Source organism: Macaca nemestrina, chromosome 6, assembly GCF_043159975.1.
Source record: "Macaca nemestrina isolate mMacNem1 chromosome 6, mMacNem.hap1, whole genome shotgun sequence".
Taxonomy (NCBI): Eukaryota; Metazoa; Chordata; class Mammalia; order Primates; family Cercopithecidae; genus Macaca; species Macaca nemestrina.
In genome coordinates, this window is record NC_092130.1 from 163,577,649 (window position 1) to 164,731,081 (window position 1,153,433).

The 1,153,433-nt window shown below is 42.8% G+C and overlaps 4 protein-coding genes, 5 long non-coding RNA genes and 2 other non-coding genes across 19 annotated transcripts; 4 read left to right on the forward strand and 7 right to left on the reverse strand.

Moving 5' to 3' along the window:
* Positions 1–62,917: 62,917 nt before the first annotated feature.
* LOC105492302 (brain abundant membrane attached signal protein 1) lies at positions 62,918–123,010 on the reverse strand. The gene is made up of 2 exons (XM_011759327.3): positions 122,818–123,010; positions 62,918–64,551 (listed from the first exon to the last, which is right to left on the reverse strand). Exon 2 carries the CDS (start codon positions 64,540–64,542, stop codon positions 63,859–63,861), a length of 684 nt encoding a protein of 227 aa, XP_011757629.1. The 5' UTR covers positions 64,543–64,551; positions 122,818–123,010; the 3' UTR covers positions 62,918–63,858.
* LOC112428563 (U6 spliceosomal RNA) lies at positions 98,931–99,035 on the reverse strand. Its single transcript, XR_003020569.2, has one exon. It is a non-coding gene; the product is annotated as a U6 spliceosomal RNA (small nuclear RNA).
* Positions 123,011–159,681: 36,671 nt separating the features above from the next.
* LOC105492306 (uncharacterized) lies at positions 159,682–191,693 on the reverse strand. The gene is made up of 5 exons (XR_011625121.1): positions 191,561–191,693; positions 179,273–179,422; positions 173,395–173,453; positions 160,195–160,289; positions 159,682–159,815 (listed from the first exon to the last, which is right to left on the reverse strand). It is a non-coding gene; the product is annotated as an uncharacterized lncRNA (long non-coding RNA).
* A 153,126-nt stretch (positions 191,694–344,819) lies between these two features.
* LOC139363643 (uncharacterized) lies at positions 344,820–351,757 on the reverse strand. The gene is made up of 3 exons (XR_011624350.1): positions 351,685–351,757; positions 347,085–347,181; positions 344,820–345,008 (listed from the first exon to the last, which is right to left on the reverse strand). It is a non-coding gene; the product is annotated as an uncharacterized lncRNA (long non-coding RNA).
* A 46,963-nt stretch (positions 351,758–398,720) lies between these two features.
* On the forward strand, positions 398,721–398,827 carry LOC112428562 (U6 spliceosomal RNA). The gene has a single exon (XR_003020568.2). It is a non-coding gene; the product is annotated as a U6 spliceosomal RNA (small nuclear RNA).
* Positions 398,828–402,610: 3,783 nt separating this feature from the next.
* On the reverse strand, positions 402,611–404,960 carry LOC139363917 (uncharacterized). Of its 2 annotated transcripts, none has more exons than XR_011625129.1 (3): positions 404,835–404,960; positions 403,958–404,296; positions 402,611–403,096 (listed from the first exon to the last, which is right to left on the reverse strand). It is a non-coding gene; the product is annotated as an uncharacterized lncRNA (long non-coding RNA). The 2 variants fall into 2 exon arrangements; XR_011625130.1 differs by having other exon boundaries at positions 403,958–404,299.
* On the forward strand, positions 404,787–681,605 carry LOC105492331 (myosin X). Of its 2 annotated transcripts, none has more exons than XM_071099081.1 (41): positions 404,787–405,289; positions 464,577–464,675; positions 524,166–524,324; positions 548,175–548,362; positions 560,458–560,592; positions 562,108–562,232; positions 563,518–563,531; positions 563,651–563,735; positions 564,630–564,733; positions 575,996–576,125; positions 578,822–578,940; positions 580,670–580,816; positions 581,304–581,404; positions 581,517–581,583; positions 582,452–582,544; positions 582,974–583,042; positions 583,538–583,620; positions 587,074–587,182; positions 590,587–590,667; positions 635,699–635,823; positions 635,922–636,036; positions 642,254–642,360; positions 643,797–644,030; positions 644,369–644,414; positions 645,421–646,296; positions 648,565–648,688; positions 653,223–653,466; positions 657,634–657,729; positions 662,058–662,151; positions 663,936–663,991; positions 666,138–666,280; positions 666,640–666,834; positions 668,024–668,181; positions 671,095–671,218; positions 672,099–672,396; positions 673,348–673,555; positions 674,410–674,546; positions 675,701–675,821; positions 676,265–676,717; positions 678,448–678,639; positions 680,129–681,605. In XM_071099081.1, exons 1-41 carry the CDS (start codon positions 405,269–405,271, stop codon positions 680,228–680,230), a joined length of 6,177 nt encoding a protein of 2,058 aa, XP_070955182.1. In that variant the 5' UTR covers positions 404,787–405,268; the 3' UTR covers positions 680,231–681,605. The 2 variants fall into 2 exon arrangements, with proteins under 2 accessions (XP_070955182.1, XP_070955183.1); XM_071099082.1 differs by having other exon boundaries at positions 404,837–405,105.
* Positions 648,684–724,420, reverse strand: LOC105492307 (uncharacterized). 5 transcript variants are annotated; one of them, XR_011625125.1, is made up of 10 exons: positions 723,409–724,420; positions 721,011–721,060; positions 676,215–678,886; positions 675,908–675,989; positions 666,126–667,874; positions 665,189–665,314; positions 664,117–664,225; positions 662,455–662,627; positions 662,010–662,186; positions 648,684–650,731 (listed from the first exon to the last, which is right to left on the reverse strand). It is a non-coding gene; the product is annotated as an uncharacterized lncRNA (long non-coding RNA). The 5 variants fall into 5 exon arrangements; XR_011625124.1 differs by lacking the exons at positions 662,455–662,627; positions 664,117–664,225; positions 721,011–721,060; XR_011625123.1 differs by lacking the exons at positions 662,455–662,627; positions 664,117–664,225; positions 675,908–675,989; positions 676,215–678,886.
* Positions 724,421–724,535: 115 nt separating this feature from the next.
* RETREG1 (reticulophagy regulator 1) lies at positions 724,536–874,104 on the forward strand. 2 transcript variants are annotated; one of them, XM_011759330.3, is made up of 9 exons: positions 724,536–724,932; positions 768,670–768,776; positions 774,931–774,961; positions 864,153–864,279; positions 866,865–866,949; positions 868,888–869,025; positions 869,811–869,875; positions 870,118–870,244; positions 872,680–874,104. In XM_011759330.3, the coding sequence occupies exons 1-9, from the start codon at positions 724,613–724,615 to the stop codon at positions 873,171–873,173; spliced, it is 1,494 nt and encodes a 497-aa protein (XP_011757632.1). In that variant the 5' UTR covers positions 724,536–724,612; the 3' UTR covers positions 873,174–874,104. The 2 variants fall into 2 exon arrangements, with proteins under 2 accessions (XP_011757632.1, XP_011757633.1); XM_011759331.3 differs by lacking the exons at positions 724,536–724,932; positions 768,670–768,776; positions 774,931–774,961 and adding an exon at positions 836,617–837,041.
* On the reverse strand, positions 847,844–881,886 carry LOC139363916 (uncharacterized). 2 transcript variants are annotated; one of them, XR_011625128.1, is made up of 3 exons: positions 881,495–881,886; positions 879,717–879,889; positions 847,844–848,123 (listed from the first exon to the last, which is right to left on the reverse strand). It is a non-coding gene; the product is annotated as an uncharacterized lncRNA (long non-coding RNA). The 2 variants fall into 2 exon arrangements; XR_011625127.1 differs by having other exon boundaries at positions 881,499–881,801.
* Positions 881,887–882,084: 198 nt separating this feature from the next.
* Positions 882,085–896,554, forward strand: LOC105492310 (zinc finger protein 622). The gene is made up of 6 exons (XM_011759329.3): positions 882,085–882,845; positions 884,756–885,016; positions 885,224–885,386; positions 889,812–889,924; positions 894,915–895,058; positions 896,289–896,554. The coding sequence occupies exons 1-6, from the start codon at positions 882,221–882,223 to the stop codon at positions 896,414–896,416; spliced, it is 1,434 nt and encodes a 477-aa protein (XP_011757631.2). The 5' UTR covers positions 882,085–882,220; the 3' UTR covers positions 896,417–896,554.
* Positions 896,555–1,153,433: the final 256,879 nt, after the last annotated feature.

The following is a 1,153,433-nucleotide window of genomic DNA, read 5'->3' on the forward strand; positions in this document are numbered from 1 at the left end:
CTCCTCTATCAGGGATGGTCATCCTCTTCGACTGAGCGCACAGCTTCGGAAGAGATGCACGTGGAGCGGTGACAGAGGAAGGGGACGCCTGCCTAGCCAGCCCAATCAGCAGACTCAACTCTAGCGATCAATGGGGTGACAGATGTCACAGCCAGATCACCCTCACATCCAGGTTTTGTTTCTTAGAAAGATTAGAGTAGACAATTTTAATAGATAGAAGACGGTCGCTAACATAAATACAGATCATATTCCAAAAGTGCACTTGTTGGTCAGTCATATGGAACTCAGAAATCTTTGTCATCATGGTAGTGTTCTGATTGTTCACACTTGGTGGTCACTGTCATTGCACTGTGACAACACAGAGGAAGTGTTGTCTTTGTAGAAGTTGGTGCATGAATTCCATCTCAGTGAGGGATCAGGTTTGTCTAGAAGGTAACTTCCAGAGCACGTAGCAGGGTGTCCCCCAAAGGAGGCAGCAATTTCCAATGAAAAAGAAAGCTGAGAGAAGTGAAGCTGGTTTCAGGGCTGGGTGAGGAAAAGAGCATCTGGATGGCCAGTGAGAGTGAACTCAGGGAAAACAGACACCTTCTGAGGTCAACATTTTCAATAAGTTTAATAGTGCTCACTAATGCCTTTGGTGTGAGTGGGTTTTTTTTTTGTAGTGTATCAGGAGAATAAGAACAAAGGGGGTAGGCATAAAGCCTGGCAAAGACAAAAACAGATCATATGTAGAAATCGCCACATGTATTAGTTTATTCTCACATCACCACATGTATTAGTTTATTCTCACATTGCTATGAAGAAACACCTGAGACTAGGTGATTTATAAAGAAAAGAGGTTTTGCCAAACATGGTGGCTCATGCCTGTAATCCCAGCACTTTGGGAGGCCAAGGCAGGTAGATCACAAGGTCAGGAGTTTGAGACCAGCCTGGTCAACATGGTGAAACCCCATCTCCACTAAAAATACAAAAAATTAGCTGGGCCTGGTGGTGCGCTCCTGTAATCCCAGCTACTTGGAAGGCTGAGGCAGGAGAATCGCTTGAACCCAGGTGGCAGAGGTTATAGTGAGCCAAGGTTGTGCCACTGCACTCCAGCCGGGGCGACAGAGCAAGACTATGTCTCAAAAATAAAATAAAAGAAAAGAAACGAAGAAAAGAGGTTTAATTGGCTCATGGCTCTGCAGGCTGTACAAGAAGCACGATGCATCTGCTTAGCTTCTGAGGAGGCCTCAGGAAACTTACAATCACAGCGGAAGGGGAAGGGAGAGCCAGCACTTCACATGGCCAGAGCAGGAGGAAGAGATAGAGGGGGGAGGTACCACACACTTACAAACAGCCAGATCACGCAAGAAGTCACTTACTATTGCAAGGACAGCACCAAGGTTGATGCTAAACCATTGATGAGAAACCACTCCCTTAATTCAATCATCTCCCAACAGGCCCCACGTCCAATATTGAGGATTACACTTCAACGTGAGATGTGTAACACACATCCAAACTATATCACCATAGTTGGGTTACATTCTATTATAATCATATTTAGTAAAAACAAATGAGAGCTTCCGTATGTGGCCCCAAGCACCAGGAGAAACCTGCTCCTTGTCCTTGAGACCCGAGCTGTTAGTCATGCAATGAGATGGTTTATCTCCAATTATTCCTTTGTTTCTGCAGTTTCAAATAAAGACCCCCGCCTCCAGAAAACAAAGAAAAAAAATACAACCCTAAGGCAGAGTCACTTTACTGGAAAAGACTCTTGAAGACAGACATAGATGCATGCACACACAGTCACACACATAGCACCTTTTCAGGATATCACTCTGAACTGTTTGTCTGGACAATTCCAGACAATGTAAGGCAAAATGGTGGCCCCTAGAAGTGTGCAAAGAGGTAGCTATGAAGTGCAGAAAAAGTTATTTTCCTTGGGGAAACTGTGAGTCATCATGAATGTGAAAGTAAACAAAACTTGAGAACTGCTACGTCCTGGGTCTTCAGTCAAGAAAATACCACAGGGCTGCAAGGCTTTCTGAGGGCTGGGCCACATCTAAGCCATACGTGTGCTCATGGCTCCCACACTGTGTATGGCACATCCCATCAACAAATCTTGTGAATTTTACCTTCAAACCTTATCCCCAATGCATCTGCTTCTCTCCTTTTCTAATACTACCAACACATCCAAATCACCATCATCTTATACCTAGACCATGACTTCTGAAACCATTTCATCACACATACATCAATAAAACAGATATATAAACGTGTGTGTGTGTGTAAATTTATATACATATTTATTTTTGAGAGAGAGTGAGAGAGAGGACCTCACTCTGTCACCCAGACTATAGTGGTACAGTCCCTGCAGCCCCAACCCCCTAGGTTCAAGCAATCCTCCCACTTCAGCCTCCAGAGTAGCTGAGACCACAGGCATGTGCCACCACACCCTCCTAATTATTATTATTATTATTATTTTATACTAATGAGGTCTCATTGTGTTGCCAAGGCTGATCTCGAACTCCTGGGCTCAAGTTATCCTCCCACCTTGGCCTCCCAAAGCACTGGGATTACAGGTGTGAGCTGCTGCCCCACCAATAAATTATTTTTGAGCACATACAATTCTCTATTAGATATACGGATTTATTTATGAATAATATATATATTATAGTTTCCATAGATTACGTATGTTGTAAAATGTAAATAGAATGTTTTAAAGAAAAGGTTTGAATATATACCACTACGGTCTGAAAGTTTGTGTCCCCACAACAATTAAAATTTCTGTTGAAGCCCAACCCCCAATGTAATGATACTTCTTAGGAGGCGGGACTTTGGGGAGCTGATTAGGTCATGAGGGTGCAGCGGTCATGAATGCGATTAGTGCCTTGATACAAGAAACCCCAGGGAGCTGCCCCACCTCTTCCATCGGGTGAGGACACAGCAAGGAGACCCATCTAGAAATCAGGAAACAAGTCCTCAGCAGACACACAGCCTGCCAGCACCTTGATCTTGGACTCCAGCCTCCAGAACTGTGGGAAATAAATGTCTGATGCTTACAAGCTACCCAGTTGATGGCATTTGGTTATCGCAGCCCAAATAGACTAAGCCGTGTCTGTGTGTGTCTTTGTGTGTCTGTGTATAAATGTATATACACACACAGGTGTGCATTTTCTTCCTCCAGACTGTGAGATTTTTCCACAAACTCCCTATACTATGTATATCCTGGCCCTAGCCTACTATTTAATATAATTTCCTCTTAATTGATCTCCCTATCTCCACTCTTATTTCCTTTTTTTTTTTTTTTTTTTTCGGAGACAGAGTCTTGCTCTGTTGCCCAACCTGGAGTGCAGTGACACAATCTCAGCTCACTGCAACCTCTGCCTCCCGGGCTCAAACAATTCTCCGGCCTCAGCCTTCCAAGCAGGAGGATTATGGGTGCGCCCCGCCACACCCAGCTAATTTTTGTATTTTAGTAGAGATGGAGTTTCACCATGTTGGCCATTGTGGTCTCAAACTCCTGACCTCAGGTGACCCGCCTGCCTTGGCCTCCCAAAGTGGTGGGATTATAGGCGTGAGCAACCATGCCCAGCACACTCTTATTTCCTATAATCAATTTTCCACAAAGAAAGTTTAAATTAGACCCTGCAATTTCTCTGCTTAAAACTCTCCAGTGGTTTTTCATCGCACTCAAATCTAAACTCCTTCCCCCAACCTACAACCTCATCCATGGTCTAGGCCCTGCCCACTTTTCTGAGCCACACTGTCTGAGCCCCCCCCTCCAAGCTCTGTCACACAGAACCTTCTTTGTATTCTTCCAACATACTGAGTTTATTCCCACCTTGGGGCCTTTGGACCAAGTCTTCTCTCTGCTCTGAATGCTCTACCCTGGGTCTTCACAAGTCTAATTCCTTCTGGCCATGAAGACCTCATATCAATGGCTTCCCCTAAAAGAGAGTATCTCCAGCCCTCTCAATTCAGGCACTAACCCAGCCACGCTCTTACCTGTATCTGCTGTTCATTTGTGTATTCATGTTCATATGTGTTTTTATATTTGGATGTCGCCATAAAAGAAGAGACAAAATCAACTGCATTAACTGTGATACTTAGCTCACAGTCGGCCCTCAATAAATATTTGCCAAATAAATGAATTAATAAAGTAATTCATTAATAGAAATTTGATAAACTATTGATTTGAAGTCAGTTGAATTAAGCATGGAACAGTTTTATTAAGCCTATTTTTACTTAATTCCCTCTCCCAGGCAGTCTCTGGGGAAAAAAAAAAAAATAATAGGTGACTTTATAGAAATAGCCTGGCAAGGGCTCAGATTTCTTTGAAACACCTACAAGCAAGGGAGTTTGAGGCTAACAAGAGGATCACAGCTTTCCAAAAATAAATGTCCTTTTTAAAACAGGCAACCTGCCATGCTTTGTAACAGGGCTTCAAAACCCCATGGCCAAGCCCTTTCTAGGAAACCTCAGTGATGTGCATCTCATTCGATAGGCTCTAATTGGCTGTGTTCTTAAAGGGACTTAAAATAAATAACATGCCTTATCTGATTTGAATTATAGCCAAACCTTGTCATTTGAACGCGATAAGGCTCTAGTGAAAGACATCACATTGGGAAAGGAATGTTGAACTTTTCTCTATTCCTGAACTAAATACTTGAGAGGGAAAAAAGTTAACTTCTATGTTCCTTAATTCTATTAAGAATTAAGCTTTGAGAGAACTAACCTTATAGAATGCAAATATCCAGACACATTATTAAAATAAATAGTCAAAGGAATAAATATTCTACAGGAGTCCAATGGCTGGCTCTCTATTGTTATTTTGCAGACAGAATTCCCATTCAAACATATTAATTATATGTAGTATGAAGCAGAATTTAATATTAGAATCAGCTCTAGCTAAAATTGGGTATTAGGAATTTGATGTCCATGTCCCTAATCTTATTCACACGCACACACACGCAAACACACACACACACACAGACACACACACACACACGACCATGCACATGACTCATCCAATTAAAAAAAAATCCCAGAAAGCATTTGATGTGATTTATTAACATTTTAATATAAATGTACATCAGCATCTTAAATCTTTCAGAAATATTTTTGTCTCTTTTCAACCTTAAAATAAAATATTTTGTCTCGGACCGAGGCATTTTGATACTGAGCATGGAGCTGAGAGCATTATTTTTTGGCGGGGGTCAGCTGGGCAGGGTCTCATTCTGTTGCCCAGGCTGTAGTGCAGTGGCACGAACATGACTCTCTACCGAAGGGCATTATTTTAGAGTTAGAAACCTATCTCTTTCCTAAAATTACACCATTTGACGAGCTAGATACACACTTACTCTCATGTGTCACTTTGGAAAACAGGAATTCTGCCCTCATCATCCAGTTGGATGGAACCATTAACAGACACATGGACTCGAAGACTTGAGAACTTCCACCTGCCTTCTGGAAGCACCAACACACCCACACCCTCATCTACCTTGTTTTGACTAACAGCTCAGGTAATGCAGCTGAGTTCAGTATCAATTTCCTAATTATTCATCCTGACTACTTCAGTGAAAACAAAGACATTTCTACCTCACTTGCTTTCTCACATTTTCCTCTGAAAGAAAGCTCTTGTCAGAAACTATTATGACTTGTTAGAAATCCTGTGCATTTCAGCAAGCTCCATGCTACTCAGAACACAGCCTAGGAAGGGTTTCTTATGCAAAGAACTGGCATCCTAATGAAGCAGCATAGAGAGAGCCAGTAGATCCAACTAAATCAAGACAAGTGGAAAAGAACTGAAGTTCGAAATGGGAATGGAGGCCGGGCGCGGTGGCTCACGTCTGTAATCCCAGCACTTTGGGAGGCCAAGGTAGGCAGATTACTTACTCTAATGTGTCACTTTGGAAAACAGGACTTTTTTCTGACAGCAGCCAATGAGGAACTGGGGCCTGCTGACAAACACAGGAGTGACCTTGGATGTGAATCCTTCAGCCCCAGTCAAGTCTTGAGACAGCTGCAGCCCCAGCCGACATCTCAAGTGCAACCTCGGGAGACACAGTGAGCCAGAACCACCCAGCCAAGCCACACTCAGATTCCCGACCCTTGGAAACTGTGAGATCAGAACAGTAATTAATAACTAATAAAGTTCCTATGGTCCTACAAATAAGGCAAGGGTATATAGGGGTCCAAGATGGCAGTGCAGCATCTAGGTATTTCATGGTCTCAGTAGTCAGGCTTAATACTGGGGGCCAGAAAGTGAAAAACAAAATAACAACAAATGAATATGAGTTTGATGGGAGCCGGAGATCTTGGAGATGAATGCAGATGGAAAGAAATCTAAATGTCATTTTTTCCATGAGCTAAGCAAGGTTTTTGGCACGAGGAACTCAATCCCGAAGTGAGAAGAAGCCCTCTGTGATCTCACTAGTTAAAACTGCAAGTACCTAATACACAAAAGGGAGTGAGCGACTGGAGTCTTAGGAGAATGCCTCTTCCTGGGATGAAAATGACTTGCCCTGGACTCCACTGACCTTCCTATTGAGTACGTGTAACTCTGTGTCTACCAGAAACCACAGGAGAGAGTTACAAAATATAATCAGTGTGTCATTCACTGCTGTGGCAGGGGCTGGAGACTTGAGGCTATTCTTTAAAATTTGTTCAGAAATTTACATTTGCTACTGTCTAGCATTGTATACCCTCCAAAGCCTACAACCCCCCATGTCCTGAGCATAGACATTTTCCCACCATTAGTTCATCGACACTCTCCTTTTTGTGTTTTCCAGACTTGGATTGTCCATTATTTCTTTCATGACCTCTTCGAGTACTACTGATTCTCTCTGACTCAGTTTACCCAACTTGCTATCCATGAAATTTTGACCAGCTTTTTAGCCTACATTAGACATTCTATCCACTGGAAATTTCAAGTACTGATATGGTTTGGCTGTGTCCCCACCCAAATCTCATCTTGAACTGTGACTCCCACAATTCCCACATGTCATGGAAGGAACCTGTTGGGAGGTGATTGAATTATGGAGGCAGGTCTCTCTTGTGCTGTTCTCATGATAGTGAATGAGTCTCATGAGATCTGATGGTTTTACATACAGGAGTCTCCCTGCACAAGCTCTCTTTCCCTGCTGCCATCCATGTAAGAAGTGACTTGCTACTTTGCCTTCTGCCATGATCATGAGGCTTCCCCAGCCACGTGGAACTGTAAGTCCATTAAACCTCTTTCTTTTGTAAATTGCCCAATCTCAGGTAAGTCTTTATCAGCAGCGTGAAAACAGACTAATACAAGCACTTACTGTGTAAACCACAGAATTGGGTACTTGGTTAGACACTGGATTATTGACTTTTCCTCCAAAATGTCTTGCCTTCTCTCAAGACTGTAGGGATGCAGTGGCTTATGCCTGTAATCCCAACACTTTTGGAGGCTGAAGCAGGCAGATCACTGGAGCCCAGGAGTTTGAGACCAACCTGGGAAACATAGCAAGACCCTGTCTCTACTAAAAATAAATAAAAATTGCAGGTGTAGTCCTACACCTGTAGTCTTAGCTACTCAGGAGGCTGAAGCAAGAGGATCACTTGACCCCAGGAGTTTTTGGCTACAGTGAGCAGAGATCATGCCATTGCATTCCAGCCTAGACAACAGAGAGCAATACCTTGTCCTCTCCCACCAAAAAGAAAAAGAAAAAAAGAAAAAAAAAGGGACTGTAACATGCAGTTCTTTGACAGTGTCAAGGTCAATGGTTTTCAAATCCAACCACCTGTTAAATCCTATTGTTAACTTGCAAGGCAAGTTTTATCTATTTCTGTATCTCTAGCTCCCAGAAGTGGGCCTGGCTGAGAGGAAAGCTTTCTAAGCACACCACTTGACAACCACGGATTTGCTTGCTGTCATTAGAGATTAGTTTTCAAGTTCTGCAGCTGCCCTGTCTTAGGGTAGTCACTAGTATCACCAAAGATCCTGCCATTATCCTTTCACACAGTTGTTCTTATCAGTTTTTTGTTTTTTTTTTTTTTGCCTCAAAATCATGTTTGATGTCTTTTTAAAATATCCTTTAAAAAATACAAATTTCAAGTCCCCATGTCAGACTTATTGACTCAGAATTTGGGGGAGTAGATCCCATGAGAATGTCAAGTTAGGAAGCTCCCCAGATGATTGCTAAGCCTCTAAGCCTGCCCAGCTCCACAGAAGCATGTTGGGCATGTCATTAAATGCTCAAGAAGCACTTTTTGATAAACTAAATTGATTCTTCTAATCTGTCTCGCTTGTCTCGCTTGGAAGTGATGGTAGATACTACAGAAACAGGAAAACAGACAGCATAGACCTAACCAACTGGAACTCTGATTGTATGAAATTGATTCAGTCTTTCATCACATAGTCAGAATTAAAACATTTACACATCCAAGGTAGAGAAATTAATAGATATGTGATAAAACAAGACAGTAAAACTTAGTGGCACAATCTAGGTGGTATATGGGTATTGACTCAAAATTCTTTCAAATTCATAATATGTTTTACATTTTTTATAACATAATGTTGAAATAAAATGAAAACAAAACCCATATGCATCCAGAACATTCAACCCACCTAAATTTGTTCTCCCTGGATTATTCTCTTCCTTCCTTTCCTTCTTCTTTCCTTTTTCATTATCACTCTGGATTGTGGTCATTAAAAAATAATCTTAAAAGAAGAAGCACTTGTCATCAAAAACATGTTTCTTGAACCTGAGCTTAGCTGGGTATTTTACAAGTAAAATATTTTAATCTTGCAAAACATCAACTCTGACACTTGGGCTACAAATGCTGCTTTAGATGCTTTTATTAAAACAGTCAATCTACATAAGATAATTTTATACTAAAAGGTAAAAATTATTTTTAAGTATTTTGATGGCTTCAATGAAAAAAGTGACCAAAGTAAAGAATATGTAAATTACTCTAGTTGTTCCATAATATTTCAGCATCGTCACCCCCCAAAAAATGTGACAATAGTAGATATGATTTAATAGATAATTACATTTAATATAAGACAAGTACTTATATATCAGTCCAAGCCTGAATATTTTCTTCTGTCAGTTCAATGAGTATGTCTCATGAGCTTAAAATGGACAGTGCAAAGAATGAGCAATCTATAAAAGCAGGTTTTATACTGCATGATAGCAGGTAAATGCCACATGATAGCTGTTTGGCTTGAAATGCTGTTTAAAAAGCTGGGAGAGAAGGTATAAAGGGGTTCCCTGTGAAGACTTTGGCATATGCCCATGGCCTTCTGCTATTTTGATTATATTCATGTTTGATATGGTTTGGCTGTGTCCCCACCCAAATCTCATATTGAATTGTAGCTCCCATAATTCCCACACATTGTGGGAGGGACCTGGTAGGAGACAACTGAATCATGGGTGCTGTTTCCCCCATACTGTTCTTGTGATAGTGAATAAGTCTCACGATATCAGATGGTTTTATAAGGGGTTTCCCCTTTCACTTGTCTCTCAGTCTCTCTTGCCTGCCACCATGTAAAATGTGCCTTTCACCTACCATCATGAGTGTGAGGTCTCCCCAGCTACATTGAACTGTGAGTCCATTAAACCTCTTTTCCTTTATAAATTACCCAGTTTCAGGTATGTCTTTATCAGCACCATGGAAATGGACTAATACAATGCTAAAGAACATATTATGACTATATCAGGCAGAGTTCTTCAGAGAAACAGAGTTAATAGGGTATGTATAGATACATAGAAAGAGGTTGAGCATAAGGGATTGGCTCACATGATTATGGAGGCTGAGAAGGCCTATGATCTGCCCTCTGCAAGCAGGAGGCCCAGGAAAACTGGAAGTGTCATTCCAGGCTAACTCAAAGGCCTGAGAACCAGAGATGCCAACGGTTTAAATCCCAGTCAAAGTCTGAAGACCTGAGAATGGAGGGGGTGGGCCAATGGTGGAAATCCTGGTCCAAGTCTGAAAGTGCAGGAATCAAGAGCACTAATGTCCAAGGGCAGGAGAAGATGGATGTCCCAGCTCAAGAAGAGTGAATTCACCCTGCTAAAATATTCTTAACAGGGAGGTGTTTAGACTGGGGCAGTTCTAGTGTCTACCTAAGCCCAATATAAACAGTAAAATGAAAATAGAGACTTTACCAATCGAAACTGCAGCTGCCCTCTAACTAAGGTCTTTCCATTCTAACCAATCAAATATATTTTCTTTGTCTTACTCCTGAGTCCACCTATAAAAGCTGTCTGTCCACCCCGCTGTAACAGAGCATTCTGTACTTCTTCTGGTTTTAAATGATGTCTGATTCACGAATTGTCCTTTTCTCAAACTCTGTTAAATTAATATTGTCTAAAGTTTGGGTTTCCTTTTTTTCAAACAACCTTTTCTCCACCTTTGTGTTTCTATCTGGGCCCTCATGGGATCAGACCATACCCACCCACACTGGTAAACACAGTCTTCCTTACTCAGTCAACCAACTCAAAGGCTAATCTCTTCCAAAAACACCCTCACAGACATACCCAGAAATAATATTTTAGCAGCTACTTGGGCATCCTTTAACCTAGTCGAGTTGACACATAAAATGAACAATTACAATGGCCATGTAATGCATAGAGAAGAATCAAATGCGTACCCCTGTCAACCTAAGGGAAGAAGCTGGGGCACAAAATATGATTTTAAGGAGTTTGCTCAGCCAGGTGGAATGGCTCATGCCTGTAATCCCAACATTCTGGGAGGCTGAGGCGGGTGGATCACTTGAGGCCGGGAGTTCGAGACCAGCCTGGCCAACATAGTGAAATCCTATCTCTACTAAAAATGCAAAAGTTAGCTGGGCTGGCAGTTCACACCTATAATCCTAGCTACTCCAGAGGCTGAGGCAGGAGAATCACTTGAGCCTAGGAAGCAGAGGCTGCAGTGAGCCGAGATGATGCCATTGCACTCCAGCCTGAGCCACAGAGCGAGACTCCATCTCAAAAAAAAAAAAAAAAAAAAAAAGTTTATTTGAGCCAAGATGAGAACAGCTGCCTGGAATACTCAGACCCAAGTAACCTTAAATATGAGCCTTTGTTACAAGCAGGATTTTAAAGGCAAAAAAGGGGACAGGAAGTGGCTGTTACAAACTTGCTTGACAGGGATTCTCATTGCTTTACAAAAATAACATTGATTAGTGATTGCCTGTACATTTTTCTTTGTATCACAAATTCCAGAAACATGAAGACAGTAGTGACAGTCACATGGTGCAACTTTCAGTGGCATGTTAGGTAATTTATCAGCTAGTTTGGAAACTACCAGGAGGAAAGAAAGAACAAAGTGCCTTTAAACAATTGCCCGCAGTGGGTGCAGGGATGGGGAGCAAATGATTAAAGTCTCATGCTCCCATCTCTCTCAGCCTGAAAAATTTTGCATATCTCACATTACTCAGAATGCTCTAAGCTATTTTTCTTTCTCACCCACAACTAAAATGTTAGCAGTCATGTTTTTTCAACTTCACTTGTAAGATAGCTCTAACAAAAATGTCCACATGCCAACAAGTTTCCCCCTAAAATAACTCTCACCACCCCTTTTCCTCACTAAACACTCGCCAGTGAAGTACTTTCCCACCAACAGTGATTTCCTGTTCCTCAAACACACCCTGCACTTCCTTGCCTCCACGCTTTCAGTCTCATCACATTCCCTGCCTGACATTCTAATCCTTGTTCTCCCTCCCCCACCGTTTTTACCTCCACCTCCACTTTTTTTTTTTTTTTTTTTTTGGAGACGGAGCTTCACTCTTGTTGCCCAGGCTGGAGTACAGTGGTGCAATCTCAGCTCACCACAATCTCTGCGTCCTGAGTTCAAGTGACTCTCCTGCTTCAGCCTCCCGAGTAGCTGGGATTACAGGCATGGCTAATTTTGTATTTTTAGTAGAGAAAAATACACGCCTGGCTAATGTTGTATTTTTAGTAGAGACAGTATTTCATAATGTAAGTCAGGCTGGTCTCGAACTCCCAACTTCAGGTGTTCCACCCGCCCCAGGCTCACACAGTGCTGGGATTACAGGCATGAGCCACTGTGCCTGGCACACTTTTTGTGCTTATCCAAATTGCTCCTCCTCTGTAAAGACTTCCAGACCACATCATTCCAGAGTCACTTCTCCCTCTTCTGAATTTCTTTGAAGTACACGCTCTGCAATATTTGGAAACTGATAATTTATTTTATGATTGATCTTACCAATTGTTTTGAACGTTTCTATAATAGAAAGACTTTATCCTATATTTATTTGTGAGCCCAGCAATGTCTTATAATTGGGAGGAGGACAACGTACACTTGTTGCTTATTATTAATTTATGAAAGAAGTGATGGGAAAAAAAAGGAATAACAATAATAGTTAACATTTACTGAGTGTGTTAGTCTGTTTTCACGCTGCTGATAGAGAAATACCGAGACTGGGAAGAAAAAGAGGTTTAATTGGACTCAGAGTTCCACATGACTGGGGAAGCCTCAGAATCATGGCGGGAGGTAAAAGGTACTTCTTACATAGTGGTGGCAAGAGAAAATGAGAAAGATGCAAAAGCGGAAACCCCAGATAAAATCATCAGATCTCGTAAAACTTATTCACTACCACGAGAACAGTATGATGGAACCGCCCACATAATTCAAATTCTCTCTCACTACCTCCCTCCGACAACACGTGGGAATTATGAGAGTATAATTCAAGATGAGATTTGGGTGGGGACACAGAGTCAAGCCATATCACTATGTGTTTACCTATCTGTCAGATACTTACTGTTCAAGCTACTATTTGCATAGTATTAGTTTTGTTTTGTTTTGTTTTTTTAAGATGGAGTCTTCCTCTGTAGCCCAGGCTGGAGTGCAGTGGCTAGATCTCGGCTTACCGCAACCTCCTAGGTCCCGGTTCAAGCAATTATCCTGCCTCAGCCTCTCAAGTAGCTGGGATTACAGGCACATTTTTAGTAGAGATGGGGTTTCACCATGTTTGCCAGGCTGGTCTTGAACTCCTGACCTCGTGATCTGCCCGCCTCAGCCTCCCAAAGTGCTGGGATTACATATATTGTACCACTCAATCTCCATATTCTATGAGAGCAGATATTCTTACTATCTTTATCTTGCAAATGAAGGATATAAGGCACTGAGGGGTGGAACATGCCCACCGTGGTCTGGTCCTGCAGCTAGTCAGTAGGGGAGCATTTGAACTCAGCCAAACAATTGACCCTAGCACCATATGCCTAACAGCTACAGGTTGGTACAGATAATTGTTTTGATGAGTTTTCAACCCCCACACAACAAATATCTCAGGCATGCTGTGGTTTGAGAAACCTACCAGTGTTCAAAAGGAAGCATGTTCTCCAAGAAAAATTTTCTTCTCTACCCCACTGATTCCTCCCCATTACCCCACCCACCCCCAGGGTTGAGTTCAGGCTTCTGATGAATCCTGGCAGTTCTGCCCTACCTGAAAATCTGGTTTAACTGATTTGAACCACCTCAACCACTGTCTTATCAGTCTTGTTTCTAAACCTTGGGGCAAATGCAAATAGCTGAGTCCTGCCTGTTCCCATTTAAGTTTGTGGTAAAGAACACAAAAATATCAATATTAACAAAAGGTAGGTAGAAAACCTCAACGTTTAAGATAATAAAACACTAAAATATACAAAACATTTTGCATAAGGCAAACTATTTTGATTCAATAAAACCAACTGCCAGGATAACCTCAACTTAAAAAAAAAGCAAACATTTATTTGGTTGAAAAATACCTGTCTATTTCCTGCAATACCAGATTATATCAGGAACTCCAAAGCCATCATTTTTGCTCATCTCACTTTGACCTATTCCCTAAAATGCACATAAGGAACTTAGAATATTCCAAAAAGCATAGTAGTAATCATTAACCATTTCCATCTTAAAGATGGAACTATTTTAGGCTCCAGAAAAAACACACAGAGAAAGTGAAGCAAAATGGTAGCCATAATATACGGTTGCCAGAAAAGCCTCTAAAAAATTAGCTGCATTAAATGAACTGATCTCTCTAATCCTTCTTGAGGGGATGTCTAGGACATTCATAACTTATAAGATAATTAATTATGAAATAATCCATCTAGGAGTTCCTCTATATTCACATAAAAAATTAACATTAATAGTGATAGTGTTCCCTCCCACAGCACCTGCCCCTGACTGTCTTAGTTAATTAAAGCTTACACAGTGGCGTTAGCCTTGGGCAATCCTTTGAATCGTACACTGTGCCATCATCCTCTGCACTCGGAGATGTTGTGCTGACAGTTTTATTTCCCTGATGAACTGAAGTGACTGAACCAAAGAATGCAAAACAAGCAGACTTCATTGACCCTGATGTTTCCCCTCGCAGTCCGTCCTTGGGTGAAGATATAACTATTCTCTCTGCCCGGCTTGAAAGTAAGAACCTGTAATAGGACTGTCTAACAGGAATACTGGTTGAAGTGATGACTCAGGGAGAGGTCTTGAGATACAATTTTAGAGCAAATATTTAAGTTTATGGTTAAATTGTACATTATGTTGTCAATTTTCTGGATGGTTAAACTGATGGCAAAGTTGCATTGGGAAAGAAGAGAAAAGGGAGGGAGGAGGGAGTAGAGAGGGAGGGAAGGACGGAGGAAGGGCCTCACAAAATGAGGGTTGCTGATGACCAGAATTTCAGACTTTATTCCCATCATGGTTATAATCAGCACATTGAGGCAGTGAGCCTCCAAAGCCAAGTCTATCTCCAGAATTTAACAAGAAAGTCAGGAAAGGTCACATCTGCAACAAAATCTAAAAATCAAAAAAGGTGGTAGTGAAGGTGATATGGGTGGAAGGAGAGAAAGATTAACCATTTATCTAAGAGGAACCAAGTTAGAAATGTTTTGTAAGTATGGGACCAATGAGGTTAGTATAGTTTCTGACTCTGCTTGGGAAGACCAAACAATAAACATGATTGAGCCACAGTAATATCCACTGTATCATACCCAAGTATTGTGAGCTTTCTCAAATCAATTTGGCTGCTAAGCTGTTATCAGGTTCTTTTGGTTAAAGTTGGGTGATACCTGTGATAATCATTAGTGCTGTTTACAAATATTCAGATTATCATCCTCTGAGACACATGTTCACACTGTACATCCTGGCACTCACTTGCTGGGTTGAGTTATGTGGCCAGCTCACGTTGAGTTGTGAGGAATCTTTTTACATGACCGAGGCCATACCTGCCAGCACTCTTCCACATGTGCACTGCAAATAGTAATGCTCCAGACTGTGGTTGTTCCATCGGCCTGGGTCACAAAGCAAGATCAGCCATGATACAGAGCAGAGCCTCCAGCCAACCCATGGTGGACATGTGCGAGCCAAAAAATAACACTTTGTTGCTTTAACCCACAGCAAAACCTACCTCAGCAATTCTCAAAGAGTGGTCCTCAACCAGCAGCAGCAGCATCACCTGGGCCTGAACAATGCAAAGTCTCAACCTCTCACCCAAGACAGATTGACTCAGAAACTCGGGGGTTGGGGCTGAGCCACCTGTGTGCTAACCAGCAACCCCAGGTGATACTGATGCTGGTGGCTAAAGCTGGAGAGCCAAGGACCTAGTCATTCATCCTTCTGGAGCTACATGTTCCTGCTGCCAATACCGGGTGGTAGATTACAAAGAAAGTGGCTTCACCATTTTACATCCCATCAACAATGTGTGAGGGTTCCAGTTTCTCCCCATCATGCTCATCAACATTTATCCCTGTGTTTTTTTTATTGTAGCCATTCTGGTGGGTGTGGAGTCGTATTTCATTGTTGTTTTTATTTGCTTTTCTCTGACGACACATGTTATTGAACCTCTTTTCAATGTATACCTTAAATAGTGAAATGTTCATTCAGATCTTTTGCTAATTATCTTTTTTATACCCTTTCCAAAAACAAAAATGTGAACCCTCCATGAGGAAAGGAATGATGTTTTTATACTTCTTTGAACTCCGTGTGGCTTCCTGGTAGGTGATAGGGTTGTTCCTGTAATAGTGGTCCACATGCCTAAAAGGATGATGATGATTTAATAGATTAAATGTAAAAAAAGAATTTAATATCTTATCTCATAGGCTCACACACTCAAATGCCCACAGAGGCCATGCTGGTAAGATAAATATGCAACTTGGCTCAACTTTAAAAAAATAGAGAGTGGTGGAGAGTGCATGCCCTACTTTAAAAAGGCATCTAAGTTATTTTAAAAATCATCACTGTGCAGGCCAAGAAAATGCATTTGCCATTGGATTTGACCTGTAGAGATGTCAGATTGATATCCCTTGGTTAGATGTCGCCAGACCCATCCCTTGAACCTAATTCAGGAGAAGTCAAGACACTAGCAAGGGTGTGTTTCTTTCTCACTCTGGTGCCATGAGGATCTTCTAGGAGAGATTCTTCAGTCTTCTTATAGGTCTTCTCTTCTCAAGCTTTCATAGTTCCAAAGCCAGGGACATCTTTCTGAGTGCAACCCTCTTGATATCTGCTACACTTAAAACCCTTCAAAGACTCCTATTGCTCTTTGGATCAACTCTGAATGCTCTAACATGGCCTCTAAGGGGAATTGACCTGAGCCTTTTTGGGTTGTGTTAATGCCCAGCTCACATTGTCAACACTAGCTCTTCGCTCCTGCAGTTTCAGCTTCTGTAAGATTCCTCACCCCCTCGCTGACACCTTCAGTTGGTAACTCCCACTTAGCCTTCTGTGCTCTCATATGATGCAACCTCCTAAAAACCCCCATACGATCTCATATTACTCTTGCCAGAGTATATTTCACATTTGATTGTAATTTCATCTTTTCTCGTTGTTTCTCTGCTATTTGAGCATGAGGACTACGGGGATATTATCTATTGGTATATTCTGGTATACCAATATATATTGGTATATTCTCAGTGAACAGAGCCTCTGACCACGGAGAGAAAGATCTATAAGGGACTCTATAGTATCATCTTGAGGAATGGCATTATGGTGAAGAGCCACTAAGCCTGACAAGCAAGGATGTAATAAAATCCCCATCTACTGGCCCACCGGGTTGATATATGATTTTCACTCATATTCTCCTCTGAGTTTGAAGCTTGGGAAAAGTTTAACATTTTTTCTGGAATTAGGGTTACTAGAGTAGCTCGGTGAGATATTATCTGGAATCTGGAGATAAAGCTCCAAGCTGTGGAGCCATCCAGCACGTTGTCTGACAGGTCTTTTCGCTCTGTTTTATGGCTGTGCCTGGTTATCCATTTACTTCCTCCAACAGAGTCCCCAGGGAGTATTAAATACTTACCTGACATACTACTTTTTATGATATGCAAAGTGACGATTACCAAATCAGTTTATGGAACTTAATCCTTGCCTAAGGAAACTCAGGGCTAGTAGTGGTGAAGATCCGTATATGCCAAAAATTTGACTTCATCTTCTTGTTTTAAAGGGCTTAGGGTCATCTGTAAACTGGTAGGGTCATATAAATTCACCTTACTTTTATTTGGAAAAAAAGTCTATGCTTAGGGCTAAAGTTTTTAATATATTTTTTGTTTGTTTGTTTGTTTCTGAGATTGAGTCTCACTATGTTGCCCAGGCTGGAGTACAGTGGCTCAATCTTGGCTCACTGCAACCTCTGCCTCCTGGGTTCAAATGATTCTCTCCTGCCTCAACCTCCCGAGCAGCTGGGAATACAGGTATGTACCACCACACCTCGCTAATTTTTCTATTTTTGTAGAGATGGAGTTTCACCATGTTGGCCAGGCTGGTCTCAAACTCCTGACCTCAAGTAATCTGCCTGCTTCGGCCTCCCAAAGTGGTGGGATTACAGGCGTGAGCCATCATGCCTGGCCTTTAATAATATTTTATTGCTTTATTTGGCATAGTTAAGGAGTGAGAGGCTTCTCATTTTGTAAATCATTAGGTCATCTTGTGCCAATAAGCAATAAAATACATATTTATCTTTACTTCTCTGCCTTATTAGGATTTTTGTAAAAACCACAATCTAATGCTATATTGATGACAGATTTATCATGAAGAACCCCAAATTTTGCATTGTTATTAAACACATTGATGTGCCCAGGGCCTCCTACTGAGGTGGGTAGGGCTAGTTGGTCCTTCACTAAATGGCTGCACCAGACTGCTGCCTTATTTATTTTTCTTTCTAAATTCTGAGGTCTATATTTTAAGGATTCTTCTCCCTCATTCCTGCTGTCAGGTTTGGATCTCTCTCTTCTTTTTGCTGAAATGAGACCTCTTTTAGTAATTCACTCCCCATCCCCACTTTCTGATCTGTGGCTTCAGATCTGGAAGCCCATCTTACAATAGGCTGGACAAATAGATCACCAAGCTTGTTAGAACTTAGTGAGTAGGCACAGAGGTACTCTCCTGGGGTCAAGTAGAAGCAGTTCAGTGAATGGAACATGTTATATCTAATTTGGCCAGTTGTTACAATTCTGGACTTTTTGTTTTCTGTTACAGGCAATTGAAAATATTACGTAAACTCTACTGAAGTAATGTGTTCTTTTGTCATCTCTGAATGCTCAAGGAATACAATTCTAGAATGAATCCCTACTTTCTACTTTTTCAGGCTGTGAGGATGATCATGATGAGAGAGAGAGAGAGAGTAAATGCCATAGGGCTTCATCATAATCCCAGGGCTCAGTTTCATCTTTCAGAAATTTAATCTTTTAGTTTATCCAAAGGTTATTAAATTTTGGAAAATTAAATCACACTAACTGTATTAGTTTCCCACTGCTGCTGTGACAAATTATCACAAACATAATGACTTTAAAAAAATACCCACACATTTATTGTCTTACAGTTCTAGAGGTTAAAAGTCCAAAATCGGACTCACTGGGCTAAAATGAAGGTATCTGCAGGGCTGGCTCCTTCTGGAGGCTCAGGACCCCTTCCTCCATCTTCAAAGCCAGCATTGCAGCATCTTCAGATCCTCTCCAACTATCTGACCCCTGCTTCCATCATCACGTCTTCTTCCCTGACTTTGAGACTCCTGGCTCCCTCTTGTAAAGGCGGCAGTAATTACTTTGGGCCCAAGCCAATAATCCAGGATAATCCACCCATCTCAAGATCCTTAATTTAATCGCACCTGAAAAATCCCTTTTGCCCTATAAGGTAACATACTCACAGATTCTAGGAGTAGGATATGGGCCTCTTTGTCAAGGGGTCAGGGGAGAGGGGCATTATTCAGCCTCTCACACTAACAATGTGCTGATTTAAAAACCAGAATGGCAATTTTTAAGTAATAATTTCAAGATATCTAGTAGAATAACTGGAACTGCCTTTTTTCCTTAGGACACTCTCCTGCTGCGGAAAGTGAGGATACCGAATAAGAACTTGCTTGGTGAGCACAGAATTATACCAATAGATACGGACAAGAAACTGTACTATTATAGCTTGGCAAATTATCTTTTGTACTCTACAAATATTTCTACGCAGGTAGGCAGTAGTGGCTATTAGAACTGTTTTTCTGAGTAGTTCTTGAGTTCTTTTATCAATGATACAATGTATTGATGATTTGTTATAGCAACTGATACATTGACACTGATACATGGACTCTTACTCTTCGGTTTTCCTCTCACTATATCCCATGGAAACTATGGTCGGCTATTATGATAATGTTTCCTTGTGTACACATAATGTAATACGTCTGGTTAAAATTAACTGTACACCTTAAAGGCAGTTGAAGCACCATGGTCAGAATGGATATTCTAGGGTGAATAGTTAGCCTTTAAAGTATCACAGTAAGGAACCAACTCTTCATTTACTTATTACTTCACGTCTCTTGCAATTAAGAGATGTATTAAGTAGCAATTGGGATGTAGGGAATACTTTTTCAGTGGTGAAATGAGTGTTTTTCAAAGTCAGTGACGGGTTAGAAACATTGGACGGGACCCAGTGTCTTAAGTATAGGACCCAGGAAGCCCAGGAGGCTGACACAGTCAGTGTAGCGTTTAAAGTCTAGAGTCATATTAGTCCCGCCTTGCTCTGTTTCATGGAGGATGCTGACAACTCACCAGGACCAGGTCCTGTCTGCAAAATATCCTTTAATCTGCCTAAGAGTGTAACTTTTAGGCATGGCGCCGGTCAGAATGCCAGAGAGGAGACTTTTCTGAGCTATGAGAATAGGTCTCATGACTGTTCAGTGCCTGCTTGGTAGTAAATATTTCTACCCTTATCAGCAATTGAAAGAAAACAGCTTTGCCACTTCTTAAAAGTAAAAGCCAGGCATGGTGGCTCATGCCTGTAATCCCAGCACTTTGGGAGGCCTCGGCGAGTGGATCACCTGAGGTCAGGAGTTCAAGACGAGTTTGGCCAACATGGTGAAAACCTGTCTCTACTAAAAATACAAAAAATCAGCTAGACATGGTCGTAGGCGCCTGTAATACCAGATACTCAGGAGGTTGAGGCAGGAGAATCACTTGAACCCAGGAGGAGGTTGCAGTGAGTCGAAATCATGCCACTGCACTCCAGCCCGGGTACAAGAGGAAGGCTCCATCTCAAAAAAAAAAAAGTTAAAGATGAAGTTACCATAACACCCACCTATTCTACTCATAGGAATTTATCCAAGAGAAATAAAAACGTATGTCCACATGAACATGCATAGCAACGTTATTCATAATTCGTAATAGCCATTTGGAAATAATTCAAAGGCCAGCAACTGGTGAACAGATGAACAGAATGTGGTATATCCATACAATGGAACACTGTTCAGAAGCATACACAAATGAACTATTTAGACACATTACAACATGGAGGAACCTCAAAAACACATACCAAGTGAAAGAAGGCAGTCACAAAACCACATATTGTATAATTCCATTTCTATGCAAAGTTCAGAAGAGGCAAATCAATCTATAGAGACAGAAAGTAGACCATCAGTTGCCTGAGGCTGGGCATGGGAACAGAGAGTGACTGCAGATGGACACAGAGGATGTTTGGGAGATAATAACAATGTTTTCAAATTCGATTGTGCTGAAGGCTGCATAACTCTGCATATTGACTAAAAATAATTTAATTGTACACATAAAGTAAAAGAATTTTATGAAATACAAATTATATCTCAATAAAGCTGTTTTCTTTAAAAAAGATAATTACATACTGTGAAACATGATAAATGTCAAACCAATGGTAAAAAATTATACAATGGTTGGGCACAGTGGTTCATGCCTGTAATCCCAGCACTTTGGGAGGCTGAGATGGGTGGATTGCTTGAACCCAGGAGTTCAAGACCAGCCTAAGCAACATGGCGAAACCTTATCTCTATAAAAGAATACAAAAAAGTTTAACTGGGTGTGGTGGCATATGCTTGTAGTCTCAGCGACTTGGGAGGCTGAGGTAGGAGGATCACCTGAGCCCAGGAAGTCGAGACTGCAGTGAGCCATGATCATGCCACTGCACTCCAGCCTGGGCAACAGGAGTGACATGCTGTCTCAAAAAAATCAATCAATAAATAAATTAAATGGTATCCAAGTTTTTAATATCATATTATGTACCCCTCATTAAAAATGTGAGGGTTGGCCAAGCGCAGTGGCTAACACCTATAATCTCAGCACTTTGGGAGTCCAAGGAGGGTGGATCACTTAAGATCAGGAGTTTAAGACCAGTCTGGCCAACACGGTGAAATTCCATCTCTTCTAAAAATACAAAAGTTAACCAGGTGTGGGAGTGCATGCCTATAATCCCAGCTACTCGGGAGGCTGAGGCAGGAGAATCACTTGAACCCAGGAGGCAGAGGTTGCAGTGAGCTGAGACTGCACACCACTGCACTCCAGCCTGGGCAACAGACTAAATTAGACTGCCAAAAAAAAAGATAAGAGTTCATCTTTAATATATGTGTGCATTTATTTCTTCACAAATAATAACATGAACTAATGTATTAGTACCTCATATACAGCTAAAGTAGACTCCAAAAGTAAAAATTTTTTTTTTTTTTTTTTTGAGACAGAGTCTCACTCTGTCACCCAGGCTGGAGTGCAGTGGTGCAATCTCAGCTCAGTGCAAGCTCCGCCTCCCAGATTCACGCCATTCTCCTGCCTCAGCCTCCCGAGTAGCTGGGACTACAGGCGCCCGCCACCACGCCCGGCTAATTTTTTGTATTTTTAGTAGAGACGGGGTTTCACCGTGTTAGCCAGGATGGTCTCGATCTCCTGACCTCGTGATCCGCCCGCCTCGGCCTGGGATTACAGGCATGAGCCACCATGCCCAGCCAGTAAAATTAATTTCAAACATATAAATAGATAATATTTGAATTCAAAAGTATTGATTTGATCACAAGGATTTTAAGAATAAAAGAATGTAGGGATTAGAATTAGTGAGCAAAGTGAACTCCAGAGTAATAAGCATGTGAATGTGCGAAGCCACCAGAAACGATACGGACAAGACCACCCATGCATAATCAACCCTCAGAATATTCATCAAATTGAAAATCATGTTCAAAGAGATGCTGTGTTTGCATGATGAGCAATGGACATCAATTGAAATAAACCCAGCTGTTCTGAGGACGGCAAATATTCAGGAACATGGGACTGCAGACCCTCTTAAAAATACATGTCAACAAGGAGAGTTCAAAAGAAGAAGACAGAGACAGAAAAATTGAAGGAAGGCATCATATGAAGATGAAGCTTCCTATATAATATGATCTGCTTCCAGGTGAGAGGGATTTAGTCACATACTCTGTCTTACCACCTATTGTGGTAACAAAAAGTTCATTATAATAAGGACTGTGCCAGGTTCATCTGGAGTTATAACAGCTATTAAAACTTTAAGTAAGTTTGCTACATCCAGTGGTGTTTGTCTTTAACCCTTTCCCTGAGATTTCATTACAAAAATGATTTCTGTTGGCTTTGATGTTTACAATGTGATACATGCAGCAAGTTACAAACAATAAATGAATATAACTAAGGCAGAGGGGTTATTATTAGTGAGTTATAAGAGACAGATAAAGTTGGATGGGGAATTGAAGGCCATAGATTAAAAAATAGAGAGTTAGGACTTTTTCTCTGTACCCACCATAGAGGCCATTCTATGCTTTTGAGTACAAGGCCATCTGAGCTATGTGGTTTTCAGGGGGATTGATGGAGTGCCACACACAGCATAGACAAGTGTAGGGAGAGCTGAGAGGCAGTATTCTAACTTGTTGGAATTTTAACAGAATACTAAACCAGAGCAGGCTGAAATTGAGGGCCCTGACCAAGATGGCAGCAGGGAGAATAGAAGCAAGAGCACAGTCGAAAGCAAAGAATTTACAGATGGTCGATGGGGATGGAGGAGTCTGTAAATTCTGGTGCCAAAGACTCTCCAACACCAGGCCAGACACAGGGCATATTCCACTGAAGTGCACAAAGATAAGCTAATGCTCCACTGGACTGAGCTAAGCTAGATGTGTGGTGGAGGGCTTCAGAGCAGCCCAAGGCTAGGAGCTGCTCCATCCTCTTTCTTTATTTACTTATTTATTTATTTATTTGGGGGACAGGGTCTCACTTTGTCTCCCAGGCTGGAGTACAGTGGCACAATCAGGGCTCACTACAGCCTCAACCTCCTGGGCTCAGGTGATCCTCTCACCTCAGCTTCCTGAGAAGCTAGGATGACAGGCACCTGCCGCCACGCCCGGCTAAAATTTTTTTTTTTTTTTTTTTTTTAATAGAGACGGAGTTTTGCCATGTTGCTCAGGTTGGTCTCGAATTCCTGGGCTCAAGCGATCTGCCCACCTCGGCCTCCCAAAGTACTAGGATTACAGCCATGAGCCACCGTGCCTGGCCATCCTCCATCCTCTTTAACTGTGCATGCTTGCCTGTCCTGTCCTGCTTCCTTGCTTCTCAACAGCACTTTTAAAGAGGCAGAGGAAAGAATCGAAGGACATGTCTCTAATTGTTTTTAAGTGGTAAACAAAATCACATTCGTTTGAAACAGGGACTTTCTCTCCATTCATATTTAAGAAATTTTGTAAGGAAGATTCAAGTAAGAATTAAAAGATCCATATAATCCCGTGATTTGAACTTGAGAGTGTTGTGGCTTACAATTGTCTTCAGCCACTCGGGAAGAATCAGGGCCATGTTCTTTCCAGGATCCTGAGACCTGCGTTTTCAGCATGCACATGGAAGTGATATATAAGAGATTGAAATAAACGCGATAATTCCAACATCTTCTTTTTTAAGCAAATTTTCCATTCATGTATTCCTGTTGTCACTATGGAATCACTCTGGGGGAAGTGTACTTGGAAATCTGTCTTAATATTCCATTTTCTTACTTGAATACATAAAAACCCTGAGGTTTGGATTGTACTAGTAAACCAAACTGAGGAAACAAACATAAAAAAGAAAGATATTATTTTCTGGCTGGGCGCAGTGACTCACGCCTATAATCCCAGCACTTTGGGAGGCCAAGGTAGGCAGATTACTTGAGGTCAGGAGTTCAAGACCAGCCTGGCCAACATGGTGAAACCCGGTCTCTACTAAATTAGCCCGACGTGGTGGTGCATACCTGTGATCCCAGCGACTCTGGAGGATAAGGCATAATTGCTTGAACCCAGGAGGCAGAGGCTGCAGGGAGCTGAGATCACTGCACTATATTCCAGCCTGGACAACAGAGCGAGACCTTGTCCACATCCCCCCCACCAAAAAAAAAAAAAAAAAAAAAGAAGATGGCTAATATTTTCTATATTACCTGGTAATAAAATTCAACAATTTAAGATAAAATTATCTACCTGCTTTCTAACACAAACGAATTTTCAGGTTGGTTCATGGTAATGGTCATTCAGTCAAATGAAAGCCCTTGCCTTCCTTCATCTCAGTAATCATCACTGCCAGACATGTAGCTTCCCATTGAATCTATTACAAAGATCACAACACAAAAGTAACCTTCATCTTTCACTTCCTTTATGGAACCCCCTTTTAGTGGGTCTAAAAAAAAAATCCTTCTGCTCTGAAGATCAAGAGCAGAAGCCATTCTTCTGGTTCTCAATCAGGGCACTATTCAGTCTCCCTAATTTGGATGGATGGAATGGGATGGATGAAGAGATAGAGAGACATACCAGATGGACAAGGGATGGATGGACAGATGGATACGGTGATGGGCAGATAAAGCAAAAGTAAGAAAATGTTAAGAATTTGTTAAATCCAGTTGGGTGCATATACAGGTATTCATTGGACTATTCTTTCAATTCTGTGTATCTTTAAAATTTTCGTTAAAAAGTTGCAAGAAAAAAAGGTCATTAGTATAAACATAACAAAGACCTTTTTCACAGTATTGTTGTCTTTTCTCCTTCCACACTACTCACACCTTCCCGCCGTCTCTTCACCTGATACTACTTCTTCTTCTCTGCCCAGGCAACAAGGCAACAAGGAAGTAAAACAGTTTCCTGCCTCTCACTGTGCACATTCAGAAAGTTGTTCTCTGTAGAGAGAACTGGGTTGTCTACAACAAAATTTTTAATAATAATCAACCGTGATTTTTGTTGAAATGTAGACCTCCGCTTGTATTTGTTGCCATTTGAAATTTCCATAGTGCTGTTTCTTCTACACCCTTTATTGCTGAATCCAGAACTCAAGCCAGTCCTTCCCTCCTTATAAGACACACGTTCGTGCACACACAGAAACACACACACTCAGTTCCCCCTCCTCCACCCCCACTCGGCTACACGGAGTCAAAGCCCAGCTGGCCCTATTAGAACGGAACAGAAAAGCAATGCAACAGACCACACAAATATTCTAAGACTGGCTCCTTGGAAGGAAATTGAGAATTCATTGACATCTCTCCAGGGAAAAATAAGTGAAATTGTGTCATTCTCAGACACTCACATAATTAAATTAATGTGAAATGAAAATCAAAATGAAATATTCCTCTTCATGTTAGAAGTAGTTCACTTAAGTAGTCCATGTACAATTGGCTGCTCCTGCAGCTCATTATTAAGTGATTTAAAAGATTAATTTTAACACAGATCACAGTTTCCGTGGTTATTATGCTAGCATTAAGCAAATAAGCATCCTGTCCCGGAAAGAAGCTGATGGTTGCAGGGCAGAAGCATCTTGTCTTGCCACAGGCAGTACAATTGCATTCATACTTCTTGCTTCAGTTTGCAGTGTGCCTATGAGCCTTTAATTCATGAAACATTAGGAGAGGATCTTTTTCAGGAAGTGAGAACCCGAAGTTGACAGACACATAACCTCATCTAGAATGACAACTAACGAGTTCCTAAACCACAAATATTCATTTCAACAATTTGCAACAATCTACCGTGTGCATGCCAAAGCATTCTAGACAGAACAAACAGTAGCAGGCCGGTCTTTGCCCCACAGCACGTTCCTCTAAAAACAGATCCATAATCAAATGCTAAGAAAATATATGTCCTAAACCCTGAAACAAAAAAATGTGAATGCAAACTACACGGGGTAATGTTCCCTCTGGACAGACACCAGTAAATCCAGTTTGCATATGAAAATCGAGGCTGCTTTGCTTCCCTGCACAAGATGCTAAAGTGAAGGTCAACAATCTCTTTGACCCTGAGTTCCAAGAAGATAGGAGACTATCAGTGACAATGAATGATACAGACTGAGTCCTGGCCTCAGATGGGACTGGGTGTGGGGAGTGATGGGCGTGGAGATAGAGGAGGAGGACGAAGGTACAAAGGATTTTGAGCTGGGTCAGCAAACTCTTTCTGTAAAGGGGCAGATAATAAGCATTTTAGGCCTTTGGGCCATATGGTGTCTGTTGCAACAACCCTATTTTGCTGTTGTAGTGCAAAGCTATAAGAGAATGGGTGTAATCATGTTCCAACGAAACGGTATTGATGGACAAACACTAAAACATAAATTTTATATAATTTTCATACGTCATGAAATACTATTCTCCTTTTTCTTTTTTTTTTTTTTTTTTGAGACGGAGTCTCACGCTGTTGCCCAGGCTGGAGTGCAGTGGCGCGATCTCGGCTCACTGCAAGCTCCGCCTCCCGGGTTCCCGCCATTCTCCTGCCTCAGCCTCCTGAGTAGCTGGGACTACAGGCGCCCGCCACCGCCCCCGGCTAATTTTTTTTTTGTATTTTTAGTAGAGACGGGGTTTCACTGTGGTCTCGATCTCCTGACCTTGTGATCCGCCCGCCTCGGCCTCCCAAAGTGCTGGGATTACAGGCTTGAGCCACCGCGCCCGGCCGCTATTCCCCTTTTTCTAACGTTTAAAAATATAAAAATAATTTCTTGCTCACCAACTGTACCATATCAGTCAAGAAGCTGACTTGGCCCATAGCCACAGTTTGCAGACCCCTGATTTAGAGCATCGATTCTCAGACTTGAGCATGCATCCGTCATGGACAGGATGAGAGCAAACACAAATCCTTGGGCCCCACCCCAGAGTTCCTGATCCCACAGGTCTCGGATGAGCCTATCCATATGCATTTCTTACAAGTTCCCAGGTGATACTCATGCTACAAAGAACACAAATGGAGAACTATGGTTTAGAGACAAAGCAACAAGATGGAGAAGGGAGGAAAGAAGTGCTCACGGCCGGGTGTGATGACTCATGCCTGTAATTTCAGCACTTTGGGAGGCCGAGGTGGGCGGATCGCTTGAGGCCAGGAGTTCGAGACAAGCCTGGCCAACACGGTGAAATGCCGGCTCTACTGAAAATACAAAAATTAGTCGGGTATGGTGGTGCATGCCTGTAGTCCAGCTACTCGGAAGGCTGAGGCAGGAGAATCACTTAAACTCAGGAGATGGAGGTTGCAGGGAGCCAAGATTGTGCCATTGCACTCCAACCTGGATGACAGAGAAAAAAAAAAAAAAAAAGAAGGGCCCACACTGGCCAGGATAAGTCAGCAATAATCATTTGTTTGGGCCACGTACAGCTGTTTCATGACCCCCAAGAGAGATTTCATTAAAAACAGCTTGCCTTGTATAAACATAAATAAATAGCTCTTCCTTCATAGTTGATTCTCGTTGGCATAGAAATATGAAAAACCCTATTTATAGTGCCTTTTGCACAGACACACATGAGCATTTAGCCAAATGCATCTTCAGATGGGGCACCCATCATCAATGTCAGAGTAGTAAAAATCTAAGTGAAGTAAATTAATTTTTCCTCCATCTGGGTAAGACTTCTTTAGGTAAATAATGAGTAAAACTTTTAGTCAAAGACACTTCATCTACTAGAAAAGCTGGTGCTGGTAGGTATAGACTACTTAAGTCACCAGGTTTTCCACATAAACAGATTTAAAGTTCTCCTGGGAATTGGTTTTACTCAGAGGTAATCTGACACCCTTCCTAAGGAAACACCCTAATTCCGGCTGTTTTACCCCTATCTGTGTATTGCTCTCATGGCAATTGAGTGTTGCTTGTCACCACTTAGCTCCTCAATTCAACCACAACAGCTGTTTAGTAGGAAGTCTCTTGTCTTTTCATTTACAAGCTTCTCAAGTGAGCATGATTAGAACAAACATGACCTCAATGAAGGATGTTATGTGCGGGGGTTTTTGTTTCGGGTTTTTTTTTTCTTCCAGTTTCTTATATTCTAAGTGGTCTTGATTTGTGTTTGGTGTCATCCAGGTGACACTCTCTACTATTCTAGGATCTTTCAATGTGTTTGCGACAGTTCCATTTCAGAAGTCACATCAATGATAAAATACAGAATACTAATCCTGTCCTTACAAGTGTAATCTGATCTCCAATTCAATCGCTAGTAGCAGGCATCCTCTCTGACAGTCTCCCAATAGACGTGCCGGAGTCTTCTGGATTAATGCAAATCATCAGTTGATTTTTAGGGACTATCCAGGCTAGCAGGCAGGCATCCTTAATGCCTTATTACTTGATAAGATATAAAAATACTTCCCAGTTAAATATTTTATCTTAAGCTATCTCAGACTTATTATTAATTCAAGATCCCTTTTACAATTTAGCAGTTATATCTCTTTTTTTTTTTTTTTTTTTTTTTTGGAGGCAGGATATCTGTATTAGTCCCTTTTCACCATGCTGATAAAGACATACCTGAGAGTCAAGCATGGTGGCGGCTCACGCCTGTAATCCCAACACTTTGGGAGGCCAAGGCAGGCAGGTCACAAGGTCAAGAGATCGAGACCATCCTGGCCAACGTGATGAAACCCCCTTTCTACTAAAAATACAAAAATTAGCTGGGTGTGGTGGGCACCTGTAGTCTCAGCTACTTGGGAGGCTGAGGCAGGAGAATCGCTTGAACCCAGGAGGTGGAGGTTGCAGTGAGCCAAGATCACACCACTGCACTCCAGCCTGGCAACAGACTCTGTCTCAAAAAAAACAAAAACAAAAACAAACAAACAAAAAAAAGACATCCCCAAGACTGGGCAATTTACAAAAGAAGGAGGTCTGTTGTTTTGTTTTCTTTGTTTTTCAGACAAAGTTTTGCTCTTTTTGCCCAAGTTGGAGTGCAATGGCGTGATCTCGGCTCACTGAAACCACCTCCCAGGTTCAAGCAATTCTCCTGTCTCAGCCTCCCAAGTAACTGGGATTACAGGTGTGTGCCACCACGCCCGGCTACTTTTTTGTATTTTTAGTAGAAACAGGGATTCACCATGTTAGAGGCTGGTCTCAAACTTCTGACCTCAGGTAATCCACCTGCCTCGGACTCCCAAAGTGCTGGGATTACAGGCATGAGCCACCGCGACCGGCTGAAACTCTGATTTTTAAAACTATCAGATCTCGTGAGACCCATTGACTATCACAAGAACAGCATGGGAAAGACCGGCCCCCATGATTCAATCGTCTCCCACTGGGTGCCTCCCATAACACAGGGGAGCTACAAAATGAGATTTGGGTGGGGACACAGAGCCAAACCCTATCAGTCTCTGTTGCTCTGTTGCCCAGGCGATCTCAGCTCACTGCAACCTCCCCCTCCAGGGTTCAAGTGATTCTCATGCCTCAGCCTCCCAAGTAGCGGGAATATAGGCACATGCCACCACTCTCGGCTAATTTTTGTATTTTTAGTAGAGACCAGGTTTTGCCATGTTGACCAGGCTTGTCAAATTCCTGACCTCAGGTGATCTGCCCACCTCGGCCTTCCAGAGTGCTGGGATTACAGGCGCAAACCCAGCCTCAGCAGCTATATCTTGCATGCCCACCCAGCAACTGAATAAACATTCCATATATGCTAATATAGGGCCCGCTTAATAGACTACCACCACTCGGCCATCTGTGTCATATGCCATCATTCTTCCTGACATCTCTGAATTACAAACTCAACTAACGATTCCAGTAATGAATCTAGAAGGTTCCCTTTTCACATTTTACTCCCTGTATATTCTATAGAAAAAAAAAAAAATGAGGCCTAGAGAATTTAATTTGCACAACAGAATAATAGTTGCAAAGATTATAATCCAGTTCTCACTCTCATTCTGCTTATTTGATCCAGGCGAAGAACACTTATCCAATATTCACCCACAGTTCCTCTAGGTTGGGGTGGGAGGAAGTAGGAAGTAAATATTAGTACCAAGGAGAGAGGGAAAAGAATAATACAGATATATATATAATTGTAAATCGTATTTTTATATATAAAGAATATACATAATTTTAAATATTATGGAACACAAGAAAAAGTAAGTATGGAGAAAAATAATCATGCACATTTCAAAAGAATACAGGAAGTGGAGAGAAAATTACATTCTCTATGAGAATAAAGCAGAAATATTCCCCAAAAGGAGAAAAAACTAAGAGGGAGAAATTACTCATATATTGGTCACATTTATACAGTAACTTTTACACTTTTTTAAAAAGCCAACCCCATTTTTGTTTTCACTGAAAAATAGTATGTGTCCTGCAGTATACACTCAATAAATGTTTGTTGAATTGAATTTAAATTATTTTACTTTGGCAAGGTTATTTCTTTTTCATAGTGCTCAGAGGGAAAATCATTAAATAGATTTTTATTCTGCCTTTCATAAGTGTCTTCATAGTGCTGCCCCAGTTGATTTTTTTCTTTGCAAGATTATTATGTTTTGCTTTTCTCTATTATAGCTCCCTTTTCGGCTCCTATACTAACACTGCAAACAAACAGACCTGCTAAATCCTACCATCACATTCCAAAGACTACAGCAAACATGTCAAGTGTCTTGAATTCCACTAGCTTCTTTAAGAAGCCAGCTGAACCTTGATCTTTGTTAGTATGATGTTGCTGTTGTTTCATTTCAAACACCCCAGGCAAAGAGGAGCAGAGTTCTTGCTTAGACTTCAATTCTGTGTTTGTGTTTATGTGGAGTTTGCAAATGCCTTACTCACCTTTAGAAACAAATCATTCTTTAGAACTCCAGTTGGAGAAATCATTGCAATTAGATCTTTCACTGATGTGTAGGCTTAACGATGCACTTACGATCTTATTCGCCTTTAGAATTTTTTTTAAATACAGTATTAAGTTTCCTCAAAAGTTTACAGCAGGCTGGGCGCAGTGGCTCATGCCTATAATCCTAGAACTTTGGAAGACCGAGATGCGGGGATAATTTGAGGTCAGGAGTTCGAGACCAGCCTGGCCAACATGGTGAAACCTTGTCTCTATTAAAAACACAAAACTTAGCTGGGTGTGGTAGCATATGCCTATAATCCCAACTATTTGGGAGGCTAAGGCAGGAGAGTCACTTGAACCCAGGAGACGGAGGTTGCAGTGAGCCGAGATCACGCCACTGCACTCCAACCTGGGTGACAGAGTGAGACTCTGTCTCAAAAAAAAAAAAAAAAAAAAGTTTACAACAATAAGTCAAATTTCACGTACTCACCACTTTCCTAAATAAGAATTGTTTTCTCAAAAAGCTTGGGATATATCTTAGGACTCACTCTCGTCCACATTTCACAAAATTATACTAAGCAACAGAATTTCACGCTTAGAAGAGATTTTCTCAGCTTTCTTCTTCTTTTGACCTGTCACATGATCAGGGTGGAGGAAGAGTTAACTAACCCGACCTAGGAGGATTTTCTATTTATTTAAATGCATAGAGTTCTTGCCCTTTGCCAAACAAATGTACATAATAAGTAAAGTTTAGAATGGGTCAGAGAAACCATCTGGTCTCACCTTCTAAATTTACCAATGAGAAAATTGAGGCCCACAGAGATGGAAATCCTCTCCTGAGTAAAACAGTCAGAATCAGAAAGGAAATCTAATGATTCTCAGATGGTTTTTTTCTTGCCCTATAACATCATATTATTCTCCTGCACTCTCATCTTTTTGTTTACCTGTCTCATCTTGCCAACCAGATTGTCTTTAGTTTCCTTCCAAAACTATCTAAACGGCATCATCCATTTCCAGTTGGCAGTAGAAGATTAAAAAGTACCTCCTGGCTGGGCACAGTGGCTCACACCTGTAATCCCAACACTTTGGGAGGCTGAGGTGGGTGGATCACCTGAGGTCAGGAATTCGAGACCAGGCTGGCCAACCTGGTGAAACCCCATTTCTACTAAAAATACAAAAATTAGCTGGGAGTGGTGGCAGGTGCCTGTAATCCCAGCTACTCGGGAAGCTTAGGCCGGGGAATCACTTGAACCCAGGAGGTGGAGGGGTGCAGTGTGCCGAGATCATGCCATTGCACTCCAGCTTGGGCAACAAAGCGAGACTCCATTGGAAAAAAAAAAAAAAAACTCCTTTTCTTTAGAAAATTCTATGCCTTTATGGTATCTCTGATGGTTAATTTTATGAGTCAATTTGATTTGGCCATGGGATGCCCAGATAGCTGACTGAATATTATTTCTGGCACATCTGTGAGGATGTTTCCTGAAGAGATTACCATTTAAATTGGTCGGCTGAGTAAAGCAGATAATCCTCCCCAATGTGGTGGGCCTCATCCAGTCCACTAATGACCTGAACAGAATCAAAGGGTGGAGGAAGATTGGACTCCCTCTCTTCCTTCCTGATTGAGCTGGGACACTGATCTGCTTGCAGTGCTTCTGGTCGGGCCTTTGAACTACACCTCTGGCTTTCCTCGGCCTCCGGCTTGCAGACAGCAGATCTTGGTCTTCTCGGCCCGCATAGTCACATGAGCCAATACCTTATAACAAATCTCTTTATATTTATATGTTCTGTTTCCCTGGAGAACCCTGGCTAATATAGTACCCATGATGCCTGATGTTGAAAAAAAACTAAGACTCAATACTGATGTTCATCCATACATTGATTCACCAAATATGCACCGCACCCTCGCCCTGTGTAGGGCATTGTTTAAGGCACAGCAGCGAATAAAAATAATAAAATTTCTGGGTTAGGTGCAGTGGCTCATGTCTGTAATCCCAGCAGTTTTGGAAGCCAAAGTGGGAGGATCACTTGAGCCCAGGAGTTTCAGACCAGCCTAGGCAACATAGCAAAACCCTGTCTCTACAAAACAACCAACCAAAAATTAGCCTGTAGTGCCAGCTACTAGAGAGGCTGTTGTGGGAGGATCACTTGCGCCCAGAAGGCTGAGACTACAGTGAGGCCAGATTGCACCACTACACTCTAGCCTGGAGGACAGAGTGAGACCCTGTCAAGAAAAGAAAGAAAGAGAGAAAGAGAGACAGAGACAGAAAGAGAGAGAGAGAGAGACTTTTATTCTAGGTTTGTTCTTTCTTTTTGTTTTGTTTTTTGTTTGTTTGTTTGTTTGAGATGGAGTCTCACTCTGTCATCCGGGCTGGAGTGCAGTGGCACGATCTCAGCTCACTGCAACCTCCACCTCCTGGGTTCAAGCGATTCTCCTGCCTCAGCCTTTCGAGTAGCTGGGATTACAGGTGCTGACCACTACGCCCAGCTAATTTTTTGTATTTTTAGTAGAGACTAAAAGTTTCACCATGTTGGCCAGGCTGGTCTCTAACTCCTGACCTCATGACTCACCTGCCTAGGCCTCCTAAAGTGCTGGAATTACAGGCATAAGCCACCACACCCGGCCTGTTACTATTATTTAGGTAAAATTCATATAACATACAATTAGTTTTAAAGTGTGCAATTCAGTGGCATTTGGTAAATTCACAATGTCATTCAACTACCCCCCTCTCTAGTTCTAAAATATTTTCATTGCCCCAAAAGAAAACCAAGTACCCACTGGCAATAAAGAAAAGCATGCAATATGAGACCTTTTGTGTTGCATTTTTTTCACTCAGAATGATGTTTTCCAAGTTCACCCATGTTGTAGCATGTATCAGTACTTCTTTTATTTACTACTAAATAATATTCAGTTGCACAGATATACCAAAGTTTGCTTATCAATTCATCCATTGATGAACATTAGACTGTTTTCACGTTTTGGCTATTGTGAATAATGCTCCTGTGAAAAGTCATGTACAGGTATTTATCTGGGTACCTGTTTTCAATGCTCCTATGAAAAGTCATGTACAGCTATTTATCTGAGTACCTGTTTTCAAGTTTATTCTTTTTGCTCCCCCTCCTTAATCCATTTCTGGATCTGTTTATAAGTCATCTTTGAAATTTTAAAAGATGTTTTAGATGAGCCCGCAGTGGTGAAGAATCAAATATATTCAAGCCCCTAAATGAGTGCCTGGTACATAAGCAGTATGGCGATTCCTCAAAGAGCCAAAAGCAGAACTGTCATTCGACCCAGGAATCCCATTACTGGGTACATACCCAGAGGAATACAAATCACTCTACTATAAAGACACATGCATGCGAATGTTCATTGCAGGACTATTCACAATAGCAAAGACATGGAATCAACCTAAATGCCCATCAATGATAGACTGGATAAAGAAAATGTGGTACATGTACACCGTGGAATACTATGCAGCCATTAAAAAAAATGAGATCATGTCTTTTGTGGAAACATGGATGGAGCTGGAGGCCATTATCCTTAGCAAACTAATGCAGCAACAGAAAACCAAATACCGCATGTTCTCACTTATAAGTGGGAGCTAAATGATAAGAACTTACGAACACAAAGAAGGAAACAACAGACCCTGGGGTCTACTTGAGTGTGAAGGGTGGGAGGAGCGAGAGCAGCAGAAAAGATAACTACTGGGTACTGGGCTTAATACCTGGGTGATGAAATAATCTGTACAACAAACCCTGTGACACCTGTTTACCTATGGAATATCACTTGTACCCCCAAACCTAAAATAAAAGTTAAAAAAAAGAGCCCCTCAATAGACGATAGTTGTTATTACCAACAATAACAGTTAACACAGCGCTAAATAGCATACATGTGAATGCACACTTCATAGAGAATTGTTGCAATCTGGAGGCAGGTGTCAGTGGGGACTGGTCCCTTGAATGAAGATTCGTACAGCCTTCGCCCTACAACCAACTGTTCACCTCACACACTTCCTGGTGGTTGACGAAATAGGCTGGAAGTTTTTCTCAGCGTTTGTCTCTCTTTTTTTTTTTTTTTTCTTTTTTTAACAGCTGAGTCCTCTGAGCACTTATTACCATGGATCACCAGCAGCAACGGGGCAGGAAGGGAGGCACCAGACTCACCTGCCCCTCAGGTAGATCTTGGGGTCTGCCAGCCTCCAGGAGTTTCCTTCAGACCCTCCTTCTCCCAGATGCGCCTCGGGTCTCTCTTGAGCTTGATCGGCTTCCGTTTCAGGGGTCCTGCCCGGACCTTCTGCCGCAGGAACAGCGGCCTCCCCGCTTCCGGTGCGTGTGGTGGTTCATCTTCCGCTGACGGGTTTTCAACACGTTTTTGTACTGCATCTGAGGTGTATCCCAGGCCTTCTCATCCTCCTGCCTGACCCTTTCCCCCATCTGGCTAGGGAGACACTCATAGAATTGGGCTGGAGCTGCAGTCCCTGGGGTCTGGACATCCAGTCTGGGCAGGAGGCAGCGGGCTGTGAGCCAGCTCTCCCGGAGACTGATGGACATCTTCCTGGGGACCAGCATCTCCTCGAGCTCCAGCTGGGTTCCCTTGCCAGGGAGTGAGGCAGCCCTACCTAAGCCAGTTGGCTGTGTGCTTTCATGGGGCCTGCAGGCGAGGCCGCCCGGCACTCCAGAGACAGGCCAGGGCCAACTGCAGCCTGCCCAGGAAACAGCCCTGAACAGCTGGGAAGTCAGGCGCACCAGGAGTGTGGTCTGTGGGTGGCGGCCCTGGTCTCAGGGGAGCATTCCACTGCCAGGCTCAGGGACTTACGGTAGGTGGTAGGTCGGAGCATTTGTCTCATTTATCTGCCATGTTAGAAAATAATCACTAGTCCCCGCTCCCCAGGTTTGCCAGTGGACTTGCTCTGGGTTTTGCCCTGAAATTACACAAACGTTGTAAAAAGCAAATGGAAGGAGATTGTTGTCTTTCTGATTGCATAACTTGGCATTAAAGGAATCTCTAATTTATTTGTTTAACACGCAACTGCTGACATCATTGCCTGAAGCACTATCAAGCTGGTCTGATCCCAGCTTGTTCGCCACCCAAAGTCAACACCATTTAAATGAATTGTGACAATAAAAATTCCATTTCTATCTAGAGCCAAATAGCTGCTCAAATCATACGAAGTATGTGGATGTGGGGGATGCACTGAGATGGAGTTTAGGAGATCTTGAGATATTCCTAATCTTGCTGTGACTTCTTTTGTGACTTCCAAGAGCACAAACCCCAGGCTTCATTCTACTTCCTCATTACATGGAGGTTATTTTTCCTGATACTGTGTACCTCAACAAAGGTTGCAAAATGTAGCCTGTATTTATTTATGTTATTACTGTCAATTGAGTCAAAATGGTTATGAGTCACTACTTAGTCACAACTAAGGTTGATGTTGATGTTAGGTTTCTACCGTTAACCATACCTTTTTAAAAAATTCTACGAAGGGGTCTTTCATTTATTACAATATTAATTATGTTGGTGAGAGAGAATTGTGACAACTGAATTAACTCTGCTACTTCTTGTTCCTACCAAATGCCAATCTAATACTCTCGCTGAAGTGGCAGTTTTAAGAAAGACATGTTGTCTTCCTTAAACAAACAAAACATTCCTCTTTATAATAAACAAGATCCTTATTCATGTATGTATAATTAGGGCTCCTCCACTTGTCAAAAACTAATTCAAACTCTGTTTTTACTCACTGTATAGCTCTACCTTCTCAATGTATCATTTTCCAGACAGATGAAACCTTTTAGAAAATTTTCCTGAATGGTAAAAGATAAACACGGCAACAAGAGATCTTCGTTATCTCAAAGCTGAGTGACCCAACTGAGTTATCGTCACAGCTTAGGTCAAACTTTAAACAAAACAAATACCATTATAAGCAACATTTCTTTACAAGAAAATATTTCCTAACCTTGTAGCCTTGTTGAACTTGACACAGGACACTGTATCATACAGACAAGCATGCAGTCTTTCACAGGAGTCTGTGATGCTACAATTTCCAGCTTGCCATTAGAAGGTGTTTAAGGGCAAGGATTTGTATCTCTGGTGCCTAGTAATTCATAGTCTGATGCTGAATGAATATGGAAATGATCAGTTGCACGATTCATGTTAGCTGCTAAGTAACGAGGTTTGATATATTCCCCTTTCTGGAACTTGAAAACTCTAGGAACAAGTAGTTACCAGTATTGCCCAGACTACCAGGAGTATTTTAATGTATTGTGAGTATTGAGTGGATTTGTTCTGGGAAAAAAAACAAGTCTGTCTTTCTTCTCCACTGAACAACAAGTTGTTTCCAGGAAGAAACTACGGAAGTACCCCCTTATCCATATTTTTACTTTCTGCTACTTGTTACTCACAGTCAACAACAATCCAAAAATATTACATGGAAAATTCCAGACATAAATAATAATTCCACTGAGAATGGTGTGTGTGAAACAAACTTCCACGCAGTGGAACAAAATTACACTCAGAATGGTATGCGTGAAAATTCCAGTTATGTTTCTATCTTTATGCTGGAATTTTCACACACACCGTTCTGAGTAATGTAAAATCTCACGCCATTCCACTCTGTCCCAACAGGGACGTGACTCATCCCTTTGTCCTATGTTTTCAAGCTGTCTATGCTACCCACTGGTTTCTCACTTAGCCAGCTCAGTTATCAGATTGAAAAAACATAGTATACATAGGGTTTGGTACTATCCATGGTTTCAGGCACCCACTGGGGTCTTGGAATATATCCCCTGTTGATTAAGGGGAACTATTGTACATCTTATCCATTTATATAACTGTACTGGCTAGTAAAGTACCTAGTTCCATAATAATTTATAAAACTGTTTTGTCATTGTTAAGTCAAATCTTTAAGGAGTTAATCATGAAATAAATGAAGTGGGATGAGGGCTCTACTATGAAAGGTAATTACCAGGCAGGATGTGGTGGCTCACGCCTGTAATCCCAGCACTTTGGGAGGCCGACAGAGGCAGATCACTTGAGGTCAGGAATTTGAAACCAGCCTGGCCAACATGGTAAAACCCCGTCTCTACTAAAAATATAAAAATTAGCCAGGTGTGGTGGTGCACACATGTAGTCCCAGCTACTCTGGAGGCTGAGGCAGGAAAATTGCTTGAACCTGGGAGGCGAAGGTTGCAGTGAGCCAAGATTGCACCACCACTCCAGCCTGGATGACCGAGCAAGATTCCGTCTCAAAAAAAGAAAAAAGACACGTAATGACCTCCCGACGGACAGTTTTGCACGAAGGAGGCTTCATTCCTTTCAAATCCTTAATTGAAGTCACTCTTTCCCACCCAGTGTAAGTGAAATGGAGAGGACCAGGGAGATTTGGGCCACCCCAATTTAGAAATAGTGAAAGTCTTTCCCGAGTCCTGTCCCCATGACATGAAAACTCAGAGTCATTATGTCCTATATTAGTTTTTCAATGGTATGAAAGTTCCTCATTGGAATTCCAACAATTGCCTTTGAAATAATCACATTTCTTTCAAGTGCGAGAGGATCTGCTAGAATTTCTGGAGCAAAGAATGCTGCCTGCTGAAATGTTTTCAGACACCAACTCACCCCTTCAGCCATTCTCAGGTGAGCATATTAGACCCGTCTCAAGGTAGTCTAGTCCCTCTGGGCCTACTGAAAATGGATAAGAGCTACAGAGAGAGCACATGGGCCCATCCCACACCGGAGACCCCAGAAAGGGAGGAGAGCTCCTTTGGGGTATGCTACTGAGTAGTTTCTGGAAGATAAAAAATTAAATTTTCCTAAAGTTGTGGAATAGTAGAAAGAACACTGGGTGAGAAAGAAAGGAGGGAGGAAGGAAGCGAAAGAGGAGAGGAGGGAGCGAGGGAGGGGTGTTTGGAGATCTAACAGTGATAAAACCCTCATAAGTAAAGCAAAGCAAGAGATTTGATTTCCATTTTACTTATGAGGAAATTGAGCTGCAGACAAGTTGTTTTGTCCAAATCTCACAAATTAGTAGAGCTGAGACTTGAACCCAGGTCTTCTGATTCCTGGTCCCGCGGCCTTTCTGCTACGAATACTACAGCATCTTTCTTTCTTCGTTTTACTTAATTGTGTCAGTTGAAAGTTTCTGAAAAAGATTTATTAGCACACGGGTGAAATAGCCTGTGTGCAGGGACATTTGATGTAGCAGTGTCTGTGATCAAAAGTTTGAACATTTCTCAATAAGGAAATGGCTAAATAAATTATAATACGTAGTCTCTAAAAATATGAGACAGTTTGACGTGCCCTCATATGGCACGATCTCCAAGATACACTGTTAAGTGTAAAATAAGCATGATGCATAACAGCCTGCACAGTATTCACCCAAAGTTCCCAGGGGAGAACAGGAGGCTTGCCTCCTGTAAGCTGAACTAGAATCCGCAGTAGCTCCTCTGCTCCACCCTCCCACCCAGCCAAGCTACAAGGCTGTGAAAATCACTCAGTATTGCTTTTGGAGCAGCTCTCTGCAAGTCTGGACTCTGTCTCCTGAATGAGAGGCCTTCCACATAGAACTTCTACGTGGAGTAATTTACTCCAGGTAGGTGCCATAGGATAATGATAAGAGGACTTCTCAGCCCCACTACAGACAAACAATTCAGGGTTTTGAAATGCAGCAGAGAAGAAGAGCAAGTGTACACAAGTCTACGCAGAAACCGTGGGGCCAGAGCAGAAGTGTGGATCTCAGTTTTTAAGTGGCAGTACCAATGGCGACCTCAAGCCTGTGGCTCAAGCTGACAACTGGCTGCTCCGCTAAGAGCATGGCAAATTTGCCTCAGGCCTATGGTGAATCATTTGAAATACCCAGAGTTGCAAGGCTGGTGAAGAAGTGATGACCCAAAGCTGAGAGGGATCCAAGGACAAATCAAGAGAGTGTGACAGCAGTGAGCAAGGGCCTCCTGGGATGGCACACCCAGATGCCATGCAGTGACTCAAGGTGGGGACAGTCATCAGGGTAGCCTGGGGTTGACATCTAGGAATAAGGTATTTTGAGTTCCTCCACCCTCCCCCAGTCTGTACAGTTAGACTAGATTGGCATAAAGCTCATGCCACAATGCCCACTCAAAGCTGTTAAAGGATCCCAAAACAATCTCAACCTAAGAATTTGAGGCTACCCAAGGGTAAATTTGGGGTTCTTGAGGTATACATCAAAGGGGATAAAAGGAAGTTATTAGTAGCCAGGATGACTATGGGACTCTTCCAGGGTTTTTTGGAGCCAGGAACTTCACAAAGGACTTCCTATGAGACTGATACATTCATTTTTACCAATAGAAACTGTTGATGTATTAAATCATGTTGTACATCATAAATATATACAATTTTTAAAAATAAATAAATAACTCTTTGAAAAAGAAACTTGATAGACCAAACAAAATTGCCTATAAAATTCTCGTGATTAATATAATCCTCATGATTAATAGAATCCGTTCTGACTTTCCTATTTCCATGGTTTGATTAAAATGCATGTTTGCTGTGCACACGATAGTAGTTATATTTTACTTGAACAGAATTCTCTTTCTTCCATCCTAAATGTGCCCCCAGCTACATCTGAACAGTTTAAAGAGATTTCCAACCCCTGAAGGATACTAACTAGAGCTTTATTTTGTTCATTATGAATTCAACTTTTTAAAAATAAATTATGTATAAACTTTCTTTCCCCTAATATGTCCTTTATAACTGAAGACTATATAATCCTTTTGAGAAATACATTGCTGTCCAGGGTTCTATTATCATGGTATATTGTCACATTATAGATTATATTACTGTTCTATTATATATGATATGTGATTATATAATATTATTATTGTAATTGAGCTTGAAGTTATGTCTTAATACACGTCTTTGTCCTTAATACATACTTGATTGGACACAGTTCAGGCATGGGAGAGACTCAGAGATGGGATGAATTTTAAAGATAGATAAGGCTGATATGGCAGACTCAAACCTATGGGCTAGATTGGTCCTACAGAGTGTCACATTTGACCCACATATTTTTAAGTATTACATTAACATACATATAAAAATGCATAAGTTTCAGGCCTGGGGCGGTGGCTCATGCCTGTAATCCCACCACTTTGGAAGGTGGAGCCAGGTAGATCCCTTGAGGTCAGGAGTTCAAGACCATCCTGGCCAACATGATGAAACTCCCCCTCTACTAAAAATCCAAAAAATCAGCCAGGCATGGTGGTGGGTGCCTGTTATTCCAGCTACTCAGGAGCCTGAGACAGGAGAATTGCTTGAACCAGGGAGGTGGAGGTTGCAGTGAACCAAGATCGTATCATCGCACTCCAGCCTGGGCGACGTCTCAAAAAAAAAATTAGAAATTTCACATAACAATTCAAATTGGGGACTTCTTTTAGGTAGAAGGTCTGGAGACTACAGTCCTGCATTCACTTACAACAGGCAGAATGGGAAGGGAGCCGCAGCTGGCCCAGAGCACTTTGCCCCAGTCCCCACACAGCCCTACCTAGCTCCGGCAGGCACTGGAAATCTCCACACCCCACCCCTAGTGAGGGAGTGTGAGGGCGAATCAGAGCTAGCGATAGAGGCGATCTGGGGATGAAGGCAGAGTCATGGCTGAGGGTTCTGTGCATGTATACACTGTGCATAGCACCGTGATGTTACCATTTGAGGCAGCACCAGAAGGTTCTGCTTAATGTCAAAGACTGCTCGGGGCTTTGCCCCGGTATCTGGGAACTCAAGGATGATCAAAGGGAGAGGAAGAAGGCACTCATAGCAGCATGACCAAGGAGAACAATGAGTGTCTGGTGGGTGAAATGAAAAGACATTGACCTGTGAATGACCTTGAGCATAATTTAAGCTTCTCTTTGTGATTTGGTCATTTTTATGCATGTCAGATATTTTACTGTGCACCTCCGCGCAAGGATGTTTTCAAGAGTTCCTGAGACCTGTGGCACCTCTCGCCTGTGCTTGATGGACTCAGACTCCGTCCTGTCTCCTCTCTCCATGACAACCACTACCGTGCGATCAGCTCACTGTCTTTCTCAACCACTCCCTTACTGACAGGCATTTGTCTAAGGAAGGTCTGGGAACTCCTGGAGAGCAGCACCTAGGCTCCATGGCAGGGATTTTCTTTGCTTGTTGCACCTTGTTTTCTTTGACTTGTTCCTGGGTTCACATCTCATGAGTTTCCATCAACCTAGTCTCCATCCCCAACCTCCATTCCCAGATAAGAAGGAAACTACATGGTACCCAGTGTATCCATGAAGGGTGCTCTTTGGTCTTCAAAAACTATACTTACCCTGTAGCACTGGTCATAAAAATATATATATATATATTTTGTATTTTTGAAAACAAAAAGCTTTTTTTTTTTTTTTTTTTGAGATAGAATTTCGCTCTTGTCACCCAGGCTGGAGCACAGTGGTGTGATCTCAGCTCACTGCAACCTCCTCCTCCCAGGCTCTAGCAATTCTTCTGCCTCAGCCTCCCAAGTAGCTGGGATTACTGCCATGTGCCACCACGCCCAGCTAATTTTGGTATTTTTGGTAAAGATTGGGTTTCACCATGTTGGCCAGGCTAGTCTCAAACTCCTGATCTCAAGTGATTGACCAGCCTCGGCCTCCCAGAGTACTAGGATTACAGGCATGAGCCACCACACCCGGCCTAAAAAGCAAATTTTTACTATTGGAAATGTGCATGGCTATGGCTACCAAAATGCTTCAGTTCATAAGTGTTTACAATTTTAACTCCAAATATCTACTTATGAAAGATGCTTCCCCAATTTATGAATAATTCAAGATAACAAATACATTTTCTTTAAGGGCTAGGCGAATTTGTAATAAAAACAACTTAGAAGATTCAATCCTATTTCCATTCTTTCTTCTACTCTTTTTTTTAATGGAAAAAATGTAAACTCGTTCTTGTCCAAACTCCCCTTAGCATGGCAATACTTCTTAGACTGCCCTACCTGGCTCCGGCAGGCACCTGAAATCTCCACACCCCACCCCTAGTGAGGGAGTGTGAGGGCGAATCAGAGCTAGCGATAGAGGCAATCTAGGGATGAAGGCAGAGTCACAACTGACTTCTAAGAGGTGGCACTTCTTAGACTTCTTAGACTGGGCCCTCAGAAAGGGAGGGAAGAGAGTGACAGCAGCTGTGAATATCTTCCTGCCCTGCACTATCAGTTCTTTGATAGGATTGCTGCCGTCTCATGTTAATTGTCTACATCTCCAGTATGTTCATTTGCTTTCTACCTATTAATACTTACATGCACATCCATGCACATGCAAATGTACATATGCTTTCCACTCATTGTCATTTGTTTGTCCTCATATAAACTTAATCTAAAGTGTGTGTGTCTGAATCAGCAACGTCTCCAACCAATTTCTCTTTCCACTTTCTATCTCTAATAAATGTGGACGTATCAGCCATGCCCTTATCTGAATCCATTATCTACCGATAATAGCCCCTCCCAAACCATATTAGTACTTCCCTAGGAATGTTACCCTCTCAGAGGTCTGATTAACTAGACAAACAAGGCACAGAACTTCAGCCCATATTTCCAACACAAACAGTAGCCGTTTTTTCTGAATTATGACTTTTGCCTTTGAGAATAATGAATGTAATGTATGAAGACCAAAAGCATTCCTCAAGACAGTGATTTGGTAGCATCTTATTCTGGAAGCATAAGCCATCTTGAACACAGATATGAATGCAGAAGTGAGTTAGGCATTAGTATGGAAACATCAAAGGATTATTAAGTCAGAAGGCATCACACTCACATTCTCAGCTGCTTGCTGAGTGCATACTGGGCACATTTATGCCCAGAACTCATGGCTTTCCCCCTTGAAGTAAATCAGGGAAGAGAAAAATTACTTTTCAATAAAATGGCTACCCAGTCAAGAACAAGAAAGGGTTTTTGTTTTTGTTTTGGTGTTTTGTTTGTTTGTTTGTTTTTTGAGATGGAGTTTTGCTCTTGTCGCCCAGGCTGGCGTGCAATGGTGCAATCTCAGCTCACTGCAACCTCTACCTCCCAGTTCAAGCAATTCTCCTGCCTCAGCCTCCTGCGTAGCTGGGATTACAGGCACCTGCCACTATGCCCAGCTAATTTTTGTATTTTTAGTAGAGACAGGGTTTCGCCATGTTGGCCAGGCTAGCCTCGAACTCCTGACCTCAGGTGATCCACTCGCCTGGGCCTCCCTAAGTGCTGGAATTACAGGCATGAGCCACCACACCCGGCCCAAGAAAGGTTTTAAGTCAGATTTAAACTGAGACATGTTTATGTACAGCCATAAATCCATAGAAAGGACATTAGAAAACAGCAGCACAGGCCAGGCACAGTGGCTCATGCCTGTAATCACAACACTTTGGGAGGCCGAGGCAGGAGGATAACTTCACGTCAGGAGTTCAAGACCAGCCTGTCCAACATGGCAAAACCCCATCTCTACTAAAAATACAAAAATTACCCGAGTTTGTTGGCCTCCAACGTTCAAGAGATTATCCTGCCTCAGCCCCCTGAGTAACTGGTACTACAGGCATACACCACCATGTCTAGTGTATTTTTTGTAGAGATGGGGTTTTGCCATGTTGGCCAGGCCGGTCTCAAACTTTGAGCTCAAGCAAACTGCCCACCTCAATCTCCCAAAGTGCTGGGATTACAGGCATGAGCCACCGTACCCAGCCCACCATGCCATTATTAACTTCAGTGTTGAGCTAGGGCTTCCTAGGTCCTCAAACTCTCTGAGATCAAGAATGGTCCTCTATCCTGGGGGCAAAGATGAATCTTTATGTGAAAACAAAGTGTTCCCAGAGGCAGGTAGAGCAGGATTCACAGGATGAGAACTGGGCAGGGGCTGTCTATGCAATGGACAATGACAGTGCCATCTTCCCATTCTTACATGGAGCCATATCCTTGTAAGGTCCAGTGATCCAACGTTCTATGTCTAAATCAGTGGGTTCTGCTCTGAATCTAGGTTATTCTTCAAGGGCAGGGATTACATTAGAATTTCTTCTCTTTGAAAAGATAACTCTTTTCAAAGTGATGAAGATTCGCACATACCCCAGCATTCTGTAAGTTCTTCCTTATGAGCAAATCAAAGTTGTGCAGCCTTAATTTCAACCTATTTCTATCTCAGTCCTATGTGAATAGAGGGAGACAGAGGGAATTATCAACCATTCTTTGGGAAAAAGAAAACAACTCTAAAAGCACCTAAAGATACAAAAGCTGTCATTTAGCTTTATTTTTGGAGGCCAAGTAATATCCATTCAACATTTCACCACTTAAGCCTACCATTATTCAAATATACACAGCAAAGTATAAAGCCTAGAAATATATATATATATATTTATATATATATATATATATATATATATATGTTTGTGTTTTTGTTTTTGTTTTTTTTTTTTTTCGAGACAGGATCTCACTCTGTCGCCCAGGCTGGAGTGCAGTGACATGATCTCGGCTCACTGCAACCTCCAGCTCCCAGGTTCAAGTGATTCTCCTGCCTCAGCCTCCTGACTAGCTGGAGCTACAGGCGTGCATCACCACACCCAGCTTACTTTTGTATTTTTTGGTAGAAACTATGTTTCACTGTGTTGGCCAGGCTGGTCTTGAACTCCTGGCTGTAGTGATCCACCTGCCTCGGCCTCTCAAAGTGCTGGGATTACAAGCGTGAGCCACCACGCCCAGCCCTAGAAATAATTTTTAATTACCAGGCTGGAAGAAATTAGATACATACCTATGACATATATTTTAAGAAACAAATAACTTCCAATTACATAGAATAATAATAATAATTTGAAGTCCCCTAAAACCTTGCTACTTCATGTATGGATCAAGGACCAGCAGCATGAATGTCCCTTGGGAGCTTTTTTAGAAGCAAAGCTTAATCCAAACCTACAAAAGCTGCAATTTAACAAGAGCTGCAGGTGATTTGTATACATATTAAGTGAATACTCTAAGCTATACGCCAGTCCATTTGCCTCTTCAGTGTACTCAGTAATGATGAAGAACTTTTGAAAATTACATTTACTTCTATTGCAGAAAACTCTCCATCATAGTTCTCATTAGTTCCCTTTAAATATAGTTATTAAATGAAGGTAAGTATACTAAGCCACTAATCCCTATCTCTACCCTCCAGCAGCCCTCTCATCTCAAAAAGATGAAATTTTTTTTTTTTTTTTTTTTTTAGACAGAGTCTCTTGCTCTGTTGCCCAGGCTAGAGTGCAGTGGTGCAATCTCGCCTCACTACAACCTCCGCCTCCTGGGTTCAAGCGATTCTCCTGCCTCAGCCTCCTGAGTAGCTGGGATTACAGGTGCGTGCCACCACAAACAGCTAATTTTGTATTTTTAATAGAGACGGGATTTCGCCTTGTTGACCACGCTGGTCTCGAACTCGTGATGTCAGGTGACCTGTCCGTCTCAGCCTCCCAAAGAACTGGGATTACAGGCGTGAGCCACGTGCCCAGACAAAAATTATTTTATACTTGGCAAACCTGTTAGGACAAACACAGCTGGAATGAGGAATGGTGCAGGCAGCAGTGGGCAGCCCACATGTTCAAGAGAAGCCCTGGAGGACTGGGGAAAAGCCTGAAGGCAGAGCTACACTGGGGAAAAGTTGAATGTACTGAGTATTTACATCAAATGCACATGTAGTTGGCTGTTCTGCCTCACAAATCATAAAGATCTCTGATTTCTGACCTTGCCTGTTGACAGGGTGCTCACATGGGTTACCAGTTTCTGCGTTGCTGGTTCCCTGGGGGTATGCTCCTTTCTGGGCCCTGCTGGTTTTCAGCATCTATCCTGTCAAGAAACTATTGCCCCAGGACCCTGATCTTCCTGAGTCCTCAAAGACCACACAAGACTCTCTTTTAACTCTTCCCGTAAACCCAAAACCATCTCAAGGAACAACATGGAGTCATTATCTAAGACAAAAAAGGAGGTCAGGTGCGGTGGCTCACACCTGTAATCCCAGCACTTTGGGAGGCCGGTGCAAGTGGATCACCTGAGGTCAGGAGTTCGAGACCAGTCTGACCAACAGGTGAAATCCTGTCTCTATTAAAATACAAAAATTAGCCAGGCGTGGTGCCACGTGCCTTTAGTCCCAGCTACTCAGGAAGCTGAGACAGGAGAATCGCTTGAACCTGGGAAGTGGAGGCTGCAGTGAGCCGAGATTGCACCACTGTATTCCAGCCTGGGCAACAGAGGGAAGTTCTGTCTCAAAACAAAACAAAACAAAACAAAAAAGCAAAATTCAAGTTAAAAGTATCTTTAGACTCAACACAACAAAGCTGTGTCTGATTCAACAGCAATACTTTGTGGCCTCCTCTTGCATTTGAGAGAGGCTTACAGGTGGTGTGAAGTCTCTCCTAAGTATGAATTTGTGCCTGCTTTAGAGAATCAGATGATGGGGGAAATCTACAGGAAGAATTGTGATTCTAATGTCAGAAGGACTTTGAGTGAGTGCACCTGAACTCACTGGTTGGGCAGTGAGATGGTTGGGCAGGTATAAATAACCAACCAACAAGATGGTGGCCTCAAAAAAATCAACCAAGACCAAATCTAGCCCACTGAGAATTACAGACCCCTGCCAGATGCAAATGTTTCCTGGAAGACCAAGTTTATAAGAAAGTACAAATCAAGCTAGGTAGATAGCCCAACTGCCCAGAATGTCTCCCTAAAATCAAACTCCCAGTTTAAATGAAGCCAGTCTCACTGGAAATGTCTTTTAAAAAGTACAACGTTCTTGTAGCATCTTTTCGTATGTGTTGTGTAAATGAAGAATAACAATTTTTAATTACTAAAAAGAATCCCATTATTTTACATAAGCATGCTCAATAGTATAATTTATGATACAAAGAAAATAATCTGCATAAGTTTATAAAATATGATTGTTTTATTTTTAAAACATATTCACATAAAATAACAAATTTTGTTGCTACCAAATACAGAATTGGCCTTATTAAGAGAGGAGTCAGAAGCGTTCATAAGTAATAATGCAATTTCAGTGATTCTAGGGTGACTCCCACCAATATAACTCTCCCTTCTCAGCAAATCACCCTATTCTTCCCCAGATAAATACTTTCTCCTCTGCCCAACCGTTGCCTGAAATTGGACAATTGAGTGTCTTTTCTTTTTCCGAGACAAGATCTTACACTGTCGCCAAGGCTGAAGTACAATGGCACGATCACGACTCACTGTAGCCTTGACCTCCTGGGCTCAATTGATTCTCCTGCCTCAGCCTCCTGAGGAGCTGGGACTACAGGTATGTGACACTAAGCCTGGCTAATTTTTTAATTTTTTGAGGAGATGGGGGTCTCACCCAGGCTGATCTCAAATTTCCTGAACTCAAGCAATCCTCCTGCCTCAGTCTCCCAAAGTGCTGGGATTATAAGCATGAGCCACCTAGCCTGGCCAAAGGTCATTTTTACTTAAAGTTTTTGTCTCCTTGTAAAAGACAAATAGATCTGAAGAGAAAAGACAGTCCTGTTACTTAAGTATTTACATCTCAACAGATATTTTGAAACTCTGAGCATGAGGCAATGTTCAAGGTACTGGGCATAAGAGAATGAGGAGGGTCCCTGCCCACAGGTCAGGCACAGCCTAGTGAGGAGACCCTCGTGCTCATGAGTCGATGTTGGTAAGTTGATGGTTGCTAGGAAGAAACTGGAGTGAGCGACAGAGGAGCACCAGAGTAGTTACGTGTCAGCACTCCCAAGTCAGGAATGGGTAGAACAAGTAGAAACTTATAGACACACAGTGAGCCATAGTGAAGTGGAGAAGGCAGAGGAGACTCATGAAGGAAAAGAATTCCAGGCATGTTCAAAAGCATAGCAGGGAGAATTGGACGATGGGCTGGAAAGTGTCCCATACCATTGGAATCAAGGGAACAAACCAGGAAGTGAGAAGAGATGGGGCTGCACTTTTTCTTTGATCTCTTACTAGGTTTTAGATACTGTGCTTTAGACCAATGACGTCATTTGATCCTGGTGACAATGCTGTGAGTTGAGCCAGATTATTACTCCCAGTTTACAGATAAGGAAGATAAAGCACAAAGAGGTTATGTAACTTGCCCCAGAGTCTCAGGGCCAGGCTTCAAGCCAGGGGTCTGCTAGCATCTTCTAGTCATGAGAGAGGGAGGGTCAAGAAGCATAAAGCCACGGAATTCTTCAAAGAGATTTGAGGTGACAGAACAATGTGTGCCAACCCGAGTGTAAAGTACGCCTGCCCACTCGTGCTTGGTTTGAGGGCAGCCTACTGGGTGGATTGACACAAAGTAGGGGACAACTTAGAGAAAATTCAGGGCTTCCTCCTTTGCGCTCATGAAGATAGCATCAACCTCCAAGAAGTTATGACCCAGAGCTGTGCGGGGGTGGAATGCACTTCCCTACCCAGAAGCTTAGAAGGACCTCTCCCCGGGTCTTGTGATTCAAAACCTTTAGCCATTAGGCCAAGAGCTCACCATCCCCCAAGGGACTGCGGAAATCGAATCTCTGTGTCCCTTATCTCCCATCACCAAACATCCGGAGTAAACTGACATGAACAAATACTTCATGCTGCAATACCAGCAAATCCACAAGGTATCATATGGTTCCTTGCCCCAGATTCAGCTGAGTTCTCTGCTGACCTCCTGAGTGCTGCCACATCGCCCTCTAAAACTGCTGCCTCATCACGTGCAAACTCCTTTTTACCCTCAACCTTGTTTTTGGAGGATCCTTCCCACCTCCTTGCCTTAACTGAAGCCCCTGAGGACATCACTTTGCAACAGGCTTTTCTCTTTTTTTTTTTTTTTTTTTTTGAGATGGAGTCTCGCTCTGTCACCCAGGCTGGCGTGCAATGGCACATTCTTGGCTCACTGCAATCTCCACCTCCTAGGTTCAAGCAATTCTGCTGCCTCAGCCCCCCAAGTAGCTGGGATGACGGGCACGCGTCACCATGCCCAGCTAATTTTTGTATTTTTAGTAGAGTTGGGGTTTTGCCATGTTGGCCAGGCTGGTCTCAAACTTCTGACCTCAGGTGATCCAACCGCCTCAGCCTCCCGAAGTGCTGGGATTACAGGAATGAGCCAATTCTGTGTTTTTTACCACCTAAATAAAAGCTTCAACAGCCTGGTTTTCTCTATCTTTTCTGCCCCCTCTGCCATCCAAGCAACTGTCACCCAGCAGTCTGCAAATAACTTTCTCTCCAGTCTCCCTGAGGCCACCCCCATCTGTTCTCTACATTGAACCTAGAATTATCTTTTCTTTTCTCTTATATGCCCTTTCTGTCTGCAGCCCTCCTGTCACTTCTAATCATCCCAAGGATGAAGGGCGGCATCCTCAGCATGGCTTGCAAGGGTCTGCTGGCTCAAACCTCAGCCAGGTGCCCACACTCATCTTTTCCAACTTTGTTTTTTCTCTGTGCATTCCTGCTACTGTGGCCTCTCTCAGTTCATCAAGTGTTCCCTTGTTTCCTCAGCACACAGGCCCTTTGTCCAGCTGTTCCCTCTGCCTGGACACCTTTCCCCCTCCCCAGGTGGCTGCTGGTTGGGGTTGTGTCTTTTGTGGAACGAGGTTACTGATATGGTTTGGCTGTGTTCCCACCCAAATCTCATCTTGAATTGTAACACCCACAATTCCCACATGTCATGGGAGGAACCTGATGGGAGGTAATTGAATCATGAGGGCAGGTCTTTCCCATGATTTGGTTCTCATGATAGTGAATAAGTTTCATGAGATCTGATGGTTTTAAAAACAGCAGTTTCCTGCACGAGCTCTCTTTTTACTTGCTGCTATCCATGTAAGATGTGACTTGCTCCTTGCCTTCTGCCATGATTGTGAGACCTCCCCAGCCATGTGGAACTGTAAGTCCATTAAAACATTTTCCTGTTTAAATTACCCAGACTTGGCTATATCTTTATTAGCAGCATGGAAACAGACTAATACAGTTACCTTCCTTCTAAGTACATAATTCTGGTTTAATTGTGTATTGTTGGATGATTGTTTGTCTAATTGTTACATCCTCTGCTACTGACCTACTCATCTCTTCAAATAAGATGTATTGACAGTTACTCCATCCTAGGCGCTGGAAGTAACATTGAATGAAAAAGACAAAAATCACTGTCCTCTGGAGTTTATAGTCTATGGAAGGAGACAGAATAACTAATTATTTAAGAAAAAGGTCTCATATCTTGATGACTAGCACTATAAAAGAAATAATTAGGGAATGGGGAGGAGAGCAAGGTGTGTATGTGAGAAGGGGTGTACAGTGGGTTGCAATTTAAAATAGGATGATCGGGATGGCCTTGTGAGACTGTGACATTGGAGCAAAGTCATGAGAGGAGGGAGGGAATTTGGAAAAGCTCCAGGCAGAGGGACTAGCAAGCACAAAGGCCCAAAGGTGGCAAGGTGCCTGATTTCCTCTTGGAGGACCAGTCTGCTGGCCCGCCTGGTTAAGCAGAAAGAAAGGAAGAAGATGGAGTCAGAGATAGCAGAGGGAGGTATGGGAAGGAGACCCCGTGGAGATCTTGCAGGGAGGACCAGCTTCATGGGCGTTTCACCTGGACAGTCACAATGGACCCCACACTCAGTCCTGTGTTGGATCTAATGCTCTGCTCCCTTGAAATTCTTAAGAGTTTAAGCAAGGCCCAGCACATTTTGCAGTCAGTCCTGCCTGTAGGACCTAGTGAGTCACTGTTCCTTCTGCCAGGTCTAATCTAGTGGAGACCTTGGCTCTCCCTCTGAGCAAGACAGACAGCCCATTTAAGGTTTTGAGCTGAGGAGTGGCATGATCCCACTTACACCTTAGCAAGGTCCTTCTGGCTGCTCTAATGGGAAGAGTTGAGTTTTAGTAGCAAGGGTAGGAGCAGAGAAGTTGGTGAGAAAACTCTTGCAAATAATCGGATTAAGAGATTCCAGTGGCTCACATCTCTAATCCCAGCAATTTAGGAGGCCGAGGAGAGTGGATCACCTGAGGTCAGGAGTTCAAGACCAGCCTGGCCAACATGGTGAAACCCCATCTCTATTAAAAATAAAACAAGACCTGGCGCGGTGGCTCATGCCTGTAATCCTAGCACTTTGGGAGGTTGAGGTGGGCAGAACACGAGATCAGGAGTTAGAGACCAGCCTGGCCAATAGGGTGAAACCTCGTCTCTACTAAAAAGACAAAAATTAGCCAGGCATGGTGACGCTCTTGTAATCTCAGCTACTCGGGAGGCTGAGGCAGGAGAATCGCTTGAACCTGGGAGGTGGAGGTTGCAGTGATCCAAGATCGCACCACTGCGCTCAAGCCTGGGCAACAGAGCGAGATTCCATCTTAAAAAAAAAAAAAAAAAAAAATTAGCTGGGCGTGGTGGCACACACCTGTAATTCCAACTACTCAAGAGGCTGAGGCAGGAGAATTGCTTGAACCTAGGAGACAGAGGTTGCAGTTAGCCAAGATGGCACCACTGCACTGCAGCCTGGGCGACAGAGTGAGACTCTTCCTCAGAAAAATAAAGAATAAGAGATTCGTTTGGCCTGGGCCAGGGTGGCAAGACTGCTTGTATCCTGGTTATGGGGGACATATAGAGTGAACAGCCTTTCCTGACACGTGGACTATCAAGTATAAGAAAAGATGAGTCGAGGGTGGAGTTAATGACTTGGGGTGAGTATCTGGAGGATGAATTTACCCTCAGATGAACCCTGAAAGGGTGAAGGAGCAAGGTCTGGGGAAATCAGAAGTTCATGTCAGGATATATTACCTCTGAGATGCCTGTGGGTCATCCAAGGGCATCGGCCAAGAGGCAGGTAATGTTTTGGAGTCCAGAGTTGAAGTGAGAGTTGTGGGCTCTGGGTCTTTTAATAGACGAATTATAGTTGTACATATTTACTGAGTACAAAACAATGTTATGATTTTTAAATATAATATGAAATTATTAATGAGTGACTTAATTTATCCATCACTTCCAGTATTTGACTTTTTTTTGGAATGAGAGCATTTGAGATTTACTCTTTTAACGGATGGAAATGTGCAGTACTCAGTTGTTAGGGATAGTCACCACGCTCTGCAATAGATCTAAAAAAAAAATCAAACTTATTCTGCCTAAGTGACGCTTTGAATCCATTGATTATCACCTCCCTGTTCCCCCCACCCGCTAGTCTCTGATCACCATTGTTCTACTCTCTGCTTCTGAGAACAGTTGTTTTAGTTTTCATGTATAAGTGAGAGCACGTGGTGTTTGTCTTTCTGTGTTTTGCTTATTCCACTTAGCATAATGTTCTCCAATTCTATCCATATCATCACAAATGACAGAACTTCTTCCTTTTATAAGGCTGACTAGTATTCCATCATATATATGCCATATTTTCTTTTTCTTTCCTTTTTTTTTTTTTTTTTTTTTGGAGATAGGGTCTCACTTTTTTTTTCCACTGTAGTGGCACGATCTCAGTTCACTGTAACCTCCACCTCCTAGGCTCAAGTCATCCTCCCACCTCAGCTCCCCAAGTAGCTAGGACCACAGGCATGCGCCACCACATGGAGCTAAGTTTTTTGCATTTTTTGTAGAGACGGGGTTTTGCCATGTTGCCCAGGCTGGTCTCAAACTCCTGAGCTCAAGCGATCCGCCCACCTTGGCCTCCGAAAGTGCTAGGATTATAGGCGTGAGCCACCGCACCTGGCCTGCCACATTTTCTTTATCCATTCATTCATCCACTGATGGACCCTTAGGCTAATTCCATATCTTGGCTATTGTGACTAGTGCTGCAATGAACATGGGCATACAGACTTCTCTTCAACATGCTGATTTCAAATTTTGTGGGTAACCCAGAAGTGGGATTGCTGGATTATATGATAATTTTATTTTTAGTTTTTTGAGAAACCTCCATGCAATTTTCCATAATGGCTGTACTAATTTACACTCACACAAGCAGTGTACAAGGGTTCCCTTCCTCCACATTCTCACTAACACTTGTTATCTTTTGTCTCTCTACTAATAGCCATGCTGACAGGTGTGAGGTGATATCTCATTGTGGTTTTAATTTGCATCTCCCTCATGAGCTCTGTTTTTGCTTTTTGTTTTTTAAATAGAGATGGGGTCTCACTGTGTTGCCTCAGCTAGTCTTGAACTTCTGGATTTAAGGGCTCTTCCTACTTTAGCCTCCCAAAATGCTGGGATTACAGGCATGAGCCCCTGAGCCCGGCCGGCTCTGTTTTTATGCTCAACATATTCCTACCTTTTGTGGGAATATAGTGCCTGGAAGATAGCAGATGCTTAATAAATATTTGGTGAATGAATGAATGAAGCAATGTAGAACACACCAGGAGAGTTGACATATGGGAAAGTGTCATATATACAGAGTGAATAAAAACTAAACCACAGTTAATCCGTAACATCAGAATGTTCCTTTAAGAGAAATTGCTCATAAAAATTGGTGAGGGAAAAGATGAGATTGCATCACTCATGATTGCTCTCTTGTTTCAGAAGGAAATGAACGTCTTGGTCTTGCATCCATTTAACGAATGCTTGTGTACTAGGCTGTGTGCTAAACACAGCCTTCTATCCTCTCCACAGCCCCTGAGGCAGATATATTCTCCAGTTTTTTTGTTTGTTTGTTTTTCGATACGGAGCTTCGCTCTTGTCACCCAGGCTGGAGTGCAGTGGCATGATCTCGGCTCACTACAACCTCCACCTCCCGGGTTCAAGCGATTCTCCTGCCTCAGCCTCCCGAATAGCTGGGATTACAGGCGCATGCCACTGGGTCCGGCTAATTTTTGTATTTTTAGTAGAGTCAGGCTTCCACCATGTTGGCCAGGCTGGTCTCGAACTCCTGACCTCAAGTGATCCGCCCGCCTCAGCCGCTCAAAGTGCTGGGATTACAGGCATGAGGCACTGAGCCTGGGCTCTCCAGTTCTTGAGTAAACACACCGAGGCTCTAAGAAGAAATCTGTCACCAGGTTACAGAGGTAACTAAGATACGAAGGTGGGGTTCCAACTACTTCGCCTCCCATACATAAAGGCAATTCGTTCTTTTTCCTTGGTTCACATCTTGTTATCTCCATAATCTAATTTGAATATTCTCAGGAAAACTATCTTGGATTTTGACTCCCCCTCTCCCCCTAAAAAGATTGCCATACATTTGTGTTTTCTTTTTCTCCTACAAAGAGGGGTTGTTCTCTGTAGGAAAATTTGGATCTCAATTCTGTGGTCCTTGTGACTCTATTTCCAAGGAAACCTTAAGAAATTCCTTCCCAATTGAAGTAGACAGACAGGCCAGAGCTTATGACCCCAGCTTTTTTTTTTTTTTGGAACTGAAGCCTCCATTGGAATAGCTGCAGTTCACTGAGTGTATATCACAAGCAATTACTTCCAGGTCTTATTGAAAATCCTCACAGCAACTCTGTTGTTATTATTACCATTTTTTTTTTCTAATGAGGTAAACTTAAAATCAAAGTATGATCCACCAGACCCTGATTCTAGTCCAAGCTTTTTTGTTCAAATCTTGTGAGTCACACTATCCCAGTAGATTCCCAGAGAGGAGTTTCATGAAACCCTTGCCCTGTCCCTCTACCTTCCTTAAGAACTACTGAATCAGGCCAGACGCAGTGACTCATGCCTCTGACAGCACTTTGAGAGGACGAGGCAGGTGGATCACTTGAGGCCAGGAGTGCGAGACCAGCCTGGCCAACATGGTGAAACCTTGCCTCCACTAAAAATACAAAAATTAGCTAGGTGTGGTGGCACACGCCTGCAGTCCCAGCTACTTGGGAGGCTGAGCAGAGAATTGCTTGAACCAGGAGGCGGAGGTTGTGGTCAGCCAAGATTGTACCACTGTACTCCAGCCTGGGCAACAGAGCAAGACTCCCTGTCTCAAAAAACAACAACAACAGCAACAACAAAAATCAGGATCACAGCTTGGGGCTGGGATCTCTTTATTTAGACATCCAAGAAAATTCTTATGTAGTCAATTTGTATGACATTTAGGAGCTGATGCCTTGTTTTCTGAAACAGAGTTTCTACTGGTAGAATCTTCAAGATTCTCTTTTAATAAGCACTGTACATCAAGGACTATTTCAAATTACTTTGGATCCTGAATATGGTCTCTCTTAATCTTTATTATTCTTATAGATAAATGAGGGGCGGGGGGAAGTGGAGGAGGAAGATGAGTAAAGTAAAGTTCCAAGTAAATTATATTTGTTCTTCCCAAACAAACGAAGAATGAGGGTTATGCAGTCAGAAAAACTAGCAAGCTTAAAAATGTAAGAACTATACATTTAATGTGTATAGTTCTGGCCCAATGTAAGTATTTGCCTCAATGTGCAGTCAGTGGAAAGAAGGAAGGAAGGCAGGAAGGGAGGAAGAAAGGAAGGAAGGAAGGAAGGAAGGAAGGAAGGAAGGAAGGAAGGAAGGAAGGAAGGAAGGAAGGAAGGAAGGAAGGAAGGAAGGAAGGAGAAAGGATGGAAGGGAGGGAGAGAGGAAGGAAAGGAAGGAAGGAAGGAAGGAAGGAAGGAAGGAAGGAGGGAGGGAGGGAGGAAGGGAGGGAGGGAGGGAGAGAAGGAAAGAGTGACACTATCACAATAGAAATTATGTGCTTGAACAACAACAAAAAAAGAGGAAGTAGGGAACTTGATGGGAAAGACAAAATGTAGAGGAAAGAGAATAAGGAAGGGAGGAAATAAACAAAAGACAATAAAGTTATTATGAAGTTCTAATTAGCATCCCAAATGTAAGCAGCTCTTTCTGATTCACTCTGATTAGGATTGTCTTGTATTTAATTGATTTTTATTTTGTCATTTCTATATATACTATAGTGTGTGTGTGTGTGTGTGTGTTTTATTTTGTAAAGGTAGATTTTGCTCTGAATGTCAAGGCAATTTCAGCTCCTGAAAGAGAAGGTAACTGAATAGATAGCAAGGAAAATATAGTTTCTGTTATTCTCAGCTCTTAAAATTGAAAAAAAAAAAAAAAAAAGAAAGAAACAGAAAGAAAAGACAAACTCCACCCTCTGGGGAATTTGCATACTAGGCAGACTTGGGTGCACAGCAGTGGGTGGTTCCGGCTGAGAGTTTGTCTATTCTTAGACGTCTGTGCTGAGGCAGAGTGGGATGGAAATTGTTCACTGCTGCTGTAGGACCTTAGAGTCATTTTTTTTAATGGGGTTCAACTGTCAAATCAAATCTCCCAATCTGTGTAAAAGGCTCTTGTAATTACACATGTCATCTCTTTTCACGACAAAACTCAAAACTGGTTTGTTTCTGAGGTACTGAAACGCAGTCTTTCTTCTGCATTAAGAGGATTGCTTTCTTTTTAGAGGGAGAGCTGGGGGAATTTTTTCCCCCACTTTTTTTTGTTAACAAAAGCATGTGACAAGTCAACCGATCTTCCTCAAGGTAAAACAGGGGCCTGTTTTTCTTTGAGTAATTATGTGATGTGCCTGACTTTCAGGTGTGTGGCTTTTAAATACAACAAATCAGCATTAAAGATTAATTCACTCTGTTACAAGGCAAGAATATTTGTTGCCTGTGCAAACGTATTTTCTACTTGAATAAATTCATAGCTTAAAAAGCCAAAAGATAGTGAGATCACCAATAATGAGCCTCTAGTGTGTGGAACTCAGTCTGTAAGATCATTTTTTTTAATTTATCAAAATATATATGTAAGTTTTATAAACCACACACACATATACATATAAAGTGCTGTCTAAATGATTCATATATATGTTTGTGTGTGTCTATGCATGTGTGTGTATATATTTTTTTTTTTTTTTTCATTCTTAGACCGTCTCATCCTGTTGCCCAGGATGGAGTGCACGATCTCAGCTCACTGCAGCCTCCTCCCCAAGAACCTCAAGCAATTCTCCTGCTTCAGCCTCCACAGTAGCTGGAATTACATGTGTACGTCACCATGGCCAGCTAATTTTTGTATTTTTAGTAGAGACAGGGTTTCACCATATTGGCCAGGCTGGTCTCGAACTCCTGACCTCAGGTGATCCACCCGCCTCAGCCTCCCAAAGTGCTGGGAAGTCATGAGCCACCACGCCTGGGCCAAAATATATTTATTTTTAAGCTTTGGTATAAGTTTCTATACCCAGATACTCGGGGAAGCCTGTAGACTACCAATGTTTTGTTTTTGTTATCTGAAAGTCTGATTTGGAATTCATGAAATATATGTAAAAATTATATTTAAGATGAGAATTCCCAAGACAACATTTTTATTGAGACCGTTTTAGTCTCTTAAATCCTGGACTATATAAGCAATAAAAACGAAAACAAAACAAAACAAAGCAAGTACATGTGTTCTCTAAATGATTCTAAATAAGTGCTTATTAACCCATCATTTTTTCATTTAACATTTGAACACATTGACCTCAAGGAGTTGCAATAAAATTATACAAAGCCATTAAATTATAAATGAATGATAATTATTTATTATAATTATCATTATATAACATAAAATTTGTTATGAATGATATTAATAACAAATTTTTCTGGACCCAGAGGGAAACTCAGGGAAAATATAAAATTATCTTCAAAGACAACAAAATGAAAAATAAATGTGACATATGGACCTTAGGAAAAAATGAAAACCAAGTTCACATGAGATAAAGAGATAGGGCCGGGTGTGGTGACTCATCCCTATAATCCCAACACTTTGGGAGGCCAAGGTGGGCAGAGCACCTGAGCTTAGAAGTTTGAGATCAGCCTGAGCAACATGGCAAAGACCTGTCTCTATGAAAAATATTATACACAAAATTAGACAGGAGTGTTGGCGTGCACCTGTAGTCCCAGTTACTCTGGAGGCTGAGTAATTGGAGGATCACAAGAGCCTGGGAGGAGGTTGCAATGTGCCAAGATTTTGCCACTGCTCTCCAACCTGGGTGAAAGAGTGAGACTCCATCTTAAATACATAAATAAAAATTTAAAAAATAATAAAAAGAGATGAGATAGACATGAGATTTTTGCTTGGTTTATTTATTTCAGTGTGTACAGTTGCACTGAGTTTTTTTTGTTTTTTTTTTATGATCGTAGTTCTTTTTCAACGTTATTTCCCTCAGGAATTTCCTTAAATATGTATGTGAATGAAAGCATACAGCTTCAGAATGAATAATGCTTTTAATAAAATGAAGACTGAGCAAAACTTAGAGAAATGTACCAAATCAGTGATTCCCCAGACTTTCAGATTTTATACACTACTAATAAATCTTGTCGTTAAAAAGGTTGAGGCTGGGCATGTTGGCTCATGCCTGTAATTACAACACTTTGGGAAGGATCACTTGAGCCCAGGAGTTGGAGACCAGCCTGGACAACATAGCAAGACCCCAGTTTCTTTAAAAAAAAAAAAATTAGCTGGGCCTGTTGGTACTTGCTTGCAGTCCTAGCTACTCAGAAGGCTAAGGCAAGAGGATCGCTTGGGTCCAGGAGTTTGAGGCTGCAGTGAACTATGACTGCACCACTTCACTCTAGCCTGAGTGACAGAGTGAGACTCTCTAAAAAAAATCAAACAAACAAACAAAAACAGTAGAAAGCATATAGGATCGTGGTAAGAGATAGCATTTATAAAAAATCAAAGAAATATAACTTCATGAAAAACTCCCTACCTTGCCCTTTTAATTTTTCTGTGAGGAGATAGCATTGAGAAAATACATGACACTCTGGCCAAATAGCACTCTCTGAGCTAAATATTTAAAATATTAACTACTTAGTAAGCCAAATCAGTGTCAGTTACAAATCAAGCAAATTGTGCCTCTTTTTATGAGGATAAATGTAAAAGCTCACCTGATTAATCTCACAACTACTAGCGGTACTGCCATTTGGTACATTTTTAAGATTACCTCCTGAGCATCCAGTTTTTATTACTATGCAAATGAGCTAAGACAAAGCTCAAAATAACTCCAGTTACTTTCCCAAATAGCAGAAATCAAAAGGATGGAGATTAATCCCATCAATCTTGAGACGAGAAACTGGAAAACACCAAAATAGGAAATTTCATAAATAAGTTTTTTTCATAGATGAAACCTGACTAAAATTTGTTGGATGTGTATAAGCCTTCTATCTATGAAAGAATCACTTAAGATTGATGTCCTACAGTTAGCTCTGATCATGGACACTAACTAGTATGTGTGTTTCAATGAAGATACTGTGTTTCGTCATACCATGATGGTATACCATTCATTCAAGGAAAATTAAAGTCCCAGGATGCTTTATGGAAACAAACTTCCTGTTAGCAATTCAGTAAGTACCCTTAGCTATGCTGGTACCTAATAATTTACCCAACTTGGGTAAAGAAGTTACCCAGCTAAAGTATGTCTAGGTTTTGTCAGCACAAGTAGTTGACAACCAAGTCCTTACTGTCCACTAGACCTACATCTTGATTCCGGAAGGGAGATTCTCCAAGAATGGGGAATGATGTTCCTGGAGTGCCAAGGTCGCCTCTGCCTCCATATGGCCAGGAACAGGCTGAAGATGGCCTTCTCTCAGGGTTGAGGCCAGGAAGGGCCACCCTGGGATGCATGGCACGTGCCAGCTCTTGGGGACCAGAGTCTATTCCCATCATGCAGAGGCAGCATCAGCTACCGAAAAGGATCTTCAAAGTGGAGGGACAAACCAGGCATCCCTGTACAAGTTCCTGTGGATTCCTCAGTTTCCTCCTTGCAGTATGCACAAAGGCACCCATAAATGAACGTTAGACCCTTGGAACCCTTCATTCTTCATAGAGGAGAGGGACATCCCTGAGTTAGTGAAGCAAATATGTCAGTCAGAACCCGATGGTTCTGACTTGCCTGTTCAGCACAGCCTGTGCGGTCCCTTCTCTTAAATCATTCATAAGGCGAGAACAATCTAGGTTAATCCAAATTAACATGGTGCCCGACATTGTTCCCTTCCTGGCTGAGCCAATTACTCCCACACGCACTACATTTTCTGCTGCATATATAACTTCAAACTACAGCTCAAGTTTTTTTCTTCAGTATGGTAAAATTCAGTGTCATGAACCATGGCCGGGTTAAAATTCTGATTTAAACATTTTGGTGATTACATTTCTAACACTTTTTAATTAATTGCTTCAACACCTAATGGAGTTAGAAAAAAGAAAAATAAATATATATAGCTCAGATTTTAATTATTCTACTCTGCAACTCCAAATACATTCAGAAAAATGTCTGTTTCATTTATTCAAAAAATAGCAATTTATAGTAATAAATGCTAAACTGGGAGGCTGATTTGATTGTTCTAATCACCAAAAAGCTTAGCTTTTTTTTTTTTTAGAAGGGGAAGTGGGGAAGACAGTGAATATATAAAATATTACTTCCACCAAGCACATTTTTCTGCAACAAATGCATGGCATTTAATCAGTAACTATATAAATGTCCCCCATGGTTCACTGAATATTTTACCACTCCATCACCATCATCCGGCCCCCCAAGCTATTTTGTATATGCGAGGACACACGGGTAATACCCTGGACATTCCCCTTCTTTTTTCTTATGTAAAACAGTTGCCTGGTGGTTACTGTGTTTACAGATTTCTTGTATGCTGTGCTTTCAAGCATTAAGAATTCAAATTTATCTCACTGTAGAAACAAGAACCCAAAGTGCCAAAAAGTGATCATAAATACCAGTTGAACCCAACGGGTATAATATTTACATAATACTCACTTTCGCCACTTTTTCTTTCCCAGTGAGGTGAGAGCCAGACTATAGGTTACTCCCAAAATACTCAAAGATTTTTTTTTTTCCTTTTTTATTTAACCATGTGTAATGTAACCCATAAGAATAGAACCAGGTTTGTCTGAATCCATTGTGTCATTAATGTCCCTTTGAGAATCAATTCCATTGCACTGGCCTTCCCACATTCCACAGGACATTTCCTGTATCGGAGCTTTCTAAACTATGAAATTGTTATTCATTACTCTGTGAGCTTTGGAGAATCAAGACATGAAAGAGACGTCCCATGATGCATCATAGCATCATGACATTAAATTGTCACCGGGTGTGTACCCAAACCATTAAACGGGACCATGAGATCATAAAAACTACACCCTTTTGTAGGTAACACAAGGAGGGTCTGGGAAGGTTGGAAGTGACTTAAAAGCCAAACAAGTCACCAGTGGCAAAATCAGGACCGAAATTCGGTCACCATAAAGGCCAGTACCATGCTTGCTTCCGCAACACTGCTGTCTCATGGCACAATTCTCAGGTCGCCTTTCCTGGCTCTACCATGAATATGATAAAAATGAAAGTAGGGGATGGGATAGAACAGAATAACCATTAGTGGTGCCACAATTTACAAACAGAGGTTTCTATAAGAACCTGTCATTCATTTTTTCCTAGCCTTCAAGATCAAATCTATTGTCTTTTAATGTATTTTATTCAAAATCTTTCTTCTTCTTAAGTTGATTAGTCACATTTTTAGAGGGTCCATATGCAGACACAGTAAGTTTTCAGTTTAACTTCTTCTGAGATAGTTTACTGACATTGCCCTAGCTAGTTTTTTCAACAAATAATGTTCACATTTTTTGTTTTTTAATAGAGGTGGGGTCTCACTATCTTACTCAGGCTGGTCCTCAACTCTTGGGCTCAAGCCATCCACCCACCTCGGCCTCCCAAAAGTGCTGGGATTACAGGTGTGATCCACCGTGACCGGTCTGTTTTATGCTTCTATCCAAATATATTCAGAAAAATGGCCAATACAGTGCTCTGTTCTCTGATAAAGTAGGTATTGAGAGGGACTAGAGAAGTAAAACAAACAAACAAAACACCCAATAGTCTTTATTACTTCTTTTTAATTGTTTAACTTTATTACTGTTGCACCATTTATACAATTACATATAATTTCAATGCATCCATTGTACATTTTTTTGTTTTTTTATTTGTTTTTTTTTTCCATTTTCCAATGAGTGGTGTGTTGGTGTCTGTGACACAGAATGGAAGAGAAACTGGAACTGCAATGAACGCAGACTTTTTTTTTTTTTTTTTTTCATTTCCACTGACCAATAAACAGAACTACAGGTGCACCCAACCACGGACATGCATTAACTCGTCATGAGAAATCTAGGTAGGCTAAGTAGGATGAGAGAATGTTTGTCACTCCCAAAAATATCTGGAGAGGAAGAATGGAGGATTGGCATTGAGATCCATGTGGACAAGCTAAGTGGGCTCTGTCTGAAAGCTGGCATTCATCCACAACATTAAAAAAATATCAAAATAAGAAAGGCTGTAAATTAAAAAGAAAACACAGAAAATACTGCTCTCATAAAGATCTGATTGCCTTGGCACAGGCCCTGTGGGCAGAATCAAACGCATCACTCCCAACTCCCATTGCAGAAGAAAAGCTATTCAACTCTCAGCGGTGGAGGAGTGCATGTGGCGGCAGTTTCAGGTACAAACGATGTACTGCACTTTCAGACGCGATCTTGGAAATCCAGGACTTCTTGGTAAAGTTGACTGAAGGTATATTAGATATTTCCCCACAAAAATACTATTTGGATTCTCCCACCCCCTCCCTCCCTTGATGGGACAACATCCTTTATTTTTCCTTGGGCAATACATATCATTACTTCCAATTTGAAACAAGTTAGTATAGGAGAGAGAGAGAGGAGAGATAGGAGAGGCGAGAGAGAGAGAGGAGATAGAGAGAGAGATAGTGAGAGAGAGAGAGAGGAGATTGTTTTAAGTGGTATTATTTTTCCTATAGGCTGTCCTTGTCACTCTTTCACGGCTACGGTTTGATCGGAATTAGCTGCCGGGGCCTCCACCGGCTTGGGCTCTTCTGCGGAGGCTGCGGGGGCCTGGGCCTTGGGTGTGGAACTAGGCGCTTCCGTGGCTGCGGGGGTCTCCTTGGAAGAGGGGGCAGCCTCCGAGCTGCCGGGTTTTGAGTCTGAAGCGGGGGCCCCGTCACTTTTGGTCTCCTGGGCGGCAGGAGCTGCGGGCGCCTCAGTCTTTTTGGGTTCCCCTTCCTCCTTGCTGGGCTCCTCCCCGGCAGCAGGGGCCGCGCTCTCGGCCGGGGCCGCGGCGGCCTCGGCAGCTTTGGGGGCCTCGCCGCCCGCAGCGGGGCCGGGGGCCGCCTGCTCCTGCTCGGGCGCCTTCGGGGGCTCAGCCTTGGCCTCCGCCGCGCCCTCCGTCTTCTCGGGCTCCGCCTTCGGGGCCTCCTCCTTGGCGGCCGCCGCGTCCTTCTCGCCCTCCTTCTCCTCGGCCTTGCCCTCGGCGTCCTGGTCGGGCTTCTCCTTGCCCTCCTTGGCCTCGGCGGGCTCCGCGGCCGCCTGGGGCTCGCTCTCCTTCGGGGTTCCCTCCTCTTCCGTCGCTGCGCCCTCAGCCTTCTTGTCTTTGTCCTTGGCTTTCTCGTCGTTCACATTGTAGCCCTTCTTCTTCTTGCTGAGCTTGCCTCCCATCTTGGAGTTCTGGAAGCAAACACAAAACAAAACAAAACGGGGGTTACTACACAAGTGTGGGGACCACAAAAAGCTGCATTTTGCAAAGCATGGGGTTCTGGGCCTGCTGCACTGCACACCCCAAAGACGTGGCATGGTAAACTGCAGTTACGCACAGTTAAATTCAATTTATTCATGTATTTACTTTTGAGACAGGGTCTCGCTGTGTTACCCAGGCTGGAGTGCCGTGGTGAGATCTCGTCTCACTGCAGCCTCCACCTCCTGGGCTCAGGGGATCCTCCCGCCTCAGCCTCCCACACAGCTGGGCCCACAGGTACACCCACCATGCCCGGGTAATCAGTTAAATTATTATATTACACTGTTATTACACAATTGAAAGTAAAAAAAATTAAAACTCAAAAACATTAAGGAGCTCAGTTAAGTGGGTTCTGCCATAATTTTAAATGAGTTTTTAAAACAATATGTCAAGAAATTAAGGAGCTCAGTTGTGGAGCTTCTAATCATAGCCAGTTGAGGGAATAATAAGCTGAGATCAAAGAATCAGTGATTAGAGGCAAAGCTTGTCAACCCTTGAGAGGAGGAGCACTATCTGTTTCTCATCTGCCATCCCATGTCTGATGCAAACACCAAGCCTGGAACAGGCTTGTGCAGCATGGCAGGGGCAGCCATCTTAGACCCAGGCTAGAGCTACAGAAAGGCGTCGCAATTTTAAAATGCTTGCTGGAGAAACTGCACAGCTGTAATAAAGCACAAATCACAGATTTCTAGAAAATAATCTCAAACTACAATCTCCTCTGCTACATATGTGTGTGTTTTGTATCAGCAAACACATCTTCAAACACGTAAAGTAAACAGGATTCAGTCTATCTTCTTACCAAGCAGGGGCAGTTATGAAAATGCCAGTGTCTCCTGCTGGCTGTGTCTGACATCAATTCATTTCAAGGTATTTTCAGCTTAAAAAAAAAATAGTTCCATAGTAACATAAAATTGTTCTTCATTATCAATTTCCTGGTTAGAATTCAAACTATAAATGCACGTTCAATGGTCATTAACAACCATCTTGAGGCTGCTGCTTTCATTCTGGCACAAGAAACCCTATTTGTATTTGAATCTTGAATTTCTCTCCACTGAAAACCAAGCATTAAACCAGATAAATAATAAATTTCTTCCAGAACCATGGCCATAGCTAAACAGGCTCTTGGTGTCTTTTTTTTTTCCTTCAAGTCCATTTTTCTGTCACCACACATCAGTGAAAACCCGCTGAAATGTTGCTTTTGCAAAGGAAATTGGTTGCTTTTCCTGGATGAAGCATGGCAGAAATCACATTATACTATCCTCCTTAGTCCCACAATTGAGAAAAGCCCAGGGGAAGGCGTCAGCCTCACCCTAGACCCTAAGGGAGGTTAGAAAGACAGGGCGGACCACCTGGTTTTGCCCAGGTCAGGTCCACTGGCAGAACTGTACACACTCCTTTGCCAGCTTTGCAAATGTAGACATCCCTCATTTAGAAGAGAAAGATTTGCTGTTTATTTATTACCTCCTTAGAATCAAGATTCATGACAGTGAAATAACCTACATTTATCTTATTAAAAGTCGAGTTTTGGGTGGAAGAAAATGATTCTTCAGTCAAAATTTTTCTCACCACTCTATATGCTAATTTATCTGGAATGACTTCAGTAGTTGGGGAAAGAGAAAAGCAATAAACTGAAATTTGACTAAAATACTATTCATATTCTCAAGAAAGGTCTTTATGACGTTAGCTAAGATTCTTACATGTCCTTCTTTTTAGAAAAGGGAGGGCCAATTAGTCATAACCTGCTTCAGACAGGCTCCATTGGATTTAACTTTTGATTATTTCTCCCTCAAAAGGAGAAACAAACATATGTGGCGAAAAATACAATTAAATATACTTTCATCCTCTAAGCAATCACACAGCAGTACATGAAAATATAGAGACAAAAACTGGATCAGTATTTTAAACTGTAGTTTATAACTCTTCCATGGAATTCTTGTCAGATGCACGAATGGCCTATACCAAATATAATTTCAGCTCCGATATTTCAAGATACATTTGGGTCCCTTAGGTTGAGCTAAATAAGAAACAGGAAACCTAACAAGTCTGCCTTTAGGATCTTCTCTCAATCCAGTAATAGAAACCAATACACCAACTTAGAAATTACAGACGCTAAGATAACGTGCAAACATAGGGGGTACTGTATAATATGGGTGCTGCTTTCCGACACCCACAGCATGAAATTCTATACAGCAATCCCCAGAGGTTTAAAGTCATGTTGGGTTACAAACCTAAAATCTGAGTTACTAAAATTGGCTTCTCTGACACACAGTTAAGGCCACATTCTAGTCTTTGTTTTATGCCCAGCTGCGATTTGTTTCTGGGTCAAAAATGAACACACATAATCAAGTTATAAGTAAGAAAATATGTCTCAATCCAGTTTGTTTTTCAAATAAAGTTAACAAACGCCCCTGGCGTTTTGCTAATTTACCTCTACTGGTTATATTGAGGTATCAGAGGGAGGCTCATAGGACCCACCTGAACCCTGAAAAGGCAGGATTATCTCATCATTTCCCAAGACCATATGGGTGAAGACCTTCCTACAACATCTATTAACTGTTTCCTAGGTATCAAGCACAATCCTACTCACAAATATATTACATACAATATGTAATCTCAACAGCACCATGGAGTAGTACGCTATTCATTCACCTTCTTCTTTTACTCATAAGGAAATCCTACTAGCTGAGTTCGTGGAGCTGTACTACAAGCAAAGGCCAAGTCCAGCAAAATTCAGTAAGGCAGGAAGGCACCAGAGAGGCGGTAGAAGGAACTCCGCTGAGAAGCCGGCAATGGGGCAAAGCTCTCAGTCCCGTAATGTTACACACCTGGGTTACAAGGATGGTGCCACCTGGGGTAGCTCAGAAGTTGAGGGAATAAGGAAGAAATTTAGTATTTCGAGTATCCTCTGCCTCTCAACATTTCATCTTCCTATTTGCCAGAGGAGCTTTTTACCAAGAGAAAGCAATGAGCACACAGTTTAAATTATTTCATTCCTTTCTTTCTTTCTTTTCTCTTTTTTTTCTTTTAGACAGAGTCTTGGTCTGTCACCTAGGCCGGAGTGCAGCAGCAGCACAATCTGGGATCACTGCAACCTCTGCCTCCCCAGGTTCAAGCAATTCTCCTGCCTCAGCCTCCCGAGTAGCTGAGATTACAGTAGTCTGCCACAACGCCCAGCTAATTTTTGTATCTTTAGCATAGATGAGATTTCACCATGTTGGCCAGGCTGGTCTTGAACTCCTGACCTCAGATGATCCGCCCACCTTGCCCTCCCGAAGTGCTGGGATTACAGGTGTGAGCCACCATGCCCAGGCGATTTCATTCATTTCTGTTACTTCTAATTTTGAAAGAAATCATTTGGTACAGAAAGTTAGACGTTGGAACTTCTAAGATTAAAATAAAGCAGTTAAAAAAAATATGGCAACAGGTAATCCATGCTGAGAGTCACTAAACCAAAGCTCTACTGAAAGGGCTGAGACTGACTTTGCATTTCTCCACAATTAGTAAATTCACTAGAAACTGAGCAGCACAGCAACAAAATTCAGACCAATGCTGAATGCACTGACCTCAGCTCTATGTGTTTATGTATTAACCAAACACTAAAACTGACCTCTGTTATGACGTCTCAGAAAAAAGCAGATTCTGAAGCTGTCCTTTAAAGACCGGGTGTGGTGGCTCACACCTGTAATCCCAGCACTTTAGGAGGCCAAGGTGGGTGGCCCACTTGAGGTCAGGGGTTCAAGACCATCGTGGCCAACATGGCAAAACCCCGTCTCTACAAAAATTACAAAAATTAGCCAGGCGTGGTGGTGCGCACCTATCATCCCAGCTACTCAGGAGGCTTGAACCCGGGAGACGGAGGTTGCAGTGAGCCGAGATCAGCCACTGCGCTCTGGCCTGAGCAGCAGAGTCAGACTCTGTCTCAAAAACAAACAAACAAACAAAAAAGCTGTCCTTTAAAGAAAACTCGATGCCACAAGGGCCAAAATGACAGGCTTACCGATTAATATTGGCATAGAAAATAACCATAAACAGTAGGAGAGAGAGGAATTTCACTGAGTTTAATCTGGTAAATATTGGACAAGAATTGAATTTCAAGGAGACTTTGGACATTGGGTCATGGCAGGGTATAAAAATCCCACCTCGCAGGAGAATGGCGTAAACCCGGGAGGCGGAGCTTGCAGTGAGCTGAGATCCGGCCACTGCACTCCAGCCTGGGCGACAGAGCGACACTCCATCTCAAAAAAAAAAAAAAAAAAAATCCCACCTCCACAGCACACCCACCCAGAATCCTTGGGCAAGTTATTTAATCTCATTGTCCTTTCGTTTCCTTTAAAATAATTTTTTTTTAAAACGTCAATTTCATGGGAATTTAATGTGAGGCCATGTGAATACAACATTTTACATTTCCAGGGCCTGCAAAAACGTTAGTTCCTTGCCCCATCATCTAATTTGAAAATTCTTAGGTAATTCTTTGCTTGTAAACTCCAACAGAATAGTTAGAACACAGGTTCCACACACCAAGTTCTAGAATCAGGAGCACCACAATGAAAAGAACATTTAACATCTTTTAAAAATGTTTAATGTTATCAGAAAGATGTTTGGTATGTGTGTTCCAGGCATGCCCCTGCTGGTTCTATTTGAAAAAGAAGTTTTTACAGTTATCTGTTGTCACCATACTGTAAGGGTAAAATCTCTACTTCTTCGATCTGAATATTTTACCTACGTAAGATTAATATTTTACCTGTTAAATATGTTAACAGTCCATTCTACCAAGAAATCAGTTTCTACACAGAGATTAAAAACCAGATTAGTTATATCCACTCCTCCCAGTTAGAACGAGTATTGGAGTGATCAGAGAAACAGAAGAGGGGGCTGGTGCGGTTGCTCACGCCTATAATCCCAGCACTTTGGGAGGCCGAGGCGGACGGATCACCTAAGGTTGGGAGTTCGAGACCAGCCTGACCAACATGGAGAAACCCCCGTCTCTACTAAAAATACAAAATTAGCCAAGTGTGGTAGTACATGCCTATAACCCCAGCTACTCGGGAGGCTGAGGCAGGAGAATCGCTTGAACTTGGGAAGTGGAGGTGGCGGTGAGCTGAGATTGGGCCATTGCACTCCAGCCTGGGCAACAGGAGCAAAACTCTTGTCTCAAAAAACAAAAATAAAGAAAGAGAAGAAATGTAATTCCATTTTTTGCTGTCCCCTCACCACCTCTTCATCACTTGGTCCAAGGAAACAAGAGAAAAGTGTTTTGATCACCAAGATGGAAAAGGAACCTCAATTCTTTTACTCATTTAATGCCTCAGATTTCATATGTAAAGGGTAAAAACCTGGTCTGCACCTTATCTTGGCTAATAAGCTGAACACACCATGATGATAGAAGCTAACATTGTCAAATATCATTTTGTTTTGCCACTTCCAACAGAAGAATATTGTTCTTTTATCATATGTCAAATAGCTTAATAAAGATACTAACTTACATCTTTAAAATCCCCCACAACTATCTTGTGACTAGTTTTATTCCCTTCCACCTTATAATACCAAGCCTCCATCTAATTAATCTCATCTGGCTAGAAACAAGATATTCTGGAAGAACTGTGTTAAAGTTCTGCTTTTTGGTGAAGAGAGAAGAGAATGTGCTATTCGAGCACCGTGAGTTGATCAGAGCAACCTGGGCTGGAAAGCAGGAAAATCAGAGGGAGGCCTGGAAAGGTCAGAGGGAGGGTTGGAGGTGATTACCCATCACACCAGCCTGGTCCTTTTTTGCCTACACCTGCCAGGAAACTCAAACAGCGTTTGCATCCGTGGAATACATATGTATCACCTTCTGAGCCTCACTTCCTATAACTGATGTTAGCTTAGACTACACACTCAGTCCTGACACAAATCTTTCTTTGCTTATTGGCAGCAAATCCTGTTCCCTAATAAATGAAAGCGTACATTTATGAACATTCGTGAAACTTCTAAAGACGAGTTTCTCTAACTTCTTTATGCCTAGGAAGGCACATAAAAGAGCAACTTCATAGCTAGGTAGGCAAGGTAAGGTGAAGTTTTTTTGTTTGTTTGTTTTTGTCCTCAGAGACAACTACACTTTAGTTTCTTCAGAGGACCTGGTTAAAAAAATAAATAAAAATAAAGAACGAACATATGGCCTAAAAAATGTTTTAATTCTTCCTCCAAAGCAAATTAAAATAATTCTGTTGAGTCTTAGAGCTAACAAGTATTTCTTATTTTACAGAAGAAAATCCTATTTATAAGTTAATGTTCAACTTCATAGGAGGAAAAAAATGTGGTCCTATGCATTTCTATAATAGCAAACCAAAAAAAAAAGAAAAAGTGAATTCGTTCTTACTATTGAGAGCTTAAATTTAATATGAAAATTTCTTTGGGAGAGTAAAGGTGAGAAATAATTTCAAATCTGATGTCATAATGAAGACACTCTGTAATAAAAACAATCTCCTCTACCAAGTTTTCCAATTGCTTGTTCCTTTTTCTCCAGGAAGCCTGTCAGGGAACACAGAAGATACTCCTTATCCATTCAAATCTTCTGCTGTGTTTATTTTGTACACAGAATCCACAGGATGCACTGGGTCCAAATCCCTTCTGTAGACGCTTAATAGCTAAGAATTTCACTAAACCACTACAGTTCTTACAAACTATAATAGGATACCCTCTGTACACACTTAATAGTAAATAATTTCACTAAACAACCATGATTTGGCTGCTGACATGACCAGCTCATCCAGAACTTTCCTAATACGCACTTACATTTTTTTCTTACCTTAAACCACTCCAATAGCACAGCCTACTGTATTAAAATTCAGTCTTTCAGTTTGAGAAAATAAAGGTGGAAGAGTAGATAGCAAAATGCCATATAAGAAAAAAATAAATTATGAAATATTTTATTTGTTTGACTTTTGTCAAAAACAAGCCACCTAGCACTCAGTATGAAGTGTGCTAAAAATGGTAGGTGTGCTGGGGGTTGGTCTCCACTGTCAACAAACTGCTATGAGACTCAGTGGTTACCCTCGGGATCTCAAATTTCCTAATCAGTAAAACGAAGATACTTAAGGAGCATTCTCTTTCTAGGGGGAAAAATAATTTTATGAATGCTTCTGGCACTAAATAAAATGCAATGCAAGATTTTTTAAAAAGTGGTATTATCAATAGTTCAATGTATCTGGTAATCACTATCATAAAAACATATCATCTTACACCCTAAAGATTAAATTGACAACCAGCTGCTATTACTATGATTAGATGTCTTCATACATCATTTCAATATGTGAAGCTTGCTGAAAATTAGAAATAAAAAAAAATCTTAAAAAGCAAAAAAAAAAAAAGGGCTGGGAGCGGTGGCTCATGCCTGCAATCCCAGCACTTTGGGAGGCCAAGGCGGGAGGATCACAAGGTCAAGAGTTCAAAAGAAGCCTGGCCAACATGGCGAAACCTTGTCTCTACTAAAAATACAAAAATTAGCCAGGAGCAGGGTGCATGTGCTTATAATCCCAGCTATTTGGGAGGCTGAGGCAGGAGAATCGCTTGAACCCGGGAGGTAGAGATTTCAGTGGGCTGAGATGGTGCCACTGCACTCCAGCCGGGGGCCTGGCGACAGAGCAAGACTTCGTCTCAAAAAAAAAAAAAAAAAGCAAAAAAATACAAATAAAAATGGTAACATGACATCCAAATATTTATTAAAGCATAGAATGTTTTTTAACGTTTTTAATTATATTTAGAAAATATTTTCAGAATCATGTGTCAACTCTGTAAGGAATGAGTCAGGATGGAATGGCTCACTGAAGACTTCTCAGATAGACTCGTAACTGTCAGAAAAGTCAGATTTCATCAGCTTCGCTCACGCAGAACTAGTTCACAGTGCCCTGGTTGTGGAAGACACTCTGTTGTTTCCCCTTTACCTACTTTGATGGGTCATCTGCCAACCACTGGTGGTCCTGCCTTGCAAGACCTGTCCTGTGCCCAAGCTCTTTGAGCAAGCACGCTTCCTGAAAATAACCAAACCGTCTTTTCCTTTTATGCGATGCTAAGTAATATCAGCCTACAGATACTTTAAATTATCCTTTCAAATACAGTTTAAATCAGTCTCACAAGGGCTAATCACAATTCTCAAATACTAATGTGATATTCAGTTAGTGTCAAGTAGAAATGTTGAGAAAAACAAAGTGCGAAAAGTTCTCAGGCCCAAATTTCTAGCACAATACAACCACTTACAAAACCAGGCTATATCACCATTTTTGCAGAGCTATCCACAGGCAACATTTTGAAAGATTATGTTTGGAGTTCCTGCATTGGGAAAGAGTTCCAGGTCAGATATAGCCTTTTTTTTTTTTTTTTTTTTAAAGACAGGCTCTCGCTGTTGTCACCCAGGCTGGAGTGCAGTGGCGCGATCTCAGCTCACTGCAACTTGCACCTCTCGGTTCAAGTGATTCTCGTGCCTCAGCCTCCTGAGTAGCTGGGATTACCTGTGCACCACCACACCTGGCTAATTTTTGTATTTTTAGTATTTTAGTAGAGATGGGGTTTCACCATGTTGGCCAAGCTGGTCTCAAACTCCTGACCTCAGGTGATTCGCTTGCCTCAGACACCCAAAGTGCTGGGATTACAGGCCTGAGCCACCATGCCCCGCCCCAGATATAGTTTTTAATGCCAACTGTAGGAATATCAACAAGGAGGTCACGGTGAATTCAAACACAACAAGCTGAAGATTCATTACTCTTATATGAACAAGAGCAAGAGTGAAAATGAGATAAGGAGGGAGGGAGACAAAACAGAGCAAGCAAGGGAGGGAGAGGTGGGGAAGGAACAGAGATAACGCCTCTCATTTTGAATAAATTCTCTTTTCATCCTCCTTAAAACTGCTTTTTCTGAAAATCTACTCCTCCACCAGACATAATCTTTTTCTGCATTTTTAGCTTATGGAAATTGAAGCCACATATACTGTTTCTTAAACGTCTCTAGCAGGACACTGTCAGAGGCACACCAGAGTGAAAATTTCCCACACCAAAGGATTTAAATCATACCTCCATTCTGCCCCAAAGTGACAGCAACGGTGTATGAATTGGGAATCCCAAGCGGGTGGTGTCCCTTGCTCTCTGATGCTACCAGAGGAACCCAATTTGACCCACAACTGCTGTGGCAAGTGGGGTCACTAAACTGACCAGGTCTTCAGCAGGACTTACTATGTCCTTAATAGAAGACACTTCTACCCCTTGCAGTGACTAAGGGTTCTCAAATCCCTTTGCTGGTATCGAGTGAAAACACATGGGTCAGTCCTGCTGCCTATGCATTCTTTGGGTTTGGGTCAAGACACCTGCAGTATTTAAAGACACATAAAGGCACAACCCTATATATCAGAATGGTATCTAATTAACATTTGAGCTGGAAGTTGTTCTAACAGCTTTCCAATGAAATGTGAGCTTTCTGAGAGCTATCATTTATTACTTCCTTTCTTTAGTCTTTTAAATAGAACACTTATTAAATAGGTTGTTTGGACATAGGAGAGCAAGAAAGGGAGACATGTTGGCTCAAAAGGAGTATCAAGTAGGAAAAACAATAGTGTTACCATTACCACCTTTAAGAGGATTTCAGTGCTTTGTGGCACGTCTAAGTGATAACATGGCATCAGGCTTCCAAAAGATGCCCTCTAGAGACCAGGGTCATCCAAATAGCTCTCGAGAGTCCTTCTACATTTTGATGGCAAGCAAAATTATTGGTAATGAAATGCTAATGCTTATCTCAGCCTACATACTTAATTTTAGAAGGTTTGATATGCAGACGCTCACCATTTGTGGACTGTTGAAACTTCATTTCAGTAGCACTTTGTTGGTTATATCCATTACTTAATATGTTATCCAAGTCTTTGCATTAAATGGGTTTTTGGATGAAAAATGCAAGTCCCCAATATACCATTGCCCTTCTTCAGAAAATGCAACCTTGCACAATGACACAATTTCCAGGAGTTATCCACCCCCAGGCCAAGGGGGTTACCTGCACTGTGTCCTTCCCATAATTACCACACACTCCACGACATCTCCAATTTGATTTTTCATTAACACGTTTTTACATTTACGTTGCTCTGTCAATGGACAACAACATGGTTCTGTAATGTAATAAGAATCATTAGCATACATTAACGGCTATATAAAATAAGAAAATGACATCAAATTTCTCCATATGATCTGAAAGTTACTATGTTCACTACTTTACATGCCATTCCTACTTATATCTTCTTTCCCTGGATTATTATAATATCTAAGCACTTCCTATATAGGGCAGTTTGAATCATACAAAGGTCCTATCCACTACAAAGTTTTCTACTTTGAAAATGCAAATTTGGATTTATTACCATTTCATCTAGAACCAGCGGAATAAGGTTATTAAGGATGAGATCAGACAGATGATAATGGAGAAGATGGCTCCAAGTCTATAGCAAAACCCAACATAAATATGCAACAATATGTGTCAGAGACTGGAGTGTTATTTCTGGTTTGATTGCAGCTTCATCATGCAATCAAGACAAGAAGTCATCTCCTTTTCATTCTGTTTCCCTCTTATAACCAGAAAAAAATATATCTGCTTACAAAGATGCAGAGAACGAATCAAAGTTTCATGACAAAGTTCCATATGTGGCTGCAGCATATTAACTGTGTACCCTTGGACAAGCAACTGTCATCTACTAATTCAGAGCTGCAAATGTTAACAAGGATTATATGCCAGACAATTCACTCACAATTTTTTTTTAAGTAACACATAAACTTACAACTGAGTTGCATCTACATGCAAATCCATCACCAACAAGTTGGGTTTATAATTATGCAAGTGGAAAGAATGCAAGTTATTGGTCAAACCTACCTGAAGCAAATGTTGGAATAAGAGGGAAAAAATTCTTTTTTACATAAAGAAAATAATTTACCAAGAATAAAAAAGCACAACACATATAAAGTATTTTCAATACTATCAGAAGAAAGAAATCTAAAATATTTATGTCCAGCAATTTCTGTTTCCAACAAATGACTGGCCCTTTTCTTTTAAAAGATTGAAATTTTTATTCTAAAAGAGGAAAGTGAAATAAAGGTAATGTAGCCCATGTGTATTTTTAGTATTCCAACCAGTATGTGCTCTGTCGCAGTGACTTGTCAAGTCTTCAGTGCCTGGTGGCAATTTCCATTGTTGAAATTATTGTTGTCAGTGTCTGATTCAGCCAAGGCTCATACTTAGCAATTCTAATAACATCCCCATCATTTAGAGGATGCAGATGTCCTCTGGGGAGAGGACACTATCTTAAGAGCTGCCAACCCATGTCTAAGTTTCTAGGTAAACCTTTGAAATATCATGAGTAAAAATTGAGAGAAAACATTCAAGACAATTTATTACCTTGTTACAATAAAAATGTTCATCAGTGTAAAAAAGTATGATAAAGATATGCAACAAACTTGAATGAACAAAGTACACATACGCAGAGAAACACACACTCACACTTTTACAACCAAATTTTCCCAAAGAGGTGATTCAGAAGAGTTCCATCTACAAAATCAGAAAGTCCCTGATACAAAAGAAGCTGAATCACAAGAAACCCCTCCATTATTCTTCATGAAGCCCAGTCTAGCCCTGCACACACACCAGCACAGGGTCTTTGGGGATCTTTCGTGAAAAATCCAAAATGCATAAACATCTGAGGTGAGAGATGTTCATTACTTTAATTTTATCTTTCCACATTTTATTCAAAAATTGTAATACCAGGTGGGGTGCAGTGGCTCATGCCTGTAATCCCAGGACTTTGGGAGGCCAAGGCAAGAGGATCACTTGAGCCCAGGAGTTTGAGACCAGCCTGGGCAAAATAGTAAGACCTTGTCTCTTTTAAAAAAGGAAAGAAAAGAAATGTTAAAAAATATATATACTACTACTTTGTACCCCATAAAGATACACAATGAGACTCTGTCACAGTATAATTTGTAGAAGTCAGCATCCAGAGTGATTTCAATTAGTCTAGAAAAATAGACTTGATCGGGGCCAGGTGCTGGGACTCACGCCTGTAATCCCAGCACTTTGGGAGGCGGAGGCGGGCGGGTCACGAGGTCAGGAGATCGAGACCATTCTGGCTAACATGGTGAAACCCCGTTTCTACTAAAAATACAAAAAATTGGCCAGGCATGGTGGCGGGCTCCTGTAGTCCCAGCTACTCCGGAGGCTGAGGCAGGAGAATGGCGTGAACCCGGGAGGCGGAGCTTGCAGTGAGCTGAGATCGCGCCACTGCCCTCCAGCCTGAGCGACAGAGCGAGACTCCGTCTCAAAAAAAAAAAAATAAAATAAAATAGATTTGATCTTAGTGAGAAAATATCTTTTTTGAACTGTGCGCTAGGTGTAAGACGTGACAGGGAACATGAGTGAGTGAAGAGCCTACTCTAGCAAGAGGGAGAAGACATGAAGACAATTAAAATATAAATGAGAGTAAGTCAGGCGCTATCAGGAGAAGGAAAAGCAACGGTTTCACCGGAAGAGATGACGATTAGTTGAGATCAGGATCAGAAAGGTTTATAAAGAAGGTAGAGTCTGAGACAGTAGAAATATAAAAAATACTTATTCATATACACTCAGCATTAAGACTGTTTTGATACGTATCTTTACACATATCGACTCATTAGTTATCTCATCAGTTTTACCAGGGAGAAATTATTACTATCCCCACTTTAGCATGAAGAAACTAAGACACATAGCAGGTACATAACTTACCCAGGATCAACCAACCAGTTATTTGTGAAGGTGTGAGGTGAATACAGGCACTCTGGCTCACTCAACCAGATTAACATTAAGGTCTCTTAGCCATCATGATAAGTTGCCCTGAAGAACAAATAAGCTTTCTGCAGATGAGGATGCGGAAATGCAAAGTGTTTATGTCAAAGGGAACAAAGAGGAAATGTCCAATTGAGATTATCAGAAAACCCTATTGATATTTAAGAGGAAGGAGAGGACTCTCATATACTAGGAATAAGAAAAGATGGACTCTAAATCTATAAAGATTGCCTCATAGGGAAAATATCTCTACTTAGATGACAGAAAGCAGAAAAACAGCTCTTGTAGGAGTTAGAAAGGAAAAGATTATTTCTCAAAAATCAAGAGAAAATTTTACAAAGCAGCTTGGAGGAGGCACATGCTGCTACAAAAAGGTTACGAAAGATGAGAAGAGAGATGGTGCAAATTGATCCAGTGACGGGCTGTCCACAACGGACCTCAGAGTCACTTCGATAAAGGAGTGAAGACACCTGCCTCTTTGAAAGGGCTCACAGAGCACAGAAGGTGCCAGAAGAGAAAGCCACAATGGTCCATACCAAAGAGTGCGGTTAATGGCAGAAATGTGCCATTTTGGCAAGACTTTTATTTGTTTACAAGGATTTGCAAGAACTGAAAATATCTATGGGAAGATGGGATGAGACAAAGGATAAAAATCAAAACTAAAGTGGAAAGTTGAGCGAGGAATCTTGACAGGGCAAAGTTCTGGGAGGCTCAGAAAGGCAAGTTCGGATGGTTGTTGAAGTGAAACACTTTGTTATGCAGATGGGGGAAGAGAGAAGCCAATGAGATAAATTCTAAATCTGATGGTTATTCCAACTCAACATGCTCTCTTTTACATGAATATGGTTAAATCTGAATTATTCCAGAGTAATGGCTCCACACAATCTCCACATAGTAAACGTTAGATCATGTATCTTTGAAATAGTCCTTTACCTTACAGCGTTTCATTGTGCAGTCACTTACCTTCTTAGTACTCTCTATTACAACACTTAGGATTTCTTAAGTACTGGGAAAAGGGGAGACATTTCAACAACTAAAATGCTGAAGAACTGCCACAGTGACCACTAAACCTGGAGAGGTCTTATTGTGAAACAACGGGTATGCAACAGTAAAGCAACAGGCTTGCTGCATTATAAATGGTTTTAGGAGCTTCTGAGATAAGGAAATGCACAGTCAGCATCCACATACGTATTCACTACATAAATGTAAAAAAACAAACCTTAATTCTTAAGAACTTCTTATTCTGTCCTTACTATGCAATCTGGTCTTGGTCTTTAGATAAACCATCCATCTTTGGTCATTTATCTAAATAATCATTGCCTAAGCCTTTTAAATTTTATTTATAAAATAGATTTTTAAAAAATTTTTAGAGATGGGGGTCTCACTATATTTCCCAGGCTGGTCTCAAACTCCTGAGCTCAAGCAATCCTCCCACCCTGGTCTCCCAAAGTGCTGGGATTACAGGTGTGAACCACCTGACCAGCCAGGCCTGCTTAACCCTTTTATATTGTTGTATTGTGTTCGAAGTTCCAGCAGTAAAATAGGCTTGCCTGACTTCACTTGAATCTTGACCTAGGGTGTTTCTTCAATATTTATTCAACATAAATCTGAGGCTTCAGAACAAAGATTTTGCTTCATGGGTGTTAATGCACAATGGGTACTTGATAAATATCACAGACTCACTACAGACTGAAACATCTAATTTTCAAATTATAAACTTGTAAGATGAAAGAGTCCATGACTGTAAGTTGGGTTATGTAACTTACCTTTCACTAGCAGTAGAAAAAAATAAATAAGCCAAATAATAATGGAAATTTCCATTGCATTAAATGAGACGTGGTCAAGTTCCAGGTACCATCCATGACCACAAACTCTCTGCCACTGGGACTCATCACATAATTAAAGACCAGAATGCAGAAATCACTGCAATGATATTGTCAAGATTTTTTTTCTTTTGTTACTATGTGCATATTGTAGAGACCAATTTTTAAAGGTGAATCTCCTAATTGATTCTACAAGATTTAACCATAAAACCCTGACTTGATAATGCTACTATAGAGGTGGCAGATAATAGTTAAGCTTCTCCTTGAAAGGGAAGGTTGACTGCATAGACACTAATGCAGAGGGTTTTTCCTTCTTTTTTAATACATCCTGCCACATGTAGCAAACACTATCACAAAACATACATTATTCATTCTCATCAATAGTCTAATATGCTTTTTAGAGTCTGCTGTGTGTTCACATTGTTATTTATTTGCACTTAAAGGGTGGTCCTTTCAAAAGCCCCAGTTACTGCCGCCTAACATATGATTTTACATGAATCACCTGCTCTTTTCGTCAATAAAGAGAGTAAGTGAACCACAACCTTCTCAGGAAATGCAAACTGCAGAGATCATTTCTGTTCCATTTCTCTCTTTAATAGACCAGGAAACCAATATATCATATCACCACAACTAACTTAGAATTCTCCAAACAGAACTCAAAATAAGGCACAAGGAAAACATTTAGAGCAGTTGAGATATTTCTGCTGCTTCTTAATGGACTAGACAGACCATGATGGGCTTGCAGCCATTACAGGCTCGATCGATGTGGCCACCTAACAAAGACAGACTGGTGATTAGGGAGAAGAGGGGAGGCCTGCCTACTCCAGAAATAACTGCAATTTATTTCCTGTAATTCCTGTCTCCAAAAATAAAGGGCTGGTTCACACGTTTTATGACCACCTAAAATTCTTACATATTGACATTTTAATGTATCAATTTTTTTTGGCACCAACAGCAAATGTAGTATTTTTAGTCCTAAAGCTATTTCATATTTTAATGATTTTCAGTGAAAACCATCCTAAAATCCTTTATGTATGTCCTTGACACACTAAACAAAGAATCTGCTTTTTCCTTTGTCATGTTCAGTACTAACAGGGGTTTGGTAAATGTTTGCTAAATTAATAAAAGAATGTATTCAATCCAAAGATGAATAGTATGCTGATATGGTTTGGCTGTGTCCCCACCCAAATCTCATCTTGAATTGTAACTCCCACAATTCCCATGTGTACTGGAGGAACCCAGTGGGATGTGATTAAATTATGTGGGCAGGTATTTCCTGCACTGTTCTTGTGATGGTGAATGAGTCTCACGAGATTTGATAGTTTTAAAAATGGGAGTTCCCCTGCACAAGTTCTCTTTCTGCCTGCCGCCATCCATGTAAGATATGACTTGCTCCTCCTTGCCTTTCACCTTCCCCCATGATTGTGAGGCCTCCCTAGCCATGTGGAACTATAAGTCCAATAAACCTCTTTGTTTTGTAAATTGCCCAGTCTCTGATATCTTTATCAGCAGCATGAAAATGGACTACTACATATGCACTGTGCCATTTCCAGATTCTACTGCCGTGTTGAGTTCAAACAGCATGGTGTGACTTTCAATGACATCTGTCATCTGGCCCCTCCTTATAAATTCAAATCTCCCCAGATTTCTCAAGCAAATGCTTCACCCCAAATTGTCCATGCTCACTTTCTGCTCCACACTTTTGCCTTCTTCAAATTCAAGCCTTTTAGCTACCTAAGAAAACAGGCACTGAGCCACAAGGCAACACCCAAGGTGTGAATCCCGGAGGGCTGTGACATTTAAAAACATAACGGAGGGTATTTGTCCCCACCCGTGGAATTCCAGAGATGATGCATTTCATCCCCAGACTCGAGGATGAAACACAAACTAGAATTCAATACCAACTGCCCCTTACTCATGATGTAGACTCAAAACAAAGTCACTTCAACCTCTTGTTTGCCAGTATTTCTGTATAATGTGTCTAATAGTAGGAGTGAAATTTATGTATATCGGGATCATCTGAGAAGCTTGTTAAAAATACAGATGGGGGGAATGTTATCTCTTTCCAGAGAGATTAATTAGTGGGCTCAGCATGAGTCCTAAGAATCTATTTTCTACCAAGTTGACCAGGTAACACCGAAACAAGTAGTGCAGGGGCCGCATGTTGAGAAATACATATACATAGCATTTGCAGTGACTTTGAATCAACAAATGCTTTTGTATCATCTGTAAAACCTGAAACATGAAAATCCCAAAGACCAGTGTGATTACTGCTGGTTACAAAGCTAAAAACAAGCACGGCAGAAAACCTAGCCAGGTCTAACGGAGAAGTGAGCGTGCACAAAACAGGTGGTGTTGGCCCCAGTGAAATCTCATCAGCTATAGAGATGTACTGCCTTTGAGTTCTCTTTGCTACCAGAGCCGTAAATAAATTGGAATGACCCAGGCTTACTCTCCCTATCAGAATTTCCCCATCAGCCAACTGCCATCTTGTTAGTACCATAGTTTAGCCAGAGGAGGCAAGATATAAGCAGCCTGTATGGAAAAGCAAGAGCAGTGTGAGCGATTTCAAGAACCCTCCGATGCCAACACCAGGCCCTGGGCAGTCCCCTTGCTACCCCAGACGCTCCTGTCACTGGCGGGGGAAACACAGGAACAGTGCTGTTTGGCTCTTTTCTTACACAACATGAGGCTTCCATTGTTTCAAGGTTTATAGCCTGCCCTGTGAGACAATACTGTTTTCAGAAGCCTCCATTTTAAGTAATTAAAGTTCACATTTCAGAAAACAGGTTTTCCTCTTTTAGTTCAAGCAGAACTTTGATGGCTTGCCAATAAGTTTTGGATCTTGATCCAATATATTCTGTGAAAAAAAGCACATAGGCAAGGGGGTGAGAGACCACGTTCAGCTATGTGACCTGGGGCAGGGAGTCAGCCTCAGTGAACACAACTTTGCCTACAGAAGAAAATAGAAGGGGAGGAGGTTGTTAGCATTACATGGAATATTTGCAGTAAAGGATATAGTTCAGCTCGCCACACACACTAGGTGTTCAGCACATTTTACCTTCCTTTACCTAGAACCATTTCCCAGCTCCATTCATGTAGAATAGAGTAACTCTGAATTTCAAGATTAAGTAAAAGATCGATGGAACCAATTACTACATTCAAAACAAGTAAACAATAGGAATTGATTCAATTACAACAAAAACAATCACTCTTCTTTTTGTTTTGTTTTTTAATCACTCTTTTTAATATTTAAATTCTAGGTTACAGCCTGCAATATCCATTATATAATCTGTAGGTTCTAAGAACAAGTAAATGTTACTAAATCTCACAATGATAAAAACAGCCTCCTCACACTGGTAAAAGATGAATGCCAACCAGGAATACAAGTGCCTGCATCCACTACAGAAAAATGTCTCCAAGAAACCATCAAAAGGGACAATGAGCCTTAAAATGTGTTCTAAGTCCCAGGAGAGACTCTGTTTAAAGCAACCTCAGCAGACAGTGTCTCTTCCAAACTATTTCCATCTTACTGGCTTTAGGTTAGGTAGAAAAGTTGTGATGAAGGACCATGTGCCATATTCTGTTTCACCCAGTTCACCTGTTTGGGGTTCAGTCAAATTATCAGTAAACCTTTTCCCTAGAAATATTTTTTTTTCTCCACCCACAGCTATAAAATCCTATATTCAAACACAAAGTAAAGAATTACTGGAGATCCTTCCTCAACCTTAGCATGCAATTCAGGCCACAAGTCAGCCACCACTATTTTTTTTCCTATAGGCTTAGAGAATCACTCTCCTTAGAAGAGGAGCCAACATCATTCATCGTACATGATTTTTAAAACTTGAATTTTTAAACAATTTCTGTTCAACTTGGGATTGAGTCTCATTACGGCCACTGAACTAGCTGCTGACATTAAACAAGCCACCGTTAACTTTCCAGGGTTGATTACTTCATTTGTAATACAGATGACTAGAATCGTATCCTTTATGTCTATAATTTTTAGTTTTTGCATAAACGTGCAGTAATAATGTATACACACAACTAGATTCTATTGAGCACTCAAATTCACTTATTTATTTGAGAAATGACACGAACATCCAGGCACTGCGCTAGAAGCAGGGCACGCAAAGGTCGACCCTGACTGCCCATAGATCTTTCCATTCTACGTCACAGAAAAACTATGACTCTTAAAAGGGTCAAAGGTAGCAGAACCAATGCTAGCCTGTGGGCTAAATTCTGACAGTGTGGCTTAAACAATTTTAACAAGTAAACTACAACAGGAAAATCAATCTATTCTGCAAGAGTTAGAGTAGAAAAGAACTAGGCAGGCTCCTAAATCTTTCCTAATGAAGTTTTCTGGACTCTCCTTGGAATATCCTTCGAATTGCTTATGCTCTAAGATATGGGCCAAGGTAGAAGCTGCAAAAAAGTGGGGTACAGGCAAGTCATGTAGATATCAGACAAATGAGGAGCATGTGAAACCTCAGATGTCAACAGGAGAACACCTCAAGATTCCCTCAGCTGGGTGCAAATTCCTTCCGATTCAAAGGCCAAGTTTCTACCCTATACACTCAGCCCATGCCTCCTTCATGTGGGCATCTGGAGTTCCCTGTCTAGAAACCTACTCTGGTGTGTAGGACGTTGCTAAATGAAACATACTGGTGACAGCATTAGTCTTAAGCAATCATGAAATTGCAACAGGTATGTTTGAGGAAAGGCACAGTATCTCAATAAGAGTAAATGCAAACATATTGTCAACTGGAAACAGAAGGTGGAAGTGAAAGAGATGTATTTAACATGAGCAAATTTACCTGATTTATATAAACTGGTGAAATCAGCCTCGGTGAGGATTCTGAATGTTCTATTATTTACATCCACAGCCAGCCTTGCACCCCCACAACTTCCTACCCTGTAACACCGTCAAGAGTGGTGAGTGATGTGTTACATGTTACAACACTTCCTGATCGACACCAGGCATCCAACATGGGGCAAGAGGTTTCAAAATACATAGTGGCTTCAGATTAGCACAGGTACCACAGATTCCACATGATTCTAACATGTTAAGGAAAATACAGAATAAAAGCTTGGAAAGTAATAGTAAACTATGACTCATGAGTCTGCTTTAATGGGAAAAAAACCTAGTGAACTTATTATAGTATTAAGTGGGTAGATTACTATGTCATTAACATGAGATGGAAGGACCTAAAATAGATTAAAAATTGAACCAAAGGGAAGGATTTTTGTTAGAACAGCATGTCCTAGCTCTTGTGAACCTACACCTGTCCCTCACATCTCTAAGATTTCTTCTATAAAATAAATGGATTGAGCCACTTCATCTCTAAAATTCCACGTATCTCAAACACTAATACAATAAACACCAATATACAAAGATTTGCAGGTCCAAGACAGTTTACATGTTTGGAACAATGGGTCCAAATAAGCAAATAAATAAAATGTTGCCAGTTAGAATAAATGATCATGTAACATGAGGAGGGGAATATATCAAAGCTACACCTTCCTCGGTTAGAAGAAAGCAGAGGAAGCAGAGGGTGAATTGAAATTATCTACGACCACCTGCAAAGAGGGAACATTTACCAAGATACCCGTCAGTCTCAGAAAATTCTTACTTCCTTTGGTGTCAACTGAAATCGTCTGTCCAATGTGGGATCTGTCGCAATAAGGATATCCAACATAGATGGTGCTTTAAGATTTATTCTCTCTGTTTTTATATTGGGCCTCTTTTTCTTATTCAAACCTAAAATGTCTTCAGATCAGTCCATACTAAATTTAAGTATTCTAGATGACAGGATTCATACTTTGTAGTGATTCAAAGCTGGGTTCTGCAAATCTTCTCCAATTAAAATCTGATAAATAAATGTGATTATTCAAAAACTGTATTGAGTACCATGATACACTGAAGATCTGTTGCAAACTGAATGCTTTTATCAACTTACCTGCCTTTACTCATTCACACAGACTTATTCCGTTTGTAACATAGCTTTGAAAGTGACAGAACTGCATTTCCAAAAAAACTACGCTAAAATCCAGACCATTATCTAAGTCAGGCAAAAGTGTCTCCCTTTACTTGGAATTACTGAGTCTTGACTGTGATAGGTCATCCTAATAGATTCATAGCACTCCCCAAACTCAGTCCACAAGCCCCACCTTGTAACACTGCCATGCATGAGTGCAGCTTGCCTGGAAAGGAAAAGGCACTTTAAAAATGAACACAAAAGATGAATTCCAATTATGTTAGCAGATATTTGTTTTTTCAATTACAAATAAATGAGAACTAACGGCTAAAAAGAAGAGAATCTGCTTATGACTATTTGCAACTTAATTATTCTCATTTGTCATAATCAACACTAATTTACCTTCAAGATGCTAAAGTTTTCCTGGTTTGTTCTCTGAGAAAAGAAAAATATTTTCCCTTAAAGATCTAGTCTAGTTCAAATTACCAAAAACTCTCAAGTATAGTACAAATGGAGATTTGTAATCCAAACACATCCTAAATCTATCAACATGCAAGTTCTACTTATAATACTTTTCCAAAATAGCTATGTACATCTTGTGCATAACACAAATAAAAACACTAGATATAGTAACTAATGTTGAAGGATTTCTCTGTTCCATAAAGCCTCCCGAATGTGTCGGTGGCCTTCTCATCACTGGTGAGTAAAACACATGTAAATTAATTAGGCCGGGCACGGTGGCTCACGCCTGTAATCCCAGCACTTTGGGAGGCCGAGGCAGGTGGATCACGAGGTCAGGAGATCAAGACCATCCTGGCTAACACGATGAAACCCCGTTTCTACTAAAAATACAAAAAGTTAGCCGGGCGTGGTGGCAGGCACCTGTGGTCCCAGCTACTCAGGAGGCTGAGGCAGGAGAATGGTGTGAACCTGGGAGGCGGAGTTTGCAGTGAGCCAAGATCGCGCCACTGTACTCCAGCCTGGGTGACAGGGCGAGAATCCGTCTCAAAAAAAAAAAACAAAAAAACAAAAAAACAAAAAAACAAAAAACAAAACCATGTAAATTTGTTAATAAAGCAGGTATCCAAGCTCTCCCTTGATCACAGTTTGCAGTCTGTAACCCCCAGTATTGGGATGCACACAGGTGGTGGTCAAAGCAACATAAACTTCTCAATTTGGTAACTGAGGGTCTTCATGATTAAGACGATAGTTTTGAAAGATATGGGTCATTCTGAGAGACTGGGAAGGACCATGATTAATCAGAATTCCAAAAAGACTACACAGAAAAAAACAAAATAGAGAAGAAAGTGGGGAATCTAATGTCATAGTTTGCATCTGTTCTCCTGAAACCATCATTCCACTTGAAAAAGATAATTATAAGCCAGACATAGTAGCTCATGCCTGTAATCCCAGCACTTTGGGAGGCCAAGGTATGAGGATGACTTCAGTCCAGGAGTTCCAGACCAGCCTGGGAAACATAGTGAGATCCCCATCTCTACAAAAAACACAAAAAATTAGCTGGGCAGGGTGGTGTACACCTGTACTCTCAGCTACTGGGAGGGCTAAGGTGGGAGAATTGCTTGAGCCCAGGAGGGTGAGGCTGCAGTGAGCCATTATCATGCCACTGCACTGCCTGAGTGACAGAGAGAGATCCTGTCTTAAATAATAAACAAATAAATAAATAATCACTATAGAAATAAGTCATTTTTAAAGTAACTAAATATTGTGAACTTTGAAAATAACGAAAAATAATTGATTTTACGATTTTGTCAGATTATTTTACTTGCCAGATTATGAGCTAGACATTCTAGAATTAGTCTTCTCTTCTAGAGCAGAGGTCACTACACTGGGCTGCCTGATTTTTTTTTAAAATAAAGTTTTATTGAAACACAGCCATGGCCATTCATTGACGTATTATCAGTAAGTGCTTTCACACTGCAAGAACAGAGTTGAGGAACTGCAACAGAAACTGCATGGCTGGGAAAGTCTACAGTACTTATTATCTAGCCCTTTAAGAAAAACTTGACTGACTCCTGTCCGGAGTCTTAGACGAACGTACTTCACCAGTGACTCAGTTCCTATGATCAGATGAGAGTGTGATTCAGGTCTAAAGGATGCTGCAAAGATTAATTGGGCACTTTTTGGTTTGCAACAATATTATCAGTGAAAAACAATGTCACATGGGAACTTTTTAAGATGGGGAAACAAGATAGTCTTTTTGTTTCTTAACTCTAATTCCTTCTTCTATGTATTCTGCCTGAGAGCAAACAGACAGGTTGCTACACAGCACGTACCAGGTCAAAAACTCTGGACAGGCAGTTAAACTCCCCAGGAGGTGTGGTGCCAAGGCACAAAATCCACAGAGAACAGCTCCAAAAAACGTGCTTGGGTGTCAGGCAAGAGTTCCATCCCCTTCTGCTGCACGGCACAGAGCAAGTCACCTACCCTCTGAGCCTGTTTATTCACAATTACGAAATAGGGATAATAACACCTTTACATGAGAGGGGATTTACAAAAATTAAATAAGACAATAAAGACTTAAAGAAAACACAGCTGTTTCTTATCATGAGCTTACTCCCCAGTCACAGCCTCCATTTAATTCTCCCCAGACCTAGCTTTCTCATCTCCAAGTCCCAGTCTAAGCTCCTCTCCTCTGCCCTCTGTCCATGACTTCCTCCAAAGGTTTAAGGGGCTGTCACCCTTGGCGCTCATCAATTCCGTCTTGGTGCACTTCCTGGGAGACCCATCCAGTTGAAGGGTTTTGAAAGCCCTCTGGGATGCTGAGGATTCTTTGTCTACACTCTACAGCCCACTGGATTATTTCTTGAGCTTCAGATTCATGCACACAGTGGTCTACGATTGATTCAACAGAATATCCTTCGAACTCAACATTTCCCCAAGTGAGCTCATCACTACCTTTCTCACCTACCCGAACCTTCTCCTTCTCCTGTGCTCCCTCCCAAGAGACTAGAACCACATCCACCCCATTGCCCGGCCAGAAATGTGGGGGTCTTTCTGAACCAACTTTCACCACTACCACCACCACTACCCTCACATCCAATGCTTATGTTCTTCTTCCACTAAAGTATGTTCGTAACTCCACTGCTAGGTCCTAGAAAACAAAATATGAGCTGAAATACTGCACAGCCTTCTGACAAAGCTTTTGTTCTTCCCTATCGCCTCCTGCTGCTAGACAAAGAAAGTTGGAGCTCCAGCCACTGTTTTGGACCCTAAAGACAGAAACCAACACTGTGGAAGGAAGAGCTGAGAGATGAGTCTGAAACCTTTTTAACATATATTTAATGTTTTTGTATTGACGTATAATCATTTTATATATTTTGGGGGTACATGTGATATTTTGATACTTGTCTACAATGTGTAATGATAAAATCAGGGTATTTGGGATATCCGAAATCTGGAAACTCGATCACACCCCTCAACTGCCAGATTAGCCCTAGAACCCATTTCTAGAATTTAATATAAGAAGAGTTAACCTTTTCTCTCACGTAAGCCATTATAGTTTTAGGTTTTCTGTTCTATGCAGCAAAATCTAAATCTAACAGAGTGTAGATTTCTCAAAACCACTCTTCAAACACCAAAAACTTCAGGTTAAAATATTTCAGTACATTTGACGATACAATATTCATGCGACCGCTTCGCCTACGATCATCTCTCAAATAAACTTTTCTCAATGACCAGTATTCGGAACATAGGATTACTTAAAAACACCAAGTCTGCTCACTGACTTCTCCACATAAATTATATACTCATGCTGTAAAAAATAAATAGTAACAAAAAATTAGGCTGATTGTTAATAGTTACCATAAAGTCAATGCAGAACATTTCAGAAAAGAATAGATAAGTTCATCAAAGAACACACTTCTTATGAAGTGCAAAGTTTTTATAAAGAACAAAGTGACCTTTTAAAGCCAAGTGGAATATGCCTCAAATTAAAACCAGGGCCTGGCGCGGCGGCTCACGCCTATCACCCCAGCACTTTGGGAGGCCGAGGCAGGCAGATCACTTGAGGTCAGGTTGAGACCAGCCTGGCCAGCATGGTGAAATCCCATCTCTACTTAAAAAAACATACAAAAATTAGCTGGGCGTGGTGGGGCATGACTGTAACCCCTGCTACTTGAGAGGCTGAGGCATGATAATTGCTTGAACCCAAGAGGCGGAGGTTACAGTGAACTGAGATCACACTACTGCACTCCAGCTTGGAAGACAGACTAAGACTCCAGTCTTTTTTTTTTTTTTTTTTTTTTTGAGACGGAGTCTCGCTCTGTCGCCCAAGCTGGAGTGCAGTAGCCGGATCTCAGCTCACTGCAAGCTCCGCCTCCCGGGTTCACGCCATTCTCCTGCCTCAGCCTCCCGAGTAGCTGGGACTACAGGCGCCCGCCACCTCGCCCGGCTAGTTTTTTGTATTTTTCAGTAGAGACGGGGTTTCACTGTGTTAGCCAGGATGGTCTCGATCTCCTGACCTCGTGATCCGCCCGTCTCGGCCTCCCAAAGGGCTGGGATTACAGGCTTGAGCCACCGTGCCCGGTGGACTCCAGTCTTAAAAACAAAAAGAAGAAAAAAAATTAAAATCAATGGTGTACCTCAGTATAGGCGGACAAAACAGCACTAGCAAGAAGGGTGTCAGCAATAGGTAAAAATAAAAGGAAATCCTTAAAACACATTAGAATGAGAAGCCTCACAAATGGTCAAGAAAAAGACTTAGGTCAAGTTGTGGGTTGAAGAAAAATTAATAAAGTCAGAAGACAGAAAGATAGAGAAACGTTACTACAGACAAAAGAATCATTTATGGAAAAAATAGAGTCTAAATTGAAGTTTTAAAAAAGGTAAAAAGGTTGTGGTCACTTACTAAAATCTAGAGGTCTTCTTTTTTGTAGTGATTTTAGGTAGGGTTAAAAAGAAGTGTATGCCAGGAAAATGACTTAGCATTGACTGAATGTGACTGGAAAAGCCTCATGGTTGAACAGTAACTGCATCTGGCTTCTGAAATTCCTCACCAGTTAATCACACCCATCCAGACTTTTTTGCTGGCCCCGAAGCTCAGGAGGGATCTACCCCACAGAAGGCCCTGAATGTTGCAATCCAAGGAGATAAAAATCCTGACTTGCTGCTACAGGCATCCCCAAGACAGGAGCAGATGGCTTCTTGTTTTGACCAAATTTGCTTCTGGATGAAAGCAAGAAGGCTGCAGGAAGACTCACATTTACTGCACCCCACACAGGACCGGCCCACCATCAATGCAAGGCCAGCAACAGGGATGGTTCCTGCGTTGGGCCCTGCAGGCACAGGGTAAGGGGGTCTGAGCTCACAAGGGCCATGAAAGTGTAAAAGTTTGAGATCTCAGAAAATAAAATAGTGCCACCGAAATACAAAAACGAAGACCTCTAGATTTTAGTAAGTGTTTGTCTATAGTAATACTTACGCCAATTAGTTTCTACAACGCAACACATATATAATTTTGCAAACTACAATTAATTGGGGATGGGAGTGTTTGTTGATGGTCACTATGACATGGAGCAGGGCCTCCATACTTAAAGGATGCTACAGCCCGTGGTACAGTGGTACAAAGAGAAGAAGGAAATCAAGGAGCCTTAGAATAGGCGCACCACATGTAAACGTGCTTTTTAAACTATCAACAAGCACAATGGCAGTGTGGTACATATTTTTTAAGATATTATGGTGTTGACTCATTCTGTGCCATCTTGTAGGCACCCAGAAATATGCATGTTTTAGGACACGGTGTTATAGTATGGGCTGGAAATCATTCACATTCTACAGGGGGCATCATTCAGAGTTTAAAAGAATACTGAAGTGTCTTGAGACTGGTTTTATTAACCCTCAAATGTATGCAATGAGAATGTCCAATCTTTGGATAAACATTGAACTGTCTCATGTAATGATTATTAAACAACAGCATACCCAAGAGTCATGTCCAATTGGGGCTGAAACAGATATTTTAACTACGAAAGTCTTATCCAGCACATAGTGGCAGCGCATGCTGAAAAAAATTCTTTTATCGTCAACTATGACACAATAGTTTTCACATCAAATGAATACATCCAGCTACCAACAGAGGCTACTCCAGATAACGGACATTAGGTATCAACTAGGTCCTTTAATTTCAACAGTTTACAAGCACTGGGTTAAATTTAAGTGTGAGCCAAGGGACTGTCCCATTTAGAGCTGAAGTGAGAATTCTGACAGTATGACTGACTACAAGTAACCCTTGAAAAGATATTTACTAGAAAATTGAATAGCATGAAACCATCTGCCCACTATCCCAGATCTGGAATATTCGAGTGTTTGAATGGAAATGATGATAAGCAACTGAGAACAAGACAGAGAGAAGAGGGATGACCCTGGGCTATGGCCAGTCTACACATAAGACGACTCCATGGTGGCCTGGGATGCAAACAGAATCACAATTTTTCTGGTCACCAATGTCCTTTTCCGGGAAAGGGGGAGGCACTGCTGAAGAGAGACCACAAAAATGCTAAATATTTTCTCATTCTCTGTAGTGCATTTATCCTCTGATTCTCATAACATAAAGTGTACTGATTTTTTAAGTTAAAGATGCAACATAAATGTACATACGAAGCGCCAGCACACGGATACGAACACACTTCATTCCTGTCGCTGTCTCACACTGAAAGAGATGCAATTTCTTAAATCTAGCTGAGGGGTTATGTACTGAAAGGCAGGCCTAAGTGCTGGCCTGGGAACTTTATAGGCCACATCAAAGTTGATCCCCAACCACTGGCACCTTTTGAAGAAGCAGCATTTGTGGTTAGAGGCACAACTTCAGATCGATCCCAAAGTCGGAAAATACACAGAAACTACATTCATTGAGCAGTCTGGTATTCAACCGATTTCTTTCGTAATTGAATGAAGGCATAATAACACTGATGGTTTCCCATCCTCTAAACCAGATGAAAACACAGTAACATAGTTGTTGGCCTGTATGAAGTCAGGATCCACCTCCTTTATAGAACCTACAGGTTATTTTCTCAGCCTCTGGTTACCTGGATAAAAAGCTCTGAGATCCAGTGGCCTATACTTTACATGTTCAGAACTTTAAGAATCCAATAGTCAGAAATCCAGATGACATTTAAAAGATAAACCTTGGTTTCAGAAATCCAAATGGCATTTATCTATTTATTTATTTATTTAGAAACAGGGTCTGGCTCTGTCGCCCAGGCTGGAGTGCAACAGTGCAATCTCGGCTCACTGCAGCCTCTGCCTTCCAGACACAAGCAATCCTCCCACCTCAGCTTTCGGAGTAGCTGGGACTACAGGCGTGCTACCATGCCCAGCTAATTTTTGTATTTTTTTGTAGACACAGGATTTCGCCACGTTACCCAGGCTGGTCTTGAACTCCTGTACTCGGGCAATCCACCGGCCTCAGCCTCACAAAATGCTGGGATTACAGGTGCGAGCCACTGCAATGGCCCAATGACTTTTATAAGGTGACACAAGCTAACTGATGGAAGGCAGGGTGATCCTCAGTGGTCATGGCCAAAGCCTTCAGAACCCCAGAGGCTAAGAGGGAGCAAGCATGCTCTTTTCAAAAAGACTTTCCACAGAACGATTTCTAAAGCAAACTGGGAAAATGGGCAATTAGAGAATGAGGTCCTTCCAGATTTCTTCAAGTTACAAATATCCCAAGAAGCCTGCATCTAGTCACAGAGATGTGAGTTGACACAAAACACAGCACTATTCATTCCTCTACTCATGAGTTGTATTTAACAAAGTTCAGCCAGTTTTCAGGGCAGCCACATCTCCCGCAGTCTAGAGTCTCCCCCTTTCCAGAGGTCTTTTGTTTGTTTGTTTGTTTGTTTATTGAGATGCAGTCTCGCCCTGTCACCCAGGATGGAGTGTAATGTTGTGATCTTGGCTCACTGCAACCTCTGTCTCCCAGGTTCAAGCGATTCTCCTGCCTCAGTGTCCCGAGTAGCTGGGATGACAGGCACGCGCCACCATGCCCAGCTAATTTTTTTTCTTTTTGTATCTTTAGTAGAGACAGGGTTTCACCATGTTGGCCAGGCTGGTCTCGAACTCCTGACCTCATGATCCACCCACCTTGGCCTCTCAAAGTGTTGGGATTACAGGCGTGAGCCACTGCACCCAGCCAGGTCTTTAATTTTACAAGGAGTGTTGGGTTCTTGTCAAGACAGTCTCAACCGTCTTTTAAAGAGGTCAAGCCCACCCCACAGCTGGGACAAGTTGTGGCTGTTGTTTCTGGCTGAAAGACTTCCTCCAAATACCCTAGAGAAGCCTTCTCCAATAATTATAGAAGATTCTAGAAAACATCTAACCGTGTTTTGTTGTTGTTGTTGTTGTTGTTTCCTGGAATTCTCTTGATTTTTTTTTCTCTATCCACACGTTGATATTATTTGACTCACTAGTAGTAATGCACTAGTGTCCCCTAGTTTTACGTTTGGACTCCATGGAAGCCAGCATACAAGCTCAGGCATTATACAGACTTGGTTCTGAATCCTGGGGCTTCTGCTAATCCTTGAGTTATCCTGAGCAATGTATTTATTCACTGTGACCTCAATTTCTTCTTCTATCTTTCTTTTATCCCTTTCTCCATTTTTCCTTTGGCCACTCCAGCAATTTTTCTCTGTATGTTTTTGTTTTTTTAAAAAGTGAGCCAAACAGCAAAAACTGAGATTTTCTGCCTAGAGGAAAAAAGGTAACTTTCTACACAGAGCCTACTAATTTGTAAAGGCCTATAAAATTTACTATCATTAATCTCATATTAAATTGCTGAGGTAAGAGTATTTTTAAAAAGAAATTAACCATGGAAACAAAGTGGTATTGATAGATTTGGTCTCCTGAATACAATTATATCATATATTTGGCATTTAGATTTAGCATTTATAAGATGTCTGTTGCAATATCAACAATTATAACATAAAGCTCCATCTTCAGAATGGGAGAAAGCAAAAATAATTTTAAATATAAATTACTTGACAGTCACTACAGGGAAAAAAAAGTCCCACTTCAACAGTGAAGTTTAAGTACATTTTTTAAAACTATAATTATAGTATCAGCCGGGCATGGTGGCTCACATCTGTAATCCTAGCACTTTGGGAGGCCAAGGTGGGTGGATCCCAAGGTCAAGAGATTGAGACCAGCCTGGCCAAACTGGTGAAACCCCGTCTCTACTACAAATACAAAAATTAGCCGGGCATGGTAGCATGCGTCTGTAGTCCCAGCTACTCAGGAGGCTGAGGCAGGAGAATCGCTTGAACCCGGGAGGCGGAGGTTGCAGTGAGCTGAGATGGCACCACTGCACTCCAGCCTGGCAACAGAGTGAGACTCCGTCTCAAAAAAAAAAAAAAAAAAAAACTATAATTACAGTATTTTTGATATACATAAACACAAACATATATTCAATGCCTTCCCTCCTATCAAGTCCCATGGTTAAAAGAGAACTCTTAAGTCTGACGATGTACACAATGGCAGTGTGCTTGTGGGCCACACTCTGGCTCTCTGTCACGAGCTCCCTCACCCCTAAAATGCAGAGTTTTAAACGATGACTCCCGGGATTCCTCTGGTCGTGCCCAGTGTCAGATCCTCAACTTAGTAGAGTTTACTAACTAGAAGCTAGGCCCCTAGACACTCATGCATCAGGGATCCTTAAGGAATCTGTTTTCCTGATACTGGAAAACACTATTATGTTTTATTTATGTTTGAGGTTTGATATCATTGTTACCTATATACACAAAACAAATCAAACAAAAAGTGACACCACAGAGAATCCAGTCTGATGTTAAAGTAGATCACTTATAAGCAGATTCCGTTACAGTGGCATGGACTAATTTACTTGTCGGAAAAAGCACACATGGTGTTAAAGCCACCTTTCACTTCATTATTGTGTCCTCCAGATTCCGAGAATGTACAATGCATATAATCTTATCAAGAAGGTATACAAAGGAAATATTTTCATGTATAGACTCTTACCAAATTAAAAGTTCCCTTCCAATATTTAAGAACCTAAAATATCAATTAGAAAACTTCAACCCTATCTGATAGTTTACAATGTAAGGATATATTTGCAAAAAGTTATCTTTATCCAGTTTCACATAGTAAACTTATTTTACTTATTGCACTTGAAAAGTTACACACGATGAACATTCTGGCAAGAGCTGCAGTGCTTTGCAGGGACACAGCAGTGCTTTGTTTTCTGCTGGCAGTGGACAAGCATTCGGTGAGAACCAAGGTGCAGGGTGTTAAGGAGACAGACAGACACAGGGCCTGCAGGCATAAAGCTTTCATGACAGACTCGGAAGGGAAATGGTTAGAGTCACACATAAAATAAGACAAGTTCGGCCGGGCGCGGTGGCTCAAGCCTGTAATCTCAGCACTTTGGGAGGCCGAGACAGGCGGATCACGAGGTCAGGAGATCAAGACCATCCTGGCTAACACTGTGAAACCCCGTCTCTACTAAAAAAATACAAAAAAAAAAAAAAAAACCTAGCCGGGCGTGGTGGTGGGCAACTGTGGTCCCAGCTACTCGGGAGGCTGAGGCAGGAGAATGGCGTAAACCCGGGAGGCGGAGCTTGCAGCGAGCTGAGATCCGGCCACTGCACTCCAGCTTGGGCGACAGAGCGAGACTCCGCCTCAAAAAAAAAAAAAAAAAAAAGACAAGTTCACCAACAATGAGATCATATGGTAAGACACAGTCCACAAACAAGTAAAACAAATTCACAAATAAAATAATGACCATGTGTTGTGAATGCTATAAGGAAACAGAGATCTAGATTAGAACAGGGAGAATGGCAGGAACAGCCATCCCTTATGGGGGCATTACTCTGTGCCCAGCCAGTCCTCACCCTCTGCTAATTCAGAGTGCAAGGCAGACATCAGTAGTGTCAAGTTAGACACAGGAAACTGAAGTTAAGAAGGTTGGAGGGGGCCGGGCGCGGTGGTTCATGACTGTAACCCGAGCACTTTGGGAGGCTGAGGCACGCAAATCACCTGAGGTCAGGACCTCGAAACTAGCCTGGCCAACGTGGCAAAACCCTGTCCCTACTAAAAATACAAAAATCAGCTGGGTGTGGTGGTGGTACACACCACGCCTGTAGTCCAAGCTACTCAGGACGCTGAGGCACGAGAACTGCTTGAACCCAGGAGGTGGAGGTTGCAGTAAGTCCAAGATCGCAGCCCTGCACTCCAACCTGGGAGACAGAATGAGACTCCCGCTCCAAAAAAAAAAAAAAAAAAAAAAAAAAAGCAAGCATTTAAGTCTCAGCGGCTTTATCATGATGCCCTTTTGTCACCTACCATGTTAGCATGTCGACTTGCTGGAGGCAACAGACTACAGGTGTTCCGGAATGTTCCCTTTCCCTTTACACACATGATCTGGTTTCATACCCAGATTTTCAGAAAGGCACAGACTTACAGGGATGAGAGCGCTTAAAAAACATTTTACAAGCACATGTTCACTTATTTAAAGACATGTCCTCCCTGCCCCCACACACAAATAAATCTTTTTAGAAGGAAAAAAAATGCTTACGATTACCTTCTTTTTTTTTTAAACTGAGGTGACTTTTTTTTCCTAGACTTAATTCGACTCCTCAAGCACATTAGCAAGCAGAGCAAAGATGTACTGTTACAAATAACAACCTTTTCTGTTGTTTAAAGTTATAACACAAAGCATTACAGATACTTTAAACAGATTATTAATAAGCACAATGACATAACAATTGCACTTATGATCATTTAATCCCCCTTAAATTAAGAAGCCCTGACTTGAACATTTATAAAGAGATAAAATTATGCTACTCTAATTGTAGATACGTGTCATTATAAATTTGTCCAAACTCATAGAAGGTACAACACCAAGAGGGAACCCTAATGTAAACAAAGGACTTTGGGTGACAATGATGTGTCAATGCAAGTTTATCAATTGTGACAGATGTACTCTGCTGGGGGATGTTGATAATGAGGGAAACTACGCATGGGCGGGGGCAAGACTTGTATGGGAAACCTCTGTACCTTCCACTTGATTTTGTGTGAACGTGAAACTGATCTAAAAAATAAAGTTGAACAAAAAAGAGAAATAAAGCCACAGGACCATTCTCAACCACACTCATCACAGGTATATATACACAAAAACTTCTACTGTTTCTTGCATTTTAATAACAACGGAGTCATTGATCAAATTTAAAAGAAAACAGGAGTTACACATTCACCGTGGTTGAGAGTAATTGCTAAAACTATTAATGGTGCATCAAAGAACTCCTTCCTAGTCGAAGGAGGGGCATGAAAGGAGAGCATGATTTCACTCCTTTCTCAGCCAATCAAGAAAGCATACAGAATAGACGTGAATGAGAGAGGTGTTTTAGAGATATTCATTCACCCTTAAAATGTGGGACACTCGCATTTTGTAGAGACACAGTGCAGTTCAGTATCTCAGTTGAGAGTCCCCTCCCACCCCCATTTAATTAAACGCTGAAGTTTGCGTTTCAGAAAGCCCTGAGTTTGCGTGCCAGCTCCATGTACTTGTTTTGCAGCCTTGTTCTTAAATCCTGCAGCTCTTGGTTGGAGCTTCTATTTTGTTCCTGTGAACTGTCCCCACAGGCCTGACTCCCACAGAGCGCAGCTGAAGGGACAAGAGGAGAGGACATCAAGGGATACCCATGGTGGCACACACTGGCTCACTCCAGTTCCTGCACAGATCTACGAAAGCTTCAGGGCCTCGTTCACTCCCAGCAAATGCAGCAAATATACAGCACTTAAAGAAGTCACAGAAATATTACTCAAACTGGAAGCAAAACATTTTTTTTGTTGTTTACTGATATGCTTCCAGCAAATGAGAGAAATGCAACATGCACTAAGATGTTCTGGGTCACACTGGCTACGTAACCTGTTATTTATTTCTCTGTGCCACAGTTTCTTCATTTGTACAATGGGATAATAAAAGAATCCACCTCATCTAGCTGCTGTATTTTACAATGTCCATCTTTGGGCCGGGCACAGTGGTTCACTCCTGTAATCCCAACACTTGGGAAGACTGAAGCGGGTGGATCACTTGAGGCCTGGAGTTCAAGACCACCCTGGCCAACATGGCGAAACCCCATCTCTACTAAAAACACAAAAATTAGCTGGGCCTGGTGGTACATGTCTATAGTCCCAGCTACTCAGGAGGCTGAGGCACAAGAATCGCTTGAATGTGGGAGGCGGGAGTTGCAGTGAGGTAAGATCACATCACTGCACTCCAGCCTGGGCAACAGAGCAAAACTCTGCCTCAAGAAAAAAAAAAGGAAAATGTCAATCTGTGCAAAGCTTAGAATGCGGCCTGCCTGGCACATGGTAAGCACTGGACAAGCCTGTGCTCAACAGACTAAAAGGTGTTATTTTGTAATGTTATAATTAAAAGAGACTACTAAATATTTTTAAATGCCATTGAAAAAATAAATCTTGGCCTAGTTTTGCCTTCTCTGTAAGGATGGTTTTATGTTTCCAACTTGAGATCAAAATCACAACAATTTTGTCTTTTTGTTTAGTAGGTGTCTTAGTCCATTCCTGCTGCCTAACAAAATACCTTAGATCGGGTAATTTATAAAGAATCGATACTTATTTCTCACAGTTCTGTAGGTTGGGAAGTCTATGATCAAGGACAAAAGGGGACTAGGGCACTCCCTTCAACCTTTTTTATTTACTTTTTGTTTTTCAAAATATATGGAACGCTTCACAAATTTGCACTGTCATTCTTGCATAGCAGCCATGTTCATCTCTCTGTGGTTCCAATTTTAGTATATGTGCTGGTGCAGTTAGCACATTATTTCTCTTTTTTTAAAGAGTCAGAGCCTCACTCTGTTTTTTATTTGATTATTTTATTAAGGAGTCTCACTCTGTCACCCAGGCTGGAGTATAATGGCGCAATCTTGGCTCACTTCAACCTCCACCTCCCAGATTCAAGTGATTCTCCTGCCTCAGCCTCCTGAGGAGCTGCGATCACAGGTGCACGCCACCACACCCAGTTATTTTTTTGTACTTTTCAGTAGAGACAGGATTTCACTATGTTGGCCAGGCTGGTTTCCAACTTCTGACCTCAGGTGATCTGCCTACATTGGCCTCTCAAAGTGCTGGGATTACAGGCGCGAGCCACCACGCCCGGCCAGAGCTTCACTCTGTGGCCCAGAATGGAGTGCAGTGGCATGATCATGGCTCACCCCAGCTTCAAACTCCTGGGCTCCAACCTGTTTCTTTTATTTATTTTTTTGTTTTTATTTTTATTTTTTTCCCAACATGTTTTATAAGAGCACTAATCCCATTAGCGAGGGTGGAACAATCATGACCTCAGCGTTTCCCAAAAGGCCTCAGCTGTTACTCAATACTATCACACTGGGCATTAGGTTCCAACACAGGAATTTTGGTGGAACACATATATTCAAACCACAGCATAGGGTCACTTTAAACTTACAATTCTATAAACAGTTCTGACTACAAAACTAGACGAATGAAGAGAAGAAGCAACACCTCCATGCTACCGGGATAAAATTTCCAAAGACCTCACTACAATAGTTACCAACAAAGAGGATTTTGAATTAGTACAAATTCACAGATTTTGGGGGTAATCCAGACTAAAAGAGTTTTACTTCACTAATTTAAGCCTGTGTTTTCAAATGAAGGGCAGTATCACATGCAAATACAACACATATATCCAAATTCCTAACTGGGTCCTAAGTAGGATTGGCTTTACTTTGCAAGGCTCTAGAAGAAAGATAGCCAAAGTTGTATTACAAGATTGGCAGCCTAGGCTTTTAAAACACATCCTGACATTGACACGAAGACCCCAGGGTGAGTGTGGGGTCAACAGTTATCACCAAAAATATGGCCTTCTGTTCCATGTACTAACACATTGATCTGTTTTATTTAGATCCTGAGTTTAGTGACCTCAAGAATTATTTACCATAGTGAACAGGGAAAATTTCCATATTTGCCAAGGCTTTCTTTAAGAAAGAGCTGGGCCGGGCACAGTGGCTCACACCTGTAATCCCAGCACTTTAGGAGGCCAAGGTGGGAAGATCACGAGGTCATGATATCGAGACCATCCTGGCTAACACGGTGAAACCCCGCCTCTACTAAAAACATAAAAAATTAGCCAGGCATGGTGGTGGGCGCCTGTAGTTGCAGCTACTCGGAAGGCTGAGGCAGGAGAATCACTTGAACCCGGGAGGCGGAGCTTGCAGTGAGCTGAGATCCGGCCACTGTACTCCAGCCTGGGCGACAGAGTGAGACTCCGTCTCAAAAAAAAAAAAAAATTTACTGAAGATAACCAAAGTTGAACAGAAAACAGGTGATTAATAACTGACACTCAAAAAGAACATTCCACATATTCTTTGAAAACGCATGGAGTCATATCAATATTTAAATACAGTTCACTATGAGTCATGTTTAAATAGTCATATAACTGATGCCATACATCAGATATTTATCAGAAACTATGAACCATTCGTGGTGCTGGAAAATAAGATGACAAACTAGGGAAGAGATGGCAGGAGATGAAGAGGAAAAGTAGGTCAGGTTCAGATTTGGAACGAATGCGGTGATGCTTCAGTACATTCAGATGAGACTATTTGGAGATCAGACGAGCATTTTTATCCCAGCTTCCGTGGGTTCCGCAGAGCACTTGCATCAAATGCTAGACACACAATACTAAAGGTTTCTCCTCACTGTTCTGAAGCTTGACGTTATCTCCCTTAACACTTAACTACAGGTTTCATCAAATAAACATCAAATTATTTCCAAGATAAACATCAGTAGGTGTTAGTTGAAAGGAAGTGGAGGGAGGCTCAGCTTCTTCATTTCTTTGAAGCTTTATTTTGGTTTCAATAAAAAAAAACTCAGATGGCCAGCTATGTAGACTGAACTGACTGAACAGTGACCACTTTTCCCCCATAAGACAGCTGACATAAGGAAGACAACCAAATGAATCTGGAAGATTTCAAAGAAAACGTCCAGTGCTGTACTGAAAAAAAGAGAGCAGTTTAAACAGAAAAAAAAATATATTAATAGAAAGGCACCTAGACAAACAAGTCACAAACCAAATAAAGTGTCAATAGGAGTGCCAATCAAATTGTATATATCCATCCAAAAGAGAGAAGGTGACTGAGAACAAGAATCCCCCAAATAAGCATTTATGTAATTAAAGAGCCTCTTAACATACGTTGTGTTTCATACGTGCTTGGTGAACACTGATAACTACAGGTAATCTTATTTTAGAAAGCAATGTCAGGGGGCCAGACACAGTGCCTCATGCCTGTAATTCCAGCACTTTTGGAGGCCGAGTTGGGTGAATCACCTGAGGTCAGGAATTCAAGACAAGCCTGGCCAACATGGTGAAACTCTTGTCTCTACTAAAAATACAAAAATTAGCCAGGCATGGTGGTGCATGCCTGTAGTCCCAGCTACTCGGGAGACTGAGGCAGGAGAATCACTTGAACCCGAGAGATGGAGGTTGCAGTGAGCCACTGCACTACAGCCTGGGTGGCAGAGCGAGACTCCATCACAAAAAAAAAAAAAAAAAAAAAAAGAAAGCAATGTCAGGGGACACTCACCTAGCAAGAATCAGATTACAGAACCTGTTTAAGCATCTTATTTCCAGAGACCTGTAATGTGTGCAAGCGCAACCATAGATTTAGGCAGTTTTCTTTCTTCAAAATGAGTCATACCCAAGTCACTAATGTTAAGAATGGGTTTTCAGTCTGTGCTTTAATCCAGAAAAGCATTCTGGGTGAGCTCAGTGAGAGTTCTTTGGGTCCTTCATTAGATAGCCTTATCACCTTTCTTTTGTTTTGTTTTGTTTTGAGACAGAGTCTCACTCTGTCGCCCAGGCTGGAGTGCAGTGGCGCAATCTCGGCTCCCTGCAGGCGCCTGCCACCAAGCCCGGCTAATTTTTTGTGTTTTTAGTAGAGACGGGGTTTCACGTGTTAGCCACGATGGTCTCGATCTCCTGACCTCGTGATCCACCCGCCTCCGCCTCCCAAAGTGCTGGGATTACAGGCTTGAGCCACCACACCCGGCCCCTTATCACCTTTCTTTACAATACCTCCATCAAGAATTCTTGGTTGTTTACTACCCCGTGGGCTGGTAGATTTCATTAGCTTTCAAAGTATACAGAAAAATCTCAGCTTTTGAAAATTCCAGAGGAATGACACAGTAGCACAAGCAGCTTTTTAAATATACAGAATTGTGATTTATTTACATCAAGACTGCCTATTAAGAATTTTTTTCTGAAGATTAGAGGATACCAAGAAAACTACTAAAAACTTTTTTTTCCCTTAAGATATGGGTCTAGTTAAGAGTGCATTGCTCACCGTATTTGAACCACTCAACTTTCAGATATCAGGGTCTTCATATCTTTAATTCCTATTATTAAAATATTTCTGGGTTTTTTTTTCCCAACAATAACATGAAAAATAAACTCTTAGGACCTGCTCTCAGGACATATTCAGTAGCCATCTAACTACACCGGAGACAATATCAACAAGGAGTGAACATTTTACCAATCAAGAAACTAACTCTCGGCTGAGCGTGGTGGCTCACGCCTGTAATCCCAGCACTTTGGGAGGTGGAGGCGGGTGGATCACCTAAGGTCAGGAGTTCGAGACCAGTCTGACCAACATGGTGAAACCTCGTCTCTACTAAAAATACAAAAAATTAGCCGGGTGTGGTGGCGGGCACCTGTAATCCTAGCTACTCCAGAGGCTGAGACGGGAGAATTGCTTGAACCCGGGAGGCAGAGGCTGCAGTGAGCCAAGATCACACCATTGCACTCTAGCCTGGGCAACAAGAGTGAAACTCCGTCTCAAAAAAAAAAAAAGAAAAGAAACTCGCTCTCTGGATAACCTGCCCAAGATCCCTACAAATGTAAATACTGGTTTAAATACATGTAATAAAAAATCATTTTTGCTTTTCTTCCCCAAGGTAGTATAGTCTTAAAGACTAAACGCAAGGATGGGGGTGTCCAGTCTTTTGGCTTCCCTGGGCCACATTGGAAAAAGAAGAATTGTCTTGGGCCACACATAAAATACACTAACAATAGCTAATGAGCTAAAAAGGAAAAAAAAAAAAAAAAAGTCTCATGTTTTAAGAACGTTTACAAACTGGTGTTGGGCCACATTCAAAGTAGTCCTGGGCAGAGAACTGTACAATCTTGGACTAAAGCAGTGATTCACAAAGAGCAATTACTCTGGGTCAAGTAGTGTCTGAAGGTCTAGGAAAACAAAAATCAGGCAGGGTTCCTACATCCAAGGAGTTTCCCTATGGGGTCATGAGAAACAATCATCAAGTTCAGATGGTGGGTAGTATAAATCAGGCTGGAGGGGGAAGGCTAGAAGAATGATAAAATACTAGTTACCAGTCCTGCCCTATGTTTGTTGACAGATTTCATTTCAAAAAACATCATGGTCAAGAGTCCAGCTACCTAGGTAGGCTATTTGCAACTCAAGAGAAAGGAGCACTTTTGAGCAAAAGTAACATCTACATCTGAATAGGGGTGTAAGGAAACGTAATGCCTATGAAAAACATAAATAGCAGGCCAGGCACAGTGGCTCACGCCTGTAATCCTAGCACTTTGGGAGGCCAAGGCGGGCTCACCACGAGGTCATGAGATCGAGACCATCCTGGCTAACATGGTGAAACCCCATCTCTACTACAAATACAAAATATTAGCCGGGCGTGGTGGCGGGCGCCTGTAGTCCCAGCTACTTGGGAGGCTGAGGCGGGAGAATGGCATGAACCTGGGAGGCGGAGCTTTCAGTGAGCCAAGATCGTGCCACTGCACTCTAGTCTGGGCAACAGAGCGAGACTCGTCTCAAAAAAAGAAAAAGAAAAAGAAAAACATAAATAGCAGATGGGAGCAACAGCAATTCTTCCTGTTTCTCAAGTTGAGTGGCCCATGTTAATGCAGTTAGCCTGCCAGGTGAGAGAGCTCCAGCGGGAGACACCTCCCCAAGGAGTCAGACAGTAACTACAAACACTGTTCAAGAGCTAAAGCATATTCTTACTGTGTTTTAAGAACTAGCTATTCTTGGAAATATTTTCCTTCAGTTTCTAATCTCCAAATACCTTCTTTTCGATGGAAATTTAAGATGTGTAAATCTCTTATCTGTCTAGTGATTAAGACCTTTGAACTAAATGTAATCGATGCCAAATTCTTCCATATTCTCTACACTGATATTTACATACTTTAAATAACAGCCAATTGAACTGGAATATCTCACATGGCTTAGTCAGGCAAAAGAAGTGGATGGAGGGACAGACTGAAGAAAAAGAATATAATTGATCCGAGTAGTAAACTTAATGACTCTCTGCTGTATCTCTACCACCTGTATCTACAGACCAACATTTGCCTCGCTGTAATTACTGATTCCTTTGTTTGCTTTCACCCATCGTAGGCTACTTAAAGGAGCTGCGTCTCCCAACTTCATCAATAAACAAACGTGAATTCTGCAATATTTTAATGTGGTTTGTATGTTCCCATGTCGCATTCATAGGGTAGAAAAACCTCATGTCAGCTATTCATTTGTATACAAAAAAAACAAGTTTTCAACATATTCTTAGCATGTTGAAGCCACTTGAACCACTTTGACAAAGTTTTACCCGAGAAATACATGAACAGATGCCACTGATCTTTCATTTGAAGAACAAATTCATCACAAAAGCAATTATTTGTACCTTTTAACTATATATATATATTTTTTTACTTACGGCTTCAAATGTGTAAGTGTGTATCTTGCTCGTCCAATCCAATAACATATTTATAGAGCAGAAATAGAAGAATCTTCATACAGTTGAAGTATGATGTGTGCCTGCAGTAGCAGAAAACTGACACCCACACGGAACATTGCCTAAAGTTGAGAAGTGGTAGAATCTAAACATCTACCAATCACTCCTTCGGTTTGTTTGTATTTTCCAGTTTTGCTTTTTTGTTTGTTTGGTTTTTTTTTTGTTTTTTGTTTTGAGACTGAGTCTCACTCCGTCGCGCAGGCTGGAGTGCAGTGGTGCGATCTCAGCTCACTACAACCTCCACCTCCCTGGGTTGAAGCGATTCTCCTGCCTCAGCCTCCCGAAGAGCTGGGACAATAGGCGTACGCCACCATACCCAGCTAATTTTTTTGTATTTTTAGTAGAGACGGGGTTTCATCATGTTAGCCAGGTTGGTGTCGAACTCCTGAACTCAGGCAATCCATCTGCCTCAGCCTCCCCAAGTGCTGAGATTACAAGCGTGAGCCACTGTGCCCAGCCTGCATTTTCCAGCTTTAAAACCAAAATGACACCATCACTATCACTAGCAAATCACATCAGAAGGTTTAAAAAAAAAAAAAAAAAGAAAATATCATCTACTTGGAAATACACATCAAAAGGCATATCAGTCACCCAGTTACTCATCTGTGTCATAAATTGCTGTTCAACCATCGATACTGTGTCATTCCAGCTAAATACACAACCTACAAGATGAGCCAAGGCTTCCAAACAAAACATATGGTACGGTCTGTGAGAAATCAGGAGGCAGTATGGTGCATTAGAAACATTAAGATAAAAAATGAATTGCAAAGAACTATCACTGCCCTTCCCATTCTACTACCCGCCTTAAATCACACTGACATGGCCCTCTGGACTAGATGACCCACAGCCAGCCCCTTCAGCTCTTACCCAGGGAGTATCTGCTGTATGTTAGGGGAGGAACATGAAGAAGGGGAAGGAGATAAAGGAGTCTCAGTTGAAGAGGATGCCACTGGCTAATTCATTTAAAATGAGACAATTTTCAGACCAAGTATTGATTTAATAAAGTGCCAAGTGTTCATGGCATAGATTATATCGATGGTATGAGAATGTCTTATACTTCAACCCAGCTCACAGGTATAGACAATAAAGACCCCTACCATCACCTCAACTACAACTACAGTTTTAATATGCAAAGCAGAAGCCTATGAAAATGAAAATTTTGCAAATAAAGGATCAACATCCAGAAATGTTTTAGAATGAGTAAACTGTATTGCTAGAACTAGACATGCTTACGGGAACCCTGCATTATTATTTAACTACAGGTTACTTTAGAAATCAATTTCATACCATTGTGAAAAGTTACAAATTTTTTTTATTTAATAAGAATTCCATCAATAAGAATCAGCTAAAGAAAACTAGACACTGATCTGAGGAAAGATCTCAAGATGGACACAAAAATCTCTCTCTAATAATCCTATTTAAAACTAAGGCCGATGGCACTCAGAAATGAGACAGCAGAAGGTGAATGTTGACCATCTAAGAGGTATGTGACATGTAAGAGGAGGGGAAATAAATCACAAATGATGTCTTAGTTGTGCCCCTACCTCCTCCTCCAAAAAAAGAAAAAGAAAAATCCACTGTGGTATTTGCCAAACGTTCATTACAAGCTGGTTCCTAGATGTGAGAGTAAAGAAAAGGACAGCATTCTGAAATGTGCCTTATTTGCACAGCGTGATGTCACATGGCCGTGAAACATGCCTTTCCACGTATCCAGCCCTTTACTGGACCACAGGTTCAGTTAGAAAGTGACATCCAAAGATGAACAAAGCAAGGTCCTAACCTCGCAGAACTCACAATGCAGAGTAAGTAGTCACAGCACAGAATTAGGGCTAAATTCATTTTTACTTCGTTAGGTTTATAATTGACTAATGTGTAAAGATTTCAAGCCACCTGCTTCTCTAGGGGCCTGATATTCGCAACTTCACAAAGGCTGTTACTAAAATGCACTCAGTTAAGTTGTTCAATAATGATTGATCCAAAGCAGACCAACAACATTCAATAACCTGGAGGGACATCCTCAGCTTTCACTCATCGTGTTGTGTTTCTGAAAAGTTCCCACAATGTAATACTATTTGTCTCCCTCAGATAATACACAGTTTCATTTTTCATTTCAGACTCTACCTTGGAAGGACGCTCAGATGCATGAGCCATCAGTACTCATTACTTGTAATGTCTCAGGGCTTTAGGACAATTACTACTAAGGTTATTGCCTGGAAACAGAATAATTACTCTAACTGGAGTTCATCAGCTACTCGTCTTCATAGTTGTGCTTACTGATGAGGTGAAATTTTGGCCCATTTATGGAAGTCATCTCAGCTGCCAAAGGCGATGTTCAGAAGACACATGCTCTCCATGAACATAATGTCCTGGAGACAGCCTTCAACACTGAACAGACATGGGGTGCTTGGTATGGATCAGAAACTGTTATAGGGCACCGTTATGGGTCCACAAAACAGACACATCCCTGCCTCCTGGAAGTTTTAATCTAGAGGAGCAGAGACATTACATAATCTCATCAATTCTGGTAAATGCAGGAACAAAAATGCCCAGCGCCAGAAGGTGTGGGAGCATCTTTGCAAGAGTGACATTTAAGCTGAGACTTGAACTAAGAGTAACTTCAACAGTGAGGAAAAGAATATTCCAGGCAGAAGAAACAGTGGGCACAAGCTTGGAGCCCTGGGAGACCTGAGAGGCTATTGGCATGGCTGAAGAGGGTGGGTGAGAGAGTGTGTAGGTACGGAGGTAAGAGAGGAAAATAGAAGGTGAACATGCTGAGAGTTTGCGTTTCATTCCAGGTGTAATGGAGAGTTAGGTCTAAAATCTTATGCAGAGGAATGTCATGCTTGGATTTAGGAGAGTATTCAGGCAGTGATCCAGGAGAGGATAGAAGCTTCTACTAGATTCAAGGCTTCAAGTAGAGGGAAATGGACATATGTGAGTTTCACTACCCAAGAAGGAGGCCATATGGGGAATTCCAGGAGACAAGCCTACTTTTCTGGTATGATTGGAAGAAGGCGCTGTCTACCAGGAAAGTGAGTGCTAAAGGTCCTCCCTGACATTGAGTTGAAAATAGACATTGCATAAATGTTAAGAGTTAAAATGTTTAAATTCTACAATAATTTACATCCTATGCTTTATGTAGAAAACCATTCACCAGTGAAAGTTTTTATAAAAGACATTAAACAGCATCAAGTTTCAATTATTTTTAAGGCCAGTGGTTTGTTTATCTAGTGTAGTAAAATTAAATTGTTATTCCCAATTTCACTGGGGATTCATGCGGCAATATTTGTATTGCCATAGTTAACGTGATGTGACCTTAAATTTGAGCCAGGAAAGCAATCACTGAATTAATTGACAGGGTACGCCTAAAAGTCGTCAACTGTTTTAAAAAGACCCTCTCTGGCTGGGCACAGTGGCCGGTAAACCCAGCACTTTGGGAGGCCAAGGCGGGTGGATCACTTGAGGTCAGGAGTTGGAGACCAGCCTGGCCAACATGATGAAACCCCATCTCCCCTAAAACAAAAGACAAAAATTAGCCGGGCATGGTGGCGCACACCTGTAATCCCAGCTCCTCGGGAGGCTGAGGCAGGAGAATCGCTTGAACTCGGGAGGCAGAGGTTGCAGTCAGCTGAGATCGCACCACTGCACTGCAGCCTGCGTCACAGAGCAAGCCCATCTCAAATAATAAAATAAAATAAAATAAAATAAAAATAAAAATAAAAAAGACCCTCTCAAAAGGGCTAAGTATAGACATACCCACATCCACACTTGTTGAGAATGCCCCTCCAAAGAATCCCTGTAACTATCACTACTTGTTTTATTGCTTGGAAAGGCCCCAAAATTCATTAGCCTTGGTTTCTATAGTCATGGAGGATTTCCATGATTCCTGACACACACTTCCTTTTCCTCAGTGTCCCACTGATTCATAAACTTTCTGTCAAAACCCCCACCACTCTCCCTCTACTTGCTTCTATTCAAGCCTCTGCCTTCTGTCTTCAACCCCAAGTCTCTATCCAGTAAAATCTGTTCCACCATTAAGAGTCTGTCTGATGAATCCTTAACAGAAAGCACAGATGCTAGAACAGGATTTTCAAGTGGTCTAGGCATCTGGTCAACTCTTTTGTCTAGAACAAAAAGGGCTCTCTACCATTGCCACTATGGGTAGGAGATTTTAAAATAAGCTTCCCCAGGATCATTCCATTCTGATTTAGAAAACTCAAGTCTGGGCCAGGTTGGTGGCTCACGCCTGTAATCCCAGCACTTTGGAGTTTAAGACCAGCCTGGCCAAGATGGTGAAATCCCATCTCTACTAAAAATACAAAAAAATTAGCCAAACGTGGTGGCACACACCTATAATCCCAGCTACTTGGGAGGTTGAGCAGAGAACTGCTTGAACCTGGGAGGCAGAGGTTGCAGTGAGCCAGGATAGTGCCACTGCACTCCAGCCTGGGCGACAGAGCAAGACTCCGTCACAAAAAAAAAAAAAAAAAAAAAAAAAAAAAAAAAAAAAAAAACCAACCCTACCAACATGTTGATCTTGGACTTCCAGCCTCCAGAACTATGAAAAAATATATTTTGGTTAAGTTATCCCATCTGTTATTTTGTTATGGCCGCCTGAGTAGAGACAGGAACAGAGCACTGGTGCCTCCCCAACTTGTGTTAATGCGGGTACATCCTCCCAGCCTCTCCCAGCCTTCCCTTCCTCTTCTCCTGCTCTGTGCTTTCGTCCCCTGAACACACAATGAGGAGGCAACAGAGGGGCTCAGAAACAAGAGGTCACTGACTGCTGACCTAGAGCAATGCAGTTTTGCTTCCTGTATTGTACTTACCAAAAATTCTGCCCACATAAGGGGAATCTGAACACTTCTTGGAGCAGAAAGGAAGGGCTTTCTTTCCCCTACCCTCAGCCAGGAGCAAGGCTGCACAATTACTATGCTCAAACGTCCCCAAATACAGCCATTTCTTCCTTTTTGGAAGGGCTTTCAAACCTTATTTAACAAGACGCACCACTGCTCACAGGTGCCTTTTCCTCTCTCAAGCCTGGAACTGTGTAATTAGCTAGTGAGGTAGTTAAATGTGTTATCAGAACCAGATTTAAATGGAAATGTGTCCCCAGCCAATTAAACCTCACACTAACCACAGTGCATGTTAGCATCCTCAAACATTTGGTTCTATCTGTTGGATGCTTTCTCTACCTGGTAAACTATGCAAACAACTGCTAACAGGTCAGGGCTTGCTCATTTGCCACGCTTTGTGATATCCTGAGTCTTTTTTTTTTTTTTTTTTAATAGGTATACATCTCTGAAATCTCACCCCCTTCCAACAGGAAGCACACTCAACTCAAAACTGGCCTGGGTTTCCTCCACCCCCCTTAGAAACAGCAGTAACATTTTTTGCCGCATTACATCATTCTGGACTTCTTTGCCCTTTTTCGGAGATTCCTGGTTAGCTTACTGAAGAAATGACACAGAATCCCCCTTTAGTCGTATGCTTAGCCACTGGGGATCCATACAGAAATGAGATTCACAGGTAGGAACTACGGGTCTAAAGAAAGCAAGTTAAAGGAATAGTGTGTGTACATGTGTTACAATCTGCCAACTGGTCCCTCTATCCATCACTTCCTTCTCCCCTTAACATGGCAGTTATTTGTTGCTGGAAACAAGAATATGGTCAAAGAATACATTGCTAATCACAGCATTAACGTTCATCAGGATGATTTGATTTAAGCAAGAAGGGCTAATTAACACAGATCTGGGGTGAGGTGGAGAGATATGAAGCTTGTTGGCTTTAAATTCACTTCTTTGTTAAATTCACAAAAAAAAAGAGTTAGTTAAGTCAAACACAACAACTCAGGAATATTCACAGAACTTCTTTCCCATTAAGAATTCATTTCATAGGCCGGGCGCGGTGGCTCAAGCCTGTAATCCCAGCACTTTGGGAGGCCGAGACGGGTGGATCACGAGGTCAGGAGATCGAGACCGTCCTGGCTAATATGGTGAAACCCCGTCTCTACTAAACATACAAAAAAAAAAAAAAAAAAAAAAACTAGCTGGGTGAGGTGGCGGGCGCCTGTAGTCCCAGCTACTCGGGAGGCTGAGGCAGGAGAATGGCGGGAACCCGGGAGGCGGAGCTTGCAGTGAGTGGAGATCCGGCCACTGCACTCCAGCCTGGGCGACAGAGCGAGACTCTGTCTCAAAAAAAAAAAAAAAAAAAAAAAGAATTCATTTCATTTAGGCCAGGTGCGGTGGCTCACGCCTGTAATCCCAGCACTTTGGGAGGCCGAGACGGGCGGATCACGAGGTCAAGAGATTGAGACCATCCTGGCCAACATGGTGAAACCCCGGCTCTACTAAAAATACAAAAAAAATTAGCTGGGCATGGTGGCGGGTGCCTGTAGTCCCAGCTACTCGGGAGGCTGAGGCAGAAAGGTGTGAACCCAGGAGGTGGAGCTTGCAGTGAGCCAAGATTGCACCACTGCACTCCAGCCTGGGTAACTGAGAGAGACTCTGTCTCAAAAACAAACAAACAAAAAAAAAGAATTCATTTCATTTAATACTACAGTTCTTACCTTAGTGGAACCACGTTACCATTCCATTGGATAGTTACCTCTCTCTGCATTGTGGTCAGTTGAGTTCTCTTATGATGACCCCCTGTACGTGCCCACCCAGAAAACTTTGGTACAGATGAAATCAAAGCCCAAGTTCTCTGTCTGGATGGCAGAAATAAATCCAGTTACAATAGAAAAGTAGAGGTGAATGGAATGAGCCAGTTATGTTCTGTTTTTGTCTATTCTACCAATGAAAGGATCACCAAACCTTCAATGAGACTTTCCATCAGTCAATCATCAGGTCAGATGGGGAAAACTAGTAACATGCAGCTGTGACTCAGAAAAAGAAAACACGTACCTGGGAAGCATTATCAATCTTATCTTAACCTTCTGGAGAACACTGGTGCAAACACGTGTTACTATTTGTCTGAAAACCAAACATTTGAAAATTCTGGAACCAGATTTCTAAAGTCCAATTGAGTGAGCCCTGGGAAATCTGAGCTTGGGTTCTCAACAACAGATCACCAGGGCTACTGAGGAAAACGCAGTGCCACAATAAACCTCCTGTCAATAGGGTGGCATTCACCCTGTTTACCTGAGGTTGGGTGATTATGAGAAGCCTTGGGAGGCAGTGTCATCACCAATTGTTAATTGAGATTCTTTCTTCCTTAGAAAAATGAGTTATTGGGGGCCAGGCATGGTGGCTCACGTCTGTAATCCCAGCACTCTGGGAGGCCAAAGCGAGCAGATCACTTGAGGTTAGGAGTTTCTGATCAGCCTGGCCAATACAGTGAAACCCTGTCTCTACTAAAAATACAAAAAAATTAGCCAGGCATGGTGGCAACGCATGTAGGCTACTTTGAAGGCTGAAACAAGAGAATTGCTTGAACCTGGGAGGCGGAGGTTGCAGTGAGCTGAGATCGTGCCACTGCACTCCAGCATGGGCGACACAGTGAGACTCTCAAATATTATACACACACACACACACACACACACACACACACACACACACACACACACTAGCCGGGCTTGGTGGCGCGCACCTGTAGTCCCAGCTACTAGGGAGGCTGAGGCACGAGAATCGCTTGAACCCGGGAGGCAGAGGTTGTGGTGAGCAGAAATTGCGCCACTGCACTCTAGCCTGGGCGATAGAGTGAGACTCTGTCTAAAAAAAAAAGAAAAAAGGACGGGCGTGGTGGCTCACGCCTGTAATCCCAGCACTTTGGGAGGCCAAGGCAGGCGGATCACGAAGACAGGGGTTCGAGACCAACCTGACCAACATGGGAAAACCCTGTCTCTACTAAAAATACAAAAAAAATTAGCCGGGCATGGTGGTGAGTGCCTGTAATCCCAGCTACTCGGGAGGCTAAGGCAGGAGAATCGCTTGAACCCGGGAGGCAGAGGTTGCAGTGAGCCAAGACTGCGCTACTGCACTCCAGCCTAGATGACAGAGCGAGAGGAAAAAAGAGAAAAAAAAAAAAGAAAAATGAGTTATTCAGAGAACATTCCAGGACACCTTATCTAATCATAGTAATAATAGTTATAGTAAATACCCAGGTGGTCACCTAACCTCACTCACTTCTGGGTGCATTGCAGAATTAAGGAGTGGGAAGTCACTTCAGAACTCTGTGCCTGTCCATCTAAAGTCAATCTGATTTCTCTACATTTTCCTTTTCTCCAGTCATCTTACACCTAAGGCAAATAGAGACACTGTTATCCTCTACTGAAATAGCTGAGAACATTCGCAAGGGTTAAAGACAGCAAATACTCTACAGCCTCTACAGTTTCCAAGGCAAGCTCAGAGAAGGCCAGGAGAGCACCCTACGAAGACCCAACTCCCAGGTAATCTTTCTTCTCTGTCTCTTTAAGAAACAGCTGGTTCTCTCTGTCAGTGGATACTGTTTTCCCCCATTTGATACACTGTTTCCCCAATTAGGTCTTGTTGCTATTTACCTTGGTTATTGTATTAGTCTATGTGGTAATGGTGTTTTGAATAGACTGTCAAAGGAAAAATGAAGTGGGTCTTTTCAAAATCACTTTGCCAAGCAATTCAGGAAACTTGTAATTTAGAAAGCTCAAGGAGGAAAAGTTTTCATCTAACATCTATTTCTTCATAAACTTAAAAAAGAAGTGTTTTTCTCTAATAGAACCACAGCTTTTCTTTAAAAAGAATAAGAAGTTTTAATTTGGGTTTATTTTAGGAATATATCCATTTCTGAATCTACATAACTAATAATTAAAAGATAATGAAAACAAGTTACCTATTAATTGTGGGTTTCTCTGGAAACTGTAAATTCAAAGCTCCTCTTAGTGACCTAAACATATCACTTTAAATGCGAAATTAAAATTATGTCTCATCAAAAACTAAACTTATCACAGATTATCCAAATACAAATGCACACATTTACTAACATCAGTTTCAAACATCCCAATAGTATGCTTTAGAAAGTGTTTTAGCAACTGAAGCACTTAAGTTCCGTATTTTAAGGACCACTTCAGAATCGAACAGATTTTTTAAATCCTCTAAATCACCCCAAATACTATAAATGGTAATTTTAAATAAAAAAGATTAAACATCCCGTTGGCTGGGCGCAGTGGCTCACGCTTGTAATCCCAGCACTTTGGGAGGCCGAGGCGGGCGGATCACGAGGTCAAGAGATCGAGACCACGGTGAAATCCCGTCTCTACTAAAAATACAAAAAAATTAGCCGGGTGTAGTGGTGGGCCCCTGTAGACCCAGCTACTCGGGAGGCTGAGGCAGGAGAATGGTGTGAACCCAGGAGGCGGAGTTTGCAGTGAGCCGAGATGGCACCACTGCACTCCAGCCTGGGAGACAGAGCGAGACTCCGTCTCAAGAAAAAAAAAAAAAAGATTAAACATCCGGTTGTATGCAGCTCTCAACCCAATAAGCCAGATAACGCTAGAAATCGGCATAAAAGCTCTCCATCCACCACCTGCCATAACGTGCACACTGAATCTGCCAAGAGCGCCCTGAGCATTCCAGGGGTGGGTGGAATGCCTGACTGCTCCGCTTGCTCTATAGCCCCCAATCAGTCTAAAACCAGCTGGTGGTGTTTTCAAACGCATACCCACCATCGCCAGCTCCCCAGCCCCCAACCACTGTGCATTCTGGGAGAAAAACAAGGTTTTAATTTAAATTTTAGAAAAACTAAAGTTTAGTTTTACGAAGAAAGCTACTTTAGTGCATGCCATATACTTTTTGGCATATAAAGGAAACCACATGCACATAATGTAAGAAGCAGAGAGGGGTAAGTTGAGGGGAAGATGGCCTGTGGATGAAGTGGCAGGAGGTAGTGACTGCAGCGTCCCCCTGAGGCAGGAGGTAGTGACTGCAGCGTCCCCCTGAGAGAGAGAGAGAGAGAGAGAGAGAGAGAGAGAGAGAGAGAGAGAGAGATTTTTTTTTAGTGGTTCTAGGGTACATTAAAAAAATGGTAGAAAAAAATGTTTACGTTGCAGACGGTGAGTAAGAGCGACACAATTAGACATTCTCCACTTCTCTCTCAGAAGAGAGGGGCAGCAGGAATGAGGCTTTCTGGGGAAAGAACCTAGGTTTCCACGCAGCCCATAAGCAGCTCATGGGACCTTGAGCAACCCACTAACTTCTCTAAGATTCTTTTGAGTTCCAAAATGAGTGTTTAGTCATGAGCTTTTACACCTTCTGCTCTAAGGAAAGTATTTACAAAGAACTGAGGTTTGGATAGTGGTTAAAAGCAGCCACTGGCTTTCTGTCAATGAATCCTGCGTGGACGCAGAACAAAACAGATTGACAAATTTAGGTAGGACTTGGTTTATTTCTAATCAGGCAACATTAACTACACAGTGGCAGAGGGTCTACTAGAACCTGGTTCGTATCTCAGAGCAGAATTGCAGATAAGTAAGACATTTGGAGTTATGACTTCCATCTGCAATGGGCAAGGAGAAACGTGAAGGTATCGACCAAATCTACATTTACAGTCCTTAGTAAGAACAACCGGGCCGGGCGCTGTGGCTCAAGCCTGTAATCCCAGCACTTTGGGAGGCCGAGACGGGCGGATCACGAGGTCAGGAGATAGAGGCCATCCTGGCTAACGCGGTGAAACCCCGTCTCTACTAAAAAATACAAAAAAAAAACTAGCCGGGCGCGGTGGCGGGCGCCTGTAGTCCCAGCTACTCGGGAGGCTGAGGCAGGAGAATGGCGTAAACCCGGGAGGCGGAGCTTGCAGTGAGCTGAGATCCGGCCACTGCACTCCAGCCTGGGCGACAGAGCGAGACTCCGTCTCAAAAAAAAAAAAAAAAAAAAAAAAAAAGAACAACCACAGTCATCATACTAGAAAGGAATGACTTAAGGTATTAGCCTCCGTTCACCATGACAAGAAGCACCTCTAATCTACAAGCAATTTAATGTAATACTGATGAAATATTAAAAGTACGCACTGGATCTCTTCCATAATAAGTAACTTTTCATTCAAGAAGTTAGTATCACTCTCTCTAAATTAATACTGAAGATGTCAATATGTGAAAAGGTTACCCATTTTATTCAAGAGTCCTCCCCCATTTTTTCCCCCTCAAGAGTCCATATTACCTACGATAAAATGGCCAAGGCTTAGGAGAAGTACAGTGTAGCTTCATCAGACAAGGACTGAAATCCTAGGAAACCTTTTAAAAGACATAACCACTGTATCTAAAAAATCCCCTTCCTTACAGCGAACACCTGACAGATGAAGTAAAATATATGACTTCCCTCCAGAACCCATGATTCAAAAACCTGTTTAAAGAAGCTGTTAAACAACAATTTACCCAAAATAAGAGTGAAGTCACCTTTGCTCAACAGCAAAAAGTGTCCAGAAGGACAAAAGCAAATCCCTTGGGCATATCCCTGAAGTAAATGTCTGAAATGTTAAGACCAGTTCCAGAATTGATCCACCCCAAATATCTGAAATTCCAAAGAATTTTTTTTTGTTTTGTTGTTCAGAGTTCCTGATTACTAAGGTCCCCATGGGGATAATTCCTTCCAAAGATTTGTCAGTAGATCACAACATCTTTACATTCCTACATAATACAACCTTCAGTTTTACTCCAGGTATGGAGGTGGTGGGCATGTGATACCTGTTTGGCAAGGGCGGGGTGGAGGTAGGGGGACTAATATGGAATGTAAAATACCTGAGTTAGCTTATCAACCTCAATACTAATGACTTGGACTTCTTTCAAATGCTAATGATACATCTGATTCAAGACACAACAAAGCTAAGGATTTTCAGGAATCTAAATGAATTATATCTACACCCAAGGTCATACAACTAATCAGGGTGAGTCCAGGTCTCAACATGCCAAAGCAGTAAGCCTGTCTCTGAAGTTCCAAGGACTTTCATTTTTTCCTTCCATTAAAAAAAATACAAATTCAGTATGGAGGCTGGGTTGTACTAACCTACCCACTGCGGACTTTTGAAACTTAGTCCACATGAACTGCTGACGTTATTTAGGGTATTCCTAACCACATCTGGAGGACTTTTCTAAACCACAGACTTCTATATTCTACCTACTGAGCAAGGCACCACCATTAGCCTGTCTTGCAAGAATGGTCTCTTTGAAACAAATATATGAATAGCTATAGATGGAGGATGCAGTAAAGAAAACTGATATTCTCACTCCTTTATGGTGACTGTGGTTAAAAAGATGCACTGAATATAAGGAGGTATGTCCTAAGTGCATGACAATTTCGTTTAATCCTTACAGTAACCATGCATCACAATCCCGTTTCTAAATAAAATTGAGGCACAGAGAAGGTAAGAAATTTACCAAAGATGGTACAACCAGTAAATGGCTAAGAGAAGAGTCGAACCTGATGCTGTGGCTCCAAAGTCCATCCCCACCACGCCTAACCCTCCAAATCATGCTTTCTAAATATCATACTCCCTACACAACGTACAAATTGCTGAAATACCTACTTCAAACAGAAGTTCAAAACACAAACCAATGAAGTCCAGTCCTGCCTCCTTCAAAATGAACTAGCAAAAAAAAGAAAGAAAGAAAATGAAAAAAAGAGCTCATAAAATGCTTAAGTGATAAGGGGAAAATATTGTGTAAAGGCTTTGCTTTCTCCACTGCACACCATTTTCCTATATTATCCTGAAGTGTTTCCTTATGCCCTGGGCCCCTGTGGTGCTTGCAGATGGTTTCTATTTCTAAATCTCTAAAGCTTTCAGGAATGTATTCCTAGACTTCCAAGCCTGCTCAATCACCACCTCTCAGCACTGATGGCCTTGTTGAGTCAAAAAATCTCAGCTTTCCCTGTTTTTGTTCAAAAATGTACTGAGTGTGGAAAGTCTGTAAAACATTAAGAAATAATTTTTTATGCTATTTAAATCCTTAGAGTGCAGAAGAAAAACACACTATTTCATTCTCTCTGCCTCCCATTTCATCCCATTTCTGACTTCTAGAGGGAAAAGAAGAATGCTGTTTTAATCACACTGCTTCCTTCTTAGGCTTGTGGCTCCTCAAAATTACAATTGAACTATATTCTGGTGAGAAATGGACTCTGTATGGTTGATTTTTACTCTTGAGAACATTTACCAGACATTTGCTCTCATGTGACACTTACCTAGACATCTGTCTCAAAGGCTGTGGCTGGAAAGGCATTTCACAAAAGCCTTCCTTTGGCAGGCTGGGCACTGCTGTGGTTTCAAGACTACCCTTGTATTTTCTCAAGAGAACTTAAATGCCACCTCTTAAGTTACAAAAGTATAAGCAGACCTGGGGAATTCAAGGAAGGTGGCCATCCTGATATCATGAAATACACTTTCAGGCTAATTCCCATACAATACAGAATTTCAAATATCTACAAACACAAGGACACAAAATAGGAACCATGATATTTGGTCCCCTTTAGGATTGAGACATCCTACACTTCTAACTTAAGCCTGGGGTCCCCCGGGGTTCATTAATCAAGCTGGAACAAAAATACAGCTGAATATACTGAAATTAGCTAGTGATGTCAATTACACTGAAAGTGTTGATTGACACTTTCAGTTGTTGAAAACACTTTCAGAGTAATTGATATCACTAATTGAGACTGAGAGGTTGAGGAGCCCTTAAGAGCCAGCCATTCCACACTTAATCATTTTTAGACACCATATGTAGTTCTTACTATAACCGCAAAATAGGAATTATTAGATTCTTCAAATCCAGTGTCTACACGATTTCCTGAGAAACCACCCCAAAAACATTACCCCAAAACACATAAAGAGTACCTTATCTTTCAAAATATTCTATTTGCAACCTCACAGTTACTTCCTAATATTTGTCCACTATAATTAAGCCAAAGAGAAAAAGCTCGTGTTCACTGGCTTATCTAAAGTCTTAAGAGATACAATAAATCTAAAGGATTAGATTAATTAGAGAAAATTTGATATATAACAATAAAGATTCCACACCCATTCTCAGAGAATATTCAAGTTGTCTATATACCTACTCAGCATTTTTCCCCAGCAGTTACCTGGTTTCCAGGGTACCAGCTAAGACCATCATTAAGAAGAGAAAGAAGATGTGAAATGAGTAGGTACAAACTACATTAAGATAAAGGCCTGGATAAATCAAAGCATTTATTTCAACAGAATCAGATACCAAGGGCAATTGCTTTTGACAAATAATAGTTCACAGGTCTTCTTTGGATATTTTTGAAAAAAACATTTACAAGAGATCACAAAAATAAGACAGAACAATTTTATAAATCTTTTATTTAGTACGCATTGTTTATTCCAGCTTGTAAAGTTCAGTAGTGCTTGATGTAAGTTTTTATGCCTGTAGATGAACGTCTTAGCTTAATGCTCCAGGTACACTGGGATAAATTGGAAGCCAGCTTATTAATAGACTTGCTAGGCTTTCCCTTTCAAACACATTTAGAAAGACAGAAATTGATTATGTTCCAAAGACCAGTATCAAAGCACTATAAAATAATATTCTATACCAACCAGTATGATTTCAAGTTATTCATAAGATTTTATAGTGTGTATACACACATATGTATATGTGTGCATTTGTATATACATCACACCTTGTTTTTAAAAATGGATATGGATTTTGCAATTTTTGCAAAACTACCGTGAATAACACAGACATCATTTTAGAGTGATCAAATCTCCCCCAAATGAAAGTTTCTCTCTGATGTCATACTCCGCTTATCTTGACCATGGAATGAAAATGGCTTCAAACTGTTCTTAATTGTGAAATTAAAAAATAAAGAGACAGAACGCATCGCCTCTTGCACTGTAAGATCCAGGAGGATTATGGATCCTGGTAAAGTCAGGATTATGAAGAGGCCTCCAAGGATAGACAGCCTAAATGCTTAGGGCTCTCCCATTGGACCTTTAAACTAGGGTGATGTGGGGAGATAAGGTTCTCTTCTACACGTCACAATGGCAGACTGAGTACCAGTTAAAGAACAGAAATGCCACTGTCATTGTTGGTGCATTTTATCAAAAGGCTCCATATTTCTCTACCTGCTAAAGCTTGGCAAAAAAGCTAACTGGCTAAAAGAATAAGCGAACTGATAGAAATTTTTGAATTCGGTAACAATTTTTAAAATTCGATTTAAATATTATCTGACTCAAAAACCTAAGATTTACTGAATTCGGGACATGCTGGTATACATTTGCTATTGAATTTGTTCTATATTCCAACATACCCCTCGCCAAAAACACAACCTAAAGGAAAAGAAAAAAGAAAGAAACCTGTACACATAGCTCTCTAAATCATAATAAACTACTAAATACTAAGGAGTACAATCCTTCTACGTACATGCCACACAGAAGACAGCTAGGCAGCCACCCTGATAGATTGAATGCGGTCAATATCAAGTTCTTATCAAAAAGGACAAAAGAGATGATTTCCATTGCTCCCACGTGTTATTCCACCAGGATGTACTGACAATACTTAAGCATAAAACCCTGCTAAACATAACCTACCACTGCAAAAAATATCATATTTGGCTCCTATTTGATATACACAATAAGTCCCTTTTTGGGTGGTAAAAACAAACTAGCCTGAAAAGAAATCTAAATGGCCATAACCTGGAAAATAGATCACCTGAAAGAAAATCAGCCATCAAAGGTATATCATGGCTTCTGTTAGGTAACGGGAAAAAGGAATCATTGCGAACCTAACCAACCAGCTTCACCCCAACCACTGCCTTCTTTCTCCCCCCACCAGTAGATTTCCATCTGGACGCCATTCGCCTTTTGGAATCCTTAATGAAACAATGAGGTCGGAGTCCAGAGAAAACAGAAAGGGTTAGGATCCTGAGAAGGTAATCATTTTCTTCTCTTCGGTTTTTGTAGGCCATCTTGTTCGAATAAACGCCAAGATGTCTTAATTTTCCCCAAGTGGTGCCACTGGAGGCAACGCCCACGGACAGTTTTGAGGCCACCGTCCCTTAATCAAATGACCAAAAAAGATCTGTCAAACGGTTAATTGATGCAAACTAAGAAAGCTACCCTCACTGCAGTAAGATATGTTACAGGAAAAAGAACAATGAACCGTACTAGCAAGGAAAATAGCAGTGTGCGGGTACAAAATATTTAATCTACAATTTGCCCTCATCATCATCAAGGCAGATCTTAATTTTGGTCAACTGAAATCAGTAAGAAAGCAAAAGATGAGAGACAGCCTGGAAAAGAATAAACACACACAGGCGGGAAAAACTGTCATTGGTGTCCAAGGGTTTCCCGCAACATTTAGGGCAAACGCCTTTGTTCCTCGGCTCGGGAGGGGAGTGGGTGGCTGGATGATGGAGATGGGATGGGGCTGCCCGGCCCTCCACACCCTGCTCTCCGGCGCATGCGCGAGGCCAAGACAAAGGAATAGGTAATTACAGTCCCGATTCATTCATTTTGCCTGCAGTACTGGGGGTCTGTTCGCCCGGGCTGTAATCCCGGGAGGTGTGGGGGGGAGTCGGTCCACACCCCTATAGCAGAAGACCATTTCGATGCTAGCGTGGGGTTTTAGCCCGCCCCACAGTGCTAGTGGCCGCGGGGGAGACAGAGGTGTGTCAACCCTGTACAAGGTACTAAAAAATGCACCCATGTGCGCTGTGCTAATTTCAGCAGAGTGAGAATTACACGAGCAAGGGCTGTCCACCAAGCTCGTTTCAAGGCGGAAATGTCTCTGGGGAAGCAGATAAGGAGCCTGGCCAAGAGTTCGATGAATATTCATGAAAAGAATGCGGTTTGCAGCCGCGCATTGTGCGTGCGATCGGATCCAGTATTCCGCAATTTTTATTTTTCTGGAAATGGAGGGGGGACGGGGGCGGGGGAAGCAGGAACCGGGCACCGGGTTTCAGCTTTAGCGCTTTGGGCAATAGCTGCTCATCCCCAACCCTGAGCTCCCAGCGGGGCTGAGCCCCGTTAGGGCCGCGCGCTGTCAGGTTCAAGCCCACACCCCCCAGGCCGGGGCCCAGGGCGGAGGCGCCCGGCGCATTCTTGGAACCGAAGGCTCGAAAAAACAAACCGCTCCGAGGCAGCCCACAGGTTCGTGGGAAGGCAATTCCGCCACGGACGAGGCTGGGGCTCCGATCTGCTCGGGAGGTGCTTCTGAGTGCACGTCGCCGTGTGAACCTCGTATTCCTTGGCCCCAGAATCAAGATCCAGGAGTCCCACGGGTCGAGAAAACCCGTTTGCCAAAGCAAAAAGCCACCCTCTTCCTTCAGATCGGGCCAGATTCCCGTCTTCTTTCTCCCCGGACTCCCGCCCCACCCCACCCCCACCCTCATCTTTGGCTGCTGCGCCCCTCGCCCCGAGCGCTTTCTCCCAGGCTGGTGAGGGCTCGGATGACGGAAGCGCTCCCTTCAGCCCATAGAACGACCTCCCCAGGACTCAACGCACTTAGGGGGTTTCGCATTCGGCAATTCCTCCCGTCACCCGCAGCTTCTCTCCCCGACAGCCCCCTCCCCCCCAGCTCCGGTTACCAGCCTCGCCGCCCCCCTCACCCCTCCACCCTGCGAGCGGCCGAAGCCTCCCACTTCTGGGCCCCTCATCACCCGGGATCCCCAAAGTGCGACGGAGCCCTCACTGAGGGACCCCAGGCCCTTGCCGTCCAATCCGGGACCACATCCCAGCTGCCCGCTGCACGAAGGGAGAGCCTGGGGGCTGCGGGGCGGGGCGCGGCTCGGTGGGGGACGGAGGCCCCTGGGTCCGCGGCGGCGTGGGGCCACCGGGCTCGCCTCCTTACCGGCTCTGGGTGCCTGTGCAGCCCCTGGGTGAGCGCGGTGCCGCCGAGAGGCCGGGGTCGCTGGCGTCGTCTGGCTGGTGCCTGGCCGCTGGCGGAGGCTCTCTCCCGGCTCGACGGCAGAGCCCGGAACGAGGAGCCAGTTGGAGCGCTGCCGCCGCCGTCGTCGCCGCTGCCGCTACTGCTGCCGCCGCCGCCGCTGCAGCCTCTGCATTTCTCGCGCTCGCTCCCCCTCCCCTTCCTGCCCAGTGCCCTCCCCCCGCGCGTCCGCCCGCCCAGCCTCCCTCCTCCCGCGCTCCCCGCCCGCCTCTCTCCCCTCCCTCCAGCCCGGCGCCCCGCCCGCCTCCCCTCCACTCCCTCCAGCTCCGTGCTCCCCACCCCCTGGACTCCCTCTCCTCCCCTCCCCTCCCCTCCCTCCGGCGCAGACCCTCCCCTCTCCCCTCCAGCCCGGACACGCCCGCCTCCCCTTGACTCCCCCCAGCTCTGGGCCCCCATCTCCCCTCCCCTCCATCACAGTCACCCCCATTTCTCTGCTATCCTCCATCCTGGTCCCTCCCTTCCCCCTATCTCCCTTCCCCTCCAACACTGTGCCCCGCCAACGTTTTCTAACTGCCCTCTATTCAGATCCCCCCTCCGCCTCCCCTCTCCTCCCCTCCATTCCCGTGTCCCCCTTCCCCCGCCGCGCCGCCTGGGCTGTCCGTGGGCTTGTCTCTCTCTCTCTCCTCATTTATTTGGAACGGTTGGATAAGAAGTGCTCGGGCTCTCGCTCAGACTGAGGGAGCTGCCTCGAGGTGATATTTGAATGACACCCCCTGGCACCAGCTACCCTTCTCAGACCCCCGTCCAGCCCGCTCCCGACGTCGACTGCGATTCCGCTACCTCGGCGGGCAGCGAGGTTGGGGTGAGCCCCAGCTGCAGGCGCGTCTGGGCGGCGCCGCTGCAAACGAGTTGCGCACCTCGGGCGGCTCCGCACCTGCACCCGCACCCGCGGGGCTGAGCCCCGAAGGCTGCGGCTTCGGGGGAAGTGCGGTCGCCGAGGTCCAGCTGGTGGGGCGAGCGACGTCGCCCCTCGGAGGATGCTCTCGGAACTTGGGAGAGGAAGGAGGGAAGAGAAGAGGGGAAAGGGGCCGTCGATGTTTTTGCTGTCTGTGCTTTAATGGAGCCCACCAGTATTGAGAAGACGGGGTTGGCCGAGGCAGCCGCACGCTCTGCTCGCGAGCGCTCCAGTCAAAGCTGGGGCCAACCACGGCGTGTCCGGGTGCCCTGCGGGGCGGACACTTGGCTTAGCACCGGGACACAGAGTAGCCACCGGGGTTGGGAGATGCGTTCACTTTGCTTACCTGTTGGCAAGAGGACATACAAAAATAACGTAATGTGACATCGTTGACAACGGTAGCTCTTTGATTAGACAAAAGCCAATTTTACCTTCCCGCAAAAGCCAGTTGACGCCGTTGGAACTTTTATTTGCGGCATTTTGGCGCCCTCTGGCTGTGTTTGGATCGCTTTCATGCTCGCCTTGCGTCCCAGCCAAGAAAAAATCGATTGAGTTGCAGGTTGTCCTCAAGATGGTTCTGCCCTCATGACCTGGGCGCGAATTCAGGAACAGGGTCGCCCTCCAGAACCGGAGTGACAAACTGTAGCCATACTTAGGGAGGCAGACGTCAAAGGCAAGTACATCTGCACTCAGCCGGGGAAAGGTAAGTGCATTTTCACTTAACAGGAAAATTAACTTATCATAATTTTAACTTACATACTTAAATTAAGCAAAGTGACCATGTCTACTCAATCGTACTAGCGATTTTGCGGTGGAAACACTTGAGGACCCTACTGTACACATTTACAGGTCATAGGAGGCAGCACCAACTTAGATGAACGCATGCCAGCTGGAAATGTTCAAATTTAAACCAAAGGTAAGAAAAAAGCGGGAACTGTTTGTTTTTTCCTTTTTTCGCCATTTAAAGTGAAATAAAAGTTAGTGTAGTAAAATACCAGGGAAGCAAATCACAAATGAGCTTGCCTCCAAAACATTGTATTCTTTTGAATATTTATTTCCCTCACACCAGTACACCATCTATAAAGGCTAAATGGAGGACGCAGGTTTTCCCACCTCCTTTTGGAGACAGATATTTCTTTGTTGTGGGAGGCTGTCCTATGCACTGTAGCATGTTTGGCATTCATTGCTGGCCTCTACTAGCAGCCAGTACCACCCTCCACACACACCACCAGCACCAGCACCAGCTGTGACACCCAACAATGTCTCCAGATATTGCCAAATGTCTCCTGGGAGGCAAAATCACTCCAGGCTGAAAACCAGTGAGCTACATTTTCTTTCAACCTTTATGAGAAAGTCTCTAGGTTTTTACCCTATCAAATTAGATGAATATTTGCAATGTTATGCTCAAGACATTTCCTGACTTTGTTAGAGGAGCTGCGTACTTGTTCATTTAGCATTCAGGGTTTTTATCCTTGTGATCTTGCCGGCATGTAAATCATCTTAAAATTAGCAAATAGATTTTCTCATTGTATTTGCAGTATAAGCCTGTGGGTGTTATCTTCCTTCTCTATTCTCTTTTTCCAATTTTTCAAAAAAAAAAAAAGACACATAAAAATTAATGTTCAGTACCTTCAGCGCTTCCAGCTAAATTTTCATGATGGAGAAAACAAACCTTTCAAAGGTGTGATTGGAATACAGATCACAGGTTACCATAGAAACCAGAGGCAAAAGCTTACACCAACAAGAACTACAGGTCTCCTTAATTTTGTCTTCCATCAGATTTAGTTGTTCTCTTAAAAGGTTGATTTTTTTTAAGGGGGGTGAGAATTCATCTTGAATGAGATAATGATGCAACTGATTGATAGTGCTATTAATCTTTAGAAGCTTTTACAGAATTTGTAGGTTTGCAGCAAATGGTTGCCAAAATATTACCTCTCAATGTAACTACATTACTATATAAATCCAATTTGGTGATGTTTTTAGTCAATTTTAGTTGTTCATCTAACATCGTACATTTTTAATGTGTATGCTCCTTAAAACATTTTTTTAAACACATACTTGGGGAACAAATGAATAAACTTTAAAGTTCTGAATTTTAGAAAACTGTTTAACTATTGTGAATGTGTCTGTTTAGACTAATGAACTTGGGAACAAATGTTAAGGGTGTAATTTATGGTAAATTTAATTAGCTTTCACCATTACTCTCATGAAAAAAAAAAGACTGCTTTACTCTCCAAATGGAATGAATGCATTTCTTTTTGACAAACAAAGCTGGATTTCATCGGTTATAAACTGAATTCCATTGTCATTTTTAATTGCCTGCGTAACTTGCTCCAGGGAAGCATAACCTGCATTATGAAAATCATTATCCAAAAGATAAATTATTCTGTGATTACTAATTTTTTTCTAACAGATTTGTCATTGCTTGCAATATAAGGCACTCATTGTCACTTAAATTACTAGTCAGTTTACAAAAATTTCCATGTGCGTTCAACTTTTCAAATCATATCTATTGTGTCAACTAAGACATCTACAATAGATTATTACACAGACCTCACCAAGCCTCAAAACCTCTTATCTTCCCTCTCCCCACCTCCCACATCACCCACCAAGGCCTAGCATCTTTCTCACTTTCCCATCCTTTCCTCTTAAATAGTAAAAAGAGGATTAAAATCCCAAATAAAGGATGTAGGACAAGAATGAATCAGAAGCATGGTGACAGTGATGTCACCGAGTGTGACTCTAGCCACCTTTGCTTGACATCTTTCTGGATAGCTCCTGTTCAAGGCCACTGCATTAATCCAAACCCTCAGAAACCCATTTAGAGAATTTGAAAGTAAATTCAGCTCTACTGGTAAGTTTTCGGTGGAGGAACAACTTCCTGCAATTTGTTTACAAAATCTTATCTGCAAATTGCAAGCAAAAGGCCAGACAGTACTGCAGATGAAAGTGTACAGCTTTTTTTTCCCCTTAAATATATTTATAGTTTTTTAACCAGAAGAAAATATTGAAATCTATATATTTGTCGTTCTTCCTTCCTGCCCCCAACCCTACCCCATTATTACAACCTCACCTTTCACACAGCCAAGTGCAAAGACTTCCTTTGTTTAAATCAGTAGTTCCCAATCAGGGGCTATTTTGCTATCCAGAGGACAATTGGCAATATCTGGAGGTATTTATGGTTGTCACTATGGTAGGTGAAAGGGTGAGGAGGAAAAAGTGCTACTGGCATCTAGTGGGTAGAAGCCAGGGATGCTGCTGAACATCCCACAATGAACACAGGACAACCCCATGACAGACATTCTGGGCCAAAATGTCAATAACGGCAAAGTTGAGAAACCCAGGTTTAAATGAGCATAAAGATGCTACCCAGTTGGAAAATGCCTGATTTTTTTTTTTTCCCTAAGAGCGCATGCTGCAGAGGGAAGCTGCCTCTTGCTGTGGTTTAGGGTATCTTTAGCAGGGCAAAAGGCTTGGAGGCACAAAATTTAATGGAGAAATTTTAACAAGGGCCTGCAATGCACAGTGCCTGCGGAGTCCTTCATTAACCACCATTCTCCACTCTAACGCAAATTGAGGCAATAGTTTCAAGAGGAATGTCAACTATTAAAAGCAGGGATTTTGAATTGCATTCCCTGTTACTGCACACTGAGTAACTGGAAGAAAATGCCTTAACCTTGTTTCCCTATTTAATTTCCTCTTCATGCACTGTAAAAGGATAGCTGGGAAACCTGAGCAAACATTTGTTTACTACGAAGCATCGGACTTGAAATGGAAGGGACAGCCTAGCTTGGTGCTACATTAGGAACATTTGCCCAAGATGAGAGGCAGATAAAAACAATCCTGTGTGCCTGAACAGCTCTCATTCCCAGCCCCCTTCTTCCTTTCATAGACTGCAACTCCTCCACTACCCTTTCAGTCTCAAAGTTCATTTCTAGTCACTGGCATTTTCTTTTCTTTCCTTTTCTTTTTTTTTTTTTTTTTTTTTTGACAGAGTCTCGCTCTGTCGCCCAGGCTGGAGTGCAGTGGTGCGATCTTGGCTCACTGCAAGCTCCGCCTCCCAGGTTCAAGCAATTCTCCTGCCTCAGCCTCCCTAGTAGCTGGGACTACAGGCGCCCGCCACCACGCCCGGCTAATTTTTTTTTTTTTTTTTTTTTTTTTTTTTTTTTTTTTTTTTTAGTAGAGACGGGGTTTCACCATGTTAGCAAGGATGGTCTCGATCTCCTGACCTCGTGATCCACCTGCCTCGGCCTCCCAAAGTGCTGGGATTACAGGCGTGAGCCACAGCGCCTGGCCCAGCATTTTCTATTAAGAAAATACATAAAATTGTCAGATGCATTTAAACCATTACGACTCTATCTTGAATAGGGGCTGGGTAAAGTAAGGCTGAGACCTACTGGGCTGCATTTGGAGGAGTTAAACATTCTGAGTTATTGGATGAGATACAGCAAGGTCTAGGAGACCTCGCTGATAAAACCGGTTGCAGTATAGAAGCTAGCCAAAGGCCACCCAAACCTAGATGACAACGAAAGTGACCTCCGATTGTCCTCATTACTCCCACCAGCACCATGACAGTTTACAAATGCCATGGCAACATCAGGAAGTTACTTTATATGGTCAAAAAAGGGGAGAAACCCTCAGTTCCAGGAATTGACCACAGTTTTCCCAGAAAACTCTTGAATAATCCACCTCTTGTTTAAAATATGATAAAAAAGTAACTGTAAGTACCAGCCAAGCAGCCCATGCCGCTGCTCTGCCTACAGAGTAATCCTCTTTATTTCTTTACTTTCTTAATAAACTTGCTTTCAACGTAGTGTATGGACTCGCCCTGAATTCTTTCTTGCACGAGATCCAAGAACCCTCCCTTGGGGTCTAGATTGGGACCCCTTTCCTGTAACACACCAATGATAAAAAGGTGATAGCCTCCTAAGCAGCGAGGGCTTTTTCCATGCAGTGCCTCCCTGTTCCTACAGACATCAGGGAGGGGATTATGGCATAGCAAGCTCCGTCTTGGGAAAACAGTCCTCGATTCCTTGGCTACTCTTCCCCCATAATCACCCATTAAGCCAGTCAGAGAACAAGTTACCTTACAATGGCATAAAGAATGTTGTAGAACAATTATTCACATGGCTCCACCTTTGAATAATGGAGACTGTAGAGATCCTAGTGTTAAACAGCGTGTGCCGCGTCCGCTCCTCAGCACCACCTGCTTCTACTCTCTGATTAGCCCTTACCATAATCAGAATATTTCTACTGTAACTTCGGTGCAAGGAATGCTGCCCAAAATAAATTGGTAAGTGCAAAAGCAAGTTGCTAAACAGAATGCAAAGGATGCACATTTTTACTATAAGTAAATAAATGAAGGGATGCTGCTTTGCCTACTTCTCTAAAGTGCAAATATGGACCAAATTCCAGTGTCTACCTAACTGTGCTCTTTTGATAAACTCCCTAAGACTCCCAAACAGATAACATAACCCTCTTGCATTTCAAGCCTAGGAATCTCCTACTCAGATAAGTTCAACTCAGTATCAGAAAGAATGATTTCTTTCCACAGGAAGAAAGTAAGATGATAAGAAATAAGAGAGCCAGGTTTGAACAAACGAGTAAAACCCAGCTACTATGTCAGTAGTTTTAAGAGAAACGGAATGGCATGTATGAAAACGTGGTAGATGAACATATGATGTACCAGAGTACTTGATGTGACAAGAAAATCATGGTCACCATCTTGAAGCCTCGGTGTTCCTGGAAAAACTTGGACAGAAAAAGAAAAGCAATTTCATGGTAATTAAGATATTAGTTTTATCAAAATCAAACACAAGGGAAGTTGTCAAAAACTTCTTAGATGCCTCTAGCAAGTTGCTGAACAGTGTGTAGAGACTGTCCCATTGATGTTATAAACAAAAACATGGGAAAATACCCCAGACTGCTAAGAGTGGATCTCGCTGGGTACTGGTGTCATTTCAGAGGTGGGATAGAGGACAGCTTAGCTTTCATGCCATATTATAACATTTTATGTTGAACAAATGTCTTTGCAATGACTATTTGTTACTTTGGTAATCAGAATATACAATTTTAGGAGTTGCTCAGGTTTCCTGTTCAGGGCTAAGAAATCCCTGGTTGAAGCCTGCCTTCTTATCAACTTCCCCTGGGCTGTTTTTGTGGGTTTGTGTTTGTTTGTTTTGTTTTGTTTTGTCTTGTTTTGAGATGAAGCCTGTCTCTGTAGCTCAGGCTGGAGTGCAGTGGCACTATCTTGGCTCACCTCAACCTCCGCCTCCCTGGTTAAATGAATCTCCTGCCTCAGCCTCCCAAGTAGCTGGGATTACAGGCACTCACCACCACACCCAGTTAATTTTTGTGTTTTTAGTAGAGACTGGGTTTCACTATATTGGCCAGGCTGGTCTTGAACTCCTGACCTCAGGTGATCCGACTGCCTCGGCCTCCCAAAGTGCTGGGATTACGGGCGTGAGCCACCACGCCCGGCCCCCCTGGACTCTTTTTAACACCATACATCTGCTTCCTGCGTCTTTCTGCTTCTTCGTCTTACAATGAGTGACACCGTGTAAGTGAAGAATGGGGCCAAAATCCTGGCACTTCTCCTTTGACTTTGTTGCATTTTTCCACTCATTCTGACCTCAGAGCAAATAGAAAGATATTCCCCTCCTGGTGCAGGTCTCCCGTCCACTTCTAGTGCAAAGGAAACCCCTGTCTAGCTTTATTCATTTTGAGGTCATTGATACAAATGAGTATCGCTTACAGGAAAAGAGTGTTTTAGCCTATAGTTAGCCCCTACCTTCTTCCTTCATATATTAACCTACTTTTTATATTGATGAGCCCATAACACTAATACAAAGTTCTGTTTTTCATATGACATTGTTTTTTGTGTTTTTCTCAGTATCTCCGAGTGATCTTCTATGACAGCATTGCTACTGAATCAGGGCTATGCTGATTATTATGACTTTTGCCCTTCAATAAAATTAAACAAATTCAGCGCAACCAAGAGCTTCAATATCAAGGCATCCTAACTTTTTTTTTTTTTTTTTTTTTGGAGACGGAGTCTCACTTTATTGCGCAGGATGGTCTCAAACTCCTGGCTTCAAGCAATCCCCCTGCCTCAGCCTCCCAAGGTGCTGAGATTTCAGGCTTGAGCCACCATGCCTGATCATTACGATTTTTTGTTTTTTTGTTTTTTTGGGGGTTTTTTTTGAGACGAAGCCTCTCTCTGTCGCCAGGCTGGAGTGCAGTGGTGAGATCTGGGCTCACTGCAACCTCCGCCTCCTGGGTTCAAGCGACTCTCATGCCTCAGCCTCCCGAGTAGCTGGGATTACAGATGCCCACCACCACGCCCAGCTGATTTTTGTGGTTTTAGCAGAGACGGTGTTTCATCATATTGGCCAGGCTGGTCTTGAACTCCTGACATCAGGTGATCCACCCACCTCAGCCTCCCAAAACGCTGGGATTACAGGCCTGAGCCACTGTCCTGGCCCTATTACAACTTTTTATAGGTACAAAATGGTTTTAAGGTGCATATATTTAATTGCTGATAAGATTAGACTTTATTTTGCCATTGTTGGTACACTGTTTAGGTTTGGTCTACCGTAACTATGTCAGTCTCCTTTAATATCCGTTCTATGGATGAAAGTCCTCTAGCTGTCCATCTTTTTTTTTTTTTTTTTTTTTTTTTTGAGACAGAGTCTTGCTCTGTCACCAGGCTGGAGTGCAGAGGCACAATCTCGGCTCACTGCAAGCTCCGCCTCCCAGGTTCAAGCGATTCTCCTGTCTCAGCCTCCCAAGCAGCTGGGACTACAGGCGCGCACCACCACAGCCAGCTAATTTTTGTATTTTTAGTACATACGGGGTTTCACCGTGTTGGCCAGAATGGTCTCAATCTCTTGACCTCATGATTCACCTTCCTCAGCCTCCCAAAGTGCTGGGATTACAGGTGTGAGTCACTGCACCCGGCCAAACTGTCCATCTTTTTAACAATCATTTTTTAAATGGGAAAATTGATTTGGTTCTTACAGATCAGTTATCTTCCACACATGTTGAATTCCACTGGAACACGACTAGGGAGATAGTACATCTTAGTGGTTAAGTGGACAAGCTTGAGAAGATACCAATGGGTTAAAATCCTAACATTTTAATGGAAGTTAAAATCCTCCATTTTCTATCTTGGTGAGTTTGAGCAAATTCCTTCATCTCTCTAACCTTAATCTTTTCATCTAGAAATCAAGAATATTACCAGCTTTCTTGGGCTGTTCTAAGGATTATATAAGAAAATGTATGTAAAGCCCTTAGTCAATCCATATAATACACTCAGAAAATGTGCCCTGAAGCTGATTTTATAGCACCACCAGTAGGACCATTGAGGGAAGGATAAAACAAGAACTAAGTACTGAATCTGAGGCCAGCACGGTGGCTTACACCTGTAATGCTAGCACTTTGAGGGGCCGAGGCTGGAGGATCACCTGAGGTCAGAAGTTCGAGACCAGCCTGGCCAACATAACTAAACCTCATCTCTACTGAAAATACAGAAATTAGCTGGGCATGGTGGCTGGCGCCTGTAGTCCCAGCTACTCGGGAGGCTGAGGCAGGAGAATCGCTTGAGCCCAGGAGGCGGAGGTTGCAGTAAGCGGAGATCACCACTGCAACTCCAGCCTGGAGACAGAATGAGACTCTGCCTCAAAAAAAAAAAAAAAAACAGAACTAAGTACTGAATCTGAAAGGATAGAAGGCACAGAGACTTATCGTGGAAAACCTGAAGTATGTTGCTATGTTTGCCAAGGAATTTAGCTCTCAGCTTCCTGGCAGCCAAGAGAAAAAAAATTAAAATGTGGACTATTTAACTCCTATTATCCAATAAAAGAAAATATTTCCAATGTGTCAGGAAGGGCAAATCTTATCAGTTAACTTTGAGAGGGATGTATTGATGTATCCCTTTTTGTAAGGGATACTGAATTTCTTTTTCTTTTTCTTTTTCTTTTTTCTTTTTTTTTTTTTGAGATGAAATTTCGCTATGTTGCCTCGGCTGGAGTGCAGTGGCGTGATCTCCACTCACTGCAACCTCCGCCTTCCAGGTTCAAGCGATTCTCCTGCCTCAGCCTCCCGAGTAGCTGGGATTATAGGCATCCACCACCATGCCCGGCTAATTTTTTGTATTTTTAGTAGAGACAGGGTTTCACCATGTTGGTCAGGCTGGTCTTGAGCTCCTGACCTCAGTTGATCCACCTGCCTCGGCCTCCCAAAGTGCTGGGATTACAGGTGTGAGCCACCGTGCCTAGCCTGAATTTCTTAAAGTCAATTTTTTCATGAATATTTTTACTAGAAATAAATACATTTTCTCGTCAGGCCATATATTGATGTGATTTGGCTTTGTGTCACCATCCAAATGTCATCCCGAATTGTAATCCCCAGGTGTGGAGGGAGGGACCTGCGGGGAGGTGACTAAATCATGGAGTGGTTTTCCCCATGCTATTCTTGTGAAAGCGAGTGACTGCTCATGAGATCTGATGGTTTTCTAAGTGTTTGGTAGTTCCTCTCTTGCTCTCTCTCTCGACTGCTGCCGTGGAAGATGTGCCTGCTTCCCCTTCCATCAGGACGATACCTTTCCTGAGGCCTCTCCAGCCATGCAGTACTGTGAGTCAATTAAACCTCTTTTTATAAATTACCCAGTCTCAGGGAAGTTCTTTATAGCAGTGTGAAAATGAACTAATACATACATCAACCTCCAAAGGGCAGAGACCATCATATAATTCTTCTAAAGCGTTTTTCTGAGAAGGTAAAAATAATGTTGTCCAGATAGGCAACTTTGTGCTGGAGTTGACAGTGAGATTCTCCCTCCATGGGGTGGAGGGTGGAGGGTGGAGGGAAGGAGCTGGAAGCTTGTCCTTGTCAGCATTTCCACTGGGGAAGGAAGGTGTCTTCAAAACATACACATCTCAGCTTCTGATTCTGCCTCCCTTCTTGCATCTCAAGAAAACTTTTCAACCTGGGGACCCCAGTCTCCTGGGGGATTTGGGATGGATATTAGGGAGTTCTTGCCCCCCTCCACCCAGATTCCTTTGACTAAATGCCAGACATTTTGGGCTGAACTTTAAACAAACACTGCAGAACAAAAATTGACTTTTCAAGTATTGTGTTGGCAGAAAAACAATAAGAAATATTTGTATTTTAAGGGCCTCCTCCTCTTCCTCCTTCTGCTTCTGAGTTTAAGACCCTGGTTTATATTTGACCACCAATTCTTTCCTTTTTGGTTTTTTTTTTTTTTTTTTTTTTTTTGAGACAGAGTGTCTCTCTCTCTCTCTCTCTCTCTCTCTCTCTCTCTCTCTGTCACCCAGGTTGGAGTGCAGTGGTGTGATCTTGGCTCACTACAACCTCCACCTCCTGCGTTCAAGCAATTCTTCTGCCTCAGCCTCCCAAGTAGTTGGCATCACCATGCCTGTCTAATTTTTGTATTTTTAGTAGAGACAGGGTTTCAACATGTTGGCCAGACTGGTCACAAACTCCTGACCTCAGGTGATCCAACCGCCTCAGCCTCCCAAAGTGCTGGAATTACAGGCGTGAACCACATCATTATGGCCACTTCTGCCTGGAAGGGCACTGTGGGACTCTAACAATGGATACCCCATGTCTTGTGAGTATCTGTTTCAAATCTGTTGAAGAATGAGACGACTTCAAATCTATTCTCTTAGCAATTTTCAAGTATGCAATATATTGTTACTAACTGTAGTCACTATGTGAGGCCATGCCTATGTTAAACAATTTGATGTAGCCATTTCACATTTTCTGTATACATCTATCAAAACATCATGTTGTATACATCATACATATATTTAATTTTACTTGTCAATTTAAAAAATTGATTAATAATACATTGAAAATCCTATTTTAAGAAACCTGTGCAAGGTTTCTTCCCCCCTGCAAATTGCTAGGGGGAAGTGCCAGAGGCAGGAAGCACAGAGAAAGGAAGAGGCAACCTAGGCCAGGAGGATTTTTTAGGACAGTTATTCCCCAGCAACCCCCTGAGCCCACCCAGAAGCACCCTAAGTGGCTCCTGGGGAATACCGGGGGGAGATCTGAACTGGAAGATCAGGCACCTGACATCTGCACCTGACCTCAGGTGATCCACCCACCTTGGCCTCCCAAAGTGCTGGGATTACAGGTATGAGCCACCACGCCAGGCCCTGACATTTTTTTTTTTTTTTTTTTTTTTTTTTTTTTTTGAGACAGAGTCTCACTCTGTAGCCCAGGCTGGAGTGCAGTAGTGCGATCTCGGCTCACTGCAACCTCCACCACCTGGTTCTAGCAATTCTCCTGCCTCAGCCTCCCGAGCTCCTTCTGGGATGGGGACGCTGAAGACCCCACCTGAGGGTGGGGACGTGGAATGAGCCTAAAGGACACATGTAACTACTGGTATAAAAAAAATGCCACCCACCGCATAAACTTGTGTTTGTCACTATATTTCTTTTTCTTTTCTGTTGGGAGCGGGGGTCGGGAACAGAGTCTCACTTTGTCGCCCAGGCTGGAGTGCAGTGGTGCAATCTTGGCTCATGCAATCTCCGCCTCCTGGGTTCCAGCAACCCTCCTGCCTCAGCCTCTGGAGCAGCTGGGATTACAGGCGCCCACCACCACACCCAGCTAATTTTTTTGTATTTTTAGTAGAGACGGGGTTTCTATATGTTTGCCAGGCTGGTCTCGAACTCTTGACCTCAAGTGATGCACCTGCCTCAGCTTCCCAAAGTGCTAGGATTATAGGCATGAGCCACCAGGCCCAGCCATGCCATTATATTTCTTAATGTTGTCATTAACTGATAATCTCAAAAGTACTGACTTTTTTTTTTTGTTTGTTTGTTTGTTTGTTTGTTTGTTTTTTGAGACAGAGTCTCACTTAGTCGCCCAGGCTGGAGTGCAATGGCGCGATCTCGGCTCACTGCAAGCTCCGCCTCCCGGGTTCACGCCATTCTCCTGCCTCAGCCTCCCGAGTAGCTGGGACTACAGGCGCCCGCTGCCTCGCCCGGCTAATTTTTTGCATTTTTAGTAGAGACGGGGTTTCACCGTGTTAGCCAGGATGGTCTCGATCTCCTGACCTCGTGATCCGCCCGCCTCGGCCTCCCAAAGTGCTGGGATTACAGGTGTGAGCTGCCATCACTCCCAACCCTAACTTTTTTTTTTTTTTTTTTTGAGATGGAGTCTTGCTGTGTCGCCCAGGCTGCAGTGCAGTGGTGGATCTCAGCTCACTGCAAATTCCACCTCCCAGGTTCTAGCAATTCTCCTGCCTCAGCCTCCCGACTAGCTGGGATTACAGGCATCTGCCACCACATCCAGCTAATTTTTTGTATTTTAGTAGAGACGGGGTTTCACTGTGTTTCCCAGGCTGGTCTCAAACTCCTCAGGTGATCCTCCCGCCTCGACCTCCCAAAGTGCTGGGATTACAGGCATGAGCCACGGCACCCGGGTGACATATCTTTTTAAAAGCAGTGGAAAACTAAGTTTAGGCACAGAGTCCATGCCTTCAAAAATTCAGAGTCTATAGAGATGCTGATAATCTAGAGCAGAAGTCAGCAAAATTTTTCATAAAGGGTCAAATAGTGAATATATTTGGCTTTGAAAGCCATGAGATTTCTGTTGACACTATCCACCACTGCCACTGTACTAGGATGCAGCCACAGACAATGTGTTAACAAATGGACATGGCTATGTTCCAATAAAACTTTATTTACATAACACGTAGCAGGTTACTCTTGACACAAGGGAAGCAGTTTGGCCATTCCTGATCTATATCGTTAATAATTTGCTCCTCCTAAAATCACTCCTAAACTATAATAATGTGAGTTTGAAGGTTCCTTTCAAATAACTCAAATTGCTTTAATATGTGTTATCTTGTCTACCTTAGGAAATTATCTAGGAGCAACAAATAAATGGAGAAAAAAAAGTTCTCTAATTTTTTAACATGTCATGTACAGAATTTCATGTGATTATTTCCACATTCTCAAATCATTATTTTTTCTTTTCACTAAGGTTAACTCTGTACATTCTTTCATTTATTTAAATACATTTCATTGTTTTTTAACATCCACTCAAAACATTTATGACATAAGGTGATGACAATTTGAATTTAATCCCGATTTCCATTAGGAGAGGCTTATACTCCCTTCTGAGGTTTATTTTATTTTAATCTCATGAATTTCACAATATCCTAGTAATTGAAATATAGCTTGAAATATCTGCCAATGTAGTCTGGAATTATCTCCTTGTAGAGAAGCAAAATGGGGGAAAGAAAGCAAGTAATGTCAGCCAACTAAAAGGCACAGAGATAAAAGGAAATGAAATAGGAAGCAGCACAAATACCAGGTTTAGTGCAGGACATTTTTCTGAATAGGACATTTTTAATATTCTACAATATAATACTTTTGCCTCATGATATAGGATAGCAGATGAATCCTGGCTAAATGAATAGATGCAGATCTACTTTCAGTTATCTTAGATTAATTCCTGAAGACTGCAGTTTAATAATTTTGAGTCTGGATTTCATTTTTATTATATCACTACATGTTGAGAACCCTTCAAAAGTTTGTCTGATTCAAATCTAAAATTCAACTGAGGCTGGGTGCAGTGGCTCATGCCTGTAATCTCAACACTTTGGGAGACCGAGATGGGTGGATCACCTGAGGTCAGGAGTTCGCGACCAGCCTGGCCAACATGGTGAAACCCTGTCTGTACTAAAAATGCAAAAATTAGCCAGGCATGGTAGCACATGCCTGTAGTCCCAGCTACTTGGGAGGCTGAGGCAGGAGAATCGCTGGAACCCAGGGGCAGAAGTTGCAGTGAGCCGAGATCGCACCACTGCACTCAAGCCTGGGTGACAGAGCGAGATTCCATCTCAAAAAAATAAAATAAAATAAAATAATTCAGTTGAAAAAACAAAGTTTTGAAAAGTTTTTTAAAACACTCTTTAAAATTTAGAACTGAAAGAAACCATGTTCAAAAATACACAGCCAAGTCCCCTCCCACATTCGGGGTAGATATTGATAACCAATCAATATCAATCAATCAAAGCATTCTTTCTGTGGCTAAAAAGTTTTCATAATACTATGCCCCAGATTCTATTGTCAATTAATCTGATCTCACCCCAAAGCTGATATGTCATTGTCACCTCCACTGTAGTCCAATTTCCTCATATTATGAATTGGAAATCTAGGACACATTGAGGTTAAAGGATCTTCTTAGTGCCAAACCTGCTTCTCCAGTCAGTTCAACGCCTTCCTGCCTCTGTTTTTGAAATGCCAGATTACCCCTACGCCAGGATAGGATGGGGTGGCCACTATTGCAACATGAATTTTAAACATATGCAAACTAAACATAATTTGGGTCACCTCCTAAACGCTGGAAGCTATTCCTGAGTGCTGCGAATTCAGCAATCAACAGGGCAGATGCAGGGCTTGCCAGCATCAGGGGTAAAAAGAATAAGGTCACCCCAGATAGTGCTTCCTCTCAGAAGGGGCCGCTGTCTAATGAATGCTCGCAGAAGGCGTGTAGGAGGAGGAGAGCTGAACCGTGAGAGCCAGCCCTGAGATCATGAGGAGAGGATGGTAGTGGGTACAGGGCACCACTAGTTGAGAGCCACAAAGGCTTGCTGGAAGGAAGCAAGGGCAGCCATCTGCTGTGTTCAGTGCTGAGGGCCAGAGTGAGGTGAGGACCATGGGGCGCTTTAGGGATGGGCGTGGTGTGTGGCCCCGGCTGTCCAGGTTGCAGTGGAGTGGTGATAACAGATGCCCTGGGCTAAGACGAGAGGAGGGGAATGGAGGCAGTGAACACAGATGAAACTTTCCAGAAGTTTTATTGGTTGTGACAGGAAGCAGAGAAATGCAGCATTAGCTAGAGAGAATTTTGGATTACGGAAAAGGTTTTGTAATGAAGGCTTTGAGAGCGTGTGTCTATGCTGATGGGTATGCAAGGGCCAGAAAGCTGAATGTTGGAGGAAGAGGGGCCTGATACAGATGTGAAGTCCTGGAAAAGGCAAGGTGTGTTTGGGTCCAGGGAATAGAAACAGGGACGGGATGGGCTTCATAGGAACAGGGGCATTTTGCCCACCTACAGGACGGAGAATGATAGGGAAGAGGGGCTCACACGTAGGTAGGCTGTTAGGTTAAGAGGTTGATGAAGGTGGGATACGTTTCCAAATACTAACTTAGATACACGTGTTCTTATGCTATGAGACACAAACTCCAGAATAGTGTGGCTCCTTGTCCATTTCATTCACTGTTGTAAGCTCAGAGCCTAGAACAGGGCTTGGTGACTGTGACATTAGGACACTCAACAAGTATGTGGGGAAGCAAAGGCACTGCAGAGCCCTGATTTTGCCAGTCTGGTTTTCCAAATAACCACAAGGTGGCAGGCTTGTTCAAAAAAAAACACAGTGTCGCCTGCTTGGCTAATTTCCACTGTGTAATAAGTAATAAGCCCAGGATGACTTTTAACTTTTTTTTTTTTTTTTTTTTTTTTTTTTTTTTTTTTTTTTTGAGACAGAGTCTTGCTCTGTCACCAGGCTGGAGTGCAGTGGAGCAATCTCGGCTCACTGCACCCTCTGCCTCCTGGGTTCAAGCGATTCTCCTGCCTCAGCCTCCCGAGTAGCTGGGACTACAAGCATGTGTCACGACGCCTGGCTAACTTTTGTAATTTTGGGTAGAGACAGGGTTTCACCATGTTGTCCAGGTGGGTCTCCTGATCTCAACTGATCTGCCCGCCTCGGCCTCCCAAAGTGTTGGGATTATAGGCGTGAGCCACCACACCCAGCCTTAGACTGGCTCTTTTGAAAAGAAATCTCTTGGTGTTTTTCCTTACAGAGAATTTCTTAACATTTGATTTTTTTTCCCCTAACTACATCCTGGGATATTGAAAATTCAGGTGAAAATTAATTTTTGTTCTTTTTTTTAAAGTGGCATATAGGCTGGGGGTGGTGGCCTACGCCTGTAATCCCAGCACTTTGGGAGGCTGAGGCAGGTGGATCACCTGAGGTCAGGAGTTCAAGACCGGCCTGGCCAATATGGTGAAACCCCATCTCTACTAAAAATACAAAAATCAGCTGGGTGTGGTGGTGGGCGCCTATAATCCCAGCTACTCAGGAGGCTGAGGCATGAGAATTGCTTGAACCTGGGAGGCGGAGGTTGCAGTGAGCCAAAATTGTGCCACTGCACTCCAACCTGGGAGACAGAGTGAGACTCTGACTCAAAAAAAAAAAAAAGAAAAGTGACATATAGGGTTTGATTCTGACGCTTCTGTGTGATTATGTCACTGACACTATATTTTTGTTCTGTTTTGCTTTGCTTGCATTTGAATTAAATCAAATCTATACAGTCTTTTAAGTGTTCAGATCAATTGCTTCGTTTAGAGTTGGAGAAGTGGACGCCATCCTTACCCTGCTTCATTTTCCTCACCAGTAAAGTGGGAGAATAACAGTATCTATCTGTGGGGGTTTGTATTACCCATTTGTTGGCCCTCCCTGGCGGAGGATTGTGCTTTCCCCACCTGCTGATATCACACGTGGCCATGGGATTTGAGATGCCCTTCCATGTAGTAGGATAAAACCTCCCTGGCCCATTGAGGTCAGAAGGGACCCTGTGACTTGCTTTGGCCATTGAATTGAGGGGAGATGTGATGTGTTTCACATCTGAACAGAAGTTCAAGAGCTAGATCCTGGCTTGCCATCACTCCTTTCTGTTTGCCTCGAGACCACCAATCTCCACCCACGTGCTGCCCTTTCTTCCGTGACACAGCCCCACGACGGACACGGCATGTGGGCAAGAAGTAAACATGAATGGCTGTGAGCCTCTGAGAGCTGGGGACTATTTTTTAACTGAGGCATTACTTAGTCCAAGTTAACTGACACAATATATGGTGGCTGTGAGAATAAGTGAGCTCATATCTGTAAAACCCTCAGCCCCATGTGTAGTATATCTTAAGCAATGAATATATATTAAGTTATTAATAACCTTGATCACCATTAATTCAGTTTATCTGCCATATTGAGGATAAAAGCTCATGTAGGACTATCTAATTTCCCTTACAAGGTGTTGGCAAAATTCAGAGGTTTGAAATGAGATTTAGAGTCCAATGAAGAGGCTACGATATCTTCTCCATGGAAAGCAGTGAGAAGCGCAGAGGATGAAGTGCCAATTTGTGGGACGCATGTGCTCCAGAATATTTCTCGGGCCACTAGCACTAATTTCCCTGGCACTGCAACTCTGCCTTTGTGGCCTCTTGTAGTTAAGAAGGTACACATTTCTTTGCTCAATACAACTAATAAGAAGAAATTACTCAACCTAAGACACTCTTAATTTTTTTTGATTCAATTCTATTGAATGATTGTCTTCTTCCACTTGTGATAGTGAGCTCTTGGCACCTAGGAAAGGAAAATGCACCCTCCCCTATCTGTGCTAGGGAAGGGTAACAGAGCCAGGCCTATTTCGTGCCAAATTAGAATTATTTTGAAATCCCCTTGACATAGCTGAATGTCAAGAATGCAGATGCATTCTAAGGTCCCAAAGAATGCAAATGTACTTTCAAACTGATGTCAACTTAGTGCTGTTCATACAGTTTTGAATGTTTGCATGTTAACAAAAACGTCTTGAGTGATGTCGATTCTGAGCCGCAGTTCCCACAGATTCTTTCCACCTAGATCAAGCACCACAGACTCCACCCATTCAGGTAATTCACAGCAATATTCCTTCATTGGGGCCCTTGAGTGAAGAAGAAAACAGTTTACACTGTAATTCTTTCACTGGAGGGTCTGAAAGCCTGTCACCTCAGAAGCCCTCCAAGGTCCAGGACTTGGAGGCAGGGGATATCAAAAAGTTGCAGGGGTTCCCTCCAAATCGTTCAAGAGGCAAGCACCTCCAAGCTCCCTGACTCCCACCCTTGTCTGCAAACATGTCTGGAGAAACTGACTCGAAGAGGCGCCAGTCCAGTTGTTTGTTACTGATAAGCAGAGAGGAGGGAGGTTGAGGCGCAGACCTGGAAATGGGGAAATTAACCTTAGTCAGCATATTGATGCAAGAGTGCGCATTCCATGTCCCACAGTCTGATCCCAGAAGTCTGTAAGCAGGAAAATACCCACCAATAGGAGTCTGGAGGCTTCTCTGGAGACCAGGTTCCCTAATGAAGAGACCAGCTGGCTCTCTAGCCAAAATGTGTTTGGCACCTACTGGGAAACCCACTTTTTCACAAGCTCTGCCCAAACTTGCAAATTGCTTTTACGTATTTTAGTCTTAATTATAAAAGGACAGCCAAGGATTACCAGGCATTTAAGAAAACCTATGGCTGGGTGCAGCGACTCACGCCTGTAATCCTAGCACTTTGGGAGGCCAAGGCAGGTGGACCACCTGAGTTCAGGAGTTCAAAACCAGCCTGACCAACATGGCAAAACCCCAGTCTCTACTAAAAATACAAATAATAATAATAATAATTAGCCAGGCACGGTGGCAGGTGCCTGTAATCCCAGCTACTCAGCAGGCTGAGGCAGGAGAATCGCTTGAACACAAGAGGTCGAGGTTGCAGTAAGCCAAGATCACACCATTACACTCCAGCCTGGGCAACAAGATTGAAACTCTGTCTCAAAAAAAAAAGAAAGAAAAGAAAAGAAAAAAGAAAAGATGCAACCTGAACTAGAGAAGTCTGCTGGGAAGGACTCCAAAGAAAATAGATGATGCAGGAATTGGAGATATATACATAATATCAATATCCTCAGAGCTATTAAAGAAGAAAGTATATTCATAAAATAAGAACAGGAAGACATGAAACAAGTTCAGAGAGCAAAAGAAATTCCTTGTAAATTAACAATGTGATAACCAAGATACACATTTCAATAGAGGATTAGAATATAATATGGAAGAAATGCTAGAAAGGAAAATGGAAATATCAAGGAATAGAAAACAGAAGTGAAAAGAAGAGGCGGAGATTCAAAACAAGAGGTCCAACATTTCTGAAATTCCAGAAAAAGAACAGAAGAAATTATCAAAGACATTGTAGCAAACTTTTCTCAGAACCGAGGATCACAAGTCTCCAAATTAAAAAGGCACACTCTGTGCTAAGCCCAATGAGTGAATAAAAAGATCATAAGAAAGCACACCATCTTGAAATCTCAGGACCCTAGAGATAAAGAAAAGATGCAGAAGACTTCCAAAGAGGAAACAAATAAACGGAATTAGGAATCAGAATGGCCATACTAGATGTAAAAAGATAAAGACTTGCAAAATTCTAAAGGAAAATTGCTTTCAATCTAGATTTTTTTTTTTTTTTTTTTTTTTGATACAGGGTCTTGCTCTGCCCCACCCTGCAGTGCAGTGGCATGATCATGGCTCACTGCAGCCTCGACTCCAAGGCTCACGTAGGTGATCCTTCCCCCTCAGCCTCCTGAGTAGCTGGGACCATAGCATACCACCATGCCTGGATAATATTTTGTACTTTTTGTAGAGATGGGGTTTTGCTATGTTGCCCATGCTGGTCTCAAACTCCTGTGCTCAAATGATCTGCCCACCTCAGTGTCCCAAAGCACTAGGATTACAGGGATGAGCCATCGCACCCGGCCAGTCTGGTATTTTATACCCAACCAATCTATCCACCCAAAGAAAGGATAGAATAGACATATTCAGACTTTTAAAGACTGTCAGAATGAGGGTCAAAGCCAAGGAGAAGAGAGACATAGAATCAAAAACAAGGGTGTCCAACACAAGGGAGCATCAGAGAGAAGTCCCAGCATAACAACAGCACAGTCAATCCAGACAAGAGCTGGTCTGGGTCAGATCAATTAGACCGAAAGATTATGATGCATTTGAGAATTTGGAAACTAATACTGATAGACACTTGGAAATCAGAAGTAATTACACTTTCAGAGACAACAAAACACATGAGAAAAGGTGGCAACTTCAGGAACAACAAAAGTTTGTAAAAAGGAATCAGCTTATATACCCTAGTTGGCTCAGTGGTAAACCATATGTATATGGTCATAACAATGTAAATCCTGACTAGTAATTTAACAACAAATTACAACATATTAGGAAAATGCAAGGCTGAAAAGCCGGGAAGGGGAGGTGAGAGGGAGAGCTATCAGAACACCCTATGCTTATATTGTATAACAGAAATTCAGTCAACAATGTCTATAGGTGACAAATCAAAAATTAGAAACTAAGAGCAGTAAAATATAGAGGAACTTGCCAGGAAAACCAACTAAGCATTGCAAGGCCATACCCCTAAGGAAAGCACAAAGAAAGATGGGAAGGAATGAGCAGGGGAATGGTGTTTTCCATGATAAGCTCTTTTGTACTGATAACATTTTAAATTACGTATACATATTACCTTGATTTTTTTTAGCTATTTTTTTTTAAAAAAGAACGAGAAAACATAGGTTCATCATCAAGAAATTACCAGTCCATCCGGGGAGATAAGACACCAGCATGTAGAAAGAGAATAAGAATAATAAAAGTTTAACTTTTAAGGACAAAAATAGAACACAATTCACCAGGCAGTTTGACTAATTGCCAAAAAATATAATTCCAGAGTCAGAGAGAGAAGAGCTCATTGCCGCCTTGAGGTTACAGGAGAAGACTTTGTGGAGCGGGAAGATTTGCCCTGGGTTTCCTTGGGAAGGCGGAACTTTCTACTTACACACGGCAAGGTCAGGTCAGAGAATTCTTAGAGGCAAAAACAAGACGTGCTGAGAGGGAGGACAGGGAGCAATCCCTTTGGACTGAATCGCTAATTGCTTTTGTCCAATTCGGGTCCTACAGGGGCTGTTCAACCATCCAACCAGGAAGGGTCGATGGAGTCCAGTCTCCAAAAGGTCTTAGAAGTCAGGTTACAAAGTTTTTGAGTGTTCCCCAAAGAAATACAGGTTCACGCTGAAGGTGCACAAAATGACAGACAGCAAGAACACGTTGGGCCTTCTGTTTTGTCAACATTAATTGTAGCAATTGACATTATATCTTCACTCAGTCTGTATGTAAGACGGTCAGTGAGTGTATGAATCTATCCCAAGGTGGTGTGGGTGACGGGAGTGGGATAAGTTTATACGCTCACTGACCATCTCCCATACAGGCTTTCCCACCCCTTACTTCCCTCATATTGTCCTGTTTTGCGGTACACAGGGCTCATATGTTAGCTTAATTAATCCTCAAAAAATAGACAAGTGGCTTAAAAAGATTCCTGGAAAAAAATTACAGATTGAACTTAATATTAGTACTAATAGAGCAAGAACAGACAAGCAACAGGAAAACTGCAGAGCTGACTCACCTACGTCTCAGCCTGAGCTAAAAGCAACATGGGCTGGGTGCAGTGGTTCACGCCCGAAATCCCAACACTTTGGGAGGCCAAAGTGGGTGAATCACTTGAGGTCAGGAGTTCAAGACCAACCTAGCCAACACATTGAAACCCTGTCTCTACTAAAAGTTCAAAAATTAGCTGGGCCTGGTGGCCAACACCTGTAGTCCCAGCTACTCGGGAGGCTGAGGCAGGAGAAGCGCTTGAACCTGGGAGGCAGAGGTTGCAGTGAGCCGAGATCACGCCGCTGCGCTCCAGCCAAGATGACAGAGCAAGACTCTGTCTCAAAAAAAAGCAACAGTGATCACCTTACCTGTAACAATATGCCGGGAAAAAAAATTAAATTACCAGGAAGATGCATTGTAATGAGATTTGTATCCGCTGTTATTAAAGAGCAAACCCACCCTAAGTGTAAAATGTGCCTTGAAAGGGTGGCTGATGGTTAGTCTTGGCACCGTGACTACAGACATTTGGAAATACTTCCCATTTCAGCTTAAACTCATTTCCCCAAACTTTCTACCGTGATGTGTTTTATCAAGTACATATGATTAGTATAATAGCATTTGTGTATTATTTATATGGCATGTCACTTTTTTCCCCACTGACTGTATGCAGAATCAAAAGAGCTTTGAGGCCATTGCTGTAGACTTGGGGAATTTCACAAGGTTTGGGGACTACAGATGCTGTGCTCAAAATTCTGCTGAAGGGAAAATAGTTACATGGGGATGGGTTCCATGAAGATTTACAGTAGTGCTAGAATGAGGTAATAATGGACTAAATGAGATACGTCAATTCACCTTTGAATTGAAATGATGGAATATATTTGAGAAATACTGCAAAGGATTAAGGAATGAGACAGGGTAGCTAGTTTAATAAGGGAGGGCATTTGTCATACTGCCTGCTAACTACAGCCATCAGCAACATAAAGCATAATTAATACTGGCTTTATGAGCATGTCATTTCTTACTCATCCAAGTATGTATGATTCTACTTAAAACCCTATTTTCAGGGTTACCAAGGATTATGTACCTAGGAACACTTTCTTGATTCTTTTAGCCTAAGGAAATAATTTAAAGTTTTAAGAGTTCAGATCCTCCCATTTTTAAGGAGTTTTACACTAATTAGATGTTTAAGCATAAACACATTAACACTAACTAGTCAACACCTCTGTGGTGTTCACTATGCCCCAGGTATCATTCTAAAAACTTTACATATATCACTTCTCTTAATCCTCACCAAATAACCCTGCAATTTGGTACAATTATATTGTACCCATTTCACAGATGTGGAAATCAAGGCAGAGAAAATAAATAACTTGCTCACAGCCAATTGATAAAGCTGGATTCCCACCCAGCAAGCCCAGCTCCCAACCACACACTAACTGTGACAACAGTACAATGAGTATAAATGCTCAGAAACACCCTCACATGACTCACATTTCCTTCTAAGATGTCAAACTCTTCAATTCTGTAAGTTTTCTAGGGTTTTGCTTCAAAATGTGTGAATTAGAAATAAACCTTTTTTTAGACTAGGTACCATGGCTCACGCCTGTAATCCCAGCACTTTCGGAGGCCGAGTCAGGTGGATCACGAGGTCAGGAGCTCAAGATCAACCTGGCCAACATGGCAAAACCCCACCTCTACTAAAAATACAAAAATTAGCCGGGCATGGTGGTGGGCACCTGTAATCCCAGCTACTCAGGAGGCTGAGGCAGAGAATTGCTTGAACCTGGGAGAAGGAGGTTGCAGTGAGCTGAGATCACGCCACTGCACTCCAGCCTGCACAACAGAGCAAGACTCTGTCTCAAAAGAAAAAAAAAAAAAGAAACCAATTTTTTTTGTTGTTGATTGGTAAAGAGACAGAAGTCTCCAATTCTAGATGTAGCCCATAAGCTGGCCAATAAAATGTAATGAATAGAATATTCAAAATGACCAAGATCTGTTACCCCAAAGGCAGAGTAAGAAGTTATTAAATAAGGGAATAATGACTGACTAGCACCTTATAGGAAATGTGTTGAACACAGCCTTGACATGTTGGAGACTTAGCATATTAGTTTTCTTTGGCTCCCATGACCAAGTAATACAAACTTGATGGCTTAAAATGACAGAAATGTACTCTTCTGATGTCCAAAATCAAGGTGTTGGCAGGCTGCGCTGCCTCTAGAGGTTCTAGGGGAGGATCCATCTCTTGCCTCTTCTAGCCTCTGGTAGCTGCCAGCATTTCCAGCAGTTGTCAGCATTCCTCGGCTTGTGGCCACATTGCTCCAATCTCTGCCTCGTCTTCACATCACCTTCTCCTTGGCTTGTCTCTCCTATGTGTGTCTCCCATAATGACACTTGTCATTGGATTTAGGGCTTGCCAGGATAAGGCATGGTGATTTCCTCATCTCAAGATCCTTAATTATATCTGCAAAGAGACTTCTTTCAAATAAGGTACCATCCATATGTTCCAAGGATTAGGATCTGGACATATCTTTTGAGAGGGTGTCACTCAACCCACTATAAAGACATTACCCAAAACCAACAAACTAAGTTAAATATCCCAGATATACAACAATTCAAAAGTTAGGAAGACAAAACAAAGCAAATTGAAAGGCATACAGCAAATGTATACAAGTAAGACAATGCGATGTGTAGACTTTTAACATGCAGAGTAGGATAATGCATGCATCGTGTAAATGCTCAGTATCAACTGGGCATTAGAATATTGTGCATATGTGGAATGACACATGAAAATGGAATTAAACTTGAAAAAACATCAAACAATTAAATATTAAGATAAGGCCTTAGGCCAGGCATAGTAGCTCATGCCTGTAATCCCAGCACTTTGGGAGGCTGAGGTGGGCAGATCACCTGAAGTCAGGAGTTCGAGACCAGCCTGGTCAACATGGTGAAATCCCATTTCTACTACATATACAAAAATTAGCTGGTTGTGGTGGTGCATGCCTGTAATCCCAGCTACTCGGGAGGCTGAGGCAGGAGAATTTCTTGAACCAAGGAGGCGGAGGCTGCAGTGAGCTGAGATCATGCCACTGCACTCCAGCCTGGCCGTGACAGAGTGAGACTCCATCTCAAAAAAAAACAAGATAAGGCCTTTAAATAAAGGATTAAAAGTTCAAGCATGATTAAAAGAAAGCTTGGAAAATAAAATAATGGGTCCAAGCCCATCAGGTGAAGGTACTCAGGAAAGGAAATGTTGACTTTTCTTCAGCTCAAATGTGGGGCAGGGGTGATATTCACCGGTTAGAGCTGCATCTCAGGGGGTGGGGTTAGATGTGAAATTATGCATCGCTATATTTCAAGGGAGCGAGGTTAGGTGCGAGATGAATCACTGTATCATCTCAGGGAGTGGGTTAACTGTGATTTTACATCAGGAGGCCGAACCTAGCCCGCCCATCATCTGAGATGTGTGTCCCTGTTCAAGGCTGCAGTGTTAGGCTGCGTAGATCATACAGAGTAGTGTTGGTCTCTCCAAAAACAACTTGATTGAACCCTTGCATGTCCTTTGTGTCATCAAGGCTGATTATCAACTTTGTAATATAAAGAAATTCAAACCAAGTGATGTTAAGCCCGTTCTGGCTCTAAATGGCTGTCTAAGGGTCTATAATTAATTTTCTCTGTGAGAGCCAGCATTCCTGAGCGTTAGAATGCAATGTCTAGGGAGGCTTTGGAATCCTTCCTCTGAGGTTCTGAACATACAGGCACATTCCCATCTGTCTGGAATAATCATGTACAGTTCTGCACAAAATTAGGAGGATTAACCAGCAGACCCCTTAGGTCCTGTGGTTCCCAAGAGCCCCTCAGCTCTGACCTTCTCACATGTTCTCCACCACAAGCTGAGGCCAGCAGGGAATGAGTTCTGTAACTCAAGAGGGCGAAAGCTCTCCTTAAGCAACAATGTAGTCCTGAGTCCTGATTTCAAAGAAATAACTTAGTGGAGGTACTCTCGGAGTCACACCAGAGAATGTCAAAGTTCGGTGACAAAGTTCTCATATCAGTCCCCGAATGCCAGTCCACAGACAACTGCCAGTTCACAATACACTATTCTTTGCTTCATGGTGAAATGAAAGAAAAGTAAGGACAAATGTGTGCGTGTACGTGTATATACACGTATATTCATATATATTACACATGCATATATACCTTATACATAAAACATATTCTCCTGGGAAGAAATGTCCTTGCTTTTAAAATTATGCCTTGTCTTTTGTGTTAAAGTGTTCTTTCTTTTATGAACCAATGATGGTAGGTGATGGTAGTTGTTTCATTATTCTATATATATATATATATATATATATATTTTTTTTTTTTGAGATGGAGTCTTGCTTTGCTGCCCAGGCTGGAGTGCAGTGGCACAATCCTGGCTCACTGCAACCTCTGCCTCCTGGGTCCAGGTGATTCTCCTGCCTCAGCCTCCCGAGTATCTGGAATTACAGGTGTGAGCCACCACATCCAGCTAACTGTTGTATTTTTAGTAGAGGCGGGGTTTCAGCATGTTGGCCAGGCTGATCTTGAACTCCAGACCTCAGGTAATCCACCCGCCTCGGCCTCCCAAAGTGCCAGGATTACAGGTGTGAGCCACTGCACCCAGCCCATTATTAGTTTATTTTTAACGCTCTTACAGGGAAAAAAAGTTTTTGTGTTTTTTTCTTTAATTGGGCAGCTTTTAAAAATCCCCCATTAAAAGCTTTCTTTATTTATTGACTCATTTGTAAAATCTGAAAGTCGGAATCTCTGCCATAGCTTTGCAGTCACTTCCAAGGAGCCTTCAGAACCCTCCAAAGCTGTGCCCGGCACAAGACAATCCTTGCTCGAATCACTTGACTTTGCCACCCTGCAGATTCCTGAAGCTACAATGCCAGTAAGTGAGGTGAGGACTTTCACCTGAACCCTAATTACATCCACAGTGAGAGGGGACATGCGGGCAACTGGAGAGCCTGAATCATCTGGGGATAAAGTCGCAGGCAGGACACCTCTATGCAAAGCAACAAGAATGTGGTCTTTATCTGGGGACTGGCCCCTCCTCCCCACATGCTTGCCACAGCCCACTAGAATGGAATCGATGTCAAACTCTTGCTGAATGAGTTCATATTCCTACCCTGCTTTTAAATGTTTAAGTCATAATCATCTTAGTTTTAAAGCCTCATTATCGCGGTATTTTTAGCATTCTAATTTTCCAGATACATATATCATGTTACCAACCACAGTTCAAAAGCTCTTATGGCAACTTCCTCATGCGCGCATTTTATTCTATCTTCATTCTCTCCTAAAATGAGGAAGAGGGGGGTGTAGAAAATTTCCTGTGAACAATCAGAAGATTGTACATAGACACAATTTGGTCATGTATAGAAGTGAACCTTAGCTGGGGAAAAATTAAAACCTAACAAGAAACAAACCAGGAACCCACTGTAGAAAACAATGAGTTTGTTCAAATGCATTCTTAACATTTCTGTGAAAATTGATCAACCATGAGAAACTTGTATAGCATAAAAGTGTCCACTAGGAGGCACTGTAGTCAAAGCACACAGAGATAGACGCAAAACCCTTAATTTATGTAAATTCACGTGTTTTTATTCATATTGTCAATAGTGAACTGTTTTTGCAAAATGAGAGGTCACTAGTTTTCAGACCTGATTAGGCAAAAATTGCACAAGGCACTTTTTGCTGAAGAAAAAAAAATCCATTTTCTGGCAGCAGAAGTTAGCTGACTCGTGGCAATCCAGAGTTGGCCTCTTAGGAAGGTCAATATGCATGTGCTCAGGAAACTTGAACCCACACAAGAATGTGAACCAAGACGGTCAGGCCAGAGATAACATGCGGGTCTTGTAAATGTCAAACTTTGCTTCCTCTGCTCAGCTGAAAACATCCTCTTCTCTTTCCCTTATTCTCCTTCCACCCTACCACTCCTGATGATATCCATAAACAAAAAAAATTTAATGACTCGTAGAAGCTTTAAAATAAGATTTAAAAGTGGAGGACATTTAATTTCATAATGCATCTGCGGTCACCAGCTGACTGCAGCTGAGTGAAGACATACCTTTAGCAGTGCTCCCTGACTACAGGTCAAGCGGATGCTCTCCTTGTGACTGTAGCAGATGGAGGAGGAAAGATAAAGGTGAATGCAAGACGCTAGAAACATACATTGTGATCCCTTTTTTAAAGTCTTTGATTTTTAAGATTAAACTAACCCATTTTTTAAAGTATTTGATTTATTCATTAAACTACAAATACATTTCTTGGATTGCCAGCTGAAGAACAACTGAGAGCTAGGAGAAGGCGTGATGAGACCCAGGAAAGAAACTACAGCAAGGCACCCTCATGTCGCTTACAATACAACGCAGGTCCCTGTAGCTCCTGCTTCCTGAGCCTCCAGGCACGCCTGTTAAAACAACCACTCGGTTGGGAGGCCAAAGCGGGCGGATCACGAGGTCAGGAGATCGAGACCATCCTGACTAATAGGGTGAAACCCCGTCTCTACTAAAAATACAAAAAAAAAAAAAAAAAAAATTAGCCGGGTGTGGTGGCGGGCGCCTGTAGTCCCAGCTTCTCGGGAGGCTGAGGCAGGAGAATGGTGTGAACCCGGGAGGCGGAGCTTCCAGTGAGCTGAGATTGCACCACTGCACTCCAGCCTGGGCGACAGAGCGAGACTCCGTCTCAAAACAAACAAACAAACAAAAAAAACACAAAAAAAACAACCAACCACTCGGAAGCCTTATCCACGCAGAGAACTTGCCATGCCGGGGTCGCCCAGGGAAAGTGAAGTTTTGGTCAATGTTTTGGGTTGAATTGTATGTCTTCTCCCAAAAAAATATGTTGAAGTCCTAACCCCTCTTTACATGTGAAAGTAACATTATTGGAAGGAGGGTCTTTGCAGTTGTCCTCAAGTTAAACTGAGGTCACTAGGTGGCGCTAATCCAATATGACTGCTGTCTTTGTAAGGAGAGGATATTTGAACGCTGAGATGCAGAGAGAGAACGTCGTGGGACGACAGAGGCAGAGATGGGGGTGATGTGTCTACAAGCCAAGGAAGACCAAGGACTGTCAGCCGCTCGGAGAGATGGAAGGAGCTCCAGAAGGAACCGGGCCTGCCCGCACCTTGATTTCAGACTCCTGTTCTTCAGAATTGGAGAAAATAGACCTCTGTTGTTTTAGGCCACCCAGTTTGTAGTCCTTCATTATGGCAGCCCTAGGAAACTCATGACCAAATTTGGAAAAAGTAGGCCAGGCATGGTGGCTCACGCCTGTAATCCCAGCACTTTGGGAGGCTAATGTGGGCAGATCACCTGAGGTCAGGAGTTCAAGACCAGCCTGGGCAACATAGCAAAACCCTGTCTCTGCTAAAAATAAAAAATTAGCCGGGCATGGTGGTAGGCGCCTGTAATCCCAGCTACTCAGAGCCTGAGACAGGAGAATCGCTTGAACCTGGGAGACGGAGGTGGCAGTGAGCCAAGATCATGCCACTGCACTCCAACCTGTGCAACAGAGCAACATTCCATCTCAAAAAAAAAAAAAAAAACATGGAAAAAGTAGTAGAATGGAATTCTGGGAATGACAATGAAGAGAAGTTGAACTGATGAAGTACAAAGTTCTAAGGCTTCTTTTTCGGTGTCATCTCCTTTTCTTCCCTATTTTCCGGTCTACTCAACCCCAATATTCTAATTTCTCAATATGAAATATGATTTTTATTTGTCTTTAAACGCACAGCTGTTGGTGATTTCTGGAGACATGCCCATTATTTTCTCCAGTCCATTTTGTGGGTCTCCTCAAATACCTACAAACTTCACAGTCTGGTTGGCGTTTTTAAAGCACGTTGCTCCCTTGAGTTGCTCAAATTATTTGACATAAATATTCCCTTATTATTCATGTCAGTTTAAAGGAAAAGATCAGTACAAATCTTATTTTAAACCTCAGGAAATATAGAGCAAAGTTAAGCATCTTATAGTAAATCATGTTGCCTTTCAGCGAGTGAGCAGAGCCTGGTGGACAGATCTCCCAACTCCTTGTAGTCTTTTAAAAGTATTATACAATTATATTTTATTCTTTGTTATCCACCTACAAGACAAGAATGAATAAATCCCCCAAAATGGTAGTCAATCAAGAGTTGCCTTTTCAGGACCTTTCCTTTTTTTTGTTTAGTAAAAATGCCTCTGATGTTTTGAGAATTCATAAAACCTCAAACAAAATGGAGTGAGTCCCTTGTCATGTTCTAATTCTCCAATAACCACCAGAATCTTCCTTCCCCTCCATTCCATTCTGAGAAACAGCCACTTCACCTCTCAGAATGATGGGAAAGATAAGGCACATACCAAGCTAAATCTTCTCCCCAGATTCCCTCTCTACACGTCCCTGGGACAGGAAGGTCTCAGCTGGCTGACTTGGGCATCCTCTGTGTGCCACAGGTGGGGGATCACCATAGAGAGCCCTCCGTCGGACTCCCTCTGCCCCTGGCATTCTGCCTCCCAAAGGTAACTGTCATCTTGAAGACGGAGCCACACCAGGGCAAAATCCCTTATCCTTGCTGTGTTTCAGCAGAAGTGAAACAGACTGGGATTTTCAAAGGTACTAAAGAAAGGAGAAAGAGAAATCAAAGAAAATCAAGAAAATGTAACAAGCCTAAAACTCGGAAGCACAGAAACCCGGCTGAGCATGTCCACCACTCACAGGCCCTGTTCCACCCCTCATCCAAGATCACAGGCTTGATTCACATGCTCAAGACCGCCTCGTGGCCTCCTTGCTTCCCAGCCCCCGAGTCATGGCCACTGAAAAGTGCCACCGCACGTCCCTGCCAAGTCTGTGTCCTAGACCACTAACTCCCTGGATCAGGGGCATTGCTGAACTAAGACCAAATCTCCAGATAAGAGGGAGATTATCAGATTCTTCGCATGCGATCCGGCTTATGGGAATGCGGGTGGGGGTGTAGGAAGTGGTTCAACCCCATATGGATCCTTATAATGGATGAATTATGAAAAATATAACCACAGAATAAACATGCCATCCACATAAGATGAATCAGGTACACACCACAAACTGTGTAGGTCTCAGTGAAATAGACTATCTGGCTGAGGTGGGAGGGTCCTAGGCTAGTGCTATGGGAAGACAAGGACATGGTGGACAGGAAGGAGGTGACCGAGGCAGGGAGAAGGAGCTTGTTGCCAGAAAGTGGGGCAGGCCTGCGGTAGAAACACACGCCCCAGAGTTAAGGAAGCTGTGAACTGTAAGGAGCAGGCTGTGTGGTGCCAAAGAACATTGACATTTTTCAAGATGGTGGGAGGATTTGAAAAGGAAAGTGAGCAGCCCAAATGTGATCATAGTTAACATCAACTGAGTTATGCCAGAAATGCGCTGGACACTTTATATGGATCTTCTCATGTAATCCTCACAACAACCCCATGCTGTAGAAGTACTGCTGTCCACATTTTATAGGAAAGTTAACAAGCCTTGAAGAAAGTAACTTGACCGAAGTCGCACAGACTAGTGAGTACAAAACCAAAATGAGAACCCACATCATTGGATATTGAAGTTGGAGCACTGAACACTATGTATGTACACACACACACGAGCACCCGTGCACGCACACACACACACGTTAAATATCAAGGACTCAACAGAGCAGGAATATTTTCCAAAAGGAGGAAGAGTCATAGATTGCAAGTGATCATGGAGTATTGGTGTAAATGAGTCCCCAACCCAGTAGATGAAATGTGAAAAGGGGGAAGCCGGGATACTCTGGAGGGAGTGGGACCTCAGCTAGGGTGCGCATTCTTTGAAGACTGAGGACACAGAAGGAAGTATCCACTGAAGAACAGGAATCCCAGACAGCCCGATGGAAAGGGTTGCCATGGGAGTAAAAGAGGAGTCAGGAGTCCGTGGGAAAGCCCCACAGAGCAGCAGGGGGCAAGGGTGTGTGAAGGAGACAGATTACCGGCCTGGCCAGAGCTTGAGTGATCCTTGGAGATGACAGGATGGTAGGCCAGATGGGATAGACTCCGGGGGGCCGCAAGTGTGCTGCCGTTTCCGCGTCCTCTGAGCTGCCAGGGCCTGGAGCACTCAGCCTGTGGTCAGTTGGTCGCTGGCCCCGGTGGAAGGGGAATCTCTGGGGCCACAGATGGTGGAGGAGGAAGGAACTCTGCCTGGCCCGCTGGCAGCTGGGAGCTGGGAGCTGCCAGAACTCGAAGGAGAATTAGTTGGTCTAGGAAGCTTACCCTGGCATGACTAGGGAGGTAAAATAATCTGCCTAATGTACATTCCTCTTTTCCCCTGGAAAATCTGAAATAGAGAGCAGTCTGCTCTAAGCATGGTTGTACATTCTGTTTATTTGGAAGAAGCCGGGTAAGGAGTTCCCCCACCCCCGCCCCCCAAGCAAAAAGACATGTAGGAACTATAATGTGGAAGAACCTAAAACTCTATTTTTGGTTCTCAGGTAAAGTCGGTCATGTATGGCAGCCATGTGACTAATGTCGGAATCACTGCTTTCTGTCTATTTTTCTAGTCCTCCAACCATTTATATTTGGAAACTATCTCAACCAGCCACTAACTGTATGTCATGGACTTTCTCAACCGTCTTGTACGCCAGCCATCTCTGACTCCTGCCAGGAGGAATTATGTTGAAACCGTTTGAGAGTGTGGTTTTTAGGTTCCAGCAAAATACTTCTTTAAAAAAAAAAAAAACCTCCTAGGAAAATGAGTTTGAACTATATGTAATTTCTGCTTCTGTTGAGTTTTCTGCAATGGTTCTTTCAAGCTAAGAACAGCCCAATTCTCAAGCCAGGATCATTTCTCTTGGCCACTGTTTCATTTTTCCTTTTTTATGATGGAAAGTTTCAAACGTGCAAAAATATAGAGAAAAGAACAACGATGCCCTGTGTACCCCTCACCTGGCCTCAACATTCGACAATTGTCAACTCATTTTGGCCACTATATTCAGTGGATGATGAAGGAAGGAAGGAAAGGAAGAAAGGAGAGAGGGAGGAAAAGAGGGGAAAGAAAGGAAGGGAAGAGAAAAATAAAAGAAGAAAAGAGAAAAGAAATGAAAGGGCTAGGCCTGGTGGCTCCTATCTGTAATCCCAGAGTTTTGGGAGGCCAAGGCTGGAGGATTACTTAAGACCAGGAGTTTGAGACCCACCTGGGCAACATATTGAAAAATCTTTATAAAATGTTTTACATGAGTCAGGCTTGCTGGAAGGTGTCTGCATTCCCAGGAAGCTGAGGCAGAAGGATCACTTGAGCCCAGGAGTTCGAGGCTACGGCGAGCCATGATTGTGCCACTGCAGTCCAGCCTGTACAACAGAGCGAGACCCCATCTTTAAAAAAATAAATAGAAGAAAGAAAAGAAGAATATGTTAAAATGTGTGGCACAAGATTTGGAGCATGTTCCTCCATATTTCCTCTTACTTTGGAACTCAAATTGAAAAATGTTTTTAAATTTCTCAGTACAAATTACATACAATTGGTTTTACGAAATTCTTCCTAGATTCAAAATTTCCATTAGATTTCAGGGAAATCACTAGAAGCCTAGTTAAAAAGGAGTCTGTCTCATTGCAACTTACTATGATGAATGTGACTCTAAAACAAAACTGATTATTGATGCCAAGCTCACATTTTACTTGTTGGGGATTTTAACCACATGGCAGCAACTTCCAGTAAGAAGCTTAAAAGTTTCCCAGCTAAAGAAATGCTGGTGGTGGTGGGAGTGGTGGGAGACGGGGGAGGGGTGGTGAAAATAACATTTGATTTCTGAAAACTCCAGAGAAGCCATGGAAGTTTACATTTCAGATTGTTTAAAGAAAAGTGCATCATGGGAGATCATCTTAGGGTGAATCAATGGAGATAATTCTAGAGGAAGTCAGAACTGGTTACTGTTCTTGAGGTGGGAGGAGACGTTGGTTTATCTGTTGAGAGTTTCTCAAGCATAGCATGACTTTCTTCCTCCCTTCCTTTCTTTTCTTTTCTTTCTTTCTTTCTTTTTCTTTCCTTTTATTATTTCTTTTTTTGAGGCCTTTTATTATTTCTTTTTTTGGCCTTTCTTTCTTTTTTGAAGCACGAGGCCTGGTGGAGAAAAAGTGAATTTATATCATCAATATTAACAATCATACAGTCACTTGCCAGTCTTCTGTTTTCTGTTAGCAGGTGAAAAGTGAAAGGAGAAAATACAGGCAGTGGCAGCCAATTTTAGCTTGCCATCTAGCCATGTCATTTATAACCAGAGTCATTTGAAACCTCCCATTGTGGGATTCCATGAACTCAAATGACTGCCCCAAAATACTGACCACGTCTACATAACAGCAAACATAGGTTTGGCATGACATTGATCAGGGCCTGAAATCTTGGCCAGCGGCTTCCCGACTTCCACGTGGAATCCTCCCTAGAACAAATGCTTAGGGCAGATGTTTGTCTGAAATGAATGCAGACACACAGAGGTGGATGCACAACTTTCTCTCTCTCATACACACACAAACACACCCATACTGGTAATTACATAAGGTAATTACTTTGCACCAACCTAACATGAGGTTTTTCAAGAACCCTGGAAGTAGCGTGCACCCACCTGGGACAATCCTTCTCTTTCTTGACCATCCACAGAAATGCAAGGGAAAAGACCACCGTCTGGAGAGTTAGTGGCCTGAGTTTTTCTCTGTTCCATCCGGAATGGACAGGTACCTTAAGTTCTGGGGCCTCATTTACTTCTGCTCTGACATAAGGGAAAGAAGTAGACCAGATGATTTGTGAAGTTCTAAAGGCAGCTCCAGCCAGGTACAGTGGCACTCACCTGTAGTCTCAGCTACTCAGGAAGTTGAGATGGGAGGACGGCTTGAGCCAAGGAGTTCAAGACCAGCCTGGGCAACATAGCAAGACCCCATCTTAAAAAATAATAATAATAAATAAAGGCAGCTGTACAAGCACAGGGAACTATTAGCACAGAGTAGGGCTTGGTGTCTGCCAGTGTGGATTGAAATCTTTGCTCCATGCTTCCAAACAGTGCAACCCTGAGACTGTTGCTTGCTTTCTTTTGAAAACTAAAGAGAAGAATACCTATGTCACAGATTCCTATAAGAACTGAATTCTTTAAACATATATAAAGCACCTGACTTAAGGAATATGTCATAATGCTAGCACCCTCCTTCTTAAAATACTATGATTTCAAACGTCAAGGAATCTGGGAAGTTTGCCTTTTTAGAGCACAACTAGATAATTCTGTCCAAAATATTTCCCACTATAACTTATTACTCATTGGAGGATAAGTACGAACATTTAGGTCAATACCACTGAAAAATACTCATGAGACAGAAATATTGCATAGTCCACGTCTTATGTGAGATATTTTAGATACTTTTTCTTTCTTATTTGTTTCTTCCTTATTTCTTCCCTGTTCACTTCCAAATAAAAGAAAGGTATAAGTTGAACCAAGTCGAGAAAGTGAAGTCTTTACAAAGTTTATATTGCTAATTAAATTAAGGTTTTTAGCAGATCAAGGACAAATAGCTGAGTTCAACAAAATATTTCCTTTGATCTCAAGGCTTTTTACTTCAAAGACTAACCAGCGGGATCATGCAGGGGGCTGCCAGTGAACCCCTCCTCTCCCCACAATGAGGGGGCTCGGGTGAATAGAACTTTGGAGAATCTGCTTCAGAGCAGTGTGAACGCCTGCAGTGGTTGGTCCTGCCCAGGCCAGCCTCTGGGGTGAGACATGTCAGCGGAAAATAAATGAGTCAGAAGACGTGAGTTTGAGCTTGAGTCTACCCGTTACTCACATCCCACGAAAACGTTGCTTGACATCAGTCTTCATGTTCTCCCATGAAAAATGGGACAATGATGCCTAACTTACTTGTCTCATAGCTTTGATCTAAAGATAATGCCAGGTCTTTGGATACACCAAATTCTGAAATAAGATTAAGAAATAAAACCCCAGGCCAGGCGCAGTGGCTCATGCCTGTAATCCCAGCACTTTGGGAGGCCGAGGCGGGCAGATCATGAGGTCAGGAGATCAAGACCATCCTGGCTAACACAGTGAAACCTCGTCTCTACTAAAAAATTCAAAAAAATTAGCCAGGTGAGGCCGGGCGCGGTGGCTCAAGCCTGTAATCCCAGCACTTTGGGAGGCCGAGACGGGTGGATCACAAGGTCAGGAGATCAAGACCATTCTGGCTAACACGGTGAAACCCCGTCTCTACTAAAAAATACAAAAAACTAGCCGGGCGAGGTGGCGGGCGCCTGTAGTCCCAGCTACTTGGGAGGCTGAGGCAGGAGAATGGCGGGAACCCGGGAGGCGGAGCTTGCAGTGAGCTGAGATCCGGCCACTGCACTCCAGCCTGGGCGACAGAGCGAGACTCCATCTCAAAAAAAAAAAAAAAAAAAAGAGGAAAACAAGAAATAATACCCCAGAGGAATCCTCAAACAGCTTACATTTTCTTCCAGGAAGAGTTTTTCAGCCTGGCATGGTGGCTCATACCTGTAATCGGAGCACTTCAGAAGGCTGAGGTAAGTGAATCTCCTGAGCTCAGGAGTTCAAGAGCAGCCTAGGCAACATGGTGAAACTTTCTCTACCTGAAATACAAACAATTAGCCCAGCATGGTGGTGTGCGCCTGTGGTGCCGGTTACTCAGGAAGCTGAAGTGGGAGGATTGCTCGAGCCTGGGAGGCGGAGGTTGCAGTGAGTCGAGATTGGGCCACTGTACTCCAACCTGAGTGACAGAGTGAGACTCCATCTAAAAAAAATAATAATAATAGTTTTTCTACTTGTCTCTCCAGTGCTTAGTACACAGTAGGTGCTCAATATTTCTTTTTCGAGTGAGTGAAGGGGTAAATGAAGACTGTGGCGAGAGCTGGGTCCTGGGACTCTCTGCCACTTAGATTTGTTCTTCCTTCCTCTTAGATGACCCCATTCATCATGCCATTGCAGCCTAGACCCTACTTAACCCTGGAATGTGGTAAGAAGGGTCGTGGAGGGAGAAGGGCAGTGGGAAGCTGGGAGAGAGAAAGGGCCACCCTGGCACAAGGAAGGAAGAAGGACGGTTATGGGCGATTCCTGCAACTGCCCTCTAATGGGAGTCGGCTGTGTCCCCAATATAAAGTGTGTCACATTACCTTGGACAGTTGGTCCTCAGCGTTATTCCATTGAGTCCATGTTTGCCTCTGATCAAAAGGATTAAGCATTTATATATTTCCAAATTTTCATAAGCCTGGAAAGATGAACACCCTAGTTGGTGAAATCCAATGGCAAGTCATCAAGCCATCCTAAATTCTTAGTCACCAAAGAGAGAATTCGGGGCACTGGGGAAACCCAGACGCTGACTACGCGATGAGAACATAATGAATAATGAGGGCTGAAACATTACAGGTATGGACCACAGGCTTCTAGAGATGGCTTTCAAGCTTCCCTGTGCCTTTGAACTTCTCATTCCCACAATGCCTTTGGACAGACTTTATTTTTCAGAATCAGAGATAACGGGCAGATGCCAACAAGCTGAGCTTTGCTGTGAGCTCTGGGGTGGGGCCCAGATGGCATCCTCCTGGGGGTGTCAGCACTGGGTGTTGCCACATCAGCGTTCCCCTGCCTTAGACCGATTGTTTCTCTTTGACGTTGGGATGGTTTCCTAACCCACGTCTGCAGTGAATCAGCCCCTGATAGAGGAATGACTCAGTGGACTTCTGTAGTCGGGTACCCAGATTGAAGGAGACACATTCAAAGACACTGGTATCACTCAGGATGTCTGAGGCTGCACCTCACAGGAGATCCAACTGATAGTGACTTCAAACACAACCATGTGTGTTTATCTCACGCAACAAGAAGTCTAGGGATTTATGGCTCCGGGGTTATGCAGCTTCTCTGCAATTCCTCTGGTTCTAGAAAGGCAGGATGTTGTGACAGTGAGAAGTACAGCCCCTGCCATGGGTCTCCCTGAGTTCAAATCCCAGCTTTGGTGCTCCTTGTCTGTGAAACTTCCCACAAGTTACTGAACTTCGCTGAGCCTCGATTCCCTCCTCTGTCAATTGGAGAGAACAGTAGTTCTCCTTCCAGAGTTGCTGTTAGAATTAAATTAGTTAATACCTATAAACTGCTTAAGGAGAGGCTGGCATATAATAAGCACTATGAGTGTTAGTTCTTGTCATCTTTATTTACTTTTATCATCCCCTCACTGTCACAAGATCGTTCTCAAAACAGCAGGCTTTCACACCGCACATAACAGTGTGCAGGACAGGAAGGAAAGTGCTGGAGGGGACAAGGCAAGGGATAAGAATGACATGGACCTCTCCTGGGCATCTCTCTCCTTTAGCAGGGAGAAAACTCTTTCCCAAACCTCATGCCTTTGTCAGAGCCTCTAGGTCAGGATTGGGCCACACAGCGATGTCTGAACCAATACCTGGCAAAGGAGAGTGAAATTATCATGGTTTAGAGCATCTGTGCTATTTCCTGTGGTAGCTCCTAACCACAAAAAGCAATTTAGATTTAAATTAAAATTAAATAAAATTTAAAATTTAGGCTGGGCGTGGTGGCTCACGCCTGTAATCCCAGCACTTTGGGAGGCTGAGGCAGGTGGATCACCTGAGGTCAGGAGTTTGAGACCAGTCTAGTCAACTTGGTGAAACTCCGTCTCTACTAAAAATACAAAAATCCGCCCGGTGTGGTGGTGCATGACAGTAATTTCAGCTACTCAGGAGGCTGAGGCAGGAGAATCACTTGAACCCAGAAGACAGAGGTTGTAGTGAGCCGAGATAGCACCACTGCACTCCAGCCTGGGTGACAGAGCGAGGCTCTATCTCAAAACACAATACAAATTAAATTAAATTGAATCCAGTTGCCCGGTCACTGGAGCCACATTTCAGGTACTCAGTAGCCACGTGGGGCCGGTGGTCTCCATAATGGGCAGTGCAGCTCTAGACCATTTCCATCATCCAGGAAGGTCTGTCAGACAGTGCTGGAATCAGAGCCCACTCCCACAGGTGGATGAGGGTAAACCTTCCCCGAGCACATTTTCTCGTGGTGTCTGAAAAAAATCAGGGCTGTGTTCACAAGGAAGAAGGAGAGGTGGCTGCTGGGTTGGTAGTCAACAATGAAGGAGACACAGGAGGGAAGACCAGCATAGACGCTGGTGAGATCAGAGCTGTGGGTATGAGTGTGGCTACTGGGTGAGAAGCTCAGCAGGGTTTAAGGAGCCTCGTTAGATTTCACATTGACCATCCTGGCCTCTCTGCCTGCAAGGCACCCTGACACACACAGTCTATTTTACTGTGGTGGAAATTGGAATTATAAGAATTGGTTGGCTGGGCGCGGTGGCTCACGCCTGTCATCCCAGCACTTCGGGAAGCAGAGGAAGGCAGATCATGAGGTCAGGAGATCAAGACCATCCTGGCTAACACGGTGAAACCCCGTCTCTACTAAAAATTCAAAAAATTAGCTGGTCGTGGTGGTGAGCACCTGTAGTCCCAGCTACTTGGGCGGTGGAGGCAGGAGAATCACTTGAACCCGGGAGGCAGAGGTTGCAGTGAGTCGAGATTGTGCCACCGCACTCCAGCCTGGCGACAGAGTGAGACTCCATCTCAAAATAATAATAATAATAATTTATTAGACACTCTTTCCCCTCTCAAACAAAGTAGTTAAGTAGTTTCTGTTACTAAAGTGCAAATATGAGCCTCCACCCTGCCTACATCCCGGACCCCAACCCAGCCTGAGAATAAGACTCTGTAAATTCCCCCGTTGATGTTGCCTTTTTTTTACTATTGACATATAAAATGAGAGAATAAAAACCATTTTCCACTATACATACTCACCATGAAGGACAATGTACAACACACCAAAGCCCTTGGGGTAGTACTACAGATCCGACCGCAAAATGCAGCCTCACGTGCTTCCCTAGGGGCTCTGGGGAGCAGTAAAGGTTTTAGAGCTCCTCCTAGTATTTGAGAAGGTGTTGGTTGGCTGTGGCAAACATGCATTTGGAGCAATAATAACAACCAACGTGCAGTTATGCTTAACTATATGTCAGGCATTTGCTCAAGGTCAAGAAGTGGTTGGGAGTTGAATTTGCACCCAGAAATTCTAGTGCCAAAGTCCAGGTTCTGCTGCGCTCTCTTCTCAGGACTCAAGGTGAGCATGCTCTTTGGAGATCTGCAGGCTCAATGCCTCTCCAATGTGAGCGTGCATCAGAATCATCTGAAAAGCTTACTGAAGCACAGATGGCTGGGCCAGCAGTGTGCTGGAGCCGGCTCCTCCTCTCAGCTCAGGAGAGCTTCTTGTGCGCACCTCTTCCCAACTCCACAGTCAATAACAGCAGGTTGATAGCTTACAATCAGTCATAGTGTGAGAATTTAAACCACTGGAATCAGCAACTTGATGGTATGTGCTTTCTGGAGAGCTGGTTGTTAAATCTTTACCAGCACACCACCTGCTAGTTCCCATCCGTAGAGTCCCTGATTCAATAACTCTTGGATGGGGCCTGATGATTTACATTTCTAACAAGTTCCCAGGGAATGCTGATTCTGCTAGTCCAGAGAGGACACTTTGAGAAACAGTTGGAAGACGTGAAGTCTGTTGTCTGATTTCAGGGATCTCTGATTTCAGACAACACACAACAGATTCTTCCCTCCTGCCTAAATCATAAGTCATCATTGACAAGAGGAATGCTAGAACTTTCATCTAAGAGTGTTGGCTGTAGACGACCCTATATCAAATCAATACTAAAAAGAGTTAATGTTTACAGAATATTGACTGTACGCCAGCTACTTACTGTCCTGCTTATTTCATGCATTAACTCATTTAATCCTCCCAAGAACCGTAGACAGCAGGTTCTACTAGTATAGTTGGCGCTAAAGCACAGAGCAGTCAAATCGCTTGCTCAAGATTATACGGGGAGTAAGCGGAGTTGTAAAGATGTGACTATGAGCAATCTGGCTCCAGAGCCCATGGATTTAACTGCTGCAGCACAAATCACAGATGAGACCTGACTGTAGTTCTGCCAAATATAAAAATCTAGTCACAGTTCCCTTAAAAGAAGAATAAGAACTTCAAAGAAAACACACAAAAAGGAGAATTGAAATTGCCAAGTCTCTCCCAACTGGACTTTCAAGACATAAAAGAAAATGGATAAAGAAGTTTCCAATCCCCTCATTGTCCTTCAGGATCATCAATGTGCAGAAGATCACACCATCAGTTGATGAGAAAGCCAGTCTCCTGGATCAGGGGTCAGCAAATGTTTTCCATAAAGGACAAGATAGTAAACATTTCAGGCTTTGCAGGCTGTACAGCCTTCATTGCAATGACTCCACTCTGCCTTTGTAGTTTGAAAGCAGCCATAGACCACACATGAGAATGAGAATGAGAATGAGCACGGCTATATCCAGTAAAGCTTTTTTTACAAAAGCAGGCATTGGCCTTATTCGGCTGTGGGCTGTAATTTGATGACCTGTCCTGGATTCATCTAGAAGTTACTCTTTATTTCTAAATAACTAACGGAAACTATATCTCCATTAAATGTAGGTAGAACTTTACAATAAATAAATACATAAATAAATAAATACCCAGCCGGGAGCGGTGGTTCACGCCTGTAATCCCAGCACTTTGGGAGGCCGAGGTGGGTGGATCACCTGAGGTCAGGAGTTTGAGACCAGCCTGGCCAACATGGTGAAACCCATCTCTACTAAAAATACAAATAGCTGTAATCCCAGCTACTTGGGAGGCTGAGGCAGGAGAATCACTGGAACCCAGGAGGTAGAGGCTGCAGTGAGCTGAGATCGCGCCACTGCACTCCAGTCTGGGCAACAGAGTGAGACTTCATCTCAAAAAAAAAAAAAAACCACACACACACACACAAAACCAAACACATATATCTAGGTAATCACTTAACAGATACCAGTGGGAACCTCCCTGGAAGACAGTCCATCTCTCTGGTTCTAATCTGGGGACAGAAGGTCTTTCTTGGCTTTAGGTTATGATAGGAGGCTCAGCTGGCTGGAGAATCACACTACTGAGGAACATGTCCACAGATCCAAAGCTTAGCTCAGCTTGAGTCCTGTTGGCCAAAAAGAAAACAATGCATGCAGAAGAGTCTCATCTCATTTGATCACCTCAAATACAGATTGACAAACCCAGAACCCAGAGTGGAGCTTAGAAATCAGCAGCGTCATCTTTCTTCTTAAAATATTGATTCATTTTATTTTATAAACCAACATGATGCCAAGGAATGTGATGATGGTCTGTAAAGGATGTTTAAACAACATGTCGCAGATCCATCTTCTCTTTAACATTGAGATTGGCGCCATCTTGGTAAATGCTCCATAACTTTTCTCCTAGGCCCTGGTCTGTTCTCCCTGCCTCTAGATTTTCACTGCTCCTGATTACCGTTCTGAATGTACATCCCTGATCCTTTTGAATTCATGATCCATCCTCTCTGGATTACCACTGCATATTGACTTAAGGTCAAACTCCCCAGCCTGGCATTCAAGAATTGATATGACCTAGCTTCTTTTTCTCTCTCCTATTTTACCTCAAAACTATCTAATTTCTATACCTAGAAAATCATGTCTTGGCCGAGCACAGTGGTTCATGCCTGTAATCCCAGCACTTTGGGAAACCGAGACGGGCAGATCACCTGAGGTCAGGAGTTCAAGACCAGCCTGGCCAACATGGTGAAACCCCGTCTCTACTAAAAATACAAAAATTAGCCAGGCATGGTGGCAAGAACCTGTAATCCCAGCTACTTGGTAGGCTGAGGCAGGAGAATCACTTGAACCTGGGAGGCGGAGGTTGCACTGAGTGGAGATTGTACCACTGTATTCCAGCCTGGGCAACAAGGTGAGTCTCCATCTCAAAAAAAAAAAAAAAAAAAAAGGAAAAAGGAAAAATAATGTCTCGCCTAAGGAAGTTCCAAAGGCATAGTCAAGTGAGACAAGTGTTTTAACTAGAGCAGCAAGACCCATATATATAACCTTAGGAGAATCATATTCATAGCAAAGGAAAAGACAAAGCTGTAGGCAGCAAGACAAACTAGAAATCAAAGGAACAGTCTGGGACAAAGTTTCAGAAATAGAACAGCATTATGTGACATTTCCCATTTTCTGTGGTAGTTGGTACATGATGTCTGGACAGATCTGGAACCTTAGAGGAACTGCCAGGCTGATGCCTAGGTCAATGCTTTTCAAACTTCCCTTTCTCTTAGAAACACTTTGGTGAGTTTTAACTTTGATAGGCCTCACCCCAGACCCAGAGAAGACGTCAGGAAATCTGATTTTCTTTTTTTTTTTTTTTTTTTTTTTTTTTTTGAGATACAGTCTCACTCTGTCACCCAGGCTGGAGTACAGTGGCGCAATCTCAGTTCACTGCAACCTCCACCTCCAGGGTTCAAGCGATTCTCCTGCCTCAGCCTCCCGAGTACCTGGGACTACAGGCGCCCACTACCAAGCCTGGTTAATTTTTATATATTTAGTAGAGTCGGGTTTCACCATGTTGGCCAGGCTGGTCTTGAACCCCTGACTTCAGGTGATCCACCCGCCTCGGCCCTCCAAAGTGCTGGCATTACAGGCATAAAGCCATGACGCCTGGTCAGAAAATCTGAATTTTAATAAATGCTTCAGGTAATGCTAATGATTGTTCAAGTTCGGGAAAATTCTGACTTCACATTAAAATCACCAGGAGACTCTGCAGGGAGACCCCATGCAGAGCCCACAGGGAGGTGTTCCGGCCGACAGCCCAGCTAAGGTTCCAGCCAGCAGCCAGGCTCAACTGCCAGACATGTGTGTGAAGATACATCCAAGATGACCCCAGACCCCAGGCACCACCACACCCCAGCTGAGGCCCCAGACATCAGAGAACAAGGACAAATCATCACCTATTCGCCCTGTCTCAATTCCCGACCAACAGAATCCAGGAGCCAAATAAAATGGTCATTTTATGTTTTTTGGGGGGTTTTTTTGTTTTTTTTTTTTTAAGCGTCTGGAGTTCTTTTTAAAAGTGCTGCAGCTTAGGTCCTGTCCCCAGTACATCCTGATTTATTTAGTCTGGAGTGGGATCTGGTATTAATTTTTTTTCCCTAGTTTTTGTTATAAAAAATTTTAGTATCAAAATTGGACAAATAATACATGCAGATCTGTAGATCCATTATAGTTGTGAATATTTTGCAATACACTAGATGGGTAGGTAGATAGATAGATAGATAGATAGATAGATAGATAGATAGATAGATAGATAGAAGACAGATACTACTGAACTATTTGAAAATAATTTGCAGATTTGACGTTTGACCCCTAAGTTTAAGCATGGAACTATCTAACAATAAGAGAAGAGATTACAGGCGTGTACCACCACACTTGACTACTTTTTGTATTTTTAGTAGAGATGGGGTTTCACCACATTGACCAGGCTGGTCTCAAACTCCTGACCTCAGGTGATCCACCTGCCGCAGCTTCCCAAAGTGCTGGGATAACAGGCATGAGCCACTGCACCCGACCTTCTTATTTACTTCTTATTTTGACTTTTTAAGCAGACCAGCTCTTTTTTTTTTTCTTTAACAGAGTCTTGCTCTGTCACCAGGCTGGAGTGCAGTGGTGAGATCTCAGCTCACTGCAACCTCCGCCTCTCAGGTTCAAGTGATTCTCCTGCCTCAGCCTCCCAAGTAGCTGGGACTACAGGCACCTGCCACCACGCCCAGCTAATTTCTGTATTTTTAGTAGAGACAGGGTTTCACCATGTTGGCCAGGATGGTCTTAACCTCCTCACCTTGTGATCCACCCACCTTGGTCTCCCAGAGTGCTAGCATTACAGGCGTGAGCCACCGTGCCCAGGCTGACAACTTTCTTATAGAAGAGTTGACAATCTGTCTTGGTCTGACTCTCTCTTCATGGTGGCATTTAACTTGTGTGTGTTTTCCCACTTGGTCCTGTAAACTGAAGTTTAAGTCTAGCGAATTTATATTCAGATTAAGCATTTGAGGCAAGTGCAGTTCATAGGAGATGGGTCCTTCCCATCACACCAGGTAGTACATGTTGTCCGTTTGTCATACTATTAGTGATGCTGAACTTAATCCCTTGATGAAAGGAATGGTCATCATATCTTTCCATGACAACATGTTTTTTTATTTGCAATTAGCCAGGAACCTGTCATAATCTGGCACATGAATATACTGTTTCCCCAACGAAATTTTGCCCAGTAGTTTTGCCACCCATTAATGACTTTGTCTGAAATAATTATTTGGTTGGAAATGGGAAAAAAAAAGGGTCATATTTTTACTCTTTTATTAAGTAATAATTTATATGGCAGTAAAAATTCACCCTCTGTTCTGTAGTTTTTCAGGTCTTGACAAATGTATACATTCATGTAACCACCACAACTATTAAGATATAGAGCAGGTGGCTCACACCTGTAATCCCAGCACTTTGGGAGACCAAGGTGGGCAGATCACAAGGTCAGGAGATGGAGAGCATCCTGGCCAACATGGTGAAACCCCATCTCTACTAAAATACAAAAAATTATCTGGGAGTGGTGGCGTGCACCTGTAGCCTCAGGGAGGCTGAGGCAGAAGAATCACTTGAATCTGAGAGGCAGAGGTTGCAGTGAGCCAAGATCGCGTCACTACACTCCAGCCTGGCAACCGTCTCAAAAAAACAAAACAAAACAAAACACTATATACAGCAGTTCCACTACCCCCTCCAAATTCCTCCATGTCAACTCTTGCCCAGCCCCAACCCCTGGCAACCAGTGATCTTTTTTCTGTCTTGTTAGATTTGCTTTTTCCAGAATGTCACACACCTGGAATTATACATTGTACAGGCTTTTGAGTCTGGTTTTGTTTTTGTTTTTTTTCACTTAGCACAATGCATTTGAGATCCCTCCATGCTGTTCTATGCATCAGCAGTTTTTTCCTTTTCATTACTGAACTGTGTTCCATTGTGTTCCATTGTATTCCAATTTGTTTATGCAGTCCCAAGTTGAAGGACAGATGGCTTGTATTCAGTTTGGAGCAATTCCAAATAAAGCCATAGAAACATTCTCTTCCAGGCCTTTGTGTGAACAAAAGTTTTCATTTCACTTGGGTAAATACTTAGAAGTGAATCGCTAAGTTGTTTAGTAAATGTGTGTTTAACTTCATGAGAAACTGCTACATTCTTTTCTACGGTGGCTGGACCATCTTGTGTTTCTCCCCGCAGCATATGAGAGTTGAATATTTGTTTTTAAATTCTGTCATCCTTTATATTTCTTAGCTGGCATTCTCCCATGATGAAAAGCATTTCCTCATCAACTTGAGATGAACCACTGATTGGTTTATATAAAGGCAGAGTAAATGCTAATTTTTCCACCTCATTACCCATTTCCAGAGGAAAGAGTTTTACAGTAGTCACTTCCAGACCTCCTTTTTTTCTCATTCTTCCTTTCTTTTTTATAACTGCAGACGTAGGTATTTTTATTTACTCCACATTTTACAATCACTAACACTTATCATTCTTACTAATGCTCAAATTCTTATAAGATTCTTCCCTGGTGGGAAGGCTGTCAAACTAGTCCTTAACCTTTCGACATCACTTCATTGGCTTTTGACACTTTTTTGCTTTCTGGCACGGTAAGATTCCCATTCTCACCCTGAACTTTCCTTGAATCAAGCCTCGGATCAGCCATTCTCCGAGAGATCTGATTCCTTTTAATAGCCTTTAGAAACCCATTCCCGGCAGCAGGTATCTCGTGGCTACTGGACACCATCACCTCTAGGTTCCTTCATTAGGAATACATGCACAGATAAACACTTTAAATCAAGAGCTGGGAGCTATGCATACATGAAATTACAAATACTATGAAATTACAGATTCGTACCAATACTCCCAATTAAAATTTAACCTTCTTCACGCCTTTTATTTTTTAATTTGTATTTCCTTTCTTTTATATCCAAAACCTTGATTTTTAATACAAGTAACATATTTACCAATTTGCTTGAGCTCCTAACACAAACAAATGAATTTCAAAATTACAAGGCCAGCCTTACAACTCCTAATAAAACTACCGAGGAAAGCTTAAGATTTTTTTACAGTTCTTTCTACCCTCACAATATTTCCTATGAGGGGTGTCTAGTCAGAGCACTGAGGTCAAAATTCACTTGAAATAATTATTTCTCTGTGTGGCTATGTTTCCAACTTGGTATACAGCTAGGTGGATTTGTTTCCATTGTTTTCAATGTTAGGATTTGGCATGAATATATTTTATTTATTTATTTATTTTTAGAGATAAGGTCTTTGTCACCCAGGAAGAGTCTCACTGCAGCCTCACACTCCTGGGCACAGTCAGCCCTCTCACCTCAGCCTCCTGAGTAGCTAGGACCACAGGCACACACCACCACACTGGGCTAATTTTTAAATTTTTTGTAGAGATGGGGTCTCACTATGCTGCCCAGGTTGGTCTGGAACTCCTGGCCTCAAGTAATTCTCCTGCATTGTATTCCCAAGGTTCTGGGATTATAAGTGTGAGCCACCATGCCCAACCAACATGAATACATTTTATTTTATTTTATTTACATTTTTTTTTTTTTTTGAGACAGAGCCTCACTCCGTTGCCAAGGCTAGAGTGCAGTGGCGCGATCTCGGCTCACTGCAAGCTCCGCCTCCTGGGTTCACGCCATTCTTCTGCCTCATCCTCCCGAGTAGCTGGGACTACAGACGCCCGCCACCACGCCCAGCTAATTTTTTTTCTTTTTTTTTTTTTTTGTATTTTTCGTAAAGACAGGGTTTCATGTGTTAGCCAGGTTGGTCTTGATCTCCTGACATCGTGATCCGCCTGCCTCGGCCTCCCGAAGTGCTAGGATTACAGGCGTGAGCCACCGCGCCCAGCTTTTTTTTTAAATTTTGAGACAGAGTTTCACTCTTGTTGCCCAGGCTGGAGTACAATGGTGCGATCTCGGCTCACTGCAACCTCCACCTCCCAGGTTCAAGCAGTTCTTCTGCCTCAGCCTCCCAAGTAGCTGGGATTACAGGCATCTGTCACCACACCCGGCTAATTTTTTCTATTTTTAGTAGAGACAGGGTATCACTATGTTGGCCAGGCTGGTCTCGAACTCCTGACCTCAGGCAATCCACCTGTCTCTGCCTCCCAAAGTGCTGGGATTACAGGCGTGAGCCACTGCTCCCAACCGTGAATACATTTTAAGAGCTTTCCAGGGCATCCCAGTGTGCGGTGAAGCACTCACTTGGTCGCTTGCTCTTTTTTCTGTTTCCCTTGCCCAGGAACGGTTTCTGTTCCATATCCTTTCACTGAAACACACATTTCCTTTCCTTTATGGCTCACTCCCTCCATCCACAGACCTTTCTTTGATCCCATGCGTTGAGAGTAGAGTTTCTCTTCTCTGCACTCCAGTGGCCTTTTAGCCACTCCTGATAGGGATCCTGAAACATTCTACCTTGCTTTACAGTCCTTGTGTGAAGGGTTGGCAAACTTTGGCTGTCAGGAGCCAGATGGTGAATATTTTAGGCTTTGCAGACCACATAAATCACTGCTGCATACTCTCTTCTGGTTTGTAACCCTTTATATCCTTAGCTAGCAGGACCTATAGAACCAGGTGATGTCCTGAGATCTAGCCCTCGGGCCATAGTTTGCCAATGCCTTCCTTATGTCATCTTCCTGCTTCAAGTACATTTCGGGCAGCAAAAACCTCTTACTCACCCTGTGCCTCCCTCACAGCAGAGCACATGAGGAAGGACGCCCACTAAATGTTTGTTAAACTCATGAACATACATTACGATTGTATCGCAGATTGAGAAGACTTTATTACTCCAGAAAACGCAGCTATACTGAACAATGAAAGCACTATGTGTAAACACAGAGCATGACTGATAGACAGTAACCTGTAGATAATGCTATCCTCCACGTTCAGTCACTTATCTTACTTTAGTCCAGGGGTGGGAAGACGGTAGTAGTGGTTTATGAGTACTTATTATCACATAATTGGAGGTTCTTAAAACTAAACAGGGCCGGAAGCGGTAGTTCACGCCTGTAATCCCAGCACTTTGGGAGGCTGAGGCGGGTGGATCATGAGGTCAGGAGATCAAGACCATCGCGCCAATGTGGTGAAACCCCGTCTCTACTACAAATACAAAAAAATTAGCTGCAAGCGTAGTGGCACGCACCTGTAATTCCAGCTACTCAGGAGGCTGAGGCAGGAGAATTGCTTGAACCCAGGAGGCAGAGGCTGCAGTGAGCCAAGATCGTGCCACTGTACTCCAGCCTGGCGACAGAGCGAGACTCCGTCTCAAAAAAACAAAAAATAAAAAACTAAAACGGCCAGGCATGGTGGCTTACACTTGTAATCCCAGCACTTTGGGAGGCTGAGGTGAGCAGAGCATTTGAGTCCCAGGAGTTCGAGACAGCCTGGGCAACACGGCACAACCCTGTCTCTACTATATATGTGTGTGTGTGTGTGTGTGTGTGTGTGTGTGTGTGTGTGTGTGTGTGTGTGTGTATGTGTGTGTGTATATGTGTGTGTGTGTGTGTATATATATATATATATATATATTTTTTAGACAGGGTCTCATTCTGCCACCCAGGCCAGAGTGCAACGACACGATAACAGCTCACTGCAGCCTCGACCTCCCAGGCTCAAGTAATCCAAGATGTTTTGTATTTTTAGTAAAGACAGGGTTTCGTCATGTTGCCCAGGCTGGTCTCAAACCCCTGGTCTCAAGTGTTCCTCCTGCCTCCACCTCCCAAAGTGCTGGAATTACAGGATTGAGCCACTGTACCCAACCTACAAAAAAACTTTTTTAAAAAATTAGCCAGGGCTGGTGCAGTGGCTGGCGCCTATAATCCCAAGCGCCTTGGGAGGCCAAGGCTGGTAAATCACTCGAGGCCAGGAGTTCAAGACCAGCCTGGCCAACATGGCAAAACCCCATCTCTATTTTAAAAAATACAAACATTAGCCAGGCACAGTGGCGCGTGCCTGTAGTTCCAGCTACTTGGGAGGCTAAAGCAGGAGGATCACTTGAACCCAGGAGGCAGAGGCTGCAATGAGCCGAGATGGTGCCACTGCACTCCAGCCCAGGCAGCAGAGCCAGACTCCGTCTTAAAAAAAAAAAAAAAAAAAAGACTAAACACAAATATCCAATGGATACATTTCCTACCTAAAACTGTGCAGGAATAGACAAGACGGCAGAGGTGGGGCTAACTAAACTTCCCTCCTCATAACCCAAAAAGTGGCTCCCAGTACCTGTGAAGGTATTATCCCTCTCCCCAGGGGAAGATGCCAACAAGATGAAAAGGAAACTCCAGTTTCTAGAAGCTTCCATTTTCACCTGTGTCTGAAAGAGGAACAAGATGCATACCATCTGGAAAAAGACGTGTAGCTGGCTTCCAGTGTTTCAGCACTCTGAGTTTGTTAGGGCTAAGGAAAGGAAAATAGGGCATGATTAGTATTATGAAGGAGGCTGGAGCGTTGTACTAAAATATCTTCCCCGAGCACCTTCCTGAAACACCTCCTGAATTGACACCTCAGTGCAAATTGCTGCTTTCACTGAGAGAAAAAAAGACGAAAACCTAGAAATGCTTTAAAAAAAAAAAAATCTGTTGTCGGTGTTTCAGGAAGTTTCTACTGATTCTAAATTTTCGCCTCTGATCCGAACCCTGATGGTCTGGTGATATTACTTCCTACTTCTGGGACCTCCACCCTTGGAAACCCACCTCTCACTTAGACAAGTGGATGTCTTTGTGGTTGCTGCCACGGAATTTTTTTTTTTTTTTTTTTTTTTTTGAGACGGAGTCTCGCTCTGTAGCCCAGGCTGGAGTGCAGTGGCCGAATCTCAGCTCACTGCAAGCTCCGCCTCCCGGATTCCCGCCATTCTCCTGCCTCACCCTCCCGAGTAGCTGGGACTACAGGCGCCCGCCACCTCACCCGGCTAGTTTTTTGTATTTTTTTAGTACAGATGGGGTTTCACCGTGTTAGCCAGGATGGTCTCGATCTCCTGACCTCATGATCCGCCCGTCTCGGCCTCCCAAAGTGCTGGGATTACAGGCTTGAGCCACCGCGCCCGGCCTACTGCCACGGAATTTAAGAGTCCTTTTTTTTGTTTGTTTTTGATATGGAGTCTCGCTTTGTCACCCAGGCTGGAGTGCAGTGGTGTGATCTCAGCTCTCTGCAACCCCCACCTCCTGGGTTCAAGTGATTCTCCTGCTTCAACCTCCTAAGTAGCTGGGATTACAGGCATGCGCCACCATGCCCAGCTAATTTCTGTATTTTTAGTAGAGACAGGGTTTCACCATGTTGGCCAGGATGGTCTTGATCTCCTGACCTCAAGTGATCCTCCTGCCTCGATCTCCCAAAGGGCTGGGATTACAGGCATGAGCCACCACGCTCAGCCTAAGAGTCCATTTGAAGCATTTTTATTCTAAGAAAATTTATTTCCATATGTAGTTGGGATGAAAAGTCTATTAAATCCATTCAAACCAAAGGTGCTTTCAACTATACTGTTTGAAGTTACAGTTTTGTTTCTTCCCTTATCCCGTGCTATCTTAAGCCACATGTTGTAAATTAACGGGAAAGAGGGCATTTAAAACAAATGGTTTATGTGAACAGCATTAATCCCATCAAGACTAGTTCGTGACAAAAGCTAAAGATTGCACTCTTGCCTTTTAAGCTCCAGCAAGTAAAACATCTGAACTATTTCTGCTGTCTCTTAAATATTAAGATGTAACACGTTTCTGATGTTTGTTGACATTTGTTGTACTTTTGATGAACAATTAGCCTGCAAGAATATTAACAGGAAATTCCATTCATGAGATAAGCAGCTGTTTGTGCAAAGCTTCAGCCAGATCATGGGACCAAAAATCTTCTTTATGCAACTACTGTTTGTTGAATAGTCAGCATTCCTTGCGTGTTCAAAAGGAAATGCATTGGAAATAACTTTTATGGCTAATTTTGACTTTTATATTTTCGTAAGGAGAAAATAACTTTCATGGTTAATTTTGTCTCTTATACTTGCAGGTAGTAAAATAACGTCCTTTATCACCATGTGAATTTCAAACAGTAGTCATTGACAAATCCCTAGTAATTTCCAAATTGTAATGCAGAATCCTAAGGCTGGTGTTAAGATCCCTGAGTCCACGGCATGGCATAATGCATGATTATTTTATTCTGGAAATAAAAACCTACAATTGTATGAAACACTCTTTTTTTTTTTTTTTTTTTTTTGACAGAGTCTTGCTCTGTCACCCAGGCTGGAGGGCAGTGGCACAAACATGGCTCACTGCAGCCTCAACTTCCCAGGCTCAAGTGACCCTTCTGCCTCAGCTTCCAGTAGCTGGGACCATAGACACACGCCACCACACTCAGCTAATTTAAAAAATTTTTTGTACGGACAGGGTCTTGCCATGTTGCCCAAGCTGGTCTTGAACTCCTGGGCTCAAGCAATCCTGCCTCCTTGGCCTCCCAAAGTGCTGGGATTACAGGCGTGAACCACGGCGTCTAGCCAAGAACACGCTCTTATTCAAAAACATTTCTTAGGCCAGGTGCAGTGGCTCACACCTATAATCCCAGCACTTTGGGACCGAGGTGGGTGGATCACCTGAGGTCGGGAGTTTGAGAGCAGCCTGGCCAACATGGGGAAACCCCATCTCTACTAAAAATATAAAAACTAGCCGGACATGGTGGCACATGCCTGTAGTCCCAGCTACTCAGGAGGCTGAGGCAGGAGAATCGCTTGACCCCAGGAGGTGGAAATTGCAGTGAGCTGTGAGCTGAGATCGTGCCACTGCACTCCAGCCTGGGCAAGAGATCAAGACTGTCTCAGGAAAAAAAAAAAAAAAGTTTATTTTCCATTTTTTGAGCTGTTAAAACATTTCATGTAATATTCACATAGCAACATGTATTTGGTATCCACTAAATTACTGGAGATACAACTCCAAAGGCATTTGGAGAGAGGAAAAAGGCTGACAAATAACTCGGTAGATAATTTTGCCACCACAGAAATGATGGCAGGTCTCTAGAAGCACTGAGAAGACAAAAATAGTTCTTCATGGAGGGGTGTCTTATCAAAGATTCACTCAAAATACATCAATCATCAGTCACCAAATCCTATAGCATTTACCTCCTAAATCCCATCCCCTCTGCTTCTTCCTTTTTTTTTTTTTTTTTTTTTGAGAGGGAGTCTCGCTCTGTCGCCCAGGCTGGGATGCAGTGGCCGGATCTCAGCTCACTGCAAGCTCCGCCTCCCGGGTTTACGCCATTCTCCTGCCTCAGCCTCCCGAGTAGCTGGGACTACAGGCGCCCGCCACCTCGCCCGGCTAGTTATTTTTTTGTATTTTTTAGTTGAGATGGGGTTTCACCTTGTTAGCCAGGATGGTCTCGATCTCCTGACCTCGTGATCCGCCCGTCTCGGCCTCCCAAAGTGCTGGGATTACAGGCTTCAGCCACCGCGCCCGGCCTGCTTCTTCCTTTTTATCTCACTGTCCCGACTGCCCCCTCTCCTCTCATCTGCAAAAAGCTATCTGCTTCCATCTAGCCTGCCTGCTTCTCATCTCTCTGATACACCATTAAAGTCCAAACTTTTTGGGTCATGTGGCTCTATCAGTAAAAGATTTCTGACCAGGCATCCCCAGTATGACACTTATTTATAAACTCTACACGTGCACTGCTTGCTCTCAGTCATGTGTAAGTATCAGTAAAGCTTAGTGTCTCCCTTGTTTTATTTTCAGGTTAAAGAATACATCTGTATCCAATTTTCTTGCATACTTTTAGGGGTACAGGCCTCCCTTGTAACATAAGAGACCACTGCTCAAAACGGCTACAAGAGAAAGTTTCTGAAATGATATCAGCTCATAATTAACACCCTCTATATGGTCTTTCGCTTTGACTTTAAAATAAACCCAAGGCCCTTCTGGGTTTCCTTTTCTGCCCATGATAGCCTCAGACCTAGAGCTAAACAGGGGTCTGCTCAGATGAACAGATGCACCTCTCCATCCTCACCCCTCATCCTTTTTCCTGCATATCCAGGCCTTTGCTGGAGTCCCACGGACCTCTTAGCAGGGAAGGAGTTAAGACAGAACAGGCACTGCCTACTAACAGCAGCTCTTGACTGCCCTGTGCCAAGTGGTTTTCCAGTTGAGAGCACCCCTGAGGTTTAACTGGCCAAGGTCTGAACTACAATTTTTCAGGAGGATTAAGAAATGTCCCTTTTAAAGCCCATTTCCAGGAGTGTGAGGTGATTATATGACAGATAGGAAACGAGCCTAGGCATCTTTTACCTGCTCCAACTGGCTAGAATAATCTATCATAAATCCAAAAGGTAATTCCAATATGCATCCCATCACCTAAACTATTCCACATCATTTACATGAAATCATGTAAATCATGACATCATGGTTTCTACCCAACCTTATAAGCCAGTTTTGCCTTCTATAGTCAGTCAAGTTTCCCATGAATGCTATCATCACCAACCCTGCTTTCCACATAGCAAACCTGACATTTCAGCTCAATTTCTCCCTCTCCTTCATGCCCACATCTATTTACCAACACCTCCCCAACCCCGGCTGGGAGAAGTCTTTGAAATCCATCTTTCCTCCTCTGCTACTCATTCGTCTAGACCTTCGGCCCTGAGGAATTACAGTCATCTCCTACTTTGTCCACCAGCCTCCAGGTTCTCTGTTTTAGCTCAGTTGCCTAATTATCTTCTTAAACAAAAGTTTAGCTGGTATCCATATACCTGTCTTAGTAAAAACATTTGAGCACACACCTCTAATATGGGATTATTTAAAAATTATAAACATGCATTACTTTGCTAATATATTTTGCATATTGTAAAATTATATATATACAAATATAAATTTAAAAGTGTGGCATGGGCCGGGTGTGGTGGCTCACGCCTGTAATCCCAGCACTTTGGGAGGCCGAGGCGGGCAGATCACAAGGTCAAGAAATCGAGACCATCCTGGCCAACACGGTGAAACCCCATCTGTACTAAAAATATAAAAATTTGCTGGGCTTGGTGGCACGCACCTATAGTCTCAGCTACTCAGGAGGCTGAAGGAGGAGAATTGTTTGAACCCAGGAGGTGGAGGTTGCAGTGAGCCAAGATCACGCCACTGCACTCCAGCCTGGGCTACTGAGCGAGACTCCGTCTCAAACAAACAAACAAAAAAAATCACTGATCAAAGCAAAGGACCCAGAACACTAGGAATATAGAGGAAGAGAAGCTTCACAAAAGGAAGCTCAGGAGGGGAAAATGTGATGGATCCTGTCCCAGATAAAGTATCATTCTGTGTCAACCACTTGAAAAGTTTGAGCAAACTACTTGACTCCAAAGTGGAGAAAAGCCAGAAAACCTCATTCTTCTAATTTCATCAAGGCAGGCCCATAGGATCTGCCTATTTACCAAGGAAAGGACAACTTCTGAAAGACGTTGAATGGGCAAGTTACGAACAAATGTATGGGTGTCTCCTGGGTAGCATGCCCTTCAAGATTATCTGATTCTCCAAGGGCCTGCAGTTTTCATTGTCTTTGAGCTATTTTACAACTCTCCAGGTTGTAGAAAACTAAAAATAATGCAAATGACTCTTGTCCACAGAAATGCAAATGAATTTTTTTTCACTGGAATACAACCAATAATACTGCCCTATGAACATCGACCAGTTTTGCATCCATTTTTAAGATTCATTTTAGCATTCCTGATTGCCTAAAGATGTGTGTGTTATTCGAATTTTCCTTTGAATCAGTTGTAACATCTTACTAGTTATCTCATTAATTGATGAGTTAAATAAAAGCTTTTACACATGTTCATTTTCATGAAAATCGTGATTTTGCCTTTTTAATAAAAACGTATTCTTTAAATTTTTTTTTCTTTCTTTTTTTTTTTTTTTTTTTTTGTTTGAGACGTTGTCTCGCTCTGTCGCCCAGGCTGGAGTGCAGTGGCCAGATCTCAGCTCACTGCAAGCTCCACCTCCCGGGTTTACGCCATTCTCCTGCCTCAGCCTCCCGAGTAGCTGGGACTACAGGCGCCCGCCACCTCGCCCAGCTAATTTTTTTGTATTTTTAGTAGAGACGGGGTTTCACCGTGATAGCCAGGATGGTCTCGCTCTCTTGACCTGGTGATCCGCCCGCCTCGGCCTCCCAAAGTGCTGGGATTACAAGCGTGAGCCACCGCGCCCGGCCTGTTTCTTTGTTTAGATACGTTCTTTAGAAACCAAGAATCCAAGAAAACCTGTGAGACTTACATGTCCTCTTGATAGGCGAGCAAAGAACCCAAAGGAATTTCCCTCCCATCATCCTTCTGTTTCGATGTAATAGAGCTGCTGCAGTTTTGCTGTAAAACGACTTAAACTTCTTTTGAAGATGTCAGCTGCCTCTGCCTTTTGCAGAAAATTCTGTTAAAGGTGAAACAAATAAAACTCTAATTGAAGCTTTGCCATTCAAACCTACACTGGCTATCAGAAATTCAGCCACGGCCTCTTTCTTCCCTTTACTTCCCAGTCTTCTACCGCTAGGACCCCGCGCTCCAGCCGTTTGTTCTTCATCCCCTTACACTACTCCCTCCACATAGAATGGGTGAGAGTAGGGGGTCCTCCCTCCTTCTCATTCTTCAAGATCTTGTGGGAGAGTCACCTCCCCATGTGACAAGGCTCAGACATTTGCAGAAATGGCTACAAGACGTTCACATCTTCTCCTAAATTTCCACAGAATTTGTACAAATCTTTTCCGCTTAGATGCAAACATTTCATGGTTTTGCATGAGTATCTAGTTCAGAAAGCTCATTTTTCCTAGCTAGCTCTAGCATTTCACTTTGGGGATGAAACTATGTATAAGGGGCAGACGATGAGGACTTAAGGATGGAATTTGGAAGCAAATTACCAAAATATAGCTCAGCAGCTTTGCTTAATAAAAGAGAATTCAATGGATGGAATGAGGGAGGTAATGGAAAGTGGAGAATGGAGGAGGAAGAAAGAGTAGAGAAGAAAAGGAGCAGGAAGAGGGAGGGCAGAAAGAGTTCTCATCACAATAGTGGTGGGGGCCAGGTATAGTGGCTCATGCCTGTAATCCCAGCACTTTGGGGGGCCGAGGCAGGTGGATCGCTTGAGGTCAGGAGTTCAAGACCAGCCTTGAGCAACATGATGAAACCCCGTCTCTATTAAAAATTCAAAAATTGGCCAGGCACAGTGCCGTGCTCCTGTAGTCCCAGCTTCTCGGGAGGCTGAGGCATGAGAATCACTTGAACCCAGGAGGTGGAGGTTTCAGTGAGCCAGGATCACGCCACTGCACTGGAGCCTGGGTGACACAGCGAGACTCTGTCTCAAAAAAAAAAAAAAGTGAGAGAATCAAATTAGAGTTGGTGGAAACACTCAAGTAACAGTTTGAAGTACAGGGGAGTCTGTTATCGAAGTTTCGATGAATTGCTCTATGGTTCTGCAGTATGCCGTCCTTGTCATCAAATTGCCGGCAAAACTTTGCCACAGACAGCTGCATCATGTGCATTGTGTTTTCATGGAAAGAGCAAACAGTCAAGGGTTGTGTCCCACATTTGTGTTGACTCCACAGAAAAAAGGAAGGAACAGCTGCGAGACAGAGTGGAGAACATAAATTCAGCAGAAGCTGGAAGCAGAAAACAGAGGTGACTGGGAGTGTGATAGGAATATCCAGAAATTGGCCGGGCGCGGTGGCTCAAGCCTGTAATCCCAGCACTTTGGGAGGCTGAGACGGGCGGATCACGAGGTCAGGAGATCGAGACCATCCTGGCTGACACAATGAAACCCCGTCTCCACTAAAAATACAAAAAAATTAGCTGGGCGTGGTGGCGGTGCCTGTAGTCCCAGCTACTCAGGAGGCTGAGGCAGGAGAATGGCGGGAACCCGGGAGGCGGAACTTGCAGTGAGCCGAGATCGCGCCACTGCACTCCAGCCTGGGCGACGGAGCGAGACTCCGCCTCAAAAAAAAAAAAAAAAAAAAGGAATATCCAGAAATTTTGGCAAACCCGCTGAACTTTCACTGTCTGATGGACAAAGAATTTGAGCAGATCTGATTTAGATCTAAGAAGGGAGTGGCAGATAGCCCAGTGGACATCTGGTTGCCTCAGATATGTGATCCTGCTGTATCCGGATGAGATCCTGACCTAGGAACTCCTCAGAAGCAGGAGGCAGAAGATACTCATTTCTCCCAGCAAAGCAAAATGCTTGCCTTATAATGGGTGGTGAAAAAATATTAATGCATCACTTAACAAACTTTAATTAATTAATAAGTAATGAAATGTCATTTATTCTAGTTGGTAGCCTAATACTCTGTTTTTAGCCCAAGCTATTTATTATCTAGAGGCACTTGGGCTTCTTATATTTATTATATAATATTATTTTATTTATATTATTATAGTTATTTTTATTTTTTCTGGGATTAAAATACTCATTATTCTTTCATGGTATCAAGTAATGTGTCAACTCCTTGAGGTTGTCATTGTTCTTAAGTGTTCTTAAATGTTCTTAAACCACATTGAGTAGGGCCCTAATGACCCAAACAAGTTCAAGTTCCCTATTGGCTACAATCTGACCAGTCCCATAGGGGCTGTAATGGGCTGAATTATGTCCCCCTCATCACAATTCATATATTGTAGCCCTAACCTGCAGTGCCTCACACTATAACTGTATTTGGAGATAGGGCCTTCATATGGTTTGGCTCTGTGTCTCCACCCATATCTCACGTTGAATTGTGATCCCCAGAGTTAGAGGTGGGCCTGGTGGGAAGTGATTGGATTATAGGGGTGGTTTCTAATGGTTTAGCACCATCCCCCTAGTGCTCTCATCATAGAGTTCACAGGAGATATAGTTGCTTGAAAGTGTGTAACACCTCTCCCTTCACCCTCCCTCTCTCCTGCCAGCCATGTGAAGACGTGCCTGCCTCCCTGTCACCTTCCACTATGATTGTAAGTTTCCTGAGGCCTCCCCAGCCATGCCTGCTGTATAGCCTGCAGAACAGTGAGTCAATTAAACTTCTTCTTTTTATAAGTTACCCAGTCTCAGATAGTTCTTTATGGCAATGTGAGAACAGACTAGTACAGACCTTTAAAGAAGTAATTAGGCTGGGCGCGGTGGCTCCAGTCTGTAATTCCAACACTTTGGGAGGCTGAGGAAGGCGGATCATGAGGTTAGGAGACCGAGACCATCCTGACCAACAGGGTGAAACCCCATCTCTACTAAAAATACAAAAACAATTAGCCAGGTGTGGTAGTGCACGACTGTAGTCCCAGCTACTCGGGAGGCTGAGGCAGGGGAATAGCTTGAACCTGGGAGGCAGAGGTTCCAGTGAGCCGAGATCATACCACTGCACTCCAGTCTGGTGACAGAACAAGACTCCATGTCAAAAAAAAGAAGTAATTAAAGTAAAATGAAGTCTTATATTGGACACTAATCTGACATGCCTGGTGTTTGTATAAGAAGAGAGTATAGGCCGTGCGCGGTGGCTCAAGCCTGTAATCCCAGCACTTTGGGAGGCCGAGACGGGCGGATCACGAGGTCAGGAGATCGAGACCATCCTGGCTGACACTGTGAAACCCCGTCTCTACTAAAAACTACAAAAAACTAGCCGGGCGAGGTGGCGGGCGCCTGTAGTCCCAGCTACTCGGGAGGCTGAGGCAGGAGAATGGCGTGAACCCGGGAGGCGGAGCTTGCAGTGAGCTGAGATCCGGCCACTGCACTCCAGCCTGGGTGGCAGAGCGAGACTCCGTCTCAAAAAAAAAAAAAAAAAAAAAAAAAGAAGAGAGTATCAGGACAGAGACACAGAAGACCATGTGAGGACATAGAGGAAATGTAATGATCTGTAAGTCAAAAAGCAGTTTCAGAAGAAACCAAACCTGCCAACATCTTAATCTTGAACTTTCAGCCTCCATAACTGTGAGAAAATAGACTTTTATTGCTTAAGCCACACAGTTTGTGGTTTTTGGTTACAGCAACCCTAGTAAGCTAATATTGCAACCATATTTTCCAAACTAGAAATTGAGACATGTGACTTGACAAGTACAAGTGATGTATAGACTCAATTGACTGGAATACCCTATATTTGAAACCCATCCATACCTAATCCATAGTTAATTCATAAACTTACTTCCAAACAGGACTTTACTTAATCCTAGAAAAATATTGTCACTGAACTCTTTATAAACTCTTAGGAAAGGGGGTTCTATTCCCACCCCTGAAAATATACGAAATCCCAAGTTCTAAAACTAAAGTTTTAACACCATGCATCTTTTTTCGGGCATTTTAAAATCAAACTAAGTACAATTTAGAGAGAACTAAGGGCAGAAATCCATGAACTTCATGGACTTTTTATTTATTTATTTATTTATTTTTGAGACGGAGTCTCGCTCTGTTGCCAGGTTGGAGTGCAGTGGCGTGATCTCAGCTCAGTGCAACCTCCGCCTCCCGGGTTCAAGTGATTGTCCTGCCTCAGCCTCCTGAGTAGCTGGGATTACAGGCATGTGCCACCATGCCCAGCTAAATTTTGTATTTTTAGTAGAGACAAGGTTTTACCATGTTGACCAGGATGGTCTCGATCTCTTGACCTTGTGATCCAACCGCCTCGGCCTCCCAAAGTGCTGGGATTACAGGCGTGAGCCACCACACCCGGCCCGGACTTTTCATTCCTAACGTGTAAGTGTAGGTGAAATTATTGTAAGAGTACACTGTTCTATTTTTAGAAGAGAAGAAATCTGAGAATCTAGCATGCCTTCAGGAAGACAAGACCTTTAAGAAGAGTAGCACAGGCCGGCATTCACATCCTCAGGCCAACCACCTACATAATTGGAAAACACCTAGGGACACAGAGGAATTATTTTAAACTAAATATTTTATCGGGGTACAGTGGCTCATGCCTGTAATCCCAGCATTCAGAGAGGCCAAAGCTGAAGGATTGCTCGAGCCCAGAAGCTCAAGTCTAGCCTAGGCAACATAGTGAGATCCTATCTCTACAAAAAATGAAATTAAAAAATTATCCGGGCATGGTGGTGCATGCCTGTAGTCCCAGCTACTCAGAAGGCTGAAGCAAGAGGCTCCACTGAGCCCAGGAATTCAAGGTTACAGTGAGCTATGAGTGTGCCATTGCATTCTAGCCTGGTCAACAGAGCAAGATCCTGTCACACACACACAAAACCCCAACTATTCTTTAAGATCTAAATCAAAAAACGAGGCGCATGTGGTGGCTCACACCTGTAATCCCAGCACTTTGGGAGGCTGAGGTAGGCAGATCACTTGACATCAGGAGTTCGAGGCCAGCCTGGCAAACATGGTGAAACCCCATTTCTACTGAAAATACAAAAATTAGCCGGGCGTGGTGGCACGTGCCTGTAATCCCAGCTAGTCGGGAAGCTGAGGCAGGAGAATCGCTTGAACTCAGGAGGCGGAGATTGCAGTGAACCGAGATTGCGCCACTGCACTCCAGCCTGGGCGACAGAGTGAGACTTCATCTCAAAAAAAAAAAAAAAAATGAATTGAAACTGGCTGTAGTTGTTGCTATAGGGCATGTTAACTACAATGCCTGTTTTTTCCCTCAGAGCTGCAATAAGAAAAAATCAAAGCTCTCACTTATTAACGTACACTACAAAAATGCTAACATATGTATATTTAAACTCCCATGGGGAATTCAAAGAAAATGATGAAGCTTGTGGAGTCCTCATCAAGTGCAAGCCAGGGGTGAATTTTTTTTTGCCTTTTGCCAGAAAACTTCAGACTCACAGACTTTATATTATAACGAAGTGATTCAAGTCACTCCACAGGTGAAAGAAACACAGCTAAGTTAAAAGAAAAACTAAATTATGAATGTGTATGGAAGAAATACAATGATTTGACTCTGGGGTGAGATAACAAAGTAGAACCAAATTTTAAAATGGCTAAATTCACAAAAGGCAATGAAGAAAAATTTTTAAAGCATAGCTAGGGAAAAATAAGTTTCATCTACTGTCCTTACAACACATGAAAAGAGAAAATCTTTTTTTTTTTTTTTTTTTTTTTTTTAGATGGAGTCTTGCTCATCGCCCAGGCTGGAGTGCAGTGGCACCATCTTGGCTCACTGCAAGCTCTGCCTCCCGGGTTCACACCATTCTCCTGCCTCAGTCTCCCGAGTAGCTGGGACTACAGGCGCCCGCCACCACACCCGGCTAATTTTTTGTATTTTTAGCAGAGACGGGGTTTCACCATGTTAGCCAGGATGGTCTCAATCTCCTGACCTTGTGATCCGCCTGCCTTGGCCTCCCAAAGTGCTGGGATTACAGGCGTGAGCCACCGCGCCCGGCCGGAAAAGAGAAAGCCTTATACTAAATCTTTAAAACATGTTACCCAAAAAACCCCAGGTGTTCTCCAAGATGGGAAGGTAGGTAGCTCCTAGCCTTGTCTCCCCAGCAGCAACGTCACAACAAGAAAATGAGTGGAAACCAAGCACAGCGGTTCATGCCCGTAATCCCAACACTTTGGGAGGTTGAAGTAGGAGGACTGCTGGAACCCGGGAGTCCGAGACCAGCCTGAGCAACATCGTGAGACCTCATCTCTACAAAAAATACAAAAATTAGCTGGGCACGGTGGCACAGGTTTATAGTCCCGACTTTCGGGAGGCTGAGGTATGAGGGTCACCAGAACCTGGGAAGTCAAGGCTGCAGTGAGCCTTGATAGCACCTCTGCATTCCAGCCTGGGTGACAGAGTGACACCCTGTCTCAAAAACAAGAAAACAACAATAACAATAAAACAACAACAAATAGAGGTTTCCAAGGCACAAAAATAAATAAACACATTTTCTCAAAGGAGAAAATAAGAAAAAACCCACTTGAATCCAAGGCATGAAGTGCACAGAAGCCTCATTTAAAATGCTCAACCTCTCTTCGCATTAAAACTGCCATCACAATAGATGGGGCAGAGAACAGCCTTGTAAAGGACAGGCTCCAGAGACAGACTCCGTGTGCTCGAATCCTGCCTCCACTACATATTAGTTGTGTCATCTTGGGCAGGTGCCTTAATGTCTCTAGCATTAATTTCCTTAGCTGTGAAACGAGAATTATTATAATTCCTACATACAAGGCTAAAATTAACTGATATACATAAAGCACCTAGAAAGGTGCCATGCAGGCCAGGCGCAGTGGCTCACACCTGTAATCCCAGCACTTTGGGAGGCCAAGGCGGGTGGATCACAAGGTCAAGAGATCGAGACCATCCTAGCCGACATGGTGAAACCCCGTCTCTACTAAAAATAAAAAAATTAGCCAGGCATGATGGCGCATGCCTGTAGTCCCAGCTACTCAGGAGGCTGAGGCAGGAGAATCGCTTGAACCTGGGAGGTGGAGCCAAGATCGCACCACTGCACTCCAGCCTGGAGACAGAGTGAGACTCCATCTCAAAAAAAAAAAAAGAAAGAAAGAAAGAAAGGTGCCAGGTGCACGGTAAGCTATATTCATGGGACTCTATTCATGTTGACTGTTATTATTATTGTGATTTTGTTGAAGTCCACAAACTCCTTTTCTTTCCTCTATCACCTCTGACTAGGAAGGATGTGGAGGACCCATAGTGGACCAAAGTACCATGTAAGATGCGGGTGATTTAAGATCACAAGTCTCAATCCCTGGCCGTCAGACTAGTGGGACAAGCGTATAAGCAAGCTCCAGCAGTGATTGTCCCCATCCATGCGTGGCAGGAAACAGTCCCTGGGAGGAGATTAACTTGAAAGATCCTCACTGCCAACACCAGTCCCAACCCCAGGAAGATATGGAGGAGCCCCCCACTCCCTTCTCAGCGGGCAATTGTGTTTTGATCATTTTCATTTAAACAGTCGGCTTACATCCTTCCCACTCTTCCTCCTCTAGCGCTGTCTGCCACACTGGGCCGGCCTTTTCTTGCCATGCCTCTTGCACAGTTTGCCACCTAAGCACAGCACACAGGCTTCTCTCTGAAGCTCCTGCATCACACACAGAACCATCCTGACTCAGCATGGATCCCTGTCTTTGTCCCTCATTCCTCTTGAGTTATGTAGCATTCCCACATACATAGATGCCACATGTTACATTCTTAACCTTTTCATGCCTTCTTCCCCATTCCCATGATGCTTAAGAGCAAAGAAAGGGAAAACAGTCCAAAAAGCAGGGCAACGATATATGACTGTCGTCACTACGCATCATTTCGGGAACAAGGTCCTTAGAGTTGTGCAGTTCACAACCTGAACAACCTTATGCAGCAGCTCTGGCAGCAGGAGCTCTAATAGAATGTGTACTAGGTACACTTGGAGCACAGTAGATAGAGCGGTCAGTTCTAGGTGGGGAGGCCAGGGATAGCTGTACAAAACAAGTAGTCATTGACCTAAGATCGTGAACCACAGGTAGAGGTCCTCCATTCTTCCAGAGGTCTAGGGAGGATGTCCAGTGGAGAGGCAGCTGCTTGGGAAAAGGTACAGAAGCATGAAACAGTCCCACATTTTGACATTACGAGATGAGCAAGGACTGGGAAGCATCTAGATCAAAGGGGATAAGGAAGGAGCAGCTGGAGGTGAAGCTGAAGACATAACCGTTTGGGGAAATGCATGCTAAGCTAATGAATCAGAGAGTTCGAGGCACTTATGCGAGGGCTGAGGCCTGGGGGGGAAGGGATTACACAAGAACAAATTTGTGCTTTAGAAAGATTCCTCTAGCAGTGTAAATACGGGCGAAAGTGGAGCCAGGCTGACCTGGGAGACCACTCAGAAGCTCTCATCGTAGTCCAAGAGCTAAAGATGAGTGTCCACATTGATTTCTGCAGGTATTCCAGAAACATTTAAAAAACACAAGAGATGGGGCAAGGTGACTTACTGGGATGGGAAGTAGCTGAAAGACACCAGGGTAAACAGATCCCTAGCTTTGGTAAGTGAGTAGAGGATAGTAATTTTACCTGTTCTAAAGTGGTACAGGAGGAGAAGTAAGTTTGGAGGACAAATAATAGGTTGTCTATAGCCGTACCACCTTGAACATGTCTGATCATGGAAGCTAAGCAGGGTCTGGCCTGGTTAGTACTTGGATGAGAGAAATAATAGGTTGAATTACAGGAGTCCTTAAAACATGCAAGTAGGCCGGGCGCGGTGGCTCACGCCTATAATCCCAGCACTTTGGGAGGCTGAGGCGGGTGGATCCCGAGGTCAGGAGATCAAGACCATCCTGGCTAACACAGTGAAACCCCATCTCTACTAAAAATACAAAAAATTAGCCAAGCATGGTGGTGGGCGCCTGTAGACCCAGCTACTCGGGAGGCTGAGGCAGGAGAATGGCGTGAACCCGGGAGGCAGAGCTTGCAGTGAGCCAAGATCGCGCCACTGAACTCCAGCCTGGGCGACTGAGCAAGACTCCGTCTCAAAACAACAACAACAACAACAACAACAAAATGCAAGTAAATATATTGAAGCACTAGTTGGTTATTTAGAGTCTGGAGTTCAAGAGCAAGATTTGTTCTTAAGGTAACAGTCACAAGAGTAGCTAAGAGCACAATGAAAATGAAAAATGGAGATAGTTACTATGAGCTATTCATTCTGGGGCATTTATAAAGGAAAAATGACCAGATGTAAAGTTGAGGAAGGTGTTTTTCTAATGAAACCTGAAATATTAATGGATGCAAGAAAGGAATAAGGCAAGAGGGAGAGACTGAAATATGAGAAAGATGGAATCATCAGAGTGAGATCCGAGAGGGGATATGGTCAAGAGCATAGTTGGGCTGGATGTGGTGACTCACGCCTGTAATCCCAGCACTTTGGGAGGCTGAGGCAGGTTGATTGTTTGAGCCCAGGAGTTCAAGACCAACTTAGGTAACATGGCAAAACCCCGTCTCTACAAAAATACGAAAGTTAGCCGGGTGTGGTGGTATGCACCTGTAGTCGCAGCTACTCGGGGAGCTGAGATGGGACGATTGCTTGAGCCCAGCACATCGAGGCTGCAGTAAGCTGCAATTATGCCACTCCACTCCAGCCTGGGTGACAGTGAGACCCTGTCAAAAAAAAAAAAAAATCGTAGTCTTCACTCAGATCCCTGAAACTGCAAGTCTAGGCTGGAAAAAGAAGGCATTCACACCTCGGAACTCTTTTTCTCTAAGAAATAGAAAATAAATCATTGATTCATTACGTCATTCTTTTGGTCACTATTTTCTGAGCACCTACAAAATACCCTGGCACAATAGGCACCATCCTTGTCCTCCTGGAACTTAAAGGCTGGGAGTGTGGCAGGTGTTAATCAAATGCCTGTACAAGTAAATGCAAAATTGCAACTGTGATAGGTGCTATGTCAAATTACATGGTTTGATAAGAGTTTATAGTAAAAAGAATTGGCCTACTCAGGTGTCAGCAAAGCTTTCCTCTCTGAATAGGTCAATTCCCCCCACTATAAACTCTTTTCAGCACAAGTCAAACCCTTATTGGCACACAGAGAACTTGTCATTGATGAAGTGGCATAATTTCAATTCACAGGTTGGAGTCAACGAGTAGAGAAAGACAGGAAGAGGGCTTGGTATATGCAAAGGCCCTGTGGAAGCAGGGAGTACTGGAAGTCCTTGGATCAAAAGACAGTCAGTGTGACCAGAGCAAAAGAGTGAGGTGGAGAGTGACGAAAGATCAACCTGGAGAAGTTAGTAGAACCAGACAAGGTAGGATCTTACAGGACATCCCATAAAAGTTAATCTTAATAGTAAAGCACTAGGAAGTCATTGATGAGTTTTAAAAAGGGTAGGGGGCTGAGCTCATGTGATCACATTTGTATTTTATACATTTTCAGAAAGTAGACTTTAGCCACAGCCTGGAGAATGGACCAGAGGAATCCAGAGGGGACAAAATAGGTGAGTGAGGCTATTTCGGTAACCCTGGAAAGAGATGACTATAGCTTGGAAAAGGTGACAGTGGTGAGAATCGAAAGAGAAGATAACTTAAAAAGATATTTCGAAAGATATTATTGAAATGCAGTAAGGGTAAGGTAAAGAAATGTTGAGTCTGCCCCCCGACATTTACGATCTGCCCCAAATTGGGTAGATTACCAGGATGAAGTATACTGGAAGTAGGCTGGATTTGGAAGGAAGATCATGCATTTACTTCTAGCTATATTGACTTTAATGTGTCTTTGAGACATCCAAGAGTAGATATCAAGTAGACAGTTGGCCAGGTAAGACTGGATCTCAACGGAGAAGTTCAAATTATCGATATGAAGAGTAGGTATAGATAGAATAAGATTGTTTATGGGCAGAACACGGAGGAAAGGAGAGGTCCCAAGACAGACTCTTGGGTAGATCAAAGATTCAGTGGCTAGATAGAAGATGATGAAACTGCAAAAAGAAAGAAGAAATGGCCAGAAAGGTAAGAAGTAAAACTAAGATAGCTTTAGGGCCAGAAGATGAGGGGCAAGAAATTTCCAGAAAGAGAACGTGTCCAAGAAAGTTGCTAAGAAGAAAGATGAGAGCAGAAAAGTCCATTGGGTTGACATGGAAGAGTAATGGAGCCAAAAGTCACACTGAGTCAAGCTGAAGAATGAGACAGTGAGTGTAGACGATTCTATCTGGATCCGGATTGGCTGAGTCATCGACTGTGAATAAAAGCAGTAAAAGCAGGGAGGTGATTTGAGGAGGGGGACATGGACATGTAGCTGAGAGTTACTAAAAGAAGACCCGGCCAAAAAGAATGCAAAATAAATAAATAAATAAACCGAGGAGAGAGATTTCCATTAATTTTCAGTGGCACCCGTTTGCCTGGGTGGGCAATTCTTCCTAGTTATCATAGTCTGAACTTGGTTGGGAAACACCAAACTGTGGTTAAAAAAGAAAAAAGGAAAAAATAAAAGACACAAGGAGACAATGAAGTTGAGTATCCTGAGAGGAAGAGGTTGTAATTGTCTCTGAGATCCAGGCTCCATATGGAAGGAATTGTCCCCAGGAGGCTGATAATTAGCTGCAAATAGATAAGTCAAGGGATTAGAGACCACGATAAAGACAAAAAGCATGTTTAGGGGAAGGCAGAAGGCAGGTTAAGAAAGCTGAATTGACAGGTGAAGTGGATGCTGTCAATGTGCCCTGATACCTGCATGGCAGCCTCTACTTCTGTGCCCTCTACCCTGGCCAGACTGTCACCTGCTTTTTTTTTGGGTGGGGAGAGGGGGTTGGGTTTTGGTTTTTTGTTTGTTTGTTTGTTTTTTGAGACAAAGTCTCACTCTTGTTGCCCAGGCTGGAGTGCAATGGCACCATCTCGGCTCACTGTAACCTCTGCCTCCCAGGTTCAAGCGATTCTCCTGCCTCAGCCTCCCAAGTAGCTGGGATTACAGGCGTCTGCCACCAAGTCCAGCTAATTTTTATATTTTTAGTAGAAATGGGGTTTCACCATGTTGGCCAGGCTGGTCTTGAGCTCCTGACCTCAGGCGATCCACCCGCCTCAGCCTCCCAAAGTGCTGGGAGTACAGGCATGAGCTACCATGCCTGGCCATCTGCTTTTGCCTTAACACCATTCCAGGCAAGAAGTGCTGGGCACTGGATGCCCCCTAGAAGCAACCCCCAGCCAATACCTGTCAGGAATCAGTGACTGTCTCACGCAGCTCCTTGGCCTTCCCCCGGTGGGATGTTCTTGCTGCCTCCCAGAGTTCCCCGGTGGGAATGGCTCCATTTGCCCATGGTGGGCACTTGCTTGCCATTGGACTCTTTATTAGCTTCTTTCCCTTCCTTGTCTCAGTCCTCCACCCCAACGCTGGGATTAGCTCCCAAAGAAACGACTTGTATTGGAGTCCTTCTTCAGGGTCTGGTTTTTGGGGGGCTCCAGCCACGACAGTAGGTGGTTGTTGCCGAAGTTTTCAGAGGTGAATCTGTTTGGGGGCTGAAAGAGTATTAAAAAGAGAACAGGGCCGGGCGCGGTGGCTCAAGCCTGTAATCCCAGCACTTTGGGAGGCCGAGACGGGCGGATCACGAGGTCAGGAGATCGAGACCATCCTGGCTAATATGGTGAAACCCCGTCTCTACTAAAAATACAAAAATCTAGCCGGGCGAGGTGGTGGGCGCCTGTAGTCCCAGCTACTCGGGAGGCTGAGGCAGGAGAATGGCGTAAACCCGGGAGGCGGAGCTTGCAGTGAGCTGAGATCCGGCCACTGCACTCCAGCCTGGGCGACAGAGCGAGACTCCTTCTCAAAAAAAAAAAAAAAAAAAAAAAGAGAACAGGATGCTTAAGCGCAGAAGAGGTAAATGTCATTGGTGTAAATGTTATTGGTTTTTTGTTTGTTTGTTTGTTTGTTTGTTTGGAGACAGAGTCTTACTCTGTCGCCCAGGCTGGAGTGCAGTGGGGTGATCTCGGCTCACTGCAAGCTCTGCCTCCCGGGTTCACGCCATTCTCTTGCCTCAGCCTCCAAAGTAGCTGGGACTACAGGCGCCTGCTACCATGCCCGGCTAATTGTTTTATATTTTTAGTAGAGACGGGGTTTCACCGTGTTAGCCATGATGGTCTCAATCTCCTGACCTCATGATCCGCCTGCCTCGGCCTCCCAAAGTGCTGGGATGACAGGCGTGAGCCACCACTCCGGCCGGTAAATGCTATTGGTTCTAAGATAAAACAGCGTTAGAGGCCGCTGTGTTTGGGATTGTCTACATGGACGTCAAATTGAGCCCAGATGTCATAGGTGGTGACCTAGAGAAAGAGACCATGAACCAACAAGGTGGTTCCACAGGGGTGCTGGGTAGATGAGGCAGATGACATGACCCAAACAAAGAGGATTTTACACAAGGGATGTAAAGTAATGTCTAGGCACAGGAAGGGAGACCAAGGGCAATGCTGACTCCTCCTTCCAGATTTAGGATATGCAGGAGAAATAGCTGCCCCCATTAGAATGGTTCTAAGTTTTTAAAAATAAACTGTCCCTACATGAGGACAGGTGACCAGTCTACAGTGGGTTGGAGATATAGGGAAAGACTTTACAATAAAAAGGACAGGAGGTTCTGGACGAACCAAACAGGACAACGTAGTAAAGGGGGAGAAACAGCAACCAGGGATTGTGCATCTTGAGCAGTGCCTCAGAGTGAAAAGCTCCAAACCGCTTCTGGTGCAGCTTCTGGCATGACGCCGAGAACCCAGCACCCACAGCCATGCAGCCCAGGTGTCATGGAATTGGAGAAATTGAGCGGGGCAGTTGCTCTGGAGGTCAGGCAGCCACGGACCACTATTCCAGGCTGTCTCTGGCATTAAGCGCTCCAAGGACTTTCCCCAAACAGGGGCCAACTTTATACTTACATCATGCAATACTTAAAACGACTTATGCACAGTATACAGTTGTGTGAAAATGTGCAATGTAATCATCCATGCCCATCGTCTGGCAGCACTGCCTTTTTAAAAATTCAGGCCTCTGTTTCTATCAAAATCTCTGTCTTCATTCTCCTCCTCCTCTTCCTCCCTCTCCTCCCCTCCCGCCTTTATCAAAGTAAACTGAATTAGCCTCCAGCAGGTGGGCATTAAAAGATTGTTACTATCTGTGCAGTGTTCATTTTGAAAAGGAATCTGCTATGTAGCAACTTCTGAACTGGGCTCGCTTTGTGCTCTTTGAGGCACCACAGAAGTCAGTGTAGAACAGTTCGAACTAATACTCTCCTGCCCAGAAAGAACCAAGAGTCCTGGAAAGACAGCCCTGCACTGCTCTGCAGACTCCCCCTCAGGAATGAAAGCTGCCTGCTAGCAGAGCCGCAGTGTCCATCCCCTACAAGGACTGAAAGGAGCCTCTTCACTCAGAGTCACAGACCCATCTCCAGATGTCTGCATTCCACGGCTGACCTCCACGGGGGTCCCAGGCCACAGTGAGTCAGCTTTGCAAGGCCATCCCGCCTTCAGAGCTCCTGAGGTCCTGGCTGAGGCCTTTATCAGGACTGTGCCACAGCTCAGCTTCTCTCCCTTACTTCATCCTGCTCCTTCCCTTCTCCTTTATGATGTAAATCCCCAAAAACACTCCCCAAGACACATCCTTTATTTCATCATCACAGAGATCTGAGGAGCTACACATGGTGTCACTGCCGAATAAGGACAGTTTCAGAAATCTGATCTGACGCTGCAACATTTGTTTATAAAAAATATCCTACTGGCCGGGCGCGGTGACTCACGCCTGTAATCCCAACACTTTGGGAGGCTGAGGCAGGAGGATCGCTTGAGCCCAGGAGTTCGAGACCAGCCTGTGCAACATGGCAAAACCCCGTCTTTACAAAAAATTAGCCAGGTGTGATGGCACGTGTTTGTAGTCCCAGCTGCTCCAGGAGGCTGAAGTGGGAGGACTACTTGAGCCTAGGAGTTTGAGACTGCAGTGAACTATGATCACACCACCATACTCTAGCCTGGGCAACAGAGTAAAACCCTGGCTCCAATATATACATACATATATATATGTATATAAGATACATATATACATATATTGTGTGTGTGTGTGTGTGTATATATGTATGTATGCCAGGTGCAGTGGCTCATGCCTGTAATCCCAGCACTTTGGGAGGCCGAGGCAGATGGATCACTTGAGGCTAGGAGTTCGAGATCAGCCTGGACAACATGATGAAACTCTGTCACTACTAAAAATACAAAAATTAGCTGGGCGTGGTGGCGCACACCTACAATCCCAGCTACTTGGGAGGCTGAGGCAGGAGAATCACTTGAACCCGGGAGGCGGAGGTTGCAGTGAGCCGAGATTGCACCACTGCACTCCAGCCTGGGTGATAGAGTGAGACTCTGTCTCAAAATAAATTTAAATAAATAAATAAATAAATAAATAAAAGAAATAAAAGAAAATATAATACCAGTTTACTAGATATTGAAGGAGGAAGGGAAAAGAGTTTGTGCTAACTCATTTGACCTTGGAATTGAATCCTTACTTTATGTTTTCTCCAGGGAAGACTATTCTGAAGAACACGGAGATAAACTGTGATAAGAGCTCATCAGCCCAGGATTTGGGTGAGGTAGATTCTGGCCTCCATTGTGATGTTAACTGGAATACACAACGTTATCTTCATCTGCATCCACTTTTAACTTCTCCAAGGTAACTTCTCTGTGAGAACTGCCAACTCATAGGGTAGCTCTGGCTGCCATTTTTGGAGTCCATGCCATGTTCTGACATCTGGAATTCAGCAGTTGTGCTCTTTCTCAGAAATAGAGCTATCATCGCAAAGAAAGCTATTTTGGTGGGAAACTTTAAAAGATGGCTTAAACTATTAATTCCACCCTTAAAATTTTTTAATCACAGGCAACTTTTAAATATAAATACAAGTAGTCTCCAGTTTTTGAACGAAGTGTATCATATATGTAATTCATAATTCATTACCGGCCATGTGCAATATAGCTCATGCCTATAATTCCATCACTTTGGGGGGCTGAGGTAGGACGATCACTGGAGCTCAGGAGTTCTAGACCAGCCTGAGTAACATAACAAGACCTCGTCTCTACTAAACATAAAAAATTAGCAAGGCATGAGGGCGTGTACTTGTAGTCCCAGCTAATCAGGAGGCTGAGACGAGAAGATGGATCGAGGCTGGGAGATCGAGGCTGCAGTGAGCTATGATCGCATCACTGCATTCCACCCTAAGCAACAGAGCAAGACCCTGTCTCAAAAAATTAAAATAAAGTAAAAACAAATGAACAAAAAATTCGCTACCTCAATGGAAGCAGCAGTATAAATAAACTTTAGTTCAGCTCAGTAAAAATACCTTGAATGCCTACCGTGTCCCTATCACTATGCAGACTCCAGAGGTACCAGCTGTTTTTCCTAAGCAGCTGGTAATTTTGCAGAGAGAAGCTTCCTAGGCCAAAGCATAAAACCCTATTCAACCCATAGACAACTCTGGTACCTCTAACCATCACTCGTAACACCTTTTTACTAAGGAAAAAACATGTTCTTAGTTAAACCTCTGGATATCAGGCTGGTCTCGAACTCCTGGGCTCAAGCGATCCTCTCTCTCTCTCAACTCTTGGAGTGAATTTGGGAAAGTCTATAGATACTTCCAGAAAGCAGAAACTTGCTTAATGGAAAATACTGTCCAATACTTTTATTACTGAGCAAGATAAAAAAGGGTCACCGTACAAGCATTATGGTCAAGTTGTGTTCGGCAGTGTTAAGAGGTATTGCCCGAAGGCTCCATGACCACAGAAGTTTGGGAAAGAGTAAGTTTTAACAAGTTTCTTCACTGAGAAGCTTATTAAATACTTCAATATATTATTATGCCTTTTATATCTCAAAAAGACAAAAACCATAATGCAAGCATACTTAATACCACTGAACTGCACACTTAGAAACATAGTCATGGGCCAGGTGCAGTGACTCACGCCTGTAATACCAACACTTTGGGAGGCTGAGGTGGGCAGATCACTTGAGGCTAGAAGTTCGAGACCAGCCTGGACAACATGGCAAAACCCTATCTCTACTAAAAATACAAAAATTAGCCGGGCATGGTGGCATGTGCCTATAGTCCCAGCTACTTGGGAGGCTGAGGCAGGAGAATTGCTTGAACCTTGGAGACAGAGGTTGCAGTGAGCCAAGATTGCACAACTGCACTCCAGCCTGGGTGACAGAACAAGACCCTGTCTCAAAAAAAAAAAAAAAAAAAAAAAAGAAAGAAAAAAGAAACAGTTGTTTTGCTTAATGATGAGGATACATTTGGAGAAGTGCATTGTTAGGCTATTTCTTCATTGTGTTAACATCAGAGAGTGTACTCACACAAACCCAGACACTATAGCTTGCTACACACCTAGGCTACATGGTAGAGCCTATTTCTCCTAGGCTACAAACCTGTACAACAGGTTACGGTACTGAAGACTATAGGGAACTGTAATACAATGGTAAACTTCTATATATCTAACATATCTAAACAAAGAAAATATAAATATATGATATTATAATCTTACAGGAACACCATGATGTATGAGGCCCACTACTGACCAAAATGTCACTATGCAGCACATGACTATAATTAAGATGGTACATTCTAAGTTATGTGTTTTTTTAACCACAAATTTTTTTTTTAATGAAAACAAGAGGAAGCAGTTTCTAAGATTCTTTGACTACAGAACTATGTTGTGCGCAGTGTTTCTCTTGGGAATAAGAGTATAATGACTGACCACGTTGATATTCTCAGTGCTAAGGGCATTCCTGGGATGTAGGACTTGTAGTAATAAAACCAGAGCATTCTAGGCAAATACAGACAGTTGGCTACTCTACCTAAAGAAGCCCTGAGCACAACTTGGAAATATTTCTGTGTGTCAATAAATTTGGGGGCGATTAGAATAGAAAAACAAAGGTGGTTAGACAGGGCATGGTGGCTCATGCCTGTACTCCCACCACTATGGGAGGCTGAGGTCAGAAGACTACTTGAGGCCAGGAGTTTGAGACCAGCCTGGGCAACATAGAGAGACACCATCTCTACAAAAATGTTAAAACTGGGCAAGGTAACACACGCCTGTAGTCCCAGCTACTCAGGAGGCCAAGGCAAGAGGATCACTTGAGCCCAGGAGTTTGAGGCTGCAGGGCACTGAGGGCAGATGAAGGCTGGAATCCGCTACACCCATCCTTGCCACCTCCATCTCCACCGCCCATTTAGATGTATGGGCTGGGCTTTAGCTAGGCATCCATAAGTTAGAGTTGCTTCTGGTGGATCTGGAATTGGCCTGTTTTGTAATACTGATGAGTCTACACCAGAAGGAAATTCATACTTTTCCTCCAGATAAACTGAGACATAAGAAACCTTTTGACCTACCCAGAGTTCTGAAAGAAGACTGCTAGAGCCAAAACTTAACGTTAAGTCACAAGAATCCCAGTGCACTCTGCCAATTTTCTTAGTTCACTTATATCTACTATGATAATGGCTAGAAGAAAGCAAAAGAGCGAATTGGGTAATAACTGTCTCAACCGGCTAAAAGATGACCTCTCCATCCCTGCTTAACTTTAGGAAGTGTTCCACTGTAAAAGAGCAACTTGACAGGCTGAGCCTGGCGGTGACAGCATACAGGACGCGTGCAGCCCCCACGTGGGTGCATTTTGTGTCATCGTGTCTGGAATATCAAGTTTGAGCACGTATGCAGCAAGGATGCCCTTCAACTAAAAGTTGCGTCCTCAAATTGGGGCTTCCGAACTCAGCGTGGCGGTGTTATGAATCAGGTCAAAAGTGCTTTTCCTTAGAGCCAAGTTGAGAGTTGAGAGGCCTCTGCCATCTGCATCTGTGCTTATGAGCAACACATGTGGTCTCTGAGGGGGCTGCAGCCAGCACACACTCCACATTTACATTCAGAACCCAGGACAAAGCCTTTCACACTTGCATGACAAGTGCTTTCTGAAATGAATACAACTGCATACTTCCTTCTTGGGCTCGCAGTAATGAATGAGTTCATACATGGATGGATGATCTTGTGGCTGGCTACAAAGAATCGACTAAAACCCGGGGAAATGCAGATAGATTAAAAAGGAGTGAGACACGGGTCCTTCCTATGCTCTCTGTTTGTCCAACAAATTGGAAGTCCTCTAGTGGCTGTCGGAGTCCCAGCAGCCCAGAGGAAAGTGCGAAAAATCTCCCCAAATGAGTAATTAGGTCGCCGGACCCAGTGGTTCAGGCCTGTAATCCCAGCACTTTGGAAGGCTGGAGTGGGCAGATCACTTGAAGTCAGGAGTTCGAGACCAGCCTGGCCAACATGGTGAAACCCCATCTCTACTAAAAACACAAAAATTAGCCAGGCGTGGTGGTGGGCGCCTGTAATCCCAGCTACTTGGGAGGCTGAGGCAGAAGAATGGCTTCAACCCGGGAAGTAGAGGTTGTAGTGAGTGGACATTGCACCACTGCACTCCAGCCTGGGTGACAGAGTGAAATGAAAGAGAAGCAAGGAAGGCAGGAAGGCAGGAAGGCAGGAAGGAAGGGAAGGAGAGAGAAAGGAGAGAAGGGAAGGGAAGGGAAGGGAAGGGAGAAAGGAAGAAAGGAAAGGAGAGGAGGGGAGGGGAGGGGAGGGGAGGGGAGGGGAAGGGAAAGAAGGGGAGAGGAGGGGAGGAAGGAAGGAAGGAAGGAAGGAGGGAGGGAGGGAGGGAGGGAGGGAGGGAGGGAAGGAAGGAAGGAAGGAAGGAAGGAAGGAAGGAAGGAAGGAAGGAAGGAAGGAAGGAAGGAAGGAAGGAAGGAAGGAAGAAAGGAAGGAAGGGGAGAGAGTAATTCGATCAGCTGCGCTGGCCCCTGCCAGTTCACTTTTTCAAAAGTCAACCTCCTCAAGTCACCGTCTTCTGTTTCTCAAAGGCTTCGCATACAGAAGGTGCTGTGACTACAGTGGATGCTCTGGAATCTGCTGGAGATCTGCAGTCTCCATTGGTCCTAGTGAGGGGAGACCTTTGACTCCGTCCTCGTGGGGCTTTTTCCCTAAGAGAAGAAGGTATTGTCCCACTTGATGAATTTGGGGGAAATGTATATTAGAGAACGTGTACAGCAAGGTCAATAGTAACAACACAGACCCTAGTATAAGCATTCCATCATCTGCTTATTATAACTTCTCCAGGCTGTGAGAAATTAGCATCAAGGCCAACAGTGCGTGCTCACTACTCTGAATGAATGGTACTTGACATTTACTAGGAGAACTGGCGAAGCAGCCATTGGCCAAAAGGACACAAACACACATAGAACGAAAATAATTCTTATTTTATTTTCATTCAGATGAGTAAGTCAAACTATTTTCATAGCTGTTTGTCCAAGTAATCTTCCTCCCAGGAGGTGCTTACAAAGCCATTGAATTCCCTGGGTTTCAGCTGCAGTAATGAGTCGTTAGCCACCATGCATACAATCAAAAGAGAAAGACAACGTCAAAGACAATTAGAAGAACATTTACCTAAAGAACAAAAATAAGGAAAACCAAGCATCTCAAAAGTCAGTTTGCTAATCCGACAGTTTACATTAAATGGGTGATTTTATTGATTCTATCCCTAATTTGCTGTAAGATTTTACTTAGTTCCCTTAAAACAGCAGCATGGGGGATGCAGGGGCTCATGCCTGTAATCCCAGCACTTTGGGAGGCCAAGGCAGGCCGATCACTTGAGGTCAGAAGTTCGAGACCAGCCAGGCCAACATGGTGAAACCCCCTCTGTACTAAAGATACAAAAATTAGCTGGGCATGGTGCAGGCGCCTGTAATCCCAGCTACTCAGAGGCTGAGACGGGAGAATCACTTGAACCGGGGAGGCGGAGGCTGCAGTGAGCCAAGATCACGCCATTGCACTCCACCCTGGGTGATAAGAGTGAAACTCCATCTCAAAAAAATAATAATAGTAAAATAAATAAATAAAATGGTAGCATGAAATGTGTTTTTCCACTGAAAAGCTTTAGCATATTTATTAAAAGTGCTCTCTCTCTCAGGCACACACACCACACACCCCCAGTTACTGTCATCCCCCAAATTAACATGAAATAGATTAGCATGAGTATTTTATTTGTTTCTTGTGAAACTGGTTTTTTGCATTTCCAAATGCATTTCATTTCATGTTGTTTTATGATGAAGAGATTAATGCCATCAGTGTAGAAATATTTTCTACACTGGTCAAAATAAAGTTCAAAAGGAAAGGATGACTTTTTTTTCTTTTCTTTTTTTTTTTTTTTTTTTTTGCTTTCAGGTTCAATGAAAATAAAATGCAGACCGTACAAGCAGACACTGTGATTTTTTAATAAAGAGGGGCAGTTTTTACAGGAAAAAGAACCCGAGGGAAGCTATTGGCAGTTTGTGAAACGATGGTTATGGTGGAATTCGTTTTTCTGCACATTAGATGTTTAAAACAGCTGGTTTTCGTTGTTGTTGTTGTTGTTTTCCTGAAACAATCTTGTTCCCCACAATATGTTCCTGGTATTCAAAATGGCTTTTGCTCATACTTTTTGGAAAATGCACTTCAGTTTCCCAATTTATTCATTTATTAGTTAGTTCATCAATTAGTTTATTCATCAATTAGTTCATCCTTTGTGGAAGACAGTGTGGCGATTCCTCAAGGATCTAGAACCAGAAATACCACTGGACCCAGCCATCCCATTACTCGGCTTATTGTTGATTTCTCCGAATGTGAATTCCACTCCTGGACACACGACCTTCTTCTCAGAAATAAGACAGAGTTTTCCCTTGCACTTCTTTATATGCTTTTTCTCCGACTTTTGCCATGTGGTACCAACTGGAAGTGCTGCTTCCTGCTTTTGGTTTTCCTTCATTTTATTTTATTTTTCAAGCTGGGTCTCACTCTGTTGCCCAGGCCGGAGTGCAGCTCAACCATCACGGCTCACTGCAGCCTTGACCTCCTGAGCTCAAGCAATCCTCCTTCCTCAGCCTCCCGAGTAGCTGGGACCATAGGTGTGTGCCACCACCCTTGGCTTTTTTTTTTTTTTTTTTTTTGTAGAGACGGAGTCTCCCTGTGTTTCCCAGGCTCGGTGTTTTTCAAATATTTGAAAATATAAAAGTCATTCTTAGCCCACAGGCTGAACAAAAACAGATGGAAGACCAGATTTAACCCATGGGCAGTGGTTGGCCAAACCCTTGTATATCCCATGCCATGCCCTACTATTCCAGACTTAAAAGTTATAATTTTAGAATAAACTTTAGTTATATTTTTGTCATGTCAGAAGAGTGCATATATTTTCTTTTCTTTCTTTTCTTTCTTTTTCTTTTTCTTTTTTTTTTTTTTTTTTTTTTTGACAGAGTTTTGCTCTGTCACCCAGGCTGGAGTGCAGTGGCATGATCTTGGCTCACTGCAACCTCTGTCTTCTGGGTTCAAGTGATTACCCTGTCTCAGTCTCCTAAGTAGCTGGGATTACAGGCTCATGCCACCATGCCCGGCTAATTTTTGTATTTTTAGTAGAAACGGGATTTTGTCATGTTGGCCAGGCTGGTCTCGAACTCCTGACCTCAGGTGATCCACCTGCCTAGGCCTCCCAAAGTGTTGGAATTACAGGCGTGAGCCACTGCACCTGGCCTGAGTATATACATTTTCACAGACAAAAACATATCTTGGAAATACTTATCAGGAATGTGTGCATATGAATTACAAAATGTAAAAAGCTTCAACCTCTGCCCATGTGTGGCAGGAGGTGATCCTCACAGAAGCCGTCAGGGCATGACTTCATTCTAGATGCTGTAAGTAGCAATAATAAAAGAGGAAGCAAACACATGCAGCTTCTGGAATTCAGACCCTGGAGGAAGGAGACAGGTGGCCTTGAGTGAGGATATGAGGAACACAGTCAAGGAGAAAATGCAGCTGGTGAGTTATAAACATCCAGGGGCAGACATAGTTAGAAAGTTAGGAACCTCAGTCCTTTAATGGAACCGAGAAACCAGAGGCCAGTAGGAAACGGCTCCAGGAAGAGCGAAACTTGATAAATGTCCTAGACGTCAGTGAGAAAGATCCGTTTGTTTTGTTTACACTGAAAATTTTTAAATTGCATGACTTTTTAGAGCACGTTTACTTTTTTTTTTTTTTTTTTTGCCTAGAATTAGATCCAAAGAATAAATGACCTATTCAGCCTGAAGGGATTTTAGGAAAAAATAACTTTTTAAAAAATTTATATATTTTGTTTGTTTGTTTTGTTTTTGAGACAGAGTCTTGCTCTGTCGCCCAGGCTGGAGTGCAGTGGCGTGATCTCAGCTCACTGCAAGCTCCACCTCCCAGGTTCACACCATTCTCCTGCCTCAGCCTCCCGAGTAGCTGGGACTACAGGCGCCTCCCACCACACCCAGCTAATTTTTTTTTTTTTTTTTGTAATTTTAGTACAGACGGGGTTTCACCGTGTTAACCAAGATGGTCTCGATTTCCTGACCTCGTGATCCGCCAGCCTTGGCCTCTCAAAGCGCTGGGATTACAGGTGTGAGCCACCACACCTGGCCTAAAAAATATATATTTTTAAAAAAATAAAGGCAGGGGTCTCACTATGTTGCCCAGCCTGGTCTTGAACTCCCGGGCTCAAGTGATCCTCCAGTCTCAGCCTCCCAAAGTGCTGGGATTACAAACGTGAGCCACTGCACCACACCAAGAAAAAGTATCTTAATGACATATTTTCATGTGTGTTTTTCTTCAGCCCTCTGGATGCCAGCTCTCCTTCCCACTCGGCACCTCCCTGCAGCAGTTTCTCGTTATGACTTTTGGGAGCTTTTACAGATGTGAAATCCTCCTTTTAAGTCTATGTCCACTAATTTGGTCCTCCACAAAACTGATGAAAAACTAGTGCACATTCCTCACATTAAAACTTGTCATTTACCTAAAGGTTGTCATTAAACCCCCCTCGGTCTACTTTTCTCCTGACCAAACAACCCCAAGGCCTTGAACACTTTCTTATAGAACCAACCGTCATCGTTTAAAACATTTGTGTGCCTCCTATTTCTTTACAACATTTTTTAACAGCAGAAACAAACCCCCAAAATGCATTTTCTAGTGAGGCTTGGAGTAAGGTGGATTAGAGAAAGAATACACAAAGAAGAATGATTTCCTAAACTGCACCCATTGTACTTCTGGCATCTCAGTACCATGCTGGGCTTTTTCCCACAGAATGGCTACATTTCTGAGGAGTATTCATTTAGTAAACCGAGTTCTCTGCACACAGGTCATTTTGCCAGTAAACTTGTACCTTGTAATAATCTCAGCAACAACAGTAATAGCAGCATCTAACTTTGTTGCCCTGTGTTAACGGCTGACAGCTGCCCTCTGCGGTTGGTCTATCATCATTTGCATTTTACAGCGGAGGATCCAGGCTTGGAGAGGTTCAGGAACTCTCCTGAGATGATCCTGGCTGTGAATGGTGAAGCCTGGGTTGTAATCTACAGCTGGATCCCTGGATTCTCACTCTTGAGTGCCACGCTGTATACTTCTCAGTGTCGATCTGTGGATTGAAATTAGCAGTATCTGCCGGGCGCTGTGACTCACGCCTGTAATCCCAGCACTTTGGGAGGCCAAGGCGGGCGGATCATGAGGTCAGGAGTTCGAGACCAGTCAGGCCAACATAGTGAAACCCTCGTCTCTACTAAAAATACAAAAAAATTAGCCAGGTGTGGTGGTGTATGCCTATAATCCCAGCTGCTTGGGAGGCTGAGGCAGGAGAATCGCGTGAACCCGGGAGACGGAAGTTGCAGTAAGCCAAGGTCGCGCCCTTGCACTCCAGCCCAGGCAACAGAGCGAGACTCTGTCTCAAAAAAAAAGAGAAAGAAATTACCAGTATCTGTATTAGTCATCTCAGACTGCTGTAATAAAAATACCATAGACTGGGTGACTTAAACAATAGACATTTATTTCTCACAGTTCTTAGGAAGTCTAAGATCAAGGCACTGGCGGGTCTGGAGTCTGGCGAGGGCTCTCTTCTGGTTTGTAGACAGCACTCTCCTATCTCCACTGAGAAGAGCACTAATCCCGTGATGTGCTCCCCTCTCATGACCTCATGTGACCCTAACCACCTTCCAAAGTCCCCATCACAATGGGGATTAGGGTTTCAATACACAAGTTGGGGTCAAGAAGAGAGGACACAAACATGCAGTCTGTAACACTACCTCTTCATACTTCAAAAAAAATGCAGGTTTTTGTTTGTTTAACACTCTTTTTTTTTTTTTTTTTTGAGACAGAATTTTGCTCTTGTTGCCCAGGCTGGAGTGCAATGGCGCGATTTCAGCTCACTGCAACCTCCACTTCCCAGGTTCAAGCAATTCTCCTGCCTCAGCCTCCCATGTAGCTGGGATTACAGGCATGCGCCACCACACTCGGCTAATTTTGTATTTTTAGTAGAGACGGGGTTTCTCCATGTTGGTCAGGCTGGTCTCAAACTCCCGACCTCAGGTGATCCGCCCATCTTGGCCTCCCAAAGTGCTGGGATTACAGGCGTGAGCCACCGAGCCTGTTTAACACTTTTTAATTTTTTTTTAAATTATAGAGATAGGGTCTCACTATGTTGCCCAGGCTGGTCTCCAACTCCTGGGCTCAAGTGATCCTCCCCCCTCAGCCTCCCAAAGTGCTGGGAATATAGGCATGAGCCACTGCACCTGGCCTCTTTTTATACATACCATGTTTGTGTTACTCCATTCTATTTCCTTCAACAACAATTTCCCAATTTATCAAGGTAATTTTCAAATTTATACTGGTTCTCAGTCTAGAGAATTAGCAACTCCATCTAATTAAGTAACATCTGCAGTTTCAGTCAGTATATTTCCATTATCTTCATTCCTTTTATGGAAACTTAAAATTTTAACTTCAGGCTGGGCATGGTGGCTCATGCCTATAATCCCAGCACTTTGGGAAGCCAAGGCGGGAAAATCACTTGAGCTCAGGAATTTGAGACCAGCCTGGGCAATATATCGAGACCTTGTTTCTACAACAGCAACACCACCACCACCACCACCAAAAATTAAAAGTTTAAACTTCAAATTCTGACTCTTAGAAGCAACATTGTATTCTAGGCATTATTGTAAGCATGTTCTATGCCTTAACTCCTTTGCTACTTTCTAGGGCCCTAAAAAGTAAATACACTTGTTCCTTCCACTGTTCGATGATAGAGGCACAGAGTGGTTGTATAACTTGCTTAAGGTCACACAGCTAGATGTTTGGCCCCACATCTTTACAAGTAGCTTTAGATTCAAAAAATATGCTATGCACATCTTGTTGCCAATTCTCTTTTCAATAAATAATCCCTTTCCAACCAAGAATTTTAGGGAAAAATTGGATCATTTTTCTAATGTTATTTATCCATTTTCCTGCTAATAGTAATTTAGGTCTCTAACTTTTTGCTTTGGGAAAAAAAGATTCCTCTAAAATCATTCTTTATATTTTGTTGTGAAAGGGTGATGAAGGATACATATAGTTTGATGCCATTTGCATTTAATATATCTAAAACATTATTACACATTGTTTTAGGAGACATATATATGTTATAAAAGATGAAGGCTGGCAAGGGTATAATAAACGTCCAAGTCAGGATAATGGTTACCTTGGATGGGGAAAGGGCAGGGATTGGGACGAGGTACACAAGAAGCTTCAGGCCGGGCGCGGTGGCTCAAGCCTGTAATCCCAGCACTTTGGGAGGCCGAGACGGGCGGATCACGAGGTCAGGAGATCGAGACCATCCTGGCTAACACGGCGAAACCCCGTCTCTACTAAAAAATACAAAAAAAACTAGCCGGGTGAGGTGGCGGGCGCCTGTAGTCCCAGCTACTTGGGAGGCTGAGGCAGGAGAATGGCGTGAACCCGGGAGGCGGAGCTTGCAGTGAGCTGAGATCTGGCCACTGCACTCCAGCCTGGGCGACAGAGCGAGACTCCGTCTCCAAAAAAAAAAAAAAAAAAAAAAAAAAAAAAAAAAGAAGCTTCAATCTTATTTTTAATGTTTTTTTTTTTTTTTCCTCTCAGGCTTAGTGATGGCTGTATGCAGCTTTTATATTATTTTCTACATCTTTTTGAATGTTTGGAATTTTTATAATGTTTACAGTGAGGTGGGGGAGGAACTTAAATGTGAATTCATATACATAGTAGGAAAAAATGCTGATGGCCAGGAAGGTTTCTGAACCTTGGTCTACAACAAGCTCTTGGCTTAAATTGGGCAAGCTGTTCAATCCAGTCCTCTTTCTTGAACTATAAAAAAAGGGTTGTATGGGCTGGGCACGGTGGCTCACACCTGTGGGGGGCCAAGGCGGGTGGATTACCTGAGATCGGGAGTTCCAGACCAGCCTGACCAACACGGAGAAACCCCGTCTCTACTGAAAATACAAAATTAGCCAGGCGTGATAGCGCATGCCTATAATCCTAGCTACTCAGGAGGCTGAGGCAGGAGAATCACTTGAACCCGGGAGGCGGAGGTTGCGGTGAGTTGAGATCGCGCCATCGCACTCCAGCCTGGGCAACAAGAGCAAAAGTCCGTCTCAAAAAAAAAAAAAGGTTGTACTAAAATAAGGGTAAGCAAGCTATGTCTCCTATGTCTCCTTAGTTTTGTAAATAAAGTTTAATTGGTACATACCCATGCCCATTCATTCACATATTTTCTATGGCTGCTTTCACCCTACAGTGGCAGGGTTGAACAGTTGCAACAAAGACCTTGTCACTGCTTGCAAAGTCTGAAATATTCACTCTACGGTGCTTTATAGAAAATGTGTGCTGGCCGGGCGCGTGGCTCACGCCTGTAATCCCAGCACTTTGGGAGGTGGAGGCGGATGGATCACGAGGTCAGGAGATCAAGACCATCCTGGCTAACACGGTGAAACCCCGTCTCTACTGAAAATGCAAAAAATTAGCCAGGTGTGGCGGCGGGCGCCTGTAGTCCCAGCTACTGGGGATGCTGAGGCAGGAGAATGGTATCAACCCGGGAGGCAGAGCTTACAGTGAGCCGAGATCGAGCCACTGCACTCCAGCCTGGGCGACAGAGCAAGACTCCGTCTCAAAAAAAAAAAAAAAAAAAGAAAAAAAGAAAAAAGAAAATGTCTGCTAACCCCTGCAGCAGAGAACCAGCAGTCTCCTTCAGCTCTGACATTTGATCATTCTCTAAGATATCTGAGACTTTTGTACCAATGGTGTACTGGTAACACCAGTTTTCCATACATATAAATTATGTTCATTTATGTAAGCATTTAAATTACAGATAAGATTAAAGAAACTTTAGGCCAGGCGCGGTGTCTTACGCCTGTAATTCTAGCACTTTGGGAGGCTGAGGAGGGCAGATCACCTGAGGTCAGGGGTTTAAGACCAGCCTGGGCAACACGGTGAAACCCCGTCTCTACTAAAAATACAAAAATTAGCCAGGCGTGGTGGTGGGCGCCTGTAATCCCAGCTACTCAGGATGCTGAGGCAGAAGAATCACTTGAACCCAGGAGGCAGAGGTTGCTTGAACCCAGGAGGCAGAGGTTGCAGTGAGCCGAGATCCGGCCACTGCACTCCAGACTGGGTGACGGAGCAAGACTCCATCTCAAAAAAAAAAAAAAAAAAATTAAAGAAACTTTAGAACTTAAGAACAATAACCGTTTGTTATTGTTCTGGGAGGATGTGAGCACAGACGTCTTCCCCTAAAAAGAATACAGCCTGAAATGAATTAAAGAAATGGGGCCAGGCGCAGTGGTTCACGCCTCTAATCCTAGCACTTTGGGAGGCCAAGGTGGTCAGATCACGAGGTCAGGAGATCGAGACCATCCTGGCTAACACAGTGAAACCCCATCTCTACTAAAAATACAAAAAATTAGCCTGGTGTGGTGGCGGGTGCCGGTAGTCCCACCTACTCGGGAGGCTGAGGCAGGAGAATGGCATGAACCGGGGAGGTGGAGTTTGCAGTGAGCTGAGATTGCACCACTGCACTCCAGCCTGGGCAGAGCAAGACTCCATCTCAAAAAAGAAAAAGAAAAAGAAAAAGAAAAAATGGCCATGGCCAGGTGAGGTGGCTCACGCCTGTAATCCCAGCACTTTGGGAGGCCAAGGCGGGTAGATCACCTGAGGTCAGGAGTTCGAGACCAACCTGATCAACATGGAGAAACCCCATCTCTACTAAAAATACAAAAAATTAGCTGGGTATGGTGGCACATGCCTGTAATCCCAGCTACTCGGGAGGCTGAGGCAGGAGAATCACTTGAACCTGGGAGGCAGAGGTTGCAGTGAGCTGAGATCATGCCATTGCACTCCAGCCTGGGCAACAAGAGCGAAACTTCATCTCAAAAAAAAAAAAAAAAAAAAGTAAAGAAAAAGAAATGCCCATAAGCCCCAAGCATTGATTCTAACACCTTCAAGATGGTGTATGTTGTGTGATTTCTGTGCAATTTGTGAGTAGTTAGGCTTAATGGGTTTTGCAGAGATGTTTTGGGATATAGGTACTTAATCTTTGCATAAAATTTCTACTGCGAATAGAGGACTCATTAAGCAATTCACCCTCTGAACAAGCAATACATAATAATGATCAAGAGCAGGGATTCAATTGCAAGGACTAGAATATTGGCTTAACACCCTTTCTGCCTGTGCATCTTGGGCAATTTTGCAACCTCTCTAAGCGTCATCTATGAAATGGAGTCATGCTAGTATGTACCTTATTGGGTTGTTGTGAAAACTAAGTTATATAATTCACTATAGACTATTTAACATAATGTTGAATAAATGTTAGCCGTTATTAGCTGGACATATTTAGGACATAATACAAATTCTGAAATGTTTTTAAAAGCACAACTTCTAGTATCTGCTTTCAGGACTGACAAAAGATATGAGAGAAAAGTGGAGGGTAGAAGGCGATGTAAGCATATCTGTACCAGTTGAGACATCTGTATAGAGCAAAGGTACTAAAGCAAGCAGACCTGAAGTTGGCCATACATCAATGGCGTTCAGGAGACACAGAAGGAAAGCGTCGGTGGCACCCTGAAACGGAATCCATCATCCACAATCATGTGGACCATCCATGACTGTTCCATCAGGAGAAATACAAAGATCTCTTCCTGACTTCCCAAGTTGAGCATAAAGTCATGACTGCTATGGTTTGGCTGTTTTTGGCTCCAAACCATGGCAGTCCTGGCCTCCGAAATGCATGTTGGAACTGAATCCCCTGTGCATCAGTGTTGGGAGGTGGGGCCTGTGGGAAGTTGTTTGGGTCCTGAGGCTCTGCCCTCATGAATGAACTAATGCCACTATAAATAGTGCTCGTGAGCGTGGGTTTGCTCTTCCACTTTTCCGCCACGTGAGGACCTGGAGTTTCTCCCCTCCAGAAGATGCAGCATTGGAGACACCATCTTGGCAGCAGAGAGACAGGGCCCTAAGCTGCCAGTGCCTTAATCCTGGACTTCCCAGCCTCCAGAACTGTGAGAGAATAAATATCTATTCTTTATAAGTTACCCGGTCTCAACTACTCTCTTACAGCAGCACAAAATGAACTAAGAAAATTACATTGATGTGTGGCCAATTAGCAGTCATTGGAATAAAAGCAAGCATAAACAGATCACATAACACAAAATATTTACAGCGTGACTTTGGGCAAGTCACTTAGCTGCTCTATAATTTCATTTCCTTACTGGGCATCACTTTCTCATGGAAAAGTAATACAAGCCACATAACATAATTTTAAATTTTCTACTAGTGACATTAAAGTAAGTTAAAAAAAAAAAAGTGGATGAAATTGTTTTCCTTTTTTTTCTTTCTGGATGAAATTAATTTAAACAATATATTTTATATAACCCACTACAGCCAGAGTAATATAATTTCGTTTTTCCTTTTTTTGTTTTGTTTTGTTTAGAGACAATGTTTTGTCTGTCATCCAGGCTAGAATGCAGTGGCATGATCATAGCTCACTCCTGGGCTCAAGCAATCTTCCTGTCTCAGCCTCCTAAGTAGATGGGACCGCAGGAGCCCACCATGGCCCAGTTAATACATTTTCTTTATCATAGACTTTTTAGAGACAGGGTCTCACAGTGCTGCCCAGGCTCAACTCCAACTCCTGACTTCAAGTTATCCTCCCACCTTGGCCTCCCAAAGTGATAAGATTACAGATGTGAGCCACTGTACCCGGCCAGTAATATCATCAATATGTAACAAATATAAAAATATAATGACATATTTTACATTCTTTCCTTCATATTAAGACTTCAAACTTGGTTTGTATTTTACACTTACGGCACATCGCAAAGATGCTGCAGGCTCGATAGCCACAGGTGGCTAGTTGACCATGTTGAATAAGGACACACCTCGCTCTTAGAAAACCATTGATTCCTAAGACCACACTTTAGGGAAGAGGACAATGACAAGGATAAAAACTGTACATTATTCGTCTGTGAGTATTTAAACCACACCAATAAAAGATAATGAATCTTGCCTTATAATAAAAGGGTAAGGATTTAAAATCAGAGCCCAGGAAGACTTCCATCATGAGGAGGCTGCCATAAAGAACCATCAAAGAAATTAATTTTATTTTAATTTTACTGTATTGTTTATTTTTGAGACAGAGTCTTACTCTGTCTCCCAGGCTGCAGTGCAGTGGCTCGATCTCAGCTCACTGCAACCTCTGCCTCCAGGGTACAAGTGATTCTCAAGCCTCAGCCTTCCAAGTAGCTGGGACCACAGGCATACACCACCACACCTGGCTAATTTTCGTATTTTTAGTAGAGATGGGGTTTCTCCATGATGGCCAGGCTGGCCTTGAACTCCTGTCCTTAAGTGATAGGCCTGCCTCAGCCTCCCAAAGTGCTGGGATTACAGGCATGAGCCACTGGGCTTGGCCTGTCAAAGAAACTAAGTTTTAGATTAACTAATATGACTTGATGCTGAAGAAATGTAGTTCTCCTTTTTATTTATTTACTTACTTACTGACTTACTTATTTTGAGATGGAGTCTCGCTCTGTCGCCCAGGTTGGAGTGCAGTGGCACGATCTCGGCTCACTGCACGCTCTGCCTCCCGGGTTCACACCATTCTCCTGCCTCAGTCTCCCGAGTAGCTGGGACTACAGGCGCCCACCACTACATCCAGCTAATTTTTTTTTTTTTTTTTTTTGAGTCGGAGTCTCGCTCTGTCGCCCAGGCTGGAGTGCAGTGGCCAGATCTCAGCTCACTGCAAGCTCCGCCTCCCGGGCTCACGCCATTCTCCTGCCTCGGCCTCCCAAGTAGCTGGGACTACAGGCGCCCGCCACCTCGCCCAGCTAGTTTTTTGTATTTTTTAGTGGAGACGGGGTTTCACCGGGTTAGCCAGGATGGTCTCGATCTTCTGACCTCGTGATCTGCCCACCTTAGCCTCCCAAAGTGCTGGGATTACAGGCATGAGCCACCTCACCCGGCCAGTTCTTTTAAAAAAATTACTAGGTTTTCTTTAGTTTATCAACACTTCATAATTTAGCAAAAACCTGTATAAGAATTGTCAGGCTGGGTGCAGTGGCTCACGCCTGTACTCCCATGACTTTGGGAGGTCAAGGAGGGTGGATCACCTGAGGTCGGGAGTTTAAGACCAACCTGACCAACATGGAGAAACCCTGTCTCTACTAAAAATACAAAATTAGCCAGGTGTGGTGGTGTGTCCGGAATTGATTCCTTCCGGTGGGTTCTTGGTCTTGCTGACTTCGAGAATGAAGCCGCAGACCCTCACGGTGAGTGTTACAGTTCTTAAAGATGGTGTGTCTAGAGTTTGTTCCTCTGATGTTCAGATGTGTCCACAGTTTCTTCCTTCTGGTGGATTCGTGGTCTGACTGACTTCAGGAGTGAAGCCCCAGACCTTCCCAGTAAATGTTACAGCTTATAAAGATAGCGTGGACCCAAAGTGACCAGCAGCAAGATGTATTGTGAAGAGCAAAAGAGCAAAGCTTCTACACCTTTGAAGGGGAACCAAGCAGGTTGCCACTGCTGGCGTAGGTGGCCAGCTTTTATTCCCTTATTTGGCCCCGCCCACATCTTGCTGATTGGTCCATTTTACAGAGTGCTGATTGGTCCGTTTTTACAGAGTGCTGATTGGTGCATTTACAAACTTTTAGCTAGACATAGAGTGCTGATTGGTGCATATTTACAGAGTGCTGATTGGTGTGTTTACAAACTGTTAGCTAGACACAGAGAGCTGATTGGTGCATTTTTACGGAGTGCTGATTGGTGCGTTTACAAACCTTTAGCTAGACACAGAGTGCTGATTGGTGCGTTTTTACAAAGTGCTGATTGGTGTGTTTGCAAACCTTTAGCTAGACACATAGTGCTGATTGGTGTGTTTACAATCCTTTAGCTAGAGAGAAAAGTTCTCCAAGTCCCCCCTCAACCCAGAAGCCCAGTGGGCTTCACCTCTCAGTGGCACATGCCTGTAATCCCAGCTGCTCGGGAGGCTGAGGCAGGCGAATCGCTTGAACTGGGGAGGCAGAGATTGCAGTGAGCGAGATTGCACCATTGCACTCCAGCCCAGACAACAAGAGCAAAACTCCGTCTCAAAAAAAAAAAAAAAATATATATATATATATATATATATATATATATATATATATATATATATATCTTATTCCCAACAGCTAAACAACTGAAAACAAGCCAAATGTCCCTCAGTGGGCAAATGGTTAGACACACTGTGGTCTAGCCATACCACGGAATAGACAACAACTTGAATGCATCTCAAGGGAATTATGCTGAGTGAAAAAATAGTCCATCTCAACAAGTTATGATTCCACTTATATAAAATTGTACAATAACCAAACTATAGAGATAGAAAACAGATTGGTGATTGCCACAGGTAGGTGTGGGAGGAAGAGAACTTGGGTGTAGACATAAAGGGGTAGCTTGGGCTAATGGCACAATTCTGTATCTTTTATTGAGACAAGGTCTTGCTCTGTTACCCAGGCTGGAGTGCAGTGGCATGAGAGTGTGATCATGGCTCACTGCAGCCTCAATCTCCCAGGCCCAAGTGATCCTCTTGCCTTAGCCTCCTGAGCAGCTAGGACTATAGGTGCTTCCATCACACCTGACTAATTTTTTAATTTTTTCGTAGAGATAGGGGCTCCCTATGTTGCCCAGGCTGGTCTCAAACTCCTGGCCTCAAGCGGTCCTCCTGCCTTAGCCTCCTGAAGCTCTGGGATTACACATATGAACCACTGTGCCAGGCCACAATTTCGTATCTTGACTGTAGTTACAGGTACATGAATGTATACATGTGACAAAATTGCACAGAACTTTATACACACACACACACACACACACTCACACAAATGAGTGTTTGTAAAGCTGATAAATGCAATTAAAGCTCTATGGATTGTACGAATATCAGGTTCCTAATTTCTACAACGTATCTGGTTATATAAACATGACCATCAGAAGAGGCTGGGTGAAGGGTACGTTGGATCTCCCTGTACATTTTTTTTTTGCAACTCCTTGCAAATCTGTAATGATGTTATTAAAAAAGAAAAGTATACCCAAAAAGAAAAGATCTTCAGGAAAAGAAAGAGTTGCTTAGCAAAGCCAGGCCTACAGATAGCAGCTCGAGTAGGACACCAGAGAACAGGCATCTCAGAGCCCAGTGAGGAAAGAAACGTTGGCCAAATATCCATTTCTTAACTCCAGAAATAAATGCGGGGGACACAAGGAGAAAAATAATTGATTCTGTGCAAACCAAACCAGTTCTGATCCTAGCCCCCTGTGTTCTAACTATAGGAGTGTACTGCTTTCCAAATCCACAATGTTTTATGGCCTTAACGAGCCAAGTTGTGTAATTATCATCACACTATGATGCAACACCTAATTTTAAAATCCCACAATAAAGTCACAGCAGGAGGACAGTTATAAAAGATATATGATGGGATTGTCATTCAGCTTCCACTACAGTTAACATTAATCTGTTTCTTTTTAGATTCTCAATTCTTTCAGAGTATATGTTGAAACACTGCTTCTTTTATTCGTGTTATATTTTTCTAAATGGTAAAACATTGGTAGAAATCAGTTTGAGGCTTAGCCTAACTAAAACTAAGCCCTGAAACTGATTAAAGGAACGCAGCTTGCATTTTTTTATCTCACCACAAGAGGGCTTCTGTTTTTCCTAGCACTAAAAAGGCAGCAGAGTAATTTTTAATTTAGAATATGCAAATATCTTACAAGGGAAAATGAGTTGCAAACCAAGTTCTTCCTGCAAACACCAAGATTTGACTAACTGACTATACAGTTTTTTGTTTTGTTTTGAGACAAGGTCTTGCTCTGTCCACCCAGGCTGGAGTGCAGAGGCATGATCCCAGGTCACTGCAACCTCTACCTCCCAGGCTCAAGCCATCCTCCCACTTCAACAACCTGAGTAGCTGGGACTACAGGCATGCGCCACCACATCTGGCTACTTTTTATTTATTTATTTATTTTTAGAGAAGAAGGCTCCCTGTGTTGCCCAGGCTTGTCTTGAACTCCTGGACTCAAGTGATCCTCCCGCCTTAACCTCTCAAAGTGCTGGAATTACAGGCGTGAGCCACCCTGCCTGACCAACTACACAGTTTAGTAAAAAGTGAAATATTACTGAAGAATCTCTATAACATATACCTCAAAACTCAGTTTTTGTTTTTTAAATGTGGCATATAAATGATGGAAACTAGCCAATCACTTATAAAGCATGTTGATGATTTCATTTCCCAGTTGGCAAATGAAATAGGGCCAAGTGCCGCCTTTCTTTTTGTTAGCTTTGTTACTAACATATAGAGCTCAGCATCGTGCTCTGAGCATATTGCTGTTACTGTTCAATAACAGCTCTACAGTCAATGGTTCCTTATGCATTATTTAAGATAATTCTGTGATGCCAGAAAATGAATTTCCCTAAGTGTACCCTCTCCACCCACACTAACCTTTATTTATAGGTTTCAGTCGATTTGATGATAAAGCAAAGGTTTGGGAAGAAAGACTCATATTCCTCCTGAGATGCAACCTCAAGTCTTAGGAAAAGAAGGTTTTGAAGTCAGGTTCTGGGAATGTGGAAGAGGAAGCTCTTAAAGGGCACGTAGACTTTGCAACACGCTTTTGTTTTCGGTATTCTCCGCCTTTGTCCTCAACCCTGCCCAGGGTTCCCTTAACTCTACCTCAGTCTCTCCATACAGTTAGGTCCCATTCCTCTATTCCTTCACTATTGATGATAGCTAATAGAGCTAAGCACAATATCACAATAAGCCAAAAGCTGCCTTTTTTCTTTTTCTTTCTTTCTTTTTTTTTTTTTTTTTTTTTTTTTGAGACGGAGTCTTGCTCTGTCGCCCAGGCTGGAGTGCAGTGGCCGGATCTCAGCTCACTGCAAGCTCCGCCTCCCAGGTTCACGCCATTCTCCTGCCTCAGCCTCCCAAGTAGCTGGGACTACAGGCACCCGCCACCTCGCCTGGCTAGTTTTTTGTATTTTTCAGTAGAGACGGGGTTTCACCGTGTTGGCCAGGATGGTCTCGATCTCCTGACCTCGTGATCCGCCTGCCTCGGCCTCCCAAAGTGCTGGGATTACTGGCTTGAGCCACCGCGCCCGGCCCTTTTTTCTTTTTAATTACTCATTGCCTAATATGTAGAACTCTCTGAGTTCTATTAAAGTTTGGCAAAGCCTATGCAAATGAAACCAGGTACCTATTTTTTGCTCATCATAAACCCAAATGTTTTCTAGAGAACCAACTGAAAGAGATTTTCACCGAATCTTTTTATTTCTTTTTAATCTAGAGAATACAATTGAGAACGAAATCAATAAATATCGTCAATCATTATCTTTGTTATAAGGGAACTAGGATGAACCGTGCTTGCACCACATTTACCCTTGGAGCAACTGTGCTTTTTCTATCTCTGGCCTTACCCTGCCTTCCTGCCTCCAGAGTCTGAGATGGAGAAAGGCAAAGGAGCAGTCAGATGGAGGATAGGGCTGAGCAGGGAGTTGCTGGGAGCAACAATGGGGGTTGCTGGTTTGCTTTCAACACTGCTCCCACTTTATTGGCTATGAATTAAGGCAGTCAAATGGGCATCTAGGAAACATGACCAAGATCTGCATTAGGGAAGCAAAGAAGATTAAAAGGCACAATTGCTGGCCAGGCATGGTGACTCACGCCTCTAATCCTGGCACTTACGGGAGGCCCAGGTGGGAAGATCACCTGAGACCAGGAGTTTGAGACCAGCCTGGGCAACATAGTCAGACCCCATCTCTACAAAAAAATTTTAAAAATTAGCCGAGCATGGTGGCAATTGCCAGTAATCCCAGCTACTCTGGTGGCTGAGGGAGGAAGATCCCTTGAGCCCAGGAGTTGGAGGCTGCAGTGAACTATGATCAAACCACGGTAGTCCAGCCTGAGTGACAGAGTGAGACCCTGTCTCTAAAAAAATAAAAACAAAAGGCACAATTGCTGGCCAGGCGCGGTGGCTCACATCTGTAATCCCAGTACTTTGGGAGGCCGAGGTGGGCGGATCACAAGGTCAGGAGATCGAGACCATCCTGGCTAACACGGTGAAACCCTGTCTCTACTAAAAATACAAAAAAAAAAAAAAAAAAAAAGCCGGGCGTGGTGGCAGGCGCCTGTAATCCCAGCTACTCCGGAGGCTAAGGCAGGAGAATCGCATGAACCCGGGAGGCAGAGCTTGCAGTGAGCCAAGATCGCGCCACTGCACTCCAGCCTGGGCGACAGAGCAAGACTCCATCTCAAAAAAATAATAAATAAATAAATAAATAAATAAATAAATAAATAAAAGGCACAATTGCTTAAAACATAAAATCTGTGCTCTGCAAGTATACATATGTAACAAACCTGCATGTTATGCACATGTACCCTCCAACTTAAAGTATAATAATAAAAAATAAATTAAAAAAAAAAAAAAAAAAAAAAAAAAATCTGTGCTCTGTGCAAAAGACACCACACTGGGAAACTGGAGCTCCAGCTTTGACCCCCTAGTCTGCCATCACGTGGCTCTGTGAACTGAACTCCTTACTGAATACCCTTTCCTTGCTATGTGAACTAAAGCAAATATATAAAATTATGTTGAATACAGAATTTCTAAAGCTCATCTCAATATCAACTTCAACCCAAGACTCAGTGTGTGCTAGGCACAGCCCAGTAATTATTGGGTCTTCCTGGAAAAACAGAGTCCTTAAGCCAAATTCTCTTCCCATGTGATTAAAGAAAAAATTGTGCTAAAGACTAAACTGAGAACCTCAGCTAGAATCTACAGGATGTGATTTTTTTTTTTTTTAAGCATAAGTGTATAAGAAGCATAAATCTACAAGGTCTTCCCTGGAGGGATAGAGTTTAAAAGATGGGGCCAGAAAGAATGGAGTTTTGCTGTTTGACATTTCCAAGGAAACGTTCAAGTGCCCCAGTCAAGTTCAGTCCCGTTTAAGGGAGAAAATTCGAAGTTTGTTTTTCAGCTCAGCCTGACTAGCGGGGATTTGAGGAGTGTGTTTGTTTTGTGTCTTCCTGTGTGCAATGTTCGCCTTTTAAGAGCTTGCTGGCTCTATCACGAAATGAAAACCAGCAGCCATCGACGTGCCTGCTGCTGGAATGCTGCACATTCTCTAAGCCCCAATTTCACTCGGGAAATTAGTGTGGGTCAGATCCATGACAGCAGCCAACACTGAGGATTCTCAGGGGTCACTCTTGGGTGGCTTTCTCTGCCAGACATAGTGCTGGCTGGACTTGCGTCATCGATCACGCGCTTCTTGGCAATGTCTAGGCTTTGCATGGTGAGAAGAGAAGGCAGTGGCTATATCAAACACTATTCTTCTTTTTGTTGTTGTTGTTGTTGTTGTTGTTGTCGGAGACAGGGTCTCGCTCTGTCACCCAGGCTGGAGTGCAGTGGTGCAATCTCAACTCACTGCAGCCTCCAACTCCTGGGTTCAAGTGATCTTCCCACCTCAGCCTCCTGAGTAGCTGGGACTAAAGGCGTGCACCACCATGCCCAACTAATTTTTAAATTTTTTGTAGAGCAGATTCTTGCTATGTTTCCCAGGCTGGTCTCAAACTCCTGGGCTCAAGTGATTCTCCTGCCTCAGCCTCCCAGAGTGCTGGGATTATAGGCGTGAGCCACTGCACCCGGCCCGCTTGTACTTAATAGTTGCCTGGTCAACCCTCTCCGGAGGTGTTGCCAGGGTTGGAATTGACCAGGAGAGAAATAAAAACACAGTGGTGCACAGCAGAAGAGAAGCGGTTTCTGAAGGGACAAGGCAACGAAGTTAATGTGTCACTGGTCCAAGCAGCAAAGCACTCATTTGTCCCCTTCAAATTTCAGACCCTCAGTATTGAAACGTCTTCCAGATGATCTGAGGAACCAGATGAGAGTCTGATGCTAGGACCTCAAAAGTCCTAAAATGTATTTAGATAGAGAAAGTACTAATTATTTCTACTTGGTTTCACAACTTTGCAAGAGAAACAGCCATTTTTATCTTAAGAGGTTCTTAAATAGGCACAGGAAAGTAATATAATTTGCCAAAGATGACAGAAAGTCTACGAGAAGTTGAAGTCTTTTTACCTTTTCACATATTTTCTTTAAAAAAAAAAAAAAGTATCCAGTTTCTTTGCAATATGCTGCAGTTTGTCTTATTTACGAGGTTTATTTTCTTATTGGATCAAGAGTTTGCTGGGGATAGGGAAAAAGAGACTTAGGGAATTTTTTAAAACTCGCCTTAAACACTTAGGGTTATTAATTCTCACGAAGAAAAATATTTATTTAAAGAGCTGATTCATCATTTTATAACCTAGAGAATAAACATACCAAGGGGCTGAGTATAGGGAGGAAATATGAAGAATTAGTCATGAAAAGCATTCAAAGGAAGAGGCCGGGCAGGAGAATGAGCAATGAATAGGGCCAGAAGGAGAAGGGGCCGCCAGTCAGTCAGCACTGGTGTTGATAGACTTTATTTCATTTAGTCTCAGCCGCGGGTAAACATGGTATCTCCGTTTGATAGATGTGGAGACTGAGGCATGGGGCAGTACATACATTATTTTGAGTTCATACAAGTAATACCTGATAGATCAAGGTTGGGAACAAAGGTTGGTCTGAGAGAAGCCTCTTTTCTACTCCACATACTATGATGGAAAGAAAACTGAACTTGGCCTGGCTCAGTGGCTCACGCCTATCATCCCAGCACTTTGGGAGGCCGAGGTGGGTAGATCACTTGAGGTCAGGAGTTCGAGACCAGCCTGGCCAGCATGTTGACACCCCTGTCTCTACTAAAAATACCAAAATTAGCCAGGCGTGGCAGTGCACACCTGTAATCCCAGCTACTCGGGAGATTGAGGCAGGAGAATCACTTGAACTCGGGAGGCAGAGGTTGCAGTGAGCCAAGAGTGTGCTACTGCACTCCAGCCTGGGCAACAGAGCAAGACTCTATTTGAAAGAAAGAGAGAGAGAGACTGTTAGAGAGAGAGACAGAGAAAGAGAGAAGGAAGGAAGGCAGGGAGGGAGGGGGGGAGGGAGGGATGAAGGAAGGAAGGAAAGAGAGAGAAAAAAGAAAGAAAGAAAGAGAGAAGGAAGGAAAGAATGAAGGAAGGAAGGAAAAAGAGAGAAAGAAAGAATGAAAGAAAGAAAGAAAGAAAGAAAGAAAGAAAGAAAGAAAGAAAGAAAGAAAGAAAGAAAGAAAAAGAAAGAAAGAAAGAAAGAAGGAAAGAAGGAAGGAAGGGAGGGAGGGAGGAAAGAAAGAGAGAAAAGAAAGGAAGGAAGGAACAAAAGAAAGAAAGAAAGACTAAATGTAGGGAAGGGGAAAGGGAGCTGGTCTAAGTTTTAGACCCAGGTCTACTACTGGTTGACTGTGTGACCTTAGGAAAAATGCCTTGATTCATCTGGGCCTTGGATTCCCGAGAGATTGGGGTCTGTGAGAGACTGAGGTCCGTGAGAGATTGAGATCCGTGAGAGATTGGGGTCTGTGAGAGATTGAGATCCGTGAGAGATTGAGGTCCGTAACTTGAGGCAAGGTCCAAGTCCACCACTTTGTTTGAGAAATCACATTTATTCTGCCCACTGTTGTAATCAAAACCAACCTGAGAATTTGCCATCCCTCTACATTGGTGCCACTGTGAAGGGGGAGCCCACTGGGCGTTGGATCAAGGATAAATTAATATATAACAGGGAACAAGTATGTTTGGAAAGAAATGGGCTTTATAGTGTTCATCTCAAGCACTGTCCACTAATTATTTAATTGAAGAATAATTTAAATATTAGGAAACGTAGAGGTCTTTATGATTCAATGGGGTTTGACAATTGTATACACATATGTAAACCACCACCCAAATTAAGTTAAACAACTTTTCAACACCCCAGAAAGTTCCCTCATGCCCCTTTCCAATGAGTTCTACCAAGAAGGAAACCACTGTTGCAATTTCTGTCACCATCGATTAGTTTTACCTGTTCCAGAACTTCACGTATGTGTAATCGTATCTGTGAATCCATCTTCATTTCTAGAGGAACAGCGATGGTTCCAGGAGGTGGGTGGCAAATTATCTTCACGTTGACTATGGAGTCAGGATTGTGAGGTCCATTCAGTGGCAGAATGAAAGTCAGATGAAATGTTGGTATTTGCCTCTTCACCCCAGGAAGTTTATAAATTTTTTGAAAACAAAATCTGGGGCCGGGGACAGTGACTCACGCCTGTAATCCCAGCACTTTGGGAGGCTGGCAGACAGACCACAAGGTCAGGAGTTTGAGACCAGCCTGGCCAACATGGTGAAACCCTGTCTCTACTAAAAACACAAAAATTAGCCCGGTTTGTAATCCCAGCTACTCAGCAGGCTGAGGCAGGAGAATTGCTTGAACCCAGAGGTGGAGATTGCAATGAGCTAAGATCATGCCACTGCACTCCAGCCTGGGTGACAGAGCAAGACTCCGTCTAAAATAATAATAATAATAATAATGAAGAAGAAGAAGAAGAAGAGCGTCTTTTCCATCTCAAGAGGCTTTGAATGGGAGTCCCTGGGCAGCTTTTAGAGAGGTGTAAAGAACCTGCTCTGCCAGGAAAAGATGAGAAGACTTCTTTCTTGTAATTGTTCAGGAACTTCATGGTCTCGGTCAGTTCACTGTCAGCAGAGGCTTAAGAAAATAAACTGGCCGGGCGTAGTGGCTCACACCTGTAATTCCAGCACTTTGGGAGGCTGAGGCAGGTGGATCACAAGGTCAGGAGTTCAAGACCAGTCTGGCCAATATAGTAAAACCCCATCTCCACTAAAAATACAAAAAAAACAAGATGGGTATGGTGGCGGGCGCCTATAGTCCCAGCTCCTCAGGAGGCTGAGGCAGGAAAATCTCGTGAACCTGGGAGGCGGAGGTTGCAGTGAGCAGAGATCACGCCACTGCACTCCAGCCTAGGCGACAGTGCGAGACTCCATCTCAACAAAAGAGAGAGAGAGAGAAAGAGGAAAAAAAGGAAGGAAGGAAGGAAAGAAAGAAGAAAGAAAGAAGGAAAGAAAGAGAGAGAGAAAGAAAAAGAAAGAAAGAAAGAAAGAGAGAGAGAAAGAAAGAGAAAGAAAGAAAGAAAGAAAGAAAGAAAGAAAGAAAGAAAGAAAGAAAGAAAGAAAGAAAGAAAGAAAGAAAGAAAGAAAGAAAGAAAGAAAGAAAGAAAGAAAGAAAGAAAGAAAGAAAGAAAGAAAGAAAGAAAGAAAGAAAGAAAGAAAGAAAGAAAAGAAAGAGAGAGAACGAACTACATGCTAGACAGTACACTTTTGGGATTTTGACAGTTTCTTGAATACACAGCATAAGTTGTCCTAAGCTAATAAAATCAATGCTTTCCGCTGCCAAAAACCCTCCCCCAACACAACACACATTCTCTCTCTCTCTCTCTCTCTCTCTCTCAAGGTTAACCACTGTAGCCACTAGAGGACAAAAGGTTTCAGATGTGTTCCACAGATGAATGTTTGATATCATGGGACAGGACAGAGCCAGAACAATCGCCTCCTCTTTGGCCAAAACTTTCCCATTAGTGTATCAGAAATGTGCAGGCTCCGATTGCAGAATAAGTAAACAGGATATAATGGGTTTTCAATAAATGCTACGGAGCCAGACTCCAATTCTATTCGAAGAGGTTTATTTGACATGCAGAGCCTACTGGGGGAATTGAGGACAGAGAGGTAAAGGGAGTTGAAGTTCGCCAGTGAAAACTGGCACACAATGTGGGTGGAGATCCACCTGCAAACTGCAGAGAGGTGAGACGGTTCTGACTGGAGCAACCCTAGAAGCTGGAACACCTTTGACTGAAATATCCAGGATTGTCGGAATAAAGAACCTTAGAAGGAAATAAGATTTGGAGAGCATTTTGGGATCCTTTTTTTCTGTGTGGTTTTTTGTTTGTTTATTTGTTCGTTTTTGTGTTTTTGTTTTTGTGGGAGAGTTGTTTTAGAAAACCTGAAGCCAAGCCAAGAATAATAGAAGGTCTAAAATCAGACAACTGGTTGAAGCAGTTGATATGGTTGGGCTCTGTGTCCCCACCCAAATCTCATGTTGAATTGTAATCCCTATGTGTCAGGGGACGGGCCTGGTAGGAGGTGATTGGATCATGGGGGCAGATATCCCCTTTGCTGTTCTCGTGATAGTGAGTTCTCATGAGGTCTGATGGTTTAAAGTGTGGCACTTCCCCCTTCACTCTCTCTCTTTCTCTCCTGCTGCCGTGATAACACATGCCTTGCTTCCCCTTAGCCTTCTGCCCTGATTTTAAGTTTCCTGAGGTCTCCCCAGCCATGTGGAACTGTGAGTCAATGAAACCTCTTTTCTTTAAACATTATCCAGTCTCAGGTAGTATCTTTATAGCAGTGTGAAAACAGACTTATACAGCAGAACTTGATCCTGGGCTTCTCAATTCCTAGTCCTGAGTTTTTTCTAATTCACTTTGCCCCTTCATTTATCTGCTACGTATGTAGCCACAAGGTACAAACAAATCAAAAGCATTTGCCATCAGAAAAAAAAAAAAAGAAGAAGTTCATGTTCTGATAGATTGAAACTAGTTTTTATCAAGATTGAATGTCTTTCTGATTTTAACCAGAAACAAATTAATTTATGTGTACATTGTAACTTATTTTAACACAGACTTCTTTAAGGTGTAGAAGGCCAAATGATTGGGGAAAAGAGGGAGGCTCCATTCCCAGATGAAACTGGGGGACTCCCCCGCTTCTAAAGCTTGGACTGGCCACAGAACACACTGTCCTTGGAAGCCCTTGGGAGCCTGTCTGCTGCCTGGGTCTTAACTCTCCACTAACAAGTTAATGAAATAATCAGTAAAGGGCCGGCACACTTGGAATACAATCTGAACATTGTTTCCTTAGTGCCTTTGTGTCTTTAGTCACGTTCCCTAGAAGCAGCATGTGAGACCAGGATCCTGGTGCTTTTGGTTTATTGAGGAAATGTGCTTCAGTAAAAACATGTGAGGGAGTCCACTAATTTGCTAGGGTTGCCATAGACTGGGAGGCTTCAACAGCAGAAGTTAATTTTCTCGGCCGGGCGCGGTGGCTCAAGCCTATAATCCCAGCACTTTGGGAGGCCGAGGTAGGCGGGTCACGAGGTCAGGAGATCGAGACCATCCTGGCTAACACAGTGAAATCCCGTCTCTACTAAAAATACAAAAAAATCAGCCAAGCGTGGTGGTGGACGCCTGTAGTCCCAGCTACTTGGGAGGCTGAGACTGGCGTGAACCCAGGAGGCAGTGCTTGCAGTGAGCCGAAATCACACCACTGCACTCCAGCCTGGGCGACAGAGCAAGACTCCGTCTCAAAAATAAATAAATAAATAAAATAAAAAAGGAGTTAATTTTCTCACAGTTCTACAGGGTGGATGTTCAAGAACAACCTGTTGGTAGGTTTGGTTTCTCCGGAGGCCTCTCTCCTTGGCTTGCAGACAGCCCCCTTCTCATGGTATCCTCACATGGTCTTTCCTCTGTGCACGAGTGTCTCTGGGAATGTCTGTCCACATTTCTTCTTCTTATAGGGACACCAGTCAGGTTGAGTTATGGCTCATCCTAACAGGCTCACTAAATTAAAATTAAAATTAAAAGATGGTGACCTCTTAAAAGGTCCTATCTGCTAATATGGTCACATTTTGAGGTACTGGGGTTAGGCCTTCAGCATATGAATTGGGGTCAGAAGACATAATTCAGCCCCTAAGGGGGAGTGAGAGAAGGGTGACCAGGATGAGGATGCTGGGAAGCAGGATATGATCTCTGGGAAAGCCCAGTCATAGCCTGGTCCATGGACAGGGAGGAGGTGACGGTGCAATCAGTCAAACCACAGAGCTGCCTGGCCTTGAAGTAAAGGGTCCGGGTCTTTCTGGCTCTGTATCTGCTAGGTGGCTGGCCAGTCCCCAATGTGTATGTGGTGGGGAAAATGGGGACATCCTGAGGTACCTACCCAGATGTCTCCGGGCAGGGGGACTCCTGTGAGTCTAGAGCACTTTTCCAGAAAAGGTCTCACAGGTGTATGCCTCTCAAACGACCCAGCAGCTGGGGCAGGGGCCCCCAGCAAAGAGAGCCTGGGTGAGGCACCAGCGGCATCCACGATGCAGGGCTACCTCGGCTCTTCTGTGTTTCACAGACATTGACCAGACTTCTGGCTCCATTGGCTAAAGCCACACTTCCAGGTATAAACACAAGATACAGGAGGGCTGCAGGAAAGGGTGGTGCCATTTGCCAAGACCCCTCTCACTCCCAGGGCAGGAGCCCAGGCCCAAATCCCTGACTTCTGCTCAGTCACTATGTCAATGAGCCCGGCTTCTTTCCTCACTTATTTTTTTATTTTATTTTTTTATTGAGACAGAGTGTTAGTCTGTCGCCCAGGCTGGAGTGCGATGGTGTGATCTCAGCTTGCTGTAACCCCTGCCTCCCGGGTTCAATCAATTCTCCTGCCTCAGCCTCCTTGGCTCACTGCAAGCTCCGCCTCCCGGGTTCACACCGTTCTCCTGCCTCAGCCTCCCGAGTAGCTGGCGCTACAAGCATCCGCCACCACGCCCGACTAATTTTTTGTATTTTTAGTAGAGATGGGGTTTCACCACATTGGCCAGGATGTTCTCGATCTCCTGACCTCATGATTCGCCTGTCTCAGCCTCCCAAAGTGCTGGAATTACAGGCATGAGCCACCGCGCCCAGCCTAATTTTTGCATTTTTAGTAGAGATGGGGTTTCACAATGTTGGCCAGGCTGGTCTCGAACTCCTGACCTCAGGTGATCCACCGCCTTGGCCTCCCAAAGTGTTTTCTCACTTCCAAATCCACCTTCTCTCCTTTCTCATTGCTATCACCTTAGTTCGGGGATCCATCATTCCTCACCCCTGTTACTGAAGGGTTTCTTCTCGGACCTCTCTGCCTTTAGTCTAAACCCCATCTGACTGAGTCTCACACCACAGTCAAATATGAGCAGCTCCCTTCCTGCGGCAGGGAGGGCAAAGACAGAATCTGTTTTGTTAGGCATTGTTTCTCCAACCTTGTGTTTCTTCTGTGTTATTTAACAGAGTGTGACCCTGGGCCATTTTAACCTTTCTGTCAGTTTACTCATTTGTAAAATATAAACAATATGACCAGGATACCTTAGAGTTTGGAGAATTCCGTAACCTGACATGCGTTCGGCACTTAGTGCAGTGTCTGGCCCACAGTGAGCACACCGAGGGCTGCTGTGATCATTTCTGTTGCTAGTGGCCGCAGCAGGCAGAGCTATAGGACCAAGCAGAGTGCTGGGGGCATAGGCAAGGCAAACAGGTGGTGTTAGAAGGGGCCTGGCTGTCCATTGGGATGAATATCCCTATTATTTCTCCTGATATTTCTGCAGATGGTGAAACCAAGAGCATGTGTAACCCCAGTTTCAGTCTTCATCTCTGACTTCACAGGCCTCCAAGGTCAATGTTAATGTTAGTTGATAGTTGACACTAACTGAGTATGTGAATGTTAGATAAGGGCAAGAAAACAAAAATCCTGTCATCGAAAGAGGTGACTGGGTTCCAGTGAGCCACGATGGTTACACCTGGTGTTAATAATTTCACAGGGTGAAAAGCCAGCATGGCAATATTAGCTAATTGGCATGAAATCCACGCTTCCCTGGTTGTTTAGTTCACCAAAGTGCAGCCAACAAAAGCTTGAGCCATATGACCGCCTCTCTCTGGTGGCCCCGGCAGTCTCATCCATCCTGCATCCTGGTCCAGCTATACCCTGTTCCTCAACATCCAAGACGCTCACACCTGAGGCTGGGCTGTGCCTCACCAGGCCGCTGGCTCTTCTGGAGGGGAGGCCTCCCAGCAGACCCCCCTCTTTCTGCCTGGGGCTCCTCTACCCTCCTCTCTTCCCCCTACCTCCTCTTCCACATACCTGATCCCACTGCAGAGCCTACGCGATAACCTTTGCCAAGATGTAAGGAACAGATACCAGATGATTCACACGGCTTTCACACAGGACAAGTTTAGGCCCATACGTTCACAGTCAGAGTGTTTGACAGTTGGACACCAAACCATTTCCTTTCCATCAATGCAAAGGCAGGAATAACCATAACAGTGACCTATTTTTTTGTTTGTTTGTTTGTTTTTGAGACGGAGTCTCACTTTGTCGCCCAGGCTGGAGTGCCGCGGCGCGATCTCGGCTCACCGCAAGCTCCGCCTCCCGGGTTCACGCCATTCTCCTGCCTCAGCCTCCCGAGTGGCTGGGACTACAGACGCCCGCCACCACGCCCGGCTAATTTTTTTGTATTGTTTTTTAGTAGAGACGGGGTTTCACTGTGTTAGCCAGGATGGTCTCCATCTGCTGACCTCGTGATCCACCCGCCTCGGCCTCCCAAAGTGCTGGGATTACAGGCGTGAGCCACTGTGTCCGGCCACATCTCTTTTCTTTATCTGCCTTTAATCACCCTCTTTCCTCTCTCTATTTTTCTCGTTTTTTTCTTTTCTTTTCTTCCCTCCAAGTCTGGTCCGTCTGCTTGGGCCCCCATCTCATTTCCCGTTTCCTCATGAAGGCTGTGACACTCTATGAACGCCTCACTATAAAAAGCAGAAGGAATCAGACCCCACTGAGTAGTGCTGTGGGCCCTGAGGACGCTGTTCCAGAGAGCTCTGTCATTCTCCCTGACGCTCACAGACACAGGAACATGACTCATCAATGAGACAGTGTTGCCACCCGCCTTTCTCCCAAGCCTCCCTATAAAAAGAGGAAATGGCCTCTGACACTGGGATATATGAACAAGAGTTCCACACACAGCACACAGCCTGAGAACTTCTGCCATGGACTTCCGCACTGCTTGTAGGATGCTGGTCTCATGTTTGGGTTTTCAACCACAAATCCAAAGAAAATGTCACTTGAAGTATGATTTGTAGGGAGCAACCTAAAGACTGATTCAGAAGGAAAAACAAAGGTCAAATGGTGCCACTGTGATATGACTTCTGCAATTTAAAAAATAATTCTACTTTTTTAAAAGAATATTTTAGCAATGGAGAAGATGGACATGAAAAGATCTATAATTAGGCTGGGCATGGTGGCTCACGCCTGTAATCCCAGCACTTTGGGAGGCTGAGGAGGGTGGATCACCTGAGGTCAGGAGTTCAAGACCAGCCTGACCAACATGGAGAAACCCTGTCTCTACTAAAAATACAAAAAATTAGCCAGGAATAGTAGCACATGCTTGTAATCCCAGCTACTTGGGAGGCTGAAGCAGGAGAATTGCTTGAACCCAGGAGGCAGAGGTTACCGTGAGCCAAGATTGCACCACTGCACTCCAGCCTGGGCGACAGAGCAAGACTCTGTCTCCAAAGAAAAAAAAAAAAAAAAGCTATAATTGTTTTTAAAGTGCATAAAGCAATATTATGGAAGAGAAACGATCAATTAGCGACACCAATCAATAAAGCTAGAATGAGACATAATTAAGCTAGTTCAAAGGAAAGTCTGATGAAAGATTACAAAAAGCTCTCTAATTATGAGGAGAGGAAAGAAGAATCTCAGGCAAGACTGCCAAGGAGGTTACAAATTTGTTAACCCTGCAGCAGAAATGAGAAACCCAACAATCAAAGAGAAAACAAAACAATGTCATTCCAACAATGGACAGGCTCCATTCTCCAGTTAAAAGGATCTACCACCAGGTTTAAAGTCCTCTGCCAAGTTCTTTCCAGATTCCCCAGAACCACTTAGCAAACACACATGGCAAGAGCAACCTTCAACTCACTCTATTATGAGTACAATTCATCAAGGACTGAGGACCCTAGAGCATTTCTTCTCCAAACTTTGATCTTCAGGATGCCAAACATGGTAGGCGGATAGACTGGCCTGAAGGTAGTTAGTTATCTCAATTGATTATTCAGTCAGTTACAGATTGAACTCCTGGTTCTACTTCCCTCCTTCTCACTACTGAACTTCACTAGCCTTAAAAAAAAAAAAAGAGAGAGAGAGAGAGGAGAGAGGCTAATAATTTGCTCAACATGGATAAAGTCATCTGTGAAAAATAATTTTTCTTTCTTCTTTTTTTTTTTTTTTGAGACGAAGTCCCGCTCTGTTGTCCAGGCTGGAGTGCAATAGCGAGATCAATTTCAGCTCAGTGCAACCTCCACCTCCCAGGTTCAAGTGATTCTCCTGCCTCAGCCTCCCGAGTAGCTGGGATTACAGGTAAGAGCCATCACGCCCGGCTAATTGTTCGTATTTTTAGTACAGATGAGGTTTCACCATGTTGGCCAGGGTGGTCTTGAACTTCTGACCTCAAGTGATCCACCCGCCTCTGCATCCCAAAGTGCTGGGATTACAGACGTGAGCCACTACGCCCATCCTGATTTTTCTATTTTCAATCAGGCAGATGGAAAATAGAAGGGACTAGAAATGATTAGAGAGTTAATCTAGAACTGTAAAACCCACCTAAGTGAAACACCTTTTCTGCTTTTTCTTTTTTTTTTTTTTCTTTTGAGACAGTCTTTCTCTGTCACCCAGGCTGGAGTGCAGTGGCACGATCTCAGCTCACTGCAAGCTCCGCCTCCTGGGTTCCCGCCATTCTCCTGCCTCAGCCTCCTGAGTAGCTGGGACTACAGGTGCCCCCCACCATGCCCAGCTAATTTTTTTGTATTTTTAGTAGAGACGGGGTTTCACTGTGTTAGCCAGGATGGTCTCAATCTCCTGACCTCATGACCCGCCCTCCTCGGCCTCCCAAAGTGCTGGGATTACAGGCGTGAGCCACCACGCCCGGCCTCTGCTTTTTCTTATTCCACCAACAACCTAGAAATAATTCTTTTTTTTTTTTTTTTTGTCATGAAGTCTCGCTCTGTCACCCAGGCTGGAGTGCGGTGGCGTGATCTCCGCTCACTGCAACCTCCACCTCCCAGGTTCAGGCAATTCTTGTGCCTCAGCCTCCCGAGTAGCTGGGATTACAGGCGTGTGCCACCACTCCGCCTGCCTCAGCCTCCCAAAGCACTAGGATTACAGATGTGAGCCACCATGCCCGGCCAGAATTCGTTTTTTATTGATTATTCAGAAAGTGCTAACATTCAGAATTGACGCTTTGAATCCCGTTTCATTTTCTTGTTTTCTCAGCCGAGGTGGAGAGGACACGACACACCCTGGAAGGAGGACGTCTTCACATTTCAAGTCACTGTGGCCAGTTCTGGCCCCAGAACCACCAGGCACTGGGAGGATCAGAGCAGACGTCAGAGACTTCTCATGCTTCCAGACCCTGCCATTCCCATCTCCTTCTTTGTTGCAATAGAGCAGACTTCTGGAATTGGCAGTAAACTGGCATTTGCTCTCCTAGTGTAAAAGAAAATCTGCTTCAGAGAACAAGTAGCAAATTCCCCAAAACAAACACTTATAATTAAGTAGTGTGTGTGTGTCTTGGTTATAGGCCACCAGCAATGAAAGGGCATAGCCTGGTGTGAATTTGCATTTGAATTCTTACCAAGGAGGCAGGCCCAGCAAACCAATTAACCAATTAAATCAATTAACCAAATATGTAATTAACCTTGAGAACAGAAGTGTCAACAACAGAAGCACAACAAAGAAAGTAGCTTCCTCTTGGAATTGTCTACTGGGTTTAAGCCTTTTAGTTTTCTGTCTTAAAGGCGTAGCCGCAGAGGGAAAACATTGTCTGGGCATAAGACCAGTGGCCACGCAATGTCATCCTATGGACTGGCTGGAATCCAACCAGAGGCAGTGTTTCCCACCTGTTCCGGCCCATCGTCTGTAAGTAAATACACAGGAGTTTTGGAGGACGTGGTCCATGAAACACTGGCCCATTCATAGTCATTCCTTATGGAAACACACACGTCCACTATTAAGAAAAGGGGACTAGCCGGAAATTTCCAAGACAGATCCTCCCTTGGAGATGACAATACCTGGTAATTCAGACAATTGATTCTAAGACAAAAGGGACCGAGAAAGGAATGGCAGCGTCTGCTAAACACAGTTATGCGAGGCTGTTGTTTGGACTGAGCTCCGACTCTGGGCCCCAGCAATTAGCCTGAGTAACCAGTATGGAGTCACTCAGGCTAATTGCCACGAGATCTGAATGAACTCTGAAACAGGCCAGTTTTCCCAAAACAGAAGATACACAACAACCAGTCGAAAGGAGCCTAGTGTACCAGAGCCTGAGTGACGAGGAAGTTCCCCTCTGTTTTAACCATCTGTAGGGAAAGTAAATTTGAAATGATCGATCCACTTTTTGTCCCTTATTTCTGCTCTCTTCAGCCTTTTTGTGCCTATAAAGCAAACCTCCTCTGCTCCACCCATCAGAACACTTACTCTACCATATAGAAGGAGGTGCTGCCCGTTCTAGCATCACACATAAAAGGCAGTTTGATCTTTAAAGTGGTTGTAATTTCGCCTTTTGACAGCTTTATTTTATAGAGGTTTAATCTGTACACAGAAATCCCTGGGAAAGAGGAACTTGTGTGGCTATAGGAATTCTGTACTGCTCTGTGCAATTCTGACACGTGGAAATTTATCATTATCAAGACAATACATTAACGCCTTGACGTAATGACTTTTCAGTAGCTCACTTTATAAAATTTTAGTTTTCAAGTAGCTTCAGAAATGTTACTTAGAATTAATGATGTGAAAAACACTAAGCTAGGCCTGATGCCTTCGTGTAGCTTTCATTTAGAGATGGGGTGAAATTCACTCAGAAAAAAAATAATAACCAACAAAGAGTTATATGTTAAACAGCAAAAAGAAAATAATACAGACCAGAAGCAAATATTTATTGACCGAGTAAGGGAGACTGACTTAGACCATTACTCACATCATTTCAGAAAAGCCGAAATTACAAAGGAGAGGTAACACGATCAAATCATTAACAGGGAAGCAAAAGCAAGTACACCAGGAACCTGGAGTCTTATCAGGAAAATAAATATGTATGTGAAATCTCATACGGGATTTTCCTATTGCTTTCCTATAAAAGATGTGGTTTCCGATGTTGACCTGGGGCAAAATCAAAGCTCACCTGGGCTAAGTCAGCACACAGTTCCTAATCCTTAAGTAAAAAGATACACTTGTGAACAGTAACGCTCAGTCAAGCTCCCAGCCTCTCCACCTCATCAGGGAGTTAACGTGCATTTTATAACCGGGCCAGGATGTTTGAAGAATCGCATTCCATTCACTAAAAACCCAGGGATCTCATTCCCATCCCAAATGCAGGGCAAGCCCTCAGTGTTGTTTCCGTTAACCTCGCTGGGCCTCAGTTTCCTCGTCTGAAAAAGGAAGGGACTTTGGAATAGGAAATCTCTACGATCCCTCTCATGATTCGAATAGACTATTTTTCTTTTCCACCAACAGAGGAAGGGACTTTTTGACAGCCAACATTTCCATTCCTACTATTTTGGAACAACCAGAACACTGAAAATTTGGTACGAAAAGCTTTTATTACGATAAAGAGATAGCATTTCTTTGAGAACAGTTGCTGAAACTTTAGTCAGGGAACTTATCAAATAAAGAAACCACCTCATTTCAGACTATGGGCTGAGTCCAATAAAGTCAAACCCAATACCTCCCAGGAATTTAGAATTACACAGTTGTTGATCAAGTGGAGAGAAAAGAATGTGAATTTGTTTTTTCAAGATTCTCCAACACCATATGAACTGTGGCCGCCTTTTCTTTAAATCATATAATGGAAGAAAACAAACTTCTAGAAAAAGATATGTATCATCTCCTCCAAGTGGTGACTGGTCCCTGATCAATGTGCTGTGGTTTACCTTGCCTTGAACCCAAAACAATCCCTTGTCCTCACAGAGCCTTGGGGATGTCTGGATGTCTGATTCAGGAGGCTGAATTCCTATTCTAAGATGCTTCATACAAATTGTATTCTGTCTACATCTGTGCAAGTTCAGTGTGTTAGTACTGACGTGGCATGGATTTAATCATTGTAATGTTTGATAGACTGATAATATATGATGTTAATGTTAAATATTAAATGTAATAATGGGTTTTGTTTGTTTGTTTTTTGAGACAGAGTTTTGCTCTTGTTGCCCAGGCTGGAGTGCAGTGGCACGATCTCGGCTTGCTGCAACCTCCACCTCCCGGGTCCAAGTGATTCTCCTGCCTCAGCCTCCCGAGTAGCTAGGATAACAGGCACCTGCCCCTATGCTTGGCTAATTTTTTTTTTTGTATTTTTAGTATACATGGGGTTTCACCATGTTGGCCAGGCTGGTTTTGAACTCCTGGCCTCAAGCTATCCACCCATCTTGGCCTCTCAAAATTCTAGGATTACAGGCGTGAACCACCGTGCCTGGCCTAAATGCAATGTTTAAAATAAGAGTACAGGCCGGGCGCTCAAGCCTGTAATCCCAGCACTTTGGGAGGCCGAGACGGGCGGATCACGAGGTCAGGAGATCGAGAGACCATCCCGGCTAACACGGTGAAACCCCGTCTCTACTAAAAAATACAAAAAAACTAGCCGGGCGAGGTGGCCGGCGCCTGTAGTCCCAGCTACTCGGGAGGCTGAGGCAGGAGAATGGCGTAAACCCGGGAGGCGGAGCTTGCAGTGAGCTGAGATCCGGCCACTGCACTCCAGCCTGGGTGACAGAGCAAGACTCTGTCTCAAAAAAAAATAAAATAAAATAAAAAAATAAAATAAAATAAGAGTACAATGTTAATGTTAAAATGTTTTCTTAAATGCTTTTTTTTTTTTTTTTTTTTTTTTGAGATAGGGTCTTTGTCCCCCAGGCTGGAGTGCAGCAGCAGCAATCACAGCTCACTGCAGCCTTGAAATCCTGGGCTCAAGCGATCCTCCCACCTCAGCCTTCAACATTGCTGGAATTACAGGAGTGAGCCACCACACTCTGCCAGATAATACTTTTTCAATGGAAACAATATAGAAACAAAAACTAGAAATAAAATATTCTAAGCCTTTTGCAAGAGAGGAGTCACTAGGATGGGATTATGTCCGGAGTTGGTTCCTTAGGGTGGGTTCATGGTCTCTCTGACTTCAAGAATGGAGCCACGGACCTCTGTGGTGAATGTTATAGCTCTTAAAGATGGCACAGACCCAAAGAGTGAGCAGCAGCAAGATTTATCGTGAAGAGTGCAAGAACAAAACCTCCACAGCATGGAAAGGGACCCCAGTGGGTTGCTGCTGCTGGCTGGGGGGGGTGGCCGGCTTTTATGCCCTTATTTGTCCCCACCCATATCCTGCTGATTGGTCCGTTTTATGGAGTGCTGTTTGGTTCATTTCACAGAGCATTGATTGGTGCATTTGCAAACCTCTAGCTAGCTACAGAGCGCTGATTGGTGCATTTTACAAACCTCTTGTAAGACAGAAAAGTTCTCCAAGTCCCCACTCGACCCAGGAAGTCCAGCTGGTTTTACCTCTCAGGATCTCATTCCACTACTGAGCAGCCAGGCAAAGGTCAAACTACTTCCTCAGGGCAGCCAAGAAGCTTGAGAAAATTCCCAAGATTCCTAAGAAGAAAAAGCCACTGTCCTGTCCCTTCCAGCCTGCACAGCAGCTTTCCTTTCATCCTTTGCCCCCCAAAGCCAACCACTGAGCTGCCTGTGTCTTCCTTGCATGGATTTAACTTTATCACACATTGACTTACATAAAATAAACATCTTACACTGAAACATAAAAAGGCTTAAACTTGTGGAATCGAATGAATCTCCTGCCTCACCTTAAAATTTTTATAGAGCTAATGGCCTTTACACATATGTACTAAGTCCATAGCATTTGATTCTTACTCCTGTTCTTACTCCTTTTGGGTAAGAACTATGATTACTCATCTTCTTCCCTTAACACATAGGTTGAATGAATTTGTTATAAGAAATGGAGACTTTAGGTCAGGCGCAGTGGCTTATGCCTGTAATCCCAACACTGTGGGAGGCTGAGGTGGGTGGATCACCTGAGGTCAGGCGTTCGAGACCAGCCTGGCCAACATGGTGAAACCCTATCTCTATTAAAAAACAAAAATCAGCCTGGTGTGGTGGCGCATGCCTGTAATCCCAGCTACTCGGGAGACTGAGGCAGGAGACTCTCTTGAACCCAGGAGGTAGAGGTTGCAGTTAGCCAAGATTGTGCCACTGCACTCCAACCAGGGTGACAGAGCAGGACTCCATCAAAAAACAAGAAAAAGAAAGAAAGAGAGAGGGGAGAGAGAGAAGGAAGGAAGGGAGGGAGGGAGGGAGGAAGGGAAAAGGAAGGGAAAATAAAGGAAGGAAAAGGAAAAGGGGATTGTAAAGAGAGAAGGAAGGGAGGAAGGGAGGGAGGGAGGGAGGGAGGGAGGGAAAAGAAGGAAAAGGAAAAGGGGATTGTAAAGAGAGAAGGAAGGGAGGGAGGGAGGGAAAAGGAAGGGAAAAGAAAGGAAGGAAAAGGAAAAGGGGATTGTAAAAATTCCTTTTAGACTCTAGGTGAGTTTAGAGATAAAATTAAAGTAGTATGTTAGTAATTCATCATTATGAAGATACAACAATATGTGGTGGGATTCTTGTATTTTAGATTTCCAGATTATCTTTCTGAAAGCAAAGGTCTGTTTTCTCCTCAGTGATACACAGCCCTCTCCCTGGAACCTGATTCAACATAACACATGGTACATTTAGCCTGTATCCCTATTGTCACAGAAGCCTCTGAAGAAGCAGACAGTACCACTGTGTATTTGAACATCCACTAAAATAATGTTTTCTATGGTTAGAAAAACACATACAAACACATACACACACTTAGTTAGAGTGTCTTATAACTTAAGCTGTTGTTCCTAAAATAAAAATACATTTCTGGAAATTTCTTTCAGAGGAGGTCTAACTTCTACACAAGATGCATTGCATATACACTGATGAGTTAAACAGTTCACGTGAAAATAACCCTTTTTATTTATAGGCTTTGGGAGTTAGCTGAAGTAAAAACACTAGTAAACAAGTCTTGAAATAAGTTTTCCTCTATATAATATCTTTTAAATGGACCATTTGATTTATGAATAAAGTGATTATAATGCAAATGCTGTTAAGGAAAGAACATATGTAAATGATTAGAAACTATTGGGGATGTCTTCACGGTGTATTGAGTCTGAAGTGTGATATATTCATGGCAGCTACTAAACTGGGTGGATATTTCCACTTCAGGGTGGCTATTTTGCATAAACTCACCCAGCTTACTAAATAGAGCTTAGGCATCTAGAAGTGAAATCCAATGTGCAAAATGATCTCTCAGCAACAAGCCACCTTGCCCAAAGGGTGCAAAAGAACGCAAGGAACACCAGGCCATACTTACTTCCACTGGCAGACCTAATTTGGGGAGAAAATGCTTTCTTTTTTTAAAAAATTTTATTTAAAAAAAATCCATTCCGCCAGTTTTCAGACCAAAAAAAAAAAAAATTTTGTCACCAAAATATAAACTTCCCAGAGAGGTTCACACATAAACATACTTAAAACAACTAGCACAAATAGCTCTCTTCCAAAGAATGGGTATATCTTTGTTACAAATTATATAAATGGTTATATAGTACAGATTATAATTGTTTCTCCACAGAAAAGTAATTAAGATGAAGTTTTTTTCTAAAATTAATAAGCAAAAGTGGCCAACTTGTATCATTGAAGTATTAACTCCAAATAAGTAAGATATACTGGAGCTAATTTGAATTGCTAAAGCATTTTAAGATATTCTTTTTTTTTTTTTTTGAGACAGAGTCTCACTCTGTTGCCCAGGCTGGAGTCTAGTGGCACAATCTCAGCTCACTGCAACCTCCGCCTCCCTGTTCAAGCAATTCCCGTGCCTCTGCCTACCAAGTAGCTGGGACTACAGGCGCGCACAAGCTGTTACAGCTCTTTGAAGTCATTCCCATAGTCTTCTAATGCAACAAGTAATTGTCACTAATTCAACTGAAAAGATGAAAAGTTTGCCAAAAGCATAAACTAAATCTGAGGAAGGACTCCTTCTCTTGTTTCTCTCTCTCTTTTTTTTTTTTAACTTAAAGGGGGAAAAAATGTACTGATAAATATTTAAACAATAGATATATTATTTCATATTAATCATAAATATTTAAATAATAGAAATACAACTAATATTAATAAATATTACTTAATATTAAGATTTTAAAAATACACTGATTCTATTTTAAATAATATATTTAATAATATTTGAGGAAATTCTTATGAACAGTAAAAATTAACGATTAGGAAAAATACTACAAAAAAGGGAACAGAAAGAATTTACAGTTAGCTAGGAGAAATCCCCTCTGGAAAGCGTCTCCACACATCTACTCTCATTAAGGAAAAAAACTACTGAGCACGTGATTGAAGTGTTCCAGAACAGAAAATGTAAAAACGGAGTTTTCAGAAATATCAGGAAGTAGCTGGGCCTGGTGGCTCACACCTGTGATCCCAGCACTTTGGGAGGCAAGGAGGGTGGATCACCTGAGCTCAGGAATCGAGACCAGCTGGCCAACATGGTGAAACCCTGTCTCTACTAAAAATACAAAAATTAGCCAGATGTGGTGGCACACACATGTGATCCCAGCTACTCAGGAGGCTGAGGCACGAGAATCACTTGAATGTGGGAGGCAGAGGTTGCAGTAAGCCAAGATTGCACCACTGCACTCCAGCCTGGGCAACAGATCGAGACTCTGTCTCCAAAAAAAGAAATATCAGGAAGCCAGTATCAGATCCTTAGTTATCAACAGGGCCATGGGTAGTGAGAGTTACGTTTTGTGCTAGAATGAAAACCGTATCACACGGCCTATGGTGCTTCATTCATCTACACTTGGATTGATAGTCCACATTAGGAATTAGTCCTCCAGAAATGGGGTTCTAAATTTTTTTTTTTTTTTTGACACGGAGTTTTGTTTTTCTCGCCCAGGCTGGAGTGCAGTGGCACAATCTCAGCTCACTGCAACCTCCGCCTCCCGGGTTCAAGCGATTCTCCTGCCTCGGCCTCCCAAGTAGCTGGGATTACAGGCATGCGCCACCATGCCCAGCTAATTTTGTATTTTTTAGTAGAGACAGGGTTTCTCCATGATGGTCAGGCTGGTCTTGAACTCCCGACCTCAGATGATCCACCCGCCTCGGCCTCCCAAAGTGCTGGAATTAGAGGTGTGAGCACTGCACCCAGCCTAGGGTTCTAAATTATCCACTAAATTCGCCTTTCTGTCCACTGCCCTTCAAGGCAGAGGGGTGAGTCTGCCAATTTCATAATTCTCCATGGTGACCATTGGCTGTAAATTCTGGACATGCATCTCTCCAAAGTATGGATGAATCAAAATGTGTAGTCAGGATAAAGAGTAGAGTGATATCCTTCCATACCCATCTCTTTCCTTCCCCTGTCAGTTTATTAATAAAATATCATCTGCAGAATATTTACCACTGGAATATCTAGCTATTTTTATGAACCACAACACTAGGGGAAACGTCTCCACTTGGTGAAAGTAACTTTGAGTTATAAACGTGATACTTAATGCACAGGGCTTCTTTGCTATGATGTAGCAAACAAAGGTTTCAGCTGTGGTTAAAAGTTACTTTTTTTATTCCTGGTAAAAAATAAAATAAAATAATTTTTACAATAAAAGATTTTTTCCAGGAGTAGTGGCTCACATCTATAATCCCAGCACTTTGGGAGGCGAAGGCAGGAAGATCACTTGAACCCAGGAGTTTGAGATCAGCCTGGGCAACATAGTGAGACCCTGTCTCTACAAAAAAATACAAAAATTAGTGAGGCGTGATGGCACATGCCCGTGGTCCCAGCTACTTGGGAGCCTGAGGTGGGAGAATCACTTGAGCCTGGGAGGTTGAGGCTGCAGTGAGCCAAGATGGCACCACTGCACTCCAGCCTGGGCAACAGCGAGTCCCTGTCTCAAAAGAATAAAAATAAATAAATAAGCTGGGCACAGCTCACACCTGTAATCCTAGCACTTTGGGAGGCCGAGGCGGGCAGATCACTTGAGGTCGGGAGTTCGAGACCAGCCTGACCAACATAGAGAAACCCCACCTCTACCAAAAATATATAATTAGGCCAGGCGCGGTGGCTCATGCCTGTAATTCCAGCACTTTGGGAGCCCGAGGCGGGTGGAACATGAGGTCGGGAGATCCAGACCATCCTGGCGAACACAATGAAACCCTGTCTCTACTGAAAATACAAAAAAATTAGCCTGGCGTAGTGGCGGGAGCCTGTAGTTCCAGCTACTTGGGAGGCTGAGGCAGGAGAATGGCATGAACCCAGGGGGTGGAGCTTGCAATGAGCAGAGATCCGCCACTGCACTCCAGCCTGGGTGACAGAGGGAGACTCCGTCTCCAAAAAGAAAAAAAAAAAAAAGCCGGAGGTGGTGGCGCATGCCTGTAATCCCAGCTACTCAGGAGGCTGAGGCAGGAGAATCGCTTGAACCTGGGAGGCGGAGGTTGTGGTGACCTGAGATTACGCAATTGGACTCCAGCCTGGGCAACAAGAGCGAAACTCCGTCTCAAAAAATAAATAGATAAATAAATAAATAAAATTATTTTTAAAGTTAGCAACTTGTAAAAATGTTTCAGTAGGAAAGTTCTGTGATGAGGTTGTTATGCTTGATGGTCAACACCAGCTTGTTGACTTTTATCCCAGATAAGCCTTTTTACGAAGAGCCATTGACTGTCCACGATTGTCATCATGCAGCTATATTTGTCATAAGCATTATGAGCTTGATACATTATGTCATAAGCATAAATGTCCTAGAGTAAATTGTACACTAGTTGCATTATTTGCTATGTGTCTATCCAAAGGAATACTCTGGCAAGTCATTTGGCAAAGTAATAACTTTGTGTGGTGTGAAACTATATACCAATTTATGCAATAAAAATTTTTGAAGTACAAGTATGCCCTTCGAATGCCTGTTTTATAAGTCTTTTTTTCTTGTTACCAGGTCTGCTTAAAATAAAGTTTGCAACCGGACGCCGTGACTCACACCTGTAATCCCGGCCCTTTGGGAGGCCGAAGTGGGCGGATCACTTGAGGTCAGGAGAATCAGACCATCCTGACTAACACGGTGAAAACCCGTCTGTACTAAAAATACAAAAAGCTAGCCGGGCATGGTAGTGGGCGCCTGTAGTCCCAGCTACTCAGGAGGCTGAGGCAGGAGAATGGCGTGAACCCAGGAGGCGGAGCTTGCAGTGAGCCAAGATCCCGCCACTGCACTCCAGCCTGGGCGACAGAGCAAGACTCCATCTCAAAAAAATAAATAAATAAATAATAAGGTTTGCATATTGGTTATAAGCATTTTCTCACATCAGTCTAATGCCTTGTGGCTATTTATTTCCTGCACTGGGAGTCAGCAGACCTCATGGCGATGCAAAACGTCCGCCAATGTATATTAAAGGGAAACCAAGTAAGAATAGACTCTGCCACCCTTAGGTCAACTCGTCATGTAGATGCTTGGCAAGTAACGGTCAGAGACAGAGTGCTATTGTTCAAATGCACAGACTGGATTCTGATGAATCCCAGTTGTGCTACTTACTAACTGGAATTATGCAAGTCTCTAAACTTCTGATCCCACTTCTAAGCATTGTGGACAATAATAATATCACCTCCCACACTGGGCTGTTGTGAAGGCTTAAATTAATAAGATAATGAATATGATAAGTTTAACATAGTACCTGGCACATTGTAAATTACTGAATAAGTATCACCTATTATTACCAGCATAGAAACTTACAAAGTGGGGAGGGAAAACAGATTTGAGTAACAATAAAATGCTCAGAAATAGCTCCAGTGGGACATTGCCTTATCCAAGCCAGCTTCAGCATCTTCCCTAAGTCCTTTCCCCCTTTCCAGCTGCAAAGAAGACTTCAGAGTCAGAAGTTTCCGCTAGCTCTGAACAAGGGTTGGCAGCAGTCTCAGGGCTTCCATCCATCCAGCCCTCATTGGCTCCCACCCACACTGTGCCAAGCTGAGTATCCACAGGATATGTAGTCATCTTCCGTGGTCCCAGCTGGATCTGATTGCGCTGTGATGACTTGGCTGTTGCAGAGGCTAGATTGAAAGCATGTCTCAACTTCACCTCTTGAATGCAATGCTGTTTATATTTGCCTAATATTTTTCTCCCCCTTGGGTTATTTGAAGATCATGCCAAACTTTTGTTTCTTTTATCTGGATAGAGTATTCTATAAAGATATTTTAAAGCAGTTATTCTCATCGACATTTTGCAAATCTGGAAGAGAGTTTTTATAGCCACACAGCCGTTCTCTCACCACGGTCTGGCTCCACATAGAGCAAAAGTGATCCTTCCAAAATCTAACCCAGATCACGCCCCGACGGTGCTCCAAACCACTCACTGCCTTCATCTTAGGGTGGAAAACAATGTCCTCAGATGGTTTACAAGGGCTCCGCAATGTCCCCTTGCTCCCGTGTCGTCTTCCTCCACTCTCCCCCTGGCTTGCTTGCTAGTCTTTGAGTAGCCCCAAATATGTTCCTGTCTCAAGGCCTTTGCACTTACGGTTCCCTCTGCCTGGAATGCTCTTTGCCCCACATATCTGCACAGCTCAGTTCCTTCTGTTGTCATTCAAATGTCACCTTCTCAGGCAAGCTTCTCCTGTCATCCTACCACCTTACATTATATTTTTGTTTATTGATTTATTAGATGGCTCCTGGATTAAAATGTAAAGTAGGTAATAAGATGACCTTGGCCGGCCAGGCTGGACTTGGCTGGCAGGGTTCACACCTGTAATCCCAGAAATTTAGGAGGCCAGGGCGGGCAGATCACCTGTGGTCAGAAGTTCAATACCAGACTGGCCAACATGGTGAAATCCCATTTCTACTAAAAATACAAAAATTAGCCAGAAGTTATGCCAGGCACCTGTAATCCCAGCTACTTGGGAGGCTGAGGCCCGAGAATTGCTGGAGCCTGGGAAGCAGAGGTTTCAGTGAGCTGACATCATGCCACTGTACTCCAGCCTGGGCGACAGCGCGAGACTCTGTCTCAAAAAAAAAAAGTCCGTGGCTTTGTTCACCACTGAATCACCAGCACCTAGAGCCCTGAAGACGCTTAGAAGGGTCTCAATACATATTTATTGAATGTGAAAGGACTAACCTCCAAGAGATTCAACATCAAGCAGGTCTCTCATTCTGACCACACGTTTACTCATCCAATTCATTCATTGCTAATATCTTTTTGATCAGTCTAGTTATCATTTTTTTAAGCGAAATCAAGTTTATTAAGAAAATGAAGAAATAAAAGAATGGTTACTCCATAGGCAGAACAGCCAGTCTAGCTATCTTAACTTTCTTGTATATTTAGAAATTTCCTTCTGTGCTTCCCACACATGACTCCAGATTTCTTTCCTCAACAATATTCTGGGATACTTTATATCACCCTCTACTCCCTGACCCATTTTTACAATCATCTACAGAACACTACTTAACAAATTGTACAACACATCTAGCTTTACAAATGCCTCTGTAGATCAAAATGTTTTCCAGAGCCGAGATTAAGAAAAAAAATGTGGGCCGGGGGCAGTGGCTCACGCCTGTAATCCCAACAATTTGGGAGGCTGAGGCGGGCAGATCACCTGAGGTTAGGAGATCGAGACCATCCTGGCTAACACAGCGAAACCCCGTCTCTACTAAAAATACAAAAAATTATCTGGGCGTGGTGGCACTCGCCTGTAGTCCCAGCTACTCAGGAGGCTGAGGCAGGAGAATCGCTTGAACCTGGGAGGTGGAGGTTGCAGTGAGCCAAGATTGTGCCACTGCACTCCAGCCTGGGTGACAGAGTGACACTTTGAAAAAAAAGAGACAGAGAAGAAAGAGAAAGAAAGAAAGAAGGAAGGAAGGAAGGAAGGAGGGAGGGAGGGAGGGAGGGAGGGAAGGAAGGAAGGAAGGAAGGAAGGAAGGAAGGAAGGAAGGAAGGAAGGAAGGAAAGAGAGAGAAAGAGAAAGAAAGAAAGAAAGAAAGAAAGACAGAAAGAAAGAAAGAAAGAAAGAAAGAAAGAAAGAAAGAAAGAAAGAAAGAAAGAAAGAAAGAAAGAAAGAAAGAAAGAAAGAAAAGAAAGAAAAAGAGAAAGAAAAGAAAGAAAAGGGCTGGCTGTGGTGGCTCATGCCTGTAATCCCAGCACTTTGGGAGGCTGAGGCGGGTGGATCAGGAGGTCAGGAGATCGAGACCATCCTGGCTAACACAGTGAAACCCCATCTCTACTAAAAATACAAAAATTAGCTGGGCTTGGTGGCGGGCGCCTGTAGTCCCAGCTACTCAGGAGGCTGAGGCAGGAGAATGGTGTGAACCCGGGAGGCAGAGCTTGCAGTGAGCTGAGATCACACCACTGCACTCCAGCATGGGTGAAAGAGCCAGACTCCATCAGAAAGAAAGAGAGAGAGAGAGAGAGAGAGAGAGAGAGAGAGAGAGAGAGAGAGAAAGAAGGAAGGAAGGAAGGAAGGAAGGAAGGAAGGAAGGAAGGAAGGAAGGAAGGAAGGAAGGAAGGAAGGAAAGGGCTTTTGGTCGGACACGCGGTGGCTCACACCTGTAATTCCAACACTTTGGGAGGGAGGGGTGGCAGGATCACTTGAGGTCAGCAGTTCAAGACTAGCCTGGGAAACAGAGAGATCCTGTCTCTACAAAATATTAACGAAATTAGCTGGGCATGGTGACATGCACCTGTGGTTTTAGCTACTTGGGAGGCTGAGGTGGGAGAATCACTCAAGCCGGAGAGGTCAAGGTGGCAGTGGGCCAAGATCAAGCCACTGCATTCCAGCCTGGATGACAGAGCAAGACCCTGAAAAAAAAAAAAAAGAAGAAGAAGAAGAAAAGAAAAAAATAAATAAAAAGAAGAAGAAAAGAAAAAGAAAAAAAATGCTTCTTAGCAGCACACAACCTCACCTCATAAGGTTTCAGATCACTTCTCCCACCCACACCCCCACAGCCCCCTGCAGAGCACCCCCATTGTAACAATAGATATATGATTTTGCACTTTCCATCATCTTGGCCCACGTAGGTAGCAACCCTTCTTTGGATTCTGCCGCAGCATTTTGGTAGTCCTCTGGAACTGAGGGGTAAAACGTGCTTCCAGCAAGATGCATGAGCTCTACACAAACCAGCAAATCCTGCTGGTAGAAAGCCAAGAGGTCGGAAGTCTGTATTGAGTTGTGTCTTGCTTTTCTGTTCTTTCTTAAAAGCATTGACAAAGCAGAAGGTCAGTGCCATTATGGAATTTAAATTTCTATGAGAAAGATAAGGAGGAAGCAGGATGAAAATGCTGACAGGGTTCCATTGTTAAAGGGAAGAATGCTGAGAAAGAGAAACTTGCCCTGAGACCACTTTCAAATAATAATAATAATAATAATAATAATAAACTCATCAGCAAGAAGGATAACAAAGAGAACAAAGAAATCTGGAAGAAATGAAAATAAATGGAATTCACTTTGATTTTATGGCTTTAATGCATAAACATGCTAGAAAACGTCAAGTCTAACCCACACTGGTCCTTGGCTCCTTGTTTCTTCCACTCTCTTCCCCTCCCCTCTCCTCCCCTTCCCTCTCCTCCCCTCCCCTCTCCTCCCCTCCCCTCTCCTCCCCTCTTTCCTTTTCTTTTCTTTTTAAATGGAGTTTTGGCTGAGCGAGGTGGCTCACGCCTGTAATCCCAGCACTTTGAGAGGCTGAGGCGGGCAGATCACAAGGTCAGGAGATCGAGACCATCCTGGCTAGCATGGTGAAACCCCGTCTCTACTAAAAATACAAAAAAAAGAAAAAAATATTAGCCGGGGGTGGTGGCAGGCGCCTGTAGTCCCAGCTACTCGGGAGGTTGAGGCAGGAGAATGGCGTGAACCTGGGAGGCGGAGCTTGCAGTGAGCCGAGATCACGCCACTACACTGCAGCCTGGGCGACAGAGCGAGACTCGGTCTCGAAAACAAAAAACAAAAACAAAAAAAACCGGAGTTTTGCTCTTGTTGCCCAGGCTGGAGTGCAATGGAGTGATCTCAGCTCACCACAACCTTCGCCTCCCGGGTTCAAGCAATTCTCCTGTCTCAGCCTCCCGAGTAGCTGGAATTACAGGCGTGTGCCACCATGCCTGGCTAATTTTGTATTTTTAGTAAAGATGGGGTTTCTCCATGATGGGCAGGCTGGTCTCAAACTCCTGACCTCAGGTGGTCCACCCGCCTCGGCCTCCAAAGTGCTGGGATTACAGACATGAGCCACCGCCCTAGGTTCTTCCACTTTTCTCTATTGGCAAGACTGCCTTACTCTCCTGGAATTGTCTCCACTCTAGGGAGGAGATAAAAAAGGAGAAAGAGGGCCGGGCGCTGTGGCTCAAGCCTGTAATCCCAGCACTTTGGGAGGCCGAGACGGGCGGATCACGAGGTCAGGAGATCGAGACCATCCTGGCTAACACAGTGAAACCCCGGCTCTACTAAAAAAATACAAAAAACTAGCCGGGCGAGGTGGCGGCGCCTGTAGTCCCAGCTACTCGGGAGGCTGAGGCAGGAGAATGGCGTAAACCCGGGAGGCGGAGCTTGCAGTGAGCTGAGATCCGGCCACTGAACTCCAGCCTGGGCGGCAGAGCGAGACTCCGTCTCAATAAAAAAAAAAAATAAATAAAAAAAAAAAAAAAGGAGAAAGAGGCCGGGCACACTGTTCACACCTGTAATCGCAGCACTTTAGGAGGCTGAGGCAGGTGGATCACATGAGGTCAGGAGTTCAAGACCAATCTGGCCAACTTAGTGAAACTCTGTTTACTAAAATATAAAAATTAGCGCAGGGTGGCGGGTGCCTGTAATCCCAGCTAGTCTTGAGGCTGAGATGGGAGAATCGCTGGAACCTGGGAGATGGTGGTTGCAGCAAGCTGAGATCACGCCACTACACTCTAGCCTGGGCAACTAAGCAAGACAGTCTCAAAAAAAAAAAAAAAAAAAAAATGGAGAAAGATACTAATTCCTTTCAGCCACTCTAGGAGCTCGGTAGCACAGGTACGGGGGCTCCCTGCCTGGCTTGGAAACCTGACTCTATTTGCTAGCCGTGCGTCCTTGGGCAAGCTACTCAACTTCTCTCTGTCTGAGTTTCCTCATGTGTTAGATGGTAATAATATTAGGTTGGTGCAAAAGTAATCGCGGTGTTTGCCATTGAAAGAAATGCCAAACTAACAATAGTAGTGCCTACTTCTTAGGAGAATTACGGGAGTTAGTAAATGCAAAGCCCTTAGGACAATGGTGGGTACCTTGAAAATGATCAGTACTGGTAGTGAATATTCCCAGTAGCTTAGGTATCTCTTCGCTTTTTACTCATAAGCTTAAAGTGAAGGATTTGATATCTGTGTTGGCTTTAAAGGAACAAAGAACTTTCTCTTCCTAACTCTAGCTATGTAACCTTCACCCAGAGGGAGAGCTTTCAAACACCACGCCCTGTGGGAGGCTTTGTGCCACACGGTCTTCAGGTGCTAGCCTAAATTTTAGCCCCATTAAAGATGTCCACATTCGGCCAAGCTCAGTGGCTCACGCTTGTAATCCCAGCACTTTGGGAGGCCGAGGCGGGCAGGTCACCTAAGGTCAGGAGTTCGAGACCAGCCTGACCAACATGGAGAAACCCTGTCTCTACTAAAAATACAAAATTAGCCAGGCATGTAATCCCAGCTACTTGGGTGACTGAGGCAGGAGAATCGCATGAACCCAGGAAGCAGAGGTTGTGGTGAGCCGAGATCACACCATTGCATTCCAGCCTGGGCAACAAGAGCAAAATTCCATTAAAAAACAAAACAAAACAAAAACCATGTCCACATCTTAATCTGCAGAACCGTGAATACGTTACATTACACAGTAAGGAGAAGTCAAACTAAGAAAGCTCGAATTAAGGTGATAATAAACAGGTCTTGAGATGTATTTTTTTTCTTTTCTTTCTTTTTATTTTTTTTGGCCTGAGGTTCTCTAATGGCCTTGAGATTTAACGATGTCCCATACTTGGCTGGGCACAGTGGCTCACATCTGTAATCCCAGCCCTGTGGGAGGCTGAGGTGGGTGAATTGCTTGAGTCCAGGAGCTCAAGACCAGCCTGAGCAACATGGTGAAACCCGGTTTTTACAAAAAATACAAAAGTGAGTGGGTGTGGTGGTGCATGCCTGTAATTCCAGCTACTTGGGAGGCTGAGGTGGGAGGATCACTTGAGTTCAGGAAGCTGAGGCTGCAGCGAACCAAGATCACGCGAGTGCATTCCAGCCTAGGCAACAGAGCTAGACCCTGTCTCAAAATAAATAAATAATAAAAATAAAGATGTTCCATACTGTCTTTTAAGACGGAGGATGTGGCCATAAACCAAGGGATTCAGGTGACCTCTAGACGCTAGAAGAGGCAAGGAAGTGCCTCGTCCTAGGCCACCAGGAGTAACACTGCTGACTGATGCCTGATTTTAGCCCAGTAAGATTCATTGTCAGAATTCTGACTTCTTGAACTGGACACTAACAAATTTATTTGTTTCAAGCCACTAAGTTAGTGGTAATCTGTTACAGCAGCAATAAGAGATGAATAGCAGGGCGCGGTGGCTCACGCCTGTAATCCCAGCACTTTGGGAGGCCGAGGTGGGCGGATCACAAGGTCAGGAGATCGAGACCACGGTGAAACCCCGTCTCTACTAAAAATACAAAAAATTAGCCGGGCGCGGTTGTGGGCGCCTGTAGTCCCAGCTACTCGGGAGGCTGAGGCAGGAGAATGGCGTGAACCCGGGAGGCGGAGCTTGCAGTGAGCCGAGATCGCGCCACTGCACTCCAGCCTGGGCGGCAGAGCGAGACTCCGTCTCAAAAAAAAAAAAAAAAAAAAAAGAGATGAATACACCTTTCACCACATCTTAATTTACATCAGGAGTGAGCAGACGTTTTCTACAAAGGTCTGGGTAGTAAATATTTTAGGTTTTGCGAGCCAAGACCACAGATCTGCCATTGCAGTTTGAAAGCTGTCATAGATGATACCGCCATGATTGAGCGTGGCCAGGTTGGGTTAGGGGCTCCTCTGGCAACCTTGAAGGACTGGCACACACAGGAGGGAATCCGACCCCTTAAAATTACATCGCATTCCAGCCTGGTCAACACGGTGAAACCCCATCTCTACTAAAAATACAAAAAATTAGGCGACCGCGTTGGCGCGAGCCTGTAGTTCCAGCTACTCAGGGGACTGAGGCAGGAGAATCGCTTGAACCCAGGAGGCGGAGGTTGCAGTGAGCCAAGATTGTGCCATTGCACTCCAGCCTGGGTGACAGATCAAGACCCCGTCTTGAGGGGGAAAAAAAATTACATCGAATTAAATTAGGCCAGGCATGGTGGCTCACACCTGTGATGCACTTTGAGAGGCTGAGGTGGATGGATCACCTGAGGTCAAGAGTTTGAGACCAGCCTGGCCAACATGGTGAAACCTCGTCTCTACTAAAAATACAAAAAATCAGCCAAGTGTGGTGGCGGGCACCTGTAATCCCAGCTACTCAGGAGGCTTAGGCAGGAGAATCGCTTGAACCCGGGAGGCAGAGTTTGCAGTAAGCCAAGATCGCACCACCATACTCCAGTCTGGGTGACAGAGTGAGACTCTGTCTCAAAATAAATAAATGAATTAATAAAAATTAAATTGCATTTTTAGGGGCATTATTATACTGTCCTGCAGTTGTATGCTGGTTAATGTTAATCTTATCTTTCTGGAATTTGACACCTCTGGGGACGCAGTGTGATAGGAGAAAAAAGCTCTCAGCTGGAAGCCAGCCAAACTGGTTGCAGTTTTCTGTTTCTACCTGTGTGACCATGAGCAGGTCATTTTAACTCTCCAGGCCCCAGCGTTCTCACCTATAATATAGAGCAATAAAGCTTCAAGGTGATCTGCTTTCTTGCTTTTTTTCTTTTTCTTTTCTTTTCTTTTTTTATTTTGGAAACAGGGTCTCACTCTGTTGCCCAGGTTGACGCTATCATAGCTCACTGCAGCCTTGAACTCCTGGGCTCAAGTGATCCTCCCATCTCCGCCCCCCAAAAATATTGGGATTACAAGCATGGGCCACTGCACCCAGCCTCTTCCCATGATTTCTAAGTGTCACTGACTGAGAGAGGAGAAATCCAAGGATGATGGATGAGAAGTTTCAGGGCAGCTCAGGTCCTCCTTCCAAGTGCTATGAGTAGGGTTGTTAACATCGCAGGAATCCTGATGAAGCCAAGGGCGTCTCCAAGCTGTTTGACCACAGTTATGTTGATCAGCCTTGAGACGAAAGAAAGGGTAGGCCAGGCGCCGTGGCTCAGGCCTGTATCTCAGCACTTTGGGAGGCCAAGGCGGGTGGATCACTTGAGGTCAAGGGATCAAGACCAGCCTGGCCAACATGGTGAAACCCCATCTCTACTAAAAATACAAATATTAGCTGTGTATGGTGGCGGGCGCCTATAGTCCCAGCTACTCAGTAGCCTGAGGCAGGAGAATCACTTGAACCCGGGAGGCAGAAGTTGCAGTGAGCCGAGATTGCGCCACTGCACGCGAGCCTGGAGACAGAGGCAGACTCCGTTTCAAGAAAAAGGAGGGAAGGAGGGAAGGAAGGGAGGGAGGAAATCCCATGGTCAGACAAGAGAGCAGCGAGAAGGAGGCTGGGTTTGGTACCCAGGTGTCCACAGAGAGAACATTCGGGGGTGAAGAGCATCCTCTGAATACTTTACTCTGAGCTTTCTTACAGGTTCCTGAAACACGTTGGTGACTAGAGAACGGGGAAGGTTGATGTTAGAGTCATTCTTCTTCAACCAAGAGAGACATCGCCAACATCAAGACAGGAAGGTGAAGGTCAGGTGCGGTGCCTCATGCCTGTAATCCCAACACTTTGGGAGGCCAAAGCAGGAGGATCACTTGAGGCCAGGAGTTCGAGACCAGCCTGGCCAACATGGTGAAGCCCCATCTCTACTAAAAATACAAAAATTGGCCGGGCGCAGTGGCTCACGCCTGTAATCCCAATACTTTGGGAAGTCGAGGCAGGCAGATCACCTGAGACCAGCCTGACCAACATGGAGAAATCCCATCTCTACTAAAAATACAAAATTAGCCAGGCATAGCATGCCTGTTATCCCAGCTACTCAGGAGGATGAGGCAGGAGAATTGCTCGAACCCAGGAGATGGAGGTTGCAGTGAGCCAAGATCGCGCCACTGCACTCTAGCCGGGTCAAGAAGAGCAAAACTCCGTCTCAAAAAAAAAATTAGCCAGGCGTGGTGGTGCATGCCTGGAATCCCAGCTACTCAGGAGGAGCATGGTAGTCTCTTGAACCCAGTGAGTGGAGGTTGTAGTGAGCCAAGATCATGCCACTGCACTTCAGCCTGGACAACAGAGCAAAACTGTCTCAAAAAAAAAAAAAAAAAAAGGAAAGTGAGAGCAAGTCTTTTCAGAGCAGCAGTCTAAGCTGCCTCCTATACAGATGCCTGTAAACCATGCCACCTGATGTGGCAGCCACTAGCCATGTGCAACTCTGCACATTTTAATTTAAATTTAAATACACAAATGTAAATTCATCAGAAGTCAATGAAACTAAAAAGCCAATTCCTCAGTGGCACTAGTCACATTTCAAGTGCTCAATAGTGACCTGTGGCTAGTGGCTACCGTCCGGGTCAGTGCAGATATTAAACAGGCCCATCATTGCAGAAAATGGCACTGCCACTTAGATACTTTCTAGTATCTAATATCTGGATCTGCTTATAGACCATCTGAGTGGGTTTCAGTCAAGCACCATGACTTGTTCAGAAAAGAGGCATGGTTAGATGATGCTCGCAGTATTTACACACATTCTCACGGCGAGGTTTCCCCCTCACTGTCTTCTTTGTCCTCTGGGTTATAACAGTCTCTCTCCCAGCGGCGGCAGCGGCGCATGACAGGCACATCCTGGCTTAGGTTTCAGATGCAGTTTCCTCCTGAAAGAACAGTACAGGCACATCCCTGAAGCCCGCCCCACTCTTCCTGCCTATTTATTCACCTTGAGGCACCGAGCCAAAGGAATTTCCCTGGGAAGGGAGTTAAGGGAGGAGCTGGAGTCTGATGAGGGGTGGAAAGATCCATCGGAGATTTATTATGGCGCTTAGATGAGCCATCGATCATGCATGAGTGCCCTCTTTCATGACCAAAGAAACAGACTTCACGGGGAGGGGGAGATGCTCAGATATCACTTGCTGCCCCCATCTTCTGTGTACTATACACATTGACATACAAAACCCACTGTAAGTCCAGAAAGACAGAGACAGAGAGACCCTCTGATTCTCCACAGACATCATTCCCCACAGTCACGAAAGTTGCACAAAGCATCGCCCTCCAGAATGCAACTAATTTGGGAGTGGAGTTTATAGAGATATGTGAAATCTTTCAGGAGCTTGCTCTCCTCTCCTACTTGAGAAACACCCCCGATAGAATTCTTTGTTTTGGTTAAATCACCAAGTGGGTGCACGGTTTCCAGAAGAGTAAGAATATTCCACTGGAGAAAGCAGGAAAGCCTTAGATTTCACGTCATCAGTTTTCGTGTTAGCTCAGATTCATTAATCACATTTACTTAGAATCTTACTGTGGACCAGGGACTCACATGGAATGTCAGCCATGTGCTTCTTGCATATAAAATGCAGGTCTGTTGAGGCCTGGGGCATGCAATTCACAAAATCTCAAGGTAAGTAGCATTACTGAGTCCAAATTCCCATCAGATACAAGAACCCCCATGCCATTCCCAAAATCACCTTCTTCAGACTCTGCTTGAACACTGCAAAGATTAGTTCCATTTTGTAAATTCAGACCACTAGAGACCAGCACAAATCTGTTTCATCACTGTTTCCACTCAAATTCTTGTATGCTTTGTATGTGGATGAAAATGCCTGTCTCTAGGTCGGCTGCCTCATAATCCCCAGCAGCCAACCAGAGTGGAGTGCAGCCTTGCCCTTCTGTTGGATTTATGCAGTTTGACACTTCCTCAGCCGTTTCCTCCCACAATTATAAGATAAACTTCTCCTCCTTCTATTACATGATTCTAAAGAGTAGTTCAAGTTTCCCTCTGCTGCCAATTTTCAAAAGCGTGGGTGGTAGAAGTGAATATAGGCAGCATTTCTATAATGGCAGTGACTGGAACTTTTATATTAAAAGCCAACTCTTGTCATTTGATACAGCCTCAAGAGCCAAAATCCTGGCAGAAGTAGAGCTGATGAAAGCAAGTCCAAGACTCTAGTTCTTCCTTTTCCATGGACTAGAATAGGATGTTTTTATCTCTAAGTCTGGTAAACGCATACAAGCTGGTTCGGAGCCTCATTACTACCAAATGGATGACATGCTCATCAAACATATCCTAATGCTGAAAGCACGCTTGCTTTCCTTGGTAAAACAACAATGAGAAAACAAGGGATGCATATGATATACAGTACCATAAACATGCTAATTTTTAAATAAAGGAAATAATTCAGGATGTATTAAAATTGTCACTAAATCAGAATTAGAATTCATTCTAAAACTTTAGAATTTTACAATTTATTAAACTTCTATTTTATTTTATTTTATTTATTTATTTTTGAGATGGCGTCTTGCTCTGTCGCCCAGGCTGGAGTGCAGTGGCACGATCTCCGCTCACTGCAACCTCTGCCTCCCGGGCTCAAGTTTCTACAGCCTCAGCCTCCCGAGTAGCTGGGATTACAGGTGCGTGCCACCACGCCTGGCTAATTTTTTGTATTTTTAGTATAGACGGGGTATCACCACATAGGCCAGGTTAGTCTCAAACTCCTGACTTCAGGTGATCCACCCACCTCAGCCTCCCAAAGTGCTGAGATTACAGGCGTGAGCCACTGCACTCGGCCTAAACTTCTAAATTGAGTAACAATCTGGATTCTCTGAAAGTCAAAAGGTAGTTAGACTAGGACTTAGTTTTTTCTTTTTCTTTTTATTTATTTATTTATTTATTTTTTGACACAGGGTCTGGCTCTGTTGCCCAGGCTGGAGTGCAGTAGTGTGATCTCAGCTCACTGCAACCTCTACCTCCTGGGCTTAAGCCATCCTCCCACTTCAACCTCCTGAGTAGCTGGGACTACAGGAGTGTGCCACCATGCCTGGCTAATTTTTGTATTTTTTTTGAGTACACAGGGTTTTGCCATGTTGCCCAGGCTTGACTCAAATTGCTGAACTCAATTGATCTGCCTACTTCAGCCTCCCAAAGTGCTGGGATTACTGGCGTGAGTCACCGCACCCAGCCAGGACTTAATTTTTTTTTCAATGTTTATGGGCATGTTCTATTTAGTGACACTGACTCCTAAGAGAAATAAGGAATCACTCATAAATTGCTCTATGTTCCAACAATCAATGATTATAGAGAAATTTCTGATCCTCTTCTGATTAACGTCTAGTGATTTTGCCTAAGAGACTCTGTCAGCCTTGTATTTCCATGATTCGTTGCAAGCCTATTTTCATACCTTGAAGTTGGAAATTAAAAGAACAAGAATCTTAGGTGAAAGAACAAATATGCTGTTTATAATTCAATACTAGATTTTTTTGACTGCTTTTCGGTTTTGGGTTATTTTCCACCCTGATGTTGAGGGCAACATATTCCTCATCCTTAAGTCCTAAGCTTCTTCCTTCCTTCTCTCCCTCATTCATTCATCTCTCCCTCTCTTCTATTCCTGTCTCTCCTCTCCCACCTCTGATCTTAAGCCTTTCACAATTAAGCACCCTATTACATTCCCAGGCCTATAAAAGTCACAGATGGCCCAACTTCATGAAAACCCAGAGCTATGTTCCGGGCTAGCTCGTGGATTTGGGACCCCGCTTTGGAAAACCACCAGTGCATGAAACATGTTGACTTAAGTCCAGCCCCTGAAAGCCTGGCTGCAGGCTCTCCTGAGCTGCGTGGAGTACGCACTCTCCCTGCGATAACCCAGAAAATGCATTTGCTTCTCACCTTCCACTTTCAAATCTTAGCTCGTCCTTCATGAGGTTTCCAACTAAGTGGTTTAAATATAAATCTCCTAAGTTTGTTCTTACTTGAAAAGAGGACGAAAACCAGTTTCAGATCCCAGAGGCACCCTCTGTCTCCTGACTGGTTTCCATTTTTAAAATCAGCCTGAAATGCTAGACATTTGATCCAATAAATCTGTTGTAGGAAGTCAAAGGCACTGGTCTCCGGGGGTTCGTTTTCAGGCCACATAGTATGCTTACCCTAGAAAATATGAGATGTTGTGCTAACGAATTCACTCTGGGAGTAGATGTGAGGCCAGAAGACAAGCTCTCCCTCGTAAATTCAGTTGGGATTGAGTGCCCAGCTCTAGCTTTGGGATGAGCGGGACTTCTTCATCCCTTAATTATACCAAGAAGAGACCCCACACTGCACACACCTTGACATTGCTCCCTCCTGGACCTGCCAATGTGGCTGTTTGTTATTTCCCCTGGACAATTTGGAGTTATAAAACCAGTTCACCTTTGGCCAGGCGTGGTGGCTCACACCTCTAATCCTACTGCTTTGGGAGACTGAGGCGGGTGGATCACCTGAGGTCAGGAGTTCGAGGCCAGCCTGACGAACATGGGGAAGCCCCATCTCTACTAAAAATACAAAATTAGCCGGGCATGGTGGTGGGTGTCTGTAATCCCAGCAACACGGGAGGCTGAGGCAGGAGAATCTCTTGAACCCGGGAGGCAGAGGTTGCAGTGAGCAAGGATCGCGCCGTTGTACTGCAGCCTGGGCAACAAGAGCAAAACTCTGTCTCAAAAAAAAAAAAAAAAAAGAGTTCACCTTCAAACCTTACTATCTGCACAGTGTGTGGCAGTTTTCAAAGGGCTCTCACAGATGTGATCTCATTTAGCTTTTATGAGGCCCCGTGGCCTCGCAGCAGCAGCAGCAGCAGCAGCAGCAGAGAGAGAGACAGCTAAACACAAGATGGGGTGTCCTCCAAGCCAGAGCATGAGGTCCAGGGTCAGACCGACCTGAATTCAAATCCTGACTGTAAGCTGTGAAGCTTTGGGTAAATTACTTAATGTCTCTACACCTAAGCTTCCTCATTTTGCAGCTAGAAGTAATTAATAACAGTACCTGCTTTACAGTTGGTCCAGGGTTAAAGGTACCCTTGATCTTGAAGAAGTCGCCTGAAGCACTTAACACAATACTTAGCACATGCAACTGTTCAGTAAATGTCAGTTACTACTATTAATCAATATGTTAATTCCGTAAGAGCAATCTGCAAAAGCGCACCCAGCATGAAAAGTTCATCATGGATATCCATTAGCTGGCAGGGACGAAATCCTGCATTGACTCTGGAATCTAAAGACACAGATCTTAACACTGGAAGGTACAGTTATCTGCGAGCAATTGATGCTCTGAAACGGCCCCCAGCGCGGCCCAGCACTACGGATGGCTTTTGTCATTTGGTCTAGTAATTAAACTATGCTTATTATTTACAGATCATTGTTTGGAAATAGTTTTGGTGTTGCTAATTCATTTTTAGCTATCCTTGATTCATAAAAAAAGATTATTTTTACAGCGACAATTTTGTTGAGTTCACTGTTCTCTGGGTTTCCTGGAGAATCAGCTATTCTGACACTAGTTTGATATGCATACCGGTTCTTTTTTTTTTTTTTTTTTTTTTTTTTTTTTTTTTGAGGCAGGGTCTTACTCTGTCACCCAGGCCAGAGTGCAGTGGCATGCGATCTCGGTCACTGCAACCTCCACCTCCCGGGCTCAAGGGATCCTCCTGCCTTAGTCACCCCAGTAGCTGGGACTATAGGTGTCTGCCACCATGCCTGGCTAATTTTCCTATTTTTGTAGAGACATGGTCTCACCATGTTACCCAGGTTGGTCTCGAACTCCTAGCCTCAACTAGTTCGCCCACCTTAGCCTCCCAAAGTGCTGGGATTACAGACATGAGCCACCGCACCCAGCCTGTTCATTCTACTTTACTAACTTTCCTTGCTTAGAACTCTGAGCAATCTATAGCAAGCTTTACCTCTTCTTTAAAATGAAACAACTTTATAGACAAAATTAAAAATTGAAAATTATAGGCCAAGTGTGATGGCTCATTCCTATAATCTCAGCATCTTGGGAGGCTGAGGCAGGAGGATTGGGACCAGCCTGGGCCACAGAGTGAGACTACCATCTCTTAAAAAAAATTTGAGAATTATATTGTCACAGTTTATTCATAAGTTAAACTGTACTCCATGATTTTGATCTATGCCTGCTTAGCTCAGACGTATGGGACCGGACTGCAATAGCTTCAGTGGGTACACGTGTCTTTGTGTACTAGTCAGCTTTCTTAGATTATGCAGTGGCAGCAAATAAATAAATAAATAAATAAATAAATAAATAAATAAATAAAAATTCTCATAGGCCTCTAAGAGAAAAGGTTTAATTTTTTTTTATTTTCCAGGTCAGCTGAGAGCTGTGACTCTGCTCTGTGTGTCTTCATTCTGGGATCACGCTCACCTGGTCCATGTTGATCTTGGGGAAGGAGAAGGCAAATGACAAGACCACGCAATGGCTCTTCAGTATCCACTGGGAAGAGGCACACCACATTCCCACTCACATTTTATGGAAGCAGGCCATGTGGCCACGCTTGAGATCAGTGTGTGGGGAAGTAAATTCACCCACAGCGTAGACAGAGCAACCTCTTGGCAGCAGTGCATGTGTTCAACCCCCCCAGACAGGACAGCCAATGAGAAGAAAAACACAGTCCACCACACTTCAACATGTTTGAAGTTTGGTTGTCTTTGAATGACATTCCTATTTGAGATCTCTTCTGACGGCTTTAGGGCCATGCCTAAGATTCAGAGCAGTGTAGCATGACTCACTGTGTGCTCTAGAACACAACAAGCGTCGGCCAACGTCAGCCCGTGGCAAAGACTGAGTGTGGCCCACAAAGCCTAGAATATTTATTTTCTGACTCTTTCCAAAAGAGTTTGTCAACCCCCAGAATAAAACTAAATTTGGAGGCCAGGCGCGGTGGCTCAAATCTATAATCCTAGCACTTTGGGAGTCAAAGGCAAAAGGATCCCTTGAGCCCAGGAGTTCGAGACCAGCCTGGGCAACACAGGGAGACCTTGTCTCTGAAAAATAATTAATTAATTAATTTAAAAAAAAACAAACCTTAAATGTGGGATTGGTCCTGGAACCTTGGTTTCATTGGCACTGGGAGCAATTATGTCTGTCACAGATGAAATCAGCTTCTGGAAGTAACAAATCTCACCTTTAAAGCCAGCGGTTGCTAATCAGTGTAGAATTTACTCCTCTAGAATCTGGTGTCCAGACGCCACTCCAGTGAATCTGTGTATCCATGTTCCTGGTGTTACATTTACCACACTGGATTATAATTACAATTGTATGCCTCACTATGTCCCACAGACTATGGGAACGTCCCATACTCAGTGCTTGACAATGTATTTTTGTAACTGTTTTTGATTGAATTAAACTAAACTATTGGCATACAGAGAATCTTAAGACAATCTAAGATACCATATTTGTTTCATCATGAATCTCTTACTCTTAAATAAATTCCTTCTCTGGGCTTATCTGAAAAATGGAAATTCAGGAAAGCTGCAGTGATTCACACACCTGTAATCCCAACACTTTGGGAGGTGAGGCAGGAGGATGGCTTGACCAGTCCAGCCTGGACAACATACAGAGATGTCATCTTTGAAAAAGAAAAAAAAAACTGTAAATTAGCGGGTATGGTGTTGTACACCTATAGACTCAGTCTCAGGAGGCTGAGGTGGCAAGATTGCTTGAGGCTGGGAGGTTGAGGCTTCAGTGAGCTGAGATTACACGATCGATCTCCAGCCTGGGCAACAGAGCTGCCTCAGAAAAAATTAGAAAGGACTTTTTTTTTTTTTTTTTTTTGAGACAGAGTTTCACTCTTGTCGCCCAGGCTGGAGTGCGGTGGCACGATCTTGGCTCACTGCAACCTCCGCCTCTGGGATTCAAGCGATTCTCCTGCCTCAGCCTCCCGAGTAGTTGGGATTACAGGCGCCAACCACCAGGCCCGGCTAACTTTTTGTATTTTTAGTAGAGATGGGGGTTTCACCATGTCGAGCAGGCTGGTCTTGGACTCCTGACCTCAGGTGATCCGCCCGCCTCAGCCTCCCAAAGTGCTGGGATTACAGGCATGAGCCACCGCGGCTGGCAAAAGGAAATTTAAATGTCACCAAAAGTCTTCTTTAAATGCCTGCTTAGAGATGACAGAGGAGAGTCATGTTGACTCCACTGCATTCACTGAAGTCCACCAAAAGCAACAAAAGACCAAAAATGTAAGGAAACTCCATTTTAGTCTTCTGCCTCAAACCAAAAAGTGGAAGAACATCCGCCAAAAAAGATTAAATTTATCAAAATAAGAGACCAGTGAAAAGAGTTGACAATTTCCAGGAGATAGGAGAATGGAAATAGTCGACTATAAAGCGACCACACAGGGACATTCGTTGGTTGATGAAATACATAGCATAGTGTATTTCATCACCCAAAGTATACACTGTTCTGTATGCTATGCTAGTGACAGATTCGTGCCACTATGCATTTATCAAAACCCACTGTACTGTACTCTTTTGAAAGTGAAGTTTACTCTATGAAATTTTTTTAAAAACTCAGCCAAGATGATAGGGAATTGAAGGATGGATTTCAGGCTGTGACACTAAATCTAACTGCATTACAAATATAGGACATAAGCTCAATGACAATGATGGAGAGAAAAATATCTCACTTAGATTACTGGAAACCTCTGTTTTAACTAAAAGTCATAAGGGGCTAGGCATGGTGGCTCACGCCTGTAATCCCAGCACTTTGGGAGGCCAAGGTGGGTGGATCACCTGAGGTCAGGAACTTGAGATGAGCCTGGCCAACATGGCGAAACCCCATCTCTACTAAAAATACAAAAGAAAAAGTAGCCAGGCATGGTGGTGAGTGCTTGTAATCCCAGCTACTTGGGAGACTGAGGGAGGAGAATCACTTGAACCTGGAAGGCGGAGGTTGCAGTGAGCCCAGATCGTGCCATTGCACTCCAGCCTGGGCAACAAAAGCGAAACTCCGTCTCAGAAAAAATAAAAATAAAATAAAAGCCATAAGGACCAAAGAGAAAAGAACTGTGAGGACAAAAATTAAAACTACATAAACTGTGAAAAAGAGAGTTGACATAATTCCCTCAGACCTGGAGCTATACAGAGAAACCACCACAGTCCTGAAAGAGCACCTGATTTGAGACACCATATAGGGACTTTGGGAAGAAGAGCTGGACAGTTCCTCCAGCAGGAAACAGTGAAGGTGGCACTGAAAGATACCCGGACCCTGAAATGCATCACATCCCTTCATCAAATCCAGAGCCCTGTCCGAGGGCAAGGGTTAAACATAATGGAGGCGGAGAAGCAAACATCAGATGGACACACAGTGTCTTCGCCACTTGGGCTGCTGTAAGCACCACAGACTGGGTGGCCTAACCACAGGCATTTATCCTCTCCCAGTTTTGGAGGCAAGGAAGACCAAGGTCAAGGAGTCAGGCTGTGAGGGAAAGGACTGCTCAGGCCCCTCTCCATGGCTTGTAGACAGCATCATCCCAATCTCGGCCTTCATGTTCGCACGACATCATCCCATGTTGGTGTCTCTATCTTCACTTGAAGTTTTTCGGGTTTTTTATTTTGTTTTGTTTTGTTTTTTTGAGACAGTCTTGCTCTGTCGCCAGGCTGGAGTGCAGTAGTGCAATCTAGGCTCACTGCAACCTCTGCCCCAGGTTCAAGCAATTCCCCTGCCTCAGCCTCCCAAGTAGCAGGGACTACAGGCAAGCACCACCACGTCCGGCTAATTTTTTGTATTTTTGTAGAGATGGGGTTTCACTATATTGGTCAGAATGGTCTCCATCTCCTGACCTCATGATCCACCCTCCTCAGCCTCCCAAAGTGCTGGGATTACAAGTGTGAGCCACCGCACCCGGCCCACCTGAGGTTTTTTTGTTTTTTGTTTTTTTGAGACGGAGTCTCGCTCTGTCGTCCAGGCTGGAGTACAGCGGCGCGATCTCGGCTCACTGCAAGCTCCAGGGCCTCCCAGGTTCACACCATTCTCCTGCCTCAGCCTCCCGAGTAGGCGGGACTACAGGCACCTGCCACCACATCCGGCTAATTTTTTGTATTTTTAGTAGAGATGGGGCTTCACCGTGTTAGCCAGGGTGGTCTCGAACTCCTGACCTCAGGTAATCCACCCTCCTCAGCCTCCCAAAGTGCTAGGATTACAGGGACGAGCCACCATGCCCAGCCTTATTTTTATTTCAATTGAGAAGTTACCAATAGATAAAAGTCAGTCTTTCAGAACCTAAAGAAAGTTCAAGTTGTTAAAATTTGCTTCATTTTCATGATTTCCATACTCTTATAACTGTTTTGTTTTTAAAGCATTTTAGTCTCCCAAGGCGCCTTCTCTCAACCAGCAATTCTCAGCCCTGGATGCACATTAAAGTCACCTGGGGAGCTTTCAAAAAAAATGCCAGTGTTGGCTCCACCCCTTGAAACTCAGCTTTCGTCAATAAGCGAAGGGAGAAAGAAACCCAGCACGTGCTTTTTTCCATCTCCTTTATTTCTCCTCTATTGTTTTTTGAAGATACCCTTTTCTCAACTTTTATTTTTCTATTTTTCTGGGATTCTTCCTGTGACCATCCCATACACCTCATAATTTTATATTTTCTAGTTCTTTGTTCTTTCTTGCTTATTTTTTCTTCAAAAAGAGTTTCGAAATCTAATTTTAAAACGTACGAATTCATTCGTCTACATAGTGGAATACTAGATCCACTATGTATTCCATCATTTTTTATTTTTATTGTAAATATTACATATTTCCTATACTTATTTTGCATAACGTATTATGAAAGGTTCAAACATGCAGAAAAATAATGTTGCAGTAAACGCATGTTCACCCTAAACCTATATTCTCCAATTAGCATCTTACAATACTTCTCCTATCACATGCCTATTCATCTAGCCAGTCCTCTAGCTATCCCTCAGCCCATCTCTTTTTTTCTTTTCTTTTCTTTTCTTTTTTTTTTGAGACAGAGTCTCACTCTGTTGCCCAGGATGAAGTGCAGTGGTGCCATCTTGGCTCACTGCGGCCTCAACCTCCCAGGCTCAATCAATCCTCCTGCCTTCCAAGTAGCTGGGACTACAGACATAGGACACCATCCCTGGCTAATTTTAAAATTTTTTGTAGAGACAGGGTCTTGCCATGTTGCCCAGACTGGTCCCAAACTGCTGGGCTCAAGTGATTCTCCCACCTCAACCTCCCCAAAGGGCTGGGATTACAGGCCACTGTGCCTGGCCCCATCTTATTTTTAACACATTTCAAAGTAAGTGATAGGCATCCGTGTGCCTCCCCTAAATATTTCAGCCTCACATCAGTATTCTTCAAAACACTCTGAGTAGTTTTTTAATATAGCCAGGTTTGAGAACAATTGTGAATCACAACAAACTATGCTCAATTCTAGTTCACAGTTTCCTGGCTTGTGGTACACAGAGGTTTAAGAAACTTCTTTCTCCACCTGCTCCTGAGAAATCCTTTTAAAAAGCCTTTCTGAAAAATCAGACACGGGCCAGGCACAGCGGCTCAAGCCTGTGATCCCAGCACTGTGGGAGGCCAAGGTAGGAGGACTGCTTGAGTCCAGAAGTTCAAGACCAGCCTAGGCAACATAGTAAGACCTCGGTCTGTACAAAAATATTAAAAATTACTTAGATGTGGTGGTGCGCACTTGTAGCCCCAGCGACTCGGGAGGCTGAAGCTGGAGGACCTTGAGCCCAGGATTTCTAGGCTGCAGTGAGCTATAATTATGATAGAGGCAGGAGACAGCCAAATGCTGCCCAGGTCATTGTGCACAGGGGGCTTGCCTAAGCATGCCCGTGGTGAAAAATTCCATCCCTTAACACATGTGTAGTAAGAGAAATAAATCAATGTGGAGTGGCTCACACCCAGGGCCCGCATGCACACTGGGGAAATGGGGGGTGGAGCCAACAGGAATTCGCACCTTATGCGAGGGGAGGAGCCTGGCCTCTTCAGCTCATGTGTTCAATCTGTGAGGTGCCAACAGAGTCTTTCTTTGCTGAGAGCTTTCTTCTTTCTTTGCTGAGAGCTTTCTTTTGGCCTAATAAATCCGCCCTCCTCACCCTTCAATGTGTCCACATACCTAGTGTTTCCTGGTCGTGAGACAAGAACCCGATTTTAGCTGAACTAAGGAGCAAAAAAGCGTGCATTGATTGCACTGTTGCGCTCCAGCCCAGGCGACAGAGTGAGACCCTAACCTTATAAAAGAAGAAAAAAGGCCGGGCGCGGTGGCTCACGCCTGTAATCCCAGCACGTTGGGAGGCCAAGGTGGGCAGATCACGAGGTCAGCAGATCTAGACCATTCTGGCCAACACGGTGAAACCCCGTCTCTACTAAAAAAAAAAAAAATACGGCCGGGCTCGGTGGCTCAAGCCTGTAATTCCAGCACTTTGGGAGGCCGAGACGGGCGGATCACGAGGTCAGGAGATCGAGACCATCCTGGTTGACACGGTGAAACCCCGTCTCTACTAAAAAAATACAAAAAACTAGCCGGGCGAGGTGGCGGGTGCCTGTAGTCCCAGCTACTCGGGAGGCTGAGGCAGGAGAATGGCGTGAACCCGGGAGGCGGAGCTTGCAGTGAGCTGAGATCCGGCCACTGCACTCCAGCCTGGGTGGCAGAGGGAGACTCCGTCTAAAAAAAAAAAAAAAAAAAAAAAATTAGCTGGGCTTGGTGGCGGGCACCTGTAGTCCCAGCTACTTGGGAGGCTGAGGCAGGAGAATGGCATGAACCCAGGAGGCGGAGGTTGCAGTGAGCCGAGATCGCGCCACTGCACTCCAGCCTGGGTGACGGAGCGAGACTCCGTCTCAAAAAAAAAAAAAAAAGAAAAGAAAAGGAAAGGAAAAGAAAAGAAGAAAGTCAGACAAATATCTAAGTACAACATAAGTAAATACAAGCCAAGCAGATCAACATGATGGATGTTAAGCTCCAGGAAAAGATCAAACAATGACTTACATGCTGCTTATACCGGTAAAAGGGAAGGAAATAATCACATAGATTCAATGCAGGATGTCTTTCAATTGATGGTTTTTCTCTGGGTATTTTCCTCTCGGTAACAAGAGAAAGTTCTTCATTTTTTGATTGACTTAATGTACTCTCCATCAATTTTGGTAGTTGCCTTTAAATATTGTCAGCTGTCATCTCCACTGCCAATCCCTCTGGTCCTAACATTTACTTAAACCTTCGGGATTTTGTATGAGCAGATAAAGCAATTCGAGGAACACTTCCCCCCGCCCCTCCCCAAGCTGGCTAAACGAATATGCCAATTGATTAAGAGAAGTGAATTGATTTAATGATCTTGGCCATAAAGTAGAACATGAGTTTGGATGAGTTAACAGCATTTTAAGTGTTTGCTCTTATCACAGGAGTATCTAAAGTTCCTGCAGAGGCTGGTCGTGGCGGCTCACGTCTGTAATCCCAGCACCTTCGGAGGCTGAGGTCAGGAGTTCAAAACCAGCCTGGCCAACCTGGCAAAACAAAAATTGACTGGGCGTGGTGGTGGGCGCCTGTCATCTCAGCTACTCAGGAGGCTGAGGCAGGAGAATTGCTTGAACCCAGGAGGCGGAGGTTGCAGTGAGCCGAGATCGTGCCATTGCCATTGCACTCCAGCCTGGGTGTGATAGAGTAAGACTCTGTCTCAAAAAAAAAAAAAAAAAAAAAAACAGTTCCTGAAGAGTAAAACTGCCTAAGGCCTTTAGGCACACCCTTTGCTAATTGAGCCTAAAAGTTTGCTCTTCTGGTAGGCGGAAAGAGCCCACCTGAGAGATACAAACTTACACGTTTATTGAATTCTACGACCTCAGCTTCCTCGGAGGTCTTGTACCTCATCTGCAGTCAGTGAATTTAAAGTGTCTTGGGTTGTAAGTTTTAACTATAGTGCAAATTTGTTACAAGTATTACAATATAATGGAAGGAAGTGCTGTCCTTAATAACTTCAACTTATACCCAAATGAATGCTCTTACTCTGTTGTTTCCTGTCTTGTACTAGAATATTATTTTTCTCAATTTTGTTAGCTGGTCCAATCAATCAAATCACATATTTAAATACTGAAATAGGTGGGCACGGTGGCTCATGCCTGTAATCCCAGCACTTTGGGAGGCCTAGGCAGGTGGCTCACTTGAGGCAGGAAGTTTAAGACCAGCCTGGCCAACATGGAGAAACCCCGTGTGTACTAAAAATACAAAATTAGCCGGGCGTAGTGGCACCTGCCTGTAATCCCAGCTACTCAGGAGGCTGAGATAGGAGAATCACTTGAACCTGGGAGGCGGAGGCTGTGGTGAGCTGAGATAGCACCACTGCACTCTAGCCTGGGCAACAAAAGCAAAATTCCATCTCAAAAATATGTATAATAATAATAATAATAAAATAATTAGCTGATGTTTGTTAAGTAATGACATTTCTGCCACTTTATTTACATATTTTAGCTTTGTTTTGTTTTTTGAGACCGAGTTTTTGCTCTGTCACCCAGGCTGGAGTGCAGAGGTGCGATCTCGGCTTACTGCAACCTCTGCCTCCTGGGTTCAAGCGATTCTCCTGCCTCACCCTCCTGAGTAGCTGGGATTACAGTGACCCGCCACCATGCCCAGCTAACTTTTTTTGTATTTTTAGTAGAGACACTGTTTCACCATGTTGAGCAGGGTGGTCTCGAACTCTTGACCTCAGGTGATCCACTTATTTCAGCCTCCCAAAGTGCTAGGATTACAGGCGTGAGCCACCACGCCCAGCATTACTTTACTTATTTAGAGACTGGTCTCATTCTATTGCCTAGGCTGGAGTTCAGTGGCACACTATCTTGGCTCAAGGTAGCCTTGACCTCTTGGGCTCAAGTAATCCTCCTACCTCAGCCTCCCCAGTAGCTAGAATTACAGGCATGTGCCACCACACCCTGCTAATTTTTGTAGAGAGAGAGTCTCACTATATTGCCTAAGCTGGTCTTGAACTCCTGGGCTCAAGTGATCCTCCACCTCAGCCTCCCAAAGTACTGGGATTACAGGTGTGAGCCACTGAGCCTGGCTTCTGCTGTTTTAGACATCAGAATAGCTTCCTTGGCTGGGTGCGGTGGCTCACACCTGTAATCCCAGAACTTGGGAGGCCAAGGCGGGCAGATCACAAGGTCAGGAGATCGAGACCATCCTGGCTAACACAATGGAACCCTGTCTCTACTAAAAAATACGAAAAATTAGCCTGGTGTGATGGCGGGTGCCTGTACTCCCAGCTACTCGGGAGGCTGAGGCAGGAGAATGCATGAACCCAGGAGGCGGAGCTTGCAGTGAGCCGAGATCGTGGCACTGCACTCCAGCCTGGGCAACACAGCAAGACTCCGTCTCAAAAAAAAAAAAAAAAAAAAAAGAATAGCTTCTTTTCAAGAAGTTTTTTTTAAAAAGTTCATGTGTGTGCCTGCATCTGTTCTCACTTAATTACTACACATGAGACAATAAATACTACTACTTCTTTTATGTTATAAGCAAACAATGATGGGGAGAAATAACTCCGGCTCATGGGCATATTTTCATTCTCTAGTAATCAGCTCCACAAGTTTCCAAACCAGATTTCTTCCCAATAAGCATATAACGAACTTCGCTCCCCTTTGTAAGAAAGGAGGTTGAGGGAAAGCCCAGTTCTGGTCTGGCCTAACCTTACACTCCACGGAAGCATGTGGTAGAGTGATGGCAGAGTGGGAAATCCTCTTCCTTCTATCGCTGCCTCCTGGCGTTTTCATCTTTTGAATGCCAGGGCCTGGCCAGGCCAGCAGTGGAGGAGAAGTAGGCTCAGGAGCCAAGTTGAAGGACGTGAGAGCTCATCATGGACACTATCTCCCCTACCCTCGCCTCCCACTGCCGCACCATGAAGGAGAAGGACTCCAAAGAAAAGAGGCCCCGTGTGCAGGAGCTCTCAGTAAGGCGGTGGTACAAAGGGAGAGAAAAAGGCGGGGCGCGTTGGCTCATGCCTATAACCCCAGCACTTTGGGAGGCTGAGGTAGGCGGATCCCTTGAGCCCAAGAGTTCAAGACCAGCCTGGGCAACATAGTGAGACCCCGTGTCTAGAAAAAATTTAAAAATTAGCCGGGCATGGTGGCACACACCTGTAGTCTCAGCTACTCGGGAGGCTGAGGTGGGAGGACTGCTTGAGCCCAGGAGGTGGAGGCTGTCATGAGCTGTGATCCTGCCCACTGCACTCCAGCCTGAGTGACAGAGACCCTGTCTCAAAAACCAAAACAAAAAAGGGAGAGAAAAAAGGAGGAATCAGTGGGAAATATTTAAGGGTCTCACCAGATGATAATTGTTAATTTGGGTGGCTTCTTGTTTCAAGGAAACACGCTGGCTCTGTCAACACCACTGTTGCAATAGAATTCCATATGTTTAAGCCTGCAAGATGCAAGCAAGAGCTTGCAAGCCTGCACCTTTAAGTTTTTCCAATCTTCCAAGGTAACCATTTTATTTTAAAACAAAGCTCTGTAGTCGGTCCCCTGGGTGTTTTTAGATGTCTTGCAATGTGGCATCTTCTGGAAGCTCAGGGCTTTACCAGGGGATGATTCACACCCAGCCAGTGTCATCTCACCTTCAATTTCTTAATGGATCTCATTTCACAACTGGGGATTTAAAATATGGAAAAACTGTTCAGACACCTTGTTTGTACATCAGGATCAGAGACAGCCCCACGCCTCCATCTATACCCCTCTCACATCTTCAGAACCTACCTTTCTGAGGTTTATTGAATGGATCAAATAAAATGTTCTTATTGTCACTAAGCAGGGATATACCAGGGTAACTTTCTTTATCTGAAATTAAAAGATTTCGTTCATCAAAGACAACTCCTGCCCCATCTCAACCCAACCCACACTGGTTACCTTGTGAACTATATTTTTGATTTAATGTAAATAATCGTGATAGTGATGGAACAGGCTGAACAAGCATAAGCTATGCTGCTTTATCCTTGTGATGTAGAGAAGAATGTCTTTTAAGGGACCACATATTAAAATGGAAACACAGTGCTTTGTTTAGTCTAATGCCAAGGGGAATGAAACAGAAAATGGTTCCTAGGCTGACAGCATCCAGAGAGCTTTGTAAAAGGCAGCTTTGCAGTCCATGGAAGCCAGTCGACCTGGGAAGGAAGCCTTGGTTTCCTCTTTGTGCTGAGTAAGAGTCCAGCATTTCACGGTACAGTTCCAGACACGGAAGGAAGATCTTATCGCAGCTTTTGGAAAAGCTCCATTGTTACAGCGGTCCTTGTTTCCTTCACACCAAAAAGAAAGAAATAACATTGAAGGCTCATTTTGGTTTGTAATCTGTTTGGATCCAAATGTTCATTCCTTACTGAGATTTTCTGAACCTATGAGAATATTTCACAGGATTGATGACTCATCCAGGTACTCTAAAGATGAGATCCACCAATAAAATTTTGATCTCTCAATCACCTGGTACTCTTGATTGTACCTGTATTCACAAGCTCTAAATTAATATAAGATCTAAGCCATTTATTATTCCTTGCCAATAACATATAACATTAAATTAGGTTCGACTACTAGTTTAAGCAGAGCTTTCTTCAATTTGGTATATCTATACATACATTGTTGATCTAGTTCTATTGGAATAACAGCTAAGAATATGGCCTCCAAAACTTCCACTTCCAGTTTTTGGAATTTGTTAATGTTTTCTTTGTGGCCAGTTATGTGATTGAATCATCTAAATGCCCAAAGTCACAAAAGAACATATATTTTCTGCTGGATATAAAGTCAAGTATATAAATGTTGAGGTTGTTTATTATATTTTTTTCAAATCTTATTTTTCCTTTTTATCTGCTTGGCCTAGTACACCCTGAAAGAGATATATTACAATCTCCTAGAATAATTTGTTTGTTTTTAAGTTATCTTGGCATGAGTTTTTGCTTTATGTATTCAGCTTTTTTGCTGCTTTGGCATAAACGTGACTGTAATACATTCTTGCAACTTATATACTTTTATCATTAAATAATCTTTCTCTTTGTCCCATTTAATAAGTATGGATATGTTTTCATTGAAGCTCTACAGCTTCAAATCTTGTATCAAACCATTTGGTTAAATGACATGAGGGTTAGTTATCAAATGTAAAAAAGCAATATTTTCTCTGAATTATTATAGACAAAGACTGGGAAAAATTGAGTTGTTACGTTAAGGAAGTGGATTATGAGTTAATTATTCCTTAAGTCTATTTTTTTTTTTTTTTTTTTTTTTTTTTGAGATAGACTCTTGCTCTGTTGCCCAGGCTGGAGTGCAGTAGCGCTATCTGAGGTCACTGCAACCTTTGCTTCCTGGGGTCAAGCGATTCTCCTACCTCAGCCTCCAGAGTAACTGGGTTACAGGCACACACCACCATGCCCAAATAATTTTTTTATTTTTAGTAGAGACGGGGTTTCACCATGCTGGTCAGGTTTATTTCAAACTCCTGATCTCGTGATCCACCCACCTCGGCCTCCCAAAGTGCTGGAATTACAGGCGTGAGCCACCACTCCTGGCCTCCTTAAGTTTATTTTTTATTCTGATTATATTTATTTAATAAACTGAAGTAATTTCCAAAATCAATGAATAATGTTCTGATTTCTGGTCAACGTTGACAGGAATAGGGTAAAACCCATCAACCCAGAAAACTCGCCTGTTGTTATCTCCACCTTCCCTGCCATCCGTTCCTTATCTGTCTGTCATCAAACAATTTAATTTTGAAAATAAAGTAGGTGTGTCTGGCTACTGCCTGTGGGTGACAGTGAATTTCGTTAGAGTCAGCCGCATTGCTTTTCGGGAGGCGAGGAGCCCTCTCAGTCCTAGAGCTGGAGGAAGAAGCAATCCGTGTGATTCTCTGGCTTCCTCTTCGTGACCGCTCTCCTGCTGCAGGGAACAGCAGCATTTCAGTTCAAAAGGCTTGGAACAAACTGGTCGTTTTTGTAAATATTAGAAATAACAAGTTGAGGCTTTACAGACTGGAAGCTACAAGGCATTCTTTCAGTTGATAAGCTAGTGAGTCAACGCTGCTTTACTTCTTACTTGACTTTATGAGAAATGGCATAACCTCAGCTGCACTCTCAAGCAACAGCATTTTTCAGTAGAAGAATGTTGTCAGTACGTAGCCACGGCCTCTTCCGTCCTTTAGGCAAAGAATATGTAAAAGGTTACTATTTCCAATATTCTACTGCCCTAGAAATGGCGATAAATGCATTTCTACCCATTGTACAATTAGGCAGGTGCAATCAAAGCAAATCTGTCCGTAAATGGCCTTTTATCATTTTTGGTGACGGCTGGAAGGAAGTCTTTAGAAATTTCTCTAGAGGGTGCGGTAGGATGTCAAAGAAATTCTAACTTTTAGCAGGAATCTTGAATGTGCCAATTCACACATGGCTGAAATATGTTTAATTCTTAATCAAGTAAATGGAAACAAGATGGTCAGAGGGACTGCAGAGGGTACCCATTCTATTAACTCAGATGAAACTCTTTACGCTTCTCCAAAAAGTATTTGGAGATTAGTTTTGTTTTTTGTTTTTTGTCTTTTGAGACGGGGTCTCACTCTGTTGCCCAGGTGCAGTGGGGCGGTGGTGCAATCTCAGCTCACTGCCAACTCAACCCTGCCTCCCAAGCTCAAGGGATCCTCCCGCCTCAGCTTCCTAAGCAGCTGGTACTACACTACAGGCACGCTCCTCCGCACCCAGCTAATTTTTGTATCATTAGTAGAGACAGGGTTTCACCATGTTGTCCAGGCCGATCTCAAACTCCTCAGCTCAAATGATCCTTCCGCCTTAGCCTCCCAAAATGCTGGAATTACAGGCATGAGCCTGGCCTACTTTTTATTTTTTTTAACTACATGCCAAATACCAAGTAGGAGTTTTTAGATACAGACCACCTAAGGAGGAAAAACACACAGAAGAAAGTAATTAATGCTAAATACTGATAATAGAATTTTATGTCTCTATCTTCTTACATAAACCTGTGGCAGTGAGCCTGGAACTCTTAGTGCATTAAGACGTTTTATTTGATTACATGAAACAAATTGTTAGAGGCTAATTTTTCCCTCAAGTAAAAATAATTACCAATTCTTTTTCATCCATTTCTCTGCGTATATGATGCAATTGTTTGTTTGTTTGTTTGTTGAGACAGTCTCACTCTGTCTCCCAGGCTGGAGTACAGTGGTGCAATCTTGACTCACAGCAACCTCTGCCTCCCAGGTTCAAGCAATTCTCATGCCTCAGCCTCCCAAGTAGCTGGGACTACAGGTGTGCACCACCATGTCCAGCTAATTTTTGTGTATTTTAAATAGAAATGGGATTTCACCATGTTGGTCAGGCTGCTCTCGAACCCCTGACCTCAGGTGATCCTCCTGCCTCAGCCTCCCAAAGTGCTGAGATTACAGGCATGAGCCACCATGCCCGGCCTGTGTTTGCTGTTCTATCAGCTTCCAAAAGGGCAAAAAGTTCAATGATCCATTCCTGCTCACAGCAGCACTATTCAGAAGAGCCAAAAGGTGGAAGTGACACAAGTGTTCATCAACAGATGAATGAATAAGCAAAATGTGTTATCTACATAAAACAGACTGTTATTCATCCTTCAAAGGGAAGTACCTTCTGACATATGCTACGACTTGGATGAAACTTAAGGACATGATACCAAGTAAAATGAGCCTTTTACAAAAAGACAAATATTGCATGAATTCACTAACATGAGATACCTAGAGTAGTCAAAATCATAGAAACAGAAAGTGGAATAATAGTTACTAGGGCATAGGAGTAAGAGAGAATGAGAAGCAGTTATTTAATGGGTAGAAGAGTTTCAGTTTTACAAGATAGAACAGAGTTACAGAGATGGATGGTGGTGATGGTTGTGTAACATTATGAACATTATGGATGTATTTAATGACATTGAACTGTACACTTAAAAATGGTTAAGTTGGGCCTAGCATGGTGGCTCACGCCTCTAATCCCAGCACTTTGGGAGGCCGAGGTGTATAGATCACGAAGTCAAGAGATCGAGACCGTCCTGGCCAACATGGTGAAACCCTGTCTCTACAAAAAATACAAAAGTTAGCTGGATGTGGTGGTGCACGCCTGTAGTCCCAGCTACTTGGGAGGCTGAGGCAGGTGAATCGCTTGAACCCGGGAGGCGGAGGTTGCAGTGAGCTGAGATCATGCCACTGCACTCCAGCCTGGTGACAGAGCGAGACTGTCTAAAAAAAAAAATTAAGTTGGTAAACTTTATGTTTTGTGCATTTTACTACAGTAAAAACAAAAATGTGGATATTTGCTGATTCTGGAGAAGAGGTAAATTTTCTCAGTAGAGGTGAAGCGAGTGTAATCAGTGATCAATGTTGTTGGGAGAAAAACAGCTTTTGGTTCACCAGACATACCTCAGAACTGAGGAAGATGGTGAAGAGTCTCTGATGTGTGTGTTTTTCATTTAAATTAAACTGTGCCTTCCTGGGTCAAGCCAGGACCCAAAGTGTTCAGAGAAAACAGAATTTTATGTGATATTTTGAGTACAAACAGAAACAGGAAATTCCAGCAACCTTTGGAAAGAGAACAAGTTCCCTTGAGAAGTTCTCACTTAGTTTTCCATATTGAATGAGTTCTGAGTGGTTCGAATGACAATTCTGAAACACATGTGAACCATCTCAATCTCCACATATCCCCTGTGCTGCATAAAGTTCAAACAACTAGGCATTATTTTAAGACTTGGAGTACATCGCATTGCAAACAGGCAAAGTTAAATTCTACCCTGATAACAGAAGAGATAAAAGTGGCTATTCATATTATTTATGAGATCTTGCCTACCCAAAAATGCAACCACTGAAGTCATTCCATCATGCATAATATCTTGAAGTCCCTTATGAAAGTAAATATACTGTAAGTCACACAAGGTGGCACATGTTACCACCCAGAACTATAAATCTTCTGACTATGTTAATTACTTATCACTTAACAGAATGGGAATGAGGAAAGGAGAGGAGAAAGAAAAGGAACATTTATTTAGCTCTTCCTCATGTGCCTGCATTCAGGTAAGTTCTTTATGTAATTGCTTTTATTGAATCCTTGTGACATTTTGATAAAATAAAAGTTATTATTGCTTAATTTTTACAGTTAACAGAATTGAGACTTAGAGATATTAAGTAACTTGTCCATAGCTTTGCAGCTAAGAAGAATCTGGTTTTGAGACTGGGCACAGTGGCTCACACCTGTAATCCCAGCACTTTGAGAGGTCAAGGCAGTTGGTTCTCTTGAGGCCAGGAGTTTGAGACCAGCCTGGCCAACATGGTGAAATCTCATCACTACTAAAATGCAAAAAAAAAAAAAAAAAAAAAAAAAAAAAGCACCATGCCTGTAACCTCAGCTGCTGGGGAGGCTGATGCACGAGAATCACTTGAGCTCAGGAGGCAGAGGTTGTAGTGAGCAGAGACTGCACCAATGCACTTCAGCCTGGATGACAGAGTGAGGAATCCAGGTCTGACTGATTCCAAACCCTACCAGGTTAGTATCCACACAATGTTTGAAGGAGGAAATCAACACAAAAGAACACAGCAGTGCTGCTCAATAGAAATACAATGTGGGGCACATATGTATAATACAAGGCACAACTGTAGCCATATTTTAAAAGTATAAAGATTCCATGGCTGGGCATAGTGGCTCATGCCTGTTATCCCAGCACATTGGGAGGGTGAGGCAGGAGGATTGCTTGAGTCCAGGAGTTTGACACCAGCCTGGGCAAGATGGCAAGACCCCATTACAGAAACAGTAAAAATTAGCCAAGCACAGTGGTGTGTGCTTGTAGTCCTAGCACTTTGGAAGGCTGAGGTGGGAGGATAACTTGAGCCCAGGAAGTTGAGGCTGCAGTGAGCTGTGATCTTGCCACTTCACTGGAGCCTGAGCAACAGAGCAAGATCCTGTCTCTCAAAAATAAATAAATAAGTGGTAAAATTAATTTTAATAAGATATTTTATTTACTTTAATATAGCCAAAATGTTATCATTTCAAAGTGTAATTGGCATAAATATTTTTTGTTGATGAGAGGTGACAACGTGCTGGTGGCCCTTGCTCGCTCTCAGTGCCTCCTCGGCCTCTCCATCCGCTCTGGCCACACTTGAGGAGCCCTTCAGTCCACCACTGCACTGTGGGAGCCCCTCTCTGGGCTGGCCCAGGCCAGAGCCAGCTCCCTCTGCTTGCGGGGAGGTGTGTAGGGAGAGGTGCCGGTGGGAACCGGGGCTGCACACAGCATTTGCTGGCCAGCGTGAGTTCCGGGTGGGTGCGGGCTCAGCGGGCCTGGCACTCCGAGCGGCCGGCGTGCACTGCAGGCCCGGCCAGTGAGAGGCTTAGTACCTGGCCAGCAGCTGCGGAGGTTCTACTGGAATTCTCACCGGGCCTCAGCCGCCTTTTTGTTGAGACAGAGTCTCACTCTCTTGCTCAGGCTAAAATGCAGTGGTGTGATCATAGCTCACTGCAGCCTTGAACTCCTGGGTTCAAGTAATCTTGCCTCAGCCTCCCAAGTAGCTGGGGACTATAGCCACATACCACCATGCGCAGCTGATTTCTTAATTTTTTTGTAGAGATGGGGTCTCACGACATTTCCCAAGCTGGTCTCAAACTCCTGGGTTCATGTAATATTCCCACCTTAGCCTCCCAAAGTGCTGGGACAACAGGTGCAAGTTGCCATGCTTGGCTAATTTTGACTTTTTTTGTAGAGATGGTCTCAAGCTCCTGCACTTGCCCAGGCTGGTCTCAAGCTCCTGCACTCAAGCAATCCTCCCACCTCAGCCTCCCAAAGTACTGGGACTACAGGTGTGAACCATGGTGCCCAGCCAGCTTAAAAATGATTAAGATATTTTACATTACTTTTTATAATAACACCTTGAAATCTAATACGTCGTTTATATTCCTAGCTCATCTTAATTCAGAGTAACCACATTTCAAGTGCTCAGCAATCTTGTGGCCAGTTGCTACCATATTGAATAGTGTCACTCCACAGCACTGACTCCTTGTAGATTTGTACCATTCACAAGTTTGGCCATTATAATTTTGTCTTTGCCTACATCACTTATTAAAATATCGGCCAAGACAAGTACCTGGAAAAGTTAAGTGAGAATTATTATCTGACCCAGCAATCCCACTTTTTGGTATATACCCAAGATAAATGACATGAAATGAAAACATACATCTATACGAAAATTTGTACACAAATGTTCATATCCACATTATTCAAAATAACCAAAAAGGGGAAACAACCCAAATGATCACCAATTGATGAATGGATAAGTAAAATGTGTTATATCCATGGAATGGAATCTTATTCAACAATAAAGAAGAATGAAGTCCTGATACATGCTAAATAAAACATGGATGAATCTTGAAAACATTATGCTAAGAGAAGGAAGCCAGTCACAAAAGAACCACATGTTGTATGATTCCATTTATAGGAAACATCCAGAATAAGCAAATCTATAGAAAGACTAAAAGTAGATTAGTGGGTTGGGCACAGTGGCTCATGCCTATAATCCCAGCACTTTGGGAGGCCAAGGTGGGAGGATCACTTCAGCCCAGGAGTGCGAGACCAACCTAGGCAACAAAGCAAGACCCCATTCTCTATTTAAAATTTTAAAAAATAAAAAATAAAGTAGGTTAGTTGGTTTTCTTTCTGTTTGTTTTTGTGTTTTTGTTTTTTTGTTTGTTTTAGTAGTGGGTTTTGTTTGTTTTTGAGAGTCTCGCTCTGTCGCTCAGGCTGGAGTGCAGTGGCGTGATCTCAACTCACTGCAACCTTCGCCTCCTAAGTTCAAGCGATTCTCCTGCCTCAGTCTCCCGAGTAGCTAGGACTACAGGCGCCCGCCACCATGCCTGGCTAATTTTTTTGTATTTTGAGTAGAGACGAGGTTTCACCGTGTTGGCCAGGATGGTCTCAATCTCCTGACCTCAAGATCCGCCTGCCTCGGCCTCCCAAAGTGTTGGGATTACAGGCGTGAGCCACCATACCCAGTCAGATGAGTGGTTTTCTAAGGTTGAGGGGATATGGAGCGGAGAGTAATTGCTAATGGTTATGGGATTATTTTGGAGGATGTAAATTCTATTGTGATGGTTACCTGCTATAGGTGATGGTTACCTATTAATAGTAAAAACTATTGACTTGTACAATTTAAGTGGGTGAATTATAGGACATATGAATTATATCTCAATGAAGTTGTAACATAAAATATATAAACTCATCTGAACCCTCAAAAAATATCGAGCAAGGCAAAAGCTTTAATATAAGTTTCTAAAGAGATACTTATCTGCTAATTGATCGCTATTAGATATGATGGTTCTAAAACTACTAGTTTCCCTGCCTACACCCCTACCTATATCCCTGTCTACCACCTACCACTGCCTACACCCCTGCCAATACCTCTGCCTAGTCTATATCACTACAGATCTTTTTTTTTTTTTTTTTTTTTTTTTGAGACGGAGTCTCACATTGCTTCCCAGGCTGGAGTGCAGTGGCATGATCTCAGCTCACTGCAACCTCCACCTCCTGGGTTCAAGCGATTCTCCTGCCTCAGCCTCCCAAATAGCAGGGATTACAGGTACCCGCCACCACGCCTGGCTAATTCTTGTATTTTTAATAGAGATGGGGTTTCACTATGTTGGCCAGGCTGGTCTCACGCCACTGCAGATCTTATGTTCTTGGTCTTATCTTCAAGAAGAGCATCTATTTAACAAATGCCTAGAGAGGACAAGCTTGGAGCCAAGCACTTTCTTAGATGAACAAGATAAGACCCCTGCCCACGTGAGTCTGTGATATGGAAAATTAGACAAATATAGAAATGTAGAAAAGTAGACAAATACCAGCCATTGTGAGTAGTTCTATCATGGGGGAATCTATACAGAGCCTCATAGAATGCTCCATGGAAAATAAGGTTAATGTAGCACTTCTTGGACCTATCGGTGCAGTGACTGTACCAAAAGGACTGTTAAAATAACATGTCCTGGCTTATTTTTTGTGACATTATACTAAGTCATGGAAACCTCATTCTTTTTAAGTACTGTATTCTTAAGCACAAATCACATCGAATTTTGTTTCAGAATTTTGCCAAGATTCCTCACCATGCCCATTGGGCAATGGATTCCAGATGCCAACTCTTCTCACTTTTTAAAATAGGTCAAATGTTTGGCAGCTCCAGTCCAGAGGACTTTTCTCATTTGCTGATGATCCCTCAATGAAAATAGTCTGGTAAACAAAGAGCAGTTCAAATTTAACTTGACACCTGTGTACCAGGAAGCATGTTGACACGTGTTTTTAGCAGTGCTCTTCATTAAGGAAATAATTCAAGTTACATATCAGCAGTGGAATGATTAAAAGGTACCGGTTATCCATACCATGGACTATTACACAGCAGTGAAATGAATAGATCATGTTACACACGCCAGTCTGGCTCAATTTCAAAAAGGATATTGAGCCCAAGAAACCAATCATAAAGTATGATTTCAAAGACATTTTCAAAACAGGCAAAACTAAACATGTGTACACTGTTTACTGAAACACATAGGCACTAAAAAGCAAGGGCGTCATTCACACGAAATTCAGGACAGTGGTTATCTCTGAGGGGCGTGGGAGAAGGAAGGATATACGATCTGGGTGGAGCACACAGGAAACTTCTGGGGGACTGGTGATGTTCCATTTCTTGGCATAGGTGGTGGTTTAAAAGCTGTTTATTGTGTTGTTTAAATTATACATGTATATTTTTACATACAGCTTGTGTATTTTACAATGAAATAATGGATCCACATTCTGGCTGGTGATGCAGGCTCTCCTAGGCATCTACCTTTTTATGCACATATTATTCTGGTTTATTGGTCTGTAATAGATCCTGCATTAGCTGGATTCTGGAATTCAATGCTACTTAAAATATATAGATTTCTTTGTCCGTGAGGAGTTTTCGAGTTGGCAAGATATTTGAGACAGATAGAGGATTCCTGGAACCTCAGAAGGGCGGCCAGGGGGCAAACATGAGCCTCTGGCCTCATCCCTCATCTGGCTTACGGCCCAGTCAGACCACCCCCAATGAAAGCCAGGTCAGAGAAGCATGCAGAAGATGTGCAGAGGGGCCTCTTACCTTCATGTATTAAATCTTTATCCTTGGACTTCAAAAACTCCCAGAAATGGGGAGTGGGAGTCATACTAGTCCCTTAGGCAAACAACAGTGGAAGAAGAAGCCCCAATCTGCCTACTCATCACGATCGTAAATCACGCTTCTAGACACCTGCCTGGACAGCAGCCCGAGAGAAACTGGCGGGAGCTGCCCTTGCATTGAGTAGGCTGGTTTATCTGTAAGGGCGTGCACAGAGCTACAAGGTTGGAAGGAAAGGGTTATTGTGGCTAGTTCAAGGATTCTTACTCTCCCTCTGGCGAACCAGCCAGACAAATTCTAAGTGCTGATTGTAGTCAGCTCTAAATAGAGCAGCAACCACACCCATTCATATCTCCAAGATATTCAGATTCCCACTCAGCAAGAACTAATAATATTTTTACAGGGTAGAGATCCACTGGCCAATGAGCAACAGCTTTTAAACTACTCTGCCGTCGCTTATTCCCCAGAAAAGCCATATTAGGAAAAAATAAACAGAACGAGATCTTTCAGGGACTCTAATTTTTCTTGTTGATAAAATGAAGTTGTCTTTCCTAAATCCAAGCTGGCACAGGTGTGTGTATCACCAGTCCTGAAAGCTCGGCCGTCCTAGATTGGCTGCCCCAAAATGACCTGAATCCATCTTATTTTCCTCACACTATTGATTCTCAAGAAAAAGGCTTGGGGTGGGGATAGGATACCCACGCCCATCAGTCAAGATGATTTGCGAGACATGTTCAATTTAAAGTTATCTACCCCAGATAGGTGTGGTCTGCCCTTCCAACTGAGTGTTGCAGAACAGAAAAGAAATTAGAACTACTAGGTTTAGGGCTGGCTATGGTGGCTCACACCTGTAATCCTAGTACTTTGGAAGGCTGAGGCGGAAGGATTGCTTGAGCCCAGGGGTTCAAGACCAGCCTGAGCAACGTAGTGAGACTGCATCTCTATATATATATATTTAAAAATTAATTAAATTTAAAAAATTATGTAAAAAGAACTATAGTGTCTGTGTCGACGAAAAGAGTCGAACTGTGTAAAATATTTGAAGAGATTTATTCTGAGCCAAATATGAGTGATCCGGCCTGTGACACAGCCCTCAGGAGGTCCTAAGAACAGACGCCCAAGGTGGCAGGTGGCCAGGGTGCAGTTTGGTTTTAGCATTTTAGGGAGGCATGAGACATCAATCAAACGCATTTAAGAAATACATGAAATACATTGGTTTGGCCCAGAAAGGCGGAACAACTCAAAGTGAGGCCTTCCAGGCTTCTGGTGAATTTAAACATTTTCTGGTTGACAATTGGTTGAGTTTGTCCAGTCCTGGGATAGACAGAAAGGGAATGTTCAGGTTAAGATAAAGATTGTGGAGACCAAAGTTATACTGAAGTCTTATAGAGACTGCCCTTAGAGATAATGGGTGACAAATGTTTCCTATTCAGATCTGAATTAATCTCTTTAGGATTGGTAGGGCCTGGAGGAAAAAGATCTAACTATGTTAATAGAGATTCTTTACAGACGCAAATTCCTCCCCCGGCCCCCCCCCCCCCCCCCCCCCGCCCCACTCGCAAAGAACAGCTTTGTAGGGCCATTTCAAAATATGGCAAAGAAAAATGTTTTGGGGTAAAATATTTTTATTTTCTTCTTTGTCTTGTAATGTTATGCCAGAGTCAGGTGGGAAAGTAAATCATGATCTATAGGGTCAAATAAAACGCATCTGATGAGAATTTATGATTCGTAGGGAATGACTCCGCAGACCCCTTAGATAGGAATTTGGGCAAGAAAAAAAAAAGCAGAGTTTAGTCTTCAGTCCCCAGTCTTGGCCAAAAAGCATTCCATAGCATGCATATACAGGCCGAACAGCAACAGGTCCCACAGCTAGGAAGGCTCATTCCTAGAGTAGTCAGGTTGGCGGTAATAGTTTTAAATATTAGCGATTTGGATCATGGGGGTCATGGGGGAGAGGACATGGTCTGACCTGATGTAATGCCAATTGTTTAAGGGGTGAGATGGAGTCAGGCCTACGGTTTAGTCTAAAAAAAAAAAAAAAAAAACTGGCATCAGATCCATTTTGTGAGCTATCATGATCTGGGTCTTCAATTGTGCCTTTTTCCTCTTGCTATATCTGGCATAACATTTACAGGACCTATATAATGCTAATACAGTGACAAATACCATAAAGATAGAGAAGATTAGGCATCCAGTAAGATTATAAGTAGAGTCAGAAAGCAGTAAACAACCTAACCAGCTCAAAAAAATCACTGCATGCATCATCATATTCTTTAATTAGACTCACAATGTGTTTACCCTCCTTATAAAGGGGCATTTGAACTTGGTGATTTTTTTTTTTTTTTTTTGAGACGGAGTCTCCCTCTGTCACCAGGCTGGAGTGCAGTGGCATAGTCTCGGCTCACTGCAACCTCCATCTCCCGGGTTCAGGAGATTCCCCTGCCTCAGCCTCCCAAGTAGCTGGGACTACAGGTGCCTGCCACCATGCCCAGCTAATTTTTGTATTTTTAGTAGAGACGAGATTTCACCATGTTGGCCAGGATGATCTCGATCTCTTGACCTCATGATCCACCTGTTTCAGCCTCCTAAAGTGTTGAGATTACAGGCATGAGCCACCATGCCTGGTCAGATGAGTGGTTTTCTAGGGCTGGGAAGATTGAGGGGATATGGAGCGGAGAGTAATTGCTAATGGTTATGGGATTATTTTGGAGGATGTAAATTCTATTGTGATGGTTACCTGCTATAGGTGATTGTTACCTACTAATAGTAAAAACTATTGATTTGTACAATTTAAGTGGGTGAATTATAGGACATATGAATTATATCTCAATGAAGTTGTAACATAAAATATATAAACTCATCTGAACCCTCAAAAAATATCGAGCAAGGCAAAAGCTTTAATATAAGTTTCTAAAAAGATATTTATCTGCTAATTGGTTGCTATTAGACATGATGGTTCTAAAACTACTAGTTTCCCTGCCTACACCCCTACCTATACCCCTGTCTATACCTCGGCCTCCTAAAGTGCTGGGATTACAGGCGTGAGCCACCATGCCAGGCTGAACTTTATGATAAATCTTACGTGAAGATTGTAGGACCAACATTAACTCAGAATCCATTAATTTGAGTCTCTCTTCCAGCCAATATATCTCCACAGGTATAACATCCTGAGAAGAATATAAATCCAGTGCAAGGAATGCCTGGTCCTAAATGTCTAAATTGTTATAGACTTGTTAACAGTAGACAAATCTATTTTTCCTACCACCTTCGTATTGCACATATACTGGTATTTGGGAAAGAAAAGGAGATTTCGTCACAGGAGAAGTCATAATTGCACTCCAGCCTGAGCAACAAGAGCGAAACTCTGTCTCAAAAAAAAAAAGTCAAAAGACTTATAGCCAATTAATTGTTCTAGGCCAGATAAGAATGAATGTGGACAGGCATTTGTTACTTCTTAAAATTATTATTTTAAGTTAAAAAGCTGACAACAAAACCAAAAGGAAAAGTTACAAGACAGGCTTACTTTTAACTTCTATGTGTTGAGCTACTGTGAGCCTGGTTTTCGCTACAGACATATAGCAATTAGCTATACAAAACATAAGCATTGTTCTGAAAAATAAAGATAGAGAGATTTATCTTCACAACTCATAATTGGGAGTATTATACCTAGGAGGCTTTGTTATAAGGTTTTTTGTTTGTTTGTTTTGTTTTGTTTAGCTTAGTTTTGTTTTGTTTTGTTGAGACAGAGTCTTGCTCTGTCGCCCAGGTTGGAGTGCAGTGGCATGATCTCAGCTCACTGCAAGCTCCGCCTCCTCGGTTCACGCCATTCTCCTGCCTCAGCCTCCCGAGTAGCTGGGACTACAGGTGCCCGCCACCATGCCCGGCTAATGTTTTGTATTTTCAGTAGAGATGGGGTTTCACCGTGTTAGCCAGGATGGTCTCCATCTCCTGACCTCATGATCCGCCCACCTCAGCCTCCCAAAGTGCTGGGATTACAGGCATGAGCCACCGTGCCTGACCTGTTCCAAGGTATTTTTATCCTGTTGGTAAAAAATTTTCTTTAATTCTATAGTAAGTAGAACATTTTTATGGTTGGGGTGGATGTAAAAGTGACACATAATAGTTTAGAAGGCAGCTAAACTTGTTTTACCAGCTGTTTAGGCATTTTTGTACCCCCTTCTTGATTTGGAGGGTTTGACCTTGACCTAATGTTTTCCCAGAAAGCCAGCCCTTACAATCTTACACACCCACCTCTTTTGCCATAGTCCCTGGGCCTAGAGGGAGGCAGCTTGGATCGTTTTGGCAGTAGAGCATCAGCAATGAAACAGATCTGGGGTCAGTGGGATGCCAAATGACGGAGATTCGTATCTCTGGTCTTCAAAATACCATGATTTTGGTTTCCTTGGAAGTAAAACAAGGAGAGAGAAATAACATTTATAGTTTGACAATTACAAGAGTAATTCATATGTCAGAATAGAAAACGGAATCTATTCCATTAGGGCACCAACTAAAAATATGAAGAAAAATTATAATCTAGTTTTGTTTTGTTTTGTTTTTGAGATGGAGTCTTGCTCTGTTCACCAGGCTGCAGTGCAATGGCACCATCTTGCTCACTGCAACCTCCGCCTCCCAAGTTCAAGTGATTCTCCTGCTTCAGCCTCTCAAGTAGCTGGGACTACAGGCACCCGCCACCATGCCTGGCTAATTTTTGTATTTTTAGTAGAGACAAGGTTTCACCACGTTGGCCAGGCTGGTCTCAAACTCCTGAACTCAGGCAATCCGCCCGCCTCGGCTTCTCAAAGTACTAGGATTACAGGCGTGAGCCATCATGCCCAGCCTATAATCTGGCTTTCTAGCCAAGAAATAATGATTTAATCTGCACTCAAAAACTTAGGGCTGAAATCTAGTATTAAGTGTTATGCTTTACCCTTGAAACAATTTTTTTTAGCCACCTTTTTTATTAAAGAGAAAATTATAGCAAGGCCAATTTGTGTGCAAGGTAAGTTTTAGGCTTATTTTGCTTGTCTGATTATCTGCATAAAATGCAGCAAGAATTGATTGGCCATATAGACTCCTTTTGAGTTGGTTTCGCTGAAACATTACCTAAAAATAGGCTATTTTAGTTTCAGTCTTGGTAAAATAACCAGTGTCTCCAATAGTTAAAAAAAAAAAAAAAAACTATTATTGAATTATGCAGACACTACCATATTGTCATAAAATTACAATCTGAATTTTGGAGGACTCAGAAAGGTAAATTTGCTTGCAAAAACATACTTTACCCAAATAACATAAAAGAAAAAGATTTTCTTGACCCTTGTTTAACCAGAGCAGCAGCTTTTAAAACAAGATGTTTGTTTATTTTGGAAATGCCATTTACAAACCAAACAGCTCATGAGCGCTATTAGGCTCTGTAGAATTTAGCAGTTCCTCACAATTAGTCCTAGAAAAGAGGCTCTCTGCTTATTAGGTAGCAAGATTTTGTGTAAACCATTTTTATTTTAGCATGGAACTCTTCTGGGAAACATTATTTCCATTAGCATAGGGGCAGCTTCAGTTAATGTTCCATAGCAAGACAGTAAATGCCCCAAATAGAAATTCTCCAGTTCAGTAGTTGTTATTGAAAAGCACTCAGTTTTTGGCATCAGCCCCGATAAAGAAAAAAAAAAAAACTCCACATAAAAGGTTAGGCAGCCGAGGAATTGTCCCGACTAGCACTCCAGCTTTATCCTATATTTTGTGAGCTTAACAATTTTACTAGTCCCTATTTAGTGTCTTCAGATAGCATTTCCTAAAAGAGCAGATTTATATATCTTCAGTTTTTATAGTACTGGAAAGGGGAAAAATATCCCCCAGTTAGATATAGCACCCATTTTCATAAGACTTTTAGGTAAAGGGGATTACAACTACCTTATATAAAGCTTGTTTAAACAGCTTACATTTTGTAATTCAATTAAACTGTTTTTGTGTTTTTTTTTTTTTTGGAGACAGAGTCTTGCTCTATTGCCTGGGCTGCAGTGCAGTGGCATGATCTCAGCTCACTGCAAATTCTGTCTCCTGGATGGAAGTGATTCTCCTGCCTCGGCCCCCCAAGTAGCTGAGATTACAGGCATGCACCACCATGCCTGGCTAATTTTTTGTATTTTTAGTACAGATGGGATTCCCCATGCTGGCCAGGCTGATCTCGAACTCCTGACCTCGTGATCTGCCCACCTTGGTCTCCCAAAGTGCTGCCATTAGAGGCATAAGCCACCCTGCCTGGCCTAAACTATATATTTTTATGTTCTGGTCTCAGGAACCCTTTTTTACTCCCATACCATTTTACCTTTTCTGGTGAAAAGGGTTTGGGTTCCCAGCAGGGAGTTACATCTGTAAGACCTATGAGGGAGAGCAGATTTGATAAGGCTTCTTAAACAGTCCCGTGATTCTGTGGGAGAGGGAAACTCATGTAAAAGGGGTCCCCTTAACCCTAAATTTACCATATGGCCTGGGTAATAGGCCTATTTGCTGGAAGGGTATGCCAGTTACCATAAAGCTAGTCCAACATGGCATTAACTGCTTTATCTGGGGAGCTTCCCTTGCTATTTTATAAGGAGAGTTGGGCAGTCCCCTTCTCAGAGCAAACAGACCTTATAATGGCATTCTGCGGCCCACTAGGCTGATTGCTTTCTTAAGAATAACCCCCGGCCGGGCGCAGTGGTTCAAGCCTGTAATTCCAGCACTTTGGGAGGCCGAGACGGGCGGATCACGAGGTCAGGAGATCGAGACCATCCTGGCTAACCCGGTGAAAACCCGTCTCTACTAAAAAATACAAAAAAAACTAGCCGGGCGAGGTGGTGGGCGCCTGTAGCCCCAGCTACTCGGGAGGCTGAGGCAGGAGAATGGCGTGAACCCAGGAGGCGGAGCTTGCAGTGAGCTGAGATCCTGCCACTGCACTCCAGCCTGGGCGACAAAGCGAGACTCCGTCTCAACAACAACAACAAAAAAAGAATAACCCCCTGTGCATTTGGAACACATATACTCAGTGATGGTTCAGTAATGAGCTGTGGGTTCTGCATTAATCCAAACAAGCTCTTAAATTCTGTACCTTTTAGGCCAGCATGGTGGCTCATGCCTGTAACCCAGTGCTTTGGGAGACCAAGGCAGGCGGATCACCTGAGGTCAGGAGTTTGAGACCAGCCTGGCCAACATGGAGAAACTCCATCTCTACTAAAAATACAAAATTAGCTGGGCGTGGTGGCACATGAAATCAGTGTGATTTTGTTAAAACATGAATCAGATCAACAGCTACCCATCTCATCTCATGTTCTATGCATGATCTATGATCTGTGCATGATCCATGGTCTGTGAGCTCTGCATGATCTGTTCATGATCTATGTATGATCTATGATCTGTGCATGATCTGTCCATGATTTGTTCATAATCTGTGCCTGATCTATGATCTGTGCATAATCTTTACATGATCTGTGCATGGTCTGCACAGGACCACTCCATCCTTACCCTCCTGTCTTCACCTCATGATCCTCTCTCACTTTCTCCAGATACATTGGACATGCCAAGGTCTCTCCTGCCTTCTCTCCTTTGCCTTCATGGCTCATTCCCTCTCTTCTTTCAGGTCTTCATGCCACTGAGTGGGTCTTTTTACGTGGTACCTCACCCTTCCCCCAGCTCGGTTATCACTTCTAAGGTGCCATAGATTTCCCTGGTCTCTCTCTCTCTCTATCTATCTATCTTTCTCGTTTTTCTTGGAGATAGAGTCTTGCTTGTCGCCCAGGCTGGAGTGCAGTGGCACAATCTCAGCTCACTGCAACTTCCATCTCCCATCCCAGGCCCAAGTGATCCTTCCATCTCAGCCACCTGAGTAGCTAGGGCTACAGGAAAGCACCACCATGCCCAGCGAGTTTTTGCAATTTTTGTAGAGATGGGGTTTCACCATGTTGTCCAAGCTATCTATATCATTTTCCATCTGTCTCCTTGCACTAGAATGTAAGTTCTTCAAAGACGGAGATCTTTGTTGTGCTCACAACTCAACTGTCTCCTTAGCACCTAGAAGATTGCTCAGCACACAATACATGTTTAATAAATATTTGTTGAATGAATGAGTAATTAAATAAATGGAATACTTTCTCCTACAAACTGTGCCTAGGAAGATAGCCATGTGCAAAGTCTAGAACTCTGATGTTAGAGAAAGGATTTTTTTTTTTTTTTGAGACCCGAGTCTCGCTCTGTCGCCCAGGCTGGAGTGCAGTGGCCAGATCTCAGCTCACTGCAAGCTCCGCCTCCCGGGTTCACGCCATTCTCCTGCCTCAGCCTCCGGAGTAGCTGGGACTACAGGTGCCCGCCACCTCACCCAGCTAGTTTTTTGTATGTTTTTTAGTAGAGACGGGGTTTCACCGTGTTAGCCAGGATGGTTTCGATCTCCTGACCTTGTGATCCGCCTGTCTTGGCCTCTCAAAGTGCTGGGATTACAGACTTGAGCCACCGCGCCCGGCCTTTTTTTTTTTTTTTTTTTTTTTTTTGAGACAGAGTGCAATGGCACAATCTCAGCTCACTGCAGGCTCCACTTCCTGGGTTCAAGCAATTCTCCTGCCTCAGCCCCCTGAGTAGCTGGTATTACAGGCATGTGCCACCACACCCATCTAATTTATGTATTTTCAGTAGAGACGGGATTTTTGCCGTGTTGGCCAGGCTGGTCTTGAACACCTGATCTCAGGTGATCCACTTGCCTTCCAAAGTGCTAGGATTATCGGCCTCTGATGTTAAAGAAAGGATTTTACAATCATCAAAATATTCTTTTTTTTTTTTTTTTTTTTTCTGGAGACAGAGTCTTGCTCTTGTCACCCAGGCTGGAGTGCAGTGGTGCAATCTCGGCTCCCTGCAACCTCTGCTTCCCGGATTCAAGCAATTCTTTTGCCTCAGCCTCCTGAGTAGCTGGGATTACAGGCGCCCACCCCCACGCCCAGCTGATTTTTTATTTGTTTGGTATTTTTAGTAGAGATGGGGTTTTGCCATGTTGACCAGGCTGGTCTTGAACTCCTGACCTCAGGTGATCCACCCACCTTGGCCTCCCAAAGTGCTGGGATTACAGGTGTGAGCCACCTCGCAGGGCCTAATTTTTGTGCTTTTAGTAGAGACGGGGTTTCACCATGTTGGCCAGGCTGGTCTCAAACTTCCAACCTCAAGTGATCCACTGGCCTCAGCCTCCCAAAGTGCTGGGATTACAGGTGTGAGCCACTGTGCTGGCCCCAAATATTCTTAATCACTGAGGCAAGTAGACAAGAGGGCAGAAGTACAGGAAATAATTCAGACCACAGGCCTAGGAGCCGGAAGGGAGATTTCTATTCTTAGTTCTCTGCCATTGGGCTTCCAGAGCCTCAAGTTTCTCCAAAAATGGGGATAATAATACATTTTCTGTGAGAATCGGTAAGTATAAGCAAAGACAGTCTTCAGACGCCAGGCATTAAAATACATAAATATCAAAACCGCATTGGAAAATTATTTGGTCACTTAGCTAAACTAAAGGATAAGATTAGAAAATGAAAAAGGAACTTGGTCTAGGACAAAGCTCACGATGTATTTGGGCCAAAGTGTCATTCTACCATTGTTAGGGGAATTCCCCTCCACTGCCAAAGCTTGGACTCTGGCCAGAAAGGGATTGCTTCCAAGACAGTGTTCCCTGAGTGCCTTCCAACCACACCCACTACTACTCCTCAGTGCCTTCTGGACACCCCAAATGCTGTCTTATTCACGCCAATTTTTATATTTTTGAAATATGCTTCTGCAATACAATTTAGAAAGAGGGGAGAACACAGGCTTAGGGAAGGCGGCTCTCCCTCCAGTCAGTTTCCTCAAGGCTCATAAATTCCCAGCACCTGGCTTCATTCTCAGACAATGAATCCACGATTTTCCTGCTTCCATACAAAGCAGGGAGGACCTAGCGCCTGGCTGTTTGTGAATCTCTTCCTCTCCTGTAAAAGAACAGTTCTGGCCCGACACAGTGGCCCACACCTGTAATCCCAGCACTTTGGGAGGCCAAGGCAAGGAGATCATGAGATCAGGAGTTCAAGACCAGCCTGACCCGACATGGTGAAACCCCATCTCTACTAAACATGGTGAAACCCCATCTCTACAAAAAACTTAGCTGGGCACGGTGGCGGGCGCCTGTAATCCTAGCTACTCAAGAGGCTGAGGCAGGAGAATCACTTGAACCCGGGAGGCAGAGGTTGCAGTGGGCCGAGGTCGTCCCATTGCACTCTAGCCTGGGCGACAGAGTGAGACTCTATCTCAGAAAAAAAAAGAACAGTTCTGGCTGTGTGCAGTGGCTCATGCCTGTAATTCCAGCACTTTGGGAGGCCGAGGTGGATGGATCTCTTGAGGTCAGGAGTTCAAGATCAGCCTGACCAACATGGTGAAACCCCGTCTCTACTAAAAATATAAAAATTAGTGGGGTGTGGTGGCTCATGCCTGTAATCCCAGCTACTTGAGAAGTTGAGGCAGGAATATCTTTTGAACCCAGTGAGCTGAGCTTGTGCCACTGCACTCCAGCCTGGGCAACAGAGGGAGACTCCATCTCAAAAAAAATAAATAAAAAAAGAACAGTTCTTCCTGCATATCAGCGCTAAGTATTGCCTCCTCTCCTCTCAGTTTTGCATTTTTCTTCAGTTAGAAGAGATTATCTGCAATATGGAATTTGCACATTCGTATTGTCTTCTCCTGGGAAGTTGCCTAGACACACACCCCAATTTGGAAGTCCTTTTGTAATTTAGCTATGCCGTTTTCCTGGGGTTGAAGTTCAGGGGAGAAGCACAGCCTGGGATTTACTCTCCTCTCTTCACCTTTGCTTCTCCCTTTCAAAGTAGAATCTCATTGAAAGCAAAGTGACCCAGGCAACCAGTTTAGCAAGTTTTTCTTTTTTTTTTTATTTTGGGATTCTTGGATGCGGTGTGGGGCTGTTCTAGGTGAGCCGCATCCAGCAGTTTTAATCTTGTGACTCTAGGTGGGAGTTTTGCTGGATAAGCTGAGACTCGGTAACAGGCAGAGTTGTCTGGAGGTTGGCAAAACCTACTGGATGACCCTCGCGTTCTTGAACACATCTACTGTTTGTCTGCCTTTGTTACAGTAGCTTTTCTCTGGCTCTGTATCAGACAAAGGGGCTGGCTGCCAAGGTAAAATGTGACTAAATTCATGTCTTTATAAACAGACCTTGGTGAAAATGAAAATTTGTACTCCTCCCCCTCTGGAGTTTAGCTGAAGGTTCCTACTAAATCATACTGAAGTAAACCCCAATCAGTGCTGACTCATAGAATCCAAACTCTTCAGGAAAATAGTGTCATTTCAAATACACTAAAATTGTCCATTTTTCTAATTTTTTCTTCTCCTCGTTTCACTCATCTACTGCAAAATTATAGACATTATGAAGAAACATCTTTCAGCTGCATTTTTCTGTTTATTTGGGCAATTGCGAGTCATGACTGATACAAAGTTGACTGTTTAAATACTGCATTTGAAAAAACAAACAACAAAAAAGAGTAACATAAATACGGCATTTGAAACTTCATTTTAATAACTTGCTCAAGTGAGATAAATTATTCCTTTTAAAATATTATTTCAAGATAGCCACTCCAGCAGCCTGGGCAACATGACAAAACCCGTTCTCTACAAAAATTAGCCGGGAGCGGTGGTGTGCACTTACAGTCCCTTCTACTTGGGAGGCTGAGGTGGGAGAATCACTTGTGCCCAAGAGGGCGAGGCTGCAGTCAGCTGAAATCATGTCACTGCACCCCAGAGTGAGACACTGTCTCAAAAAAAAAAAAAAAAAAAAAAGGAGGGCCACTCCAAAATATTTTAATATTATCAGCATTATTTTTATCGACATTATTATTATTAATTTTTTTATCTTATTTTATTTTATTTTATTTTATTTTTTGAGAAGGAGTCTTACTCTGTCACCCAGGCTGGAGCACAGTGGCACGATCTTGGCTCACTGCAAGCTCCGCCTCCCGGGTTCACGCCATTCTCCTGCCTCAGCCTCCTGAGTGGCTGGGACTACAGGGGCCCGCCACCACGCCTGGCTAATTTTTTTGTATTTTTAGTAGAGACGGGGTTTCACCATGTTAGCCAGGATGGTCTCCATCTCCTGACCTTGCGATCTGCCCACCTTGGCCTCCCAAAGTGCTGGGATTACAGGCCTGAGCCATCGCTCCTGGCCAGACATTATTTTTTAACATTGTCAGCATTAGTCTGCTATTTTTTTTTTTTTTTTTTTTTTTGAGACGGAGTCTCGCTGTGTCTCCCAGGCTGGAGAGCAGTGGCGTGATCTCGGCTCACTGCAAGCTCCGCCTCCCGGGTTCACGCCATTCTCCCGCCTCAGCCTCCCAAGTAGCTGAGACTACAGGCGCCCGCCACCACGCCCGGCTAGTTTTTTTTTTGTATTTTTAGTAGAGACGGGGTTTCACCATGTTAGCCAGGATAGTCTCGATCTCCTGACCTCGTGATCCACCCGCCTCGGCCTCCCAAAGTGCTGGGATTACAGGCTTGAGCCACCGCGCCCGGCCTATTTTTTTTTTTAAATACTCAGCATATATAGAATCGTTTAACGAACTCATGATCTTCATGATTAGGGATAGAATCTTAAAATTCTAGAAGAACCACAAAGTGAAATTCTAGGTCACTGATACAAGGAGCAGAGAAGTGGATATTGAATTTCAGTGGGAGGGTGCCAGGGGTGACTTAGGTCTCTTCCTAGCACAGCATCAGTGATGGAATCGAAAGGATCGTGTTTTTCACAGTGGTGTTCCTTACACTGGGAGACCCCAGAGGTTTCTTTCAGAGTGGGAATCACATGGGAGAAAAACACCGCTTCCTGGTTGACCTCCATCTGCCTGCCGTAAAGCAACCAGTGGCCAAAGAGACTTTTCCAAGCAGCAGCTATTCCCAGGGTGTTGTGTGTCTGCTTCTCTGGATTCCCAGTGTAATCGCCTCCTCCAATTAACCTTGACTCTGGAGAAACTGAAGACTACAGCGGATGCCTATGAAAATTCAAGCTACTACTTCAGATAATCAGGAAAGCCATTCAGAGGGTTTATCTCACAGAAACATAATGCAAACACGGGTGTAGTTCCAAGGATTTTGCATAAACTTCACTAGCTAACATTTCTTTTTTTTTGAAACAGAGTCTTTCTCTCTCTTTTTTTTTTTTTTTTTTTTTTGAGACGGAGTCTCGCTCTGTCGCCCAGGCTGGAGTGCAGTGGCCGGATCTCAGCTCACTGCAAGCTCCACCTCCCGGGTTCACGCCATTCTCCTGCCTCAGCCTCCCAAGTAGCTGGGACTACAGGCGCCCACCACCTCGCCCGGCTAGTTTTTTGTATTTTTTTTTTCAGTAGAGACGGGGTTTCACTGTGTTAGCCAGGATGGTCTCGATTTCCTGACCTCGTGATCCGCCCATCTCGGCCTCTCAAAGTGCTGGGATTACAGGCTTGAGCCACCGCGCCTGGCCTCAAGGGTCTTTCTCTCTTTGTCACTGAGGCTGGAGTGCAGTGACGCAATCATAACTCACTGCAGCCTCAACCTCCTGAGTTCAAGTGATTCTCCTGTCTCAGCCTCCCAAGTAGCTGGGACTGCAGACATGCACCACCGCACCCAGATATTTTTTCTATGCTTTGTAGAGACGGGGTCTCACTATGTTGCTCAGGCTGGTTTTGAACTCCTGGGCTCAAGCAATCCTCCTGCCTTGGCCTCCCAAAGCACTGGGATTGCAGGTATGATCTACGACACCCAGCTAATAGCTTTGAATATGTAGAAGAATTCCTCAGTAAAGCCTGTTTTTATAAAATTGTAATCTTCTGATAAACACAAAAGAGAAAATATATCTAAGCAGTTCTCAAGGAAACGAAGATAGAACAATTAAGTTAAAATTCCTTTGAAGAAAATATGTAAGTTGCTTATGTGAAGATTTCCTATCTTTGTTTGCATGGGTACAAAACAATAATTCAAGGGGCCCAGATAAGGAAGACTGTAGCTGGGTTTCTTGAGGGAGACAGCCTAATCACATATCAGTTCTGCTTGGAAATCACAAAGACAGCCCCGGAACAGGGTCTGGCATCTGGTTCTTAAGCTATTCGTCCATCACTGTCCTTATGTTCTTCTTTCAATTTCATCCATATTCATTTGGTGCCAAGGCAAAACTCCAAAGTGATCTGCAAAAGTCTGTGGTTCACAAAGTCCCATTACAGAGGATATGAACAAAAGCACTAACATTTATAGAGCAATTCAGGATGGGCCAAATTCAGCCGGACTCTACTCAAAGCACATTGTTTACATTGTCAGGGTGATTCCTCAATGGGACCCACAGAGATAAGTACTGACAATGGCACACCTATTTTACAGATGAGCAAACTGAGACAAATGGGAGTGAAGCATTTTGTCCAAACCCTCGGGGTGTGAATGTCAGAGCCAGGCGGGCCAGCAGCAGCCACCTGTTAACACAGCCTTTGCTTGGGCAGCATGCTTAGAAAATCATGACTAATGAAAGAAAAAAGTCTTCATGTTTAATTTTGTTTGTTTGTTTGTTTTTGAGATGGAGTCTCACTCTGTCACCCAGGCTGGAGTGCAATGGCATGATCTCGGCTCACTGCAACCTCCACCTCCCAGGTTCAAGTGATTCTTCTGCGTCAGCCTCCTGAGTAGCTGGGACTACAGGGGTGTGCCACCACGCCTGGCTAATTTTTGTATTTTTAGTCGAGACAGGGTTTCACCATATTGCTCAGGCTGGTCTTGAACTCCTGACCTCGTGATCTTCCCAGCTCAGCCTCCCAAAGTGCTGAGATTACAAGCATGAGCCACCGGGCCTGGCCTCATATTTAATTTTTAAATCTTTCAGATATTCTCTACATTCAATTGTAAATTTAAATGAAAACGTACTAAATTTCTATATTCTGCTAGGTGTGGTGGTTCATGCCTATAATGCCAGCACTTTGGGAGGCCAAGGCGGGAAGATTGCCTGAGCCCAGGGGCTCAAGACCAACTTGGGCAACATAGTAAGACCCAGTCTCTGCAAAAAATACAGAAATTAGCATGGGGTGCTGGTGTGCGCCTGTGTTCCCAGGTACTCAGGAGGCTGAGGCAGGAGGATGGCTTGAGATCTGGAAGTCAAAGCTGCAGTGAGCCATGATCACACCACTGCACTCCAGCCTAGGCAACAGAGTGAGGCCCAGTCTCAAAAAAAACAAAAATAAACAACAACAACAATAACAAACATATATATGTAATAAATTTCTATATTCTCATGGGTACAAAAACACAGTTGGAAAGAATGAATAAGCCCTTGCATGTGGGTAACCAGAAGAAAAAAGTAAGGTAAAGAAACAAACAGGCCGGGCGTGGTGGCTCACACCTGTAATCCCAGCACTTTGGGAGGCCGAGGCAGGCAGATCACGAGGTCAGGAGTTCGAGACCAACCTGACCAACATGGTGAAACCCTGTCTCTACTAAAAATGCAAAAAATTAGCCGGGTGTGGTGGCATGCACCTGTAATCCCACCTACTCAGGAGGCTGAGGCAGGAGAATCTCTTGAACACGGGAGGCGGAGGTTGTAGTGAGCTGAGATCGTGCTACTGCACTCTAGCTTGGGCGACAGAGTGAGACGAGACATTGTCTCAAAAAAAAAAAAAAAAAAAGAAAGAAAGAAAGAAAAGAAACAAACAAGCCAGGCACAGTGACTGACACCTGTAATCCCAGCACTTTGAGGTGGGTGGATCACCTGAGGTTAGGAGCTCGAGACCAGCCTGGCCAACACGATGAAACCTCATCTCTACTAAAAATACAAAAAAAAAAAAAAAATTAGCCGGGCATGGTGGCACACGTCTGTAGTTCTAGCTACTTGGGAGGTTCAGGCAGGAGAATGGCTTGAACCCAGGAGGAGGAGATTGTAGTGAGCCGAGATTGTGCCACTGCACTCCAGCCTGAGCGACAGAGCGAGACTCCATCTTAAAACAAACAAAGAATAAGACCTAGCGTTAGCTAGCACAACAGGGTGACTATAGTTTTTTTTATATATATATAGTGTGTGTGTATATATATATAGTGTGTGTGTGTATATATATAGTGTGTGTGTATATATAGTGTGTGTATATATATAGTGTGTGTGTATATATAGTGTGTGTATAGTGTGTGTGTATATATAGTGTGTGTATATATAGTGTGTGTATATATAGTGTGTGTGTATATATAGTGTGTGTGTATGTATAATGTGTGTGTGTATATATATAGTGTGTGTGTATATATAGTGTGTGTGTGTATATATATATTGTGTGTGTGTATATATATAGTGTGTGTGTATGTGTGTGTGTGTAACAGAGTCTCCCTCTGTCACCCAAGCTGGAGAGTGCAGTGGCGTGATCTTGACTCACTGCAAACTTCGCCTCCCAGGTTCAAGCGATTCTCCTGCCTCAGCCTCCTGAGTAGCTGGGATCACAGGTGCCCGCCACCATGCCTGGCTAATTTTTTTTTTTTTTTTGTATTTTTAGTAGAGACGGGGTTTCACCAAGTTGGCCAAGCTAGTCTCAAACTCCTAACCTCAGGTGATCTGCCAGCCTCGGCTTCCCAAAGTGCTGGGATTACAGGCGTGCACTACCGTGCCTGGCCATTAAAAAATAATTTAATTGTACATTTAAAATAACTAAAAGAGTTGAATTGGATTGTTTGTAACACAGAAGATAAATGCTTCAGGTGATGGATTTCTCTTTTACCCTGATATGAATATTATGCATTGCATGCCCGTATCAAGTATCTCATGTACCTCACAAGTATATAAACTTGTTATGCACCTGCAAAAATTAAAAATAAACTTGAGGCCAGGTGTGGTGGCTCACCCCTGTAATCCCAGCACTTTGGGAGGCTGAGATGGGCAGATCATGAGGTCAGGAGATCGAGACCATCCTGGCTAACACGGTGAAAACCTGTCTCTACTACAAATACAAAAAATTAGCCGAGCGTGGTGGCGGACGCCTGTAGTCCCAGCTACTTGGGAGGCTGAGGCAGGAGAATGGCATGAACCCGGGAGGCGGAGCTTGCAGTGAGCCGAGATTTCGCCACTGTGCTTCAGGTTCGGCGACAGAGCGAGACTCCATCTCAAAATAAATAAAGAAATAAACAAACAAACTCGAAAAAACAAAAACAGAACAAAAATCAACACTAAAAACAGTGTTCTGTATTTTCTGAGTTGTCTCAGTGGGTAATTTATCATCCCACTTTATTTAAAACTTCGTCTTTTGGGGAAAAAAATAGTTCCTGCCTTTTCATTGGTAATCTATCCCAGTTAAATGCATTGTTCAGCACCACATTTGGCTTTTGGATGCTCAACATAGGGATATAAAACATCTATTTCACCCATAGAATTCATTCATTCAAAGTTTATGAAGTTCCAGAAATCTAATGTATGACAGCGGCCGGGCAGTTTCTCACACCTGTAATCCCAACACTTTGGGAGGTTGAGGCAGAAGGATCACTTGAGCCCAGGAGTTTGAGACCAGCCTGAGCAACATGGCAAGAGCTTATCTCCACAGTCTCAGCACTGTCATCAAATGGTGACAAGACTTTGTCATGTCCTAGATAAAAAGATTCCCAGCACTTTCTACATTAAAAGCTTCTTTTGAAGGACAAATTGTATTTCACACAAATGTATGAAGTTTAACATCTGTATCCCCTCCTGCCGGTAAGCACTAAGCTTAAAAGAGCATTTCATCTGTGACCTCTGAAATCTGATCAACGGTGCTGGGTTCCTCCACACCATCGCCCCAGCTTGTTTAGAGTTGTATTGTTGTACAAGTTGCTGCAAAAAATATGCAAAAGCTTTTAAACAAAACTTGGCACCATGTTGATAATGTGAACCTGCAATGTGAGGTCATGCTATTGTTGACCATGTTAACTTCCACTAATAGGAATCTGCATCCTGCATTGTTCTTCAAGCATCAACAACATGAAGATAGTTTTTAAAATTTTTTATTTAATCATACAAATCAGTTAAACTATTTACAATCTCCTATTAATGTAGAAGCTCCTTGAGAGCTGGAACAATTTTCATTCTGCCATTCATCTTTGTAACCTTCACAGGACTTAGCCATTGGCACTAATTAAAAATGCACACACACTCACACACATACCCCTACATACAAACATATAAATATTTACAGTTGAAATGAAAAAATGTGTACTGTACCATCATGGTTCACTATAGCTTCGACCTCCTGGGCTCAAACAATCCTTCTACCTCAACCTCCTGAGAAGTTGGGACGACAGGTGCATGCCACCACACCCAGCTAATTTTGTAATTTTTGCTAGAGATGAGGTCTCACTATATTGCTCAGGCTGGTCTTGAGCTCCTGGCCTCAAGTGATCCTCCTGCTTTGGCCTCCCAAAGTGCTTGGATTAAAGGTGTGAGACATTGCACCTGGCTAAAAAAGTTGTATGGGACTTTAAATAAATCACTGTAATGTTAATGAAATACAAAGGAGCTCAAACAGAGAAGAGAACACTTAGGAGGGAATTGTACTATTCCAGGCAGGTGCTGGAGGAGCCGAGGATTAGAAAAGTAGCCACAGATCCGAAACCCGGATTCAAAGCAGATACTCCAGCTCCAGGGCCACCTCATTATAATGCCTTAGCTTCGCCAACATGCCTAGAAAATTACACTTCATAAGGGGGAAAAGTCATCATGCTTAGTTTTCAGATTCTCCAGATATTCTACACAGTATATTAAATTTCAAACTCTGATAAAAGCCTATATATATATATATATATATTTTTTTTTTTTTTTTGAGAGGCTCTGTCACCCAGGCTGGGGGGCAGTGGCTTGATCTCGGCTCACTGCAAGCTCCGCCTCCCGGGTTCCCGCCATTCTCCTGCCTCAGCCTCCCAAGTAGCTGGGACTACAGGTGCCCTCCACCACGCCCAGCTAATTTTCTGTATTTGTAGTAGAGACGGGGTTTCACCGTGTTAGCCAGGATGGTCTCGATCTCCTGACCTCATGATCCGCCCACCTTGGCCTCCAAAGTGCTGGGATTACAGGTGTGAGCCACTGTGCCCGGCCCTTTTTTTTTTTTTTTTTTTTGAGACGGAGTTTCACTCTTGTTGCCCAGGCTGGAGTGCAATGGCGGGATCTCGGCACACCACAACCTCCACCTCCCAGGTTGAAGTGATTCTCCTGCCTCAGCCTCCGGAGTAGCTGGGATTATACGTATGCGCCACCACCCTAGGCTAATTTTGTATTTTTACTAGAGGCAGGGTTTCTCCACTTTGGTCAGGCTGGTCTCGAACTCCTGACCTCAGGTGATCCTCCCACCTCAGCCTCCCAAAGTGCTGGGATTACAGCCATGAGCCACCATGCCCAGCCAAAAGCCTATTAAATTTTTATAATCTCTTGTGTATCATCATGACTAACTTATCATTCCAAGTCACCTAAAGATTTTTAGTTTGAAAAAAGTAACACACAAAAAAAGTAGTGATTTACCATGTTAGTAGTCTGTTCTGGCCACTATCCTAGAAAACTATTTAGAAGGTAAAATGGATGAGATGTGTAATTGATCAGCTGAAGCATGATAGAGAGAGAGAGAGAAAGATAGGATGCCATCACTTTTTCTATTTTGGGAAACTGGGTAGACAGTAGTACAATTTACCAAGATAGGAAAGGCAAGAGGAAATATTTTCCAAATAATCATTACAAAAATCTGTCTTTCCTTTCTCCAATGAGGTTTGCCATGAGTGTTGGGATCAACTCCTTCACTTCTGCCATTGGCATTCTATTGAATCATTGCTTAGTTACTTGGCTGCAGATATTTTTGCTGTGTTCCTAACAGTCCCGACGAAGCTAAAAAGCATCGTGTGTTACACAGAGAACTGAGATATATCCTACAGCAGAGACTACCTCCTCCAGAGTTGTTTACTTTACAAGCACTGCTAGTTGATATTGTGGATGACCCAAATGATCATCTTACTGTATGCTAAAATCTGTTGACTTCTTCAAACCCCCAAGCTTTGATCCTAACAGGACCGAATTTGAGATGATAAGACACATTTTCTATCTTAGTGCATCTTTATTCTGAGTGTAGTAAATGTTTAACATTCTCACAGAATTGCAAAGTTACCTAACTAATGAACCACATGTTAAAGATGAAGCAGTGTTCTGATCTTCAGTAGAAGTTATCAGTAAAACAACTTTGAAATGGCTGCAAGGCAGATCCACTGTATATCAAGTTCTGCTCAAGTCTTCCTCTGGTTATGGAGATACCAGCATTTACATTTATCTGTCACCATATTTTTTTCTTTTCTTTTCTTTTCTTTTCTTTTTTTTCTTTTTTTTTTTTTTTTTGAGACAAGGTCTCACTCCATCACCCAGGCTGCAGTGCAGTGGCAGGATCATGGCTCACTGTAGTTGTGAACTCCTGGTCTCAAGCTATCCTCCCCGCTCAGCCTCCTAGAGTAGCTGGGACTATTCCCGGCTAATTTTTTGTATTTTTTTGTAGAGATGGGGTTTTGCCATGTTGCCCAGGCTGGTCTCCACCTCCTGAGCTCAAGCAAATCTGCTCACCTTGGCCTCCCAAAGTGCTGGGATTACAGGTGTGAGTCACCATAGCCAGCCAATTGTGCTCTTTTCCAGATGTTGCTGGTCTTCTTGATTATTGCTTTGTTTCTCCTCGTGTTTTCTAAGTATTTACTTATTTTGGCCTTTCATCCGTTTAAACATTGTCTTAATTCATTCATGCCGCTATAACAAAGTACTACAAACTGGGTAATTTACAAACAATAGAAATCTATTTCTCACGGATCTAGAGGTTGGGAAGTCCAAGATGAAGGCATTCAGTGTCCGACCAGGGTCTTTACGCTGTGTTCTCCCATGTTGGAAGGCAGAGGGCAAACAAAAGCCTCTGCTAGTTCCCTCTGGCCCTTTCATGAGGCACTAATTCATTCATGAGGCACTAATTCATTCATGAGGGTGGAGTCTTATGACTTATCAGCTTCCTAGAATGCCTCATCTCTTAATATCAACACATGGGAATTAAGTTTCAACGTTTTGGAGGGAACACGTACAAACCATAGCAAATATACAGCATGGTCTTCATCCCATTGTTCTATTGTCTAGAGTTATTGGCAGCTTGACCCAGCTGTTGACTTTACCTGCTGTTGGTTTCACTCTGTTCACATGGAGAGCTCCCCTGTGGGATGTGGAATTTTGGATGGTGAACTCATTATCAGTGGGGATTTGCCTATGAAAATTCAGGGAAGTCTGGGTGGAGGGCATGTTCCTCCTTCAGAAAGTTACAGACTTACTTGCTTCTCTCAAAGGTTCAGGGGCATCACCAGCCTGAGACCACTTCTTTTTCTCTTCTCTTCTCTTCTCTCTCTTTCTCTTTTTTTTTTTTTTTTTTTTTTTTTTGAGACAGGATCTGGCTCTGTCACCCAGGCTGGAGAGCAGTGGTGCAATCTTGGCTCACTACAACCTCTGTCTCCTGGGCTCAAGCTATTTTTTCACCTCAGTTACCCAAGTAGCTGAGACTACAGGCATGCATCTCCACCCCCGGCTAGTGTTTTGTACTTTTTGTAGAGATGGGATTTTGCCATGTTGCCCAGGCTGGTCTCAAACTCCTGAGTTCAAGTCATCCGCCCACCTCAGCCTCCTAAAGTGCTGGGATTACTGGTGTGAGCCACCATGCTCGTCCTTGAGACCACTTCTCATGTTAATTTCTTGGCTTCCAGAATACCTTGACCATGCAGGTTGCATAAATTCAACCCCAAACACACTTGACAGTAGGCCCTTGATAATAATTTCTTAGATGACTTGGGAAACAGCCAGGCGCAGTGGCTCATGCGTGTAATCCCAGCACTTTGGGAGGCTGAGGCAGGCGGATCACTTAAGGTCAGGAGTTCGGGACCACCGTGGTCAACATAGCCAAACCCTGTCTCTACTAAAGATACAAAAAAAATTAGCCAGGCGTGGTGGCGAATGCCTGTAATCCCAGCTACTATTTGAGTCATTGTGGTTACATCTAGCCATAAGATCTTTCCTTTCATCCACATTTAAACTGAGTCCCATGTAGCATGCAGCAGCAATGAGGTTATGGAGAATGATGGAAAAAGGAAGAGTGAATGGAAAGAAAAGCTCATGTGTCTTCTCACCTTTCTTTGCCTGCCTTCCTTCCTTCCTTCCCTCTTTCTTTCTTTCCTCCCTTCCTCCTTTCTTTTCTCTTTTTCTTTTCTCTCTCTCTCTCTCTCTCTCCTCTCTCTCTCTTTCTTCTTTTTTGAGACAGAATCTTGCTCTGTCGCCCAGTCTAGAGTGCAGTGGTGTGATCTTGGCTCACTGCAACCTCCTCGGCCTCCTGGGTTCAAGCAATTCTCCTGCCTCAGCCTACCGAGTAGCTGGGATTACAGGTGCCCACCACCATGCCCAGCTAATTTTTTTGTATTTTTAGTTAAGAAGGGGTTTCACCATGTTGTCCAGGCTGATCTCGAACTCCTGACCTCAGGTGATACACCCGCCTTGCCCTCCCGAAGTGCTGGGATTACAGACATGAGCCACCGCGCACACCAGGGAGAAACTTTTCTCTGTTCTCAGATTCGTGTAGCGCTCGTGTTTTCATCTTCCCTCTTTTGCTAGCCCAGGGCCTCATCTTCTGTCCATGCTGCTGCTTTGGAAACAAATCATTTTTAGTATAAATACTGAGTTCCAAACTCTGCGTAGGTATCTGTGGATAACTCAGACAAAACTCTTACTCCCATGGAACTTAACTGTTTTAGAAAGAAGGAGGGAAACAATAATAAGTAAATTATATAGTAAGTTAAAGGCGAGGCGTGAGTAATGGGAGGAGGAGTAGCAGATGAGGCAGAGAGGTCAGGAGTGGAAGAGGGTGCATGAGTCTAGTAGATGTATAGGCCATTGCAAGAATCTGGGTTTTTATTCTGAGAAAATGAAAAACACTGGGCCAGGTGCAGTGGCTCACGCCTATAATCCCAGCGCTTTGGGAGGCCAAGGCAGGCCAATCACTTGAGGTCAGGAGTTAGAGACCAGCCTGGCCAACATGGAGAAACCCCGTCTCTACTAAAACTACAAAACTCAGTCGGGCATGGTAGCAGGCACCTGTAATCCCAGCTACTTGGGAGGCTGAGGCAGGAGAATCACTTGAACCCAGGAGGTGGAGGCTGCAGTGAGCTGAGATCACACCACTGTACTCCAGCCTGGGTGGCAGAGTGAGACTCCGTCTCAACAAAAGATGAAAAGCATTGGACAGTTTTGTGTAAAGAGTGACATGATTTGATTTACATTTTAGGAGGATCATTATGGCTGGTAATTGAGATGAGGCTGCAAGGATGAACACAGGACCTCTGTTCAGAACACTATTATAATAGTCCCAAGGGAGATGATGGTGGATTGAACCATTGTCTCTCAGAATTACCATTCTACTGCTGTAGGGACAGCAGTAGAGTGGTAAGAAGTGGTGGATTTTTAATTTATGTTGACAACTGAGTTGGCAGGGTCTTCTAGCTGATTGGTTATATCATGTGAAAGAGAGTTTTCAAAGATGGTGTAGGAAGCAGAATAATGGTTCCCCAAAGATGTCTATGTCCCAATCCCCGGAACCTGTGATTACTTGAGGTTACATGGCAAAGGGGAATGAATTAAGGTTGCAGATGGAATTAAGGCTTCGAATCAGATGATCTTAACATTGGGAGATTATCCTAGAATATCTAAATGAGCCCAATATAATCACAAGAGTTCTTCAGCGTAGAAAAGAGAGGCAGAAGAGGGAGAAACAGAGAGATGGCATCCTGAGAAAGACTCAGCTGAGTGTAAAGAGGAGGCATGCAGCCGTTAGCTGAGAAATGGAGACAGACTCTAGATGCTGGGAAAAGCCAGGCAGCATCCGATTCCAGGGCCTGCAGAAGGGGCACAGCCCTGACGGTGTCTTGATTTTAATATGATGAGACCCATGTTGGACTTCTAATCTAAAAAATTTAAGGCCGGGCGCGGTGGCTCAAGCCTGTAATCCCAGCACTTTGGGAGGCCGAGACGGGCGGATCACGAGGTCAGGAGTTCGAGACCATCCTGGCTAACACGGTGAAACCCCGTCTCTACTAAAAAATACAAAAAACTAGCCGGGCGAGGTGGCGGGCGCCTGTAGTCCCGGCTACTCGGGAGGCTGAGGCAGGAGAATGGCGTAAAAACCCGGGAGGCAGAGCTTGCAGTGAGTTGAGATCCGGCCACTGCACTCCAGCCTGGGTGACACAGCGAGACTCTGTCTCAAAAAAAAAAAAAAAAAAAAAAAAATTTAAAAAGCGAAATAACAAATTGGTGTTGTTTTAAGCCAATCAATTTGTGGTGATTTGTAACAGCAGCCACAGAAAACCAACACAGATGGCGCCAAAGCTTTGTCTGGAGCAAGCGGAAGTGTGGAGTTGCCATGATGTGCTATCCGGGAGACAGTAGGTGGGAAAAGCTTAGGGGAAAGAATCAAGAGTTCTTCTCTGAATACGTTCCATTCCTAGAAAAAAATCTGTCACGTGTGTACCAGGAGGCCTGTGCATGCAATTTCATAACTGCTTAAGGGTAAAAAACTCGAAACACTCCAAATGTCCATTGACAGGAGAAGGAACAGGTAGGTTGTGGTTTAGCCACACAATGGAATATTATATAGCCGAGAAATGAATGAACTACATCTTGCAACAACATGGATGAATCTTAGTCAAATGTTATAACGTTATAACGCGCCACTCAACTCCAGCCTGGGCGGCAGAGCGAGACTCCGTCTTAAAAAAAAAAAAAAAAGAGAGAGAGAGAGAGAGCTTATAGAAAATTTCCAGGCCTTATGCCTTAATCAATAAATTTAGATTTCTAGGGGAGGACCTAAAGTATCTGTGTATAAAGGATAGTATTCTGGGGGTGTATCCAATACTAAATAATTGTAGAAAATAGTCCCCTGATTGATGGCTAGACCCTCTTCCCTTCCTCTCACCACGACCTGTCACCAAGCACAGCTGCTTCTCAGCGCATGTGTTCAACAGCCTGGTTTCCAGTTCCTTCCACGATTTTGGCCCCAGAAGATACTGTCTTGAGAGCTGTCTGAAGATAGCTTTCATTACTATTTTGAGAGCTCAATTACACATTGAAAAGGATGTTGAAAAATTTTGGCATTTCTAGGTATCTAACACTGGGAGAACTTTCTAGTTGTTTATACCCTTCAATAGCTTATAAAGACCAGGTGCGTTGACTCATGCCTGTAATCCCAGCACCTTGGGAGGTCAAGGTGGGTGGATCACCTGAGGTCATCAGTTTGAGACCAGCCTGGCCAACACAGCGAAACCCCCATCTCTACTAAAAATATAAAAAGTAGCCAGACATGGTGGTGCATGCCTGTAGTCCCATCTATCTGGAAGGTTAAGGCAGGAGAATCGCTTGAACCCGTGAGGTAGAGAGTTCTGTGAGCTGAGATTGCGCCACTCAACTCCAGCCTGGACGGCAGAGTGAGACTCCGTCTAAAAAAAAAGAGAGAGAGAGAGAGAGCTTATAGAAAATTCCCAGGCCTTATGCCTTAATCAATAAATCGAGATTTCTAGGGTGGGGCCTAAAGTATCTGTGTTTTTAAAGCTCTGTGGGTAATTATAAAGCAAATCACTCTAATAAACACTTAACAAAGCCCTGATTGACTAGTTGGGAGGAGGCTGTTCTAGCTTGAACTTACACCATGTCTAATCCAGGGCTTGAAACCTACTTGGGCACATCTGGTGACCTCATGAGACCGACCTACCAGATGTCTGTTTGCACGAAAGACAAAAGGGAGCCAGGGAGATAATACAGCCCAAGGAAAGAAAACCCAGACACAAGATGAATCCGAAGAAGGGTCTGGTGTCTGTGACTCAGACCTATGTTCGCCCCATGAACTCACCTCTGATTCGAGGGAGAGGGACAGGAGTCAGACACACCAAGTTCAAATCCTCGATGATCGTGGCTATAACCTACCTCTCAGAATCTCAGCTTTCTCACCTGAAAAATGAAGATACGAGAAATCCTTATCTCTTGGTGCTTCTGGAAATACTAAATGAGGGTGTTTGTCGAGTTATTAGCAGAGTGTCTGGATCATATTATGTGCTTAGTAAATGCTAACTTTATATGTTGAAGTGGAACTAGCTTTTGCTCTTTCTTTCTCTTTCTTTTCTTTCTTTCTTTCTTTCTTTCTTTCTTTCTTTCTTTCTTTCTTTCTTTCTTTCTTTCTTTTCTTTCTTTCTCTCTCTCTCTCTTTCTTTTCTTTTCTTTCTTTTTTTTGTATTTTTAGTAGAGATGGGGTTTCATCATGTTGGCCAGGCTAGTCTTCAACTCCTGACCTCAAGTATTCCACCCACCTCAGCCGCCCAAGCTGGGATTACAGGCGTGAGCCACTGCACCCAGCTGGAACTAGCTTTTTCACTAAAACCTCTGGTCCCCTGATTGACCCCAGAGCAGACTACAAAAGGAGGAGGCAGAGAGAGGGATAGGGAGTCACCCCTGCATGGCTGAGCCCATCAGCTCTGACACTTCTGGGCCTCCCTCCTGCAGTAGCTGCAGACCTGGCAGGAGACAGGGGCGCCTGATAGATGCCTGCGAGGTCCACAGAGGCTGCGTAGAAGGAGCAAGAACAGCAACAATTAAGTTGCACAGACAAATCCTCTAACAGGTTGGCTTTGCATCCCAGTGTGAGTACCATCCCAACAAGCATAAAGATGAGTCTTGATTGATCCTAAAACAGTACTTCCAAAGACTGCTATTCCGGAGGAGATGAGCTCAGTCAGTAGGGCCTGTCTTGGAGCTCCATATTCTTCTAACTTCAGTGGTGACGTGAACCAGCTGTCAAAAAATAAAAAAAACTTAAGAAGTTCCCACTTGCAGTGTTTGCCAGTTTCATGGTGTAAATGCTCCAGGCATGGCTGTTGCCAGCATGATGTTTCCAAACACTGAGTTGGGAAGAAATGTGCTCAGCTGGCTTTTGCGCTGTCCTGAGCAGCACGAGCCAGCCCCAACAGACGGCTGCTCATTCTTCCGACGACACGACCCCTAAAAGCACATAAAATGTCAGATGCTCTGCAGGAATTAGGTGATGACGCCATCCAGGAGAAGAAATGTTTCTATACTGGACTTAGCTCACGACTGCCAGTTGTACATGATGCATTCTCTCAGCCCCGCAAGAACATTTACTACCCAGTAGTCATATTACTAGTCTACTAGTAGTAACATTCTTTTAAATATTGTAAAGAACCTACACATCAGCCTGTCTGAAACTATTTGATGGTGCTTTGTTCTCTTTTATTAAAACTCTCATGTCTTTGTAAGAAATAGAGCATTTTTATGCTTTTTATTTTATTTTATTTGAAGACAGGGTCTCACCATGTTACCTAGGCTGGTCTCAAACACCCAGGCGCAAGCCATCCTCCCGCCTCAGCTTCCCAAAGTGCTGGGATTACAGATATAAGCCAGCATGCCAGCCAAGAAATAGAGCGTTTTAAGGTGCTATAAGAAAAACAGTTTATGGGCCGGGCTCGGTGGCTCACACCTGTAATCCCAGCACTTTGGGAGGCTGAGGCAGGCGGATCACAAGGTCAGGAGTTCGAGACCAGCCTGGCCAATATGGTGAAACCCCCATCTCTATTAAAAATACAAAAATTAGCCGGGCTTAGTGGCACATGATTGTAGTCCCAGTTACTCAGGAGGCTGAGGCAGAAGAATCACTTGAACCCTGGAGGAGGAGGCTGTAGTGAGCCGAGATTGTGCCATTGCACTCCAGCCTGGGTGAAAAGAGCAAAACTCCGAATAAAAAAAAGAAGAAAGAGAAAGAAAGAAAGAAAGAAAGAAAGAAAGAAAGAAAGAAAGAAAGAAAGAAAGAAAGAAAGAAAGAAAGAAGGAAAGAAAGAAGGAAAGAAAGAAAAAGAAAGAGAAAGAAAGAAAGTTTACGATGCTGTCTAGTTAAAGAGTGATGGCAGTATGAGGTTCTAGTTGTGGAAGTGATACCTGAAACTCAAGTTATAGAAAGAAAAAGTTGGCCAGAAGGCTTTTTACCAAGTTTTACATAGAATTAAGATTCATTAGAATGACATGACTGGAAAATTTGAAATTATGAAAAACATACATCAGCATGTATAAATAATCCACTGGAGGGCAATTAAAGTTGATTTCTGGGCCCCAACTCCACAGTTTCAGATTCAGTAGATCTGGGACGCAAGAATGGACATTTCTAACAATTTCCTAGGGGAGCCCATTCAGAGGTCCACTGCCTTGTACACGTAACACCTTAGAATTGGCATTTCTCAGTATGCTACATATACATCATGGAATACTATGCAGCTATAAAAAGGAATGAGATCATGTCCTTTGCAGGGACATGGATGGAGGTGGAAACCATCATCCTTAGCAAACTAACACAGGAACAGAAAAACCAAACACTACATGTTCTCAGTCATAAGTGGGAGCTGAACAATGAGAACACATGGACACAGGGAGGGGAATAGCACACACTGGAGTCTGTTGTGGGGGTGGGGAGGGAGAGCATCAGGATAAACAGCTAATGCATGTGGGGCTTCATACCTAGGTGATGGGTTGATAGGTGCAGCAAACCACCATGGCACACATTTACCTATGTAACAAATCTGCATGTCCTGCACGTGTACCCTGGAACTTAAAATAAAATAAAATTTTTTTAAAAATTGGCATTTCTCTTGAAAGAGCTATGGACGACTAGCATGTTTGCATCAGTCATGCGCCAACCACAAAAATGGAATGGACATTTCCTGCTACCCAGGGGGCTATTGACACATTTTTCTTGGTACCATGTTTTGTTCAACTCTCCAGTCTATACTTACTAAACAGACTGCAATAAAAAGTCTAGAAGCTATTCTTGGAATGAAATGAACTTCCAGAAGACTGATAACATTAGCATTAAGTGTGAAATGAAATTTATTTTAGGAGCTTCAAGGGTGTGTTTGGTTCATTGGCTGTCTCCTCAGAGAAACCATTTTCTCTTCAGCCTCAGAAAACAAAACAGTTACATAACACGCCTGACATTGCACAGAACACAGTGGACAGACGTGGTCTCCACAATGGAGCTTTCTGCTTTCTGCCTCTGTTTAGTGCCTAGAACACGGCAGGTGTGCAAGACAGGTATGCAGAGCTGTGAAATCACTGGAGGGAGAGAGAGGAGAGAGGGAGACACAACACTGGTAGAATAAATCTTCAAGGTTGTCCATAGGAGTCAGAGCTGGCTCCTTACATTTCTTTCTTTCTTTCTTTCTTTCTTTCTTTTTCTTTCTTTCTTTTCTTTTCTTTTCTTTTCTTTTCTTTTCTTTCTTTCTTTTTTTCTTTCTTTCTTTCTTTCTCTCTCTCTCTCTCTCTCTTTTCTTTCTTTCTTTCTTTTGGAGTCAGAGCTGGCTCCTTACATTTCTCTTTCTTTCTTTTCTCTCTCTTTCTCTCTCTCTCTCTCTCTTTTTTTTTCTCTCTCTCTCTCTCTGTCTTTCTTTCTTTTTGAGACAGGATCTCACTGTCACCCAGGCTGGAGTGCAATGGCACAATCTCAGCCTCAACCTCCTGGGCTAAGTGATCCTTCCACCTCAGTCTCCTGTGTAGCTGAGACTACAGGTGGACACCACCATGCCCAGCTAATTTTTCTATTTTGTGTAGAGACGGGTCTTGCCATTTTGCCTGGGCTGGTCTCAAACTCCCGGGCTCAAATGATTTGCCCACCTTGGCCTCCCAAATTGCTGGAATTACAGGCGTGAGCCACCAAGCCCAGCCTTGTGTCCTTATGTTTCTGAATTATTTTGCTGCTCTCCAAAATCCCCATCTTCCCTCTTCTTAAGACGAAAGTTGCTCTATGTACAAAGGTAATTGATATCATAGCCTATGCCCAGGAGGGATTAAAACAAAAACTCCTAATGCTATTTTTAACAGTTGGTGTAAGCAGGATGTGCAGGTCATTGTTTTAAAACCACATCACACAACAAAGAAAAATAATCGAGGTTGTTGTTTTGGATTTTTTTCTCTGACTCACTCCTGATACTATTACCTCGTTTTCTAATTGGCCTAGAAACTGTTATTTCATCCTCTGCATTCTCTTGGGCTTATTTTTTTTAAATAGCCTGGAATGGAATTAAGATCCAACACTCGATTTTCAATTTTACCCATATTAGGCATGACTGTCAAACTGTATTTCCCTGTCAGATTTCAGGATCATTGTGCAAATGGCATCCAAGCAGTTCCATCATTCCAACTTGTAGGATCACAACAGACATACCTCGGTATGTTGGAGCCAGGACCATGTCCCTACGATGGATATACAGGCCCACTGGACTGCCTCTACTTTTTGTGCATTCATTCCTATCTCTATCTCACAAGCTGGCCAGACGTCAAAGCTTTGTCTTGTGTTTGGTTGCATTGTTCGATTTTTTTGTTTCCTGCTGGTCTGATGGCTTTTAGGGTTAGTGATAGGTCTTTTAGAAATGAGATATATTCAGAGGGTTTAGGGGCAAAGAAATCATTCAAGGGCACTTAGCCTAGTCGTTTATCCCTAACGCATTGCTGGTTGATGGGCCTCAGCGTGGGCGGTCTCTTTGGGGACTAGACGAAGGGAGATGGGACTCAGGTTCTTATTTTATTCTTTGTTCAATGAAAGGAAGGTCTGCTTTATTTGGAAAACAAATTGGCTGCTTCTAGAACTTGGGATTTTATATAATACCTAATATTGCTAAAGACTACTATTTATTCAGGTTCCCTAATCTGTCAGACAATGTCCTAAGCAATCTACCAGCAACCCTGGAAGTTATGTATGATAAGTTCTATTTTACATAAAGGAAACTACAATGTAGCAAAGCAAGGTGACTTTCTTTTTTTTACATGAAGTCTTGCTCTTGTCACCTAGGCTGGAGTGCAATGGTGCAATCTTGGCTCACTACAACCTCCACCTCCCAGGTTCAAGCAATTCTCCTGCCTCAGCCTCCCAGGTAGCTGGGATTACAGGCGCCTGCCACCACACCTGGCTAATTTTTGTAATTTTTTTTTTTTTTTTTTTTTTTTTTTTAGTAGAAACGGGATTTCACCATGTTGGCCAGGCTGGTCTGGAACTCCTGACCTCAGGCGATCTGCCCACCTTGGCCTCCCAAAGTACTGGGATTACAGGCGTGAGCCACCATGTCCACCTGTGACTTTCTTTTTCCTCTCTTTTTTTTTTTTTTTTTTGTTACTTTTTTTTTTTAGACAGCGTGTTGCTCTGTCACTCAGGCTGAAGTACAGTGGTGCCATCACAGCTCATCGCCGCCCAAACTCCCAGGCTCAAGTAATCCTCCTACCTTAGTCACCTGAGTGGCTGGGACTACAGGTGTAGGACACCACGTCCAGCTAATTTTTTTTTTTTTTTTTTTTTTTTGAGAGGCGAGATCTCACTATGTTGCCCAGGCTGGTCTCATGCTTCTAAGCTCAAGCAATCCCCCTGTTCGGCCTCCAAAAGTTCCAGGATTACAGGTGTGAGCCACCACGCCTGGCCAGCCAGTTCTATTTGTCTCCAAATAACAATAGAGAATGTTTATTGAATTTTTTATGTTAATCCCTCTATGTGTATTATTTCTTCTGAAATAAGAAAGAAAGATCCAGAAGAGCTATGAGACATGTCCAAGTCACATAGGGAGATTCGATAGTGCCTCCAGTTCCCAAAACCTTGTGTCTTTCTCGTCTGTGACACAGATTTTTCCATGGTACTGAAGCACTGGGGAGAAGTCAGCAAAAACATTGATCCTTGCTATGAAGACAAGGTATGGGCTCTGGAGGCCAGGTGTGAGCACTGGAGCTCTCTGGAGCCAGCTGCCTGGGTTTAAGTCCTGGCTCTGCACTCTCCTTGCTGTGTGATGCAGTGAGGGTTACTTACCCTCTCTGTACTTCCATCTCATCATCTGTAAATGGAGATGACAACAGTGTCTTCAAAGGGCTGTCGTGAGGATCATTCTAGTAAAAAAAAGTCAGTGACCTTTTATCAACAATGATTACTTCTTATTCTGGGAGGAAAAAGGATGTCATAGGAGTGAATGTTCTTATTTTCCTCAGAAAGAACTTGATGAGATTTCAGGTCACTAGGATTAGCTCAGGGAACAGTTAAGATACTAACTAAAGAAATTAGGGTAAGTAGCTAATTAAAGTCTTGAAAACACTACATAGAGATCAAGCCATGTCTGCAAATCCCAACTCCCAGCATCTCTAGGGTTCTGAATTTTCTGGAAACACTGCAAGGAAAGGACAAGAGAGAATTCTAAACTTAAGGGGGAGAGGGCAAGTTTATTTTATTTACTTTTGTAGAGATAAGGTCTCACTATGTTGCCCAGGCTGGTCTCAGACTCCTGGGCTCAAGCAATCCTCTTGCCTCAGCCTCCCAAAGTGCTGGGATTACAGGTGTGATCCGCTGTACCCAGCCTTTAATTTTATTTTATTTTATTTTATTTATTTTATTTTGAAGTTTAAATTGAAGAAATTAATTAAAGTTGGGTTTGTTTGAACTAAAGTATTAATAATTAGGCAACAGTACAAATAGTGATTTTAACGGAATGGCTGATATATACATGTGCGCCCTTCAAAGTTATATGACATAGACTCTTGGAAATAACTTTTAAAACCAAACTAGTGGATTGTGGTGATGGTGGCACTACATTGTGAATATACTCGATGCTGCTGAACTGTATACTGATAAATAATTTAAATGATTTTCAAAACTGAAGCCTATTCTTGTACATTCCTGTAGAGTTGTACAAGGGAGTTCACTTTTTTTAAATTTGAGACAGAGCCTTGCTCTGTCTCCCAGGCTGGAGTGCAGTGGTACGATCTCAGCTCACTGCAACCTCTGCCTCCCAGGTTCAAGCTATTCTCCTGCCTCAGCCTCCTGAGTAGCTAGAATTACACGCACGCACCCGGCTAATTTTTGTATTTTTAGCAGAGACGGGTTTCACCATGTTGGTCAGGCTGGTCTCGAACTCCTGACCTCGTGATCCACCCTCCTCGGGCTCCCAAAGTGCTGGGATTACAGGCGTGAGTCACTATGCACCAGACCAGGAATTCACTCTTTTTTTCTCTTTTTTTTTTGAGACGGAGTCTCGCTCTGTTGCTCAGGAGTGCAGTGGCAAGATCTCGGCTCACTACAAGCTCCGCCTCCCAGGTTCAAGTGATTCTCCTGCCTCAGCCTCCCGAGTAGCTGGGACTATAGGCGCCTGCCACCATGCCCGGCTAATTTTTTGTATTTTTAGTAGAGACAGGGTTTCACCGTGTTGGCTAGGATGGTCTCAATCTCCTGACCTCATGATCCACCCGCCTCGGCCTCCCAAAGTGCTGGGATTACAGGCATGAGCCACTGCACCCTGCCGGGAGTTCACTCTTAAAACACAGAATCTGCACATTCAAATGTCCAGCAAGACCCAGGTGTATTTGTCCATTCTCACACTGCTATAAAGATACTACCTGAGACTCGGTAATTTATAAAGAAAGGAGATTTGATTGACTCACAGTTCTGCATGACTGGGGAGGCCTCAGGAAACTTACAATCATGGCAGAAGGCGAAGGGGAAGCAAGGCACATCTTAAATGGTGGCAGGAGAGAAAAAGATGCTCTGTTGCCCAGCCTGGAGTGCAGTGGCACGATCTCGGTTCACCGCAACCTCCACCCACCGGGTTCAAGCAATTCTACCTCAGCCTCCAGAGTAACTGGGATCACAAGTGAGCACCATCACGTCCAGCCAATTTTCATATATTTAGTGGAGACAGGGTTTCACCATGTTGGCCAGGATGGTATTGAACTTCTGACCTCAAGTGATTTGCCCACTTTGGCCTCCCAAAGTGTTGGGATTACAGGTGTGAGCCACCATGCCCAGCTGAAACTGCCACTTTTTTTTTTTTGAGGTGGAGTCTCACCGTGTCACCCAGGCTGGAGTGCAGTGGTGGAGTCTCGGCTCACTGCAACCTCTGCCTCCCAGGTTCAAGAGATTCTCTTGCCTCAGCCTCTCGAGTAGCTGGGACTACAGGCATGTGCCACCACACTCAGCTAATTTTTCTATTTGTAGTAGAGATGGGGTTTCACCATATTGGCCAGGCTGGTGTTGAACTCTTGACCTTGTGATCTGCCTGCCTCGAGGCCTCCCAAAGTGCTGGGATTACAGGTGTGAGCCACTGAGCCCGGAGAGAAACTGCCACTTTTAAAACTATTAGCTCTTGTGAGAACTCCCTCACTATAACAAGAACAGTATGGGGAAACTGACCCCATGACTCAGTCACCTCCCACCAGGCCCCTCCCTGACATGTGAGGATTACAATTCAAGATGAGATTTAGGTGGGGACCCAGAGCCAAACTATATCACTGGGCTTGTAAGTCACACACATTATACAACAATGAGTGATAACAGATCAAGAAGCTATTATTGGGCCAGACACAGTAGCTCACGCCGGTAATCCCAGCACTTTCGGAGGTGAAGGTGGGTGGATCTCAAGGTCAAGAGTTCGAGATCAGCCTGGCCAATATGGTGAAACCCCATTTCTACTAAAAGTACAAAAATTAGCTGGGTATGGTGGTGGGCACCTGTAGCCCCAGCTACTCGGGAGGCTGATGCAGCAGAATAGCTTGAACCCAGTAGGCGGAGGTTGCAGTAAGCCGAAATCGCGCCACTGCATTCCCGCCTGGGTGACAGAGCGAGACCTGTCTCAAAAAAACAACAAAAAAGGAGATATTAATGGCTGGGCACAGTGGCTTACGCCTGTAATCCCAACACTTAAAATCTGCAACTTGAACATACATTTGTGCTAGTAAAGTATCATTTTAAAGATTACTTTTAAAGTCAAAGTAGGACAAATTAGAGTAGTTCATTGCCTCTACTATTCATCGAACAATGATTTATATAGCTAAAGAAGAACTATGTGTGCTGAAACCCTGCTTTTCACTGATCAGGATAATTGTACATCACAAACTTGAGACATAGCTATTCCCCAAAACTGCAGCGAAAGTGACCAAGAGGAAATAGGCAGCTCCCTGGTCACAGGCTGAGTGAGCTCTCCTGAGATGTCATCCTAACCCTGGAAGCTCGGTGGTCCATTCAGGAAGTCTTCAAAGCCGCATTAATGAATTCTTAAATGGGAATGATAATATGCAATTTTAAAAACAAATGAGGCTCGGGCATGGTGACTCACGCCTGCAGTCCCAACGCTTTGGGAGGCCAAGACAGGTGGATCACCTGAGGTCAGGAGTTTGAGACCAGCCTGGCCAATCTGGCAAAACTCCATCTCTATTACAAATACAAAAAGTAGCTGGGGGTGGTGGCAGGCGCCTGTAATCCCAGCTATAATCCCAGCCACTTGGGAGGCTGAGGCAGGAGAATCACTTGAACCTGGGAGGCGGAGGTTGCAGTGAGCCAAGATCACACCACTGCACTCCATCCTGGGTGAGAGAGTAAGACTCTGTCTCATAAAACAAAAAAACAAGAAAACAAAACAAACAAATGAGGAGGGAGAGCTTTGCTAATTTCCAAATTGAAAAGAGAAACTACGTTCCTCCTTTTTTCTTTCTTCCTTGCTCACTCTTTCTCTTCTTTCTACTGATTTTTAATTTCTCTGTGGCAACAAGATAAAAGCACATTTACTTAGGATTATTTAATTTCACTAGGGTTGTAAGAGGTTCTCTGGATAATGGGGGATTCATACGGCTCTCTTGTTTTTCATTGCCAGTGCTGTATGATTTGGGGGTGATTCCATAAACCAACGTTTGTCATTTAATTTCACCTTGTGCTTAGGTTGGACAGATTAAATAAAGGTAATGTAAAATGAAAATGGTGTTGGGGGCTTGTTCCTAGTCTAGAATCAAGGGTGTCTTTGGAAAGAACTTGAAGCCCTGCCTTGTCCTATGATAGAAGCTTCTGGGAAAAACATCAAAGGGGCATTTGCTGAAGAGGTGGGGGTGAGGAAAGCACCAAATCTCATTGCTCTCAGGAGGAACATAAGGCTCTACTTACCTGATACTGCACTGATCTCATCTGCCCACGGAGGTGGGTTCACAGCCTGACTGTCAAACCTATTGAATAATCAGGAAAAGGAACCAACAGCACGAGAATACCGACCTGTATGGTGAAGAAATTCAAAGCCCTCTCTGTACTTCCCCCACCCTGAACCTTCTCCTTTAGGTTGAACTGGGAACAAAGGTAAAGGTACTCCACTCCCAAGCAGGTGGGCTGATCAGGATAAGCCAAACGCTAGGAAATTTTATTGGCCTACATCCTTGTGCTGGAATCTTCCAGGGAGTTACAGGTGGCAGTGGGTGTGGATTCTTCATTTCCCTGAGGCCACTTTTTAAGCAAACTCAGCCTTCTTTTCTGTAACTAGAGAAAACGTCTATGGTAGTTATTTAGCATTCACTATGTAGGGCACTGTTCTTCTCCCGTGGGATAGATACCATTATTATCATCCCATTTTATAAGTGAGGGAATTGAGGCACAAAGAAATGGAGTTGGCCAGGCGCGGTGGCTCAAGCCTGTAATCCCAGCACTTTGGGAGGCTGAGGCGGGCGGATCACGAGGTCAGGAGATAGAGACCATCCTGGCTAACACGGTGAAACCCTGTCTGTACTAAAAAATACAAAAAACTAGCCGGGCGAGGTGGCGGGCACCTGTAGTCCCAGCTACTCGGGAGGCTGAGGCAGGAGAATGGCGTAAACCCGGGAGGCGGAGCTTGCAGTGAGCTGAGATCCGGCCACTGCACTCCAGCCTGGGCGCCAGAGCGAGACTTCATCTCCAAAAAAAAAAAAAAAAAAAAAGCAGTAATGCAGAGCCACATCATCCGGCTCCTAAGTCGGGGACCCTAACTTCTGTGCTGTATAGGAGGTCACCACACTTTATTGAAATTACTTGTAAAGTGTTTCTCCAGACCCAGGCGCAGTGGCTCACAACTGTAATTCTAGCATTTGGGAAGCTGAGACAGAAAGATCGCTTGAGGCTAGGAGTTCAAGACCAGCCTGGGCAACATAGTGAGACCCCATCTCTAAAAAAAAAAAAAAAGTGAAAAAGAAAGTGTTTCTCCCAGTAAATTATCATGTCAGCATCTTTGTCTGTCTTTCACTCCTGAGCCCCAGAAGCCATCACAGTGATGACTCATCATAGAATGAATAAATAAGGCCTAGAACAGAAACTCCAGGCCTGAGGCAGAAAGTTCCCAGGTTCTCTCTCACCAGCTCCTTTCTGAGCTCCTGAGTTTAAGGGAGTGCTCCTCTTCAAATTAGCCAGGGAAGACCAAGGACTCAGCATTGGCCTAGGAATACGAGCAGAGTGTACATCGCAGCCAGCCTGTGCTCAGGCCTTTTGGGGACACTTGGTTTAAAGGAGCTCTCTCTCCAGGTCTAGCCAAGCTTCAAGCTGGGAGCACCAAGGCTGACAGTCGAACTCCAGTGCACAATCAGTATTTCTCTGTTTAGATCTTCCTTCTTTATTCTCTGCACACATTGCCCCTTCCAGGATCTCTTAGTGGACGGGTGGCTGAATTTAAGTGCTCTCATTTTCAGGTCAAAATACCATCTCTTAAGTCTCTTTTAATATTGCTCTTTGAAAATCTCCAACATGACCTTTCAAATAAATTTTTCATACCAGTATATAAAGTATTAACAATAATGAAAATACTCATCATTCCCCTTCCCTAATTAATTTTTTTCTATAGCGCTTATCACCATGTAATATATATATATTTTTTTAAGACAGAGTCTCGCTCTCTCACCCAGCTGGAGTGCAATGGCACGATCTTGGCTCACTGCAACCTCTGCCTCCTGGGTTCAAGCAATTCTCCTGCCTCAGCCTCCCAAGTAGCTGGGATTATAGGCACCCGCCACCACGCCCAACTAATTTTTGTATTTTTAGTAGAGATGGGTTTTTACCATGTTGGTCAGGCTGGTCTCAAACTCCTGACCTCGTGATCCACCCACCTCAGCCTCCCAAAGTGCTGGGATTACAAGTGTGAAGCACCATGCCTGGCTTTTTTTTTTTTTTTTTTTGAGAAGGAGTCTCACTCTGTCACCCAGGCTGGAGTACAGTGGCACGATCTCGGCTCACTGCAAGCTCCGCCTCCCGGGTTCAGGCCATTCTCCTTCCTCAGCCTCCCAAGTAGCTGGGACTACAGGCGCCCGCCACCGAGCCCGGCTAATTTTTTGTATTTTTAGTAGAGAAGGGCTTTCACCATGTCAGCCAGGATGGTCTCTATCTCCTGACCTCGTGATCCGCCCGCCTCGGCCTCCCAAAGTGCTGGCATTACAGGCGTGAGCCACTGTGCCCAGCCACCATGTAACATATTATATGTTGTTATATTGAATTTATGTATTAGCTGTCCCCTCCCCCCTGACTAGAATGTGTGTTCTACAGGGGCAGTAGTTTGTGTCTATTTGGTTCATAGCTATATGCTAAGCCTCAGAACAGTGTCTGGCACGTAACAGTCATTCCATTACTATTTGCTAAGTGAATGATCTGTGTAAATTATGTAGCACGGCCCTGTGTTCCTTCAGTAGTGTTTACAATGTACTGCAATATACTTTGTACACTGTTTACTACGTTTAATAAAAATAAGTTTAAAAAACTAAGATGTTTGGGGAAAATATTTACAAAGATGAGACAGTCCAAGGCAGGAATGGGAGGTGACTACAAAGGGCACAGGGTTTTTAGGAAAGGGACACAAATGTCCTAGATGTGGATTGTGTTGCTAGCTGCACAGGCCCATGAATATATTAAATACATGAAATCGTACACTTAAAGTAGGTGAATTTTATGATATGTGAATTATTTCTTTTTCTTTTTCTTTTTCTTTTTTTTTTTTTTAGACAGGGTCTCACTCTGTCACCCAGGCCGGAGTATAGTGGGGCAATCACGACTCAACACAGCCTCAATCTCCCAGGCTCAAGTGATCCTCCCACCTCAGTTTTCCGCGTGAGTAGCTGGGACTATAGGCACACACCACTACACTGGTTAATTTTTGCTTTTTTTTTTTTTTTTTGAGACGGAGTCTTGCTCTGTCACCAGTCAGGCTGGAGTGCAGTGGCGCAATCTCGGCTCACTGCAATCTCCACCTCCCAGGTTCAAGCGATTCCCCTGCCTCAGCCTCCCAAGTAGCCGGGACTACACGTGCGCACCACCACACCCGGCTAATATTTTGTATTTTGGTAGAGACGGGGTTTTGACCACGTTGGCCAGGATGGTCTTGATCTCCTGACCTCGTGATCCGCCCACCTCGGCCTCCCAAGGTGCTGGTATTACAGGCGTGAGCCACTGTGCCCAGCCTAATTTTTGTATTTTTTGTAGAGATGGGGTTTCTACAAAACTGTGTTGCCCAGACTGGTTTCAAACTCCTGGCCTCAAATGATCTGCCCACCTCGCCCTCCCAAAGTGCTGAGACCAAAGGCTTTCGTGAAGCACACCTGGCCAAATTATTTCTAATATAAAGCTGTTAAAATTTTTAGTAATAGGACCCATTCAGTTCTGCTGACTCCAAAAAAACTGCTAACATCTTATCTACGTTAACTTTGTTAACAACTAATGGCTTCTGGGTAATAGATGTGGTATCAGATGGTCATTTCCAGTCCATTACCCAGAAGAGACCAGGACCACTTCCCTGAGCTTGGCCTCCAACTTCAGCAGTTATTTTAATACACCTTTTTGGAAATTGACAAAAACCCAAAATGACTACACGAGAAACTACTTCCTGTCAAAAAGCAAAGTAAGTCTCTGTCTATGAAGACATCCCTTGGATGGAAAGATGTCCTTCTAAAATCACGAGGAATCATGAAGCTGACCCAAGGGACCCAGTAATAATACCTGTCACTCAGATATTATACCAGCCCCAAGGTTTGTTATTCAACAAGTTAGTGGAGAGAGACACCCTGGAGAGAAACTACCAGGACTTTTTCTTCTTTGATAGTATGTTAAATGCCTATGTAGATTTCTCACGAACTGCACAGTTCATTTTAATAGCCTCACTTGCAATTTGACCACTGCTAAGAGTTGATAAATCATCACATATATTACACGCACAGGTACAGCATTGTATATCCCACCACTGATATTTGAGAATCCACTAAATGTAATATGCTTTTTCTTTTTTTTTTTTTTTTTTTTTTTTTTGAGACGGAGTCTCACGCTGTTGCCCAGGCTGGAGTGCAGTGGCGCGATCTCGGCTCACTGCAAGCTCCGCCTCCCGGGTTCCCGCCATTCTCCTGCCTCAGCCTCCTGAGTAGCTGGGACTACAGGCGCCCGCCACCGCGCCCGGCTAATTTTTTGTATTTTTAGTAGAGACGGGGTTTCACTGTGGTCTCGATCTCCTGACCTTGTGATCCGCCCGCCTCGGCCTCCCAAAGTGCTGGGATTACAGGCTTGAGCCACCGCGCCCGGCCGTAATATGCTTTTTCATTCAATATTTTCTCAAAAGAAAAACTGAAATCTACAAGCACTTAGGCTATTCCAGACAGCTCTTTGGGATAAGGATGTGTTTGGGTATGTTACAATTTTCTGGGACGTGCTGTGTTTTTATCTGATGTTTTATGAAAGTTCTGTTTCATAAAATCTCTCTGAAAAGAGTGCTATGTGTCTTGTGATCACAACCACACAGACACTCAATGCTACCCTGGAGGCCTGGACGGTCACAGGTCCCGCTGTAAAAGCAACTCATGATGACTTATGGCCTCAGGCTGTCGCTAATTAAGAATTTCAATTAAAATAGGCAACACTGGCTACAGCTCCAGTGTTGGCCTTTTTCAGGCTATTGATGTTCACAGCTTGTGAGGGCATTGCTGTTTTAGAATTGTGGGAAGAACAAAAATTAATTTACTGGTCATTTTTCTTTCCCTTTAGTGTCAAGACAATTGCAGGAATTGGGACTAGACTTCTTGGCTATTTCATTTTTAGCTTTTACATTCATACGGGGTTAGCAGCTGTAAACCTTTTGAAGTGTCTCACTATTGTTCTCATGAGAAGTGAGGCAATGTAAGCATAACCATTGAAGGCTGTCTCTCTCTGCTGTTCTCCAAAGATATTCCACTAGTTTGTATTGAGAGTGACCATCATGTTAAAGGATGTAATTTAAATCACATCACCTTTCCCCATAGAAGTTAACTACAACCTCCCAATTAAGCAAAACAGAAAGATCAATCATGTTTGCTGAATCCCCTGACTGAGTGATTGATGGATTATTTTCCCCTCGTCGTGAGGCGCAAAACTAGGGTCTGGAGGTGGGGAATATAAGGCTGATTCACACTTCAGCTATAACAGGAAATATCCTCTCCATAGGGCATACACTGAGTAAATGACTTTGTAACTACTTCATCCTCTTCATTTACATAGGGCGTACCCCTAGTAGAGGGCATTTAAACTCACAAAAACTCTGTAACAGGGCCTTTGACCCACTATGCTCAGACCCACACTGTGGAGTGTACTTTCATTTTCAATAAAACCCTTCATTCCGTCCTCGCTTTGTTTGTGCGTTTTGTCCAATTCTTTGTTCTAGATGCCAAGAACCGAGACACCCTCCACCATTAAAGGTCTTGTTTGAAATAGGATGTTCCAGTGTCCAAGAGGAATCCTTTAAGAGGCAGTCATTAACGTACGCTAGCTTCCTTACTCATCACAACTTATGAAACACCAAGTGTGCTTAACCTCTGGTATATGAATAAGACTATGTGCCCCAAAATTATGTGCCGAGTGATACGGTTTGGCTGTGTCCCCACCCAAATGTCATCTTGAATTGTAGCTCCCACAATTCCCATGTGTCATGGGAGGGACCCAGTGGGAGACAATTGAATCATAGGGGCTGGTCTTTCCCATGCTGTTCTCATGATAGTGACTAAGTCTCACAAGATCTGATGTATTTTTTTTTTTTTTTTTAAGATGGAGTCTCCTCTGTCACCCAGGCTAGAGTACAGTGGTGAGATCTCAGCTCACTGCAACCTCTACCTCCTGGGTTTAAGCAATTCTCCTGCCTCAGCCTCCCAAGTAGCATGGAGGCCCTGTCACCATGCCCAGCTAATTTTTTTTTTTTTTTTTTTTTTTTTTTAGTAGAGATGGGGTTTCACTGTGTTAGCCAGGATGGTCTTGATCTCCTGACCTTGTGATCCACCCACCTCGGCCTCCCAAAGTACTGGGATTACAGGCATGAGCCACTGCACCCAGCCCTAGATCTGATGGTTTTATAAAGGGGAGTTCCCCTGCACAAGCTCTCTCTTGCCTGCTGCCATGTACGACGCCCCTTGCTCTTCCACCATGATTGTGAGGCCTCCCCAGCCAAGTGGAACTGTGAGTCAATTAAACCTCTTTCCTTTATAAATTACCCAGGGTCAGGTATGTCTTTATTAGAAGCGTCAAAATGGACTAATACACTGAATTTTGTGCGTGGTACCTTTGTCTGGGAAATGGAGTCTATGGCTTTCATCAGATAATAAAAAGAACTTGCAAACCATTAAAGTTAGGAACTAGTTTGAGGATAGGCAAACAGCAAGGCTACCTCTTGGAGCTTCCTCTGGGACCTCATCACTCCAAACCAAACAGGGGTGAAGGCTATCTGGATAAATGATGGTGAGGCCAGACCCTCATCCGTCTCACTGGTTTAGAGCTTCCGTATAGCCCTTTCATCCTTTGGGCAATGTTTCTCTGCTCAACCAGCCCTCACTCTAAGTCATGGGAAACGCACAGTTCAGAAAAATGAAGCCACTCAAGAGCCCTGACTTGATGAACAACTTCAGATAATACACACCTTGTTCCTTGGGTTTTTGTCTTTTGCTTTTTTGGAGACAGGGTCTCGCTCTGTCATCCAGGCTGGAATGCAGTGTCGCAATCGCTCACAGCAGCCTCGGCCTTCCAGACACAAGCAATCCGTCCGCCTCAGCCTCTTGCACAGCTGGGACTAACAGTGTGCATCACCATGCCTGGCTAATTTTAAAATTTGGGGGTGTGTATGTTGGGATTACAGGTGTGAGCCACTATGCCTGACCCATGTAATTATTCTAGTCCTTTTATTTCTTCATCTGAGAATATATATACTTTGTAGAGGTGCTACAAAAGATTAAGTGTGACAATGTACATAAAGCTCCTAGCATACAATGTGGCACTTAATAAGGGCTCACAAAGGCTAGACATTAATTTTAACTTCCAGCCCATTCCACATATTGAGCCCTATTCCAGTTTAGGTATCACCCTGCTTCTTCCTCTAGAACAGCTCCACCCATCCTTCTTGCCACCTGCTCTTTTCTTGTCTGATCTTGACTCCTTTTCAGCTCTGGGCTTCCATGTAACTTCCTTGGAAAAGCCTTTCTAGGATCTCTTGTCTAGATCAGGTTGCTCATGATGATAATCTATGGTCATGTAATATCTTGCCATGTTTCTTCTATAGAACTACAAACAAAAGCATTTGTTTACTGCTGGTTATGTCCCTTTTCCTCTCCTCCACTATAAACTCACTGAGGGCAGAAGTGAAGTCTTCTGAATTGTCTCCCCAGCAGCGAGCAGGGTGTCTGGCATTTAGTGTTTGCTTAATAACTACTGGTTGCAAGAATAAGTGAATGAATCAATGAATCCATTCTTATGAAGACATGGCAGTTGTGTGAGTCTTAGCTTGTATCTTCCAATTGTCCCTTACATTCTTTTCCCCAGGTATTCAGGGAGCATTATTTTCCCGTTTGGAGTTAAGACAGTCGATGCTGAACATTCATTTAAAAAAAAAAAAAAAATCACATTCAACATAAATATTTGTTTGTTTTAAGTCAGTCCGGTGTGTTTTATTTTCTTTGTCCTTACAAAGGTTTTGTGGACATTAATAATAAACGGACACAGATGAGCAACAGGTGGCCTTCCAGCCCACATGCACAGGCACAAGGCTGCGCATCTGAGAGCCGCGGGACCTGCCCCCTGGGAAATGTCTGCAGGATGTTATGACCCCCAAGCTTAATGCGCGGTGGGGATTTTTGTCCACTGCTTCTGAGTCTGTAACCCAATAACCATCTGAGCTTGTGATGAGAGATTTTTTCACTGGGTCCAACTCTTAGGGCTATAATCAGGTTAGAGAAATTCTGTAAATGGCCCAAAGCTAAAACTAAAAATAGACTAGAGCTTTGTGTATGTATGCCATCAGCACATGACCCTGACAAGACAGTCAGTGGCTCTTTGCCCCTTTCCTTAGCTTAATTGTTTCTTTCACTTTGAAGAATGCACTTATTTGGCTGGGCACGGTGGCTCACGCCTGTAATCCCAGCACTTTGGTTGGCTGAGGCGCGCGGATCCCAAGGTCAGGAGACGGAGACCATCCCGGCTAACACGGTGAAACCCCGTCTCTACTAAAAAATACAAAAAATTAGCCAGGTGTGGTGGCGGGCGCCTGTAGTCCCAGCTACTCGGGAGGCTGAGGCAGGAGAATGGCGTGAACCCGGGAGGCGGAGCTTGCAGTGAGCCGAGATCGAGCCACTGCACTCCGGCCTGGGAGACAGAGCAAGACTCCATCTCAAAAAGAAAGAAAGAAAGAAAGAAAGAAAAGTACTTATTTTTGACTGAGCGTCGTGGGAGCGGTGGCTCACACCTATAATCCCAACACTTTGGGAGGCCGAGGCAGGTGGATTGTTTGAAGTCAAGAGTTCCAGAGCAGCCTGACCAACATGTTGAAACCCCATCTCTACTCAAAATACAAAATAAAACAAAACAAAACAAAAGCCAGGTGTGGTGGTGCGGCACCTACAGTCCCAGCTACTCAGGAGGCTGAGACAGGAGAATTGCTTGAACCCAGGAGGCGGAGGTTGCAGTGAGCTGAGATCATGCCTCTGCACTCCAGCCTGAGTGATAGAGTGAGACTCCATCTCAAAAAAGAAAAAAAAAAAATGTACTTTTTTTTTCCTAGATAGAAACGTAGGAGTAACATACTAAATGAATACTTGGTTCCTTATTCTTCTAGAAATAGTCCTTTTTTTTTTTTTTTTTTTTTTTAAGACAGGGTCTCACTATGTTGCGCAGGCTGGTTTTGAACTCCTGGGCTCAAGCAATCCTCCAACCTTGGCCTCCCAAAGTGCTGGTATTACAAGCATGAGCCACCACACCTGTCTAGGAATAGTCTTCATCCAAGATCTATCCACAAACCCCTCAAGAAATAGCTCTCCTCTCACCTACACAAAAAGTTATTTTGAAACTTCGTCAGGCAGTATTTTACTAATTTAGCCTATATAGGAATAATGGATAATGTAGATATTAAAAAATCCATTTGGGCTATAAATTATGCTTGCAATCTCAGCACTTTGGGAGGCCTAGGCAGGTAGATCGCCTGAGCCCAGCAGTTTGAGACCAGCCTGGGCAACATGGCAAGACACTGTCTCTGCAAAAAATCAAAAAATGAACCAGGCATGGTGGCAGGCACAAGGTCCCAGCTACCTGGGAGGATGAGGTGGGAGAAGTCGAGGCTGCAGTGAGCTGTGACTGCGCCACTACGTTCCAGATTGGGTGACACAGTGAGACCCTCTCTCAAAAATAAATAAATAAATTGGCCCGACACAGTGACTCACGTCTGTAATCCCAGCACTTTGGGAGGCCGAGGCAGGTGGATTGCCTGAGTCTAAGAGTTTGAGACCAGCAAAACCCCGTCTGTACTTAAAAAAAAAAAAAAAAAGGCCAGGCTTGGTGGCCTGTGCTTATAGTCCCAGCTACCTGGAAGGCTGAGGTGGAGGAATTACCTGAGCCCGGGAGGTCGAAGCTGCAGTGAACCAAGATTGCACCACTGCACTCCACCCTGGGCAACTCTGGCCTGGGCAACTGGAGTGAGACCCCATCTCAAAAAAGTAAATAATGAAATAAAAAAAAAAGGTTAGGTACAGTGGCACGGCCGGGCTTGGTGGCATGTGCTTGCAGCCCCAGCTACCTGGGAGGCCGAGGCACAAGAATCACTTGAACCCGGGAGACGGAGGTTGCAGTGAACCGAGATCATGCCACTGTACTCCAGCCTGGGTGACAGAGCCAGACTCTGTCTCAATAAATAAATAAATAAATAATAAAAATAGAAAATGTTTTTAAAGATGGGATCTTGCTATGCTGCTCAGGCTGACCCTGAACTTCTGGGCTTAAGAGATTTCTGGGCTCAAGAGATTCCCTCCACCTCAGCCTCTCAAGTAGCTGGAACTATAGATGTGCACCATCACTCCCATCTCACATGTTAATAAATTTAATCACTAAGTCCATGACTTATTCTAGATTGTTCTCATGTGCTACTAACATGCTTCTATTCAGATTCAGCACTGGGGAGTGTTGTAGAGAATAGGATTATTGGCTGGGCGTGGTGGCTCACGCCTGTAATTACAGCACTTTGGAAAGCCAGAGGGTGGATCATTTGAGGTCAGGAGTTCGAGACCAGTCTGGCCAACATGCTGAAACCACATCTCTACTAAAAATACAGAAAAAATAGCTGGGTGGGGTGGTAGGAGCCTGTAATTCCAGATATTCGGGAGGCTGAGGCAGGAGAATTGCTTGAACGCAGGAGGCGGAGGTTGCGGTGAGCCAAGATTGCACCACTGCACTCTAATCGGGGTGACGGAATGAAACTCTGTCTCAAAAAAGAAAACAAAAGAGAGAATAAGACTGTCTTTGGAAAACTCTACTTTCTGCATTCTTTTTCTTGAAGCTTTTACTCTTCCTAAGGCTCTTCCTGGGCAGTGAAATTGATTCAATAAACTGATTCAAAGAAGATACTAATGCTAAATCTAGGTGTTAATAAGTAAAACTATACATCACAATCATAATGGATATTACTCCCTTCTCCAAGGTTTCACTTTCCACAGTTTCTGTTTGGGTTTTATTGTCTTTTTGTTTGTTTATTTTGTTTGAGACAGGGTCTCACTCTGTCTCCCAGGCTGGAGTGCAGTGGCATGAGTATGACTCAGTGCAGCCTCCACCTCCTGGGCTCAAGTGATCCTCCTACCTCAGCCTCCCAAGTAACTGGGACCAGAGGCACATGCCACCACATCCAGCTAATTTTTGTATTTTTTTTTTTTTTTGAAGAGACAGGGTTTTGCCATGTTGTCCAGGCTGGTCTCAAGCTCCTGGGTTCAAGAGATCCCCTCGTCTCAGCCTCCCAAGGTGCTGGGATTAGTGAGCCACGGCTCCCAGCCAGTTTCTGTTATCTGTGGTCAATCAGCATTGTCATGGCTCAGTGATCCTCCTTCTGACACGCAGTGAAAAGGTGAATAGTAGTCAATGCTGCGTTACAATGCCTAGGTCACTCACCTCACTTCATCTCATCATATAGACATTGTATCATCTTACACCATCACAAAAAAAATGGAGTATAGTACAACAAGATATTTGGAGAGAGACCACATTTATATAACTTTTATAACAATATTTTATTATTGTTGATCTTTTCTTTTTTTTTTATTTTTTGAGATAGAGTCTTGCTCTGTCGCCCAGGCTGGAGTGCAGTGGTGTGATCTCGGCTCACTGCAACCTCCGCCTCCCAGGTTCAAGTGATTCTCCTGCCTCAGCCTCCTGAGTAGCTGGGACTACAGGCACACACCACCATGCCTGGCTAATTTTTGTATTTTTAGTAGAAATGGGCTTTCGCCATGTTGGTCAGACTGCTCTCGAACTCCTGACCTCAGGCGATCCACCTGCCTTGCTCTCCCAAAGTGCTGGGATTATGGGCATGAGCCACCACAATGGGCCTGTTGATCTCTTACTATGACTAATTTATAAATTACATTTATTATAAGTCTGTATATATAGGGAAACAAAATAGTATAAATAGCACTTGGTACACAAGTGCTATTTAATCCACAGCTTCAGGCATCCACTGGGGGTCTTGGAACTTCTCCCCCACAGACAAGAGGAGACTATCTTCATTTAAGAGAGAATATCTACACAAGGCAATGCTCTGAAATCACAACTATTCAACAGTGGAATTTCATGCACTTTACATATATCACTGAGGTAGAAATATGGAGCCTAAAGGTGTTTTTACCAGAGTAGCTTAAGCTATATAAAGCAGTTCTCTTTACACTGTAGTGATTGTCCAATGACTCCACATTTCAAACCCGGAAGTACACTCAGCTTTGTAAACCATATGGTAGAGTAGAAGTTCTCCCAATGGACCTCCACTTAACCAACTCATTTGGGTTAAGCAACACTCTTCAATTTATCTGTAAAGCAAATCGACTGAGACTCACAACATGCTGAAAGCTTGAAATTAATAGGCTTCCCTCTGGTACACGACAAACACAGGTAACTTTGATAAGCACGGAGTCACCTATCAGACTCGGTCTGCGCTTATCAAAGTCAGTTGTTTGTTCTCAAATATTTTTATATGAAACAGACTTGTTATTTTAACTAAGAATTTAATTAAACTAATTAACCATTATGAAAACCAATTAAATAAGAGGGCAAAAAGAAAGAGAATTGCTTTTTCTAAGAAACTACAGCTGACTACTTTACAAAGATGGAATAAAAGTAACTAACAACTGCTGTCAAAGTAAATTTGGGTGAAAGAACCATACATGACTCAAGGTGGGCTGCGTCATGAAAATCTAGAAGAATTATGTACTTTGATTGCTTCACAAATTCTTTGAATTCTCCTTTGTAATAAAGAAACTAAAGTTAGAATTCACAGCTGGTATGCTGCAGGATGTCAGTTATTGAAGAAAGATGATGCTGTATTCCAATTAGTGGGCCCAAACCTTATAGGAAAAAAAAAAAAAATCCTTGGCCCTACATCAAAAGATTAACAAAGGAATGTAGATGTAAGTATTTTAAGTCAAATGGATTTTTCTGTATTGTTTTATGAAACAGGGTCTTGCTCTGTTACCCAGGCTGGAGGCGCAAACACAGCTCACTGCAGCCTCAAACTCCTATGCTTAATAGATCCTCCTGCTTCAGCCTCCTGTGTAGCTGGGACCACATGGGTGTACCACCATGCCTGGCTACTTTTTTTAATTTTTATTTTTGCAAAGACGGGGATCTCATCATATTGCTTGGGCTGGTCTCAAGCTCCTGGGCTCAAGCAATCTTCCTGCCTTGGCCTCCCCAAGTACTGGGATTACAGGCATGAGCCACCACCACACCTAGACTAAGTCAAAATGTTCTAAAAGAAATTGCATCACTTTTTTTTTTTTTTTTTGAGATGGAGTCTCACTCTGTCTCCCAGGCTGGAGTACAGTGGCGCGATCTTGGCTCACTGCAAGATCCGCTTCATGGGTTCACGCCTTTCTCCTCCCTCAGCCTCCCGAGTAGCTGGGACAACAGGGGCCCATCACCACGCCCGGCTAATTTTTTCTCTGTGTTAGCCAGGATGGTCTCGATCTCCTGACCTCGTGATCCGCCCACCTCGGCTTCCCAAAGTGCTGGGATTAAAGGCTTAAGCCACTGCGCCTGGCCGAAATTGTGTCACTTTTTAAAAAGAGATTCCTTTCTATGGTCCACTTCTTAAATTAAATAAACAGCCTCTGGTTTCAGGTGACAGTCTCAATCTCAACAGAAGAGAGGTCCTATAAACTCCTTAAACCTGTCATCAACCCAGTACCCATGACAGCCATTCTCCTGAGCTGGCTGTAGGCCCTGTCCATTTCCTTTTTACCATTTTTCTCACATTCCCAATCTCCAAAAAGAGGAAAGGATAGGGAGAGACTTTTGATGACTTCATTCCCATAAGGTGTGACTCAGCTACTGTCACGTCATTCCAGACAAACAAGGATGCTTTGGAGTAGAGGACCAAGGAAGAGGAAGTAACCACACCCAATGGATGGGGAAGACCAGCTGATTTGGAAGGGAAGTGAGGAAGAGGATAAATAAAGAAGTTGAGGGGGAAAAAAAAAGGGGGACCCAGGCACGCTCAAATGCAAAAGCAGAGATTTAATGAAAAGCATGAGCGACTGTGATTAGAAACTGAGAAAGAAAATGGTTATATATTTTTAAGTCTCAGTCCCATTTATCCAAATTGGGTCCTAGTCTTTTGTTGTTGTTGTTTTGTTTTTTTGTTTTTGGACAGGGTCGCACGCCTGTCGCCGAGGCTGAAGTACAGTGGCGCAATCTCAGCTCACTGCAACTTGATGTCCCAGGCTCAGGTGATCCTTCCACCTCAGCCTCCCAAGTAACTGGAACCACAGGCTTACACCACCACGCCCAGCTAATTTGTGTATTTTTGTAAAGATGGGGTTTTGCATGTTGCCCAGGCTGGTCTTCAAATCCTTAGCTCAAGTGATTTGTCCACCTCAGCCTCCTAAAGTGCTGAGACTACAGGTGTGAGCCACCACGCCCAGCCTGACTCCTAGTCTTGAAGGATCAGATACAAATGAATCCTAAATTGACATCACAGGCTTCCTTCAATCTCTTGAAACTCTTCCTTTTACTCTCATTAGACTAATTGATAATTACTATGCTTTTGAAGTGATACAAACATTAACAAAAAATAACACGGACCTATTAATGCAATTTAACATAAGAAAAATCTACTCTGGTGGACTTTTAAAAATGGAACCACGCAGGACTGGGCGCAGTGGCTCACGTCTGTAATCCCAGCACTTTGGGAGGCTGAGGTGGGTGGATCACCTGAGGTCAGAAGTTCAAGACCAGGCTAGTCAACATGGTGAAACCCCATCTCTACTAAATATACAAACATTAGCCGGGCATGGTGGCGGGCGCCTGTAATCCCAGCTACTTTGGAGGCTGAGGCAGGAGAACTCCTTGAACCTGGGAGGTGGAGGTTGCAGTGAGCCAAGATCGCACCATTGCAATGCACTACATCTTGGGTGACAGAGCAAGATGCCATCTCAACAACAACAACAACAAAAATTCCATAATCAGATAAACAATTCTAAAACCACTACACATGTATAACCAGAATTGAACAATTAAGTATATGATGGCAGATGGCAGAAGCCAGGTTTCCCACTGTTGGAGGGGGTTGTTACAAAGAAGCAAGGGAGGGAGACTAGGATACCCGATGTACTGGATTAGAGAGGGAGATATCTGTATGAACTAGTGTTTAGCTTAATATGAAAACTGACTGGGCATGGTGGCTCATGCCCGTAATCCCAGCACTTTGGGAGGCCGAGGCAGGCAGATTACCTGAGGTCAGGAGATTGAGACCAGGCTGGCCAACATGGCAAAACTAAAAATACAAAAATTAGCTTTGTATTTTCACAAAAATAATGTGTTTAGTTTTTATGTTTTAGTTTTTTACAAAACTAAAATACAAAAAATACTACTTGGGAAGCTGAGATGGGAGAATCAGTTGAACTCGGGAGGTGGAGGTTGCAGTGAGCCGAGATCATGCCACTGCACTCTGGCCTGGGAAACAGAACAAGACTCATAAAAAAAAAAAAAAGAAAGAAAGAAAGAAGAAAGAAAGAGAGAGAGAAAGAGAGAGAGAGAGAAAGGAAGGAAGGAAGAAAGGAAGGAAGGAAGGAAGGAAGGAAGGAAGGAAGGAAGGAAGGAAGGAAAATGGATACATATAAAAATATTTATAGGTTTGTGCATATAGAAGGGTTAGAGTATGAACATATTTCCTTGCTTCGTTGGCTGAGAGAACCACCTAGAAGCAATGACACTTCAGTAGCAAAAAGCGCACCTCACACCCACATCTTTATTCCTACAATCATTCTTTGGCAGAATATATCACATCTTAGAGAACCGGCTGACCCTAACACTGGTGCAGGAAACATATAAGATGCAACTGGAACATCTTACAGTGCCAGAAAATAGGTAGTGCTAAGGGAAAAAAAACAAAAACAGCTGGGCGTGGTGGCTCACACCTGTAATCCCAGCACTTTGGGAGGCTGAGGCGGGCGGATTATGAGGTCAGGAGATCGAGATCATCCTGGTAACACTGTGAAACCCCGTCTCTACTAAAAATACAAAAAAAAAAAAAAATTAGCTAGGCATGGTGGCGGGCGCCTGTAGTCCCAGATAGTCGGGAGGCTGAGGCAGGAGAATGGTGTGAACCCGGGAGGTGGAGCTTGCAGTGAGCCAAGTGAGCCACTGCACTTCAGCCTGGGCGGCAGAGCGAAACTCCATCTCAAAAAAAAAAAAAAGAAAAGAAAAAAAACCCCACACATACACACGATAAGGATATATCAAAGGGGAACAGAAGTCAACTGAAAGAGGTCCCGATGGCCAAAACTGAAACAATTTCATTCCCAAGATAAAGTGGTATTGGATTAGAATAGAAAGTATAAAATAAGTACCCATGAGTCCTTATGGTTAGATAGGTAGGTAGGTATGTAGATGGATGGATGGATGGACGGATGGATGGACAGATGGACCCAATGGGCAGACAAATGATTAGATAGATGATAGATAGATAGATGCATACATACATACACGGATGGATACACAGATACATAGATGGATGGATATATTGATTGATTAAAGGGTAGATAGATTGAAGGACAGATACATACATAAATACACACATGGATGGCTGGCTGGATGTATAGATACATGGATACATAGATGCCAGATAGATGGGTAGATAGAGAGATAGAAGGATTGATTGACTGATTGATTGATTAAAGGATAGACAGATAGAAGGGCAGATAGAGACATACATACATGGATGGATGGATGGGTGTATAGATACATAGATGATGGATGGATGGATAGATAGATAGATAGATAGATAGATAGATAGATAGATAGACAGATAGGAGAGATAGATATAGTCCAACCTCCCATGCAGAGTAACTCTAAATAAAATTTATGCACATATTCCACCCTAAAGGAGGTGGAGCATAACTCCTCACTCCTTAAACTAAAGTTGCGCTTAATGACTTCTTTCCAGGCGGGGCATGGTGGCTCATGCCTGTAATCCCAGCACTTTGGGAAGTTGAGGTGGGCGGATCACAAGGTCAGAAGTTCAAGACCAGCCTAGTCAACATAGTGAAACCCTGTCTCTACTAAAAATACAAAAATTAGTTGGGCATAGTGGCACATGCCTGTAGTCTCAGCTGCTCAGGAGGCTGAGGCAAGAGAGAGAGAATCACTTGAACTCGGAAGGCAGAGGTTGCAGTGAGCCAAGATTGTGCCACTACCCTCCAGCCTAGATGACAGAGTGAGACTTTGTCTCAGAAAACAAAACAAAACCAAAAAACCACACAAAAAAGACACACCAAAAAAACTGCTTTCCAAATAATATAATATGGGAGGAGAGAATAACTTTCCTTCGTATAAATCACACATGAAAACTCCTCTGTCTTTCCTGCCTAGTCATTTGTGCATCTCCAGAACATTCTGCTGTACCCTTTATCTAATAAACACTACCTCAGGTAGATGATTAGAGTTAATATCAACAGTGACAAAAATCATGCAGATAGTCTGTTCCTTTGAAATAATGTGATGAGAATTCCACTTTACCTGTGTGGTCTTCCTCCCAAAAACCCATAACTCTAACCATAAGACAAACATCAGGCAAAGCCCAATTGAGAGACATTCTACAAAATACTTGACCAGTGCTCAGACAAAGCAAGGAGAGTCTGAGAAACCGTCACAGTGCAGAGGAGCCTAAGAAGTCACGATCCTGGAACAGGAAAGGACATTAGGTAAAAATGAAGGAAATGTGAGTAAAGTATGGACTTTAGTTAATAATATTTTATCAAGGTTGGTTAATTAATTTTGGCAAATGTACCACACTAATGTAAGATGTCATTAATAGGGGAAACTGAGCGTGGGCTAGGTGAAAACTCTCAGTACTATCTTCAAAACTTCTGTAAATCTAAGATCATTGTAAATTAAAACTTTTTTTTTTTTTTTTTTTTTTTTTTTTTTTTTTTTTTGAGACGGAGTCTCACGCTGTTGCCCAGGCTGGAGTGCAGTGGCGCGGTCTCGGCTCACTGCAAGCTCCGCCTCCCGGGTTCCCGCCATTCTCCTGCCTCAGCCTCCTGAGTAGCTGGGACTACAGGCGCCCGCCACCGCGCCCGGCTAATTTTTTTTTTGTATTTTTTAGTAGAGACGGGGTTTCACTGTGGTCTCAATCTCCTGACCTTGTGATCCGCCCGCCTCGGCCTCCCAAAGTGCTGGGATTACAGGCTTGAGCCACCGCGCCCGGCCTAAAAGCTTATTTTTAATTTTAATTTAATTTTATTTTTTTTGAGACAGAGTTTAGCTCTTGTTGCCCAGGCCAGAGTGCAGTGGTGCGATCTCGGCTCACTGCAGCCTCCACCTCCCGGGTTCAAGTGATTCTCCTGCCTCAGCCTCCTGAGTAGCTGGGATTACAGGCGCGTGCCATCATCCCCGGCTAATTTTTTGTATTTTTAGTAGAGACGGGTTTTCATCACGTTAGCCAGGCGGGTCTCGAACCCCTGGCCTCAGGTTATCCACCCACTTCGGCCTCCCAAGGTGCTGGGATTACAGGCGTGAGCCACCAGTGCCCAGACAATAAAAGCTTATTTAAAAAAAAAAAAAAAAAAATCTCAGAATATAGTATAAAAAAAGAAAAAAAAATCAAAGAAAACTTATTTTAAAAGTCAATACACTGATTAACAAAAGGGAGGATTTGTCATTAGGTGTATTACCCAATGCTAAGATATAATTTAACATTTCCAGTGTGATGAAATACAGAGTCTTTATTTTATAATTCATATAAAAATCCTACAACATATTCAGACAAAGAAGATTATGAGAAAATGACATACACAATTGATGTAGTTTTTAAAGCTAGGCTTTTAACGTTAATCTTCAGAGACAGCATTGTCATTAAGAGCCCAGGAAAATATAAGATAACATCAAATTATCTGAGCTAAATTAGTGGAGGCACATTTTTAAAAGCTCAGCGCTTGGATTCTAGTTTGTGTGATCCTGGATAAATGACCGGGCCAGAAGTTTCTCCATCTAAATGGTAAGATAATCCTAAACAGTCCCTAATGTCCCTTGACCTTTTTTTCCCCCCGTCCCCGAGACGGAGTCTCACTCTGTCACCCAGGCTAGAGTGCAGTGGTGCAATCCTGGTCCACTGCAACCTCCGCCTCCCAGGTTCCAGCGATTCTCCTGCCTCAGCCTCCAGAGTAGCTGGGATTATAGGCGCACACCACCACACCTGGCTAATTTTTATATTTTTAATAGAGACAGGTTTCACCATATTGGCCAGGCTGGTCTTGAACTCCTGACCTCAGGTGATACACCCGCCTCAGCCTCCCAAAGTGCTGGGATTACAGACGTGAGCCACCACGCCTGGCCATGTCCCTTCAACTTCTCAGTGCCTATCATTCCATCCAGGGTAGTGTGGAAAACTAAGAAATACCTTGACCTAGTGTGCAAAGGATTTAGGTTAGAGAGTGAAAAATAATCTATCAACAGCAAGCATTAATTGAGAATGCTGGAATGGGGCAATTCTTAAGGATCCTTAATGATAATCTAGACTTTGCATGGCTTTCTTTTTTTGTTTTGTTTTGAGACGGAGTCTCGCTCTGTCACCCAGTCTGGAGTGCAGTGGTACAATCTCAGCTCACTGCAAGCTCCACCTCCTGGGTTCACACCATTCTCCTGTCTTAGCCTCCCGAGTGGCTGGGTCTATAGGTGCCCACCACCACGCCTGACTAATTTTTTGTATTTTTAGTAGAGACGGGATTTCACTGTGTTAGCAAGGATGGTCTCGATCTCCTGACCTCGTGATCTGCCCACCTTGGCCTCCCAAAGTGCTGGGATTACAGGTGTGAACCACCGCGCCCGGTCATGACTTTCTTATCAGAATTTTTTTTTATCAGAAAATGACTGGATATTTTTTTTTCCCTCTAAAAGCCCCGGAAGGAAATATACAGCAGAATTGTAAAAGTTATTCAAAGAATACTTATTCCACAAGCCCCACTTCTCAAGCAGTGAGAAAATTTGGTTTTAGTCTAGAAATAGTTCCCACCTTTCAAGGTGTCTTAGATCTTCAATTAAAAATGAGGTGTAATGAAAGCTCTGAGTCCATTTTGATGTTTAACTGAAGACAGTTAACCATCAAGTTTAAGTCAAGTCCCAATACTCCCTCTTATTTGGCCAAGATGTAAGGAAGCCCAGCTGCTTGCTCTTTTGACACCAGTGAAAGTTTAAACCACACAAGCTCAGAAATACACGTGGAACCCCTCACCCCTGGCCACCTCCTAATCATAGTAAAAGCCAACGTGGTTACCTTTCCTGGCCACCTCCTAATCATAGTAAAAGCCAACGTGGTCACCTTTCCCTGCTCTCGAAAGCCATTTTGAACGTGCTTGGAAGTCTGCCTTGCTCTCCCCAGAAAGTCTCATTAAGTGAGTAATAAAATTTTTCATTGGGAGGCCGAGACGGGTGGATCACGAGGTCAGATCGAGACCATCCTGGTGAACACGGTGAAACCCCGTCTCTACTAAAAATACAAAAAATTAGCCAGGTGTGGTGGCGGGTGCCTGTAGTCCCAGCTACTTGGGAGGCTGAAGCAGGAGAATGGTGTGAACCCAGGAGGTGGAGCTTCCAGTGAGCCAAGATCACACCACTGCACTCCAGCCTGGGCGACAGAGCCAGACTCTGTCTCAAAAAAAAAAAAAACCAAAAACAAACAAAAAAATTTTCATACCCTTTTGGTGCTGCTGTCGTGTCATAAGTACGGACATTAGCAATTTGGGAGGCCAAGGTGGGCAGATCACCTGAGGTCAGCAGTTTGAGACCAGCCTGGCCAACATGGTGAAACCCCATCTCTACCAAAAATAGGAGAATTAGCCAGGCATGATGGCAGGCACCTGTAGTCTCAGCTATTCAGGAGGCTGAGGTGGGAGGATCACTTGGAAGTTGTGGTGAGCCGAAATTGCACCACTTTACTCCAGCCTGGGTGACAGAGCGAAATTCTATCAAATAAATAAATAAATAAATATAAAATAAGTACAGACATTAGGACCAAATTTTTGGTGGGGTTCCATCCTGCCTCCCCACAATGACACAACACGAGGAGACTTTATTTTGTTTTCATGAAACATACAAGAAAACTCAGTTGCTGGTTATTCACACTCGTAATTATGGTGCCATCTCACAAATTATCCTGATAGGACTGTTCCTAGAAGTAGAATACGGTAGTAAGTCATGTCCTTCATAAAGAAGAAACCCATCTGCTTTAAACACCCATTGGGTTTTAGCATAGTTTGTTGAGTTAGAACAAGAGTAAGATTGCAAGTCCGTTTCTATCTGCTAATGAACAAACACTAGAAAGTTCTTAGAGGCTTACAGACAGCCTGTTAATAACATAGGCCAGAGTCAAGAAAAATAAAACATTTTTAAGGGCCTATCATTTGAAAGAACCTCTAACAAAGAAAGGATTAGATTAGGCTCTAACCCTCAGGATTTCTAAAATAGCAAAGAGCACAGCTGCATTTTAAATCATCCGAGTGCGTGCATTATTTAGTAACTCCTTTTGTAACTGTTAGCACTACAGGTGCAATAAGAGAAAGTTAATTTTAGATGGCAGGGCATTTCCATTTTGTATATGTGTGTGCATATGATTCATTCTCAAAAGGCTAATTTGAAAGCCTCAGTGAAGATGTTTCTGTTGAGGCAAAACTGAAGCAAAATACTTTTATTCTAGTCCATCGTGCGGAGTTTACTCTGCCATATAAAGTGGAGAATTTTCTCATTAATATTTCTGAGCTCTGTAATGCTTCATTTTCAGCTGGGTTAAAAATAAAAGACATCATAACAGCGCCAACTAAGTATTTCTATCAGGGTAGGAGTAATAAGCGGTTTGTGGCTCCGTGGGGATTATCACATTACATTCATGGAAAACCACCAGTGCAACCCAGGCGACATTCAAGTTTGCCGTTAAAAGTAATATATAGTTGTCTTGTGCTGAGGTCAGACTAATCTGGATAAGAAAGAAAAATGCTCTAAAAAAAATAGAATACAGAATGAAAAGAAAGACAATATTCCCCCTTGTTGGCTTGTCCCTGAAATTGGGCCCAGGCCAACATGCACACCCCGCCGCTTCCTGCTGGCATATTCTGGGGGTGAGAATCAATCCGCTCTTTGTAGATATTAAGAAATTGTGGAGGCATTAAAAAGGCAAACACTGAATAGATCTAATGTAGTTGGAGACAAAGGGTTTAAGTGATGTGGAGGAAGAGAGCAAGAGGAAAGCCGGTCAAGATCTGGGCCAGCCAGTGTCTCATTGGAGGGACTGGGGAGACTCAAGGTCACACCCGAGTCCCCCCCACAGCTCAGAGGTGACCCTTGTTTCTACTACTCTTAATGCTTTATGTCACCAGCCAAATGCAAACAGCTGATTTCCCTTGGGACTAGACTTACAAGGGAAGTTTACGAAGCATCCAAAGTGCAATGTTTCTTTAATGTGCTATTTTAAGTTAACCTGCGTGTGTGTGGGTGTTGTGTGTATGTGTGTGTAGTTTACACATCCTGTACACAGTGGTGGGAATGTATTCTTCTCTTGTCTTTTTTTTTTTTTTTTTTTTGAGACGAAGTTTCACTCTTGCCCCCCAGGCTGGAATGCGATGGTGTGACCTTGGCTCACTGCAACCTCTCCCTCCCGGGTTCAAGCGATTCTCCTGCCTCAACCTCCCAAGTAGCTGGGACTACAGGCACCCACCATCACGTCCAGCTAATGTTTGTATTTTTAGTAAAGATGGTGTTTCACCGTGTTGGCCAGGCTGTTCTCGAACCCCTGACCTCAGGTGATCCGCCTGCCTAGGCCTCCCAAAGTGCTGGAATTATAGGTGTGAGCCACCATGCCCCACCTCTTCCTTAGTCTTTTAAGAAACATAAACTCTGTATGCATCATGTCTAACAGGTACTTCTGTTTGAGCCTTGATGCACAAAATTGTTTTAATAATGACTTAACCTTGAGCCAATTTTCAGTGTTAAAGCTTTCACGCCACACTAGAGAATAAAGTTGAAAGGGTTTTTTTCCTAAGTGAATGACCAAAGCATTATTTTGCTAAAGCAATAAACTTCAACTGTAAATCGTGCCATGCAGTAAGTAGGTCACTGAAAACTAAAATGATATCAGATGTAGTCTAGGATTTCAGTTTAGCAGGATTATCTTTTCTAATTGCTGTTAAAATAAAACAACTATTTTTACTAAAAGCTTGGGGGTATGCTAGAGTGTTTTTAAAGCTATATTACAGCAAAAAAAAAAAAAATTCTTCCCATGACAAGATTTTATAAAAATGCATCTGTTCACCTTACCGCCTTAGTAAAATTGTACACTGGATAGAATTTTGATTTTAAAGATTTAGAGCCCTGGGATGCCACGTGGGCACTGTGAATAGAATTTTCAATCAGGAACATGGTGAAACCCCGTCTCTACTAAAAATGCACAAATTAGCCGGGCATGGTGGCGCATGCCTGTAGTCCCAGCTACTTGGGAGGCTGAGGCAGGGGAATCGCTTGAACCCGGGAGGTGGAGGCTGCAGTGAGCATCACACCATTGCAAGCCAGCTTGGGCAACAGAGTGAGATTTTGTCTCAAAAAAAAAAAAAAAAAAAAAAGAATTTTCAATCAGGAACTGTCATGCCCTTCCTAATGTGCTAGGAACACCACTGAATAAGCAAAGACTAAGTGAGAGAAGTTTCTCTTTATAGATTTCCAGCTAAAGAAATGATAGAATTTGAATAGGACCACTTTACAACCCCAGTAAATGGAGGGACCTGCCTGTTGAGCACCAAGGGTTGAGAACATCACAAAAGGAGAGACAACCAGATACTGCATGTCTCCTGTTGGAAATGCCCCACACTGTCTACAGAGTAGTCTCGCCCTACCCTGCTCCCTCAGAAACAACTTGAATCTGAACAAGTGTCTAGACCTAAATCGATATTTATAGGAAATGCAAGGAAGAGAGAAAAATGTTACTGAACACCATGGAGATGCCATCAGCAAAACTCATTTATGAAAAACTCTACAAGACAAACAACCTAGTTTCCTCAGCAAATGAGTTACAAGGAATTAGGAAAAAGAAAAAGTGCCAGGCACATTGGCTCTTGCTTGTAAGGAGGACAAGACAGGAGGATGGCTTGAGCCCAGGAGTTCCAGACCAGCCTGGGCAACATAATGAGACCTTGTCTCTAGGAAAAAAAGTTAAAACTTAGCCTAGTGTGGTGTGTGCCTACAGTCCCTGCTACTTGGGAGACTAAAACAGAAGGATTACTTGAGCCCAGGAGTTCAAGGCTGCAGTGAGCTGTGATCACACCACTGCACTCCAGCCTCGGCAACAGAGTGAAACCCTGACTGTGTCACCAAAAAAAATAAATAAATAAATAATTTTTTTAAATTTTTTTATTTTATTTATTTATTTTTTTTGAGACGGAGTCTCGCTCTGTCGCCCAGGCTGGAGTGCAGTGGCCAGATCTCAGCTCACTGCAAGCTCCGCCTCCCGGGTTCTTGCCATTCTCCTGCCTCAGCCTCCCGAGTAGCTGGGACTATAGGCGCCTGCCACCTCGCCCGGCTAGTTTTTTGTATTTTTTAGTAGAGACGGAGTTTCACCGTGTTAGCCAGGATGGTCTCGATCTCCTGACCTCGTGATCCGCCCGTCTCGGCCTCCCAAAGTGCTGGGATTACAGGCGTGAGCCACCGCGCCCGGCTAATAATTTTTTTTTAAAAAAGGAAATCTACATAGGGTAAGAGACAACTACTCATCACAAGGGGACCTCATATACTTCTTGATTCAAACAAACCAACTAAAAGAAAAATGACATAGATGAGGTGATTGAAAACCTCCTGGATATTTTTTATCATAGTTAAGCAACCATTGTTATTTGTTTTAAAAATAATAATGGTATTTTGATTATGTTGAAAGAGAAAATCCGTATATTCTGAAGACACAGACTGAAACATTTACAGATTTTTAATAATTAATTTTTTATTTGACAAAGGAGGTATGTTCTGGGATTACTTCTTCAAAGAATTATGACTCTTTCCTCTTCCCCACTCCAAGCTAATGTTCCCCTCCATCATATTTCAGTACTACCTTGTATATATCTCTATCTTTGCATCTCCATGTTGCATAATAATCTGTTTGAGTGTTTCTACCACTAGACAGAGCATCATTAGGTCGATGATCATGCCATAATTGACTTGGTTTCTCCAATGCCTGACACATGGTGAATCAATAAATGAATGAATGCATGAGCAATTCATTAACACCAATATTTTATTTTCAGCTGTACATGCTTATAGTACCAGGAGTTTTGAACTCCCCAATGCAAATGACGAATGGTTTCTGATTCCCAAGCAATAGAATTACCAAACAGCTTTCAGCCTCACTGTTTTAGCCATGTCTTCCTCCAAAGAATCGATGATTAATAGTCATAATAGCCAACTTTTATAGCCCACTTCCTATACACTGGGCACTGTTCCGAGTACTTATGTTTTAAATCATATTTTCATTACAATCCTTTGACATAAGGCCTAGTCTGATCATTCTCATGTTAGAGATGAGAAACTGAAACAGAGATGTGGGTCAGTGTCCGAGGTCTCTCGTAAGGGGCAGACCTGGGATTCATACCCAGGAAGTCTGCTTCCAGAACTTCTTCACTTGACCATGCTCAATAGCCTCCCTAAGATAACGAGAGCCTTGCTAACCGAGTAGGTGTGGACTCTGCAGAAAGCTGCATCTCTGGGCCATTGCAGTTCCAAGCACTTGATTCATAAATGATCATTTTATTCATGCCAAAAAACACTATGAAATAAAGGCAACCTTAGGAAGATAAATAATCAGTATCAGAATCATGTAAGATAAAATACCATAGCAGAAGAATGTAAGATTGTCTTCAGATGTTTTGAAGGTTTTCTTTGTATGTGTTTTTTGCTGTTGTTGTTGTTGTTATTTTTTGTTTTGAGATAGAGTCTCGCCCTGATGCCCAAGCTAGAGTGCAGTGGCACAATCTCGGCTCACTACAACCTCCAATTCCTGGGTTCAAGTGATTCTCGTGCCTCAGCCTCCCAAGTGGCTGGGACTACAGGCACCCACCATCACACCTGGCTAATTTTTGTATTTTTAGTAGAGATGGGGTTTCGCCATGTTGGCCAGGCTGGTCTCGAACTCCTGACCTCAGATGATCCACCTGCCTCGGCCTCTGAAGGGGGTGAGATTACAGGTGTGAGCCACAGCCTTCAGATGTTTAGTCAATCAAATTACTTCCCACTTCAGTACAGACGTTTTGCCCAGCTAGTTAAAGAGTGTTTTCTCGGGATGAGATCAGATGTGGCATTGACCCCATCCATAAGACACCCGTCATCTGACTGGAACAAAAAATGAATTCCCAATTTAGCTCTTTCCTTGTGCCTCCTGCCCCATCTGGATACTGCTTCTTTCTTGGACTAATATCACAGTTAATCACGGTTACAAAAACACGGAACATTCCTCCCTCATTTGAGGAATTTGGGATTGGTCAAAATCATTGTTGAACAAAATATCTAAGACAGAATGGGATAGACTTTGCTTGATCTTTCCTTTTTCTCTTTTTCCAAGGAAGAAAGAGTCTCACTGACTCCAGGATTCTTGGCTTAGCCATTACTCAAGCCACAAAGACTTCAGTTATCCAGTGAGTCAGCAGCCTTCAACCGCACTTTAAATAAAGGCCTTCTATCATGATACTTTTCACATGTGTTTTACTCCCTGTTGTATACCCTATAAATGCTAAGCTGTTACGATTGTTTTTCCTCTGATTTCTTTCTGAGGAGATAGACCTGACATTTCTTTCAAGAAGACTGTTACTTATTTTCTACTAAGACTCAAACAACAAACTTTCTAGTGAATTCAACTGGGAACTTCTTCTGGCCAATTCTAGCATCACTCTTTTTTTTCTTTTTCTTTTTTTTTTTTAGTTTTTCTTTTTTTTTTTTTTTCTTTTTAGACGGAGTCTCACTCTGTGGCCCAGGCTGGAGTGCAGTGGCATGATCTTGGCTCACTGCAGCCTCTGCCTCCTGGGTTCAAGTGATTCTCCTACCTCAGCCTCCTGAGCAGCTGGGATTACAGGCATGCACCACCAGACCCAGCTAATTTTTTTTTTTTGAGACGGAGTCCTGCTCTGTCACCCAGCTCCCAGGTTCAAGTGATTCTCTTCCCTCAGCCTCCCGAGTAGCTGAGATTACAGTCTCCCGCCACCAGGCCCAGCTACTTTTTTTGTATTTTTAGTAGAGACGGGGTTTTGCCACGTTGGCCAGGCTGGTCTCGAACTCCTGACCTCAGGTGATCCGCCTGCCTTGGCCTCCCAAAGTGCTGAAATTACAGGCGTTAGCCATCGTGCCTGACCTCTTTTTTTTTTTCCTACTTTATTGTGGTACAACATGCATATATAAAGTTTACAATTTTAGCCTTTTTTTTTTTTTTTTTTTGAGACGGAGTCTCGTTCTGTCGCCCAGGCTGGAATGCAGTGGTGCAATCTCGGCTCACTGCAAGCTCCGCCTCCCGGGTTCACGCCATTCTCCTGCCTCAGCCTCCCGAGTAGCTGGGGCTACAGACGCCCGCCACCACGCCCAGCTCATTTTTTGTATTTTTAGTAGAGATGGGGTTTCACCGTGTTAGCCAGGATGGTCTCGATCTCCTGACCTCGTGATCTGCCCATCTCGCCTCCCAAAGTGCTGGGATTACAGGCGTGAGCCACCGTGCCCGGCCAATTTTAGCCATTTTTAATTATATGACTCAGCAGGATTAAGTACATTCACATTGTTATGCAACCATCACCGCCATTTATCGCCAGAACTTGCTTCATCTTCCCAAATTTAAACTGTGTATCACTTAAATTCAAACTCCTAACCCCCAACCTAGGCCCTAGCAAGCACCATTATACCTTCTGTCTCTCCTAATTTGTTCTTTGCTTTTTTGATGGTTTTAATAAATGTAATAATCATGATAAGGGCAGTGGGTTGCTAAAACAAAGAAACCTATACCTTTTTAATCCTTAAATCCATTTTTCAACAGTTATTTAATTTGTAAATGATCCTTACTTTTTTTTTTAGACAGAGTTTCACTCTTGTCGCCCAGGCTGGAGTGCAGTGGCGCAATCTCGGCTCACTGCAACCTCCACCTCCCGGGTTCAAGCAATTCTCCTGCCTCAGCCTGGGATTACAAGTGCCCTCCACTACTCTCAGCTAATTTTTGTATTTTCAGTAGAGACAGGGTTTTGCCATGTTGGCCAGGCTTGTCTTGAACTCATGATCTCAGGTGATCCACCTGCTTCGGCCTCCCAATGTGCTGGGATTACAGGCATGAGTCACCTCGCCCAGCCTTTTTTTTTTTTGAGATGGAGTCTCACTCTGTAGCCCAGGCTGGAGTGCAGTAGTGTGATCTTGGCTCACTGCAACCTCTGCCTCCTGGGTTCAAGGGATTCTCCTGCCTCAGCTTCCTGAGTAGCTGAGATCACAGGTGCACGCCACCACGCCCAGCTAATTTTTGTATTTTTAGTAGAGACGGGGTTTCACCATGTTGGCCAGGATGGTCTCAATCTCTTGACCTTATGATCCGCCCACTTCGACTTCCCAAAGGGCTGGGATTACAGGCATGAGCCACCTCGCCCAATTGATCCTTACTTTTGATGCTCTGTTTTAATCCACTTGTCTGCACACTGCTTTTAGGCACATTTTATGTGGTTCTTAATGTAATCAAATATTGGGCAGGAAAAAGAAAGGATCTCTAACTAAAAATAAGTTTAAGGGCTGGGCGAGGTGGTTCACACCTGTAATCCCAACATTTTGGGAGGCTGAGGTGGGAGGATCACTAGAGGCCAGAAGTTTGAGATGAGCCCAGGCAATATAGCAAGACCCCCATCTCTACAAAAAAAATAATAATAATAATTAAAAAATTAGTCAGGCATGTGGCATGTGCCTGTAGTCCCAGCTACTGGGGAGGCTGAGGCAGGAGGATAGTTTGAGGCCAGGAGTTTCAGGCTGAAATGAACTATGATTGCACCATTGCACTCCAGCCTAGGCAACAGAGCAAGAGTCTGCCTCAAAACAAATAATAATAATAGTAATAAAACGAAATAAATAAATAAATTTAAAGTGTGCTGGAGAAATAAGTTGGTTTACCAAAGGCTTCAAATTATACGTATTTTGGTGACATCTTTCTTCACGAACACTGTTAACCATGGATAATTCAGAATTTCCTAAGTTTGAAACAGTCGACTGATTGCCCACAAAAAGCTTTGACTCACTTATCGAGTTATTTTAAAAGTAACTTTTCTCCTTTCTCAGATATCTTTGAGCTGGCACATCAGAAAAAGGCAAAGAAAGGTAAACCTCAGGAGAGAATTACCAGGGATAGCTAAATAAGGATGAACATCTGATAAAGCAACTTCTCAGCACCCAAGGGCAAATGGCAGGGTGAAAGATTCTTGTGTTTTAAAAGCTCAGTAGGCAGACCGCACAGCACAGGGGGAAGAACCCCTGCCTAATTTTTGAGACCTGGACGCTGTGAGGAGTCTCCCTGCGGGCAGATGAAGAGGCAGCAGTTCCACACCCAGAGGCAGGGCCTGAGGATCACATTCACACCAAAGAATGGAAAGTAAAACCCACCCCATTTCCAACTCCTCAATATACTTTTTTTTTTTTTTAATTTCAATAGGTTTTGGGGGAACAAGTGGTATTTGGTTACATGAATACGTTCTTTAGTGGAGATTTCTGAGATTTTTGTGCACCCACCACCCAAGCAGTGTACATTGCACCCAATGTGTGTAGTCTTTTATCCATCAGCCACTTCCCACCCTTTTCTCTGATTCCCAAAGTCCACTGTATGATTCTAATGCCTTCGCATCCTCATACCTTAGCTCCCACTTATGAGTGAGAACGTACGACATTTGTGTTTCCATTTGTGAGTTACTTCACTTAGAGCAAGTTTCCAATTCCATCCAGGTTGCTGTGAATGCCATTACTTTGTTCCGTTTTATGGCCACAGTTTCTTTTTTTTTTTTTTTTTTGAGACGGAGTCTGGCTCTGTCGCCCAGGCTGGAGTGCAGTGGCGCGATCTCGGCTCACTGCAAGCTCCGCCCCCCGGGTTCCCGCCATTCTCCTGACTCAGCCTCCCGAGTAGCTGGGACTACAGGCGCCGCCACCACGCCCGGCTAGTTTTTTGTATTTTTTTTAGTAGAGACGGGGTTTCACCGTGTTCGCCAGGATGGTCTCGATCTCCTAACCTCGTGATCCGCCCGTCTCGGCCTCCCAAAGTGCTGGGATTACAGGCTTGAGCCACCGCGCCCGGCCGGCCACAGTTTCTTTATCCACTTGTTGATTGACCAATATTGACTCAATATTCTAATAAAGTAGAAATTAAAAATAAAAATTATAGCCTGGGCAATGTGGCAAGACCCCATCTCTACAAAAAATTTTAAAATGCGCGAGGCATGGTGGTGCCTGAGACAGGAGGACTGCTTGAGCCAAGGAGATTGAGGCTGCAGTGACCCGTGATGGCACCACTGCACTCCAGCCTGAACAACAGAGTGAGACCCTGTCTCAAAAACAATTTTTAAATTAAAATTAAACGATCACGTAGGGTTAGTGAGGAAATGTCTCCCCAACGGATTTTCAAGAGCCTAATTTAATAAAATATATTTCATTATCACTGATGATAATAACCTTGTTTCTAAAACAAGATTTTAGAAAACTTTAATCTCCAAATCTCATTGGGGTGACAGTGCAAACACACACTTAAGATCTTTAAGCAACCCTTCTATGTGTTGTTTTATTAATTATATAATACACTAAATAGAATGTATATACTATACATGGTATGCATGGAGAGAGAGAGATCTAAAAAGCGAATTAACAAATGGACCACTAGTTTTTGGATATTACTCTCCTGGTATGCAAAATATAAGGAAAGGGGACTTTGACCTTTGTGAAATTCTCCTTGGGACAAGAGGCTAAATGCTGATCATTCAGTGGTCCCATAACCCCTTTAATAAAGGGGAAAAATATGTCCTGAGCACATTCCTATTGGGATAATTACAAGGGACTTTCTACGAGCACAGTGTCTGCTTACCTTTCTACACACTAATTATCCTCCAGGAAGTGGGGTTTTGCCCTGAGATCCCTCCATCCAAATCCCCAGTCGCTTCCTCTAAGGAAAGCATTCATCACTTCCTTCCAGCCCAGGCCTAAACTATTTCATATTGTATTGCTCAGGGCTCTTAACAAGTCCAGAAGCAATCACATTTGTGCTGTGACTATCCCTTGAAGGCAGAGTGGAAGAGATGTTGTGGAGCTTCCTAACTCCTTTCCATAACAACAAACGAAGCCATTGATCTTGAAAAGTGAGTAAAATCCAAATGGTTTAATAGTAAAGACATTACCTAGCAGCACCAGACATTTGCTGAAATCAGGCAGAATCTTGAGGAAAAAAACCTCATCAACCTAACTAAAATTATAAAAGGATGTAATGGTGAGGCGGCCAAAGCCTGGAGCCCTTCATCTCTTTAGACAAAACAACTGCAAAGCTCACTTCAAACATGTTGATGTTTCTTCCATGGACTGGACACAACAAGCTGTTTCTGCCTTCTGGAAGTGTTTTTTCCCTTCCTTATCCTAACATCAAAATGAAACCACAAAGAGAACACAACATCTCCAATCGCAAATGGTGTTTCTCTGTGAGATCCAGCTGAGAAGCTAATCAAATCCTAATTTAGTAGCTATTCTTTTTCAAGTTGCAGTAAACATCATAATAGACACAAACACACAGTGCAGGTAGTGAGAAAAATCACTGCCAAAAATATCACAAGCACCCTTGGGCAAACTTCCTTTCTCTGACTTTCTTTAATACTTCAAGGACCTGTGCACGGTTGTCTGCCACACAGCAGATCACACTGAGGCCTTTTATGGAAGAGTGTCCCCTCTCCCTTTCCTGCTTAAACTACTGTGTGTGTCGCTGGAGGCTGTCAGCCTGTGACCTGGACCAACAACAAGCCCCTGTGGTTCAGGGATCACTGCCCATTAAGAGGAGAGAAGAGGTCAGTAGAAAAGGAATTCTGCTCGGTTAAGTGTCTTGCTCAGCAAGATGTAATGAGTATCTGATTCACCACACAGAGATCAATTGTTACAATCGTTTATTGGACCACAGAACATTAACAGCTTTAGAAGGGAGGAGAAAATAGCCCTTTCTCCCTTTCAACTGTCAGCACACGTTCTGCCTTCTGGCCTTCTGGTTACAGAGGAGGGGACATGGCCCAGTAATTGTCTCCCAAGGCCTGGACACCTCCTTAGGAGAGGGATCTCCACAAAGCCCCCCAGCCTGAAATGCAAGACAGAAATGGTATTTATAAGGAACAAGAACAAATTTTAAGCATTTTCTACTTTTTGGTTATTCTGCTTACTTGAAGTTACTTGAAGCACTTTTTTTTTGAGAGAGAGTCTCACTCTGTCGCCCAGGCTGGAGTGCAGTGGCATGATCTCGGCTCACCACAAGCTCTACCTCCTGGGTTCATGCCATCCTCCTGCCTCAGCGTCCTGAGTAGCTGAGACCATAGGAGCACGCTGCCGCGCCTGGCTAATTTTTTGTATTTTTAGTAGAGATGGGGTTTCACCGTGTTAGCCAGGATGATCTCAATCTCCTGACCTTGTGATCTGCCTGCCTCACACTCCCAAAGTGCTGGGATTACAGGTGTGAGCCACCGCGCCTGGCCTTGAAGCACTTTCAAAGAGAAGTAAAATATGTTAACCATTTTTTTTTTAACAGAGTATTGCTCTGTCCCCCAGGCTGGAGTGCAGTGGTATGACTTGGCTCACTACAGCCTCAACCTCCTGAGCTAAGCAATCCTCCTACCTGAGCCTCCCAAGCAGCTGAGACTACAGGCAGGTGCCACCACATCCAGCTAACTTTTTGTATTTTTTGTAGAGATGGAGTCTCGCTATGTTGCCCAGGCTAGTCTCAAACTCCTAGGGTCAAGTGATTCTCCCACCTCGGCCTCCCAAAATGTGTTGAGTCACTGTGTCTGGTCATTAACTACTCTTTTTTGTTTTTGGGATGGAGTCTTGCTCTGTCCCCCAGACTGGAGTGCAGTGGCACAATCTCGGCTCACTGCAACCTTCGCCTCCTGGGTTCAAGCAATTCTCCTGTCTCAGCCTCTTCAGTAGCTGGCGTTACAGGCACATGCCACCATGCCCAGCTAATTTTTGTACTTTTAGTAGAGACAGGGTTTCGCCATGTTGGCCAGGCTGGTCTCAAACTCCTGGGCTCAAGTGATCCTCCCCTCTCAGCCTCCCAAAGTACTGGGATTACAATCGTGAGTCACTGTGCCTGGCCATTAACTACTTTCAAAAGCTCTCTTCATATAAATCTCAGGAAACAAGGGTAGACAAAGACATATGTCTTCTCATATTTTCCATCTGATTTCTACTCTTAATTCTAAATTCTTCAAAGATAGAGGCCAAAACTAATTAATCTATGTGGTCCTTACAGTACTGGCAAAAACAGCTGCACCTAGAGTACTCTGAGTCCATCTTATATTTGTTCTTTTTTTTTTTTTTTTTTTTTTTTGAGAGGGAGTCTCGCTCTGTCGCCCAGGCTGGAGTGCAGTGACCGGATCTCAGCTCACTGCAAGCTCCGCCTCCCGTGTTTAGGCCATTCTCCTGCCTCAGCCTCCCGAGTAGCTGGGACTACAGGCGCCTGCCACCTCGCCCGGCTAGTTTTTTGTATTTTTTAGTAGAGACGGGGTTTCACGGTGTTACCCAGGATGGTCTAGATCTCCTGACCTCGTGATCCGCCCGTCTCGGCCTCCCAAAGTGCTGGGATTACAGGCTTGAGCCACCGCGCCCGGCCATTTTGTTCATTTTTAAAAATCAATTTAAACAATTTATTTTTCTTTCTCATTTTCTTCATTTCCTCTTCCTACAATTTCTTAGCTCTGCCTTCCTGTTTTCTGTCTTCATTTGATCCTCCTTGTTCATATCCACCTCTATCTCCCCTTTTCCTTCAATTTTTATTTATTTTATTTTATTTTATTTATTATATTTTGAGACGGAGTCTCGCTCAGTTTCCCAGGCTGGAGTGCCGTGGCACGATCTCGGCTCACTGCAAGTTCCGCCTCCCAGGTTCACGCCATTCTCCTGCCTCAGCCTCCCAAGTAGCTGGGACTACAGGCGCCCGCTGCCACACCTGGCTAATTTTTTTTTGTATTTTTAGTAGAGACGGGGTTTTACTGTGTTAGCCAGGATGGTCTCTATCTCCTGACCTCGTGATCCACCCGCCTCGGCCTCCCAAAGTGCTGGGATTACAGGCGTGAGCCACCGTGCCTGGCCCAATTTTTATTTTAAAAGCTGCCTACCTTCTAGAATTAACCCAAGCTTCCAGAAAACAGCAGGTGCTTACTGAAGGAATTGATGAGTGGATGAAATTGCCATCCATTCAGACATTCTGGGTCTTCTTCTAGACTCAAAACGGAAGAATGAGGAAAAGAAATGGAATTCTGTCAGGAGAGAAATGGAATTCAGTTGGGAGAGAAGACTGAGCATTTCCCCTGTCTCCTGCTCTTCTGCACAAGCTTATTGAAATAATGGACAAATCAGCCAGGTGTGGTGGCTCACGCCTGTAATCCCAGCACTTTGGGAGGCCGAGGCGGTTGGATCACCTGAGGTCAGGAGTTCGAGACCAGCCTGGCCAGCATGGTGAAACCCCATTTCTACTAAAAATATAAACATCAGCTGGGCGTGGTGGCGGGTGCCTGTAATCCCAGCGACTCTGGAGGCTGAGGCAGGAGAATCACTTGAACCCAGGAGGCAGAGGTTGCAGTGAGCCAAGATTGTGCCATTGCACCCCAGCCTAGATGACAGAACGAAACTCTGTCCCAAAAAAAAAAAAAAAAAAAAAAGGACAAATCATGCCCAGCTGCAGGAAATGAGCAAGCACCTATGAAAAAGTCCCGAAAATAAAAACGGCAGCAAAAAAATGGTTGTATGCCAAACAACAGTTACCAGCTTTCCAGGAAAAACTCATTCACAAATCGGAGGAAATTGGTGCTCATCTGCTGAAGGGAATGGAAAGAGCCTCCTTTGTGCAACCTGTGCTGCAAAGACCGCAAGCACTGTGGTCAGACAAAAGACAAAGAGAGATTTCTGGGAAATGCTACACCTGAGAAGAAAGTCATTTCATCTAACCAAGAGGCTGCACCACACAGGTGCCTCCTGTAGATATCCAGCTATCCGAACAGATACTATCATATTCTATAATGAGAAATGTGAGTGTTTCAACAAAACAACAATATTGTATCCTGTCCAATAAAGAAAATGTATTTCCCTTTTCTTTCATTATCCTATTTTAACACAACCAATTCCATTATTGCGTCTTCATGTCCTGGGCAATTCCACAGTGGACAACATCAAGGTATTAAGCGCTGTTTCTGCCAGGCCTCCCTGTATTTCAGCACCACACCCCAAATTAGTCATAAAGCTCATGAAAACACCAGTCTATCTAGAAGCTGACATGCAAAATTCATTCCAGGCAGCTTGATTTTCCCTCTCACCAACTGTTAGAGTCATTGTGGTTACATCTAGCCATAAGATCTTCCCTTTCATCCACATTTAAACTGAGTCCCATGTAGCATGCAGCAGCAATGAGGTTATGGAGAATGATGGAAAAAGGAAGAGTGAATGGAAAGAAAAGATCATGTGTCTTCTCTGTGTCTTTTCTTTTCTTTTTTTTCTTTGAGACAGATCTCGCTTTGTTGCCCAGGCTGGAGTGCAGTGGTGTGATCACGACTCACTGCAACCTCCTCCGCCTCCCAGGTTCAAGTGATTCTCCTGCCTCAGCCTCCTGAGTAGCTGGGATTACAGGCGCCTGCCACCATGCCCAGCTAAATTTTTTGTATTTTTAGTTAAGAAGAGGTTTCACCATGTTGGCCAGGCTGGTCTCGAACTCCTGACCTCAGGTGATCCACCCGCTTCCGCCTCCCAGAGTGCTGGGATTACAGGCGTGAGCCACCGCGCCTGGCTCTTTGTGTCTTTTCCTTTAGGGAAGAAACAAATGAAAAAGCGAATAAAGATCGTAAGGTCCCTTTTTGAAATTCATTAATGTAAACCTTTTCTCTTGGCAAAATAAAGATAAAAATTTAATAACCCTATGGCAGCACATGCCCCCCACTACCTGTTTTTCTCTTTTTTTGAGATGGAGTTTCGCTCTTGTTGCTCAGGCTGGAGTGCAATGGCACAATCTCAGCTCTGTGCAACCTCTGCCTCCCGGGTTCAAGCGATTCTCCTGCCTCAGCCTCCTGAGTAGCTGGGCTACAGGCATGTGCCACTACACCCAGCTAATTTTGTATTTTTAGTAGAGACGTGTTTTCTCTGTGTTGGTCAAGATGGTCTCCAACTCCCGAACTCAGGTGATCTGTCCGCCTTGGCCTCCCAAAGTGCTAGGATTACAGGCATAAGACACCACATCTGGCCCCCTCCTTTTTTTTTTTTTTTTTTTTTTTTTTTTGAACATTTACCCTTCTGTAATAAAAAGACTCAGACTATGGGCTCCACACAATTTCTAAAATGTTTTTTCTTCCAGGCAGAACATGGAATTAATTGCTGCTTTTTAAAAGTCAGTCACATCAGGGCTGGGCGTGGTGGCTCACGCCTGTAATCTTAGCACTTTGGGAGGCCGAGGCGGGCAGATCACGAGGTCAGGAGATCGAGACCATCCTGGCTAACACGGTGAAACCCCGTCTCTACTAAAAATACAAAAAAATTAGCTGGGCGTGGTGGCGGGCGCCTGTAGTGCCAGCTATTCGGGAGGCTGAGGCAGGAGAATGGCGTGAACCCGGGAGGCAGAGCTTGCAGTGAGCCGAGATGGCGCCACTCCAGCCTGGGCGACAGAGCGAGACTCCGTCTCACAAAAAAAAAAAAAAAAGTCATGTCAGATTCACGGGTTTTCATTAATGACAATACCTTCCAAAACCAAGCTTTCATGGAAGAAATATACTTTCATCCATAACATCGTACTCCAGGCAAGACTTTCTGCTGATCTTCCGTTTCCTAATGAATTTGCTTTAAGTTTTAAGAGAAAGTTGGATACTCTCTAGAGGGAACCCCAGTCTATAGCGACAGTTAACTCATTCTTTCCTAAAAGCCATGTCTCCAATGAGAAGCAAGAGGTATTCATCCCAAACTACGGTGACATTATTTTAAATAATTCCATTTTAGATCAGATTAAGCCTAGATTAAGCCCACTCACGGATCACTTTCCTTCTCAAAAAAATGAAAGCGCTTTATAGAGATGAACAAAGGAAGCTTCACAAATCTGCTTTTTGAAGGTGAAAAAATCACACTTGCTTACAAAAGGGCAAAATTGTGGTTTTCTCTGCTGCTTTTCTTTCTTTTCTTTCCAGTAGTAAGAGCAGGGGTGACAGCCCCAGAACTGTGCAATGTGCTGGAAAGAAGGTGGTGGATAAAACCATTCTTCTCTTACTAGGAAATAAGCCAGGCTGGCCCATGCCTTCTCTGGACTTGCAGAACAACTCAGAAAGCTTCCCAGGAAAATCACTCTGGCTGGCTGTGAGAGTCTCAGAGACAGTGGATTCCCAGGCTTGTTGAAACTCAGTGCATTGGGTTCCCGCAGGATTTTCTTCATTTTTTAATTGTCCCAACCTCTGTCTATGTTTTACAATTCAGAATCTTTCTTGTCATTGTGATTCTGGCAGATTCTGTGTTTTTTTTTAACTGTTCAGTTTGAAGGCGTCTCACACTCCCCATTATATGCAATAGATCCACAAGCGGGAGAGATTTAATCTTTTATTTTTTTATATTTTGTTTTATTTTTTGAGACAGGGCCTTACTCTATAGCCCAGGCTGGAGTGCAGTGCTGTGCTGGAGTGCAGTGCTGTGATCTTGACTCACTGTAACAACCTTCACCTCTCAGGCTCAAGGAATCCTCCCACCTCAGCCTCCCAAGTAGCTGGGACCACAGGTGTGCACCACCACACCCAGCTAATTTTTTTGTATTTGTGGTAGAGATGGGATTTCACCACGTTGCCCAGGCTAGTCTCTAACTCTTGGACTCAAGTGATCTGCCCACCTCGGTCTCACAAAGTGCTGGGATTACAGGCATGAGCCACTGTGTCTGGCCAATCTTTTAGAAAATAGAGCAATTGTCTTCTTGTATTTTCTCTTTCTTCTACGCCTTGTCCTAAAATAATCTCCTTTATTCTCTCAATATTTTAGTGTCACTTAAAAAATACTCTAAGAAGAGCTAATGTGTTCAAGTGCTTGGGAACCTTGGTTAAGGGGTCTAAGAGAAACAAGAAAGAGGAAATGCAAGCACATCCCATACATTGTTGCAACATCCATGCTGAGAGATTATGAGCAGGCAGAAAACAAAAGGGCCCTATGAAGGACTTAAGGGAGAAATTGTATCCCAACCTACAACTGTGGAGTTGTTACAAAGGGTTCTTTAAATATTTCTGATGGGAATGAAATGAATGATGGCTAAGGAGGGGGGAAGAGGGTTGAAAGGGCAGATGTCAGGTAAATGAAAATGGTGAATTTCCTAGTTGGCCACACCGACCTCACATCGTCAATGAGTTATTTTTCTTTTTTATTTAACACTTGGAAGTTACCTCTTGCATAATTTGCTTCTGACCTCAATATAATCTAGTTCGGAATTGCTTCTGTTTGGATCACCCCTCATTCATTAAAAGACATTTCCATCTTAGGAAGTTTAGAAAAGGCTCTTGCCACTCATCATCTGTAGGAAAGCTTTTACACGGAAACAAATATACGCCAGATCCTTTGCTATGGGTTGGATTTACTAAACATCCCTGGATCACTTTATAATTGGAGTCCTCTTTATGGAGATCTGGACCAAATAAAATCCACACAGACCTGCATTATATAATTTAATCTTCACAACAATCCTTGGGAAAATAAGCATCTGTTATTCTATGCTACAAAAGAGGAAACAGAAATGCTTTGTAGCTAAATAATTTACCTACCATCACAGAAGAAGCTTTCCCGCTGTGTCTGACACAATCTGTGCTTTCCTTCCCGGCTACCACCTCTTTGCCCTAGTGGAGAAAGGTGGGATTGGAGATCTTTGGTCTTTCAAGCCAACTTAAATTACAATTTAAAATTTTATACTTCTTTGCCAGAAATAATAGAACAGGCCAGATCTTAGATCTTAGTCTTTCAATTTAATTAATTACATGTATATTTATGATTATATATAAATATATTTTATATATGTAAACATATATATATTTCCTTTTTAAATCAGTTTCTTGCTCTGTTTTCCAGGCTGCAATGCAGTAGTGTGATCACAGCTCATTGCAGCCTCAATCTCCTGGGCTCCAGCAATCCTTCTGCCCCAGCCTTCTGAGGAGCTGGGACTACAGACATGTGTCACCACACCCCACTAATTTTTAAAATTTTTTGTAGAGACAGGGTCTCACCATGTTACCCAGGCTGGTCTGTAACTCCTGGGTTCAAAAGAACCTCCTACCTCAGCCTCCCAAAATGTTAGAATTACAGGCGTGAGCCACCATACCCATCGTAAAATACTTATATAATTTTAAATGTCTGGTCTTAAAATTTTAAATGACCATGTCACTATTTGGCACCAGGATTTTCTGGGTTTTGTTTTTTATGTTTATTTGGCTTTAGCCTGGAAAAGGAAAAACAGTTTAAAATGCATAAAGTCTTAGGCCGGGCGCAGTGGCTCATGTCTGTAATCCCAGCACTTTGGGAGGCCCAGGCGGGCGGATCACGAGGTCAGGAGATCGAGACCATCCTGGCTAACACGGTGAAACCCCGTCTCTACTAAAAATACAAAAATTAGCCGGGCATGGTGGTGGGCGCCTGTAGTCCCAGCTACTCGGGAGGCTGAGGCAGGAGAATGGTGTGAACCCGGGAGGCGCAGCTTGTAGTGAGCAGGTATGGCGCCACTGCACTTCAACCTGGGCCACAAAGCAAAAGTCCGTCTCACAAAAAAGAAAAAAAATGCATGAAGTCTTCTCTTTCTTTTCTTCCTCTCTCTCTCTCTCTCTTTCATTCGTTTGCCAAAGGCAGAATGTATATGTAGAAAACCCACTGGACCTGCACACTCGTGGCGTCTCCTCTGGTCACACCGCTGCACACTATTCCAGGAGTCAGAAACCCTTTCTGTAAAGGGCCAGGCAGGAAACAGGTCAGGCGTTGCAGGCCGGAAGGTCTCTGCTGTAACTAGTCAGCTCTGCATTTAGAGCTCAAAAGCAAGCAGAGGCAATACAGAAATGAACTGGGGTAGTTGTGTTCCAACAACCGTGTTCAAGAAACAGCCCAAGGGCTTCCTGTAACCCATCTGGTACCACAGGCAGTTACAGTGCTATCCCCACGGGATCTCCTTCGAAGTCAAAGTTCTTAACATGGGGTCCGCAGGCTTCAGGGAGTCTCTAAACTGCCCCTGAAATCATTTGCAAGCTCTTGTCTTTATGTCTTTTTGTTCATATGGTCATTTTTTAGGAGGTGGGGCCCATAGCTCTCGTCGGGTTCTCAAAGGTTTGACTCAGAATAAGGTTAAACCTGAGATCCACAGTTCAATACTGGCTGGTTGCTGCAGGGTGAAGTCGTACAAGACACGCCCCGCTGTATTTTCAGTTCCCTTTTCCCTGTGATTCACAGGACTCACATTGCACTATCACGTGGGTCCTACAGTCACCTCACACGACTTTCCCATCTTTGAGCCTCTGCAAATGTTTGCCAAGCTGTTTGACATGAACCTTTCATCTAATCCAATTCAACTCATGAACAACCAAAGCAGCTCCTCAAAGCCAGGCTGTGTGTCCTGGGATTAGAGAAACAGATCATGGAGTGGGAAGGAAGTCGGATAACCAAACCACCAGGTCAGTGTGGCAGGGAGAGTTAGAGGCTCAAGAAGGGTGCCTACCCCAGATTTGGGGTCAGGGAATGTTTCCTGGAGGAAATTCTCCTGATGCTGGGGTCTTATTTGAGAGGTGAAGCTGGCTGGGCTTCTGGGTGGGTGGAGACTTGGAGAACTTTTCTGTCTAGCTAAAGGTTTGTAAACGCACCAATCAGCACTCTAAAAATGCACCAATCAGTGCTCTGTGTCTAGCTAAAGGTTTGTAAACACACCAACCAGCACTCTGTAAAAATGGACCAATCAGTACTCTGTAAATGGACCAATCAGCACTCTGTAAAATGGACCAATCAGCAGGACATGGGTAGGGCCAAATAAGGGAATAAAAGCTGGCCACCCAAACCAACAGCAGCAACCTGTTGGGTTCCTCTTCCGTGTTCTGGAAGGTTTGTTCTTTTGCTCTTCATGATAAATCTTGCTGTTGCTCACTCTTTGGGTCCACACTACCTTTATGAGCTGTAACACTCACCGTGGGGGTCTGCAGCTTCATTCCTGAAGTCAGCGAGACCAGGAGTCCACTGGGAGGAACAAACAACTCTGGACATGCCACCTTTATGAGCTGTAACAGTGGCTGCAAGGGTTTGCGGCTTCACTTTTGAAGTCAGCGAGACCACAAACCCACCGGAAGGAAGAAACTCTGGACACATTTGAACATCTGAAGGAACAAAGTCTGGACACACCATCTTTAAGAACTGTAACACTCACTGCGAGGGTCTGCAGCTTCATTCTTGAAGTCGTTGAGACCAAGAACCCACCAGAAGGAACCAGTTCTGGACACATTATGAATGCATGGGAATCTGAATCTCGGACTGGAATTTCTCTCTGCTTGCTGAACAGAGAGAAAGAGGGCAGGTAGAAGAGGAGATACATGCCAGTGTCCTTAGAAAAATCACAATTCAGTTTGTTGGAACATAAAGCAGGGTGGAGTGAGGAAAAGACTAGACTGCAGAGGGGAAAGAGGTTGTATCACCAAGGACATTGTTCAGTACTCTATGGTAAAGACAATGAGAAGTCCTCTTTTTTTTGAGAGAGTCTTGTTATGTTGCCCAGGCTGGGGTATAGTCAGTGGCACGATCTTGGCGCACTGCATCCTCCACCTCCAGGACTCAAGAAATTCTGCCTCAGCCTCTTGAATAACTGAGATCACAGGCGCCCACCACCACATCTGGCTAATTTGTGTATTTTTGGTACAGATGGGGTTTCAGCATGTTGGCCAGGTTGGTCTCAAACTCCTGACCTCAAGTGATCCACACGCCTTGGCCTCCCAAAGTACTGGGATTACAGGTGTGAGTCACCGTGCCTGGTCAAGAAGTCTTATAGAGATAAAAGCCTGCTGCTCAGTGTGGCTGGTTGGACAGCAGATTTGACATAACTGGGAGCCTATTAGAAATGAAATCCTGGACCCAACCTAGACCTACTGAATCCAAATCTGCATTTTAATACATCCTGGGGTGATTCATATACTCAGAGGTGATACATATACACAGGAGCACTTATTTATCCTGAGTAAACCCTGTCCCCCATTTCACGTGGCAAACTCCTACCTACTCAAGTTTCCCAAATGGCCCCCAGGGCACTTGTTAAGTATAGGGATTTCTGGCCTCTCCCTCGGACCTTCTTCAGTATGTCAAGGATGGGGCTAAGGAATTTGTTCTTTCAGCAAGTATTCAAGAAGGACTCTTAAGAAAGTTTGGGAAAATACATTTCCTGATCCCCAACTCAGCAAAATGAATTCCTTTTATGTCCCCATGCGTCCAGAATTTATTCCTTCCAGTGGGTTCTTGGTCTCGCTGACTTCAAGAATGAAGCTGCGGACCCTCGCAGTGTTACAGTTCTTAAAGATGGTGTGTCCGGAGTTTGTTCCTTCAGATGTTCAGATGTGTCCAGAGTTTCTTCCTTCTGGTGGGTTCGTGGTCTCGCTGACTTCAGGAGTGAAGCCGCAGACCTTCACAGTGAGTTTTACACCTCATAAAAGTTGTGTGGACCCAAAGAGTGAGCAGCAGCAAGATTTACTGTGAAGAGCAAAAGAACAAACCTTCCACGGCATGGAAGGGGACCCCAGCAGGTTGCCTGGGATGACCAGCTTTTATTCCCTTATTTGGCCCTGCCCACATCCTGCTGATTGGTCCATTTTACAGAAAGCTGATTGGTCCATTTTACAGAATGCTGATTGGCACGTTTACAAACCTTTAACTAGACACAGAGCGCTGATTGGTGCATTTTTAGAGAATGTTGATTGGTGCATTTACAAACCTTTAGCTAGACACAGAGGACTGATTGGTGTGTTTATAATCCTTTAGCTAGACAGAAAATTTCTCCAAGTCCCCACTGGACCCAGGAAGTCTAGCTGGCTTCACCTGTCACCCATAGCACTTTATTCACACTTGTATCATGGTGTTAGTGAGTTGTTCTATTATTATTATTACTTTCTTTTTTGAGACGGAGTTTTGCTCTTGTTGCCCAGAGTGGCCAGGTTGGTGTGCAGTGGTGCGATCTTAGCTCACTGCAACCTCTGCCCCCGCAGGTTCAAGCAATTCTCCTGCCTCAGCCTCCCAAGTAGCTGGGACTACAGGCATGCGCCACCACACCCACCTAATTTTTGTATTTTTTTTAGTAGAGACGGGGTTTCACCATGTTGGCCAGGATGGTCTTGATCTCTTGACCTCATGATCTGCCCACCTCGGCCTCCCAAAGTGCTGGGATTACAGATGTGAGTTATTATTTTTTAAAAGTACCTGTTTTCCTTGGTAGACATTGAGCCCTTTTGTGTTGCCAGGGCCTGGCCCAGGACCTTTAAATTCAGTAAAAGATCCAGTGCATGCATGAATAGCAGTGACTACCACATGGCCACCAATTAGTGTGAGTCCATTGGGCTGACCAAAGGTCAAATATGGCATTAAAACGAAAGTAGCTTCAGTTTGAATGAGCCATTCATCAGCAGCATTTTGTTCCGAATATCCAAATCAAGGTCGAGAGGATGTTCCTATTACCAGTTCAAGCTGAAACTTTTCTTTGCACTAAAACTGGACATTTTGTTCCCTTTAGCAACGGCCAATTAGGGCAGCTCCTGCCTGCCTCCCAAGACGATGCTCCCGTCCTCCAGCAATTACTACCTGAAGACGGCTTTATTTCCCTGGCCTTGCAAACCACCCAAGGACTGTGTTTGACCGGTTGACCTTCTTTGATAGCAAATTCCTCTAGCTGACCACAAGTCACATGAAGAAGTTATTTCCTTTTATTTGTTCTAAATTTCCTTTGTAAACTGTTGGCCTCCTTTAAGGGTATAACTTTTAAAAGAGAAATTAATATAATTGTTTTGTTGTGAACAGGAATAGTTAGGGAATATAAATATTTTTAAAATCCCTTGCAGAATCTCTGATTTAATTATATATATATATATTTTTTCTGGACATAAATGTGTTCATTTTTCAAATTTTGCAAAATAAGGAAAAATGTAAAGAATATATATCCAGGCCAGTGCAATGGCTCACGCTTATAATCCTAGTACTTTGGGAGCCAAAGGCGGGCAGATCACTTTGAGCCCAGGAGTTTGAGACCAGTCTGGGAAACATGGTGAAACCTCGTCTCTACAAAAAATACGGAAAATTAGCCGGGCACGATGGTGTGTGCCTGTAGTCCCAGCCTCCATCGGGAGGCTGAGATGGGAAGATCACCAAAGCCCATGAGGTTGAGGTTGTAGTGAGTGGAGATCGTGCCACTGCACTCCAGCCTGGGCAACAGAGCCAGATTTTGTCTCAAAAAATTTAAAAAAAAAATTAATACATACACACACACATCCTACCACCTAGAATGTTATGATTATATTCTCTATTAAATAAGAATTAGTCTTAAACATTAGTCACATTAGCATTTTCTCATATGTAAATGCTTTTGTCATCTAAGCTTCATGCAACCAGCATCAAATACACGTCTGCACAATGCTTTTCTTTTTCTTTTTTTCTTTTTTCTTTTTTTTTTTGAGACTTAGTCTGGCTCTGTTGCCAAGGCCGGAGTGCAGTGGCGCGATCTCGGCTCATTGCAACTTCCACCTCCCAGGTTCAAGCCATTCTCCTGCGTCAGCCTCCCAAGCAGCTGGGACTAAAGGTGCCTGCCACTGTGCCCGGCTAATTTTTGTATTTTTACTAGAGACGGGCTTTCGCCATGTTGGTCAGGCTGGTCTGGAACTCCTGACCTCAGGTGATCCACTCGCGTCGGCCTCCCGGTGTGCTGGGATTACAGGCATGAGCCACCTGCCCAGCCACAATGCTTTTCATACCTGAAGAATCCACTGCCCTCCAGGCAGAAAAGTGATGTGAGGGACTGGACAGAGCCAAGACCAGCTGAGGCTCCAAGTGAAAGGAAAGAAAGGGGTTAAACTCCCCTACAAAACTCTTACTTTACAATGAAACTGCTAGAATTTGTCACTCTAGGAAGAAATGGAAACACAGTTACAACAGTATGAAAAATTTAGGTTGCTTCCCAGATGTTCTTGTACTTTGAAAAATTGGTGTGCTTCTTACTCTCATTAACTAGTTCTCTCTCGCAGCCTCTCAAGTCACTAAAAAAAGTATTCAGTTACTTAGACAAATGATAGCATCTCTCTGTTTACTCTGTGACAGGGAAGAAACCTCAGCATGGTGATGAGTCACTTTAATTAGTCTATGGGAGAGCTAGATGTTTTGTTTTTCTTCCTTTTTTTTTTTTGAGACGGAGTTTGGCTCTGTCACCCAGGCTGGAGTGCAGTGGCCAGATCTCAGCTGACTGCAAGCTCCGCCTCCTGAGTTTACACCATTCTCCTGCCTCAGCCTCCCGAGTAGCTGGGATTACAGGCGCCCGCCACCTCGCCCAGCTAGTTTTTTGTATTTTTTAGTAGAGACGGGGTTTCACCGTGTTAGCCAGGATGGTCTCGATCTCCCGACCTCATGATCCGCCCGTCTCAGCCTCCCAAAGTGCTGGGATTACAGGCTTGAGCCACTGCGCCCGGCCTCTTTTTTTTTTTTTTTTTTTTTTTTTTTTTTAAATTATGGCCCCTGACACAGCCCTCTGGAGATGCTGAGAACACGTGCCCTAGAGCCAGATTTTGATGGCAGGCTGGGATCTTAAGGGGGAGCTGGAAAATCCAGAAAGGACTTTCTCAAGATTGGACTTATATGGACTTGTTTCTTTCTCTTAAGAGTTACTTTATTGTTTTATTCTTTTTTTTTTTTTTTTTTCTTGAGACACAGTCTGGTTCTGTTACCCAGGCTGCTGTGCCGTGGCACCATCAGAGTTCACTGCAGCCTCCTAACTCCCAGGCTGATGTGATCCTCCCACCTCAGCCTCCCCAGTAGCTGGTACTACAGGCAACACCACCATGCCCAGCTATCCTTGTATTTTTTGTAGAGACGGAGTTTTGTCATGTTGCCCGGACTGGTCTGGAACTCCTTGTTTTATTCTTTAAAAGCGCACACTCATTATAAAACATTTAAGTGATGAAGAAAAATGCAAAGAGCAAAATATAAAATCATTTAATACTCTCAAAAACACCCAGAAATAACTCCTGAGACATTAAGGTGGCCCTCAATCCAGAAAACCATAGACTCACAAATTCATTCACTGAAATATCAAATAAATATTAAAAAGGGCATGTAAATTAAAATGGTTATTCAAATTAGATTATAATAGTAATACAGTCCTTTTACGGTATTTTAGTAGAAGAGAAAGGAGTTCACATGAAACCAAAGGAAGTGCTAACTCCATCCTCCTCTTCCAAGGTTGATAGTTATGAATTATATTTTGTTTTGTCAAGGCTTAAAATACATATGTTTGCCTTTGTAAGCTTGATTCCTATAATTCTTTCTGTCTTTCTTTCCTTTTTTTTCATAAAAAAGGTCTCCCTCTGTCGCCCAGGCTGGAGTGCAGTGGCATGATCTTGGTTCACTGCAACCAACCTCCACCTCCCAGGTTCAAGTGATTCTCCTGCCTCAGCCTCCTGAGTAGCTGGGGTTACAGGTGCATGCCACCACAGCCTGGCTAATTTTAGTATTTTTAGTAGAGCCTGTCTACTGAAGCTTTCACCATATTGGTCAGGCTGGTCTCGAACTCCCGACCTCAGGTGATCCACCCACCTCGGCCCCCCAGACTGCTGGGATTACAGGCCACCGCACCCGGCCAGTTCCCATAATTCTTTAGTATTAGTCTTATATTTATATGCATTAAATGCTAATCATAGGATATTATTCATATTTGAGAAAGACTACTGCTTTTAGACTTGAATAACAACTTGACATAAAACATCTGTGTCCCTCTTTTCTTTCCTCAGAACCTAGCAGACATTTCTCTTTTGTCTTCTGACATTACATTTGTTGTCAAGAAATATAATGTGAGTGTCTGGGCGAGGTGGCTCATGCCTGTAATCCCAGCCCTTTGGGAGGCCAAGGTGGGCAGATCACGAGGTCAGGAGATTGAAACCATCCTGGCTAACACGGTGAAACCCTGTCTCTATTAAAAATACAAAGATTAGCTGGGTGTGGTAGTGGGCGCCTGTAGTTTCAGGTACTCGGGAGGCTGAGGCAGGAGAATCACTTGAACCCAGGAGGTGGAGGTTGCAGTGAGCCAAGATCACACCACTGCACTCCAGCCTGGGTGACAAAGCGAGACTCCATCTCGGAAAAAAAAAAAAAAAGGAAAGAAATATAATGTCATTAGCTGGGTATGGTGGTGGGCACTTGTAGTCCCAGCTACTCAGGAGGCTGAGGCAGAAGGATTGCTCAGTAAGCCCGGGAGGTCAAGGTTGCAGTGAGCCCTGATCATGCCAGTGTACTTCAGCCTGAGCAACAGAGCAAGACCCTGTCAGAAAGAAGGAAAGAAAGAAAAGAAAGAGAAGTAAAGAAAGAAAGAAGGAAGGAAGGAAGGAGAGAGAGAGGGAGAGAGGGTGAGAGAAAGAAAAAGAGAAGGAGAGAGGGAAGGAAGGAGAGAAAGAAAGGAAGAAAGAGAAATAAAAGAAGGAATGAAGAAAGAAAGAAAAGAAGCCAGGTGTGGTGGCTCACGCCTGTAATCCCAGCACTTTGGGAAGGGGGGGGGGGGGCGAATCACGAGGTCAGGAGATGGAGACTATCCTGGCTAATACAAGTGAAACCCCGTCTCTACTAAAAATACAAATAATTAGCCAGGCATCGTGGTGGGCACCTGTAGTCCCAGCTACTCAGGAGGCTGAAGCAGAAGAATGGCGGGAACCCGGGAGGCAGAGCTTGCAGTGAGCCGAGATCACACCACTGCACTCCAGCCCAGGTGACAGAGCAAGACTCTGTCTCAAAAAAAAAAAGAAGAAAGAAAGAAAAGAAAGGAAGGAAGGAAGGAAGGGAGGGAGGGAGGGAGGGAGGGAAGGAGAAAAGATGAGGTCATATTTCCCTTTTGTAGGGGCCTCCTTGAAATGCAATGATTTCATCAAGACACAGTTTAGAGTTAGTTGTTGTATAGGAAAATTTCCTAAAGAACACAGTGATTTTTCTAGCTCAGATTCAATTTTTCCTTTATTTCAGGAATATTCTCTTTTGTTATGTCATTGAATACTTTTTCTGTATCACTTTTCAGTTCTCTGCCACTATTCTTACTTTGCACCACGTCTGTCCTCTGTATAACTTACCTCCTCTTCAATCATTTTCAAGGTGTGTCTTCTCCCTCTCCATTCAATTTGATAATCATAAAACTTTCCTTTACGTAAGTAATTTTGTTTTCCATCTGGTCTCTTCATTCACTCCTATTTTATTCATCAATGTGGAAATTGTGATGATTTGATCCTCAATTTGTCTTATCAGCGGTTTAGTCTCTTTCATTTTATTCAGCTGTTTATTACTGCATTTTGGACCAACTTGTTCGACTACTTAAATTATTCTAAATCAGCTCAAAACCAGGTCTCTGAAGCTGGACTACATAGGTTAACTGGCCACCTGCTACCCATAAGTAATCTAACCTCAGTTGATCTATAAAATTAAGACAATAAAAATACATACTTCACAGCACGTGCAAAGAAATAATGTGTTGGCCGGGCGCGATGGCTCACGCCTGTAATCCCAGCACTTTGGGAGGTCGAGGCAGGCAGATCACGAGGTCAGGAGGTAGAGACCCTCCTGGCTAACACAGTGAAACCCCGTCTCTACTAAAAATACAAATAATTAGCTGGGCGTGGTGGGGGGGCGCCTGTAGTCCCAGGTACTCAGGGGGCTGAGGCAGGAGAATGGCTTGAACCCGGGAGGTGGAGGTTGCAGTGAGCCAAGATCGCACCATTGCACTCAAACTTGGGAGACAGAGCAAGACTCCGTCTCAAAAAAAAAAGGAAAGAAATAATGTGTAAAGAACTTGAAACAGTGTCTGAAATGTATTAGGCACTCAGTTAGTGTAAGCTATAATTACAGCACAAACATACTAGGGACATTTCCTTGTTTCTTGGGTGGCTTTTCTTCCCAAACAAGGCTCATCTATCTTTTTCATGCTATGCTTCTTACTTTTTTTTTTCCCATAGCACATTTGCATAGTCGCCTTTTTATTGTCAGTTGTTAATGATCAACGTAGGCATCTCTGTTCAGAGCTTTCATTTTTCTGATCTGATGAGAGTCAGGTCTCTATGACTGCCTTCCTAGCTTTTCTGAGACAATACTGCATTTCCTTGCAGTTACTACCTGAGGTCTCAGTATTACTAGAGCAGAAAGGAGAGCTTGGCTGGAACTGATCAACCTGGGCTCTGCTCTCCTGAGTTCAGGATAAGTGTTCCATGTCAAGGCTCACTCCACCCATTTGGAGGTGTAGCCTGTTTTCATGGAGGCTGGCTCAGCCCCCATATTCAGTGATAAATCCTGGAAAATGAAAAAAACCTGACAGATTCTTAGCTCTCTGCTAAACTCTGGAGTGGGAAGATACGACCTTGGTTCCTACAATGTCTCCCTTATTTTTTCTCTGGACCTACCCTTGTCTCCTTCTCTCCAAATTGGGGAAGATTGATGAGCATTCTTAGAGGTTAAGCAAAACCACAGCAGAATCTTCTGTTCCTCTTCTTGGCCTCCAACCCCACTGTGAAGATGATATATGAGGCTGTACTTCTTTCCTTGTTTGGCAGCTGGCAGTAAATTTTTTTTTCCTGCTTTCTATGATTTTTCCCTATTCCTTGAGGAAATAAATAAGAGAAACAGTCTGTGATCTGAATTCACTACTCCATCTTTTCTAAGTCCAGGTTCTTGTTTTGTTTTTTGAGACAAGCTTTCACTCTGTGGTCCAGGCTGGAGTGCAATGGCTCAATCATGGCTCACTGCAGCCTCGACCAGCTGGGCTAGAGCAATCCTCCTGCCTCAGCCTCCTGAGTAGCTAGGACCACAGGTGCATGCCACCACGCCTGGCTAATTTTTTTTCAATTATTTGTAGAGATGCAGTCTCAGTTTGTTGCCCAGGCTGCTGTTCCATCCCTGGGCTCAAGGGAATCTCCTGCCTTGGCCTCCCAAAGTGCTGGGATTACAGGTGTGAGCCATGCCTGGCCAGTCCACGTTCTTAAATCACTGCTAGACTGGTTGTAGGACTCTGTAATCTGTAATACTGAGTAGAAGATTCTCTTCCTTTGATTTCTGCCATCAGCAGCCATTGTCTTAGTCAGTTCAGGCCGTTTTTTGTTTGTTTGTTTGTTTGTTTGTTTGTTTGTTTGTTTGTTTCAGACAGAGCCTTGCTCTGTTGCCCAAGCTTGAGTGCAGTGGCATGATCTTGGCTCACTGCAACCTCTGCCTCCTAAGTTCAAGCAGTTCTCCTCCCTCAGCCTCCTGAGTAGCTGGGACCACAAGTGCACACCACTGTACCTGGCTAATTTTTGTGTTTTTAGTAGAGACGGGTTTTCACCATGTTGACCAGGCTGGTGTCAAACTCCTGACCTCAGGTAATCCACCCACCTCAGCCTCCCGAAATGCTGGGATTACAGGTGTGAGCCACCTTGCCTGGCCTAGTTCAGGCTATTTAACAGAATACCATAGGCTGGGTGGCTTATAAACACCAGAAATTTATTTCTCAGAGTTCTGGAGGCTGAAAGCCAGAGATCAGGGTGTCAGTCTGGTTGGGTTCTGAGTAATTAGATCATGGGCTCCACCCTCACAACCCAATTACCTCCCTCCTAAGTCCTCATCTCCTAATGTCATCACATTTGGGGTTAGGATTTCAACATATGAATTTTGGGGAGACACATTCAGCCCACAGCAGCCATAATCTTTCCAGTGGGCCCTGAGATGGTCGTGATTAAATGGAGCACGAGTTCCAGGAAATGTCTTTCAGAATAGGGAGAAAGTTTAGGCAGTTGCTTCCCCCATGGAAAACTGGCAGTCTAAATACATACTGAATCTAGTCACATTGAATTGTTTACTGAATAAGCACTTTCATAGTCCATTGTAATACTTCAAAGTTTTGTGTACCGTTGCTATACTAAACTCTCTCTAAGGGTAATATTTTAAAAATTCTCTCTTCTGTCTTGGAGCAATAATCAGGTTACAAATTCTATGAAAGATTAAAACTTCAAATAAGATTTAAAATATTATTCAATAATTTTCATCTATGCCAACTATGGAAGGAGAAATGGGTAAATCTGTGATACCAGAGATCTCAGTAAGAATATCCAAAGGCAGCATTACTTGATACTGGTGCTAGGTGGTCTCCGTAACACCCTCCAAAATAGAATCACTCTAGACATTTCCCTGAAATCAGCTCTGATATTGATTCATTCATTCTTTTTTTTTTTTTTTTTTTTTTTTTTTTTTTTTTTGAGACAGAGTCTTGCTCTGTCGCCTAGGCTGGAGTGCAGTGGCCAGATCTCAGCTCACTGCAAGCTCCGCCTCCCAGGTTTACGCCATTCTCCTGCCTCAGCCTCCCAAGTAGCTGGGACTACAGGCACCCGCCACCTCTTCCTACTAGTTTTTTGTAATTTTTAGTAGAGACGGGGTTTCACTGCGTTAGCCAGGATGGTCTTGATCTCCTGACCTCGAGATCCACCCATCTCGGCCTCCCAAAGTGCAGGGATTACAGGCTTGAGCCACTGCGCCCGGCCTGATATTGATTCATTCTATAAGCAAGTATTTATTTACCAGCTTCGATGTAACAGGCTCTATGCTAGGCAATGGGAATGCAAAGATGAGAAAGATGGTCTAGGCTGGGCAAGGTGGCTCACACCTGTAATCCCAGCACTTTGGGAGGCTGAGGCGGGCCGATTACCTGAGGTCAAGAGTTCAAGATCAGTCTGGTCAACATGGTAAAACTCCATCTCTACTTCAAAAAAAAAAAAAAAAAAAATTAACCAGACGTGGTGGCACACGCCTTTAGTTGCAGCCACTCAGGAGGCTGAGGCACAAGAATTGCTTGAACTCACGAGGTGGGGGTTGCAATGAGCTGAGATCGCGCTGCTGCACTCCAGCCTGCAGCCTGGGTGACAGAGCAAGATTCCATCTCAAGAAAAAAAAAAAGAAAAGAAAAAGAGGGTCTATTTTCTTAGGAGATCATAGTTCATTGGGAGAGGAAAAAGGTACATAGATAATTTCCATTTAATACAATACATTCTATAATAGATGCATGAACAGATGCTGGGGAATGCAGAAGGCTGTGAAAAATCAGCATATCAGCCAGCGCGGTGGCTCATGCCTGTAATCCCAGCACTTTAGGAGGCCAAGGTGGGTGGATCACGAGGTCAGGCATTCCAGACCAGCCTGGCCAATATGGTGAAACCCTGTCTCTACTAAAAAGACAAAAATTAGCCAGGTGTGGTGGTGCGTGCCTGTAATCGTAGCTACTCAGGAGGCTGAGGCAGAAGAATCACTTGAACTCGGGAGGCAGAGGTTGCAGTGAGTTGAGATCGTGCCACTGCACTCCAGCCTGGGCGACAGAACGAAACTCCGTCTCAAAAAAAAAAAAAAAAAAAAAAAAAAAGTCAAGAAAAAAGAAGAAAAAAGAAAAATCAGCATATTGTTACTTACAGACGTATGCAGGGGAGATGTCATTAACGTGGTAAGGAAGTATCAGGCAGAGAAGGTGGGGAGTAATGAAAGGGCCCAGCATGTTTAAAGGCATGCAGGTGTCAAGGGACTGCTTGGGCCAGAGCCAGGAGATGCTCTGGATGACGGGGTCATAAATTGCATGCGTGACTGGGGAGGGATATGATATTAGAATAAGCCTGAAAACAGACTGTGAAGGCTTTTCTCACCTTCCTAGAGAACCTGGAAGTCATCCTATCAAAAAGGGGAAGAAGCCAAGGAGGTGGTGGGACAGGTCATTAATTCTCACGGCAGTGATGAAAATGGCTGAGGAGGAAAGAGGTTGGTAGCTGGCTGGGCGTGGTGGTTCACGCTTGTATTCCCAGCACTTTGGGAGGCCAAGGCGGGTGAATCACTTGAGGTCAGGAGTTCGAGACCAGCCTGGCCAATATGGCAAAACCCCGTCTTTACTAAAAATACAAAATTAGTGGGTGTGGTGCCACACACCTGTAGTCACAGCTACTTGGTAGGCTGAGGCAGGAGAATCGCTGAATCCTGGGAGGCAGAGGTTGCAGTGAGCCAAGATCACGCCACTGTACTCCAGCCTGGGCGACAGAGTGAGACACAGTCTCAAAAAAAAAAAAAAAAAAAAAAAGGCCGGGCGTGATGGCTCACGCCTGTAAGCCCAGCACTTTGGGAGGCCGAGGCGGGCGGATCATGAGGTCTGGAGATTGAGACCATCCTGGCTAACACGATGAGACCCCGTCTCTACTAAAAATACAAAAAGAAAAAGAAAAATTAGCCAGGCATGGTGGCGGGCACCTGTAGTCCCAGTTACTGGGGAGGCTGAGGCAGAAGAATGGCATGAACCCGGGAGGCGGAACTTGCAGTGAGTGGAGATCACGCCACTGCACTCCAGCCTGGGCAACAGAGTGAGACTCTGTCTCAAAAAAAAAAAAAAAAAAAAAAGAGAGAGAGCTTGGTAGCTGAAGAATTCACTGTGGGGCTCTTGGAGTTTTCCTGGCAACAAAAGATACAGATTTGCTAGTTGTATATGGGACATTTTGTATTTGTATTTGGTAGTTGTAGTGGAGAATGAAGGATGAGGGATAGAATCAGAAGATACTGCAATAATACGAATCTGGGGTTCATGAGTACCCCAGTGGGAATGGGGTTGAATAAAAGAAGGCTTCACATATTTTTGCTCAACACAGGGTAGATGGTGACCATGCTAACTAAGAGGGAAAATTAAAGAAGGAATGAATTTGCAAGTGTGAAAAGGATTTTACAGGAAATATAACAAACTCAGTTTCACATGTTTTTAAGTTTGGAATACCTGTTGTATAATCGGCAGTTGAGAGTTTAGTCTGAGGCTCAGGAGAGGTATGGCCTAGAGATATAATTTAGAGAGTCCTCATCAACACAGAGGCAATACCTGAAGCTATAGCTTTGAATGAAATTATTCAATATTTTCAGAAATATTTTTTCTGGCCAGGTGTGGTGGCCCATGCCTGTAATTCTAGCACTTTGGAAGGCCAAGGTAGGAGGATGGCTTGAGCCCAGGTTTGAGATTAGCCTGGGCAAGATGGTGAGACCCAGCTCTACAAAAATAGAAAACATAAAAAAATCAGCCAGGCGCAGTGGTATGCGCCTGAGGTCCCAGCTATGGGGGCTGAGGTGGGAGGATCGCTCAAGCCCAGGAGTTCAAGGCTGCAGTGAGCTATGATCACACCATTGGACTCTAGCCTGAGTGACAGAGAGACCCCAAAACAATATAAATATAATTTTTCTCTCTGCTGCTTGCCAGATGGTGTGCCAGTGAAAGTGTAAAAGAATAAGTAAGAGAACATAAGGACAGAATTTTGAAGAAGGTTAGTATTTAAAGTATTAATTGTTAAACTCCAAAGAGCAAAGAAATCAACTAGGGAGCTGGCTAAAAATCAAGGTTCTCAGGCCACACCTCTGTGACCTTGGCTTTATTAACCAGCACTCCAAGTGATTATAATGCAGGCAATGCTCAAAGAAACATGATCTCGAAAGGAGGTCAGAGGAGGAGTCGGCAAAGAGACTGAGAAGGAATAAGAGGGAGGAAGAAAGCCAGATTGTCAGGTTCCTGAGCTTTAAGCTACACAGATGACGAGAGGATTTAAAAATATGGCCAGGCGTGGTGGCTTATGCCTGTAATCACAGCACTTTGAGAGGCCGAGTGGGGCGGATCACAAGGTCAGGAGTTTGAGACCAGCTTGGCCAACATGGTGAAATCCTGTCTCTATTAAAAATACAAAAATTAGCCAGGTGTGGTGGCACGTGCCTGTAGTCCCAGCTACCGTATTCTACTGAGGCAGGAGAATCGCTTGAACCCGGGAGGTGGAGGTTGCAGTAAGCCAAGATCGCACCACTGCATTCCAACCTGGGTAACAGAGCAAGACTCTGTCTAAAAATATATATATATATGTGTGTGTGTGTGTGTGTGTGTGTGTGTGTGTGTGTGTGTGTGTGCTGTGTCCTGACTGGGCACAATGGCTCATGCCTGTAATCCCAGCACTTTGGGAGGCGAACGCAGGTGGATCACTTAGATGAGGAGTTCGTGACCAGCCTGGGCAACATGGTGAAACCCCATCTCTACTAAAAATAGAAAAATTAGCCAGGTGTGGTGGTGGCTGCCTATAGCCCAGTTATTTGGGAGGCTGAGGCATGAGAATGACTTGAACCCAGGAAGCAGAGGTTGCTTGCCGTTCTGCTGATCTAACCTGCAATGGTCATGAGAGCTATTCTTTCTCCTTCTGGATACATGGGAGGAGTTGCAGTGAGCCGAGATCATTATGTACACACACACACACACACACACACACACACACACATAGCTGCTCATAGTGATAGAGGGACCTAGCCACACAGCAAATATATATATATGTGTGTATATATACATAATGTATATACAAAATATATATGTATATATACACAATATATACAAAACATATATACTATATATACACATATATACACTATATATACACACACACACATATATATACACTATATATATATGTTGTGTCCTGGTGGCTTGAAGCCACATGGAGGATGGTTCATTAAATTCTAACAACTGCTTTTTGGCCTAGAGCAGTGTTTTACCCCTGTAACCCCAGCACTTTGGGAGGCTGAGGTGGGAGGATTGCTTGAGCCTAGGAGTTTGAGACCCGCCTGAGAAACATACAGGACCCTGTCTCTGTTTATTTACAAAACAAAGAAAAGAAAAAGAAATGCTAACAATTGCTTAAAAACAAATAAAACTTCAATGAGTTTCATAGGGTTCATTCAGAGCTCTCTGTCCTTCACTTTGACGGTTGCGCCTCAGTTCATCCGTGGGAAAAGTCTTACATCATCTCTAGGTCTTCTACCAAGCCACCCCTTCTCTGGTTTCTACCTGGGCACCTTTCCTCCTCCAGGCCTTTGCATTGGGTCCTTCTAACTTTAATGACATCTGTTCCCTTTAACAGGCACCTTTTACCAATTGGTTGACCAATAATGAGCCCCTTTTTAACATAGCCCGCGGCCCTCCCGCACCTGTGAACTGTCAGGCGGGCTCCTTATTAAGGTAACTATTAGAACCAGATACAGGTGGGGAAAAAAACTGTGGAAGACACTTGAGTAGTTATGTATCCAAATCCCCTCCCCAATGCAGCATTCTCTCTAGCAACATCCTCGACCGCTGCTCACCCAGCATCTTTGCACCTATATCCAGTGCTACCAGGGTAGCCTGTCCCAGCACTCGACGGGCTTAGTTCTTATTGTAAGCTAAACCCCATAACAGTGCTACTCACTGACAAAGTTTTGGCCGCTGTGTCTATGCAGAGCAGGCCTTGCCTATGTCACAAGACAACTCTCATATATGAAATCCCTTGTTGTTTTCTCTTTTCTAGGTTAAACATCCTTAACAGCCTAGGGGCTCTGTATATTATGTGCTATTGAGCCTGTTTATTAATCTGCTTATTTCACTTGGAAACAAAACAATTCTTGGTTTTTTTTTTTTTTTTTTTTTTAGACAGAGTTCGGCTGTTGCCCAGGCTGGAGTGCAATGATGCCATCTCGGCTCACTGCAACCTCTGCCTCCCGGGTTCAAGCGATTCTCCTGCCTCAACCTCCCAAGCAGCTGTGATTACAGGCACCCGCCACCATGCCCGGCTAATTTTGTATTTTCAGTAGAGACGGGGTTTCTCCATGTTGGTCAGGCTGGTCTCAAAATCCCTCAGGTGACCCGCCTGCCTCAGCCTCCCAAAGTGCTGGGATTACAGGCGTGAGCCACCGTAGCCGGCCAATTCTTGCTTTATATAGTGTTTTAGTTTCTGGCCAGGTGTGGTGGCTCACACCTGTAATCTTAGCACTTTGGGAGGCCACGGTGGTAGGACTGCTTGAGCCCAGGAGTTCGAGACCGGCCTGGGAAATATAGTGAAATCATGTCTCTACAAAAAAATTTTTTAAAAGCCAGTTGTTGTGCTTGTCTGCAGTCCCAGCAAGTCAGGAGGCTGAAGTGGGAGGATCGCTTGAGCCCAGGAGTTTGTGGCTGCAGTGAGCCATGATTGTATCATTGCATTCCAGCCTGGGCAAAAGAGTGACTCTCAAAACAAAAAGACAGTGTTTTAGCTTTCTATTGCTGCTGTAACAAATTACCACACATTTAATGGCTTAAAACAACAAAAAGTCCTTATTTTCCAGCTCTGGAGTTAAGAAATGTGAAATGAGTCTTACAGGGCTAAAATCAAGGTATCAGTGGGGCTGGTTCCTTATTTCATCTTCAAAACCTATCACTCCAATTTCCCTTTGTCTCCCTCTTTTTTTTTTTTCTTGAGACGGCGTCCCGCTCTGTTGTGCCCAGGCTGGATTGCAGTGGCGTGATCTCAGCTCACTGCAAGCTCCGCCTCCCGGGTTCTTGCCATTCTTCTGCCTCAGCCTCCCAAGTACCTGGGACTACAGGAGCCCGCCACAATGCTCAGCTATGTCTCCCTCTTACATAAGGATACTTGTGATTACATTCAAGGCCCACCCAGATAATTCAGGATAATCTTCCCCCCCCAAATCCTTAAGGTAATCACAGGGACAAAATCCCTTTCACCATAGAAGATAGCATTCATAGGTTCCAGGGACTAGGACCTGGATTTCTTTGGAGGCCATTATCAGTCTGCCACAGATCCCTCAATCAATGCACTCTAAGACTGCATTAGCGTTTTCATCAACCAAGGCCTTCTTGTCTTATGATGCTTTTGCCATCAACTGAAACCCTCAGGCAATTTTCCACATGAACAGCCGTTGTGCTGGTCTAACTTGTGATGGTCATAAGAGCTGTTCTTTCTCCTGCATACATGGGAGGAGTGTACTTACCTGCTTCCTCTGGAGTTAGGTGTGATCATGTGACTGGCTTGACCAAGGTGATGTGAAATTTGCTGTGTGGTTATTTCCCTCTATCACCGTGAGCAGCCATGTTCAGATGACAGTTTTCTAGCAGGCTGAATCCAGCAGGCTAAATCCATCAGCTTGGATCCCAGAGTGAGGAAAATATTGCACAAAGGTGTCAGAGGACCTCGGTTCATCTGGGATGTGTTAGGTGAATGAGAAGTAAAACTTTATTACTTACATCACTGGAATTTTGGGAGTTATTTGTTACCACTGCATAATCTAGCCTATCCTGACTGATACAAACTCTTTCTACAGATAAGTCAATTTTTTTTTTTTTGAGACGGAGTCTTGCTCTGTCACCAGGCTGGGGTGTAGTGGTGCGATCTTGGCTCGCTGCAACCTCCGACTCCCTGGTTCAAGCAATTCCCCTGCCTCAGCCTCTAGAGTAGCTGGCATTACATGCACATGCCACCATGCCCAGCTAATTTTTGCATTTTTAGTAGAGACAGGGTTTCACCATGTTGGCCAGGATGGTCTCAATCTCTTGACCTCGTGATCCAAGGCCTCCCAAAGTGTTGGGATTACAGGCATGAGCCACTATGCCCGGCCTAAATGAGTCAATTTTTTTTTTTTTTTTTTTTTTTTGAGACGGAGTTTCGCTCTTGTCACCCAGGCTGGAGTGTAATGGTGCAATCTCGGCTCACCGCAACCTCCGCCTCCCAGATTCAAGCAATTCTCCTGCCTCAGCCTCCAGAGTAGCTGGGATTACAGGCACGCACCACAATGCCCAGCTAATTTTTTGGTATTTTTGTTTTGTATTTTTTATATATATATATTTTTTTGTATTTTTAGTAGAGATGGGGTTTCTCCAGGCTGGTCTCAAACTCCTGACCTCAGGTGATCTGCCTGCCTCGGCCTCCCAAAGTGCTGGGATTACAGGCGTGAGCCACCGTGCCCGGCCAAATGAGTCAATTTTTAAAGTCTAAACAGAGAACTTCCAATTTAATCCTCCCAAAGTGCTGGGATTACAGGCGTGAGCTACTGCACCCAGCCTAGATGAGTCAATTTTCTTTTTTTTTTTTTTTTTTTTTTTGAGACGGAGTCTCGCTCTGTCGCCCAGGCTGGGGTGCAGTGGCCGGATCTCAGCTCACTGCAAGCTCCGCCTCCCGGGTTCACGCCATTCTCCTGCCTCAGCCTCCCGAGTAGCTGGGACTACAGGCGCCTGCCACCTCGCCCGGCTAAGTTTTTGTATTTTTTTTTAGTAGAGACGGGGTTTCACCGTGTTAGCCAGGATGGTCTCGATCTCCTGACCTCGTGATCCACCCGTCTCAGCCTCCCAAAGTGCTGGGATTACAGGCGTGAGCCACCGCGCCCGGCCTGAGTCAATTTTTAAAGTCTAAACAGACAACTTCCCATTTAATCCCATTACATTTCATCTCTTCTGTAGTGACCAAGTCTTCAAGGCTTTTACAACATCTAGGAACCGCAATTCAATCATGCTGTATACAATGGATACTTTATCATTTTAAACTGTTAAACTGTTCTTTGTGTTTTGTTTAAAGATGGGCTCTCGCTCTGTTACCCAGGTTGAAGTGCAGTGGTGCGATCTCAGCTCACTGCAACCTCCACCTCCCCGGTTCAAACGATTCTCCTGCCTCAGCCTCCAGAGTAGCTGGGATTACAGGTGCCCGCCACCACACCTGGCTAACTTTTTGTATTTTTAGTAGAGACAGAGTTTTACTATGTTGGCCAGGCTGGTTTCGAACTCCTGACCTCAAGTGATCTGGCTGCCTCAGCCTGTCAAAGTGCTAGGATTACAGGTGTGAGCCACCACATCCAGCTCTGTGTTTTTATTACAATTATTGATTTGCAAAAAAGTGTATTAGGACAAAGTAAAGTGCATCAACCTATGACATGCCATTTGAAAACTCTCCCCAGATTGATACTGATCCAAGAATAAAAACTCTTGTAACATAGTACATATGGATACTTTATTATTTGCCTGGGTTTCCTCATCTTAGCCATAAGCCATCGGATTTTCTTTTTTTTTTTCCGGAGACGGAGTCTTGCTCTGTCACCCAGGCTGGAATGCAGTGGCACCATCTTGGCTCACTGCAACCTCCACCTCTGGGTTCAAGAGATTCTTCCGCCTCAGCCTCCCGAGTAGCTGGGACTACAAGTGCCCGCCACCACGCCCAGCTAATTTTTGTATTTTTAGTAGAGGCGGAGTTTCACCATCTTGGCCAGGCTGGTCTTGAACTCCTGACCTCACGATCTGCCCACTTCGGCCTTTACAGGTGTGAGCCACTGCTCCTGGCCCGATTTTCAAACTACTTAGTTAAGTTTGGCAGAATATTTTCATTATTATTCTAGTGGCCCTTTAAAAAATTAGTATAGCAATTTTGCTTGTTAGGAATGCAGTCCAACTCACAGTGATCAGCACATGTTGTGTATTAAGTGCTCCTGGGTCATCTGATTAAATAACCATTCTAAAATTATACAGGGGTTCATACAAATATGACTAATTTGTATTTTCTGAAACTACCAAAACCCTCAGGTGTTATAAGACCTCTTCAGGCCAGGCAAAGTAGCTCACACCTATAATCCTAGCGCTTTGGGAGGCCGAGGTGGGCGGCTCTCATGAGGCCATGAGTTCCAGACTAACTGGGGCAACATGGTGAAACTCAGTCTCTACTAAAAACACAAAAATTAGACGGGCATGGTGGTGCACACCTGTAATCCCAGCCACATGAGGAGCTGAGACATGACAATTACTTGAACCTGGAAGGCGGAGGTTGCAATGAACCAAGATCGTGCCACTACACACCAGCGCCGGGGTGACAGAGGGAGACCCTGTCCGAAAGAAAGAAAGACCATTTCTTTTTTTCTTTTTTTTTTTTGAGACGTAATCTCATTCTGTCGCCCAGGCTGGAGTGCAGTGGTGTGATCGCGGCTCACTGCAAGCTCTACCTCCATTCACGCCATTCTCCTGCCTCAGCCTCTGGAGTAGTTGGGACTACAGGAGCCTGCCACGATGCCTGGCAGATTTTTTTTTTTTTTTTTTTTAATTTTTAGTAGAGACGGGGTTTCACCCTGTTAACCAGGATGGTCCCGATCTCCTGATCTCATGATCCACTTGTCTCGGCCTCCCAAAGTGCTGGGATTACAGGTGTGAGCCATGGTGCCCGGCCAAGAAAGACCATTTTGTAAGACTTAAGGCAGCAAAGTTAAATTATGTTCTATTCTAGTTCTTTCCAATGGTTTTGGCTTGAGTTAAAAAAAAAATCCTGAGCAGAGGCAAATGACATTGGATTTATCAGACCTTACTGTATTTCCCTTCTACTACACTGCCTTTTGAAATAATAACATAGAAAGTACCCAAGCATGGCCGGGCGTGGTGGCTCATGACTGTAATCCCAACACTTTTGGAGGCTGAGGTGAGTAGATCACTCGAGGTCGGGAGTTCAAGACCAGCCTGATCAACCCTGGTGAAACGCTGTCTCTACTAAAAATACAAGATTAGGCCGGTGTGGTGGTGTACGCCTGTAATCCCAGCTACTTGGGAGGCTGAGGCCGGAGAATCACTTGAACCTGGGAGGCAGAGGTTACGGTGAGCCAAGATCGTGCCATTGCACTTCAGCCTGGGTAACAAAAAGAGAAAAAAAGAGAAAAAAAGAAAAAAAAAAAAAGAAAAAAAAGAAAGTATTCAAGCATAATCATCCTTGAGGAGAGGAGGGGTTGAGATTAATGTAGAAGACTCTTTATAGAGATGGGGTGTTGCCATGTTGCCCAGCCTGGTCTCCAACTCCTGAGCTCAGGCAATCCTCCCCCTCAGCCTCCCAAAGTACTGGGATTACAGGTGTGAACCACTGCACCTAGCCAGAAGCCTCTTTTTCTAATCTTTATCTCTATATAGTAGCTAAGAGAATTGTTATTTTAGTACACTCTGAGGAGCAAGTGTGGCATAGTAATTAAGTTCAATGAATTCTAGAATCAACGTGTCAAAATTTAAATTCTGACTTTTTTTTTAAAGCCAATTAAATTTAGCAGAGGGGAGTTGTATACTAAATTCTGTCTTTATCACTTACGAGTTTTGTGAATTTGGACAAATTGCTCAAAATCTAACACTTGGATTTCTTATCTGTAAAATGGAATAACAGTAGGACCTCCCTCATAGTGTTCTGGGGAGGATTAAAGTAGATAATCTAGGTAAATTGCAGCCGGGCTCGGTGGCTCATGCCCGTAATCCCAGCACTTTGGGAGGCCGAGGTGGGCAGATCACGAGGTCAGGCATTCGAGACCAGCCTGGCCAACATGACGAAACCCATCTCTACCAAAAAAAAAAAAAAAAAAAAAAAATTAGCCGGGTGTGGTGGTGGGCGCCTGTGTTCCAGCTACTCAGGAGGCTGAGGCAGAAGAATCGCTTGAACCCAGGAGGCAGAGGTTGTAGTGAGCCGAGCCGAGATTGAGCCACTGCACTCCAGCCTGGGCAACAGAGCAAGACTCTGTCTCAAAAAAAAAAAAAAAAAAAAAAAAGATAATCCAGTTAAATTGCACAAAAGGAAGTAAGTGTTCAACAAACGTCTTTAATGTTATGTAAGATTTTCGATTTTCCCTTGTATTGTATAGAGATGGATAATCAATAAATTATTTTGGTGGTCAAGAGTACATTAAAAAGGATCACCTATGTCTTGTCAAACTTTTACATGAGATAAACGAAATGACGAAGAGCTCAGTATACTCCAGATGTTGCTTAGTGCTTGGGGACTTTGGCTGTAAATTCCTTTAAAATGTAAGTTTGCATGCCTTTGCAATTTCTCCCTAACAAATGGTATTGATTCAACATGACTTAGGTTGCAAAGACCAGACACATTTTGATTACTTTCTTTAGTGTCACCTGGCTATCTTAATTGATAGATTAGGAGCAGCAGACCATCAGAGAAGCCCAGGAAATCTCACCATTTCTTTTTGTTTTCTCTCTCTAGGGATTCCAAGTCTTCTGTGTAAGGACATGTTTAGGATTCCAAAAGGAAGAGGGAAAAAGAAAAAAACTCTTCAAAGTCACTAATCCAAGATACTCTGATATTACTTTTAGAGTACTTTAGAGTACCTTTAAAGAAAAGAAACTTTCAAAATTCCCCAAAGGAGAGCAAGACTATTATTTCTGATATTTGTAGACTTACTTAAACTTTCATAAAATATTTACGTTAAAAAATCTAAAAGGATGGGGTATGATAATCGAGTTTATTTTTATTTTATTCATCAGTTAATCAAAATAAAGTCCTCTTCAGTGTCCTTCAGACTAAAGTCTATGCTGACTTTTTGGATGAAAAAAATACGTACAATGTTTGCTATCTAACAATATCAATGATATAAAATCATTATTGTTTTCATTTATAATTATTTAATTGTATTTATGTGCTATATTATATTTACTGAAGGAGTCATCTGACACGGCCTGCACGTCTATCTTTTAGAGTTTTTTGGTAGAGGATCTCTGTCATTCATTTGGGTGGGAGAATGAGGAGTCAGGGCATAATGAAAGGCTGACTGCCCCGGCACTTTCATCTTTGTACTCATTTTCTGAAGTGCATTCCTTCACGAAATCTCAGTCGGCTCCTCCCTTCCTAAAATAACACTGAGGCACTTCAAAATCTACCTCGGCCCTCCCCCACTACCCTAATTGCACATAAAACCACTAAGGGCGCTGTCAGGGCTAGCTACATAATTTATGGGGTCTGGTGCAAAATGAAGACGCGTGACCCCTTGTTCCGTATGCAGCGGCGGAAGTACCATTAAAAGGACTCACAGAAAAAGCTTTTTCTTTTGTTCTGTACTCTGTCCCTTCACTTGTCACAATGTTTTTTATTTGCTCTTTAATGTCATTCCAAGCTAAAAAAAAAAAAAAAAAATTAAAATTTTAAATTAAGGAGGCTGAGGAAGGAGAATGGCGTGAACCCGGGAGGCGGAGCTTGCAGTGAGCCAAGATCGCGCCACTGCACTCCAGCCTGGGCAACAGAGCAAGACTCCATCTCAAAAAAAAAATTTTTTTTTAATTAATTTCACCATTTTATTTATTTATTTATTTATTTATTTATTTATTTAGAGATGGAGTGAGTCTTGCTCTGTCGCCAGGCTGGAGTGCAATGGTGTGATCTTGGCTCACTGCAACCTCCACCTCCTGGGTTCAAGCAATTCTCCTGCCTCAGCCTCCCGAGTAGCTGGGATTACAGGCACAGCCATCACTCCAGGCTAATTTTTGTATTTTTAGTAGGGACAGCGTTTCACCATGTTGGCCAGGATGGTCTCAATCTCCTGACCTCGTGATCTGCCCACCTTGGTCTTCCAAAGTGCTGGAATTACAGACGTGAGCCACCACACTCGGCCTCAACATTCATATTATATTGCACAATGCCCATTTTAAATGAAAATGTCAGGCCGGGCGCCTTGGCTCATGCCTGTAATGAGCCTCTACTAAAAATACAAAAATTAGCTGGGCGTGGTGGTGAGCCCCTGTAATCTCAGCTACTCGAGAGGCTGAGGCAGGAGAATCGCTTGAACCGGGAAGGTGGAGAAAGAAAGAAAGAAAAGAAAAGAAAATGTCAGAGCATTTAACTCACGCAGAATCACCAAACTACACACTTCATTGTGCACGGATCATGTGTATTTTGTTCTGTCCTTACAAGAACAATGAAGGGCTGGGTGCGGTGGCTCACCCCGTAATCCCAGCGCTTTGGGAGGCTGAGGTGGAAAGACTGCTTGAGGCCAGGAGTTTAAAACCTGCCTGAGCAAGAACATAGAGAGATTTTATCTCTACAAAAAATTTAAAAATTAACCAGGCATGGTGGTGTGTGCCTGTAGTCCCAGCTACCAGGGAGGCTGAGGCAGGAAGATCATTTATGTGCAGGAATTCAAGGCTGCAGTGAGCTATGATCATACCACCGCACTCCAGCCTGGGTGACAGAGTGAGATGCTATTTCTAAAAAGTAATTAAAATTTTTTTAAAGTAAAAGTGTATTAATTTGTTTGCATGCTGCTGATAAAGACATACCTGAGACTGGATAATTTATAAGGAAAAAGAGGTTTAATGGACTCACAGTTCCACATGACTGGGGCGGCCTCACAATCATGGCGGAAGGTGAAAGGGACCTCTTACCTGGCGGCAGACAAGAGAGAATGAGAGCCAAGCAAACGGGTTTCTCCCTTTTATAAAATTATCAAATCTCTCGAGACTTATTCCCTACCACAAGAACAGTATGGGGGAAACAGCCCCCATGATTCCATTATCTCCCACCAGGTCCCTCCCACAACACGTGGGAATTATGGGAGCTATAATTCAAGATGAGATTTGGGTGGGGACACAGTCACATCATATCAAAACGGAGCAGTAGAAATGCGGTACAAAACTCACTCAACCTTTTTAATTTCATGTGTTGATGCAGGAAGATTTTACCACTACTCCATACCTTCCTAATGAGGAAAGAAGGACCTGAAGGAAAAAGAATCCTGCACTGCCCCATCTTTCCCTTTCTTCCTACGTCCTCATTTTCAGCACAGATACTGTGATTGGCTCATACAGAGAGGTAACATGAATAAGAAAGGCTAGATAGAGCTCCTTGGTTTGTCATATTTCCAACATCTAATGACATTTATTTAGGCATTTGAAGCAGCCTTGATTTGAATGGAAGTGTGGCCTCTTGAGACCATGAGCGACCCCCGCATCCCTTAGATGTAGGCATAATACATTTGCCTTGTATTCTCTTTGAGTCTCACTGAACTTGTCCACCAGAATTCTGTGCTCAGCAGGCATCATTAATGCTATGGTAAGGATGGCTGAATACACACAAATCATGCATTTCTTCTCTGCTCACATGCTCCATCGTCCTATCGGACTTCACTTGCAAAATCCAAGTTCAAAGATAAAATTCTGAAGAAATTCAAGCCGGGCGCGGTGGCTCACGCCTGTAATCCCAGCACTTTGGGAGGCCGAGGCGGGCGGATCACAAGGTCAGGAGATCGAGACCACGGTGAAACCCCGTCTCTACTAAAAATACAAAAAATTAGCCGGGCGCGGTTGTGGGCGCCTGTAGTCCCAGCTACTCGGGAGGCTGAGGCAGGAGAATGGCGTGAACCCGGGAGGCGGAGCTTGCAGTGAGCCGAGATCGCGCCACTGAACTCCAGCCTGGGCGACAGAGCGAGACTCCGTCTCAAAAAAAAAAAAAAAAAAAAAAAGAAATTCAAACGTGAGGCCCCTGTGAACTGGGCCCGTGCACAGGCAACATGGCCAGGGAGCTGGCCCTGGTTGCTGTTCTATTGTCATTCAGTGGCGGCTTGCGCGCAGTATCACAACCACCAGTTAGTTTATAAGAAGTGAGTTGAGAATCAGGGCAACACCACCTAGCCTGTTGGGTCATATTTTTTGGTAACAATCACTTTACTTCAGGGCCTCATCGGCAATTCGCTCTAATCTACTACCTCATTCTGCTTGGGAGGCAAAAGGAGCCAAAAGTTAAACATTTCATTGTTTTGGTTATAGAGTATATGTGGTCAGGTGTGGTGGCTCATGCCTATAATCCCAGCACTTTGAGAGGCTGAGGCAGAAGGCTTGCTTGAGGCCAGGAGTTTGAGGCCAGTCTGGGCAACATACTGAGCAACAATAGAGACAGGGAAGACCCTGTCTTTTTTTTTTTTTTTTTTTTTTTCTCGAGACTAGGTCTTGCTCTGTCATCTAGGCTGGAGTGCAGTGGCGCGATCTCGGCTCACTGCAACCCTACCTCCCGGGTTCAAGCGATTCTCCTGCCTCAGCCTCCCAAGTAGCTGGGATTATAGGCACCTGTCACCACGCCTGGCTAATTTTTGTATTTTTAGTAGAGACAGAGTTTCATCATGTTGGCCAGGCTGGTCTCGAACTCCTGACCTCGGGTGATCCACCCACCTCGGCCTCCCAAAGTGCTGGGATTACACGTATCAGCCACTGTGTCCGGTCCTCTATTTTTTTTAAGTAAAAAAATAAAAAATAAAGTATATGCAACAGTTTTTGTACATGAATAATATATATGTATTATTATTTAAAATAAATATGGAGAGATCAGTTTTGATAGTTCACAGGATTCTTTTTGAACGGTGACTTATGTGCCTAAAATAACACTTTCTCAAGCCTAGAGCAAGTTCATTTACTTTAACGTGCATACGAATTACCTGAGTGACTTGCTGGAAGGTATTTTTAAGAAACTCCCAGGTAGCATTGCCAGATTTGATACTAATGTTGCATAAGACATACTTATCCTAAAAAATTATTCATTGTGTATCTGAAATTCAAATTTAACTGGAAGTTCTAAATCTTTATTTGCTAAATCTGGCAACTCCATCCCTAGTGATATCGATGCAGATGGACTGCATATAAAATCCTAAGTTTTCATGAGCTGGAGCTGTTTATAACTCTCTGAAAGCTCTCCCTCAAAGCAGATTGAGATTTTGACAGCACTGTCTGTGAGGAGAGTGGATCTGAAGGGTTTCATATAAAGTTCCATCACATGGTCAAGTGCAGTGCCTGATTCCTACAATCCCAGCACTTTGGGAAGCGGAGGCTGGTGGATTGCTTGGGTCCAGGAGTTTGAGACCAGCCTGGGCAACATGGTGAAACCCTGTCTCTACAAAAAATACAAAAATTAGCCGGGCATGGTGGCACGTACCTGTAGTTCCAGCTACTCAGGAGGCTGAGGTGGGAGGACTACCTGAGCCTGGGAAGTTGAGGCTGCAGTGAGCTGTGATCGTGCCACTGCACTCCAGCCTGGGTGACAAAGTGAGATCCTGTATTAAAAATAAAAAAACGAAAAATGAAAAATTAAAGTCCCAGCACATTCCCTTCAGCCAGAGATACTATTATCCCTTGAAATATCCCTCTCTCTCGCTTCCATGACTCCTGCTAGCTTCTCTCCTTCTGCACTGGAGCCTTCCCACCAGCCCAGTGCAGGGTGCATCCTGGTTTTGTAGGACCCACAGTCCCCCATGCAATTTGGGGGACTCCATGGAAAGTAATACACAATTACAAGTACGAAATCAGATCAAGAGGAGTATCGTGAACAATGAATAAAGAAATCACCACAAATTACAAATTTTAAAAAGCTTACGATTAATGAACACTCATCTATATTAATGTTTTCCTACATTTTGGGGGCTGCATACTCCTTAATCATTTCTTCGAAAGACAGCTTTTTCTGTGATAAATAACATATTCTGCAGAGAGAATAGAATGATAATTCAGTCTTTCCTCTAGCATGATGAATAGATATTTGATTTTTATTATTGATAGTGTAAAAGTGTTTCTCTCTACTTCACAAAGCATAAATGGTAATTGTCATGTGCATTTTTAAGATTGTTAGCAAATTTCGGCAGACTTCATTTAAATTTCTTTTATGTATCAGCTACCACATTTGGAAGAACTTTCCACAGGCTTGCTTTATTTCAAACCTAGTTTCTCCTCTGGTTGCCAGTGCTGGGCAGCATAGATTACAAACATTTCTTTTTCTTTATTATTTTTTAATTTTATTTATTATCTTTTTTTTGAGACAGGAGTCTCGCTCTGTCACCCAGGCTGGAGTGCAGTGGTGCAAGCTCGGCTCACTGCAAACTCCGCCTCCCGGGTTCACGCCATTCTCCTCAGCCTCCCCAGTAATTGGGACTACAGGCTACCACCACCATACCTGGCTAATTTTCTTTTTTTTTTTCTTTTTTTTTTTTTGATTTTTTAGTAGAGATGGGGTTTCACCATGTTAGCCAGGACGGTCTCGATCTCCTGACCTTGTGATCTGCCAGCCTCGGCCTCCCAAAGTGCTGGGATTACAGGCGTGAGCCACCGCGCCCAGCCTCTATCTATTTATTTGCCTACTTCATTTTTCCCTCTTATCAGACATTTCTTTTTCGTTTTTCCTTATTTTTTTTTTTGAGACAGAGTCTCGCTCTGTCCACAGGCTAGAGTGCAGTTGCACAAACTCGGCTCATTGCAACCTCTGCCTCCTGGGTTCAAGCAATTCTCCTGCCTTAGCCTCCCCAGTGGCTGGGATTACAGGCACCCACCACCACGCCCGGCTAATTTCTGTATTTTTAGTAGAGACGAGGTTTCACCATGTTGGCCCGGATGGTCTCGATCTCTTGACATCGTGATCAGCACACTTCTGCCACCCAAAGTGCTGGGATTACAGGTTTGAGCCACCACACCGGCCTTCCTTTCTTTTTGAGATAGGGTCTCACTCTGTTGCCCAAGCTGGAGTGCAGTGGCGCAGTCAGGGCTCACGGCAGCTTCAACCTCTCGGGCTCACATAATAGACATTTTGTGATAAGATCTCTGGCCATGTGTCTCCAGGTCTCCTTCCTGGCAGAGTCAGCCATGCACTAGGCAGGAATGTTCACTGCAGCACTACCCTCAGACAGCTAGCATTCATTTAAACACAAATGGTTTGGTGCAGTGGCTCATGTTTGCAATCCTAGCCCTTTGGGAGGCCAAGGTGGGAGGATCGCTGGAGCCCAGGAGTTCGTGGCTAGTCTGGGCAACATAGGGAGACCTCATTTCTATACATAATTTAAAAATTAACTGGGAATGGTGGCATGCACCTGAGGTCTCAGCTACTCGGGGAGCTGAGGCAGGAGGATTGCCTGAGCCTGGGAGGTTCAGGCTGAAGTAAGCCATGATCATGCCACTACACTTCAGCCTGGGTGACAGGCCAAGACTCTGTTTCAAAAAAAATACATGGCCGGGTACAGTGACTCACACCTGTAATCCCAGCACTTTGGGAGGCCGAGGCAGGTGGATCACGAGGTCAGGAGTTTGAGACCAGCCTGGCCAATATGGTAAAACCCCGTCTCTACTAAAAATAAAAATAAAAATAAAGGCCGGGCACGGTGGGTCACACCTGTAATCCCAGCACTTTGGGAGGCCGAGACGGGCAGATCACAAGGTCAGGAGATCGAGACCATCCTGGCTAACACGGTGAAACCCCGTCTCTACTAAAAATACATAAAAAAAACTTAGCCGGGCACGGTGGCGGGCGCCTGTAGTCCCAGCTACACGGGAGGCTGAGGCAGGAGAATGGTGTGAACCTGGGAAGCGGAGCTTGCAGTGAGTGGAGATCGCACCACTGCACTCCAGCCTGGGTGACAGAGCGAGACTCCGTCTCAAAAAAAATAAAAAATAAAAATAAAATTAAAATTAAATTAAAAATTAGCTGGGTGTGGTGGCACGTGCCTGTAATCCCAGCTACTCCAGAGGCTGAGGCAGGAGAATCACTTGAATCCAGAAGGCAGAGGTTGCAGTGAGCCGAGATTGTGCCACTGCACTCCAGTTTGGGTGACAGAGTGAGACTCCATCTCAAATAAATAAATAAATAAACACACACACACAAAAACAAAACACTCCAAAGCACAAAAATACATCCTATGAATGATGGCTATTTTTTTTTTTTTTTTTTGAGACAGGGTCTTACTCTGTTGCCCAGGCTGAGTGTAGTGGACTGACCACAACTCACTGCAGCCTGGACCTCCCAGGCTCAAGTGATCCTCCTGCCTCAGCCTCCTAAGTAGCTAAGACTCAGGTGCACACCACCACACTCAGTTAATTTTGTATTTTTTGTAAAGACAGTCTCACTATGTTGCCTGGGCTGATCTCAAACTCCTGGATGCAAGTGATCCAATGGCCTTGGTCTCCCAAAGTGCTGGAATTACAGGTGTGAGCCACCACACCCGGCCTTGATGGCTAATTTTATATGTCACTTGGCTGGGCCACCAGATATTTGGTCAAACATTATTCTGGATGTGCCTATGAGGATGTTTTTGGATGAGATTTGATTTAAATTAGTGGACTTTGGCAAATCAGATTGCTTTCCATAATGGAGAAGGGCCTCATCCAATCAGTTGAAGGCCTTACTAGAACAAAAACTGACTTCCCCTTAACAGGAAGGAATTCTGCCAGCATTTGAACTATAACTCTTCCCTGGATCTCCAGCCTGCTGGTCTACCCTGCAGATTTTGGACTAACTATGCCTCCACAATTGCGTGAGCCAATTCCTTAAACCAAATCTCTTTCTATATATACACATCCTGTTGGTTCTGTATCTCTGGAAAACCCTGACTAATATACCACTAAACTTCCCCTTACTCAGGTCTCAAGAATCCTCCCGCCTACTCCAATGCCCCCAGAATGCAGGCAGAAGTGTAACAGAGTAAACATTGGAAAGATGCAGCAATCTTAAGGTGCATCTATTACAATGAAAACAGCTCATGAAAGACTTTCAAAACCATAGGAACGCATTGCTAAGGTTCTGCCTAGGCCCTGGAAGCAACTGTACCAGGGAGAGGCCCTCAGACTTAAGTCAGGGGAGCTCCTTGTTCAATTTCCACCCAGTGCCACTGTGTCCAGAGTTGGTTCCTTCTGGTGGGTTCTTGGTCTCGCTGACTTCGACAATGAAGCAGTGGACCTTCGAGGTGAGGGTTACAGCTTTTAAAGATGGTGTGTCCAGAGTTTGTTCCTTCAGATGTGACTGGAGTTTCTTCCTTCTGGTGGGTTAGTGGTCTCACTGACTTCAAGAATGAAGCTGACCTCCGTGGCAAGTGTTATAGCTCTTAAAGATGGTGCAGACCCAAAGAGTGAGCAGCAGCAAGGTTTATTGTGAAGAGTGAAAGAACAAAGCTTCCACAGAGGGAAAGGGGACCTGAGTGGGTTACTGGTGCTGGCTCTGGTAGCCAGCTTTTATTCCCTTATTTAGCCCTGCCCATGTCCTGCTGATTGGTCCATTTTACAGAGTGCTGATTGGTCCATTTTACAGAGTGCTGATTGGTGCATTTACAATCCTTTAGCTAGACACAGCATGCTGAATGGTGCATTTTTGCAGAGTGCTGATTGGTGCATTTACAATCTTTTAGCTAGACACAGAGCACTGAATGGTGCATTTTTACAGAATGCTGATTGGTGTATTTACAATCCTTTAGCTAGACACAGAGCGCTGATTGGTGCATTTTTACAGAGTGCTGATTGGTGCATTTACAATCCTTTAGCTAGACAGAGTGCTGATTGGTGCATTTACAATCCTTGAGCTAGACACAGAGTGCTGATTGCTGAATTTACAACCCTTTAGCTAGACAGAAAAGTTCTCCAAGTCCCCATTCGACCCAGAAAGTCCAGCTGGCTTCACCTCTCACCACCTCCAAAGCTAGGGGTGCTCTTTGCCTCTCTGACGTCCTCTTCCCTAGTCAGGTCACACACTGTGCAATCTGGATACCAAATCTCCTCTTCCTGACAACTCAAAGGCACCCCTCCGTGCATGCTTTTCTCCTCTCTATCTACCCACTTTCCCCTTTCAACTTGTCCATTCCCATAAGCACCCAAACATGGATGGGTTCCCCTTTGAAATAATAAAATTGTATTTTATTTTATTTTTGAGACAGAGTTTCGCTCTGTTGCCCAAACTGGAGTGCAGTGGCATGATCTCGGCTCACTGCAACCTCCACCTCCCGGTTCAAGCGATTCTTGTGCCTCAGCCTCCCAAGTAGCTGGGACTACGGTGCACGCTAACACGCCCGGCTAATTTTTGTATTTTTTAGTAGAGATGGGATTTCACCATGTTGGCCAGGCTTGTCTTGAACTCCTGACCTCAACTTATCTTCCTGCCTCAGCCTCCCAAGGTGCTGGGATTACAGGTGTGAGACCCCGCGCCCAGCCTCTCCTTCTTAAAAGATAACCTTTCTTTTTTTTTTTTTTTTTTTTTTTTTTTTTGAGACGGAGTCTTGCTCTGTCACCCAGAGTGCAGTGGCCGGATCTCAGCTCACTGCAAGCTCCGCCTCCCGGGTTCACGCCATTCTCCTGCCTCAGCCTCCCGAGTAGCTGGGACTACAGGCGCCTGCCACCTCGCCCGGCTAAGTTTTTGTATTTTTTTTTAGTAGAGACGGGGTTTCACTGTGTTAGCCAGGATGGTCTCGATCTCCTGACCTCGTGATCCGCCCGTCTCGGCCTCCCAAAGTGCTGGGATTACAGGCTTGAGCCACCTCGCCCGGCCGATAACCTTTCTTTTGTCTTTACTTTTCTCTCTAGTTTCCTTTCTAACCAACTCCTAGCAAGTCTGCGCTTAATGCTGTTCAGTCCTCTTCTTCCAATGTCTCTTAAACCCATTCCAGTAAGCTTCAGAGAAAATAAAGGACCCAGCAGTCCCAAGAGCCGTGAAGCCCCTGCACCCACCCTAGCTGGCTCAGTACGTTACTTTAATGAGAGAAGAATAAGCTTCTGCTATTTAAGCCCCGATGTTAGAGTTTTCTGTTTTATTGTGTGTTAATGCCTCTGAGAATCCCCAGGCCGTTGGGATGAGGGTGAATTCTTCCCCAGAGGGTTTGACGGCTCTACCTATGGGTATGTGCTTAAAATTATTGCTTTCTTTTTTTTTTCTTTTTCTTTTTTTTTGCTTGGGTTTTCCTGGGACATTCGGGTAGTATATTAGTTTGCTGGGACTGTCATGACAAAATACCACAGACTGGATGGCGCAGACAACAGACGTTTATTTTCTCATAGTTGTGGAGGCTGGAAGTCCGAGATCAAGGAGTTGGTGGGCTTAGTTTCTCCTGTGGTCTTTCTCGGGGGCTTGCGCTCTTACTGCACACCTTCTCACTGCATCCTCATATGGCCTCTGGTGTGTGAGCATCCGTCACATCTCTTCGTGTGTCCGAATCACCGCCCCTTCTTTTTTTCCCTGAGACAGAGTGTCACTCTGTCGCCCAGGCTGGAGTGCAATGGTGCGATCTCGGCTCACTGCAGCCTCTACCTCCTGGGTTCAAGGAATTCTCCTGTCTCAGCCTCCTGAGTAGCTGGGATTACAGGTGCACGCCCCCACACCCGGCTAATTTTTGTATTTTTAGTAGAGACAGGGTTTCACCATGTTGGTCAGGCTGGTCTCAAACTCCTGACCTCATGATCCGCCCCCGTCAGCCTCCCAAAGTGCTGGGATTACAGGCGTGAGCCATCGCGGCTGGCCAAATCTCCTCTTCTTTTTCCGTGGCCCAGGCTGGAGTGCAGTGGCCGGATCTCAGCTCACTGCAAGCTCCGCCTCCAGGGTTTATGCCATTCTCCTGCCTCAGCCTCCAGTGTAGCTGGGACTACAGGCGCCTGCCACCTCGCCTGGCTAGTTTTTTGTATTTTTTAGTAGAGACGGGGTTTCACCGGGTTAACCAGTATGGTATTGATCTCCTGACCTCGTGATCCACCCGTCTTGGCCTCCCAAAGTGCTGGGATTACAGGCTTGAGCCACTGTGCCCGGCCAAATCTCCTCTTCTTATAGGAACAGCGGTCAGATTGGATTGGGGCCTACCCTAACAGCCTTTTTGTAACCTCGTTATCTCTTTGCAGACCCTATCTGCAAATCCAGTGACATTTTGAGGTACTAGGTGTTAAGGCTTAAACATATGAATTTGGAGGGGGACATAATTCAGGCCATAACAGATACTATAAATTAAAGCTCTAAATCAGGATTTTTAAAACAGGCTGTTGCCTGTAATCCCAGCAGTTTGGGAGGCCGAGGTAGGAAGATTGCTTGAGACCAGGATTTTGAGGCCAGCCTGGGCAACATAGGGAGACCCTGTCTCTACAAAAAATTAAAAAATAAATCCAAGTGCAGTGGTGCACGCCTCTGGTCCCAGCTACTTGGGAGGCTGACGTGGGAGAATCACTTGAGCCTAGGAGGTCAATGCTGCAGTAAGCAGTAAGCAGTGATTGCACTACTGCACTCCAGCCTGGACAGCAGAGTGAGACCCTGTCTCAAAACACAACAAAAACAAAACAAAACAAAAATAGAATAAACTGTGCTCCTGTTTATGAGTTTATGAATTTTCAGGGGAGATTCCACTTTTCACACCAAATCAAGGCCTACATTGACAAGTTTTTTTGTCAGGACATTTGACAAGAGATGGGGATTTTTCAGTGCTGTGAATTTCTGAGGGTGTAGCCCCTTGAGGGTTCCTGCTTTAGGCAAGAATCTCAGCAGTGACTGAGACCTGGGTTCCTGTTCCTCATTCGCTGGGGAATCACTTGCTATTTGGGGTTTTGCCTTGACTTCCTTTGGGGCTTTTGTGGATTTCCCTTACCTTCTTCTGAGCTGATTTATAATGTCTTTAAGGACACTCTTTGGAGGAACAATTTTTGATTTACAGAAAAGTGGCAAAGATAGTACAGAGAGTTCCTTGTATTGTATTGACATCCTACATTTCCTTGGACCATTTGTCAAAACTGAGAAACTGACATGGGTACATCACCAAGAGCTAACCCCTAGACTGCACTCAGATTCCATTAGTTTTCCATAAATGTCCTTTTTCTGTTCCAAGATCCCACCGTACATTTAGTCATCAGGTCTCCTTACCTTCCTTAGCATGTGACAGTTTCTCGATCCTTCTTCCTTACCTTTCCTTTCTTTCTTTCTCTTTTTTTTTTTTTTTTTTGACAGAGTCTTACTCTGTCGCCAGGCTGGAGTGCAATGGCGCGATCTCAGCTCACTGCAACCTCTGCCTCCCAGGTTCAAGTGATTCTCCTGCCTCAGCCTCCTGAGTAGCTGGGACTACAAGCGCATGCCATCACAACCAGCTAATTTTTTATTTTTAGTAGAGATGGGGTTTCACCATGTTGGCCAGGATGGTTTTGATCTCCTGACCTCGTGTTACACCTGCCTCAGCCTCCCAAAGTGCTGGGATTACAGGTGTGAGCCACTGTGCCCAGCCCCTTTCTTATTTTCAATGACCTTGACAATGTGAGGAATACTAGTCAGGCATTTTGTAGAATGTCCCTTAATTTGGACATATGTGCACATATATGAATTTTATTTTTATGTATTTTTTTGAGACAGAGTCTCACTCTGTTGCCAGGCTGTAGTGCAATGGCACCATCTCAGCTCACTGCAACCTCCACCTTCGGGTTCTAGCGATTCTCCTGCCTCAGCCTCCTGAGTACTTGGGATTACAGGCGCCTGCCACCATGCCCGGTTAAATTTTGTATTTTTAGTAGAAACGAGGTTTCACCATATTGGCCAGGCTGGTCTCGAATTCCTGACCTAAAGTAATCTGCCCGCCACAGCCTACCAAAGTGCCATGTATGAACTTTAAAGGATGCCTAGTGGTCATACCGAGGCTATTGAGGTGCATGGGGGAAGAAATGCTACCAAGTAATGCCACGTGGTGCTGGAAGAGGAAGTTTCTACTCTTGGAGTCTACAAGTTACCCAATACGCCACATGTAAATTCATTTCCCCTTGAGTCTCACTTGGCTAAATAAAATAATAATAAATTTTTTAAAGTAAATTCATTTCCCCTCTTAAGTTTGCCAGGGTTGGTTTTTCTTGCTTAATTCAAAGAACCCAGTGACTAATTTGGAACCCCTAACGTATTACCCAGTCACTCTTCCCACAACCCCTGGCCCTGCCCCGTGTCCCCCCAACTCCCCTACCTCCCCTACCCCACTCTTGTCTGTTTTCTGGTGACATAAAATTTATTACTTTTTTTTTTTTTTTTTTTGAGACGGAGTCTTGCTCTGTCGCCCAGGCTGAAGTGCAGTGGCCGGATCTCGGCTCACTGCAAGCTCCGCCTCCCGGGTTTAGGCCATTCTCCTGCCTCAGCCTCCTGAGTAGCTGGGACTACAGGTGCCCGCCACCTCGCCCGGCTAGTTTTTTCTATTTTTTAGTAGAGACGGGGTTTCACCGTGTTAGCCAGGATGGTCTCGATCTTCTGACCTTGTGACCCGCCCGCCTCGGCCTCCCAAAGTGCTGGGATTACAGGCTTGAGCCACCACGCCCGGCCTATTACATTCTTAATATTTTAAGATTCCTGCAAAACTCATCAGGACTTTTCCCATTTACATCATTCTCTGCACTTATTCAAATGCCAGCGCCAAGACCAGAGGTAGTTTTATGGTTTGCTGGGCTTTGCTTTCTGTTCACATTTCTCTGTTTGTTCTGGGGCAGTGTCTGGAACCAGGGAGCTTGGAATGGGAGGGTGGAGGCAGAATGAGTCTCAGCAGAACTCTATGGCTCAAGGGTTGAAGAGGCGTGGAGTTGTTTCTAACCAAGGTAAGTGGACAGGGTCAAAAAAAGAAAGCTGTGGCGGGGAAATGTTTCCAGCCCAGGTGAGAGTGGTCCCAGCTACAAAGACACAAATTCACCTGCTTCCCCCGGCAGGCGGGCTGCCTCAATGCACCCTGCCCCCAGCAGGCAGAACGCAAACCTTGGACCCAGTGAAACTTGTCCTAGTCATTGTCCTAACAAAGAGCAAATAGTTTTTCTTTTTTTCTTTTTTCTTTTTTTTCTTTTTTGAGATTAGGTCTTGCTCTGTCACCCAGGCTGGAGTGCAGTGGCGCGATCATAACTTACTGCAGCCTAAAACTCCTGGGCTCAAGCAATTCTTACATCTCTGCCTCTTCACTAATTTTTATTTTTATTTTTATTTTTTCGGTAGAGACAGGGTCTTGCTTTGTTGCCCAGGCTGGTGCTGAACTCCTGGACTCAAGCAATCTGCCCACTTCAGCTTCCCAAAGTGCTGGGATTACAGGCATGAGCCACTGCTTCTGTCTGGGAACTGATATTTTTGTGCATCCACTATGTGGCAGGCACTGCCTTGAAGAGTTTTACCTGTCTGATCTAATCCTCAATATGCTGAGAAATAGGTGGAGGTAATTTCCCAGCTTTACAGTAAACAAAGTGCCAAGGACTGAGTTGCAGAGCTGGGAAGTCTGATTTTGAACCTAGTTCTGTCTTACACTGAAGTTTATGTCCTTTCCAGGCAAGACGGGGCAGAAGAAAGAGGGTAGCTTAAGAAACCTCATGGAGCTATAGGCCATAGGTCAACAGTGGGATCTTGGAAAATGAACTTGAATTCTGTGAGTGGAGGTTTCCCCATGTATAAAATGGGTAGAATGAAACCTCCCTCACTGGGCTGACATGAACTTGAAAGAATATGATACAGGCCGGGCGCGGTGGCTCACACCTGTAATCCCACCACTTTGGGAGGCCGAGGTGGGTGGATCACAAGGTCAGGAGATCGAGACCATCCTGGCTAACATGGTGAAACCCCGTCTCTACTAAGAATACAAAAAAATTAGCCAGGTGTAGTGGTGTGTGCCTGTAGTCCCAGCTACTCAGGAGGCTGAGGCAGGAGAATAGCATGAACCCGGGAGGTGGGGCTTGCAGTGAGCCGAGATCACGTCACTGCACTCCAGCCTGGGTGACAGAGTGAGACTCCATCTCACAAAAGAAAATAAAAAGAATGTAATGCAAGAGAAGCATGCAGAGCAGTGCCTGGCGTAATGCTAGCTCTTCTTAACATACTGTAGCCTTGGCCTGGTGCGGTGGCTCACATCTGTCATCACAGCACTTTGGGAGGCCGAGATGGGCAGATTGCTTTAGATCAGGAGTTCGAGACCAGCCTGGCCAACATGGTGAAACCCTGTCTCTACTAAAAACACAAAAAATTACCTGGGCGTGGTGGCACATGCCTGTAATCCCAGCTACTCAGGAGGCTGAGGCAGGAGAATTGCTTGAACCCAGGAGGCGGTGGTTGCAGTGAGCTGGGATAGTGCCACTGCACTCCAGCCTGGGCAACAAAGTGAGACTCTGTCTCAAAAAAAAAAGTGTGTGTATATATATATATGTGTATATATATATATATACACACACACACACACACACAAACACATATATATACTGCAGCCTTTATAATGAATAGTAATACTAGGAGCAGGAGTAGTATTCTTAGATTTGCACTCAAGTCTTTCAGTTGACAATGCTGTCATCCCTTTGTTCCCACTCTTTTATTTATATAATAGCCACAGGCATTGTGGGTGCCGAGGACACAGTAGAGAATAAAACAGACAAATTTTCTGCTCTCAAGGAGCTGACTTCCTAACTTTTCCCTATTACATTTCCCTGACAATAAACACAATTATACTTCCCTGACAATAAACACAGTGTATTTGTCTGTTCTTGCACTGCTATGAAGAAATACCTGAGACTGGGTAATTTATACAGAAAGAGTTTATTTTATTTATTTATTTTTTTGAGATAGAGTCTCACTCTTATTGCCCAGGCTGGAGTGCAGTGGCACGATCTCGGCTCACTGCAACCTCTACCTCCTGAGTTCAAGCAATTCTCCTGCCTCAGCCTCCCGAGTAGCTGGGAATATAGGCATGTGCCACCATGCCCGGCTAATTTTTGTATTTTTTAGTAGAGATGGGGTTTCACCATGTTGGCGAGGCTGGTCTCGAACTCCTGACCTTGGGTGATCTGCCCACCTCAGGTGATCTGCCCACCTTGGCCTCCCAAAGTGCTGGGATTATAGGCGTGAGCCACCGTGCCCGGCCAAGAAAAGAGGTTTAATTGGCTCAGGGTTCTACAGGCTGTACAGGAAGCATGGCAGCATCTACTTCTGGGGAGGCCTCAGAGAGCTTTTACCCAGGAAGGCAAAGCAGGAGCAGGTGTCTTACATGGCAGGAGCAGGACCAAGGTGGATGGGGTACATGACATGGCACACACTTTTCTTTTTTTTTTTTGAGACAGAATCTCACTCTCTTGCCCAGGCTGGAGTGCAGTAGGTGCGATCTTGGCTCACTGAAACCTCTGCCTCCTGGTTTCAAGCAATTCTCCTGCCTCAGCCTCCTGAGTAGCTGGGAATTACAGGCATGTGCCACCGCATCTGGTTAATTTTTGTATTTTTAGTAGACGTGAAGTTTCACCATGTTGGCCAGGTTAGTTTTGAACTCCTGACCTCAAGTGATCGGCTTGCCTCAGCATCCCAAAGTGCTGGGATTGCAGGCATGAGCCACTGCACCTGGCCTATGCCATACACTTCCCCCTCTACCGCCCAAGATGGAGTCTAGCTATGTCACCCAGGCTGGAGTGCAGTGGCGCGATCTCGGCTCACTCCAACCTCCACCACCCGGGTTCAAGCGATTCTCCTGCCTCAGCCTCCTGAGTAGCTGGGATTACAGGCACCTGCCACCACACCAACCTAATTTTTGTATTTTTAGTAGAGACGGGGTTTCACTGTGTTGGCCAGACTGGTCTGGAAGTCTTGACCTCATGATCCACCCACCTTGGCCTCCCAAAGTGCTGGGATTACAAGAGTGAGCCACCATGCTCGGCCTTTGTCACACACTTTTAAACAACCTGATATCACAAGACCTCACTCACTATCTCAACACAGTACCAGGGGAAAATCTGCCCCTATGATCCAATCACCCCACCAGGCCCCACCTCCAACACTGGAGATTACAATTTGACATAAGATTTGGGTGGAGATACAGGTTCAAACCATGTCACATGAAAACACTATAAACAAGTAACCGGGGATCAGCACACCTCTTCTTAAATGAAGAGACAATAAATACTTGTTAGACTTTGAAGGCCATATGGTCTCTGTTGCAACTACTCAACTCTGCCATCAGAGTGAAAAACAGTCTTGAGGCCGGGCGTGGTGGCTCAAGCCTGTAATCCCTGCACTTTGGGAGGCCAAGACGGGCGGATCACGAGGTCAGGAGATCGAGACCATCCTGGCTAACAAGGTGAAACCCCGTCTCTACTAAAAAATACAAAAAACTAGCTGGGCGAGGGGGCGGGCACCTGTAGTCCCAGCTACTCGGGAGGCTGAGGCAGGAGAATGGCATAAACCTGGGAGGCAGAGCTTGCAGTGAGCTGAGATCCGGCCACTGCACTCCAGCCTGGGTGACAGAGGGAGACGCCGTCTCAGAAAAAAAAAAAAAAAAAAAAAAAGGCCGGGCGCGGTGGCTCAAGCCTGTAATCCCAGCACTTTGGGAGGCCGAGGCGGGTGGATCACGAGGTCAGGAGATCAGACTATCCTGGCTAACACGGTGAAACCCCGTCTCTACTAAAAATACAAAAAATTAGCCGGGCGTGGTAGCGGGCGCCTGTAGTCCCAGCTACTTGGGAGGCTGAGGCGGGAGAATGGCGTGAACCAAGGGGGCGGAGCTTGCAGTGAGCCGAGATCGCGCCACTGCACTCCAGCCTGGGAGACACAGCGAGACTCCGTCTCAAAAAAAAAAAAAAAAAAAAAAAGGCCACAATGGAAAACAGTCCGGCCGTTCTTCAAAAAGTTAAACATAGAATTACCATGTAATTCAGCAATTCCACCTCTAAGTATATTCCCCAAATAATTGAAAACAGGTACATGAATGTTCATAATAGCACTATTGACAGTAGCCCCAAAGGGAAAACAACCCAAATGTCCATCAACTGACGAATGGATTTTAAAAATGAGTTATATTCATATAATGCAAGGGTATCCAATCTTTTGGCTTCCTTGGGCTGCACTGGAAGAAAAATTGTCTAGGGTCACACATAAAATACACTAACGATATAGCTGATGAGTTAAAAAAAAATTGCAAAAAAAAACTCATAATGCTTTAGGAAAGTTTACAAATCTTTGTTGGGCGGTATTCAAAGCCATCTTGGGTCACAGGTTGGACGAGCTTGATATAATGGACTATTACTCAGGCAATAAAAAGGAATGAAGTTACAACATGGATGAACCTTGCAAACACTATACTGAACGAAAGAAGCCAGTTTAAAAGGTCACCTATTGCATGATTCCATTCACATGAAATATCCAGAATAGGCAAATCCACAAAGACAGAAAGCAAATGAGTGGTTAATGGAGGCTAGGGGTTGACAGGAATCAGAGAAGTAACAAGCATTGGTTTACTCTTGGAAGGATGAAAATATTCTAGAACTAGAGAGTGGTGATGCTTGTACAACACTGTGAATGTACCAAATGCCACTGAATGGTACACTTGAGAATGGTAAATTTGGAGTTATGTGAATTTTACCCTTCCCTCTCCCCTCAGTAGCCACAGATTCCTTGCAATTCCTTCCATCAAGAGAGTCTGGGATCTGGGCCAAGCACCGTGGCTCACGCCTGAAATCACAGCACTTTGGAAGGCCAAAGCAGGCAGATTGCTTGAGTCAGGAGTTCGAGACCATCCTGGCCAACACGGTGCAACACTGTCTTTACTAAAAATACAAAAAAGAAAAAAAAAAAAAAGAAAAATTAGCCAGGCATGGTGAATGAAGCCAGGAGAATCGCTTGAACCCGGAAGGCCACTGTACTCCAGCCTGGGTGACGGGGTGAGAACCTGTCTCAAAAGAAAAAGAAAAAGAAAAAAGAGTCTGGGGTCTGAGGTCTGGGGTCTGGGCTGGCTTTATGTCAGGTTTTGACCAATTAAATATGGCAGAAGCAACTGCACAAGTTCTCGAAAGGTCTTGCAGCTTTTGCTGTCACCCTAATGCACTCCTGAGACTGTCGTGGTGTAAAGAAAGGCCACGTGGAGAGAGTGAACCAGCTATCCAAGCATCCCCGTGAGCTCCTGTGCCTGTGTGAGAGGCCATCCTAGATCACAAGACACAGCCAAGCAGCTAACTGACAGAAGTCACCCGAGAGAGCCCAGATAACAGCACAGAGGTCAAGCCCCATCAAGCCACAGAATTGTGAGAAATAACAAGTCATTGTCTTCAGCCACTTAGTTTTAGGTGGCTTGTTATGCAAAAACAGACAACTAACACAAAGAGTATGTCACTATGCACATTTACCATAGTTTGCTTAACCAATCTCCTTCTGAGAGGCTTTTAGGTTGTGTCCAGGTTTTTAACTTTTCTTTTTTCTTTCTTTCTTTTTTTTGAGACAGAATTTCACTCGTCGCCCAAGCCGGAGTGCAAAGGCGCGATCTCGGCTCACTGTAACCTCTGCCTCCTGGGTTCAAGCAATTCTCCTGCCCTAGCCTCTCGGGTAGCTGGGATTACTGGCACGCGCCACCAGGCCCAGCAAATTTTTTTGGTATTTTTAGTAGAGACGGGGTTTTACCATGTTGGCTAGGCTGGTCTCCAACTTCTGACCCTCAGGTGATCTGCCTGTCCTGGCCTCCCAAAGTGCTGGGATTACAGGCGTGAGCTACCGCGCTCAGCCAGGTTTTTAACTTTTCTAAACAATTTTATCCTGGATATTCTTATATAAACAACTCTGTGCACTTAACCGATTTTTCCTAATACTTTAGCAGCACACACTTGCATTTGATGGAAGCTCTGGAAATAAAAAATCCAAAAATATTCTCAACGCATTCCAGAAGCAAAATTAATAGTGGTGATTTCAGGCAATTTTCAGTGGGGAAAACAAAGCCTCACTAACAAGAGTTTGCATAAAATTGGCCCTGTGATGAACCCCATGAATCTTAGTCCCAACTTTCTTGGATGGCCAGCCTCTTGTTTTGTATCGCTCTTCAGTGCATATTATTTTTGTTTTGTTTTGTATTGCTTCCCTTTGGGTGGGTGGGATCCCTGGAGATGTACATAATTTGATTTTAAAAACTATGAGAACATACCTCTGCCATGACCTGAGCCACTGAAACTGATGCTCTGAGTCTCCCTGGTCTCCTCATAGTTTGTTTTCTAGATTAAACCCATGAATGAGGGTATTGATCAATAAAACCGAAGTCACGTATATACAGCAAGGAAGGCTTTGATGGGGATAGACTTGCCTGTGTATAAGATCATCAAAATATTTATGGCAGCTCTGAAAGACAGATACCCTCTCATTACGGTGACTGAATTACGACTATTCCATAATAAATATAGGGAAGTTGATAGAAGCTGATGGGAGAGTGAAGGTTTTGAAGTGTGAGAAGAACCTCACTAGGAAAAATTCAACAAAGGGTTGGAAATGTAGTTGGGATTTCTTCTTCTTGTTCTTCTTCTTTTCTTTTTCCTTCTTTTTTTTTTTTTTTTTTTTTTTTTGAGGCAGGGTCTGGCTCTGTGGCCCAGGCTAGAATGCAGTGGTGCTATCTCCACTTACTGCAACCTCCAACTCCCAGGCTCAAGTGATCCTCCCAAGTAGCTGGGACTAACAGGCATGCGCCACCACACCTAGCTAATTTTGTTGTTGCTGTTGTTGTTGCAGAGATGGCGTTTTTCTTTGTTGCCCAAGCTAGTCTCAAACTGCTAAGCTCAAGCAATCCACCTGCCTCAGTCTCCCAAAGTGCTAGGATTACAGGGATGAGCCACTGTGCCTGGCCTGTGGCTGGGACTTCTTACAGCTTGAGTTATAGATTGGGGATCATTTATGAAGATATGGCAGGTGAAGTACAGAGAATTAATGGTGAGAACATAAGAATGGGGGGGAAGAACACGTGCTCGGGATCCATCATACTTCGGAGGGAGAAGGAGAAGAGGAGCCTGCAAGGGGGAGAAAGTGGTCAAAGAGGTGGGAGAGCCAAACAAATGGAAGGTCACAAAAGCTAAAAAGAACCAGCTTCATGATTTGTGGCACCCTGTGCAAAATGAAAAGGCAGAGCCCTTTGTTCAACAACTATTAAGAATATTGGCTGGGCATAGTGGCTCATGCCTGTAATCCCAGCACTTTGGGAGGCTGAGGCAGGGGGATCACCTGAGGTTAGGAGTTGGAGACCAGCCTGGGCAACATGGCGCAAACCCATCTCTACTAAAAATACAAAAAATTAGCCTGGCATGGTGGCGGGCGCCTGTAATCCCAGCTACTCGGGAGGCTGAGGCAGGAGAACTGTTTGAACTGGGGAGGTTGCAGTGAGCCGAGATTGCGCACCCTTGCACTTCAGCCTGGGCAACGAGTAAAATTCTGTCTAGGGAAAAAAAAAAAAAAAAAAAACAGGCTGGGCGCAGCGGCTCATACCTGTAATCCCAGCACTTTGGGAGGCCGAGGCGGGCGGATCACAAGGTCAGCAGATCGAGATCATCCTGGCTAACACGGTGAAACCCCGACTCTACTAAAAATAGAAAAAATTAGCCGGACATGATGGCGGGCGCCTGTAGTCCCAGCTACTCGGGAGGCTGAGGCAGGAGAATGGCGTGAACCCGGGAGGCGGAGCTTGCAGTGAGCCAAGACTGTGCCACTGCACTCCAGCCTGGGCCACAGAACCAGACTCCGTCTCGAAAAAAAAAAAAAAAATGCCAGGCGCGGTGACGCAAGCCTGTAATCTCAGCACTTTGGGAGGTTGAGGTGGGCAGCTCATGAGGTCAGGAGATCGAGACAATCCTTATTAACAAAACCCCCGTCTCTATTAAAAATACAAAAAATTAGCCGGGCGTTGTGGCATGTGCCTGTCGTCCCAGCTACTCGGGAGACTGAGGCAGGAGAGTCACTTGAACCCAGGAGGCGGAGGGTGCAATGAGCCAAGATCACACCATTGCACTCTAGCCTGGGCGACAGAGCAAGGCTCCGTCTCAAAACAAAACAAAACAAAGCAAAACAAAAAATATATATATATTAGGCTGGGTGTGGTGGCTCATGCCTGTAATCCCAGCACTTTGGGAGGCCGAGGCGAGTGGATCACTTGAGGTCAGGAGTTCGAGAGCAGCCCGGCCAACATGGTAAAACCTCATCTCTAGTAAAAATACAGAAATTAGCTGGGCATAGTGGCACGTGCCTGTAATCCTAGCTACTTGGGAGGCTGAGGCATAAGAATCGCTTGAACCCAGGGGGTGGAGGTGGTTGCAGTAAGCGGAGATCATGCCACTGCATTCCTGCCTGGGTGACAGAGTGAGACTCAGTCTCATTTAAAAAAAAAAAAAAAATTAATGGCCATTGCAGTGGCTCCACACCTGTAATCCCAGTGTTTTGGGAGGCCAAGGTGGGAGGATCTCTTGAGGCCAGGAGTTCAAGGTTGCAGTCAGCTATGATTGTGCCACTGTACCCTCTGTCTCTAAAATAAAAATTCTTTTGTGCTCACTTCGGCAGCATATATACTAAAATTAAAGCACGACAGAGAAGATGAGCATGGCCCCTGCTCAAGGATGACACACAAATTCATGAAGTGTTTTATATTTTTAAATAATGTAAATATACATATTGAAAACTTTTCAGGCCAGTCACGGTGGCTCATGCCTGTAATCCCAGCACTTTGGGAGGACGAGGCAGGTGGATCACCCGAGGTCAGGAATTTGAGATCAGCCTGGCTAACATGGTGAAACCCTGTCTCTACTAAAAATAAAAATAATTAACTGGGCGTGGTGGCAGGCGCCTGTAGTTCCAGCTACTCAGAAGTCTGAGGCAGGAGAATCACTTGAACCCAGGAGGCAGAGGCTGCAGTGAGTGGAGATCACGCCATTGCACTCCAGCTTGCGCGACAGGAGTGAAACTTGGTCTCAAGAAAATAAAATAAAATAATGTATGTATGTATGTATGTATGTATTTATTTATTTTCGAGACTGAGTCTCACTGTGTCACCCAGGCTGGAGTGCAGTGGCGTAAACTCGGCTCACTGCAAGCTCTGCCTCCAGGGTTCACGCCATTCTCCTGCCTCAGCGTCTCGAGTAGCTGGGACTACAGGCACCCAGCTAATTTTTTGTGTTTTTAGTAGAGATGGGGTTTAATTGTGTTAGTCAGGATGGTCTCGATTTTCCTACCTTGTGATCCGCCCGCCTCGGCCTCCCAAAGTGCTGGGATTATAGGCATGAGCCACCACGCCTGGCAATTATTTTCATTTTTAATTATTATCAGTACATAATGCATATATTTAGGGGGTACATGTAATGTGTGGATTCAGGCATACAATATGTAATAATTGCATTGTTTGTAATTGTGATCAGGGTATTCATCGCCTCAAGGATTTATCTTTTCTTTGTGTTATGGACATTATAATTCCACCCTTTCAGTTATTTAAAAATATGCAATAAATTATTGTTGCTATAGTCACCCTGTTGTGCTATCAAATACTAGTTCTTCATTCATCCTATTAAGAAAAAGTTGTATTTGCTGTCATCTGATGCCTAACAAAAAAATAAGTAAATAAATATATAAAATAATTTGAAGATAGGAACAACAGAATATTAAACCGTGCCTGAGGAGCTTAGGGCTCTGTGCAGTTAACTATATGGGTTGCACACCTATGAAGCTTGCCCTGAAGCTAAGAAGTTAGAGAATTTTTAAAGAGGGGATGGCAAGGAGAGTGAAATTGGAGAACAGGCTGTTGAATTTGATGATCTGAGGTTACAGTGACTTTCAAGAGAGTAGGGCGGGGGACAAAAATCAGATCACGAGGGGTTTAAGGGTTGATTGCTTGGAGGATGAAGTACAGCAGCGAAAAGTTGGGCATTTGAAGAGAGATGGTCCAGGAGTTCAGAGAGCAATTGGGTTAACGAGCAGCTGTTTTCAAACAGAGCCGACACAATCATGTTTATTGGCTTGGATACTGAGCGGGAAAGGCTGAAGATGCAAGCAAGAGGAATAAGGGAGGACACAAGGTTTGGAAGTGGCAAACATGTTGCGATTAACAATAATGGTAGAAAGATGATAAACTTTACAGTCAGTCTCTGAACCACCCTGGAGTAATGGAAGAGAGGGTCATAAAAGCACAAAAACATCCAGAGAGAAAGCGAGATGTCAAACACAGCTCCAAGTGGGCTTAATCAATAGGGAGCTTTTCAGGGTTTCAGGGATTTTTGTACTTTTATCTTTATTATACGCAACAGGACCAGCCCCAAACATGAAAACTGATTAATTTGTGAAACTAACACTCCATGATTTTTGTAGGATATCACCTGTAGGAGGTATTCTTTTTTTTTTTTTTTTTTTTTTTTTTTTTGAGACGGAGTCTCGCTCTGTCGCCCAGGCTGGAGTGCAGTGGCGCGATCTCGGCTCACTGCAAGCTCCGCCTCCCGGGTTCACGCCATTCTGCTGCCTCAGCCTCCCGAGTAGCTGGGACTACAGGCGCCCACAACCGCGCCCGGCTAATTTTTTGTATTTTTAGTAGAGACGGGGTTTCACCGTGGTCTCGATCTCCTGACCTTGTGATCCGCCCGCCTCGGCCTCCCAAAGTGCTGGGATTACAGGCGTGAGCCACCGCGCCCGGCTGTAGGAGGTATTCTTGCTGTAGTTTGAAGTGATGGGGATTTAGTTAGAATTAACTGTCCATCACAGGCTCTCTGATGAGGTGAATGACATCCTGGCCCTAGCTCATCTTGTAGAGAAATACGACTGCTGGCAGAAATGAGTTCTTCCAGTGTCTTGTCCCCATTTCAGTTCTATGTTTATTCTTCTGTTCTTAATTCTATTACAATGTGAAACATTTCAGGTATTTTCCCCAAAATGTGTTCTGTTGAAACCACCTACAGTTGTTTTCAATTTCAGCAGGAAAAAAAAAATTCTCTTGAGGATTTCTGAATTCTAAGTTATGAGAAATAAAAGAAGCACTTGTGTAAAAATTTAAAGCACATTAAAAAAAATTCCCTTTTGTTTGTCCGAGAAGACAAAAACATTTGATGTTTTAAACATCCAAGAGGGTGAGCCCAAAGCATGGACTGCCGTTTAGTTAAGCATGAAAGGACTTTAGAAATGTCAGTTATTAACTTCTAATTTGTGTGAAAGAAACTTTGAGAACTTTCCCTTTCTGAAACTAGTAATTAAGCCATTATCCTAACAGGCGCAATTAAGGGGTGAGTATTTAATAATAATTAAAAAAAAAAAAGATAATGGAAAAGACTCTACACCCCAAGACACATCAAGACAAGGAATGGCAGCAGCAGCAACAACAAAAGGAACTCAATTTGAATTCACAAAGGAAATTAGACAACCCGTTTCAACTAAAAACAAACTGTTGGTGGAGAACAAAAACAGAAGATTGTTACTACTTAACTCACAAATACACATATGCAACTCTCCCTTTCACTGGGGAAATGATCCAATCAGTATTAAAATTTTGTTGACTGTGGATTAATGTATGCCACTAAATAAGATAATTTAATTTGAGCTTTTGGGGTGTTTTATTTTGAAAATGTCATACTCTGTCAGTCTGGAAGACAGGTAGGACAGTTGAGACGGACCTTTGCCTCACAGAAACGCACTCATCCTCCTATTATTACCATGCTTGTGCCTCTGTCACTTCTCAGAGGGCAGGGTTTAATCGTTTTAGCCTAAACTGCTTTGTCCAGTGGTTAGCACAACTCTCTCAGAGGAAGCACTTAAATTTTAAGAAATGGTAACAAGAGTGGATATTCTTAGAAATCTATTGATTTAAAACGCTTCCCAGTCTCTGTCCAATCCCGTCAAAGCCCTTATAAATTTAACATGCTGCTTTTTAACAACTGATTCAACCCAAATACTTGAGGGTTAGATATCTTATTTAGAACATGCATTTTGCTGTTCAGCAAGTAAGAGTCTTGCTGCCACAGCTTATCTTACTCCTTTTTGAGAATATGGGGATATACAGAAAAGCTGATGAATTCTGATAACCTAAAGTGGCGATTTGCAAACTCTGAACTGGTTATCTGGGTGCAAATTCTTTCAATATAATCCACAGGTAAAGAAATAAAAAATGCAAATTCTTAGGTAATCAATTTGCCACAGAGATTAGGAGTCAGTTTTTTTTTTTTTCTTTTTAGCAACTGATAAGGTGATCTAGGGGTCAACATTTATAAAACATTGATGTAAGTTTTTTTAAAAAAAAACTTTTATTACCCTGTTAACTTATGATGTAAGCTTTTTGAAGAAATAAAATGATTCAGTAAAATCTAAACTTTACATATTGGATCTGGCTCACGATTCTTTGTGAGTCAAATTGGGGGCCAATTATTAACAATATCTTCTTAATTGTCAGGAAAATCACTTTATCACTTTTAAAAAATTAGTAGACTTTAAAAAAACAGTTTTAGGCTTACATAAAAATTGGGCAAAAAGTACAGAGAGTGTTCATAGACTCCTAGCCCCTCACCCTCACTTGTCCCTATTATTAACATGTTGCATTAGTGTGGTACATTTGCTATAACTGACGAGCCGATATGGAAAGTGACTCCTGAAATGACATGGCAAGGTTGCCTAACGTATCAGTGGCTGGGCTGATGCTGGGAACAAAGTCACACCCACACTCTCACTTCAACAATCTCCCTGGTAATTTCTCTGGCAGAGATGTTGTGTGCAGATTAATACCATAATGACTGTAATTGTTCTGCTCCAGTATCTGAACACCAGTGGTTGCAGGACCTATTCGACTAAGCACTTTGATTGGTGCCTGGGATTGTTGGTATTTCTCCTGACTCCATCTTCACTTTCCTTGTCACCTTGGACACAAGCTTTAATGGCTCAGAGCCTGAAGCGTGTAAACCTGTGAAACAGAACAACATTGCACAATATTAACTAATTTACACCTTGACTCTATCTAAAGGGAAGTGAGGTGGGAGCAATGATATTGACGGTGAAGAACTGGACTGGCATAAGTTACAAACATGCTTGACTTTCCCCATAAGGATTACAGAAGGATGTTTCATTCATTCATTCATTCATTCATTCATGCTGTAAGACAGCCTGGGGATCCTCATTTTAAAGCACAGTCCTTCCCGCAAGGAGCCACTGTTCTCCCAACTGTGTATAAGAAGGACACCAAGAGAAAGACCCTTATAACATTATATAGGTTCCCCAACTGTCTTAGTAATGAATCCTAGAGTGGGCATCTAGCCCAGTGCTTAGGGGGAGCTTGGGTGGGGTGAGTGGAGTAGCATCTTCGGGAAGGGTTCCTTCCCCTGGAAGATGTGACTTTGTGAGCTGAGTTTTAAAGGTTGAGTAGCAGTTGGCAAATTCCCTGGAGAGAGCATCTCAACTCTTTTGTACTGAAGAACCAGCCATTTTTGTTCCCAGTCCGCCAGGTACCAATACACTGTGGCGCCAGGTGTGACTCACCACGTGAGTCTGACAACACCCAAACTGGTTTATACTCGGTTCAAAGAGTCCACTGATCATGTGCTTGGATGTCGTGGTATTATTACATTGCTACAAAAGTTTACTCTTAATTTCTCTACTTGTTACAGACAAGCCTTCGTTCAGCACAGGACCAGATAGCATCTGATGGGCACCTGGAAGCCTGTTAGAAAAGCAGATTGTTCCAGCCTGCGTTCTAACAAGGTCCCCAGGTGACCCTCGCACAGCATAAAGTTAAAAGAACTGCCCTAGAGGAAACGGGACTCAGTACCAGGTGGGTTTGATCATTCATCCATCTCAGTGCCATCTGCCATCTCTGCTTCCTTCAGGTTTAGGAAAAGGGTCACATTTTTAAAGGTGATATTGGCCACGTCCCCTTCCAGTTTCAAAACTGCATTTCCCCGCTGTTAGGCAAACGTCTTATGCAAACCCGACTGCAGGAGAGAAACTCAACACGGGAATGCAACTTCCAGAAATTCTGATTAGCCTCCGTCTTCCCCTTTGATCTGGCCCCGCAGCCCGGGCAGCTCCGCTGACCGCGCTTCCTTCCCCGAGATCGCTCGTCTGCCGGGCTGCATTAATGAGATCCGTGTTGAGCCGGTTCCAGGGTCTGCTAAACATCAAAGGCACAAAAGAAGCCCCTAGTTCCTTCTCCCCCTCCCCTCTAAGTGATATTTAGTCTCTCTCTGCAGAGGGAAGAGTCAAATCCCCTGCCCACGCCGAGATGGGGAGACCTGGAGAAACACGCGGCCCCCTCCGGAGTCCGCTACAGAGCTCGCGGCTGCTTGGGGCGCAGAGTGGGCGGGGCCTGGGTGGTAATGGGGCGGGGCGCTCCGCTCCGGCGGGGCCAGACGGTGTGGAAGCGCGGGCGGGGTTGGCGGAGGGCCAAGCTCCTGGGGCGGGGCCGGGTGCGGGAGGGCGGGGCCGGGTGCGGGAGGGCGGGGCCGGGTGCGGGAGGGCGGGGCCGGGTGCGGGAGGGCGGGGCCGGGTGCGGGAGGGCGGGGCCGGGTGCGGGAGGGCGGGGCCGGGTGCGGGAGGGCGGGGCCGGGTGCGGGAGGGCGGGGCCGGGTGCGGGAGGGCGGGGCGAGGTCGCCGGGCTGCAGTCCCGCGGGCGAGAGCTGGCTGAGCCGCGGCGCGAGACTGCTCACCTCCGGGGCGCTCGCGCGGGGATCGCGTCTCCGGCTCACTTTGCGGCCCGCTGTCCTCCTGCCCGCCTCGAGGGTCTCCGGCCGGAGCGCAGAGGGAGGGGGCCGCGCTCGCCAGCACCCCGCCGCCCTCCCCCGCTTGGGGGAAGAATGTGCCACCAGCTGTTCTCCGCTCGCGAGCGCTGCGCCCAGTAGTGAGGAACTTGGAGGAAGAAGAGACAAAGGCTGCCGTCGGGACGGGCGAGTTAGAGACTTGGGTTTGGGCGAATAAAAGGTGAGAAAGACAAGAAGGGGCGGGGCAATGGCAGCGGGGGAGCCCCGCGGGCGCGCGTTCCCAAGAGTGGCACCGTGACACGCATGGTTTCCCCGGACCCGCGGCGGCGCTGACTTCCGCGAGCCGGAGCGGCACTCGGTAAATCCGGGACTGTGCTGGAACAATGGATAACTTCTTCACCGAGGTGAGTACGCTCCCAGTCCGACCTGGCCTCCGGAGCCCAGGGAAAGAGGCGACTGCCCACCACGCCGCGCGCCCTGGGTACTTTTCCCTGAGCCCGGGAGGGCGCAACTTTCTGGGAGTCTCCTGAAAACACCCCCCGTCTCCCCCGCGGAGTCTCTGATGAGTAAGCCCAGGCAGGTTTTGTTTCGTCCTGTCCCGCGCTCGCACTTTGCTCCGGGAGGTAGCGAAGGTGCGTTTCCGTTGGCGTGGGTGGCTGGCTCTCGGGGCGCCCCGGGACACCCCGCGCCAGGTGAGGCGGCGCGCGCCAGGGCCCGGGCGGGGCGATCCGCCCGCTCGACTGCCCGGGTGCAGGAAGCCCAATAAAATGTTCAGCGGGGACCTGCCTTTCTCCAAGAAAGGTCTGGTCTGGTATTTCCTTTGCAAAACGTGCGGGCTTCCTGTGCAGGGGTTCAAAAACTTCCAGAGGAGACGGCTTAATGAAGTGTGAGAAGGAGAGGCAAGGGTTTAATCAGTCACTGTTTTCCTTGCCTGCCGAACCTTGGAGACTGAAGTTCTTTGCTCGCCGAGAAGTGCTCTTTTAAGGCTTGGGACAATTCCAGACCCTGGGATCAAAAGATCATATATTTGTGTGGAGTGTCCATGCAGATTTTGAATTCGAATGTAAAGAAAATTCGTTTAGGGCTAACAATGGCTATTTTAATAGATGAAACGGATGCCCTCTTTAGGGTCGTTGAGGGTGGGACACTGAAACTTAACTTTAGAGCCCTGTGTCCCCCCTCTGGGATCGAGAGTTACTGTGGTTTCTTGGCTCCCTTTCCTTTCTTGGTTGTGTTTATTTAATAAATTCTGTTTAAGTTTGAGGTTTGAAGTGGCTCAAAGTAAACTTAGTTGAGTTGAGAGAGTCTGATGTGATTTTCGTTGAAAGCCAGGGCATGTTTTTTGAGTGCAGAACCGCCTTGGAGTCTTCCAGCAAATCAGATTGATGAGGGCTTGCCTCTGTGTTAGCCGACTTGGTTTATCTGATTTAATTGGATATAATATTTCAAGTCATTCTGCTTTCTGCATGCTCACTGACTATTCTCAGACAGCTATTCCTACTGGCCAAAGTGATAAATGCATTCTTGTTTAGTAGTCGTATCTTGTTTTTAAAAGTGGTATTTCAGATGTGATACCCACATTCATTGTGGAAGGAAGACTAGAAAGGAATTATCCATCAATACATATTTTTCCTTTTTTTAAGAAAGTGAAATATATATAATTATGAGACGCTAGCATTTTCTAGTCCATAGACCTTTGTTTTTATGCTTGTCAAAAGGCACCAGAACTTTCTGTAAGAGTTGCACGTTGTCCAGTGGTAAAGGACCCTCGGGCTGCAGTGAGTTCCGGTGTTTTAATTGCTTGCATCTGTAAGAAAACGGAGGCCCTGCCCCTAGGGCAGTGATTCTTAACTTTGTTGTTTTTGTTTTTGTGTTCTCTGTCCCTTAGAAAATCTGATGAAAATATAGAAATTTGTATTCAGTTTGCAGGGATCGCAGTCCTCCTGCAGTCTGTCTGAGCACCACGGGGGTCAGTGACTCCCCTTGGGGAGAACTCTGCCCCCTAGTGCAAGTGGGGGAAACATCAGGATAACGCGCTACAGTGTCCTGATCTCGTGTTACCCAGTGAGACTTTGACTTTTCAAAGTACTGTCTTCGTCTTGCACTGGATACCTTGGTTCAGTGTAAAGGCGCCTGGTTGTTGGATTTTATTTCTGTGATCAATATCATTTTGCAGTTGGCCATTAGCGATCTTCTACTCTCTCCTCTTCATTTTGTAGACAGAATCTTAACCCAAAGATATGAGTAAGTCCCTTGCCCAGCTTTGAAGAGCTCGTTCACGAATCCAGAGCCTTTTTCCTTTGCTGCTCGTGACTTTGGTGTTTCTGGGAAATTTTCGCTTATTTAAGGTTATACTTTCAATCTTGTGATGTATGTGTATTACAATATTAATTTCTAATCAGCCACGAAATTTCCACCCTTAAACCTAATCACTTTGAGTGAGAAGGAAGCAGGGCCGGTCAGAGAGGCTAAATAGTGAGATATTAATTGTAGACACACTCCTAACATAGATCCCAGCTCCCCTTTTTGTCTCTCATGTCTTGTAACACAGCATCCTTTTGTTAAATTGTCAGTGAAGAAAATGCTGTAATGTCCTGTTATAATAGAAACAGTGAGTGTGGAAGTGATATATTCCCAAGGACAGCTAAATTGGCTTCCTTATCACTAAGTAGAATCCTGTTCTCTGCTTAACTTTTCCTATTGTGGCTTAGGGGTAAATGACTTGTTGCTTGTTGGACAACAGTTTAAAGCCAGTGCTAACAATTGGGGGAAAAAGTACTTAATGAGATGTTGTACATTTAGCTTTGTGTATGAATAGCCAAATAATAAGGAAATGGGAGCTGCCTGTGATTCGCAGCTGCTATTTCTAGCTAGACCAGGGTTTCTCAAACCTGGTACCATTGCTGAGTAATTCTTTGTTGGAGGCTGTCCTGTGTGTTGTAGGAGGTTAAACGCATCCCTGGACTCTACTCACCAATTGTTAACCCTATCCCCCATTGTGACAACCGGAAAGGTCTGCAGATATTGCTGAATGACAGGGGAGCAGAATCACTCCCAGTTGAGATCCACTAAGACCTGTGAAGCAGTTACCTGGCGGTATTAATTCCTATTTGTGTTGCAGGCACAGCCTTGTCTGCACTTGCCTGTTTTAAATAGGATTTGGCTAGGTGTGGTGGCTCATGCCTGTAATCCCAGCACTTTGGGAGGCCGAGGCGGGAGAATTGCTTGAGCCCAGGAGTTCAAGACCAGCTGGGGCAACATGGTGAAACCTCATCTCTGCAAAACTTAGCTGGGTGTGGTGGTGCGTACCTGTAGTTCCAGCCAGTCTGGAGGCTGAGGTGAGCCTAGGAGGTCCAGGCTGCAGTGAGCCATGATTGTGCCACTGCACTCCAGAGTAACAAACCCTGTCTCACAAAATAGACTCTTACTGCCTGCTAGATTGATTGATTGATTAGATAGATAGATAGATAGATAGATAGACAGACAGACAGACAGACAGACAAGATAGATAGATCCTACTGCCCGCCAGGGGGAAGCTTGCAAAGCTTGTGCCTGTCAGCTGACAGCTGCTGACTTCAAAATGTTCTCCAGGATTAGAGAAACTGAGCATGCCACATTCCTCAGTTTGTTTCTTCATGGGCTTCATCAGAATTTTATGGCTTGTGTGTATGCTTTGGGGAAGCTTGTTTTTTCAGCATTTCTAAGTAAGTTGATAAATTTACTTCAACCAGAAACTAAGTTTAGATGTGTCTGTAACCAGAAGCAATAATAATAAAAAAGCAAACAGAAAAGGGTCAACCAGCAAAGTGGCAAGGCTACTGTGCAAACTTATGTTGATGTGCTGAAGTGGACACTGTTTTCATGTCCTCAGGGCCAAGTACAGTGCCTGCAATATAGTAGGGGCCAGTAACTACCAAATGAACTTGACCTTTCTGTTTCCCTGTTAGACAGAGGTGGGGCGTGTCTGTTCAAATACAAGATATTTGAGGATTATTAGTGAGACTAATCAAACACTTTGATTTTCAGAATAAATATGTAAAATGTACATAAGTAAGATACAAATACAAATATAGAAAGCAGGTATTAATGTTTAATGGATAAGTTAGAAATTGTTAGTGGAAAATATTCCAGGCGTACTTATTTCTTACAGTCTGGTTCACTCTGGATTAGAACAAACGTCATTTTAAAGATGTGAAGTGGAAACACCAACGTCTTCTACTTGGGAAGGGACTGTGGTTGTGGTCGGTTATCTGGAGTTGTTCAAATAGCTTTTTAAGTGAGTAGAGTTCCCAAGCCTATTTTCTCCCCATTTGGTAGTGTATTTTTTTTTTGTTTGTTTGTAATCTACTGACATCTTTTCTTGTTAGAGAAAAATACAGATATTGGTATTTTGGGCAGCCTTCTCTCCTCACCCTCGATCATCTCTCCATGTGTAAAGGGGAACTGCTGAGGACTTCTTGTGACACCAGTTCCTGAAGGCATCCCCTTTGATGACTATAAAATCATAATCAGGAAATTAGCTGGGACCCTTTCCCTTTTCTCAAAATGGAAATATAGTGTGTTGCCTTTTCTCTGTAGTTGGAAAATATTTCTATTGTCAAGTACTCATTTTTTTTGGCCCCTGCCATGTTGGGGACAGCAAAGCCAGGGGGAGCAGCTGCAGCGGGACAGTTGTTGCAGCAGGAGCAGTGAGCTGTCTGGCCCGGGTGGGCAGGGTAGGACTGCTTCCTCAGTCCATATCATATGGCCAGCTGTTCCTGCAAAATCAGGCACAAACCAGGAACAAGCTGGCATGGGCAGGGCCTTCACTGTTTAACCAGAGTGGTGGAGGGAGAGAGCAGTGTTTGCTTTTCCAGTTTAGCTGGCTTTAAGTGTACTCACCTTCGAAGATGTCAACCTTGAACGTGCTCTCCTGCTGTTGCAATTGGTAGGACATGGAGTATCTCATTATTATTACTATTATTATTATTATTGTTTTGAGACGGAATTTTGCTCTTGTTGCCCAGGCTGGAGTGCAATGGAGCGATCTCTGCTCACCTCAACCTCCACCTCCCTGGTTCAAGCGATTCTCCTGCCTGAGCCTCCCCTGTAGCTGGGATTGCTGGGGTTACAGGCATGCGCCACCACGCCTGGCTAATTTTGTATTTTTAGTAGAGATGGGGTTTCTCCATGTTGGTCAGGCTGGTCTGGAACTCCCGACCTCAGGTGATCTGTCCGCCATGGCTTCCCAAAGTGCTGGGATTACAGGCGTGAGCCACCACGCCCAGCCGGAGTACCTTATTATTAATGAATTTCAACAGTTTGGATTTAGAGTAACTGATAGGTAACATTTTCATGTCACTAGCTTGCAGGGGATGTTCAAGAATGAGCCTCCAGTGAAGTCTGGATTAAGCATTTCCCCTTGCCTAACTGCCCCCAGGCTGAGTGCAGAGTGCCCTATTTTAGCAACAGCGCTTGGCTCCCTCCGATGGGATCTCAGCCAGGTGCTCTGAATCCTGGACGTGAGCTCTCTGGTCTGTAAATGGCCATAATAGTTGCATGGTTATCAGCCAAATTTGAGAGAAGACTTACAGAGCACTTGGCACATAGTAGGTGAGTAATAACAAAGCCTTGGTCATAGTAACCATATTTTGAAATGAAGAACAAGTGGCCCTTGGTGAATGAAATGTCAGTACTCCTGGTGCAGGGAAATCTCGACCTTAGAGCTTTTGTTCTGAAGTAGCTTCCTGCGGCGTGTTGCATTTATTTGTTTTCTCTTTTTCAGCCCGTACATTTCTGGCAGATTTTGTATTTCCAGAATTCTGTCTAAAGCATGTTCCTATTGCTTATAAAATTAAGTCCACATTCCTCAGTCTGGTTTTCCGATCTTGTAGCTCTCTATTCTTTTCTCCCACGTGATTCTACACCAGGATCTGTTACCCAGTTCCACTATATTCTTTGTGCGGGCAGGCCTCTCTGCCTATCGGATGTCCCACCTGTCTGGCTTCTTGTTGAAACCGTCTCTAACAGGTCTAGTTCATGGTGACCTCTATTCTCCTTCCTCTGAACCTGGCTCTCTTTCTGTCTTGGTCTTGTTAGGAGGGATTTACTGCTGTTAGCTAGAGGCTTTACATCCTTTACAAACCCTCTCCCCTTTTCAAATGAGTAAACAGCCTTGAGAGGTTAAATATCTTATTTGTAAGTAAGTTTCATCACTTCCTTGGCATTGAAAGGTCCTCATGGTTGAGATTCAATCTTTGCGTAATGGTTATTTTCAGATTATTTTATGGCGGGAAGGCGAGATGCTTCTAACTTTTTTCCTTGATTATGAAGCATTTTACAGTTCTTTGAAGACAATAATAAATGTGACTGGTGTTTCTTGATTACAGTCAGCCTCGTACTCAGTATCTGTGGGTTCTGCATCTCTGGATTCAACCAACCTCTGATGGAAAATATTAAAGAAAAATATTGCATCTGTACTGAACATGTAGACTTTTCCCCATGGATTGTGGTATCTGGGGAAGGTCTTGGAACCAGTTCCCTACAGATACATAGGGACGACTGTACTTACTATGTTCCAGGCACGTTGCTGGCACTTCACATTTAGTAACACATTTAATCCCTTGAACAAGCCTATGGGAAAGGCTCTATAATTATACCTGCTCCATAGATGAAGAAAGTGAGGCACAGAGAGGTTAACTGACTCAGTGTCACACAGCTAGAAAATGATAGCCAGGATGTGAACCCAGACAGGCTGTGTCCAGAGCTCCAGAGAGTTCTTCACTGCCACGCTTTTCTGTCCTACTGATGTCCTTTGCCTTAAACCTGCATCATCGTTCTCTAGGCTTTCTGATGAAATGCCCTGAAAGTGGGCAGTTAGTAAATGATTTTCAAGTGGAAAACTGCATGGGAGTTTGGGAAAGCAAGTCGTCCATGCCCTAGAAATGTTGAAAACTCCTTAGGAAAATGTTCATCAGCTTTTAAACATGCCACTGATTTTTATTTGGTTTGCTTTTTACTTAGGAAAGCCACTTTTTACAAGGAAACTTACTTCCGTTTCCTTGTAAAATGCACGTGTGTGTGTGTGTGTGTGTGTGTTTTGTTGTTTTTTTGAGATGGAGTCTCACTCTGTTGCCCAGGCTGGAGTGCAGTGGCGCAATCTCAGCTCACTGCAACCTCCACCTCCCAGGTTCAAGTGATTCTCCTGCCTTAGCCTCCCAAGCAGCTGGGACTACAGGTGTCCGCCACCATGCCTGGCTAACTTTTTGTATTTTTAGGAGAGATGGGATTTCACCTTGTTGGCCAGGATGGTCTCTATTTCCTGACCTTGTGATCCGCCCGCCTCAGCCTCCCAAAGTGCTGGGATTACAGGCGTGAGCCATCATGCCCGACCCATAAAGTGTGGTTTTAAAGTGTGGTTTCTAAAACTGGTTGTCCAAACCTCATGAGGATGGTAGGAAGGTTTACATGCTAAAGCACTTAGGGCCGTGTGCTCATTCCTGTAATCCCAGCACTTTGGGAGGCCAAGGCAGGTGGATCACCTGAGGTCAGGAGTTTAAGACCAGCCTGGCCAACATAGTGAAACCCTGTCCCTAATAAAATACAAAAATTAGCTGGGCGGGATGACACGGGCCTGTAATCGCAACTACTTGGAAGGCTGAGGCAGGAGAATCCCTTGAACCCGGGAGGCGGAGATTTTCAGTGAGCCGAGATCGCGCCACAGCACTCCAGCCTGGGCGGCAGAGCAAGACTGTCTCAAACAAAAACAAAAACAAAAACAAAACAAAAAACAATATAAAAAAATATTAAAACAAAGTAAAGCTCTTAGAAAACAAGATGATTTGAGAGGTGTTTATTTTTTATTTTATTTTATGTTGTTTTATTTTATTTTATTTTTATTTTTTGAGACACAGTCTTAACTCTGTCGTCCAGGCTGGAGTGCAGTGGCGCAATCTCGGCTCAGTGCAAGCTCCGTCTCCCGGGTTCACACCATTCTCCTGCCTCAGCCTCCCAAGTAGCTGGGACTACAGGCGCCCGCCACAATGCCCAGCTATGTCTCCCTCTTATATAAGGATACTTGTGATTACATTCAAGGCCCACCCAGATAATTCAGGATAATTTAGAAAATACCACGAGCAGGCCGGGCACAGTGGCTCACACCTGTAATCCTAGCACTTTGGGAGGCCTAAGCAGGTGGATCACGAGGTCAGGAGATCGAGACTATGCTGGCTAACACGATGAAACCCCATCTCTACTAAAAATATAAAAAATTAGCTGGGCATGGTGGCGGACATCTGTAATCCCAGCTACTCAGGAGGCTGAGGCAAGAGAATGGCGTGAACCCGGGAGGAAGCAGAAGACACAAAGAAGCTCCCATGGTGTGGCTCTTCATGTTTTGTGGTAGACGCATTGAGACTTTTTTTTTTTTTTTTTTTTGTTTTTTTTTTGTTTGAGACAGAGTCTCACTCTGTTGCCCGGGCTGGAGTGCAGTGGCCGGATCTCAGCTCACTGCAAGCTCCGCCTCCCGGGTTCCCGCCATTCTCCTGCCTCAGCCTCCCCAGTAGCTGGGACTATAGGCGCCCGCCACCTCGCCCGGCTAGATTTTTTGTATTTTTTAGTAGAGACGGGGTTTCACCGTGTTAGCCAGGATGGTCTCGATCTCCTGACCTCGTGATCCGCCCGTCTTGGCCTCCCAAAGTGCTGGGATTACAGGCTTGAGCCACCGCGCCCGGCTGAGACTTTTTTTCTATGCCTTCATATATGTATGTTTCTGATAAAACACACCTGTAACGTTTTTCACTGAAGAGTTGATTGAGAAGAGCTTTAAATATCATTTGTGGGGCAGAGGCAGGAGTACAAATTCAGGCCCCATATCACATATCTAAACATTTAAAAGTTATAAATCATGCTTACAAACTGGTAAATAAAATGACTTCTACTCTGCCTGGACAAATACATCTGTCATTAGGACAGAATCAACAAACATGTTTCTAGCTATGGATTTTATTGCTGATAGCAAAATATCAAACATGAGTGAATTTAATTACAGTTGCCTGTGTCTGGGTGTGCTGTGGATGTTTCATGAGTAATAAAGACGTATACTCCATAGTGTATTTTCATAAATCTATTTTTCTTGTCCATATTTTAGCGAACTCGTTATGTGGTTATAGTCAAGATTTTCACAATAGTTTGTTTTACGGACAGTAATACTATGGTGGAGAACCTTTCTTTGTGGTTCTTAGATTATTCTTTTTTTTTTGCAGGGACAGAGTCTTGCTGTTTCGCCCAGGCTGGAGTGTAGTGGCGCAATCTTGGCTCACTGCAACCTCCACCTCCTGAGTTCAAGCAATCCTCCTGCCTCAGCCTCCCAAGTAGCTGGGATTACAAGTGTATGCCACCATGCCTGGCTAATTTTTGTATTTTCAGTAGAGACGGGGTTTCATCATGTTGGCCAGGCTGATCTCAAGCTTGTGACCTCAATTGATCCACTAGCCTTGGCCTCCCGAAGTTCTGGGATTACGGGTGTGAGCCACCCCACCTGGCCAGATTGTTCTTTTCTTAATCTAAGTCTAGAGATGGCCTGCTTTGCTGAGGCAGAACAGTAGTTACTGACCTTATCAATGAAATTCATACAGCAATATTTAGATTAAAAAAAGAAGGAGATTGCATATGATAGATTATTGATTTTAAGAAGTACTACAAAGTATTTTAATTTCATTATCCAGATTGAAAATCCATAATCTGAAAATCCAATATTTGAAATGCTCCCAAATTGGAAACTTTAAAAAAAAACTTATTGTTAATTGATACATATTAGATTTATATATTTTCCAGGTACATGTGATCATTTGATACATTCATATAATCACATCAAGGTCATTGGGATATGCATTACCTTAAATTGTTATCTTTATGCTAGGGATATTCAAATTATCCTCTTCTAGGTATTTCGAAATGTACAATCAATTAATATTCACCATAGCCACTCTATTGAGTGCCGAAATGACACTCAAAGAAAATGCTCTTTGGAGAATTTTGGAGTTTCAATTTTTGGATTAGGGATGCTGAACTGGTATATTGCAAATATTCCAAATTCTGAAACACTTTTGGCACCAAGCCTTCTGGATAAGAGATAACCAAGGATTATGTATAAATCATTATTATTGATACTGTGATTTATTACCATTTCTTAAATCAGGTATTTCTGAAGTTCTTTATAACTTTTCAATGCTGTGTATGTTATAAAGAAAACTGAGGCCAGGCATGGTGGCTCATGCCTGTAACCTCAGCACTTTGGGATGCCGAGGCGAGTGGATCACTTGTGGTCAGGAGTTCGAGACCAGTCTGGCCAACAAGGTGAAACCTCATCTCTACTAAAAATACAAAAATTAGCCAGATGTGGTAGCATGCACCTGTAATCCCAGCTACTTGGGAAGGCTGAGGCAGGAGAATCACTTGAATCCAGGAGGCAGAGGTTACAGTGAGCAGGGGTTGCACTACTTACTCTTACTTACTCTGTTGCCTGGCAACCCAGGCAACCCAGGCAACAGAGTAAGACTCCATCTCAAAAAAAAAAAAAAAAAAAAAAAATGTGTTTTCAGAGAATATATCGTAATGCATATTGGCCAGAAAATGGTCTATATGAAATGTTTCGGAATTAGGTCTATGTGAATCTTTTCCTTCTCAGTCATGCAGATGTTTTATTCTGATGTTTAAATATTTTCTTGAATTATTAACTTTTATTGCATGTTTCACATCCAGGTCCTCTCTGATTGAGGAAAAGTTTTCTCTAAAATTATTCAAAACATTTGTTAAGCTAAATGGCCAAATTATTTCTGTTTGGGTTTTGAGAAACTTTTGCTAGTATTATTAATAGTAAGTGATGGTTGATACTAAATAACTCCCGCCAATAGAAATTCAAAATTAATATCACTTTCCAAGTATGACCATGATTTGTACTTTATTTGAGGAGTGTCTTCATGTTTCCTTTTTTTTTTTTTTTTTGCCATTTTGATGTGCGGGGGTATCCGGGTTCAAGAGTAGTCTGCCCATTCGTCCTGTGGATATGTCATCAATTATATGAATATTTTGAGTTGTTTCTAGAAAATAGCACATGAACGCTTTTGTACCTAAGTCGTTGCATGTTTATTTGATTATTTCCCGAGGAGTAAAATTTCCCGGGAGTGGAAATGTTGGATCACAAAGTTTGCAGGTTTTTATTTGGATTATTTGGCAGTGGAAGTTTCATGAGAGGTGTCAGTGCAGCTGGCAGCGGCACGGCTGAGATACCCTGTCATGACGTATTTATGACCCCGGGGATTTTCTAACTCCTTACCAGAAGCTTAAGGAAATACATTGATTAGCGGAGGAAGTTAGCTCATGATACTAGATTTTTCGTTTCCATTTTTAGGTCTTCTGTGAACCAGAAGAAGGCCGTGTTTTCTGTTAATTGCAAACAAGGCTGTTGATTCGCATGCTCCACCCCACCCCCCAGTGTGGTTGTTGATGTTCATTTAAGGCCAAAGCACACTCAAGGGACTAGGCTGTACATTGTCTGGGGAGCCAGTGGACACTCATTTGGGGAATTATTTGTATGGATTTTTACTTTATTTTATTTTTTTTTTGAGATGGCATCTCACTCTGTCATCTAGGCTGGAGTGCGGTGGTGCAGTCATGGTTCCCTGCAGCCTTGATCTCTTTGGCTCCAGCGATCCTTCCACCTCAGCCTCCTGAGTAGCAGGGACCACAGGCCTGTGCCACATCGCCTGGCTAATTATTACATTTTTTGTAGAGATGAGGTCTCCCTGTTTTGCTTAGGCTGGTCTCAAACTCCTGAGCTCAAGGGATTCTTCCCCTTTGGCCTCCTAAAGTGCTAGGATTATAAGTGCGAGCCATCGCACTTGGCCAATTTTTCTGATTTTTTTTTTTTTTTTTTTTTTTTTGAGACAGAATCTCGCTCTGTCACCCAGGCTGGAGTGCAGTGGTGCCATCTTGGCTCACTGCAAGCTCCGCCTCCCGGGTTCACGCTATTCTCCTGCCTCAGCCTCCCAGTTAGCTGGGACTACAGGTGCCTGCCACCGTGCCCGGCTAATTTTTTGTATTTTTTAGTAGAGATGGGGTTTCACTGTGTTAGCCAGGATGGTCTCGATCTCCTGACCTCGTGATCCGCCCGCCTTGGCCTCCCAGACTGCTGGGATTACAGGCGTGAGCCACTGCCAATTTTTCTGATTTTTATTTCTTCGCATTGTAGTATCCTTGTGAGTTAACCCTAGATGGCAACAGTTATTATGTCATGGTGGTTCACACGTTAGGTGGCCAGGATGTTAGGGAGTGTGTGTGTGTGTGTGTGTGTGTGTGTGTGGGTGGGTGTAGGTATGGGTGTGTTTAAGGCTTTTTATTTATTAACCTGCGAAATCTTTCTGGACTTTGAAATAAGAGTTTAGTGCCAGGTGAAAATACAGTGCATCTATGACAATGTATATACCATTGTCATTTAATACAGGTTTACTTCTGTTTATTTCTACCCATATTTTGTTCTTCTCATGATGTGACCCAGGGAGATTTAGCAGTTGAAGGCTGAAGAAACGAGAACTCTCGTTGAAACTGGGCAAGTTACTATTGCAGAAAAAAACACAAGTTCACCCTCCTCTCCCCTCTCCTCCCCTCCCCTCTTTTCTTTTTCCTTTTCTTTCTTTTTTGATGCAGAGTCTTGCTCTATCTCTGAAGCTGGAGTGCAGTGGCACTATCACAGATCACTGCAGCCTCAACCTCCCAGGCTCAAGGGATCCTCTTGCCTCAGCCTTCTGAGTAGCTGGGACCACAGGCATGTGCCACCTTGCCCAGCTAATTTTCAAATTTTTTGTAGAGATAAGGTCTCACTGTGTTGCCCAGGCTGGTCTTGAACTCCTGGGCCCAAGCTGTCCTCCCTCCTCAGCCTCCCAGAGTGCTGGGATTACAAGTGTAGGCCATCACACATGGCTTAGCACAACTTTGTAAAACTCACCCGTCCAGATGGCTGAGCTAACCATTCTCAGAAACAAAACTGCAACCCTAGAGCAGATACGTGAACACTTTGCCTTGGCCCAGGATCCTGAAGACAGTGACCATGGACTTGCTGGCTAGCCTTGCCTCCTCTGATGCCTGCTGCAGCTCACACTCTCCTCTCCTGACCCTAGAGGCTGCTGAACACATGGCCCTTCACACACTCCTTTTAGACCAGCAACATATTGAGCTGTTTCAGCTTTCCCTTGCACTTCATTTTCTTTCTTTTTTTTTTTTTTTTTTGAGACGGAGTCTCGCTCTGTCACCCAGGCTGGAGTGCAGTGGCCGGATCTCAGCTCACTGCAAGCTCCGCCTCCCGGGTTCACGCCATTCTCCTGCCTCAGCCTCCCGAGTAGCTGGGACTATAGGCGCCTGCCACCTCGCCTGGCTAAGTTTTTGTATTTTTTTTTAGTAGAGACGGGGTTTCACTGTGTTACCCAGGATGGTCTCGATCTCCTGACCTCGTGATCCGCCCATCTCGGCCTCCCAAAGTGCTGGGATTACAGGCTTGAGCCACCGCGCCCGGCCTGCACTTCATTTTCTAGAGAGCCGCGCATCTATTTGGATCTTACTTTTATCTCCCCAAATTTGTTACTGTTGTTGTTTTCTCTCTCTGAAACTTTGCTGTCACAAGCTGGATTCTCTTAATATCTGATTATCTGATTATTGCAGGTGGCTTGGAGCTAAGGGCTAAGGTGTGCAGTCCTCTGGGAGTTTTCCCCCTCGGATTCTCAGATGTGGGCACATGTGCCCTTTTGTTCAGATCTTCTGATCCCTGGCACCCTTGATTTTTTATTTTTATTTATTTTTATTTTTTTTTAGACGGAGTCTTGCTCTCTCACCCAGGCTGGAGTGCAGTGGTGGGATCTTGGTTCACTGCAGCCTCCGCCTCCTGGGTTCCAGTGATTCGCCTGCCTCAGCCTCTGGAGTAGCTGGGATTACAGTCACGCACCACCATGCCTGGCTAATTTTTGTATTTTTAGTAGAGACAGGGTTTCACCATGTTGGCCAGGGTGGTCTCGAACTCCTGACCTCAGGTGATCCACCTGCCTCAGCCTCCCAAAATGCTAGGATTACAGGCGGGAGTCACTGTGCCCGGCCCCCTTGACGTTTTTGGCCAGATCAGTCTTTGTTGTGGTGATGGTGGGGTGGTGGTGGTGGCTGTCCTGCCTATGGTAGGATTCTGAGCAACATCCCTGGTCTTGAATCAGGAACATACCCTCGCCTCCTGGTTGTGACAACCAACTGTCTTCAGACATCACTAGGAGGCAAAATTGCTCTAAGTTGAGGACAACTATATCATGTCTATACTCTTAGGGCCACAGATTAAATTTGTTAGTATTTTTTCGATCTTCCTCATCTCCACTGTTTCCTTTTTTTTCTTTTCTCTTTTCTTTTTTCAGACCCTGAATTCCAGCAGATCTACTGTTTCCTAATAGCCTTTCACAGTAGGAAATGTGTGGGAGACCACACATTTATCAGTGTTGAAATTTTATTCTTTGGGATCCAGACTCTCCCCATAAGGTTTACGCATTTACAATCATTATTTACTGTCTTGAGTCATGTGTTCAGTTGTTCAGCCTAGTTAGAATATTCCCGGCCAGCTGGAACCACTGCCCTAAGGCTTTCATTGGTCCTCGTTCTCGGACCCCTCACCCCCTAAGTGCTTTTTTAGGTCCTTTCCCTAGAGTGTTAGAGAAATATTTATTATACTGAGTAATTAAACTGACAGTTGTTCTCCACTAGGAAAAAGAAGGTCGTATTATCTCATAAAGCTTTGAGGACATGTCAAGTTATGTCAAGGTAAATTACATCTGCTGCCTTCTCCCACATATATCTTGTATAGTTATTCTGGTATATACTTATTTTATTTTATTTTATCTTATTTTATTTTAATTTCATCTTATGTTATTTTTTGAGATGGAGTCTTGCCCTGTCATCTAGGCTGGAGTGCGGTGGTGCGATCTTGGCCCACTGCAACTTCCACCTCTCAGGTTCAAGCGATTCTCCTACCTCGGCCTGCCGAGTAGCTGGGATTACAGGCGCATGCCACCATGCCTGGCTAATTTTTGTATTTTAGTAGAGAGGGGGTTTCACCATGTTGGCCAGGCTAGTCTTGAATTCCTGACCTCAAGTGATTGGCCCACCTCAGCCTCCCAAAGTGCTGGGATTACAGGCGTGAGCCACCGCACCTGGCCTATTCTGGTATACATTTTTTTAAAAAGTCTAGACTCAGAAGTCACCCAAATAGTACAGAGAAGCCGTTTCTGTGTACCTGCCACATCCCTGGTAGTGACATCTTACATAACAAAATACAGTGTCAAAATCAGGAAGTTGACATTCCTGCAGTCTACAGGCCTTATTCGTGTTTCACCAGTTTGGCATGCATGCATTTTTTGTGTGTGTGATTCTGAACAGTGTTAACACATGTATGGACTTGTATAACCACCGCAGTCACAATACAGAACTGTTCCATGACAGTCCCTTAGGCTCGCCTTTGGTAGCACCCCAGCCTCCCTCCCTCTAAGCCCTAACACCTACGTCTGTTTTCTCTATAGTTTTGTTATTTGAGAGTATTGTATAAATGGAATCGATCAGTACATATTCTTTTGAGATGGACTTTTCACTCAGTGCCTTTGCCGCCCATTCATGTTGGTACACATGTCAGTTTTGTTCCTTTTTATTATTAAGTAGTATTGCATTGTTCAGGAACAGTTTTATTTATTTTATCTTATTTTATTTTTTGAGATGGAGTCACGCTCTGTTGCTCAGGCTGGAGTGCAGTGGTGCAATGTTGGGTCACTGCAGCCTCTGCCTCCTGGGTTAAAGCGATTCTCCTGCCTCAGACGCCCAAGTAGCTGGGTTTACTAGCGTGTGCCACCATGCTAAATTTTTTCTTTCTTTTTTTTTTTTTTTTTGAGACCGAGTCGCCAGGCTGGAGTGCAGTGGCACAATCTCAGCTAACTGCAGTCTCCACCTCCCGAGTTCAAATGATTCTCTTGCCTCAGCCTCCCACGTAGCTGGGACTACAGGCATGTGTCACCATGCCCACATAATTTTTGTATTTTTAGTAGAGACGGAGTTTCACCATGTTGGCCAGGATGGTCTTGATCTCTTTGCCTCATGATCCGCCCGCCTTGGCCACCCAAAGTGCTGGGATTACAGATGTGAGCCACCATACCCGGCCTAATTTTTGTGTTTTTAGTAGAAATAGGGTTTCTGCGTGTTGGCCAGGCTGGTCTCAAACTCCTGACCTCAGGTGATCCACCTGCCTTGGCCTCCCAGAGTGCTGGGATTACAGGCGTGAGCCACCCCGCCCGGCCTGCGTGTATATTTATTCCGTTATTTAACGTGTGAAAGTTTATTGGACACTTAACCATGGGCTAGGACTGTGCTGAGCTTTCTACATCTATTAATTCATTTAATCTGCTTGGTAGTCCTTAAGTGATTGTGTTGATTACATCTTTATTTTATGTAGGAGAACACAGAGTCTTAGAGAAGGGAGGTGGTCTGCTCAAGTTCACACAGCTGGGAAGTGATAGAGCCAGGATTCCGGCCAAAGAGCTCTAGCTCCATGAACTCATTTTGGAGGGGAAGGCAGTTGTTCTGGTAGATTTTTTTGTTTTGTTTTTTGTTTTTGAGATGGAGTCTTGATCCGTTGTCCAGGCTAGAGTGCAGTGGCATGATCTCTGCTCACTGCAACCTCTGTCTTCTGGGTTCAAGAGATTCTCATGCCTCAACCTCCTGAATAGCTGGAATTACAGGCGCCCGCCACCACGCCCAGCTAATTTTTGTATTTTTAGTGGAGACAGGGTTTCACCATCTTGGCCAGTCTGGTCTTGAACTCCTGACCTCAAGTGATCCTGCCCTCCTTGGCCTCCCAAAGTGCTGGGATTACAGGCGTGAGCTATCACACCTCGCCGTTCTGGTAGGTTTTTGAAGTGGAAAGGATGTTTTTGAAGTTCAGGAATGCATATTTGCTTCTTCATACAGAGCAGAGCAGTCAGGTAATACAAGTCCAAAAGGAATTAGCTAATTGCTGCCAGTGACTGGAACAAGGAACAGAAATTTTCCTATAGCCGAACAAAAGCAGAAAGATAGACCTTCCGCTTAGTTTTGTGATGACAGCAGCTGCACACTCAACTGAGTGATTGGTAAGTGATGCCTGTTCAGAGTGAGGGCTGGAAAAATTGTTTCAGCGGGCCAGGTGCGGTGGCTCATGCCTGTAATCCCAGTACTTTGGGAGGCCGAGGCAGGCGGATCACATGAAGTCGGGAGTTTGAGACCAGCCTGACCAACATGGAGAAACTCCGTCTGTACTAAAAATATAAAAATTGGCCGGGTGTGGTGGCACATGCCTGTAATCCCAGCTATTGGGGAGGCTGAGGCAGGAGAATCACTTGAACCCGGGACGCGGAGGTTGCAGTGAGCTGAGATTGCGCCATTGCATTCTAGTCTGGGCAACAAGAGCGAAACTCTGTCTCAAAGAACAAAAAACAAAAAAAAAGAAAGAAAAGAAAAATAGTTTCAGTGAAATTTTGTGTTTCCAGGGAGTATCTGTGTGAAATGCCAAGGCCACACTGAATTTCATCAGTTATTTTTTTGGAGTTTTGTCTATTTCTGGTAAACTCCAGCTTCCATGAAGCAGCATTGAGGGAAAGTGTATTTGCTTTGGAATCCATATGCAGTTTGTAAATCGTGCTTGTAATCTGCTGAGCTGATGCTTCTGTCTGCCTTGTAGATGGAAGTGACAAGCAGCTGTCTAGTCTCTAGTCACAACTTTGGGCTTTTGAACTGTTCACATCTTCCTTACCCGAGTTGGGGAAATGTGCTGTTTCTTTCAAGTTTAATGATAAAAATTTTAAGAAACTGTTTTGGAAATCTGACGCTCCTTCTAGTAGTATGAGACTTTAAAAGGTAATGGATGGTTTGCATTTAAACCAGCTTTTGAAGGCTGTGATTCAGTTAAGGTGGTGCTCCTTGGCAGCTGCTAATATTTTATATTCCTATGGAATACATATTTTGTAGTTTAGAAAGAAAATGGCTAGCATGGTTAGATCAGCAGAAATATTCTTTGTTGTAAAGTATGTAGCCTGGAAGTTATAAAGGGATGGATACATAAGTTAGAGTTACTTTTTTTTTTTTTTTCCGGACCCAGGGTCTCGCTCTGTTGCCTAGGCTGGAGTGCAGTGATGCAATCACAGCTCACTGTAGCCTCGACCTCCTGGGCTCAAGAGATTCTCCCCGCTCAGCCTTCTGAGTAGCTGGGACTACAGATGTGTGCACCATGCCCATCTAATCTTTTCTTTTTTTCTTTTTTGTAGAGACGGGTCTCCCTAATGTTGCCCTGGCTGGTCTTGAACTTCTGAGTTCCAGTGATCCTCTCCTCCCCTCTCAGCCTCCCAACGTGCTGGGAATACAGGCATGAGCCACCATGCCCTGCTAGAGTTACTGTTTTGTATAGAATGGTAGTTCTCAACTGGGGGCACTCTGGCCTCACTGGGGATATTTAGAAGTATCAGGAGACATTTTTGATTGTTACCACTGATGGGAAGTCACTATTGGTGTCTAGTGGGTAGAAGCCAGGGATGCTGCTAAACGCCGTCGATTGCACAGGACAGCCCCCACAATGAAGATTGATCCTGTCTAATATGTCAGTAGTGTTAAGGGTAAGGAAAACTGATATAAAAGATTGATTTATAAGAATCTCCCCTCTTGTATTTTATTTATTTATTTATTATTATTTTTTTTTGAGACAGAGTCTTGCTCCATCACCCAGGCTGGAGTGTAGCGGGGCAGGGTCTCTGCTCACTGCAAGCTCCGCCTCCCGGGTTCACGCCATTCTCCTGCCTCAACCTCCCGAGTAGCCGGGACTACAGGCGCCCACCACCACGCCCAGCCAACCTTTTGTATTATTTTTAGTAGATACGGGGTTTCACTATGTTAGCCAGGGTGGTCTCGATCTCCTGACCTCGTGATCCGCTGCCTTGGCCTCCCAAAGTGCTGGGATTACAGGCGTGAGCCACCGCGCCCGGCCGTATTTTATTTTAATATTTTGCATTTTCTAAGTAAAATCATTATTCCTAAAGTAATTTCCATAGTGTATTCTTTGAGGTGTGTGTGAATGATGCATTAATCTGATATTCTTTTTTTTTTTTTGAGACGGAGTCTCGCTCTGTCGCCCAGGCTGGAGTACAGTGGCGCCATCTCGGCTCACTGCAAGCTCCGCCTCCCGGGTTCACGCCATTCTCCTGCCTCCTGAGTAGGTGGGACTACAGGCGCTGCCACCATGCCCGGCTAATTTTTTTTGTATTTTTAGTAGAGACTGGGTTTCACCATGTTAGCCAGGATGGTCTCGATCCGAAGAAGTCGTGATCCGCCCACCTCGGCCTCCCAAAGTGCTGGGATTACAGACGTGAGCCACCACACCCGGCCAATCTGTTTTTTATTAATTTTAATACCTTCATTATATGTAGTATAACTTGGTTATATTATATATCTGGATCTATAGTTATATATTTGTCTTATTTATTCCAACATTGATTTCTGCAGCGTTGGTGAATGGTTGGGATATTAAGCCATTTTTATTTCTAGGCCATCTCAACTTTGAGTTTCCACTGATATAAGAAAGGAAGGAACAGACAGTGCGGACCTGATGTGTCTATTTCTGAGATGAAAGAAAGATAGAAGGGGCTGACATTAGCGATCTACACTATATTCTTTGGACCTCTTCGTGTCATCTCATTATTTTAGTTAATTACCAACTTTCGGGTTACTAACCCTGACAATTCAAGATTCAGCATCTTTGAATGGCGTACGTGAACCTTTACCAATGAATTCATACCTTTTTTCTTTTCCGTTTCTCCCAATTTTGATGAGTAAGTGTGTGGTTTTTCTTCTTAATTTTCACCAAGCTTATTGTTTTCTTGCCAGCCACAGTAATGAATCCCTCTAAAACCTTGGTGAGGGCAGTTGAATCAGCATGCAAAACTTTCTCATTTGCTGAAAATAAATGGAAGGCTGCTTATAGGTTCACACCCTTACTGCTCTCATTAAATCTTCAGGCAGGAGGGAAATGAAATTGGATCATCTTAAAGTTCCTGGATTTAATCTATGATTTAGGAGGGAGTTCTTTCCATGCTTCTCCTCTCCTGTTTTCCCTTCCTAGCAGGAGGAGAAAAAAAGCAAGTAATTTAATTTAATCTGATTTTTTTTTTTTTTTGACTTCATGGCTTTTTGACATTGGAAGAGAAATGAACCATCTTTCTAGAGGAGCTTTAGTGTCATGTGTGCTTTTTTTTTTATTGATTGGGAATAACTTTAAAAGACTCCTCAGAACTCCAAATGGGATATTTAATTTGTTAGAACACGAGTCTGCACCACTGTCTGTTGACGGTGAAATGAATTGACTAAGTGGATAATTTGCTCAGCATTAGCTGACCCTGACGTAGTGGAACGAAGGTCTCTGGAGATGGTTCATGGTGGAAATCTGGGCTTGATGGGCCGGTAATGAGGCTTCAGCGATGACATCTCTACCAAGGCTGAGGCTTAACACTCAGGGAACCAAGCGATTCAACTGGTAAGTGACATGCTTTGAATATTTACTCATTAGCTCTGTTAATTCAGATTCATTATAAGAGATGTATGGTGAGTGAATTTTTTTTTTTTTCTTTTTTTTTTTGAGATAGAGTCTCGCTTTGTCACCCAGGCTGGAGTGCAGTGGCACAATTTTGGCTCACTGCAATCTCTGCCTCCTGGGTTCAAGCAATTCTCGTGCCTCAGCCTCCTGAGTAGCTGGGACTACAGGTGCGTGCCACCACACCCAGCTAATTTTTTATATTTTTAGTAGAGACAGGGTTTCGCTATGTTGGCCAGGCTGGTCTTGAACTCCTGACCTTAGGTGACCTGCCCGCCTCAGCCTCCCAAAGTGCTGGAATTGTAGGCGTGAACCACTGTGCCCAGCAGATGGTGATTTCTTTGCATCAGAGATGACTGCTTGTTGAAGACCACTGTTGATGGAATTCAGCGTGACTTCGCCTCTGCCATGGGACCTCTGATTGGCCTGCCATTGCTGTGGTTGTACTGGTAGCTAGGAGGGTTCTCACTCGCTGTCATTAGTGAGACCATGATGCTGTGGAGGGAGGTGCAGAGGATACCAAGGTAGTACAATTGATTGACTGGTGCGCCTTGGAGGGTCCCTCAGATTTATCTATAAACCTTTAAAAATAATAATGATAATCATAGAGGACATCTGTGAGGAACTTATTTGGTGCCATTTGCTGTGCTGAGCCCTTTTACAGATATCCTGGATCTCATTGAGTCCTTTGCATCTTTGGAATTGTTGTTAATCTCATGTAGACATGAACTACCTATGGCTTGGAACCCACTTGTGTTCCCTGGTGGGACTCTTGACTTCTGAAAGTACTTTTTTTGTCTTATACTGTATACCTTAGTTCAGTGTAAGGGGGCCTGGTTGTTAGATTTTATTTCTGTGATCAATATCATTTTGCCATTGGCTATTAGCGATCTTCTGCTCTCGCCTCTTCATTTTGTAGACAGAATCTTAACCCAAAGGTGTAAGTCCCATGCCCAGCTTTGAAGAGCTCGTTCATGAATCCAGAGCCTTTTTCCTTTGTTGCTGGTGACTTTGGCATTTCTGGGAAATTTCCATTTATTTAAGATTATACTTTCAATCTTGTGATGTATGTATATTACAATATTAATTTCTAATCAGCTGTGAAAGTTCCACCCTTGCAAAGTCCCACAGCCAGATGGGATCCCAAGTTTCTTGGCTCCTCCAGAGCCTGTGTGTTCATTTCTTCTCTTACAAGTTGATGTTTCAAGAGCTTATCACTGCTCTCACGGCCAGGTGGCTTACCAGTTCCAAGGACTGGCGGTGCCTTTATAAAATACTGAGACTTTTTCTAGTGCGATACGATCCCATACTAGGCAGTGATTAAATCTCAAAGTTATTTTCATGTCTTGGGTACCCAGTGGAAGGCATGTTTTGTGTAGACTCCCTTAAATGTAGGAGAGACGTATCTGGGGCTAGAAACTTAGCATTTACAAATAGGCAAAACAAAAGTAGTAGACTCAGCAGAAAGAACAGGTCTGCAGAATTAACAGTGGCATGCATAGGTGGGCCACGTAAGGTCTGTCAGGTGTCACTAATCCCAGTGAGGTGATGGTTATGGTGCATATTGATCTCTTCTGCTGACCGCTGTCTGATGCTAATAATGGATGTTAGGTTCTTGTAAGAATGGGCTTGCGGTCTTCTTAGCGTATTCCAGCAGAAGCTCCTGAAGGTCCTTGGGAAGATTGTCACAGGCAGGAATCACGTGGAGTGGCAGCGGAGGAAAGGCAGCCTGGCCAGCTGTTGGGATTGGCAGAACTGGCTGTGGCAGTGGGCGCTCAGCCAAGCTGCCCGCACTTCCTGTAAAACACCCTGGTCTCTACCCAGCTTCCTGTAGGTACTCTAGGAAGAAATGCCACCTTGAACCCGTGGCCTAGCTTGCAGTACCATGCCGGAACATTAAGGTCTTTGTCATTTGGTCAGGATCGGACGGACTTGTTTGTGTTCCTTTGCTTTTCCTGTCCCACCACTGAAGTTGGTATCTCCAGGTGTCTGTTTCCAGAGAGGAGCCCAGGTTAGCTGTGTTGTGTTGTTTCCTGTTTTAACTGAAATCCCATAAAAGGGGCCGAATGTAGTATCTGTCTGATACTAATAATGGATGTTAGGTTCTTGTAAGAATGGGCTTGCGGGCTTCTTAGCGTATTCCAGCAGAAGCTCCTGAAGGTCCTTGGGAAGGTTGTCACAGGCAGGAATCACGTGGTCCAGGTCCAGGTCGTTCCTCCTCCTGGTGTCTCTTGGCTCCCTCTCCTTCTTGTCTTTTTGTCTTGAGCAACTGTATCTTAACCTCCTCCCACTCTTGCCACACGGCGGTCTAGTCTTTGCCTGGCCTGTTGTTCTTGGAGCTGAGAATTTTTGCTGACCTTATTTCTGTACTTCAGCATGTACTTGTGCATCCTGGTTCTCACTTGTCTCTCTTGTTCTGACACAAGATGCTGTGGGCTCCTAGCCACACCCAAACCCCACGTTGCACACCTCCGCTTGCTTTGGCCACTGCCCGGGGTTGGCTCTGCTTCTGTAAGCAGACAGGTCAGTAGCCTGTCTTCCACTGCCAGCCTTCCCCGGCACTCTGGACACTGGCCAGCTCCACAGCCTATGACTTGCTGCTGTCCTGGGATCCCAGTGATGTCTTCATCCTGCCTTAACCCGAGTAGCCACCCTGCAGATGCGGTTTTGCAAAAGATGGCTTCATTCGCAAACTTGAGAAGAAGGAAATTCTGTGATACCAGGGTGAAAGTCGAAATTAATCATTCAGTCTTGAGCTTCAGACAGCCATACACGTACACACAAGGAGAAGCAGAAAACTAGTTTGAAATGTTCATATGCAATTCACACCCTAAAGGCCCGGATTCCTTCTAGCATTACCAAGTATGCATCTCTGTGCTTTATTGCTAAAGAGGACTTGACTATTACTCAAGATCTGAGTTTTTTAAATGAACTGACAGGAGTGTTAAGAGAATTTTGATGGCGGCCTGTATCTTTGTCTTTGAGTTTTTAGCATGTTTAAATGCCAAGTATGAGTTTTTTTTCCTCTATAACGTAATCTTGGAAGTGAGAAAAGGGTTTGTTTTATAACTAGGGAGAAAGAAATGGTTTATTTTTGTGTTCGATGTCAGTCACAAAAGAAGGCAGGCACTGAGAGAAATGTAAACTCCTTTTTTGGTGAACTTTATTAAAACCAAAGGGAAGATAAAATTGGCTTTTTTTTTTTTCTTTTTTTTTTTTTTTTTGAGGAATATCCTTGCGTTCTGGTGTTCAATTGGCGGGTGGCCAGAAAGCATGCCTGTAGCTTAGGAATCATCCCAAGCTAAACTAAGAGAAAACGTCTGACTTGCTGGAGGCTGAAATTCAATCTCGGAGGTACCATGGTGTGTGTGTGTGTGTGCGCGCGTGTGTGTGCGCGTGTGTGTGTGTGGTGGGGGCAGGGTGCTAGGTGAAGGAAGTCTGGAAGTTGTACCCTTGGCAGCTATAAATAGAAAACTCACTTGGGTGGCTAAAATACAGACTGTTTAAAAAGGTTTTAGTCTGCCATTTGGTCAGAATTAAGGTATGATTCAATATATTACATCCAATGCTGGCCTAAAAACATACTCATTTTCCTTTTGATTAGAGCCAGGTTTAATTAAGATCACTGCTTGACAAGCCCATTAAATAACTGAAACTTCCCTTCCAAAGCTTACTCTGAATGGAGGCATTATGGACCAAATAATGCATTTTTCAAAGCCGGTATTGAGACCCAGACTATGTAAGGCATGGTGTAAAAGGGCAACAAATACGGGGCCGCAGGTAAGGAAGATGCGTGCATTGAATTAGGTCGTGTGCCATAGGGAGTGGTAGGGATTGTGGCTCACCGGAGCTCACAGAACTTGAAGAATTAGGGCTCAGTGTTGCCAGTCCTTCTATTTGTTAAAGAGAGATCAGAAACCTAGATTTCTGTGAAATGTCACAATTTGCAAAATATTGACAAGTAATGTAAAATGTTTTGGTTTTCACCTGGCAGGCCAAACAAGACTTGGCTGGGACTTAAAGTCTTTAGATCAGGGGTGTCCAATCTTTTGGCTTCCCTGGGCCACATTGGAAGAAGAGCTGTCTTGGGCCACACGTAAAATATACTAACAGTAAGATGACTGATGAGCTTAAAAACAAACAAGCAAACAGAAAGCCTAATTTTTTTTTTGGTGGCGGGGAGACGGGGAGGTGGAGACGGAGTTTCGCTCTTGTTGCCCAGGCTGAACAGTGGCATGATCTCGGCTTACTGCAACCTCCGCCTCCCAGGTTCAAGCATTTCTCCTGCCTCAGCCTCCCAAGTAGCTGGGATTACAGGTGCCCACCACCACGCCTGGCTAATTTTTGTATTTTTAGTAGAAACGGGGTTTCACCATGTTGGCCAGGCTGGTCTCGAACTCCTGACCTCAGATGATCCACCCACCTCGGCCTCCTAAAGTGCCGGGATTACAGGCATGAGCCCCTGTGCCCGACCAATTTTTGTTTTTGGTTTAAGACAGGATCTCACTCAGTTACCCAGGCTGGAGTGCAGTGGTGCGATTTCGGCATACTGCAGCCTTGATTTCCCAGGTTCAAGTGATCCTCCTGCCTCAGTTACCCAAGTAGCTGGGACTACAGGTGTGCACCACAATGCCCAGCAAATTTTTGTATTTTTTGTAGAGATGAGGTTTCACCATGTTGGCCAGCCTGGTCTTGAATACCTGAGCTCAAGGGATCCCCCTGATTCAGCCTCCCAAGGTGCTCAGATTAGAGGTGTGAGCCACAGTGCCCAGCAGAAATCTCATAATGTTTTAAGAAAATTTACAAATTTGTGTTGAGCTGCATTCAAAACCGTCCTTGGCTGCTGGTTGGACAAGGTTGCTTTAGATGCTGAAGAAGTGCTGCTGTGTAACTTTGGAGCAAAGGAAGGGAATGGAATGGCTTGTGTTTTCCTTTGGGTCGGTTTAGGTTAGTTTTAGCTTGCTTCCAAAAAATATTTATTGTGAAGTGGTTTTGGGAGGGTGGTATCTAGGTTAGATTTATGTATTTTCTGAATGGATCCTCATAGATCCCTGTTAGTCTTTTTAAATTAAGTTAAATTTTGTTTTAGAGATGGGGTCTTGCTATGTTGCCCAAGCTGGTCTCACACTCCTGGCCTCAAGTGATCCTCTTGGGCTGGCCCATTCTTTGTGGATCACGCAGGGGTAGAAATCGGATAATCTTGTCTCTTGAAGGGGAGAAAAGGTTTTATTTTTCTATTTTCTTTTTTTTTTTTTTTTTTTTGAGACGGAGTCTAGCTTGGTCGCCCAGGCTGGAGTGCAGTGGCCAGATCTCAGCTCACTGCAAGCTCCGCCTCCCGGGTTTACGCCATTCTCCTGCCTCAGCCTCCCGAGTAGCTGGGACTACAGGCGCCTGCCACCTCGCCTGGCTAGTTTTTTGTATTTTTTAGTAGAGACGGGGTTTCACCGTGTTAGCCAGGATGGTCTCGATCTCCTGACTTTGTGATCCGCCTGTCTCGGCCTCCCAAAGTGCTGGGATTACAGGCTTGAGCCACCGCGCCCGGCCTATTTTTCTATTTTCAATGTTTACTTAATGTCTTCTTTTTTTAATTTTTTTTGAAGAGATGTGAGGTTTGGAGGACTGGATGTCATACTAAGATACTTGTTCATAAAACCCGGCATTTGTTTAATGACTGAGTCCCTACAGAGTGTAGCATAAATGGGAAGGTTCTAGAAACACAGTATCCGGGTTTGAACACTGCTCTGATGCTTGCTGGGGATATGACCTTGGGGAAGCCACACCCCCCATGCTGTGCCTCAGGCTCCATTTTGTAATATGGGTTTAATCTTAACCCACAAGGTCGCTGGGGAATGAAATAGTGAATACATTAAAAATGCTTAGAGTAGTGACGGACGCCTAGTGAGCACTGAAAAAGCATTAGGTAGTATTAGTTTCCATTACTAGCTTTTACTAATTATAATAAAATATTTGAGAGCCTCTTTAGTGTAGGACATTGTTATAGATATTTTTACATCATTTTCACGTGGTGCTTCCAACTCTATGAAGAACAAATTATGATTCCCATTTTATAGATGTCACACTGTGGAATAAAGGGCAGCAGACCTGGTTGGATCTGTGACCTGGTCATTTGTCAGCTATGCAGACTTGGGCAACTCAGTCTTTCTGGACTCAACTGAAATTTCCTGGATGTAAACAGGGAAAAAAGGGAAAAAAACCAAAAACGAACTGAATTGTTTCAGGATTTTCAGCTCTGATTTTAAAAAATTTTATTTTTTAAGGTGAGATTCATTTAACGAAATTAACCATTTCTAAATGTAAAATTCAGTAGCCGTCAGTGCATCTATATTGTTGTGAAACTGTCACCTGTCTAATTTCAAAACAATTTCAATACTGTAAATAAAACCCATACCCATTGTCTTAGTCTATTTGTGTTGCTATAAAGGAATACCTGAGGCTGAGTAATTTATAAGAAAAAGAGATCTGTTTGGCTCGTGGTTCTGCAGGCTTTACAAGAAGCATGGCACCAGCATGGCATCTGCTTCTGGTGAGGCCTCAGGAAGCTTCCACTCAGAGCAAAAGGCAAAGGGGAGCCTCTTTGTGCAGATCACATGGTGGGAGAGGAAGCAGTAGAGAGGGGAGAGTGCCAGGCTCTTTTCAATAACCAGTTCTCATAGGAACTAAGAGTGAGAATTCACTCATTCCTGCAAGAATGAGTTCCTGCAAGCTGTTCATGAGGGATCTGCCCCCACGGTCATGAACACTTCCCACCAGGCCCACCTCCATCACTGGGGATCAGATGTCAACATGCGACTTGGTAGGGCCAAACAAACCATGTCTGATGTGGTTTGGCTGTGTGCCAACCCAAATCTCATCTCGAATTGTAGCTCCTGTAATCCCCATGTGTCATTGGAGGGACCCAGTGGGAGGTAATTGAATCATGGGGGGGGTGGGTTTTTCCTGTGCTGTTCTCGCGATAGTGATAGTGAATAAGTCTCACAAGATCAGATGGTTTTTTTTTTTTGTTTTTTTTTTTTGAGATGGAGTCTCACTCTGTCGCCTGGGCTGGAGTGCAGTGGTGCGATCTCAGCTCATTGCAACCTCCGTCTCCCGGGTTCAAGCAATTCTCCTGCCTCAGCCTCCTGAGTATCTGGGATTACAGGCGCAATGTACCACCACAGCTGGCTAATTTTTTGTATTTTTAGTAGAGACAAGGTTTCACTGTGTTGGTCAGCCTGGTCTCGAACTCCTGACCTCATGATTTGCCCGCCTCGGCCTCCCAAAGTGCTGGGATTACAGGCATGAGCCACCTCACCTGGCCAATCTGATGGTTTTATAAAGGGCAGTTTCCCTGCACATGCCCTCTTGCCTGCCACCGTGTAAGACATGCCTTTGCACCTCCTTCACCTTCTGCCATGATTGGAGGCCTCTCCACTTGTGTGGAACTGTGAGTCCATTAAACCTCTTTTTCTTTATGAATTACCCTGTCTTGGGTTATTTCTTCATAGCAGTATGAAAATGGACTAATACAGTGTCCAAGCTGTAGCACCTGTTCAGCAGTCATTCCTTATTCTCCCCTCTTCCCAGCCCGACAACCTCCAATTTGCTTTCTCTCTCTATGGAATTATCTGCTCTGAATATGTCATGGAAATGGAGTCACACAATAGGTGACCTTTTGCATTTGGCTTCTTTCACTGGGCATAATGTCTTCAAGATTCACACATGTCGTAGGATGCAGCAGTACTTCATTCCGATACTCCAGTGTTGTCTCTGTTTTATACAAGTAAATGTGTGTAAAACACGTTGTAACAAATATGGTTATATACTTATTTATCAGAATTATATCTGTATATAATGTATATGTTTCAATATTTATGTTGATTTCTATTGGCAAGAAAGCCCATATTTAAAGACATTGGATTGGATCTGTTTTTATTAGTGTCATGGCACATTTCCCAAAGGCCCCACTTTGTACCTCTGTTTTTAATTGGTTTACCTAACAAATTTATTTTATTTTATTTTATGTTTTTGAGACGGAGTCTCGCTTTGTCACCCGGCCTGGAGTGCAGTGGCACAATCCCAGTCCACTGTAACCTTCACCTCCCGGGTTCAAGTGATTCTCCTGCCCCAGCCTCCCGAGTAGCTGGGATTACAGGCGTGAGTCACCGTGCCCTGCCTATTTTATTTTGCGCCAGAGTCTCACTCTGTCACCCAGGCTGGATGGAGTGCAGCGGCACAATCTTGGCTCACTGCAACCTTTGTCTCTGGGTTCAAGGGATTCTCGTGCCTCAGCCTCCCGAGTAGCTGGAATTATAGGCATATGCCACCACACCCAGCTAATGTTTGTATTTTTTAATAGAGACAGGGTTTTGCCATGTTGGCCAGGCTGGTCCCAAACTCCTGACCTCAAGTGATCCACCTGCCTTGGCCTTCCAAAGTGTTGGAATTAGAGGCGTGAGCCACCCTGCCTGGTTGCCTTAGTTTTAAGTGATCATCAAATGTTTTGCTTTTTTATTAAAAGGTAAAGATAAATTTTTGTATTACATTTTCAAGTACAGTTGAAAGCTCAGAAAAAGGAAACCATGTGAATGTATCCTTTACCCACCCTCATTTCCTTCTCAGCAGCTACTCTCTGGAAATGCCAAAGCATAGATTTCCCATGTTTTCTATGATAGTTACATTTAAAAACCAAACCATAAATATACTTTGCTTGCCCTTTTCCCACAGTGAGTTGTGTATTCTGTGGGTTGTTTCTTAAAGAGGAAGCATATGTCTCCTTATGTAAATACTGTAATGAAAAATATTTTTTAATATTGTCTGCATAATCCTTTCGGATATTGTAGTGCTTGGGCTCATTTCAGGATGGATGAAATTGTCCTTTTGTGTAATCTTTTTTTTCTTTTTTCAATAAATCACTCTAAAGGAAAATGCAGTCTCCAGTGACCTGTTGATCAACAGACTTGGTGATCAGTGGGGACTTCTAGTCTTTTCCATAGCGTTGGATGCCTTCTCCTTGGGTCTTCTGAGTCTGTTGTGCTGGAACCATTATTTCTGGTTTCCTTTGTTGGCTCATTTTCTGCCTCCCATTTGAGAGGCAGTGTAGTATAATTACAAGAGCATGTGCCCTGGAATTACTTCTGTTTTGAATCCTGGCTCCAACATTAAATAAAAGTTAACAAAGAGGCAAGTGAAGAGCAGAAACAGGATATAAAATGTTTCAAGTGGCTACCAGAAATGGCATTGTTCTTGTAGGTTCTTGCATATAGATGCTTTTCTTTCTTTCTTTTTTTTTTTTTTGAGATGGAGTCTCATTCTGTCACTCAGACTGGAGTGCAGTGGCATGTTCTTGGTTCACTGCAACCTCCACCTTCTGGGTTCAAGCGATTCTCCTGCCTCAGCCTCCTGAGCAGCTGGGAGTACAGGTGCCTGCCACCATGCCTGGCTAATTTTTTGTATTTTTAGTAGAGACGGGGTTTCATCGTGTTAGCCAGGATGGTCTTGATCTCCTGACCTCAGGTGATCCACCCGCCTCGACCTCCCAGAGTGCTTGGATTACAGGCGTGAGCCACCGTGCTGGCCAGATGCTTTTCTTTCTTCTCCTCATTAGCCAAGGGGCTTGAGAGGCAAGGGGATGGGTCAGGAGACATTACTGCAGAAGGGCAACTTCTAGCACTTTTTGGATGTGGGGGATGCAAGTTTTGGCCAACCTAGTGATTGCAGTGATCTTCGAGGTAGGCGTAGAGGAGGAGGAAGTTTGGAGAGCTGATGATGCTAAAGTGGTTTTGGCCATGCTGGCTTCTGACATCCAGCCCTTGGTAGTTAATAATTTAAAGTTGTTTCCAGGTGGGACGTTCCTGGGCCTGAAGAAGCAGTGGCCCTCTTCTCTCTAGAGCCGTGGTTTCTCAACAGGGCGATTTTGCCTCCAGGGCACATTTGGCAATATTTACGGATATTTTTGCTTGTGACAGCTAGGGGCAGGGTTCTCTAGTGAGTAGAAGCCAGGAATGATGCTAAACTTCCTGCCAGGCTCAGGACACAGTTATGCAGCCCGAAGCGTCAGTGGTGTTGCTGATGAGAAAAGTGCTTTAGACCCTGGAGCTGAAGGACTCAAATTCCCTTCATCCTGGGAGCGAACCATTGGCTTCTCATTCCAGGATGTAATGTTGAGGAATGGGGGGTCCATTCTGGACCCTACCCCTGGCACCTACTGGGGCACCCTAAAGTCTGCTGGTGGTATGGGGACCAGGATAGCAGCCATCCTGCCAGGCAGGAGTTGCCTTCAGGGCCTGTTAAGGGATATGGGGTATGTGTGACACTGTCTTCACTTTCTTGTGAAAACTCCAAGTGTAAGAAATCTGTGTTGCATTTGACAGGTGTTGCAGTTGAGGATGTATCCATTCTAATCTATGAGTGCTTTTCTTTCTCTTCTTTTTCACCATGGAAGATAGGGAACAGGAAATTGGACTTAACAATTACTGGGTTGTTGTCGCTACTCAGATGTCACTTTGTTAACAAGCTGCTCTAACTCCTTGAGTTCTCACCCTTGACACACACATTGTTCCCGTGTGAAGACACCACCCAGCCACTCCTGATCTTTGCAATCAGGAGTTAAATTTCTTAGTTTTACTGGTGGCAGGGAATTTCTTTGTTAAAGCAAACAAAAGAAGATCTCTTGGTGTCACTGGGTCCTTGAGAGCCACAACATCTATTTGGAAGTGAGTTGCATCCAAGGTCCCCATCTTTTTCTTTGGCAGACTCTGGAATGGAACTTTCTAGTTTTGCAGCGCTCATCGGTCAGTGGCGGTCTGAGATGGACCTGGCTGGCCTGCTGGCTGGTGGCTGTTCCTGCAGGAGGGGAGGGTGAGTGTCCCGGAGGCGGCTCTGATTGCAGGGAGACCTACTAGCCTTAGGGTTGGGAGAATATTCGTTTTGTTGCTCCTTCCCTCCAGCTGTCTCCCCTGCCCTCTCTTCTGTTGAGAGCAGTGGACTCTGGATTCAAGGGCACGCTCAGACACAGTAAGGGCTTCAAAGTCAGTGAGGGAGATTGTTATCCTCAGAAGATATTAATAACAGAAAGCGTTGCAGAATGAGCCCAGACAAGGATAGGAGGTGGAGTTCTTTGTGGACACCGAGTCCATTCTTGGAGGTGCTTTCCTTCGGAAGCTTGGAAGTCACATGTGTGTTGGGTAGTCATACCATCTCTAGAACAAGGGATGCGGAGTGCTCTCCACGTCAAGCAAGATTTGCTCCCTGATGTTCGGTGTGTTACATATACAAGACTCACTGAGTAGAAGCAGTGGATTATTCTGATGTAGTTTGTGCTTTGGGTGATTTAGTCCCAGTATTAAACTCAGCACTCTGAGCTCTGAGGATATAGAAGATTAAGGAAACTAAGTTTCTTCTACTGAACTTTCACAACACACTTTTTATTTTTTTTTTGAGTTGGAGTCTTACTCTGTTGCCCAGGCTGGAGTGCAGTGGCCTGATCTCTGCTCACTGCAAGCTCCACCTCCCGGGTTCACACTATTCTCTTGCCTCAGCCTCCCGAGTAGCTGGGACTACAGGCGCCCGCCATCACGCCCGGCTAATTTTTTGAATTTTTGGTAGAGACGGGGTTTCACCATGTTAGCTAGGATGGTCCGATCTCCTGACCTCGTGATCTGCCCACCTCGGCCTCCCAAAGTGCTGGGATTACAGGCGTGAGCCACCGCGCCCGGCCTCACAACACACTTCTGACACCAGATGTTGTGGGGTAAGGGGTTCCCCGGACACCAGGCAGGCAATCAGTTCTGCAGCAGACACCAGCTGGATGTCCCCTTATTCAGTTCAGTTCTGACACTGTCTACCCCACAGGGTCAGACCCCACAGGTTGAGGGCTCAGTCTCGTAAGTCTGCTCCCCATTTTTGATGACAGTCACAAGCCGCAGCTTGCTCCACCTGTGCTTCTGATCAACAGCCTATACATTAGGATTCCCTTGATCTTCTCCTGGGATTCAGTTAATTTGCTAGAGCAGCTCACAGAACTCAAGGGAACACTGGCTTAAGTTTACTGGCTAGTGGTAAAGGATATCACAGGTTACCCAGAACAGCAGATGAAGAGGCGCATAGGGCTCGGCGTGTGTGAAGGGTCTGGGAGCGTCCGTGCTCTCCCCGTGTGTGCCGCCCTCCAGAAACCCCTGTGTGTCCAGCTGTCCGGAAGCTCTGTCCTTCTGGGTTTTTCTGGAAGCTTTATGACGCAGCCATGACTGACTCTTTCACTGGTTACTGGTTAACCTTCAGCCCCTTTCCTTTCCCTGCCTTGGTCTTTCCTGTGACCAGCCCCTATCCTGAAACCACCTAGGGGCTGCTAGCCACCAGTCAATTCATTAGCATACAAAAGACACTTTTCACTTTGAAGATTGCAAGGATCTTAGAGTTGGATGTCAGAAAGAGGACAAGGACACTGACCAAATCTATATTTCACAATACCCCACAACCTAGCCTGTCATTTTCAAATACTTCAGCTCATGGAACGCAGGTCCTCACTCCCATCTAAGCACGTAATCCCCCTTTGTATTTTATGTGCACTTCTTATGTCATTCCTCTCTGCACTTTGTCGTGACCATTTTATTTACACATTTTTTCTCTGATTAAACTGTTTGAGAACAGGCCGCCTTCTATTCCTTTTTTAGGCTGTTGAGCAGTTCTCCATGCCAGGTGCCAGGCTGGACTAATATTTGTTCCCTTATTTAACCTCTTAGCTGCTTTGTGGACGGATGCTTATTATCTGCGTTTGTAAAATATTAATAGGAAACTGGCCAATCAGTAAAGCTATTTCAAAAAGAGGAGAAAAACAGAACCTGTTCACCACCTGTTAGCTCTGGGACCGTGGGCAAGTTCTTCATCTGCTCTGTGTCTCAGTTCCCATGTCTGTAGGATGGGAACATTATTTTTTTTTTAATTAATTAATTTATTTATTTATTTTCGAGATGGGGTCTTGCTCTGTCGCCAGGCTGGAGTGCAGTGGCGCGATCTCGTCTCACTGCAACCTCTGCCTCCCAGGTTCAAGCGATTCTTCTGCGTCAGCCTCCTGGGTTGCTGGGATTACAGGCATGCACTACCACGCCCAGTTAATTTTTGTATTTTTAGTAGAGCCAGGGCTTCACCATGTTGGTTAGGCTGGTCTTCAACTCCTGACCTCATGATCCACCCGCCTCGGCCTCCCAAAGTGCTGGGATTACAGGTGTGAGCCACGGCACCTGGTAGGGAGCGTTATTAGTTACTCGCTTACAGGGTGTTATAAGAATTAAGCGAGTTAGTGCGTGTGAAGCGTTTAGGAGAGAGGTCTGCACATGGTCAATGTGTCAGCTGTTAGGATTATTCTCCAAGGTTACGAGGCATTGGGCGATCAGAGCCTGGTCTGGATTCAGAAGCCCATGTCTTTGCCATTGAATTCCATGTCCTTCTGGGCCCTGGCACTGTGCCTTGTGAGCCACATGGGCTAAATAAATATTTGTAGCATGAATAAATGCATTTGAAATTTTTGGTGGTGGTTGTTCTCCAGGTGAAATGAATTTACTTAAAAGATGGGCCTGGGCATGGTGGCTCATGCCTGTAATCCCAGCACTTTGGGAGGCCGAGGCGGGTAGATCACCTGAGGTCAGGTGTTCGAGACGAGCCTGACTGAAACCCCATCTCCACTAAAAATACAAAAAATTAGCCGGGTGCGGTGGCGGGTGCCTGTAATCCCAACTACTTGGGAGGCTGAGGTAGGAGAATCACTTGAACCCGGGGGGTGGAGGTTGCAGTGAGTCAAGATTGCACCTCTGCACTCCACCCTGGGCAGCAAGAACGAGAGTCCGTCTATAAATAAATAAATAAATAAGAAAATAAAAGGTAAGAACATAACTTGGGGTGCATGAAAGAAGCAGAACGCTATGTTAGACTTCTGGAAAATACTTTTATGTACCTTAGCCAGGGCTGAAAAAGCAAACAGCTTCTCAAAATCAGTCATTTTAAATGAACTCGTTCCTGGGTGGAAAATATGGCTTCACGATGATCTGGCTCTAGAACGTGCTAGGGAACCAAGCAGTTAGGGGTGTGAATGGGAGTTCCTATTGCCCTCTCTTTGTTTAGAAAACGACAGTCCGCTCTGCACTGGGGGTAGCACAGAGGACAAGGCTGCGAGCGAATCAGGTGCCTGGTACTCACGGCAGGGAAGTCTAAAAGATGGCGGGTGTCTGTAGATAGTTCAGGATTATGATGTATTTTTAGGGTGTGGCTATCACTTTTATTATTGGTTTCTATATATGGGAACTGTAGAATCTGTAATAGGAGTTTTCTCACCTATTTAAATGCCGTCGAGGTAAGCTTGGGGAAGTGAGTTGGACACGAAAGGTCAAGGTCATTGTTAATAGGACAGGGCTGGTAAGAGACAAATACACTCTTCTGGCAAAGTTTCCAGATGGGTGGAGTTTATACTGAAGTTCACCAGGTTCTTGGGTTGTTGGAAATCCTCCTTCCTGCCTTTGCTGGGCACCACATTGTGTGCTGGGATGGAGAGTTGAACCAGCACGGGTGGTCTGCCAGGGAGGGTTGGCACCTGGGGACAAAGGTGCATGCAGGCAAGCTGACTGACGAGGTGGGGCATCCAGCAGGCCAGCGAGGGCCTCCGAGAGGAGGTAATGTAGGTGAATGCTGAAGCCGGAGGATGCATTGGTGGTGTTGGCAAAACAACAGGCTGGAGAGAGAATGAGCTCAGCCTGGGTGAGAGCTGAGAAGAGTCTTGGGAGACGGGGGCTGAGACAAGGCTGGCAGGGCAGGCAGGAGCCAGATCATGCTCAGTCTGCAGGCTGCTCTGGAGGGATTTTGTTAGAATAAAAAAGATTTTAAGCAAGGGGCCAGGCATGGTGGCTCACGCCAACACTTTGGGAGGCCGAGGTAGGTGGATCACCTCAGGTCAGGAGTTTGAGACCAGCCTGGCCAACATGGTGAAACCTCGTCTCTACTAGAAATATAAAAATTAGCCAGGCATGATGGTGGGTACCTGTAATCCCAGCTACTTGGGAGGCTGAGGCAGGAGAATTGTTTGAACCTAGGAGGAGAAGGTTGCAGTGAGCCAACGTGGTAACGTTGCACTCCAGCCTGGGCGACAGAGCAAGACTCTGTCTCCGGAAAAAAAAAAAAAAGGATTTTAAGGAAGGGAGGTGGTGTGAACTTTTGGGAGGATCATGCTGGCTGCCAGTTGGCATAGACTGAAGAGGGATGGGGTGGGTGTGGGGTACTAGGGAGGGGAATTGGACCTGGGAGGTTGGTGAGAACAGATGGCTTGGCTGCTCTATCCAATTGTCACCGGATGGATCAGTCCCCTGTCTTTTGAAAAGCTAATTTGCCTCTTGAAAGCTGCTCACCTCCCTGCTGGGTGGTGGTGGGAATTTACATGTTTTTCTGCAGTCAGCCTTCAGACCCATCACATTCTAGGCTCCAGGGTAGTTTTTTCTCTGTTCAGGCACACTACAGTGTCTAACCTCTAGCTCCTGCAAACTCTAATTAAAAACACATTTGCCTTAGACCACTGTTTCTACATCTGCAAAACTCCTCTCTTTCCATGATCATGTTGAAATTATCTGAGCATGGTTGGGAGGCAGAGAGGGCAGCTTTTAGGTGAAAGCATATATTTTTCTGCTATTTGGTATATAATTAATTGTCTAGTTTTATTTGTCTTAACTCTTAGCGACCAGTAACTTAAATAAAGAACCGACCTGTGCAATTCAGAGTTCAAGAATTTAGAAAACGTTGCTGTTGAAATTGCTGTGAGTTTTGTACTTTAGGAAACACATGTGCTTTTCCTCCTTCTCTTGATAAAAGATATCATGGGGCAATTTTAATACTAAGTTTCACAGAGCTGTTTAAATCTTTTTTGTTTGTTTTTTTTGTTTGAGACAGCGTCTTCCTCTGTTGCCCAGGCTGGAGTGCAGGCCGGTGATCTCTGCTCACTGCAGCCTCCACCTCCTGGGTTCAAGCAGTTCTCCTGCCCAAGTTGCTGGGATTACAGGCACCCACCACCTCTCTTGGCTAATTTTGTATTTTTAGTAGAGACGGGATTTCACCATGTTGGCCAGGCTGGCCCTGAACTCTTGACATCAGGTGATCCACCTTCCTCGACCTCCCAAAGTGCAGCGAGAGCCACTGCACCTGGCTTAAATTATTTTATACACTGGACCTGTACAGTTTACATTCTTAGAGTAATTTATCATTTTTTTTTTTTAAAACTGAGTTTTGCTCTTGTTGCCTAAGCTGGAGTGCAGTGGTGCGATCTCGGCTCAAGCTCTGCCTCCCAGGTGCAAACGATTCTCCTGCCTCAGCCTCCTGAGTAGCTGGGATTACAGGCGCCCGCCACAACGCCCTGCTCATTTTTTGTATGTTTAGTAGAGATGGAGTTTCACCACGTTGGGCAAGCTGGTCTCGAACTCCTGACCTCAGGTGATCTGGCCTCTCAAAGTGCTGGGATTACAGGCGTAAGTCACCGTGCCCGGCCACATTTTTTTTTTTTTTCAGAAGTAGGGAAAAATATTTTTCTGCTTGTCTCCTCAGGTGAATGTTGAAGTAAAGTAGATTAGGGTAAGGCAGGATGGTTGTCACTGGGGAATTTTGTACATTGTTTCCTAAAATGAGGAAAAGCAAACATAATGATGACATTGCATTTGTGTCTTGTTATCTTTGCTCACACACTAGCACTTTTTTTTTTTTGAGACAGAGTCTGGTTCTGTCGCCCAGGCTGGAGTGCATTGGCATGATCTCGGCTCACTGCAACCTATGCCTCCTGGGCTCAGGTGATTCTCCTGCCTCAGCCTCCCAAGTAGCTGGGATTACAGTCATCCGCCACTACACCCAGCTTAATTTTTGTATTTTTACTAGAGACGGGGTTTCACCATGTTGTCTCGAACTCCTGACCTCAGGTGATCTGCCCACCTCAGGCTCCCAAAGTGCTGGGATTACAGACATGAGCCACCATGTACTTTTGCCTACTGAATAACATCTCTAGATTTTAGCATCTAGAACTGGGCTGTCCAGTGCTTTAGCCACTTTCGCTTTGTGATGTTTGGGCACTTGCAGTATGGCTGTTCCAAGTTGAGATGTGCAGGGAGCATACAACACACATCAGAATTTGACAATCGGGGCCAGGCTTGGTGGCTCACACCTGTAATCCCAACACTTTGGGAGGCCGGGGTGGGTGGATCACCTGAGGTCAGGAGTTTGAGACCAGCCTGGCCAACATGGTGAAACCCTGTTTCTACTAAAGATACAAAATTAACCAGGTGTGGCAGGCCCCTGTAATCCCAGCTATTTGGGAGGCTGAGGCAGGAGAATCGCTTGAACCCTGGAGGCAGAGGTTGCAGTGAGCTGAGATCACGCCACTGCACTCCAGCCTGGGCAATAAGAGTGAAACTCTGTTTCAAAAAAAGAAAAGAAAAGAAATTTGAGAATGGGTATGGAAAAAAGAATGCCAGTTAGCTCATTGATGTGTTTTTTTTATGATGACATTTTGAAGCAGTAATACTTTGGATCTCTGGGTTAAAAAACAGAATATTAAAAGTAATCTTACCTGTTTCTTTGTAGTTTTTTTTTTTTAATGTGATTATTAGAAAATTTAAGATATTACATATGTGGCTTGCCTTATTTCTGCCAGGCAACTCTGGGTGAAAGACGCTGACCTGGGAGCTCCCGGAAGCTTTATCCCTGGGGCCCTGTGAGCTGCCTGTCGTCATTCCCGCTGCCGTTCCCCCAGGAGAACTGTCCATGACTTGGTCCAGCTGCTGTGACCCTCCTACCTGCCAGCAGTGCTTATCTTCCAGCCCGGGGTTGATGACAGCAAGAGGGCACTCAGGCCTGCAGACCAGCTCTCTCTCAGAACAAGAGTTCAAGGAGTTCTTGAGATGATTAGGGTCCGCAGAGTTGGAGTAACACTCTTGAAATGCTCAAAAGCAGTTGGTTGGCGAGAATGGTTCTGAATTCTGCTAGCCACTTAGGCAGTGTTTGCTGTTGCTGGTTTTTCTATGATACTGTTGCATTTTAAACAGTCCTCTTGGAGGGGTTTCAACCCTTTTGGCTCTACCCCTCTACAATCACTCTAGGTCTTGTAGCCCGTGGCAGCATACCCTCAGGGAGAACTGTCAGGATAGCCTGTCAATGGAGGCCATGGCAATGAGTGGACGTTGCACTAGATTTTCAAGATCCGTTGACAAACCCCTGTGGTATTTGCACAGAGAACAAAGAGTTTAGATTGTGGGACTCGAGGCCTTCCAGTTTGCTGGTGTTGGTGAGAGAGAGCAGCACATCTGCATTCTGTAGAAGTCCGCAAGGAAGATTTATTGCCCTTTGAAAAGCCGAGGCATGCGCTTCAACACAGAGTTTTACATGGGTTCATCTAGGGATGCTTGTTTCAAATACTAATAGGGCATACGTCTTTGCATACGTCTTGGATATCTTGGACTAGGATGCTGTGGTGTTTTATTGGAGTATCTATGGTGGTGTTGCAGTGTTTCTGAATCATGCTGATAAAGGACATTTTTTTTTCTTACGAAGGGTAAATTTCAGGCGATATTTATGTAGCAAGCCAATTTTGTTATGTATACTTTTGTGGGAACTTCTAAAATAATTTTTAAATGGTATCTTTTTAAATGACTGGTCTTTCAGCTAAACAGTTTCACAACAAATACTTGGATTGCAGTGAGCATTAATTATTGGAATAAATTGTAGCCACAGAGGTGTATGTACCAACATTTTGTAGTGGATTACTCAGGGGCAATGCGTTGTTTTCTTGACAGAAAATGTATATGATTTCCTTCTTTCCTTCCTTCCGGCCTGCCTTCTTCCTTCTGCCTTCCCGTCCTCCCTTTCTCCTTTCTTTCCCTTTTCTTTCTCCTCTTCCCTTCCTTCGTTTGGAGCTAATGCAGATTTTTTTGGAGGCAGACCAGGTTTGAGAATCACCGAATTGGTGAATCTACAGACAAGGGGTGGGGAAGGCACCCTTGTGTTTTTGGTAACCACCCGGAAGGCCCTGACCTCACCCTTTGGAGCATTGGCTCAGTGCAGGAGTGCCCCGCCACCCCGCTGCACCCCAGAATCCTGGGACCCCACTGCACCCCAGAATCCTGGGGGGCTGCTAAGATTCAGCCCCTGTCATTCCACTTCTGCACGGCTGGATTGGTCCCTGGGCACTGTCTGATTCTGCTGCAAAGACAGGGGTGAGAGCCTCCTTTCTAGACCATTTCTTTCTTTCTTTTCTTTTTCTTTTTTTTTTTTTTGAGATGGAGTGCTGCCCAGGCTGGGGTGCAGTGGTGCGATCTCTGCCTCTTGGGTTCAAGCAGTTCTCATGCCTCGGCCTCCTGTGTAGGTGTGATTACAGGCATGTGCCACCATGCCCAGCTAATTTTTGTATTTTTAGTAGAGACAGGGTTTCACCGTGTTGGCCAGGATGGTCTCCAATTCTTGACCTCTGTTGATCCACCGACCTTGGCCTCCCAGAGTGCTAGGATTACAGTCATGAGCCATCGTGCTGGCCAAGACCATTTCTTTAAATATAGAGATAAGATCTCACAATATTGCCCAGGCTGGTCTTGAATTCCTGGGCTCAAGCGATCCTCCCGCCCCTGCCTCCCAAAGTGCTGGGATCACAGGCTTGAGCCATATCACCTAAACACCTGAGAGTTTATCGGGAGCTTGCCTGGCTACTGCTGATTGTGGCTTCTGAGTCTTGAGATTACTCTGCTTGTAGTTTCCTTCCTTCCATGAGGCTGAAGAAGGAGAGAAGGACTCCATTTTTCAGAGAGAAGAAGCGAGGCGGAGAGGCCAGGAGCTGGGGCTGTCAGCTGCAGTCTGGTTGAGGAGCCGCATGCTGACTTCTCAGGGGAGCTCCTGCCCTGCTCCTCCCTGCCCCCGCCCTATTGTGTGGCAGGGCCCCCCTTGCATGAAGGCTTTACCACTGGGGGTTTTGCAGGTTTATTGCACGCATGTCCTTGCTTTTAGCCAGGAGTTTGGCTTTTTACCAGGTGGCATAGTGTGTGTGTGTGTGTGTGTGTGTGTGTGTGTGTGTGTGTGTGTGTGTGTGTTGGGGCGGGAGGGCGGCTTATATCATGGCCAGAGTGTTTTTAGGAAGGATTGATGGGGCGGGAGGGAGATGGATGGATGGGGATACTGGAATCCACCTCTAGGAAATTCCTGTGGGTGTCCCAGTGTCGTGCTGGGGAAGGCGCTCTTGCTGGGTTGAGCCTGTTGGGCATTCTTACCATTGGTCCTCAGGAGGTGAGAGGCTTCCTGGGAATGAGATAGGGGAAACAGAGGGTCTTTGTTCTGCTCTAGATGGGACCTGTCATCCAGGGGTAGTGGTGAAACTGATGAGGAGCCAATAGGAACTACGAGGAACTTTCCTTCCTTGGCCTCGGGCCTCAGAGCCTCCTGTGAGCTGCCTCACCGGGACATGGCTGTATCTGATGGACAAACCTCAGACCTCAGCCTCCTGGGCTCAGCCCATTCTCCATTCACCCCAGCAAGGTCTTCGCTGCGGTCCGCCTCTCATTACTTTGTCCCACCGCTTGATTCCCCTGAGGGAGATCTTGGGAATTTCCAAATTTTGGGTGACTGAGGGCCTTTCAAACTGAGAAAGAATTAAAAATGGATCCTTCAAAATGACTTGTCTACTGTGTGGTTCTTTTAAAACATAATTTGAAAAAAGTACATTGCGCTGTAAAACAGTAATTTTTGCCCACATTTTATTGGTAAGGGTGGAGGCGATTGTAGTCCTTAGTGGTTTGTAGAGCTTGGCGGGTTAGAGTCTGAGACTGTTTTTTCTTGTGCTGGACAAAGGTGAATGCCTTCATTGTTTCATTGCGTAGGGCTGTTAATAGTTTATGGAGGGTGATTAAGTAACGCTGCATAAGCCAATTTACAGTGTGTGTTAGTCTACACTGGCACTTGGCTAATTTGCAGAAAATTGGATCTTTCAACATGGGGCTTCCTCCCTCTACCCCATGGGGGCTTCTCCTATTCATCCCTCAGCAGTCTGGCTTCCTCTCCAACACCGCAGGCTCCAGTCCTCTGTGTGTCCCCACATTAGTCCTCCTGGTATCAAGTTTCAATGATCTGTTTGCACTTCATCCCTATTGGACTGCAGGCATCTGGGAATGAGGCGTGTCCCTTATTCATCTTTGGGTCTCTGGCACAGTATCTGTGTTGTTAAATGCGTCAGTGGCCACCTCTGCTTTCCATGAAGCATTTCTGATTATCCACTCACCTCCTTTCTCAGAGTCAGCCTATTTAATCCCCGCCGGTCCTGGGAAGTAGGTTGTATTTGCTTTTCCTCTTTTTTCGATGAGGAAACTAAGGTCCATGGAGGTTCATTTGTCCAACGCCACATGGCTCAGTTGTAGTAAAGCCAGGGTTCCTGTCCAGGCGGTTTGGCCCCCCTGGATAGAGCCATTATCAAAAACCACTATCCTTCGGTCTAGCCAGGAACAAAAACTTCAAGCAGCCCACAGAGGAGGGATATTTCACAGAATACCTGACCGGCATTCCTCAAAACTGTCAAGACCATCAAAGAAGGAGCATGATGATGACATCCAGTGTCCCAGAAGGGGTCCTGGGACGGAAAAAGGACATTGGGTGGAAACTGGAGAAATTTGAATGAAGTGTGGCATTGAGTTCATAGTAAGGTGCCAATGTTGGTTCCTTAGTGTAATAAACATGCCACATTATGTAAGATATTAACAACAGGAACCAGAGTGAGAGGTGTACAGGGACTCCCTGTATTGTCTTTGCAACTTCTCTGTAAAATCTACAAGCATTCTAAAATGAAAAGTTTACTTAACAACTTAACGACTATAACGCCACCACTAAGCCCACTTTACTCCACTGCCTGGCTGGCTTGTCATACACTCTGGGGACCCTCACACCTCGCCTGCCTGGTGCCCACCTACTGCTGGGGAGAGACTGTTGTCCTTGGGAAGAGTCCCTCCAATTTCAGCACATATCAGTGATGGAGGGATATAACTAGGGCTAAGTCACGGAGCCATCAGAACTGCTGCCCCCCACTTTTTTTTTTTAAGCACTGTAGTCTGTTTCGAAGTCTCTATTGAACCCAACAGGAGGTGTAATATGGAGAGCAATGAAAATGAATTTTGCTGTAGGAGGGAAATAATTTTCTTTTTCTTTTTTTTTTTTGAGACAGAATCTCACTCTGTCACCCAGGCTGGAGTGCAGTGGCACGATCTCAGCTCACTGAAACCTCTGCCTCCCGAGTTCAAGCGATTCTCCCACCTCAGCCTCCTGAGTAGCTGGGACTACAGACATGCACCACCACACCTGGCTAATTTTTGTATTCTTAGTAGAGACGGAGTCTTGCCATGTTGCCAGGCTGGTCTCAAACTCCTGACCTCAGGTGATCTGCCTGCCTCAGCTTCCCAAAGTGCTGGGATTACAGGCGTGAGCCACTGTGCCCGGCAGGAGAGAAATAATTTTCTATAGACAAAAATCTTAGTGTCAAGAGGACCAAAGAGGCATTTATGTCATTTAGATGTTTCTCATCATCTTCAGCCTCCTTATCACTTTTCTGTTGGGGATAGTTTGTAATTGTAAGTTCTTTTTCAATGTTTTGGGAAAACATTGGGAAGTAGCTGGGCTGGTAGTTTTGTTGGTTTGGAGAGAAGGTTGGTGCATGTGGTTGGTTAAATGAGGTCCGTGCATTCTTTGGTTCTGTAGCAAGGCCTTGAGAGGAAAGTTAAAGCAATATGAGGGCTGAAAGCCATCTAGATGTGACGCAGTAAGGTGCCAGCAGCAAGACCCCAAATACAGGGACTGCTTCATTGGTAGAAGACCTATGGCATTTTTTGTTTGTTTGTTTTTGAGATAGGCTCTCGCTCTGTCACCCAGGCTGGAGTGCAGTGGCGCAGTTTCAGCTCACTGTAACCTCTGTCTCCTGGGTTCAAGCGACTCTCCTACCTCAACCTTCTAAGTAGCTTGGACTACAGGCGCATGCCACCATACCCAGCTAATTTTTGAATTTTTTTGTAGAGACAGGGGTCTCGCCATGTTGCCCAGGCTGGTCTTGAATTCCTGAGTTCAAGTGACCTGCCTTCCTTAGCCTCTCAAAATGCTGGGATTACAGTCGTGAACCACTGTGCCAGGCAACCCCATGGCTTGAAGCATTTTGATTAGCCATCTCATGTGATCTTTTTGTGTTCTATATCAAAAAGCTAGGTGTCAGATCATTTTTGCAGAGATGTCTCAAGTAATGAATAACTGTGCTGAGCCACGGGTAATAGAGCTGGAGCTTGAGTCCCTGTCTTCTAGGGAGCACCCAGTGCCATTTCTGTAACCTCATACTGAAACTTCCAACGGCCCGGCCTCTATCTCTGGGTAGCATATGGTTTCTATAGATGCATTTACCAGACATTCAGTGGAGCAGTAAGTCTGGCCCTGTTCTAGGTGCTGAGGATTCCACAGCAAGTAAACTCCATTTCTGCCTCCCATAATGCAAATGATATAAGTATGATGTAAATACTGGTATAATGTTGAGTCAGAGCACTGGAATAGACTTGTTTTGGTGTTGTAGAGAAAGTATACAAAAATTAGTTACAGACGTTTGTACAGGTCTCTTGAGTGTGAACTGCTTTCTAGAATGTTTTCTGAAACCTGTAACATTTGTGTGTGATGAAAATGAGAGCTGATACTCCTTTGCTTGCAAATGATGGAAACTCAACAAAAACTAGTGCAAACTGAAAAGAGGACCTTCTTGCATATGTAATAAGGAAGGTCAAGAATGAAGATGGGTGGTTGGGATAATGGAATCCAGGGAGTGAATGAGGTCAGGTTTGTCTGTTTTTGACCTGTTTGTCTGCACAGTTGTCTGTCTCTCCCTCCCTGTCTCTTTTTGTTTGTGATATAATTCACACATCATGACATTCACCCATTTAAAGTGTGTTAATTCAGTGGTTTTTAGCATCTTCACAAGATTGTACAGCCATCATCACTATTTAATTTTATCACATTTTCCTACTCCAAAAAACCCCCCACAAAACTCCATACCTGTTAGCAGCCACTCCCCATTCTCCCCTCCTCCTAACCCCTGGCAACCACCAGTGAGCTTTCTTTTCTCCTCTCCCTCTCCCTCTCCCTCTCCTCTCCCTCTCCTCTCCCTCTCCCTCTCCCTCTCTCCCTCACCCTTTTCCCCCCTTCCCCCCTTTCCCCCCCCCCCGTCGGTTCTTCCTTCCTCTTGCCCGCCCGCCTGCCTGCCTGCCTGCCTGCCTGCCTGCCTTCCTTCCTTCCTTCCTTCCTTCCTTCCTTCCTTCCTTCCTTCCTTCCTTCCTTCCTTCCTTCCTTCCTTCCTTCCTTCCTTCCTTCTCTGTCTCTCTGTCTCTGTCTCTCTCTCTCTCTTTCTCTTTCAAGATGGAGTCTCACTCTGTCAATCCAGGCTGGCGTGCAGTGGCATGATCTTGACTCACTGCAACCTCAGCCTCCCGAGTTCAAGCAATTCTCTTGCCTCAGCCTCAAGTAGCTGGGATTACAGGCACACCCGCCACCATGCTGGCTAATTTGTATTTTACTAGAGATGGGGTTTCACCATGTTGGTCAGGCTGGTCTCGAACACCTGACCTCATATGATCAGCCCGTCTTGGCCTGCCAAAGTGTTGGGATTACAGACATGAGCCACCATGCCTGACCAACTTTCTGTCTCCATGGATTTGACTTCTCCATATAAATGGAGTCATACAACATGTGGTCCTTTGTGACTGCCTTCTTCTACTTAGCATAGTGTTTTTCTAGGCTCATCCATGTTATAGCATGTATCAGTTCTTTGTTCATTTTTATTTTATTTTATTTTATTTTATTTTATTTTATTTATTTTTTGAGACAGTCTTGCTCTGCCGCCCATGCAGTGGTATGATCTTGGCTCACTGCAGTCCGTGCCTCCAGGTTCACGTGATTCTCCTGTCTCAGCCTCCAGAGTAGCTGAGATTACAGGCGTGTGCCATCACACCTGGCTAATTTTTTGTATTTTTAGTAAAGACAGGGTTTCTCCATGTTGGCCAGGCTAGTCTTGAACTCCTGACCTCAGGTGATCTTCCGCCTCGGCCTTCCAAAGTTCTGGGATTACAGACGTGAGCTACCACATCAACCTTATTGTTGAATAATATTCCATTGTATGAATAGACCGCATTAAAAAAACATCCATTCACTAGTTGATGGACATGAGGGTTGTTTCCATTTTCAGGCTGTTGCACAAAATGCTGCTATGAACATTTGTGTACAAGTTTTTCGTGTGGACATACGTTTTCACGTCTCTGGGGTTTTTACTAGCAGTGGAATTTCTGGGTCATACGGTAACTCTATATCGGTAACTCTATATTTTACTTTTTGAGGAACTGCCAAATTGTTTTCCACAGCAGCTGCATCATTTCACATTCTTAGCAGCAGCGCTCGGGGGTTCTAGTTTCTCCACATTCTTGCCAACACGTTATATGTCATTTTGATTGGTCTAGGTTATCTCTTCCTTAGCTGTTAATTCAGGGAGTGCGATTTTATGAAACACACCGATTGTTTTCGATATGTGATAGAAATCTGCAAAGGAATTAACATGTATGAAACAGAAATTAGAAATGGCTGTTTTAAGTTTATTTTCTTCCCATTGTGTTCTCGGGTCATTCATTTTTATGAAGTAACAACAAACTCCTGTTCTGAGCATACTTTGTATTTTTTCTAAAAACAGTTGGTAGCCAGAAAACAACTGGGATTTCGTTAAGAAAATCTTATCAGTTTGTTTATTTGTAGGCATTTCTCCCCCCCCACCCCGCCCCCCAAAAAAATGATGTCTTATCAAGAGGAGGAAAGGACGATAAACTGGGAAGTAGGAGGTAAGGATGTCTGGTATCAGATTTCACGCAGAGTGCAAACATTTTGTGCTGGTCTTTTATTGCCCTTTCTGTCCTGCACCTCCTACTGCTTCCACCAAGAGGATCCTGGAATGCAGTTCTCAAACCAGCTGTTTTGTTTTGTGTCCTGTAAAAACAGGATTTCCCACTAGTTTTTGAGAGTTCTTAGTGGGACAGTTTTACACATTGCATAAAATCTCTGTCTCCTTGCCCCGTTTACCTACTTGTCTTTCTTGGCTTGTTCTACTGTTTTCTTTTCTTTTCTTTTCTTTCTTTCTTCTTTCTTTCTTTCTTTCTTTCTTTCTTTCTTTCTTTCTTTCTTTCTTTCTTTCTTTCTTTCTTTCTCTCTCTCTCTCTCTCTCTCTCTGTCTCTCTCTTTCTTTCTTTCTTTCTTTCTTTCTTTCTTTCTTTCTTTCTTTCTTTCTTTCTTTCTTTCTTTCTTTCTTTCTGCCTTTCTTTCTGCCTTTCTTTCTGCCTGCCTTTCTTTCTTTCTTTCTTTCTTTCTTTCTTTCTTTCTTTCTTTCTTTCTTTCTTTCTTTCTTTCTTCCTTCCTTCCTTCCTTCCTTCCTTCCTTCCTTCCTTCCTTCCTTCCTTCCTTCCTTTCCTTCCTTCCTTCCTTCCTTCCTTCCTTCCTTCCTTCCTTCCTTCCTTCCTTCCTTCCTTCCTTCCTTCCTTTTCTTTCTTTCTCTCTTTCTCTCTTTCTCTTTCTCTCTTTCTCTCTTTTTTTCTCTCTTTATTTCTTTCTCTTTCTCTGTCTGTCTGTCTGTCTTGTCTTTCTTTCTTTCTTGTCTTTCTGTCTTTCTTTCTACAGAAAGCATCTTGCTCTGTTGTCCAGGCGAGGGTATAGTGGCATGATCTCGGCTTACTGCAACCGCCGCCTCCCAGGTTCAAGCGATTCTCCTGCCTCAGCCTCCCGACTGCCTGGGATTACAGGCGCCTGCCACCGCGCTCAGCTAATTTTTGTATTTTTAGTAGAGACAGGGTTTCACCATGTTGGCCAGGCTGGTTTTTTTTTTTTTTTTTTGAGTCAGGTTCTCGCCCTGTCACCCAGGCTGGAGTGCAGAGGCACAGTCACTGCTCACTGCAACCTCCACCTCTTGGGCTCAACCCGTCCTTCCACCTCAGCCTGCCCAGTAACTGACTATAGGCCTGTGCCACCATGCTCAGCTAATTTTTATATTTTTGGCAGAAACAGAGTGTTGCCATGTTGCCCAGGCCGGTCTCAAACGTCTGAGCTCAAACGATCTTCCCACCTCAGCCTCCCAAAAGTGCCGGGATTCCAGGCATGAGTCACCATGCCTGCCCTGTCCTACTCTTTATATTGCATAATTATTCCATGTGGAACAGAGAGACCAGATAGGGAGGGCATTAGAGTGGGCATAGTTTACCTCTGTGCTTTTTAGAGCCAAAACTATTTTATTTTGTTCTAATTTTACTGTTTTTTTTTAAGAGATGGGGGTCTTGGCTTATCTTGTTCAGACTGGAGTGCAGTAGCATGATCAGAGCTCACTGTATCCTCAAACATCTGGGCTCAAGGGATCCTCTTGCCTTAGCCTCCCAACTGCGGGAGTATGTCTGGCTAATTTTTTTTTTTCTTTTGAGACGGAGTCTCTCTCTTGTTGTCCAGGCTGGAGTGCAGTGGCACCATCTCGGCTCACCACAACCTCTCCCTCCTGGGTTCAAGCAGTTCTCCTGCCTCAGCCTCCTGAGTACCTGGGATTACAGGCATGCACCACCACATGCAGCTAATTTTGTATTTTTTATTTATTTATTTATTTTTTTTTTGAGATGGAGTCTAGCTCTGTCGCCCAGGCTGGAGTGCAGTGGCCAGATCTCAGCTCACTGCAAGCTCCGCTTCCCGGGTTTACGCCATTCTCCTGGCTCAGCCTCCCGAGTAGCTGGGACTACAGGCGCCTGCCACCTCGCCCGGCTAGTTTTTTGTATTTTTTAGTAGAGACAGGGTTTCACCGTGTTAACCAGGATGGTCTCGATCTGCTGCCCTTGTGATCCGCCCGTCTCGGCCTCCCAAAGTGCTAGGATTACAGGCTTGAGCCACCGCGCCCGGCCAAATTTTGTATTTTTAGTAGAGATGGAGTTTCTGCATGTTTGTCAGACTGGTCTTGAATAATTTTTTTTTTTTTTTTTTTTTTTGAGACAGAGTCTCGCTTGGTCACCCAGGCTGGAGTGCAGTGGCTGGATCTCAGCTCACTGCAAGCTCCGCCTCCCAGGTTTATGCCATTCTCCTGTCTCAGCCTCCCGAGTAGCTGGGACTACAGGCGCCTGCCACCTCGCCCGGCTAATTTTTTGTATTTTTTAGTAGAGATGGGGTTTCACCGGGTTAGCCAGGATGATCTCGATCTCCTGACCTTGTGATCTGCCCGTCTCGACCTCCCAAAGTGCTGGGATTACAGGCTTGAGCCACCGCGCCTGGCCGAATAATTTTTTAATTTAAAAAAATTTTATAGAGACGAGGTCTCACCATCTTGCCCAGTGTGGTCTTGAACTCCAAGGCTCAAGTAATCCTCCCACCTTGGACTCCCAAAGTGTTGACATTACAGGTGTGAGTCACTGCGCCCAGCCTAGAGCTAGAACTATTTTACAAGCCGTCCACTCTTTTCTAGTGCCTGGTATATGATTGGGGAGGGGGTGTTAGGAGATATTTGGTAGAAGGATGGACTTGTGGAAGTATGGCGGGATGGAAGAATGGGTGGGTGGGTGTAACAGTTATAGATGGATGAATTCTTTTAGGCATGTTGGCTGATTCTTTAAGTCCACTTTCTAATAAACATATATGTGTTGGCTGCATAATGATGGTTAACTAATAGATAGAATAGTTTGACTTTTGTTCATTGTATCGTCACATTCCTACAATGTTTGAGGTACTCTCGGCAATTTGGAGATGTCTCATTTCTTTTAGTGTTAAATTGTTTCTGGGACTACTACTAGTCACTGTAGTTTAAAAGATTAACTGAAAAGGTGTTTTAAGGAATTGTGAGGAAGCTGGGGGAAATCAGATGATAAAACTCAGGCCAGACATGGTGGCTCACGTCTGTAATCTCAGCACTTTGGGAGGCTGAGTCGGGTGGATCACCTGAGGTCAGACGTTTGATACCAGCCTGGCCAACATGGTGAAACCCAGTCTCTACTAAAAATACAAAAATTAGCCGAGTGTGGTGGTGCACACCTGTAGCCCCAGCTACTTGGGAGGCTGAGGTAGGAGAATCACTTGAACCCAGTAGGCAGAGATTGCAGTGAGCTGAGATCACGCCACTGCACTCCAGCCTGGGCAGCAGAGCTAGACTCCATCTAAAAATAATAATAAAACTCAGGACTCAATCAGGTGGCAAGTTGGAATCCATAACTATGGGAATAAACTCTTTATAGAATTACACATTCATAATTGAGGCATCCTGCCATTTAGCATAGTTCATTTTGGTTTTGATTTTGATTGGGAGTGTGGGATGGCAGTGAATCTTTGTATCTTTTCCCGTGGAACATTGACCAAAAGATGAGTGTATTGTTGGTGATACCTTTTACCGCTTTCTTTTCTTCTTTTCCTGCCTTTCCACTCTTACTACCGTAAATCTTTCATGTTATGAAAGCTCTGGATGAAGGCTGCTGTTCCTAGTGGTTACAGAGTTTGATATTGTGGGCAGGATAAGGGGAAGGAATGTGGGTGCTATTCGATCCTTCCCATCCGGTGCACTAGAGAGCTGGGAAGGACCAGAAACATGGGACAGATTGCTCTGTGAACTTTACGGTAATGAGCACAGGTAGCCCTCAGTTTACAACCTTACTGTGTTTTTTTAGGTGTGTTTATTAGTATTTGGAACACTATGGTCTTCAGTGGCAATAGTGTTGTTTTGTTTTTCTTTTTTTTTTTTTTTTTTTTTGAGTTGGAGTCTCGCTCTGTCACCCATGCTGGAGTGCAGTGACACGATCTTGGCTCACTGCAACCTCTGCCTCCCTGGTTCAAGCGATTCTCGTGCTTCAGTCTCCCAAGTAGCTGAGATTACAGGCCCGTGCCACCACGTCTGGGTGATTTTGGTATTTTTAGTAGAGGCGGGGTTTCACCAGGTTGGTGGTGAACTCCTGACCTCAAGTGATCTGCCCTCCTTGGCCTCCCAGAGTGCTGGGATCACAGTTGTGAGCCACCATGCCCGGCCGCAGTAGTGTTACAAATGATCCTTTAGCCCACAGGCAAGCTTGAGAAATGATGACAATGATGAAAGCTATAAATAGCTGAAATACATTCCTTCAAAAAGTGTAGAGTATTTCAGCAATAGGCCAGTCTAGGGAATTATCCAACACTTCTGGCAGCATCTTTGAGAAGAAATTATGTCTGAATTCTGAAGCACAATGTCAGGAACACATTTTCCCCTGGGATTTAAGGATGGGATCAGCTCTGATGGACGGGCCAGTTGTTGTTGGGGTTGTCTATATAGAGAACAAACATCTATCATTGTTCTCCAGCCCAAAGACAAATATTACAAACTCGGAACTCTCAACCACACATTTCCAACATTATCAACTGTGTGCTCGCCAAGTTTCTCTCTTGAGACTCACTTCATTACTTTTCCTTCCTCTGTAGTCGCTCAGGGTGGAGCTTTGACTTGCCATCACCTTCAACTCCTGAGCCTAAAAACCGCCTGTGTTCCTTTCAGAGCCTACATGGCCATGGCTGAACGGAAGCTTACCTCTGTGGAATTGGATGCAGTTCTTCAGAAATGATTGCCAGCCTCGGATTTAAAACCCTGTAGTCTCAAGACAAGGAAATGAGTCAGAGGGACTCACTTAGCTGTCGTGGGTGCCCTACTCTGTTTGAGCACTCTATAGCATGGAGCTATAAAGGCCACCCACTGCTGTGGGGGATTCTGGGTGTCCAGGGATGCTTTGGAGACTGGCTGCTATCACTTCAGGTCCCCTGCTGAGGGTGGCTGTCTCTGCAGGGGAGAAGTCTTAAATTTCACCTTCCCCTTCATTTCTGAATCTTAGGCTTGTGCCCCAGCTCACAGTGCTCCCTCGTCCTTGCGGCTTGTGTTAGAGCTGTGTTTGTCATACTCATTTTATACTGGTGATGATGCTGCCATGCTCCCTCCCCCCCCTTTTTTTTGAGACAGAGTCTTGCTCTGTTTCCCAGACTGGAGTACAGTGGTGTGATCTCAGCTCACTGCAACCTCTGCCCTCCGGGTTCAAGTGATTCTCCTGCCCAGCCTCCTGAGTAGCTGGGATTACAGGCACCCACCAACACGCCCAGCTAATTTTTTGTATTTTTAGTAGAGATGGAGTTTCATCATGTTGGCCAGCCTGGTCTCAAACTTCTGACGTTAGGTGATCCACCCGCCTTGGCCTCCCAAACTGCAGGAATTATAGGCATGAGCCACCGTGCTTGGCCAATGAGCACCTTGCTTTGCTCCTCTCTCGTTCTCATCTGCATGTGGCTAAGTTTTCTGACAAGCTTTGCACTGGGGTTTGCAAGCATTTGGAAGTTGAGATAGCATCTGAGGTTAAAGAGCGCAGTGGACAGGCTGTGTCTGCATGGTTCCAATAATCTGCATTAAAAGTCGGCTCTCCCTTAAAACACACACACACACACACACACACACACACACACACACACACACACACAGTGGACAGAGAGGAGGAAAAGAAGAGTGTTCTTCTAGCACCACTGCCCACCTATCGGCCTCTGCTCCTCTTTCCCTTACGTTTGTCAAACTGTTTGAATTGGGCTGCAGGGGCTACTTTCTCTATTCTGTGTGTACCCAGTTTTAATGATACCAGAAATTAGGTCTGCCCCAGGTATACTTTATCTGGACTGACCTCCATTCTTGGGATTTTTGAAATTCATGGGATTTAGATGACAGAGTCTGCTTTCAATTAACTAGGTCACTGACAATGAATGGTTTTGTAAGTGCCTTCAATTTGACCATGGCTCTAGACCACTATTACTCTAGAATAGTGATTCTCAACTAGAATGAAGCTGCAGTCCGCAACAAAGAATCATCTCGTCCACAATGTCAATAGCACCGAGGTGGAGAAACTTGTATTACAACTTTGTGTCATGAAAGCCATGTGTCCTTTGATGTGTCTTTGAGTCATAAGAATCAGGGGAAAAGAAGCATCTGATCAGTTGGAAAGATAACTCCTACTTCCAACAGAAGAAAAAAAAAAAGAGAGAGACTGTAAAACAGGTGGAAAAGTGCTGCTTAAGTCCGTGATGCTCACAACCCATTTCTGCAGTTCATCAAGAACAAATATCCCCGCTCCCTTGGCCCTGTGTTAGAGATCGCCTAAGCCGGGTGACTTCTTCACTGAGTCATTGCAGGCAAACAGAGGAAAACTTTCTTTTGGCTGTTGAATTTACTGCAGATTTCAATAGTCATGTTAATTTATCTGATGCATTACAAAGTTATTTGACCTCTGTGTCTTTTTATTTTATTTTATTTTAATTTTATTGTTTTTGGAGAGAGAGTCTCACTCTCTCAGAGCCTGTCTCCCAGGCTGGAGTGAGGTGGTGCAATCATGGCTCACAGTACTCTTTACTTCCCAGCCTCAGGTGATCCTCCCACCTCAGCCTCTCAAGTGGCTGAGACCACAGGCATGCACCACCATGCCTGGCTTACTTTTTGCATTTTTAAAATAAGTGACAGGTTCTCTCTAGGATGCCCAGGCTGGTCTCAAACTTTTGGGCTCAGGCAGTCCACCTGCCTCGGTCTCCCAAAGTGCTGGGATGACAGGCATGAGGCACTGTGCTGGCCCTCTGCATCTTTAAAAAGGAAAAAGCAGATCACATTTCAGGAGCAAATTTTGAGTTTGTCGTGTAGGTGGCCAGAGAGTCCTGAACTGAGGTACTTAACATAGGCGAGAGAAACAGCTGTGGGAGATGAGTCGGCACAGTGCCCTGTTCCGGGGCTGAGACTAAGTTGTATGTTTGGTTAAAGAATGTTCTCTTTTTCGTGAACCTGTAATTAGAACATGCCGTACAGAATGGTATTTAAAGTCCACCATCATCTCTTTTTAGGGTTGTTTCTCTAACTTTACTTATTTTTTTCAGAGTTCAGGAAAGAAAATCATTTTTAAAATCAGAAGAGAAATGTAATAGTTTTCAAAAGGGCAACAGGAGGTTAAAATTGGTGATGGTGGTACAATCGTCTTTATCTTAAAACAGAGGCCAGCAACTTTGTGTGTCAATATTTAGGCCTTGTGCAGCAGCTTCACTTTGCTATTGGAGTGGGAGGGAGTCGTAGATAACAGGTGATGAATGGGCCAGGCTGGGGAGGTATCACCAAGCAGGAGGCAGTTGGCCAGGGTTTTATGATTTTCTTCCAGGGAGGGGAATAATTGTCCACAATGACACCATGGTACAATCTACCACAACCTCATCCTTAGACTAGCTTGGGCAAGTCTCCTCTGTGGTCCTCTAGCCCCTCTAGTCTGTGCTAATGGAGAACAGGGACTTAATGAATTCAACGTGGCCCTTAAATTTCATCGTTATGGGGTTGTTGTTGTTTTGATGTTTCTCAACCCCTGTGTTGCTCAGTTACAGAAATGTGATTGGGTTTTCCTACTATGGAATGGTTAGGAATGTTCATGTGCATTTGAGAAATATATAGACTGGGAAAACAATTTTTTAAAAATGATGGCCAGGTGCGGTGGCTTACGCCTGTAATCCTAGCACTTTGGGAGGCTGAGACGGGCGGATCATGAGGTCAGGAGATGGAGACCATCCTGGCTAACATGGTGAAACCCCGTCTCTACTAAAAATACAAAAAATTAGCTGGGTGAGGTGGCGGGCGCCTGTGGTCCCAGCTACTTGGGAGGCTGAGGCAGGAGAATGGCGTGAACCCGGGAGGCGGAGCTTGCAGTGACAGAGGGAGATTCCATCTCAAAAATAAATAAATAAATAAATAAAAAATAAAAGTGATTCAAAATTATTGATTTATAATTCCACAGAGAGAAATTCACCCGTTATAGGTGCCCAGTAGAATGAATTTCAGCACATGTATACGGTTGTGCAGCCATCGCCACAGGGCAGTTTTTGGACAGATTTCCACCTTTTTCACTCAGTCACTGTCCCTCCCGCACCCAGCTTTGGGTAGCCATTCATCTATTGTCTGTGTCTATGGATTTGCCTTTTCCAGAAACTTCATATAAACAGAACCCCACAATATGTAGCCTTTTGTATCTGTCCTCTTTCACTTACCATGATGTCTGTGGTCCATATTTGTTGGTGAATGTATCAGTGATTCTTTTTTTTTGTTTTAAATAACTGAGGAGTCCCATTGTATGGATTTGTTCTGTGTATCTCTATACCAGTTACTAGACCTTTGAGTTGTTTCCAGTATTTGGCTAGGAAGAATATTGCTGCTATGAATATTTACACACAAGTCTTAAAAATATTTTTTTTTTGAGTAGACAACTATCTAGGAGTTATATTGTTGGGACATATATGGTAAGATTATGTTTAGCTTTTTAAGAAATTGCCAAACCATTTTCCAAAGCAGATGGACCATTTTATATTCTCAGTTTCTCTACACCCTCACCAACATTTGGTAAAGTCGGCCCCTTTTACTATATCCAGGAAATCATTGTTGGCAGTAGAAAAACGGAGCCTCTGTGACCCTTACGTTTGAAGAAAGGGATGGTATTGCCTCTCTGTCTTACAGGATTGCTTTAAAGTTCACAGGGGGATAGGAATTTATGCACAAATGCTTTATATTGCAAAAACGTTTCTGGTGATTATGTACAGAAAAATGTTCAGCCATTATGTTAACACTCACATATTTGTCTCAGAGATTAACACGCAAACTTCTCCAATTTTTAATAAAATGTGTATGTTATGTTCAAACTTGTTCCACCTGCTAATAAAGGCAATTTTTAATCAAATTGTGAGCCTTTCCCTTATGCGAGGTTGCCTATATTGTGTATTAAATTATCAGCCTTATGTAGCAATGACTGAATATAATAGTTTGCATATGGTGGGCAAATTTTTCTTTCCCGCTCCAACTTAGATGGTCTGGACACTTCAAATGTCTGCCTGTGACTTCGTTTTCAAGTGCTTGTGGGTGGCCTCTTTTGGACCTGGGCACATGTGTTCTAATAGAGCAGAAGTAGAAAGATTGGGGTCTCAGAGAAAGCACCAGGAACAATCTATGTACAAAATACCTATTTCAGCGGTTTAACTTTGCAATTCCGATTCTATGAAAATTGCCAGTTAATACTTTTTCAAAGAACAAAGAGGGTGTTTTGAATGCATTTTGCTTCCCATGTGTGGAAGACAGCTGTTTGTGATCGACCTAGGAAAACTGGCCAATGGGCTGTGGATTTGAAATCTGGGCTGGATTTTGTAAAAGTTGCTTATCAGCAGTTCTTCACACCTGTTGGAAAAGACCTTTGGACTACAGGAGCTGAACTGTGTGTTTGATCATAAAGTACTGTGTCAACAAAGGCCTTTGTAGTACTTTAAAACGAAAGGGTAAAGAGAGCCCACAGTGAGATACTAAGTCAAACTGCACGCTTTAGTGAAAAAATACCTTCTGGGTGGCCTGTGGAAGCCAAAAGATACTTATTAATCCTGCTGACCATTTATATTCATTTGATACTGTTGCACAATCTCAATTTCATTCTTACTAAATAGACAATTTTAATTGGGAAACAGGTGTGTGAAATCCTTTTTAACGAAAACAGTGCTAGTGATGGTCACAACACACAGAAAGGTTTGGACTAGGGGTTCTGGGATGGAGCTACACTGGGAGTTTTTATTTCCTGATTTTAACCTAATGAGTAAAAGTTCTTGCCTTATATAACTTTGAACATTTTCATTGCTGCGAGCATGGGCGTGCGTGTGTGTAGGGAGGCGTATATTTAAAAGCTTTCAAATATTGCAGTCCCTGACATGTGAATTAAAGAGAGGCTGAAAAAAGTCATCAGGCATTTGGAATCTTTTTCTAGAATGTTGTAAGTAATGCAGTTTGGGTACGGAGGGATATTTGAGAGACCAGCCTCTTGGCAGATGCCTGAAGTCCGTGTTCTCTTTGGAAACAGCTGTTTGCTAATAAAGAAATCAGGACTGACAGGCAGTTGTGAAGTCTCATTCTTCATGTGTGTTATCAGTGTCTCAGCCTGAAGCAAGAGTAGGGGGACGTGAGGGACTTGTGTGCAAATGGGTACTGACCCCTGTTGGTGCTGTGTGTTCTTTAAATAGGCAGGTCTCAGGATTTATATAGGAGCACTTAATATTTATTTTTGATGCTATCTGCCATCTTTATAGCAGAGGATTTAAACTCCTCTTTGGCGCATCTTTAAAGAACTGTGAATGGAGTGAACAACTTAAAACCTCCTTAGTATGTACCAGGGAAATGAGTGCATATGGGGAGGGTCTCTTACAGATAAGGTCGCAATAGGGGATCTAGGAGAGTCACAGAACTCTCAGGGGGACTGTGTGAGTTGGTCAATGGGGAAAGGAGTTTGTTCCATTTCAATATTGGGATCTCCAGCCACCGTGATTTTAGAAATGCTTGTAGAACCTATGTCTGGGGATTCTAGCTGGCCCGCCCGAAATTCATTCATCAAACTCAAGAGTGACTTAACTATGGCTTCTGAGTAACAGTTAACGTTTTAGGTCCTGGTTTGTGGATTTTATTTATTTATTTTCTATTTTTTTGAGATAGAGTTTACTCTGGCGCCCAGGGTGGAACGTAGTGGCACAATCTCAAGTCAGTGTAACCTCTGCCTCCTGGTTTCAAGCAATTCTCCTGCCTCAGCCTCCTGAGAAGCTGGGATTACAGGCATGCGCCACCATGTCTGGCTAATTTTTGTACTTTTTTGGTAGACGCGGGGTTTTACCATGTTGGCCAGGCTGGTCTCAAACTCCTGACCTCAAGTTATCCACCCATCTTGGCCTTCCAAAGTGCTGGGATTACGTGAGCCACCACGTCTGTCCTCCGGCTTGTGGATTTTAAACAGTGTCATCGTGGGCACTGAGGGAATGGAGTAACCTTTACGTCAGATTTTGTGTTCTGGAATGTTCCTTTCTAGGAAGATGAGAACAAATAGTTATGTGTGATAACAGGCCATTTAAGGCAACTCTGTATTGTTAGATTTTAATTGCTCATTGATGAATGCATTTGATTTATTTATGCATTATTTTCAGGAGACAAGTAGAGTCAGTGTGATGTGTGGGAAGAGCATGGGATTAGGAATTTGGAGAGACCTGCCTTGGTCACTAGCTGTGTGGCACTGGGCAAAGTCTTAAGCTCCAAGCTGCACTTACCTCTTGGAATTGAGAGGATTCCTATTTTACGGAAGGTTAGTATTCAATGTAATGTCACTGAGGCTCCTTAGTACATGACCCTGATAGTTCATGACCCTGATATATCGGGGGTACTCTGTTACTGGAGGTGACTATGTTTGCTATTGATTGGCACCATTTAAAGTAACATAAAATGTTGAGTTTACTGGTGTGTCATTTATCCCCTGCCAATTCTATGTTAAAAGAGCAGTACTAGCTCCTTCAGCTGGAAGTGGAACATACCATAACCAGTATATTTCAAAGATTTAACAAAACAGAAATAAATGAAATGTAGAAAATTCGAGAAGAGGAGTTGTTCAGTTAAAGTGCTATTTTAGTAAGGGAGGGAGGGAGAAAAAAATAAAGTGCTATGTCAAGTGATAATTTTGTTCTATTTCCACGTGAATACATTGATTCATAGGATGTGCTTGGTGTCATTTTTGTTGGAAATGAAATTGTTGAGCATAGTAGAGAAAGTTTATTGAGATACTGAAGCTCGGTGTTGCATTCTATCATATGGGTATACATCATAAAGGTAATTTTTTTTCTTTTTTTTAATTTCAGTGATTTTGGGGGAACAGGTGGTGTTCAGTTACATGAATATGTTATTCAGTGGTGATTTCTGAGATTTTGGTGCACCCATCACCCGAACAGTGTCCACTGTACCTGTTGTGTAGTCTTTTATCCTTCTCCGCCCTCCCACCCTTCTCCCTGAGTCCCCAGAGTCCATCGTGTCATTCTTATGACTTTGCATCCTCATAGCTTAGCTCCCACTTACAAATGAGAACATATGATGATTGGTTTTCCATTCCTGAGTGACTTCACTAGAATAACGGTCTCCAACTCCATCCACATTGTTGTGAATGTCATTATTTCATTCCTTTTTAAGGCTGAGTAGTATTCATGAATGTCATTCTTTGAATGACCAGGAAATACCCACTAATTCCTCCAAACTTTATCACTTGTGTTTGAAAAATGGTTTCATATGATGAAATCAAAGGACGATGAAATTGAGCCTTAAAAAAGCTCAATATGATATTTCATTTGTCCAGTGGGGAAATAAATAAGTGGAAATGAGATCAATGCCAAAAAATGTGCCCAAGATTAAAAAGTAGGATCTCGAAGTTGCCGTCTTTTAAGATACAGTCCTGAACTTTGAAGTTCATTAGGTGTCTCATGTAATCCTAACAACATTTGTGCTGGTGGACTGAGTTCTGATACATATTAGAAACTTCAGTTCCTCTTTTGGAGAGTCCAGTTTGCACATGGATTTTGGTATAAGTAGGAGTCGAGGGAGTGGTCTAATGTTCTCCAGGTGCACAGGTGTACCGGACTTTGACCTAAGAGGATGGGAGCCATTAGTTTCTGAAGAGTTCTCAAAGAGGGTGAAGGCTTGTTGTGACCTAGTTAAACTTTTGCTTTCTGGAGCCCAACTGCCTGTCAAATACTCACTCAGTCTTTGTGATGCTGGGCAAGTTTCTTTACCTCTAGGCCTCTGGTTCTCCCTCTGTAAGATGAGAATGATCGTAGTGTCTGCCTCATCATCTCAAATGAAGTAATCCACGTAAATCAGTTGCATGGTGCGAACACAGGGGCTAGCTGCTATTTTCTTAGTCCCTCTTTGCCTTCTCTGTCTGGTGGGACTCTCAGTCACACTTGTGGATAGTAAAGCCTGTGGATGATGCTTCCTGAAGATGTGTTCTTTGCTTGAGAAAGACGTTTACTTTTCAAAAAGATTTTTTTTTTTAAAGGAATATAGGAGTTATGGTAATTTCGACAGTAGAGTTTCGCCACAAAATGCAATCCAAACTCAGTTCAGTCTTGTTTTGTTTTGTTTACAGGGAACACGGGTCTGGCTGAGAGAAAATGGCCAGCATTTTCCAAGTACTGTAAATTCCTGTGCAGAAGGCGTCGTCGTCTTCCGGACAGACTATGGTCAGGTAAGAACAAGTCCCTGCAGCTTCCCAACATCAGTGGTCTGCTCTGTAGCTATTCTTGCCCAGGGCATGTGTGCTTGGCCCCGCTACACATACACACGCTTTACATTGTTTTCCTAAGTGATAATTCAGAATCCCAGTGGGAATGTAGAATGTACACCGTGTGTGTGTGTGTGATAGATACAATACAGTTCTCTCAAATGGAACACAGCAAATATTCCAACCAGTGTGGGGACAGAAGGGCATGGCACTGGCCTGGTTTCCCTCCTGGGTATCTTCTCTGTGTTCTTTCATCTTTTTCAGCAATCAGAAGTATAGGATGCAAGTAATTTGAGCAAAAGTTCAAGTATATTGATATTTGCCGACTGATTAACTTGTTACTTGCTCTTAAAATTCTTAAACTTCCATAGTGTGTTAGTCAGTTTGGGCTGCCCTGACAGAGTACCACAGACTGAGTGATTCATGAAGAGCAAATATCCATGTGTCACAGTTTTGGAGCCTGGGAAGTCCAAGGCCGTCAAGATGCTAGCAGTTCTGTGTCTTGTGAGGTCTCTGCTCACTGGATCACAGCCAGCCAGCTTCCTGCTGGGCCTTACATCATAGAAGGGGGAGTTCTCTTGGCGCTCTTTTATAAGGGTGCTAATCCTATTCATGAAGGCTGCATCTTCATGACCTAGTCACCTGCCAAAGACCCTAACACCATTTCATGGGAGATGAGGATTTCAACATATTAATTTTGAGGGAGAATACAAACATTCAGTTCAGGCCGGGTACAGTGGCTCACGCCTGTAATCCCAGCACTTTGGGAGGCCGAGTCAGATGGATCACTTGAGGTCATGAGTTCAAGACCAGCCTGGCCAACATGGTGAAACCCTGTCTCTACTAAAAATACAAAAATTAGCCGGCTGTGGTGGCAGGTGCCTGTAATCCCAGCTAATTGGTAGGCTGAGGCAGAAGAATTGCTTCGACCTGCGAGGTGGAGGTTGCAGTGAGCTGAGATTGCGCCACTGTACTCAGGCCTGGCTGACAGAGCGAGACTCCGTCTGAGAAAACAAACCATTCAGTTAATCACAAATAGAATGTTGAAAATACTAGGATCCCACTGAGAATTTAGGGTAATGTTGTACTGATCACTGTAAGAACAAGACTGACTAAATTACTGAAGCTGAGCCTATTTATCCACCTTGTTAAGCAACTGAAGAAGTTTCTTCTGTTTGTAGGAGCGCCAGTATTCCTGATTTTGTTTCTTTAGCGTAAAATGAATGAAAAGCCATATCACTCAAATTAAATATGTGAATCCAGAAACTGGTTTGCTTGATTATATTTCGATGATTGTAAGAGAAACCTGACATCTCCATTTTACTAGGGAAACTAATGTTATAAATTGGCCTGTACCTCAGAGGTGCGTATTAAAATTTAAGACTTAAGGAAATAAAAGATAGTCAAATGTAAGGATCTAAAACTTATAGCTTATGTTTTTATTTTTATTTATTTTTTTATTTTCTGAGATGTAGTCTTGCTCTGTTGCCCAGCCTGGAGTGCAGTGGTACCATCTTGGCTCACTGCAACCTTCGCCTCCAGGGTTCAAGTGAGTCTCCTGCCGCAGCCTCCTGAGGAGCTGAGATTATAGGCGCCCACCACCACACCCGACTAATTTTTGTATTTTTAGTGGAGATGGAGTTTCATCATGTTGGCTAGGCTGGTCTCGAACTCCTGACCTCAAGTGATCTGCCCACCTAGGCCTCCCAAAGTGCTGGGATTACAGGCGTAAGCCACCATCTCTGGCCAAAACCACATAGTTTATGAATTGAGTTTGCAAGTTGTTGTATTGAGAATAAAAGCTTCAGGGCCAGTTTCCATAATTTGAGACAGATGGGCTACTTGGTTATCAAAACTTCTTAGCAGGGGCGGTCTACTTGGTGGAACCGTTCTTAGTTCTTGATTTGATAAGCTGTAGTAATACTGTGTGTGTAACTCCTTCATTTCTTTTTCTTCTGAGAGTCTTGAATGGATTTTCAGTATATAGATATATCTGTGCTTTGTTAATATAGATTTGGGGGTATGGGGAGAAAGGGGGAACAAAGAGGCAGGCAGCATGTCTAAGGTCACTGACAGTGTGGACACTTCACCAACACGCAGTCCAGTTCCTTCTCCATTAGAGTCTCAGGTAGTATAGTATGATCTGTAGTCTAAGGAGTAAATAAGTGAATTTTGCTCAACTTTAGGGTCAGGCACTGATTAAATGTTTTAAGTTTCCCTGTAGGATAGGACTGGCCGCATTTTTCTGTCACTCTGGCTGTCTTCCCATCTCACTTTCCCCAGATGAGAATTTGGTTTCTTTCAGGACCTGTACATGCTTCTCAAGATGATATGAAAAGGGAAAACAATATCTAAACAGTGTCATTCATTTAACAAAACTGTGTTCCTGAAAGTGTTGTAAAATAGGTTTTTCATGGCACCTGATAAGGTTTGACTGTGTCCCCACCCAAATCTCAACTTGAATTGTATCTCCCAGAAATCCCATATGTTGTGGGAAGGACCCAGGGGGAGGTAATTGAATCATGGGGGCTAGTCTTTCCCATGCTATTCTTGTGATAGCAAGTAAATCTCATGAGATCTGATGGGTTTATCAGGGGTTTCCGCTTTTGCTTCTTCCTCATTTGCCACCTCCATGTAAGAAGTGCCTTTTGCCTCCCGCCATGATTCTGACGCCTCCTGAGCCATGTGGAACTATAAGTCCAACTAAACGTCATTTTCTTCCCAGTTGTGAACATGGACTAATACAGTAAATTCGTACCAAGCGTGGAGCCTTGCTGGACAGATACCTGAAAACGTGGAAGCAACTTTGGAACTGGGTAACAAGCAGAGGTTGCAACAATTTGGAGGGCTCGGAAGAAGACAGGAAAATGTGGGAAAGTTTTGAACTTCCTCAAGACCTGTTAAATGGCATTGACAGAAATACTGATAATAATATGGACAATGAAATCCAGGCTGAGGTGGTCTCAGATGGAGATGAGGAGCTTGTTGGGAACTGGAGCAAAGGTGACTCTTGTTATGTTTTAGCAAAGAGACTGTTGGCATTTTGCCCCTGCCCTAGAGATTTCTGAAACTTTAAACTTCAGAGAGATGATTTAGGGTATCTGGTGGAAGAAATTTCTAAGCAGCAAAGCATTCAAGAGTTGACTTGGGGGCTATGAAAGGCATTCAGTTTTATAAGGGAAGCAGAGCATTACAGTTTGGCAAATTTGCAGCCTGACTATGTGATAGAAAAGAAAACTCCTTTAGGCCGGGTGCGGTGGCTCACACCTGTAATCCTAGCATTTTGGGGTTTTCTTTTTCTTTTTTCTTTTTTTTGAGATGGAGTCTCGCTTTGTTGCCCAGGCTGGAGTGCAGTGGCGTGATCTTGGCTCACTGCAACCTCCGCCTCCCGGGTTCACGCCATTCTCCTGCCTCAGCCTCCCGAGTAGCTGGGACTACAGGCGCCTGCCACCATGCCCGGTTGTTTTTTGTTTTTTTAGTAGAGACAAAGTTTCACATGTTAGCCAGGATGGTCTTGATCTCCTGACCTCGTGATCCACCTGTCTTGGCCTCCATAAGTGCTGGGATTACAGGCGTGAGCCACTGCGCCTAGCCGAAAATCCCATTTTCTGGGGAGAAATTCAAGCTGGCTGCAGAAATTTGCATAAGTAGCAAGGAGCCTAATGTTAATCCCTAAGACCATGTGGAAAATGTCTCTAGGCCATGTCAGAGACCTTCACAGCAGCCCCTCCATCACAGTCCCAGAGGCCTAGGAGGAAAAAACGGTTTCATGGGCTGGGCCCAGGTCCCTGTGCTGTGTGTAGCCTAGAGACGTGGTGTCCTGTCTCCCAGCCGCTCCACGCTCCAGCCGTGTCTGAAAGGGGCCAATGTTGTACAACCCAGGTTGTGGCTTCAGAGGGTGGAATCCCTAAGCCTTGGCAGCTTCCACGTGTTGTTGAGTCTGCAGGTGCACAGAAGAATTGAGGTTTGGGAACCTCTGCCTAGATTTCAGAAGATGTGTGGAAATGCTTGAATGCCCAGGCAGAAGTTTGCTGCAGGGGCGGGGCCCTTATGGAGAACCTTTGCTAGGGCAGTGTGGAAGGGAGATGTGGGTCGGAGCCCCCACACAGAGTCGCTACTGGGGTACTGCCTAGTGGAGCTGTGAGAAGAGGGCCACCATCCTCCAGACTGCAGAGTGGTGGATCCACTGACAGCTTGTACTGTGCACCTGGAGAAGCTGCAGACAGCACCAGTCCGTGAAAGCAGTTGAGAGAGAGGCAGTACCCTGCAAAGCCACAGGGGTGGAGCTGCCCAAGACCGTGGGAACCCACTTCTTGCATCATTGTGACCTGGATATGAGGCTTGGAATCAAAGGAGATAAATTTGGAGCTTTAAAATTTGACTGCCCCACTGGATTTCAAACTTGCGTGGGCCCTGTGACCTCTTTGTTTTGACCAATTTCTCCTGTTTGGAATGGCTGTATTTACCCAATACCTGTACTCGCATTGTATATAGGAAGTAACTAGCTTGCTTTTGAATATTCAAGCTTATAGGCAGAAGGGACTTGCCTTGTCTCAGAGGAGACTTTGGACTGTGGACTTTTGGGTTAATGCTGAAATGAGTTAAGACTTTGGGGGACTGTTGGGAAGGCATGATTGGTTTTGAAATGTGAGGACATAAGATTTGGAGGGGCCAGGGGCAAAATGATATGATTTGGCTGTGTCCCCACCTAAACTCAACTTGAATTGTATTTCCCAGAATTCTCATATGTATGTTGTGGGAGGGACCCAGAGGGGAGGTAATTGAATCACGGGGGCCAGTGTTTCCTGTGCTAGTCTCGTGATAGTGAATAAGTCTCACGAGATCTGATGAGTTTATCAGGGGTTTCTGCTTTTGCTTCTTCCTCATTTTCTCTTGTCGCCACCATGTAAGAAGTGCCTTTTGCTTCCTGCCATGATTCTGAGGCCTCCCCAGCCATGTGGAACTGTAAGTCCAATTAAACCTCTTTTTCTTCCCAGTCTTGGGTATGTCTTTATCAGCAGCACAAAAACGGACTAATACAGCATTCTTTCCCTTTCTTGTTGAATTATATTTTAATCCCAAAGAGGTTCTCCTTTTAGTCTTTTAACTTTTTTGTTTTTTAAAAAAATTATGGTAAGAATCACATAACATTAACTTGACCATCTTAACTATTTTTAAGGGTACTAGGGTTAAGTTTATTCACATTGTTGTGCAGCAGATCTCAAGAATGTTTTCATCTTGCAGCATTGAAACTCTGTGCCCACTAATCACTGATTGGTAACTACTACTCTTTCTTGGTAACTACTCTTCTTTCTGTTCCTATGACTTTGATTACTTTAAATACCTCCACGAGTGGACTCATATATTTGTGCTTTTGTGGCTGGTTTATTTCACTTAGCATGATGTCCCTAAGGCTCTAAAGATACTTTCTATTCCTATCCTAACTAAGCTTTCTGGCAAAGGCTCTTAACTAACAACTCTACCAGTCTCTTGGTGCCACTGCCCTTGACTTGTGGTTGGCAACCTAGGCCGTGTGAAGTCCTTGCCAGCTGTTGTCCATGGGCAGCTCTCAATGAGGTGGGAGTGGAATGGGTTGGTCGGGTCAGTAGTTCTGATCATTTTCAACAGTATTTATGGGTTGTGGGTTTGGAAGGAACTGAACTATGATAACATGTACTTAAATGTGAAAACAACGCTGAGCCTTGACCTCTAATCTTCAGTTGGTCATCGAATACTTAGTTTTATGTTGTCCACTCTGTCATTCCCAAATGTAACAAGTATAATTAGCTTGGTGACTCATGTAGGAATTGCAGGGTTATGAGAAAAGTGAGGCAAGATTTTTAAAATTGGGTTCAGGCTTGGATCAAGAACTGTCAGTGGCCCAAAGACTGTAGTGTGTTTTTCTACTGACCTACATAGTCTTCCCCTCTTTACGTTACAGGTTCATGGTGGAACATGCAGGAATCGTTGCCAAGCATTAGGAGAAGTTCTTTAACTGGTTCTGGTTCCCAGGACAGGAACATTGCACTTAACTGGGCAGGGATAATAGATTTTTTTTTTTTTTTTTTTTTTTTTTGGAGACAGGGTCTTGCTCAATTACCCAGTCTTCAATGCAGTGGCATGACCATGGCTCACTGCAGCCTCCACTTCCCGGGCTCAAGTGATCCTCCCACCTCGGCCTCCCTGGTAGCTGGAACCACAGGCACATGTCACTGCTCCTGACTCATTTTTTGTAGAGATGGGGTTTTGCCATGTTGCTCACACTGGTCTCTACCTCCTGAGCTCAAGCAGTCTGCCTGCCTCGGCCTCCCAAACTGCTGGGATTACAGGCTTGAGCCACCGTGCCAGGCCAGGGATAGATCCTTGGAGTCAGAGTCAGAAGTTTAGAGCATAGTCTTGTCCTTGATCAAGCCTGTCCTTGGTTACTTTTAAAGGAAATTGGTTAATTTTGACCCAGCTTTGTGTTAAGATATTGGTATTTCTGAGAGGAGGGGAGAATTGCATGTTAGTGTTTAATGGGGATAGTGTTTCAGTTTTGAAAGATGAAACATTCTAAAGATGGTTCATGGTGATGGTGCACAACACTGTAATTGTACTTAATGCCACTAGGCTGTGCACTAAAACATGCTTAAGCTGAAACATTTTATATTAGCATGTATGTAAACACACACACGCGCGCGCGCACACACACACACACACACACACAGGAAATACCATGTTTGAGGTCACATGGTGGGTAAATGGTAGAAATTGTCAAATGACAATTTGTCTATATCTTTAAAAACGATTTCAGAGAAAATCCCCCCACCCCACCGCCGAGACTGAGTTTCGCTCTTGTTGCCCAGGCTGGAGTGCAGTGATGCGATCTCAGCTCACTGCAACCTTTGCCTCCTGGGTTCAAGTGATTCTCCTGCCTCAACCTCCCGAGTAGCTGGGATTACAGGCGCACGCCACCACGCCTGGCTAATTTTGTATTTTTAGTAGAGACGGGGTTTCTCCACGTTGGCCAGGCTGGTCTCCAACTCCCAACCTCAGGTGATTCACCCAGCTTGGCCTCCCAGCCAGGAAATTTTTATTTTACTCAAAAGTGACCTCTTAGAGTCCATAAAGAGTTTACAAAACCATTAGTGTAATTTTCCTTTGATTTAGAGTGGTGCATACGAATCACCTGTGGATTTTGTTAAGCTGCAGCTTCTGACAGGCAAGTTGGGGTAGGGCTGGAAAGCGGGCTGAATTTTTCACAAGCTCCTTGGTGATGTTATGTCGCTGGACCAGCCACATTGGAGGAGTAAGGATTTTGAAGATGTTCCTGAAAAATGCCTTAGAGTCATATTTACTTAAACAGCAAGAAGCACTCAAGCCCTTCCATATTCCACCAGCATTACTGTTTTGGAGGAAGCAAAGATAAAGACAAGAAGGAGGGCTTTGGGTAAAGTTAGAAGGTTTTTTGTTGCCCTTTGAAGCTTTTCCTTTCCTTTTTATTCTCTGAGCTCTCCCCTCCAGTGGCCAGGGGCTGGGCTTACTGCAGCGTGATAATTCTCAGGTGAATTAAAAAGCAGTTTTAAAATCCTGTCTAGTGTTGGAGAAAAAGCAGAGCCATGTGCGTCTAAAATCCTAAAATGGAACCTCAGAAACACAGGCTGGCAGGAGATCTCACACAGTTGTTTCGTGTGAGATCACTAAAGGCCATGCCTGCCTGCTTGCTTTTCTTTCCTTTCCTTTTTTCCTTCTGTTTTTATTAATTATAATAATAATAATTATTATTATTATTATTGTTTTTTGAAATGGAATCTTGCTCCTTTGCCCCAGCTGGAATGCAGTGGTGTAATCTCAGCTCACTGCAACCTTTGTCTCCTGCGTTCAAGCGATTCTTCTGCCTCAGCCTCCTGAGTAGCTGGGATTAGAGGCATGCGCCACCACGCCCGGCTAATTTTTGTATTTTTAGTAGAGATGTACTTTTGCCCTGTTGGCTAGGCTGGCCTTGAACTCCTGACCTCAGGTGATTCACCCGCCTTGGCTTCCCAAAGTGCTGGGATTACAGGTTTGAGCTACCACCCCGGCCACCTTCTGTTTTTAGAGACGGGGTCTTGCTCTGTCATCCAGGCTCGGGTGCAGTGGTCCAATCACAGCTCATTGTAACTTCTGGACTTGAGCCATCCTTCTGTCTCAGGCTCCCGAGTAGCTAGGACTACAGGGGTGCGCCACGCCTGAAAAATTTTTTCCAGAGATGGGGTCTTACTGTGTTGCCCGGGCTGGTCTGGAACTCCTGACCTCAGGTGACCTGACTCAGTCTTTGAAAGCAGTAGGATTACAGGTGTGAGCCACTGTCCAACCCATGCTTTCTTATTTCATTCAGTCTTTATGAGAATTTTGTATTCATTCAGCTGGTTTTTTTGTTGTTTGTTTTTGCCAAGCAGATAGTTGTAATGTTAATTTAAAATTTCATTCCACTCTAAAATTTAAAGCACTATAGGTTGATACTAAGAATACAGAGAACCAAAGTATTCCATTTGACTTGTAACTTATACTTGCTGTGAAGTATTTACAGATGGAAAAAGAAATGAGCAAATGACACTCTTTCACACTTTATTGAAAAATACATACCTGTGGCCTCTGAAGGCCCCAGCACACAGGCGGGTCAGCACGTATCCTACAAGTTAGAAATCAGTTGTCTTCTTGTACCACAAGCTTTGGACAGAGTTTCAGAAAAGCAGTTTTGTTTTTTTTGTTTTTTGAGACGGAGTCTCGCTGTGTCATCCAGGCTGTAGTGCAGTGGCACGATCTTGGCTCACTGCAACCTCCGCCTACCGGGTTCAAGCGATTCTCCTGCCTCAGCCACCCGAGTAGGTGGGACTACAGGCACGTGCCATCACACCCGGCTAATTTTATGTATTTTTAGTAGAGATGGGGTTTCACCATGTTAGCCAGGATGGTCTTGATCTTCTGACTTTGTGATTCGCCTGCCTTGGCCTCCCAAAGTGTTGGGATTACAGGTGTGAGCCACCGCGCCCGGCTGAAGAGCAGATTTTTTAAAAGCACCGTGTTTCTGCAGGTGCAGATACAGCTAAAAGATCAACTCATGTAAAGAGTAAGAAGAAAGACAGCACTAAACGTTTGTCTTTTCTGGAACATCCAGGAGGCGCTCAGCAGTCACTGTAGCACCCTTTAGGAACATTGTAGAATTGATTAATGAGTTTTAAATTAGATTTTTCACCCTGGCGATTAGAACTATTTTATTACCTTTTTCTGGAAAGAGTCTAATTTGATTGCTCTGAAATAGCTTAGAGTGATATCAGTTTACCTAATTGTATTTTAAGGGGTAGTTATTCAATTTACTGCAGTCCATTTCATCAAGGTGATTAGTCTGTGCGGTGATCCCGTTTGGTACTCTGAATTGTTTCTATATGGGGTCTTTCAAAATATTTACTGGGTGAGGATTTAATCATCCAAATCTACAAGTAGACAACCTCCTCCATGTCCTTCTCTCTATTTGCAACAAGGTTAACTAAGCTTGGTTAAAAAAATTCTTCTCATTTTATTAATCCACTACAAGATCATAAGATTGCCTGGGACTTTCAAGTCATCCCCACCTGCTGAGAGAGTCAGACTTCTTCAAGCCACCCTGGGAACACAGCACTAACTACTTATAATCACAGCTCCCACTTACTTAAAGCCGTCTCTGACTTTTTGGTTTGTTGCAGTTAATGCTGTTGGCCCAATTTTGTGAAACTTGATAAGAGATGAGTTAATGCAGTGACTTTTCATTGCATTTGTGGTTGTTTTCACACACTTTCCACCCTGTCCAGCTGGTTTTCTTTTGCTTCCTCCTGCCCCCTTCCCTTTGCCCCCATTGGTGTCATTTTTATGTCCCTTGGATGCCTTGTGGATGTAGGCGACTTTTTGACCTTTTCACACCCTCCTGCTCGGTACACCATCTACACACACTCCTGTCTCCCAGAAAAATCTCCCCCAAGCCTGTTGAATGCAGGGAAATGGTCAGTAGGGGACAGCCTGGTGGGTCTGTCATTTGGAGTCGACCCCAGGAATTATTAGGAAGAACTGGACAACTAGAACCCAGTGATTTCAACTTGAGGTGGACAGATCTGAGTGCTGAGGGGAAGTGGTGGATCCTAGACATCTGAGCCAAGGGAAAAAGTCTCATCTGAGAGCCCAGGAAGGCCTGCACGTTCCAGCAGCCAGGGAAGCTGCATTCCAGGCTTCTTACGCAAAGCCAGCTACTGCGCTGAGGCAGCTGCCCAGGTGCACAGGAGCACGGTCCCACCGCTCACTGTGAACTTCTTCCTTGCATGTGGAACCCAAGGGAGACTGAGTGAGCGGCAGCTGGCCCGGCCCCCCAGGTCGGGCAGCTGGCAGGAGGGGGCCACCTGGGGTCCAGGAGAGCAGCTCCAGTTTCCTGGGAAGAGTGGCTGGGGTGGAGACCAGCAGGGAGGCAGTAAACTTGTGAGGATGGAGGAAAAGGCACTTGGGGGCCACATGTATAATGCAAACATAGTGTCATTAGGATCTAATAACTCTCAAAACCAAACTCAGGGACAGATAGGATTAGATTCTTTTCAGTCCGCTGGCCTGGACATAAATCCTTTGCTTTTTTGTTGTTATTTTAAAAATGTGTATTATTATCCCCATCATAAAGTGGAAACATCTTACTCCTTTTTCTCTCAAGAGGAAAGAAACAGGAGGTCATGTGCATCATAGCTGTAGCCTCTGAGTCTTACGTGTGTCTCTTGTGTTGCAACTGCTGCCTCCAACCCAATTAACCCCTGGGTTCCTGTGAACCATATGAAATTGCCGTTTCTAGAGGCCATAAAGGGTTAGAGATCTGCAATCACATATGGTTCACCCTAATAGCAACTTAATGGCCCTCCATTTTAATTTGTTATTTTTTAGCTTATCATTCATCTGTTGTTTATGGCTTAAAAATAGCATTTTTCTGGTGACTCTTCTGTCTGATGACAGTACAATTCAACAAAATACAACTCAAAAAAAAAAAAAGTTTTTTTCCGCAGTCCAGTTGAGAGGCAAAGCATGTCCCTAAAATAGGCTGGCAGCTTTAACGCTGGTGCTGTTGCGTATGTGCATTTGCTCACAGCTGTAACATTTGTATTCCTTTTGGGGTTTTCACTTTTTCTGTTGGGTGTCTAAAGGATTTGCTATTACTAGTTTCTTCGGCAAATACTCACGTTTGAATCGAAAGGAAAATGAATGAATAAATACACAATTTTTTTGGACTAGAGCTTGGGTTTTCCTCTATTGTTTTGTGTGTGTGTGTGTGTGTGTGTGTGTGTGTGTGTGTGTGTGTGTGTGTTTGGTAAATAAATACTGCATAAAACTTACCATTTAAACCATTTTAAATGTATTAGTGGCAGTAATCACATTTATAATGTTATGCTATCACACCACTATTTCCAAAACTTTTTCATCACTCCAAACAAAAACTCCAAGCCTGTTAAGCAATAACTCCCTTTGTAATTAATTTATTTATTACTACTACTACTATTATTATTGTTGTTATTGAGACGGAGTCTCACTCTGTCGCCCAGACTAGAGTGCAGTAGTGTGATCTCAGCTCACTGCAACCTCTGCCTCCTGGGTTCAAGCAATTCTCCTGTCTCAGCCTCCCTAGTAGCTGGGACTACAGGCACCCGCCACCACGCCCGGCTAATTTTTATATTTTTAGTAGAGATGGGGTTTCACCATATTGGTCAGGCTGATCTTGAACTCCTGACCTCAGGTGATCCACCCACCCCGGCCTCCCAAAGTGCTGGGATTACAGGTGTTACAATTTATTTTTAAACTACCTTCCTCTGGGATACCTTTTTTGTACTGTTTTACAAAATAATAGCACATTTTAAAGTATGGTTTGTATCTTTTCTTAAGAAATAGACAACGTCAAGAAGGATTTGTTGAGACTCAGCCCCAGATTCCAGGAATGGAGAATCCGACAGCTCAGCTTAGATCTGCTAAGCGATGCCAGACCGCTGAGCCCTGGCCACATGCTATGCATGTCGGGGTGGGTGGGCTGTCCCTGCCTGTGGGTGAAGGGTCATTCTCTGGAGAAAGGTGGGTTGCACAGTCACCCTGAAAGTAAAGGGAGAGAGGACTGTGCCGGTGATAAGTGACAGATAATTTTTAAAAATCTGATGTATAGTTTTTGGCTTCTTCTGTTGAAACTTTAGTAGTGCTCCATCTGTTATTCTTGGAATTCACTTCAATCAAAACAGTTGCAGCTGTATGAAAAAGACAGCATTGCGCTGGGAAACTCTTCAGTTCTCTGTGCTTTTCCCACATTTTGCTGTTGCTCCTGGAAATACCCACCTCTGAGATGGACACTGAACACCAGCCTACTGAGTTCCTTAGAATCAGCGGTCTATACTCTAGAGATGGAACGCCACTGGGATTTTCATTCTTGCTTTCAAGACCAAGGAAAATGCAACTTGTCCAGCTTAACTTGGTATTGAGTTTAAGAATCTTTTCTGCTCTGGAAGCCACGTGGTTCTGACTCCCTAGACCTCTTCCAGGAATTCGCTTTGGCATTTTGTGGCTCAAAGATGGAAAGTCAGATGTTTCCATTAATTTTCACTGTGGGATTATAGAAAAAAAAACTCATCAGCTTGTTCATTAGCACACTTAGCTCCAGGATAAACATGTGCATGTTGACAAATCTGCACAGAAAGCTCACTTATTGTAATCTGGGAGACTCTCCCTCAAGCAGGCCAAGCTCTTTTTCTTTGTCCTGGTAACCTGGTTCCTGCAGAGATGTCAGTCTTTCCTGCCTTCCTTTAGGGATAAATGCACAAACTCAAATACACAGGCTCTAGCTGAATACACAAGGCTCTGAATACAAGGTGTGTGTTCACACACCTATTCAGGCCCCCTTTCAAAGAGCCCCACCACCTGTATCGTGTGTGTGTTTGTTTTTTTTCTGTCTCTCCTCACCAAGGTCTCTTAGAATGGGGACTTGTCATTGGCACCTAGGAGCAGAGCCTAGCCCAGGGAGGCCCCTAATGATGAACACTGAATGGATGAATGAAGCTCCATTTGTAATCAGCATGAAGCCAAATAAGTCATCAGAATGCTGCATGCTTCGTTAAGACTGTGATCATATGGCCTTTTAATAAGGAAGTTACAAGACTTAAAAGGCCCACAAGTGACCAAAAAAAAAAAAAAAAAAAAAACCAAACAAACAAACCAACCAAAAAACCTGCATATCAGAAGAATCATTGTGGGAGTTTTGTTTGTCTTTGGAGACAGGGTCTCACTTTGTCACCCAGGCTAGAGTGCAGTGGCATGATCTTGGCTCACTGCAATCTCCGCCTCCCAGCCTAAAGCAATCCACCCACCTCAGTCTGCCAAGGAGCTGGGACCACAGGTGTGTGCCACCAAGCCTGGCTAATTTTTGTATATTTTGTAGGAACGGAGTTTTGCCATGTTGCCCAGGCTGGTCTCGAACTCCTGAGCTGAAGTGATCCTCCTGTCTCTGCCTCCCAAAGTGATGGGATTACAGGCATGAGCCATTGTACCTGGCCCAGAGTGTCACTGTTGTTTCTACTCTGGTAGTGTGTAAACCACTCACCCTAGGGCCAGAATGAAAGGAAGAGGGTGGAAGAGAGGCTTTTTCAAGGGAGTTCTTTGACTTAATAACTCTGGAAACATGTATATTCTGTTTTCATCTCTTGGGGTGGGTGTTGAGTTTGGCTCAGAATCATATTTCAAAGTATGGCATTGTAAACCCTGAGATTGTTGTTTGTATATTTCAGCAATCATATTGAAACCATTTACAGTGGCAAACGTTGTGAGCTACATTTATGTTACAGTACTGTGGGCTATGTGAGGTGTTGTAGACCTTAGCTTGCCAAAGGTACACAGCATTTCTGTTCTGTTACCCACTTGGTTCCCAGCACCACTGAAAAATCCATGGGTGAGACCAGGAGGTCTCTGGGGCCTGGCCCCTTTAAGTGAATCCAGCTTAAGTGGATTTAGAATCCAGCTTATTTCTGACCCTTTTTCTTAGAACATGGCTTCTGCCTTCCCACCCCAGCCCCTTTGGACTGAACAGCTGGGCTTCTCCCCAGTGGATGGGTGGATGGGTGGGGAGGGGATCAGATCTGTTAGGACTGTTTACTGGCCTAGGTTCTAGCTGAATGCACATGCATTAAATCCTTTTGCACGGGAGAGCAAATGGCCTGTGCCCTGGGTCATGACCTTCTTTGGTTTCCTGTTCTCCTTTGGGTCTACTTATTGATTTTCTTCTTAGTGAATCTTCCTGGACTTTGGCCTCCTTTTTCCTCCCTGGGTCTGTAGACTGCACCTCTTCTTCAGAATTGGTCTGTTTACGTGGACTCAAGCATGCCTCTTACCGGCCTATGCTTCCAGTCTTTGTTTGACTTCCAGACTCCAGACTCAGCTTCTAGGTAGCTCAGCCCCCTTAGTCCTGTGTAAGTCTGTTGTATCTCTAGATCTTTCCTATGACTGGCAAGCCTTCTGGTCTTGCAATGCTAGTGTTGGGCACAAAGGAAAGGGCTCATGTTTGGTGCCATTGACCCCCGTGGTTGCTTTTGATTTTTGTGGTTAGCTTTGAAAATTAAATTGAAGGTAAATGGGCTCCTATCTTGTATTTTTGGTCTCTGTGAATACTGAAAATAATCCACTGATTAATGCTGGATGCTAAGCTCAGACCAGGCAGTAATTTATGACTGGAAAAAAATAGAAAATGGACTAAATCAAACTTAATTCTTTTATTTGAATGCTTAGATACTATACTTTTATTGTATAATAAAATAATATTTATTTTAATAAAGTAATATTTTGTGAAAAATGCGAAGGACTTGTTTGGAAACAAAGAACAGTTCAGAAATTATCCCTGGGAATCAGACAGCATCATTTAATGACTGTGTGATTTCAGAAGAGAAATTAGAGGCAGTTTGTTCAATACAGGCAATTGTCTGTCTGCGAATGAGTTGCATTCCATTTCGAAAATGTATGTATTAGGCCTGTTACTTGGAACAAGTCTTTCCAAAAACTCAGTAATATACGTGGTGAATTGATTATCCGTCTGGTCTGCAAAGACCTGTCCAAGCATCCACAGCACACTGAGGGTGGGGATGATGCTGAAGCCCTCTGTTGCCTCATTCCAACTTTAAACATATGTTTGGAGTTCCAACCTGGGGTGCCACAGTTCTGACATTAGGGAATCCCATTCTTCCCATGGTCCCCTGTCTGCTGAGTGGTGGGAAGGAGGGGCACCCAGTTCTAAGCCATGACCTCCTCATAGTTGGTGAGGATGAGGGCCTTGTCAGGGTTGGCGTTTCAGATTGAAATTTGCTGGGTGACATCTCTCCACCAGGCACCATGCTGGCGCATGCCAATCTGTTTGTCCTGTTTAATTCTCGTAAGTATCCTATGAGGAAGACAGTATTAACCAGCCATATTTTAAGGAGATGGCATTTGAGCCTAGGTGTAATAACAGCTCCAGGAGTCCACACTTGGCTAGTGGGGAGTGATAGTAGTAGGGTTTGCATCCAGTTTATCATCTTTCCACTTTTTCACCTTAGTTCCCCGAGATAGAGTGAGAGTGCTAATGGGAGTTGGTGTCTTGGCTGTGTTCATTTCGTTTCTCTGCAGGCCCCAGGGATTAAGTGTACCTGTCCTCTGCTTTCTTGCGATGACATTTAACGCTTTCTCTTGAAGTTATTTTTTAAGATTGGAAGGTTCTCATGCCACTTCTCACTTACCCCTACTTTGCAATAGCTTTTTTTCTTTTTTTGAGATGGAGTTTCACTCTTGTCGCCCAGGCTGGAGGGCCATGGCGCGATCTCAGCTCACTGCAACCTCCGCCTCCTGGGTTCAAGCGATTCTTCTGCCTTAGCCTCCCAGGTAGCTGGGATTACAGGTGCCTGCCCACCATGCCCTGCTAATTTTTGTATTTTTTTGTAGAGACAGGATTTCACCACGTAGGCCAGACTGGTCTCGAACTCCTGACCTCAGGTAATCCGCTTGCCTTGGCCTCCCAAAGTGCTGGTATTACAGGCTTGAGTCACTACGCCTGGCTGCTTTTTTCTTCATTTTTTTTTTTTAATTGCTGTAGGGAAATGGAAGGGCCAGTTAAAAAAAAAAAAAAGTTCCCTAGTCTTGTATTCACAATCTCAGCGTCCACGCTGCTCCCTTGACAGGGTGGTTCTCAACCCTGACTGCACGTAATAATTCACTGGGAAGCTTCTACCAAGGGCCTTGGCCCTGTCTCAGAATGAGGAAATCAGAGTCTCAGGTGAGACTCAGGCCGTGATATGCTTTTTAAAAGCCTCCTGGGTGCTGTTTAGTGAGCAACCAGGTTCAGAACTATTTCATAGATGAAATGGCCACCGTATCAAAATATTACCTTAAAAAATTGTTGCGAAAGCACACTTTTGCAAGCTGGGCTTAGAAAGTGCTAACGAGGCCTTTGTTTTTCCCAGGTAGTAATAGCTCCTTTTTGGCCATCGTTTCTCAGCTGGTTCTGTAAAATGTCTTCGGTGCTTGCGTTGATTTGGAATAGCTCCCTCTCTCCATCTGTCCATTCACCCACCCACACGTCATTCATCCTGGGCCCTCATCTGTCAGAGGCCCTGGAGTTCATCTGTTGACTCTCTTCAGAGCCTCTGCCTACTCTTGATCTTCCCATCTCTTCCTGCCTTCTCCCATCCTCTCAAGTTGAACACTCTGTCAGAGGAGGACATTTGGGTTTAAGTGTCCCAAATACTAATGGAGTGTTTCTGCAAGTGCGATTCTCCGATCAGCTGCTTCATAACCACTGGGGTCTTTGTTAAAAATGCAGGGTTTTTTACCTCACTTCAAAATCGCCTGAATCCAGTTCTCAATAAATATGGGTCTGGGATCTGCATTTAATGAGTTGCCCGGATGATTTTATTTACACTGAAATTGGAGAACCACTGACTCGGTGGTACTTTGATCTGAGATCAGTTGGAAAGTCTTTCTTCTTCCTCTCTCACCAGCCCCGCCCCCACAACCCCAAACTTTCCACTTATTTGCTATTTACTTCCAATTGGGTTACTTCCTGCCCTGTGGGTGTAGGGGCTCTGGGAGGGGGCTGGCCTTTCTGATGGTATAAATCTCCAGAGACATTTGTTTCTCTCATGTTTTTCCCCCTTTCTTATGGCCCTGCCCTATTTTCTTTTTGTGTTTAAAACAGAACCCAGTGTTTGGCCACTTCTCCTTCCACCTTGTGAGACAGTGTGAAGGTATTTCTAATTTGTAGAGAAATCCCTTTGATCAAGCAGCTTCCTGAAACATCTTCTGTCTCCTCCGTTGAGCTACATACATGGCGGCCATCAATGGTGGTCTTTGGGTTCAGATAACTCAGTTAAGTTATATTTATGTGTCTGAGGAAATCCTTAACCTGTTTCTATCTTAAGGAGAGAGACAGAGAGAATTGGGGCCTGAAGGAAGGGCACGGTCCTGGGTGGGAGTGGGCCTGGGACCCTCAGGGAGAGAACAGCTCTGGGGGTGGGTGAATGTGGCATCTTGTGGAAGGGCCTTGCTATGGTCTGAATGTTTGTATTTCTCCAAAATTCTTTTTTTTCTTTTTTGAGTTGGTGTCTTACTCTGTCACCCTGGCTGGAGTACAGTGGCATGATCGTGGCTTACTACAGCCTCAGATTCCTGGGTTTCAGTGATCCTCCTGTATCAGACTCCCAAGTAACTGGGATTACAGGCATGTGCCACCATGGCCAGGTAATTTTTCAATTTTCTGTAGAGATGGGATCTTATTGTGTTGCCCAGGCTGGTCTCGAACTTTTGGCCTCAAATGATCCTCCCGCCTCAGCCTCCCAAAGCGCTGGGATTATAAGGTGTGTGCCTGCACCTGGCCCCAAAGTCCCCATGTTGAAATCCTAGCCCCTAGTGTGATTGTATTGGGAGGTAAGACCTTCAGGAGGTGATTAGGTCATGAGGGTGGACCCCTCATGAATGGAGTTTGTGCCCTTATAAAAGAGGCCGAAGGGAGCTTGTTTGTCCCTTCCTACATGAGGGCACAGCTAGAAGGTCCCATCTATGAACCAGAAAGCAACACTCACCAGATGCAGAATATCCTTGCTCTTGGACTTCCCAGCCTCTAGAACCGGGAGAAATAGATTTCTGTTGTTAAGTAGCCACCCAGTCTGTGGTAGTTTGTTACAGCAGTCCAAATGGACTAAAGCCAGCTCGTTCTACTCTCCTCCAGGGGTACCCCTGCCCTGCTTGGCTTAAAAGACCCCACTGTGGGCTGGGTGAGAACACAGGATAAAGAGCAGGTGGATAAATCCCAAACAGGAGCCCCACATTGGAGAGAGACCAGAGCTTATGCCAAGTGGCTGCCATTCTGTGTGTTACTTTCTCCCCCCCCCCCACCCCCCGAGACGGAGTCTTGTTCTGTTGCCCAGGCTGGAGTGCAGTGGCATACTCTTGGCTCACTGCAGCCTCCGCGTCCTGGGTTCAAGTGATTCTCCTGTCTCAGCCTTCCGAGTAGCTGGAATTACAGGTACTGGCCACCATGCCCAGCTAATTTTTGTGTTTTTAGTAGAGACAGGGTTTCACCATTTTGGCCAGGCAAGTCTCAAACTCCTGACCTTGTTATCCTCCTGCCTTGGCCTCCCAAAGTGCTGAGATTACAGGCGTGAGCCACTGCGCCTGGCCCTGTGTGTTACTCAGGACTGCAGTGGCAGCGTGAACTTTCAGCTTTTATTTCAAACCATCTGATTTTATTTTTATTTATTGCTGCCATTTTAAAGGTAACAGACATCCAAAAAATCAGACTAAATGGTTGCTTCGGAGGACTGAACTTTCAAAGGTAACAAATGCTCAAGATACCGCTCTGCATGATTCATCAAAGCTGTATATTTTATTGCATGGAAATTAAACCTCGTTTTTTTTTTTTTTTTTTTTTTTTTTTTTTTTTTTTTTACAAAAGTAACATCTAGCTTTTTTGAAAGCAGCTGTTTATGTTGAAGTGACAGATGTCATCAACACAGAATTCTTGTGTAAAGTTTTGTGACGACTCCAGTATGCGGCTGAACAGGGGCAGCAAACTTCAACCCTTGCCTACAGCCCGAATTGTATGATCTACAAGCTGAGATTGTTTCTTACATTTCTAAATGTCTGGAAAAACTCGTAAGAAGCATATGTTGACATGTGAAAATAATGTGAAATTCATATTTAACAAAGTTGTATTGGAACACAGTCATGCCCATTCATTGGCCTCTTATCTGTGACTGTATTCACAGCAGGCAGCGTCTTGTGGAAAGGCCTTGCTATGGTCTTTGTCCCCCCCAGATGCCTTTGCGGCACAGCTGAGGAGTTGCAGAGCTTCGTGTATGGGCCGTCAGTCCTTTAGCAGAAAAAGTTGCCAAGCTTGATCTAAAGGCTCATTTACCCCAATTATTTCTGATATATTTAGTGCTTCAGGGGGTCTTCCAGGCTTCCCAGTCTTGGTTACACATTGGAATGACTTGAGGAGCTACTTAATGAGATTCCTGGGCCACAATGCCACACCAAATGGTACAGCCTCCCTGGAGGTGAGCCCAGGACTATTTGCAACCAGTGCAACCAGCCAGCATGAGTCTGTTATTAAGCCCAATTGCTTTGTTTTCCCTGTGAGAGGAGGTTCCTTGCCCTAGAGGTTAAAGTAGCCTGTGGCAAAACTCATGTTTCTTGCTACCTGTGGGGCAGTGGCTCTCAAAATTGAGTAGGCTCAATTGATCAGGACCTCCTGGAAGACCTATGAAACCACTGAATTCTGGGTCTCAACGCAGAACTTCTGATTCAGCAGGTGTTTTCAGAGCCTGGAAATGTGCATTTCTCACAAGTCCCCGGGTGCTACTGATGCTGCTAGTCTGGAAACCATACTTTGAAAATGGGTCTGCAGGGGTTGGCAGGCTGTGTGTGTGGATTTTTTTTTTAAATCCATGCTCTAACTAAAAGCATCTCATACACCATCTTCTCCCAAAGCATGTTCTTTAAAAACACAGATGGTCAGTCTCACAACCCAGGTACCTTTTTCAACTGCTGCTGCCATAAAGGAATCATTCTTGAGTAGTATTGTGTCGGAAACCAGATGTAGTCTTGAGTGCTTAGTTTTAAATACTAACACCTGCCAGTGGCTTAGTCTGTAACCGAGTTTTGTTTTCTGGGTTGGCTTAAGGGAGAACTGCTTTCAGGGGCCGCAAAACGAGGACAAGCCTGTATGTTGTTTATTCATCACAACCCGGCACGTTTCCAAGGAAGCTCTCCTTGATGTATTTCAGAAAGTGAGTTGATTGTGCATATACTAACCTCATTGACCCATGTAATGCATATTTTTAACACAGAAGATCAGTTAAATTGTTACCTTATCATTTGTCATGATAGGCTAATACATATTGCTTGTTTTCTAAGCTTGATTCCTATTTAAATGCTGCTGTTGGAACTCCCGAAGTTTCCATAGATTTCTAATGTGGTCTTTTATGCCATTGTCCATGTCACCTGGCATGAAGGAACCAGAAAGATGGCCAGAAGGCGGCTGAGGCAAGGGGAGGCCCTCGGGTGGAAAATTTTAAGAACCACTCACTCAGGGTCATGCATGACTGCAGCGTTGGACTCATCCCTAAATCATGCATGCTGACACCTGCTTCCTTACCCTTGTCCCTGCTCCCATCAGATCCCAGAAGCTTGAGCAAGACTCTCTAAGACAAGAGGCCGCGTCTGTAGAAACCAACTGTCTTCTTCCACTTATTTTGCTTTAATGATTCATTGATACCTTCAAAATACTGCAAGGAAAGAAACAGCTCTTTCTGTTTTTTTGAGACACAGTCTCACTCTGTCGCCCAGGCTGGAGTGCAGTGGCATGATCTTGGCTCACTGTAACCTCTGCCTCCTGGGTTCAAGCGATTCTCCTGCCTCAGCCTCCCGAGTAGTTGGGATTACAGGTGTGCACCACCACGCCCAGCTAGTTTTTGTATTTTTAGTAGAGATAGGGTTTTGCCATGTTGGCCAGGCAGGTCTCAAATTCCTGACCTCAAATGATCCGCCCACCTCAGCCTCCCAAAGTGCTGGGATTACAGGCGTTAGCCACATTGCCCAGCCTTGAACAAGATCTTTCTTTAGCATTTGCAAATATCTGTGTTGACACATTTTCCTGAACTTGTTAAAGATGAGATGGCTGCAGTACAAGCTGTCATGTGTTATACGATTGATTATTCTAATGAATTTTTAAGGAAAAAAAAAAAATCCCAGAGGGTTTCCTAGATGAAGATTTGAATGTGGGCTTGTGCAATCTCACAGAAACCAATACTATTCCATTTGTAAATTCAGTTCGTGGCCTGTGTTAGAAGTTCCAAATGCAGTTGCTTCGTTTCAGACGTTAAAGTCAGTCTTTCATCTGGCTGCTGTTTGGATGTTACAGATGGTTCTGGGAATCATTTTGGGATAATTAATAATAGTGTAGGTCTTCAGTGAGGGTAACAGGGTAGCTAGCCCTTGAGAATTCAGTGAGCATTTCAGTCTCCTGGAATGATCTGCTGTTCTGAAATGCATCCATCTCCCCGCCATGTCAGAGTTCATGGTGCCTTGTTCCAAGCATCTGCTTTTGCTCTTGCAAACAGAGCTAATGACAGATGTTAACTGGCTGAGTTGAGAGACAGTCACTCTTAGGACAATGGGTTGGAGCATATGCTGTCCCAAGTTTCAGGAAGCTTTTGTAACAAAGGACTCAAAAAGAGATCAGGCCTCTAGGGAATGTTGCCAACATGCCTTTGTAAAGGGCAAATCCTGTCCGATTAACCTAATTTCTTTCCCCGAGCAGTGATAAACCAGGGAGATTAAAATTTGCAGCTATTTCAACTTCAGCATTTGTTTTTTTCTGATATATTTATAATTAACATCTGAAGATAGTTGATTTAAAACATGGTTGATTTAAAACATGTATCCTGCTTTGTTTATTTTTTTCCCTCCACCAAAAGGTCGTAACTTTCCTTGGAAAGTAATACATGGGCCTCATGGACGTTTGGAGGTAGCACCAGCGAGTGTAGCACCAGCGAGTGTAGACGTCAGCATCCACTCCCTGAATTTTGGATGTTACCTGTTCAGGACATTATCTGCAATGGTTAAGATGAAGTAAATACCATAGAGAAAAAATAATTCCTGCCATTTGAGGAAAGCCATACTCCGAGTATTCATTATTGGCTCATTGCTATCTTTGATAGAGATTTTAAAATAGTTTGCAGCTGTCACTTTCAGATACAAGAGGAAAAGCAGCTAAAGCCACATTTTAGCACCTAGGATTTGATTTGTTAATAACTTGCATTAGCTTGAGTGATGGTCTGAAATACAAAGCAGTCTTTTGTTTTGTTTTGTTTTGGAGACGGAGTCTTGCTGTTGTTGTCCGGGCTGGAGTGCAATGTGCAATCTCGGGTCACTGCAACCTCTGCCTCCCAGGTTCCAGCAATTCTCCTGCCTCAGCCTCCTGAGTAGCTGGAATTAAAGGCTCCCGCCACCACGTCCGGCTAATTTTTGTATTTTTGGTAGAGACAGGGTTTCACCATGTTGGCCAGGCTGGTCTTGAATTCCCAACCTCATGTGATCCACCCTCCTTGGCCTCCCAAAGTGCTGGGATTACAGGTGTGAGCCACCGTGCCCAGCCAATAGTTTTGTTTTGTTTTAATTGAACAGTTTGATTGTGATATAATTCACCCACTTAAATTGCCAATTCAGTGGCTTTTAGTATAGTCACAGAATTGTGAAATTATTACTACAATAGATGTTGGAACATTTTCATTATTTAAAACAGAAATGCTGTAACCCTGAACTGTCATCCCCAAGCTCTCCCTTCACCCTCACTCCTCCCCCTGCCTTGGGCAGCTACTTTCTGTCTCTCTAGCTCTGCCTGTTCTGGACATTTCTTACAAGTGGAATCAATATGTGGTCCTTTATGTCTGGCTTCTTTAACTTAGCATAATGTTTTCAAGGCTCACTCATGTTGTAGCATGTCCTAGCACTTCACTCTTTTTTACTGCAGAATAATAGTCCATTATATGAATATGCTACATTTTATTTAAAAGGAATAGTCTTTTAAGCCTAAGAAGAAAAGAAAAAGATAAAACCTAGAAGAAATATAGCTAGCCATATGTAACTAATTCTTTCTGTTTTTTTGAGACGGAGTCTCACTCTTTCACCCAGGCTGGAGTGCAATGGCGCGATCTCGGCTCACTGCAAGCTCTGCCTCCCAGGTTCACGCCATTCTCCTGCCTCAGCCTCCCGAGTAGCCGGGACTATAGGCGCCCGCCACCACACCCCGCTAATTTTTTGTATTTTTAGTAGAGATGGGTTTTCACCATGTTCGCCAGGATGGTCTTGATCTCCTGAGCTCATGATCTGCCCGCCTCGGCCTCCCAAAGTGCTGGGATTACGGGCGTGAGCCACCACGCCCGGCCGTATATACGTAACTGATTCTTACAGCATTAATAATGGGCCATGCATTTAATATTTCTAAAAGTAAGAGCGATATTATATGTACTTAAGATCAGAAATATATTTAAGAGCAGTGAGATAATTCTTACATGCTGTTAGAAAAAAATCAGTTTAGATTGTCTCTTAGGACTGTCTTTCCCATCCACGTATTAACCAGGCCCAACCCTGCTTAGCTTCACGAGGTCCGACGAGATCAGGCACCTTCAGGATAGTATGACCGTAGACTCTTAGGCACTATTTCTGGTTATAGTCTCATATCTGAAAATGAGCACAGCTTTTTTTTTTTTTTTTAAATAGTCCTGAGAAGATTGAAAGACAAGGAAGGCTTAGAAAACGGGCTCTGTGATAGGAGCTCAGGGAATAGGTTCTGTAGCCGGGGAAAGGATAGGAGGTTGATGAAAGCAGAGGTTTGATGAACACACTTACGTAGACAGTGTGGACCAGTTCTTCTCTCCCGCTGTGAAGAATGGATGTCATCCCGGATGGGAGAGAGAGTAGCACACAGGACGAAGTGACACTGAGGCCCCTAAGTATAGGATGGTACATCAGCAGATGGGGTGACAGACTTATAAATAGCTGGCATCTTGGCTGTCTGGGAAAAGAGTAATGCCGTAGGTTTTACACCTGAGTATTGCCAGGGATCGTTTTCCTCCTGCCTCTTCTGTTCAAGTAGGTGAGAGGCTATCATGGATATTTCCTTGCATTCAAAAGGAGAGACGGTGACCACTGCAGGTGGCTTTGACATTTTGGCAATGTTGTAGAAGTGTAGGAATTTTTAAAGATGGAAGATATAAAGAAGTGAACTGATATAACATATGATCATGAATTTTTTTTATAACGGATTTCGAGACTCTTTTTAAGTAGTGACTAATATTGGCTTATGTCAGCTCTAGGGCGAGAACCATTCCCATTTCACTCCTAGTTCTACCCTCACTAGTCCCGACGTGGGCAGTTTACTGTTGTTATTCTTCAGTTTCACTGTGGCTTCCTGGCAGAGACTTTTGAGGAATTCCTGGAAGAAATTCCCAGGAGGTTTATGTGGGTCATTTTAATTCAAGCATTTATTGGGTGTCTGTCAAACTCAGGGAATTTGGGGGCAGGAAAGGACTTTCCGGATCATTTAGTTTTGCTGTGTCATTTACATGTGACCAGGCTTAGTCTAGAGTGCTTTGATCAAAGTCACATGAGAGAGAAAACAGAAGAATAGGGAGAAAAGAGGGCTTCTCATGTATGCATCAGGCCTCATTCAATTTTTGCGGGCCATCTTCTGCTTGAGGGTAATGAGGTCCAGCTAGTCTAGGCCTGGAAAATAAAGCAGACGAACCCTTGAATAGCCAGCAGGTTAGGGTATCATGACAGGAATTCACAAAACTGTTAAGAAATTTGATTAGTGTCTAAAAGCCAGAAGCAAAAAAAAGTCAGTTAATTTGTATCTGCTGGCCAACAAACTCTTGTGAATGAATGCATTTAGGGTAAAAACTGAAAATAAGACCGTTAATGACTGAGTTAATTTACATATGCATGGGGAGAAGAACTTTTTCTTTACATCTATGATTAAGCTCCTTTGCACATTCAGGGACAGCAATAATAAGTGTCACTGGTGACCTAGAATCTATATTTTTTATTTCTTTGTGCCTTTTTTTTTTTAAACCTATATTCTCAACTGTATATTGTCCTTTTAATGTACCTACAGTTGCACAGAGTCTTTCTTTTTATTGGACTTGTTCAGTTAGCCTCCCTCCCTCCCTCTCTCCCTTCCCAGTGATCAGTAAGTCTTTTTTTTTTTGAGATGGAGTATTGCTCTGTCACCGGCTGGAGTTCAATGGCACGATCTCGGCTCACTGCAACCTCTACCTTCCAGGATCAAACGATTCTCCCGCCTCAGCCTCCTGAGTAGCTGGGATTACAGGCACGTGCCACCACACCCAGCTAATTTTTGTATTTTTAGTAGAGACAGGGTTTCATCATGTTGGCCAGGCTGATCTCTAACTCCTGACCTCGTGATCTGCCCGCCTCGGCCTCCCAAAAGTGTTGGGATTACAGGCATGGGCCACTGCGCCTGGCCAGTAAGTCTTTCTTCAATTAAATTAACAAGTAATATCCTAATTTATATATTAATTGATGCCATTTTAAGTTTGCATTATTTGGTTTGATCTTCCCAGAGGACTTAGTGTGGCAAATAAATGTGAAATTAGGATGAAGGTTTGGCCCATCTGAACAGTCTCAAAAGGACAGTGAGCTCACATTATGACCTGAGCACTAAAATGAGGTCACCTGTGTGGAGGTGCTTTCTGGGCCTTACATTTATACAATTCTCTAACGTTCATAAGACATTTTCATTTGATTGCTCTGATTTTGATCCTAATAACAAACACGTGACCCAAGTTTCCGAGTTTTAAAGTGTCATTTGTAAAGATGTGTTGATTGCTACTTCTCTGTTGCATGTACTAAAGCAATTCGAGGATCAGTCAGTACTTGAAGACCTTACTTCCCAGTATAAAACCAAGCTAGCTAGCATAGCTGGGGTGAGATTCCTAAGGCCATCACTCTGGGTTTAAGTATAACTTTTTCTTAAAAAGTGTGAAATCATGCAGGGAACGAACAAAAACAAAGTCTCCAGAACATAATGTCTTCTTTTTCATTCTTTCCCTGAAGGACTTCAAGTTCAGAAATGTGTAATTGGCCCCACGGTAGATATTAAAGTCTTATGCTGTCTACTATTTTGGTTAAAAGGCATTTGAGGCCAGGCGTGGTGGCTCACACCTATAATCCTAGCACTTTGGGAGCCTGAAGCGGGTAGGCCATCTGAGGTCAGGAGTTCGAGAGCAGCCTGGCTAGCATGGCAAAACCTGTCTCTACTAACAAAGAAAAAGAATACAAAAATTAGCTGGGCGTGGTGGTGCGCACCTGTAGTTCCCCCTACTTGGGAGGCTAAGTCAGGAGAATTGCTTGTACCTGGGAGGCAGAGATAGCAGTGAGCTGAGATTGTGCCACTGTACTACAACCTGGGCAACAGAGCAAGACTCTGTGTCCACCCACCCATCCCCCCCAAAAAAGCCACTTTCCTCGGCAGGAAAAACCTAGAGCAGCCCCCTTCCCCAAACTTTTTTAGAGCGATCCGTTAAGGCATCAGAATTGATACGAGGTTGAGCTTACCTATATATGGTCTTTTCCTCCTCCTCCCTGCCAACAGTCATTTGAGTCATATACTATTTAACTGAGGATGTATTTTATTTTTCTTTCTAAAATTATTTAAAAAAATAAATAAGCGGCCAGGTGTGATGGCTCACACCTGTAATCCCAGCACTTTGGGAGGCCAAGGCAGCCAGATCACGAGGTCAGGAGTTGGAGACCAGCCTGGCCAACATGGTGAAAACCCATCTCTACTAAAAATACAAAAATTAGTTGAGCGTGGTGGCGCACGCCTGTAGTCCCAGCTACTCGGGAGGCTGAGGCAGAAGAATCAATCGCTTGAACCCGGGAGGCGGAGGTTGTAGTGAGCCGTGATCGTGCCATTGCAGTCCAGCCTGACAACAGAGTGAGACTCTGTCTCAAAATAAATTTTAAAAAAATAATAAAAATAAAATAAATAAGCAGCTGGAGGTTGGAGTGTCAGATTTAGTAAGTCAAGGCAGTGTAAATAAGGAATAGCAGCATGAATTGATGGTGCCGTTTGATGAAGACATTTTCCCTAATATCTCCAGGCACAGTGGACAAATACGAATACATCGAAGGATATCAGTGTAGACCAATTAATTTTTTACTTGCCTAAAAGCATTCCTCTTTGTCTTATAGAAATTCCGGGTCTAAAGTTGCCATTAGGATCAGACTTGCTGAATAAATAGTTTAGATGTCAGTCCTCTCAGTTACTTTGTGTAAAGAAAATCTAAGCCATCTGGGCTTTTTGTGCTTTTATTATGCTGGCTCTAAAGACAGAGCAAACGGCTTTTGTTTTTGGGTCAAAGCAGATGTATGCAGCCTGCCATCTTAATTTCTTTTGTATGGGTTGGCGGATATTTTAGCTGCTTTGAAATGTTGAAAAGATTTCAAGCCAAGTTGGGAAAGAACAAAATACATTGATTTTTGTTTCCCCCACAACTAAGTTTACTAGTTCAAGTGTTTTGCGACCAAGTATCTCCTGAAATCAGTATGTTAATTTAACATCATTTAGATGTTTCTCCAAATTTGTTGTTAATCTGTTTCTTTGGCCCGATGTTTAACTTTCCTCTGAATCATGCAGCTAGGATTTGGTTTCAGCATATGCAAGAAAAGAGTATCAGATCCTGAAATATATTGGTAACATATTAATGTAATATGGGAAAATGTGGAATAACATTTTTTCTCCAAACCACAAAATCTTACAAGAATCTCTAGATGTATCCACTTAATTCCCTTCTATCTCCCTTTGCTAACTTGTGCTTTTATAGGTACAAACTTTATCCTGGCATAGACAGACTCTACCATTAGTTAACATTTACTCATAACTGACTTACGTGACTGCTGCTTTGAAGAGTATGCTTAGAAGCCATCTTTTGAATTTATTTTCAGTTATCTGTGGAAAAACCATTATATTACCAAAAAAGAGAGAGGGATAAAATCTCTACTGTTTCCTAATAGCAGATGAGGTTGCAGCAATCAGTAAATGTATGTTATGTGCAGATTATAGACTAAAGCTATTTTTCAGTTACCAAATAAGAAGGGCAAAGAACTTTAAAAATACCTGATTAATTCCTGGGAACCATGGCTCATACCTGTAGTCCCAGCTGCTTGGGAGGCTGAGGTGGGAGGATCCCTTGAGCCTGGGAGTTCAAGGCTACAGTGAGCTGCGATTGCCCCACTGCACTCCAGCCTGGGCAACAGAGGGAAACCTTGTCTCAAGAAGAAGTAATAATTAATTCAAATAAATAATATTTGGTGTTTTCCTGGTTGCTGTTACTTTAACCTTCCTGAGTAGTGTTTATATTTACAAATGTAGTTGGAAAAACTTGTGTGCCTACAAGTTACGTAGGTGCTGTGAAGAGCTGAAGATGGTCTCTACCCTCAGGACTGACACTCTAAGGCAGTGTTGCCAATTATAGCCACGGAGACCAGCAGTGTTGGTGACGGTGCTGTTGTAGACAAACTAGCCACTGGAATTGTCGAGCAGAGACTAGCCCTTCTGCCATCCATCCGTAGCTGGGAGGTATTGCCAGGTGTTTACTAATGGCAGCCATAAGGATGAGCGTTTCCCAAAGACTCCAAGGGAACACAAGCCCCAAGTGATGTTGGGAGAAGTGGGTGAAGGGAGTAGATTAAGTTTGAGAAAGGCGACATCATCATTATTATTTTTAGAAAATCAGAGCAGCATTTAATCCTAATTTCTGCAGTGAAGAAATGTGTTCAGCCAGGCGTAGTGGCTCATGGCTGAAATCCCAGCCCTTTGGGAGGCTGAAGCAGGTGGATCTCTGAGGTCAGGAGTTCAAGATCAGCCTGGCCAACGTGGTGAAACCCTGTCTCTACTAAAAATAACAAAATTAGCCAGGCACATTGGCTCGTGCCTGTAATCCCACCGCTTTGGGAGGCCGAAGCAGGCGGATCACCGAGGTCAGGAGTTCGAGATCAGCCTGGCCGACATAGTGAAACCCTGTCTCTACTAAAAATAACAAAAATTAGCCGGGCGTCATGGCGCACGCCTGTAATCTCAGCTACTTGGGAGACTGAGGCAGGAGAATTGCTTGAACCCGGGAGGCGGAGGTTGCAGTGAGCCAAGATTGTGCCACTGCACTCTAGCCTGGGCAACAAGAATGAAACTCCCTCTCAAAAAAAAAAAAAAAAAAAGAAAAAAAAGAAAGAAATGTGTAGTTCTTTGCTTAGTCATGCTTCTCAAACTGCCAGAGAAGCTGTTCACGAAATTAATGCCCATTCACCTTAATTCACTTTTGGAACTGCTGGCTAGCTGATGCTTGCTTTTTTGTAGTTGCTGTTTTCATTTGCGTTCTTATTAGCAATGTTAATCAGTTAATATCAACACTGTCTTCTCTAGGCTATCACTGGCATATGAGTACCATTTGAATGTTTTAGTATTTTAAAGTAACTTTATTATTATTATTATTTTTTTTTTTTTTTGAGGCGGAGTCTCGCTCTGTCGCCCAGGCTGGAGTGCAGTGGCGCGATCTCGGCTCACTGCAAGCTCCGCCTCCTGGGTTCCCGCCATTCTCCTGCCTCAGCCTCCCGAGTAGCTGGGACTACAGGCGCCGCCACCACGCCCGGCTAATTTTTTTGTATTTTTAGTGGAGACGGGGTTTCGTTGTGTTAGCCAGGATGGTCTCGATCTCCTGACCTCGTGATCCGCCCGTCTCGGCCTCCCAAAGTGCTGGGATTACAGGCTTGAGCCACCGCGCCCGGCCAACTTTATTATTTTTTTAGAGATGGTCTTGCTATGTTGCCCAGACTGGAGTGCAGTGGCTATTCACAGGTGCAGTTATAAAGCACTGCAGCCTCAAACTCCTGGGCTCAAGCAGTTCTCCTGCATCAGCCTCTTAAGTAGCTGAGACTTCAGTTGTGCACCACAGTGCCCAGCAATTTTTTTTTTTCTTTTTTGAGACGGGGTCTCACTCTGTCACCCAGGCTGGAGGGCAGTGGCACAATCACGACTCGCTGCAGCCTCTACCTCCTGGGCTCAAGCGATCCTCCCACTTCAGCCTCCCAAGAAGCTGGGACTGTAGTCATGCACCACCATGCCTGGCTAATTTTTATATTTTTTGTAAATAGGGTTTTGCAGTGTTGCCTAGACTGATCTCCAGTGCGTGGGGCTAGCAATCTGCTTGCTCAGCCTCCCAAAGTGCTGGGATTACTGGTGGGAGCCACTGCACCTGGCCCTGCCCAGCAAATTTTTTTTTTTTTTTGAGATGGAGTCTCGCTCTGTTGCCCAGACTGGAGTGGACTGGCATCATCTCTGCTCACTGCAAGCTCTGCCCCCCTGGGTTCATACCATTCTCCTGCCTCAGCCTCCCAAGTAGCTAGAACTACAGGTGCCTGCCACCACGCCTGGCTAATTTTTTATATTTTTAATAGAGATGGGGTTTCACCATGTTAGCCAGTATGGTCGTGATCTCCCCACCTTGGCCTCCCAAAGTGCTGGAATTACAGGCATGAGCCACTGCACCCAGCCAGCAATTTTTAAATACCTTTTTTTTTTTCTTCCTTTGGAGACAGCGTCACTCTATCGCCCAGGCTGGAGTGCAGTGGTGCCATCTCGGCTCACTGCAATCTGTCTCCTGGCTTCAAGTGATTCTTGTGCCGTAGCCTCCCGCATAGCTGGGATTACAGGTGTGCACCACCACACCCAGCTAATTTTTGTATTTTTAGTAAAGATAGAGTTTCAACATGTTGGCCAGGCTGGTCTCGAACTCCTGACCTCAGGTAATCCGCCTGCCTCGGCCTCCTAAAGTGCTGGGATTACAGGCGTGAGTCACTGCACCTGGCCTTAAATAACTTTTAATGCCCTGTTTTCATATTAGCAAAATGTTGATGGCAATACTTACCTTTCTAGGTTGGTTTGAAGAACAGGGAAGGAATGTATGAGCCTGCTTAGGGATGTGCCCGATGTTGTAAATACTTAACACTTGTCACGTTTTATGACTCTTCATTCTGAAGGTAGTCCCTGCACAACGATGATGACCTTTCGCACCTTTTGCTACCAAACATGCTAATTATGAACCCGTTTGTGGCCACCCAGCTTCTCAACCGGTTTCAACTATTTTTGACAGCAGAGAATCAGGATAACATAGCCTTTGGAAGTTAATCAGTGAAGCCGACGCTCTTTCATGATCACCAAAATCTGGGAGAATTTCTTTTTTTGATTATAGAGTTTGTGGACCCAGGTGTTAGCCTTTATGCTTGGGTGTGGGAAAGGGGAAGAAAACAGACTTGGCAGGTCCATTCTAGAACATTCTGTCTCACACCCAGAAATGACTGTCATCCTTGAGTGACTTCAAGGTGGTTTTTAATGTTGCAGAAAGTTTGGCAGGCAGGAAACTTCATCCAAATCCTGTTTAGTCTCATGGAACTTAGAGACGGTAGTGTTATAATTAGTCTGCCAATAGCTTGTCTTTCTGTTTGACTTCATTTCGCTTTGAAAACAAAGTCAGTATGTAGCCCATGCAAACCAAACAAGTTGGCCAAGATCTGTAGGCACTGGATGTGCCTCAGCAGCTGGACACGGTGCTCAGTGGCTCCCAGACCTTTGGATTTGTGCATCTGGGAATTATAGGAGACCAACATAAGAGTTGTCCGGTTTGTTATTTTATCAAGTAAGGGCATTTAATAACTCTTGCTGTTCTTTTCTTTTTCTTTCTTTTTCTTTTTTTGAGACAGAGTCTCGCTCTGTCACCAGGCTGGAGTGCAGTGGTGTGATTTCGTCTCACTGCAACCTCCGCCTCCTGGTTTCAAGGGATTTTCCTGCCTCAGCCTCCCGAGTAGCTGGGACTACAGCCACCCACCAACACGCCCGGCTAATTTTTGTATTTTTAGTAGAGACGGGGTTTCACCATGTTGGCCAGGATGGTCTCGATCTCTTGACCTTGTGATCTGCCCACCTCGGCCTCCCAAAGTGCTGAGATTATAGGCGTGAGCCACCGCACCCGGCCTATTTTCATCTTTAAAGACTGCTGTTTGTTTTTCAAGAGACAGGGTCTCACTGTGTCATCCAGTCTGGAATACAGTGGTGCCATCATAGCTCCTGGGCTCAAGCAGTTCTCCTGCCTCAACTCAAGTAGTTGGGACTCTAGGTGTGGACCATTACGCTGGCTAAGTTTTAAATTTTTTTAAGAGGCTAGAGTGTCGCTTCGTTGCCCAGGCTGATGTGGAGCTCCTTCTTTCGAGCAGTCCTCTTGCTTCAGCCTCCCAAAATGTTGGGATTACAGGCGAGAGCCCACTGTACCCAGCCTAAAAGACATTTTTCAACACACTGAAAATGGGAAGGACATAATTGTAGGACAGCTCTTTAAAACGGAAGGAATTAAACTTTATGAGAAATTACCTCTGTGGTCTTATATTTCTCATTTGGCTCTTGAGAATTAGTCTCAGTTCAGGGTTTGGAAATTTCTGCCGCAGATAATTCAGCAGTAAGGATCTGTGACCTTTCAGGAAAAAATGTACTGCCACCTCCAGTGTCATCTCTCTGGGCCTTGTCTCAGGAAGAGGTTTAGTTCTGTAGCACTTTTAAATTGTTCTCATTCGCTTTGCTTAAAGATAAGGTTTTTGAGCATTTTAATACATGAAGTTAAGCTGTCAGTTGTAGGCTTTGGTAAGATAATGTAGATCAGTCATACTTGAAAAGGGAAATACGTGTGTGTGTGAGTGTGTGTGTGTGAGTGTGAGTGTGTGTGTGCGCGTGCGCGAGTGTGTGTGTGTGTAGCTGGAATTACTTTGTTGGAATAAAATCTTGGAGAGTTTAACAAATTTTACTGGCAATGTAAGAAGGGGTGGGCAGCGGCCCCCTCCCCCCATTTCTTAGCAGTGGTTTCTGTGAAACTTTTAGAGTTCTGCAGATCTTGATTTAAAATCGATTGATGAGCATAATCTAGTCTACAATGGTATTTGTTTTTAATATGGCTGTAACTTTCACCTAATTCTATAGTTGGGTTTACGTAGCTTTAAGGGCAAAATCTAATACACAAGGTGAAATTTAGAATTAGTAGTCGAGTATAGATTAGGCACTAGAATCCTGTTATGCCAATTATACGTTGTAATATGCACCAACACCACCTTTGCTTTTCAAAAAGCAACCATTCAGTTCTGGTAGATTAACTAGCAACAAGTTAAATTTGAGTAAGTTTTCTTGCTTCCTACTTTAGATATTCCTCTTTTCTTACCATAATTACTTTCATGACTTTTGCCCTTTTACTTTGTGACACTAAAAAAATAAAAAGAGAAGAGCCAGTTAGATAAATTGTTGGAGAAAGCGGATGAATATTGACATCATTAAAGATCTGTGTTAATGTGTGATGTAGACCTGATAGTGAAATGTTTGTTTCAATCCTGTGATTTATGCAAAATCCTCAGAGTCCGATCCTGAATTGGATAAATAATTATTTAAAGAAAAAAAAGGAGCGGATAAAAAATAGTTTGGAAGAAAATTAGTATCTAGTAATATGATTTGAGAGAATCAGTTTAAGGATACTTGGGGAACAATGAATGGAAAAATGGAACAGAGTCCTCTGGGTTTATTGGGGTGAAAGAGCAGGTCAGGGACATAGGGAGAAAAAGCAAATGGACTGTGATTTATCACTAGTCAGCAGCTGATTCATGAGCGACAGGACAACCCACTTATGTGCTGTCTATTTTCCCCCACTTGCGTGTCAATCTTTGTGCTTGTTGGAGAAATTATAATGAAATAATATGAGTTAAGTATTTGAAGTTCTTGTATAACCATGTAATTATTATTTATTAGTGTCTTCACTTAACCTTTTCAGGTTAACATGTACAGACTGGTTTTGATGCTGTTAATGAACTTCAGAAGACCTAGAAGCTTTTTTGTAGTTAAGGGATATTTTTCCATTTTCTATGCCTGTTCTATTCCTTCAAAAAATTGTTTTTTCTGTAATTTACCCATCACTATATATTTGATATGCTCTACTAAAGTCCAAATACTTAATGGCATTTAAAAATACTCTTTCATTTTAACTTGATTTTTAGCAATGGGCAGGCAAGAGTGCTTGTTGATAGAAAGTTAGACAAGGGAGTCCAGGACCTTGTGGAGACAAACAGGACACATTCTGAAACATACTGATGGTACCCAATAGCTGACCTGTTCCAACACTTGGATGCTAGACTCCCAGCCCTGCCTGCTGCTTACTAACTGTGGCACCCTGGGCTTCAGTCTCCTCATTTATAAAACTGGGATAAGAATATCACCTTGCCAGAGGGCTGATTGCTGGATACAGCAGAGGCGTTTGCCAGGTTTTACAGGTAAGAACTGCCATAATTATATGTGTGTATGTGTGAATATATGAATGCATCTATGGGTATATAGATATTTGCACACACATGCAAGTTGCAGAAATATTAGAGTAGGTCATTGCTGTAGAAAATTAGAAGGGGAGAATGGGGCGTGGAGCATACTTGAAGCTGCAGCACGTGGAAGCTTCTATGACGTGTGGAAGTCAGTGCTGGACTGGGCCAGCTCGGTGTGGTTTCAGCTGGCTGCGAGGCCTGGCCGGGAGTGGACTGGTGAATGTGTGGTTGGGGGCTGAGTACAGGGGGAACAGGAGGAATGAAGTAGAACCCGAAACCATAGCAGGGTTTCCAAGGAAATGAGTCCCGACAGTTTCGTGATTGAGCCAGTGAGTGTCAAGTAGAAGCAGGCATCGCATCTTGGCAGCAGCCTGTATTTCAAAGTTCCTTTTTTTCCCCCCCTTTTTCTTTTTTAGTAGAGACAGGGGCTCACTGTGTCATGCAGGCTGGAGTGCAGTGGTACAATCATAGCTTGCTTTAACCTCAAGCTCCAGGCTCAAGCAGTCTGCCCATCTCAGCCTCCCGAGTAGCTGGGACTATCAATTTTTTGTAGAGATGGGGTTTTCGCTACGTTGCTTCGACTGGTGTCAAACTCCTGGTCTCAAGCGATCCTCCCATCTTGGCCTTCCCAAGTTCCTTAGTCTTATGCATTGTAATCACTTGTCTTGATGCTTACAGCAGCTTTGTGAGCGAGGGAAGTATTCTTACCTCCTTTGGACAGATTAGGAAGACAGAAAAGGAGGTTTCTGAGAAGAGGTATGACACGTGTCAGGCCACATCTCGTAGTGATGAGGCTGCCAGCCACTGAAGCCCAGGGCTGGTAAGGACATGACTTCCCTGGCAAAGCTGGACTCCCTCTGCCTGGAGCCCCTGCACTTTGATTGCAGCATCTTCTAAAGGCACTTTAGGGGATCAGTTTCCCCTTCTGCTCTTTCCCTTGACTGGCTCTCAGTCCCTCTTCTCCTTTGTCTCTCTTTCTGTAGCTTCTCGCGCAATGCTGGGCTGGAATCAGTACACTTTAAACAGAGGAGCTTTTAGCAAAAGGCAGGCAAGCATACAGCTTCTACCCCCATCACCAGAGTCAGAAATTACACATGCCTAAACTCCGACAGGTCTGGGGGCACATGATCTAAATGGCTTATACGTATAAAGGGTTCTATAAGATGCTACTTTCTAAAGTTTTACTTTATGCTATGAAACCAAGAATATCCGTGCCACCTGCTTTTCTGCCTATTCTGTAGAACTGCCCCCACCCCCACTAACACCCCCACCCCAAAGTCAAGTGTCACGCCTTCTATGATTGAGTCCTCTTTGTCTAGTTACCAGATATTGTACTAATCTCAGCAGGAAATATTATGGCTGTGCCTGGGTATTTGAAACATAAGCTAATATGTTCAGAAAAACTCAAGCCCTCGAGCCCTCCAGAGTCCGGAATAATGAAGCCAGGACAAAGAGATCGTGAGCTTTATTATTAGACACACTTACAAGAAAGCTTATTTTTTTGTAAGAAGTTTGCAAGAAGAGTTGGCAAACAAGTCAGCTTCCATTGTTCAAAGTTCAAATCGAACTTGGCTCTGTGGAAGGAGAGCCTGAATTAGTTATTAGTGTCTCAGACCACAAAGGCTGCCGCCTTGTGATGGTCTGTGGAGCTCATGGAACCTAACCATCCTTCTCTCTCAGAGAAATGGGAAAAATCTGAAGTTTTCAAATGAACATTAATCTCCAGCTTTGCCGTTTCATGCTTGCTCATGCATAATGAACAGGGTATTAAGTTCGCAGAGATAAATTTTGGCATCAGGATTAACTTAAAGACATTTTAAGCCATTTTTCTTAAAATCTGGAAAATCCTTCTGACTGTTGGAGTTTTAGCCTGCTTAACACAATTGTTTGCATTGTTAGTAATAAGTACTGACCTTTTGTACAGAAATTTTAATGGGCGTAGTTCAACTCACAAAATAATTGTCTTTAATATCTCAGTTCTTCTAACACACTATGAAAAGACCTAAATGACTTTAAAACTGATTCATTTGAAAATGTGCATTGTTTCTGAACTGTTTCTCAATCTGTCTTCAGGGTTATGTAAGCAGCTCCTAAACATTCGAAATCTCCTTTTTTTTCTTTTTCTCTTTTGAGACAGAATTCCACTCTTGTTGCCCAGGCTGGACTGCAATGGCGAGATCTCGGCTCACTGCAATCTCCGCTTCCCAGGTTCTAGCAATTCTCTGGCCTCCGCCTCCCGAGTAGCTGGGATTACAGGCGCCTGCCACCACACCCAGCTAATTTTTTTGTGTGTGTTTTTAGTAGAGATGGGGTTTCACCATCTTGGCCAGTCTGGTCTCGAACTCCTGACCTCAGGTGATCCGCCAGCGTTGGCCTCCCAAAGTGCTGGGATTACAGGCAGGAGCCACTGCACCCAGCCCAAAATCTCCTTTTTTAAAAAAATTTTAAACAAAGATAACTTTTGTTGGATCTCCAAATCCTATGTTGGATCTCCTTTTTTCTCTCGTGTTGGTTTTAACTTCATTTGTAGGAACTCGTCATTTTAAACATGGGCTTGCAGCCTATTTTTTTGTTGTGTTTTCTTGACAATAATAACACCCACGGTGAAGACACATACGCATTTATGTGTTTGATTTGGTGTACATTGTGCCAGTAGTGGCTCTGTTCCTGGTAGTCATAAGAGTCATAAGTGCCAGGACCAGAGTATTTTCAGCAAGGGCTTCTAAGAATGGAAAGGATCATGTTTTACTAGTGACATGTTGTGCAAAGGAGTTCACAGAGCAGATATGCTTAAGCTCTTCTGTTTTATTCTTTCTTTTCTTTTTCTTTCTCTCTTTCTCTTGCTCTGTCACCCAGGCTGGAGTGCAGTGGGATGATCTCAGCTCACTGCAACCTCCGCCTCCCGGGTTCAGGCTATTCTCCTGCCTCAGCCTCTCAAGTAGCTGGGATTACAGGTGTGCACCACCACGCCTGGCTAATTTTGTATTTTTTGTAGAGATAAATCTTCACCATGTTGTCCAGGCTGGTCTTGAACCCCTGACCTCAAGTGATCCACCCTCTTAAGCCTCCCAAAGTGCTGGGATTATAGGGGTGAGCCACTGTGCCCGGCCTATTTCTTTTAAATTGCTGTGTGACTGTCTACTTGGAGGAAAGCTGGCAGAGCTCTGTTTAAGCTTGTACCTTCTCACCTTCTCACATATATGGATCAGCCCATCTGCAGTCCAGACTCTCACTTTTTTCCTTACTTTTCCACTGAACTTGGAATTAAAGTACAGATGCCCCTCAACTTACAATGAGGTTCTATCCTGACAAACCCATCATAAGTCTAAGATATCTTAAGTCAAAGATGCATTTAATCTGCCTAACCTACCGAATGCCATAGCCTAGCCTACCCTACCTTAAACATCCTCAGAACACTTACATTAGCCTACAGTTTGGCAAAATCATCTAACACAAAGCCTATTAAATTAAATTAATTAATTAATTTTTTGAGACAGGGTTTCACTCTGTCACCCAGATGGGAGTGCAGTAGCACGATCTTGGCTCACTGCAACCTTGACTTCCTGGCCTCAGGTGATCCTCCCCTTAGCCTCTTGAGTGGCTGGGACTACCGGCATGTGCCACCATGCCTGGCTAATTTTTGTATTTTTTGTAGAGATGGGTTTTTGCCATATTGCCCAGGCTGGTCTTGAACTCCTGGCTCAAGCAGTCCTCCTACCTTGGCCCCCTCAAAGTGCTGGGATTACAGGTGTGAGCCACTGCACCTGGCCTGTGTGTCCCAATTTAATCATGAGATTGCAGCAAATCAGTCCCATCTTTAGGCTCAACTTCTAATTCTAGTGCCCTTGCTATTCCCATCACATCTGCAATAACTTCCTCCACTGAAGTCTTGAACCCCTCAGTGTCACACATGAGGGTTGGAATCATCTTCCAAACTCCTCCTAATCTTGATATTTTGACCTCCTTTCATGAATCACCGATGTTCTTGATGGCATCTAGAATGTTGAATCCTTTCCAGGACGTTTTCAGTGTATTTTGCCTGGTTCCATCAGAGCACTCACCATCTACTACGGCACTAGGTATATAGGCTTATGAAATGCATTCCTTAAATAATAAGACCTGAGAGTCGAAGTTGCTCCTTGATCCGTGGGCTGCAGAATGGATGTTGTCTTAGCAGGCATGAAAACAACATGAGTCTCCTTGTACATCTTTATTAGAGCTCTTGGGTGACCAGTTGCATTGTCAATGAGCAGTAATATTTTGAAAGAAATCTTTTTTTCTGAGCAGTAGGTTTCAACAATGGGCTTAACATATTTACTGAAACCATGCTGTAAACAGATGTGCTGGCATCTCAGTTTTGTAATTCCATTTATAGAGATGAGTAGATTTAGCATCATTCTTAAGAGCTCTAAGGTTTTCAGAATGGTAAATGAGCATTGGCTTCAACTTAAAAGTCTCCAGCTGCTTTAACCCTTAACGAGAGTCCGTGTGTCCATTGAAGCCAGGCATTGGCTTCTCCTCTTTAACTGTGGAGGTTCTAGATGGCAGCTTCTAGTAGGAGGCTTTTGTGTCCACAATGAAAATCTTTTTAGCATAGCCACCTTCATCAATGATCTTATTTAGATCTTCTGGATAACTTGCTGCAGCTTCTTCGTCAACATGTCCTGCTTCCTCTTGCTTTTTTGTGTTGTGGAGATGGCTTCTTTTCTTAAATCTCATCAGCTAATCTCTGCTGGCTCCAGACTTTTCTTCTGCAGCTTCCTGACCTCTCAGCCTTGATAGAATTGAAGACAATGAGGGCCTTGCTCTGAATTAGGCTTTGGCTTAAGGGAATGTTGTGGCTGGTTTGATCTATCCAGACCACTGAAACTTTCTCCGTATCAGCAACAAGACTGTTTTACCTTCTGTTCATTCATTTGTTCACTGTAGTAGCATTTTAAATTTCCTTCAAGAAACTTTCCTTCAAGAATTTTACCTTTGCAACTTGGCTGGTTGGCTCAGGAGGCCCGGCTTCCAACTTGTCTTGGCTTTCGCCATTGCCTTCGTCACTCAGCTGCGCCATTTGTAGCTTTTGATGTAAAGTGAGAGGTGCGTGACTCTTTTTTACTTGAACATTTAGTGGCCATTGTGGGGTTATTCTTTGGCCCAATTTCAATATTGTTGTGTCTCAGAGGATATGGAGGCCCCAGGAGAGGGAGAGAGATGGGGGAACAGCGGGTCGGTGGAGCAGGCAGAACACACACAGCATTAATTACGTTCACTGTCTTGTGTGGGCGTGGTTTGTGGTGCCCTCAGACAATTACAATAGGAGCATGGAAGATCAAATATAATAATAATGGGAAAGTTTGAATTATTGTGAGAATTACCAAAACGTGACACAGATGTGAAGTGAACACCTGCTGTTGGATAAACAGCAGCAGTAGACTTGCACAGGTTGCCACAGACCCTCGATTTGTAAGAAGATGCAGTGTCTGTGAATTAAACGAGGCATGCCTGTATTTGAGGTGGGCTCAGTTTGCCAGTGAGGGAAAGGCACCAGGATATATCAAACGCCTTGCATTCGTTGGGTTCTGTGCTAAGTGCCTAACTCATGTGTATTTAAAAAAATAATAACAACAGTTTTATTGAGATGTAACCCACAAACCACAGAATTTACTCAAAGTGTACCGTTCAGCAACTTTTTTAGTATATTTACAGAGTTGTACAGTCATCACCACAGTCAAATTTAGAACATTTTCATCACCCCAAAAGAAACCCTTGTACCTGTTAGCAGTGCCTATAACCCTCCTCCTAACCCCTGGCAACCACTAATCTACTTTCTGTCTCTATGAATTTGCTTATTCTGGACATAGTATATAAATGGAAACATATAATAATATATAGCCTTTAGCCTTTTGTGTCTGGACTCTTTCACTTAGCATATTTACAAGGCTTGTCAGTATGTCTTTTTTTTTTTGAGATGGAGTTTCACTCTTGTTGCCCAGACTGGAGTGCAATGGTGCGATCTTGGCTCACCACAACCTGTGCCTCCTGGGTTTAAGCAATTCTCCTGCCTCAGCCTTCCAAGTAGCTGGGATTACAGGCCTCCGCCGCCACGCCCGGCTAAATTTGTATTTTTAGTAGAGATGGGGTTTCTCCATGTTGGTCAAGCTGGTCTCAAAACTCCTGACCTCAAGTGATCCGCCCGCCTCAGCCTCCCAAAGTGCTGGGATTACAGGCATGAGCCACCTCTCCCTGCCTGTCAGTGCATCGTTTTAGTGCCAAATAATATTCCCTGGTATAATTATACCACATTATGTTTATCCATCATCTGTTTCGGACATTTGGGTTATTTCCACTTTTGGCTAATAGGAAAAATGCTGGTAGGAACATTCATGGTAACCTTTTTGTGTGGACATACGTTTTTATTTTTCTTGGGTGTATATCCAGGAGTGAATTGCTGGATCGTATGCTAACTGTATTTAGCCTTTCAAAGAATGGCCAGAGTGTTTTCCCAAGCGTCTGTACCATTTTACATTCCCAGCAGCCATGAATTAACTCATATACTTTCAAAAGGCCTAAGTATAACTATCAAGAGAGCAGAGAACAATTTTAAGTTTTAAAAAAATCCCGATACAAATCTCAAAGTCTCTGAAGGACGTGACTGCTCTGAGGGTGATACAGCTTTTCCCAGTTTTCAGATATCCACAAGGTAGGGGCTGTATACCACTTGGTCCATGTTCATCATCGTATTTTCATCAGTTTCCAGCTGCCCATCTTCTTGGGCACATGTGTAGTCATTGAGTTTTTGGTGTTGGCCTTCTTCATTATCTTTGACCCTGGAATGTAGAAAATGAGATGAAGTTGATGGATAAAGATGCAAACCTTTGGAGGTGGGTTATAATCAAAGTAGGAATGGGGGTTAAATGTTTACTATTTTTGTCTGTAACAGTGGAGGAGGAGCTGTTCTCTCATAGGAATAGTGACCATTTGGTATCTAGTGAAAGAGTGCAAGAGCCCCTTTGTCCTTATACTGTGTTTTGATTCTATCACATTCTAAAATGCAAATTTGAATAGACAAGACTACAAGGATATCACCAGAAATAAAGAATCTCCAGACACTCTTTTTGGGAGGGGGATGAGAAGTTAGGCAGGGAATGAGGATACTTGCAATAGCATGCCGCTATCTCTCCTAACCTTTGTTCTTAGGAGGTTTCAACCCGATTCCCATCAGTTTCCCTAACCCTCAAATCCTCTGGCTCTTAGATATTCAGACCAGATTTCCGGTACAAGATGTGCAGGGCTTTTACATCCTTTGCTTTCACAGACATTTACAAAAACACAGCAATTTCTTGTTGACACATTTGGGAGGAGTAGGGGGAACAAGTGACCTTATTTTGATCATGATCTGTGTGCTGGGAAAACTTATCTCAGAGTATGGTATTAATGTTTTTGTTACCAAAAATGTCTTTTTTTTAAAAGAGACCTTTGCCCTCCTTAATTAGTAATCTACTTTTTTTTTTTTTTTTTTTTTTGGTCTTTCTTCTTTCTTTACTTCTGCCTTTACCTAATCCTTCCATTAATTCAAAGAGTGTTTTCCTGATATTTCTACAGATTTCCTTGACGGGGGGGATGGGGTTGGTGGACAGGAAGAGTGTGAGGAGATAATTATTTCATATTCTGAGCTGATGTGTCTTGTTATCTTCTGGTTGTTGTGATTTCTTCTAGTTTTTGTACCATAAGTTTGAGCCAAGCTAACAAACATATTGCTATCTTTGTATACATCTCACCAAAAAAAAAAACCAGCCAAAAATGACTTTGGTGCGATCGCAGCTCACGGGAACCTCTGCCTCTCGCATTCAAGCTATTCTTGTGCTTCAGCCTCCCGAGTAGCTGGGATAATAGGCATACTCCACCACGCCAGGCTAATTTTGTATTTTTTAGTAGAGATGGGGTTTCATCATGTTGGCCAGGCTGATCTCGAGCTCCTGACCTCAGGTGATCTGCCCACCTTGGCCTTCCAGAGTGCTGGGATTACAGGCGTGAGCCACCGCGCCAGGCCCCGATTCCCGATTCTGTTTTTGTTCACTGGATTAATAAATACCTTGTGTGTTATCTCTAAATACTTCCCCACCCCCTACCCCCCACCGAGACAGAGACTCACTCTGTCGCCCAGGCTGGAGTGCAGTGGCGTGATCTCGGCTTACTGCAATCCCCATCTCCTGGGTTCAAGGAGTTCTGACTTGCCTCTCGAGTAGCTGGGGTTACAGGCGTGTGCCACTACCCCCGGCTAAGTTTTGTATTGTTAGTAGAGATAAGTTTCACTGTGTTATCGAGGCTAGTCTTGAACTCCTGACCTTGTGATCCGCCTGCCTTGGCCTCCCAAAGTGAGGGGATTACAGGCGTGAGCCACCACGCCCGGCTGTTGTCTCTAAATTCTTAACTGGCACTTGGAAATGTGTTCATCTGCCAAAAATGGCTTGGAAAACACATAGTGCTTAAAGCTAGGACTCATTCCATTGATTTTTGTTTAGAACTGAGAGATGTATTCATATTTGGTTTGAATACGTCTTTTTCATTTCACTTAAGGGCTGCCAAGGAATTACTGTCCTATTATTTAGTTTAAGACAGTTTCAAGGTGACCTGTAAATGCAAAGTATTGATTTATGACCCAGTCTTTGGAGCTGGTTTTAGATGACAAATGTAAAGTCCTCATCATATAGTCTTAGTACCATACGTGGTAGCTGATGTTCATCCCTTTAGCAGAAAATTATTAAGCAGCCGTTAGTTCCAGGCATTTGATGAGACAGTGAGAACCCACAAGTTTCTGTGAGACAAGTCCTAGTCCCCACAGATTGGTCCCGTACAAGGGTGGTGAGAGGTGGTCCCCCCCCCCACCCGCTATTGTAGACACCAGGATTTCCTCTTGACGTCCCCATCTACCCACATGCAGTTCCAGATCCTCATCATGGTGTACCAGGAAATCAGCCACTTTGGCATATGAGCTGGAAGTTTGTCTCCTTGATTGATGATTACGAGGCAGGGGTAAGAAAGGCGAGGTTATAATAGAATGTAAGTGACCTGAGAGGTTTCTGTCCAAGGTACTGTGGGAGAGAAGGCTGGCCCATTCAGACTAGATGTGGCGGGGGAGCTCAGAAGAGGGGTGACTGGAAGGGTGTGCTCAGCCAAGGAAGGAAAGACAGACAGACCCTAGGAGAGTTAACCCTTACAGGGACTCAAAGTTAATGTGATGCATATGGGGTCAGCTTGGCAGGTGAAGCAATGGGGCGCTCAGGGAGGGCCTGGCAGAGAAACCACATTCATAATTGATACTTTATCCTTGAAGTGATTGGGAACCAACTGTCAGAATTCCAATCAGGGTATAGCCAGATTACATCACTGATAACAGTAATATGAGTAACTGAAATATCAGAGTTGCTTACACAGTACCAAGAACTGTGCTAAAGGTGCACGATACTTATGTGCATGAGCTCACTCTGTTTGCAGTAAGAAACATAGCCGTTTGGATTACTCTTATGCTATAGGTGAGGAAACTAGGGACTGGAGAGCAGAGTAACTGGAACAAGTTAAGACTGCTCTGCCAGTGAGGTGCAGAGTGGAGTTAAGCACCGCCAAAGCTCATGTTGCACAAACCTGAGCAGTTTCCCTTGAACGAGGAAAGATTCTAGTCAGTCCTGTTTTCGGAAACAGCAACCAAAGAAACCAAAGTCTTATCTCTGAAAATACCTTTCAATTCTACATTATTAAGGCCAAGAAAAATTGTCATTAAAACTAGTAAAGTGTCCAGGCACGGTGGCTCACGTTTGTTCCCGGCACTTTGGGAGGCTGAGGTGGGCAAATCACCAGGTCAGGAGTTTGAGACCAGCCTGGCCAACATGGTGAAACCCCATCTCTACTAATAATACAACAATTATACGGGTGTGGTGGCGCACACCTGTCCAGCTACTCAGGAGTCTGAGGCAGGAGAATCGCTTGAGCCTGGGAGGCGAAGGTTGCAGTGAGCCCAGATCGTGCCACTGCACTCCAGCCTGGGCGACAGAGCGAGACTCCATCTCAAAAAAAACAAAAACAAAACAAAACAAAACAAAACAAAAAAAACACCCAAAACTAGTAAAATATAATTTTAAATGTCATTAAAATTAAAGTTCAAAATTTAAAGAAACGTGTCTTGGACTCTAATTTGAGAAACGTTGGCTTTATGCCACAGGATGCTAGAAGCAGAGAGATGAATTTGGAGGCAGTTGTAGAGGTGTGGGTTGAAAGATGTGAGTACTGGAGCCCCAGTAGAGGCAGGAGGAGGAAGGGGAGAGAAGGTGGATTCTAGGTGGTGTCATTATCTGATCCCAAGGACTTGCGATGTGGCTACAGTGGTTGACAATGGAGGGATTTTAGGTTGACTCTGGTTTCTGGCTTGGGGAGCTGACAGCAAAGGTGTCATTCCCTGAGGAAGGGGTAAGGAAGTAGCCACAGGGTGAACAGAAGGAGATGCTGAGGTCAGTTTTCATTTTGAGATACTTGTGAAACATCAAGGTGTTTCGGAGTCGTAGGAACGGAGTTTACGGCAGGGTTTAAGTTCATGTGATAGCTGTGTTGCCTGAAGGGATCTGGGCTTATGACTGAGAAGACAGGGCTCCAAAGGGGGCTCTTAAAATTAGGACCAGGACATGAGGTCAGGAGTAAAGGGGCCTCAGAGGTGAGAGCTCATCCACTGGTAGTTGAGGAGCAAGCAGCCAAGAATTGGGCGTTCCGTCCATGCTTCTTGAATTTCTCTAGCCTGAAACTTACTGTGTTTAAAACCAGTGGATTATTAGAGAAGCCCTTGTTTCCTTCTGAGAGCTTGTGACTCCTCGGGTAGATCTTTTGTTTTGTTTTTGTTGTTTTTTTGAAAGCTGTTCTACAATGCTCATTTTATAAAAATGTATGAAACCCCTTCTATTTATCCAGATACATTCACTGATGGTGATTTTGATTGGACTGATTTCCTTTTTAAGCCTAGAAGTGTATACAAGCTTAGGGAAAGAGTCATAGAAAAGCATTAAAAACACCTACAAAGCCAGGTACCTGTAATCCTAGCACTTTGGGAGGCCGAAGTGGTCAGATCATTTGAGCTCAGGAGTTTGAGACCAGCCTGGACAACATGGCAAAACCCTGTCTCTACGAAAAATACAAAAGTTAACCGGGTGTGGTGGCATGCACCTGTAATCCCAGCTACCTGGTGAGGGGCTAAAGCGGGGAACATCACTTGAACCCAAGAAGTGGAGGCTGCAGTGAGCTGAGATTGCTCCACTGCACTCCAGGCTGGGTGACAAAGTGAGACGTGTCTCAAAAATAAATAAACAAACAAACAAAAACACACCCAAAAACCTATAAACTTGCCATGCATTGTTGGAGTTATGAGATATATATATATTTATTTATTTTAATTTTCTATTTCTGTAGGTTATTGGGGGAACAGTTGGTGTTTGGTTATATGAATAAGTTCTTTAGTGGTGATTAGAGAGATTTTGGTGCACCCATCACCTGAGTAGTATACACTGCACCCAATTAGTAGTCTTTTATCCATTACCCCCTTCCCATCTTTTCCCATTGATTCCCCAAAGTCGTTTGTGTCATTCTTATGCCTTTGCATCCTCATAACTTAGCTCCCACATATGAGTGAGAACATACGATGTTTGTTTTTACATTCCTGAGTTACTTCACTTAGAATAATAGTCTCCAATCTCATCCAGGTTGCTGCGAATGCCATTAATTCATTCCTTTTTATGGCTGAGTAGTATTCCATTGTATATATATACCACAGTTTCTTTATCTACTCGTTGATTGATGGGCATTTGGACTGGTTCCACATTTTTGCAATTGCAAATTGTGCTGCTATAAACATGCGTGTGTGCGAATATCTTTTTTCTATAATGACTTATTTTCCTCTGGGTAGATACCCAGTAGTGGCATTGCTGGATCAAATGGTAGATGTACTTTTAGTTCTTTAAGGAATCTCCACACCATTTTCCATGGCGGTTGTACTTGTTTACATTCCCACCAGCAGTGTAGAAGTGTTCCCTGTTCACTGTATCCATGACAACATTGATTATTTTTTAATTTTTTGATTGTAGCCATTCCTGCAGGAGTAAGGTGGTGTCACACTGTGGTTTTGATTTGCGTTTCCTGATCATTAGTGATGTTGAACATGTTTTCATATGTTTTTTGGCCACTTGTATATCATCTTTTGATCCCATGTCTCCTTTACTCAGCTTCCCTCAGTGATATCTTGCAAAACCAGAGCGTAATATCCCAACCAGGATATTGACATTGACGCAGTGGATACAGGTCATTTCCATCATCACAGGACCCTCCTGTTGTCCTTCACAGCCGTCCTCATTACCCTCCTGCTCAGTGCCCTCCTTAGCCTCCGGCAACCACCAAGCTGTTCTTCATCCTCTGTAATTTTGTCATTTCAAGAATATTCTATGAATAGAATCACATAGCATGTAACCAGGAATTGGCTTCTTTCAGCTTTTGCCAATTGGAAATCTGCTATAAATATTTGTGTGCAAGTTTTTGTGCAAATGTAAGTTTTAAGAATGAAGGCCCAAGAGTACAGTCACCCTGTGTGTGTGTGTGTGTGTGTGTTGTCTATTTAAAAAAATAACCCTACGATTTTACTACATATGTGCAGAGTAGAGTTTTATTACAAATTTATTTTAGTAAAACTCCACAACGAAAAAACCATTTTTATACAGTGATTGTTTTCTGCACACTAAATTCCTAAATGTGGAAAGACTGGCTCGAAGAGTTTGAACATCTTTTTTTTTTCTTGATAGACTTGGCTTGCATAGTGGGTATAAGAAATCAAGAAATCGTTCTAATTACACATCTTAGCATAACGAAAACAACAAGGATGATTTTCTTTGTGCAGTAGATTTCCCTAAAAAATTATACAGAAAGTTTTCTTTTGTGAATGAAAAAGTACTGGAGTTTAGGATTTAAAAGAAATCTGTACATAAGTCTCTGAAATCACAGTTTCTGACCTTGCATATAAATACAAATTTGAGGTCTGGTTTTCCTTTTTTTTTTTTTTTTTTTTTTTTTGAGATGGAGTCTACCTCTGTCATCTAGGCTGGAGTGCAGTGGCACAATCTCGACTCACTGCAAACTCGGCCTCCTGGGTTCAAGCAGTTCTCCCACCTTAGCCTCCCAAGTAGCTGGGACTAAAGGCGTGCACCATGATGCCCGGCTGATTTTTGTGATTTTTAGTAGGGGCTTCACCATGTTGGCCAGACTGGTCTCGAACTCCTCAGTGATCCATCTGCCTCGGCCTCTCAAAGTGCTGGGATGACAGGTGTGAGCCACCGCGCCTGGCTGGTTTTCCTTAATATATAAATATCCTAGTATATTCTTGCGTGCGAGTGTGTGTGTGCGTGCGCGCGCGCGTGTGTGTGTGTATTAGCCATTCCTCCCAACTGAGCTAACTCTGTGTGACAGTTAATCTTTTCCTCTTAAGTTACCAAGAGTGGTCCGGGCCTGGGTATCACCGAGGCCTTTCTGTTTGCTGAGTAGTTACCGTGAAAGTGTGTTCATTGTGTCTGCACTGCTTGTTGTGTTGCATCTCCACCGGCAGCTGTGCTGCTGGCCCACTAGCCCCTGGGTGTTTCAGACTTCTCGATTTACCCTGTTCGCCTGCCTGCAGCCCTGCGGCGCCCTCAGAAAGGTTTGAGCTGGATGGTTAGGATTTCCCGCTCAGAGACTGGTCTGCCAGCAGCTTTATGATGTTGTGTGCACCATCCCTGATACTTTTGGGGGTGCGCTATTTGTGTACATGATGGCAGGAAGAAACCTTCCATTTCGGAAACAGCAGTGTTTGTGGCAATTGCTCCTCAAGCGGATTCAGAAGATTGCTTTTCTGTGGAGTTTCTGTTGAATTGCATCTTGCAGTGAGATTTATTCTTTATCTCTTGTCTCCAGAAAAACAGTCTTGGTGTTGTGTTTGATATTAGTGTTGTCCATGATGATGAGTAGGAAGAGAAGGCTCTGTCCCCTCCCTAAACACTTATGTGCCTTTCATGTCCTTCAGGTCAGAGGCCAGGCAGCACCCAGGGCACAGGGGGCCCTTCCCAAGTCAGCCTCTGCTGCAGCCACACTCAACCGCAGACACCCCACACCGCGTCACCCTTGCATCTGTGTCCCTCCTGGCCATCACCTCTCCCACATGGATCATCCCTGTTGTGCCCTGGGCATTTCCACCATTACAGTCCCCACGGCACTGTCTGGATTGCCTATTTATTTTTCAGAACTCTCAGTGACTATAAACTCTTTGCAGGGAGGGGCCGTTTAATTCATCATCGTATTCCCAGGGTATTCCCAGGGTCCAGCTCTCAGGCTGGCGTGAGTGACTGAGGAAACTTAAAAGAGAGTAAATAAATGAAAAATAATGGAATAAATGAGTGAGATTAAACCTAGCACACTGGGGCTGGGCATGGTGGTGTGCACCTATAGTCCCAGTTACTTGGGAGGTTGAGGCGGGAGGATTGCTTGAGCCCAGGAGTTCAAGACTGTAGTTCACGCCAGCCTGGGTGACAGAGTGAGACCCTGTCTCAAAACAAAACAAACCTAGTACACCGGGAAAGTGATGGAAAATCAGCTTCTCCTTCTTCTTTACCCTGCTCTCTCCTTTGAAGGGCCACTGGGATACTTTGCTGTTTGTTTGTTTTGAGACAGAGTCTCTGTCGCCGAGGCTGGAGTGCAGTGGCGCGATCTCAGTTCACTGCAATGTCCACTTCCTGGGTTCCTCAAGCAATTCCCCTGCCTCAGCCTTCCAGGTAGCTGGGATTACAGGCATGGGCCACCACTCACAGCTAACTTTTGAATTTTTAGTAGAGATGGACGGGGGTTTCACCATGTTGGCCAGGATGGTCTTGAACTCCTAACCTCAGGTGATCCAAAATGCTGACCTTGGCTTCCCAAAGTGCTTGGATTACATATTTTTTGCTATTGACTCCATTTCCAGGGCATCCACCCTCAGCGATCTCTTTGCCTGCATCTTCATGATGTAATCACTCCACATTCTCCTTGTCAGTTTAAAAGAGGAGCAGCCCAATCAAGGTGGAGGGTTAACTGGACAGTAGCAGCAGCAGCCTGGGCCAGGCAGGGGTGAGCTGTGTGCCGCCCTCACCAATCTATGCCTCAGCATCTCTGCCGCGGAGATAGTAATGCCTTCACCGTATACATTCGAACATCAGTTCAGGCTGAGGAATGTGCCCAGGGACTCATAGCCAGTAAGCAAGTGGCGGAGCTGGAATTTGAAAGGCCATCTCTGAACAGGTGACCCTCGAAGGTCTGGCTCTACCACGCATGCTTCCCTGTGATACCAAGAAATTGAACCTTCCCCGTGCTGTGTGCCGTTGGGTAAGTTTCCTAAGTTCTCTGATCCTCTGTGAATTCATCCTTTTAAAAATGAGCATCAGGGCTGGGCGTGGTGGCTCATGCCTGTAATCCCAGCACTTTGGGAGGCCAAGGCAGGCAGATCCCGAGGTCAGGAGATCGAGACCATCCTGGCCAACATGGCGAAACCCCGTCTCTACTAAAAATACAAAAAATTAGCCGGGCGTGGTGGCGGGCACCTGTAGTTCCAGCTACTTGGGAGGCTGAGGCAGGAGAATCGCTTGAACCTGGGAGGCAGAGGTTGCAGTTAGCCGAGATCGCGCCACTGCACTCCAGCCTGGGTGACAGAGCGAGACTCTGTTGCAAAAAAATAAAACAAATGAGCATCAGTATTACCTCCCCTTCTGAGGACCAAATGAGGTAACATTAGCAATGTCTGATGCATGCAACTGGCACTTAACCCGTTCCCTCTGCTTGGCCCTCTTATTTTGTTTTGTCACCCAAAGGATACACTGGGCATTGAAAACCTGATGATAGTTAAAGGACTTAATTTCACAAACTAGTTGAGTCGTTGAAAAAGAAAACAACAATCTTTGTGTTATCTGTACTTCATAGTTATCTAACAAAGTAGCAGAACAGTTGTATATATAAAGAAAACGTTGACTGGGCGCAGTGGCGCACGCCTGTAATCCCAGCACTTTGGGAAGCCAAGGAGGGTGGATCACTTGAGTACGAGAGGTCAAGACCAGCCTGGCCATCATGGTGAAACCCTGTCTCTACTAAAAACACAAAAATTAGTCAGGCGTGGTGATGCACGCCTGTAACCCCAGCTATTTTAGAGGCTGAGCCAGGAGAATTACTTGAACCCAAGAGGAGGTTGCAGTGAGTTGAGACTGCACCACTGCACTCCAGCCTGGGTGACAGGGAGGCTCTGTCTCAAAAAAAATAAAAAATAAACCGTAATGTTAACCCCTAGGCCGTGTAATTAGAGTGCCAAACCTCTGACAAGTTTGAACTGAAAACAGGGCACTATTGCCGTTTGTTTCCCCTGCACACTAGCAGAGTAGGCATGTATACATTTGCTTTTGATTAGGTTCCCAGGAAACTTCCTAGGGGACTTGATGTTTTCATGCCCCAAATACTTCCTCCAGTCTTGTAAAGCATCAACAAAAACAATAGGAAAAGGCAGATTTTCAGTTAGGTGGATTGTTTTCTTCTTAGACTCTTCTTGGTTGCAAAGGAACATCATAAAAGTATAAATTACTTACTCAGTACAAAATAATCATGGAGCTTGAGAGCGTATACACCAGTCATTGAAAGCACAGTCAGTGAAGCCGAACATAAGCTCATTTTTGTTTACGTGATTGCTCATCTCAGCCACATGTCAGGAGGCAGATGTCTTAACAACCTTTGTCATTGATCATTACTTTGATTCATGAATTAAAAAGCCAATAAATGAAAGGCGGAAAATAAGAGAGACATCCCCAGAAACAATGTGGAATTCCAGGCAAAATCTAAACAAGGCCAGCCAACTTCGTGCAAAGGGATTAAAATAGGAGAAGAAAGTGTTATGACAAATAGCTTTTCATCAGAGCGCTTACAGGCAAGGTTGTCATAAAACATGGGGATTGCACACGCAGCTTCCCTTGGCCCGCTCCCTCCTCCCGCACAGGAGCTGTTCTGGAGACTGTGTTCTCTCATCTTCAGAGCCTGCGCTCCTCCCGCCGCACTTCCTGCGACTCTTGCTTTTTCCTCGCAGAATGTTCTGTGTTGTTCTTTGTATTCTGTTCCCCTGATAGGAATTGCTACCTTTTATTGTATTGTATGCCAGTCGCTGTGACTTTTACCTACATTATTTTCCTTAGTTTTCGCGGTAATTCTATGAGTTGTCTCTGATCATCATCCTTATTTTACAGATGGAGGAAATACTGGGCCAGAGAAATGAAAATCTTGTTTGTTGTCCTTCAGTTGCAGGTAGCATAGATCTAGGAGAGGTCAATCCAGCTAGAAATGATTCTAAGGCTGTGTTTGCCTCTTATTCCACTCTTCTTTTTTTTTTTTAATTTATTTTTTGAGACTGAGTCTCCCTCTGTATCACCCAGGCTAGAGTGCAGTGGTGCAATTTTGGCTCACTGTAACCTCTGCCTCCCGGGTTCAAGTGATTCTTGTGCCTCTGCCTCCCGAGTAGCTGGGATTACAGGCACCCACCACCATGCCCGGCTAATATTTGTATTTTTAGTAGAGACAAGGTTTCACCATGTTGGCCAGGCTGGTCTCGAATTCCTGACCTCAAGTGATCTGCCTGCCTTGGCTTCCGAAAGTACTGGGATTACAGGCATGCGCCACCATGCCCAGCCTGGTTTTGTTTTTTGAGACAGGGTCTCCCTGTCTTGTCCAGATTGGAGTTCAATGACATGATCTCAGCACACTGCAACCTCCGCCTCCTGGGCTCAAGTGATTTTCGTGCCTCAGTCTCCTGAATAGCTGGGATTCCAGGCACACGCCACTGCATCCAGCTGTCCACTCTGCCTTTCTATATATATAATACCCATTTTAAGGGGAGGACCATTCCTTCAGTATTTGTTGAGTCTGCCAGGACTGAGTACTGGGGACAAGATGGTAATGGTTCCTGCCTCAGAGTAGTGAGGTGTGAAGTCAACTGAGAGGGTCATAGCTGGCATTTAAAAGAAATGAAATAGGATATAAAATATGGGGAAGCATCAAACGTTGTGATGCTAAGTGTTGTGTTAGGAAACTTTTGTTGAACTACAGTAGTTCACAGGGAAAAACATGTCTCCCTGTGGGTTGTGGTCAGAAGAGTGTGAAAGAAAGATCCTGACCAAGAGGTTCCAGGGTGGGAATGTGATGGCTTTTCAACAAGATAATGGATAAGTGATTATAATGTGTCATAAGGAGCAATGAGGACACACACGTGATAGAAGAAGGAAGAGAGTGGCAGGGGTGCCTCTGGGCAAGACCGTTGGTGTCTTCCGAGAGGATAATGTTTGAGCTGAGACTCCAAGGAGGAGAGTAGCAGGAAGATAGTTGCCCAGACCTGGGAAGAGATGCAAGATCCTAGGCCAGGAAGGAGCAAAGGAATAGTCTCAGAAACAGAGATAATGTGGACCATATTGTTTGACCATAATTAATGCAGTACAGTTAGAAAATCTCAAAAATGTAAGTGAACTCCAATTCCTAGAAATCATCCTCCTGCTCCTTAACTGGGGTCAAATAAAAGCGAATCAATATAATATGCCATAATACTGTCATGCTGATTTTGTTTACCTCTATTCAGTATTTTTATTTCTTCGATTGTTTTTGAAAGTTTTGTTTTGTTTTGTTTGAGACAGAGTCTTGCTCTATTGCCCAGTCTGGTAGGTAGTGGTTCGATCTAAGCTCACTGCATCCTCCACCTCCCGGGTTCAAGCAATTCTCCAGCCTCAGCTTCCTGAGTAGCTGGGACTACAGGCGCTCGCCACTGCGTCCGGCTAGTTTTTGTATTTTTAGTAGAGACGGGGTTTCACCATGTTGGCCAGGCTGGTCTCAATCTCTTGACCTCGTGATTTGCCTGTCTTGACCTCCCAAAGTGCTGGGATTACAAGCGTGAGCCACCGCACCCAGCTGAAAGATGTTTTTATGTTTTAGGAGAAGTTTTCCTTACAGGCATTGGCTTGTTGTCATCATTTTTTCTTAGTGTCTGTGTAGACATCTGGTTGTTTGGTGTCTCAGGACATTTCTAAAGCGTACTATTGACATTTTGGGTAGTATTGGGTATTACTTTGATGTTTGGCAGCATTCCTGGCCTGTGCCCATTTAGTGCCAGGTAGCACCCTTCTCCTCTCCCCCAAATTCTAACAACCAAAAATCTCTCCAGGTGTTGTCAAGTGTCCCCGGCAGTGGCAGGGGTGGGGAGGAGATTGAGAACCTCCACTCTAGAAGAAATGCCAAGCTAGTGTGAGAGGAAGATGCTTGAGAATACTCAGTGTGTCATCTATCGATTATGATTTTTTTTTTCATTTTAATTTCCCTTCAGTTGGAAAAGTTAGGTTTTAAGACTAGAGGTTCCTAATGACTTGTAATAAAATAAATCTTGTGTATAAGCCCCTTCTCCAAGTAATTTTTTCAGTCGTATTGATCAGTTTCCTTTGTTCTGCCCCCACGCCAATCCAGTTCACCATGTGACCAGCGGTTTGTACTTCTAGAACAGGAAGCGTTTGTTCTCAGGTATCATTTTATCCAAGCGGATTTCTTGTCTGTTAATCCTCTGTGTTTTGCTCATTCCTTACCTCCTTTTCCGTGCTTTATGCTCCATTAAAGTAACTCGGTTTATGCCAACTTGTGATTTTTAGAAAAACATCTTGTTACAGTATTGTGGCCCTTGTTTCTTTCAGGAAAAGTTGCGTAAAAATAACTGCCCCCGTCCCCAGCCGGGCGCGGTGGCTCACGCCTGTAATCCCAACACTTTGGGAGGCCGAGGTGGGCAGATCACGAGGTCAGGAGATTAAGACCATCCTGACTAACATGGTGAAACCCTGTCTCTACTAAAAATACAAAAAAATATTAACCGGGTGTGGTGGCAGGCGCCTGTAGTCCCAGCTACTTGGGAGACTGAGGCAGGAGAATGGCGTGAACCCGGGAGGCAGAGTTTGCAGTGAGCCAAGATCGCTCCACTGCACTCCAGCCTGGATGACAGAGCAAGACTCAGTCTCCAAAAAAAAAAAAAAAAAAAAAAAAAAATCCCCTGCCCCTCCCTGGCTTTTTATTTTATTTATTTTTATTTTATTTTATTTTATTTTATATAAGATGTCATCCAGACTGGAGTGCAGTGGATTCTCATGCCTCAGCCTCTTGAGTAGCTGAGATTACAGGCGCATGCCACCATGCCTGGCTAATTTTTGTGTTTGTCGTAGAGACGGGATTTCACCATGTTGGCCAGGCTAGTCTTGAACTCCTGGCCTCAAGTGATCTGCTTGCCTCAGCCTCCCAAATTGCTGGGATTACAGGTGTGAGCTCCTGAGCCCAGCCAATAATCCCATTCTGTAAACTTAGTTTTCTTTCCTGCTGTACACTTTGCACGACTAATACCCTGCTAATTGTTGCACATAGAGGTGACTTTTGATAGTTCAGGAATCTCTCTTAAGAAATTCTTTTTTTTTTTTTTTTTTTTTTGTGAGACAAATTCTTCAGTAAGATTGTGGGTCTCATTAATCCTTTGAAATCTTTCCAAATTAAATCAGGTGTTCACTCACCCAATAACGTATTAAGACACTAGAACGCAGGGGGCTGGTTCTGTTTCTCACCTCCTTAGGGTTTCTCCTTTAATGTTAATCCATCGGGCTGCCCCCGAATACCTGATGTAATTATAACCCGCAGGTACTCCTTAGTCCACCCTTACCTTCGTTATGTTTCATAGACTCCATCACCACCTGCGATACTGTCTATTCACTTGTATATTTGTTTCTTATTTTCTCCCCCTGAATTGGAATGTAAGCTCCATCTCCAATGCCTAGAACACACCAGCCAAACAATTTTTAAAAATTTGCTGGAATGAGTGGATTTTCTAAATTTCTAAAGTTTTTTTCCTCGTAGGAATTATTTGCTTGACTTATGTTTTGTTTTGTTTTTTTTTTCCTTCCAACTTTATAAGTTTAGTGGTACCTGTGCAGGATGTGCAGGTTTGTTACGTAGGTAAACGTGTGCCATGGTGGCTTGCTGCACATGCCATCCCATCACCTAGGTCTTAAGCCCCTCATCCATTAGCTATTCTTCCTGATGCTCTCCCCAAATTTCTAAATGTATCAGATACTTAATTTAGCACCTTCTGAATGCCAGACAATGTTCTAAGATCTTTACAAACTTGAGCCCACCTCTGAATGGATGGTTATCCTTGCCTTTCCTCCACAAATACATTCTTCTCTACTATTCTCTTCTCTTTTTTTTTTTTAAATACTCATTGTTTTAAGCAGCTGCAATCCTGTATCTTGACATAATGTTTCTTTTTTTTCTGTTCCTAGCCTTCTGTTTTATTCATGTAACTATTGTCTCCCATCATGATTCTGTCTTCCTGTGGTCCTGAGAAGGAATGGTTCTAGTTCTCTTGATTTTTCCACCCCTGGAATGGGCATGCGTAATGTGCTCCCAAACATAGGAGGAAAGGGACTGGGCATGGTGGCTCCCACCTGTAATCCCAGTACTTTGGGAGGCCGAGGCAGGCGGATCACGAGGTCAGGAGATTGAGACCATCCTGGCTAACACAGTGAAATCCCGTCTCTACTAAAAATACAAAAAATTAGCTGGGCGTGGTGGCACGTGCCTGTAGTCCCAGCTACTAAGGGAGGCTGAGGCAGGAGAATCACTTGAATCCGGGAGGAGGTTGCAGTGAGCCAAGATTGCACCAATGCATTCCAGCGTGGGAGACAGAGCAAGACTCTGTCTCAAAAAAAAAAAAGGAGGGGAAAGGAAGTCAAATGTATGAAGGTGAGGAACTCTAGTTTACAGGTTATAGCCATATTTTCAGTGATGGTTTCCAGTGCTGAACTGTTCACTTGGGCTATGCATTGTCTTGCTGTTCTAGTGCATCAAAAAAGACATAGGATATACACATTTCTTTGTCTTTTTTGATGCACTAGGAACAGCAAGACAATTACATAGGATGTAAACATTCAGTCATTTTATATATATACCTTATATAGATATTTTATACATGTAATAGATACATATATAAAACATCTTATATATTATACATATGTACATTATAAAACATATATATTATGCATATATGTATATAAGCATCTTATATAAAATATTAAGATATAAGGTATCTTAAGAAGATATAAGATCTTATATAGAGGGTGTTTTATATGTATAATATATAAGATGTTTTATATATGTAAAATACATATAAGATATATAATATATATTACATATAAGATGTTTTATGTATGTGTGAAATATACCGTACACATTATATGTAATATGTATAATGTGTATATTACATATATGTAAAATATAAAATAATTAGTGTCTATGTTTTGTAGTGTGTGAGTGTTATGTATGGTTATTTCCAGAAAGCAGAATATGTATCAATATAAATATAAGTAAAAATTCTAATACTCTAAATCTTCAAAATCTGGATTTCTCAGTATACGTAGAGTGACAGTTAGTAGAAGCTGTTTGTTTTCACGTTGAGAAGGACTTGCTGGTGGTGAGTTTGCAGGGGCTTGAGGGGGAGATAGTTGTGCTGGCTTCAGTGCCCTGTCTTCTTGCCTAGAAGAAAATTTGGGAAGGGAACTCGAGTTGTACTGGCAGGAGCCTTGAGCCAGCAGAGTGAGATGAGGCCTCAGGAGTGTGCCGGGAGCTGGCAGGTGACACGGGCCCTTCTTTATACCACTTGGTTGGCTGAGACTTGACCAGCAGGCAAGTTCTGTTTCTGCCCCATCCTGGTCGGCACTTTCTTTGGAAGACGCAAGTACCTGTCCGGTTGTAGCTCTTCTGAAAACGTGCCTGGATTGGCATCACGGGGATGTGGCGTGCTGGGGGAAGGCAGGGCGTTCTAGCTGTTTAACTTCTGGGAATTTCTAGGTTGCCCCAAGGCTGTTTCGACTGCAGCCTAAGTTTCTGTTTCTTAACTTGCATGGTGTTGATGACTTTAAACGAAGGGTCTATATGTTTCTTTACTCTTGAATGACCTTGTGGCTTCGTTAATACCTTGTTATTCTGGATGCGAAGCGCTTCTCCCCTGCTCCCTAGGTGGCCCCAGGCCTCTGCCAGCCCTGTGGGGCTCATGTAGCAGGGTTGGCCACCTTGCCATGAGATGGGGCCACCAGGACTGTCTCCTCTCCTGGTGGATGTCTGAGCCCAGGAAGCAGCTGGGGACAGTGGCTTTTCTTCATAAGAGATGGGTGGGTCCCAACCTTGGCCTTGCAGTTTCTCAGGACTGGCTTGACCAACTGTTGTGGTTCATGTGGCAGAAATGCTACTGCCGAAGTTGTAATTTTTCTCTAGCAGAGTGAAACATGCCATTTGTCATGGCTCATGAAAACCATTGGATTGGTACTTTTGCGTTTCTTAGTGTGTCATTCTGCTTTGCAATAACATGCCATTTGTTGCCATGTAGGCAGCCAGTCAGTATCTAAAAATAATCTCTCCAATAAAAACATTCCACACATATGATTGTAGAAAATTGTTTTGTGTGCAGACATGCACATGCTAGTGTGTGCGTGTCTGAAGGCTGAGCACTTTTCATGTTATTTATGTCTTTTTTAAAAAAAAAATCTCTTGATGTTTCTATTTTACTTTAAAGGAGGATTGTAATCCAAGTATTTAAAAACTACCAACTATAGTAAATGAGTAAATATGGAGTGGAACTCTGCAATCAAATGATTTTGTTATTGTTTGAGTTTGTAAAGCTGGTCAAGCTTTGGTCAACAGATGGAGCTTAATGTGAGGTGGTTAATCCTGAACCAAATCGCTTAGGACGAAGAGCACTGAGTAGACATTAGAAATCCATGCAAATTCAGCAATCTGACGGTACCAGAGTCACTTTATGTACATGCTACCACATGTCTATAGTGCTTATTGCTGTTTTTGGAATTTTAAAAAAGATAGGTTCTTGAGCAAACAAAAAAAACAATTTTATTTTAAATCAGACTGCATTTGTTCTGCCGAGAGAGTACACAAATGCTATATATTCTAGTTGAAAGGGAATATTGTCCAAGGAGATTTTCTAAATATTCCTGTGATAATACGTTACAGTCTTTGAGCAGATATATAGACTATTTAATCAATATGAATGTATATCATATTTAAAGTACTTAAATTAATACTTAAATGGAATAACTATTATAAAGCTTTGAAATTATATGATTCAATAGGAAACATTATATAGGGAAACCAAATTACTTTCTAAAACTTGGAAAGTGTCTTGTTACTGATTTATATCAAATGGAGAAATAATGCAGAGAAGTGAACTATAAGTTTATAATTTCTGTGACTCCCAAAAGATGTTCGTACTTGAACTAATATCTTTTAGGAATGTCTGATAGCACCGGTCAAAATAACTGCTTCTTTTAGAAATATATAGGTGACAGCTGGGCTCTGTGGCTCATGCCTGTAATCTTAGCACTTTGAGGGGCCAAGACAGGTGGATTGCTTGAGCCCAGGGGTTTGAGACCAGCCTGGGCAACATGACAAAACCCTGTATCTAAAAGAAAATGCAAAAATTAGCTGGCTGGTAGTGCACGCCTGTAGTCCCAGCTACTCGGGAGGCTGAGGTGGGAGGATCACTTGAGCCTCGGAGGTGGAGGCTGCATTGAGCTGTAATCATGCCACTGCACTCCAGCCTGGGTGACAGAATGAAATCATGCCTCAAAACAAAAAACATACACACACACACACACGTATACAGAGAGAGTGAGACAAATATATAGGTGACCTAAAATGAAAAAGATTTTTGCAATATATTTTTTTATTGTCCAATTTAGAATCTTTTTGCTGAAATTATACCGAGATTGTATTGTCAGTTTGGGACACTTGTATGAAAAATCACTTATTGCTGATAATGAAATAATTGAATTCCTCTCCCTCCCTCAGGTATTCACTTACAAGCAGAGCACAGTTACCCACCAGAAGGTGACTGCCATGCACCCCACGAACGAGGAGGGCGTGGATGACATGGCGTCCTTGACAGAGCTCCACGGCGGCTCCATCATGTATAACTTATTCCAGCGGTATAAGAGAAATCAAATATATGTAAGTTCCAATTGTAATTCCTTTAAAAAGATCCTCACGTTTGAGTGAATGCTTATTTTTCTTTTCAGGGAGTATTTCCTGCCTTTTGAGAACTCTTGTTAATCTAAGTAAAACTATGTTTGTTTGTTTGTTTGTTTGTTTGTTTTTTGAGATGGAGTCTCACTCTGTCATCCAGGCTGAAGTGCAGTGGCACAATCTCAGCTCACTGCAAGCTCTGCCTCCCGGGTTCACGCCATTCTCCTGCCTCAGCCTCCCGAGTAGCTGGGACTACAGGCGCCCGCCAACTCGCCCGGCTAATTTGTTTGTATTTTTAGTAGAGACGGGGTTTCACCGTGTTAGCCAGTATGGTCTCGATCTCCTGACCTTGTGATCCACCCGCCTCGGCCTCCCAAAGTGCTGGGATTACAGGCGTGAGCCACCGCACCCGGCCGTAAAACTGTGTTTTTAAGGGGTTTGCCAAATTAGAAACTTGGGTCAATAAATCATGTTTTCCTAGAGTTTATTGCCTAGATTTTGTTAGTGGGATTTACTTTCTGTGGAAGGGTCTTCTGCACATCGAGGTAGTTTGACCTTGCTTCTTGTGAATACGCTCTGTTGTATTCAGTTTCTAAGTGTTCTGCTACGGAAAGAAGTCACGGAGTTGTTAGACTGACCCAGGGAAAATGTTAACTTGTAGACATGAGTACTTGAACTCAAGCTGTCTTTTCTGGATTTTTCTCTTTCTGTGGATTTTCAATTATTTTTGTGGCTCTGGAGCCCACCCTAGGGTGATACTTGCATTCAAGGGAACCCAACCCATCTTTCTAAGTTATGGGATTCTTGTTTGCTATTTTGAATGGAGAAATACATAAAAAGTGGTCATGCACACTTTTCTCTCAACTTCTGTGAAATGTGACTCTACCTCTATTATGAAGTGATATTTAAAAATCACTTCTGTAATACATTTTTGACATTAAAGTACAGGTACTACATTATCTGTCAGGATCAGTTGACCTGCAGGTTTTCTCCCCTTTTCCATCTGCCTGTTTGCAAGTTTTTATAGGAAACTAAAGGCAACTGGTTATATATGTTTATTTCTCTTGTCCAGCTCAAATTTATATAATTTTTGAGCCAAAATAATAATACTTTAAAAACTCTTGATCTTTTAGTAATTTTTATTCTTTAGGAGTTACATTTCTCTTTGCCAGTATGGTTGTGATTATGATTAATAATAAATTAGCCTTTGCCAGGTGCGGTGGCTCACACCTGTAATCCCACCACCTTAGGAGGCCAAGGTGGGTGGATCACGAGGTCAGGAGTTTGTGACAAGCCTGACCAACGTGGTGAAATCCCATCTCTACTAAAAATACAAAAGCTAGCTGGGCGTGGTGGCGCTTGCCTGTAGTCCCAGCTACTCAGCAGGCTGAGGCAGGAGAATTGCTTGAACCTGGGAGGCAGAGGTTGCAATGAGCCAAGATCACACCACTGCACTCCAGCCTGGGCAACAGAGTGAAACTCCATCTCCAAATAAATAAATAAATAAATAAATAAATGAATAAATAAAATCAACCTTCAAATGGATAGTACATGCTAACTGAAACTCAAGGCATGCTTAATATTCAGGTTCTTCCAATTTATCTAACCTTAGACTGACAAAGGAGCTGGGAAAGAGAAAGAATTAGATATTTATGGGTTTACACTGCTAAATCTTCCTCAGTTTATAAAAAAAAAAAGAGTGTATTTGCCTTTCTTTTTTTTTTTACACTGTGAAAGTGTTTTTTTTGGTCAGATCAACCTAATGTTTGCCAAATGTTTTCAAACAACCCTGTCCAGAGAAATTCAATCATGCTGTAGTCCTCTGACTTGCTGAGCTAGCTTGTCCTCAGTCTTTAGATTAAAATATTTTCCATATGTTCAGAAAAGGTAATGTTTATACGTGTTGGTGTGAAAGTGGTGATGCATTCTGTGTTTTGCATGAGCCAACATAATGCGCGTTTATTTCTCTGTTCCCATCTCAAAAATCTCCTTGTCGATGACCAGGGAACTGCCTCTTTCCCATGGAATACCACTGCATAGGTATCCACATGACCACTGCACTGTGCATGCGTTGTTGTCAGTATTAAATATTTGACACTGTCGTGTAACTATTTGTTTACATGGCAGTTTCTTTGCTAGGTTTGTCAAGGACTTATTTTGTCTTCCTTGAGCCAAGGACACTGCCAGGCACCTGGTAGTTGTGCAATAAATGTTTATAAAATAAATGCCATTCGTATTACAAATAGTCTTGTAGTTGATAAAATGTGAACCTGGATTTTAAAATTTTTTATTGGTGTATGTCTCTTGTAGGTTGACTATACCTAATCCAAAAACCCCAAATCCAAAAAATGTTTCAAAATCTAAGACATTTTGCATGCTGATGTGATACTGAAAGGAAATGCTCATTGGGAATATTTGGGATTTTGAATTTAACTTAAATTATGCTTAACCAGTGCATAGTACGCAAATATTCCCAAATCCAAAAAATATTGAAATCCAGAACACTTTTTGTCCCAGGCATTTCACACAAGGGATGCTCAGTCTCTATTTTCAAACTCATACTTTGCTGTCGTTAGAGAAAAAACAAGTTTTTTTTTTTTGTAATGGTGTCTTGCTATGTTGCCCAGGCTAGACTCAAACTCCTGAGCTAAAGTAATCCTCCTGCCTTAGCCTCCTGAGTACCTAGGATTACAGGCACGTGCCAGCATGCCTACCTGGACACAAGTTGTTATTGTACATTTTCAATAGTCAAGAAAAAGTAAGTAAATTAGAAGGGAAAAAAAAAAAAAACTACACAAGGGGTTTACAAGGTAGACCCTTTTAAAAAGTTTTTTATTTGTTTTCTTCTTTTCATGATAATAATGTTAAACTTGATAGCTAAATTGCCCAATAAATACTATAAATAAGATCTTGGTCTTGGAATAAGGTCATTTTCTTCCTTTCTAAGGGGAAAGCCGCAGGATTTTTGTGCATCCAGTTTGCAGTTCAGTTCAGTTAATTATGCCATTGTAGACCTTCCATTTGAGGCTTGCAAAATTGTATATTATTCATAAAGCAGCCACCATGATTTTTAAAAATTATCGTTGAAGCCATTTATTGGTGATGCCAGCATCTGTTGGACTCTGCTTATATCGAGACAAGACCGCCACCTGTCAGAATAGCCACCGCTTCTCCACATGGGATCCTGGCTTGGAGCAGTGCCTGTCTATATCTTTAAAAGAGAAAAAAAATAAAACGACATGAATTGTTCCAGAGATGTTGCATTAGTTTTCCATTGCTGGATAACCAATTAACATAAGTGCACCAACTTAAAAGAACAAAGCTGCTTGCCCTCTTATGGTTCTTTAGTCGAAAGTCCCATAGGTCTCACAGCAGAAATCAAGGTGTCAGCAGGGCACATAGGTCTCACAGCAGAAATCAAGGTGTCAGCAGGGCCGCGTCTCTTTCCAGAAGCTCTAGGGGAAGATCCATTTCCTGTTCATTGTGGCTGTTGGCTGAATTCAGTTACTTGCAGTTGTAGGACTGAGTTCCTTGTTTTCTTGCTGACTGTCACCTGAGGGCTGTTCCCAGCTTCTAGAGGCCACCCACATTCCCTGGTTTCCTGATCTGTGGCTCCCTTTCTTCGGCTTCAGTGCCAGTAACCATGTGTTGCTTCCCTCTCGTGGCTTCAGATCTTTCCTCCTTCTCCTCCACTGTCTTCTTTCTCTCTTTCTGACTGCAGCCAAGAAAGGCTGCCCCAAAAGGCTGCCCCAGGCTGGGCGTGGTGGCTCAAGCCTGTAATCCCAGCACTTTGGGAGGCCGAGGCGGGCGGATCACGAAGTCAGGAGATTGAGACCATCCTGGCTAACACGGTGAAACCCCATCTCTACTAAAAAATAAAAAAAAAAACAACTAGACAGGCGAGGTAGTGGGCGCCTATAGTCCCAGCTACTCCGGAGGCTGAGGCAGGAGAATGGCGTAAACCCGGGAGGCGGAGCTTGCAGTGAGCCAAGATCCGGCCACCACACTCCAGCCTGGGCGACAGAGCGAGACTCTGTCTCAAAAAAAAAAGAAAGGCTGTCCCTTAGATTGGGCCTCCCTGGATGATCTCCCCATCTCAGGCTTCGTAATCACCTGTGCAGAACCCCTTTGCCATGTGACATTACCTAGTCGCAGGCTCTGGGATGAGTGTGGATGGATGTCTTTGTGGGAGGAGCCATTATTTTGCCCACCATAGGTGTCCTCCTTTTTTTTTTTTTTAAATTTATAAAACATTACTGTGTTGCACAGGCTGGTCTTGAACTCCTGGACTCAAGTGATCCTCCCGCCTGGGCATTCAAATGTGTCGGGATGACAGGCATGAGCCCCCGCATCCAGCCAGGTAGTCTCCTTTGAGTCATATCATTGAGGAGGGACTCCTGTGGCATTTTCCCCCTGCGGGTGTCTGGATGTTCCATTATTTGTTGACTTTCTGTTCTGAGCTGGCAGGTTCCATGGGTTGCTGGCTAGTGGCTCATCGCCAGGTAGAGAGGCTGCCATTCTTTGCTAAGGAGTTCTGTTAGCTTTTTCTCCTTGGGGACTGGTCTTTTTATCTGAGAACTTTGTCAGAAACCTGGAAAATATTTTTTCTTGTAGCTTTTGGCATCTTCTATTGAAGTGGGGTAGGAAGTGATAAAACAAAAAATAAAAGCACTCAGAATAGTCAAGTTAGAGTTGACTCCCCCTTTTCTTCACTAACCTCCTCTTTGGCTCTGTATTGATAGCTGAATCTTTCTGAACACCAGTTTTTAAAATTAACGTGTTTTCAAAGGTCAGATACCATAATCCCTCTAACAGGGATGTTTTAAAGTAAAAGAAGTGAAAGCTCTGGGAACTTTAACCTTTGTACCTGTCTCTCCATCTTAGCCATCCCATAGCAACAAGTGTTTAATTAGAAAGTTCCTGCCTTGAACTTGGCTCCATTTTAAGGGGGATTTGGAAGAAGTTTACAACATCATGCCTAGCCTCAAAGCTTGCAATTGAGTGGGGAGATAACACCAAGGCCAGCTCACAGCACATGGCCTTGGATAGCTGAAGGCCTGTCATTGAGGGTTATGTGAGGTTGACACAGGCTTGGGTTTGACTGTGCTTATGAAGCCCCTGAACCTTACCGCTGGGCCCTTTAGCTATTCCTGTGGGTGCATCCCTCTCCCACGCTTGTCCTTGAGGGGACAGAGGCCGTACCGAGTTTGATGCCAGTGTCCATAGGTCTGGACTGCATGGTTTAAGCTGCAGTGCCTGGATTGGAGCCGCTCTGCGCTAGCTGTAACTGCCTGTGCAGAAGCCCTGCCTTCTGTGCCCTGCTAGATTCTTTTCCTGGAACTCCCAGGCTCTTCCTGCCTGAGACTTCCCCTCGCCAACCTTATCCTTCCTCTGGCTGAGACTTCCCCTCGCCAACCTTATCCTTCCTCTGGCTGAGACTTCCCCTCGCCAACCTTATCCTTCCTCTGGCTGAGACTTCCCCTCGCCAACCTTATCCTTCCTCTGCCTGAGACTTCCCCTCGCCAACCTTATCCTTCCTCTGGCTGAGACTTCCCCTCGCCAACCTTATCCTTCCTCTGCCTGAGACTTCCCCTCGCCAACCTTATCCTTCCTCTGGCTGAGACTTCCCCTCGCCAACCTTATCCTTCCTCTGCCTGAGACTTCCCCTCGCCAACCTTATCCTTCCTCTGCCTGAGACTTCCCCTCGCCAACCTTATCCTTCCTCTGGCTGAGACTTCCCCTCGCCAACCTTATCCTTCCTCTGGCTGAGACTTCCCCTCGCCAACCTTATCCTTCCTCTGGCTGAGACTTCCCCTCGCCAACCTTATCCTTCCTCTGGCTGAGACTTCCCCTCGCCAACCTTATCCTTCCTCTGCCTGAGACTTCCCCTCGCCAACCTTATCCTTCCTCTGGCCACTTCAAGACTAGAGCCCTGCTCAGCTCCCAGTTCCCAGCCAGGGGCCCCATGTTTCTACCCTGAACCTCTTGGCTATGGGTTTGCCGCCTGGAGGGAAGGGGGTTGACTCTCTCCTGATTGCTCCCTTCCTTAGAAAGGGTCTGATGAGGGCCTAGACTTCTTCATCTCCTGCCACCGCCTGCTAAGACCTGGCGAGGACAAATACACACCCGCTAAGGAGAGGAAGAGCAGGGTGTGTGCTTGTGGTGCAGAGACATAACCTATGCGTGGCTCAGGAAGCCCTGTGGAGGTGGTGGTGGTGGTGATACTACAAAGGAATGAGATCAATCAGGATGGGGTAGAAAGGCTGGCATGTTGGCTCACGCCTGTAATCCCAGCCCTTTGGGAGGCTGAGGTGGGAGGATCGCTTGAGCCCATGAGTTCAAGACAAGCCTGGGCAATTTGGCGAAGTCCCGTCTCTACAAAAGATTGCAAAAATTAGCCGGCCATGGTGGCATGCCCTGTAGTCCCTTCTACTCAGGAAGCTGAGGTGGGAGGATCGCCTGAGCCGGGGAGGTTGAGGCAACAGTGAGCCGAGATGGTGTCACTGTACTCCAGCCTGGGCAACAGAGCAAGACCCTGTCTCAACAAAAGAGAGAGAGAGAAAAAAAGAATTGATGAGAAGGAAAGGCCAGTGAACACCATACATACATGAAGATGGGAGATGAGGGTGAGTTTGATGTGGCCTCACTGCAGCGGAGAAGGCTGCCTTTGCTCATGGAATCAGATACTTGCTGGGGAATGGGCGGAAATTAGGTGGGATGGGCAGCCTGGGGTTAGAAGCCTTAAACCATTGGTTCCCCACCTAGGATGATTCTGCCCTGGGGACATTTTGTAATATCCAAAAGACATTTTTGGTCTCATAGCTATGGTCAAGGGATGCTAATGGCATCTACCGAGTAGAGGCCAGGGATGCTGAGAAGCATACCGGAGTGCCTGGGGCAGCTCCAGAGTCATCTGGCCTAAGGTATCAGTGGTGCCAGAACATCCCTCCCCCACTTACAGCTCACCTGGAAAGTTTGGGGTTGGTGATACACAGACCGCACTATATTTGTTAAAGTTACCTTTTTTCTTTCTTCTCTTTTTGTTTTTTTGGGACGGAGTCTTGCTCTGTCACCCAGGCTGGAGTGCAGTGGCGCGATGTCGGCTCACTGCAACCTCCGCCTCTCGGGTTCAAGCAATTCTCCTGCCTCAGCCTCCTGAGTAGCTGGGATTATAGGCATCCACCATCACACCCGGCTAATTTTTGTATTTTTAGTAGAGACAGGGTTTCCCCATGTTGGCCAGGCTGGTCTCGAACTGACCTCAGGAGATCCGCCTGCCTTGGCCTCCCAAAGTGTTGGGATTACAGACGTGAGCCACTGCGCCTGGCCTTCATTTTGTTTTAGAGACAGGATCCCACTGTTACCCAGGCTGGAGTGCAATGGTGCGATCATAGTTCTTTGCGGTCTTGACCTCCCAGGCTCATGCGAACCTTTCACCTCAGCCTCTAGAGCAGCTGGGACTACAGGCATGCACCACCACGCCCAGCTAATTTTTAAATTTTTGTGAAGACTGGGATCTTGCTATGTTGTCCAGGCTCATGTTGAACTCTTGACCACAAGCCATCCTCCCACCTTGACCTCCCAGAGTGCTGGGATTTATAGGCAAGAGCCACTGCACCCAGCCTGTTTAAAGGTTTCTGAAGGGAGAATTTCTCTAAGAAACATTTCAGAAGATTTAAGAGGGAAGTGATATGGCTGAGACGAGAAAGGACAGATGGGCTGAGATCGTGTTGCAGTAATTCAGTGGGGGAGGGCTGAGGGTTTTAGACCAGGGTAGAGATGGGAGAAAAGTCATGGGGACTGTGGGGAGGGAGGTGAAGGAAGAGGCTGCATGTCATTGTCTCCCGGTCTTGTCAAGTGCTGTGGCTGTGAAAACGTGGCACTTACCGTCCTGGAAGCTCCTGAGCAGAGTGAGAACAAGTGTTTTTTAGGTGCCTGTCTTCTGTCTTCTGTGCTCTCTGGCCCCGGATCATCTCAAATTGTTAGGTACCCAGCATCTAAGCACAACGTTGACAAGAGCAGGAGAGGTTTCTGTTGTACGGAAGGCAGCTCAGTGGCCAGAGTGGAAGGGCTGCCAGGTTCCGAGGTGTGGCATGTTGTTTCCTGCTGAATGGAAGAGAAGCACATTTTCTTCATTACAGGGATTGTGGAGCTCTGGGTCAGTTGCGCGGAGGAGACGCCTCTCCCAGTCTCTAAGGAATGGCCCAAAACCACATCACGGGGTGAGCTGCAGGGAACTTCAGCGCTCGCCTGCAATTATGGTGTTGAGGCTGGCTCCAGAGGAAGCTCTTCCCTGTTCCACCCAGCCTTTCGGTTAGTTTGTTGGTCTTGCCGAACAAACAGCACAGAGATCAGAATCAAAGGAGCCAATTTTAAGAAGTGGGGCTCTTTCTAAAGATAAATGCTTCTGTAAGCACGAACTATGCTTCACAGCCGATGTATTTTTAGGTGTTTCAGAAATATCCTCCTTTGGTTAGGTGGCATTCCAGCCCGAATCTGCAAATGTGTTTGATGTTGCTTCTGAATTAACTTGAAGCCTGCATCTGTCAGGCAAAATGTGTTAGCAGGCATCAGCCAGTGAAAGACTGATTGATTTTAGCAGCCGGTTGAACCGAGTTCACCTGCAGGGAAGTCACAGCCTGCTTGCCATGGGAAGGCTGGGCATACCCTGCCGTGGAGTGGACTGTTTGCGAATCTTGCAAATTGAAATCTGTGTTTCTTTTTTTTTTTTTTGAGACGGAGTCTTGCTCTGTCGCCCAGGCTGGAGTGCAGTGGCCGGATCTCAGCTCACTGCAAGCTCCGCCTCCCGGATTTACGCCGTTCCCCTGCCTCAGCCTCCCGAGTAGCTGGGACTACAGGCGCCTGCTACCTCGCCCGTGCTAGTTTTTTTGTATTTTTTAGTAGAAACAGGGTTTCACCGTGTTAGCCAGGATGGTCTCGATCTCCTGACCTCATGATCCGCCCGTCTCGGCCTCTCAAAGTGCTGGGATTACAGGCTTGAGCCACCACGCCCGGCTGAAATCTGTGTTTCATTTTCTTGAGTTGAGTCTTTCCAAGGTAGACTTGGTTGGCTTGTTTCCATCCCTTTCCAAGGCTCGAGTCAAGTAATAGCGTGCCTGTCACGGAGGCAGCGTGGCCTGAAGGCCACGTGGTTGGTTGATTAGCACTGTCTTGGCATTGAGTGCTCTTGGGACAGATGAACACAGTGCAGTTTGTCGGGACTTTCTGGGTTTTTTTTTTTTGGCTTTTTTTTTTTTTCACATGAAATCAAGACTCGTAGCCAAAAGATGATTGTAACCATCTGTCTGACTATATGTATTTTAAAACTTTACCAAACATTTATGCTCTGGAGTGGCCACTTCCACATCAGCACATGAGAGTGGCAATTTGGAACTTGTTTTTTTGTGGATTTTTTGTTCTTCCTTCTCTCTCTTTGGGTTTAGATTCCTGTCAAAAGATTGCACGGGCGCGGTGGCTCATGCCTGTAATCCCAGCACTTTGGGAGGCCGAGGCAGGTGGATCACAAGGTCAGGAGTTTGAGAGCAGCCTGGCCAACATGGTGAAACCCCATCTCTACTAAAAATACAAAAATTAGCCGGGCATGGTGGCATGTGCCCGTAATCCCAGCCACTCAGCAGGCTGAGTCAGGAGACTCACTTGAACCTGGGAGGAGGAGGTTGCAGTGAGCCGAGATTGTGCCACTGCATTCCAGCCTATGCAATAGAGTGAGACTGTCTCAAAAATAATAATTAAAAAAAAGATAGATTCCTTTCAATCAGGAGAGAATTTTATTCAGAAATTCACTCAAGTGAAATGGAAATGCCAGCCTCTACATTGAAGACCTTGACTTCAGTTAACAACTTGTGTCTTGTGATGGTTTTCTTTTCAACAAACTTGAATGCTTCGTGATTTTGAAAAAATCATTTCTAAGTGTTTATTTTTTATTTTTATTTATTATTATTTAGACCTCACTCTTTCGCCCAGGCTTGAGTGTAGTGGTGCGATCATAGCTCACCACAGCCTCCAACTCCTGGGCTCAAGCAGTCCTACCTCAGCTTCCCAAGTAGTTGGGACTATGAGTGCACACCACCACACCCAGCTAATTTTTTGTATTTTTAAAATTTTTTGTAGAGATGGAGGCTTGTTGTGCTGCTCAGGCTGGTCTCAAATTTCTGGCCTCAAGCGATCCTCCCACCTGGGCTTCCTAAAAGTGCTGGGATTACAGGCATGAGTCACTATGCCTGGCTGAAATGTTTCTAATTGTTTAATTGGACAACATCAAACAATTTGGTTATATAGAAGGTAGTGGGCATAAAGCACTAGAAGACAGTGAAAACATGAATTTTATTTGGTGAATTGGTGGTGGAATCATGTGTCCTCAGCATATTGATGCTGATGCTGCCCTGCCTGGGTACCAGGCTCTGTGTTAGACTCCAAGGATGCAGAATGACTCTGGCTTACAGGAATGGCTTGTTGAAGATTGAGTAAATGAAAGGCACCTAATTGCTTAGTGAAGACAGACACAGGCAAACCATGAACAATAGCTCAGGGTGACAATGGGTGTGATAAAAATACTTACATGGGAACACAAAGGAGGAGGGTCACAATGAGGAGGGGGTGAGAGGATCAGAAAATGATTCCTCCCTGAGGTACTATTAATAGTTGGCCTGAGTTTTGAGCATATGTAGAGGAATTTGGCCAAGAAGGAGGGTGGCTGTCCTGGCGGCAGATCATCATGTGGAAAGACAGGAAATAGCGTGATGCGTTGTTATTTAATATCCAACGCAGGACATTCTAGATGCCAGAACAAAGGTTGCATGCTGCCGGCTGGCAGGGCGGTCGAGAGCAATGGCGGAAGGAACGGCTCTGTGCAACTCAGTGAGCTTGAACGGACTCATGAAAGCTGTCGGGGACAACTTCAACCATGCGTTTTGGGGAAGCGTCACTTGGCCACAGGGTGGTGGAGGAGAAAGGAGGGGCTTCCAGTCAGGAGGGGTTAGTGTGTGAGATACCAAGAGGTAGATGCTAAGTGTTTAACTGGGTTTGGGGGGCAAGTAAGCTGAATTTCTGTAGGATTACTGCATTACTCATTTGGGTAGGCTGTGGTGCCATTTGTCAAGTTGTAACTGTGTGAAGTAACAGGTGTTTGGGGGAGATTAGCCATGTGTGTTGAGTTTGAGCCAGTGGACCACTGAACATATGGATCTATAACTTACAGCTGAAGTTGCACTCAAGATAAAAATTTAGGAAGTAAGTCACTGCCATATTTAGCCGAGGTGTTTGAGAGAGAAGGAAAGGGGAGGGGGGATGGTGAGTACAAAATAAATCTGGATAATGGATCTCACTTCTTAACAATTCTTCCCTTTAGCTGCAATAGCATGGACTTTAAATAACCCATTTCCCCAGTGCATTTCAAATTGTATCTTCTACATCCAGCTTTTCAGGACTACATGACGAAAAGCACTGTGGTTTTATTTTCGTTAACAGTAGCGATGATACGTACCTCTGATTTATGTAGCGCATAGTGGTCGTGTGGGGTAACAGAGGATCCCTTGTTGTTACTGATCAGAATCTTCCAGTCCAGGGGGAGTGAAGCAGTGCCAGGGGAGGCGCTTCAGGGCTGCGGACTTGGTGTCTTCTGACTTGACCAAACCATGCTGTTTAGAGGAGTTATTTCTGCATTGGGATTGTGACATCCAACCTGGGTCCCTTGGTCTCTATGAGCACCCTGTATGAGGCCACTGAGTCACTGTAAGTTTTCTTAGTTCTACTTGATTTTTTTTTTTAGATGGAGTCTGGCTCTGTTGCCCAGGCTGGAGTGCAGTGGCGCAGTCTCGGCTCATTTCAAGATCCTCCTCCCGGGTTCACGCTATTCTCCTGCCTCAACCACCTGAGTAGCTGGGACTACAGCTCCTGTCACCACGCCCAGCTAATTTTTTTTTGTATTTTTGGTAGAGGCAGGGTTTCACTGTGTTAGCCAGGATGGTTTCGATTTCCTGACCCCGTGATCCACCCGCCTCGGCCTCCCAAAGTGCTGGGATCACGCCTGTAATCCTAGCACTTTGGGAGGCTGAGGAGGGTGGATCATTTGAGGTCAGGAGTTTGAGACCAGCCTGGCCAACATGGCAAACAGCCCAGCCTTTTTAAATTTTTTAGAGGTGGAGTCTCACTCTGTGGCCCAGGCTGGAGTGCAGTGGCGTGATCTCAGCTCACTGCAACCTCTGGCTCACTGCAACCTCTACATCCTGAGTTCAAGTGATTCTCCTGCCTCAGCCTCCCCAGTAGCTGGGGTTACAGGTGCCCACCACCATGCCTGGCTAATTTTTTTTCTTTTTTTTTAATTGTAGTAGAGATGGGGTTTTGCCATTTTGGCCAGGCTGGTCTCGAACTCCTGACCTCAAATGATCCACCCTCCTCAGCCTCCCAAAGTGCTGGGATTATAGGCGTGACCCATTGCACCTGGCCAGTTATACTTGATTAAAAAAAAAATTATTGGCTGTATTTAAGATATACAACATGATGTTTTGATATACATATGCATGCTGAAGTCAAATGATACTTGATTTTTTGGGGTGTGAAATTTGATACTAGGTGTTATACCCTTAGGCCTTTTGAAAACCTTGACTTGGTAGATTTTGGATTGAAGAAATGAAGTGAGCTTCTCCCAACATTTTTAAGCAATTTGTGCTGCAGCTGTTCCAAATTATTAAAATGGACAAGGGAATGTATTTTGGAGGTGAGTTATGTGGAACTTTTCTGACAAGAAAATGTTTTTATGTGCTTCAAAATAGAATGTACTTTCTATTTCTGAAAAGCCATTAAACTGACCAGCTTATTTATTCTTGTGGAATTTGAAATCCAACATGAGGAAACCGGTACCTGGCCCCGCCTTGTGTTTGGGGGCTGCATGTGTCCACGGTCTTAAACTGCATCATCATGGCCATTTGTGGAGCGGTAACAGTACCTTTTCATAGAGTGACAAATGATATGAGCCCATGGCAAATGTTGTCTCATGGACCTTAGGATTTCTTTTTTTTTTTGAGATGGAGTCTCACTCTGTTGCCAGGGTTAGAGTACAGTGGCATGATCTCCGCTCACTGCAATCTCTGCCTCCCGGGTTCAAGCAATTCTCCTGCCTCAGCCTCCCGAGTAGCTGGGATTACAGGCACCCACCACCATGCCTGGCTAATGTTGTATTTTTAGTAGAGACGGGGTTTCACCATGTTGGCCAGACTGGTCTCGAACTCCTGACTTCAAGTAATCTGCTGGCCTTGGCCTCCCAAAGTGCTGGGATTACAGGTGTGAGCCGCTGCACCCAGCCAAGATTTCTTACCACACTTTATCTTTGCTTCACTGGACACTTAACAAACTAGCTCTTTCCCCACCTCCAACTGCCATTTTTACTCACATTACATGTTGTACTTTTCTTATTACTCAGTGAACCTTTTACACATGCAGCCTATACTTTAGTGACAATGTCATCCATGCAAAGTGAAGAGTGAGGTGGTACATTTAAGATGGGTGGGATAAGATGTCCTTGAGTGTAATTTTTTTTGCCAACGAACCCTTGACATTTCAAATAATTTTTTTTGAGATGGGGTCTCACTGTATTGCCCAGGCTGGAGTGCAGTGGTCATGGCTCACTACAGCCTTAACCTCCTCAGGCTCAGGTGATCCTCCCACCTCAGCCTCCCAAGTAGCTGGGAGTATAGGCATGCACTACCACACCCAGCTAATTTTCGTATTTTTATTAGAGATGGGGTTTTGCCATGTTGCCCAGGCTGATCTCAAACTCCTGGGCTCAAGCCATCCTCCTTCCTTGGCCTCCCAAAGTTCTGGGATTACAGGCCTGAGCCTCTGTGCATGGCCATAATTTGTCTTTCTTGAAATAAACGATTGGGAACTATGACTATAATTGCCAATGTTATTTTGCATCCCTGTTTTAGCAGGTTCAGAAGTGCCATTTGTCATGTGCATGGACACAAACAGTAAAAACCCAATAGTTAGTGAAGTCCTTCTGTGAGCTGAAGTCCCTAACCTCACCCCCTTCGATGACCTGTTACAAAATGATTCATTAGGGCTTGGCCTGTTGCATCACCTTTTGGTGATTGGATTAAGGGGGTAAGACCGTGAGGGACATCTCAGAGGAAGGAGCCTTTGTGGAAATCTAGTCAATGCAAGGTGAGGGCCTGAGCAGACCAGGACAGCACAGGTGAAGTGGGTGGGTGGGTTGCTCTGGAGTTAATTAAAAGTGGAACACACAGGGCATGGAGACGTCAGCCGCGGTGATGAGGCTGACAGAGCCCTGTGGATGGATGGGTGATGGAGAAGGCATTCGCTGTAGATCCGCAGTGTGGCACATTCTCAAAAATCCAGGGTTTCCACCCTCGCTCTGACTCACTGGCTCTGTGACCGTAGGGACAATATATTGCTGTCCCCTGGCCGGTTCCATTACCTGTCAGAAGAGGCAGGAGCAGTGAGCTCTGCTGCCCATCACAGGGTTATGGAGGAGCAAATGAGTGGGTGTGTGAATGTGTAAACAATCCTTTTGGCCATAGGATTTTGAAATGTCACTTCGTTATTCTGCCCCTGGTACTCAATGGAGGTAGGTAGTCTAAGGGAGGCCTTTGAATTATTAATGAGTAATTAATACTGGGCTGTTGTCTACTGGGTAATTTTTAATACACTGAGGCAAAATTTTCTATAATCTTCAGAAAAGAAATCAGGTTCTTTCTTTGTACCAGCCAGACACACATTTTATATATTCTTTCCTTTTTTGCTTTTTAAGGAAGACATTTCAGATTATTGAGTTTTGGTTCCAATTAAGTCTGGTCGTTTGATGGCTTTGTTGGTTTGTGGGAGTTCATTTGCTGAATTTACTGCCAGCCACAACATAACATATTTATTAATTATTTGAACTCTGAGATTTCAGGGAACTCTGTCTCCCTGAAAATCTCAGTGCCTTTTGTTCTCTCTTCCTGAATAGTCTATAGCTTGTCACCAGAACATTTTTATTTAATTTGGTTTCAAATTTGAAGGTGTGTATGCTAAAACTTTTTTTTTTCTTTTGAGATAGGGTCTCACTCTGTCAGGCTGGAGTGCAGTGGTGCAATCTTGGTTCACTGCAACCTCTGCCTCCTGGGCTGAGGTGATCCTCCCACCTCAGCCTCCTGAGTAGCTGAGACCACAGGTGGGTACCACCATACCCGGCTAACTTTTTAATGTATTTTTCATAGAGATGGGGTTTCGACATTGGTGCTCAGTCTGGTTAACTCCTGGACTCAACTGATCCTCCCGCCGTGGCCTCCTAAACTGCTGGGATTATGGGCATGAGCCATCAGGCTTGGCCCCGCTTTTTTTTTTTAAAGAGATAAGGTTTCACTTTGTTACCAAGGCTGGAGTGCAGTGACGCAATCACAGCTCACTGAAACCTTGACCTCCTGGGCTCAAGCCATCCTCCCACCTCACCTTCCCTAGTGCCTGGGATTATAGGCATGTGCTACCACACACATGGGTAATTTTTTTTTTTCTTTTTTTTTTTTGAGAGACAGGCTCTCACTGTGTTGCCCAGACTGGTCTCGAACTCCTGGGCTCAAGTAATCCTCCCATCTCGGCCTCCGAAAGTGTTCAGATAACAGGCGTGAGCCACCACACCCATCTTCTAAAACTTTTTATTTAAAGTTAAGGAGCATAATGTTTCTTGTTGTTTCCTCTCAAGTCTGTGCTTGTTTTTAATCTCTCTCTATGCTTAGAAAAAGAGGTTAATGTATTCTGTCCAACACCAGAATTCCCAGTAGTACTATTTTTTTTCTTTTTTCTTTCTTTCTGTTTGTTTTCTTTTTGTTTTTGTTTTTAGAGATGGAGTCTTGCTGTGCCGCCCAGGCTGGAGTACAGTTGCATGATCTCGGCTCACTGCAAGCTCCGCCTCCCAAATTCACGCCATTCTCCTGCCTCAGCCTCCCGAGTAGCTGGGACTACAGGGGCCCCCCACCACGCCTGGCTAATTTTTGTATTTTTAGTAGAGATGGGGTTTCACCGTGTTAGCCAGGATGGTCTCGATCTCCTGACTTCGTGATCCGCCCGCCTTGGCCTCCCAAAGTGCTGGGATTACAGGCGTGAGCCACCGCACGCGGCCCCTAGTTTTTTCTTTTTTAAACTAAAAAAAATTTAATTTTAGTAAAATGCATGAACAAAATTTATCACATCTGTTTTTAATGCACAGTACAGTAGTGTTAAGTATATTTACATTACGATGCAGCAATCTCCAGAACTCTTCTCCTCTTGCAGAACTGAATCCATACTCATTAAACAACAGCTCCCCATTTTCCCCATCTCCAGCCCCTGGCAACCACCCTTCTACTTTCTGTTTCCATCAATTTGATTATTCTGGATCCTCATATAAGTGGAATTGTACATTTCCACTTTCTCTATCAATTTGAGTATTCTGGATACCTCATACAAGTGGAATCGTACAGTATTTATCTTTTTGTGACTGTCATATTTCACTTAGCATAATGTCTTAAGGGTTCATCCATGTTGTAGCAAGGGTCTGAATTTCCATCCCTTTTAGGGCTGAATAATTCCGTTGTATGGATATACCACATTTTTTGTATCTGTTCATTTATTGATGGACACATACGTTGCTTCTACCTTTTGGCTGTTGTTTACTGAATATTTTTTATGCATGGTATAGAAAGTTTGAAAAAGCATCCTTGAGTTAGTGAAACTATGCGAAAAAGAATAAGAAAGTGCTTGGAGGATGTGGGTTTAAGGAAAATCTTGAACACAGCAGATGCAGGACATGTTATGAATGAATGTTAGTTTTCTTTTGTTTAGAGTACTAAATATGGCCTAAACTATAGGTTTAGAAATTTTTATAGAGTACGAATTTTTTCTTTTTAGAATATGAATCATAAAACGAGAAGGACCACAGCAGTAGCGCCTACAGACTTAGAAAGAGTAATGTTGGAATATAGTCATGTACCATTAAATGTGTGATCTTAGCCGGGCATTGTGGCTCACGCCTGTAATGCCAGCACTTTGGGAGGCCGATGTGAGCGGGTCAGTTGAGGCCAGAGTTTGAGAGCAGCCTGGATAATGTGGTAAAGCCCCATCCGTCTCTGCTAAAAATACAAAAATTAGCCAGGTGTGGTGGCGGGCACCTGTAATCCTAGCTACTTGGGAGGCTGAGGCAGGAGAATCGCTTGAGCCCAGGAAGCAGAGGCTGCAGTGAGCCGAGATTGCGCCACTGCACGGCAGTCTGGGCAACAGAGTGAGACTCTGTCTTAAAAATAAATAAATGTGTGATTGATCTTTAAAAATCAGGAGCAGCTGTTTATATTTAAGTGCTCTTTCTCTACTCAACAAGCAGAAAGAGTCCTGGACATTTTTTGAGGAATTTGGGGAGTTCAACTCGTGGTCCAGTTTAAAGCTATAAAGTAGATCATGAGGCACGAAGGATCGTCACGCGTCCGAGGCAGGCAGCTTCTAGGGTGCACGTAACTTTTATTTACTACTTACCTCAAAAGGTGAAAGGTTTTAAACGTACTGTAATGCAAATCTTTTTGGAAAAGAGTTTTTTTTTCACTTGATGAAATACGTGGTGTGTAAAATGAAAAGCAAAATAAAAGCCTGGTTTGGTATCTTCTGTCAACGTTAACCATGCATTCAAACGACCTTTTACCTGAAAACATGTTTCAGTACCACTCCCCGCCCCGACATAGTGGCTCTTGGAGGGAAAAGCCTTTCATTCCACAGGAGATTTGGCACTTCCTTCCAACATAGCCACGGGGGTGGCGCATGGCAAGGCTTAGAAGGAACTAGTGTAGTGCAGCCAAGCAGATGGGAGAACAGCGGAAGCCTAGGAGCCCAGGGTGGTTTCAGTGTAGATTAGAAGATAGCGTCTTCCTCAGTTGCTGTGGGCATCGCTTTTATGGGCTGAGAGCCTGAATGAGTCCCAAAATCCTCAAGAAAAGATGAAATCAGGTTCCTAACCCGGATAAAGAACGCAAGACCATGTGCTGTGCCCTTCAGAAGTTTCCCATCAAAATGGGAACAATCAAGGCTTTCTTGATAAAGCAGCAAAATTCTGTATATTAATATTTATACAGAATTTTAAAAATATATTTTTATGTAGAGATGGGGGTCTTGCTCTATTGCCCAGGCTGGTCTTGAACTCCTGGGCTCAGCCAGTTCTCCCACCTTGGCCTCACAAAGTGCTGGGATTATAGTCATGACCCACTGTAGCTGGCTGGAATTTTAAATGTATTGACAATGTGTAGTAATGAGGGACCATATTTTTTTCATGGTAACTCACTTGGCTGAATAACAGATGAAGCATGCATTTTACTGTGAGAGTCAGATACGAAGATCAATATTATTGCAGGAAAAGTGTGCAACCACCAGAGCTGTGCTGGTCATTGGCCATGATTAACATCTTCTATAACTAAACCAACTGGATGGTTTTGGTCTTTCACTCTCAAACTGTGTGCTTTTTGAAGCCATCTGGTAAAGTGTTCTGTTTCACAGCATGCCCGATTACCTTTTCTCTTGAAAGATGGTGACTCAGCAATCGATTGGTGGCAGTAGTGTGGGGTGGCAGGGACTCGGCTTAGGAGAGTATCCCGATGCCTTTTGTGAGCTGCATGACCATCAGCAGGGATGCCACATAATTCTGCAGAGTCTGTGGGCTGCCTCCACAGGAAGCATCTGCTGTTAAGAGTCCTTTCTCAGCCGAGCGCAGTGGTTCACGCCTGTAATCCCAGCATTTTGGGAGGCTGAGGCGGGTGGATCACCTGAGGTCAGGAGTTTGAGACCAGCCTGGCCAAAATATAGTGAAATCCTGTCTCTACTAGAAATGCAAAAATTAGCTGGGCAGAGTGGCGTACATCTGTTATCCCAGCTACTTGGGAAGCTGAGACAGGAGAATCTCTTGAACATGGGAGGCAGAGGTTGCAGTGAGCCGAGATCGCGCCCCTGTACTCCAGCCTGGATGACAGAGTGAGACTCAGTTTCAAAAAAATAAAAATAAAAAGTTATTTATTTTCTAAAGCACTGCTGATTCTGGTGGAGAGGACCTGTGGACATTGATTTCTGGGTTTTGTGTGTTGTCTCTAGTTGCCACAGCTACCACATTGACATCCTGAAACATTTAAAAACTATTTCACTGGACAAGATGTGGTGTCAATTACATGAGCCCAGCATGAGACCATTTTGGATGTTGCGTCTTCACCTTTGCTAACAGGCTTAATGCCACTTTGTCTTCTACCCTCATTCAAAGCCCATGTCATCCACACTGTCAGAACAAGCAGTATCTTAAAAGGATGCTCTATGGCTAGTGAGGTTCCCCAACCAGGAGGAGGAATATGGTTTAAAAGAAATGATCATTCTTTCAAAGGAAGCTGTGTAAGACGTTTTAGTGATGGTTTTATGAGTAAATCAGTGCCTTAAGAAAAAAGGGCTCATCTTAGAATTTTACAGCAACCGTACAAACATGTCATGAATGGGACATGCAAAATGATATGGGCGTATCTTTTTTTAAGAGGTGTGTTAATGATGGGTGAATATCCTAATAATAAATTAATTAAATTTAATAATAAGCTTAATGCCCATGACTGTGGCTTTCACCCTCTGCTTGTAACTGAGGAAGAGGATTGGCGTGTGCTTAATTGAGCCCACCATGTTGATTGTTTGACTGAATGTTGACTGTTGCTTGTCAGCTTCCTCTGACCTACCTGACTGCATAAAGAGTGACAGTCCTGTCAAAGTAGAGAAAAAAATAAGAATGTATTTCATAGTACAAATGAACATTTTTGATACTTAGCAGAAAGAAACAACAATAATGTAAACAACTATCAAAAAGGTAGAAAACAAACATGGCATTTTAAACAAAGTGGTGGAAAGGGCCAGGCACTCACAGCCTCAACTATTGTCTGCCTGCCCCCTCACCTCTGCAGATGTTGTGTAGAAGGAGGCACTGGAGTGTCTCTGGTCCAGGCACTGATAGAGGATGGTGGCATCCCAAGGAGTAGGACACTTTTTTTTTCCAACTTCCATATTTTTTTTTCTGGCCAAATCTTACTCATAATGCTCCGACAGGACAAAATGGGCTTTCTAGAGAGTGGATGTTTCCAAGGACCTGAGAATTTACTCATAAAAGCACCAGATCTTTTTTTCCAATTAAGGTGAAATTCATTTCACATAAAAGTAACCATTTTAAAGTATACAACTCAGTGGCATTTAGTACATTTGCAATGCTGTGCAGCCTACACCTGTGTATCAGTATGCTTTCTGCTGCTGTAACAGGATACCACACACTGGGTAATTTATAAGGAGCAGAAGTTTACTTGGCTTATGGTTCTGGAGACTGGCAAGTCCAAGAGCGTGGCACTGGCATCTGGTGGGACCCTTTTGCTATGTCATGGCCTAAAGCATCACATGGCGAGAAAGCTTGAGTGTGAGACAGAAAGAATGCATGTCGAACTTACTCTTTTATTAGGAGCCGAACTCTGCAATAACTAACTCACTCCCACAATCCCACAATAATGGCATTAATCCATTATGAGAGCAGAGCCCCATGACCTAATCACCTCTTTTTTTTTTTTTTGAGATAGAGTCTCGCTCTGTCGCCCAGGCTGGAGTGCAGTGGCACGATTTCGGCTCACTGCAAGCTCCGCCTCCCGGGTTCACGCCATTCTCCTGCCTCAGCCTCCCGATTAGCTGGGACTACAGGCGCCCGCCACCACGCCCGGCTAATTTTTTGTATTTTTTAGTAGAGACGGGGTTTCACTGTGTTAGCCAGGATGTTCTCAATCTCCTGACCTCATGATCCGCCTGCCTCGGTCTCTCAGAATGCTGGGATTACAGGCGTGAGCCACCGTGCCGAGCCTAACCTAATCACCTCTTAATCACCTTTGTAATTACCTTCCTAATACTGTTACAATGGCAATTAAATTTCAACACAAGTTTAGGAGGGGACAGACATTCAAACCATACAACCTGTATCTTAGTTCTACAATGTTTTTATCACCTCAGGTGGAAACCCTGTACCAGTGAAGCAGTCACTCCCCTTTCCTGCCACCGTCTGCTCGTAGCAACCACCGATCTTTCTGTTTCTATGGATTTAACCTACTCTGAATATGTGAACTTTTGTGTCTGGCTTAATATGTCTTCAAGGCTCATTCACATTGTAGCATGGATCAGCACTTTATTGTTTTTTGTGGCTGAGTAATATTACATGGTATGGGTATGTCACATCCATTCGTCTGATGATGGACCTTGGCATTGTTTCCACCTTTTGGCTGTTGTAAATGGTGCTTCTGTGAACATGTGTGTACAAATGTTTGAGTATTTGCTTTCACTTCTTTTTGATACGTATCTAGGGGTGGAATTGCTAGGTCAGAGGTAATATCTTTTATGTTTTTAACCTTTTTTAAATTTTTTGCTTCACATTATTTCCAAAACACATTCCAGGTTGGGTAACTCTTATCCAAAACGCTTGGGACCTGAAGTGTTTTGGATTTCTGATATTTTCTTCGATTTTGAAATATTTGCATTATGCCTACCATTTGGGCATCCCTCATCAGAAAATCTGAAATCTGAAATGCCCCCATGAACATTTCCTTTGAGCCATCTATTGTTGCTGTAAAAGCTTCAGATTTTAGAGCATTTCAGATTTTGGTTTTCGGATTAGCGATACTCAACCTGTATGGACTTACTTACATTTGAAAAGTTATACTGAACATAACAATGCTTTGCTTGATGTTCCTGGCAGATATTATGAATATAAAATACTACAAATTGCTATAATATGGTGCAGATGCTCTCAGGATGTTTGGACTTCCTGTCTAGTTTTGCTTGTTGTTTTTTGTTGCCCCCCGCAACCCCCCTGGGTGTAGGCATCCCTGGTGTCTTTTTGTGTGTTCAAATTTCCTCTTCTAACAGAGACACCAGTCAGATTGGATTAGGGCCCACCCTAATGGCCTCATTTTAAGTTAGTCACTTATTTAAAGCCCTTATCTTCAAGCACAGTAACATTCTTAAGTACTGGGGACTGGGGCTTCAGCATGTGAATTTGGGGAGAAGGCATGGATCAGCCCGTAACACCCCATAAAGCCCTAGACACACTGCATGAGCTTTATAAAAGTTGATTGGTGGTTGGTGGTGGTTGCAGGACTCTCTGCTCCCACCCCTGTCTGACTTACTTCCCCAGTTGTGTCTGAGCCTGGAAACCAGGTAACCAAACAGAGTTAGTATTTCCTGCAAAAGTGCAAGTGAATAGTTGTGTCCACATGGAGAGGCCTAAGGCATTAAGCTTTGGTAACTCTGTAGCCTCTATTTATTTTCCTTCTTTCTTTTCTTTTCTGTTCTTTTCTTCCTTTCTTTCATTCCTTTCCTTTCTTTCTCTCTTGCCCGCTGTCTCTCTCTTTCTCTCGCTCTCTCCTCTTGCTCTCACTCTCTTTCTTTTTTCTTTCTTTCTTTTTTTTTTTTTTTGACAGAGTCTTGCTCTGTTGCCCAGGCTGGAGTACAGTGGAGCAATCTCAGCTCACTAACCTCCGCCTCCCAGGTTCAAGCGATTCTCCTGCCTCAACCTCCCGAGTAGCTGGGATTACAGGTGTGTACCACCAGGCCTGGCTAATTTTATGTATTTTAAGTAGAGACAGGGTTTCACTGTGTTAGCCAGGATGGTCTTGGTCTCCTGACTTCGTGATCCTCTTGCCTCGGCCTCCCAAAGTGCTGGGATTACAGGTGTGAGCTACCACGCTCAGCCTAATACCTAGCATTTTTGAAATAGTCATGTTATCTTTTAAAAGCTGTAGCTAACTCTGCATAGCATAAAATTTGCCATTTTGACTATTTTGAAGTGTACAATTCAGTAATATTAGGTACATTCACAGACCTAGCACTTTGGACAGCCGAGGAGGGTGGATCACTCAAAGCCAGGAGTTCGAGACTAGTCTGGGTAACAAAGCAAGACCGTGTCTGGTAACAAACCAGACAAAAAAATTTAAAAATTTAAAATAATAATAATAATAAGGACATTCACAATGTTCTGCATCCACAGGTACTAACCACTTCCAGAACTTTTTTTGAGATGGAATCTTACTTGTCGCCCAGGCTGGAGTACAGTGGCACTATCTCAGGTCACTGCAACCTCCGGTTCCTGGGTTCAAGTGATTCTCCTGTCCCAGCCTCTCGTGTAGCTGGGATTACAGGCACGCACTACAATGCTTGGCTAATTTTTGTATTTTTAGTAGAGATGGGGTTTCCCCATGTTGGCCAGGCTAGCCTTGAACTCCTGACCTCAGGTGATCCACCCGCCTCAGCCTCTCGAAGTGCTGGGATTACAGATGTGAGCCACAAGGCCCGCCTCACTTCCAGAACTTTCCCATCACCCTAAACAGAAACTCTGCACCCATTAAACTGTAACTTTCCTTCTCCTGCAGCCTCTGGCTACCTCTCTTCTCCTTTCTGTCTCATCACTTTTTCACCATGCTGTTTCACAGTAGCCATTTGATGAGACAGGAGACTGGATCTGGCCAGTCGTTTGTCTGTGGGAAAGGATTAAGATTGGCGAGGTGAGCGGGGAATAGGGATCTGGGCCTGGGTCGCCTCACCATCTTCCTTCTCTTGTTTCCCTCTCACTACCATCCCCCTTTGAAATGGCTTCATTCATTTGTCCAGAACATCAAGATTTGGTTTCCAGAAGGTGCAGGGACAGTGTGCGGGAGACAGAAGCCATCTTTCCCCCTGGCGCACACTGAGTGGGTTTTGTTGGAGCTCATCCAGTGGCCTGGGTTAGAAGTGACGCATCCCTGTCTCACCCTGTGCTTGCAGACCTACATCGGCTCCATCCTGGCCTCTGTGAACCCCTACCAGCCCATCGCCGGGCTGTACGAGCATGCCACCATGGAGCAGTACAGCCGGCGCCACCTGGGCGAGCTGCCCCCGCACATCTTCGCCATCGCCAACGAGTGCTACCGCTGCCTGTGGAAGCGCCACGACAACCAGTGCATCCTCATCAGGTAACGAAGCTCACAGCCAGTCGGGCTTTTCCACGGCCGAGGAGTCCCTCCCCGCACCCAGCACACCCCGCGCCCCAGCCTCCTTAGGACATGAAACGGAGAAAGCTTTTACAACTGCCTGAGTTTCTCCGGCAGAGTTTTCTGTTTTGAATGGCATGATAACTTCACCTTTCAGAAGGAGCTCACTTAGCAAAGCAGATGGACCATGTTGCTTTGGCTCTTATCCTCAGAATAATTATTCTATTCTGTTCCTTTTTAAAAAAAAAAAAAAACATTTATTTGCCTTAATTATTCTTTGATTTATTTCAATCATAAGGCATGATCTATCTGTTTAAGGAAATCTTGCATAGTTCTTTCAAATTTAAACGTTTTGTGTAGCCTACAATGCCACTCACAAGGTTTATATGTGTGAACAAGGTTTCTTTTTTCCCTACTGCAATAAAATAACTCTAGATAGAATCTCCCAGATTTAGGCAATTTTAATAATCGGGTGCTCTTAAAGTTTACCTTTGAATTAGCCACAGAAGAGGGGCTCACTGTGTGTATGTTAAGGGTGTATTTATTTCAATTTTTTTTTTTGAGTTGGAGTCTTGCTCTGTCGCCCAGGCTGGAGTGCAGTGGCCGGATCTCAGCTCACTGCAAGCTCTGCCTCCCGGGTTCACGCCATTCTCCTGCGTCAGCCTCCCAAGTAGCTGGGACTACAGGCGCTCACCACCTCACCCGGCTAGTTTTTTTGTATTTTTTTTTTTTTTTTTTTAGTAGAGACGGGGTTTCACCGTGTTAGCCAGGATGGTCTCGATCTCCTGACCTCGTGATCTGCCCGTCTCGGCCTCCCAAAGTGCTGGGATTACAGGCTTGAGCCACTGCGCCCGGCCTCAATTTTTTTTTTAGTGGGCGAGAAGGCACTTGGCATGTCTGTTTTAGCTGAGTCGTACTCACTTTTACAAAGAAACTGTTAGGAGCCCCAATATCAGTTCATTCATTACTAGGAACTGTCTTAAAAAGTAGTAGAATATTTTTTAAATAAATATTTATTGGCTGGGCGCAATGGCTCACACTTGTAATCCCAGCACTTGAGGAGGCCGAGGTGGGTGGTTCACTTGTGGTCAGGAGTTGGAGACCAGCTTGGCCGACATGATGAAACCCCATTTCTACTAAAAATACAAAATCAGGCCGGGCGCGGTGGCTCAAGCCTGTAATCCCAGCACTTTGGGAGGCCGAGGCGGGCGGATCACAAGGTCAGGAGATCGAGACCACAGTGAAACCCCGTCTCTACTAAAAATACAAAAAATTAGCCGGGCGCGGTGGCGGGCGCCTGTAGTCCTAGCTACTCAGGAGGCTGAGGCAGGAGAATGGCGTGAACCCAGGAGGCGGAGCTTGCAGTGAGCCGAGATCGCGCCACTGCACTCCAGCCTGGGCAACAGCGTGAGACTCCGTCTCAAAAAAAAAAAAAAAAAAAAAACCAAAATCAGCCAGGCATGGTGGTGCATGCCTGTAGTCCCAGCTACTTGGGAGGCTGAGGTGGGAGGATCACTTTAACCTGGAGGTGGAGGTTGCAGTGAGCCCAGATCACGCCACTGCACTCCAGCCTGGGTGACAGAGTGAGACTCCATCTCAATAAATAAATAAATACATACATACATAAATAAATTTTCTTAATGTTTATTAACATTTTAATTGACCTCATCGCGTGTATGCTAGTGCCATCCTGTTGGATCTTGTTAGTTATTTCTATGGAACTGTGCTCTAGTGATCATCACCACACCCTGGGTGATGCTCAAAGCAGACGTGATGAATGTCAGTCTCTTCTAGTGAGGTTTCCATGGAGGCGCCAAGCATGTCTTCCTTCATTTGTCCTTCCAGGAGTTCACTCATGGGGCATAGCTGTTACTGAGGAGCCACAGTCTTGTAAAGCTGCTAGTGTGAAAGAGGATTCTGACATCTGCCTCAGATGGCTTTCTAGTCCCAACTTTGTGGCAAGATAGTTATTCTATTATTTCAAGAGAAATGGGAAAGGGAAAGGAAAGGGTGGTTTGGATTTGGCGGGGGATGTGGGGGGCGGGGGACACTAAAAAGGCCCCTGTCTCCGGATTTCCGATTCAGTGGATGTAAGACCACAGGAGACATATGGAGAGCCATATGTTAGCCTAAGACTCCCAGCCAAGTGGGCCTGTGAGCACTGCAGCCCCGAATCGCACAGACAGACCCACCTGGTCATGGCTACAGCCAGGTAACTGGTAGACATGATGACTGTGGGAAACTGATTCCCAGATGGTGGAGAAAAGCAAATAGGCTCTGCCTTTCTCCTTTCACCCCAGAGCGCTTAGAGCAGCCCCCCTGCTCCTGTGGGGAGGGACTGGGGTCGGGGGAGGACAGAGGTGCCCGAGGAGGCCCCTCTGAAACCCTGGGGCAGGGAAATGGATGGAGAGTGTTCGCAGTATCCCATGTGAGAGCTGATTGAGGATGAGTTAAGAAATTATGGCTCAACGGCCGGGCACGGTGGCTCAAGCCTGTAATCCTAGCACTTTGGGAGGCCGAGACGGGCGGATCACAAGGTCAGCAGATCGAGACCATCCTGGTTAACACGGTGAAACCCTGTCTCTACTAAAAAATACAAAAAACTAGCCGGGCGAGGTGGCAGGCGCCTGTAGTCCCAGCTACTTGGGAGGCTGAGCCAGGAGAATGGCGTAAACCCGGGAGGCGGAGCTTGCAGTAAGCTGAGATCTGGCCACTGCACTCCAGCCTGGGCGACAGAGCTAGACTCCGTCTCAAAAAAAAAAAAAGAAATTATGGCTCATGGTCTCTGACGGGTTCTGTGTGTTGGACTCTGTGCCAAGAGCTTGCCAGGCATCAGCACGTTGAAACCCTGACAGCCCTTTGATGTGGGTGCTCTATGATGATATCTGCAGGTGCCACACACAGAAAGCCATTTGCGGGGAGTGTGTTCTTCTCACTAGCAGTTTGTACCCGTTATCTTTTTTGTAGTTATTTGTTTTTTTTAACAAATGGAATTACATGTATATGAACAGCTGAATTCTCTGTGTGTGTGTGTGTGTGTGTGTGTGTGTGTGTGTGTGTGTTTGTCTAACGGGAGGGAGCATATGGGCAGATGTACTGTCTTCCCGTTACCTAAATTCTAACAGGACTAATAATGTGTTGGGCTATAGAAACAGCTTGGATAGAGTGTCTGTCTGTATATTCAGTTAAACAGATAGGGATCATGATGGCTTGCAGTTAATTGAAATGAAGCGGCTGCTTAATATAGAAACAGAGCATTTAAGATTCACATACCCAATAAAACAATCTGATCTGTGACTAGAACCACTATTTGTGGACTCTTCTAAATAACTTCATAAAAGTTCCAGAGTTAGAATTTAAAGATCATTATTTCAGCATACAGAATATCATTTAAGAAGATTAACAGAAGGGAAGAGAACAATCTATTTTAAAAGATCAAATTGGCGTCCACACTTAGATCCTTAAATAATTGCCATTGATAATTGCTTGTATTTATTACAGTCAGTGGAAAAAATGAGAGCATGACTAATACATCACTTGCTAGACAGAGCTGCTAAAGAGGAAAGCGAAACATCAAATGAGATCATTGTGCGCATATATATATGTGTGTGTGTGTGTGTGTATGTATTAAAACGGAAGGAGGTTGGCATTTTCATGGTATTTAAAAATAAGGGGGAGAGGGGGGTGGATCCTAAACAGAAAGCTCCAATTATGCAATGCTGATGTGAACAGAGTAACTGTATTTATCTAAATTAATTCAGGAAACAGAGGCTTTAAGAATAGATTTCTCACTAAAATGTGTTTTGATTTTAATAGCTCTCTTCAGCAGTTTTTTAAAGTGGGGGTTGAAGCTGTGGGAATTAAGAGAAAATGGAATATAGAAATAGGAGTTGCTGGACACAGGCGCCCTGTTTAGATTTCCTTGGGCATGATCTGCCCCCTGCTGGCTAAAATGTGTTTTACTACTTTAAAAACATTCTCATGCTTGAGAAAATAAGCCTGTTTGAATTATACAGAACTTCATAGTTCAGTTTTTCTCTAGCTTTATAAGTGAACATCGATTGGACAGGCTCCTCTGCTACTTGGTGGCAATGCCAGGTCCCTAGGCTTCTAGTTAAAGCCTCTTTCTTTGATCTCATTTTCAAATTGTTGCCTCTCTTAATGTCTAGTTTCAATTTTGCCATTTTTTGTGTACATTTAAATGAATGCTCCTGCTATTACGGTTTTGAATATGTGTGTGTGTGTGTGTATATATATATGTAAAACTTACTTGAATTTTCCATCTCATAAGGTCAGTGTTTGACTTCGGTTGATCTCTAGTACAATTGACACTGACTCTAGTTTTTCATACACAGTATACACCAGGCAGGGTTTAGTTTATTATGGTGTGTTAGTCCGTTTTCACACTGTTGATAAACATATACTCAAGACTGGGCAATTTACAAAAGAAAGGTTTAATCGGACATTTATAGTTCCATGTGGCTGGGGAAGCCTCACAATCATGGTGGCAGGCAAGGAGGAGCAAGTTACGTCTTACATGGATGGAAGCAGGCAGAGAGAGTGAAGAAGACGCAAAAGCAGAAACCCCTGATGAAACCATTAGATCTCATGAGACCCACTCATGACCACAAGAACAGCATGGGGGAAGCCACCCCTGTGATACAGTCTTCTCCCACCGCGTCCCTCCCACAACATGTGGGAATCATGGGAGTACAATTCAAGATGAGATCTGGGTGGGGACACAGCCAAACCATATCATGTGGTCTTTGCAGTATGTATGACTTCTTACGGTGAATAATATAGACAAGGCCTGTGGCTAATTCATCTTTGCAGCCTGGTACCCAGGACAGTGTCTGGGAGAGGACCAGCATTCAACAGCTGTCAGTCAAAGGATGAATATATGGAATGACTGTTGGTTCAGGATCTTTGCTTGCTTTGTGTGTTTTGGTTTTTCAAAACTTGAGTGATTTCTACTTAACCATGTCCTGGATTGATAACTGAGTGTTTGGTTTTTTTCCTGCTTCTCCATTTAGAGGTGATAGTGTTGGAATGCTGAACAAAACTTGCATCCTCAATTAGAAAGGCACCAAGCAGAATAAGGCATGGGGATGTGGCTCTTGTGATACAGCAGATGAAAGAGGTGGAGTGGGAAATGCAAAGAAAAAGGAACTGAAATTCATCGAGAGACTTATTCTTGTGTATTCCTCAGAGAGGTCCAGGAGGCATTTTCTGTAGGGAAGCTGAGGCTCAGAACTGTTTGGTAGACTTACTGAAGAAACTTCAGCTATTAGCCACAAACAGGATTTGAACTTCAGTCTCTCTGCCTGTGAAGTCTATATTTGTTTCGTTTTGTTTTGTTTTTTGAGATGGAGTCTTGCTCTATTGCCCAGGCTGGAGTGTGGTGGCACAGTCTTGGCTCCTCCCAAGTTTAAGCAATTGTCCTGCCTCAGCCTCCCAAGTAGCTGGGATTACAGGCATGCACCATCATGGCTGGCTAAGTTTTTTATTGTGTTTTTAGTAGAGATGAGGTTTCACCATGTTGGTCAGGCTGGTCTCGAACTCCTGACCTCAAGTGATCTGCCTGCCTCCCAAAGTGCTAGGATTACAGGCATGAGTGAAGTCTGTATTTCTAGAACAGAATCTTACTTTCTGGTACAGCTTCATCACATAAGGGCTTTGTTTGGCTTCCTAAGACCTTTGCACTTAATCCTTTAGGCAGTAGAGAAGTTTCCTAAGTTCATTGAACAATTGAAGGAGTGATCCAATTTATATTTTGAGAAAATCGTGTGGATCAAGGGAATTGATTTGTAAGTAGTGTTATAAGTGCCAGCAAAAAGTTTTGTGTAAAGAGCCAAAGAGTGTATATTTTAGGCTTTGTGGGCGAAAGCACCTCTGTTGCAACTAATGAACTCTGCCCTTGTAGTGTGAAAGCACTCAGATAGTATGCAGATGCATAGGCTGCACTGTGTTCCAATAAAACTTTATTTATAAAAACAGGCAGCAGGTCAGAGTTGAGGACCATTGTTTGCTGACACATGGGCTGGATCTAGTAAACTGCCAGCCTTGATGTGTGCTGCTGGGAGGCTAGCGTGTCCTGTGCACAAAAGGCCCTGCTCGTATCAGGTTGCTTTTCCTTCAGATGTGTCCTGGATCCCTTCTCTCTGCTTGCCTGAGGGCATTGCTGCATCTCTGAGCCTCCTTGCCCTGGATTCTTTGACCTCTCTCTCTACTGGATTGTTGATATTATTCAAAAACTTTTAGTGTGTTCCATCTTGGAAAAAAATACAAAAGATGCTCGTTTGGTTCCACACCCTCATTCAACTACTCCTTTATCTCAGCAAGCTGCCCCCTACCATGGCACCCCATCCTATATTTCTTGCTAGCTCTCTGTGGCCACTCCTCAGCTCCTCAGTCATTTTTCACCTCCTGTCTTCTCACCTACTTGCGTTTTCTTCTCTGAGTCTGCAGGACTCCTGAAGTTTATATACCCTCAACTTCTCATTCGAGTACCAGACTTAAGTCCTAGTGCCCCTTAGGTGTCATCACTGAGATGTCTCAGGGGTGGCATGTTCTAAAGTCCGTGTCATTTTCTCCCAGAAACTTGTCCCTCCTCTTGTGCTTCCCAATCTCAGCCAGTAGCTTCTCCATCCTACCCTGTCCCAAGCCTGAGATCTGGAAGTCATTCTTTTTCCCACCCTAAATTAAGATAAATTTACACATGGTGAAGTATGCCAGTCTTAAGGATCCAGTTTGATGAGTTTTGGCAAATGCACAAACCTGGTGCTACCAATTCCTGGATCATCATGGTAGCAAACTCTCAGGGGCCCCAGGAGTCATCCCTGATGCCTCCCCATCCATCACTTGCTGCCCACCCCCTGGCCAGACCCGTCAGTAATCCTGTCACTTGCCCTCCAGTCTTTCTTGGGCCTCTTACTTCATCTCTGCTGCCCCCGCGACCCTTCCCGCATCACCCTTTTGGTCTCCCTGATTCCTTCCTTGCCTCCTTTCTGTCCATTCTCCACGCAACAGTCAGAATGATTCTTTGGGGCCTGGTGGCTCATGCCTGTAATCCCAGCACTTTGGGAGGTCAAGGCAGGTGGATCACCTGAGGTCAGAAGTTCAAGACCAGCCTGGCCAACATGGTGAAACTCCGCCTCTACTAAAAACACAAAAATTAGCTGGGCATGGTGGCAGGGGCCGGTAATCTCAGCTACTTGGGAGGCTGAGGCAGGAGAATCGCTTGAACCCAGAGAGGTGGAGGTTGCAGTGAGCCAAGATTGCGCCACTGCACTCCAGCCTGGGCGACAGAGTGAAACACACACACACACACACACAAAAGAACAATTCTTTAGAACCTTAAATCTGATCATGACACTCTCCTGCTTAGGAACTGTCCTATGACTTTCCATTGTGCCTACAAAAAATTCTCACAATTTTTAAGACAGCCTATGGCCCCACATGAGTGCTTTGGGTTCGTTCACATTTTCATTATTATAGTTAGAATTAAAATATATATATATATATACACACACACACACACACACACACACACACACACACATACACACACACACACACACACACACACACATATATATATAAGCTCCTTTTGGTTAATCTGAATGAACACATTTTTGCCAAAGCCTGTGTTTGTGTCGGCCAGCCTGTTGGCATGAGGCATAGAACTGTCATTGCCTTGGGCTAATGAGGAGCAGGTGGAGCTGCAGGCGGGAGGAGGAGGAGACGGGTTAGACAGAAGTGTTCTACCTGCAGGGTCTGTGACCGTGAAGGGACATCCGGCATATTTCTGGGTTTTTGCAGTTTGCAAATTATGTACTTATATTTCTTCTTTGCCCTGTTGTTTGTAAAACACTTCCACAGCCCAATATCTGAGTAGTCACCACTTGTCTCCTGGTAGAGTCCTAGCTGAATTATGTGGGAGGCTGCTTTCCGCAGTAGCAGTTCTTCAACCTGGCTTCATAGTAGAATCATTCAAAAAAAAAAAAAAAAAAAAAAAGAGAAAAAAGACAGTGTCTAGCTGTGTCACCCAGGCTAGAGGGCAGTGGTGCAGTCTCTGCTCTCTGCAACCTCTGCCTTCTGGATTCAAGCGATTCTCCTGCCACAGCCTTCCAAGTAGCTGGAACTATAGGCACCCACTACCTTGCCCGGCTAATTTTTGTATTTTTAGTAGAGACGGGGTTTCACCATGTTGGCCAGACTGGTCTCAAACTCCTGACCTCAAGTGATCTCCCCGTCTTGGCCTCCCAAAGTGATGGGATTACAGATGTGAGCTACTGCCCCTGGCCAAAAAAAAAGTTTTTTTTTAAATACAGATGATACAGATGACAGAGTTCTACGCCCACAGGTTTGGACGAGGGACCTATTAGGTGGTTCTAATGTGCAGCCAGGGTTGAGAGCCACCATCGCAGAGCTCTGTGCAAATCTGAGGGTTTTTCCACATTTTACTTATACAGCTTGAGTACCCCTTATCCGAAATGCTTTGGGCTAGGCATATTTCAGCTTTCAGGTTTTTTCCATTTATTTTTGGATTTTGGAATATTTGCATTATACTGGTCGAGCATCCCTCGTCTGAAAATCTGCCCCAGAGAACCCAAAAGAGCATTTCCATTGAACATCATGTTGGCACTAAAAAAAGTTTCAGATTCTTGACCATTTCAGATTTCATATTTTCAGATTTAGGCTTACCCAATTGGTATAATGCAGATATTCTCAAAATCCGAAATCTGAAATCAGAAACACTTCTTGTCCCAAGCATTTCAGATGAGAGATCTTCCACCTGTATAAGAGACTGACAGAGACTGATATCCATGACTTGGTCCATCTCCAGCCATATTTTTTCTCCATGTGTCGTACACTCTTCAGGCATCTTGACGTCGACGAGAATCCTGGGTTTTCTTTGACCAAGCCTCCGCTGTAGGGTTTGAAGAGTATCGTATCTTCTCCATGGTTGTATTTTTGCCATGTTCGGTGAGCCAAGGTAGGCTGACTGCTATAACAGACAGCCCTCAACTCTTAGGGGTGTAACACAGGGATGGTCTATTTCTTGCTCGTCTCACAGCCCCTGGTGGGTAGGCAAGGGACTTGAGTCTACTCTGTAGGCTTCTTTGCTTGCAAGAGGTGCCATCTCTGAGGACACTTAGGTGGCAAATGGAAGATGGAACCCAGAGAACCGTGAAGGAGGTTTTTAGCTACCAGGCATAGAAGTGGCTGATAACCCCTTGGCTCAGTTGTTCAACTGGCTACACTTGGTCCCCTTGTTACTGACTGCCTGCTGGGTGTTTTTTTGTTTGTTTGTTTGTTTGTTTGTTTAATTATTTTTTTGAGATGGAGTCTGGCTCTGTCGCCCAGGCTGGAATACAGTGGCACGATCTCCATTCACTGCAACCGCCACCTCCCAGGTTTAAGTAATTCTTCTGCCTCAGCCCCCCGTGTAGCTGGGATTACAGACGTGTGCCACCATGCCCTGCTAATTTTTGTATTTTGAGTAGAGACAAGGTTTCACTGTGTTAGCCAGGCTGGACTCAAACTTCTGACCTCAAGTAATCCACCCACCTCAGCCTCCCAGAGAGCTGGGATTACAGGCGCGAGCCACCGTGCCTGGCCTCTGCCTGCCGTTTTTGCTGCAAGGGAGTCTAAACGTTTTGGGCTTCTGTGTGCCCGAGGATAAAGAAGTAGGTTGAGGAGCACATAACATTGTTTCTGCCTCACCATTTTCACTAGACAACTTATCCCTCTAGTTTTTGTTTTAATAACTCAGCCACCAACAGCTGCCACATCAATATAGATACGTTTTAAATACGGAAGATGATTTAAATCATTTAAATAATTCCTTGAAACTGTCTCTCTTGGTTTCTGTGAGTCATTCCATGCACTGTTGTTGGATGTATCCCACGTGCCAGGCACTGGGCCGAGCAGATGCCAGTTATTCAGTGTATGCTGAGCTCTGTACTGGGAAGATCCTGGTGACTAGTAAGGGAAACCCCAACTAAAGGTGGCCTAATCTATGCTGCCTTTTACTATTTCAGACCACACGAGGCAGGGCAGTTTCAGGGATGTGGGTTCAGCCCCTGCTTCCACTGGGCTTGCCTCTAATTTTCTTGACTTTTGCTTTATGATTTCAAGACAGGTTTAGATTCTCACATCTTTGTTGTCTGCCACAAAGGGGACATTTCCGTCTGGTGTCGTGTGTGTGCGCAAACCTCCCCTAGGAGCCCACAGTACCCTTGACATTACGACATTACGTCTTCGTGGAACCGTGACACTGGCCCCTGCCCAGGACTGTCGCTAGTAGAGTGGGTGAAAGGACTGCGGTTGTCTAGACCAGTGGAGATCCCTGGGACCCCTGCATCCAGCCCGGCATGTTGGCGTCATCTCTGAATCATTTCCTCTCTTATTACATGCAATTAATTCACATTTTTAGCAAAATTCCCCTTTCCTGATAACATCCCAGCTCTTGGTACTCCACAGGATTTCTCTTTAGAATGCAAAAGGGGCTCATCTGCCTATCCCAGCATTCAGCGGTTGTCAGCGTGCTGCCTCGTGGTGCCGTTTGTATGACTGTGCTCTTGCTTATCCCTTTGGTTTACCTTTCTCATAAGTTTCCAGGCTCTTTGCTGCTTCTTTTCTCTCCACAGCACCAAGCATGGTGCCATATGCCAAATGGATGGGATTTCTCCTTTCGTTTATTTCTTTTTATTTTTTTTTGAGATGGAGTCTCACTCTGTCACCCAGGCAGGCAGGCTGGAGTGCAGTGGCATGATCTCGGCTCACTGCAAGCTCCGCCTCCCGGGTTCACACCATTCTCCCTGCCTCAGCCTCCCGAGTAGCTGGGAATACAGGCACCCGCCACCACGCCCAGCTAATTTTTTGTATATTTAGTAGAGACGGGGTTTCACCGTGTTAGCCAGGATGGTCTCGATCTCCTGACCTCGTGATCCACCCACCTCAGCCTCCCAAAGTGCTGGGATTACAGGCGTGAGCCAACGCGCCTGACCAGGATTTCTCCTTTCAAGTCTCTCTCATGTCCGTGTCTTCCTTTCCATCTCCAGCCTGATTAACTGTGTTTGGGACCTGGCCACCATGGGCCTAGACAACAGCAGCAGCTGGTCTCCCGAGGGATCCTTCGGTCCTTCTAGAGCTTTTCCTCCAAAGCTGCGTTTCTTACAGGTGACCTTGATGAGGTCATCACTACCCTCCGGCTCCTGCACTTGCCCCTGAAGCATCCGGCTCAACCTTAGCTCGTGTCTGCTGCCGCCTTTCATCTCAGCCCAGCTGACCTAATCAGGCCTGGATCTCATCCTCCCATAAGAATCTTTCCCAGCTTCTGTGACTTCTGTGCTCTCTTGGCCTGACGAATGTTTGCCAGTCTTTTAAGTCATAACTCATCCCTTATTTACTTCTGTCCTTTGCCTCCTTTCCTTCTGGATTTTTTATTCACTTGTCCTTAACTATCACTAACACGTGACCTCAGCAGGACTTTGGATCAGGCAGACCTGGCGTTAAGAGTCCGACTCGGACACTCAGCCATGCTTCCCTCATGGATTATTGTGAGAATATCATGATTTAGTGTGGGTTGTGTACCCGCAGGTTCATTGCCTTGTCCCCTCAATGATATTCATGAATGATTGCATTTTTACGCACGTGTACCTGCTTTAAGTTTCCCGGACAGATCATGTTAGTGAGCTCCTGCATTTAACCAAATGTTTACACGGTGGAGGTGTTTGGGATGAACGAAATGAAGATCCCTCTCTCCCAGAGCTTCCCTTCCCTGTAAAGCACCATCCATCTTACGACCTTTCCTTAGGAAGAGGTAGTTCTGTTTGCCTCATTTGCCAAAAGCGGCGAGTAAGGCCAGACACAGTGTGGCCAACAGGAGAAAGGACTTTTGCTTTCTTTTAACTCAGCTCTTTGGAAACAGGCATTTTGATCTCCCTTTTCCCACCTTTCTACCATTGTTCCGTTGAGTCATTACAGTGCCATTGACCAAAGCTGTTTTTGTTTGTTTGTTTGTTTTTAATTATAGTTAGAAGCACAAACTTTTGCGTTTTATCTTTCAGTGGTGAAAGTGGGGCAGGTAAAACCGAAAGCACTAAATTGATCCTCAAGTTTCTGTCAGTCATCAGTCAACAGTCTTTGGAACTGTCCTTAAAGGAGAAGACATCCTGTGTTGAACGAGCCATTCTTGAAAGCAGGTATTTGTTTATCGATTTTCTTGTTTCCACCTCATAGGATTCACTTTCCTTATGGTATGGCTTATTTAAGAAAGAGTTAAAATTAGTTGGTCGCGTTTCTCTTTTTCTTGACTTCTCTTTTACAATTCCTGAAGAAAAGATCTTGCCATGCACATAGTAATATCTAATGAGCCCAGCAGCAACTCCTTCTTGCCTCCTGCCCCTTCATTGTCAGGCCAGGTCTGAAACAGGGACTGAGTGGTACCCAATGACCATCTGTAGCCTCCTTCCTACCCGAGAGCCTTTGACTCCAGCTTCACGTGTGAAGCACCTGGATCAGATAAGGCACTTGTATTGGAGTTTATGGAGAAGAATAAACTTGACTAGCTTTCTGGAGGCCTTGTCAGCAGCAGAAATGTCACCCCCCAGCCACTGTGTAAAAGGGGGTTTAGTGTGGAGACGAGCAGGGTTCACTTCAGCATCCACCGTTTGGAGGCTTAACATGAGCAGAACGGACCTCTCGTGTGCAGAAGATCAGTGATGCATTCTCTAACAGGGAGCCTCAGAACTTAGAAAGAGGGCTAGCTGTCACCCAAGTTGTTGTATAAAATATGTCATTGCCTGATAGATGGTTTGTGCCTTGTAAGACTTTAGAACCAGTAGGGACTTTATACATCCTATTATTTAGAGATTTGTCCAGGGGTCGGCAAACCACAGCCTCGTGCCTATATCCTGCAGCCTGTTTTTGTTTTTTAGCATGTATACACTCCATTTAAAAACCGTGGTAAAATATACCTAGCACTATATGTGTGTTAACTATTTTTCAGCGTACGGAGCGGTGGCGTTGGCATTAAATACATTCACGTTGTTGTGCAACCATTGCTGCCATCTGTCTCCAGAACTTCATCTTCCTCCTGTAATCTGTTTTTATAAATAAAGTTTTATTGGAACCCAGCCACACTCATGAGTAGTGTTTACAGCTGCTTTTAGGCTATAGTGGCAGAGCTGAGTAGTTGCAACCGAGACCCCATGGTCTGCAAAGCCTAAAACACTTACTGTCTGGTCCTTTCCAGAAAAAGTTTGCCGGCCCGATCTAGTCAGACTCCATCTTACACTTGGAAAAGACCCAAATAAATTAAATGAGTTGCCCCCAGGGACATACAACAAATAGGTGAAATTTCCAGGACTGGAACGTCTTCAGTTTCTATAATTGGGGTGGGGGCTTTTTCTGTGTAGTCCCTGGATTGTGCATGTAAGGCCACACTCACTTGTGCAGGAACAAGCCATTGCGGTCCCCTTAACTCTGTGGCATCCATTGGCAGCACAGCTGTACTCGCTAAGATGGGTATGCGGATAAACCCATTCCAACAAGCATTTTGAAAATCTGGCTCTTCTGGAAATAAACATTGTCACCCTCAGTCCTTTTGGTTTCAGATTTTTCTCGCAGTTGTATATTTTGACATATGTGAGAAGTGCTGTTGCCATCTTCAGACCCGCCCTTATTAACGCTGTCTGCTGCCCTCGCTGTCTTCACAGCCCCATCATGGAAGCTTTCGGCAATGCGAAGACCGTGTACAACAACAACTCTAGTCGCTTTGGGAAGTTTGTTCAGCTGAACATCTGTCAGAAAGGAAATATTCAGGGCGGGAGAATTGTAGATTGTATCCTCTTTCATTTATTTTTTATCTATAGTATTAGAAACTGTTCTCACTAATTAATAAGGATTGAAAAAGAATGTGAAACGTGTCATTCTCTGGTTCTTTAATGAATTAGAGCAGTTAGTTATTGCTCTAATGTTAGTATACTTTACCTGTTAATTTTTTTTTTTTTTTTTTTTTTTTTTTTTTTTTTGAGACGGAGTCTCGCTCTGTCGCCCAGGCTGGAGTGCAGTGGCCGGATCTCAGCTCACTGCAAGCTCCGCCTCCCAGGTTTACGGCATTCTCCTGCCTCAGCCTCCCGAGTAGCTGGGACTACAGGCGCCCGCCACTTCGCCCGGCTAGTTTTTTGTATTTTTTAGTAGAGACGGGGTTTCACCGTGTTAGCCAGGATGGTCTCGATCTCCTGACCTCGTGATTCGCCTGTCTCGGCCTCCCAAAGTGCTGGGATTACAGGCTTGAGCCACCGCGCCCGGCCACCTGTTAATTTTTCTATGAGCTGGACATGGTGTATGTGCCTATAGTTACAGCTACTTGGGAGGCTGAGGCAGGAGGATTGCTTGAGCCCAGGAGTTAGAGGCCAGCCTGAGCAACATAGCAAGACCCTGTCTCTTAAAAAAATAAAATAATTTTTAAAGATTATTCTGTGTGGCTGGGGGCGGTGGCTCATGCCTGTAATCCCAGCACTGTGGGAGGCCGAGGCAGTCAGATCACTTGAGGTCAGGAGATCAGCCTGGCCAACAAGGTGAAACCCCACCGCTACTAAAAATACAAAAATTAGCCAGGCATGGTGGCGTGTGCCTGTAATCCCAGCTACTGGGGAGGCTGAGGCAGGAGAATCACTTGAACCCGGGTAGCAGAGGTTGCAGTGAGCCGAGATCGCGCCACTGCACTCCAGCCTGGGTGACAGAGCAAGACACTGTCAAAAAAATAAATAAATAAAATAAAACAAAAATTCTTCTGTGAAATAAAGAACTGTATTTGTTTTATAAATCTCTGATATAATTTCCATAATCTGAAACATTGAATTCATCATTAAACCTCAGGTATTTGTTTGAAATCAGCTGTGTTAGTTAGGTACCTGACAGGGTACCATGTGTCAAGCCTGGAATTGGATTTAGATGAAATAGTCTTAAGCTTTGTTAGCTTGTCTGTTGGCACTGGAAGCTTCTACGTCAAAGGAACAGGGAGCTGTAATTATTTGGGCAGCAAAGAATAGAAAGTGAAAGACTAGTTGAGCATGGCATAGCTTTGTTTTTTTCCTTGACTTGCCATTGCTTTTCACATGAAGATTTATTAGAAAAAGTAAGTAAACGTGATTTAATCCACATTTTCTTCCATAATAACAATTTTCAGAAATTATTGGTTTGTGTGAATTAAGCACAGGAAACATCTCTGAATATAACTCTGATTTATCTTCCCAGAACCGAGTAGTAAGGCAAAATCCCGGGGAAAGGAATTATCACATATTTTATGCACTGCTGGCAGGGCTGGAACATGAAGAAAGAGGTGAGTGAGTGGGATGACAGCTGGGTAATGCGGACTAGCAACTCATTTTCCATTTAAATAGATGTCAGTATATGAGAGGACATCTGTTTTAATGTTGACATTCCACAGATAGCAATGAAATGTACATTATGCGAACACCAAAAAGATGCTGAATTTACAGTAGGGAGAAATAATAGAGGGAGAAAATTATCAATAGAGAAACCTTGGATTTTTTTTTTGAGTCTTGGTGCATTTTTAATGTAAAGGATGTTTATGGAAAATATATAACATATTACAGCCGGTTTCACTTTTCAGACACCCTGAATAAAGTTAATTTCTAAATATTTGATTTTTGGCCGGGTGCAGTGACTCATTCCTGTAATCCCAGCACTTTGGGAGGCCGAGACAGACGGATCACTGGAGATCAGGAGTTCGAGACCAACCTGACCAACATGGTGAATCCCGGTCTCTATGAAAAACACTAAAATTAGCCAGGCATGGTGGTTCGCGCCTGTAATCCCAGCTACTCAGGAGGCTGAGGCAGGAGAATCACTTGAACCTGCGAGGCAGAAGTTCATTCAGCTGAGATTAAACCACTGCACTCCAGCCTGGGTAACAGAGCTAGAGTCCATCTCAAAAAAAAAAAAAAAAAAAAAAAAAGATTTTTAAAGAGAAAACAGTAAAACAGGATCCTCATCATGTTCTTTCAGTAACTGTTTTTAATCATCTCATTTCGTTTTACTAATTGTTTTCTATTTTCCCTAGGTGATAACTAAGAAGGAACTTTATTATCTTTATGGGAGACTGTTAGGAGCAGAGAATTATATAGATACTTAAAAAAATCAGAGTGAAAACTGTGAATTTTGTCTTGTCCTGGACAACTGTGACGTCATGTTTTTCTTTGTCTTCCTGTAGAAGAATTTTATTTATCTACGCCGGAAAACTACCACTACTTGAATCAGTCTGGATGTGTAGAAGACAAGACAATCAGTGACCAGGAATCCTTTAGGGAAGTTATTGTAAGTTACTCTTGAATTTTTTCCCTATTAAGATATTAGATACTGGCTGGGTGCAGTGGCTGTAATCCCAGCACTTTGGGAGGCTGAGGCGGGCAGATCACGAGGTCAGGAGATCAAGACCATCCTGGCTAACAAGGTGAAACCCCGTCTCTACTAAAAATACAAAAAAATTAGCTGGGCGTGGTGGCGGGCGCCTGTAGTCCCAGCTACTCTGGAGGCTGAGGCAGGAGAATGGCGGGAACCCGGGAGGCGGAGCTTGCAGTGGGCGGAGATTGCGCCAATTCACTCCAGCCTGGGCGACAGAGCCAGACTGTCTCAAAAAAAAAATAAAAAAAGATATCAGATACCCTATTAAGAGTGACAGATTTCATTTTCTGTTTCCAAATATTTTTAAAAATAGAAATAGAAGTAATTGCATTTGGACCAGTGGGTGAGAATAGGTATTTCCTTCTTGTTCCAAGTTTCAGGCTGAAAGGGGTTTGAGAGGACTCTTCTTTCCTTAGATGAGCGAGCAGTGTGTCATTCAGGGCAGATGGGTGGTTTACTTGGGACAGTGTGTTCAGAAAGTGCATCTTCCACCCCCCAAAACCCCCACATATCATGGGCTTCACTCTGGAACCTCCAGATCCTCCATTTTGTGGCTTACAAGTAAGATATCTTTGAAAAACAAGTTCTGTAGCTAAAAACAAATCTGCCAGCCATTGGCCCAGGTGACTGTTGCAGAATTTTGCTCCTTTGTTCAGCTAAAACCCGGGGTCTTGTCACACAATCAGGAAAACTTAGGCACACGGACACATTGAAGGGTGAGTAGAACAGGGTTTTATTAGGTGAAAGGAAAATGGCCGGGCGCAGTGGCTCACGCCTGTAATCCCAGCACTTTGGGAGGTTTGGAAGGTCACGAGGTCAGGAGATTGAGACCATACTGGCCAACACGGTGAAACCCCATCTCTACTAAAAATACAAAAAATTAGCCGGGCGAGGTGGCGGGAGCCTGTAGTCCCAGCTACTCGGGAGGCTGAGGCAGGAGAATGGAGTGAACCCAGGAGGCGGAGCTTGCAGTGAGCCGAGATCGCGCCACTGCACTCCAGCCTGGGAGACAGGGAGACTCCATCTCAAAAAAAAAAAAAAAAGAAAGGAAAAAAAGAAAAACCCTCAGCAAAGTGAGAGGGGTTCCTGCTAACAGGTCCCCGCCTCACATACTGATTCCCAGGTCACTAAATGAGCGGAAGAGAGCAGGCTTCTCTTCCCCATGGAAGAAATCCGCATGGCCCCGCCCACTTCCCCCAGTGTGCATGTCAGGCTCCAAGTCCACTGTGGGATGCCCAGACAAGCCCTGGGCAGGTTCCCTCATCGACCCAAAAGCATATAATGTGAACATTCTTGGACCGATTGGAGATTCCCCGGGGACCCCATTTTATCTGCCTAAGCGTTTGGCTGTCTCACTGTTAAGGTATCATCCGGTCCTCGTGGCCTGTGATAGCCATTTCTGGTTGCACGAGCATTAGTCATCCTGTCTCTGCGTTGTGGCATGCCACGGTCTCTTGCAAGGGCTTTGTTACAAGGTATCTGCGTTTAAGATAGCCCAGTCATCCAGCATTACGAACAGCCCCACCCAATCGAGTCTGGCCAGGAGATTTCATCACTGTGATCTTAAGTTCTTTCCCAGAGGCCTTACTAGAACAGTTAGATGCAGCTGGGCATGGTGGCTCAGGCGTGTAATCCCAGCACTTTGGGAGGCCGAGGCAGGTGGATGAGGAGATCAGGAGTTCGAGACCAGCCTGGCCAACATAGTGAAACCCCGTCTCTACTAAAAATACAAAAAAATTAGCCGGGTGTGGTGGTGGGCTACTGCAGTCCCAGCTACTTGGGAACCTGAGGCAGGAGAATTGCTTAAACCTGGGAGGCGGAGATTGCAGTGAGCTGAGATTGCACCATTGCACTCCAGCCCGGTGACAGTGCAAGACTCTGTCTCAAAAAAAAAAAAAGAAAGAATAGTTACATGTAATGCACCTAGGGTCGAGTCATTATCATTATCATTCTAGTCATCACAAATGCAGCTGACATTTATCGAGCACTTACTGTTCCGAACTTCATGTGGAGATTACTTTCCAATCACTCTCAACAATCCTCTGAGGGTAAGAAGTATGGTTGTCTGCATTCTAAGACTCAGAGAAGTTACTGACCATCCTAACCTTACCTAGTACCTGGTGCAGCCCGTATCCATACACAGTCTGACTCTGGATCCCACACTCTAAACCGCGAGGCAGGTAATACCTGGTTTCAGTGCACCTCAGATTTCACCTCCTAGGCTGCCGCTGGAAGACTAACAGCTCTTCATTCTGTATTCCCTTTCATTCTCGTAGATTATTTGTTCGGACTGCCTGTGGAATGAAATCAAAGTATTTTTAACAAATGGATATAAATCATGCATCATTTCTCTATGGCTAACATACGTCTCCTTAAGTTGAAAACGAAATTCCAAACAGACTAGGCTATAATACATGATTGTTTTCCACTCTGCCTCCCTTTTAAAGATGTCACAACCTGCCATTTATAATGCAGAGCGGTTTCCCGCTCCATCTCTTCTATCTTCTAACCTGTCAACAAAAAGCCTCCTGCAGACCGCACCTTTTGGCATCTGCCTGCAGAGTTGTGGGATTTGGCCTTGCACACTGGGTTTTATGAAGTGTTTTTCTAAGTCTTTTAATTATCTTTTCCAATTTTATATTGGCCCTTTAGACCTCTCACTACTCAAACCTTCCACCACGGTTCATTTATTACTGTCTGCTCAAAAGATGATGTGTTAAAATAAATTCTCATTCTCATTTTTGAGGAGCAGGACCAAAAAAAAAAGACTTGTCTCCGGGTTATTTTCCTATTTTGTTTATTTCTTGTTTCTTTCTTGAAGTAAAGAACAATAATTGGTGAAAAAAGAAGTCAGACAAGACGCCTGATTATCTACATGGCAGTGTCACTGCAGGTCCCATCACCTGCGAGCTTGCTTGCTGGCCGCTAGGGAGCACTTGGCAGTGGCAGCTCCCTTGCTTGGGAAGGCCCTGAGAAATCAGATACTCTGGTGGTACTCTGTGTTCTCTCAGGACATCGTTTTCCACTTCAGAACTGTCTGTTCTTTTTGTCAGCTACAAGTAAACTTTTGGAAGTTGGCTTCCCCTCAGTGATTGCTAGCTTTTATTGCTAAATGGAAGTAATAGGTTTTGGCATTTGAAATTTGATTTTATGACAAAAGGATATGTCAGTCATCTAGAAAGGAAGAGAAATTTATACATGAAATTGACATAATGAGCATACCTGACAAATGTGTTCTAGTTAGTACATTCTACTTAGAACAGATATTTATAGATCCTTAAATGTCTAATTTGCAATTACTTTTTAGTGTTAGTCTAGCAGGTGTATCAATGAAAACTTAGCTGATGTTTATTAACATCACAAACATGACATTTTTGCTATAATAATAGCAAAATTTAACCCGTTACTCTTTAACCTTGTACTGGAAATTCTAAGCAGTACAGCGAAAAAGAAAAAAAAAAAAAAAAGGATAACTTTTGGGAAAGGAGGAAAATATATTCTTTTCTATACAATACAATTTCCTCCTCCCAAACCTATGAGAATCAAGAATTGGGGGATAGATGGGGTGCGGTGGCTTATGCCTGTAATCTCAGCACTTTGGGAGGCTGAGGTGGGCGGATCACTTGAGCAGAGGAGTTCAGGACCAGCCTAGGCAACATGGCAAAAACCCATCTCTACAAAAAAATGCAAAAATTAGCTGGGTGTAGTGGCACACCCATGTAATCCCAGCTACTTGGGAGGCTGAGGTGGGAGGATGGCTTGAGTCTGGGAGATGGAGGTTACAGGGAGCCGAGATTATGTCACTGCGCTCCAGCCTGGGCGACAGGGCCAGACCCCATCTCAAAAATAAAAAATAAGAAAAGAATTGGGTCATGCCTATAATTCCAGCATTTTGGGAGGCCGAGACAGATGGATCATGAGGTCTGGAGTTCAAGACCAGCCTGGCCAACATACTGAAACCCTGTCTCCACTAAAACTACAAAAATTAGTTCGGCATGGTGGCGCATACCTGTAGTCCCAGCTACTCGGGAGTCTGAGACAGGAGAATTGCTTGAACCCAGGAGGTGGAGGTTGCAGTGAGCTGAGATTGCGCCACTGCACTCCAGCCTGGGTGACACAGCAAGACTCCATCTCGAAAAAATAAACAAACAAAATTAGCCAGGCATTGTGGTGTACCTATAGTCCTGGCTACCTTGGAGGTGCGAGGATTATCTGAGCCCTGGGAGTTCGAGGCTGCAGTGAGCCATGATCATGCCATTGCACTCCAGCTTGGATGACAGAGTAAGACCCTGTCTCAAAAACAAAAATCATGATTTTTTTATATCAACTTTAATGTTAGTGTATTCTGGCAGTAGGACCTTTTAAGAATTTTGCTTATGGCCGGGCGCGGTGGCTCAAGCCTGTAATCCCAGCACTTAGGGAGGCCGAGATGGGCGGATCACGAGGTCAGGAGATCGAGACCATCCTGGCTAACACGGTGAAACCCCGTCTCTACTAAAAAATACAAAAAAAACTAGCCGGGCGAGGTGGCGGGCGTCTGTAGTCCCAGCTACTCGGGAGGCTGAGGCAGGAGAATGGCGTGAACCCGGCAGGCGGAGCTTTCAGTGAGCTGAGATCCGGCCACTGCACTCCAGCCTGGGCCACAGAGCAAGACTCCGTCTCCAAAAAAAAAAAAAAAAAAAAAAAAGAATTTTGCTTATTTCGTTGAGAATTTGCCTTAATGTATTTTTAAAATTTATCGTTGGTCACAATAAACATTAATATAAAAAAGTACCAGTGAGGTATTCTGAACAGTTTTAGGAGACACTTGGTTTTTCCTGGAGCAGAGGCAATGAACCTATGCTAAATTTCATAGGCATTTCTTATACAGCCCTTCAAATTGCATCTTCAAGTGTTAGGTCAGGATGAAAAGCTATTTCAAGTCGGTGGTAACAACTAGTTTATTTCATTGCTTGCATTTGGCCCACCAGGATGGTGGCTGATGAAACGTTTACGAAGTAACACGAGTCTTTGCTGAGTGATCATCTGTTTATTCTCTTACTCCACAAATACTGAACATTTACAGTGTGCCTGGCACTGATCAGGGCTGGGGTTTCCTGACTGCATGGACCTTCCTGGGTATATCCTTGGGGTTTGAATGGTGTGTGATCTTGTGTATGCATGCGTGAATTCATTCATCATGAGTCAGATTTTATCAAAATTTAAAGAACCGACTTTGTACTTTAATGTTGCAAAACTTGGAAATGTCCGTCTCTTTCAGTGTTGGAAAACTTGGATGGTCAGCCAATTTTATATTATAACGTATTTTTAAAATAACATAATATTACTTAATAAAACATAACATTATGTAATATATTATTGTTGAGTTACCTGGCCGGGCTCGGTGGCTCACGCCTGTAATCCCAGCACTTTGGGAGGCTGAGGCAGGCGGATCACCTGAGGTCAGGAGTTCAAGACCAGCCTTTCCAACATGGAGAAACCCTGTCTCTACCTAAAATACAAAATTAGCCGGGTGTGGTGGCGCATGCCTGTAATCCCAGCTACTCCGGAGGCTGAGGCAGGAGAATCGCTTGAACCCGGGAGGCAGAAGTTGTGGTGAGCCGAGATCGAGCCATTGCACTCCAGCCTGGGCAACAGGAGCAAAACTCTATCTCAGGGGGGAAAAAAATTATTATCGAGTTACTTACTTCTAATTTACTGTGCCCAAAATAGCCTCCCCTGTCACCCTTTCAGACATACCATTTGTTGACTTCTTCTGGGATTCTTCGGAGGTACCTTAGCCTTCTCCAATGGTGACACTCCTCCCTTTGTTTCCAGTGTGACAAGTTGAGCTCCTTTTGTGCATGTTAATTGGGATTCTACCACGTATTGGCCACCCCCCAATACACACTCACATTCACAAGCATCTGTTTTTTATGTGCTGAATCATACCGAGAATTTCCCATGGTTTTTTCAGTCTTGAGACGTAGTGTTGAAATACTAATTACAATAAGCCATAAAGCGGCTACTCTTGTCAAAGGGGTGGAGATTGCTTATTAACAAAGATTGTAAATAGGAGAGTAAGAAGCAATAGAGACTCTTGCTGGAGTTTTAGCATACATGTCTGCATTGGTGAGAACTGGTTTTAGATGTTAAATTATTCATGTTATGATTAATGCAGTTGCCACTTATCGCGACTCTACTACTTACCCAATCACTTAAGAGTTAGACCGGAAGCAAAGAAGTCCACAAATTTATTTATATAGTAAGCACATTTATTTTGTTCATTTGCTTAAATATCTTCTTATACAACGTTTGTGTTTTTTTTTTAGAACTTAACCAAGCATTTTTATTTATGGGGTATGTGTCAATATTTTTTATTTGGCAGTTAGAAATTTTCTACTTATTTCACTTTTTTTTTTTTTTTTGAGGCAGGGTCTCACTCTGTTGCCCAGGTTGGAGCACAGTGGTGTGATAATGATTTACTGCACCCTTGAACTCCTGGGATCAAGTGATCCTCCTGCCTTAGCCTCCCAAGTAGCTGGGAGTACAGTTGTATGCCAGCACACTAATTTTCAATTTCTTTTAGAAATGGGGTTCTTGCTGGCCGGGCGCGGTGGCTCAAGCCTGTAATCCCAGCACTTTGGGAGGCCGAGGCGGGCAGATCATGAGGTCAGGAGATCGAGACCATCCTGGCTAACACGGTGAAACCCCGTCTCTACTAAAAATACAAAAAAAAAACTAGCTGGGCGCGGTAGCGGGCGCCTGTAGTCCCAGCTACTCGGGAGGCTGAGGCAGGAGAATGGCGGGAACCCGGGAGGCGGAGCTTGCAGTGAGCAGAGATTGCGCCTCTGCACTCCAGCCTGGGTGACAGAGCAACACTCCGTCTCAAAAAAAAAAAAAAAAAAAAAAGAAATGGGGTTCTTGCTATGTTGTCAGGCTAGAAAATGATTGTATATTAGTTATGAGTATATCTTGTCATATATGAAGAAAACTTTAATCATAGAAAGGGAAAAATTTAACTTTTGCACAGTGTAGGTGCATTTTAATTATTTTGATGATATCTGATACGGTCTTTAACACAGTTTAAAAAGTCTTAAGAATAACAAATTATTTTGTGTATCTTAACCGCATTTCTTTGCTTTTACCTTTTAGAAGAAGTCACTGATAAGTATCTCTAAATTTGAATGATTATTTTCTCATAGGCTTTTTTAAATTGATAAGCACTTGGCAAATAGTTATTTTTCTTTCTGTTTGTACGCATGAAATGATAGCCTTCCCACATTTAAGTAATTTATGATATTTTACTTTTTATAATCAACTTTATTGAGATATAACGAACACATAATTAAATGCATCCATTTAAAGTATACATTTCAGTGAATTTTGAATTTACACACCCATTTATCCACAATGATCAAGATAAAAGGGAATCCTCTGCCTCAGAAGTTTCTCTGTGCCCCTTCCCAGGCAATCCCAACCCCCCCCACCTGGCCCTAGGAAACTGCTGAGCTAATTCAGTCCCTCTAGTGTACCGTTAGCTTCTCTAGAGTTCCACGCAACGAAAATACACACTGTGTAGTCTCCTGTATCCAGCTTCCTCCAGCCGTCCATGTGGCACGTATCACTGTTCACTGCTTTTTTTGGTATTCCATTGAATAGACAGTAGTTTGTTTAACCATTCACCCATTGATTGTCTCAGTTTTTGTTGTAAACGTATTTATTGCCAGCAACATTAAAAGACACGACAGAATAGAATGTTCATGAGCTTACCAACACTGTTAACTCACAGTTAACCCTTAACAGTAACTATTGGAACTAGTTTCAGATTTGTAAATTTTCTTCCCAGCCTGAGTTTTTAAAATAATATGGGTACAAAATAGCTTTTTTGCTTTTTTACAAAAAGCTACCATAAATATAACTCTTTCTCTATATAATGTGCATAATTTTCTTTAAAAAGTATACAATAGGCTGGGCGTAGTGGCTGACACCTGTAATCCCGGCACTTTGGGAGGCCAAGGCGGGCAGATCACCTGAGGTCAGGAGTTCAAGACCAGCCTGACCAACATGGAGAAACCCTGTCTCTATTAAATATACAAAATTAGCCAGGTGTGGTGGTACATGCCTGTAATCCCAGCTACTCGGGAGGCTGAGGCAGGAGAATCACTTGAACCTGGAAGGCGGAGATTGCGGTGAGCCGGGATCGCACTATTGCACTCCAGCCAGGGCAACAAGAGTGAAACTCCATCTCAAAAAAAAAAAAAGTATGCAATATTTATATAACTTACTATATTTAACTTGTCTAATTGTAGAATAATTAGAATTATTTTTCTGTGAAAGTGTTATTAAGGTAACACTGTAGTGAATATTTTCTAAAGGTTTTTTTTTCTGCTCTTGAAATTTTCCTTGAAGCAAATTTCTAGCATTGAAATTATTGGAGATTATATCGATTTCTTTTTTATGTCTTTATAAAGTAACAGAGTTGGGTCAATAATAATAATAATGATAATGATAATAATAATAAGTTCCTGGCTGGGCACAGTCAGTGGCTCATACCTGTAATGCCAGCACTTTGGGAGACCTAGGTGGGCAGATTGCTTGAGCGCAGGAGTTTGAGACAGGCTTGGGCAACATGGCGAAACCCTGTCTCTCCTAAAAATACAAAAATTTAGCCAGGTGTGTTGGTGTGCACCTGTTGTCCCAGCTACTCAGGAGACTGAGGTGGGAGAATCACCTGAGCCCGGGAAGTCAAGGCTGCAGTGAGCCTTGATCACACTGCTGCCCGCCAGTACAGGTGACGGGGGTGAGACCCTGTATCAAAATAGTAATAAATAATTATAGTAAGTTCCTAGATTTGAGTCAGTTGGGCCGGACTTTGAATTTAGGTTGTGCGACCCTGAGAAAGTTATTTTTCTCCTCTGAACCTTTGTTGTTGGTTTTTCTCTCAGATATGAAAATTCTAATATTATATACATATTATATAGTTAGGACAATTCTGTCAGATAATCATGTTGTTTTCCAAAAAGATTATACTATTTTATAGTACTAACAACCATTGTATAAATGTCTCTTTTCTACTAATCTTTATCATTCTGAAATTTTTTGCTAATTTGACAGAACTGATCTCATATTTACCTTAATTTGTACATGTTCGATTTCTAGGAAGGAAAACAGTACCCTGGATTTGCATTTCTCCCTTTTTTTGTCACTCATGTATATGTCAGTGGATCTTTTAATTCTTTCCCTCTCCATTGTTGGTCTTTTTTTTTTTTTTCCTGGCATTATTGCATTTTCTTTATAAAGAAATTAATCTTGGCCTTGCGTGGTGGTTCACGCCTATAATCCCAGCACTTTGGGAAGCCAAGGTGGGCAGATCACTTGAGGTTGGGAGTTCGAGATCAGCCTGACCAACATGGAGAAACCTCGTATCTACTAAAAATACAAAAATTAGCCAGACGTGGTGGCGCATGCCTGTAATCCCAGCTACTTAGGAGGCTAAAGCAGGAGAATCGCTTGAACCTGGGAGGCATAGGGTGCGGTGAGCTGAGATCATGCCACTGCACCCCAGGCTGGGCGAAACAGTGAAACTCTGTCTGAAAAAAAAAAAAAAAAAAAAGAAAAGGAAAAGAAATTGAACTTTTTGCAGTGTTAAATCTCCAGTTGTTTCCTTTTGTAATTTCTGTTGCTTCAGAGTGGTGCGTGGTTTCCTTCTTCCCACTCTCCTATGGTCCTTGTGTGGGTCCAAGTTCTTTTTGTAGGTCATTTTCATCGATATTGCCAACAAATCTGCCCCCCGGTTGGTGTGTATGTGTGTCTGGTTTTCTTTTCCTTTTTAATGGCTTTTTTTGGTCACAAGAATACAGCTCCTCGGTCACAATAGAAAATTAGCAAATCTTAGATATGATTCAGAAAACCCGTGGCTTCAGTTGTTTAGATACTTGTTGTTGTCACAGATTCCTGTAAGTGCTGGTTTATTTTTATTTTTCCCCGAGCAGCATCATGTTAACTTCCACTTAGTATCCTCAGGCCAAGATAAGACCATACAAAATCCTTTGGAGAAATTAAAAATAGAGACATGATGAGTGCCTAAGGAAGACAAGTCCACATCTGTTTAGATTTTCCATCAGCATTTATTTAATTTTTTTTTTTTTTTTAAGAGACAGAGTCTTAACTCTGTTACCCAGGCTCCCAGGCTGGAGTACACATGCGGTCATAGCTCACTGTAACCTTGACCTCTTGAGTTCATGCAATACTCCTGCCTCAGCCAAGCCACGAGCTGGGACTGCAGGTATGCACCAACACACCTGGCTAATTTTTTAAAATTCTTGGCTTGGCATGGTGGCTCACGCCTGTAAACCCAGCACTTTGGAAGGCCAAGGTGGGAGGATTGCTTGAGGCCAGGAGTTCGAGACCAGCCTGGCCAACATAGTGAGACCCCCATCTCTACAAAAAAAAAAAACAAAAAACAGAAAACACCCCCTCTCCAAGTACTCCCTCTCCACATTTTTACATCCAAAGAAAATAACAGAATTTTCATCCACTCTGATAACTGTACAAAAAACTATTTCTTTATTATTGTCATGACTCTGACTGCCTGAAGTAATTCTTTTGTAGCATATATAGAAGACTTGTATGTAAGGCAGACACTATGTTTATTTCATTGATTATCTCTGAACATACTATAGTTATCTTCCTCCTTTTATGTGTACTATGTAAAGTCCTCATCGTTTTAAAAGTGAGTTATTATGGGCCGGGTGCGGTGGCTCCCGCCTGTAATCCCAGAACTTTGGGAAGTGAAGGTGAGTGGATCACTTGAAATCAGGAGTCCGAGACCAGCCTGACCAATGTGGTGAAACCCAGTCTCTACTAAAAATGCAAAAAAAAAAAAAAAAAAACAAACTAGCTAGGCATGGTGGCACACACCTGTAATCCCAGCTACTCTGGAGGCTGAGGCACGAGAATCGCTCGAACCTGGAAGGTGGAGGTTGCAGTGAGCCGAGATTGTGCCCCTGCACTCCAGCCTGGGTGACAGAGCAAGACTCTGTCTCAAAACAAAAAAACAAGTGAGTGGTTATGCATCTATTTTTTTTCCTTGCCTTTTCAGTAACACATAGTAATTTTATATCATCAGGGGTATTCTACATTTTCTTCAGTGGGAAAAACAACATAAAACTAAATACATTTATTTTCTTCTAGACGGCAATGGACGTGATGCAGTTCAGCAAGGAGGAAGTTAGGGAAGTGTCCAGGCTGCTTGCTGGTATACTGCATCTTGGGAACATAGAATTTATCACTGCTGGTGGGGCGCAGGTTTCCTTCAAAACAGGTAAGATTATGCCTGCCTGCCCTCCTCTCTCCCTTTGTTCCCCATAGGAAACTTAAACCTAAATTATTGACTGTCTAGCCTTTTAGAGAGAAAATTCTGGCCAGCTGCGGTGGCTCTTGCCTGTAACCCCAGCACTTTGCGAGGTGGAGGCGGGCAGATTGCTTGAGCCCAGGAAATCGAGACCAGTCTGGGGCAATGTGGCTAAACCCCATCTCTACCAAAAATACAAAAATTAGCCAGGCATGATGCTGCACCCCTGTAGTCCCAGCTGCTTGGGAGGCTGAGGTGGGAGGATCACCTGAGACTCTGCAGGTTGAAGCTGCAGTGAGCTGAGATGATGCCTCTGCACTCCAGTCTGGGCGACAGAGTGAGATCTTGTCTCTAAAAAAAAAAAAAAAAGAGAAAATGTTCTGACTCCTTGAATAGAGAGCTATAGAACGTTAATTTTATCAGATATGAAGTGTCGGTTAAGAAAGGCTCAGAGTGTATGAAAAGTTACTAGTCAATTGGGATAGTGGCCGTGTTCTCTATTTAAAAAGAAGGAAGACGAGTCAAATATGTGGAAATATGAGCAACCAGGAATCAACATAGGAAAGTGTTGAGAGTCAGGTGGCATCGTCGTGTTGAGTGCCAGTGTGGTAGAATGGTTAAGACCCTTTGTTTTGCAAGCCAGGATGCTGGGTTCATAGCCCTTCCCTGCTTCATGCTGTTTCCTGTGTTATTTATCCCCTGAACACTCGTGACTTCTCACCTGTACAGTGTCTCAGAGATTTGCTGTCAAGATAAAATGAGTTAACATATAGCTATGTCAGTTGTCATTTTGCTTGAGTGATTTATGTATTACTTTTTAAAACTTTTCTGATGGAAGCAATAGATGAGGTCATGGAAGCTGGAAATTAGATGAGTTCAAGTTCAAAGTGGTTCTAGAGGAGACCAGTACTGTAGGCCAGTAATTCTCAAGTGTCTGGTTCCACCCAGTACCTCTTAATATTCTCAAAAATCATAGAACCCCAGAGAGCTTTTGTTTATGTGGGTTGTATCTGTTGATGTTGACCACATTAAAAGTTAAAACTTTTTGGCTGGGCACAGTGGCTCATGCCTGTAATCCTAGCAATTTGGGAGGATGAGGCAGGTGGATCACTTGAGGTCAGGAGTTCGAGACCAACCTGGCCAACATGGTGAAACCCCGTCTCTACTAAAAATACAAAAATTAGCCAGGCGTGGTGGTGTGTGCCTGTAATCCCAGCTACTTGGGGAGACTGAGGCATGAGAGTCTCTTGAACCCAGGAGGTGGAGGTTGCAGTGAGCAAAGATCACACCAGTACACCATAGCCTGGGTGACAAAGTGAGACTCTGTCTCAAAAAACGTTAAAACTTCTAATTAAAAGTTAAAATGAGATGTTTAAAAAATATTCTTTATTCAATTAAAAAGAACAATAATAAACCCATTGTATACTAAAATAAATATTCTATTTTTATTTAAAAGACTTTTCCAAATCAGAAAACAGTAAAGATAGTCACATTATCTTATCTTTTTGCAAATTTCTTTTATGTCTGACATATTGAAAGACAGTTGGGGGCTGGGCACAGTGGCTCACGCCTGTAATCCCAAAACTTTGGGAGGCCGAGGTAGGTGGATCATCTAAGGTCAGGAGTTTGAGACCAGCCAGGCCGACAGGGTGAAACCCATCTCTACTAAAAATACAAAAATTAGCCAAGCATGGTGGCGGGCACCTGTAATCCTAGCTACTCGGGAGGCTGAGGCAAGAGAATCGCTTGAACCCAGGAGGCGGAGGTTGCAGTGAGCCGAGATCACAACACTCCACTCCAGCATGGGAGACAAAGCAAGACTCTATCTCAAACAAACAAACAAACAAACAAAAACCATCTCCACTAAAAATATGAAAATTAGCCAGGCGTTGTGGCAGGTGCCTATAATCTCAGCTACTCGGGAGGCTGAGGCAAGAGAATCGCTTGAACCCAGGAGGCGGAGGTTGCGGTGAGCTGAGATCACGCCACTCCACTCCAGCCTGGGAGACAAAGCAAGACTCTATCTCAAAAAAAAAAAAAAAAAAAAAAAAAAAAGACAGTCTGGTTGTCATATCTGCATTTAATTGGTTGAGATACCTCATGTTGTGTAGCCTTTGGAATACTCTTCTGTATACTGGGGAGAGAATTAGAGTGAAAAGAGCTGATAACATTTTACTGTTATTAATGAAAGTAGTAGGCCGGGCATGGAAGCCAAGGCAGGCGGATCACTTGAGGTCAGGAGTTCAAGACCAGTCTAGCCAACATGGTGAAACCCTGTCTCTACTGAAAATACTCAGGAGGCTGAGACAGGAGAATCATTTGAACCCAGGATGCAGAGGTTGCAGTGAGCCGAGATCGTGCCACCGTACTCCAGCCTGGGCTATAGAGTGAGACTCCATCTCAAAAAAAAAGGAAGTAGTTGCAAACCTCTGACAGGATCTTGGGGACACCCATGGGATTCCCAGACCACACTTCGTCCAAGCACGAGGCTCTATGCTACTAACCTAGGATTCACTAAGGGAGTGAATAATTTAGCAATAACATGCAGTCTCTAAACTCTGCCTGAGGGATTCAGGAGCGTTCTCTGCGTTAAGGTATCGCTCAGCCTGGGTTAGCTTCTCAGGGGCGATCGGTTCATTCACCTTTGTCTTATTCTCTGTTTGCAGCTTTGGGCAGATCTGCAGAGTTACTTGGGCTGGACCCAACACAGCTCACAGATGCTCTGACCCAGAGATCAATGTTCCTCAGGGGAGAAGAGATCCTCACGCCTCTCAATGTTCAACAGGTACACGCACTTTGCCATCCGATCCTGCCTTATTACACACTCCTGGGTTTTCAGATCCATAGGTTTGATTCAAATATGTAACTATAATAACAGTTATATTGTAACTATAATGTATTAATAACTGTTCAAATGACTTTGGTTCATGATCAAAATAAAGAAGATACCCGAGGATTGGGAATAGACAAAGCTATTGAATTGCTGTCTAATTGTGTAAAACAACATCTGATTATTGTTTAACAGGATGGGTCGAATGCAGATTGCCTGACTTTGAACTTGACCCACTTGCTACTGTCTGCTCTTGGGAAATTTAGTCACTATGCCTCAGTTTCCTCCGCTATAAGACAAGGATAATTATACCTAATTCATAGGATTTTTGTAAGACTAAAAACAACAAATATATGCTGAGCATTTAATGTCTGGTATGGAGTAAGCACTAAATAAACATTACCTACAACAGGCCGGGCGCGGTGGCTCAAGCCTGTAATCCCAGCACTTTGGGAGGCCGAGACGGGCGGATCATGAGGTCAGGAGATCGAGACCATCCTGGCTAATACGGTGAAACCCCGTCTCTACTAAAAAATACAAAAAACTAGCCGGGCGAAGTGGCGGGTGCCTGTAGTCCCAGCTACTGGGGAGGCTGAGGCAGGAGAATGGCATGAACCCGAGAGGAGGAGCTTGCAGTGAGCTGAGATCCGGCCACTGCACTCCAGCCTGGGTGACAGAGCAAGACTCCGTCTCAAAAAAAAAAAAAAAAAAAAAAAAAAAAAAATTACCTACAACAATAACAATAATGTATTATAATGAAGACAATATAATAATATGTTTTATTTATTTTTGCCTCTGCTGCTGCCTTGAGCAAATGTATATGTGCTAGCTCTTTGTATTAGGGTTCTCTTAGAGGGACAGAATTAATATGATTGATTGATTGATAGATAGATAGGTAGAAAGGGGAGTTTATTAAGTATTAACTTACACGATCAGAAGGTCCCACAATAGGCCCTCTGCAAGCTGAGGAGCAAGGAGAGCCAGTCTGAGTCCCAAAATTGCAGAACTTGGAGTCTGATGTTCTAGGGCAGGAAGTGTCCAGCACGGGAGAAAGATGTAGGCTGGGAGGCTGGGCCAATCTCACCTTTTCACATTTTTCTGCCTGCTTTATTTTCACTGGAAGCTGATTAGATTTTGCCCACCAGATTAAGGGTGGATGTGGCTTCCCTTAACCCACTGACTCAGATGTCACCCACACAGACACACCCAGGATTAATACTTTGTATCCTGCAATCAAGTTGACACTCAGTATTAACCATCACACTCTTCTAATATGTTTTTAATTGGATAAATAAAAATGCTGACCATATTATGAAGAAAAACTTTGTAAATACAAAGTATAATAGAAAATCAGAAAATTTTAAAAAAGAGCTCACATCTTAATTATTGTTTTAAACCTGCTAACATTTGTACCCGTATATATGGTTTAGATTCTTTTGTGTAATTCAGCATAGCAAGTTGAGTTTGGAATCCTGGTATTTAATCTTAACAGAAAGGAAATATGTGAGCTCCAGTTTATCGTTTCTTTAGATATCTGTCCTTTCCTAGATGGTATCGATGGACTTCACACTGGAGGGCCAGATGCTATGCTAGTCTTGTGTGTGTCTCTCGAGTGGGGCGGGGATGGCCTTGCCTATCTGGGTGCCAGGGTCAGCTGAGTCTGTGCCGCTTCCTCTCCCCACAGGCAGTAGACAGCAGGGACTCCCTGGCCATGGCTCTGTATGCGTGCTGCTTTGAGTGGGTGATCAAAAAGATCAACAGCAGGATCAAAGGCAAAGAGGACTTCAAGTCTATTGGCATCCTTGACATCTTTGGATTTGAAAACTTTGAGGTAGACTTACTAACAGTGCAGCACATGACTTCTCTTCTGTCCATGATTAGCTGCTGTTGAGCAAATCTCTGTAAGCAAACTCTCTTTTGTTTTTTTTCCGGAGGAGTCTCACTCTGTCTCCCAGGCTGGGGTGCAGTGGTGTGATCTCAGCTCACTGCAACTTCCACCTCCTGGTTCAAGTGATTCTCCCATCTCAGCCTCCCAAGTAGCTGAGATTACAGGTGCCTATCACCACGGGCCGCTAGTTTTTTTGTATTTTCGGTAGAGATGGGGTTGCACCATGTTGGTCAGGCTGGTCTCTGACTGCCGACCTCAGGTGATCTGCCTACCTCGGCCTCCCAAAGTGCTAGGATTATAGGCGTGAGCCACCATGCCAGGCAACAAGCACTGATATTTTTCTCTGCAGATCTTTGGTTTGTCTTTTCTTCACCTTTCCATGTAATCGTGAGTGCGCTAAAGATACTTATTGAATGCTTTTCCCCCTTAGGTTAATCACTTTGAACAGTTCAATATAAACTATGCAAATGAGAAACTTCAGGAATACTTCAACAAGCATATTTTTTCTTTAGAACAACTAGAATATAGCCGGTAAGCACTCATAGAATTCCATTTCCATTTTTTTTTTTAAAGCAGCAACTAGATGAGATAGTTTTGAAGCTAAGTTTTCATTTAACTTGGCTATTTAAAAATCTTCCTACAGGGAAGGATTAGTGTGGGAAGATATTGACTGGATAGACAACGGAGAATGCCTGGACTTGATTGAGAAGGTAATGTATTTTTGAAGACTGGTTGCAGTCCCAAGGGGGTCCAGCTGGTCTGATTCATATTTATGGGAACAAAATAACGTGCACGAACATGCACATCAAAGATGTGAATGTTTAGAACACAATGGACTGTTTGGAAACCTAAATGTAAATGTGCAAGGTTGAATTTAAATACTTGGCCGCTTCAAACCTATTGTCTCATTGAACTCAGTATTTTAGAATCAGCAGTGTGTGAACTGGCTTCCCTTAGATTTTAAGGCAGAAGCAAAACCTTGCCAGTACCAATATAGATTTGCCAGTTGTAAAAGTTTTATCCACAGGAGTAGAAGTTTTATCCACAGAATTGCAATGGGTTCAATTTTTTTTTTAAGATTTACATAGAACTTAATTGGTTTTCTCTATAGTGTATCATTATGGATTTTCCAATCAAGAAATTATCATGCCTTTTCTTTTAACCACTCATTTGATAAAGAGTAGAGAAGAGCTCTCAAAATAGTTTGGGATGCACACATTCAACTTTTTTTCTTTTTTATTTCTTTCTGAGACGGAGTTTCACTCTGTCGCCCAGCCTGGAGTACAGTGGCACAATCTTGGCTCTCTGCAACCTCTGTCTCCCAGGTTCAAGTGATTCTCCTGCCTCAGCCTCCCCAGTAGCTGGGATTACAGGTGTGCCTACCATACCCAGTTAATTTTTTTGTATTTTTAGTAGAAACAGGGTTTCACTGTGTTGGCCAGGCTGGTCTTAAACTCCTGACCTCAAATGATCTGCCTGTCTTGGCCTCCCAAAGGGCTGGGATTACAGACATGAGCTACCACGCACCCAGCCACATTCAACTTTTAATTCATTTCTTCTTTTTCTTCTTTCTTCTAGAAACTTGGCCTCCTAGCCCTTATCAATGAAGAAAGCCATTTTCCTCAAGCCACAGACAGCACCTTACTGGAGAAGCTACACAGTCAGCATGCTGTATGTAGAAACCTGCAATTCTTAATCACATCGAAGTAGCACATCTGTGGGTTGGGGTTACGAACCAGACATGTCAGTCCACTGGCCCAACTGTGCTTCCCACATTGAACTTTTATTCTCAAACCAAAGATGTTCTCCTGTTACCAGAACTAAATTGAAATAAGCAAAAGGGTTAGATTTGGGGCTACTTGTCAGAATGCCCAAGCTTATTTAGAGAACATAAAATTGTTAATCTATTACAATGACACAGTTGAGAGTTAACATGGTTTTTATAAAGTACACCATATGCGGTGTCCTGAAACGCAGATCCATGGCAAGTTTGGAAAGATTTTCACTGTCTGTTGTATTTAGTGTTCTCTGGAAGTCAAGGGAAATCAGTGAGTGAAATAAGGCATTGTATTTTTATTTCTATTTTTTTTTTTTTTTTAGAATAACCACTTTTATGTGAAGCCCAGAGTTGCGGTTAACAATTTTGGAGTGAAGCACTATGCTGGAGAGGTAACTTTTTATTGAGATACCTATTGATATTCGCCTGTTTGATAGTCAGAGAAAACAGTAGTTTCAGAACCAATTGTGAATTTATTGGGCTTGGTATGGTGGCTCACGTGAGCCTATAGTCCCAGTACTTTGGGAGGCTGAGTCAGGAGGGTCACTTGAGGACTGGAGTTTGAGACCAGTCTGGGCACCGTAGATATAAAAAATATCTACAAGATATTTTATAAAAAGTTAGCCTGGCATGGTGACACATCTGTTGTCCTAGCTGTTCTGGAGGCCGAGGTGGGAGGATTGCTTGGGCATAGGAATTAGAGGCTGCATGAGCCATGATCACGTCACTGCACTTCAGCCTGGGAAATAGAGCAAGACCCTGTCTCTTAAAAACTAAATAAATACCTTTATTGGAATGATTTCTTTTTGTGGATCTTTCAGGGAGGTTGCTTATGACCTGAAACTATTCTTTCAATAGTTTTCTCCCCTCTTATTTCTTAAAACTAGGTGCAATATGATGTCCGAGGTATCTTGGAGAAGAACAGAGATACATTTCGAGATGACCTTCTCAATTTGCTAAGAGAAAGCCGGTATGTCAGTCTTCTCCCTGAGAAGTCCTTAGCAAGTAAATGAATATTTGTGTAAATGCTTTTAATTCACAAATATAGAACAAATTGCTGTTATGTCAGAAACTTAATATTGTTTTCCCCAGGTAATATTTCATCAACGAAATAACTCAAAAGTATAACATAATAATACAAGCAAGGTCGGGAACGGTGGCTCACGCCTGTAATCCTAGTACTTTGGGATGTCAAGGTGGGCAAATCATCTGAGGTCAGGAGTTTGAGACCAGCCTGGCTAACATAGAGAAACCCCATCTCTACTGAAAACACAAAAATTAGTCAAGCATGGTGGCAGGCACCTGTAATCCCAGCTACTTGGGAGGCTGAAGCAGGAGAATTGCTTTAACGTGGGAGGTGGAGGTTGCAGTGACCCAAGATTGTGCCGTTGCAGTCCAGCGTGGGTGACAAGGGTGAAACTCTGTCTCAAAAAAAAAAAATTAATAATAATAATAATAATACAGGCAGGATTGGTGCAGTGGCTCATGCCTGTAATATTGCAGCACTTTGGGAGGCCGAGGCAGACGGATCACAAGGTCAGGAGATCGAGACCATCCTGGCTAACATGGTGAAACCCCGTCTCTACTAAAAATACAAAAAATTAGCTGGGCATAGTGGCAGGCGCCTGCAGTCCCAGCTACTCAGGAGAATGGCATGAACCTGGGACTCCGTCTCAAAAAAAAAAAAATAATAATAATACAAGCAATGACTGCCGTTTAGTGAGGTACTGAAATAAACCAACCTCAGAGGCATAAGTAATGTACTGTTATTAATCCTCTTTTATGCAGATGAGGAAACTGAGGCTTGGAGCAGTTAAAGCTGTTAAGTGACTTCCCCAAGACCTCTCAACTGGTAACCAGTGAGCCATCAATTCCAGTTTTGATCTGGTCTGGTTGGCTTGAGAGCCTAAGATCTTAAGCAGTGTGACCTGCTTTCTTCATGGGGAGCTTAGAGCTGTGTGGTTGATTTCAGCCTTGGTTTATGGACTCCTGTGTCTCTAGTTAGTAAAATATGCCTTAATTCAGCTATAAGTATAAATTTATTACATATTCATTTATTCATTCATGAATTATAAATTTTCACCATTAAATCAATAACAAAAACACACAGAAACTTTCAGTGATTAGTTTAGCTATTTGTATATTTTAGACCAGGAAGTGTCCTATTTTGTTTTTGGTTTTTTTTTTTTTGAGATGGAGTCTGCTTTGTGGCCCAGGCTGGAGTGCAGTGGCGCAATCTCAGCTCACTGCAAGCTCCGCCTCCCGGATTCACGCCATTCTCCTGCCTCAGCCTTCTGAGTAGCTGGGACTACAGGCGCCCGCCTCCACGCCCGGCTAATTTTTTTGTATTTTTAGTAGAGACAGGGTTTCACCATGTTAGCCAGGATGGTCTCGATCTCCTGACCTCGTGATCCACCTGCCTCAGACTCCCAAAGTGCTGGGATTACAGGCATGAGCCACCACGCCTGGCGGAAGTGTCGTATTTTTAGGAGGCTTTGTAAGAGAGAAAGAGTTTAGGGAAAAAACCGTCACCTGAAAGCTTTCAGCACCTGTGTTGGATCTGATGGGAATCTGTAACAAAAACACATTTTTAATATCTAAGGAAGGAAAGTAGCAAAAAAGTTTAAAAGCTGTACTACTTTTTGAAATGTAAATACTAGATGGCCACCTGTCACTTAGATAGAAATGAATTGGGACAAAGGGAGCCCATATAAGGTAGTATCAGCCTAGAAACTCAGAATTTGAAACATTTGATCTTCAAACTTATTTTAACTCTTCTGTGTGAGGAATCGCCATTTACAACATTGTTAGCTATTTTATTTTTAGGTGAGTTTTTACACCTGTAAAAATGATGGGTGTTTAAAAAACACCATAGCATGCTGTCAAAGCAGTTTCTTAGTTTAATGCGATTTAATGCAATACGTTTAAATAAAAGCCCTGTATTGATGTTAAGTAGAGGCAGTTTGTCGAGGTGAAAAGATTGCAGGCCTGGAGACCAGCGAGGTGGAGTTTCACCAGCTGCCTCTGTGCTAGCATGAAGCAGTTTTCTGAGGGGTAAAGAACTTCCTGTCTCGACCCCAGGTTTCCCTTTACAAACCGAGGAGCTGGGCCTGTTCGCTTGCTTCACTCGCTTTCACCTTTGACATCTGTGACATATTAATGGAACCAAAGCTTTTCTCCAAAGACCTCAAAGCACAGTTAGAGAACTTCAAAGAGTAAGCATTAAAGAGAACCCGAGAACAAAAATGAAAAAGGTTGGGGCGAAGCAAGAAGCGACCAGGGAAAGGTCTAATATTGCCGCTTTTGGGGAGACAGATGCTCAGAAGTCTTCCCTGACTGTCTTGGCGACAGTGAAGCCACTAACCCCGCCAGCTCCGTAGCCCATGATACCTTCCATGCAAGGAAGATTAAAAAATTCTTGAAGGTTGGGTGTGGTGGCTCACGCCTATAATCCTAGCACTTTGGGAGGCCAAGGCGGGTGGATCACCTGAGGTCAGGAGTTTCAAGACCAGCCTGGCCAACATGGTGAAACCCCGTCTTCTACTACAAAATAAAAAAATTAGCCAGGCGTGATGACAGGCGCCTGGAATCCCAGCTACTCAGAAGGCTGAAATAGGAGAATCGCTGGAACCCGGGAGGCAGAGCTTGCAGAGCTGAGATCGCACCACTGCACCCCAGCCTGGGTGAAAAAGCGAAATTCTGTCTAAAAAAAAAAAAATTATTGGGAAGCTTTTCACTTTTACCTTGTTAATAGTAGCAATGGATTTTACAGAACTTTTTGATAATAACTAACATCAACATATATGATATCCCAGGTACCATGCTTTCTACCTTTTACATACATGTTCCCCCTTTCATTCTCACCCTGGCATTAGGGGATAAATTCAAAAATTACTTCCATTTTCCAGATGAAAAAATTGAGGCTAAGAGAGAGATGAAACATCTTGCCCAACCAACACAGCTAGGAAGTGGGGGAGACAGGATTTGAACCATTGCTTGCCTCACCCTGTAATTAGTGTTCCCCAGGGGCACCTTTCCATCCGTTAACTGCTTCAATCTTTGCAACACTGCAAGATGGGCAAAACAAATATCTCACTTTTGCAGGTGAGGAGACCGAGGCTACAGAGGCTTCCATGGCATTCCAGAAAGCACAGAGCTCCTAAGTGGGATTCCACCCTTTGTCACTGTCATGCCAGTCCCCTTCTCTGCCAGACTCTCATCTCTGACACTGCCATGTGTTTTCAGTGCCTAAAGCTCTTTGGCAGGGGTTGGTTTGAAATCTTCAGAAGCTGTCTTAGGTCTTCCAGGCCTAGGGTGTATTACTTTAAATTATCATTGGGAAAGGGCACCATTAATTACAGTCATCTTGCACCTAATAATGGGTGTGTGCGCCTCACTGTCGTCCTGCTCTTGCCTCACACAGATTTGACTTTATCTACGATCTTTTTGAACATGTTTCAAGCCGCAACAACCAGGATACCTTGAAATGTGGAAGCAAACATCGGCGGCCTACAGTCAGCTCCCAGTTCAAGGTTCGTTTTCACTGCTGGCTTAGAGGAATCCATCGTCACTGTGCTTTTAAGAATTGAAAAGAGAGGGGGAGGGGGGAGGGATTGCATTGGGAGTTATACCTGATGTAAATGACGAGTTGATGGGTGCTGACGAGTTGATGGGTGCAGCATGCCAACATGGCACAAGTATACTTATGTAACAAACCTATACGTTATGCACATGTACCCTAGAACTTAAAGTATAATAATAATAAAGAAAAAAAAAGAATTGAAAAGAGGATTTGGGTGTATGTGAGGTCTATGAGAATATTTAATTTTGTTTCCTTTTATATCATGCTTTTAAACCAGATAGTGCTTTAGAAATAAAATAGAGTTTTGACTCACGCCTGTAATCTTGGCACTTTGGGAGGCCGAGATGGGCAGATCACCTGAGCTCAGGGGTTCAAAACCAGCCGGGGCAACATGGTGAAATCCTGTCTCTACAAAAAATACAAAAATTATGTGGGCACGGTGGCGCATGCCTGTGGTCCCAGCTACTCAGGAGGCTGAGGTGGGAGGATTGCCTGAGCCTGGGAGATCAAGGTTGCAGCGAACTGTGATTGCACCACTGCACTCCAGCCTGGGTGACAGAGTAAGACCTAGACTCTGTCTAAAAAAAAGAAAAAGGAAATAAAATAGACTTTTTCTCTGAGTCAGATAAAAACATGTAGATCCTTTTTTAGAAAATAAATGGCTACTTCTTCTAAGCTTTTGAAAGAGGTACCTTCTTAAGGCCATTTGGGACCACTCTGATTTGTATGTAGAGGCTCATGTGGAAATGGGATATATTTCTTCTCATATGTGGATATTTTTTCCCCTGGTTAGATAAGATTGATGTCAGTTACCTTGTTCTAGGCTCTTAATCTTCCAGCAGAGGTGTTCATTTTTCTTTTTCTAGAAGGCCAGTTTTGCCAGGACTTCTGGGAAAGCTTTTTTTTTTCTGTGTGTGTGTGTGTGTGTGTGTGTGTGTCTGTGTGTGTGTGTGTGTGTGTGTGTGTGTGTGTCTGTGTGTGTGTGTGTGTGTGTGTCAGGGTCTTGTTCTGTCATCCAGACTGGAGTGCAGTGGTATAATCGCGCCTCACTGCAGCCTCAAACTCCCAGGCTCAAGTGATTCTCCCCGCTCAGCGTCCTGAGTAGCTGGCACTACAGCTGTAAGCCACTACACCTGGCTTTTTTTTTTTTTTTTTTTTTTTTTTTTTGAGAAAGTCTCGCTTGGCCACCCAGGCTGGAGTGCAGTGGTGCCATCTCGGCTAACTGCAAGCTCCGCCTCCCGGGTCCACGCCATTCTCCTGCCTCTGCCTCCCAAGTAGCTGGGACTACAGGCGCCTGCCGCCACGCCTGGCTAATTTTTTGCATTTTTAGTAGAGACGGGGTTTCACCGTGTTAGCCAGGATGGTCTCCATCTCCTGACCTCGTGATCCGCCTGCCTCGGCCTCCCAAAGTGCTGGGATTACAGGCGTGAGCCACCGCACCTGGCCCTCTTTTTTTTTTTTTCTTTTTAAGATGGAGTCTCATTCTGTCACCCAGGCTGGAATGCAATGGCACGATCTTGGCTCACTGCAACCTCTACCGCCCAGATTCAAGCGATTCTTCTGCCTCAGCCTCCCAAGCAGCTGGGACTAGAGGCACACGCCACCATGCCTGACTAATATTTTATACCTGGCTAATTTGTTAGATGTTTTACTGAGATGGGGTCTTACTATGTTGCCCAGGCTGATCTCGAAAATCTGGCCTCCAGCGATCCTTCTGCCTTAGCCTCCCAAAGTGCTGGAATTACACATGTGAGCCACTGCACCCAGCCTTGGAAAGTTTTTGAAATGTTTGAGACTTTAAACTGGACTAGCAATGAAGGAAATGGAAAAGGGTGGGTGAGTTTTCAAGGTGCAGGTGAAGGCAGGAGAAGAGCCCAGGCACAGAGATGCAAGTCCTGTCTCTGGGGACTGTCAACAGACAATAGAATACCAGCTGGACGGGACACCTCATGAGAATTTAAGTTGGTATCAGAATATGAAGGGCTGTGAATGTCAGGATGTTTTGTCCTGGGAGAAATTTAAAAGTTTTCTGGAAAAGTAAGTAATCCATGTAGTGTTTAGACAGTTCAGTTTTCTTCAACAAGGTTACGAGAAGAAAAAAGAGAGTTGGAGGGAAAGCCAGTGGATTAAAAGAGACTTAAAAGATGCATCAACCAACTACAATGAATGGACCATATTTGCATTTTGATGCAAAAGAACAAACCTTTTAAAATGTATGGGCTGGCCACGGTGACACATGCCTGTAATCCCAGCACTTTAGGAGGCTTAGATGGAAAGATTGCTTGAGTCGAGCAGTTCGAGACCAGCCTGGGCAACGTAGCAAGGCCTCATCTCTACAAAAAAATTAAAAAGTTAGTCGGGCATGGTGGCATGCCCTTGTAGTCCTAGCTACTCCGGAGTCTGAGGTAGGAGGATCGCTTGAGTCTGGGAGGTTGAAGCTGCAGTGAGCTGTGATCGTGCCACTGCACTGCAGCCTGGGTGACAGAGTGAGACCCTGTTTCAATAAAATAAATAAAATGTTTAAAAATCATAAAATTTGAAACAGTTGAGCATTTTAATATGAAATGTGAGACCACTGCACATTTTAATGTTAGTTTAAGGAATTAATGTCAAATCTCTTCAGGTGTGATGATACTGTGCTTACACAGTGCTTTAAAGTGTTTAGCCTTTAATCCTACATGCTGAAATGCTGATGGATGAAATCATATCATGTCTGGGATTTGCTTTTCCACAGGGGTGGGTATAGTATGTATGGATCAGGTGAAATGAGATTAGCCCTGAGCTGAAGCTGGTAATGAGAACTCATTGTATGCTTCTGTCTGCTTTGGTAAGTGTTAAAAACTCTGAAAAAACAAAACAAAACAAAAAAACAGTTGGAAAAGAAAGTATTAAAGATTGATCTGGAGTCTGTAAGTCTGGTGATTTGAAGGTAAGAGTGAGAGACTGTGGCTCAGAGGCCAGTGAAGTGCTGGCATAGACTGTCATTTCGATGGGACTAATGAATTGGGAAGAATAATGACAGTGAAAGAGTGGCTATTTCTCAGTTTTTCTGTACTAAACATTGAAATATCCTAGGATGATTTTTGTTTGTTGACAGAATGGTTTATTAAAATTGTACCATTTCAAAGGAAGTGATAAATGAGTTTGGTGTGTTATCGAATAATTTCAATTAATACATTGACTCAATATCTTTATATTAGAATGACAATTAAAAAATGAAAACCTCTCAGTTATTACTCCTATGATTTATATTGTGTTTTTAAAATTCTTGTTTCTAAGTGCCTAGAGTACTGAGAAATTTAAAGAATGACATAATAAGAGACTAAATCAACATATACTTTTTCTTTCTAATAGGACTCACTGCATTCCTTAATGGCAACGCTAAGCTCCTCTAATCCTTTCTTTGTTCGCTGTATCAAGCCAAACATGCAGAAGGTAAGATTGATGTCAGTCCTAGGCTGGGATCTGTCTCGAGGGACACAGCCTCCTGGGGTGGTTACTCACAGATTTGGTTTCTCCAAAGTCCTTTCATTGTAAATGGTTGGAAATGGATATGACATTATTATAACTTGACATTAAATGAAAAAGTGCCCTTTGTCCCTTGGGCCTGTTAGTCTGCTTTTGAGTGATGTTATTAAGCTTTAGGGACATCTATTTTAAAAGGAAACATTGTGAAGCCTTTACTTCTTTTTTTTTTTTTTTAGCATTTGGTTTAAAATTCTTGGGAAAAGTTCCAGAGTGTAACACACCTTTTTAGAGGAAATATTTGATGTGTGGTGGCAGATTTTTTTAAGTTTTTGTTTGTCTTTCTTTCTTTCCTTTTTTGCTTTATTGTTATTTTAAACATGATGAAGAGGCATTAAGTAGTAATGCTAGATTTTAAGTACTTTAAATAGTTGATTATAACTAATTAGAAGATACTCTAAAGGTTGTCATAAGTATTAATGTCTTGTCTCTTTGATTTTAACTTTTTAATTTCATAATCCAATTAGAAAGAATGTGAGTTTAAAAAGGAAAAGCTACCTAAACAAAGAAACTATAGTGTTACATATATGCAGTCGCCAAATCCACCGCTAATTAGGTAGCTTGTCTTAAAGTATTGTTAATACATTTAAATTACTTTGATTCAGCAAACAGCCTCTTAGGAATGCTTACTTGAGAAAACACCTACAAAATTGTAATTTTAAGAACTCCTAATGTTAAAGAACTAGATGCCATCCTCATAAGGTTTAAGGTGAAAAGTCTGATCTGAACTGTTTCCCGTGAGATTATATTCTGGTAACTCGACTGATGCTGGATCTTATTTTTTATATTGTCAACCAATTGCCTTGGCTTAATATTACATGAATTCCTGATTTATAGCTTAAAGATGTATGCTTATAAGAACCGCAGTAGCTAGGCGCAGTGGCTCACGCCTGTAATCCCAGCACTTTGGGAGGTCGAGGGGGGCAGATCACATGAGATCAGGAGTTGGAGACCAGCCTGGCCAACATGGTGAAACCCTATCTGTACTAAAAATACAAAAATTAGCTAGGCATGGTGGCACACACCTGTAATCCCAGCTACTCAGGAGGCTGAGGCACAAGAATCACTTGAACCCAGGAGGTGGAGGTTGCAGTGAGCCAAGATCCGCTGCTGCACTCCAGCCTGGGAGACAGAGCCAGACTCTGTTTCAAAAAAAAAAAAAAAAAAGAATAAAAAGAACCACAATATTGTATTACCTGTCTTCTAGAGAGGCAAAATCGGACATCTCTTTAAGAGAAAGTAACCTGTTCATTTTGTTACCTTACTGGGAGGTATGATGGTGAGAATTTGGTGTTTGTGTGATCTGAAGTGACAAAGTGGTTTTCTGTAGAAGATCTGTGCTGACTTTACGTGGATGGTTCTGGTAGTTTAAAAAGTAACCCGTCTTTCCATTTTTCAAATGTATGTCAAAATATTTAAGGTTATCACCAAAAAAAATTGCGATAATAAACAAATGCATAGCTTTTTTGGGGATATAACGTAGGAAATTAATGTGAGAACATCTCTCTGTTTATAACACTATGTCATGTAGCTGGTTTATATTCTACTTGGTTTGCTTTGTACCCTCTGGTGGGCAGTGTTTACCAGACAATAGAAGTGGGCTTTGGTTTTTGATGTAGACTCCCAGGAGTTGCTCGGTTTCTGATGGTGTTCTCTCCCCTTTTTACAATAAGGATGATAGGGCCATATTTCATCTTTCAAACATGCAAGATTGTTTCTCAATTTAAAGTCTTGACATCCTGGCTAACACAATGAAACCCCTTCTCTACTAAAAAATACAAAAAACTAGCCAGGCGAGGTGGCGGGCGCCTGTAGTCCCAGCTACTTGGGAGGCTGAGGTGGGAGAATGGCATAAACCCGGGAGGTGGAGCTTGCAGTGAGCTGAGATGGGGCCACTGCACTCCAGCCTGGGCGACAGAGCGAGACCCCGTCTCAAAAAAAAAAAAAAAAGGTCTTGGGTGTTTGGCTGGGTATGGTGGCTCACGCCTGTAATCCCAACACTTAGGGAGGCTGGGAGGTGGGTGGATGACTTGAGGTCAGAAGTTCGAGACCAGCCTGGCCAACGTGGTGAAACCCTGTTTCTACTAAAAAGACAAAAGTTAGCCAGGCATGGTGGCATATGTCTGTAGTCCCAGCTACTTGGGAGGCTGAGGCAGGAGAATTGCTTGAACCCAGGAGGCAGAGACTGCAGTGAGCTGAAATCGCACCACTGCACTCCAGCCTGTGGGACAGAGCAAGACTCGGTTTCAAAAATAAAAATTAAAAAATAAAGTATTGGTTGCTGGGATGCATCTCACAGTTTCTGGTGAGCCATAGTCTAATTGGAAGCTTTTTTGCCATTCTTTGTGGTGTGAAACAGTTTTATAATCATAGGCATCTTAAATTCCCGCCCTGGCAGTGCTATAATAAAGATAGAAACTTCAGTTTGAAATACTCAGTCCCCAGTGTTTCTGTTTTCTCTCTTAGATGGCACAGAGTTAGTTTTTCCTTCGAATTGTACTAGCTTTTGAAATTAGGCCTGCTTGGAAGCAGTTCAGCCAGAATGTTGCAGAACCGACCTTATTTTTCCATACTGAGATTTGATAGTACCTAGTTGCTTTGGATTTTGCATTTAGAAAATGAACTAACTCAACCTCAGGTTTGCATTTGTATTGGCTCACTTTACATATGGCAGACACTAATTAATAACGCCCCAGTGATAGGCTATAGAAACCTTTCAGAGAATGTCTTGGTGCCCTTTTAAAGGCACTCAGAAGGCTGGGGGCGGTGGCTCATGCCTGTAATCCCAGCATTTTGGGAGGCCAAGGCGAGTGGAATTGGAGACCAGCCTGACCAACATGGTGAAACCTCATCTCTACTCAAAAACAAAAATTAGCCAGGTTTGATGGCACATGCCTGTAATCCTAGCTACTCGGGAGGCTGAGGCAGGAGAATTGCCTGAACCTGGGAGGCGAAGGTTGCCATGAGCCGAGATCGCACCGTTGCACTCCAGCCTGGGCAATGAAGTGAGACTCCATCTCAAAAAAATGAAAAAAATAAAGGCACTCAGCAAGTGAAGACAGAGGCACAAGAGCTGACTTGTCTGAGGCCTAAAATGTAGGTGTGATGGTAAATGGAGATGCTAATTTGATTATGGCAATATAGCTATGGCTCGATTAGCATTCATTTGGTACCATTGGAAATATTGAACTGTCACTGCCTATTATGTTCTGTGACATGTATGCAAATGACCTTTATTTAGAGTTCGTTATACATTTTTTGTTTAATCCAAAGATAGAGTCTTCTAGAAATTTAACAGGAAAAATCTTGCCTTCTTCCTCTCCAGAGATGGGGAAATGTGTATTTTCAGTGTGAAGGGATGAGACAGTTTCTCCTCACCTCATTTTCCTCTCCAGTCACAGTCCACCAAAGGACTTGGGAGGTTGTATTCAAATATGTGTGTATTTAGGTATTTTGAGCATTATTCAGAAGCAAGGAGCATGGGTTTTAGCAAATATAGAAGTTTTTGTTTTGTTTTGTTTTGTTTTGTTTGAGACAGAGTTTTGCTCGTTGCCAGGGCTGGAGTGCAGTGGCGCGATCTTGGCTCACTGCAACCTCCACCTCCCGGGTTCAAGCAATTCTCCTGCCTCAGCCTTCTGAGTAGCTGGGATTACAGGCATGCACTACCATGCCCGGCTAATTTTGTATGTTTAGTAGAGATGGGGTTTCTCCGTGTTGGTCAGGCTGGTCTCAAACAGGGAGGAGAGCCAGCCGGACGTGTTCCAAGAGGTGATCTTGGAACCTCAGGTGATCTGCCTGCCTCAGCCTCCCAAAGTGCTGAGATTACAGGTGTGAGCCACTGAGCCTGGCCAGAAGTATTTTTTTAATGTGTGTTATATCATAAAGACATAATAACGGCAGCTCTAAAGTCCATAACCTAGAGACCTGTAGCATTAGAACAACAGAAACACCTGTAGCTGCTTTTGTGCCTTCAGGAGTAGATTCAAGACTCCCACATTCGCCGGGCTAGTGGGAGCGTAGCCCCTTTACCCACAGTGGCTATTAGGACAGGCTGCCTCTCCTCCTTGCAAAGTGTTTGAACCCCAGAACGTGCATCTGGGGCTAAAGAATCTAGAAATCCTTTGTGAGCTTTTGTTTGGATTGTTAATTTTTTTTTAAATTTGGGTTTTCTATGTATTGTTTTGAAAAACAGGTGCAAAGAAGGAGTGTATAACTCAAATGCTGAATGCATATGTCAATGCAGCCGTCACAATATGTGGGCTTTTTTCTTTTTCTGTAAACAGCCGTTTACTAATCTTGGGTATTGTATAGAAGGCACTTTGCTAGCCTCACTGGCGCTCAGTGAGGAAGCAGCTAGAGAAGCCTGCCTCCTGAGAGACGCCAGTCTGCCCCCGGCCTTGGCATTGGGTGTAACCCTCCTCTGAGCTTAGAGTTTTCAGAGTTCACCAAGGGTAGACTTCTGCATTCGACGAGTTTTAGTTGGTCATGAGGACTTTCAGCTTTTTTGATTGTGATTTGTTTGGGCGGTAGCAGTGGCACCCAAAAGTGCTCCGGCCAACCACAGATTTCTGTAAGATAGAAAACCTGCTTTTCGTCATCAGAGTCTCCCCAAGGGTGTCCCTACCTGGTGTTTTAGCAAGTAAGTTCCAGGCAGAAAAGTCTCTCATTAACATTCTTCAGAAAAGCCCCGAGGAGGTTCAGGGCAGAATTAAAGAAGGGAACTGACTGATACATATCAGGAACACCTTGTGGGGTGTGAGAACCAGTTGCCAGCAGTTACCTGCAGATTCAGCCTGGGCTGCCTCTGGGAACACGTCTGGCGGGCTCTCCTCCCTGTTCTGTCTTTAGGTTTGCTGTGTCCAGGATGCAGGTTCTAGGAGGGAAATGTCATGGGTCCCAGCAGCAGCATCTTTAAGTCTTTGACTTGACAGAACAATATCCTCAAAGATTCGTCCAGCTTTCTCCAAAAAGGCAGGGGCCTAATCACCTAATGTTTCTGGGACTGGGGTCTGGCGGAAGAAGGCCTGTAGCCCAAACAGCCTCTTGGAATAAGGTTTATCTTTTTTTTTTTTTGAGATGGAGCCTCTCTGTCACCCAGACAGGAGTGCAGTGGTGCGATCTCAGCTCACTGCAACCTCCACCTCCCAGGTTCCAGCGATTCCCCTGCCTCAGCCTCCCGAGTAGCTAAGATTACAGGCATGTGCCAGCACGCCCAGCTGATTTTTGTATTTTTAGTAGAGACGGGTTTTCGCCATGTTGGCCAGGCTGGTCTTGAACTCCTGACCTCAAGTGATCCGCCCACCTCAGCCTCCCAAAGTGCTGGGAGCCCCCACGTGCGGCATGGAGTAAGGTTTACTGAAGGGAAGAAGGGAGTGATGCCTGTGCTGGGGAAGGCTGAAGACCAGGCCCCAGAGGAGGGAAACCAGCAAGGCTAGAGTTTCCATGCAGCCACATTTGCTGGAAAATGGAATATCAAGTGAGAGAAGGAAGCTGGAGACGTGGAGTGGAGTTAGGGAGGTCACGTGAGCCTTGTGGGCTGTCGATCTTACAGCCCCGTCTATCTGTACCCCAAGACACAAGGATGAAGATGCGGATGCATAAACCATCTCACACAGGGGTCTTCTGTCAAGGACTTTGGGGGGATGTCAGCTCCTTTCACATAAATGAGTCCTGATGACCCGTATTCCTCTCTTCCATGGGGCTCCTTCTTAGGTCAGGCTCAGCCCCTCAGGTTGACAACATCCTAGACAGCTCCTGACCACACCATGCCGTGAGAGCTCCGTGCAGACGGTATGGAAGCTGGAGCCTTTTGTTTCCAGAGGTGTCATAATATGATGAATGAATTTAATGAATCTAGCACATTTCCTCCTGGGGATTTATATTTATGTAATCCAGGTGCTGCCTGCCATTTCTCCCTCCCTTCCTCCCTCCCTCCCTCTCTCCCTCCTTTTCTTTTCTTTCTTCCTTTCTTTATTCCCTTTCTTTATTTCAGACTTGACCAGGAGCGATGGCTCACACCTGTAGTCCTAGCACTTTGGGAGCCAGGCAGATGACTTGAGTCCAGAAGTTATAGCCCAGCCTGGGCTACATGGCAAAACCCGTCTCTATAAAAAAAAATAAATAAATAAAAATTGGCTGGGAGTGGTGGCTCACACCTGTAATCCCAGCACGTTGGGAGGCCGAGGTGGGCGGATCACTTGAGGCCAGGAGTTCGAGACCAGCCTGGTCAACATGGTGAAACCCCGTCTCTACCAAAAATACAAAAATTTGTTGGGCGTGATAGTGTGCACCTGTATCCCCAGCTATTTGGGAGACTGAAGGCACAAGGGTTATTTGAACCTAGGAGGTGTAGGTTGCAGTGAGCTGAGATCACACCGCTGCACTCTCTCCTAGGTGAGAGTGAGACTGTGTCTCAAAAAAAAAACCCCCAAAAAAGCAAAAAACAAAAAGTAGCCAGGGATGGTGGTGTGCACCTGTAGCCCCAGCTACTTGGGAGGCTGAGGTAGGAGGATCATCTGAGCCTGGGAGGTCAAGGTTGCAGTGAGCCAAGAATGCACCAGTGCACTCCAGCCTGTATGACCTGTTTCAAAGAAAAAAAGCAAAGACGAAATATTTCTTTAAAAAGTTCTGATGATAATGTGACATATTTCTGGCCTTGAATTTTGGGTCCCATGTTATTCTTCCTATATATTTTTCTCTTTTTTTTTCTTCCTGTATCTTTTTCTATCTTCTTTTATGCATCTTATTTCTCTTCAGTCTTACTAAGTTTTGACTTTGGTCTCTCTGCCCTAATGCTAGTTTGTGAATAACATGTTTAGTGAATATAGAAGACCTGAGCACGTGCAGCTCTGCAGGGCCTGTCTCAGCCTTTGCTTCCTGCTGCACACCTCGGGGTCCAGACTATTTATAGGTGCTCAGTAACGTGGAGTTGCTCATCATGGTACATTGTAGACATTGCTCGTGGTGTGTGAGCGCTCAACTGTGCGAAGGATAAAAACGTATGCGCCATCTTTAATCCTATTGCCACGGGTCTGTTTTAGTTGATTTAATTTATTTTATTTTTGGCATGCTTTTCTGATCATCTTTGATTTGTGTAGTCGCAGGATACCCGGGCATTGCCAGTTGATCAGTATTGGGGTGGTGTCTTTAATGTGTATCAATCTTTCTATGCTGACATGTTCCTTTACCCTGTCTACCTCCCTCAGCTCACCCCTTCTAGACATAGCCCCCCTCAGGTTCAGGGCCCTCTGGAACAGCCAAGCACAGCATCACGGGCTCATTCACAAATACTTCTTGGTCTGGAGGCTGGTGCTTCATATACAAATATCCCCATCTCCAAATGGGGCTTTCCCCCACAGGCCTTTGTTATCTGCCACAACTGGGCAGGGAGTCTGGGTGTGAGGATCCACCATGTGACAAGGTTTAAACGAAAGGTTAATTAAACATTAGATTTTAACATTGAGATGGAACTTTCTGGAATTATAGACTATTCACTCAGTCCAAACATTATCTATTGCCATATTTCACAGAATCTAAATTCCGTGAGTGTAAAATGCATCCTTGTTTCCTGTCACTGTGGAAGCAAAGGCACCACTGATCACAGCAGAGCACAATGATTTCTTATCACTTAGCTCTTGCTCGTGGCTCTGCAGAAAGTATGAAATGGAGGTCATTCATCCACCACAAATAGGCACCTTGCCTTTCTGTTTCCAGGCCTTTTTGCAGATAAAATAACTTTCTGTTTCACTGGTAAATCTGTAGTGTGATATTTCAACTGCACTTAAAGGACAGCTGGACTTGATGTGAGGAGTGGCAGTAGTGTCCATAATTTGCAAAGATAGTACAAAAAGTATGATGAAATTCACTTACAGGCCAAGTGTGGTGGCTCACGCCTGTAATCCCAGCACTTTGGGAGGCCGAGGCAGGCGGATCACGAGGTCAGGAGATCGAGACCATCCTGGCTAACATGGTGAAACCCCGTCTCTACTAAAAATACAAAAAAAACTAGCCAGGCATAGTGGTGGGTGCCTGTAGTCCCAGCAACTCAGGAGGCTGAGGCAGGAGAATGGCGTGAACCCGGGAGGCGGAGCTTACAGTGAGCCGAGATCGCGCCACTGCACTCCAGCCTGGGCGACTGAGCAAGACTCCGTCTCAAAAAAAAAAAAAGAAATTCATTCGTATCTGGGCACTGGTTGCAGCATGGTGGCTGCTTGGGTGATAGCGTCAGAGGCATTTGAACCAGAGCAACTCCATCTTGAATAGGAGCTGGGTGAAATGAGGCTGAAACCTACTAGGCTGCATTCCCAGACGCAGTCATTCTAAGTCACAGGATGAGATAGGAGGTCAGCACAAAATACAGGTCATAAAGACCTTGCTGATAAACCAGGTTGCAGTAAAGAAGCTGGCCAAAACTGACCAAAACCAAGATGGCCACGAGAGTGACCTCTGATCCTCCTCACTGTGACACTCCCATCAGCACCATGACAGTTTACAAATGCCATGGCAGCCTCAGGAAGTTACCCTATATCGTCTAAAAAGTGGAGGCATGAATAATGTATCCCTTGTTTAGCATATCATTAAGAAATAAACATAAAAATGGGCAACCAGCAGCCCTTGGGGCTGCTCTGTCTATGGAGTAGCCATTCTTTTATTCCTTTACTTTCTTTTTTTTTTTTTTTTTTTTTTAAAAGACGGAGTTTCACTCTTGTTGCCCAGGCTGGAGTGCAGTGGCATGATCTTGGCTCACAGTAACCTCTGCCTCCCGGGTTCAAGCCATTCTCCTGCCTCAGCCTCCCAAGTAGCTGGGATTACAGGCATGCGCCACTAGAGATGGGGTTTCTCCATGTTGGTCAGGCTGGTCTTGAACTCCGGACCTCAGGTGATCTGCCTACCTCAGCCTCCCAAAGTGCTGGGATTACAGGCGTGAGCCACCGCACCCGGCCTATTCCTTTACTTTCTTAATAAACTTGCTTTCACTTTACCCTACAGACTCACCCTGAATTCTTTCTTGCATGAGATCCAAGAACCCTCTCTTGGGGTCTGGACCGGGACCCCTTTCCTATAACAACAGCATGCCTGAGACACATCCCAGTTTCAGGCATGTCCACTTGGGAGCATGTTTGCATTAAGAGTTGAGGAAATATGATCTAGTTCTGTCTCTCAAACGTTACATAAAGGGATCATCCTCCCTTTTCCTAAGGAACCCTCAGGAACAGAGAATTTAATCTTTCCTTACACTTAAAGGTAGCCAGGTGCTTTTTTAATTTTTTGATTTTAATTTTTTGATTTTTGAGAGTTCTTAGGCTTGAGCATAGTGACACCATCGTAACTCACAGAAGCCTTGAACTCCTGGGCTCAAGCAATCTCCTGCCTCAGCCTCCCAAGTAGCTGGGAGTACAGGCATAGGCCACCACTGGGCCTGGCTCATTTTTTAAATTTTTCATAGAGACGGGATCTTACTGTGTTGTCCAGGCTGGTCTCAAACTTTTGGCCTCAAGTGATTCTCCTACTTTGGCCTCCCAAAGTGCTGGGATTACAGATGTGAGTCACCACACCTGGTCTGCTTTTTAATTTTTGTTTTTTAAGCCGTTATTGTTCATGGGAAAGGTCTTTTCTTTTTTTTTTTTTGAGATGAAGTGTCGCTCTTGGTCCAGGCTGGAGTGCAATGACACCATCTCGGCTCACTGCAACCCCCACCTCCCCTGGATTCAAGCAGTTCTCTTGCCTCAGCCTCCAGAGTAGCTGGGATTACAGACGCCCGCTACCACGCTTTTGTATTTTTAGTAGAGATGGGGTTTCACCATGTTGGCCAGGCTGGTCTCAAACTCCTGACCTCAGGTGATCCACCCGCCTCAGCCTCCCAGAGTGCTGCGATTACAGGCATGAGCCACAGCACCCAGCTTGGGAAAGGTCTTAATTGTAATGAATGAAATCTACATTTCTGCATCTTCCATTTTCACTGCTCTTGTTCTGGCCATTTGAGATTAACATGAAAATGTCAGATATTCATCCATAGGAGTGTGTCAAGTATTTTTAAGAATACATTTTCCTACTCCAGTAAACGGCCTCTGAGCATAATTTTATCTCGGAATTTTTGTTTAAACATCAACACATGCAACACCATCTCAAAGCTCTTGTGGGTGATTACGATTTTTTTTTTTTAGAGCTTTGCTTACCTTTTTACTGCCTGTGTTTGCTTTCATGTTGTTTGTTTTCATTTTCTGTTTCATCCTTTGTGACTGTTTTCCCACAGCTGCATTGACCACTACCCGACCTGTTCCTCAGCCCCAGCCACTGCTCCCTCTTCAAGCCTGCTTAGTCACCCTCAGGGCCTGGGTGACTCAGTCCTTTGTGTCCTGCACCAAGGGCACAGGAAGCCCTGCACCATGCCTGCTCAGACGCAGAGTGTCGGGGTGCTCTGGGTCTGGCACATTGTGATACACCATAATCCCGTTGGCATGGGAAGAGTATTGCACAGCCACCCAGGTGCAGAGGAGCCCATGAAGCCACTGATGCAGGAGATGAAAGGTGTGCACCTGGGTTTCTCTCAGGTCTCATCACTACTGCAATGTGGCGGGGCATTCTTTCCCTGTGTTCAACGTGTGTGTATTGACAGTACCTACTGAGGAGGGTGGTTATGTGTATTAAGTGAGGTTATGCGTACATGATACAGCTACGTGTTACTGTGTGAAATAACCTGTACTTACATTATATGTTCGTATTTTTACCGCTTATTTTGTCCTAACAAGTTTAATCCCAAATTTAAGCTGAGTCACAGGAAAATCTAACTATTTTAAGACGTTTTCTCTTTAGAGTTGAGTTTTAAATCACTTCTGATAGATTGTCATAAGGAACCTTAAAAAATTTTTCCTTTAGTCTTTGGCATTAATGGGATGGACATTTTTATCTTGACTTTTAACATTACTAGACTTTTTTAAAGAACATTTAAATATTTACAGAAAATTTGAGCATATACTACAGACCATTTCCACACTGCCCCCCTCCACCACCATTTTCCCTTTTATTAACACCTTGTACGAATGTGGTACATTTGTTATAATAAAGTAGTATTGCTACATTATCATTAAAGTCCAAAATTTACATTAGGAGTCCACCGTGGTTCTTTGACTTTGACAAATAAGTACTGTCAGATGTCAAAATGCCAGATGTTTATTATCTGTTCATAATGTGATGAACATTTTTTTCCAAGTCATTTTCTATAAGAATGGGAGGTTTCTGATTCCCTGGTCAAAGGGTGAAGCATTGAGAATGAAGGTTTTTTTTTGTTTTTTTTTTTTTTTTTTTTTTTTCTTGAGATGGAGTCTCACTCTGTCACTCAGGCTAGAGTGCAGTGGTACAATGTCTGCTCACTGCAACCTCTGCCTCCCGGGTTCAAGCAACTCTCCTGCCTCAGCCTCCCGAGTAGCTGGGACTACAGGTGTGCACTGCCACGCCCAGCCGATTTTTGTATTTTTAATAGAGATGGGGTTTCATCATGTTGGCCAGGGTGGTCTTGAACTCCTGACCTCAGGTGATCCACCCACCTCGGCCTCCCAAAGTGCTGGGATTACAGATGTAAGCCACCATGCCCAGCCGAAAATGAAGTTTCTGTTGCTCACAATAGAAGTGGTGAATGATATGGACAAGATTAGTGGAAGAATAGAGAGGGCAGAAGCATCAACTGTTAGGACATTTTAGAATTATCTAGGTTGTCTGCCCCTTCCACTCCTCTGTGCATTCGGTTAGTCTTTGGGGATGGTTCCATTTCCTCTGGGTACTTACTGGAAAGCACCTCGTTGGCATTCCATAATCCTTCCTGGTTTTCTGTTTTGTTTTGTTTTGTTTTGTTTTGTTTTGATTTTGAGGTAGAGTTTTGTTCTTCTTGCCTGGGCTGGAGTACAGTGGCAGTCTCGGCTCACTGCAACCTCTGTCTCCCGGGTTCAAGTGATTCTCCTGCCTCAGCATGCCAAGTAGCTGGGATTATAGGCATGCGCCACCACGCCTGGCTAATTTTGTATTTTTAGTGGAGATGGGGTTTCCCCTTGCTGGTCAGGCTGGTCTCGAACTCCTGACCTTAGGCAATCCTCCCACCTCAGCCTCCCAAAGTGCTGGAATTTCAGACGTGAGCCACTACACCTGGCCTTTTTCTTTTCTTTTCTTTTCTTTTTTTCTTTTTTCTTTTCTTTTTTTTTTTTTCTTTTCTTTTTTTTTTTTTTTCTTTTCTTTGAGACTGAGTCTTGCTCTTTGTCACCCAGGCTGGAGTGCAGGGGTGTGATCTCAGCCACTGCAACATCCGCCTCCTGGTTTCAAGCAATTCTCCTGCCTCAGCCTCCCGAGTAGCTGGGATTAGAGGCACCCACCACCATGCCTGGCTAATTTTTATATTGACGGGATTTCACCATGTTAGCCAGGCGGGTGTCGAACTCCTGACCTCAGGTGATACCCCCACCGAGGCCTCCCGAAGTGCGGGGATTATAGGCATGAGCCACCGTGCCTCTCGGCCCTTCCTAGTTTTTTGATTGCCACTCATGTCCCCTGTTGTTTTGACTGTCTCCTGCACCTGGAGCACCCGTTGCCAGCATCTTTGACTTTTGAAAACATCTCATACAGAAGACCTGTAAAAAGCTGCCTTTTTACTTTTGGAGGAAATTTTAGTAAAGGAAGCATTTAAAGCAACCATTCTTCTCCCTAAACAAAACAATCCCAGTAAACCCCTCAGTGGTCACTTCCATCCTGTTTACCAAGTTGTCATGGAAACTATTCAGCAGTGCTCTGTAGAGACCAGGAGAAATTGCAGTGAGTGAAGCTCAGCACAAGCAAAGAGTGTTGTTCTTGTTCTCTGGGTGGATTTTCCAAGATCACAACTAAACTGCTTGATTTTGTTCTGGGACTTTTTTTTAAAATTATTGATTGACTTTTAAAATCAGGACTCTTTGGGCCCTGAAATGTAATCACACATTTGTTGATGCGTGCATGATGGTTAGTTTGCCCCTGCAGTCAAAGTCTCTTCGGCAGTTCCTATCACGTCAGCCTTGCCAGGCTGGACTTCCTTTGAGTAGAATCAGGAATGAATTAAGCAGCACAGCCCAAGACACCACATAAAAGGCTGGGAACACCAGCCAGCCGAAGAAAGCCCATTTTTGTGTCTGTCAGCTTAGATGCTCTTGCCCGGACTGCTAAAGATGCAGCCGTTTACAGTGGACAAAAACTGAAGGGGTGAAAGAAAACCCAAGGTAGGGGTTTTTTTCTTTCTTGTTCTGCTTTAAAGTTTCATGTAACTTGCCCTGGTTATGGTATTGTAAAAGTGCGGAGATCATACACGGGAAACAGATTTTGCTGTTTCTCCAGGCACGGAAGTATTTACAAACGGGTAAGTGCTGATTTTGATTGCATGTACGAGTTGGAACTACAAATTTTTTTTGTAAAAAGGAAGGACACAATTCACTCATCAGTTAAGGCGTTGATAATGCAATGTGTTTTCATATGGCATTCTTTTATAAACCTGTTATAGGAAAAATTCTTTTTAAATATTAGGTTGAAGGGGGAAATTGGTGGTTTCTTTTGTTTGAATTTATTTCAAAGTAGTTTTCTTTAAGAGTTTATACACTGCAGTCATCCAGTTTTTCCCTGCCTCGTGCTTTATAGGAACCTTTAAAGAAATCTGCACAAGAAAAACCTCTTTTTTAATCACATTATAAACCTGTTCATACGCAAGTATGGACTACGTGAGAAGTTACCGGAGTTGAATGGTCATCTGTTGAACATCATTTGCTTATTTCACACAAGCACACACGATGGAATTTTGCAATCGGCCTGGAAAAACTTGATGAGGCACATTTTGTTGGGATTCTCTTTACTCCCCGAAGTAGAGGTCCCCAAAGAAAGAACAAAATAGTGACTGAAATGCGAATCTCTGCCTCCACCCCGTTGTAGGAATGGTGTTCAGTTGATGTCTATTCAGTTGCTAAATGTGCCCTGGAAGGGAGATGTTTTCTTTGTGAGAGTGGTCTTTCATATTAAATCGAGTTACATTTAAAAGAAATGAATAATCACGTGACTGGCTGCTACCAGGCTAAACCTGCTTTTGTCGCATAGATAAGATTTCTGGTGCTAAGCGAAAACCAAGTATGAGAATGTTGGGGGTTTTTTTTTGCCATCAGTTTTTCAGAGTACTTAATCTGACACACACTTATTACCCTCCTAAGAAAGAGGCAAAGGTAAGTCATGTATGGGAAAATGCCACATATTTTCTACCTCTCTTACAACGTTAAACTGGTTTTCTCATCCCTCACTTCTGTTTAGTTTACGTATGTGGGTCCTCAGGTCCGAAACCACGTTGCTGCTTGCGAGGGGGGCTCGAATGGTGGAATACAGAAGTGCTTCCCCCTTTCTGTTGAATGCCTTGGTGGCTGAAAGATATGTACGGGAAGGTGGTGCAATTAGAGAGGAGACCCCAGTTGGTCTGCTTCCCTCCCGGGAGGTGCCAACTGCTAAAATGGGGTGTACATAACTGCAGCTTCCGCCACCGCATTTTTACTTTGGCTTATCCTGATGAACTTATGGAATCATGTCCTATCTGAATGGCACTCCTGCTCCCATTTTGAGCAAATCCCTTCCCTCCTCCACCCCCCACCCCCACCTCCCACCCCTGTCCGTCTAGCTCATGCAGACTATTTATTTTCCCCTCTAAGCATCAGCCGCCCTGAATTAACGTTTTCACGGGCAGCCCCCTCGGTGTGTGCTTTCTGGTAGTGTGACTTTGTTCTAAAGCTCACTTTGCTCCCCCAGCAGCTACAAAGGACCAATTCCCAAATCCGCATCAGCCTCCCTCCCAGCTGTCACTCCCTTGGAAGACTTGAGCAGAGGGGCCAGGTTTGAGACTGGAGACCGGGGGTTAGGGCTAGACTACGGTTCTCGAGATCAGGGTCTGAAGCTCCCCTGGGTCTTCTCTTATCTGTGCAGATGGTCTGCTCTGCTTCATTAGCTCTTCAGCATTTCACTCTGTTCTTCATCCTAGGGGTACTTTCCTTGTTTTTTTTCTTGGGCAAGTTCTTTCTCTGGCCCTCAAAAATATGAGACAAAGAATAGTAACAATAACAAAAACACTACCGCATTTGTTGCTGGGGTTTGCATTCACCCCTCCCCAATATAAAGACAGTTGCTACTGATTGTAAAATATTTGGGAAATATATTGTGAAATGTTTCAAAAATAAGTTACCCATAGTTTTACCAGCCAGAGACCACCCTGTTTATATTTGTTGCCTATATACTTTTTTTCCCTTTAAATAGGGATCATAGTTTACCTTAATTTTGTAACCTACTTTTTTTTAACTTAATGAATCTTGAAACATTCTTACGCATTTTTTCATGACTACAAAATTCTGTCAATGACTATACTTTCAAGTCAGATTTCTATTACTGGATTGTTTATTTGTTGTTGCAAATAATGGTGCTGTATTTTTCATGTGCACAAATACTTTCTCCTTAAGGTAAATTCTTGAAAGTGTACTTGCCAATCAGAATATGCACATTGTTATGACTTTTATGTATATATAGCCAAACTGCCCTCATTAAAGCCAACAGCAAACAAGATATATATATATACACAATGTATAACAATGGACGTATAGCTTTAATATATAAAGAGCTTTCATGGCCGGGCGCGGTGGCTCAAGCCTGTAATCCCAGCACTTTGGGAGGCCGAGACGGGCGGATCACGAGGTCAGGAGATCGAGACCATCCTGGCTAACACGGTGAAACCCCGTCTCTACTAAAAAATACAAAAAACTAGCTGGGCGCGGTGGCGGGCGCCTGTAGTCCCAACTACTCGGGAGGCTGAGGCAGGAGAATGGCGTGAACCCGGGAGGCAGAACTTGCAGTGAGCTGAGATCCGGCCACTGCACTCCAGCCTGGGCGGCAGAGCGAGACTCCGTCTCAAAAAAAAAAAAAAAAGAGCTTTCATGAATCAATAAGAGAACAACATGTTTTAGTAGAAAAATGAGTAAAAAACATAAACAAGAAATTTGCAAAAGGTGAAATATAAAATTACTTGAAGTTCTCAATAGCATAATCAAATAAATGAAATTTAAAATGAGATGCTTTTGCCAGTGTGGGGATTGAATGGTTTAATGTTTTATGCCTTTTTTTGGTACATGATTGTGTTTCCCAGGCTGGAGTGCAGGGGCTATTTACAAGCACAATCATAACACACTACAGTCTCAAACTCCTGGCTGCAAGAGATCCTCCTCCCTCAGCACTGGAGTAGCTGGGGCTATAGGGGCACACCACTGCTCCTGGCTCTGTGTTGCTTTTTGATAACACTTCTCAGTTTCTGTGAAGAAATTTGAAGAAACTGCCATTAATGGATTCTGCTGCTGGGAGTATAAGTTGTTGCAACCTTTTCCAAAGAACAATTGCAGACTTTTTTTTTTTTTTTTTTTGAGATGGAGTCTCCCTTTGTTGCCCAGGCTGGAGTGCAGTGGTGTAATCTCAGCTCACTGCAACCTCTGCCTCCCGAGTTCATGCAATTCTCTTGCCTCAGCCTCCTGAGTAGCTGGGATTACAGGCATGCCCCACCAACTCAGCTAATTTTTGCATTTTTAGTAGAGATGGGATTTCACCATGTTAGTCAGGCTGGTCTCAAACTCCTGACCTCATGATCCACCCGCCTTGGCCTACCAAAGTGCTGGGATTACAGCCTTGAGCCACCATGTCCGGCCTCTTTTTTTTTTTTTTTTTTTTTTTTTTTAAGACTTTGTCTTGCCTCCCCTGGGAGCTGTGTGGTTATATATAGATATACATACACATACACCTGCTGAAAAGGGAGAAGTGAGGGTGAATAGGAACTTGACTGGGCTCCCTCACCTTGAGCAATCTTCTTACTGCTAAACATTTCCAAAAAGAGTCTGTGACTATTTTCTTCTTTCTAATGCCAGGCAATCAAGGCTGCACTTGCTACCCTTCTGCAGGAAGCTTCCCAGCACAGTTTTTCTCTGCCCTGCCTCTTAATCCCCACCCCCTGCTCCCAGGCCCGGGACACTGCTAACCACCCCTCCTTCCTGACACCTCTCTGACCACCCCCTCCCTCCTCTTGACTGGTTCCTCTGGAGGTAGGCATGGCCTCGGGTTCTGCCCCCACCTTCTCACTTGCCGGTCTCCAAAAGAAACACTGACTTCTCTCCTTCAGCTCCGGGCTAGGTGAGTACCTCTCCCCTGTGTATTTCCACCTCAAAGCTCTCCTCTAAGCTTTGGCCTCATCGTCTCCCTTAATTTTGTAACTTACTCGATTTTCCTAGTTTTCTCGATTTTCTAGTTCTGTGCCGCCCTGCTTCACCTGTTCAGCACTTTGAACTGAAATGTGTCCATAATTAAACTTCGCATCCTTTTCCTTCCGCGTCAGCTGTCTCTCAAATAGATGATTCTTGCTTAACCCTTCTCCTGTGTATCAGGATAGGTCAGGGTTCTTGGCCTTGGCAGTACTGGCATTTTGAGCTGGACAGTTTATTCTTTGTTGTTGCGCTGTAGCCTGTGCTTTGAAGAAGGCTTCAAAGCACAGCTGGCATCTACCTGCTAGACGCCAGTAACACTCTCCTCTCTCAACATCTCCAGACTTTCCCAGGTGCCCCCCCCGGGGGCAAAACCACCTCTTCTTGAATACCACTGGGCTGTCAATGCTGATGATTTCTTGTTTTTTATTCTTATTTTTTATTTGCTGTCAGTAAAAATGGCATCTACATACAAGTTAACTTTTGTTATAGCATTTGTTACTGCTTTTAACCGTGTGTTTTACTATTCAATGAAAATAGAAAATGCTGTATCGTTTCACACTTCCTGGATGTATTTAGTCATTAAGTTAAACGTCTATTTTGTTTTTTAGTAAGTCATGTTAGGCGATGTGAAATGCTGGCGGTGGGCTTAGTATCAGTGCGCACTGTGTCATTGTGTAACTGCTCTGTGCTAGCCACTGTCCCAGATGAATGGCTGTCCTAGTTTCAGACACTCTGAAAGGATAAAACAGCTCATTAAAGTGTGCCAGATGCTTCATTTGTCAGTATTTCACTTAAAAGGGAATACTGTTTGGCTTTGGAATTCTACTGTGATATACCCAAAGTTTGCCTCTACAAAATTAAAGTGGTCCTATTAAAGATACGGTAACATCTTTCCCCCAACCCTCCACATTTAGGATGGTGAGAAATTCACTAGCAAACCAATGTTTTAGACCCTATTTAGTGATTTTTTTTTTTTAAAAGAACTCTTTAGATAAATAAGAATATGAAGTAAGAGTATGCATAGTAAGTTTGAATAACTGAGATTTCAGCTTTTAGCCGTTTGGCAGACCATGGTTTGACTATGAAATCTTGTAGGCATACTTTGTTCGTGTTTTCTTATGGGACCACGGAAGTTTAAATATGGTTATTATGACATGTAAGTAGGGGTCTATGACAAATTTTTCTTAGCTAAACCAAATCCCCTTTGCTGAGCCAGAACAAATCCCGCTGGATTATGAAGACCAAATGTAAGGCATGGTTGTTACTATGTTAATTGTGGTTTGAGGAATTGCAGAAGGAAAATTAGCCTACCACGTTCTTTTCTGTTTGTTCTTTTCTTTTTCTGGTATTGACTCTGAAACGTTGCCCTCTGCATTTGATTCACTGACTGCATGGCATCGCTTCTAGTAAAGCTTGAGCTGGTCAGTTTACATTGGATAACAAGTGTACAGAGTTGCAGCTCTTAGAGGCTTTTCATCAGAGGTACCTTGCGAATTAGGGAAATAAGGTCCTGTGCAGAAGTGGAAGGGCAGGTTGGACCTGGTCGTGACATCATTTGACTGGGATTTCCAGGCTTCTCACACAGCCTGTGAGCACACAGGAACAAAGAGGTTCAACCTCTGCAAAATTCTGTGGAACTGACCCTGTCTCAGAGCAGCCGTTGTTTGCAGCGCCGTTGCATCAGCAGATGGGCCACTTCTATTCAGTTGCTCCTGCTATCTGGGGCGTGCTAGAGGCATTTCCTGGTTTACATAAACTCTGGGGCTCTGCCAATGTCCTTAGAGTTCAAGCCTTTCCCTTCTCATGCTCAATTAAAATAATTAACTACAATACAATCGCCGCTTGTTCTCCACTTCTCACCTTTCCTGCTCACAGCACATCCATTCTTCTTGTTCCAGCATGTCTCTACAAAGTATTTAGATGATAGAGAAAGCAGTTTGGGAATATTCAAAGACTCTATAGCAGCTGGCCTGGATGCAAAGGCTTTTTTTTTTGGTCTTTGTTCTGGTCGTTTTGGTAAATGTGTAGTTGCATATCTGAGACATAGGTTGTGCTTTCCTGGGCGCTGTGGGGCGTAGAAACTAGCAGCAGTACCTGGAAAAGGGGCCCTGATCTGTGGGTGTGGGTGAGTAGAGACTCTTCAGTTGAGTGTTCTAAGTGAGGGTTAGGTGCAGAAATGTAGGAAACAGTGAAGAGATCAGCAGCTCACGTCTTAAGTTTTTCTGTTTCCGTTCCTATGTCCCAGACTGGCCTCAGATCATAGTTCATGATGCGAAGACGTTGATGGAGGTGAATGCGGAGACAGACTGGGAGGATTTTTTAGAGTATCTGCCAGTGTGTAATGTGTCATAATAGCATTTTCTGGGTTTGGGCTTTATTTATTTATTTATTTATTTATTTATTTATTTATTTATTTTTTGAGGCTCTGTCGCCCAGGCTAGAGTACAGTGGTGGGATCTCGGCTCACTGCAGCCTTGACCTCCTGGACTCAAACAGTCCTCCCATGTAGCTGGGACCACAGGTGTGCACTACCACACCCAGTGAGTTTTGTTTATTTTTGGTGGAAATGGGGTCTCACTATATTGTCCAGGCTGATCTTGAACTCCTGGGCTCAAGCAATCCTTCTGCCTCAGCCTTCCAAATTACTGAAATTACAGGCGTGAGCCACTGCACCTGGCCTAATGGTAGCATTTTTTTAAAACAACATTCACCACTGTGGCCTGATCCCACGGTTTTCTCGTGTAAATCACAGAATTTAGACTCTGCCCTACAGCTCTCTCCATTAGCCTGATGACTCTGTAGCAATTCATTAACCTGGGTGTTTTTCTACCTATTCCAGGGCTAACAGCATAAGGTTCTCCTCTCAAGGAACAAGTTGATTTGTTGCTATTTCCTCAGTGAATAAAAGCAACCTCTCCTTCAGACAATTTATGGTGAACAAGATGATAAAGCAAGTTACTCTTTCAACATTTCTGGAGTAAAATGATGAATGAGGCTGTGCTGGGAGGCCACACATCATGGTGGACCAAACGAGGTTTTAACATGGATCCGGCCTGCATTTTATCAGCCACAGGTCATTGGTCTGTCACTTTAGTTTTCTGTTCTCCCATCAGGGAAGGGAGTACAGAAGCCACCCTTTGTAGGTGGGGTACAAAGAGGAACTGTGAGCAAGTCTGTAAAACTCCCAGCTCAGACTCTGGCATGGACGGAGACACCACTGATGGCCATGGTGGCTGATAAACAGCAGTCATAGTCATCATTATGGAAAGAAGTGGCATTGGAGTCTTTTTATTTATTTTTGAGACAGAGTTTCACGCTTATCACCCAGGCTAGAGTGCAATGGCGCAGTCTTGGCTCGCTGCAACCTCCGCCTCCCAGGTTCAAGTGATTCTCCTGCCTCAGCCTCCCAAGTAGCTGGGATTACAGGTGTGCGCCACCACGCCCAGCTAATTTTTGTATTTTTCGTAGAGACGGGGTTTCGCCATGTTGGCCAGGCTGGTCTCGAACTCCTGACCTCAGTTGATCCGCCTGCCTTGGCCTCCCAAAGTGCTGGGTTTATAGGCATGAGCCACCATGCCTGGCCTGATATCAAGAGTCTTGGTAGAGAACTCTGGTGTTCACTGTGTGGCTCTCCCAGCGAAAAACAGGTGTGTTCGTGTCTTCTCATGATTTGTCATTTGAACGTGGGCACCACTGACTGAACTCAGCAGCACATCGCTGGGTAGAATTTGTTAAGTACGTATGTTCATTATGGGGTAGGCATGGAGAAAAACAAATTCATGAAAACAATATGAGCAGAACTCGGAAAACCATTCTTTTAAGTCGAAAGATGTAGATGTTAAGTAAAGCAAATTGGATCGCTGATGGAAGTGGATGAAATGTGTTAATAAGGACAGGTGAGGAGAACGCTGTCACTCATGAACAGCCTTCTGTTTGCTGCCTCTTGGATTTAGGAGCATACACTCCTTTGTTTTCTTTTCTTTCTTTTTTCTTTTTGCATGCCTTTTATTTTTAACATTGTACTTAATCTGTGGAATAGTCTTCAACTTGAAACTCGTTCATGTGAATTCTCAGGCACTCCTATCTTGGAGAAAGCGTCAGGCTGCCCCTGAAGCCAGCCTGGCATGTCACACATTGGACCTTTTCCTGCTGGGAGCAGGAGGGAGGCACTCAACATTTAAGCAGTACGAGTCACCCAGCTCAGAAGCCTGGACTCCCCGCCTGGGCGTGGAAGCTGCGATGCTGAGCTGTCAACCCGTGGTGCCCACTACCCAGAGTCCAGCCTGGAGAGTCCTGGAGAGGCCCGGCGATGGGAGTAACCTGGCCTTTGAGTACTGCCTGACCTCCCGTTTCCTAGCAACTCCCAACTGCTCAATGGGATATTTTGTGGTGTTTCTAATTTATACTGAACAGATATTGGCTGTGATCTAAGGCTGGCTAATTTCCCATTATGACTTTCAGGCAACCACTTTAATACATGAATAAGCAAGGGAAAGGATTCCTAGGATGCGCAGCTCACCAGTACCCTCTTCCCACTAGGCCTTCCTTCCTTCCTTCTGGAAAGCAGAATTTACCAAGGACTTGCCAATACATTACCATTTATCTCAGAGCAGACGGCATTGAGCAATTTTCAAGGAAAATTCTCCATGAGATTTTTTTTTTTCCTTCTGGTATCTCAGTATATATTCATGAATATTTAAAAATCAGCTATATCTTTTATCAAAGAAATAACTCTTTTTTCTTAGCTACGTTTTTTTTTTTTTGCTTTTTTTTATTTTTATTTTTATTATTTTTTTATTTTTATTTTATTTTATTTTTTTTTTGAGACGGAGTCTCGCTCTGTCGCCCAGGCTGGAGTGCAGTGGCCGGATCTCAGCTCACTGCAAGCTCCGCTCCCCGGGTTTACGCCATTCTCTTGCCTCAGCCTCCCGAGTAGCTGGGACTACAGGCGCCCGCCACCTCGCCCAGCTAGTTTTTTTTGTATTTTTAGTAGAGACGGGGTTTCACCGTGTTAGCCAGGATGTTCTCGATCTCCTGACCTCGTGATCCGCCCGACTCGGCCTCCCAAAGTGCTGGGATTACAGGCTTGAGCCACCGCGCCCGGCCTCTTAGCTATGTTTTTAATCACATGAAGAGAGGTGACTTCATCTCAGTTTCTTCCTCTAGAAATGGGATAGGGTGGGCTGATTTCTCAGGCCCCTTCCAGCACTCCACTAATACAAATCTGATGACCTTGTGGTCTTTTTAATATTTGGCATCTGTTTGGTGACTGGATGTTTAGCTCAAATTTTTCTGAGTGTGTGTGTGTGTGTGTGTGTGTGTGTGTGTGTGTATATATATATATATTTTTTTTTTTTTTTCTGAGATGGAGTCTTGCTCTGTCACCCAGACTGGAGTGCAGTGGCGCGATCTCGGCTCACTGCAACCTCCACCTCCCGGGTTCAAGTGATTCTCCTGCCTCAGCCTCCTGAGTAGCTGGAATTACAGGTACCTGCTACCATGCCCAGCTAATTTTTGTATTTTTAGTAGAGACGGGGTTTTGCCATGTTGGCCAGGCTGGTCCCAAACTCCTGACCTCAAGTGATCTGCACACCTCGGCCTCCTAAAGTGCTAGGATTATAGGCATGAGCCACCATGCTCAGCTGTTACAATTCTGTTAATGCAGCATTATAAAAAATATTCAACCAAGCATTCCAAATCTTAGTTTGACCACTTTCCCAGCTTTGGATATTGAGGAACCTGTGGCTGCTGGATGCATATTCCTCTTATTTCCCTCCTCATCTCCTCCCTTCTTTTTCTTGCTCAGTCCTCACTGCGTGGACATAACCTTGGTGATTGTGTAAGTGCTTTAGTGAGTTTCACAGCTATTTTAGCATTTTAATGACCGATTTGGGCCTCCTTGGCAACATCTACAAAGAGAGACAGCTGCCCTCCTAATTTGTATTTCTCAGCATGATTTTTCAGAGCACGTCTGAATAAAGGAGCCGATGACCTGTTCGATACGGTGGACAGAAAAGTAGAAATAGAACACTGATGAATAGAGTGAGATGGAGGTTTAGTTTAGCCAGATAAAAAGGTTTCATTAGGTTCATTAGATAAAAGGGCAACATATTATACCCAAGGGGGAGGGTGCCTTGTGAGGGTTTCCAGATGGGATTTGTGCAAGGGGTTGAACCTTCTGCTGTCTTCACCAGGGCTTTGGGTCTGATTTGGAACAAATCTGCAGTCCCTTCCTCCCTCCTTCGTTCCCTCCTTCCCTTCCTCTCTCCCTCCCTCCCTCCCTCACTCCTTCTCTCACTCCCTCACTCCTTCTCTCCCTCCCTCCCTCCCTCCTTCTCTCCCTCCCTCCCTTCCTCCCTCCCTCCTTCTCTCCTTCCCTCACTCACTCCTTCTCTCCCTCCCTCCCTCCTCTCCCTCCCTCCTTCTCTCCCTCCTTCCCTCCCTCCCTCACTCCTTCTCTCCCTCCCTCCCTCCTTCATTTCCTCCTTCCCTCCCTCCCTCCCTCCTTCGTTCCCTCCTTCCCTCCCTCCCTCCCTCCTTCGTTCCCTCCTTCCCTCCCTCCCTCCCTCCTTCGTTCCCTCCCTCCCTCCCTCCTTCGTTCCCTCCTTCCCTCCCTCCCTCCCTCCCTCCTTCGTTCCCTCCCTCCCTTCCTCCCTCCCTCCTTCGTTCCCTCCTTCCCTTCCTCCCTCCCTCCCTCCTTCGTTCCCTCCTTCCCTTCCTCCCTCCCTCCCTCCTTCTCTCCCTCCTTCCCTCCTTCTCTCCCTCCTTCCCTCCCTCCCTCCTTCGTTCCCTCCTTCACTCCCTCCCTCCCTTCTTCTCTCCTTCCCTTCCTCCCTCCCTCCCTCCTTTCCTCCTTCTCTCCTTCCCTCCCTCCCTCCCTCCGTTCCCTCCTTCCCTTCCTCCCTCCCTCCTTCGTTCCCTCCTTCCCTTCCTCCCTCCCTCCCTCCTTCGTTCTCTCCTTCCCTTCCTCCCTCCCTCCCTCCTTCCCTCCTTCTCTCCCTCCTTCTCTCCCTCCTTCCCTTCCTCCCTCCCTCCCTCCTTCTCTCCCTCCTTCCCTCCCTCCCTCCTTCGTTCCCTCCTTCACTCCCTCCCTCCCTTCTTCTCTCCTTCCCTTCCTCCCTCCCTCCCTCCTTTCCTCCTTCTCTCCTTCCCTTCCTCCCTCCCTCCCTCCCTCCTTCTCTCCTTCCCTCCCTCCCTCCTTCTCTCCTTCCCTCCCTCCTTCCTTCCCTCCTTTCCTTCCTCCCTCCCTCCTTCTCTCCTTCCCTTCCTCCCTCCTTCCCTCCCTCCCTCCTTTGTTCCCTTCCTCCTTCGTTCCCTCCTTCCTTTCCTCCCTCCCTCCCTCCTTCCCTCCCTTGAACCTGGGAGGCAGAGGTTGTAGTGAGCCAAGATTGCACGACTGCGCTCCTGCCTGGGCGACAGAGTGAGACTCCATCTCAAAAAAAATTTTTTAAAAAGCTGGGTGTGGTGGCTCACGCCTGTAATCCCAGCACACTTTGGGAGGCTGAGGTGGGTGGATCATGAGGTCAGGAGTTCAAGACCAGCCTTGCCAAGATGGTGAAACCCCGTCTCTACTAAAAATACAAAAATTAGCCAGGTATGGTGGCGGGCACCTGTAATCCCAGCTACTCGGGAGGCTGAGGCAGAGAATTGCTTGAACCCAAGAGGCGGAGGTTGCACTGAGCCGAGATCGCGCTACTGCACTCCAACCGGGGCAACAGAGCAAGACTCTGTCTCAAAAAAAAAAGTGTGTTTTGATCAATGCTAGCACACACTTGTGCCAGCCTTGGAGGTGGCCTCCCTGCTCTTCGCCAACTCCCCCCACGCCTTCCCACACCTTCCCACACCCCTGAACCTGATTTCAGCCTCCGCGACCTCACCTTGTAATTCATCAAAGGACTGAGAGCATGTAACATCAGCCACCCAGCCTTCCATCCTCCACAGCGTGCTGTGCTTCCCTGTCTTTCTGCCTTTGTCACATCCTCTCTATAATTTGAATATATTTGAGTTCCTAAGTCTCTCCCATCCCAGGTTGTCTGGGCATTTCGCTGCTTCAGATGTGGCCCCCACCTAGTGATTCTCACGGGAGCCAGGGAGCAACCCGGGACTCTGTATTCTGTCTTTGTTTCTCTGGCTGGGCTTGAACTTGACACTGTGTGACGTCCCTCTGGTGTTGGTGTCCTATACCAGCTGATGCTGCCCCTGTTGACCTCTGCTGCATACTGATTTGTCTTCTGGATATTTTTGAGGCTCACAGTGTTAACCACTGAAGAGTTTTAAACTATATACAAGCCTTGCAGTATCTCCACGCACCTTAATCCCACTGAGGGATAAGCCCCTTCCCCGTAAGGCTCCCTCCCTCTCGGGGATAATCCTTCCCTTCAACCATGGCACCTCTTCCATCTACCAACAGACTGTACCGGAGTGTCACATACCCTTCTCTCTCTCCAGGCAGAGTCCAGCTCTTCAGCGCGAAGACAGAGTAATTCTGCCAGTAGTGACCTACACAGTTGAAATGTACGCATCCCACCTTTAATGAGAAGCGTTTGTTTAGAGGCGCCACAGGGTCAGGACTTGGATCCATGTGCCTGCAGTTATCTTGGTGCTTCCTCAAGGTTACAAAGTGGTTGCCATAGCTGCAACCATCACCTCCTCGCAAAACATTGTCATGCCATTTTTTTCAACGAGCATCTGTTATGCCCTTGTGATACATTTCGAGTAAAGCAAATAAAGACCTCACTCTCTTAGAGTAAGCATTAATCCTGGAAAGAATCAGGGTTGGGACCCAAGAGACTCCCCTCGGGGCCTCTTTTCCTTTAATTAGGAAGGAAAATCTTCCCCCAGGAGCCCCTCAGTAGTTTTGCCTGACATCTTCCTTGTTTCTCTACTTGGTTCTTGGGCCAGGACTGGGCCTGGTTGCTGAGCCTCACTCCACAGGAAGCTGAGAAGTGAGTGGATGAGTTTGGAGGGTTGGCTGGGGTACAGTTGGAGTTCTTTTAGCAAAGGGTTGCTGGTGGACTCACTAGAAAATAAAACTTTAGGCTGGGTGCGGTGGCTCACGCCTGTAATCCCAGCACTTTGGGAGGCCGGGGCGGGTGGATCACGAGGTCAGGAGATGGAGACCATCCTGGCGAACACGGTGAAACCCCATCTCTACTAAAAATACAAAAAATTAGCCAGCCGTGGTGGTGGGCGCCTGTAGTCCCAGCTACTCAGGAGGCTGAGGCAGGAGAATGCTGTGAACCCGGGAGGCGGAGCTTGCAGTGAGCCGAGATTGCGCCACTGCACTCCGGCCTGGGCGACAGAGCGAGACTCTGTCTCAAAAAAAAAAAAAAAAAAAAAAAACAAAACTGTAGATGAAGAGTGGAAGGGGTGAAGATAGAAATACAAAAATATTTGGATTTTATCATTGTACAATTTGGATAACTTGCAATAGATGTAATATCAGATTTTCTGAATCCATGTTTTACACTTGTGGTAGTTTTGAGGAAGGATTTAAATAAGGACATTTTCTTATCCATTGAGTCTGACTTGATGTTAAACTATAGGAAGAGAAAGAAGTTTAGTACTTCGTGCAAAATCACAGAATAATATTGTAGTAACAGTGGATTTGTATATACACCAATACAAAGAAGTATCGTAGAAGCATTAACTCAAAATTGACCTTGGTACCTTCTAGGACAGTACATCTCAAAGAGTCAAAATAGCAGTGTTTTGTTTTTCGTTGCCAATTCGTTGAGGACTGGTGCATTTGAAAAATACAGTAAAAATGATGCAGCCACATCAGATGGCTCTAAGAGTTCCTAAATGCTTATTCTCACCTTTGGTGGACATCTTGCCATGGACAGGCAGCTGTCCCAGGCCACACTTGGAGTCTCAGTCTTCTGGTTTTCCCACGAGGACAGAGGGCCCAGAACTGGACACAGGTCCTAGTGCACAGCAGTCGTGTAGTCGTGTGACCTCGAGCAAGCCACTCCACCTGGATCAGGGTCTCCACGTATATAATGGAATAATAGTCCTGTCTTGCCCAGTAGCTCTTGGAGATTCAATCAGACTCATGGAAAGCCTTGGTACGTGGTAACGCATGTTTAAATATTAGGTGTCATTATATGCTGTTTCACTTTGAATTCAGGAAGGAGACTATATATAGCTTTTTTTTTTTTCAGTGTTGACGATTAAAAAGCTCCAGCTTTGGCGATCCAGGGGTTCCCTTTTTGCAGGAAAAGACAGTTCTGCTTTCTATCTTCCCACAGAGCTGGAGGGGTGGGAGCCAAAGGAAGGTCCCCAGGTGCCTCATCCCCAAGGAGTTGGTGTGCAAGTTGGTGTGGCTTGAAGTCTGGGATCTGCCTACAGGGTTTCCTTAGAGGGCAGCCCGCAGAACGAGGTAGAGTTGAGGAGTCTGTCCAGTGTGCAGAAGAGGAGAGAAGCGACCCTGGCCGTGTGCAGTAGTCCACCCACACGCAGGGCCTTTGAGAGAGAGGAAGTCGGAGTGGCAGGTGCAGGGCTGTGAAAGGCAGGAAACCAGGAGGCAGAAAGCAGAATGGAAGGAAGAAGCGGTGGCGGAGGGCAGCCTGTGTTCCTAGAGCTCAAGGAAGCATTTGATCAAACGCTCAACACGTGTGATTTTCAGGCCGCTTGTGTGTTTTGGAAACAAGTATGTGACTGGGCACATCGGCATCCAAGATTCAAATGAGTGAATGTCCCATGGACATAATTAAAGATAAAGGGCTTGTACTAAACACTGGACAGCTGTTAGGCATAGCTTTTCCAGGCATTTCTTTGCTAGTTTTTTTTTTTTTTTTTTTTTTTTTTTTTTTTTTTTTGGTGATTGGGTGGGGGAAGGATTGGAGTGTATGTACCCCAGTTTTATCTTGTTGAATCCGGCTTTATTATAGCTTTATCCTCAGCACTGGCTCTGTTTCAGCATCCCCATAGGCATGGAAGATGCTGGCTTCAACAGTTTGTTGTAAAAAACAAAAAAGCAAAGTTAATGTCCTAGGAATCTTTTGGGGGATCTTTGAAAACTAAATATAAATCTATTAGGAAAAGTAGTTAATTATATGTTTTTTGAGAATCATTGTCTTGATCCTGAAAGATTATTTCACACTTTATTTGACGTTAATGGAAATTCTTCGTGTCTGATTTATTTGTTCAGAGTCATTAGCCTCGTGAGAACTATTCTTGGGGCCTTTATTTCACAGTATTTGCATGAGCATTGTTTTTTATCTTTGAAAAATGGGTAATGTTATGAAAAGGAATATGTGTTAGCCTCTAAACATACAAGCCTTATATCAAAATAGTCTGACAGTTTATTTATACAAAACATGCTGACAAAATTCTAATCAAATTAGAATTTTAAGCCTTGTTGTTGTTTCACTCTCCAAGTCCTTATAAACCAGAAGCCCTCATTTTTTAGAGTAACACTGTTCAATAGGAATAGAATGTGAGCCCCATGTCTAATTTAGGTTTTCCAGTAGCCACATTTAAAAGCGTAAAAAAAAATTGTTTTTTTGGGAAAGCAGTTTTAGCTTTTTTTTTTTTTTTTTTTTACTATATCCAAAATGTTATCGTTTCAACCTGTAATAAATTTCAGAATGATTAATGAGATACTTTGCATTATTTTTTTCATACTAGGTTTTTGAAATCTGGTGTGTAATTATCTCTAGAGCACAACTCAGTTTGCACCAGTTGAGCACCCTGTTTGGCTTTTATTCTCTAACTCAGAGATCGGTAAACTTTTTCTGTAACTGGCAAGATAGTAAGTATTTTAGGCTTTGCTATTGTATTGTGGAAGTGGTCACAGACAATGTCTGGCTGTGTTCCAATAAAACTTTATTTACAAAAACAGGTGGCGGGCCGGATATGGCTGGCAGGCTGCGGTTTACAAGCCCTCACTCTAATTAAATGTATCATCTCGTGTGGGTTTTAATGCTCAGAAGCTGATTTCTATTTTGGGCTGCTACCAAGATAGCTATTGTGATGAAATTCATTCAGAAATATTCAGGAAATATGTACCAGGAAGTATACTCCATTGTTAAGTAATGAATACGTTGGAACTGCAGGAACTCCCCCGTTCCTGAATTTGCACCTTTCAGGAAGAGCAACATAGCTAGTGGTGCTTAGTGCTGGCTTGGCTGTCACAATGCCTGGATTTGAAGCTCGGCTGTGTTAGTTAAGCATGAGCCTTGTGACCCCAGACAGTTAATTAACCACCCTGCACTTCAGGGTATGCATCTGTAGAATGGGGATGACAATAATGTCTACCTCATAGAGTTGCTAAAATTAAATGAAAGATAACACAGTAAGCCCTTGGTACATGTTAGCTTTCGTTATTTTGTTATTCCTCTGTCACTAATGTTGCTGCTGGAAGTACTACTTGTACTGTTACTACTAGTGGTGTTAGTACTACTATCACCACCACCACCACCACCACCACCACCACAGAGATCCATACATACAGACCAACCTGTGTGCCAGAATGGAACCACGCTGACTTGTTATTGTCCACAGATGACCATAGTGGCCACTCATGTGGTGTCACTTTGGACGTGAACTTGTCAGTTAATGGATGTGCTCCTGCACTCTAGGGGAGATCTGGCATGATCTGCAAGGATTTAATGTTAACATACTTGAGTGGGCTGGGCATGGTGGCTTACACCTGTAATCCCAGCACTTTGGGAGGCCGAGGCGGGCAGATCACCTGAGGTCAGGAGTTTGAGACCAGCCTGGCCAACAAGGTCGTCCGTCTCTACTGAAAATACAAAAATTAGTCTGGTGTGGCAGCATGCGCTTATAATCCTAGCTACTCGGGAGGCTGAGGCAGGAGATTCGCTTGAACCCCGGAAGCGGAGGTTGCAGTGAGCCGAGATCACACCACTGTGCTCCAGCATGGGTGACAGAGTGAGACTCTGTCTCACACACACACAAAAATGCGTGCTTGTTGCTCCTCTGGCCTGGTAATTGCCGTATAATATGACTCAGGTCACACGACATTCTTTGACCCTATTTAATGAAAATGCTAATGGCTGCCCTACCCACCTCACAGGGTGATAGAGCAAATTGTAGGTAAAGTACTTTGGAAATTGTAGAGTGTTATGGAAATATTAGCTGACAGCATTTCCCATACGATTGCTGTTTTAAAAATTTATATCACACATTTAATTTTATCATCATGGACTGATTTAATTCATAGAGTAGCTGTAAAGATTAAGTGGCACATGTAAAGTGCTCAGTTCAATGGTAGAAACATAGCCCCTGTTCAAGGACTGGGTAGTTGCTATTTTTATTACTTGATTTTCAATTTAAGATGTAGCATTTTGGCTGGGCACCGTGGCTTGCCCCTATAATCCCAGCATTTTGGGAGGGCGAGGTGGGCAGATCACAAGGTCAGGAGTTCGAGACCAGCCTGGCCAACATGTTGAAACCCCGTCTGTACTAGAAACACAAAAATTAGCAAAATTAGCTGGGTATGGTGGTGCACGTCTGTAATCCCAGCTACTCAGGACACTAAAGCAGGAGAATCGCTTGAACCTGGGAGACAGGTTGCAGTGTGCCAAGATCATGCTGCTGCACTCCAGCCTGGGCGACAGAGGGAGACTCTGTCTCCAAAAAAAAAAAAAAAAGAAGAAGGTGAAAGAACTGTATATCCTGACAGGTTAACTGTCTCTAAGTTTCTGTTAGGTAAGAAAAGCAAAATGTGGAACACTTTCATTTGCGGTTTTAAAAAAGCAATGTATGTATTTATCTGCACACACATGTGAGCGTGCATATACACACACATGCATACTGTGTTTATACATGCATCGACTGTGCCTGAAGGAGGCACAGGAAACTAGTACAAGTGGTTTTCCCCAGGAGAGCTGTGAGGTTTTTATGCAGATACTTTTTGGTATATGTATGTATGTATATGTATTATATATGCACATATACACCCAGATCCTTTGCATGTATTGTGTTTTCATTTAACAACAACAGATTAGTTAGTGGGGAAAAAGAGATGGCTGTAACCTCCCAATTTCTTTTGTATCCCTTCTCATTAAACACTATACTGAAGAGTTACTTCGTTACGTCTTGCAGTGGAACCCCCATAAAAACACATTCCAGTCGTGTCATGTGAGTCATTAAAAAAAATAACTGGGTTTCAAGCTGCGTTTTGGGCATGTTCTCTAGAAACACATTGTGAGAACTACTTGGACCTTATGCTGGCTTCCTTTAGAGTCATTTGAACCAGTGTCAGGACCCTGAGATTTTCTGTGCTGTTTTCATGACAGTAAATCAAATCCAGTTGGACAGAATTGGTTTCACTTAGGTTTTCTTGCAAAATTCTCACTCCCAACAGTAAGAAACCTGGCTCCCATCATCTGCCATTAATTTATTTGTTTAATTCCAGTGTACATGTACAGTGGTATCAGAGTTGTGACCCCATACCCCTGGGTAAACAACTTTATCAACTATAGTACAGTGCTTAAATGCAGTTCTTTTTGCTTTTAGTCTTACAGACTCTATATGTTTCCAGAGTTATTTAAGTCAGCATCTTTTCCCCTACCCTGTTTAGTAAGGTCGAGTCATTTAGATTCTCTTGTGACAATCTACATTATTTCTTGGTTTCCCCAAAGGTTTATTCCTGTGAGTTTTGACAAATGCATGATGCCATGTATCCACCATTACAGGATCACCCAGAATAGTGTCACTTCCCTAAAATTCCTCTGTGCTTTAGTTCTTCATCCTTCCCCCGATCCCTGGCAACCACTGATTGTTCTACTGTCTCTGAAGTTGTGTCTCTTTCTGGATGTCATATAATTGGAGTCAAATAGTATATAGCCATTTCAGACTGACATCTTTCACCTAGCACTATGTATGCACTTGAGGTTCCTCCTCGTCTTTTTGTGGCTTGATAGCTTTTGAATCATATTACATTGTATGGATATACCGTAGTTTCTTTGTCCGTTCACCTGTTGAAGGATGTCTTGATTGCTTCCAGTTTTTGGCAGTTAGGAACAAAGATGCTATAAACATTTCTGTGCAGATTTTTGTGTGGACATAAGTTTTTGCCTAAATGGGAAAATACATGAGAGGGCAGTTGCTGAATCGTGTGTTCAGACTGTGTTCAGCTTTTAAGAAACTGTCTTCCAAATTGACCGTACCATTTTGCATTCCTGCCAGTTCTGGGTGAGAGTTCTTGTTGCTCCACATTTTTGCCAGCATTTGATATTGTCAGTTTTCTGGATTTTAAGCATTCTAATAAGTATGTAGTGGTACTTCATTATTGTTTTAATTTTTAATTCCCCAGTGACAGGTGATACCTTTTCATATGCTTATTAGCCTATCTTCTTTGGTGAAGTGTCTCTTCAGATCTTTCGCTTATTTTAAAAATTGGATTTTCATATTGTTTAGTTTTAAGTGTTCTTTGTAAATTTTTGATACAGTCTTTCTTAGTGTGTATTTTCCAAAATTTTTCAGTCTGTTACTTGTCTTTCGTTGCCTTCACAGCATCTTTCTCAGAAGAAAAGTTTTTAATTTTAATGAAATCCTACATTTCCATTTTTTCCTCCATGGAACATGCTTTTGTCGTTGTATCAAAGTTATCCCCAAAGCCACCTAGATTATTTCCTATGTTATCGTCTAGGAGTTTCGTAGTTTTGTGATTTACATTGCATACATAGGTCTATGATTTACTTAATTCTTGTGAAGGTTGTAATGTCCGCATCTAGATTATATCTTTGCATATTGATGTCCAATTATTTTAGCACCATTTGTTAGAAAGACTGTCCTTTCTGTAATTGCCTTTGCACGTTTCTCAAAAATCAGTTAAGTATAGTTGTGTAGGTCGACGTACTTTTTAAAAAGCAAAAATCATTCTCATTTCTCAAAAATCTGCAAGAGAGGCAAAACCTATTTAATGTTAGTTAAACAAATATATTAGAAACAGCTGTAAACAGAACCACAATTTTGTTCATGCAAATACACCAGCATAAGTGAGAGCGTGTCTGATAACGTAGGGTCCCACGCCAGGCAATGTAGTAAACTGAGACATTCATAGAATTCAGGCTGTCCCCTGAGATAATGTATAATTTAATGGGGAGTTCACGTGGACATGCTTACCCTGGAAAAGAGCGTGACCAGGGGTCACATCCTCATGCAAGCACATCGTGTGCTGGGGACCCAGGGGTGAGGAACATCATGGATGGCACCTGTGGGATGCATCAGAACAGTTTTATGGAGGAGGGAGCATTCGAGAGACACCTAAAAGATCCATCAGGCTCAACAGATGGTACATTTCAGGTGGAGAGGCCAGTTTCAGCTGAGGTGAAGACAGGAAGTGAGCATTTTAGTCAAGAAACAACTAGAATGATCCATAGTCGGACTAAACGGTAGGATTTGTGTAGGGGTGTATTGACTGGGAAGGTAAATTGGAGCCACACCGTGAGGACCTCGAATGGGAAATGGAAGGCCTTTGTCTTAAAGTGGCATATGCTGGCTGTGTGTGAACAGGGCTGTGATACAGTCAGAGCTGTGCCTTGGAAAGATTGACATGTATGTGTGCATGTTATTTCTGTTCCAGTGTTTCCTTTCCCATGAGGTAGTTGAGGTTTGTGTGGGTCCGAGGTAAGCGCCTGCAGCTGTAACAGAATGTGAGTGTCCTTGCTCAGGGTGACAGCTGTACTTAGTCTCAGCGGATATGTGGGTTGAAGGTTGTACTTGGTGAGTGAGAAATGTGCAGGCCCTACAGTCTGACTCCAGGACTGACTCAGCTCGCTCACCAGTCAGGCCCTGCTTATTACCTTCCTGTTCCTCACCTGGTGGGTTTGCCTCTTCTCTAGGGGAAATTAGTTTCTGCCTCTTTTCTCAAAATGTGAAAATTAGCAAGTAGCAACCACTGTGTAAAGTGTTTAACAGGCCCGGAGTGAAATGACTGATGTAAGTACAGAGGACTTTTGTCTCCAGTTGAATTCACTTTTATTTACCTTCTGTGCAAGGTCAGGAAAGTTATATTGCTGCTTTAGTAACGATGCTTTTGAACATTGTTCAAAGCATGATAAACTTCTTATCTGAGAATATTTATTCACCACTCTTTGAGAGTTTATTGTAGCAAAGAAAGCAAATAGACTGAGATTCCTTGCAGAGTTCTTTGTGAATCAGCAAGAGGAGGGGATGGGAGTCTTGTGGTGAGGCTTTCTTAGTAGTTGCAGGACTGGGAATGATACTTTGTTATGTAGCATAATTGTCTTTGGGTAATTCTTTAACTTCTTAAAGTTGAAGAGGGGTTATCAGAAGATAAAGTTGTTTGTGTTTAAAGTTAAATGGGGTAGAGGCATATCCCATATGGAAATGCAAATACAAATATACCTAATATTTTAAATCCTCTCTGTAGCAGTGCCTCTTGCCCACACATACAGTATTCACTTATCTAAAGAATCATGTAATGGCTTTTCTTATTACATAATTAACATATTTTATGTTTCTTAAGATAGTGGCAGACTAATCCTCCATAATATGAACTGTGCACTGAGTCCCTCAGTTGCAGACCCAATATGTATGTGAAGTTTAAAGTATTTCATTTAAAGTAGGTCAGGTGCCATTAAAAAATACAATGTGGAGGCTGGGCGCGGTGGATCACACCTGTAATCCCAGCAATTTGGGAGGCAGAGACGGGCGGATCACGAGATCAGGAGATGGAGACCATCCTGGCTAACATGGTGAAACCCCGTCTCTACTAAAAATACAAAAACTTAGCCGGGCGTGGTGGCAGGCGCCTGTATTCCCACCTCCTTGGGAGGCTGAGGCAAGAGAATCACTTGAACCTGGGAGGCGGAGGTCACAGTGAGCCAAGATTGCGCCAGTGCATTCCAGCCTGGGCGACACAGCAAGACTCCGTCTCAAAAACTAATATAATATAATATAATATGGAAAAGTAGAACTCTAAATTTTGAAAGCAGTACCACTCACTTTGAGAAATAGTCTAGCAATGTGGAGGTTTTTTAGGTTTTACAAGACATAAAGTCTTCAAAAAAATTTTTTTAAATAAGCTCCCAAGTTAAGGCAGTAAAGGCAATTGACGTATTGTTGGTGTGATGCTCAGCTCCTTTGTTTGGCTTTCTGGGGCTGCTCGTCAGGTCTCTGAGGATCTCCTGTGTTGCCAGATCTCGGCCTCTCTACCATTTTGCATCCTAAGCAGATCTGATCTGGAGAGGGCCTGCATTTGTCAGGGCAGAGCAGGGACTGGGTTTGCTCCCGGACATCCCATACCATTAGTTGTTTGTGTGAGTGCTTAGTCTATGGGAGGCTTCTAATACATACATACACATTTATTTATTTATTTATTTAGAGACAGAGTTTCGCTCCTGTTGCCCAGGCTGGAGTGCAATGGTGCGATCTTGGCCCACTGCAACCTCTGCCTCCTGGGTTCAGGTGATTCTTCTGCCTCAGCTTCCCGAGTACCTGGGGTGACAGGCATGCACCGCCACGCCCAGCTAATTTTTATATTTTTAGTGGGGATGGGGTTTCTCCGGGCTGGTCAGGCTGGTCTTGAACTCCTGGCCTCTGGTGATCCACCCACCTCGTTCTCCCAAAGTGCTGGGATTATAGGCGTGAGCCACCGTGCCTGGCCGTAATAAACATTTTTAGTTGATTGAAATAATCATTTACATTTACATAATCTCCAAGACATTATGATCACATGAAAGTTTTAGACTTTGAATACATTCTCTCCAAAAACAGATAGGAAAGGATCCACTCTAGAAATAAATTATAACATGTTCAGAAGCACCCAACGAGTTGTCACATTGTATTTGATATTTGTTATTAAAGCAGAAGCAGTCGTTATTAAATACGTTGTCAAATGCAGGGCATGATCCTCGGGATACAGTGCCACATATTCCCAGTGTGTCCCTTGTCCACTGTGGTGTGTCATCTCGTGCTCAGACGCCTGCCCTTAGCAGGCATCCAAGGAGGGGGTTAAGAGATGCAAATGGAGTTAAATCCCCCGTGGGTCAATGAACAGTTGAATTATTTGTCAGCCATCAGAGGTTGATACGTGAAGTAAGGATATGGTCAGCTGTTGTCTGTGTTTATGGGAGTAACCAGAGGTGGATTTGCTCAGTTTGCAATTTGATTTTCTAAAAGCCCTTCTTTATTCACTAGTTGCTTCCATATGCAGATGTTTGGCTGAACTCACAATGTAGCAAACTGATTTCTTATCAATGTGGTCGTGGCCCTTAAAATTGTGATCTTGAAGTCACCTGTATTAGACCAAGTCAGTACCTGACAAGTTGATCTCTAAGAATGTTCCTTGTGCTTAAATCTCCAGAGAATGTCTGTGTTTCCAGAAGACTGATTGCTGCTGGGAATGATACCGTATAGACCACATTCTCTGCCTAGGTTCCACTTAATCTTTTCCCTAAAGAAGTTTTCATTCCTTTCAGAATTATATCCCATGGAAATATATCCCAGTTTTATAATGTGCCAGTAGGTTTGATGCATACAAGTTTGATTTACCTGCTAGTTTTCAGGAACACAAAGCTCTTTGAGACTTTTTAACTTCTTGGTTTAAGCAAATGTTAAAACCAGTTTGAGGCCGCGTAGGGTGGCTCAAGCCTGTAATCCCGGCACTTTGGGAGGCTGAGGTGCGTCGATCACCTGAGGTCAGGAGTTCAAGACCAGTCTGGCCAACATAGGAAAACCCCATCTCTACTGAAAATACAAAATTAGCCAGGTGTGGTGACACATGCCTGTAATCCCAGCTACCCACTTGGGAGACTCAGGCAGGAGAATTGCTTGACCCTGAGAGGCAGAAGTTACAGTGGGCCAAGATCGCACCACTGCACTCCAGCCTGGGTGACAAGAGTGAGACTTCATCTCAAAAAAAATAACCGGTTTGAACAAGTCATTTTGCCTTCCTTATTTCCAGTCTCCTCATCTACAAAATGGCTTTTCCCTAAAATCCTGTCTGGCTCTGGAAAAACCCATGGCCCCTGTGTGACACGCTGGATTCCTACCACCCCCAGCCACCCCTTCCTGGGCTCTTCTCAGGATGCCTTGGTTGGTTTTTGTGAGATTCTCAAATGCTGAAAAACATTAGAACTTTTAACGGTCCACGGGTAATAAACTCACTGTATTTTCTTTCATTAAATAAGCACAGATTGAATGTCCCCTTACCATCGGCAAATGGCTGTTTCCAAATCCGCTGTCATACTTTTTATTGTCATGCACTGTTCATGAAATTATGGAAGGCTCGGTAATGTTCAGCGCAATTGGATTCGTTGATGCATAAATAAATGCATGTCTGTCTTCATTAGGAAGCACCCTCCCTGTTCTTGGTGTCCCTGTTTGTCAGCACCTCTGTTGTCCTTTATCTAAATTTTAAGCTGCAGGAGGTAAGGTTTGCCTGTAATTGATTTTTGTAGAGGGTTTAGCGTGCCCCGTTATTAATCATTATTAATCATGTAGACATTCTGAAATCGTATTTTTCAGATTGTATGGAAATAAGTATTTCTAATTATTCTTGGTAGGATTAAATTATCCAAAGTATACATTAAAACTACATAGATTTCATCCTGTCTCCAGAATGCAGACTTTCTCTTCCATCCATTTCTTGTCCATTTTAAATGCCTCAGTGTTACACTGGTACTTAATGTACTTTTTTTTTTCGAGATGGAGCGTCGCTCTATTGCCCAGGCTGGGTTGCAGTGGCACGATCTCGGCTCACTGTAACCTCCGCCTCCTGGGTTCAAGCAGTTCTCCTGCCTCAGCCTCCCAAGTAGCTGGGACTACAGGCGCACACCACCACGCTCGGCTGATTTTTGTATTTTTCGTAGAGACAGGGTTTCACCATATTGGTCAGGCTGGTCTTGAACTGCTGACCTCAGGCGATCCACCTACCTCGGCCTCCCAAAGTACTGGGATTACAAGCATGAGCCACCATGCCTGGCCTTAATGTACTTAACAAAAATTTTTAACAGCTTTTTTGAGATACGGTTCTTATGTCATGTAATTGCCTTGGTTAAAATGTGCAATTCCGTGAGTTTTAAAATTTTTTACAGCTATGTGCAGCCATCACCAGAGTCAATTTTAGAACATTCTCATCACCTCAAAAAGAAACCCCCAGGCTGGGTGCGGTGGCTCATGCCTGTAATCCCAGCACTTTGGGAGGTGGAGGCAGGCGGATTACTTGAGGTTGGGAGTTCGAGACCAGCCTGACTAACATGGAGAAACCTCATCTCTACTAAAAATACAAAATTAGCCAGGTGTGGTGACACATGCCTGTAATCCCAGCTACTCAGGAGGGTGAGGCAGGAGAATGGCTTGAAACCAGAAGGCAGAGGTTGTGGTGAGCCGAGATTGCACCGTTGCATTCCAGCCTGGGCAACAAGAGCGAAACTCCGTCTCAGAAAAAACCAAAAACCAAACAAAACAAAAAAAACCTTGCCTTTTAGTCACCCAGTTTCCTGTGTCTCTGTCCCCATGCAACTACCAGAATCAACTTCCTGTTTGTATAGGTTTCCCTGTTTCAGACATCGTCTGTATGAATGGAATCATGTAATGTGTGTGTTTTGTAACTGTGACTGGTTTTTCCCTTAGCATAATGTCGTCAAGGCTCATCCTTCTTGTTGTATGTGTCAAGACTTCATTCCCTTGTATGGCAGGTTAATGTTGCATTGATATGTGCATTTTATATACACGATAATGATATATGCCAAATCTGTTTTCTCCATTCATTGGCTCCTGGACATTGGGCAGGCTGTTTCCACTTAAAAGTCGTCCCCCTACCCCGCATGCAGCATCTACTCAGCCTTTCCTATTTCACCCTGTTCCATGCGGGACCTCCACAACCCTCTATCTGCTTGTTTCTGTAAAAAATGCTATTTTGAGGCCAGGCGTGGTGGCTCACGCCTGTAATCCTAGCACTTTGGGAGGCCGAGGCAGGTGGATTACAAGGTTAGGAGATTGAGACCATCCTGGCTAACACAGTGAAACCCCGTCTCTACTAAAAATACAAAAAGAAAATGAGCTGGGCGTGGTGGCGGGCGCCTGTAGTCCCAGCTACTCAGGAGGCTGAGGCAGGAGAATGGCGTGAACCCGGGAGGCGGAGCTTGCAGTGATCAGAGATCTCGCCACTGCACTCCAGCCTGGGCGACAGAGCGAGACTCTGTCTCAAAAAAAAAATGTTACTTTAAAATTTCTTCAAAGATAAAATCCTACAGAAAATTTTCCATGATGAGTGTGACTGTTTCCTTCTTTTAGTGCAGTCTTTTTTCTTTCCCGTTTTTTCTGAGCTGGATCCCTCCTACCTGCAACCGCCACTCAGTAACAACCTAGCTTGTGTCTATTTCTCTTCGTCATTGTGCAAACATCATAGAGTGCACTCCCACAAACCTAGATGGGGTAGCCTACGACACTCCTAGCAATGTGGTGTGGCCCATTGTTTCTAGGCTGCAATCCTGTACAGCATGTTACTGTACAAGACTATGGGCAGCTGTACCACAGCGTTAAGTATCTGTATCTAAACATACCTACACATAGAAAAGGCACAATAAAAATACGGTGTTACAGTCTGGGTGTGGTGGCTCACGCCTGTAATCCCAGCACTTTGGGAGGCTGAGGTGGGCAGATCTCCTGAGGTCAGAAGTTCGAGACTAACCTGGCCAACATGGTGAAACCCCATCTTTATGAAAAATACCGAAACTTGCCAGGTGTGGTGGTGGACACCTTTAAGCTGAGCCACTTGGGAGGCTGAAGCATGAGAATTGCTTGGACCCGGGAGGCAGAGGTTGCAGTGAGCTGAGATCGTACCACTGAACTCCAGGCTGGGTGACAGAGTGAGACCCTGTCTCAAAAAATAAATAAATAAATAAATACAGCATTTCAGTCTTATGGCACCATTGCCGTATCTGTAGTCTGTTGTTGACTGAAACATCATTATGCGGTACATGACTACATTTAGATGCATATATATAGCTAGAGCAGGGATTTTTGGAGAGGAGTGGTCTTTATTTTTTTTTTTTTAAGAAAGATTCTTGGGCCGGGCGCGGTGGCTCAAGCCTGTAATCCCAGCACTTTGGGAGGCCGAGACGGGCGGATCACGAGGTCAGGAGATCGAGACCATCCTGGCTAACACGGTGAAACCCCGTCTCTACTAAAAAATACAAAAAAAAAAAACTAGCCGGGCGAGGTGGCGGGCGCCTGTAGTCCCAGCTACTCGGGAGGCTGAGGCAGGAGAATGGCGTAAACCCGGGAGGTGGGGCTTGCGGTGAGCTGAGATCCGGCCACTGTACTCCAGCCTGGGCGACACAGCGAGACTCCGTCTCAAAAAAAAAAAAAAAAAGAAAGATTCTTTCTAGCTTGTTTTTTCACTCAATAATACCTTATGAATGGCCCTAGATTCAGTAGGTATGTCTTGAATTTGATCTTTTTTTTTGTCCAATTGCCCTATTTTGTTCTTTTAAAAATTTTTTTAAATTTATTTTTGTCGTGTACTGATGGGGTGGGGTGTATGAGGTATTTTGATACAGGCATATGATGCATAGTAATCACATCAGGGTAAATGGGGTATCTACCCTCTCAAGCATTTATCCTTTGTGTTACAAACAATCCAGCTATACTTTTAGTTATTTTGAAATATACAATTAAATTATTATTGGCTGTAGTCATCCTGTTGTGCCATCAGATACTAAATATTCATTCTTTCTAACTATTTTTTGTACCCAGTAACCATCGCCACTCCCCACTACAATTTTTTTTCTTTTGAGACGGAGTCTCGCTCTGTCGCCCAGGCTGGAGTGCAGTGGTGTGATCTCGGCTCACTGCAAGCTCCGCCTCCTGGGTTCACACCATTCTCCCGCCTCAGCCTCCTGAGTAGCTGGGACTACAGGCGCCCACCAACCATGCCCAGCTAATTTTGTTTTTGTAGTTTTAGTAGAGATGGAGTTTCACCGTGTTAGCCAGGATGGTCTCAATCTCCTGCGTTTGGTCTTTTTTTTTTTTGAGACGGAGTCTCGCTCTGTCGCCCAGGCTGGAGTGCAGTGGTGTGATCTCGGCTCACTGCAAGCTCCGCCTCCCGGGTTCACGCCATTCTCCTGCCTCAGCCTCCTGAGTAGCTGGGACTACAGGCGCCCGCCACCACACCCGGCTAATTTTTTTGTATTTTTAGTAGAGATGTGGTTTCACCATGTTAGCCAGGATGGTCTCGATCTCCTGACCTTGTGATCTGCCCATCTCGGCCTCCCAAAGTGCTGGGATTACAGGTGTGAGCCACCACGGCCGGCCGGTCTTATTTTTTTAATGGCTGCATGACCTTTTTACAACGTGCGTGGTATCAGAATATACCCGCCGCCGCCCGTTTGGGGATAGTCTTGCTCCTAGTGTTGTTACTGCCACCAAGGGGATCCTTACACAGCACAGGTCTGACCCTGTTTGTCTCTACTGCGAGCCTCCAGTGACTCCTTGTGACTCCTCCTTATCTTGAATACAAGAACCATGCATCCATCTTCCACCCAGGTCCTTCCCGCCTCCCTCTGTTCCATCCCATCCTGTGGACTGAACCTGCCAGGTTCCTCTTGGCTTTTCTTCCTATTTTTTTTTTTTTTTCTGCGGAGAATGCCCCTTCCCTCCAGCATTTTAAGATTCCAAGCTCTAGTTCAAATCCGTGCACTTCCCATGCCCCCTCAGTATTTTTCTCTCTCCTATATTCTCAAGGAACTTAATTTTAATCTTTATAGTCTGATATTAGGCTTTCCGCTACATAAGTACTGATGTACCTGTCCACCCTCCTAAATTGCAGGGTCCTTAGAAACAAAACACGGCTTCCACCTTTTTAAAAAAAAAATCTTCCCCGATCATGAATTACAAAACCTTGCACATAGTAGGTGTTCAGTAAATATTCAGTAAACGGATCAGGTGACTGTAATTGCCCTGGGTTAGAGGCTGTTTCTTCCAAACTCCAACCTATTTGTTGCCATCAAGACTTCCCTGTTGGTACACTGCAGGCAGTCTTTGTGGGAGTGAGCCCAGGTTCTAGAAAACTAGTTACCAGTGGAGACAGCGTAATAGCGAAGTTTTGAAAGGCGAAATGCCTTTAAGTTGTGCCTTGTCCAGCCTCCAGCTGTGCCATCTTCGAACATTGAATTCACCAGAAAAGGAAATTGCAGCTGAAAAGAGAACCACCGGTGGAAATCCAGGTCTACCCGCCTCGTGATGGCAGGGTGGGTTGCCTAGGGCGACAATCAGCCTATAGATGCCCCTCCCCTGGTTAAGTTACTGGGAAGGGGCAGAGTCACTCTCAATGGGAGCCTGGAACTCGCAACAGCTCCTGGCTCCCTCCCTCCCCTCCCCGGGCTGTGTCAAATCCTACAACCACACCACACTAATTAGCCCGAGAATGGAAGGGGTTGTCATGGCGACTGGGCACTTTTTAAAGCGCAGGAATGGTGTTCATTATTGTTCCGTGTCTTTAGCTGTGGGGAAAAGGTCAGTGTGGCCGTTGTTTTCCATACGAATTTTGGTCCAAGAGCCAAACTGAAGGTGCAATGCCCCTCGGAGAGGCAGGAAGATGGTGAGTGTGGGTGAACTTTTTGGATGGGGAGGCCCTTTTGGTGTAATATCTTCAGTTTTAATAACTCGAGTGCCGGACTGGGGAATTGTACGGACTTTGTTCAGTAGAGACTGGGAGAAAAGAGGGGGTCGGGAACAGTGAAAGCCTGAGATAGAGATATTTTGGATGAAAGTCTTTTGAGCCTCAAGTGATTAAATATTAAATTTAGAAGGCTTCTCTGGTAGTATAAATTTAACAAAGTTGAGTAAGTCTGATACTTGATTCGATGTTCCTTTTATATTTGCTCTGTACTAGTCTTTGGTGCTGGTTAGATTATATTCCCAAATAAATCTCACAGAAGCGTTGTAACCAAATGCCTTCAGAACAGTCAGCCACCCCCGAGCCCGCATTTTTAAATCCAGAGAGATGGCGTAAGAGTCACCAAGAGTAATTTTGTTTTCATATTTTTATGCTTTTCTTACTTTTCTATGGATAATTTAATCAAGACTAAAAACAGAGAACCACAGTTCTTTGGACGTTTGCCCTAATTTGCTGGCTGCACTTGGTTGGAATACTGCTAAGTAAAGACAATTTGACCACAGTGTTTGTAGAAGAAATTAAATGTGAGAGAAGTCAGCCCACTAGGGCTGATGGCAGCTATTCCATCAAAAGCTGTGAGGGACAGTTGCAAAGCATTCTTTACATTTATTTTTTTTTTTGCCAATTTTGAAAGCTTGTGGAATAATATGGCTTTATGTCTAATTTTGTGTTAATGACTGCATTGTTAAAGGTCACAAATTAAGCCACTTTGCATTCTTGTTAAGCCACTTTGCATTCTTGTGTTTTTTACCAGTTAGGTCCTATAGCACTATTTTTTTGTCATTGTATTCACAGTTGTGTGGGATAACAACATGCAGCTTAATTAAAGGGAATGTGGGTGGGTGGACTAAAAAACCAAACCACTGTCCCCATGAGTTCCTAAATGGCCCACTTTTTTGTTTTCCCCTGAAAACCTATTGTCCTGGCCCCAGTGCCAGTTTGTTTGGCAGCTGAGCAAATAAAAGAACACATTTCAGAACATTAAGTCTTGGTCTGATTTCCTCTGTCTTTAATTTGTATGTTCTCGGGCTTACTTATTTAGTGATCAGAGTATGGAGATCTCAGTGAATAAGTATTTGACTAGAATTTGAGCAAAGTCAAACTCTTTTTTCACTCCTGTGTCTTCTCCACTGGCTAGCATGGTCGTCTCCCTTCTCCACCCCCACCCCCACCCCCACCCCACCTGCCGCAGTGTGGGTATCCTCACCGAGTCACTGTGTTCTTAGGTAAAAAATGCCTTTGAATTCAAATTTAAAAAGTAAAATGAAGTGACATTTGTATGACACTTTAGATTCTTTGGGGAAAAAACAGATTTTAAAGTGGTGGTACCTTTATGATATTTGTGATACAGCCAGAAATGTGAACATGGATATTAATATAAAGGAATTACTGATATCTTTAAAGATATGATAATAGTGTTATATTAACACATGACATATAGTAGAATCTTTGCAAATGAGATGATGTGAAGCTTGGGATTTTCTTTTCTTTTTTTTTTTCTTTTTTTCTTTTCTTTTTTTTTTTCTTTGAGACAACTCTGTCGCCAGGCTGGAGTGCAGTGGCACCATCTCAGCTCACTGCAACCTCTGCCTCCTGGGTTCAAGTGATTCTTCTGCCTCAGCCTCCCGGTAGCTGGGACTACGGGCGTGCGCCACCACGCCTGGCTAATTTTTGTATTTTTAGTAGAGACAGGGTTTCACCATACTGGCCAGGCTGGTCTCGAACTCCTGACCTCATGATTTGCCCACCTCAGCCTCCCAGAGTGCTGGGATTACAGGCATGAGCCACCGTGTCCGGCCGGGATTTTCTTAAACATAAGGGGAGGGAGGAAGTAGCTTGTGGATGGGGCAGGATTGGCAGAGGTTGATGGTTGTTAAAGCGAGGTGTTGGTTCCACTGGGGTTCCTGTGCTAGTCTGTATTTCTGTGTAGGTTCAAGACTCTTATATGTGTTTTGAAGCAGGGGTAAACCAATGATGGAGGTAGCTTTATTAAGTCTGCCTTATCTAATTCCATTTTTTCTAATGGTATCCCATCTTTTTTTGCATGGTTTAGATGCCAGACCAGTTTGACCAGGCAGTTGTGCTGAACCAGCTGCGGTACTCGGGGATGCTGGAGACTGTGAGAATCCGCAAAGCTGGGTATGCGGTCCGAAGACCCTTTCAGGACTTTTACAAAAGGCAAGAGGGAGCTGGATTGGATTCTCTTTCTTTTCAAAGGGATTGGAGAAAACAGGGAACCATCGCAGAAGGTGACCCTGTGTGTCTTTCCGTTGCAGGTATAAAGTGCTGATGAGGAATCTGGCTCTGCCTGAGGACGTCCGAGGGAAGTGCACGAGCCTGCTGCAGCTCTACGATGCCTCCAACAGCGAGTGGCAGCTGGGGAAGACGAAGGTACAATGCGGGAAAAGAGTAACTCCCACCGAATCCCCGACAGATCTCGGGGCGATGCTCACGGGGTTTAGGGTTCTGTGACACTGCTACACAATTGTTCTTTCACATTAGGAGGATACTCCTGTTGTCATGCCTACCGTAACATTTTGTCTCCCGAACAGTTACTATTTTATTTGAAGTCCTTGACTTGTCAGGGATTCTGTTTCCTTAGAGAACGCATTGAAACGTCTCATCCTAATTGTTGGTGTGTGTGTATATTTGTTCAGGCAGTCAACAAATGTTGGCAGACAAGTAGCAGTGCTTTGGAAGTATGAGGCAGCCCCCAGTGTCTAAGAAACGATACCCCAGACCCTTCTAACTTTCTGTAATTCAAATATTGGCTTTTATCCCTGCAACCAGAGCAGTGACGGAGCAAAAAATCAGTAACCCGTCTGAAATCCTTTCAGTTGTCAAAAACTCAGTCCAGAAAGCGAAAAGGAAAATCTGCTTTTGAAGATGCTGTTGGGGCAGAGGCTCCTTAATCCCCTTTTCCAGATAGGAGCAGAGTAGTGGGCGGTCTGGCCTGAACATAAAAAATTAGTCATAAAATTTGTTGTATGACTTCTTTCTGGATCAGGGAACTGCCAAGAACCTCGTTGGGCTTCCACTCTCATTCCCCATCCACCTCCAGTGACTTGTCACATGGGAGAGACAGCAATGTGACTCGACACAGAAATGCAGGCAGCTGAGGACACGTGTGTCCTCGAAGAACGAATCCTCATTCCCAATCCTTCTGCCCTTACACACAGCAGTACAATGTCAGAAATATTTTAAAGCTTCCACTCGTAGTATGCTATTTTTAATTTAGGAGTTCTTTTGCTTTATAAAAAGAGGAAAGGAAAGAGGGAGAAAGCGGGGAGAGAGAGACGTATGTCTTGTGGTTTGACCAATGTGAGATTGATGACAAGTACTTAGGCATCACCTCCTGGCCATTCAGCAAGGAAAAGTCATGATGGACCTACCTCCCTGCTCTAGGGGAATGTTTTACTGGTGGGGGATTTAAGATATAAATACAAAATAGGGTAGAGATGGCATGCAGAGATAATCACATGAGCTAGCTATTGCTCTGCAATACATTACTGCAAACTTCGTGGCTTTAACAACACACATTGATCATCTCATAGTATCTAAGGGTCTGAGCTGGGTTCTCTAATCAGGGTCCCCCAGGCCTGCAGTCCCTGTATCTTGTGGCTTTGTTCCTTTCTGGACCTCAGGGCGTCTTCCAGGCTCACTTGGTCATTGGCAAAATTCATTTTCCTGTGTTTTTGTAGGACTGAAGTCCCTGTTTTCTTTCTAGTCATTGACTGGGAACCACTCGCAGCTCCTAGAAGCCCCCAAAATTCCTTGCCACATGGCCCCCTCACGACATGGCAGCTCACTTCTTTCAGGCCAGCAGGATAGCCCCATGCTCCAGCTTAGGACGGAGTGTTGTATGATGTAATGTTCTCACGGAAGTGACATCCCATCACCTTTGCTGCAGTCTATGGCTAGAAGCAAGTCCCAGATTGCACCCTCACTCAGGAAGATTAAAGAGGGGTGTCACCCACTGGGAGGGTGTGCCCCCCACAGGTGATAGGTCTGTCTGCCTGGAATCTTACTCTCCACGCCTTCTGTAGCCAACTTATCTTTAGGTCTTAGCTTGGATGTAGACTTTGAAAGGACTCCTTTTTGGACATTCCTCAGTGTACCCTACAGCTGGGGTAAGCCCCCTCCTCTGTTGTCCCAGGTCATCCTCTTCTTAGCCCTGATGTAGACTTCATATGCTGTCCTGCTGTCTTGCTGTTGGCTTCTGTGCGATCACCCAGTAGAGCACGTAGAGCCGATTGTTCATTTTACACAGTGCTGAGCTTAATCAGTGTCTAGAAGTGCTGAAAAACTGTAAGAGATGACACAGGATGTCATACATTTATTTACTTAGGAAAACTTTCTGAAGAAAATGGCTCAAGTGGATCTCTTGGCAGTGTAATATAATCTGCTCTGATTTTGTTTAATCAAAAGAAATTGCAGACCAGGCACAGTGGCTCACGCTTGTAACTCCAGCACTTTGGGAGGCTGAGGCAGAAGGATCGCTTGAGCCCAGGAGTCTTGAGACCAGCCTGGAAAACATAGCGAGACCTTTTCTCTACTAAAATTCAGAAAAATTAGCCAGGCGTGGTGGCATGTGCCTGTAGTCCCAGCTACTCGCGTGGCTAGGGTGCAAAGATTGCTAGAACCCAGGAGGTCAAGACTGCAGTGAGCCCTGATCATGCCACTGCACTGCAGCCTGGGCCACAGAGTGAGACCTTGTCTCAAAAACAAAAAAAAAAATTGCATTCTCTATAAAGGAGTCACCTCACTGCCTTCTACGGTGGAGTGACATTAGAGAACATTAAAACTCACCCTGGCCATTAACAATCTCTTCTGGGCTCCAAGTACTAATTCAACTTCACTTCATTATGGAAATCAGGCCCAAGGCAGGCTTTGGACATAGTGTAGCATAGGGGACACAGAAACATGGGCGTTGTCCTCAGTTTGCTATTTTGGAAGATAAGATATTCACACAGTGGATGAATTAAATCATGCAGTACAGTCTTTTTAAAGGAGCAAGAAAACAGCTTCTTCAGGAGAGAGATCCCTATGGATTGAAATGATCAAGGAAGTATTCAAGAAGAAGTTTTTAAAGAGGAGTTCAGTTTTAATCGGTGAAAAGTGGGGAGTAGAAGTTGGATGGAAGTGTATTTTTCCATAGATACGTTAGGAAGTAAATGTAAACATCAAAGGATTTGAATTGTGCCCTCTTGATAGCTTTGATCTTGACCAGTGTTTGATTTACGTGTTGGAGAGCAGGTGTTTTGGTGTCTTGCTGTCAGAAGGTCTTTGTATTTAAAGTCTCAAACCTCTAATGAACTTCTGGTCTTCTGGTAAAGGAATGTCTGCCATACACAACAGGCGAGTGTGGCCAGTGTCGAAGGCAGCGAATTAGACGTGGCCCCACGTCTGAACTGGCTGGCTTATCTAAAACATGTTTGTTCTTGTAAGGCAAGCATTCTTACCTAGAGGACTGGGGAAGCATTACTAGGAATCGAGGCGGCCTGTCGGATGCTCCATGGCACAGCCCGTGGGGAGGAGATTGCAGTTTATTTCCCTGCTGAACAGCTGCGTTTACGGTGCCTGAGGTGGGCAGTTGGTCCCTCTCCTTCCTGGTTTTGGTTTTTCCCACTGCCTCAAGGATTCCTTAAGACTCAAGACTTTTACTTTTCTGACCCTCTGGACTTCAGTGTCAGACTTTTCTTCTTCAGTTCTACGTCAGTGAAGCCTGCGGGAGGTGTTTTTATAAAGACACTGTACTGGAATAACCCACAGGATCTTAAGCTACCTAAGAAGATAAAGGTGAAAAAGAGCCACGTGAAAGGGTTGCTGTTGGTTATTGAGTCAAGTTCAGCCAAGCAGCGCCTGAGTGGGCACTGCCCTTTGCTCAGCTGCTTTGGTGCCTGCTTTGATGCCACATTCCCAGTCAGTAGGTTGTGCCAATTTGGTCTTGGCTGAGTCCTGGGAACGTGGCAAGGTGACGCAAGGGCTCACATAAACACTTTCTGTATTAGTCTGTTCTCACACTGCTAATAAAGACGTAACTGAGACTGGGTAATTTATTAAAAAAAGAGGTTTGATGGACTCACAGTTCCACATGGCTGGGGAGGCCTCATGATCATGGCCGAAGATGAAGGAAGAGTAAAGGCACATCCTACATGGCAGCAGGCAAGAGAGTGTGTGCAGCGCAACTCCCCTTTTTAAAACCATCAGATCTCGTGAGACTTACTATCATGAGGACAGCATGGGAAAGACCCACCCCCCATGATCCAATTACCTCCCACCAGGTCCCTCCCATGACACCTGGGAATTATGGGAGCTACAATTCAAGATGAGATTTGAGTGGGGACACAGCCAAACCTATCACTTTCCTTCTGTCATTGTCTAAATTCAGGGTTCATGTTCTTAATGAAACTGACAGGTCCCTAAAAGCATTTTCTCCATTTGTTTGCCCTTTAGGTTGGTGAAGGAGAATGTAAATAAAGATGCGGAAGAATAATTTAATAGGCAGGGGAAGAAAGCTGTCTTTTTAAAAAATCTACTTATATATTTATTTTGAGAGCTGTCTTTTTAATGGACTGAAAACTAAAGCAAGTACTTGTCTGATTCTGATTCTAACCAAGACATTTCTTTTGACTTCCAATGGTGGAGAAGACCTTTGTTCCTTCATAAAGTTTTCCACTTGTTCATGTCATCGCTGTGTGGCTCATGAGAACTGACACTTTTGTCTTTTGTCACCACCACCCCCTTCCCCAAGGTTTGGCTATTACTTTTCCTTTTAAGTGCTCCTAAGGGCAAAATCATTAGAATAAGTTATGTAATACCAAACAAAAATCTCAAAGAGAAGTTGAAATACTTCCTTAAAGTCCAGTCTTGATGAAAACTGCTTTTGCTACATGGTTTTGATATGTACAGGGAATTCTGTATTTCTGAACATCTTTAACGAAGATCACATCCAACAAACTTTACAATTGTAGCTTCTGCACCAACAGAAGATATATATATATATAGACTCTCATATACATGAGTATGTATATGTATATGTGAATATATATGTGTATATATGAGTATGTATGAGTGTGTGTGTATATGTGTATATGTGTGTGAGTATATATGTATATATGTTGCTTTTTTTGAGACAGAGTCTCACTCTGTTGCTCAGGCTGGAGTGCAGTGGCACAGTCTTGGCTCACTGCAACCTCCGCCCCCCAGGTTCAAGCTATTCTTCTGCCTCAGCCTCCCAAGTCGTTGGGATTACAGGGACCTGCCACCATGCCTGGCTGATTTTTTGTATTTTTAGTAAAGGCAGAATTTCCCCATATTGACCAGGCTGGTCTCCAACTCCTGACCTCAGGTGAACCACCTGCCTCGGCCTCCCGAAGTGCTGGGATTACTGGGGTCAGCCACTGCGCCCAGCCAACAGAATATATTAATCGTATTATAAGGAGAGGATTGTATGAAGAGCTTTCCTAGGAGAATGATGTGTGATGGAGTTTTACCCAGAGCAGGAATAGGTACGGCTGTGAGTCACAAGGTGCTAGGACTCTTTATTTGCTTTCGTGCCCAAATGTCATGGAGGACACAGAGCAGAGAACCTGGAAAAATGTGCCATTGGGAGAACATGATGCACCAGTTTAGGCCAGAATGACTCATGGAAGTATAAAGTAAAAAATTGGGGAGACACCAAAATGCATCTGTGTGGACTGTTAACAAAAAAACATGAAAATGTTTGATACTGGTTGTTTTAGGGAGTCATTCAAAATTTATTATGCATGTATTACATCTGAAATGGCAAAATTAAAAGCTACTTTATCAAGAGAAGGTCCTGATATTTTCATATCTTCTCAAAAACTAGGAATTCTGATACAAAGTGCCAATTACCTGACACACGTGTTTGATAAGCAGAGGATGAAAGTGTCCATTCTCAGAAATAGGCAAGCAAACAGCTCCAATTTATTTAGTCCCGGGTCTGCTGTGCTTGTGATAGCCGAACTGAGATGTAGCTGAAATAATTCAGTTTTCATTTTAAACTCAGTTTTCAGAATTATGTTCTTAACGTCAATATTTTGAGTGCATTTAAGTTTTTGAAGCCAAGATACTCTGATTGTAATCACATAGCAGGCATAAAGAGAGGATTTCCACATGAAAGCAAAATAACGTTTTAGAAATTTCCTGGCTTCCCTCCCTTCCTCTTTTCCTTCCTCTGCTTTCTGTATCTCTGAATCATATTACATGGACTCAATGTAGTGACCGATGCTGGTCCATGAACTATTTGTCCCGGCCCATGATGTGTTAAGTGTTTAGAAGCTTAGATAGCAGTTTGGTAGTCCTTTTATGCCTGTTGAATCTAGTAACAATAACCATAAAAGGGACTTGTGTTTTTATGCAGCATTTTTGTTTTTCCATGTGATATATCTTTATTGGATTTTGCAAGTGTTTTAGCCCCTGACAGGGGGAATCTTTAAAAACCACTATTCTAGAAAGCATGGCCATGTGGTGGAGCAAACTTAGAGAAAAAAGCCTTAACCTCAGAAGATATCTCAGACTCAGAAATGCCTTCCTTCTGCTGGCCACGTTCTTTGCTTCTGACATGTGACTCCCTCCTGAGCAGGTCTTTCTTCGAGAATCCTTGGAACAGAAACTGGAGAAACGGAGGGAGGAGGAAGTGAGCCATGCGGCCATGGTGATTCGGGCCCATGTCTTGGGCTTCTTGGCACGGTAAGAACCCCACGCTGAGGGGAGAAGGCAGTAAGCTCCATGAGGGGGTCCTTCCTTCCCAGTGTGTTGCAGTGGAGTGGCCTGAGGTTTTCGAATTGAGGGGAGCCTCAGGTCAGGCCTCCTAAGCAGCCACTCCCGAAACCTAGCTAGCCTGACCTGGGCAGCAAGTAGGAAAGGGAGCTCTGCACTTTTTGACATCTCAGGTAGAAAGAACAGTGACATCAGGGAACTCTACTGAGATCTATTTATTTGTCTGAGACAGGGTCTCACTCTGTCTCTGAGGCTAGAGTGCAGTGGCACGATCATGACTCATTGCAGCCTTGACCTCCTGTGCTCAAGCAGTTCTCCCATCTCAGACTCCCAAGTAGTTGGGACTATAGGCACAAACCACCATGACTGGCTAATTAAAAAAAAAAATTTTTTTTTTTAGAGATGGGTCGCTCCATGTTGCCCAGGAGGGTCTCAAACTCTCAAACTCCTGGGCTCATGGGATCCTCCCGGCTGACAACGTGCTGGGATTACAGGTGTGAGCCACCGTGCCCAGCCTTCTACTGATATTTAATTTGTTTACCTACTTCCTCTGCATCAGGTCTTGAAGCCACAGCAGCTTGGCTGTTCATCTTGGAGTTACTATTTTGGCTATAGAGACTCATCCTCCAGCTGTTTGAGGAATGAGGTGACTTCTTTTGTTGTTGTTTTTTTTTTTGAGACAGAGTCTGGCTCTGTCTCCAGGCTGGAATACAATGGCACGATCGCTGCCCACTGCAACCTCCGCCTCCCACGTTCAAGTAATTCTCCTGCCTCAGCCTCCCAAGTAGCTGGGACTACAGGTGCCCGCCACCACGCCCGGCTAAGTTTTGTATTTTTAGTAGGGATGGGGTTTCACGATGTTGACCAGGATGATCTCAATCTCTTGACCTTCGTGATCTGTCCGCCCGCCTCAGCCTCCCAAAGTGCTGGGATTACAGGCGTGAGCCACTGCACCTGGCCTGAGGCAACTTCTCTTCATGTGCATTTTAGTCCCATCCATTGTGCCTGTGAAATGCTACATGTTACATTTTCTGAAGTACAAAGCTGTCCTGCTGTGATGATTTTTTTTTTTATATGAACAGGAGAATATATCAGATCTCTTTGGGAACCTATTTACCCAACTTTCTGCCAAAACTACTTAAAGTCAACATGAGGGGTTGGTTATGTGTTTATTTAGCCAAGATAGTGATAGGCTTCTTACTTTAGTTTTGTTTGTTAGTATTTCTTTGTTTTTCTTCTGTTTTGTTTTGACCAAAGGGGCCTCCTTGTTCTCTCCAGTTTCCATAATGAGACTATCTTTCTGAAACTGGGTCCTCTTTTGTCTTGCAGCCTTGATGTGAGCTCATTTGAATAGCGCAAAGCCTCATTACTTCAATGCTGATTCCCTTGTTTTCTTTCATTTTCAGAAAACAATACAGAAAGGTCCTGTATTGTGTGGTGATAATACAGAAGAATTACAGAGCATTCCTTCTGAGGAGGAGATTTTTGCACCTGAAAAAGGCAGCCATAGTTTTCCAGAAGCAACTCAGAGGTCAGATTGCTCGTCGAGTTTACAGACAATTGCTGGCAGACAAAAGGGAGCAAGAAGAAAAGAAGAAACAGGAAGAGGAAGAAAAGAAGAAACGGGAGGAAGAGGAAAGGTACAGTACCTTTCTTGCTGGGATGAAACAAAAGGATACATTTTGAGTGCTATGCTCGGTATCTGTCTGTGCAGCCAGAAATCCCAGCAGATGCCCCAGAACCTACAATTTGAAACAGTAACTCTTGGTGGCTAGAATATAAAATTCCTTGGCAGCACGAAAGACCCAGTTCTGTGAATATTTTTAGTCATACGCAGAATAAGTCCATGGCCAGAGGAAGGGGCTCTGTCTTTCAAGCTTTCTGTCTTTGGCAAAGCTGTTTTAAAAAGGTAGATCTCTCTGAAAAGTGGTTCTAGGGTTATTGTTGTTGATTTTCACTTTTTCTTTACTATTTTTAGAGAAAGAGAGAGACAGCGAAGAGAAGCCGAGCTCCGCGCCCAGCAGGTAATGAGTGCAGTGACGACTTAGCCTCTCGTGTTTCTACTTCCCACTTCTAACGCTTGGACTCTAGGATTCAAAACCGAATTAAAGTAGAAAGATAATAGGAAGGCCAATTTAAGAGGATGTGTTTATGATGCAGTTTCTGACCCGTTACAGTTGGGTAAAGCGTAGTGAATGGCTGAGGTTTTAGTGTGCATCACAAGAGTATAATTTCTTTTTTTTTTTTTTTTTTGAGACGGAGTCTCGCTCTGTCGCCCAGCCCAGGCTGGAGTGCAGTGGCGCGATCTCGGCTCACTGCAAGCTCTGCCTCCCGGGTTCACGCCATTCTCCTGCCTCAGCCTCCCGAGTAGCTGGGACTACAGGCGCCCACAACCGCGCCCGGCTAATTTTTTGTATTTTTAGTAGAGACGGGGTTTCACCGTGGTCTCGATCTCCTGACCTTGTGATCCGCCCGCCTCGGCCTCCCAAAGTGCTGGGATTACAGGTGTGAGCCACCGCGCCCGGCCACAAGAGTATAATTTCTCTAAATCAGTATAACCAGCGTGTTAGTTTGCTAGGCCTACCATGACCAAAGACCACAGACCGGTGGATTAAACAGTGGAAACTGATTTTCTCCCAGCTCTGGAGGCCGGAACTGCAAGATCAAGGTATCCTTAGGTTTGATTTCTTCTGAGGCCCCTCCCCTTGGCTTGCAGGTGGCCGTTCCAGTGTGTCTTCACGCAGCCTTTTTGCTCTGTGTGACCCAGTCTCCTGTTCCCAAAAGGACACCAGTCAGCTTGGATTAGGGCCCACCCTAGTGACCTCATTTTAACTTAGTCACCTCTTTAAAAGCCGTATCTCCAAATGCAGTCACATTCGGCAGTATTGAGGGTTAGGACTTCAACCTATAGACTTTATGGGGACACAGTCCAACTCGTAATGACCACATTTCATCCTGGTTGCAAAGCGGGAGCTATGCTTGGACTTTTGTACGGAAGCCTTCTGAAATCTCCCTTCTACTTCTGCTCAGGAAGAAGAAACGAGGAAGCAGCAAGAACTCGAAGCCTTGCAGAAGAGCCAGAAGGAAGCTGAACTGACCCGTGAACTGGAGAAACAGAAGGAAAACAAGCAGGTGGAAGAGATCCTCCGTCTGGAGAAAGAAATCGAGGACCTGCAGCGCATGAAGGAGCAGCAGGAGCTGTCGCTGACCGAGGCCTCCCTGCAGAAGCTGCAGCAGCGGCAGGACCAGGAGCTCCGCAGGCTGGAGGAGGAAGCGTGCAGGGCGGCCCAGGAGTTCCTCGAGTCCCTCAATTTCGACGAGATCGATGAGTGTGTCCGGAATATCGAGCGGTCCTTGTCTGTGGGAAGCGAATTTTCCAACGAGCTGGCCGAGAGCGCATGCGAGGAGAAGCCCAACTTCAACTTCAGCCAGCCCTACCCAGAGGAGGAGGTCGACGAGGGCTTCGAAGCCGACGACGACGCCTTCAAGGACTCCCCCAACCCCAGCGAGCACGGCCACTCAGACCAGCGAACGAGTGGCATCCGGACCAGCGACGACTCTTCGGAGGAGGACCCCTACATGAACGACACGGTGGTGCCCACCAGCCCCAGCGCGGACAGCACAGTGCTGCTCACCCCGTCAGTGCAGGACTCCGGGAGCCTGCACAACTCCTCCAGCGGCGAGTCCACCTACTGCATGCCCCAGAATGCCGGGGACCTCCCCTCCCCAGACGGCGACTACGACTACGACCAGGATGACTATGAGGATGGTGCCATCACTTCCGGCAGCAGCGTGACCTTCTCCAACTCCTACGGCAGCCAGTGGTCCCCCGACTACCGCTGCTCTATGGGGACCTACAACAGCTCGGGTGCCTACCGGTTCAGCTCTGAGGGGGCACAGTCCTCAGTGAGTACCTACCTGGCATGTTCCAGTGAAATGGGTGGCCGGGAACAATGGGATCACTTGGACACAGGAAGGGGAACATCACACAGCGGGTCCTATTGTGGGGAGAGGGGAGGGGGAAGGGATAGCATTAGGAGATATACCTAATGTAAATGACAAGTTAATGGGTGCAGCACACCAACATGGCACATGTATACATATGTAACAAACCTGCATGTTGTGCACATGGACCCTAGAACTTAAAGTATAATAAAAAATAAAAATAAAAAATGAAATGGGTGGCCGGTCACACCACCCCTGTGGCATCCTCAAGTTGAATGAAGATACCCATAGGATATCTGTGCGAAGACTGCGGAGTCGCGGTCTTAGAGATCATCTTAAACCTTTTTCTTATTCCATAAGCCAACTGCATTTGTAAGTGGAATTGTGATGTGCCTGTTTCAGGTTTCGCACAAAGCCCCAGAGCTGAACTGTGGGCCCAAGACCTGGGAAAACTGGCTATTTATTTATTTATTTATTTGTGGTGGTGTTGTTGTTGTTGTTTTTGAGGTGGAGTCTTGCTCTGTTGCCCAGGCTGGAGTGCATTGGCACAATCTCGGCTCACTGCAATCCCCCCTTCCTGGGTTCAAGCTATTCTCCCGTCTCAGTCTCCTGAGTAGCTGGGATTATAGGTGCCCGCCAGCACACCCAGCTAATGTTTGTATTTTTAGTAGAGATGGGCTTTTACCATGTTGGCCAGGCTGATCTTGAACTCCTGACCTCAGGTGATCCACCTGCCTCGGACCCCCAAAGTGCTGGGATTACAGGCGTGAGGCACCATGCCCGGTCGGAAACTGTCTTTTTAAATGGAACTTCTGTTTATTTTATTTTATTTCTTCCTTCCCTTTTTTTACAATTTGAATGGAACTTTTTTAGCTTTGCCATGCTGCGTTAGGAAATCAGACACAACCTAAACTGGAACAAGACTTGCCGGGGATGAACTGGCAAACTTTCCTTCCAGTAACTTCACAATCCAAACCACACGGTGTTACTTCTTATAGCGGGTGTAAAGGAAGAAGCTGCAGGGCTTAAATGTACTCTTTCCAGTTTCTGCATTTATCTGTAGTTTACTTTTATTTTGTTGCTTTGGTCATGCATTGAATGTTCTCTTGACTTTCAAAGATTTGAAAATGTATTTAACATAGGCCGGGCGCGGTGGCTCAAGCCTGTAATCCCAGCACTTTGGGAGGCCGAGATGGGCGGATCACGAGGTCAGGAGATCGAGACCATCCTGGCTAACACGGTGAAACCCCGTCTCTACTAAAAATACAAAAAACTAGCCGGGCGAGGTGGCGGGCGCCTGTAGTCCCAGCTACTCAGGAGGCTGAGGCAGGAGAATGGCGTAAACCTGGGAGGTGGAGCTTGTAGTGAGCTGAGATCCGGCCACTGCACTCCAACCTGGGCGACAGAGCGAGACTCCGTCTCAAAAAAAAAAAAAAAAAAGAAAAAAAGAAAATGTATTTAACATAGTGATTCAAAAGGGGTTAACTTTTGCATGGTTTGATTCAAATTATAGCCTTAAAAAGCATTGTTAGGCCGGGCGCGGTGGCTCAAGCCTGTAATCCCAGCACTTTGGGAGGCCGAGATGGGCGGATCACAAGGTCAGGAGATCGAGACCATCCTGGCTAACATGGTGAAACCCCGTCTCTACTAAAAATACAAAAAACTAGCCGGGCGAGGTGGCGGGCGCCTGTAGTCCCAGCTACTCAGGAGGCTGAGGCAGGAGAATGGTGTAAACCCGGGAAGCGGAGCTTGCAGTGAGCTGAGATCCAGCCACTGCACTCCAGCCTGGGCGACAGAGCGAGACTCCGTCTCAAAAAAAAAAAAAAAAAAAAAAGCATTGTTAATTTTAGGGCAGATAGCCTTTGGATTCAAGTATATCTTGTCTTTCACGTATCAATTCAACTGACCATTTGACCTTAAAAGTTGATATTTTTAATTCTGAATTATTTGTGTGCTACCGTAAATCAGGCGTATTGCTTGTCAGTTATTTTTTCTTCATTCTTTTTTCTTCTTTTTTTTGAGACGGAGTCTCGCTCTGTCGCCCAGGCTGGAGTGCAGTGGCGCGATCTCGGCTCACTGCAGTCACTGCCTCCTGGTTTCGAGTGATTCTCCTGCCTCTCGAGTAGCTGTATTTTTTTATTTTTTTCAATGATGATCCATGCTGGGTGTTTTAGTGGCTTGCTTTGTGGCCTTTTCCCTCACCACTGGCTTCTCTCTCTCTCGGTCCAGTTTGAAGACAGTGAAGAGGACTTTGACTCCAGGTTTGATACAGACGATGAGCTGTCGTACCGGCGTGACTCTGTGTACAGCTGTGTCACTCTGCCATATTTCCACAGCTTTCTGTACATGAAAGGTATGACTGCAGCTGCCATGGAGTCTGGGTTAGCGGGAGAGCGAGGTGCTATTTTATCCGGGCCGATGGATGGGGATGGTAAATAACGGAGGTGTTATTGTATCTGGGCTGATGGATGGGGACTGGGAAAGTCATTCTACCTACCCTTACGTTGGTGTTGGGCCACCTAGATGAATGCAGGGACGCCTTGTCATGTTGGTGTGACGTGGGTGGTGTGGTCCTACCTGCGTGAACACAGTCGTGACTCCCCTGGTTTGGTGCAGAGTGGCAGCACAAAGCATTTGCAACCACTGCCTCCATTATCAGTCCTTCTCCCCTCTCTCTCTCCCCGTCTCTTTTTCCTTTCTTAGCTCTTTGTTCATTCTTCTATTTTCTCTCCCTCTCTCCCCAACTTTCTCTTTCACTGTCTTCCTCTGTCTCAGTCTCATTGCTCTCTCTCTCACATATACAGACATACAAACCAATGTGTGTGTTGCTGCTGCTGCTGCTGGAATTGGTGGAGACCCATTCTAAGGATAAACTGCATGTTCTCTCCTGCCAGGGATATTAGAGAGCCTAGAAGGATGTGCTATACATGGGGGAAAGTGAAGAGCTCACTGAGGGCCACAGCTCGCTTGAATTGCTCACCATACGTACTTCATGATGAGCATTTGCATTGTATGCTTTGATTGTTATTAACCTTTGAATTTACTTTGCAGAACTTTAACACTTAGGGGCCCTGAGGTGCACTCCTTTTGGAAAATTATTTAGTATTTATTTATTTATTTATTTATTTATTTAAGACAGGGTCTTGCTCTGTTACCCAAGCTAGAGGGCCCTGGTGTTGTCACGGCTTACTGCAGCCTCAAACTCAGGCTCAAGCCATCTTCCCACCTCAACCTTCATAGAAGCTAGGACTGCAGGCGCACACCATCATGCCAGGCTAATTTTTTCTAGAGGTGGAATCTCACTATGTTGCCCAGGCTGGTCTCCAACTCTTGACCTCAAGCAATCCTCCCACCTTGGCCTCCCAAAGTGCAGGAATTGTAGGCATGAGCCACCATGCCTGGCCAGAAAATTATTTAATTGGGACCTTGTGTTTATGCTTTATTCCTGTTCTTGACTGTGACTTGGAACTCAGTGACAGGGATAATAAGAAATCATAATCATCACCAGTTTTTGGCAGGAGTTTTACATGGATGGTTAAAAAGAAGGGACCGTCCTGTTTCTCGCATGGACCTAGACTGGAGAGGGGAGAGAGTTGAGAACGTGGGGATGGGCAGGGATATGAGAACCTTCCTCCCTAGGTCTCCTCTTCCTCCCTAGGTCTCCTCTTCCTGCTTTCTCCCATCTTTGATTTTTAAATTTGTCTTCTCCCTCCCTTTTCTTCACTTTCCTTTTTACTGCCGTCTTTCTTCATTTACGTTTACGTTTTCTTTTTTTCGTCTTCCCCACCATGAAAACCATTTTTTTTTTTTTAGACAGGATCTTGCTCTGTTGCCCAGGCTGGAGTGCAATGGCACTGCACTCGTGGGTTCAAGTGATTCTCCTGCCTCAGCCTCCTGAGTAGCTGGGATTACAGGCATGCACCAACGGCCGGCTAATTTTTGTATTTTTAGTAGAGACGGGGTTTCACCATGTCGGCCAGGCTGGTCTCGAACTCCTGACCTTGTGATCTGCCCACCTCAGCCTCCCACAGTGCTGGGATTACCGGAGTGAGCCACTATGCCCAGCCATGAAAACTCTTTTATTCCGTTTTCCCTTCTTTCTTCCTGTGCTTCTCTATTAGCTTCTTTACCTTTTCTTCCATGTCTTTTTCTTTTGTTGTCTTTAATATTTTTTTTTTCTGTTTTCTTCACTTGCAGCTTTGTTGGATTCCTTTTTTGCTTCACCTGCCCCTTTTAGAAAACATGGGTCTAGTGACAACTGTCAGTCATTTGCCTTTCGGAGTTCTGCCGTCTTCAGCTTTGGAGCCTCACAGTGCTCATGAAACCCCCAGAAGGTTTGATTAGGGGAGACTTTTCTGTTGTCCAGAATCACTGGTTGATGTGGACTTCAGTAGGACTGTTGGAATGAAAAACAGAGAGGATGATGTAGCCAGCACTGGAACATCTGACAAAGGAAAAAATGTCATCGCAAATCAGAACCTAATGATCCAACAAGTATTTGATCATAGCATCTTAAGATTTTCTCAGTTAGAAATCATCTTAACTGTTTTTTACTAACATATAATTCCCATTCCTCAGTTTTTAATTCCCTAAGTTAATTTGAAAATTCTCTTCAATATTCCTCTTATTTTTAATTTGTGGCATTGATTTTTTTTTTTTTTTTAGACAGAGTCTCGCTCTGTTGCCCAGGTTGGAGTGCAGTGGTGTGATCTTGGCTCACCACAACCGCCGCCTCCCAGTTTCAAGCCATTCTTCTGGCTCAGCCTCCTGGGTAACTGGGATTACAGGCACGCACCACCACGCCTGACTAATTTTGTATTTTGAGTAGAGACAGGGTTTCACCATGTTGGCCAGGCTGGTCTTGAACTCTTAGCCTTGTGATCCACTCACCTCAGCCTCCCAAAGAGCTGGGATTATAGGCGTGAGACACCACGCCTGGCAACATTGATTTATTATACAGTTACTGGATTAAAACCAGTAAGAGTAGGAAAAAAGTAAAGACACATTCAAAGTATTAAAATCAGGGTCAAAGAAGTTAAGTGGGTGAGTTTTCAGCATCTCTTAATAAAGCTACTGTGTAAATGCAGCATCATTTAATATTTAATAAAACTTTTAATTAAAACAGAGCCAAAAAGTTTCAGAGCAACCAATGAATGAGAAAATCTAATCACCAGTTTATATTTTATGGGCATACATGAGTTTTCACAACCAAATAACCCACTAAAGGTGTTTGCAATTGGGAAATTATAGCATTAAGTAGATTATCTAAATGATGCATTTTCAAGAGACGGCCTGGAATTGCAAAGGGAGGGCCAAGAGTGAGTGCTATCGATAACAGAACGACAGATTAAATAAACTAATGGTGAAGGCTGTTGTGATGACTGTTTTAATCTTCGAAACAACTGTGAATAAGCTTTATCATTTAACAACAACAAGATCATAGAATAACTTTACACAGTTTTCCTCTGGACGTGTTTTGAGAAACGCAGATTAAAGTCACAAATCAAAACATTAATAATGTTTCTTTCTGGTAGCCCTTGGCAAGTTTACCGTATGTTAGGACACAGCTCTGCAGCTTGGCACAATTACCAAAGATGTCTCAGCTAAATGAGCAGGGACCTCTTGGACAAAAGGAGGGAGAGGAGTCTAGAAAGTTCAGTGAAGCAAGTGCACTGTCTGGTTTTCACACACCGAACGCATAAGAGAAAAACACTTCGTTTATACTTACTTTAAATATCCCATGTTTAAATGTCCCTTATTTCATTACTGGTTGGTCGAAAGAAAATAATGTGTGGACAGTCTTATAATAACAGATGCGTGTAAGATGTTGATCTTGAGCAGGCTGGGGAATCTGGAATACAAAATTATCCTCCCAGAAGAGCATAGAAAGATTTTTTTTTATCCCATGAAAAGTAACATCTGTATATTTAAGTTCAAATCTTAGTGTAGTTTGTACTCTTGCTTTTTCTTTTTTCATAGTCTCAGTCTTATACCTGTAAAACATTCTCAGATGATGCTTTTCTTTGAAAAGATGTTTTTCTCCGAAAAGCCATATTGTCTTTACTTGTGTAAGTTAGACTTCATCGGTCAACCCTGGAATCACTGATAATTCTTGTTCACACATTGACCAAATATGGAAGGAAATGGGTGAACTTTGTTTATTATTTGAGATGGAGTTTTGCTCTGTCACCCAGGCTGGAGTCTAGTGGCGCAATCTCGGTTCACTGCAACCTCCTCCTCCTGGGTTCAAGCAGTTGTCCTGCCTCAGCCTCCCAAGTAGCTGGGATTACAGGCACGCACCACCACTCCCGGCTAATTTTTCTATTTTTAGTAGAGACGGGGTTTTACCATGTTGGCCAGGCTGGTCTCGAACTCCTCACCTCAAGTGATCCACCCTCCTCGGTCTCCCAAAGTGCTGGGATTACAGGCATGAGCCATTGCTCCTGGCCCAAAAAACGGGTAAAGAAACTGGTAAACTTTGACACCATGTTAAAATAATTTTCCCTCTCTGGGACATTTGGAGATAAGCCTGATCCTTACGTAGGGACATGGTTCTCACCCTTGGCTTTTGATTTATTCCTGGGTTACAGTGTTAGTTCATTACTTGCTTTTCTATTGGCTCCTTACAAAGCTTTCTCAGCTAAGTGAGCAGGAACTCCTTTGGATATAAGGATTCTTGTGTAATCCAGCCCGGCTGGTGTGACATCTGTGTAGTGCCCCTAGACATGAGCTAGCAGCGCCTCTCCCCACTGAGGGGGTCTCTGCAGTGCTGCAACTGGGGCCGAGTCTAAGCTTGGCTAGACCTTAACACCTGCTGTACATGTCGTTGTCATCCAGTTGGACTGACTGTTCTTTCACCCCTCTCTACCCAATCTTGGGGGGAACAGGTGGCCTGATGAACTCTTGGAAACGCCGCTGGTGTGTCCTCAAGGATGAAACCTTCTTGTGGTTCCGCTCCAAGCAGGAGGCCCTCAAGCAAGGCTGGCTTCACAAAAAAGGCGGGGGCTCCTCCACACTGTCCAGGAGAAATTGGAAGAAGCGCTGGTTTGTCCTCCGCCAGTCCAAGCTGATGTACTTTGAAAACGACAGCGAAGAGAAGCTCAAGGGCACCGTCGAAGTGCGAACGGCGAAGTAGGTTGCTAAGCCTGGCTGTGGCCCGATGGGTTGCTCAATGCTTTATGCTGGTGGTCACAAGAGCCACGCTGTGCAAGTTCCTTGCAGTGGCAGTAGCCTGTAGTAGGTGTCCTGATAATTCAGTTCAGTGGGTTAAATTATTAGGAGACTGGGAAGCAAGACTTAATCCGTGAGTACTTTGCTTTTTATGATTACACTCAGACACGTGGCTGTCATTTGGAAGATGGCCAGCCAGTTGGACCTGGAAGTTGCCCAGTGGAAATGGAATTGTATGTGTGGAGGAGGAATGGTGTGAATTTGGAACAAGTGGCTGAGTCTTTTTATGGGTTAATGTATCACTTTCAATTCCTTACTCCAGCTGTAGCCAGCAGATAAATTAGCTAAATTAAAAGCAGACAGACTGGAGTTTTCTGAAATGAATCACTTGTCTTCTGTTATACCAGTGTTGGTTATACTAGCCATCCCCATTCCCAGCAATGAGAGGAACAGGGCTGGTCTTCAAATCCAACATGCCCCTTTTTCTGCCACACCCTTATAGAACCAAAGCTTTGGACTGTTGAGGGCCTATTATTTTTCTTAAAGACTAAGTAATGTTTCCAGAAAATTGTTAGGAGTTACAGGCAGCTGCTTTTCTGGGGTAACTGGATACTAAGCCTGAAAACATGTTTGGGGATAACCTGTAGTCGTTCTCCACTCACAACCAAGTGACCTCAAATACTTGGAAAAGTAGTTAAATAATCTTTGAGGGATCAAATTAATGCCTGAAGCCAGGAGCCTTAAAAGTAAAATGTTTCTGATCAGCCAGCATCAGCAACTTCAGAAAAGTATTTATTGTGAAGTGGAAAGTTAAATGAAGAGAGGGAAGTCTTTTATGCATTTGATTGTAAGAGAAATCTCATGTCTCTGCAGACGGCAGAATATTGGACATTTTCAGGCTGTCCCTTTGGAGCTCATGAGGTGCAGGAGTGGGCTTGTGAGAATCCTGGGTCTGAATCCTGCAAGTGTTCACAGCAAGGCATGGTTCTGTTGCCTCTGCCATCTACTCTCAGCCTCACATACCATGTTCCTCATCTGTCTATAGATGGCTTGATTGATTGATGGACTGACAGGGTCTCACTCCCACTGCCCAGGCTGGAGTGCAGTGACACGATCTTGGCTCACTGCAGCCTCAACTTCCTGGGCTCAGGTGATCCTCCCACCTCAGCCTCCCGAGTAATTGGGACTATAGGTGTGTGCCACCACGCCAGGCTAGTTTTTTGTATTATTAGTAGAGATGGGGTTTTGCCATGTTGCCCAGGCTGGTCTCAAACTCATGGGTTCAAAGCCATCCGCCTGCCTTGGTCTCCCAAGTGCTGGGATTACAGCCATGATGTTTCCATTTAATTATCCATAGAAGGGGCCGCAAGCACCAAGAAGCTTGTGGGAGGCAGAGTATTGAATTTCACCAGAGTACACTGATGTATGTTTCTTTTGCAACTCACTTTGTATGCTGCTTAATAAAAGCTCCATTCACAGGTGCTTCATCAGAATTATACTGAGTTATGGAAATGTTAGCTCTTATTCAGCCATTTCTGTCACCTCCTATAGAACAGGAACAGTGAGTTATTATTATGGAAAACTTCAATCATGGGCAAGAGTGGGTAGAAGAACATAACAAAACACGGACTTATTCCAGAGCTTTTGGTGGCTCTCCACCCATGGCCAAGTGTTTCATCCACAGTTCTATCCAGTCCGCTCCCCCAACAAACTACCTTCTTTTACAGCAAGTCAGTATCATGTAATTTCTTCTGTAAATATTTAGTATGCATTTAAACATTCTAATATATAATCACAATACCATTATCACATTAAAAAAAAAATTAGCTCCTAATATTATCTAAACTCCAGTCATTGTTCAGATTTCCGCAGTGACCTTATTTTTATTTATTTATTTATTTATTTATTTTGAGACTGAGTCTCACTCTGTTGCCTAGGCTGGAGTGCAGTGGCACAACTTCGGCTCACTGCAACCTCTGCCTCCCCAGTTCAAGCGATTCTCCTGCCTCAGCCTCCCGAGTAGCTGGGATTACAGGCGCCTACCACTATGCCTGGCTAATTTTTGTATTTTTAGTAGAGACAGAGTTTCACCATATTGGCCAGGCTGGTCTCGAACTCCTAACCTCAGGTGATCTGCGCACCTCGCCCTCCCAAAGTGCTGGGATTACAGGCGTGAGCCACTGCGCCCGGTCTGCAGTTTCCTTGTAAGTGGAGGTGGTAGTGTTCTTGTTGGTTTGGGTTAGTTTTATAGTTACTTTCTTCAAGTCAGAATCCAAATGAGGTCTAGATGTTGTCACCGGTTTTTAGATCACTCAAGTCTCTGTTAATTTATAGATGCCCCCTCCGTCTTTCTTTCACTTGCGTTTGTAATGGAACATGTTAGCTCACTTATCCCATGGTTTCTGCATTTCACCAACCCTGTATGGGCATGTGTTCGAACGTGTTTCTCTTTCTCTTTCTCGTTTATTTCTTGTGAATTGGTCATTAGACCTAGAGAGTGATCAAATTCAGTTTTCTTTTCTGTTTAAGAGTGCTTCACTTGTGTTGCTGTTGATTTCTGTTAAGAAGGCTTAGAGTAGTAGCTGGTTGTCACTCTTGTGATTTCAGCAGCAGTTCTGACCTTGATTTTTTTTTTTTTTTTTTTTTTTTTGAGACAGAGTCTCGCTCTGTCACCGAGGCTGGAGTGCAGTGGCACTGGCACTATCTTGGCTCACTGCAAAACCTCTGCCTCCCGGGTTCAAGTGATTCTTTTGCCTCAGCCTCCTGAGTAGCTGGGACTACAGGAGTGCACTGCCACGCCTGGCTGATTTTTGTGTTTTTAGTAGAGACGGGATTTCACCATGTTGGCCAGGCTGGTCTCAAACTCCTGACCGGAAGTGATCCACCTGCCTTGGCCTCCCAAAGTGCTGGGATTACAGGTGTGAGCCACTGCGCCCGGCTCTGATCCTGATTTTTTAAAAAATATTTCATCTCAGTGATTCTAGCTATGAGGTCAGATAATACTTATTTTCTAACCAGGCTATTTTAGTTTTGTTGCTGTAAAATACATGTTTCATTGTGAACATTTGTACTTCTTTAGTTGCGAGAGCAAGCTGGCTTTATGCCCCAAACCCTTCTTCATGAAACGTATTACTATCTCTGTTCTGATCCTAACATCTGCTGCTGTTTTACCCTGATTTTGTTAACCTGGTTCACCAATTCTATTTCCCTAATGTTGTTTAGGGAGGGTTGCAGATGAGATCAAGATGGTACTGAGAATCAGACACACCCAAATCCTGCGCCTCACCCCCAGCACCCCTCATGGAAATAATGTGCACATCTCAAGCAGGAGTCAGATGTAGCAGCCATGGCCTTCAGCTGGGAGAGAGAGCTGTGATGAGTTAGGGAAGGAGCTCGCACCAGGCCGAGGTTGGCTTTTGTAGTTTGGAGAAAGGATCCAAAGGAAGTTGCAGGCAGGAGTGGGGGCTGCTGCCCCAGGCCTGTCTGGGGCCTAAGCAGGGGTGGGCATTGGGTGGACCAGTATGAGGGGAGAGAGCTTCTCCCCTAGAGAAGTCAGGGGAACCCTGCTGTCCCTGGCCACACCAGCAGCCTCCTCCCTGGGCAGCCGAGAGGAGCCCGGCTCCCCCTAGAGGGAATGGTCATCATTACTAAAAGGAAAACAATTGTATGTCCCTCCATGTCTTTTGGTGTGATGGGTTCCAGAACCACCACTCCCCTCCCCGCTGCAGCCACCAAAATCCTCAGATGCTCTAGTCCCTGCTATAAAATGATGCAGTCATCGCATGTAACCTCTGCATCTTCTCCCACACACTGCACATCTTCTCTAGATTACTTCAGTAACTAGTATGATGCAAATGCATTGTGAATAGTAGTTACACTGTATTGTTTTTTAATTTGTAGTAGTAGTATTTTTTAAATTGGATTTTTAGTTTTGATCTGCTGCTGGTTGAATCCACAGATGCAGAACCCACAAATGCTGAACTCGCAGATACGGAGCGCCAACTGTGTACCGTTTCTTCAGTAACAGACACTTCCCAACTCTAGTCATTGGTTTCATGAAATTGCTTTCCTCAGTTACTCAGAATTTGGTGTTCCTGATGTGCGTTTGTTGCTTTTGCTCCTTTGCAGAGAGATCATAGATAACACCACCAAGGAGAATGGGATCGACATCATTATGGCCGATAGGACTTTCCACCTGATTGCAGAGTCCCCAGAAGATGCCAGGTGAGTCTGCACTGTTGACGTCATATTATCCCCATCCTGCTCCCTCATGCACAGGTGTGAGTGTCCCACAGAGCACTGTTTACCATGCTGGCCTTGACAATTTTAATTGACTTTCTATTAGGATGGTTGAGGAACCAAGAGTCATAAGAAATTGATGTGTACTTGTCCCTTGGGGACTCTTTCTCTGGGCAAATGTATTCAAGTACAGCCGAGGGTTTCCAGCCTCCAGTGCCACTAGACCCATTGTCATCTGTCTCAGGCTGTTACTGTCACCGGCAGCGTGTGTAAATTACACAGCTGCATGTAGCTGAAAGCCCACCCTCTGGAAGCTTCTGAGCTTTGAAAGTGAATTGTTTGTGTTTGCATAAGGACCAAAAGGGCAGGGAGTAGTAACTGGTAGCTGTTTTAATAACTGATAGTGCTATGGCATTGGGGGGGTTTTAAAGATGTTAATATTGAAGAATTCAGTGGAAGAGTAACTTACACAGAACTTACTATTAGCTGGGTGCAAAAGTAATCACAATTATATTTCAGGCTAATATTCTAAATATTTCATACCTAAATATTTCAGGCAGTATTCTAAATGTTTTATAAATACTAACTCTTTTGATTCTCTTGAATCCTGCAAGGTAGACATTAATTATTACCATCATCCATATTTTGCAGAATAGGAGACTGGGGTACAGAGAACGGTTAGTATCATTTGTAATGCAGTGCAACCTCAATTCTGTTGAACGGGGACATTGAACTTCTTAAAAACATTTCCTCCTAAGGAGCTTTAACTTTTGACTGAGATTAGAAGAGGGTGGAAGCCTTCATTAGCTGGGGCAAGTTGTCTGTAACTTCCTGGACTTCAGGTTTCCATGCTGGAGTGCTGAGGAGACACAGCACAAAATTAAGGAGACTTAGCATTTGCTCTTCAGCGTGATGCATCACAGGTCCCCTAGTGGATCAGACACCATGGAGCGTCTGTCCTGTCTCTTCCTGCAACTTTGTGAGTCTGCAGGGTTATGTTGGAGGTGTCTGTCTTCAGCTCTGAGCAATGCTAGAGAACGTTTTTTTTTTGTTTTTTTTTTTTTGAGACGGAGTTTCTCTCTTGTTGCCCAGGCCGGAATGCAATGGTGCGATTTCAGCTCACCGCAATCTTCACCTTCTGGGTTCAAACAGTTCTGCCTTAGCCTCCCGAGTAGCTGGGATTACAGGCATGTGCCACCACGCCCGGCTAATTTTGTATTTTTAGTAGAGACAGGGTTTCTCCATGTTGGTCAGGCTGGTCTCGAACTCCTGACCTCAAGTGATCCACCCATCTTGGCCTCCCAAAATGCTGGAATTACAGGCGTGAGCCACCACGCCTGGCTGAGAACGTCTTTTAATTTATGAGGGTAACATCCAATAGCCGAATTCTTCAATTCTCAGCCCCAAGATTGTTAGGACTTTCTAATGTGTTCTCAGGACCCCTCACTACCCCTTGCCCTTTGAATCTTTCTGAGTTGATACAATACCATGGTAGCGACATTAAGAGTAAAGACACCAGAAAATAATTCTTCCCATGGGAACAAACTAAAACCCTGCTTAGACCCATAAATTCTAACACAAACTGGAAAAACAAGCAAACCTGGAATTACAGCCCATCATTCCGTCTGGGGCTCCTAGAGACCACATGTGGTTGTTTGTGGCCCAGGGAAATGCCTGCAGCTTTTCAGCTGAATTATAGGCCTGGCGTTTGGCAGCTGCGCTGTCTGTTTTATGCCATGATGAACCTGCTAAATTTAACCTTTGGGATATTTTAGCCAAGGACTTTTTCTCCTGACCAGTGGAACACTTTTTTAAAAAATTCCTTTTCAGATTCCAAGTTATACTTGAATCAAGAGAAGAAATTTATAAATTTAAGAGTATAATCTAGACAGAATCGAAAGTACCACAAATTTTATGCCTTTGTGTGTGTGATTCCTACAACTTGAATGTATGTCTTTTTCAGTGTTTAATTTGGGATATTTTTGAGATGAGCAAAGCAATGAAGTCTTGCTGTTTGGTTAACCAGAATGGATAGTGCAAATTTATATTCAAGTGTTGTCCCTTGTTGTATACAAGCTATATATGCATATCTGTTGTATATGTTGAATATTTTTCAAGCTTGTAGTCACATTTTTCTCCCTTAGGAAGCACAGGAGAGAGATTTTAGTGCTTTGCTGTAAATAATTTGCATGGCCTACCTTTACATATGGGTGTCATTTTTTCACTTAAACATCCCATTGGATACCAACTACTTTCCCCTCTGCCTTGAATGGTAGGAGTGTGTATGTATTTTGTGTCTTATACGCCCCGAACAGGAGAAGAATACCGTAGCATCTCTTTCATACTTGATGGCTCTGATATTTCGTAGTTGGTCAGCAAATGCTGGATGGATGCCTGTTTGTTCATGGTCATTTTCATGATGCCTTGTTCTGCTTGATTTTTCTTGTTTCGTTTTGTTTCATTTTGTATTTTTTTTTTTTTGTGAGACAGAGTCTTGCTCTGTCACCCAGGCTGGAGTGCAGTGGAACGATCATGGCTCACTGCAGCCTTGGCCTTCTGGGCTCAGGTGATACTCCTGCCTCAGCCTCCCAAGTAGTTGGGACTACAAGCATGTACCACTACACCCAGCTAGTTTTTTATTTTTTGTAGAGACTGGGCCTCAGTAAGTTTCCCAGGCTGGTCTCAAATTCCGGGGCTTAAGCCGTCCTCCCACCTTGGCCTCCCAAAATGCTGGAATCACAAGCGTGAGCCACCATGCCCAGACACGTTTTCCTTTATTTTCTGATTGTGATGAGGCTGGGTGTGAGAGTACTCATTTGAAATGAAGATGGAAGAGTTCTCTGGTCAAAATAGTTTTCTGCTTTAAGCAGTTATTTTTCATTTCCAACTCTCCTGTGGTTTTATTGACTTGAGTAGAAATGCTGTTAGGTGGTTGAAAACCCCATCCTGAGAATACATAGAAAAAATAGACATCTTGACCAGGCACAATGGCTCATGCCTGTAATCCCAGCACTTTGGGAGGCTGAGGTGGGTGGATCACCTGAGGTCAGGAGTTCAAGACCAGCCTGGCCAACATGGTGAAACCCCATCTCTACTAAAAATACCAAAAATTAGCTGGGCATGGTGGCGTGCGCCTGTAATCCCAGCTACTTGGGAGGCTGAGGCAGGAGAATCACTTGAACCCGGGAGGCAGAGGTTGCGGTGGCCAAGATCGTGCCATTGTACTCCAGCTTGGGCAATAAGACTGAAACTCCATCTCAAAAAACAACAACAAATAGACATCTAAATAGACATCTAGTGTCCATTCCAATATGATACTCTTCCATTACATGTTGAGTATCCCTTACTCAAAATGCTTGGGACTGGAAGTGTTGCAGTTTTTGGAGTTTGGAATATTTGCATTAGACTTACCGGTTAAGCATCCCTAATCTGAAAATTTAGAATGTTCCAGTGAGCATTTCCTTTGAGCATCATGTCGGTGCTCAAAAAGTTTTGAATTTTGAAGCATTTCAGATTTCAGATTTTTTTGGATTGTGGATGCTAAACCTGTATTGATCTTCTCACCTTGAAATTTATTTATTTATTTATATATATATTTTTGGAGGCGGAGTCTCACTCTGTCATCCAGGCTGGAGTGCAGTGGCACGATCCCAGCTCACTGCAAGCTCTGCCTCCTGGGTTCACGCCATTCTCCTGCCTCAGCCTCCCAAGTAGCTGGGACTACAGGCGCCCGCCACCAAGCCCGGCTAGTTTGGTTGTATTTTTAGTAGAGACGGGGTTTTACCATGTTAGCCAGGATGGTCTTGATCTCCTAACCTCATGATCTGCCCACCTTGGCCTCCCAAAGTGCTGGGATTACAGGCATGAGCTACCGCGCCCAGCCGAAATTTATTTTTTAAACAGAAAAAGCACCTGAATGTTCCCTAGTTTATAAATAATATCTTAAGTAAGGATCTTTGATATAAGTATTTTGGGTAGAACTGAGGATTTTATTATTTGCTGTTAATTTCTCAAGGAACTCATTCATCATTGTCAAATGTCTATAAAGGTCTAAGGGACCTGGAGAAAAGGCCGTCCATTGATCTAAAGTTAGAACATAATAGAGCACTTAAAGGCATTTACAGGTACTTTATCTGCTTCTTCTTACTTTATTCTTTGGTAATGAAACCGACATTTATCCCTAAGAAGTAATCAAATTAAAAGCAAAGGTGCTTAGAGATGTTATTTTCACAGATTACATGCAGTAGAGAGCACTATTGCTTTACCAATACGAGGTTGGCCTCTCCTTCACAGTTGTTCTCTCTTCCCCACAGCCAGTGGTTCAGCGTGCTGAGTCAGGTCCATGCGTCCACAGACCAGGAGATCCAGGAGATGCATGATGAGCAGGCAAACCCACAGAATGCTGTGGTATGGGAGCACTACCTAGGATGGGGGTGGGGCGTCTGGGGGCAGGGATGGGGAGGGCGTCAGGATGGTAAAAAAGGGAAAGATTGGGAATTTCCAGACAGTCTTTTTTTTAAAAGGTAAATGTAGAATAATTAAGGAGAAAAACAGGACACCATTTGAGTTTAAAATCAATACAATAATAAATACAATAAATAGTACAATATAATATAATAATACAATAATAAATACAGTAAATTAAGTTGGACACTGTGGCTCGTGCCTGTAGTCCCAGCACTTTGGGGTGGCCAGGAGTTCAAGACCAACCTGAGAAACATAGCAAGACACTGCCTCTATGAAAAAAATTAACAATTATCCAGGCGTGGTGTTATGTGCCTGTAGTCCCAGCTGCTTGGCAGGCTGAGGCAGGAGGATTGCTTGAGCCTGAGAATTTGAGGCTACGATTGCACCACTGAGCTCCAGCAGCCTGACCCTCTCTCCTAAAAAAACAAACAAAACCAAATAAATTGTAGAAGGTTATAAGTAGTAATACCTTCTAATTCTTCCGCCTCAAACCCAAAAGAACAAAAGAAATAATCCTACTTTTTATGAAGTCACGGAAACACACATTACACTTACTCTTCAGAGGATGGTGAAATCTAAATCTAGATTGTATTCTTTTTTTTTTTGAGATGGAGTCTTACTCTGTCGCCCAGGCTGGAGTGCAGTGGCGAGATCTCAGCTCACTGCACCCTCTACCTCTAGGTTCAAGCTGGGACTACAGGCGTGTGAGTAGCTGGGACTACAGGCGTGTGCCGCCACACCCGGCTAATTTTTTGTATTTTAGTAGAGACGGGGTTTCACCATGTTGCCCAAGCTGGTCTTGAACTCCTTAGCTCAGGCAATCCGCATGCCTCAGTCTCCCAAAGTGCAGGGATTACAGGCGTGAGCCACTGCGCTGGGCCGAAATCTAAATTGTATTCTTTGTCTTCCCTCTATCCCAGACACATACACAAAGTTACAAAACCCTACTTTGGAAATCACGTTTTATTTCCTCATCAGAAAAACTTGAAATAAAGTTTCTTGGGAGAAGTGTAAAATTTAATCGAAGGACACAATAAAATCAGGAAATGTGTACTATTGAAAGAAGGTTATAAACACTGTTCACTGAGCTTGTTTTAAGAATGGGGGGCTGGGGGAGGGAGCTCAGACCTGTAATCCCAGTACTTTGGGAGGCCAAGGCAGGTGGATCACTTGAGGGCGCCAGGAGTTTGAGACCAGCCTGGCCAACATGGCGAGACCCCATCTCTACTAAAACACAAAATTATCCAGGTGTGGTGGCCCACACTTGTAGTCCTAGCTACTTGGGAGGCTGAGGCACGAGAATCACTTGAACCTGGGAGGCAGAGGTTGTGGTGAGCCAAGAGCACACCATCGCGCTCCAGCCTGGGCAACAGAGTGAAACTCTGTTTCAGAAACAAACAAAGTAAATTAAATTAATGTAGAGGTACTTGTTAGAAAGTTTAGTAAAATACTAATTTTTTAAAAACATAGAAATAAATTATTGAAAGGACAAGAGGGAATGATTAACTCGTAATTTTAAAAAATAAATGGGCTATAGATTCTGCCCTGTGTGGAGGCTATTTGTACTCACACAACAGAGGAGTCATCTCATAGATGACTATTATTTTGAAGTTAAAAAGAAAAGAGCCTTTTCTGTCTGATTGGGAGTGGGCTAGAGGTGTTACTATAGTGTGCACCCTACTTTAGTGGTTCTCTCATTCTCTTTACTTTTTGTTCTTTTCCAGGGCACCTTGGATGTGGGGCTGATTGATTCCGTGTGTGCCTCTGACAGCCCTGATAGGTAAGCTCAGATGTGGCTCTTAATAAAAACAGCTCATCACCTGTGTGTGTCCACAGGTGGCTGTGCTGCTAGGTTACATCCCTCTTTGCAGGGCTGTGAAATCACACGAGGCTGTGTGTTCCCACCTTGTCAACCCCAACAATCCGAAGTCTGCCTTCTTGGTACCCAATTTTACATCATCTGGAAGTCTCCTTCTCTGCGTATCTTTGAAGTCCTGGGGAAAACCCTGGGAACCTAATTTAGACAATTTAAAAAAGCATGAGGAATAAATATTTTTCATGTGTATACAGGGACAAACTTGGGATTTATACAGGAAGAAAATACCTGTTTAGGAAAATGATATTCCAGCAAAGGGGAAGGGAGTCATTCTCCTTTCTGAACTTAACAATGAACTTGGAAAGAATTTTGATGATAATGTATATGTAGAGTATTAATAAACCACAAACATTTATTTTCCTTGGCACCCTTTTTGGGTTCGATTTTTGAAGGCAAATCATCTTTGGAGATGATCTGAGGCGTCTTTCTGCCCAGTGAACTTTATTGTCTGTTTTTCTGTATTATCTTGTAAGTTCTAGTTCTGTTTCACCATGTTGCCCAGGCTGGTCTCGAACTCCTTAGCTCAGGCAATCCGCATGCCTCAGTCTCCCAAAGTGCTGGGATTACAGGCGTGAGCCACTGCGCTGGGCCGAAATCTAAGTTGTATTCTTTGTCTTCCCTCTATCCCAGACACATACACAAAGTTACAAAACCCTACTTTGGAAATCACGTTTTATTTCCTCATCAGAAAAACTTGAAATAAAGTTTCTTGGGAGAAGAAGTGTAAAATTTAATCAATGGACACAATAAAATCAGGACACAACAAAATAAAAACAAATTCTGCAGCAGAATTTAAGAAAAGTTTCTCTAGGACAGACCAGGAAAGAATCAAAATTGTCTTCTGCCCTCAGTAAGACAGCCGGAAAATGAAATACGTGTGTGTTAAAATTGACAACAAAATATAGGGCCTACTTGGCAGAATTAGAGCCGTGGGGTCTCTGTCACCCTCCCATTGACAAAGGCCCTTCTGAACCATGGATCCTTTGTTTTTAGTAGTCAGCCTGCACCCCTTATACCTGGCTCAATCTTTAACATGTATGTGTCATATCAGTAATCAAAGCCCTGATGCTGCTTATTCTGGTATGTGAGTTTCTACCTCACCTTCTCCACGTCTTCGCTCTCCCAAGCCCTTCACTCCTCCAGGCTGGGCCTGTGATGATCCATCCTTAGAATTTTGCATCCTCGTTCAGGCTTTTCTGTCGTCCTCAGCTGGCCACTTTTCTCCAACTATAGAAAAAAAAAAAAAGGGTTGGGTTTTTTATTTTTATTTTTAAGGGGCACCTCAAGTTCAGCCTGTTTGCATAGTTTTCCCTGTGTCCTGCAGTTCAGTTATTCTTTTTCTTAAACTTTTGTGTCACTTAACTACAGTGAACATTTGAAGACTTGCAAGAAAGAGTTCACATTTGCTAGCGTAAGCCGTTAGATAGAGGAGTTAGTATTTATATCAGCAAGGGCCTATGAGAGAGGTTCAGGGCATTTCCAGACAAAAAGAGGCAAGGGAGAAAGTAAATTTCCATGATCACGTTATCCATGACTAGGAAATGCACCCTTGTCAGATCCCTTTGAAAACACAAACCCAGGTGGCTTTTTGTACAAAGCGTAATCAAGCATTTAAGATGTTCCACCTACACCTATTTACTGATCCTCTTTTATTGCTGGTGTCTGACATTTCATTACCAACCCAGAGAGATATTACCCAAGGCAGGAAAACATTGACTTTGGAGAGGCATCAAAAAAAAATTTTCCCTCGTGGTCACCTTATTTAGCCTTCCCGGAACTGAGTTTCATCTGGAAAGTTTTGCATGAAGAAATGTTTTCCCTTCCAGGACCTTCAGAATGAATGTGTCGTTCCAAGTTTAAAGGTTAATGATGCGTAAAAGAAATTGCGCAGAAATGAGCAAGGTTTGCCTTAATAAAAACATGAATAAGCCTAGCAGTGCATGTCCCGTGACCCAGAAGGCAGGAAGAAGGCCCTGAGTCTTGGTTCACACAGAGGTGATGCTGACGGTAGACCTAAGGGGCTTTGTTTCCTTCTCACCTTGTCGCTCAGACCCAACTCGTTTGTCATCATCACGGCCAACCGGGTGCTGCACTGCAACGCCGACACGCCGGAGGAGATGCACCACTGGATAACCCTGCTGCAGAGGTCCAAAGGGGACACCAGAGTGGAGGGCCAGGAATTCATCGTGAGAGGTGACTGCCTGCCCTGCTTCCTTGGTCTGTTTAACAGGCTCCCCTTTCCATTTGCATCTAGATAGCTGCAGCATTTTCATTTTGAGCTGCTTTTCCCATTTTAACTGTTGGAGATTTTTTAAGTGATTTTTAATTTGTGACATGATAAATTGTTTCTAGAGGATTGTGTTTTTTGTTGCTAGTTGTGATTTTGGGCTTTTCTTTCACGTAGTTCGTTTACATCGAGTTGGGGTGACCGTGGTCTTTTTCTGACAAGTAGCTAGAAACCCCATCCGTGTGCTGGCATTATGTGGATGATGGTATGGTCTTTGGGGTTTCTCCTCATAGATTTTAATTTACACTTTCGTCTTTTTTTCCAGGATGGTTGCACAAAGAGGTGAAGAACAGTCCAAAGATGTCTTCACTGAAACTGAAGAAACGGTGGTTTGTACTCACCCACAATTCCCTGGATTACTACAAGAGCTCAGAGAAGAATGCGCTGAAACTGGGGACCCTGGTCCTCAACAGCCTCTGCTCTGTCGTCCCCCCAGATGAGAAGATATTCAAAGAGACAGGTAACCAGGCTGGCTGCCCGAACCCTGAGCATCAGATCTTAAAGTCTGGGCTTGCTCCAGGCAAGGAATAAGATTCCTTCCTAGTGGGTACTTTATTTCCCCCCAAAGAAGGCGTCTTCTTGGTTTATCTTCTAAGCCTGTCTGGGGTTAGCTATGTGACCACTTAGTGTTTAAGCCGTACGAGAGGTCTTGATTCATGGAGTGGTAGCAAGACTCTGGCAAGGACAAGAAAATGTCAACAGATGCAGGGCATCGTACAGGAAGCTTTGTTTTCATATACTCTGTTTTCATCCTTTTATTTTTAATTTTTGTTCTTATTTTTGAGATAGGGTCTCACACTGTTGCCCAGGCTGTAGTGCAATGGTGCAATCATGGTTCACTACAGCCTTCCAAGGCTGAAGCAATCCTCCCACCTCAGCCTCCCGAGGAGTAGCTAGGACTCCAGGCATGCACCATCGCACCGGGCTAATTTTATACTTTGTGGTGGAGGTTTTGCCATGTGGGCCAGGCTGTTTTCTATCATTGTATGATGAGCGTCCTATACAACCTGTAACAGATAAACCCTGACTGTCCATGAACTTAGCCTAGTAGCATAGAAAGCACACATGTAAATTAGAGGATTTCTTTTCATTTTTGTAGTATTATAAAAGTGTTTCCAGAAGATGGTTTATTTTGATGTTGCTGGTTGTGATCTTGTGTTTAACATAGTTGTTCCATTCGCGTCAGGTTTGGGTGATGGTTCGGACAGTTTGCCTCTGAAGTCACACACTGCCAGGCACAAGTGCTGTCTTCTGAAGGGAGAGGCGAAGGAAAGGAAAGGAAGAAATAGGAAGTAAGAAGGAAAGTCAGAAATCGGAGAGTTTTCACTCCTGATCCAGAGCCCAGAAAGAGACATTAACTTACCCGTTTCCCTTCCAGAGCCAGTTATCATTTATCTTCATCTATTTCATGATGGGTTTATTGTTCTAATATTCATCTCCCCGTCTCAGCTGTAAATGTCACAGTGCAAAAGACACTGTTTTTTCTTCATCACTAGATACCTAGTGCAGGGCAGGACACATGTAGGAATTCAGCCAGTGTCTATTGAATTGAATAATTAAAGGGACTGAGATCAGAGAGGACACAGGCATTGCCCCGGTCCCCGAGGTTGGCATTGACATGCGTGTGCGGGGCACCCCTGCCATTGCAGGCTACTGGAACGTCACCGTGTACGGGCGCAAGCACTGTTACCGGCTCTACACCAAGCTGCTCAATGAGGCCACCCGGTGGTCCAGTGCCATTCAAAACGTGACTGACACCAAGGCCCCGATCGACACCCCCACCCAGCAGCTGATTCAAGACATCAAGGTAAGACAAGCCCATCAAGGTGGGTGATTATAGCTCAGAGCTTCTACCCTTAGAGCACTAAGACCTCAGCATTAGTGAAGCTCAGTTTTCATTCTGTAATCAAAACCTAGTGCTTGGTTGGCCGGCACGGTGGCTCACGCCTGTAATTCCAGCACTTTGGAAGGCTGAGGCAGGTAGATCACTTGAGGTCAAGAGTTCGAGACCAACCTGGCTAACATGGTGAAACCGTGTCTCTACTAAAAATACAAAAATTAGCCAGGTGTTAGCGACACATTCCTGTAATCCCAGCTACACAGGAGGCTGAGCCAGGAGACTTGCTTGAACCTTGGAGACAGAGGTTGCAGTGAGCAGAGATCATTCCACTCTACCCCAGCCTGGGCGACAGAGGGAGACTCCGTCTCAAAAAAACAAAACAAAAAACTAGCGCTTGGTTAAATTTATGTTTGAGTACCCTGCTTTCAGGAATCTAAATGAGAAATTTTAGACCAAAAGTGTTTTGTCTCTAGGGCAGTGTTAGATGTTTCCTAACACTTCCCTAGTTGAGTCACCTGATCCCACCTGCTGGGCTCTGTGGCCAGAAGGACAAGGTCTGCAGCTTGCACTGTGGGACTCCTTGCCCATGGGGATGTGGTGACCTGCGTGGGGGACCACGTGCCTTGTGTCAGGTTTCACCTCAGCCTCAGTTGGGGACCTTCTAGGAGTAACCCGCTAGTTCCACTGTCACTGTACAGTTTCCAGACCACACGAGTGAGTTCCCAAGGAGCCCTGGGTGGTCTAGAAGAACACCTGGCATCCCTCTCGGACACGTGCAAACTCCCAGAAGCTCCTGAGTCTCTATACGAACACTGAGCGTGTTACATTATAAATTCCTGTTTATAAGTAAGTGTAGTGGCTCAGTAAATGTATGTGAGGTGAAGGAAGAATGGTTGCATGGCAGCCCTGAGCGGGGATTCTCACCCTCACTTTCCGGAAATGGAACGCTGACGGGGAATGTTCTGGTTGCATTGCCCACGTAGCTGGTCAGTCCCAGGTGCAGAACCAAGTCGAGGGAGACTGCTGGCAGATTACCAGGACAAAGGACAGAGGTGGGGCTGTGACAGAGAAGGTGCTAGAATGATGGTGAGGCAGGTATTTTACTGAGGGACAGCAAAGGAAATTAGCTAACCAGATCCAAGAGGGAACTCAGCTTTTGTGGAGGTGGGAGAGGATCTAATCCATCAGTGGTGGATAATTTTCCATCCAAATCAAATTGGCCTCCTGATTCCAAAGTGTTATGTTCTCTGGGTGTTCGGAACCACATTCTGGCAAGCCAGTTGTTTTTTGTTTGTCCATGAAATTGTTTGAATCAATTTGAATTTAGACATTAAAAGAATAAATACAATTTTTCAAATACAAAGCTATGCTTCTTAAGAAATGAGTCAGGTTACCCTAAATCAGTCCATAGAAATGATTTAAGTAATTAAAAAAATTTTTTGTGCCCTTCAATTGAGTATTACTGAAAAAGTTTTATAGTGGAAATGAAATTACCACGATAGAATGATTCATTACCTCTCCTCCAACTTTTCTGTTTAAGGTTCTAAAAGTAACTTTGTTTTTTTCATATCCCAGATGAACATTTTAGGAGCACAAGTACATGATGATGAAATTCCGTGAGAGACTTTCTTACGTTTCAAGGGTGGAAGGGCGGGCAGGCATGTGGAAGGACAGTCTCCCCAGGAATATATTAATGTGTGTAGTTTTCAGGTATAGAGAGAATAGAAAACAGCAATTCAAGAACTAGCAAAATGTGCTTATGAACTATAGATAAAAATAACATGATTTAGCTACTGATGGCTAAAGCAATGAAAGAAGATCAATTTTTTTATTTTGCTTTTCTGTTTTTTATAGAGACAGGGCCTCATTATGTTGCCCAGGCTGGTCTCGAACTCCTGGGCCCAACTTATCCTCCTGCTTTAGGCTCTCAAAATGCACAGGCATGAGCCACTGTGCCCAGCCTAGATTTAATTGTTTTTTTTTTTTTTTTTTTGAGATGGAGTCTCGCTCTGTCAGCCAGGCTGGAGTGCCGTGGCGCAATCTTGGCTCACTGCAAGCTCCGCCTCCCGGGTTCAAGCAATTATCCTGCCTCCGCCTCCTGAGTAGCTGGGATTACAGGTGCCCGCCACCACGCCCAGCTAATTTTCGTATTTTTAGTGGAGACAAGGTTTCACCATGTTGGTCAGGCTGGTCTCAAACTCCTGACCTCATGATCCACCTGCATCAGTCTCCCAAAGTGCTGGGATTACGGGTGTGAGCCACCGCGCCCTGCCGAGATGAAATTTTTTAAGTGTATGTAATCTCCAGGGGAGAAAATTTAAAATCACATGGGGAAGTGCATGTGCGAGAAACTAAGAAATGAGCTGTAGGCCGGGTGCAGTGGCTCACTTGTAATCCCAGCACTTTGGGAGGCCGAGGCGGGCGGATCACAAGGTCAGGAGATCGCAACCATCCTGGCTAACACGGTGAAACTCTGTCTCTACTAAAAAAGACAAAAAATTAGCCGGGCGTGGCGGCGGGCGCCTGTAGTCCCAGCTACTGGGGAGGCTGAGGCAGGAGAATGGCATGAACCCGGGAGGTGGAGCTTGCAGTGAGCCCAGACCGGGCCACTGCACTCCAGCCCAGGTGACAGAGCCAGACTCCATCTCAAAAACAAAAGAAATGAGCTGTAAGAATGTATTTTTGTGACTTGTCTTCAAACACAGATCATGTGTATCTTCGTGCATGAAATCACCTAACACTGGATTTCTACCATCTTTGCCCCACTAGGTTTATGGATGTTTGAGACTCTTGAAAAATATTTATATGTAGGAAAATACAGTTGATTTTGTTCCTTTAGGTCCAGGTTTCTTACAATAAGCTTGCTTGCTTTATTTTTAGGAGAACTGCCTGAACTCGGATGTGGTGGAACAGATTTACAAGCGGAACCCGATCCTTCGATACACCCATCACCCCTTGCACTCTCCACTCCTGCCCCTTCCGTATGGGGACATAAATCTCAACTGTAAGTCCAGAGTTCCACCCCGACTCCTCAGAGACCATGATTCCACTTGCCCTGCTAGCTCTTTAGCTTAACACAGTAGCATTTGTTTTTAGCTCAAAGACTCTCTTATTCATCATGACTTGGAAGGAAAAGATGAAATATACTTAGATTCATTACTAAAGCAAGACTTCTAGAGTGTGGTAGTAGTAATGCTAAGATTGATTGCTGTAGTAAAAGAAGAGATTTAAAGGAGTCAGAAATGCCAGCTCTCCTCATGAACTGAGAGTAGCTTTTTTTTTTTTTTTTTTTTTTTTTTGAGACAGTCTTACTATGTCACCCAGGCTGGGGTGCGGTGGTGCAATCTCCGTTCATTGCAACCTCTGCTTCCCAGGATTAAGTCATTCTCCTGCCTCAGCCTCCCAAGTAGCTGGGATTACAGGCACCCGTCACCACATCCAGCTAATTTTTGTATTTTTAATAGAGAGAGGGTTTCACCATATTGCCCAGGCTGGTCTTGAACTCTTGGCCTGAAGTGACCCACCTGCCTCAGCCTCCCAAAGTGCTGAGATTACAGGTGTGAGCCGTTGCACCTGGCCAAGTAGCCAGACAGCCAGAGCCTAAGTAATCTTGCATTCCAAAAAAGGATTTTGTTCAGCAACAGATTACCTTTTAAGTAAGCATTTTATGTGGTAAGAAGTTCAATTAGATAACAAAACAGTGTCACCTGACCCACCTCTGTGCTTTTAGATCTGTGTCCAGCTGACTGAGATGTATAGGGAGTGTGGTGGGCATTGCATCCGTCCTTCTCATTTATTCCTTTGTCTTCACTACTGCTCCCATTGTGCCCACACCCTATTCTGAACCCCTCGGGTGACTTCTGTGTTTGCTTTGCTTGTCGTAGTGCTTAAAGACAAAGGCTATACCACCCTTCAGGATGAGGCCATCAAGATATTCAATTCCCTGCAGCAACTGGAGTCCATGTCTGACCCGATTCCAATAATCCAGGGCATCCTACAGACAGGGCATGACCTGCGGCCTTTGCGGGACGAGCTGTACTGCCAGCTCATCAAACAGACCAACAAAGTGCCCCACCCCGGCAGTGTGGGCAACCTGTATAGCTGGCAGATCCTGACATGCCTGAGCTGCACCTTCCTGCCGAGTCGAGGGATTCTCAAGTATCTCAAGTTCCATCTGAAAAGGTAAAATAAAGCATGTGGGCACGGGAGATGAGCTGGGCAGAGCTGCTCACGCAGGTGGGGCGCTGGGTCCTCGCTCAGATAAAGAGGCTCTTGAGCAGAAGGCACCTCTAGTAGGACAGGGACCTCTGGGTCAGACTCGTGGGTTGCCTGAGCAAGCTAATAGAATGCTGCCATCCTTTTTCTTTTTAAGCCACACAAGGTTATTTCAGGGACCAAGTCACCTTGGGTGTAATGTCCTAATGTATAGGAGATTGGATCAATCCATTAATTACCACTACTCTATATTAAAAAAAAAAAAACAACTTGGATATTTGTTCCAGATCAAAGAGGTAGAAACAATCTGATTGAGATTTTGATTAGCTATAGAAAAAGAAATTTGTTTTTTGTTTTTTGAGACAGTTTTGCTCTTGTTGCCCGGGCTAGAGTGCAATGGCATGATCTCGGTCACTGCAACCTCCACCTCCTGGGTTCAAACGATTCTTCTGCCTCAGCCTCCCAAGTATGTGAGATTACAGGCACCCGCCACAATGCCTGGCTAGTTTTTTTGTATTTTTAGTAGAGACAGGGTTTCACTATGTTGGCTGGGCTGGTCTCCAACTGCTGACCTCAGGTGATCCACCCGCCTCTGCCTCCCAAAGTGCTGGGATTACAGGTGTGAGCCACGGCACCTGGCCAAGAATTTTCATATGATAGTATGAGGCATGACCCTTTCAAGTATTAACAATACTGCAGAGGTGAGTTGGCAGCAGTTGCTCCCACTGAGATATTCGCTCTTTAGGGGTTTTTTGTATTTAAATTAAACTGCACAGAATGAAGCGGGCCCTTGCCAAGAAGTCACTGGTGCTTGCTCCATTCACCAGTGGGGGACCATTCACCGCTTTGGTCTACAGACCCTTGACACAGCCCAGTTCCCAGCAGCCTAAAAATGAACAGTTAGTGTTTGTCTCCTAGGATACGGGAACAGTTTCCAGGAACCGAGATGGAAAAATACGCTGTCTTCACTTACGAATCTCTTAAGAAAACCAAATGCCGAGAGTTTGTGCCTTCCCGAGATGAAATAGAAGCTCTGATCCACAGGCAGGAAATGACATCCACGGTCTATTGCCATGGTGGAGGCTCCTGCAAGATCACCATCAACTCCCACACCACCGCTGGGGAGGTGAGGAGAGGCGGCGGCTGCTTGTTCTGTTAGATGCTTTGCTGCAGATACGCCCGGGTCAGGAACATCGTGCGGCGTTAGAGCGGCTGTCCTGCACAGCTGCAATTTGCTTAGTACAGCTGCTCAGTACTAAGGAAATGCATGTAACCCACAAGCAACCACATGAATATAGAGAGAAAAATAAGATGAGTGGAATCACAGAGATAAACTCAAAGTACGTGAGACATAATCTTGCTAATCTGAGAAGCAGCTGAGGGTCTAGCAGAGCTGCAGACCTGGCTCAGGTCCAGCCACTTTGATGAGGGTTTATTGTGGTGCTTCTGCAACAAAGTGTTTCTGTGTGCCACATGACTAGCTAGATATCAGATGAACACGTTTTCTTATTTAAATTTGAACTTACTATTATAAAACTAATTGGCCAAAAGGGTAATCCAATAACCACCCTCAACCCCACCCCCAAGGCTTCCTGTGCAAAAAAAAAAAAAAAAAAAACCATCATCTGGAGTCTGTTGTTCCTTCGCGTTCATACATGTATCACATAAAAGACAGGACTGCAGCTTTTCAGCCACTTTTCCGGTTAGTATAGGTTTGCATCAGCCCAGCATCTGCCTCTACCAATGGGCAAAATACCCTGGGTTCTTTTTGGCAAGAAAGAGATAAATCTGATTTCCAGAGAACAAGGGGAAATAGTACTTTTGAAATTCTGCGATGACCACACGGGTAACATTTTGAGGAAGCTGCTTGGAGACGCCCTGGTGCCGGCAGCGCCCTCTGGGATCTGGTGATGGCACATCTGGGAACACGTGTTGGGGCCGCAGCCTGTGGAACTGAAGGCCCCCTGGTGTGTCTTCCAGGTGGTGGAGAAGCTGATCCGAGGCCTCGCCATGGAGGACAGCAGGAACATGTTTGCTTTGTTTGAATACAACGGCCACGTCGACAAAGCCATTGAAAGTCGAACCGTTGTGGCCGATGTCTTAGCAAAGTTTGAAAAGTAAGTTCCTTTCCCCTACTGTGTCAGAAGAGCAAATACGAGAAATTACAGAGCAGGGTTGAGGGTTTGAACTTCCATTCCGTTTTTGGCTTCACGGTGTATTGGAGTTAGTTTTATTTTACCTGGGTTGATGCCTGTTTAACTTTGCATATCTGCTAGCTATTTTTCTCGATTCCTAGATAAAGCCATGGTCTTACATGATGTAACTTGTCAGTGGTTTTTTACCCCATTCCTTTTCTCAGTTCCATGTTGGACCTGTCTGGGTATTTCTTGATTTTTTAGGTTTCCAGTTGCCATTAGCTTTGAAATTGGGCTGACTGACTGAAGTCAACTCATAAACTCTTGAAACTATGTTTTATATCTACAACATAAAATGGACCTACGATTTTTGGGTTTTTTTTTTGAGACGGAGTCTTGCTCTGTCACCCAGGCTGAAGTGCAGTGACACAACCTTGGCTCACTGCAACCTCTGCCTCCTGGGTTCAAGCAGTTCTCCTGCCTCAGCCTCCCGAGTAGCTGGGATTACGGGCATGTACCACCACGCCCAGCTAATTTTTGTAGTTTTAGTACAGACGGGGTTTGGCCATGTTGGCCAGGCTAGTCCCAAACTCCTGACCTCAGGTGATCTGCCCACCTGGGCCTCCCAAAGTTCTGGGATTACAGGGGTGAGCCACCGCACCCAGCCTATAATAGACCTACGATATTTGATCTGTGACTTCATATTGTCTAAGTAGCACGGAAGGTATTCCTGCTTAGTATAAACACAGCCCTCATACAAGAATATTCACATCAGTTCTTATAAATGTTCTCATAATGTATCTGGGGCTTGGTAAAGGTAATAAACAGGCTTTTGTTTCTTTTCTTCCCGTGAACTCAGCATAATGCTTAGCTGGTACTAATTCGAATGCGGCTCTCAGAAAACACTTGTTAGCTGGTTTAACCAGAGGCTGTCTGCTTGTTTTCTTAAAGCAAAATCAGGGTGAAAGTACGTTTTTCACTCTGTTTATTTCTCTGTCCCCATCTCTATCCACTGTTATCTGGGCCTGGACAGAATGTCTGTGTCCTTAGAATACACCATGTAAAGTCGGCTCCCTGCAGGTCACCGAAGGCCCCTCTCGTTCGTTTTCTGAGCCTCTCTTGACTCCTGTCTGTAGGCTGGCTGCCACATCCGAGGTGGGGGACCTGCCATGGAAATTCTACTTCAAACTTTACTGCTTCCTGGACACAGACAACGTGCCGAAAGACAGTGTGGAATTTGCGTTTATGTTTGAACAGGTAAAAGGAATAGTTAGAAACAGATTTCTTTGTGGGCAAGCAAGGGTGAAACCAGTTAATACTTAGCCTTGTAAGTTAACTGGTACCTTAGAAATGAGGCACACCTGTAGATTTCCCGGCAAAGACAAGGCCCAGCTGCTCTTTCATTCGTTTGTAGAATGAAACCTGCTACACATTGCATTTGAACCACCATTCCAGGAACCGTTGTAGTTGACAGGAGAGAGACCATAAGGAATAAAATATATGACGTGTTAGATGGTATCTGTGCTAGGGATAAAATTAAATTTAAAGCAATGAGCAGGGGTGAGGGTGCAGTTTTAACCCAGGGCAGTCAGGGAAGGTGAGTATGAGAGAAACCCTGATGAAATGAGGGAGGAAGCGTTGTGGGCATACCATGGCACAGCAGTGCGTTGACCAGAAAGCTGTTGACTGTCTCCTTTCAGGCACACGAGGCGGTTATCCATGGCCACCATCCAGCCCCAGAAGAAAACCTCCAGGTTCTTGCCGCCCTGCGACTCCAGTATCTGCAGGGGGATTATACTCTGCACGCTGCCATCCCACCTCTCGAAGAGGTTTATTCCCTGCAGAGACTCAAGGCCCGCATCAGCCAGTCAACCAAAACCTTCACCCCTTGTGAGCGGCTGGAGAAGAGGCGGACGAGCTTCCTGGAGGGGACCCTGAGGCGGAGCTTCCGGACAGGGTCCGTGGTCCGCCAGAAGGTCGAGGAGGAGCAGATGCTGGACATGTGGATTAAGGAAGAGGTCTCCTCTGCTCGAGCCAGTATCATTGACAAGTGGAAGAAATTTCAGGGAATGAACCAGGAACAGGCCATGGCCAAGTACATGGCCTTGATCAAGGAGTGGCCTGGCTATGGCTCGACGCTGTTTGACGTGGAGGTGAGAAGTGGCTGCCGTGTGTCGGGGTGGGCGGGGTGCTGGCATCTGAGAACATGGATCATGGCCAAGTTCATATGGAGAGGAGACAAGATGGAGCACTTTGCTCTCTCAACCTTTTTTATTCAAGCCCCCTAAATTGTACCATTAACACCTCCCTTCTCCTCACAGTTTCTCCTCTCCTTTGTAGTAAATGCATCTATAATATTAGGAATGAATGCAAAATTAAGACGCCATCTATTCTTTTACTACCCTTCCTTAGGGAAGCTATAGATCTAATTTTTTAAACACTGATAAAAATCTACATTTAAAAAAATTTGTAGCTATATATACAAATTAGAAACTGTGGATATACTTACATTTTACTTGTTTTTTCTTTACAACCCTGTGTTTGAAAGAATGTGTTTCATAATGGAATTTAGCCATTAGCATCAACCCAGTACTGATTTTTTAAGTAGACCACTTACTGAAAAGCAGTCTTACTAATGGTATAGATGAGAGTTTGGCAAACTGGTCTGTGGGTCAGATCTTGCCTGCCTTTTTTCTGATGTTTTATTGGAACTCAGCCAAGGTCATTCCTTTAGATACATTCTCTGGCTGTTTTTGTGCAGAGTTGAGTAGTTGTGACAGAGACAACGTGATCCACAAAGTCTAAAAATCTTTCCTATGTGGCCCTTAACCGATACGTTTACCAGCTCCTGGTCTAAATTAGCTTTTTTTTTTTTTTTGATGATCGCAGTAATTCTGCATGTTATCCGATGACTTTAAATTGAGGGTCTGTAAAAATCTAAATATTGATTGTATATTCTAGGATCCATTAATGGCTTTTCATTGGGTGATGTTTTTGGTTTGGTTGGTTGGTTCAATGAAGTTTGTTATTAAGTATAAAAAAATCAGGTGTTTTGTACAAAGCCATGATTCCACTTCTCCCTGACAAGGAATAGGTAATAATAGCAGTTAAACTCTTGGCTTCCTGCAAAATGTGAGCTGTGGATTAGCATAGAAAGCTACTGGCTTTTGCATGGAGAATGCAGAGAATGTCTGGTTATTAGGGATACAAACTAGGGACTCTTTTCAGTGTCCCCAATTTATAGCCCTCCTGCTTGTCCAGGTTTGGATCAACCCTGTGTTGTTAGCCCCTACGTATGGGCTCTTATTGTCTTCCACCAATCTGTGTGTACAGTTAAACCAAAACCAGTCAAGACCCTGTTCCCACTCTGCACATGGAAGGCCATTGCTGCTCCTTGTCAAGAGGAGCCAGAACTGCTCAGCATGCGTGATGTGGAGAATTTCCCTCTGTGATCCTAGATTTTGTATTTGAAGACTAACCATCCGCAAAGAGGACTGGAGGCAGAACTGGAGATGTTAAGAGTCGACTTGTCTTGGGGAGGGGAGCTTCCTTCAGTCCCCCGGCCAGCATGTGCATTACCAGGCCACTTCCATGTCACTAAACAGCTAGTAGAATAATGCTAAGAAGTAGAGTCAAAGCAAGATGTTAGACCCTGCCAGTTAGTGAGCTTTTCCCAAATGCATGAGATTAACTAGTTAGAAATCAATCAAGATAGCCAGAGAGGTGCCGTTTCTCGTATTTCATGCCCCTCCATGCATGCACGCACATCGAATATATTTAATCTTCTGTGCAGAGGACTTCACTCAAAGCCTGTCTTACGGTTTAGATGCTGTTGCCAACCATTTCATGACTTAACTCTTCTGTTGACTCTCTTGCCCACCAGTGCAAGGAAGGTGGCTTCCCTCAGGAACTCTGGTTGGGTGTCAGTGCGGACGCCGTCTCCGTCTACAAGCGTGGGGAGGGAAGACCACTGGAAGTCTTCCAGTATGAACACATCCTCTCTTTTGGGGCACCCCTGGCGAATACGTACAAGATCGTGGTCGATGAGAGGGAGCTGCTCTTTGAAACCAGTGAGGTAACAGGCAAAGCAAGTTCATCTTTTTATTCATGGTCTTGACAAGACAGAAAAACAAGACCCCATTTCCTCATGCCTTTGACCAGGTCATTTTCTTTGAATATTTTTCTTTAAAACACGAAAATACAGTGTGGTGGTCCCTTTCCAGCTGCTGGTTCCCTACAGGCTAAAATCTGAGAACCCCGTATTTCTTCTGTATACTTTTGCAACAGAGGAATTTGGTTCCATTGTGTCACGGAGTCTTACTCTTGGAGGAAAGGGAGAGAAAGGGAAGTGACATAGATGTCCATGAAAAAGCATATTCTTTGCAACAAAACCTTATGAAAATTAGTTAACAATTATGGCAGTGTCAGAGCTGTGAGACTCGGTTCTGGTGGCCTCTTGAGACCAGGAGGAAGCCGGGAACATGACCATCCTAGGTGCAGCTCATTCTAGATTGTGAAACCACACACACTAAAAGGCCTCTAAATATATATGCTGCCAGCTTCAAAGTTTAAACAGTATAACACAAGCAGCTTATTGAGGCTTCCACAAAGGGAACAGCTAGCAATCCAACGTGGTGAGTGGAGGAGTCACCTGCTGCCTGGTTCGGAATGGAGAGGCGGTGAGGAGGGCGTTCCAGGTGCTTGGAGGATGTGGCATTGTAGGTTCCTTAGGCTGATGGGGAGACATGCAGTGAGAGGGAAGAGGGTGGGGAGCCCTTGACTCAAGGGTCCCAGGTGCCAGACTGCAGGATTTGGTGAGATCCAGTAGACAACAAGGAACCACTATGGGATCTTTGATTGTACATGGCATAACAGTGAATTTACAGACAGTGATCTCTGGGGTGGGACTGGAAGGGAAGAGAGCAAGCAGGGAAATGGAAGCCAGTTATGATGCCTGCACGGGGTCCAGGCCAGCTGTGAGAAGGAGTGGCAATGACGGGGACACCATGGGAGGGAGCTAATGGAGATCCCAGCTGGAGGTGGTGGCTGGTACGGAGCAGAAGCGGGCCTGGGGGTCTGGGGAGCTGGCTGCTCTCCCAGCCCCTAGGGCCTCAGTTATCTTGTTTTTTCAGCTGCATCCTAAGGAGTTGACTAGAATTAGATGATCCTGTCTTTAAAGGCTGTAATTATGGACTCTGTCATTTCACATTTATTTTAAGCGGGGATAGTAATCCTAGCACTGTTGACACTGAGTAACTTCGGCTTCCTTGGGTAGCTCTGTATTTTAATGTGCAAAATCTGACAGTTTACATCAAGCCAAGTTGGCACGTTTGTGTGAAAGAACCACCAGGTGGTGCACATTGTATTTGGAAAAGCCGAGATTCCACCTCTCCCTGATGAGGAAGGTGAAAGCAGCTAAATTTCTGGCTTCCTGCAAAATGGGAGCTGTGGATTAGCACGGAAAGCTATGGGAGGGTGCCCAGGGAATGTCTGGTTATTAGGCAGGGCCCTTTGCTTGGGGGAGACTCATGACCATGTGTTGGTTCTGCTTCCCTGCTGGGCAGGTGGTGGATGTGGCCAAGCTCATGAAAGCCTACATCAGCATGATCGTGAAGAAGCGCTACAGCACGACACGCTCCGCCAGCAGCCAGGGCAGCTCCAGGTGAAGGCGGGACGGAGCCCACCTGTCTTTGCTACCTGAACGCACCACCCACTGGCCTCGGCTGGCTCCAGTGTGCCATGCCCAGCCAAAACACAGAGTTGCCCAGGCTTTCTGGAAGCTTCTGGTTGGAGGGAGGTGTCTCTGAGGATCCTTTTGCCTGCCGACTTCAATGATCCTGTATTAAGCTGTCAACTTTAACAGTCTGCACAGTTTCCAAAGCTTTACTACTCTTAGAGGACACATGCCTTAAAAAAGGAGGGGAGGAACCATGCTGCCACCAAAGCAGCCGGAAGTGCCTTAACTTGTGGAACCAACACTAATCGACCCTAACTGTGCTACTGAAGGGAACTGCCTTCCCCCCCTTCTCGGGGAGACTTACAGAGCGTGGAAGGGGGGCATTCTCTGTCAATGATGCGCTAACCTCCCAACCTGATTTCCCCGAATCTGAGGGAAGGTGAGGGAGTAGGGAGGGGATAGAGAGCCCGAGGGGACTGTATGTTTGAGCTGGAGTGCTGCGGGCAGCCTTTCTCATGGAATGACATGATCAACGTTTTTCTTTGTTTCATCTTTTAAGTGTACGTGCTTGCCTGTTCATGCATGTGTTCATAAACTCAACACTTTAATCATGGTTTCATGAGCATTAAAAAGCAAAGGGAAAAAGGATGTGCAATGGTGTACACAGTCTGTCTGTATATTTTTAATAGTGCAGAGCTATAGTCTCAATTGTTACTTTATAAGGTGGTTTTATTAACAAACCGGAATCCTGGATTTTCCTGTCTTTGCTGTATTTTGAAAAACACGTGTTGACTCCATTTTGTTTTACATGTAGCAAAGTCTGCATCTGTGTCTGCTGTATTATAAACAGATATGCAGCCTACAAGATAACTGTATTTATAAACTACTCTTCAACAGCTGGCTCCAGTGCTGGTTTTAGAACAAGAATGAAGTCATTTCGGAGTCTTTCATGTCTAAAAGATTTAAGTTAAAGTGCTACTTGGAAGGTTAAATTGTATCCCTCTGGATCGATTACAGGTACAACCATGTTGACTATGGGGTAGAGACGCTGCATTCCAGAAATGTCTTAACATTTGAGTGAACCTTTAAAGGACCCTGACATTAAATGCTGAGGCTTTAGTAAAATACACACGTATTTTATCCCAAGTTTATAATGGTGGTCTGACCAAGGCACCTGTAAATAAATCAGCATTTATGACCAGAAGAAAAATAATCTGGTCTTGGACTTCTATTTTTATATGGAAAAGTTTTAAAGACTTGGGCCAGCTAGGTCTACCCACACAAGAAATTTGCCTTGTCCCGTTGTGCACAACCCTGCAAAACTGTTGGCTCACAGGTCTGACAATAAAAGATACTAGCTAACACGCTGTGTGTTTCCTTTATCAGAGGAGGCTCGAAATGCCATGGAGGGGAGGCTTATTTTTGTTTTGGCTTTGTGGTGGGTTTTTTTGTCTTTAGAGACAGAGTCTCTGTTGCCCAGGCTGGAGTACAGTGGTGTGATCTCGGCTCACTGCAGCCTCTGCCTCCTGGGTTCTAGCGATCCTCCGGTCTCAGCCTCCCAAGGAGCTGGGACTACAGGTGAGCACCACCATGCCTGACTTTTGTATTTTTAGTAGAAATGGGGTTTCACCATGTTGGCCAGGCTGGTCTCGAACTCCTGACCTCAAGTGATCCATCTGCCTCAGCCTCCCACAGTGCTGGGGATTACAGGTGTGAGCTACCGCGCCCGGCTGGCTTTTTGGTGTTAATGCTGGGGTTTCAGTGTCTGGGCTTGGTGTTTGTTTCATGGACTTGCTCACCAGGTCCACACACAGAACTGCAGCTGTCTCCACTGCTCTTGTAGACACTGAGTGTGACTTCAAGAAAGCCAAGAGGCAAAAGAAGGGACTGATAAATGAAGTCACACACAGCTGAGGACTTGAAATGTGTTTATGTCAGACAGTCTCCTGTGTCAGCCCCAAAGGGTGCCTGATCTTGAAACCCCAGATCCTAGAACCTGCCTGCACTTCTCCCTGTGGAGTAGAACACACAGGTAGGTGGTTTGGTTGCCTATGTACCCAAACCACCAGACCAGGCGTCTGGCATGAGCAAGCGCCACTTCCCTTGCAGACCACTGACTCCCACCTCTGCTCATGCTCACAAATAGCTTCTTCCCATTCTGCAGGGATTGGGATGGAACCTGAAAGCCAGGTGCTGCCTGGATCCTGTGCCCCCCCCACCCAGGGACCGAAGGAAGGCTGGCAAAGACTAGGATATGTGTTCTTTGTTTTTATTTTAGGCCCAGAGAGAATTTGACAGAAGTCTTTCTACTGCACACCTCTCAGGATTCCCTCTGTGACTTAATTTACTCTGGAAGGCTGTCCCCCGCCCTCAATTACAGATGGGGAAATAGGCAAGGAAAGGCATGACTCAGTTAGGGGGTTAGAGCAGCACCATAGTTAGAACGTAGATTTACGCGTGAGCCTTTGCGTGGCATAGTTGTGGTTTTGTTTTTAGCCTCTTATTTAGAAATAATTACAGACTCAGAGAAAGTTGTAACAGAACATACAGGGAGGCCTGCGTGCCCTTCACTCAGTTTCCCCAGTGGTGACATCTCCTATCACTGTAGAGCAGCATCACAGCTAACAAAGTACCACTGAGTTTCCCGCAGCCACGGAACCTATTCCAATTTTACTGCTTTTACGTGCACTTCTTGGTGTGTGTGATGTTAGTAGCTTTGAACAAGGTCAATGAAGTGCAGTCGTCCCTTGGTATCCAAGGAACATTGGTTCTGGACCTCCCCCAGGATACAAAATTCACAGATGCTCAAGTCCCTGATACACAGTGGTGTAGTATTTGCATAGAACCTGCACACATCTTTCCTTCCACGTTAAGTCATCTCCAGGTTGCTGATGCCTAACACAACGTAAATGCTGCATAAATCGTTGGCATACTGTGTGTGCGTGTGTGTGGTTTAAAAATTGTTTTAATTTGTTTGAGCAGGGTCTCACTCTGGCACCAGGCTAGAGTGCAGAGGCACAGTCACAGCTCATTGCAGCCTCAACCTCCTGGGTTCAAGCAGTCCTCCCACCTCAGCCTCCCAAAGTGCTTGGATGACAGGTGTAGCCACTGTGCCCTGCCAAAAAAAATTTTTTTAAATATTTTCAATCTGGTTGGATTCAGACCACGTGGACACTGAGGGCTGACTGCAGTTTTGAATGTCTCTGTTTATTACTGAGGAAGGCATCAGCATATTTTATCATCTCAGATGCCAACAATCTAGTATTTTTTAATTCTTTTGAAAGCTAATATATGTAGGTGACTTGTAAAACAAAAATCTCAAATACTAGAAAATGTTACTTTTTTTCCAGCTGTAGCCCTCTAATTACCTATTTTCTTTTCCCAGAAACAGCTATTTTTACTGTTTTATTGAATATTCTCTCAAAAATAATTTAAACTGTCCAATCATATACTTACACATATATATACCCATCCCTGTTTTTAATATATAGAAACAAATTGTTGTAACTTGCTTTTGTCTCAGCATAGTATTTTAGCTCTCATCCTACATTAATACCTATAGAATTGCCTTATTCTTTTTGATTATATAGTACCTCAGATTTGTGGAAAAACAGGATAAGGCCATCTATATTAATCCATTCTCACACTGCTATAAGGACATGCCTGAGACTGGGTAATTTATAAGGAAAAAGAAGTTGAATGGATTCACAGTCTCACATGTCTGGGGAGGCCTCACAATCATGGTGGATGGTGAAAGAGGAGCAAAGGCACATCTTACATGGCAGCAGGCGAGAGAGCGTGTGCAGGGGAACTCCCCTTTATAAAACCATTAGATCTTCTGAGACTTATTCACTGTCAACGAGAACAGCATGGGAAAACCTGCCCCCATGATTCAATTACCTCCCATCAGGTCCCTCCCATGACAGGTGGGGATTATGGGAGCTACAATTCAAGATGAGATTTGGGTGGGGACACAGCCAAACCATAGCACCACCTAAGTTCTCTGTAAAAATAGTTTCAGCCAGGCATGCTGGCTCACGCCTGTAATCCCAGCATGTTGGAAGGCCAAGGCAAGAGAATCACTTGAGCTCAGGATTTCAAGACCACCCTGGGCAACATGACAAGACCCTGTCTCTACAAAAAATTAAACATTAGCCAGGTGTGGTAGTGCGCATCTGTAGTCCCAGCTACTGGGGAGGCTGAGATGAGAAAATCATTTGAGCTCAGGAGGTCAAGGCTGCAGTGAGCCATGATGGTACCACTGCATTCCAGTGTGGGTGACAGAGCGAGACCCTGTCTCCAAAAAAAGAAAAAAAAAAAAGTTCAGAAATCTAAGAGGGCAATTTTTTAGTTACTAAGCTTTTTATTCAGGTAGCACACTAAATTGGGTCAAAAATCTGCTATAGTAAAGTTCTGTATTTGTGTGTACTGGGTATAAAAATAAGTGCTTTAAATAATTTGAAAATCCCTACTCACCAAAAGCTTATACTGTAATAGGGGACACGACAAGTGCATAAAGCCAAATTTAGCCAGTACATTTATAACTGTTTTGTTGGGTTGATCAGAGAAGCATCATGATTGCTGGAAAAATATTGGACCTGGATTCAAGGTTTGGCATTGCTATTTTCAAAGTATGTAATCTTTTAGGTCAGGGGTCAGTGAACTACAGTAGAGAGACCAAATCTACCCTGCCACCTGTTTTTGTGAATAAAGTTTTATTGAAACAGATCTCTGAATTTGTGGATAGTTTGTCTATGTGTGCATTTGTACCACAACGGCAGAGATGAGTAGTTGCAACAGAGGCCCACCACAAAGCTAACAATTATTTACTCTCTGGTTCTTCATAGAAAGAATGTGCTGACCTCTGTTGCAGGTAATTATGGTAATTATAGAAGTATAATATTTCCTTTAGAAGCAAAGCTACAGTTAGAATTTTGATTCCATGTGTGATGCAAGGAATACAGTCCCCAGTTTTGAGACAGTTGCTTTAAGTGTTTCTTTTTTTTTTTTTTTTTTTTGAGACGGAGTCTCGCTCTGTCGCCCAGGCTGGAGTGCAGTGGTGTGATCTCGGCTCACTGCAAGCTCCGCCTCCCGGGTTTACGCCATTCTCCTGCCTCAGCCTCCCCAGTAGCTGGGACTACAGGTGCCTGCCACCTCGCCCGGCTAGTTTTTGTATTTTTTAGTAGAGACGGGGTTTCACCGTGTTAGCCAGGATGGTCTCGATCTCCTGACCTCGTGATCTGCCCGCCTCGGCCTCCCAAAGTGCTGGGATTACAGGCTTGAGCCACCGCGCCCGGCGCTTTAAGTGTTTCTTACCCACTGTTTTACATGAATCTCCTCCCTCCCTGCATTTCCTCATCAGTGCAAACTGGCTCAGCATCACCTGACTTTGTATTTGATAAATCTGCAGATGAAAGAAAGCTTCTCTGGGACAGATTCTATCTTCCCTCCACATGCCCCAAGATATCTAGCATTGTGCCTGCTTGGAATGTTCTGGGGGCTCAATTTAGCCATAGATCACACCACCGATCTCCATAATAAACTTTAAGCAAGTTATGGAGATCAGACAAATGCACATAAAATGTGAAATGACCACACAAGGTAGCACAGCAAGTCTTGTGATTATCACGAAGTAGTATTCCAGGTGCTAAGGCAAGTAGATTGATGTGACTGGGATGACGGGGGAGGATGCAAGGTGGAGGGGTGTGGACCTTGAGCTGGTCTTGCAATATGGCAGGACTTGGGATGGGAGAGGAAGGGATTCCTGGTGGAGAGCGCTGGGAGCACAAGCGTAGGTGGGGTGTGGAGATGGGCATGGGGCAGGTGCAAGGCAGAGGTCAGAAGACATGCTGGGGTTCCCTTGTCCTGATCCAAAATAGTGTCTTCTTTGGTCTTCCACCCTTGTCCTCCCACCATGTGTCTATCCTATTCTCCACAGACCAGATACCTAGGGAGATCTTTAGAAAACATAAACCCAAATATATTTATTTCCTATGCAAAACTATTAATATAACTTTCCATACCACCGCAACATAAATATTTATACCTTTAGAGCCCTATGTTTTTTTTTTCCCCCAGATGGAGTCCAACTCTGTCACTCAAGAGTGCAGTGATCTCAGCTCACTGCAACCTCTGCCTGCCAGGTTCAAGTGATTCTCCTACCTCAGCCTCCCACGTAGCTGGATTACAGGCGCCCGTCACCATACCCGGCTAATTTTTATATTTTTAGTAGAGACGAGGTTTCACCATGTTGGCCAGGCTAGTCTCGAACTCCTGACCTTGTGATCTCCCCACTTCGGCCTCCCAAGGTGTTGGAATTACAGGCGTGATCCACTGCATCCGGCAAGCCCTGTGTTTTCTGCCTCTGTGTGCCCCTCCAGCCTTGTCTCAAGCCTCTCTCTACCTCACTCATATTCCAGCTGGACTGGCTGTGGCTTAGCAGCATTTGTCTTGGTCATGCTTTCATTGAGTTCCCATTTTATTAGTCTCACAACTTAGAGCATTCTGCAATGACGAAGGTGATGAATGTTTCCTGGTGATGGGAGCTGTACTTTCTAAGCCCATGGAGGTCTGGCCATGATGTGCTGATAAATGCTTACCAACTGATCTCTGGGGAAAACAACAAAAAACAAAAACCAAAACCCTGCTTCATAGAATTTGCTGATTTTCGTGGTGTAAATATCCCCACTATGGTTAATTTCAGGCTCCAGAGTGTCACCACTGGAGGTGGAGTTAGATGCACACAGCACACAGTCACCTCCGGCAAGCTGGTAGGAGCCAGAGGTCCTGTACACCACTGATGAAACACAATGGAGAGGAGATGTCTTTTGTTTAAATTTAAAAATGGTATTTGCTGGTTCAGAAGACAACCTCTGAAAGAAGTAGAAAGAAGACACTTATAAAGCCTTAAGCAGTTTGTTTCGATAAGGGGTGTAATTAAGGTGGGAAAATTAAAAATGTAGTATAGGATCTGTTTCCATCTTTAGTTCTCCCAGGGACTTCTATTTTTACTTTCAAGTAATAACTGGGTTACAGCTGATAAGCAGTTTGAGACGTAAACAGGATCTACGGACCCTGAAGTATTCAGACGTTTGCTTGGTGGGAACTAGTTGTTACATTTGAGTTCTCATCATTCCCTCATGATATGCTGGGGAAAATACTCAGTGATTCCTACAAATGCCATCTATTGGGGGAATAGTTCTCTGAGTTCACTGAATGACTCAGCATTCAGGAAATTTAATAGGCCTCTTAACTGGAGATAACCCCAAGGATCAACACCAACCATCTTTATTAAGTTGCTTAAAGCCTAGTTGTTAGTAAAAAATATAAATATATAAGGCAATAAGACAATTAACAGAGTATGTGGACGATCTGGATTTGTGTTGAAGGGGTCTAGAAAGAAAGTGTTCAGAGGGAAGTTTTGAAGGGAGAACATTTAACCCCCAGATGCAGATTTGTGGTATACAGAGTGAGCACAGGCCAGGGCAGTGGAACCAACGAATGGAGAAAAGTCATGAGGTAAAAATGAGCAGAATGTGGATTTAATTTTTTAAAATTATACTTCAAGTTCTAGGGTACATGTGCACAACGTGTAGGTTTGTTACATATGTATACATGTGCCATGTTGGTGTGCTGCACCCATTAACTCATTTACATTAGGTATATCTCCTAATGCTATCCCTTCCTGCTCCCCCCATCCCACGACAGGCCCTGGTGTGTGATGTTCCCACCCTGTGTCCAAGTGATCTCATTGTTCAATTTCCACCTATAAGTGAGAACATGCAGTGTTTGGTTTTCTGTTCTTGTGACAGTTTGCTCAGAATGATGGTTTCTAGCTGCATCCATGTCCCTACAAAGGACACGAACTCATCTTTTTTATGGCTGCATAGTATTCCATGGTGTATATGTGCCACATTTTCTTAATCCAGTCTATCACTGATGGACATTTGGGTTGATTCCAAGTCTTTGCTATTGTGAATAGTGCCGCAATAAACATACGTGTGCATGTGTCTTTATAGCCACATGATTTATAATCCTTTGGGTATATGCCCAGTACTAGGATAGCTGGCTCAAATGGTATTTCTAGTTCTAGATCCTTGAGGAATCGCCACATGGTCTTCCACAATAGTTGAACTAGTTTACAGTCCCACCAACAGTGTAAAAGTGTTCCTATTTCTCCACATCCTCTCTAGCACCTGTTGTTTCCTGACTTTTTTAATGATTGCCATTCTAACTGGTGTGAGATGGTATCTCATTGTGGGTTTGATTTGCATTTCTCTGATGGTCAATGATCTAAAGTAATTCTTTCTTACACTCTCTTTCCTTTCCTGTTACTAACTCTTCCTGTTATTCTGTTAATATTCTCTCTTTGATGTAATCAATGGCATTAGTTACCATTTGCTCAGCACGTTTCAGGCTTGGCACCAAGTGTGCTGCCATCAGCATCTGGTTTTGTCCTTGCCGTGAGATAGATGCTATTTATAATCTATTTTAATATCTATTTTATAGTGAAGCTATTGACATTTAGAAAGCAGTTTATTTAACTTGCTGTAACAGGTTTGCTGTGTAACAAAACTCCCCCAATTTCAATAGCTAAAATAACATCCACTTCTTTTTTTTCTGAGACAGAGTTTTGCTCTTGTTGCCCAGGCTAGAGTGCAATGGGCCATCTTGACTCACTATCACCTCTGCCTCCTGGGTTCAAGCGATTCTCCTGCCTCAGCCTCCTGAGTAGCTGGGATTACAGGCGCCTGCCAACATGCCCAGTTAATTTTTATTTTTTTGAGTCGGAGTCTCACTCTGTCGCCCAGGCTGGAGTGCAGTGGTGCAATCTTGGCTCACTGCAAGCTCCGCCTCCCAGGTTCACAGCATTCTCCTGCCTCAGCCTCCCAAGTAGCTGGGACCACCAGTGCCCACCACCACACCTGGCTAGTTTGTTTTTTGTTTTTTTTTAGTAGAGACGGGGTTTCACCGTGTTAACCAGAATGGTCTTGATCTCCTGACCTGGTGATCTGTCCGCCTCGGCCTCCCAAAGTGCTGGGATTACAGGCGTGAGCCACCACGCCCAGCCATTTTTTGTATTTTTAGTAGAGATGGGGTTTCACCATGTTGGCCAGGCTGGTCTTGAACTCCTGACCCTCAGGTGATCCTCCCGCCTTGGCCTCCCAAAGTGCTGGGATTACAGGCGTGAGCCACCACACCCGGCCTAACATCCACTTCTTTAGCTCATGATTCAAGGGGTTGTCAGTTTGAGCTGGCTCACTTAGGCAGTCCCTCCCTGCTGGGCCCACACATGGCTCTTCCGTTCAACTATAGCGAGGTGAACAAAGTTGACCTTGCCTGGCTTTCTCATATTTGGGACCTCAGATGAGACAGTTGAGCTCCATTCCATGTGTTTGTTCATCCTCCAGTTAACTAGCCTTGGCCGGTTTATGGGGCATTTGGCAAGGTCCTAAGAGAACAAATGGGAACAGGCAAGTCCTCTTGAGATTTAAATTCAAAACTGGCACACTGTTCATTCCACCACATTCTACTGGTCAAAGCAAGATATAATGCCAGGCCGCTGTCAGGAGGTGGGGATATAGACTCCATAACTTCATGGAAGTTGCTGCAAAGTCACTCAACAAAAGGTTGGAGAATCGTGGCCACTTTTGTAATCTACAGCACTTGCTGAAAATCACAATACTATTACAGACAGGGAATTGAGGTCCAGGGTCATCCGTCTCCAAATCTCACTTGATATACTTTGGTTATCTGTCCCTTTCCAAATCTCATGTTGAAACGTAATCCCCAAGGTTGGAGGTGGGGCCTAGTGAGAGGTATTTGGATCCTGGGGGAGGATCCCTCATGGCTTGGTGCCACGATAGCGAGTGAGTTCTCATGAGATCTGATTGTTTTTAAAAGTGTAGCATCTCCCTACTGGCCTTGCTCCCACTCTGTCAAGTGGTGTGCCTGCTCCCATGCCATCTTCCACCGTGAGTGAAAGCTCCTTGAGCCCTCCAGAAGCCAAGCAGATGCCAGTGCCATGCTTGAAGAGCGTGCAGAACCATGAGCCAAGTAAACTTTTTTTTTTTTTTGAGATGGAGTCTCGCTCTGTCGCCCAGGCTGGAGTGCAGTGGCGCAATCTTGGCTCACTGCAAGCCCCGCCTCCCGGGTTCACACCATTCTCCTGCCTCAGCCTCCCCAGTAGCTGGGACTACAGGCGCCCGCCACCATGCCCGGCTAGTTTTTTGTATTTTTTAGCAGAGACAGGGTTTAACCATGTTAGCCAGGATGGTCTCGATCTCCTGACCTTGTGATCTGCCCGCCTCTGCCTCCCAAAGTGCTGGGATTACAGGCATGAGCCACCACGCCCAGCGAGCCAAGTAAACTTCTATGTAAATTACCCAGTCTCAGGTACTTATTTGGCAATGCAAAAATGGCCTAACACATTTCATCACAAAACTATGCCAAATCCAAGCAGTTTCTCTATTTTTCACTGGCCTCCCGATAGGACCACACCCATTCTATGGGGCATAATTTACCATCCCATCACCAGCTTCCTTTAATTAGAACATGTACCTTCAGCATAAACACACATACATGCCCACTGTATTATTCCCTTTTCCAAGTTTCTGCTCATATTCTTCTCTTGCTTGAAGTGACCTTTCTCCCTATTCACATTCTCTTCATCCATGATAACTTGGTTCAGGTTTTAATTTCTACACAAAGCCGCCTGTGACAGACTGCTCACACACACCCAATAATCTGGCCTTTCTCTCCTTTTACCTTTTAGTAACAGAATCCCCCTATGTTTTGGCTTGCAATGCATGCTTAGCCACAGAATACATTTCCCAGCCTCACGTGCAGCTTAGTGTGTGTGGCCATTTTAAAGCATATTGCAACTTCCTGATACCTCTCCCATAAAAAGGTGAAGTCTAATTCTTATGAATATGGGTCAGCCATGGCGATTCACTTCTAATGAGTAGAATGTGGAAGAAATGCTACTGCATGACTTATAAGCCTAGGTCATAAAACGTGGTACATCTTTACTTACTCTTTCTCTGACATGTAAGAAGTCTCCTAACCTAAAGATACCATGCCAAATAGACTATGTTAAGGAGGCCACCTAGAGAGAAAAGCTTGACACACCCCAGATGTACCATACCTCAGCTGTTTAACTTCCCAACCTCGGCCATGAGGTAAGTCAGTGAGTCTTTAGATTATTCCAGCCCTTAGCTTTGAACTGCCCCGTCTTAAGCTGAGGGGAGCAGAGCTGAGTTCTCCCTGCTAAGATCTGCCCAAATTGCAGTTTCATGAGCAAAATAACTGTTGTTTAAAATGATCACTAAGTTCAGGGGTGGTTAGTTTCACAACTGTAGAGAACTGGACATATTTTGGCACTCTAGACTTGAGGTGCTGCCATAACCAAACCTAAAGCATGTGGCTTTGGCACTGAGCAGTGGGAAGAAGTTGGACTTAAGAAACATGTTAGAGAAACATTGAGGACTTCAAAGAAATCATTAGCAGAGGCTTGATGGCCCTCTGGGGGACTGCTGGTGAGGACTTACAGGAAAGTGAGGAAAATATTATTGGAAGCTGGAAAAAAGAAAACCTTCATGATGCAATAGCAGGAAGTTTAGTAACACCGTTGCCTGTGGCAATGTGGGAAATAGAAAAAGCACCTAATGAGCTACATGTTCCAGCTAAGGCGATTTCCAGAGAGTGTGTTGAAAGTACCACCCGGTTTCTTTTCGCTATAAAAAATAGACAAGCTAAAGAAAGAACTGTTAAATATAAAGGAGCCAGGACTTTCTGAGTTGAAAATAAAACTGATTTTCATTCCTAGTTTCTCCAATTGACATAGTGATTGCTAAAATAAAGAAATGGTTTCTGGAAGATATCAAATGCAGGGCACTGTCAGGACAACATAGTCTAAAGATGAACCCAAAGGTGCAACTGTAAAACTCTATGTGACGTTCTTAGAATTAAAATCGAAGTTCTCTAGTGATTGTCAGGGTAGATCCTTCCCACTACACAATTTGGGCTTCTAAGAATTTTTTTTTTTTTTTTTTTTTTTTTTTTGAGGCAGAGTCTCGCTGTGTTACCCAGGCTGGAGTGCAGTGGCACAACCTCAGCACACCACAACCTCCATCTCCCGGGTTCAAGCAGTTCTCCTGCCTCAGCCTCCTGAGTAGTTGGGACTACAGGTGCATGCCACCAAGACTGGCTAATTTTTTTTATTTTTAGTCGAGACAGGGTTTCACTATGTTGGCCAGGCTGGTCTCGAACTCCTGACCTCAGGTGATCCACCTGCCTCAGCCTCCCAAAGTGCTGGGATAACAGGCATGAGCCACCACACCTGGCCAAGAATCTTAAATGAATTATTCCAGAGTCACCTTTCAGGGATCCTGACGTAGAAAAATACTTATCTTGAGATACACAGATGAGGCTTTTGTTTAATGGAGTAAATTCCAGTAGGTTACATAGTAAATCCAAAACGTTGTAAGATAATTGTATGAAACAAAACTTTGACAGGCAGGACACAGACTGAAAAATCTAATCGGCTGCAAACATGGCTACATTTTATAGAAAAAGAAAAGATGACTCAGAGGATATATCCAAGAACCCATGGAGAATGATTCCCATTTTCCCATTTGCTGGAACTGGGCCTTCATCAGTGGACTGGCCATGTGAGTTCAGCTGGATTTCAGAAGTGCAGTGGACCAAGGAGTTCTGTGTGCTTCTTCCCCCCACTGAGTGAGTTAGAGGATCTAGAGCAGTTATCTTATGCCAGACCCACCATTGCCTGTGGCATGAGCGGGACAGAAGACTTGTCTCTTTAGTATACAGATCTTCAGTTCAAAAAAAGATCATCAATGATCTACACTCAAGGAACTGCCCACGAGGAGCCTCACCCATGTGGGAACGTGATTTACATGACAACACCCTGGGTCTCAAACCTAAACCTGATCTCTTAATAGATACAACTTTGCAAGTCCTGGGATGAAGCAAGTGTATTTTGCATGAAGGAGAAATGTAAATAATTTGGGCTAGAGGATCGATTGTGCTGCTTTTAAAATACATCCATGAATTCTGTGATACTCCTCCCACGAAAAGGTGGAGTCTAATTGTCCTCTCCTTGAATATGGGGCAGCTCTAGTTACTCACTTCTGATAAATAGAATGTGACAGGAATAATACTGCGTGACTTACAGAGCCAAGTCATAGAAGGTGACACCATAACTTTTGCTTGTCTCTCCTTCTCTCTTGGGACACGTGCTTTTGGAGCCCTAAAGCCACCATGGTGAAGAGAAAGATACCGAAGGAATCCCAGCTGTGCCAACCCCCGTCTATTTAAGTCTTCCCAGTACCAACCACAAGGTAATTCACATGATTCCAGTCTCCAGCCTTCAAGCTGCCTCGACTGATGCCAAGGGGAACAGAGACATGCTATGCTCACTGAGGAGGTTCCAGCCACTTCAGCAAGCCAGAAAGAGAAAGAAAAGAAAGAGAAATGGAAAAGATATACAACTGTTATTATTCACAGCTGATACGATGAAGCCCCTCACTTATTGACTGATCACGTTGGATTTTCTATTAGAATTAATGAGTGATTCTAGCAAGATCACTAGATAAAAAGTCAGTTTTTTTAACTGCGTTTCTATATAGGACCAACAATGAATTATAAAAGAAAAATGTAAAAATAATACCTTTTATGATGTTATTAAAAACATTTAATATCTAAGAGAAAGTGAAAATCTAAATAAATTAGTGCATTATCTCATGTCAAAGCCCATGACTTCTTCCTGATGCTACAGTCTGAACAAGATGTAAACTGATCCACCAAACATATGAAATGAGAAGGGAAAATGGCTGCTACAAATAGCCAACCATAAAGGCGAAAATATGTTGGCGATGGAAGGAAACAGGGGTATATACCCTAATGTGTCTGTTAAACAGCTGAGAAAGCTAAAGCTTCATAACTCCTACTTTGATCATCCTTATTCTAAATTATGCTAAGTGTAAAACATAGTAAGAAAATCTAACTTCTAAAATAAAATACCTTCCTTCACTACCAAGAGGAAGTCCCATTTATTGGTTAGTAGAGAGCTTCTGCTTGAAAGGTTTATTTTATATTTTACATCGTGGTAGAATTATGAATTTTTTCAAAGTAAATTTCTGCTGCTATTCACCTGAGTGTACCACCTATCTAGAAGCATCCATGTGAGAAGCACACCGATTGCACATTGATACCTGCTATTAGGAACACCTCCACGGCCGGGTGCCGTGGCTCACGCCCATAATCCCAGCACTTTGGGAGGCCGAGGCAGGCGGATCACCTGAGGTCAGGAGTTCGAGACCTGTCTGGCCAACACGGCACAACCCCATCTCTACTAAAAATACGGAAAATTAGCCGGGCGTGGTGGCTTGTGCCTGTAGTCCCACCTACTTGGGATGCTGAGACACAAGAATCGCTTGAACCGGGGAGGTAGAGGTTGCAGTGAGCTGAGATGGCGCCACTGCACTCTGGCCTGGGTGACAGAGTGAGACTCTGTTTAAAAAAAAAAAAAGAAAAAAAGACACCACCTCCCCTTCTCCTGATTCTGCATAAATGGTTATTTGTCATTCAGTCCTCAGGTTACATGTCAACTCCAGAAAGGCCCTTCCTTCACCAAATATATTAATAATTAGCCTTTGTTGCATCACTGTTTTTTTTTTTTTTTTTTTTTTGAGATGGAGTCTCGCTCTGTCACCCAGGCTGGAGTGCAGTGGCCAGATCTCAGCTCACTGCAAGCTCCGCCTCCCGGGTTTACGCCATTCTCCTGCCTCGGCCTCCCGAGTAGCTGGGACTACAGGTGCCCGCCACCTCGCCCAGCTAGTTTTTTGTATTTTTTAGTAGAGACGGGGTTTCACCGGGTTAGCCAGGATGGTCTCGATCTCCTGACCTCATGATCCACCCGTCTCGGCCTCCCAAAGTGCTGGGATTACAGGCTTGAGCCACCGCGCCCGGCCATCACCGTCTTTTAAATATCACTTGTCACTAAATGATGTCTTCTTGTTTATTGTATGTCTTTTCCAGTTAGAATGGAAGCTCCATGAGAGCAGAAATTTTTTCATATTTATAACTGTCACTTTGTTAATCAGAACTGTATCTGAATAGAGTAGGTTCTTAGTGATGATTTCTTCAATAAATAAAGGAATAAAGTGCGACTTTCAATGTGGGCTACACCCCAGGTGAGAGGAAGGCAGAGATGAACTGCTGATGCTTTGAGAAATGCAATCCCGGGGTAGAAAGGATGCGGGAGCGAGGCGGAAACGGATGGGAGTCAATGCCAGCCAAGGCTTTATTGTGACAACCCTCTTCACCGTGAGCCAGAAAGAGACCCAGCCAGTTGCTCAGTGGGGCACCTGCTTGGCTCTGTGGGATGTCTCTGCACAGGCTGTGCAGGAAAGTCCTGCCTTGGAGCAGTCCTCCAGAGGGAAGAAATGTATCTTCCTGGCTTGGTCCTGTCTCCTGTTTCCCGCTGGTTGAATTTCACTACCTGGGGAGTCAGCTCCCACACATGTCCATGCCATCTGGTACCTTTATTTATTTTTATTTTTTTTAGAAACAGAGTCTTGCTCTGTTGCCCAGGCTATAGAGCAGTGGGCATGATCATAGCTTACCTCAGCTCCTAGGCTCGAGAGATCCTCCCGCCTCAGCCCCCCAAGTAGCTAGAGTGACCAGTGCACGCCACCACACTCAGCTTTCAAATTTTTTGTAGAGATGGGGTCTTGCTATGTTGTCCAGGCTGGTCTCCAACTTCTGGCCTCAAGCAATCCTCCTGCCTCAATTCCCCAAATGGTGGGATTACAGATGTGAGCCACTGTGCCTGGCCTACCTGATGCCTTTCAAAGCCACTTAAGAAGTTATATCCTACCCAGAGGTGAGCTGAATAATGGCCTAACACAGATAACCACATCCTAATCCCCAGAATCTGTGAATGTTACCTGTGAATGGCAAAAGGGACTCAGCAGATGTGATTAAGAGTCTTGACGCCAGGTGCGGTGGCTCACACCTGTAATCCCAGCACTTTGGGAGGCAGAGGCAGGTGGATCACGAGGTCAGGAGTTCAAGACCAGCTGGGCCAACATAGTGAAACCCTGTCTCTACTAAAAATACAAAAATTAGCCTGGCATGGTGACGTGTGCCTGTAGTCCCAGCTACTCAGGAAGCTGAAGCAGGAGAATCGCTTGAACCTGGGAGGCAGAGGTTGCAGTGAGCCAAGATTGCACCACTGCACTTAGCCTGGGTGACAGAGTTAGACTCTATCTCAAAAATAAATAAGTAAATAATAAATAAATAAATAGTCTCAAGATGAAGCAATTATTCTAGGTCATCCAAGTGGGTCCATTGCAATCCCAAGGGGTCTTCAAAGAGGGAGGCAGAAAATCAGAGGCACGGGTGGGAGATGAGACAATGGAAGCAAGAGTAAGAGTGAGGCAAGAAAGGGGCCATAGGCCGGGGAATGCCAGCAACCTCTGCAAGCCTGGAGAGGCAGGAGGCCCTCGGGAGAAAGCAGCCCTGCTGGCACCTTGATTTTAGAAGCATGAAGCTCATTTCAGACGGTGACCTCCAAAAATGTAAGAAAACTAACTTCTGTTGCTTTAAACCACCACATTTGCGGTAACCTGTGACAGCAGCAACAGGAAACAAATTCACATGCCCTGAAGGTAGCATTTCGTGGAAATCTCTGGCGGGAGGATCTTAAGACTCCAGATACACAGCTGGTTAGTCTTCAGGGGTGGAAAATACAAGGCCCGTGTGGAGTCAGTTGACTGTCTTGGTGCTGAGTGGACCAAGCTTCCAAGAGCTTGGGGGATGGAGGAGGCCAAGGAACCTGAAGAGGCAGGTAAGAGAGGCAGCATCCAGGGACCCATAGTGAAAACAACCACTTATATTAACAAGGTGTGGACAGAGAAAATGTGTGTGTGTTGATTGTATTATCACTGCCTTTTATAACAGTCATCCCTTGGTATCCATGGGGGATTGGCTGCAGGACCCCCCCATGGATACCAAAAATCCGAGGATACTCAAGTCCCTGATATATAATGACACATCCTCCTATACATACTCTAGGTTACTTATAATACCTAGTACAGTGTAAATGCTATGTAAATAGTTGTTGTACTATATGGTTTAGGGAACAATAACAAGGAAAATGTCTGTACATGTTCAATATAGACGCAACATTTTTTCAAATATTTTCAGTCTGCTTGGTTGAATCTACAGATGTGGAACCCACAGGTCCAGAGGGCTGGCTTTGAATATTATTTTCAGCTGTTGTAAGGAATAACTGCTGAGCCTCATAAGACATCCCCTGGGCCCCTCGGAGTGAATTTCATGTCACATCGTCTCTACTCTTATGTCAGACCATCACAAACACACCTTTAAAATTTGTTAAAAATTACTGAGTGCAGTGGCTCACACCTGTAATCCCAGCACTTTGGGAGGCCGAGGCGGGTGGATCATGAGGTCAGGAGATTGAGATCATCCTGGCCAACATGGTGAAACCCCGTCTCTACTAAAAAATAGCTGGGCATGGTGGCGCATGCCTGTAATCCCAGATACTCAGTTGGCTGAGGCAGGAGAATCGCTTGAATCAGGGAGTCGGAGGTTGTAGTGAGCCAAGATCGTGCCACGGCACTCCAGCCTGGGCGACAGAGCAAGACTCCGTCTCAAAAAAAAAAAAAAAAAAAAAAAAAAAAAAAAAAAAAGATAATTTAGACAAACAATTTTTTTATATTTGATATAGAATTTATAGAGTATGTATTAGGGTAACTCTAGTTGCTTTAGCCAACAAATTCCTATGTTTCAACCACTTAATATAACGAAAGATGATTTTTTGCTTCTGTAACAGTCCAACATCGACGTCATGTTGGGAGAGTGGTAGTTACTCCCTGTGGCTCTTCAGGGACCCAGACTGACAGGGGATCTGCCTTCTTCTACATTTAGCTTCCAAGATCTCCCTGGGTGAGGCTGGGCAGAGCTGGCAGAAAGGAAACAAACAGTCCATTGAATCGGTGAATAAGGACATTCACTTCTTAACCTTTTCCGCCTGGAAGTGACTTCACTTCTGCTCCCAATCCACTAGCAAGACCTAATCATGTGGCATGACGTACATGCAAGGGATGCTGAGAAATGGATGCAGTGGCTGCTGGGAAATGCAGCTTCAGGCTGGACAACTGTACTTTCAGTAGCAACTATACCATACGTAAGGGGAGAATGATGCTTTGGGTGGACAGTTAGCTGTCACTGTCACAGTCTGCCTCTCTGGCCAAGAAATATTCACAAAGACTCTCTCTCCAAATTCAGAAAATTCTTCCCCTGGCCAAAAATAACACTCAAGGGAGTTAACTGAAAATTCTATTGAGTTACTGCATCCGTAGGAACAAAACAGATGGGCAGCCAAGAAGAGATTGTTCAGTCTGTATAACCAAAAGAAATCAAGGATGCTTGATCGGGAACCTGAGAGTCACCAATAAGAAGTCAGTTTCTGGGCTTGAGCCACTGTTTGGCCCCAGGTGCACTGACTAAAGACAAGACTGTGGCCCTAGGAGGCAGAGCCCTGCAAAACCACACAGCAAGAGGGTGAGGTCCTGGGTCTCCCAGGCCTTTACCAAAGAGATCTACTTGGGTAACTGAATATCAAGGGTTATCCAAACATTTGAGTGACTGCTGCACGAGGTCTTAGTAAGCATTAATACCTAGAGACACAAACCAGCATCTGGTGCCCCCATCAGAGCGGGGAATATTCGAGTAGGTAAAACATGGAGACTGGCCCAGATCCTGCTTATTTATGATGTGTCCACTGCGTCTGCAGACTCATCCAGTGGTCATTTCTCTGGACCCCAAATGTATAATGGAAATAGACATGCTTCATTTATTGGTTCCCAGGCTTAGGGTAAGACGATCATCATAGAGAGGAACAAGGGGAATCTTCTGAAATGAATCCCCTCTATGACCATAGACAGTGAATCCGCAGTGATACAGCATTCCAAGGTGAATGGCAGAGATTAGTGTCATCCCTGAAGGACCAGAAGATGCAGGGTGATGGACCCCATCATTTTGCCATTTAATTCACAAGCGTGGGCCCTGGAAAAAGACAGATCCTGGAGGATGACAATGGTCCATGGCAAACTCAACCAAGTAGTCACTATTGCAACTGCTGTGTTAGGTGCGATATCATTGCTAGGTCAGAATAGCTTGGCCTGAGTGGATGTTACATGTGATTTAACATATTCTTGCTTGGAATCCCGTTTTTTTGAACTAATTTCTAATGAACTTGAATTAGAACATATAACTTTGATGTCTGAAGACAGATGAAACCTGTAAGATATGTCTATTTCTTCAAAGAGCCTTATATAATTAAAGTGTAATAAATGATATTACCTATAATAACTAATTTTCACATGGTTCTTATTTGGCAAACTCAGTAATTCAAAACATGGTAAGAATCTGGGAGGAAGCAAAACTTGGATTCATGTGAGTAACTCCTAACTGTTCGTGTGAGCTTTGTTGATTTCATTTGTGCCTGAAAAGGGTCAGAAAAGATTATCCTCCCTTTCATTACGCTCAGCAGGCGTCCTCCTCTCTCCTCATTGGCCTGCGCCCTCTGCAGCGAATGGTCTGTCACCTGCACCTCTTAAGTTCCTCTGACCTTCTACCCCTAACTGAAAACCATTGTGTTCCCAGCAACCTTCTCAAGTGAGGGTTGTTTGGATCCCAGCTCTCTGCCACCAGGCCTGGGGTGAGGTGATTATTCTCTTAGCCCCTCCAGACCCTTGCTCTTCCTTCCTTTCTGAAAACCCCACACTGTTTGAAGCGGTGCTATTGGAACAGACTGTCCTCGTCCCTTCCTCATACAAGCATTTGGCTGTCTTTCTCTGCACCACTGTTTTGGAGACTTCCCTCTCATAGACAGTCCATCCAGCGCCCTGGCTTCTTGGGTCCTTTGACCTCCTTACTCCTAGTAATCTTCCCAACCAAACTCTGGCCTGCTGCTCCCAAACTATTTCATTTCCACTTTTTCTCAGCACAGTCCCTCTAGTGACACTTCAACAACGCTACGCCATGATGACTTCCAAACCAGTGAGGCCACCACTTTCTTCAATGCCCCCTGCTCCCTCCTTCCACAGTCTAGAATCTCTGGTCCATAAGTATAATTTCATTTGTATATACCCTCAGCTCCCTCCTCATCCCTTCCCTCCCTCCATTTGTCTTCAAAAATCCCACCCACAGCTAAATCCAACTCTCTAAGTCTGTATTTGATGGTTAATTTTATGTGTCAACATGAGTGAGCCATGGGATGCCCAGACAACTGCTCAAACATTATTTCTGGGTGGTCTCTGAGGGTGTATCCAGAAGAGATAAGCCTTTGAATTGGTGAACTGAGTAAAGCCATGTGGGTGGGCATTATCCAATCTATCAGCAGAGGAAGGTTGAGTCCACTCTCGGCCTGACTGCTGGAGTTGGCTTATTGATCTTCTCCTGTCCTTGGAACAACTGGTTCTCAGGCCTTCTGACCCGGACTGGAATCTACACCATTGGCTCTCTGGCTTTCAGGCCTTGGAATTATATCACAAGCTTTCTTAGGTCTCCGGCTTGCAGACAGAAGCTTGTGGGACTTAATCAAGTATCCATAATCAACCTCCATAATTATGTGAGCCAATGCCTTATAATCTGTTTCTTTCTGGTCACATATATCCTATTGGATCTGTTTCTCTGAGGACCTCTGACTAATGCCCTGTATTTAAGCAGCTGAATATTGCTGGAGAAACACAACCAATATAGCTCTCACTTTATCACAGTCTTCAGAAGCTGGCAGCCCCTTCACATCCATCCTGCCACCCTTCCCTAATGAATTCAGTCTCTTGTATCCTGACCTAAAACCACTTTCTCAAAACTCCTCTCTTTCGAAGCTCCCTGCAGCCATTCCTTCTATTCATCACTTCTTATTTCATTGTGAAAACCCAATGGTTGGCAGAGAACATCTGCATCTTCTACAACATCTTCCAATTTATCCCACATACTCTTATGGCCATCATGCCATTTAGATGCTGACTTTCTCTCCCTTGAGCTTAAGGTCTTCCTATTTGATCTTCTACTTGGTGTCTCCACTCGCATATGTATTAGGCAGGTGAAATACAGCATGTCCAGAAAAGAATGCCTGATTTTCTCTCCTCATTATTTCCTGTCTTGCTCAGTTGTCAGGCATCATTCTTGACCCCTCTGTGTCCCTGACATTTCACATCTACTCCATGAACATGTAATGTTTCTACCTCTTCTGGTCGTCCAAATTCAACCACTTCTTGGCACCTCCACCACTACCATTCTCTCTTTCTGTGACTACTGCAGTAGCCCCTACCAGATTGCCCAGTCTCCATGCATGTTGCCTCATCAGTAATCAGAACCATCTTTTAAAGATGAAAATTGGCCAGGCGCGGTGGCTCATGCCTGTAATCCCAGCACTTTGGGAAGGTGGAAGGTGGAAGGTGGATTACTTGAGGTCAGAAGTTCGATACCAGCCTGGTGAACATGGTGAAACCTCTTCTCTTTAAAAATGCAAAAATTAGCCAGGTGTGGTGGCATGCACCTGTAATCCCAGCTACTCAGAAGACTGAGGCAAGAGAATCGCTTGAACCCAGGAGGTGTTGCAGTGAGGTTGCCGTGAGCCAACATCGCGCCACTGCACTCTAGCTTGGGTGACAGAGTGAGACTCTGCCTCGAAAAGATAAATAAAGATGAAAATTGGATCAAGTCCCTTCTTGCACAAAATCTTTCATTGGTTTCTCATCACTATTTAGAATAAAATTGAGTCTCCTTCCATGGTCTGCAAAGCCCTGCACTGTGGTCCTCTCTGCCACCTCTCCAGTCTCATCTCCATTGCTCTTCCACCCCCAGCCCTGGTGTACTCTGCTCTTCTTGTCTCTTGAGCATTTCAAGCTGGTTCTGGCTTCACAGTCCTCAACCCCTGCGGTTCACTTTGTCTGGCATGGGCTTGCCTGCAGAATTTCACATGACTGGCTGCCTTACTTCATTTAAGTGTCTGCTCAAAAGTCACTTCTCTGACCACCCTGTCTACTACGGCCTTCTCTTCCAATGTAATTATCTGCCTTGTTACTCTATTCTCTTTTTCTTCATTGCCATTTAACATGTATTCCATTGTTATGTTAATGGATCTTAATGAATTCTAGACTCTGTTTAACATGTGTTCCATGCTTTTTTTTTTTTAATTGAGATGGAGTCTCACTCTGTCACCTAGGCTGGAGTGCAGTGGTGCAATCTCGGCTCACTGCAAGCTCTGCCTCCCAGGTTCACACCATTCTCCTGCCTCAGCCTGCCGAGTAGCTGGGACCACAGGTGCCCGCCACCACGCCCAGTTAATTTTTTTGTATTTAGTAAAGATGGGGTTTCACCATGTTAGCCAGGATGGTCTCTATCTCCTGACCTGGTGATCCGCCCTTCTCGGCCTCCCAAAGTGCTGGGATTACAGGCCTCAGCCACCAAGCCTGGCCAACATGTGTTCCATTGTTATGTTAATGGATTTTAATGAATTCTAGGCTTGTGTGTTGCCCCCTTCAACGTCAACCCTAAGCTTAGCCATATGATTTGCTTTGGCTATGGGATCATTAGAAAATGTGGCCCAAGCGGAGGCTGATACATGCTTATACATCAGGCTTGCCCTCATGGAACCCCAGCTGCCAAGTGAGGAAGGCTGAGCTGGGAGAGGCTACGTGGAGGACAACTGAGGCACATTAGCCAGCAGCACTAGCCAACCGCCAGAAGTGTGAGTGAAGCCAGCCAGCATCTAGTAATTGGCGGCAAATGCATTAACGAACCCACCACCACCACGTGGATCCACTAAGATGTCTAAATTGAGTTCATTAGAAAAATCTATCTTCCGAGTTTCTGTCCTAAGTGACCACTGGACATCGCCAGCTGAAATTCAACATCGAAATGATGTTCTTTTTCTCCCCTCAACTGATCTTTTATCCTCTATTCCATATATTATTAATTATTAACGGCACCCAAATACAACCAATGTCTTAAAGGTGATGGTTAATTTTACGTATCACCTTGGCTAGGCTATGGTGTCTAGTTGTCTCGATGTCACCGTGAAGGTATTTTTTAGGATACGATTAACATTCAAACTGGTGAGCTTTGAGGAAAGCAGATTACCCTCCGTAAGATACATGGGCCTCAGCCAATCAATGGAGGCCATTAAGAGAAAACACTGAAACTCCACTGAGGAAGAAGGAATTCTTTCCAGACCTGCCTTTGAACTCAAGACTGCAAGATCAACTTCTGATAGAATCTCTAGCCTGTGAGCTACCTTGCGGGTTTTGGACTTTTGCACACCCACAATGGAGTTTCCTTATAATAGAGAACTCCTTTCTCTCTCAATACACACACACACACACACACACACACACACACTCACCCTATTGGTTCTGTTTCTCTGGAGAATCCTAATACATCATCTCTGATGACCCCTCTGTGTCACTTCCTAGCATTCATTCTGTCACCATGCCCTATTTTTGTAATCTACAAACTGTCTCTTGCATCCACCCTTTCTCTGTCTCTACTTCGTCTTGGTTTAGGTGCTCAGCATCTCTCACCAGCACTATTACAAAAATGTATTAACCAATCTTGCTGGCTCATCTCCTTCCAAATCTCCTGCCACTCCACCACTAGACTTACCTTTCTAAGACAAGCACCTGATGATCATATTATTTATCTCCAAAGTCTCCTCCTGGCTTCCCATTGCCTTCAGGATACAGTTCAAACTCTTCAGGATAGGATGGAAGCTCTTTATCTACCAGCCCAAGTTAAGCTGGAGTTCCGAGTTGTCTCTCTTACTGCCCCAAGTACCCACCCTCCAGCCATATTTAACTAGTTGTTGATCCCCCAAAGACCTCATGCTCATTTCACGCCCTCATGCTTTTGCATGCTCTATTCCATCTGCTTGCAATGCCTACTGCTTTGTCTGAAAAATATCCTGAACTTTAATCCAAGCCATGGCTCTCAGGTAGTCTTTGTTCAGAAACTGTTGCTAGATTCCTGATGATAATTTTTAGAACATGATAAAGGTCTTATAAACTTTATGCAATATACTGAAATTAATCTATTCATATTTCTCAAAAGATAAGGGACTTTTTGATGGCCCCTGTATCTTGTTCTATAACTGGATCTCTAGTCCTAGTGTTTTGTTTAGCTCATAATAACCACTCAAAAAATGCTTGTGGAGCCCAATTGTATGGGTTAGATTTTACACCCCTTGAAGGCAGAGACCATATTGTTGTTCATCTTGGTATATCATTCCTCTCATGGGATCTTGCATAGTTGAAGCTCAATATAAGAAATTTGAGGCTGCGCACAGTGGTTCATGCCGGTAATCCCAGCACTTTGGGAGACCAAGGCAGGTGGATCATTTGAGACCAGAAGTTTGAGACCAGACTGGCTAATATGGTAAAACCCCTTCTCTACTAAAAATACAAAAATTAGCTGGGTGTGGAGGCCCGTGCCTGTAGTCCCAGCTAGTTGGGAAGCTGAGACAGGAGAATTGCTTGAACCTGGGAGATGGAGGTTGCAGTGAGCCAGGACCACATCACTTCACTCCAGCCTGGGCAACAGAGCGAGACTTCATCTCAAAAAGAAAAAAAAAAAAGAAAGAAAGAAATTTGATTTTAGAAGATAAGCTTTAGTTCTCTGAGAAAATAAAAATATTTCATTTCCTTTTGCTACCAGATATGTCAGCCATTATTGAGATTCCCTGCTCAGTGGTGACACAATGATTTTAAGTCCAACAAAAGTTTATGGAAAGGAGAAATCGCTAGCACTGAGGGTCACAGTCGTGGGCAAAAGGAAATAGAAGGAAACAGTCTTTTAAATGGCTCTTTAATAAGACTCATTTCTATTTCCTATCCTCTTGAACGGTCTTTGAAAAAACATTTTTTGTCTTGTTTTGAAAATTTTCAAACCCACAGAAAAGGTGAAAGAACAGTACAATGAACACCTGGATACTCCTCACGTAGATTCACCATCTAGCCGCAGCTACTTCCTCTATTTATATGCACGCATGCACACACATACACATACACACACACACACACACACACACACACCCCTTCCCTTTTGCTAAAGTAGGCAGCTGTCATCATGGCATTTCATGCCTAAATGTTGGATCTTGCATCACTCAGAACAGAGCCATCCTCTTACCTCACCATAACACCATCCTCACCCCTGATAAGAGAATCAACATTAATTCAACAGAATGATCTAACATGCAATCTGGACTCAAAGTTTCCTAATTGTCCTCCAGAATGTCCTTGGTAGCTTTTGACCCAGAATCCAATCAAGGTTGACACCTAGATTTGGCTGTTCTGTCTCTATTTTCCCTGTACTCTGCCTCTGTTCTTGAACTCCAACTCTTTGAAGACCTGCAGAACATCCTGGCTGGGCGCGGTGGCTCACGCCTGTAATCACAGCACTTTGGCAGGCTGAGGTAGGAGGATCACTTGAGGTCAGAAGTTCAAGACCAGCCTGGGCAACATGGTGAAACACCGTCTCTACTAAAAATACAAAAATTACCTGGGTGTGGTAGTGCATGCCTGGAGTTCCAGCTACTCAGGAGGCTGAAACACGAGAATTGCTTGAACCTAGGAGGCAGAGGTTGCAGTGAGCCAAGATTGCGCCACTGCATTCCAGCCTGGGGGACAGAGCAAAGCTCTGTCTCAAAAAAAAAAAAAAAAAAAAATCCCACATTCTGGAGTGCTCTGACCATCTGGCCAGGATTTGATTCAGGTCAGATGCTTCCAGCAAATTTTGTTATGGGTGTCCCTCCTATGGCATCAGACCGGGGACTCACAGGGTTAGGTTGCTCCACTAACTGTCATGGCACGCACAATGGGAGGAAGATGAGGTGAAGACTGATAGAGAGCAATGCAAAGGCAAGCTTTTGCCTTTGTAATTAATCAGTAACCTGTGACATTCTGTAAGCAGCCTTTCCCTCTAGTCTTTTCTCCCAGTGGGTCATATTATTCATTGATGATCATCGCTTGAATCAATCATTACATTGAGTTATGAAATGGTGCTTTCCTAAAATTTAGCCTACACATAACTGGATTATAATTTTTTATAAAAGAAGAGCGTGTTATGGTGGCTCACACCTGTAATCCCAGCACTATGGGAGGCTGAGGCAGGTGGATCATGAGGTCAGGAGATCGACACCATCCTGGCTAACACGGTGAAACCCTGTGTCTACTTAAAACACACACACAATTAGCTGGGCATGGTGGCAGGTGCCTGTAGTCCCAGCTACTCAGGAGGTTGAGGCAGGAGAATGGTGTGAACCCAGGAGGCAGAGCTTGCAGTGAGCCGAGATTGCACCACTGTACTCCAGCCTGGGCAACAGAGCAAGACTCTGTCTTTAAAAAAAAAAAAAAAAAAAAAAAAAAAAAAAAAAGGTCCCAGAGCAAGATGGCCAAATAGGAACAGCTCCAGCCTCCAGCTCCCAGTGCGAGCAACACAGAAGACGGGTGATTTCTGCATTTTCAACTGAGGTACCAGGTTCATCTCACTGGGGAGTGCCGGACAATCGGTGCTGGTCAGCTGGTGCAGCCCGACCAGCAAGAGCTGAAGCAGGGCAAGGCAACGCCTCACCTGGGAAAGACAAGGGGGAAGGGAATCCCTTTTCCTAGCCAAGGGAAACAGACATACAACACCTGGAAAATCGGGTAACTCCCACCCTAATACTGCACTTTACCAAGGGTCTCAGCAAACGGCACACCAGGAGATCATATCCCACACCTGGCCAGGAGGGTCCCACGCCCATGGAGCCTCCCTCATTGCTAGCACAGCAGTCTGAGATCTAACAGCAAGGCAGCAGCGAGGCTGGGAGAGGGGCGCCCACCATTGCCTAGGCTTAAGTAGGTAAACAAAGCCACTGGGAAGCTCGAACTGGGTGGAACCCACTTGCAGCTCAAGGAGGCCTGCCTGTCTCTGTAGACTCCACCTCTGGGGACAGGGCATAGCTAAACAAAAAGCAGCAGAAACCTCTGCAGATGTAAATGACCCTGTCTGACAGCTTTGAAGACAGCAGTGGGTCTCCCAGCAGAGGCTGAGATCTGAGAATGGACAGACTGCCTGCTCAAGTGGGTTCCTGACCCTTGAGTAACCTAACTGGGAGACATCCCCTACTAGGTGCAGACCAACACCTCACACAGCTGGGCACACCTCGAGATGAAGTTTCCAGAGCAAGAATCAGACAGCAATACTCGCTGTTCAGCAATATTCTATCCTCTGCAGCCTCCGCTGCTGATACCCAGGCAAACAGGGTCTGGAGTGGACCTCAAGCAAACTCCAATAGACCTGAAGCTGAGGGTCCTGACTGTTAGAAGGAAAACTAACAAACAGAAAGGACACCCATACCAAAACCCCATCAGTACGTCACCATCAAAGACCAAAGGCAGATAAAATCACAAAGATGGGGAAAAAGCAGGGCAGAAAAGCTGAAAATTTAAAAAATCAGAGTACATCTCCCCCTCCAAAGGAATGCAGCTCATCACCAGCAACGGATCAAAGCTGGACGGAGAATGACTTTGATGAGTTGAGAGAAGGCTTCAGTCCATCAAGTTTCTCAGAGCTAAAGGAGGAACTATGTACCCAGCACAAAGAAACTAAAAATCTTGAAAAAAGAATGGAAGAATGGATAACTAGAATAATCAATGCAGAGAAGGCCATAAACGAACTTAGAGATGAAAACCATGACACGAGAAATACGTGACAAATGCACAAGCTTCAGTAACTGACTCAATCAACTGGAAGAAAGTATCAGCGATTGAAGATCAAATGAATGAAATGAAGCGAGAAGAGAAGTCTAGAGAAAAAAGCAAAAAGAAATGAACAAAGCCTCCAAGAAGTATGGGATTATGTGAAAAGACCAGATCTACATCTGATTGGGGTGCCTGAAAGTGAGGGGGAAAATGGAATCAAGTTGGAAAACACTCTTCAGGATATCATCCAGGAGAACTTCTCCAACCTAGTAAGGCAGGCCAACATTCAAATTCAGGAAATACACAGAATGCCACAAAGATACTCCTCGAGAAGAGCAACTCCAAGACACATAATTGTCAGATTCACCAAAGTTGAAATGAGGAAAAAATGTTAAGGGCAGCCAGAGAGAAAGGTCGGGTTACCCACAAAGGGAAGCCCATCAGACTAAGAGCAGATCTCTCAGCAGAAACTCTAAGCCAGAAGAGAGTGGGGGTCAATATTCAACATTCTTAAAGAAAAGACTTTTCAACCCAGAATTTCATATCAAGCCAAACTAAGTTTCATAAGTGAAGGAGAAATAAAATCCTTTACAGACAAGCAAATGCTTAGAGATTTTGTCACCACCAGGCCTGCCTTACAAGAGACCCTGAAGGAAACACTAAATGTGGAAAGGAACAACCAGTACCAGCCACTGCAAAAACATGCCAAAATGTAAAGACCATCAATGCTAGGAAGAAACTGCATCAACTAATGAGCAAAATAACCAGCTAATATCACAATGACAGGATCAAGTTCACACATAACAATATTAACCTTAAATGTAAATGGACTAAATGGTCCAATTAAAAGACACAGACTGGCAAATTGGATAGAGTCAAGACCCATCAGTTTGCTGTATTCAGGAGACCCATCTCATGGGCAGACACACACATAGGCTCAAAATAAAGGGATGGAGGAAGATCTACCAAGCAAATGGAGAACAAAAATAAAGCAGGGGTTGCAGTCCTAGTCTCTGATAAAACAGACTTTAAACCATCAAAGATCAAAAGAGACAAAGAAGGCCATTACATAATGGTAAAGGGATCAATTCATCAAGAAGAGCTAACTATCCTAAATATATATATGCACCCAATACAGGAGCACCCAGATTCATAAAGCAAGTCTTTAGAGACTTACAAAGAGACTTAGACTCCCATACAATAATAGTGGGAGACTTCAACACCCCACTGTCAACATTAGACAGATCAACGAGACAGAAAGTTAACAAGGATATCCAGGAATTGAACTCTGCACCAAGCGGACCTAATAGACATCTATAGAACTCTCCACCCCAAATCAACAGAATATACATTCTTCTTAGCACAAAATCACACTTATTCCAAAACCGACCACATAGTTGGAAGCACTCCTCAGCAAATGTACAAGAACAGAAATTACAACAAACTGTCTCTCAGACCACAGTGCAATCAAACTAGAACTCAGGACTAAGAAACTCAATCAAAACTGCTCAACTACATGGAAAATGAACAACCTGCTCCTGAATGACTACTGGGTACACAACGAAATGAAGGCAGAAATAAAGATGCTCTTTGAAACCAATGAGAACAAAGATACAACATACTAGAATCTGTGGGACACATTTAAAGCAGTGTGTAGAGGGAAATTTATAGCACTAAATGCCCACAAGAGAAAGCTGGAAAGATCTAAAATTGACACCCTAACATCACAATTAAAAAAAAACTAGAGAAGCAAGGGCAAACACATTCAAAAGCTAGCAGAAGGCAAGAAATAACTAAGAGCAGAACTGAAGGAGATAGAGACACAAAAAACCCTCCAAAAAATCAATGAATCCAGGAGCTGGGTTTTTGAAAATTTCAGCAAAATTGATAGACCACTAGCAAGACTAATAAAGAAGAAAAGAGAGAAGAATCAAATAGACACAATAAAAAAACATAAAGGAGATTTCACCACCAACCCCACAGAAATACAAACTACCATCAGAGAATACTATAAACACCTCTATGCAAATAAACTAGAAAACCTAGAAGAAATGGATAATTTCCTGGACACTTACACTCTCCCAAGACTAAACCAGGAAGAAGCTGAATCCCTGAATAGACCAATAGTAGGCTCTGAAATTGAGGCAATAATTAATAGCCTAACAACCAAAAAAAAGTACAGGACCAGATGGATTCACAGCTGAATTCTACCAGAGGTACAAGGAGGAGCTGGTACCATTCCTTCTGAAACTATTCCAATCAATAGAAAAAGAAGGAATCCTCCCCAACTCAGTTTATAAGGCCAACATCATCCTGATACCAAAGCCTGGCAGAGGCACAACAAAAAAAGAGAATTTTAGACCAATATCCCTGATGAACATCGATGCAAAAATCCTCAATAAAATACTGGCAAACCGAATCCAGCAGCACATCAAAAAGCTTATCCACCATGATCAAGTGGGCTTCATCCCTGGGATGCAAGGCTGGTTCAACATACACAAATCAATAAACGTAATCCAGCATATAAACAGAACCAAAGACAAAAACCACATGATTCTCTCAATAGATGCAGAAAAGGCCTTTAGACAAAATTCAACAGCCCTTCATGCTAAAAACTCTCAATAAATTCGGTATTGATGGAACGTCAATATAATAAGAGGAAATACATATATTTCCTCTTACATATATATACATATTACATATATATAGCTCAAAATAATAAGAGCTATTTATGACAAACCCACAGCCAATATACTGAATGGGCAAAAACTGGAAGCATTCCCTTTGAAAAGTGGCACAAGACAGGGATGCCCTCTCTCACCACTCCTATTCAACATAGTGTTGGAAGTTCTGGCTAGGGCAATCAGGCAAGAGAAAGAAATCAAGGGTATTCAGTTAGGAAAAGAAGAGAAATTGTCCCTGTTTGCAGATGACATGATTGTATATTTAGAAAGCCCCATCATCTCAGCCCAAAATCTCCTTAAGCTGATAAGCAACTTCGGCAAAGTCTCAGGATACAAAATTAATGTGCAAAAATCACAAGCATTCTTATACACCAGTAACAGACAAACAGAGAGCCAAATCATGAATGAACTCCCATTCACAATAGCTTCAAAGAAAATAAAATACCTAGGAATCCAACTTACAAGGGATATAAAGGACCTCTTCAAGGAGAACTACAAACCACTGCTCAGTGAAATAAAAGAGGACACAAACAAATGGAAGAACATGCCATGCTCATGGATAGGAAGAATCAGTATTGTGAAAATGGCCATACTGCCCAAGGTAATTTATAGATTCAATGCCATTCCCATCAAGCTACCAATGACTTTCTTCACAGAATTGGAAAAAAATGCTTTAAAGTTCATATGGAACCAAAAAAGAGCCCGCATTGCCAAGACAATCCTAAGTCAAAAGAACAAAGCTGGAGGCATCATGCTACCTGACTTCAAACTATACTACAAGGCTACAGTAACCAAAACAGCATGGTACTGGTACCAAAACAGAGATATAGACCAATGGAACAGAACAGAGTCCTCAGAAATAATACCACACATCTACAGCCATCTGATCTTTGATAAACCTGAGAAAAACAAGAAATGGGGAAAGGATTCCCTATTTAATAAATGGTGCTGGGAAAATTGGCTAGCCATAAGTAGAAAGCTGAAACTGGATCCTTTCCTTACTCCTTATACGAAAATTAATTCAAGATGGATTAGAGACTTAAATGTTAGACCCAATACCATAAAAACCCTAGAAGAAAACCTAGGTAATACCATTCAGGACATAGGCATGGGCAAGGAATTCATGTCTAAAACACCAAAAGCAATGGCAACAAAAGCCAAAATTGACAAATGGGATCTAATTAAACTAAAGAGCTTCTGCACAGCAAAAGAAACTACCATCAGAGTGAACAGGCAGCCTACAGAATGGGAGAAAATTTTTGCAATCTACTCATCTGACAAAGGGCCAATATCCAGAACCTACAAAGAACTCAAACAAATTTACAGGAAAAAAAAAAAACAACCCCATCGAAAAGTGGGCAAAGGATATGAACAGACAGTTCTCAAAAGAAGACATTCATACAGCCAACAGACACATGAAAAAATGCTCATCATCACTGGCCATCAGAGAAATGCAAATCAAAACCATAATGAGATACCATCTCACACCAGTTATAATGGCAATCATTAAAAAGTCAGGAAACAACAGGTGCTGGAGAGGATGTGGAGAAATAGAAACACTTTTACCCTGTCAGTGGGATTGTAAACTAGTTCAACCATTGTGGAAAACAGTATGGCAATTCCTCAAGGATCTAGAACTAGAAATACCATATGACCCAGCCATCCCATTACTGAGTATATACCCAAAGGATTATAAATCATGCTGCTATAAAGACACATGCACACGTATGTTTATTGCGGCACTATTCACAATAGCAAAGACTTGGAATCCACCCAAATGTCCATCAGTGACAGACTGAATTAAGAAAATGTGGCACATATACACCATGGAATACTATGCAGCCATAAAAAGGATGAGTTTGTGTCCTTTGTAGGGACACAGACGCAGCTGGAAACCATCATTCTCAGCAAACTATCGCCAAGAACAGAAAACCAAACACCACATGTTCTCACTCATAGGTGGGAATTGAACAATGAGAATACTTGGACATGGGAAGGGGAACATCACACACCCGGGCCTATTGTGGGGAGGGGGGAAGGGGGAGGGATGGCATTGGGAGTTACACGTGATGTAAATGACGAGTTGATGGGTGTAGCACACCGACATGGCACATGTATACATATGTAACAAACCTGCAGGTTGTGCACACGTACCCTAGAACTTAAAGTATAACAAAAAAATTTAAAAAAAAAGAGCATTTTTTTTTTTTTCTAGACAGGGTCTCACTCTGTCACCCAGGCTGGAGTACAGCGGTGAAATCATGGCTCTTTGCAGCCTCGACCTCCAAGGGTCAAGTGATTCTCCCACCTCAGCCTCCTGAGTAGCTGGACTATAGGCACATAACCATCACGCCCAGCTAATTTTTATATTTTTTGTAGAGAAAGGGTTTTCCCATGTTGCCCAGGCTGGTCCTTTCTGTCTTTTGAGAATCACTATAGAGTCGTGAAATGTTAAAAATACAATGCATTACAGTCGTTTCCCAGGATTATTTTTTTTATCCTCAAAGTTTCTCAGATTTGACCAGTGAGATCCTTTCCAAGCTGACTTCTGTATTTTTTTGACATGGACTTTTAAATGGTCTGTGAACACATCTTTGCTTTCTGATACACAAGATGTTCCTAACTCTGACCTAATATTTGCCAATTCTCTAAGGAGCTCTGGTTCTTTTTTTTTTTTTTTTTTGAGGCGGAGTCTCACTCTGTCGCCCAAGCTGGAGTGCAGTGGCGCGATCTCGGCTCACTGCAAGCTCCGCCTCCCGGGTTCCAGCCATTCTCCTGCCTCAGCCTCCCGAGTAGCTGGGACTACAGGCGCCGCTACCACGCCCGGCTAATTTTTTTTGTATTTTTAGTGGAGACGGGGTTTCATTGTGTTAGCCAGGATGGTCTCGATCTCCTGACCTCGTGATCCGCCCGTCTCGGCCTCCCAAAGTGCTGGGATTACAGGCTTGAGCCACCGCGCCCGGCCGGAGCTCTGGTTCTTTTCGGCAGGCAATAGTATTCAGAAACCAAAACCTGGTTCCTACACGAGCTTATTGCTATGGGGTATTATTGATTCTAAGCTTTTTCAGGGACACAGCTAGAATATCAGATCATGATCTCCCACTTACTGATAGCTCCAATTCAAATCCTACACTGCAGGGTTCTCCACCTGCCCTCCCTCCCCCATCTTATGTTCTAGATCCCTTCACTGAAAACCCACATTAAAAGCAAGAAGTAAACACAATCCTCAATGGTCTGAGTTTGGAGCTGGGACTGTTACCCACTGGAGCAGCACAGGGAGGCAGAAGGAAAGATTCCCTTGCCAATCAGCTTGATTGTACCTCAGGCATCTGGCTGCTAGCGCCTTCTTGGAGTGGGCAGACTTTTATACAGAAAGAAGATGGAAATTGTCCAATTGGATGTTACTAAAACATGCACCTGTGACCCAATTCTTCAGAAACCTACTTGTGGACTTTTAACATAAAATCAGCTTTTGAAGATTTTTTACTGAAGAATTAAGGACAAAACTGCTTTTGTAGCTTTGTCCATCAAACAACACTTTTCCAACAGAAAGCTACTTGGCTCATGACCCCTGGAGAAATGGCCCCTTTAGCTATTTCCTCTGAACAGAGTTCTCTGTAGAGAGCTGTGGTTAAACCACCCATGAATGGGACTGATTTCTCTTTCTGGCTTTGTACACTGCAGAGAATTGTTCTGAAATTTGATGACACAAGCTTTGGTATCGGTTGCAACAGTTTTTCCATGCGGCCCAGGCCTTCTTGGGAGTTATACCTGATGTAAATGACGAGTTGATGGGTGCAGCACACCAACATGGCACAAGTATACATATGTAACAAACCTGCACGTTATGCACATGTACCCTACAACTTAAAGTATAATAATAATAAATAAATTAAAAAAAAAAAAAAAAAGAAAGTCACTATAAAATGCCTGGGTTCAGGATCCAGATTCTCATGGAGATATTCTCCCACTGGGTCTCAACTGCGGTTATTCCAAGTAATTCCCACAGCAGTGTCGACGGTAAAATGTTAATTGTTTTGAAGACAAGGTCACCAAGACTCACAGAGTCTGTGTCACATAACACAAAGTCACAGGCTACTATGCTTTGTTGAATCTAAGATGCTTAAGATTCTAAAGTACATTCCATTTCCAGGTACGCTAAAAGTGAAAAAAAATACGTATATGTCTTATAATCAGTGAAATACAGTGGGCAGTGATGGATCGAGGGTCAAATTCAGATCCTCATGACTAAGAAACACAGGCTTTTTCTACTTAAGGGTTAGTGCAAGAAGAGCAAGCTGAACTGTAGATGGAAGATCTGGGCTTCCAGGAGGTTGAAAAAGACAAGGAAAGATAGTACAGCATGAGCAACAGCGTGGACATGAACGTTTGCTTGGAGTACGAACTCAGAGATGAGCTAGCCTGACAATAGCCAAGTGTTCACATTTGGGAGCAGTGAGAAATGTGGCTTTTAGAAAGAGACTGGCCAGATGAACCAGCTTTAGAAGGCGGCTGGCAATTTCTTTAGGTGTAGCAGTTCTAGGTGACTGGGCATCGTTGTAAGCGCTTGGGCGTGGATGCTACAGGTTGAAAGCACTGTTTTAAAGGAGAGGTGTACAGGGAGGATTGGAAGAGACAGGAGGCTGACGCAGTTTAGATGGGCAACAGGCACTGAAACTTGAACAGGGATGGCAGCCCTGAGACTGGAGAAAAAAGGACTAGGCGAGGTGAGAACACTTCAGAGGAGGAGTTCTCAGCAACTGTTGACAGGTTGGAGATGAACAGGGAGCCCATATAATTTCTCATCCAAACCCGGACACCTCTGAGAAAGAAAGTGAAGCACTATTAATAACCACGCCAGAATGTGGATATCAACCAGCACTGTCTTGGGCAAATTTGATAAACGGTTGGTTACTGCCGATGAGAGAATGAAGGAGAGATCAGAATCAAAACTGCTCCAATATTTCTTGTTTGGGGGACTTTGGGTTACTGTAGTTCACAGAGCAGTTGCAAATGCCACTTCGTGTACAAGGAGAATCTCTGATTTTCTCCCATCCTTCTCAGAAGCAGCTGTGAGGAATCAAACAGCCCACATGGTATAGGTGAAGGCACAGACTTTCCTGGGGGAAACTTATAAGCCAAGGTTGGAAAGAGAAGGCATCCGATACTCCTCTTAACCACACAGAGAGGTGTGGGCCACAGCCGGGATGTTCCTGGAGACCCCTGGATGGACATGCCAGGGAAGGAGGCTCTCTCCTCCAACTCTCTGCCACCTCTCTTCTTTAATGGACAAGAGCAAGAACCACCTTTTCAGTGGGAGAACAGTCTACAGGTATATTAGATGTCCTCAGATTGCGGACAGTGTCTGGGAAATCCAGCTGCCCAGTATTTGGAGAATCTGAGGGCTCATTGGAATCTGGTTTTGGAAGGAGACCCATTGAGCCTGTGGGACCCTGGGTTTAAGTGCATCTCTTCTCCCTGGAGAAAGAGGAAAGGCCTTCAGTCCCATCCAGGACCTTGTCCAGGCAAGCAACCCAGAGCAAGCCCCCATGGGCCTTTTATGGCATAGTTCTGCTTGTGACACCGAAGTACTTGGTTTAGGGCAGAGGAGGGGCAGGAGTGAGGGTGAAAACTGGGAAGTGTGATATTGAGATATAATAAATATATATTTGGTCATCCTCCCTGGTTCCTAGCACAGAGCTTTGAAAACCCTTGGAATTTCCTGAGTGATAGAAATGAGAAGAGCATCATTTATTTTTCATAAGTCCCTTTTTTTTTTTGAGACGGAGTCTCACGCTGTTGCCCAGGCTGGAGTGCAGTGGCGCGATCTCGGCTCACTGCAAGCTCCGCCTCCTGGGTTCACGCCATTCTCCTGCCTCAGCCTCCTGAGTAGCTAGGACTACAGGCGCCCGCCACCGCGCCTGGCTAATTTTTTGTATTTTTAGTAGAGACGGGGTTTCACTGTGGTCTCGATCTCCTGACCTTGTGATCCGCCCGCCTCGGCCTCCCAAAGTGCTGGGATTACAGGCTTGAGCATAAGTCCCTTTTAACCATGCTTGAGTTTACACTTACGAGATGATTCTTCCTTGATCGCTAGATGGTTTCATGATGGGGGCTGGTGGCCAGAGGAACTGACCTTATGATTACAGGGTTGGATCATCTGGCCCCACCCTTAGGCCCCCTGGGGAAAGGAGAAGGACTGGAGGTTTTGAAAATCACCAACAGTCACAGATTTAATCAATTATACCCATATAATGAAACCTCCATAAAAACTCCTACACGAAGGGGTCCAAGCAGCTTTTGGGTGAGTGAGCAAACACACCCACATGCCAGGAGGGTGGCACACTCCAACTCCCCTGTGGGGCTGAAGTGCCTATATTCAGGACCCTTCTGGACCTTGCCTGCCCTATGTACTTCATCTGCATGTTCACTCATATTCTTTATAATTTCCTTTATAATAAACTAGCAATAGTAAGTAAACTGTTTTCCCTGAGTTCTGTGAGCTGTTCTAGCAAATTATTGAACTTGAGCCAGGAGCGGTGGTTCAGGCCTATAATCTCAGCACTTTGGCAGGCTGAGGTGGAAGGATTGCTGGAGCCCAGCCTAAGACCAGCCTGGGCAACACAGGGAGACACTGTCTCTAGAAGAAATAAAAGTTTAGCCAGGTGTGGTGGAACACATCTGTGATCCCAGCTACTCTGGAGGCTGAGATGGGAGGATCACTTGAACCCGGGAGGTGGCAGCATAGTGAGCCATGATCATGCTACTACATTCCTGCCTGGGTGACAGAGTGAGACTCTCTTTGCGTGTGTGTGTGTCTGTCTGTCTCTCTATCAATCAATCAAATCAATCAAGCTCAGTCATGGAAACCTCTGATTTATAAGTATGGGAGGTCCAGGACTTGTGGTTAGCATTTGAAATGGGGGTAGTCTTAAGGGGCTGATCCCTTAATCCATGGGATCTGCTGGGTTAGACCAGGTAGTGTCAGAAGTGGATTGTTTGATACCCAGCTGGTGTATAGACAATTAGAGAACTGGTTATTGGTATGGAAAAACCCACATATTTGGTGCCAGAAGTATTGGGAGTAAAAATAGTTCAGAGCATCAAAGGACAACCTTATTACAGGTTTAGTTTTAAGATCTTAATTGACTTTATTTGTAATTCCAGAATCCAGCAAACTTCATCTGATGAAATAGAAGTGTTCCAATGGGTTGAGTAGAGGAGGGTGGTTTCATACAGAGAAGGGCTGAAGAAAGCAGGGACAAAGACCAAAAAGCTGATTGGTCATTTCAAAGTTACTTTCCTTGCAAGGTGGAAATGGGGAACAGAACAGTAGAGAAATAACTGATTGGTTAACATCAGGTCACTTTCCCTTGGAAGGGAGAGAGTAGAGGGAACTTCGTTACCATGCAGATTGAAACTGGCCTGCTTGGGAAATTTGGCTTTCTGTCTCCGGATTGTTCTGGACTGCTCTGGAGGTCGGTTAACAACTCAGGTTTGGCTTGGCAATGTGGAACATCAGCATGAATGACTTCATTCTGATTTTTGGTCTGGTCTGTTGGGGCCTAGTGGAGGAGCTTAGTCCAAAACAATAGCCTCCTGACTAGTCTGAAGGTAGTGAGTTACCTCAATTGAGTGTTAGCAGTCACAGATCAAACCCCTTGTTCTACTCTTTCCACCTTCTCACTCCTGCACTCACGACAACAGCAACAAACAAAACAAAACAAAACAAAATATATATATATATATATTTTGAGACAGGGTCTTGCTCTGTTGCCCAGGCTGGAGTGCTGTGGTGCGATCATGGCTCATTGCAGCCTCGACCTCCCTGGCTCAAGCAATCCTGCTACCTCAGCCTCCTGAGTAGCTGGGACAACAGGTGCATATTTTTTGTAGAGATGGGGTTTCATCATGTTACACAGTCTAGTCTCCAACTCCTGGGCTCAAGCGATCTGCCCACCTCCCAAAGTGTTGAGATTATAGGCGCGAGCCACCGCACCTGGCCATCATTCTCTAATTTTTATTTAGCAAGAGGTAGAGAGAGCATCCATTTTCAGTGAATTAACCTACAAGCAAATATACTGAACTGTGAACTATAATAAGTAGAGCCATATTTCTTGAATGGGTCAGAAGACATTAGGGTTTCATAGTGCTAATGGGTCCCCAGAAACACCACTGGCTGTGCAGCAAGCACCCGACTGCAGCATGTATGCATAACTGAAGAGGGCACGTGTGACATGGTCTGACTGCAGGGCCTGCAGCCATTTTCATAGCCTCAAGCGTCGCCACATTTTGTGCCTGATTTCTAATGAACTAAAATTAGTAACAGGTGACAAGCCAAATATACACTTGGAAGGGTTGTGCGATGTCACTTTCATAGCTATTCCATTGCATTCCACTCATCTATTTTTAGCATGGAAGATACCCCCTTGAGACTGGAGGCCTGATTTGCAGACCTGGATTTAGAGAGAATCACAACACAGTTTTGCTTTGAGGATGGAAGTCAGCCTGGAGTTCCCGGGACCTCAGGACACTGCTGCTTTGATTCTATCACTTCCTTGGTAAAAGTCAACAACAACACAGAAACCCACAAACTCCAGGAATTCTCTACTGCTCACAGGATTTTTTTCTAAAATTCTGTTACTGATACTTAAAACTTTCTTTTATTTGATCTATTTATCCAAAAGTCTCATCACATACCATGCCCCCATGCAGTCGCACGGAACTGGCCAGTGCCTCTGAACTCTTCTTGGTCATGCCCTCTGCCAAGTTCTCCTACAAGCCATTCTGTCTGCCTGGATCTGTCTTGTTCAGGATGCCTGCTGGTTTCTGAGCTGCAGACCCTGTACCCGACAACCTTACTGGCATCTCCAGAGATACCCAAATGCAGATCCATTTTCAAAAATGAAACTTGTCAGCCTCCCTTCCAAACTGGTTCTTCCTCCTCCCTCATTCTAGAGAATGACAAGGGAAAAGTCTCTGACAGTGCCTTGCTCTGCCAGGCTTTATGTCCTCTAAGGTCTGGAGATATCTTTCTGAAACACAGACTAGCCCCTCTGTCTCCTGCTGCAAGCCCACCCATGGCTCCCTGTTGCTCTCAGGACAGAGCAGAAGCTTCTAGCATCATACAGGAGGAGCCCCACTGTGAGTAGCCTCCTGCTCCTCCCACCCCATCCTCCAGCTTAGATCTCCTCCAGGTTTCCACTGAGGGCTATGTTGGCTCCTCTCCTGCTTCCAGACTGTGCACGTCAGGCTTCCCCATTCCCTTTGCCCAGCACCTTCTTCAGGGTCTTTATCCATTGTCTATGCCCTAAGCACCATGAAAGAAATAAGCAGTCCTTTTCATCTTACCAGAAGCCCACAGTCAGCCTTTCAGGAATGTCTGATGACTAGTGAATGAAGCACTGAAGAAATAATGAGTGAATGATACGCAAGTACAATGATGCAGAACCGGGACCATCAAAGGGGGTGGGGGAAGAGGCTGCAGCAAGGACCCGGCAGTACTTTGTCTGCTGGTTCAGATTCCTGTTGGGAAGGGGTTGGAAGTTAATGTCCTGCAGTCACCCCTGTGGATCATAGGTGTGTGTGTTTATGTGTGTACCTGGGGATAGACAGGTAGGCCTCCTTGGAGGATATACTTGTTGTCATGTGACCTTAGTTCTTTTCAAGTAACCATTTTGAAGCCTTAAAAAAAACTCCTTTTAGGGATTAGGAAGCAGTACCCCAACTGATATCTGGGTGGCCAACATCTTGGCCACTATCTTTCTGGTAAGCACATCCCTTACAGAATGCTTGTCAAACACAGACTATTCTAGTTTGAATATTTCAGTTTGTATACGCACAACAGACATTCAACATAAGTAGAAACAGTGAATTCCTTCTGTGAACCAGGCACTGGGCTGGGCCTTGGAAGTCGGGTTAGAGACCTGGGAGATGAACTTCCTTCCTTTCCAACTGCTCTGTTGCTGCTGATGCTGTGTGATACTCTTACTTATCCGTGCTTAGAGTGAACTATCCAGGTTTTCTTAGTGACAAGAAAATTATGGAAATTTAGGAATAAGGAACAGAGTATAATAGCAAGGAGAGGAGGGTAGAAAGGGTTTCATAAAATTATCGACACAAAAAATGCTATCTGCAGGCTAATAAACAATACAACATGTACACAAGTATAGTATTAGTTCATTCTCATGCTGCTATGAAGAAACACTTGCGAGTGGGTAATTTATAAAGAAAAGAGGCTTAATTGACTCACAGTTCCGCATGGCTGGGAAGGGCTCAGGAAACTTACTATCATGGCGGAAGGCGTCTCTTCACGGGCGGCAGGAGCGAGAATGAGTGCTGAGTGAAGGGAGAAGCCCCTTATAAAACCACCAGATCTTGTGAGAACTCAGTATCACGAGAACAGCACGGGGGAAACGGCGCCCATGATTCAATTATCTACACCTGGTCCCACCCTTGACACGTGGGGATTATTACAATTCAAGGTGAGATGTGGGTGGGGACACAGAGCCAAACCATTTCAAGGAGCCTCCTTTTGTTTAAGGAATCATGGAGCTACTGTAATATTCTAATATATAATATTTTAGAGAAAAGAAATTTCCCCAAAATATTATGCCTGGGTGGCATTTCTCCATCCTTTTAAGTCTTAACTTGATTTTGCCCTAGGAGACTTCCTGTAGTGGGAATTAATTATTCATTATTTTTCTCTCCTATTACAAGCTTTCCACATACTCTTACACGAGAAAGGTGAGTGGCCTCTGTTAGAGAGTTCTTACATGTATTTGGACTTTACTGGAGCTGTCTCATTTTCTAAACTGTCTCAGATTCAGCGGCTATGGACTTTTTTTTTTCTCAGATGCATTTCCAGTTTCCTTTTCTCAGATATATATTGTCAAATCATCTAGCTCACTAGTGTTAATCACTCTGTTCCTAATATATAGCAATAAAAATTCAGAAGAGAATCTTAGTAAGGTTACCTGCAGGAGTTCAAGAATGTGACGTGTTCTTAAAACTAGAGGACGAGGTTGATTTCAACCATTGTTAGCATTATGTTTCTGTGATCTTAGCCATGAATAAATTACTCAAGCATCACAAATATCATCAAACAACAACAACAACAAAATTCCACCCAGCAGCACCATTTGTATGTCTATTCCAGTGTCTACTTGTGTCTACTTACTTAAGTTTGTTTGTAACTATTAGAGGTCGGAGGTGAAAAGGACAGGTTAATTAGCCCAGCCGTCTATGCAAAACCATTTGCGTAGCATTTTCTCCAGAGTAATTTTGAGAGAGAGAAAGGATAGACTTTACAACACATAACTGTGGGGAGGCAGGTTTACTATTAAACAGAGATAATAAATAAGTGTTGGAAACTACACACAGCAACTGGAGTTTAGCTTTTATGTGTCTTGGTTGCCAGCAGCTTTTACTACTTCAACAGATCCTCGCAACAATAATTAGAATTCAGGGGAAGCAGGAGGGGGGTGCTTAATCTTGCAAACCCGTTTCTGGTAGCACATCAGCACTGGTCTGGGGCATGGGGACACCTGGTTCTTCCTCTCTCCTGCCCCATGTTCTCCACACTGGCTGCGGCACACTTCTGTCTAGTGACAGATTTTAGAATAGCAAACCCTGGGCTGTATCAAGCGCCAAACAAAGGCCAAATGACACAATAAAAGCATCATTTATCTTTCAAAAACTTCTCTGCTACTGCCAAGAGGGAGGACCCACACCTGGGAAAAAACTGTCTTTCTTATATGGATGAAACCTGAATTGTTTCCACGTTGCTTTTTCCTTACCACCCAGGCCACTTTCCATCGGGTTATCAGGATACTCCTAAGAAGGGAAGTCGGAAGTGCCAGATGTTCTGTATCACCTTTAGTTAAAAACTAAGCCTCCTGTTACCAGGGGTCATTCAAGGTCCACTATTCCCTTTGGGAGTTACTTAAGGAACTGTGCGTCTCCACCTGCAACCCCAGGCCTCCTCTCCTGTTGAATTCCCAACAGCAGTTATTGCCCCTGTCCCCAATCCCCACACTAATGGGGGCCCTACAATTTAGGGCAGAGGCCATTTATTACAAAACCCTCTTGAAACCTGGTCTCTCCACTCCTCCCCTAATTTTCGATGCACAGTTTAAGGGATCTCTTAGCACTTAGCGATTGCTTCTTTGATGTGGCAGATATCACAATTGTAATTAGGCCCTCATCAGACTGGGAGCTTCCTGTGGGCAGAAGCTGCATCCACAGAGCTTAGCAATGCTTTGTGTACTCGGTAGGCGCTCAGTAAGCCTTTGCATGGACTCTGGGAATATACCCCCTTTGAAGTACAACACCCAGTAAAGTACAGACACCTGCAGTGAATGTACAGATCAATGGATTCCGCATGTGTATACACAGAGGTTTACAATGACCACCCAGAGGAGCGTTACAGAACATTCCCCCAGAGGCTCTCTTGACGCAGAGAATTTAATTGCCCTCCCTTCCATCCTGTGCAGGCAGGCTGGTTGCCAGTAAAGGGATATGAGATGCCCTGATTCATCCGCAGATAGAACCCTTAGGATGAGTGGGAAGGACCTGTCATTCTAGAGTAAAAGTAAGGCCAGGAAGATTAAAGAAAACAAAAATTTAAAAATGCAAATGGTGAAAAGCATAAACCATGAACTCTTTTCCTCTTTCCCCACACTCACCCAGAAGCACCGGGGCAAAAGAGATGGCATAGGAGGTCTCAGGATCACCTGCCGCCCCACCACTGCCGTGATGCTTGCTTGTGACGTAGAGGCCGGAGTGGCTCTGAAATCACTGTCTTCAAAGCAGGCCAAACCTTGCTTGACACGTGCACAGGTCCATTCTTTTGCTTTTCAGCTCCCCGCAGGCGCGGACCAACGTGCACTTCTGAGCCAGATCACCTAGCCACAAGGAGGAAGAGAGACAGAGAGAGAGAGAAGAGAGAGAGAAAGGAAGCACCTCAGAGAAAGAGATAGAGAGAGTCTGAGCCACATCACCTAGCCACAAGGAGGGGGAGAAAGGGGGAGAAGTGAAGAGAGACACACACACACACACAGAGAGAGAAGAGAAAGGAAGCACCTGAGAAAGAGAGAGAGCGTCTGAGCCAGATCACCTAGCCACAAGGAGGGAGAGAGAGAGAGAAGAGAGAAAGGAAGCACCTGAGAGAGAAAGAGAAAGAAGAGAGAGAAAGGAAGCAGCTTCCCCCAACGCTGCGGCCTGGTGTTTCCTCCCGTGTCAAACAAGAGGGCCCCAGATTGATCCCAAATGCTTTTTCATTTCTCAATCCAACATTTACACCAGCACATTACTCCCAGGGTGCCCAAGACCTCTGCTATGGTTGTGCTGCTGTCCCTGCAAAGGCGCTGGGGATGGCCGAGGTGGGGGATGTTTCTGGGGGCTGAAATACGCTGCCAGGGGAAGGGGCGCCCCGATACCACCCTCAGTGGCTGCTGGTTGGGCGACCGGTGGCCCTGGCTTGAGAAAGTGAAAATGTCCAATCTATTTTGCCTGTAGCCTTGGGTCCCTTTTGGATACGGAACCGAGCAGCGGTCCTCCACTTCGCCCTCCCCCGCCGCTGCAAGAGAAAAGAAGGTCGTTTTCCTTGTGTCCCCGGAGAGGCCCTCGAGGAGCCCGGAGCCCCCCGGGGACGCCGCCCAGCCCCGGCGCCCGGCCCCCGGCCCCGCCCCTGCGCGAACTCGCCCGCACCCACTTCCCCGGGCGGCGCCCCCTCTGCGGCCCGTGACGTCACAAGGCCCCCAGCCGCCTGCGCCCCGCGGTGCGCGCCCCGCTCCGGGACCTGCAGCCGCCGCCCCGCCCTCGGCGCCCACACCCAGGCGCGCCCGCGCGCGCGCCCGGCCCCGTCCCCGCCTGGAAGCCCAGCTGAAGATGGCGAGCCCGGCGCCTCCGGAGCACGCCGCGGAGGGATGCCCAGCTCCCGCAGCCGAAGAGCAGGCGCCGCCGTCGCCGCCGCCGCCCCAGGCACCCCCCGGAGAGCGGCAGCAGCAGGAGGAGGAAGCGCAGGAGGCTGGGGCGGCGGAGGGCGAGGGGCTGCAGGTGGAGGAGGCCGCGGGCCGGGCGGCTGCCGCGGTAACCTGGCTACTTGGGGAGCCGGTGCTGTGGCTGGGCTGCCGCGCCGACGAGCTGCTGAGCTGGAAGAGGCCGCTGCGGAGCCTGCTTGGCTTCGTCGCTGCCAACCTGCTGTTCTGGTGAGAGCTTGGGCAAGGTGGGGGCGCTCAGGAGGGCAGGTGACCTTGGGGCGCCCGGGGCCCCGGGGAGGGGAGCCCGCGGGACACTGCGGAGGAAGAATTGTCAGCACTGCCCCACTTTCTCGGCCACCGGTCTCGAACAGGTAGACACTCACCGCAACTTTCCTCCGGACGCACGTCCCTATGAGCAGTTGTCGTCCTCCGTGTGGGGATCCAGCCTCAGATGCGAGGTGGTCGGCCGACCCGCAGGCACCTGCACCTACAGGTGTTCCCATCGTACTTGAAAACTTCGCCCCTGCTTTCTAAAACTCTCAGGTCTTGACCTGCTCGCCCAGGCTTGCGGGAGCAAACATGCTTGAACGTGTCTTGGTTCTTGCGGCCCCAGCAGGCATATCTGGACCAGATTAGGTACACGTTCAAAACGGTGCCACATTCATCAGTCACCTGAGATGGACCCCGAATGATTTGTTTTTCCTTCCCCTGAAGGGTTAGGTTTACTGTCTTTATTCCCTGATGAGAAAACGGGAGGCAAACAAGCAGGTGGAGTATGCCCAGCACCCACCCCCGGGTGTGCCCAGTGTGGAAAACAGGTATATTTTTAGGTGAAGTACAGGGAGAATACACGGGAATGCTCAGCTCTTGAGCAACAGGTTTGTCTCTCCAAAAGGCGCTCTTCACCAGGAAGGCCAGGGAAGTGTCTGTCTCCTTCGTTGAAAGTGGCGTCCTGTCATCCGTTACCACGCTATTGAGGGCGGAGAAAAGCTTTCTTTGTTTTCTAAGTGTTCTCATAACAAACATGACCCACACGGTGCAGAATAATCAGAGCTCCGGTGACAGGTACCTTGTTACAGAACAGAGATTTCTGAACCTTAAAGTTGAGAAATAAATTGCACAAAATAGCCTGTCATTTTCTAGGTTAACTTGAGCAAGGTGAATATTTCCTGCAGATCTCTACTTGTCCTGGTGTTTTCTCTTAAAACGAGCTCTGTCTTGTCGGAGGTCCCTGAAAGTGGATTAACTTTGGGTCTCTTAGCTACCTGTGTTTCTAGAGTTTATTCCAAATCTATCTTATTATGGAGTTATGCGAGCACTCAAATAAGAAGGACATATTGTCTTATGCTAGATTGGGCAATAGTCTAATAGTCTTAGGGCTGTGTCTCACTAATGTTTTCAATGTTTTTAACATTTTATTTCTTAATTTTAAATTTTATGTCTTTAAAAATCGAATACAGTCTCATAGTTCAAAAGTTTTAAAACTTTTGAAAAGGGTAAGCGTTTTGAAAATCTCTTTCTCATCCCAGTCCCTGGCCGCCCAGTTACCTCACGGAGGCAACCAATGTTACTAGTTTCCTGTGTCTCTTTCCAGATAGTGCACATTTCAGCAGATACACCATATTCTATGCAAATTGTGGAACACCATATGAGCTCTCCCTTTTCCTAGTATTTCTTGGTGATTGCTTCCTTGTTCTTTTTCAGCTGCTTCAGAATTCTATTGTAAGGATGTCTCAAATTACTTAACCTGTCTCCTACTGAGGCAGTAATGTTTCCAAGCTTTTGCTATTTCAGCATTATAGCTAATGACCCTGTACGTGCATAATTTTGCATGTATGCAAGTATTTTAGAGAACTTCCCAGAAGTGGAATTGCTGGGTCAGATGGCATGTGCACTTGTAATTTTGATGGCTATCACCATATTGCATGCAGTTCCTTAGGATTCTAACAATTGATACTCCCACCAGCAATGTGTGTGACTGCCTACTTTGCTACACCCTTGCCAAGAATATTTTATGAAACTTTTTGATCCTATAAATCTGATAGGTGAAAAAGACTATCCCAAAATGTTTTTATTTTGCAATTCTCTGAGCATTTTATCTTATGTTTAATAACCACTACAGTTACCTATTATCAGCATTTTTGTTTATAAATAACCTGTCTATTTTTTTCAAGTAGGCCATTGTTCTTTTCCTTACTGATTTATAGGAGCTGTTTTTATATTAAAGACTTTAGCCTATTTCCGTAACATGAGTTGCAAACTTTTTTTTTCTATGATGTTTTCTTTAATGACATATTGAAAATAATGTTTTTGCATAAAATAATTGAAAGGCATATTTGGTAGTATTCAGGGCTGTTTTCTTCCAACCATTTTATTTATGACTGATGGAGAGGAAAACATTGGCCAGCCATTCCACCTAGATACAGCCTTCTCCTTATCTGTTTTATTTCATCTCCTGTTTGTGGCATCTGCATTCCATGCATGTATTTTCTTTGACAATAATGACTGTCCTGTTCTTTAAATTCAGAATTACTTGTTGCTTTTGCATTATAATTCATTGGAATTTATGACCCATTTATTAATGTCATTAAAGTTTTGTTTTTTTTCCCTTTTATTTGTTGCTCTGGGGGTTAAAATGATTTTCAAGGACATTACTTTTTTTTAAATAATGTATGTCTTCTCAACTGATCTTAAATTATATGGTACTCTAACCTTCCGTGTCTTGGGAACTCTAAAGCACTGTATTTTCTATGAGAAAAAAAAAAAAAAATCAGTTTTAAAACTATGAGGAACCCAACCAAATCTGTCTTAAGCAATGGGATGTTGTTTTCACTTTAATTGATGTTATCTCAGTTTTGTAGAAATAAACTTTTTAAAGAGATATTTTTGAATGATTTAGCATTCAAAAATAATGACTAATGACTGGCATTAGCAGTGGGTTTTAGGAGTCTGAATTTGACTCAAAAGCTTCAACATTTATTACCTGCCCATTATCTGCAAGATTTTGGGCAAAAATTATGACACAGCCGTAACCAACGGGTATAACTCAAAGTTGCATGAATTAAGTGAGGTGGAAGATTCGGGAAAGGATAATTCGTTTTGATATGGTTTTTGGGAACAGTGGTATTGTGGATGGAAGAGATTGTGGGGTTCTTGATAAGAAGATCATGCTTGAACCAGACCTCAGTGGACAGGAGTGATCTGGGAGATCTAGTACATGATCAAGAGCATTCTAACCCTGAGGAATACAATGAACACAATAGCATCTTGAAAGTGTACCTAATGTTTCAACCACCACACAGTGTGCAGATGCAATGGCAGCATGGGTTGGTAGAAAACGTGGTGGGAGATAAGGTTGGCTAGGTGGTTTGTGGGGTCAGTAGTTGCCTCAGATGCTATGTTGTATGTTTGGATTTGTTTTTTCTATAGGCAACAGGGACCAAAACAATACTTTGCAGAAGTGTCCACAAATAATTTAATGGATAAGTTTATTGTGGTTCATTTATTTATTATACATTGTGATACCATAAAACAATGAAAATACAGCTTTAGCAACAACAGGGATGCATTTTACAAATGTAATTTTGGTCAAAAGATGCACAGAATAATATATGCTGAATGATTCAATTAAGTTTTAAATGGTGCAGAAACTGAACAGGATTGGTCAGGGATACACACATACGAGATAAAACTACAAAGAAAATAAAAGACATTCTCGAATCAGATACATAAGGCAGACACACACATCTGCATTCTTATCTATGATGTATTTTATGAAAAATACTAAAATATGAAAAAATGCTAAAAAACGATATTCACTGAGAACTCAGAGGGGTTTGGTAAAATAGAGGCCACGTAGAGTGCCTGTCTCCAAAAGCAGGGTTCCCAGAACTGAAATAGATTGGGCAAGAGTCACATAGTTTTGTGGCGATGAGGGGCCTCAGATAATAATATCTCACTCATTTCACCAATGAAGAGCATGTTTTTAGAATTTTTTCCTTCATTTAAAATTTTATTTATTTAAAAATTAACTAACGTAGCCTTACAGTTCAGATGTTTAAATGTACAAAAGGGTAAACATTTTGATGTCTTCCCACGCCTGTCCCTGTCTACGCAGTTTCCTCTCAGAAGCAACTGATGTTATACTTGTAAGCACATCCTGAAATAGAATGAGCCCAATGTAATAGAAAATGTTGGTTTTTTTTTTTTTTACAATATCAACTTTTTGTGGTTTACCACCAATAAAATGCACATACTGTAAGTATACAGTCATATGTACTATATATGCTATATATGCCTGTGTAACCGCACTAGCAGTCGAGAGCTAGAATATTTCATCACCCTTAAAGGCTTCTTTGCATCCCTCTTCTGTCAGCACCCACCCCTGGGGACTGATCTGTTTTTGTCACTGTTGACTAGGTTGGACTTCCCTAAAGCTTCGTGTTATTGTGTTATTTAGGGTAATGTCTTTTTTTTTTTTTTTTTTTTTTCCTGAGATGGAGTCTCACTCTGTCGCCCAGACTGGAGTACAGTGGTGTGATCTCGGCTCACTGCAACCTCCACCTCCTGGGTTCTAGTGATTCTCCTGTCTCAGCCTCCCGAGTAGTTGGGACTACAGGCACCCACCACCACGCCTGGCTAATTTTTGTATTTTTAGTGGTAATAGGGTTTCACCATGTTGGCCAGGCTGGTCACGAACTCCTGACCTCAGGTGATCCGCCTGCCTCGGCCTCCTGAAGTGTGTGATGTCTCCTGTGTCTGGCTTTGCTTACTCAGCATAGTTTTGTGATTCATCTCTGCTGTGTATATCAGTGATCTGCTGCTTTGTATTGCTGGGTAGTGTATCACTTTGATGATGTACCACACTTTGTTTATCCATTTGCTAGTTGATGTTCTCTCAGGTAGTTTTCATGTTTGACTATTATGAATAAAGCTATTGGAAAGCATCAGGTAGAAATCTTTGTGTGAAGTGTCTGTTTTTGGTGAGGAATGTGGTAAATCCTGATGGTTGCCTTGGATAGGCACAGAATGGAGTAAAAGGTCTGTCTCCTAAGTCTTGCTGATTGTCGTATTGAAATTTAGTGGCTTATGATGCAGCTCCTCTTTTAGGCATGTTACCTCTGCAGCCTAGAAAGCGTCTGTGATGTGATTTGGGTTTGAACCCATGGTTGGAGACCATGGCATTTAGAAAAGTCCACGCATAGGCCTTTTTCCTTAGTGCCTGTGGCATTTCATGACGATGGCATTACCTTCTATTGGTATAAATACTAAAACTGTAAGAAAGTGATTTGCCTGAGGTGACCACACAGGGGCACCCCTGGCAGGAGACCTGGGGCACTCTGACTTTTCAGGCGTCTCAGGCTGGGCACCAGGCAGTCTTGAATGCCAGCAGGACCTCCCAAGAGTTCTTGGAGCACCGCTGTCAAATTGTTTTGGAAGGTTGCAGGGTTCAACTTCCCACTTGATGTCAAGCGCCCCTTCTCTGCCAGCATGAATGGGGTGCCCCAGCTTGTGATAGAGCCATGGCTCTCAAAATGAGGTCCTGGTCCAGCAGCATCCACATCATGAGTGTCACCTGGAGATGCAAAATCATGGGCCTCCTCCACACTCACTGAACAGGAATCTCTGCAGGTGGGCCCAAGCATCTGGGTTTTCTCCAGCTCTCCAGGTGATTTGATACATGTTCCAGTTTGAGAACCTCTATGTTTGAGCACGTTCTGGAATTGTGAGCTATCTTCTCCATAAGGCAGCATTTCCATTGCTGGGCGGCACTCACTGGTGTTTTCCTTACATGAAGGCCATTGCTTGATTGTCTCGCAGCTGCCCAGGATGTAGGCCCCTCCCCAGGACTGCCCTTTGTCTGTTTCCAAATCCATTCTCTTCTTGATTCCCACTGAGTCTTCTCTTCCCCGGCTGAGAAATCCTGGGCGCCTCCACTCACCACTGTCCTGTCTGGTTTGCAGATCCTTCTGGCCGGGCTTCAGTTCATCTGTATTCTGCCTGGAATGCAGCATTCCTGAGGTGGCCTGACCACTGTGTGCGCTCTCCCTGCCTCCTGGATGGCGTCCTTCTAGCCTCAGAGCCTGAGACAGAGTTTCTTTACTACAGTTGACAATAACTCCCTTTTACAGATGCTACTATGTCTGGTTGTTAGACTCTTAAAAATAAGTAAATATGTATCATCTAGCACTTTGTCAAAGTATGGCTATATGTATAGTTATATATAGTTAACAGTTTGTCAAACTTTACTGAAGTTATTATAAAGGGTGTTCACATGTAGCATCGTATTTACACCTTGCAGGAACCCAGTGAGGTGTGTGTTGTTCCCATTTTACACAGGAGGAAACGAGAGGCCCAGAGAAGTTAACTGAACACCAAAGCTGACGTTGACCTGTTCTGTTTAATAGAATGTTTGCAGTGATGGACATAGTCTGCCTTTGCACCACCTGTTATGGTAGCTTCTTGTGGCTGTTGAGCATGTGAAATGTGGCTAGTGGGACTCAGAATGCCATTTGACTTTTATTTAAGTGTAAGTTTAAATAGCCACACATGGCAAGTAGCTGCTGTGTTGGCACAGTCTTAGATAAGGGATAGATGCTGGATAATGAAGCAGTGTCCATTTTCCCTAAATTCAATGATTTTTCTACTCTATCTCTCTAAAGAACAGTAGGAGACTATTAGGGCTTACTTTTTTCAGTATTACAGAGTTACACTTAATGATTTCATCACAGAGTGAAAAAAATTATATTGGGAGAGGGTTGCTTCTGCATGAATGGGAAGGATCTTTTTAGACTGTCAGCCAGCCTGCTCCAAGTTCCTTGCCTTATCTGTGTTCTGTCTGAGTAGTGGGGACCTGTGAATGAGTGTCTGCTCCCTGCCCAGTGTGGTCAAGGGGGTGTACCTGGGCCCAGGGGGTATACCAGAAGCCCAGTGCCTGAACTTAGCCTATGCACTGGTTTAGGAGACACAGCTGATTTGGTGAATTGATTGAGAGAGTATGTCACAGTTCTAAATTGCACGTCACGGTCTCCAGGGCTTTACAGTTCGGGACAAAGTGGGGATGGGGGAGGTTTGGAATAGCTGATGAAAGTCTCGTGAGATTTATTGTATAAAGCTAGAAGAAAAGGTGTACTTTTAAAAGTGAGGTTAATGGTGAGGGATTTCCATGTAGGACAAACTCAGGAAGAAGTGGGAGATGAGCAATGGATGTTATCCGGATGGAGAGACTCTCCTGACTCACACCGAGGGTCTGTTTTGGGGACAGAGAATTCATCTTGGGTTGCCGGATCCACATGAGGTCTGAAACATTGTAGATGTTAAAAAAGATTTGGTGAAATGAGCTGGACTAGAGGATATTCTCCTATGATGAATAAGGTGGGGCTATTTAAAGACTGAGAGTGGGCTGGGCATGGTGGCTCACAATTGTAATCTCAGCACTTTGGGAGGCTGGGGCAGGCAGATCACCTGAGGTCAGGAGTTCAAGACCAGCCTGGCCAACATGGTGAAACCCCATCTCTATTAAAAATATAAAAATTAGCCAGGCATGGTAGCATGCGCCTGTAATCCCAGTTACTTGGAAGGCTGAGGCAGGAGAATCACTTGAAGCCAGGAGTTAGAGGTTGCAGTGAGTTGAGATCATGCCACCACACTCCAGCCTAGGTGACAAAGTGAGACTCTGTCTCAAAAAAAAAAAAAAAAAAGATAAATAATAAAAACAGTGAGAGTGGAGTGGACGGGGAGGTTTATGTGCTTGCTAAGGGGAATACCCAGAGGCGAGGCTGCAGATTGAAAGGGTGGGGCCAGGTTTTGAAGAGGTTACTATTGCACTATGCTAAGGAATTTGGATGACATCAAATAAGCAATACCCATCTATTACCTTAATATGAATACCATCATATTCCTCCCTTTCTTTCAGGACCTCCATTAAAATACGCAACAAGTATTTCTTTTTTCTTTCTTTCTTTTTTAAAAATTGAGACGGAGTGTTGCTCTGTCTTCCAGGCTGGAGTGCAATGGCGTGATCTTGTCTCACTGCAACCTCTGCCTCCTGGGTTCAAGTGATTCTCCTGCTTCAGCCTCCTGAGTAGCTGAGATTACAGGCCCCTGCCACCACACCCAGCTAATTTTTGTATTTTTAGTAGAGACAGGGTTTTACCATGTTGGCCAGGATGATCTTAAACTCCTGACCTCAGGTGATCTGCCCGTCTCGGCCAGCCGAGCCACCATGTCTGGCCAAAATATGCAACAAATATTTCTTGAGGGTGTGCTATATGCTGACACTGTTCTCGGTGCAAGGGATTTAACAGTGGACAAACAGATAAGATCCCTGTTCTCCCAGAGCTGGTATTCTAGTGGTGAAAGTGGTAGAAAAAAAGACAATAAACAAATGTACAAAATGCCAGAAGGAGCTGGATGTTATGAAGAAAACTAAAGCAAGGACAAGGGCTAGAGAGGGACAGAAGTGACTACTTTGTTGAGTGGTCATCATTGGCCTTTCAGGAAAGGACCTTGAGCAGACACCTGAGGAGCAAGTCAGGGAATGATCCAAACACTCTGGAGGGGAGTGTTTCAGGCACAGGGAATGGCACACACAGAAGCCCTGGGATGGGAGTGGGCTTGGGGTGTTTGCAGGGCGGCAAGGAGGCCATTGTGGCTGGGGCTGGGTGAGCAAGCGGGAGGCAGTGATGGTTCAGCTTGGAACTTCATGCTACAGCTGTGCCAGAGGCTACTTGTCAGCTTTCTGCCAGCCCCTCTGGATGAATTAGGGGAGCAAGAGCCTGGGGCCAGGCACCAGCTAGGACACCATTGCAGGAGCACGTGGTGGTGCAGAGAGGCTGAGCCAAGGTAGTGGGGGTGGGGAAGAGGAGATGGATTTGGGGTAACTCTGGAGATAAAATCAGGAGGACAGAATGATTTGGTGGGTAGGGGGAGGGAAAGGCTATGGGCTAGATGACTTAGGCTATGGGCTAGATGAGGAGTGCCTGATAGTGACCTTAACCAATGTAAGGGTGGCTGAGGTTGTGGCAGGCTGAGGTTGCCCAGGTTTGGCGATGTTGCATCGGACGTGCCTGTAGCTCACCAGGTGAATTACCCACGTGTCACTACACTGTTAGACACAGAATGACGCTCAGAGTGCAGGTTGAGTTTGAAGTATGGAGTTGTATGTGTTGGAGTTTAGTCATTGCAGCCTTGGGAACATGTGAAATTTCCTGGGGAAAGCTGGGGGAGAGTGTTGGGGAGATTGAATTACCACAGTGGGTGACCAGAAAGAGCACCTTGAGAAGGAGAGTGGCAGCAGAGGGGAGTCCCAGGAGAGGGTTGTTTTGGAGCAGCCAGTGTGGCAATCATGAATGTCATCTAGTACTTGATTTGTAGTTGCTCCTTCCTGGCCTTAGCTGTAGCAGTTTCTATAGGGGCCTGGTGGTCTCCAATCACGCCCGAAGGGGAGGACACTCTTCCTTTCTCCGTGGCACTACCTCCTCGCTGCAGCATTGTGGCTCAGTGGAGGACACAGCTATCCACTCTATTTCTGGGCCTCTCTGTGATTTGGTTCTCAGGCTGGCTCCCGACTCGGCCAACAGGAATTCAAGTAGTTTAGGAAATCTTTTCTCTCTGCCATGATCTGAATATTTGTGTCCCCTTACATTTCATATGTTGAGACCTTCTCCCCAGTGCCTTAGTTTTAAGGGGTGGAGGCTTTAGGAGGCTATTAGGTCATGAAGGGGGAGTCCTCATGAGTGGGATTAGTGCCCTTATAAAAGGGGTCAGAGGTAGCTTGTTCACTCCTTCCACCATGTGAGGACACAGCAAGAAGGTGCCATCTGCAAAGCAGAGTGAGCCCTCATTTTGCCAAAAATGCCGGTGCCTTGATCTTGAACTTCCCAGCCCCTAGAATTGTAAGACATGAGTTTATGTTATATATAAGCCACCTAGTTAATAATATTTTTGCTACAGCAACCCAAGTGGACTAAGCACCCTCTCTCTATTGCTTGGCCTTCACCCCGATGAGATACCTTAGTTTGAATGTCAGAAGCTACATTTCGCCAGTGTTTCTATTTTCATTCCCTTTGTAGAGTCTTAACATCCTACTCCCTCCCATTCTTATTCCATTCTCTAGATGCCTGGAGATGCCTGGGTAGGTATTCCAAAGGACACTAGAATTTGTGGGGAAAGGGACAATGGAGAGGCAAGGTCAATTGTATGGTGAGGGAATGTGACAGCGTGAAGCTCTGGGGAGGACCGAAGGGGCTGGGTGAGAAGGACACCTTTTCTGGGGAAAGATGGGTATACCTTTTGGGTATACACCTGAGATTAATTCTTTGTCCCCAAAACAGACCCTCAGGGTGAGTTGGGAGAGTCTCTCCATCCTGACAGCATCCAGTGCTCATCTCCCATTTCTTCCTGAGTTTGTAGTCCAGGTGGTAAGGAGTCACATGTGTTGTCTGATTTCTCTCTGAAGGAGGGTTGTAATCTACTGCAGTTGAGGAGGTTAAGGCAGGACAAGGCACCTGCAGAGACTGGCTGTAAGCTTTAGTGGGGAAGCACAAATGACTGGGGAAAAACGCTAGATTACACTTGTTTTGTTTTGTTTTGTTTAATTTATGTTTGGCCATCTCTTCAGTGCAGACATTTTATATCAGGCTCCTGTATCTTCATCTTTGTCCTCATTGACCATTTTTTTCCAAGGTGCCTTTTTAATGGAGTACTACTAATTTTAGTATTGTAGTCACCGCTATACTGTGTTAGTTTAACAATAAATATCTTACGAGAAATTTCCCATTTGCTAAAGATAAAATGAGTCCAAGATATCCGTGTGCAATTTCGAACGTACTTTTAGAAGCATGCAGCTGTGAAGTATTTTCAAATGTTTTGCCAAATGATTCAGTGTAGTGCTCTTTGTTTGCTGATTCCAGTTTTTGGAAAGATTTTTGTCTCAAGGATGAAGAAGGCAACACCTAAGTGAAAACACATTGGGTGAGGTGTGGCCATCTCCACGCTCCTGATGGTAATCCCAGATTGGGAGAAAGAGCCACCGCGGGAGGCTGGCCTCCCATCTCTTCCCAGACACTCACCAGACCTTTCACCTGAAAGGTGAACTCAGATGACAGAGGGAGCTCTCCTGAGTTGTGGCCACGTGGACTTTCTGGGTTTCTAGATAAACCATTGTGGCTATTGTGTAATGAGCCATTCTTTTGACAATTTTGTGGCACACTTTCTGTGGCCTTGCATAATTTCCTGGATTCCTGCGGTGATCCTTGATAACAGCAGTGACCATTTATGGGGCTCCTGCTTTGCTAGGCACTTGGTGGAGTTTCCTTATTTAATGATCACACCACACCGCAAGGTATCATTGCCCCATTTGGCAGAGGGGATATTGGGGCTCAAGGGATTTAAGTCACTTGTCCCAAGGTGATGGTATTTGGCAGAATGGGGATTCCTATCAGGTTTCTGCTCCCCACCCCGCCCCAATAAACTGGACGGCAAGGGAGGCTGCAGGGTACAATCAAAGTGTAATTCAATATGACTTCTTCCCTCTGCTTCTAGAAGACAGAGTTAATTTCTTTCTCAGATCAAACCATCACTTTTCACTCACAGAGCTTGCTGTCTCCATTTGCTTTATAGAAAAAGGTTAATTTTTCCAAGTAAAATTTCGGCACCAACCGTGGCTTCATCCCTTTAGAGCGTTCCACCCTGCCACCTTTGTTTTCCATTTTAGGCATTGATTACCAAAGCAGGGTGTGTATTTCTCTGAGTTGTCAAGTGGCCCAATCTCATCATATTTCAGTTCCCTTTTGTATGTGCTCTTTTGACCTGGGGTCAGGGGGCGAGTGGCACTTTCCCTACAGGTAAGATGTCGTGTGGGCTCTGGCCTGTTCTTAGCTGATTGCATTGCTTTGTGGTATAGAGTGCTGCATGAAATATGCGATGTGGGATGTGAGCCCAGGTGAATCTAGAGTTTGGGGTACCAACATATTGTGCTGAAGGAGCTCTACTGCCACTCCGAGGGTGGGGTTGGGGGGGGGACTGGGGGGCATGGCGCCATTATAGAGGGAGCACAGGATAGCCCACACCCACCCGTGCCTCTTCTTGCCTACTCTGCAATGCTGCGTGCTCTGTGGGTAGCCCCTCTCCTACCAGGACTGTGACCCCATGCATCTCTGTTTCCTGCTCTGTCCCTTCCCTGTCATTAGGCCCCCTGTCGCCTCTTCAGTGAGGTTATCTCCAGCCTAGACTCCATCTAGGTCTTGCTTGTTAATTTCAGTTTCAGATCTGCAAATATTCTTCAGAGAATTTGGTGTAACTTGAAGGTATTTTGTTAATTTTTCTCTGTGTTTGTTTTTCTAATTCTTAAAGCCTTGTTAAAACTCTGTTAAGTATCCTTTAGGTCAAAGAAAAAAATTAAAGCTGCAATTACATACTATATAGTAAATGATGTAGAGAATACTGTGTATGAAGATCAATCTCTCCCTCACACACACATACATCTTTAATGTCAATTAATTCCACTGGGTTTTTAATTAAAATGCAGCAATTTCTTACCCTATCTCAGCCTACTTTCCAGACCTGTTTCTAGGAATGACTGTTGTTTATTATGCTCTTGACTCTATATAGACTTTTCTAAGTAAAAATCTTTTTTTTTTTTTTTTTTTTTGAGACAGAGTTTCTTTCTTTGTTGCCTAGGCTGGAGTGCAATGACACAATCTCGGCTCACTGCAAACTCCTCCTCCTGGGTTCAAGCAATTTTCCTGCCTCAGCCTCCTGAGTAGCTGGGATTACAGGATATGCCACCACACCCGGATAATTTTGTATTTTTTAGTAGAGACGGGGTTTCTACATGTTGGTCAGGCTGTTCTCGAACTCCCGACCTACGTGATTCACCCGCCTCGGCCTCCCAAAGTGCTGGGATTACAGGCGTGAGCCACCATGTCCAGCCTTTAAGTAAAATTCTTAAAATGCTGGTTTTTGATTCAGCAATCTAAGACATTAATTTTCTCCTGACACCCTGATTCACGTACACTCTTCTCATCCCCCTTCCCTTGTAATGATATCACAAGTTTTGGTTGAAGCATTATGACTATGTAGTATTGTTCATATGTAAGCTAAGTAGAGTATCATGTTTACATTTCCTTTCTTGTTCAATGTTATTTTGCCGTTACTCTCAGAATTCTCAGCCTCACGGTTCCCAGTGAATTGGGAAGAGTCCCAGAGTTCCCAGGAACTCAGCCTCTTAGTTCTTCTCAGTTCCCTTCCTTCTGTTCTGGTCTCCTCTGATGCCCCACTGGGCTTGCTGTCCACTTAGGACACGCCCGTCATCATTGTTCTCTTTCTCTCCTCTGATGGAGCCCCTGATACCGGACCCTTGCTTAAAACAGGAGGCCAGGTCAAAGTCAACATCCTGAATGGGGAGGCCCCCATTTCTTCTTCTTGAGAATATTCATGAGAGTATAAGGTTTTCTTCACATTTGTCCCGAGTTCCTGATCTCTGTTTGTTTCTCCTCTGTTCCTGAAGTCTTCCTTGGTGCACTCCTGTGTATGGGGAGAGCACATTCTCTAGCTTTGAGAGAGTACAGAGGAAGTACATGTTTTGAGAACTTGTATGGGAAAACGTCTTTATCCTACCCTTGCTGTGGATTTCTCGTCTGGCTTGTTTTAGAGTTCTGGGTTGGGAAGAATTGCTGTTAGAAATTGGAAGCATCGCCTCCTTGTCTCCTTGCTTGCTTCCAGTGTTGCACTTGAGCTGGCAGAAGGCCTGCCAATGCCTGATCTCTTATAGATGACCTGGTTTTTCTCCCTGGAAGGTTCTGGGGTTTTCTCTTGATTATTGATATTTGATATTTCACATTGATAAGCCTCTGTTGACCTTTTTTTCATTTATTGTTCTTGGTTTTATGAACAGTCTCAGCTGGAAACTTATGTCTTTCAGTTTTGGAAAATTTTCTTAAAGTCTTTAAAAATAATTTCCTGGCCAGGTATGGTGGTTCATGCCTATAATACCAGCACTTTGGGAGGCTGAGGCGGGTGGATCACTTGAGGTCAGGAATTCAAGACCAGCCTGGCTAACGTGGTGAAACCCTGCCTCTACTGAAAATACAAAAATTAGCCGGGCATGGTGGCGCATGCCTGTAATCCCAGCTACTTGGGAGGCTGAGGAGAATCACTTGAACCCGGGAGGTGGGGGTTGCAGTGAGCCGAGATCATGCCATTGCACTCCAGCCTGGGCCACAGAGCAAGACATCTCAAAAAAAGAAAAATGAAAAAAAAAAAAAAAAAAAAAAAAAAAGAAAATTCCTCCTCTTTGTCTCTTCTTTTTTTATATTTTGTTTCTAGAGACAGGGTCTTGCTGTGACACCCAGGCTGGAGTGCAGTGAGGAGATCATATCTTAAGCGATCCTCCCACATCAGCCTCCCGAGTAGCTCGGACCACAGGTACACACTGCCATGCCTGGCTAAGTTTTTAAAATGTTTGTTGAGATAGGATCTTGCTGTATTGACCAGGCTGGTCTCTAACTCCCAGCCTCAAGCAATCCTCTGGCCTCCGCCTCCTGACGTGAGCCACCATGCCCAGCCTGTTTTCTTTTTTTTTTTCTGGGGAGCTTACTGGTCAAACGTCGGACTTCTTGGATTGCTCCTGATTTTCTCAGTTTTTCTATTTTCATCTCTGTCTTCTGTTCTGCTTTCAGAAAGCTTCCTGTATCTTTTGCATTCTACTGATTTAAAATTTCTGGTTTCATTTTTAGTGCCAAGACATTTTCCTCATTTTTTTTCCTTTTAGATGTACTTATTTTGATTCTTAGCTTTTTGATTCTTAGATTTTTCTCCTTCTTAATAAAAAGGAGAAGATAGTTTATTTGAGGTTTTCTTGTGTGTGTTCCGAGTTCCTTATTTCTGTGTGTTTTGTCTCTGTTAGGTGTTGAAGGCTTTCCTGAAACATCTAAGGGGTCCTCAGATTTCCTGTTTCTGTTTCACAGTTCCAAGGCTTAGCACAGTGTGCTGGGCTGAGGAGTGGCCACTTCACAGCGTTCACTGTGGGTCATCAGCATGCTGACCTCTCCTGTGGGGGCCGGGCAGGGAGGGGAAGCCTGACTCCAAGTGTTCTGGGAGCTGTGCCAGGGAGATGGTGAACACGTGGGGGTCCCCATCAGAATGTGCCTGGCATCAGCTCCCTGTTCTCAGCGTGGTTCCTCTGTTCTGCTCTTTTCTGTCCTGTTACCCCCGGGGTCTGAAGCCCTTCCACTTTAATTTTTTCAGAGAACAACCTCCTACTTCTATCAGGGTGGAGGAGGGGTCCTCTCTCCTGACCTTGCTGGGTGGGTAAAGATCTGAAGTTCTAACTGTTCATCATACAGATTTGTAGGCTGGGCACAGTGGCTCACGCCTGTAATCCCAGCACTTTGGGAGGCCGAGGTGGGTGGATCACCTGAGGTCAGGAGTTCAGGACCAGCCTGGCCAACATGGCGAAACCCCGTCTCTACTAAAAACACAAAAATTAGCCGGGTGCGGTGGTGTGCACCTGTCCCAGCTGCACGGGAGGCTGAGGCAGGAGAATTGCTTGAACATGGGAGGTGGAGGTTACAGTGAGCCGAGGTCCTGCTACTGCACGCCAGCCTGGGTGACGTCTTCACACCTGTCCTGGCCCCTGTCCTCCTAGTACCTTCTACTCCCAAGCTCTCCTGGGACCTGCAGCTCAGGGGAATGTGCTTTTGGGGGCCTTCCTCTTGCACCCTTGCAGTTCCCAGCGCTCTTCCTGCTGCTTGCTCAGTTTTCACCCTGGAGCTTGCTTTCCATCTTCTAGACGTTTGCTGATATCCCCACTGTTGTCTCCTTTCCTGCTTTCTTTTAGCCTCCTGCATGCATATCTTTGTCAGTATTTTTACTTTTTATTCTGGCGGGGTTTGGGGAGGAAGAGGAGAAAGATATGCATGTTCAGTGTGCTATGCCTGACCATAGGGCTGGCCTCCCACCTGAATGCTGCCTCCAGCAGGGCAGAGAGCAGTCTGTTGCTTCAGCCATGTATCCCAGCACCGTGGCATATGGTAGGTGCTCAGTAATTGAATGGGTAAAACTTCAGTGACACCCTCTGCTTTTTCATCCACTTCCTCATGATTCCCATACTTTTGGGAAAGGTGGCCAAGTTCCCTGCTCACCTCCCTTGAGAAGAAGAATTTCTGCTCTTTTCCCATGTCTTTTCCAAAATACTGTGTGGTTGTGATAATTCCTATCCAATCCAAGTGCAGCACTTTGTAGGTTTTAAATTAAAAATTGGCATGATGATAATTTATTACTGAGTAGTAATACCTGTCTAGATTTTGAAAAGTTTACTAAGTAGACTATTAGTGAATGGAGTATATTTAGTTCTAGCTAGTCTCACTAAAGCATGAGAATGGCATTTTATTACAGCATTTCTTTTCATTTGTAAAAAATTTATTTATTTTTTCTTTTTTATTGAGACAGGGTGCTGCTCTGTTGCCCAGGCCGGAGTGCCATGTGATCTTGGCTCACTGCAACCTCCACTTCTGGGCCCAAGCAGTCCTCCCACCTCAGCCTCCTGAGTAGCTGGGACTACAGGTCTGTACCACCACACTCAGCTAATTTTTTACATTTTTTGTAAAGATGGAGAGCACTCTGGGGTCTCATTCAACTCCTGATTGAGCCAGCCTGGGTAACATAGTGATCCTCGCACCTCTCAAGTGATCCTCCCATATCAGCTTCCCAAAGTGCTGGGATTGTGAGCATGAGCCACTGTACCCAGCCTGTAAAATTTAAACAAATAGAGCATGATTTGTGAATGAAAGGCCTCCAGTATCAAACTCTAAATCCTAGGTGTCTTCAGCCTACCTTGATCTGACATTGAACTTTAACTGTAGTGGGCCTCGAAGGACTTGGTGGGGTCTGTCACTTACAAAGGATGGTTATAAAGGATGGTTAAAGATGTTCTTAGTGTTTGAAAATCTCTTGGGAGAGATGACATGGAAAGCAGCAACTAGTTTGATTTGACAAATATGAGTAACAGGTACCCAGGCCGCTGCTACTGTGGGAAGGAACAGAAGTCCTCCGAATCTGGTGACTGCAGGGAGGTCACGCTTTTGTGAGTTGTGAATGCTAAGTAGAAGTGGTTTGGGTGAATCAACATGAGCAGAGCCTTCCAGGCTGAAGGAGTCACGAAGGCTCCAAGGGTGACAGTGAATAACATGGCTCTGGTTTGTTTCATTAGCAAATACTCACTGAGAACATGGTAGGTAGAATCACTGTGCTAGACACTAGGGATACGGTGTCTTCTTCCCTCATGGAGCTCATAATCTGGGGAGGAAACTCAGGTCAGAGATCCTTTCCAACACATTCTCATCAGTGCCATGCTAGCGGTATGTAGGAGGGGCAGCCATGGTGGTTGGTAGTCAGGAAAGACCTAGAAGAAGTGACATTTTAGCTGGACCTAAAGAGTCAGTAGGTGTTGGCCAGGTTGCCGGGGTGTGCAGGGGAAGGATTTGTTCCAAGCCAAGGGAGCAGCGTGTGTGAAAGTCCAGAGGGAGGAGTGTGGACTGCCAACAAGGTGCAGGGAGTTCCGTGTGGTCGGGAGGTGGGGAGATGGAAGGGGAGGGGGTGAGGCAGGGCGGGAGGTAGGTAGGGCACAGTGAAGAGCCTGGTACAGGAGTGGAGGGGTTTGGGTTTCATCCTGATGCAGTTAGAAGCAGGGGCTGCCCAGGCCCCTCCAGTGTAGTTCCTTACCCCTGGGGCAAGGAAGTCATGCCAGCGGTCATAGGAGGTGAGGCTGGAAAGGAGGCAGGTCCAGATCCTCAAGGGTTTGGGCACTAGTTCCAGGACTGGGACCTCTTTCAGGCCTGGAGAACCGATGGGCCATTATAAACAACCCCTGGCACTGACAGATTGATTCTTTGTAGAAAGCACTTTAGGCGCAGTGAGGAGGGGTGGGTGGAAGACATGTTGGAGGCTGAGACTGGGGCAGCAAGGGGAAGTCTGTTTTCTATAGGAACCCACTGCTGGGTCACCCTTGTGGGTGGGGGAGGTCCGAGGGCAGTGCAGATTGGAAGTGCCCTTCTCCCCGGGAGGGTTCTGGAAGGGTGGCTGACTTCAGGCTGAGTGTGGGGCCTGGACCAGCTCAGAATACCATCCTGAGAGAGACTCCCGGGCTCCCCACGGGTACTCAGTCCAGTAGAGAAAGACAATGTGCTTTTTGTGGCACCAAGATTTAGGGGTTATTAAGATTTATGATGCTTTTGGCTTTAATGACGAAGGTGCAGAATAAGGATAATGTGACAACTCAGAACTAATGAGTGTGGAGCACTTATCCCGTGCCAGATATTTTAGGCCATTCACCTGTAGTGTCTCTTACTCCATATACATAGCAACTGTTTGAGGAGGTAGGTGTCATTACTAATATTCACAATGACACTGAGGCACAGAGAAGTCAAATGACTTGCCAGGGGCACACAGCCATACTCATGTGTGGTTGCAACTTTTTTATACCCGGGCGGCCTGATTGTAGTTTATCTTCTCCTTGCTGGGTTATTTTGCCCATTAAATGCATTTGCCAGCCTACTTGTTCAGGATTCTTTCCATGTCCTTTGGTGTAGATGCATTTCTCTGTTGTCTGACAAATGTCAATAGTCTAACTATTGACTGATGACTTCTAGTACATAGGCAGAGAGTCAGCCAGACTCCTGTGCTATTATTTCTCATGCTTTAGATCTTCAGGGCAAGCTGAAAGCATTTCTTTTTGCCTTTTGTACTTCCAAAGCCCAACATCTGCTTGCGTATAGAAGCTGCATATGATTTTTGTGGTCCTTTCTCTAGGTGGACAATTCTCTAGGTGTGACACAGGGCTTCTTTGTCACACGTCTCCAGGCACTCACACAGAAAACAGTGTGAGTGGCATTCCCTGGAGTTGCAGTGAGGTTACCTGACTGGATGTTGTGAGTTTTGCCCTGAAGGGTGCGGTCAGGCCAGGTAATTGGCCTGGCTTTGTGGGAACTGCCGGATCCTAGAATAGGCTGTGCTTAACTGAATGAAAAGAGAATTCATACTTTGGTCTCAGCAGGACAACTTTCAAAACAAATATTCTAGCCTGTGATTGACCAACATGTATCGAGTTGAGAGCGTCACTGCTGCTTACATTTTAGGTTTGGCTTCGGGTGTAATGCTTAATGCTCCATGGGTGCCAGTTTCCCCTTGTCAGCTTCCACAAAGCCACTCTGGCAGTTTTTGCGTGTGTTTTGCCAGTCTGCGTAGCAGTGAAAGAAACGTGCCTCTGGAGTAGCAGATTTCAGCAAAAGAATCATATAGAAATCATATAGGACCCAGAGCTGCCCAGTTCTTTGAAGCCGCTCCTCTGTTTTCAATATTTCAGTCACATCATGGAACATAATTATTTCTATGATCAAGTTGCACCAGCTCTGACCTAGTAAACCATATCATTTGTTTAGTTGGCAGCTAAAACCTTTCAAAAGAAGGCATCCATATGATGAAATGAAAGGAGAGGAAATCTTTGCTCCAGTTTAACCACCTGGTGTTACAGATGAAGAAAACTAAGTCCCAAGGTCCCTCAGCTGGTGACATCATGACCCATATCAGAGTCTCCTGACCCCTTTTTTAAACCACATGCGCTAAGTGTTGAGACAGTGAACCTGATGAAACTTAGGAAGGCAAAATAATAATGTTCCCAAGTGTCAGAATCACTAATTATATTTTGCAGGTCAGTGTGGGAACTTTACTGTGTTGGTCCAACCATGTCTTTGGGGGTCTTTTGAGGGTCTGGAGTATTGACGGATCTCCTCCTGATCTTCCAGAACTCTGAAAAGCTCTTAGCTGTGAGATTCAGGCCCTTGTCTCAGACTTCACATCTCTTCCTGCCCTGCTGACAAATGAGCCAGAGTTTGCTAAAAGTCACTTTGATATAAGGAGGCAGTCGAGGGCTTCCTCTTGCTCTTAGTAGTAATACCTTGTGTTTGAGCACATCTACTTGAAACAGGTGTTTAATATTCAGCTAATGGTAGTGCAGCCTTCTTTGAAATGATGAAACTCCTTCCAGAAAACTTTTCATAGGAGGAATTTTTGGCAGTTGAAAATGCATTTACTATTCAAAGGAAGCATTTTTTTTGTATGCTCGTAACTAGCAAGTTATTACATGTGTCTGCTAAAACAACGCCAAGACTTGTTAAAATGGACATGGTCACTTTAATACGGTAGTTAGATTAGTGATCGTAACACAACTTAGCGACTTTTTTGGTTAATAAAATCTCTCTAAAAGAGCTGTTGACCTCTTTTAATTAAGCTCTTCTGTAGCTATTAAACGTAATACAGGGTGTCTACAAACAAAGCATACATGCACTCGGTGCTTAAAAAAAGATCTTCCTTATGGAATAAAAGCAAAATATAAAAACAAGGCCCTTTGAAGACGTCTATTAGAACAGCAAGGTTTAGGGGGCCTGGTGTACAAGACTGCACATGACCGCCACCCTGACGGCAATGTCACCATGAGTCAGGAGATGGCTTCATGGTTTCTGGTCTGGGGCTCAGTTGCTCATGAGTTGCATGAGATCCAAATACCATCTTTGTGCATGGAGAAAATGGCTCCTAAGCTGAAGGAAGGGTATTGTATGAAACTCTCCTGCAACTGAGCTCCCGTAACCTGGATGGGTATATCTTGGGGTATTCACTGCAGTCTGAAAACCTTACTTCATCTCTTTCTTCATTGTTTTAGGAATGAATGTATGTCTTCCTGGCATACCTTCTGAATTTAACTTCCAAATACCTCCTGGATAAATTGAAAACAACACCTTGCATCATTATGTCATCTATAACATCAGAAATCTTTAGTGAGAGACTTTTAGCCAGTTTGTGATGGTAGTCTATGAAAAATGCTTTGTGGTTTTTTGTTTTTGTTTTTGTTTTTTTTGGGTTGGAGTCTTGCTCTGTTGCCCAGGCTGGAGTGCAATGGCACGATCTTGGCTCACTGCAGTCTCTGCCTCCCGGGTTCAAACGATTTTCCTGCCTCAGCCTCCCGAATATCTGGGACTACAGACGTGCGCCACCACACCCAGCTAATTTTTATATTTTTAGTAGAGATGGGATTTCACCATGTTGGCGAGGCTGGTCTTGATCCCCTGAGTTCAGGTGATCCACCCGCCTCAGCCTCTCAAAGTGCACGGATTATAGATGTGAGCCACCACGCCCAACTGAAAAATGCTATGTTAAGCATTTAACTTTTTTTCTTATAAAAGTTATCTACATATTTAAATATATTTAACAGTGACATTTCACGTTTGGCTCATTTTCATTCAGTCACATTTAAAAATCTAGTACACTGAGAACTTGTAGCTTTCATTTATCAAAATGAAAGTTGGGCATCAGGAGAAATTTTGATTCTTAATCGTATCACTGAATATAGCCAAAGGGTTCAGCACACTTGTACACTGATGCGCTGTATGACTGAGAAATTTAATTCTGTGTACGTGCCGGCTTTCGTCTCTGATGGTGCCCATCAAATCTCTGCTGTGTGTGGGTTTTGCCTGGTACAGACAGGTTATATCTTAAGATCGTGAGACTGTGATCCAACACATGTTTGCTGTGGGCTTGTGACGTTGAAAAACAATGACTGTTAGCCAAAGAACCAATCATGGGCTACCATCCCCAGAATGTCACTGATGATCTTTGGCTTTTTGTTGGAATTACCAGATGTCTAGAAAGAAGGCCAGACATTCGTATTTGGATTTGGTGTGGCTTTCACAGTAAACACGGCTGCTTAGATTTGAGGGAGGTGCAGCTGCTGCAGCTCCTCTGGTGATGGGGACACATAAGTCACCAGGGCACTGTTCTCTTTGACCTGAGTCACGCCATTGCAACATGACTTTAGTATGGGGCAAATTAGGAGAACCAGATTTACTTCTGTTGGTTATCAGAGGCCAGGTCTTTTGAACGAGAAGAAATAAGATCTGTCTAAGCAGATATCCAAGGGTCATTCATGGTATCTGATGCTTACCAAAGGGTCTTTCATAAAAATAGTATAGACATTTTAATGTTCCCCATAGTTTTTTCCCCCCCACAATTTGGCAAGCTGTCATTATTATAATGTGCTTTAAGGAATTCATGATTAATGATTATATTGATTACATGCATGGTTAATTAATTACATTAATTGAATCATTCAGCAAATATCGAATGAGCAGCAGCAAACAAAGAAGTATTTATTGAGTGCCTGTGACTGGCCATGCAGAGACCTAGTGCTTGGGCGATATTGGTGAACAGAGAGATGGGTCCCTTTCCTCACAGAGCTTGTAGTTTGAGGTAGGGAAGGACAGACTGATGGGAAACAAATGGCCAAGCAAACCAACATACAAGTGGGAATCAGAAGGCTGCTCTGAAAGGAAAACACGTCACTCGGGGGGAGCAATGGGGTGACCTAATTTGACAGCAGGCTGCTAAGGAGACTGGGTGGAGTTTTCCTTGATGAGTGTGACCACTGGGCATGGGATGGTGAGTCAGGGGTTCACTGTTGTGCCTTTGCCAAGCTTTAGGAAGCAAACGCCTTTTGTCAAAGAATCCACATTTTCCTTTTCTCTTTTTTTTTGAAAATCTTTTAAGTTCAGATTTATTACATAGGTAAACTCATGTCAAAGTTTAGGCTTTGTTGTACAGATTATTTCATCACCCAGGTACTGAGTCTTGTACCCAATAGTTATTTTTTTTTGCTCTTCTCTTTCCTCCCACCCTCCACCCTCCAATAGGCCCCAGTGTCTGTTGTTCCCCTCTTTGTGTCCATGTGTTTTCATTGTTTAGCTCCCACTTATAAGTGAGAACATGTGGTATTTGGTTTTTTGTTCCTGCGTTAGTTTGCCAAGGATAATGGCCTCTAGCTCCATCCATGTTCCCATACAGGACATGATTTTTTTTTTTTTTGTAATGGCTGCATAGTATCCTAGGGTGTATATGTACCACATTTTCTTTATCCAGACTATCGATGAGCATTTAGATTGATTCTGTGTCTTTGCTATTGTGAGTGCTGCTGCAGTGGACATAGTCGTGCATGCACCTTTATGATAGAATGATTTATATTCCTTTCGGCATATATTCAGTGATGAGATTGCTGAGTTGAATGGTAGTACTGTATTTAGCTCTTTGAGGAATTGCCATACTGCTTTCCACAGTGATTGAACTAATTTACACTCCCACCAACAACATGCAAGTGTTCCCTTTTCTCTACAACCTTGCCAGCATCTGTTATTTTTGACTTTTTTTATAATAGCCATTCTGACTGGTATAAGATGCTATCTCATGGTGGTTTTGATTTTTCCTTTCTCTCATGATCAGTAATACTGAGCTTTTTTTCATATGCTTCTTGCCGCATGTATGTCTTCTTTTGAAAAGTGTCTGTTCTTGTCCTTTGCCCACTTTTTAATGGGAAGAATCCACGTTTTTATTTGTCAAAATGGTTCATTCTTTTTTGGTAAAGTGGATTTGAAGTCTGATGTAGTTGAATTGATTGGGATTATTTTTAAAAGACTTGCTCTACCGAGGGCATTTCTTTGTTATTATTTTTACCTCTGTATTCACTTCTCATCTGATTGAAATATAAGCTTAGGATTGTGTTGTAGACTCTATTCTAGTCCAGATTCACAGTGCTGATTATGAACCGGTGTCATGTGGTTGAGGTGAGGCATTTTCTTTTATTTTTATTTTATTTATTTATTTATTTATTTATTTATTTTTATTTTTTTTGAGACGGAGTCTTGCTCAGTCGCCCAGGCTGGAGTGCAGTGGCCGGATCTCAGCTCACTGCAAGCTCCGCCTCCCGGGTTTACGCCATTCTCCTGTCTCAGCCTCCCGAGTAGCTGGGACTACAGGTGCCCGCCACCTCGCCCAGCTAGTTTTTTGTATTTTTTAGTAGAGACGGGGTTTCACCGTGTTAGCCAGGATGGTCTCGATCTCCTGACCTCGTGATCCGCCCGCCTTGGCCTCCCAAAGTGCTGGGATTACAGGCTTGAGCCACCGCACCCGGCTGAGGCATTTTCTTTTATTGTTGGTGTTTTATGTCAAATGTTACAAACACAGACGCTGCGGCACTCCTTTGGAGAGCTTGCTGAGGAGCTGCCACCTTCCCTTATTATCTATTCTTTTATTCTTGTTCCCTGCATTGTTTTTCATGGGCTTTGTCTTTCTTGTTTGGAGAGTAAATATGGTGCTGGAAGTCACAGGTGGAATTATCAGGAGAGACAGATGTTTTCCACTGGACTTGGTTAGGGCCTGTGCTAAGGGAGGGCTTCGTCCCCCTTGTTTAATTAGAGAAAGTTGTTAGGGTTGTTTGCACCCCTGTGTACTGCTCATGTGTGTGCACAAAGGGAGTAGGGAACTGGAACCGCGGACCTGCTAGGTAAAGGGAGCACCTTTTAGCAAAGCCATGTGAATTGGTAAATGGCATGGGAGGGGATGGTAACACTTCTCATCATCTTTTCTCTTGTTCTTCCTGTTATAGCTCCTTTTTGGCAAACAGGGAAAAGCATTAGAAACAAACATCCCCAGCCACTCACTTTTAACAAATTAGGGTGGTACTGCTGTTCAAGTCCTCATTCTGGCCCTCGGGCTCTCAGAGTCAGCATGGGGTGATTACCTGTGACATTCGCTTATTTTATAGGCTTGCTATGTTTTAGTGATTGATTCTTTCCATATTAAGAAGATGTGGAACGTTTCACTGTGTTAGTTTGTATTCTTCTCCTATTGAGTTACAAAAGGGTTTCACTACTGATGAAGTATCGAGTTCTTAACCCTAAAGAGGTCATCTCAGAACCAGATTTGTGGCTGTCTTCCTGCATCTCAACTATGGCTTGAATTCTTTTGGGCTGAACTTCAGCCTAAGTCATCTTCTTTTCCTCGGTTTATTTTCCCTTTGCCCAAATTCCTTAGTTTTTTATGTTTATTCTGTGCTATGATAGATATTTAAGTTCTCTCAATTGGTTTTTGGACTGAGGTGTTATAGAAATAAATGCTGTGGAGGCAGGCAAATACATGTGTGTGTGTGCGTGTGTGTTTGCGTGTGCGTGTGTGTGTTTGCATGTGTGTGTGCACACACTGGGGAGTAGGGGTTTCTGGAAAGAGGTGAGCTTCTAGCTGCGTGAACCCAGTCCAATGACTTAATCTTTCTTAGCTTTAGTTTTCTTATTTGTAAAAATTGGGTAATGCCATCACTTCACCAAACAACAACAAGGCCCTGGGAGACAGCCCGCCTCGAATCCGTGGCCCACATGGCTTCTGCGGCACACACGCCCTGAGTTCACTCAGGCTAGGGGTTCTTTTTCAGAATCATAATTTTTCATTTCTAAGATATTTCATTAAGTTTCATATTACTACTTGTTTTGGGCTATTTACTGAAGATTCTTTTAAAAATCAAAGTGTAAAACAGGACATTAGAATATCAGTTCACATAAAAGAACCTTGAAGGAAGCCTGGCCTGCAGCTTGTCCTTCGAGGTGCAGGCTCCGTAAATCCCAGGAAACCTGGCTGTACAGGTGCGTAGTCTGTGGGCTTTTCTGTTACTGCAGGCGCTGCTGTCATGTCGAGGTGTGTGGTGTCCATCAGTGTGGGCACCATGACCTGTGCATGTGAGGGGCTTGTCTTGCCCTGACCCTCAAACATTTCTGAGGGATCCTGGAGGTCCCAGGATCAGCAGCTGGGGTTGGGGGAACCTGAAGAATTGAAAGCTGTCAAAAAAACATTCATGCTCATCTGAGTTTAGAATGTTCAGTCTCAGTTTAGAATGTTCTGGAAATAGAATTTAGGGAACTTAGAGGAATGGAGTGCATGAGGCAGCTGCCAGTTCTCTCTTATGCTTGTGCACTTGGACCTGAGTGTGGACATCCTCTCTCACTCTTAGTTGTTTGTCTTTTCCTTTAATTTGACCCATAGGAAAGAATCGGGAAGGGTTTTCCTACCTGGGATCACACAGTACAGTCTCTGGTCTTGAGGTAGCCGTGCTCATCAAAGTTCAACTGGAATGTGGCCATTGGCTTCAGGGCCAGAGTGGACTTTCCTGATACTTAGTATTGGTTCCTAAATATTTGTCACTGCTTTTTACTGTCTCAGGCTTGGCCACAGAGTAGCAGGGAGTTGCAGCAGTTCCCCTGGAATTGACTGCCACAGTTCTCCCCTTCCATGCTGGCAGCTAGAAAGACACGCATTGGGCCTGGGTGCAGTGGTTCATTCCTGTAATCCTAACACTTTGGGAGGCCGAGACGAGCGGATCACTTGAGGTCAGGAGTTTGAGACCAGTTAGGCCAACATGGTGAAGCCCCGTTGCTACTAAAAATATAAAAGTTAGCTGGGTGTGGTGGCACGTGCCACCTACTCAGGAGGTTGAGGCAGGAGAATCACTTGAACCCGGGAGATGGAGGTTGCAGTGAGCCGAGATGGCATCACTGCTTCAGCCTGGGTGACAGAGCGAGACTCTGTCTCAGAACAAACAACAAATAACAAACAAAAAGGAAAGACATGCATTGGATACGCTACAAACTCCTTTTTGAAAAAACAAAACCAAAAACAAAAAACAAAAAACCACTCAAGTTTTGAAAACATGTTTCTCCCCATGTTGGTCAGGGCTGCTGCACCCAGTGCGATTATAATCCCCGAGAGTGTCAACACTGTTTTGCCCCCTGAATGTATCCAGACAAACTGGGACAACAGTCCGCATCCAGGTGTGGGTTTTCTATGGTTTGTTGAACATTTTGGTATTGAATAAGCAACGGGGGTGATGTTTTCTAGGAACAACTACTAGATGTGGGGCTCTGGATACTAAAGGCATGTCGGTGTAAGGAGGCTGCTCGCGCAGCCCAGGGGTACTGTGTGCATACGCGGAGTGACCTAGGTCAGCCTGCTGGGCAGAGCAGCTTCACTCTACGGATAAAGGACGCTTGATCCTGACCTTCAGATAAGTGGCCTCCAGACAAAATTACTAATTCACTGCTCAGTAGATTTTGTATGTGAGGATTTTGAAGCACATGAGACAGTTGCTTCTCTGTGTCCTGTGTTCATTTAGAGCTTAAGTAGGGTAAGCACATTGTCCTAACCTAGGTAGGCCAGGACACGGTATATACCAGGATACTGTGGCCTTTCTGATCTTAAATAACCTGTTGGCTCTAATCTGCATGGTTTCGTACAGTTCGTTCAGATATTTCAGCCTTGATCTCACTTTGTTTACTGGGTGTAGCAGCATGAGTGAATGTCTGCCTTTCTGGCAGGGAGTTTGGGAGGACGTGGGTATATCCCCAGCACGGTGGGGCTGACAGGGCACATCACACAGCTGGTGAACTTTGACATAGGAGTGACTTTGGGGCCGGCAGGTGAGTGGCCCAGATGCTTGGTGTTATGGACTGAATCGTGCTGTCACCCAAATTCAATGCTGAAGTCCTGACCCTCCGTACACCTCAAAAGGTGATTATATTTGGGGATAGGACCTTTGAAGGTAACCAAGGTTACATGAGATCATATGGGTTGGCCCTGATTCATGTGACTGGTGTCCTTATAAGAAGAGAGGCAGACACCAGGGGTATGTATGCAAAGAAGAAGGACCCCATGACAATGCAGGGAGAAGGTGGCCATCTGCAAGCCAAGAAGAGAGGCCTCAGGAGAAAACAAACCTGCAGACAGCTTGATCTTAGACTTCCAACCTTGACACAAACCGTGAGAAAATAAACTTCTGTTGTTTAAGCCACCCTGTCTGTGGGGGTTTTGTCCTTGCAAACTAATACAGTTGGCCCAAGAGATGTAAAAGCCTCAGTTCCAGCTCTGGAAGTGATCGCTCTGGTCTCAGACTGGGAGCGGCAGGGAGCAGGGTCTGGACACATGAAATCTTACTGTGGAGCCTAGGAACTTGGCAAGGAACAGTCCACTGTATGTGTCTGTGATCTTGAACAGTAGGTTATCAGGGTGTGATCAAGATTCATTCACCTGGAAAGGGACTGGCTGGAGCTGGGTAAGTAGACCCCTGGCAGGGCTTCCGGCAAAGAGGGGAATGAGAAGGATCCGGCTTGCCATGGGAGAACCAGGCAGAACGATTGAGCGCACCCACGGTAAGAGTGGGTGCCACATGGATGCGTGTGGCCAGAGTATAGTTCTCGGCGTCCTTGGTTTTTGGGGTAAAGGAACTGGAGAAGCAAAATCATCTTCTACAGCTGTGGCAACGCCATCAATCTCAGAACTGTAGAATATTTGAATTCCTTTTTGGGACCCTGGACAAGGCCAGGTATATTAGAATGGGCTCTTGAACAGACTGTGGACATGAACTGATGAGTGGGTGATTACAAATGAATGGGGATTTAAAAGGTAGAAGTCCACATGACAATGACTTTTCAACTCTGCTCTCTGGAACAGTCTGGTACATCGAGATTGGTTGATTAAAGCAGGGTGCCAGGGAACTCCACAAATGATGTTTAAATGGAGCAGTGGACTCTGAGTCAAGAAGACCCGAGTTTATATGCTGACTCTTTCCATTAGAGACTCCATAATTTTAGACAAATTGCTCCAACTTAATCTATTTATGGATATATAATTTCCATATATCTAAATTCATCGTGTTGTTTAGGAACATCACATGTGATGGAGATGTGAGAATACCCTATGTAAGGTGTGCTTTGATTACACATCAACTTTTTTTCAGTAGCCGGCATGCCTAGGAAGGTTCCTTGAATTTACTACTGTGTATCTTGCTTCTCGCCCCATCACTCACCCGAGAGCTCTTCTTCTCAGAAGCTTTTTCAGCACATATCAGCATGCCTTATTCCCAGTTGCAAAGGACTGAGTGTCTCCTTTTGTCCTTTTGTCCCTGCATTCTTATGTTGAAACCCCATCACCAATGTGATGAGGTGAAGCCTTTGGGAGGTGACTAGGTCCAGAGGGTGGAGCCCTCATGAATGGGATTAGTGCCCTTTAAAGGAGACCCCAGAGAGACCTTTTGCCTCTTCTACCACGTGAGAACACAATGAGAAGCTGCCAACTCTGAACCAGAAAGCAGGTCCTCACCAGACACCGAATCTGCTAGGGCCTTAGTGTTGGACTTCCTAGCCACCAGAACTATGAGAAATAGGTTTCTGTTGTTCATAAGCCAGTCTGCCTGTGGTATTTTGTTACAGCAGCTAGAATGGACCAAAACACCAGTATGTGCATGTATTTATGTGTGAAAGAAGAGGCCCCAAAGCTCAGTTTGATATTTGGATCTGTTACACCGCATTCTCTAGAACTAGAGTTTATAGAATCAGAGAATATTTGAATGGGAAAGGCCCTGAGACACCTTCGCAGTCCACTGGTTCGTAAATCTGACTGTTAGCGTGTAGATTCCTGTACCTCTCCTTGGAGCTCTGACCTACCAGGTCCAGAGTGGGGCCCAGGAATCTGCAATTTCTAAAAATGCTTGTGACGGGTCAAAGTAAAAAAAAAAAAATGCTCCAAGTAATTCTGATGATGATGAGGCAGTTTTAGGAAGGGCTTATCTAGCGAGTGCCTTAATTTAAAGATGAAAATACCGAGGCAGAGGATGTGGAGGTGTTTCTCACTGGCCATGCTAGACCCTCCACCCGACTGTGATTAGGGTCCCACGTTCATATTGTAAGTTCCCACTGGGCAGACACAAAGATGCCATTTGCATAAAAGATAAAAGACACAAAGATTTCCATTTGCATAAAAACCCAGCTTCGCATTACCATGGCTTCCTGGCCTTCATTAGTTTATTTCTTCTTTCTTCTCTGTACCTCCTGCTACACCGTTTCTTCCTTTCTTCCCTCTTAACATCCTGCACAACGTTGCAGTGTATGACTTTGATCTGTTACTCATTTTTCTTCTTACAGCTCCTTTCTGTGACTGAATCTGGTAGTTAGTATTTAACTTATGGCTAGCTGATATAGTTTGGATATTTATTGCTGCCCAGATCTCAGGTTGCAATGTGATCCCCAGTGTTGGAGGTGGGGCCTGGTGGGAGGTGTTTGGGTGATGGGGGTGGATCCCTCAGGGCTTGGTGCTGTTCTCAAGATAGTAAGTTCTCTCAAGACCTGGTAGTTTAAATGTGTGGCACGCCCTCCCCGCACTCCCTCTTGCTACTGCTCCCACCATGTGAGATGTCTGCTGCCCCCTTCGCCTTTCACCATGATCGTAAGTTTTCTGAGGCCTCATCGGAAGCCGAGCAGATGCTGGCCCCATGCTTCCCGTACAGCCTGCAGAACCACGAGCCAGTTAAATCTCTTTTCTTTATAATTTACCCAGTCTCAGGTATTTCTTTATAGCAGTGCAAGAATGGCCTAGTACCTAGCTCAGCTGGAGTGGGCTGCAGAACTTGACTCACCCGCCCTGCCTTGAAGTCCCCTTCCCTGCTGTGACCAGGTCAGGTAGAAGGTGGAAGTAATAGGAATGGGCAGATACTCAGTTTATACACTAGGTGGAGCTAAGGAGCACATTGCACTGCCCTAGGGTGCCCCTGACTTGATTTACCCATGGCTTTTCTCGTAATTCCAGTGCAAGGATGCACAGTAGAGCATGCCCAATTTCTCTTGGCCTTGACCTCAGATGGCCTTGGTTCCATCCTAGCCATGCCCTTGGTTTCTCCTACTCTTTGGGCACAAGAACGCAAACAGAACGCAGACTCCCTACTGCTCCTCCCCACTGTCTCGTCTGTTTGTCCACCACGCCTTGCTGACCTGGGCACATTCCCTGAATTCGCTGGATTATCATGATGTGCTTCTAGAGCAAGGTTGTTCCCCTCCTCCACTGCAGCAGACTCTGATTGTTACTACCCAGCATTTCCCTGCTGATTGATATCTTCCAGAATTTCTCATCTCTCTAGAGAAAGAAGTCTGTTACCTACCACCCTCTTATCCTCTCCTCTGATGCTTGTAATTCATTTTCTTGGCCATCACAACTAAAGAAGTACTTCTCTAGGGGAAAAAAAAGGCTTCTGAGTTCCATTTAATCCCAGATTTGCAATTAAATTGTTATTGCTTTTTCTCCATTTTCTGATGACCGTCCTTTCCAAATTATTTAAAACTATGTATTCATGTTTAAGAAATATATCCCCCTCAGCCAACACACATACATGTTTTAAACAGCTCTGAAAATGGGATACATATTACAATTGAGAGGGTTTTTATTTATTTGGCAGCTTTTTTTCCTTAATAGTGCATAATTTAATTTCACACAGCATCTTCAGTTGCTAATTTTGCAGAGTCTGCATAAAAGGCCAGGAGAAATTAAAGCCGACTTTAGTTGAAAGTCTGAATTTTGTGATATTACGATAGATGGCTGCAGGTATGTGTAACTCTTGAGAAGATAATTATCTTCCAGCAAAATGTGATGATCTGGACTTTGAATAATGTTTGGTAAATCATTATGCCTTATGAGACCCTGTTTTCTTTCACAATTAGAGCCACCGTAATATTAAATAAAGCCAGGAGACGTTAAGAACTCAGTTTAGGCTAGGTCTACAGTTATATATATTTCATTTTTTAAATCATTTATTCAATCAGTATTTAATGAACATTTAAATTGAATGGAGGGATTGCTACTTGACCTTTAAGATCTTTTCTGGCTTTCATATTCAATGATTCTGATTTTCTGTGTAAAATCTTAATTTTTAAAATTTTCATAGGTTTTTGGGGAACAGGTGGCATTTGATTACATGAACAAATTCTTTAGTGGTGATTTCTGAGATTTTGGGGCACCCATCACTGGAGCTGTGTATACTACCCAATATGTAATCTTCTGTCCCTCACCCCCCTCCACCCTTTCTCCTGAGTCTCCGAAGCCCATCGTGTCATTATTATGCCTTCGTGTCCTCATAGCTTAGCTCCCATTTATGAGTGAAAACATACAATGTTTGGTTTTCCATTCCTGAGTTACTTCACTTAGAATAATGGTCTCCAATTCCATCCAGGTTGTTGCGAATGCCATTATTTCCTTCCTTTTTATGGCTGCACTTATGTATATTTTGGCAAAAGAAAGTAAAACCCTATTTTCGGATCTCCATTTTAAGAGTTACAAAGCAAATCATGCAGATTAATTTCCATAAAAGAACTATGAAGAGTTCCAATGCTTTTATCCATAGATGTTCTTTCTTTGAAGATAAAAAAAAAATATGTTTTAGCTGTTGACAGCATTCATTTCATAGTATAAAATGGGCTGTGCTTTACCCAGAAATGAGGGTTAGGTTTTTACACATGGAAAGAACTAAGTTTTGTTTTTTTAATCCATTACCAAACAAGGTTTGTGTGTGTATGAACTATTTTTCTTTGCTTTGTAGGAAATTTATCCTATTAAGCCATTTAATTTGGCCTTGCAAAACTCATCATGGAGTAATGGAAAATTTTCCTTGTCAAATGGATACACAACTAGTCAAAAAATTATCTATCTATCTATCTATCTATCTATCTATCTATCTATCTATCTATTTTTTTCAGACAGAGTCTCCCTCTATCATCCAGGCTGGAGTGCACTGGTGCAATCTTGACTCACTGCAATTCCAGCTCCTGGGTTCAAGCGATTCTCCCACCTCTGCCTCCCTAGTATCTGGGGCTACAGGTGCATGCCACCACACCCAGATACTTTTTTTGTGTGTGTGTTTTTGGTAGAGATGGGGTGTTACCATTGTTGCCCAGGCTGGTCTTGATTGAACTCCTGGGCTCAAGTGATCCGCCTGCCTTGGCCTCCCAAAGTGCTGGGATTACAGCTGTGAGCCACTGTGCTCAGCCCAAAAATATTTTTTTGTAGTTAGCCACTGAGTGCAGGTCAACAGAAGGTCACTCGAGTACCTTCACTTTCTTTTTCATCGTGTAAATTGTCCACATAGCCCAGCACCTGTCCCTGCCTTCTGGTCGGCCTGGCCTCTTTGCTGTGACCTCCTGCATTACCGATCCTGAGCAGGTACAGGTGTCTGTCCAGAGCAGCTGCACCCAGAGCTCCCCGTGGGTGTGGAATGCTCAAGAATCCATAAAGGCACAAGGAAGGGCCGAATGGCAGGGGTCCGAGTGATCCATGCAGAGAGAGGGAAGATACTGGCTTACCCAAGAGTAAATTATTTCGACAGCCCATCATTTTCCCTGCTGGGCATCTTTGTGGAATGAGTGCTTCACTCTCAGGGGGCTTCTGACCGACCAGTGCAGACTAATTTTGATATTTGTCAAAGCCTGAAATTTGATAGGAAAAGGTTCCTCTTAAAATCATGGTGCGTTCCGATATGGAAAGAAGCCGGGGATTCCCCATGCCATTTTTTTTTTTTTTAACTGTGAGCAGAGGGTTTCGCCTGACAGTTTTGAAGCTTTCTCTGCATCTTTACCTGCTGCTCTGACACTCTCCTTTGTCTCTGAGTATAAGGATGGGATCTTAATTCTTCCCTGACCCAGATATCTGAATAGAGACCAGTCCTATAAACTATCCCACCAGTACCAAGTGGGATAAGGCAGTTGGTTACTTGAAAACCAGATTAAAATTCAAAATAATGTTACTGAATCTGGGAATGGAATAGAAAAAAAAAATAGAAGAAATAAAAAAAGAAAAAAAGCAAATAGACACATTTATCAAATATAGGCTGTGGTCATCACAAGCTAAACATGAATCACCTGTGTGATGTGGGTTCTTTTTTTTTTTAGAGCGATCATCACATTACTAGGCAGAAATAGGCCCTAACTTGCTAAAAGAACGTGCATATCATGATTTAGAGAACTGTACCTTTCCAATCGTAGCTAAACCACACAGTATGTCTTTCTGTGACAAATGGGGTATTTATTATACACACAGACTTTTATATATTTATGTATAGCATAGAATTGTCATATGTAATGTTTACCTATCATATGTATATGTATATTATAATGGTCATATATAATGTTCGCTTTAGTTTCCAAAGTCTGAAATATGCTTTTCAAATAAAAGTTGTATCCTATTCAAAAAACAGCTAATGCATGCTGGACTTAATCCCTAGGTGATGGGTTGATGGGTGCAGCAAACCACCATGGCACACATTTACCTATGTAACAAACCTGCACATCCTGCACATGTACCCTGGAACTTTAAATAAAATAAAATGTTTAAAAAGGTTGTATTCTATTCAGCTAAAAGAACGTGTAACTCTCACTAAATAAATGGTATTTTAATTTAAAAATGTATCGTAGGTTTTTAAAAAATTTTAATTGGTTATAAAAAGGCCATCAGGCTATAGAGAGATGTTTCTGATGGCTGGAGACTTAGGGATTGGTGGAAATATTGCTTCTGTTCTCTTGGGTTCTAGGATCCATGGATGTGGTCACAAGTTCCTGGGCTAATTCGGATAAAGACAAGGGCCAGCAGTGGTCTTGTATTTTTCTTTGTGTGTGTATGTGTGTGTGTGTGTGTGTGTGTGTGTGTGTTTTTCCTGAACTTAAAAACTGTTTCAACGATAAAAAAGCCTTTATTGGTCACTGTGGTGCAGATCTTACCTGGAACCAGGATCCAGTGAGGGTGGGGCTGGCTAAATGGGAGAGTGACCTAGGCAGCCGCACAGGGCCTGGGGAAGGCCCGTCACTTGGGGATGAATGCCAACAATTGTAATTCTTATCACTATGTTCTTTGAATTTGTGTTTTGTAAGTGAAATGTGAGGGGGCAGTGGAGCATGCATGGGGGATTGGAGCCTCAGCTCACGTGCAGTCCTGCCTCCCACTGGCCTCCCTCCCCATCTCCCCATTCTCCAAGATGGTTTCTTGACCACCCACTTCTAGCCAGTTGGTGCCCTGGCCCTGCCCAGCCTCTCCCTTCCAATCCCACCCTGTGTGACTGCCCAGGGCGGCAGTCAATTGCATCAGCAGGGGAGTCTTGTATTCCATTGTGTCTGTCTGCCCCTTGAGAAGGCCTGAACATGAGGGGTTGTGTGCCCTGCAGCTGCCAGGCAGGTGGTGACTGTCATCACCTGGGTTGGCAGCGATGTGGTGCATTCAGCGGGTGACTAGGCAGGGGCCTCTCACCTGTCCTGGATCCAGGTCCTGAACATGGCCTGGAGTGGAAGTTGCAATATCTTGGGGAGCCCCCATTTGTCTGGGAAGGGGGTTATCGACTTCCTTAGCCCAGGTGAGATCTCTGCATTTTCACTTAATTTTCACTTTGAAAATTAAGGCACCCCTCTAGTGAGGATGGCGCACATCCACAGACCTCCCTCTTCTAAGTCTGTACTCTATCACCCTGCCCTCATGGTCTTCTGGGCAGCCTGTACTTGGACCACACTCCCCCTCGTGATAATTATTCTGTAGCTTTCAAGAATCCTCTGACAGCCTGTGTGTGGCTATTTTCACTTCGGAATTCCTCCATGGTTACCGCACGTTTCTGTGTATTCTGTGAATGGGCAGATCAGCAAGGTGACCCTGGGGCTTTGGCTCAGGCTGCATCCCATGATATTTTTGGAGAGTCTGATGGTATTTAGTTCTTCTACAGAGAACTATTACATACTTCAAAGTAATTTTCAGCAGCAGTCAAGGAAATCTGCACTTACAGATACTTAGCCCTTCAGAATGCTGGAGGCTTCAGCAAGGTGTTTGAGAAAAGCGAATTCTGTCTTTGTGGATAAGATGGAATGATATGGACAAGCACATAGTGGCAGACTGGATTGTCTGCTGAGGAGTAATCTAGGTCACTCTGCTAATGGAGAGTGACAGGACTCCAGTACTGATCAATATCTTTGATCGGTAGTGTGGATGAGGACTGATGATGTCCAGATAGAACACACATGGTGTCCTGAAGCTGGGCCAGAGAACAGATGTGATTGATGTCACCACGAAAGTCCATAGGTTTGAATGTGGGACGTGTCAAACAAGAACAAACTGCATAGGACATATTTAGATTCAAAAATGGTATCTGAAAATTAGAACCCTTGGGAGTTTTAACTGCCTGTGAATTCGACTTCAGCCAGCATGCTGATGGAACTGTTAAAATTTTTTAAAAGGCCATGCCAAAATGAGTTGAAAACTTATGTCCATACAAAATCCTGCACATGGATGTTTATAGCAGCTTTATTCATAATTGCCAAAAACTGGAAGCAACCAAGATGTCCTTCGAAAGGTGAATGGATAAATTTTAGTATATCATATAATAGAATATTATTCAGTGATCAAAATAAATGTGTTATCATGCCACAAAAACACTCAGAGGAAGCTTCAATGCATTTTGCTAAATGAAAGAAACCAGTAGGAAAAAGCTACATACTGTGTGATTACAACTATAGAACATTCTGGAAAAGGCAAAACTATGAAGACAGTCAAAAGGTCAGTGGTTGCCAAGAGCTTGGGAGAGAGAGGGATGAATAGATGGAGGACAGGGGACTTTTAGGGCAAGAAAACTGTTCTGTATGATATTATAATTTTGGATATATGTCATTATGCATTTGTCAAAACCCGTAGAATGCTCTAAAAACTGCTCTAAAATATTTTAAAAAAAGAAAAGGCTGTAAATTGGTGCCAGTTCTTCCAGCTCTTTTCATGTGGGAGCAGGCAGATTAAGAGGCAGACACTTGTGTCCAGCAGCCATTTAGCAGAATGGCAAGAGCTGGCTTAAAGCCAGGCTGCCTGGATTCATATCCTTGTCCTGCGTCTCCTTTGTCTTGGGGCCTTGAGCAAGTTTCTCAACCTCTTTGCTCATCTGTAAAATAGGTTTAATGACGATCCCTTCCTGAAGGGATACAGGATTAAATGAGTGACTCCAGATAAGTCTCTTAGAACAGTCCTGTGCTCACTGAACATCAGCTGTGCTATTCATCCTGCATTTGGTTCTGCAGTTTGTAACCAGCGCCTCAGAGTGGAGGAGACAAAGGTTAAGGGTAACCTTTCTAATTCAGGCTCTAGTCTTGTGGCTCTTTTGCAGTTCCCTTTGGGTACACTGTTCCCCAGCCTGGAATGCATTGGTCTCTTTTCTACCTGGCCAAATCAGATGTCTTTTGAAGTCAAAGTTTAGATGCCACCTTCTCTAGAGCTTTCTCTGCCTTCTTTATGTAGTTACTGGCTCTGTTTTCTGCCCCCACAGCATCCCGAATAGCACTTTGGTTAAACACAGTTATTTACCTATCTGCTTTCCTGGCTTTGCAAGGGCAGGCTGGGATTGGGTCGCCAGTGTTTTCCCAGCAGCTAGCCCAGTGTGTGACAGATGCTGGTGAATGGAATGAAAACAGAATTCCCTGCCTCCCCCAGTAATAATAGGATGCTGCCGGAAATTGAATGCTGCAAGAAATGTTGAGCTTCCTGGCATGAGATCTGTTTAAGTGGAGGTAGTTGATTGCAGCTGAGGGGATTCATGGATCAGATGAAAGTAAATCAGATGACCTCTGAGCTCCTTCCAGCTCTGTGATTCTGTGACAGTCCTTCCCTGAGTGATGCCACAGCGTGCTGGTGTCAGGATCGCCCACGCCCGGCAGATGGGGATTGTTTTTTGATGTCCTTATAGGACAGTTTCCATGTAAAGATCGGTTAGAAACAATTTTGTTCTATTACTTTTTAAAGAATAAACTTTGATTTTATAAAATTACAAATTTAAAGCTTGCCTTTTCTTTGAACTTTCCATTTTAGCTAACAAAACATTATTTTGTTTATAAATCTAGCAAATTGTAAACATGTTCAAGAGAGTCTGTTTCATTAAATAACAAATGATTGTTTTATTAAGTGATTAGTTTTATTAAATAGTTGAGTTAGTTGAGTTATATTCCTTTGAACATTTTAAAGTACATTCGTAAATGTTGTATTTTCTATATCCCTTTAAAGTACTTTATTGTCAGAATAATTAAGGTTGTGCCAAAGACCTGAGAGGCGACCTGAGTAAGACGGGGTAGCTGGAGCATCCATAAGGATAACCCTGCAGTGATTGAAACAAGTCAAATATGTTCAAACTCTTGAGTCCATAATAACAGGAAAAAAAGGAATAAGAAAATGTGTTAGTCTGTTTTCACGCTGCTGATAAAGACATACTCGAGACTGGGTAATTTATAAAGAAAAAGAAGTTTAATGGACTCACTGTTCCACATGGCTGGGGAGGCCTCACAATCATGGTGGAAGGTGAAAGGCATGTCTTGCATCGTGGCAGGCCAGAGAGAATGAGAGCCAAGCAAAAGGGGTTTCCCTGATAAAACCGTCAGATCTCATGAGACTTATTCACTCCCACAAGAACAGTATGGGGGAAACTGCCCCTATGATTCAATTATCTCCCACTGGGTCCCTCCCACAACACATGGGAATTATGAGAGCTACAATTCAAGATGAGATCCGGGTGGGGACACAGCCACCCCATATCAGTTACCATTAGAGGACACTAGGGAACTGCTTCACTATCTTGAAAAAACTGGTAAAATAAAGGGAAGAACTCAAGAACTGATGCTGCCTTTCCGACGAGCTCCACCTCTCAGTGTAATTGGACCTTGATGAGGGGAAGTTTCTCTTTCTAGCTGTGATCCAGCTAATACCCGAAGCAGGAGTGAAGGGCCGTCACCCCCATGTAGCCTCTGAGGAATCGGTCACTAGGCAGGGATTGTCTGTGGCTGCCAGTGGTGCAAGTGTAGCCACCAACACACCCAGTCTGCTTGCCTCTTGATAGAAACAGGCACTACCACCTATCTTTGGGTTTTACAGGAAAAAAAAAAAAAAAAAAAAAAAAGAACCTAAGTCTTATCAAGCCTCTAGATCCACCTGACAACTTACAGGCTACACAAAGGATCAAGGAAAATGTTAAACCAAACCACAAGGATACAACAGACGATTCCCAGAATCTGGAAAACCTTTTTGGACAAATGAGCCTGTTTCTTCCACAAAAAAAATTCAAGAATTAAGAAAGAAAAAAAAAACAGGGGACCTATAAAGGTCCAGGACACTTAAAATCCACATCTGCCAATTTCAGCAGATGACTTTTTCAGATCCTGTTTCAGTCTGTGTGTATGTGTGTGTGTGTCTGCGTGCATACACAAAAATGAGTGGGGCAGTATGAACCTTGACAGGATATCATATTAAGATAGGATATGACATTAAGAATTAAAGTAATTTTTTAGATGTGATAGTGGTATTGTTGTTTGGTTAAAAATATCTTGTTTTTGGCTGGGCGCGGTGGTCCTGCCTGTAATCCCAGCACTTTGGGAGGTGGAGGTGGGCGGATTACGAGGTCAGGAGATCGAGACCATCCTGGCCAACATGGTGAAACCCCATCTCTACTAAAAATACAAAAACTAGCTGGGCATGGTTGTGTGCGTCTGTAGTCCCAGCTACTCAAGCGGCTGAGGCAGGAGAATCGCTTGAACCTAGGAGGCGGAGGTTGCAGTGAGCCAAGATTGTGCCACTGCACTCCAGCCTGGTGACAGAGCAAGACTCCGTCTCAAAAAAAAAAGAAAAAAATTGTTTTTGAAGATAAATGGCAGTATTTGCAGATTAAATTACATGATGTTTGGGATTTGCTTCAAATAATTTCAGGGGAAGGACGAGCTTAGTGGGTGGAAATATGGAAGAAACAAGATTACCCATGAATGGAGAATTGTTGAAACTGGGTTTATTACACTCTGGCCTCTCTTTTTGTGTATCTTTGAAGTTTACCAAAACAAAAACTTTTTAAAAATTACTTTGTCTAACAACCCAAACCCTCCCAAATATTAAGTACTACTTGAAAAATGAATAAACAAGAAAAAACTCATAAGTGTTTGTAAGATTTTAATTTCCACACAAGTCTAAATTACTCAGCTACATATTTTGAAGTGGAGCCCTGAGACAAATCATCTTAAACATTATAAATAATTAAAGTAACAAAAGTGCTCAGATTTTTCTACATACAGATTATTCTCTTAGGGTTTCGTTTCTCAAACATGTTTATATGACCACTAACCCACCAAAGAATCAAATACTTAATCCCATACAGTTTGGCATTACCTTCCTAAGCAATTGCTGGGCTTGTCTTCTCAGCTAACTGAGGATTCTCAATGACCAGCAAGACCTTGGCCAAGATGCCAACTGGGCCCTTGCCCAGGACACAGAATGGACAGACATGCCGAGTGCTCTTTGGAGTTGCTAAGGCAATGCCTTCCAAATGAAGTCTGGCAGACTGGCCTGTGGGTTGCAGTCCTGGCATTACCTAATTTTCTTTTTTTTATTATTCTTGGAAGTTTGTGACTTCCACTAAAAGAATAACTAACGGCCTTCACTGCTTCAGTTGGTTTTGCATTTCATTGGTTTTGATGCTTAAATGGCTTCCTGGCCAGCTCTAAAGGCTTTTAAACTTGAGGGAGCTTTGTATCTCTGCTAGGGCTTTGCCTGACCCTGCAAAGAAAGCCATTCTAAGGAAGCGTGCTGGTCGAACATTTGCAGGTTCTGTCTCATGCCATGTGAGCCGAGCTGTGTGCGCATTACAGCTCATTAGTGGCCCTGAGTCAGGCGAGTGATTCACAGTCGGCATTTAAACACATAACAGAATTGAATGGAAAACGTTGAACTGCATTATGAGCTGGAAGGAAAATATTGTTTTTCAAAACCTGTTTTTCATTTATATGTACGTAAATATAAATGAGTTTCTTATTGTGGGTCACTATGAAATCTGTCACTTCACCGTGAGGTGGGTGGGGAAAACTGGGAGCGTCCAGCCCATGAACAAGGGCAAGAATGGATCCTGAACTGAGAGTAAGGAGGCTGGCCCCAAGCCAGGCAAACACCAGGATGCAACCTTGCTTAAAACAAACAAGAGCTACAAAAATAGAGCAAGTGGTGGCTCCTCAGGGGAGGGACAGATTTAGTGGAGGAACAAATGATTGTCACTGAAGACATGGACTGCGGCATTTTATTCTGTAACTTACGTCTTTTATGTCTGTTCCATCTTTCTATGCTCCTAATTCACCATTCCCTTTTGGTAGCACAGTGCTTGGTGCAATGTAGGCAATCAATAAATATTTATTAGATGCAAATACTAGTAATCATACCACCTGTTTCAGGGGGCCTGGAAGGAGGAGCCTGGGGCCTGGGAATCTACATTTTAACAAGTTTTCCAGGCAGCCAACCTGGCAGCGGTCGCAAACAGTTATTTAAAAAACACTGACCTAGTCCACCTGCTCATTTTGCCGGCCCAGGCCATACACACAGCATTTGAACCAGTGAGAGCTTGGGTTGACCACCTTCTGGTGGAGGGCGTTACTCACCATGTCACCCAGCATCTCATGTTGATCTGCTTTTCACCAAACATACTGCACGACCTTCTAGTAGATGGTCTGGACTCCATGCTTCCTCCCTACCCCGTCACATCCTTCCTGTTGCCTTCAGACATTTCCCTAAATCACCCATCATTTCACTTCCCTGCTGTATACCTTTGGCTTTCTCTCTGTTGCTTGTAGCGTAAGACTTACTGCTGCATTCTGCCTGCCACAGTCTTCCCTGAGCCTGTCTCCCCAATCTTGTCTCTCTGCCAGTCTCCCAACCCTCTCCTTTTGCTTTCTCTTCCTGCTGAGGCCACCCCAGATTGCTCGACGTGCCACAGGTACTTCACCCTTCCCTGAGTCTGGTCTTCTGTTCATGTTGTATTCTCTAATTGGAGGAGCCTCTATTTTCATCGGAATTGAATCCATCTCCCTAGACCGAGTTCGAGTGCTGCTTCTATAAAACCTTCCTGGCCTGGCGCCGTAGCTTGTGCCTGGAATCCCAGCACTTCGGGAGGCCGAGACTGGTGGATCACCTGAAGTCAGGAGTTTGAGACCAGCCTGGCCAACATGGTGAAACCCCATCTCTACTAAAAATACAAAAGAATTAGCTGGACGTGGTGGCGGACACCTATATTTCCAGCTACTAGGGCGGCTGAGGCAGGAGAACCACTTGAACCTGAGAGGAGAAGGTTACAGTGAGCTGAGATTGTGCCACTGCACTCCAGTCTAGGCAGCAAGAGTGAAACTCCGTCTCAGGAAAAAAAAAAAAAAAACCACCCAAAAAAACAAAAAAACCCCCCAAAAACCCTTCCCTGCTTTGGAGCGAATCTGTTCTCCCTCTCCCTGCGCCCCTCCTTGTTCTCTGCACGTTTCTGTGACAGCACCTAAGCCTCGCCTGCCTTGGACTTTGTCAGCTTGGCCTGTGTTTGTCTGATGAGAAAGCAAGTTTGCAGAAGGCGGTATTCGTGTGTTCTTCTCTTTATAGCCTTGCAAACAGTCTTAAACATTTATTAAATTAATTTTTCTATGAGTTCTGATTCTATCAAAGTTAATATTCATTGTCAGCTTGGCCAGTTAACTTGTGTAAACAGACCTCTAATCTGATGTGAAGGCTCAACACTCCTCATGACTTCTTTGCCATTCACTTCTTCATAAACACACTAAAAAAAAAGCATTGCAGGGTTTGTGTGCTGCTCATGGTCAATAATTTTTAGTTTGTTTCCCTCCAGAGAGGAGGTAGACAGGTAGCAAAAGGGGAGCATGATCTTAAAGAGTTAGCAAACTGGATCTTTAATAACTGCTATATGTATACACACACATATACATATACACACCCACATATATATGTATACATATATACACATACATATACATATATACACATATATACACACACGCATATATATATATGTGTATATATATGTATTTTTTTTGAGATGGAGTCTTGCTCTGTCACTAGGCTGGAGTCCAGTGGTGCGATCTTGGCTCACTGCAACCTCTGCCTCCCTGGTTCAAGCGATTTTCCTGCCTCGGCCTCCAAGTACCTGGGACTACAGGCACACGCCACCACACCTGGCTAATTTTTGTATTTTTAGTAGAGATGGGGTTTCACCATGTTGGCCAGGATGGTCTCGATCTCTTGACCTTGTGATCCGCCTGCCTCGGCCTCCCAAAAGGCTGGGATTACAGACGTGAGCCACCGTGCCTGGTCCATAACTGCTGTTTTTAAGAGACGAGGGTGGGAGTAGTTAGAGAAGTGAATAGGGCATAAATGAAAACATAAGACGGGACGGTGAGTAAAGGGCCTCTGTAGCACAGCCCCTCCATGTCTGTCAGAGAGCCCTGCAGCTTGGCTCTGCAGCCCATCCTAACTCTGTCTCAGGTCAGTTCCATTCTCCATCGGCTATTGGAGAAGCCCAGCACTGGGAGCAATATTTTGGTCCATACCCGAGATAGCAAATCCTCTGCCCAAAATTAGAGGGTAGAGCAGAAAACTTAGCACGAAAGAGTGCAGGCTCAGGTACTTTCATTTTGCTGACTTTGATGCCTATTCAATAACGTTTTTTTTTTTTTTTTTTTTTTTTTTTTGAGACAGAGTCTTGCTCTGTCACCCAGGCTGGAGTGCAGTGGCGTGATCTCGGCTCACTGCAAGCTGCACCTCCCGGGTTCATGCCATTCTCCTGCCTCAGCCTCCCGAGTAGCTGTGACTACAGGTGCCTGCCACCGCTCCTGGCTAATTTTTTGCATTCTTAGTAGAGACAGGGTTTCACCGTGATCTCCATCTCCTGACCTCATGATCCACCTGCCTCGGACTCGGAAAGTGCTGGGATTACAGGCATGAGCCACTGCACCTGGCCCAATGCCTATTAAATAGCTTTCATGCAGTCAAACTGCATTGGGGTGATTTCAAAAAGTGAAATCATGACGGATGCAGTGGCTCATGCCTGTAATCCCAGCACTGTGGGAGGCCAAGGTGGGTGGATTGCTTGAGACAAGGAGTTCGTGATGAGCCTGACCAACATGGCGAAACCCTGTCTCTACTAAAAGTACAAAAACTAGCCTGGCGTGGTGGCACACACCTGTAATCCCAGCTACTTGAGAAGCTGAGTCGGGAGAATCACTTGAACCAGGGAGGCTGAGGTTGCAGTGAGCTGAGATCGCGCCACTGCACTCTAGGCTGGGCAGCAGAGTGAGACTGTCTCAAAAAAAAAAAAAAAAAATCATTGTTGAATGCATTTTTTGTTTGTGTGGCAGGAAGTAAACTCAATTTAAAAAGGTTAAAAATCCTCCAATTGAAATACTGATTTGTGTTTCACTGTTGCAGGTTCCTTGCATTGACTCCATGGAGGGTATATCACCTGATTTCCGTCATGATACTGGGGCGTGTTATTATGCAAATAATAAAGGATATGGTTTTGTCTAGAACAAGAGGTAAGAAAACTCAGTTTTTATTTATATGGTATTTAATTTCCTAGAGCCTGCATTTCTGATCTTTGTGTAGGCATATTAACCAATTAGTCCTTTGAACAGGAGCAAATACAGGCATTGACTTAGCTGTTTTCAATATGATAATGTATTGAGATGATGTTGTCTTTACAGCTACTGCTTCTGGGCAAAAGGTTTGTGAGTGCTGGTTTTTCTCTTGGCCTTAAGAGCTATTTTAAATACCACTTTGGTATTTAAGTAGGCTGCAGCGAGGATAACAGTTAAATATTTATTACATCTCACATGATGAAACTGAGCCACTGGAAAATGGACTAGTTTATGTAAAAATTTTCTCTCCCTCAGTGAAGAAAAACAACTAATTCAAGGTTTAAAAGCAAGTGATGGTTAAATACATGTAAAAAAATGAGTTGATAATGAAAAATAAATTAATTTTAACTTTATGTTTAAAAGCAAGAGCTTGGTTTAAAAAAAATATGCCTGAGGTGCTTTTTGAGTAATTTAACTGCATTACAAATCTGACTCAAACCTTTTACATACTTGGAGGAGCCTCTTATACTCATGTTTGAGCTAGTTTTTGTAAACTTGGAAAAAGACCTCCTGGGAGTAATTAAGCCCCATAAACCTAAATGTAATAAGATAGATTTTATCAGAAATAGCCCTGAGGAGGTTACAAAGAGACATTTAATTTCACTAAATGCACCCCAAATGGAGGGACGCTTTTGGTGGAGGTCCGTGTGGACTGATGTGCATCAGAACTGCCTGGATTATAGTCCTGGCAGGGATATCGAGGCCTGCCCTATGGGAGGCACCCATCTCCTCCCTGATGGCAACTAAAAGCCAGGGATGTCAGCTGGTACGGATTTAGTGTCATGGTGTTCTGAGGATTTGCTTTAAATTCAGTTATGTTTTAAGTCTTTACAGTTTTTAAACTAAATCATAATATAAACCATCTTTACATTGTTTTACATTCGTATGTTGCCAGGTTTGAAGATATTTCCTTCCCAGGATTCTGGGAAGGCAAACAAATATGGTTTTGTGCCCTTAGTGCTTTCCGTGAATCTGTGGATTTCAGTTGTATTCTTCAACACGCTTTTCCTTCTCTCCCTTTTTTCCCTCTCTCTCCATCTTCACCTTCCTTTTTTCTGTTTCAGGGAATAGACACCTAACGCCCCAATTTCAGCCCAAACAAGCACTTGTTGTGATACTTGTTCACCACACATGTATCAAGGCTGCCTTGAGGTGGGGCATCTCCACGCATTAGGGTTTCATGCCAGAGTTGGTCTGTGGATCAGTTTGTGATGATTCTTATTCGTCTGCCTTGACTAATATCTGATAGAGGAGAGCCTGTTTTTCTGAATAGACTGTAATATTTTCACCCTCTAGGAACTCCCTCAGGGAAATCTCAGAAGATAAAACCACTCGCAAATTTTATCTGCAACCATTTTAGCTTGGTGTGGGATAAGCTAAACGTGGACCCAGGAAGCAAACTGAGCATCTGAATGTTTTCAGTGTGCTTCAAATTTGGACCTACTCTGGGCACAAATTATAAGGAATATAGATGTGTGTGGAAGGCCCAAGATAAAGCTGAAAGACTTTACGATGGTCCTTTTCTCACTCCTGGCCCCTCACACACAGATTGTTTCCACTGTTGACTCATGGGCTTGATATTCATGTGGATGTGGAAATTTCATGCTCACAAATTGCAGGAAACCTTTACATTGCAAGGATTCAGTCCTTTAGAAAAATTAAGGTGGTAGAGTAGAAAGAACACCAGCCTAAAGAGCCTCATTTTTGAGCTAGTTCATTCCATTTCCTACCTGTGGAGAAGCCCTATGATAGACTGCATTTGTTTCTGAGGCTGTTTTAATAAATTACCACAAACTTGGTGTTCCAAAACAGCAGAAACATCTTCTCTAAAAGTTCTAAAGGACAGTAGTCCAAAGTCAGTGTCACTGGGCCCAAATCAAAGCGTTGGCAGGGCTGACTCCCTCTGGAGTCTCTAAGGAAGGATCCGTTCCTTGCCTCTTGCAGCTCCTGGGGGTTGCGGGCATTCCATGGCTTGCAGCCGCATCACTGCAATCTCTGCTTTCATGCTCACCTGACCTTCTCTTCTGTCTGTGTCAAACCTCTCCATCTTCCTCTTGTAAGTACACTTGTGATTGCATTTGGGGCCTACCTAGATAATCCAGTATGATTTTCTCATCTCACATTTGTTAACCTAATCGCATCAGCAGAGACCCTTTTTCTACATGAAGTGACAATCACGGATTCCAGGGATTGCGACTTGATGTCTTTGTGAGCTATGAGTCAGCCTCCTATACCATCTGAACCTCTCTGTCTTGTAAAATGGCAGAAACCCTCCTCATACCACAGGGCTTTATAAGAGGTCAATAAGAGCGTCAAATAAAAGGGCGTTCGGCACAGTAGCCATCTACTTCACCCAGCTGACATGTCATCAGGGCCACATGGGGTTTGTGCGTTCCTGGATCAGTCCATGTTGAGCCCCTTTCTGTGCTGAGGCCCGTCCTGGGTGCTGGGCTCTGTCCCGGCAGAGCCTTCCCGCAATCCTGTAGATCAGGCCTTTGCCCAAGGACAGGCTTTCAGTCTTCACCGGATGACATTGCTCTGAGTGTAGCATTTCTACTGCATGAAAATTAAATAAATAAATAAATAAATAAATAAATGGGAATGATTACTCTGTCTTCCTAGAGCTCTGTTGTCTGTGCTGAAGAAACCCTGGTGCCAGCTACATCCTCCTTCAGTAGAGTCTCTTAGGACAAAGGCCCATTGGGGAGCCCTGTGAATAGTTGGCAGCAACCCCAGCCCGCAGGCCTTCTAGCGCAGAGCGCTGCTGTGATGAATCAGCCTCTGCAGGGCACAGTTTGGCTTCACGTTAGATCCAGATGCAGTTACGGTAACTCCATGGCTTCAATCAGAACTGCCAGCTGCGCTTGTTAGGAGCCCCGGCTTACAGCAACGACAATGGCAATGAAAGGACGACCAAGTCAGCAGTCCTCCTCCTTCCCTGTCTTCCAACCTCTCTGCTTCCCACATTTTCTTGCTAAAAAATGAAACTTTTATTGTTGAGAGTTTGAGTTTAATTGTACCCTTCCCCCAGTTATTATTTTCATTTTATTCTCTCAGAAAATTTTTAAGTGTGCAGTATTGTTACCTGTGCGTGTTGTTGTACAGCAGATCCCTAGAGCATTTTCATCTTTGATGACTGCAACTCTGTTCCCATTGAACAGCCAAGTCCCCCTTTCCCCTGTTCCCCCTTCATCCAGCACCTGGCAACTACCATTCTACTTTCTGCTTCTATGACTTTGACAACTCCCAGTTACAATCTTTGATACCTTCTTATGTGCTTAGTATGAAACAGATGGATGAGGCCAGGTGCGGTGGCTCATGCCTGTAATGTCAGCACTTTGGGAGGCCGAGGCGGGTGGATCACTTGAGGTCAGGAGTTTGAGACCAACCTGGCCAATGTGGTGAAACCCTGTCTCTACTAAAAATACAAAAAATTAGCTGGGCGTGGTGGTGGGCACCTGTAATCCCAGCTACTTGGGAGGCTGAGGCAGGAGAATCACTTGAACTTGGGAGGCAGAGGTTGCAGAGCTGAGATCACGCCACTGTACTCCAGCCTCAGTGACAGAGTAAGACTCTGTCTCAAAAAAAAAAAAAAAAAAAAAAGCAGTGATACCATCTTGTGAATGAATCTTTGTGAAACCTGTGGGAGCCCATGTCTATTTTCTATTGCCTGTGAACATCCTCTCGCTGGGATGAATTTCTCTCTCTCTCATTGTTATGTACGTTGAGTGTGTGCTTCCCTGCATTAATGCCTTTGTCTGAACTCTGGGGAACTCTTCTGTGGCCTGAAAAACTCCTCCTGCATCCTGAAACTTTTCTATGACTAGCTGTCTTCTCTCTCATTGAGATAGAACCAGTCATTTCTGCCCCCAGCTTTCTTTTCTGTTTATTTATGTATTTTTATTATTTTTTTTAGAATTGGGGTCTCACTCTGTTGCCCAGGCTGGAGTGCAGTGGTGTGATCATAGCTCACTGCAGCTTCGAGCTCCTGGGTCAAATGATCCTCCCACCTCAGACTCCTGAGTAGCTGGGACTACAGGTGCATGCCACCACACTTGGCTAATTTTCTTTTTTAATTTTTTGTAGAGATGGGGTCTTGCTATGTTACCCAGGCTGGTTTTTAAACTTCTGGCCTCAAGTGATCATCCAGCTTTGGCCTCCCAAAGCACTGGGATTACAGGTGTGAGCCAGTGTGCCTGGCCCCCAGCTCTCTTGAAGATCTTCTCTAGCTACTGCCCTGTGCTATGGCAGGAGGGTTCAGTGGTTGGCCCTGTGGCTCCCCACAGCTACCTGTGGAGCATTTGCAACTGCTGCTGCTTTATACTTTCCTTCCTGTGAAATCTACACTGTCCACTGATGCCTGGCCTCAGCACCCTGGTTGCCATCAACTGTGGTCTCAGTAGGAATTGTAGCCCATGAACTGTAGTCCTTCGTGCACTCCCCATTCTCAGTCATTCCAACTTGTACTCTGATAGCTTGTCAGATGGCCTGGATTTGGTTGCCTATCAGGTAGCCTCATCTTTGACCTTGGCCTTTGGAAGCACAGTATCTCCAAGACCTACAGAGTCTGCGAGTTAGTACTCTGTGCACCCTCACTCCACTCTTCCCTGGCCTTTTGTGCTGGTTGAACCAGCTCTTTGACTCTTGGATGGACTCTTTCCCTGCTAAGTCTCTTGCCACTTGTACTGTTCTTCAGCCCTGCCTTTAGACTGTCTTCCTCCCTCTACTCAGCTCCCTCCTGGTTCATGCTCAATGATTACAGAGATGGTGTCCTTACCATTCTAAAGGTCTTTATTTCCTTATCATTTCTTTACATTTTAATAATAAAACAAACAAGCAAATGCCCATCCCATACCATCATCTATACTTTCTCCACTCTTGGCTCCAGGATTGTTAGAGATTTGTCAAATGACAAGCTGAGTTGATGTTTTCCAACTTTCCAACTTTAGTTGAAACCTTACTATTGCTCACAGTCCCCTGCATTCTTTTGAGTTCTCCATTTGTTTTTATATGCCACCTTCCTCTAACACGTTTGAAGAAGCTTATTTGGAACATAAGTACAAAACTGTTCAAAAGAGGTCTAGAAGAGGAGCAAGAGTCTAACATGGTAACCATTGATTATCAACAGATTTATCCTCATGCTTACTGGCAGCCAAAGCAATCAATTGCACAATTCTAATGATCTGAAAAAAATGAAGCAAGCCATTTCGAGAAACTTACTTCGGAAGTAAAGATTAGGAAGGATTTATCCCACAGATCTTGATAGGGGATATTGAAAAACATAAGGGACAACACATTTGGCATTTTGTTAGATGGAAAATGCAGAAGCTTCCTCATGGTCATTTCTTACATTGAGCTGCATTAAAGCTGGTAGCTGGGAGTATAATATCAAGATGTAGTCAAATAAAGATGTTCATTGGAAAATCAAGAAACCAAGTTAGATCTAGGTGTGCATATGTATATGTGTGTGTATGTGTGTGTGTGTATTATGTTTATTTCATTAGCACCTAGATAAAAGTCAAAACATCTAAAGAATGAATAGATAAAAATCTCCTTTTTTTCAAATAACAGTTGTCTTATTTCCCTTCGTCAGCACCGTGTCAAGACTTGCCTTAAATACCACTTCTATTATTGGCACTTTTTGAGCAGCTGCATTTTCTCTCTTCCATGAACTCACATGGTGTGTGCCTTCCTCTTGTGTAGTTAGTTCCTGTACCACCTATCTTGGTTCATATTTACTTGGATGCATATTTTGTCTGCCCCAGGGGACGATGAAGTCCCCGAGGCAGGGTCCATGTGTTATAGAGTGTCCTGTCTCCCACGGTACCCACCCAAGTGTTTTACATGTAGTAGGATCTCAGTAAATATATGTGGACGAATTGCCTCAATTAGTCATGGTGCCAGCAGTATACACTGTATGACATGATGGTGTCCTGAGTGTTAAAGATCTGAGCATTCCACTTTAAATAGCTTGGACTGGTTCTGAGTTGAGAAATATTTCAGGGGAAAAATGCCTCTGTTAAGTTTCACATTTTGCTTCTCCCTGTTGCAGGTGCACAGTTGTGGAGAAGCCTCAGTGAAAGGTAGGGAACTTTCTTTCCATGTTGTGCTTAATGGAGGGAGGGTGAGGGAGGGGACTGAGCCACCAAGATGTAGCTCTGAAATAGAATTTTAGTGACAGGAATCTAAATCCAAGAGTAATTTACCAGAGTGGGAAAATGAAGAAAAATACCATCTAACAGAGGCCAAGGATAAAGTTGGGACTCATTCTAGGAAGCGGTGTGTATCTTGCTATGGTACTGGGCAACATGAATTTGTGAGAATCATAATGTGTGAGGATTTGGAAGGGAGGGGCGGGAGGCGTTTTCTTTTGGGATTTCCTTTCAGACTCGTTTTTGGGATGTGAGCAAAACTGCTGCATTGGGAGAACAGGGCTGCATGCACTCAGCTGGAGAAAGCTGCTGGGATGTTCCCGAGGGTTAGCTATGCTGTCAGTTCAGAGGACTGTGGGGTGGGGGAGACAGAGATGGAGTGAGAGGCTGTGTCGTGTTAGGGTGCAGGAGATACTGACCGCCACTGGGCTCCTTGCCCAGCCAGAGGCAAAGCTCAGCTCTCTTTTTATGGAAGGTCCACCGTTCATCCATCCTATGGTAAAGGGGCTGTTTCCAAATGGACAAGGAAAGGGCTGGGGTAGATTGAGGAGACCACAGTGCACTCCACCAGCTGGGTGTATGAGAAGCGGAAAAATGAGGGGAGTATGGGAATGAATATTGCAGTAAAATGAATTTTTGTAGGAATTGATTATTTAAATTTCGGCCTTAAAATATATTTGTATTACTTAAAGGGGATGGCTGAGGAGCCTGACTTGTATCTAAGTGGACATCATGAAATGAATTGTGCAAAAGGAGGACAAAATAATGCCATGAAAAATCTTATTAAAAATCACCTTGTATTTTATATAATGCACCTTTAGAAGCTGTGCTTATGGAAATAAGGCTGATTTCAGCTGGAAAGGTTAATTTCATGATCAGTTTACAACTGCTTGCTTGTTCCGTCATTTCAAATCCCAAATTTTCATGGGCAGAACGCAGACTTGCCAAGAGACTCAGGAGAGAGGGGTGACACTGGATATAAGAAGAGAAACATGATCCCTGGTGCTTCTTACAGAGGTGGGGGGCGGCTTGGGAGGGATGGGCTGGCCCCAGGAAGGAGCTGGCACGGTCTCTGATAGGCATTTGTCTTGCCCGTGCTCTGATCTGTGTGCTGTGCACAGGCAGGTTAAGGTTCTCTTTCTATTTTATAGAAACTTGCTTGTGGGAGTGTCAAGATAAAGAGAACTCTAAATTACTCTTTTGAGATAGGGAAACAGTCATGTGTTTGGAATGGATTAAAATGTGTTTTGGGTTTTGCTGTCTATCTGCTTCCATGCTCCACATGCTTTTCTACATTGTCGTCTTTTAGGGAAATCATTTAAATCAAAAACTGTAAGAGAACGTCTCAGCTGGAAATAGGATCTGAGTTATGCAGTGTAATGTTGGAAATCAGTAAAAGACATCTATGAAGACAAGGAATTTCATACATGGTTTGTCCAGTATGAGGTGTTAGAATTATTTTAAATTGCGATTATGCACTGGCAATAATTTTCTTTACTGATAGAGTTTTATCAGTAGTAAAGAGGAGGATAAAGAAGAGAATGAAAAGCAAACCGAGAATTTAAAATCTGATTCCTAAGCAGAAAATGCATTTCTGACCCAGCAGATGTATAAATACAGTTGTATAAATAGAGCAGACAAGAAATACTGCTTAAGTTTTAGATTTCTTTAAAAATGAATAACAAAAAAGTTTGTATTCATATAATAAAATAGTTTGTGTAATTGGAAACAGAAATTTAAGGTGTGTTGTCAATGGATATGATGACATAATTTCTACAGTCATGATAAAATGTGTACAGTGACTCATTTAAGAAAGTTTCCTGTTTTCTTTTCCAGCATTTTAATTAACCCAACAAGTAAGGTTTGAGATACATGAAAAAAAGATTTATATTTTTAGGCCTTATTGATAGAAATAAAGATTAATTTTCAAAAAACTTTTCAATAAAAAAACATTTCTATCTAGTAATATAAATTCATTTTACCCACACAGATCATCTTCTAAGACAAAATCTTCCTAAACTAATTGGTTAATTTAGGAATTAATAATTTGATAGGGGATAGGAACTGGGATAGGGTTAGCATGGCTCTCATTTTTGTTTGCTCACTCCATGTATGTTAAAGACATTTACAGGCCGGGCACGGTGGCTTATGTCTGTAATCCCAGAAATTTGGGAGGCCAAGGTGGGCAGATCTTTTGAGTCCAGGAGTTTGAGACCAGCCTAGGCAATGTAGGGAGACCCTAACTCTACAAAAAAAAAAATACAAAATTAGCTGGGGATGGTGGCGCATGCCTGTAATTTGAGCTAGTTGGGAGGCTGAGGTGGGAGAATCACTTGAACCCAGGAGGCAGAGGTTGCAGTGAGCGGAGATCATACTGCTGCACTCCAATTGGGCAACAGAGCGAGACCTTGTTTTAAAAAATAACATAAAATAAATTAAAGACATTTACTTTGTTCCTACAGAAGTGTGTAGGCTCTGAGGAGTGATTCTTGCTAACTAAAGCTCTAAGACAAAGATTTGTAAGTATGAGTGAGAGGGTAGGATCTAACTCTGCTAAGGAATTAAACTGTTCAGTGGGTTTGAATCTTGCATTAGTTGGTTCTCTCACACAGGCGTTATTTTTAAAAACAGTTTTAGATTTACAGAAAGTTGAGAAGACAGTACAGACCTTCCATACATGCCCCTACCCCTGGGAACAGTTCCAACCCCCGCCCCCCGCAAATTAATAGCATCCTACTGGTGTGTGTGGTGTGTTTGTTACAATTAATGAAGCAATAGCTAATTCATTCTTACTAACTAAAGTCCATGCTTCATTCTGATTTCCTTAGTTCTTACCTAATGTCACTTTTGTGTTCCGGGATCCCATCTAGGATCCCACATTGCATTTATTTGTCATGTCCCTTTAAGCTCCTCTTAGCGGTTCCAGTTTCCAAGACTTCCCTTGTTTCGGTTGATATGGGCAGTTTTGAGGAGTACTAGTCATTGAAGTCCCCTCTTGAAATTTGTCTGATGTTTTTCTCATGATTAGATTGGGAGTATGTGTTTTTGGGAGAAAAATCTCAGAGGTAAAATGTCATTATCATCCTATCAAGGGTACAGGCCATCAACATGTGTTATGGCTGAAGTAGTGTTTGTCCGGTGTCTCTAAGTTGGTTCTCTTAAGCAGGGGAATCTATTGGGGAAACTGAATTAAGATCTGAAGGCTGTTGATGAGAATGGAGCCAGGGATTTGGATGTTTGCTGAAGATGGCGCCCTTAAGGCACACGGGCCCTAGGCATGTGCCCATCTCAGGGCTGGCAGTTTGGAGCCTGTGTCCTAGTCCTGCCTGCCACAGATATGCTGGGCTGCCTTGGGTAAGTGTCTTAAGCTTTCTTTCTTTCTTTTTTTTTTGAGACAGAGTTTTGCTGCTGTTACCCAGGCTGGAGTGCAGTGGGGCGATCTCAGTTCACTGCAACCTCCGCCTCCCACGTTCAGGCCATTCTCCTGCCTCAGCCTTCCGAGTAGCTGGGATTACAGGCACCCGCCACCACGCCTGGCTAATTTTGTATTTTTAGGAGAGATGGGGTTTCTCCATGTTGGCCAGGCTGGTCTCGAACTCCCGACCTCAGGTGATCCACCCGCCTTGGCCTCCCAAAGTGCTGGGATTACAGGCGTGGGCCACTGTGCCCAGCAATGTCTTAAGCTTTTTATGCCTGGATTGCCTCATTTGTCAGGTGAGGAAATCGAGGCTTTCTCTCTAATTGTGGTTGAGGGAAGATTAGACAAGCTGAACTAGTGTAATTTCAATGGATTTGAAAAAGCAACTCTGTGTTCTTTGACTCAAGGTTCTTTCAGATTTACTGAGACTCAGTTTGACTGGTCAAGGTATTTTCTCCCCTTTTTTCCTGCACCCACAACCCTTCTGAATGCATCTAAAATTTGCATGTGAGAATTTCTGCTGTGCTTTCTCTTAATACAGAAGCTGTTTGAATGTTTAATGATGATTTGGAAAAATATTAGCACAGCAGAACCGAAGGACATACTTTGCTAACTGTTAGGTTTGGTCAGAGAGCGAGTAGCTCCCTATTCTAGGGCTTTTGTTAGACTTAGACTATTTCTCTCCTGTGGGGAAGTGCTCATGTGCCCCAGAGAAGGCAGGCTAATGGAAACAGCATTTATAGGAAGGGTCTTATTCATTCTAGAATTGGCTAGGTGTATACCCAGGTACAACTAACTTTCATCCTGGTCCCAACCCTACAGCTCGTGGTCCTGCCAACTTCACTTCTCTTCTGGCCTCAGCTTTTCATCTGCTTAGTGGGAGGTGCAAGTGAGTTGTTGCTAGTATCCCACACAGCCTGAGAAGTGTGTGATGGTGCAATGTGAGGGATTTATGTGTCCCTTTCATATTGTTGTCTTTTTACGCCAAGTTACACCAAAGGGATACCTTCCTCTGTCCACTGCAGTTTCCAATGTGTAATGCTGTTTACCACATTGGAGATGTGAAATTAAATACTTATTCCTTGAATTTCTTCGATGATTTGATACGTTGTCTGCAGTGATTCTTAGCATCTGGCACTAGATAGTGATTATATTTTTAACACTGAAAAATTTAAAACCACTTTATTTCAAGGACAAAATACAGTGACTGATAAGTAGATCTTTGTAGGCAGAGAGAGGTGCTCTTTTGCTCATGTGAGCCACGTGGGATTAGGGTTTTTTTCACCTCCACATTCACAGGTGCTGAGTTCAAACCTCCCTCTCACATGACAGGAGCTAGAAATCACCTCCAACTGCCCTTTGGCTGCACAGCTGAGATTCTCAGGTTAGCCAACAAAGCTTAATTTTTCCTCTTTCTGCATTGGGCTAGATCTCAGGATAAACCAAGCCTTTTTTCCATGGCATTTCAGGACCTAAGAAGCATTCCTAGCATTAATTTCACTGTTTAAAAAGTGGATTAAGTAATGAGCCATTCACCACTCATGGTGCCATTGTTAAGCTTTTACATTGAGAAGTAACTTCTCCTTTCCTTCCCTACAATCCTAATGGCTCATTATGTAGTTCACAAACTATCATTTATTCTTTGGGAAAAATTGCTTTTGTCAACTACACTAAGCTTAAAGTATTTCCTTCAAAATTTGGCATGAAGATGGTAGTAGATATGTACACTTACGCAGGTGTGGTTTTTCTGGATGTTTAAAGAGTATTCATAAAGTTCACAAATGTTACACTGAACATAATGTTAAACCCAGAGTCTAATTTCTGATGGCCTCATCAACAATCAACGTTAGATAATTTTAATCATATGCCATTCACATGTCAATATTTGTACCTGGAAAATTCCTTTGTGAAAATGTGGTTCTCAGTGGGTATGTTCTGAGAAGGACCCATGCTTGACCTGTTTCTTTAATAAACACCAACCCTACAATCTGTGAACAGGATTTGCATAGAGCTGTCTGTCAACGGAACCAAACTGACGTCTTTATGGTTCATTCCTAGCACTGAATTGAAACCTGATCCATAGTATTATAATAGCGTTTCCTTTCTGCATGAAACTGTAGCAATTGATTGAATAGAGTCCTCTTAACGAATTAGAAAGTATGCGTGTGACCTTTTCTGTATGCACAGCATCCTTTAAAAACATAAATTTGTTTTCAGTTTGGCCAGGATTTTCCAAGTATGTATAAATTAGAAAGAAATAACTTCATATACAACAAATCATTCAAAACTTCTTTAATAGTTGGTACATTATAACTCAGATTAAGAAGTTATTCTCATCATAAATCTTGTTTTATTGTTTAGTGCCAGTTTAAAGAAAGCAATTTTTTCCTTGGCATCTAAAGCTTGAAACTTGAAAATTATAGCTGAGAGCCATCAGATTTTCTGATCAATATTCCCGGAATCCAGATGCTGCTAGCAGTGCACTCCCTACATGAAGTGGATGGGGCTTTCCAAGCTTGCAGCTAGGCCATTGCATCTGATGGCCTTACCTTGAGCTGATTCTTGAGAGGCAGAGCACAGATTCAACAGGGTCAGTCTTTCTAGAGCCAGCAGGGATTAGCAAAGGGAGTCGTGAGGTTTTTTTTGCCTCTAGCTTGATCAGATCGTGGGTGTCCTCAGCGTGTCTCTCTCTCAAACTCTCAGGAGAAGCAGTTATGTGGCCCCGATTCTTGCAATGAAATGCTCTTTTGTTTTGTGGGCTTCCAGAAAGCGGTCAGTGAAAATGCTGTAGCTGGTTGTATGCTTTCAAGCAGGCGGAGGGGTTGGAGGTGGGAAGGGTGAAAGGATTCAAGAATCTTTGGTTGTAAAACCCAAGTCCTTGGTGTTCACCCAGCTTATAGGCCCAGAACAAATTGGAGCACTTAAATCAGAGATATCTAACACAGCAAATCCTTGAACACAACATTATGTCACTTTTAGAAGTAGAAAGTCATCTAGTGTTTGCTACATCGTCTCCTCTGAGGAATGGAACTTAGTGAGAAAAATGTATTTTTTATATTTATGACTCATATCTTTATTTATGTCAGACTTGCCTGGATTAGCCACAGATCGGCTGATCTGAATTCCCAGATAAAAAGCATTAATGTTTACCTGATAGCCTAAGAGGTTTAATCCCGCTCCATGTGAAGTGTGACCGTAATTCTGACATTCATGTGTTGTCACTACTAGACTTCACAGTTTGAATTTGTTCTAATGTGTCTTAAAGTCACCTTGTAACTTGCACTTTATAATCTTGTACCTGGACCTTGTAATTTGTGCAGTAAGACTTGAACCTTGTTAATAAGGCATCATTTTTGAAAGCTGTATTTTTTAGTTTTGTGTTCAGTCACAGCTTTAGACAGCCACATCTTCATGAGTTTTAAAGGAAAATCTTGCTGTGAAGGATACATTGGTGTCTTAGTCTGTTTTGTGTTGCTGTTACAGATTATCTGAGACTGGGCAATGTGTAAAGGGAAGAAATCCATTGCTTCTAGTTCTGAACGCTGAGTCCCAGGTCAAGGGGGCTGCATCTTTGAGGGCCTTCTTGATATGTCATCCCATGGTGAAGGTGAAGGGGCAGGAGAACCCGAGAGAGCAAGAAAGGGCCAAACTCGCTTTGTTGTTGTTTGTTTTATTTTTTTGAGAGACAGAGTCTCGCTCTGTCACCCAGGCTGGAGTGCAGTGGTGCAATCATAGTTCACTGTAGCCTCAAACTGCTGGACTCAAGCAGTCTTCCTGCCTCAGTTCCCTGAGTAGCGGAGACTGCAGCCATGCACTGTCACGCTCAACTCAAGCTCACTTTTAGTTCTTTCATTAGTTTTTTTTTCTTATTTATTTTTTTGTTTTTTCTTTCGTTTTTTTATTTTGTTTTTTCTCAAACTCACTTTTATAACAAGCCCACTGTCATGGTAACTAACCCACTCCTGCTATAAAAACATCCATTCATGAAGCAGAGCCCCCATGTCTTAATCGCATCTTAATATCGTCATGATGGCGATTAAATTTCAACATGAGTTTTGCAGGGGACGTTCAAACCATAGCAATTAGATTAAATGAAAAAGCATCCCTCAAAAGAATCACTTAAATTCAGAATATGCTGGACATACGTATTATACGTAAGCGTATCTGTGCTTGGGTAAATCTTTGGCTGAAGAGGCCTAGGCGAGCCTGGGAACTAAGCACCAGTTTTAAAGTCTGTATCCTGCCAAAATCAAAACCCGAATGGGCCTTTTATTCCCTTTTTCAAAAATAATAAGCGAGCACAATTCTGCAGTCATATATTGCACAATGGAGAGTCAAAGCCCTTTTCTTCCTCTCTCAGAAGAAAGAACAGATGCATTCATTGACTGATAGCAAGCTCTTAGCCAGAGCTGCTGGGATTTGGTCTGAAAGTTTCTCTAAGTTCTACATGCAGTTTCTAATCTTTGGTTAATTTTTTTAAAGTTGTGCTTTGAAAATTAGATCCATCGAAGACAAGTGTGAAACAAGAGAATAGAAGTAGGTTTTAAAGGTATTTTGGAATAAAAGGATATGGAGAACTGTAGTTATTATTTCTTACCATCAGTGGTATACCTACATAAAAAATTATGCATTTTAAAAAAGTCTCGTGCTGAACACTTAAGGGTCATTCTTTTCTCTCAGAGTCCATCTAAAGTAAGTACATGCCTAGAATGTAAGTTCAAGGGACGAGCCCTATAGGAAATTGATGTGGATCTTCAGGACAGCAACAGATATATTTCTTGAGGCATTAGAAGTAAAGTGATGGCCGGGCGCAGTGGCTTATGCCTGTAATGCCAGCACTATGGGAGGCTGAGGCAGGCAGGTCACCTGAGGTCAGGAGTTCAAGACCAGCCTAGGCAACATGGTGAAACCCTGTCTCTACTAAAAACACAAAAATTAGCCAGGCATGGTGGCAGGCATCTATATTCCCAGCTACTTGGGAGGCTGAGGCAGGAGAATCACTTGAACCCAGGAGGCGGAGGTTGCAGTGAGCCAAGATGGTGCCACTGTATTCCAGCCTGGGTGACAGAGCGAGGCTCCATCTAAAAAAAATAAATACATAAAAGGAAACAAGAGGTGCATATCATATCCTAGCTGCTCCGTTGACGATGGTGATGCATTTTCAGACCAGTTCCTGATTGCGTATTCCTTTCACAAGTAACAGGTCCTCCTTCAATTCAGATTTGTTGAGTCAAAACATAGAAAACTCGGGGATGCAGGATTTTGTGGGTCTGGCAGCAGCGGACGTTAGGTAACTTATAAATGACTTAATACTCAGGACTCCCTAAGTGAAAGGTACTCAACGTTATATTTTCTTATAATTTATAACTTTTATTGTTTAGGATTGTTTTGACATTCCTTTAAGTTAGTGTATGACAATCTGATTGAACATGAGTTCAATCACCCATTTTTCATTATTTTGGGGCTACTTCATCCTTGCTTAATTGAAAGTGTTTCCCGTGGCAGTGCCTTGGGCCTACACAGCTGCTTGATAACAAATGAAAGGTAAAACTCTGATGGTTTTATCAGTGTTTTCAGATTCTCATAACCCCAAGTTTATTAGGTTTGATTAGTTAGCAGATCCTGAGTTATTATGGATTTGAAATGAGTGAAGTTCATTTATAAATATGTAAAATAACCAGGCTAGAATAATTGTTACCTAACAACATACTTGCTTCAATAAGTTTAAATTATAAAAGAAAAAATGATTAGTAGTTAACATTTCTCTTAACTCATCCTGTCCTGTGTTGCAGTTATATGAATATAAATTAAGATTTTGCAGGTGGTTAGAAATCTACTTCCCTTGTTATTTATTTATTTATAGTCCCCAAACATTGGTACGTGTAGTCATATTTGCCTAGTAGCATTTATAAAATAACTTAAATTTTCCCCTAATTGTAAAGGTAATACAGTGCTAAGTTAGGAAATCAAAAAGAAAGGAAATTACACAGAAGAATACCCAAATCACTTAGAGACCCATCACCTAGAAATTAAACTCACATTCCAATTTTTAATTTTATTTTCTTGCAGTCTTTTTGTAGAATTACACGTGTTTGTTCATTTGTCCATCCTTTCAACAGATATTTATTGAGTACCTTTATTGCCAGACCATCTTCTGAGCATCTGTGAAAGGAAAAAATGTAAAAACAGGCCAGGTGTGGTGGCTCATGCTTGTATTCCCAGCACTTTGGGAGGCTGAGGTGAGCAGATTGCCTGAGCTCTGGAGTTCGAGACCAGCCTGGCCAACATGGTGAAACCCTGTCTCTACTAAAATACTAAAACATAGCTCAGCGTGGTGGTGGGCGCCTATAGTCCCAGGTACTTGGGAGGCTGAGGCAGGAGAATCGCTTGAGCCCGGGAGATAGAGGTTGCAGTGAGCCAAGATTGCACCACTGCACTCCAGCCTGGGTAACAGAGCTGGGCTCTTGTCTTAAAAATAAAAATAAAGAAAAAAATAAATAGACAAACAACCCTCTCCTTGTAGAGTTTATATTCTAGTGAGTGAGTCAGAAAATAATTACTGCAATATATAATGTTAGATGGTGAACTGGGTTTAGTGGCAACTAAAGCAGGAGAGGGAGTAGGGAGTGGTGAGGGACCAGGGAGAGCCCAGTTTGTAATATGGTGCTCAGGAAAGACGTCACTGAAGATTTTTGAGCAAGAACTTGAAGGAGGTGAGGTTGCAGATTGCATCTGTATGAGGAGCTTCAAGGTGGCAGGAACGAGGAGCGCAAAGGCCCCAAGACCGGGGCTTGTGTGAGGATGACCGTTGTGTTATATCAGTAAGTTTTATTTTGTTGTGGGTGGTATGTAGCCGTAGTGACTGGGACCAGTGGAATCTTATGTAGCCAATAAAGATGATGTTGTAGAAGAATATATAGGGACATGAAAGATCATCCTTTATTGTTAATTTTGTATCAAAAATTGTATTTTTTTTTTTGAGACGGAGTCTCGCTCTGTTACCCAGGCTGGAGTGCAGTGGTGCGATCTCGGCTCACTGCAGGCTCTGAGGCCTCCCGGGTTCATGCCATTCTCCTGCCTCAGCCTCCCGAGTAGCTGGGACTAAAGGCGCCCGCCACCACACCCAGCTAATTTTTGTATTTTTAGTAGAGACGGGGTTTCACCATGTTAGCCAGGATGGTCTCGATCTCCTGACCTCGTGATCCGCCTGCCCCGGCCTCCCAAAGTACTGGGATTATAGGCGTGAGCCACCGCACCCGGCCTCAAAAATTGTAGATTTGAAGTAAGCACAGTGACTTATATGCGCAGTACATCACAATTGTATGTTGGTACATAAATGTAGTTATCTCAGGGTGAGGGGAATATAAGTGTTTTTTATTTTCCTGATTTTGTTCACCCTTATTACATTATTTTTCTATAACGAACATTCTTTTATCAAGAGGAGAAACAAAAGACATTCAATGAAAAAGAGCATGTCCCCGCAGGAAGGGTGAATGTGGGGAGGTGGCACTCAGCACTCCGCAAGCAGGAGCACCTGGCATTTAGTTCACCCGGGTGCCCAGGGCTCTGGCTTCCAAGCTGCTGTGGAGAGGCAGGCGCTGGTTACAGGAGAGAGACTGGCATGGCCCAGTCATAGGAATCCAAGGTCATGGACAGAGTCCAGAGAAGTAAGCGAGGCTCAACGGAGAGGTTCCAGCCTCGGAAATGTCAGCATCATTTCAGGTGGGGCCCAGCCCGGCCGAGTGTCTTTTGACACAAAGTCTCATGGAATTGGGGTGAAGAAAAATGATTAATTTCCGAGGTCAGGTGAGATCAAAGTTCTTAAAATCTTGCTTTCTGAGGCTCAGAGGCAAGCTCAAAGCCGAGCCTCCAGGTACAAGTGACAGGGTTGAATGCGTATTCTGGTGACTTAGGTGTAAACCCAAAAATGTTTCAAGATTTGGAAACTCTTTGTATCATCCAGAATAAGATTTAAATCTTATCCTTGTCATCTGAACTGTAGTCTTTGGACAATATGAACAAGAGAGAATTCGAGAGAATATCGTGTTCTCTTTCAACAACCTATCCCTGGGTTCTGTTGGTGGGCAGGTCTGTCTGTCGGCTTACCTATATATGTTCCTTAGGCACATGTTAGTGATCATATTGAATATATTGAATGTTATTTATAATATATATGTAAGTTGTAAAACGTAATAAAATGAATATACATGAACCTATCATCCAATCGGGACTGACACAGTTGATCCCCCCGCAACCCCATCCTGCTGCCTGCCAGAAGCAAGCATGGTCCTGAAGTTTGTGCTCCTCATTCATTTGCTTTTCAAAAAAAAAACCCCCCACTTATATTTAAATGAAATATGAATATTCATATATTTAAACAAAATCTAAATATATTTAAACAATCTAATCTAAATATTTATATATTTAAACAAGGCATAAATGTTTATATATTTGAACAAAATATATATACTTAAAATATATATATTTAAACAAAGTATGAATATTTATATTTAAATCACATGCATGTATCCCTAAATAAAGTTTTTGTTTTTGAGGTATATCAAAATGGTACCATATTTGTGTGCTCTTCTAGGACTAGTTTTTTTTTTTGTTGTTTTTACGCATTTTTAAAAAGATCAGTTGTGTTGCTGTGTATAGTCGTGGTTCATTCATTTTTTGTGGCTGTACAGTATTCCATCATGTGACTGTATCACGACTTATTTATCTGCTCTTCTTTCACTGAATTTGGATTTTTTTTTCCATAGTGCCCACTGTTTCTGTTTCTGAGTTTACTATAGGGCAGTACAAATGGTCATTTAAAGGAAAAAGGTAAATGCCTAATGCATAAAGCGAACAGCTCCCAAAGCCAGAATGTTGTATATTTGAAAGGTTGTGTAAAATTTATACCAATCCATGGGCTGTGACTCCTAGCATGGAAATATTCTTGCGAGTTCTTGGGAGGTTTTTTTGTCTTTAGCCTGTGCATGCTCAGCCCTGTTCTAGGGCTGGCTGCCACTAGATGGGGTGTGAGCGATGGAACATCTGTTTCAGAGAAGCTAAGAATAGTTTGGCTATTGCAGAAACCCAACCGTGTGGCTTGAAAGTGTGATTAGTACCTACACATTTCAGCAGGGCAAAAACATTAGTATTGTTCTAGTTACAAGAAGAAAGTCCAATGAAAGGTTACTTCTATACCTGTACCTGTGTGCACAGGTATGCATGGATACTCATATATTGTTAGAGTAGTAGGGGGAGTGAAAAAAATTAACAGGGACTAACTAAGAGAAGTGATTGAAAGATGGATCGATGGAGAATACAGTAGAGTAAGTGTGGGTGGGCAGGAAATTCACAAATGAATGACATGAATCAATGACAAATGGTTGTGCTTTTTAGTTGACAAACAAGCTAAGCGTCTGTGAGGTCTCTAAGAACTAAATGGTACTTTGAGCTCATGACCCTTTTACTGTTTGTTTCTATCCACTGTCTTATATAAAGTCTTTTGGATGTTGTTTATCGTGTGCTCTCCAAAGTCTTTCCTTCCCCCCTTGCTCTTTGACTTAGTCTTTTGACTTAGTATTTTCCTTTTCTTGAGGACTCCAAATCACTTTGAATTGTGAATCCTAGAAAATAGCTTAATTTGCAAGTGATTGTGTGGAAAGAGGGGGTATTAGTGAGTTGTTGGTTCCCAGGTATAAATTGACCTATTAAATATTGAGGGCAAAGGTTCCTGCTTGTTAGAAGAGTGTACAAGAGCAGTGGCTGCTAAAGAATGTCTTCCACACCATTGTGTGTTTGGGGCAGGCTGAATAATCCCATCCTCACCAAAGAAGTCCATACCATAACTCAGAACCTGTGAATACGTGACCTCAGATGGCCGGAGGGACTTTGAAGATGGGATCGAGGATCTTGAGATGGGTGGATGATCCTGGAGTGTCCAGGTAGCCCCACGTCATCACAAAGGTTCTTTTAAGAAGGAGGCAGGTCAAAGAGAGACAATGCGAGGCTGCAGGTTGTGACTGTGGAGCAAGGGACCACGAGTCAAGGAAAACAGGAGGCCTCTAGAAGCTGGAAGAAGCCAGGAGACACCATCTCCCCCAGAGTCTCTGAAAGGAATGCATCCCAGCCAACCCAGATGAGAGTCTGCCACCAGAACTGCAAGATGATGAATTTTTGTGGTTTCCAGACACTAAAGTTGTAATTTGTTACAACAGGAATAGGAAACTAGTCTAGTATTTCTTACGATGTGAAAGAACCAGCTTTGATTTGGAAATGTAGAGGGCAGTTTTTCCAACTCATGTCTCCATCTGTGAAAGGAATGAAGTTTGACCCTGATTTGTGGGAGAGCTTATACTGAAACAAGGAGGGCTAGAGTGAGATGGGGTGGTGACATTATTGGGAGGGAGCCAAGAATGGGCCTGGGAGAATGTCCTCACTGGGCAGGTAGAAATAAGAGAGTTTGAAAAAGTAACCAACATGGCCGAGGTAGTCAAGAAGAGTCATGAAGATGCCATGCTTGGAAGCCAGGGACAAGGAGGCAGCATTCACTGGGTTGTAAGAGTACTAGGGAAAGTCACTGGATTGTATAAAAATGTTTTTGGAGGCCTTTATAAACAGTTATCCATGGTTTTTGTTTATGTGTATGGAGGAGGAGGGGAAGGAGCTTTTTAGGAGTAAAAAACCAAATTCAAGGGCCTGAGGATGAGATGAGGGCTGAGAAAATGGAGGTAGGTAATGTGAATCACAGATTGGAAAATATTGCTGGTAAATGAATGGAGAAAAATGAAACAGTGACCGGGAAAAGGAGTAGCATGGTTTTTGTTGTTATTTTTTAAAATTGTGATAAAATGCATATAACATAAAATTTACCCTGAGCATCATTTTGTACATTCACAAGGTGGTGCAACCATCACCACTGTCTAGTTCCAGAACATTTCCATTACCCCAAAAGGAAACCTGTAACCATTAAGCAGTCAATTCCCATATCCTCCTCCCTCCCAGTCCTGACAACTGCTGCTTCCCCCTCTATGGATTTGCCCTATTCTGGATATTTCATATAAATGGAATCATACGACATATGACTTAGCATAATATCTTCAAGGTTGATTCATGTTATAGCTCTTATCAGCACTCCGTTCCTTTCCATGGCTGAATACTATTCCATCGTTTGGATAGACCACATTTTGCTTTGTCATCAGTTGATGGACATTCAAGTTGTTCCTGTCTTTTGATTATTCTGAGTAGGCAGCAGTTTGGTTTTATCTTGTTTGGTTTTGTTTTCAAAATAGAGAGAGCTGACTCTGTAGGTGAAGGAAGAAGCATGCAGCAGGGCTGGATGGCTTTTGTCCACCAGGCAGTGTTTTCTGCATGCAGCCCGGAAGCTTGCAGGAGAGTCTGATCTGCCACAAGGGGGCAGAGTTATGTCTGGGGGCCAGGTGGACTGGGCAGATGATGGGCGTGGCTCACCATCCTAAATCTCTATTGGAAAATTGAAGATAGTATTAAGTAACTGCAGATGCTGGAATGGTAGCTGGGGAAGTTGAATTCTAGGCACCATTGGTACTTCCAGCAGTGAGAGCACTGCTTCTAAGGGAGGAACCCAAGAATGTGCCCTTTATTTGACATTTAAATCATATTTCCTTTAACACCTTTTTTTTTTTTTTTTTTTTTAATTTTAAAGAGGAGGGACTATGCAGAAGGAAGGAAGTTGGCATTATTATTTAGAGGTATTTGGTAAAAAGAGGAAAAGTTACATGCTGTAGTATCATCACTGGGGTGTATTGCATTATTCCTCACGTGCTGTTTATTAGTTCTTTTGAAGGCTATTCTTACTTGTGCCTGTTTTTAATACCTGAACAACTGGGAGAGAGGACTTATAATCCTGCAGTCATTTGGCTTGTATTCTTGGAGAGTATTTTTAAACTATAACATTCAGAGCCATCTCATGTCACTTTAAAGCCCAAGAAGTACTTTCACTATTTACTTCTCCTGGACTACAGACCTCAGATTTTGCATCATATTTTCACGAACACAGAAAATACATGTTCTAGATTGCTTTTGATGTTTTCCTTATTTTGGGGGGTCAGTTATTACAATATTTATTAAAATGAATGATATTTTCAATCGTGACTCAGGAGTCATCTGCTGTGGAATGAAAACTGAATTCCATAGCTTATTAAGCTGAACATCCTCAAGTCAGAACTGCTGTTTATGTTGAATAAATTGCACATTTCAATACCTTTTTCCCCTGAGGCTAAGTTTGGATGAAATCATCTTGCTTCCAAGGGCTTTTAATGGATGTATCATGCTTGGAATATGTAATGAAGACTCAGTAATTGAGAGAATGTCTAAATGGAACAGAAACTTGTATTTTTAAATTGAGAAATGTATCTGAAACTGATCTAGGGAGTCAAAGTAGGACTATCTCAAGTTTTTATTGAACAGGAGTAGAAAATCCCATCCTTCTCCACAGTTTTACTTATATTAATATATGAGTGGTTCAATAAATACATAGGTGATTGAGATGGACCATTTCTACTTCCCTAGTAGAAGTAGGGGGGAAGTGATCCCGGTTTGAGGAGTTTGTTTGTGCTTTTTGTGTAGAGCACTTAGAAAGTTAGCTAGACATTGCTTATAAATTTGTCTTGTTCTTTAATCAAGGCATGACAGTCCTCCAACAGTGAAGGAATACACAGCTTGTAATAAATGAATTTCCTCAAACTGGTTAGAATATAGGATTGATAATTTAATCAACATCAGGAAGGTAGCTAAATTCAAGAGAAAGCTTTTCCTCTAAATACTGCCAACTGATTTCTGGAATTGAAAAAAAAGCTCTTCTCTGGTAAGCAAGTGGTTTTGAGAAATAGGGTGAGGCCAGTGAGAAAATGATGAGGCTGCTTGGACAGGATTTTCAGCTCTGCTGCTGTCAGTGACACTGCTGGTACCCACTACCTAGATTTTGCATGGCCTCTTGGCCTGGGATTCACTTGATTTTAGTCTGCTCAGGCAGCCATAACAGAATACCATAGATTGGGTGACTTAAATGACAGGTATTTATTTCTCACAATTCTGCTAAGCAGTCCTGATCGCCCTCCCCTCATTACCTTGGTGTCTGATTGATTATGGCTCCTCATTTATGTTATAGGAGGAGAGGATCCAGACAAAATAATAAGGTGGACCTGTGTAAAATATTTTCAGTCAAGACGGTTATAACACAGTATTCTGAAGATCCTTTACATTTTTCTTAATCAGCTATTCATGGGAAACCAAACAGAAACCAGATTAATGAGTACATTATGACTCCCTCATTTGTTATACTTTTCTTTTTATTGCATAAGGACTGAATATGGCCAGGTATGTCTGGGTTACAGTAAACAAGCATAAAATCTCAGTGTCATACAATGCACATTTATTTATTGCTTATGTTTCTGTGGATCAGCTGGGATTCAGCTAGTTTAGGCTGGACTTGGCTTTAAGATTTGGGTTGCGTCCAAGCTTACTCCACAGTCTTTCAGCCTCATTGGACCAGAGGCAACTTAAAGTGTGTTATTCTCATGGACAAAGGCAGGAGGGGCATAAGAGCACAAACCCAGTAACTCAGGCACATTTTACGCCTTCGCCTGCTGATAACCAGGAGGCCTAAGCAAGTTACATGACCAAGTCCAAAGCCAAGACGGGAAAAATACCTTTGGCCACACAAGGCCATGGTGAGGGTATGGACGTCTAACACTACTATAAGAGAGTAAAGAACTGAGTCTTATAATTTAATCTGATATTAATTTTTTTACATTATTAGGTAGGAATTCTTTATTTCATAGAGTTGTGTATTTTTATTTTGTATTTAGTGTCTTTCAAAGCTCTTCAGAATAGTTTTTGATGTGTCGATATACATATTTATGTACTTATAGGATATAACCTTGTAAGTCCAATCTCCCCATTTATTTTTAAAGATGGCTACTTTACCTTTTTCTAACCCTCAGTGTTTTGTTTGTGTTGCTTGAATTTTTTTTTAACCATAATTGTTAATTTTATCCAGCATTAATTTCAAAGAATTTATTCAATACCTGATTATTTCTCCCTCTTTCAAAATCAGAACAGTTTGACCCACTAATAATGTGGGTGAAACCGTTTTACCCACAAATAATGTCAGATTATAAAATTATTGGCAGATTTGACGTTAAAGTGGTGTATGTGTGCATGCTCACATATTCAGAGCTAAAGGGGTTTGTAAAACCTGCCATTATATGACTCTGAACACATCGTGTACCTTTATATTTATAGAAGGACCTCATTGTACACATTGAAAGGGGAACTTGGAAGAGTCAGATATATTCTTTGGCAAAATCTCCCACCTGTTTCTGCAGCCTAAATCAATGCTGCTGAAACACTATCAGTTATTTATTTTTGGGTCATAAATTAAATTCTCATTGTTACTAATACTCATGGTTTTCAACAAAAGTTAAGAGCACCAACAGTTCCAGGCTCTGTGGGAAGATGGTTGAAATGGAGTGTAGAATGTACCAAAGGTTTTATTTTTATTTGGAAGAAACCAAATACGCCTGTTTTCTGTTCAGAAGTTCATTAGTCATCTATGTTTTCCCCAGATAAAATAGCTCCTATCTTGGGCCTGACGCTGAAATTCTTCCCTTGAATTTCTTGTGATATTTGTAATGGTATGAAACACTTTGGTTGTGAGTTGAGAAAGAAGGTGACATTTTCCACAGTCACCCTGTCGGTCTCTGACAAAGCTGCTATTTTAGATTCCTGCTTAAACTTTGGGGCCACCTTCCCTGTAGGTGTCTTGAGCTGTAGATTTCCACTATTTATTAGACACCCCCTCTGCAGAAGGCAGACCTGTAGCACGGTACCTCACATTGCGTCAAGATTTTGTTGTATTTCCTTTGATGTCAGAACATGGGGAAAAGGTCTCTGATATCAGAGAGGTGGTAGAAATAACAAGAGAGTTGTCCATTTTTGGGCTTTGAAGCTGTGGAAATCACCTTTAAAGTAATTCTAAAGAGATTCTGTTGCTATTTGCTCTACATAAAGAGAGAGTCTGTGCCACCAGAATAAAAATAGCTGTATTACATCATCATCTGAAGTTTTCATTGGTTCATCAGGCCACGAAGGGAACAAGTCCATGGTTATATTTAGATCGATTTCTGTTTTGCTTGTTGAAATGATGGTTCTAAGACAAAGCAAGAAAAAGGTAGGAGGGGGAGGGATGGCTGAAGAAGGCCACCACACTTATTTTGTACACACTGATTAGTATTTCAAAATTGGAATCTGGCACCAATTTTTATTTGTATTGAATCAGCACCCTATTTTATTCCTGTTTTCTAACCACCTGTTATAAGTATAGTGTCTCCTATTTATACTCTCAAAGCGTCTTTGGGGCAACATGTTGCTTCTAATGACTTCCTCTTTTCTAAAGTCACATGTTTATCTCAAGAATATAAAATTTTGACCCAGTGCATTGGCTCATGCCTGTAATCCCCAACACATTGGGAGGCCAAGGCAGGAGGATGGCTTGAGGCCAGGAGTCCCAGACCAGCCTGGGCAACATAACAAGACCAAGTTGCTACAAAAAATGAAAAATTAGCTGGGCATGGTGGTGCAGCACGCCTGTGGTTCCAGCTGCTTGGGAGGCTGAGGTGGGAGGATCACTCAAGCCCAGGAATCTGAGGCTGCAGTGATCTGTGTTCATGTCAGTGTACTCCAGCCTAGGCAATACAGAGAGACCCTGTATAAGGAAAAAAAAAAAAAAAAGAATATAAAATTTCAAGGTTTGTGCAGTGGAAAAACAGATTTACCAAAGGAAATTGTTTTCTTTTTCGTATTTGTTTCTTTCTTGGGATTTCAATCATTGTATCTCACCTCTTTGCTTTTTATGACTGGTGCAGGCATAAAATTGGGATGCTCTCACAGAAGGAGAAGGGGTTTAGCTCACATCTGCACGGCATGCTGCCTCTTGTAACCCAGCACTGCCTCCCGTCCAGCACGCCTTCTCCTTCCCTGGCTACCCGGAGTGACTGTGCTCAGTGCCCTGGAGGAGAAGCATCCTGGACACGTGGAACAGTGACTCTGACGAGCTCATTTACTCTTCTTTCTGAGGAAGCTTCTGTGCTGACAGCAGACAGAAATGCCCTCGGTCTAGCATAAATAAAGGAGGAATTATTATTTGGACTTGGGGCATCTTATGGAAGCTGAGAGAAAGAAATGCTAGGAACAGGAACTAAGATGTTCCTAGGAACAGAAGCAACTTAAAGCCTCCCAGGAATCAAAGGAAGCTGACAGGGAACTTGGAGTCAAGTGAGGGGCACCCAGGGAAGGGGAAGATAGTGGACAATGCTGCTGCTGCTGCTGATAAACTGTGAATTAACTGTCCTCTCTTAGTGCTTAGTGTTTGCCAGACACTGTGCTGAATGCTTTCTGCATATTACCTAATTTATCCTCAAGACAATTCCATGAGGCAGGAATTAGCAGCCCCCTTTCAAAGACAAGGACACCAAAGCTTTCTTAAGGGACTTGGCCGGACTGATGGGTTTCACTCCTGCCTGCCTCCCCTCTAACACCAATGGGCTTCACCTCAGCATTCTACCATATCCCATATCAAACAGTACGTATCTTTCCCCAGCACATAGCTTCTTAAACAGTATTTAGCTCTTAAATACTCTAAACAGTTAAACAGCTCTTAAACAATACTTAGGAAAATAAAGGTATGGTTAGGAATTTAAAACAAGAATTTTAAAATGTTTTCATCACATTGCTAGAATGGGGAAACACGCAGAATGTTGGTATCCTCAGTATTTGAGGATTGGAGCTGGCAGAGCTCGTGGGGGCACCCGAGCTGGAAGTAGCCCTGATTCCCAGGACTCTCCACCTGCTGGAGGGGAGAGCTGTGCTTTTGCAACTGAAATGTGTTGCTTTGCTGTTGTTCAAAACTTATTTTTAATTGATTTGAAGCTTGCTTTCCTTGCAAAAAATAAGGCTGTATTTTTAGTAAAATATATTTTCATATGTCGTCACATAAGCTAATTATTTTCTTGGCATACATTTTGTTCCTACTTGTAAAAGAGTAAAACCTTAGGAGATAATGTGGCCCCAGTGGAAGAAACTTTGGAGTCTGAACAAAGCAGTTCAGTGTTCTAGGCCTCATTTTGCTTTTTGGCTAAAACAAAGTGAGTAGGCTTATTATAAAGCTGTGGTCATCAAGACAGTGCAGTAAATAGATCAGTGGAACAAAGTAGAGAGTCCAGAAATAGGCACATGCATGCATGACAGCTAATTTCCAACAAAGGTTCAAAGGCAGCTCATTGGTAAAAGGATGGATCACCTTTCCAACTAATAGTTCTAGGAAAATTAAATGCCCATATGCAAAAATATGAACTTTGCTCCATCTCTTGTACCACATGCAGAAATTAACTCAAAACGGAACATGGGCCTAAATGTAAACCTAAATCCATAAACTCCTGGAAGAAAACACAGCTGAAAGTCTTCATAACCCCAGGTTGGGGAAAGATTTCTGAGATACAGTATTATTGTGATGATCCACAAAAGAAAAATTTGATAGACTGGACTTGATCAAGATGAAAAACCTTTGCTGTTTAACTGACATAGCTAAGGGAATGAAAAGTCAAGGCACAGATTGGGAGAAAATATTTGCGGATCATATATCCAATAAAAGACTTTTTTTCCAGAATGTATAAAGAACTGTTAACACTTGGCAATAGGGTGGGTGTGGTGGCTCACGCCTGTGATCCCGGCACTTTGGGAAGCCGATGCAGGCCAATTACCTGAGGTCAGGAGTTTGAGACCAGCCTGGCCAACGTGGCAAAACCCCGTCTCTACTAAAAGTACAAAAATTAGCCAGGTGTGGTGGTGGGCGCCTGTAATCCCAGCTACTCAGGAGGCTGAGGCAGGAGAATCTCTTGCACCCAGGAGGTGGAGGTTGCAGTGAGCCAAGATGGCGCCACTGCACTCCAGTCTGGGTGACAGAGCGAGACTCTGTCTCAAGAAACAACCAACTTGGCAATAAACCCGTAAAAAGTCCAAAAGATTTAAACACATACTTCAACAAAGAAAATAAACACATAAAAAGATGCTTAACATCATTAGTCAGTGTAAGTGGCAAATTATAACCACAATAAGATACCACTACGCCTATTTGAATGGACGAAATGGAAAAAAATCTGGCCATACCAAGTGTGTTAGTGAGGATGTGGAGTGATTGGAACTCTTCTTATATATTGCTGGAGAGAATGACTATCAAATGGTATAACCATTTTCTCAAACAGTTGGGCAGTTTATTTATTTATTTTTTTGAGATACTGTCTCGCCCTGTCGCCTAGGCTGGAGTGCAATGGCGCAATCTCAGTTCACTGCAACCTCTGCCTCCTGGGTTCGATTCTTCTGCCTCAGCCTCCCAAGTAGCTGGGATTACAGGTGTGTACCACCATACCCAGCTAATTTTTGTATTTTTAGTAGAGATGGGGTTTCACCTTGTTGGCTAGGCTGGTCTGGAACTCCTCACCTTAAGTGATCAGCCCGCCTCGGCCTCCCAAAGTGCTGGGATTATAGGCATGAGCCAGTTTGGCAGTTTTTTAAAAAAGATAAATATACAACTACCATGTGATTTAGCAACTTCCTCTCTTAGATATTTAGCTAAGAGAAATGAAAACATGTCCACATGTAAATGTTCACGGCAGCTTTATTTGTAATAGCCAAAACTATCTGTCAGCGGGTGTGAGTGCGTAAATAAATTGTGATATATCCATATGATGGAATACTGCTCAACAATAAAAGTGAGTGAATTATTGATACAACTCAAGTAACATGAAAGAACCTCAAGATAATTATGCTGGATAAAAGAAGCCAGACAAAAAAGGGAACATCCTGTATGATTCCGTTTGTATGAAATTCTAAAAGTGCAAACTAATCTACAGCGACAAAGCAGACCAGTTCTTGTCTTGGAAGGGAAGGAGTGGTGCAGGGAAGCATTAAAAGGGGTACCAGAAAACTAGGGGAGGTGATGGTGGTGTTGGTTATATTGATTTTGTTGCTGGATTCATGGCTGTATACCAATGTCAAAAGTTATCAAATGTTAAACCTTATGGACGGTTTGTTGTAGGTCAGTTATACATCAATAAAGCTGTTTAAAATAAAAGCAAATCCAGTGATGAGCACTAATACATGAATGAAAGCACCATAGAGGTAGTGGCTGTTCTGTTAACAAGTCAGTAGGCATTTCATGGAACTGTCTGCAGCTAATTCCAGAGCTAGTTCTGACATCCTTTCACATTGCTGAGACATCCCCTTTGACTTTTGAGGGTAATGTATTACATTTATTTATTTAATTTTTCTTTAAAGATGCCTTATCGATTCCTGATACACAGATGGACAAGTGTAGACCTGGATTATGAGCTGTGTTTACTTAGGGATGGCTCTGGGCTGCAATGTTTGTATGTCATAAAAACAGAGACTGCAGTGGGGTGGTTGGTTGGAGGAAAACAGGTTCTGTTGTCTATGGTTGCTTGGAGGAAAACAGGTCTATGACTATCAAAAGCCCTGTCACTTGCTACTGTTGTATACAGATAAGCAAATGACACATATACATGCTGTAACCTCCCCTCAGCTGAGAATCCTTCAGGCAGAAGTCAGGTGGGGTATTGTTTTTGTTTTTCCCTAGAAAACAAAAGTTCCTGCCTTTACTAATCTGTGGTGACAGAGAGAGCAGTGGTGGCCTGGGGCTGCAGAGGGGCCTGAGATGAGGAGGGTGAGCGGGTATATTTATAGTGGCTGTTGGAAATGTTCCACATCTTAGTAGTGGTGGTGGTTTTAAGGGTGTAAATATCTTTCAAAATTCACCAACTTTCCTGCTTTAAATGTAGACAGTTTATTCTCTATCACATCTACCGAAATAAAGTTATTTTTCAGACTCCATGCCTTTCTGCCCTCAGCCTTAGAACATAGTGGCCCCTGAACACAAGTATTAATAAAATAAACACATTATTGCCTCCTGTGTAATTTCTCTTAGGAAACAAGACTAAAACCTCTCATTTAGTTGTTTCAACCATAGATGTAGAGATTAGGTTTTATTTTAAAACCTGGATGTTATTTCTTTCTATCTGTATTTTTTTCTTTCTTTTCTTTTTTTTTTTTTTTGAGGTGGAGTCTCACTCTGTTGCCCAGGCTAAAGTTCAGTGGCATGATCTCAGCTCACTGTAACCTTTGCCTCCTGGGTTCAAGGGATTCTCCTGCCTCAGCCTCCCGAGTAGCTAGGATTACAGGTGCCCGCCACTGCGCCCAGCTGATTTTTGTATTTTTAGTAGAGACAGGGTTTCACCATATTGGCCAGGCTGGTCTCGAACTTCTGACCTTGTGATCCGCCCACCTCTGCCTCCCAAAGTGCTGAGATTACAGGCATGAGCCACTGCACCCATCTTCTATCTGTATTTCTAAGAGCAAAGTCAAATGTGAAATTGAGGCAGTTTGTTTTAGTGAATTATCTTAGTCCATTTGGGCTGCAGTAACAAAATACCTTAGACTGGGTAATTTATAAACAATGCAAATCTATTGCTTACTGTTCTGGAGGCTGGGAAATCCAAGATCAAGGCACTGACAGTCAGTTGCGGGTTCTGCCCTCATGATTGAATCACTTCCCCAAAGACCCTGTCTTTTGGTACTAACACATTGGATATTCAGTTCTAACATGAATTTTGGAGGGACACATACATTCATTCACACCATAGTACTAGTTAAATATGACAAAAAGTGTGATTATTTGTTGTGTTTCCTGAAATGAGTAAGGTCTGGGGCAGTGTGGTGACCAAGGTGGGATTCCTTCTGGAATCTCTCAAGCATAGTGATGGTGCTGGTACATAATAAGTACTTGTTTACCTGTCAATTGACTGAATCCATGCTTTTCCCCTCTCTAGTTGGCCTGAATAACCCATTAGACAACTATTCTACTCCCCAGTCCCCATGATTAACATAGACATAGTGGAAAAGATGCATGGGAGAAATTAGCCAGCCACTGAACACGTCTTCATGATATGTCTCTCTCTCCTCTTCTTGCTGCCTTCGGTGCTTAGGTCCTTAGGAGGCCTGTGGCTGGTGTGAGGGAGACCTGTCGTTTCCTGTTTGGTTCTTCTGGGATGGGTGAGCTGATGCATGTGGAGCGCCCAGCACCCGTGTTAGGATGGAACAGGCACCGTGTTCTCTTCTCCTTCCTGTCCCTTTTATATAATCATCTGTTCATTCCAAATTACTCACTACCAAGTCTACATTTTTCCCAGATTGGATTTTCTTACAGTGGTGAAGTGAATCATTCACTGGTATATGTGTGAATTTTCAGAATCAGAGAGTTTGAGATTCTCAGTTTTTAAGATCCTTTCTATAATAATTGAATTCATGGTGGAAAGGAATCCATTACTTAGCCCTGCCCTGTGTTTGCAGAAGGGGGATATTCCTGTGTGACATTACCCCACTCGTCGCTTTATTAGTTATTGACTTGATCAATGATTCTGCTCAATAAACAAGGCTAATAAGGATAATTGATTTGCTGTTAGGCAATTTACAAGTCCTTCAACTGCATCAATAGGATAGAGATCATTGCCGTAGGAAATACAACTGCTGTATAAAAGCCTGTTTTATTGGTAGTTTTTAGCTGGGGAATCCAGGCTTGGATTAAGAAATTCACTTTGGCCAGACGTGGTGGCTCACGTCTGTAATCCCAGCACTTTGGGAGGCCGAGTTGGGTGGATCACCTGAGGTTGGGAGTTTGAGACCAGCCTGACCAACAAGGAGAAACCCCATCTCCACTAAAAATACAAAATTAGCTGGGCGTGGTGGCGTATGCCTGTACGCTCCCAGCTACTCGGGAGGCCAAGACAGGAGAATTGCTTGAACCCGGGAGGTGGAGGTTGCAGTGAGCCGAGATTGTGCCATTGCACTCCAGCCTAGGCAACAAGAGCGAAACTCCATCTCAAAAAAAAAAAAAAAAAAAGAAATTCACTTTGAATTCCTAGATCTCCATCAAAAAGGGTTCCAAAAGTACTGATTTTGAGAAATCTACTCACTGAGTGTCTGTATTCCTATCAGTAGCCAAATCCTTTGTCCTAACCAGAAAGCACTCAAGAATATAAATAAAATCATGGTAAGCTTTATATTTTAGAAGATTATTTTAACATGCACTTCCTTCAGGAGGAATTCTTATCTGTTCACTTAAAAATGTCATTTCCATTTTCTACACCAAGACAATATTTAAAAAGAAAAGTTATTTTAAAACATGTCATTCAATTCAGTTATATTTGATAAGTGCAGAATTGAGTCCCAGCATTATTTGACATCTAAACATCTGGTGAATAAACTACTCATTAATTTTTGACAGTTTCTCAAAACATGTTCAATGCTAGTCAAGGAAGTGATGACAGTGTCTCCTGACTGCGGCGTGAGATCTGCCCTTAGCAATAGTGAAGTCATATCAGGGCCCCAGTACGGGGACATTTGGCTTTCCTGGTGGTTGATTGGAAAGGACTGGGAGGCTCAGATGCAGCAGCAAGCATGGGACAGCTTGTGCAGGGAGCCAGGCGGGAGGAGAGTGCAGAGCAGGAGGAGATGAGGCTGGGCAAGGTGGGATCAGGGGCTGCGTTTTGACCTTTCCTTGTCTCCTGGCTCGCTCCGACTGACCGGGCCCGGGATTGCGAAACATGTTCTGGAAATTATTTCCAGAGGGCACACGTCCCTCTGGTGACAGCTTATTTCTGGATTCCCGGTGCAAATGCCTGGACTCTGATGACATTCAGGGGTGTGTTTCATGGCCCATCATCTGATTAGTCACTGAATTCTAAGGACTTTCCCTGCTGGCTTCGGGTCAGAGCACATGAGTGGAGGAGCAAAATAACTTGTTTATTTCCTCCAGGCTCCTCTGAACAGGCCATAAATGCAGGCCCTCCTTCCTCCCTCGGGTACCCCCCTTTATGGATGTACCTCCCCATGTGGAAGTGGAACACTCTGGCCTTTCACAGGGAAGTGGTCTCTAAATCAGAGCTCTTAGAGGTGCCTTTTACTGATGTCTGAGCTTCATGTCTGGAGAGATGACTTCAGTCACCTGAAAAATCTTGGAATGCAGAGTGAGTCTAACAGATTCCGACAGCCCAGCCTCAGTTTTACTTTGAATGCATCCCGGCACTCTGGGAGGCCAAGGTGGGTGGATCACGAGGTCAGGAGATTGAGACCATTCTGGCTAACACGGTGAAACCCCGTCTCTACTAACAATAAAAAATTAGCTGGGTGTGGTGGCGGGCGCCTGTAGTCCCAGCTACTCAGGAGGCTGAGGCAGGAGAATGGCATGAACCCGGAAGGCGCAGCTTGCAGTGAGCCGAGATCGCACCACTGCACTCCCGCCTGGGTGACAGAGCGAGGCTCCATCTCAAAAAAATAAAAAAAATAAAAAAAATAAAAAATAAATAAATAAATAAAAATAAGGATGTGTTTGTTGTTCTTAATGCTAAGGTTATGTCTGTGACTCCACTGGCACATGGTGTCTCAGTAGGTCTGTGGTTACATTGAGAGGCAGGGACGTCGTGGTTAAGGCAGACTTGAGTTCGAATCTGTGTGCCTTCCTGCGCGCTCATCTTTAAAATGGGTGTAGTAACAGAAGCATCGCACAGAGCTTTGGGGAGGATTAAATGAGATCATGAATGTGTAGCATTTAATACAGTCTCTGACACGCGGGCTGCATTCCGTTCACTTTAGCGATCATCATTATTATATGTTATCTTCATTTTGTTTGAGAAGTCAAAGAGCCCCCGATTTGAAGCTCCTTCCAAGGGGAGCCAGGAGCGAGGACTAATCCTGCAGCTGCCCAGAGCAGTCACATCACAGGCGCCTTTTGTCCAAAGCCGTCTCTTCATTTTTCCCCCTGAGGTTGACCGGCTTGGTCAGCCAGGCGTCATCTGCTCCCCGATTTAGCTGTGGCGGGTGGGGTGCGGTGGGGAGTTAGATTTCGGAGTCTCTTCCAAGACTGAGGGCTGCACTGCAGCTCTGGAAATCTTGGTCTGATTGGGAACCCTGCTTGACTTCAGTGTTTGACCTTGCAGACATCATTTCTCTTCTGCAGGTCACAGTAAAATGAAGGGACTGAGCTAAGCTGATCCTGAGTTCCTTCTGCCTCTGAAACTCTGACTCTGTGACTATACTGCAGAGCTGAGAATTCCTGTACCACGTGGGCTTTCTTTGCTGGATACTCACTCCCAAAGCCGTGGACCCCGCATGCAGGGCGAGACTGGTCCCAGGCAGGGATGCCACTGTTTGCCTGTGGGTGAAGGGCACTGCGTCTGAGAATGGTGCTGTGCTGCATGCTGCATGGTGCTGACCCTCTTTCTCCTGCCACCGCAACATCCACGCCTCACTTCATCCTTTCCTTTGTTTTGGATGGGGCAGAGGCTTGCTCTGTCCCCAGGCTGGAGTGCAGTGGTGCGAACTCGGCTCACTGCAACTTCTGCCTCCTGGATTCAAGCGATTCTCGTGCCTCAGTCTCCCAAGTAGCTGGGATTGCAGAGGCCCACCATCACACCCAGTTAATTTTTGTATTTTTAGTAGAGATAGGGTTTCGCTGTGTTGGCCAGACTGGCATCCTTTCCTTTAAAGAACTAACACCTTTGTTGGAATTGTGGCCAAATCCACACACCACACGCTCCCAGCGCCCTGGCTTTTAGCTGCTGCAGATGTTTGCCGCTGGCAGCTGTGCTGAGCCTTGGCAGCATCTCCAAGCAGTGGAGAGGAGTTGTTCCCAGGGTCGGTTCTGAGCCTCACGCCTGTGGTTTCAACCCAGTTCTGTTTCTAAACAGGTACCTGGCCTGGGGCAGGTTACCTTCAAAGCCTCATGTCTCCGCTTTTAATACAAGAAAAATACAATTTAATTGGGAGTTTGCAGTGTGGATTAAAGCATACAGAAACCTATCATGGGCTTGGTGCAGGGCCTGGCCCTTGGTCAGGGCTCCGAGAACGGAGCAGCTCTTTGATCGCACAGCTGATGTACACAGACCCTCATCTTGGTCAGGGAGGAGGCAGGCAGGGCAAGATTGGCATGGGCTGGTCAGGGGAAGCGTAGAGAAGGGAAGTCAGCTGACACTGGACCTTTTGTGCGACCTCTCTGACGATGGGAGCTCTTGACATCCTGGGACTATGTTGACGTGAGGCATGGTGAAGAGCCATCCTCGGCCTTGGAGTATGTCTTCCCGACTCAGAGACCTCATCTCTGGCAGCTACCAAGAAAATTCATGTTGGAAAAACATCCTTTTAATCTGCCAGAATGCTCCTGCAAAACAGGAGTCTGAGATCTCAGGCATCCGTTGACTTTGGTGCCGTTGACACCTTGCACTGATTTTCAGTCTTTTGGCAGAAAATGTTCCCACTCCATGATAATTTGTGATTTTTCCATTTGAAACAATCTGGCACATCTGTGGAGTTAGTATTTCCTGTTGAATGGGATGAGGGAATAAATGTCAGCATGTTGAGAAAATGAAATGGGAGATGCATGTTTGTCCTGCGTGCTGGTATCTCTTGGTGTCTCTTTGGGCGAGGAGTTAGAGTGTGTTGACGTGTTGGCATGTCGGGGTCCAGGGGTGAACCGGGCTGGCGATTCCTGCTTGGTGAGGTGATCTGCTTTTGCTGACTAATGGTCCTGTCACTCTCCTTGCTGCTGTGACTGATCAGATTCCTCATATTCATAGACGTAAAGTTTGGGTTTTTATCAACACCGTCCACCTTCAGAGCATTATTGTGAGAGCTTCTCTCTGGGAATGAATCAGTGTGGGCTTCCTGCTTTTAAGGCCACCTCTAGGAAGAGGCAGCGTTCTTTCTTTGTAAAAGCTGGCCTGGAAATTCTGGTCAGTCCTAGCATATTTGGATGGTCCATGCCAAGCCAGAGAAGTGAAGTAGGTGGGAGTTTATCTCCTTCTTTCTTGGGGTGGAAGTGGAGATGTTTTCCCAAGGAGATAAAAGGACTGGTCAGATTCTTGCTTTCTGTGTTACTGTATGAGATTAGATCAGGCAGGTGCATGTGGCAGGTGTCTCCTCTGCCAACCCAAGGCAGCGTGCACACAGTAGCTCCAGCTCCCACTCTGTGAAGGCAGCGTGCACACAGTAGCTCCAGCTCCCACTCTGTGAGGGCAGCGTGCACACAGGAACCCCAGCTCCCACTCTGTGAGGGCAGCGTGCACACAGGAACCCCAGCTCCCACTCTGTGAAGGCAGCGTGCACACAGGAGCTCCAGCTCCCCCTTTGTGAAGGTGGGGTGCATGCAGTGGCTCCAGCTCCCACTTTGTGAAGGGCTCTCTTCACATGCGGTATCCTGGAAATCAGTGAGTGAACTCACAGTTGGCAAGAATTGACCCCAACTGAACAGCCTGGGAGTGAGCTGATGGAAAATCTGTATGTTTATAAAATATACAGCATAAAATATAAATATCTTTGAGAGAGAGAAAACAAGTGATATAAGCATTCTGGGTTGAAATCTAATTTATTAGAATTCCAGCTTCTCATAGTGGCTTCTCATTGCTCTTAGCAAAATGGGTCTGTAAGTATTGATTTATGTCTTCACTTGTTTAATGTCCAGCTTCCCCACCACTCTGGAAGCTCCATGAGGCAGACAGCATGTTTCTCTTATCTATCCCTGGACCACCAGGGCCTGCCTCTGTGCCTGGCACTTAATAAATGCTCGGTAAAAATGCTTGATGAATGAATGAGTGATTTGGTTTCTATTAAAGAGATCATTATTTACAGAAGAAGAAAAATGGCAGCGGAGACACTTCCTTTCAGAAGTTGGACAGGGATATACTGTCCATGAAGCAATCTCAGGTACTAAGTATAATTTTGAGGGGGCTTCTACTCTTAGCAGATTAATAAGATAAAGGTGATGAGTCTTACGTGGAAAGTGGCTAGTGAAAACTCAGAAAAGGAACATGGCAGCTGGCTGGGACTGAAGTGTGAATGTTGATATGAGTACAGAAATATCTGGGCTACCCCTTCTGATTCATTCACACATTATCACATGATTGCCTTGGCCTCGATCATGTCAGCTGAAATAAGCATGGTAATCTCTCCTCTCTATCCACTCTATATGTCCCCGCTCTCCAGCCAGGCTGGATGAGTGTGGAGCCCTCTGCACTTCAGGGTGATAACCTTGGGAACATCCTCTCTGGCCGGTGCACACTGCTGCAGGCAGTGGGGTGGGTAACTTGCATCTCCGTTCTTAGAGTACATGTAGACAGTACAGTTCAAACAGTCAAAGCCTTAGCTACTCTGAACATACTCTGATGCTAGGTTGGTTCGTTGTTTGGTTTTTAGTGACAGGGTCTCGCTCTGTCACCCAGGTTGGAGTGCAGTGGTGTGATGATAGCTCCCAACTCGGCCTCCCAAAATGCTGGGATTGCAGGTGTGAGCCACCATGCCCGGCCAGGTTTTTTTGGTTGGTGAAATGTTCGTCATTGTAAATTGTGGATGTAGGGAAAATGTGTTATTTTTTTGGTTTCTCAGACCTCTCAAAGGACTTTCCAATGAAGGAGAATTTTCTGACTCACAAGTCTATGCCTTTCCAAAGTAGAAGCTGAGCTCAGTCCCCAGCCTCCCTGGAAGCTGGGGTGTAGACTTCTGACCTCACACTCCACCAACCAGATGTGTTCTTGCTACACTTTGCATGAGAAGCTGGCAATGAAAGAAGCAGGCTTAAAGCGATCTATTCTGGCAAGGACAGTGGTCGATACATCCACTTTCCAAAATAGCAGTGGTGAAGGCTCTAGGCTGCCCAGCCATCTGGGGCTGCAGCAGGCACTTCTACTGGTCTTTCTGGTAAAGTTCTGTGGTGTGATTTGGGTAACATTTATGACCCACTTGTGTTCTGGAGACAATGTGGGCTAGGCTTTTGTGAATTCCTTTTCCGCTTGAACCAGCCAGAGTCAGTCTGATTTGCCACCAGGAACCCTGGTGGGTACTGTGGGTCACTCAAGCTCTAGAGCCCATGGGAGTGTGAATTACCACCATAATCACCTTGGGGCTCCCTTTGGGACCTCTGTTGGTTACCATGGAAAGTTCTTCTTCATTCCTGAGCATCACTTGAGAAAGGGTTAGGTCAAGAGACTGCTAGGTTGGTCTGCCTTTGGACATATTTCCTTCCCACTTTGGCATTTCTCCTGGGAGATGGGGAAAGATGGGGGTGGTCATTAGGCTCTTGGTCTAAGCAGTTAGGAGAATTTTAAATCATTAAGACTTATAAGTTCATATTATCAGCCAGGTGTGGTGGTTCATGCCTGTAATCCCAGCACTTTGGGTGGCCGAGGCAGGTGGATCACAAGGTCAGGAGATCAAGACCATCCTGGCTAACACATTGAAACCCTGTCTCTACTAAAATACAAAAAAAATTAGCCGGGCGTGGTGGTGGGCGCCTGGAGTCCCAGCTACTCGGGAGGCTGAGGCAGGAGAATGGCGTGAATCCAGGAGGCGGAGCTCGCAGTGAGCCGAGGTAGCGCCACTGCACTCCAGCCTGGGCGACAGAGCGAGACTCCATCTCAAAAAAAAGAAAAAAAAAAAAAATCACATCATCAGCTACTAAAGTATGCATTTTAGTCCTTTGCAAATTCCATTCAACTCTAAAACCTAGAACCCAAGAAGAGCATTTACCTAAAAGGGTTTTCTTCAGATCTTTCTGAAGTGTCACATGTAATGAATCCAGGTAGCGTGTTATATAAATTCATGTTTGCATCTGTGTTGGGATTTGCAATTTATTTGTGGGATGAAATAATTCTTCTAAATTATCTATCTTCAAAGTTGTTGTTGTTATTCTTTTACATTTCACCACAGTCTTTTACATGAGCTATGTTACATGAGTTGGAATAGTTTATAAAACAAAGATAGTAATAAACATTGAAGGAACCTAGCTTGCTTTCCCAAGACTGACTTACACTGTGCTCACTTAGACTTTAACTTCCTGTCAAGAATTCACACAATTATCTGACATGTGCAGATAAATTGTGAACGTTTCTTCACAAATATGCAGATAATAGGGGCATACTCTGTCAAAATAAAAAGTGATATCTAGGTAATTGCCTTAATTTTTCCCTTTATTGTCTGCATGGAGAGCTAACATAACGTTAGCTGGAGTGCAGTGCTGCAATCTTGGCTCACTACAATCTCCGTCTCCCGGGTTCAAGCAATTCTCCTGCCTCAGCGTCCTGAGTAACTGGGACTACAGGTGCACGCCACCATGCACAGCAAATTTTGTGTTTTTAGTAAAGACAGGGTTTTACCATGTTGGTCAGGCTGGTCTTGAACTCCTGACCTTGTGATCCACCCATTTCAGCCTCGCAAAGTGTTGGGATTACAGGCGTGAGCCACCACATCCAGCCCAGGAAAACTTTTTGAACACTAGCAGCTAAGTTACGATGAGACTTCTGATGTTCTAGAACACTGCATATCATGCCCTTATCCTTAAAATACTTGAGTGGCAAACAGGCTACTAAGATGTGATGTCATTGGGTCTTCACTGGATATCAGGAACTATTGTTTTATCTCAAAGTGTGCCTTCCTGTGTCTGTCAGTTAAGGAAGGTTTCCAAGGTCAAGGAGATAATGGGTCCATTTCCATTTTCTCTATCCCAGCAATGTATGCACCTTAGTGTGGACACAGCCGTGTATGGGCCAGGCCATGCTCAGGGATGCTCTCCCAACTCATACTGGTGTAAAAGAACCTTGCAATTAGAGCCAGGATACATGGAGCAAAATTAGTTTGCTCACTGCATGTGTTGAGAAAGAGCAGCCAAACTCAGTGATGGTCACAGCCTAATTTGTTAAAGGAATCTCCTGTTTGATGCTTGGTGAGCAGAGCCTCCTGCTCCCCTCCGCTCTGTGTAGCCACCCCCTTCTCAGGTCCTCAGATGTGCCATGCGTGTCTTGCTTCTGCCTAGAATTCTCCTCCCTTCTAAGCCCAATGTATCCTTTAATGTAACGGAGGCACCCCTCCCCTGAGAGGCCTTTTCTGCCACCCCCCAGACCTCCAAGGCTGACTCCTGTGCTCATTCTGTGGATTTCTGTCTCACTCTGTATTTTCCCGTGGTAATAGCCTGCATCACATTGCTCTGTCACTGCTTGTTTACTTGTCTGTGTTCTCCACCAGACTTAAGCTTGGTGATGAGAGGGACCATTTCTGATCTTTGCCCTCCCGATGCCTGGCCTGCAATTGGCAACAGTAAACAGTTGCTAAATGCATCCGTCATTTCACCCAACTACGTCACTAATAAGCATCTATGATGAGTCTAGAACTGTGCTGTGAGCAATGAGTGATTCGAGAGAAGAAAAACATAGCCCTGGCTCAGCCATTTATGAACTCTGTAACCTTGGGCAAGGTTCATACTTTGCCTCTCTCAACCTCAGTCTTTGTATCTGTGTTATGGGATAAGAATACTTTCCTCAAGACATTATAAAGATTATATAAAACAGTAACACAAATGACTGGGTGAATAGTAAGCACACCTTAGCGACTGCTGTTATCTTTCATCAAGGGATGAACTGGCCAGAAGTAGTGAGGGATTAAAATGAAAGAATAGGACATCTAAGAAATGTTTCCTGTCTACCTCCCTTCCTCCTTCCTTCTTCTCCCCTTTTTCATTCATGCATTTCTTCCTTATGTTGAAATTCTGATGAAAGTCAGAGAAAGGAAAGATCATTGTAACTGCAGACAGCAACAAGGAAAATGTGTGATTAAATCTTATTTTGGAGGTTTTTTTTTTTTTTTTATTTTGAGACAGAGTCTTACTCTGTCTCCCAGGCTGGAGTGCAGTGGGTCACTGCAACCTCCGCCTCCTGGGTTCAATCAATTCTCCTGCCTCAGCCTCCCAAGTAGCTGGGATTACAAGTGCATGCCTCCACACCCAGCTAATTTTTGTATTTTTAGTAGAGATGGGGTTTCGCTGTGTTAACCATGCTGGTCTCGAACTCCTGATCTCAGGTGATGTGATCCACCCATCTTGGTCTCCCAAAGTGCTGGGATTATAGGCGTGAGCCACTGTGCCCGGCCCTCAGGTGTTTTTAAAAAGCAGACACTTCAGTAAGATAGTCAGCATGCCAAGCACTGGTCTCAGTGTTTTGCGTTCTCATCAGATCATCTATTTAAGCCACTTAATACACACTTACAGATATATTAAATCTCCACAACCACTATATGATGTATAATTATCATCTCATTTTTACCAATCAGGAAACAAGCACAGAGAGGTTAAGTAACTTGCCTAAGATTAAACAGCCAGTAGGTGATAGAACCAGCATGAGCACCCAGGCAGGCTGGCACCAGGGGTTGCTTGGCAGAAATGCCCCTGGGAGCACAAGCATGTGCCCAGCATGATGAGAGGACTTGACACCAGAAACACTGCCCTTTAGCAGTTGGCTATTCAGGCAAAGAGTTACAATCGCATGGAGAAGTGAATACAACTTGGAAACAGACAAGAGGCCTATAGCCAGGTTAGGTTCCCTGAAAGTGGACTATGAGATGGAGATGAGCATGCACGGCGTTTATTGGGATAAACATCTGGGAAGGGATGAGCAGGTATAAGAGTGAAGAGGGGGGAAATGGAGCTACGATGTGGTCTGGCCTCCCGGGGTTGGGAGAATCATTCTTCAACGATGTGGAGAGTAAAGGGTGCAGCTCTTTGGAAGGGGGTCAGGCTCCATCAGGCTCTGCTTAGACTTGAATTGCTGCTTATTGAAACAGAGAAGAAAACTAATCTGATGACCACTGTGCAGGATGAACCCAAATGGGAGAGCCTGAGCATGGTACTTACATACCAAAAGGACATCTAGGTTAAACTTCACTTTCTACTCCCATTCCACGCTGGGTTGGACTAACAAAACACACACCAGTGCAATTAAGGATGTAAAAAGGTTAACAAAACCAGCTGATGTAGCTAAGAACTCAACTAAGGCTAAGCTTGCTGTTGAACAGTGATGCAAAAATTACCCCGGCGTGCCTTCGGTGGGATAGTGATCATACGAAATCAGATGTTGACACATGTAAACAGTGTTTCTGATTTGTTAAATTACCACATTAACAGCAAGTGCTGCTGGTTTGATTTGCACCTGATATGATAAGAAGCTAATTATATGACAGGGTGATCCACGTGGCAGGGCAATTTCAGTCCTAGCAACACAATATTTATCTGGACAGCAAACAGTCAAGCTGCTAATTCAAGATGCAATCTTTTCCAGAAACTTAGCCAATGTGGTAAAAAACAACGTTCCCCATTCCTCAGACAGACCCTCGCCAGGTCTAGGAAATAAACTATAGCTTATTTTTTGGTCAACTACTGATTTAGAAATGATTTACTGATGACCTTTTGTAATAAGTATTTTTAAATTAAATAGTCTCAAGTAAAAATGTGTGATCTATGATAGGCACAAAAACACAGAATCCCAGACTTTATTTGCATTTGTAGATTTTGGAAGATAGAATCCCATACTTTTTTATCTGTAGGTTTTATTTGATTATAAAAGGGAATACATAGGTGGGAGAATTTTTGAAAATACTTAAAGTAAGAATCAGAGAGATAATCATTGTTATTCTTGGGGTATGTAGTTCCTTCCAGATTTTGTTTGTTTGTTTTACTCAGTTTCAAAATATGTAACATATTCTTTTATAACTTGTATGGTATGTGTGTATGTGTGGGTGAGGGTGTGTAAAATACAGCAGTTGGCAAATTATGGCCCACACTCATCTGTCTGCTTACTGCCTATGGCTGCTTTGATGCCACAATCGTAGGATTGAGTATTTGTGACAGGCACTGTATGGCCCGCAAAGCTGAACATAGTTCCCGTCTAGCCCTTTACAGAAAAGTTTCTCTATCCCCGTTTTAATATGTCAAGCAGTCCATGCCATCAGATCGTCTTCAGACATGTGCTTTGAAGGATGGCATAGTGTTCACGTGAGTGGATCAAAGTTACATTTGACTTTACCTTGTCCCTTCTTGCACACATCCCGTCTGCTGGGAAACCCTCTTGGCTCTGTCTCCAGAGGTGTCCCAGACCCCCCTACTCTCACCTGGGACCTGGGCCAGATCTCACTCCTCCCTGGCCCCCTAATATTTCTTTTGCCCCTGAAGAGGCTGGCCCCCATGCCATCCAGAACTAACTCCTGTCCCAGGCAGGTGGAATATATACCCATCACAAGGCGACCTTGAACCTGCGATGACTGTCCCTTTTTCATTGCCAAGATCCAGGTAAAGCTGGTCAGTTATAGGCTTCCAGGAATATAAATTTAAAGAGTCATATTTTTTACTCATTTGAATTGTACTCTCTGTAAAATCACTGTTGATTTAGTTATGTTAATATATGTAAAAATCACATCTTATTTACATAATATGTTAATTTTGAAATGCTGCTTTTCCTGCTTTCTCTTTATGCCAGGTTTATTGACACTAAGGCCACTTTTTGAATCTAACACATTTTCCAGAACAAGTTGTCTTCACTACTAAGCTGTAATAGCGCATGTTTAAAAATTAGAGTCCCTAGAAATTGTACTAAGCTATGGACAGCTATTTTGATCAGTCTTCATCACACAACCACTTACTATATTGTTAAAACTTTTAGAAGAAACTTTTGCAAGGCTATTTACAATGACACTTAGCCTTTTCAATTGTGAGGTCACACCCCCAGAAAGAATTATGAGATCTGTAATAAACTTTCTTCTTCTTTTTTGATTATTATTGTTGTTATCATGATTTTTATCAATTCTATCAGGCAACTTCTGTGACATCTAAAAGACTCCAAACTAGCATTGATGCCATTTCTGCCATTCTTCCTTCCCCAGAACCCCTAAATTCAAAACAGATAGAATGTTTAGCTTTGGTATTTTGTAAGATCACAAACACATGGCTACATCCTGTTTTTGAGAGATAATTTTAGGTAAAGTGAAGGAAAACTTTGCCTTGTGTTCAGATATATAAGGTGAAATTTCAATCGCACACAGCCCTGTAAAGCCCTGCCCAGTGTGGCCCAGTCGGTCTGGAGGAGCAGGCTGACTTGGTGGTTTAGAGCTCCACCCTGGAGCCAGATGGCCTAGGTTCAAATCCCGGTCCCCAACTTACCAGCTTTGTGATTTTGGCTACGTGACTTAGGTGCTTTGACCTCATCTCTAAGGTTTTTCCAGGAAGCAAATTCTGAGTTGGAGGTCGCCGAATTTAACAGGGGATGCTCTTGGAATCACCACTGGGGAGGGAAGGTAAAGGAAGCAGCACCAGACGTGGGAGGAGCTGAGCTGTGATGCAGGCCCAACGAAGGCCTCAGCCCACACCTTGCCGAGTTGTCCCGAATTGCCAGGAGGAGGCCAGTCTCTTGCACCCCCGTGCTGATCAGTCATTGGCTCATGCTAGGAGGAAGTGAGACATTGGGAGTGTTAGTTGTCTGCAGCAAAGACGGTACCCCAAAAGGACTAACAGCTGTGTGGCATCCTCTGCAGCACTCCCGCAGCTGGAGGAGTAAGCCCTTCATTCCCTAAGGGGGACCTGGTGGTGTGCATCACAGAACCCACCACAGGGGTGATAACGGTCTCTTTCTAATATTCTGATATTGAGTATTTGAATATTCAATTAGAAGTAGAATTAGAAATATTGAATATTTCTAATATTCTGATATGGATGATTATCATCGATTAAGGTATGTAGAAGTGTTAGAACAGTGTCGGACTCACAGTAAGGACTCACAGTAACTGACATGTATTTGTTAAGCAAAATTAAAACCTTGGGCCTTACTCATCTCTTCCTGTCACTGTCTTTTTAATTATGCTACTACCTTATTAAGTTCCAGACCCTAGTTCTGGAATATGCCAGTTTCACTCCTGACTAAGGGTCTTTATAGTTATTCCTGGAGCATCTCTTTTGGAGTCCACATTTTCCCACGTAATGCATGGGGGGAGCCTCTGGGAATGGGGTCTCAAAGCCTCTTTCCTGCTTTAGCCCTGCCTTGTAACTAGGGCAGTTGACACTGGTCCTGTGACATGTTAGCCACATGTGATTGCACAGAGTATGCCCCCAGTAAGCATGTGATGAATGAACAAAGGAGACTGGAGATTTTCTTATCTGCTCAGTGGCATGCCTGTGGATCAAGACTGATTGATTTTTCTTGGAAACAAAATATTTCTCTACAGAATCTCCCCGAGCAATTTGATACCCACAGTAGTGGCCCTCCATGGTCATTGGTATATCTCCCTAGCATGATGGTTAAATTCATGTCAACTTGCCCAGGCTCTGGTGCCTTGTTATTTGGTCACACACCAGTGTAGATGCAAAGGTATTTTTTAGATGTGATCAATGTGGTTAAATGAGAGCAGTTTGAGTAGGGCAGATTACCTTCTGCAGTGTGAATGAACCTCATCCAATTAATTGAAGGCCTTAAAAGCAAAGACCCAGGTCCCTTGAAGAGGAAGGAATTCTGTCCGCAGACTGCCCTCAGACTCAAGATGGCAACTTCTGCTTCTTTACATCCACAAGATGAATTTTCAGCTCGTTGGCCTACCCTGTAGATTTCAGGCTCTCAGTCATGTGAGCCATTTCCTTAAAATAAATCTTTCTCTCTCTCTCTCTCTCTATGTGTATATATATATATATATATATATATACACATACACAGCCTATTTATTCTCTTTTCCCAGAGAACCCTGACTAATACACCTAGGAACCCAGTGTCTGCTGAGTCTCTATCCCCCAGTTTTGCTTAACTTGATCCCCCAGTTTTGCTTAAATTGCCGCTATGTTTGCCTGGGGTCCTGTAGATGTGGGCCCAGGACTTCCAGGCAGGGCGGAGAAAGATACCGTTTCATCCGATTCAGCCTGTTTCCCAGCTGACTTGCTCAAGAGCAGCCTTGCTTGTGCCTTTGGGGTGTGTAACTCTGTTCACTGTGAGGAACCTAGGAACAGTTGTTCCCCATTGTTGGTAGGGCCTCCCTGTCCGTCTCCTCACATGAGGTCAGCTCCACTTTTGTAGTGGGGGGAAGGGAGAAAGGGACTTGAGCATCTCGGAGGACGCAGGTCAGCGCAGTGTGCCCCGCGCACATCCACCTGCAGGGGCCGGAGGACGCAGGTCAGCGCAGTGTGCCCCGCGCACATCCACCTGCAGGGGCCGGAGGACGCAGGTCAGCGCAGTGTCCCCTGCGCACATCCACCTGCAGGGGCTGGAGGACGCAGGTCAGCAGTGTCCCCTGCGCACATCCACCTGCAGGGGTGTGCAAGCACATGTTGTTTCCTGGCCTCTCATATGGCTTCTGACACAGCATGTCCCTTCCTCTTCACTTACTTTTAGGATTGGATGATGTTTAGATTTTAACTGCGTGGGAAGGACACAGAAGCTGGAGTAGCAGGAGTGTCAAACAGCCACTGCCCTCTACAGTGTTCAACACAACTTGTGATTTCATTGTCCTGTTAAAAATAATATAAAATCACGTTGGACAGAAACAAATTCTCCTTGGTTATAAATAAGCAGGCCGAAAGCAGCGTCTGGCAGTGTGAATCCACCATGAAAATTTATGATGAATTGTGTGTATGACGTTGCCATGGTTTGATGCTAAAAGTAGATGGATGTAAAGAAGCCAAGTTCTCTTTCTGTTTTTAAACCTTGGACTTCCTCTAGTACTCAAAACAGGAAGAAACATGAAAGGTAAGGACTAGTGGCACACATGGAAAGGAAATCTAGACGTGGTTTAAGTTTTGGAGATTTTATCAAAGTGAGGGGGGAAATGGCAGGCTGTCGTTCATGGCTTTCATAGGAGCACATTGGAAATGGTTCACACAGCTCACTGCAGTGGAGACAGTCACAGCATCTAGGAGCACACGTGTCGCCTTGTCTCACACGTGTTGGTGGAGATGCACAGTGGGGCACAGATGTTGCCCTGTTGGTTGGCTCAGCTCAGACTCGGGGTTCGTTGCTGGTGTTGCCTGTTGGCTGGGGCTGATGCTGGGTGGGAAGGAAGTGCCATCATCTTCGAGGGGACTGATTGCTTTGTGGTTAAGGCTGAGCTCAGCTGGAAGGTGGGGCAGGGTTGGACAAGTTGAGGGGAGTCCTGCTGAGAGGGCAGAGAGGAGCACTGAAGCAGAGAGGTGGCTCCTTCAGATCACCTGGGGTTAGAGGAGGAATCAACAGAAAGGGGAGGCAAGAACAAGTTTGTGGCTGGAACAACACGAGCATCAAAATCACAGAGCACTGGATTACTACCCAAAGTATACGGTAAACACATGAGTCCTCACTGATGGAAACAAATGATTGGACAAACAAGTATTAATAAACCGGGGGGAGGGGAGAGGCAGATCTTCCTTGTAAGCCACCAAATACTGCACGTTGATATTGATACTCCCCCGCTCAGGAGTTAGAGTCCGTCCCTCGCGCCACACTCCCTCCCTCTTTGAGTATGGATTGGATTTAGTGACTTGCTTTCAAAGAATAAAGGATGCAAAGGGAAAAATGATAACTTTACAGTTGCAAACTTGGCAAACTACTTTGTCCAAGTGATCAAGTTAACAACACCAGTGATATGCCATTTGGACATCATGAGCCCCCCAGTATGATGTGATGGGAGGGGTGCTCTCCCCCAAACCCAAAATCTCAGCCTAATGACGAGAAAAACATCAGACAACTCCAAACTGACGCATCTCTACAAAACACTCCTCAGACCTGTCCAGGTCATGATAACTGAAGGAAGTCCAGACCATTCTCATAGACCACAAGAGACCAAGTTGATACCAAGACTGAATGTGGCGTGGTGCCCTAGACGGTATCTGGGCATCCTGCAAGGGATGAAGAAAAAAAACCCCAAAAACCCAGCAAAGTGCAAACAAAGTCCGGAATTTGATTCATAGTATTGTACCGATGGTTTGTAGTTTCTACAAATGTGCTGTGGTAACGTAAACTATTAACATGGGGAAAACTGGGTGAGAGAGATCAGGAGCTCCCTTCTTCCCTCTCTCTCTCTCTTTCTTTCTTTTCTTTCTTCTTCTTTTTTTATTTGGAGACAGCATTGCCCAGGCTGGAGTGTAGTGGTGCAATCACAGCTCACTGTAGCCTCAGCTTCCTGAGTGCAGGTGATCCTCCCCCATCAGCCTCCCGAACAGCTGGGACTGCAGGCTTGTGCCACCATGCTCAGCTAACTTTTTAAAATTTTTGTAGAGACAGGGTCCCACTATGTTGCCCAGGCTGGTCTTGAGCTTCTGGGCTCAAACGATCCTCCCACCTGAGCCTCTCAAAGTGTTGGGATTACAGACGTGAGCCACTGCACCCTGCATCAATATTATTTCAAAAAAATTATTAAAATAAAATAAAATGCCCATAGGGGAGGGGGCTGGATGCTGGAGGAACCCCCTCATGAGGAATTATCGTGGAGACAGGAGATTGGGATTAACACCATCAGAGTCTTACTGGATCCAGTTTCTCTTCTCAGAGTCTTTAAGATTCAAGTTTTGGGTTTGTTTTACTCTATTTTTAAAGCTCATGAGTTTTTCTAGTCATTGAAGGTGTTTTGCTCTCACCCCGGAAGTGAAGCCACTTACTGGACACCTTCAGGTTGCTATATCATGTGGAACCCTGAGGTGGCCTGTAGGAGATAATCCCATGTTTCTGAGAGGACATATGATAAACTGTGCCTCTCAAACACATGGGTTATCTCCAGACGGCGACTGAGGCAATGAGGAAATGAAAGCCCATTAGGTTACTGGAGGAATCTGCCCTTCCTAAGAAGCAGTTCTGAGATCTCATAAATCAAGGCCTTTTTTTTTTTTTTTTTCCCCACGTATCACGATCAGCGTGGTGCTCAGCTTTTCTTGTAGCAAATGCTTCTCCAGGAGCTGGTTCCTCTTGGAAAATGCCTAGACGCCACAGGTTGGTGGCCCAGAAACACATTTTCCAAGCCCCATTGCTTGGAGGAGAAGTCCTTTCAGTGTCTGAGGCAATCTCTCATCCCCCTTCAAGGCTGGGTCAGCAGGCAAAGCTCATGCAGCCAAGACCACAAGGCCGTCAGATGATACATGGCAAGGAGTGCCCAGTGGAGGTGCTCTGGTCCCCTGTCCCACGCCCCACAGCGAATATGGAAATAATGATTTACTTCCAGAGCTGTCAAGCTGCAAAGTCTCCTTTCAATTTGGCTTCTCCAAAAACTGCTGGGTAAATGGATAACCAAGAAGCATCTTATCAGTTGCTATTTAAGGACTGAAATCATTTAAACCTGACATCAGCAGAGTGCAATAAGGAAGATCGACATGTAACAGAACCCATAGTTAAACAGAAGGTTATATGTATTTGCTCCTGTGTTGCATTGTGCTTGTAAACTCAGGAGATAAGGTTTGTTTTGAGCCGAGGGCCACCCTTGTTGATTCACTCCTGTCTCAACTATCCGCAAAGACCTCTGTCTCTGTGGTGTGTGGACTTTGAAAATTTCCACTTGCTTATGTTTGCTAAGAGCAGTGAGACTTGAGCCAGAGCTCTTCTGCTGCTATGACGATTTGTTCTAAATTTCTCAGAACCAAAGATTCTTTGTCAAGGAACCTCACCCCTGAAATGCACATGCTGTATCGCCTTAGAAGAGAGCTTTAAATAAGAAAGCATGCAGGAAGGTCTTTCAGGAACAGGGGAGTTCTGTGGAGGGCAGCTTGAACCAGAGGCAGTACTAACCCCCTAGGGAATTTGGTTTTTACAGGAGTTTAAACTGGGGCAGAGGGTTTTAGAGAAGTTCTGAGGGATTTGGGAGGTAGGATGGGAGGGCAGAAGAATGGGAAGGAGGAGAGAGAGAGAAAGAAAGTGGCTTCGTATCAGGCATAGCAATGTTTTTTTTTTTTTTTAATTATACTTTAAGTTCCAGGGTACATGTGGATAACGTGCAGGTTTGTTACATATGTATACTTGTGCCATGTTGGCGTGCTGCACCCATCAACTTGTCAGCACCCATCAACTCGTCATTTACATCAGGTATAACTCCCAATGCAATCCCTCCCCCCTCCCCCCTCCCCGTGATAGGCCCTGGTGTGTGATGTTCGCCTTCCCGAGTCCAAGTGATCTCATTGTTCAGTTCCCACCTATGAGTGAGAACACGCGGTGTTTGGTTTTCTGTTCTTGCGATAGTTTGCTGAGAATGATGGTTTCCAGCTGCAGCCATGTCCCTACAAAGGACACAAACTCATCCTTTTTATGGCTGCATAGTATTCCATGGTGTATATGTGCCACATTTTCTTAATCCAGTCTGTCACTGATGGACATTTGGGTTGATTCCAAGTCTTTCCTATTGTGAATAGTGCCACAATAAACATACGTGTACATGTGTCTTTATAGCAGCATGATTTATAATCCTTTGGGTATATACCCAGTAATGGGATGGCTGGGTCATATGGTACTTCTAGTTTTAGATCCTTGAGCAATCGCCATACTGTTTTCCATAATGGTTGAACTAGTTTACAATCCCACCAACAGTGTAAAAGTGTTCCTATTTCTCCACATCCTCTCCAGCACCTGTTGTTTCCTGACTTTTTAATGATTGCCATTTTAAATGGTGTGAGATGGTATCTCATTGTGGTTTTGATATGGTATCTCATTGTGGTTTTGATTTGCATTTCTCTGATGGCCAGTGATGATGAGCATTTTTTCATGTGTCTGTTGGCTATATGAATGTCTTCTTTTGAGAACTGTCTGTTCATATCCTTTGTCCACTTTTCAATGGGGTTGTTTGTTTTTTTCCTGTAAATTTTTTTGAGTTCTTTGTAGGTTCTGGATATTAGCCCTTTGTCAGATGAGTAGATTGCAAAAATTTTCTCCCATTCTGTAGGTTGCCTGTCCACTCTGATGGTAGTTTCTTTTGCTGTGCAGAAGCTCTTTAGTTTAATTAGATCCCATTTGTCAATTTTGGCTTTTGTTGCCATTGCTTTTGGTGTTTTAGACATGAATTCCTTGCCCATGCCTATGTCCTGAATGGTATTACCTAGGTTTTCTTCTAGGGTTTTTATGGTATTAGGTCTAACATTTAAGTCTCTAATCCATCTTGAATTAATTTTCATATAAGGAGTAAGGAAAGGATCCAGTTTCAGCTTTCTACTTATGGCTAGCCAATTTTCCCAGCACCATTTATTAAATAGGGAATCCTTTCCCCATTTCTTGTTTTTCTGAGGTTTGTCAAAGATCAGATGGCTGTAGATGTGTGGTATTATTTCTGAGGACTCTGTTCTGTTCCATTGGTCTATATCTCTGTTTTGGTACCAGTACCATGCTGTTTTGGTTACTGTAGCCTTGTATTATAGTTTGAAGTCAGGTAGCGTGATGCCTCCAGCTTTGTTCTTTTGACTTAGGATTGTCTTGGCAATGCGGGCTCTTTTTTGGTTCCATATGAACTTTAAAGCAGTTTTTTCCAATTCTGTGAAGAAAGTCATTGGTAGCTTGATGGGGATGGCATTGAATCTATAAATTACCTTGGGCAGTATGGCCATTTTCACGATATTGATTCTTCCTATCCATGAGCATGGTATGTTCTTCCATTTGTTTGTGTCCTCTTTTATTTCACTGAGCAGTGGCTTGTAGTTCTCCTTGAAGAGGTCCTTTACATCCCTAGTAAGTTGGATTACTAGGTATTTCATTCTCTTTGAAGCAATTGTGAATGGAAGTTCATTCATGATTTGGCTCTCTGTTTGTCTGTTATTGGTGTATAAGAATGCTTGTGATTTTTGCACATTAATTTTGTATCCTGAGACTTTGCTGAAGTTTCTTATCAGCCTAAGGAGATTTTGGGCTGAGACAATGGGGTTTTCTAAATATACAATCATGTCATCTGCAAACAGGGACAATTTGACTTCTTCTTTTCCTAACTGAATACCCTTGATTTCTTTCTCTTGCCTGATTGCCCTAGCCAGAACTTCCAACACTATGTTGAATAGGAGTGGTGAGAGAGGGCATCCCTGACTTGTGCCAGTTTTCAAAGGGAATTTTTTCAGTTTTTGCCCATTCAGTATGATATTGGCTGTGGGTTTGTCATAAATAGCTCTTATTATTTTGAGATATGTTCCATCAATACTGAATTTATTGAGCGTTTTTAGCATGAAGGGCTGTTGAATTTTGTCAAAGGCCTTTTCTGCATCTATTGAGAGAATCATGTGGTTTTTGACTTTGGTTCTGTTTATATGCTGGATTACATTTATTGACTTGCGTATGTTGAACCAGCCTTGCATCCCAGGGATGAAGCCCACTTGATCATGGTGGATAAGCTTTTTGATGTGCTGCTGGATCCGGTTTGCCAGTATTTTATTGAGGATTTTTGCATCGATGTTCATCAGAGATATTGGTCTAAAATTCTCTTTTTTTGTTGTGTCTCTGCCAGGCTTTGGTACCAGGATGATGTTGGCCTCATAAAATGAGTTAGGGAGGATTCCCCCTTTTTTTATTGATTGGAATAGTTTCAGAAGGAATGGTACCAGCTCCTCCTTGTACCTCTGGTAGAATTCAGCTGTGAATCCATCTGGTCCTGGACTTCTTTTCGTTGTTAGGCTATTAATTATTGCCTCAATTTCAGAGCCTGCTATTGGTCTATTCAGGAATTCAGCTTCTTCCTGGTTCAGTCTTGGGAGAGTGTAAGTGTCCAGGAAATTATCCATTTCTTCTAGGTTTTCTAGTTTATTTGCGTAGAGGTGTTTATAGTATTCTCTGATGGTAGTTTGTATTTCCGTGGGGTTGGTGGTGATAACCCCTTTATCATTTTTTATTGCATCTATTTGATTCTTCTCTCTTTTCTTCTTTATTAGTCTTGCTAGCGGTCTATCAATTTTGTTGATCTTTTCAAAAAACGAACTCCTGCATTCATTGATTTTTTGGAGGGTTTTTTGTGTCTCTATCTCCTTCAGTTCTGCTCTGATCTTAGTTATTTCTTGCCTTCTGCTAGCTTTTGAATGTGTTTGCTCTTGCTTCTCTAGTTCTTTTAATTGTGATGTTAGAGTGTCAATTTTAGGTCTTTCCAGCTTTCTCTTGTGTGCATTTAGTGCTATAAATTTCCCTCTACACACTGTTTTAAATGTGTCCCAGAGATTCTGGTATGTTGTATCTCTGTTCTCATTGGTTTCAAAGAACATCTTTATTTCTGCCCTCATTTCGTTATGTACCCAATAGTCATTCAGGAGCAGGTTGTTCAGTTTCCATGTAGTTGAGCGGTTTTGATTGAGTTTCTTAGTCCTGAGTTCTAGTTTGATTGCACTGTGGTCTGAGAGACAGTTTGTTATAATTTCTGTTCTTGTACATTTGCTGAGGAGTGCTTTACTTCCAATTATGTGGTCAATTTTGGAATAAGTGTGATGTGGTGCTGTGTAGAATGTATATTCTGTTGATTTGGGGTGGAGAGTTCTATAGATGTCTATTAGGTCTGCTTGCTGTAGAGATGAGTTCAATTCCTGGATATCCTTGTTAACTTTGTCTTGTTGATCTGTCTAATGTTGACAGTGGGGTGTTGAAGTCTCCCATTATTATTGTATGGGACTCTAAGTCTCTTTGTAAGTCTCTAAGGACTTGCTTTATGAATCTGGGTGCTCCTGTATTGGGTGCATATATATTTAGGATAGTTAGCTCTTCCTGTTGAACTGATCCCTTTACCATTATGTAATGGCCTTCTTTGTCTCTTTTGATCCTTGATGGTTTAAAGTCTGTTTTATCAGAGACTAGTATTGCAACCCCTGCTTTTTTTTGTTCTCCATTTGCTTGGTAGACCTTCCTCCATCCCTTTATTTTGAGTTTATGTATGTCTCTGCATGTGAGATGGGTCTCCTGAATACAGCAAACTGATGGGTCTTGACTCTTTATCCAGTTTGCCAGTCTGTGTCTTTTAATTGGAGCATTTAGTCCATTTACATTTAAGGTTAATATTGTTATGTATGAACTTGATCCTGTCATTATGATATTAACTGGTTATTTTGCTCATTAGTTGATGCAGTTTCTTCCTAGCCTTGATGGTCTTTACATTTTGGCATGTTTTTGCAATGGCTGGTACCGGTTGTTCCTTTCCATGTTTAGTGTTTCCTTCAGGGTCTCTTGTAAGGCAGGCCTGGTGGTGACAAAATCTCTAAGCATTTGCTTATCTGTAAAGGATTTTATTTCTCCTTCACTGATGAAACTTAGTTTGGCTGGATATGAAATTCTGGGTTTAAAACTCTTTTCTTTAAGAATGTTGAATATTGGCCCCCACTCTCTTCTGGCTTGTAGAGTTTCTGCCGAGAGATCTGCTGTTAGTCTGATGGGCTTCCCTTTGTGGGTAACCCGACCTTTCTCTCTGGCTGCCCTTAAGATTTTTTCCTTCATTTCAATGTTGGTGAATCTGGCAATTATGTGTCTTGGAGTTGCTCTTCTCGAGGAGTATCTTTGTGGTGTTCTCTGTATTTCCTGGATTTGAATGTTGGCCTGCCCTACTAGGTTGGGGAAGTTCTCCTGGATGATATCCTGAAGAGTGTTTTCCAACTTGGTTCCATTTTCCTCCTCACTTTCAGGCACCCCAATCAGACATAGATTTGGTCTTTCTACATAATCCCATACTTCTTGCAGGCTTTGTTCATTTCTTTTTCTTTTTTTTTTTTTTAGGTTTGTCTTCTTGCTTCATTTAATTCATTTGATCCTCAATCGCTGATACTCTTTCTTCCAGTTGATCAAGTCGGTTACTGAAGCTTGTGCATTTGTCATGTATTTCTCGTGTCATGGTTTTCATCTCTGTCCATTCGTTTATGGCCTTCTCTGCATTAATTATTCTGGTTATCAATTCTTCCACTTTTTTTTCAAGATTTTTAGTTTATTTGCGCTGGGTATGTAATTCCTCCTTTAGCTCTGAGAAGTTTGATGGACTGGAGCCTTCTTCTCTCATCTTGTCAAAGTCATTTTCCGTCCAGCTGTGATCCGTTGCTGGCGATGAGCTGTGTTCCTTTGCAGCGGGCAATGCCCTCTTATTTTTTGAAGTTCCAGCTTTTCTGCCCTGCTTTTTCCCCGTCTTTGTGGTTTTATCTGCCTCTGGTCTTTGATGATGGTGACGTACTGATGGGGTTTTGGTGTGGGTGTCCTTCCTGTTTGTTAGTTTTCCTTCTAACAGTCAGGACCCTCAGCTGTAGGTCTGTTGGAGATTGCTTGAGGTCCACTCCAGACCCTGTTTGACTGGGTTATCAGCAGCAGAGGCTGCAGAAGATAGAATATTGCTGAATAGCGAGTGTACCTGTCTGATTCTTGCTATGGAAGCTTCCTCTCAGGGGTGTACTCCACCGTGTGAGGTATGGGGTGTCGGTCTGCCCCTAGTGGGGGATGTCTCCCAGTTAGGCTACTCAGGGGTCAGGGACCCACTTGAGCAGGTAGTCTGTCAGTTCTCAGATCTCAACCTCCGTGTTGGGAGATCCACTGCTCACTTCAAAGCTGTCAGACAGAGTCGTTTGCGTCTGCAGAGGTTTCAGCTGCTTTTTGTTGTTGTTGTTGTTTAGCTGTGCCCTGTCCCCAGAGGTGGAGTCTACAGAGACAGGCAGGACTCCTTGAGCTGCTGTGGGCTCCACCCAGTTGGAGCTTCCCAGCTGCTTTGTTTATCTACTTAAGCCTCAGGAATGGTGGGCGCCCCTCCCCCAGCCTCGCTGCTGCCTTGCCGGGAGATCCCAGACTGCTGTGCTAGCAATGAGGGAGGCTCCGTGGGCGTGGGACCCTCCCGGCCAGGCGTGGGATATAGTCTCCTGGTGTGCCCATTTGCTAAGATCCTTGGTAGAGCGCAGTTTTGGGGTGGGAGTTACCCGATTTTCCAGGTGTTGTGTCTCTCAGTTCCCCTGGCTAGGAAAAGGGATTCCCTTCCCCCTTGCACTTCCCAGGTGAGGCAATGCCTCGCCCTGCTTCAGCTCTCGCTGGTCGGGCTGCAGCAGCTGACCAGCACTGATTGTCAGGCACTCCCTAGTGAGATGAACCCAGTACCTCAGTTGAAAATGCAGAAATCACCGGTCTTCTGTGTCGCTCGCGCTGGGAGTTGGAGACTCCGCCCCCCCGCAATGATGTTTTAAGGAGAAGAAGAATGAGGAAATAAGTAGGAATAAAACCAGTTCCAGGTGACCCACAGGACTTCTGAGAGGGAGTCACAAACCAGAATTTATAAAGACCATGTTCCGTGCAATGAAAGGAGCCTCAGTAAACCCAGGACTCAATGCAGAACAAGTCAGTGGCCCTGGGTGAGGCGTGAGGTCTGAGCGCTGCCCTGTTTCCTGCAGTTATTTCTCTGGCCTTCCTAAGCTGTCACCAAGCTGCCCCCTGTCCCTCTCTGTGTTTCCCGAGGCTACTCCTGTCCTCTGAATTCCCTGTCACCTCCTGCTCCTCTTCTCCACCTGCCATCACCCCACCCTTCCTGGAGTGAAGCTGAAAATGGGGGGCAAATGGGTTCTCACAGACTTTACACTTTGCATCATGTTTTTGAATGGTCATTAACCACTAAATATCACAACTTAAAAATTATTTTAAGTTAATGTAAATTACTTTCAATGGCAGAAACCACAATTACATTTGCACCATCCTAATAGCAGCAGTCAATGAACTTTTCTTAAAAAAACTATTGGCCAGGCACGGTGGCTCATGCCTGTAATCCCAACACTTTCGGAGTCCGAGGCAGGAGGATCACAAGGTCAGAAGATCGAGACCAGCCTGGCCAACATGGAGAAACCCCGTAGCCAAGCATGGTGGCAGGTGCCTGTAATCCCAGCTACTCGGGAGGCTGAGGAAGGAGAATCACTTGAACCCGGGAGGCGGAGGTTGCAGTGAGCCGAGATCATGCCAATGCACTGCATCCTGGGTGACAAGAGCAAGCCTCCATCTCAAACAACAACAACAACAGACCAAAAAACCTATTGATTAGAAAGGACATTAAGCCTACCACCATAGAGGTCAGCATGACAAAATAGGACTGGGGCAGGACACCACCCTTCCAGGCTCCGACTCTTCGCCTGTGTTTCTGTCTTTCCTCACCCCCTCCCCATCATGACCTTTGCAAGTCCATGTCCTGCTCTCCTGGCCTTCTCTCCCACCGGCTGGCCTGTCCTCCAGCAGCCCTTGGATGGCTACTGTCTGCTCTGTCCAAGCCATGCTTTCCAGATAGCTCGGCCTCAGCATACCCTTTTGGGAGGCACAGTCCAACCCCTAACAGGGTCAGGCAGTACGGGTGGCATTGACTGGACAGGAAAGGGGTGAGAAGCTCTCGCTGGCCAAAGTGATGGTCCCTGACAAAGACGTGGTTCCAGTGGTTGGTCCCAACTGAGACTATAACAAACAAATGAACAAAATGGAAATTCTGACTATTCAGGATAAGGAAGTAGTGATATGTTGCATGACCCTACAATTTGTGGCCTATCCAGAGACACAGAGAGAGGCCTGTTAATAGTTATACCAGGACAAGAGGTGCAGCTGGGCAGTGTCCGTGGTAGACTGAGAAAAACGGTGACTACAGTGATACTTCCAGAACAAGGATGGAGGCAGTCCACAGGAGAGCTCAGGGGCAGGGAAGCTTCAGAGGCTCAGGGTGTTGGTTTGAGTGTCCTGGCTATTTTGGGCTGAAAGGAGCTTTGAGGAAAACACTCCATGTGCTAAGCTTAAAAAGACTTAAAAAGATAAAAGGGTAACTGGGTTAAGTCTGATCTAATTATTATGAGAAGAGACTGAGGAAAAGGTTCTGCTTTCTCCTGCTGCCTGTCCAGATGAGGCAGGACACTGCTTGCAACTGTATCCTGAGCCACTCTGGGTTTCCAAGGACCTGAGTCAGGGGCTCTCTTTGCAGAAATTGAGACCACATGTCAGTGACCTGCCCCCATTTAAACCTGGGGCACTCTTGTTGGTTCGGTTGTTGTATCTTTTCCTTATTAAGATTTGCTATAACATAGTATTTTGGAGAAAAATGTTTGTATTGCTTTGAAAGCCACTGATCTAGGACAAGTCTCAGTGTGACTCCACCCACCAGGCAGCAAGAGAGAGGGGCACCATCTCTCCCTCAGCAGCGGGGTGCACATGGTCATTATTCATCAGATTGTCATTACTGATAGCATCATTTACACCACACGCGTAGATGCTCATTTGATCCTTTGATTTTTGTTTGGGTGTTTTCTTTTTGTCAGTTTGATCTAAGGAGAAAAATGTCCTCTTCCACTTTGTTCCAGAAATATCCTGTGTTTGATGCTAGTTCCGTACTATTATTTCACTTTGGCAAAGTGCATAATACATACTCTGACTTTTCACAGGCAGCAAATTCTGTATTGGTGACATTAGAAGTCTTTGGTGGGCTGTGGAAGAGTGAAGATGGGGAATTCTTAGACTCTTGAGTCACTGAGTGGAGGGTTTGGCTCAATTTTCTTTCTTGTATTCTTTCAGCCAACACATGTCTTTTACCAAACAGTCAGCTTCTCAAAGGCAGGGGCTCCATGCTTTGACTTAAGCAAAAGTCCTGAAGCTGTAGAGGCTGACTGGAAAGCGGCCTCTGAAGGCCTGTGTCCCAAGTGAGTGGGCATTTCTTCCCTGTAGGGACAGGGAACCCTGGAAAGTCCCCTTACAACCCCCTTTTCATTTAAAAGTGATCCTTTTCCTTTTTTATATTTTAAAAACTATTTTTTCATATCATAAGAGTATTGTTGCTGAAAAAAAAAACAGGCAAAAGGAAAATACTCATTATTACCATAAGCCACAGAAGAAAACCATGGTGTAGGTCCTTGAATGCTTTTTCTTTCTCCCTTTTTCTCCTCTCCTCCCTTCCCTTCACCCATCGCCTCCTCCTCCTCCTTGCCTTGTCCTTCTAGTTTGCCTTTCCTTCTTTGTACATATCTTTCTAGATATTTTCTTTAATATATAAATGTATACATAAATATATACATCAATATATGAATACATAATCAAGATATTTACATATATAATATATAAATATATAGTCAATATATTTACATATATAATATATAAAATATACTCAATATATTTACATATATTACATTTGTAATCACTATATTTACATATCGATTATATATATTTATTATATATTATATAAATACATATATTTATATATAATATATAAACATCAATATGTACAAATATATATAATCAATATGTACAAATCAATTACATGTAAATATATTGACTATATATAAATATACATAGTATACAGATAAATATATAAATACATAAATATATTTCACATGAATGAAATATTATATATTTTGATTTCTATTCTTTCTCTCTCTCTCTTTGCTAACTATATTAGGTAAAGACTTTCCTAACAATGTCATCCTTTTTAATGGCAGCATAGGATTTCATTGACTCATACAATTTAACCTCTTACTGATGGACCTCTAGGTCGTTTTCACTTATTGGCTGTTACAAAGAATGCTTATATTTATTTTATCTCTAAATTTTAAATTTTGTGTGTATGATTTGTGAAGTCCATAATATGTTTACAAGTAATATATGTACATTATAAATGTGTATGCATGTAATTTGTAATTGCTCAATATATTTGGGGGCTGTGTGCTGCTAGGGGTGCTTGATCAAAAACATGTGGCTGCCCCTAACCTAGGCAACAGATGATGAATGGAACTAAGACAGTAACCGCAGCATGGAGTCTGAGGTGGATTGAAGTGTAGCTCTATATGGTAGGGTTGATGGGATTTGGTGATTGTCTGGTGAGGGAGAGGGAAGAATTGAGTATAGCTTCCATGTTTCTTCCTCAGTTGACCATTTCTTCACTTGATTATGTAATTAATATCAACTAATAAGATAACCTAAAAATAATATTAATATGCTGTATCCTAGGAGTCAGCTCCATCATGCTTTGTACTATTGCTGAGATACAGTATTAAACAAGAACATCCCTGCCTTAAATTCCAGTGAGGTGGGGATTCAGATAACAAACACATGAACAATAAAACAAGTTTCTAGCCTCTGCTTCAAGAGTGTTCAGGTCAGGCCTACACATCCTGGCCGATTTGGAATGGATTTGTGTTTCTGTTTTCTGGATGTAAACTGCATTCTGCCTCTTCTCCAAGATTCCTATTAGCTATATCTTCCTCCTCATTCCAAGACTCCTGTTAGATATATCTTTCTCCGCCTTCCAAGATGCCTATTAGATATATCTTCCTCCTCATTCCAAGATGCCTATTAGATGTATCTTCCTCCTCAGTCCTCAATGCTCCCCAGGGATTACTTTTCCTCATTCAGTATTTTGCCTCCTGCAGGCATCTGTTGCTTCAAGCTTCACATATATGATTAAGAAATCTTATGATTTTTTTTCGTTTACTTTTTTTTTGAGATGGGGATTTCACAGTGTTGATCAGGTTGGTCTTGAACTTCTGGTCTCAGGCAATTCTCCTAACTCTGCCTCCCAAGGTTCTGAGATTACAGGCATGAGACACTGCACCTGGCCTCTTATGATCTTTTTGGAATTAATTCAGGCTTGTTAGATTTTTGTTGTTGTTACATGTCTTGTGCAAAAACATTTAGAAGTCCATGTTTAACTTTATTCTCTACTGTGTAGTTTAAGAAATGTCAAAACCAGGAATACCACCTGATTGGGCACACTAGAGGCAAGAGTGGGAGAAGGTGAATTCACAGACCTGACCAGTCTCCTCCTGGCTTCAAGGTGATAATTTACCCCGCGATTCTCAGACTTCACTTGTATCAGAAATGTTTGGGGGAAGTGTGCTAAGACGCGGGTCCTCAGGCTCTTCCCCCAGCGATTCTGATTCTTGGAATTTCAGCCGGGACTCAGGATCTGCGTTTTGAAGCAAGTTCTCCAGGGGATTTGGTTGTGCTGTTCTACAGACAACGTTTTTAGAAAGACCGATTTAGAGGAGGTGTTTCTGATCTCTGTGCCTTCTATCATTTAAGAAGATTTTTCAGTCACTTGGGCCGACTGATCAATATAGCTAATCACTCAGGACACAATATAAAATTCTTATGCAGAGAGAAGCTGACTTAAGCTATCTCTACCTGGAAGGGGTCTTTTATAGTTTCAATCATATATGGATGAAAAAGATGCTGTATTCTTTTTATATGAACTACTTTGTGTATTTTATAAGTAGTATAAATGTACGACTATCCCATTTACCAGACATTTGGGGTGCATGGTATAGACAACTGAAGGTTATTCCTTTAAGTTGCACTTTTTTTTTTTTTTTGCTTTATTTCAGCCATTTACATGGAACTGTTTAGTATATGTTTCTCTGCTTTTGCAAACACAATCTACTGAAGATAGTTAAATCTTTTCAGGGTCATCATATGTTTTTCATTCTTTCAGGTCTGAATTGGGTTTGTTAAGGCCTAGCATCGAATAGCCTCAAATGTGTTCGCTGTTTGCGTCTGCCATGGTTGTTAGAGTTTTTCTTTTCCCTCACTGTTATCTGTTATTTCCCTCTCGCATTACTGTGCCTGCCTCTAGGAGCTTTCTAATTTGCTCTGGGGCTGGGAAATCATGTGACTGCGGACTGTATGTTGAGTAACAGTGAAGAGGATTTGAATGAGTTTTTGAGAAGCTGTTCTAGCAATAAAATGGATGTACTTTGCTGTGTTGATGTGGTGACATTATTTTAGTGGCTCAACTACCTTCTTACTTGCCTCCTGATCCTTAACTGCAGTTGTCGTGGTTGTGACCTCATGACAAGTGAGCTATTGCTGGAAATCATTTCTCTTGATTTGCAAACCATTGTCTCCCCCAGTTGTGTTAGTGTTTTTATGTATACAGTTCTATAATGTGAAACTATGAGGATTAAAACTAAAAAAATTCTGTGACCAAAAATAGACAAATTGAGATATTGCCAAGTTATATGAAGAAAACACATTGGAATAAGGAGATTATGAGAAAGACGTAAGGTATTTATTACATTTCTTTAAGAGAAGAAATAGACAAGGATAAAGGAGGAGCAAGTTTCATAAAGGTGATGGGTTCTTTGCACTTATTTCTTGGAGATACCTGTGGGGCTTTCAGGTTCCAGGAACACTTCTACACTGCTGATAGCAATGTAAACTAGTACAACCACTATGGAAAACAGTGTGGAGATTCCTTAAAGAACTAAAAGTAGATCGACCATTTGAGCCAGCAATCCCACTTTTCCTCTAGGTGTCTACCTAGAGGAAAAGAAGCCATTATATGAAAAAGACACTTGCATATGCATGTTTATAGCAGCACAATTCACAATTGCAAAAATACGGAACCAACCCAAATACCCATCAGTCAATGAGTGGATAAAGAAATATATATATATATATATAAAAATATATATATATATATATATATATATATATATATATATATATATGTCATGGAATGCTACTCAGCCATAAAAAGGAATGAAATAATGGCATTCGCAGCAACCTGGGTGCAGTTGGAGACTGTTATTCTACGTGAAGTAAACTCAGGAATGGAAAACCAAATATCATGTGTTCTCACTTATAAGTGGGAACTAAGCTATGAGGACACAGAGGCATAGGAATGATACAGCGGACTTTGGGGACTCAGGGAGAGTGGTGGGAGGAGGGTGAGGGATAAAAGACTACACACTGGGTACAGTATAAACTGCTTGGGTGATGGGTATCCCAAAATCTCAGAAATCACCACTAAGAACTTATCCATGTAACCAAATACCACTTGTTCCCTAAAAACTATTGAAATAAAAAAACTAAGCTAAAACATTTCAAAATAAGAGAAACATTAAATATCTAATGAATGAAAAAATAACACTGAATATACTGAAGATAAAAGTGAAACAAGGCAAAAACACATTCTAAAATGAAAGGATCTGTACCAACTTCACGCAGGTGGCATGAGGTGGAGCTGAGAACCAGCAGGCCTTATTTGGGCCAAGTTTCCGGTTACAGATCCCACAAGTAGAAAACAGGACCTTTGGGCTTTCCCATATTTGCAGAAGATTCAACACTTGATTCCTTCTAGGTTAAAAATAAGAATGTGGGAGGGAGATGGCTCTTGGAGAGCATGAGCTCTAGGTTAGTCATCTCCTCCCCATAAATCAAGCAAAAGCACCCACAATCGACTCTCCCCAAACCCAGCTTTTAAATTAAGTTTTAACTCAGAATGAGAGCGACAAATTCCTTAATAGCAGTATGTAAATAATTTTTGTGTTTTGACCAAAGTTAATTCAGCCATATCTTAAAAAGATTGATTTTAATCATATTTAAAATTATGTGTTAAAGTTAACTTAAATTATATGTTTAGTCTGTCATAGATATTAAACACAATATGAATTATTAAAAAAAGAAAGTGCAGTCAGAATAGAGTTGCCAGTCAGCGTAAAATAATTTGTCTCATCAAAGATCATGACAAGGAAGAAGTGGACAGAGGTGGCAGAGCACAGAGTCAGGGGTTTGAGAACAGGGGTTTCAGTCAACTGAGAGGCTCCCATGGGAGAAGGAGCATCGAACAAAGAAAACAGGACTCATTCTTACAAATGTTTTTCTGAAAATGGTCCTTGAAATGCCCACCGTGGAGATATTCTTTCTTCTGTCTGAGAGACTGGTTCATTATTGTCTTAAGAGTGAGCCTTTGGGGCTTCCTGTAGTGAAGAAACAGTCCAAACCAAAAAGAGCTGGTCCATCAGACGGCTGGTGTAAAAATGGACAATGTCTTTTCCAATGGCTTGGCCATTTACAATAAAGGCAGATACTGGGGCATGGAGTTCTTTAGTTTGGGACTCCTTGGTTTTGGTTTAAAACGTGTGCAAGGAGGTCCCCTTGGTCCTTGTAGCTGTTGTGGCTCTAAAGACACGTATCTGTTTGTCTTTTGTAAGGAGTTTCCCCACTGCTGTGGCTGCTGTAACTCTATGTTCCCTTTGCTAAGGGTCATAACATTTCTTTAGAAAAGCACAGGTTCTGGATCCAAAGTTCTTTTACATGAAATTGGCTAGAGTTCTAGACGGTTGAGTTCTAGACTCCTCAGATCCAGATGAGCCCATGATTCCCTGTCTTCTAGTAATCTTACCTACCTACTGAACCCAGTCCAGTTTCTAATTTGACCCAGTCAGACACCTGAGGCCTCCCTACAGACCCAGCCCTGTTTCTGTCATGACTTCTGAACCCAATCTGCATCAAACAAAGTGCTCAAAAGTACTCAGAGAGCCCAAAACACAGATTCACAGAGCTCAGAATCCAAGAGAGAACTCAACCGTGACCCCAGTTGCTGCAAGAGATCGTTGGGCACAGTGGGCCCTGGCAGTTACCTTCGCTTGGTCTCTCGGTGTTTCTGGGACTCACTAGAGGTCTACTTTGAATCCCATTTCTGACACCTGGAGCGGCCTGGTGTTTCTGGTAACATCTCCTCAACCAGAACAATCACAAAAGGCCTCATTTGGCTCCAACAAGGCTGAGAAAGGTAGTTTTTATTCTATGAAGGCCATGCGTACAGCTAAAAACTGAGGTTTCTGTTACCTACTAAAGTTGGGAAGGGATGTGAAGGGACAACCTGTCTTCACACTGGCATCTGCGTTTGGCCATTCACTGCTAATATTTTCCTGTAACATCCAAGAGAGGGAGGGTCTCTCCTAGTGTCTCAGTAGAAAGTTCCAGAGCTTTAATCAAAGCGGCTGTAGAGGAGATAGAAACAAAGCAAAACTCAGACTGATGGTTATGTGACGGGGAAAAAGGTGTCAGGAAAGGTGAATGTTTGGCTTTGAAGTGGTCGTGATTTTCTAGGGCATACTATACGATGAAATTGCAAAGGAGAATAAAAATGCTCATTTAAAGTATATTGCTGATATTAAATGGACGACATACGTTTGGAAAGAGAGTGTATACAGGAAAATTTAAAATGTGGAGGTATCTGGTCCCTTGGGCTTCTGCAGCACGTGTGGGCTCTGCTGGAGTGGAAGGACACCCAGCCGAGGCATAGTGACCTGGAGGCAACTCCTGGCTCTATCACCCGCAAGTCACCTGGCTTTGCTGTGCCACAGTTTCAGCATCTAAGAACCTTGGTGATCACTTCAGTGGCACTCAGGGTCTCTCCCACATCTGAATTGTGTGAGTCCTTAAGTTCTGAATGTCTAGTAGGTTTCAGGTCAGTGAGGAAACCCTAAGCACCTTAGTCCCCAGCGGGGTGAAAGGTGCCATCTGGGTGAAGAAGCCATTTTAGGCCTTCAGTAAGGGGACACTTGTCGATTGTGTAGCTACACTCGGGATCTGTTGTCTGTACTGTCCTTGTTTTCCCTCTGATAGGGTTTGGATCTGTGTCCCCACTAAATCTCATACTGAATTGTGATCCCCAGTGTTGGAAGTGGGGCCTGCTGGGGGGTGATGGGGGATCATGGGGGTGGAGTTCTCATGAATGGTTTAGCACCATCCCCCCTTCATACTCTTTCTTGCTCCAGCTCTGGCCATGTGATGTGCCTGCTCTCCCTTCCCCTTCCACCATGATTGTAAATTTCCTGAGGCCGCCCCAGAAGCTGAGCAGATGCCAGCCAAGCTTCCTGTACAGCCTGCAGATCCATGAGCCAATTAAACCTCTTTTCTTTATAAATTACCCAGTCTCAGGTATTTCTTTATAGTAATACGAGGCTGGACTAATACACCCTCCTTGTTCCTGTGAATTTTAGGAATTACCACAAATATACCTGAAGGGGACTCCCTGGTTAGAACAAGCAATTTTAACACGCATGAAGAGACGCTAAAACAACGTACTGGTGCTCCTTGACCTACCATGGGGTTACAGCCTGAGAAACCCATCCTAAGTTGAAAATATTGTAGGTTGAAAATACAGTTAGTCCACCTAGCCTACTGAACATCAAAGCGTAATCTAGCCTACCTTATACTCAGAACACTTACACCAGCCCATGGTTGGGTAGAATCAACTGGTAACACAGTTCACTGCAGAGTACCGGCTATTCACCCTCGGGACTGCGAGGCTGACTGGGAGCTGCAGCACACGGCTGCTGCCAAGCTTCACGAGAGAGTACCCTACCACATGTCGCTAGCCCAGAGAAAGATCAAAATTTAAAATCTGATTCCCAGTTTCTGCTGAAAGAGTATTGCTTTTGCACCACTGTAAAGTCAAACAATTGTTAAGCTGAGTCATCCTAAATTGGGGACTGTCTGTAATGGTAACTATTTCCTGTTGGAAACAGCGAATCCATCTGTGATAGCACTGAATCAGTTCATCATCCTTTACAATTGAGAGGCAGGTCTCAGGGATATATTCAGTTCTGTGGTAACCAGCAACTAAGATCAACAACAGTTATGTTCAGGTATTCAAGAAATACTGAGCTAGAAGCTTAGGAGAAAGAAAAGGTAAAATTCGTGGGAAAGAATAATCAGAGCTGAAAATTAGATAAGAGAATTAGCCTTTTGTATTGATTAGGGTTTTTGTTGTTGTTGTTGTTGTTGTTTTTTCGAGACAGGGTCTCACTCTGTTGCCTAGACTAGAGTGCAGTGGTGCGATCTAGGCTCACAGCAACCTCCGCCTCCCAGGCTCAAGTGATTCTCCTTCCTCAGCCTCCTGAGTAGCTGGGATTACAGGCACGCACCACCACGCCCGGCTAATTTGTGTATTTTTAGTAGAGACAGGGTTTCACTATATTGGCCAGGCTGGTCTCGAACTCCTAACCTCAGGTGATCTGCTTGCCTCAGCCTCCCAAAGTGCTAGGAATTACAGGTGTGAGCCACTGTGCCCAGCTGGTAAGGTTTTATACAAGTGCCACAATATTATCATTGATAATATTTTCAGCATTTCAACTTTTCAGTTATTTAAAAACCTGGAATTTCTAATAGTATAGCACATCGCTGTGCCTCTGAGAGGCTCTTGCACACCCCAATCTTCGGAGCTCAGCCCATGACTGTTTTCTTTCAGGTTCCTGGTATTTCAGTTGTGTGTCTGAGGAACCACACCTAGTTCATCTTAGACTTTGAAGTGTCTGAAGTGTTCGGTCTTGCATAAAATATGAAATGCTTTAAGGAATTGTTAATTGTGAGGTGCATACATCACAAAATAACTAACACTATCCAAAAGAAAGCAGGTATTATTTGTTTTGACATTTCTTTAATGTAGTAGAAGGTCGCTTTGACAAATACAAATGGTAAAATATACATTAAATATAGATAACATGCTAGGATTAGCAATAACATAACAGAATACACAGATTTTTTTTTTAATTTTTAAAATTTATTTTATTGTTAGTTTTTTTAAAGAAACAGGGTCTTGCTCTGTTACCCAGGCTGGAGTGCAGTGGCATGATCTTGGCTCACTGCAGCCTCCACCTCTGGGGCTCAAGCAATTCTCTCACTCCAGCCTCCTGAGTATCTGAGACCACAGGAGCATCCCATTAGGCCTGGCTAATTTTATTTTTTGTAGAGATGAGGTCTCACTGTGTTGCCCAGGCTGGTCTTGAACTCCTGGGCTCAAACAATCCTCCTACCTCAGCTTCCCATAGTGCTGGGATTACAGGCGTGAGCCACGCACCTGGCAACACATTTTGAAAAGAATGTTGTTTCTTAATAATTAGATCTTGCTTTCTGACATCCCTAATATTCCTAGTCAAGAAAAAAAATGGCTTCAACTTTTTGTCCAAAGCTTTCAGGATATATTCCTAAAGAAATCTCAGTAATATTTCTTCTGGCCTTTTTGAGAGCAAGATTTGAAGGGATTTTTGTTGTACTCTTTTAAAAAAGCAAATGAGGGATAGCTCCTCTTCAGTGACAGGCCAAGCTATGAAAACATCTAGACCCACAATCCTTCCTGTGCCAGTGTCAGGCTGCCCCTGAGGACAGGGAAGTCCTGGGGAGAAAGCATTTTGCCCCGATGAACACATGAACTCAACATTCGTGTGCATGCTTCCGGTGAGTTGAGAAATCCAGATGACCCGAAGAAAGATTTTCTTGGAAAACAATATCCCTCAGAACCCTATTGCATAATGGCTTTTGTTTGAAACTTTTTTCAGTAAGGGATCTTTTTGCTGAGTGGCTAGGCGTTCTCCAGACAAACCCCCCAACTCTCACAGGTACAGCCCGTTTTGCTGTCTGCTCTCCACCTCCCTCCTGTGACTCGAAGGAGGAGATTTGATAGCCCAGGGTGAAGTTTCAACCTCCTGTGGCCACTCCACCCTTAGGTGGGTGCCTAGTCATGTCAGGAAAAAAAAAAAGCTGGGGGAAGAGAAAGGGCAGGCGGGCCTAGGTGAAGTCATCCAATGAAGGTTACTGGCTGAGCAGGGACACCTTCTCACACGACTGGAGAGAGAATGCGGGGCAGCTGGGCAGGGCTCACTTCCAGCTGCCTGTCACGGTACTGGGAGTAAGAGGTGACCTCTTTATTTTTAGAAGGGGGCAGTGATAATAACCCAGCTCCTAGCTTCATTCAAGGCAGGCAGGCGCTTTGGAAGTTTGTAAACACCGACTTTCTGAGTAAGGGAGGAGCACTTTTTCTCCAAAAAGGAAAGAACGTCTCTACTGGGTTTTTTTCCTCCTGATATTTGACATTAGAGTAGAAAAGAAACTATTGTTTGGCCCCATTAGCTGCGGTTAGCAGGTGCTGCAGCCTTCGCCACTGTTATTTTTAAAGGGCAGAAATGCCTGAAGGTGAAGACTTTGGACCAGGCAAAAGGTAATTGTGATATCTACGTACTTACTTATTTTTCAGTCTGTTTCATTGACTAGTTATCTTTTTAAAAATATTATGACTAATTTAAAAAGGAGTTTAAAATGTAAAAATATTAAGAATGCAATCCTTTAATTTCAGAAAACATAATTTTCTTTGGCACGAACTCAAGAGAGACAAATAACTTAATGTACTCTTAAAAACTTATGCCAATAAGTGCTTTTCTTGAATCAGAAAGTGATGGCCAGAAATTTTTTTAAAAAGTGTTTCCCAGCACATCATGTAGAATCTACTTGAATGTTTTCATGTTGGATTTTTAACATTAGATGATAGTTGTTGGAAATCTAAGCTGCTGAACATTTTTAAAAACCTTTTGCATTTTAAAGATTTGTTAAGCATTTCTAAAGGTTAAACATTGGACCAACATACCATTCTGATATTGTAAAACTTTAAAACCACAGTTCTTATTGTTGAAAATGTGATCACTTGGGCTCCCTTTACAGGAAGTACATTAATTGTATCACTATTTATATTAATATGTAACTCTAAGAAGGGGGAGATCAAGAGGAGGGAAAGGAAGCAGGCAACTAATTCCTGCTCATATGAGCATAACTGTGCCTAGAGTGAAAAAGTCTGCATTTTAGCCCCATTGCTGTGAACAACTTTTGTATGAGTCAGTTAGATGCCTTCGTTGGAATTCTAATTGGGGCAATTGAAATTCAGATATGAAGTAGACAGAAAATTGTTAAACAAGAAAAGGAGTGGGACAATTTTCTTGCCCAAGAAAGTGGAAACTGGTAACTCTCTAGGAACAAGGGCACCAAAATACATTTTTGTCTTGTATTAAAGACAAGCATCCTCTTTCAGCCATGGGTATATGGGGCATGTTTGTGTGTGTGGTAATTATAATCAGTTGTAATAGAGTCCGTAAAAGCTACTTTTCTCTAGTTTTTCTGGTTTCTATTTTCTTACAAATTCCTTCCTAGTACATTAACATTATGTTGACATTTAATTGAACAATGAAACAACTTTCGACATAAAATGACACAGTAAATGAAGTACTTGAAGATGACATTTATAGAAATGCTTAGAGTGGGATATGGGTTAACTAGCTGGTTAAGAAAACATTTCCAGAGAAGTGTAAATGTCAGGTTCAGTTTCCAGATGATGGGTTGATTTACTTGTATGTATCCCCTTCATGACATTTTAACATTTCTGGCAGCAGGACTTTTATTTTCCTCTTGGCACCTAGGCACTCCCACCCGCTCTCTGCATAGAATTTTGCACAGAATAGGCATTTTGAATACATACTTGTAGAATGAAATGTATTGATAAGCTATTTGATATGTGCAGTACATATTTCTGGGGCCTACTCATTTTAGAGGTTGAAAGAAGGGAGAGATTTGGCAGAAATGTGATTAGGGTTGCTTTAATATAATGCGATATTTTCACAATTAAGTAGTAATTATTGATAAATATTTTGAACCAACATTTTGTGATATATACTAAACAAACATAAGAAATTTTTCTAAGAATGCTGGTTAACAGCGGTAAACAGATAAGAGTATATAGATATTATATAACTATACACACATAACTATATATTATACACACATATAATGATTATTATTACCAAGGATTAGTAATGTATTGGATTGAAAATGGGAGACGACTTCTCCATTGAGGTAGCATATTCCTGTGCCACCTCCCCCGCTACTTGTAGTTTTAATTTTGATAACTTTAAGCTTTTACCTATTGGTGGTTTTCTATACAATATACTTTATCTTCATACATTTGTTTTTTCCTCTATCTGTGCAGAAAGAAGGGGCAACCCATACAGGGGGAATGTTTAGAGCTAGGCTAGAAATAAAAGATTACACCTGGCCAGGTGCTGTGGCTCACACCTGTAATCCCAGCACTTTGGAAGGCCAAGGCAGGAGGATCCCTTGGGTCCAAGAGTTTGAGACCAGTCCGGGCAACATAGGGAGACTCTGTCTGTACAAAAAAATACAAAAAATTAGCCAGGTGTGTGCACCAGGGGGGTTGAGGTGGATCACCTGAGCCCAGGAAGTGGCGATTGCAGTGAGCCATGATCAGACAACTGTACTCCAACCTGGGTGACAGAGTAAGACCCTGTCTCAATAAATAAATAAATAAATAAATAAATAAAAAGATTGCAGTGGAAAAGGAATTTGACTTTTGCTACCTTTGAGACAAAATGCCTTTGGACAAGTCTTTTGGTGCCTTGTCTGAAAGAGAAATAACTGTTGGAAGTTGTTTATCTGCGGACAAAGTGCATTCTTAGAGCTTGATTGCAGCAGGTTCTAGTTGAGTCTCACACTGAGGCTTCTTCATGTGACTTTAGTCCCATTTTGGCACTTGATGTCCTAGATTGCTCTGGAACCATCAGTGAGCTAAATCTCAGTTTGGTTTTTAAAAAATCAGTGGAAGCCAAATGCTCAGCAGCTTCTTAAGTGTATCCGGTGTAGGGCAAACTGCTGTGTGTGACCCGGTCTCATGGCCCCGAGGCACCATTCGATATTCACCAAATGGACTTGGTGAACCAACGGCCTGAGAGGGGGCAGGTCCAGGAGAGACCCCCCCCTCCTTGTGGTTTATCTTTTGTCAGCAATATGTGGTCTTAGTAGGAGCCTCTGGAGACTCCATGCCCTTTTCCAAGGTCAAGAGACGAGGGGAGAGGGTGAACCTGAGTGCCACTCTGAAGCAGGCGAGGAAGGCAGAAGCCCAAACGGAGCCTCAGGGGCCAGAGAAGATGGAAAGAATAATGGGGGCAGCGACTAGGGCAGCAGACAAAGTCAAGAAATAGGAAGAAACATGTACCCTGGCCAGAGGCCTGGCTCTGCAATGGTTCCTTGGCCCCACCTTGGAGCCGGGGCCTGGGAGGGCCTCTGACGCCTTCAGCAAGCAGCCTGGGCTGAGGGGTATGGAAAGGGGGATGGTCCCTGTTCCAGCTGTCCTGAAGGGAGGGGGACTCTAGGCACCAAGATGGAGCTCTTCATGCATCTTCTTGTGGAAGCGCTTTCCGGATGACTTCCCGAATAATTGTGTTCACACATTCATTGCTTCACTTGGTAGGGCTTTATGGTGCTCCCAATGTCAGCCAGCTGCAGTGCCAGGAGCTAGGGTGACGTCAGGCCCCTGCTGTCATGGAGCACACAGCCCAGGTGTGGAGACAGACCCCAAGGTGAAAAATAAGTAAGCAAGAGTATTTCAGATAATAGGGGCTGAGGAAATGAAAACTTAAAATGGTCATGTGGGAGAGTACCTGGTGTGCAGGCTGGGGGAGGGGATTAACAGCAGAATGTCACCTGCTAATCCAGGCCCCTGTGAAACATCCTACTGGACTTGTCGTACAGTAAGGACTGAAAAGTTTGTCTGCAAAGGCCACTGAGTCCACACAACTGGAACTTAGTAATACCAGTTTTGGCTCCTCACAGGCCTCTTGTGACTGCTGGAGCGGTAGGGTTGCCATACGTGTGTGTTCTGGGTACAGGAAGGTTATTGTGTTGAAGACCACCAAAGCACTTTTAAAGCCAAAACGTCATTCATAATTGCACTGAATTTTATTCTTGGAAGTTTAAAAGAAATTGACTTAAATATATTCTGTAATCCAGATGTTTTAATAATTCAGATTAGCCAGATTTTAGGCTTAATTTTACATTGACAAAGCCTATCATTGATAATACCATTTCTTTAAAAAATCAGGTGAGGAGGAGAAAAGCCTGGCGCAGGAGCCTGACCAGGGTGCAGTTGGGATTCTTATGAGCCAGCGTATTTCATCTTTTGTATGTTTACAAAGGTCATATGTGGCCTTTGGTTTTGAAACAGGTACAGAGAGGTGAAGTAAACAAAGTTCACACAGCTGTGAAGTGAGGACGTTGTGATTTGAAGGCAAGTGGTTGATTCCTGAGGATCCTGTGCAGTTAGACACATCTATAGCTGTTACGTGGTTGCAATGCCCTAGATGTGTTTAGCACTTAGAAAGAAGGGCAGTGTGGGCACAGAAAGGTCAGTAGGGTTGGCACCCAAGGAGAAAGGAGAGAGTGGCTGAAGTGGGAGAGGTATATAAGAGTCCTTCACTGGGCCGTGCAGGCAGCGGTGTGATGGTGAATGTCATGGAATCTGCTCTCTGTGGTAGAGAATGCCTGATTTTTAGCATTTGCTGATTCCTGTCATGTAAATACTCCCACTGCGGTTGATTTCACATCACCACGTGAGGTCACTAAAAGTGGAGCTGGAACTATTCACAATAGCAAAGACATGGAATCAACCCAAATGCCCATCCACAATAGACTGGATAAAGAAAATGTGGTACATATACACCATGGAATACTATATAGCCATAAAAAGGAATAAGATTGTGTCCTTTGCAGGGACATGGATGGAGCTGGAAGCCATTATCCTCAGCAAACAAATGCAGGAACACAAAATCAAACACCACATGTTCTCACTTGTAAGTGGGAACTGAACAGTGAGAACACGTGGATGCAGGGAGGGGAAGAACACACACTGGGGCCTCTTGGGGGATGGGTTGGGGGGAGGGAGAGCATTAGGAAAAATAGCTAATGCATACCGGGCTTAATTCTAGGTGATGGGTTGATAGGTGCAGCAAACCACCATGGCACACATTTACCTATGTAACAAACCTGCACATCCTGTACATGTACCTCAGAACTTAAAATAAAAATTAAAATAAAAAACAGTAGAGCTGGAAAGAGAATCAAAATACTGGCCCTCATGAGCCTGCGGAGGTCAGTCCCAATACACCACTGATTGTGGGCCAACACAAGAGTGAGCATTTAATTCTAACTGTGCTGTGGCGCCTTCATTTACATATCCCTAAGGTATAATAGACATTCAGCAAAAGTTTGTAGAAGGAATGATTTAGTTTTCTTTTTGTATATATTTTTTTTTTTTTGAGACGGAGTCTCGCTCTGTCACCCAGTCTGGAGTGCAGTGGTGCGATCTTGACTTACTGCAACCTCTGCCTCCCGGGTTCAAGCAATTCTCTGCCTCAGCCTCCCGAGGAGCTGGTATTACAGGTGCCCACCACCACGCCCAGCTAATTTTTTTGTATTTTTAGTAGAGATGGGGGTTTCACCATCTTGGCCAGGCTGGGCTTGAACTCCTGACCTCGTGATCCACCCACCTCAGGCTCCCAAAGTGCTAGGATTACAGGTGTGAGCCACCGCACCTGGCCTATGAAATTATTTATTTTTCTTCCACTCTTCTATGATAGTCATGGAAAATGTCTCTTAGATATGGGAAATGTGTACCACTTTTGAAATTCTATTTGTCCCAGCTGGGCTAATATTTAAAACTGATTAAGAACATGTAGAACAATGCAATCTTTTTGATGCAAGAGAGTTTGTTGAGTTTGTTTTGCGTGAGATATCTGAATCACCAGTTAATAAGTGGTGTGCTTCCTAAACCCTTGCAGTGCCCCAGTGAGTTTCCTGTAATCACACCCCTGTGAAAGCTGATTTCTGTTTTCTAAACACAGAGTGACTAATTCTTTTCTGCTGTTCATAAAATGTGATGAAGGTTTCTCTGGTTTACCATACCCAAGGAGGGCTGCAGCTGCTATGGGTGGCCATGGGGAGGGTCTGTCCCTGGTGACTGACAGGACAAAAGCCTAATTGTGTGGGCTTCCCTTTATTCCCCGCCTCTTGTCTCTTTATGACAAATCTGTGTCTAAATACATTAGAGCATCTTGCTGCTTCTCCACAGTGGGCTAATCTGGGTCCGGCAGAAACTATGTGGACATGAAGTCTTGTCTGAGAGCAAGCCTGATACACTACTATTTGTATATTTTAAAAACAATGTCTCTTTAAACAATTTTCCCACTAAAGGATGTTATAGCTGTTCATTTGGGAAGATAAAAATAGTATTGGGAAAAAAATATAATGGCAAAGAGATCAACTGTAATCTTAATGCCCGAAAAAATACTGTTATACTGTCTTCTGGTTCTTACTGAATATATTTTCTTGGCAAAGTTATAATAAGTATCTCATATGTACAATTTTGTCTGCTGCTTTTTTTCTCTCACCAGCATGTCTCAGTGGCATCTAGCCATATTGGAAGCATTTTTAAATGCCTGCAAAAATATCCTATCCTTTGGATTAACCCACCTTTATTATTGCCTGTTTCTTACGGCCTGGGCCCAGAAGCTGGGACAGCATCATTCCCACCATATTCAATTGGTCAGGCAGCCCAAGAGCCCTGATTAGAGGGGAAGGGACATAGAGCTCACTTTTCCCTTGGGAAGAATGCCAAAGAAATTGGGCTTTAATTTACAACTAACTGAAAGAGAAAAAAATGCTTACTTAATATTTATGACTATGAAATTTTATCATTTGTTAGTGGAAAGGATATCTCTGGTAGTACTTGCCATCTGGTGCTCTCTGTGCTCTTAAAAAAATGCGGGCCAGGCTGGGCACGGTGGCTCACGCCTGTAATCCCAGCATTTTGGGAGGCTGAGGCAGGTGGATCATTTGAGGTCATGAGTTCGAAACCAGCCTGACCAACATGGTGAAACCTTGTCTCTACTAAAAATACAAAAAATTTAGCCAGGCATGGCGGCACATGCCTGTAGTCTCAGATACTTGGGAGGCTGAGGCAGGAGAATTGCTTGAACCTGGGAGGCAGAGGTTGCAGTGAGCCGAGATCACACCACTGCACTCCAGCCTGGGCAACAGACAGAGACTTCGTGCCAAAAAAAAAAAAAAAAAAAAAAAAAATTTGCAGGCCAGTGACCTCTTTCCCTAACAGAATGATGCGTAGTCGCTTGATGAATAAGCTCTTCTACATGGAATAACTTTCCAGTTAATTGAAGCTTGTATTTTAAAGTGTAAACACTGAACGAACACTGAACGATTTTAACCATTGTAACCATTCTGCTGGGTGACTATGAACATGGGTTTTAGAATGATGCAATGCTGTTTTTACTCCTGGCTGCAAATCTCAGCCTCATCAGGTACTAGCTGGGTGACCTGGGGTAAGCTACTTAACCTCTCTGAATTTCATTTTGTCATCTGCAAAATGGGGATAATAATACCTACTTTATAGATTTGTTCTATAGATTAAATATGGTAAGCCACGTTAACTATTCACTTTAGTGAATGGCTCATTAAGTCCTCAGAAGTAGTTGTTAACAGTAATAATAATGATACATAAGTTATACATTTCCTTAAGCAATACAAAATAGGTCACACTGAGTGAAAACATCTCAAACCATCTGTGGTTTGCCCCTAGAGAAAATCCTGATTGCCAGACATAATATATAGGGCAGGTCCTTAATGTGTGGTCTACCCACTCTCTCTAGGTGGTAGTCTCCTTTAGGGGGTGTGCAAAGTTACCTGGGGCCCCTTTTTAGGAGAAGCTCCAACTCCCCAAACAGCTCCAGAGTGCATTCCTGCTCAGTCTGGTCCAGAGGGTCTATGGGCTCTTTGTGGTTGGTTCATCTTGTTTTGACCCTTCCTAAGATTGCTTTAACACATATGAACATTGATCTTATGCCATGGACCATGCTGAGTGAAAGTATTTACTCTTTAGGGGGAAAGCAAGGATGTCTGCCCAGTGCATCTTATAGAGAGATGAGTACCCACACAGCGAATTTCAGGCTCAGGGCATGCATATGTCTTTTGTGCAGTTGGTTTGGTTTAGTCTTTTGAGCACTCTGAATCTTCTGACTGGTCCTATTTCCATTTCTGATTGAGCCATTTGGAGGTTTGGAGGTAAAATTTCAGCTCTCCTCTAGCAAGTGTGTAGAACCCTCTGGAATGCACTCCTGTATGGTCTTCTTCCACATGACCTTCTTCTTCTTTTTCCCTTCATGTTCTTTAGCCTCACAATCTCTCATTCACCCATTCTCTTATCTCTCTCTCTGCTCTCCTTGTACCATCACACCAGTGAACTGCTTTCTTAAAACCCTGGCACCTGCTGTCACTGAATCCCAAATTGATAAAGTCACGAGGCAAAACCTGGATGTAGCAATGCATTGCAATTCATGTAGATCACAAAGTATCCTGAGGCAGAAGTTAGGCAACGGTGGTGTAGGGAATGTCCCAGCTGTCCTGGGAGAAGCCCATGGGCTCTGTGCATATGTCAAGAGGACAGTTGTGTTGCTCCACTTCATATGGACAAGGTCATCCTCTCATTAGGGAGATGGAAGAAATGACCATCTTAAAGGGAGGCTTCCATGGTCTTTCAGGCCAGGCCACAACCTCTGTCCTGCTTCAGCCTCATTTTTGCAGAGTTGGCCTGCCCTAGGTGTAATTGTTACCCGCTGGGTAAATACCATGGAGGGTATAAAAGATTGCTCTGTGGCCCTTAGTTGTGTCATTGGGGGCAGGGGGGAAATTACCAGACTGCAGATTCTTTACTTTGGAAGGGAGGATTGTGGTTGTGAGTGCCTGATATGGGAACAGTTGAGGGAAAGGATGGAAGCTCAGAATGTTCTCTCACTAGTAACAGTGATTTATGAAGGGTTGCTATGTCCTCAACATGCAAGTGTTTCACTGGTGAAGCCTGGCATTCCCAGAGGTGGGCAGACACCCACACAGGATGCTGGTGGTGGTGAATGAGTGTCACATGGTAATTACATCAGGAATGGCCTCCTTGCTAGCTATGTAAACAAAACAGAAGGAGCTGCGCACAAATAATACTCTGACTCAGGAAGTGACATCGCATGGTGATGGTTTGGTTGAATTGTAAGCAAGTGCTTCATTTTGAAAAGAAAACAAACCCATCTATCGGTGCAGAATCTTAATATGATACCTCTAAAAATTATAAACTCTATTTTAGATTAGGTAAGGGGGTTAAAAGTGTGTTTATGTTTCTTAGAAATTACTAGTTTCTATTGCTTTGAACATTCTCTCCAGGAATCACAAATTATATGGCACATATATGTTTCTGGAGTAGCTTATAACATTAGTGGTGGGTAACTTTTCCTCCAGAGTGACTGGGGTAGCCATGATTGAAGTAAACCGAACGTTAATTCTAAATACAGTCATGCGCCACATAAAGACATGGCCGCGTATATGACATTGGTTCCATAAGATTACACTGGAATGGAAGAGTCCCTGTTGGCTGGTGATGTCTTCATCATCCTGTCCCTGGGTAGGCCAAGGCTAATGTGTGTGTCTGTGTCTTAGTTTTTAACAAAAATGTTTAAAAAGTAAAAAAAAAAAAAAAAAAAAAAAAAATTAAAAATAGTAAAAAGCTTCTAAAACAAAGATAAAAAGAAAGAAAATGTTTTTGTACAGCTCTACAATGTGTTTTAGGCTAAGCGTTATTACAAGAGTCAAAAACTTAAAAAAGTTAAAAAGTTTCTTCAGTAAAAAAGTTACAGTAAGCTAAGGCAATTGTGGAAGAAAAATTTAAAGAATTTAACTCAGTCAGTGTACGGCATTTGTAAAGTCTGCAGTAGTGCACAGTAATGTCTTAGGCCTTCACATTCACTCATCACTCACTGACTCACCCAGAGGAAGTTCTAGTCCCACAAGCTCCATCCGTGGTAAGTACATTATATAGGTGCATCATTTTTTTTTCTTTTTTTTTTTTTTTGAGACAGGGTCTCGCTGTGTTGCCCAGGCTGGAGTGCATTGGCACGATCTTGGCTCACTGCAGCCTCGACCTCCTGGGCTCAAGTGATCCTCCTGCCTCGGCCTCCTGAGTAGCTGCAGCTACAGGCATGCACCACCATGCTGGCTAATCTTTGTATTTTTTGTAGAGATTGGGTTTTGCCATGTTGTCCAGGCTGGTCTTGAACTCTTGAACTCAAGCAATCCATCTGCCTCGACTTCCCAAAGTATTGGGATTATAGGCGTGAACTACTGTGCCGGCCCCATTTTAAAAAATCTTTTATTCTATATTTTTATTGTACCTTTTCTACGTTTAGATGCACAGATACTTACCATTGTGTTATAATTGCCTGCAGTATTCAGTACAGCAGTGTGCTGTACATGTTTGTAGCCTGGAAGCAATAGGCTGTACCCTGTAGCCTCGGTGTGTAGTAGGCTATCCCATCCAGGTTTGTGTAAGTATACTCTTTGGTGTTCACACAGTGACAGAATAGCCTAATGATGCATTTCTTAGAACATATCCCCATTGGTAAATGATGCATGACTGTAGTCATAGTTTCTGCATTCTGAAATATTGTGAAAACTTCCTTTTGGAAGCATATTTGTTTGTGCTCAGGAAGGCTTTGAGATAGACTTTATTATAAAATGAATGCATAGAGAAATCATAAACCGCGAATGAATTGACTTGCTTGCTGAAACAAGAAGAGATTTGCTCAATAAACTAAGGTACAGCAAACATTGGCAATGATGATAAAGGAGGTAACTGATCATTCCTTTTTTTTGGGCACAGTTGAGGGGAAAATTGGAAGCTGTTGTGTCCCATAAGGCAAGTGTTGAGGGTTTGATGACTTCATTCTCTCATGCCAACTCCTATAAACTGGAAATGGTGCCTGAAGCTCTAATAGGATCATGAGGCCTTGTTGGGAATTTTCTGGAAAGAGTACTATGACACATTAGTGTGGTCTGCCATGCATGGCAATGGTGGAATGGTACATGCCTATCCTGAGATGAGGACAGAGGGTGATAATCCTTCTCTTTATTTAGATAAACTTTCAAAGACATTATAAGTGGTCAGTGATGTTGATGGGACCTTGACTTTTATCCCCCCCACCCCTATTAGTTACCAATGTTGTGAAGCTTATGACCTTGGCAACTTTACCCAGGAAAATCTGAAGGTTAGGTGCCTCCCTGCTAAAGCCCGGGTTAACTGCTAGGCAGGGGCTATTTTAAGATCAGAGGAAAGCCTTTGTCATTGTAATACTTTACATGTCAAATCTGACATAGCAGCTTTGCCAGTAGTGTGACAAGAAATTGTGTGCATTTATTTCACTTATTGCTAGCCAAAGGAAAATTTTTCATCCAACTTCCATAGAAGAACTTGTTTCATCTGGAAGAGAACGGGCGTTGGAGGCTGGTGGATTGAGACTGGAAAGACTGGGTTCTGATCCTGGTTGCATCTTCTTGGCTGTGTCTGCTTTCTTATCTGGAAAATGGAGGCATTTTACCCACTTCATCAGATTGTTGTGAGGATTAGAGATAATAATAAAGCTGCTAATGTCATGCCTAGCACTTGGTGTGTGCTCAATAAATGGGAGGTGCTATTAGAGTAGAAGCTCTCTTAATAGTTCCTAGTAGCTTGTGGAATTAGTGATTTTCATCACCTTTGTATAGCCATGTGTCTGAACCTATGACACCCTGAACTAGTAGATTCCTGTGCCTGGGCCCAAATCCACCCTGCAGCCTGATTTTTGTATATGAAGTTATTGGATCACAACCATGTTATTTGATTTTCATATTGTCTATGGCTGCCTTCTTGCTACAGTGGCAGAGTTGTATAGCCAACAAAGCCAAAAATACCTACTATCTGTCCCTTTACAGAAAATGTTTGCCTACTCCTACTCTGTATCTCACGGCTTCTACCATTTGAGTTGTGTGCTTGCTGAATCTGTTGTGTTTATTCTCAAATCTCTTTGTGCCCATTGTTTCCATTGTAATTGCATACAATTATGTAAACTGATGAAATAAGGGATCAAAAAGAGAATTGTTGTGGCAGATTCTGTTGGTTGTTCCAAAATACCCAGCTTCCCTTTCTTTTCTGTGTAATGGAATTCTAAGTTTCAGCTGGGTGGTGGCCACCAGCAATTGAACTATGTTTCCTAGACTTTCTTGCAAGTAGGCATGGCCATGTTTCTATGTTCCAGCCAGTGGGAGGAGAATGGAAGTTGCACAGGCAACTTGTAGGCCATGACTTTAAAGAGAAAAGGGACTTATCTTGGCTTCTTTTTACCCCTTCCTGCTGGTGGCAGTGTGGATGGGGAAAGGTCCATGGGGTGGCAGTGTGATTTGACAGTGTCTGAGCAATGAGATGGAAAGGGCCTGGGTCTCCAACATTATGGATGTCCCATATCAGCCTGGGACCTCTATGCTCTGCTGTGACATAGGGGAGAAATGAACTCGTCTCTTATTTAGACCACTGTTGCTTTGACATTTGATATGATAGGAAAACCTATATTTTAATACATATAGCTGTTTATGAAAATTAAGTTAAATGCATTGGAGAGAGTAGGAGCAAGTTGCTAATGCTACTGTTTTTTTTTTTTTTTAAAGTGTGGACAAAACTAAAAAGGTTTGTGGGGGTTGAGCAGAAAAGTTTAGAATGATCCTTTACTTGGATTTGACTTCTATCATTAAATTCTTGCTCCTTTTTTAAATAAATAAAACTAGTAACATGCCTAATACATCAATTTGTTTGAAGCCCTAAATCAATTGGCAATTTGATAACCCCCTGAGTCCCCACACCTAAGTGAAGATTTATTGGATTGAATCGAATACCACAGCGGTGGACTGCTAGGTTTGTTAGTCCCCAGTCAGCACTCAACTTATACCCTGAGTCTAAGAATGTTCCTACTATCCCCCCCCTTTTTTTTTTGAGACAGAGTCTTGCTCTGTCACCCAGACTGGGGTGCAGTGGCGTGATCTTGGCTCACTGCAAGCTCTGCGTCCTGGTTTTATGCCATTCTCCTGCCTCAGCCTCCCAAGTAGCTGGGAGTACAGGCGCCCACCACCACATCCAGCCAATTTTTTGTATTTTTAGTAGAGACGAGGTTTCACCATTAGCCAGGATGGTCTTGATCTCCTGATCTCATGATCTGCCTGCCTCAGCCTCCCAAAGTGCTGGGATTACAGGTGTGAGCCACTGTGCCTGGCCATACCATCTCTTTTTAAAAAATTTTTGTCTTGTCACACCTGACTCAAATACCAGTCTCTCTTTAATATGCTTTGGAATTAATAACTAATCTATACCATTCTAGATAAGGGAAGGAGGATGCTATCTGATATTTAAAAAGTAGCTTGGAAGTGACCATTATTTGCATATTATAAGGACAGGTTATAATAGCCTTGTTAAGCCCCATGATGAAAATGAGAAAGGAAGATTTAATTACTGCCAGGTAATTAGGCCCTGACATGTAGCAGCAACCATTGTTTCTCATAAATCCTTTGCGTTTTAACCCCCATTTTTGTTTCCAGTGAAATCAGAGATCCTTGCTTTGATTAAACACAGAATTTCTAGTTCTAGATTTTACTGGCTTTGCTAAGGAAAGATAACATTAGTGAAGACTGCAGCCATAAGGATCTACAGATATTTCAAAGAGGGCCATGATCCAAAAAAGGTTAACATTCAGCTCCTTATTTTACAAGCAGAGAAACCCAGATTCCTCATGTGGATTAGTCAGACCCCCGAATGGCCTCCCAGTATCATCTGTGGTGGCCATGCTACTGTGATTTGTGTATTACTATAGCCCTACATTCTTTAGCATAAATGGTTACAAGAACATTAATTTCATTTGCTAATGAGTTGATTCATAACAGAATTCCGAGTTGATCCCTTCTGTTATATAGAAGGTATTTTTAATATATAGCAAGCAGTAGCTGCTGTGTTTCTTGTACAGCCTGCAGAACCGTAAGCCAGTTAAACCTCTTTTCTTTATAAATTATCCAGTCTCAGGTATTTCATAGCACTAAGCCATTCATGAGAAATCGGACCGTGTGATCCAATCACTTCCCACTAGGCCCCACCCCAAACACTGGGGATTACAATTCAACATGAGATTTGGGCAGGGACACAGATCCAAAGCATATCATTTGGCCCCTGGCTCCCCAAATCTCATGTCCTTCTCACATTTCAAAATACGATCATGCTTCCAAATAGTCTCCCCAAAACCTTAACTTATTCCAGCATTAACTCAAAATTCAAAAGTACAGAGTTCCACCTGAGACAAGGTTAGTCCCTTACCCCCATGAGCCTGTAAAATAAAAAACAAGTTAGTTACTTCCAAGATACAATGGGGTACAGGCATTGGGTAAATATTCCTGTTCCAAACGGGAGAAATTGGTCAAAACTAAGGAGGCAAAAAGTCCCATGCAAGTTTGAAACCTGGCTGGTCAGTCATTAAATCTTAAAGCTCCAAAATAATCTCCTTTGACTCTCTGTGACATATGCAGGGCACACTTGTGTGAAGGATGGGTTCCCAAGTCCTTGGGCATCTCTGCCCTGTGGCTTTCCAGGGTTCAGCCCCTGCAGCTGCTCTCATGGACTGGTGCTGAGTGCCTGTGACTTTTCCAGCCTGAGGGTGCAAGCTGCTGGTAGACTTATCATTCTGGAGTCTGGAGAATGGTAGCCCTCTTCTCACAGCTGCACTAGGCAGTGCCCCAGTGGGGACTTCATATGGGGGCTCCAACCATATGTTTCTCCTCTCCATTGCCTTAGTAGAGATTCTCCTTGAGGGTGCCACCCTTGCAGCAGGCCTCTGCCTGAACACCCAGGCTTTTCCATACATCCTCTGAAATCCAGGCAGAAGCTGCCAAGCCTCAACTCTTGCACTCTGTGCACCTACAGGCTTAACACCACATGGAAGCCACCAAGGCTTATGGCTTGCACCCTCTGAAGCAGCGGTCCAAGCTGTACCTGGGCCTCTTTGAGCCATAGTTGGAACCGGAATGACTGGGATGTAGGGAGCAGTGTCCCAAGGCTGTTCAGGGCAGAGGTGGCCTGGGCCTGGCCCACAAAAACCATTCTGTCCTCCTAGGCCTCTGGGCCTGTGATGGGAGGGGTTGCTAGATGGTCTTTGAAATGCATTTGACAATGGGGCTTTTTCCCTGTTGACTTGGCTATTTGTACTTGGCTCTTTTTTACTTCTGCAAATATCTGCAGCCTGCTTGAATTCCTCCCCTAAAAAATGGGCTTTTCTTTTCTACCACATGGCCAGGCTGTAAATTTTTCAAACTTTTTTGGTCTGTTTTCCTTTTAAATGTAAGTTCCAGTTACACATCATTTCTTTGCTCACACATATAAGCATTAGTTTTTAGAAGCAGCCAGGCTGAATCTTGAACGCCTTGCTGCTTAGAAATTTCTTTCACCAGATACCCTAAATCATCACTCTTAAGTTCAGAGTTTCACAGGGCAGGGACACAATGCAGCCAGTTGCCTTGCTTAAGGCATAGTAAAAGTGACCTTTGCTCCAGTTCCCAGTAACATCCTCATTTCCACCTGAGACTTCATCAGCCTGGTCTTCACTTTCCATATCGCTACCAGCATAGCAATACAAATGGCTACAACCATTCAAGTCTCCAGGATGTTCCAAATTTTCCTTCATCTCTCTGTCTTCTTTTGAGCTCTCCAAACTCTTGCAACTTCTGCCTATTACCCAGTCTCAAAGCTGCTTCCACATTTTTAGATATCTTTGTAGCAATGCCCCCACTCTTTGGTACCAATTTTCTGTATTAGTCTGTTCTTTCACTGCTATAAAGAAATATTGGAGACTGCGTAATCTGTAAGGAAAATAATTTTAATTGGCTCATGGTTCTGTAGGCTCTACAGGAAGCATAGCGGCTTCTGCTTCTGGGGAGGCCTAAGGAAGCTTCCAATCATGGCAGAAGGCAAAGAGGAAGCAAGGCACATCTTACATGGCCAGAGCAGGAGTAAGAGAGAGAGGGGATAGGTGCCACACACGTTTTAAACAACCAGATCTCTTGAGAACTCACCGTCATGAGCACAGCACCAAGGGGATGGTACTAAACCATTTATGAGAGTCTGTCCCCTGATTCGACCACCTCCCACCAGGCCCCACTTCCAACACTTGGGACTACAATTCAACATGAGATTTCGTGGAGACACAGATTCAAACCATATCATTAACTTTCTACCATTTCTTGTTTGTGTCATCTGTAATCCCAAGTTCATACCCATACCCATCTTCCCTGCATACTGTTGTTGAATATTATATTTATTAATTTACCATTAATACATGTACTATTTACATAATAGCTTATTCTCAAAATCTGCTATTGAGAGAGACTAAGGGCAAGTTTAGCAAGCATTGTCATTTTTTTCTGTTGACTGATAAGGGTCTGATTCTCTTAGTAAGAGTGTATTCCTTTAAAAGCCTCTGATTATTTATGTGAAGATAAATGAGATATACTCTTTAAAGGACTAAGTTTGGAACAAGACCTAATTAAACAGCCCTTGACTTGACTGAATATCTCATCTTGACTGAATATATCCATGTGCTGCGATAGTCACTGCAGGTTTGCTATCTTCCAGGTTATTGCTTTTTATTACAAACGTTGATTCTCCAAACAAAAGTAAATTGAATTGGCCTTCATAATAAAAGCACTTTGGAGAAACTTGAAAATTCAGTGTTTGAGTTGTATATACCTGGTGCTCAGGCCCAGTGTGATGGGTACCATCTCTAAAAAGCAAAATTAGGAACGATATTGTTAATGACTTTTTTTGTGCTGTAGGAAGCATATTTTTTAGTATCGTCACAGGTTTCATATAAGTAGGCCAAATGTTACAATACAGGGAAGGGACATTTACTTTTGACTCCAACTACAGTAAACCCTGGGTTGAAATTCATTGGAAATTGTGGGTCCTAAGTGGAATGCAAGAAAAGGCTTACATCTAAATTAGCAAACATGCTTCACAATAACAGTTTTGTTTTCCCTGAGGAGTGTTTCTTGGCTATCTGATATTATCTGTCCTTCAGGAATAAAGTAGAAATATTTTCTGCCCTCGGGGACAGTGATTGAAGCAAATCTTGGCATTCACAAATGAAAGGGTGTTGAATCTCCTGCCGGTCTCAAGTAGGTGCTTGTCCTGAGCTAGTAATGGAGTTTGCATTACTCATGCCCTGGGCTTATGAAAGTCTAGTTATTAAAATTAAAAACGTTGAAAAATGACTTATACTTGGCATCTTGTTCATAGAAACTTGAATCTGTAATAAATACTGTAGTGGGTAGTTGAGTGTCAGCCTCCCAAATGATCTAGGTGGATTGGATGATTGATGATCACCTGGAGAAGTAGCAGTGCTCTGTTTGAGATGGGAGGTGGAAAGGGTCAATCGCAAAAGTAGGTAGCTGATCTCTGACTCGTTTTAAACTTGGTATAAAAAAAGAGAGAGCCCCAAATAGAACACGAAGTTGCCCTGAGGAAGGCGGGGCTCTCTGGGCAGAAAGCTGCTCCAGGCAGAAAAAGCCGGCACTCACTGGCGCCTTCTGGTCCCTGGCCTTGGGAGGAGTTGCTCACGTGGCTTAATTGGCCTGAGAAAGTGAATCCTTCAAGTTGAGTGCTATGTAATTTCTTAATCTTGTGTTTGCTTTTTTTAATCCTCCAGTTGACACATCTTATTTGCTTTGTCATGGTTCTAATTCTGTGAGTGCTCATGCAGAGAAATATATCTGTTTGTATTTTGTTTCTCTGCCTACATACACTCACATGCAAGTGCCCACACACAGAGGAACATAATAAGTATCCACAGGATTAAAAAAAAATTCTAACACATTACACTAAGAAATGTTAAAATCTGTAACCAGATACTGACTGACCTTTCTAAGAAAAATTCAACAGGAATTAGCATCAACAGATGTCCACTACCAGTAGAGAGCATGAGGCCCTTAGTCACTAGCTGAGAATGAAGGATCTCCGAGCCAGAGCGTATTTATAGGTGTGATGGTTGCAGCAGCTGTTTGTCATGGTTGCCAGGTGACAAGTTATAACAAATCCCCCCCCTTTTTTTTTTAAGTTTGTCAATATGGAATGGCGACATAGCAAACTTTCTGAAAAATATCGTTTGGCTTCACCTTCCATTTCTTACAAATTAAAAATAAAATAATGAGTAGTGTGAAATAATGTAAACTTTCTGGAGGTATTATAACAGAAATTAAAACATCTTTGGAAATGATTATTGCACTATAAATTCATAAGGATGTGAAAAAGTTAAAACTTAACAAGAATAGTTGTGTGTGTGTGTGTGTGTGTGTGTGCGCGCGCGGATAACACTATCTGAAAATATTCTCCAGTGGGGTGCAGTTGCCCTACAAAAACTTGAAAAGCAAAACCAAAAAGGGAGTCATTTTTTCTCTGATATTCCATGTGAAGGTTGGATATTCATCGATCTTTCCATTCTGCCCTACTTATCAGGGCCCAGTCCTGTTCTCTACTGGCATCACAAATGCTGGTGGGCCATGTGGGAACAGTGTCCACAGGAGATACTGGTGGATCCAGGGATTCCCTAGTAACACATTAAGGCTCAAGTTTTGCCAGCAGAAATCTCATATGAAATACTGATTTCCAGTTGCAGAAAGTCTTGGAATATATGAACCAACCTTCCTTGCTTCCTTCCTTCCTTTCCTTCCTTCCTTCCTTCCTTCCTTCCTTCCTTCCTTCCTTCCTTCCTTCCTTCCTTCCTCCCTCCCTCCCTCCCTCCCTCCCTCCCTCCCTCCCTCCCTTTCTCCCTTTCTCCCTTCCTCCCTCCCTCTCTTTTTTTTTTTTAAAGTAGAGACGGGGTGTTGCCATGTTGACTAGGCTGGTCGTGAACTCTGGGGCTCAAGGGATCCTCCTGCCTTTGTCTCCCAAAGTGCTGGGATTACAGGTGTGAGCCACTGTGCCTGGCCCGTATTTCCTAATTAGCTAATTTTGAAGGTATTTTAACTGCCTATTTGCACAAAAGAACAAACAAAACTCTTCCATATAGATGACAGTTGTTTTCCAGATTTTTAATATAACTTTTTGTCTATTGTTTTGTATATTTTTATACATATAAAGGAATGCATGCTAATTATCACCAACATGTAATGTATACAAACATTCAGATAAGTGAATGAAAAACATGGTGCCACTAAATAACCACTGTTAATTATGTTTGATATTTTCTTCTTTGGATGTTTACTGTTTATATTCATTCAATATTTTTATGTGCCTCATAGATGTCAAGCTCTGTTTGCTACTGAAGACAGAGCACTGACCAAGAATTCCTTTATGGAATTTAAAGTCTAATAGGGAGTCAGTGTTACAAATGTCATAAATAGCAATTGATAATTGCCACGAAAGAATGTTACCAGATACGACAGTTGTGGTCAGTAACCAGGAGATCTGCCATGTTTCAAGCCCTTTTCAGCCTCAGTTTTCTCTTGGGTAAAATGGAGATAACCCTACCTTGCAGGGTATTGTAATGGGGATGGGGTCATAGGAGGATCACGTGGAGGACATTGGGACAATGCAGGCAGAGTGCTTAACATAGTGCCTGGCACACAGGGAGAGCTCAGCAGATAGTTGCCATGGTCATGATTATTATGGGCACGTGTTGTAATTTAAGTTTCAGAAGTTGGATTCATGATTATGGAATCACTTTGTGGGTACTAATTTAGCAACAGCTGGAGGGGTTCAGAGAGAAAATAAGAATCTAGACGCCTTAGGACCAAGGAGTTTCACCTGGGAACCAAAGCCGCTTTTTAGCTATTTTGATTTCTATGTGTGTAGCTTGGCATTTAGGGATCCATAATCCTGCCCGGGGCACTGCCCTAACGTGCTTTCCTACTTATCTTTGCGGTAGTCCCCAGGTTCCAATCCAGAGAGTGTTTTTTCTGTATCTCACCCCACATTAGGTGCATTCCCAGTTCCATGTATTACTTCCCTATTCCATTGTGTGTTCATTCTGTGACCTTGGACACTATTGCTGATGTATCTGGGCCTCAACTTCCTCAATCTGTTGAACAGGAATAATGAACAGTAAATCACTCACAGGTTGGTTCTAAGGATTGAACAAGACAGTAAGTTTACAAGATGCTCTTCACTACCTGATCCCTGGGGAGTGTTAGCTATTCTTTTTTATGCTGCCTGTAACCCCCTTTAATTGTTAACAAACTGCCTTTGCTTGATTTATTATATAACCTAATTGCATCTTTCCTTTCTACTACAAATTGCCATCTAAATAAAACTGTTATAGTAATCTGCGTAATCTTATAACTCTTTTTTATAGTTACGTTTATTCATAATTTAAAATATTTTAAACAATTTTCCATTGCTTCTACTGACACATGTGGCACTTTATTTTGTGTTACAAATGCCAGAAACCAGCTTAAGGCACAAGGGAATTGGCTGCAATCATGGGGGATGTCCATGGGTGGATTTGCTTTGCACCTTGCCTTTTGGGCCTAACAGGACCCAAGAACTCAAACCAGATTATCAGGATTCATTCATATTCTCTCCCTGCCTCGCATATATCCTTTTTCCCTTCCTCTCTTCTTCTGTCTACTCCAGGTTTCCTCTCTCTGGTTGGCAATTATCTCCTCAAATCTAAAGCTCAAGAAATACGTGAAAAGATTTTAGCTTTGATATATTAAAAATATAATTTTTTGCTTTCAAAAATAACTGGGTTGTAAAAACACTTTTAAGTTCATTAGTATATGCTAAAACATTGTCCTGTAAAATGTACAATAGTGAAAAGATCTTACATTTAACAAGTTCTCCTCATATATCCAATCCCCAACTTAGTTTTCAAATTCATGTCTCTCCAATAGCCCTAGATACAATTAAATGCCATTTTAAACATTTCATGTATCACGAGTGTGTGTGCTTTGAATCATTCTTGGGTCACATGTACACTTTAACTTATTGGTTACGGGCTGTGCCTTAGTCAACTCTCAGTCCCAGGGCCGGGAATGGTGACAGTTAATGTACATTCACTGCATATTTATTGAAATGAACAGAAGTTAAATGATAATGAGATGCTATTTCTTCTATGCCAAGATTCATTTTGTTGCAGCGTTATTTTTTCTAGTGCTGAAAGACACTATTGGTGAAAGAGATGAAACAGGCTGCTAGCACATGTTCTCTCTTACAGAATTACAATCTATTTTTAAAGAGCACAAGAGTGTCGTATTTCTTAGTCTTACAGAACCCCCTAATGGAGTATACTGTGTGCTGCATTCTGAAACTGCCGGCAGAGTGCATTAGAATTCCATTATGCAGGCATTAAACTACACAAAGACAAATCTTAGAATATTTAAACATTGTTTTGATAACTGTATTTTTAAGGGAACAAAGGTACACAATAATTTAAAAGATACACATGAAAGTAAAATAAGTGAACTGCTTCACATCCCAGTTTGACTGAGTTATTTGGTTCATAACAAAATTCACCACTTTGTATCCTACGGATGGTGGTTGAATCACTTAAAATCAGTTTGATCCCTTTAAGGTCTGTTTTTTTTTTTTTTTTTTTTTTTTGAGACAGAGTCTTGCTCTATTGCCCAGGCTGGAGTGCAGTGGCACTATCTCAGCTCACTGCAGCCTCCACCTCCTAGGTTCAAGTGATTCTCCTGCCTCAGCCTCCTGAGTAGCTGGGACTACAGGTGCACACCATCATGCCTGGCTAATTTTTGTACTTTTAGTAGAGACAGGGTTTCACCATGTTGGCCAAGATGGTCTCGATCTCCTGACCTTGTGATCTGCCCACCTGGGCCTCCCAAAGTTCTGGGATTACAGGCGTGAGCCACCACACCTGGCCTAAGGTGTGCTTTTAAGACTTGTTAGGACCAGAGCTGCATTTAGTTTAGGACTGATATTCTCTGCTACTGAGGCAGGACCCTTCTGAGTATTCCACCCATGTCTGTGAATTTTGAGGTTTTTCAGTCTAGTTGGTAGGACCAGGTGTCATTCTTGGCAAAAGATACCGTTCCTTCTAGTCCTTTCTGATGGCTCTTCCCTGGCCTCCGGGCTCCTCACACGCCTGTCCAGCCAAGCCTCAGCTGAAGACTCCAGGAGTCCCCCACAACAGACCTCTCCCTTTGTCTCCTTCTGCACTGTGCTCTACTCTCCAGCACTGGGTCCTGCAAACTCTGGCCCCTGGGAGTGCCTTTTTGGAAACTCATCTGTGTCTCCTCAACTCAGGGAGTTGCCAGGTGTTACCTGGGTTGCTGCCTCTGCTCCCAGGCCAGGAAAACTCAGGGCAGAGAGCTGGGTGATCACATAACTCCCTTATTGGTTTATCATCCCTTAGGAGTCACTGTCCTTCCTTGCCTAATGCCCAGATTTTTAAAAATCGTTGTTCCATAGATTTTTTCTTTATTGCCTTTTGATTGTTTCAGGTGGGTTGGGTATATCGGCTCCCTCTCACACCATCTTGCCGAGAAGCAGAAGTCTCCCTCTTCAATTCAATGTTACTTTATCAAGGATATTTCTCACAGTGACTCTTAGGGTAAGAAACACCTGCCTCAGCATCATCTGGGACACCTGTTAAAAGGCAGATTTCTGAGCCTCCCCCAGGCCTGCTCCATCTCTGTCTCTTCAGTAAGGCCCAGAAAGCTGCTGCTTAAACCGTGCCCTGGGTGTCTCACAACTACATCTTCAGGAACTGCACGAAGGGCTTATTTGGCCAGACCACGCAATGTGTATAACAAATTGTATTCTAATAGGGACAGGGAGGAAGAAAGAAGGGATGTTGGCTTGCAATTCTACTGAGAAGCCAAACCTCCTTTTTTTGTGGACAAAGTGAGGCTGCTTGTCCAAGGAGCCATCTTTCCATGTTTTGTTCCCTTAGAGTTTCACTGGCAGGTAAAACCAGAAATTCTTCAGCTGCTGAAAAAGCACTTTGCCCTGGCTTAGGGTTCCTTGATAAAGAATTGCTTGATTGCAGAATGGCCTTCATCAAAACACCTGACTAGTTTTTAGTTAAGAAGGAAAACTCAACAAGATGGCATCTGCTGGGGCTTTTTTGGGGAATCGTTTACAGTTACAGATCCTTGAGCAAAGCCCATTTGAAAGATGGCATGGCCAAGTAGAGGCTGGGACTTGTAGTGACTTCTCCCTGGGAACTACTTGAACTGGACTGGCTATGAGGATGGAAAGTTGGGGATGATGGTCATCAGGGGGTGACTCTTAAATGGTCTTTATTTTGTGGCTGGAGTGTGTGGTGAGTTCACTCCTTAGTGAAGGCAAGAGTGTGAGAGACAGCTGGAAGACTGGGGAGAGGGAGGGAAGATGTATAGAAAGATGAACCAAAGAACCTATTTCTCTTTGAACTTGGAAAGTACATGTTCTTTCTGAAGCTAAGGAGGAAATATTAATAAAGCTACTGGTAATGAATTTTCTCCCTTAGTTGAGCGTCAGTCACAGAAGACTTGTATTGTTTGGTTAGGAACTTAGTACAAACTCAAAATGTTTTGAAGCCTTAGGTATTTTCATCTCCTTTTATGTTAGTTGGGCCTTATGTTGCATGGTGATCAGTGCCAAGGATGGTGGGAAGACAGCCACACACCATGGAAAAGATCTGTTCCCCAAGCCTTGCCCAGCATTCACAGGAGATCTTTTTTCTAGTTACGTGTTTTCCAAATAAGGCTCTCTAGGAAAACCTAGAGTTTCATTACGTAGCAACTCAGCGTGTGTATGTGTGTGTGTGCAGATGACACCTGTGTTAAACGTCAACCAAGCACTAAGCATAGATCTTGGTTTCTGCTGAGTATTTGGGTTCTGCACATGAAGTGCTCTGTTTTCCTGGAAAGGGTTGCTCCTGCATGATGGCACGTTGGTATTGGTCGATCACACCTCATCTCTTCTGATTCTAGGAAAGAGTGGGGAGGAACATGAAATGTTCCTTCTCGTTCTGAATTGCCACGTGGTCTCTTCAAAGAATGTCATTGAATGTATTCACCTTTAAAGAGGGCACACATTTTAAAGGATTAGAACTGTATTGGAAACCCAGAGTCCTGGCCTTGGGTCTTGGCTCTGCCTCACACTAGCTGTAAAAACTTGGATTTCACGTTCCTCACCTATAAAATAGGGGAATTTGAAAAGTTGACATCAAATGTCCCATCTCATGCCAAATTATCTAATTCCATATAACCTAAATTGAACTGTGGTGACATAAATTAATGGTAAACTCACTGGAAGACTATAGAAATGTGAGTTCCTACGGTACTCAGAATTAATCACTGGGCAATTTAAAACTATTATTAAACTCCCAGAGAGAATCTGTTTTTGGTCCAGAAGAAAAGATGTGGAGTGACATCTTTTCTTCACCCTGGAACTTACATTTTCTTTTTAAATCATATATATTTCCATTAAATTTTATTCAGCACAATCTGAACATTTATTTTTAATCTCAAACACTTATTACTCTTTACAAACCCATTTGGTTAGATATTATTTTCAAGTTGTACACAGTGAAGTTCTCTTTTCTGTTTGTGATTATAAAAATTCAATATCAATTATAATTTATTGTGCTAATAAAAATGTAAGTAATGATGAAATTTATTGTCCCAAAAAACGATTATGTGAGGCTTTTTAAAAGGGGAAAAATGTAATATAATTAAGAGTGTTTTCTTATGAGTATGGAAGATAGTCAAAGATTATTTTTTTCTTTCTTTCCAGCAAATAGTGTTTACCTATAGACACAGAGGAATAGTGCTACCAGCATTCAAGTTTTTGAAATAACAGTATTTTCCACATTTAGTGTAATGCAAGACACAAAGGGGAAACTTAATAACTTTTTATTGAATAAATGAATAAATTAATGGATAGATGGTGTCCACTTGAAGTCCACTGTGGAAAATAGATAAGACCCTTAAATGCAAAAGAGAGTTTTTAGTTATTTCATTGTAATCTCTATAAAACACCTTAAGTTAGATGAAGTCTTTGTTCTAACATTATCTCTATAGTGGCAATTTAATATTATACTAGGCTCTTTTACAATTTGGGGACATTTACTTAAGCAATAATAAAAAATATATAAACAAATACGGATATGGTGTCATTTCCAAGACGTGAATCCTAAAGATGATATTAGAACAAAGTTCCAGCATCTGTACAAAGTACCATTCATTCAAAAAAATATTTTTTTGTCCTCGCACAGTGGTTCATGCCTGTAATCCCAGCACTTTGGAAGGCCAAGGTGGGAGATTGTTTATTCCATCTTAATCTGTTCATTTATTCCATCTTAATCTTTAAAAGAAAATAACAAATCCTTCCATTATAGCTTTTCATTGATTTTTTGTTAGAATTTTATTTGGCAAACAGTTCAAATGAATCTTAAATAGTTGTTCAGTATGCATAGAGAGCCTAAATTAAAATGTTTTCTGTCATCTTCATGGTCCCATTAAACTGAACAGTAGCCTAGCCTGTCTGTGCTAATTTGCAGCAAATCTATATTGTTCTGAGAAAACAGACTGCATTTTAATAACCTTGCATTTCCTTTGCCACAAAGCCTTTGCTCTTCGGTGCAAAATCTTTTCCCACTAAGCAGATATCTTGGCAAGATTTTGCCACATTTTTTTATATTTAATATTTTTATTTTTAAGACCACTTCAGTGTTGAGTGTGATGCATGGGCCAGCAACAAGCTTTCTCCCTGCCCTCATTTTCCACAGGAACCTCAGTGAGCTAAAAACTAGAAGCTATCACTCCATTTAACAGTCACCCCCCGATGACCACATTTAATATATTTTTTTCTTTTTGTCTCTTTAGCTGGGAAGTTATCAGTTCCAAACCAGATGAAAGACCCAGGCTCAGCCACTGTATTGCAGAATCATGGATGAATTTCAGCATATTTCTTCAAGAAATGTCTCTTTTTAAACAGCAGAGCCCTGGCAAGATTTTGCCACAGATATCTGCTTCTTAGCTATGCACTTAGTATTTTAATAGATGTGGAATCATGGGGTATGCAAACCTGGTGCCAGATATGGTCCCAGTGAAAATAGATTTGCTCAGTGATTCAAGAGTGGGTAGAGTTAATAGATGCATAAACCATGCCCAAAAGTTCATTTCTTATGACAGACAGGAAATCTACCTGTAGGAATAACATCAGCCAGGACAACTGGTAGCTCAGTGACTCTTCAGAGCATTAGTTGAGGTTGAAAGAACAAAGAGGAAGGAAAATGGTATACTTCCCCTTTTTAAAAAATGCTATTGCACTCATTTAAACTTGGATTAAAATTATTTTTATAAAAAGGAATTGTAATTTACAAATTGCTTTACTATTCAAAATACATTAAAAGTCACAGAATCTGTATGTACACAAGCTTCTGTATAGTTGAGCATCTAAGGGCGAAGGTAGTTTTGACTTGTCTCAGGGCTACTGGAGTTGAATCCAGAGATCAGCCTCACCGTAGTACTCTACCATAGCTCAGATGACAGTTCACTAACAATCCTTGTCTTCTGCTAGAAACTTAGCTGCTTTTGTTATTGCCATATCCATAGCTCTGTGGCAGTGCCTTCAACATGGTAGGCACTTATCTCTTAATAATCTCTTAAATGAATGAATTTGAGGATCCTTAACAGGGATCGTTTGAACTGGTATGTTTTTATGAGTTAGGATTGCAAGAGCAGGAATTAAGCTTTATGTCATTGTAATGTTAGGGAATGACGTGTATTTACATGTGTCTTCTTCCTGGAGTGATTGCTTCTAGTTTTTAGCTCACTGAGGTTCCTGTGGAAAATGAGGGCAGGGAGAAAGCTCTTTGCCGGCCCATGCATCACACTCAACACATTCTAGATGATGACTAGGAAAATGTACTCTGGAAAAATAGAGGATATTGTAAGATCCTTTTAACAATTTTCTATAGAGTTTTCCAACCATGGTACATGGTATGTATGTATGTATATGTTTATGTGTGTGTGTGTGTATATATAATTTGTATATTTATTGAAAATACATTGTTGGTGCTTATTCTTAATATTATATGCTTAATTCCAAGGTTTCTCTAACAAGTTCCTACAAGGCCTTCCATGACCAGTCTCCTACCTCTCCAGCTTCACATGTTCTTCTTCTGGTTGACTTTGCTGGAGCCATGTTGAGACTCAATAGGATAGCACATTTAAGCTCCTTCCCACTCCAGGGCCTCTGCATATACTGCATGTTGTTCTATCTGGAACCCTATGATTAAACTGCTGATCCATCTCATATTTGAGTTTAAAAATGACTCTTCATTAAGGACGTCCCTAAGCCTCACCCTGTTCTCCCTTAGTGTTTCCCTGGTTGTAAATAGACAATTAGATAGCTAATTGTTTCTTTTGGCATGAGTTTCCTGAAGCAAGTGTCTGGTTAGTTCACTTCTGAATTCACAGGGCTTTTCCGGAGGGCGTGGCCAACAGTAGATGCTCAATAAATATTTGCCAAAGCCATAAATGTTGAACGAATCACCTAAAGTTCGGTAATATTTTTTTCTTTTTGTCTCTTTAGCTGGGAAGTTATCAATTCCAAACCAGATGAAAGACCCAGGCTTAGCCACTGTATTGCAGAATCATGGATGAATTTCAGCATATTTCTTCAAGAAATGTCTCTTTTTAAACAGCAGAGCCCTGGCAAGGCAAGTTTTCCAGTAAAGGAGTATGTTTTAAAATGTTCAGTTACTTGGAAACAAATGAACTAACCTATTTTATCAGCTTGTCAGATTTCTCCAATTTTAAATGTAATATACTAAGAACATATGCCATAAAAGCTGGCATCAGCAAGGTTCAGAACTGAGTGTGTGAACACGAGATAATCCTCAGCCTCACATTTTGAAATTGGATTGGTTTTACGTTTTATACATATTTATCTAGCTCATTAGCTAAAATGAATGGTGATTGGTCTTATCAGCAAGACTAGGGAGAAAACAAAGTCTTAAGAATTTCAGTTATCCTGGCCGGGCGCGGTGGCTCAAGCCTGTAATCCCAGCACTTTGGGAGGCCGAGACGGGCGGATCACGAGGTCAGGAGATCGAGACCATCCTGGCGAACACGGTGAAACCCCGTCTCTACTAAAAAAATACAAAAAACTAGCCGGGCGAGGTGGCGGGCGCCTGTAGTCCCAGCTACACAGGAGGCTGAGGCAGGAGAATGGCGTAAACCCGGGAGGCGGAGCTTGCAGTGAGCTGAGATCCGGCCACTGCGCTCCAGCCCCGGCGACAGAGCGAGACTCCGTCTCAAACAAACAAAAAAAAAAAAAAAAAAAAAAAGAATTTCAGTTATCGTATTTAGCCTGGTGCTGAAGTCAAAGGGAGATGAAATGAATACATAGTTCTTTGACTGTGCTTTTGAAGATAACTGAATCTTATTTTCAAGCTAAAAAGTGGAGATTCTTGTATGATTTATTTATTTAAGAAAGAAAACTTTTGGCAAAAACGTAGTGATTATATAAACAAAATAGTATTTTTCCAATTAAGATAAAACCCATGAGGGGAAGTGTCTTACATGGTTGGAAAGGGATTACATGGAGTGGCGCACGTATTTGTATTATTTTATGTGTAGAGGCAGCTTTAATTCTGATCGACTGTCTTGATAGCTTGGGTGAGGTACAGAACCATCAATAGACCTTTTCTATTCCAGTGTTGCTTTCAAGTTTCTTGAATATCCACCCGTGGATAGAATGAAGAGCTAGTAATGTCAGCATTGAAAATCTCTGTCTTTGTACCTTGTATAGTATGCAATAACTTCAATAGTATTAAATAATAGAACTATGCTTGGAGGCTTTTTGAGTGTATTAAAGTGGCAGTATTGCATTTGGATGCATTTTTTTATTCATTGAACCCTTTTTTATTTTATTTTATTTTTTTTTAAAGCATCGATACCTGTATTTGGGGAATGATGTACTGTTGATGTTGATTTTACTGAAGTGATTAAATGTATTTTTGGAAGATTCTAAACTTCAAACTTCTGCACTGGGTTGCATTAATGTGCCCCAAGTCAATTAGCTTAAAATGATGATGCTGCAAATGTAGGGCATAATATGAAATCCCTTTGAAAAACTAAATTCTCGATATAGTAATACTTTTCTTGGCTTATCTGTTACTTTGACTTTATGGCCTTTCCATTTCATTTATAGAATTTCAAATTCTTTCCAGGGCCCTTGCTGTTTTAGAAACAGGTCTTAGTTTTGTTCCGCAATTCATCTAATCTGCTTTTGACTAATTTATTAACTCTGTACTAAAGAATGAAAAATCAAAATCAAACTTAGATTTAGACCCCTTTGCTCTTTATCATCATCAGTTATTGGTCAGAGGTATGTATTCCTTCCTCTTGTGTCTTTTAGAAACTCCCTGAATGAATTTCCTTTGCTTGCTTTTCAGTTTAATTTACTATCACTGTTTAAAGATGATGTAAAAATGTAAGACAGTTTGACTGGCGTGTGAAAAATCAGGTGAAGACTTTATGGGAAAATTTTTCTGCCTTGATGTTCCTAAAGGGAATTAAGGATATTTTCTGATTGTTTTTAAATTTCTTAAAACAATCAAGATTTTTTAAACCATAAATGACAGAAGGAAAATAAACATGTCACTGTAGGAGTTTCATTTAAATGGCAGTTTGTTTCTAAGTGACTTAGAAGTGGGGTCAATTTGAGCAGTATATATGGTTAGGAAAGATGATAGTGATGGCCATAAATTTATCCTGTCAGCTTAGCAGCTATACATTACATTAGATTTGTGTAAATTACGTTAGATTTGTATAGATACCTCTAATTTTTGTAACATGTTTTGCTGTGTTTTTATGAATTTCAGTGGGCTTATAGTGGTAGTTTGAACTTTCAGATGTAGTTATCAGGCCGCATTAATTTCCTTAAATGAGTGAAGTAGAAGTTGTTTCTGGGGACATAATAGTTTTTTGTTCTCTTGCACCTGGCAGTAATATAGCCACAGGCATGAGTAATGGGAGTTGTCACTCTCTGTGCCAGAAATTAGCTCCTGTGTCCTCAAAATAATTATTACCAAGTGCTGAAATGGACTAAGGCTGGTTGAATGCAGCAGTCATTAGTCAGCCCTTAGTGCAAAACAATGCTCTTTGGAAAAAAATCTGTAATAACCGGATAGGTCACTTATACTGGTCACTTATAGATTTACAATTGTGTGTGTATCCTGTGCTCCAAAATATCTTGGTGTTATGTATAACTATCCTATGTTATTTCTGTTATTTCCAGTTTTGTCTCCTGGTCTGTAGTGTGTGCACATTTTTTACGATCTTGGGAAGTTACATTCCTGGGGTTATACTCAGCTATCTACTGTGTAAGTATAGTAGACCATGTGGCTAACTTTTGTGATGCATATGGTATCACTTTATGGTCAACAGACCTGTAGTTTGAAGAAGGGGGATGAGTTCTTAACTATAATACAAGTTGATTATTCTTTACTCTCCTGCTGTACAAAGTTTCTCCATTTTCCTAGAGCCATGTCTCTATTTTAAAATTGGAAGAATAGCTGCAAAAGGCAGAATTATAAGTTAATAATTTTATGTTAAATTTTGTCAGTAAAACTATAAATAAAGCTGTATGCCCCACCTCCCAAAAACACACCAACACCTTTGCCTTCGTGCATGTTCTTTGGCTCAAAAAAATAATGAAAACCACAATGAAATACCATTGCATCCCTACCAGAATGGCTAAAATTAAAAATACTGACCATATCAAGTATTAGGAGGGATGCAGAGGAAGTGGAATTCTCACATACTGTTGCGGGGTAGGTAGAATGTTAAAATCACTTTGGATAACAGTTTGGCAGTTTCTTAAAAACTACTACATGACAAAGCCATCCCACAACTAGGTACTTACCCAAGAGAAATGAAAGTACAAAGACACAAATGTTCATAACAGATTTATTTGTAGTAGCCAAAAGCAGAATATAATCCATACATCCATCAATAGGATGAATGGGTAAACAAACTGTGGTATATCCATATAATGGATTACTACTTAGCACTAAAAACTGATACATACAACACTAAAGATGAATCTCAAAATAATTAGACGGAGTAGAAGAAGCCAGATGAAAGAGTATGATTCCATTTATATATTATCCTAGAAAATTCAAACAATCTAGTAACAAAGCAGATCAGTGGTTGCCTGGGGATGAGGTGGGTGGGGACAGGGAGAAGAGGTAGGAGACTGGAGGGACGGATGAATAAAAACATGAGAAAACTTCTGGGGGTGGTAGACATGTTCATTATCTTGATTATGGTGATGGCTTCTTAGTTGTATCCATGTCAAAATTTATCAAATTGTACACTTTAAATACATGTATTTTATTATACATCAATGATCACTCAAAAATGTTATTAAAATGTATGGATTTTCTCCTTTACCTGAAAACTATGATCTGGCACTGCTACCTTTCGATGGGGCAGGCACTCTCCACTTAACATACCCTCATATTTTCCAATTTTTCTTACAATGGATTTTAAAATTTACATACAATTTCTTGGCTTCTAGAGACATTTGAGTTTGTAGCTCCTATTTTAAAAATATAATATAGGATACTTCCTAAAAAGAACAAAGAAATAAATATTAGGAATACAGTACTTAGAGTGTGGCAATCTTTGCTTCTTTTTATATTCTTAATGCATAATGCAAATGGCAAATGGTCAGAGCTCAAATCCATTCTCCCCAAAAGAACTCATATATAACATTAGCCTCATCATTACATTGTTTAGCAGGTAAAGGAGAAGAGGACTGGGGAATGAAAGAATAATTTGGGCAAGGCATTATTCAGATGGTTTGCATTGATCTCATTTATACTTCACAGCAACCCCAAAGAAATAAGGTTATTATCCTAATATTATTGATGAGAGGCTAATAACTTTCCCATGGTGAAATGGCATTGAATAAATACAGTTAAACCAGGACTGTTGTTTGGAAGGCATGTAATTTTTCTATAAATTTTGAGAGTAAAAGGATTGAAAGGAGAGAGTTGATCTAATTGCACCTGAAAACAATGACTGTGAGCATTGTGTGTGCGTGGGTATGCATGTGTTTGTGTGTGGGTGGTGGTAGAAAATGTTTACCTTACAGAAAAAGAATAGAAATTATGAACTTATTTCACAGAGGCATTTCCCTTAAAAAAAAAACTTAAGTTTTTCAGTAAAAAAATGTAGTATTTTGTGAAATACTGAAATGTATGTAGCCTTTTGAAAGGAAAGGCATTTTACTTCTACCCTCTTTCTTCTTTCAGTACTGTGTGCATTTTTGTGTCCATTGTTTAAATGTAATGATATTGGACAAAAAATATACAGTAAAATTAAGTCAGTTCTGCTGAAACTGGATTTTGGAATTGGAGAATATATTAATCAGAAGAAACGTGAGAGATCTGGTAGGTAAAGTTTATATTTTAGATTCTATGCATGAAATGAGACATTAGCAAGCTATTTTTAGGCAATTCCTTTAATACATTTGAGGATACTTTTAGCTTTTTACTAAGTATTATTATAGAAGCTAATCGCCCTCAAAGTTAAACATATCCTTTTCCTATTTAGGCTTTCCTTCTTTTCTCAAATATACAATGAAAGAAATTGATTTTTTAATCCACACTGTCAGGGGAGAAAGAAAAGGCAACACTTTTTATTGTGCTACTTATGATTTACTTAGTTTTATTTTGGGTTGGACTATCACAAATACAAAATTACACAAGCAGTGCTAGGAGTGTGGAAGTTGTGTAAGAAGGGATTGAAAAAACAGGGTAAGGGAAAGAAAATACAGGAAAAGCCAATATAATCATCTTTTACTTTTTAACTTGGCTTGAGACCTTATAGGTTCTAAAACTAGAATGTATCGGAGTCACGTGGAGGGCTTATTACAGGATGAGTTGCTAGGCCCCAGCCCAGAGTTTCTGATGCAGTAGGTCTAGGGTAGGGCCTGAGAATCTGCATTTCTAAAAAGTTCCCAGGGAGGATGCTTTTGCTGTTTCAGGGACAATATTAAGAGAACCACTAATGTGGATCATTTCCTTTGCAAATATGTGAAGCTTGTTATGTGTAAACATTTAATGATATGGAGGTATTTGAGAATATGAGAAATGTGGGGGAATACATAATGAAATAAATGCACTATATCTGAGTTGGCTAGGAAACTGAAAGCTTCCAAATTTTTTCTCAACAGAAGCAGATAAAGAAAAAAGTCACAAAGATGACAGTGAATTAGACTTTTCAGCTCTTTGTCCTAAGGTATTTTTTGTTTAGTTTTCAATTTGTTCCTGTGTGGTTTGACTGTAAATGTATTTACATATATAAAGCTGAATGATCTTCCTAATAAACCCATATTTCTGTAAGATGACTGAATGATTTCAAAATAAAAATATCCATCTGGTTTTTATTACTCTGACATTTTGGGGGTTCGTATGGATTTTCCAAAATATTCCCTTCAGCAGTTTAAAATGTGCCGCTGGTATTTATTTATATTAATACAGATTAGCCTCACGGTTGCTGCCAAAGAGTTATCTGTGTCTGACACAGACGTCTCAGAGGTATCCTGGACTGATAATGGGACCTTCAACCTTTCAGAAGGATACACTCCACAGACAGACACTTCTGATGGTATGCTAATATTTCTGGACACATTTATTTTTATGAGTGCATACAAAACTATTTAACTGCTGCCAAATACTGAATGGGTAAATAACATGTTACCACCATATCTATACAGTGGAATATTACTTGGCTATAAAAATGAAGTACTGATACTTGCTATAACATGGATGAACCTTGAAAACATGCTAGGAAGCCAGACACAAAATGCCACTTACTGTATAATTCCATTTATATGAAATGCCTAGAATAAGCAAGTCTAAATAAAGGGAAGTTAAGTTAGTGGCTGCTGTGGACTGATGGAAGGAGGGAATAGTAAGTGACTGTTAATTGGTATGCATTTATTTTTGGAGTGATGAAAGTGTTCTAGAATTAGTGATGCTTGTACAGCTTTGTGAATATACTAAAAAACACTGAATTGTACACTTTAGAAGTGTGTTTTTTTGGTGCATGATTATCAAAAGCTGTTTTTCAAAAAGTATGAGAAAAAAATCTAAATCAATGTCCAAATCTGCCTTTGGACAGAAATTTTGAAAACAAAATAATTAAAAATTAGAAAAATTACCTTCTGAAGTGTCTTTGAAATGTCCTAAGCGATAATGTGGGAGAGAAAGATAGATGGTAATCCTATACATTTAGGCCTAGTCCTCATTAAAAGGGGCTGAAGTATGGAGGGCAAGTTCCCTGAGTCCAAAGCTGACTCTGGAGTTTCTCACATTTGTCTTCGAAGTTAAAACAGCTTTTTATTTTTATTATTTTTTATTTCCAACTTTTAAGTTCAGGGGTACATGTGCAGGATGTGCAGGTCTGTTACATAGGTCAACATGTGCCATGGTGGTTTGCATCCCATCACCTAGGTATTAAGCCCAGCATCAATTAGCTATTTTGTGATGCTCTCCCTCCTCCCACCCCTGACCCTATGACAGGCCCCAGTGTGTGCTGTTCCCTACCACTGTGTCTATGTGTTCTCATTATTCAGCTCCCACTTATAAGTGACAACAGGCAGTGTTTGGTTTTCTGTTCCTGTGTTAGTTTGCTGAGGATAATGGCTTCCAGCTCCATCCATGTCCTTGCAAAGGACATGATCTCATTCCTTTTTGTGGCTGCATAGTATTCCATGGTGTATGTGTACCACATTTTCTTTATCTGGTATATTCTTTGTTTATAATAAGTACAATTAAAAACAAGACAGCACAGTATTCTTTATAATGCAAATTATATCCATAACTTAAATTGAGAGTCAATGCTTGTACGGTAACTTAACTTTTGTTAGTCTCACTGGATTACCTTGTTTTGGCTATATACTGAACATATGAGCAGATTATAAAGGAGGAGAATGAATGAACTATTTTATACTTATGTTCCAAAAAGACATTTTCTGTTTTTAAAGGAAGGAGGGAGGGAGGCTGTGCAGTGTTTGAAAGAAGATGGGTTTGGAAGGTGGAAAACTCAAGTAGAGTCTTGCCTTTGTCACTACCTAACTTTATGACCTTGAACAGGTGAAATAATTTTTGTGGGTCTCAATTTCCTCACCTTTACATTAGAACAAGAGCATTGCTGAAGGTCATTCAAGCTCTACAAGCTTTCAGAACCTCCAATTTGAGGTCATATTTTAAAGAACAAGAATAACAAGTACCCTGTTCTTAAGGATCCCATCTCAGATTTATTCAGCAAAAAAGACAGTAATAATCCAAGACACATAAAAGGCTTTTCATTAACTGAAGATTTCAAATCACGGTTGCAGGGAGTTAACTGTTATATTAAAAGAATTTTATATGAAAGGTAAAAACAATAAAATCTATCAGCCTTCTACTGTGACACTGATTTCAAATGTCCTAAATCTTTATATGGTCAGTTTCAGCTATAGTTATAGAGAGCCAAATGTTTCCATAAACTCTTGGGTTATATGGAATAGAAGGAGCAGTATCTTCTTTCCATTGCTTAAAACAAACACAGATTACAGACACTGAAATAGATCTCCATGTATGAAAATGCTGAGGCTGAATAATATTAACCAAAACCCAAGGAAACTTCCTATTATAGTATTTTTAATTTCATGTACATGCATACTCATTGGCTTAAGGTAATTCCCACCCTAGGAGCAGGATGGGGAATTTTTATAATAAATGCTTAAACGTTAGTCAAAACCTCAAGCTGATGTCAGACAAGTGTGAATGTTAAGTCAGTAAATATACTGTTTTGTGCTTAAGAGGAAAGCTAAATATAGAGGGATATGTAGTGTTTGTGTCCCTGTGGAGAAAGAGTGTTGCAGGATTAGGAGTTCAGTATGTGGTTAAATTGATTCAAGTTGACTCAGGAGGCTAGATGAACGCCAAGGTTGCCAGAGGGTTCAGATTAAAGTCAGATAGATGATCTTTAGACAGCACTTTTATTTGAAATTTGTTATGGTGCTTAAGTCTGAACTTCTGTTATCCATTTCACAGATCTTGACCGACCTAGTGAGGAAGTTTTCTCTAGAGATCTCTCAGATTTCCCATCTCTAGAAAATGGCATGGGAACGAATGATGAAGATGAATTAAGCCTTGGTTTGCCCACTGAGCTCAAGAGAAAGAAGGAACAGTTGGACAGTGGTCACAGACCAAGCAAAGAGACACAATCAGCAGCTGGTCTCACCCTTCCTCTGAACAGTGACCAAACCTTTCACTTGATGAGCAACCTGGCTGGGGATGTCATCACAGCTGCAGTGACTGCAGCTATCAAAGACCAGTTAGAGGGGGTGCAGCAAGCACTTTCTCAGGCTGCCCCCATCCCAGAAGAGGACACAGACACTGAAGAAGGTGATGACTTTGAACTACTTGACCAGTCAGAGCTGGATCAAATTGAGAGTGAATTGGGACTTACACAAGACCAGGAAGCAGAAGCACAGCAAAATAAGAAGTCTTCAGGTTTCCTTTCAAATCTACTTGGAGGCCATTAATCTAGGAATCAGCTTGCAACAGAGCACAAAAAACACCAAAAAAATTTCAAAGAAAAAAAAAAAAACAAGAAAAAGAAAAAAATTGAACTATAAGCTTTAATGATTACTTTAGATTTGTTTTATTTTCCCTCCTGCAGTGAATTAATTGGATATATATCAGCTGACACTGATAGATTGATATTTCTGATCGTTATTTTTGTGTAATAAGCATGGAAATGAACTTTATACACACCACTGTGTTGTCAGAGATAAATATTAGGGGTTTTTAAAGCAAAAAGAAACAAAAACCAAATTATTAAAATCCTCTTATAAATATTCTTTTTCTTTACAGTTTTTCAAGCATGCAAAACAGTTTATTGTAACTCATTGAAAAATATTAACAATTAATTGTGAATACATGCCGTTATCAGCTTCCTTATTCCTAATACCTGGAAATTTTTTTTTTTTTTTAACTGATAGATTTTGATGTAAAGAAGATCGAAATTATCAAGGTATCTTAGTTGAAGGACTTGGGAAATACTATCAAAATTAATTTCTTAGGAAAAAATTTTAAAGTATATTTAAGTACTCTGGATAGACTGAAATATTTCCATGTTATTTCTGCAGTTGTAGACTTAGGCTTACTTGTAAAGCAGCATGCTCCACTGACTGCCATCTCTAGTCTTGCAGTGGGTGGCATTAACCCACAGAAAGCAAGCAGTTGTGTATCACATAGACAATGGTTGTGACATAAACAGATTCAGTTGTTTTGTTGTTCATTTGTCATATGTTTGTGATAGGGATGTTGGGAGCACAGCTCTATTCTGCCTGCTCAGACTTAAGTTAGACCCGTATCTTTTATATTATGTCATGAAAAAAGTCTCCTAAAATTGTGAAACTAGTTATTGATATGAGTGATGTGATCATCAGCAATAAAGACATAATAACTCTGTTTTCTTAGTCTGTATAGAGGAGAGGAACTTGCTTGGCTTTAAAATATATTTATTTGCCATTTAAGTATAAATATGAAATCTGTTTCTTACTGGGAAGATAGAGTATATATATTTTCCTTTAAACGTTTTAAGATCACTTTTAAATAACCACATCTGATTTATGGTTTTTAACAAAGGACTAAAGAGCTCACACCAAGCTAATTTTGTTTTTGTGATATAAACTTTCAGTGTTGAGGGACCATGCCAGCAACTACCAAAAATCTCTTAAATCTGCAGGTACAGCTGGCATTCTGGCAGATGCACAGAGACATCTGAGACCCTCAGAAGGGAAGGATAATCCAAGAATATAGGAAATCTGTGTTCTCTTCCTTTCATTTTATCCCTTATATTTCTAAAGACTAATTATAAGTAATCTGACATTTTAATGTAGCAACTCTTATTTATTTTTTCTTTCTGAGGTATTCAAATATCTAGACTGAATTTTGCCAAATGTTAAAGGGAGAAGAGTTACTGAAGACTTTGAACATTTTTGTGATTGCTTATGTCATTACTGCCTCATGACTGTGTTTGATGTCCTTTATTGATACAAAGTGAGCCTGTGCCTTCATTATCTTGCCCATTTTAATACAAATGGAAACCTGGTGTTTGAAAATCTCTGAACTGTGTGGGTTTTGGAGGAATATACCTGAATTTTATTCAATAACAGTTTCTGGACAGGAAGAAAAATACAGTTACATATTTATAAAATAGTTGTTACCAGTATTCTTTTTTCTGTGTATGCTTCTTTCTTTAAAATAATATTCTTGGTTATAAAGTAGAAAAGTTTAAAGGTAATTTCCATTTCTTCACTGAGGAGAAAAAAAGTTAAATAATCCAAGTAATTAAATAATATAAATCCCTAGATAACCTTACAGGAAGATTAACTCAAGGGCTGATAATCTGTGATGGTATGAACAATAAATCTAGAATAAAATGTTAATAACTACAAATTAAAAGGGGTGTGGGGAAGAAGTTGGTAGAGTAGAAAAATGTGCTATCACCACTATCGAGGAGACACGCCAGCTCTCTAAGGGACAGCAGCATTTTAACTATGTATGAATTTTAATATTGTTTGTATATGACTCTGTAACTACACATTTACACAATACAGTAATGGTACTTTCTCACAACTATTAATTCAAACAAACACAAGGATGTTGAAGGTTTTTGTTTGTGTATACGTATGTTTTGGTGGTGGTGGGGGTCATTGTTTCTGGTTTTAAAAGATGAAGTAGCAGATACACTTCATCTATGATTGATCCAGTGTAGTAGAGGACTACATGTCCTTTACCATGAGAATATAAATAGCATTATTTTCCCAACATCTGAAAGAACTGAGAATGAGTGGTTTGTAAAATCTAAGTGGACTGAAGTATTTAAAATGTGAACCATGGATATATTTTGTTAAAATTGAAAGCTGTAGAAAAGTTTTGCTCACTTCCTGTAGAAGGTACTGAGCAAAATCACACAATGGCAATAGCATACACTGAGCATGTATTTTAATCTGAAGCAATAAAGTAGTGCTCAAGAAGTTGAAGCTCACTTTGGAAGATCAATCCATGCTTGAATATTCTCATTCTGAAATACCTTTTTTTCTTACCCTACATAGCTTCAAAAGGGATTTTTTTTTTTAAACTGCCTGCTCCCCAGTTTAAAATATTAGGAAGACTTTTATAAGGTTTTGTAATTGGCAAATACATTCAACATATTTAGGCATCTCACTCTTATATTTGAAATAAATGTAACTTTCTTCCATTTAGAAAAGTGGCAAATGCCAGCATGCCACTAATTTTAGTCAAGAAGCAAATACACATTTAAGAAAAACGTGATTTTAACATTTATATGAACTGTTTATAATCTAGATGGGTATACTTCTTTACACTGCTCCAGCTGTGTTCATTGCAAGATAGGAAATTATTCTGAAAACCTTTACTGAACTGCTGTTGTCTTAGATCATTTGTATCATGATGAAATTAGAAAGCCTCAGAACTATATTTTTGTGTATTATTCCTCCATTTCCACTGTAGCATTTATACTAAGAAAGATGTTGAAAATATGAGTTCTGGTTCTGATGTTAATATTATGGCCCTAAAACACAGTGTCAAAGTCATATAATGTCCCCAAGCCCCATCCTGTTTCCCAAGCATTAAATAGGGAAGTTAATTCTTACCTTATCACGCAGGGATGTTTAGAGAATGGGTGAAAAAAAGTATCTGAAGCACGTTGGGGGGAGGGGTGTGTGGAAAGGCTGCATAAAACCAAGAAACTGATTTTTTTTCCTGCCTGTGTTTCAACTGAGCCATTCTTTTAAACATTAAAACAAAGGCAATCAACAAGCAATAGCTTACAAGAATCGTAAGTTTCTTTTAATGGGTCCAGCACTGTATCAGCCTCATAGTGCAAGAAATCCTTGTGGAATTAATGGATGGAAGTGTTGCAAAAATGTCTACTATTTCAGTTGATTCTGTGGACCATGTGTAAGGTTCTATAATAGTAATTTTTATGGTTATAACACCTACTAGCTATGGGACTCTGAGAAAGTCACCTAATAACTCCATACCTATTTACCTCATCTACAAAATAAATATGTAGTACCATTTACCTCATGGAGTGTTGCAAGGATTAAGTGTCTTAAGGCTGGGGTTGGCAGACTATGGCCCATGGGCCAAATCTGGCCTGCCACCTGTTTTTGTAGGGGCTGCAAGCTAAGAACCGTTTTTTACATCTTGAAGTAGTTGAAAAAAAATCAGAAGACTATTTTGTGACATGAGAATAAATGAAAATCAATTTTCAGCATCTGTGAATAATGTTTAATTAGAACACAGCTATGCTCATTTGTGTATGTATTGTCTATGGCTGCTTTTATGCTATAACAATGAAGCTGATTAGTTGTGACACAGAACCCAGGCTTACAAAGCATATTTACTCTTTGGCCCTTTACGGGAAAAGTATGCGAACTCTTGGTCTAAGACATAGAAAACAGGATCCTGTTTAATGCTCACGACTCTACAGTTAAGTGGTATTAAGAACATTTTGCCAAAGAACAGGGTAAATAAATTGTCCAAGGTCACATAGCTAGTCAAGGAAAAAGTCAGCCTGACCCCAAAGCCTATTCTCTTTCTAATGTATCATACTAGTATATTGGTTTTGTTTTTTGATACATTAACTGATCATAATTTTAAGCAATTTAATAATTTCACTAAGAAATACTGATTTTATTTTAGATTTTTTTTCAAATACTGCAGAAACCAGTTGATTTTTAAATGCTGTGATAAACAGACTTTGTTGTACATTTCAATTCCTTATTAAATTAAGAGAAGTCTTTGCATATGTAGACAGCCAAAACAACTGGGGACTGAAAATCTCTCACAGGACTTAACGTTTTCATGAACACAGAATTCACAGACACTGTAAACTATGTGATAAGTGTACGTTAGTTTTTATATTTCAATATTTGTTACCCCCACCCAAGGTTACCCTCAACCAACTCAATCCCCTTTGCCACCTGCCTTTTAAAAACCAAGGTGCCACTGCAATATAGGAATGTGAATAGCAGTAAACTTGTCACAAGAGAATATTGTGACCGGCATACAAATTGACTTGAAGGCAACTTTATTAGCTTTTATTTTAAATTATCCCAAAGTCTTCCAAGACTGAAACAAGAACCATGTTACTGTGTGTACTGTCACTGTTACAGTGTGCACCATAACTCTAGTAGTTTGAGAATTACGTGAACTATTTTAAGGGCTATGTCATGATATACAGAAGGAATTCTAATTTTCAATACTTTCACTAATTTTGTCATAGGTGGTTGTATTAGTCCATTCTCACATTGCTATAAAGAAATACCTGAGACTGGGTAATTTATATGAGATTTAATTGGTTCAGGGTTCTGCAGGCTGTACAGGAAGCATGGTGGCCTCTGCTTCTGGAAAGACCTCAGGGAGCTTTTACTCAAAGCAGAAGGCAAAGTGGGAGCAGGCAGTTCACATGCCAAAATCAGGAGCAAGAGAGAGCAAGCGGGGAGGTGATACACACTTTTATAAACAACCACACCTTGAGAGAACTCACTGTCGCAGGAACAGCACCAAGGGGATGGTGCTGAACCATTCAAGAGAAATTCACACCCATGATCCAATCACTCCCACCAGGCCCTGCTTCCAACACTGGGATTACATTTTGACCTGAGATATGAGTGGGGACAACATCCAAACTATATCAGTGATCTTCATTTAAATTCTTCAGAGTGATCAATTTGGTATTTTTTTTTTTTTTTTTGATAGCAGTACTGTCAGCAGAGGTTAGACACATTAAGAGTGCTGAGGATGTGCTGCAGAGATTTTACTCAACAGTCCCTTGCATTTACCAAGGAGGTATTTGTTGTAGACCTATTCTTTTTTTCCTCCAATTAGTTCCAGATACTGCTGCTGGATCCACTCAAGGCCCACTTCTATTCCTGATGCCATATAAGCTGAAACATTTTGTGACTCTCCAACAAATGAAGCATGAACAGTAAACACAAGAATCCAAGTCTTTTGCCAATGATATCGTGGCTCTCTCTAGTCTCATTTTCTCTTGTTTGTATCCTAAGCTTCATCCAACCTAGACACACTCTTCTTAAATATGTCCTTGATTTTCCTCCCTCTACAGTATTTCTTCTACCCGTTCTACCTCCTTTTCCACTTGCAGAGTCCTCCATCTTCTCCTTTAGGACCCATCTGAAATGTCTACTCCTTAATGAAAACTTTTCTGATCTCTCTAATGGCATGAGATTTCTCTATCCTAAATACTCATTACCCCTTTCTTTATATTTCATTGTACTAGATCCAGCTAGTTAACTATATTTTTTTTATCATCCCTAAGAAGTCATTAAAAAAAAAACTTCTTGAGGGTAGGAATGCTTTAATTTAGAACCAATAGAATATTACAAAAAATACGTAGCATGTGGGAGAGACTATGGGAGATACGAAAGCCATGAAAGGAAAGATACGAAAGGAATTTAAACTTTATCTTATGGGCATCAGACAACTATTATTGAATAGAAAAAGTGACATATGAAAAAAATGCTACAGGAAAATTACTGATTACTTGTATTTACTCTAGAGGGGGCTATGGGGAAAGAGTAAGGTTATCTTGGAGACTGCAGAACAGTACATTGGAAAATTAGTATGGCGGAGGAAACAATACCTCTTTAAAGAAGAAAAGTAAAACTGGAGAGTTCAATGATGCTGAAATAGGAGAATCATGAAAATAGATTAGAGGAGGCAGGGAGGAAATAATGACCTGAAGAACAGATTCTGGAAGAGTCATATAAGAATGATACTAGGCAAAAGTAAAACCAGAAGTTTTTTACTTTTATAGCCATCTTCTGCTTTACTTTTTAGGGAAGCTTGAAAATATACTCTGCTTATTCCAGTTAACAACTAATACTAGCTACATTTCTCAAAGTGAGTATCCAGACGGCTCAGCTATTTTAAAAGATACTGATAATCTCAAAATAAGTTTTCATAAATAAAAATCACCATCTGACTTAACTTTTGCACTGCAAAAGATTTGTTTAACAAATACTCACCAGTTGATCTGCTGGGACTGTTCTAGCATTAGAGTATACAACAAAGGAGTTGCTTGCTGTCATGGAGCTTATGTTCTATCTAGACGCAGATGACTAACATGCAGTGTGACTAGACATCCTGGTTTGCCCAGGATTGAGGGGTTTCCCGGGATGCAGGACTTCCAGTGCTAAGCCTGGGAAATCAGTGACAAACAACAAATGCTACTGGCAGCTGATCTCCCAATGATCACCTAAAACAACCCTGCCCCCTACTTCCCACTTCCTGGTATTCATGCCCTTATGTAAACCCTTCTCACATTAAATAGGGCTGACCTGCATAAGTAACAACACATTGTGGAAACGACTGTGTGTGACTTCCAAGGCTAGGTCATGAAAGAAATTCATGAATTTCATGTGGCTCTCCGCTACACTCAAGCAGCCCTATGGAGAAGCCTGCTTGTCAAGGAACCAAAACCTCTTGCTATCAGCTATGTAAATCAACCATCTTTAAGGGAGATTCTCCAGCCACAGTCAAATACAGTCAGACTTTCAGATGACTTTAGCCCTGGACAGCATGTTCACTGCAACCTCTTAGCAGATCTTAGAACCACCCAGCTAAGTCATTCAAATGCCTGACATACAGAAACTGAAATAAAGCTTGATGCTAAATTTGGGGGTAATTTAATACAGAGTAGTAGATAACTAATACAGTGCTAGAGAAAAGTTATGCCTGGTAAGGACTTAGGAAGGTAGGCACTATTTTTGGTAAGTGGATTTGGATAAGCCTCTCTTACAAAGGCATTTGGGCAGAGATCCAAAAAATAAGGGAGCAAGCCAGCAAAAGGATGTTCCAAGCGGAAGAGTAATGGACTTCTGACTCAGTACCAACTAAAGTGATTGTCAGAAGAACATCAAATGTGTCATTGAGACTCAAGTAGGGTGAGCAGGGTAGAGAAGGGGGTGTGGCAGGACATCAGAGGGAGGGGCAGAGCCTCGCAGAATAAAAAGTAAGGTGTTTGAATTTGATTGAGTCAAGGGAAGCCACTGGAAGGTTTTTTAAAAGCGTCATCTTCTTTTGGTTTTCTATTAGCAGCTTGGATTCTGAGCATGCAACATTCGATTCTGTAACAAGGCTGACAAGGGTTCAACCAGGCTGTGTGGATGAAATCTATGACCTCCTCAAGCATTTGAAGTTCATGTTTTCTTTTTATTTTAGGACGGAATCTTGCTCTGTCGCCCAGGCTGCAGTGCAGTGGCGCGATCTCGGCTCACCACAACCTCCGCCCCCGCGCCCCCGGGCTCAAGCGATTCTCCTGCCTCAACCTCCCAAGTAGCTGAGATTACAGGTCTGCGCCACTGCGCCAGGACTAATTTTTCTATTTTTTTTTTTTTTTTAGCAGAGACTGGGTTTCGCCATGTTGGCCAGGCTGGTCTTGAACTCCTGACCTCAGATGATCCGCCTGCCTAGGCCTCCCAAAGTGCTGGGATTACAGACGTGAGCCACCGCGCCTGGCCTGAAGTTCTTTTCTACAGAACTTTGCTGTCCGATACACATGAGGCTACACAACCAACTGGGCACCTGACACGGGGCTAGTCCAAATTGAGACGGGCTGTTAACTCTAAAACACACACTGGATTTCCAAGACTTAGAACTAATCACAGAGCGTAAAAGATCTCATTAATTCTTTTAGACTGATTACATGCTGAAATGACAGGATGGGCTAAATTAAATACATCATTAAAAGCAGTTTCACCGATTTCTCTTTACTCTTTAAAAATGTGGCTACTACTAGAATTACCTACGTGGCTCGGACTGTGTGTCTACAGGGAGCTCCTCTCCGGCACTCTGTACACTCAAGTTTCGCCGGTGTCCTCCGCCCGAAGGGCCGCCTCAGAAAGGCCGAGCCTCCGGCCCGGCCTCTCCGGTTTCCCGGGGAAGCGGTCCAGCCCCCGGCGAGAGCTCCGAGGGTGGCCCCGAGGGTTAAGGGTCAGCCCTGGCCCTCGCGACATCCATTCACCCGGCTCCGCGGGTGCAGCGCGCGGTCCTCAGAGAAACCCCGACCCTGGCGTCGCTGACCCGACCATTCATTAATCGGGGGCTTCCGAGGGCCCGGGAGCAGCCTCGGGCGCCCCACTCCCCCATTCTCGCGTAGCCGTCTCTTTGACCGCGTCACACTGAGCGGCGCAACCACCAGAGAAGGTAACTGGGAGGGCGCGACCTCCTTCAAGCAACACCCACCTCGGGCTGACTGAGGGGACCCAGGTCCGGTTCAGTCACAGCGTTCCCTAGGCTTCCCGGGTCTCACAGCGGCGGGGGCGTGGCCACAGCCTGAGAGGCGGGTTTCCTGTCCAGTCGTAAATAACTTCCGACGTGTGCCGGAAGTTTCTTCGGTGACAATCAGGAAGTCGGCGTGTCGAGAGGCTCGTCCAGGCCGCTGAGGCGGGTTAAGGTCTGAGGGTCGTGTGGAGCCAGGGCGCTGGTCACCAGGTGTTTGGCGTGGTCGGCTCTTATTTCTCACCTGGCAATGGCGACGTACACCTGCATAACTTGCCGGGTGGCGTTCCGCGACGCGGACATGCAGCGGGCCCACTATAAGACGGACTGGCACCGCTACAACCTGCGGCGTAAGGTGGCCAGCATGGCCCCAGTGACCGCCGAGGGCTTCCAGGAGCGAGTGCGGGCGCAGCGGGCCGTAGCGGAGGAGGAGAGCAAGGGCTCGGCCACCTACTGTACTGTTTGCAGTAAGAAGTTTGCATCTTTCAACGCCTACGAGAACCACCTCAAGTCTCGGCGGCACGTTGAGCTGGAGAAGAAGGCCGTGCAGGCCGTGAATCGGAAAGTGGAGATGATGAATGAAAAGAACTTGGAGAAAGGACTGGGCTTGGACAGTGTGGACAAGGATGCCATGAACGCCGCCATCCAGCAGGCCATCAAGGCCCAGCCGTCCATGTCTCCCAAGAAGGCGCCCCCAGCGCCTGCAGAGGAGGCCAGGAGTGCCGTAGCCGTGGGGACTGGTGGCCGTGGGACCCACGACCGAGACCCGAGCGAGAAACCACCCCGGCTCCAGTGGTTTGAACAGCAGGCGAAGAAGTTGGCAAAGCAGCAGGAGGAGGGCAGTGAGGAGGAGGAAGAGGACCTGGATGGAGACGGTGATGGCCCTGTCTGGGCGGGGAGGGTAAAGAGGAACTTGGCCCCCCTTTAGTTTTCAGATTTATACTCGAGATGGGTGTGTGTGTTTGTGTGTTTGAGAGCTTTTAAGTAAAAATGATGAGGGAAGGTGGTTTAGATGCTTTCTGAAGTGCCTTATCTGGCCAGCAGGTTCGGCTGTTTAGTTCACTCAATTCATTCTCCAAGGCCTAAAACCTTGTCTGGAAAAAGAAGTGCCTAATGCATATTTGGAGAATGAATTGATGCCTTCTCTGTTTTGGATGAGGAAACTTTTTTTTTCCTTTTTTTTTTTTTTTTTAAACGGAGTCTCGCTCTGTCGCCCAGGCTGGAGTGCAGTGGCCGGATCTCGGCTCACCGCAAGCTCCGCCTCCCGGGTTTACATCATTCTCCTGCCTCAGCCTCCCGAGTAGCTGGGACTACAGGCGCCCGCCACCTCGCCCGGCTAGTTTTTTTGTATTTTTTAGTAGAGACGGAGTTTCACCGTGTTAGCCAGGATGGTCTCGATCTCCTGACCTCGTGATCCACCCGTATCGGCCTCCCAAAGTGCTGGGATTACAGGCTTGAGCCACCGCGCCCGGCCTGGATGAGGAGACTTTTAACATACGCACAGGAGGACATCGTCATGCCAGCCGCCGTGTTATTTGCTATTCTAGTGGGTTTCCAGTTATGATGGTTTTGCACTTACTTTAGTTGAGTAAAACAGAATGAGGGGATCAAAATCAACTCAGCCAGAAATGTGGAGCTGGAGCCAGCAGCCTCACCTCTTTGACTTTATGAGTTATTTATTCCTTCTTTCTTTCCCTCATCCCACATCCTATTAACAGTGCTGGTGTAGGTGTTCATGTCTTTGTCTGTTCGCTCTGCTATAACGAAGTGCCAGAGACTGGGTAATTTATGAATAACATAAATGTATTTTCCCATAGTTCTGCAAATTGGGAAGTCCAAAATCAAGGTGCTGGCGGAGTCAGTGTCTGGTGAGGGCCTGTTCTATCGATGAAGTTTTCTCATGGTGTCATGTGGAGGAAGCAGAAGGCAAAGACGGGCTAGTTCCTTGGCACTAATCCATTCATTCGGGATTAGTGCTCGCCTCACTTAATCACCTCCTAAAGGCCCCACCTCTTAATGCCATTTCATTGATGATTAAGTTTCAACATTTGAATTTTGGGAGGGAAACATGCATTCAAACCATGGCCGTTCATAGAGCACCCCACCAGCACATACACACACCCCACAGTACTTTTGTGAAATAGTAGATAGAGGCATTGTTTTAGCAGTTTATAAAAATATGCAGCCAGAGCTCACGCCTGTAATCCCAGCATTTTGGGAGGCCGAGGCAGACGGATCACGAGGTCAGGAGATCAAGCTATGGTGAAACCTCATGTCTACTAAAAATACAAAAAATTAGCCGGGCGCGGTGGCGGGCGCCTGTAGTGCCAGCTACTCGGGAGGCTGAGGCAGGAGAATGGCGTGAACCCGGGAGGCGGAGCTTGCAGTGAGCCGAGATGGCGCCACTGCGCTCCAGCCTGGGTGACAGAGCGAGACTCCGTCTCACACACACACACACACACGCACACACAAATGTATATATATATATATTCACCCAGATAGGAGACTCCCTAACTATGTTCAGCACTGGGCTAGGTGCTGTAAGGCATAGGAAAGAAACAAACAAAAGACTCCTATTTCCTGGAAAAGAAAGACTAAGGAATTTCACAGGCATTCAGATGAGTCTGGTAAACAAATAGCTAAAATTGAGATCTTGAAAGAGGAGTTGTCCTTGGGAGTTGGGGGTACGGCTGTTTCTCCAAATATAGGACTGTATCACCGCATGTGATATCTTTGCTTGCTATTACTTTTCTTAAACTTACTATTTCAAAATTCTGGCTTGCAGATTGGGAAGATACTGATTCTGACGAAGAACTGGAATGTGAGGATACTGAAGCAATGGAGGATGGGGTGGAGCAGGATGCAGAGGAGGAAGAGGCTGAGGAAGGCCCACCCCTTGGTGCCATCCCTATTAGGGACTGCTTATTTTGTTCCCATCATTCCAGCTCGCTCATGAAGAATGTGGCTCATATGACCAAAGTCCACAGTTTCTTTATTCCTGATATAGAATATCTTTCAGATATTAAGGGACTGATTAAATACTTGGGTAAGTATAATAGTTTTTCTTTTAATGAGGAAATAATCACATTATTGGGGGACTGGTCTCAAGGGAACATTAGTTTTGCGTTTTTCATCAATCTTTGATATAATTGCTTACTTATTTTGTGAGTGATTTTTGAGTTGTGACAAATAGTGAGATTTAATTGGTTGCAAAAAGCTTTTTTCATATTTTTTCCTTAAATTATTTTTCTAGGAGAGAAAGTTGGTGTTGGAAAGATTTGCTTGTGGTGCAATGAGAAAGGGAAGTCCTTCTACTCCACAGAAGCTGTACAGGCGCATATGAATGACAAAAGCCACTGTAAGCTCTTCACAGATGGCGATGCTGCTTTGGAATTTGCAGACTTCTATGATTTTAGGTAAGCATAATTTGTAACATGAAGTGAAGTGAAGTCATATTTGCTTTGCATTAATATTATGTGTGCCAGTGCTGGCACTGTGCAACGTATCCTTAATAACACTTATAACACCTCTGTATTAGGCAGTTCTTTCTTTTAGTTGAGAAACTCAGTTTCACAGAGTTTAACACATCTAGTAAAGAGAAGACCTTAGACCCAAACTGAAGTTTGACTTGTTTTTCTTTTTGTTCTGGTTAAATCATCAAGAGTTCAGTTTTGCCCCTTGAACAGAGGTACAGAAATTAGGTTTCACATATTGGGTTCCTGGAGAGTCCTTGATCACCAGCTGTCCCCTGAAGGAGTTGAGACAGTTGCTAAACCAGTCCCAAACCAGGCATCTGATGGTGAGATTATCCCATTGGTGGTTCACCCCTAACTAGAATCTGTTTTTTTTTTTTTTTTCTGAGAAAGATTTTTGCTGTCACCCAGGCTGCAGGGCAGTGGCACGATCACGGTCTACTGCAGCCTCAGCTGCCCTGGGCTCAGGTGATCCTCCCACCACAGCCTCCCCAGCAGCTAGTGTGCACCACTATGCCCTGCTAATTTTTGTATTTTTTTGTAGAGATGGGGTTTCGCCGTGTTACCCAGGCTGGTCTTGAACTCCTGGGCCCAAGTGATCTACCTGCCTTAGCCTGGGATTACACGTGTGAGATACCATGCCTGGCCCTAACTAGAATCTTGAATAATTTGTATGTCATTTAGCAAATGTATGTTAAGTACTTGTGAACAACTAGTTGTCAAAATTCCTGTGAGCTAGCACAGGAGATAAGCAGATGTGTATAATTACCATGCCAGGCGTGCATAGTCCAAGTGATACAATGTTCAGAAAATTCTCAGTCTTTTAAGTCTTGCTTTTGCATTTTCTTCCTGATTTCCCGTTTTGCAGCTGGAGACTTGCAGTTGGTGGACATGACTGGGAGGAGGTAGAGGGGAGGATTAGAGGCTATGGCAGTAGAGAAGACAATGAATTCTGCTGGTGGTGGGAAGCATCCTCTTTCAGTATTTATCCCTCTCAAGTTTCCTTTTAGACACCAATGTTTATAACCTTTTGACTGATGTTGTCATCAGAGTGATCAAAGCAAATACCATGGATAGAGTCAAGCAGCTGCCATCAGCAGTAGGCTTGGAATGCCCAGCACTCAGTCTGTCATCCTGTGGTTATATTCAGGATCCTACCCAGTCTCACAGATTTCAGTATCTGCTTCAGGCCCGTGACCCCCACATTTATATCTCTAGTATAGCCTTCCCTGTAGCTATAGACTGAAGGTATCCAGCTACCTCCTTGATATTTCTACTTGTGTCTAAAAGGGATCGTTAACCTGTCCAAAATCAACTCCTGCTATGCATCCTAATCTGCTCCCTGTAAGTAAATGGCATCTCTGTCCTTCTAGTTACTTAAGCCAAATGCCAGGTAGTCTTCCTTTATTCTTCTGTTTTCTTTCATGTTTACTTTAGAATCTATCACCAAATCCTGCTTTAACTACTTTTGCACTATCTATCTTCAGAGGCTGACTGCTTCTCACTACTTCTACTGCTCCTACCCAGGTCCAGGGCACCATCCTCTTTTGCCTGACTTCCTACAGTAGCCTCCTGCTTACATTCTTACTACCCGCCATGTTCTATTCTCAAAACTGTAACTAGGGGGATCCTTTTAAAACACTAGGTGAGGTCAAACTCTGCTCAGATTCTTTCAAAGACTACCTATCTTACTCAAAGTAAAAGCCAAAGTATAATGTCCTGCAAGGCCCTGCACATGATCTGGAGCCTCTGTGGGTCTGTTGTGTTGTATTAGTTGCTCTCTGGATTCCTAACTCTTTCTCTAATGCATCAAGTGTGTTTCTCGGGACCTTTGCATTTGCTGCTATATTTGTTTATAGTATTCGCTCAGATATTCACTTGACTTGTCCCTCACTTCTTGCAGGCATTGACATAAATTTCACCTTCTCAATGTGGCCTTTTTTGACCACCTTCCGTAAAATAACACCTATCCAATCCTTTTGATCCTGTTTTATTTTTCCTTATATTCCCTACTACCATTGTGTGTATTGTATATTATTTGTTTATTGTCTCCTCCTTCTAGACTCTAAGCTTCAAGCCCTAGCCTTTTGTTGTTGTTACTGTTGTTCTTTACTGGGTGTTGCTTAACCATTAGTTTGAATTAAAGTATGTAACTGATGGAACTGGTTCTCCCTTAGTCCAAATGATGTATTTTTCATTCCATTTACAGTTTTATTCTGTTGGTGCCTAGAAATGAGAAATTATGTGAGCCTTTCTTCCTAAAAATGAATATTAAATGATTTGTTTTCCTTAAGAAAATAAAAGTTAGCCAAGTGTGGCATGAGCCTGTAGTCCCAGCTGCTCAGGAGGCTGAGGTAAGAGGATCACCAGAAGCCAGGAGTTTCAGGCCAGCCTCGGTGACATAGTGAGACCCTGTCTCTGGGGGGAGAAAAAAAAGGTGATAATGCTTAGTAAAGAAAACTTGGAAAATAGAAAGCTTTTACATAAAAAGCTGGTGTTTATGGAGTGCTTACCTGCCAGACACTGTTCTAATAAGCATTTTATGTGGATTCACTCAGCTAAAAAATGACAAATTACCTATAATTTCACTCCCCTTCACAAGGTAACTTGTTTACTTATTTTGGACCTGAAACTTTTTATTGAATAATAAACTTACAGAAAAGTACATATATGTATACAACTGGCCCTCTGTAGTCATAGGTTCTCCATCTGTGCATCCAAACTATAGTGTTCAAAAAAAATTTTGTCCATACTAACATCCACAGACTTATTTTTCTTGTTATTATTCCCTAAACAGTACTGTGTAACAACTATTTACATAGCATTTACCATGTTTTAGGTATTATAAGTAATATAGAGATGATTTAAAGCATGCAATGATTTAGGTTATATGCAAATGTTATACCATTTTATATCAGCGACTCGAACATCTGCAAATTTTAGTATCCTAGGGAGGTCCTGGAACCAATCCCCCATGGATACCAAGGGATGACCGTACTTGTGATATCATGACTCAGTTTAGTGAAATTTTAAATATAACTAGTACCTAGATCAACAAACAGCATGTTAATAATCCCCTGACATTTCCCTTGTGTGTCCTTCCAGAAACTACCCCTCCTTTCTCCAGGGGTAACTACTATTCTGACTTATAGCTGCATAGATTGATTTTGCCTGCTTTTGTACTTTATATGTAAATGGAATCACAAAGAATGTACTCTTGGGTCTGACTTCATTTGCTCAACTTTCTGTTTGGGAGACCCATCCATACTATTTTATATAGTTGGAGAGAGTTCTTATTGTTACAGAGTGTTCTGTTCAGTGCTCCACAACATCTAGTCTAAGGCTAATACACATTTGAGTGGTTTCTAGTTTGGGGCTATTACAAGCAATGCTGCCACATCATTCTAGTATGTCTTTGGCAAATGTTTATAGGTTATCTTTTGTTTGTATATGTAGGAGTTGGGCCAGAGGATATACATGTGTTCAATTTTAGAAAATACTGTCAAATTGTTTTCCAAAGTGGTTTTCTATACTTCCACTTGTAGTGAGGGAGAGTTTTTCATTTTAGCAACTTTGGTGGGTGTGTAGTCGCTTTAATTTGCATCTCCCTGATGATGATTAGTGCAATCAAGAGCCTTTTTATGTATTCATTGGCCATTTGGATATCTTTTTGTGAGGTATCTGATCAAGTATTTGTCTATTTTCTTATTAGGTTGTGTGGTTTACTGTTAATAATTTAATGTACACTCTTCCTATTATTTTTCATGTGTATCTATGAATAGCATTTGTCAACATTTTTAGGAATATGGAGATTCTTCTGGACCTGCACTGTCCAATATAGTAATTACTAGGTATACCCATATAGCTATTTAAATAAATGGAAAGTTTAATAAAAAATTTAAACATTCAGTTCTTCAGTCAGACTACCTGCATTTCAAAGTTCAGTGCTGAAAAGCTCATGTGACTGCAGTTACTGTATCAGACACCAAGACATATTGATAGAACATTTTCCGTCATCACAGAGTGCTGTTGGACAGCACTGTGCTATAACTTGTTTTTATAATGGTTAAATTGAGTATAGCTGCATGTCCAGCTGTACGTTCTCCTTCTTTTCTTCTCTGTTAGGCAGCCTTTCTAGGGAAAAACAAATAGAATTCTGTTATAGGTCATTTGCTCACTTCTACTACAGACAAAATGCTAATGAGTTGTTTTCTCCCAAAACCTTTTAGCTGGTAGTTCCTACAGCTGCTTCCTGCCCTCTCCCTTTTAGGTAGCTTAGGAAGTTTGCCACATTTGCAAATAAAGTTTATGTCTTTTAGTTCCATTTGAGGTATCAGTCTATTTATTAGTGCAACTTCTTCGTTACAGGAGTAGCTACCCAGATCACAAGGAAGGGAAGGACCCCAGTGAGGCTGAAGAGTTGCCCTCAGAAAAGAACTTGGAATATGATGATGAAACCATGGAATTGATTCTGCCTTCTGGTAAGTGCATTTGTCAAAAATAAACAGCTTAATGCCAGTGGGACTGAGGGAGAAGCATATCTCCATCAATTACCTGCCATACTGAGGGAAATAGACCGTAAAGCTTAAGGTATATGTTTGGGTTTTCACGTACAGTGTAAACCCTGAAGGTTGCTGCTCAGCTCTAAGTTGGCTGTTGTGTTTAAATTTGATCAGTGTTTTTGTTCATTTCTGGGTTATGACTCAGAATGTTTGATCAGGCATTTCTTTTCTTTCTTTTTTTTTTTTTTTTTTAGATGTAGACTTTTCCTATTCTGTCTTTATCTATTTTTTTTGGTCCTGTCTAGGTTTCTCTTGTTAATTGTAACCTTACTGTTATTCTTTGAACTGATTCCTGTTTCCTTTTGTTGCTCAGACTTCCAAATGGTAGTTTGGTGTGGGTGTATCTGACTCACGGTGGAAATTTATCCACCATGAGGTGTGAAAAGAAGAAGAATAACCATGAATGTGAGAAGCATACTTGGTTGTTTATTGTGTAGGAAGAAAGAATCGTGATTAACTGATGATAATAGGAGAAGCTACAGAAGACATGTTTCAGAAATGAAAGGGGATGGAAAGGTAGAGATGATAATAAGATCTTAATATCTGGTATTTACTGAGCAGTTAGCACATTCAGGCAGATGTATTTGTCTTTATAGGCCAACATGGAGTTAGATTCCAGCATCTTCATTTTGCATATGAAGCTTAGAGAGGCTGAGTAACTTACCAGGATCACATACCTAATCAGTAAAGCCTTTTTCCAATATCCATATACTACTTCGGGAGATTTGCAGTAATGGTGCAGGCAGGAACAACATACCCTGCTGGTGGAGAGGTCTGCAATGAAGCAGCCTTGTCTTACGCCTTTCCACACAGAATGTCACTGCTTAGGTACAGATGGCTATCTTTAGCTCAGAATGATAACCTTGTAAGGCCAAGAGCAGCTTTAGAGTGTGGCAATAGGAGGAAAGGTCAGGCAGAACCTATTTTGAAGATGACAGTTCTTTCTACCGTGATAAGAAGGTTATAATGCAATATATTATCATGGCCTATCTAATACACAATGGTAAAACGTAAATCCCAGAGAACTTTTTCTAGTCTTTCTCTGGTGACAGTACCCATAGAGAACATCAGAAATATGTTTAATAATTTATTTTCCAGAACTATATGTTTACCTTGTTGTCTCCTTAGCTTCTGCTTCTTAAACGGGAGAATCAGATAACCATAGACCTTAAATAAATTGAATAAGACAATCCTAGTACAATAGTGTCTACCATGTAATAGGATCACCATAGTGTTTGCTTTATTTAGCATCTACTTTAGCACAATATATTACAAAACTTAGCATAACATGAGCATATCTATTTAAGAAATCTAGGATGTTTCAGAGAAGTTTTCATCTAGACTTTAAATTTTTGAAACTTATAAAAAATAAAGAATCCTCAGCTTTGTCCTGGGTGATTGAGTTTTTTAAGGTATCTAAAAAGATACTCATTTTGACTGCCAAAGCCAAGCCCATTTTTGGCTTTGGCTAGCCTTAGAAAGATATTGGAGAGGTCTTCCTCTCCCATATCCAGATGGCTTAGTAACTCCTAAATGTCTTTTCAGTATTTTTTTGTATTCATTTGTCTGTGTCACCATTCCTCCTGTCTGGTCATCTCTTATCTGGTTTCCACATGACCACCAAAACATTCTTTCTAAAACACCAGTAGATTTTCTTTACCCTCTGTAGTTCCTCCCCTGGGAGCCATTGCCTTTAGGGTAACTTTGAGTTTCTCTCTACTGGTCCCTCAGGTGTGTAGTGCTATTCCTCTATCCACCCACATAGAGTTTTCTTCCTCTGGGCATTTGCATGTGTGGAACCTCTGTTATTCCTACTTTTCTTGTAAGATTCAACTTATTTAGATTCAACCGTCTGGGAAGGCTTCCTGAACTCATCTCCTGTCCATTTACTGGGTAACAAGAGTCTCTCCCCTGCTGCTGGGACACTAAATCTAGTTGCTCAGATTGGACTTCAATAAAATCAAGCAGGCTATCTCAAAGCCAATGACAAAAAGTAGCCACTAGAGGGCACTGTGAGCATTTATTTTGAAGATTGTGGTCTTGAAGGTGTTTTTTGGATTTCCTTCGTTGCTCTTCAGCTCTTATGGAGTAAGTTGGTACGAAAGGCCCATTCAATTGGATGGCAGAAATTGTAAGGCTGTTTGTTAAGAAGGAGTGAACATTAGCCTGGTGTGATGGTGTGTGCCTATAGTCTCAGCTAAGGCAGGAGGATCACTTGAGCCCAGGAAGTCAAGAGTCAAGGCTGCAGTGAGTCATGATCATGCTACTGCACTCCAGCCTGGGTGATAGAACAATACCCTGTCTCCAAAAAACAAAAAAAGAAAAAAAGGAGTGGACAGTCCGTAAGTGGTTACTGCTGTGTCAAAAGCTAGATGGACAGGTTGCGTGCCTCACCATGACTTAGACATAACCAATCCCTTATTTATTGGGCAGTCACACTGTGTTCTGGAAAATATTTTTCCTTGACGAGGGCCTTCAAGTGTAGCTGTCCTTAGCTCATCATACTTGGTGCTAATATCAGGTGGTTACTGTCATTGGCATAGGGCAGGGGTAGCTCTGAATGCTGTTTTCAGTTCCTTCTTACCAACTGTTGGAAACCTTGGCATTGAGTAATGAAGCCATTTCAAGGACGCTTTAAAAGGCCAACCTTCTGTAGGATGTATTTCCACATGTTGCTTAAGAATATAAATATATTAAATTCTTATGTATTAATGACCAACATTATCACCTTGCAAACCTGGAGTGTCCAGAGCTAACATTATAAATAGAACATCACAGCAAACAATGCTGGAATTTCCTGTAGACCCTCCATTTAAGCTTGCGGTTTTATCTGTCAACTACATCTCACTGATTTCTTGTGGTCTAAGAGCTTTGTTAACTGTTACGCTGTCAAAACATTCAGGTTTAGGGAAAATGTTTTTATCCACACTGGTATCCAAAGACCATGTCTTTGAATCAAAAGGTTCTTTTTGTCATCTCTTGAGTATGATAACAAAACAAGCAACTGAAAGTAACTACTTTTGCATATCTGTATAGCAAACAAATTATTTTCCAGTTGTTTTGGCAGGTATAGGGACTTAAAACAACCAAAATAATTTTCTTATGCAAATTAAAAGTCTGGATCCTAAAAGCAAATACAGACTTCCACAATATTTATAGTATCTGGTTCATGGTCGTTTTACACAAAAGATTCTGAAAGCAATGGCTTTACATAAGTAAATATAAACCTTTCCTGGAAACTGTACACAGGGTTCTACCTAGCCAAATATCCTTTATTCATTTTCAGTGGAAATGGCTTTTATCATGCCTTATGTATATGCTGTTGTTAAATATCTGCATGGTTATGTCTGTCTGGGAAGATATTTGATTGCTTTTGTCCTAATTAATATTCTTGTGAAAGGATAGCGTGTATTTAGTAAGCTTTTAGGTAATGCTGATGACACTGGCCTAGGGACCACCTTTGGAGAGGCACTGCTATAAGGGAGCCTGGAATTAGTCATCTCTAAACCCAGCCCCCTTCAGGTCATCTCCCCTGAACTTATGACACAGGGGTTGGGCCATTTTCCCTGAAAAGGGCCAGAGGTGATCGTTAAGGCTTTGTGTACCATTCTGTCTCTGCAGCAGCTTCCCACCTCTGCTGTTGTAGCAAGCACCAAAGCAGCGAGAGACGATACCTACACAGTTGAGCATGGCTGTGTGGCAGTAGAACAAACTAAAACAGATGATTGGCAAGATTGGGTTCTCTGGCTGTAGTTTGCCACCCCTAGACTAATATATCAGATGTGCCTCACCCTTAAATAGGAACCTTGAATTGTTCTTCCAGTAGATACCTTTACTTACCTCAGGTTTTTATTATTCCAGCTACAGAATTTCCAACTAGTGGCCAATACCTTTGTCCCATAGTTTTTTTATTTGAAATATGCAGAGTCTGTTTTCTTTTTTCTCACTCTGTTACAAGTTAGTGGGCCTATGAGATAATGAGATATACAATCATATGTTGTAATGACATGAGCATACTTTGAAAATTAAATTTAGAAATTCATTTCTGAAAGCATGATTGACTCACATAGTTTTACCAGATCCTACTAAATAAGCAAAAGCTATAGACAGCATTCAGCTTAATCATCTTTTAAAATTCAAATTGACCAGGTGATTTCCATCATTTAGGAAGCAATAGGTCAGGGTTACTCAGCCTTGGCACCATTGACATTTTGGACTAGATAATTTTTTGTTATGGGGGCTGTCCTGTGCATTTAAAGATGTTTAATAGCATCTCTGACCTCTACCCTCTAGGTGCCAGTAGTAACCTCTAGCTGTAACAACCAAAAATGTCTTTAATCAGTGCCAAATGTCCCTTGCTGGGTAAAATCCCCATTGGAGAATCACTGCAATAGAGAATTTAAGCAAAGGAAAGGTGGATTGATTTCTATTTTAGATCCTGACTGTGGCATGTAGACCCAAACATCAGAACTGCTCTCTGTGCTTAATCTTCTTCCCATATATATGTATAATTTTTATTTATTTATATATATAAAATGCTAAAAATCTCTTATCTCCTAGGGCCCTATTATCTGTATTAGTAGGGGTTTCTATGTGTATTTTTGGGGATTGTATGCAAGTAAGTACACAATGCTAAGTTTTTCACTTAACGGTGACTTGCCATTCTCTTTTTAAAATATCTATTGTTTGGTTTTCTTTTTTTTTGCATACTTTCTTTCTTTCACTTTTTCATTTTTATTTTACATGCTGCTTCATCTTTCTTTAGTAGGTAGAACAACTGTTTCTTCTGGTACATCGATTTTCCATCTAGATATACTAAAAGATCTGATTTGGAAAGCCCTTGCTTTATAGCTCTGCCTTGAAAAAACTATCCAACTCATTGTTTCAGTATTGCTCTTTTGAAAAACAGGTGCCAGAGTGGGTCATCGCTCCTTGATGAGATACTACAAACAGCGATTTGGCTTGTCCAGAGCTGTGGCAGTTGCCAAAAATCGGAAGGCCGTGGGCCGAGTACTTCAGCAGTACAGAGCCCTGGGATGGACTGGCAGCACAGGTACGTTGATCTTTACAACTGCAGACCAGTCTAAGAACTTATATTTCTAGCAGGGATCTGAGGAAAGTTGTTCCCATTTATGTTGTCCTTGTGGATCCTCTCTGGGGGAAACTTAACCTCTTGGCTCCAGGGATTTCCATTACCACTTGATATGTTTAAGGCAATAAGCCCAAAGTGCTATGACTTAGAAATTTCATATTCCTGGCACAGCAATTTTATATACCATTAACTTTTTCAGAAGATAATAGTTACAAAAAGAATTATTTAGTAATCACCAAAGGTTGAAATTATCCTGGAGGTTACGCAGAGGAATCAGACAGTATCCTAGTGGTTAATAGCTTGAGCTGTGGAGTCAAACGTGACTTATGTGATGTACTTAGAGGTTCTTATATGATAAGCATGAGTAGTTTAATTAATATAAGCTTCTGTTTCCTCATTTATAAAACAGAGATGATAGTAATAAGACCTACCTCTTAGAGTTGAGTGGGTTGAATGTCATGCATGTGTGATATAGTGCATGCCCATCGTCAAGATTAGCCGTCAGTCCCCTTTTTTGTATTTTTCCCATAGAATATTTAGCAAAAGTTAGAAGAGTAAAGCATGCCACTGCAATTGTTGAGCTTTGAAACCTCATCAATATGATACTCTTTACATCTATTCTGATGTGTCTGCTGGATGAAGCTGGTTATATCCTTAGATCTTCAGGGAAAGCATCTATCCAACTAGAGGACTGTGGAGAAGATAAGAGGAGGGCTGCTTTCTGATGGCCTGGGAAGCTCTAGGCAACTAAAATCCATTTGAAATGCCACTGTGTTTATATGTAGTTTCCTTCATTGTGGCTACTTGTGAGCTGTGTGGCCACTTGAATCTGGCAGAGACTTGACTTCATCTTACTCTTATCAGGAAGTATTGTCTGACTCGATTAATAGCTTCTGCCTTTCTGATTAATGGGGCTTCACCTTTTGGGCTTATAGATGCTTCCAGATAATGAAAACTAAAGATGCTAATCCCAGAGAAATGTATATATACAAAAGTTCTGGTATGCAATTCTGGGGTCCACAGAGACCCTTGAGGCCCATGGTTTAGAGACCCCAAGTTAGCAACTCTGTTTTAAATACAAGAACCCAGTTACCCCAAACTAACCTTTTGAATTCTCTGCCAAGGTTGGATTTTTCTCTGATCACAAATAACAGACCTTTGCCTAATTTCTTAACCGCCTTCCAATCATAGGAGCGGCTCTTATGCGAGAGCGAGACATGCAATATGTCCAAAGGATGAAATCAAAATGGATGCTGAAGACAGGAATGAAGAACAATGCCACCAAGCAGATGCACTTTCGGGTCCAAGTGAGGTTCTGAGAGTCTGCTGGGATTGAGCGATCATCTCCTGCCCAAGTTTCCTCCTTGCCCTGAGGACCAGTGAAAGCCAGATCATAGGAGAGACCCTTTTGCTGCTACTTCATTGGTTCTGACCTAATAATAAAAGTTAGAATCATATGAGTTTTCAGATGTCATTTTTGAATAGTGTTGAAAGGTTATGTTTTCACAAGGTAAGTCCTGTGTCTACTGGACCCTGGGACTTGCACTGCTGCCTGACAGTTGCTTCGTCGCCTCAACTTTAAATGATTTATGGTTGTCAGAGTACTGTGAGGAATCAGGAATGACTTGTGTGCCCCAAACTTACTAACTTTCCAAGGAACTCACCATGTCATGGCACTGGGACCTATGTAAGGGGGCTTGAAGCCTTATGTAGGGGCAAAGTTGAATGTCGCTTATGGAATGTATCGTGGCACAGGAGGTAGTGAATATCTCTGGGCACTTGCATTAAATCCAGGCTAAGTTAAAAAGCACATCCATAGCTTGCCGTAAAGGTTTTCTATTTCTAAATGGGAATGCACAGAGTGACTGCTATGTACTCTGATGCCGTTTCCAGTGGTGCAGTTACTCTAGGACGAAAGTAAAGGTAAAATGCTTAGGTATCATTTTAGAAAGGCTACCTCAGGGTCAAATCTTGGGAGAAATTCTCAGTTTAGGTGGCTTAGAGGAAGGCACTAATATATTGAAAACGAAGCTAAACATGAAGTTCGAATCCATTTGAGTTATCTTTGTGACCTTGGAAAAGTGACTTGGCTTTTTAAATCTGTAAAATGGAGGTTTTATTATCTCACAGGTTGTTGGGGTTAAAGAAATCTGCTAAAGGACCAGACAGTCATTGAGTCCCTGGCACAGAGTTAGTATTTAAAGTTCTCTTTTACAGAGCAAACCCGCCACACTGAGTAAGGCATGGTGAGATTTAGTCAGTGCAGTATTCTGAGTAGTGGGTTCGAGCATGCCAGGAGAATGTGGTTGCCCTCACGGTGTATTAACCAGACCTCATTTGCTAGACATAGGTCTTTTTCTTTAAACTTTGGATGCAGAGTTGAATTAATTATATCCCATTAGTGTCCAGGTTCCCTATTATCCAACAATGAGGGCTCCTTGGTATTAATTTTGCTCCTTCATCCTGTTTTCTACCATTCTCCCCACACAAGGACCCAATCTGTTGTGTTTGACACATCTTTAAATCTATAGCCTGAGAAAATGGTATAGTGCTTTGCATGTGGTATGTTTTTAATTTATGCTTAACTGAATGTACATGATATTGTGCTATAGTTCTTCTCAGTTTCATTTTTCATTCAACATTTTTTTACTCCACATCTAGCAACATCTAGTTCATTGCTTCTGACTGCTGCCTTGTATTCTATAGTGTGTGTCTACCACACTGTCCTTACCACTTTCTCTAGAGCTGGCACCTTGATTGCCTCCAACTCCATATCATCATACCAGCCAGCACTGTTAATGCATACCTCACGTATATATGTGAATGTATATAAATGTATACATTTATGTCACCTTTTAATTTGTCATCTCCTTTACCTGGTGGGGGCATGGGAGGCAAAGAGAACAGCATGTTTACTGACTTGTAAAATACTAATACTATCTCTATTTAAATAAATATTTCATTTTTGAGACAAGGTCTTGCTCTGTTGCCCAGGCTGGATGCAGTGGAACGATCACTGCTTACTGCAGCCTCGACCCCACAGGCTAAAGTGATCTTCCCGCCTCAGCCTCCCCAGTAGCTAGGACTACAGGTCTGTGCCACCATGCCTGGCTAATTTTTTTTTTCTTCAGGTAGAGAGTCTCACTATGTTGCCCAGGCTGGTCTTGAACTCCTGGACTAAAGCAATTGTCATGCCTCAGCCTCCCAAAGTGCTGGGATTATAGGTGTGAACCACCCGGCCTCTTCATTTATTTAATTAGCTACTTCTTCCAGGCTTCAGAAGACACCTTAGTTCTGATTTTGGGTTTGTGGAACAATCCATTATCTCACTTCTGTCCACACTGTAATTTTGTAAAATTCAATTTATTTGCTTTCCTGCAGTAGAGTTCTATTTGCGGGATGGAGGATGGAGGGGGGCACAGCAAACAAAAAGAGATTTAAACCTTATCTCCTGATAGTTAAGTGAACGAGACAAGAAACATGGACAAATGGACTTGTTATTTTAGGGGAGCCTCTTGGTGGTACAAGAAAGTGTGATGTCTTTGATATTTTATTTGCTTGTCATCCCTTTGGGGTGTGTTTTTCTTTCTCTAGGTGCACCCTGTTCCCCACTCGGTTTTCTGTATTGGGATTTTTTGGGTTTGCTGGTCCATTCACACATAGTCATTTACTATCAGTTCTCCCTGTTTCGGTGTTTTCACAGCTACATGTCCCTTTTCTGGTATCTTATGCCTATCACATTGGAGAAATGAACACATGCGTGTGGGCAGAACCTGCCAAACAAAGATCCAAGCGTAAAGCCTAGGGAATGCTTCTGTTCTTACATTTCTCTCCCCTCACTGTGGTATTGACATAGTGCTTTTGTTCCTCCAATTTTTAAAAAATCTTCGTGGGTGCACAGGAGGTGTATATTTATGGGACACTTGAGATGTTTTGATACAGGCGTGACATCATTATTTCTTCAAATTTTTATTCTCCACATTTCCTTTTGATGAAAAGAATCGAATCTGTATTGACATACACCGGGCGTCCTGCCACAGCACCTATTGTCCTTGAAACAGTTATCTAAACTTACAATGGGTGCCAGAGTCGTCATGTTAAATGTTCTTCCGCCAGCACGGTGTCTCACGCCTGTAATCCCAGCACTTTGGGAGGCCGAGGCGGGCGGATCACGAGGTCAGGAGATCGAGACCATCCTGGCTAACACGGTAAAACCCCGTCTCCACTAAAAATACAGAAAAGTAGCCGGGCGTGGCGGCGGGCGCCTGTAGTCCCAGCTACTCGGGAGGCTGAGGCAGGAGAATGGCGTGAACCCGGGAGGCGGAGCTTGCAGTGAGCTGAGATCGTGCCACTGCACTCCAGCCTGGGTGACAGAGCGAGACTCTGTCTCAAAAACAAAAACAAAAAAGGTTCTTCGTGAGTGCCAAGCCAGCGCTGGCTGCTGCAGCTGGCTACCAGCAACTTGTGTGGAGCCTTTCCTCCTGGGAGGCATCGCAGGACCTGATGGTGCTGGCGAGTGTTTGTCAGTCTTTAGCTTGAGACATCAAGACTGGGATCAAAAGTGAGAGCACGTAAAGTGAGAGAACATAATCGTGTCCCTTTCCACGCGTGTTACAGAAACCCCTAGCTGCTTTGCTGCCCGTCTACAGACTGGACAGTTTCGATTTAATCTTTCTGCTTTGTGTAGTAGGCATTTGTGTTTTACTGAGTATAAAGTGCCACTTTATGATTCTCTACTGTGGGGTATAGATGGTATTCGTATTTTACAGATGAGGAAATAGACCCAGAGTAGTTCAATAACTTTTTTAAGGAGACAAAAAAGGAAGCCAGAGATGACGATTTCTTGTTCTGCATTTTTTTTTTTTTGAGACAGTCTCGCTCTGTCACCCAGGCTGGAGTGCAGTGGCACAATCTCGGCTCACTGCAACCTCCACCTTCTGGGTTCAAGCGATTCTCCTGCCCCAGCCTCCTGATTAGCTGGGACTACAGGCACATGCCACCACGCCCGGCTAATTTTTGTGTTTTTAGTAGAGACAGGGTTTTGCCGTGTTGGCTAGGCTGGTCTTAAATTCCTGACCTCAAGTGATCTGCCCACCTCAGCCTCCCAAAGTGTCCTGCATTCTTAATATTGCAGCATACCTATGTAGTGTCCTCAGCGTCCTCCCAGCCTAAGGAGTACACTTGGGGAGAAGGTGGGGCTATAAAAATGTACTCAAGTCCATTAGATTTACAGCAGCTGTGCAAAAATCTCATTTTAAATCCAAAAATACATACAATCTTACATTTACATTAATACATGAAAGAAAATATCACCTTTTCTTCCCTAGAAGGTGATCAAATTTTGCCCCAATTTTGGTTATTTGTGGAGTCTTCATTGTTAAGCTGTTTTCCTTCACCTTGATTATCATTTCCAAACTCTGTTAAGATCTCATTGAACATTATTAATTTGGAATTCACAATAATTCATATGTGGGAGTACAGGTAAGAGCTGTGTTACCAACTTTCAATGTGCAGTCATTTTTGCAAGAGAATTGCTGGCAGTCCTAGAGAAATTTGTAAGAGCGTTGAAGAATACATGTCATTTAATTCAGATTCTTTTGCAATTGGCATATTAGTTATTTATGACACTGAAATTGATGGAGATTAAGATTTGATTAGCTTGTTAATGCTGCAAACAGTTAAAATTTTAGAATACTTATTTATTTATTGTTTGTGAGGCACACTTGTTCTCCTAATCTGTTCTCTCCTCATGCATGTGGCTTATCAGGCAGCAACTATGTTTCCCAGCCCCACCTCCAGCAAGGCGTGGTCATGTGACTAAGTTTGGACCAGTGGTTGTGCACAGAGGCAATGGATGGAACTTGACTACAGATCCTCACAACTCTGAGATAAGCGGCTTTTCTACTTGCTGCCTGTTTTTCCTCTCCCGAGCTGGAAGTGAGGTGCACCAGCACTACCCATGCAGATAAGGACTATACCTCAGGGAAAATGGCAGAGCAATAGTATGGAAGGACATTAGGGAGCAGAGGTGCTCTGCCAACTGGAACTGGCTGGACTGTTAGTGAAGTAAATTGAAGCCATTGTGTTGTGATGTTTTAGTTACAGTAACCTAGCTTATAATCTGATAAAGAGTAAAAATTCATGATAATGCTAATATGATCTGGCATAATTCAAATTTAGCTGGAATTGGCAATTGCTGTCTCTTATCTTCCCTTTGCCCCTGTTCTCAATCTGAAGTGGGCTAAATTTTTTGTTTTGTTATGTTTTGTTTTAGATGGAGTCTCACTCTGTTGCCTAGGCTGGAGTACAGTGACACAATCTTGGCTCATTGCAACCTCTGCCTCCTGGGTTGAAGTGATTATCCTGCCTCAGCCTCCCAAGTAGCTGAGATTGCAGGCGCACACCACCATGCCCAGCTAATTTTTGTATTTTTAGTGGAGACAGGGTTTCACCATGTTGGCCAGGCTGGTCTCGAACTCCTGATCTCAGGTGATCCTGCTTCAGAGTGCTGGGATTACAGGCATGAGCCACCATGCTTGGATAGAAGTGAGCCAAATTCTTATACAGGGTTGGGTTTGGGGACAGTTAGGAAGTGCTTCCTTCATGATCATTCAGAACTTTCTCAGGTCAATATTTTCAATATTGTCCCTTTTATTAATTTCTTTTGGAGACTATACAGACAGAAAAATAATATTTTTCCTTCACCTCATATGGCAACTTCACAACATGCCAGCTAATTCTTTGACGTTTCTTCCCTGGAGAAGTGGAGTCTGTCTCGCCTTGATATTGGGCTGGTCTTTATTACTTGTTCATATCCAATTAAATGCAGCAGAAATACAGTTCAGCTCCCAGTTGGCTTCCTTGGACTCTCGGCCAGTGTAAGAAATCTGATGACGCCAGGGAGTCATGCTATGTGGGATCCCAGGCCACATGGAGAGATCACATGTAGACTGTCTGTTTGATGTCCCAGCTAAAGTCTCAGTCAACATCTAGCACCAATTGCCAGCATCTGAGTGCACCATCTTGCATGTCCAGCCCAGTTGAGCCTTCAGATGACTGCTGCCCCTACCAACATCTCACAGCAATCCTGGAACAGACCCGAGCAAGAACTATCTAGATGAGGCCTTCCAAAATTCTTGACCCATGGAGTCCATTAGCATAATGAAATAGTTTTACAACACTAAGTTTGCGCAGCAATAGCACCTGGAACACCTCACTGTTACACCATCACGTACGTTACACGGTTGAATCTTGGATTCCACTTAAACACCTTGTGGTGGAGCTTTCCTGTCAATGTTGTTTTAAGGGCAAGGACTTTACATACATTATCATACCTTATTTAATCATCACAGTCCACCTAAGAAGTAGATACAATTATTATTTCTGCTTTACAGCTCAGGAATACTGGGCATAACAGCCCAAGGTCACACTGCTCTTAATTACTGTGCTTTCTATTGTCAGTGCTGGAACATGAGAGGCTTCAGGAGTCAGAATTTTAGACTTTCATGACATATTTGAACTGACCTCGGTCATTTCCCTCCTATCGTGGTTACACAGCAGAATCTGGGCATAAAGAAACTCAGCCATGGTATGCATTAGTAATTGACAGAGTAAGGTAGAAACATATTTCTCTAAGTGTGTGTGCTAGCCACTGTGCTACTCTGCAACGTCAAACCGTTTTCAACTCCTTAAAAAATTCTTTGGTATAAACTGTTATTTACTGAGTAAGCATGATGCATTTCTTTAGAGGAAAAGAATGAATCTATATTTAGCATATACCTAAACCTATATTAAAAGCATTAAAACTATATTCAAGAATACATTTATTTAAGAATCTGTGCTTAAAAAAAACCCTACATTTTAAATTTCGTTGAATAGGACTTCTAAGTTGTGAATTGAAAGCATTCTGCTTTATTATTAATCACCACATTTGGTATTCCAATCTCATATACCATTCTCACTTGGGGTAACGTGTCTCAGACATGTTGCCCTACCCTAGTTTACTCATTTTCTAAACAGCATCTGCCAATGTGGAAAATGAGACTACTTATAAAGGTGAGAGATTTTAGCTTTTCTAAAAAGATTTTTGTAACGCTTAGTGCCAGAGAATGAGAATATTAAATTGACAGTAAATAGAGTAAATGGAAACTATTTTAACATTTATGCTTGAAACGTGACTCCAGTTTCAAGACTTTTTTTTTCTTTTTCTAATTCAAGTAAATGAAACCTATTTGGATAATTCAGTAATTTATTCTTTTTATTCATCTTGAATGTTGGGGGGATTTTCCCTAGAAATAAACACAAATATATAGAGTATGTAACAATTCAGTAACATAAAATCTAAAACAAAGAACTTATTAAGTGATGGATATTGTATGTGATTTACACATGCAAACTCATTAAGTCCTCACCACAACTTCTAGGAGGTAAATAATATATTATCCCCATTTTGTAAGTGGGGAAACTAAGGCATAAAGAAACTTCCAAAGTTACTAAGTGGCAAAATTGGGGTATGAATCCAGGTAGTTAGGATTCTAGGTCTGCACTCAACACTGCACTAGCAGTTCTTACATTTTTGGGTCTCAGATCCCTTTCACACTCTTTAAAATACTGAGGACTGTGATGAGCTTCGTTTTTGTTGGTTGCATTTATTGATATGGTATTAGAAATTAAGATAGAGAAAATTAGAAAAGGTTTAACTCATTTAAAAGTAATAAAACCATTGCATGTTAACCTTAATATATTTGTATAAAAAACAACGATATTTCCTTAAAAAAAACTATAGTGAGATGAGTGGGTTTTTGTTTTTTTAAACATTTTTGCAAATTTCTTTAATATCCAGCTTAACAGAAAACAACCGGATTTTCATATCTGCTTCTGCATTCAATTTGTTGTATAATACATGTCATGCCAACCCTGGAAACTTCACTGTCCTCTGATAGGAGAACAAAGGCGAAACGGGCAAATAACATATAATTATTAGTATAAAAATTGCTTCGGCTTTGCAAAGCCCCTGAAAGGGTCTTAGGGACATCCAGGCATCCTGGGATCATACTTTGAGAACGATGGCACTACACTTTACTGCCTCTGAGTACACAGGGAGAATGTCTTCGTTGAATTTTAAGTGTTCCTTAAGAAACAGTGTTTCTTCGAGTAAATTCCAGCCTGCTGTGGTAGAAGGAGCAGAGGCTGAGTAGCCAGAGACAGGGGTGCAACCCTAGTTCCGTGCGTGGGAGCTCTTGACCTTCACTAAGTTCTCTCCATCTCAGGTTCCTTATCTTTAAAATGAGGCTCATTACCAATCCCTTCCAGGGTCATCACAGGCTTTCCAAAAATTATGTGATAAGGTGCCTAACAGGTGCTGACACAAGAGGATGTCTGACCAAGTGTAGCTTTTATTTCAGATAGACTAACGACGGCCAGGGAGGAAGGAGAGGGACCACGACCAGCAAAAACGGAAGGAGAAAAGAGCTACCAAGGACGGATCCACAAACTCTCAGCTGGAAGCCTTTCAAGCCAGGTGTTTAGAGACTCAGATGTTTGGACTTTTAGGAATTTATTGGGGTGCATATACTGTAGATAATGTCAGACCTCCTTAAGACTTGGAGGACCATCTGATAATCAAACACATTTATACTTCTAGAGAGGGATATATTTCACTCATACCAAGGCCTAGAAATAGCCTTCTGTCTGGCCAGATTTTGATGCCAAAAGATTTACAAAAAATATTTCAGTGTTCAGAACTCTGGGATTTGGGACTGTAGATGAGGGATTGTGGACCTTATTGAGCTTCTGTGCCAGCACCAAGCTAGGGATTGTGCCCACGCCCTTTCCTTTCATCCTTTCAACTCCATGAGCAAGAAGCAGACATCTAAGGATCTGGAGAGATCTTTGCCGCAAGTATTTGCCTTGTAATCAACTTTAGAGGACCCCAGGGTTGGAGCAGTGGCCTCTGGCTTTCTGATTATGGCTGTTGCCTGCAATTTAAAGTCCTAGTGTTCATTTTGTTTGAAGAGGGATGGAGGAGGAGTTAGACATGTGGACTCTGTGTGTGTGTGTGTGTGTGTGTGTGTGTGTGTGTGTGTGTGTTTCAAGATAAACCCAATAGCATCAACAAATATCTGAATGAGGGTACAGAAAGTTTATATTAAACTTGTTGAAAATCCACCTAGTCATGAACCTAATTTCCTGAAGAATAAATGTAAGGTGAGATGATATATTTTGGATACCAATAATAGAAATTGAACAAATGAAAACATTTCAAAATCTGCCTAAAAAAGCCCCAACTGATTGTTTTCATGTTTATAATCACAGAGAAACAAGCCCTAAAGTTGCCTGAAGATAAGTCCTGGCTATGAATTAATGTTGAACAACATGAAAAGATTACAGGTACTTGGAAACAAACTTCTGAGGAACTCATCAGAATTTCGAATTATGCAAGTATTACGAGAATACTTGAGAATTTCAAAATCATTTTAACTATCAATTTCTGTGGGATTTTATAATAATTTGCAGCTTCAATGACAAAATAATTTAAAATGATGTTTTCTAAATCTACTTACACAATTATTCTGACTTTATAGGAAATAAATTACATTTATTTGGACATCTATATATGTCATACACATTAATAGGTATTTTGTGGATTTCAACTTAAATACTTACATATTTCAAAATTGTAACCTCTTTAAGTTTGTCACTGTCACAAACTTGGCTTCATGGTACTTCAAATGTCCTCTTCCCAGTCAAAAAGCAGAAAATGATGTTTGTTAAAAGGCAGGGAAGTAGAAAAATAACTTTTTATAATACCTGTATCCAGTTAAGTAGATATGGCTGCTCTAGTGAGTTGAGACGACTTGATTTTTCTCCTTTCCCCTCCCCTCCTCTCCCCTTCCCTTCTTCCTTCCTTCTTTTCCTTCTTCCTTCCTTCCTTTATTCTTTCCTTCCTCTTTCTTGTTATTTTACCCTCCAAAAGTGGGTTTTAAAGTTTCTATATACAATAAATCACTGCTACTTTATTGCCTTTGTCATCTAGAATTCCTTCAGGAACCGCAATTACAATTGCAACAATTAGTTGAACCCAGGGCTTTTCCCAGGATTCCTGGAAACTAGGGTGTGACAGTAAAGCTGGGCTCATGGACGCCTATCTGACGCGCTTACTGTGGACATGAACTCACTGCACGTGCTGGTAGTGGATGTGGTGGTGTGCAGCCCCCACCTCCCCTCCAGGACTCAGGCACTCATTTGCCCAGCTGCCAGGAGTGCTGGCTTTTGTTTTCTCACAGATGAGTCTGTCTTTGGGAATCCCTCCCTTAGCAGAAGAGAGCTGCCCTGTCCAAGGCCCTACCCCTTCTGCCGTTGGGGTTTTGGGGGGCAGCATGCATCCTGTGGTTGGCTGGCCCCTTGCCTTGTCTAGACGACTCTGACAGCAATCCATGGGAATTGCTGAAGGCCTTTATTGCAACCGAGTCATAATTCAATTTCTCCCTCTATGGAATCCTTTTTCTCTTACTTCCTTATAGGTATTGATCCTAAAAGCACGCCCCAGTAAAAGTCCTGCATGTAAATCTCCACCTCAGACCCTGTTTCTCAGGTAAGCATACTTAAAACCACTGGTGCTAGGAATGGTCCGAGGAAGGAGACTCTAAAATGGAATGTGGAGCTGGGTCACCAGCTGACTGGCCACCAGGGAGGACACCCTCACTAGGGGTGGGTGGGTGGATTACCTACAGCCCCTGGCAGGCTGTAACTTTGCAATTGCTGCAACCTTCACTGTGGTGTACCTGCTGGAAGGCAATGCATTGGTAGGTCTAGTATCTGAGGTGTCTAGGGGTTCAGGGGAAGTGGTGATTATAAGTACAATAGAATTGGATGGCTGTTTCTGAGTGCTATAAAATGAATTAGAGAAAGGGGATGAAAGGATACAATGATTAATCACCAATTTAAGTCTAAGTGTGAAAGCCGGAGGGCCTATGGCAGTTTATAAAGAGATTCTCATCTCGGGCAGCCAGAAGTAGAAAAAAGCCAGGATCAAGCCTATAACTTAATTATAAGGCCAGGAGGGCTCCAGAGAAGGTTAAATTTTTCACCCCCAGCAAGTGTGCTATATCAAGGTCAGGACCCTGACTGGGAAGGAGTGAGATGCCGAGACTTGGAATAAGGATATATGTGTTTCTGCACCAAAAATCTCGAATCCTCAGATTCCCCTGAACCCTCTGGGCTCACTGCTCCCTATTAAAAGCTAGTGCTACCGTTGCTTGAAGACAGTGCAGGAGGTTTTTCTTGCAAGATGCAAGAAACATTTCTTGCAGCATGTTCTTAACTCAGGGTTGATCCTAACTCCATTCCTGGACACTAGGCCAGTAAACAGAATGGGGATCAGCAACTGCATTCTCCTGGCCAAATCCAGCCTGCAGTCTATTTTGGTAAATAAAGTTTTGGTGGAATACAACCATATCCATTCAATGACACATTGCCTATGGCTGCCTTCCTGCTACAATGGGAGAATTGAGTAGTCATGACAAAGTCCATATGGCCCACAAAACCTAAAATGTTTATGATCGGGTTCTTTACAGGTAAAGTTTGCTGACCCCTGAACTAGAGTCAAGTACAATGGAACTTGACAGGAGAAGTGCTGATTGTGATAAGGAAGGAAAAAATAGACACCAAAGAAGATGCAACACTGCGTCAGCAAGTACTAGCAGGAGTGGAAGAATATATATGGGATGAATCCTGAAGGGCCTCGGTTAAGAAGGATGCAATATATAGTTGGATACTGGAAACTTTATCTACATGGGAGCATTCCCCTGAGATAGAGAATTTAGCACTCTGCTTGGTTGACTCTTGGGGTCTCTTTGTTGACTCTTTTCTTTCTTAGAAATGCAGTGATCAACTATATGGAGGAGATATGTGAGAAATGCCTTAGCAGATGATGAAGAAAGAGATCAAAAGGCTCAGAGAAGCAGGAATGCTATGGTGGATATACAGTCAGCTCTCTGCATCTGTGAGTTCAACCAACCTCAGACTGAAAATATTCAGTTTTTGGGAAAAAAGTGGCATCCCATACTGAACACGTGCATACATTTTTTTTCTCCTTGTCATGATTCCGTAGTCAATACAGTATAGTGACTATTTACATAGCATTCACATGGTATTAGGTATTATAAGTAATCTAGAGGTGATTTAAAGTGTAGGGGAGGGTGTGTGTAGGTTATATGCAAATCCTAGGCTATTTTATATCACAGACTTGAGTATCTACAGATTTTGGTATCCAAGGGAGGTTCTGGAACCAATCCTATATGGATGCTGAGGAACAGCTGTACACTGGTTCTCGCTATCCATGGTTTTGCTTTCCACAGTTTGTTTACCCACAGTCAACTGTGGGCTGAAAATATTAAATAGAAGATTCCAGAAAGAAACAATTCATAAGATTTAAATTGCACATTGTTCTGAGTAGTGTGATGGAGTCTTGCACTGTCCCCCACAGGATTTGAACTGTCCTTTTATCCAGTGGATACACACTGTCTACACTTCCCTCCAGTTAGCCACTTCACCATCTCGGTGATCAGATCAACCATCCAAGTATCGCAGTGCTCGTGTTCAAGGCACCCCCATTTTACCTAATAATGGCCCCAAAGCACAAGAGGGGTGATACTGGCAATTCAAATATGCCAAAGGGAAGCCATAAAGTGCTTCCTTTAAGTGAAAAGGTGCAAGTTCTTAAGGAAAAAAAAATTGTATGCTGAGGTTGCAAAGATCCATGGTAAGAACGAATTTTTTACCTGTAAAATTGTGAAGAAGGACAAATAAATTTACGCTAGTTTTGTGGTTATACTCAAACTGCAAAAGTGCCACAGTGCACGTATAGGAAAAAACATCATGTGTATGGGGCTTGGTACTATTCACAGTTTCCGGCATCCACCTGTGGGATGGCCTTGGAACGTATTTCCAAGGGGCAATGTGTCCATGAGAAACTCAATGGTGGCTATCCCCTCCAGGGGAGGGCTGATACTGTAGACCGTGCTGGGGTTCTATAGAACTGGGATCTCTAAAAGCAATGGGGATGGTAAGATCCCAGATTGGTAGAGGCCAGGTGGCAGACCATAGGTAGCAGACCAAGAAGGATGCAATTATTATCATAAATGGAAAGGTTGGAGTGGCAGCCAGGGGTCCTCACCCATAGAGAGCTATGGAGATGGTTACTAGACCACAGTGTTATTAAGGGTAAGATACAGGGGCACATAAGAATAATGCTAACACTTCACTGAAGAGTCATGGCCAATTTCCAGATCTGAGCCTGTCCTTTGACCCAGAACCTGTTGACTAGAGAAGTTGGTTTCAGGAGGGAGCCTGCTATACTATGGTAAGTGCATATGATAACAATTCCCCCAGTGTTTACTTGAAGGGATCTGTGGCCATTTACTTGGTTAACTGTTCAATGGGAAAAAGGGCAATCCTAGATATTTCCAGGACTCTTGGGCATGGTCCAAACTCCACTGATCTTCAGGAAGTTTTGTTTCATCCAGGCCCCTTGCTGAAGTGGGAGCTTATGAAGAGTAAGAAATAAGTCCAGACCCAGTCGATTTCACAAGGGATTCTTTGGCTCCATGGATCCACCTGGTGGTCATTTCTTCAGTCTCTGGATGTATAATTGAAATCCATAGTAGTCAACAGAATCTTCTCATTAGTTCCTCGGTTTGTAGGGCCAACCAGTATGGTCTGTAGTGAAGAGGGGCTACATAGAAGCCTCTGAAACTTTCTTACCATGGCCAAGAGAATAAATAAAAACAATATGACATCCAGGGAAATGGCCAAGAAATCTGGCACTCTAAACATGCTCAACACTACAAGTGGTCCCCATCATGTCCCCATTTAATTATCATTCTGTCCCCCTTCAGAACCAGGGGTCCTAATAATTGACAGCGGATCTCCATGAAGTCAAGTGATTACTTAATATATCTATTACCACTACCAAATGTCCAAGCTTCCAGCAACAGAAACCAACACTGAACTCTTCAACAAACACAGTCCCCAGAGGAGACTAACCAGCCACTTGTTAGCAACTTGATTACATCGGATCCCTTTTAATCTGGAAATGTCAGTAATTGATTTTGACTGGTATTGACACATATTCCAGAGATGGCTTTACCTTTCCTACCAACAGGGTCCCAGGCAGCATGACCCCTACAGGCTTGCAGATTATAAGATAAACTGACTTGGAATCCTGCATTACGTGACTGTGGACCACTGTCCCCATTTTATAGCAAAGGAAGAACAACAATGGACATATGATAGGATCTACTGGTCTCATCCCATAACACCATCCAGAAACTGCCTATCTACTAGAGTTTTTTTAGTTTTTTAGTTTTTTAGCACAGCTAAAGTGCTAGCCTGCAGATGATGTGTTGTAAGGACAGGGTGGCATTGAACCAATGTCCATTATATAGTGCTATGTTTCCAGTAGGTGGGATTGATGGCCTCAGGAAACAATGATTGGGGCCTGGTGTGGTGGCTCATGCCTGTAATCCCAGCACTTTGGGAGGCCAAGATGGGTGGATCACTTGAGGCCAGGAGTTTGAGACTCACCTGTCCAACATGGTGAAACCCCGTCTCTACAAAAAATACAAAAATTAGCCAGGCATGGTGGAGTGTTCCTATAGTCCCAGCTACTCGGGAGGCTGAGGCAGAGAATCAATTGAACTGGGAGGTGGAGGTTGCAGTGAGCCAAGATTGTGCCACTGCACTCCAGCCATGTGGCAGAGTGAGAAAAGAAAACAATAAGAAAACAGTGATTGGAAGTAGGTCTGGCTCCACTACCATTACTCCCAATGACCTGCTTGAGGAATTTGTGCTTGCTTGCCTCGCACATCTAGTCTCTCCTGGGTCCTTATCTCCAAGGGGAGAATGCTTCTACCAGGGAACACGGCAAGAATTCCATTACACTTTAAGCTCCAGCCGCTGTCCAGTCGTGATCACAGCCACCCAGGTGACTCATTAGGTTGTCTCTTGGTACCCCCTTGCCAGATCTTCATGGTAAATTAGCAAGTACAGTAGCCATGGGTGGAACTTGGTTATGCCACCAAGCATGGTGACGCAGGGCTCAGGGTCCCCTGGGATGAAAATCTGGTTATCCCACCAGGTAAGCCACCCAGACTACAGCAGTGCTGTTTAAAAGTGTGATAGTAGAGGAGGGAGACCATGACACCAGATGTAGTCACTGAAAGGGGCTGAGATTTGTCCCAATAACCTTCCTCTTACCAGTTTCCAAAGAAAAATAGATCATTGAGAATCCTATGGAGCTATTCTCAGAGGGGATGAAGTTACTACATGAAGGAGGGAGGCTAAAGGTAGGGGCTGCAATGTGAGGGGAGATACTCCCCACATGTCTCCTTCAGGATCAAAACTTTCATTTCTAAGCAGTCAGAAGAGTTGGTTTCTCACTCCTGCAAAAGTACTCATCCGTGAGTCCCTCTGGCGATTGACTCTTGGCCAAAAGGAACTACTTTTTCCAATACCCATTTCCGTGGGTATTGGATTTATGTGAGAATACAAGGGCCTCGCCCCCTTGCCTGGATTATGAAAGCTCTGAAGGGCCTTTCTGCTTGGTCTTTTCTTGGTATCTGCCATAGCCTCTTGCAACCGCATCACAGTTCTACTTCTCCGTGTGCCCAATCCTGCTTCCCTCACCCCTCCCAGGTGATGTTTCTGAGAACATTCCCCAATAAAGCTCCTGCATGTAACTTTCCATCTCAGAGTCTGGCTCCTGGGAACCTGTCCTGAGAGTGTGACCTGCTTTAAGCATCTTATAAATGCCTCTATTGTTATAATTACGGGGTTAAAAACAAACCAGTGATTAAGTGCAAATAATTTTTTCCTCACAAACTGAAAATTAAAATATTCAGTAGTTTCATTCAGCTGAACATATTTTACTGGACACGAAGGGCTTTGTTTCTTTGGGGAGTCAACTCCACATAGCATCTTCCCTTTAATGAGCTTTTGGCGTTTCAATCATTTATTTTTAATCAAGTTTTAAGCCACTGTTTAGATGTTTCCAAAGTATTTTTACAATGTAGTATGTTTTTAAAATTAGGTCTCCATCTGTCATTATATGGAATGTGTGTGGGCATTAGTGAATGGACTTATTTTTACCCTCTGAACGCTATTAGTTTGCTTAACCGTATCCCTGGAAAAGAAGTGTCACTACAAGTGATCTTTTCTTCCCTTCGCTCACAATTAATTTTGCTTTGTTTTGTGATCCAAAGCTTCAGGTTTTCAACAAACCAAATCAGCACCTTAACCTGTTTAAAGAGGAGCACAGAAAATTGTTCTGCAGAATTTATGTTCTCTTTCCATCTTCAAATTATTTCATTGCCACAACAAAGAAGTTCACTGAGCATATCACAGACCTCTTCATTCTGAATTTCTTAGATTGATAGTTTTCATGCTCCTTCTATTAACACTTAAATTGGTGATGGTGTAAGGTGCCAAAAAATGTAGAAGATGATCAGTCTTTTATTTTAATCACCAATTTCAAAACTAATCAGATAATACTGGAGTGATTCCATTTCAAATGCAGATCAGAAATCAGCACATAATATATGTAGTAGGATTTTCTCACAGATCTTTTTATAGTTATTTCTTCCATATCTTTCTAGTCCTGGCATATATGGAATTTCTTTTCTATAGGTTTTGATGTACTCATATGCATCACTTTTTAGGGTTATTATTATTATTATTATTATTATGGAATGTTCCAAACATACAGAAAGTAGAGAGAATAGGATAATGAACCTTCATGGACTCATCTCTCAGCTTCAACAGCTGTCAACAATTTGCAACTCTTGTTTCATCTACTCATCTCCGCCTCCTCTCTCCTTCCCACCACATACAAACACACACACACACACACACACACACACACACACACACACACACACACTTTTTTTCCCTGGAATATTTGAAGCAAATACTAGATATCATATTATTTTCTTTGTAAATTCTTTATATGCATTTAAGCAGCAAGACTTAAAAAAATAACCACCTAGGTATTATCATACCAAACAAATAACAAAAATACCCCAAATATTCTAATACCAATTCATATTCAAATGTCTTTAATTGTCTTAAAGTTGTTCTTTTACGGTTGGCCTATTCGAATAATATTAATAATAATATCTCTTAGCTATTTCAGTCTACATCGTCCCTCCTCCTTGCTCCTCAATTGTTTTCATGCCATTGAATTTGTTAGAAAAATCAGATTATCCTTTAGATCTACATTCTAGATTTGCATAATTGTTTCTCTGTGATGTTTTTAACTTGTTCCTCTGTTTTTTCTATTTCCTATAAACTGATAGTTAGGTTTGAGTCTTAAATTGATTAAGGTTAAAATGCTTTTTAGATTATAATATTTCTGATGCTATGTACTTCCTGTGGAATCAGACCATGAACTGGTGACGTCCGTTTGCTCCACTTTTGATAATGCCAGGAATCAGTACTGGTGATGTCACGATGCTCCATCCTCTAAAAGTTGCCCGTAAGTATTTCACCTGTGATTTTAACATTCACTGATGACCATTGCCAGATCCAGGGTTTCATGATGGATTGAAATGACAATTTTCTTAATCTGTCCTTCCTTCTGCATTAGTTACCCATAATTCTTCTATAAAGACTTATCCTTATCAAGTATTTGGCTGCCCTGAGTTACAGTTTGTACAAGAAAGACAGGATAAATTCTTGATTCTTTCTATGTATTTATCAATTTTCAGAGTAATGAGTTGGTGCTCTTATAAGTAAGTTTTTAAAAAGTATCATTATGAACTCATTGATTTTTATGTTTAATGATTTAACTGAGAGTGATTATGATTCTTTTGGGTAGTCGCATTGTGTCATTTTGGGATCGTTTTTCAAGTTGGTTTCCTTTTGACGTGACCTATTTAGTCTTTAGTAGCTTCTTGCTTTCTTGCATTTCAAGATGTCCCAGACTCATCTCGTACATTTCAGATTCCATACAGATTCCCCAAAAGGTGACTTACTGAGCCAAAAGCAATAACTTTTTTTTTTTTTTTTTTTTGAGACGGAGTCTTGCTTTGTCTCCCAGGCTGGAGTGCAGTGGCCGGATCTCAGCTCACTGCAAGCTCCACCTCCTGGGTTCACACCATTCTCCTGCCTCAGCCTCCCGAGTAGCTGGGACTACAGGCAACCGCCACCTTGCCCGGCTAGTCTTTTGTATTTTTTTAGTAGAGACAGGATTTCACCGTGTTAGCCAGGATGGTCTCGATCTCCTGACCTCGTGATCCGCCCGTCTCGGCCTCCCAAAAGAATAACTATTTTTAAGGTAGTTTGACATAGTGGAAGGGTATGGTCTTTGGAGGTAGGTAGGTTAGGGTTAGAGTCTCAGCTCCATTGCTTATGAGCTCTGGGGTTTAGAAAAGCCTTAACCTCCCAAAATGATGATAATAGGAACTCCTATTAGAAAGAGAAAGGTAATAACAGAAAATTATTTTACTCTAGTGTAAGTGGAAAAAGCAGAGTTCACAATGATATAAAATGCATAAAGAAACTATTGTGATCAAATATGCTACAGTGTTAATGATGGCATCATCTGATGGTGGGAATACAGGTTATGTTTCTCTTTTTTAATGCCTTATACTGTATTTTTCTATATAACAAAGAATAGAAATAAAAAGATAAGTTTGTTCAAAGAAAAATAAGCCTCTACTGCAAATCCTATAGTGATGATTAAAATTCATTTAAGATATGATTCATGGCATATGCCTTTTGTATCTCTCATGGTCAACTGAATCCACTTTTCCTTTAACAAAATTTAATGCGAATTCTGTAATAAAGAAAAATATTGATGTAAGTGTACTCTGCCATCTGGTTCCTTTCTCTATGCCATGCCATATTGATTTCAATAGACCAGGTCAAAGCTGAGTGTTTCCTGCTTTCAAGGTTGACCTCTGAAGGCCTCCTACTGTTTCGCCTCCTTGCTCCCTGGGGAGAGCTGCTAAGTCTTTCGTTGACAGCTGAAGGCAGGATAAAATAAAATCTCCATTTGACATGCTTATAAATCATTTTTCCTATGGGACAAGATTGTTGGTGTTGGGTGCTCACTGAAAATCATCTTATTGATCAGAAAACTAAGCCAATTGGTTCTTTATTCACTTGAGGATTCAGATTGACTAATCAAAGATGAATTCATCTTGTAATCTTTTAAAACTATGACAAATGATTTAAAAAAACTTTTGTGGAAGATGTCTGCAGCAGTTTCTAATCTAAGATTCAATCTGATTTTCAGAAATGATACTTTGATCTTGGGGTTGAGGGTCATAATTTCCTCTTTAAAATGGACATTAAAATTCAGCACGCATTTGGAGTACAAGGAAGGGTGATGATCACAGATAAGTTTTTAAAATTTTTTTTCTATTTGTATATATCTTATTTCAAAAGAGAATTCTTGCTTTTAATTTTGGATACAGTGTAGGCTAAGTCCAACATTGTGGCATCTTGACTGTGGCGGCCTGTTCGATTAATCCTGAACAGTAAATTGCCTTTGGCAGGTCTTCAGGTAGCTGTGTAAGAAACAACAAGGAAAACAAAGGGTCCTGGTAATTGCAAACAACTGGTAAGGGTTGTTTTCTTTTCCTTTTCCTTCATGTTCTTCCTAATTGATGTGCTGATTTGGATATGAACCTATAGATGAGTCAAACCTAAGCTTTCAGCATCGGGAGCACTGTCACTAAACGTGTAGCCTCATTCAACAACACATCCTTATCAAGCACTTGCAGGTACTCCATTGAATGTTAGAAATGCACTGATGATGGAGACATAGCACCGGCTCACAGGGACCTTCCAGCCTAGGCCGCAGGATTGGACATATGCACTTTGGTAGGTAAGAGAATAGCAGAGGCTTCACCAAGTATGATGTGGGAAGTGGGATGAGTGATGGTGGGGAGCCATTCCTCTGAGTGGTGTTTTAGTCAGGGTTCTCAGAGAAATTGAATCAACAGTATGTCTTTTCTCTCTCTCTTTCACTCTTTCTTGCTCTCTGTCTTCCTCTTTCTCTCTTGAGATTTATTTTTAGAAATTGGCTTATGCAAGTGTGGGACTGGCAAGTCTAACAACTGCAGGGCAGGTCAGCAGGCTGGAGACCCAGGGAAGAGTTGATGCTGCAGTCTATAGTCTGAAGCCTGTGCAGAGGCAGAATTTCCTCTTTCTTGGAGGATCTCAGGCTTTTTCTCCTAAGTCCTTCAACTGACTGGATGAGGCCACCCCCATTAGGGAGGGTACATTAGCTTTCCTTAAAGTCTACTGATGCAAATGTTTATCTCATCTACACACTGCCTTCACAGCAACAACTAGACTGATATTTGACCATGCATCTGGGCACCACAGCCCAGACAAACTGGTGCATAAAAAATTATCACAGACGGGGAGAGGCTTCATGGGGGAAAGCTGGTTAGGAGACATAAAAATACTCAAAGAAGCCTGAGAACAGGTCTTCAGCTGCTCCCAAAGTATCAAAATTGATGGCTCGTCAGAAATTGGAAGCCATCGACTGGAAAGACCTTTTTCCCAGCAACAGGTACATGAGTATGTGTTGTGTGTTGAACAGAAGGACCGAGCTCCCACCAGAGGATCCAAGGAATGGGATTGATTTAGTCCTGGCCTCACCATGTCCCTTAAAAATGCCAGCTTATTTCTCTGCATATTTGCCTTATTATTTTTTTCATCGTTCTCTGGAGATTTATGATTTTCAACTTTTTTTTTTTTTTTTTTTTTTTTTTTTTTTTTTTTTTTGAGATGGAGTGCAGTGGCATAATCCCAGCTCACTGCAACCTTTGCTTCCTGAGTTCAAGTGATTTTCCTGCCTCAGCCTCCTGTGTAGCTGGGATTACAGGTGTGCACCACCATGCCCAGCTGATTTTTTTGTGTTTTTAGTAGAGATGAGGTTTCACCATGTTGGTGAGGCTGGTCTCAAACTGCTGACCTCAGGTGATCCACCCATCTTGGCCTCCCAAAGTGCTGGGATTACTGGTGTGAGCCACCATGCCCGGCCCTTTAATTATTATTACTTTTTTTAAGAGATAGATTTTGCTCTGTCACCCAGGCTGCAGTGCAGTGGTGAGATCACTGCTCACTGCAGACCCAACCCCCTGGGATCAAGTGATCCTCCCTCCTCAGCCTCCCCAGTAGCTGGGACTGCAGGTCTGCATCATCATGCCTGGCTATTTTTTTTTTTTTTTTTAGAGAGAGAGTCTCTCTATGTTGCTCAGGCTGGACTTGAACTCCTGGCCTCAAGCAATCCTCCTGCCTCAGCCTCCCATTGCACTGGGATTGCATGTGTGAGCTACCATGCCTGGTCCCTTTCCCCCTTTAAAAATATAAGCTAAATAAATAAATAATAAGCATTTTATCTATTTAAACATCAATATTTTTAATATTCTAATTACGTACGGTTTACTTCCTGAATATGTAGTCCATTCCTATGACATAAATTCAAGATTCAAAAGGGTATACGGTGAAAGTGATTATCTCTCTCACTCCTGACTTCAAGCCACCTAAAGTGTTTCCCCAGAGGCAGCAACTATGATCAGATTGTTCATTTTGTTTTAGAGATATTCTATGATATATAAACAACTGAGTATAAATACTTAAAAAATGTACAATAAAATCTTGATTTTTTTTCACTTAAAATATTTTGAAGATTGTTCCACTTGAATCTTGTTAAAGCTGCCTTATTTTTTATGGCCTTGTAATATTGCATTGTGCAAATATACCGTAATTTATTTAGTCAATCCTCGTCTAGATTGTTGCAGGCTTATGCTAGTAAGACAATACGGACATAAATATCCTTGAACACACACTTTCCCCCACCAACCCCATTTTTTTTTTTTTTTTTTTTTTTTTTTTGAGATGGAGTCTCGCTCTGCCGCCCAGGCTGGAGTGCAGTGGCCGGATCTCAGCTCACTGCAAGCTCCGCCTCCCGGGTTCACGCCATTCTCCTGCCTCAGCCTCCCGAGTAGCTGGGACTACAGGCGCCGCCACCTCGCCCGGCTAGTTTTTTGTATTTTTTAGTAGAGACGGGGTTTCACCGTGTTAGCCAGGATGGTCTCGATCTCCTGACCTCGTGATCCGCCCGTCTCGGCCTCCCAAAGTGCTGGGATTACAGGCTTGAGCCACCGCGCCCGGCCCATTTTTTAGGATATATTCCTAGAAGTAGGATTGCCAGGTCAAAGGGGATGTTCATTTGAAGTTCTGACATATTAGCAAATTGTTCTCCATAGAGGCCATGCCAATTTACACACCTACCACTGATTATTTTCAGCTCCAACTTTCAAATTTTAGAATACAACATCACATGGCATTTTTTCCAAGGATAGTGACGGGATTTTGGCTGATTCATTCTCTCCTTTTCCCTCATGGCCCTGGTGGCTGATCACAAGGATTTGGAAGTCAGCTGCCTGTGAATAGTCTGAGGAAAGAGAACAAAGTGAAGGCAACTTGTCCATAGAGGCACTGACCGCAGAGATTCACCTTATTACTCCCTGGACCTGGTTTAAATATAAAAATGTGGGTTTCCTCTTTGTGACTTGCCCATGTTCACTCAGCTCATACATAGGTGTCAGGAGTAGAACTTGAACTCCGCTCCAGAGCATTCTTGTGACCCTGGATGTCATAGATTTGTAAGCATGCCTGCGTGAGCTAAGCCATGCCCATCGTTTAGGACAGCACCTGGTACACAGCAAGCACTCAGCAGGGTCACTTATTGTAGTCCTCGCTCATTAGGAGGCAGGTGTGGAATGAATGAGGCAGGAGGTGCTGGAGGGGATTCGTAGTCTGGATGTTGCTGGGGCTGGGGGCTGAAGCATCAGAGATGGCTTGGATGACCTCCCCAGTCTCTCCAGCTGTGGAACTCAAACAGCTCCAGCTAGGAAGCTGTGTTTGAGTCATGGGGGCAGAGGAGCATTTTTCTTAATTGAGCGGGAGCTAATGAGAGCTGTATTTCTTTGAATCTGCCCATTGGATGAGAACAAACATTAATGACCACTGAGCTGGAAAGGCCAGATACAATTTACCAAATGAGAGAGCATCTTCCCCCATCAGTTATAAAACAGTGTGCAGAGGACCGGGGCATATTTTCCAACAGCGAAAGTCCATCAGCAGCTACAGGGTTAAACGCAGAGCGAAGGACCCATAAACTGGCAGCCACGTGTGAAGCAATTAGATGTGGCACTGCCCCCGCAGCCACGTTCCAGCAGCTGCCTCTGTTGGAGCTTTCAAGGCTCAGCAACTTGTAGGATGACAGAGGAATAATAATGCGCTGGTTTTCTTTGCGGACACAAAGCAGGCTGCATTGGGGGAACTCCTCTCTCCTGATTGTGGGAAGATTCAGAAGACATCCTCACCTGGGTCTTGAGGGAGGGGCAGAGCTAAGTTCTCCCTGGGTGGCACCTCTGACCAGCTCCCTCTGCCAAAACAGACTCCATAATCTGCTGATGGCCAAAATGAAGGACATTGGACATGCCTGGTGAGAAACCCAGACTCCAGTAGAAGTAATAGTGATCTGGTTGGCTTCCTCTCCTTTTGTTTTTAAAAGGGAAACCATCTCACTATGTTGCTTAGGCTGGCCTCAAACTTCTAGGCTCATGTGATTCTCCTTCCTCGGCCTCCCAAGGAGCTGGGACTACAGGCACTTGTCACCATGTCCAGCTTCCTTGTTTTTAATGGTGCACGCAATCTACCATTTCACATTTTAGATCTCCCATTCCACCAAGTGCCCAGTTTTCACTCTACCTTGGTAGCCCAGAGAGTGTTCCTAAGTCACTTGGGCTCAGTGAAGTTGGTGGTCATTTGACTAGGTTAGCTTGGTTAATTCCTTCCCTTAAATGCCCATCATTTGAGGTATTAAGGATATTGATATAAGGTGAGAAGAGAACTGGTCAGGGTAATGTCTGGGCATAGAGGAAGAATGAAGGCAGAACATTACGGGGGTTCTCTTTCTCTTTTTCTGACTATCTCCTTCGAGAGCTTGGAGCATGAGTGAGTCCCATCGACTGGCATTTTTAAGGGAGATGGTGAGGCCAGGAGTAAACCAATCCCATTCCTTGGATCCTCTGGTGGGAGCTTGGTCCTTCCGTTCAACACATAGCACATATTGACGTACTTGTTGCTGGGGAAAATATCTTTCCAGTGGATGGCTTCCTAATTTCTGATGGGCCATCAATTTGGATATGGCCCTGGGTGTGTGGTGTGTCTGAGTGGGCGGCACCTTCTCACCAGGAGCAAGCCTGACTGCCCTGTTTGCTCCATGCTCCTGGCCAAGGGGCCACTGCCGTCCCTGCCCCAAGGCCTCTGTGAGATCCTCCTCCACTCCACATCCTGAAAGCTGCTTGCTTTCAGGGTCCTAATGATGCCAAGAATCCTCTGAAATTTCTGGGAAGAGTGGTTTCGAAAGGGATGAGGGGCTCCTGTGTTACCCAGGCACCGGGAGCATGGTCGCCTGTGTGGCCGAGGCGGCATTGCTTAGTGTTTGAGTTGACCATCTCTCCTAGAATCTTGGTTCCACCTCTTACTCTGTGTCTTTGGGAGAACTACTTACCTTCTCTGTGCCTTGGTTTCCATATCTGTAAAATATGGATAATAAAAGTACCTACTATTATTATGTCATGAAAATTGAGTGATAGCATGTATGTAAAGTGATTAGAAAGGTGCCTTCATTGCCTTCTGTAGAAGGAGACCCCCTCTCCCGCCACCACAGCTGCCCAGTCTTTAACATTGCTACTTCATGTTCTTATGTGACTTCTTTCTAGGACTCAAATCTGGTCTGGGTGGGATGGGGTGGGGCAGGGAGGAAGGGGGAGGACAGCTGCCAGGTTGTCTCAGGCTCAGCCTCCTTTCTTTCCTTTGCGCACACGACTTCCCTCTCCTCGTTCTGACACAGAAAACATTGATCAGTTCCCAAGCATATCAGTGTATGGACCTGGGTGCCCACAGGGGTCACAGCTCTGCAAACTGCATGTGTGAATCCAGCGGGGTCTTGCTGGGCCCCTCTGAACTGTCCCTGCAGGCCCATTTTACATCCATTGCAACCTTTTGTGGCTTTCTCGCCCACTAAAGCCTTCCTGCCATCTAAAACTAGTGCCTTGTGTTGGAATTTCTCTCCCAGGCGTGTTGTCATGATCACCAAAATTACTCCCAAGCATTTGCAGATATTCTCAGTGCTACAATCAGTTTTCTGCCGGACACTGTCAGGCCCAGTCCAATATTTATCAGCTATGCCTCAAAAGACTGTTTCCTTCCAGAAGTCCTGTGTACGGGCAACACCGGTTTGTCCCTGAGTATTGAGTGACATTACGATTTGCGTGTCCCTCAGTGTTGGGTGGCATTAGGATCCTTGTGTGTCCCTCAGTGTTGAGTGGCATTATGATATGCATGTCCCTCAGTGTTGAGTGGCATTATGATCCTTGTGTGTCCCTCAGTGTTGAGTGGCATTAGGATCCTTGCGTGTCCCTCAGTGTTGAGTGGCATTAGGATCCTTGCGTGTCCCTCAGTGTTGAGTGGCATTAGGATCCTTGCGTGTCCCTCAGTGTTGAGTGGCATTAGGATCCTTGCGTGTCCCTCAGTGTTGGGTGGCATTAGGATCTTTGCATGTCCCTCAGTGTTGGGTGGCATTATGATCCTTGCGTGTCCCTTAGTGTTGGGTGGCATTATGATCCTTGTATGTCCCTCAGTGTTGAGTGACATTATGATCCTGTGTGTCCCTCAGTGTTGAGTGGCATTATGATATGCATGTCCCTCAGTGTTAAGTGACATTATGATCCTTGCGTGTCCCTCAGTGTTGGGTGGCATCAGGATCCTTGCATGTCCCTCAGTGTTGGGTGGCATCAGGATCCTTGCATGTCCCTCAGTGTTGGGTGGCATTATGATCCTTGCATGTCCCTCAGTGTTGGGTGGCATTAGGATCCTCGTATGTCCCTCAGTGTTGAGTGACATTATGATCCTTGTGTGTCCCTCAGTGTTGAGTGGCATTAGGATCCTTGCGTGTCCCTCAGTGTTGAGTGGCATTAAGATCCTTGCGTGTCCCTCAGTGTTGAGTGGCATTAGGATCCTTGCGTGTCCCTCAGTGTTGAGTGGCATTAGGATCCTTGCGTGTCCCTCAGTGTTGGGTGGCATTAGGATCTTTGCGTGTCCCTCAGTGTTGGGTGGCATTATGATCCTTGCGTGTCCCTTAGTGTTGGGTGGCATTATGATCCTTGTATGTCCCTCAGTGTTGAGTGACATTATGATCCTGTGTGTCCCTCAGTGTTGAGTGGCATTAGGATCCTTGTATGTCCCTCAGTGTTGGGTGGCATTAGGATTTGCCTGTCCCTCAGTGTTTAGTGGCATTATGATCCTTGTGTGTCCCTCAGTGTTGGGTGGCATCAGGATCCTTGCAGCTGCAGAGCTCCTCAATCTCCTTCTGTCTAGGAGAGCATGGGCACTTTTGTCCTCTCTGTGCCCTGTTTTGACCCTGCGCATCTGCCCTGGTAGATGGAGATGAGGACTGTGACTATGCCTGATTTGCCGTTATTTATGGGAGGTGGATGTCAGTTATAATAATTTACTTTTTTACTAAGCCATCATTGTTCCCTTCTGTTTCATCTTCAAATGAGATGCCCTTCTTTTATCTTCCCCTTTGACTTGTAGCTTCTCCCCTGCCTTCCCTTTCCTTTTACATTAAAATATTTATTGTTCATTCATTTCATAGTATGTGTTTGTACTCTTAGTATCAGCTGAATGAAACTGTTCAGCAAATAAAAATGGTCAATAATTTAAACATATACATTAACTAAATATAACTTTTATTTTAAAAATAGAAGTTTTTAAAAACTTATTAACTGAGCACTCCCTTTAAAGGATTGAGTCCTACAGTTTGGAGAAACGCACTGCTACCTCTGTTTTTGCATCTCTCTCCCTTCCTCTCCCCCTCCCTTTCTCTCTCTCTCTCTCTCTCTCACACACACACACAGTGAATAATTGATAGTTATCAGAAATCTGTGACTTTTTTCAGCTGAACTGGGGTTTATAGCATAGAGATAAAAATATGGGCTATGATGATCCAAATTTTGGGACTGACTGCACTCACTAGCAATATGCATCTGGGAAACCCACTAGGTCACTCTCAGCCCCACTTTCCTCATCTTTAAAATGAAGACGTTTGGCTTCTGATTCTGTAAAGTCCCATCCACCCCTTATATTCCACAGCTCTCTGGATTCTGAAGACCAGGGCTCCAATTCACAGTGTCCATTAATCCAGGAGCCACAAAGGCAAGTGCTTATTTGCATAGAAATAGAATGCTAATCGGGTGCAGACAAAGCTCATCAGAATCAAGACGGCTGTCAGGGCAACACCCTTCTGAAGGTGCCCAGACAAGGCGAGCAGAAGCAGGAGAAATTAAATTTAGCTGGAGTAGTGGAGTACTATCAGTTATCGGCGGCCCTAGGCACGTTAAATGGCATCTGGCTTCTGAGTGCTTAGCAGGGGAGCTCTTATCGCTCCAGTCCTGGAATTTGGAACCATTATCTGTTAGAGCAGAGGGATTAAAAATAATGTCTGGGTCTGATGGACAGCGGTGAACAGTCAGCCACATGGTGCTGTTTATTGCCGGTGGAAAAGGAGTCTTGGCCGAGCGAAGCCAGGGGGCTGAGGTAGGGAGATTCCGAATCACCAGCAGATGACCAGGGTCACTTGGGAAAGTCTGGCCGACTTCTCTGTAGCTAAATTTTCATCTTCATTTTGTGAAGAGTTATCATCTGACTCTTGTCATTAAAATAAAATGCAATAAGGTGGCAACAGCCCTTTGGAAAATTATAAATACCCTTGACATGAGTTTGAACAGTGCGGGTCCACTTAGATGTGAATTTTCTTCCACCTCTGTTATCCATGAGAGAGCAAGACCAGCCTCTCCTCTCCCTCCTCTTCCTGCTCAGCTGACTCAAGGTGAAGACAACAAGGATGAAGCCCTTGAGGATGATCCACTTCTACTTAACGAATAGGACATAGATTTTCTTTTCTGTATGATTGTCTCAATAACATTTTATTTTCTCTAGCTTATTGTCAAGAATTCAGTAGATAATACACGTAAAATACAAAATATGTGGTTAACTGACTGGTTGTGTTACTGGTAAGGCTTTGGTCAACAGTAGGCTATTAGTTAAGTTTTTGGTGAGTTAAAAGTTATACATGGATTTTCTAGTGCTCAGAGGGTCAGCCTCTTAGCCCCCATGTTGTTCAACGGTCAGTTGTGGTGTGAAAGTTGTCATAACAAAAATGGAGTCCCTTGTGTCAAAGCCTAGCAAATGGAGCTGGGGAAGGCCATGGAGGGCTATCTTGTACAATTTTCCTGATAATGGGAAGTATCACACGAAATGTTTTCAAACTGCAGCTTACTACATGAGTCACTCAAGGCAAATTAGCAGCACAAAGACAGCTAGCCACTTATACAAGAACCCCTGCTTGTTTCAAAAACTGTCTCACTAGCCCAGTTCAAAACTACAAGGGCTTAACCATAACTCCAAGATTACAAGTCCGACCTAGCAACTACTGACACTTGTCAGTAAGAATTTGCCAGCTCTTGTTAGATGACGCCAACACCAACGAGCTTTCTTTCAAAACAACTTGTATACCTTCCTCTCTCCCCAGTAAAACTCTAACTTTCCTTTGTTTTCTGGACATGCCAGAGACCACCCTGGTCTCTGTATCTGTCCAAAATTGTAATCCTATTTCTTTGGTCATTCCTAAATAAATCCTTTTTGCTTGGAGACTCACCTCTACGTGCTTTTATTTCAAGTTGACAGTACGATCCATACCAATAATCAATTTTCAGGCAACCAATGCTCAGCATTTATTATATGCTTGATACTGAGAATGGTAATAATAGCCAAGACTTATTAAGCACTTATTAGGTAGATGCTTTGTAAATACCATCATTATCCCCATTGGGGAATTTAGAAAACCAAGGCAAAGTACTTTGCCTGAGATCATAGCTGTTGCATGGCTGGGCTGAGGCTCCAATTCACTCTAGAACCTGCAATCTTAACCATAATTATACATGCCCTTTAATAATAATCATGGCCTTATTTAGAAATAAATCCAGTCTTTTATGTAATATATATTTCACTTATTTGAGACATTATAATCTTGATATATATTTTAGTTAATAAAGAATAAGCACATTTTCATGTCAAAAATTGCTCCTTGGCATAATCAAAGGGTATATATTATAATGAAAGGAATTACTACAATCTAAATAGAAAGACAAACTTAGTTTCTTTCTATTACAAATAATTTTAAAAGGAAAATTTGTCTATAATTTGTATCATTTCTCAAAAGTGAAATTATTGTATAAAAGAGCATGTATGTTTATTTTAAATTTGAAAAATTACAGTCCAGATTTCTTCTTCTTTGAGATGGGGTCTTTCTCTGTCACCCAGGCTGGAGTGCAATGGTGTGATCTTTGCTCACTGCAATGTCCGCCTCCTGGGTTCAAGCTATTCTCCTGCCTCAGCCTCTTGAATAACCAGGATTACAGGCATCAGCCACCATGCCTGGCTAATTGTTGTATTTTTAGTAAGGATGAGGTTTCACCATGGTGGCTAGGCTGGTCTTGAACTCCTGACCTCAGGTGATCTGCCTGCCTCGGCCTCCCAAAATGCTGGGATTACAGGTGTGAGCCACCATGCCTGGCCCCAAATTTCAAGTATATCTAAAAGTAGGGAGAATGATGTTATGAATCCAGTGTTTCCATCACCAGCTTCAGCAATTATCAACACCTAGCCAATCTTGTTTCATTTATTCCCTCCCAACAGAGCAATTATTTTAAAGCAAGTCCCAGATGCTATCTCATCTATAGAGATTCCATTTTGTCTTTCTAAAGGATTGAGACTCTTTTTTAAAAAACCTGCAATATCATTGTCACATCTAAAAAAATTAACAACAATTCTTTAATATTGTCAAATACCTTGTCAGCTTACATTTCTTTGATTGTGTTATAAACAGTCATGTGCCATATAACGATGTTTCAGCTGATGAAGGATCACATATATGATGGGTGGTACTATAAGATTATAATACCATATTTTGATTTACCATCATGTTAAAATTTCCTACAGTACTCAGTACAGTAATACGCTGTGCAGATTTGCAGTCTAGGAGCAATAATAGGCCATACCATCTAGCCTAGGTGCATTGTAGGCTATCCCATCTAGGTTTGTGTAAGTACACTCAATGATGTTTGCACAGTGACAAAATCTCCTAACAATTCATTTCTCAGAACATATTCCTGTTAAGCAGCACATGACTGTATTTGAATTAGTATCCAAATAAGTTCTATACACTGTGATTGGTTAACAGGTTTTCTAGATCTCTTTCTACCTAGCCCACCTCCCTACCTCCCCCTCACCATTTTCTTCTTTTGAGGAAACTGGATCATTTTTTTCTATGGAGTTCAACAGTTGCTAATTGCATCACTAAAGTACTTGATATGTTATTTTTTCCCTCATATTTCTTATAAATTGGTAATTACATCTAGAAATGACCAGACTCATACCCTCCAGGTTCAAGTCTTCTTTTTTTTTTTTTTTTTTTTGAGACGGAGTCTCGCGCTGTCACCCAGGCTGGAGTGCAGTGGCCGGATCTCAGCTCACTGCAAGCTCCGCCTCCCGGGTTCACGCCATTCTCCTGCCTCAGCCTCCCAAGTAGCTGGGACTACAGGCGTCCGCCACCTCGCCCGGCTAGTTTTTTGTATTTTTTTTTTAGTAGAGACGGGGTTTCACCATGTTAACCAGGATGGTCTCGATCTCCTGACCTCGTGATCCGCCCGTCTCGGCCTCCCAAATTGCTGGGATTACAGGCTTGAGCCACCGCGCCCAGCCGGTTCAAGTCTTCTTAACCTCCAGAAATGTTATCCTGAAAAGTTGGAGGGTTCACTTTGCTTGAATAAACTTGCTAGGTATCCATATTGACAAATCAAACATGGTGGCTAAACTATGGAACAATTCTGATTGGTTTGTGGGAGGACGACACACTCATCCAAACCACATGGACTGTGAATGGGGAGGGAGATGGATTATCAACAAAAATGGAAGGTTTTAAATAAAGATGATAGAACATAGTGTGTATGGATGCAAAAGGACTAAACCAGAAAACGTGCACTACACTCACCTTGGAGTCTCAACTATAAATCTCATATCTGAGGGATCAGCTGACCACGGAAGAGGGAGCCTATTTCCGATGAAGAGAGGGTGTGGATCATGTAAATTTAGCAAATTTAAGCCGGAAGGAGTTTTAAAGAGCTCGTTCAGGTCTTCCATTAGAGAATGTAGGAAACTGGAGTCTCACAGAGGCTAAGTGACACGCCCAAGATCATATTCCTCATCAATTGTCGGGTTTGAAACAAGCTCACAGAGCAACCAGGACCAATTGAATGAGAATCTTTTGGTTCCTTCCTCTGATCATTGCCATTCTCATCTTAAGATAAATAATGGGCTGGGCACGGTGGCTCATGCCTGTAATCCCAGCACTTTGGGAGGCCAAGGTGGGTGGATCACTGAGGTCAGGAGTTCAAGACCAGCCTGGCCAACATGGAAAAGTCCCATCTCTACTAAAAATACAAAATTAGCTGGGCGTGGTGGCACATACCTGTAATCCCAGCTACTTGGGAGACTGAGGCAGGAGAATTGCTTGAACCCGGGAGGCGGAGGTTGCAGTGAGTCAAGATGGCCCGTTGTACTCCAGCCTGGGCAACAAGAGCGAAACTCCGTCTCAAAAACAAAACAAAACAAAAAGATAAAAAAGATAAATAATGTAGTCCTGCTCAAAAATGAGGAAAGCCAAATGTTCTCATTGCATATTTCCTTCTCATCTCATCACTTAGTCCACTAAGTAACCCTTTTCCTGCCAGGAAATCATATATAATGTTAAAAAAAAAAAAAGTCAAACATGTATGTTTGTCTATGTATGTATGTGAAAGTGGCTTTTAATTGATATTCACCAGTTTTCTATATCTAGGTACCAAAAGCTCAAATGCAATTTACTTTCATATCCTCTTGTCTATTTCACCCCCCAAAATAAACTGTTTATTAAACATTTTTCATTTCACTTCCATCTTCCTTCAAGAGGACACACATACCCTCCAAATTTTCTCTTTACAAGGAAGTCTACCTTGATGCTAATATGGCCACTGCCCTGTCACTAACTAATTACAAGAATCAGGCGGTATTTGCTCTGATTGGCTTGTTGGAATAATGAGCAACATTTATGAAAAATTCCATATATTTTTCCATCTCATTTTTATTTTTCTCCCCTTTTGTTCTTTGTTCATATTTATTTAGCATCTCCCAGAATTTCCCAAGGATTGGAGGCACAAAGCAGGCAGGAACTCAGCATCACATCAGCCATCTCTGGGTGGGGGAGAGTTGTGGTAGGTAAGAAAAGGGAAAAGTGTCTGGTACAGAAGACACTTTGAGGATGATTTTTCATATAATTGTTTCACAGAGTATCCTGTGCAGGTTGTTCAGAGAAGCATCTAATTGTATCAAGGGACTCTCGGGTGGAAAGGTGCTGATATAAGGTTCTGCCCCAAGTTAAAATGCATTGTTTTACGGAAGTAAAAAATAAAGAAATGAAAAGCAGTCCCTGACATCTGGGAGCCTTATACTCCTAGCTGGACCTCAGTGTTATTGCAGGCCCTGTTGTTCTCCTGCTCACATAAACAAGCTCACAGAGCAACCAGGACCAACCAAGGTCACTCTGAGACCATGATGGAGTGAGACAAAGCAAGGCCATGTGCAACCCATAAAATACCAAACATCCCCCCTCTCAGCTAAAATGAGTGACTGCTGTTTCTTTATCAATTACAGTTTTATCCTTGCTCTAGTGTGCCCTCACCATGGAAAAGATTAACATACCAAATAATAGGATTCTCCCCACATTCTGGCAGCATCCAATCTAAACCAAGCTCCCACTTCCTTAGAACTTCTCCCCACCAATGATCTAACCAAAGCCCCAGTCCTGTGTTAGGCTCCTTCTAACACCCTCTTTGTGGTTCCTCCTGGAGAACTCTCTTCCTTGCTGCAATGAATAATAAACCCAGTTTCAATGATGGAGTGTTCCTGATAGGCTTTGGCTGAAGGGTATTGACAGAGAGTAAATTTACAAACCATATCATTTTCTTATCATTTAATCATTGACTAGTGACAACGAAAGGCAGATTTGAGACCATTCATTCCTTCATTTTCTTTTTTGTTTTACTTTGCTTTATTACCGACAACAGAACTCTTTTTTTAGACAAAATCTTAAGTCGTATCCCAATATAGGAAGCAGATGAAAGGGAAACTGCGCTGCCACAAACATGGCAGTCCTGGGCCCCATCAGCTTGGGTCCCTATGCCTATTCCCACAGTGGCCTGAAGGCACTTCTACTTGGTAGAGGAACCCATGTAGAAAACCACCGGTCTAGCCTAAATTCCTTATAATCTGGATTAGGCATCCAAGATCCAGCTTTGCGAGTTCCTCAAAGTCACCCTGCTTGTTAGGGGAACATCTTAGGTGAAGATTCTGGTTTCCTGACTCCCAGGCCAGGGCCAGAATTCTGCAAGAGTCCTTTCTTTGTTCACAGGAGTTCAGGGGCAGCTCACCAGCTCCAGTGACCTGTTCTGGATTGTTCATGTGGACATGGTTGTCTGACTCTCCCCGAAGACGCTCACTGCATCAGGACTCTGGCCCCATCCAATGTCTAATACCTCTGCACTTTTCCTTTTCTACTTTCTTGACCAATAGCCACAGTAATGACCATGGTGGTGCCGTGATTATCATATAAAGATTCCCTTTAATGCATGCCTGTGGGGAAGAGTTCTACCAACTGTGGAATTAATATGAGGCTTAGAAATGGGATTCCCAGTTAAAAACATTTGGTCCTTTTGCTAACTCTAAATGAACTCTGAATACTTGAATCCTTGAGGTAAAAGCACCAGTAAGGAGAGGAAGATGAACTTGGAAGATTCGTGAAAAGAAGACCAAGAATCATGGCCTCAGAAAATAGTTTGAACAATGTCATTCTGCAGGAATGTGATGAGGTGTGAGTCTGCTTTATGCAGCATTTGCAGTTACCGAAAAGAAGAAATCACATCTCTTCTTGCCTGGTGCACAGATATATACAGATACTAGAAAGTGATCTATACTCCCTGAAAGAAAGGGACCATAGAAATCCAGGGGGAACATATAAAGACATTTTTTTGGTGATGTTTTTCATGATGTTCCTCATATTCAGAAGCGGTGTCTATTGTGGGTGACTGAAATGTCATATAAAGTAAGAAATGTTCTTGTCGGCCCCAGTTCAGTAGACAGGGTAAGCAGTCAGCCCTAATGAGGCAAGTGGGGCTGAGAGACAAAAAGGACCATGCTGAGTTTGTTCCGCGTCTAAGACAAGGATCCAGATGGAGATTGATGATCTGGCCAGACCTCTTCCACGTGAATTTAGGCTGGTTCCATTATTACAAGTCATACGTCTTTCTGGGTCAGGCCGTGTCACAACTTAGGCTAGTTTTTAAAAAAAATCACATTCTGACCTATTCATAAACCACAGTGCAAAGTAATGACCCAGAAACCCCAGGAAAGGGATCTGTAAATAGATTTGCTCATCAGACCAATTGCAAAACAAACACCAATAAATTTATTTGTAAAAACATTATTAATATATACATTTTTATCTTTAATTTGCCCCATAAATAACAACTAACTGCCCTTGAGCACTTACCAAGTGTCAGGGAAGAGTAACCAGGGCTAGGAGTAGGTGAGATGATGAAGGCACTTGTGTTGGGCACAAAATTTAAGGGGGCATCAACAAACTCAGTAATCAAGATAAATAATATTTAGATGCAATATTTAAAAAAAAATCATCAAAGTCTGCCCCTCTTGTTACTGCCAATAAAGCTTTAGCCTCTGACTGATGCCTGTAAGTGCTTCCACACATCAATGCCTTCTGTTCTATGCTATTCCTATGCATTAACTCATTGTCTAATCAGTTTGGGCTGCCAGAGCAAAATCTTGTAGACTGGGTGGCTTAAATAATAGATGTTCATTTCTTACAGTTCTGGAGGCTGAAAGTCCAACTTTAGGATGCCAGCCTGGTTGAGTTCAGGTAAGGGGTCTCTTTCTGGCTTATGGATGGCCACTTTCTCACTGTGTCCTCACATGGTGGAGAGAGTGAGCTCTAGTGTCTCTTCCTTTTATAAGGACATTAATCGCATCATGGGGGGGGGCTACTCTCATAACTTCATTTAAATCTAATTACCTCCCGAAGGCCCCAACTTCAAATACCATCACATTGAGGCTTAAGACTTCAATGTATATATTTAGATCTTCAGCATACAAACATTCAGTCCATTAACACTCAATAAAACTTCAAATCATTCCAATGAAGTATTTACTAGCAACCTTTTTGCCTCTATCTCTGTCTCTTTCTTTCTTTTTTTTTTTTTGAGATGGAGTCTCGCTCTGTTGCCCAGGCTGGAGTGCAGTGGCACGATCTCGGCTCACTGCAAGCTCCGCCTCCCGGGTTCACGCCATTCTCCTGCCTCAGCCTCCCGAGTAGCTGGGACTACAGGCGCCCACAACCGCGCCCGGCTAATTTTTTGTGTTTTTAGTAGAGACGGGGTTTCACCGTGGTCTCGATCTCCTGACCTTGTGATCCGCCCGCCTCGGCCTCCCAAAGTGCTGGGATTACAGGCGTGAGCCACCGCGCCCGGCCTCTTTCTTTCTTGTGTAAACACTTAGGCACAGAAATGTTAAATAACTTGCCAGAGTTTACACAGGTGACAAATGGTAGAAAAAGTGCTATGGTTTGAATATGTCTCCCAAAGTCCATGTGTTGAAAACGTAAATCCAATGCAACAGTATTGAGATGTGGAACATTTAAGAGATTAAAGGTTTAAGAGGTGATTAAAGGTGAGGGAAGAGCTCTCATGAATGAACTAATGTCATTATCATGAAAATGGGTTTGTTATAAAAGTGAGTTCTCTTGCTTGCTTTCACGTGCTTTTTTCACCATGGGATGCCTTCCACCGTGTTATGATGCAGATGCAGCAAGAAGGCCCTCACCAGATGCAACCCCTAGATCTTGGACTTTCCACCCTCCAGAAATCATGAGCCCAATAAACTGCTATTGTTCATAAATTAGCCAGTCTATAGTATTGTTATAGCAGCACAAAATGGACTAAGACAATCAAGATTTGAACTCAGTGACTGTGACCTTGGAGCCCCACACTTTCATCCACTGTGCTATACTGCATCTAAAGCAAAATAATGATAATTTCTCAAGAGAAATCTTGCCTTAGCGACAGACAGAACAGAGTAATGATTTCAAGGACAGTAGATGTCTTCCGATGATGGAATTTCCTATATGTAGACAGAAGGCCCCTGTAAAGAGAAAATACTCCATGGAAGATACTTCATGGGAGAGGGAGAGGATGATGGGGCACTTCTTGACCCTGAATCAACTAGTAGCCTCTGCTGCTTGACAGCACTTAGGTGACCTCTCTGCCTCAGAAGTAATGGTAGGCAGGAGAGGTAAGTTTTGAAGAAGCACAAGAATTAGAGAAGGGCAGGGCACTGGAAACAGTCCTAAGATGCTGAAGTGCTTCAGGGGACTAAGGGAGCAAGACTGGGGGGGCGGGGGTGGTCCCTGACCCCATAAAATTATCAGATACAGTTTTTGTGTGGGAGGGCAGAGAAGGACTAAGTGGAGCATGTGAGGAGGGCCAGTGAGGTCCAGAAGGCTCCCTTCTCTTCTCCATAGAAGTAGCACTGCCGTGGAAGTTTGTAGAACTGCCAAACACTGTAATACCTTGCCCAATTTACACTGGTGTCAATGAGCATTAGACTTTTGAGCTAATTAATTAGAATTTTGAGCTAACTTTTGAGCTGCCTACATATGTCAGCACCCTCTATCTGCGAATAATTCCTGTTTCCTCTCACTGCAGACTCAGAACATGCCCCACATTGTTTACACGACATTCTGGCAGCCCTATGCCATCCAGAGGGCCTTGTCCAAGTTTGCACCATGATCCAGGGCCAGAGTTTGGACTTAAGCCCAGATTCTGACTTCCAAGTTCCTGCTTCAGCCATTACTTGCTAACACTCCTTGTTAATTTTCCTTATCCACAAATTTGCAGGCTTCACCAGCTCTAGATTTAAACTAATTTCTTTAATAGTTGGTGCCCTCATTCATTTTCTTTCAGTTTAACTGTCCTGTCTGGAAGCCCAGGTGAGCCTCAGACATGACTCAGTGTGCTTGGCAGACTCTTGCCACTATTAACCAGAAGGTGGGCTGTGAGTCCAGGCCCTGCCTACCACCTCCTTTCCTTTTTTCACTTTGACCTTGTTGTAGACTGATTGCGTCCCTCCAAATTTATCTGTTGGAACCCTAATCCCCAATGTGACGGGGGTGTGGAGGTGGAGCCTTTGGGAGGTGATTAGTTCATGAAGGTGGAGTCCTCATGAGTGAAATTAGTGCCCTTTGGGAAGTGGCCAGAGAGTTAGTTCCCCCTCTTTTTGCCAGGTGAGGACACAGCAAGAAGCTGACTGTTGAAACCAGGGAGAGGATTCTCACCAGAACCCGACCATACTGGCACCCTGAACTCAGGCTTCCCAGCCTCCAGAACTTGGAGAAATATCTATCATTTAAGACCCCAATTAATGGTATTTTTGCGTAGCAACCTGAGCTAAGGCACACCTTTCAGACCTTTATAGAATTTGTGTGTCTGTGTGGGATATGTACTTAAAAAGAGAATGCCTTCCCAGCTTTCTTTTGGTGCCTAGAAAGATGTGAAATGCTTTTGATGTCCTTAGGTAGTGACCAAAAATGGTGAGGCCTGAGTATCTGGACTTTCACCTCTGAGATATGTCTGGATATGTAGAGACTACTGGAATGCTTTATGATTTCCGGTGCAATAGGAAGAGAGACCGTCCAAGTTACAGGTAGGAAAAACGCTTCTGTTCTTCTCTTCATTCATTCCTGAGTCCCTGGGTCACCCAGTGTGGGCTGTTACTCACCACCCATTCTGTCCCTGCCTCAGCCCTGCAGCTGCTTCTTTCCTGGTGGATCCAGCTTCCCTCTAGGGACACACACTTGCTGGATATTCACTTTCCCAGACTTGCTTCAAGCTGGGACTTGTGTTTGTGGTCCAGTCCTGGCAGAGGAGAACAGGAGGGGGAAAGGATGTTGTGTGTGTGTCTGCGTGGGGGTCTTAAAAAAAGGTTGACTTCCTAATGAAAAGGGAGCCACAGGGAGAGGCACCAGTCCGTGACTGTAAATGATGCTGGGATTTACAGCAGATATCTGATAGCACTGAGAGTAGATATTACCACACCGGGAAGCGGAAGAGCAAAAAGGCAGACAGAACCTGGATCATATCAATGAAATGCCGCAGCAATGAGCAATCACCCTTTCTCTGATCTTCTCGTTTTATATCTTTATTGCTTGAGCTCTTTGAATTGGATATTTACTAACTTGCAACCGAAAACATCCAAATACCTGCTTACCCCCAACTTCCCTTGCAAACTCATTATCCTTGGAGAGGTGCCCGAGGCAGCTCCTTCCTCACAACTGCTGACATAGTTTCTGTTGCACGTTTCTTTTGGCACCAGGCTTATGAGCTGCACACACATACACACACATACATATACACACATACACACACAATGCCTTCATGCACTTCTTTTCAGGTCAGTATGGGCGTGTGTGTGTGTGTCTGCGTGTGATGTATTTTTAACTACACAGGGAATATGGATGAGAGGAACAGAGTATCAAAATTTAAAGTGGCAGCGGCGAAGGCTGGCTCTGGGTCATGGAGGGTCTGGTAGTGAAAAAGGTGCTCCACTGTTGTGTGGGTACAGCCTGTCGGCTCTATTGAGGAATTGCTCATGCTTTTCCCAAGGCACTTGCCAAGAGAGCATTTGCATTCCATTAACTCAGCACTTGCAGGAAAACCCAGAAGAGTCTGGATCTGCTTTTCAGGGTTAAAGATACCTGAATACTGGGTTCCTGCAAAGGGATGGAAGGCATTTATGGTGGATGCAGGAAAGGCGAACCAATACTCTGGATTTATATGGCTAATTAGAAGGACTGCTTGATGCTGCGCAAAGAACAGAAGTCTTGGGAGAAAGTGACCATGTAACCTTGGAGTTAAGAGCTAAGCGTGGGGTCACTAGACGTAGTCAGATATGAACCTTGGGTGTTAGGATATCAGATGTCTAAAGTTCAGAGGAGGGCGTATGTAAGAGGCTGAGGTTGTTTTGACATATGGAAAAGCTGGGCTTGAGAGAGTTAAATGCAGAGGGTGAGACAGTTTGGTAAGAGCAGAGCTGGGAGCAGGCTTGAGACACATGCAATGGGGAAGAAGAGGACTCAGCCAACTCCAATGGGAGGAAAGTCACCAAGGTGGACTCCTAGAACATCACTGGTCATGCAGTGGTTTGGCTGCAGGGAGAAGGCATTAGTCTAGGCCAATTTTCCACACTGGGAAATAGAACTTGAACATGGCCCAAGCCTGATGACATATCAGAATTCTTGGATTGAAAACTTCTGTAAAAAATGCACACGGACACTCCAATTCCCAGCCTACTCCCACCCTTAGATTCTGATGCAGTTTTTTGAGAAATTCTAACTTAAATAGTCCTTGCAATTTATAGTTTTTGAAAGGTTTCTGGGTGATTCTGATGAGCAGACAGGTTTAGGAACTTCAGAAATAAGCAGTGTCAGTGTTGACAGAAAGGTGTGGAGCAGGTGGTAAATGAACTGAAGCTGACAGGCAGTCAGGCCTCAAGGATCAGGGGTCAAGCATGTAAACTCCATTCCTGGTCAATGTAATTTCCCTAGAAATTACTGAAATACATAACTGTGGGCTGACATCAGCAATCCCGGGGAAATTATGAAATGTATTCACCATATGAGGTGTGTGCTGGTGTTCTTATTTTACACATGATCAAACTAAGGTTCAGAGAAGGTAATAGATTTGCTCAAGATCACAAGTGCAGTCAATGGTGGAATTGGGAAGTGGAATCAGGTGTTCATTCATCCAGCGACCATGGGAGAGTGACCTCAAAAGTCAATGAGGAACGGTCTTGTGCACTCAAGAGAAACACACTACAGAGAAGAAAAGAAAGAAAAGAAGAATACACTGGGCTTGATTAGAATGAGAGCAAGCAAGGCAGGGTATCTTTGTTTGTGTTGCTGTAACAAAATAACACAGACTGGGTCATTTATAAACAATGGAAACTTATTTCCCCACAGTGCTGGAGGCTGGAAAGTTCAAGGTCATGGTGCTGGCCTTTGGTGTCTGCTGAGGGCCTTCTTGCTGCATCTTCAGATGGTAGAAGAGAGAAAGGGCAAAGAGGGCCTAAGCTCATTCCCTCCAGACCTTTATAAGGCATTAACCCATTCATGAGAACAGAGCCCTTGTGATTTCATCACTTCCCAAATGGCCTCACCTCTTAATATCAACACAATAGGGATTATGTTTCCACATGAGTTTTGGAAGGAACACATTCACACCATTGTATGGCAGAAGGAGAGAACGTTATTAGATATGAGAGAGAACTCTCTTATTTTCTTCATTTGGCTTCATTCATTCATGACATATTTATTATTATTTCCACAAATACTGTTTGTTCTTCCTCTGAGTTCCAGTTTCCTAACTGTGTGAACCCCCCTACCTCATCTTTCTCCAATGCCTTAAATGATCCCTTATTCTCAAATCCTTTTTATGAACACTTTCTTGTCACTTGGCTGGAGGTCATGTTATATGGCAGCTCTTTAGCCTTTTTCATACATGCACTTCTTTTCAACTCAATACCTTGGGGCACTGAGAGAGTAAAGTGGGCCATTGGCTTCTGAAAGGAGTTATGAATCACTTTGTGGGGATATTGGCTTCTTTCACTTTGTAAATAATGCCTCTTCAGCAGCCAAATATAGAAATGACCCATTTGTCTGAAAGTAGCCAAAACAAATCCATTACTAATTGGTGTTTATGATCCTTTTTGGATCTTTGATACTTTGTGCTGAGAACTATAGGAACATTGAGGTCTCTAAAAGAGGAAAATTCAACATGTCAGTATATATTTACAAGAGCCAATGAGCCTTCAGAAGCAGCTGCCTTTCTAACGATGAATATTGGGCATTCCAGGACAACTGTGTGCATGAGATTTCCAAGGCAGGAGAAAAATGCCGTTTGCTGTGGATAGTCCACAAAGCACTTTACGATCTTCTGTTGTTCAGTTTGAAGAGTAGGAAACATAAACTCCATGCTGTCTTCTTTCTAGGGTTTGCCCATCAACAGCAAGAACTATGTTCTGCAGTAGACATTTTGGGCAGTGATATATTACGCCTTAAATTAAAGTAGCCATTAAAATATTATGCTAAGCATTTTCTTATTTATAAGACACTAATTTATTGTAAAGTAGTTTACTTTCTTCTATGGCTGAGTTTAATACGTTTCTTTCAGAAGAACCATAAAAAGCATGCTTGGAGAGGGAGATTATGTTGCTTTTTTAGATAAGCAATGTGGCTGTCACCAGATGTTATGAAGATTGATTACTAATGCATCTTTAATGAAGATAATTTATTAGATAATATGGGTTTTTTTCCCTCTAAATTTTCAGTAGGAGGAAATCACTGAGTTTTTCCATTTTAAATTAAAGGCTTTCTACAATTGGTTTTTCACTAAGCCTTAAAATGGATGATCAAATTCAATTATGTAGCAAACATGCTTAGGATGAAGCTTATGTTACTGTCTTATACTTTTATGTCTGCTTGAATACCAACAAACCTCCTGACAGCAACAACCAAACAAGATGCATACCGCGACCAAGGTGCCTAGTAGAATGCTATCGATGTATAATAGGTGCTCCATGAATATTTGTTGGATGAATAATGTCTTAAACCATTTTTCTTTCTGCAGAGTATGCTTGTGCTAAGCTTGTATATCAGTGATGGATTGCTATGTAGCATTCACACTTCCTCATGTCTCTCTTTGTCATCTTCCAGCAGCCAGGACGGGAGGCAGGAAGCAGAGGCGAAGAATGAATTAGCCCAACTGTGTCCCTGTCCTCTTCACTGAAGGAGATTGAAACTGTCTTGTCCTGGCAATGCCAAGTGGTCAGCCTGCGGTTCAGCTTCATAAGCTAGCCAGTGGGAAATTTCCTATTCAAGGTGGCAAAGAGCTCTAAGATGACCAAGGTGAAGCTGTCACAGAAATTCTTCTTAAATTGTTGTGTCTAATGGCAAAAAAGTATAAGTTGAAGAATTGTCTCTGAGAAAGACTGGGACACATAGTCCAAAAGGAATTATGGGCTGGGCTTGGTGGCTCATGCCTGTAATCCCAGCACTTTGGGAGGCCGAGGCAGGTGGATCACCTGAGGTCAGGACTTCAAGACCAGCCTGGCCAACGTGGTGAAACCTCGTCTCTACTGAAAATACAAAAATTAGCTGGGCATGGTGATGCTACTTGGGAGGCTGAGGTAGGAGAATGGCATGAACCTGGGAGGCGATGGTTGCAATGAGCCAAGATCATGCCACTGCACTCCAGCCTGGGCCACTGAGTGAGACTCCATCTCCAAAAAAAAAAAAAAAAAAAAAGGAATTATGAAAAGAAAAACTTTTCCCTGAAGTCTCTTATTTTATCTGAAAAATGCATGCAAGTTTGCATTGCAAGCCATAATATACCTCTTTGTTAAAGAGGTTAGTCTCTAGTTGTTAGTCTCCATAAATGTAACAGAGATTTCAAATAATCTTGATTTCAACCAATGGAACTAATTGATTATGTCGTATCTAGACTACAAGGTTGTTTACACATATTTATACTCCCTCAGCTCCTCACCCATCTTTGTTAAATAGGTATATTATGATAAAATAAGTAAAGGAAAAGAGACATGTTATGATTATAAAGAGGTATATGTGATAAAATGAAACAAAGGAAATCAAACATAAGTCTTTGGTTAATGTTGAGTTGAGTATAATTTCTGGAAAAGTAGACTGAGTTGGAAAGGACCAATGTTGAATATCACATTCAGAGCCCCTACTTAATGTTTTCTTCAGACTTAGGTTCACACTATTTTGGAAACATAGGCCCCCATAAACATGATGACAGTGTCTTCACTGCTTGCCAAGTTATATCAGGGTAATCACCAAGGACAGATGCCTGAATGTGCTACAGAGTTGGCATGGTGCCACATTTTCAGCCATAGTCCCTGAAATCTTGAATAAGTGTCTCTTACTGAGAAATTAAGCCATGTGGGTCCTGTGATGGTTAATTAAATTTTTTTTATTTCTATAGGTTTTTGGGGAACAGGTGGTATTTGGTTACATGAGTAGATTCTTTAGTGATGATTTGTGAGATTTTGGTGCACCCCTCTGACGGTTAATTGTATGTGTCAACTTGGTTAGGCCACGGTATCCAGACAATTGGCCAAACATTGTTCGAGATATTTCTGTGAAGTTTTTCTTGACATTTAAATCAGTAGACTTTGAGTAAATCTTATGACCTCTCATAAGCTGGGTGGGTGAGCATTATCCAATCAGTTGGCGGCCTTAAGAGAAAAGCACTGATGTCCCTGGGGTAGGAGGGAATTCTGTCAGCAGACAGCCTTCAGACTCAAACTACAATTCTTTCCTGGGTCTCCAGGCTGCCTGCCTATCCTAAAGATTTTGGATTTACAAGCCTCTATAATCACATGAGCCAGTTGCTTAAAATAAATCTCTCTATACACATCAAATTGGTTCTATTTTTCCTGAGACCCCTGACTCATACAGGTCATGTGGTGGACTGAGAATGGACCTGCCAGACCTGCTTCTAGGTGCCCCAGCCCTGATGGCCAGGGCTACTTGTGTAATTTATTCCCTCTCCTGGAATGTCCCCAAACAATAAGAATCTCACCCAGTTCCCTGGTAATGCCAGAGAATCAAATGATGCAATCTTTTCAGCACAGTAATTTTAAATTTTTTCCTCTAGCTTTACAAAAACAGTATATTCTTCAACATGGAAAGTGAGATTTTTCACATTTCATTTGCATATGGTATGACAACACCTTTTGGGGGAAAATATTTTGAAGTTTTTTTCTTTAAGCAGTTGGTAAAATCATTATCCTTGGAGATGTGTGATATGTTTAAGAAGGTTAGACAAAAGTATTTAGAGTGGCTTTCAAGGACAATGGCCCTTGATGTCTGTTTTGTTATCCTCAAGGTTAAAGAAGAGATGAAACAAAACATCTTTTGAACTAGGATACAAAAATGATTGTATCTGTGACTAAGATTTATGAACTGAGTGTGTGTAGTACATTAGTAGGTCCAGTTAATGAAAAGGCTAAAGGCAAGAGAGACAAAAGAGGATTAACAATTGTAGCTGTTAGTCTCCATAAATGTAACAACAAAGATTTCAAATAGTAGTAATTTCAACCAATAGAACTAATTGATTGTGTCCTGTCTAGACTTACAAGGTTCTTGTTTACACATCTTTATATCCCCTTGGCTCCTCACCCAGTGCCCTGAGATGATCAATAATAGTGGTTGACATAATGCCAGCAGCTTTAATTTGTACAAATTAATGAAAGGAAATGTGAGGTCTACTGTCACAGCTCCTTTGTGTGCTGTATGTACCCAAGAGAATGAGACTAGTATGATATCAATGTCCTGGAAATGCATTTAAACAAACACAAAAGTTTTCTTACTCTCCAGGCTGTTCTTTTCCATGTAAAGCCATAGTGAAGCTTCATTTAATTAGCAAAATGTGAATAAGAAAAACATAACCAATTAAGAGGGTGAAACTAACCTAGGAGAGAGAGCATGAGATGAAAATATACACATGAACGTGTTTGCTGCAGGAAGGGATACATGTCCACCGTCAAGATAAGATTGGGGACCCAACAGGATTTTGGAGTAAAGGAGAGGAAGGAGTCTAAAATGACATGAAGGTTTCAAGCAATGCCCTGTTGGTCTTAAAAACTGTTTTGTTCTTTTGCTGGATAAGATGATAATTTATGTTTTAGTTATAATTAGTTTGGAGATTTAGTGGGGGTACTTGGGTGGGCACTAGCATTTGGGGAATGTACTCTTATTCTTTGACAAGAGAATTTGGGGATGTACAGAAAATAATTAGACTCAATAACAGATACAGTGTTCAGATTGTTCCAGAGCCCAGCCATACCTGTATCTATGCCCTAAGTTGTTTAGGTATAAAGTGGTAGGACACAGGGTTACACTGCAAAGAGTGCTTAATATCACTTAACTGTGATAAATATTCTATGTTGAAATCAGGAACAAGTCAAGGATGCCCATGTCATCACTTACACACAACATTATCCTGGAGGTTCTAGCCAATGGACAAAAGATTAGGGGAAAAAATTACATATAAAAATTAGGAAAGAAGAAACAAAGACAAATTATTAGAATAAAATAGAATATTTAAACAAAAAATTAATTGCCCTTTTATGTATCAGTAATAAGTTAGAAAAGGAACATTTTAAACAATAAAAATAAAGGCATGAAGAACTGAAACTAATAAAATAATTACAAGACATTTATGGATCAATTTTTTAAACTTTATTTTAAAAATGTAATGACTTATACATCATTAAAGAAGACACATAAATGGAGAGATATACCATATTTGTGGTTGCTGCTTCTTGGTAAATTGGTCTATGAATTTAATGCAATTCTTAGCAAAATCCCAATAGCATTTGTGGTGGATCTGACAAGTTGGCTATAGAATTAAAGGAGGAACAATACAATAAGTAGTGCTAAGACACTGGTTGCTGTGTGAAAAAGAAAAGAAAATAGGAAAGTGCTTCACATCATATAAAAATCAATCTTCTTTGGGTTAAGAGTGAAAGTGTAGAAATCAAAATTAGAACTCTAGAAAACAAATTGAAGAATATCTTTATGAACTTGAGATAGGAGTGATATTTTTAAAAAGACACACCTAAAACAAAAGTTTGGTAAGTGGGCTATATTAATTACTTGAATTTCTTTTCATCGAAAGAGAAGTAAAAAATAAGCTATAATTATGTAAGGAAAATATATTTTAAACACACATAATCTAATAAAGAATTCATATCTGGAATATATCTAGCAAATAATAAAAATATCACCAAAGAAAAAAATATCAAAAGAAAAATACTTGTCCTGTCTAAATATTTTTAGATACTGTGTAGGTAGACAGCAATGTCTGTCTAAATATTTCTATTTACCCAGTAGAAAGATGGGCAAAGGGAGAAATGAAAAGATAATTCATAGAAAAGGAAACAAAAATGACCAATAGGTTTATGAAAATATGGTCATTCTCATTAGCAATGAAGGAAATGTAATGCAATGCGATACCTTCTGTTTTTCATCCACCAAACTTGCAAAAACTAGACTAACAATATCAGGGATTGTGAGAATATGGTCAATGGCATCATTCGTGCATTGATGGAGGCATACACTGGTCCAAACGAACTGGAAAACAATGTGGCATAATCTACTAAATTTGATGATGCACAACTTTTAAGACCTAATAATTCAACTAGCTATATATTCTCAAGAAAGAACTTGCTTATGTGCACAAGAGGACAAAAGTACATGTGTCTCCAGTTCAAAGCAATGTCTGTGATATGGTTTGGAGCTGTGACCCCACCAAATGTCATACTGAATGGTATAGTCCCCAGAATTGAAGGTGGGGTCTCATGGGAGGTGATTGGATCATGGGGTGGCTTTCTCATGAATGGCTTAACACCATCCCACTTGGTACTACCCTTGTGACAGTCAGTGAGTTCTCACAAGATCTGGTTGTTTTAAAAGTGTGTAGCACTTCCTCTCTCTCCTCCTCTCTCTGATATTAAAAAGGGTTAGGAATATTGAAGCTTTTCTGGCTATTTGGAAAATATGTTTATGTTCTACTAGGCTCATGGACTTTAGGTTTCCATCACCTTTACTTTATTTTATTTTTTTTAGACAGAGTCTCGCTCTGTCACTCAGGCTGGGGTGCAGTGGTGCAATCTCGGCTCACTGCAACCTCTATCTCCCGGGTTCAAGTGATTCTCCTGCCTCAGCCTCCAGAGTAGCTGGTATTACAGGCATGCACCAGCACATGCCACTGATTTTGTATTTTTAGTAGAGATGAGGTTTCACTACGTTGGTCATGCTGGTCTCAAATGCTTGACCTCAAATGATCCACCTGCCTCAGCCTCCCAAAGTGCTGGGATTACAGGTGTGAGCCACCACACCAGGCCCATCATCTTGTTTTCACTTGTCTGTTTCCAAAGAAGGGGTGAGTTAAGTGACAAACTTAGAGGGCATAATTTTATCCTTAAAGATCTTCTCCCTGTCTCAAAAAAGCAGCAGTTGTAAATAGCTTAAGTTCATTTGACCTCAAAATCTTGTTGCTTCTGTGCTCTTGGTGCTTGGTTTATTTGAGAACACATCCTCAACACTTAAAATCCTTTCCTCTCCCCCTTCCTTGAATAGATGGTCATCTTCCTCTCTTTTCTACTCTGTTCAAAAACTAAAATTGGCAGAACACATTTGTTTGCATGAAACCCAGTTGCTCTGCTGGTGGGACATGCAACCTGCTGTCTTCAAGTAGTTTCCAGAAATATTAAGACAAATGTGTAACCGTTAGTAGATTGGTAATAAAAACGTTACAAATGGTCAAACCGTTTCTTCAGCATTTCTGAATATAGGGTATTTAGGGGAGGGGCATCATTCTAAAGATAAAGCATTCGGTCCTATTTAGCTGGAGTTACAGCCCACCACCGCCTAAACAACAATGGGACTAGTGGTGTATCTCAGAGATTTGAGAGAAATCTTTAAACAAGAACCCATTGCTGCTCTGGAATATTCGCTTTCTTCCTGATCACTTTCAGTTAATAGAGTGAAAGTTAAAAGCATCAAACTCATGCAAGAGCTTTTATGAAAATGAACGTTATCAAACAAATGGATCTTTAAAAAAATCCGAGAGTTGATGCATGCTAATAATATTAGCTTCAATTATATTTAGCCTTTTTCAAATAAAGCCCTTGCAAATAGATAAGAGAGAACTGCTTCCATTTCCGCTCCTCCCACCCCATCCTCCTTTATGCAGAATGACTCATGGGTTAGTCTGAGGCCCAAACAGCCAGCAAAGAAATCGACAAAAGCACAGAGGAAAAATGGTGCCTCTCTTTTTCCTTCCTTTAAGTGCTGACAGAAAGGTCTCCCAAGAGATGCTGAAATTGGTCAGGGTGTTGGATTCTCTCTATTTGGCAAATTCCATTCTTTATACTTATTGTCTTCCTTGCCCCATTGTCATTTTCTGCGATTAAGTAAAAATAAATGTTAGCATCATTAGGAAGCTGAGATAATTCCACGGTGCATACTAATTCGCCCTGGTCTGTCTGCAGTGTGTTTTCAAATCCCAAGCCCGGCTCATTTCGTCTCTGGATTTTTAGAAAACACTATTTATAACATGAGTTGTCACCCCTATTAAAGACACTTTCTGGAAGTGATAGTGAACCTTGCCATGTTTATACAAGAGGGTATGTCTCAGTAAATCACAGCCTTGCCTTTGCACATCATTAGTGTTTTCAAGCCAGCCTGGAATACCTGCAGATTGGGTGGGAGAAGGAAAAATCAGTTTACAGATGCCTGATAACTAACCACAGAGGCTTCATAGTTTTTCCCCTAGACTGAATCACTTGTCAGAGGAAATTATGTTGATAACTTTCATGCGGTTACATTGATAACAAATTAACACTTGAAGTCACCAGTATGCATTAATTGTAGTGATGCAGTCAACTTTCCTGCTGTTCGTTAATATCCATCTGGGTAACATCAATTTCCGTCATGGAGCAGAGACAAGAGGGAGGCCTCACTCACCCTCTGGAAACTGCCACCTTTACTCCCTATTTTCATCTTTCATTCCTACCCTGAGATTGCTGGTTGCAGTGTCTCATAGCAGTTTATGACATTACTACTGATCACAACATAATGATTCTTCATTGATTACATGCAGTTTATACGGGATTGTCAGAGATGGATCAGAGAGTATGCAAATAGAAATTATAACTACTAATGAATGCTAGGCCTATGCCTACCTGTCCTGGAACGCAGTGGCAATGTAGAGAGAAGCAATTCAAGTCCTGCATATAGGGCTAATTTACTCATTTTCTAAAATGAATTAGCAATCAATTCAGTAAAACAAGGATTTGATGAATTTTCAAGTTAGAATCAGCTAATGTAATCACTGGAGCCTGCAAATCATAAAACTTGTTCTTTGTGTGACCATAAGTTCAAGAATTTTTGTTTTCAGTGATGTCCTTATCATTTTGGTTTTATGTACAGGTCACAATGACAGTTACTTTGACAACCGTAAACTCAGTTAATGGCTTGGCAAAGAAGTCTTGTCCTGTTAGTCGTTCTATTCATGAATCTGCAATTGGCACTCAGCTAATAATTGTATGTATACAAAACCAAACTGTACTATCCAGAATATTCTTAGTTAAGAGGTTAAACTCCAGGTTCCCTGTTCCTCTTGACTCTGTGATACAGGATGAAGTTAAGAATATTAAAAAAAAATTTTAGACTCTCAATATACTTGAAATCCCTGACAACAGAAAATGTTATTTAGGGCAAGTTAATATCACATTAACTAACTTGGAGGAGAGAAAAGGTTTTTGTTTTTACTTTTGTCTTTTAATTTTGTGGAGCTTAGGCCTTTGTGAGAAAAAGTCATCAAAGTTTGGCACACACTTACTGAATTAACATATTGAGTTAAGCTAAACTATACATTATACATTAAGAGAATACATCAAATAACTCACAAACTAGGAGTTGGTGCAATTTGTTGAAGATGATTTGTTGTAAATTTATGAGGCAATCCTCTTAGGGGAAGTAGGGAGTAGGGACAAAGGATGCCCAAGAATTCAATTACCTGATGCAATAAATACGCAATTTATGATAATTGGTCTAGAGGCTGGGCTGAAGTTTATCCTCATATATTACTCACAAAATATTTGACTAAGATAAGGAACAACATGAAAACTCTTTCAGTTCCTAAAATTAAAAATAATTCAAATCATTCATTAAGTATAAACCCATCATATTTTCTAATTATATGTGATTCTTAAATAGTCTTTAAAGCAAAGTTAACTGAACTTCTACTAGCCTATATTTTGTTGGGCTATTTCTAGTTACTGCATTTACCTGTAAGACAGAAACTGGACTTTTGAAGTCTTCTGAAATCCTAACTTGCCTTCTCCCCAATAATTAGACTGTACCATGATAATTAGACTGTACCATGATAATTAAACTGTACCATGGTAATTCTTCTCTGCTTCAGGATTAGGGTGGAGCAGAGTTCAGCACATTCGTTTTAGGTTGACTCCCATGGATTTCTGAATCCCATTGCACATTTTCCATCTACAGAACCACAGAAAGAGTTACTTGTGAATTTCCTTACAAGACCACTTTACCAAGTGACCCCTTCATTGTTATTGTAGGAATAGTTCAGATTTTCTAGGATCACCTTAAAGGTTATTTGCCTCTCGGTTGTTTTTACATATTGATGCTAAAAACACTCCACCAAACATGCTCATCTGTCATCGTACCATAATCCACATTAAATTTCTCAAGTCACCATCAGGTGCTCAATGTATTCCTCTTCTTGTCTTCCTTCCCTGCCCCATCCAGGCAAATTTATGTGCTCCTCTCCTTGCTACCTTTCTGGCTCTTTCTAAACCATGCTTTTATTCCAGCTGTCTCCACCTCTCACTAAAATGGTAAGTCTCTTTTGACAGCCCTACAGAGTTAGGTTAAGACCTCTAAAGGAAAAAGAATGGGTCAAAACCAATATTCTCATTTAATGCAGTGAATTACAGTCTGACACCCAAAATAGCATATATTCCCCTGTTCTTACCTGATATAATGGATGAGGTGAAATAAATTATTTTCACTCCTTAAGCTGTAATTATCCATGTGCTGATGAAAAAACCACACAAGGCTGCCCCTCATGGAGGATGGTGTTTTCCCCCAAGTTTGGAAATAAGGCAAGCTGTTAATAGTAAACATTTAAGATTACATCCAAAACCGTGGTTGGAATTACATTCTTTTCTTACTGGGCAAATATTAATTTAAAAAATAATAAAAATCTCCAATGAGTGCATTATTGAGCAGCAGCCATGCCCCAGGCTTTGATCTTAGTGCTAGGGTGTGTAGTAAGTGGTGAGTAAATGTTAGTCACTATTATTACTTAGCATTTATTAATTTATTTTGGTCCATGTTATGGTTTGACTGTTTGGCCCCTCCAAACCTCATGTTGAAATTTGACACCCAGTGTTGGAGGTGGGGCCTAACAGAAGGTGTTTGGGTCATTGACACAGACCTCATGAATAGATTAATGCTCTCCCTTGAGAATGAGTGAGCTCTCAATCCATTCATTATTGCAAGAGCTGGTTGTTAAAAAGAGCCTGGCATCCCCTCTCTCCTTTGATTCCTCTCTCACCAGGTGATCTCTGCACATCCTTGCTCCCCTTTGCCTTCTGCCATGAAGCCCTCACCAGATGCAGATGCCCAATCTTCCTCAACTTTTCAGCCATCAGAATCATAAGTCAAATAAACTTTATTTTATTTTATTTTATTTTTTTAAATATAGGCCAGGTGCGATGGCTCACTTCTGTAATCCTAGCACTTTGGGAGGCCGAGGCGGGTGGATCACGAGGTCAGGAGATCAAGGTCATCCTGGCTAACATGGTGAAACCCTGTCTCTACTAAAAATACAAAAAAATTAGCTGGGAGTAGTGTGGGCACCTGTAGTCCCAGCTACTAGGGAGGCTGAGGCAGGAGAATGGCGTGAACCCAGGAGGCGGAGCTTGCAGTGAGCCCAGATCACACCACTGAGTTCCAGCCTGGGCGACACAGCAAGACTCCATCTCAAAAAAAAAAAAAAAAAAAAAAAAAAAAAAAGAAGCATATGTATATATATATATGTATATATATTACCCAGACTCAGGTATTCCTTTTTAGCAACACAAAATGGACTAAGACACCTCACAACTACTATGTGAATTTAATATCATCTCATTTAACAGATGTATTTTTTTGCTAAGGATGCCATAACAAAATGCCATAGATGGGGTGCCTTAAACAATAGAAATTAATTTTCTCTTGGTTCTGGAGGCTGGAAGTCCAAGATCAAGGTGTCAGCAAAGTTGATTTCTTCTGAGGCCTCTCTCCTTGGCTTGCAGATGGCCACCTTCTTGCTGTGTCTTCATATGGTCGTTCATCTGTGTCTATGTTCTAATCTCGTCTTCATACAAGGACAGTAGCTATATTGAACTAGGGACCACCCTAACAACCTCATTTAACCTTAATTTACCTTTGTTAACACCCTTTATCCAAATAGTTACATTCTAAGGTATTGGAGGTTAGGACTTCAACAGACAAATCTTGGGGGACATGGTTTAGTCCAAATAGCAGATGAGAATACAGAGACACATGCAGAGCCAACCTGTGATTCCATGCAGAGGCTCAGGTGCTGTGTTCTTAATCATTACACGGTCGTGTATTTTGAATAAAATGTAATGCCAGCATATGTACTTACATATATAACTCTTACTGGTTATCTCAATGCATTTTTAATTTCTATGTAATCAATATTAATCAAAATAGTCAGGAAATTAGATGTGTGAGTTCATTTTTTTCTAATTCATTAAGCATTAAGCATAATATTTTTGATTTCATACTTTGTTTAAAAATGTTCTAGGATGCATGTCTCCTTTCATCCTTTACTATGTGGACTTTGTAACAATGACTGAAATCCTATTTTGTGATTGAGGACTTTATGATCTGTGAATGAGGTAAATATTCTGAGTAGTACTTTGAATTGTACAGTGCTGTTGCCACTGAAGGTGTGAGAGGCTGAGTCAACTAAGGGCACAGTGTTTTCTTGTCATTGTCTTTTTCTCATAGAAGGAATAGGTACATATATACACATATGTGTTTAATTGAGACTGTGGCAGGTTAATGCTAATCTGAAGATTTTAGCATTATCTAAAAATACAGAGACTTTGTTGAGATTAAATTCTACAAATTATTGCATATTTTTCTTGATGACATTTTCATTTGCCAACAAAAAAGTTTCCATACTCCTAGGAAAAGACTAATCATTCTGTAGCCATAGTAACAGGTAAGCACCAAAATGGATTTTAAACCTGTTTATTTGCAGTAAGACAATTTCATAGTAATGGAGCATGAGAAGTCATTGTAAACCTATTTAATCCATCAACAACTCCCCTCAGTGAATATGCTTCTGAAAGCCAAGTAATCAGCATCAGCCTTTAACTTTGGAAAGTCAGCCAGTAAGAAATGGACTCCCTCCAATGAACAGCCTTCGGGCAGTGAACCCATCCACAACAGTCTCACCTGAGTAACTACGCTCCTACAGGTTACACTACCCTCCACTCCACCCAACAGTTACCTACTCTTCTGCAAGAGATCGTGCCCATCCAGCATAACTCTTCCTCACTTAAGGAAGTCACAAATTTAGTTTTGTGGGTTTTTGTTGTTGTGCTTTGTTTGTTTGTTTAAGACATCGAGCAGTGGTCTCATCCTTTGACACTTTATTGCTTCTTAGTAGCACTCAAATATTGACTGGTCTAAGGGCCATCTGGCTCTCCTTTAGGTCCCTTTTTGGTAGAACACGTGAGAAAAATGACAATGTGGCCTTCTTCTTTATTCCAACTGTCTTCTTTAGTGATTGAATTTTAAGCATAAGACATAAGTAAATGATCTGTCTTTCTTGTGGCATGATACGAGATTAGCTCTAACTTCCAATGTCTGCAAAGTGGCAGATCAGATGTGCAGAGAGACCTTTTCCAGTACAACACACCTAAAAATGCTACATAAAAATCAGCCTCCCACAGGGAGAGTACAGGTAGAGTGAGGAGAAAGTAAAGGAATTTCTCCAAATCCTTTTAGAAACTTCAGGAAAATACAAATCCAAAAGGGCAGGGTAGTAGTGCTGGAGCTAATGTTTGTCCTGGGGGTATCTAGTAACACCTGGAGATGGCTTTCTGGGTTTTAATGGAACAAAGGCACAGGGACAGGGGACAAAGCCTGAGCCCCAACAGGGAAAGGGGGGCATCCAGTCAGAGTTCCTGTGTAAATCTAACACCCTTAAAGTAGACAAATAGGAAAAAATTTGCGCTGCTGATAAAGAACTTGGAGATACACACCAGAGACATAGTTCTGTCTTAATCTTGGCTTTCAATAAATTGAATGAAAAAAATTTCCCACTTACTTCTAATCACAGGCCTGTAATCACAAGGTTGGGGACCAAAATCCCTCTACCTGTTTGGTTGTAGAAGAATTACTTTACAGTAGTCTTGTGTTGGTAGTGCTTCTGGAAGTTTGGCAGAAGCAAATGCAAATTCTCCCTAGATGAATACAATTTCAACTACAGCCTCAGAAATTTCTCATACAAAAATCCCCAAAGGCAATGGGTTCAAAATTTCTTACAAAAATTAAGCAAAACCAAGCCATTATAAACAAAAGTCAGCAGCAAAAAGAAAGCACAGAAGTAGACTTACAAAGCCAGCAGACATTAGGATGATAAGCAACAGAATGTAAAGGGAATATGTTTGATATGTTTTCATAAAACAAAGTATTGAAAATATAATGAAGAAGCAAGAGAACAACATTTACTAGGTGGATTTGGAAAAGAACCAAATAGAACTTTCTGATAGGCGAATACAGTAATTGGAAGGCAGAGATGCCATGCTCTCAGGAGGTGGTAACAGCGTCTCTTTACATGAAATAATGCCAGGTCTCCCTGTGTACATTTATACTTCTGGCTTTCCTACAGATGAAACAGGAAAATCAGGGACACTGATGTAAAAGGAAAAATCCTGATGCTTGATTTATAATAAGAGTCAGAACTCAGTGGCAATCCATAGATGTTCTGTGGTTTGATTTTTACTGTCAGTCAGTTTCTCTTTCCTCTTCTAGTTATTGTGTGGCCCCTTGAGAGTCTAGGTGGTCATGACAGGGCTCATTTTTCCAAGGTTGATGGGCTAGCAAACTGGACCTTCTATAGTGAAAATGACCAACCTTTGAAATATCCCATCTCCCAAGCCTGGAATACAGACCACCAGAATAATTTCCTCTTTCTTTATCATACTTTACTTACTGTTCTTTACCTTACTACCGGAAAATCTGCTTATTGTTTTGTTGTTGTTGTTGTTGCTGGATGATGAATTCATTATTAATTAACAAATATGTCTTTTCATTTCCTTGCCTATTGTTATTACCCTAGTTTTGGTCCTCATTACCCCATTTGTTTCTTCAGCAAATGTTTTCTAATTGGATCTATCTGTCTGTAATCTTATTTTGCTCAAATTCTTTCTATACAAACTCCTAGAATGATCTATCTCAAATGAGATCTGACCATACCACTCTTCTTGATGATAAAAGTCAAAGATTTCCCATAGTGTATAATCTGAAAGACCCAACTCCTGGTTCTGTCTGAGTGGTCCTGCCTACTTCTCCAACGCTATGTTCTGCAAATCCCTACTTTCTTCCTCGCCACTCTACCTTCATTCTCTTACACATTCCATGCTGTTTCTCACCTTCATAACTTTTCTCATGCTGTTTCTGCTGTCCTGAATGCTTGGCGAATTCTAAGTTATCATTTGAGATTGAGATTATGTGTCACTCCTTCCAGGAAATCTTTTCTGATACTCCTCATGTCCTGATGAGTTAGCAGCTCTCCTTAGTACTTCCTTGTATGAAGCATATATTTCTATGTCAGTGTCTTACAATATTATACTCTGATTATGTATCCACATGTTTGAGTTCCTCATTGTAGTATAAGCTCCACATTTATCTAAGGGTCTACAGAGCTAGTCTGTATTTACTAAGCATTTACTAAGAGCTCAATGAATTTTGTTCAATGAATAAATTACTAACCTTCCTCTAAGATTCAGTTTTCTGAGATGGGACCTTCTTGAATTAATCATTCCCGGGAATTTAGTTTAACGTCAAACCTTGGATGTTCCCAATGTGTCTGTAATGTAGCAACCAAGTACAGAAAAGACAGACCCTGTCACTGGACACCTCATTTGTTGCGGCCACAAAATTACTTACTCACTTTTCATGAGCTTAGTTTTTCTTCATGATGAAACTAGAGAAAGTGATAAAAACTGTGGTAGCCAGTATCCAAATGGTTCCCAATGATCCCCACCCTGTTATTCTTTCCTTGTGTAGTCCCCTCCTATATCAAATAGAATGATCTGTGTAACCAATAGGATAGTGTGAAAATAACTGTGTGACTTCCAAAACGAGAATGTTCATAAAAAACATTTTGGTTCCCTTGGTCTTGGATTAGTCACACTAGGGAAAGCTAGCTGATATGTTATGAGGACATTTGAGCAGCCCCACGGAGAAGTCCACGTGGAGGGAACTGAGGCCTCTTGCTAGGGTTATGCGAGTGCGCCATCTAGGAAGCAGATCCTCCAGCCTGCTTTATCCTTTGGATGACTGCAGCCCCAGGTGCCGTCTTGACTACAACATCAGGAGAGATGCCAAACTAGACTCCCCCATCCCAGGTAAGCTGCAAATAACATCACATAACAATAGCCATTTATTATCTTCCATAGAAACTATGCAAGGTAATAAATGGCTATTTTTATGTTAAACCACTAAGTTTGGGGGTAATTTGTTAAGCAACAATAGATAACGAATTAGGAATCATACGTTATACTTTGGGGTTTTCCTGTGTATCTTATCAATATATCTTTGTAGATAGCGAGTAATTACTAAATACGATTTTTAGTGTAAAAACATGCATGCAGTGAGCCAATTATCTGTGAAATGGCTGGGGTGAAGTTTTATTTTCCCTGAATTGCGGCCAAAGGAAAAACATGCACTGCCCCAAACAGCCACAGACGTAGGATTCAGTTGGTCTGGAGATGCCTAAGAGTTATCCAACACGGATTTATTTCTCACTTAAGTGAAGTCAATGAATTTGGGGTGAAGTGATGTAACTCTCATGGTTAGTTTTATCCTGTCTCAGCATACTATGCTATCCTACCTCTCAAGACTATACACCTCCTTAATGTAAAACAAAAAAAAAGCACTAAGTTTTAACAAATCACAGCATTTACTTTATAAGCTAGTCAGCACTTGAAATGAGAAAGAAATATTCTGCCTAATTTTGAATACTAATCCACACAATAGGAGACAATGCTGTGCTGGGATATTGTTATTCATTCATTCGTTCATTCATTTATGTGTTCATTCATCATGCATTTCACAAATACTGATCAGTGAAGGTATTGGTTTTAATGCTATGGGAAAACACAAAGTAGAAGCAGAGTCATGAAGTGGAAAGAGCATGGCCTCTGGAATCAAATGGACCTAAGTTCGGTCTCTTACAGTATTTGAGGCAACCCAATAGATAATTTCTGCTTTCCAACCTGGTTTTTTAATCCTCAGAGAGATAAGACAAAAAGTAAGATAACATATGGAGGCCAGTATATCACTACTTTTACTAATGAGATGATTTTGGTGAATGTAGCTTGTATCTGAAGTAAGTTGACTTCCTAATTCTGAACTTGAGAATTAGGCAGACTTTTACACCAATCACTCATTGAGAGCTGGGAGAGAGGAGAACTCATGCTCTCTGGGTGCTCCCAGGAGAAGGAACAGGAGCAACAACAGAACAGCTCCTTACTCCAAAACCACTACAGATAATTACAGCGCCTGCCCTGAGGCACAGCGAATGCCAGGGTGATGAAAGGCAGAGGGTGTGCCAAGTGCACTCCATCTTCAGGAAGGGAAACTCCAGGAGTGGAGAAGGAGCATTTGGGCCTGGAGCCCATGAGAGGTATGGCCATTCCCTACCCAGGAAGAGATCAGCTGGCTCTCAGGAAAGATTCACTCTCATGCTTCTGATGCTGCTCCCAATACCAACCACTGTCTCTTGGGCGTTTCCCTGATATGTCCAGCGCAGTAGATTTTGCTCCAAGAGGTTTCTAGAATGAGCCAGAAAAGTGAATTAGTGAAATCAAAGCCAAGGTCAGTCTGAAATCAGTAAAATCAAAGCCAAGGCTGAAAAAGCAATCCTTCTTCCATTTCCATTTCAAATTAGTATCAGCTATGTTGTACAATTCAGCTCATTCGAGTGTCTTTAATTCAGAGATTCAGAGATGAAATTAAATGACAACATAAAAACAAAGTACAATAATACAGTATAACAACATAGATATCTGAAATTTGAATCCAAACCCTCTTCCATTTTAAATTTCCTAGCAAGAAATTAGAGTTTAATGATTAAAATTCCCATGCAGATTGAAGTTCAAACATTCACAGCAATTAACATCTGGAAGTAAATTCTGTTTCCCTATCTGTTAAAAATTCAAAGATATTGCCATACCTTCATCGTTTAATTTATTATTCTGGCTGTTTTAGCCAGAGGGTTCTCATTGTGTGTGTCAGCAGTTTTCAAACTTTTTAATCTCAGGATTTCTTGAAACCCTGACTAATTGTTGAGAACACCAAAGTACTTATTAATATTTATTATATTATAAATTAAAACTGAGGCATTTAAAAATACTCATTCATTTAAATATATCAAAACAAACCCATTACAACTTAACATAGATAGCATGTATTTATGAAATGGGGTATGAGAAGATGCTGGTCAAACGGTGCAAAATTTCAGTCATGCATGAGAAATAGTTTAGTGATCATCGCACAGCATGATGGCTATAGTTAATAATAATTCAAAACTGTATATTTCACAACTGCTAAAAGAGATTTCATTTTTTTACCACAAAAATGTTAGGTATGTGAGGTGATAGATACGTTAATTTGTTAGATTTAATTATTCTGCCATATATATGGTAGACTACATATATATTATATTGTATATATATCATATATATATCAACATATCACACTGTACCCCATAAATATATAACATTATTTGTCAATTAAAAATAAATTTAAAAATACCGTGAAAAAGTGTAGCTTTTTTTTCATGCTGGCGAATCCTTCTCATGTTTGGTGTAATAGAAGGCAGCTGGATTCTGCTCCGGCCTTCAATCTGTTGCAATATGTTATTTGGTTGAAGAATCTGAAGAAAATTCAGCCTCACACAGATATGCAGCTGGAAAAGGCAGGTGTATTTTTATACCTGTTTCAGATAATGGTGGATTTTCTTATTTGATATCATGCGGATGATTGACAAGTGGTAGTTTCTGAAAGGTTAGTGCAATGTGTGGAATGAAACCACGTCAGTGAACTTTTCACACTTTGCTATATTAAAATCCATCATAGCATCTTGCATTTTGAAAGAATTCCTTATCCATGCATAATTTTGTTAACATCATACATTGGTCATTTGAAAAATATTGGTTCACTGAGTTAGGCAGATCTCCCAAATCTTGGCACATTTCATTATACAATACCAAAAAATCATATCTGTTAATATTTCCATGCACCTCATCAGAAAAGTCTTTCAGTATTAAGACGCTGTCAAGCTCATGGTGCTGGACACATATTTTTTAAAATCCTGATTTTCACTTGAAAGCTTGAATTTTATTATTAGTGACAATTATTGTTGGCTCTTCTCCTTGAAGTGACAGGCTTTCTTTGTTTATTTTTGAGCAAATAGTTGTCAAATACCCAGGTTTGAATAATCACCATAGTTCCATTAAGATAAAAGAAATGCTCAATTAAAAAAAGAAAAGAAAAAGGCCAGTTTAGCTCTTAATCTAAACAACTGCACAGTGCTTGCCCTTGAAGCAACCTTCATACTTTGGTATGTTGCAAATGTAATCTATGCAAACTTCCCACCTTGTCACATGGACTATTAAAAGGACATGTCTTCAATCAATGAGATTTAATAAAACTAATATTTTTTACAGTTTCATTAAGGACATTCTTAAGTGAAAGTGGCTTTTTTTTTGGTGAGTGCTCGATGGTGAATAATTCAATGACTGCTAGTATAGTTGGGTGTCGTAGTGGAGAGAACAGAGAAAGTAGTGCCTTTTCCTCACCTGTAGCAAAGTTCATGGTGGGGTTCCTGTAAAAAAAGATAGATTGACTTAATAAGTTTCATGTGACACAGGAGCCTTCATAAGGAAATGAAGAAACAAAGGAATAGGGGAACCTAGGTCTTTTTATGCTAAGTTTGGTGAAGAAGTGAATACTTGTGGAAAAGTAAGCTTAGACAAAAGGGGTATGGTTTAATGGTAATAAGTTGGTGGAAACTTAGCAAGTCCTGTTTGTCTACATTGTTCTTTGTGTTTCTGTCTTCAGAGACAAGGACGTCCCTTTCCTCTGGGCATAGGGTGGGCACCTGTCACTTGAGGGTCTTATGACCTCGTTCAGAGGAAGATCGGATAATTCTTTCTAGGTTTTATGGCTTGCTTTAAGGGAGAACTTCCTCTGCTGTTTCTGCTGTTTTCTCACATGTCGAGGTACTATATTTTGGGGTAGCATGTCCTGAAACCCATCAGTGCTATGTCTTGATATATGCCAAGGGCAAGCTCTTTACCTCCCCATGCTTTTGCACCACCAGTGCAAATGTCAATAAATTAAAAAAAAACTCACAAATACCGTCTTACTTTTATTATGAAAATAGTTTTGATATGGCAGAACCCCTGAAAACATCCAGACAACCGTTAATGGCCGATGAGCCATACTTTGAGGACTGTAGTCTAGGGAGATGCCTGGTTTGTTTCTATCTGGAATAGGCATAGTTCTTTTTAGGTCTCAGAAGTGATATTAGTTCAGTAAAAAGTTCTTAAATGCCTTTCTTTTCCCCAATCCGCCACCCAATTTTTCCACATCCATACCAACACTTGTTATTTTCTGGTTTCCTTAAGATTAAAAAAAAATTATTTTAAAAGAATTTAAAGAGTTAATAGAACATCTGTCAGAACCCTGACCCCACGTCCACCAAATTGAGCAAAGCAGCCCATTCCTAACTCCAGGGGCAGCTATTTCCAGCTAAATCATGTTTCTAGAACCCAGCAAAGTAGTTTGTCACACAAAACAGCAGAGAATCAGATGAGTCAGGGATAAGATAGCTGGGGAAATCTGCCCAGCTACTGTCTTCTCCAGATGATGCTAGTTGTCATGAATTCATGAGCTTTGAAAAACGTAATGGGGAAAAACAGTCTCCAAGCAAGGGCAGGTACCATGTCTGGGAGGAAAATCCACTATCATGCTAACACACCTCGTTGCAAACTAGAAATTTGCCATGATGGTCACCCCATCACCAGTAATCAATCTTTCTATTTTTGCCATCCACCATATTCATCACCTCCTAACTTGCATTTTCCATTTGCTTTGCCTTCTTATGCTTGGCACTAACAATTTAAATCTAGAACCTTACTTAGTGCTCGGCAGTGCAAATGCAATTCTCTAGCACTGTAATATAAAAACAGCAAATGGGTTCTGAACCCTAATGTCTTAGGGCTCTTTTCTCTATGGATGAATCGTTGCTTTACCTGTGTCTGCTTAGGAAATCTTGCACCTGTGTAGGTCAAGGGCACCTTGGAGCACCTGTATGCAGAGGCCACCTAATGTGTTAATGGCCCACACCTGTATTGAGTCTGTAGGGCCAGGATTGGCCCACAAGCTCCAAGAGACACCATCTATGGAGGACACCTGTGTGAACTATGTTTAGCTTGTTGGTGGCTGTGTGGTCCCCTGTGCTGTTGCTAATCCTTGAACTACCTTGCCCTTTTGATGAGGCCTAGACACCTTATCAGCTTTTGGCGCTGTGCAAGCCACCCTGCCTCTCTGTAAGCTGTCAATGGCCTGTGAACAAAGGCATATGCCACAGCCACTTACCGAGGTCAAGTAGTATGTAGCTCGAGGCTTAAAGCATTTGCCCAGGCTGTAGTGGTTAAAATCCAATTTCACAGTTGTGTTAACCATTGTGTATGATCCTCTAAACCTTCCAAGGTTAAAACACCTGCTCATGCACTAAGATCCAAGGCTTAAATTCACTTTGCTGGCTTAAACGCTCTACATACATTTTATTCTTCTGAAATTTTACTTCTGGTCTCTTTCCTAAGATTGCTGACATACCGTGCTAGGTATTAGCGAGTTTGAGGTTAGATCTCCCAAACTACAATCCCCCATGCCTTTGGCTACAGGAACTGAAACTTCTCCCGAAAGACTTACAGTGATTAGAAGCAGAGGAGGACTTGTGTTCTGTGCACAAGAAAAGTGGAAGAGAAAGGAAGAGGAGAAGAAAGTGCCTTCAGGTTCTCCTTCCAGACAAAACCATCACACTGAGACAGCTTTTCGGCTTTCTGAGGAGGGGGGAGTGAGGAGACAGGGAAAAGCCTGGAGTCTTAGGGAACCATGGTTCCCTAAGCTCCTCAAGCATGACTTTGAGAACAACATCATAGCTCAGCTTCTTACCCACTGTGTATTCTTTCTATCTCTATAAGCTACAGTTTTCTCATCTTTAAAATGGAGATGTTAATGTTGACACAGAATGGTCATTGTATGGGTTAGAGATACACATGTCAAGCTGCTGTCATGCACACAGTAGGCTCTTAGTAAATACGATTCCTGATCTCAGTGCAGTCACAGCCCAGAGGGGACGAAAACACATTCAAGCAGATATATGACAAGCCAGAGTATGTGCTTAAGTGCTAAAAGAAAAAAGTCAAGTTCTCTAAGAGCCCAGACAAAGGAACATTTATTTAATTCTAACATGGGTTGGAGTGGTGAGTAGGGTATATTGTGGATGATTTCATGAGAAGGATGGCTCTGGGGTTGAGTTTTTAAATTTCACGAGGGGCTCTTCCTTCTCTCGGTTCATTTGATGAGCGTGTTGTTTTGACCATCTACCAACTCAGAGGATCTGGGCAAGCAGAAATGTAAAATATAAATAACATAATTCCAGAATCTGTAGAGCTAGTTGGAGAAACGTCACATACGCACACACACACACACACACACACACACACCCCTCTACTATGAATGTTTATGCCCCCCATTCATATGCTGAAATCCTAACCCCCTACGTGAGAATATTAGGAGTTGGGGTCTTTGGGAGGCGCTTAGGTCATGAGGGCAGAACCTTCATGAGTGGGCTTAGTGCCAGCATAAAAGAGGTCCCAGAGAGCTGCCTGCTTCTTTCACTGTATGAAACACCGCGAGAAGATGACATCTATGAGCCAGGAAGCAAGTCCTCACCGGACATGGACTCTTCGGGGGACTTCATCTAGGCCTTCCAAACTCCAGAAATGTGAGAAGTAAATTTCTGTTGCCTATAAGTCACCTAGTCTATGGCAATTTGTTATAGCAGCCCAAAGTGATTAAGACATACACACACACACACACACACACCCAAGTGCATGCATAGCACAGACACAAGAATAAGCCAAAGTACTGTATCTGTAAGCAAAGTGGTGCAAAGCATATGTGCCAGGCTTGGGCAGAGAATGCTGGAGGGACAGTGTAGAAGAGCTCATCTGAGATGTTCTCCTAGAAGCTGGGAGCTTAATGATAAGAAAAAATTAGAAGAGGATGGGAAAAATGTTTGGAAGCAAGGCTATTTAAGGCCTATGGCAAGAAAGCAACGCATTGAAAGTGGTCAGAATAAAGAAGGATCGGAGGAGGTTCCTTTGGAGAAGTTTGGTCCCATAGAGACACCCAAGTGAGGTTGAAGAATCTGGCTGTGAATGAAAGGGCAGTAGGGAGCAGGTGGTTTGGAAACAAGCCATTTCCTAGCTCTGTGGAGCCATTTCCTTCCCATCAGGATATTCCTTTTTGTATTTAAGATCACAGTTGCTGTGTGCGGTGGCTCATGCTTGTAATCCCAGCACCATGGGAGGCCGAGGCAGACGGATCACCAGAGGTCAGGAGTTCAAATACCAGCCTGGCCAAAATGACGAAACCCCTGTCTCTACTAAAATACAAAAATTAACCAGGTGCAGTGGCACGCGCCTGTAATCCCAGCTAATTGGGAGGCTGAGGCAGGAGATTTGCTTGAGTCCAGGAGGCAGAGGTTGCAGTGAGCCAAGACCATGCCACTGTACTCCAGCCTGGGTGACAGAGTGAGACCCTGTTTCAAAAAGCAAAACAACAACAACAACAGAAACAAACAAACAAACAAACAAAAAAAACCCAACCCTCAAATCACAGTCTTATCACAAAAGTATCCATGTAGAAAGCCTCCAATGGTACAGGGCACATTTCTCTTAAGGAGAGAAAGAGACCATGACATGATGTTCCAATAATGCATCATTTATGTTTGAATATGAACATGTTTTCAAGCAGGTGAAGTAAAGTTGAAAGCCAATGTTATTTCGTGATCTACATTTATGTCTATTTTCTGAGTATTTCATTTTGTGTAGAGAAGTTCAGTGAAAAGAATAAATGATTTCCTTGCCTATTAATGAATGGAAATACGTTTAGTGGCTTCATTGTTTTGGGTTTCATCAGATTTCTCGGAAACTCAAAAGAAAGTAAATTGCGTGGTCTCAACTCAGCAAACTGTGGACAGTGGTCAGTGCTGTACACAATTAAGCTTGTGAGTCGGGACTCATCCAGAGAATGGGAAAAGAATTCTCACCCTCTCCCTCCAGCCTGGCAATGCTCCCCACAGAGAGCTTGCATCATTTAACAGCAGTGTCAGCTTATTGACCATCATAAACTTAAGTCTCACTGAAGCACGAATAAATAAATTAGTATCTTGAAAGTACATAACAGGAAAAGGATATAGAAAATAGCTGCAGGATCAAGAGTGCCCTAAAGTACAGCAGTCTGGGTAATGCAAGTGTTGAATTGGATCTTTCCCTGCTGCTGTGTTCCCCTAATAATAATATGGGCCCTCTGTACAGATGTCAGTTCCACTGACCCACCAGTATTTGAAAAGGAGGTCATGGGGAGTTATTCCTGCCACTCTTTTAAAAAACTAATTTGCTTATGGGATGGAGGTGGAAATTATCAGAGAATTGACAGGTGTAGGTTATCTCAGAGAATTGACAGGTGTGGGTTATCTCTTGTAGGGCCTCAGAAAAGAGCAATGCCAAGGACCCACTGGGGGCCTGGTCTTGTGCTATTGACCTTACTGGTCTTCCAGAAGGGCTGCTCCCATTGGCTCTTGGGTGGGGTGGTAAATTTGCTAAACCAGGTTCACTGCACTTTCCCCTGACAAAGGAGTATATATGCCTGGAGTGGCTCCATTACCAGGCTCCATTTCCAGCACCTACCAATTGGCGCTGTGTATTTTTAAAAGAATAACATTGAGGCTCCTTGCCTCCTTTCAAACTGTGAGAGAGAGTAAGTTTCTATTCAGTGTTCTAGATGCTATCTGCTTAGTTTGATAGGGTTGTAGTGACTATCATGGGTGTTTTATTGAAGTCCAAAGTATCCCAGAAAATGTATATTCCTCTCTTTTCTTATTAAATGGTGCACAGGAACAAGCTCATCATCATCCTTATTTGATTGCAAATTGGTCTGTTGAATTATTTATTATTTCTTTATCCCTATTTCCCCGTCTTACCTTGAAGCCCTCTCCCTCCACCAAATGGCACACATTCTGCCCGAGGACAGAAACCAAGTTGATAGGAATGTGGCTAATTGGGTGTCTGGAGCAGCGTCATTTCCATACACTGATTTTCCCCACACTTGAGCAGTTATACAGGAAGCAAATTGGCAATTAAAGTAACCACACAATCCTGTCGCTGACACTGTCTTCCAATTATTTCCATTATTCAGATATGCTGTCAGAGCTTGCAAAGAGACAACCAGGTCAGCTTGCTCCAATTCTTCCCTTACTGGCAAATTCTTCCCAGGTGATTGTAACAGCAGATAAGGACTATACAAACGGAGCTGAGCTTTCCAAATCTTCGTCAGGCTCAGGAGGAGCTGCACAGGCTATCGTCGGGACTGATTATCATATGAACCTCCCTTGCTGGCGGATACTCCCTTCTTGTGCTGTGGGATACCCAGGTTCTTCCACAAGTACAGTTGTCAACAGGTGCCATCAGGGAGAGCTTCCAGCAAGAGGGGTAGAATGTGAAATTGCAATGCCACTGATCTAGCAAATCCCCATCTTCCTGGGTGCCTTTTCTGGGTGCAATAAATTACAGGCTCATTTCTCCCGCCATGGGCAGAGGGCCATCTTGATAGATGGTGAGGTGGGTCAGCAGCTGCCCAGAGATGGAGACTGTATCCAGAGAGTTGCACTGGGGAAGGGCAGGCTGCCCCGTCATTCAACGTGAGCTCTTCTGCAAAGGTTAGATGAGACATGGTTGAAACAGCTTGTTGCTAACCAAATATGTTAATAAGGAGGCTGGAGGCATTCTGATTTGGTGTTTTGGCCTTGCTTAATTCCAAAGGGAAGCAGGCTTTGCAGTAAAGTGATTCTTGATCTTCGTTATGATTCTTGCCTTCATTGGGGAGGCTCGATCCTGGCAAATTGGGTTGAGACTGGGCATGGATGGACAGGGTGAATGTGAATTAAAGCATATTTCAAAGCAGGTTGCATGTCCTTGTAGATTCACTAAAACGGAGCATCGGGTTCCGTTTATGTCAGGTATTGTCCTGGGGGCAATGACTGGAGAGCACAGGTTTCATAGAGACTGTGGGGTCCCCCAAATTGAGCTCAAATGGCTTTCTGGCCAATGAGGTTAAAGAAAAGGATACTTGGAGGGGCAGAGTATGATGCTGATGTGTGTGAATGTGTGTGTGTGTGTGTGCACGCACATGCTGACAGCCGGGGAAGATTCCCATTCACCCGGGTTTCCCAGTTCCCAGGCCAGGATGGCTACACACCTTTGAGACTAAGTGCTGAGATGTGGCTTTTGCCTGTATTTCAGGCCTGGCCCAGGGAAAGAGATGAAAGCTGACAAGCAGCTCTCAGAATCACCCTTGCTGTCAGGTTTGGCTTGTGGAGCTGATGGGAGTCTGAGAGACATCAGGGTAGAAGCTGCCTGTCTCAGTGAGCTTCCCGTGCTCATCTGGCTTTGCGAAAGACTCTCAGCCTCGTTTGCTTATCCTCCATCACGGGCCAAGCACTTTGTTTGGGAATGAGGGGCCCTCGGCACTTACTGTGGTGTTCTCGGCCTTTGGGGCCTTGGCCAAGAGTCAGGTGGAAAGAGTTCCACCCTAATATCTGCTCCCATGCTTCCTCCCAGAGCAGGGGATGGGGGAGTATGGGGAGAAAAAGGCTCCTTAGGGATTTACTTCACGTTAAAAAATATTTACTAGGTACTTAACAGGTATGCAAAAATTTACCAGTGGCTGGGGTGGGTAATGGGGATGTATCAATTAACTAGTTAATTAGACAAATGTATTAGACATTGACTGTGGGTCAGGCACTATGCTGAGCACTGGGGATACAGCAATTTAAAAAAAAGCCATGGCCAGGCACGGTGGCTCACACCTGTAATCCCAGCACTTTGGAAGGCCAAGGTGGGCAGATCACCTGAGGTCAGGAGTTTGAGACCAGCCTGGCCACCATGGTGAAACCCTGTCTATGCTAAAATACACAAAAAAAATTAGCTGGGCATGGTGGCACGCACCTGTAATCCCAGCTACTCAGGAGGCTGAGGCACGAGAATCGTTTGAACCCGGGAGGTGGAGGTTGCAGCGAGCCAAGATGGCGCCACTGCACTCCGGCCTGGGTAATAGGGTGAGACTCTGTTTCAAAAAAAAAAACAAAAAACAAAAAACAAAAAACCAAAACCCCAAAAAGCCCAAATTCCTGCCCTCACAGAGCTTACTGTATAGAGGGGGAGACTCAAAATAAACAAAATGGATATGTTACGTAAGGAAAGCATAGTGGGCAGGAGTGTGCACTCTCCAGGCCGACCTCCTGGTGTTTCAGTCCTGGCTCCACTGCTTGGCCATTTTGTAATCTTGGGCAAGCGACTTAATTTCTCTGTGGCTCAGTTTCCTCATCTGTGAAGTGGGATCAACAGGCGACTCACTCTGCAATGCTGCTGTGAGGGTTAAATGAAATAGTGCATGCAAAGCTCTTAGAACAGGTCCAGCATGCAGCGAGCCTTCCCGAAGGGTTTGCTGTGATTTTGTTGATGTTAGATGGTGAGAAGTGCTCTAGAGAGAAATGAAAGGAAAGGCTCGAGGAGCAGGGGATAGTTTAAGTTTCAGATGGGGCCATCAGGGAAGGTATCATTGAGAGGGGGTCACTGGAGCCAGGACTGAGCTCAGAAATTTGAGGCTGCTTGGGGGAAGAGTCCACCAGGTAGAGGCAGCTGCTAGGGCAAACACCCTGACTCAGAGGCGGTGAGGAATATTAAGAAAAACAGCAAGAAGCCCATGTGGCTGGGGTTGGAAACAGGAGGGTGTGCAGGCGAAGGGAGTGGTGGAGACAAATCATGTAGGACCTTGTCTGTCACTGTAAAAGTAGATATCTGGAAAGATCTCCTGACCTCAATAAGTTGATTGCTTTCTTGGCAAAGGTGACAACTTAGAGGCTGTGGCTGACAATATTCCTGGGGTTTTATATTCGAAGTCTGAGGGACGTCATTAAAAATTTTTCCTCCTAGGTCTTGATATTTGATCTACTATTCTTTGACGGGTGGGATAAGTCCTTGAGTCTATTCTTTTTCTATGAACCGTCATTTAACCTTCATAAGGAGAAAAGATAAAAGAAAAAAATTACCCATGATTCTATCACCTTGGTAATATAACTGTCTTGATTTTACAACATTTCAGACTGAAAGCTTTTAAATAAAATGGGGATGATAATATCTGCTTGCAAGGTTGCTGATGATGGACTAAATGTTTAACTGTGAATGGGGGTGGAGTGGACACTGGCCACACCCCTTTGGAATCTCCATATGCACAGGCTGGGGGCTGGGCACTTCTAGAGGATGAGAGACGTCCACTCTGTGCGGCCATTGATCCAACTTCAGAGCCAACAGTGGAGGTGGAAGATCGGGAATAATTGGGCAAATCATATGAGGTTAAGGCTTCATGACTTGGTAAACAGTTGCCTAAAGGAAGGTGGGAGAGGAAGGCAAGGCAAAGAAAACTCCAAGGGTTTGGTTATGGGCTCCTGGGAAGTAGTGAATTTATAATGGAAATAGGAAAATTAGGAAGAAAAAACCCTGAATTGTGGGGTTCCATTTTGGATGTGCAGAGTTGAGGAGACTAAAGCAGTATTTCTTACCTCTGGGACACATGGGAATTTCCTAAATGGTTATAAAATGTGGATGACTAGGCCCCACTCTTACCTACTAAATCAGTAGTTCCGGGGTGGAGCCAGGGTACTGGTATTTTGTAAAAGCTACAGTGATTGCAATGTGTAATCAGGGCTGAGGACACTTGCACTAGAAAATAAATTCAGCTGTTGATGTTCTCAAGAAATGTAAGAGCTAGGGAGAAATATCTGGGAGTTGGTTGCACAGAGGCCATTGGACAAGAAGGTTGAGAAAGAATAAATTAAAAGAATAAGAGAGGCCTATCACTGTCTCAAAGAAAACTGGGGCAAACAGTATGAACATACTGGTTTGAGTATGCCATTTGTTTCCTGCTGGGCCCTGAATGATTGCTTTCAATGGCTGCCCCAAAACATGCACTTAATTCTAAACATTTTTGCGTAATGCTAACATCACAGGAGTAAGTGAAAGCTTGCTGAAATGCTTCAATGTGAGCTGATAAAGCAGCCTTTTCCCGCTGTGTTTCTTTGCTGGACACAGGATTAAGGGCACGCCTTACAGATCTCCACACCTGTAAGTTTTGGGAATCATGGAGGCTGACTATGAATAGAATGCTTTTGGCTCTTGGAAGACTTTCAGCAGGGCTTAGGCACTGACCATGCTTCTAAGCCTTTTATGCTCTGCGAAATGTGTTTTTCTCAGCATCTCCAGCTCCAGGCAACACGGATTGTGATAGATCTGGATAGAGATAATGTCAAGGGAAGACAAGCACTGAAAAGGGTTATACACTCCTAAAAGCATGGGAAATAGCTGCCAATCACCCTGAGGTAAGAGGGGAAGAGACTGCTTGCAGAAAAGCACATGGCCACAGTGCAGGTCAGCGGATGATCAAAGCCATCCGCTCTTCACCTCTCTTGTCTTCAGGGATTCCAGAGAGCAGAGAACAAACACCAGCCCTACAGAGAGGCAATTTGAAACAGTGTCTTGGAGACTTTGTATTAAAATCTTTAAGTTAGTGTTGAAGAACGACCGACATATGATCCTCTTTACCATGACATCAGCCACACCTCACAAACATCCCAAACGTGTTGGAGAGTGCTGTGTGTCAGCAATCAGCAGTTGCCAGCAATTGCACAAGTCAGCCTCTAACATCAACTAGGGAGAAAGCCAGGGAACAAACCGAAGGTGAGATTCCAGTTTTTGTTTTTGTTTTCCTCTTTTCTCAAGAACAGGGCAGGAGAACCTCACAAAATGGATGGACAACCTATCTTGGTTTGTCTAGAACTTTCCTGATTTTGGTGGTGAAAGTCCTGGTTCTCATAGTTGGTTGCTGAGAGATGTGATATCAATGGCTGTGTATTGATTGCTCTTAAATATGCACATTTGAATACTGATTTGTTTTCTTTATGGTAATGTGTGACTGGACGGCTTACACTCATTCTTAGTATATCTTCACAATGCAGTGGGATGTTTTCTACTGGCAAATTTAAAATTAGACCTTTTAATCCTGGATCGGAGGAACTTCATGACAAGAAGGCCTAATTTGTCTTTCCATGAAGGATCTAACAAAATACTTTAAAAAGGTTGATAAACTCAGGAATGGCTGATACAACTTTTAAACTATTAATTTGTAGACTTTTTTTCACCAGCTGATATTGTTTGGGGTTATTTACTGGGTCTTTATAGATGTCAATTAAAAAATATTGCTAATATTCTTTTTTGGCTCCTAAGAATCTTTTTCAATCCCAAAGCAGAATTTCTTTCAAAATCAATTAATATTTTTCTTCCTTTGCTCATTTCAAAAGTCACACTTTCAGTGGAATCTGTCTTGACTTTCCCTGTGGAGGGAAAACAAACAAGAAACAAAATATCCTGGAACATGATGATGCTGTGTTGGTGAGGGACAAGAACTCGTCAGTGAGAGGCAGAGAGAAGTCCCTCCCTAAGCTCAGGAGAGCAGCACTATTGGTCTCTGCATTCCAACCGTGGCTGCAGGATGGAAGCACTCGGTGCCGGTCCCCACCACTGGAGACCCTGATATGATTCTTCTGGGAGTTGTCTGAGCTACTCCCCAGCAACATCCCCTAAGCAACTTTTTTTTTTTTTTTTTGAGACGGAGTCTCGCTCTGTCACCCGGGCTGGAGTGCAGTGGCGCGATCTCAGCTCACTGCAAGCACCGCCTCCCGGATTCACGCCATTCTCCTGCCTCAACCTCCCGAGTAGTTGGGACTACAGGTGCCCACCACCACGCCCAGCAAATTTTTTGTATTTTTAGTAGAGATGGGGTTTCACCGTGTTAGCCAGAATGGTCTCGATCCCCTGACCTCATGATCCGCCTGCCTCGGCCTCCCAAAGTGCTGGGATTACAGGCATGAGCCACCGTACCCGGCCCGTGAGCAACTTTTAATGGGAAGCCAAGATTGAAAACCCTCTGCCTTAGCGACATTAAACACTTGCAGATTTTCAAGTTTACCCTCTTGTTCTATGTCTTTGTGTCTTTTCCCACCTACCTTCCACCTGTTCATTTAAACTCAGCTCCCCCTTGGAAGTTTTCCCTGACCCCCTTCGCCAGGTGCCTCTCCTTTGCCATTATGGTACTATGCACTTTACACAAGTCTATACATGTGTTGTCAACTTAAAAATCACACAATCTGTAAATTTGGAAAGGAGACTTTATTTCTTATGAAGGGTTACAGCCTGCAAGGTGGCCATTCTGACAGGCTAGGAAGTATAGCCTCTGTTCAAAGCCTAAAAGCAAGTACTTCAAGGGAAACAGGGGCAAGACACAAATTTAAACTGAATGGGTAAGTATACATATTCGACAGGTGACAGGGAGTTATGAATATTCATGAAGGATGTCCTGATGCATGTGTACTGAGCAGGCATGTAACAGATGACCCATGTTTACTTTGGGGTGGAGACATAACATTTAAATGTATTACATGTATTACAGTTAGGCCATATTTGTCAAAAGGTCTTTTCAGGACATAAAGGCATTCAAGGGCTCAGCCTCTGAAAACTTGCCAGATCCAGTCCATGGTCAGTGGTCTTCTTATCAGAAGAAAGTTACTAAAATCAGTCTCTTGTTTGATCAAAGCTGTAGTTATGACTGTAGGAACTGAGGGGTGGGAGTTAGCGCCTGGCGGTGGATGAGCTGCTAATTGTTTTAATATTGCTTATCTAGAGGTCAGGGCTTGCTTAGCTACTAAGGAAGAAGAAAAACTTGTGGCAGTTAGAATATAGCTTATTCTTTAAGTGTGAGGGTGCGTGACTTAATCCTTGTATGGCATGGCCTTGGGTCCTGTTTGTAATTTGGTATCTCATTGCCACAGAGTGTGTTCTGTCCGTCTCACGATCTGTATTTTAACATTAATGCTGGCCAGTTGTTGAGTCTAAACCACAAAAGGGAGGGTGTGTGATGAGGTGTGTCTGACCTGTCCTGTCATGGCTGGGAACTCAGTTTTTGAGGTTTCTCTGGGGTCCTCTTAGCCAATCTGTCCAGTCGGTTGGTGGAGGGAGCTTAGGATTTTAGTTTTAGCTTACAGTGTATATATGCATTTCTAGAAGAATCATATCAGGGTTTCCAGTAGTGGGACCCAGGCACCAAGTGCTTCCATCCTGCAGCCACAGTTGGGATACAGGGACCAACAGTGCTTCTCTCCATGACGAATTCTTAAGAGGAAGTGATGAGGGCCACCTGCACTTAGGGAGGGACTTCTCTCTGCCTCTCACTGAAGAGTTTTTGTCCCTCCAAACACCATCATCATCATGTTCCAGGATATTTTATTTCTTGTTTTCTTTCCCTTCCACAGGGAAAGTCAAGTCCATTTATAGTGTCTATATGCATTTATGTTCACCCATTTTTAGTTTTTTGACTGGAAGCATCCATTGCCCCTTACTCCTGGGGGTATAAGCCCTACTGTGTATGTCTGATGAACCTGTTGGTGCAGAAACACACTAGGTTGGACTTGGGGCTTTTAATCTTGGGATACCAACAAGAAGTCATAGCGAGAGTTCAGAATTCATCTGCTGTCCACATACTTTTTGTGGATATAGGTTTTTTTTTTTAAAATGGTGCTGGAAGATCTTTGAAATCTGATATCATGTACCCTCAGACCAAGCCAGGTATACATGGGTGAGATGTGCTGAGTTAGAGACAAATACTATCAGAGCCCAAAGCACATCCTCTCTCTCTTCCCCTTACATGCCTCTCTTGCTCTCTCCATCTCTCCCCACCTTTCCCCGTGCCTCCTCCTCCTGTTGCTTTGATGGATTTCTGACTTCATAGCAGCCACTGTCAAGTCCGGAACTCCTGGCTCCCTCAGGGCACCACATCCTGCTAGACTGCTCACACATTATTAGGTGTGCTAAGGCTATCCACATCGTTATCAGGTTTCATTTTATGTCCATGAGACCCCACAATCATATAATCTCAATGAGCTGCTCTTGTACCAGAAATAAGGAGAATCACTCCTTGCTCTCAGTCACATTTCTCTCTTCCACAAGACAATGCCCACCTCTCTGTCTCTTTCTTTCTCCACTGTCTTTCAGCTCCATAGCAGATGGGAAAAAATAGCTATTGGTTGGTAGCACAAAAAGAAAAGAAGAAGGGAGGAGAGAGGAATAATGAAGGTGGAAAATGGCAAGAAGGAAATAAAGGCAAAGCACATCAACCAGGTTAGAACTTGTGACATAAAAGGAGAGGGTTGGCAGTCTGCCAGGAGATGACGTGGGAAAACAGGAAAGAACTGGAAGAATCTTTTTTTCACAGAATTAACTGATGAGAAAACTATAATTTTCATATTCTACTTTCTTTTCTCTTTATCTTCTTCTGGTTTTGAGCAAGTGCTACCAATGACTTGGGTCCATTATTATGCTATCAACCAGTGGAAAACTTATTCTTCTGTTCTAAGCACTGATCTCCACCTAATGCTAGATGAAGATTTCTCAAATCCTCATTCAGAGAAGCAGTTGCACTACATTGGAGGGAAAAAGTCACTCATACTCCTAAATCTTGGTATTAAAAAAAGACAAATTGTGAGAGCTGACAGGCCATAAAATCATTTAATCCAATCCTTCCCTTTACAGATAATGGAATAAGACACAGATATTTTGAATGCACAGCTGTTTGACAGAAGAGCCCAGAATAGAGACTTTTCTACTGAGTCATGGCAAGAGGGGTGAGAAATATAAAGGCCAAAAGGAAGAGAAAATGATGAGGTTGGGGAAGCTTGTATTAATAATTCATTCTCTATTTGTGTTGTTCAGAATTTGAGAATGGTTTTGGATAAATTATTCATGGCGGAAGGTAAAGAAAACACAGATGCTGTAGTACGTCTGATCTGACCCTTTTGAGAAGCACCATTTCCTGGGCCCAGTGCAGTAAAATGAAATTAGTCTATCAAGGATCTTTGAATATATTCACTGATCATCCTCTGTAGACATCCTGACAGAGCCTAGAAAGTAAAGACAGCATCCTCCTCAAGTGGTTATTATGCTTCCACTTGCAAAATAAGCCTGAAGAAATGTCTGCTTCTTGAAGTTGGCTGATTACTCCTCTCTGACAAATGTTGGCTAGGTGAATATGAAACACTGAGTTTCTGTACATGACAAAAACAAGAGACTGTGCCTCCCAGGGTGAGAGGACATTGGTGAAAATAAGTTAGGGACTCATTCCCGATTATTGTACTGTTTCAGCACCTAGTACACTCCCATATCATTTGTAGGGACTTACAAAAAGGGTTGATGAACGAAGGGTGAATGAGTGAGTGAATTAAAGAACGAAAGCTACTGGCCACTTTCAAACTACAGCAGGTATAACTCCCAATGCAATCTCTCCCTCCTCCCCCCTCCCTATAATAGGCCCCAGTGTGTGATATTCCCCTTTCCAAGTCCAAGTGATCTCATTGTTCAGTTGCCACCTATGAGTGAGAACACACGGTGTTTGGTTTTCTGTTCTTGCGATAGTTTGCTGAGAATGATGGTTTCCAGCTGCATCCATGTCCCTACAAAGGACACAAACTCATCCTTTTTTATGGCTGCATAGTATTCCATGGTGTATATGTGCCACATTTTCTTAATCCAGTCTGTCACTGATGGACATTTGGGTTGATTCGAAGTCTTTGCTATTGTGAATAGTGCCGCAATGAACATATGTGTGCATGTGTCTTTATAACAGCATAATTTATAATCCTTTGGGTATATACCCGGTAATGGGATGGCTGGGTCATATGGTACTTCTAGTTCTAGATCCTTGAGGAATCACCATACTGTTTTCCATAATGGTTGAACTAGTTTACAATCCCACCAACAGTGTAAAAGTGTTCCTATTAATGATTGCCATTCTAACTGGTGTGAGATGGTATCTCATTGTGGTTTTAATTTGCATTTCTCTGATGGCCAGTGATGATGAGCATTTTTTCATGTGTCTGTTGGCTATATGAATGTCTTCTTTTGAGAAATGTCTGTTCATATCCTTTGCCCACTTTTTGATGGGGTTGTTTGTTTTTTTCTTGTAAATTTGTTTGAGTTCTTTGTAGGTTCTGGATATTAGCCCTTTGTCAGATGAGTAGATTGCAAAAATTTTCTCCCATTCTGTAGGTTGCCTGTTCACTCTGATGGTAGTTTCTTTTGCTGTGCAGAAGCTCTTTAGTTTAATGAGATCCCATTAGTCAATTTTGGCTTTTGCTGCTGTTGCTTTTGGTGTTTTAGACATGAAGTCTTTGCCCATGCCTATGTCCTGAATGGTACTACCTAGGTTTTCTTCTAGGGTTTTTATGGTATTAGGTCTAACATTTAAGTCTCTAATCTATCTTGAATTAATTTTCGTATAAGGAGTAAGGAAAGGATCCAGTTTCAGCTTTCTACTTACGGCTAGCCAATTTTCCCAGCACCATTTATTAAATAGGGAATCCTTTCCCCATTTCTTGTTTTTCTGAGGTTTGTCAAAGATCAGATGGCTGTAGATGTGTGGTATTATTTCTGAGTACTCTGTTCTGTTCCATTGGTCTATATCTCTGTTTTGGTACCAGTACCATGCTGTTTTGGTTACTGTAGCCTTGTAGTATAGTTTGAAGTCAGGTAGCGTGATGCCTCCAACTTTGTTCTTTTGACTTAGGATTGTCTTGGCAATGCGGGCTCTTTTTTGGTTCCATATGAACTTTAAAGCAGTTTTTTCCAATTCTGTGAAGAAAGTCATTGGTAGCTTGATGGGGATGGCATTGAATCTACAAATTACCTTGGACAGTATGGCCATTTTCACAATATTGATTCTTCCTATCCATGAGCATGGTATGTTCTTCCATTTGTTTGTGTCCTCTTTTATTTCACTGAGCAGTGGTTTGTAGTTCTCCTTGAAGAGGTCCTTTACATCCCTTGTAAGTTGGATTCCTAGGTATATTATTCTCTTTGAAGCAATTGTGAATGGAAGTTCATTCATGATTTGGCTCTCTGTTTGTCTGTTACTGGTGTATAAGAATGCTTGTGATTTTTGCACATTAATTTTGTATCCTGAGACTTTGCTGAAGTTGCTTATCAGCTTAAGGAGATTTTGGGCTGAGATGATATACAATCATGTCATCTGCAAACAGGGACAATTTCTCTTCTTCTTTTCCTAACTGAATACCCTTGATTTCTTTCTCTTGCCTGATTGCCCTAGCCAGAACTTCCAACACTATGTTGAATAGGAGTGGTGAGAGAGGGCATCCCTGTCTTGTGCCAGTTTTCAAAGGGAATGCTTCCAGTTTTTGCCCATTCAGTATGATATTGGCTGTGGGTTTGTCATAAATAGCTCTTATTATTTTGAGATACATTCCATCAATGCCGAATTTATGGAGAGTTTTTAGCATGAAGGGCTGTTGAATTTTGTCAAAGGCCTTTTCTGCATCTATTGAGATAATCATGTGGTTTTTGTCTTTGGTTCTGTTTATATGCTGGATTATATTTATTGATTTGCATATGTTGAGCCAGCCTCGTATCCCAGGGATGAAGCCCACTAGATCATGGTGGATAAGCTTTTTGATGTGCTGCTGGATTCGGTTTGCCAGTATTTTATTGAGGATTTTTGCATCGATGTTCATCAGGGATATTGGTCGAAAATTCTATTTTTTTTTGTGTGTGTCTCTGCCGGACTTTGGTATCAGGATGATATTGGCCTCATAAAATGAGTTAGGGAGGATTCCCTCTTTTTCTATTGATTGGAATAGTTTCAGAAGGAATGGTACCAGCTCCTCCTTGTACCTCTGGTAGAATTCAGCTGTGAATCCATCTGGTCCTGGACTTTTTTTCGTTGGTAGGCTATTAATTATTGCCTCAATTTCAGAGCCTGCTATTGGTCTCTTCAGGGATTCAACTTCTTCCTGGTTTAGTCTTGGGAGAGTGTAAGTATCCAGGAAATTATCCATTTCTTCTAGATTTCCTAGTTTATTTGCATAGAGGTGTTTATAGTATTCTCTGATGGTAGTTTGTATTTCTGTGGGGTCGGTGATGATATCCCCTTTATCATTTTTTATTGCATCTATTTGATTCTTCTCTCTTTTCTTCTTTATTAGTCTTGCTAGTGGTCTATCAATTTTGTTGATCTTTTCAAAAAACCAACTCCTGGATTCATTGATTTTTTGGAAGGTTTTTTGTGTCTCTATCTCCTTCAGTTCTGCTCTGATCTTAGTTATTTCTTGCCTTCTGCTAGCTTTCGAATGTGTTTGCTCTTGCTTCTCTAGTTCTTTTAATTGTGATGTTAGAGTGTCAATTTTAGATCTTTCCAGCTTTCTCTTGTGGGCATTTAGTGCTATAAATTTCCCTTCTACACACTGCTTTAAATGTGTCCCAGAGATTCTGGTATGTTGTATCTTTGTTCTCATTGGTTTCAAAGAACATCTTTATTTCTGCCTTCATTTAGTTGTGTACCCAGTAGTCATTCAGGAGCAGGTTGTTCAGTTTCCATGCAGTTGAGTGGTTTTGATTGAGTTTCTTAGTCCTGAGTTCTAGTTTGATTGCACTGTGGTCTGAGAGACAGTTTGTTATAATTTCTGTTCTTGTACATTTGCTGAGGAGTGCTTTTACTTCCAATTATGTGGTCAATTTTGGAATAAGTGCGATGTGGTGCTGAGAAGAATGTATATTCTGTTGATTTGGGGTGGAGAGTTCTGTAGATGTCTATTAGGTCCACTTGGTGCAGAGATGAGTTCAATTCCTGGATATCCTTGTTGACTTTCTGTCTTGTTGATCTGTCTAATGTTGACAGTAGGGTATTGAAGTCTCCCATTATTATTGTATGGGAGTCTAAGTCTCTTTGTAAGTCTCTAAGGACTTGCTCTATGAATCTGGGTCCTCCCGTATTGGGTGCATATATATTTAGGATAGTTAGCTCTTCTTGTTGAATTGATCCCTTTACCATTATGTAATGGCCTTCTTTGTCTCTTTTGATCTTTGGTGGTTTAAAGACTGTTTTATCAGAGACTAGTATTCCAACCCCTGCTTTATTTTTGTTCTCCATTTGCTTGGTAGATCTTCCTCCATCCCTTTATTTTGAGCCTATGTGTGTCTCTGCATGTGAGATGGGTCTCCTGAATACAGCAAACTGATGGGTCTTGACTCTTTATCCAGTTTGCCAGTCTGTGTCTTTTAATTGGACCATTTAGTCCATTTACATTTAAGGTTAATATTGTTATGTGTCAACTTGATCCTGTCATTATGATATTAACCGGTTATTTTGTTCATTAGTTGATGCAGTTTCTTCCTAGCATTGATGGTCTTTACATTTTGGCATGTTTTTGCAATGGCTGGTACTGGTTGTTCCTTTCCATGTTTAGTGCTTCCTTCAGGGTCTCTTGTAAGGCAGGCCTGGTGGTGACAAAATCTCTAAGCATTTGCTTATCTGTAAAGGATTTTATTTCTCCTTCACTGATGAAACTTAGTTTGGCTGGATATGAAATTCTGGGTTTAAAATTCTTTTCTTTAAGAATGTTGAATATTGGTCCCTACTCTCTTCTGGCTTGTAGAGTTTCTGCCGAGAGATCTGCTGTTAGTCTGAAGGGCTTCCCTTTGTGGGTAACCCGACCTTTCTCTCTGGCTGCCCTTAACAGTTTTTCCTTCATTTCAACTTTGGTGAATCTGACAGTTATGTGTCTTGGAGTTGCTCTTCTCGAGGAGTATCTTTGTGGTGTTCTCTGTATTTCCTGAATTTGAATGTTGGCCTGCCTTACTAGGTTGGGAAAGTTCTCCTGGATGATATCCTGAAGAGTGTTTTCCAACTTGATTCCATTTTCCCCCTCACTTTCAGGCACCCCAATCAGACGTAGATCTGGTCTTTTCACATAATCCCATACTTCTTGGAGGCTTTGTTCATTTCTTTTTCCTCTTTTTTCTTTAGACTTCTCTTCTTGCTTCATTTCATTCATTTGATCCTCAATCGCTGATACTCTTTCTTCCAGTTGATCGAGTCAGTTACTGAAGCTTGTGCATTTGTCATGTATTTCTTGTGTCATGGTTTTTATCTCTGTCAGTTCGTTTATGGCCTTCTCTGCATTGGTTATTCTAGTTATCCATTCTTCCATTCTTTTTTCAAGATTTTTAGTTTCTTTGTGCTGGGTACGTAATTCCTCCTTTAGCTCTGAGAAGTTTGATGGACTGAAGCCTTCTTCTCTCAACTCGTCAAAGTCATTCTCTGTCCAGCTTTGACCCATTGCTAGTGATGAGCTGCGTTCCTTTGGAGGGGTAGATGCGCTCTTATTTTTTGAATTTCCAACTTTCTGCCCTGCTTTTTCCCCATGTGTGTGGTTTTATTTGCCTTTGGTCTTTGATGATGGTGACATATTGATGGGGTTTTAGTGTGGGTGTCCTTCCTCTTAGTTTTCCTTCTAACAGTCACGACCCTCAGCTGTAGGTCTGTTGGAGATTGCTTGATGTCCACTCCAGACCCTGTTTGCCTGGGTATCAGCAGCAGTGGCTGCAGAAGATAGAATATTGCTGAACAGCGAGTGTACCTGTCTGATTCTTGCTTTGGAAGCTTCATCTTAGGGGTGTACCCCGTCATGTGAGGTGTGGGGTGTCGGTCTGCCCCTAGTGGGGGATGTCTCCCAGTTAGGCTACTCAGGGGTCAGGGACCCACTTGAGCAGGCAGTCTGTCCATTCTCAGATCTCAACCTCCATGTTGGGAGATCCACTGCTCACTTCAAAGCTGTCAGACAGGGTTGTTTGCATCTGCAGCGGTTTCTGCTGCCTTTTTTTTTGTTTAGCTATGCCCTGTCCCCAGAGGTGGAATCTACAGAGACAGGCAGGCCTCCTTGAGCTACTGTGGGCTCCACCCAGTTTGAGCTTCCCAGCAGCTTTGTTTACCTACTTAAGCCTCAGCAATGGTGGGTGCCCCTCCCCTAGCCTCACTGCTGCCTTGCCGTTAGATTGCAGACTGCTGTGCTAGCAGTGAGGGAGGCTCCGTGGGCGTGGGACCCTCCCAGCCAGGTGTGGGATATAATCTCCTGGTGTGCCGTTTGCTAAGACCCTTGGTAAATCACAGTATTGGAGTGGGAGTTACCCAGTTTTCCAGGTGTTGTGTGTCTTAGTTCCCCTGGCTAGGAAAAGGGATTCCCTTCCCCCTTGCGCTTCCCAGGTGAGGCGATGCCTCACCCTGCTTCAGCTCTTGCTGGTTGGGCTGCAGCAGCTGACCAGCACCGATTGTCTGGCACTCCCTAGTGAGATGAACCTGGTACCTCAGTTGAAAATACAGAAATCACCCATCTTCTGTGTTGCTCGTTCTGGGAGCTGGATACTGGAGCTGTTTCTATTCAGCCATCTTGCTCCACCCAAATAAGTAGAAATCTTAATGAGAGAGTACACATGGTTTAACTCAGATTGGGCATGATGTCTTGAATAGAGGTGAATACTTTTTCCTTTTGACTTTTATGAAATTTACCTTTCAGGTTACCCAAACTAAAAAATTCCAAAAGAGCATTTTTGGATTTCTGCCCAAGTAGATGCCCAAAGAACTGGTATAAAAGAATGGAACAATATCTTGGGGTTGAGTGAATTATATATAATATGCATTTAGAAATGAAAAGACAGAAAAATGTCTATGCATAATAATATCAGAAAGCTAGCAGAGTGTCATCCTCTAAAAGGAAAAATGGAAAATAAGAAATAAGGAAGTAGTGCAATTTCTGAAATGGAGCTGGAGTTATATTTTATTTCTAGGTCTGCACAAAAAATGGAAGTAGTACTTCAGCTTTTTCACTCTGGCATCTGTGTCCACCCCTCCCCCAATCCTACCTCAACCTCCTTCCTCATTCCCCCTGACCAGATCAATGAATTTGTGAATATTGGGTTGGAATTCAGCCAGGAATATCTGAAAATGCTGTCTCACATTGCCTGAATCTATAAGGAGGAAATTATTCAGACGATTGATGCTCCTTAGGGCAGAACATTAAATTGATCCTTTGGCAGGGAAAACCTCATGGAACTTAACACAGCAATTCCCATAAATATCAATGTGATTATCAACCAGAAGTGGGACTTACCTATTTCTCAGAACTAGACAAGAAGAATACATGGGTACCTTTTGGTGTAGTTGTTATGTTTAATATGTGTGTGTATCTTGACATGCTCAAACCCATTATTACATAAATCACACTAATGAAACTGCTTTGTCAAGCATGCAGTGTGCTTGACAAAACACTTCCTTTGTAAGATTTGTTTTCAAGTACTTGCCTTTCAAATAAAATTGTCCTCTGGACTCACATTTCTTCTACTTTTCCTAGCTAAGTGGAGTTTTCTTCTAAACAGAAAGTTTTATTTCAGCCCCTTCTGTGACTATTACTGTAGTTTAATGACAAGCTTGCAGAAAATATTTTTTAAATGATTGCTTTCTTATTATGAACTGAAAACATTTCTTAAAACTTGTTCTCCCCCCAGGATGATATTTTTTGTATTCATTTCTTCCGTCATGCCCTCATCTGTTCTCTCATTCAATAAATGTTTACCGAGTGCCTGCTTTGTGCCAGATCCAGGGTTCTAGGAATTGAGTGTTCACTAGTGACCAAAGCAGACATAGTAACAATAAAAAAATGCAATAGAGCAGTTCAATAGGCAATAGGAGCACTGGGTAAGAGGGGCATTGCAGGGTTGCCAGGACAGGCCTCTCTGCCAACGTAACATTTGATTAAGGACCCAAATGAAATAAGAAATGAACCGAGCAGATGTCTGAGGAGAGAAGGCTCCAGGCAGACTGAACAACGTGTGCAAAGACCTTGGAGAGAGAACACGATGGACGTTTCTAAATAAAACATCTACTCTTCATCTCTTGAGAATGTGTTTAAAAAATAACTCTCTAAATTGTGTGCCATATGAAATTTAATTGCTTCCTGATTTTGAATAGAACTCCTGTTCCATTGACCATTAGTTTAGGTACGTGTGGCCGTTTCAGGGTATGAGTAATGGATATTCCAAATTTGGAGAGAGAAGCGATAGATGAGAACGTTGGCACAGGCTTGCCCTGGCAAAGCTTATCACTGGAACAAAGAGATGAATAATTAAAGGATATACAAAAACGGTTCCATGAGGAGGTTTTGAAAATGTTTCATATGAAAATAATTAAAATAACACTTTCCTCCAATCATTATCAAGCATTTAAGGATTTGGCTTGTGAAATATGTCACAGGGTTTTGGGAAAGGCTATGCTCATCCTCAACCACTAGCAAATGAGGTAGCTGTTCATTTTACTCTGTGGATTTGTGTGTTTGTCAACCAAATAAAAGGCAATATCATAACCCACTTTTAGTGGTCAGAATTTTACAGGCGGCTCTCTATGCAGATATGCCACAGAAAAGCAAACTGGATGGATTCAGATTTCAGATTGCATCAATCCTGAGACCAAATTTATGCAGAGGGAACAGCTGGCTGCTGTGTGGCTAAATCAAGTGGTTGAGTTTGTCATGTCTCATCCACTCTAGCTCTGACTGCACATGCAAGCAGCTGAACCAACCCAACCACTGTCCTCTTGGGACAGTTACCCTTGTCCCTCTCATCATGACAGCCATCACTCTTTCTCCTTTCTTAAAGATTTTAGCACCTGGCTTACTCTCTCTGACTCTACTGTCTTAATTCTTGGGGATTTCAATACCTATGTATCCTTGCAGTTCCTTTAGCTTCACCTGTTATTGAACTTGTCCTCCTCCATCTCAGCCCCTCACTCCTTCTTTGTCATTTAATAACTACAAACTCTGCATCTCTCCCATCCCCTACCTTTAGAACTCTTTCCTCTTTTTTTTTTTTTTTTTTGCACCCAGACTGGAGTGCAGTGGCATAATCTCAGCTCACTGCAACCACCATCTCCCAGGTTCAAGAGATTCTCCTGCCTCAGCCTCCCAAGTAGCTGGGATTACAGGCACACACCACCACACCCAGCTAATTTTTGTCTTTTTAGTAGAGATGGGGTTTCACTATGTTGGACAGGCTGGTCTCAAACTCCTGACCTCAAGTGATCCACCCACCTTGGCCTCCCAAAGTGCTGGGATTACAAGCATGAGCCACCACACCCAGTCATATCCTGATTTTGAAAATCCAACAACTCCATTACCCCCAAGAGTCCTAACATCTTTTCACTGTCCCTCACTTCTCTTATATCCTCACTTCTTAAAGGTAAGGACTTCTATCCTAAACTTCCAGGGTCAATCATTAAAATCTCTTCTTAGCCTATATATTCAAGTCCCTTGCCTTTTTTGATTAGTGGAATTTCCTGGGCTTCTTGAACATGGTTGGAAAACACACAGTGATGTGCACAGGTTTCACTCTAACATCATATTTGCTAACATCAAATTAGCCCATTCATGCTGCTTGGCGATCATGCTGTTTTCTGAGATCATCGCCCTCTCTCTCCAGAGGACAATTTCATTCTTTTTCTTCTCTTCTCAGACCTCCAAATCTCAGCTGATGCCCTCCTTCCTATTTTTAAGAAAAAATTTGAAAAACCAGAAAGGAAATTCTATAAGCTCCCATCATTATACCTACCCACTTACCTGTGTCTGTGCCCACGTAATTTCTTGTCTCTCACCCTTATCAAGGGTGAACAAACTCTCCATGAATAGCCTATCCATTGCTGTCCAATAACAATGTTGAACATCGCTCCAACAATTTTAAAGCTTCTCTATACATGGGCATTTTCCGCCAATCATATCCACTAGTATACAAGCTGCTTCTATTTATCCGTTATTAGATAAAAAGAAAAAAAACTTCTTTGACCCCCATTTCGTCTTCCAGCTGTTTCCTTATTTCTTGACTCCCCATTACAACAAAACTTCTTGACTGCTTTGTCTATGCTCTCCATCTCCAATTTTACTCTTTCCATTGAATGGACTTCGGCCAGGTTTTCACTCCTAGGAAGGCATCCAAATTACTCTTACCAACATCATCAATGATATCAACATTGGTAAGTCCAGTGGTCCTTTCTGGTGGTTATGTAACTTGACCTTCAGTATTTGGTGCAGTTGATTTCTCTCTCCTCTTGAAGCACGTTCTTCACTTGGTTTCTAGGACACCCTATTTGCCTGGTTCTCTCCTTCTCAGGACCTTTTTTCAGCTCTTCACCTTCCATCTCTGAATATTGAAGTTCCTTCAGGCTCAGTTCTGGTATTCAGCTTTTCTGCTTATACTCACCACTTAGGCAATTTCCCATGCCTCATAGTGTTACCAGAGCACCAGGCATTCAGCCTAGGTCCCATTGCTTGCCACACAGAAAGCCGTTCACTAAGGCAAGAAGTATTGCCAGGGAAGAATGTTTTATCTGGGTGCTGCAGCTGAGGAGAACAGGAGATGAGTCTGAAATACATCTCCTCAACTGACTATAAAACTAGAAGTTTATAGAAAAGATGAGAAATGTAAGCATGTGTAGGAAGACAGGAATTAGAGAGGGGTAAGGAGAAAGGGTTGTTGACTGACAACTGATTAGAATAAGAATCTTCAAACCAGTGCAACATTTGTACGCACTTTGCTTTCAAATACACACTTGAAGGCCCAACAGTGATAAAAGGGTTAGAATAAAAATCCACTAGAAAGTCTCACTTCTTTTATTACTATTTAATCCAAGTGAAGGTCCTTTAATTTTAAAAATAGTGAACACAACTAAAATAATTTGGAGCAATCCTAATCAATATGATTTTCTGAAGGACAAGGTCACTCTTTCTTGAACGTTAGACCTTTGTACCCATATCACAGTTTTCCTCATTACCTAAAGGAAAAGATCTGAGACCAACTCAAATTACTGATTGAATTGAACTACTTTCAAAATAAACACCATTTACACATTTCTACTCTCACCTACTTTTCTGAATAACAGTGAGATACCAGAACCCTCACCCATCATGATTGTCTCACCAATAACCTGCTTTCTGTTGACCAATTCCTCTTCCTTATCCTTCCCTAATTCCTATTTTCCAACACATGATTACATTTCTTCCTTGCTCTGTAAACCTCTAATTTTAGTTGGCTGCAGAGATAAATTTGAGACTGATTTTTCCTCTTCTCAGCTGCCACACCCCAATAAAGCCTTCTTTCCTGGCAGTGCCTGTTGTCTCAGTGATTGGCTTTCTGTGCAGTGAGCAAGATGGCCTAGACAAAATCCTTGGTGTTTTGGTAACAATTATTTAAAATATTGCCTCTCTCAGGGGCGTATAACCTTTTCTATATGATGAACCCCCTTGGTAGACTGGTAAAACCTATGAACTCCCTTCTCAGAATAACATTTTAAAATAAAATACAATATATAAGATTTAAAAGGAAACCAATTATATTGAATATGTATATTCAAGTAGTTCTTAAAAGGTTCAATAATAATAGATGTGCTTTATCAACACATTAAATAACAAGATCTAGCAGGGGTCTAAATAGCCATGGTAATTTTGAATTCATAATGAGCATAAATAATATTTCAAGAAATTATAGCAGCTATCATGTAATATGAAAAAAATCTGTAATTTCTATCAGTTCCAAAGTCACAACTCTTCTAATGCTGTGGTATTTATGCCTAGTGTCACAAAGGAAGGATATGCTAAATTTCAGTTAGTCATTAATAAAGATGAATATGTAATTTATTTCCTCATCTGAGTTCCCACCCCCATTTGAATTACCATGGGTTCATAAATTTACCCCCTGTTAATAACTCATGATCTATTGATTTGCTTATGTTACCCAAATTTGTATCTGCTGGATTGCAAACTTCTATATTCTGCCATCTACTTGGCATCTCAGCTGGATATCTAAGAACCATCTCCAACTTAACTTGCCTTAAACCAAATTCCTGGTTTTCCTACACTGCTGCTTTGTACTTGGAAAAATTGCCTTACTGGCCCTTTCAGTGCCAAATTGGTCATAGGGAAAGGTTCTCATTTCTTATTTCATTTATATGCAATTTTTCCAAGACCCTATCCTCTATTCGGAAGGAACAAAACATTCCAGAAATGTCCCCTCCACCCAAACTGCTCTGCTGTAGTCTTTCTGTTTTCAGTTAGTATCATTCCACCAGGCCGGGTGGTAAAATCACACACCCTGCAGTCTCAAGACCAGAATCTGACCCAGGGGTAAGTCCTGGTGGCTCTCTCTACCTTCAAATTATATAGAGAATCTGGCCACATCTCACCACCCTAATGCCACCATCATCTCTTCCTTGGATTGTTGTAGGAGCCTCCTGACTGTTGGCTACTTGAGTCTATTCTCAGCATGGCAACCAGAGGGATCCTGTTAAAATGTGGGTCATGTCATGGCACTCCACTGTTAAAAGTCATCCTAAGCCTTCTCATCCCACTCAGAGTAAAAATAAAAACCCTCCCTTGTGACTACATAGTACCCCTTCATCACCTCTGATCTCCCTCTACTTCCCTCCCCTAATTTGGCCCCTCCTACTGTATTAGCCCTACTCTGTTTTTTGAAGACAGCAGGCATTCTTCTGCCTCAGTGCCTTTGCATTTACTGTTTCCTCTTTTTCACATTTACTTTTCCTTCTGATATTTACATGGCTTCGTCCTCAGATTTCTTCAGGTGTTACACAAATACCACTTTCTCACCACAAACTCTTCTTGATCCTCAACTAAATATTCCTTTTGCCTACTTTCTTTTCTTTCCTTGACCATTGTCATTATCTCCCAGACTATTTATTTTGCTCCTTTAACCTGCTTATTTTTGTCTCCACTACTAAAATACAAGCTTCTTCACAGAAAGTATTTTTCTTTTTTCATTCACTATTTGTTGTGGTTTGGATCGGTGTTCCTGCCCAAATCTCATGTCGAATTGTAATCCCCAAGGTTGGAAGTGAGGCCTTCTGGGAGGTGACTGGATCATGGGGATGGTTTCTCACAAATAGGTTAGTACCACTGCCTTTAGTACTGCATAGTGTGAGTGAGTTATAATGACATCTGGTTGATTAAAAGTGTGTGGCACCCCTCCAACCCCCTCTTGGTCCTGCTCCTGCCATGTAAGAGTCTGGCTCCTGCTTTACTTTCTGCCATGAGTAAAAGCTCCCTGAGGGCTCCCCAGAAGCAGGTGCTTCCATGCTTCCTATAAAGTCTGCAGAACCCTGAGCCACTTAAACCTCTTTTCTTTATAAATCACCCAGTCTCAGGTATTCTATTATTGCAATGTGAAAACAGACTAATACTCTATTGTGTACCAACCACCTAGTAAGCATTTGATAAATATTTGTTGAATGAATCCATGGATGTGCTGTCTTATAGACATACAATGTGAACCTCATGTGTAGTTTAAAATTTTCTAGTAGCCACATTAAAAATAAAAAGAACACATATGAGATTGACTTTAATAATATAGTCTACTTTACTTAACATAGCCATATTATGTTTACAATCCAGTGGGTATTTGACATGTATAGCATATTTGAATTCACAGAAATGCTTGATAGCTACATGGAGTTAGTAGCTACTGAATCTGGACAGTGCAAATCCAGAGGAATCATTTTTATGACTAGTGTCATGATTAAGTAGGCTGTGGGTAGGACTGCCTGATTTTGAATTTAGATCCTCAAACATACACACATACAGATGTGATATTTTACTCTCTCTAAGTCAGTTGGAAGTAATATTAGTAGCTACTTTATAGAAGTGTTTTTAGAATTAAAAGGCATAATTTAGGTAAAGAGGCCAGCACACAGTGAGAACTCAATGGGAATGAGCTATTATTAATATGGCTGAAATGGTGAGTTTTCAATCTCTTAAACCCTTGGGGCTTTAAGTAAGACCTGGGAAACCATACCTTGCCTACTCTTCTATGCTAGAATAATAAAACAATTGCAACACAAACCTTTTAAAAAATTTTTAGTATGTATGTCTTTTTTTTAAAAAAATTTTACTTTAAGTTCTGGGATACATGTGCTGAACGTGTAGGTCTGTTACATAGGTATACATGTGCCATCGTGGCTTGCTGCACCTATTAACCTATCATCTAGGTTTTAAGCCCCACATGCATTAGATATTTGTCCTAATGCTCTCCCTCCCCTTACTCCCCACCCCCCCGATGAGTGTGTGATGTTCCCTTCCCTGTGTCCGTGTGCTCTCATTGGTCAACTCCCACTTAGGAGTGAGAACATGTGGTGTTTGGTTTTCTGTTCCTGTGTTAGTTTGTTGAGGATGATGATTTCCAGCTTCATCCATGTCCCTGCAAAGGAGATGAACTCATTCTTTTTATGGATGCATAGTATTCCTTGGTGTGTATGTGCCACATTTTCTTTGTCCAGTTTATCACTGATGGGCATTTGGGTTGGTTCCAACTCTTTGCTGTTCTAAATAGTGCTGCAGTAAACATACATGTACATATGTCTTTATAGTAGAGTATTTTATAATCTTTGGGTATATACTCAGTAATGGGATTGCAGGGTCAAATGGTATTTCTGGTTCTAGATCCTTGAGGAATCGCCACACTGTCTTCCACAATGGCTGAACTAATTGACACTCCCAACAGTGTAAAAGCGTTCCTATTTCTCTGCATCCTCGCATCTGTTGTTTCCAGACTTTTTAATGATCGCCATTCTATCTGGCATGAGATGGTATCTCATTGTGATTTTGATTTGCATTTCTCTAATGACCAGTGATGATGGGCTTTTTTTTCATATGTTTGTTGGCCACATACATGTCTTCTTTTGAGAAGTGTCTGTTCATATCCTTTGCTCAATTTTTAATTTTTTTGTAAATTTGTTTAAGTTCCTTGTAGATTCTGGATATTAGACCTTTGTCAGATGGATAGTTTGCAAAATTTTTCTCCGATTCTGTAGGTTGCCTATTTATTCCCATGATGTTGAGGCAGTAAGTAATAGTCTACCAACCAATAAAAGCCCAGGACCAGACGGATTCACAGCCAAATTCTACCAGAGGTACAAAGAGGAACTGGTACCATTCCTTCTGAAACTATTCCAAACAATAGAAAAAGAGGGACTCCTCCCTAACTCATTTTATGAGGCCAACATTATCCTGATTCCAAAACCTGGCAGAAGCACAAAAAATAAAATTTCAGGCCTCTATTCCTGATGAACGTCAGTGCAAAAATCCTCAATAAAATACTGGCAAACCGAATCCAGCAGCACATCAAAAAGCTTATCCACCATGATCAAGTCGGCTTCATCCCTGGGATGCAAAGCTGGTTCAACATATAGAAATAAATAAACATAATCAATCACATTAACAGAACGAATGACAAAAACCGCATGATTATCTCAATAGATGCAAAAGAGGCCTTCAATAAAATTCAACATCCCTTCATGCTAAAAACTCTCAATAAACTTGATATGGATGGAACATATCTCAAAAAGAATAAGAGCTATTTATGACAAACACATAGTCAATATCATACCGGATGGGCAAAAGCTGGAAGGATTTCCCTTGAAAACTGGCACAAGACAAGGATGCCCTCTCTTACTACTCCATTTCAACATAGTATTGGAAGTTCTGGCCACAGAAATCAGGCAAGAGAAAGAAATAAAAGGTATTCAGATAGGAAGACAGGAAGTCAAATTGTCTCTGTTTGCAGATGACATGATTGTATATTTAGAAAACCCCATCATCTCAGCCCCCAAACTCCTTAAGCTGATGAATAACTTCAGCAAATTATCAGGATACAAAACCAATGTACGAAAATCACAGGCATTCCTGTATATCAATAATAGACAAGGAGAGAGCCAAATCATGAGTGAACTCCCATTCACCATTGCTACAAAGAGAATAAAATACCTCTGAATACAACTTACAAGGGATGTAAAGGATCTCTTCAAGGAGAACTACAAACCACTGCTCAAGGAAATCAGAGAGGACACAAACAAATGGAAAAACATTCCATGCTCACGGATAGGAAGAATCAATATCATGAAAATGGCCATACTGCCCAAAGTAATCTATATATTCAGTGCTATTCCCATCAAGCTACCATTGAGTTTCTTCACAGAACTAGAAAAAACTACTTTAAATTTCATATGGAACCCAAAAAGAACCCATATAGCCAAGACAATCCTAAGCAAAAAGAACAAAGCTGGAGGCATCATGCTACCTGACTTCAAACTATACTACAAGGCTACAGAAACCAAAACAGAATGGTAATGGTACCAAAACAGATATATAGAAAAATGGAACAGAACAGAGGCCTCAGAAATAACACCACACATCTACAACCATCTGATCTTTGACAAACCTGACAAAAACAAGTAATGGGAAAGGACTCCCTGTTTGACAAATAGTGCTGGGAAAACTGGCTAGCCATATGCAGAAAACAGAAACTGGAGCCTTATGCACCTTCTTTACACCTTATACAAAAATTAACTCAAGATGGATTAAAGACTTAAATGTAAAACCTAAAATTATAAAAACTCTAGAAGAAAACCTAGGCAATATCACTCAGGACACAGGGATGGACAAAGACTTCGTGACTAAAACACCAAAAGGAATTGCAACAAAAGCCAAAATTGACAAATGTGATCTAATTAAACTAAAGAGCTTCTGCTCAACAATACAAAACTTTTATTGGAATTAATGAAATGATGAATGTTGCTTCTCATAAGAAGCTAGTAGAGGTGATTACACTAAATTATACTGAAAAGCCCCAATGCAGATGTGCACAAACACGAATGCTACAAAAGATTGTTCCACTGAACACTTGGAGATTAATCGGAATCCTTACTCCTGTTCTCTCTGCTGCAACTCAAGTTTCTCACATGTCCAGTTGCTCTGATGTATGCTTGTTTATGATGGGGCTAGTGAGAAGAGTATTTTCCAAAGAATATTTTGCCAAAGAGTGATTGGTTTCACAGGTGTATGGGATATGTCTAAACTCATCAAATAGTATACAATAAACATGTTGCTATGGTATGACTGCTCATATCACCTCCAAAATTCATGTTGAAACTTATTCCCCAATGCAACGGGATTACAACATGGGAACTTTTAGGAGGTAATTAGAGGTAATTAGTTACCTCTTTTAGGAGGTAACTAATCCCCTCATGGATAGGATTAGTGCCTTATAAAAGGACTTGATGGGGCAAGTTTGCCCCTTCAGTCCATTCTGCCATTTGAGGATGCATTGTCTGTACCCTCTGGAGAAATTAGCATTCAAGGAACCATTTTGGAAGCAGAGAGCAGCCCTCACCACGCACTAAACCTGTTGATACTTGGATCTTAGACTTTCCATAACTGTCTGAAATAAATTTCTTTTATTTCTTTTTTCTTTTTCTTTTCTTTTTTTTTTTTTTGACGAAGTGTTGCTCTTGTCCCCAGGCTGGAGTGCAATGAAATGGCACAATCTTGGCTCACTGCAACCTTGCCTCCCAAGTTCAAGCGATTCTCCTGCCTCAGTCTCCCAAGTAGCTGTGATTACAGGTGCCTGCCACCACACCCAGCTAATTTTTGTATTTTTAGTAGAGACAGGGTTTCGCCATGTTGGCCAGGCTGGTCTCCAACTCCTGACCTCAGGTGATCTGCCCGCCTTGGCCTCCCAAAGTGTTGGAATTACAGGCATGAGTTGGCGCGACTGGCTTCTATTATTTCGAAGTTGCTCAGTCTCAGGTATCTTGTTATAGCAGCATGAATGAACTGAGACATATGTGCAACTCTTTTGTCTATCAATTATACCTCAATAAAACTGTCAATTTAAAAAGTATTTGTTGATAAGTGAAATATGAGCAATGTCTTCCCATCTTTAAAGTCACGTCAAAAAATAGGTCATCATGAATATTCATAATATGATCACTGTTCTTGGATAGTTACTGATATAACCAACTCCTTTGACCCCCAAACCAAAGCTAATCATAAAGTGATCCTGCAGGAGAATTAGCTATTTAAATGTAGGGACAAAAATACTTCAATAATCAATTTGTGGTTTAAAACAAACTTCCTGGAACTTATGCATAAAGACTATTGCTTTAAATAAGTGACTTTGAAAAAAATGTATACTTCATTCCTCAGAGGTTTACACTACATGGCCGTGAGGTAGATCAATCATCCATTTATCCATTCATTCGTTCATTCGTTCGTTCGTTCATTCATTCATTCAGTGTGCACCTACAATGAGTCAGGCACTGTTCCAGGCGTTGGAGATCCAGAGCTGAGCAAAGCTGGTGAGGTATGTGTTTTTCTTTGCCTCACAATCTAGTGGAGAAAAGGGGAGAGTGCAGATAATGAACAAGATTGAGATAACTGCTGTAAAGGCAACAAAAAAGAAGTGAAGAAGGAGAGAGCCGGGGTGTAGGAAACCAGCCAGGAACCAGAGAAAGAACAAGGATAAGAAGGGAGCCCAGGCAGGACATGACCATCGGAGATGAAATAAAAGTCTGAGCATCACAACCCTAGCTTGGTTTGAAGTCCTTGGAGAGTCAATGAATGAAGGCAAGAAGGGAATGGACTGGGTCTGCCACGTGGAGATGGCCAGAACCTGAGAGCTGCCAGAGATGAGGTGTGGCCGAGCAGGAACAGCAGCTCCATGCAGAAATAGGATGTGCAAGGGGCCCAGTGCCGTGGCTCACGCCTGTAATCCCAGCACTTTGGGAGGCAGAGGCGTGTGGATCATGAGGTCAGGAGTTTGAGACCAGCCTGGCCAATATGGTGAGAACCTGTCTCTACTGAAAATACAAAAATTAGCTGAGCGTGGTGGCGTGCGCCTGTAGTCCCAGCTACTTGGGAGGCTGAGGCAGGAGAATCGCTTGAACCTAGGAGGCGGAGGTTGCAGACAGCTGAGATCGTGCCACTGCACTGGAGCCTGGGTGACACAGCAAGACTCCATCTCAAAAAAAAAAAAAAAAAAAAAAAAAATAGAAAGAAGATGTGTAAGGAAGAGTTACATAAGTAAGCCAAAAATGGCCTCTGTATATGGACCCCTGGGCTGTCTACCAGTTCACAGCAGGCTGAGACCTGTTAGCTCAAAAGCCTACCAACAGCAAACTCAAGCTGTTACACATCCAGTTGTTTTACACATAGCCCCAATAAGCATATTTTTAGTTAATTAAAACCTGCTTGCTTTGCACACCCCATGAAACTATGCCCACCATCTACTAGCCGTACACCAGATAAATCCTGGGTCTGTAAAGATCCCAAGCAGCTGCTTGCTGCCCTCTGGAGCTTTCTGACCCAGAGCCTCCCTGCTGGACTGCTGTGTGATGTCACCTAGATGTGTAAATGCTCTCTCCAATTGCCCTCTCCCCTGGGAGCTTCATCCCCCCAACTCCTTCTAGTGGCCCTTGCACTATAGCCTCCGGACAGTCCCATGCTGTGAGGGACTTGTCCTTCCTGGAAACATGTCACAGTGGTACCCAAATAAGGCTTGTGTGTGTGTGCTGCTTCCATCTTTTGGTCGTAACTTTTTTTTCTTCATCTTTTAAGCTCTGGGGTACATGTGCAGGATATGCAGGTTTGTTACATCGGTAAACGTGTGCCATGGTGGTTTGCTGTACACATCAACCCATCGACTAGGTATTAAGCCCAGCATCCATTAGCTATTCTTCCTGTGCTCTCTTTCCCTCAAAGCCCCAACCATGACAAGCCCCAGTGTGTGTTGTTCCCCTCCATGTGTCCATGTGTTTTCATCGTTCTGCTCCCACTTTTCAGTGAGAACATCCAGTGTTTGGTTTTCTGTTCCTGCATTAGTTTGCTGAGGATAATGGCTTCCAGATCCAACCACGTTCTTACAAAGGACATGATCTTGTTCCTTTTATTCCATGATGTATATATACCACATTTTCTTTATCTAGTCTATCATTGATGGGGATTTGAGTTGATTCCGTGTCTTTGCTATTGTGAATAGTGCTGCAATAAACATACACATACATGTATCTTTATAATAGAATGATTATATTCCTTTGGGTATATACCCAGTAATGCGATTTCTGTGTCATATTGTATTTCTGCCTCTAGATCTTTGAGGAATTGCCACATTGTCTTCCACAATGGTTGAACTAATTTACACTCCCACCAACAATATAAAAGCATTCCTTTTTCTCTGCAACTTTGCCAGCATCTGTTGTTTCTTAACTTTTTAATAATCACCATTCTGACTGGTGTGAGATGGTATCTCATTGTGGTTTTGATTTGCATTTATCTAATGATCTGTGGCGAGCTTTTTTTTTTTCTTGCTTTTTGGCCACATGAATGCCTGCTTTTGAGAAGTGTCTGTTCATGTCCTTTGCCGACTTTTTAATGGGGTTATTTTTTTTCTGGCAAATTTGTTTAAGTTCCTTGTAGTCTGGATAATAGACCTTTGTCAGATGGATAGATTGCAAAAATTTTCTCCCATTCTGTAGGTTGTCTGTGTACTCTTGATAGTTTCTTTTGCTGTGCAGAAGCTCTTTAGTTTAATTAGATCCCATTTGTCAAATTTCCCTTTGTTGCAATTGCTTTTGGTGTTTTTGTTATGAAATCTTTGCCTGTTCTTATATCCTGAATGATATTGCCTAGATTTTCTTCTAGGGTTTTTATAGTTTTGAGTTTTACATTTACGTCTTTAATTCATCTTGAGTTAATTTTTGTATAAGATGTAAGGAAGGGGTCCAGTTATAATTTTCCGCATATGGCTAGCAAGTTCTCCCAGCAACATTTATTACATAGGGAATCCTTTCTCCATGCTTATTTTTTGTCAGGTTTGTTTAAAATCAGATGGTTGTAGGTGTGTGATCTTATCTGTGAGTTACCTATTCTATTCTGTTGGTCTATGTGTCTATTTTTGTACCAGTACCATGGTGTTTTGGTTACTGTAGCCTTGTAGTATAGTTTGAAGTTGGGTGGCATGATACCTCCAGCTTTGTTCTTTCTGCTTAGGATTGTCTTAGCTATTTGGGCTCTTTTTGGTTCCATTTGAATTTTAAAATCATTGTTTCTAATTCTGTGAAAAATGCCAATGGTAGCTTAATGGGAATAGTATTGAATCTATAAATTGCTTTGGGCAGTATGACCATTTTCATGATATTGATTCTTCCTATCCATGAGCATAAAATATTTTTCCATTTGCTTGTGTCCCCTCTGATTTCCTTGAGAAGTGGTTTGTAGTTCTCCTTGAAGATGTCCTTCACTTCACTTGTTAGTTGTATTCCTAGGTATTTTATTATTTTAGTAACAATTGTGAATGGAAGTTCATTCGTAATTTAACTCTGCTTGCCTGTTGTTAGTGTATAGGAATGCTAGGAATTTTTGCACATTGATTTTGTATCCTGAGTTATTAAATAATTGGCTGTTGGTGATTGACTCAAATGGAGCATCTCTTCTTTCCCCTGGGGATTAGGGGTGCGGCTGAAAGTGCTACACTTTGATCACATGGTTGGTTCCTCTGGTGACCAGAGTAGCCTTCATCCTGAAGCCATCCGGGGGCTCTGTCAAGAATCATCTCATTAACACAAACTTAGGTATTACTGAAAGGGGCTTGTATGAATAATGAAACATGTTTCTATCACCTCTGTCTACCCAGGAAATTACAAGGATTTAGAACCCTGTGCCAGAAACTGAGGATGAAGACAAAATATACATTTCTTTTTTTTGTTTGTTTGAGATGGAGTCTCACTCTTGTCGCCCAGGCTGGAGCGCAGTGGCGTGATCTCAGCTCACTGCAACCTCCGCCTCCCGGGTTCAAGCTATTCTACTGCCTCAGCCTCCTGAGTAGCTGGGATTACAGGCATGCACCACCACGCCCGGCTAAGTTTTGTTTTTTTTTAGTAGAGATGGAGTTTCGCCATGTTGGCCAGGCTGGTCTCAAACTCCTGACCTTGGGTGATCTGTCTGCCTCGGCCTCCCAAAGTGCTGGGATTATAGGTGTGAGCCACCGCGCCTGGCTGAAATACACATTTCTTATTATCATCACATCACAGTGCTCCAGTCCCTCTCTTTTGTTTTATTATTTTCCTGAGATGTGTGTGTCAAAAACTGCTTCAATGTCTTCCTGCCCCAGTCGCTGATGGTGCTCATCTGTCCACCAGCTGCTAAACATCAAGAGTTCCTCAGAAGCACATTGTGACAACTTCTGGGATCCAGAACTTACTTAAATGTGCTGAAGGAATACGTTGAACAATAATGGCCTATCAAAAACCTGTGTGTGTGTGTGTGGGGGAGGTGCGTGCGTGTGTGTGATTGGCAATGGACAAGGGATTGTATAGGGTTCTGGAACTGAGTCATTCCACTCTGGAATGTTGTTGAGATTCTCAGATAGGTAAATATTACTTAGGGACTCATGAAGCCTATAATGAAATCAAATGATGTCCTCTTCTTACTTCCTCAGATAATCCAGTACCTCTTGAAGCCTGGGACTTTCTCTCAAATTTCACATCCACTACTTTTTATCTAATCAAGTAACTCCCAAGAAAAATTGAAAATATCTATATATATATATTAACAAAAGTATAAAATACCGGTACATTGTATATGTTATGGGTATATAGCATATATAATTTCTATATGTATATACTTATATGATTCACAGTACTTATGCACATAGTATACAATTCTTTTTTGATATGAATGCGTGTGTGTGTGTCTCTCTTTCTCTATGTATATATATACACACACACATATATATATATATACATATGAAGAAAAAAGTGACTCCATCTTGGATGCCAGTCCACTATGATGACTTTTGATTAACCTGTCCTGTGGATGCTTCCTGATTTCTACTTTATTTACTGTCCTTAGTGTAAGAACATGTACTCGCTATAAATACTATATAGATCAAAGCTCCCCTAATGTGTGCACAAATTATAGGTTATGCCTCATCTAGCACTCTTGCCTGTTTTGGAAAGTGGCCCTTAAATTGTCTCGTACACAGCGTGTATTCCCTTTCCCTGTGGTCTGGGAGTAACTGGAGTGGAGGTCTATCTGTCTTGCAGCTGTCTAAGGCCACATTTTTGTGTGTAAATTCCCCTAGTAAGACACTCTTTACCAACAAACTGGATTTGTCTGGCTCATTCTTTGGTTTCTCGGCTCCTTTCTCATTTGGGTGCTGCTTTGCATATACAGCCTCTTCAGGGAACAACATGACAGACTACGTATTAGTATGTTTGTGATTCTATAAAGAGGGAGACCTCATGCACCTACACTTATGATGGGACCCGTGCAAGAAATTCCACAAAATCTCAGGGTAGCTGGTAAGGATATTATTCTAACAATTATTGTTTCCACTGATGAGCTAATGTTAATTTCTGCAACAAGCCCCTATAATCAATGGTCTTTGTTTCAAAACAGTTTACATGGACTTCTTTTTGTCTTTAAAAGCTTTCCCTTGCTCCAACATTGATGCGCCTATCATCTGACATGGCACACGTAGCTCAGATTGCAGTCGTCTGCTATTCCTGAATAAACTCTTTTGCTTTGGAAAGTTAGTCTTTGTTACTTATTTTAGGTTGAAAACACCATTATATGAGAGGTGTCCCTCTCTACACCCAGAGGAAAAAAAAAACAACCATTCTTATCTCTGAAGAAGGAGGGAGGCTGAGAGGAATCTGAATAAACAGGACTTGCTCAGTCTCCCCTGGTTTACTCATCTTAGCTCATACCCCTATTTGTCCTATCATATTTTCTCACAACTTTCTACTCTTTATCAAACATAGTATAAAAACACTCAGGGTTAACTGTTTCTTCTGGTCTTCACTTCATTACAAAGGCTCTGATGTCATGTGAAACTTATATTTAATACATTTATATTTATTTTAATGTAAGTTTTTTTTCTTGTTTTTCTCTTGTTTATGTCTTTTATTACAAGGGTACAATCCAGCTACATCAGTTGGTTGTTTCGAAATTACAATCTACTGGCTTATTCAAGTTTTAAAAAATTACCTTTAAAAATACAAATTTGTGTGTCTTCGTGCAGAAAACTTTGGAAACAAAATAAGCAAAAAGAAAGGCAAACAACTCAGATAACCACTGTTCACATTCTGATGTATCTAATTTTATCTAATTTAAAAGTCACTGATTGTAAGATATACCACTGAGAGAGATTAAACAATCAACATAGGGAATCCAATTGGAGCTCCTCCCCAATAAATCTGGGACACAAAAGATCCACACACAATACAGAAAGGAACAGAAGGAAACTTTTATTCTTAACTTAGTACTGGCAGAAGAAGAAAAAAGCTATCCCTTGAGAATTTGTATCACAAGCTGGTACTTTTATGCAGGTTTGTGGTCGGAATTTACAGCTCCTATGTGGTCCCAAAGTGTTAAAGATAATTTAATTTAATTAAAAAACTCCCAGGAGCAATTCCAAATCTCTGGAAGAATTCGATGTCTTTACTCCAGACTGTCAACAATTGTACGACACACTTGGTTTTAAGATGCAGCCAGATTGTCAAAAAGGTGCGTCTTAGAGCAGATGAAACAGTTTACTTTGACTATGTATTTAAATTTTGTTTTCTTAAAAAACTATATTCTGTCTATTTTTCTGTACAGTGGTTTAGGGCATGAGTCAGACAGACCCCTGTTCAAACCATAGCTTTGCTTCCTTCTTACTGGGTCTGTGACCTTAGATAAAGTATTTAATCACTTCTAGGCTCAGTTTCCTTATGCAAAATTAGGTACCAATACCATGTACAGCCCAGAGGCTTGCTATAGGGGTTACAATGAGAAAAGCCCAGTAACCAGCACATAGTAGGCACTCAGGACATTTTGTAAAATATTATTCTTTATTCTGATTTCTTTCTCATTTGGTAATCGGTCACAAACATCTTTTCATTACAATATATGTAGATCTAGACGTTACTATGTGAGAGCTGCCTGATATGCTGAGAGGGAGAATAGGATGTTCCTCTTGTTTACTATTTAGAGGGTTTCCAATTTTGTAAATGTATAATCAAAGCTGGAAAGAAATCCTTATACACACATTTTGGTATAATGTAACTTGAAAAAGTAATTTCTAGATGAACGCTACTCACTTTTAAAATTATCTCTATTTTAAATGATCTTTGTAGCCACATGTTTGACTGCTCTTTTAAAAATTTTTTTAATTAAAAAAATTTTTGAGAGAGGATCTTGCTCTGTCACCAGGCTCTGGAGTGCAATGGCATGATCACAGCTCACTGGAGCCTCTACTTCCTAGCCTCAAGCAATCCTCCCATCTCAGCTTCTTGAATAGCTGGGATTACAGAGGTGAGCCACCATGCTTAGCTATATATTTTAAATTTTTTTGTAGACATGGGGTCTCACTTGTCATCCAGGCTAATATTGAACTCCTGGCCTCAAGAGATCCTCCTGCCTCAGCCTCCCAAAGTGCTGGGATTACAGGCACGAGCCACTGCACCTGGCCCTGCTCTGCTTTTAAAATTGCTCCTCATTTCCTTCGAATGGAAGCACATATCCCTCAATTTGTTCCTTTATTTGAGCTCTTAGAGACCTTCTCTCCAACTTCCTCCAGACTCAGGTGGCATTCACTATCTTCAAACTCTTTAGGTGGGACTTTGTGTTCAAGGTTTTCTTTCATTTGCAAATTTTCATTTTTATCCCTCCAGGTTTAATTTGCTAACCCTAACCCTAACCCTAACTAACTCCCAGCCTAACTCCCAGGCATCCTTTTCTACTGGATTGAAATCTGCTTCCATCCTGCCCAGTGATCTTCCTCTTTGCAGCTGGAGATGCTTGTACAAGAGAATCTTAGGTGGAGTTTTGTAGCTTCCAGAGGCTGGTCACTGTTTGGAAAGAAGAGTTAATTTTCACAGAGTTCAGGTCATGCATCATGACTAAAGTTTTCTAAGAGATTCTGATATTTTCATATTTTACTGTGATTGAGAAGTAAGCCACGCACTGTAGCAGCAATGACTACCAGATTCCAATAATGATTGTGAGGCTGCCAATGTTCTTCCACTTGTTGATGCTGCAACCTACCAAGTATCAAAGCAACAGCTAATTTTATACTTAAAACAGTAAGTTATGTGGGGGAATAAAATGAATTCCACTGTTAGTTTGACTGCTTTGATTTATTACACTTTGGTTAAAATGGGAGAACTGTAGATACAGGCAAAGATTGCTGAAAGAATGGTAGGACGAGGCTAATGAAATTTCAAGCATCCTCAGCTAACACAACAAACAATGCAGCCAGTATTGTAGAGCATAAAATGACCCCGAGAAAGTGTCTGTCACTAATTAATGGATATGGTACCAGAACAAGGAAAAAACAACACCACTACAGAAAAGACAAGCAAGGTCAAAGTAATAGGAAGAGAACATCACTGTTTTCAATACTGTGATAAGCGGTTCTGTCAGGTGAATCCAGTAGAAACAGTCCTAACAACAGAAACTGAAACTGTTTAGAGACATTTGCCATGACACAGGATAAGTGGGTGTATTAGTTTTCTTTATGCTGCCTTAATTACTTATTGCAAACTTAGGGCCTTGGAGCAATACTATTTATTAATTCTCAGTTCTGTAGGTCAGAAGTTTTGGTGGGCTTGGCTGGATTCTCTGCTCCAGAATCTCACAAGGCTAAAATAAAAGCTAGTGGCTGGTCACGGTGGCTCACGTCTATAATCCCAGCACTTTGGGAGGCCGAGGCACGCAGATCACCTGAGGTTGGGAGTTTGAGACCAGCCTGACCAACATGGAGAAAGCTTGTCTCTACTAAAAATACAAAATCAGCCAGGCATGGTGCCGCATGCCTGTAATCCCAGCTACTGGGGAGGTTGAGGCAGGAGAATGGCTTGAACCCGGGAGGCGGAGGTTGTGGTAAGCTGAGATCGCACCATTGCACTCCAGCCTGAGCAACAAGAGCGAAACTCTGTCTCAAAAAAAAACAAAAACAAAAACAAAAACACACAAAAAAACTAGCAACATACCAAGGTTACATTTCTTTCTAGGGGCTCTGGAGAAAAAACTGCTTCCAAGCTTCTTCAGGCTGTTGGTGGGATCCAGTTCCTTACAGTTGGATCCAGTGCTTATAGGAATGAATTCTCCTTTATGCAGCTCTCCATCTTCAGCCAGTGATGATGAGGTGTTGAATCCGTCTCATGCCTCAGATATCCCTGAATGTCTGTTCTGTCTTCTGCTTTCCTCTTATGCCACCATCAGGAGAAAGTTCTCTGCTGTGAAGGGCTAATGGGATTAGATTAGGTTCACCCAAATAATCTCCCCATTTTTAAGGTCAACTGTGATGTACAACATAACAGAATCATAGGAGTGACTTCACCTTCTCAGGTTCTGGAAATCAGGGTATGAAATCTTCCAAGAAATTCTTCCTAGAAATTCAGTGGGGGTACTGGAAACACAGAAATCTCCAGCCTTATGGACACAGAAATCAGAGACTCCTTTAAAAAACAAATTTGGGTAGAGATTTTGTTGTAGGACTTCCTTTTAAAGAATATTTCTACTTGAAAAATAACTTCAAGTCTTCATATTATTTCAGAATTTTTAAGGTGTTTTTCTCCTCTCAGTATTTAGCCACTGGACTTTTCAAACAATATTTTTTAATATCAAGGTCACTGTGGAGTCAAAAAAGAAGGGGCTAGGCTTTTAATGAATATAAATTCTATATATAATAAGATCTTGGAAAAAACACACATACATGCAATTATTATCACTAGAATGGATAGCTAGGCTGACATGAGCATGGCAGGAGAGCCCCCCACCCCCGACCCCGCCCAACTTCAGGAATGTCAGGCAAACATCAGGTGATGTTCAGGTGGTTGTTAAACTGTCTCTCTAAAATAATAATTGGTCATAGCTGGCGCCAGGGAAAGGCAGTCTCCCAGTGCGTAGAAAACACCTGAAGCTGGTGATCAGCAGCTTCCCACTAGGATCTCAGGAATTGGGCAAGTGGGTTCAAGCATGCAAACTAAGGGGCAAAATGATGGCGTTTAACTTGTCTATGACTTTCCCCTAGGAATGCTTGACTGGTAAGGGAAAGATGCCTTAAATGAGCATGTATGCAATTTCAGTAAACACACTGCACATGCAGCCCCTCCCAAGTGCTGGGATGCCACTGTGCTTGCAGACAGCCCACCCTAAGGGAGAAAATCAAGGGAGGAGAGACACAATATCCCAAAAGCATGCCAACATACAAAATTCCAAGTCAAAGGTCAAACAGGGCACTTGGATCTCTCAAGTCACCAGCTCTCAAGTCGCCCTCTTCCAAGTGTACTTTACTTCCTTTCACTCCTGCTCTAAAACTTTTTAATAAACTCACTGCTGCTTGAAAACTTGCCTCAGTCTCCCACTCTGCCTTATGCCCCTTTCCTTCAAGGAGGCAAGAATCAAGATGCTGCAGGCCCATATGGATTCACCCCTGCTAACATTATTTTAATGTCTTCAGACTCATAAGGATAAATCTCCTTATGAGGCAGCATGGTCTACCAGAATTTTCTTACGTGTAAGCTTTTGTAGTGGTCATGATTTGACCTGAGAAATACCTGAATATATGTAATGTTTGGCGAAGTTTAATTATAGAACTATGGGATTTTATTATTTGGGAAACCACCTGCTATTTTCTCTGGTCATAAACACACTTTCCTTTATTTTTCTCCTTGATTTGTATCTTCTCCAGACATATATTTGTTTATTGTATATCTCTACCCTGTTCCCCAGGTAGATTGTGAGTCCATGAGACCAGGACCTCTATTTTATTACTTCTATAATCCGTCTGCCTAGAATTACGCCTGCTATATAGTAGGTACCCAATAATATTTGTTGAATGAACGAATAAATGAAAATTAGATGGGACTCCAATTTTCCTAAAGGTAGTTCAAGCACATGAAACTATTTTATTAGAAGCTTACGTTAGTGTAGGGATGAGGGGAATTTTCCTTCTACCTTCTGAAGGTTTGATAATTTAAGTCTCTGGAATAAACTAGCAGTTGGCAGAGTAACAGGAGAAAAGGCATATAAATTGATGACATGCATACTCACAGGAGTCCTGCAAAATAAAACTCAAAGGAGGGCCAGATGGTTGAAATTTTTATAGTATCCTGAGCTACAGAAATAAATAGGGGTTGAGGTTTCTCAGGGGAGGCGGTGACAAGTTATAGGAGGTTGAGGGAAAGCAAAGTACGTAAACAAAGCTTGCCTTGTTATTCAGATATTCTTTCAGATAGATGTCCTCAGAACAGGTGGTATGAACCGTTCCTTTAGCTTCCTTTCCCGTGAGTTAATCATCCTTGTTTGATGAGATTATAGGAAGAGGTATCACGGCAATTGCGTTTCTTCAAGAGGAACTTTCCTTAGGCAGATAAGGGAACATCAGAATTCTGTATTTGCTGCTTCCAAGGTGTTCTCAGTTTGAAGTCCAAAGCAACATTTTGGGGATATCACTTTCTAACATTAGGAAAAATGGAATGCTTCTGATGACTTAACTGCCAAATGAGGATGTATGTGAAGTTTGACTCTTGGCAATTGAAATAAGAATGGAGCTGGAGGACATTATCCTTAGCAAACTAACACAGGAACAGAAAGCCAAATACCACATGTTCTCACTTATCAGTGGGAGCTAAATGATGAGAACCCATGGACACATAGAGGGGAACAACACACACTGGGGCCTTTTGGAGGGTGGGAGGTGGGAGGAGGAAGAGAATCAGGAAAAATAACTAAAGGGTACTAGGTTTAATACTTTGGTGATGAGCTAATCTGTAAAACACCCCTGACCTCACTACCTGTGTGACACAAATTTACTTGTGTAGCAAACCTGCACTTGTACTTGTACCCTGAACTTAAAATAAAAGTTAAAAGAAAAAAAAAAAAAAAAAGAAGAATCACCTCTACAGGATACTTAAGGGAAAGAGGCAGAAAGGTTTTCAGGGAATTGCAACTTTAAGACAACCAGTGGTCAACCAGAAGTGGAGGTTACCTGGCTGCCAGGACAAATTACCCAGGACATTTTTAGTGACCCAGAGACATAGATGAGCACCAGGATTAAAAGTACTCTAGAATCAATCAGTCTAGATTCAAATCCCACTACAGCTGTGCATATTTGGGTAAATTTCTTAACTGTCTTGTGCCTTGATTTCCTCATCTATTAAATAGGGGAAGATAATAGTATCTTCTAGAAGTATTAAATGAGTTGACATACAAAAAGCTGTCAGACTAGTGCCTGGCACAGAGTGAGAAATTTGTGTTACCTACTGTTGCTGTTGCTGTTATTAACTTCTGATTTACTGGGTCTTGACCCTCCTGTTAGGATGTAGAATCTGAGTTTCCTCCACAGCAATACTGCAAAGTATTTTTCAGTGTTCTGGATACCACCTTAACTCCACAGGTACAAAGGTTGCCTGGTCTTCTGTGATGTGCTTTCCTCTTCTTTGTCTTCTATTCTCTTTTTGCTACACAAGGCACCTTGTCTTAGCTTGGCTGCTATAACAAAGTACCATAGATGAATGGGTTAACAGAAGACATTTCTTTTTCAGTTATGGAGCCCTGAGAAGTCCAAGATTAAAGTCCATCAGCATTCAGTTTTTGGTGAGGGCTCTCTTGCTACCTTGTAGATGGCTGCCTTCTCACTGTGTCCTGATCTCTCTCTTTCCCTCTCCTTCTTCTTATAAAGCATTGATCTCATCATGAGGACACTATGCTCATGAGCTCATCTAACCCTAACTACTTCCCAATGGCCCCATCTCCAAATACAGTCACACTTAGAGTTAAGGCCTCAACATGTAAACTTCTGGGGTCCACAATTCATAGCACACCGCCCTGTCAGTAGACATTGTGCTGCCCATGCTGGTACCTGGGATGCTGCTAGGTACTGCTGTCATCTCTGCTGAGAACAGTCGCATCTGTCTCACTCTGTCATGCAGACAAGGACCACCATGTCAGCCACCATTTTTGAGATGCTACTATCTGCCACTGAAATCCTGGACCTCGACCTGTTTTCAAAATTGCAGTCTTCTCTGATGTAAAACACAACAAAATATGGTTATTTCCAGTTCAGCATGTTTCTTTTATCCAATGTCCTACAGAGTTTAGAGGTAAATAGTTCATTTTAGGCAGCTTTTGCCACCAAAGGCTATGTGTCAAAGAACTACCAAATCTCAGAGGCTTACAACAACACACATTTGCTCATGCTCACGGGTCTACATGTCAGTTGTGATTTAGCTGATCTTGGCTGTACTTGGTTGGGCTTGGTTAAGCTCCATGCTCAGGTTGGATTCAAGTGTTCTTCAATCTGGTACCCATGCTGGAGGAGCAATGGAGAGTAAGACATGCTTTTCTTACAGTGAAGAGAACAGGAAGAATAAATTGATGCTTAAGGCTGGAATCTAGACTCCAATGCCATAGAAAAGCACAGTGACAATTAGAAACTAGGAGCCTGAGCAGATGGCCAGCAAACCAGGTTGAGGGAAAAGCTCATAGCACATCACTGAGCCTTGAACCCTTTGAATCAGGACTTGATTTGGGCTGAATCTGCATGTGGTCCAAGGGACTGGACAGGAAAGGGATTAATAGTGGCAGAACAGTAAGAGCCATCTAATAGCCATCAAGGATATGGCCTTAGTCCATCTGGGCTGCTGTGACAAAATGCCATAGACAAAGTGGCTTATAAACAACAGAAATTTATTTCTTAGCATGTTGGAGGCTGGATAGTCTAAGATTAATTGCAGATTCATTATCTGGTGAGGGTCAATTTCCTTGTCCATACACTGCCATCTTCTCACTGTCACCTCATATGGTGGAAGGGGCAAAAGGAGCAAGAGATCCCCTTGGAGTCTCTTTTATAAAGGCACTAATCCCATTCACTAGGGCTCTGCCCTCATAATCTAATTACAGGCCCCACCTCCAAATATGTTCACATTGCAGATTAGGTTTTAACATATGAAATTTGGAAGGGACACATTCAGCCTATAGCAGGTGCTAAAAAACCAAAGTTCAATAAAGATGACTCAGAAAGCAATTTTTTTTCAGCAACAAAGACTAGTTGGTGGTTAGATTATCAGTAACAATTAACTACTGCAGTGGGTTCTCAGATGGTTCCATGGTTCCCTTCCTAATTGCTGCAGTTTTTCTTTATAACAAAATCAATCCAATTTGTTTAGAATAATCTAAGAGAGGAATCCACAGACTCCCCCTCCATCAAGGAGTTTATGAATAAAATTCAGGGGCCCTGAACTTAGATGAAATAAAGTTTATATTTTTATTTTCATTAACCTTTAGCCAAAATGCAGCATTTCCTTAGATTATAAATATAAGCAACAAATCATGGTAGTATTAGCTTTACTTGTGATTTTATCACCAATAGAAAACATAGATAAGTTTATACTACATTTGTTGCAAATATCTCAAAATACTGTTCATAGTCATTAGTACACAGAAATTTTTGTTATTAGACTTGTGATTATCATGTTAATAAAGAAGCATATACATTACTGTATCATGAAATTTATTTTTAAAACAAGTACTTTTTAATTTAAAAAAGTATTTATTTGTATTGTTTCAGATCCCTTTTAGGTTTACAGAAAAATTGAGTGGAAAGTTTAAGGAGTTCCCATATCCCTCCCTACCCCCACACATGTACAACCTCCTTTATGGACATCCTGCACCTGAGTGGTACATTTGTTAAAACTGACAAACTTACATTGATACACCATTATCACACAAAGTCCACAGTTTACATGAGTCTTCACTCTTGATGTACATTCTACAGGTTTTGACAAATGTATAATGGTGTGTATCCATCACTGAAGTATCATATAGAAATTTCACTGCCCTAAAATCTTTGTGCTCTGCCTGTACTCTTCCCTCTGTTCCCACTAAACCCTGGCAACCACTGGTCTTTTTATAGTCTTCACGATTTGTCTTTCCAGAATGTCATATAGTTGGAATCATACAGTATGTAGCCTTTTCAGATTTGCTTCTTTCACTTAGTAATATCCATTTAAGTTTTTTTCCATGTCTTTTTATGATTTGATAGCTCATTTCTGTTTAATGCTGAATAATATTTCATTTTCTGGATGTGCCACAGTTTATCTATCTATTCACCTACTGAAGGAGTCATTGGTTGCTTCTACATTTTGTCAATTATGAATAAAGACGCTATAATCATTTGTGTGCAGGTGTTCGTGTGAACATAAGTTTTCAATTCATTAGGTAAATACCAAGGGACATGCTTGCTGCATCATATAGTAAGACTATGTTTAGTTTTGTAAGACACCACCAAACTGTCTTTTGAAGTGGCATTTTGCATTCCCACTATCACTGAATGAGAGTTCCTGTTGTTCCACACCTTCACTAGCATTTGGTGGTGTCAGTGTTTTAGATTTTGGCCATTCCAATAGATGTGTAATGGTGTCTTATTGTTGTTTTAATTTGCAATTCCCTAATGACACATGATATGGAACTCCTTTTCATATACTTACTTGCCATCTGTATATCTTCTTTAGTGGGGTGTCCCTTCAAGTCTTTTGCCCTTCAGGTCTTTTTCAATCCAGTTGTTTCTTATTGTTGAGTTTTAAGAGTTCTATGAATATGTTAGATAACAGTCCTTTATTACATAAATCTTTTGCAAATATTTTCTCCAAGTCTGCAGCTTGTCTTCTTATTCACTTGACATTGTCTTTCACAGAACAGAAAATTTAAGTTCTAATGTAATCCAGTTTATCAACTCTTTTTTTCATGGATCATGGTTTTGGTGTTCTAGCTAAAAAGTCATTGCCTTATCCAAGGTCATATAGATTTGCTCTTTTATTATCTTCTAGGAGTTTTATAGCTTTGTTTTACACTTAGGTCTATGATCCATTTTGGGTTAATTTTTGTGATTGGTGTAAAGTTTTTGTCTAGATTCTTTTTTTTTTTTTTTGCACATGGATTTCCAGTTGTTCCAGAAACATTTGTTGAAAAGACTTTCTTTGCTCCATTGTATTGCCTTTGCTTCATCGTATTGTCTTTGCTCCTATATAGTCAAAGACCAGTTGACTATATTTGTGTGTGTCTGTTTTTGGGCTCTCTATTCTGTTCTATTGATCTGTTTGCCTATTTTTGGCCACACTGTATTGATTAGTGTAGCTATATAGCAAGTCTTGAAGTGGGAAAGTGTCAGTCCTTCAGCTTTGTCTTTCTCTTTCAGGACTGTGTTTTCAGAGTTTTGTAGTTTTCTTCTTATAGATCTTGCACATATTTTGTTAGATTTATTCCTACGGATTTATTTTTTGGGGGATGCTAACATAAATGGTAATGTGCTTTAAACTTCAATTTCCACTTGTTCATTGTTAGTACAGTCAACCCTCTATAGCTGTGGGTTTTCACTCTGCAGACTCAACCAACAGTGGATAAAAAATACATGAAAAACAAAAACCCAATAATAATAACAATACACCAATGAAAATAGTACAAATAAAAAAAATGCAGTATAACAGCTATTTTTCTGGCATTTATATTGTATTAAGTTATAGGTAATCTAGAGATAACAAAGTATATGGAAAGATGTGCATAGGTTAAAAGCAAATACTATGTCATTTTATATAAGGAGCTTGAATATTGTCACATTTTGGTACCTTCATGGGGTATTGGAACCAGTCTCCCATGGATACCAAGGGATGATCGTATATAGGAAAGCAATTCACTTTTAAATATTAATCTTACATTCTGCAACCTCACGGTAATTTCTTGTTAGTTCCAGGAGTGTTTTTGTCAATTCTTTCGGACTTTCTACATAGATGATCATGTTACCTGCAAATAAAGACAGTTTTGTTTCTTCTTTCTAATCGGTATGCCTTTTATTTCTTTGTTTTGTCTTTTTGTATCAGCTACGACTTCCAATATGATGTTGAAAAGCAGTGGCGAGAGGGAGCATCCTTGCCTTATTCTTGATCTTAGTGGGAAAGTCTCAAGATTCTCACCACTCAGTATGATGTCAGCTGTAGATTTTTTTTGTAGATCTTCTTTACTGAGTTGAGGAAGGTCCCCTCTGTTCCTAGTTTTCTGAGAGTTTGTTAAAAATCATAAATGGGTATTGTATTTTGTTAAGTGCTTTTTTTCTGATTGATGTAATGTGATTTTTCTTCTTTAGCCTATTGATGTGGTGTATTACATTAATTGATATTCTAATGTTAAACCTGCCATGCATACCTGGGATAAATCCCGCTTAGTAATAGTGTACAATTCTTTTTATACATTGTAGAATATGATCTTCAATATTTTGTTAAGGCTTTTTGCATCTACCCTTGTGAGAAATACTGAGACACAGTTTTCTTTTCTTGTAATGTCTTTGTCTGGTTTTGGTATTACCATAATGTTGCCCTTATAGAATGAATTAAAAAGTATTTCCTCTGCTTCTATGTTCTGAAATAGATTTTAGAGAATTGGTATATATATTTTTAAATGTTCAGTAGAATTCACCACTGAACCCATCTGGGCCTGGAGCTTTCTGTTTTGGAAAGTCATAAATTAGTGATTCAACTTAATAGGTGTAGGCCTATTCATATTGTCTACTTTTGTATGAATTTTGGCAAATTGTGTCTTTCAGGGAATTGGTTCATTTCATTAAGGTTGTCAAGTTTGTGGGCATAGGTTTGTTCATAATATTCCTTTGTTGACCTTTTAATGTCCATGGAAGTGATGTCACCTGTTCGATTACTGATATTAGCAATTTGTGTCTTCTCTTTCTTTTTTTCTTCGTAAGCCTGGCTAGAGGCTTATTGATTTTGTCCATTTTCCCCCTCAAAGAACCAGCTTTTTTTTGTTTTGTTGATTTTCTCTATTGATTTTGTTACCAATTACATGAAGTTCTGCTCTAATTTTTATTATTTCTTTTCTTCTGCTTACTTTGGATTTAATTTGCTAAGGTAGAAAGTTTTATTAGTGATTTTAGATCTTTCTTTAATATATGTGTTCAATGAATACATTTCTCTCTAAGCACTGCTTTCACTGCATCCACAAATTTTGCTAAGTTGTACTTTATTTTAGTTCAAAATATTTTAACACTTCTGTTGAGGTTTCTCCTTTGACAAATGTGTCATTTAGAAGGTGCGTCATTTAATCTACAAGCATTTGGGGATTTTCCAGCTATCATTCTGTTATTGATATCTAGTTTAATTCCATTGTTGTCTGAGAGCAGATGACTCCTATTCTTTTAAATTTGTGGTGGTGTGTTTTATGGCCCAGGATGTGGTCTATCTTGTTGAATGTTCCATGTGAGCTTCAGGAGACTGTGTAATCTGCTGTTATTGAATGGAGTAGTCTATAGATGTCAATTATATCCAATTGTTCGATAATGCCTTTAAATTCAATTATATTCTTAGTGATTTTCTGCCTGCTGCTGTCCATTTTTGACAGGGGTATCTTGAAGTGTCCAAGTATATTAGATTTATTTATTTCTCTTTTTAGTTTTATCAGTTTTTACCTTATGAATTTGGATGCTGGATTGTTAGATGCATACACTTTAAGAATTGCCATTGCCATTTTTTTGGAATTGACGCCTTTATTTTTATGTAATGGGTTTTTTTTTTTTTTTCTTCCAGATGGATTCTTACTGTCACCCAGGCTGGAGTGCAGTGGCGTGATCTCGGCTCACTGCAACCTTTGTCTCCCAGGTTCAAGCGATTCTTCTGCCTCAGCTTCCCCAGTAGTTAGGATTTCAGGCATGCACAACCATGCCTGGCTAATTTTTGTATTTTTAGTAGAGACAAGGTTTCACCATGTTGGCCAGGCATTGTTGGTATTATTATTTTGAGCAAATTGTCATCTGTTACATCAATTAAGTATAACAAACATAGAATTTTGGGCCAGATGCAGTGTCTCATGCCTGTTTCACCATGTTGGCCAGGATTTCACCATCCTGACCTCAAGCGATCTGCCCATCTTGGCCTCCCAAAGTGCTGGGATTATAGGTATCAGCCACCACACCCGGGTAATGGCCTTCCTTATGCCTGATAAATTTAACTGCTCTGAAGTCCGCTTTGTCCGAAATTAATATAGCTATACCTGCTTTGTTTTGATTAGTGTTTGGCACATCTTTCTCTGTTACTTTACTTTTTTTTTTTTTTTTTTTAACGAGACAAGATCTTGCTCTGTTGCTGAGGCTGGAGTGCAGTGGCACAATACAGTTCACTGCAGCCTTGACCTCCTGGGGAAGGGATTCTCCTACCTTAGCCTCTCAAGTAACTGGAACCACAGATACATGCCATCACGCCCAGTTAGTTTTGTATTTTTTGTAGAGGTGGGGTTTCTCCATGCTGCCTAGGCTGGTCTCGAGTGACTGAACCCAAGCGATCCTCCAGCCTCAGCGTACCAAAGTGCTGGGATTACAAGCATGAGCCACCACACCTGGCCAGTCATTACTTTACTTTTAATTCGTAAGTGTCTTTATATTTGAAGTAGATTTCTTATTGACAATATATAGTTGGCCTTTTTTTTTCTCTAAGCATATCTATTTAGTCCTTTTAAGTAATTAGTGACATAGTTGGATTAATATCTACCATGTTTTTTACTTTCCCATTTGTTGCCCTTTGTTCTTTGTTCCTATTTTTGTCTTTCACACCTTTTCTGCCTTTTATGGTTTATATTGAGCACTGTATGATTCCATTTTCTCTCCTTTCTTAGCATGTCAAATATATTTAAAAAAACATTTTAAATAGTTGCTCTATAGTTTGCTGTATACACTTAACAGCTAATCCAAGTCCATCGTCAAATAACACTATACCACTTCATGGGTAGTGCAAATACCTTATAATAATAAAATTTCCCCAATTCTTCTCTCCAGTCCCTTGTATCATCATTGTCATCCATTTCACTTGTACATAAGCACATGCAGTTGAATGCATTGTTGGTATTATTATTTTGAACAAATTGTCATCTGTTAGGTCAACTAAGAAGAAGAAAAATAGAATTTTGAGCCAGGTGCAGTGTCTCATGCCTGTAATCCCAGTACTTTGGAAGGCCAAGGCAGGGGGATCACTTTGAGCTCAGGAGCTCAAGACCAGTCTGGGCAACACAGAGAAATCCTGTCTCTACTAAAAATATAAAAATTAGCCAGGTGTGGTGGCGGATGCCTGTGATCCCAGCTACTTGGGAGGCTGAGGCTGGAGAACCACTTGGACCCAGGAGGCAGAGGTTGCAGTGGTCAAGATCATGCCACTGTACTCCACTCCAGCCTGGGTGACAGAGCAAGACTGTCTCAAAAAAAAAAAAAAAAAAGAGAGAGAGAGAAAGTCAGGCACGGTGGCTCATGCCTGTAATCCCAGGACTTTGGGAGGCCAAGGTGGGTAGATCACGAGGTCAGGAGATTGAGACCATCCTGGCTAACACGGTGAAACCCCATCTCTACTAAAAATACAAAAAATTAGCTGGGTGTGGTGGCACGCACCTGTAGTTCCAGCTGCTCGGGAGGCTGAGGCAGGAGAATTGCTTGATCTGGGGAGGTGGAGGTTGCAGTGAGCCAAGATTGCACCACTGCACTCCAACTTGGGCAACACAGCAAGATGCCATCTCAAAACAAAAAAGAGAAAATTTTGTATTTTATCTTCACTTTTTTATTCTCCAATGCTGATGTTTTTCTCTTATGTGGGTCTGAATTTCTGACCAATATAATTTTCCTTCCTCTGAAAAACTTTTAACAAGTCTTACAAGGCATGTTTACTGGCAATAAATTCCCTTTATTTTTGTTTGTTTGAGAAATACTTTATTTCTCCTTCACTTTTGAAGGATAATTTTGCAGAGTACAGAATTTTAGGTTTTTTTATTTTTTTTCCTCTCAATACTTTAAACATTTCACTCCACAGTTTCTTACTTGCCTGGCTTTTGAAGAGAAATTGGATGTAATTTTACCTTTGTTTATCTACAGGTAATGTTTTTTTTTCTCCTTCTGGCTTCTTTTAGGAGCTTTTTTTTTTTCCCTCTCTCTTTATCTTTGATTTTCTGGAGTTTGAACAGGATATGCCTAGGTGTAAAGTTTTTTGTTTTTGTTTGTTTGGTATACATCCTCCTTGGTGTCCTCTGAGCTTTCTGGATCTGTGGTTTGGTATCTGACATTAATTTTCTGAGTCATTATTGGTTCAAATATTGCTTCTGTTTCTTTCTGTTTTTCTTCTTCTGGCATTCTTGACATGTATAACTTTTGTCATTATCCCACAGTTCTTGGATATTTTGTTCTTTTTTTCTCTGTTTTTCAGTTTTGGACATTTATATTTTCTTAGCCTCAAGTTCAGAGATTCTTTTCCTAGCCATGTCCAGTCTACCAAAAGCCCATTAAAGGCATTCCGCATTTCTCTTATAGCGTTTTTGATGTCCAGCATTTCTTTCTGATTCTTTCTTAGAGTTTCCATCTCTCTCCTTATTATCCATCTGCTCTTGCATGTTGTCTACTTTTTCCACTGGAGCTCTTAGCATACCCATCATAGTTGTTTTAAATTACCACTTTGATAATTCAAACATCCCTGCCATATCTGATTCTGGTTCTGAAGCTTGTTCAGTCTCTTCAAACAGTGTTTTGTTTGTTTGTTTGTTTGTTTTACCTTTTAGTGTGCTTTGTAATTTTTTTATTATAATCTGGACACGAGTTACTGGTAGAAAGGAATCCTGGCAAATAGGCCTTTAGTTGTATGGTGGCAAGGTGTTGGAGAGGGGAAGCATTCTACAGTTTTATGAGTAGATCTCAGTCTTTTGGTGAACCTGTGCCTGGGACTGTGAATTCACCAGTGCTTCTCAGTTTTGTTTGTCCTTAGATGGGACAGAATGGATAGAGGGGGCTGGAATTTGGTATTTTTCTTCCCCTTGGTCAGCTAGGCTCTAATAAAACCCCAGCAGGTTAGGCTCTGGTGAGACAGATTCTTCTAAGGGCAGGCCTTGTTAAGAACAAAATATTATAGTGTATTTCAGAATGGCAATTTTTATCCTCCCCAGCTGGAAGCATGAGAAGATTTTTCTCTGATATTCACTGTGAGGACCTGGTAGAACTCCTGGAGGTAAGACCCACAGAAGTGTGGGGCCCAACTATGACTGGGTTCCACTGGAGTTTGTAACTCTCTGACTTGTCCACACTGAGCCTCCAGCAATTCGTCAATTACAATTATGGTTTTCCTGCTTTTGTCCTGGTTCTTGCAAAAGTTTTTGGTCATAGGTTCCTGCTCTGGAATCTAAGTTGTGATTCTCTGTGTTAGGCTGTCTGTCTCTCCAATTCTGGAGGAAGTGGTTTTCCCTGTGACTTTGCTTCTCCAACAGATCTAAGGAGAGGTACTGATATTCAATCTGTAAAAAGTAAAAAGCTCAGTTTTTTAGTTGCTGCTAAGATGGAATGGCGACTTCTAAGCTCCTTACGTGCCAGACCGGAAACCCAAAGTGTTACACATTTATTTAAAAATACTTCACTAATGATATTTCCATATTATTGGCTTCCTCTATAATACTGTTTATTGTGTTTCATACTTACAAAACCCCCAAAGTATTAATCTGGGTGCACAGACTTCACCAAAATGCCAGAGGGCTTCATGGTATACAAGAGTTTAAGAAGCCTTGATCTAAATGAACAGGAAATGAAATAAACCTTGTGTTGGATTCTATTTTGCTGTGTAGTAGGGTATTTCAAGTTTGGTAGAGATTTCATTGAGTTTTAAGGCAATGGGCGACAATCAATATGAAGCAGCCTCTCGAAATAAATTAATTCTGTAGCAACAGATACTTGCTAAGCCCTTTTGTACATGAAACTTACTCTCTACCTGTGCTGAGGTCTGGCTCAGAGCTGCTATAGCCTGACCAAGATCTGTCTCAGAGAATGATTGAGGCATCAGTGAGAATGGGAAGAGAAAACAGTGGATGAAACAACACATGATAAAAATCTGTGAAAGAAAACAACGCATTCCGCAGCCTGGGTTTGTAAGCCATTTAGCAACAGTTTCCAGATAAAGAACAAAACACTTGATCTTTCCACAGAAGCCACTCCAGTTTTAACACAGATTCTCACTTGATGTAGTCTGAGATCCAGAGTGCTATTTAAAGCAGTTTTTCAAAAGCTCGTTGCCAGAATAGGCGCTAGGTTATGAATCTGGCCAGCGTCTCTTTCCCAACAGCTGCTCCCAGCTAATGAAGAAATGAAATGTCTCAGTGTTGGCTAGAGCCTGGAGAGAGGCACATGGTGGAGAACTCAACGCAGGGAGTTTTCATTGTTGGAAAGCCAGGGATTCTCTTTGTTTCTGGCAACGCCTGCTGCTCCCGTTGGTGAACCCGATGGCATGCTACAGGGGCATTGCTCCATTAAGGCCGTGCGCAGAGCCCAGGATGACACCGCTTTCTAGAAAGGCCAGAGCAAATGAAATGTCTAGCAGGGAAGAATGTGTGTTGACAAAATGGCCCAAGCCCATTTTTCAGAGTAAAAACTAAAGCTGCGCTGTTGGAGGGTTATTGACGTGGATCACCGAAAGAAGGTTTAGTTTCAAGGGAAAAAAAGTAATAAAAGGGCACATCCTGTTTCCTGCTTTAGCTTGTCTATTTCTAAAAAGACTAATACAAGAATACACTCTAAGGAAATGGCTTAGTTCCCACCCACCCCCAACTATATAAGTTATATAAGAGCGAGGCTTGTATACTTTGTGAAAAAGAAGTCACCAAAAAGTTTCATGATTTCTTTATTCAAATTACATTCTTGTTAAAATAGTTGGGCAGGAGAATTTTAGAGTTTTTTTTTTTTTTTTAAATCAACAACGTCAATAATCTTCAATCTTTCAGCTCTTCTTTCCCACTTACCCTTTGTTTCCTGGCCAAGAGAGACAGAAGTCAACGGAGCTAAAAAAGTCCAAATGATTCCGAGATCTTCTAGCATATTCTCAGTCTATGATGAAAAGAGCTTTTTCCTAAGTGAACCTGCATATGTTAAAAAGAAAGAAGAGAGAAACTGAGGAACTGACACACGCATGACTAAACGATTGTACTTAGGATTTTGTTTTGGTTCAGGTGTGTGGTTTAAGCACTTTTGTTGAGGAAAGGCCCAACAGTTGCTATAGACATAGAGTAATACTATGGTTCATCATTCTACTTCCCCAGCTCAAAAAGTGTGGTTGATTAGAAGAAAAGGAAGGGAAAAGCATAGAGGTTCGGGTACTCAATAACTTCATTTTCATCTTACTTGCATGGGAGTATTTTACCTGGTGTTACCAGTTTGGGGGAAAATACCATATAAAGTTATTTAAAGTTAGTTATTTATGGGAAACTTCTATTTTCAAAATTATTTGGAAGAGTAGAAGAATTATGTGCAAGGCAGAGGGGAAAATATGCAATAGATCTGGCAAATTGTTTAAAAATTAAAAAGCTAGAATAAGGAGAGAACATTGCCTGCATTGTAGACATAATATATACATTTCAAATAGGTTTCATCAGGGCTTTACATGGTGCCCATGTACCATAATATTCATGGAAACTACAAACATGGATAGGAAAAAATGACCTTCTTATTTTATCAAAACTCCAACTGAAATTTAGCTTTTCCTTCAATTATGAAGGTAGGTTTTATTAGGTTTTTAAAGGGATTTATGGCACAAAAAGGTTAAAACCTCTGGAATATTGGCATCTTCACCAACAAAAGGGAATATAAGAGTTTCTCATGTTTGGGTCAAAATATCAGTATATTGATCTAGTAAATACATGAATTTAGTAAGACATGTTTCTAAACATCTGATAATGTTACTCACTACATCTTAAATATATATTGCTTTAATTTCTACAAATGATGTTTTCAATTTTATTCTATTTGTTTACTGTCTACTATGAAGCAGGCATTATACAAGGCTTTGGGGGCTACAGTGATGGCAAAAGCTTCAGCGTTTGGGAGGATGATGCTGTGTACATGGTGACTGATAAAAGAAGTGATTTTTTTTTAGAGATAAAGAGCAGTGATTCAGTGACTGAATATTTGGCAGGGAGCTTAGATCCTCATAATATTCATGTATACTTTCCAGTTTTTTATAGATGCAATTTTTTGAGCACCCACCTTATATAAGGCATGAAGCTGAGGTAGGGGATAGTATTTTGATGGGTAGCTGGAGACACCCACACTCACACTTCCCCACACCCCCCAAAACTAATACACTCTTCCTGGAAATCTCGTGCAACCTTACCCAGGTAAAGTAATTTTATCTCCTTAAATCCCTCATCCAATTCTCCAGGTCACTTGCACCAATGCACAGGAGACTGTAGAGCGATTATCACAACCTGTTCAGTCTTCCAGACCATAAATGCAAGCTCGTTTCCCAAAAATGGTGGGCTAGAAGTGTCATCTGGGTCTTCATTATATGCTGCTTTGAAATATCAAGACTTTGTCAGGGTTAGGTAAGGATGATTCATTTGATTCATGGTTCTTATTCAAAAAGGCATACTTAATGGGCAGATATTAGACATTTCACTTGATATGCTGAGTCTCCTGACTTATTGCTGAGACAACTACTTTAACTTAATTTTCAAATGAAAGTGTAAAAGTTGACTTTTTAAAGTACCAGTTCAACTATGACAATATTTTCAAAATAATCAATTGAGACAATAGAAATTTAAGGTCAATTACCTTTTAGGCCTTATACAAGCTAAGCTAATTTCATGTTATACTTGTTAGCAAATGGGATACATTTTTTTAAGTCCTTATTTGTCACTTAGCATCCCTTGCCCAGGTGAGGATTTACATCTCTTTTTGGTACCATGAGGAAGTTCTCCAAGCCCTGGTTCTCATATTCTTTCTCAAGCTAAGACATAGATCAGTGGAACTAAGCCTCTTGTTGCCTTCCAGTTTCAGTGTTGTGCTGATTACTAGGTCCTTATCAGTTCTCTCCTAGCCACATGATCTTAGTCAAGTGAATTTATCTAAACCTCAGTTTTCTCATCTGCAAAGGGACATAATAATAATGGAATTTACTTCACAGTGTTGTTAAGGTTATCAAATAAGATAATTCTGGTAAATAATGAGCAGATTGCCTTCCGTTTATGCCTTATCATACATAATTACCTTCATTATTGTCATCATAATTGTTATTTTGCACTCCAAAACTAAAGCCATCAGCATGTACTTTACCAATTTCCTAGTCTTTTCTCCATCTGTAAATTTATTTTCTCCATACCACACTTGCATTATTCAGTTCAGTACCAGAATAAGGTGTATTTCCTCTTGATGAGGTTCATCTTTTCATCTGTGTACTGACTTTATCTTCTCACATCTCTTTTTTCTAGATCTCAGTGTTTTCTGCCTTTTTGAAAGCTTTCTTTAGTCTATAAACCTACGCAAATCCATTTTAATCTGAACAAAATAAAACAAAAACACCTTCTTTGACCCTATAGCCTATATTCACATGCCCAACTGTCCTATCTCCTTTTCCATATATGTTTCTTCAATTTTAGGGAACATAATCACTGTGTCTTAACTATTTCGAGCTTCTCACTTTGCCCTATGAGCACACTATCTTACCTCGAGTATTTGCACAAATTCTTTTCTTGGACAGGAAAGTCCAGACTTCACTTCTTAGTCTGGGTATCTTTTCCTCACTATGAAGGATTGATCTGGGTGGTTATACCAACAAGAAGTACTTCCTGACTCTTGTGGGCAGTGGGCATTGGAACCTCCTTTGTGAGCCTATGTGTTTCTACCTTTCTGCTACAGTATTTATCCAATGTCTTCTAGCCCTTGTGCCCCTAAAACATGTTTTCTAGAGTTAACTGACCTAAAATACCAGATTGAAGACCTAACCTTCATGATATCTTTTCTAGGGTGTCAAATTAAGTAAAAAAATTCAATAAATGAACAAGTAAAAATTCCCTCTCTTTTCTTCCTCAGAGAAAGTACCCATTGATTAAACATGAAAACCTTTAAGTGACAAATATTAACATAAGTACATTTCACCAATGTGCTCATCATTAATAAATGAGTTATTACATATGTCAGTAGGTTAATTGATAAATGGATGGATGTATTAGATTGATAAATGGTCTGCCAAAAAGGAGAACTGAGTTCTAGTCAACTGTGTGAGTCAAATCTGCCATCTTAGAGAATACAGTTTCCTAACCTGTTAATTCATTTTAATTAATATCTTAATTTCTCCTTACTAATTCCTTTCTTAATGTCACAATCTACAAATAAAGAAATAAAATCATTTGCCTTATGTGACAAAATTGTTAAGAAGTTTAAATGAGACAATATATGTGAGACCTCTGTGTAAATAAATGGTCATGTTGTCCATAATTGCACAATATTGGTATTAGTACAGATGGTTATTATTCCCAGGTAACTTTATTCTCTAAAAATTTATAATTAGTTGGGTGGTTCTTTCTGTCACTACAGTGAAATCATACCAAGGCCTGCCACTGCTTCTGTGCTATATGTTCATCTTTATATTAATATTTTCAGGGTCTTTTAAATCCATACCCTGTATGTCAGAGATATCTGGGCTACAGATTTATTTCTAGTCCCAATCCTTTTCATTCTTAGGTATAAATAAATACCTATTATGTTTTTCAATTAAAATTAAAATTAAATTTGAAACTCAATTTAGAGTTGTTAATGGATTTTTTTTGGTCTCATTTTACCCTCAAATCTCATCACTTGGAAGGAAGTAGATGTGGTTGGTTGCCTAGCCAACAGCCATTTTCCTTTCTTTATTCTCGGTCCTTATTCTGTATTCATGGTCCTTATATACAAAATACTATTTTTTTTTTAGGAACCTAACCCAGCATTATTTGCTAGCCCCTTCCCTAGCCCCAGGAGCTGGATCATGATTGTTCTAAGCCCATCATAACAATCCCATTTGTCTTTGTCAGTGATTGGTTTAAGGCTCAGCTTGTGACTCAGATCCGGATCATGAAACCTAAAAAGTCTGTTGTTGAGGAAATCGAGGGTGTTCTGAGAAATATTTTCTTACCTGATAAAAATAAATAGACATGCAAGGAGAAGCCTGCTTCCTCATTCCTTCTTGTTTTTGGATATTGCTACAAGAGGATGCCTTGACTGGTACTGTGGCAGTCATCTTGAAACCATGAAGGAAAAGTCAAGGGACTTCAGAAGAGCTGACATTGGCAACTGCTGACTTCAGCAAACCTGGAACTGCTAACTCCTGACTTTTTATTATTTTAGACAATAAGCCCCTATTATTTAACAGGAATAATATGGAAATAATAATAATAGCATCAGTAATAAGAATAGTCTCCTATTTTCTAACAACAATTCTATTACAAGCATCTGAAAACATCCCAAGTGATATAGTCAGGTTAGCAAGGTTCCTGTGAGACACAGTCTTCCAATTTTTGTAAGATTCACTTACCAGCTGTCCATTATTTTAGAAATCTCAAACCATAATTTAGAAATAATTCAGAACTATTTTTACTATCGTTGATGTAATTTGTTACTCACTTCTAATATCTTATTTCATTGTTGAAAATTGAGATACTTAGTTGGATAAAATAAATGGATATTAACATTGGAAATGATTTTTATGTATTAATTATTATGTAGTCTTAACCCTGAGTAGGAGAATCAGTATTGTTTTCAACAGAGAGTGGTAACATGACTCTAGTGTTCGGTCTAACTGTTAAAACACAATTTTAAAAATTTTGTTCCACAAGTTTGCAGGGGCCCTTGAAAACAGTATGCTAAGAATAGATAGGGCTCAAGGACAGTATCTCCAATTGAACTTTTAATGAACTCCCGTAGGCGCCAAGAAGGCGGACAAATAAGGAAGAGCATAGAGACAAGGAACTAAGCGGAAGGTTACATCTGGGTAAAGAAAGTTTGTTTTGCATTGTGTTCTTTCTGCTGACGTGGGGTTTATGGAGTATAAATAAAGTGAGGCGGAGGCTCTGAGGGCGGCCGCCATGTTCTCTGTTTGTCTTTGTCTTTTGTGTCTGTTCATTCTCCACCACCCCCGGCACGGTCCCCAATACAAGTTAATGAAAAAAAATTATTGAAATAAATGGTACTGGGGCAATTGGACATTCACATACAGAAAAATGAACACTAACCTCTATCTTATGCCATATACAGAGTGTAGATATAAGTAGAAAAGGTAAGGTTATGAACCTCTTAGAAAAGAATAGAAGACTTTCTGGTAGGTAAATATTTATGTAACAGGACACAAAAAGCAATAATCATACAGAAAAAACTGGATAAGTAGACATTAAAATGTAGAATTTCTTTTGAGCAAAAGACACATTACATGTGTAAAAAAGCTAGCCAAAGTGTGGGAGAAGATATTTCCAACAAAGATTATAGAGAACTCTTAAAAGTCAACAAGAAAAAAGAGAGACGAAAAATGGGTAGAAGACTTAGAACAAGCATTTTGCACACTAGCATATGCAAATTGCCTACAAATATATGAGATAGTGGTCAACATCATTAGCTTGTAGAAAAAAAATGCAAATTAAAACTGCAGTGAGATACCACTGTATGCCCACTAGAACAAGTGCAAATAAATAAGACTAACAAAATCAAATGGTAGTGAAGATTTGGAGAAACTAGAATTCTCATAGACTGCTGCTAAAAAGGTAAATTGGTAACACAACTCTTGGAAACTCTTTGACAATATCTACTAAAACTGAACAATGCGTACCTGTTGAACCAGCAGTTCCACTCTGGGGTGTCACCAGCAGAAATGTAGACATATGTTTACAAAGAATGTTTTATAGCAGAGCTCTTTGCAAAACACTCAAATTGGAAACAGCACAGATATTCAGCAGTAAAATGGATACATCCATTATAGTATATTCATACAATGGGATACTAAACAAAAATGTAATATACAAACTACAGCTGCACACAGCAACAGAGATTAATTTCGTAAACATAATTTTGAGCAAAGGAAGCCAAACATACTGTATGATTCTGTTTATATGAAGTTCAATAACAAGCAAAACTAATCTACCATCTTAAGAGTTAGAGTAATGACTGGGAGGGAGCACAAAAGAGATTCTCAGGTGCTGGCAATGTTCTTTTCCTTGAGGTGGGTTTTGATTATGAAGAGTCGCAGAATATGCCACTTCAAAAATATGCCACTTTTGCATAAGGATTATTTTGGGCTGAAGGCAATTGAGAAAAAGTAGATATAAGAAGAGCTCTCTGTCGTCCCACTACTTCCCTAAAATCAGGCTGTGAACTTACAAACGTGTCCCTCTTCCCCACTCTACCAGGAAGGACAAAAGTTGATTACTAGAGATGACCTTAGACACTCACCAAACTAGAGAAGGCACCAGAGGAATCTACGTAACAAATATTATTTACCATTAACTGCCCATATATTTGTTTTCCCACAATTTACTACCCCTAGAGACTCAAGATCTTTTTCCACTGTCTAATTGCTCTCCAAAAACGTATTGCTCTTTATTGTAAATGGAGACTAAGCCAGGGTGCTAACCCATGTCTTTGACAGTTACTGTTTTCCTAAATGTTCTTCCATGTCTATAGGAAATATACATGTTAGTAAACTGTCTTGTTAATGTTTTTTCTTTTTAAAATTAAATATATCTTAATTGAAAAACAAAAATTTTATATATTTATGGTGTATGGGTTTTAAAAAATTATGTATACATTGTGGAATGGTTAAGTGGATCTAATAATGCAGGCATTACAGTGCATATTTATCATTTTTTTGTGGTGAGAATATTTAAACATCTACTCTCCATGATTTTCAAGGATGCAATACATTGTTATTTACTATAGTCATCATGTTGTACTCTAGATTTCGTGAACTTATTTCTCTTGTCTAACTAAAGTTTTGTATTGTTGACTAACAGCTCCCAAGCAAATTCCACCTCACCTGCACCGCTGGTTCCTGGGAACCACCATTCTACTCTCTGCCTCTATGAGTTTGACTTAGTTTCTAGATTCCACATATGGGTGAGATTGTGCATGCCTTAGTCTGTTTTGTGCTGTTATCACAGCATATCTGAGATTGGGCAATTTATAAAGAACAGAGATTTATTTCTTATAGTTCTGGAGACTGAGAAATCTAAGGTCAAGGGGCCTCCATCTGGGGTGGGGGGGTGCTTTTTTGCTGTGTTGTCTCATAGTGGAGGGCAGAGGGCAAGAGAACATGGGAAAGAAAGGGAAACAGGTGGTCGAACTCATCCTTTTATCAGGAACCCACTCCCATGATAACTAACCCACTCTGTCAATGACAGCATTAAACTATTTATGAGGGTAGAACCCTAAGACCCCAATCACCTCTTAAAGGTCCTATCTCAACACTGTTGTATTGGGAATTAAGCTTCCAACATACAAACTTTGGGGGACACGTTCAAACCACAGCAATGCGGTATTTGTCTCTCTGTGCCTGGCTTATTTCACTTTACATAATTTCCTTTGGGTTCATCCATGTTGTCACATATGACAAGATTTTCTTCTTTTTAAATGCTGAATCATATTCCATTGTGTTTACATATTATATTTTCTTTATCCATTCATTCATTGATGGACCCAGATTGATCCACATCTTGGCTATTGTGAATAATGCTGCAATAAACACGGAGTACAGCTATCTGCTTGACATACTGGTTTTATTTCCTTTGTGTATGTATCCAGAAGTGAGATTACTGGATCATATGGTAGTTCTATTTTTAAGTTTTTCAGAAATTTTCATACTGTTTCCCATTGTGGCTCTAGTAATTTACATTCTTACCAACAGTGTGCAAGGGCTCCCTTTTCTCCGTGTCCTCACCAACGCTTATCTTTCATCTTTTTGGTAATAGCCATTCTAACAGGTGAGAGGTGATATGTCACTGTAGTTTCAATTTGCATTTTCCTAATGATTACTGATGTCAAGCGTTTCTTCATATACCTTTGGCCATTTATATGTCTCTTTTGACAAATGTTTATTCAGGTCCTTTGTTTATTTAGTAACTGATTTATTTGTTTTCCTCTATTGAGTTATTTGAACAGCTTATATACTTTGGATATGAACTGCTTATCAGAGGTGCGGTTTGCAAATATTTTCTCCTATCCCATAGATTGTCTCTTCACTCTGTTGATTGTTTCTTTTACTACACAAAAATATTTTAGTTTGATGTAACCCCAATCGTCTACTTTTGATTTTGTTTCTTGTGCTCAGAATTATATTGAAAAAATCATTTTCCGGGTCAATGTCATGGAGCTTTTCCCCTATGTTTTCTTTTAGTACTTTTACAGTTTTAGATACTATATTTAAGGCTTTAATCCATTTTGACTTTATTTTTGTATGTGGCATGAGATAAGGTTCTAATCTCATTCTTCTGCATGTGGATCTCCTTTTTTCCAGCATCATTTATTGAAGAGACTGTCTTTTGCCAAGTGTGTGCTCTTGGCATTTTTGTCCAAAATCGATTAACTGTAAATGCATGGATTTACTTCTGGGTTTTAATTTCTGTTTTAATCTGTGTTTTGTTACAGGGATCCCAGCTAAGAACTCAGAAGAGTAGCAGAAAAATTATAATCTCCCCTACAATTACATGTTATGTTCACTTTATGTATGAAAATTAACTGATTTATTTGCTTGCATCCATATACTTTTTTCTGAATGTATGTTTACTTCAACACAAATAACATTTTGAAAATAATTGGAATAGAAGGAAAATAAGATAGAAAGAAATATCAGCATTGAAAAAGGAAAGGGAAGTAGTGGAAGAGTGTCAAGGGAAAGTAGTCTGGGAGGGTGGTACTTGGCACCTAGGGATTTGCAATCTAAGCAATGCTGTGTGAGGGCTCTATGGTATTACTTGGTACCTTTCATAGCCTTTTGTAGATTAAATGCTCCCAGAATCTTCCACCTGGACTTCGGCTGTATTTTGCTGTTGTTGAGAAAAAACAAGTAACTTATTTACTCTAAACAATTTGGACAATTTAGAGCTATTTATCAGCCAGAAGTAGTCAAATCCTTGACTTATTCTGGTTCTTGGATTGTTTTATGGTTATAAGTCCATTCTATCTCTAGGGAGCACATACTCCTAGATACATAAATTTAATTTGTAATGCTTGGACTAATTTGCTAGCAAAATGGATGCATTCTCCTAATATATAAAAATACTGTTTTAGATACAGCATATATAATCAATTTGGAATGTAAAGACTTTATTAACAAGATTTTTTAAAATGTTGTCATCTCTTGATAACTTTCTTTTCTTCAAACTCCTCCAGTATTAGTCTGTAACTCACATTATTTACCAATAATTTATAGTCTATCTGGAGTTGTTGGCTAGTTTTGTTTTTTCCCCCCAAAACAAAAAAGTATCGTAGTCTTGACTCTCCATCTAGACCATGACCTCTTTGAATGCATGATCCATATCTTATAATCTTTCCAAAAATTCCCTAACTTTTTTCAGTGATCAGTGGCCAGCTACTCTCATGCTTAGGTCAGATGAGGAAAGACTGTGGTCTTGGACAATTGGACGGAAATTTTTTGGCAGCATTTAAGAATAAAACAGGCATTCTTCTACTTATATTTTTAAAAAGAATCAAACAAGTGAACTGGAAAAATCATGACAGTCTCTATGGGTTCTATGGCCTGTGTACGTGACAAAAATAAATGATTTAAATAATTAGGCAAATTATTGTTTGGCCTGTCCAATAGCAAACAACCCATTTAACTTTTTTTTTAAATTGACTAAATTACCCAATTGTTTCATCTCTGTGTAGCCAGAGCTTGGGTTTCTATTGATGAAACTGTATTTTATGCTCATGCTCTGAAACAGCTGTAGTTCAGCAATTTGAAATAACTTAATGAGGTATTGATTGTGTCTGTTCAGCATGCACTGAAACAACGACTAAAATTGTGGAAGGCAACATCATAAACGAAGAGGGAGAAGGAAAGGTGAATTTCTAATGAATATACTAGATGAGTTCCTATCAACTGGACTATTTGAATTGGATGCTTTGGAATTAGAGAAATGAATTATTTAATTGTAGGTGAAGAATATGAGTTCATTTTGCTCATTTGGAATTTGGAATCGGAACTGAATCACATGCAGCTCAGGAAACATAAAAGAAAAAACTAGCTCAGAGATGAATCTAGTGGCAAGTTTTTTCAAGCCAACTTTTAGTTGTTCAAACTAGAAGAAATGGAGAACCTTAGGGTAGAAATAAGGCTCTAGGGAAAGGAAATAAAAGAATTGTTCCTTTTGCATGTTTCCTAAATACTCCCTGGTGGCTCTTAATGAGCTGCTCGATTGCATGTTGGCTCTGGAGTTGCATGGAGCTCTGCCATAAATTAGTGAGATGGAGAGAATTTGAATGAGGGTAGTGCAGAAGGCGGCAGACTGGAAACCTCTCCCCCATATTCCATTTGGCTAAACTCTTATTCTGTGGATGCATGGTTGGCATTCTCAGGGCTATCTCCAAGTTACACAACTTTGCAAATAACTTTCTGCAATCACTAGGCCAACAACTATGCTAAACAGGTAAATTTACGTTGACTGGGTACATTTACTTTAACCACTTCCCCACTCCCTTCCCAGTCACCGTCATCTTCTTTCATTAAGAAAACCCAGCCGTTGATTATTTGTCTGAATGAATAAATATGGTGTTTCCTATGAACATAGAATGAAATAAATATAGTGCTTCCTATGAACAAAGAGTGCTTCTATTACAAAACAGATGAGAAACAGAAATGATGGTACCGTGGATCACAAGAGGAAATAGTCCTGAAGCAAAGTGGCAGAGATTACAGGGTTGTAAGGAAGAATTTCCAGAGATGTGCATATAAAAAGGCCACCTGGTGAAGAAAATCACTGAGGAGAAAATAAACAGCTAGTCCTCTTAGGACTCTTTAACTCTTGGTGAAATGGGAGGGTTCCCTGGTCCCCCTCATAACAGGGGTGTGGCTCTCTGTTCACCTGCCATGAGCTCAAACCCCTTATGGTAGTTGGAGCATGCAGACGGGCAAGTGCAGGAACTGTCTAGGGCTGGGTGTCTGTGACTTCCAAAGCCCAAATGGGCACGTGTTACAGTGTGGCTTAAGTGTTGAGCAGCTCAGTGGACCCTCCGCATTTTTGCAAGTGCAGAGAGCAAGTGTGACAGCTTTCTGTATCCTGAGTTCTTGTCCAGCATACTGGAAGAATTGGGTCACGCAGGGACTTGAAGGACAAATGAAGGGGTTTTATTGAGTAATGGAGGTGACTCTCAGCAGGATGGATGGGGAGCTGGACAGGGGATGGAGTGAGAAGATAATCTTCCCCTGGAGTTTGGCCATCCAGTGGCTGATTCTCCAACAGTTCCCAGCCAAACCTCTTCCAATGTTCATTCTCTCCTCTCCTCCGCCACACCATTATGCCATTCATCTGCTAGTCTCCTCATCTCCCCATCTGCTTATCTGCTTCTGGAGGGTTCAGGGTTTATGTGGGTAAAAGATAGGGGCATGGTGGGCCAAAAGGCAACTTTTTGGGTGCAAAACCAGAAATGCCTGTTCTTACTTAGGGCCCTGGGTATCCAGGCTTGGGGGTGGGACCTTTGCTAGGGAACCACCCTCTTCTATCCAATATTTCCCTGTCTCCTGTCCATATCATTGGTTACTTTCTCAAATTTAAATTTAATTTAGCTTCTTGCTTTCTGGCAGCTTCCTTTAAAGTGGGACATGGGTGATTTTTTGCCTCCCAGAGATATTTGAGAAGATCTAGAGACATTTTGATTGTCACAGCTGGGGAGAGGAGAGGCACTACTGACATTTAGTAGAGACCAGGGATGCTGCTAACATGCTAGAATGTACAGGACAGTCTCCACAACAAAGACCGATTGTGCCCCAAATCTCAAGAGTGACAAGGTTGACAATTTTTATGGTCATGAAAGGAAGGACCAGTTTATATGGTCATGAACAAACTAATAGGAAATTAAGAAGGACTTAATTTCTGCTGACTAAAGGGAAAGAAATACAGGCAAGGAAAGGCAAAGATGTGACAAGATGATTTAATGTCCTTGTCAGGTATGTGTGGTCACATGACATAGATGTCTGGTCTGTCTGGCTTAGAATCACTTTGGCTACCTGCCCAGAGCCTCAGGGTTGTAACTTATTTGCATATAAAAATACATCTACATAAAATGTGTAGTTGTAATAAATACAAACAGTGGTGGGTTTTTAAAAGATTTTTTTAAATGCACCTCTTTCTTCCCATGCTGGATAATTGTCATTTACTGGGTACTTACTATACTCTGGCACTGGGTTCAATACATTTAAAAAATATTTACATTTGGTTTCTTTTTGTTTTAAAACAGCAACCTACATCAGCTGTCCTCATAAGGATAGGTCAATTGTTCCAGAAACAGAAGGAGCTTGTATTAGGTCTCTTGCTTTTCCACATATATTGTAAATGAGTACAGAGGAGGTACAGCTTTGGGATGGAAAGACTTTCAGGGTTTCTGCATGAGGGAAAATGGGCCTTATGCACTTAAAATATTAACAATCCTAAGGAGCTTAAAGGGATTTGTACATCACAACCTTACACAACTTTGTTTGAAGTCTATTTCCTTAGTCTAAAATTAGAATTTGTCTCTAATGAGCTCTTCCTACTTAAGGGTCCAGATTCTGTCCTTTCCTGCCAACCAGCTCAAGGTGAGGCCATTGGGTCATGCACTCATCTGAACAAATGCAGGATTTGTAGATCATTTATTTTGAGGAAAGTGGGAACCTTGTAAAATTGGATGCCAAACTTTTTGAATATGGTAATAGGTGCATCTTTCTGCGATGAGTTTCTGTATCTTCATGATAATCAAAGCAGTCTATGGCTCTGAAAATGTTAGGAACCACTGCAGTGGTGTGTGATGCTAATAAACCCAGGATTACAAGCTTCTACTCTTTATGACTATCTGCTGTAAATAGAAGAATCTCCATCCCGTAATCCTGGGCCTCACAATTGACCCTGAGAACTGTATGCAAATGTGTGTGCTATTAGTCACCGAGGGATCAAGAAAAACAGTATACATGAATCAGAATCCCCCACTGCCTCCCGTTCACATGGTAGTTGCCAGCAAAGAAGAGTTGTTATGAAACCTCATCAATCAGAGCTACATGTGGAACTTCAATAAATGACATTCATCTTTCTGTTCAGATGTTACAGCCAGTAGAGAGATGGGCTAGAGAAGACAGACAGATGGGGAATAAAAGGAAAGCTGGCTTTATTATTGATAAAGTTGATGGGAAAACATGGTTTTAAATGTGGACTGAATTTCTCCTGAATTCAAAAGACTTACTCCAATTGTCCCAGATTCAGCTGAACAACCACAGGTGAGCTTCTTTCCTTAGCTGACCAGAATGTCCGATTTGCAGAAGGGGACCTCATCTCTGAGGGGACTGAACCTGGCATTTCTTCCTTCTGATCTTCTGATCTCATCCACCAGCTATTTTCTCCTCCCTGTAGAAGCCATGAATGAAGGCTGGAGGGCAGTTTCCTTCTGAGGTGTTGGATGCATATTCTCTGCTCTCATGAGAACATAAAGAGTTAGGAATAATTTTCTTTCCCAAATTTAAGTGAATCTCTGCATCAAATGCAATTAAGATACAATCTTGGTGGAGAACTATCTTGAGTGGCTTACTTCAGAAAGTAGAAATAAGAGTTTATCAAGACCATGCAAAACACAAAATGTATTGATTGGAGAGGTTTCTGAGAGACTGCCCATAGAAGGGTGGATCTCTTTTGCCAGTATCTTGTAAAGCCAAATGATGAGAGCCAGACCTTTGTAAGGAGAACTACAATTTGCTAGAAGGAAGGGCCTCAAAGTGAGAAGTGTGGGAGTGAGCCTCAGAGAAGTAATCCCCCAGGAAAAACTGTGAGCTGAAGGTGGGTCACATTCTGGGAAGGACTTTTACTTGTGTTTTTCTTCTCTAATTTTCTCTCTCTTGACTCTACAAAAAGTTCTCTGGATTTCTGTCAAGCACCTTTTGAAATTTAAATGCTTTCAAATTGTCACCCTTCTTAAATAGTAACAGTAATTACCTTTGGGAAAGGTCAGAAGAACCAGACTTTGGAGGCATGGTGTTCTCAAGAGGCACGGTAACGCAATGTCCCAATTTGTCTGGCCTGTCTCAGTTTATACCTCATGTCCTGGTATAACTATTAATATCCTTCCATTCATTCTCAAGAGTGTCCCAGTTTGGGTAATAAATCATATAGTCATTCTACTTTTTCTTTAATGTTTAATTTTTTTCTTTTTTAAAAGAGGAATGGATTTATTGTTACTTGTGTAATTAGAATTAGTTTTATCAAAGGCTGTAACAGGATTCTTGCCTCGCAGGGGAATCAGTTGGCTGTAGTAATAAAAACAAGCATCAATATGGTGCTTTGCAGCTTACAGAAGACTTCTGCCAGTGCAGTTAAAGAGTTAAATGGAAGGAGTTCAATGTATTCTGAATAGATGAGTGAATGGGTGAAGCTAGTGTGACAGGTGAATTAGCTCCATAAAAATTGCCAACATCATCTCGTACTCCTGTACTTTTGTTCCCACCCAACCTAGTGACTGTATTGTGTGGAACTTTTTCTTTCTTACTTTTTTTCTAGATGGACAATGACACTTGGAATTGTGCTGGTCTTAACACAAAAAGTTGGCCCTTCTCCCCAACTCCTAATTTTTACTTTTTTTAACCTCTAAGTTAAGCTATTTTTCCAGCTTCTATTTCAATGTCAATTATCATAGGCATTACTGTACAAAGTAAGATAAAACATCACCATTCTGAAAACAAACTACTGTGGGGGTTTCTTTTGTTTGACATGGAGTCATTGAAGTCTCTGTTTGTATGAGACCCTCCAGCCCATCTTCCCTGCCATGTTGTGAGGCCCTGCCCGTTGTATCCCCATTTATTAATATGTCACACAGAAGAGAAGGAAGAACCTGGAGAAGTCAGAAGAGATTGCCCCTTTTCTTTCTTTCCCTTCAAACTCACTGCCAGGAAAGAGGATTATTGTGGTGACAGTGGTGGTATTTGGATTCACATTAGTAGTTGTTTCCAGGACAGACAGCCAATCCATAGTCTTCAATTATGGTAGTGTTGCTTTTTTTTTTTTTTTTTTTTTTTTGAGATGGAGTCTTGCTCTGTCACTCAGGCTGGAGTACAGTGGTGTGATCTCGGCTCACTGCAAGCTCTGCCTCCTGGGTTCATGCCATTCTCCTGCCTCAGCCTCCTGAGTAGCTGGGACTATAGGCACCCGCCACCACACCTGGCTAATTTTTTTTTTTTTTTTTTGTATTTTTACTAGAGTCGGAGTTTCACCGTGTTAGCCAGGATGGTCTCAATCTCCTGACCTCGGTTTCTGCCTGCCTTGCCCTCCCAAAGTGCTGGAATTACAGGTGTGAGCCACCGCGCCGGGCCAGTAGTGTTGCTTTTTAAAATTAGAAAATATTTCTGAATCAGTTGATAGATAGCCATTGTCCCCAAAGTCCTGTAGGTTGTCTTGTGCCCAGTTTGTTTGTTTGTTTGTTTGTTTTTTTTGCTCTCAGGCACCTGTGGATGTCCCCAGATCTAGCAAATAAGGGTCAACATCTGGCACAGCAAAGGGTACTGAGATCTTGCTCCAGCCAGTTCTGATTAGCTGGTGCCTGTGCCATGTAGGTTGTCAAATAACCACCCCACTTGTTCTCCTGAATCTCCTCGTTAAGGTGCCTAAACATGAATTTGGCATGAGTTTCCCTAACTTCAAAAGTAGGAAGCAAACTAGTACTTTCAGATCAAGCTTAATTATTTTCTGGGGTGTGTGTGTGTGTGAGAGAGAGAGAAACAGTGTGAGTGTGGGGTTGTGAGTGTGTGAGTGTGAGTGGTGTGAGTGTGGCTGTGTGTGTGTGCATTCATGCATCCAATGGGCCTGACATTGTCTATCTTTTACAGTGTCCCAAATTAAGATTGCTACTCAACAATTTGACCATTTTGTTTTCATTGAAAGCACCCTTTAGAGGTAGATATTCCCCTCAAACAAAATATGAGCTCCTGTTTGACAGATGGTCATCCAAATTTTGGATAACTTTAGTGATGGAAGGTCACTATCTCGGAGGTCATTTCCCCTTCCGAAGTAAATTACACAGCACAGCCTACACTCATTTCTCAGAAATGTTCTTTATTACAAAGAGCCACATATGATTACCAGAAACCAGATTAGTCTGTCTTTGCTTAAAAAATATTCCTCTGGAAAATCTTCTCTTAGCCAATCTTTCCATATTTGTATGCATGAGTACTTCATAACATTTGAGAAATGTTACAAACCTAAGGAGACCACATGATTATGATTCCTATCTTGTGACTGAAAAGTATGCTTTGTACATATTTAGGTAATTTAGGTTACTGAGTACATCAGTCATTCCTATGAAAGGAATGAATGAACGGATGAATGAACAAAGGACCTCAGACAGAAATTTTTTTTTTTTTTTTTAGCTTTTAAAAAAAATTTCCAAGGATAGAAACTTCATGAGCTCCGATTGGCCTATTTCAACATTTTATTACAGCAATGATGATGAGTTTCTCCTTATGCCCAGTTGAAATCTCTCCAGCTTTATAATAATTAAATTTCTTCCTTTACAGGACTCCAGGTAGGTTTCCTTTGTCTGGTTCCATTCCAAGATCAGCCTTTGTTATTGACATGGCAGGCGCAGAAGGAAGAAAGATCTAATATGTATTATAGGTGTCTAGTGTTCTAGAGCAGAGGTCCCCAGCCCCAGGCTACAGACTAGTACCGGTTCATAACCTGTAAGGAACAAGACTGCACAGTAGGAGGTGAGTGGCCAGTGAGTGAGTGAAGCTTCATCTGTATTTACGGCCTCCCTGCATCACTTGCATTACCGCCTGAGCTCCACCTCCTGTCAGATCAGCAGCAGCATGAGATTCTCATAGGAGCACAAACCCTACTGTGAACTGTGCATGCGAGGGATCTAGGTTGTGTGCTCCTTATGAGAATCTAATGCCTGGTGTTCTGTCACTGTCTCCCGTCATCTCCTTATGGGACTGTCTAGTTACAGGAAAAACAAGCTCAGGGCTCCCACTGATTCTACATTATGGTGAGTTGTATAATTATTTCAATGTATATCACAAAGTAATAATAAAACAATAAAGTACACAATAAATTTAATGTGCTTGAGTTATCTTGAAGCTATCCCCCCGACCCCTGGTCCACGGAAAAATTGTTTTCCACAAAACTGGTCCCTGGTGCCAAAAAGGTTGGGGACTGCTGTTCTGTAGAACGCTATTACCAAATTTATCTTTCCATATAACAAAGGGGAGCATTTTCCTTTATCATTCTAGATCTCCGATTGTTTTAATAAATAAAAGGCTATTCACTTTCCTCTATAGCAAGTGAGGCCAACTCTTTTTCTTTGTTTTGAGACGGAGTCTCGCTCTGTCGCCCAGGCTGGAGTGCGGTGGCGCGATCTCGGCTCACTGCAAGCTCCGCCTCCTGGGTTCACGCCATTCTCCTGCCTCAGCCTCCTGAGTAGCTGGGACTACAGGCGTCCGCCACCTCGCCCGGCTAATTTTTTTTTTTTTTTGTATTTTTAGTAGAGATGTGGTTTCACCGTGTTAGCCAGAATGGTCTCGATCTCCTGATCTTGTGATCCGCCGGCCTCCGCCTCCCAAAGTGCTGGAATTACAGGCGTGAGCCACTGCATCTGGCCCGAGGCCAACTCTTTTTCTATACCAGGTGGTATTTCGGTTTGGGATATTCAGAAGAAAGGAAAAGGTTGTCATTATAAACATGTAGGGAAAAGTGTTTTCCAAATTTTCTAGAAAGCTATATGTTACAATTAGTGTTCAAGCCCAAAAGAATAATGTATTTTTGCCTCTTGACACTCTCACTATTAATTAAGCTAACTAAGATACTCATGCTCATCTTTCCAGAGTATAATAAGAAAAATACAGAAACAAATTCTATCATGAGACTTCTAGGGATAGGACTTTTCATTCTGGTTATCTAGAGAAATATATTAATCAATTATTTAATGGCAAAGCTCATGATTTTTATTCAACTTTTAGCTTCCACTACTTTTGAAAGGATGCTTATCTAAAAGACTTTAGAGAACCCATAGCTTATCATCTTGCTTTGCATAAGAGGGAACTGAGGCTAATGCATTGCCTGTAAACAAATATCCTTCCGCAAAGGATTGAGCGTTGAGGAGCAGTGCTGGACAACATTATTCACCTCTTTATCTATATCTGGGTCAGATCAATCTCCTGCCACCCTACCTCCATGGCTCACCTCCATGGCTCCTTCAGTTAGAAAGGAGGACTACAAAGCAGCCACTGACTCTGACTTGGTGGAAGCGTCCCCTAAGATTTCCAACACTTTTTAGTTGAACTCTGTGGTGACGAAATAACCTCTTGGTTTCTCAGCAGGCTTGCCTACTGAGAGAGAATTTCCTAAGCAAATGACAGATGTGGATCATTCTCCTGGTGCAAGATAACAAATAAATCATCAACATTCTGATTTTTAAATGTTCCTATGAATTTGATGATTTTGAAGTTCTTTAAAAAATACAGAAACTTCTGTGTAGATTTGAGTTTCCTTCACAGATTCTTTTTAGCATTCCAGGAGTAACAGAAGGTATGGGGTGTTAGAAGAATAGAAAGCAAGGGATAGAGTGAAATGAATGGATTTGAGTAACATATAAAGAAGTAGAGACATGGGTGAGAAGAACAATTAGAGTGAATGACCAAACATGTGTGAAAAGGACAATTCAAGGGTTACTTCTTGAACTTTGGCTTCTGGATTCAGCCAACAAAAAATCTGAAGGCCAGATCCTGGACCCGTGTAATTCCTGTCTTCTGTTTTTCTTCCTTTACTTAAAGCCCCACTTCTAGAGCCACTTCGCTAGCTGGTCAGGTATCTCTTGCAGAACTTCATTCAGCCCCTACATCACAAGAGAGACTGTGTTCCGGTGAGACTTTTTGTTAATAAAGCCGTTGAACCTTCTAGATAGGTTTCAACGTGGGCTGATCATCGTCTGAATTTTACTCAAAAGTGAATACTGCTAAACTGAACACCTAGGGATGATTCTGTCAGAAGTACTAATGGCTCTGTCTACATTATGCTAACAGTTGATCACTTAACTCATTCAAACAATTGTTCCACTCCAACAGTGAGCTTGAAATTCCGTTATTCCTTTCTGAATTGCTTGTTGTTTGAGGCCGAATTGCATGTCACCCGTTGCTTTTGTATTGTGAAAACTCAATATGTCTACTTCCCTACTGAGTCAGAAGGGGACAATTCGGATTAATATTTTATATTTTAAAATGCCTCCAAGATACTATCTGATTCATTCTCATAACAATTTTGAGAGACAGGGAGGAAGCAGGTAAAGGCACATTTCACGTAGTTTCACTTAGTGGCAAATTTAGTGCTGTTTGGTCAAAGATGAAAAATGAAGAAATTATTCATGTGTAATCTAATTGAAGATCATCATTCTCGGTGACATTTATGACTTGCTTCTGGCAGGAACTTTGTTTGTTGTAGTAATATGAGGAATATCCTACTCTGTATTTGAAGGTGACACCATTATCTCCCCCATTAGTTGTGGAGTGCTTTGAGATGTAGTAGAAAGGACAGATTTTCACTAAGCCATTTGCACTCTCTCTTGATATTGTGGCAATTGACACACATTTCTGATGCTTGACTTGGAGTAAATATTACAGCTATCACCACAAGCAGAGAAAAACAAGTTTCCGGCCTAGGGATTTGAACGTTAGCCACTGGCCTCATTAATATGGTGTACTAACCAACTGAGGTAGCCAGGGGCCATGCAATTATAAAACAGCATGAATCAAACCTGGTCTAGCGTTCTGAAATTTAACCTTTGAATATATCCATTAGCTGTGACGTGTCTCTATGGAAGAATGTGGCCTTTCTCTAAAGATATTTACTGCAAAATGGTTTGCTGTGATCCTTCATAGAAATTTATTTTTCAAATTTAATAAAGACAGAAACATTAGTGAATCTTGAGGAAATAAAACTTAGCGCTTTGCTAATATTTTTGAATGATATTTATAAATATGCCATTCATCTATGACGATTGCTCTCAATAACTTTTTAATGTTAAGAGTATACTCGAATGACATCTGAATTTATGTTCAGCTATTTACATCTCATTCACATGTAGGAGGGACTAACATTTTAAAATTAGATCACAAATATCAAGATACTTCTCAAAATGGCAGCTTCATAGAAATGCTAGAAAGTGGAAAAAGATCCAAGAAGTTTTTGTAGCCAACACATTTCTTCAAGCTACTTTAAAAATGAAGCACTTCATTATATTGTAATTATTAATGATTTAAAACCAGTGGAGGTTATATGGATATAAAACCATTCTAGGAAGTGAAGATGCTATGGAAATGATGTTGTTTTTATAAGCTGAAAGCAGCTTGACTATTTTGATTGGCAAACAAATTTCTGTATCTCCCTCACTTCCCTTATTCAATTGGTTATCAGGTCTGGCTGATTCTACCATCCAAATGGTTCTCTAATCCAAAGCTGGTGCCAGGCCTCTGTGCTGGTCCAGATCACTCCCACGTCTCATGCAAATGATGGCAACAACTCTCATCTTGTCTTCTGTCCCCAATCCTGCCTCCCTTTAGTCCATTTTCTATAATTTATAAAATGCAAATGGAATTATCTTACTTCCTTGATTCAATTCTTTCCACGCATTTCTAATATTCTTATGATAAAGTCCCCCATTCTTATTCCTTCCAAGGAAGGCTTCATACATGGGTGTTGTATGGGCAGTAGGTGTATGTGTGTGTCTGTGTTTGTGTGCACAGTGTTTTGGGGGAGGTGGTCTCATATTAATAAAAGACCTCATGTTTAGATTTATTTATAAAAATATTACTTCCACAGTCATTGAAGTTTATATACTTGTGTTGAAGCATTCATTTAAGTGCAAACATTTAAAATATCTAATTATTATAATTATCTTTTGAAATTTCTTTATTTTTTAATGTCCTGGTAGCCTAAGGGACAAACAGATTGAACTGGCCCTGACTTCTCTCAAATGAGAGGCCCTGCTCACAAGCAACTGCATATTCCCCAGCCTTCCAAGAGGATTTCTTGCTTTGCTTTCCAAATACACCTGCACATCCTCGGCTCTACGTTCACGAACGTGTTTTGTTTTCATAACTATTTGATGATCTCTCTTGTCTGTGGAACTTCCCACAAAAGTGTTCTTAACAATGCTTTCTCTTTCCTGGCTGAATTCTACTCGTATTTTGATCTTTCAGGTCTTAGTTTCACTTGAAGCTTAAACTAAGACAAAAACTTTCTCTTTCTGGAACTTTCCTTGATAAAGAGAGGTGCTGTTCTCGAGTCTTCACGGGATAGAAGGTTGGGCATGACTAGCTTTATCACCTCCTTCAGTAACCATTAGACTTTCTTCCCCAAGGGCTAAACAGAAACCATCCCTCTCAAAAGGCTGCACCGCTGGTATCAAGCAACCGCCTGATGCTGCTCCTCTCTTTCCAGTTTTGGCACAATTTACCAGCATTCCTTCCTGATGAGAGATCACCCACCACAAAGTGGGTCTGGCCAGTCTACCGAGGATGTGCAGTGAGGGCTTTCGTGTTCTCTATTTCACATTTCGACATCAGATGGCTGAAAGCTCCACCCTTGGATCGTGTTAACATTGTCATTTTTTAAACATGGGTCCCAGGGAGAGGCAAGAAACTCAGTTGGGCATACGTGTCTTTCTACTTTTATAAGTATCCGTGGCTTCTCCTATAGCTGATGGAGTATGTACTTTCAGTCACTGGGCTCAGCAGAAGTTCCCTTTTCCTTTTGCCCTCACTCCAAGTGTCTGTTTCCAGCTTCTGGCCAGGAACTCCGCTTCCCAGCCTGTCAGAATGGTCACCCTGCTGGCTGCAACCCTTTATGAGAAATAAAGCTCTCCTTTCCAAATATTTTAAAAGATAAGTGCTATTATCACATGCCTCTCACTCAACTTTTGGAATTGCCTTACCTAACACCCTATGCTGGCCGGTTCTTACAGGGTTCATGTTTCCCCCATCTAATTTGCAAGCTCTTGACATCCTTGCTCATTCTGGTATTCCCGAAGTCTAGCAGAGAGGGAAGCATCTCACAGGCATTGAATGTGTGTTGGTTCCATAGGAGCTGCATGGGGGCAGGGACTTTGTGTAGTTCACTGCTGTATTCCCCAGCACCCATGACAATGCCTGGCACATAGTAAATGCTCAATAAACATTTTATGAATAAATCTCACCTACATAATGGGACACAAATGACACCACTGAGATCTTTGGTAAGTACTATAAATGTACATTATTCGTGTCAGGAATCAGAGTACAAATGTCATCCCATTGTAAACATTGACACAGGAAGGGATCAGCCCGCCATTTCTCTGGTCTATCCTTAGAGCCTATCTGTGGTTTGTCCTCAGAAAGCAGAAGCTATGCTTGTCAGCCACCAAAAATTTTTCAACATTTTTTTTTTAATAAATTCACAGTAACTTGCTTCAGAGGGAAAAAATAATGGATGACAATTATCAACAAAAATGGATAGTCTTTAACTTTGCCTCATGAAAACTTGGCTGCTTTTTGCCTAGATAACAAAAGGTTCAAATTATTGAAAAGACAGCTGACCCTAATTAGCTAAGAATACCAGTACAGCTTCATGTTTAAATTTTTCTACCGTAGTTCTGAATTCGTAACTATGAAAAGAAGAACGGCTTCCCACATGGCTTTTAGTGCATTAAAAATGAGAAATAGCACTTAGATGTTTAAAAATGTTTTCCAAGGCTCAGTTTTCTGATATCTATGTCTATGATTTATAAAACTAGGAAATAAATATCTAAATATTTTTCCATAATAGGCTGTACCATAGACTTTCAATAAAAGTTGTCCAAATTCTTAGAAGTTAAGGTCCTTATTAAGGGGAACATCACACACCGGGGCCTATCATGGGGAAGGGGGAGCGGGGAGGGATTGCACTGGGAGTTATACCTGATGTAAATGACGAGTTGATGGGTGCTGACAAGTTGATGGGTGCAGCACACCAACATGGCACAAGTATGCATATGTAACAAACCTGCACGTTATGCACATGTACCCTAGCACTTAAAGTATAATAATAATAATAATAATAATAAAAAAGAAGTTAAGGTCCTTATTGTGTAAGTGTTTAATAGGAATAACAGCTTATAACAACTACTAATACTTGCATCTCTGTTTCCAATTTACTGTTACTTTTACATATGTAAATATAATTTAATCCTTATGCTATTTTAAAGCCAAGTATAATTATTATTTTATTTTATTATTATTATTTTTTTGAGACAGAGTTTCACTGTTGTCACCCAGGCTAGAGTGCAATGGTGCCGTCTCAGTTCACTGCAACCTCCGCCTTCCAGGTTCAAGCGATTCTCCTGCCTCAGCCTCCTGAGTAGCTGTGATTACAGGTGTCCACCACCACACCCAGCTAATTTTTGTATTTTTAGCAGAGATGGGGTTTCAGCATGTTGGCTAGGTGGGTGTCGAGCTCCTGACTTCAGGTGACCCGCCCACCTTGGCCTCCCAAAGTGCTGGGATTACAGACGTGAGCCACCACGCCCAGCCTATTTCAATTTTATAGAAAAAGAGACTAAAGATCAGAACGGTTAAGCGGCTTGCCCAAGGGCACACAGGATATTGTAGTAGTGGAGTATAATGTCCTTTTGTAGCTCAGCCCCTTCCTCTGAGTGTTTCTTGGACTCTAGATAATGGCTCCAAAAAGCTGTCTGACTTATTGTGTTGTGATTATTTTGCTGCGTCAAGTATTCCAGGAGACAAGTGAGCTGTCAGGCATGGTTAAAGAGTAGAGTTTCTCAACTCCTATTCAGCTTTCATGTCAACGTCTTTATGAGTTTCATAATTGACCTTCAGATTGGCAAATTTGATGAGAACGTTCTCTTTTTCTCTACTCTTTGAAATTGCTAACTCAGCTTCCTTTGAAGAAATTTTCCCTCCTGCTGACACAGTCCAACAACACCTCTGTGGTCTGCAACAGCCATATATCAGTTGCTTCCTTCACAGCTGATTTGGCTGTTTCACAGACATTTCCAACTCAGCATGTCTGAACCTGGACTCATGTTCTTCTCAAGTGTTTTCCTTCCTGTATTCTTGAGCTTAATGCTCAGTGCCATCATCACCTTAGTTGCCTGTGTTGGTTAATGTTATGGTCAGCCTGGCTAGGCTATGACGCCCACTTGTTTAGTCAAACATTAGTCTGGATGTTGCTAGGAAGGTATTTTGTAGATGTGATGAGCATTTACAATCATTTTAATTTAAGTAAAGCAGATTACTCTCCATAGTGTGAGTGGTCTCACCAAAACAGTTGAAGACCTTAAGAGTAAAAATTGGTAATTCCCAGAGAAGAATAAATTCTTCTTCAAGGCTGTAACATAAAAATCCTGCATGGGTTTTCAGCTTACCTGGCCAGCCTAATGGATTTCTGACTAGCATCAACTCTTACATGAATTTCTAACTTGCAGTCTGCTCTACCTAAAATCTTTCCCTCTCTCTCTCTTTCTGTTCAATTATTTTCTGAACCATTGAACCATTGGAGGGTAAGTTAAAGTTTTAGTTTACTACTAGGTACCTCCTGTATGTTCCCTATGAGCAAGGATACTCCAACTCCCAAAATCACTGATGCAATACTGTTGTTTAAGTCACTGTCCATGTAACATTTTCTAATAGTCCCAATAATGTCATTTCTAACTATTTTTGTTTCTGACTCAGAATCCAATCCAGGGTCGTGTATTGCTTTTTAGCTGTCATGAATCTTTAGTCAGTTCATCAGCAACACTTTGTCTTTTATGACCTTGGCAGTTTTCAAGAGTGCACGTCAGTTATTTTGTAGAGTATTACTCAATTTGTTTTTGTTGTTGTTTCCTTATGATTAGATTCAAGTTATTTATTTTTGGCAGGAACATGACTAATGTATTGATTATGTTCCAGAACATTGCAACAAATAGTTTGGAACCCAGCACATAAGGCTCGTTTGACCACCCTGATTCCTATCTCTGACTCCTACATCCTTTCTACTTCCCATCCCAACTTGGAGATAACCATTGTTAAATATGAAGCCTCTAGTCCTTTAAAAATATATTTACAAACCTATGTATGTATTAAGAGACAATCTATTGTATTATTCTATACTCCTAAAGTTATACAAGTAGCTATACATACAAAATGTCTGCATGTGTCTGAGGCCCATCCTTGACAATGCATGTATACCTCATGTGTTTCCTTTGACCAACCTCCAAATTGTACTTTCATGTGGGCCAAGGAATTTTTCCAGATGGCTAGAATGTAGATTCCACAAAATCTTTGTTTATTACTAAACAAAATAGATATGATGGTCGTTCCATCATAGGTGCTCAGTTAATGTCTGCTGAATGGACTAGAATAAAGTGCTTTGATCAGAGGAATCTTCCAGGCCAAGCTCTCTATACAGGGCTCTATCAGCAGCCAGAGGACTTACTGATCCCAAAGGTTGCGACTTTTGCTCTTGTGTTCTGATGATTATGAGAATTCTGATAGATAAAATCATCTTTCTGAAAGTTTCCTTAAAAATTTATTTTTGAATTCACTGAGAGGGCAGAATTGGTAATCAAGATTAACATAAGTTGTTGGATGCGCACACTTCTTTACTGTCATAAAAGAACATTATTAGTATTTGAGAACAGCAAGTCTCCATATATTGCTGCTATTAAAACTTCAACACAAAGCTTTTTCAGGATGTTATAATGATCAGTGAATGACTTAATGAATGTTGAGCTGCAGGCTATTAACCCTGACTCTGACCTCTATTAGCTATGAATTAACGCAGAGATGTAGGCTGCTAAGAAGGGATCAGAGTAAGTATGGGGAGTAATTAAGCTTCAGTGGGTCCCAAGATTTTTGCATTTCTCATTGTGGTAACCTGTGTAATTGCCAAAGAGAGTTGATCACTCTGAACTTGGGAAAAAAGATTTTTTATTCTTTGATTCTTAATTTGCATGTGAATGAAATGGAGCACATTTTTCCTTCTCACTTTGAAGATAGTGGGAAAAGAACCAGGCTTTAGTATAGGTAAAATTGATGATAGGGGAAAGCAACCACATGCTTTCAACCATGTAATAGAATTGTCTGGGGGAAATGACTTAGTATTTATGTTTTCCCCATGTAGATTTATATAATTGGCCAAGTGCAAACGCAGAGGTTTTCACCTTCCCACAAGAAGCAGGCAAAACATTTCTTCTAATCAACAGAATATCAGATTAGGTAGTGTATTGTTCAACTCTGCCATGTCATCAAATGCAATACTCTTTGAATATTTTTGAAGCATCAGGAATTCTATTGGTCAACATGTTTACTCTGTAAGATTTTGCATTTGTAGTTTGTAGATTTTGAACAAAACAAAAACCATTCCCCAAAGGTGATTATTTGAGAGCAAATTTCCCTGTTTCAGGAACCAAATCTAGTCATTTTTATTACATTTCTTCCCTTTTATTGCGTTTTCCAGGGTAGGATTCCAGTATTCTGGAGACTTTTTATGCCATTTTTCATTAGGAAGAAAAGAAGGAAGGAAGGAAGGAAAGAAAAGGAAAGGAAAGAAAAGAGAAAGAACAAAAATAGTTTTTTTCTATTTTTATGACTTTTATTTAAGTTCAGGGGTATATCTGCAGGTTTGTTACATAGCTAAATTTGTGTCATGAGGGTTTATTGTACATATTATTTCATCACCCAGTTGTTAAGCCTAGTAGCCATTAGTTATTTTTCCTGATCTTCTCCCTCCTCCCAACCTCCACCCTCAGGTATGCCTGAGTGTCTGTTGTTTCCCTCTATGTGTCCATGTATTCTCATCATTTAGCTCCCACTTGTAAGTGAGAACATGCAATATCTGGTTGTCTGTTCCATATCTGATTATCTGTTCCTGTGTTCATTTGTTAAAGAAAATGGCCTCCACCTCCATCCTTGTTCCTGCAAAGGACATGATCTTGTTCTTTTTATGGCTGCATAGTATTCCACAGTGTATATGTACCACATTTTCTTCATCCAGCCTACCATTGATGGACCTTTAGGTTGATTCCATGTTTTTGCTATTGTGACTAGTGCTGCAATAAACATATACATTTAGGTGTCTTTATGATATAATGATTTATATTCCTTTGGATATGTACCCAGTAATGGGATTGCTGGGCCAAATGGTAGTTCTGTTTTTAGTACTTGGAGGAATCACCACACTGCTTTCCACAATGGTTGGAATAATTTACAGTGTAGAAGTGTTTCTTTTCCTCTACAACCATGCCAGTATCTGTTATTTTTTGACTTTGGCATTCTGACTGGTGTGACATAGTATCTCATTGTGGTTTGGATTTGCATTTCTCCAATGATCAGTGATGTTGAGCTTTCTTCATATGCTTGTTTGTCACATGTATGTCTTCTTTTGCAAAATGTCTGTTCATGTCTTTTGCCTACTTTTTAATGGGGTTGTTTGTTTTTTTCTTTTAAAGTTGTTTAAATTTCTTATACATGCTGGATAGTAGACCTCTGTCGTGTGTGCAGTTTTCAGAATTTTCTCCCATTCTGTAGGTTGTCTGTTACTCCATTGGTAGTTTCTTCTGTTGTTTAGAAGCCCTTTAGTTTAATTAGATCCCATTTTTGCTTTTGTTACAATTGCTTTTAGTGTCTTTGACATGAAATCTTTGCTGTTCCTATGTCCAGAATGGTATTGCCTAGATTGTCTTCCAAGGATTTTGTGGTTTGGGATTTTACATTTAAATTTTTAATCCATCTTGAGTAGATTTTTATATAAGGTGTGAGGAAGGGGACCAGCTTCAGTTTTCTGCATATAGCTACCCAGTTATCACACCACTATTGAATAGGGAGTCCTTCCCCATTGCTTGTTTTTGTCAGCTTTGTGGAAGATCAGATGGTTGTAGGTGTGTGGTCTTATTTCTGGGCTGACTATTCTGTTTCATTGGTCTATGTGTCTGTTTTCATCCCAGTGCCATGCTGTTTTGGTTACTGTAGCTCAGTAGTATATAGTTTGAAGTCAGGTAGCATGATGCCTCCAGCTTTTTTCTTTTTGCTTAAAATTTCCTTGGCTATTCAGGCTCTTTTTTTTGGTTCCATATGAATCTTAAGATAGTTTTTTTTTTTTTTGTAGTTCTGTGAATAATATCATTGGTAGTTTGATAGGAAAAGCATTGAATCTATAAATTGCTTTGGGTGGTATGGCCATTTAATGATATTGATTCTTCATATCCATGAGCATGGAATGCTTTTCTATTTGTTTCTATCATCTCTGATTTCTTGGAGAAGTGTTTTGTTTCTCTCAGTGCAGAGATCTTTCACCTCCATGGTTAGCTATATTCGTAGGTATTTTATTATTTTATGGCAAATGTGAATAGGATTGCATTCCTGGCTTGACTGTTGTTGGTGTATAAGACTGCTAGTGAGTTTTGTACATTGACTTTGTATCCTCAGATGTTGCTGAAGTTGTTTATCATCTTAAGGAGCTATGGGGTTTTCTAGATATAGAATATGTCATCTGCAAATGGGTAGTTTGACTTCCTCCCTTCTTATTGGGATGGCCTTCATTTCTTTCTGTTGCCTAATTGCTCCAGCCAGGATTTCTAATACTATGTTGAATAGAAGTGTTGAGAAAGGGCATCCTTGTCTTGTGCTGGTTTTCAAGGAAAATACTTCCAGCTTTTGCCCCTTCAGTATGATGTTGACTGTGGGTTTGTCATAGATGGCTTTTATTGTTTTGAGATGTGTCCCTTCATTTCCTAGTTTATTGAGAGTTTTTAGCATGATGGGGTGTTGAATTTTGTTGAAAGCCTTTTCTGCATCTATTGAGATAATCATGTAATTTTTGTCTTTAATTCTGTTTATGTGATGAATCACATTTATTGATTTGTGTGTGTTTAACCAAATTTGAATCCTGGAGATGAAGCCTACTTGATCACGGTGGGTAAGCTCTTTCATGTGATGCTGGATTTGGTTTACAAGTATTTTTTTGAGGATATTTTGCATCAGTGTTCATCAGTCATATTGGCCTGAAGTTTTCTTTTTTATGTTGTGTCTCTGCCAGGTTTTGGTATGAAGATGATGCTGGCCTCAAAGAATGGAAAGGGAAGACTTGTACCAGCCACTGCAAAAACATGCTTAAGTACACAGACCAGTGACACTATAAAGCAACTGCACAAACAAGTCTGAAAAATAACCAGTTAACATCATGATGACAGAATAAAATCCATGCATATCAATACTAACCTTGAATATAACTGTGCCAAATGCCCCAAATAAAAGGCACAGAGTGACAAGGTGGATAAAGGACCAAGACCCAATGATATGCTGTTTTCAAGAGACCCATTTCACATGCAATGACACCCAAAATAAAGGGATAGAAAGAAATCTACCTAGCAAATAAAAAACAGAAAAAAGTGGGGTTGCAATCCCAATTTCAGACAAAATAGACTTTAGATTAACAAAGATGAGAAAAAAAATAAACAAGGGCATTACATGATGGTAAAGGGTTCAATTCAACAAGAAGATCTAACTATTCTAAATATATATGCATGAAACACAGGAACATCCAGATTCATAAAATAAGTTCTTCAAGACCTGCAAAGAGACTTAGACTCCCATGCAATAATAGTGGGGAACTTCAACACTCCACTGACAGTGTTAGACAGATTAGCAAGGTAGAAAATTAACAAAGATATTCAGGAACTGAACTCAGCACTGGATCAAATAAACCTGATATACATCTACAGAACTTTCCACCCAACACCAATGGAATATACATTCTTCTCGTTGCCACACAGCACGTACTCTAAAATTGACCACACAATTAACATAAAACAATCCTCAGCAAATGTAAAAGAACTGAAATCATACCAACCACTCTTTCAGACCACAGCACACAGCACAATAAAATTAGAAATCAAGACTAAGAAAATCACTCCAACCATACAATTACATGAAATAATCTGCTCCTGTGTGACTTTTGGATAAATAATGAAGGCAGAAATCACAAAGTTCTTTGAAACTAATGAGAACAAGAATATAACATACCAGAATCTCTGGAACACAGCTTAGGCAGTGTTAAGAGGGAAATTTATAGCACTAAACACCCACATCGAAAGGTTAGAAAGATCTCAATTTAACCATCTAATATCACAACTAAATGAACTAGAGAAATCAAGAGCAAACCAACCTCAAAGCTAGCAGAAGATAAGGAATAATCCAAATCATAGCTGAACTGAAGGAGACTGAGAAATGAAAAACCATTCAAAAGATCAATGCATCCAGGAGTTTTTTTTTCCAAAAAATTAATAAAATAGATAGAACTCTAACTAGAGTAATAAAGAAGAAAAGAGAGAAAATCCAAATGGACACAACTAGAAACGACAAAGGGGATATAACCATTGACTCTACAGATATAGAAATAACCATCAGAGAATATTATGAACACCTCTATGCACACAAATTAGAAAATCTAGAAGAAATGAATAAATTCCTGGGCATATACACCACCCTAAGACTGAACCAGAGAGAAATTGAATCGCTGAATAGACCAGTAACAAGCTCTGAAATTGAATCGTAATAAATAGCCTACCAACCAATAAGAGCCCAGGACCAGATGAATTCACAGCCCAATTCTACCAGATGTACAAATAAGGCCATTTCATTAAATTAAATTAAATTCTTCTTTTCAAGGGCTACAAAACTTTGTCTGTAGGACACTCTAATTCCCTCTGAACTGTAGATATGATAACTCACATGCAGAGTTGATTGTCAATGATGATGGGCATCTTTAACAAGGAAAGGGGGAACCCTGTGACAATTGACAAATGCAGAAAACTTATGACAATATCTAACTCTTGGAGACATAGATTCCAACATGCATCCCTTAAAGAAATACATGGTAAGGGAACACAAGAAAGGAGCACATTTTTGACAAAAATGCCCAGAGGACTCCACCTCCTCTCTGTTCCTACCATACTTGAAGAATTTTCCCAAAATATGTGTCATCTGAGAATGGTCCTTACAAAAGAAAATGAGAAGAGAAATGGAATATATGTATGTGTGTATCTGTATTATATGTGTATAGACACACACATATATATATGTATATGTGGTGTGTGTGTGTGTGTGTGTATTAAGCCTGGGATGGAGGCTGAATTAAATCTGATAATACAAGCCATTTCAAAAATTGTGAACACATTTATCCAGTTTTCCTAAGAAAGCAGGACCAGTCTACCTGTTTAGCCTCATTATGTTGTTCAATGAATAGACATTTTTCAAATACCTCCAAGGTGCTGGTCACTGTTCAAAAAACACTGCAGAATCAAAAAACAAGACAGACAAAATCCTTGTCCTCACTGAACTTACATTCTAGCAACAAAAACAGACAAGCTACAAATGAACAGATAAATATCATTTCATATCATACCAAGTGGCAGTAAGACAAAAAGGCAAGGTAAGGACATCAGAATCAAAGGGAAAGGCAATTGGCATATGGTGGCCAAGGAAGACCTCACCGGGGCAAACCCTGATTGTTTGAGTCAGTCTTGTGAATATCTGAAGTGAGAGTATTTCACTGAGAGAAGACAGCAAATGTCAAGGGGAGAGTTTGGAACAAACATGCTATGTTTGAGGGAGAATGGGAAACCCAGTGATGCTGGTTTACTAGGGCACAGTGGTAGGAGACGAATTAGAAAGGTTGGGAAAAGCTATGTTATGGTCGATCTTACAACCCATGATAAGGAGTTTAGATTTTATTCTGAGTGTGATACAAATTTTGAATGGTTCAAAACAGAGATGTGACATAAACTTAGATCTTCTTCCCCACATTTCACAGGCAACTTCCAAACTAAACTAACAATAGAGAGAATGGCTTTCCAAAGACATGAGTTTAATTGGACATGAGCAAGGGATTATAATCCAGGATACACGTGCTATAACAGATCATAGCATATCTGGAGAGATTGAGGCAAAGGGAACTTTTTAAAGGCAAAATGCGAAAGACTACACAAATTGTTTTAAAACAGTTGTCTTTGGCTGCGAGGATTAATAATGAAGGTGGTGTCATTATAAGGTTGAACAGGCAGTTGCTAGGCAGATGTCCTCACAGAAGTATTCTTTGTGCAAGGTTGTAGTTTTCAAAAAGTTCTTGTGATAGTTCTTGTAATCAGGCAAATATGTGTGAAGACTCTCTTTTCATCACTTCCTGGCTCCATTTAGTTTGGTATTAACATAAATGGTTTCATTTTGGTACTGACAACTCTCACATTTTCCCCTTTTGATCAAAACCATTCTCTGAACGCACTGCTGATCAATCAACCTGCAGTTAGGTTTTGATTGTCCCTTGGTGCCGGGATGGACCTGTCCCGGTTGGTTTGGTCCCAAGTTGGAGGAAAGTGATTGGTGACTAGGAACCAGTGTCAAAACCTTTTTAGCCAAGACAAGAAGGAGGATTAGAGAGAGTGTCTCACAGGCTAGTTCTGCCTGGAGTATATTGTTAGTTCAATTTTGTCAGCTTCATGGGTGTTGGTTATCATTTTGAAATGTTGCGCTAGCATTATCCCATTAAATGTTGTACTTCTGCAGAACTTTGACAGGCAAAGGGTGCAAAGTTTAAAAAGGATCATGTAGAGTAAAAATAACAGCAGTAGGATTACACAAAACCCCAATCTGGATAATGGTGCTGAGCCATAAATCTGGCCTGAAGGTAACACTTAAACCAAAAGATCACAACGGGGTAATTGAATCAGAAGAACCTGGAGGAACTCAGAATTCAGTCCAGATTCTAAGTTAATGATAAAGCCCCCAAACCAATGAAGGATTACAGTCTAATAACAGGGATACTATAGTTTATTTGAGACATAAATTTTCTTTACAGTTACCCACTTTTTACCAAAGATAATCAAAATAAGACCATTTGTTTGTACAATAAGTTTAGTTTCATTGAAGTTGGGCCTGATTATTTGCATAAATGGAGCAAGAATAGCAACTGGCCACATGAGAATCTCAGATTTTAAAACTTCTCAAAGTTAAGGGATTATAGAGAGACTGAGGGAAACTGGCTGCAATTGGGTTTGGTTCAGGGGAGGTAAAAGCATTTGTCTCCATACCATTTTTCAACAGGAGCAAGGAAGGAGGAAACTAAGGAAGGAAGGAAAGGAGAAAGAGAAAATAGGCCCCTTATATAATCAGCAGGTCGTATAAGGACCTGTCTCCATGGCATGCCTTGGTTTTGTTGAATGTAGTATTTCTTAAGAATAATGACACTGAATTTTTCTTGTCATTTAAAGACACAAGGCAGAGTAATCGTCAAAGTCACCACAACTTACATTCGAGAGTGCAGCACTTGGCCCAGTGGCTGGTCAGTCTACTGAATTTAAGAGAATGTTTTTCTTTGTCCTCATGAAAGTAACTACTCAAACAGCAAATAACTAATATTAAATTACATAAAAATTTTAATAAACTAAGGATAAAAATTGGACATATCAGTTAAAGTCTACAGGGATAAAGTAATGTTATAATCAGAACTTAATTCTTTTACTTTTTATTTTTTGCTGTCACGTTTGATTTTCAAAAAGCAAGAGGCATCCCAGTGACAGTGAGCACAGCTAGCAGCCAGAACTTGGTTTCTAATAACATTCTCAAACAAAAGGAACCAAGGCTTCGGAGAACTGACTGATTCTAGGACTGTTGCAAGAAATATACAAGATGAAGCTAGAGCATCTGGCAGCATTAGAAAGCAAAGAACTTTTCTCCTTTCTTCACCAAAACCCCACAATAATAGGATATGTCAACGATGCACAAGAACCAACTGAAAGAGTTCCTAATGGCCAAAACTGGGACATTTTGAGCAACAAAATAAAACAATATTTGATTGTAATTCAAAGTATAAAATAAGTATCTGTGAATCCATACTGGTATAAATAAAATGACAAACTAAATTAACAAATGGGGGAGAAGAGACAAACCTGTGCAGAAGAATTCCAAATAATTTACACAGATATTTCACCTTCAAAGAGGAAGAACATAGCTTCCCATTCCTCAGGTGTAGGCTGCAAATAGTGACTTCCTTCCAGTATGGAATGGGGTAGAAGAGCAAATTTACTATGGACAGATCTGGTGATCAAGGTCAGTATCAATAGTAGAAAATCATGTTGATGGTATGTGATGTGGCAAAAATGGTACTTTATCTCTGTGGTCGTCCTCTCCCAAACTCAGAATCCCAGTCTTATTATGACAAAAGTGTCAGACAAATCCCAATAACGGAGCAGTCTACAAAATACCTGATCAGTTCTCAAAACTGTTAAGGTCATCAAAAATGAGGAAAGCCTGACAAATAGCCACAGCCAAGGGGCATTTAAGAAGATGTGATGGCTACAGGCGATGACGTATTCTTGAACAGGAGAGGAACAAGAGGTTAAAACTGAGGAAATCTGAATAAAGTATGAACTTTAGTTAATAAGAATGGATCAACATTGGACCATTAATTGTAACAAACATACCATACTAATGTAAGACGTTAATAATAAAAAGAAACTCAGTGTGGTGTGTGCAAAAGTCCTCTACTCTTTTTCATTTTTCTATACATCTAAAACAGTTCTAAAAATAATGTCCATTTTTATAAAAGGCAGGAAAGGTGTTTGCTAAATTGCAAAATGACAGAGAGGTTGGGACTAGGGTGAGACAAGAGAAGCACTAGCTTCAAGTGTAAAATTAAAGTCAGCACCAAACCCCCATGAATCAGCATAAATATTTCACTGTGATATTTTAAAAAACAAAATTAATGCAAAAAAGTTATGATGAACCAAGTGTCAAAAATTTAAATGAAGACAGATCAGAATCAGTGGCAGGTGGACCCACAGTGGATCCTGAAGCAAAAGGAAGAAATTAGTAATGTGGGTCAGATCCTAAATGTGTTTTCATTTGAAATTTTGATATTTTGTCTATCCTGTATGTTTTACAATTGTTTGGTTTGTAAAAATATTGCCATAAGGTATTACTTATGTTGATTCCTGACTTTTTGCTTAGAGTTTGTGCTCAGATGAGTGCCTCACTCAGTCCTAAGTGTCTGTCATTCTTAGATTTCATTCCCCTCTGCTCCAGCCACAATGGTTCCTTTGCTCTCCATGGGACATCCTAGGCGTGCTCCTTCATTAGGGGGGTTGCCTGGAATCCTCTCTGTCTGAAATGCATTTCTTCCTGAAAAACACATACCTTGGTTCCTCAGCTCTTCACAGTTTATTGCTCAAATAGCACTTTATCTGAAATGTCTCCTGTGGCCCCTCTACTCAAATATAGTCTCTCTCTCATAGTTCCCAGTTTTTCTTTCTTTTTTTTTTTTTTTTTTTTTTGCTGTCTTTCTCTTTTAATCTCCATGGACTAATCACAATGTAAACTACTTTATATTTTACTTACTTTTAAAAATTTATTGTCTAGTATCTACTAGATTGTAATCTTAGTGAAGGCGGAAGTTTTGTTTGTTTACTATTTTTGTCTATTCTGTTTCCTGCCTGATGCATAGTAGTTTCTCAGCAAATATTTGTTGAATACTGAATGAATAAGTAAGTAGTTTAACCACCAGTATTTCCACCGAAAGCCTTGAAGGGGTCACATTTGACTCAGATAGTCATGAAATGTAAAACATTTAAGAATCTAGTAGAATAGACTCAGTTTGAAAGACTAATTGAACTTAAGGAAAGTTTCTGCAAACTGATGTTCAGTGTCATCATTAATTTTTTTTAAATATTGAAAAGCTTTATTTGTAATGACCTTCTGGAAGAAAACAGTATCTGATCAGGATGCTCCCAAAATAACCTTAAAAGAAGATGTCAAAATCTGTACTATAGAATTCCAATGTATCTGAAATCTGAAAATACACTTAACTACTAGCATGTGAGGAACATATTGACTTATTTTATTGTTATTGGTGCCAATGATTTTACAGAATTTATCCAGCAAGGGCAAAAAGTTGCTAGAAAAGTAAAAGTATCTGATTCTGTTGATTCAAAAAAAGTCTCACCGCTTATCTTCTCCTCCCCCAACAAGAACATATTTCAAACAATTAGAAAAGTATAAGTTGTAATATAACAAGCATTCAGACTCTTCCCAATCAGTATGTCAAATCATACTATTTTTCCTTATTAGCTGACGTTTTCCTTTGTGTTTGTTTTCCCCTAAGAAATAGACCCTAATGGATGTGGTAGATCCTGTACTTCTCCTCATTTTCCTGATCCTTACTCACTGTCCAGTTTTCTTTCCTAAATTTACTTTTAATCATACCCCTGTATATTATTATACTTTTATGACTATATATGTATCCATAAATAATTTATCGTTGCTTTGCAGATTTTAAAACTTTATATTAATTACATCATTCTGTATATGTTCATGAGAAACATTTTTCTGTTGTTAAAAACTGTGACTTTTTTAGAGTCATCACGTTGATACATGTGGTTTTGGCTACTGTCAGTTTCTGTTGTATAAACACACCTTTTCACCATCATAAGCAATGCTGTATGCATTGTTCCTTACACATAGCTGCTTGTGTTCACAAACGAGAGTTATCTAAGATGGCTTCCCAGGGATAGGTCTGTGTATCCTCCACTTTACAATAAATTGACTGATTGTTCTCCAAAGCAGTTATGTCAATAGTTGGCGTTTTCCATTAGATGATGACATAGTTTCTATCAATTTGCTTTTTGTACAAATGTGATATCATCCAATCTGATTACTCACCTCATACTCCACTGTTTTTTTCTCAGTGACTTCTGATTCTATCTGGAAAGCTCAACATACTCAAAGGTTAAAGTTTTATTACCACTAAACAGTTTCTAAAGAATTTGACATAGGTTCTGAAAATCATTTCATCAGAGAAGCTCAACAAATATTTTAAGTAATTGTATTATCACTTGAATAAGTATGTATTTTCCATCACTTATAACTCTGATAGACGATGTCTCATGTTAAGGTGCAAATGTATTGCTTGTTTTATAAAGTCATCACTTAACAGACATATTAGTAGAGAAAGGTATGGAAAAGTTTGGAATGGAAGACAAATAAATTAGCCTTAAAACTGACTTAATCAGCATCACCTGCAGATCCTTATTTTTACCTCAAGTGTTATAGACCTGAGAAAGGGAAGAAAATGATTCTTGGTGCTCCAATTAAAGCCAAGTTTATTGGGAGCATTCTTGGGAGAATTGGCAAAGCAAGAAGTTCATCATTTGGTCAGTCTTCTTTGCCTCTGGCAACCTTCCCTACATCCCCCTCCAGCTGCCCATCCACTGATGCTTGAGGTGGAGATAGGTAGAAAGAAAATAATAATAATAATAATAACAACCAACTCTGCACTGCTTTTGGGGGGCAACTTTTATTATATTGCTTCATTTCAAACAAAAGTAAACTTTCTGATTCCTCTTTTTAGCCCCACCCCATGCCATTTTTTTCTCCCACTGTTCTCTGATTCTATCATCTTTCCCTTCCTTTCACTTTCCCCTCTGTCCTCAAAGTGAAAAATGACAGGCATAGGACAAGCAGGTGGAGGGGCAAGAGGATGGAGAGATTATATCCATGACCATGCTTGAATGAGGCTGGGAGAAGGACACAGTCTTTTCCTTCACCCCAGTGTTTGCTCCTCTGGAGGCTGCAACATCCTTTGTGTCACTCCTTTTAAATCATTCAGCCTTATTTCATCCAGTGTCTTTTTGGGTTAAGCAATGATTATTGCCCTCCGAGTCTTCTTTTATACTACAAGAGTGTGTTACATTTCTTTCTGTGCCTTTCTTTAGTGGGAGACAGCCTGCTTAGACAGCTGCTAGGAAAAAGTCTCTGAAATAATTCGTCCTCAGTACAAAAGGCCTATTAGTGAATGAAGTACTATGGTAAAAAGCATCACTTTAATTCGAAAGAACAGAGTCCAGCTGTCAACCTACAGCTGCTGCCATTTCTCACATCCAGAAAGTGAGATTCAGGAGGTCATTTGGTAGAAAATGACTTTGTCAATATCATGCTTAATACCACCACCATGGCCGAGTTCGACTCTCTTATTCTAAAGTGCAAATGGACTTCGTAAAAATGCTCAGGCGGATGGAGGTTCACATTTTTCAGGACTTTAATGGAATTCATGAACTTACTCTTCTCAAAGTAATAAGAGCACTTCACCTCAATGGACTAGCCATTTAGAAAAATATATGCAGGCTCCCCAGCTCTGCAAACAGTAATGGGAAGAAATGGGGTAAATTAAGGGATTTATCTTGGTGTGTTCAAATGACTGAAACGATGTTGCTCAATTTTATGTCACTCACAGAATGAGTAGGGAAATCGCTTAAAATGGCTCCCTGAATTTTTCTGGATATGAACAATATAAGAGTCTTTGCCTCCATAGACTTGAGAAGTGGTTGGGTTAATCAAAATACATTTATTAATTGCTGACCTCATGCCCCGCATCATGGGTGACTCTCAGAAAAAAAGCAACTCTGAAATCCTAGTCCTTTTACCTAGTAAGTGTTTTACCAAGTGTATTACTTTCCTAGAATGGAAGTAACAAATCAGCACAAACTGGAAGGCTTAAAAAAACAGAAATGTATTTGTTCAGAGCTCAGAAGATCAGAAGTCCTAGATCAAGGTGTAGCAGGATTGGTTCCTTCAGAAGGCTCTGAGGAAGAAACTGTCCATGCCTCTCTCTTAGCTTCTGGTGTCTGCTGGCAGTCCTTGGTGTTCTCTGGGTTGCCGTTGCCTTCTTCTCTTTGTGTCTTTGTGTCCTCCCCTCTTATAAGGACACCAGTCATTTGGGCCCACCCTAAATCCAGGATGAAAGCAACTTGGGATCTTTAACTAATTATGGTAGCAAATATCCTATTTCCAAATAAGGTCCCATTCTGATGTTCCAGGTAGATAGGAATTTTGAGCGGACGCTAATCAACCCACTACAACAACTAAATATGCAAGAAATAACCTCAACAACACTTCCTAAAACACAGCCTAGGGGCCAGTGGTAGTTCATAAAAATGCTCTGTGCATTTGCCCTTCGCTGTTGTGTGAGCTGCTTGTGTTCATGGGAAGAACACATAATGATATCACCTCTGTCATCTGTACCAATGCCAAGCTCAAGCCCAGGGGAGCTGAGAAGGAGACTGGATCATCCATATGCTTAATGAGAGCATCAGGTCTAATTATGATGCCCTATAAGCCACTAGAGATCTAAGTGTTCCAGGACACTGATTCCCATACATCTCCAAACCCAATGAATCACACAGTTCTCTGAATCTGCAACCCACTGGTAATAATGGTCAGCCATTAGCAATATCCTATACCTCAGCCTTTTCTCTGTATGACCCTTCACCTTCTTGATTCAATGGAAACTCATTGCCTAAGGATTCTTATTCCCCTATAAACTACTCATGTGGTGCTTTTCTTTTTTTTTCCTTGTACACGGCATGTGCCATGTGGCCTGAGGATGGGTTTGATTGCTGCTTGAACACAATGTCTCCTCTGTTCTTCAAAATCCCTAAACACCTCATCAAAATCCATCACCTGCTACCTTTCCTAGTTGTGGTCATCTACCAGGATGTAGACATTTACATCCTCACTGAGGTTTTTATTCCCTGGTTCATAGTCTTTTTGTCTAACACTGTTCCTGGTGATCTCAACATTTATATACATCATCCACCTAACATCCTAGCATCTCACTACCTTCACCTTACTTCCAGAGATCTTTCCCCCAGCCTCACCACAGCTACTCTTCTGAGTGCAGTACAGTGGAAGTGAAATGTGAGCCACAAATACAAGCCATGTGTGTAATTTTCAATATTATAGTAGCTGCATGTAAAAAGTAAAGAGAAACAGGTAAAACCTACTTTTAGTGGAGTATTTTATTTGACTCAATATATCCAAAATATTATTTAGACATGTAATAAATATGAGTATTAATGATACACTTTAAATTTTTGTAGCAAGTCTTTGAAACTTAATGTGTGTCTTACATTTGCAGCATATCTCAGTTTGAACTAGCCATGTTTCAGTTCTCAAGAGCCACATGAAGCTGGTAGTCACAATATTGTGTAGAGAATGGTCATACGCTAGGTCTTGTTATAACTGTTAAGTGAACACCATCATCATCCTGACTTGAAGGGGTTGTACCTGCACTTACCTCCTGACTTCCTCACTTGTTAACCCTAGAACTCCCAGCCGAAGAATTTTTATACTCAATGAAAACCTCCCTTATCTTTCTAATGTCCATACTTTTTCTATTCTTTCCACTCTATCTACTTAATCTATAGAGCATTCTATAGATATATACAGCTATATATACCATTCTAGCTATTCCTTTTTTATCTATATTCTGTCTGTTCTAGTAACTCTTTTACAAAGAGCCTGTCCCTTGCCCCTCTCCTTTGCACTTGACCAGTAAAACGCTATCTCTAGTTAGACTCAACTCTTGACCTGTTTGCTGTATGCCTGCACCAGAACAACTGACTGTGGCTAGAGAAAACATATGACCACAAGAATCTCAAGTGGGAACTCAGAATTGCCTTGAAATAGACTGCATTTACCCATTCAATGACTTCTCCCATTCTCTGAGACAGCTGTTGACATGTTCTACTCTCTTCTCAAACCGAATATCTAACTCTTCATTTTAGTTAGAAAATAGAAGCAATCAGAGGAGAACAGCCTCATTTTGCTACAGCAAGTCTATCAGTCTAATGGCATCTAAATCCTGCTACTCTGCTGGTTCTCCTGTTGACAGGATGGAGACAGCCTGCTCCTATCTCAGGCCAGCCTCTCTTCCTGTGCTTGGATCCTGTTCTGTCTCACTGACTCAAGGACTTTGCCTCTGCAACTATTGCCCCTCTCTTTCTTGCATTACAACAGTTGCTACCTCTCCATTGGATCCATCTCAGCCACATACAGAAAGGCTACAATGAATCACAAGTTAAAGCAAAATTCCTTCATAGACCTCAGAACCTCCTCCAGCAACTGTGTCACTTCTTTGCTTCCTTTTTAAGCAAAATTCCTTTACGGAGTTGTCTGCATTTGCCACCACTCATTCTTTGTTTCTAATTTCCTTTTTAACATCCTCTATTTAGGCTTTTGTCCCATATTCACTTACCATACCCACTGGAAATTCACTTGTTAAAGTCACCAAATGATTTTCATCTTGCCAGAGCCAATGCAAAATTCCAGATCCTCATTTTACTCAAACATTTGGCACCTTTGACACTGCCACTGTACCCCTTCTTGAGACACTTTCTTTATTCACCTTCTATGATTCAACTTTCTCCTTGTTTTCTCCTTATCTCCTCATTGACTGCTTCCTTTTCACTCTCTTAATGGATCCATTATTTCTTTTTTTCCCTCTTAATTTTGGAGTGCCCTATGGCTTAGTTCTCAAAACTCTTCTCTCTAGCTAACCCCATTAAATCTCATGAATTCCCGAACGTGGTGATGTTCCTAAAACTTGTTGCTCTCTCTGAGCTCTCTCCCGAGCTCCAGACTCTTAAGTCCAACCCCCCATCAACATCTCCTTGAGGTCTGAAACGTATCTCAAACGTAACCTTTTCAGCTCAAACTTTTGATTCCATCTTCCCCAAACCATTCTTCCTTCAATGATTCCTGTAAAAAAAGAGAACCCCCTACAATTTGACTCTTGATTCCTTATTTTCCCTCAGATTTCATTTCTAATCCTTCAGCAAAACATGTGTGTCTACCTCTAAAATATGTGTGAGTCCAGTCCAATTCCTATCATTTCCCCCTTTAGCTCTCTGGCTGAACTCCCACGGGGTGAACCTTTGAAATGTAAGTTAGATTTCTTCCAACCCAATCCATGTCTTTCTATCACACATAAAATAAAATCCCAACACTATAATACGGGCTGTATTTACAGCCCACCCATGTCACTGACCTCATCACTTACTATTTTTCTCCTTTGCTTATTCCAGTCCATCCACACTGATTTTCTTGCTGATATTTGCCTGTACCAAGGTTACTTCTGGATTAGGGATTTATACTTTCTAGTCCTTCTCACTTGTTCTCAAAGAGTTTTTTAGGTCTCCTCTCCAATGTTACCTTCCTGACCACCTTAGCTAACAAGTAAACAAACGGCCACCCCAACGTTGATTTTTTTCTTTTAGTCTTGATTTATTTTGACTTGTAGCACTTATTGGCACCCAAGGTTACATTCTATATTTATTTGTTTGCCTGTTTATGTTCAGTATCCTCTTCTAAAATTTTAGTTAGATACATGTATGGACTTAATCTATTTCGTTTATTGATATATCCTTAGGAACTAGAATGAGACCTCAATGCTTGAAAAATAATGGATGCTCAGTAAGTAATTACAGAATAAACGAATGACTCTAAGACATATTTTTCTCATAACAGTCCTTTATACCATACATTATCACTGTAAAGTTTCACACAATTTATATGTCAAATCATATTTGACAGAATTACAATTCTATAAGTCAGAAGCTTGTAATCATAAGGTTAGCAAGTAAGATAGGCATCACTCTTTGCTTCAATTCAATCTAAAATTCTGTATTCTACTCGTTAATGCTTTTAATGTGACAGCGCCCATGTTTTAGTTTCTGACCTGAAAGAACAATGGACCAGTGATATTCCCTATTTTTTAGACAATAAAGTTACATTCTTTGTTGTGTTATTTGACCTCGTCCAAAAGGAAAAATTACACCAACAGGGGAAAATTTAGTTGCAGCAAAAATTATTCAATGGCAAAGGAATGGCAAACTGTGTTGCTGTTTCTAGTTTTTGTTTTGTTTTGTTTTTGAGATGCAGTTTCACTCTTGTTGCCCAGGCTGGAGTATAACGGCACGATGTTGGCTCACAGCAACCTCCTCCTCCCAGGTTCAAGTGATTCTCCTACCTTAGCCTCCTGAGTAGTTGGGATTACAGGCATGTGCCACCACACCCCCTAAATTTTTTGTGTCTTTTTAGTAGAGACGGGGTTTCTCCATGTTGGTCACTTTCTAGTTTTTATATTTGAGACAGACACACTGAAATATTTCAGTGTGAAGTTACATGATTGCCTAACATTTGCTTTAAAAAATCTGGAGCTCTGGGGTGATCATAGTGGTTATGAATGAAACAAAATTGCTGAAGCAAAACATGTATCAAATTATTTTCCCTACTGTTGTGTATGTTTGGAATTTTCCACACTAAAAATGTGTAAATAGCAACAACAAAAATATCTAGGAGTCAAACCAAGTTTTTTTTTTTTTTTAAACTCCAAAATAACAAAACTTCTTTTACCTTGTATGCACTGTTTTCCAGAAAGGGCCTTAGACCCTGTTTGAGGTCTAACTGTGCCTCCTGCTCAGACATAATTTTGGCACCATCATTGTGTGGCCTCGGAAATGATCCCCACTGGATCCTGAAAAGTCTGACCTGGAGGTATTTGCAGCCAACTTTCTGAGTCTGTCTCTGTGTTTGTTGTTGTTGGTAGTGATGGTTTGTTTGTTTGTTTTTTGAGACAGGGTCTTGCTCTGTTGCCCAGGCTGGAGAGCAGTGGTGCCATCATAGCTCACTGCAGACTTGAACTCCTGGGCTCTAGCCATCTTCCCACTTCAGCCTCCTGAGTAGCTGGGATTACATGTGCAAGCCACTGCCCTCACATCTGTGTGTTCTGGCTTCTGATCAGCTGTCTCTCTTCCTCATCAAGTCGTTTTCTCTAGTGCAAACTTATACCTTTCCATTCCAAGGTTATTTCTACCTCAGAAAGGCCGTTTTCTTTCAGTTGTGTCCCTGATAAACTCCTGATTTGACAGATTATTTGCTATGGTTTCACTCTGTCCCCACCCAAATCTCAACTTGAATTGTATCTCCCAGAATTCCCATGTGTTGTGGGAGGGACTCATGGGGAAGTAATTGAATCATGGGGGCTGGTCTTTCTCATGCTATTCTCATGATAAGTCTCATGAGATCTGATGGGTTTATCAGGAGTTTCCACTTTTGCTTCTTTCTCATTTTTCTCTTGCCACCACCACGTAAGAAGTGCCTTTTGGGGCCGGGCATGGTGGCTTACGCCTGTAATCCCAGCACTTTGGGAGGCTGAGATGGGCAGATCACAAGGTCAGGAGTTCGAGACCAGCTTGGCCAATATGGTAAAACCCCATCTCTACTAAAAATACAAAAATTAGCCTGGCGTGGTGGTAGGCGCCTGTAATCCTAGCTAGTCTGGAGGCTGAGGCAGGAGAATCACTTGAACCTGAGAGGCGGAGGTTGCAGTGAGCTGAGATTGCGCCACTGCATTCCAGCCTGGGTGACAGAGTAAGACGCCGTCTCAAAAAAAAAAAAAAAAGAAAAAAGAAGTGCCTTTTGCTTCCTGCCATGATTCTGAGGCCTCCAAGCCATATGAAACTGTAAGTCCAATTAAACCTGTTTTTGTTCCCATTTTCAGGTATGTCTTTATCAGCAGTGTGAAAACGGACTAATACACGATTCCTCCACGGCTTTGCCGGATGTTATCTTAGGCAGCCAACTTCTCACCTCCCTCTGTTGCCTGGGTGGGAGGGGAGTATACATTTGCAGGCTTGTTGTCATTCACCCCATATTTCCAGCAGCTAGGACAGGGATAAAGCCTTATGGACAAATCTACATACAAGAGGTTTCCCAAAATACTAAGCAACCAGTGCCAAAGGACACCACTGGAACAGATGCCCACTGCCAACACCTGACCAGGCCCATCCACTGGGGACCCCCCCATATCAGCCCCACTACTGGGATGCCCTAGATTTTCAAATGTAAACCCCTACTGGAAACTGAACTTCCCCTTTCAATTCATTCAACAGAGGACCTGAAGAAGGTATAGACAGTCATAATCACATATGGGAAGGTAGCAATTTACCTTTGAGTAGGTTTAGCAGTGCCTAGGGGATTGATATATTCTAAATGGAACTTTCAACATATTTTATATGATTATGAAGAATGTTCTGACATTTTGGGGCCTCAATCTCCTTACCAATCTAATGGAGGTGACCTGAATTCCTACCTACCTCACCTGTTCATAACAGGCATTCTAATACAGGTGTGATCAGACGTGTAATACACTGTTGGTCTACACTGGCTGAGAGGTGTCACTACCTATATAGTTAAAAAGGAGTGCAACTCATTCTTTTTAAACAGGTGCTGACATGCGTATCTCCGCATGTCTACTGTTCTTTTCACATAGATGACAGGCAACACAATTCAAGAGCTCAGGACATTTCCTGCAGCTCTTTTTTGGGAATGGTTTTCCATACTTTCTTTGGAATATTTGTGATCATCCTGTCAGGCTGATTTACCATGAGGATAGATTCAATTATTTTAAACAACTCTATTGCAATTTTAGTTTGGCCTTAACTGAATCTGATCATGTGACCTGACATGGTTTGGCTCTGTGTCTTCACCAAAATCTCATCTCAAATTCGAATCCCCACATGTTGAAGGAGAGACCTGGTGGGAGGTGATTGGATCATGGCGGCTGTTTCCCCCATGCTGTTCTTGTGATAGTGAGTGAGTTCTCGCTAGATCTGATGGTTTAAAAGTGTGGCATTTCCGCTTTGTGCCCTCTCTCTCCTGCCACCTTGTGTAGAAGGTGCTTGCTTCTCCTTTGCCTTCTGCCATGACTGTAAGTTTCCTGTCCTCAGTCATGTGGAACTGTGAGTCAATTAAACCTCTTTTGTTTATAAATTACCCAGTCTCAGGTAGTATCTTTATAGCAGTGTGGAAATTGACTAATGCAGACCAGTTCTAACTATTTCTATGGAAGGCAAATAAATTTATTCTTATTGTCTGTGGTCATGTAGTGTACACCAGCTAAATATCAGGAGGTTTATTATCACAGAAAAAAGGGTGAACTACAACTAGATGATGACAACGGGCTTGCATCATCCTGTTGTGTATTATAAACTTGGAAAATATACATCTGGTGAAAAATAATTATATAAAAATATCTAGAATAATCATATCAAAATCATCTGGCTCTCATATACAGGTAGAGGTGTGTTGGTGTCTGTGTGTGAGAGACAGAGACAGAGAGAGAGAGAAAAACTCTTGAATGACTGACAAACTCCCCCCAAAGAAGGGTTCAAAAAGGTATGGAGAGCATCACTGAGGTAAGTCCATAACTTCTCAGAGGAATGTCTTTAAGGAGGACATCAGCAATCTGAATTCTTAATACTTGCCATGTTGCACTTCATACAAATGCATGATGATGAACATCACACTTTGTGTACTAGGAACATAGCATGATTTCGTACCTGCATAATCAGATATGTGGTATAACAAATACCTTTTTAATTTTCTAATTGAAATAAGTGATGATGACTGTAAACAGACACTGGTATGATTGTGGGGTTTAGTAATACCTGTGGATGATGCTGGGATGATTTGGGGTGTAGTGATTTCTCCCTCCTTCTCCCTCATCAGCTTTGCCTCTGCTGCTGTTAAATGCTATCCTTTTAATCAGTCTTGATTGCTTTGCCTTGCACTGAGAATTGCTTAGGGACTCCTCAGAGGCACATTGTTTTGTAGGAGACAGCTGTTCTTTACTAACTCAGACTGACTGGAATTACATATAGTGACGATAGTAATAAATTGTCTACACACACACACGCACCACATGGGGACCCACTGATGAAAATTAGTGTTTTATGTGTATGTGATGCTTCCTTTGCATTTGCAAACATTCAGCTTAACTCTCCCCCTCCAGCTGCTACAATGAACCCGGTCAGCTCACAGAGGGGTCAAAAGTTACACCCTCAGCTTCCAAGATTCCCTTGCCATTTCCTAGTGGAAATATTTACTGTTTAAGTTCCCCCTTCCAGTTCTATTTAATAGGAAACCAGACAGATTTCTAGGCTTTTAGTTCTGCTTTTATTCTGTGAGTATAGAGCAATCCCCACTTCTAAAAATGCATTATGTGTGAAATTGCTATGTTTGTAAAGTTCAGCTACACTTTCTCTTCCTATGAGGCACTAGTGACATAAAAAATAAAGGAGCCCTGAGTTTAAAAACACTGATTCCCATTGGGAAGAAAAGTGGAATCACATCCTTACTAATATGTTTCATAATAGTTCTTTTTTCTTTAAAATTGCCAATCAAAGTTTCTTGACTGATTATATAGTGTTTGAAATAAACATATACTAGAAACAGATCACTTATTTGAAATAACATATAAGAGTGTCTCATTATAATACAGTCTCATTTTAAAGCCCCCTCTCATGAGCCATGTATGCCAATCTAATCAGATCTCTTAGTTACAGTGACTGACATCCCCTCTCACTGCCGTGTGGAACACGCAAAGCAGAAAATACAATTGTTCACACACTGGCATTTCAATAGCAATATATTTTGACGTTGACAGTGGTATTAAAGGGCATGATACTTACACGATAGTAAGTATTCTTCAGGGCCTCTGGTTTTTATTTATTTTTAGGTCTTTACATAAATGTTATTTTTTTTCTCTAGTTTTGCATATCCTTATGCTAACTTTTCACTGGCATTGAAAATCTCATTGTTTTTCCTTTTTTTTTTTTTTTTAAATTTTGGACATTAGCATATGATGTCACACCTTCATTGCAGCCATAATTTACCCTACAGTATACCAAAGGAATATAATTTGTAGCTATAATTTCTCTTTCTCCTGTTTCATTTCCATTGGGACCATTACAGCAGAGTGAACTAGACGACCTTCCCCAAAAGAGGGAGCAACTGGTTTCTCAGGCCAGAGGTGATTGCACTGGCCCCATTGCATATGGTACCCAAGGATGTTGTGGCCAATAATGAAGGGGAAAGTTGCTTCTCCTATTGAGAGCCTTCTCGCTATTCTTCCAGGCTGGCCTTCTTCTTCCTGTATCTCTAGCATGTACCTGTACCCCTGGCAGTTTTCTCTGGATGTGGTGTAGTAGAGACTGCACTGGTGAAGGCTTCTGCTCTGGGCTCCACCTCTTCTCATGCCAATTTTGATGTGATAGATGGCATCTCTGAGCTCACTGACTCATCTTTAAAATGGGTGTAGTGTAATGGAAAGAATCTTGGGATTAGGCAGACTTAGGCTCTAATTTCAGTTTTGCCTGTGACTAGCTGTGTGACGTGGAGTAGTTTCCCTCCTCTCAGGGGTGTGGACACAATGTAGGAAGAGGGGCCTTTGAAGGGCCGGCCTCCTTTCAGAGGTTTACATTTCTCTTCTGCTTTCTTGCCCTACTAACCTTCCAACACTTTTGTGAGTTTGGTGAAAATGGTAAGAAAATAAGAACTAAAATGGATAGTTCTAAAAAATAGAGGGGAATGAATATCTGTATAATATTAGACTCATCAAAGAATGAAAAAAAGTTTTTATATTTAAAAAACAGGAGGAAGAAAGAAAAGGGTAATATAGATGCTCAGAGTTTTTACAAGATCTCATAATGTATGCTAAGTGGCCTCCCAACCTTTGAAAAATTGAATGAGAAAAAAATTAAAAATTACCCAAGGCTTCAAGGAGAAGTTAAAAATAGATGAAAACATTTCATTAAGAAAAAAAGACAAATATTGGTAGTTTTCTTTTTTAAAAAAACACTAGAAATTGGCCAATAGATTAAAGTTTAAAGGGAAAAGGGTAAATATATGTGGTTAAAAAATCAGAACACTAACATAAAACAAAGTGGTTTCAACAGCTTGAAAGCACTTTCAGTAATATAGAAGTTAAAAAAAGAAGAACCTTCAGAAAAAAGCAAATATGTTAATAAGTGAGACATAATTCCATAACCCTTTTTCAAATGGCTTGGTGAAATCAATATTCAAGGTTTTTATTGTTTGTTTGTTACAAAAATATCTGTTTGATATAAAAAAGTGAAAGGATACGTGCTCCAGTAAATTGCCACTAAAAAGGAACTAATATCTCAAATGAATCATCTGTAAAATCGACACAGAGCTACCCCAACGGATCCTGCTACTAAAGAAAAAAAAATGCAAAATATTTCACAGTTAATAAGCACTGAGAAATTGTCAGCTTCTGTAGTGGGTTGAATTGTATCCCCCCCAAAAATTAGGTAGAAGTCCTAACTCCAGTATCTGTGAATATGACTTTATTTGGACCTAGAGATTTGCAGATATATTCAAGTTAAGATGAGGACATTAGGGTGGCCCCTAATCCAATATTACTGGTGTCCTTATAAGAAGAGGAAAATTTGGACAGAGACAGACACCTACATGGAGAACACCATGTAGCAATAGATTCAGGGACTATAGTGATGCAGCTGCAAGCCCAGGAACCCCAGGGACTGACGGCCACCATCGCAAACCAGGAGAAGACGAGAAGGGATTACACCCAGAGCCTCGGAATCGTGAGAGAATACATTTCGGCTGCTTCAGCTGCCCAGTTTGTGGTTCTTTGTTACTGAAGCCCTAGGAAACTTATATAACTTCCTTTTCCTTTTTCTTGTCTTTCATGACAGTGGAGTCCTGAAGGCAAAGCAGTGAGTGTAAGTGTGCTCTATTCTGGGTGCAGGCAATAAGGGGTGCATTGTTAAAGAGAATTTGTAAACGGTAGTAAAATTGGACTAAGAGGTGGTCTGCTCTTCATTATGACTATGTGTCAGCAATTCCAAACCACGTCAGTGATTGTTAATTACTTCTCCCTCAACAGTGTTGCTGGTGTCAGATCCAAACATTTGCTGCAATTGTTGAATTTTTAAAATACGTATGTAAGCCTTAAATTGGCACATTTATATTCCATGTCCTTTAATACAAAATCCATTCTACTCGGAAGTTAATTTGAACTCCCAGATACTCAGTTGGCCTGCAACCCATACAGACTTGGCCACTTTCATTGCTTTTGGAGTAAATTTCTAAAGCTTCAGAATTGCTTGAGTGCTCATCAGGGCCAGCATGTGTCTTCCACTCCTCTGATGCTACATATTCCTGTGTTTAAACCCTAGATTTACCCTGACCAGGCATAGTGCTGTAATTGTCAGGATGAAACTTGAGCTATTTTAATTCTACCTCTTATGTAACCTTGGAATTTTTATTGGTATTTAAAAGTGTTCAATGTCAGGGGAGGAGGAGAGGGAAAAATGTGAAAGCTGCTAGAAAGGTTAGAAAAGACATGGATACTGATAGCATCAGGAGGCAGGGAAATACTGGATAGAAGAGGGCAGCCCCTGGTGAGGGCCCCACTCTCAAACCTGGACCTGCAGCCCAAAGTGAGAACTTTACATTCCCATTTTCTCTCTCAAATGTTGCCTTTTCCAAAACCACCCTGGCCTGCCCTACCCCCAATCCTGTACCTATAAAAACCCCAGGCTCCACTGAGAGTGGAGCGGCAAAGAAGGAGAGAAGGAAAGAAGCAGATATCGGAGAGAAACAGTTTGACTTCAGAAGGACTGCTTGATGGTGAGACCTCAGGATGAGTTTGGCTGGGGATGGCCAAACTCCAGGAGAAGGATACCTTCCCACTCCATCCCCTTTCCAGTTCTCCTTCCTGCTGCGAGCCACTTTCATTGGCAATAAAATCCCCACATTTACTATCTTCAATTGGTTCATGTGACCTGATTCTTCCTGGATGCTGAACAAGAGTTCAGGATACAGAGGGCTGTCACACTGAGCTGTTAAAAACTTTAGCTGTCTGCAGATAGCAAAACTCAAAGAGCACACATGCCCTCTGTGTCTCCAGGGGTCATGGGTATCCCCCAGATGCTGCTGTGGGGCCATACAGAGTTCTGCTTCTGCTGGCATCCAGAAGCACTCATCCGGGCCCCTGTACCTGCTCACCTGTGTGCTCTTGCGAGGGGTTGAGAGCTGCGGGCTGAGTAAACGAGCTACACTGTTTGCAAGTCACACGAAGGGGTCAGGTAAAATTTCCTGTTTCAATACTACCATGATTTCAGGAATTTATTGTGAAATAGGATTTTTATGTGTCTCCACCAAACTTATTCTTGCATTTTAGGTTTTTAAAAACGACTATTTGTAGGTCTGTGGCTTAACGTGAAAGAAGCTTTTCTAAAATAAAATAAAGTGTGATTCCATCAACTATGATTGTGAATAGATGAACAAATTTGATTATATTGTGTATTGAACATGAATATGTGAAGATCAATGTTGACTAAGTAATTGACAGATTTACAAAGTTAAGGCTGGAAAAGTAGAAACTGTTATGTTATTATTCATTACAGTGACAGACCACTACATAGATAATTTTTTCTCCTTTTTGAAAAAAATACTTTCTTTGTAATTTAAAAGTACCATTCCATTACTGTATTAGTTTTCTAGGGCTGCTATGACAAACTATGACAAACTGAGTGCCTTAAAACAATAGAATTATTTTATCTTACATTTCTGGAAACCAACAGCTCAAAAATCAAGGAGTTGGCAGGGTTGGGTCCTTTTGAAGGTGTTAACAGAGGATTCCTCTCATGCTCCTCTCAGACTCTGTTGGCACCCTGCAGTCCTTGGCATTCTTTGTCTCGTAGACACATCAGTCTGAAACAGGAGAGTTCCCTGATGCCCTAGTAGGACTTGAGACAGAGATGTGGCTCGTTTGCTCGGCCACTGCGTGCTCAAACCCCTTGTGGAAGGGGGAGCACACAGACAGCCAGGTGCAGATTTTTGGGCCCCAGCCCCACAGTAGCATCTAGGGATGTGTTACAATTAATGCTCTTTTAGCAGTTGCCATCTGTGAGTAGTTAAGTGTTAAATCAGCTCAGTGGAGAGTCAGGGTGACAGCCGTTAACACCCTGCCCTCTTGGTACCTGGGTCTTTGTCTGGCATCCAGGAAGAATCAAGTCACATGGACTTGAAGGACGGTGAATGCAGGGATTTTATTGAGTGGTGGAGGTGGCTGTCAGTGGGATGGATGGGGAATGGGAAAGAGGATGGAGTGGGAAGATGATCTTCCCTGGAGTCCGGCTGTCCCACAGCTGATCTCCTCTCCAGATATCCCCAGCTGAACTCCTCTCAACGTTCAGACACTTGTTCTCTTCTCTCCTTCTCTGCTGCTCCACTCGGTCACTCTGCCACTCTGTTGCTCTTCTGCTTATAGAGCCTGAGGTTTGGGATTTATATAGGTACAGGACAGGGGGTCACGGTGGGCCAAGAGGCAACATTTGGGCACGAAAACAGGAATGCCTCTTTCCATTTAGGGCCACGGGTTTCAAGCTTAGGGTGGGGCCTTTGCCAGGGACCTGCCCTCTTCTACCCAGTATTTCCCTGTCTCCTGTTTGTATCAAATCTATGCTTCCATCCTCACATGTGTTCTCCTCTGTGAGTCTTTCTCCTCTTCTTTTAAGGACAAATCATTAGCTTTAGGGCTCAACCAGTTAATCCAGGATGATCTTATCTCATGATCCTTCACTTAATCACATCTACAAAGACTGTGTTATTAGGGTGAGAAATGGGACATATCTTTTGAAAGGCCACCACTCAACCCAATACAATGACTGTTTTTCTATTTTTTACTATAACACTTATTTTATATTTTATAATTTTAATTTTTATTAGCATGATTTTTAAATACAAACTCCATAAAAGAAAAATTTGACTGTCTTTTTCATTTTGAGCCATGGTTATAATTTTAGTTTGTAATTATTATGAAAAATATGAAAGCTAATTATGATATATAGAGGAGGGGGCATTATGAAAGTGTCTGGTCTGAATGTCAAATAGCTGGATGTGACTTGTTTATAGGCTGCAAAGTCAAAAGAACAAAACAGAAAGAGGAGCATAAGCTGTAAAATGGAGAGTTGAGAGAAACATCGAAGAATTCAGCAGTGTGTGAAACCTGTGTAAGGTGTCGCTGTGTAGACCTTACAGGACAGGCTGTAGAGTCGGCCAGCCTGATTCCTAACCCCAACATGCTGTCCTTCCAATAAGATCTGACCTTAGCAACTGTGACAAAAATTTAAATGCCTCTGAGTTCAACCAAGCACAGAGACTTTTCAGAAGAGGGTACAGTGCAGGAAACTCATAATCATCTTTCTCTTGTGTATGTAGCTGTATTAGTCAGAATTCTCTAGGGAAACAGAACCAATATATATGTATATATATAAAATATATATGCACACACAATCATGTATCACTTATCAACAGGAACAAGTTCTGAGAAATGCATCATTAGGAAATTTCATCATTGTGTAAACGTCACAGAGTGTACTTACGTGAACCTAGATTGCATAGCTTACCACACACCCTAGGCTATGTGGGGACAGCCTTTCGCTTCTAGGCTGAAACCTATACAGCATGTGACTGTGCTGAACACTCTAGGCAACTGTACCAGCATGGTAAGTATTTGTGTATCAAAAGATATTGAAACCTAGAAAAGGCACAGTAAAAATATAGCATAAGCTTATGGAATTATATATGCAAACTTTCATTGACTGAAAGATTGTTATGCAGCATGTGACTGTATATAAAAAAGGATTTATTATGAGGCATGATTTCACATGATTGTGGAGGCTGAGAAATCCCATGGTTTTTCATCTGTGAGCTGGGGACCCAGGAAAGCTGCTAGTGTGGTTCTAGTCCAAACATGAAGAGCGGAGATGCAGAGGTGCCAATGTCTGAGGGCAGAAGAACATGCATATCCAGCTCAAGCACAGAGGGCAAATTTGCCTTTTCTCCACATTTTCTATTTGAGCACTCGATGGATTGGATGAGGCCCACCACATTAGGGTGATCTTTTCTAGAAAAAAAAAAAGGGGTCTCACTATATTGTTCTGGCTGGATTCAACCTTTTGGGCTTAAGTGATTCTCCTGCCTCAGCTGCCTGAGTAGCTGAGACTACAGGTACACTCCAGCTTCTTTTTTATTCAGTCTACTGGTTCAACTGCCAGCCTCTTCCAGAAACACCCTCACAGACAGATTCAGAAATGATATCATACCAGTTATCTCGGCTTCTCTTGGCTTAGTTGACACAAAAAAATTAATCATGAGAGTAGGTCTACAAATGTAGGAACTGTGTGGGCTCTGGAGTCCTGGCAACAACAAAACCAATCCTGGCTGCTGAGGGCAGAGGAACACTAGGGTTGAGAAAAGTGGTCATGAAAAAAATAGAAGATATGAGGGCATTGGGGTGAGGAAAGAAGGAGCCAACTACCTTTGCTTATTGTAGCACTTTTCACCTATGATGAGAAAGACGGAAGATGAAAGAACAATGAATGACATAAACAATTAGTAAGATACAACATATCAGTGACAAATGGGTCTTTAATGAAGAAGTCATCCACAATCCTTCATTTTTAAAGTGGAAATGAGAAGTCCACAGAGGTCAAAAGTGTTCCCAGGAAGGCTCATTGTATTGGTATGGAACCCAATATTCCAGGATGCTGGAAATAAACTTTCAGTGCTTGTTCAGTATATTGTCACCATCTGACTTGGAGATTTCCCTTAACTCTTTACTAGATAATTATAATGAATACCTGGCCCCAAGCAAATATGTCTATGCAAATATTTCATTTACAGTCTCAAATTTTACTGTAGGAAAAAAATCAAAATAAAGTAGGAAAAAATCAAATGCTAACTGAGTCATATATCATACTATTCTAAAAAATACTTACCTCCTGTAAATTTAGTCTCAGATATGTTAAATGACAACCACTTAGAAATGCATTACAGAATTCTTTTAATAAGATGTAAAATCCAGAATTAATAGCTCTATGTGTTTTAATGACACACATTTATTGCTACACATAATTCATTGCATACATTAAGCATAAAGTTTCTTGTGGACAATAATAAATGTGATTTATAAGTTGCAAATTAGTGTGAAGTCTTTTTCTTATTCTATTGAGAACAGTCTCAAAAACCATCCAAAATTAGAAAAAAATTTAAAAAGAATTGAAGATTTATTTATTTGTTGAATCATCTTTGTTTTAGTTCTACAAAATATATTTTAAAATAAAATTTATGTTTACATTCCTATCATAAAGAGCTTACTAAAATGAAAGGTGTAATTTTAAGGCCTTCTTAATTTTAATCACCTGAAGTTTATCATCATTTTTTTAAGGTTTTGGGTAAATAACTTTCCTCTGTATTTTTTAAAATTAAAAATGAACTTTGCATACTATAAAATCAGTGAATGTACATTATAAAAACTTTAAAAATCAAAAATTAGAAAAAACATTTCCAACATGAATAGCATTTTAGTAAATGTAGCTTAAAATTTTTTCCATAAACACTTTTTAGCAAATGAAATAGTACGTTTTATAATGTAGAGTAATCTGCTTTTTGATTAATATTTTCTACTTTTTCATATAAATAAAATTGGGTCCCATCTGGTACACAAACCATATTACATTTGCCCCAATTATAACCAAAATGTCTTTACAACTGATTTGTTCCAAGATGAATCTACTTCAAGACCATACATTGTTTCTTGTCATCATGTTAATTGTCTGCAATCTAGAATAAGGACGGCAGGCCCAATCCATCGGGCTGCCTGTTTTTGTAAATAAAGTTTTCTGCAAACACAGGCACTCTTATTTGTTTAAATATTGTCCACGGTTGCTTTCTCTCTACAAAGGCAGAGTTGAGTACTTGTTACAGGGGCTGTACAGCCCACAAAGTCATAAATATTTACATCTTGGCCCTTTACAGAAAACATTTGCCGACCTCTGATCTAGAGCAGTCTTCCTTTTTCATGACACTGAATTGTTGATGTGTCTGGGCCAGCTGCCCTTCAAAATGACCCACCTTGTGGATTTATTTGGCTGTTTCTTGCAGTATCTTAGCATATTCTTTTTACTCAATATTTTTGCTCATTCTGCTACAAAAATCTCAATACCTTTCTTATAGACCAAAAGGACGCATTGAATGGACATTGAATGGAATGAATATAGGCAATTCTTTGGTCCTGCCAATTTTTTTTTTAAGTTTTTTTCTGAGATTTCTTTAACTGGTGATAAGTCTTTTCAATTTATTTACAACAACAAAAGTCTTAATATGAAAATGCCTTGGGAGAAAGTGTAATGGAGGAGATAGCATGAGTAAATGGCTTGATTTTAAAGCAGGGAATGGTGGGTGATGGAAAAGATAAAGCAATGTTGGAAACTCAATCATACTAAGGTGTGAATGACTGATAAAACCCAACTCTATGAGCAATAGAAGCCAGCAGCCTACAGGACGCTTTTGATTTCCTGAAAGAGTAGAAAGAAGAACAACTATAAGGAAGAGAAAATGGGAATTTCAAAGACAAACTTGCCTATTACAAAATTTTCCCAGGGGCCGATTCTTAGCAGTAACTATTGAGCAGGTAAGATGATTGTCCAGACATATCATGCATGTTTCAATCTTCTCTGTAGGTGGCACTGAATAGTCGTATAGAGAAATAAGGAAGCTGTATCACTTGCCTGGTAAAATTGTGATCAGATTTTTATAATCCTGATATCTATAAACTCCAACTATCTTTTAACAGTCTTTTTTCTTAAACTCATAACATGCTGTATTCAATAAATAATTTGAAAAGTATCATAAAGTGTGCTACGACACTAGTTTTTCAAATACTAGATAATTATTTTGTGATCTTGGATTATAGTATGTTGACTGACTTCTGCCCAAAGCTGAGTTTATTAAACTTCTTGCAGCAAGGGGCATCTTCACTTTATCTTAAAAGGAGGAAGTTAGGGAACAATTTTTTAAAAACAGGGTTTGGAGGTCTGGGTCAAGTGGTTTAATTGGGCAATGTCAATGGCATAAAAATTTAAGTTTGGTGAACAGAACAAAGCCAGGTCCTGAGGATGAGCTGTTTGCATAGGTGAGCACATTTTTGTTCTGATAGAAGAGCTGTTTGCCCAGATGAGCCAACTGTTTGTCTTGATAAATTGGCTTGGAAGGATTTCCTGAAGCAAATGGTGCAGTTAATTATTGTTCTACAGTCTTACCTTCCTGGGTATGAATTACCTGAAACATTCAGGTCATATTGACATAGGCGGTCCCTGTTTTCAGTCCCAGTGGCTGAGTTTTGTTGACTCAGGTGGTCTTACATCTCAAGCACTTCATAAAAATTGAAATTTAAAAAAACTATGATGTTAAATTATTGCCTTAATTGTTTCTACACACTTATCGGAGTTATTTGTTTTGCGTTTACCAAAATTATGTTGTAAATTTTCCAATTTACTCTCTCTATAACTATTTTATTTTGAGTGACCTGGTTTGTTATTTATGAAAACAAATATTAAGGTATGAAGATACTGGATCTTTTTCTTTAGTAAAAAGTGTAGCCTCCTTGGACTTTTTAATTTTTATTTTTAATCTTTGTGAGTACAGAGTAGGTATAGATGTTTACACACTTTTTTTTTTTTTTTTTGAGACGGAGTCTCGCTCTGTCGCCCAGACTGGAGTGCAGTGGCGCGATCTCGGCTCACTGCAAGCTCCGCCTCCCGGGTTGACGCCATTCTCCTGCCTCCGCCTCCGGAGTAGCTGGGACTACAGGCGCCCGCCACCACGCCCGGCTAATTTCTTTTTGTATTTTTAGTAGAGACGGGGTTTCACCGTGTTAGCCAGGATGGTCTCGATCTCCTGACCTCGTGATCCGCCCTCCTCGGCCTCCCAAAGTGCTGGGATTACAGGCTTGAGCCACCGCGCCCGGCAATCCGATTACACACTTTAAGTAATTTAACAATGTACGATTAAGTTATTATTGACTGTAGTCCTTTTATTGTGCTATCAAATCGTAGGTCTTATTGATTCTTCACATTTTTTGGTACCTGTTAGCCATCCCCATTCCCCGCCAACCTCCCAACTACCCTTCCCAGCCTCTGCTAACCATCTCTCTACTCTCTATGTCCATGAGTTCAACTGTTTTGTTTTTAGACCTCATAAATGTGGGAGAATACGTGATGTTTGTCTTTCTGTGCCTGGCTTATTTCATCTCACATAATAATCTGGTTCCATCCATGTTGTTGCAAATGACTGGATCTCATTCTTTTTATGGCTGCATAGTACTCCATTGCGTATATGTACCACATTGCCTTTATCCATTCATCTGTTGATGAACACTTAGGTTGCTTCCAAATCTTAGCTATTGTAAACAGTGCTGTATGAAACATGGAAGTGCAGATATCTCTTTGATATACTGATTTCCTTTCTTTGGGTTATATACCCAGCAGTAGGATTGCTGGATCATATGGTAGCCCAATTTTTAGCTTTTTGAGGAACCTCCAAACTGTTCTCCATAGTGGCTGGACTAATTTACATTCCCACCAACAGTGTACAAGGGTTCCCTTTTCTCCACATCCCTGCCAGCATTTGTTACTGCCTGTCTTTTGGATATAAGCCATTTTAGTTGGGGTGAGATGATATCTCACTGTAGTTTTTATTTGCACTTCTCTGATTATCAATGATGTCGAACAGCTTTTCATATGCCTGTTTGCCATCTGAAAAAGATTTGAATGTCTATTCTATATTAATTATAATTAATATATTCTAGTTATTAATCCCTTGTCAGAGGGGCAGTTTGCAAATATTTTCTTCCATTCTATGGGTTTTCTCTTCACTTTGATGGTTGTATCCTTTGCTGTGCAGAAGCTCTTTGTCTTGATGCGATTCCAACCTTTTTTAAATTAAAAGAATATAATAAAGCTAACATGCTCATCGAAGGCTTCTGAAGTGTTGTTTCTAGTAAAATATGAAGATGAAATCTGTTTTCGAAGAAATATTCTAAAACAATTTTGCCAACTAAAACTACTTCTTAATATACTTTCTACAAAAAAGAAGCAGTTTTTCCTTCACACTTTCTATCACATTTAACAGATATTTATTGGGTATCTACCATTTGCATGGCACTGTATAGAGTCTCTAGAGAATATAAAGGGGAATTTTTCCAGGGCCCTGCCCTTCAAGAGCTGATAGGTTAACAAAATGTGTGGCACAGAAAATTATGAATGAAGTGGGTGTTATGTAATTAGCGGGAATAATACAAAGTACTTCCAAAGTATGGTATTTATGCAATTTTCAAAAATTAAAAAAATTCAGGGTTCTTATGCAAATATAGAATAGCATGAATCAGAGGTTGCTAACACATTAATGAGGGAACCACTCAGACGAATAAGGTGGTCCTGGGAGCATTTTGAAGAACTGGGTTACAGAGGCACTCTGAGAAAAGAATGTTAGAATATAATGGGCAAGTTAGATACAAAATTGGTTAATGTCCTACAGGGCAGCACAGTCATAACCTTGAGGATGATCTTTTCTACCAGAATAAAATCAACAAGTACACATGTAATTTCACAGAGTCTAAGCCCTTAATTAATAGTAAAGAGTAAAGCCAAATGTAGGCACTCCCTAGAGATAATTAAATAATCTTTTTTATGAGTCAATTATATGTGACATTGAAAGTAGTATTTTCATGTGGGAATTCCTAAACAACATTTCTTGGAAATGTTATTCTAAATCCTGAATTCCCCCCAAAAATCAACCAAGATAATGGAAACAGGGAAAAGTATTATAATTATTCTACAGGAATTAGAGCTTGGTGAGCACGATGGCTCCCGCCTGTAATCCCAACACTTTGGGAGGCTGAGGAGGATGAATCACTTGAGACCAGGAGTTTGATACCAGTCTGGTCAAGATGGTGAAACGCCGTCTCTACTAAAAATACAAAAATTAGCAGGGCGTGGTGGTGCATGCCTGTAATCCCAGCTACTTGCGGGGCTGAGGCGTAAGAATCATTTGAACCTGGAAGGAATATATTGCAGTGAGCCGAGATCGTACCGATGCACTCCAGCTTGGGAGACACCGCGAGACTTTGTCAAAAAAAAAAAAGAATTAGAGTTTAACAATTTATGTTGAGACATTATTGTTTCAAAAGAATCCCCTGACACCAAGCAGAACAAAAGTGCAGTGAATGATTGATTATATGCAGAGTAGAAGGTTAAGGTCAATGCTTCTAGGAATCAGCAAAGTTTTAGGCAATTTTCCTTAACAGACATCAGCACGAGGATCAGAGCCTCGACAGTGGAATTTTCCACGCATGGATTCTCTTCAAGCTTGACGGTGACTTGGTCAATACCTTGGCCGTTGGCGTTATGAATAGGCAAGGCAGGAAACAGGGGATCTTTTAGAGATAGGAAGAAGATTGGCTGTGGGGAGATAGAGTCTTGGCAGAATAATTGTTTCTTCCCTGAACTTGGACAGCATAAGAAGAAATAGATCAGACCCTATTATATATCCATGAAAAAAATCAAAACACTAAAATCAATACTAACCCTGTTTACTCATGAATTCATTCAGCCCTTTGTAATCAATTCTTATTCTCTAGAATCTTGGATCAGTAATTTGCTTTCATGAAGGTTTTTTTGCTTCTTCTGCACTAAAGAGATCCCTGGATATCTTGACTGTCCCAGTCTCTCTATATATTTCCTGACTCATACATATATAAATAAAATAAAGAGCAAAAGCATTTATATACACACAGAGGCTCCCCATTAATTAATTCAGTTTCATTGGTGTAAAGCTATCTAGGGACCTTGGAAATTAGGTTCAAGCTGACATAGTACAAAACATCATTACTGCTATAAGAATGTTTGTTAGAATTTATTTGAACACATGACTTTGTTTTTTCACCTTAAGTATTATGCAGAACTAATGTTAGCTATGTAATCAATAGACTAATATTAATAGTTTAGAAAATAAGATTAACTAGTCTCTGCATGAGAAAACAAAATCAGATAAAATAAAACATATACTTGAATTACATGTCACACTGATAACCCCAAAGAAAAGACATAGAGTTGCTATTTTTTAAATTAATGTTTTATATTGACAAATACAAATTATATATATTTATCACGTACAACATGAGGTTCTGAAATATGTTTATATTGTGGCATAGTTAAATCAAGCTGATTAACATACCTATTATCTCATTTACTTAATTTTTTTGTGGTAAGAACACTTAAAAATCTACTGTCCTGGCGATTTTCAAGGATACAATACATTGTTATTGAGTATAGTCACCAAGTTGTACAGTAGAGTTCCTGAACTTATTTCTATTACCTAGACCAAGGAACTGAAATTTTGTATCCTTCTTTGTTTTCTCAAAGCAAAATTATTACATCAGTCTGGCTTGTCCAAAGATTCACCTTAAATATGTGAACCTGAATTCTTGTTTCAAAATAGCTTCTAAGCCAGCAGTTTCTGACATGAGTTACTTCTTTTGTTTTCAATAGTTAAGTAATCAAAATATTAGAAACTCAATTTCTTTATTTTCTGGGAATTGTAGCAAATAATTAATTTATATGAGTACCTATTTTTATAAACCAATCAGAAGTCCTTTAATTTAAGAGGTGTTAAAATCTAATTTAATAGTAACCTCTGGGAGTAGGAGGGTATTTAAGAAGAGGTGAAGGTCTTTGTCAGTTACAGGCACTCAGGTATCCCAAGAGCTTGTGGCTGCGGTCATAAAACCACAGGGCTTACTGGTCAGGGTGAGCACAGAAATGTGAAGACTCACCTATCAGGGTCTCACAGAGCAATGTTTTTTCTGGATTTGAGACACATATAGATAAGAAAACAGAAAAGACCAATGAACTGGAAACTCTGTCATCTTTCACCAGCTACAACTCATCAAATGGTCAAACCTCAAACCAGATTCCCAATATTTATTCTCCTAAAGGGAGTAATTTATCAGTTATGTGCAAACACACAGCCACATAGACACAGTGAAAGCAGGCAGCTTTCTGCACAAACCAGAAACAGTACCAAATTTGGCCAAGAACTGGAAACAAAAGGAAATACACAGACAGCTTCAGGTTGAAAAACAGAGACAGAGGCTGTGCACGGTGGCTCACACCTGTAATCCCAGCACTTTGGGAGGCCGAGGTGGGCAGATCACCTGAGCTCAGGAGTTTGAGAACTAGCCTGGCCAACATGGTGAAACCCCATCTCTACTACAAATACAAAAAAAATTAGGCGGGTGTGGTCGTGCATGCTTATAATCCTAGCTATTTGGGAAGGTGAGGCAGGCAAATCGCTTGAACCCAGGAGGTGGAGGTTGCAGTGAATGAGCTGAGATTGTGCCACTGCATTCCAGGCTGGGCCACAGAGCAAGACTCCATCTCAACAAACAAACAAACAAACAAACAAAGAAAAAGAGAGAGAGAGAAGAAACAGCAAAAGTAAGGTTCTAGTACTGCTTGAGAGTCACTCTGGGTCCTAGAGAGGACAAGCCCAGGGGGAACGCTTTTTGGACAACACAGTTTCATTGGCTCTGGCATGGGATTCCACTTGGGCAGCTTGAACTATCTTCAAAACAAATTCTATTTTTTTTTTTTGAAAAGTCAAAACATTATTTTCATTCAAATATAGAATGAGCACACATCAAAAATTGCAATATTGTTCATGAATGAGACTACTGGCAGGATCATAAGTCTGACTTGAAGAAGGATTCGTGGAACAAAGAGTTATATAATCAGAAAGTCAAAAAAAAGTAGAAATTATTTTCTAAAAGACACAAAATTTGCTAGTGTCCTGTAAGACAAGTATAATAATTGGAGTTATGTTTTCCACTGGACTGAAATCTACAAATAAAATTCTAACTTCATAATGTCTATGCTTTAATCAAATAGTGAACAGTGAACTCTCACACAGGGGCATTTCCCTAAATAATTAATTCTTGGGTAGGCCTGTCAAAGAATGACATGTGGGCCTCAAAGGCCTTGTATAGACTTTGGGTTTTACCCAAAGTGCAATGTTTTCAAGACAGCAATGATGGTAGCTTAGATTAGGGAATTGGCAAGGGAAACTGAGAATCCTCTGCGCATTCAAGATATATCCAGGATGATTGTCAGGTTACTGGCATGAGTGACTGGGGTATGTGGGTGTCAGTTACTGAGATAGAACTGGAGGGAGAGCAGATGGAGAGGGGATGAAGGGTGGAATTTGGGAGGCAGCAGGTTAAAGATGTCTATGAGACAATCAAGAGGTTATTTTAAGTAGACAGTTGGAAATTTGGGTCTGGGGCTTGAAGGAGATGGCAGAATAAGGGATAATTGGCAGACCAACTGGAAATGTTTTGGGCCTGGCTGACCTCAATAAGGAGGGACTGCAGAGTGAGGTGTGTGCTCAGAATGGAGAACTTGGTGCTCTAATACTGGGAAATCAGGTCAAGGAGGAACAGTCAACACAGGAGAGAGAGAGCAAGAAGCTATTGAGTTAGGAAGAGAACCTAGAGGAGAGAGTGGGTTTTGAGGGTTTATCAAAGGAAACTGAAACTCAGTCACTGTTATGGGTCGAATTGTGTTCTCCCAAATGTTATGTTGAAATCCTAACTCCTGGTACCTTGGACTATGAGCTTATTTGGACATAAGGTTGTTGACAATGTGATTAGTTATGATGAGGTCATACTGAAAGGGTGGGCCCTTAATCCAATATGACAGGCGTCCTTGTAGGAAGAGGACATTGCACATGAAAACACAGACACAGGGAGAATGCTATGTGACATCAAAGGCAGGGACTGGAGCAATGCAACTGCAAGCCAAGGAATGCCGAGTTTGGATACCCACCATCACGAACTAGGATGAGGCATGAAGGATTCCACCCAGAGCCTCACATCTGCAAGAGTGCATTTCTGTGGTTTTAGGTCACTCAGTGGGTGGTTACAGCAGCCCTAGGAAGCCAATAAAGTTGCTTTCGGGTTCAAATCCAGCAAGATAAGGAAGGCAAATGCCCATTACAGTAATATTACACTGAGCATTAGGGACTTGAGCAAGAGTGGCTTCGCTGAAGATAAGGTTGAGCCAGGATGAAGTGTGTGGAACAGTGAACAAAGACAGGTGAGCAAGTAGAGGCTGCCTCTGCAGAGCAGAGGTCCCCAAACTTTGTGTGCTCACATCAGCTCTAAGAAGACCTGGGAGCTGTGTGCCCCAACACAGTTGTAAGTTGACAACTTTTTTCATCATAATTTTAAGTAATTTCAAAAGATATGCTTTTTGGCATATTATAACCACTGAAATTTTAAGGTAAAACTATTACATGCTTCTTTAAACTATACCTAGTGGAATCAATTAAAAAAAATCACCATTTGGTATCCAATAATTCACTTAAAATATTCACGAACAAGTTCTTAAACAGTTGGAATTTCTATGTCACTTTTTCTCCTTGTAGTCTTATTTTCATCTGATTTCTTCTGTAGAATTTCATTGTAATATATGTCTATGTTTGGAAATCTTTTTTTGAGCAATCTATGCAATGAAATATAGAAATTAAAATTAAATTTTAAAAAGTCTTCTGACCATAAATTTTAAGTATTCAGTATTTTTTTTCTGGACTGGATTTGTTATTATTAATATTTGCATTCAACTGGTCAAAACAATATAGTGCATTATAAAATGATAAATAATTATTACACATATAAAAGTTATTGGAGATACATCTGTTAATGAGATAAGAGTTTTTAAAGTAGTTTAAGTATTCATGGATCAATACTATTTTTTGCAAGGATGAGACAGTTTCATATCAATACTTTTCCTAGTTTTTCTTTTTATTAGTATGCTGTCTGATGTTCTCACTTATAAGTGGGAGGTGAATGATGAGAACACATGGACATACGGCAGAGAACACCACACACTGGGGCCTGCCGGAGGGTGGGATGGGGGAGGGAGATCATCAGGAAGAATAGCTAATGGATTCTGGGCTTAATACCTAGGTGATGGGATGATCTGTGTAGCAAACCACCATGGCACACATTTACCTATGTAACAAACCTGCACATCCCGTATACGTACCCCCAAACTTAAAATAAAACTTAAAAATTAAAAAAATGTTGTCTGAGAAACTTTTTCACATAAATAAGTAGATAAGAACAGAAGGACTTCTAGTAATGCCATTCAAACATTTTTTTAAAACATTTTTTTAGAGACAGATTCTTACTCAGTCACCCAGGCTTGAGGTGGCATGATCATAGCTCATTGCAGCCTGGAACTCCCGGGCTCAAGTGATCCTCCCACCTCAGCCTCCTGAGTAGCTGGAACTATAGGCACATGCCACCATAGCTGGCTAATTTTGTAATTTTTATTTTTGGAGAGACAAAATCTCACTATGTTGCTCAGACTGGTCTCAAACTCCTGGGCTCAAGCAGTCCTCCCACCCTGGTCTCCTAAAGCACTGAGATTTTAGGCATGAGCCACCTCATCCAGCCCATTCGATTCTTTAAATGCCTTTGAGTATATGGCACAAATCAGAGTGGATATTATAAAGAATCACTAATGGCCGGGTGCGGTGGCTCAAGCCTGTAATCCCAGCATTTTGGGAGGCCGAGACGGGCGGATCACGAGATCAGGAGATCGAGACCATCCTGGCTAATACGGTGAAACCCCGTCTCTACTAAAAAATACAAAAAACTAGCTGGGTGACGTGGTGGGCGCCTGTAGTCCCAGCTACTCGGGAGGCTGAGGCAGGAGAATGGCGTAAACCCTGGAGGCGGAGCTTGCAGTGAGCTGAGATCCGGCCACTGCACTCCAGCCAGGGGGACAGAGCGAGACTCCCTCTCAAAAAAAAAAAAAAAAAAAAAGAAAAAAGAATCACTAAGTTACCATTGATTGACAAAAGAATGAGGTTCTCCTTTAGTTGTGGCAAAAGTAATCGTTGGAAAAGGATCTGTTATCCAGTGCACAGCAGTTATTCCCTTTCTCTACACCTATACCATTGGGAATTGTCCCTTTGTCTGGTATGGGGGTAGAGGGGTATTATGCCTGAAGGCAGTGAAGCTAGTGAGGTTTAAGCCTCACCATTGCTCACTTGAACCTGCCCCAGAGAGTGCCAGGACCTGAGAGCTTTGCCACTTGAAGTGTGGATTGTGGCTGGGCAACACCAGTATCACCCAGGCTTGCCCTGGGTATTATCAAATATGTACAATCTCACGTGCCACTCAGACCAACTAAATCAGGATCTACGTTTTAATAAGTTCCCTGATATTCATATGTATATTAAGGTTTGAGAAGCACTGCTATTGGGTATTCTAGGTTAGGAAGAAATACCAGGTTGCAGTCCATAAACATTTCTAGTAAATTGCCCAAAGATATCTCAAAAGAAAGGCCCTGGATTCCCAAGACTCTAGTATTTGGTGTTTTCTTTGCTCATTCTAAGTGCATATTTACTTTCATACCAAATTTTATCCTTGTAAATTTTTTTCTTAAAGGGGACTCCCCATGTCTTCTAGCCTCCAGGGCTTACAAAACCTGCTGCTGTTGCTGGCTAAGGCTGTGTGATGCAAGTTGAGGGGCAGGGGAAGTTGAGGAGAGGCCCAGATGGAGAGGAAGCTTAGCAGGAAGTGCACCAAGATTGAAAGTGGTGACTGCTGACTTGAGGTTGGTGACACCAATATGGCTGTGGGGTTTTCTTTTTTAAAGCAAGAACCGGAGGCAGGCAAGAGGAAGGTGGGCGGGTGCATCCTTCCTGCCTAAGAGTTTTACTGGGTAGATGCAAGAGAGGTAGAAGAGGGATGAGAAAATTAAAGTTGTGCCTCTCATTTTATCCCCAGATAACTACCATTTTACAGCTGAAGAAACTGAGACTTGGGTCAAATGATTTTCTAAAATACCACACTGTCCCTGACCCAGTTTATCACCTGTGCAGATTCACCTAGCCTTGCCTGCCTCCAGGGATGTCACGTCTCACTCAGTGGAGAGACCGCTCTCCCGTGAACCTTTAGGGGCAGAGGGTGCTGGTCTTTGGCATGGCCTCCATCATCCCTCTGAGGGAAGAGCTGCTCCCTTCTGATGCTCAATCTGGCTTAGTAGTAAGTTCCACATCCTTCAACCATCTCTAGGCTCCTGCGAGGCACTGTGCTGTGGGCAATGCAATAGGGCTTCCTAACACCACTTAAGTGGTGTTCCCTGGTCCTGTTGGAAGCTGTTGGGAAGCCCTATTGCACTGAGAGGTCACTGCCTACTAAAGGGATAGTGGGAGCCACCGCCCACCGAGTGGATTGAGAGAAGAGACACAGGTAAGAACTGGTAAGCAGATTCCTCGCCCCTGGTGGGTGGTTCTGAGGCTCAGGGCTTCTCCATGGTGCATCTGGGGAGCATCCTGCACTGAGAACCAGCTGTGTCTGTCTTAGAAGCTCTGGCTGTCTCAGGAGCACACCACCTTCAATTTGCTTTCTACCCTTTCTCCTCCATTTCTGATGCTTTGGGATTGTGCCTCTCAAGGAAGCCTTAGCACACAGCTCTGCCTCGACTTTTGTTTCCAAGAAAGCCTGGGCTAGGACACTTTTCTGGGAGGCAGCAGAGCCAGCAGTAGAAGCAAGTCTTCATTTTTGAGCACGCACTGAATGCCATGCACAGAGCTAAGCTCTAGGAATGCACAGCAAAACAACAAAAAGATGATCTCTTTTTTTCAGGGGACACAAATCCAGGTTTTCTCATCTCCTGATCCCGTGCTTTCTAGACTATATTATAGTGATTGAAGTGGACAATTTTTCTCTGAAAACTGGATGGAATGGAAACTTTCACTAGATGGATCCTACTGGCAAAAGTTAAATTCCTCCCTTCACACTTTTCAGAATTCATAAATTTTGTTTTCCTAGTAGAGTGGATGTGAAAGTATAGCTTTCTCTTTCCGTGTAAATATAAAACAGAAAGAGAGCAGCAAGCAATATACCCCTCAAAAATAATTCACCTCAAATGGGGAGATTCGTCTTTCCCTAGAAGACATGCTTTCCCTTCACTCTATTGATATATCTGAGAAGCCTTATGGTAATGTAGGTTAGAAGTCATTCTAACGATGAATGAATACATATCAGGCTCTTCATTTCTTGTGTCCCACCTAAGTGTCATTATTTGCTCTTGATTCATTTGTTCACTTATTTATTCGTTCAGTAACTGAGAAAAGGTTGTGGCACCGAATTCAATAAAATGAACTATTGACTTCTGAAGTCATCTCAGCCTTTGGTGAGGAATTAGCAGCCTGCTTTGCACAAAGGATTTGGACATTTGGGAGAATTTGAAGTTGGCATAGAATAAGGATCAACATTTTACACAGGAGAAAACTAAGCTCCAGGGAGGCTAACATGATTTTTCAATATTAGTTAGTAGTAGAACCAGGACTATAGCCTACTCAGGCTCTCTTTCTATGGTGAAGGTTGGGAACTATTTTCTGGATCAGGAAAAAATTTTCTATTTTGATGTTTAAGTCTTTATCCACCTACTACAATCCTTTCTTAAAAGCGAGCGACTGGAATGAAGTCTACTTCTTAAAGAAAGGGCCATAACCTTGGGCTTAAACATTTATGAGGAAAGCATTCCTATTTGCAACTGTTATATAAGAATTTGGGAACAGCTGTAGCATAAGACCAGAGCATATCATGCCTCTTCCCTCACTCTAATGGCAAAGCCAAGACTATCTTCGCTACATTTTCTAGGTATTTCCCTGGCTTTACATTTTGTCCAGATTAAATGTGTCCAGAACACCCTACATAGAGTTTTGAAGAATTGACAATATTTAATGATGATAGCATCTTGGTAATCATTACTTTGACAGTATACACTTAACTGCCTGGTCTAAATTAGGGAAAATGTTTGCCTCATAAGAACATTTAATGGATTTTAAAAGTGGTTCGATCTACCACTTAAGAGTTTGTATAAAATGGTTGTTTGTTTGTCTCCTTTAAGCTAATTTTTTGAAATTTGCTGTATAAGAGTAATGAAATGAACTCAATGAGATTAATTTAGTATAATGCTTTCTATAATTAAATCTCAACTTAAGATTAGTACTGCAAATTGAGTGAGCAACCAAATTAAATACATTTTAACCAGGCGCTAAGAGTCTAAAAATTCAGCTTATCAAAGAACTCAGATATTATGCAAATTGAACATCTTTTATATGACATCAAACCACAACATGGAAAACTTTGTTAAAGTTTTGATAGAAATCTAAATACTTTACCCTCTTACATTCTAAACCCCCACCCTCTGCAATTTTTAGTGCTATTTTAGTATGAAAAATTGAGTGAATATATTCATGTCAGTGTGTAGTTAAAAGAACCCTAGATTTTGATTTAGGGAACTTAGGTTCTAGTCCCAACTCTGCAACAAAACAGCTTCTTGACAAATCCACATAATCTCTGTTTCATTATCTGCAAAATGAGGGCTTTAGTCTACCAGATAATATCTGTGCATCCTATTCAGTTCAATGAATCAAAATGAATATCAGTCTTTGCTCTCATATTTAAATGCACATTTAGCTCTTGCTGTTATTTTTATCATTACATGTTTGGGGAGCTTATACTGACTGAAGTAACGTTGAGAAATAATGTTATACAAGAAAATCATTTTACACATGCTCATATTTTGTAATCAATAATGGCCCTTGGAATTGTTCAATGTCAATCAAATTCTAAACTCTTCAGAAGCATCATATTCTCAAATTATAGCAAAATGTCTTCCAGGGGGATATTTTCTAAATGAAAGAAAATATTGAATGTCTGCAGTCATTTGCAATTCATGAAGAATACATCAGGTCTCTTATGATTTACCACACTCGGGTGAAAGATTTAGTTCATGATACAGCTTTCCAAGTTCTCATGGATTCAGCCAAAGATCTTGGGGGTCAAAGATAATCATGAGTAAAATCTCTTTCTGTCAAATAAAACATGGTAGAAATATCACATTTGGTTATTGAACAACTGTGAATTACACAGGATCCATATTTGTATCCTAATTTTACAAAAGAAACTGAGTTTTCGAGAATTTGAGTACCTTGGCCAATATTACATGGCTACTGAGCTGAGACCAGAATCTAAGCCTTTTACTCATTTCTCTGTCTTCTACACAATAGGTTCTTATGAGTTGCCTAAAATGAGAAAAAAAGGTAGATGTTGAAGGTAAGAAATGCCACATTATATAAATGGATAAAGACAGCAACAAAGCAAAGATGGATGATTTGCCCAATGAATCCCAGGGAATTTGAAAGTAGTCAAATGATTTCTCTCACATATAATTTATCTTGCTTTTCTGGCCCTTAATAGAGATAGAATTTAATTGTTGAAAGGCTAGCTTGCGAAAATAGTTTTTTTTTGTTTTTTTTTTTTGAGATGGAGTCTCACTCTGTCACCCAGGCTGGAGTGCAGTGGTGTGAGCCACGGCACGAGGCAACAAAAATAGTCTTCATAAGGAATGTTAAGGCTTAAATTAGGCAGTAGCAGCTTAAAAAGCTCAACTAATGGAGGAAATACTTCTCTCTTTCATTTCTAGGATGTAGGGAAAGGGGCAATATAGTAATGGAGTGAAGATGCTGATAGGGATGGTTGGTTCTTCACAGAAAAGGTTCCCAGGGCGATAAATAAAACTTGAACAAAAATAACTTGATTCACACATATGTAGATTAAAATTCAGAGAGTTTGGCTTACTCCTGTAAACCCAAAACTTTGGGAGGCCGAGGTGGGTGGATCACCTGAGGTCAGGAGTTCGAGACCAGCCTGACCAACATGGTGAAACCCTGTGTCTACTAAAAATACAAAAATTAGCTGGGCGTCATGGTGAGTGCCTGTAATCCCAGCTACTCGGGAGGCTGAGGCAGGATAATTACTTGCACCTGGGAGGTGGAGGTTGCAGTGAGCTGAGATTGCGCCATTGCACTCAACCAGGGCGACACAGCAAGACTCCTCAAAAAATTAAAATAAAAAATATAGAGAGTTGCCAGATATATAATAATGTATTCCAAGTCAAAAAAATGATCAATGACTGACTGCAGAACAAATATAGTCTGTTTGCTATATTAAAATATTTTCAGAAAAGGAAAAACAACTTATCTTTGTATGAGTGACTGTTCACAGAATTTGGCACATTTCAATCATCAGTGAATGATTATTTAAAAATAAATGTAAAGAACTCCACCTCTTTGTCCCACTATTTTGCCATTTGGTAAAATTTCCTTGAGAATGTAAGGATTTGTTAACTCTGCATGTAATAAGAAACGTTAACAGAGGTAGTATAATTCAGTGATTCTTAACCCCAAATGCCCATTTGGTCGTTCAAACATTACACCAGCACGGAGAACCTCTGCTGTAGTAGAAAAGGCACGGAACCTGATGTCCGATAGCCTGGATGTCAGAACCAATTTTCTGATTTATTTATTTAATTTAATGGATTAAAAATATAAAATTGATTTTATTAATCTGTTGTCTGTAACATTTGAACTATAGTTCTTATTCAGAGGCGAATCCAGGTGTGTATAGCCTGCAGCTCATATAATTTAGGGAAATCTTTAAGAAAACAATGTAAAAAAATCTCGTCATTGCAACTATTGGCAAACTGTACAATCAAAATGAACAGAAGGTTAAGTGTTGACAGCTCCACAGTAAATCCCACTCTGGCTTTAGCATCAGATGAGTGAAGGTGTCTTGTCAAAGAGTAGATATAAGATTGCATTATAGCTCTAAAGGACTTAGTACAGTATTATTATAACAATGAAAGAACAGAAGAATAAAGTTTTGAGAATGTCATTGTCAGAGGAGAGAGACACTATTGTAAAATTCCTAGACCGAAGTTGAATTGATTCTTGCTGAACATACGGTGCTACCCTCATTAGTACATGTACACTGAATGATTTTTTTCCCTCTAGAATTTCACAATCAAGGTATAATCATTTACTCTTTTTAAATTGTTGTTCAAAATAGCTTCCCTTATGACTAAATGAAGTCATCCTTAATATTACTGTGAGAAGTTAGGTGTGTATAACTTGGGCCTGAAGCAAGAAAAGTTGTTTGGTTACATGAAAATTATGTATACATATTTTACATGAAACTGCCTTTGCCACTTTTATGTGATGTCATTTTATGTCTCCTGTAGATCTCATCTATTCACATTCTTCAATCACGCATAGATCTTTTATCTCATTGTACATATGCCGTGGTTGCACATTCAATTCATGTGCTGAGGAAGATCAGGTCTCAGTCTCCAGTCTTCCCTCCTGAGTTCCAGATGCATACAGATGTCTTCTATACCTCCACATTCCACGCAAACCTCACTATTCACAACAGTCAGCATGGTAACTAACCCCTCCCTGACTGGGATCCCTCTCTTAGTGAAGGGCATACTATCCACACAGCCACCTAAGAAGGAAGCCTTGGAATCGGCCAGAGTCCTTCCTCTTCCTCACCCCTGACATTTGATGAACAACTAAGACCCATGGATTCTGCCCCTGTATCCATAATTTATCCCCTTCTCTCTCTCTCTCCATTGACTCTAATTTGTATCAGGCCCTCAGCGTCTTGCACTGAACCTTTGCATAATCCTGTGAACAGGTCTACCGTCCTTCCAATGCACTATTAGATTATTCTTTCAGTAGTGTAAATTTGACCATGTTTTCAATTCTTCAAGAGTTCACCATTTTAAATATAAAATTCTCAAGAATTTTTCACTTACTATCATGAGAACAGCAAGTGGGAAATCCACCCCCATGACCCATCACCTCCCACAAGGTCCCTCCTCCAACACTCAAGATTACAATTTGAGATGAGATTTGGGTGGGGACACAGAGCCAAACCGTATCATTCTGCCCCTGGCCCCTCCAAAATCTCATGCCCTCCTCACATTTCAAAACCACTTATGCCTTCTCCACAGTCCCCCAAAGTCTTAACTCATTTCAGCATTAACTCAAAAGTCCAAGTCCAAAGTCTCATCTGAGATAAGGCAAGTCTCTTCCATCTATGAGCCTGTAAAATAAAGGCAAGTTAGTTACTTCCAAGATACAATGCAGGTACGGGCATTGGGTAAATGCTCCTGTTCCAAAAGGAAGAAATTGGCCAAAAAAAGGGGACTACAGGCCCCATGCAAGTCTGAAACCCAGCAGGGCAGTCATTAAATCTTAAAGCTCTGAAATAATCTCCTTTGACTTCATGTTCCACATCCAGGGCATGCTGATGCAAGAGGTGGGCTTCCAAGGCCTTGGGCATGAGCACAAATGGTCAATCACTCACTCAACAAATATATATTGAATGCTTCTTTTGTGCCAGGGACTACAGGTGCAGCAGCAATAGTCAGAGCTCATGTTCTTGTGACACAGTCTAGAAGGAACCCAACCATAAGCAAACAAATGTATAACATAAAGTCGAGTAATGATAAATGCTATGAATAAAAGTAAAGCAGATAAAGTGACAAGGGCAAAGTTTTGCTCTTTCTTGTGGGACGATCAGCAATGACCTCTTTAATTCTGAACTTCTATCAAAATCTCAGTGACAGAAGGGACAGAGAACTGTGCTCTCTGTGGAAATGAGGTGTAGACATAAGAATTAGAAAGTCCAAAGTCTTCCTGAGGAGAGAAGGCCTGAGGCTTTGAGGAACAATGAAGAGCCCAGCCTGGCTGAAATGGAAGAGTATTCAGAGAGTAGACAGAGGCCAGATCACAAGGCTCTATGGGCCCTGAAAGGTATTTGAGATTTTATTCCAGTGTGATCTGAAGCCATTGTGGCCTTCTGAGCAGGGATATGTGATTTATATTTTAAAAGGATCATCCTGGCTACTATATGAAGAATGGATTTTAATGGGACAAGAGTGGAAGCAGGGAGACCAATAAAGAGGTTATTGTCATACTTCAGGTGAGAGATGATGACAAAAGATGGTCAGACTTAGAATATATTTTAAAGATAGAGCTGGCAGGATGTTTTTGCTGATATGATTGTGGATTTGAAAAAGAGAGATATCAAGAATAATGCCAAGATTTTTACCCTCAGCAATTAAAACAAGGTAGGTTGGCTGAAGAGCAGGGTTGGGAGAGCATATCATAAGTTCTGTATTAGACAACTTACATTTAAATTTTCTTGTGGACCTCTCCATATACATTTAGAATATGTTGTCAGCTATAAAAAGCTAGTGTTCCTAGAAGTTTCAGAGCTGGGGATATAGCTATGAAAAATTCCAATGTGTAAATGCTTTTTAAAATTGGGAAATTGGATGGCTTCACCTAAGAAAACAATGTGAGTAGAAAAAAGTTTCAAAACCTGAGCACTGGGGCACTACAACCATCAGAGTAGTATTTTTCAAAAGGCAGGTTGTGAACCAGTAGGGGTCCTGAAATCAATTTAATGCTGGCAACAAGCATTAAAAAGTAGTCAATACCCTATAAACCAAAATCTAAAATTCTGAGCCCCCCAGTTGACTGAATGGAACCATCCTCTCTGGCCAAGGACATTCCAAAGTAAACCTGAAAAACTAGTTCAGGCCATGATGGGAAGGAGGAGTTGGACAAGCCTCATTACGCACTCTTTCTTTTGGAATTCAGGCACAATTCATCGGCATTAACATTAAAACAGAGATCTTAAGAATGACAAAACAAACTCTGTGTAGCAATAAGATACCAAATCCCAACCTGATTCTAGTGACATCACATGACAGACAGCAGGCCCTAAAAGACATCAAGGTATTTTACCCCAAAATATATTTCTTCGACATACTTTGAAATGACTCTGCAAAGCTGTCTCTTGTGGGGAAAATCTATATTCTGTAGAGAATTCCCTTCCCTTTCCAGGTCTTTTCTTGATCCAGGAGAGATTAACTAAGAGTCTGGCATTTTTTTAGGTCTGATTAGAGACATTCACCATCTAGTCTCTCTTAAGTTTACTATCTGGAGGTTTCATCTGCATAATTAGAACCGTGGTCCCCATAATTCCTTATCTTAACCCAAAGACTCCTTTCTATTGATTCTAGGTCCTTGGATAATAATTTAACTTTTTCAACCAATTGCCATTCAGAAAATTTTTGAATCCAACTATGACCTGTAAATTGCCCCCACAACCCCACAACCCTCACCCTAGTTCAAGTTGTCCTGCCTTTCTGGACCAAATCAATGCATAACCTGTATGTATTGATTGATGCCTTAGGTCTCCCTAAAATGTATAAAACCAAGTTGCAGCCTGACCACTTTGGGCACATGTTCTCAGGACCTCTTGGGGCTGTGTCATGGTCCCCTACATTTAGCTCAGAATAAATTTCTTTAGATATTTTACAGAGTTTGACTCTTTTCTATCAACAAGACTAAAACAGATTAGACAGATCTAGACTAGAATAGACAATTGTCAACATACATCTCATGTAGTAAGTATAAATATCATTTTATGAGATTTTTCTGTTTCTGGTTTGTGTACTAGGTTGCTTTACAAAATTTATGTCCTGGTGTTTTGAGGTAGGAACAGGTAGAAAAGCTAGCAAAAGAGACAAAGGGAGAATAGCAATTGAAGTAAGAGGAAAACCAAGAGAGTGTATGTCCCCAAATCCAGTAGAATAAAGTGTTTCAAGGGGAAGGAAATATTCAATGTAAAGATATAACAATTGGATTTGGTAACAGGAGGTCATTGGTAACTTTATCAAGGGTAGTTTCAGTGAAGAAGTGGGGTGAAAGCTTGATTAGAGTGAGATCAAGAAAAATAAGAGAAGAGGAAGTAGAAACGGCAGGTTAAGTCATGTGAAAGAGCAGAAAAATGAGGCAGCAACTAGCATTATGTAACTTCAACTCAGCATAATATAACTTTGTGACAAAGCACAGTAAAACATATCTCAACTCTCTGACCTCCTGAGCTAGGAGGCAGTGGTACCCTCAGCCCCCTGTCTCTCAGCTCAGGAAAGAATCACAAACATTGGTGTTTGGATTAGAGTTCTTGTTTTGATTTAGTTCTGCTTCCTCAAGCTAATTTTAAAGATTTTTTTATAGTAGTCATATCATTTAGAGATTGAACTGGTCTCTAAACCTAGAGCTGCTTTTAAAATCAAAGAGTAAAGGCCGGGCGCGGTGTCTTACGCCTGTAATCGGAGCACTTTGGGAGGCCGAGGAGGGCGTATCATGAGGTCAGGAGATCGAGACCATCCTGGCCAACAAGGTGAAACCCCGTCTCTACTAAAATAATGAGCTGGGCGTGGTGGTGTGTGCTTGTAGTCCCAGTTACTCGGGAGGCTGAGGCAGGAGAATTGCTTGAACCCGGGAGGCAGAGTCTGCAGTAAGCTGAGATTGTACCACTGCACTCCAGCCTGGTGACAGAGTGAGACTCTGCCTAAAAAAAAAAAAAAAAAAAAGAAAGAAAGAAAAAAAAAATCAAAGCGTAAAGACAAAAAACATATTTTGAACTCTAATTCATTTTGTAAACTTGATATTATTACTTCCTTAATTGTTTGATAGAATTCATATATGAAGCCACCTGTGCCTGGAGTTTTCTTGGGAAGGTTTTAAATAAAAATATACGTATTTATTATAGGACTATTCTAATTTTCTATTTCCCCTTCTATCAGTTTTAGTAATTCATATCATTCAAGTAATTAACCCTTTAAGTCTTGATATAAAATGTTTATAAACTTTATTATTGTTTTAATGTCTATAAATTGTTAGTGATATCCTCTCTTTCATTCTTGATATTGATAATTTGTGTATTTTTTTCTGTTTTTATCTTGATCAGTCTAGGTAGGGTGTTACTGATTTTGCTAATATTTTCAAAACAATCAAAATTCTGTTTCATAGTTTTCTACATTATTCATCTGTTTTCTGTTTCATTGACATCTAGTGTTTCCATTATTATTTCTTTTCTTCTGCTTATTTTGGGTTTTTACTTTTCTCCCTAGATTCTTAAGGTGAAAGCAATGACCATTTATTTTAATTCTTTGCTCTTTCTTATATAAGCAAGTCAAGATATAAAATTCTTCTTAAACACTGCATTCCAAAAATTTGGATATGTATTGTTTTAATTACCATTCAAGTAAGAATATTTTTTAATTTCTTATTTAACCCAGAGGTTATTAAGACATAGATTCCTTGATTTCAAAATATTTGGAGATTTTCTGCTTTAAAATCAAATCAAAAAGGTTAACTTTGTTGTCAAAGGACATACCCCATATGATGTTAATTGCTAAAATTTATTGTAGCTTGTTTTATGGGACAGCATACGGTTGGTATTGGTGAGTGCTCTATGATTACTTGGAAAAAAAGGTGAATTGTATTAGTCAAGTCAGTTGATAGTGATGTTCAAGTCTTCTATATCCCTGCTGAGTGTTTTTGTACTAATTCTGTCTATTACTGAGAAAGGAAAGTATACAATTAAAGGTAAATAATAAAAACATAATAAAATACAATAAATAAATATGAAATACAAGTATACAATAGTATACTTTCATTTTCCTCTGGAATTAAGAAATGAAATAAATTATTTATACTTATTTACACATTATTTTTTCTGGAAATTTCCATTCCTTTATGTGGACTAAATTTTCACCTGATATCATTTTCCATTAGTCTGAGGATTCCATATCTTAATATATCCTGTAGTGCTTATCTGCTGGTAACAGATTATGTTAGCATTTGTTTGTCTGAATATGACTTTATTTGTCCTTCATTTCTGAAGGATAGTTTTCTGAGATTTGGATTTTCCCTTTCAGTACTTTAAAAATGTCATTCTAATGTAGTCTGATTTACATTGTTTCTAGTGAGGTTGGCAGTCTATCTAATGATATTAGAGTTATTATTGGTCCCTTGTAAATAATGTGTCTTTTTTTTTTCTAAGTCGTTTTAAAAGAAGTTTTTGTTTATCACTTTATCTATTTTGGAGTATAGTCTTTTCCAAAAAAGCAGTCATACTATTTGAAATCCTTAGAGACTGAGATTTATCCCATGTTACTAAAAATCAACTATTTAAATTTACTATGTACTGAATTTTCTTTCTGTTATGTATCACATTTTACTGCTTCTTCACCATGTCTAATAATTTTTTATTATATGCTGGATATCATGAATGCCATGTTGCTGAATACCTGGCTTTTGTATTCTTCCTTAATAGAATGTTGAGTTTTGTTCCAGCAGACAGGTAATTTACTTAAGCTTAATTAATTCAAACCTTGTGTTTAAGCTATGCTAGGGAAATTTCAGAGTAGTTTTTACTTAGGACTAGATTAGCATGACCTCTCCTGGGTCTCTACTGAATGTTAGAGTTATTTAATAAGATGTCTCCACTCTGACTAGTTATTACTCAAATATATCCCAGCCTAGGTGTCTTCTAGTAGTTGTTCAACTCAATGTTTCTCAGTAGTTCTTCTTTCATCAGCAGTTGTTTTTCTTTTTTTGGCCCCACCTTATGGATTCTTGCCCCATGCATGGAGAGTTTTGTATTGGATCCAAGACTAAGGAAAACCACATTAGGAATCCTGGAGTTCCTTTTCCGCACAGGTCTCCATTTCTGTTCCACAGTATCTATCTACCTCAGGACACCAAAGGTGTGATATCTGCATCCTCAGGGCAGAGACCTCTGCCCTTTCTTGCCCTCCACCGCACTGTATTTGTCAGTGCCTCCAGGAAGGAAGCTGGGGTAACTGTGGCAATCATCTTACATTTACTTTTCTTAGGGATCACAGATCTGTGCTCCCTGTTTTCCAACATTTAAAAAAATTCATATATTTTGTCCAGTTTTATTGTTGTTTATGGTGAGAGGGCTGGTCTGGTACAAGTTACTCAGTCATGGCCACAAGCAGAAGACCTCTAATGTGTTTTGAAATGTGGCTTGTGAGGTTATAGCATAGCCATCTTTGCAAGTTTTAAAAATTCATTTGTCTTATGAATGTTACATGAAGAACAGTTTTCTCTATTTTGATAAAATTGACTAGACTCTCTCAAATCCCAGGAACTACAGTTTTCACTGCATGAAACTTGGACACCTTCCCAAGGTTTGCCCTTTCAAAACTGAAATGGCAAAAAGGAAAGAGTAACCAAGAATCTATAAGCAATTTTATACTCTGGACATCCCAGTGCAATCCAAGTGCTGATTTATAAAAAGCAAAGGGATATTTACTTTTGGAGCTTGGAATGGTTGATGAGTTTCGAAGAGCACTGGACTAAATATCAGAAAATTTGAGTCTTGTCCTGGTTCTATTGCTTACTTATCATCTGATCTTGGATAAATGTGACAGTTTCCTCATCTGTGAAATTATATCTGGTTTATCTACCTCATGAGATTAATACGTAGCTTAGATGTAGTTAAATAGATTGAAAAGAACATTGTAGACCATAAAATATTATATAAATATGAAATATATGGTTCCTTATACCTTGAGAAATATGAGCCAAATTTATGAGAAAAGAAGACAATTTTTCTAAGTATAAAACATTTAAAGTGCAAAACATTCAAGGCGAAAAGATCAATAATGGAATGGAAATAAAAACTTATTTAGAGGGGATAACATTTATTTTTTTGTTTGTAAATTAATTGAAAATCACTGTGTGTTCTTAGAGCAAGAAAACTCCCCTCAGTCTAGTAAAAATGTTTAAATTTGGTGTGATCAACTCTTTTATAGTACTTTAATCTTATCTTAGTTTTAATTATGGGAGTGTATTCTAGAAATAGTTATTACACTAAAAATTTCATAGGAGAAAGGAATATCTCAATAGTTATAATTTATTCCAGTAGTTCTAATAAATCATAAATGCTATGCCTTCAACTTTTCACCAAAATTCAAAAGAATATTTTCCTGCTCTCAAATAGCCTTTTCCAAAAAAGCAATTATACCTTGAAACCTTCAAAGATTGAGACTTACCTCATGTTAAAAATAAGCTATTTACATTTTTAAGCCAAGTAGGACATCATCAGAGATAGAACTTTTCCTTCCCCTACTTAATGGGTTTATTTATCTCAAAGTCACAGAATCTTAAGACATAAGATCCAGAAGAGATTATGGATATAATTGGAGCCATGATTGCATTTATAGAATTAAGCACTGATGGTGACCCACTGGGTCCATATGCAATACAGATGGATGGGGGCTCAATACAAAATGGGAAAATAAATCAATGCCATGTTCGCTCATGACTATAGAACATATCACAGGTCTTATTTGGCCCCTTAACATTTTTGAATACTTTTGTCATCATTAGTAGAGAGCATTGTACTCAGTATCTTGGGAAGTAACAAAGGAAGTGAACAACAGAGGTTCTTCCCTCAAATATCTTGCCCTGAGATGAGAAAGAAAGCCTAGTGCAGGAAGGTGTTATTGTCATTTCTATATATATGAGTTTGGCCAGCTGAATTAAACTTAGTTTCACAAGCCTTACCATGTGCCAGGTTGATGTAGTTGTAGTGGGTTCAAAAAATAAAAAAGAGAAGGTCCTTACCCTCTTGTACCTTAAAGTCCGGTAGTGATGAAAGATATGCAAACAAAGACATAAAATCTAATGCGCTGCATGCGTTAATACAAACAGGTTCAAGATTAAACATTGTAATAAGATTAAAGGGAGGCAATAGGCAATAAAGGTAGAGAAGAAGCCAGTGGCCATGGAGATGCAAAGGCTACAGATCTGTGAGGTATTTAGGAAGTAGACAACAGTAATTGGTAACTAAGTTGATGTGGTAGGTAAGGGAGAAGGAGGTGTCTAAGATGGCAGTGATTTGTTTGTATTTTTAGGTAGACGGTTATGAAATGGTGTCACCAATCAACAGACAAGATGCTAAGAGTTTTAAAAATGAGTGGCTTTGGGGACAGAAACAATGAGCTCCATTTTCTAACATGCTGACTTTGAATGTACTGTGGAAAATCCTGGTAGAAATGCCAGGAAGACCTTTGGAGATATATATCACCATAGCCAAGAACAAAGAGGTGGACTCAAGCAAATGATTTGGACATTTATAATGTTTAAGGCATAATGCAAACAGTGGACATGAGTGAAGTTATCTAAGAAAAGGGGACAGAGAGAATATTAGTCCGAGAAAGAAATCCTGGAAAAGACAAAAATTTAAGGGCTAGTTGAAGTAAGTGGACATTAGGAAGAAGGCTGAGAAAGGACATTCAGAAAGATAGAAGTGAATGTTGTCTTCTATGCCTGCCTGCATGGCTGACAAAACCCTGTGTGCTGTGGAATAACACCTTTCCATCATCCCTGGGGAGGTGGATAACCAATATCAGTCTAATCATCGACTAAACCAATCACAGACATTCCACCTTCCTAGGATTGATAATCCAGGAGCATGTGATGCATTCCTGGTCAGGAAGAAATAAGGGGAAATCCAAGGGCTACCATTATTTTTCTTGCTCTTAGAAAATAGACCAAGGACATGATTTTCCTGTTTCAGTCTCTCAAGGAATATATCTGATGAGATTATTATCACTATGGCATCCCTCTTGAGATTCTGAAGTAGCAGGCCTGGAAATAAAAGCCAACAACTCACTGAGGAAATCAGAAGAGGAAGATGGAAGCACCTGAGGGGTTTTATTGAATAAACCTGAAACTTGGTCTCCGCCTACTTTTGTGTAGCAAATTATACCCTGTACATTGTAGAGAGAGAGAGAGAAGAGGAAGAAAGAAAAAGGTATGGAAGGAAGGAAAGAAGGGAGGAAATGAGTCAAATTAGGAGAGATATGAACATGAGGGAGTACTATTTACAAGGGATGGAAATAATTGCAGAGGATCATTCGTAACTCTAGCAGCTGAAACCATTTGGGCAATATCCAGATGGTGGTAGAACAAGGAACAAGTGGGCATTGAGCAAGAGAAAATAAATATTGACAACATTTTCCAGAGGTTGGTTGTAAAGGGAAGATAGGGAGACATCTAAAGAGATGCAAGGAGAAGAAATAATTAATTTTTAGAATGAGAACATTTTTCCTAATGTTTATAGGTAGGGTCAAGAATTAGGGAAGAGGGAGTAGCAGAAGAGAGAGAATGATTTATGGGGAAAGTCTCTGGAAAGTAGGAAGGGGCAGACTTAAGAAGAAAGAGGAAGGTGGTGACATTGAAGAGCAAGGACATAGCATTCTCAGATCCTGGAGAGGACAAGGTCAGAAGTGGACTTATACAAGTGAGAGGATGGAATGGACAGCGAAAGCCAGAGAGCTGATGATATTATCCTTTGCCCTAAAGTGGGAGAGAATTTTGGTTTTGGAGAATGGAAGGGGTGAGTGCTGGGGTGGAAGCAGGAGTGGCCACATTCTGCATCCTTGAATGTGCTCAAGCAGCTGCCTCTTGGCTGACTGAAGAATGGAATTAGCCCAAGAATGTGACCCTGTTAAATCATGCATTTCATTGTATCCAAATGAATGACAGGTCAGTGGATTTGTTGCTATTATTAGGTTAAAGTACATACCACAGGGCCTTATCAAGATTTGTATGAGTCCCAGGAGATAAGTGGCCGCATCTATAAAAAAGCAAAAGATGAATTAATGTGTTAAAGATAAGAAGGTAGTTTTGTAAGATTACTCCTAAAAATGAATAGTATCTCTAAATTTAATATCCTGTGACCCAATTCTATTAGCCTAGTACCTAGACACATGGAATGATAAACAGTGTTTTTTCTTTTATTTTAAAATTAAACACATGGATAGCAATTTGAGCATAAGCTGTATTTTCTTCACCCATCTGGCTTGTTTAGGCCATTTGCCTTGAAGAAAGCAGGATCCTGTCCATCTGATAGCACACTTAGGAAAGGTGGGCAATAGTGTGGTACCTCAATGAGATCTAGGGCCACTTGTTCAAAATGTTAAAACATTAACATAATATATGGCATGATATTATTAACTGTTCCTTTCTATTTGATTATTAAACATTAACAACCACCCACTTGGGCTTTTCTTTTTGTACTCATGGTACTTATTTGGAAATCTATTGCTATGTAATCAAGTGCACCAAAACAACAACAACAAAACAAAAAATTACTTCAGTGTTTCCTCTCGCAGTTCTGGGTGTTGGCTGGGCTCGATTAGGCAGCTTTTGCTTGAGGACCTCCCATGATGTTGCAGCAAATGGTGTCTGGGGCTAGAGTTATCTTGGGACTCATTTACTCACATGTTGGGACTATTGTATGGCTATTGGCTGGGATCCCAACTGAAGTGTTAGGCCAGAAACCTGGCCTCTCTGTGGTCTTGCCACATCCTCGTAGCATGGTGGCTGGGTTCCAGAAACAAGTGTCCCGAGAGGATCAGGTGAAATCTGTATTGCCTATTATGTTCCACTCTCAGAAGTTCCAGAGCATCAATTCTGCTGTCATCATAGACCCTCCAAGATTCAAGGGGAGGGACAAAAACCCCACCTCTTTATAGGAGGTGTGTCAGCATCCACAGGGAGAAAAAATGTGGGATGGGAGCTCTTTTTTGCAGCTGTTTTGGAAAACAACATTTGCATACTGCCCAACAGACAGAGTGGCTCTCTGTCTGGACTACAGTCTTAAGGCATGTGCTTTACATCTCCTCCAACCCCACTATCCCATAAGCCTTCTTGCGAGATTTTGTCTTTGTGAACCTATGTCTGCTCAGGCCATAAATGGCACCCATATATGCCATCTGACAAGTTAAGGCTGAAGTTATTCCTTGCCAGAGACATTTTGTAAAAAGTAGAATTTCTTTTTTTGCAGTGGATTGAAGTAAATAGCAAAATTGAACAGAAAGTACGGAGAGTTCTCATGTACCCTTCCCTGCTGTACATGCACAGTCTCCCCCATTATCAACATCCCCCACCAGAGAGGTACACTTGCTATAATTGATGAACCAGCAATGACACATCATTATCGCCCAAAGTCCAGAGTTTACATTAGGATTCACTCTTGGTGATGTATTCTTTGGGTTCTGACAAACATATAATGACATGTATCCACATATAGTATTATACAGAGGAGGTTTGCTGCCGGAAAAAATCCTTTTTGCTCAACTTCTTCATCCTTTCCCTTCTTGCAAGTCCTAACAACCACTGAGACTTTTAAATTAAGACATACTGACTCTTCTTCCTGCATCCAGACCTTCTTTTTTAATCTTCTTTAATCTGTATTGTACTTTGTTGTTAGAATTATATTTTCCCAAGAAAAAAATTAAACAGATTTATCTCCTGATCAAAATGTCAATGATTTTTCATTGCATAGAAATTAAGTTGCAAAGTTTCATTATTTGTCCTTATGATATAATAATTAAATTAGTCAGTGTATTGATAAATAGTTGGCATGCAATAATGTGGTCTGAGGATTACTAATATAGCGAAATGGTATTTTTCTTCATCTTCTATTCCTCCACTCCTAACTGTGCTCCTTTCTGGTACATGGGACTCACCTAGCTCCATTCTCAATCCTCAGCCCGAATGAAGCTAAGTTAGCAGAAAGATGTGTGTCATAAAACCAGAAATAAAGAGCCATATTTCAAGCACAGTAACACCCTAGAGTTAGAGACAGATAAAAAGCTCTGTCTGCTAGATGCTTCATCTTTGGGGTCATATTAGAAAAGATCAACTTTTTTTCATCCTTGCCTTCAAAATCGGGTCCTGTCCCAGATTCATTAGTGGAGAGCATGGGGAGGGATCTGGTACTTTTAAGTAACTAACAGTCTGGACTGAAGTCAGAGAGTAGGAGCAACTAGGATTCTTTGAAGAAGACAGAGAAGTCCATACACCTAGAACAGGAGTTCGCACACCACAACCAATGGTCCAAATCCAGTGTGCCATCTGTTTTATTTTCTTTAATTTTACAATATTTGGGTGACAAGTAAACTACATATATATATATATATATATACACACACACATACATATATATGTTCAAGGTGTAACATGTGATGACTTGATATACATTGTGTACTAATTACCACAATCTAATTAATTGACACATCCACTGCCAGCCATAGTTACCATTTGTGTGTGTGTGTGGTGGGGGAGCAGGCAAGGGCACTTAAAATCTGCTCTCTCATCAAATTCCAAGTCAGCAATACAGTATTATTATCTATAGTTACCATACCATTCATTAGATCCCTACAACTTATTCATCCTATAACTGAAACTTTGCACCCTTTGACCAACATTTCCTCATCCCACCTGGCCCCCACAAACAGCCCCTTGAAACTATCTTTTTACTCTACTTCTATGAATTCAACATTTTTAGATTTCACATATAAGTGAGATCATATATGTGTTATGGCATTCTTGCATTGCTGTGAAGAAATATCTGAGATTGGATAATTTATAAAGAAAATAGGTTTAATTGGCCCATGATTCTGCAGGCTGTACAGAAAGCATGGTGCTGCCATCCGCTCAGCTTCTGGGGAGACTTCAGGGAGCTTTTACTCATGGTGGAAGGTGAAGCAGGAGTAGGCATGTCACATGGCCAGAGCAGGAGCAAGAGAGGGAGTGTAGGGGGAAGGTGCTTCACTTTACAACAACCAGATCTCATGAGAACTCACACTATCATGAAGAAAGCCCAAAAAGGATAATGCTAAACCATTCATGAGAAATCTGCCCTCATGATACCATCACCTTCCACCAGTCCCCACCTCTAACACTGAGGATTAAAGTTCAACCTGAGATTTGAGTGGGGCAAATATTCAAACTAAATCAATACAGTATTTGTCTTTCTGTGGCTGTCTACTTTCATTTAGTGTAATGACCTCCAGGTGCATCCATGCTGTCACAAACGGCAGAATTTCCTTCTTTTATGGCTGAATAATATTCCATGGTGGATATATGTCACATTTTAAAAATCCATTCATCCACTGATGGACACTTAGGCTAGTTTTTCATATGTCGGGTATTGTGAATAGTGCTGCAGTAAACATGGGGGTGCAGATATCTATTTGGGGTGCTGATTTCATTTCCTTTGAACATGTACACCAAAGTAGAATTGCTGGAGCGTATGGTAGTTCCATTTTTCATTTTCGGAGGCCACTCTGTACTGTTTTCCGTAACGTCTGTATCAATCTATAATCCCACCAACGGGGTACGAGGGTTCCCCTTTCTCCACACCCTCAACAATACTTCTCTTGTTTTTTTTGTTTTTTGTTTTGATAATAGCCATCCTTACAGGTTTGAGGTGATACCTCATTGTGGTTTTGATTTGCATTTCTTTGATGATTAGTGATGTTGAACACATTTTCATATACCCGTTGGCCATGTGCATATCTTTTTTGGAAAAATGTTTTTTCAGGTTCTCTGCCATTTTTAAAATCATGTTATTTGGGGCTAGAGTCATCTTGGCGCTCAATTTTTGTTGAGTTGCGTGAGTTCCTTCTATATTTAGGATATTCACCCCTCATCAGATATACAATTTGCAGATATTCTCTCCCAATATCTAGGTTGTCTTTGTATTTTGTTGTTTCCTTTGATGTGCAGAAGCTTTTTAGTGTGATGTAGTCCCACTTGTTTATTTTTGCTTTGTTGCTGCCATCTGTTTTTTAAATAAAGTTTTATTGAACCACAGCCACACCATTCTCTTATGTGCTGTCTATGACTTCTTCTGTGCTACAACAGCACCGTTGAGTAGTTGTGACAGAGACTGTTTGGCCTGTGAAACTTAACGTGTTTACTCTCTGACTCTTTGAAGAAAATGTTTACTGGCCCCTGATCTATAAAACCATGGTAAAGAGAAAGGGTATCAGAAGCGACAAAAAGGAGACTGCCATGGGACTCCCTGAATGGTCTCATTACAAGTGACAGGTCATCAAGAGGAAATGCACAAACTGTTGGGCATCAACTTCTGAATTCTGCACAGTGGTACAGTAGCAAGACACCTTCTGCAGATGGACTAGACGTTTCTGCACTTCCAAATAGTGACGACAAAAGGGGTTACAAGAAGATGAGATCTTTCATCCTTGACAGTTTCATCTCTCCCTTCATCACATCACTTCCTCTATCCATCCTTCACTGTAGTCTTCTTCCCAGAATGAGACCTGAGTCTTCAGGTTGCTGGACTTTGTTCAAGTTTCTTCCTGGGTCCATAATGCTTTTTCTCTTTGTGGAAGACTTTGCAGCTTCAACTGAATCACCACCTCTCCAGAAAGCTCCACTTCCCTACCACCCCCAGGGGATTTGAGCTTCTTTGGTACCACTTGGCACAATTCAGTGTATACCAGATTATTAGTGCATGTTTGTCTCTCCCCGATCAGATTATCAGCAACTGGATCTAATCCCTATCTTCCAATTAATACAGTGCCTTATAGACTGTAAACATTTAGTAAATATTTATTAGCTTGAAATGAGAGTTTTGAAAATAAAATCATCTTAGTTCCATGTCTTTTTCTTGTAGAAACCTAAAGAAAGAGTACTTTGGCTCAAGAGTTTTTTTGTGCAGCTGTTTTGAAAAGTAAAAGTAAAAATTATTCTCTGAATAATTTTTAGAAGCTTAAAATCTGTCATCCAATGAAGAAATGAAACTTCTGTGTGAGTGATGCCATGTCCCGAAAGCAGGGGGCTAAATGGATATTATGACTGGAGCAGAAGACCACTCACGGCAACAGCTACCATCCCTCTGCTCAGTGGAGAGATCAGCTGCTCCTCCTTCACTCACATCTACTCTGTGATTCTCACCTTCAGTTAAGATTAAACCAGATGGAAGGCTGAGCACAGGAAGCCTGAATGGGATTTTTCTGTCCCAGTATGTCCATTTTGAGCTGAGAGGGAAGAGAGTACTGATTTTGTGCCTGAAACAAAATGAATCCCACTCAAATATAAATTAATTTCCTCTCTTCAGTGATGGTTGCCATTATCCCCAAATTGATGTCATCATTATTGTCATTTTGGGTTTTTAAATGGCATAGGAGAAAATGACTAACTCAATTATATCAAAATGTTCAAAAATAGCAATATTTTAGACCTGAATGAATGATGAAAAGTTTAAATCCAAAGGAATTATTTACTTTATTTATTTATTTTATTTGTGTTTTATAAAATTTTTTTATTGATGTGTCATAATTGCACCTATTCTGGGGATAGACGTGATGTTTTGATGCCTGTTTACAACCTGAAACAATCAAATTTGGGTAACTGAGATATCCCTCACCTCAAACATTTTTATTTTCCTTGTGTTGGGAACATTGCAATTCTCCTGGATATTTTGAAATATGCAATACATTATTATTAACTATAATTTCCCTACTGCACTCCCAAACATTAGAATTTATCCTTCAATCTAACTGTGTCTTTGTACTCGGTAACCAACTTCTCTTCCACCTCGTCTTCCCTCTTCCCTTCCCAGCTCTGGTAACCACCATTGTACTGTCTACCTCCATGAGATGACTTTTGTAGCTCTCACATATGAGTGAGAACACACGATATTTATCTTTTCATGCCTGGCTATTTCCAGGCACTTAGTGTATTTCACTTAATATAATGACCTCCAGTTCCATCCATGTTGCTGCACATAACAGAATTTCATTATTTTTATTGGTAAATAATATTTTATTGTACATATATGTCACATTTTAAAAATCCATTTATCTGTTGATGAACACTTAGGTTGATTCTATATTTTGGCTCTTGTGAATAATGCTGCAATGAACATGGGAGTGCAGTTATCTCTCCAATAGACTGATTTCCTTTCTTTTGGACATATAGACAACAGTGAGATTGCTGGATCATATGGTAGTTCTATTATTAGTTTTTTAAGGGTCCTTCATACTGTTTTCCATAATGACAATACCAATTTACATTCCCACCAACATTGTTTGAGGGTTCACTTTTCTCCACATTCTTGCCAGCATTTATTATTTTTTGTCTTTTTGATAACAGTCATTCTAACTGGGGTGAGATAATACCTCATTGTTCTAGTTTGCATTGCCCTGATGATTAGTGATGTCCAGCATTCTTTTATATAGCTGTTGGCCATTTCGGTGTCTTCCTTTGAAAAGTATCCATTCGAATCTTTTGCCCATTTTTAATTGAATTATGTTATTGTTTTTTGTTTTTTCTTTACTATGAGTTGTTTGAGCTTCTTATATATTTTGGCTATTAATCTCTTGTCAGATGGATAGTTTGCAATTATTTTCTCCCATTCTGTGGGTTGTCTCTTCACTTCGTTATTTCCTTTGCTGTGCAGAAGCTTAGAAACTAAAATAAGAATTATATCATAAAAAGTGTTTCTACTGACCGGTATAATCTTTGTTATTCTAAGTATCATATAGCTGATTTGTTATTCCTAGAGTTAATCTAATATCAAATGAGCCAATAAAGGCTAAACTGATGGCACTCAGAAGGATGGATATTAGAGGGATAGTTATAGTCAGGATAGTTGCAGTAACGGCAGCAGCAAGGGCCTTTTACATTTTTTTTCCTAAAAAGTGAGTAAATAGATTTTGTTTAGAAAGAATTAATATTTAATATAAAATTTACTTATATGTTTTAGAAGAATATTTTTAATCAAACACATTTTGTTCCTAGGAGTCTACTATTTCAACATTGTTTACTGTCCTCATAGAGTTAGTCATAGAATATGCTCTATTCTTATTATAGAAGGAATTGTAATGTTTATTTTAATATGAAGAATAGAAAAAAAGCATACTATACGCAAAACTAAATCCCTAAATAAGACTCTACTGAAAACCGTCATCTTGACATACAATCAGTGTTTTCCTGGCTTAGCTCAATGAAGGCAGAGCTCAGTGTTTGGATCTCAGCCAAATTATCTCTAATAGCCATGAATGTACAGACACTAAATTTCTCTTTACTCAAATATAAATCCACTGCCTAATGTTAAGCAATCTTCCTAGAATTGATATTCTTCCTCTCAACTTATTTTACTTAATCATATTTATTAGAGAAGTTTAGCACATCAGAAGTGCATTTAAAAATATTTCCCATGATTAATCTTAGGGCAAAAAGTTAATGCAAGGTATATTGCCAAGTTCATTAACTATCATCTTGATAGGCTAACAGCTGCATGATGAAGACAGTGGCCATCAATTAAATGAACAGTGATTTTGAGACCAGAGTTTTCAACAGGGAATAGTCAGTTAGGTTGTGGACACATTTCCAAGCATTTTAGTTGGATACTTTATGGAAAGTATTTGTAAGAAGAAAACCCAAGCAAATCTGTCAATTTTGAAAGAAAAGAAACCAAAATACATTCACATTATCTTGGAAAAATTTTAACAAAACATTAATTTTTAGAATAGCATTTACCATATCATATGATTACATATTTGTATGCAAAAATTATTTATTTAAGGTATAGGCAGATGTACTTAATAATAAGTATAAAGTATCAGGCTTGCAGGTATCTTTACTCCCTTAAGGAAAGATGTCATTAAATACAAATGCAATTTAAAAGAGACCACTAAAACTCACATAACTGATTTTTTTTTATGAAGTCAGCAGTATCCTATTTTGGGGAACAGAGTTGACCAACATCTCAAAGTTAAAAAGAAATGCTGTGAATTTCATCTTTAAATTGATAAGGTAGTACATTATAACATGGCTGTCCCAGGGAGGGGATCAGCCACCCTTGAAAAGTAATGTATCCAAGTACCTCTCTCTCTTCTTTTAGAGATTCAAGAGGATTAGGAGGGAAGTTGTTTAAATGGTGATACTTGTTAAAGCATATTCCCAAGGGTCAGAAACACTTGCCCAAAGGCAACAGAAGACTCTACTGGTCATAAGACTTAGGACGACCCCTGAGCTGGTCCATGTGAAGTACATAGCCCAAGACCCAGCACAAAGTACCTGCGTAAAACATTTAGCTATTATCATTATTAACCCAATAAAAGTAATGGCATAAATCTCTGGGTTGCCTAGTACCACCTTAAGATATGACTTCTTTAAGGATGTTCCTTTACTCTAACATTACACTACTGACAGAAAGAAAATTGGGTGTAATGTGAATATTATCCCTGGACTTTGCCCAGGGAAAATAAAATTCTGTTCAATCATTTGTTGAAATTAAGAAGTTTTGTGAAACCTGAGATTATTTTATCCAGAAGAAATACAAAATGTTATTAGGAAGCAGAAATACTAATTTTGCATTATATGTTCATCAAGAAATCTGTCATTCTAGAGAGAAAAATAAGTAAATAAATAAAATGTTCTAAAAATACTATTCTCACCTAGGATTGAAAAAGACATTTGTTTTCACCAACCACGTTTACTAGTGCTGGCTTGAACTGAGCTAGGTGTTCATTCATTCAGAAAGAATATTGAGTCCTCTCTCTTTTCTAGATTACGAAGAGTGTGTAGAGAATAAGAAAGCCAAGTTGCTTGCTATCAGGGAGCAATGGGGAATAGGCAGAGTTAAGGATAGACAATAAACAAAAAATAAACAATATGCAATAAGTAATTGCAATATACAATAAACAAAAATCAGGAAATGCGATGAAGAAAGTAAAGTCAAAGTGACAGTAGGTTTATTTGAGATAGGTGGGGTTGGTGATGGCCTTGGCAATGATGTTTATCTGAGTGCTGAGTGCTGAATAGTGAGAATAAGGCCAGGGACCATGTCAAGATCTTTGGAAATATTAATAACCTTTCAGGCAGAGGAGTCAGTGTAGTAAAGTCTCCAAAGATGGCTTGCATCAAGTCCTTCCCTTCCTATATGGACATGTTATTCTGCATATCAGGAGGTGGAGTCCTCACCCTTCACTTGAATCTGAACTGGCGTTATGAGTTGTTTTGGCAGATATGTAGCTGTGCCAGTTCCAGGCCTATATGTTTAGAGGCCTACCAGTTTCTGTTTTCCCTCTTTGAGGCCAGCTGCCTTTGAAAAAGTTTAACCACTCTGAAACTGCCATGCTGTCAGGAAGCCCAAGCTACAGGGAGGGCTATGTGGAGCAACATGTAAGTGCCAGACATGTGGGTGAGGGCTTCACAAACCTTCTAGCTTATCCCACCTGAAAGAAACCAGGTGAGTGAACATAATCATTATTGAGGTGAAGAACCACCCCACTGAGCCCAGTCAGCTCACAGAATTGTGAGAAATAACTTGTTAAGTCACTACTTTGGGGGTTGGTTTTTCATACAGCAATGACTAACTGAAGCAATCAGAACAGAAGGGCCAAAGGAATGGGACTTTCCTTTTAGGTTGACTAAATCCTCAGGATGGAAAGCAGTGAGTAATGAAGCCTCCTCAAGTTCTGAAGAGAGGTTCTGGAAACACTCCCTATATAACTTGCCAGGAGGTAGACAAGAAATTGCCAGATTGTCACCGAGTACAGCACCCTTTGAAGTGTATTTGTAGGAAAAAAAGTGCAGTGGTTTCGCTTCCCTTTCTCTGTTGGGGAGAAAGGAACAAATCCTGGTCCCTTTTTTAAGTCCTGTGCAGGAGACAGCAATTGAGTAACTTCCAGGGGCCCAAGGGAGAGTGGACTCTTGTTTCCACTCACAGAGCTTGCTTACAGAAACTGAGAGACCCGACTACTGCTGTCAGCACAAACTAAAAGGCAATCCTTGGAGAATCTGAGATTTGGTTGGCTGAGAGGCTGTTGCCCACCTTTTGGTTGGAAAAGTCTGAAGATAGAGCCTGGCTAGAGGCTGGCAATGGTAGGATGAGGAAAGTGTGCAGCAGTGAAAGATTCTGCATCTGTAGGGGAGGAAAGGACACACACGTGGGAATGTGCCCAACAGTCTTACAGGCTTTATGGAGGCTGCCTGAAAGGACCCCACCCAAAGGCTGCCTGCTGAGGGGGAGGATCCCAAGCAGGTGCCATGAGATGGATGAGTGGTGGAGGTGGGGCTGAAGAGATGGCCAGAGAATGCATTGCTCACACTGGGGAATGGTGTGGAGCAGGGGCCTCTTCAGTAGTGGCAGTGGGGTGGAGGGTGTCTCTGAAGAATTCATGGTAACCACACATGGCAGAGCTAGCATTTAGGTGTCAGCCTTGGCAGAGTACATTTGAAAGCAAGAGATAACTCAAGTAGCTCCAGGTACGTAACCAGTTGTGGCATCTATTATTGCTAATCCCTCCTCATTCTCCCCATCCAAGTGATGCCAGATGCTAGAAAGGAGTAGATAAAGCAAGAAGAGGGAAAGAAGGGGACCCGAGCTGCCCCCTCCTGCTGGTTCCTGAGCAGAGAAGCAGACCTGAGCTTGGGGGGAGCTAACGCTCTTTACACTGGGGGGTGAGACCACATTTTTCATTTAGAAAGTGAGCGGAAAGCTAAGGGACTGTCTGACACAGCTTGAAAGGGAAGGGAGGAGAAGTTCAACAGAGAATCTTTTAGAACAGTGGTGGGTGAAGAATCAAACTCTCTCCTGACGGAACCCTCCCAAATTTAGCCCATTCAATAGACCGGTTACAAGTTCAAAAGCCCCTATGGGAGGAGCAGGTTTATTATATTTGAGGATCTGAAGGAAGGCAACTGTGGCAGAAAAAGAATGAGCAGAAAGCAAGGGGGAGAAAGGGGAGATAAGGCTGGAGGGGAGGGTGGGGCAGGGATGAAGTCAAGTTGCTTTGCTGCCCAGGAGAAGCATTTTGAATTTTACTCTGAGTGTTCTAGGAAACCACTGGAGAGTTTTAGGAAGAAAAATAATAGAATCTTATTTTCATTTTTTAAAACCTCTGGCTACTCTGGGGAACGGGCGGTAGTGCGTAAGAGTGGAAGCACAGACCTGCGAGGCAGCTGTTACCGTAATTGTGGGGAGAGATGGTAGATATTGAAGAGAACGCTACCAGACAGAGGGGGTTAGTCAAGTATTTTGATAACTGAATGAGATAAGTAAGATAAATATTTGGTAATGTTATTGGACAAATTAAAGGCCATCAAGACCATTAGGGGTCGGGCCAGTGCTATTTTTCAATGCATTGGACTTAATATATGAGCGGCTCTCAGATTTCATTGCACATATGAATCCTCTGGGACTTGGTTAACATGCAAATTCCTGGGTCTCCTCCTCAGCGCTTCTGATTCACTAGGAATGGCGTGAAGCCCTGGAGCATACGCGGAATCATTGCTCTGAAAGACTTTCCAGTTCCTTGTGATTTTTGCTTTCTCAGATATCCAGTTAACTCTGCACTCTGAATTTCAACATTTAATTGTCTTACATTGGTTTCTTTTTCTTCATCTCATTTTTTTTTAACCCTCGAGCCTTAAATGCTTTGAGGACTAGCTTTTTTTCCCTTCCTCCTTCTTTTTTGTTTTAATTTCCCTTCTTATGGAACAGAATTCTAGGTGCATAAGGACTTTTTAACTGTTTTTTTTTTTTTTACATTATCATCTGACTTCAAGATTTAATATTTTAACTGTTTTGAAAGCAACACAGCCTTCTTGATGTAAAAGCATTTAAAAGATAATGTATCAATTACAGGCTGAGCAATTTAGAGAGAGACAGAAGAAGGGGCTTAGTGGAATAAATAGAGAACTCATTTTCTGTAGTATATAACAGAGAACTGTCTCCATCCTTTCCATTTCATAACCAAGGACATTTTGGGAGAATAGACTTCCAAGTCATAGGCAATAAATGGCAAATGAAAATATACAAATGTCTTTATCAGACATTTTAATCTGAAAAGTGAAGAACATGCCTAAGGTAGCAGACGTTTAATGCTGTGCTATCGGGCCTAATGCAGGACAGCTTGCTTTTACCTACAACAAAATGGAATTTGCTCCAGATATCTGGATAACCTTGATGCAGCAGGAAATATGTGATTCAATCACATGGGGCATAATTACTCGGATTGGTACAAGGCAAAGTTGTTAAATGTTCTAAACTGTCTCAGACAAGATCATCTAGAGGCAGATTGGATAGACATTATCTTTTTGACGCTCCTGAAGAGATGAAATCATCCAAGTCATTATGGAGACAGAAACACAAGGCAGGTGTTGCAAGAAGTCTATTCTTTTCTTCCAAGTAATCAGTTTGTTAATTTTTATTTTTTACCAAAGGAAGTCTAAAGGACACTTTAGCAACAAAATATTTTTCTAACAAAATTTATCTAGGAAAAATCAAGAATTAGTTATATCTAGTCAAAGCTAACAACTAATCCAAAGTGCGTGCTTACTGCTAGTCAGATATAGACAATTTGATCATCAAATTATCAAATAACACTTATTTACCCAAAACTGAGGCCAAATCAACATAAAACAGCTCACCAAAGTGTGGGATTATTTGCCATACCGGGAGAGCAGGTGGGAAACTGTCATAAAAATCACTTGATTCAACTTTGTGTTTTACAAAGCTTTATCTCAGACAGGAAAACACACTAAATGGACACCCCAAGCTGAAAAAAATTCAGTATGTCTCCTAATTGTTCAATTCTCATAATAGCATACAAGTGAAAAGTAAATAGGCACACTGTTGTTTCAATAAGCTAGAAAAACACTCTCAAACAAAACTAAGATAAGATACTTCCAGTGGCAGATCAAGAGCTGGGTGGTTACTTGATACATGTCTGGACTCTATTAGCACTTTTGTTTTTGGAAAAATACTTTTCCAAATAATAAGGTGTCTTTAATGTCATTGAATTCTAAAGTAGAACATTATAACTTTTTGGTGTTCAGGTTTACACAAAAGTAGAGCACCACTTTTCCCGTTTCCTGAGGAAGACTCTTGATCCTTCCTTTGGGCAAAAAGGAATGTTTGGTAAAAGGAACTATAAACGTTGAAATATTGTTGTTTCTGTCACAGTGTGGAGTCACAAAGTTAAGGGAAGAAGTGAGGTATTTGTCAAGCTAATTAAATTGTTTTTTAAACTCCAAATCTTCTTCATAATTATTTATAAAATATGGTTTTATGCATCATTGGAAATATCCTAAAGTTATTTCAATGGCATTAAAATCAAGATATAGAGAAAGGGCTGAGATGATTGATGTGTTATCTCAAAGTAATATCTCTGCCAGAATCTACTTGATAGTTCTTACTAACTCTTCAAAAACATTCAATTTGGGAAAAAAATTTGGTATGTCTGGACTATGTCTGGAAGTATTATGTCATCCACCTATTTTCTCAAAAAAAAGTTTTTGGGAGCAGAATGATTTTTATTTTGTGTTATCAGATTGATCAAGCCGTTGGAGCACAAATTTTCAATTGAAAAAGGAATGCGTCCAGTGTTGTTAATTAACACAGCAGAGTCGATTACAATGGGCAAGCCAGGCTTCTAGCATCAGAAAATGACCTTTACAGGAACACACTTCATTACCTCCCCTGTCTTTGGGAAGCATGTAAATCTGCAAGCGAACTTCAGGAAGAGAGAAACTCTCTCTAACCAGGTGATTTACAACATCTTCCTGCTGGAATTCTCACATTTTGTCCATCCTTGTAGCCTTCAGTTCATGAGAAATATTTCCCTTTAAGAAAAGAATGTCTCAATTTGCCCTTCAGCCTGAATCACAGAAGACTTGACATAAGCAACAGGAAGCAGCTACACATGACTGAGACGTTTAAAAATGACACAACCAAAATACGCTCTAATTTTGATATGCTTTGGTTTGAGATTATAGGGCTACATGAAGAGTGGGTAGAATTTTGTTTTTTTCTGTCATCTGAAAAGTTCAAGGAGATATCTGGCCAGGGAAACCAACATATAAAAAGGAGAAACCACTGTTTAATTTTGTTTGTTTGCTTTTGTAGCTAAATAAAGTGATTGTCCTAGATATGCTCAAATTTACCATCTGGTTCTCATTCCATATTCTCTTGGTTTTTAAAAAAACCACTAGATCTAGGACTGCCTATTAGGGCTATTCTGATTAGGAAGAGATGGGAGGACAGATGGTAGAATTAGGTAGTGGAGAAACTGATGGGACAGTGAACTACTTATCATTAACACTCTGCTTCCAGAAAAGCCGTCAAATAGTTGCGCGGAAATTCTAAGTTGACTGTCACACCTAGAAAAATTCCTCTGCAAAAATGATCCCTAATTAAAAGCAAATAAAATTTTGAACAAAATGTGTATATATTAATATAAAACTTTTCCAGTTATGTGTGGACCATCATTATGGTTGTTTGTTTTAGTCAACATTTATTGAGAATTTAATTTATTTCAGCATGCTCTGTCTCATTCACTTGTCAAATAACACTAAGAATGGTTACTCCTATTTCTGATTTTGAGAGGAAGAAACTGAGACTTCAAGAGTTATATAACTCGCTCAAGGTCAAACAACCAATAAGTGGCAGAATGGAAGACTCAAAGCCAATCTGACTTTGACGTTCTTAGTTACTATGCTACACTGCTTTCTGCAATCTTTAATAATTGCTACAGCAGCCAGATCATATTTATCTACTTTAATTCTCCATCCAACATGGTTTTGCCAATGTGAGTCCTCTCTTTCCTCTCTTCCTTTGATACATGATTTTAACCTCTCTAGAATTGAGCAAGTTTTCAAATAATAACACATCTAGTACAATATCGAATTCTAGATGCCATCTCACCAATCTTTTACATTTTCCTTCTTCACTTTATTTCCTTACTTGCTGTACAAAATAGCATTGATCATTGTCTAGCCCATCTCAGTTCTGCTAACACACACAATTAACTTTGCCATCACCCTTAGGCCTTCTAGGTCATTAATATTTGACTGATTTCACTAATCTATTGACAGTCCATGTTTTGAATTCTTTTTTAGTTCCAAGATATATTAGATTGTAACTTGCCACATTGAATTTCAGTTACTCTGTGGTTTTCTCCTCAATTTATTCCTCTGTCATTGCAGCAACTCCCAACTTAGAATCAGATTTTATTACGGTGGTGTTTTCTTATTCTTCCAGATTGCTAATAAAGATGTTAAACCAGACCAGACCTTCGGAGTGACCCTTCGGTTGCTATTTGTATGCTCTTTCAGGAATAGCTGAAAGTGAATGCAAATTGTGAAACTGGATTGCAAGAAGCTTCTAAACTTGTTATCAAGGGTCAAAATAATTCCCCATGTGACAATCAAATGGAAATGGCTTGGGATAGGGGGAATAAAACATGAGGTTAGAAATGTAAGACACAGGGAAGTGGATGAAACAATTTCAGCTCTTGCTGCTAGAGATGACATGAAGAACAATGTCTGTAATGCCAGGATATTGTTTTTTTTTTTAAATAACGTTTTCCCCAATGTTAAGAAATAATTAATATCATATGACTTTCACAGTATAGGTTTATTTTTCATCTCTTTGAGAACACAATACCATAAGGTGAACATTATTTCCATTTGATGCCTAGAAATGGCGAAGCACACAATGGCCCTACACAGTCATTCTCTCTTTGGCATCAGATCAAAGTCTATTAATTTCCACTGGAGTTTGTCAGGTGTCTGAAATTTAGCAATGCAACTAAGTGGCTTGTATATAATAAGTGCACAATAAATATTTGTTTAATAAAAAATCCTTCATAATCAAATCAGAAACTCTGCCATATTAAAGAGGTGTTCCTACAGGACATACTACTCCCTTGTTCCTTCTTTTATCTCCCTTTTCACCTTTATCTCTGTGGGACATTTGACTTCTATTTATTATACCTAAAGTGAAGACTTGCTGTCTTAGACTGCTAGGGCTGCCGTAACAAAGCAACACAAACTGGGTGCTTAAATGACAGGAATTTATTTTCTTACAGTTCTGGAAGCTAAAAGTTCAAGTTAAGGCACTGTCAGAGATGGACTCTGGTGAAGCCTCCGTTCCTGGCTTGTAGATAGTAGCCTCTGCCTGTTCTCACATGGCCTTTTCTCTGTGCCCGCAGGAGACACAGAGCTCTTTGGTGTCTCTTCCTCTCCTTGTAAGGACGTCATTTCTATGGGATTAGGGCCCCACCCTTATGACCTCATTTAACGTTAATTACCTTCCTAACAGCCCTATCTCCAAATACAGTCAAATTGGAGATTAGGAGTTCAACATATGCATTTAATCTAGTCCACAGCATAATCAGTCTATCATACTTGCTGATGCTGCCTGTCTCCTCCACAGTTGAGCTGGAATCTCAATTTAGATGTGCTCTATTTCCCCTCTTTTCACCTCTTGCTATTGCTCAAGCCACACACACCCCCCCCCCCCCCACCCCACCGCAGGGCTAGGAGTCAGTGTCTATGTACTTAGCCCTCCTTATCACTACACCGCAATGCCCTGCTGTGGAAGACGTGAGGCAGTCCTTAGCCTCATGAGCCTGGGGCAACAACCCTTGGCGGCTGTCCTGGGTTGAATAGTGTCTCCCTGAAATTCTTGCCCACCCAGAACCTGGGAACCTGTTACTTTATTTGGAAATGAGTTTTTTTTTGCTGAAGTAACCAAGTTAAGATAAGGTCATACTGGGGTAAGGTGAGCCCTAAAACCCATGACTAGTGTCATTATAAGGAGAGGGAGATAGAGACACAGCGACATGAAGACACAGACACATACAGAGGAAAGGCAGCCATGTGAAGATGCAGGCAGAAGTAGAACAATTCAGCCACAAGCCAAGGAAAGCCAAGGATGGCCGGCAGGCATCAGCAGCGAGGAGAGAGGCATGGGACAGATTCTCCTCCAGAGCCTCCAGATGGAACCAATCCTGCTGATACCTTGATTTTGGACTCCTGGCCTCTAGAACTGTGAGAATAAGTTTCTGTTATTTCAAGCTACCTGGTTTATGGGATTTCTGTTCCAACAGTCCTAGGACATTAACACAGTTGCTATGCCACCTGGAGCTGCAATCCTTTCTAACACATCTTATGCCGTAGTCCACCCCCAGTGATTCAGCATCCCATGGCCTATGCACCCTACACTTCCCTGTACACCCACTAATCGGAATGCGTTTCTATCCCTGCTTGTCCCAACCCTTCTACTGGGTCCTGATTTTTTTTTTTAATATTTGTTTTATTTTATTTTATTTTAAAATTTATTTATTTTTCTATTATACTTTAAGTTCTAGGGTGTGTGCCCAACGTGCAGGTTTGTTACATATGTATACATGTGCCATGTTGGTGTGCTGCACCCATTAACTCGTTATTTACACCAGGTATATCTCCTAGCATTAGCATTGGGCCCTGTTTTAAGTGTCCCTCATCAGTCCCTAATCTATAGAAGCTGTTGGGTCAGATCACAATCACATGTTTAAATTCCCTTCATTGCCTGAAGCTGTACCTGATTTGTTTTCTTTATTATTTGTTCATTTTTCCCCTCCTCCATCCAGAATGCAAGTTCCCTGTGAGCAGAGACCATGACTGTCTTGTTCATCATTGTACCCACACACAGTACCCAGAACTCTGCCCAGACCGAAGAGTATTTGTTGGATGACATGGAAAATGATCTATATCTATCATCAAAACTTCCTCGGTATTCCATCTTAACCTCTTTTCTTCATCTTCTTCTTGCTCCATAACACTGCTTCTCTGGTAAACATGTTGAACAGAAGATTTTTAGTCACCCACATCCTAAAAAACTTTGGACTTGGCATTAGGAATATCTTGCATTTTCTTGATTGTTGCTTCTACACAATTTCTCCTTCCCTTTCTTCTAAACCTTCAGCTCCCTTGTGTCCCTGCCATTAGACTGTACTAACTGCATTTCCTCCTAATTGCTACCTTCAACCAGTATTCGGTGACATCTCATTTTGCTGAACTGTTGATGACTTTACTAGACTGTCTCTTCATTTCAACCCGTCACCATTCTTGATGACTTCAACATCCATATCTAGGACCTATCCCCACGTTTTGGTTTCTTATTTCCTTAGCCATTCACCTCTATTACTTTTTCTCCATCCACTCCAGCAATTCACTCTTACGGTTTCACTCTTGACATAGTCATCATCAATAAGGAGATTACTTAATAACCTTGACATCAAGCACTGACTTCTAACTCCTACCTTCCAGGCAACCTTCTCTATTCCTTCCACTTGAACTATTTTTCCATCTCAATTCTTCCAAGTATAATTCAAAAAATTCTCATGAGCTGTTACAAACTATTAGTCTGTTTTCATGCTGCTATGAAGAAATACCCAAGACTAGGTAGTTTATAAAGAAAAGGTGTTTAATAGACTCACAGTTCTGCACGGCTAGGGTGCTTCAGGAAACATACAATCATGGTAGAAGGCATCTCTTTACAGGGCAGCAGGAGAGAGAATGAGTGACCAATGAAGGGGATAGTGCTTTATAAAACCATCAGATCTCATGAGAACTCATGCACTATCAGGAGAACAGCATGGGGGAAACTGCCACCATGATTCAATTATCTCCACCTCGTCCTGCCTTTGACACGTGGGGATTATTACAATTCAAGGTGAAATTTGGCTGGGGACACAGAGCCAAACCATACTATAAGCCTCATGCCATCACTTTCCTTCTTAACCACCCTTGCTTTCAGACCTTTCATTTTAATTACTCCATCAAAAACTCTTACTTCTGTATGTTGCTTTTATCTGCAAATCTCCCCTGTAGTTCCAATTCAGCTGTTTACTTTCTCCATGCTGAAATTTAAGCAGCTAAACATTACTGGAGAAAATTACACAGTGATGTCAATTTGGCATACTGTAAATGATTTCAACTAATTATCAACAAATCTTCAATGAATGGTCAACATTGTCCCATGATCTTACTGCATTTCCCTAGCGTGTTTAATTTCTCATTGTCCAAAATGTCTATTTTACACCCCTTAATCTTTTTACATGTTCTTCTCTGCCTCTCAGCAGATGACCTTATCTTATAAGTTATTAACAGAAGCAATCAGATGGGAATTCTGCTCTTCCCACCATCAAATCTGTCAATTTATTTCCATCTCTCTTGTATTTCCTGACTTCCCTCTTTTTACTGTGGATTAAGGGCTCTTGTCGCTTTCTAATACCACTTCTCTACTTAAACCCTGGATCCCAACACTTTTTGAGTTCTCAGGCAGTCTGTACTGCTGTTATCCACATCCAACTCCTTCATCAATTTCTCTCTCCCTACTGAAGCAATGTTTCAATATCATCTATCTTAAAAAGTGCTTGGACCTCACATCCCTCTCCAGTTTCCTACTCATTTCTTTCCCTTCCACATCATTCAACCCATGCTAACTGCACTTTCATCAATACCACTCCACTGATACTCATTTTATCAAGGTCACTAATGACTACCATATTGCCATGTCCAATAGTTACATTTATCTTTTAACTTCCTTTATCTTTCAACTGACTACTTTCTAAAACACATTCTTGTCTTGGCTTCTATGATACCATTCTCTCTTGGTCTGAATTCTTTTCATAAGCTTTTCCTTCTCAGACGACAAGTTCTCAGAGAGGCCCGGGGATCTCTCTCATCTGCTTTACCACAGACACTACTACAGATCTCATTTACTCCATGAAATTTAATACTATCTGTAAATCAGCGACACTCTCTCACATAATTACCTCTGACATCTTCCTAAGCTCTGGGCTGGCATATCTAATTATCTAATCTCCTTTTGGATATATCATAAACATCTCAAACTTAATGTGGCCAAAGAGAATGCATATCTCTCTACATCCCCTCAACAAACTTGTTCCTTCCTGGTATCTCTGTTTCAGTTAATGCACCATTATCTACCCAGTTCCTTGAGCAAAAATTTATGATTTGGTTCCCCCACCTGCTCAGTACCTTTCTATCCAATTCACAAACAACATCTGTTGAGGGCACTCTAAGATGTGTCCTGAGCCTGACCTCTTCTGGATATCTATTTCTATTGACCTAATCCAAGCTGTTGTCAGCTTTCATTCCGCAGGCTGTGTTGGCTTCTGAACTTGTCTCTCTGCTTTTCCCCTTGACACCTTATGACCCATCCTGTGCACAGTGGCCAGTATGATCTTTTAAAATTTAAATATGATCCAATCACTCCACTTCTTAAAAGCCTGCAAGAGTTTTCTATAGCAACTGGGATAAAATCCAATCATTTTTCCTCTCACACTACCCACTTTCTATGATCTGGCCTCTCCCTACATTTCCAATTTCACCTCATGCCCTCACACCTGACCCACTGCATTCCAACCATATGGGCCTCCTTCCCTGCTTAGGACACCTATTTACTCTGCTTGGAATGTTCTCCCTCCCAGATCTTCACTTGGCTGCATCTTACTGCCATGCATGCTTGCTTAATTGAAATATTACCTCTTTGGAGAGACCTTCTTTGACCAGACGACTTAAAATTGGCACCTAGTTTTGATCTATCACATCAGGTCTCTGCATAGCATTTTATCACCAGCTGACATGTTTCCTGTGTATTTGGTTTTTTCTTTCCTTTCTCACCTGCAATGGAAGGCCCATGGAAACAGGTACCTTTTTTTGGTCTTGCTCAGTTCAGAGAGCAAATGCTAAAATCATGGCCCAACACAGAGTAGCTGCTCAGTGAGTATTTGTTGAAGGTGTGAATACATAAAGAGCTGAAGGAATTGTTAACATGTTGTATTTATGGAGGTTTCCAAAGATCACCAAGGTGCAGACCACCTTCCTTTCTTTCGCTGAGAAGATTTCCTGTAGCCCTCCACTTGCTAATGGCCATGATGTTATTCAGGTTTGGAATATGCTTCTACTCTTATCATCCTGAACATTTCATTTATTGAATTCTAATATGGATAAGTTATCAGCACTGTGAAGTTATCATTTTTGCCTGCCTCTAAAGCTACAAGATAATTAAAAATGTGTACAAGATACACAAGTGATAGTATATGATAGATTCCATAGGCTTGGGGAAAAAACTTTCCTGTTCACTGATGCCTGAAATTGCTTTTGCTGGGCAAGGCTTTTCATTCCAAATCAGAGATAAAGTTTAAAGATAAAAGACCTGGGAGAGGTCTTGGTGGGCAAGCATATAATTGGCACCTAAAGAGGGGGAAGGGAGAGGCCATCTACGAGGACAAGAAGTAAAATCCCTTCTGCATCAAGCCTCCTTTACAACTTTATTCTGGTGAAGGCATAAAAACTTGTGTCCTGAGAGCTGTATAATTCAGAATTGTTTGTAAGTAAAGATATAACACTATGTTATGCATCATAACTGTCTTTGAGTCCCTTCCTCTCCTTGTCTTAGTGTTTTTTCTCTTTTGCCTATGTATTTTCTTTTCTTCATTTTCTCTAGGACTTGATATTCCCTTTCTCCCTATAAATTTTCATAGGCCGCTCCCTATGTGTGAAAAACATATTTCTCTTAGGCTTTTCTCAGCAAAATCCCTCTCTTGCAAATTTGTTTTCAGAATTATGTTTCACCAAATGTTTTCAATGCAGTCCCCTAATAAAATTCTCCCCCCAGGAGAAGGCATGAGAGATGGCTCAAGGAAGAAGAAAAATGAAACTGAATGTCAGTAATATCTCATCTGGGAAACTCGTCTTCCTTCAGACTCATGTTTCTGATTTGCTTACTTAGCCTGTTTCCTCTTTTGTCCTTCAACCACGGTCCCAGTGGACAAGGGCTGTCCCTTCTTTATGTTCTCAAAAGCACCCTATAAATAATAAGCGTGTCTGTTTTGTTATAGTTTTCTAATGTTATCTGAATTGCTTACCTTACACATTTTTTTTCACAATGATAAATATCCATACTTTTCTGATTCAATATCTGTTTTCAGTGAGGGACATAGAGTTAATGGCAATTCAATTTTTAGAGCACAGAACACAAACCTCAAGATATGGATCTAAATGTAGTAGTTGCACATCCTTACTCTGCACCTGAAATTGAAATTCAAGCTATATTTTATCTGAGGGCCTCTATTTTATATGTAAGTAAAAGAAAAAAGGCAAGATGAGAGTTGTATTGAGACTCTAAAGTAAAATAAAAATAGGTGTTAATAGACTCGAAGAAGATTAGGAGTACAGATTCACTTTATAAAAAATATTTTTATACAAATATAAAGCAATAATGTATTGTACTGATGGTTGATTTTGTCATCTTCAGACTAACTGATTGTTTTAATCTTTTAGAGAAAAATGCTTCAAATTTTCTACCAAGTGGAATGGGAGGAGGGCATTAAAAGATAACTTAGTTTTCTCCTCTCTCTGATTCTCATTGGGGGTTGTTGCAACTTGCTAAAGAAAATAGATGGAAAATTTACTTATATCCTTAATATATTTTAAATATTGCTATATTATCTTTATTTCCTCAAGTTATGCATAAACCAGTCAAGTCTATGTCTAATCTGTGTTCTATTCTCATAAAATTATTAATACATTAAACAATATGTCATTAATAATCATTGTTTAATTGAAATCAATTGACACAATGCTAAAAATATTGAACATTTGACTAGTTCAAATTTTTCATTTTGTTTTCTGTTTATTTCAGTTAAATCTCAACATTCGTGACAAGAAAGGAAAGCAGAAGTATTCTGCCCATTTAGGGATGGGCAAACTGAGGGCCAGGGAAAAGTAAACTAGGATTACGATCAGTGCTGTGCTATGAAATGTTTAAGAACCAGGTCTCTGGGTGAGGGGAGGGGGTCGACCCCTGAACTCTGATCTGTGGTATTTGCCAATTCCTGTGATGTAAATACTCTCACTATGGTCGATTTCAACTTGTCAATGTGAAGTCACTGAAGATAAAGTGGGGAAGGTATGTACGTGACTGGTTCTTGTAACTTCAGCTCAGCACCCCGCTGTATCCTGGCAATCGAGTGCAGCACCTTGAGTGAAAAGGGAAGGATTCCCTGGTCAGCTATGGTGTATGATGGTATCTCATGACACACAAAGAAAAGTTCACCTATAGGGTTTGTGACGTGCGGAGACTTTGGTGGTTCTTGGGGCCTCTGCAACAGAATTTGAGGGCCTCCCCACTAGAGTGCTGCCATTTACTTGCCAGTGTTAATGATAACTCCTAATTCTGTCATCTCGGTTCAAAGTTGAAACTCCAAGAGGAGAAAATCTTATTGGCCCAGTTGCATTCGTTGTTTAGGACCAAGGGCATCCATGGCAAAGATGCTGCTGTTGGAGCCTCATCCTCATGTGACAGTTGCAGTTTCCAGAGAAGAAGGAATCACAGTGCTTTTGGAGCTCCTGTTCAATTAGGTATTAGGTATCTAATATGCTTTATTGCTTAGCGTCCAGCCCCCATGCACCCTCTTCCAGTAGACACAATGTCAATGCATCCCCCCCATTTGAGGCCAGGCTTTTCAGGATCTCCCATTTTAGGCTGAAATTGTAAATCTAACCATGACCAGTACTCCCTATATGCAACCACTGGGGAAGAGGGGAAAAGAGAAAGAGAACTTCTGTTTTCAAATGGAGAAGGAAATAAAAAGAGAGACTTACAATTACACATGTAGAATTGATTACATACGTACCATGCTGACTTTTCCCAAACCCCATTAAGATGACAACTGTAGAGATTTGAAAAGCCAAAATCCCATAGCAGAAAGAGCATAAGAGTGAAGAGGAGAACAGTAACACAATTAGCAATGAATTAGCAATGCAGAGGAAATGGAAATATAAGCTGAGGAGAGGAAGCCAAGTCAACTTACATCACAGGAAGTTCTGAAATGGAAGTTTATTTTATTTTTAATTTTTTTTATTTCCATAGGTTATTGGGGAATAGGTGGTGTTTGATTACACTAGTAAGTTCTTTAGTGGTGATTTGTGAGATTTTGGTGCACCCATCACCCCTGAAATGGAAGTTTCTGAAAATGGAAAGTATCATACACTTCTGAAAATGGGGCGTGGGACTAGACACAGAAAGGTTATCTGAAAGTTTTATGAGAAGCAACTACCCCAGACACCTCCCTCATTCCATTCTAATCTGGATTCCAGATTGAATCCAGATTGGATTCTCTTTCCCTGGCAGAAGACTAGAGGCTTATGCTATGAAGAATCGGAAACAAAAGAAATCCAGGCTTGAGAATTCCTGGCTGAGAAACTGGGTACCGAAAACAAGGGCATTAAATGAAACACTATGCAAACTTTATGTAGACAATGGGACCTCCTCACCGGCTTTCCACACCTAGCTCCAGAATTCCTACAGATAGGTTTATTTCCCTAAGAAAGAGAAAAGCAGTTCCTGGCAGCTGAGAGCTGGCCTGGCCACATCAGCGGGTTGTCGGTGTTTCCAAGAGCCAGGGCCAGCTGGGTGGTGTGTGACTAGGATGGTCACATAGGACTCCATGCGCAAAAAGACCCCTCACTAGGGGTTTAGAGCTATGCACTTGCCATCTTGAAATTCTTTATTCTTAGTTAATGTGAATTTGTGTTTTGCAAGTGGAGCCAATGGGACAATGCAGCATGCACTGTAGGCTTGGAACCTCCACTTGGAGCCTCCACTCAGGTGTGGACCCAGGCTCAGAACAGGTTCTCTGAGCCTCTTTGCCCCATTCAGCCTCCCTACCGTGTCTATACCCCACACCTGCTGCTGTTCTCACTAGAGACTGAGTTGCATGGTGTTGGCTGGGATAGGCCACCCTCCAGCTTGAGCAGGGACCTGGATGCAGGTGTTAAGAGGGTGCGGGCAGGGTAGGATGCCTGTCCTGGCAGTGCTGTGTCATGTTGGAGGGAGTGGTGACTCTGCGGAACCTGTCAGCTAACCAACCCTTCAGGTACCGGCGCAGAAGTTGTCATCTCTCAGTCTCATGTCTACTGTGGGTTGTGCCTTATTTCCTTATTTTATTTGTTTTTTTTTTTTCATTTGTATATATTTAGGGGTACAAGTGCAATTTTCTCATGTGCATAGATTGTATAATAGTCATGTCAGGGCTTCAGAGTATCCATCTCTCAATAATATAAATATTTATTATTCTTCACTCTCCTAACCCTTCACCGTTCCTGGTCTCCACTGTCTATGAACTCCACTTTCCACATCCATGTGTACACATTTTTTAGCACCCATGGATGAGTGAGAACATGTGATGTTTGCTTTTCTGTGTCTGCTTCTTTCACTTAAGTTAACGACCTCTAGTTCCATCCATGTTGCTGCAAAATACATGATTTCATTCTTTTTATGGCCCAGTAGTATTCCATTGTGTATATATGCCACATTTTTAAAATCTAATCATTTGTTGATGGACATTTAGCTTGATTCTATATTTTGGCTCTTGTGAATAGTGCTGCAATAAATACATGAGTCAGGTATCTCTTTGGTATATTGATTTCTTTTTCTTTGGGTAGATACCCAGTAGTGGGATTGCTAGACGGAATGGTAGTTGTATTTTTAGTTATTTGAGAAAAAACTCCATATTGTTTATTTTTGACTATGATTTTCTTATTTTCCTTTGAGAATTGTAAAAATGTTTTAAATCCAAGATAAAAGTCGGTTTCTCTGGGCAAATTTAGTTGTGTTTTCTCAGGTGCCTAGGAGTGCGGCCCATTTATGTCAAATAAGTGTCTCTCAAGGAGTATGATGTTAGCATTTTTGGACAGGACATTTCTTTGTTATGGAAGTTTCCTGTCTCTGTTTACCATCTACAAAAAGTTTGTAGTACACCCAGTAACTGTGAGAACCCCCAAACATCCCAAAATATTTCCAAACACCTCCTGTGTCAGGTGGTATCCTCGTTGGATGAAAACCCTCTTCTAAATTAAATTTTTGGCTTGAGGCATACTGGACCTCATGAGGCGTTTGAATGAGGGCTTTATATACAGGAATCAACTGGTGGGCTCCAAATTCTCCAGGGCATTTTTCCTATGCAATCTGCCCAGAGCCAAGGGTTGACACAGTAGCGTGAGGCTGAGGATGGAGTACTTATTTATTGTTTTTCCCTGTCCTGTATTAGGTTGTAACCCTTTCGGATCCCATCTTCATCTGAACCATCACCTGTGACATCCAACCTGGGGCTGACCCTGGGGCATTCTGCTTCCCATATCCCTTGAGGCTGTGAAAATTAAAATTCAAGTACATCTGGCTTAGCAACAGACCCCACTGCAAAGCTGGATCTAGTGCTCTTCTGACCTCTGCTCCTGTCTTGAGAATTGATGTCTTGTTTTTCATATTTTATCCAAGATTTCTAGTTATTTTCAAAAGCTGGAGCAAGACAGCAATCTAACTCTATGCAGATCTTTTAAAGGAATCAGTAGTCACAAATTTTCTAGCATGATTAGGAAAAAAATGGTTATAAAATATGTCATAGTAGCCTTATAATAAAGGGAAGGAGGAAACATAGAATTTGAGAATAATGCTAATAGCATAATATGTTAGTCTGTTCTTATGCTGGTGATAAAGACATAACTGAGACTGGGTATTTTATAAAGGAAAGGTTTAATTGACTCACAGGTCCACATGGCTGGGGAGGAGTCACAACCATGGTAGAAGGTGAATGAGGAGCAAAGTCACGTCTTACATGACGGCACCAGGCAAGAGAGCTTGTACAGGGGAATGCCCATTTATAAAACCACCAGATCTCATGAGACTTACTCACTATCACGAGAACAGTATAGGAAAATCTGCCCCCATAATTCAATGATCTCCACATGGCCCCACCCTTGACATGTGGGGGTTATTACAATTCAAGACGAGCTTTGGGTGGGGACAAGGCCAAACCATATCACATGATATAGTGTAAATGTATTGGGCTATTCTTGCATTGCTATGATGAAATATCTGAGACTGAATAATTCACAAGGAAAGAGGTTTAATTGCCTCATGGTTCTGCAGGCTGTACAGGAAACACAGGAGCATCTGCTTCTGGGGAGGCCTCAGGAAGCCTTTTTTTTTTAACTCATGGCAGAAGGTGAAGGGGGAACAGGCACATCACATGGCAAGCAACAAGCAAGAGAGAGAGATTGAGAGACAGGGAACGAGGTGCCACACTTTTAAATGACCAGATCTCACGAGAACTCACCCACTATCATGAAGCCGATGGTGCTAAACCATTCATGAGAAATCCACCCCCATGATCAAATTATCTCCCACCAGGCCCTACCTCCAATACTGGGGATTGCAATTCAACATGAAATATGGGTGGGGACACAGATCCAAACTGTGCCAGTAAGCATGAGAGTGTGGGGGCCAGACACATTTGTGTTTGAATCCCCACTCTGCCACTTAACATCTCTGTGACCTTGGGGAAGTTACGGGATATCTTTAAACCTCAGTTTCTTTCTCTGTAAAATGGAGCAAAAATAACACCTGTCAAGGGAGGATTAAAGAGATAGCATATGTTACTTAGCTCCCTTTCCTTTCTGCTTCAGTTGTCAGGGCTCCCCAAATCCATTTACCCATTTTTTCTTTCTTTTATTTTTTTCATTAAAAAAAATCTTGTCCTTCTTTTCTTTTTGCAGGGGATCTCTCAATAAGAACTAGACATACCTGGATACAGATGAAGTTTTAATTAAATTTGGAAGTTCAGAACTCCAGAACTCCAGAACCGAAATCAGACTTGTGGGGGTTAGAAATGGAGAACTGTTGTAATGGGATGAGTTGATAGAAATGCTCTTGGTTTCAGCTGTGTTTGTGATAAGCTATTAAGAACAATAAAGAAAAGCTCCAGTGTAGTCACAGAACATGCACATTTGAGTTCTATGGATTATCCAGTTTGGGCAGCAAGTGGAGAGGAGAGAGAAAGAAAGAGAGAGAGGGGGGCAATACTGTGGTGATTCTACATGCTCTTCCACCAAAGACCATGTACTCTTAAGTGACAATGAAATGGGAGGGGAATTTGTTGTCAACTCCAGTGATCCTGTGTGTCTTTGGTTGTGCGAATATCTCAGGCTACTGAAAATGTCTTGCTTTATAGATATATGCTATTCATATCAAGCAGCCCTTAAATGCAAGCCAGCAACTTCGTTTGGTATCAAACTAACAAAACAGCAATCTGTGGTAACATGAGAAGAAATTTGGCTGTGTTGCACTTGGGAGAGAAGGAAGGTCTGCTTTTGTTTGGGTGACTGTCAAGGATCATTTTTTTCACACATATTTTTTGCCAAAAAGGCTGACTTTAGAACCCAACTGGGGTACAATACAACTGTATTGTGATTGAAATTTATATTCTTCACACAAAATCAGTATATCACTTTGACTAGTAAAAGCAAACATGTTTTCATATCTACTAGAAACTATAAAAGACTAGACATAAATTAGATGAAATTATCCAACAGCTGAAACCATCTGCCCCCAAAATCATATGAAAACACTTTTTGTTTCCCAAGTCTCAATCTAGGGCTTTCATCAAATATTGAAATGATAAAGTTATAGCTACTATGAAATAAATGTTAATGCATCTAATTGTAGAAGTTCATGGATAATGTCGTAAAAGGTATGTGAAATCTCAGGAAAAATTCAGAATCAGAACTTTTCAGGGCTAAGTAAACAGTATGCAGGATGCACAGCAAGGAAATTTTTTACTTTCTATCACCCAACAGATAAATAACGCAGAAGTTTACTGAGCAAACAATTGTAGCAAAGGGTTGAGTCATTCTGTAAGCTATTTTGTCAAAGTTGTGGTAGATTGGACACTCTGGCTATGAAAAATTATCCTCCTAGGAGGCCCTTATTGAAGATAGCAGGTACTTTGTACAAAATCCTAACAGAAACAATGCAAACTATTAAGTATGGACGAGATGCCAAAAGGCTCTGCAGCAATTTGCTGTTTGAAAGGATGTATTCTGTATAATTATAAAAGTCACAACTAACCATCTGTTTCAATATCATGGCATTATGTCGTTGGTCAGCATTGTAAAAATGAACATTTTGTTATTTTTGATGAACACCATTTAGGTTTATCTGAACACACGAAGCACAAATGGTGATATAATTCAACATTTATTGTATGTCTAGAATGTGAACAGCATGGTAGTAGACAGTGGGAGGTAGATTTTTTAAAAAGAATTCTTACTCTCAAAGTGTTTTCAGGCCAGCAAAGGAGGCAAAAAATACATGCAAATGGCTTTCATAGAAGGTTCAAGGGGATTATTTACTTAAGACATTTATTGAACAACTACTATATGCCTGGCACTGTGCTACAGTGTAGCTGCAAATACAGACAGAAGAGGTACAATCCCTGCTCTTAAGGAGCTTATGCACAGGCAGGCCTGCAGAGAGCAACAATACACTTTTCTAAGTGCTGTAATAGAGAAAAACCACAGAGATTGCTGAGTGATAAGGGGGAGGGGCCTTACTCTATCATCCATTGGGAGCATCAGGGAAAGCTACGCCAAGACTTAACAACTGGGCTGAGGTTTTCTTGCTTTTGTTTTTGAGACGGAGTCTCGCTCTGTTGCCCAGGCCGAAGTGCAGTGGCGTGATCTCCGCTCACTGCAACCTCTGCCTCCCAGGTTCAAGTGATTCTCCTGCCTCAGCCTCCCAAGTAGCTGGGACTACAGGTGCGTGCCACCACACCCAGCTGATTTTTTGTGTTTTTAGTAGAGATGGGGTTTCACTGTGTTAGCCAGGATGGTCTTGATCTCCTGAAGTTGTGGTCTGCCTGCCTCGGCCTCCCTAAGTGCTGGGATTACAGGCATGAGCCACCACGCCTGGCCTGGGCTGACTGTTTTAAGATTGAGCACAATTAGCCAACTAAGAAAGGAATTGGAAGGAAGAAAGATAAGCCAGAAGGAAGAAAAAGAAAATAATAGAACAAAATATTTCATGGTCTAATTGTAAGTGTGAGAGAGTATAATGTGCTCAAGGATCTGCCAATATATTTAGTGTGGCCAGTGTGTTGGGATTGATACAGCCAGACATGGGATGAAAAAGGTAAGCAAGAGGCCCTGGCTGCCAACTCAAGGAACTTGGACTTTGCTCTCCAGTGGGACTTAGTCTTGATCAAATGTGTATGTTAGGAAGGTGAATTTGGCAGCAGAGTCAATAAAGTCCAGGAGGGAGGGCCAAATTGGAGATGGCAGTGGGTTAGAAGGCTGCTGCCAGGGACTGGGGACAAATGCTGAGGGCCTGAGCTAAGGCAGAGCTGGTGTTGAAGAGCATGAACCAAATTAACTGGAGGCTGAGTCCATAGACTTGGTGGCTCTTTTGGGGTGGCTCCGTGGGGGTGGTGCCTTCCTCCAAGATAGAGACCACAGGAGAGATTTACTTAAACACGCAGAGGATGAGTCCGGTCCTGCACGCGGAGCGTTTGCTGTGTCTGACTGCCAATACCCAGGTGGCAGTGGCATCTGTGGTTCAGAGCTCCCCAGAGTGGTTGGGACTGAGAAGCACTGAGGCAGGAGGTACCTGAAGCTGTGGGAGTTTTTGAAAGCACTTTTCTCCCTAAGGAGAGAAACAGGAACTAGGGAGAAGAGAATCTTAACATTTACATGCAGAGGGAGAAAAGAACCCCCAAAAGAGACTGAAGAGGACCTAGCTGCAGGGGAAAGCTATCTCGGGAAGCCACAGGAGTTGCAAGCAGGAGGACGCAGGCAACTGTGTCGATTATAACAGCGGCAAGGGAAATGGAAACTGAAAATTGTCTGCTAGTTAGCAATTGTGACGTGTGTGGTCACCTTCACCAGTGAGGCTGCAGTAGAATGCATGAAAGATGGGATGAGGCAGAGCCCTGTGTTTAGAGATGAGAAAGGAGGAGACTACAACATGAGGTTAGAGAATAAATGAGGGAATCAAAAAGTGGGCCAGGTGCAGTGGCTCACACCTTTAATCCCAGCACTTTGGGAGGCTTAGGTGGGCGGATCACCTGAGGTCAGGAGTGCGAGACCAGCCTGGCCAACATGGTGAAACCCCATCTCTACAAAAAATACAAAAACTAGCCAGATGTGGTGGCACTTGCCTGTAATCCCAGCTACTTGGGAGGTTGAGGCAGGAGAATCACTTGAACTCAGGAGGCAGAGGTTGCAGTGAGCCGAGATCGTGCCACTGCACTCCAGCCTGGGTGACAGAGTGAGGCTTGATCTCAAAAAAAAAAAAAAAAAAAAAGGTGGAGACAGTGTTTGGAGATAATCCTTTCAAGAAAGTGGACTCTGAAAACAAGGAGAGTAAGTAGAACCAGTGAGAAAAAAAAAAAAACAGAATTTTTTTAAATTTACTCTCACACAGTCATTCCACCTACAGAACACTTCCGTGAGCAGATGTTTAGGGGTTTTCTTTCACACACCAAGCAATTCTCCAGCAGACATCAACTGAGTGTCCTCTAATTTAACTCAATTCTGGATACTATCTACCTGGAGATAGCATCAGACACACCATGGGTTGATGACTCAGTCCCACAAGACTTCCTTCAACTTCAGATGCCAGTCCCAAGTAGTATGTCATCACCTACACTTCTGCCCAGTTGGCTATTATTTGGCTCTGGCCAGGCACAGTGGCTCATGCCTGTAATCCCAGCATTTTGGGAGGCCTGGGTGGGCAGATAGCTTGAGGCCAGGAGTTTGAGACCAGTCTGGACAATATGGTGAAACCCCAGCTCTACAAAAAATACAAAAATTAGTTGGGTGTGGTAGCATGCACCTGTAGTCCCAGCTACTTGGGAGGCTGAGGTGGGAGGATCGCTTGAGCCTGGGAGGCAGAGGTTGAAGTGAGATTGTGCCACTGCAGTCCAGCCTGGGTGACAGAGAGAGTGCATCTTAAAAACAACAACAACAACAACAAGGTTTCCCACAACCCCTTCCTTGAGTTGGATTAATTTGCTAGAGTGGCCCACATATCTCAGGGAAACACTTTGCTTATGTTTACTGACTTCTTAATAAAGAACATAATAAAGGATACAGAAGAATAGTCATACGGAAGTGATACATAGGGCAAGGGACATGGGAATGGGCACAGAACTCCCATGCCTTTTCCAGGCACCATGCCCCCCAGGAACTTAGTGCCTTACATCCCAGCTGCTCCAACCATGACTAAAGGTGGCCAAGGTACAGCTCAGGCCATGGCTTCAGAGGGTGCAAGCCCCAAGCCTTGGCAGCTTCCACTTGGTGTTGAGCCTGTGGTTGCATAGAAGTCAAGAATTGAGGTTTGGGAATCTCTGCCTAGATTTCAGGAGATGTATGGAAATGCCTGCATATCCAGGCAGAAGTTTGCTGCTGGGGCAGGGCCCTCATGGAGAACCTCTGCTAGGGCAGTGCAGAAGGGAAATGTGGAGTCAGAGCCACCACACAGAGTCCCTACTGTGGCACCACCTGTGGACCTGTGAGAAGAGGGTCACTATCCTCCAGATCCCAGAATGCTAAATCCACCAACTGTGCTCCTGGAAAAGCCGCAGACATTCAGCATCAGCTGGTGAAAACAACCAGGAGGGAGGCTGTTCCCTGCAAAACCACAGGGGTGGAGCTGCTCAAGGCTATGGGAACCCACCTCTTGCATCAGCATAACCTGGATGTGAGGCATGGAGTCAAAGGAGATCATTTTGGAGCTTTAAGATTTGACTGCCCTGCTAGATTCTGTACTTTCATGGGGCCTGTAGCCCCTTTGTTTTGGCCAATTTCTCCCATTTGGAATGGCTGTATTTATCTAATGTCTGTGACCACATTGTATCTAGGAAGTAACTAACTTGCTTTTGATGTCACAGACTCATAGGCAGAAGGGACTTGCCTTGTCTCAGATGAGACTGGATTGTAGACTTTTGAATTAATACTGAAATGAGTTAATACTTTGGGGGCTGTTGGGAAGGCATGATTGGTTTTGAAATGTGAGGACATGAGATTTGTAAGGCACCAGGGCAGAATGATATGGTTTGGCTCTGTGTCTCCACCCAAATATCATCTTGTAGCTCCCATAATTCCCACATGTTGTGGGAGGCACCCGGTGGGAGATACTTGAATCATGTGGGCAGATCTTTTCCATGCTATTCTTGTGATAGTGAGTAAGTCTCAGGAGATCTGATGGTTTTAAAAATGGGAGTTTCCCTGCACTAGCTCTCTCTTTGCCTGCTGCCATCCACGTAAGATGTGACTTACTCCTCCTTGACTTCCACCATGATTGTGAGGTGCCCCCAGCCATGTGGAACTGTAAGTCCGATAAACCTCTTTCTTTTGTAAATTGCCGTGTCTCATGTATATCTTTATCAGCAGCAGAAAAATGGAGTAATACAGAGTGGTTTTCAATTGAAGAAGGAATATCTTATTCAATGCAAATGGAGTTAAGAAGGTAAGGCAGGGTTGCTTGCATCATGGGTGAGGATGAACATATCTGTGAATTGTGTAGTCAATGCTCCTGGGTTCTCTTTTCTCTAGAAAGTAGGAGGAAACACCAGATTCTGAGTAAGGATGATACTATGTCAAATTAGGAGTTGGCAAGAGGGGAGAAAAAAGTGTAATGTCAAAGAAGGGATAAAAGTTATCCTGATGTAACAAAGGTTCGTGGAGGAGATGGTATTTAGTGCTAATGTAGGCAGAATTCAGGAAAATAAAGAGAAAAGAATAAGTTTCAGGAGGAAGATTATCATAGGCAGAAGCAAAAAAAAACAGAAAAGTGAGATCATGTTAAGGTCAGTAACTCACAAAAATGAGAAATGTTGATTAGATCATAGAGTACATAAAGAAAACTTCACAGATATAATGATTTTTAAAATGTCATATTTAGCTATGTGTATCTAGGATCCAACATGGTTCTTGGCACAAAGATGGGTCCTCAGCAAATATTGGTTAAATGAATGAGAAGATGAAAGTATTTATAAAGTCATTTGCTCTATGACAAGTTATGAATTAAAATAAACCTCAAAGGGTAAGCAACAAATACTATTTTTTTGTAGAAAAATACTATTAAAATATCATTAGTTCACTGTTCATCTGAATAGGTGCCCCAGTTCTTATTGTTATATAATGAATCATCCCAAAACTTAATGGGGTTAAACATCAGCCTTTTAAATATAAAATTTCACAGATTCTGTTGGTGAGGAATTTAGGCAGGGCTCAGCTGGGAAATTCTTCTGCTTTTGGTGGCATTGACTATTGCTCCATGATATTCAGCTGCAAATGTGCTGGTCTGGAGGATCCAACGTGGCTCCACTCACGAATCTCGCACCTTGGAGACGGTGGCTGGAAGGCTGGGCTCCAGCTGGGACTTTTGATGGAGCACCTACATGTGACTCTCCAGCGTGGTGGTCTTGAGTACTCAGGATTCTTAAATGTTGGCTGGCTTCCTGTGGAGTGGTGGTTCTCAACAAGGAGTGATTTTGCCCACCCAGGAGACAATAACTGCAATACCTAAAAGTGGTTTTGGTTGTTACAACCCAGGGGGAGAGCGCTACTCTGAATGAATGGGTGGAGGCCTGGAATGCTGCTAGACACCCTACGATGTGCAGGACAAGCCCAGCTTAACTGCCAACAAAAAGTGTTAATGAGAAACTCTGCGATAGATCAAGTGGCCCAAAAGAAACAGGCAGCAGCGGCAAGGCCTTCTCAAAGTCATCTGGAGTCACTTCCACCAAATTGTATTGGTTACAGGAGATCATAATTGTATTGGTTACAAGAGATTCACAAAGCTGGTATACAGTCAGCAGGAAGGGAATTGTAATTCACCTCCTGATGGGTGACTTGCAAAGTCACATTGTACTAGAGCATGTGAATGGCACAGTTTTGGAAAACATCAGTTACCACAACAGGGATGGAAGCATAAAATAAATGTCTTGGGGAAAGAAGGGGAAAACATTTAATGGCAGGAAGGCCAGAATCGTGAATATACATAACATGCAGATGGGAAAAAGAGATGGGTCCAGTCAATATGCATCATAGAAAAATCCTCCTTCTTATAGGAAAACTGAGAGGGAAACCTAAAACTGCCTCTCTCTCATCTCTGGTCCAATTGACAAGCAACAGATCAGTGATGGGTGGACCCATTGGGAAAAGTTAAGACTTCTCCTCCTGCTGGTCCCTTGAAGCACCAAGGCCTGTGGTCTTCAATGACGCTGAGAACACTGAGCTGAGGTCACCAGCATCTTCACCAGAGATACTCCCTGAGCTCAGGGTGCCCATGGAGAACAGTTCCTATTCAATCTTTTATTGTCCTCCTCCCAGGACCCGGACTCAGGGGAGAGAACTTGCCCACTGGGCTGAGAACAACCTGAGTGATGACCTCAGTGTTCAAAATCACCCCCTCCCTGCTCTTCCACCTGATCCTGCCTTCATTTCATCAAACCTCTGAGCTCCACTCTGCCTTCCATTAGCAGGAATATTTTCCCAAGAGAATCCTTGGTCCCTTATATTGCTTTTAAAAAAGAGTTTATTGATAGGGAATCTTTAAAAAATATTTAAACAGGTCATAATATCTAAAAATTAGGAAATTTTACATAAAATGAAAAAACTTTCTTGCATCTCTGAACACATTGGAAGTTCTGGAAACACTGGACCTACAGTCGTGATGGCAATAAGTGTTTGGAGTTGGGTTGTCTGCCTTGGGAGATACATTATATTCAAACACGTTTGAAATACTAGATAGGAGATTCCCTTATAGGGATGCCTGTAACACATTGGCATAGTACACTCCCTAAGAACCCCTGAATAGTAACAATAATAAAGAAAATGATAATAACAATGTTTAGATTTGTTTAATGAACCACTTTCCAATTAGCAAGCAAACATTTCCTTTTTTAAAAAAATGTACTTTGAGACACGTGGAAGCAAAATGTCAGCAGGCTCCATGGTAGTCAGAGTTCCTGACCTGCACACAAATGCTGGAATGTGGGATCCTTGGCACATGACACATGGCATATTTTTGGCAAAAATGACAACGAAAAATACCCTCCTTGTGTCTGTTTTCTTAGTCACCTTCCACAGTGACTTTGGCCTTGGCCTAGTGATTTGCCTTGGTTAATAGAGAAATAACAACTATGACACAAGCACAGACTTAAAATTCCTCAAGCCTCAGGGCTTGTCTTCATTTGCTGGACTTAAAATTCTGAGACCATTTGAGTAAGCCTGAGCTAGCTTGCTAGAAAGGCCACAGGGAGGAAAACTGAGTATCCTACTCTACAACGCAAGCCAAGAGGTAGACATGCGAATGGGGCTCTCTGAGACCAGCCAGCCTACACACAACTGTCCAACGGACTGTAAATGTAATCAAAATAACATGTTGTATACCTCAAAGATATGTGATAAATTTTTTAAGGGAGTGGAAAAATTTAAACTACACAGAAGTAGAGAGAGGTTAATTTGATAAATGCCTCTGAAAATTGATTTCTCACTTCAATAATTATAAATTCATGGTCAATATAGTTTCATCTATTCTGAGAGAAACTATTTCCAAAATATGTGAACATGGTCACTTTATTAGATCCACAGTATGTGTGTCTGTTTTTATTTATTTATTTATTTATTTATTTTTTGTTATACTTTAAGTGCTAGGGTACATGTGCATAACGTGCAGGTTTGTTACATATGTATACTTGTGCCATGTTGGTGTGCTGCACCCATCAACTCGTCAGCACCCATCAACTCGTCATTTACATCAGGTATAACTCCCAGTGCAATCCCTTCCCCCCTCCCCCCTCCCCATAATAGGCCCCAGTGTGTGATGTTCCCCTTCCCGAGTCCAAGTGATCTCATTGTTCCCACCTATGAGTGAGAACATGTGGTGTTTGGTTTTCTGTTCTTGCGATAGTTTGCTGAGAATGATGGATTCCAGCTGCATCCATGTCCCTACAAAGGACACAAACTCATCCTTTTTTTATGGCTGCATAGTATTCCATGATGTATATGTGCCACATTTTCTTAATCCAGTCTGTCACTGATGGACATTTGGGTTGATTCCAAGTCTTTGCTATTGTGAATAGTGCCACAAAAAACATACGTGTGCATGTGTCTTTATAGCAGCATGATTTATAATCCTTTGGGTATACACCCAGTAATGGGATGGCTGGGTCATATGGTCTTTCTAGTTCTAAATCCTTGAGGAATTGCCATACTGTTTTCCACAATGGTTGAACCAGTTTACAATCCCACCAACAATGTAAAAGTGCCTGTGTGTCTGTTTTTAAAATGTAATTGATTATTACTCTATGAGAGAGAAAAATGATTTAAAGTCTTTTTAATTTTTTTCTGAGATACAATATTACAAATAAGGCAGCCACTCTCACTCATAAAATTCCAATAATTTCAAGATATTGGTGTATTATTTTAAAGACGGCCATAGATTAACTGCACATTATTAACTCAGTCCAGTCTTAATGAAGATAAAACTCCCACTTGAATGAAAAAAATGCAATTACATTTAACTGGTAAAAAAAAAAAAAAAAAAGAGTGAAAGAAAATTCATTATTAAAATCAAGATCATTTCCTTACGTGCCATCAACAATACAGGTGAAATTATTTTGGAAAAAAGAGCAAAGGCCTGACATTTTGTGAAGAAGACAAAGAAGGTACCAGATGTAGGTTGTGGATCTCCATCCATATGTGTGGACATGTGAGCCTACATGTTCTTGACTGGACATGTTTTTTTTTTTTTTTTTTTTTTTAAATTTATTTATTATTATTATACTTTAAGTTGTAGGGTACATGTGCATAACGTGCAGGTTTGTTACATATGTATACTTGTGCCATGTTGGTGTGCTGCACCCATCAACTCATCATTTACATCAGGTATAACTCCCAATGCAATCCCTCCCCCCTCCCCCCTCCCCATGATAGGCCCCTGTGTGTGATGTTCCCCTTCCTGAGTCCAAGTGATCTCATTGTTCAGTTCCCACCTATGAGTGAGAACATGCGGTGTTTGCTTTTCTGTTCCTGTGATAGCTTGCTAAGAATGATGGTTTCCAGCTGCATCCATGTCCCTACAAAGGACGCAAACTCATCCCTTTTGATGGCTGCATAGTATTCCATGGTGTATATGTGCCACATTTTCTTAATCCAATCTGTCACTGATGGACATTTGGGTTGATTCCAAGTCTTTGCTATTGTGAATAGTGCTGCAATAAACATACGTGTGCATGTGTCTTTATAGCAGCATAATTTATAATCCTTTGGGTATATACCCAGTAATGGGATGGCTGGGTCATATGGTACGTCTAGTTCTAGATCCTTGAGGAATCGCCATACTGTTTTCCATAATGGTTGAACTAGTTTACAATCCCACCAACAGTGTAAAAGTGTTCCTATTTCTCCACATCCTCTCCAGCACCTGTTGTTTCCTGACTTTTTAATGATCGCCATTCTAACTGGTGTGAGATGGTATCTCATTGTGGTTTTGATTTGCATTTCTCTGATGGCCAGTGATGATGAACATTTTTTCATGTGTCTGTTGGCTGTATGAATGTCTTCTTTTGAGAAATGTCTGTTCATATCCTTTGCCCACTTTTTGATGGGGTTGTTTGTTTTTTTCTTGTAAATTTGTTGGAGTTCTTTGTAGGTTCTGGATATTAGCCCTTTGTCAGATGAGTAGATTGCAAAAATTTTCTCCCATTCTGTAGGTTGCCTGTTCACTCTGATGGTAGTTTCTTTTGCTGTGCAGAAGCTCTTTAGTTTAATGAGATCCCATTTGTCAATTTTGGCTTTTGCTGCCGTTGCTTTTGGTGTTTTAGACATGAAGTCTTTGCCCATGCCTATGTCCTGAATGGTACTACCTAGGTTTTCCTCTAGGATTTTTATGGTATTAGGTCTAACATTTAAGTCTCTAATCCATCTTGAATTAATTTTCGTATAAGGAGTAAGGAAAGGATCCAGTTTCAGCTTTCTACTTATGGCTAGCCAATTTTCCCAGCACCATTTATTAAATAGGGAATCCTTTCCCCATTTCTTGTTTCTCTCAGGTTTGTCAAAGATCAGATGGCTGTAGATGTGTGGTATTATTTCTGAGGACTCTGTTCTGTTCCATTGGTCTATATCTCTGTTTTGGTACCAGTACCATGCTGTTTTGGTTACTGTAGCCTTGTAGTATAGTTTGAAGTCAGGTAGCGTGATGCCTCCAGCTTTGTTCTTTTGACTTAGGATTGTCTTGGAGATGCGGGCTCTTTTTTGGTTCCATATGAACTTTAAAGCAGTTTTTTCCAATTCTGTGAAGAAACTCATTGGTAGCTTGATGGGGATGGCATTGAATCTATAAATTACCTTGGGCAGTATGGCCATTTTCACGATATTGATTCTTCCTATCCATGAGCATGGTATGTTCTTCCATTTGTTTGTGTCCTCTTTGATTTCACTGAGCAGTGGTTTGTAGTTCTCCTTGAAGAGGTCCTTTACATCCCTTGTAAGTTGGATTCCTAGGTATTTGATTCTCTTTGAAGCAATTGTGAATGGAAGTTCATTCCTGATTTGGCTCTCTGTTTGTCTGTTACTGGTGTATAAGAATGCTTGTGATTTTTGCACATTAATTTTGTATCCTGAGACTTTGCTGAAGTTGCTTATCAGCTTAAGGAGATTTTGGGCTGAGACAATGGGGTTTTCTAAATATACAATCATGTCATCTGCAAACAGTGACAGTTTGACTTCTTCTTTTCCTAACTGAATACCCTTGATTTCTTTCTCTTGCCTGATTGCCCTAGCCAGAACTTCCAACACTATGTTGAATAGGAGTGGTGAGAGAGGGCATCCCTGTCTTGTGCCAGTTTTCAAAGGGAATTTTTCCAGTTTTTGCCCATTCAGTATGATATTGGCTGTGGGTTTGTCATAAATAGCTCTTATTATTTTGAGGTACGTTCCATCAATACCGAATTTATTGAGTGTTTTTAGCATGAAGGGCTGTTGAATTTTGTCAAAAGCCTTTTCTGCATCTATTGAGATAATCATGTGGTTCTTGTCTTTGGTTCTGTTTATATGCTGGATTATGTTTATTGATTTGCGAATGTTGAACCAGCCTTGCATCCCAGGGATGAAGCCCACTTGATCATGGTGGATAAGCTTTTTGATGTGTTGCTGAATCCGGTTTGCCAGTATTTTATTGAGGATTTTTGCATCGATGTTCATCAGGGATATTGGTCTAAAATTCTCTTTTTTTGTTGTGTCTCTGCCAGGCTTTGGTATCAGGATGATGTTGGCCTCATAAAATGAGTTAGGGAGGATTCCCTCTTTTTCTATGGATTGGAATAGTTTCAGAAGGAATGGTACCAACTCCTCCTTGTACCTCTGGTAGAATTCAGCTGTGAATCCATCTGGTCCTGGACTTTTTTTGGTTGGTAGGCTATTAATTATTGCCTCAATTTCAGAGCCTGCTATTGGTCTATTCAAGGATTCAACTTCTTCCTGGTTTAGTCTTGGAAGAGTGTAAGTGTCCAGGAAATTATCCATTTCTTCTAGATTTTCCAGTTTATTTGCGTAGAGGTGTTTATAGTATTCTCTGATGATAGTTTGTATTTCTGTGGGGTCAGTGGTGATATCCCCTTTATCATTTTTAATTGCGTCGATTTGATTCTTCTCTCTTTTCTTCTTTATTAGTCTTGCTAGTGGTCTGTCAATTTTGTTGATCTTTTCAAAAAACCAACTCCTGGATTCATTGATTTTTTGGAGAGTTTTTTGTGTCTCTATCTCCTTCAGTTCTGCTCTGATCTTAGTTATTTCTTGCCTTCTGCTAGCTTTCGAATGTGTTTGCTCTTGCTTCTCTAGTTCTTTTAATTGTGATGTTAGAGTGTCAATTTTAGATCTTTCCTGCTTTCTCTTGTGGGCATTTAGTGCTATAAATTTCCCTCTACACACTGCTTTAAATGTGTCCCAGAGATTCTGGTATGTTGTATCTTTGTTCTCATTGGTTTCAAAGAACATCTTTATTTCTGCCTTCATTTCGTTATGTACCCAGTAGTCATTCAGGAGCAGGTTGTTCAGTTTCCATGTAGTTGAGCGGTTTTGATTGAGTTTCTTAGTCCTGAGTAGTAGTTTGATTGCACTGTGGTCTGAGAGACAGTTTGTTATAATTTCTGTTCTTGTACATTTGCTGAGGAGTGCTTTACTTCCAATTACGTGGTCGATTTTGGAGTAAGTACGATGTGGTGCTGAGAAGAATGTATATTCTGTTGATTTGGGGTGGAGAGTTCTATAGATGTCTATTAGGTCTGCTTGCTGCAGAGATGAGTTCAATTCCTGGATATCCTTGTTAACTTTCTGTCTCGTTGATCTGTCTAATGTTGACAGTGGAGTGTTGAAGTCTCCCATTATTATTGTATGGGAGTCTAAGTCTCTTTGTAAGTCTCTAAGGACTTGCTTGATGAATCTGGGTGCTCCTGTATTGGGTGCATATATGTTTAGGATAGTTAGCTCTTCCTGTTGAATTGATCCCTTTACCATTATGTAATGGCCATCTTTGTCTCTTTTGATCTTTGATGGTTTAAAGTCTGTTTTATCAGAGACTAGTATTGCAACCCCCGCTTTTTTTTGTTCTCCATTTGCTTGGTAAATCTTCCTCCATCCCTTTATTTTGAGCCTATGTATGTCTCTGCGTGTGAGATGGGTCTCCTGAATACAGCAGACTGATGGGTCTTGACTCTTTATCCAGTTTGCCAGTCTGTGTCTTTTAATTGGAGCATTTAGTCCATTTACATTTAAGGTTAAGATTGTTATGTGTGAACTTGATCCTGTCATTATGATATTAACTGGTTATTTTGCTCATTAGTTGATGCAGTTTCTTCCTAGCCTCGATGGTCTTTACATTTTGGCATGTTTTTGCAATGGCTGGTACTGGTTGTTCCTTTCCATGTTGAGTGCTTCCTTCAGGGTCTCTTGTAAGGCAGGCCTAGTGGTGACAAAATCTCTAAGCATTTGCTTATCTTTAAAGGATTTTATTTCTCCTTCACTTATGAAACTTAGTTTGGCTGGATATGAAATTCTGGGTTTAAAATTCTTTTCTTTAAGAATGTTGAATATTGGCCCCCACTCTCTTCTGGCTTGGAGAGTTTCTGCGGAGAGATCTGCTGTTAGTCTGATGGGCTTCCCTTTGTGGGTAACCCGACCTTTCTCTCTGGCTGCCCTTAAGATTTTTTCCTTCATTTCAACTTTGGTGAATCTGGCAATTATGTGTCTTGGAGTTGCTCTTCTCGAGGAGTATCTTTGTGGCGTTCTCTGTATTTCCTGGATTTGAATGTTGGCCTGCCCTACTAGGTTGGGGAAGTTCTCCTGGATGATATCCTGAAGAGTGTTTTCCAACTTGGTGCCATTTTCCCCCTCACTTTCAGGCACCCCAATCAGACGTAGATTTGGTCTTTTTACATAATCCCATACTTCTTGCAGGCTTTGTTCATTTCTTTTTCTTCTTTTTTCTTTTGGTTTCTCTTCTCGCTTCATTTCATTCATTTGATCCTCAATCGCAGATACTCTTTCTTCCAGTTGATCGAGTCGGTTACTGAAGCTTGTGCATTTGTCATGTATTTCTCGTGTCATGGTTTTCATCTCTTTCATTTCGTTTATGACCTTCTCTGCATTAATTACTCTAGCCATCAATTCTTCCACTTTTTTTTCAAGATTTTTAGTTTCTTTGCGCTGGGTACGTAATTCCTCCTTTAGCTCTGAGAAGTTTGATGGACTGAAGCCTTCTTCTCTCATCTCGTCAAAGTCATTCTCCGTCCAGCTTTGATCCGTTGCTGGCGATGAGCTGCGCTCCTTTGCCGGGGGAGATGCGCTCTTATTTTTGGAATTTCCAGCTTTTCTGCCCTGCTTTTTGCCCATCTTTGTGGTTTTATCTGCCTCTGGTCTTTGATGATGGTGATGTACTGATGGGGTTTTGGTGTAGATGTCCTTCCTGTTTGATAGTTTTCCTTCTAACAGTCAGGACCCTCAGCTGTAGGTCTGTTGGAGATTGCTTGAGGTCCACTCCAGTCCCTGTTTGCCTGGGTATCAGCAGCAGAGGCTGCAGAAGATAGAATATTTCTGAACAGCGAGTGTACCTGTCTGATTCTTGCTTTGGAAGCTTCCTCTCAGGGGTGTACTCCACCCTGTGAGGTGTGGGGTGTCAGACTGCCCCTAGTGGGGGATGTCTCCCAGTTAGGCTACTCAGGGGTCAGGGACCCACTTGAGCAGGGAGTCTGTCCCTTCTCAGATCTCAACCTCCGTGTTGGGAGATCCACTGCTCTCTTCAAAGCTGTCAGACAGAGTCGTTTGCGTCTGCAGAGGTTTCGGCTGTGTTTGTTATTGCCCTGTCCCCAGAGGTGGAGTCTACAGAGACAGGCAGGTTTCCTTGAGCTGCTGTGAGCTCCACCCAGTTCGAGCTTCCCAGCAGCTTTGTTTACCTACTTAAGCCTCAGCAATGGCAGGCGCCCCTCCCCCAGCCTCGCTGCTGCCTTGCCGGTAGATCACAGACTGCTGTGCTAGCAATGAGGGAGGCTCCGTGGGTGTGGGACCCTCCCGGCCAGGTGTGGGATATGATCTCCTGGTGTGCCTGTTTGCTTAAAGCGCAGTATTGGGGTGGGAGTTACCCGATTTTCCAGGTGTTGTGTGTCTCAGTTCCCCTGGCTAGGAAAAGGGATTCCCTTCCCCCTTGCGTTTCCCAGGTGAGGCAATGCCTCGCCCTGCTTCAGCTCTCGCTGGTCGGGCTGCAGCAGCTGACCAGCACTGATCGTCCGGCACTCCCCAGTGAGATGAACCCAGTACCTCAGTTGAAAATGCAGAAATCACCGGTCTTCTGTGTCGCTCGCGCTGGGAGTTGGAGACTGGAGCTGTTCCTATGCGGCCATCTTGCTCCCGGAATTCTTTTTTTTTTTTTTTTGAGAGGGAGTCTTGCTCTGCCACACAGGCTGCACCAGAGTGGGGAGATCTTGGTTCACTGCAAGCTCTGCCTCCCAGTCTCTGCCTCAGCCTCCCGAGTAGCTGGGATTACAGGTGCCCACCATCACACCCGGCTAATTTTTCTATTTTTAGTAGAGACAGGGTTTCACCATCTTGGCTAGGCTGGTCTTGAACACCAGACCTCAAGTGATCTGCCTTGGCCTCCCAAAGTGCTGGGATTACAGGTGTGAGCCAACGTGCCTAGCCTGGACAGGTCTTTTTTTTTTTTTTTTTCCTAATGTAATCACTTCAAGTTCTGAACCAAGTTTAATTTTAAAAGTCCAACATTCCCTTGCTCTTCAAAACTATATTTTACTATTTAATGAAGGTACTATCAAGATGACTGTGCAGACAATTTTACTTCCATTATTTTTTTTTAAACAGCTTTCATTCAGTTTATAAAATTGCTTGGGAATCTTAAGATCAAAACCTGTGCAAAAGTCACATTATTTCTGCCTCGATTTTCACCATTAAAATTTATAAGCAAAACAGTTGAAATAACACCTCTATATAAAAAATGAGCAAATGTATTGATGTAACCTCATTGAAACTTTAGTTCTATTTATGAAATTATGCATATGGTAAAATATCAAATGTTACAAAAAGGTAGATAGTAAAAAATGGCTCCATATTCCACCCTTGCCCACCAGTCCCCCAGTACTTTTTTGAGGAGTCCACAACGTTAGTTGCTTCGTATATCCTTTTGGAGATACTCATGCACACACAAGCATTTAGGCAGGTGTCTCCTTTTTATTTCTTTCACTCAGGTGACAGCATGATCTAAACACTACCCAAGACTTGTGGTGTTCTTTTCCCTCTTCCTTCCTTCCTTCCTTCCTTCCTTCCTTCCTTCCTTCCTTCTACCCTTTCTCTCTCTCTCTCTTTCTCTCTTTCCTTCCCTCCCTCCTTCCCTCCCTCCCTCCTTCCTTCCTTCCTCCTTTTCTCTCTCTCTCTTTCCTTCCTTCCTTCCCTCCCCCCCTCCTCCCTCCCTCCCTCCTTTCTTCCTCTTTCTTTCTTTCTTTCTTTCTTTCTTTCTTTCTTTCTTTCTTTCTTTCTTTCTTTCTTTCTTTCTTTCTTTCTTTTTCTTTCTCTCTCTCTCTCTCTCTCTCTCTCTCTCTCTCTCTCTCTCTCTCTCTCGCCCAGCCTGGAGTGCAGTGCACGATTTCAGCTCACTGAAACCTCTACCTCCCAGGTTCAAGTAATTCTCCTGCCTCAGTCTCCTGAGTAGCTGGGATTACAGGTGTGTACCACCACGCCTGGCTACTTTTTGTATTTTTAGTAGAGACAGGGTTTCACCATGTTGGCCAGGCTGGTTTTGAACTCCTGACCTCAAGTGATCTGCCCATGTCGGCCTCACAAAGTACTGGGATTACATGTGTGAGCGGCCATGCCTGGCCTCTTTTCCCATTCTTTCTAATATGACTTGGCGATCACTCTACATGAGAACAACTAGATTTAGCTCATCGTAAATGTTGTGTAGTGTTCTGTTGTATGAGGTACTAATTTATTTTATCTTTTATTTATTTATTTATTGAGACAGAGTCTCACTCTGTCGCCTGGGCTGGAGTGCAGTGGTGCAATCTCGGCTCACTGCGAGATCCGCCTCCTGGGTTCACGCCATTCTCCTGCCTTATCCTCCCAAGTAGCTGGGACTACAGGCGCCAGCCACCACGCCCAACTCATTTTTTGTATTTTTAGTAGAGATGGGGTTTCACCGTGTTAGCCAGGATGGTCTCTATCTCCTGACCTCGTGATCCACCTGCCTCAGCCTCCCAAAGTGCTGGGATTACAGACATGAGCCACAGCACCAGGCAATTTATTTTATCTTTCCCCTACTGATAGATATTTAGGCTGTTTTTAATCTTTTGCTATTATAGAAAGTGCTAGAATTAATAGTTTGGTACATTGTCTTTAAGGGTACATGTAAGGATATCTATAGGATAAAAGTCCTCAAGTGGAATTGCTGAGGCAAATGGTATACGCATTTTAAATTTTAATAGATAGTGACAACGCTGATAGAGGTTGTGTAAAAACTGTACCACCAATATCAATGTGTGATGACCCATTTCTCCAAACTCTTGCCCTCCCAGTGTGTTACACAATTTTGCCAATAAGATAGGTAAGGATTAGTATTTTATTATAGTTTTGGTTTGCAATTCTCTTATTTTGAGGTTAATATTTTTCATAATAGACATATTTTATATCTATACATATATCTATGTATAGATATATTTTAAATATATTTATATATGTTATATGTCTATATATATAATATCTATCTACCTATCTATCCATCTATTTATCTATCTATCTGTATTTTTTTGAGGCAAGATCGTTCTCCGTTGCCCAGGCTGGAGTGCAGTGGTGAAATCATGGCTCACCTCAGACTTAACTGATTCCTCCCACCTCAGTCTGCATAGTAGCTGAGACTACAGATGTGAACCAACATGTTTGGCCTATAACAAATATTCATATTTACTTTTCTGTGAACTACCTATTCATGACCTTTGCCCTCATCTGTAAGATTATTGATTTATTCCTTATTGATGATTTATAATAAATCAATAATGTTTATCATAAGTGTAGGGAAGGAAAAAATATTTTCCTTCTATCTATCTTAGATGCATTGGTTGAGGCCCTGTGAATTACACTAACAAAAGATGGATTAGCAAGAGAAAAACATACCAATTTATTTAACGTAAGTTTTATGTGACACAGGAGCCTTCATAAGGAAGATCTGAAGTAACGGTTAAACCTGGGTATTTTCATACTAGGTTTGATGAGGGATGGAAAGTCGTTGAAAAATATGACAAGACAAAACGTTCAGAGCTGAGGGTGGTAAACCCGGGGAAACTTAGCAAGGCCTGATCTTTCAGATTCCTCTCATCATGGCTCTGTCTTCATAGCTAAGGATATTCCTTTCCCATGGGCCTGGGGAGACCTCCTCCCACATGAGGGTCTTATAACCTGCTTCAGGGGATGGTCAGAGAGTCCTTCCTTGTACGTGCCATTTCTTAAATTTGTTCCTCTTAAAATATCCCCTAGGCCAAGATGCCATACTAGTGAGTCCAGACCCCTATCATAAGCACTGTATATTCATGTAATTGAGGACATTAAGCTTCACGTGAATACTACCAGTTTTTTGTTTGTTTGTTTGGTTGGTTTAGTTTTGGCAGTTTGCTCTTTGTCAGTTGACTTTATTCATGTCACTGTAGGGTTCTTAAAATATGGTTCACCTATTTTATAAACAACCTATTCTACCTTTAAGTTACCTGTCTGGGAGTCAAAACTATAAAGGATATATTATATTTGTCCTGAGAATTTAGAATTAATGCACATTTTAAAAAATGTTTGCTAGGGGCCACACATACCAACATGTTTTCTAGGTTACATCTCAGAAGATTCTAGCAGCAATCAGATAGACAGTAAGTATTTTCAAGTAGAATTGAGCCTCAAAACAGTTGATCTTTGAAACAATTCTGCATCTTCTATGAGAAAGAGCATAGTACTACAGATATAAAAAGAGTCTACATTTAAAAATATTTATATTGGAAAACAGGAAAATTGGGGAAAACGTTTGCTTTCGTGCGCAATAAAATTCAAGAGTAAGTGAATTCTATGAAATTACAGATTAATGATGTGGTGAAGATTACACGAATAGGCATACATCTGAGGGGTAAGTAAGAAATAAAATGATAACTGGATGAAATAAGAAAGATTAAAAACCATATGAAGATAAAGGTACAGAGGTCAGGTAGCCATTGAAAGACCAGTCGATACTGCAAAAAACTAAAACATTAGGTGAAAGACGATCACAAATGTCTTCAAATGCACAGGAAAAGAGCAGAAATATGATAAGGATGAGAAAAAGAAAATGAAAACAGAGAACAGGGTGCAGAGACGGAGAGCTGCTGATCTTTAAAAAGACACTAGGGGAAAAATAGAGTTAACACAATAATGAGAACATTACAACATTCAAATTTCTTAGCTGCAAGCTACAGAAAACAACTCTGGCTAATTTAACCAGAAAAGGAATTTACTTGAAACCATTGGTTAGCTCACAGGGTCTCCAAGAAGATCCCAGAATCATGGTGTGGAGTCTAGGTTAGCAGGAACCAGGCAGATAATCGGGCAGAGGTATTCAGTTAGGACCACAGGAACAACGAATGCAGAATCTGGAACATCTCCACTACATTCTGGGGTTTGGATGTGGCTGCACCATGCTTCCTTCATCAGTGGCTTTCATTGCGGTCTGCAGTGGTATCTTCAAGTGGGCAAGTGTAGATTACATGACTGCATCCCAGCTGCTAGGCAGGCAACGAAAGGGTGCACCTGTCATTTCCATTTTCTCTAGAGGAACAAGAGCTCTTCCTGGTTCAAAGGGGAAGTCGTCTGCCATAGAAAAAGCCTTGAGTGTGGGCTAGACCCGAGGACTCATTTCTAACAAACTGAATGCAGTAAAAGGGATGGGGCACCACTTCCAAGGTGAGGTCACTGAAGACTGGCTCCTTCCTGCTGCACTGTCTCTCTGGCTGTTCTCACTTGCTGGGTGTATGAAGCGAGTTGCCGTGCTGATGAAGCATGTGGCAAGGAACTGAAGGCAGCCTCAGGCCAATACCCAGGGAGGAGCTGCGGCGCTCAGCCCAGGATTCTGAGGAAAAACTGAATCCTGTCAGCAACCACATGAGTGAACTTGGAAGTAGTAAATCCATTCCCATTGGAACCTTGAGGTGACTACAATCCCGACTATCACCTTTAACTGCAGCCTGAGAGACCCTGAGCCAGAGTTTCCCTGCTGAGCTGTGTCTAGATTCCTAACTCACAAAAACAGTGTGATAAAAGATACTGTTTTATTCCACTAAGTTTTAGGGAATTTTCTAAGCAGCAATAGAAAACTATTTTTTTTAAAGCCAACATACTTCAATGATTCTTAGGTCAAGATTTAAGCTAAACTAAAAGTATTGATTATTTAGCAAAAAAAAAAAAAAAAAATCAATAAAAAAACTCATATATTAAAACCTAGAGGTGAGCTTTCACTTTTGATCTCAATGGAGTACTTTATAATTGATCAATGCCTCAACGTGAACAACCAGAAAAGTTGCATACACTGGAAAATCCAGAAACTTCTGAGGCAGCTTACACTTGAGGGGCTAAGTTCTTAGAGAGAAATAAGCTTACTGAGCTGGATTTCTGCAAGGCTGGGAATTGAGGGGATGACGTCCCAGAGCAAAGGAAGACGATGGAAGCTGGTAGGTAAAATATTCCCCTTCCTTTCCCTCCCTTCTCTCTTTGCCATGTACACCCACTCTGTTACAAAACCACCCTTAAAAGTGCAGTTCATATAGCTCCTCAGAGTGGGTCCCGTGCACTGAGCAAACCTGATAGAGGCAGTTATCCCCATAGCCCATGCCCACACGTGGTGAGTGAGGCTCTGCCTTCTCCTCTCTCCCATCTCCTCTGCCTCCCTCACTCCCCCTGTGCCTCATTCCTGCTCCCTGGGATGGTAATTCCTAATAAAGAAATAGCTCATAAGCCCTCTGCCTGAGGCTTTTCTCAGTATTAAACTAAATTCAAAATAAATGAACAGAAACTAAAACATTTTTAAGAGCCCAGCAATAGCTAATTAGGAAACATAATGAAAAAAGTGCCCCATAAGTTTTATCATGTTGCGTTTTCATTATCAGTTCAAAATATTTTCTAATTTCCATTGTGATTTCTCCGTCTGAAGGATGCGTTAATATAGGTGAGATGCTTAAAAGGTAAATAGTGAGTACTATGTAAGTGCTAGCTTTTGTTATTGAAAAGCACAAAAATAAATATGCACACACACACACACACACACATACTTCTGTATCTCCACACTCATACACATACGGTATCGCAAGTAAAGGACAACTTTTAAAATATTAAGGTTTAACAATACACGACACAAAATAGTAACAGCTGGCATTTATGGAGTATCCTATACATGTCCTCTGTATGACAATTCTAGGGACTATGTACTACTATCTACATTTTACAAATGAAGAAACTCAGGCACATTAATTTGTCCAGATCACACATTTGGAAAGTGATGGAGCCTCATTTTGGACCTAGGCAATCTTATTACATTAAGAGCTTTTAAATTCTGGTCAGTGTAAATAATGAAAAGCATGGTCATCACTTTCTTTTTTCAAGTCCTATTTAAATAAAATAAGAACTATCTAAGTAAATCTACAAGACATTGGAAGTCAGCGGGGTGCCAGTGGTGTAATAAAACAGTGATTCTGGAACATAGAAAGCAGTTGGATTGATAGCAAATGCTAACAGAGCTGAGAACCTACAACCTCACCACATTGTAACTTCAGCTCCAGAAAAAACGGTTTCTTCCTGAGAAATTCTGGAACCAGTGGCACTGGGAGAAAGCATGGACTATGGGGCCTGCCAGGTACTGAAGAGGAAATGGCTGAGGAAGAACTGTTTTTTCTCCAACCTCACCCTTAGAGAAAGCTGGCTCTAGAGTTAATTTCCAGGCTGTTGGTGAAAAGTGCCAGTTCTGACCCAGGAGGCCCTGAGAATGGGTCCTGGGCTGGAGATGCAAGGCTCCTGAAGATCCCATGATGCAAGGCTCACAAGTTCCCAGATGCCAGGCTCTGCCCTCTTCCCTCTCCCACACCCATCCAATACAGCTACCAAAGCCTGGCCCTGCATGATCTGTGTGCAGGTAGCTCTTCTTCCCTGGGCTGCAAAGCAGTGTTGCCAAAGCTATCCATCCACATCTTCATCTCAGAGGGTGAACAGACAGCTAAGAACACCAACTATTTGAGTAACAGTATGTATTATTCTGTTCTCACACTGCTGTAAAGAATTACCTGAGACTGGGTAATTTCTGAAGAAAGAGGTTTAATTGAGTCACATTTCCACATGACTGGGGAAGTCTCAGGAAACTTACAATCATGGCAGAGGGTGAAGGGGAAGCAAAGCATGTCCTTACTGGCAGCAGGAGAGAGAGATAGGGAAGGAAGCCACACACTTTTCACCCATCGGATCTCATGAGAACTCACTCACTATCAGAAAAACAGCATGGGGGAAAGTGCCCCCAAGATCCATTCACCTCCCTCCAGGACCCTCCCTCAACATGTGGGGATTACATTTAGATTACAATTCAAGATGAGGGTGGGGACACATAGCCAAACTATATCAGAGTGACAACATGGAAAGAAAAAATTAACTAAACAAACAAAAGCCATCCCAACCCAAATTCCTTCAGACAATAGAATTAGCTTAATAATAATAATACAATTTATATTAAATGATATATTATACATAAATATATTTATATCACATTATTGTTATTTTCATCTAGTTACTATTAATAAAATGTACATATAAACATATTCCACATATAATTATATAACTGATAATTAATATTATTTTAAATTAATAACATATAATATGTTAAATAAAATCTAAAATATAGATATAATAGTACCGATAAAATGAGCTTAATAATAAGAATTAGTCTGTTCAGTGAGATTCAATCTATAGCTGAATGAATAGAAATCCAACAGACTTATGGGGAGATTTTAATAGCTAACTTAAATATCAGGATGTCAAAACAGTATTTTTTAATGATTCAAAAATTTCCAAGAATGAAATGTTTAAGAAAATACCAGGTTGTCTAAAAAATCTTTCATATTTTGAAATATAGAAACTATGCTGGTTACAATCTCCATGTGTATTTACATTTTAAAGAACAAACAAGCAACAAAAGGTAGGGTATTTTCTTAAACATTTCATCCTTGGAAATTTTTGAATCATTAAAAAATACTGTTTGAGTGAAAGAAAAAAACATAAAATTACATTCTAGTTAGAATTCAATGAAAATACTCATTGAGGTGCATCCAAAGTAGTACTCCAGAAATGATTTACACTTTAAAAAAATAGAACTAAATATACGTAAATTAAAATAAGAGCAATTAAATCAAAACTTCAATCTTTGAAAAGTGGCAAGTAAGATAACACAAATAAAAAACATCAGGCTTGAGAAGAATATTTTAATAAATATTTTACTTTATTTTTTAATTTCTGCTTTTATTTTAAGTTCAGGGGTACATGTGTAGTAAGTGCAGGTTTGTTACATAGGTAAACATGTGCTATGGTGGTTTGCTGCACAGCTCATTCCATCACCCAGGTATTAAGCCCACATCCATTAGCTATTCTTCCTTATTCTCTCTGTTCTCCAACCCCTCACCCTCAGACAGGACCCAGTGTGTGCTGTTTCCCCCAAGGTATCCATGTGTTCTCATCATTTAACTTCCACATATAAGTGAGAACATGCAGTATTTGGCTTTCTGTTCCTGATTAGTTTGCTAAGTTATCCATGGATGGCCTCCAGCTCCATCTATGTCCCTGCAAAGGACACAATCTCATCCCCTTTTAAGGCTATACATAGTATTCCATGTTGTATATATACCACATTTTCTTTATCCCAGTCTACAATTGATGGGCATTTAAGTTGATTGCATGTCTTTGCTATTGTAAATAGTGCTGCACTGAACATATGCATGCATATGTTTTTGTACTTGAACGATTTATATTCCTTTGGATATATGCCAAGTAATGGGATTGGTGGGTTGAATGGTATTTCTGCCTCTAGGTCTTTGAGGAATTGCCATACTGTCATCCACAACGGTTGAACAAATTTACACTTCCACCAACGGAGTAGAAGCGTTCCTTTTTCTCTACAACTTTGCCAGCATCTGTTGCTTTTTGACTTTTTAGTAACAGTCATGCTGCCTGGTGTGAGATGGTATCTCATTGTGGTTTTGATTTCCATTTCTCTAATGTTCAGTGTTGTAGAGCTTTTTTCATGTTTATTGGCCATATGTATGTCTTCTTTTGAGAAGTGTTTGTTCATGTCGTTTGCCCACTTTTTATTGGGGCTATTTTTTTTTTCTTGTAAATTTATTTAAGTTCCTTATAGATGCTGGATACTAGACCTTTGTCAGATGCATAGATTTCAAAAATTTTCTCCCATTCTGTAGGTTGTCTGTTTACTCTGTTGATAGTTTCTTTTGCTGTGCAGAAGCTCTTTAGTTTAATTAAATCCCATTGTCAATTTTTGCTTTTGTTGCAATTACTTTTTGCATCTTCATCATAAAATCTTTGTCCATGCCTATGTCCTGAGTGATATTGCCTAGGTTTCCTTCCAGGGTTTTTACAGTTTTGGGTTTCACATTTAAGACTTTAATCCATCTTGAATTGATTTCTGTATATGGTGTAAGGAGGGGTCCAGTTTCAATTTTCTGCATATGGCTTGCCTGTTCTCCCAGCCCCATTTACTACATAGGGAATATTTTCCCCATTGCTTGTTTTTGTCAAGTTTGTCTAAGATTAGATGGTTGTAGGTGTGCAGTCTTATTTTTGAGTCCTATATTCTATTCCATTGGTCTATGTGTCTGTTCTTCTACCAGTACCATGCTGTTTTGGTTATTGTAGCCCTGTTTTATAGTTTGAAGTCAGATAGCGTGATGCCTCCAGCTTTTTTCTTTTTGCTTAGGATTGCCTTGGCTATTCAGGCTCTTTTTTGGTTCATATGAATTTTAAATTAGTATTTTCTAATTCTGTGAAGAATGTCAATGGTAGTTTAATGGGAATAGCATTGAATCTATAAATTGCTTTGGGAAGGGTGTCCATTTTCACAGTATTGATTCTTCCTATTCATGAGCATGGAATGTTTTTCTATTTGTTTGTGTCATCTCTGACTTCTTTGAGCAGTGATTTGTAGTTCTCTCTGAAGAGCTCCTTCACTTCCCTTGTTAGCTGTATTCCTATGTATTTTATGCCTTTTGTGGTAATTATGACTGGGAGTTTATTTGTGATTTAGCTCTCCACTGGCCTGTTGTTGATGTATAGGAATACTAGCGACTTTTGCACATTGATTTTGTATCCTGAGACTTTGCCAAAGTCGCTTATCAGCTTAAGAAGCTTTTGGGCTAAGATGATGGAGTTTTCTAGATATAATATCATCTCCTCTGCAAACAGATAGTTTGACTTCCTCTCTTCATATTGGAATACATTTTATTTTTTTCTCTTGCCTGATTATCCTGGCCAGAACTTCCAATACTATGTTGAATAGGAGTGGTAAGAAAGGGCAGCCTTGTCTTGTGCTGGTTTTCAAGGGGAATGCTTCCAGTCTTTGCCTATTCAGTATGATATTGGCTGTGGGTTTGTTATATATAGCTCTTATTATTTTGAGGTATGTTCCTTCAAACCTTGCTTATTGAGAGTTTTTAACATGAAGGGATGTTCAATATTATTGAAGGCCTTTCTGCATCTATTGAGATAGTCATGTGGTTTTTGTCTTTAGCTCTGTTTATATGATGAATCATGTTTATTGATTTGCATGTGTTGAACCAAACTTACATGTCAAGGATAAAGCCTATTTGATCGTGGTGGATAAGCTTTTTGTTGTACTGGTGGATTCAGTTTGACAGTATTTTGTTAAGGACTTTTGCATAGATGTTCACCAAAAATATTGGTCTGAAGTTTTCTTTTTTTGTTGTATCTCTATCAGGTTTTAGTATCATGATGATGCTAGCCTTATAGAATGAGTTAGGGAGGAGTCCCTCCTCTTCAATTTTTTAAAATAGTTTCAGTAGGAATGATACCAGCTCCTCTTTGTACCTTTGGAAGAATTCAGCTGTGAATGCATCTGGTCCTGGGCTTTTTTTGGTTAGTAGGCTATTTATTATTGCCTCAATTTAAGAACTCATTATTGGTCATTCAGGGATTCAGTTTCTTCCTGGTTCAGCCTTGGGAGAGTGTATGTATCCAGGAATTTATCCATTTCTTTTAGATCTTCTAGTTTTTGTGCATAGAGGTGTTTATAATATTCTCTGATGGTGGTTTGTATTTCTGCGGGGTCAATGGTAACATCCCCCTTATCATTTCTGATTGTGTTTATTTAAATCTTCCCTCTTTTCCTCTTTATTAGTCTAGCTAGTGTTCTATCTATTTTATTAATTTTTTCAAAAATCCAACTCCTGGATTTGTTGATTTTTGGAAGGGTTTTTCAGTCTCTATCTCCTTCAATTCAGCTCTGATATAAGTTATTTCTTGTCTTCTGCTAGCTTTAGGGTTTGTTTGATCTTGGTTCTCTAGTTCTTATATTTGTGATTTTAGGTTGCTAACTTTGTATCTTTCTAGCTTTTTGATATGGGCATTTAGTGCCATAAATTTTCTTTTTATCAGTTGTGTCCCAGAGACTCTGGTACCTTGTATGTTTCTTCTCATTGGTTTCAAAGAACTTAATGATTTCTGCCTTAATTTCATTATGTACCCAAAAGTCTGTCAGGAGCAGGTTGTTCAATTTTCATGTAGTTGTATGGTTTTGGGTGAATTTCTTAATCTCGAGTTCTAATTTGAGTGTGCTCTGGTCCAAGAGACTGTTTTTTTTTTTTTTATGATTTCAGTTCTTACAAATTTGCTGAGGAGTGTTTTACTTTTGACTATGTGATCAGTTTTTGAGTAAGTGCCATGTGGCAATGAGAATACTGTATATTCTGTTGTTTCTGGGTGAAGAGTTCTGTAGATATCTATCAGGTCCACTTGATCCAGAGCTGAGTTCAAGTCCTAAATGTTTTTTTAATTTTCTGTTTCAATGATCTGTCTAATATTTTCAATGGAGTGTTAAAATTTCCCACTATTACCGTGTAGGAGTCTAGGCCTCTTTGAAGGTCACTAAGAATTTGCTTTATGAATCTGGGTGCTCCTGTGTTAGGTGCATATATATTCAGGATAGTTACCTCTCCTTGTTGAATTGAACCCTTTACCATTAAGTAATGCCCTCGTTTATCTTTTTTCATCTTTGTTAAACTCTGTTTTCTCAGAAACTAGAATTATGACCCTTGCTTTTTCCTGTTTTTCATTTGCTTGGTAAATTTTCCTCCATCCCTTTATTTGAGTTCATGTGTGTCTTTGCATGTGAGATGGGTGTCTTGAAGATAACATACTGAAGGGTCTCGGTTCTTTATCCAGCTTGCCACTCTGTGTCTTTTAATCAGGGCATTTAGCCTATTTATATTTAAAGTTAGCATTGTTGTGTGTGGATTTGATCCCATCATCATGATGCAAGCTGGTTATTTCACAGAGTTATGTGGTTGCTTCATAGTATCCCTGGTCTGTGTACCTCAGTGTGTTTTTGTAGTGGCTGGTATCAGTTTTTCCTTTCCATATTCACTTCCATTTCCTGAAGTGCTTCCCTCAGGAGTTCTTGTAAGGCAGGTCTGACGGTAACAAGTTCCCTCAGCACTTGCTTGTCTGAAAAGGATCTTATTTCTCTTTTGCTTTTGAAGCTTAGTTTGACTGGATGTGAAATTCTGGGTCAGAATTTCTTTTATTTAAGAATGTTTAATATTGACCCCCAATCTCTTCTGGCTTGTAGAGTTTCCACTGAGATGTCTGCTGTTAGTCTGATGGCCTTTCCTTTGCTGGTAACCTGACCTTTCTTGCTGCCTGTCCTTAACATTTTTTCTTTCATTTCAACCTTGGAGAATTTGATTATTATGTGTCTTGGGGATAATCTTCTCATGCAGTATCTTCCTGGGGTTCTCTGTATTTCCTGAATTTGAATGTTGGCCTGTCTAGCTAGGTTGGGAAAAATCTCCTGAATGATCTCCTGAAATATGTTTTCCAAATTGGTTCCATTTTTCCCATTTCTTTCAGGTACCCTAATCAGTTGTAGGTTTGATCTCTTTATAAAATACCATGTTTCTAGGAGGTTTTGTAATTCCTTTTCATTCTTTTTTCTCTATTCTTGTCTGCCTATCTTATTTCAGAAAGACAGTCTTCAAGCTCTGTGATTCTTTCCTCTGCTTCATCTATTCTATTAGCACTTGTGATTGCACTGTGAAATTCTTGCAGTGTGTTTTTCAGGTCTATTACGGCAGCTATGTTCCTCTCTATACTGGCTATTTTGGCTGTCAGCTTGATATGGTTGGGCTGTGTCTCCACCAAAACCTCATGTTGAATTCCCACATGTTGTGGGAGGGACCACATGGGAGGTAATTGAATTGTGGGACTGGATATTTCCTGTGCTGTTCTCGTGATAGTGAATAAGCCTCAAGAGTTCTGATGGTTTTCAAATGGGAGTTTCCCTGCACAAGCTCTCTCTTTGCCTGCCACCATCCATGTAAAATGTAACTTGCTCCTCCTTGCCTTCCACCAAGATTGTAAGGCTTCCCCAGCCATGTGGAACTGTAAGTCCATTAAACCTATCTTCTTCCCAGTCTCTGGTATGTCTTTATCAGCAGCATGAAAATGGACTAATACAGTAAATTGGTGCCAGTAGAGTGGGGTGTTGCTGAAAAGATACCTGCAAATGTGGAAGTGACTTTGGAACTGGGTAACAGGCAGAGGTTGGAGCAGTTTGGAGGGCTCAAAAGAAGACAGGAAAATATAAAAAGTTTGGAACTCCCTACAGACTTGTTGAATGGCTTTGACCAAAATGCTCATAATGATATAGACAACGAAATTCAGGTTGAGGTGGTCTCAGATGGAGATGAGGAACTTGCTGGGAACAGGAGCAAAGGTGACTCTTGTTATGTTTTAGCAAAGAGACTGGCTGCATTTTGCCCCTGCCATAGAGATTTGTGGAACTTTGAATTTGAAAGAGATGGTTTAGGGTGTCTTGCAGAAGAAATTTCTAAGCAGCAAAGCATTCAAGAGGTGACTTGGGTGCTGCTAAAGGCATTCAATTTTGTAAGAGAAGCAGAGCATAAAAATTCAGAAAATTTGCAGACTGACAATGTGATAGAAAAGAAAATCCAATTTTCTGAGGAGAAATTCAAGCCGGCTGCAGAAATTTGCATAAGTAACAGGGAGCCGAATGTTAATCCCCAAGACAATGGGGAAGATGTCTCCAGGGCATGTCAGTTACCTTCACAGAAGCAACTTCCATCACAGGTCTGGAAGCCTAGGAGGAAAAAATGGTTTCATAGGCCAGGCCCAGGGTCCTCATGCTGTGTGTAGCCTAGGGACTTGGTTCCCTGAGTCCCAGGCACTCCAGTCATGGCTAAAAGGAGCCAAGGTACAGCTTTGGCTGTTGCTTGAGAGGGTGGAAGCCCCAAGCCTTGCCAGCTTCCACATGGTGTTGAGCCTGTGGGTGTACAGAAGTTAAGAATTAAGGTTTGGAAATCTCCGCCTAAATTTCAGAAGATGTATGGAAATGCCTGGATACCCAGAAAGAAGTTTGCTGCAGGGCTGGGGCCCTCCAAGAGAACCTCTGCCAGGGCAGTGCAGAAGGGACATATAGGGCTGGAGCCCCCACACAAAGTCTCTACTGGGTCACAGCCTAGTGAAGCTGTAAGAAGAGGACCACTGTCCTCCAGACCCCAGAATGGTAGAGCCACTGACATCTTGCACCATGCACCTGGAAAAGCCACAGACACTCAACACCAGGCCATGAAAACAGCCAGGCCATGAAAACAGCCAGGACTATACCTTGCAAATCCATAGAGGTGGAGCCACCCAAGGCCATGGGATCCCACCTCTTGCATCAGCGTGACCTGGATGTGAGACATGGAGTCAAAGGAGATCATTTTGGAGCTTTAAGATTTGACTGCCCTGCTGGATTTTGGACTTGCATGGGGCCTGTAGCTGTTTGTTTTGGCCAATTTCTCCCATTTGAAGTGGATGTATTTACCCAATGCCTGTACCCCCATTGTATCTAGGAAGTAACTAGCTTGCTTTTGATTTTACAGGCTCATAGGTGGAAGGAACTTGTCTTGTCTTGGATGAGACTTTGAACTGTTGAGTTTTGAGTTAATGCTGAAATGAGTTAAGACTTGGGGGACTGTTGGGAAGACATAGTTGGTTTTGAAATGTGAGGGCATGAGATTTGGAGGGGCCAGGAGCGGAATGATATGGTTTGACTGTGT

What these genes read in the sequence shown, in the direction of transcription:
- LOC105492331 (XM_071099081.1), top strand. Translation starts at nt 405,269, where the DNA reads ATGGATAACTTCTTCACCGAG. An exon ending in CGAGCCATTCTTGAAAGCAG is followed by an intron (nt 560,593 to 562,107) that starts GTATTTGTTTAT and finishes CTGTCTTCACAG; the next exon opens with CCCCATCATGGAAGCTTTCG. An exon ending in CCCACACCACCGCTGGGGAG is followed by an intron (nt 673,556 to 674,409) that starts GTGAGGAGAGGC and finishes TGTGTCTTCCAG; the next exon opens with GTGGTGGAGAAGCTGATCCG.
- LOC105492302 (XM_011759327.3), bottom strand. Translation starts at nt 64,542, where the DNA reads ATGGGAGGCAAGCTCAGCAAGAAGAAGAAGGGCTACAATGTGAACGAC.
- RETREG1 (XM_011759330.3), top strand. Translation starts at nt 724,613, where the DNA reads ATGGCGAGCCCGGCGCCTCCGGAGCACGCCGCGGAGGGATGCCCAGCT. An exon ending in GGTTTTGTCTAGAACAAGAG is followed by an intron (nt 768,777 to 774,930) that starts GTAAGAAAACTC and finishes TCCCTGTTGCAG; the next exon opens with GTGCACAGTTGTGGAGAAGC. An exon ending in TATACTCAGCTATCTACTGT is followed by an intron (nt 866,950 to 868,887) that starts GTAAGTATAGTA and finishes TTCTTCTTTCAG; the next exon opens with TACTGTGTGCATTTTTGTGT.
- LOC105492310 (XM_011759329.3), top strand. Translation starts at nt 882,221, where the DNA reads ATGGCGACGTACACCTGCATAACTTGCCGGGTGGCGTTCCGCGACGCG. An exon ending in AGAGGACCTGGATGGAGACG is followed by an intron (nt 882,846 to 884,755) that starts GTGATGGCCCTG and finishes TCTGGCTTGCAG; the next exon opens with ATTGGGAAGATACTGATTCT. An exon ending in GGGACTGATTAAATACTTGG is followed by an intron (nt 885,017 to 885,223) that starts GTAAGTATAATA and finishes TTATTTTTCTAG; the next exon opens with GAGAGAAAGTTGGTGTTGGA.